Consider the following 945,130-nt stretch of genomic DNA (forward strand, 5'->3'; position numbering starts at 1 on the left):
TTTTTTTTGCTTTTTTACCTTTTTTATTGTAGTAAATTTGAGTTGCGGACCCCGATCGTACTAATATGACTCCATGTATGGATCCACTTTAGTTCACCGCGGATAAATAATTTCAACCCATGGAACCAATAAGGTAACGGAAATTCGCTACTTTTTGTGTCCTTCCGTTTTGTTTTGTTTTTGTTTTTTGTACTCGCGTTGGCGGATTGCCGACGACGGTGACGACAACTCAACATGACGTCAACGAAAATTGTTTTTGTTTTAAATGGATCTGGTAAAATCGGTAAAATCGTTGCTAGGCAGCGGATATGATGGCCAACTTCTTTTTCTTTACCTTTCCACCTGTAGTTCGTCGAAGAGATTGATCATACTGTATAAGAAGCTGGAGGGGAAACAAAGACAGTATGTATACGAGCAAAATGGGAAGACGCCGGCGCCAATAACTTTATAGCGAACTGGTGGCGACCAGGCAAAGAATCGTGCACTGTTATGTTTTGTTGCACAAAAGGAAAGATAAGACGAAAGACATTGCCTTTTATGGCGAGATTGCAGCTTTGCACGAGAGGAAAAGAATGTCCAAATCGGGATTGTCAAAACAGCTGGGATAAAAGCGACTTAATTGGCATCGATAAGCTTTCGCTATTTCCCAATGTGTTTGTGTAATTCAGATTCTTGGAATTCTTTATTGACTAGAAGTAGAAGAAAACGGGTACGTTGTCAATTGTCACTTGGAGTCAACTCTGTTGGTTTTTCAACTTTTGTGTCCGCGTTTCCCCTTCCTTGAGAGAAAATTAAGAGCCTGGACGTATTCATACATGGGCATCGACTGTTATAGGGTTCGGCTAGTGCAAGGTCTCGAGGGCGTCACCTGAAAACAACGCCCTTCTTTTATTATTTACTAAACCCACTTCTTTTCCCGTCTTTTGGGTGATGGCCCAACAAGTTTTCTCCCTGTCGTTTTTATCAAATGACGTGATACAATAAGTGGCCCTGCATACTTATTCACTTTGATTGTTTCTTTCAGTGGGTAGTGTAGTTGCGAGCTTTAAATTGCAGAGCTAGGGCAGGTCTCTTTTATCAACGATTTATCCATCATAGGCCTAAAATGTGTCTTGAATTGGTTAATCGCTGAAACGTAAACATGTTGATGATGCTCAGTCACGATTTCCTTGTCGCCCAACTGTTAAGGCCACACTTAAAAGGTCGTAGAGAATTATAACGTCCTTCGCTTTCCATCCTCGGCCGGCCACCTGTTGAATGTGACATTGTTGGGCCTTTTGATTCCTCCTTCAACAGCTGAGGGTCAACATTCATTTTTATAAGGACTTTTTTTTTCTTCCATCGTGTGACTTTATTTATTGAAATTCTCGAAAAAAGCTGTTCGTGTCGTGACCCACTTTTTCCATTGAATTCCACGCAACAGCAGCGGCAGCTTCCTTTTTGCTGACTTCTCCATTTGCTAATAGGTTTTTTATCGCTTTTTCTGAGCGTTATTGGTCGTGACACGGATTGGATGTTTAGCATGCAACGGCCTTGCCACCTTTTAAAAACTCTTTTGATTCGGCAGCACTTGACAGCGCAGCAGCGGACCTTGGCCGCTATATCCCACTCTTGACTGGTTGCATTTATCTCGAAGCTCGTCCTGTATAAAATGCCAATAATGTAATGAAAATCACTTGATCGTGTGTTTTGCGGCTATAGCTAGCCGGCACTATACTCTTGACATTTGAACTTGTTTGAATGGGAATTAATTATACCAGCTGTTTCGCCGTGTCACCCCCTTTTATAGGTTGGAAACAGACTTACATTCCAACTTGGTATCCACTTGATCGAAAATCACAGCTGCATTCAACAGCCCCCAAATCATTCGCAGTTGTTGTTTTCAACAAGTTGTTTTGTTCTAATTTAGAACACGATTTTCCTTTTTTGTTATTCCTTTTTTTTCGTGCATAAAATGGCCCCTATCCATTGAGGTCGTTTGAGTAGGTTGCAGGGTAAGGGAGCCAATGCAAGCAGTGGAGATCACAACAGTGCGGTGGGCAAATTTCCAAGAGAAAAACGAATCCAGCTTCCTTCCCCCCACTTCGCAACGATGATGAGTCAACTACTTTTACCGCGGTTACTTTTAAAAGCCCTACATCCTATGCCCAGATAGACTGTCCGTGGGTGTTTCTATAAGGCGTCTATCTATAGCTGCTCTTATAATATTCAACCATCGCTCGATGGGGGGAAATTCCGAGAGTTAGTGAAATAGACGAAAATCCAACACCGCCAACGGTTATCCTACCGTGATGGTGGCGTGCATGGTTCGTGAATCACGACGCTGCTGTATAGAATGCGCCTTGCTGCTGTTGGCTGGATGGCCGGAATGATTCCCCAGATTCATCAGACACACATACTACGCGTTCGTGCTGTTTGATAATTATAACCGAACGGTGGACTTTCTGAAAGTTCCTTGTGCTATCTCACGGAGCGTGAAAGGTAGAAACCTGTGCCAACGAATGTTTAAAATGCATTCGACCACACCTTTTCGTCTGCAAATTTGCATTGGCCAACTATTGTCCATCTTGCATGCGTTGCTTTGAGGCTTTTGTGTGAATGTTTGATTTGGTGTTGGCCGGACCAGCCACAGCCCTGAAACATTATTCCTTTAGAGTTTTTGAAGGATTTTTATTGCGTAATCCTTTTGTTCTTTGACGACAAACAAGTGTCAAACGAGCGAGTGCTGCGGATGTTAAACAGATGGGCGCAGTACTTGTTGTTTGACGTTTGCCTCCAACGTCGTACGGTTATTCGTAGATACGTCCATGTTTGGCTAATGTTGTTGGACGGACGGTTGTCGAGCCGACCGACACGGGCGGCGATGGAATTAGCCAATACAACTGGCGCCGTCTCTAACATGCCGATACAATCCGCTCTTTTGTATTTCATTTTTTTGTTCCTTTTCTCAATCGATCTTCGTGCAGGAATTCCATCATGACCGGCTCGATCATATTTTGTAGGTAAATGAAGTTATTCAATCAAGACGGCCTGCTGGCGTTGGGGAGCAGCCAGTTGACAACAGTTGAGGAGCACATCTGGCCGCCACACATCGGTTGAATTTAGTCTTGTTGGATATTTCGGGTTGGATGTTGTTTACATATTTTTTCTCTCATTCTTTTAGATTCAAAATATTTTTATCCTTTTTTCATTCTTTCCTTTATCGTTTCGACTCCTTAAACAGACGACAACGGCGATGTATATAGAAAGAAAAAGGAGGAGGAGTCTGGCATCGGGTCGGCAGTCGCAGTTGGTCTCTCGCCTTCGCTGGCAGCAGCAAACACGCACCTCCTTATTTCCACCAACTCCAAGGGGAAAACACAAATTTATTTGTCTCGTGTATTGGCCAACTGTTGCCAATACCGTCCAGTGTCGTTCATCGCAACCGACTCGCCATCAATAGCGCAACAACTGGATTAACAAACGAAATCGACATCACAACCGGAACTGGATCCTTTTTGAGACAACGCCGTTTCCGTCAGCAGGTATCGAACGTCATCTTTTTCTGTTGATTTTGATGTCATTTCTTGTATAAACCAGTTTCAATCAATTTTTACCTGGAGAATTTACCTGGGCGAAATGGTAAAAAGAAAAGTTAAGGTGGATGTTGTTGTTGTGTTTGTGCAGTGCAGCCGATAGAGTGCACACGGGCCATCTTTGGTCATAGCCTTGGACTCTGGTTGCGCGTCTGCCACAAACAAGAGCCAAAAAGATCCGCGCTCCGACCCTCTGCCGCGAACATAAAAGAAGGAGAAAAGAGAAAGTGAAATCCCCCTTCCTTTTTTTTCTCTACAGATTATTACTCGCTAGCGTATAATAATAACACGCGGTAGGCCAATGGAAAATGATGATCGTTTCCAACTCTACCTCGGCTTTAAAATTTCTATGTGTCTGCGCGTTTTTAAGGATGAGATTGCATTAGGTGTACATCTCGCTTTTTTGTTGGTGGTGTTGTGGGTGGGAAGGTTTGCACTTGATGGATGGGTTTCTTTCCCTTTACTATGGGTCAGATTATATAATTGAGCAGGAAGAAAACGTGAAATCCCGCCCTGTTATTTTGTTCGACTCTTTTTCGAACTGAAAATTATCTAGATCGTTCGGGTTTTTTGTGTATGTGCTGTGTGTCTTGTGTTATTGGTTGCAGTTGAGTTCTACACTCGACTGGCGAGGCAACGAGAATGAATCAGGCGCCTTGATGCATCACCTGGTTTAAAATTAGATCGCGTCAGAGCAGCGCGCCGTTTGCTCGGTTGCCCATTACAACACAGTACAGAACTCATCCCTCCCATCGTCCGCTGCTGCGCCGATCCAACTATGAGAATAGAAATCCCGACGTGTTTTTGGGATCTCTTCTGTTTAACCTCGGCGGCTTATTCCCTTCTTTTTTGTTTGGTTTTTGGTTTTGCTTCCACCGCGTTTTCCTTTAGTAGGCTACACAGTGGAGCGGGTTAAAATACCAAAAAAAAAGAATTACTCGTTTGAATGTTGAGATATTTCGCGGCACGGCTTCAGGCTTCCAACCGCCATACATTACGTAGGCGCAGAGGCGTTTCTCGTGACTGGACCAAGGTCGAACGTCTTTTTTTTATTTTTTGGTTCTATTCCATTAAAGGGTTTCTCTTGCATCGTCTGTACAGCAGTTTTTGCTCATTTTGATTTAGTGATCAACTGATAAGGCAGGAACTTGTGATCGGATCTTTTTTGTTTTTTTTTGTTATCTTTTTTCATTTCCTTAAACGGAAGATGGTTGGCACGAGACTCCACTGACAAGGTGAACAAACCAAATGACGAATGGACATCGAGTTGGGTCTCAGCTGATAACTTTTGAACCCGAATCAAGGAATTCCGGCATTGCGTGAAGCGGATCCAATCAATCCGGCGAGGGTCAACTTGATGGGAGGTCCAAGGTCTCGTGTGCAATCAGTCTCGCATGTCCATTTCTTTTTTCCACAAATACAAAGGGGGAGGCATTGATTTCGTGCAGCGTGTATATACGGATTGACGTACGTAACGTATTCCAATCACATCTGGACTTGAGCAAACTCCTTGAAAACCTCCTGAAAAATGGGAAACTACCAAAACAAGATTCCCCAATCTGACGTTTGATTCCATTTTCCCATTTGATTTAAGGTCGGGACACTAATAATAATAAGACGCATTTGGGTTTGTTGTTGGCTCACGTTCGTACTCCTCCTCGCCCGGCCCCACCCGATAAAGGAGGAGGGTCCAACCTTGTTATATTCTCGTTCTATTCACATATACATGTGCATTGATGATGACAGCCTTGAAATGCGATACAGTCAATTGGATTGTGTTGATCTGAGCAGGTTATATTTCTGTGTGTGCAATCCATTAGATAATATTAGAGTCGCTGAGTGGTTGATTGAGAAAGAAAAACTGCGACGTCGATAAAGATGGCCTCGTCTACGGGCGACGTCCACCATCACCAGCAGTTTTCCCAGACGTCGACGACGGTAACGAGAAGCAGCAGCAGCAAGCAGCAGTCTTCTTCCGGGCAACAACAGCACCAGTCGTTGACGAGCAATAATCAAATTGCGGTCGAAGAAAATGTTTCCTCCTTAGAGCCTCACCAGCCACTGTATCCCGTCTCCGAATGGGACACAAAGTTAGGTAGGAACAACTTTGTGTTGACAGAGGCAAATATAGCAAAAAGAAAAAAACAACTTCCTATATACTTCAGCATCACTTTATATTTTTCCGATTGATTTGTTTTGACTAGTTTTTATCTTTTTGGTTTGACTTTGGTTTCATCTTTTTTTTATCTCCCCTTTTTGGATCTTGGCCAATTTCATTTCTCTTCTCAACACTTTCAGATCTTTGGTGGTGGAAAGAATATATACGGAGAATATGTTGTTTGCCTGACGTGCATTTTACCTCATGTAGTTATTGAAACCTTACACTATTATATTGGGTTATTATTTTTTTCTTTTTCTGTATTTCTTTTATACTGTTGGTGTTCTATTCTTGGTCTGGCGTGGTGATTTCCCCCGTTTTTTTTTTGCTGTTGTTGTTTGGTTTGGTCCTATTTACTGTTTGGTTGTGCAGTTCTTCCATCTACTTTTCACCCAACTTCCACCACCACCTTTTATTTCTTTGCAGTGTTTATTGACTTCTCGTAGCCTCATTTCTCTCTATCCTGAATCTCATCTGTTAAAGGAGAGCTACCTATTTTCTATTTCCGTACCGTTTTCAAGGTTTTCTCGTCGTTCAGTTTTGTGTTTGTTGTCGTTGTAATGGGGACATGCTTTTTTCTCTATTTAGATCGGATGCTGGATGAGCTCCAGCGGAGTATTTCACCTCAAAGGAAAACGGTGCCACCCAAGGTAGAAGCAGCTGCAGCCAAAGATTCGCCAGTTTACGCGACTTCCGTCCATCATCAATCGTCCAGCAAATCTGTCAGGACCAGCGGAACGGCTAACCGACACCTAGCGGAACAGGCCGTTGCCCAGACGTCGGTTGCCCGTCGCTTATTTGACACTTCGGCCGTCTCGGAGCAGCAAGCTTCCTCATCCGCCAGAGTTACTAGATCCAAATCGCCAGAGCCATTACATCCGATTGAACCCTACAACGTGAGGATTCAAGTCACTTGTTCGTTATTCATTGATTTTCGTAGTATCATTCCGGAATCTAATTAAAAAATAGGAGGGACCATTTGGAAAGGCGTTGTCCGGAAGTGGCAGTCGTTCGAGTTCGCAGCAGAGGGAGTACCGCGAGTATCATTCGTCCAACAAAACACACGGCGACAGTTCTCTTCTCGTAGGAATGCCCGCAACAGCCGCATCCGAGGATGATGCAGAAGCCTTCCAGGCTACTCCTCCATCCGTTTCCGATGTAATTTAATAGCTCTCATTGCGAGATGATCAAACCAATAATAATTACAAATTGGAAATGATTTCCTATGCAGAGAGCCAAAGCCTGGAGCACTCGAGGAGTGACGTACAGTTTCAAGGAGGAAACGACCAGCAGTAGCAGCAAGAAAGGCGGAGTCTCAAATGTAACTAATGGCAGCGGCGGTGGTGGTGAAGTGGAAACGGTGGTCAAAAAGAGTCAAGTTGTCAAAACGTCAACCACTGGCCACCAAGAGAAAAAACCTTCGGGATCTAGCGGAGATAAGGTTGATTCATCTTTAAACAATGTCGTGGTCGATATCGGCAATCAGATGATCCCTGATTGCATCGATTTATTGTCGAGCAACAAGAAAGACAAAGTCAAGAAATCAGTTCGACTGGCCGAAGGAAATGAAGAAAGAAATGAAGGAAATCAATCGTCGAATCAGAAAGTCACTTCGGGTTCTACTAGCGAATTTTACAGTTACAGCAGTAGCAGTAGCAGTAGCAAAAAGCAAGTGGTGTCTAGTAGTAGCACTAGCAGCACTACGGCTGGGGATTCGATGGTCGATTACAGTCGCATCAATAGCAAACACATGAGTGCCGCTGCTGGAGCCATGACTCAAAAGCAACTCGACAGTCCCGTCTGCAATTTCCCGGTATTTTTTGTTTTCTTTGTTTCTCCAGTTCCGTCATCAGCATCTTGGCATTTTTATTTCGCTAGGATCACAAAGACTTTCCAAAGTACAATATTAGGATTATTCCCGAATCTGCAGGGTTATTGTGCAATGTCTCGTCGCATCCACAGCCCATGTGTAATTTAGGTAATTTTTTTTTTGTTATTATTATAATGGTAATTTTGCTCATATGTATATTTAATTGTCATTCGCAGAGCGGCACCCCAATTTCCCTCTATACGCCGCATCACCTCCGTGTCCAGCAGGATCACAGGCGACGAACCCCGTTTGCAATATCAAAGTTCATCCGGCCATTTTATGCAACTATCCCCATCATCCGGATTACCCCAATTTTGCCACTGGCTGCCCCCCGGCGGACAAAGAGTCGATCTGCAACGTTCCCTCGCATCCGGAATTGTTGTGCAACTTGCCCAAACACAGCGATTATCCGAAACACGCGTCCCGCTGTCCTCCGCCCGAGATCGAACCCATCTGCAATATTGACCTCCCGAAGGGGCATCCGCGCGTCATTTGCAATTTCATCCGACATCCGCACTATCCGAAATATTGCAACCCCAAGGCAACCGGACAACAACCCAACACTGTCTGCAACGTACCCGGACATGTGCTGGATAAATGTAACATCCCCGAACATCCGGATTTTCCGGACTTCAAGGCGAACAAACCGCCAGTGCAAGTCGAAGGAAATATTAACACTCCCACACCAAATGAAGATTTACCATTGTGCACTGTTCCTGGACATCCCATGCTGCTCTGCAATGTTAGTGTACATCCAGATTATCCAAAGTTTACTCATCCGGAATTGCCTGAATTCTCTGAGGCTGTTGCTGGATTGGTCTGCACAATCCCTAGCCATCCGCACGACCCGATCCCACTGCCATCAAAATGTAACATGTAAGTTGAAGTTGCTGATTGAATTGAATTAGGAAATGGCAATTAACTTTTCAACCTTATTCATTTTTCAGACCTGGACATCCAGGATATCCAGATTATATGTCACTGACTGAACCTCAAACTGAGCCGTTCTGTGACGTTCCCGGTCATCCCTTTGGATTGTGCAACATCCAGACGCATCCGCAATATCCGGAATTGATGGGCCCAGAGGATCGAGACGCCGCTCCTTATTGTTTCATCCCTTCACATCCTGAACTGCTCTGTTCAATTGAAACCCACCCTGACTACCCAGGCTACACGACTGAAGGTGAAGTGCCACCTGTGCCGATATGCAACGTTCCCCGACACCCGCCCATACCCACCGTGGAGGTCCAAATCCCTTCACCAACACCATCGCCTCTGACTGCCCGGTCACCTTCACCTCCAGTTCCAGATCCTGGGCCCATCATTTGCAACGTTCATTACCATGACGATTACCCTACGCTTATGGGCGACAGCAGCCCGCTGTCGCTGCCTATATGTACGGTTCCTGGACACCCTGCTCTACTGTGCAATGTTCCGAAACATCCCAATTTTCCAGATCATGTCGGTGAAATTGGACTGAATTCGCCTCCACAATGCAACATACCCGGACACCCTCAGCTTTTATGCAATTTACCTTTTCATCCAGGTATTTGTTTTAAAATAATAAATGTTTGGCTGTCAAGGAATTATATTTATTTATTTTTATTAGATTATCCTCGATTGGCTGGTGATTGCCCTGCGGAGCCTTACTGCAATTTACCAACTCACCCATTGACCAACAAACCGAAACTTTACCAGTCGGGAACTGGCTCACCTCTGCCCAACAGAAAACTTGGAACACCTGATCCTGGGCTTCAAGCTCCGCCCAAAAAGTTAGACGACCTTATGGCCACTTTTAATGGCGATCCTACTCGGGTAAGCTGAACATTATTTATTACAAAAATCCTATTCATCTCATAACAGAATAATTTCTTTGTAGCCGTTGACTTCGACTCCGCGTGGGGATCCACAAACGATTGTGTTTTCTCCCTCTCCAACTGTGCAACTTCCCCTAAAGGCCGACGAACCGGAAGTCAAAGAAGGAGAAAACGAGCCTTTAATAGTAAAAGAAACACCGAAAAGACCAGCAACGAAAGGCACCAGTGGACCACCCGTTTATTATCCACCTGATCACAAAATGTTCACGAAGAAGGATGTTCCAATTTTGGTAATTAATCCGCTCAATCCGCCCATGCGATACCGTTGATTAATTTTAAAAAAATTATTCTGCAAACAGTCGCGTACCTTGGAAAAGAAATCGAAGAAAATGGGAGGCAGATCAAAAGGAAAGATGAAATTCGCCGCCAAACATTCGGCCAAAGCGTCCGAATCCGAGTCGAGTGCCAAAGGCGGGTACGGTGGCGCTGCTGTAATCCCCATTTGCCTTCCTGTCTGCTGTGCCATGCCTTGCGTCATCATGTAAAGATTGGAAGACAAGGAAAATACGCGCAAACAATCTAACACAAAATATTTCACGATAGAAGATTTCTCGTTCATCGATTTTGTTTTTTCTAATTCATGCGATCGTTTGTTTTGCACAAAATCTGACGTAATAATTATAACGCAAGTATCATATACGCCCGGTGGATGACGGCTTATCTAATAAGCTTCAGTAGCATTCGATTTGAATTATTGGAAGATTTCCAAATCTTTTGCTTGCATCTTCTGCGTCAATTTCAATTACAAATGAAACTGCCATGAACTTATGCTGCCTTGCTTTCAAATGGAGGTGACCTTTGCTTATGTAATAGATGCGATTAGAGTTTTGTGATGATGGTGCCAATCATGTTGCAGTAAACAAACAAAAAATCAAATAATAACGTGTCGATTGGCCTAGTCTTTCTGCTACAATTCAATTATCAAATAATCCATGCCAAACAATTACTCTTTATAATAATAGTTTCGTATTTTTTCCTTCTTTCCTTGCCCTCTCGGTTTGGGATAGGGAGGTTAGCTCATCACCAATGACAATTTTTGCGTGCATCCCCAATTAGACCATCCACTACCATCGAGTATCACGAAATTATTAAAAATACAGTTTTCTGTCAACATAACCTGCGTCTTTATTCTTTTCTCGAAATTTGTATTTGTGTTCCAACACGCAAGATAGATGTCTAAATCAGTTATTACCACCAGATGGATGGATCTGCACGGGAAAAGTCTGGAGGCGTGCTCCGCTTTTCTTCTAATTCAACCAGATGAGTTGTTCCAGCTCATCAATTCATTTTTCCTATAGAATCAATAAATCTGGTGATCGAATAACAGTGTCTTTACGATGGGAATTGGCCTGCGAGTTGCGTCTTTTTATTGCGTGGATGCAAACCCAAATGAATAATTCTCATTTTGCCACCGAGGATTTCTACCTCAATGTTACCCAGTGCATCGATCGTCACCGACGAGCCGAATGGAATCAACAGCGCCGTTGACTATTCCGAGCTAGTCCAGTTTTATTTCACTCTGGTTTAATTACACTATGTACGTATGTCAAAACAGACTTACGAGATTGAATGACTTAATTTGTTTCCAACGACCGGAACTGGCATAATATAATCAAGTAAGTCAACGAGGTACCGATCAACTGCGACAAATTCAAATTTTGACGATTATGATTTCTTTTACACAACTTTTTGAATATCATGTAATACCTTCGGGATCAGAGACAAATTCAAGTCGCCGAATTCCATAACCGAAACACGAGGAAGGAAAAGTGACATTTCGGTCGTCAAAACGTTTACCTGTTAAAAAATCTGCTGTTCCATTGATCCATATACAACAAACAAAACATTTATTACGTCATACCTGTTCTTGGAGATGAGAGTCGCATAGATTTACTTGCTTTAGCAGCTTTCCCAAGTTGATTGCCTTAAAAAAAAGAATTCAAATTATTTACCCGCATATGTGCATAAGGACATACGGTGTACCTCTCGACGGATGTAATTCGGAACTCCGGTGATGATTAGAAAATGTAAAAGATGCTGGGCCACTTGGACACTGCTCATGGTCAGCATGGCCCAGCTAGAATACGTCAATGTCGAATTAAAGTAAACTTCATCAGCAATGTAAAACAGAGAGGCGATGAAGCCGACAAAGATATAAGACACCCAAATGAGAAGAACAGGGCCGAAACAATCGTTGATTCCGTCCACAGTGTCGATTAACAATATGTGAAGTTTTTTCCATTTTATTATCATAAGATGAAAACCTTCTAACGAAGGTTCATCATTGCTTCTGGTATTAATAGTCAGAAAATTCTTGCTAATTAGTTCTTGGCCAAAGCTGCGGAATCCCATGACCACCGTCCAACCAATCAAAGTAAACAGCAACAGACCAAACAACGCATAAAATAGAAATAAGTTCATAAAGCAGCAGACAAATAATTTGTGGAGCAGTTGTTCATCATTTTTCAGTTCCACGCTGCCAAGAGCCATGCCTACGTATATCGATACTTCCTAACAAGGAAAACATACACTTTGAGCGTCTTTATTTAACTGTACAAATGTTATTGAATATACCGAGAAACTAATGAAAAGACCAGCGATTGTGATGCGACGGATCGTCTTGCTCAAGTCTTGATACTGTTGCAATATCAGCAGGACATTGTCGCAGAGCAGTTTCCATTTCGGTTGAAGAGAAAGAACGAACAGGCAGGTGTGCACTCCAATAACGAGGGAATCATAGTTGACGAAGTCCATGATTAAATTCCACGACATCGTAGTGGATTTTGTGATCATCAAAAAATCCCCATCAGCTGACGATAGAAACACAGTTTCGTTTTGATCTCCAGCGATCTGATTTTTCGCCTGAATCGCAGTGTAAATATTACAGACTCCATTCGACAATAGCAAAAACAGCCCGAACGACAATGAAAAGTAACGATAAGACTTTGACGATCCGTTCAGGATTGCAGGATCGAGTTCGACACCCAAGAATCGCAGACAGACGACCAACGGTTGGAATGGCAACAGGATCTGTTGTGCTGTGTCAACAGGATCGCCATTATTCAATTCAACAGTCCAAGCCGGAAAACCAGGAGGTAAAGATTCGTCCGTCCTAACCGACGCCATGGCTCTTCATCCACTGAATGTTTATGGCATAGTTTATACTTTATAGAACACGCACAAAATGTCCATTTTTATTCGATTTACTCTGGAAATTGTTTCTTTTCCCTTTTGACGGACGAATCGCTTATTGAAATGTTTTGGTGTACGTCCTGTATCAATGCTAATAATTAATTCAAATGTGCTGGATGCACTTTGAGTAATTGGTTTATATTATCAGCATGGAGTGACATTTTCGGATATTCATAATTTATCTTAGCAATAAACGAGACTGTAATATCCATGTTGCTCATAACAATTAATCTCATTACTAGCACATGCTAATGGATTGCCTTGGCCATTGTGATCAGCCGTTATTCAGAACAATCAGCAATAATTGAAACAGAAATGACATTTTTATGAAATGGGTCTAAAAAGGGAGTCTTCAAATTGTGAGATGGATCAATTTCTGCTGACGAGCTATGCCCATGAGTTATTGTTACTGCTCCGACGATTGGAACTGACACAATATTATAAAATAAGTCAAAGAAGTGCCGATCACCTGTAATGAATTTGAATTGGAAGGGTTGTTTTTTTAAGTATACATAGCAATCTTCGTTTCAAGCGAAAAATCCAAGTCTCCGTATTCCATGGCTGTGATGCGTGGCAGCGATAGGAAAATTTCGGTCGTCAACATGCTTACCTTTTTTTGTTTAAGAAATAACAAAATAGTAGTTAGGATATTAGTTTGTTGTTCTACATAATCTGATTTCAGCAAATAAAACAATCGCGCAAGCGCATTCCCAATTAAGAGCAATTACCTGGTCTTGGAGATGGTAGAAATCGTTTGGATTCACTTTCTGTAATAACTTCCCATTTGCAGCCGCCTAAAATAAGAAAAAAAAAATTAATTTGAATTACAAAATATTTAAATTAATGTCAAACCTCGTGCCAGATGCGACTCGAAATTCCGGTGATAAAGAGCAAATGAAAATAAGATGCTGGGCAAAGAGACAAAAGTTCATGATCAGCAAAACCCTGGAAGAACTCAATGATCCAGTGTTGAAATGGATTCCATCGAGAATATAAAACGGAGTGGCGATGAAACCGACAAAGGTGTGAGCCACCCAAATGAGTAGAACAGGACCAAGACAACCGTTGATTTCGTCCACAGTGTCGATTAACAAAACGTGAAGTCGTTTCCAATTGGCCAACATTTCAATCAGTTCCCCTTTTTCAGCCAAAGAGACCGTTTCCGGACACCCGTTATTGTTAAAGGTGGTCAGCAGACAGTTGCTGAATAGTTCCTGGTGGAGACTGCGGAATCCCAGCGTCACTGTCCATCCGATGATGGCGAATAACAGCAAACCGCAAGTCGCGTAAACGTAGGAAAAGTTGGCGATTGGACGGAAATAAAATTCTAATGTCAATCCTTCGTTAAAATCAATGAGAACTAGGGAACAGCTGATGAATCCTAACGTTTCCTGTCGCAAAAACAATTGAACTTGTATAATGGTTGCGTAATCACAATTAAATTTGTTTCGTGGACTACCAAACAAGCGATCAGAAGGCCGGCGATTGTGACACGACGAATGGACTTCCTTATGTCTTTGAACTCGTTGCGATGTTGTAATATCTGCTGGACATTGTCCCAGAGAAATTTCCATTCTTTTTGTCGAGAAAAGAATAAAAGAGAAGCATGAACGCCGACGAAAAGGACACCGTAATTGACGTTAATCAACGATAAGGTTCCAAAACAAAACGGAGGGTACCGTCGAATTGTTTTCGACTGACGAAGAATTGGTAGGCGTGTCCATGGTGTAAATTTGGACAAAGAAATTGTGCTCACTCACCGCCGTAAAGATGGTAAAGAACGCATTCAACAGTAGGAAACACAGTCCGAGTAACAGGTAACGAAAACACTTGGATGATTTGTTCAGGAGTGCAGGATCGAATTCGACGCCCAAGAAACGCAGACAGACGACCAACGGTTGAAATGGTAACGGATTTTTGTATCCTTCGTCAACGGGATCGTCGTTATTTCTTACAACGAAGCAATCCCGAATATTCGGAGGTAAATGTTTCTCCGTCCTAACTGACGCCATCGTCCTCATCAACTGAATGCAGAAATCATTTTGTTAGTCTGGTTCTGGTATAGCAAATGTCGTGAATGGATTACCTTTGACAATATTATAATACTGCTGTTAATTTATTCACGGGGAATAAATTGAACGAGCAGTCGCTTACGAAACAATTTCCCGCGTTTGTTTGCTTGGGTCTCATCCTGACGTGGATCCACTTTAGATGAATACGTCAATGCATTTCAGTCGTAAGGAATTTAACATTTAACTGGAATTTATTTGAGGATAAAGACAGTATAGATAATGAGAACGTATTAGGTATAAGAATTATCGAACCTTCCGTTGTCTTGACTCAGTGAATATTTCACGTGATAAACCAATCAATCACGTCAATCACAAATTATTGATAATACACCGACGGTACAAAATATCGAAAAATTGTTGCTGTAATATATTAGAGGTGGGGAATAATGTAGTTTTGTAGCGGCTTGTGACGAAAAGGAGGATAAAAAATTACTAAACTTTGTCAAAGGTCGTTCAGGACAGCACGGAATTGAGTTTCACTGAAATGGCAACAGGATGGCCATTATTCAATTCATCAATCATCAGTCCAAGCCAAAAAATTAGAAGGTAAAGATTTGTCCGTCCTAGTCGACGCCATGACTCTTCATCAACTGGATCACTCTAACTCTAACCTGTGCACTAAATAAAGTGATGTAAGCAATCGATTGTTTGTGTAATTTATTAGTTGGTTAACTTTTACTTGGCGGTGAGTGGGACCTTTTGAATGATGACGAGTTCCGCATTAGCCCTCATTACCAATTAATTGTCCTAGTAGTCGTTTGCATAATTGGGAATGTGGAATGCAGAAACACTTTTGCAAATCGCGTCTTGTTTCGAAAGGCGACATATTTGGACAACTGAACTAATAGATAAACCCGCAACATTTATTAAGAATTAAAAAAATTAATTGAAGAAATGTGATTACGAATTAATTCTATATTAAAATGACAGCGATGAGAAATTAAAAGTCGGGTACTACAATATCAGATCAGTTATAATTGATGAAAATCCTGTGACTACCGACGTCAACTAAGAAATCACAATTTCTAGTAATCTACTCAATCGCTGACCAGCAAGGGAAAAAGAGGAAAAGTCGTCACTGGCAAAACCTTTTGGAATTTGAGAATTTAATTTGAACTAAACCTTAAATCCTTAATGAAAAAGACTATTTCTATTCTTGTTATTCTTGTTATTGGACTACAGCGACACCTAGTGGGATTTTGGGACCTTTCTCGACAGTAATGTGAAGCCGCTTCGATACACTTGGCCTCAGCTGACTAATCAAATGACACCGATAATAATAAGCAACGATACTGAAAACATAGTTACACTCGAGGCGTAACCGCCATGATGGACGCAGGGTCTGCTGGGGAACGTAGATTCGTTTCTACGGGTAGCGGCGGGTAAGCGGCCAATCGATCCGGGGAACGGAAGAAAATAACAGCAACGCACCGCCACGTCACGATCAAGTCTTTATTCAAGCGTTCACACACGACACATACACGCAGCGGCTACCAGTAAGATACTTCACACTGCCGGAGCAACACCCGAGCAGAGGTTTCAACCCCGACAGCAAGAATAAGACTGGTTCATCGTATCGCAGAGGCAAATATTTATATGAACGTAACAAGGTCAAGTAAGGTAGAAATCTCGGTGGGTTTAAGGTGTGAAGAAGGGTAAACTTGGATTTTCAAGGTTTTACAAGGTTAACCTTCGGTTGAAGGCCGTGGGAATTTGGATCGCTCTTGCTCCGTTTATTGGGAATCAGCGGATTCTCACATAACTATCCGTCATGTTAGATTGCGTCCCGCAATCGCTATCGACACGTCCTCCTTTTCTCTGCTTACCGATTCGATTACTTTTTTCTTACCCATATAGTAGAACTTTTTTTTTCCAGGTACCCATTAGGTTACGTTCGATATGGCATAAGATTGTAATAGTGGGGCTCGCCCTTGAACCGTCCGCAGTGGTTGAAAAGTTATCGAGGGTTTTTTTTTTTTTTCGTTACGTGCCCGTTTTTCCCTTACGGCCAAAGAGGGAGGTTTAGCAGGGATCCGAGAAGCGTAAAAAAGAGAGAGAGTGAGAGAGGGAGGGAGAGAGAGAGAGAAAAAAGACATAAACTTCATCGTCATTACGTCATTGGTATGTGCACAACAAAAATTAAACATGTGAAATCATTTGAGCATGTGGGTAGATTTTTTTTTTTTTTTTTTTTTTTTTTTTTTTTTTTCATTATGTTGTTCGGTTCGCAAAGGCAAATCAGGCAATCGCCACTGCAGTTAACGATGCCCAATTCCCCCTGTTACTTCGCAACATGATTCGCAGCCTTTCATTGATTTAGCAATAGCGCAGCTTGTTTTTTCCGTGCCTCCTGATCGGTCACCGCCGTACTGTTGGCCGACACAGTCAACAGCGGCCGATCCGTCGGCGGAGCCCCTGATGGAATGTTGATTATGTTGATTGGGGAATTTGCTGGCTGGCTGCTGACGGTGTTTAATCCTATTTCGACGTCTTCACGTCTGAGGGCACTAGTTGCTACTTTAAATGGGTTACAATATTGAAATACAGACAAACACGGTATGAATCTGGTAATCATGGAGCCTAATCCGCAGAACCTGAAGACGACGGCTAGAAGTAGTCCAATTCCCGAAATTGATCCGAAATTTTTAATCCAACTTCCCATTCTGGATAAGAATGATATGTGGGGTGCGTCGTGGCGACTTAGCAGCACATTACTAACGTGCCGATTGCTCGTGAAATCAGCGGAATGTTGTTCTTGAACGGCTGCCAATATATCTGCCATTGCGGCCGCGGGACTCATAGGGTTAACCTTCAGAGCCGGGTGCATGTGTAAAAGGTTTCCCAGCGACGCATCGACTTCATATGGCATTGTGCCAATCAATTTGTCCCCTTGCACGAGGACTGATGGCAGCATCGGGACCCAGGTCCCGTTTTTGAACGTATGCGATCTTCCGTTAAAATTCACGAAGTCGAAATGCCAATAGCATTCGGAGTAATCCGTGAGCTCCCATCCTTCCACACTAATAGTGAAATTTTCGTGCCGAGGTTGTGGGCCGCAGTTGGTGATTTCCGTCGTGAACGTAATGTTTTTTGGGTTGCACTGTAGAACGGCTACATCTTTTCCCACCGGAAGGAGTTTATAACACTTAGGCAGATTAAGATAGCTTGCCGCTATCCATCCGTTGTATTGCGCAGTTGCGATCGCGTTGCGATGAGTTATTTCACGCAGCTTGCACTGTAATTCCCGCACTTCTTTTGCGACACTATTGGACATTTCTACTGCGAAGTCCCGCATGTATTGTGCGTGCGCCGCCGAGTCAATTTCGGCGCGGAGCACAGAAGAAACGTTTTCGAATTCCATTTCTGACTTAACTGCACGGGTAGAGTTATGAATTGGGTACCAGGTTGTCACAACACGGTCCATTCCCATCACTGCTTTAGCTTTAGACATATTAGCGGGAATACCGCACACTCTGACGTCCACGTTCTTCACCATAAAATCCATCTGTTTTCGGGAGTCGCGCAGTCGCAAAACGTCTGGAGTTGTGGTATTGTATAGTAGTCCGAGCCCCTCTTCCACTAGCCTGGCCTTACACTTGCCCAATTCCCTCAGGGAGTTATCCCAAACTATTGTCACGAGGTTATGGGATAGTGAACCATTGGCCGATCCCGAAATATCTCCTAACGGCGAACTGATGATACAGTCGGTGCATTCCGTTTCCAGAATCACTTCCTCCAGGCGACAGTTGATTATGGAATCGGTGTTGGTTCGTAACCAACTACCTTGAACATGGGCCGATTTTTCTAAGGCCCACTTGTTAGAGCCGAGGTTGTCCATCGGCGCTCCGTTGCAGAGGCGTGAGTCTCTCATTTGTCGGCACTGGGCGCTGGACACTTCCAAGGGCGTGCGGCTTTCAGTTACGGAATCCCATTGCAGAAAGTCACGATATACTGTTTTCGACATCCGCCACATGCTACACGTGTGCCCGATGAATCGCTGAAGGACCGGAAGGGTGGTTATTACTTTATACATCACAGGAGTTGGTGATCCTGGCTTGACGAGGTGTTTGCAGTCCTCGTTGTCGAATTTAACGAAGCCCTTTCTTGCCGCCTGGCTGCAGTCGCAAACGGTCGTTTCGAACGCACTAACGGTTCCGAGCGTGAAAGCTGCAAGGAAGATTATAATTCTAGAAAGGACAAAAAGAAAAATTTATATATATACACCAAAAGTTCTTGTTTTTTTTTTTTTTTTTGTTTTTTTTGTTAAAATTCTCGCTGTCGAATTTTTGACCATGGTCGCAATCCGGCTGGGCGGTCTGGCTTGGGACCAGGGGGCTCCGTTGGCTCTCTCCTTTTTCTTCGGGGAGGAGCTACGGGAAACCCGTAGAATGGTTCCGTGATATCTGTTAACCCCGTCTCTTCCGTAGCCGGGATTGCACGCTGAGCGTCAGGTTCAACGTTCGCTCCTTTTTCATCGTCATTTCCCTCGGTCCCTAGATCCTCCGGTATTGCCAACGTGTCCTCCAGGTTGCCATTATTAATTCGCACATCTTCAAAATGTGGGACCGGGTCGTCCTTCCATACCATCGATTCCAAGAGAGGCTTAATTCTATTGGAATGGTATAATTTTGAGGCGCCCCCGGTTGTTGCCTGTATCTCCACCGTCCGATTATTGTGAACCTTGGTTACCCGATATGGGCCTCGGAAGCGGGGATACAGTTTTTTGCTTATACCAGGCTTTACTGCACGGACGTCTAACAGCACCTTGTCTCCGACTTGATATTCGAAATCCTTTGCTCGCTTGTCGTATTGTTTCTTTTGCTGACGCATTGCTTTCTCTAAATTCTGCTTGACCAGTTGGAATGCGTCAAAAAGACGTTTCATTGTCAAACTTTTGTAGTCTTGTGGTGTTACGAGTTCTTTGGAATACGGCGTTAGAAACATGTCGATCGGCATCACTGCCTCACGACCGTGATTAAGAAAGTATGGTGTTTCCTGAGTAGACGAATTCACGCTGTGACGATATGCAAACGCAACATGCCCCAACATTTCTTCCCAGTCATCGTACCCATCCTCGGTGTATTTCCTTAACATTTCCATCATTGTTCTATTGAATCTCTCCGTGAGACCGTTCGACTGCGGGTGGTAGGAAGTGGTGGTACAATGCTTTATTCTCAGGGCTTCACATAGATGTTTAAAAAGTGCCGACGTAAAGTTGGTACCACGGTCCGTGACAATGACCCGAGGGGGGCCGTGATAATTTATAATTCTTTCAACTAGCGCTTTACACGTAGACAACGCTGTTTGGTTCGGAAGCGCAACTACTTCCACCCATTTAGTAAAATAGTCGGTTATTACGAGTATGTAGCTATTCCCTTCCGTTGACCTAGGGCTAAGTGGGCCCAAGAAATCAAGGCCTAGCCTTTCGAAAGGTCCCGCAGCGGGCTGGAGAGAAAACAGTGTTGCCCGATTCTTTGATTTTCTTTGTTTATCACAAACTTCACATTTCTCACAATATGTTTTAACATCATCCAACATGGAGGGCCAATAATACTTGTCTCTTAGTTTTTGGCAAGTTCTACGATACGCCAGATGGCCTGATAGCGGAGAATTGTGGTACTCTTCCACGAGAGCTTTCCTTAAGGTGAGCGGGACCACAACCTGCTTCTGCGGAAATGGTCTTCGTTTCTCAGATATCGGTGCCTGTAGTCTGCATAAAATATTATTCTCTATGAAAAACACGTCTATTTCCTTCGCCCAAATCGGCATGATCCTATGATTCTCGTCCCATAATATTCTATCTTCCATATACGATCTAATATCCTGGCATAACGGATCCGTATGTTGCTCCCGAATTATATCGTCCGCGGTTTCTGGTTGGATCTGGACCGATGCAATAGGGATACGGGATAGGCAGTCTGCGTTCTCATTCACCCTACCAGGCCTATACTGTACGGTGTATTTTAAATTCCCTAGCATTATTGCCCAACGGCCTAGTCTTCCAGTTTCATCCTTGAACGTCTGTAGCCATTGCAATGGCCTATGGTCACTTATAATCGTGAACGGTTCATCCTGCAGATAATATTTAAATCTTTTTATGCCGAAGATCAGGGCAGCCGCCTCTTTCTCTATCGTTGAATACTTTTGTTCTGTTTTGTTGAGATGTCTACTAGCATAAGCGATCGGCCTATCCTTTCCGTTAACATCTATTTGAGATAGAATGGCACCCAATCCGTAGTCACTGGCGTCAGTGAATATAACAAAATGCTTCGAGAAATCTGGAAAAGCCAACACTTGGTCCGATATGAGACGGTTCTTCAATGTTTCGAATGACGATATTTCGTCCTGGCACCAATTAATTAATGTTTGTGGTTGTCCTTTCGCCTGAATGATAAGAGGATGTGCGATGCTCGCGAAGTCCTTAATAAAGCGTCGATAGTACGACGCTAAACCGAGGAACGATTGTAGTTCACGGACAGTCCGTGGTTGGGGGTAATTCTTAATCGCCTCTACTTTAGAGGGATCCGGCGCTATACCGTCGGCGGAAATCACGTGACCTAGGAAATCGACTGATGTTCTGAGAAATTTACACTTTGCTAGCTTTAATTTCAAATTTGCATCTTCCAATAATTCAAACACTACCCTAAGATTCTGAACATGTTCTTCAATCGATTTTGCAAAAACAATTATGTCGTCAAGGTAAACCAGACAAATTTTCCCTATTACTGATTTCAAAATAAAGTTCATGACTCGCTGGAAGGTTCCAGGAGCATTCGTTAAACCAAAAGCTAACCTATTCCACTCGTAAACATTATTCTCTACTACAAAAGCGGTTTTCTCCTTCGATTCTTCGTCTAATTCTATTTGCCAATATCCCGAGGCCAAATCTAATGTAGAAAAAAATTTTTGCCCTACTAACAGATCGAGAACGTCGTCGATCCTTGGCAATGGGAAGGAATCCTTTTTAGTGATCCCATTCAATCTTCTGTAATCAACACATAAGCGGGTTTCTCCCGATTTCTTTTTTACCAGCACGATCGGTGCTGCCCACGGTGACAAAGACGGCCTAATAATTTTATTTTTGATTAACTCCTGTATAATTCCATCCGCAACCTCCCTTTGACGCGGAGAGTTACGGTATGGCCGTAAGCGGATTGGCCCGCGCCCCTCTGTGTTAATGGTGTGCTTAACCACCCCTGTGCAACCCAGTTCCTCGGTTTTTGACGCGAAAATGTGATTCTTTTCTGTTAGAAGGTCCTTTACCAGGACACTACCCTTTGGTGGAATGTTTGATAAGACTGAGTCGAAGATGGCTGGGTCGACAAGTTTAGTAGTCGTGCAGGCCGCTATTGTCTGGGGTTTTTTTTTCACTTCGAATGAGATCTTTCCTATTACTTGAAATTTCGGGAGTGTTATCCTACAATTTGTTTCATTTACCAACACGATTTTGAATAGCCCTTTCCGTTCATTTTTAGTCACCAGAGGGTCTACGCGGATTCCCTTCGGAAGTTCCGGGGCCGACCTAAACATACAGACAACATTAGGGGGCAGATTGCCATCTTCCCCTTCGCTTTCCACTATTTGTGCAGAGTGCGCGGGAATTTTGATTTTTTCCTGCGATACTACAAGTGGTTGATACGGGAGGTGATCAGCCTCCCTTATTCTGTAAATGGAGCGTTCAGATCCGTCAAACATAAACCTATGCTGGTAGAGCGCGTCTAGACCTAGTACGCAACTCTCCGCTATATCATCCACAACAATGAATGACTGCTCTAAGTTTTCCGGATTGCTCTCCCCTACAACTTGAAAACATACTGTAATTGTTCCCCTGGTTTTTAGACGTCTGTTGTTTATATCGAACAGCTCCACCGCTACCTCTGGACTAAATTTCCCTACATCTTTCCCTAATTTCCTATAAAAGTTACTACTTATTAATGATTTACCTGCCCCACTATCAAAGAGAGCCTCGACTTCTACCAAACCAATTTTCACAGCAACCTTAGGTGGTTGAAAACTTCCTTGCACGCCTTTTACATATTGACGGGGCTTAGGACCAATTCCACCGTTCGGCCCATCTTTTCGATCGGTGGTTATCCGTTTAACGCTTCTTCCGAAGCGCTATGTATTCCCGTGGTTGCCTGCGCTGGATGTTGGGAAGATTTCTGTCTCCAGTTTTGTGACTGAGGCCCTTGCTGTGGGCGAGACCCTCCTGTGCACTCGAACGATTTATGCCCAGGATTCCCACATTTGAAGCAGTGTACAGAGTTTTGGCTTCTCAACACGAGACATTCGTTTGTAGTGTGGGTGCCATATTTGTGCAATGCACAAAACTTTTGTTGGTCCCCTTCGAACGTGACATTCCGGGGAGTAGATTTCTTTTGCATCTCCTGTAGGTCCTTTCTTAATTCTTCCTGTTTTTCAGCAGTTTTGTCTAACTTATCGTTTAATTTTCTCAGGGACTCTAGTATACTGTTATCCGTTCTTGTTGGGGTCGGTGAGCGCGTTTTTGGGAGCATATTAATAGCATTGACTAATTCCCTCTTTTGGCGAGCTTCCCTCTGTTCGATGGCTGTGTCATGGCGCTCCGCGGCCTCAATAAGTTGATCAAACGACGTAAATTCTAGGCAGAGCAGGCGGTCCTGTAAGTCGGCGGAGAGGCCATCTAGAAACTTGTGTCGGCTAAACTGTTCAATAGTTTCCTGATTCTTCCCGTTAGAAAGTGCTGGGTATCCTCTCCGTAAAAGTTTTTGTACTCTACACGCAAAACTCCTAATTGATTCCCCCGGCTCTCTTCTACAGTTGTCGTATGATGTTTGGTACTTATACTCGATGTTCTTTCCCATAAATCTTTCCTTTAACGCTCTTTTTAAAGTGTTGTAACAGCTGGCCTCCACCGGGTGATCTAGCCTATATTGTTCCACGAAATCTCCTGCAGGCCCTATTAATTTTGAAACTAAATACTTTATTTTTCTGGAGTCCTCAAAATCCCCAATATCCAGCGTGTTTTCGAAGTGTCGGACCCACGCTTCAAAGTCCATTCCATCCCCTTTGTTTTTAAATACGTGAATTTGGGACAACAATTGCGCACCCTGCTTATCTACATCGCTCAACTTGCGGTAGGAGGTTGTGTTGTTTTCCCCTACCCTTAAATCTGTTTGCACGGCCGCCGTACTTTGATCAACCTTCGCTTCCGTATTCCTATCAATTGGAATTGTCTGGCTAGAAGCTGTGACTGATGGCGCGTTTTGTTGCCAACAAGAATTTATTTGTGCATGAGGGGTTGAGGTAAATCGAGGACCATTCTGCTGGCCCGTTTCCAAAGCGCGAGATGCGGCTAGTGTTGCCAACTCGGGGGAGATATTCTGCCTAATCAACGTTTGATAGATTGTGTTAAACTGAAAAAGCCTGGACTCTTGATCGTCCTGTTCCCATGGCCGGCAAGTCTGGTTATCCATGACGTCCACCTCTGGTGTGAAAGAAACCCTCTTCGGAACTGAGGAATGTTCGAGCGGAACCTTAGGTGTTTCGTGCTTTTCCGTATCTGGTTGCGGATGAGACTCGTTTTCTTCAGGAGGCGTTATATTTTGCCCCTCACTGTCTCCTTGATCAGCTTGTTCAGACTGCGTTGGCGAAGGTGTGCCCTCCTCCACTGTTGGAATTCCCTCCTGTGTCAAGTTGTCTAATAATACTGGCGAGGGACTTGGGAAACTAATGCTTTCGGGTGGTGTAAAAAATGTTGTGAGACCCAGAAAATGAAAAAACTCTCTTGGTGTCGCGAAATTTCCTTTAAATTCCTCAAGCGCTGCCTCAACTGATAATTCAATTGTTTCGTACGCTAATTCCGTTTGCTTATTAAGGTAGCGCAAAAAAATTATTTCATGTACAATTTCACTCCGCGGAACGCGTTCCAATGGTAAGTCAGCGTATGTGTTATAAAAATGTCTATTTCCGGTGATCTCAGCTGGCAGAACGGAAGGATCAAAACACAGCAAAGTTGCGTTTTCCCAACGTGTCGCCTGTAGTTCGTCTTCTCTTTCCTGCTCTATTCTCCGTCCTACTTCCAAATCCACAATTTCTGCCTGAATGAGACTTGTTTTGTGTCCACTTGGAACTAAAGAAGCAGCCGCTTCCTGAAGTGAGGGGGCAGACGGGACAACAACGGAGGCGGGAGGGGCTGGCTGCTTAGGAGATTGTGAGTTTCCCCTTGTGACGCCAAACGATAACCAGGGGTGGTTTGCCTTTTCGGGTGACCTATTTTTTGGTGATATTTTCGTAGCGGCCCTTCTAGCACTCTCTAAAAGCTTCTCCCATACTGGTTTTTGTTTACCCCCGGACGCCATGAGCGATCATGACGGAAAACAAGGTCTAGAGCCGGAATAATTTCCCGACTGTAATCCGTAAAATACAAAATTTCCTTCAAAACGTTACAGAGGGTTAAAAGGTTCGTGACCGCTGCCACCAAATGTGAAGCCGCTTCGATACACTTGGCCTCAGCTGACTAATCAAATGACACCGATAATAATAAGCAACGATACTGAAAACATAGTTACACTCGAGGCGTAACCGCCATGATGGACGCAGGGTCTGCTGGGGAACGTAGATTCGTTTCTACGGGTAGCGGCGGGTAAGCGGCCAATCGATCCGGGGAACGGAAGAAAATAACAGCAACGCACCGCCACGTCACGATCAAGTCTTTATTCAAGCGTTCACACACGACACATACACGCAGCGGCTACCAGTAAGATACTTCACACTGCCGGAGCAACACCCGAGCAGAGGTTTCAACCCCGACAGCAAGAATAAGACTGGTTCATCGTATCGCAGAGGCAAATATTTATATGAACGTAACAAGGTCAAGTAAGGTAGAAATCTCGGTGGGTTTAAGGTGTGAAGAAGGGTAAACTTGGATTTTCAAGGTTTTACAAGGTTAACCTTCGGTTGAAGGCCGTGGGAATTTGGATCGCTCTTGCTCCGTTTATTGGGAATCAGCGGATTCTCACAGTAATGTTAACGTCGGTTTGAATAAATATATGGTGTTTTTTTACAAAAAATAGCAGCATGAATAAAATGCTTTTGAAACAAAAGTTCATTAAAGCTCTTCGGAGAAAAAAAAAATTCTCAGTCAATCTCGAATGTAGCCTGATGAATTTGTTTTCCGAATATAAATTCCAGGTTATTTTAACACTAGACTAAACAAATCAGCGCGGAACGTTCCCGCTTTTCCCATGAAAATCTATGCAGAAAATACATAGGGAGAAAAATTACAAGCAACGGGCTAAAAATTATTGAAGTAGCTTCTACTTTTAAATCTGTAAAAGCCATAAAACCGGAGAAAATTCTACTGGAATTATTTTTCAATATTGAATAAGACAGCTTATGATTACTTTTCCCATACGTGGTCTTCCCGATTGAAACCAAAATGCTAAATTCTCGATTTCAGTCTAATTCACTAGTGAAGTTCGTGTTAAACTGATTTTCGATTGTGTACAGCAAGAGGAAAAATTTTAGTTTTTAAAAAAGCAACTCTTTATCTCTAGAGGCGAGGAAGTGGTGGTCGACTGGTGGAGTGGCTGTTAATCTGTAACGGAAGGATATTATGATTTCTAAATTTCATAATGAGCTATAGTAGATAATTTTCAATAGGTTGGAAACAAACCCCTACAAATTTAAACGATTCGATAAAAAAAAGGTTCTTAAAAATGTTTTACTAAAACGGCGAAAAATGACACAGTTTTGAGATTACTGATTCCATTATAATACTCAAAGCTTGTTCCCCATGTTTCCCTTCTTGCCGCAGTGGCCTTGATAAATTCGTTTTCATTTAAACTACAGGAGCGTGCAAGTCTCCTTGTTTGTAGCAGGACAGACTTGCAACGATCTATTCCAGGTTCAGCCAGACAGACTGAAAAGTTCCCGGTATCTCCTTCTTCCGGGTTCTATTTTTTTTTTTTTAGGCGGGAGGGGTCACTTTCATACTGAAACGAACAATTCCACACCCCACCGTGAGTCTATTTTTGAAAGCAGATGGATAAGATTAAAAGGACTGTTGGATGATATTTTAGACAAGAATGAAGAATCTTGCAATCTACGTGATTTCACGTTCCAGTCGGCGTCTATAAATTAAATTTTGAAATACACATTGTTTTTAGCATTCTTTTACTGTTCCAGCACACGACAAACCATGAATACAACGGGAGGGAGGATGGGATTAAACAAGAGTGAGCACGATGAAAAAAAAAAAAAAAATTAGCCAACAAACAAAAAAGAAACCATTGCATGAAAGAAAATTCCATCTCAAACATAAAAAGTGCACATAATTGATATTTTTTTTTTGCAAACAAATTAAGGAAGAAAAACAGACAAGTTCCATAACAGACATATTGACGCTGTTCGCTGTTAAACTGGAAAATGAAAATAATAATCAGACTGGGATGAAGACGGCTAGATAGAGAGAAAAAAAAGACAAAAGAGAAACGGCTCACTCTCGGATCCCCAAAAATAGAAGATTAAGGACGGGTGCAAAGACGATGGAGTTTTTTTTTGGGAGGGGGGGGGACAAAGTCTTTTTGTTTTCGTTTTTTTTTTTTTATTTATTTTGTTTTGTTTTATTTAACGAAGAAAAAGAAAGTGTTCAAATAACAATTATCAACTCATTGGAGAAATTACTGAAAACGAAAGGAATTTAAAGAGAGCAGGATCGCAATCAAATTAGAAGCTAGAAGCTGTATGGAGCGGGATGTGCCAATTAGACGAGGGAGAGAGAGAGGGGCTTAACCATTTGTCTCGCAATAACTCACATAAGAGAAAATAATCTAAAAAGATTCTTTTTTTTTTTTCTTCTCTTGATAAACGATACCCTTCGTCCTCCACGACTAGACGGCTGGAACATCAACAACAGAAAATCAAATGAACATACATACACACTAAAAAAAAAAAGAGTCTCACACAACCAAGCACGCACACTGGCGACGTCGACATGTCCACTGCGATTCGCTTTGGACGTCGTCACTGATTCACAGGCGATTGCAGTTTGTAGGGAGCCCGTCTGGACGCGCGCACACGGTGCACTAAAGTTTGGTCTGACGAACCAGTCACATATTCACACAAAAGTATGATTCCGATCACAAAGTTTGCCGCTCGATCCCTAGCAGCGAGTCTGGATGCCGATTTATCTTCCAAACTCCTCACTTCACTCCAAAGTATACACACGAATACTTGATTGAAGGGCCAGGCCCCCATTACTGCCAATGTTATGCTGTTGCTGTTCATCCAGCTTCCGTTCAATTCTTTTCCAAGCTACAAATCAAAACAAATAAACAACATAATTAGAAAAACCAACGGCAAATAGAAACGCGTCGGTATCTACCTTGACTGATGAAATCAACTATTTCGTACGATCGTCGAGAAAGAGGAGGATTGAGCAGTTCTGGTCGTTCGCGATAACGAGATGCAAAATCAACTGCAGTAGGTGTAGAGGCCGCCTCGGGAGAAGACGACAGAGGAGTAGAAGAAGACGGGTAGAGTTCGGGATCTGGCTTGGTCTCCGACCTTGGTTCTGGAGAGAACGATACCATAATCGGTTCTGTATATGCCTCTGGCGAAGTGAGAAGGCTGGACTGAGTTTCCTTTGGCTGCTGAGATGGCGGGGACGGTTGTATTGATAGAGCCAACAGCTGTTCATTTAACTCAAACCCAAATGTTACGTCCACCTGAGTGCTGGAACTGGATCCGACGATCACAACTGGTGGAGTTTCGACGCTAGGTGAGGTGGGCGGCAGAGAGGCAGCTCGTCTCAAAGGAACTCCTTTTATGACGAAAAATACAATAGATTAAAAATGCTCTTTACTATTTAAAACGTTGTTGGTTTGAGAGCGACAAACCTGAAAGGGATGCTCTGGGCGCTGCTCTGTTGCAAGGCACGTTAGCCGCAGCAGTAAAAGTCGCGGCAGAGGCAACAAGATCAGTTAAAGGAGCAGGAGCGGTTGATGGGTTGGTTCCGACAGCTGGGATCGCAGTATTTGGGCTGGTGGCACAGAGTTGTTTGACATCGATAGGCTGACTAGACTCAGCAAGGAACACCACATCACTTTTGGCGTGATGCTGTTCCGACCGTATGATATCGGCGTACGAAATTGAGTTCTGCGCCGACGACGGAGGTTGTTGATGCATGGGCGGGTAAGGGAAGAGAGGCGCCGATGGCTGGACGGGCAAGGAATGAACACTGTCACCTCCATCAGAATCCAAGTCTGATGGTTCAGATGGTGGTACGCTCGCTACCAATTTCTTTGCTGCTTCATTGCCACCACCAAGTCCGTTTCCGACAGTGCCTCCGCTTATTTGAATGGCAATTTGGCTGCCTGCTGAAATACTTGGTGGTTGACGAGGGGGACGCATCATCACTGAGGGCGACGAAGCATTATAAAACAGGTTCATGTGTGACTGTTCTAGCAGCTCCTTGGTTTTACTGCCAGTAGTCGAGTTAGAAAGTGAGTTACGCTTCTTGCGACGCTGTTTTTTGGTCACGGTCTGAAAGTCAGCAGCCGCTGCCGCGACGGCAGCTTCCAGTTCTTCAACGCCGTCCACTGTTTTAGCTCTAAAAACGAAATCTTCGTCTTTTCCGACAGGAGAATTGATGGAACCGCCTCCTGGAGTATCCGAGTCCTCTGAATCGGCTTGGTTTGAATTCATTTGACGATGGAGTGATTTGGACGAACTTTTCTTCTCTTTTGGCTTCACTTTGGAAGACGAATCTTTAACCAATGTTCCGTTGTGTTTAAGCCCAGTTTTCTTGTCTGAGGCCTTTTTGCCGTTACTCTCAGACGACTCTATATACTCGAGCAGTTCATCGACATTCTGCAGATAAAAACAACAAAGGCATTCAGAAATTTATTTTTAGAAGGCACTGTGCTCAGGTCAACTTACGCGATTTCCGACAAAACCTGGAATCTCTTTGGCATACAAAACGTTTTCGTCTTTGCCATTTTTCTTCTTCTGCTTTCGCTGACCTGCTTTGGACGTTGAAAAGCCACTACTAGTGTTCACGGACGTTAAATTAGTGGTGCTTATCCCGGAAGGGCTCGTCCGATGCATGAAAGGCGATATGGAGGTACCGTTGACACTTCCGAACGGATTGCCGTTCTCGTCCATTCGCGAGTCACTGATACCTTTAAGCGATGAGACGGAGTGATGTTACTAGCCATTCTAAATTTCATTTTTTAGACTTTGTACCTCCGGTTTGACGATGAATTCGCCGCTGATGAGGAATACCGTCGTCTAATGAACCATTTACAGTGTTGGATCTGTTTACTTCTTGATTGGCAGTGGAGTCAAAAGGTACAAACGGGATGGCTGCATCAACTTCGCATTGAATAGTTCCGTATTCTTTTGAGCTTTTCGACAAGAGTTTCTTGGTTATTCCAACGTTTTCCGACGGACAGATTTCCATGTCCTGCTCCATTGGTTCTATGACGCCTGTAAAGCAGGAAAATAAATATATCAAGGCATTATTGCAAAAAAGCTTTTAGAGTACTTGTTGAGTGTTCAGTCCTTCGGATGTGATGATTATTCCACGGTTCAGGAAACTTATCTTCCAATTCAGAAAAATTAGCTGAGGATTCTATCATTCCTTCCATGTTGATGACGCAATCATTAGTCAAACGAGAAGGTTCGGTATGGATATCTTCAGTGCTCGTCAAAACTAATTCATCTGGTTTGACTGTTTTGTTCGAGCCTCTCGCTACATCACAGGGTAAAGACCCGCCTTCCCGTTTACGTGGACTTCCAAGAGTCGATCCGCTGTCTGAAGTATCGTGACGTTTTCTTCGACGAACGCTACCCCACTCACTATAGACAATACTTGATGGTTACAAACACAAGTAAAGAGGCACTATTTCACACAAAAGTAGAACCTCTGGCTATGAGATGAAATATTTTGCAATGAGCCTCCTTTTTTGTTGCTTCCTGCCACAGTATTTGACTGAACAGAAGATACTCCTGTAGTTTGATGAGAAAATGGTACACTAGTCTCCTTTCTTGACCTTCGTCTGCGTTGCTGAACAGCAGGGTTTGATGTGGTCTGAGTTGGTCTGAAGGCAGGGGGACTCTCTTCGCCAGATTCTTGGGTCTCCCTTAATAAGGCCTAAAAAAAATATTTACAACGTGAAGTATTAATTGGAGTGTATAGACACAGAATTTTTGTAATGTTTTGAATTAGACAAAGTTTATAAATAAACATATTTACTTGAAAGAGTTCTGATCCTTTCTCCCCATCCCGTTTTCCACTGTACTGCAACACTTCGTCCAGAAGAGCTTGTAGTTCAGATTCTTGTAGGTTATCTATTCTGACTTTTTCTTCTGCCTGTATATGGAAGAACATAACCAGCCATTTATTAAAACCATCCATTACTCTTTCACAGCCCCATCTGGTGTGGTCAGTCATATCAAAATGATTTAACTGTAATTTGAATTTAAGATAATGAGACCCATGCACAACTCCCATTTGAACAGAAACTTCTTAAGATAAAAAGCTACACAACTACCCATAGTTTTGGCCAATTTCCTAACAAATGTCTAGAAATAAAAGATGAAGTGACGGAATAGGCAAAATGCGGCCCACCATCATAAACGAAGATTTCGTCAGGCGTAATCACCTTTTTAGGTTGTTTTTTTGGGCCGTTGGGAGAGTTCAGTTTCAGTGCTAGAAGTTGGGTTTTGTTGGGTGCTAGAAGTTTATTCCTGACTTTGGCGTTATTTGGTAGTAGAGAAGGCCCACTGGCTGATGTTTCAGCAAGAAACTTTTCAGTCTCCATTTTGATAAATTTTCGTGATCGATTAATGATTGGGGAGAGATGAAGATTCCGATTCAATTCAATTTTTCAATTCTTACGCACGACCACTTAATTGTAGCACAATAAATTTTAATAAATTTTATTTTTTCTGCTATCAATATTTAATTTCACTTTCGTCATCTACAATTCTTTAACTAATAATAATTTTTTGCTGTGACGTCGTCGGAAAGCGGATGGACCCCTGATGGCGATTACTGGAACCAACGGTGACAGGCGAAAAAAAGTTTTACAAATTTTCACGTCACAAGATTGTTAATCCAATTTAAACTTACCTTCCTTATTTCTCTGCGAAAACTGGTTGAAAATGGCAGACAATAACATATTTCTGTTTGTTCCAAATTTAATTGGTGAGAACTTAGATTTCTTGTATGCTAGAATTGAGTCATTTAAACATATTTTGTTATCTCTACAGGATACGCCCGTGTTGTTTTGGGGCTCGGATCTTTGTATTTTATGCCAACGAGTCATGTCCTTGCCGCTTCACTTTATATTCTCAGTGGTTTCCTTGACGCTTTTGATGGGCATGCCGCAAGAATTCTTAATCAAAGTATGGACAGCAAAATGTTTACTAAAAAATTGTTATAACTGATGTTTGTTTTTACTAGGTACCAAATTTGGAGCTATGCTGGATATGTTGACAGATCGCTGTGCGACCATGTGTTTGTTGGCTACTTTAGGATCATTTTATCCAAGCTATCTATTTGTTTTTCAATTGGTCATGATTGTGGATGTTTCCTGCCATTGGATTCATCTTCACACCTCCAATGTTCTTGGCAAGACATCTCACAAAAATGTTGGTGAAGAGGAGAATGCCCTGTTGCGTTTCTACTACACTTCCAGACCATTCCTCTTTTTCATGTGTGCCGGAAATGAGCTCTTCTATTCAATGCTCTATCTTCTCCATTTTACCTATGGCTACACATGTAAGACTATATTTTCCCCCCATCCCAACTCATACATTAATTCATCTTGTTTCTTTCAGTTTTGGGTATGAGCGTTATCAAGATTTTGGTCGTTCTACTTTTCCCCGTGGCTGTCCTGAAATTTATTCTTGCTCTCATGCAAGGAGGTTCGGCTTGGCGCAATCTTGGATACATTGACATCAAAGAGAGGGAAGAATCCGATAAGAAGCAATAATATCCCCCCACTGCCTAGTCAATCCAACTTTCCTTTCTGATAACAAAACATAAATAGTCTTCGTAAAATTATTTATTTGTTCTCAAATTACCAAATTTGAAGTTCTCTTATACTTATATTCATTGATATTTCAGTTAAAAATGTTCGCCCATTCCCAAAGAAGACAAAGTGCAAAATTTTTCAGACGAGGAGAAATTAAGTCACTATCCGAATGAAGGTTTCCAATTTTACGTTCATCCGAAACGAAAGATAATTTTGTCTCCATTCTGTACGTTAGTTCCCAATCCGTTATCCAGTGTAGAAACAGGTTGAGGAGCCTGCTGGTTTGATCCTGGAGGAATCCGGAACACCCTCCATGACCAGTTGTTTTTACTGTCATTAGTTACGCTGTTTAATCCGGTCAGTTGTGTCCCCCCATTTGCAGCTTCCGTCGTGAACCTGTTCCAATTCAGAAATGATAAAAATTATACATAATGTTATCCCTGTTCAAAAAATGAATTTTTGTTCATTTACTTGAAGGCGCGTGGGTGTTTGGCGGATTGTTCATTCATTATCTGTAGTATAGTTTGACCAGGGTTAGTATCTACTTTAGTCTCAACGATCGTTTGGGCGAAGATGGTATCTTCGATAGATAAAAGGGTTCTTATCTGGCCGCTGCGGATGGGATTACCTGCTGGTCTAGGAGCTATTCCGCCCATCGGATAAAGTAAAATTTCATCAGCACCAGGTTGAATAAAATAAATGAAAGAATCGAAATGATTTGACTAACCAGGACAATTTATGTTGCGGACATCAAGAGCTGAGCGCCCAATCAAGGTTGGCAAAACAACCGACGTAAAAGCTGGATTACCAAAACTTCCTGTTTCCTTATCTTGGTCTTGAAGAATGTAGTTAAGAGCCGCAGCCACATTGATGGGGAGATTTACTGTTCCTACTGCATTAGCCGCCTACAGATTTGAGTCCGTTCAAAGTTTCAATGGATTAGGTTATATAGAATTATGGGAACAGAAAGTATGATTAAAAGTAGATTTTGTGCTGTCACGTACCTGTACGGCGAGACTGGTAGAAATCAGATCGTCGAAACCTCCATCTTTATCTTGTTTACCCTTGACGTAAGCGATTTGACGAGTGCTGATACCCTGCACTAGTTGGTCGACGGGTCCAGGCCGATCTCTCAAACATTTCATCGCCAAAATAGCCATACTAGAACTATAGATAATTCACGGATAACTTTAGAATTCACATCGAAAAAATTACAAATATAATAATTTCTCAAACAATACCCTTCTACGCAGAATGAACAACTTCCTGAGGTAGGTTTAAGTTCACTGTTGATACGCTGGATGGCTGCCGGTGGAATGGGTGCACCGGCATTACAGAGCGCCAAAACAGATGCAATGACTTGTCCAACATTCCTTTATTGGAATTAATAGAATTTTTAATTTTTTCTATAGAAAGCGTTAATAATGATTTCCTTACTTTGTGCCGGATCCGGATGGTATACTATTCATCCTCCGAGTCAACATGGCCACTAAATTGTGACCATAAAAGTTCTGTTTCCACCAGCCATAAACAAATTCAATGTAGTAAGTATTGATTAAAGCAGGGAGTATTAAAAAATAAGATAATTAATTCAATTAGTGATTCAACAAACCTCTGGGTTTTGACACGTTGCAAGTAATCCGTTTACGTAATGGGAACTTTCTTCGGCAGACAGGAACGTCATGTTTACACTCCTGTTAAACAAATTAAAAAAATAAATTGTTTTAAATTTCAGTCAACTCGTATGATAAATAACAAGAACCTTACTTGACTAGGCCGTTAAGGATTTCGCTATTCATTTGCCTGACGGCCAACTCTGCTTTTTCTTTATTGGCAGGATTGAAGAGCCAGCCATTGTCAACCAGCTGGAGTGCCGTAAGAACGCGGATCGTGTTTGAATCATCCCATCCACCTGTCAACCGAGTGGGAGCACCAGGACGTGGTTCAATCCATTCTTTCAATAACCATTCCGTCGCCTTACTTCTCGCTTGATTCGTATCGGAGAGTGCCACTGAATAAAATGAAAAATGGGCATGTTATATGGCGAAAAAATTTATGGAGAATAATATACTCAACGGTTACCTTGGCAACGTCCTAACCGGATTCCCGTCAGCAATACAAGGATGGAGACGATATTGAAAAGGAGCATCATTGTCCAGGAGCTCAGCAGCGAGTCTGAGTGAATCTGAGAGATTGGATTAGTATACCGTACAATTTATAATGGTGACCAAACATGAAAATAACATTTGTGTGTCAGCCGAACACAAGGCCATGTCCTTGCTGGTTACGGGGAAAACATATTGTCATCCGTAGCATAACAACAATTGTAGGTTTCTTCAATATGTGATGTGGTCTCATCCATCATGGAAGGTCACCATCTTCGATCGACCTATGCCGTATGCCTGTATTGATTTCTTAGATAACAATCACTAATTAGACCTTCAGATATGTAGGCCAATGTGATTTTTGTCGTGTTCTTTCACCCGTCACGGAAAAAAAGTTATTGAACCTTATTATTTTGTCACGTAATAATACTTCAAAGGATAAAGTTGACAATATGGGCTGACACGTGAGTGACGAACGAAAGCTTAACGAATCTTATTCCAAAATAAATATCAAAGAACATGAATCAGCTGATTAAAATTGGTGTGGGCTTGTGCGATCCTCAATTTTCAACTTGAATGGGCTGCCGAAATGCTATACGTGAGATCGTAAAAGCAATAGGATATGGTGACAAGATTAAATTTGTTGTTAGGCGTAAGGATCCAGCGCAATTCAAAGAGCACGTGCAAGCATTATAAGCAAGTATCCAAGATACTGACAGCAACACGTAAAAAGAGACCTTATAGCTTGTAATCTGATTAATGTGATCGCCACAGTGGCACCAACGGAAATAGAGTAGGAAACAAGAAAAATAGTCTTTGATACCCAAGAAATGATAGGCCAAACAATCTGGGCGCCTGTTGGCGACTAGCCTACAGTATATTGACTTTTTTAAAAATCAACTTCTTGTTAAATTGCTCAATCAACTAGGAAAAAGGGTGGCAGCTGTTTGAGAACCAAGTTTTCTTTTCATTTGATCAAACCCGTCGAGTCCCATCAATCGTTCATTGGACACTTATATATATGCGAGAGAGGGCTACTTTTACATCATGTGCGCACGTCTGTGTAACGCTTCCCGACCGGAACTATAAACTACGCTCTTATACTTGTTATGTTTATGTCGCCTCTATTATGAAGTTCTTTGGCCTGCGTATACGAGCCATGTTCGGTTCCATTCAACCGAGTTGCTAAAGGTAATGTTAAACTTCAATCACCATGAAAGTTGGATTTGTTTGCTATAGCCTTTATTCTGCCATTCAAAGTCACCGCCATGGCTCAATGTCAATAGAGTCACGTAGTCCGCAACTTTATCGGAGCGTGTGCTACGACGAGGAACTAAGAAAAACCATGGAAACTCCTTGGCGGGAATTGGCAATGGCTTGTTCGGGTCTCCTGCTGCTTCCACACGCAATTAAGCGTGTGAGATGAACGAACACTTATTCACCCTTAATTTCAGCAGAAGTGAAAGTCATTATAAATAGTCACTACTACGTCTAGACCTGTATTCTTCTGTTTGGAATGGCTTTGAAAGGATTTTTTTGTTAAAACTTAAAATGGAAAACGATTCGTTCAGACTTGACATTATTTCGCCTCGCTTGTCAATTAAGCAGAAAATGAGTTGGTTATGGGATGCACACTGGTCCTCATGTCTTTGCACCTTTTGCTTATTAGCAAGTTCTTGCACACGACAGTGTTCACGAACTCGCTTCACTAGGGATAATTTGAAATGATAACAAATAACGACTTGTCAAACGCAAATGGCAATTCAGCGAACTTTTATATTCCACGGAATAAATCTTTACTGCGCTCTGCAGCTAGCGCTTTTATTTCAATTTGTTATTTTTCTCTTTGAAACGTCCTCCATGCTGCACCCATTGTGTTTATGTAATGGATTCAGCAACTTCAACTTCAGCAAAAACAGTTCTAAATCTTTAGAGTACAACTTGGAGAAGAGAACATAATGGATTCTTTAATGTATATACATATAGCTATAAAGATTTCATGCCTGGGTTATTATCTTTGTTCCATAACAAAAAAAAAGGTCTAAGAGATAACAAATAATGCAAAGGGATTTTAGGGATACACTTGAGATTATGAACAACAAAAGGATTAACACCGTGCTAGTTTTTGTTGTCGAATATCCATGAGCGATGTTTTGAGACCCTTGATGAACATGACACGTATCAGGATTTCGTTCCAGGAAGCGGACAGAGGAATACGTGTAAGCCGTAGCTCCTGTAAATTCAAAATTAATCGCAAAAGTTTATTGTACAAGTTGTACAACGCCAGTAGCTACCCTACTATATTAGCTACATTGATCTATCTCAAAACATGCTCACAATTCAAAACAAGTTAAAAAGACATTACTTAGCGAACACGCGAATATATCGAGGTTATTGTTTTGAAGCTGCAATTTCGTCAACAAATTTGCTGATTTACAGTTTAAGCGATTTGTTCCTATACATGGTACTTGAGGGACCAAGAAGAAGAACATCACTGTGTGCTGTGCAATTGGATATTTATGCGACTAAATCATCCCCAGAGAACGGGACGAGTTCGTCGTAACTCTGTCGTTTCCATTACCAACATGGATAATGTCACATATATAAAAAAAGGATGTGAACAAACTGGAGCTAGCTCGCTATATAGGATATGAAAGAAAACATAAAAGGGGCGGTATATTCATTAGCAGAGGCAAAATGATGTTTCTCTCTGGGAGTGTCATGTTATTGCGTTCCACCTCGGCGGGCACTGCGCAAAAACAAAAAGAAACGACAAGAAAAGATGAAAGAGATGGATAGAGGTGGTGACATTAGGAGGAGACATTTTTTTATTGCAAAAAGAAAGATAATAATTAGACATCAAAGGCATATAAGAAAAGGCAATTTATTATTAGTTTCGTAAAAGATCTCTATTTTCTGGTCCATCTCTTGTCTCCGCGTAAAATTCAATTAGTTTGGCATGAGACATGTATTGGGGAAACGAGATTTCCCCAAGACCAGTGAGTGGAATTATCAATTTTAAAGTCTCCTGTTAAAAAATAATATTGGAAACAATTAATCTTCGGATATGTCGGACCTTCGGTTGCCTCCAGAAAATTCATTTTGGGAAAGTCAGCCATAGTCAATGACTACGTCCAGACAAACATCACGGTAGATTGGACGGATTAGATTGATGGAAAGTCTGAATTTATTCCCATAGCAATAACCCGAGTGATGGTAAAAAATAGTCTTGTTAATAGAAACAATTGCTACATGTCACACGTTTAATTATTTGTCATAAAAAATGGAACTGTGACGATATCATTCATAAAATGTCACGCAAGGACACGTACGTGACTTTGTATTTTTACTTATTTCTCTCATAGAATTCAGATCTCCAAAATCTAGTAATATAAATAAGGATGTTATCGTGTAAACGAGTGTCTGTTTATGCGGATGTCGACCATATGTAGCAAGGTTTTTCCAACATAAAATTTTTTAATATCCAGCACACGATTGCGGCTATATGGCGCTGACTGTTTCTCGATTGCGGCCTTTGATACGCATATGCCTGAACCTGGGAAAACGGACGCGCCTGCGTCGTGGCCTGGGATGACGTCACTATAGTTGACGCCTTATGTGAGTGTAAGGTGGGAAGGCAGTATTCGGTTGATTTACAAGTTTCTGAACACTGTTGTGCTCAAGTCACCTGTCTAGTTTAGTGGACCAGTTAAGCGCCGCTATTCAAATTATTCAAATTTTCGTTCTACACCAAGTGTCACTGAATAGTTGCGCAAGGATGTGAGGGAAATTCAACAAACCGAAAAAGAATTGACTGCTGTGGTAGGCCACATTTATAGTTGACTTTAAAACGTGGCAATAAATAATGGCAAACCATGCGGAAGAGGACACTTTAAGCCCAGAATCAACATCCGAGAGATTGGCCGGTGTTAACAATATCACCATTCCGAGCAGTTGGAACGAGGTATTGAAATCTTTTTTTTTTTTTTAAATTACAATTACAGTTGATTCATTAATTTAATTCACGTGTGTTATAGACGGGATACGAATCATACCCTCCATCGCTCGACGGCATCCGCCAGTTCATTCATCTCGCTTGTATCTGGATCGGATCGCCGCTGAACGTCATGGTGGCCAGTGTAATTATTCGACAACGTCGATTAAGAAATCCACGCAATACTTTCTGGTTGGGCGTCATTTTCTGTAATTTATTGGCTTTCGCCAACGCGGTGATCGAATATATTGCGTTCGAGCAGCTGAACGTAACAGCTTGTTTGATCTTCCGCATCACTGCCGGAATCCCATATACGGTAAATTCATTTAAAAAATTGATCCATCATCCATGAATTTGAATTAACCGTCTTTACGGCAATAAAGTTGTTGCTAGTCAACTTGCTTCTGGCCACGTTGGATCGATGGGTTGCTTTGACCTATCCGCTATTTCATCGAGAAACAATCACCGTCAAACTTGTCATCGTTGTTCAAATATGTTTCTGCACAGTCGTCATTTTACTGTCTACTTTACCTTACTGGACCAAAATGATTCCGCTGATGGGTTGCGGCGTTGATCCCAGAGTTCTCGAATGGACCACGATCGTCTTTTTGAGGTTATATCGATCGGCTCAGCTGATAAAATGAAGAAACGTGCCATTTTAACAACTTGTGTTTCTTTCTTTTCTCGACAGTCTTACGTTGCTTAGCATAATGGCTCAAGTGCAGATTTACTGCAGAGCTAGGACCTGTCTGAGAAGGGATCTAACCCACCAGCTCTTCAACCACCATCAACACCGCATCAATCGACTTGAATTGGAAGCGACAGTCACGTTGGTATGCGGAGTCATGTCTCTATGTCTCTTCAGTCTTCCGTATTCGGCGATTTCCATGGGTGACTGGATTTGCCGTCGTTACCTTCATCCATTTTCTCCTATTCCACACCACAATTGGTGCTCGGCGGTGCAGTCTACTCTGCCGTATCTTCGCGAACTGTTTTTAATACATAGCGTTTATAATCCCATCATGTACATGATTCGTAGTCGAGAATTCACCAACGCTCTATGCTCCATTATCACTTGTCCGGAGAGCCCCAAAGCGTGAACCGACGTTACAGCACAAAAAAGAAGAGACCTGCGAAAAGAGACGAGGAAAATATAGAGTAATATTTTTTGGTGGTCGCCAAGCCTACAAAATAAAAATCCCGCATGACAGGAATACACAAATGTTTGATTTCACACTAAATGGTTAAATATCAATGACAGAATCAAAGAAGCTCGAGTGGGACTCGACATATCGTTCATTGGTAAGTGCTCCGGGAAAGCACATCACGAACATTTCTGGCACCGGATATAATAGTATGTAACGTACATTTACAATGGTACGACTTCGATGTCCTACTATTTTGTACACGACAGTGTTCCGTCTTTAACTGGGTTATCTGTTTCCTCCATGTTTATCTGATTTTCATCGTTGGCCGTTTCTTTCTCTTGGCCTTCCAAGACGGCGCACATTTCTTCAATCTGAGCCAGTTCTCGGTAGGTTGGATCAGCCACGGGTTCTGGTTTCGGAAGTGTATGATGAGTCTTTAGGATACTGAATTCCATGGCGCTGAGGAAATGACTTGTGTTGTTTAGGTCCATGTTCACGTGGGGGCGTGGCTCAGTATCTAGCTCCTGGTAGAGTTTATGCAAATCTTGGTTGGCGAAGCGCACTTGGTGATCGCTGTGAACGTCGCTCAACTCGCGTAAATCGCTCATTTTGGCCAGAAGATTTGCAAACGTCCTGCAATTTCAAAAGGATTATGTTTAAGGGCCGTCTATCAGGATAATGATCACACGAATTACCGTCCTTTGTCGTCGGGTCCGTATTTCCAGTGGCAATAGCGTTCTAGAAGTAAAATGTACTGTTCTTGAGCTTTAACTATGGATTCACGAGCGACCAGGTCGGCCCGCTCCGGCGTGAATAATGTAATGAGACTCAACAACATGATAGTGGGCTCATCAACTTTAAGTTTCTGCATTGACGAGATAAAAGTCAGATGCATCTCAGCCAATTGAGGGGAAAGAAGACGCTGGACATCTTCCAGGCTTAGCGATGGTGTAAATTCGTCAACTGGCGTGTTGATTCGCCATTCTTTGTCCGTCATACGAAACGAAGCGACTGCACGAAGAATTGATAACTGCATAACAGCTGCTTGTAGTAGGGTCGCTTGATCTTGTCGGCAGAGAGAAGAGAACTCGGTCAGAGAGCGGGCAAAGGCAGCCCATCGGCGGATGCCTGTGGTGAACATGCTGATCACTTGCAAACCGCTTCGTGGTGTACTGTTCTGCGTCACTTCGGCTCCAAAAGGTACTTGCCTTCATTGTGGAAAAGGAAAACAAATTTTAATAATGGAATGATAATACAAAGAGAGAAAGTTATACTACTTGTAAGCTTTCCAATAGTCATCGACAATTTTTTCTAAAAATGTCACATCCTCTGGCATTAGATAAACAAGGATATTTTCAAATCTGGGTTGGTAGGGAGAAGTGTTTTGCAAAGCTGAATCAGGACTGCTGCTTCGCTGCTCATCTAACTCAGCATTTTGCTTTGCAGGCTTATTGACTAGCTTCGCTTCTCTCATTTTCACATTTTCTTCATCAGTTCGAAGCCATCCTAAGAATATTTTCAAAATACAAATATGCATTAGAATATGTACCACATACTGTAAAAAAATAAATAAATAAATAAATAATACCTTTTTCCATTCCTATTGAGAAACATTTCTGGATCCTACACTTCTGGCACGATCTTCTATTTTCCTTGTTTACAATACAAGATTGGCCGTGGACACAGAAAAATGCCTTGAAGGAATCATTTTGCATTGCTCTTCGAAAAAAGGCTTTGCAGGATTCACAACACAATCCGCCAAAGTGGTAACTTTTTGCCTTATCACCACACACTCCACAGATCTTGTTTGTTGATTTGTTTTCAGGGACAGCATTTTCTTCGTTGCTGGAGCCTAGAGAACTGTTGCTGTCATCCATTTATTGTGTTTACATAACACAACTGCGACAATGTGTACAGAGAAAAACTAACACAGTTTCGGCTCTTGCTTTTTACTTCGAACTTATTTTGTTGTCGAGTTCGACCGTTCTGTCCAATTTACAACATGGCCTTGTTGTTACAACTGCTGGAATTGCCTTGCGCGAAGTAGGAGAACATATAGGAAGTATCGGCTAGAACGCACTGTAAAAGGAGATTAAACGATAAAACCCTCTCTACTTCTGTCTGTTATCTTAAGACGGATATATCCACTATACAAGTAGACACTATGATGCGCTGAGTGCTGAGCTTTTCATTTTAGTTTGGCATGACGTCACGTAAAACAGCTGATAGCTTTTTTATTTCTGTTGCTAAGCGGGAATTCTCAAGGAAGCTGGATTTGCTTTTTCACTTCAAGATTAGAACTGTTCATTCAGTAAAATTGTCGTCTGATTATTTTAGTTTAGTAAAATTCATCTTTAAAATAAACACGTGTACTTTTATCAAATACGATAGAAAATTGCTCTAGCATATAGTTTACTTTATTTTCCGTTAATTTCAGAGTTACGAATCAAAATTGAATTCAGCCACAGTTATTTCACGCATCCGAAATTTTTGAATTTTTCCTGTTATTAGTTATCGCAACAAAAATAATGTAAAATAAAAATATAATAGCAAGAAAATAAAATTGTGGCATGCATACCCGTTACGGTTTTAGGAAAGTCGTCCCGGAATAGAATGTATTTTGGTACTTTGAAGTAGGCAACCTAAAGTATTATCCGCAAATAGTTTAATTTTCACACAAACCGTGCTTACTTTAGAGCTATTTTTATCGAGCTTTTCTTACCTTGTCGCGACAGAAATTTCGAAGATCATCTTCCGTCGCTACGCAGCCGGGGCGTAGGCGGACCCATGCGCAAACTTCCTCACCCAATCTAACGTCAGGAACGCCAATCACCTGTGGAACGACATTTTGGAGGGAAAACAATCAAAATTTGAAAAATACAAGGAAATTAAACTAAAGATTTATTTACATGAACCTCTGCGACGGCTGGATGAGTATGAAGTAACTCTTCAATTTCACGCGGATAAATGTTTTCTCCTAATAAATCAATTGATTAGTTTATAACTTTAAGTTTTAGAAAGAAAATTTCGTTTACCGCCTCTTATGAGCATGTCTTTTGCCCGCCCAACGATTTGACCATAACCATTTTCATCAATGACGGCAATATCACTACCGAGAAAAAAACTTCAAAAATCTACTTTATTTCAAGAAAACAGAATTTTAATTCATTACCCTGTACGTAACCAACGATCCACCGAAATCATCTCCTTTGTTTTCTCATCATCGTTCCAGTATTTCAACATATTAGAATACCCACGAGTGTACAGCTCTCCAGGTGTGTTAATGGGGACAATATGTCCATCTTCATTAACCACTTTAACCTTAGCCAAGATACAATTGATTAGGTTAAAATGCGTTTCAAAAGGATTGCTAATGATACCTCAGTGTAATCGCTAGGAAATCCTATGGTTGAGTGTCGCACTTCTAACGGATCACTAGAATATCCGGAGAAAGTCACTGGGCTGGTTTCCGTCATTCCATATGCCACCTGAAAAATACCAAAGAAACAAATTATTTTCTAGACAAGTAATTAATTCAATCAGAGATAACTATACCACAAAATCTTTCATGTGGAGATCATGAACGACAGCCTTGACAATCGATTGCGGACACGGAGCTCCAGCCATGTATCCAGTTGATAGGCTACTTAGATCGTAGCTATTTAAATCAGGCAGATTAAGAATGTCGACAAACATTGTCGGTGTACCATAGAGAGAAGTGCATCTAAAATTCAATAGTTGATTCTTGTAAACGAACGGAACCGTATCGAACATTTTACCAGCTAAATTATACCTCTCTTGCTCTACGGCCTTGACAGCTTTTCTTGCGCTAAAAGCGGGACTGGAAAGTACATAACTTCCTCCGTGGCTCACTGCACTGAGTACACCCATAACACATCCGAAGCAGTGATAAAGTGGAACTGGAAGGCAAAGGCGATGCGCCTACGCTGAAAGGTTTTACAAACTTGTCCCTATAAAAATTAAGTACGATACGATTTTAATATCACCTTAAGATGGTAGCCCGTTCGCAGTCCCATCAGGTATCCATTATTGACGATGTTATGGTGCGTCAAGGTAGCTCCTTTAGGACTCCCCGTAGTACCCTGAAAAAACCAATTATTTTCATGAAGTATTCTGCCGTAATTTGGTTTAAGCTTACCGAAGTGAATTGAATATTTGCTGGTTCGTCAAACTGGATTTTACTTTGAATTCCACCAATTTCCTTCAATTCATTGTTGCCTCCCATTTGCATAATGTCTTGAAAGCGCCATGTTCCCCTGTTGAATGCCAATTTGGCAACATGCGAATTTTTTAAAAAGCCTATTAGTATGCGTTTGCAAAAATTTGCAATATTTAATCCTTCATACTTTTCAATGCGATCAGATATCATAATCACACTTTCTAGGGTGGGAACCTCGCGGCTCTTGATAAAATCCATTTCTTTTGTTTCTTTGATTTCAGGCACGGCTTCGTTCAAGATGGAGAAATAGTCAAGATTTTTAAATGACTCTGCAGCTACAAGGGTTTTAATGCCAACTTTGTTCAAGGCATATTTTAATTCCAGGGGTTGATAGGATGGATTTATATTTACCTGTTGAGTGGAATAAAAATGAAAATATATCAATTTACAACATGATACAAAATAAAAGACTAACCAGAATAAGGCCAGCTCTTGCTGCTCCCCATTGAGTCAGAGCCCATTCATATGAGTTAGGCCCCCATATGCCAATCCTGTCTCCACGTTTAAGTTTCAGTGAAACAAATCCAGCTGCTAATTGATTGGCCTGTTATAAATGAAAACAGATGTATATATGTATGTCAATGAAGATGTAAATAATTTAGAAATGATTCAAACATCATTTAGTAGTTGCTGATAGGTCTTTCGAATGTTTTGGTGAATAACTACAACAGCTTCTCTGTCACCGTATTTGTTTGCTGTATTTTCCAAGAGCTGTCCAATTGTTAGACCCAACAATGGGGTGGACCCAGGTCCACAAACATAGCTGGTTTCATATTTTCTATTTTCTTTAGTTCTGTTGGAAGTATTGAAATTAATAAAACCCATTAATGCAATATGTACAGTATTTACTACCTTTGAAAAACAGGGACTGATGAAGAGAGAGGTCTAAGACTTGTCAAATGAGAAGTTTGGGGTTTTAAACTGTGAATGCACTTGCTACTGCATCTAGAGATTTTAGAAAAACAAAACATTTCACTGCTGAAGACAAAAACAATCAACAAAACACTTTTAGGGGTTTTGATTTGTAATCACTGGTACACTGATTGAGAGGAATGCCCCTTTAATAACAACGATATTTCTAGATTTGCACGATAGCTGCTGAGCTGAACCGAGCTAAACAAATACTGTGCCATAAAGCAGTGTTAAACTTCAAGGTCGAGATAAGAGATGAGACCCATCAGAGAGAGACGACCCAGTATTTTGAAAAAAAAAAAAAAAAGCCTCAGGGGGTTTGGTTGTTCTAATGATATTCTGAAAATACAAATAGAATTTTTTAAATGTTCTTCTTACGTAACTTGAGAATAAGTCGGATTGAAGGAAATTAACATAATATTTAAATTTTAAAGGGAGCAGTTTTCAAATTTCCCTCAATAACACACCAGACGCCATCTGGCGCGACCAACCGCATGACGCAGTTTTGGAAAGTCAAAATTAATTTTTTTAAAAGGAAATGTAAATAAAACTAAATAACAATAAATTTAATTTGCTATAAATATACGAAATTTTGTCTATTATTTCTTTTTATACGCGGCACTAGTGATGATCGATACCGAAACTTAATTTATTTTCGTTTCTTTTCGATCGTGCGCTCCATGAATGGATTATGGATGCCGGTCTGCAGAAGCATGCCGCGCATATGTTAGTAATTCAAATAAACCTTATAAAAACCCCTCACACAAGTGCATTTATAATATACACACTTCGTACAAGAGGCAGAGAGATAGTCAGCCAATGAGATGTTCTGCTTGTTAAGAAATAGGCGGATACCAGGTTCCTTAATTTAGTCATTTCAAAGTTTTCCATTATTTTAAATACATTCATAAGCTTACTTTTAATTAGGTAGTCACGCCACAGAATTTTTGTTTTTTCCCTCATATTTTATCATTCAATATTCAATTACGTTAACGAATTCAAATTATTTAATCAATTTAATACTGCATAAGTACTGAACATAATGAAATAAACTCTTAAAGATACAACATACACATTTCAGGAATCAATTAATAAACAGAAAAAAAAATACAGCAGTTTTAGTAAAAACAAATTAAATTCTTGGGATTTTCGGTTGGTGTGTACTGGTGTCGAATCTACTTGCACATGTGCACTTCGACTTGACGTCGACACGTTTTACAGCGAACCTGCTGGTTGTATTCCACAGCAAAGATTCCCACAAACGAATAAAAAATTAAATAAAACTTACATTTTTTAAAAAAAGTAGATAATTCTTTTGAAAATTTGCTGTTATTACCGTGCAGCACCAAATGTATTTGCAATTGCATCGTTCGACTTGTTCACGGATAACGGTGATGTAACCACGCCCGCAACACAGGGAAGCGCAACTGCCGCTGCTACTTTCGTGGGTTGCGTTGCACATCCTTCCGGCCGTACCCAAACTGCCCGATTGTTTATCCGGCCGACAAAAGTCAGGTGATTTAGTGATGTAGATAAGGTCTTGCTCGTTGAAACCGCCGTCTCGAACGGCCGTGGATGCCATCAAGCTAGGAGGGGCCTGCGGATGATGATGCTGGATTGCCGTCAACATGGCCAGTCTTCCGGAAGCTACGGCACTCCGGCGGCGCATGTCGTTTGGTCGACGAGGCGTAACTTCCACGGCCAATCCGTACAGCGTCTAATTTCCCCCAACATTGGTCAGCTCTTATTAGATATTGAAGTTTAAATATCTTCAAAATTTAAACCACTGTTTCATTTACTTTCATTCGACTGGCTATTTCCCCAACAGGTGGCAGCGATCGCCAGCAGGTTTTAATTTGACACGAACCTGTTTGAATTCAATGAAACGCTCTAACTAAAATTCAGGGAATCCAAAGCATAAAAATATCATGTAGTTAATTGAAAACTCATTTTTCACCAGAAACGCCGTGGCATTTGCATTGCGTCTGTAGACTTTGCTCGGCCACCTGCGCGATTCCAAATAATTATTTCAAAAACTTGTCCTATTACAGATATAATTGGTACTACAAATTATAGCAGAGTGATGCAATACTTTACGACCGACGCGGTTGTTGTGCATGTTCACAGCGGAAATGACGTGAGGTTTTTTCCAGTGCTGGACAGCAGAACCCGAATGTCCGCCCAGTGATTCGCTGTGGTCGGAAACGCGCAAAAGATTCGTTGCAGCTTTGCGATTCACTCGTTTCAGGGATGCATCCGTGAATGATTTGGCGAACTGCTTAGCTTTAATTGTCATTGTTATTCCAGTAAGAACGTGAAATGTAATTCAATGATTTCGTAATTACCATATTTGATGTCATCACCGCAACCTCCCCACTTGAATTGACCATCGGGTGGGTGGCGCGGGAACGAGCCGCAGGCGCACTGCTTCAAAATTCCCGAAGAACAACCTCGTGCAACCGCACGAGTCAGTGCAGCCGAAGTGAGCGCATACACCCAAGCTTGTTCCCTGGTTCCTGTTATAATAAAGTTAAATAATATGATGAGAACCTCTAAAAAGTCGAACTGGCGGGCAATTGGATATCTTCATTCAAAAATGATGCATTAATTAACCGTGAGATAGATCGGGTGCCTTCCGTGGGAGGAAGTCGATCGAGCTGCAGTTCCACCTGCGCTCGGCGAAGGCTTGCCGACAGGCTTGACTGCTGGATTGGCCCGCCTCCCAAACGGAGAGCATCGTAGCTGGCTGCTGGAGGCACACTTTAACTTGCTCCTTGGTCAACAGTTTCTGACGGACGGCCGACCAGCAAGTCGATTTGATGTTGTTAATCTGGCGACTGGACGAATTGAGGGTAGTCCAATTCCAAAACTCACTATCCCAGTGTCTGTGTAAACCTCTGTGCCAAGAAAAACAAATTCCAAGTTAAGCAATCCAGGGATATCAAGGGAAAATGTGTTTACTTACATCCAGTTGATGGAGACTGCAGGCGTGGCCATCAGTAGGCAAAGAATGAGCAGCCCGATCAATTGACAGCCATCCATGACCATCGCACAACGTGTTAATCGGATCGACTGTCGATCATCCAGGGCCGGTAAGGGGGGAAGGGGGAAAAAGGAAGACGGTTGAAACGATGCTTTGATGGCGGATCGAGTCTGACTGAAAGGCGTCTTGTAACTTTCAACCTCTTCTTTACCTTTTGTGGGGGAACAAACAGAAGAGAACGGTGTGTTGTTTTGGTGGCCGGAACAAAGATTGCCGCACACCGAGCAAGCCCACCTGTTGGAATTGTTTTTCCTCGGAATAAAATACAAGGGTTTCTTTCGAAACGAGATCGATCAATCACATCGGTTCCGCCCTTGCCCACGTCGTTATCACATCGCTCATTCAAACCAAGCAGAGACTATGCAATTAACCCAACCAAAAAAAGAAACATAAATAGAAAGAAACAAAGACAAAGAGAATAAGGAGAAAGAACTAGATTGAAATGAGTGACCACAAATGGCTGAGAGCGAGCAAACATCGTCAATGGACGTACACTACACACCTCGCGTACTTGGTGCTAAATGATACCTGAAGGTGCGAGGGAAAAAGACCCTCCCTTCCGATTGCGTACGTTCCTGTGACTTCATCCTTATTTGAGGTAGCGACGACAAGGAACAAAACATGAGAAAAAAAAACCTTGTTAGTTCGTCTTATTAGCGTCATGACTCTTTCTCACATGTACAAGCAAGATATTGGGTCAACTGTTTTTTTTTCGTTTTCATGACTCGGAAAACCCTGGGTAAAAAAACAAAAGATTACGAAAAATGTTTCATTTTTTTAGAGCTCGGATGAATCGTGTTGGCGCTGTTGTTCCGTCCGGTTTCGGGCGAGTTCTTCTTGAATCGTCTTGATCTCCGTGTCGTAATCGTTCCATTCGGCGACAATGCGGACGGCGGCATCGAGTTTGGCCTCCTTGGTCTGTGGGTTATTGCACAAGTCGATCGTTTTGGCTTTCCGCTTGGACGTGTCGTCACACCACGTTTCGCACCACAGCCATTCCTGCGGCAGGGATTTGATTGGCACTTGGTGGATCATGTTGTTGGGCAAATCTTGATCCAAGTTTGACAAACTGTTGGGATCCTGACTCAGCGCTTGATACTGCCCTCTCAATCTGTCACCGGCAGCGATTTTACGGAATCGTTTCAGGTCAACGACATACAAGGCTGAAATGTGATACTTGCGTCCTTTGATTTTATTCAAAAAAGAGAAAATGAATGAAGTCATTAATAAAAAAAAGTTTGCATTCATGACAGCATTTCTGATTACCTTGTAGATGGTTTCTCCAATAGCCAGATTTCCAGAAACGGAACCCGTCCATCTCGCGGCGGCTATCACAGAAGGGCGTGTAACCGTAGGGAGCTCCGCCCAAATCCAGATCTCTCAATTCTTTCAAATCGGCACGGACGATCTGATCCGCGTCGACAAAAATGCTAATTTTTTATTTTAAAAAAAAAGAAGAAATGTAAAGACTGGAAGCCATAAGAAAAAAAAAAAAATAATTATACGAAAAATTTGACATACATTTTTTTAACTGACAGCGGGAAAAGAACGTCGAGGAAAAGAATTTTGTAGCCCCAGATAATGCGCTGTTTCTCTTTCTGCTGGTGAAGCCAACGTGGCCATTTGTACTGCACCAATTCGTACTCAAATCCGTACTGGGCTGCCATGTGTGGCAGGAAATCTTTCAGTGTTGGACTAATAAATGTCAATTAATCATTGTCATCGTCAATGTCATTAAACATTTATTTATTTTACCTAAGGTATTGTTTGAGGAACCAGAACTTGACTGGCGTCTTGGTGTGTTTCAATACGCTCACCATCATAATGCGGATGAAACGCTCGTACAAATGTCCCGAAGCCAACGAAAAGATGTTGAGTTTATCTTCATCGTCTTCACTCGACTTGGATGTGAAGGTACTGGTGATGGAATTCCACAATCCGGCGTTATTATCGTCATCGTCAGTTGACAATAAATCCATTTGTTGTTTGCCCGATTTTTTGGCCACCTTCAATTTCAGGACGTGAGATTTAAAGGAACCAATGAGCACGTGAATGTCCCCGCTACCACCAGAACTGGGCGTGTCAGTTCCTTCGTGAGAAACGATGTCGTAAATTTCGGTTGAGCGGCCTTCGCGAAGGCGTAAGATCCAGGAACCGGGATTGGCTTTCAGTTGCAAATAGCCTAAATTCGCCATGACAATAGTATCGACCATCAGAGGATCGACAGGTGTACCCAAGGTCAGCTGCAAGCCTCGAGGTGGTGAGCCTGAATGAGAATCGAAACAATGACCCTCGAGGATCAAATGTTCGAGTTCGTATTCGCTGTGCACGTCAGTATCCACATCTCGAAGGCGAATGTTGTCCAGATCTACGATAAAAGAAGATATATATAATTACCATAATAATTATACGGTCTGTAGTTCGAGGGTGAGCACGCAGCCTTACGTACCGTATGGACTCCAGACAGACTCGACCAGCCAGTTATCGGGTACCTGCATACCCTGCGTAAGAAGTGCACCCATAGGCAGGATACCGAATTTCGCAACGGGGCCAGACAGCTGGCGCTCATCAGCCCCGAACATCAAGTCCGGCTCAAGTACCAGCCGGTAAAAGCTCTTCAATGGCATCTCGCTATTTTTCTCCACGCAATTCATGAAGACCCGCACGCGGCAATTGAGCACCTGGAAAACATCAATCAAATAGTGATCGCTCATTCGCCCATCTTTTAAGAGGAAAAAGGGAAAGTTGTTACCTCTTGTAAAACCAGTAGCAACGGGGCCAACTTTTGAGCTCCGACTGACAGAGGATCGACCACAGCTGTGATGTCAATGAATGGGGAATCGCTGAATTTGGGTGGGAAACTAAGCAAACTGAGCTCACTGCCACGTTCGTCGATATTGTGCCGAGTTTTGGGTGTTGTTCCAGAGGCACTCGACATGAGCAGACCTCCTACTTTCATTATGAGATCGCTACTGTGAAGTTGAGGGAGATCTTGAGTAAACTGCAAAATCTTTTCGCCCGAAGTTGACATGGTGTGCTTTTCCAACAAAGCTACATCATCCGCTGTGAAATCCTCCTCGTCGTCAAATGGTCCTGTTTAAAAACAACAAAACGTTTAATGATAAATTTAAATAATAAAATTCAATAGATAGTATGGTAATATTACCAATGACACGTCCGTTGGCGATTAATCCACGTTGTCCAGGCTGAAACTCGAGGACGCGCCCAGCCAACAATTGATGAAGTTTCAAACCAAACGAACTTTTCTGGGCTGGTTCTACTCCAAAATCAGTACCAGTTTTAGCCCCACTAATAATAGCCTCAGCATTTCCGGTCTTGAGCAATTTGTCGAGTAATTTGATGTCATTGGAAGATAAGACGGCGTCGATGGTGTCGATGTAATGATTAGCTGATTCGGTCAAAGATGACTCTGGATTATGTAGCAAACTCAGACGAATCAGTCTAGAGTTTTGTACATATTCCAAAGCGTTTTGCACTAGTTCTCGACCAGCTTGTTGGGTCAAGTCCACCACCATCCATAAGGTGATAGGCGTCAAAGCTCTAGTATTGGATGAAACATAGCTAATCGAGTCGGCAAACGTCGCAATAAGTTGATGGGACGACAGAGAAGTGAGATCTTTGATTCCACCTTCTACCACTCCAGTGGTATCCAAATACTTGGCTGACGTTGACAAGACGCGATCATTCAATCGAGGCATAACATTGGGTTGTCCCATTAAGAAATCAATGACATTATCATCCTCTTTCATTTCACCTGATAAAAAAACAAACTTATTATTAGAACAATCAAATATAAAAATTAAATAACATTTTAGTTTTTACCTCTGAAAAGTGCCTTTTGCAACGAAGAAGTCTGTCGCATGAGTTCCGTCAATACCGCCTCTTCAAATTCATCGCCATTCAATGAAGTTTCTTCAAGAGCGACACCGTTCAAAAGCACTTGCGGCAACCTAAGGGTAAATTACAAGAAAATCATTAGAATTTACAGCCCAGAAATTAAGTAACAAATAATTTATTACTTTCGGAATCCTGTGCGGCGTAGAAAATCTTTGGTCAATTGCCGGCCAACATCGTAATCGGAATCTTCGCCAAGAACATCTTCTAAATCAGCGCTAAACTTCTTCTTCAACAATTTTCCGACATCGTCCACAACTATGCTGTTATCACCCACTAGGGCAAATAAATCGGTAATGAAACTCAATCCGTCCGTAGCATGGGTCCGCTGTGAAACGTAATTAAAAGCGTTGAGCATGGCTACTCCAGGATCGTCGCGTCCAGTGATTTTGGGGTCTGAATTGACGGCCATGACTAGACCGACACGAAGAGGAGCATTGTGAACTACGAAAGATTCTGCCAGTTTAATAAGCGAGCGAGCTTCGATATCCAAAGGGTCAACGACGAGTACAAGGTTGTACATATTTCGCCGGATACTGCGCAGAGCTCCTGGATAACTTGGACGTAGCAAATCTTGGATGTTTGGACTCCACCGCTTGTATTGAGGATCCTTTTCAATATCATTGACGAACAGTACGGCGCTATCGCGGATATCGACTGCGTATTGGCGCGAAGGCGGACTTAGGTCCAACGACAGCAATGAGCTGACGTATTGCGATGGAACACCAATCTTATGAAGTCCTTCAACTAATTTAACTTCTTCTCGAAGTTGTTCAAAAAGTGTGAACACGTCCATCGAGTCAACGTTGAAATGTTGACCATTGATGAAGAGTGCTGCCTCGGATGGTTGCAGGCTGAACTCGTTGGAGAATCTCTAATAGATGAAATAATAAAAGTCAATTAAGATGAACAAAATTTTGAGATTATTGCGGATTTCCTGACCTGTTGATTGCGTTTAATTTCTGCTTTCAAGGCTGGTCGAACGGTGGTGCGGACAATAGAACGTGCCAGCAAAGGGAAATTTTGCGCCAGTTGAGCCATGATTTTTAGCGATTCATCTTTAGCAGCATTAAGGATCCGCTCAGCGGCCTGCAAGCTTAGTTCTTGCAGTTGCCAGACTTTAAGTGGGGCCAATTCCTGTGATTCGTCCAAAAGTGCTTGTCTCAACTTGTCCAATTTTGGTGCAAGGTCGGGATTCAGCACTTTCAGCTTTGTGAATAGAAAGCCTTCGACATCAACATCCTCATCTTCTGTTGATTGCTGACTAGCTCCTTCATCTCCCGGAGCGCCACTTTGTTCCGCAGTAACTTTTGTATCGTCTTGTGCCTTGTATTCAGTCGATTTGATCTGAAGTTCCACACCATATCCTAAGAAACAGAAATCTCTATTTAAAACAAATCATTCACAAATGTTTAAAACAGTTTAAAAATTACCTGAGAGCCTGACTTTTGGACCTTTACGTTCACGAATGTAATGTCGGATGACGTAAATGATTTCTCCCGAATCTGCCAGTGCTTTGAGTGTTTCGTGGAATTCTGTCAAACTCTTGGCGCCAATTTCCCCGTAAAGGATAACCACAGGGTGGCCTTTTGCTGCCTTGCCTGGGTACTGGTGATCTAACTTGTATAGTTCTGGACTCCTGCGCATCAAAGCAATTTCAATGAATAAAAGAGGGTGATGTGTAATTGGTACAACAAAACTTACTTTGGTTTTTCATTGAGTAATGTTTTTATAAGGCTTGGATCACATGTCAATTTACCATTGACTGCTGCAACGGCTTCACATTTCTGTTCAGGGACACCTTGAACCATGGCAATCTGTTGAAACATTTCAATCTTTGGCGAGTAGACATGGAGTCCCAATGAAAATCTCATGAGAGACACTTGAGCCTCAGACAGGTATTTGCGTGTGAGATCAACAAGCGTTTCATACTTGCTTTTGTCAGTTTCTAAGATTGAATTGAATTGTTACAAGCAACACATGTTATAATAAAAACTAATTCTAAGACATACTTCCTGAAAATGTATCAACATTAGCAGAGAGATCTTCAAGGAATGCCCAGAAGTATGAAGGATCTTCATCATTAAGAAATTCGGCGATTTCCAAAGCAGTAGGAGTTGAGTTCCACTTTGCATTCAACAGAGTTGAAACAGTTTTAGATTTCACTTTAACATCGTCCGCAGTTTCGCTAGTTGAAAACTGCAACTGATAAAATATTAAACACAGAAAAAAGGCTATAAACTTCATTTCCGTCTCCTGTTGAAACTCTTTCGATTCCAACAGCAGATCATACACAATCAGCACCAGTATAAGTTCTTAAACCGGCCGCTTTCAAGTTTGTGCTGTCACTCGCTCTATGGTCGGCTGGCATGCTGGCAAAATCGATTACGTGCAATCATGAAAGTTATCCCGACTCCCGCCAGATTTCGCTGTGATACAACAAGAGCGCCAATTTTCACATTTTCGTAAAAAGAAAAAAAGGAACTTTCATAAATGATGAAGATCGCATCATCCAAAAATTTGCCGAAGGCTTAATGCGAATTTAAGGGAATATGCTAATATTAGGGATAGTGAACAAAAGCTACTACAAATTTAGACACTTGACGTTAAATCGACATTTTCCCTTTTTTAATGCTAATAGAAATAGGTCGTTATTTGTAATGAACCACATGTGTGTGGTTCAGTAAAACCATATGAGTAAACCACATGTGTGTGTGTTAGGATTCTCGTGGACACGCATAACCTTAAATAGGGCATTCCTATTTTTTGCCACCGATGTAAATGAAAGAACCTACCCAACAAAATGAATACAAGAAATCTTGTTAAAGTTTAAAATTTTCTATGCTACGAAATCTAAAATACACCTTAACATAACAACAATTTGTTATCCCAACATTTTGTGTACGTATGAAAGAATTGTTTTATTACGCTAATTAAATTTGTTTCCCACATTGTGATTCTGTGTAGTTTTGGCGTGGCGATTCTTTAAGAAATAGAAATTTTCCTAGATATCCAAGCATAACCAATTTGGAAATGGAGATTTGAAATCGCCATGTCGAAGATATCTAGTCGTAACCAAGCCCATAAGAAGGAGGCCCTTGGAACTGTTCATTTTTGGGTCTGGTGAAACCATTTCAGGTTTGTACGAACGCGGAAAGTTGACACTCTTTTTCGGGAAAAATAATTCCTAGTGTTTCAACCGTCCAAATACTAGCATTTACTGAACCAGGAATTCTTTTTCATCGTTAAACTCTTTTTATTCTTTTTTGAAAAACTTTTCTATAGTGTCAAACCCATTATTATATCGCCTCAAGCCTAAAAGGAACTACACACGTAGTGTAGCGTTTCAAATGTTCCAGTCGTGAATAGAAACCGTTATTCTTTGTCATAACATTTTAAAATCTTGATTTTAGAGACTTTGACCTGGATATACATTTGGTAAAAAGTCAATTCATTTCAATTCCTTCTTAGTGCTGGTAATATATGAAATTAGTTATTTTCTTTCTTATCAATTCAATTGATATTAACGATATATAATGCTAATCAGCACATTTGTGACCTCTTTTAAGAAAAAACAAACTTTCTCCTTTAACCTTCGAGACCATGAGTCCACAAGGTTGTGCCCGCTTGTGCCATAAGATTAGCAAGAGCTATTCGTGTTGGGTTACAGCAGAAATGTATGCACTGCTAACTTACTTTCCAAATTTTACCTGATACCGTATAGCTGCTATAGTATCGCTACTTACGCCATTGATATCTTGATCCACTTGAAAAAAAAGTACAATTCATGCATGTAAAAGTTGTTTTGTAATAGAAAGTAGTAGCAAATCTCCGTGAATATTCTTTGCATGTTTCGAAGAAATGATTTCAAAGTTTCAAATTTCTTTTTTCCTATGTAAATTTCCATCAGGTAAGGATTTGGCACGGACGATCACGATTTCATTCTGCATCAACGAATAAATGCAGGAAGTAATTTAAGAGAAAAAACCCTATACTTTTGATATTTTTTTAATTTCCTAGAATTTCTTTCTATTGAATGGATCATATTTAAAATAACCACAACTTTGATTAATTGAATCCAGCGCCCCTACATCCTGAAAAATGTCTCCCTTTTCGGCTACAAACCGGAAAAATTCCGCCACTGTAATTGTCTTTTATATTTTATTCACGTTTCTCCATTACTTTAAACACAATTGGAACTTCCGCGTTAAAAAAAGTGGAACTCAATCTAATATATTCATGAAATCATGAATATGCTTAATGAGGACCGTCATTTTCGGAAGCGAAGAATTAATGAGAAAGCGCTTGGCTATAAATACTAAAAATAGGTTGACAGCCCAACATTCCAGGAGTTGGCCCGGTTGATTTAATCAATGGGCTTTTTGATTAAGGAATTCATTTTGCTTCTTCAACGTATGAGATTGAATTGGCAGCCGAAATTTATATGTGCTGTGCATCTTATTGCTTTATTACTGTAGATGCTGCTGAGCAAACGTTTGTCCATTTACCATGGATTTTATGTCTTATTACGTCAGTAGGATAGTCTATGTTTATCTGGGGTACGTGTGCTGGGATGCTGTTGAAATAGTTGTAATATGACGTTGTATCATGCGCTTCCTGGGCTGTTGCCAGGACGTATACGCTATATACGTCTCTTTTGCACTGAGTATCAAAGTTCTCAATAAAACCTTGTGACCTAGTCTATTTGCTGAACCACCAACCAACAGGAAGTAGCCTACATTTGATCTCGTTACTTTTACAGCTACTCGCTGTTCTTGAAATTCTACAAGTGATCGAAGAAATTACTTGGGAGAATCCTGGAAAACAAATCCGAAATTAAAAGTCATTCTGTAGCGACAAATTTTCCTTTTAGATGGTGAAATAGATGAGAAATTTTCTTGCACATTTGTGGACTCCATGTATAACAAATTAATTGTTACGTGATATGCAATAGGAAAGTGTTAGTATCTGCGTCCGCACTTTCATAATTTCAGCGGTTTCACGGATCCAATAACGAACCTACTTTGGTGTAACACGATGAAAAGAACATTAAATTTAATGACCAATAAAATCTTAATAGTCGCTATATCCTGAATATGATAATTTAACCATTTTTCCATTCATGGGAATTTGGAACTGGCTACAAAATAATTTTCTTATTCTGCTGCCAATTGTGCCAAAACTGCAAAGGAAGAAAAATTGTTGCCTGTGTGCTCTTAATTAGCATATCGGAATCCTGTCACATATCCAAACCATTTTTAAGGCTTTATTGGCTTAAAAAGAATCTTCACGACCATCGATCGTGTTAGGCCTAATCAGAACTAACATTAAGCCCATATTGCTTGGTTGCAAGATCAGGCGACCTTCACGAGACATCAGCGTGAAAAAGGACCATTATTCCTTATAGGTGTTGGGCGAAACTTCATCTTTATATGCATTTAAAATTGTTTCTAGAGGCTACACTCACCCGAAAAGAAGAGTTGGAAAAATCACTGAATTGTGTATTATTAAGAAATTTATTCCTTTTTTGTTTAACCTTTTGGGGGTGGGGAAGCTTTTTAAACGAGTATTCATTTTTCTAACATGCAATAAATGATGAATTTGCTTGCGTAAGCATGTTTCTGCATTTTGGATGAGGTGTTGCCAAGGCTCTCCTTTCCCCGAGGGATAGTTTAAGAAATTGTGGATATCCAGTTAAGACGACGAATTTTTCTGAGCCATTATTATTATTATTTTGTTTTTTTGTCTTGTCATCATAATCATTAGTCAGCGCATGGATGATTTTCGTCATACAAGGATCAAGAATCTTCCAAGGACAAGCTAGGTTTAGTCTTACTAGAATTATGCGGAATCTTCGATCCTTATCGAATTATTAATCCCATCTTTTCGTAGAAATATGTGTTTAAAAAAAAGACGATGAAGGTTATGCTTCAGGCAACACCAGCGCTTGACTTAATTAAATATTCAAATAGTTTAGTGAGACAATAAACCAGTTTGTTGCTTGACTTTATAATGTTGCTGGAATAACATTTTCAGTGATTTATATACATTTGTCTTAAGAATATGATCAAACCCTTGACCAAGCTCTTCATCCGTAGATAATTGTCGATTAAAAAAGAGCTAATTTTGGACGTCCATTTTCCTATCCATTTATCCATCCATCCATGGTCCATCCATCCAAGCAAACAAAACATGGAGTTGCTGCAGGTTACAGGGGAAAGATGCCAGGTTTTTAAATAAGGCAATAAAATCCCTACAACTGATAAGACTGGTTAGGTTATTTACTCGTGTGATGGCTTCTTCATAAGGAACTCTGACAATAACCATATATGAAAGTATGAACATTGCGAGCGAATAATCAAGCAGCACTGTAGATCAGAAATTTCCCGTAAAACAGGATTAAATAACGTTTAAAACGCAACCAAATGCAACGTTGTGCATGGCTGCAATGTTTTGTTGTTCAAAATGCATAAGACTTGAAAAGAAATTTAGCCTGGGGCGTTTTGCGTTCACTAACCAAGTCGATATAAAATTCCAGAGACTCGCCTACGGATGCAGGTGTACACGTTTACTACAGAATTGCTCACCTTTCTGTTCACATTATGGCATCACCAAAGGGGAGAACAATGAACAGCAATTGTCTATTTAGAGGGGGGATTTTCCCGTACCCCTGGTGCAAGAATTTTGGTTCAGTTCCAACATTAATTCGAAAACAGGAAGTTGATGGATAGCGAACGGAAATAGAAAAACTTTCACGTTGCCAATGTGTCGGAATATCTTGCATGATTTTCGGATGAAACGTGCATATGGTGCAATAATATTAAGCATTATGACGTTTTGTGCTTTATTGCAGAGGGTTGGGCAACGCCTGAGGGGCCAACAACTGGATGCGGTATTCGACCAACTTCCCGCTAGTAGCACAACCTCTAATAATCGGAGGCAGTTGTCGAACGAATCCGGCGGAAACGTGTTTTGCTTCTCATTTCATAGTAGGTGTCGTTGACATTTGTTTTACCTTTGATTTTAATTTCTTTGACATTTTTCAAGTCTCTTGAGATTTAGAATGAAGTAAAATGGTGATTATGCAATCATCGTGCCTAGGGGCGTTTTTAAAAAATGTCAATGACACTTGTTCTCTAGAGTCATCATTTTGATGACTGTTTTAATCAAATTTTATTTGCTGGAGGCTTAATATTAACATTTGGAAGGGGGGGATTTGAGTGATCTACCACTTTTTCATTTCCAACCGGACGTGGGTAATTTGATCGTGGATTTGTCTGCCGTTGGCAAAGGGTATAATACTATTCACCGAGTGGTCGACAACTCGTTTTTGAGGATATCAGTTATTAATATTCTTTCATTTGGCCAGCGGGCATCACGAAAATAGATGAAAAACAGATACAGTCTTCTTTCTGAAACTATCCCGATGTCTGGATCAAGTGGGGATACTACGAATCAAGCCCAATATGCAGTGACAATCAAACAGAATACGTGGCAGTGTATTTTAACAACTTTTTGTTTCTTTTTAGAAAATGAGCAAATCTCAAACATTGACCTAAGTTTGAGAAATCTCGTTTTGGTAGTTGATTTTCGTCATGGAAATCCTTGAAACTTGCTCTTTGAAAAGTTGATGGCATAAACTTGGTTCTACTTTTCCTGGTAGCCTTTTGATGAAATCTCTAAAACTTCACGAAAATGTGAAATGATTTCTCCCCGGTTTGCTATTTAGCAGTTTCGTAAAATATCGATAGTAATTAAGTGATTGATTTTTAATGAGTTAAAAATTAACTCGGTCAATGCATCATTCGAACGTTATTTGTGTTCCAAGTGACGTGACACGTCAACATTTTGGGAACAAAGCGAAAGAAGGTTATCTGAAGGTCAAAAGTGGCGTAACATATTCATCCGAGCGGAATGGCGGCCAAAACGAAGCGTCGATAGTCTTAGACTGGACCAATGAGCGAACGATCCAAATTGTCAGCGGGCGGAATACCGGGACCCACGGCGCATCCCCCCCCCCTTTCATGGCGCGAGCAAACGAACGTTTCCCTCCCTCTTCTATAGTTGCCGCTATGCAGACACACACACACACACACACTGAAGGAAGAAGCCTGAACCTTTTTCTGAAATGCAAAGGGGAAATTCAGGAAAAATAAGAACAGGAAACAAAATTTGTCTAGGGAAATTTCTCAACAGCTGTTGGTAGAATATTTGTTGACTTTTTATTTTTACCTTTTGAGGAAAATATCTGCGTGACATACTTTTAAATCAAATACATAAAATTATGGTTGAATCAATTGGCTTGTCTGCAGTTTAATGACGTCAGCACTGCACTGGGAGACTTCAGGACCTGCGCATATGGTTAACTCGTTTTAGGACATATTCTGGGCTGAGTTTTTGAGTTTTATTTCAACACTTTGTTTCATTTTGAAAAAGATGTTTTAATTCTTTTAGAAATTGTCGACGTTTTTCTTTGTCTGCGCGTTACGATGACATGTGCAATTTGCATTTTATGGACGTTGCAAGTTTCAAACCAATGAATTTAGGTAATTATATAAATCAACAATCGATAAATAATAAATGATTTTAAAAAAAGATAGTTCTTCTGTCAAACGTTAACGGCAGGGCAATCGTTCTCAATTCGTGATGTAATCGTTTATTTACTGAACGAGATAAATGCCTTTAATTACTGTTTTACTAGTCTCTGTTCCACCAACAGACAGGGGGGATAATACGGGGATCGGGTACACCATTTGATTTACCGCTCAACGTTCGCTGGATCGCTATAGTTTCTATTCCGGCCACGGGTGGCGCCACCTTCGAAAACAGTTTTAATGCATCAACATTAAAACTAATTCAATTACACTTAACTTTTGTAGCTTAAATCATTAAACTTTAAAAGATGAATGCAAACAATTGAATAACGATAGTATCATCATGTCCAAACATGCCTAAACATCACTTGTACTATTTGATGAATTCGGAAGAGGAAACGATCGTAATTATGTCATGTTTCCAAAATTAGCCCGTCTCCTCCACACATAGATATTTAAATTCGACCAACAATCTTCATTTGCAACCCAGACAAATTGGTGAATTTGTTGTTAAAACATCAGCAATGACCCCGGTCTTTATAAAAGTCTCTTGTGTTGTCGAAAGAAACGCCATAGTTTCGTTTCGAGAAGAGAATCATGGAGAAAAGACGAGAGATTACAGAATGGCCTGGCGTAGGTAAACGATCGTCGCTCCTGAAACCTTGGATGGGAAATAGGAGAGAGGGAGGGAGAGAGGAGAAGGAATAGATAGAGAAAGAGGAGAGAGAGAGCCCTGAGGGGTTTGTAGAAGTCTGTGTTATCCCAACCGTTATTACTATTCACAGGCTAGCGCCAAGGAACCCAAGACCCCCATTTCGAACCTCTCTCTGAACGCACAGAACATCCGTTCTTCTTCTTCTTCTTCTTTTGGGCTCTTGTTCTAGCTAAAATCGGGTTTAGTCGTTTTGAATTCCAAGCTTTCATTTTGGGTTTATTCGTCAGATTGTATTGCAATTCGCTTTCTCCGACTCACTCTCTCTTGGGAGGGGGGCGTTGGCCAGATTTTACCTTCGGTTGGCAAGAGGTCGCCAACTTATTGTGACCGCCTGCGGGTGTAATTTAGATATCGATTTAAACCCAACTTAAGCGCTATCGATTGTTGAGGCAAAAAGGGAGAAGAAAAAAGAGCGCGCCCCTCCAGGTTGTTTTTCCTCCGGCCAGCTAAGAGGAGGTAGACTCGTAGTATCCGTTGTACCAAGAGGATCGTTCAACGTAGCGCTCCTGCTGCTCTAGCGTCGTCTGATCACACTCCGGCGGTCAAATCTTTCGACACCATTTCCGAGCCAGTGGTTGACATCACAAAATCTTCGTTTAGATTTTCTTTGTCTTCAAGATGGTGGACGATGGAAGAAAAGTGGATCATCCAGATCAAGTGATTCTTGAAACAACAACGACGGCTACTGTCAATCCCAGTTTGAAGTTGAAAATCAATTTACGGGACAGACAAGCCATCCGTAAACGCCACCGCAGTTCATCACCGACCAACAGCAGCGATTCTTCATCTACACATGGATCAACTCGATCATCAAGTCGCCATCATAGCTCAGTTAGTGCCGGTAGCATTAGGGCGTCCTCGCTGAAACGAAACCGCAAAGACAACCACCAACGGCGTCATGCGGATGCGGACGAACCCTCAACCCAAACAGAAGATACTCCGCCCCCTTCCTCTAATGGTAAAGACATTCTTTCTGAAATTCCAGTGAGTGTTTAAAATTAATTTATTTCTTCATTTTGGTGTAGTAGGATCTCCAACGGTAAAGACAATGGCGTCCGAAACAGATGGCAATAGACACAATGAAACGAGAAAAGTTCGGGTGAATTCTGGATTGACGGAATCTGTTGCGACGAATAGTAGCGAACGAAAATCTAAATCCAAGGGATCACCTGAGTCGGTAATGAGTAGTATACTACTTGTAGATATGAACGGCGAAAGCACAAGTCCGATCGTTGAAAGCCAAATTGTCGATCCATCTGGCAGTCCGCCAGAATCGCCATTATTGCTTGTTGAAGAGGATAAATCTGAAATTGTAATGAAAAGTTTAACTCTTGAAGCTAAAGTTGGAAATACTGCTGGCAAAATCGTTAAGCGACTGACACGAGAGGTAAATCAATAGATTTTTATTTGTTTTTAAAGAAATTTATTTTACTGATTATTTTATTAATTTAGGAACTGGAACGATTGGTGATGGAACAAATGTGTTTGGCTATCCGTGAACGTGGTGTTACTGGAGAACTGGAACGTAAATTAGAAGCAGCCGATGCACAGCTCGAACGATATCGCCGTCGTTCGGAAGCTCTTCACAAACAGGTAAACTAATTTTCATACAACAATCATTTTTTAAATAAATTAACTTGCGACGGTTTAAATGGATAGGTATCGGATTTGGAACTGGTAGTTCGAAGGTTCGTGTCACAGCAATCGAAAAATCGCAATCAAGTAATTGCTCCGCCCATGAAAATGACGCGTTCCGTTGGTTTGCAAATCAATTTATCTTCTCATCCTAGTATTGCACACCAGGTAGCATTAAAACATTTTTAATTAAAACAATTGATTATAATTTAATTTATTTTTAAACCAAAAAGATTGCTGCACTGAAGAAAACGACTGAAAGTTCTAAACCAGCCGTTTCGATTGTTCCTGCTCTTACCATCAAATCGCCAACTCATCCTTCGCAATCGGTAGCCACGTCGTCTGGATCGACCATGACCTCTCCAAATTCAGTCGCTAATAGTTTGGCTCGCGTACCCATACCACCCAGCTTCACCATGCAGTCTCCGGATATCGCCTCTTACGTGCCACAACAAGCTGTACCACGTTATAGAGCGGCTCCTACCAGAAGATCGGATGAACCACCAAACTCATCCAAGATTGCTACTTATGTCAACATTGGAGGCTTGAAATCTATTCCGGGTGGCGCCAGTGTCGCTAGTAAATTACTCAAGAACTCGGTCAACATCACACCGGTGATTCCGTTGGCTACCAAACAGCAACCGAATCAAGTCAATCCTAATCCTGGTACGGCAGCCGTGCTTGTCCGGGCTCGGTCAGCCACTACTGGTGATCCAACTAGCACAACGTCCGCTCCACCGTCAATTCCGGCTTCTGTTCCAATGGCTCGCTGGTCCAAAGTGCCCGCCTCCCGAGCTACCACAGTTAACAAGGTGACTCTTCCTGGACGCTTGCCCAACGTTATTGACCTGACGGACGAAGATTTGGAGAAGGAAAGAGCAGCTGCTGCCGCCGGTCGACTTGTCGTTCCTAGACAAATGCCCAAAGCCACGTAATAATTTCCCGCTCATATTGATGTTATCAAATAATATAACACTGTCTTGATTTATAGTTCTGCAACTGTACCAAACGGATTTCCTAGTGGGATGCCTAATGGAGTGGCTCGCGGGGTTGCACTCAAATCCACGACGTTGAACGGTCGCTCCCCGGTAACAACATCGAAATCAAATGGAAATTCACCACCCGCCGGTACAATTACTAGAACACATCCAGCGCCTCTGCCGCCTCCTCCTATCGGACCACTAAATCCAGCATGGAAGGCTATTGCACCCAAGCCAACTGTCGACATTAAACGAGTTGCAAATGGTAATTTTATCTTTACATTTTTACCATAATGAAAACTTTATTAATTTTGGTATTTGTATAAATTTTTCAGGAATTGTTTTGTCTTGGACGATGCATGGAAACCTGTCTAACCATGCAGATATAGCATCATATCAGTTGTTTGCCTACCAAGAAGGTGCAAATGATGACTGGAGTGCAAGCGTTTGGAAAAGGGTGGGAGACGTCAAGGCTCTGCCTTTACCCATGGCCTGTACTTTAACCCAGGTAATTTATCATGAAAAGGTCATACTAAAAATGTTTTCTAAGCCATGGGTTTTTCGTTTCATTATTAAGTTTCTCGAGGGCCATCGCTATCATTTCGCCGTACGAGCCATGGACGTCCACGGTCGTTATGGACCATATAGCGAGCCAGGAACCATATTTTTGAATTGACATTTCATTCGTAGAGTTGAATTGAAATTTCATTCGTCGAGTCGAATTGAAATGTGTAAATTTCCCTTATTTTGTGTGAAGATCCTTCTTTCTTATGATTGTTGACTTTTTTCGTCTTCTGAAGTATGACGAATTTACTGCCTATATCCTGACTTTTCGGCATTTTTCAGTTCTTTGTATTGCAGTCGGGTTTTTTTTTGTTTCAAATAAATAAAATATGCAATTTTGCACGTGACGTTTTCTGAAAAACTTATTTTTACCTTACTCGAAAAAATAAACAAAGACAAATACGAGCTCGAAGTTTCCATTTGAATAAGTTTTCAGAGTTATAGATGTAAAACGATGAAATTTTCTACAATAATTTTCTTAACAAAATCTTTCAAGATGTAAGAAAAGTATCGGTTAAGAAATAGTAGCCTATTTTATGCTAAAATCAAACAGTGTAGAAGAAATTTGGCGAAGAGCTTTTATAAATACTCAAACAAAAATTGACAAATTATTCTGAAGAAATCATGGCATTTAGGCTTGGTAGCGTCATCGAATTCATTGCGGGATTGAATTGATTACATGATTCTAAAAACATCATTATCAAATCAAGCTTTAGCGTATTACAGTGATATGATTATTGATTGAATCTCGATTTATTATCACTGAATGTGGATGTGAATTACTGGATTGGATTAAAGAAGTGAACGAAATAAAAATGAACTTGAATGCGGATTCGTTCAGTCTGTAATCATTACCGTGTGGCAGCGTTGGATGAATGAAACGTCAGAGACCAAGACGTCAGCATAGACTTTTCTGAAAATAAATTTTTACCACACAAACAGAGAAATGGCCGGTCAAAGCGAACAGGTATGTATACGTTCACGTCAAGTTTTCTTTCAAAATCTCTTTAATAATGTTGAAAAGTAGTAACCTTTTTATATTCTGTTTTCAGAAAGAACCGGTGAAGGTACTTAAAGTGAACAAGTGGGATGGTGCCGCTGTCAAGAACGCTCTCGATGATGCTGTCAAAGAAGTTTTGGTTGATAAATTCAACTATACTGAAAATTTTGCTCTAGTCGATGGACGATTAGCTATTTGCACGCTTGCTGTCGGAATTGCTGGCTTTGCCTTGTTGTGGGATTATTTACATCCGTTTCCAGAATCCAAGTAATGTCATTGTTGACTTCCACAGATTTATTGAAAATTGATTACCTATTAATTACTTTTGCAGGATTGTTTTACTGGCTTGTGTGCTGGGTTACTTTCTGTTGATGGGAGTACTGACCCTCTACACTACGCACAAAGAAAAGGGGATTTTCGTGTCTGTTTACCAAAAAGATCCTGCCGGAGTTGACCCTGTGAATTCCTGGGAAGCTAGCTCTTCTCTAAACAAATACGATGATCAGTATGAATTAGTTTTATCTTACAAAGATGGAAAAACTAAAAAGGTTAGGGAAGCAAAATCCAAGAGATCTGTTGCTCAGTATTTTGATTGTAATGGTGTATTGTTGATGGAATATGTTGAACCTGAAGTCTCAAAGCTTCACAATGGTTTGTTGTCTGGACGCAAGAATAAATAAATTCTACAAATTCGGTGCAATTAAACTGAATTTCAAATTTAAAAACAAGATTTCTTTTATTCAGTGTATTACCAAGATACCTTTGACATTGTTAAAAGTGCATTAAGAATTTTACCCTATAATCCACACTTTATATTATTAAGATTATTTTATTCACCAAAACTAAACGTTATGAATTAGCGGCTATTTAAACGACATACAATGATCATTTGAGAAACCATACTACATTATTATTAGATCCTCATTTAAGATTTTACATATTTGAACTTGTTAACATTTGATATTCATATTTTTGGAAAGATATATCCATGTATAACATTAAAGAAAAACCAACAGAAAAATTCACGACCCTGAAGAAGTACAAGAAAATATTCCTCGGTTGACTCTACTTAAGCTCCAACACACGAAAAGATTCGATTCGAGAGAAACAGCCACAGGACAAGTTAGTAAAAGCAATAAAAGTATTGGCGGCGGCAAGTATGGCTTCTCCGGCATTCGTACGAAATGTAGATTTCATTTTTCTTCTTGCAATTCGTATGACTCGATTTAAGGTTTCTGTTGGCTTTCGAGTGTCTTTGCGATTTTCTCCATAATTTTATCAAACGAGTCTCTTCCAGTGTAGTCGACACATCCTTGTTCCCAGGCCTCCCGGGAACTCGGAGCAGACGAAACGGCAGCCGCCGCAGCTTCCCCTCCTGTGGCAACCACTACGTGTTGAGGGCTGCCTTGCGGTTGACTATGATGTTGTTCTTCCTTGCTAACAACCTGCTGCCTCTCGTCTTTGACAACAAGCTGCGAGAATTGGGCTGCAACTCCAGTCTACAAAACGTTGATACACAATTAATAAAAGGAATGTTTTTTTAAAACAAAAATGAGAAAAGTGAATCGTTAATGGCCAGAATGGATACTTACACTATCCTCCGCCGGCACTATTGTGGGCAAGCTTAACTTGTAAGAAAAAGAAGAAAGAAGAAGGAAATAAAGACTGTGTCTAGTGTTAGTTGCAAGTTGTTAGTGAAAGACTGTGAAGGTGACCGTGATGTGACTAATAATTTCCAGCTTCAGGAACTACCGACGACAACTAAATTGTACCCCTACTCTTGTGTACGTGAAATACGAACCGACGTGAAACCATGGCAGTATTCCAAACAAAACCAATTTTTTGGTCGACTTACATGTTCGGATTCAGCACTGTCTGTTTGGCCTGAAGCGAAAGAGTTGGGTTCGATAAAAGATGTTGGTAATATTACGGTATTATTAGGATTTGGAAGAATCGGGGGGAGTAAATCATGGTTTGAAATTGGCACATGGGAAAACTCTGTCAAATGGGACGGTCGATTCAGCATAGCAGCCTCAACCGCAGCTTCCTTGACTTCCGCGGCGTCCGAAAGTTGCTCGATAACAACGTTAGCAAGGGTCAAACTTTCACTGTCAATATGAGTTGAATGATTTCTCTCTTTCATGGGGGCTGATAGAGAAACGTCAGGCTGCTCATTCAATTGGTAATGAGGGCGTTGAATGGGGAACTATTTTAAAGAGTTCGTTTGGCACATCGTCAATTTGTTACGAATATTTAGTTTTAAAAATAAGAAAAAACGCAAGAACTAGAGAAATGCGTTAAGACAGGTAAGCTAAAAGGCAAAAGAACAACTTACCATTTCAGAGGATAAGCAAGGCAGGACATGGCTGACGAAAATGCTCCACCAGAGTCCGATGTGATCTCCTGGAACTGGCCTCTGGAAAGCAGAGGCCTCAGATGCCTGCCATGGTTTCGGTGAACCTATGAAATGAACAATTCGAACGTTCTTTCCAAACCTAAAATTGATACGAAATAAAATGCTACTCACTGAACGCTAACATGTTTTTACTATAGCAATTTAACTTACTGTTTGTATGCTGGCCGATAAGAATAGGAGCCTGAAGCAGTCATGTTGTAAATGAAAGGCAATCGTCGACTAATATCTTTAGTGGCCCAGTCTGCAAAGTACGAGTTGAGCAAACCCTGGTCACCACCTGAAAAATTCCAATGATAGTTATTGAGAAACTCTACTGCATCTATAATAATCATTCGAAATACCGTCAAAGCTTCCTTCGGATACAGCAAAAGAGAGAAGTTTGCTGTACGTCTCCAACGAGGGTCTAAAAACGAAGACACCCGAATTGAAGCAGTCGGGCCAGCCAGCATCAGCTGCTGCTGAGAATTCCTCCCTTTCAAAGAGCTCATCACAGTTTTGAATGACCTAGAATGTTGAAATGTTACAATTTTAACTGAATAATCTATGGCTGGAAACATTCTTTACCAGAGTATCTGCATCCAAGAAAACACATTTACTGAAAGCAGTCAAAGCCCAGCAATGCAATTTGGTGAAAGTGATGCCAAGTTCAGGTCTTGCTAACAATGCTAAGTGAGCACTGTCATGTGAATCCATGACATTGACTTCTTGAACTAGGCATGAAACTGCACCAAGTCTATCCCTGTAATTTCATTAAAAAATAATGATTAAAACCAATGAATTTTAAAAAATTAAAGAATTACCTCATTGCAGTGCTGACTTGATCAGTTATCATGACAACTAGTGGCCTTGTTGTATTTGCAGACTTCAAAGAGTGTGCGAGCACCAAGGCTCCCACGGCGTAGGAATCATTTGTTGCCAATGTGACCCATGCTTCAGCTGCCACTGTAATGTAATGAGAAAATTCATTAGAACCCATAAGATTGATGCAGTGTAGAGACAAGGTCAGCCTACTTTACAGTAACTATTTTTAGCTTGTTGTTTTGTTGCAGATTACAGAACATTCCAAAACAAAAGCACAAATAGAGCAAAAATATACTACTGATGTAATAGCAATGCCTTGTAATGCCATGCAACTGGCAAACTCAAACATTTTCTTGGTAAAAAAAAATTCGGCGAATTATTAAATGAGGGCACATGACCATAGTTAAATTTAGCCGTTCTGTCATGCCGGTTGCTCCAGACACCATGAAGTATATATAATATCATGGTCTAGTCAGTTCAAGTTCCTTAAGCAAGCGTAGCATGGCATTTCTTATATATTACTAGAGGAATTTCCAAAGAAAATGACAAAAATTATTGAATACTTACTGATTGTAATTTGTGCGTGTTTGACTGATTGCAGATGCTTGTGACAAAGAACGAAAACTAATAAGGGGTTGCTTTGACGGCGCTGTTACTACGTCTGAGAGAGAATCTGAGAAGATCAGACGAATAGAACAAACTCACAAGCAGAACTCCCGCTCGAGGAGTTTTGGATTCTTTTTATTAACCGGTTTCGTCGTCTTGGAAGGGAGAAGAAATTCAACCGCGGATCGAAATTCAGGCCAGCATCTAGCGGTCAACAAATGAACTTCACCCATAAAAGACAAAATGATTCTTGTTGTCAAGGGCAATTGGCACGTGATTAGCAAATGATTTTCTTACCAGGGGCTTATAGGGCGTATGTTTCCGTCATTTCGTTAAGCCAAAAAAGGTTGAGAACGTCTAATCAATTCAAGGTTATATTCCCATAAATACAGTGTCTGGGTGTATAGCTCGGCACGTGACGTTTTTTTAGAATTTCAATTTACTTACATCTTTACCTGTAAATGAATTTCTTTTACGTTAAATTCTATTTCATCTATTTTTTTAAATCATTTTTATGACATCTTTTTAAAAAGTCACTGAACGTGGTTGATCTGCAAAATCTGCGCAGTAGTTCAATTACGTGGGCGGCGGGCCGTGCTTGAGTGACCGTGAAGGCCGAAATAAGCAGATTACTACAGAGTGCTCAAGTGTCTTGTCTAGTCAGTAATCTAGCCCAAAATAAAAATCGCAGCTCGCTTCGCTAAACTAGTGCCTCAATTTATGTGAATCGAAGTCGATGCTGAATGGAACGTTAAAGTCAATTCATTTCAGCGCATCCGGCCGCGAGTAATATTATACGTTATGCGCGGAATCTAACATTGTTTGACGTCAGTATAGCTATGAAACGGAACGATAGTCACCAGTTCCGTCGTTGAAGCTATAATTAAAAAGTCAGGCGCGAATTACTCTTGTTTTCATCAATAAAAATACGAAGCGCTAACGCCTATCTCTCAATAACACTCGCCTAATTTCGCTCTTTTGCCAAGCTTATTTAAGGCTACTAGTATATTTGCACACACTGACATCCATTTTGAAATTGATGCGTATGGGGGAGGGGACGACGTCAGGTTTTGTGGAATATAGGTACCGGCTGGTGTTAACCGGTTACGCAAATAATCCAGCAAACGCAGTTGGCGCTTAAAATAAAAATATAAAATGCTCATCTTTTTGTTGCAAAAGGTTATGGCAATACAAACTCTTTTGTCAGTGTATTATATAGCTTAAAATAAATGATGTTTTGTTATTTGTCTTTGGTGTGTGTTTCCATTTCCTTTGTTTTTAAATTAATCTCTTTTCCTGGCCAAACTTTTAATCCCGACTACGCAGCTCTTTTCGTGTGTATAATATACGAGACTGTCGCCAATCTTCAATTGATTTGTGAGTTAATCGATTTTCCCGGCGCCACTAATAACTTGCCACACTGCTCAACTGCTGATGAGTTGGATATCTTCACGAATAACATCCAACTGGATATCTGTACGGAAGACACGATGAACTTTTTGTATCGATCGGATCGATCGATGGAGCTGCTGCCTGAACAACATCACCAAGTATATCAACATCACCAGCATACCACCTAGCTAGCAAGGGAGTCGGAAACGTCGCTCATTGTTATTGCACGCGGTTGTTTTCGTACAACTCAGACAATTACGCAATATACATATTTATGTCTTAGAGTGTACCTAATTACTATTGCAGGAGATAATCGGTACGTAGTGTCCACTGTGCTTCAAATATCTATACTAACTTGTGAATAAAACAGGTATGAAAATCAAATCTAACCAATAATATCTGAATAAAAGCTAATAGTTCACGAATCTGTAGGATTTCCTATCAAGTGAAGGAAATCGATCTCGCCGCCAGAGCGTGTCAACTCATATTTAGCCAACCACAAAATATATTTACTATTTCTTTAAACGTGTATAACTCCTAAAGGAAAAACGGGAAAACTCTTTTTTGAATGGATATATAACTGTAGACCCCTGGGAAGTTGGGTAAAAGTCATATAGCTGACACAGCACGTGTCGTTTTATACTGGTTTTGTTTTGATATCATATATAGGGGATATATACACGTATACGGCCGCTCCCATTGCGCATGTCAAAGGCCGCAAACGGGTCTCGCACAAAAACTGCCATGATTACCGAACGAAGCTTCAGCTTCCGAGTCTCTGGCAAACTGAATTGGTGTCGCGTCCTCCTCCTCTCTTCCGACCCTTGGTGTGTTATAATACAGTGTCAGATCATTGCATTATTCAGTGCCTTTCGACCCAAAAATTAGACATTTGACTCCTCTGATTGAAAGCCTTCAGTACTACCCAATATTTAAAACGTCTGCTGCTGTCGAGGTAATACATTTGATTCGCTCTGAAACCAATTGGGTGTTAAGAAAGAACTTGTCTAGTTGTTTTCCATTGCTTCGTGTATTAGTCAGCTAGCCGAGACGACGCTATTGTGTCACTCGTTTATAGTGACTTCATCGGTGTGGCATTCGTGCTCAGTTGCTAACCCTCTTTAATTCACTAAAGAGTATCTAGCTATATAGTCTCCCTCTCCCCCGTTTTGATATAGACATCACGCACATTTTTACCAGGCGTGGCAAGCCGACAGAATCACCTACAGCATGTCTAATCTAATAGAGACAAGTCACATAACCTACGGCACAGCACATCTAATATGAAATCAATGTTTCCGAGAATACAAGTCTTCTACGCGGACACTCAAACTCATATAATAGGTTTTTTTTTTCTGATACACGTTTGATCGATTTATTCGGTCGCATCGTGATATAGTATTTTCTTTTTATTGATGTCCAACATTTCTTTCATTTCCGGTTGTCACTCTGTCGTGATTGAAAAATTTCAATTGTCAATATGACAACTTCGAATGGGCATGGTTATTGATTTTGACATCCGTTATCTCAATATTAGCTAGATTTTCTGAATTGTGCTGCTATTTTTAGCCGGACGTTGCTTATTATTAGTTACTAGTATAGTCTATACTCTGCTAATATTATCTCAGTTTCTTGACGATAAAAACGATGCTAATTAGGCCTATCAATATAATACAAGCCTCCGACAATATTAGAAATCCAGGAAATCATTAACATGCTCTTGTTAGTAGTTGTGCTTATTTTGAAGGCCTAACAACAATATCTAGGACAAAGAATGCGTTTGACAAGCCAACTATGAAACCCAAGGCTTTCTCGATTAGTCATTTCAAATAGTTCGTGCGTCTTCTTATTCGTTCAGAATGTGATGATGATGTAGATATGAAATTCTCTATCAATGATTCTATTGTCAGTTGTGCGGAAGAGCTTATTTCGTCGTGGATATAATATTTGTGGAGAACTTGACATGACCATGTGTTTCCCAACTTCTATTAAAGTCAAAAGCAATAAAGAGAAAACTTTGAAATGCAGAAAGAAGCCGCCACCGCCGCTGATGACTTGGTGTTGTTGGACGAACGTCAACTCATCACAACACACAGCACACATAGAGCCATATAGAGGACTTCCACAAATTCTTCGAATCAGGGAAAACAATTGCTCATCACACTAGTATACATCATGGCGTTCGCTGCAGCTCGTATGATTCTCAAAGACAAGCGGAGGAAACCTTCACGTGAAGAGTATTCGCCCAGAAACCGAAGCAAGGTAGTATATGTATATAATACGGTCTCGTTCGCTTTCGAGTCCTGTGTGCAACACGGATATTTGTGTGTGTGCTGTGCTGCTATCACGCAGAGAGCTCGCCCTCTGCGTCTAATAACCAGAAAAAGCAATTAATGGGGTAGTAGTAGTAGTAGTATAGCCGGCGTTCTCATCATCTTGTATAATGTGCGTTACAGTTGACGCATATAGATGGACGTCCATCATGGTATTATATAAATGTTATACAGCTGCCAATGATGACTGTTTCTCGCTGATGGTCAGCAGCTATATAATCTCAGAATATAACCAACTATAATTTTCTTTTTTTCAAACGGCGGCGGTGGCCAATAAGTATTATATTACCCGGGCTATATTATATACATTACGCCGTGTTTTTGGCGCAAATATGAAATCTGGGCACCGAAATGCGACGGGATATATTATATAAGAGGGACGACGTATATATAATATAACAAAAATCTGTACCTTCATACAACCCAAAGAAGAAGACGCCCCGCCGTCACCTGATGGTCTCATGGCAGGCTATAAGGCTATATGGACCATTTATCGATCGTAGCCATTGCCTAGTCTCTATTGTGGGCTTTTTACAGAATGAGAAAATGCCGAGACAACATCCCTTGGTCCCCCCTCCTTTTCCTCAGGGGCTAATGTTTTCACTGTTCACCCAAGTGCAGTGGGAGTGTTGCCTGTATATATACAACTGAATGAATGAATGAATGATTTCCAACAACTCAATTTGGTAATCAGCAGTAATCCGTATTTCCTAAGTGTCGTAATGTCTTCTTTTCTTGTCCAAAATCGATCGAGCAACTTTCCTAGAGATACATACACAGCAAAGGCAGCAGCATTAACTCTGCTAAGACGCAATATCTCTCTGTACAGCCGCTGTACAGTCCTGTATATATCCTATCTGTCGCTATACTCCACGTCGCTCGATCCCTTTGTTCTTGTCAGCCTCGTCGCACCGTAATATCAACGCTCAAAAACTTAATTTGCTGAAACAATCGTCTTGGAAAGATATGCCTTTTATGTATTATTATTTTTTTTTTGTCGTCCTTCTTTCTTATTATTCTTTTATGTGTACACGCTTGATGGGCAGAATTTTGCTTTTATGTGTACACACAAAACAACTGGAGCGAGCGGTATATCCCCGCGTTGACGTTATATGGTGCTGTGAGTTATGATTTTGTCGGCATATAGGCTCGGGGCAAACAGTCGGAAGGATCAATACACCTGTCAACAATTAACCAGCCAGTTGGGTCCCCTAAGCCGCCTCTTACAAAGAGCAATGATCCCGGAGCCAAGAGCAACTGCCAGCAGCAGTCGGCCAAGTCGTCAGGCAAGAATTCCGGCAATAACCGTAACAATCAAAAGGCCAGCAGCAGCAAGAAGCCCTGCAACAGCAACAATCAACATGACCTAACTGTCACTATTGACTTGGTAATTTCATCCTTTTATTGATTTTACGTATCTATAGGATATGAGATATAATATTTGTTTAATTGGCCAGTCTATAATAAGAGAGGATGGCAGACATCATATCTAGATATTTTTGATAATAGCTTTGACTGTGATTGTAAATTATTGAGTAGTGCACTATATTAATCACGATTATAATTCAAAATTGACTCAGCTGTTCATTTTCTGAACCAATTTTAGATTAGATTTGAAATAATTTTGTGCTCGTGGCTGAACATTATCTATTTAGTCCGTCTATATCTTGCCATTAGCTCTATATATCATTATTAACATGATTAGAAAATTCCTTTATGGATTCACAGTTGTGTAGAATGTGCATGCTGTTTGAACAAAAGAAGGTATATCTTTTCAGCGTGTATATTGGCTAGAGAAGCTTTTGTGTGCCTACATCATAAAAGGCCCCCCCAAGTTATTATATACAGCATCTCTTGTTCCCGGCAGTCGGAGCATGGACTAACAGAAGATCAAGTTGCAGATTTCAAAGAAGCCTTTATTGCAATAGATAAAGACGAAGACGGCCTAATTACTGTGACAGAGCTGGGGAAAGTAATGAAATCCCTTGGCCAACGATCGACAGGTACGAATGATGAATCTGAAACCTCATCATTAGACCGTATATAACGTGATATTGTCATTTCCAGATATAATTGCGTCACGGCCTTCTCATATTATGTGTTTGTTGGTTTTGTTTTTAATTGGCATATCCGGTGTAGCCTAATTAACTTGCATTTCAATCCGTTTTTGTCTATACGCGGGCGGGAAATCTAAGAAGGAAATCTACTAAAAAAGAAAACGTAAAGTTTTTTGGAACGACCTTGTTATAGACATCTAACAGCATGCAAACAGATCAATCTTTGCTCTGTTATTGCGTGTGCTGTGGGAAGGCTTTAAAGAGGTTTCCCATTATCGATTAGAAACAACGACGGATGTATTGATCGTTGACCATTTTCAACTATTATCGATCGCGTGTATAAAATCGTCGAAGATAATGTTAAACTTGGCCTACAATGTCTATGGAACGAATAAGGGTTATTATTTTGGCCTGCTTGCTGTGATTTCGTTATAGATTTTTATAATTCACTCTCTGTTGAAGATAGCAGCTAGAGTAGTTCTTCGTCGACATATGCTCTACATTCTGTGTGCGTTTTATATTCCATATAGCCTATATAGTAGCACTTTCTATAGACAATAGCTATAGTTTTGGCAGCTTAAAACAAAAAGATAAACATATAGGCCTGCATGCTTTTTCTTTAGTCGCACAAAGTGGAGAGCCAAATCGATATGTATCACGATGTCTGAATGGGTAGATTTCGCACAACAATAGAGTAGAACAACAATCTTTCTTTTTGTCTATATCATATAAAAACCACATCTGTCACTTATTTTCTTTTTGTAAAACATCGCGATAAAATTGATATACGGAACGATCTGCTGTAATCAATTATTTGGTCTAGCGCTCTGCGGTTTTTATAACACAGCACCCACGACAAGGGAGAGCGACGGCTTGAATAAGTAAAAGACAATGAATTAATAACCGACCGAACTCTCATCAGGATTATATGCACGGCGTCATACACTAAATAGTCTCCTTATTAATTCACCTTTCTCATGAAACCCCATTATATTGAAATCCCCAAAGAATTCGCAATTAGACAGCAGCCGCTTATAGAACAAGAACACAGTCTATATAGGACTTATATATCTGTGTAGAACACGTGAAATCTATTATCGTGCTAATACCAGGGATTCCAGAATCGATCCGTATAGACGCATCGGCTTTGAACATTGTATTTGTAACATTGCTCGTTCGACGTTTCTCAAAGTATTTCCGACAGGATTTATATAAATGTATACGTATAAGCGCAAAGGTCTCGCAAGTCCCTTTAAAAAAGAAGGGCCTGTCGAATTCCGTGAATTCCTTACAGGTTCCAAATCTCTTCCCACGGGATCTTAAAAAAAAAAAAAAAAAGACAAAAAATGGGATTCCAGAATTGCACACTTAAAGTTTATTAAAGATTGTATAGCTATATTAAGCCGTAGAACTTTGCAAGCTCCTTTGGATAATACCTATAAGGCCGAAATAACAAGCAGCAAACGTGATCTTTTTAGAGGGGGTTGTCATGGCCGGTCATGGCGATATAGCATATAGTCTATCTGTATATCAGGAATGTTCTCTTGTCACAGTTATGTAATTCTCCCAAACAGTGCAAAAGAAAAAAGAAATTAAGAAAAAGTTGATTCGAAATTTATTTTTATGAACGTTTTCTGTTAAAAGACAAAGAGTTGAAGACTCTGGTGCGCGAAGTATCAAACAGCAATCTACGCAACACCGTCGAGTTTAATGAATTCCTACAATTGATGTCAAAGAAACTGAAGAATGATGGATGCGAGGAAGAGCTACTCGAAGCTTTCCGGTAAGTTTTTAATATATTCAATAGCTTATTCTAACCAAACTTATGATTACATACGCAGTGAAGAGAATATAGAAGAAGCGAGAACTTTTCCCTTTCTAAAGAACTTTAATTTATGGAAAATTCCCGCTTGAATTATACTTTTAAAAATGAAAGCCAATCGAAATGATTGAAATTCTTTTAGAATTTGAATCTTCGCGACATTATTAAATACATACAGCCCTTCAAAACTCCGAAAGGAACTCGCCTTGAATTTTTTAATTCATCAGCGACTTTTGAACTTTTCCAGCAGCCATCAGAGGCGTAGTTTTGCATACATTACTTTATATGATTTGACATCAGCTATATATCCCAACACCGACATAGTAATAGTTATACCAGGAATATTGTCCCCCAAGGGTGTTTGACAAGTTGGGAGAGGGTTGGATCATGTCTGCCGATCTGCGCGACGTCATGCAACACTTGGGCGAGCGGCTGTCCGATATTGAAGTGGACGACATGCTGAAGGAAGCCGATCGTGATAATAACGGCCGCGTTTTCTATCAAGGTATATAGGCTATAGTGTACACACTTACATGTCAACAAACGTGTTTTCGAATGGTTAAATTGATTCACGTTTCTTCTTTTACATCAATGTGTGTATTGTATAGCCTTGATCTATAAAAAGTTGTGTATTTATATTTACTCTATTTTTAAACAGAGTTCGTCGAGCTGTTGACAAAGTAGACCATCATCAACCCACAAGTATACAAAAGGGAAATATCCACTGAAATAACAGCACTTATTTTTGGAAACGAAACGGCGAAAGTAGCCGATAGCTACAGTAGCCTATTATATCTTCTATGAGAAACCATCGTCAACACGATGGCAAGGCCAGCAGCAAATCACCTTGCCGCGTGTTTGCAGCACAAATCGTAGAGATGCGCGGATGCCAAATTGTCCGCTTTATCGTTCCATGATGCTGGTGCCAAATAAATGTGGGTGTTTTTGCGCAAACGTTATTCTCCAAATGGCAATATCTATTATATGAATAATATATATTCTGTGTAAATGTTTCCATGTTTTGTTGTGGTTAATGTTTGATTTCGATGTTCCATTGGTTCTATTGCATTTTGACGCGGAGCTAGTCCAAGTCATTCCATCGTGTTTCACATCAACAACCAAAAATGTTGTCCTCTCTTTGATGTTCATGTGTGCGTACGTGTATTGTCTGATTGTGTGGGCTCACGGGAATTCTACATAGAGAACGAGACTTTCCTAATTAGGTTGTTCAAAAGCTCAGCAATTCACTAGCTGTCGAAAACTCTCTCATCAGTGGCTATATTTTAGAACCCGAAGCCGTTTGTTGATTTTGAATGTTAAATTACACTTCGGTTCAATTGTTTAAAAAACCAAACTAGCATCAAACTACTGGGTAATAGACCCGTTGTTGAGTATTTTCAAAAGTTAAGTTTTCTGACTGTCCTGCATTTTATATATGTTGTTGAATCACTGACTGAGCTGCCAAAACGTTCAAATAAACAATTTGAAGGAAAAGATAAAACTATCAAGTTGGACATATTGCAATTTATTTGCGGTCTCTTCCTAACTTTAGCCCGGCATCACAATACAAGTCATTTCGAATTGATGTGGCAGTAGCCTACGGTCTGTATATGGTTGTGTGTTGCCGTCTATATTCGTTCCTCGAAGCATTTCCGAGAAACCGCCAACGAATGTGTGAAATAAACATTTCCAAGAAGTCACGCTCGCACGCAAACGCAGTTGCCTAGGCGACTGCGGCAAAGGCTTTTGTCGTAGTTCTAGGACCCATGAAAATGCCCCCTGCTGAGAGTCAAAGAGAGAAGTAACCTAGCTAAAGCCCGAAACTCATGATGATGAAGGCATCAGCTGAAAGCAAGTTTGCTCGAACACATATAGCACCGACCAAAAGAAAAAAAAAAGAATTACTCTTCCATAACCGTAAATTTGGATTACCATTAGAAGTTGTGATACTATACAGCTCCGCAAGTCTTTTTCAGCAGATGTCTGTGCGCTGTTATTATAAAAAAACCTCCTGCTTTTTTCTATCATCTTTTTCTGCGTCTGAACATGAATTCACTTTACTCTAAAAGTGGAAAATAAATACGGTTGCACAGTTTCCTATATGCTGTGAGACTATAAGCTGACGCTGATTTGTATTTTTGCGCGCAAAAGCGCTTTAAAGAAAAACTTGGACTTTTATTCGCTTAACTTTGTTTTGGCGTTTAGAATAGGCCTAGTTGTGTGTAGTTTTGTTCCTCCTTTAATTATTAAGTTGTGAAAGTGACGGGGTTCTTTTGTAAGAAATGTGTGAAGAAAAAGTGAGAATCTGAGGGGAAAAGAATCTACTAAAGTGCTTGTCTAACAGTGCAGAACAACGATTGTTGTAAAAAAAAATACAAGACACGCGAGGTATATTAATGATAGCTTTATAGTGTGGGCTGTACTACTTGTTTGTGGGAGAACATAAAAATTCTGAAATTCCTCCTGAATAAATTCCGAGAAAAGTAAATAAAACAGATCACACATAGACGCAACGGTTGGGAAAAGCTCCGAGAGGTGCCGAAAGTGATGGCGGCAACGACCGTTGACGCGTTTGTGCATAGGCCTATATGCACAAATAGAAAGTAAATGTTTAGTAAATATTTAGTCACATCTTACAAAAAGGAAGCTAAAGGGGGAGGGGAAAGAGGATTCGTGTCCTTTTTTATTGATCCTGGACGAGAGAAACACTCAATGTAGGTTGGCTCTTTTTGTGCTCCTCCGCGTCTATATAGGATGTAGTCACTTCAGTTTTTTTAATATAAGTTGAGCCATAGTTGCGTAGAAGAGTCTGTCTACCACTCTACCTATTAGGCCTATATCCACACCCAGCAGCAGCATAACTAGAGATGAGCTATACGGACGGAGCGCTAGACAGAATGAGACGAAACTATTTCATAAATCACGTTGCCTTTAAGATATCATACGCGCGGTATAAAAGGCAGCGCAGCAGCAAAGAATTCATTAGTGCGTGTGGGTGGCTATACAACTATCCCTTGGATTACGTAATATAGGCCTATATAGCAGGCCTATACACGCATCCACAAAATCCATCTAGAAGTATTGCTGCTGATAGTTTCAAATCATTGTTGCAAAACATTCATTCGGGCCACACATGGTAGCTTAGAACTCTATGTTCGCTATATGTAGGTCTTTGTAGGATTCCACAAAATTTTAAGTAGATGAAGATGTATATATCCCGTATTTTTAGGCAGAGACCGTGTAAAACAGACAACCCAATAGGAAGCGATGCAGCCCTGAAAAAAGAAAAAAAAAAATCCCTTCATGTTCGCCTAAAATATTTATTCATGAGTCGTGAATACATTCTATTCCATGTTAGATTATTCAGTTTATCGATCGAGGATAGTAGAATACAACATCAGCTTTTACATTAAAAATATGCGAATAGTATAGGCGAATACGCATCGACTTTGATAGAGTGATGAGTGACATTATAGTTATGTAACAGTAGGCCTATCCTATTTATGTATAGATCGGAATACGCATCAATTTTTATTGATGGTTATTAGCGTAAGTATGGGAGAACTATTCAAAAGCATCATTCAGAGCAACTCCAGTTTTGCAAGAGTACAACGGAGATCGTCGTCTATATAAAGATGTAGGCCTACATGATCACACGAAAAAAATGTATGCTGATTGGACTAGGCCTACATAGGAAACTGTAAATCAGATTTTCAAAAAAGGAATGGTCAGTTTATTATATTTTAAAATATCGATCCCTGAATATCTTAAGAATATGCAGCATTATTTCGTTAAATTTGCTGAAGTTTATATCGGTTTATATACCTAGGCTATTCAGTATTCACACACCCTGCTGGTAGATTATCCCATATACATGAGGTTAAACATAATCCCTGAGGCTAAGGCTTTAGCCTGCCGAGGGCCTTAACAGGGTTCCCGTAGACCTAAAAAAGTCTCCCTGGAAGGAAAGAAAAATAAAACAAGTGCAAGGGCGACGTGGGGCAGCGGGCACTTAAGTCGCCCTTTATGGAAAATGATCAAAACATCCTCCTAACAAAGCTAAAAATGTTCGTCATTGTGCCATAAAACTGATCACCACTCACAAACCGATAAGGAGGTATTGAACAGAAAAGTGAAGAGACAACTAAACCCCGTGAAATGAAGTGGCCTTAATGGGAAACTCGCAAGCGCAGTAAGGGATCGGATTAAAATGTCGTTCTTTTTTTAAATTAATTCTGATCAGTGTGCAAAAGTAGAAGAGTATACAGAGTACAATAAAATAAAAAATAACGACAAGAAAATGAAGCACAAGAATGCCTAATTCCAGAGCCATAGATACCTGGTCGGTTCTCGGCTGTGTTGGCTTCCCTATCCCGGTTTCAGGGTAAACGTATCCCCGATTTTCAGACATTTTAGGGCGGAGCTTGTCAGAAGTTGTGAAGTGGAAAAATGAATCAGCGCCATCTAGTGATAAGACGTTGACTTTCAAATAATACTTTCGGCGGCCATTTTTGTGTAATATGTGAATACGTTCGCCATCATCGTGTATTACGTGAATGAAGCCTAACCATAATTTCTGTAAAAATGGTTGGCAGGCGTGCTGTTCCTGGTTGTAAATCAACATATTTCAAAGGAAATCAAAAAGAAAACGAGGTTACCCTGTTTGCAATTCCTAAAACTTCATTATCAAAATGGCGAGAACTAATTCCATGTAGTAATTTGACGAGTACATATTTGCTCCCATCATTTTAACGAAAGTGACTTTCAAACAGGGATTGAAATTTTGAACGTGTTCCATCCTTACAAACGGTGGACTCTTAATGCTGGAGCAATGCCCTGGAAACCAACATTTTCTGTTAAATGGTAGTAATATTGTATGTTCTGTACAATCTGTAATGCACAGAAACCGAACCATTTTCATTTTAGATACATCTAGTCAACAAGTAATGCAAAATGTTGATGTTTTCAAATGGAGAAATAACGTAAGTGGTATTTTTACATATGTTTATTTTGTTTAATATTAAATAACAATTCTTGAATATATATTGTAGTGGAAGCTCCCTGGATCATGTGTGAGCTAATGCAGTTGATGGTCAATTTGTGGCATGTACTCTATGAAGCTGAGCCAAACTATGCTACGTTTAACAAATACGCCCGAGTATTATGCTCCGTCGCTTCACACATTCACGAATCCAAAAGCATCATTCAAGCAGCTCAGGAGAAGGATTTGAAGACCGTCTGGTTTGTTACCCCTCCCTGCATGCTGAATGTTAAATTGATGCGACAGCTCGTTGAAGTCTCATCCCGCTTTGTGAGTAATCTTCCCGATCTAAAGGATCATTTGGCAGTAGTTGAAAGTTCCAAAAAGAAATCCTCGGCTTGCCCAACAGAACTTAGTCGAAACTGGGAACGAAGACACAGGTATATGCGAGAACTTATGGACCAAGAAGAGACAAATGTTTCAACCAGATATAATGTGCACAAATTATTGTCTTTAGCTGAATGTGGTGTTTGAAATAACAATGACAATTTTGTTTGCATACAAGGAGAACCTCGTGATACGATTTCTTTTATTTTTCATATCCACTACAGCATTTCTTTGCCATTAGATGTACATATTTGTTTCCCACTATAACGCAGCCAACTTAAAATTTCTAGACGGGTTGTTTAAGGAGAGTGGTGTAACGTTCAATCTTTGATGCCAAACTCATGTCGATGTAGCGATCTCCAAGGACAACTACAAGTCCACCAACAATGGAGGGATCCACCTTGGTTGAAATCTTGAGACTGTCCTTTCTGCAAGAATCCAGAAAGAGCGGCAGTAACCTCTTTCAATGTAGCAGCATCCAAGGCCTTGATATAAGAATAGATTTTTTTAAACATGTAATTGTTTAATGTTTTTTAGATTTATATTTTACCTTGGCTGAGGTGACCTCACATACAACTTCACCTCTGAATGCAGCCATCATGTTAAAGAAATGGCCAGTGACAACATCCAATTTGTTAAGTCTTCCATTCTCAGCAAGGAGTTCTGTAATCATAAACATATGAATAACAATTAGAATGAAGTGAAAACCAATAGAAAAGAAAAACTTACCAAGGAAGTTGCCTGTAACAGCACTCATTTTCAATTTCTTGGCAACTGAAATAAGAGCATCTTTCTTAAGTGATCTCTTCAAAGTGGGGTTGGCAATGAATTCTGCCAAACGAGATCTTTGGCAATAGTTGCATGAAAGTTCTTCAACTCGCTCTCAACTTTGTCCAAAGATTTCTGTTTGGAAGCAGCAGAGTAGAGTGCTGAGGCATAGCGACCATACAACCCAAAAACTTGGACTGGAGCCTATAACAATTACACAATTAGGTTAAAATGTACCTGTACCACACTCACATGATTTACCTTCACCAACTGCTGGGATGATGAACTGGTGCTGAAGTTACGAGCCTAATAGTTGGAAAGTAAAAACATTCATTGAAAATAGTACAACATTTTATAAATTACGGCAAATTAATTTAGGATTGTGCGAAAACAACCGGCTATTCAAAATCGAATATAAATTCGGCTTGAAACTTAGAGGTTTGACAGTTGGATATTTCTACCTTTTTATTATTGTTCACTTCATGTAGAAAAGTAAGCTGTGATTGGCCAATGAGTTTTTCATAGACCCTTCCTGATTGGCTGGCTTCACGTAGTAGCTGACACACTCACTAGAGGCGCTCATCCATGTTTCCAAATCGGACCACGTTTACCCTGAAACCGGGATAGGGAAGCCAACACAGCCGAGAACCGACCAGGGATCTATTGCTCTGTCCTTGCAAATTGCAATCTATAGCAATATCCAATATGGCAACGTTTTAGATCACGTCTGCTCTTCATACTTGTCTGCTACTGGGATTTCGATAGGCATTAAAATCACCTCGTGGAGGTGATTGAGCTCAATTGAAAAATAATAAATGTTGTGCACGACATTCTAAGCATATGAAGATAGTCGATGAGATGAAAGAATGAAATGCTTCCATAATAACTAGTTTCATGATCCTAGACATGTGATGACCCACACAATACGTGCTTGAGTGAATCATGAATAATATCACATCAATGTGTAATGTTTACTCTTTCTTGTAGCCGACTTATGGTGATGTTCAAACTTTTAGAAAGCAAGGTGTATATTTTGTAACCACATTTCTCCTCATCTCTTCACAGGATTTAGTCTCCCCAATTTCGTCTCTGCTCTGGCTTGGTCTGGGACTTCCCCGAAATAAAACATAAACTGTGTTTAATATTGAAATGGTAAATATATTTCTTTACAATAATGATGAAACTTTTCTTGATTTCAATTTCTGTTATTACAGAAGTTACTGTGTCTTCGATACAAGAAAATGAGTGGGCCAAATGTATCCCTTATTGGGTGATATTCATCACTGATGAAGATGGTATAAAAAGAGTTCCAAAATTAGTCGGATGGAGTTTGTCTTCCTCAAGGTAAAAACATATTCTCCACCTTTTGGTTGTTGATTTGTGTTTCACCCGATTTTATTTTTCACAGGTTCCATCAGAATAATTTTGCATCAAGAATCTCAGAATATTGCTGCATCAAGAATCGTACGGCATCGAGCAGAGCCAGAAAATTATGGCGCCTTGTGTCCGGTCAACCGTCGAGTATCTATTAAGCCTGTTGGGTGAATGATGTAGAAGACGCTTCCTCTGCAACAGCCCCAACGAGAACGAGAAAAATGATCACCCCTATGGGAACCATGAGTCCCGAAATTCCTTCTGCTGTTGTCACCGAACAACTGACGGGTTACAACCCGTCAGTAGGAGCGGCCTCATATTGGAACCACTAGCTCCTCAGTGGCTGACAATCAATAATGCAATTTTACCTGATGCCCATTAAGCAGCGCTGCCTTCAAGTTAGTGACGTAGTGGCTTGTTACCATTTGTTGAAATCCACTTGTTTTTTTGTTCTATTTCTTTATGTATGGTCTTAAGTTAATTATAGCATTCTGTTAGTTAAACATGTACGAGCCAAAGTCTAAATAGATCTTCCGGAGGAAATATTTCGTTGATTAAATAATTAAGTAGTTCCGAAAGGTGACCAGTATCATATTGTGAGAAAACGACCTTGAAATAAATGGTGATTATTCCTTGGATTATAAAAATCTTATTCCTTGGAACTAATATATAATCAAAGTCATTTTCATATGCAGGCGACATAAGAGTTTGTTACTATTGCTCAATCAACAATTAAACAACATAATAGGAGATTTAAAAAATAATCGGTCAGTATCATTTCCTTTGAATTTCGTTCAAGGTCACGATAAACTACGTAAAACTGTCAATGCAGTGGTGTAGAGGTTGGGTGAAAACGACACGTGTTGCATCATTATCAAGCAGGTACAATAGCCGCAAGGGTAAGCTATTTGGTATTCATTTTGATATTGGTTTTTGCAGACCCATCCCCAGCAACGTCTTCCTAAAGAAAGAAAGGCCAGTTTGCATTTCAATTGAAGGTCATGGAAATCATTGCGTAAAACGTGCCATGCGACGGCGGAGAGGTTGGGTGAGAACGACACGTGTAACATCATTCAAGCAGGTAAAAAAGCCGCAAGGCTTTAGAGGTGGGTCAGGGTGAGAAAAAATCGTATAAAAGGAGAGAGAAGAGATGATAGGAATCAGTCGAGTGAGCATCTCCGACACGGCAACAACTGCAGCCCACTATTTGTCACCAACTGTATTCTTCATCGTATTATCAGTTCGCAATCATGGGTAAATATTCTGTGTTTTACATGAAGTTTTGCATCAATTTCTTTTGTTTTTCTGTTTGTTAATATCCAGTAATTGTTAAATAATAATGTTCAAATAAATTACTGTCTAGTTAACTATGGCGTCGTGCTGCTGTTGGGTGTCGTATCGTTGATGGCTGGGTCGACCACTGGTGTACCAATGTCTCTTGGGTATGGCGGATACCAAAGCACAACCTACGCTGCTCCAGCTTACTACACCGAGGCTCCCAAGTACTACACTTCCAAGGCATCGGAGTACTACACGACTACTTATGCTGCCCCAGCCTATTACACCGAGGCTCCCAAGTATTACTCAGCTCCTAACTACTACACCGAGGTTCCAACTTATTACACCACCAAAGCGGCTGAATACTATACCGAGCTGCCCAAGTACTACACCACCAAGGCTCCAGAGTACTACACCACAAGTTATGCTGCCCCGAGCTACTACACCGAAGCCCCGAAGTATTACTCTGCCCCGAGCTACATCACCAAAGAGCCCGAGTACTACACCAAGGCTCCTGAGTACTACACGACTACGTATGCCCCAACTTACTACACCGATGCTCCAAAGTACTACTCTGCACCCAGCTACTACACCGAGGCTCCAGCTTACTACGCTACAACATACGCTCCATCTAGCTACTACACCGAGGCTACCAAGTACTACACCGAAAAGGCCGAATATTACACAACCACGTACGCTGCCCCAGTCTACTACACCGAGGAACCCAAGTATTACTCAGCTCCAAGCTACTACCAAACAGAGGCTCCTGTTTACTACACCAAGGCCTCCGAGTATTACACTACAACCTACGCTCCCCCCAGCTACTACACTGAAGCTCCCAAGGACTACACTACCAAGGCACCTGAGTATTATACCACTACTTACGCTGCTCCGACCTACTACACCGAAGCTCCGAAGTATTATTCTCCGCCGAGTTACTACACCACTAAGGCCCCTGAATATTACACCACAACCTACGCTTCTCCAGTTAACTACAGGGAAGCTCCTAAATACTAGAGCCGATTTAATTTGATCAATTATCTTAAAATTTGTCGGTCATATCTTAGTAGTTACTAGTCAATGGGAATTAATTGTTGATCTTTAATGAGAAATAAAATTGTAATGCGGGTAATCATCTTTGTGTTCCCTTGGTACCTTCAAGCTCTTTGACATTGTGACGTGTTCTAATTTTTGTTGGATCTTTCCTGCTTCATATGTTGGATGTAATTATTACTCTAGTTGATCTGCATTCGGTCATATTCTGATGCTTGAACTAACTTCATTTCCAGGGTAAGTTACGTGAGATACGTAATGTTTTTGGTGTAGACTAAATTTTTATTAGTTAACAGCAGAAGTTTAGTATTTTTAACTTCGATTAATGTAACAAATATGCGCATGGCAAATAATGTTGTAACATTTGTATTCATACCAGCATAAAAAACGATGGAATGCAAACGTTTAAGAATTGTTTTCAAATTGTCCATCACTCCCAGCACTATGTAGGAACAGTATCTAGATAATTGTTTGGCGGTAGAAGATAGCAATTTCTTGGAAGTCCAGCGAGCACGAAGTAATCACTGTCCGTAAATGTAAATCGCTATACTTTGCCAACTTGGAAGTGCAATCGATCACGACAGAAGGTGACACTGCCCTAACTGTGCCCAGGGAGATTACCTGGCCAGTGAAGAAGAGAGAAGTACGAAGCCAGTTTAACTGGCGAGATATAGTCATAGTAGACTTCCGGGTTAGACTCATGACCCTCCAAAAGTTTTCATAAGATCATGCGCCCTTCCAAGTCACCGTTCGACCAGAGCCCTCCCCTCCTCCTGGTTGTCACAGCGGGTGAGTGACCACCGGCGGGCGTTAGTTAGTGGTTAGTTAGGGAAACGGGGCCACAGAAAAGAAGGGAGCCCAGGTATGCACTTGAAATTTATCTAAATCTACACAAATTATCAGTCTTCAATTCCAGCAATCTTTGGTCAGTTTCCAAACAACTATAAAAGTGGTGAAGAGGGATTAAGTAACGATTAACCTGAAAGGTTAATTTCGTTAAGGAAAATTTAGATAATTTTCAAACTATATTGTAGTGGCAGAAAGAAATGCCTCAAATCTATCAACCTTACATTGCCCTAAATTACAACAAAGTGTTGGTCACCATAAAATCTTGAGTAGCAGCATTTTCTTGCTGTTGTCCGCAAAATAGATAGCAACATAGAATCGACTCTGGCGAAAGCATCAATATTTTGATGATTTACAACTTGACAGGGAAAAGTTAATGTGAACATTATTGCCCTAAAGAACACAGTAATTCAAAATAATTTTGGAAAAAAAAACTACCTTGCAACATAAATTATTTTGCTTCAGAAGACATAAGGTTGTGGGCATGCATTATTGGATTAGACCATTTCATTTCTATTGTCATGAGCACATAGTTGGCCAGGTAGGCCCACATGAAAACTTCAGCTGAAATTATCTGAAAACGTTTAATCAATGCAGTAAGAATCATTAGATAAAGATTTTTTTATCTATTACTTTAAAAAAAGTGACATGTTATCCGATCTCTGCTGTTAAACTTTTTAAGTAACTTATGAAATAACTTATGAAAGTTACGACGTGTAATGTCATGTCTGTCTGTGACTGACTGACAGTGCAACTAACTTAAGATTCAAAACTCATTACTAGATGTCGCCAGTGTCGCCCATGTTGTTCTGACGTCGTGAAACGAGGAGAAAAGTGCGAAACAAATTGTTGCTAATTTATACTTATATTCCTGTGATTTCAAATACCAAATTGAACTTCGTATCATATGTAGGTTTATCTTGACCTAGTTTCCTTATTTTTATACTGTACCAACTTATTTCTTCAAATTCTAGATGCATACTGTCAGTCATTCCAACAAGTTGACTTAGCACTCAGTCAATTTCCATCCATTAGGCCCATCATGCTGTCAAAAGCCTAAAACTCATGGTTGAAGTCAACATGAAGTGGAATACAAATGTGCCGAGATAAGGTATTTCCCCATAACTGCTACTAGACCATTACAATTCAGATTATCATATAACATTGGTATTCTTGAACCATAGGATCTTTTCTGAATCTCGCAATTTTGGTGGCGTGCCCTGCAACAGCATGTTTTTTGTTATGGCTGTTTCTATTTCTGTTTAGAAGGAAACCCAGCTGAAGGATAGGTAGAGTTTTATTTCTCATAGGTAAATTTGTGTAAATTTGTAAATAATGTAGAGAATTTCCTTGTCCCATTTCCACTTAGAGTTTCAGAGACATGAAGAGTGTGAAGTGAGACCTGCCATGTGTATGTTCATGTACCAGATCTGCTTGATGAAAGTCAAATGCCTTACTAAATTCATCATCCATATGGTAAAGGTATAAGCACGAAGCAACAATTCCACCCATCATCACGCTACTGCAATACTTCATGACACTTTCTTTTAGCATCGAGAAATATATCTCATCATGTGGAGTAATGCTGTTGGTTGCTGTGAATTCCTTTTTTATGTTTTTTTTAATTATGAACATTTCAGTGTGTTTCTTAGAAAAGGTAAAGATTGATATGCTTTATTCATTGTTATATTTTCATTAATGTAAAACATTTGTTTTTACAGAGCACGCTGTTTCTTTATGGAATCGTGCTGTACTGGCACGGTCGCACGGAGATTCTTGTGCCAATGCTGACCTTTGTCCATGACGGAAGAGGGACTTCCACCAACATCCTTATCTTCGCGACGCACGCTCATCTAGCTTCACTGCTTCTAAACACAATTTGTTGTACTTCATTGGCGAATTGGCGAGTTTCTGGACCACTTCATGTTCGCTTCCGTCCGCTGTTACACACCTGCAGTCACTCACCACGGGATCATGCCCAGGTACCCAACAATTGACTTATTTTCGTAGGTTATCTTCCAATAGTCTAGTTGCGTTAGACTCTGTCTGTGTAATAGTAATTTTCCAAAATCAGGCAGTTTTACGCGCCAACGAAGTTTTACTTGGACGTTTCTTTTTTCTAACGCTAGATGGCTTTTGATAATTTGCAGCTGTCAAAACAGTCAGATTCAGTTACTTTGAGCATCTCTTTTTACATTTATTGGCTGTTATTTTGTTGAAATATTTAGAAATAACTGACGATTACTATTTCAGAAACAAAGCTCACTTGTTAAATTTTCGATCATTGCTTTTTTTTCTACTTCCGGTTTTCACATTTCAGTCAGTAGTTCAGTAAATATTCATTCGAGGTACAATAGAACCACATATTCGTGATCCTCCATGGTTGTGATTGTAATATGATCAACTGTAGTCTGCATTGACTACCCTGCCTTATTAATAATACGGTTCTTCAAAACGGAAAACGCCTGAGGGGAGCTAGCACTAGGGAATCCCATGGACTACTTAAGCTAGAGGACGGGTCTCTTCGTCAATTCCTATGTCGGTTACCATTTTTTTTTTTTTTTACTTTAATGAATCGAGCTTCAAAAATGATCTAGAGTCTATTAAATTATCCCTATGCGGGAATTATTTAATTTCTGTGATATTTTAATCCTATACTATCCTATACTATAAAAGAATAAGCCTCTTGGGCGGAGCAAAAAAACTTGTGCTCACGCGGTGATTGGCTCCCAGAGTTTCTACCTGTTTTGGGTTCTTTACCCTCAAGGGAAAATCCTCGAGTTGCAACAGGGGAGGCTGAGTCACTTGAAGGGGGGATCGAGCTGGGGGAGAAAATATGGGGAAGGAAACACGGAAATTCGTTCGTTCTTTTTACTTACGATAGTTGTTAAGCGAAAATAACGTTTGTAAAATATGAACTTCATAATTAACACCAAGGGAAATGTGTTCACCAAATAATAAAGACTAAAATCGGCTTACTAACATAAAAATAACGATACGGCAGTATGTCAATTTCACTCACCACTGTTTGAGCTACGGCAAAGTATATAAAGAGTGGCAGAAACTCACAAAATGTAAAATTGCGCTTCCTCACAAAGAAAACGTTGTGATTGAATCAATTTATTTTAAAGGATTTAATTCAAAGATTTTTATAGAACTTAGAATTAAAAGGGAGCTTAGGCACGTTTTCAAGGAGAAAGAAAATCGCTTTAATATTCTATAGCGGGTCTTCTTGGTCGGGGTCTAACACTACGGTTACTATTCTACTGAATCTCGAAAATTGTGTTCCTATAGATAATGATAAAAACCCTAGAATTAACGGATAATAGAACTAAAAGACAGAAGAAAACGAAAATTTCATTCACTGCAAAACACATTGAAATTGACTCAATTGCTACTAGGAAAAACGTTAGTGACGGGTAACAAATCAAAAGACAACAATACCAGTCTTAAAATTCATAATAAAACGTTGCAATTGATTCAATTGCATTGTGTTTGACCATCAAATTCGTTCTTCTGTCTTTTTTTCTTACGTTAATTTTCGGAAAAACGTGAGTGACGGGTAACTAATCAAAAGACAATAATACCAGTCTTAAATTAAACTGTTTGTGTTTGATTACGCATCCGCGACTAAAACAGACAAACATTTCGGGGAAAAGACGAATAGCTCTAACACTAATATTAAGCGAGGGGCAGACAGATATCAGGCGACGAATCGACGGGCAGGTAACGAATATTGAGTAATAAATAAACTACGGACAAGAAATGAACAGGCTAATCAAGATATCACGCAATTCAAATAAATTGCAATAAAAAAGTCTTTACAACTTAAAACGAATAAAAGAAAAAAAGTGATCAAAAAACGAAAATGGTCTAGCAAGAAGAAAATTAACTGGCAACAAGGCGACAATGAGTTTGACAGGCAAGATGTCAACAGGCGGAAAAAATTTAAATCACTCTGAATCAAAATAAAACATCAATCAAATCAATTGCAAATCAAAAATCATCGCAATTATTTCAAATTGCGATGATAAAATAAATAAGAATAAATGAAAAAAGTGACAAAAAAACGAAAAAGGTCTAGCAAGAAGAAAACTAACAAGGCAACAATGAGATTGACGGGCAAGATGTCAACAGGGGAGAAAAATATTTAAAAAATGGCGAAGCAAGCACGGAAATTTTTTAATTTTACGACAGCTGTGAAGTGAAAACGAAATTTATAAAAAATGAACTTCATGGTTAAAACCAAGAGGAATATGTTCATGAAATAATAAATGTGGAATCGGCCAACTAACTTATAATTAACCAAATGGCAATGTGTGAATTTCACTCATGTTGATTTGAGCTAGCCAAAGTATATAAAGAGTCACGGTTTTTCCGTTAAGTTCTAATATAATTGGCTTTCTTGGGCGAAGAAACAGGGCCGCTTTGAATGTTTATAAAAAGTAGTCCTTTTTCGTAGGGTTCTATTTGGCTGTCCCCCGTCTATAGCAAAAAGAAATTTAACTGGCAAAAGGAGAATGACAAGGAGACGATAACATTCACAGGCAAGATGTAAATTGGGTGGGGAAATAATTCAATCAAAATGAAAAAAAAAACATTCAGCAACTCCAAAATTGCAACATCGACAACTCTGTAAAAAAAAAATAACTGCCACTAACTATGCCGATACAAGCGGAAGCGGAACGGATGCAATGAGGAAACCCACAACATCAAATTTTGTATTGCGAATTTAGTACAGCTAATTTAGATTTGCGATCAGTCGGCGGAGCCGTGAAAATCACATTCGGGATCAGCACGGCGAAGCCGTGAAAATCGATAAAAAGGTCAAGTTAGGATAAGTTATGGGTTTATTTTTGAAGTTATCTCGAACGACGGGAAAAGTAAAAGTCCAAATCGCTTACGAAAAACACGAATCCACGTTGCCTTGGAAAATCATTAACGTACCAAATTCTTATGTTTCCGTTACGTTAGCTTACAACTGGCACAAGATTACTAGTTAGATCAGATAGAAAGAAGAAAATCATTCAGATAGAAATTAGATCAGATTAGATCAGATAGAAAAGCAAGCTTATCAGCTCGCCGCGAAGGGATAGTTGTAAGCCAGTTGAAAACTGTCTTAATTGACAAATTCAGGGCCTATTGTTTAGTCGGACTTATTCACAATTCACACGTTTCTTCACAGACTTTTTTGTCTTAAAACAGGATTTTTCTGTCACAGTTCAATATTCTTGCAAGTTATTAACGTTTAGTTTGCTCAACTCATATGTTCCTATTTTTACACATAAAGTTCAATAATTGAATTTAAAAAATAACCATCGTTTAGTCAAATAACTGTAAAACATAAATGCAAATCTGGTTGTTGCGTCATGGTTGGGACACCAATGATAACGTCATCATGGCGATGCTATGGACATCTGGTGGTTTTTAATCATGCTTAACCATCCATAACGAATATATTTAAATAAAAAATATTCGACAAGAAAGAATTAATTTTAAACTTAACACGTTAAGTAAATGACAAGCACGTTAAGAATGGAAAGTGGAATTTAAACCTAAGGTGAAAAAGTTGTAGTCGCCACCGCAAGATGTCACCAGTCATTAAGTGAAAAAGTTGTAGTCGCCACCGCAAGATGTCACCAGTCGTTAAACAATTATTTTAACAGTTTTTCGTTAATTACTGGAAAACTAATTAAGTAAATGCAATTATTTTTGTTCTGGTCGCACCGCATATTTTTTTTGTAATTATTAAGACCAAAAAGTCCGAAATCTGTCGTTAAACATCCGAGCTATGGAGCGGGACATACAGACAGACAAAGTGACATGGTATTTTTTTTTCTGCGTGTGCGATTATTAGCTTCGCCCTTCGGGCTCGCAATTAGAAATTGACGTAGGTGTTCGTTGGTTGTCGCCGCCTAGCGGTGATTGTTGGTTGACCACTGTGTGATTCTCTGGTTTTGGTTTGGTTTGGTATAATTAGGTGCGTCTGCTATCTGTGATTCTCTGGTGATTCTCTGGATTCTGTTTGTTTTCTTTCTAAAAACCATGGAAGAGTTTAGAATTCTTAGCGCTAGGTGGAGACAACCAACGAACACCTCTTCCGTCCTCTCAAAATTAAAACGCAAATATCTTTTAATTTAATATCTTCACAAGAAATGTGCATTGGAGACTTATAATAGCTTTTTAAATCTCTATCGATTGACCCTTCTTCAAAAATTATGATTAAAAATCCACCCGACAAGCTATAACACGGCGGGATAGGACGAGGGTCCCGTCCTCTAGCTTAAGTAGTCCATGGTTAAATCTATTGCCACGACACACGTGTTTGTTTGACTGTCTCCAGTGGTTTCCAGTCTGTAGATTAAGCTAATTAAGGGTTGAAATGGCTCCATTTTGGGAATAACAGATTAGCAAGAGCCCTCATAAACGTAAGCGCCAGACGGCGCCGGAAGTTGTTCTGAAGCTGTTTTGGGTAATAATTTGGTTTGCGTAAATACTTTATTCAATCGTTTTCAAAAATCAATTGTATTTGAAATATTTCAGGTACTTCACAACATAATACTAACAAAACAAAAATAAAAATTCAATACCAGGAGTTTGATGGAAGATTTATAGTGTTGTTTGCTACAAATGTTGGCATGGCATGTTTCATGCCTTTTAAGGTTTGATTTTCTCAATGTTTTTTTCTTTTCACAACGTCTATTTAAAGTTTACCTTTAATGATATTATAAAGTATTCAATTTAGGAGAAGGTGCGCTCTATCATAGGTAGTTCAGTTTGCAAATAGGAAACTTTTGACACAGACCTTGAAACCTTTTCTTCTAGCAAAAGGAATTAGTAAGCCTATTTATGAAACACTTGAAATATTTGTTAGACCAAAATTCCAATTTACATTTTTTTTTACAGTCATCGTGTAAAGGACGAGATGGATGCTTTGCACGAAAATTCAAAAGAATTTCAATTCTTTCATGTTTTGCTAAATATCTTGAATGAACTGCTATACCGCAATAAGCGGAATATCCGACGGATGAGCCAAATGTGGGATCTTCAATTGACGTACGATTTCATCATTTGAGCTCGCCACGTTTTGAGGCAGCAACGTGTCGACAACAATGAAGCGAGTTGAAGATATCGAAAGTAATACGTAACACTAACAATACATTAGTCTTGTTTTTTAATTAAATGTTCACTTTTTACCACGTAGGTAAGGACTAGGAGAAACACGTCAAAATTGTCGAGGATTACATGTTAACCAGATCTTTCACAGGGCTTTTTCAGCCGCAACGTTGGTGGAAGAATAACGCTGAATTAGCCACACGCCGCCACCGCGCAATTCCCCTGTTTATTAAAAATTAGGGTACCCTTAATTACCAACTACTGTCTTATTTTCAACTTTTCCTTGCTTGTTATTTTTACTGTAAATATTTTTCGAAACTCATTGTTGAAATTTTTATATTTAGATAAACAGCAACCCTTTTAATTGGAGAAAATTCCGGTGTCGGCCGAGTTAAGAATCTCTTCCCTTCCCCTTTCTTTAAATGTCCTGTATTTCCCAGGCTTGCAGGTAGGACAAATATTTCTATCTTTCCTTTTTGAAAATTTGGTGGCGTTGATTTTAAATCGTTATGTATTTGGAGTACGATTATTCCTGGGCCATGCAGTTGACTGAACCTGTTTTCTCTTGCTATTTTTGTTTTTTTCAGTCATATTAAATAGCTCACTTGTAGAACCACTGCAGATCAGGCCTGTTTTTGTACCTCGCAACTTTGTCTGTGGGTTAACAATCAAATTCAAAAATGTTTGAATCTTGAAACCCTTGAAGCAAATTGAAATTTGAACAATTTTTTCCACCAAGAAGGTATTGCCGCCACACGGTTTTCCTGGTTGAGGAAATTCATATCTATAATAAGTTAGATTATCAAAATCTCACCGAGGAGCTTCCGCTTTTAAACCTTTTCATTTATCAACAAGTATTTCTGCCATCTACACCAACACTACGCATATCGATTATGACGTCGGATGTGTCGTCTATCCCTGAAAGTGGCTCATTTTATTACGAAATAATAGATGTCGACATAGATAAATGTTCACATGTATTATACTTTTTCCTTGTTTAGAAGCCATGGTACTGCAGCTGGAAAGATTGAGCGGGATTGTGTTACAACATTTCAAATCAAATGATGTATGGCAATGGCAGTGATGCATACGTTCCACAACAAACGTGATATCATTATAGTCTCAAACTGAGTCTGGTTTAAAAATTACTACAGACAATATTCTGGGAAATGGATTCCAGATTTATTCAGGTTGATTTGGGCAATCGGAATAAGCGGACGATGAGTAATCCACTTTGTAGACTGATTTATTCGGAGCATTTCCACGAGGACTGTAATTGCAGATGTAAAACTGTTTGTGAGGCTGTCCGGGCGTGAAAGGATATCCGTTGTAATCGTCGTAGTATCCAATAGCTGCGCAGCCGACGTGAGTAGTTTCAGCCCAGACCATTTGCGTGTAATGGCCAATAACTTTACCGCTGGTAGTTTGACAGCTCCTGATATTAAAGATTCGCAGATAGTGGGATTTCGCCGATTTGTTATTACACTGGTAAAGAGATTTTGCGTATTGGTAATACCTGAATTTTATAACGTTGGCACAGTCCATGTTCTCGACCTCGTCAAACCAGCCGTCCTTGCCATTGATTATGTTGGCCCAGTCCGACATGTTTTTCGAGTGCGGACTGAAGCTCATATGGAGATTCTGTCCGTATTTAATGGGATCCGGTTCTGTGATTTTAATTAAATAGCAAATGGGCATTTCATTAATCACTCGACATAATTGCCAATTTACCGTGTTTGTATTGGAGGTTTTGAGCCCATTCCCAAGCGTTGTTGGCTAATTCGTCACTCCATTTCTTTTGACAAGATAAAATTAATTTTCAAGAAACTGTTCATTTTTTCATTTTTAACAGCTTGTTAATACCAAGTTTGGCATGGAGATGGCAGCTGGTTGCGGTCCGGGAGAGCCTCGACTCTCACGTTCTGACGCAACTTTCTGACGGAGTTGATTGTGTAGCTCTAGAATAAGTTTCTTATCTTCCTCTGTGGCTCTTAGGTCTATAATGCTATCCTGTTCACCATCTCTAAACTGTTTCAAATTACAGGCTGTAGAGGGTAACAAAAACTTTAATTCGAATTCTTTGGTTTTTTTTACTAAATATGGTTGTTGGAATTGATTTGATCGGACGTTATTTGTGCTGGACGGTATTGGGCGGGATGGTTCCGTATTACAATAAAGTATTTGCTCTTTAGGTAAAGGTAGATTCTCTCTGGCAGACCTGAATCCAGGCACAATTCGAGGTTGGAGAAAGAAATACGGATTCAGAAAATAGTTGCCATCCAAATAAAATATTTGCTGGGCTCTGAGCACTTGGATAACCTTCATAATTTTTTGAAAATTTAATTTGAACAATGAAACGTATAATCACAATATAAATTTAGAGCTGCTCTTACCATAAAAGACAATAGGAGAGGAGCAAACAGCCTTTGGGCCATCGCGCGTTGTGATTTTCGTCGAGTATCAAGGAGAAGTGACTGTGGGTTTATTCCTTTTTATACCGTCAGTGTGGAAATGATTCCCCCTACAATTGCTGGAGGGCTTGATATAGTCATCTCGATACAGGCATGCCTAATGAAGTTATCTTGACCTACATAAGAATATTTATTCATCCTGTATGACATCTTTTTACACTGGGAGCAGTTGACGACATCTTGATACTAAATTGATTTTATAACAGGGTTTAATTGAACTTTTCAACTTTTGTTTAGAACTTAATGCCTACGTGATCAGAATCACGCTATACTACCCCCAAATTGTCATTCTCCGGTTACGCCAGCAACGAATAATAGTCAGCTTATAATTGTTGTATTGAGAATTTATCCCTGCCACACTATACCCTCCCACAAAGACAATTAACAAGCATAAAGTCCATCATGATTGGACGATTAAGACGTACGTAGAAGGAATAATATCGGGCACCGCTGTTATTATTGTTGACGAGACCAAGGACGAGACACATGAGCATATAATCAAATCACATTATAGCTGGTTAGAATATCAACACTAACTATTTGTGATGTTCGTTTGGGCAAATATGATTAGAAGATGACACGACTTTGTAGACCGATTGACCAGCAATATTACCGGGTGGGTTGTAATTACAGACGTACAATAATCTAACAAGCCCGGAATGTTCCAAACAAATTACGGGTTCGCCCGGATGAAACGAGTAGCCGATAGCCGCACATCCGACGTGGGTGGTCCCGGCCCAAACCATTTGCGTGTAACGACCGATAGGTTTAGAAATATGAGTATCATTTTTGTCCATAACATCCGGCTTCCAAGAATCCCTTCATGTGTATTAACGTGCTAGAATTATTCGATTTAATGAACTTTTAAAATCTTTGTAATTACCTAAAGTTTTCAACTGACCCGCAGTTCATATGGTTTACTCCATAAGACCACTCGTAATCGATAACCCAGTCCCAAGTTCTGCTACTTGTTCCATAAAGAATAGAAAATCCAAGATTCTGTCCGTAAGGAGTTCCTTCCGGCCCTGTTCCATAACGATCAAACATTCAAGTCCTATTAACTTAACTGAAAAAAAAAAATTAATTTTTCCTACCAGTCTCGAATTTTCGGTTTTGGGCCAGGTGTTTTGCCCACTCCCAGGCGGAATCAGCCAATTTCTTATCCCATTTCTTTAAAGATGAAAACATAATTTTAAATCTGTCCCAAATTGGCATTGCCACAAAATTAATGATTATACCAAGTTGGGCATGAAAGCAGCTGCAGGTTGAGGCCCAGGTGATCCTCGTTTCTCGTTGCCGGATGCGACATTTTGCCGGAGTTGATTGTGTAGATCCAAAATGAGATGCTTCTCATCTTCCGTAGGTCTTAAGTCTAAGTAATCAGCTTGTTTGGGCTGTTTAATGACCGGATATCCCGTGAAAGTTTTCTCTGGTGTGCAGAAAACTGGTTTCGGTTTGTTTCGTAACCAGTTCACACTGCTGCTGCTGCTGTGTTGGCGATGAACGTCAGTAGACACTATTGGCCAATGGGTACGGAAAAAGTAATAAGGACTCATCAGGAAACGACTTTTACCCAAATAAATCTGGGCCCTTGAATCTTCTGGAAAGTTGAATACCTGTTTAAAATTATTCGGATGGATAGATTGATTATTATTGGAACCTGAAATGTTTATGTCCTTACCAAAAAAGCCAATAGCAGAGCTCCAAAAAAGCTTGATTGCATCCTGATGTATAGAATTTTCGTCCGGCGAGCGGATCCGTTGCGGATGGAATGGAGGACGAAGGTTCAGTGTGGGTCGACGGAAACTTGTAGGCCTCTTATTTATATCCAGAAACCTTTGTTCCATTTCTTAAACCTTTAAAAGGTTGAATAACCCACAGTTTGAACCAATTGATTTTACGTAACAGGTTTTCTAGAAAACATTTGAAAAGGTAGGTCCGGGTTGGCCTATAGTCGGCCTTGGCCTGTCTACCTGGCTTTCTCTTTTTTCGCCTTCTAACAGTGTCAATAACCTTCCGTAAAACAAAGAATAAGAGTCATCGACCTCTTCCTAGAAATCGATGTAACACGTCACAATCAATCCATGTTGTGTCGTCACAGTGTATTTTATTATTGCCTGGAAACTTCTTTTATTAGCGAAATTCCGGACAGTTGGAAGATGAGAAATCGGCGTCGTAAATCGGTTGGTCGATAAAATTGCCCTGTGGACTGTAATTACAGACGTAAAGGATTCGGTACGGCATCTCGGCTATGGAATCGTCCGTGTAACCGACGGCCGCGCAACCCACGGCCGTCGTTTCCGCCCAAACCATTTGAGTGTAATGGCCAATATTCCGGTCGTTGGCTCCTTGCAGACTCCTTCAGATTTCCTCGCGAAAGAAAAAAGAATTAAATCAGTAGACAATAATAAAGTCTTTTTGGAACGGGAAATAATTACGTTAAACTGGAAACACTACGACAGTCCACGTTTTCCACTTCCGAGTACCACTGGTCGATCGCTGCATCGGCCCAATTCGGCGTCTTCAATCGATCCGAGTTGAAAGTGATGGCCAGATTTTGACCCATCTGCATAGCTATACGGAAAATCATTTATGAATTAACTTTATTGCATGAAATGAGCATCAATTGATTCAGCGAATTTACTTCGGAGGTTCGGATCGTGTTGAAATTCACAATTGTGGGCCCACTCCGAGGCGACATTGGCCAACTCTTCATCCCATTCCTTGACGTAAAATTATAGCGATAAGTTTCTATTATAAAATTCCAGTAATTAAAAGTTAATTGATTATACCAAATCAGGCATGTAAAAGGCAGGTGGCTGAGGCCCAGGTGATCCTCGATATTCTTTGCCAGACGCCACTCGTTGACGCAACTGGTTGTGAAGTTCTACGATGAAATCAATATCGTCTTGCGTCATTTCCATTTCAATTGTTTCCTCGCAAACGCCCGCTTCCACATTACTACGGGCAGCCTTTCGTAATCAAATCAATAATAAATCAACTGTGAAATTTCTAACACATAGTAAAATACTTGCCAGCAAATAGAAGATCAACGTTTGAAATGCACAGCAGCGCATGTTGTTTATGTGACAATAGTCGGCTATAAACTAACTGGGTTTAAGTGGAATTGCCCCAGAATTTTACTCAAAACGTTGAAAATCAGTTTGCACCAGTTCATGCCAATTCTCAGTACACATTTTACGAAAAAGAAAATAGATCCAACAACCCCAAGTGTATTCCTGCGCCCAGCAACAAAACATTTGTTTTTATCTTTGACAAAATATGACGTCATTCGCATGTGGAAAATCAAAGACAATAAATAAATCGATACAACATAGCACGTAATAAAAGAGGGTCGTGTCCAAGGTCAGTGCTGATTGGTCTGGAATTCTTGATTTCGTTTTTCTCGAGTGAGTGGCTTAAATTTGCATTTTCACTCGTAAATATTTGATTGGTTTTCTCACATTGCATTGGCAGTCCTCAGGTGTGGCCCTGACAATGACAGAAAATGTGAGCAGTCTTCCCACCATGTTGCGATTTTTGTAACTTGTTACAACAGCGGGCGAAAACGATCGCAACTCGTCGCTTTTTATACTTTTCCGAGATTTCGTAAATTGTTTTTCGCTGGAAGGGGTTCGCCAACTTCGAGATAAGTGCAGTAATACAGGCCAATTTCCACGAAGAAAGGGAAATTCTGTATCCTCGGGCTGTTGGTAACTCTTTTTACCCGCAATTTCAATTGCCGTTGAACTCGTGGAAACTTGCGAATCGACTGGATACAAGGACTCGTGCATATCACGTCATCACATTTGAATAATGAGCTTCTTATAATAATGTACATTAAGCAGAAATGAGCAAGTGTTTCCTTCGTCCATTGATCTCAATTTTCTCTGTACGAAAAGATCATAAAATAAAGGGTTGGGTCTATGGCCGGCGGTAGTTTCTGACCTTTCTCCGCAATTAGCGGAGTTCCATCTGACAGCAGCAGCTCGAATTGCTTATGATACGCGTTACATTTAATGAGGCCCTTGTAATTGTACGTGTTTAGAAAGAGACATAAATTGCCTCAAGTTTCCTTGAAGGCTTGAACAGTCTCACCAGCATTCTCTCAGCGGAAGAAAGTTTTATCGCCAACGCTAAGCTCCACACTAATTTTTCCGTAAAAACATCCAGTTTCTAGCTAGTAGCTATGTCGTCTACGGTCCATGTCACAGATAAAGACCACGTATGAAAAAGTGCGCGAGACTGGATTTTCAGGAGATATAATGCAATATTTGTCAACTGAATCGAGTGTTGAAACTAAAATTAGTTTGACGGTGCTAGAGGTAATAATTAACAGTGCGAATTATACATAACGGACCTATGGGCGACGGCCAACGGAACCTCCAACCTACTCAAACAGTCACCAACCAATAACAATGCAAACATTATTATGTTCCCCTAGAAAGATCGAGTTCCAAGCTATGTAATCAGAATAGCCATCGACATTTTTATGTCCGTAATTCTGCATCCGAAAACTCCTTGCAAATTGCAATCTATATATCAATATGGCAACGTTTTAAATCACGTCTGCTCTTCATCTCTCATTCTTGTCTGCTACTAAGGGCTAATGGTGGGGAATGGGGATTTCGATAGGCATTAAAATCACCTCGTGGAGGTGATTGAGCTCAATTGAAAAATAATAAATGTTGTGCACGACATTCTAAGCATATGAAGATAGTCGATGAGATGAAACAATGAAATGCTTCCAAAATAACTAGTTTCATGTTCTTAGACATGTCATGACCCCCACGTTGAAAGTTTTAGAAAGCAAGGTGTATATTTTGTAACCACATTTCTCCTCATCTCTTCACAGGATTTAGTTTCCCCGATTTCTTCTCTGCTCTGGCTTGGCAGAAGTTACTCTAACTCTAGTTACTCTATGTGTCTTCGATACAACAAAATGAGTGGGCCAAATGGATCCCTTGGGTGATATTGATCACTGATGAAAATGCCAAAATGGTAAGGAGAGTTCCAAAATTAGTCGGATGGAGTTTGTCTTTGTTTGTCCTCAAGGTAAAAACATATTCTGCACCTTTTGGTTGTTGATTTGTGTTTCAACCGATTTTATTTTTCACAGGTTCCATCAGAATAATTTTGCATCAAGAATCTCAGAATATTGCTGCATCAAGAATCGTACGGCATCGAGCAGAGCCAGAAAATTATGGCGCCTTGTGTCCGGTCAACCGTCGAGTATCTATTAAGCCTGTTGGGTGAATGATGTAGAAGACGCTTCCTCTGCAGCAGCCCCAACGAGAACGAGAAAAATGAACACCCCTATGGAAACCATGAGTCCCGAAATTCCGTTTGTTGTCACCGAACAATGTAACCCGTCAGTAGGAGCGGCTTTATATTGGAACCCCTAGCTCATCAGTCTCGCCGACAATCAATAATGCAATACCTGAGGCTGATGCCCATTAAGCAGCGCTGCCTTCAAGTTAGTGACGTAGTGGCTTGTCACCATTTGTTGAATTTTGAAATCCACTTGTTTTTTGTTCTATTTCTTTATTTATGGTCTTAAGTTAATTATAGGATTCTGTTAGTTAAACGTGTACGAGCACAAATTCTAAATCGATTTTCAGGGGAAATATTTCGTTAATTGAATTATTAATTAGTTGCGAAAGGTGACCAGTATCATATGAGGATGTTACAGACGACCTTGTAATAAATAGTGATTATTAAAAAATCCAATTCATTGGAATTAATATATAATCAAAGTCATTTTCATATGGAGGCTGCATAAGAGTTTTTTACTATTGCTCAATCAATTGCTCAATCAATTGCTCAATCAACAATTAAACAACAGTAGGAGATTAAAACACCATTTTCTGTATATTTTAGTAAAATAATCCGTCAGTATAATTTCATTTGAATTTGGTTCAAGGTCACGAGAAACATTACGTAAAACTGTCAATGCGGTGATGTGAAAAAGGAAGAAAAGGTGAGGAAAAAGAGGTTGGGTGAGGACGACACGTGTAACATCATTGTCAAGCAGGTACAAAAGCCGCAAGGCTAAAGAGGTGGGTGAGGGTGAGAAAAAGTGTATAAAAAGAGAGAGAAACGGCAACGGAAATCAGTCGAGTGAGCATCTCCGACTCGGTATCATCAGCAGCCCACTATTTGTCACCAACTGTATTCTTCATCGTATTATCAGTTCGCAATCATGGGTAAATATTCTGTTTTTAACATGAAGTTTTGCATCAATTTCTTGTGTTTTTCTGTTTGTTAATGTCCAGTAATTGTTGAATAATAATGTTTAAATTATCATCTGTGTAGTAAACTATGGCGTCGTGCTGCTGTTGGGTGTCGTATCGTTGATGGCTGGGTCGACCACCGGTGTACCAATGTCTCCTGGGTATGGCGGGTACCAAAGCACAACTTACGCTGCTCCAGCTTACTACACCGAGGCTCCCAAGTACTACACTACCAAAGCACCGGATTACTACATGACTACGTATGCTGCCCCAGCCTATTACACCGAGGCTCCCAAGTATTACTCAGCTCCTAACTACTACACCGAGGCTCCAACTTATTACACAACCAAAGCGGCTGAATACTACACCGAGCTGCCCAAGTACTACACCACCAAGGCTCCAGAGTATTATACAACAACTTATGGTGCCCCGAGCTACTACACCGAAGCCCCGAAGTATTACTCTGTCCCGAGCTACATCACCAAAGAGCCTGAGTACTACACCAAGGCTCCGGAGTACTACACGACTACTTATGCTGCTCCAAGCTACTACACCGAGGCTCTTAAGTACTACAACACCAAGTTACCGGAGTACTACCCGACTACGTATGCCCCAACTTACTACACCGATGCTCCAAAGTACTACTCTGCACCCAGCTACTACACCGAGGCTCCAGTTTACTACGCTACAACCTACGCTCCATCTAGCTACTACACCGAGGCTACCAAGTACTACACCGAAAAGGCCGAATATTACACAACCACGTACGCTGCCCCAGTCTACTACACCGAGGAACCCAAGTATTACTCTGCTCCAGGCTACTACCAAACAGAGGCTCCCGTTTACTATCCCAAGGCCTCCGAGTATTACACTACAACCTACGCTGCCCCCAGCTACTACACTGAAGCTCGCAAGTACTACACTACCAAGGCACCTGAGTATTATACCACTACTTACGCTGCTCCGACCTACTACACCGAAGCTCCGAAGTATTATTCTCCGCCGAGTTACTACACCACTAAGGCCCCTGAATATTACACCACAACCTACGCTTCTCCAGTTTACCGCAGGGAAGCTCCTAAATACTAGAGCCGATTTAATGTGATCAATTATCTTAAAATTTGTCGTTCATATCTTAATAGGTACTAGTCAATGAGAATTAATTGTTTATCTTTAATGAGAAAATAAATTTTTTAATGCGGGTAATAATCTTTATGTATTCTCTTGCTACCTTCAAGCCCTTTGACATTGCGACGTGTTCTAATTTTTGTTGGATCTTTCCTGCTTCATATGTTGGAGGTGATTATTACTCGTGTCGATCTGCATTCGGTCATACTCTGATGCTTGAACTAACTTCATTTCCAGGGTAAGTTACGTGTTGACTAAATTTTGATTAGTTAACAGCAGAAGTTTAGTAATTTCAACTTAAATTAATGTAACAAATATGAGCATGGTAAATAATGCTGTAAAATTTGTATTTATACTAGCATCAAAATCGATGGAATGCAAAAATTGTTTTCAAAATTTCCATCACTCCCAGCACTATGTAGGAACAGTATCTAGAAGCTAGAAAATTATATGGCGATAGATGATTGCAATTTCTTGATGTGTGCAGAATAAAATGAGCAGCGAGCACGAAGTAATCACTGTTCATAAATGTAAATCGCTATACTTTGCCAACTTGGAAGTGCAATTAATCAAGACAGAAGGTGACACTGCCCTAACTGTGCCCAGGGAAATTACCTGGCCAGTGAAGAAGAGAGAAGTACGAGGCCAGTTTTACTGGAGAGATATAGTCATAGTATCCTTCCGGGTTAGGAACATGACCCTCCCAAAAGCTTTCATAAGATCATGCGCCCTTCCAAGTCACCGTTCGACCAGAGCCCTCCCCTCCTCCTGGTTGTCACAGCGGGTGAGTGACCACCGGCGGGCGTTAGTTAGTGGTTAGTTAGGGAAACGGGAACACAGAAAGAAGTGAGCCCAGGTATGCACTTGAAATTTATCTAAATCTACACAAATTATCAGTCTTCAATTCCAGCAATCTCTTGTCGGTTTCCAAACAACTACAACAGTGGCGAAGAGGAATTAACCTGAAAGGAGAGTAAATTTAGATAATTTTCAAACCCATATTGTAGTGACAGAAAGAAATACCTCAAATCTACCAACCTTACATTGTCCTAAATTAGAACAAAGTGTTGGTCACCATGAAATCTTGAGTAGCAGCATTTTCTTGCTGCTGTCTGCAAAACTGATAGCAACAAAGAATGGGATCTGGTGAAGGCATATTAATATCTTGATGATTTACAACTTGACAGGGAAAAGTTAATGTGAACATTATTGCCTTAAAGAACACAGTAATAAAAAATACTTTTGGTAAAATAACTACCTTGAAACAAAAATTATTTTGCTGAAGACATAGGTTGTGAGCTTGCATTATTGGGTTAGACCATTTCATTTCTATTGTCACGAGTTGGTCAGGGCCATGAAAACTTCAGCTGAAATTATCTGAAAACATATAGTCAAGAATGCTGTAAGAATCATTAGCTAAAGATTTTTTCATCTTTTACTTAAAAACAGTTGACTTGTTATCCGATCTAAGCTGTTAAACTTTTTAAGTAACTTATGAAAGTTACGACGTGTAATGTCATGTTTGTCTGTGACTGACTGACAGTGTGGTGTAACAAACTTAAGATTCAAAACTCATTACTAGATGTCGCCAGTGTCGCCCATGTTATTCTGACGTGAAACGAGGAGAAAAGGGCGAAACAAATTGTTGTTAATTTATACTTTTGTTCCTGTGATTTCCAATACCAAATTGAACTTCGTATCATATGTAGGTTTATCTTGACCTAGTTTCCTTATTTTTATACTTTATCAACTTATTTCTTCGAATTCTAGATGCATACTTTCAGTCATTCCAACAAGTTGACTTAGTGCTCAGTCAATTTCCATCCATTAGGCCAATCATGCTGTCAAAAGCCTAAAACTTATGTTTGAAGCAGACATACAAATGTGCCGAGATAAGGTATTTCCCCATTACTGCTACAAGACCATTACCATTCAGATTTTCATATAACATTGGTATTCTTGCTCATGAACCATATATAGGATCTTTTCTGAATCTTGCAATTTTGGTGGCGTACCCTGCAACAGTATGTTTTTTGTTATGGCTGTTTCTACTTCTGTTTAGAAGGCAACCGAGCTGAAGGATAGGTAGAGTTTTATTTCTCATAGGTAAATTTGTGTAAATTTGTAAATAACATAGAGAATTTCCTTGTCCCATTTCCACTTAGAGTTTCAGAGACATGAAGAGTGTGAAGTGAGACCTGCCATGTGTATGTTCATGTACCAGATCTGCTTGATGAAAGTCAAATGCCTTACTAAATTCATCACCCATATGATAAAGGTAAGCAACAATTCCACCCATCATCTCGCTACTGCAATACTTCATGACACTTTCTTTAGCATCAGGAAATTTATCTCATCATGTGGAGTAATGCTGTTGGTTGCCATTTTTACGGTTTTTTATCATGAACATTTCAGTGTGTTTCTTAGAAAAGGTAAAGATTGATATGCTTTATTCATCGTTATATTTTCATTAATGTAAAACATTTGTTTTTACAGAGCACGCAGCTTCTTTATGGAATCGTGCTGTCCTGGCACGGAGATTCTTGTGCAAATGCTGACCTTTGTCCATGATGGAAGAGGGACTTCCACCAACATGATCTTCGCGACGCACGCTCATCTAGCTTCACTGCTTCTAAACACAATTTGTTGTACTTCACTGGCGAATTGGCGAGTTTCTGGACCACTTCATGTTCGCTTCCGTCCGCTGTTACACACCTGCAGTCACTCACCACGGGATCATGCCCAGGTACCCAACAATTGACTTATTTTCGTAGGTTATCTTCCAATAGTCTAGTTGCGTTAGACTCTGTCTGTGTTATAGTAATTTTCCAAAATCAGGCAGTTTTACGCGCCAACGAAGTTTTACTTGGACGTTTCTTTTTTCTAACGCTAGATGGCTTTTGATAATTTGCAGCTGTCAAAACAGTCAGATTCAGTTACTTTGAGCATCTCTTTTTACATTTATTGGCAGTTATTTTGTTGAAATATTTAGAAATAACTAACGATTACTATTCCAGAAACAAAGCTCACTTGTTAAATTTTCGATCGTTGCTTTTTTTTTCTACTTCCGGTTTTCACATTTCAGTCAGTAGTTCAGTAAATATTCATTCGAGGTACAAAAGAACCACATATTCGTGATCCTCTTCAAATTTGTGGTAAAGTTCATGTTATTTTTTTTACGTATTCGTACTTCCGGTTTTGAAAATTTTCCTGAACTATAGTTCAGGAAAAATCTCGATTTTGGCCAAATTTTGGATTTCGTTTGAAACACACTTAATTGACCCCAAATTTCATGGAGATCACGAATATGTGGTTTAATTTAACGACAGCTCAATGGTTGCGGCGGTGTGGTTACTTCCGGTATTCTTCCGGAATTTTTAAAAAAATACTAACAAGTGAGCTTTGTTCTTTGTACAGTTTTCAATTTTGCAAGCTTGATTTTAAGTTTAAAAATTGCATTTTTAAATCTTTGAGCTAAAAAACCAGATCAATTTGCCTATTTGTATTATGTAACTTTTTTTGGCATGTCTCCTAATAAGAATTTTTTTGTCTTTATTCAGGTAATGCAGAGGAGACGTCGAGAAGATGAATTTTCTCATCTTTCACAATCGTCACCGGTCTCTGTCGGATGTTGCCCCTGCTCCTGGTGCGAACGAAACTCGGTGGAATCGCGACCGATACCGAGATCATCAACGTGGATCATCGTATTGTTGGTATTATTTCGTTTGTGTTAGTTAACCCGTTGGTTGCCACGCCTTTGTTCTTCCCTGCACGGGCCGCGCTGTTCGGTCTCGTGGTTTACAAGCCGCGGGGTCGGAGAGTCGCCAAGTCCAAAATTTGCCGTAAGGCAAGCCTGTTTCAGGCAATGCACCTTAGTCCCCCCCCCCTTGTCAGCACGGACTTGTCAGCAATGGCAAGTCCCACTTTGGTCATGGATCCTTCAGACGTGGCGCGTAGTGTAGTAGAGTGCAACCTACGGGTTGTATGGCGTGGCAGCCAACGGGTTAACTTAAGTGTATGTATGTATGTATATGTGTATGTGACTGTAAAATGTGGTGGAATTGTGGGTGGAGGTGGGACATTATAACACAATTCTTTTTATAAGTTTTTTCTTCATTGTTTCTTAATTTGTACCAAGCTTTGTTTAGGAATTGTTTCAATATTTTTCTCTCAACTTCAAAGTCTTTCATTTATACAAAGTTCATCCACTTGCCTTTTACTTATAAGACTTACCAAAATCAGCAGTTACAAGTTTCTTTCGTAACATCCTCAAAACACAAGAACATGTCTGTATGCAGATCGACCAAGGCAATAGTCACCTCCAAAATATGAAACAGACATATCACAGCGCAGGATACTGTCCCTGAAGAAGTCCAACACCAATAGACACCTGTCAAAATGACGACAGGCTTGAAGTTACTACCAAAAGTTTTACAAAAGAATTACCCGCATTAGAATTTTTATTTTCTCATTAAAGTTCAACCATTAATTCCCAGTGACCAATGACCATGAAGACAACCGACAAATATAAATAAAATCAAATGGAAATTTCGGCTCTATCATTTAGGAACCTCCATATAGCAAGTTGCGGAAGCAAGAAGTTTGTGGTGTAATACTCTGCTGCCTTGGTGGTGTAGTACTTGGGAGCCTCGGTATAGTAGCTGAGGGCAGCGTGGGTTGTAGCGTAATATGCGATCGGTGTAAAAGGCTGGGGCAGCATACGCGGTGGAGTTGTACTCCGCACCCTTATTGGTGTAGTAATCCGCTCCCTTCGTGGTGTAACTCGGGGCAGTTATACTTTGGGTCTTCGGTGTAGTAGTTCGGGACATCATAAGTTGTGGTTTAATACTCTAGGGCCTTGGTGGTGTAGCATCCGGTAGTTGCACATGTTGTTGAGTAGTAAGCCGCATTGCGGTTTAGTATCCGCCATACCCACGAGACATCGGGACACCAGTGGGCGACCCAAACATTAAGCATAATACAACCAACAGTAGCACGACACTATTGTTGATCAAACGGTAAAAAATTTGAAAATCAATTTCCAATATTAAATGGCATGTTAACAAAAAAAAAATAATAAAATGATACTAATCTTCATGTAGAAACAGAATATTTACCATTTGCCATTTGGTTGTATTGTAATACCCGGTGACCTTAGTGTAGTTAACAGGAGCCTCAGTTTGATAGTAGCTTGGAGCAGAGTAATACTTGGGTTCCTCAGTGTAGTAAACTTAAAGCATCCTTGGTATAGTATTTCAGTTCAACGTAGCATGATGGAGCAGCTCCTGTGTTGTAATCCTGGGCTACGTAGTACTTCGCCGCATCAGTTGTGCTTGTGTAGTTCGAGGCAGATTAGAACTTGTGCGGTTCGGTGTAGTACTCGACCGCTGTGGTATTGAAATAAGTTGGAGCCTCGGTGTAGTAGGCTGGGGCAGATTACTCGGTTGTGTAGTACTCGGGAACATCAGTAATGCAGTACTCAGGAGCCTTGGTGATGTAACTCAGGGCAGCGTAATTTGTAGCGTAAATCTTGAGCCTTGGTGCTATAGCACTTGGGGGCCTCGGCGTAGTTCGTAGATGTTGCGTATCTAGACGTTGTTGTGTAGTAAGGCGGTGACGTGGTGTAGTAGTATTTCGCTGCTGTTGCTTGGTATCCACCATGTTCAGGAGACATCGGTGCACCCGTGGTCGACCCAACCATTAACGATATAACACCAAACAGCAGCACGGCGCCAATCGTAAACTATAAGGTAAACGATGTGAACATTAATTATCGAATATAATTGGTTATATCAACTGAAAACAAGATAAAGTTGATTCACAACTCGACAAAAAAATTAATGATTTTACCCATGATTGCGAATTGCATGGTTGTACAATGAAGAAACAAAGAAAGGAGTTGGGAACAAATTTTGCGCTGCAGTTGTTGCCGTGTTGGAGATACTCACTCGACTGATCCCTGTCGTCTTTTCTCTCTCCTTTTATACGAATTTTTCTCACCCCCTCCTCTTAAGCCTTGCGGTTATTTTACCTTCTTGATAATGATGAAAAACTTCCAGTTCTCACCCAACCTCTACACCACTGCATGACACGTTTTACGTAATGATCTCCATGACCTTCGATTGAAATGCAAACTGGCCTTTCCTTCTTTAGGTTGACGTTGCTGGGGATGGGTCTACAAAAAGTCAAAAACCAATATCAAAATGAATACCAAATAGCTTTGCGGCTATTGTACCTGCTTTGATAATGATGAAACACGTGTCATTCTCACCTAACCTCTACACCATCGCATGCCAGTTTTACGTAATGTTTCTCCTGACCTTCAAGCGAGAAGGACATCCTGTCTGGACAAACTGGCCGACCTGTCTGCAGGTTGACTTGCATGCAAAAATCACAACGAAGATATGCAAAAAATTTTACGAATCTAAAACTCCTCACATATGTTTGACTGCAAAATTACCTCGAGTATTCCCTCAAAGTCAAAGTATTCGTCAGAGTAGTAGTAAGTAATAGTATTATATATTATCATATTATCCCATAGTTGAATAGATTATCGATCTAGAAATGAAACAGTTATTTATTGTGATGCAAGTCGCGACATTTTTTAGGTCCACTATTTCGTATAGGGCGAAAATAAAAATATTAAAAAATGTACTGTACAGATGGCAGTGAGCAAACTGGGCTACTACATTCAGCCTAGTCCCAGCTAATCATACAATCATAGTGTTAAAATTGACGTGATGGCAAGTTAAATACGTTCGAGACTCGGTACAATGGTACATATTGGGTGGACAAAAAATGGCGAGTCAGTTACGAAGAAAATAAATCGAGTAAATAAAACAAGTTAAAAATCCTCTTTTCACGTCTCGAGAAAAATCGCCTTGGCTTTACCGACCGAATTGGTTTTCTTTCGGTTTCTTCTCTTATTCTCACCGGATGACGACGACAAACGAAGTTCACAATTGGATCCGGCAAAACCTGCCCGACAAAGACATATTCCAGGTCCAATGCATTTGCCACCTCGTCGACATTTCGGTTTGCACACAGCTGGGGGGAAATTAAAATAAATAAAAATTAATTCAATGTCTTTTACTTTTAAATGACGAAGGATATTACCTTTTTGACACCTCGATCCTTGATAATCATCCGGACAAGTACATTTACCCGGCGACGAGCAAATCCCTCCGTTCAAACAAGGCAGTGCACATATTGCTTCGAAAGATAAAACGTGGTTAAAAATTACAAGTTCATTCTTTGTAAGAATTGACCAAAAACATACCAGTCTCACACCGAGTGCCTGTCCAGCCTTTCTTACAGGAACACACTTTACGGCGGCTGCAGTGTCCACCGTTGAGGCAACTCGGATGGCAAGTCGGTGCATTCCACTGGCACTGTCGTCCTACAAAGCCTTCGGGGCATAGGCAACGATTCCGTCTCAGACACTTTCCTCCGTTGCGACAAGGAATGGTGCATCCATCTAGAAAAGAAAATATACATGGTACAAAAACGGAATTACTTTTTCATTACATCAATAAAGTTCACCTTGTTTGATAGAAGTTTCGTTTGGTTTGGAAAAAACTGGCGACAAATCATTTTCAATGGCGGAATCATCCGTTTGGTCGCAGTGGGGGCCTTTAAAACCGGGCAAACAGTCGCAAACGTAGCCGTCGACTTCGTTGAGGCACAGTCCATCACGGCAAGGATTGGGATCGCAGAAATCGATTCGAATGCCACAGTCGGGCCCAGTAAATCCCTCCCGACATTGGCAGCGATAGGTGGGATCGATTTGATTGGAGGTGATAAAGTCGTCGGGTGGATTGCGACAGGCACCTCCATTGAGACAGGGACAGGGCAGGACATCGACGTGCAGGTGGAAATGAACTGGATGATTACACTGGTCGGAAACGGTGAGAGCGAACGTTTCGTGGTTGAACGGCGACAGTGCGTTGGAGACGGCCTTCCAGCGGAAAACTCCTTCTTTGGTCACTTGGGCATCCGAGAGCGGATCCACCAGCCGGAAATGAAGCGGATCTATATCGGTGGCGTGGATGACATACTCGAGCATCTGTCCGTCATAGGCTGTCGTTTTCAGACGGTTTGAAACGACCGGCGGTTGGTTGTTGGGATTAATGCTCCACGATTGAGGGTGATCCAGATCGCAGCTCTGACAGGCGTTGTGCGGATTGACTTCACCGTCCGGATAGCAAGAATTGTCCAGGTAGCAGACGTCTTCCCGGTCACCACATAAAGGCCAGCTATCTTTCTTGGCTGGACACGACCGGCAACCCGAGTGGTAGACGGTCAGTTTGCTACTCGGGGCGCTGTAACGGAGCCCGTCGTTGCTGACGCGAATTTCCAGGTGCAACTCCTCGCTGACATCGTCCAGCACGTAGCGACGGTTCGACCCGCTCACCAGCAAGTGGCAAATAATCCGATCGTGATCGATAAACTGGGCAGACGATGGGATAGAGCGGTTGTTGTAACTGCTCCGTTGCCAACTGGACCCGTCGTAGCGACCCGGTTGAATCTGACAGTTTAAACGCGACGAATCAATGAATCCACTGCCAAAGATTTCGATTTTCCGGCAGTCGCTGGCTCGGAGATCGCACAGTCCGTCGCCACTGCCAATTTTCTCAACTCTCGGAGGAGTGTCTGATCAAGAAAAACCACATTTAATTGAATTGAATAATCATAGAAAATAAAAAGACTTTATACCATCCATCAGACTGCAATCGCTTCCGTAAAACCCTGGCTGACAAACGCACCCGTACGGTAGACAGACACCTTGATGAGAGCAGCGGTTGGGACAGTTTAGAGCCTCGACGATGACTGGCGGAATGACAGGTCGCCCAAGAAGATTTCGTGGCCAGTCGGAAGCTCGCCGATAAGTGGCTTCCACTTCACATTGATCCTCCAATAGACCCAGCGACTCCTGAGCCCAAGTGGGGTCCTCGTTGCGGCTTACATCTGGGCAAACAACAGAATAGCAATGAATGGCTATAAAACGAAGTAAAAAAAGAATAGAATCAGACGAACCTTCCACGCAAATCTGGATGGCTTTCATGATGAAATTGCCGACGAGGTATTGGCCGCATTCGAGTGCCACTGTCGAGTTGACCAGGAAATTGGAACAGTAAAGGGTGACCTCTTCTTCGTCGTTCCAGGAATCAAGACCGCCGCCCAATTTAATTGAAGCATCTCGACGGATTCGGCCGTGAGCTACTGTCCAGTGAATATCCCTTCCAAGATTGGTGCCGCCGCTGCTACTGGAACTCTTGGAGGAGGACCAGGTGAGATCGACTGCTGGCGGATGTTGCTGAATCCGGCCATCGTTTTCCTCCACGGAAGCCGAATCCCTTTGCGGAGTGTCAATCAGGTTGAAACTGTTGATTGTGTCGTCATCAACTTCCAGGCGGACTTGATCGCTAATGTCCAGGTAGTTGAAAAAAGTAGTCCACTCGACGACCGACTGCGGCTGTTGGCAGGTGGATGGGCAATCTTCCAGGGTAGGATCGCATCTATGCAAATAAATGGCAAATATTTAAAGAGGTAACGAATGTTATTAAACTGTCGTTTACTTTAGATTGTTGTTGACCACTGCGTTCGAGAGATAGGCGTCCTCAAATGGTCTGCAAGCACAAAACTCATCCGGAAGTGATATTGGGAATGATTTCTGCTTCGTTTCAATGGAATCCGTGAAGCGGATGCTGTTGTCGGGGTTGCAGAGTCCACTAATTGTGTCAATTAATTCTTCAGGCTCTTGGCCAGCGTCCACAACCGACACAGACATTCCCCACTCCTCCGTCCGGATGCGGACTTTTCCTCCGTGTTCCAGCACCACCTACCATCAAGAATTCAAATCAAATTCTATTGGTTGGGGGGAAATTATAATGATGAAGGTTCGATATTGTTACCGTTATGAGTTTTCCTTGTCGAGATTCCAGGACCTTAAATTTCTCTTTCCGGCTGTTAGGAACGGTTCCAGTCAAAGACATTTTCGGCAGAGGTCGCTTCCCACCGAGCATTTGATAAGGGTTACTGGAAGTTCGTTTCGGCTGCACCGACTGGCAACGGTCCATCAAGAAAGTCTCATCGCCGGATGAAGAACGAACTTCAGCCGAACAGATGCACAAAGCATCCTTCCGACCGGAATAGCACGGCTGATATTCCGTCCAAACCTTTAAAAAATGAGAAAAACAAATTTTAATTTCATTTATAACTTCCAATTCAGTTTTGTTTGTTACCTCAAATGATTGTCGGCGATTTTTGTAAAGTAAATAACGACCCGATTGGGCCACTTTATCCAGCGAATCCGTCACGCTTATCACGTGCCCTTGAGTGAATGCGTAACATTGAACGGGCGGAACGTCCAAAACCTGTTGGGCAAAACCAAAAGTGGTGAAATGCACTGTCAACTAAATGATAAGCGAATCCTAGAATTAAAAATGGGAATACCTGAATGGTAATGTTGGGTAATTGATATCCATGCCACCAGGCGTCACCGTAGCTGCTGACAACCAGCTGGAGAACGGTTGGGCGTTTGGGCGAGTTGGTTCGCACGAAATCCGTAACGGGAACGACGAGAAAATGTTGAGATTCTTGTCGGGCCGTCGAGTCCATCGACAACTGGCACTGCGAAATGGCCACCGGTTGAGATTGGCCGTCGTCCGGTTGGACCACTTGGACAGTCAGGTGACAGTCGTGTTGGCTAATGTGGGAGGCGCAGGTGAACGGGACGGTCATCGTCAGCGTGACATTGACAAAGCTGCCGTTCTTGTAGACCCTGACGACATCATCCAGGCTCGGGCTGATGACGATTCCGGCTGTGAAAACGGCGCTCGTCACAGACGGATTGCTCATCAACGTCATTGGACTGCCCGGTTCATTCACGATAACCTCCACTTGGCACATCACCTAAAGACAAGAAGGATCACGTTTGTTAGAGGTCAGAGCGGCGCTTGAATTTCACGACGTCAAACGAGAATGTTGATGGCCATCCAACTTTTGGGTAATAATTCAAAAATATTCAAAACAAAGTAGGGGGCAAATAAATTAAATAGATAGCTAGCTCCATGTGATGGGCTAGGAAGTCATCAGTAGTCGGCCATCTGCTGTGGGTGGAAGAAAACAAAAAAATAAAAGAGCTGTGACTGCATAATGGATGGCGCAGGATACTGCCACTTACAATTTGTTAACTGTATGTATAGACGGAAGAGATCTGTCAAAAATAAAAGTTAAAGCCGTCTATAAATCTCGGGGGTCTCTCTTCCTACTACTACGGGCGACAGTAGAGAGGCAAAGGTTGTTCATGGAGTCTCCCAGCCGCCGGACAAAATCAAATCCATCATCGATGCGTATAGAGCCATAACTCGGGGGATTGTTGCTCCCAATATCATCACAACTGCTGGACAAAAGGAGCATAGCCTAGGCCCCTGTGGGTGTCGCGTAAACGGGGGAGATGATGGATCGGCCCGGTATCGAGAAAAAGGGGGAAAGATGAGAAAACCTTGAATGGTTTTAAATAAAAAAACTGATTTCCCTTCGCCTCTATTCACCGCAACAACAACACCAACAACATGAAAAAAAGATTTCCGAGCATTTGATGACTCTGAAAGCCATTCGAGTTGCGAGTGAGACCGGCGAGAGCTTCTATAATGGTTACGATCACTAATTTCTCACACGCATGTGCATCTTCTTCTCCTTGACTTTTTAAGGTATGTTGGGAAATAAGGTTTGAAATTCAAATAAGGTGATGTGTTGTTGTTGTTGCTGTTAGTCCAGAGAGAGATTATATGGCTCTGACCTGATGGCCGGCGGTGATTTTCTGGCGTGGTAGGAGGTCGTAATGCTCCGGTTTTTCAGCTGACGTCTGGGCGGTCGTCTGCTGCCCCGTGCCGGACAAAACGATCCAGTGGAAGCTGTTGGTTTTTTTCATTTTTAAATATTGGAATCTGATGCCAAAAAATTGTCTGACGAGAATTATGATTATGATTATTATTACCGAAATTTTCGGGATTCGTGACGTGAGGAGGAGTTGAAGGCGATGGAGCAGTTGAGTGTCTCAGCGCTAGCGTGAATTTCAGGCGATCGGTCAAAGGTGAAGACTTGATCTCCTTCAAAAGAAAAAGAAGATTGTAAAGAACAAAACAGTTTTTGGCGTTTTCGTGCCACGAAATTGTGGGGGTGTTGTGAACCTATTACCGCCGGAGAAATATCGTTTCTTTGTCTTATTCCCCACCCAACAGAAAAGAAAGTTAAAAAACACAAAAGTGCGATCCAGTTCAATGTCGTGAAGATGAGACTCATTTTGAATCGATTATCTGGAAATAAGATCTAACCTTCTTCGTAAAAGCTATGATTGGCCCCCAGAGAAACTCCCATCATAATTTTAAAAGCTGCATTCCATTTCTCGACTTTGGAATGTTTGTGTTGTTGTTCAAAGAAAACAAAGGGATCAGGGCCGACAGACTACAATGTGAGGTAATAGCATACCGCTGGCGGGTGGAAGTTGAGCGCAATAAGCCATATTGCAAGCCTCGGTCGGCTGGAGTCGGTAGACGAAATAGCCGGAGCAATTGCGGACGGAAACGGGATATTTCATGGCGCAGCAGTCGGCGTATTCAGAAACTGGGCCGCTGTCGTCCTCCTCGTCGTAATGGTGGCGACTCCACGAAGAGCAGGCTGTCAGCTGGACCTGCTGCAAGGCTTCGGGAAGGCGTTGGCCGTCGTCCAATCGCAGCCAAATCGGCGCCTGAGTTCCGCAATAGTTGACCGAAGCGCAGCGGGTCGGCATCTCGGCCGACCTGAACATGCAAATGAATTGAGCGAGAGAGAAGAGAAAATGTCGGAACGTCAGTGACCGCCGGACAAGCTAAACGATTTCCAGCATCACAAAAGAAAAACAAGTTCCAGTCCTTATACGACGGCCCGATACAAATCTAAACATTTTCTGTAGACGTGGCGACAGAATGGCCAATTTCGTGTTGTTGGGTTCAAAAAGGAGACCGAGCAAAATAGACTTCATCAACGTCCAGAGTTATTTCGTTGTTCCCCCACCAAAAAGGGTGGGGCCCCGCATTCGGAACAGATAACACAGCGCAACATTGTTGTTGTTGTTGTTGTGAGTATCTCCGAAAAGGAGTTGGGAAAAAGAAAAAAAGGAAAAATCACGACAGAATAGGGCAGAATTATAATAATAATAATAATCATTACCGGTTCTGAATGGTGAAGCGGTACCACCCGACATTTAGTTGGCGGTCGCACAGGACGTCGCGGGGCGTCTGCGGTTGGTAGAGCGGACTGCGGCGGAAGTCGTCCAGCACCTGATGATCATCGCACGGATCCGCATCTATTCAATCATTTTGAAAATGAAGAGAGAAAGAAAAAATATAGTGGGGGAAATTGTTTAGAAAGATTGGAAAATTGAGATAGCGCCATAGTACGTGTTTCTTTTCAATTTGAAAATGAAAAATTGGTCGAGTGGGAAATCCTAGAATTAGAATAATAGTCACCCGCCTCTCTCTCTCTACATGTGTCTATCTCTTTTCTCCTCCGACTGGGCCGATGACTCGACAGCATGACACTGCAGACGTACAAGTGTAGAGTCACACAACTGGTCTATAGGGGGACGATCCTAGCTGCTATATAGAGGGAAAGTCTATTATGTTGTAATGACCCGACATGTGCTGAGGAACAACTGGGGGCCTATGTTCGGGGTCACCAGCTAGAGAAGAACTTGTAGAGTCTCTGGTTCTCATTTTCATAACAGAAAAGAAGAAGAAGATTGGAAACATTTTCTTCTTTTTCGGGCGAGGGGATGATTTCTGAAGAAGAGAGAGAGTGGAAGGGAAATAAAATACATTCCAACCATTGGCGGCGTATTAGTGTATATATAGTAGGGCCTGATGTATTCCCCAGGCCGCCCTACGGACCCTTCGTTGTCGGTGAAGGCACAGCACGTGTACGCTGTGTAAGAAACAGCGGGACACACGACACATGGAGAGCTTAATGAAACGGGGCAGACGGTTAAATCATCTTGCAACAATTTGCTTCAAGCTCCATTCCATTTCACCCCGTGTGGAACCGATATTGCCGGTGTAACGAGACGTTTCTATCTATATGTGACTGGGAATAAATTGCATTCTGTTGGGCACCAAGCAGTGTTGAAACCATATCGTTGCTGGGTGCAGTATCCTGTGCAGTCATTCTGCGACTTTTGAATTCTAGATTCCTCGTGTCACCACCCCCAACTGGCTGCATCACATGTTTTCACAGCATTCCTGGCTGGCGTTGAACCTGTGGCAGCGTCAAGTTACAAGGACACCAGTGGCAAATGGGAGATAACTGCACCAGTTATTTTGTAAACAAAAAGGCAATATACAGATTTTGCCATAGAAAACATTTCAATAAACATTGACATTGAGAAAAGAGAGAGAGAGAAAATTGTTTTACTTATTCTTTCGTTGGGCCACTGTAACCGACTTGACGTTGATGGACACACTGTCACTTGTGAAATAGTAGTGACTGAGTGGGTTCATTTCGTACATGTTTATTTACTGGGACCAAGGTTATTACGAAAGTACATCAAATTCTGATTGGAATTGACCTGCTGAACTCGACTCGTTATATAGACACAACACCAAAACAAGCCTCTTGTTTATTACAACAACTTTGAGCAGCGTTGCAAAATTTAACAGCTAATTGATTACACGGTTCGATCGTTTTTATTGGCAAATTAAAAATTCGTTATTTGTTTAACGGAGATATTAATATGTGAACATTATTTCCTTTTAGAGTACACATAACTCTGCGTGAGAAAGACGTGAGTTTTACTTCTTCATTTTGAAAAAATCAGACAGAGCAACCAGGAAGAAAAAAGGAATGTCCTTTAGTACTACCAGCACGCGCGGTTATTCTCAATGACTGGGCAAATTCATTTGAATGTAATCCAGCGATGAAAAAAAAAATCTACGGGCCCTCAATTCCATTTGAAACTATAACTATAGACACCAACCACAACCACCACCTTCGGATAGGAATCGAACAAGTTGGAAATGTCACGGAGCGATGAGCTCAGCAATAAAAATTGTTCAACCCAAAAAAGATCGGGGGAGAACTCGTTAACAATAAATAAATAAAAACCAGTTGTCCAACAACAAGGAAAACGATAAGAGAAGACGAAAAAAGGTTTGGTTATTGTTGTTGTGGAAAAGTCGAATAAAACCAGATATGACAGTCGCAGTGGAAATTGATTCCAACTGGCGATTATATGTGGGTGGGTGTCACTTGTATTAGACGTTAATTGGGCATCTCTACTCCCATTTTTCTCATCCTAACAAAGTCATTAAGATTGAAACGACCAGATAACACACAGCGGCGTTGAACGTGTAGGTGACGAAACCGAGCGAAAACCATTTTTCTAAAAACGCACCAAGGGGATGAAATAAGACAATTTTCCAAACGACGGAAACCATCTGACTGATGGCATTCTGTCACTCGTACGTTCGAGTGACCGAACACCATCGGGAAAAAAAAATGTCTGGCAGTTGGGAAATCACAGAGCCGCGCCCAATGTTCTCTCCCCCCTCTCTTTTTCTGGTGTTTTTCAACTGGAAATCTATTTTATCTGAATACAATCAGTTTTCACACTAACCCCCAATCACCGACATAAATTACAGTATAGGAAAATGGAGGGGGGACGAATGTGTTTTTGTTTTATTTTGGTGACCGGGATTTTATTATCGTCAAAGACAAAAGGGGGGTGAAAAACAATAAAACCATTATTCAAACACGCCCATTATGCACGGGAGACGGCCATATAAAGTCAATTGTCAGACGGGATGAAAACTATGCGCGCAGAGCAAAGCAGTTAGCTCGTTTTGACACCTGGCCGCTGATATCTGACAATTCACGCCGTCTATATATGCAAATGACTCCCGAAATCTCTCACGTCGGATCTACAACTCCTTTTGTGAACTTGATTTTATTTTGTTTTTTTTTGGCTTTCAATAGAAATTGCCGATTTGATTTCTTGGTCAAATTTTCTCTCGAGTGGTTTCATCATCCCAGTTTTTTTGGGTTTTCTGTTTGTCCACGCGCAGATTTGCCGATAAAAGAAACAAACCAACAACGTACGAAATAGGGAAAAGAGTAAAGAGAAAACTGGCTGGACATGGCGTACGTGCTGCAGCACATGGTGAAATAATATTTCATCGGAATTTATAGCCCGGACAGATAACAAGGGGGGGACGTTGGATGGGTAAAAAAGAGACGAATTGGTTGAGCGGAAATGATTGGCGACGCGATGGCCCGTACCTCGTAAAAATGGCAAATAACAATGGATGGCTGAATAGAAACGGACACGAGGCGCGGTGACACAATAACAAACAGCCCGTGTGTGTGTGTCACCAGACAAACAACACCAACAAATGCACAGCGCACAATGAAATACAATGAAATGAATCGGCGTGGAAAACGGATGATTTACTCAGCGGACTGGACACACGATCCGCAACTATTTGTCCATGCCCAGGCGAATAAAAATGGGAAAATGTTTCCGTCTTTATAAAAGGAAAATCGCAGTATATATATTGTCTCTAGCTGCCGAGATTATGGCGTCGCCCATATGTTTCCCTACCAACTGTCCGTGACTGAGAGGAAAAAAGAAATAACGAAATTCGAGTGGGAATAATTCTCACTGGCCCGCAAATCTAACCGATGAAGCGGAATGCCAACTGCTTATAGACTCTACGTATTATTATTAGATGTGTATATTACCGTGCCCATACTGTCAATGTCCCCATTGACAAAAAAAAAAATACCCAAGGATTTCTCTAGCTCTCGGGAAAATGAGCTCGTTGAAACCTGAGCAGAAGCTATTTTTTTCAATGAACTTTTATTATTTTTTATTTTTATTATTTTTTGGGATGTTGTTTGTTTCCCTCCTGCAATTCCATTGTGGCTAGGAGACACACAGTTGTTTTTTTTTTTTTCTTTCTTCGGAGGTATCTCTATAAACTCCCGCTGATCTGTTGTCGCACGAAATGTATGGGGCGAACGTTGAAACACGCAGCTATAGAGTTTTGTTCCGTTGAGAATGGGAACGGCGGGAGATGACGAGCATCGCAGATAATCATCTCTACTGTAGCAAAGGAATAAGAAGAAAAAAGGCTGACTGCTAGCTGCCCCTATAGGCGACATTTCAATATCATCTTTCCACCATTTTTTTCTTTTTTCCTTTCAGGCTTCAGTGAACGGCCAAAGCCCATTTTCTCAACATCTTATGGAAATTCATCATCTCCTACACCACCGTACAATGCTTCCCCCCAAAAAAGAGATGCTGTAGAGAAAGTTATGCCGTAATCCGAGTTCAGAAAGTCTATCGCACCTTTCCAACCAAGGTGTGCAACCGTTCCATCACTAAAAATTCCGGTCGACTTGGCTTCTATACAGAACATCCATCGATATAATATCGGTTAAGTCTTTCCTGTGTGAGCTCACTGAAACTCTAGACTCATTAGATAAGGCTTCTACTGCTCGGCAGCTGCCGAATGATTGACAAGACGCAGTAGTAGCTAGCGAAAACAAGATACGAATATAGCACCATCGGGGGTTTAAATAGTACAATGTATAGTCGTACACTTTTGTGTTGTCTTGTCAGTTTGTAGGAAATCCGATACGTTGTGCAGCAGTCCCATTAGAGTGGAGCGTGAAAGCAAACACCCCTCCTCGTCCGCCGACAGGACAAGGAACTTTTTTTTTATTTTTTCCCTGATAATGCCAATGAGAAACGAAGACAGCCAACCCAATTGACATTCTTTTAATTTTCTTTTTGGGTTTCTTTTTTTGTTTTAGTCTGTGGAAATTCTTTTCGGTTTAACTTTGGAGAGTCGAATAAATTTCCCAGACTCTTTTATCTCAGAGGGTGCTGAGCGGAGAGATAATATACTAATTTTAACAATCGAAGGTAATAAAATAGTAGTAGTTGTACGTTAGGTTGACGGTAATTAAAAAGAGTCGATAACAAATTTGTTTGAATTTCTATCGCATTAACGACCGCGGCGATAGATGAAATCTTTTTACAACTTTCAAGTTCCCACCGAGATATTCCGTAGTCGAACTTATAAAAGGAGATGATCGCTGGGTATAATATAGTTAATTATACGTGTAACCCATTGGAAGCCAAATAATAATACAAGTCGGATTACCTTGACAGGATGCTTGGTTGCTGGTCAGGAGAATCAAAATGGCCACCAACGACGTCGGGACCCAAGAGCAGCAGCTTGTCATCATTTGACGGCGATTCCCAGCAGCTAGATACGCGCGTTAATCAAGTCCCTACAGACACACACGGCAGCAATATAACGTTTTATTATTAGTTATTATTATCATTATTATTTCAGCTATCAATCCTTCATACAATCTCACCAAAATCTTACCTTAAAAATTAGCCATGCAAATGAACTTTGGGGGCTATAACGGAGACGATTCACACACAAAGTCCCCCCCCCACATTAATGAAAAATTCTATCCTCTCTAGACCGGCACGACACGGAAGACTAATCATCGTCTATCTATCCCCCCTCCGGATTGGATTGATGACGTCGTTAGAAAAAGAAGAAGAAACGACCTCAGCTTCTTCTTCTTCCATCTCACTCGACGATATCTGCGTTCGCTCGTGTCTTTGTCGTTTGGAAATCTCACCCCGGCTAGCTAGCTAGCTCTCTCTCTACCAATACGTGTGTCAACCCAACAGGAGTTCCTTCTTCTTCTTCTTTTCTCCCCCCTCTCTATTAAATAGATTGGAATCTGGTTGGTTTTTTCTTTTTCTTTCGAGCGATGGGTTGGTGTGAGAGAGAGAGCCGCTCGGTCGTTGCATAACTTACTGGACAGAAAAGCGGAACAGGGAAAAGTGGACCGAGATATAATAAATACAAACGGAGGGATTTTCTTCTTTTCTTCCAGCGGCGGAATTAAAATCAAGAGGAATCGAAATTTTGAAAATGAACATCATCAACTCTATCAAGGCCCCTTATTTGGTCGCATCCGAAAAGGTGTCTATTCACATTTTGGAATTCAAAATCAGCTCTAATGATAATCTAGTTGGTTAAACAATTTCAGCCTCTCGTGATGTACTGATTTCTTCATCAATGTTGTTCAACATTTCCTCTAGTTCCAACCAACCCCCCGACCGGAAGAAGGGCGTGTGATGATGACAGCCCCTGAAAAAAGTTGTGAAGAGGATGAAAGCTTTCTGTCAAACTCATTCAAAAAATACAGTATGAGCGCGCCAGCCAAACATGCCACTGCAGCACAGCCCATGGGGAACGACCATTAAGAATCGATTGCCCGTTAGTTTCCCGAAAAAATCGAAAAACTTCCTGTCGGAAAAGAAAAAAGGGGGAAAGTGAAAATCTGTAAGCCGCGACCATCTGTTAGACATCAGAGCACTTTGGCGCGACGAGTTTGAATTTTTCGTTCCCCCCACCCAACAGAAGAAAACCATCGGCTCGCATTTCCACATTTTCTTATCTGTCGATGATGATGATGATCCTATTGTGTGGAGGAACGTCAGAAAAGATCATCTTATATAGACAGCAGCAGGAAGAACTCTAGCTAGGGATTTGTATTTCTCTGCCTAGTCAGATTAACAAGTCCCAGCAGCATCCAGCCTATGTGTACATATTCAGGTTGACAGGGGGTCTACTGCTGGGCATATTCGTTCCTTCTTCTTCTTCTCCGGGCGGATGATGGATGCGAGGGACCTTACAGCACACGCCTACATCATCATCGTCGTCGTTGGACGTCGACGTTTCCGAGCAAGACGTTCAGTTGTTGTGTTACCCTCCTCCTCGTTAACAATCTTTTCTTATTCTTCTTCTTTCTTATACAAATAACATTTGTGGGTATATACCTGTTGATCTTTCTTTTTCTGGGGGGATGAACAAAACTCTTGTGTCTTTGATATCAAATGTCGGATGCCCTTCAGCCCTTGTAAACGTGATGGGGGCATAATATAATGTAGGCCAAGAAAAAATCCTTTTCCTATAATAACACTCCCGTGCTGCGGTGGAATCTAACGATTAGATTTCCCCCCAATGTTTGACGATGAGTTTCATTAGTTTAGAAATAAGGGGGATGATACCAATCACTAGTAATCAAGGAAAAATATTGGGGAAAAAACTTTTTGGTTTTTCTTTTTCGGTTGGATAGGCGGAAGGAATGAAAATGACAATTAAGGAATTTTTTGTTTTTTTTTTAAAGGGAAAATGTGCGGTTGATTTTTTAATGATTCAAAGCTGCGGATGGGTGATAATTGACGGTCTTGTGTGTACCTAACAAAAGCGGACGCTTCTCTTTTTCTTTTTCACGGCATGTGGCATATTTCGTGTGTGTTTTTTCACCAAGTCGTAAAAAAACGATTTTACGATCCGAGTAGTTATAGGAGGTGGGCTAGAGAGATTCGGCAACAGGTAGAGAGACAATAACGATTTTTGATGGGAGTCGTGAAACAAAACTATGAAAGAAAAGAAAGAAAAAACTAACAAAGTCTCCGCGCTACCTGCTGCTACAACATTATCAAACGCCATAAATCAAAAAAGTGATTTTATGTTATCCATTTCAATTTGGTTTGTTGTTGTTTTTTTTCTATACTTTGCTCAGATTTTGTTTTTTTCAAAAACATAACCTCCCATATCCGCCAATGCTGCTCTTTTCTGATATCACGCCGAGCATTTAAAACAAAATTCAAAACGTAAAATGAAATAATAATGTCCTACCGTGAAATGTTTTTTTTTGGGGTCCGCCAGCAGATGACACACAAACTCGTCGCAATCCCTCGAACCAAAATTCGAAAAAACCAAAAACTGAAAGAAAAATAAAAAAGAGAAAGAAAAATTTCGGATCAACTGATGCGGCTGGGTGAAAGCCGACGACTGGGACCTTCTCTCTTAGCCGCCATCCGCCTATATCATCATAACACTGCGGGCGGAGGAGGAGGAGGAGGGAGGTGGGTGGGTGAGGAGAGGGCGGTATATAGTAGAGAGAGACACACACAAGTCAGAGAGCTATAGAGTATATATATAAATATGGTCGGGTTGGTTTTGCTTTGGTTAACTAACACACATGACATAGACACACACACACACAACTCGCAAGAGTAGAAAAAAAAAAGTTCTATTCCCTTATAGACACCGGCGAGAGGCTGTATATATACACACCGTCGTCGACTGCCATTATTGCCATAAATACTCGGGAACAAAAAATAGAAATTCTTTCGCCCTTTTTTTCAAATTCAGAAAATTTTCTTGGCCCAACAAAAAACAAAACAATTTTGAAAAAAAAAAAAAAAGGGAAACCTGAGCCTATCGATTACAAACGGCGGTTGTGAGCTATATAAAGGTTACTATGTAGTAGGGGGGAATAGAGTGGAGTTATTCAATTTCAACCTTGTGCATTATTATAATTAGAAAGAATAACTTGCGCGAGTTGATTTGAATTCAAATGAAAAAAGCGTGAAGAGGAAAAGAATAAAGAATGATAATAAAAAGAGAGGCCGAGTTAATTTACGATCGTTTCCTCCCTCTCTATATTTGGTCCTATACGGAAAAAAAAAGCCTTTCGTTTATTTTCAATCGCTTTTCTACCCCCCTGGAAATTGAATTTGGTTTGACTTAAAAATCACACCTTTACGTACGCACCGTATAGCAGACAGTGTACAGATTATCATGTGTATCGTTCGCTCGGACTATATTCGGCCCCAGACCGTATACACGAAGGCAGCAGCTCTCCCAATAAATATTTACGAATGAAAATTGATGCGACTGCTGACTAGCTGTTGGCTATGCCACCGATTCGAGTGTTTACAACCCATCGTCAATAATTCATGCCAACTGTCGTCCCGATACATATACACACACACACACACCCATCGCCCATCAGCTCTAACAAATTGATGACTATAAGAACCGTACCGTCGATCCGGCGTTCTCTATACGTGCAATCAAAGGTGATGCCAGGATTACGGACATTCTTGCACCGAGATGATTATTTATCCGTCCGTTTTTCCCTTGCATCCGGCAGAGTAGAGTCTCCATTAGTAAGTATAGTGGAGGGGTGAGACCCACCGGCGCAGTGCATACAGGAGTACTTAGGATTATAGAGGAAGGCACACGTGAACGGAGGTTGTAAAGTTGGTCGAGTTAAACAACTGTCTCACGAGCTCTATGCGCTGTCATTCCCATCACTCGTCTCTCCCCTCACTCACCGTACAAGGAAATTTATTCCGGATAGACCTAGTAGGCCAGCAGCCGTCAGCGTTATCTAAGCTACTTCGTATAGACATAGAAAAGAGAAGGGATTCCGACTTACATTGTTATTATATACGTTTTTCTGATTTACAATCGAGATCCGGACGCAGCAGTAGAGCGCCACGACTCTCTCTCTCTTCGGTACCAACATCTGATATTGTATTTAGATACCTTCAGATTTTGATAGGATATACGTTCATCACCGGCGGGCCGCCGAGCGCATCAGTCTTTCTTCCTGAAAAAGAAACAAACATGAAATTTGAAACGGATATGGCCAAGTATTATTTTGAGAATCTTTCATACCTTTTTACTATCGTGTGTAGAGAAAAATATGGTCACGAGCTCGTGGGGCCACTTGTGAATCAATTTGACCTTTTTTTTTCTTGATGAAAAGCGAATCGAAGATCTTTCTAGAAAAAAAAAAAGGGGAATATAAGCAAAATAAATTGATAAGAACTCTGCGGTGTAAAAAAGAAGAAGAAAATACGATCCGGCCGTTTATTATATCTACATCCAGCGCAGTCCTTGACTATATATATTCCGGTGAAATGGTCAGCCAGCCAGCCAATATGGGCATTTTTCGCAGTGAATGAACGACCCTTTTTTTTATTATTATTATTACTATAATACAGTCAGAGAGAGCCCCAGGGAGAGACGAACGAAACCCCCAAACACATCCACACACACAAAAAGCTTTAAATGAAATTGCTTTTCGTCGCAATGCAACGGAACGGAATGGCCGTTCTTAAAGAGTCGAAAATAAGAAATAAGCCCCGGTCGAATAGCGCGCGCGAGCGGTATTATTCAAATCTATAAAGGACACAATATCGTTTATAGAGACGGGGGGAAATATGCGATAACGTGCGCCCGTATACTATTCCTTTTGAAAAGAAAATAGAAAAATGGAATTTTCTTTTTCATCTGCTGGAAAATGGAATTTTCAATTTTTTTTCGGAGCCCTTACATTTTATTGGGGGGCTTAAAATCTTTTTTTTTTTAAATAGTCAACAATTTCAATAGGATTTTTCAAAATGTCGAATTTTCTGGGAGATTTATGACGTCTTTTCTTCCATCGATTTCAATTGAAAATTTTTTCTTCTTTAATCCTTCCTGGGATAAATTCGTTCAATTCCGGCCGCTAGATGGTAGCACATTCCTCAAAATCATTTCGACCACGAAAATTCAAACGTCGTAAAAAACAAAACCATCAAACGTATTCAAAGTCAGCACAAAAGAATGAATTACATTCGTTTCTATTATTATGATACGGCGTCGGCTATTGTACACGAACATTTGTTGACTTTTTCCCCTTTTTAAAACTTTAATGAATGGACTACGGCACGTTATATCGAACGAGGCTACCGCTAGACATGGACAGATTCCGACAATAAAACACGCGGGACGATTGTTGAAGCGCATCTGAATAACAATAAACCAAACACAGCACAAGCGGAAGAAAAGGTACAATAAGGCGGATTTGTTCGGTTGTTTGAATAGCCATCCATAATTTTGTTGCGACTCGATTCTCGGCTGGACCCGGCGGGCGGTCGACCCCGACACGCAATTTTGACGATCGGCAATATAACAGAAAAGAAATAATTCCCCCCAAAAAAATCGATTGACTGCACAAATTGCCTTTCTCCAAAGTCTAAGTCGACGAGCTAAATCAAAGGTGGAAATCCGTTCAATTTCATCACCCGATTGGTCAGTTGGCAACAAACTTCCGTTGATGAAATGAGGACATGAGCGTCCAGAGACGACGCAGTTGGGAAATATTTGACGCATCGGCGAATGGAGCTCGTCTGTGCAGCACGTTACACGCAACTGGATCTATCACGAAAAAAATACGTGACGAAAAATACTCAATCCACACGTATTGGATTTAACATTCGGTAAGTTGAAACAAATTTTTTCGGCCAACTGCTGTGCATGTGTGTGGATAATACCCGAGGAACAGGGCGCGGCTGACTGTATCATGGCAAGCAACAAATGGTACGTGACATCAGAATATTATAGCCAGTCGGTAATGCACTTATCTGTTTTGTAATGTCGAACCCCTGTCAGCAGCAGTAAAAGAATACTTAACTTATTTTTCCCGACCGTGAATAATTTTTCGCGTAAAGTATACTTTGTTATTTAGTCAGGGTGGATATAAGGGACGTGAAATTAAAGCAATTGTGGATAAAAACCGTACTGAAATGAAATTTCATCAAGCCAGAATTGTTAAGACATTGAAAATGTTAGTAAATTATTCTAATTAAGCCCTGACGTAACAATCATTTCAAATCAAACAAAAGTGAAAGCCTTGATTGACTCCGGTAAATCAATTAATCAATATTGCCAGCCTTGATTACCTTGGCAATCCAGACACCTTCCATTTTGCTTGTATCGAACAAATTTTCAATTTTTGGCTGTTCAAATTTCAATTGAAAAAAGATATCGAGACGATCAACGAAAGGGGGTTCGCTATGGTTTCTGACTCACGCTGCGCATTTGGCGTCGAATAAAATTTTCGGATAGCAACCAAAAGGAACTTGTCATTGCTATACACACACGCAACTTTTTTATTTTATTTATTTATTATTTTTATTTTTATTATTATTTTTTTATTTTTTGGGCAAAAGTTGACAGGTGACACTCTTGAATAGAAAAGCCAAACAAGGGCGGATCCAAACTCATTTCCGAACATTAATCTTTATTTGTGGCGCACTTATACAGTCTGGCAACCAGCAGTTCGCGTGTCAATTGAAAAAAAAAAAAATTTGAAAAACAATTGTTCGCTCAGAAACCAGTTCATTCTGGTTACCTAGTACACTGCGTGAAAACTGTCAGGTCGGACTTTGGCCTTTAAGTCAATTTTTTAATTATTTAAAATAAGAAGTTCAGAAAATGTTCATGTATAGTTCAAGTTTTGGACAGTTTTGAAAATCTGATGTCTTTTAATAGCCCCAAATGGACACATCTTGCACCCATGTGTACGCCACTGAATACTACTATGAGATCCAGTTAATACAAGCCAGAATCGTCCTATCTAGATACCTATGATGAGTCGGATTTGAAATCGATCGGCTTCCGCGTGAAAGGCAACAACTGGCACTGATGCGATAGAGTGCCACCCCCTTTGTAAAGCTCCTTTCCACAGACTGAACAAGTCCCTTCCCCAAAAAATGTGGAGACCGAATCATCATAAACATTTCAGATTGGTACTATATGAGGCCGACACGTATTTCGGAAACACATTTCTCGTTCGGAGCACGCCTCTCCAAACGTGTTAGTATACCGTAGCTCGTTTTAAAACTGGGCGCAGACAACCGATGAGGTTATTCACTGATCCACTTTTCGACCAAGTGGCAGTCCCCTGACACTACCAACGGCGAATGCATCCGTCAGTAATTGTAAGTACTTTAGTTTCTAATACGCAACAAAGTTTGAAAAATCGAATTCAATCTTTGATTTCAAATCACAAAACAAGCTTGAACCTTCTTTTAAGTTAAATCTAATTGATAGATTAATTAATTGTTTGATCTGACCTGCTGTTGGTGAGTGTAGATTCCGAATCCGGCGTTTAACAAGGGCCGGAGGACGATTTTCAACCAGCCAATCAAGAAAGTTTTGGAACAGCATTTCCACAAGCGAAAATGGCCGACAGTCGAGGAAATCGCTTTTCTGGCCGACGTGTTGCATCTGGACAAGAAAGTCTTGCGCATCTGGTTCAGCAACCGACGCCAAAAGGAGAAAAGGAACAACATGACGCCAGGCGAACTGATGGAAGGCATCCGTTTGACTGAAGCACTGGCGACGCACAATAATAACCAAAGCAACGAGGTAGACACTCTTCCATTCACTTTATCGGCCGTGCTAAGTTCCGAAAACGTCAAGCGCTTCTCTCTGGGTAAGCCGAACGGGAAGGCACTCCGGCGGACGGTTTTGGTGCTGGGAACCGGAGGACAAATCCATCAGAAATTCATCAATCAAATAATCAACTACATCGTCAACGTCGGAGGAGCGGATAACTTCCGATTTCTGGTCGAAGAAGAGGCTGGCCAATCGAATTGCATTTCCGTCTACGACATTCACCACGCGGAAGGATTCCGCATTCCGTTTTCACTGACGATTGTGGTCACGCCTTACTCTGGCGACTCGGAAGAAGAACTTTTCAGGGATGGAAAAATGGCTGAAATGTTCCGCGAGTTCATGGACGCCAGGGACGGAATCCAGGAACTGGACATGATCTGCAACGTCACCGTGGACACTGGCGGAAGAAAACAACAATTCCTGTCCATTTTCGGTAAAGACATGGGGAAAAACATCAACAACTGGAAATTGTCGGTAGATTTCTTGAGCGACAAGGGTCCCTGGCAACCGGTGGTCCGGCATTTCTTCACTGTGTTGGCGACTATGAAAACCGCCTCACTTTTAACGACAAAGTTGGTTCTGAATGAGAGAAAACGGTTGGAAGTGACGGTAGGGCAACTCCAGTCATTAATCGCAGAAGTGGCTCCTAAAATGGAAGAGATGAACGCCACAAAAATAGAAATGAAGCACTTTCAAGAGCAAATAGAAACCGAATTAATACATTACAATTCTTTGCTTCCTCAACTGTGTACCCAGAGTTTCTTTTCCATTGCGCCTGGACTCTGTTACGAATTAAGATACGTCAAAGGGGAAGGTGCTGGCCATTCGTCGAAAGATCAAGTCAATCGAATGTACCGCCAAGCTAAAATCAAATGGAATGAAATAGAGTCCAGGGGATCGCAATTGCTCGCGTTGCTGCACAAAGAAATCTTACATAACGCAGCGGCCATGAAGATGAATTTCAAAAACACTTGGGACTGTATGCGGCAAATCAACAGGATCGCCCTTCACGGTAATTCCTTTCTAACCCAAAGAGTCTTCGACCTCCTCTTTGACGTTGAGCAGCATTTGAAGCAACATTTGCCTGTTGGAAAAAAGATGTAAAAGGAACAAGGACATGTATCATTTCAGAAGTGGACTTTTACCATTTGACGCATTTTACTATATCTAACAAATGTGTTTCATCTGCTTGTTGCTGTGATTGTAACCCTGTAGATTTAGGCTTTGGTGCTGGTTTTCGGTTCATTCTTTTTCCGTCGTCGTTGGTACCTGTATGATAATCAGTTGAAATCAAATAAATTGTGACGGAAATGGGAAATTTTGCAGACATTTAGCGGCTACTAGACGCGCTCCTGTTGTAGCCGAGCCCCGCCTTGCCCAGTTTAACACGGGAAAAATGTTTGATTAGCAACAGCCAATGACAAAACGGATGTGTGATGACAGACCTACATTTTCCCGTCTGGTATCTGTACGTACACTACTGCGTAGCACTACGACACCTGTGTCCCAAAGGGAAAACAATTCAATTTCCTGTCCCTGTACAATGCGCATTGAAATATTTTTTTCAGTTGCGAAGGCAAAGTCGTCATATAAAAGCAGACACAAAGAAACGGGGTGATTAGACATTTTTAAGCATGCAACGTCTATGACTAACTTTTTGAACGCTTGCCAAAAAATATGACGAGCTATTCATGACCTGTTTATCAGCAACTGTCACCAACGAGTCTTCTGGATAGCCTTTCCTTTTTCCGGATATACCTGCCAAAATTTAGAAAAACAGTCACAATTAATTTGGTTCACAATTAGCTTAAAATCATGTTTCTTCTTGATTGACAAATATAGGTCTACTTATTAATAGAAAAATGCTAGGTTAAGGCACACCACCTAAATTACAGTGTGTTATAGTCAACGAGATAGCCTTTTAATAATATTATTTAATAATATTTATCACATACAGACGATAGACAGCAACTGCAATAACATAAGCGATTGATATTTATTGTCCTCAAGTGTCCTCCAAACCATTGGGAAAACATATTTCTCGCATTCCGGCAGTTGTCACATTACCCCGACAAAAAAAAAACACTGTGGCACATTCGTCGCCTATCTGGGACATGTGACGCAAATGAACTTCTATTCCTTACATTCCTTAGTAGATGTTTAGACACCTGACGAAACAGCAGCAGCACAAAATGTCTCGGAATACCTTGGTAAATTAAATGTTTAATTAAATAATTTTGTTTAGTGAAAGATGGGAACCCTGGAGTGAATCAAAAATCGCTGTTCCTCACCATTATTTTTTTAAGATTTCCAACCCGTTTAGTCGTGACCAACGGACGTCTTTTTGGATGAGGATCAATGCCGCTTTGGAGATCTATTTTCGCAAGGAAAATGTACCGACCGATCAGGAGATCGATTTCCTTGCGGAATCGCTCAAGTTGGAGAGGAAAGTGGTGCACCTTTGGTTCAGCAATCGTCTACAAAAGGAGAAACGCAAGATATGGTCAGGTGTTGTAGGAATTCGATTCGCCGAAATGCTGGTGACACAATCAAAGAAGAAGGCAAGTCGCAGCCAGAACGGGATGGATCTATTTAGTTTTCCACTTCACTTCACCGGACATGCCAGCCATTTCAAGCGTTTTGGTTTCGGTAAGCCTAACCCAGAAATGCTAACCCGAACGGCAATTTTCATGGCGACTGAAAACGGACTGGTGCACCAGAAATTCATCAACCAAATAATCAACTACATCGTCGACGTCAGAGAAAACGACAAGTTTCGATTCCAGCTGGTCGACGAGGATGGCGATGGCCATTCGAATTGCATTTCCGTCTACGACATTCACCACACGGTCGGATTCCGCATTCCATTTTCACTGACGATTGTGGTCACGCCCTACTCCGGTGACTCGGAAGATTCCGACCAACTTTTCAGGGATCGGAAAGTGGCTGAAATGTTTCTCGACTTCATTGAAGCCAAGGACGGAATCAAGGAACTGGACATGATCTGCAACGTCACCGTGGAGACTGGCGAAATCAAACAGCCGTTCTTGTCCATTTTCGGTAAAGACGTTGAGAAAAACATCAACAACTGGAAACTGTCGGTAGATTTCTTGAGCGACAAGGGTTCCTGGCAAGCGGTGGTCCATCACTTCTTCACTGTGCTGGCGACAATGCAGCCCAAGTCTGTGTTATTCACAAAACTGGTGTTGGATGAGAGAAAGAAGATGGCAGCAAGGCTAAATGGACTGGAATCGTTGCTTACTAACGCATCTATAAAAATGGAAGAGATTAACAAAATGAAGGAAATAGTCAAATGTTCCCAAACGCAAATCGAACACGAAATGGAATACGAAATCAACCAGATAAATTACAGCTATTTGCTCCCGAATCTTTCTGCTACGTCAACCATCACGAGATTCTCTCAGATTCCTCAAGAGAACTACGTTGGTATCAACAGTCGGCAGCGGTATGACAACGACATCTACAAAATCTATTTCAAAGCTGAAAAGAAGTTGAAAGACATCAACTCCAAAGGCCAATATTCAGTCAGAAAGTTGCAGAACGAGCTCTTTCTGAATGGAACAGCTGTGCTGGAACATTTCCAGTCGACTTGGCGTTGCATTCGGCAGCTGAACATCATGGCACTTCATGGGAATTCGTTTTTGACACAAAAGGTATTCGATCTTCTCTTTGACGCCGAGCAGCATTTGAAAGAACTCGGCTTCAATGAGCAAAGCTGGAAAATCTGAAGAAAATGAAAAATTAAATTTTGACGAAGACACAGCATTTCGATTTCTGAGTGTACCAAAAGTGTTTAAGAATATGAAATATACTAATCGCTGGAAGTGCAGAAGACAAAACTAAAAAATTACATTTTTGGAAGCCAACTGGGTTTGGTCAATTATTGAACAAGTCCATTCACGTTTCCGGCACAAGTGTGCCGAATACATACGGAAATGTAGCATGGCATGGTTATATAGAATAACTGCGTGTCTCAGAAATGTTTATCGTTAAGTTGGAACCGTTTGCTACTGTATAGCCTCGAAAAAAATAAACAGACAGTGGGTGGCGTGACACATCCTTTCACTGATGGTACCGAACGCTTTCGGGAACCTTTATTCAATTTTTTTGTCGTTATTTTGTGTCCCGCCAAGCATTTACAATTTTCCCACATCTGGTGTTGGTGGGTGGCGGTGAAATATCTCCAAATGCATATTTACTAAGTACTAACCAACTACTAACTAGTAGTAACTCGCAAATGCACGTGAAATGGTTACTTGTGAGTAAATTAAGAGAAAATTATTGAAAATTCGGTTGATTCGGATTCGAAATTTAATTATTTTGATTTGTGCAGGTGCTAATTTAATGTAATTCGTGTGACGTTGTATGTGTCGACTGTCGTTGTATAGGCCCACAATTCAATGTTTGCAACTTTTCTTACATAATAATTTAACACCTGTAACGTTATTTACAGTTCCTACCAGTAAACGAAATAAAACAAAACAAATTTCCTATTTGAAAACATTCCAAATTTCTGGTACACGTGCAGCACATTATTGTAACTGAATTGGACAAGAGATGTCACTCTACGTATCAGGTTTTTTTAAATTTTGGACTACCAGCATTACGTAAGCACATGTGCACACACGAACACAAACTCATTAATATAGGCAAAATTTAATGGAGACTTACGTGTAGACTGTAGAGGCTCATTTGTGCTTTGTTGAGGGTAATAAGACATGGTAGAAACGTGAAGCCTGGCAATGGCTAAATCTTCCGCACTGGGAATATCCAATAAGTTGCATGTGTAATCCTTTCACATAGTGCAGTTCGATAAGTCAAGATCTACTTGTGCTAGACAGTTAAGTATAGGGAAGAGAATATTTGAGGATTGAGACTAATGAGGACAAGAAAGGCTAACAATTTTGCCCTGGTTGCTACCGAGAAACCGAATGTCTTTTGCGGTCTTTTGTTAAGAAGCAAGTCCCCAAAATCGAAAATGGACAAACCGGCAGACGAACCGTTGTCAGTTTTCTATATTTCTGCTGCGTCATTGTCAATATTTCATTAAAGCACTTTTGTATTTTTTCTTTGACGTGTAATATGTGTTGGGCAATTATAATGTATTTAAAAAGAGAAATTATAATTTATTTACGGAAATTTCAGCAGCAGGTTCTCCAATAATTTCCAATCTCTGTAATAAGGCAAATCAAAATCAATGACAGCACCTAGCAAATTGGTTTTGTTCCCCTTTGAATTTTGTGAAATAGAAGAAACTCATTAGTGAAGTTTTATAGATTTTCTCTACAGCATAAAAATTTTGTTGAGCTATAGATGAATAAAGTCTAGACCAGCTTTTCGTTTCAGAGTGTACCTGTATGCGCTTGGTTTGCATTTTACATGCAACAACTGCACGTCTGGTCCATACAGTTCTGGCATATTCGTAATCTATTTTTTTCATCGAGGTGATGAATAAGGAAAAAATAGGAGGAAAGTCTCACTTGAACGACAGGGGGGGGGCGATGAAAAGCAACACACACATTCGTCGATTAGCACGCAAAAAAACAAACAAACAGAACTAAACAGTTTTTTTTAGGAAATGAGTTTCAAACAGAGGGAGACCACCATTCGATCAAGTAGCATCACAATTTTATCTCTTGAAGCATTTCAACTCTAAACGAAAATGAGCGAACAAGCAATTGTAAGTACCTCTTAAAGCTATTCCTGTGTCGTATGTCAGACACATTTTTATCTTTAACCAGTCGATTCTTTTTTCTTGTACACACAATTATATAGTATCGAAATCCGTTCAATCGGAAGCAGAGATCATTGATCAAGTGGCCGGCCAAGAAAGCACTCGAGCAGTATTTCCTCATGCAAAACAAGCCATCTATAGTAGAGATCGCTGGTTTGGCAGAATCGCTCCAGCTGGATAACAAGGTGGTGCGTGTCTGGTTCTACAACCGCAGACAAAAGGAGAAGAGCTCTCGAACGTGCACTACGTCAACATCGATAATAAGGATGGTCCCAGTTGAGCCAAATCACGAAAGAAACGGTGAATCGCTTGCGACTCGTGAGATAAGTCAGCACCGCCATGGAGTCGATTCGTCTGGCAATTTCTCGCTGTTATCAAACGAAAATGTCAAGCGCTTCTCTTTGGGCAAACCCAACGGTATGACCCAACAACGTCGGACAGTTTTGGTGCTGGGAAACAGAGGACTGGTCCACCAGAAGTTCATCAACCAACTCATCAACTACATTGTCAACGTCAAAGAAGACGACAAATTCCGATTTCAGCTGGTCGACGAGCATGACACTGGCAATTCTGGCCAGACGAATTGCATTTCCGTCTACGACATCCACCACGCCGATGGATTCCGCATTCCTTATTCACTGACGATTGTTGTCGTTTCTTATTCCGGCGACTCGGCGGATGATTCCGGACAACTTTTCAGGGATCAAAAAGTGGCTGTCCTTTTCAACAGATTTCTGGAAGAGAAAAATGGCATCAAGGAACTGGACATGATCTGCAACTTGGTGATCAACAACACTGGTGACAACCACCGACGGCCGTTCTTGTCCATTTTCGGGAATGACGTGGCGGACAACATCAATAATTGGGAACTGACTGAGAGTTTTGTAAGCGACAGCCGCTCCTGGAACACGGTCATTCAGCATTTCTTTTCTGTTTTATCAACGATGAAGCCGAAATCTTTAATTCTGACCAAACTGGTGTTGGAAGAGCGAAAGAAGTTGGAAGGAATTGTCGAAATGCTCCAATCTCTCGTCACCTCAGTGCTGGCCAAAATGGAAGAGTTGAACAGGGCCAAGCAATTGATTCAGTACTACCAATGGCAGGTTGAACTAATCAATAAAAAGGTTGATTCCTTGTCCCTGGACAACTTGAAAAGAGAGTCCCAAGTCACGGAATACGAAATGAACTTTAACAACGACCAAAACATCAAAAGCCATCAAGATTATCACGAAGCTGAAATGAAATGGAAGGCTTCCATATTCAAGGGACAAAACTTGGTCAAGACGCTGGAGACCGACCTGCTTAGAAGCGGGACGTCCATGCAAGATAATTTCCATTTAACTTGGCGTTCCATCCAGTGGCTCAACAGCGTCGCTCTTCACGGGAACTCTTTATTTTCTCAAAAGATATTCGACATTCTTTCCAAAGCCGAAGAGTTGCTGAAACAAATCGGTTTTTAGCTAGGCATGTTGAAATTTTTGAATTACCCGCGGTTTTTGAAATTGATTTCTGTGATGGGTTGTGGGGATCTGATATAATATTTGCTCCTAAATTGATTTTCGGTCATTTAAAAAAGATAAATTAATTGGAAATAACCGATTTTGTGATTAAATCCTGTGATTAAATCATGTCAAATTCTGTCCACAAAAATGACCGAATACATTTTTTAAAATGAGCTGTGACCAAATTTTAAAAACGATGCAATATTATTAAGACAACACGCAATAAAACAGGCCTCATCTGAATTTTTCGACAAATTTTAGGCTCATCAGACAAATTATTATTTAAGGTTATACCGAGGGTTATACCCTAGTTTTTGTTAGTCTAGGCAGTACGAATTTTATTGGACCGACAGAGAATCAGGACCCCACTGTTAAGTCGGGTATGATACGGAAAAATCTAGTTTTGGAGAGGAGGTAGGGGAAACATATGCCACAAGGTAGAAATTGCTGCACTTGCTAGTCAAAACGGCCCTGCCCTTTTTCATGTTATTGACGATTCAGTTCTTTCAGTTCACGCAGCTGGCGAACGGACAGCCTAACTGCGTATTCATCATTTTCACAGCGTAGTCGTCTAGAAATTCATTTTCGTTTATATTTGATACAATTTTTTTTTTATTATTGATACCTCGATACCATAAATTAGTTGGACAGATACAGTATCTTTAACTTTTAAAATTCTTGTGATTCTTAATCGATATTTGGAACGGGGCTATATTTATCTGACCCTTCACATAAGCAGTGCCAAAAGAACACCATATGCTACAGAATTTTCGAATTGAAAGGTCTGGAAAGAGCCCTTATTATATTTTGGACAAAAATCTGTTGGTCCGCGTATATAGCTGGCAGGTTGCTGCTTATTTCAACTCGTTCGTTATCCTCTTTGGGCTGTTCTCGGGAGGGGAAAAATTCCGTTTGGGTTCTGGCGGCAGTGTGACGCACAAAGTTGTGTGTCAATTTTATAGCACATGCATCGCCACATTGATAATCTGAATAAGACTTGTATATATATATACACCTTTTGTTGGCTTTAGCAGTTGTGAGACCTATTTCACCCCGACAGGTTTGCCGTCCAGGATATGGTAATGCGTGTACCGAGAAATCGGGCATGGATATGTGTTAAAGTCCAGGTGAAATAAGTCACTCTGCGCATCACCTTTCCACCAAGCAGCAGCCAACAATTTTATTCCGAGAAAAACAAAAACAAAAATGTATTTGAACAATTTTGTAAGTGACAAGTTTTTATTGTATTAACTTTTAATTTCATACTAATTATTCTGTAAGAAGTTTATTGAATGATGCGTTGATTTGATTCAACTTGTTTCTATTTATTATGTGCTCGAACAATTTTGGGGTTGCGTTTTTGACTGAATTTCGTTTTTATGTTCGTATTCGATAGAATCCGCGGACGCGTTTAGACCCGACGGTTATTAGAGTTCTGGAACACCACTTCCAAAATCAGAAAAACCCGTGTGTCGAGGAAATGACTTTTCTGGCTCAATCGCTCCAGCTCGAAAACAAAGTGGTGATCAATTGGTTCAAGAACCGAAAGCAAAAAGAGAGACGCAAAATGTTGTACAGTCACAAAACAACAATCCCAGAAGTGCCATCAGGTAAAATGGTCGAAAACATCCTTCGATCCTCTGAAATGCTTTCGAGGCAATTCAAGAAGATAATAAGAAACCCCAACTTAATGGACGTGTACAATTCGCCTCTAAACTTATCGAACGGGGCGATTTCAAGAAATGTCAAGCGCTTCTCGATGGGTAAACCGAACGGTGCCATCAAACGTTGGACAGTTTTGGTGTTGGGAACCGGAGGACAAATTCATCAGAAATTCATCAATCAAATAATCAACTACATCGTCAACGTCGGAGGAGCGGATAACTTCCGATTTCTGGTCGAAGAAGAGGCTGGCCAATCGAATTGCATTTCCGTCTACGATATTCACCACACGTTCGGATTCCGCATTCCATTTTCACTGACGATTGTGGTCACGCCCTACTCCGGCGACTCGGAAGATTCCGGCCAACTTTTCAGGGATCGGAAAGTGGCTGAAATGTTTCTCGATTTCATAGAAGCCAAGGACGGAATCCAGGAACTGGACATGATCTGCAACGTCACCGTGGAGACTGGCGAAATCAAACAGCCGTTCTTGTCCATTTTCGGTAAAGACGTTGAGAAAAACATCAACAACTGGAAACTGTCGGTCGATTTCTTGAGCGACAACGGGCCATGGCAAGCGGTGGTCCATCACTTCTTCACTGTGCTGGCGACTATGAAAACCGCCCCGCTGTTATTAACCAAAATGGTTTTGCACGAGAGAAAGAAGATGGAAGAGGTAGTCAACAGGCTGCAGCCGCTCGTGACTGCCGGATCATCCAAAATGCAAGAGATGAATAAGGCAAAGCTAACGATCGCCTATTGCGACTACCAACTTAAAATAATAGAGCAGGAAATGTATTCAAATTACATGTCATCTTCAACTGCCTCCGCTAGTTGCACCTGTTCGGAGCTTCACTGCAGAACGGGCCCTGTTGATAACCATTCGGTAATAAATTTTAGTGGCGAGGGTCCGTGGTTTGATAACCCAAATCATGGCGACCCTCAAAGTTATTACTTCGACGAAGCCAAGTGGAATGACATGAAATCAAAAGGACAGCAATTGGTTAAAATACTACAGAAGGACCTCCTTAAAAACGGCAATGCCATCCGGCACCATTTGAATTACATTTGGCGCTGCATCCATCGGTTCAACAAGTTTGCTCTTCATGGCAACTCTTTTTCGAATCAAAAAGTATTTGATCTCCTTCTCGAGGCTGGACAGCACTTGAAGGAACTCAATTTCTAACAAAATTGGCGATTATATGTGTTATTGTTTGCCGTGTTGTTTGGACTGGAGAGTGGTTAATGGTGTCTGAAATGTTTGTCATCTTCAAAAATAAAGCTCATTATTCATTGTTTTGTTCTTTTATCAATTATTACTTGTGATTATTCAATTGAAATTCTATTTGAACAATGTAATCTTTTTGCCATCTGATTTCAAACGTTTCAAATCGCCCGGCTAAAAATGAAATGCTTTGAGTCACAATATTGACCGCTAGATGTCAAATATATTTCGCCCCCCTTTTCCTCCCAACATTAGACACTCCCCCCACATCCCGACCCCACTTTTGTCGGCCTTCTGCAACGGCCTTGCGCAGTGTCCCCTCGGGCGAATTTCATCCCAAAAACAGCCGTAGGGGGTGTAAAAGCTTCTCTTTTGAGGTAGTTGCCATGATGCAGTTGACTGCTGGTCTTCAGTCCTAGAGTTGTTGGCGGTTCGTTACGTTCACCGAAGCTGCTGCTCGGTCGTGTGTGTGTGTGTCTGTTTTGCATTTCTCCCCCTCACCCCCTTATTCCCCCCCGACTATTTTTATCGTTGGAAAAAGCAGCAAACACAAAAATTTCAGTGTGTTTGTCCAAACAAGTTTCACACACACAAATCTCTTGGTAGAGAAATAATCAAAAGTGTTTGTTGGGGGCTGTTATCGATTTGCCAGCCCGAAAAAAGTTCCGTGTGTGTGTGCGAGACGACATGGCGTCATCTGAGATCGGTGGCTGAAAACTCTTGTGGAAAAAATATCTTACACACACACAACCAACCAACATAAATCTCTCTTTTGCCACCAAATGTTGTTACCAGGAATCATTTGACTGCCGATTTTGTTGATTGAGAAAGAAAATATCCATCTGCTGTGATCCATCTGTGTGGGAAAAAAAAAAGAAACTGAAAAATAATGGCTGCTGCTGCTGCTGCTAAAACGAGCGGCTATTCAACTGCCACCATGTTTGGATTAATTTTAATGATGGCGTGGTCGTCGTCGTGTTGGGCGTCGTCGTGGCAAGAAAACGTCAGGCCCATCATGTTCGTTCCTTACGGTAAGATTTGCCAAAAAAACATTTTCTTTTACTTCTCGTTCATGGTTATGTTATTCCTGTCTGATAGTTCCCCCCATTGAAACAGGAAATGGTCAATTCTATAGGGGTAGAAAAATAACTTGACTTTGGTCTTATTTATTCCTGTTGCTTTTCTTTCCTCCCCCCTCCAGTTCAAAAAATAATAGACAAACCCTGAAGGTGCCTAGCACTACCAGCTGCTGTCGCGTGCCCATCTTAGAGACCAAGACCAGATGGTCACCTGATGTGTGTTATTTATTTCAAATGAAAATATACACACACACACACACACCAGGATGAATTTCTCTCCCCCTTCGTTGTAAAAATTGAGAGGAAGAAAATGTAAATTCTAATTTCCAAGAGAAAACCTGCATGTCTGGTGGACCGTACACTATTTAGTGGATCGATTCTCTTCATTAGAGACGGAAACTTTCTTTTCAGATAGGGAAAAAGAATATCAATAGACTTTTTACCTATTAATAGCTACAAGAAGAAGAAAGGGGTTTCATTCTGGGGTTGGTGTGGTTTTGATCCTTTTGTTGTCCCAGAAAATAATAGCAATAAAATAGGGGAAAAAGGTTTTTCTTCACCAGCGGATCAAATGTGTGTGTGTGGATGTGAGGGTCCAGGTGGGACAATCTTCATCTACCTTGTAAAAAAAAACCGTCTGAAATGTATTTTCTACTTTTTTTATTGTTCGGTTTATTTTTTTAAAATTCTGGGTGCGTTCCACCATAAATCGTCTTTTGTGTGTGTGGCGTTATTTCCAGGTGAATATCATTTTTTTAAAAAAAGATTCTCTACTCCTTTTGAACCTGTCGTCTATACCCCATCTACATCCACACGCATTTTGGTTTTATCGTTTCTTTTTCCCCCCGTTTGGTCTCCTCCCTGAAATGTTTTTTAAGGGGGGGGGGAATTTTTAAAAAAGTTTAATGTTCATTTTTCACGGTTGAAGAGTGAATAAAGAATGAACATTTTATTTTTATTATTTTTCACGAAGAAAGTTTGTTGTGATTTCCCGTTATAAAATATTCAATCTCTTTTCTTTCTCGACCAAAAAAAAGGAGGGGGAAACCACTTCCGGCAGGATGTGTCTTGTGTCTTCTCTCTGTTTAAAATTTCGTCTGAGAGAGAATAGAAATCTCATAACTTAACATGCAAAACAAATCATTCAGTTTAACCTGTTGGCCTCGATGTCATGTGTACGACTTATGAAAAGAGAATCTCTCTCCACTCTCTTTTCTCTTTTAAAAGCCAATGAGATAAGATGTAAATGTCTGTCTGATTATACAAACACAAAATTACACTCTAGGGCTTTTTGGCTTCGGTATCATTCAAGTTTAAAACATAATTTTTTCGGGTTGTCTTGAAAGGTTAAGTTGCCATCCATCCATTCAGTTTTTCTCCCGTTGGATGACGGACACCACCACCACCGGCGACTCACCTGGTTTTTTATTATTCTGCGGTTATTAGGGCGACATCTAATGTTACCAGTTTGTCTTTTTCTCCCTTTCACATCGTAATGCATTTTAATGTGGGCCACAATAAGACAAGTGAAGGGGGGAAAAAGAAAAAACCGCACCTCGCACGGTGTTGGTTTACTTTTGATGGCCACAACCTTTAAGGGGGGGGGGCCAAGACGAAGAAGCTATTGGAGAAGAAGCATCAAAGTACTAAGTAGGAAAGAGCAACAGGGTCGTAAGATATAGCTAAGAAGTTTCACGTTTCATATTTTTTTCTTTCGGCTAGCTCGTCATCCGGCCGGAGCTTCTTGACTCATCAGCTGGATTACCTCTCTCTCTCCTGTCTTGTTGGCTTTTTCTCACAGACATTCAGTCAGACAGACAGGACATTGGATTCACAGTCGGTTGACTTTTTCCTTTGTTGTTGTTGTTGTCGGGCTCCATGGAATTGTTTAATGACTCGGCGGATGATGAATCACCCGCTATTCCCCCCTCTCTTCTTCTTTTCTTGCGTACACTGAAAACTTCAAATTTTATTCCTCCGTCAGTTGCTGCTGTTGTTGTTGTTGTTGTTTGGTTGCGCGATTTCGGTCGTTGATCATCTGGTTGCCTTGCACAAGGGACGAAGGGGCCTTTTATGAAAAACTTTCAGGGGATCTCTGGTGTCGATTGAATGTCTGCCCGTTTTCCCCAGTTTGCTAGGAGGAGAGTGAACGATGGGCCTGGTGTAGTGTGTGTCTTGGGAGGCATTCCACCAGGCTCCTAAAAACCGAAAGGGCAGTAGCCAGGAGCAGCAGTTTTTCAACCAAGAAAGAAAAATAAACTCCAACAGAAGAAGAGAACTTGCGAGAGCCCCATGAAGGGGGGAAAAACATCCAGGGGCGCCCCTGGGTCGTCCTTCTCTTTTATTTTGTTGGCAACTGGACAAACCGTCGTATCTCATCCATCATCCCTCTCTCTCTCTCTGCTTCTTTCTAGTTTCATTCTCCCATTTTCTCCCATCTCCTCGCATTCATCCGTTTGCTTCCACACACTCCGCAGGGAAATCATGTCGAGAGCCAAAGAAGAAGAAACAAGAAATTTCTTCTTTGGCTTCTCTTTTCATCAGCTTTTCTCTTGTCCACCGACTTTCCATCGTTTAACCCAACACACACACACACACACACAAGAAACTCTGGACTTGGCCAGTTCTTTTGGTTGTTTGGGTTCTTTTTTTTTTTTACTACCCAGTGGGGCCGGCCTTGGATGATGGTCTCGTATTTTTATTTTCTACTTTTTAAAAATTAAAAAAATGTCCGTGCAATAAAGTTGCGCGCGGAATTTGAAAGAAACTAAAACAGAACTCTCATTCGCTCCGCCGTTTCTAGAAAACAAAAATATTTTTGGTTAGGAAAAAAAAGATTGGCGAGACGACCCATAACCCGCCCACAATAATAGCACACTCTTACTCTGTGTGTGTGTGTGTGCAAGAAAAACAACACCGAGGAAGAAAACCGCTGGCAATTTTTTTAACAGCCCCACAAAAAACAATAGGGAAGAAGCCATTTCGTTAAGGGAAAGGAATTTTTATTTATTTATTTTCCCATTATTTCATGGTCGGGGTCTTATTGATTGCGTGGAAAAAAAACTCAAAACTTTTTGGTAGGTCCCTTGGAAAGTTCAAAGTTTTTCGGCGGTTGCGTCATTGGTTTTGCCTCTTCCTTTTCGGCTGTGTCTCCTAATCTGGAGATGACGTGCTGATTTTATTGACCTTTTTTTTTCTCTTTTTGGGTTGTTGTTATCTAATTAGACGGAAGGAAGGAGGGAGGGGAGATTCGGCGCTAAAGATAAAAGGACTGGGTGTGGTTTCCGCTCCTCGCCCAATTCTTCATTTCTTGCAGCTACTTCACTTTTGTGGGGTGATTTACCGTCGAGTTGGCTGTTGTTGTTTGAATGCGGATGGTGGTTGGTTAACCCGACTAGAAAAATGGCGAGTGAGACCCGCGCTGGTGGTAATCAGGGTAGAAAAGAAAAAAAAAAGTCCAAGTTATTTATGACTTGCAGGAACCGCCACCCTAAAAGAAAATTGGGGAGAGACGACTCCATCAGCTCCCCCCCCTCCCGACACAGACAACGTGAATTTATATCGTTCCATTTCCTTGTCTACTTGATGGACTGGTGTACTTGAAGCCAGCAAGAAAATGTATGTCGTGTCATTCGGCTCGCAGCAGGGCCAAAACTATGCAAAAGTGGTGGGTGGGTGGGAGGGGGCTACATTCCGACAGGTGAGAGAACCCCCCGAGTCTATTGGAATTCCAGGTGTCTTGTGTGTGTGGTACCATCTTCTTTTTTTGTATTAAAAAACACGTTTTTCTTTGGGTCCTGGATTCCGATTGCCCATTTTGATTTGTGGTGGTGGTGGGGGAGGCCATTTTAGTGTGATTGTATTGACCACACACAAATCAAATTGACCGCCCTTTTTTTTCTAGTGTGTGGTGATGCTCTGTGATGGCCGATGATTTCAAATCGTTTCCACAGCGTTGCCGGTTGAACACTGTCGTAAAAGTGGAATTTCTTTTCCAGGAGGAGGACGTGTTTATGAGGTTTAAAACCCTCTAGTACTAAAGTCTAAGTTTACCATCTTATTTGCCTTTTCTTGCCTTATTCTTTCTCTGTGTGGGTTTTTCAGGTTAAACACAGACGTTCATATAGTCGACTCTCTTTTGTCTTTTGTGTGTTTGTGTTTGGAGATTTATCGCGTTGGCCCGCCCACAGCGTCTTTTTCGGGGGTAACTGGATGGGGGTTTGTGCATTTGCTGGTGGGTGACTATATGGCCTGGCCGTCACCCAATCGATATCTCTGTCTGTGTGTGTGTTACATTGTCCGTGAGGTTGGGAGACTCGTGGGGCCGTTCGCTTTAGTGCGTCTGTGTCGTAGATACGAGGAAAGTCGACGGGCAGGCCCTCCTCCCCAAAGCCAAAAAAATGTAATAAAATATCTGAGGGGAGGGGAGTAGAGTGGGAGAGAGAGGAGAAATAAGAGTCGGTGCATCATCACATATGCACCACGGGAGAGAGAGAGAGCCTTTTTTTTTTATATAACACTACCAAAACTTTCTCTCGTTCTATAATAGCCAGCCCTGGTATATTATACATGTAGGCCGAACCCCTCCACATCATCCCCTGCTGTTCAAAACTTCCATTTTTTTCTCCCTTCTTCTCCTACCAGAACCTTTTTTCTTGTTGTTGTTGTTCCCTGGATACCCTGGACTTTTTTTTTTCTAGACGTCTGGAAAAAACATTTTTTTAAAAATATTTTTATTTAAAGAATCTAACAAAAGAAGGAGCAGCCAGAGGCGATTTCTTCATTGCTTTTACTGGTCTGAAACAATAGCTAGAGCTGGATTTTTTCTCTGTCCAGTGTGTGGGACAACAAGAACAACAGCTTGGGTTGTTGTTATTGTCGTCTGGTCCAGGGAGTGTCGGTGCTGCGCCATGTGACGTAGACGGATAAAGGTCCCCAGCACAGCAGCCGTCGAGATATTATTACAATACACACATAACGGACTGTGTATAGACGCGTTGACATGACCATAAGGGCCGACCCAAGTCTGTCGAAATGATAATATTTTACTTCTCTCCCCCCACTTCCCATTGTCATTTATTGCATTCTGTCGGAACTGCGGAGAATGACGTCACTGGAATTGCGCTAGAGAGAGTGAGAGGAAAAGAAAAGAAATAATTCCGCTGGAATTGTCGTTGTTTGTGTGACAACACACAAAAGGGACCCGAATTTTTTCCCGGTATAAAACACAATGTCGAAATGGCAACAATGTTGGGCTTTTGTGCGAGGTACGTGAGTGTAGTAGAGCCGAGCCAAGAAAAAGAAAAAGATGGGCGGAGTTTGAATTGGCTCAATCACGGAGAAATCAGGAGAGAACGGAATGGGGGAGGCCGGCCCAAAGTGCCAAGAAACAGCCAAAGTCGACGGACCACTTGGACCGTGAAAAAATAAGAAAAAAAGAACTGGGAATGGAAATCGATGGAAAAATGTGTGCCGTGCCTTGGCGCATCTCTCGCTCACACATCCGTCGCAGCCGAAGAATTCCCGCTCCCGTCGACTTGACACGTTTCTCCTCGGTCGGCTGCCGTTTCTATTTTTTTTTGTCGATTCCGTGTTACCTTTTCGACTTGATTAACTCGTTATCTGGCACACACACACACGCTCCCGTTTCGGTGGCCGAGGGACTTGTTTTTTAATTTGATTTATTCCGTCACGGTTCACGTCGGTTGTGTCTATATCCCGCCGACTTAAAAAGAAAAAAAAACCACAACTCAATTCACATTTTATCTACCCTCTCAAATTTTCGATATCGGCAATTGTTGCGCAACAAACGGCCAGGTGAATCCAACCGCCAACGCCATCTACCATCGGCTATTTCCTTGTGCGAAAAACTACAACAACCGAAATCCCCCAACCGCAAACGAGGGTCAACAACAGCGACATGGGAAAGAAAAGAGGATAAACCACACAACAACAACAGCAATCTTATAGATATACCCTCCTTCTTCTTCTCCCCCCGTGTCCATTATCAAAAAAAGGTACACGTCTGGAAAAGATAAAGAAAAAGAGGCTCAGAGTCTATAAAAGTGTGTTTCTCTTTTGTGACCTCTTATTTTATTATTGATAGTGGCAGGAGGGGGGGGGGGACTCTGACTGACTCTCTTCCCACGACCTTTCTTGACGTGACCTCAACTTGTTGTCTTGTTTGTTTTGTGTCTCTCTCGTGTTGGACGTCAGTCGAAATTCTTTTGATTTTTTTTCAAATCTCCCGCGCACACTTTCCGTACGTGTGGAATCGACGCAAGTGGGACGGAGATTGGAATGAGATTGGGAACGATGTGCCACTTGGAATTCGATTCGGTGGGGGGTAAATGGCCGAGCTTGGTCTTAATATAATGATATGCAAATGAAATGCACACCCCGTCGCTTATTTGACGAGGCGAAATCCAAAATGTGAGACCCGCCCGAAATCGCCTATTTTTTAAATGCAATTCCAAGTTTAAAGTTGAAGTTACTACTATAGGGAGGAGGATTTTGTGTTCTTCTTTGTGTCTAACCGACTGGAAGCTTTTTCGGGGGGAGGCAGCAACCGGAATAGAGTGAATCTCCCATATACAACTATCTTGTCTGTCTGTCTGTCCGTTCTCTCCCCCCTTGGCCGAACTTGTCTCTCCGCACCCCTCGCGATTCCGGAAGGAAGCGCCCAGTCCCTATATCCGGATGAGGAGTGGCGTAGGAGGCGCTCCTCCCTTTCGATCTCTTGTAATCATTTCCAGTGAAGGGGCCACAAAAAAAGTGGAGAATAGAAAAAGATGCGTCATCTATGCAGATTTGCCCCTTTCTAAGGACGAAATGCGTTTCATCTAGCTCCCCCCCTTCCTTGTCCTCTTCCGACAGATTTACCAGTTGGCCATTAACGAACGTGCGCCCAGCAGATGGTTTCGATATCCAATTTAAAAAAAAAAAAAAAAAGACAAAATAGGAAAAAAGATGAAACGCTCATCTTTCCGACGCGCCCAGTCGAATGGAATAAAAGCTTCTCCCAGTCTGAAGATAAAAATAACTTTTGAATGTCATAAATAATCCTGTCGATGATAAAATGGTCAAACGGGCATTTGTCTGTCTGGCCCAGCTGTCTTGAGAAGGGAGCCTATTCACGGTGTGTGTTTGTTGTTTTCCACCAGTTTAGCTCAGTTTTTTTAAAAGCTTCTTGAATTGTTTGGTGGGGAAATAACATTGAAACATGGGGCGCGCCATCTGCCGCTCTTGTGTCTTTTTGAAATGGCCATTGCCTCGGCTAAGATGAATGGACTCGTCACCTTGCGCTTCTTCACCTAGACGCCGCTACATCGTCTTGTGTGTGTGTTATGATTACACGCTCGTCTATTTGACGGGTTGAAACGGGCGGGCGATGGTATAGACACGGCGGCCGTTAAGTAGGGCTACCGGGCCAGACTAGTCCAACCCGCAGGCTCTTTCTTTTTCTTTTTTAGCTCAGAAACAATGCGATTAGTCTAATAGAGTTTCAACACCATCTCTGTCCTTTTTTTTCTCTTGTGTAGTAATACGGAACGGAGAGAGAACACTAATGCGAGCTGGCTAGGAGCGGCAGCTAGGAGCGTGACTAACGGCCTCCTCCCGGGGTCGACTGACACAGTAGTCGTTGTGCCCATCCATTTTCCCCAATGTCCGAGACTATAGGAAGAATTTTTATTTCATCACTGGATAAGAAGAAGAGTTGCTGTTGTTGTTGTTGTTGTTGTTTCAGGGCGCGGGCGAATGTGGAAATCGAATAACGACACACACACAAAAAAATACCAAAATGAGCCCGTCGTCCATCATCTTTTTTTTTCTTTTTTAGTGGACATTATTTGAACGATGCCCATCTTCTCTATTTGATGATCCATCCTCCTTTATCCTAGACACATAAAAAAATGACAAAACTTGTATTTGTTTTTTTTTATTTTTATTTTTATTTTAAAGTTTGGCGGCGGGAGGACTTTGTAGCGCTCCCGGATTTTCACTTGTTTTGTTTTTCCTTGAAATTTTTTTCAGTTAAGAAATGTTTTAGCGTTGACGTCACGGTAATCGGTCAATGGCGTGTGTGTCTCTCTACTACAAAAGATTTCTAATCTCCACACACACACGAAGAGAATAAAAAGCCAATGATGATTCACCGTTTTTTTTTAGACAGCGTTGCCGAATTATTTCGCCATTAGGAACTTTGGACTGTTTAACGACCCCCTTGATATTCTAATTGCGTAACAATTGCGATACAAACACAGACAGAGAGAGAGAAATTTCTCTCTCTCGAGTGGTGTGGTCGAAACATTTCCATTTGCCGCCATCGATCAAAAAGTCTGTGATTATCATCCCGAAATCAAACTTTTATTTTTTTTTCCTTATCTTATCTCTCTGCCAGTAGAAATTCCGAGATTTGTCAGAGTTGCTCTACATTTCACTCTCTCGTTTTCTGCCTTTCACTTTCCTATCCCCCCCCCCCCCTCTGTTGTACTTGTGTGGAGTGTCTGGGTGCTCTTTATGTATAAGAGAGGCCGTGTGCGCTGCAATATAGTGTTTCTCCCGAAAAGGGCCCACCCAGAAAACGGATCAATACTCTTCTCTCTCTCTCTCCATGGCAAATAGCTCCTAACCTCCCTCCTATTGCTCCTAGTCTAGCTACTACCCCATTTTCTATCGCCCAATTTCGTTCTGCCAACACTGGAGATCAATCAGATGGAGCATCAAGTCCTCCTCCCAGATAGGAGCAGCAGTAGCAACGTCGCATTGAATGTCAACGTTGTTATGTTTGCGCTTGTGTAACACGGAGGAGTGGGGGTGGCGGGCCCCCCCTCCACTCTGTTGTGTTAGGTTCGCTTGTCTAGTAGATTGGGTTTTGATTTGTATTTGATTTTTGAGAGTCATATCTGCTGGCCAAATATAGTGTACTGAATTGTAACACATTTTTCTGATGATTTGGTTTTGATTTTCTTTTGCAGGATCAGACGAAGCGGTCCGTTTCCAAGGCAACACGACCAGCAAAGATCACTTCCGGTTATTGCAGTCGGATGGAGAGTTCGTCCTAGTCGGCGCAAGGTACTGTACATAATCTATCTTTTGATCGATTCTTCATATTTCTTTTGATTAGATTTTCATATCTTTTTCATCAAATGTTTCGGGCAAAGAGTTTGGCTTTACAGAAAAAAGCGGAAGGAAATTAAATTTTTGCGATCGAAATATAACTTTTGGGGGGGTCGGAAGGAAAGAAGAAAAAATAAAAGTGCAGAGCCGGGGGCGCTTTTTAAATGATTGAATTGGTAAAAAAGGGAAAAAAGTTATGATTCGTGTATCTTCTCTTCACCAGTCGAATCAAAGAAGTTTTACTTTTTTTTCGACTCTTTTATGGTTGGTAACTATGCAACTTTTTTTTTCTTTCCCGTCTTCTCTCTCTTTCTGTACGTTATATAACATGAAGAGGAGAGGAAGATTGGATCGGATGTTTATTTTATATTTTTCAAGTGAAATCCGCCGAGACAACCAATAGGAAGTGGAGTAGAGTGGAGTGGTGGGGGGTTGCCGGGCTACCAATAACCCAACCCGTCCATCATTTTATTCCGGCGGAGGGAATTTTATTTTTTCCAAATATCTTTTTTACACTCCGGCTGTCGTCACCCGACGTGTTCAGACGACCTTATCGTTTTCGATCAAATCGGAGAAAACAAAAATAAAAACAAAAACATGAAATTGTGTATCACATGACACACACAGGCAATTTTCACTTGTCGAACATGTAACCACCCACCCCTCAACCCCCTCCCACCCGTACCGACAAAATTGAAAAGAAAAACCCCACTGCCGAGCAGAGAGAGATAGAGAAACATTACACAAGTTACAAGATTATATAGACTGTACACAAGTGGAGGGGGAGAGAGTTGTATGCGTCCATCCATCAATGGATGCCGCCTCTCCCTCTCCGATGGATCGATATTATCTCCCCCCCCCCATCTCTCTATTTTGTGTATTTTTATCTTCTCCACTGGTAGAAAAAGAAGAAGAGGATTGCGCCATCAAACTCTGGGGGCCGTGACTGAGAGAGTCAGGGGGGGGGGGGGACGGGCGGGGGGGATTTCACAAACTCCCACACTCATCTCATGATGATGGATATCCTTTCCACTTAAACCTTTGATTCACCTCTCTCTCTGCCCTCCAACCCCACCCTGGATAGCCCACCTCTTTGGATTATGCAAATGGTAAAACGGGAAAAACGTTATTACAGCGGGCGAGAGAGAGACACTGGCCGGCATATCAATCAGCCCATATTGAGAAGAGAGGGGAGGAAAAAAAAAGAGGCTAGGCTTTATTTAAAATAAAAAAAGAAGAAAATGAAATTTTGTTTTTCTTTTTTTTTTTTGGGACGAAAATTCTCTGGAGATTTCACGAGATTCTTATTGGCTAAAAGGAATTTTGCCCCGGCCGCTAAAAAGGTTGTTGCGTGCCTAGCGGGAGAGAAGTCTATCCGGATGCGGAGACTTCACGCACAGTCCCGGAATAAAACAAAACAAAAATACAAAAGAATCACGCGATTTAGTCTCTCTGGCTGAAGTGCAATCGAATCAAAAAATCTTGGAACAAAAGAAAATTCATTTCAGTGGCAAAAGAAAAGAAAAAAAACCAAACCAAACAAACTATTTACAGTTTGATGACATCGTCAGTTTCGGGTTGTTGTTATCGTGAATCCCGGTTGACCGTTTCGAGTCGGGAACGAATCGTGACTGGAATTTTGTTTTTCACCAGGAAACATTTTAAAAAAAGAAAAACTTTTTGTTATCTCTCGCCTGATTCTTTTGATTATCAAAAGCTCAGGCTCTCATCTCTCTCTCTCTCGTGTACACACACAATGGTGCCGGATCGATTGTACAACAACAACAACTATGGCGTACCCCGTCTTTCTGTTTTCTCTCTCATCTGCGCGACTGGTACACAGTTCCTCCGTGTCTCATTAACAAGTCAAAAGAAAACGGGAAAAACGCGTTTGCGTTTCGGGTGCGGAGGCCTGGGGAAACTCGTGTCGGGTCTGCGTGTGGCCCGTTGGTTTGTGTATGGAACTTTGGTTGAGAAAGATCCCTGTGACTTGAAAGAAAAAGGAGCCCAGGAGCTCCCCCCTCACCCAGCTGGATGATAAAACGATCATTAACACACAGACAAGGAGCTAGAAGAAACTTATGCAAAACACACACACTGGGCGAGGGATTTGCGTCCCCCCTACTATCTCTGAACAATCGTTAGACAACAACACACGGGGGTAGGAGGATGGAGGACAAGTTGTACTACACCAATTTTTTCATGCGTGCAAGGAGCCAATGATGTTGGGCTCCTGACGATCGATTCTCTCATCATCCCAGTCGTTTCTTTTTATGACCGGGCGTTGCTGTGGTGGGGTCGATTGGGCGCGACATCTATTCCAGTTCCACTTTATATTTTTGCATATTCCACACAAGAGTCTCTGACGGTCGGGAATCACGTCCCGGCCATAGAAGAAGATGTGGAGAGAGAGAGAAACAAAAGAAGATCGATATCTTCTCTCCCTGGGATCTGCTCGACGATTTTCTTGTTGGCCAATGCGAAACTCGAAAAAAGATAAGAGAAGAAACTGTGGCGGGCGGCATTGTGTCGCATCAGGGATTTTATTGAACGCGCCAAGTCGTCAAGGAAACGCTCCCGCACAAGAAGAAGAAGAGGAAGAATCTCCTTTTTTCTTCGTCTATTGTCTGTCCGTGTCGTGATATCTCCTTTCCGGGTGGGGGTTGAGTAGGGGGTTGAGTAGGGGGGGGGGTTACAGTTGGCCAAAAAATAGTCGAGAGGATCGACAAGACATTTCTCACTCACGATCGTGAAGAGAGTAGGGAGGGGGGGGGGGAGCTATTTCGGACGTCGGAAGTCGGGAGACTAGGAGGAGGAAATGGGAAAGAAGGAGGGGTGTCGGCTAAAAAGGAATACCACCACCACCACCGCAAATAGAGACTAATAGACAGACAGGAGGAGAGGGAGGAGGGGGTTAGGAGCGGCGTTGAAACATTCAAGGAGCCAAGGAGCCTCCATTTTTGCTTATCTGAAAAAAAGGAAGAGAAAAAGGATCTTTGATGGCGTTTTGGGGGGTGGGGTGGGGTCGGAACCAACTCTCTGGCGCCCATGCGCGCAGTCCCTTATCGATCCTCCTTTTTCGGCTACCCCCCATCCCCCCCACGGGTGCTTGTGTAATGTGTAATCCCGTCGACTACGCAGTTACGTTTTCGGGGGAAATAAATTAACGGCAATATCACAAAATTCAATAAATGTCTCCCACCCCCCACCCACCGACGCCCACGCCGATGAACCAAATCGAGTGAAAGTCGATTCGTTTTTTTAAACGAAATGTTTAATTTTAAAATTAAAATATGAAACTAATTTGTATATTTATTTGTTTTTTTATTTTATCGCAGGAATGCCGTCTACAATCTGAGCATGCCGACCATGGTGGAGAATAAGGTAAAAGAAAATGGGCCAGCCAAAGAGATTTGGGTTGTGTGTGAGGGGTGGGGGGGGGGGGAGAATTGACGGGGATCCTATTTGGATTATCCCATCATCTTGTTGTTTCTTCTCCATTTGATTGTGTGTGTCGTGTTGCTCATATCTGTCCCTCCCTTGTTCATCCCTCACTCTGACTGGGCCGGGAATAACTTTTTCTCTCTTTTATACTGTACGTGTGTACGTACACCCACACAGGCAAGCGGGTGGAGGGATCGATATGATAAAGACCCTCTCTCTCTCTCTCCCACTGGCTCCTTGTTTCTATCGATATAATTCCTGGTGGAGCTCCTTAGGGGAGACGATGGAAGAGTCTAAAAAAAGGAGAGTAGCTCCTTGTTTTCAATGAAGGCAAAGGAGTTTTTCTCCCCAGTCAAGGAGTGATGGAAAGGAGGGGTTCACGGACGTGGCCGGAATGGGTCAGCAGTTCACGTACACACCCCACAAGGGGTGTACCGGCCAGCAGCAGCAGGAGCTATGGATATAATAGAGAGATGGTGGTGGTGGTGGTGGTAGGAGGAGGGGTTTTAGACCGGGGGATCAGAATGCAGTTGCCGTGTGTGTGTGTCCATGGGACTTGGAAGCTCAATTAAGATCCTGTCGACAACAGCCTCCTCGGCGCAACCTTTTTTTCCTTTCCCTGGAAAGCCATTGGCGACGCAAGACTTAACGAGCTTTCCTCGACTCTCTTTTGTTTTTCCTATCCTCTTGTTAATGAGCATATGAAGAAAACAAAAAAGATGGCTGTGAGGCCCAGCTCGGGCTTGATTCTCTCTCTTAATGATTTATTCATTTTCCCAGGGCTGATTAGGAATGGAGATAAAAAAAAAGAGAGAGAGACTCAGCTGTACGTCTACCGACTATTAGTCGAGGTCAGTCAGTCATCATCATCGTTGTTGTACAGCTCCTTATTTGGGGCGTCCGAGTAGAGAGAAAAGAGTTTTTCTACCTTATTCTTCTTCTGTATTATGTTTCTTCATCCATCCATCCATCCCTTTTGGGAGTCTTATTTCTTTCAATCTTCTTCGTCTTTCGACTTTTCTTCACGGCGCCACTTTGGGATCAAACAGATGCGCTTCTCTCTTCAGAGGATTTTCCCTATCGTTTCGTATTCCTCCGGGGCGAATATCCTTTTTTCTTCTTTTAAAAGGGGAAGGAGGGATAGAAAAAGATATTCATAATAATAAAAAATAAAAAAAGGGACTTAGGAAACGTGCCCGTTTGGCATGGCAAAGGACTGGGCGTGTGTATTTATATTTATATTTTTCTCTCTCTCTGCGGGAAAGAAAAGATGCGCGTGAGAAAAGTGTAGACATAGATATTCCGGAATAAGCTCCTTTCAAATCCCTTTTGCCCTGGAACTAAGACGGAGGCTAGAGCTCCTAATATAGCAACAGTTCAAACATGCTGAAAAATCAGACATGACGGCAGCACACACACACAGAGAGAGCCAGGCAAAACTTTTGCCCAGGCTTTGCCCAGGCTGGAAAGCTACGGAATGAACGCGACTTATTGCAACTGGCTGATGTGCGGTGTAGTAGTGGGGGTGGGTGAAAATGAGGAAAGACCCTCCCAGCTAGGAAGCGTTTCCGTCCGGCTGCGTTATTCATCATCATCTTCTCTCGACGCAGATGCCGATGGGGAAAAAAAAAAATAACTGGGCGACCCAAAAATGTCCAGTCGAAAAATATTTCTTTTGATTTATTTACTTTTTCTTTTTTTCCCCTGTGCCAGTTTGGCGTTTGATTATTTTTGGGCTTTAAGGTCGTGTGTGCCGGCCAGCTGGATCGATAACAGGCCAGCGCTGCCTCATTCATGCCTTTTTGACTTATTGACGAGGCCTTGGGCATTAATGGTAGTAAAAGGCTATGTATAGCGATCCTGTTGGTTGTTTTTGCTCTGTGAGCTCCTCATTGGAGCTCCTGGTAAGTTGGTGGGGAGTGGCGAGTGTGCTGATGTTTCATTAATAATTCCGGCGGACGCAAGTGACCGTCACGAATAGACGCCATCGATTTGTTTGACTTCTTTCCTGGCCAATTTTCGGCACGCTTTCGCTCATTCCAGGCAACTGGGGTAGCTCCGATTGACGTCATTCATCCATCATTCAATCAAACGTGTTTTCGTGCGTTACTGTCTGGTCCGGCTGTATTTAGATGTACACTACACTAGCAAGTGATTTCCAGCAGTTTTTGCAGTTGGATTTTATTTCTTTTATTTGTTTATTTCTTTTGCAGAAAGTCGAATGGTTCGCCCTGGAGGATCACGTGAAAATGTGCCAACTCAAAGGACGCAGCGAGGTACCACCACAACTTTTCCATCTTATATCCACCACCGCAGCATTTCACCATTTATTTTAATTTGATTCCGCAGGAGGAATGCCAGAATTACATCCGAGTGCTGGCCATGAAGAGTCCCGGCCGTCTGTTGCTATGCGGCACTCACGCCTACAAGCCCATGTGCCGTGAATACTCCTACAAGGTAAAACTCTCCCCCCCCCCCCAAAAAAAAAAAAATGTCACTCTGCGCAATCCTTGCCGGTTCCTGGGATTCGATCCTCACCTTTTTCACCAACGACGACATTGATTGGCCCTGCCGACTGACATTGGTTGCGCCACTCACGAAAATGGCAATAAGGAGGGATCAATGGTTTAAGAAGGTGGGGAGATGATGCTCCTGATGCTGCCGGGCGGTGTTTGTTTGATGTGACGTCTTTTGAACCCCCCGGCAGCCGTCATCTGATGATGTCGAACCGTCTTGTTTTATTTTGGATTTTTCCACCAACCATCAGTTTATTTGGGACGGATCGATATTGTGTGTGTGTATAACTGCGTTCAAGTTGTGCCGGGGGATTGACGTCAGCTCCTCCTCCCACCGTTGATCGTTTAGCTCCCGCCGGCGCTAAATTGTTGTCTGATTTTTGTTTTCTTTTTTATTTATTTTTCTTTTTTTCTTGCCCGCGTGACGCACTCGACACTCTACACGACAGGAAGGTGAATACGTCCTGGAGAAGCAGGTCAACGGCCAGGGTGTCAGTCCTTACGATCCATCACACAACAGCACGGCCGTCCTTGTTGGTAAGCGCAACCTTCTCTCCTATTTTTCTTTTTCTAGACTGGACGATTTGACATGGCGGACGGATGTGCAATTTCTCTTTCTGGACGGACCTCCACTCGCTGTTTTTTTCCTTATTGCTTTCCTAGGAAAAAAATTCGGATCGATTGTGGGGGGGTCGTCGGGACGGAATCGCTCAATCACGTCCATGTGCGTGTTTGCATTTGTTTCGTTTTGTTTGATTCATTTTGTTTTCTTTTATTCAATTTTTGATTAGACGGCGAATTGTTTGTCGGAACGGTGGCCGATTTCTCCGGAATGGATCCGCTCATTTACCGGGAACCGCTGCGCACCGAGCAGTACGACGCCACCAATCTCAACGGTAAGTCCATCCAAAAATCCATTTCGTCATCACCCCCCCCCCCCCCCCCCATGACATTTTCTCCTCCCCGTGCAAAATGTCAACGTTGTGTGTGTCAACTGGCATTCACCGGAATCGGGATCGATTCGTTTCAGAAATTTATGAATCGAATTGCGGGACCAGTTTATTTCCCAACACGATGATGGCAGTTGCGTGAAAGAATGAGTGTGGGGGTGGGGTTAAAAAAATGGGTGGTAGGGTGGAAATGAACGATGAGTTTATATGTGCGACTACTGACTAGTACTACTACTTACCCGTAGAATATTGATGGAAGGTGTGTGTGCGTTGTGTTTCCTAACGTCTAAACTTTGGGGTTCCATATCCTTTTTTCGTGTGTGTGTGTCGTGTTTCTTTTGTTTTTATTACTTTCCCCCTTTTTCCTTTTTTGTTTGATATTTTTTTTTCTCTCTGCGTGTGTGTGTGTGTGTCGTACGCACTTAAAACGTCACGCTAGAGGCGCCATTGTTTGATCAATATTTCCCAGCCGAACCGCCCGACACCCGCGTTCACGCACTCACGCACAAGTTAATTCATTTGGATTTTTTTTTCTCTTTTTTCTTTTTTTTGGTTTCTGACGGTTGGCTGATCAGCTCCTAATTTCGTCAGCTCGTTCGCTCACGGCGATTACGTCTATTTCACGTTCAGGGAGACGGCCGTCGAGTACATGAACTGCGGCAAGGTGAGTGGTCTCCATTTTTATCAAAATTTCATTCACGCCGATTGTCATTTGTTTTTTGTTTTCTTTGTTTGTTTGGCTGGACTAGACGGTGTACTCTAGGATCGCCCGCGTTTGCAAATCGGATCGAGGTGGACCCCACAAGTTCCGCTACCGCTGGACGTCGTTCCTCAAGTCGAGACTCAACTGTTCCGTCTCGGGAGATTACCCGTTTTACTTTAACGAAATCCGTCAGTTTCTCTTTTTTTTTCTTTTTGTTTTGTGCAACAGATGGGACGGTTGTGTGTGAATTTCTTTTGATTTTCTTTTTCTTTTCTTTTTTGGTTGAACAGAATCGACGGCCGGCCCGTACGAAAGCCGCCACGAGGGCAAACGGGTGGACATAATTTACGCCACGTTTACGACGCCTTCCAACGCTCTGTCCGGCTCGGCCGTTTGCGCTTTCCGCCTCCACGACGTCGAGAAAGTCTTTGACGGGGCCTTCAAAGAGCAGGCCGCCTTGAACTACAACTGGCTGCCCGTTCCGGCTCACAAGGTCCGTTGTCCGTCTTTCCTTCCCTTCCCTTCTTCTTTACTTTTCCATCTCTTTCGCTGCTCTCTGGCCGGAATGAAAAGGAAGGAAAACAGAAATTTATTTTTGTATTTTTCCTCCTTTTGTTGACTGGGCCAGCCAATCGGAAACGGCTGGGAATTCCTACAAGGTTCTCTTGCGGCCGATAAAATCATTAGAATTAATCACAATATTTAAAAAAAAAAGGAAAAGTTTCAAAGTCGAGAGAAACCACAAGAAAACCGATTTGCTCTTTTGCGGCTGGGATGGATCGCTCCTTTGGGGGTTTTTTTGGTCTCTCTCCTCTTCATGCCCAGTCAAACGGAATAAATTGAAAACGTACAAGTCCTCATCCAGACCGAGGGGTTTGGGGTTGGAGAGATTCTCTGTCCGACCGCATTTCGATTATTTTTTGTGTCGGATGTGGAATTCATTTCACAACGGATGGAATAATTAATTGAAAATGAATTTAAAAATATTGAATTTGTCTGTGTGTGGTTTTTTAGGTGCCGGAACCGAGGCCCGGCCAGTGCGTCAACGACTCTCAGACTCTGCCGGACGTGACCCTCAACTTTATCAAATCGCATTCGCTGATGGATGAATCGGTGCCGTCCATGTTGAACGAGCCGCTCATCATCCGCACGGGATTCCAGTAAGTTTCCACATCCTCCTCCTCCTCTTCCTCCTCCTCTACCGAATTGTTGTCTGCTGGGCGTGTTCGCCAGGAGGAGGATGGTGTAGTGTAGTGCTTCTCCGTTCAAGTCTTGGCCTTGGCCGGCACCGTAACGATTGATCGCCTTCGTTAAAAAGGATCCAATTGAGAGAGGAGATTCTAACCAACCCGGGTCCGTCCCTATTTGGTCCCTTGGTTCTCTTTCCGTCCCGTTAACGCTCGACTGCCCTTTCTCTCTTCGTCCGTTCGTTCTATTTCCATTGTGCGGTAGTTTATGATTGCAGCGATGGATACACACATGTATGTATGGACTGCACTACCCCGCCCTTGTGTATACTCACATACCCAACTCCCCCACCCCCAACCCTCCGTGCATAACGTCAAGATCGATCGCCCCATTTTTATTCCACCACCCCAACCGGAAGAAAAGAAAAAATGTTGATCCGTTGTGCAGTAGCAAAAGTGCGCGGATGCAGCTTCCATTTTTTGGGGGATTTTTTTTCTATTTTTTCTCGTTGTCGGGATTCTTTATTATTCCCCCCCCCCCTCCACTCCCACCAGTGCGGAAGAGAAGGGGGATGGGGAGAAAAAATTGTCCTTTAGCTGGAGCTGAAGCAGCAGCAGCTCTAGTCAATTATTCTTTATCCAATTATGAAATCTAGACGGGCAGTCAACCCAAACGAAAATTGGGTTGAGCGGACACAGGGGCTTCCATCATACGTACACGTCGATCGAATGAGAATTGAATCGCTGGCTCTCTCTATTGTGTGTGGGTAGGTTGCCCTCCCACCGGGCCAGCCCAGCTGTGTGACGGTCAAAAAAGAAAAAAAAGAAATCCTGAAAGTAATTCAATCTGCACGGAGCTTGGAAATCTATATCGGTCCAGGCGTAGAGAGAGAGAAATGAGACCGCACGGTGGGCAGCGGACGTGAGATTTTTTCAATGGACGGACAGACAAGAGAAGAAAGGACTTTGACCTCCCCCTCTCTGGCCGGTTAACTGGAACTCGCTAGTCTTATCTAGCGGATATAACTTGATTATTTCAAGAGAGACAGATAGACAGACGGGATTGACTCTTCTCTTTAGCTATTGGATCCTGTCACAGTTTGACGGTCGACAACTATTTAGTGGCCAGATTGGGCGACGGTTGCAAACGCACAACACAAAGTCACTCCGACCCCCCAAAAAAGAATCGACAACGGTCCCCCATTTTTGTTTGTTCGTGACAATGTCGATATTTACCGAATTACAGTCGAAAATAGGATTTCAACTGAAAAATTCATTTTTTAAAGTCGTACCTTTTTCTATGCCCCTCGCCCAGTTAATAATCAGGAAGAAATAACTGCTGTAAACTGGACACGCAGTTAACAAAAAGAAAAAAGAAACGAAGGAGGAGGAAACGTTGTTCGTTATAGTCGACATGTCCGTCGAGATTTGGATGTTGTTTTTGTTTGTATGGAAAAATATAAGCCCAAAGTAGTAGTAGGTACATAATCCTTTGCTGGCTGGCTGGCTGGAATGCGGCTCGTTTGTGATTACGAAGCTCTAGCCCAGCACAGGTATTTAACGAAGAAGCGCCGGACCCCCGTACGTGTGGCATTTATAACCGGCGAGCTGCTTGCCATAACGTCAGTGCGTGTCTCCCAACAATGGGAGGGGTCGAAAGTTTTCAAAAAAATGGGGGGGAAAGAGGAATGCTGGGGTACTAGTCGTCTGTATATTATAAGCTTGTTCAACTTACTCCCCCCCCCCCTCCACCATCACGGAAGAAGGAACCCCTTTCCCGTGAAAAATAAAAAAGACAAAAATGGAAGCCCGGAATGCTCATTGTTACCGACCATATTTGAGAAAAACCGTTTTTTTTCTTTTTCTTTCTTTTTATCTTCTAGTCACCGGTTCACCAAGATCGAAGTGGATCCTCAAGTCAAAACGCCCGAAGGCAAATACTACGACGTCCTATTCATCGGCACAGGTATGCGCAACGCGCCTCTTTTTATTTTGGCGGATGAGATTGGACAACAATTGATGACACCGGAGGGGGAATTTGTGTTGGAAGGAATTTGGTTTTGTTGTTCATTTTCTCATTTTCTTTCATTTTTATTTTTTCTAAAAAGATAACGGCAAAGTCATCAAAGCCATCCGGACGGATTCCGGCCAACCGGTGGTCATTGAGGAAATGCAAGTCTTCCCAGTTTCCGTGCCCGTCACCAACATGATGATCCACCGCGGCAAAGTGGGCGGAGGCGCCGACGGAAGCTCGGAAGAGCCGCGATTGGTTGTCTCCTCTCAGAGTGAAATCGCCTCGCTCAAACTCCAGCGTTGCTACAGCGACAAAGTCTCCACCTGCAGGTAAACAACAAAATTGACAATAACCAAATTTGAATTTCGACACCTTAAAATTTCGGCGGGAAAATTTGAAATGATTTTCAATTTTTTTTTTCTTCCAGCGATTGCGTCAAGTTACGCGATCCGTACTGCGCCTGGGACAAGCGGAAGCAAAAGTGTGTGGCCGTCGGGTCGTGGACCCTGGGCTCGAATTTGTTCCAGAACGTGGCCACTGGATTTCACGAGTCGTGCCCGGATTCGACTCACGGAAAATCGATGGTCAAGTCGCCGCCCAGTCGGGACAATAGCGCCGGATATGTGGCTTCGTCGTCCTCTTCCGGCGTGGCGGAAGCTTCGCTCTTCAACGCCGATTTCCCGGCCTCCCCGCCGTCGTCGACTGGACCTTCCAGGGGCGGCAAATCCTTCGCCACCCACAGCCACGTCGCTTCCGACTTGGCCGACGGCGTGGACAAGGACGACGGAGCCGGAGGAGGAGACATGGACGCCGGAATGGACGGGAGTTTGGATTTGGACGACATGGACGACATGGGCGGCGGAGGCGGCGGCTCGGTGCGCAACGACAACGGCCCCCGCATTTCGCCCGACGAGTCACAGCCAAAATACACGGTCGAGACGTTGGCCATCGCTGTCGCCGCCGGATCGCTGGCCGCCCTCTTTCTCGGCTTCGTCCTGGGCTACTGCTGCGGACGCAAGTGCCGCAAGAACGAGGAGGACAACATGCCCTACCCGGACACTGAATACGAGTACTTTGAGCAGCGCCAAAATTGCCACATGCGAAGGTACGATTATCCATCGATTCCGGAATTGTTGTTTTCCGCCATTTTCTAACGTTTCCTCATTTGGTCCATTCAAAAAAGGTTACAAGAGGATCCCAAGTTGCTTCCGCAAGAGGAGGCGACGTATGCCGAACCGATTTTGATGCCGACGGTCAATAAGACGATGACGCTGACGCCCAGCAACATCGTCCAGCACCAGCAGCAGCAGCAGATGAATGGCAACCATTGCGGCGGCGGTGGCGGTTACAGCACGACGTCGCCCAAGGCTACCCTGCGCAAAGTCATCAACAACCACAACTCGGCTCTGACGTCCAACAACGCCAACAACACGGTGGGCGCCCTCTTCGAGTCGAGCCCGTCACCTTGCCCGTCCAACGGACTCTACGCGCCCTACAGCGACCACGGCAACAATTACGCCACGGCCACCAACACGACAATGTCCAACAATCCGGCCAGGGACCCTTACAGCAGTTTCCGCAGTCGTGACGCTTACGGGGCCGGCTCGATGAGGAGCCAACAACAACAACCGCAACACTCGACTGGCTACAACGGACAACAGCAGCTGGTGCCCTTGGGCGGAATGGTCGGAGGTGTGGGCGGCCTCCAGCCGCTTGGGCCGCTCGACGGCTCGGCCGCCCTCTACGGCGGAACGCTCCGATCCAGCAACAAAGCCGGAAATCTTGGCGACAATTACGGAACGGCCCGTAGTGTCAAAAAGGTCTACCTCTAAAAAAAAACCAACTGCGACAAAAGAATAAATATTTTTATTGGGGTCAGAATGGAATTTAAAAGAAACCACAAGATGATTAAGAAATTAGCCCCTAATATCTAATCTATCCATTTAATTATAATTATATTTAATTAAGTTGGGATTAAACGAAAAATTGAAATTAATCTACCAATTTGTCTAAATTTGAGTTTCCGATTTTTGGTTGTTGTACAAAAGCGTTTGGCGTTCCCTCTACCGATCTGAATCCATTTTTAATGACACGGAACAATTATTTTGTGCCGGTTGACACCGCAGATTTATAAATAAGACATAGGAAATAAGTGTTGTATAATTTTTGGGGGGGTTTATCTTTAAAAAAACAAACAAAAACTCGACGTGCGCCAGCCAGCGAGAATCGAAGGAGAGAGAAAGACGTAGAGAAATCAGTGCAATACTGATGTCCAAATTGTCCAGCTACTGCTTTCTTTCAATCTTACATAATACAATTGTCATTGTGGGAAAAAAAAATCCAAAAGTAAAAAAGAAAAAATTCTTGTGTGTATTTTCCCTCCTCTTTTTCAATTTGATATATATACTACCAACAACAAATGATGGCCAATATCTCAGAACTCCAGATCCGTCTCTGACGGTAATTTGTGTATAATTTATAATGTTCTGTTTCGACTTTTTCCTTTTCCGTTTTTTTTCTTTCTTTTAAAAGACGAGATTATTTCTTTTGTTGTGCGTTGGCGAAAAAATTAATTCAATTGCTATTATTATTAATTATTTTTTTTTCGTCATCCCATCATCAAAAAATTTTTTTCTGGTTTTGCTGTGGTCCGTGTTTCTTGTATCTGTGTCCCGGGGTGATGTGTAAATAATTTTGTAAAGTTGGTAAAAATTTAATTTTTTTTTTCTTTTAATTTTCTTAATTTTTTTTTTTTTTGTAAAAGAAAAGGCTACGATGAGAAAAATGGGAAACGACATGCAACACAGAGAAAGTTTTTTATCAAGCTATAAATTTGTCTTAAAATTTTTTTTTTGGGGTGGGGTCGTATCGAGCAGCTCGGAAACAACAAACCGTCTATAAATATTTTTTAAAATTCTAGTTTTTTTTTCTCTTTTTCTTTTACTTCCCCCCCCCCCCCAAAAAAAAAAAAAACTCGAAATGTCTTTCCATTTAGTTGTAATTATTCCTTCCTTCCTTATCATTATTTTTTCAGCAACAAAAATATTTGTGTCTATTCCTATATACCCTTACCCAGCCCGACAAGATCGTTGTTTTTGATGTGGTTCGTTATAACTATCGCCTCCCATCCAACCAACCCCTCTCCCTCCCCATCACCTCCTTTTTTTTAAATAAATATAAACAAATGATAAAAAAAAATAAGCCGGTCCTAATAATGTCCACATGTTATTTGGGGCGATGTGACAGTCCGATCCAACTTAGAATTATTTTTTCGGGAGGTGCAATTTAAAAGAAGAAACAAAATAAGAAGAAATTACCAAATATTTGGGAACTATTTTGTCGTCTGTTGGGGTTTGTGCAAGAAGAAATTAAATCAAAGTTATCCCCGAAAAAAGAATAAAAACCCCGAAAACCCTATTTAATAAAATCAGCCACAACACAAATCGACATTCAAAATCGTGCACACACGCGTATTGATGATATGATATACATTGTCCCCGAGCTATTTAAACGGTGGCTCTCCCTACGATTCAATGATGTGAGTATTTTTTAAAAATTTGTGAATTATCATTTTTTGAATTGAAGAAAAAAACAAAAAACAAAATTAAAAATAATTATTTGATTCCCTTGTGCTGTGGTGGACGAAAAAAGAATCGGTGGGTGTGTCCAGCACTTTCATTTTTATTTTTCTCTGTGCTGGGCGAATTTTCCAAACGCCCTCCTCCTCTCCTTGTGTGCCATTTGTTTGTTCGTTTGATCCGTTTCTCTTTCATTTTTCCGGTCCGTTTGAAGAAAACCCAAAAAATCGAATAGCCTACTAAACCAGCGGGTGTATAAATTGAAACTTTGACGTTCATTTCGGATAGATTTTTACATGCATCTTGCCACACACACGCTGCTGCCCGTCTACCTATATTTGTCTGTCTCTCTCCTTCTTCCTTCTTCTCTTTTTGGAACGGACCGAAAAATTTGCAAAGAAATGGTGCAAAATAAAAAAACACGGAAATAATTTGCAAAAAATAACTTAAAAACAAAAAGATAAAAAAAAAAACACAAAAATTATGCGTCGCTTTGTATCTCGAATTTGTCTGTTGTTGACCGACAATATATATACCATCCATAACGAACTTTTGTCTTTATCCTATTTTTCTATTTCTTCGGGTGAATATAAGTGAGCCAATTGCCAAGGGATGAAATATGATTCACTCAAATTTTTGACGCCCATTTCTGATAAAAACCCAGAGAGAATTGAAATTCTTTTGAAAGGTTTCAATCATTTTTCTTATTTTCTCCGTAATTCGTAAAGATAAAAACTCCCCCAAGGATCCGCCCCTTCTTTTTTTAAAAGAGAAGGTCATCAGTGAATACCTGAGAACATCGTGATGAATGTAAACGTCTTATGAGGCAAGTAGTGTAATTAACTCTGATCACATCCGAAATTGTTGAAACAATTTCACGCGTAAATGATCCGATGGACGCCAGTCACGCCACCAGCTGGAATCGGCTGAGTGAAACTAACGGTCGATTTTGGAATTCATTGAAGACGACATATTAATTTGCGTCGTCAAGTGGCGTCCAGCCACGTGATTGTATAGGAGCACCTGGACCTCATCCAACTGCTTTCAACACGCCGGATTTGGTATGAAATTTATTCGCTTTTTAATGAGCGTTTTCTTTTTTAAAAAAGAAAAATTAAATTTTCCGAGAAACTCTAATACCCTCATCACGTCCAACTTAATAAGGACACGTAATTATTTCCTACAGATGTGGGGATAATCATTTTGGCCAATACCAAATAGGGATGAACACAAAATTCCAATTTTATCACGAAATCTTAAACTTTATTTTTTTATTTTTAAGATTTAACTGATGTCGATTATCTATTAGCACATTTTCATGATTCTCTGTTGGATACCTGAGGCTATAACCGCTCCCAATTGCGTTTCTTATTGATACAATAACCTTCGTTAAAAATGAATTTCTTTGAAAAATCAGAAGAAATGCTCGACTAAATTGGCAACGGACGCGAACGCAGAACCGGACCTGACCTTGCTCGGCAACAGTTGAATTGATTTGATCTTTCTGCTTTTAATGTCTTCAATATGTAAATGACAAAACTATGCAAATTGGCCAAAACATTGCAATCACGCTCAGCTCAGAGCAATCGACCTTGCCAAACTGGATCGACAAGGCGTTGTTCGACGTATGGTAGTCCGAGGTCGATAACATGGTCCGTCTAGCGTCTCTAACGTCTCTAACTTGACGTAACTATGCATTAATGGACACCTTGTGAATTCAATTTGATTGCGAGTTTAAGTTAATTATGATGTGCTAGTTTCAGTCTGATTAAATCTAATTTGGCCATTATACACTCAACTGATTTGGACAGGAGCGACAGCTGCGGATTGCGCAGCCATCGGTTGCACGAATGATTTCACACCCGAAATGATTCACGCACAAACATTATTTGCGTCTGCAATTGCAGTTGGCCGAGCGACATTATTGGTCGACCGATTTACGACGCCGTTGATTTTCTCATCTCCCAACTGCTGCCCAGACATCTGCTGCTACCGGACAAGTGATTTAAGTATTTGGAAATCTTACTGAACAAAATTTATCTTGTAGATTAAATTGCGTTATTCGAAAAAGAAGTTTTTTGTTTTGTTTACAAAGTGTTACAATCTCCCGAAAGATGGCTGTAGGCAATGTAAACAAGTTGTCACTGCACTAGAAGCGTCATTCATTGTATTTTGATAGCTAACGGAGAATTGACTGTGGTTCATTGCGTTCGGGTAAAATTAGAGCTGCCATTCTATGTGATCGCTATCTGCGGCTACCTTTAAGGTAAGTTGAGCAGTTTCATCATCTTGTGTAACAGATGGCCTATTTGAATATCCGTCCCTGGATCAGCCAAGTTAGTAGCCACGTCTGAATGTCCGAGTAGTGAGTTCAAAGATTTCGAATACCAATTTTTCAAAGTCGCACGTGTCATGATGAATTAATGGTTGAAAAAATTAAATTTCAAAGTTTTCTCGTCAGAAACTTAGAATTTGATGTATGTTATGTTTGAGACGAAGACAATTTTGAGATTATGTAGCGTCACTCTATGTTGGGTTTAAAGGATAGCAGATTATCGTCCTATTCGTCCTATTGTTGTCAGGCTTGTTTGATGTATTTAACGGGATTTTTCACCAACGCATCTTTATTTTTCCTCTGATTTTTCGCTGTTGTTGTCCATTGAGATTCAGAGGCAGCTTTGATCTTTTATCTGTCGCCGTTCCTTTTCCGTTTCTACGAGCCGACCTACTCTAAAATATTTTGCGTATCAAACTTTCTTTTCTTTTAAAGGATTTACTCTTGAATCGTTCTGCACCTTGCACTTGTTGGAAAATCTTTTGAAACCAAAATGTAATAATAGCCAATAACATAATTGAGCAGAGGCCTATGCCAGCTAAGCCAGTTATACACAAATTAAGTTTGTTTAACCAACAAATCCCCCTTTCTTGCATAGGTTTTGACGATTATTAAATGCACCTGCCAGGCACAAAAGAAACGAAAGAGCGTTTCCTATCGAGTGCTCGGCTAATCGGGAGCTACAGTAAACCTGTAATTCTTGCGTGTATAGTTAAACTTCCGTGTCACCTGAGTATTTTGCCGATGACAGATGCCAGTCTCATCCGAATATATTGGCCGTAGTTCTGATTTCGCTTGTTCTTTCGTCAGTTCCAGACAGTCACAAAATCCTGTGTTATTTTCATCGTTGTCATATAGTCCCATGTGCTTTGGACAATGTTCGCTCCTTTTTGTTGTACTGATGGGAAGACATTTGCCATTGAAAAATGTCTCGTCTGGTGACTCGCAATTTCGATGCCTTGAAATCGAATAGATATTTATGCATCATTTTTTACTTTGCTGGTCAGGTATAACCCTGAACAAATAATTTTGCTTACTTGACGAGAAATAGAATTTTAGCCATGTACTTTTTCAGAGATTCAGGCGACTCGCCAGAATTCGCCAACGATTTCTGGTTTAGGGCTATACATTCCCATGTATTTTTTATTTCGCTTAGAACAGTTTGGGCGTGTTCGTCGTCGCCATATTCCACGTACTCTTCCAATTCTGCTCCGAGACTTTTCAATATTTTCACTAAAAAACCGCCTAGTTCCTCGTCGTTTGGGTTACCAGCTACTCTGTTGCATTCTTCTCTTTTCTCCGCGAAATTCTCATTGTTTGAAATATGACTTTTCGCCCTAGTCACACCGATACAAATTTTAAAAGGCAAGTGTTAATTTAACTAAATTTAAAATCTTACCGAATCGTATTAGTGTTTGAAGTGCAGATTGATCCACAGAGGAAAAAGAAGAACAAGATGTTGTGGACAAACAACAACTGATGTGATTTTTTCACTTTTCGATTCATTTCTCAAAGGCGGAAGATGTTAAAAACAAGCTCAAACATCCAGAACGACTGACACTGAAAGAAACCAAAGGAATTTCAGCTTGAGACTGAAAGAGAACCCACACGAAATTGGCGTTTCTTATTACCGTTTTGAGTTCTGTCCCATTTGAGGAATCGACGAATAGATGGCAGTAAAAATTCTTCCGGGCCAGTTTAAGAAAACACGGACCAGGGATACTTCTATTCCTATCTCAGGGTGACAACTGACAAAGCATGCAAATTCATTCGATTATTCGTACCACAGGTAAAGACACCGGTTAATTACTCTATTATCTTATGTGTGCTTTACCAGTTTGAACTTTGAATTCGTATTTTTTTATTAAGCGGTTGAATTGCATAAATTAGCAACGCCGCTTTACTTTCCACGAAAGTACGTCTGCTTGTTAATAACAAACAAGAGCTGATGTGATTTTTTAACATTTCAATTCATTTTTCAAAGGCAGAAGATGATAAAAACCAGCCACGTCGTCAGAGAAATCCAGAATGACTGACACTGAAAGAAACCAAGGCATTTCAGGTGCAGGGTCCTAACACGAAATTGGCGTTCCTTATATAGGTTGTTCTTTTGGGTTACGTCTTCTTTTATACCGTTATGAGTTCTGAACCCATTTGAGGAATCGACGAATAGGTGGCGTTTAACGTTCTTCTGGGGCCAGTTTCAGAAGTAGATTCAGTTTCAATACGAACTGCTTTAAAATATGCACAATCTCTTGATGCAAACTGAAATGTCTGCCTTCTGGCCACAAAGTCACACCAAAAGAGACCAAATACTCGGGAGAATCTGAATTTTGTTTCGAGTCTATTTGCCTTAAAATTGTTTCAATGAACGTGGGCTTGGTATTAATCATATTCACGAAGTGTTTAATAGAAGTTTGGCAAATGGTCGATTTCAAGTACACACAGCTTATAGGAAGTGATCCTGATGTCTCTGATTATTTGTGTGTCAGTGTTGTCTATCCAATTGCAATTTGTCCGCCGTGTACACATTTCCCCTGTCGGTTAAGACGTTGTTCAGGCGGACATCTATTATTCGTACGGGAATTGGAGTTAAAAGCGTATCTGAGCCTCCAATTCTGAGCGGCTCTCTGATCATCAGAGATGAAATTCATCAGAGTCTGATGAATTTCCTGTCGATCTCTGAGAAATAAAATATCCAACACGAGTGTGATGTAGTAAATTAGTTGTTTCACATAATTTTACAAATTTATCACCTTTGATTAGAGGGTGTGGCGAGGCAGAGAATGTCAGGAAACAACAGGAAGCACAAGAGATAGTTAATAAAAATGCGGTTCGAAGATGTGTTGGATTTCATTCTGCAATTCAAGGAAGACTATTTGCTGTCGATGCTTTGCTTTTTTTTTTCACGAGTGGCAACTACCACAAAAAATAGTTGCCGTGCAATTTAGTTTAACCAACCAAGGCTGTCGTACAGTTTGTTTCTAAACGTTTGCGGTTTGAAAACCACAAAAATACGCGACGTTGTCGGACGTTATGTTTTTCAATAAGTAAATATAATCGCGGTTTCCCAAGATCTAGAATGTGATGTAAACTTGCTGCATTCACTTCAAATTTCTGAAGAACTGTAAAAATATGTCTAGCAGTAATTGGGTTAGCTTGGACAGATAGGTAGGCGACAATAATCATTATTTGTTTAATGTTGTTGTTGCCGTTGTTTTTTAAATCTTTAATTGCATGTGATTTAGTTTTGGCAAAATAAGTTTTCAAGGAAATTATTTGCGTGAGAACCCCATGTAGATTTTTTTTTAAGTTTATTTCCACGTTCTATTTATTCATATGATTTATTGTCGTATTTTTGTAATACAACCCAGAGTAAAAGGAAGATCATTAACCAATTTATCTCCATTAGAACTCACCAACGGACGCCAACGGACTCGGTGGTCGTCAGGGAGGGGCGACTTTCCAGCCACTTGTTGTGATGCGGTGAAGACAAGTGAGTTGAATTGAGTTGATGTCCTTTCGTTTCCTCAATTCAAATCAACGCAATCTCAATTCAATTGAAATATCCTTTGGGTTCCTCAATTTTTCCGGGGTGTTTGGTGATTGCGATTTCTGATGTTTTAACTAATTTTAACAGGGTGTAAGAGTAAAAGAAAAATGAAGACAACGATGTGGAAAAATCTACATATTGCACTATATGTAAATGTCGGTCTTATCCTCTTGCCACCAGATGGTGATCGACAAAGGAGCCGTCAGGGGGCGTGATGCCGTGATCAGAGTTGATGACGTAGACTAAGCCGCCATTTGTCATTTTGTCCATTTGTATCCGAGACGTTTAACTTGATTGAACTAGTGCGTTATGACTTATGGTCTATGTACACTACGACTAATTAGGCTGAAATGATTTTCATTTTCTTTAAAGAAACAAATGTGCCGAAATGTGCCTTCTGTTTCGAGAACATCAAGCTGAGCCTTCAGCATCATAAATTCAGAACGTGATCACATTACTAAATGTCATTTAGAGCTAGTGATCGAAGGCACTTGGTTGTTGGTATAATTTCAATTTTAACCTGTAATTCTTTCATGTCAATGGTCTTCTCTGTGCTCTCCAGTTTGGATAATTAGATTAACTCTGGAAGTACGACTAATAAAGTAGACATTAAATATCAAACTGATTTAATTAATTGTTTGTAACATTAAATCGCTTGTTGTTCTTGATTCATTAAAACTTTACTTAAGTTTTTATATAATTCTGCCAACTGAATCTGATTTCGCTGCTGCTTTTATCTTTTATGTATGCCTGACTAAATGGTTTTTTCTTTCATAGGCTATGTAAGAAGGTTAAGTTGAAGCTGTTTGCTGTTCCCATCCAATGCAGAACATTTTTTTTTGCTGCTTGCTAACTGCACAAGTAGGGAATAGTTGCTATCATTCTATCACATTCTTAAACAACTTGCTTATTGTTTTTCTCCTTTTTTACAGGTTTTCCATCTGTTGGCTGATATTTTAGCTATGCCTTAATTTGCCTATGGTGTGGCACTTCAATGTGCTGATGCTACCTCCTGCCTGTTACCTGGTTTAAAGAGTACTTGGAACAAAACTAGAGTCTTCTGTATTAAGAAATCAAGTTAAGCCATCAGCATGTGGTCACATTTAGCCAGTAATTGAGGAACATGCCATCATACTTCTCCACAAACCTTTAATTCTTTAATATCATTGTTCTTCAGTAAGCTCAAAGTTTGGATTCTTATATTTACTTGTGTAATTAATGCTTGCTAAACTTCTAAAACTGATTTAATTCATTTTGGTGATAAACTGCTCTTGATTCAGTAGAATTTTAATTTTACATTAGTTTTACACAATCTTGATGAGAGTATAATCATTTTCTTTTACAGGATATCTCAGCCAGGTTACATCAAAGCTGTTTGCTGTTTCTGTCCAATGCAGAACTTTTTGAATTGCTAACTGATTAAGTTGCGAAAAACTGTTGTCTTTCTTGCACATGTGCAACAATTAGTTTTTACTTAATATCTCATTTTATTTCATAGGTTTTCCAACCATTGGTTGGTGTTTGAGGTATGCCTGAAATTGCCTACGGTGTTGTTGCAGTCCAATGTGCTGAATGCTGATGTTTCCTGCCTGGTTTAAGGAGTACTTGAACAAACAGTATTCACATTGCTGGTCATTTTCCATTTTTGTTTATTTTTATCAAGAAGTGTGTTTTGTCATTATGCAATTGTATGAGAAAAATTTTGGTTTCCTTTTAAATTTACTAGCAAGAGCCAAGTGCCACTTCGTTGTTGATTTTGATAAGGTGATTAAAGAGCTTGTATGAAACAGAATTTGAAAGTAAATCAAGTTGGTAAATATTATAATGTAGAAATATAGTTAAATTATTTTTTAATCATAATTATTTATTTAAAGATCATAGTAAATGCATACAAAATCAATCCTATTAAATGTTAAATAACCGAAAATATTAATTTTATTCGGTAAATATAGATTAATCTAAGTACTCGTGTAAAATTACAATAATTGCGTAACTACTACAAGCAATTTTTTATAAATCCTGTGGGTACTTATTACTTATTTTCCGTATCGATAATTTACTATACTTTACCAACTTCCCAACTTGCAAGTAGAATTAATCAAGACGGGAGGTACCACTGCCTTGACTAACTACGACCACGGAGATTACCTGGCCAGTGAAGAAGAGAGAAATATGAGGCCAGTCTTACTGGAGGGATATTATAGTCATAGTAGGCTTCCGGGTTAGACTCATGACCCTCCAAAAGCTTTCATAAGATCATGCGCCCTTCCAAATCACCGTTCGACCAGAGCCCTCCCCTCACAGCGGGTGAGTGACCACCGGCGGGCGTTGGTTAGTGGTTAGTACTGGTTAGTTAGGGAAACGGGGCCACAGAAAAGAAGGGAGACCAGGTATGCACTTTTAATTTATCTAAATCTACACAAATTATCAGTCTTCAATTCCAGCAATCTCTTGTCGGTTTCCAAACAACTATAACAGTGGCAAAGAGGGATAACCCTGAAAGGAGAGTAAATTTAGATATAATTTTCAAAACATTGTAGTGACAGAAAGAAATACCTCAAATCTATCAACCTTACATTGTCCTAAATTAGAACAAAGTTTTGGTCACCATAAAATCTTGAGTAGCACCATTTTCTTGCTGTTGTCTGCAAAACTGATAGCAACAAAGAATGGGATCTGGCGAAGGCATCAATATCTTGAAAATTTAAAACTTGAAAGGGAAAAGTTAATGTGAACATTATTGCCTTAAAGAACACAGTAATTCAAAATAATTTTGGAAAAAAACTACCTTGCAACAGAAATTATTTTGCTTCAGAAGACATAAGGTTGTGGGCATGCAAATGTTATTGGATTAGACCATTTCATTTCTATTGTCACGAGCATCTAGTTGGCCAGGTACATGAAAACTTCAGCTGAAATTACCTGAAAACATTTAGTCAAGAATGCAGTAAGAATCATTAGCTAAAGATTGTTTTATCTATTACTTAAAAACAGTTGACTTGTTATCCGAACTCCGCTGTTAAACTTTTTAAGTAACTTATGACGACGTGTAATGTGTAATGTCATGTCTCTCTGTGACTGACTGACAGTGCAACTAATTTAAGATTCAAAACTCATTACTAGATGTCGCCAGTGTCGCCCATGTTGTTTTTTCATGGTGAAACGAGGCGAATGAGCGAAACAAATTGTTGCTAATTTATACTTATTCCTGTGACTTCAAATACCAAATATTGAACTTCGTATCTTATGTAGGTTTATCTTGACCTAGTTTCCTTATTTTATAGTGTACCAACTTATTTCTTCAAATTCTAGGTTCATACCGTCAGTCATTCCAACAGGTTGACGTATCGCTCAGTCAATTTCCATCCATTAGATCCTCATGCTGTCTAAAGCCTAAAACTCATGTTTGAAGCACACATATAGTGGAATACCAATGTGCCGAGATAAGGTATTTCCCCATTACTGCTACGAGACCATTAAAATTCAGATTTTCATATAACAGGTATTCTTGCTCATAAACCATAGGATCTTTTCTGAATCTCACAATTTTGGTGGCATACCCTGCTACAGCATGTTTGTTATTATGACTGTTTCTACTTCTGGTTAGAAGACAACCCAGCTGAGGGATAGGTAGAGTTTTATTTCTAAATTCGTATAAATTTGTAAATAATGTAGAGAATTTCCTTGTCCCATTGCTACCTAGAGTTTCAGAGAGATGAAGAGTGTGAAGTGATCTGCCATGTATGTACCAGATCTGCTTGATGAAAGTCAATCATCTGGATGATAAAGGTAAGCAACAATACACACTATCACCACACTACTGCAATAATTCATAACACTTTCTTTAGCATCAGGAAGTTTATCTCATCATGTGGAGTTATGCTGTTGGTTGCTGTGAAAGAAAAGGTAAAGATTTATATGCTTTATTCATTGTTATATTTACATTAATGTAAAACATTTGTTTTTACAGAGCACGCAGCTTCTTTAGGAATCCTGCTGTCCCGGCACGAAGATTCTTGTGCAAATGCTGACCTTTGTCCATGACGGAAGAGGGACTTCCACCAACATCCTTATCTTCGCGACGTACGCTCATCTAGCTTCACTGCTTCTAAACACAATTTGTTGTACTTCACTGGCGAATTGGCGAGTTTCTGGACCACTTCAGTGATCGCTTCCGTCCGCTGTTACACACCTGCAGACCACGGGATTATGCCCAGGTACCCAACAATTGACTTATTTTCGTAGGTTATCTATCAATAGTCTAGTTGCGTTAGCTGTGTAATAGTTTCCAAAATCAGGTCATTTTACGCGCCAACGAAGTTTTACTTGGAAGTTTCTTTTTTCTAGCGCTAGATGGCTTTTTGATAATTTTTAGCTGTCAGTTTCAGTTACTTTCAACATCTCTTTTTACATTTATTGGCAGTTATTTTGTTGAAATATTTAGTGATAACTGACGATTATTATTCCTGCAACAAAGCTCACTTGTTAAATTTTCGATATTTGTTTTTTTTTTCTACTTCCGGTTTTGCTCATTTCAGTCAGTAGTTCAGTAAATATTCATTCGAGGTGCAAAAGAACCACATATTCGTGATCCTCGTCGAATTTGTGGTAAAGTTCATGTTCTGTTTTTTACGTACGCGTACTTCCGGTTTCGAAAATTTTCCTGAACTATATATTCAGGAAAATTCTCGATTTTGGCCAAATTTTGGATTTCGTTTAAATCACTTCTAATCGACCCCAAATTTCATGGAGATCACGAATATGTGGTTTAATTTGATGACAGCTCAATGGTTGAGGAGCTGTGGTTACTTCCGGTATACTTCCGGAATTTTTTTTTAGACTAGCAAGTGAGCTTTGTTCTGTGTGTAGTTCTCAATATTGCAAGCTTGATTTTAAGTTTAAAACATTGCATTTTTAAATCTTTGAGCTAGAAAACCAGATCGATGTGCCTATATGTATTATGTAACTTTTATTGGCATGTCACTTAATAAGAATTGTTTTGTCTTTACTCAGGTAATGCAGAGGAGACGTCAAGAAGATGGATTTTCTCATCTTTAACAATCGTCACCAGTCTCCGTTGGATGTTGCCCCTGCTCCTGGTGCGAACGAAACTCGGTGGAATCGCGACCGACATTGAAACTTGTCATCAACGTGGATCATCGTATTGTTGGTATTATTGTGTTAGTGTTAGTTAACCCGTTGACTGCCACGCCTTTGTTGTCCCCTGCACGGGCCGCGCTGTTCGGTCTCGTGGTTTACAAGCCGCGAGGTCGGAGAGTCGCCAAGCCCAAAATCTGCCGCAAGGCGCCTGTTTCAGGCAATGCACCTAAGTCCCCCCCCCCCTTTTCAGCACGGACTTGTCAGCAATGGCAAGTCCCACTTTGGTCATGGATCCTTCAGACGTGGCGCGTAGTGTAGTAGAGTGCAACCTACGGGTTGTATGGCGTGGCAGCCAACGGGTTAACTCAAGTGTATGTATGTATATATGTATGTGACTGTAAAATGTGGTGGAATTGTGGGTGGAGGTGGGACAATAATGCAATTCCTTTCAAGCTTTTGTTCATTGTGACTTAGTAATTACAGTTTTGAAGTTTTATTTAAGTTTTCTTACGCATGCGACTGATCAGCTCAAGACTCTCTAAATAAAATTCTATGAAAATCCAGACTTAATTCTTCATTAAATTCGTAAAAATACTAGAATATGTCCTTTTGCACAGCGACTAGAGAAATAGTCCCTACATTCGAAATAGGAAAGATCCAACAAAAAAACAGAAAACGTCGCAAGAGAAGTCGTACAAAATGATTACTCAGATGAAAAAATTTATTTTCTCACTGAAGAACAACAACAATTTCCAGTGACTAACTATTATGATATGGCAGAAAATCTGTACATAAACATATTCACAATTTCAGCCCTGGTATTTAGAAGCCTCCTTCTAGCAATCTGGAGACGCGTAGGTCTTGGTAGAATATTAAGGTGACTGTTATGCTGTGGTGGTGTAGTTACTATGGGTAGAGTAATACTTCGGAGATTCGGTGTAGTAGCTGGGTATAGCGTAGGTTGTGGTGTAGTAAACTGGAGCTTCGGTGCAGTATTTCGGTTTAACGTAATACGAAGGGGCAGCGTAGGCAGCGGTTAAGTAGAAAGTTGTGGCTACGTAATACTTGACCGCATCAGTCGTGGTGTAGTAGCTGGAGACTCGGTGTAGTAGCTGGAGACTCGGTGTAGTAGCTGGAGACTCGGTGTAGTAGCTGGAGACTCGGTGTAGTAGCTGGAGACTCGGTGTAGTAGCTGGAGACTCGGTGTAGTAGCTGGAGACTCGGTGTAGTAGCTGGAGACTCGGTGTAGTAGCTGGAGACTCGGTGTAGTAGCTGGAGACTCGGTGTAGTAGCTGGAGACTCGGTGTAGTAGCTGGAGACTCGGTGTAGTAGCTGGAGACTCGGTGTAGTAGCTGGAGACTCGGTGTAGTAGCTGGAGACTCGGTGTAGTAGCTGGAGACTCGGTGTAGTAGCTGGAGTGTAGTGCTTAACTCGTTGGTAGCTAGGGGAAGAATAATACTGCGGGCATTCAGCGTAGAAGCTCGGGGCAGCATAAATTGTGGTGTAATCTTCTGGAGCCCTGGTGGTGTAGTACCTGGGGGCCTCTGTGTAGTTACAGGTTGTTGCGCATGTTTTTGTTGATGCTCGTCATACCCAGGAGAAATCGTCATACCCGTCGATCCAACCATAAACGATATGACATGCAACAGCAGCACAACGCTATAGTTAACTAGACAGTAAATTATTTTAACATTATTATTATTCGACAATTACTGGCATACTAACAACAGAAAAAGAAAATAGAAATTGATACAAAACTTTCCATACAAAAACAGAATATTTACCCATGATTGTGAAGTGATAGTACGATGAAGAATGCAGTTGATGACGAATAGTCTGCAGTGCATTCACTGCAGTTGTTGCCGTGTCGGAGATGAGATGACCAATCGACTGATTTCTATTGCCTTTTCTCTCCTTTTATACGTCTAGAATATATAATTTAGATAATCAATAATTGGCATATTTAAACTCCATGTAACAGAATATTTACCCATGATATGTAGGTGAGCAGTACCCCGGTCCTGGGTAGTGTAGTACTTGGGAGCCTCGGTGTAGTAAGCTGGGGCAGTATACATAGTTGTGTAGTACTCCGGCGCCTTGTTGGTGCAGTACTCCGGTGCCTTAGTGTAGTACTCGACTCTTTGGTAGTGTGGCTCGAGGAAGAATAATACTGCGGAGATTCGGTGTAGTAACTCAGGACAGCAGAGTTGTGGTGTAATAATATGGAGCCTTGGTGGTGTAGTACTTGGGGGGCTCGTAGTAGTAACTACTTGTGTAGTTAAGGCGGCGTTGCAGTTTGATATCCGCCATACCCAGGAGTCATCAGTACACCGGTGGTCGACCCAGCTATCAATGATACAACACCCAACGGAAGCACGACGCCATAATCAACTAGACAATTACACAATTTAAACATTGATATTCAATTAGGGTACTGGGATATTTACAAAGAGAATAATGTGAAATGATTCATAACTAAGAAACGAAACAGAATATTTACCCATGATTGCGAACTGATAATACGATTAAGAATACAGTTGGTGACGAATAGTGTGCTACAGTTGTTGCCGTGTCGGAGATGCTCACTCGACTGATCCCTGTCGACTTTTCTCTCGCTTTTTATACGACTTTTTCTCACCCCTCCTCTTAAGCCTTGCGGCTATTCTACCTTTTTGATAATGTTGCAACACGTGTCGTTCTCACCCAGCCTCTACACCACTGTACGGATCTCACCCCACCTCTACACCACCGCATTGACAGTTTTACGTAATGTTCCCACCGACCTTCGTTCGTGAAGGACATGCTTTCACGTACTTCCGGTCAAGATGCGGTACGAAATAAAAAATTTTTGTCGATCAAGATGAGATCTGATCCTGGAGCTGAGTGTTTAAATTTGTTTGTCGTACTATGATTGAAAGGGTCATTTTGAATACTTTACCCAAAAACACAAATTATTTTTGGGGAAAAATAATTTATTTCTTTGGGTCACTTTGGGTAACAAACAAACAACACCAAAGGTGAATTTGATTCGCGCCCATCCTCCGAAATTTCATCGTCTCCAACTCTTCCACTCCCACAGAAATTCACCTACGGGTGTGTTGCAAAATAAAATGAAAAGGGTAGAAAGGTAGGGTAAGGTTAGAGTATATCGAGGGTAGAAATCTATTGGATCATAAAAGAAATATCTGGAAAACAAAGCGCAAATGAACTATTTTTCCACTAGAACAGGAAAAACACACAAGAAAATCCAGAAAAGAAAATAACCTTCACAAAAAGAAAAAAAAACAACTTTGCCTTGTTCGGACAAGTTGTGCAATTAGACACATGCCGCGGAAATCTTTACTAAAACAAACAAAAAATGTATAATTAGTGTGATTAAAATGTGAAGGATTTGTGGGTGGGGCAAATAAAACGCGATCCTATATCATTCATTTGATTTTGAATCATTTTCTATTAGCAAAGTAATTTACACTGAAATTAAATGATCATGGAAATTTTACATCAGCTGTCGCCTTCTAAGACGCAAAATGTTATCATCTGGTTATCATTAACAAATGCCTTTTTTTTTAATTAAATGACACCTATTTGGTGTGTCGAATCTGTTCATATGGCATTATGCACAACGGAAATAACTCAGCAAAAACTAGACAAACGCAATCCAATTATCCAAATCGAATACATTACTTTACGGAAACTGTTGGCATGACTTCGATCAATGCACAGAACATCGTACATTTTAAGAAGAAATCGATGCTAATAGTTGATTTTAAAATGATTTTCGTCTACCGTACTGTAAATAAGCGCTTCTGAAGTAAGAAAGTCTATCGCGGTACTAAAAGAAGGATGAAATTAAGAGAAGTGGTAGCCATGCAATTTAAAATACTAGTGACTTACTCGACATTCTTTTGGGTCATTTTGCCTTTCACTGCGTGGTAAATCTGAGACTTTATGGCGCCATTCTCGACTTTTATGTCCTAAAAAATGAAACACGGCATTACTAAAATATCTCACTTAAATAATTACTGGTTACAATTACATCAATCGTTAAGAAAACCAATTTCTGAAAACCTGTTAGTGTTACTCCTGGAAAGCGGGACTCAAATGAGGCATCGGAAGATGATGATGGCAATGGATCGGTTTTCTTAATATTTATCGCTGATGAACGCGTGCTCATTGCTTGATGTCCCTATTCAGAAAGAAAAAGATTTGAATTTCATTGTGGCCTTTAACATCAAACTGCAATAATCAGAAAATGTTTCTCACTTTACGCAATTTATTTCGAACTTGTAGCGTTTTGGGAGATTCTTTCTTGGTCACACGCGATGGGCCGGGTCGATTTTCTTGGTTGTGAATTTTTTCTCGCTCATCTTCTAGTATTGCCTCGTCATTTTGACATTGCTGTAGTGCAGTGGACACACGAACGACGAAACTTTCCCTGAACTGGGAGTTATCGCACAAAATCTGTGTCATTGCAGAATATAGTAAAGAGCCCGCAGAGGAAAACTGCCGATTTGCCAAGGTTTGTTGATTTTTAATTTCATTCCATTGTTGCTCCAGCTCAGGGAGGCCTTCATACGTTTGTTCAAAGAAAGTCTGCATTAAACCGAGTTCAATATCGCGCATCCACATCGCAACCAATTCCATATCTGTCTCTCTATGATTAGTCGGGGATTTGAGCGTTGATAAGAGTAGCTCGATCTCTTGCATTTTTCCTCCAATCGGCTGTTGAGTGGTGTTAACTTTCTGTTTCTTGTTTGGTAATTCCCGACTTCTTTTAAATGCAAAATCATTCGACTGTGGATCCTCATTAGAACGCTTGGAAAGATGCAGAGTAGTCGAACACGACGCTAGAGCGAGTCATACAATTAGAATTTTTAAATAAATAAAACGATTAAATTTATACGCACGGCGTGGTTCCGTCGGTTTTTCATCCTCGAATATTTCAATGGAGACTTCCATCAGATTGTCAGGAATGTTTGATGGTTCGAGTGTTTCACCGCTGTTACCGTTAAAAACGAAAGCAAATCCGGGGCTGCTCGCTTTACGTTGCTCTTCATCGTTCATGAACGAAACAAGGAATGCTAGTACGTTGCTACCGTATGCCTGGACGAGATCACGAGTCCTGAACTGGGATCCACAAACTTCTTCAGATCTCTCACTAGATCTTAAAAAGCAACTTTGAATAATCAATATTTTAATTGGCATTTGAAATAAATGTTTACAAGCCTATAAGCTTATTGATGTGATTAATAGTGGCACGCATATCTTCTTCCCGAGGAATGGGAGACACTTCGGCAGATTTTAGAGATTCCATCAGAGTAATGGTGGCACTGTTTGACACATCTCTTCGAGATATTTCCAACTGAAGCCATTTAATCCATTCAAGAATGACTTTGTGAGCAGATCGAATTTTACGACAATTATCCAGGGTGCTATCAACAGCTGAATTGGTTTCATTGACTATTGACATTAATAATGAAGACTGAGCATTATAAAACTCTTTGAAAGCCTGAACTTGATGCTGGGTTTTAAGACAAAGGCTGGATGCTGGTGAACTACACTCGCAGCACCACTTCTGTATCTTCCTGGAAAAAAAAGAAAACTACAGAAAAGGAAACATTTGAATTTCTTCTTCCTTGATGTATTTACTTACAATTCTGTTTCTGCTTTTGTTTGAGCTTCCTTCACCACTTTCAAAAGACGCAAGGCCACATGATTTGTTATCAGTTCCTCACAGTTTCCAGGGGATAATACTGAAGGTGACCTACAAACAGGACAAAGTATTTCTTTTCCATTTCGTACAGCCAGATTCTAAATTCATTAATTTATAAACGGTAAGTGAAAAACTGTTTAATGAGTTTTGGGTAGAATTCAATACCTTAATGCAAAGAATACAGAAAAAATGGAGGCATTTTCCTAAATGTTTTGGTATCCGTTCATTTTCATCGAAGTTATGGAAGCAGATTTGACAAGAGACAAATTCTTCGTCTTCATAGGACAAGCTGCAAGTTTGCTCAACATTTCCGTTTTTTGTATGCATCTTTTATAGTTTCATTCTCGAAACGTTTATGCTTATGGGGTAACTGAAGCTCGACGTGGAGAAAATAAATGAAATAATTAAAAAAAACGTGTTACTGTTTTTACAAGAAAAAAAACGTCTGGACTTCGGGAATCGGGATCATGCGTAGACAATATAGCGATTGGCCGGTTGCCGATGCCCGATGGCGACTGTTGCCAGATTTTTACTCGGTGTCGTGAGTCTGTTTCATGACTCATTTTGAAGATGGAATTTCGTACCATTCCGTTAATCTGATTAATTTTATTCGATTGAAAAAAGAATGAAAATTATCCAAAGCAGGTCGGTTCTAGAAGGAAACTGGCGCGCGGGGGTGGAGCATAGGATTCTATTTAAATGTCTTATTGGAAATGGATACCGTAATTAATTTAAAATAAAAATGAAGTGAAAAATAAAAATTAATAAGAATTATAGAAAAAAAGCAGAGCTGATAATTGGGAAAAAGCGGAAAAGTAAAAAAAGCAGCGTGCGACAGTTTTGTTTTAGATTTGGCAACGCTTTAGCTGACGAAATTGTTGACAAAGATAAAACTCATAAAAGCCGCAAACCAAAAAGGGAGTGACAGTTTTCTACAAGTCTTTTGCATTTTCTTATTGCATTTAAACGTAATTAAAATGGCCAAGAACACTTCAAGCTCTGCTTTTCGCAAAATTGATGTCGACCAGTACAACGAAGATAATTACAAAGAGGATGAGTGTGGCGAGTCACAATCACCTCCAGTCGGACCTGACGAAAAAGAGATTACCAACTTCCTCAATCAATATCCTTTTAACAAAAATGTGTTAATAATATTACTTAAATTTAAATTTCATATATTCCTTAACCTAATTTTTGTTTACGGGGAAGAGTGTTGAAGCCTTGAAGACAGTCCTTAGGAATGCTCCCATTTCGTCACGCAATCAAATGGTCAAAGTAAACTAATAGAATGTTTAAGTCATTTTTTTTACCTGACATAATTCTAACAATTCTATAGGATGCTGCTTTAAATATTGTTATGCAAGTGCTTCTCTCTGTGAAGTCAACCCAGATAGAAGAGGCAGTAAATGCTCTTGACCGTGATCAGCTGGATATCCTTATGAAATACATTTACAGAGGCTTTGAAACTCCCTCAGAGGGCTCCAGTGGGCAGTTGTTGGCGTGGCACGAGAAGGTTCATGCTGTTGCTGGTGTTGGCTGCATTGTCAGAGTCCTTACCGACAAGAAGCGTGTCTGAACAAAATCATTCTTTCCACGTCTTTATACATAAAGCATTTTAATACATGTTCATCTTCCTTAACCAAATATCTTGTTAGCAGTCTTCTTAAATTTTGATGCAGTAAAAACACGTATAAATTGCAATTTAGGTTTGTTGTAATCGAAAAGAGGTGTATTTTGAAAAGCCCTCACTAGAGAAGCCAGAGTATGCAACACATACAAAATGAATCGATGTATAAATATATTGGCATTTGGTTGGCCAAAAGGAGGGGAAAGTAGAAAAGAAATGACCACTCGACCCTGTTTTGGGTTTTGGTAGGAAGGGCTTGAAACAAAAAAGTTGAAAAAAGGAGAACCCACTTGGCAACACACACTCTTGACAGCGTAGCTGAGTTCAACTGGGTAAAATAGAAATTGTACATTGATAGAATATCTGGAATAAATTAATGGCCAAAAGAGTTTGTCTTGCTGCACAGCACAACGCCCTTTAAAGAGATTAAGGGACGCTCTCTTCCGCACTAAAATTGGGGTGGGGGCAGGAGGATTTGAATAAAAATAATAATAATTAAAAAAAAAATAATAACTTCAACATCTCGCAAAAACCGAAAAAACGATCAACGCCCGGATTTTATGTTTTTATTCTCTATTTTGAGCGGCGTCCTTCTTGGGCTCCTCGACCTTTTTCTTCTCTTCCGTCTTCTTGTCTTCCGTCTTCTTCTCGGTGGTCTTTTTCTCGTCGGCTACGGGTTTCTTCTCATCGGCGACGGGTTTCTTCTCATCGGCGGCGGGTTTCTTCTCCTCCTCGGCGGCGGCGGCAGCGACGACGGCCTTCTCAGCCTGGCGTTTCTTGTAGTCTTCGATGGTCTTCTGGGCGGCCTCACCGGTCTTCCTGAACCAAACTTCGTTGCGGCGGTTGAATATCCTCATGGGGGCATCGTATCCATTGCGGTAATAGCTCTGGTAGTCGGCCTCGGGCACCTTTTCCTTGAGCACTTTCTTCAGGCTGATGGCCTCCTCCTCCCAGGCAGTGTCGGTGATAAAGTAGCCGCTCACGCGTCTGTGCAAACACAAAAGAAAAACATGTAATAAGAAATGCCGGTTCGCAAAATAAAGAAATGCCCGCAGCTATATTTGATTGAAATTCGTAAGTCTGTATGTACCTGGTGAGGATGACCATTTCGGGTTTCTCATCCAAGAAAACGGATGGGTTGTTGGGCTTGGGGGCAGCGGACTGGACCTTTTTGGGCAAGGTGAGGCAAGTCTCGTAGTAGGTGACATCGTTGTCGCGTTGCTGGACGAAAGTGTTGACTGGAACAGTCAAATCAATCTCTTTCTCTGTTTGAAACAAAAGAAAACAATGAACAAACTAGCCTTAAAAATAAATTTTCGAAAAATGAATCAATTACTGTCAGAATTGTCTCCGGCAAAGTATCGGAAGAGGTCGACGAACATGCTGCGGGTGGGTGAGCTCTCGGTCTTGGGGACGGTGCGAGCAGTGCAGGCCCATTTGCTGGCGGGGTACAGACGCTCTTCGTAGTTCTGATATGGAAAATAAAACAAAATTTAGTCTCAATTGCAATAAAAGGAGAAAACAAAAATATCGGAGTCATACCTCTCCGGCATCGCGGTTGGAGATGTTGGCCACTAGTTCGTAGTCGGCAGCCTCGAGGATGTCGGAGCGGACGAGGGAGAAGCTCTGCGAGACATAGCCCCACACCTGCGAGTGAACGGAGACGGCGCAGAGCGCAAGGACGAGGGCGATAGCACCCAATCGGCAAGACATTTTCTGGTTTGTTGTTGTTGGCTGCGTTTGCGGAATCAGCAAAAATTGAAAACTGCCTAGAAGAAGACAAGAAAATTCAGTCACTTCTTTTGTAGTTTAAAGTCAATAAGATGAAATAACACGCACAGAAGGAGGGGAAAGACGTCCGCAGTCGATGGAAATCAAGTGGTGAGTGACTTGACCATCCGGATCGTGACTGGGTCGTTAGGTTAAGAAAGAAGAAGAAGGAGGAGGGAGGTAGTAGGAGTTGGGGAGGAGGAACCGTTAGTTGGGTGGAAACCTGACCGTGACCTTGAACTCTTGGTGGTGGCTAACAACTACTACCTGTTCCTCATCCTACAACTCGCCTCCTCCTTGGGCAGCAGCAGCACCTACCCCGGGCTTTTCCATACATGGGCCATCCGAAGCGGATATGCCCGATGGCCCCATCGGGTGAATAGCACACACACACAAGAGCAATGCCTACACCCACCTGGCCCTTTCTTTCTTTGGGCTCCCTCCCCCTTGAACGATTATTACACGAACCCAGAAAAAAAGCTGGAAGGAGCCAGCCAGCGGATAAAGAAGAAGATGGGTAGGAGAGTCATTTGCAATTCAGGTCAACAAGTCTAGGTGCTCATTCCACGTTTCTTCCATCCATCCAGACACAAAAAGGTGGGAGAGAGATGGGGGGGTTCATTGCTACGACCGGACTAAAGGTAACTCTACTCTCCTCCTTTTCTTTTGTGTTGGCATTTGGGGGCACGGTTTCAAGTTTCCATCACCAACCACCAACACATTCAAGATGGCTAAGAAGATTTCCGCGTTCTCTGAAGAAGAAGAAACCAACTCTCCTGGCCAACAAAATGGACTTTTTTCCTCCTTTTTTTAGAGGTCACGAGCGCATCGGAGAGATGCCCAGGATGAGCACAAGCGGAGGTCATTGAACCAACTCGGTCCGCTTTAGACATGGATGGACTGTGTTTCTTTTATCTTCTCGACCCCCCCATCTCCTCCCCCCACTTTTCGAATCCATTTAAAAGGCAACCAACAACAAAAAAGCCATTTCCTTTAAACATATTCAATTGTGTTAACTATAAGGATAGATGCCTCCTTTTAACTTTCTTTGTCTACTCGTTACATAAGGGAAACATGCTACAACTACCGTTAGGTCTCTCAAATGGCCCGTGAAGGAGAAACTACCAACAATTTCAAAATCTGCGATAATTTTCTCAAAAGTTATTCAAAATTTTTCAAATGGAAAATGGGATGAAAAATTACGCGAATTTCAAGGTGTTGGAAAGAATAGAAAGAAATAGACCAAAAAAATTTCAAACGGAAAACTCACAGTGGAGAGTGTGTCCTGCTGTAGTTGATTGCAAGCTGATTGCACGGATTGTCACGGGCTAACGTTCAGCGACTAAATGAGCACCGGCGCTTAAATAGCCCCGGACCCAACTCCACGGCAAACGCCCGCCGGGGAAGGGGGGGGGGACTTCATTTTCTTTCTTTCTTTTGGTTATTTCAGCAGATGTAGCATCTGAATGCATCGTGACGTCGTCGTCGGTTCGTCCGGGAGTCGGTGGGTGGTGCAAATAGTGGGGTGGCAGAAGAGGAGGAGGAGTTACATTCACACAAGTGGCTTACCCTTAGCTAGCGCGCACACACACACAAAGAAACATTGAGAGTATCAAGTGTGTGAGAAGGATGTACAAAAAAGCTTTAGGTCCCGTCATTCGTGAATATATGGGATCAAAAGGGGCCAGCCGAAAAAGAACGTCGTGCGTGCTCGAGACACACTTTTAAATTGCAGAACATCACGAAAACATTTCAAAAACGAACGAAAATGTTTCGACTCTTTCGCCTGGCCGTCATCATCATCACGAAACTAAAAAAAATGAACAAGTACAAAATTAGTAACTTTATGTAAATGACTGTATAGTAGTACTATGTCCCGAACTGTTGTTGTTCCTTCGGCGGCCTCTCGGTTGGCCTCATTTTCAATCTCTTTCCGAAGGGGCTTCAAAATGTTTGTGCCGTGCAGAGTCAGGAAGGGGGGGGGGATGATGGTGCACCTGAGATTAGGTGCCTTTGGTGACCTGCTATCTTCTTTTCCTACAAAGTTAAAAAATAAATAAATGTTTTTCTTCTTCTTCTTCGTGTTGGCTCCTCGGTCTGGGCAAGGAGAGATAACCAACGGTACCTTTCGGTTTCCCCTCCCTTCTTCTGCTGGCTTCCCGGTTCTTCCCATCTTCTTCTCCGTGCAGCATATTTTATTCGTTTTTCATTTCTGTCTTTCGGACAGACTGGAAAGTTTTTCCGAGGCGATAACAGCAATTTACGATTAAAGGTCAACTTCATTGAGGTTAATCGTTATTGTGCAACTGCTGCACTCCCTCGCCAAACTTGCAAAAGGTCGATGCAGGAAAAGATCACGCCAAAAATGTATAGACACACGCACACCGAGCGCAATTTTCACGGGAAAATATAGACGCAATAGAATTCTGTGGCCTTTTTTCGCCGCCGACCTCTCGTTCAAACTTGGAGAAGAAACACAAACATTAGAGACTACGGTTCGAGTAAAATAGTGACCTACATGCGGCGAGGGCATCCGAAAATGTAGGAATTCCGGGCTTTTGGTTCAAGGGCGGTTGGTCAAGTTTGGAGTTGACGAACGACGATGGAATGAATAAAATGAAGAAGAAGAATTCGCCGGGACCCATCTGTCCATTCAAGAACCCGAACGGACGAGTCCTCCCCCAAAAACGGCAGGCAAAAAAGGTTTCGTTCAAATTTAATAGATAATCGATTGAATTTGAAAGAATTAGATGGTCATCTTTTTGAGCTAAAAGAAGACCCGTTTTATTTTTCGATTACATCTTTTAACTTTCATCGGAAATGGCTGGCATTTGTGCTGTTGGCAACTGATGTGTACTAGTCCAGTTTTATGTCATTCAAGGTCCGGCGCGTACGACTCACATTTTTGGCTCTGGCAGAGCACAGATGGACGGACAATATGGCACGAGTTGGGTTTTTCTATCTTTGAAAGACGACGACATTACGAAATGACGGAAATAAATTACAAATTCTTTCGTTTCTCTTCCGAGTCTTGTTGGTTTCGAAACAGCAATGTGACCTTTTCTCCCCTGGCCGGTGGATGGAGAGCCAACTCACCGTTATTCCACATTCTACCTTGCGCTGTGTGTGGAAAAGACTTAAAAACCATCTTCTTTCAACTCCTCCCCCCCTTCTCCTCGTTCCTTACAAAGGCCCCCAATATCCCCTACCTGGTCGAAAATGCGGCAACAACATAACAACCGAGACCAAATCATTTCGGTTGTTTTTATCGCTCACGGGCAAAATTTTTCTCAAAAAAACTAAAAATAAAAGAAGAAATGTTTTTTAAAAAAGAAAAAAAAAGACAGACGTCGAACTCACGTGCCCTACTTAAAGGTTCCCAATCTTCTACTTTCACGCCCTTTTTTTCTCTCTTCTTCTTCATTCTTCTTTCTTCCCCCCTTCTCGAACGACGTGCCGGGACTACAGAGACGGCCATGACCGCAGGTCGACGCGGAAACGGGGCCGACCTCGTCGATTTTGGAAAACAAAAATCGAAGAAAAAAGGCGGGGGAGTTTGCCATAACGACCCGAATTATTTCTTTCTTTTTTCGGCTGTGGAAGAAAAAGAAAAATAATAATAATGAGATTGAGAGAAAACAACTAGAATAATATTGATGTGTTTTTATGTTCACGTTGGTGGTACAAGACGACCCCAAGGAAGAAAAAAAGATGTTCCTTTTTCAGACGTACACATTTCCGAATTGTTTTTTGTTTTTTAAATTTGCGTGTGATTATAGAAGTAGTATTAGGTAATAGTAGTAGTAGTAGTAGTATGTTAATGATTATGTTATACGCCTGCGCATGGGATATTATTTCTCTCTCTCTCTCATTCGGACGTCGGTTTCTTGGCGTTGCGGTCAATATCGAGACTGTGACTACGGTCGACGTTGCCGCTGCCTTCGTGCGGCAAATCGGCTCCCACTTGGGCCAGCGCCGACGTCTCTATTGTCTGCCAGTAGTTGAGCCCCTCGCTGGCCTCCACCGCTAACGACACAGACAGCTGCTCCGTACTGGCTCCTAATAGACAGGAGAAACGACAGAAATGGTCAATCAAGTAACGGCCCAGTTAACGGAATAAGCAATGGCAACAACACATGCGGAATTGTGGTCGTCCCGTCCACCCACCCACCGAAAAAAACAAAAGAAATAAGAAATGTGCTCACCTGAAATGGAAGAAAAGGATGGCGGACTGCTGGGTGATGTGCTGAATCCTGGAACAGAGGAGGGCATCGCCGACGAGGAAGATCCAGCCGGCAGGGCCGTCGCGCCCCCCGACCCATCTTCACGCTGTTGGGTGATGAGCCGGCGGCGCGACTGACGCGATCGTCCAAGTTCGACCTGATGGCGCAATTGCAGAATGTTGTTCTCCAAGGCCACGTTGATGCTTTTAATCGACTCGTATTTGTGCTCGGCCACCTGGAAAAATACCAAAAATTCAAAGCCAAAAATTCACGCTTGGCAATTTCGAATATTTTGAACACATCTCATCCAATCATTCAAATGTCATTTCATGGGACCCAGTAAAACAAGAGTTGCAAGTTAAATCAACCCCCCCTCCTTTTCTAGTAGTATTTCATGTTGTAGGAGCGAGAAGAAATTAGGAAAAGTCATAACGCCCTCGATTTCTCCGCTTTCTTTCACTTGTTTCTCCGCCACATCAGCTTATAAGGAGTAATCAGTTCATCGGTGAAATAGTGGCATGTCGACCTCGATTCTCTCTTGCTGCCTGGAACGGACCAACACACACACACACACACAGACCAATAAAAGAATGAGGCAGGACCGGCGTCCGGCTGTTGTTTGATCAAAATTTTTCATTTCGTTCCCGTTCCGCGTTTTCAAATGATGATGGTTGTTATTATTATTATTATTATTACTATACACCACCACTACCAGGTACGGGCCATTATTTACCATTATTTACCTGCATGACTTGCTGGTGTTCCTCCTTGACCAGCTGCAGCAAACGTTTCAGGTCGGAAATGTCCGTCTCTCGCCGCCCGGCCGCCGATTCCATTTCTGCCAATTTGGACGTCAGCGCCTCGTTCTGTCGCCTCTCTCGTTCCAGTTTCTCCCAGTGAGCTTTCAACTCCTCTGCAACAATTACACAATACAAATTTAAATAAAAACAGGGCCGGAATGCGGATGAAGTTTCACTTAAAATTACAGAAAAAAATAGAGTACAAACATAAAAAAATGGAAATTGTGTAACGGCTTCTATATCAACAAAAACCACAGGATACCGATACGTGCTGCCGATCGAACTCGATCAACCAAGCCTCCTCCTCCGTACGGCCCCAAAACAAAACACAAGACGGAGCGCAATGACCTCGATTCCGGTATTGGGAATGGCCAAAACCATCCAACGAAACCAAATTAACTTTGCGGTCAAGCCAATTTCCTTTCTTCTTCTTCTTCTTCTTCTTCCATCTTTTTATAGAATTGACCGCACATTATTCTTCTTCATTTTATCATCATCATTTCCGTTTCTTATTTGAGTGCGACGAAGATCTAAAAAAAAAAAAACCCGCTTCTTCTCGTCACGTTCCAGACATTGACCTCAAAATATCGGAACCAATATGCGAAATCAACTTCTCGTTTTGTTTTCTCTACAGACCCGCCGGTTAAAAATGTTTTACGAAATTCAAAATCAATTTGGAATTTCAAAACAAAACAAAAATCTACTGAAAACTGGAAAGAATTAAGAAAATGTTGATGGGAGAACCTTTATAAGCTCGTGTCATCTCTTCCATTTCGTATTTCAAGACGGCACCCGAGGGATTCATGAGCTGCTGCTGGAGCAAATTGGCCGTCTCTCGAGCGGCGATCAGATGATACTGGGAATCCTTGAGATCCTGTTGGTAGCGCCTGGATTCGTTGGCCTGTCGCCTCAGATCTTTCATTTCGGCGTCGACGGTAAACAAAGCGGCGTGAAGTCGGTCCGCTTCACGACGCAGGGAACGGACCTGGTCCCGGGCCGTGAGTAGTTCCTCCTCTCGTTCGCATCTGTCAGACGAAATGTCCTGCAACTCTTGGAACATTTTCTTGGTCCTCTCCTCGAACTGGAGGACGGCCTGGGCGCGTTCAGTTTCGGCCGCGTTTCTCAACCGGCGCATCGACTCGGCATCCCGACGGACGGCCGCCATCTCGTTCTGGGCTTGCACCAGCTGCAAACGCATCGTGTGCAGTTCCTCCTCAACCAAACGGCCTTGTTTAGCTTTGGCCAGCAGGCGGCGGTTGCGCTCGGCGTGGACTTCCCGGCGATGGCGCTCGAATTGCAGTTGACTCTGCAACATCAACACTTGTCCTGGATAACATGAAAGAATGTCACTCGTCGGATGAAAAATATCGTCATCAATTCTGGAGAAATGAAATTTCCGCATTTCACTCTGTAGCAAGGTGAAAGCTTCTTTTCCTCGGAACAAGACCAGTTTTCCGTAACGTGTTTGAACCTCTTGTTCAATCAACAATTACGAAACCTGTTTCCGGCGGAGAAAGAGAAAGCCAGACTAGACGTTTGGGTTGGTTTTTTACAAGCGAGTGACTAACCTTTGAGCAAGGCGACATCTTCCGTAGCGTTGGGTTTGCCTAAAAGAGCCATACTCCGCTCATGGTTCCGGAATGCGGCGTCGATATAGCGATCCAGCAGCTCTGAAGGAGCCAGCGACCTGGGAGGGGCTTCAGCCGGTGCTGGCGGAGGCGGGAAGAGTAGTGATGGAGGCAAAACGCTAAAGAAAAGATGTTCGTACGGTGTGGGCGGCCAAAGATCCTGATCCGTCTGGCAACCCGTTGATTGCTGCTGAGCTGTTGAACTGGAAGAAGAGGAAGGCTCCTCTTTGTTGCCACCTTCTGCAACGACGGCAGTCCGCTGGTCGCCATTGAAATCAAGCTGGAGCAAATTCGGGCACGAATTGCTCCGCTTGCGGGAACGCGATGGCAAGGTCGCCATCGTTTGACCAAAGGAACTGGTACTGTCGACCACGGTGCCGATACTGCTACCACTTCCAGGACTGCCTTGGTTGGCACTGGCCACCGGAAGGCATTGACTGAAGTAGCGGAGTCGTTTGACGCGTTGAACAAAATCGGAGAAGCGCGTTTGGTCCACCATGGGAAGACCTCCGGATTGGCAAGAAGTGTGGGTCACTCCACCACCTGCTCCTGGACCATGGCCTGCAGTGATTGGTCGTGACTCGAGAACATCATCTCCGTAATTATCGTCTTCATGGCAAGCTCGACTATAGTCTTCCGGCTCGCTGTCATCATGTCGGACATCGTCAATTTTATCCTGAAATGATTTAAATCACCTAGTAAATCTATGCTGTGCTATTCATTGAAATATTTGGAAGAATACCTGAAGTAAACTGTCGGGTCGACTGGGCGGCAGAGCACAGGGCGTTCCTTCCCGTGACTGGACCCACGATTGAGAAAGGGCGTGAGTTTCCTTTTCGAAATCTTTGGGAGCGGGTTTAGTTGACAATAGTCGACACACTTCCCGATCTTCAGCACTAATTTGATCGCGATCCTATTGAGAATCAATATGAGAAATGACTGGGAAATAACATTTTTCAAAAGTGTCACTGTTACCTTGTCCGTGGGCTTATTGGCTAGCTGGGCAGGGCTCAGAGGATCTGTTTGGAGCAAAGTGGATGGGCTCATCAAGTTCTTGCGAGGATCGGCACTGGGAGCTCCACTAGAATGTCTTGATCGCATTCCGGAAAGAACGGGACCAAAGTGAGCAAACGAGTTACTGGCCGGTTCCTGGCCAATTTTCTGCAATTTGACTCCAATGACTGTGCTGCGTCGGTCGTGTTCACCAGTAGCTCCTACCACCACTCCGGCGCCGGGAAATTTGAATGAATGAAGATCTTTTTTCATGGGAGAAGTGGGTGGAAGTGGCAATGGAGAGGCTGTTGGGGTCAGACTTAACGTCCGAGCCACCGAAGACGAAGGTGGAATAGAAGCTGCTTGCTGTTGCTTTAGGAAGCTCTCGGTCGGATCGGGTTTAGGCGTCACACGAGCGCTAAGAGGAGCTTTAGTAGATGCAGGACCCTGAGGAACCCATTGAGCCGGCCACGTCCACTCGCCAGCAACGTTCATGGCTTCGTCAAGCCACGGTGCTGGTTGTGCTGCGCTTACAATCACTGGCTCTAAAGCACACTGCAGATGACATTCAAATGAGTAGGAAAGTATAAACCCTGAAAAAGATAGCAAGATAAATACCGTAGAAGAATGAACTAGATTCGAACAAATCATTTCCTCCCGATTGCTCAGATCTTGGCATTCGAGCAAAGAGTATTTGGCACATTCGGTGACAATGTCGTGGACACTCATCTGCTTCCACCTGAGACAAAGAGATGTAGAAAATAGGTTTCACTTATTCACTGATATGAAAGAGTGAAAATACAGACCTGGCAGTTCCAATTTCAATGTCTTTGGATGCGGTGACCAACAGAGGATGCATTCGCACTGTCTCCACCATGGGTTTGACGGTGTGGCTGAAGATGGGCAGATTATCTCGTAGCGAGTAATGTTGACGCAAGTAGGAAAGGAAATTGCACGGGTACATGCCGTACAGGCGATGGAACAAGGCATAGAGTGCAATCTGGAGATGAAGAACGTAAACTTCTGGCTGTTTGGGCTGGTTGGAGTAATTCCAGGCAGCCAATCGAGTGAAGCTTTCAAAGATTTCATTGAGTATGGAGCTCTCCAAATTCGGGATGATAGGGATAAGGGCAGTCAAGACAAGCAAAGCATTGACCAAGACCACAACGCCACCATCGGTCTTGAGCACTTTGATCAGATCCCTCATTACATAGTGTGAACTGATTTTGTGAAGCCATTGGGGTTGTTTCCGCACCAAGAATCCCATGAAAATAAGTGAAGAGAGTCTACTATTACTGGAACGAAGAGATTCTGACAGCTTGTCAAGCAAGTGCTTAGAATGTGTCTCCCTGAGACCGAGAAGGATCTCCATCGCCCTCAGAGAGCCTTTTGACATGCTGTAATCGAAGAGACCCTGAACAAGCCATGCTTCTTTGGTGGAGTTGAGGTGATCATGAATAAGACTCTTGATATCTTCCACCACTGACAGTTGATTGCTTTCCAAAAGATTGAAGAAATCAGCTGGATCCAAATGCATGTATGGATCTTCCATTTCCCTAAAGAAAAGGATTATATTTATAAAAGAGAACTTGTCAGTAAAACACGATCGAGTTTACATTGAATAAATTAAGATAAAATGATAAGGTTTCACTAAAGGATAGACGAAGTTGATGGCGGGTAATGAAAAAGAACATTATCCACGAGCGAACTCTTGCTAAAAGGTTGAATTCAACACTTTCAATATTTTGTGGTTCTAATTTACAAATGCTGGTAGCGAGATGTTGAGACGTGTTAACTGATTACGAGCTTAATACAAATTGAAATAACTACCAAGTTTTACGAATGTTTACCTCGTTTTAGGAAATTGAGGCAATGTAATCGTCTGCAACGCTGAAACGCCATCTGTAGACATTTATCACAACTTCATCGAGATATTAAAAGGAAAATGCAGGAAAAAGTGAAAAACTAAAAAGGGATGATTTGATTGTGTAAATAAAATAATGTTTCGATTTTTCTCTTTTAAAAATCGGACGCGTGAGAAAGTAGAAGTTTTTAGAAAATGTTGAAGTTTGCAATTTAACCACCGTTGGCGCTCTATCGCTTTTTCAAAGCGGAAACGGGCGGAAACGGGCGGAAACAGGCGGAAACATTGCAGAATCTTACCAAAACCTTAATTTAAAATGAAAATTATTGGGTTTTAATTTATAGTAGTCAACTTTAAAATAATTGAACAATAGTTGTTAAATCATAAACTATACGTTTAATGCAATATGAAACGTTTAAAAGAAGAAACTAAATAAAAAATCTAGGAAAAACATGAGGAAATGACTCGTGCAAAGGTTTTATTCCCTTGCCCGGGCATACATAAGGAGACGACGCCAAAGAAAATAGATAAACGTTCTATTACTTAATTTCGTTGATCTGAAATCTGTTACAAGAATCACAAAGAAGTTTTTGATCTCTATCCAAAATGAATTGCATACTTGATTGGCTTGTGCCATTTTTCCTTCCTTGGAAGGGATTTTGTTTCATCGATGACTGCATTGAAAGTACTACCAAATCGCATCAGCGTGCAGTGATGAAGAAGAGTGATGTCATTCAACCGGACGTCTTGGGAACCCGAAAGGGAATCGCCTTTACTACCAGACCCTTGACTAACAACGACGAAATGCATCAAGAAAACAACCGTACCTTGATCAGAAAGCTCGCTGAAAATAGCAATGTTGCGGCCGAAAATAAGATCCTGAAGGCCGAATTGGCAAAATTAGAATTCCAACTCGCCCTCTCTAACAACAAGAATCGTCAGCTCGAAAACGAAAAAGACGAGTGGGCATCAGCCTCATCTCAAAGTGCCATGGACTCTAGAATACTCACCCTTGAGCAAGAAAACCTTCGTTTGATGGAAAAGGAATTAAAGTCGAGCCGTGTTAATATTGAAGCTAAAGACCGTCTTCTAGAATTGATATCGTTTCTGTCGTCTGACAATACCGCCGCAGATTCGATCGACAAAGTATTGGAAACGAACCTGACTGAATTTGAAGACAAGAACACGCAAGTCCTTCGACTGTTGGCCGAAAGCAAAATGGAAATCTCCAAGCCAGCAGTGATCCAGCAAGCTTCTAGCGACTTTGGGAATCCTACGCCACCGATTAATGTCTCTTATCAACCCAACGATGAGATTTTATTCGATGAACTCGACCATTCAACATTCGACTCCATGGATGATCTTTTCGCAACACCACCAGCGGCATCGTCATCTTTCATTGACACCAACGAAGAGGACGACGATATCGAGTACCAGTTCCTTGTGTTTAACAACTCACCACATTCGGTTCACGGTGAAGATATCATTCGTCAGCTTGAACTCATGGTTGGCGCTGTCGAGAACTACACCATGTTTGCGGACCAAAACGGAAACAACTCAGGCATCATGGGCGTCAATTTCGTCGATCCACCAGACGCAAGGCGAGCCCATAAGATCTTCGACGGAATGTTTTTCGAAGGGCACAATCAGAAGGTGGAAGTCAGGTTTTCCGTCAACGGTAAACAATCGTATCAGAAAGAAGAGGACTCTGTTCCAGTAACGGATTTCGAAGCCGATTGGATCAAAGCGATAAATGCATCTCCCCCGATTGACTACGCAACAACAGTCTCTGAATCGTACCAGAAAGAAGAGGACTTGGTTCCGGTAACGGATTTCGAAGCCGATTGGATCAAAGCGATAAATGCATCTCCCACGATTGACTACGCAACAACGGTCTCTGAAGATTTATCAACAATGTCTTCCCAGCAGAATTCTTGCTTCCCGATAGCAGAGCCCCTACCTGGCAAAAAGAGAACATTTGAAGACGTAGTAGGTCGTGCAATCCCGCCTTCCATCAGCTATTACATCAAGCTATTACCATCAGCGACGACATCCTCCAATCGTTCTGCGGCCACGCAACCGACAAATGCATCCGAAATCCAGTCTGTTACCAACGGGCGGAGTCTTTCCGTTTCACCAACTTACGGTCGGCCCGTCTCATCATCAAGACCGGGATGCTCAGCATCCAAAATCCCGGTGAGGGTGTCAAATGGTCCTTTTGCCGCCGAGACTGAACCTAATGAGACGAAGAACATGGGTTTCAAATCCAAGATCCCGATTCGGGTTAAAACGATGAATGGTACATTTCCGCAAACAGAAGATTCCATCAGCAAAGATGTCTCGTCCGAATCTCGTCCATCAGTGAAGACTGTTTTGCCACCAGCAAATGTTGTGGCCTCGAAGATTCCCGTGAGGGTCGCAACTTCCAAGAAAATCGTCTCCGACAACAAACCAAACGTCACCAGCGAATTACAGCAGAGCTTGGCGGACAATAAGTTAAAGCCTAAGATTCCAGTACGGCCGACGAGAAGCTCAGCAGAACGTCAAGCTTTCAATAAAGTTTCCCATCTTCAGAACTCTGATGGCTCTTCTTGCGGATTGGCATGCTACTGCCGAATTTCGCCACCATCAATTGGGTCAAGTCGTGGACGAAATGTTGTCAAATAAGGAAAGGAAAAAAAAAAAAAAAACTTAAAACTCACAAAAAGCCCCCCAAAAAAACCAAACAAAAACAACAAAAAAACAAAAAAAGTCCCAAAAACAACAAAAAAAACAAAAAAAGTCCCAAAAACAACAAAAAAACAAACAAAAAAAGTCCCAAAAACAAAAAAAAAAAAAAAAAAAAGTCCCAAAAACAACAAAAAAAAAAAAAAAAAGTCCCAAAAACAAAAAAAAAAAAAAAAAAAAAGTCCCAAAAACAAAAAAAAAAAAAAAAAAGTCCCAAAAAAAACAAAAAAAAAAAAAAAGTCCAAAAAAACAACCAAAAAAAACAAACAAAAAACAAAACCAAAAAAAAAAAAAATTGACTTTTTCTGTGTCTTTCTTCTTTCTTCCTTGCAACTTTTTACCTTCCATTTGTTTTCACTAATTCTTCGCTTTCATTTTCTTCTTTTTCACAATCGGGTCGTCTATGGAGAAATCATTATGGGTGGAAACTGTTACTTAATAGCAAGAAGGTCGGTTAAATGTGCAATTAGAAATTTTGGCAGGTGCAGGTTCTTCTTATCGATGTTCCCTTCGTGGATTTGTGGTAGTTTTTCATTCCTCGACGCGATTGGATATCAATTGAACATAACCTACATTGGATAATGTGTGCATTAATAATGATTACATCAAACAGGTACCGGGATGATTGAGTGATGGTGACGTCATAGGGTGGGCGGAAGAACCTATTAACTGGGGACCTCCCTGTCTTTAAAATGACTCACGTTGGGTGAAGTCGCGCGCTAGTCTAATCGATTAATCAATTCTTTCATGTTTTAGGAAACGAGTGATTTTAGCTTTAGCATTTTTATTTTAAGCATCGTTATTCCATCCAGCTTATTGAAGCACGATTTTGTGACCGGTTTATGTTTCCCTGAAGCGATGGTGAGGACCGAAGAGGGCCGTTGGCGAGGAAAGAAGAGGCCCGATGGCGAGGACCGAAGAGGACTGATAGTGAGGACCGAAGAGGACCGAAGAGGACTGATGGCGAGGACCGAAGAGGATCGATGGCGTGAACCGAAGAGGACCGAAGAGGACCGAAGAGGACCGAAGAGGACCGAAGAGGACCGATGGCGTGGACCGAAGAGGACCGATGGCGTTACTACCCACAAGAAGAAAAACATAAACCGGAAATGATTTTGTGACTGAGATAGTTGGTGAATCTCGATGTTTTGATAATCATGTTTCTGCTAATAATCATTTTGTTTCCGAAAAATATTTAAGGATTGATAGTCGGTTATTCTAGAACGTGTGAATTTCATAACCAACGTTTGAGTTCATTTTTTAGGCAGGACGGCTTCAGTTTTTAGGTTCCCGTTCCCCCTTTGACGTAACCATCATCTCGGCTCAAACTGGGACCTGTTTGAATGAATCATTACTAATGCACACATTATCCAATGTAGGTTATGTTCAATTGATATCCAATCACGTCGAGGAAAGAAAAACTACCACAAATCCACGAAGGGAATGTCGATAAGAAGAACGTGCACCTGTCAAAATTTCTAATTGCACATTTAACCGACCTTCCTGCTATTCAACAACAGTTTTCACCCAAGTGATTTCTCCCTCTAGACTCTCATCTGATTGCTTTTATTTTTACCTTTTCACCTTTTTTCTCGCCATTTTCTTCTCTTCTTTCTCTTCCTCTTCGTGTGAATGAATGGAGTGTGAATTGGATGAATTTGTGTGTGAAGTTGAGTGTGCCTGCTGATTTGAATTAATATGTCTCAATAAAATATCTTAAAACAAATACCACCATTTGATTGTGTTTTTATTACTTAGCATTAGCAACATTTAGATTATCATTTTTATTAATCGTACACGGAAATTTCAAAATAAAAGGCAAACAATGTTTTCTATGAAAAACATTTCGGGAAAACCGTTTATGGCCGACAAAATTAAGGTTAAGTTAGGTTCAGAAAAATACCGGTAGCTGATTTTGTTCACGGAGCCGAAAGGACAATTATTAACAATTTGTTTTTTAATTCTTCAATTTTAAGAACTATTTTTTTCTTAAGGTTTCATAAAAAGTTACTTTATTTCGCATTGCATTAATAAGAAAAATTTAATAACAGTCAATTTTGTCTCTAAAAAACTTACTTTTTTAGAAAATAAAATTGAATTTTAATCTTGTCGTTTCTTTACATAAATGCGGTAGCTAATAGGAAATAAGAGGAGTGTGTGTGTGTGAAGTTGAGTTTGCCTGCTGATTTGAATGAATGTCTCAATAAAATATCTTAAACTAAAACTATTCCAACATTTGTTAGTCTTTTTATTACTTAGCATTAGCAACATTTCGGAAAAACCGGTTAGGGGCCGACCAAATTTAGGCGCCAGGTTAGTTTTTCGTTAACAAAATTAGTATTAGGTGGTAGCTGATTTTGTTCATGGGGCCGAAAAGGCAATAATTACCAGACCATGCGTTAATCGAGTCTTTTTAGCACTTAGCGTAAACCATTAAGTGCTGGTCGTCTGATGCTTGACTTTAAACCAATCTCACACCTAGATATGAAACTGGAATGAGAAACTAACGAATTAGGTATGACAACGTGAGCGAAAATATATTTTTCAGGAATTATCTCGTCTCTCATCCTTCTTAAAAATAATAACTGTTACTCGGACGCACAATTTAATTAGATTTAAGAGCATTCTATTTACACACGTCTGTTTGTCAGAAAAATTATTTTTTCAAAATGCAAGGACTTTAACCTTCTGCTTATCTACGGATTTCTTTTTGGATTTCTTCCACATCTTTTTTAGCCAATGTTTCGTTTCTCTGCCACGTTCGGGCATCTCTTGAACAACTTCTTCATGGAGCAGTTTGTTTTCTTTTTGTTCACCACTGCTACTTGACTTGGAGCAAGTAGCAGGAACATTTTCAGGGTAGGATTTACTCTTCTCGGATAGATCTCCTTTGGGAGACAATCGAGCAGGGTATTTCTGTTCAGTGTTATTCTCCGTGGTAGAAATGTTGATTTTATCCGTTCTCCTGGTAACAAAACATTAATGAAATAGGAGACATGTCGAATAGATTCCAAATAATATACTCGCTAGGCGGCGCAGAAGGATCTGCAAGGGACTTTTTCATTTTGTCCCAGAAATCCCAGTAAGGATTTTGCCGTGTAAAGTCAAGTCGAGTATAATAGCGGACAGATTTTGGCAAGTCGCATTGCTGATACACGCAAGGGACGATTTTCCGGCATCCTCTCTCTGTGAACCAACATGGTTTTATTAGTTATAGTCAATGTAATCGAATAAGCAAAGCACATTACCTATGCCTAAGGCTTCGGAGAAGTTAACAACAAATTTGTTATCTTCTGAATTCAAAAAATTGGGCGAGAATATAGGTAAGACGAATCGACAACGATTTGAAATTAATTCCGTGACAGCTTGGTGTTCAAACGGTAATCCAGCGATAAAATCTCTGTCTTTAAGGCACAACTAAAACAGCAGAAACCAAAGTATTTCAAATTATTATTAATTTTTTAAACAGCTGATTTCATTACAATGTTACTATTGTTACCTTCATTCCATATTCCCCTTCTATTTTTTTAACTACTGTGTTTACAAACTCTTGATCTTCTCTTGCGTAAAGAACAAAAGCATCATACTGAACTAAAGTACCGTCTTCACTAAATTGTTCTTGGTCACCTAAAATATACAAAAACATCAGAGATTATTAGAGAAAAATCCAACTAAATACATTATGCACACTACCAATGGTAACAATCTGAGGAATATCTTGTTTTGTTTCTTGTAAATTGGTTTGCCTTGAGGCTAGATATAAATCATTCTCTAAAACAAAAAATGTGTGAGCTTTACATGAATTAATAATGCAATATGATGTGGTACCCATCAAAGCAATTGTATCATCAACTACATCATATCGGTCCATTTTTTCAAGATACTCTATAAGCTGGTTGGCTGTAAGGTCTTTGACTTGGCTAATCAAACCCGCAAATGGGTTGCTGGTTTTCTCTAGATTCTGGATGACCAACATGTCGCATCCCATCAGTTCTGCCAGGCCTCTCCAATCTCTGTAAAATCGTTATCACCCGTTAATACCTGTCAAAAAGGTATCTCTCTTAACGAATGTTTACCTCAAATGACCGTCGTCAGTCAGAAGAACTTTGGTGGGATTCAACATATTTGAAAGTTTGGCGAACGTTGTGGTTCGCAATGAGCACAAGTATCCATCGAGATGTGAGTTATTGTCAAAACTTGCCATAACTATGTATAACTTTCTCAATAATATTTACAAACTGATCGTAGCAGAACGTAAAGAAGGGGAATTACCTAGAACCGCGCAGGGTTGCCAAATATAGAAACACAAAATTCATTCGAGACCGACCAGCTCAGTGTCAACTCACGGCTCGGTAGATGGTGTATCTGCTCGAAAGCAAGATGGTGTCTCTACAAAATTTACTCTCTCTCGAAGAGAGAATTAGAAGTGAAAATACAGAAGCGGCTCGATTAAATCAGGAAAAAATGTCGATCGACAACGAAGTTCCGTTCGTCCGGCAAGGTTCCGGAAGAAGACCCGGTCCACGTAAGACAAAAACAACCTTATTTATTCACGATAGAAATTACCCGCAGACGTCTCTCTTTTGTATATAATCAAGTTTGACATTTCGAAAAAAGAAAGATCGACTTATCAGTGTTTCGTAAGTGATTTTGCGCATGCTCTCGAGCTTTTTAATGGAATTTAGGTTTCAGTTTCTAAATGAAGTTATCCAATTCTTTTGAGTTAAAGAATGTGGACTTTGGCTAAGGCTCAGGAATGTTTGCTTTGACACCATAGTTCCTTTGTTTATCCTTCATTATCAAGGACACCTACATGTAGTTGAAAAATAACTAGACTGGAATATTTCTAAGATTTATCTTTATATATCCCTTCAGTGCCTCTGCAGCCAAATGGAACCCCTACCAGAGTCAGACGGAACTTTGACTTAGCTGGGATAAACATCACCAACTGCTCGACAAACTCAAAGCAAGCAGAAATCGAAGCCAGACTACAGGAGATCATCAAACTCACTGGCATCATCACAGTCGATGGCAAACGATACTTCAGCAGCATACATGACCTAGAGCATCTGGGAGAGCTGGGTTTCGGATCTTGTGGTCATGTCGTCAAAATGAGACACCCACCCAGCAACGCCATAATAGCAGTCAAGGTACAATAAGCCTTCAGAATTGACAAAAATTTGCATTTCTCTCAATCAAGTGCTTGTCCTTACGTTATTTTTATGGTATCCCCTTTGCAGCAAATGAGGAGGTCGGGCAATCGCGAAGAGAATAAGAGGATCACCATGGACTTGGAAGTTGTACTGAAGTCTCACGACTGCCCCTACATCGTACAGTGCCTGGGTTGTTTTGTGACCGAATCTGACGTTTGGATTTGTATGGAGCTTATGGCCACGTGTTTTGACAAATTACTCAAACGACTCAGGCAACCCATCATCGAACCCATCATCGGGAAAATTGCTGTCGCCGTAAGACTACATTAAAATTTCAAAATCCGCAAAATATTGACTTTATTCTATCGATCCCGCTCACTTGATTCCCATTTTTTTCTGTTCGCCAGACCGTCAAAGCGTTGCACTATCTCAAAGAGACCCATGGTGTTATCCATCGTGACGTGAAACCTTCCAATATTTTACTTGACGAAAGGGGAAATGTTAAGCTGTGCGATTTCGGTATTTCCGGCTGGTTGGAGGACTCGAAAGCAAAAACGCGCAGCGCTGGATGCGCCGCCTACATGGCTGTAATTATTCATTTCGTTCTCATTAAATTTTCATTAAAACGGAATGAATTAACCTTTCTCTTTCCCCCCCCCCTAAATTTTCAGCCTGAACGAATTGAACCACCTGATCCATCGCATCCCGACTATGACATTCGAGCCGACGTATGGTCGCTGGGCATCACTCTGGTTGAAATGGCAACGGGAAACTCACCGTACCGTGATTGCCAGACGGATTTTGAAGTGTTGGCCCGTGTCGTCCGTGACGACCCACCTCTCCTCTCCCAGTCGCAAGGATTCAGCCCCGAGCTCTGCTCCTTCGTCCGTGATTGGTAAAAAAACAACACAAAGACAAATCTTTTTCACAACCTCTTTAACTCGTTAATTATTTTGGGATGACAGTTTGACGAAGAACTACAAGCACCGGCCAAAGTACAAGAAACTGCTGGAACATCCGTTCATCAAGAAATACGAAGCGTTGCCGATCGACGTGTCCGTGTGGTACCAGACGGTGATCCGTCAAATCGAGAGCAACCAGCTGGTCCGCCAGTCGCCGCAGCGTACATCGCAGAGGATGTACACTCCACCGTCGCCGAGTTTACGGAGAGTTACTTCGGAACCGCCGCCAATTCCACCGCGGACGCCCGAGAGCCAGCGGAAGCCATTGCTGGTGCGGCTGGCATCGGAGCCGGTCGTCGACGGACTCGATTTCCAGACCATCAACGGTCGGGTCACGGTGGTGGGCACCAAACCGACACTGCAACAACAACCGTTTCAGTTCGATCCCAAACCACCGCCCGGTAAACCCAGTCCGCCGGTGGCTGGCCCAATAGGGCCAGGAGGCTTCCGATTCAACCTACCTCTACGGCCGCCAGCGCTTCCACCTCGACCTCCGCCCACGGGAGGGACCCAGCAGCCACAACCGCAGAGCACTCAACAAGCATCACCTTCAGAAGAGACTCTGCCGTCGTTGACAAGAGGCTTGAACCCGTCACGCGTCACCAGTCCGCCAACTGATTTACCCGGTCTACCTCCTCGTCCTCCACCTGCAGGTGCCGAATCGGCTGCCGATCGAAATAGTTCGTCTGTAGCTCGACTGGCCCAGATGTTTGGTACGCAATTGTCACCTGCCAGGTAAAAATAACTTTTTTGGGAAACGTGTGAACATTTTCTTAAATTGAATTTGGTGATGTAAATTTAGATCGCCGACAACCAGTGGGAGAGATCCCAACGAGATCTTCAATTTGCCATCCAACCGGCGGCCGGCCGATTCGCCGCCTGTCGTCCCTCCGCGTTTGTCACCCGAGTCTGCCAATCCACCGCCGCGTTCTCTCTTCTCTGATGGGCTTTTGGCCAGGATCAGCCAGGATCCTTTCTTCTCTCGCTTGCTGAGGCCCAGCACCAGTTCGGAACAGTCTCACAACGGAGGCGGACGGAACAACGGACACCATCAGTCGAGCGGCGACCAGCGATCGGCACCTTCGTCTTCGTTATTCGGCCGTCGTATCTCTGCCGAAGGCTTATCACTAAGAAGGTTAGTTGTTGCTTAATTGTATTCTTCTTTTTTTAGCTGCTTTTAAAAATTTGAATTGATTTTAACAGCAGGTATTCGCCTTCGCCTCCGCAGCATCCGCCACCGCAGCCACCCGCTCGCCGGTTGTCTCAATCCTCCGGCAGTGGTGGCAGTGGTCTTGGTTACGGCAGCGGTGGAGGAGGTGCTGGATCAGCATCTGTCCCCGCTTCACCCGTCCTTCATCCAAGGCATATGGGCGAGAATGCCAATCCATTCTCGTCCGGCTACGTTCTGCCACGCCATTTAACGCCCGAGCCACAGCGTCGCAGCTTTAGCCAGCGCTTCGAGCTCTAAGCAAAATAACCGAAACAAGAAAAAACAAAAAAACAAATTCGTTCACTCCTCCCTATCCCTCCCCCCGTTTCCCCGCAAACAAAAATTATGAGTTTTATATTTAAAAATCCAAAAGTTAAACAAAACAACAAAAAAATGGGAAAAAAATTACAGATTTTTTTTTTTTTTTAGATTTTTATCCCAACAAGCCATGTAGGTCATATTACAGCAAGGAAGTAGAAAAAAAAGAAAAACATTTTAGAATTTTTTTTTTGTCTTTTTAAAAGCAGATTAGCCGGTCTGCGTGAAACGTTGCCAAGAACGCTGTCGATATTTTGTGCGCCATGGTATTTTTCATTTCTAGTGTTGTGAACAGCGCGCAGCTCTTCGTTTCTGTAATTTTTCTTTTTTCTCTCCTCTTCTTTTTTTTAAAAAAAACATAATCATAATCATAATTAATTAATTAAGATATACAGGAACAAAACCATTATTAGAAAACAGTCGCCATTTTTTAAAAGAAACTTTTGTTTAAATCCTTCCCTCATTTCCATCAGTTATTATAATTAATAATTATTATTGCGATTACGAGATATATTAATTATTATAGAGAGAAATTCAACACATTTTTTGCCTATTTAAAAAGAAATTTGATTTGCGTCCCCGACATGTTTTTTCTCTCTCCTTCCCTCCTTTTTCATTTTTACCAAAGTTTCCTCTTTCGTGCGGCACTTGATGACGTGCTTATAATCAATAGGTTAGAAAAATTAAGAAAAAAAATCAATCGACGATATATTTGACTATTAGGATGGTCACCCCCCCCCCACACCCCAAAAAAGAAAAAGTTGTGAAAAAAAAACTAAAATAAATGTCGACGTCACTTTTTCTTGTTTGGTTTTCTGTACAAGTATTTTATGATTTTTAAAAAACAAAAAAAAAGGGAGTGAGGTTAACGAACGAATCATTTTATTTTTTAATAAATCTTTCCTTTTGTCCCTACCAATAGAGGCAGCCACCCCCCTGCTCCCAAACTCCTCCATATCCCCATGCAAAAAAAGAAAAATCTAACACAACACATCCCATCAGATTTTTTAATTATTATTTAATAATTAGTGAGTGCCTGTTGCAGAGCGATCCGTATACTATTATTAATTATTGTCTCACTCCCTCGATTGAAATGCTCTCCATTTCTTTGTATCTCTCTCTTATTCTTTTGTGTCGCGTTTCTGTTACAGCCAATTTGTGCGTTTGCGTGCATGTGTGTGCGTGTTGTAATTCCTCCGAGAAAAACTCTTGATTTCTTTTTGTTTGTTTTCTGTTCAAAATCAAACAACTACTCCTTGAACGTGGGAAAATTGTCTATTTCGGGATCCAAATCACCACCAGAGAAAACCGGAAAAAAAACAAAAATGGTAGAAGAAGATTGAAGAACTGCACGCGTTCAATAGCAGCAGACTCCCTCCCACACACACACACAGTTGTGAGTTGATTTATCCAAAAGAAACATGCCATACAACAAATAACAAAACAAAAAGACAAAACACACAAAAAAATGAGAATAAAAAGAAAAAGCGAATGAGAGAAATTTGTTTCGTTTCCCTATTTTGTATTTCTTTTTAATTTTACTATTATTGTCAATCAAATGTTTCACCGTTGTCGGTGTAAGACAGAAAGAGGGTCCTGGGGCCGGTGTTATTAGGACCGGTTTTACGTGCAAATTTTCTCTTCATTTGATTCTGTCCGTGGTACGTCTGGGCGTAGTCAAACATGTTGAGAAGGACACATTTTTGGGGCAGTCAATGGAATCAATCTTTTTTTTTTTTATGGGGGGGGGGGTCTCACCGGGGAATTATATATCAAACAGAAATGGTATTAAGTTTAATGAAAACTTATTCCCCCAACTTAATCGGTTATCGTTTTTGAGCGGTTTGAATTTGAGGGGGGTAGGGAGATTTTTAGTAATCGATAGCTTGCTGGTTATAATTGGACGGTGTCGTCTGCTTTCGTCTAGTTGAAAATTTCGAGAAAGTTCAAGATTTATATTGAGATTTAATTGTTTTTGATGACTGCCGTACTCCATCTCCATGCTGTTTAGCGGGTAAATAAAACTAAGAATACATTAAGAATGATTGTGGCCTTGTGGGAGCTATAGAAGACTTAAATCGGTTCCAGATTTGTGGAATATTAGTTCCGCTGACTATGGCATGTAACATGTGGTTGCCCTGTCGATGCATGGCAGTTTGTTTGTACTATGTAAACTTTTTCTTTCTTGCAGATTTGAGGCCAGCCATTATCATCACACAATATGCAAGTTTTTCTTGCACAGGTGTTGCACTGTCACCAGCAACAATCTCAGGATCATCACTTGGGTAATGATTTTCGTTACTTTTATTCCTGCATGACCTGATAGATATTTTAATGCTGTATTACTTGCATAAATGCAGTGTAAATCTTAAATTCTCCCATTTATTAACAACTAGAGTTTACCCATTGTCTCATTTTCAACTTTTCCTGACTTGTTGTTTCTGTCAAAATTTTTTCGGAACCCATTATTCTATTTCTTTTTAGATAAAAAGCATCCCATTGCATTGAAATGCAATAAAAATGCATTGTCAATCAAATTATGGATCTCTATTTTCCCCCCTTTCTTTAAATGTCCTCGTGTACCCCCATGTGAATGTGGGTGTATTCACGAGGACACCCTTTATACCCTATCCCGTCTGGTGTAATTGAACTCTTCAGCGGATGGATGGAGCAACATGCCTCGTATTTCCCAGTCATAATAGGTATAACAAAATTGATCTCTATTCTTCCTTTTTGGCATTTTCTGGTGGCGTTGATTATCAATCGTTACATATTAGTCTCAAGGAGTACGTTTATTCATTCGCGAGCTAGGCGGTTGACCGCAACTGTTTTCTCTCTCCGTTTTGTTTGTTTTTTCACAGTCAGGATTCACTAAAAATCTCATTTGTCGAACGACTGCAAATCAGACCTAGTTTTGTTTTGTATCTCACAACTTTTTCTGTGGGTAGAAAACCACATCACATTCGAAAATATTTGAACTTTAAACACTTGAAGCAGGCACCTGCCGTCACACCAGCATCTCCTCGTTTAGACAAGAAGAAAAAACGGTGGATATGCAAAGCGGATGAAAGTCGTGTCAGACTTTCACGTCTTTTCTCTCTCTCTCTCCTAATAATGTAACTCGAAACTCTTGGTTGACGTATCAATATGGTAAATTGTTCTCAGGCTAAGTTGTGTGTGTGTGTCGGGTGCCAAAACGATCAGACACACTGGGGGGAAACGAGTTGCGTGCTTTATTTACATATTCCGCGGATTATTGTTATTCGGGTCGGGAGTCGGGACGTAGGGAAACAAAAAAGAGAAGACGTTGAGCGATGAGCCAAAATGGGCTAGCACATAATAAGCGATTTTTTTTCTCTACCATCTACTAGCAAGGAGAGCGAGAAAATCATTTTGGCATTGGCCCATTGGGTGAAAACGGTTCGAGTTCTCCGGGTCTCGAGGAGCTTTCGATTCATCCCCAAAAAAAGAAAATTCTTTCGACATTTTCTTGTCCCGAAATATTTGTAGCCGAGCCAGCGTCCATTGACACCACCTCAGCGCCAAACGGACTCGCGTGTATAAGGTCGATGGTGTGACCGACCCGAAGAGAAAAGAAAAATGTTGAAGGACCCCCCCTAAAAGAAAAGTGAAAGCGCCGCAGCCGCCATATGTCTTTAAAGGAATTGGTAAGAGTTCAGAGTTGGGCGCCATATAACAAACTTAACTAGATCCTAGAGGGCCAATCTAATCCTACGGCATTTTACAACTGTACGAGTACAGCAGCAAAAAAATGGCACTATACGACGATATCCATCCAGTCCGGGACTTACCGTCCAAACGAAAAAGAAAGTGAAAGTCCCATTTTGGGTTGCACCTGTGCGCGTGTGTGTGGGTCTCTCTCTATATTTGAAGCTTCACCTTGGCAACATGTTCTACCTGTCTGCCTGCCCAGTGATTTCGCCATCCCAATCGGCAGGTAAAAGTTTTCTAAAAAAAGAAATGTTTGCTGCTGGTGGTGGTGGTGGAATTGGAAAATAATGATTCGCCATCGTTTTCACACTGCACACGTCAATCAATCTCATCACTCGGCTGTGTAACAATGTGACGTTTCACCATAGATTTGTGTCGGTTTTATGAATCAAAAGAAAAAAAGTTTCCCCGTTCAAACATTTGGGGAAAAGAAGGAAAAGAGAAATTGAGCGATGTGTTTTCGCTTGGCTGGTGAATGGGAAGAAGAAGAAGAAGCACGCGCTCCTATCACGGCACTTGTTTTCTCTGTTATCACTCACGTGCCATAAAATCTCAAACAACTCACGATATTGCCCCGTGAAACAATAGGGGGTTAGTAGAGACTCCAGGTAACCAGCAGCCAGAAAGAAAAGCCTCTTCTTCTTTTCTTCTTTTCTTCCATGCAACTTTTTCACGCCGTTTAGACGCTACGCATTCGTGACACTCTACACACAATAAAACCTGTGGCAGATATAACCCGCACTCACGCATTTCCCACGTGTATACATTCCGTTTTCACCTCGACACTATATCACTCAAAACACTTTTGTTCAAAATTATTATTATTTTTCTTTTTTTAAATAGTTTCCAAGAAAATATAGAAGAGAGAGAGAGAGGGGGAAATGGTTCGATTATCCTTGACCGGAACCAACTACAGACTAGAACATCCCCCCTCCCACAGCTGGAAACTCACCTTGAAGTTTAAAAACTTATCTACAAAAAATTTTTTTATTTTCAACAAGTCCGCGCTGGAGGGTAAGAGTGAACAAAACCACCATTTAGTTAGTGAAAGTTTTTTTTTATCTTCTTTTGTTATTATAATATGGGGTTTAAAAGGAAAATTTAATTTTCTGGCCTACCCTCCTTATAACAACAATTTTTTAAAAGAAAACTAGCGTACCATATAGTTTATTTTTGGCTGCAATAGGCAAGTGTGTGTACGTGTACACCTTTATACCTGAGAGCAGCATAGTCTAGGAGAAAGTGATGGTCTCTACCTGTTGTTACAGTTTTTTCTTTTCCAAATGTCAACGAGCACAAACCCATCAATCATTTTCCCCCACCAAGAAAGGCAAAGAAAAAATGTTTTGTTGGTCATATTTTTATTGTTACACTACATGTGTAATAACAAAATGGCGTTTTATGTCGATCTTTCTCTATTCCCAACTTCCTTTTTTTGATTCTTTGGAAAATGCGGGAGTCATATTCCATGGCGTTTTTCTTGTGTAGACAACACCAGTATGATAATCCAGCCACTTTCACGTTGCCTTCTCTCTCTCTCTCTCTAGAGAGAGCTTTTCCCGTCGTGAAACGATTTCCATTTCTGGTGAACAGCCGCCCGCCAATCCCGACCCAAACTCTTTTGCTCCAATCACGAAAAAGAGAGACTGCCGACGACGACGAGTCAAACAACTAAACCTGCCACCACATATCCAACAACAACAACAACATATAGGAGAGTTGCTTTCTCGGTCATTTTCCAATCTGTCCGCCATCGCCCATTATTATTTCGATTTATATTCAAACTCAAATTTTTGTGTTACGTCACGCGTTTGGGCACGGAGGTGGTATTGTCTACGATGACGAAATCCACAACTGCTGCGCACATATTCCAACGCCAAACGGGTTGTTGTTGTGGCGAAATTTTTGTTTTGTGTGCGAGAGAGTTCGTCGAGCTCGTAAATTAACAAGTCCAGTTCTATTTAATACGAAATAGTTAAAAGGAATCAATGAACAATCGAGTTGAACGTTCTTTTTTGCGGTTTCCGTTCCTGTTATTATTATATTCTTTCTTAATTTCAAGTTTGTGCGCCAGTTTCCTTTCACTTTTTTTTTTTTTTCGTTCGGTTTGAAGGCAGGTGCCAACGAAACGGTGGCCCCCGTGTCGAACATTATTGGGAAACAAAGTGGCCAACATTTCGTTCCCTCCATTTCACTTTGTCCAATTTTTATAGACAGTACTACACAGTATTCTATAGAACCGATGGTTATCTTAGGTGTACATTCACGCTCCGTTGGGCTTTCACTATTTCTCTCTCGGTAAGAAGAATTGGAAATGATATGACGAATATTATAGGCTCGCCAATTTGCTATTCACACCGTCTCTTTTTCTTTTAGGTGGTCGGCCATTGGCGAAATGAAGAAGAAGAAACAGGTTTTCTCGTCTGAAAAAATACTGGGCGGTGAAATCGACTCGTGACAACCGACAATGGTCTATCAAAGGATTGGCAAAGTAGAAAATCACTTCACCAGCAGCAGCAAATGGCGACCAGCGGGGGGGCTCAATATTATTTCTAGACACACCTTTCTCTCAAGTTTTCATCATTTTTTGATTTGGTTTTCGATGGGGAAAAATTTCTAGAGAAAGAAGGTGAAAGGAAAAACAGAAGGGATGGTCACACACACACACACCAGGCAGCACGTCTGCTCTTTCACATGTACAGCTAGCTAGCCGGCCAGCAGCTGCGCTTATTTTTCCTTGTAGCATTTGAGCATCGGACGCGCGGGGTCCCCGTCCGAGGGAGGTCAGTAGGTCAACACGGCAGCCCCAACTCGCCGTAAGGAGCTAATGCTGAGGAGAAAGGCTTCGGACAAAAAATCCTAATAACTCTCCTCTCGTCAATTTCTTTTTTTCGTTGTTCTCTCTAGAGCCATCAAATAAGTATGACATAAAAGATGATTACAAGTAGTATGTAGGGAATTCTTTTTAAAAAAGTTGCTAATGGGAAATACCCCGGGGAATGATTCACCCTGAGATTATGATATCCTTGGACAATCGAAAAGGGAAAAGTCAATTGAAAATGTGACGTCGTGTATCGTTTGATTACAAGCAAGGCCATTAGTCATCTATACTTGACTTAATGAAAACCTTATGCTTATGGTTTTATATATTTCTGGCCGAATTGTTGGGGGAAAAGTTGTTTGGTCACCTTTCCCTTCGTTCAATTCGGTAATGCATCTAACTGGAACGCCGCATTTCCGCTCGCTTCTCATCGGAACCAATTATTTATCCATTTTGATTTCAAGGAATTTCGTGCTCAACAAAGTGATAGGAGGAAGAAGAAGAAGATTTTTCGTGTAAAAGTCCATGGCCACCAGTCGTTGTAATCTTCTCGACATTGATGAACCGAAAAAAAAAACAAGTTGAACAGGTATACACCATCAGCCGTGAAAAAAAGAGCCGTGCAAGGATGAACAAAAAAAAATAACTTTTTCACGATTTTATAATCAAACATTTTTTTTTTCTTTTAGTTTGATTTCCTACGTGCGAAGGAAGATGGTGGGGCCTTGAAGGTGGTTACCTCCCACCAGCACCGTATTTCTGTGTGTGTTTCCTATACACCCTTGGCTTGGTTTTCCAGCAGCACGCAGTCCCACCCACTTTGTTCTTTCCAGCTCTCTCTCCCCTATATAAAAGACGTCCGTCTTCTCCCCATTTCCAAACGACACTTTACCAGTTTCGTGTCAAGACCTGCTCCAACGCTCCTCTCCTCCTCTTGTCTGATTTCGACGCCGTCGCCGACGCCCCGACACACATTTTTTATCCTTCAATCATTTGGGTGGACTTGTCCGTCTTTTAAGTTTCAAAAATTCGTCTCGATCCGACTCAAAAGTTGTCCACGATGGCTCGCGCCCTCATCGTCGTAGCCATCATCATCGCAGCCGGTAAGTTTTTCATTCAAATTTTAAAAATTCAAATTTTAAAAAAAGTAGAAAAATTGGGTAAATTTAGTCGATGGATTTTGATTTTCTTTTGATTTGAAATTTTCGGGAATGATTTAAATCATAAAAGAAAAGGTATTAGTAGAGCCCGGGGGAAAAACTTTCTCCTAAAAGGAACCAAAAAGAAAAAAAAAGGTAATAGGAGAAGGGTGGTCGGTAGAATGATGGAAGGTACACATTATACGAGGAGAAAGTGCTTTCTCTTCTCCTCCAACCCAAATTTGTTGGTTTGTTTTTTTCTTCTTCTTCCCTTTTACCTTTTTTAGTGATTGGAGCAGATAGGGAGAGGCACACTCGACCCTCTTTTCCTTATACTCGAGGAAAAAAAAAACTCTTTTCTTTTTGGTCGATAATCATCGACCTGTTACCTATACACTCGTGTGCCATCGAGTCCAAATTTTTTTCCTTTTAGTTTTTATAAAAGCCTCCGGACTCTTGACACTTTCACCTGAGGGTCTAGTTAAGTTTTTCTCTCTTTCTCTTTTTTTACCTGAACCCTGGAAAACACCCTTCACCAAAGGCCTAGAAACCTGTTTTTTTTTTCTCCTCAACAACTCCCGAGTCTGTAATTTGATTTCGTTTTGGGGGTACAAACGCCAACAACTTTCTCCATTCTTCCGCTCTTTTTTATTTCCAGCTTTCACCTTTTGGGGGATAGATGTGGTTGACGTGACTGAGAGTTTTGAACGTTTTTCTTTTTCTTTTCTGATCAGCTTCGGCTCAAAACATTCGGAGCGACACGTTCGTTTGCCCCAAGGAAAACGGATTCTTCGCTCACGACATTTCGTGCGACAAGTACTGGAAGTGCGTGGAGGGCGTGGCGACGCTCGAACTCTGCGGCAACGGATTGGCTTTCGACGACACCGACCTCAAGAACCAGCGTGAAAACTGCGACTACATCTACAACGTCGAGTGTGGAGATCGTCTAGAAGTTGGTGAGTCCGTCCCCCTTCTCACTTGATCGATTTGAATAATATCAAGATTTAATTATTGACGTTTAATCTGACAGAGGCCCCAATCAGCACCAGGAATTGCCCGAGCTTGCACGGAGTCTTCCCCGATGAGACCAAGTGCGACGTCTTCTGGAGCTGCTGGAACGGCGAGGCCAGCCGCTACCAGTGCGCCCCTGGCTTGGCTTACAGCCGGGAAAGCCGCGTGTGCACCTGGGCCGATCAGGTCCCCACCTGCAGACAAGAGGGTATATTTAAATTAATTTCATTCCAATCCCAATTGGAAACTATAAGAAAAGATTTGAATTAATTGTCCACAGAAGTTGGAAGTGGATTCGTTTGCCCGGCCACTGGTGACGTCGCCACCGGAGCCTTCAGCCGTCACGCCCATCCCGACGACTGCCGCCAGTATTACGTTTGCATGAACGGTAATGCCCGCGAGTACGGATGCCCGCTCGGCACCGTCTTCAAGATCGGACTCGACGACCAGTCCGGTTTCTGCGCTGATCCCGAAGAAGTCGATGGATGGTAAGTGGCTCCCTTCAATTCAATTTAAATTTGATTTTATTACTGCACAGCAGCGCACAGCCAAATCTTCTTTGATATTTGGTTTTCTCTCTCTTTCAACCAAATTAAATTTCGCATGTCCTTCAGAGAGCTCTTGACTCGAATTCCAACGAATCAATGACCAGACATTCAAAATTTAAAAAAACTTCACGACAATTATTTTTTTATTTCATCATTTTGGCTTTTGCATGTCGACCTGACGAGTTAAAAAAAAACAAAAATTCAAAAAAGCATGAAATTGAACACAAAAAAAGAAAAAAATAACACCACACGCTAATAATCCATTAAACCATTTGAAACCCGATAAATCCCACCCCGATCCGTCTCTCTCTCTCTACGTATCTATAGTGCCGACTACTACGGAACTCTCGACCTGGACGGTCTGCGCAACACGGAAGTCCAGGCCGGTTTGGCACCTGAGGCCGCACCTGTCAAAGTGGCCCCCAAGAAGCCCGTCACCAGTCGCCCAGCTTTCCGCCCTCGCCCCGTCACCGAAGTTCTCGTGGTTGAGGAAGAGTCCCTCACTGCTGTTTAAACAAAACAAGCAGAACCCAAAAATCCCAGAACTTTTATTTTCCTTTCTACTTTTTTTTTCGATGCACTTCTATAATCTCGTGCCAATCTTCTTTCTCTCTCTCTCACTCCCGACAACTGCAACCAAATCAACACTAATGACGCATGCGTCAATCCAAAAAAAAAGAAAAAGAGAAAACGAGACGAAAAGCCAAAATATTATTTCGCACTTTTGCACCCCATATATGCAAATGATTATTTTTTTATTGGGGTGGGGAAAAGAAGGAAAAGTAACAAAACGTGTTGATTGATTTTCTCTTTTTTATTTTTTTTTTCTCTCTCCATCTTTTTTACGTTTTCCTCTTTTATAGCCAAGACTACTATGCGGATAGCGGCTTAGACATCAAGCAGCTCAGCAAATTGGGTTTTTAAAAAGAGAAATCACGTTTATAAACACATCGAGCAGCAGTTTCTCCAATCATGTTTTGTGTGTCTCCTCCGCTCAAAAAAAAAAAAAGAAAAATCCCTTTTCCAACATTTCCCTTCCAAAAAGAAAAGATGAAGAACGGGCTTCTCACCAACAATCCTTCCCATGAAAAATCCATTTCACTCTTTTAATCACCACTCAACTGATGATGGAAACGTTTTACTCGTCGTCAGCCTTTGATCCTTAATCCCAATTTTTGAATTCCCCTAAAACCCCAAAAAACTGTACTACTCTTGTATACAGCCGCGTGTAAATACAAAAGACTGCCGTATACAAACATTTGGCCAATCGAGTTGAATTCATTTCTTTTTTTTTAACTACTATACTACGGAAATATATTTTCTATTGAATTAACTATTGGAAGACTTTAGTGATTCTAGTGATTAGTTAATCTTCTAGCCCATTCTAGTAATTGTCAAGGTAGGAATATATTAAAACCATATAGAACCTTGTTTTCAGAGAATAGGAATCAGATTATTTGACAATTTCTTCAAGTAATATATTGTGAATATTTAGTTCCACTCAGACATTCAAGAAAGAAAGATAGTAGTTTTGTGTTCAAATTCAACATGATTTTAAAAATCCAAAACTTGCATTAATTGTCTAGTTAGAAATGTTACCGCTAGATGCGTTTCTAACAGGGTTGCGTCATGCGTGGAAAAAGCTTCTGCTGGATACCTGGAGGCTGCAGTTTTTTTTTTTTTTTTTTTTTCACTGGCTCAGAGAACAATATAAAAAAGAAAAGCAAGAAGTAGTAACAACAGTACCTTGAGATGAATCAGTTAGTTCTGCCATCGCCGAGATCATTTCTAAACCAAATTGCTAATAAAAAATGGGAGTGTTTTGATGAGTGAAGAGCAGTTTTCAGCCGCGAATGCAGTCGTGTCGATATCTACACCATCTACACCAGTTCATCAAAAGAAGATGTTGTGTCATTTTTCGAATCCGTTTTTGGCAGTCCAACAAAGAGCAAGAAAAACAAGAAAAGGTAAAGTCTTTCACTAGAGTCAAAGCGAATTCAACTAGTCCTAACGTGAGGAGCATTGCAATTTTAAGCACCCCAGTTAAACTATTCAAATCTTTCTTCGATAGTTGATGTCTGATGTCACTGAAGTCTCAGAAACTGAAGTATTATTATGAAATATCTTCCTTGACACCAGAGATTCCACAAGTGTCTTGGTAGATAATGCATGCTGTCGACCATCGTGGTTAGTGCTTATTGTGAAAACAAGTTGTTCTGTGCTAGAATAGAGTTTATGTTGGCTGCATTGGGGTGACCTCTGAGATTAAATGATACATCCAAGATCCAGCCTCTTCTGTTGAACCCCTAGCTCCTCAGTCTCGCCGACAATCAATAATGCAATGCCTATGCCCCGCTATGCCCATTAAACATCGCTGCCTTCAAGTTGGTGACGTAGTGGCTTGTCATCATTGTTTGAAAACCACGTGTTTTTATTTTGTTTTATCTTCCCTTTATCATTTATGGTCTTGAGTTAATTATAGGATTCTGTTAGTTAAACGTGTACGAGCACAAATTTTAAATCGATTTTCCGGGGAAATGTTTCGTTAATTAAATGATTAAGTAGTTCCGAAAGGTGACTAGTATCATATTATGAGAAAACGACCTTGAAATAAATGGTGATTATTTAAAAAGCTAATTGCTTGGAATTTTCATATGGAGGCGAGATTAGAGTTTGTTACTATTGCTCAATCAACAATTAAACAAATAATAGGAAATTTAAAACCATTTTCTGTATATTTGAGTAAAATAATCGGTCAGTATAATTTCCTTTGAATTTGGTTCAAGGTCACGATAAACATTACGTAAAACTGTCAATGCAGTGTTGTAGAGGTTGCGTGAGAACTACACGTCACACGTGTTACATTATCAAGCAGGTACAATAGCCGCAAGGCTCAGCCATTTGGTATTCATTTTGATTTTTGGTTTTTGTAGACCCATCCCCAGCAACGTCAACCTAAAGAAGGAAAGGCCAGTTTGCATTTCAATCGAAGGTCATGGAGATCATTACGTAAAACTGTCAATGCGGTGGTGTAGAGGTTGGGTGAGGACGACACGTGTAACATCATTATCAAGTAGGTAAAATAGCCGCAAGGCTTGAGTTGAGAGTTATGGGTGAGAAAAAGTCGTATAAAAGGAGAGAGAAAAGGCGTTTGAAATCAGTCGAGTGAGCATCTCCGACACGGCAACAACTGCTGTGCACCGTCTGTCACCAACTGCATTCTTAATCGTATCATCAATTCGCAATCATGGGTAAATATTCTGTTTAGTTTTACATGAAGTTGTGTATGAATTTCTATTTTTCTGTTTGTTAATATTCAGTAATTGTTAAATAATAATGTTCAAATAAATTACTGTCTAGTAAACTATGGTGTCGTGCTGCTGTTGGGTGTCGTATCGTTGATGGCTGGGTCGACCACCGGTGTACCAATGTCTCCGGGGTATGGCGGATACCAAAGCACAACTAACGCTGCTCCAGCTTACTACACCGAGGCTCCCAAGTACTACACTACCAAGGCACCGGACTACTACACGACTACGTATGCTGCCCCAGCCTATTACACCGAGGCTCCCAAGTATTACTCAGCTCCTAGCTACTACACAGAGGTTCCAACTTATTACACCACTAAAGCGGCTGAATACTACACCGAGCTGCCCAAGTACTACACCACCAAGGCTCCAGAGTATTACACCTCAACTTATGCTGCCCCGAGCTACTACACCGAAGCCCCGAAGTATTACTCTGCCCCGATCTACATCACTAAAGAGCCCGAGTACTACACCAAGGCTCCGGAGTACTATACGACTACGTATGCTGCTCCAAGCTACTACACCGAGGCTCCTAAGTACTACACCACCAAGTCACCGGAGTACTACCCGACTACGTATGCGCCAACTTACTACACCGATGCTCCAAAGGACTACTCTGCACCCAGCTACTACACCGAGGCTCCAGTTTACTACACCACAGCTTACGCTCCATCTAGCTACTACACCGAGGCTACCAAGTACTACACCGAAAAGGCCGAATATTACACAACCACGTACGCTGCCCCAGTCTACTACACCGAGGAACCCAAGTATTACTCTGCTCCAAGCTACTACCAAACCGAGGCTCCCGTTTACTACACCAAGGCCTCCGAGTATTACACTACCACCTACGCTGCCCCCACCTACTACACTGAAGCTCCTAAGTACTACACTACCAAGGCACCTGAGTATTATACCACTACTTACGCTGCTCCGTCTTACTAAACAGAAGCTCCGAAGTATTACTCTTCGCCGAGTTACTACACCACTAAGGCCCTTGAATATTACACCACAACCTACGCTTCTCCAGTTTACCGCAGGGAAGCTCCTTAATACTAGAGCCGATTTAATTTGATCAATTATCTTAAAATTTGTCGTTCATATCTTAATAGTTACTAGTCAATGGGAATTAATTGTTGATCTTTAATGAGAAAATAAAATTTTTAATGCGGGTAATAATCTTTATGTGTTCTCTTGCTACCTCCAAGCCTTTTGACAATGCGACGTACTCTAATTTTTGTTGGCTCTATCCTGCTTCATATGTTGGAGTTGATTATTACTCTAATCGATCTGCATTTCGATCATACTCTGGTGCTTGTACTAACTTCATTTCCAGGACAAGTTACGGGATAAGCGTAATGTTTAGTGTTGACTAAATTTTTTCAATTCAGCAGAAGTAAGTTTTTTTAACTTGAATTAATTGAACAAATATGTTCATGGCAAATAATTTGTTGTTAAATTTATATTTATACTAGCATCAAAATCGATGAAATTCATACGTTTAAGAATTTTTTTCAAATTGACGGTCATTCCCAGCACTATGTAAGAACAATATTTAGAAGCTAAAATGTTGTATGGCGGTAGATGATTGCAATTTCTTGAATGTGCAGCGAGCACGAAGTAATCACAGTCCGTAAATGTAAATCGCTATACTTTGCCAACTTAGAAGTGCAATCAAGAAAAGTCAGAAGGTGACACTGCCCTAACTGTGCCCAGGGTGATTACTTGGCCAGTGAAGAAGAGAGAAGTACGAGGCCAGTTTTACTGGGAAGATAGTCATAGTAGGCTTCCGGGTTAGACTCATGACCCTCCAAAAGCTTACATAAGATCATGCGCCCTTTCAAGTCACCGTTCGACCAGAGCCCTCCCTTCCTCCTGGTTGTCACAGCGGGTGAGTGACCACCGGCGGGCGTTGGTTAGTTAGGGAAACGGGGCCACAGAAAAGAAGGGAGCCCAGGTATGCACTTTTAATTTATCTAAATCTACACAAATTATCAGTCTTCAATTCCAGCAATCTCTTGTCGGTTTCCAAACAACTATAACAGTGGCGAAGAGGGATTAACCTGAAAGGAGAGTAAATTTAGATATAATTTTTAAAACATATGTGACAGAAAGAAATACCTAAAATCTATCAACCTTACATTGTCCTAATTAAGAACAAAGTGTTGGTCACCATAAAATCTTGAGTAACAACATTTTCTTGCTGTTGTCTGCAAAACTGATAGCAACAAAGAATGGCAAGGGCATCAATATCTTGAACATTTACAACTTGAACTTGATAGGAAAAAGTTAATGTGAACATTATTTAAAGCCTTAAAGAACACAGTAATAAAAAATACTTTTGGTAAAATAACTACCTTGCCACAAAAATTATTTTGCTGAAGACATATAGGTTGTGAGCTTGCATATTTATTGGGTTAGACCATTTCATTTCTATTGTCACGAGCACCTAGTTGAGTAGTTGGCCAGGTACATGAAAACTTCAGCTGAAATTATCTGAAAACATTTAGTCAAGAATGCAGTAAGAATCATTAGCTAAAGATTTTTTCATCTATTACTTAAAAACAGTTTACTTGTTTGATATCCGATCTCCGCTGTTAAACTTTTTAAGTAACTTATGACGACGTCTAATGTGTAATACATAGTGTAATGTCATGTCTATGACTGACTGACAGTGCAACTAACTTAAGATTCAAAACGCATTACTAGATGTCGCCAGTGTCGCCCATGTTGTTCTGACGTCGTGAAACGAGGAGAAAAGGGCGAAACAAATTGTTTCTAATTTATACTTATATTCCTGTGATTTCAAATACCAAATTGAACTTCGTATCATATGTAGGTTTATCTTGACCTAGTTTCCTTATTTTAATGCTGTACCAACTTATTTCTTCAAAATTCTAGATGCATACAGTCAGTCATTCAGTTGACTTAGCGCTCAGTCGATTTCCATCCATTAGGCCCATCATGCTGTCAAAAGCCTAAAACTCATGGTTGAAGTCAACATGAAGTGGAATACAAATGTGCCGAGATAAGGTATTTCCCCATTACTGCTACCAGACCATTACAATTCAGATTTTCATATAACGCATTGGTATTCTTGCTCATGAACCATAGGATCTTTTCTGAATCTCGCACTTTTGGTGGCGTACCCTGCAACAGCATGTTTTTTGTTATGGCTGTTTCTACTTCTGTTTAGAAGGCAACCGAGCTGAAGGATAGGTAGAGTTTTATTTCTCATAGGTAAATTTGTGTAAATTTGTAAATAATGTAGAGAATTTCCTTGTCCCATTTCCACTTAGAGTTTCAGAGACATGAAGAGTGTGAAGTGAGACCTGCCATGTGTATGTTCATGTACCAGATCTGCTTGATGAAAGTTGAATGCCTTACTAAATTCATCACCCATATGATAAAGGTAAGCAACAATTCCACCCATCATTACGCTACTGCAATACTTCATGACACTTTCTTTAGCATCAGGAAATTTATCTCATCATGTGGAGTAATGCTGTTGGTTGCTGTGAATTCCATTTTTACGGTTTTTTTATCATGAACATTTCAGTGTGTTTCTTAGAAAAGGTAAAGATTGATATGCTTTATTCATTGTTATATTTTCATTAATGTATAACATTCGTTTTTACAGAGCACGCAGTTTCTTAATGGAATCGTGCTGTCCTGGCACGGTCGCACGGAGATTCTCGTGCAAATGCTGACCTTTGTCCATGACGGAAGAAGGACTTCCACCAACATCCCTATCTTCGCGACGCACGCTCATCTAGCTTCACTGCTTCTAAACACTATTTGTTGTACTGGCGAATTGGCGAGTTTCTGGACCACTTCAGTGATCGCTTCCGTCCGCTGTTACACACAGTCACTCACCACGGGATTATGCCCAGGTACCCAACAATTGACTTTTTTTCGTAGGTTATCTACCAATAGTCTAGTTGCGTTAGACTCTGTCTTTGTAATAGTTTCCAAAATCAGGCCCTTCTTACGCGCCAACGAAGTTTTACTTGGACGTTTCTTTTTTCTAACGCTAGATGGCTTTTTGATAATTTGCAGCTGTCAAACAGTCAGTTTCACTTACTTTGAACATCTCTTTTTACATTTATTGGCAGTTATTTTGTTGAAATATTTAGTGATAACTGACGATTACTATTCCAGCAACAATTTCACTTGTTAAATTTTCGATAATTGCTTTTTTTTTCTACTTCCGGTTTGCTCGTTTCAGTCTGTAGTTCAGTAAATATTCATTTGAGGAGCAAAAGAACCACATATTCGTGATCCTCGTCAAATTTGTGGTAAAGTTCATGAAATCTTTTTTACGTATTCGTACTTCCGGTTTCGAAAATTTTCCTGAACTAGTTCAGGAAAATTCTCGATTTTGGCCAAATTTTGGATTTCGTTTTAATCACATCTAATCGACCTCAAATTTCATGGAGATCACGAATATGTGGTTTAATTTGATGTCAGCTCAATGGTTGAGGCGCTGTGGTTACTTCCGGTATACTTCCGGAATTTTAAATAGCAACTTTAAATCTTTGAGCTAAAAAACATGATTATTGTTTCTATCTGTATTATGTAACTTTTAATGGCATGTCACTTAATCAGAATTATTTTTTCTTTATTCAGATAATGCAGAGGAGACGTCGAGAAGATGAATTTTCTCATCTTTAACAATCGTCACCGGTCTCCATCGGATGTTGCCCCTGCTCCTGGTGAGAACGAAACTCGGTGGAATCGCGACCGACACCGAGACTCGTCAGCAACGTGGATCATCGTATTGTTGGTATTATTGCGTTTGTGTTAGTGTTAGTTAACCGGTTGGCTGCCACGCCTTTGTTCTCCCCTGCACGGGCCGCGCTGTTCGGTCTCGTGGGTTACAAGCCGCGGGGTCGGAAAGTCGCCAAGCCCAAAATTTGCCGCAAGGCAAGCCTGTTATAAGGCAATGCACCTTAGTCCCCCCCTTGTCAGCACGGACTTGTCAGCAATGGCAAGTCCCACTTGGTCATGGATCCTTCAGACGTGGCGGGTAGAGTAGTAGAGAGCAACCTACGGGTTGTATGGCGTGGCAGCCAACGGGTTGTTTATGTGATTGTAAAATGTGGTGGAATTGTGGGTGGAGGTGGGACAATATAACACAATTCTTTTTACAAGTTTTTTTTTTTTTCATGGTCTTTCATTTACACCAAGTCTTGTTTAGGAATTGTTTCAATATATTTCTCTCAACTTCAAAGTCTTTCATTTATACAAAGTTCATCCACTTGCCTTTTACTTATATGATTTACTAAAATCAACGGTTACAAGTTTCTTTCGTAAACTACCCTCGTAACATCGTGAAAACACAAGAACATGTCCGTATGCAGATCGATTAAGGCAATAGTCACCTCCAAAATATGAAACAGACATATCACAGCGCAGGTTACTGCCCTTGAAAAAGTCAAACACCAATAGACACCTGTCAAAATGACGACAGGCTTGAAGTTACTACCAAAAGTTTTACAAAAGAATTACCCGCATTAGAATTTTTATTTTCTCATTTAAGTTCAACCATTAATTCCCAGTGACCAATGACCATGAAGACAACCGACAAATATAAATCAAATCAAATGGAAATTTCGGCTCTAGCATTTAGGAACCTCCATGTAGCAAGTTGCGGAAGCAAGAAGTTTGTGGTGTAATACTCTGCTGCCTTGGTGGTGTAGTACTTGGGAGCCTCGGTATAGTAGCTGAGAGCAGCGCGGGTTGTAGCGTAATATGCGATCGGTGTAAAAGGCTGGGGCAGCATACGTGGTGGTGTAGTACTCCGCTCCCTTCGTGGTGTAGTACTCCGCTCCCTTCGTGGTGTAGTACTCCGCTCCCTTCGTGGTGTAGTACTCCGCTCCCTTCGTGGTGTAACTCGGGGCAACTAGGGCCTTGGTGGTGAAGCATCCGGTTGTTGCATATGTTGTGTAGTTGGACGCCGCATTGCGGTTTAGTATCCACCGTACCCACGAGACATCGGCACACTAGTGAACAACCCAAACATTAAGGATAATACAACCAACAGTAGCACGACACTATAGTTGACTAGACGGTAAAAAAATTTTGAACATCAATTTCCAATATTAAATGCCATGTTAACAAAAAAAAAATCTACGTAGTACTTCGCCGCCTCAGTTGTGGTTGTGTAGTTCGGGGCAGATTGGTACTTGTGCTGTTAGGTGAAGTACTCGACCGCTGTGGTATTGAAATAAGTTGGAGCCTCGGTGTAGTAGGCTGGGGCAGATTACTTGGTGGTGTAGTACCCGGGAACATCAGTAATGTAGTACTCAGGCGCCTTGGTGATGTAACTCGGGGCAGCGTAATTTGTAGCGTAACTCTTCAGTCTTGGTGGTGTAGCACTTGGGGGCCTCGGCGTAGTTAGTTGATGTTGCGTATCTAGACGTTGTTGTGTAGTAAGGTGGTGACGTGGTGTAGTATTCTTTCGCTGCTGTTGCTTGGTAGTCACCATGTCCAGGAGACATCGGTACACCCGTGTTCGACCCAACCATTAATTATAGAACACCAAACAGCTGCACGGCGCCATAGTTAACTGTACTATAAACGATTTGAACATTAATTATCAAATGTAAACTCATGACTACTCATATAGAATGAAAACAATACAAAATTGATTCACGACTCGAAATAAAGATGAATGTTTACCCATGATTGCGAACTGGTTGTACAATGAAGAAGGCAGTTGGTGACAAATTGTGGGCTGCAGTTGTTGCCGTGTCGGAGATACTCGCTCGACTGATCCATATCGACTTTTCTCTCGCCTTTTATACGACTTTTTCTCACCCTTCCTCTTAAGCCTTGCGGTTATTTTACCTTCTTGATAATGATGAAAAACTTCCAGTTCTCACCCAACCTCTACACCACTGCATGACACGTTTTACGTAATGATCTCCATGACCTTCGATTGAAATGCAAACTGGCCTTTCCTTCTTTAGGTTGACGTTGCTGGGGATGGGTCTACAAAAACCAAAAATCAAAATGAATACCAAATGGCTTAGCCTTGCGGCTATTGCACCTGCTTTGATAATGATGAAACACGTGCCATTCTCACCCAACCTCAGTTTTACGTAATTTTTCTCCTGACCTTCAAGCGAGAAGGACATCCTGTCTGGACAAACTGGCCGACCTGTCTACAGGTTGACTTGCATGCAAAAATCATAACGAAGATATGGAAAAATTTCAACGAATCGAAAACTCCTCACATATGTTGACTGCAAAGTTACCTCGAATATGAGTGAGGATTCCCCAGAGTCCAGCTATTATTCCAAACTGATATCAAGACGTCGCAAAAGGCGCCAACTCCATTGACCACAAGAACGAAATTCATAAACTTCGTGTTTGCAGATCTGTTGGAAAGAATAAAATGATTATTGGCTATGGATTAAAAAAGAAATAAAAATGTTTCCTATTACATATATGTTTTCATGTACAGATATGGTACACGTACAATTGTACATATACATGGCAGGTCTCACTTCACACTCTTCATGTCTTTGAAACTCTATAAGTGGAAATGGGACAAGGAAATTCTCTACATTAATAACAAATTTACCTATGAGAAATAAAGCTGTACCTATCCTTCAGCTGGGTGGCCTTCTAAACAGAAGTAGAAACAGCGCCATAACAAAAAACATGCTGTTGCAGGGTAAGCCACCAAAATTTTGAGATTCAGAAAAGATCAGATGGTTCAAGAATACCAATGTTACATGAAAATCTGAATTGTAATGGTCTAGTAGCAGTTATGGGGAAATACCTTATCTCGGCACATTTGTATTCCACTTCATGTTGACTTCAACCATGAGTTTTAGGCTTTTGACAGCATGAGGATCTAATGGATGGAAAGTGACTGAGCGCGCTTAAGTCAACTTGTTAAAGTTAAACTTATTAAAATTGAATTTTTTAAATTTGTATCAGTGTTACTAGGGCGAAAAGTCATATTTCCAACTATGAGAATTTCACGGAGAAAAGAGAAAAATGCAAAAGAGCAGCTGGTAACCCAAACGACGAAGAACTAGGCGGTTTTTTAGTGAAAATATTGAAAAGCTTCGGAACTGAATTGGAAGAGTACGTGGAATATGGCGACGACAAACACGCCCAAACTGTTCTAAGAGAAATAAAAAATACATGGGAATGTATGATTGCTTAACTATAGAAAGTAAGCGAAACTAAATAAATAACAAAAATTGGTTGGATGTTACAGGATAAGGGTAACCACTAAAATGAATGCTTCGGATATTGAATCATGAATAGTCTTTGAAGTGTACATTAACTAACCAAACTTTGGCAAAAAAATTTGATTGTATTTTAAGACGGGGAGTGAAAATGAACCAAAAGAACAACCAGGAGATTATGGCACTTCGGATATCTCATGAAACATATGGCGACAACAGTATCAAAACAATTCGCCCATAGAAGAATACAATAAGGAAAACACAGGGCCAACAGTTTAAGGCAGAAGAAAGGCATACATCAGTGCTCATTTCTCCCAATCAACACGAGTTTACTCGGAAACATTTTTTTATGCAAAAATTAATATGCGATGTGAATTTTTAAAACGAAACGAAAAAAACGGAGGAAGAAAAGTTACAAAACTGGTTTCGCTTACGACTTGTTCTTCTTACCAAGAATTTCCATTAACTCCTGGGACATGTAAAACGGCTTTTCCGGCGACCCGTCGTTCATTTCTGTATCTTGTACTGTCGATAAAAAAGAAAGAAATTGTATGAAAGAATTGAGCAATAAAGTTAACCAACAAAAAACTTACGAAAACAGATAAAGATGGTGTCGATCGCCATAGCGTAGACGCTGAAAAACAGACCGGATATGAAGTAGGCTCCCAACACGGTGGTGATAATTGGCACCATGTAGTAGTGGGTGGGCGGCAGATATTCGTTGATGTAATGAATCCGGTTGGTGAAGACATAAAAGGACAGTATGCCCACAGATGTGACAATGACGAGACGGCCGATAAACAACAGGAAATCCGTCACTTTGTCCAAGACGGCGACTCGAACGACGTTACGTAAGAGAAGCGAGAAAGCCTCCGAAGCTGATTCGCAGAAACCCGTGCCATTAATGGCGCACAGTACGTACGCGTTGCGGTTGACAAATCGCATGAATTTTTCCAACATCCTGTAAATAAATCCCAGAATGTTTTAACGATTTAGTAATTAATTTAGGGAACAAATGCTTACCAGAAACAGCATTTGCATAGACACATCATGGCACGGCTGCAGGAAGTGTCCGAGTATTCACGCACTTTTCGGTCGAGGTATTCCAGTAAAACGCGGACGGAACGAATGATGGCGATGATCAGAGAGCCAAAGGCAACGGTACCCATATGGTAGCTTTAAGCCATAAAAAAAAACATAGTTAAAAAATGAGAACCAAATAAAAAAACGAAAAATGTAAAATTACAAAATGGTCCTGAAGAAACTGTTGGTCAAGGAGTAGAATGGCACGTCGCGAGATTTGTCGAATGCCCAGTACCAGGAGGCAAAGGCGCCTGCCAGCACCATTTCAGACAAAGCAGAAACGAAGAAGAGACCCCAAAACAGACCAAAAAGGTTGTAGATCTGAAGGACAGTCACGTAAAAGTTTCCACCCGTCTCGAAGAATTTGCAAATGGCGCCAGGACATTGACCCGAACAAATTTGTTCGAAGCCGAGAGGGATGCAAGTGCCCACCGAATCCTAAATGCCAACAAATACTTATAAGGACTTGTGATTAATTTATTCCAGTCGAAATTCAACTTACAATCACTGAAGTGCAACTGCAGTTGGTTGTCGTCATGTTGTCCGGACCCACCACCTTGAACGTGGATTTACCTATCGAGGCCGCGTAGAGAGCAACTGCACCGAAATAGCCAATCACAAGCACTTGGAACACCCAAGGGAAGATGGGGAACACTAAAGTGCTCATGAGGCTAGCAACAGCCCTAAAAAAATCACAAGCAAAAGTTATTAAAAAAGACGATTAAAAAAGACATTGAACTGTTGATTCAACTTACTTGCTGGCGTGGCCGATGAGGGCAATGGCAATTCGAATTCGGTTGCGCAAAAAGATTAGCATCAACACAATGACAACCATTGAAATGCCTAAGATTATGACAAATGCCAGCCATGTTTCCTTCAATTCCAAGTAGGTACCCAGGTTTGTGGTGAATGCGATTTGGGCCAGCGTTTGATTATTGCCTCCCGGGAATTCCTTTAGCTCGGTGTACCGCGTAAAGCAATACCAGAATCCTAAAAAAAACAACCAAACGAATCGATTAATAAGGCACGGTTTTAAAAAACGATAGAAATTAGAACTTACCAAATCCCTGAAGAGCTAGAATGGCCAAAATTGACAACCAGACCATAAATCCAGCCGCGAATCTCATCAAAACAATCCAGAAGAGAGATATTATCATAGAGACGGCCAGTCCGATCAATATAATCCACCATGTCTCGGAATAGTCTTGAAAAATCCGATCGAATGTCTGCGAAGAAAAATTTAAACAATTAGGGAAAGCAAAAGGAATGTGCAGAATAAGGAATTCTACTTTTAATTCAAGACGAAGATAAACGAATAGCACAGAATCAAAGCGAAGGCACATCCGACAAAAATAATAAAATAAAAAAAGCCAATGTTTTTCTTTTTACCTGTCCAGCACTCAAAAGCTGCGCTAAGAATATGGTGCCGTTGACTATATCTTCTATCGGGATTGGAACCTCACGGACAGCAGGATTCGAAAAGATTATAGAATCTGTGGTCATGTTGGTAAGCGAAGGAATACATCTGCCGGCGACTGTCAAGTTAGAAAATAACAGTGGGACACAAAGATACAGTCTTGGTTAGAAAAAAGCCGTGTGAAAAGCAACTAATAGTTTTATGAGCTGGGAAGCAGTCATTCAATAACATTTGATCAGGGAGAATAGTCGCAGTTTCGTCTAAAGCAGCGCAGTGCCCAAAGATTAAATAGTGAATTAGTACGCAGAAAGGTATAGTGAAACTATCCATGGAAGGATGAAAGATTTTTACTGCAAACCTTGGTCAAATCAAGAAGAGTGACCACAGCTTGGTCCACCATATCTTCCTTTCCTTTCAATGCAAGCGGCATTTGAATTTTGGCACGGGGTGCAGCCTTCTTCAAATCGACCGTCAGAATTGGCAGACAGTGCCCAGCAACTATTTTTACACAAACCGTTTTACATAGGGTCGTTTAGGAAGGGAAATGGGCGTGACTCCAAACAGAAACAAGGATTTTGTTTCCCCCCAACTAAATATTATTTTTACGTTTCAAGACTTTTATACCAACCAAAGGAACTTACTCGGCTCGCTTTGAAGGTAATAACTGGCGCACAATCCTTGATCCACGAGTTGTTTCACGCTAAACTGACTGAGAGTCACGTTCTCTTTGCATTTCAATTTGGGTTTGATCAGCTCATCTCCTTTTTCGGCAGCTGAAGCAATGGCTAAAAAGTTTTCAGTTGGACACGACTTGACACAGACCTACAGGGAGACAAATCGATAGCTAGTTAAATAAAGAGAAACAGACTATATTTGTAAGCTTTCCATATACTTGCGGAGTGGGACATCCGGTTATGAAGATGGAGGGGTCGGCGCATCGAGTGAGATCAAAATAGAATAGGTTGGGCTTATCCTTCACTGTCTCATCGACACCGCAAATTTTTCCATTGCTATCAGTAGGATGGAGGAGGCGTTGCGGATCGCCCAGTGTGAATCCTGACAACCAAGAAAAAAGAATATCGATCAGGACCAACACACAGGAGACAAAAGAAGCAACAACAACAACAACAATAGTATCTGATTTTCTGGGTAAAAAGTAGACCGGATTACCGGATGACGTGATAGGACTTTGAAATTTTCATAGGTTACTTTTAAATGTGTTCCACATCTATCGGATTTTTTTTATTTTCCTTACCGTAGAATCCAATGATGCCCCAACCGACCAAGAAAGCAATGAAGATTATAAGACAGAAAATGTCTGTGCAGGATCGGTTTTTGACAGGTCCCCGATGGACCATGCCGGATTGGTCCTCTACAGAAAAATGGCAAGAAAAAATAAACATTGATCAACGAAAAAGTTATTTGGCAAAAACATAAAAAATAATGCTGGCATCTGTTTCCATATTATTCCTTGCCCGGAGGAGATTAGAAGAAAACAAGATTCTGGGTGTGTATCGATCGTTCGTCTCTCTCTATAACGCCCCAAACTCAAGGACCCATGTAACTTGATGAAAAAGAAAAGGTCCTCTTCCTTCTTTCTTTCTTTATAAGAAGAAAATGCGAGTCCAATTAGCTCTAGTCAGTAAAATCGATACAAAAAAAGTTGCCCTTTTTTCTACTTTGAAAAGGAAATCGTAAAAAATAAAAAGGGGCGAGATGGAATCTCTGCGAAGAGAGTATGGCAGTCTCAGCTTTCCTATTTCTTCCGGTTATTTGTGTGTCTGAAAATGCCTTTGTATAGCGCGTGCCGTCATTTCCGCTCGGCGGACAACGGGAAAAGAGAAGAAAGGAATCTCAAATTAAAATAAAAGTCTCTCTGCCCCATTTCCCTAAAGAAATCTACGTCTTGTTCTAGGTCGTAAAGCGTGGCCGAAATAAAGAAAGAAGAGTCTTTTTGCGAACAAGTTCGTGTTGCCCAAAGGAATACGAGTGGGTGGAATATACATTGCAACTGACATACTTTGGTGTGTGTCGTCTCTCGTGGGATTTATTCAGAACGTTTGTACTTACCAACTTTAGTCATTGAAGCGGATGTTGGCGGTGCAGCTGTACTTGTGTGGAATTTAAACCGATCACCAACTATTACTCATCACTCAACAAGCACGTCCCAGACTCTCTAGCAGCAGATGGCAATGATTAATTGCGACCACAAAGTTGAGCCTGCCTAATTGAAAACCACAAGCACAACTTCTGTTCAACTGGAACTCTCCAAACTTTAATCAAATAACTTTACTTTCAACTGCCTTTATTTCAATGAGTCGTCTGCACTAGAATTGTTCGTTAAATGTTGTCTGAAATTCCTAAACTTATCTCTGTACACAAACACACCGACTTGCACAGGTCTTTCTCGCTCGTGTGTTGGAAAACAACTGTGAGCCAACGTTGTGATGCCTCAAGGCTAGATACGGCTACCGACCACTGCGACACTAGCGTCAAACATGCAAAACTTTTTTGAGGGGACGGGGAAAAACACAAAATTATTTTTACAATCGTCTTTTTTTTATTTCCAGGAAGGAAGTTGTGATTTAGAAACTTTAAATGTTTCAATTTTTCACGGTCTATTGAGCAAAAGTTTATTGCTGCAAACTTTGGGATGAAAACTTTCACCAAAATCCCCGTTTGCAAACTTTGCCAAACATCTTTTTTCGCGAATGATTTACACACACAGACTTTGATCAAATTGATTACGTTTTTACGAACGAGTTTGATATTTCACAATGTGCCACCCAACGTTGGCACGTGCTTCAACAACTGGGAATGAAAAACAAAATCTCGAATGATTTCCATTTGCAGTGCCAATATTCAAATGACGTCTGGTTTTGTTGTTGTTGTGCAATCGTGCTGGCGACGAAGGAAACTCTAGACGCAATGAATTGAATGGCGTCATATTCCTTAGGACTAGATGTCGGTACTTTTTCCCCGGCATGAAGTTTTTTATTGCTGTACTTACAAAGCCCATAAAACATGTGTGTGTGTGTACGCCATGATGCCCTTATCGTTGGTTTTGCAATGTTTGGAACCGGGACATGTAGGACGAGGGGCTTTTGGATATGAATGTTATTAGATATGTTATTAGACGCCGCAGCGAGTACATATTTGTAATACACGGCATATTCTCATACAGTTGGGATAGAAATTTTGTTTTACAACATCAGCGTAGGCTCAATTATGGTTGCCTCATTAGAGTTTATTCCGGTTAGACTGAACGAACTCGGCCTTCATTGCCACCATTGTTGTCATGGTGACGAGAATCAACAAAACAATTTTTGACAGCCCATGAAAGTGGTATTATGGATTACGTGCTGTGCAAAAAGAATAATCACTACGACACAAAGACTGAATTGTATTGGTAAATAGCAAAGGAAAAAGAAAACTATACAAAGTGAGAGGGCGAAATGGACGTGGGTGCTGTCATCTGCTAGTTAATCAACTAAACAAGCATCAAATTGCTAAGAAATTAAGAAAATGGAACACACTCTGGGTTACTCGAATATACCTAACACGTGAAAAATTATTTGGGTTGAGGGAAAATATGTCATCGATGGATGAAACTTTGTGTGTGTGGTGCTAAATCTTCAATTTTGTTTGTTTTTTCTTTGTGAAGAAATAACGATGTTATGACAGGAGCTGTTAACAAGTCGTTGTTAGCTGAACGTATACAATAACAACAACACACTTTGTTCCAGTCAAACCCTGTGTACACCATTCCGGGCGATTCGCAGCCAAATTGCTTTAGAATAAAAGAAAAAGGGGGATATGAAACATGATCAAATCATCAGATGAATGGATGTGTGTGTGTGTAATCTATTTGGGGAAAGGGGAAAAAATTAAGGAGTTATTGCAGCTATGGGGATATCATCTCAAATTACAAGAATGGAAGGATTTGACTGGAATGTGCTAGCACATTTAGCATGGAACCGTGAACCGTATTAAGAACTTGCCTAAAACGTTTTATGTATATTTTGGTCATTATAAATGAAGACAAAATCTGGGGATTAATAAAACAATTATTATTCCCCAATTTTATCTTTTTTTATTTTGGTTGCCGGCTTATTTCTTTGACGTCGATTTCAGGATTTACCCAAACATTTATTTTTCTTCTCTTTTTCCTTGAAAAAAAAAAGAAAAGAAAAATGACAACAAAATTCACAACCGAATAATGACTTTTGAAAATTCAGGTTGCTATTAATTTGTGCTTAGTATTTTCTACTTCATTTCCCCCCTTGTTCATTATAAGATAGTTTACTGGGTTTCTGTACAGATCATCGTTATATGCTGGGAGACACAATTGCCGTTGCATCAGAATTATTTATAGAGTTGAGGGGGGTAGAGGTTGCTGCCGTTGTCAAAAAAAAAATTAAGATTCGGGACTAGTGATAGTAAGGTCGGCCGGGAATTTGAGGTCGATCCGGTAGCCGCGGCGGTACGCTCGGCATGGGTCTCCTAAACGTAATCGATAAATAAATAAATAAACAACGGGGGAAAAAAAACAAATAAATAATAAATATCAACAAATAAAATTCAATAATAATCAAAAAATAAATCTAGAAAAATTAGCAAATTAAATTCTACGAAATTCCACTAAATAAAAGCATAAATCAGGCAAAGGGGAAAAAAGGTTAGTAGAGAAAAAATGTAAATTTGAAAATTGAATCGGCCACCAGTAGCAAGCAAAAGGTAAATTTGATGAACCACCCAAGGTTTAGCCAAAGTTGAATTTTCAACAAATTGTATTCGGTAAATGGATTCGAGAGTTTAGCTCGGAGAGATTCAGGTTTAAAAGGGAATGATGAAAGTAAATAAGGGAGAGATAGACACATATTTTTGTTTCCTTTTTTTGTGGAGATGATGGGCCCCAAGCATCGTACAAACACACACACACACAAATTCCCCCTGTAATGATAATATAATATGTATAAAACAAGAAATCAGAGAAAAGAAGAAAAAAAGATCTTTCGTAACAACAAAAATCGGATTTGGGAATTTTGTTTCCGTTCATTTGACATGTTCGTTTTCTCTCGAATGAATTGAACCCGTTTGATTTGAAAGGGAAAGCATAAAAAAACACTACTGTACAAAACTATTTTGTTTTTCGGGGGAACAGAAATGGTGTATATTGATGATAACTGTGGGGACGAGGCGGTGTGTCCTTAACTCTCTCTTTCATTATTTATTTAGTCAATCTGTCTGCTTTTTAATTTCTTTGCTAATCGTTTCCCTGGCTCTTATTTTCTTCTTCTTCGATTTTGGTATAACATCAATCTGGGTAACACACAATTTTTTTTTTCGTGTACTATTAACTGGACTACGACAGTATAGTATAGCGTGTCGGCACTAAAAACATTTCCGAAGACAAACATCAACGTGAATTTTTTTTTGGGGGGGTAGGATATATGGACATAGTTTCTCGTATGTATATATATCATTAAGGAAACGACGCAATAAACAAACTGTGTGTTAGACGCAAGTGCTGTGAAAACAAACCCAAGAGCCAATTAGGAGTGATTTAGAGACAGAGATGATCTAATTAACAAACAACTCTTTTCAAATATGGAATCGGATCCCAAGCAAATAATGGAAAAAACAAATTTACTATTCGGATTCTTTTTTGAAACCACATCAAACTTTTTTATTATTATTAACTTTTAGAACGTTAAGTTTGTGTTTTTCAAAGGAGGATGAATGGAAAAACAAGAAACAATAACATGGCCTAAAGGTTCTTTTATAATTTTTTAAGGACTTTTCTCACCAGTCCGACTGAATTCTTTAGTTTTTTTCGGTTTGATCAAATTTCTTTCGCTGACGGCCACTGATATTGATATAGAAATCGACGCGGTTGAGATTTAACAGCAATACGACGTAGTGCTATTCGACTACAGTTACGTAGTGAACATTTCTTTGTTCTAGAAAGAGTAGTGTGAGAGAGAAAGATAACAAGAGAAAACGAACGTGTGGGAGAGGCAGCGAAAATTCAAACACAAAACGTTTTCGTTTAAATTTGTTTGGGAGTTTTTTGTTTTTCTCGACTTTTGAATCGACACAACAAATTCTTTTTTCTAGACAGGAGGAGATACAGTAACGGAATGTTTCGGGAAAGAGGAGAGGAAGGAGGGTGTGGGTATTATTTGATGATTCGTTTCAAATTTGTTTGTGTGATCATATCAGATCCTGTTTGATTTTTGTTTCTAATTGAATTTAAACTGCTTCCCGAGAGCGCCGACCATTTCATTGACGGCGACGTTGACTACTGCTTGCTGGACGCGCTGCGGTAAGACGATGCCGGGCTGCTGGGAACCTCCTCCTACTCCTCGCCTGTGTTTTGGTTTGGTTGTGTTTCAGGATATTTCGGTATTACATTATTTCGGGATTTTTACACACACACACACACACACACACGATACGGATGTTTGTTTTGTTTTTTGCATATGGATCGAAGAAAAAACAAAAGTAAAAAAGGAAAAACAAAAAAACGAGTTCAAATGACCCCAGAAAATAAACCCAAAAGCAAAAAGTAGAGAGAGAGAGAGATGGGGAGCATACAAACAACGTACATAGATCGAGTGCACACAACATTAGCATTTATTTTTTTAGTAAGGAGAAGCTATAAGACCATCCGACCGCATTGATGGATTCAAAAAAAGAGAAAGAAAGAAAAGTCGAACGACAAAAAACAGGCGGTACAATAATAAATTTCTTGGGAATTTATAAAAACAAATACACAAAACAAAAGTTTTGTCCAATTCTTTTCTTTCTTTCTAATTTTTTTCTATTTCTCTCCAGAGAGTGCACGTGTGTGTGTGTGTGTGTGTGACTGGATGATGAAGAGGGGTTTTTTTTTTTCTAGCGTGTGACGAATGTGATACATGAATAACCGTTTTTCTCGGGAGGGGAGAATTTTCTCTCTCTGTTTTATTAGTTTGTTCACTTTCTCGTTTGTTTTCTTTTTACGTGCGCCGACTGCAATATGAAAAAGACAAAAAAAAAAATGGATACCAACAAGGAAATTGGTGGCGTTCAATTTTTGGGGCTTTCGTGACTACAAAGAAATTTAAACTATCACACACATTTCCTTTTTTTTAAAAAAAAAGAAAAAAAGCTCTCCTATTCTCCAGCTCGTGAATGCACACACACACACTTCTGGCTTCATAGTATATAGTTAGTCAACATAATTCGCTTCTTCCTTGTTAAAATACCAAGTCAAGATGACAAGAGACACGCACACGAATTAATAAATTCACCCGAGTTTCAAAGCAAACACACAAAACATACCGCCAACACCCACTTCCCACCTCCCCTTTTGTCCCCGGCTACTACTAATGCGTTTGTCCAATTACTTTCCCAAGTATTTCTCTACTGCACATTTAAAAACAATTCAACAAGATACTCACTCTATCAAGTATCTTATACAGGCGAGAAGAGAAATACTTGAAAGAACTGATTTTATATAGTTAAAGGGCAGTTAGTAATTAAATTTGATTCACAGATCTACCTACTTAATGATAATAACAATAAATCTAATTAGGATTTTGATGAGGGGGGTGACTTACGTTGGCACAAGTGGCGGTGGGAGCGCAGTTCCGCCGGGACGCGAAGGTGGTGCCGGTGGGGCCCTTCCGGTTGCATCTCCAGGGCGATTAGGTACGGCCGGTGCGGGGCGGCCAGTCACCGGAGGAGCCGGTGGAGCTCGGCTGACCGATGATCCCGGACCAGGAGCGGGAGCTGGAGCGACTCCACTCATTGGACGACGGTTAGGACCGCCAGGAGACGGTGGTGACACTCGCTGACCGATACTAATAACACAAAAAAGAAATACAAATGAAAAACTTTCCTTTGGACATCTTTTGTGAATTGAATGCACGAAAATTGTACGAAGAAAGAAATGAATAAGAAAAAAGGAGGATCGATTGGAGACATCAAATCTATCCAATCGGAAGATATATATGTAGACGGGGCCGTAACTTGGATCCGTTTCAAAAAGATTGGATGCGACATTTTGACGTCGAGCCAGAAAAGAAAAAAGATTCAACGCGATAGAGAAAAAGAGAGAAAAGAACGAATAGCCTTCTTGGCAGTTTTGTGATATTTTTTTTCGTGTTGTATAATGAACCTTGAATTATCAGGTCCAGACCTGAAGTAGTCGTCGCCACCCCTAACGGGCGGAGGAACGGGCGTTGAAACTGTGGCCATCGACACGTCACCAATAATCTTCAGGGCTTCTTTACAGGCGTGGTAGATTCGCAACATTTCCTCTCGCTTGACGGCCTCCTCGGCACTCTCTTCCATCATGTTGTTCTGCAAGCAAATAATCCAATAACAAAGTTTTAATCTTCGGACTTTGGCAAAGGAGATTTCCAACTCAATTTACCGTGTCGCCAGTAGCGTAGAGGTTGGCCAGCAGCTCAGCCATGATAAAATCCTTGGTATCGTTGATCATTAAGTGCATGATCGTCTTGGGCACCAAATCTCTCGTGGTCTTGGTCACGATTTTCATGTACGAATCGACCAAATTACGAATAGTTTCAACCTAGACACAAAAAGGGAACGATTACACACGCACGTTCAACACATCCAGTTCTTTTTCCACGTTATTACCTGTCGCTCAAGTTGGGGATCCATCGAAGCGGAATTCTCGCGATCAGCAGAATCTTCGCCGTTGGTGGTATCAGACAACTTTTCGGGGTAGACACCAGCACGCAAGAAAGAAGCCTTCCACGAATCGACATCATCTTGAGTCTCGCAACTCAGGTCCAGCTGCTTGTAATCCTGTGAACATCGGGGGGAAGAAAACGAATGAAACTAAATAAGGAATCCCCAAAAAGTGAACATGCAAATAGTATTTACGAACCTTGTACACATTGCGACCGTCTTTATTGAAAAGGCCAATGGCATGCCGACGAGACATGAATCCTTGCTCGATATCACGCAGCTTCAGACCGTCCAGATTCAGCATGTACTTCTTATCTTTCTCCTGCGACCCATGACAAATGGAATGTTTTTATTTTTTGAAGAAATTCAACAACCGAAAGGAAATCGATCAAACGGAAACAAAATACCTCGTCGTCTTTGTACCACGACAGGGTCTCCGAGCTCAAAACGAACCAGTAATCTCGCGAACCGCCTTTCATGATGCCCAAATTGGAGATGGACATGTAGCCTTTGCGGATGACTTGATTGCCAAGCTTTCGTCCTGTATTGCTGGCATTCTCCGACGACTGCTGGGCGCTATAAAAGTAGGCGATAAAAAGAAAAAGCAAAATGCGTTCGAGAAACATTAGAAAAAACAATTGCGTCAATGGCATTCCATCAATCGGAATTAAACAAGTAGCAGAGGGAGGATACAAACGTATCAGTAATGGAAATGATTTTAGAGTTAGTGAAAATAATAGATGTCACACTACGTATTCAGCAATGCTAAAGAAAGAATAGAAGGAATTCAATCCAAATAATAGAAAAGGATAGTGATTCATTGGTTCCAACGTCAACTACTGGCTAAATGAATACAAATGCAGTGAAGATTGTACGCTCATTAGTGCGTTAATTTGTCGGTAAAAAGAAACAAATTAAAAGTCTAAGAGTCTAAAAACAAGTGGAATGCGAAGGCAGAGCAGCTAATTGAATGCGATGATTTTTTTTTAAAAGCAAAGTAGAAAAAGTAAAACCAAAAAAAGTTGGAAAAAGAAGTGAAATCCAAAAAACAAAACGAAAAAATGTTTTTACAGCAGTCGTCAACTGGCATCACGTACCGTGTCATAGAGATGCTCTCCGCTCTGCCAACGCATCAAAGCCAAAGTAAAAGTCGTCAGAACAATCACAAAACATTTATGGAGAGAAGAAAGAAATATTTTGGAAAATGGTAAAGAAAAAAAAAATCAAAAACAAAACAAAAACACACAAAAAGAAAAACAAAAAAAAATCTCTGTATAAAGAAAGGAAACATAAGTGCAGTCATCTAAAGCTGTTGTATAGAAATTTAATGGAAGGTAAAGCAATAAAAATAAATAAAAAAAAGTTAACAAAAAGTTAACTTAAAAAGGCAGAAGAGAGGTCAGCTGTGCTGGCATAACTTGTTCATTACTAAACTCTAAATCACCTAATTATATCTATAATTCTCAATTATAATATCTAGAAATTAGAACGGCTGATTTTATACTTTGCGAATCCGATAAAGTCCTCGTGGTTGGTGTTCATGTAAGCCAACTCGCACTCGTTGAGGAGAATGATCTGGTCCTTGCATCGCTGCTCACGCTCGCGAATTTGTGTCGTGATGATACGCTCGGCTTCTTCGCGTAGTCGTGGATAACGGTTCATCTGTTTGTCCAGGAAATGAGAGGTCGTTAATATCAATAGCATAGCCGACCCAGACTTCCCACAGAGTCAACCCGTAAATAAACACACAAACAAAATAGAACCGGCATGATTCCCCCAACTGATCGGTAAGTGTACATGTCTAACCTTTTCGGCGCAGAAGCGGACGACGTTAGTCAACTCGGCGACGACCAAATCGATACACTTGAGGGAAGGTTCCTTTAGGCGGGATATCTGCTTCTTGACGATGGCCTCAAAGGCAAGATCGGGAGTGAAGAGACCGACGCGAATACCGTGGATGTTGCGGATGGCGAACGCAATTTCGCGGCGCAACTCTTTCTCGTCAAACTCCATCTTGACAATTTCGAATGGGAAACGCTCATGGAACAAGCGGTTGATCTTGGCACCGCCAGACAGTTCCATCGTGTTAATATTGGCCGTGCCAGAACCTTCGATGGCCCGCTCGAAATCCGACTGGAGCTGCTGGATCATCCTGAAATGCGACACGAACCACAGAGCCGTGAGTTGACAACAACAACAACAAACCGGTGTGGTGACAAGAGATAGAAAATAAAAACACAACAATGGAATCAATTCCGCTGGCTTACTGTAGCATGGCTTTCGTCTTGATGCTCGGGTCGTCGGGACGAAAGTGTTTGAACTGTTCCACTTCCTTCTCCATGCTCAGCAATTGTTTCTACACGGCGAAATTAAAAAAAGATGACAAACCAAAAAGCGTTAAAGAATTTCTCATCTGTTGTCAACATCCTGCTGATCCCATTTCAAATGCCATTATTATTGCCCACCACGCATTCTCATCCCATTCATTCCCTGTGACGACAACAACAACAACAACAGACCTGGAGACGGTCTCTCAATCCTGGCAACGTTTCACGGATGTGGTTAGTGAGCTGCTGATTGAGAACACGTTGAAGGTAGGGCGTTCCCATTCTCTCGGCCATATGGCGGTAGGATGGGTGGCCGAGGAAGAATTTGCGCTCGGCCGCTACAGCCACTTTAATGTCTTTGCGTCCGTCGATATCCTTTTGGCTACGGTTGACCACACCGACGTAGCCGCGCCGCAACGGCAGCAGCTTGTTCTCCAAAATGTCTCGAGCATCCGTTCCTTCGTCCATCAAATCCAGCTTGGTGATGACACCAATTGTTCGCAAACCTGTGCAACAACAGCGCGTTAACGAAACATTCTGGATAAAATAACCAACACCATCCAGACATCGATCGAACCAGAGAAAATCCTCTCTCCGTTTCGGTCGACGGATCGATAGTGGCAATCCTTTAAGCAGGTTTAAAAATGCAAGTATCGGGGAGTCATCAAAGAAAATGGTGCCGTGGAGATTGCGTTCAAGGTTTAACAGGGATCTTTCCCAATTGAGATATAAAATTGCCTGGCACGATTTTCTTTCACGTCAAAAGTCAAAGGAAATTGGAATGTCAAGACAGGGAAATATACAAGCAATAAAACACGAATCAGGAAGCAACTCACGTGCCTGCGACCTTTTTAAAAAAGGGTAGAGGAGCAGAAAGTACAATTTATTATTTTTATACCTGCAGGATCTACTTCTTTGGCCAGTTTCAAAGCATCCGAATTGGCCAAATCAATGTTGGCAGGGGTAACAGCCAGGATGAGGCAACTAGATTTTGTGATATAGGTGAGGATCATGCTACGTATTTGCATCTCAATGTCGATAGGTTGGTCACCGACGGCAATTTTCGTCAAGCCAGGCAAATCAATCAGGGTCAAATTAAGAACTACAACACGAAAACAAAAAGCGGGAAAAAACAAAATAAAATAAAAATAATAAAAAAGAAACTCTTGACATGCGATAATCATTCATTACATAACTAACTAAAAAAAGAACCCACACACACACGCCAAGCCTATTTACACGAGGGGGGCCCATTCATAAATACAGAAGCTGCCAAGTATTCGTGCTGATAATTTCGCAATGTGAAATACCATCGGGATCCACTTCCTTGGCCAATTTCAAGGCATCCGAATTAGCCAAATCAATGTTGGCAGGAGTGACTGCCAGGATAAGGCAAGTCTCCTTGGTGATGAATTGAAAAATCATGTCTCGGATTTGAGCCTCGATGTCCAAAGGCTGATCGCCAACAGCGATCTTGGTCAGACCGGGCAAGTCGATCAGGGTGATGTTCAGCACTACATACACACACGCAACAGTCGTGAGTTTGTGGGAGTTATTTTATTATTAAAAAAGCCCTCGAAAAAAAACAAAAAACACACGAATGGCTCGTAAGAAGATTCCGGTCAATGGCATTCTTTTATTACATTATATTGCGGGGGGGAAGCGCTCGGACTGTGCGTGCCTCAAGAGGTCAGTTTACCAGATCAAATATTCGTTCCACTATAACCGGCCTAGATAAGACATCTTTCGGTAAGGAGAGACAAAAAGAGCAAAAACTTTTGTGTGAGTCTTATCCTCAATTTGTTTTCCTTCTTTCATCCCATCTGTTCCCTTTTGCTCTCTTGAGGTTAATATCGACCAGAAGACTCAGCTTCTCTTCCTATTGATTGTCAATGGCGCCAAAAAAAAGGGAAAAACTTATGCGAATTCCTTGGAAAAAAAGAGAGAAAAGTTTTTCTTGTAGAGGCATCGACACAACATGGCGACCCATCCACAACGGAACTACGGTGTGATGAGCGAGTGTAGCAGCATCTGAATAAGAGTAATCTTTCTTCTTCTTCTTTTTTGTTGTTGTGAGTGGTGCTGCACGAGAAAAGAAAAACTCTTACGTTATTTCTCCCTTTTTTCCTGCTCATTCTCTTCCTAGGAGACGGCAAACGGCCGTATCGATCAGACCAGCCTCGATCCTCCCACAGTTGAGAGGACCCCTCTTTTGCGCGCACATACACGATACATACAAAACCGCGTATACCCTCGAGACGGAAGACACACAGAATTTGGGGGTTTTTTCCCGGAAAAACCCACCAGTCTACAATACTCAAGTTTAACATTTTCAATGGCTATTTCAAATGCTACTCCGGTTGTCGTATCGGCCGAGCAATGGCTGGATTCATTCATACGAGTGTGTTGAGTCGACGGGAGGCTTCCCCTCTAGGTGGTACCCAATCTAATTACTCTCTCAACTATTTAGTCTGTCGATCAAGTCGTCGTGGGGAGCCTAGTCGGACGGGGGGTGATGAGGCGGTTCTTTGGCTACATAAGAGAGAATGATCGATGATGCAAGAATCATGGAAATGTGGTCGACCAACGAGGGGGGTTCCTTATTTTTCCTTTTTTGTTTAGTGCCAATCTCTCGCAGCGGGCAGGAGGTATTGATCCGTTCATCCCGAGCAATGCTCGGGACTGCACACTTTTCTATATGTGGACGTATACTCCAGTGTGAGTAGTGATGGGTCGGAAGATTTAGACAAGGGAAAGAACTCGGCGACATGTTTTGGCCACCACCATTACTTGTAATGGTGTTTTAATAACGCCGTTAAACCCTCCCAAAGTCTAGTTCAATTGTGTGACATTTTAAATTCTTAAATAAATAACCATTATCAAACTCTAAACTTCTCTGTAAGTAAAGTTGGACTTGTGAAGTAAAATTGGTTTACCGTGAGGAGAGTATACTCTCAAATTGATGGGCAAGTTGGATATTCCTTTGTTGGTACCAGTTAATCGGTCAGTGTCTGCCTCAATTTCCTTACGAATCTCATCAAAGTCAGCAAAGATCTTTCCTTTGCAGTGCAAAAACTCTCCATATTCTGAAAGTTCAAACATATTGATCATTACTCACATACATCATGTATTACATTTGCCAAGTTACTTACCCTGAGGAGAGTTGATCAGCTGCAAGATAAGGGGACGTCGAGTGACAATGCCAGAGCCACGAGGTAGGAAATCCCTGCACAAGTGAAAAAACAATGAGTTATGAGAAAACAAAGGGGAGGTTTCTCGAAATTAATCCCACCTGCCGACAAAATTTTCCAGCACAGAGCTTTTTCCTGCACTTTGACCACCCACAACAGCAATTTGGGGTAGGTCAAGAGACATTTGCACCCCCAACGAAGTGAAGGCATCTTGCAATTTATTCACGAGAGGAATAAGGGATTCCATTCCCTGATTGCCTGACATTTTCGATGGTGTTTTCGACGGTCGAGCCTAACGTTACAAAAAGAACTCTCGGACCAGTCGGGAACTTCCCCACTATGGCGGACCACAGAGAGGATTGCACAATGAAACGAAATTCACAGAAAAACACAAGAAGACTTTCAGGGAGTTGGTTAATCTTTTTTCAGCCACAATACTGTCGGTGGAACCGTGTTTGACGTTGGGTAGAGAATGACAGCGGTTGGAGAGAGAGCACCAGCACCGTCTCTCTTAGCACGAACTGGCTCGAATATGGCCAGCCAACTCAACATGGCTGCATAGACTGTGAGATACGCCACACAGCGGCCGATTGCACAACCGCATCGTAAAGTGTCCCAATATTGACTCGGGGATCGAAGAAATTTCTATAAGACGAAAAGCCGTCGGACCGGAGCCGAACATATTCAAGTGTTTCCCATCCGTCAAGTGTTTAAATATTTCAAACAAAATAAAACTGCAGGAAATCATATTACGCAGCACAAATGGGTCACGCTGATGCGCACCATAAATTTTCATCGGAATATTCTTTCTTTATACATTCTTTCATCTACCGCCTGCTAGGATTTCACATCCCATAACAATAAACATCACTATCAGTGATGCAATCTCGTCTTAGTCACTTAGTCGGCTTAGTGAAATTACATTTATGCCACGCTCCCCGAGTTTTAACCCATCCCATTTTCACAGCGTCGCAGAATTCCTACGCGCCTAATTCGATTAAGATTTTTACAAAATGGTATTCAACACGAATAAAAATAAGTTGAAAGGATGGAGAGGGACGTTTTCTTTCCACGTTCTTTTACTTCCCATGAAATCGTCAGCTGACACATGGTCGATACGTAGACGACGGAAACTTAACACGATTTTTTTTTCCTCTATGAAGTTCAGATTATTGAACGTATCGATCGTATGAGAAAATGAATCAATAAGATCTCAAGCTTCACAAAAAGATACAAGTTAATCCCTTTGAAAACTAGAAACATTACAAATCAGGAAATCATTCATAAAATACCCTTCTGTCAAACAGATCTACAAATGGATTGCCAAAAAAAAGAATGTTAAATTTATTTCCATGAAACTTTAATTCAAAGTGCCCATCCTTCTTCGTCATTTGACACGTTTGCGCGCGTTCCTTTTTACGTTACAAAATACCGTACATACCTTATGAGTTCTTTGTCAACAACTATTGATCTTGGAAAATTTGTCTGTTCTGCGCATGGGCGATGCATACATAAAACGTGGGTCACCTGTTTTTAATGGCAGCTTAAAGCTGGTTGATTATGTGAATTCCAGCAAACAGTTCAATTGGGAGCAATAAAAGTGACGAGCAGGGAACCGGCAAACAAATTTGTATACATTAGCACTTGTTTTCTTCGAGTACAAATGGATCAGGAATTCTTCTGAATACAGCAAGAAATTTATCACCACTATTTCGCGTGACTTTTTTGCCCTCCTCCGTTGATTCGTACAGTTTTGGAACTACAATGTCTTGATCCTGATACCGCAAAATGAATTTGTTATTTTTATAGTTGTTTAATTAATAAAGTATAACTAACCAGCTCTTCCTGGGTTAGTCTCTTAAATAATGGATGTTGGTCTAGATGCATAACCATCCATTCATGAAGATCTTTAACATCAGTAATTGTGTAAACCAAACCCTAAAGTAAAATTTAATTAATCACACAAGATATCTACATCAAGTAGCTAAAGAACAGCCTTACCCCTTCAGCCAAAACATAGGCATATTCAGCTAAGAGAGTGTCATTGATAATACGCCACTTGTGTTTGGCCTTCTTAAAATGAGGATCAGGGAAGAGGAAAAACATTTTTGTCAATTGTCCTTTATCGAAAAAGCAAGGGAGGTACCTAGTAGCATAGAATAAATTAAGCAAACATGCCCAAGTAAATGAACAGAACAAATGTAAGTACTTCATGGCATTGCTTCTTAAACAGGCAACATTTCCGTAATCACCTGGATGCAAAATCCTCAAAGCCTTTATGCGATCCTGGACATATTCTGAAACTTTCAAACGAATCTCCATTCCTAACATCAAAGTCTCTGGAAACAACGAAGATAATGATACTGTTGAAAAAAAAAAAAACACAAAATTAATTTTCCACATTTTTTATTGGCAAAATGTGATAAAAATACTTAATAAACCGCCATAGCCACATCCAATATCAGCAAACTGAACTTTGTGTTTCATTATTCCATCTTTGCTAAATGTAGGATAGAGCTCATCCCATTTCATGTCATTGGGAGAGACAGGACTTCAAACGACAAATTGGGTTAGAAAATGACTAATTGATAAATCGAAAACTGGAAATAAGATACTCACTAGTCAAAACAGTGATCTGCGATAGGATTGGAGTGTGCTCTTTGTCGATAATATTTTTTCTGTGGTAAGCTAGCCATTTTTGCTGTTTTCGAGTTCCACGTGCCGGAATCTCATAAACGGCGGGATTGTATTCGAAGAAGAGCAGACGAAATTGTAAAAGCAGTCAAAATTACGAAATGAATTTTTCAAAACTGGCAATGTCGCTCTACACACGTTCTAATGGCTGCTTGCTGACACATTTCTGCAATAGCAGTGAATTTTCTACTTTTTGATTATTTACTTGACGTAATCAATCTTCTCCAAGAAAAATGCCGGTTGCTGACAATGAGTAAGTGAAATGAGATAAATTAATGTGCAAATATTAAAAATACAACACAATCTTGATATGATTTCAGAGTTAAATCCAGTTGGGCCGATGACGTTGAGGATATCGATGGTTAGTAATGCCGCTTCCCCAATTAATGTAAGATTTTCTTTAATCAAGCCGGTATTATTCCTTAGGTCTCGGTTTACCCCCTAACACTGAAGAATACAAAAATGGGCTGAAAATTGTCACAGAGTATGGTCTTGATGATGATAATAGGAAGTTCAAGGTGGTGCGTACTTACAAAATAGAGAAAAGGTATGTAGCTAAAGCCATTGCCCAGCGTAAAAGTTGGCCAAAATTTGGTCTTTCCAAGGAAGACAAACCAGGACCAAACCCTGCAACAACAATTGTATCTGAAGATGTAGCCATGCAGGTATTTCTTTTCTCAGTTGATGTATAAAAACCGTTGGATGTTAATTAATTAAAATTTTTACTTTGACAGTTTATTACAAACAAAGAGGATCCTGATAACAAGGAAGATGACCCTCTAATGAAGTTAAAAAGCATGCAGAAGGGCATTGTTAAGTGTCGTATCTGTAAAGAGGACCATTGGACAACACAATGTCCTTACAAGGACACACTTTTGCCTGTCCAAGAAGCACTCAATAAGGTTAACACTTTTTCTTTATTTTGAATTGAACTCTTGCTAATTTTGCTTTATATATCTTAACCTAAGGCTGAGGAGAAGAAGGCCGGCCCGCCTCCTGCCGCAGCTGCTGCTGGAGGACCGCAAGCCAAGGGTGGTAAAGAAGGAAGCGCCTATATTGCACCTGCACTTCGTGATGGTGGCAACAGAAAAGGAGAGACTATGGCTATGGGTCGACGAAGTAAGATACAGTTTCTTCATAGTAGTTTATTTCATATTATTAGGACCACCGGAGATGTAATAGAAAACATACATAGGAAAAACATTATTTAATGATTACCCTTTTCTTTCCCGATAACAGCTGATGAAGGGTGCACTGTACGAGTAACCAACCTCTCGGAAAACGCTCGCGATTCCGATCTTCAAGAATTGTTCGGCCGTATTGGCGAAATCTCACGCATCTTCCTCTCTAAGGTTGGACTCAAATTTATTCACTAATTATCATTTTGTATAAATTATGGCACCGCTTCAAACTGAATTTTAGGACAAAAACACTGGCCAATCCAGAGGTTTTGCATTTGTCAGCTACAAACGACGAGAAGACGCCGAACGAGCAATCAAGACCTTGAATGGTTTTGGTTACGACCATCTTATCCTGACTGTCGAATGGTCTAAGTAAGTTAGCTCTCAATTCGCTTTATTTCATTCAAAATAGTTGTGAGCTGAATTTGAAATTCGTGACTGGGAATTTTTAAATTTTATTTTTAACAATTTAGTTCTTTAAATTGACGAGTTAAATGAAACTGATCTTTCTCTTTTCATTCGTTTAACAGACCATCGGGAACACAGTGAAAAAAAGCCTAAAATTCCTTCATCAAATATTGGATGCTACGATCATGTAAAGGGATAAAAAAAATACACGCAAATGGATTCCAATCAAGCTCTTCAACCCTCTATCACAGACATGAACCGAATTTTCACCCTTCTCTTTTGTTTTTCTAAGCTAAACATCAAGGGAATGAGGATTACCTCACCGAAACATTATTTTTAAGTGGAAAAAAATATAAGTAAAGTTATCTAGTTTTGCGCTGATTCATCCTCGGCTTGACGTGCAAGATGATAGCCCCTGCTGTTACTGCTAAAGCCTCGTCCTTTACGTTTTGCCAGGTACCAGGCTACAAAAAAGACTATCGTGATCAAAATGGTGCATCCTAGAACTATGTACATTAGGGAAAGTGGATTCGACTCGATCAATGCGCCTGTTACCTGTATCAACACGGTAAACAAAACAGAGGGTTATAAATACGTAATGGAAATCATTAGCATTTAAATTTAACGTACCGTTGGGAATATCATCTCTCCCATTGAAGAAGCAACTGAGAAAGCCGCAGAAATCCGGTTAGTTACCAGCAGGTGTGTTTCGGTCCATATGAAGCCTGTTGCGAAGGTTGAAGCCATTCCTACGCCAACCAAGGCCGAACCGACGTACAAAATAGTGGCGTCCGTCTGCCCAGCAACACAGAGAGTCATCGAGCCGAGCGCAGTAGAGCACAAGTTGAAAATGAGCATGGCTGTCGGATTGGTGAAGTGGGCAACGAAAATTGCGACAAAGCGACCGGCCGCAAACGAGGCCCAGAATGTAGTTGTTATGTAATTGGCAGTCGAAGTCGATAGCTTAAGTGGGCTCTCCAATGCAAATGTAGTAAGGAACTGAGCAAATACGACCTCAGAGCCGACGTACATCAAGTAAAACGAGAACATCAGCACGACGAAGGATATCTTGGCGCTGGGCCGGAAAGGCTTAACTTTCCGATCAGACGTTTGACGTTCGGCGGTCGAGCTGCGAGTTCCAGAACACAGAAAGAAGAGAAAGAAAAAGGCTGTGTGCAAGACTATGATGGCGATAACGGTATACAACATGTGCATCCGCGTAACTCCAAAACGCTCCAGATAGTCAGAAACTTTAACGGGGGACCGATCAATAGTCTCGCTCTCATTGTGGATGGGCGAATTTGTTGTTGTCACAAGTACGTTAGGCTCGGAAGTTGTGACTGGTACGAGCGTAGACGAGGGAACCACCGAGCTGACTTCGTCTTGTTGACCTCTGCTCTTTCCACGACTCTTGACTACAACATTATCTGCAAGGTCGACTGGCAATGTTGTAGCAACTGGAATGGGTAATGAAATGTTTTTGATGGTCGTGGGTAGCAATTCTATCGAGGATGGTGTCGTCGTTGTCGAAGTTGTAGTTGAAACAGCCGTAGTTGATTGAGACGTCGTCGAAGAATAAAGAGGAGTTGTAGTAGCAGGTGTAGTAGTAGGGAATGTTTTAACATTAAGATCAGCACCTACAAGTTCAATATTAAAATCGTGTTTACATTATTTTCTGATTGTTAAAATTACCTTTTGTTACGTTGTTGATGGCAGTTTCTTTAGGCTGGAATTCAGCGTTTAAGTTTGATGAATTGATAACGGGTTCTACAGTAGTTAGAGGAATGCTGGTTATCGTAGAGTTTTCAGTAACAGGACTCAAAGTTGAAGACACTACGGTATCGTTTCCGGTGGATTCGGACGCATTCTTGGATGAAACGGTAGAAGTATTATTGTCACTGCTGCTGATATTGAGCCCTTGCACTTCATTGGATTTTTGGAGTATCATCGTTATTTCCGTCATGTTATCTTGAGCTTTCGTGGTACCATTGATGGAAGGAGGAATTGTTGTTGTATCTGTAGATGTAAGCGTAATGGCGGGTGTAGTTTGATTTTCGTTGGATGACGCAGTCGTGGTAGTTACAACGACTTCCTGGGGCGGTTGAGTCTCTACTTTCAACGGAGTATTATCAAACTGCTTCGAAGGGCCTAGAATTTGGCCATTAATGACGGCAGGTTTCGGTTTCTTTGGCTTTTCTGTCAAGGGCGTTGTCTGATTTTGGTTAACAACTGGACTTATAGTTGTTGTCGATGTAACATCTCCAAATGTGGAATTGGATGCTGTTGGGATAGTTGAATTGGATGAAGGGATGGCTAGATTAGAAGTAACTAAAACTGGAATTTCACTGGTGGCTTTAATGATCGAAGCTATTGTTGTCATTTGATCTTCTGATTCACTTGAGTTGAGTGGATTAGTGACGGAGCGCACATGGCGTGATGAGATGGTATTGTTAAGGGTAGTAGTTGAAGTTTCAACGATGAAAGCCTGCACGAGCAAAGGGGCGATCGACCCACCGACGGCAAAAGAAAAGTGTAAAGCCTGCATGTAGGGACCCGATTCCTTTCCCCATAACTGAAGACAAAGGGTGCTAGCTCCAGTATCCAGCAGCCCATTACCCACTCCAACAACAAAAGATGAAACCATCAGCATCCAAACGTGTTTACACCATGGCTGTAGAAGAAAAAAGGATCATGATTTCAATTGCAGTAATTTTATTGATTTAAGCTTATTTACCATAGATCCAACACTTATGGCCATTGAAGCAATAACTACAAAAAATGCTGAATATGGATTACAGCGGTCAAGAAAAAAGCCACCTGTTATCAAATATAGATTTGAATTTGTGACTTGGATTGAGCATATTAAATTACTGTTACCTAAGAAAGCACCCCCTAAAGTTCCTATTGATCGGACTGTAAAGATGTAGGAAATTTCTGAAATGGTAGATCCAACTTGATCCTTCAGATACAGTAATGTAGGTCCAGTTACTGACATACATAGTCCCTATTGAAAATGTGATACCTTGAGTAATTATGCACTCTACACTGATAAACATGATTAGCTTACAAGTGAAATATAGGCCCCACAGAGGGCTGCTGTTCTTGTCAATTTACCCAATTTATTTAGAGGCTTCTTGTTACGTGGAGGATCACTCATAAGAGAAGGAGATAAAGAACTATCATCAATTTGGCTGTTTAAAAGGCCAAATTGTGATTGATCGTAAATGACCTATAGAAAAAAAAATCAATAAGCAACAACAACAACAACTTTAACAGCTGTCTGTCATAAGTATTAATATTAAAGCTGTTATTCATAAACAAACTGTGAATCATGACTAAAAGCAAGGTCCAAGTGAATTACCTCCTCTTCCAAGACATCACGTATGTGTCGTTCCATGAGACGGGCTTGTTGTTGTGATCCTGGATCCTCACAGGTTTTTGAGTTTTTCAGATCACTTTCTGTTTCGTTCGCCATGGATTTTTGCTGGTAATTAGGGCTTCGGCTGTCACCTATCTACCATCATCACCAGGTGGCTGCGTGACTTACCATCTTGAATTATTGATCCGCCGCAAGATAGCGCTGACATAGAAGACAACTCGGGAGCAGACATCACGAGCAACCGATTACATTCACATAGTATTTGTTCTCGGGAAACTTCTTGAATGAAATGGCTTGTTTAATCAGTGAAGCGGAAATCTCCCTATCTAGCCTTTACCGTTAGTGACTAAATGTGAAAAGGTCTCCTCAGAACTTTTAGTTTTTCGACTGCTATCTCGTAGATAGTCGATTTCATATCAATGGAAGATTATAAGTATCTATTCAAAGTTGTGAGTTTGACTTAATGGACTTCATTCAGAATTTAAAGAAAGCTGAAGACAGTTGAAATAATTTCAACTGTCACATCAGCCAACATTTCTTAATTTCTTACTTGTTTTCAGGTTTTGATTGGAAATGCTGGAGTTGGGAAAACTTGTTTGGTCAGAAGGTTCACTCAGGTATGACAATCCTGTTGATTTAATTAAACATGCCACACTTCAATGTAAATTTTTACTTTATATTCATAGGGAATATTTCCTCCTGGGCAGGGAGCCACAATTGGAGTTGATTTCATGATCAAAACAGTTGAAATTGATGGACTTAAAATTAAGGTAAACATTCACTGAATTTGTTCATCCTGTGCTTTGCAAATGTTGAAATAACAAACTATAATTTAATTCATAGTGGGAAAAATTCATTTAAGAAGGGATGGAATTCTGATCTATTTAAACTAATGGTTGTTAAAGTGACATTATTAAGATGCACTTCTACTGCACTTTTCTTTCAAATTATTTAGTATGCAGCTCAGAATATATTAAAGTGTGTGAAAGGCTCCCATGTATATTTAATGGTTTGACTTGTAAAACATCACCAAACAAATTCTTTAAAAAAAAAGAACTTCTTACTAATAATTTACATTGAATATATTAGCTGCAGATCTGGGACACGGCTGGGCAAGAGCGCTTTAGATCGATAACCCAAAGCTACTACAGATCGGCTCATGCACTTATTCTCGTGTATGACGTAAGTGCTCAACCAACTTTTGACTGTCTGCCAGTCTGGTTAAGAGAGGTCGAAGAATATGCAAGCCCCAAAGTTCTCAGAGTCCTAGTTGGTACGTAAAAAGAAACCCTTCACAAAAACCTAATTTAAAAAATCTAACTTTCTCTTCCAAGGTAACAAAGTCGATCGTGATGATCGAGAAATTCCGCCAGCAGTTGGAGAGGCGTTTTCACGAATGAATAACATGTACTTCATCGAAACTTCAGCAAAGGATTGCAGCAACGTTGACAAACTCTTTCAGGAAATAGCCAGAGAACTTATCCAGGTAAGAATTTTCTTCTATTTCAATAGTTTCTGTGGGGAAAAAAAGAAAATCGTAGAATTAGTTAACCTTAAAAACGTATCTATTGTTTTTCGCTGCTTTAAAATAAAGACAATGCGAAATCAACGCCAGGAAACTAGTCAGGCAAGACAACCAGGAAATCGGTTGCCAAGATTATACGTATCCACTAATTGTATTTACTTTGTTTCGTTTATTGGATTTGATTATAGGACGCCAACTCCAATGATGGACCCATTGGTCAACAGGAGACAACTCACCTTGATGGCGCTTCCGAAAAGTCATGGTCAGAATCCAATTGCTGCAAGTCTTGATCTTCCGGTATAATGATCTCTGAATAGCTTTAATTCCGTGCGATGTTGTGTTTGGTGATGATCCCCTATTCATATAACTATCCTTAAAAAAAAAACCCTAATGTATTCAGTATTTTGACCCCGGCCTATTGGCATTGTTTGATGTTTTTATTGTCTCGTCTTTCAGTTAAAAAACTGAACGTGAAATGGTTTTGATCCGAGGTTTCGTAATCTCAATAATATTCTTGTCCTGTTAAACGTACATTACATTAAGTCCTAGTGATGTGTGTAAATTGTAAATATCCTTTAACCAATATGATCTGCTTATTACTGTATGTCTTACCTATTATAATCGGAACACAAGTTGTATGTTGGTTTCGTGAGTTTGGATCACAAGAAAATATATCCATTCCTGGTGAACTTACCTAGTTATAAAATCCTTATGCAAAGAAATTAGAAGTTTTACATAGATAAAACGTAAGTGAAATCAATGAACTCCTCGTCAACACAATCGTCAATGATCCGATTACATGTAATGATTTCGAAACCAAGCCGCCCGATCGCGCTACAATAATATTTCATACACATGGGGATGGACTAGCATTTCGCCGTTACGAAAAAAAAAAAAAAAAGTTATTACACGAACGACACTCACCAGCAGAATAGCACTCGTATATGTTCATTGAACATTATGATTCATCATCACCGAAGTAAAAAGAAGATTTTCCTGTTCACTAAATGATGAAAATAATAAAGAAGGAAATTAAACGACACAAAATAGGCTCCCCTCCCTGCTAGAGATGATTAAGTTGTTAAAACTAATAATAAACCATACTACACCGACGTACCACACGTAAGATAACATATTATACCGCGTAAATATCAGAAACGTTTCTGCAAAAGTGAATAACGCAAAGGAATGCCTTAATATGTTTGCGCGCAAATGCGCCAAAGGCAGTTGTGGATGATCAGGAAAAGAGAATAAACAGAGCAACAAAAACCACCTTTTCAGATTTAGAAGTTAATTGTAACCCAAAAGAACGGAAGGACCTGAATCCCACGTGAATCTACGAGCTCTAATCAAACGAAAAAAATGTAAAGAAGGAAAAATAAGCAACGAAACGAGTTTGAACGCTCCAACAGTGTGAAATTGAGAGACTAGTGGCGAGGAAAAACGAAACAAAAAGGAGAGCCGATAAAGAAAAAAAAAACTAATAATCGCGGTACAAAACGTTCCTCCTATAGCGCAATGAAAGATAGAAAAATCTAAAGAGAGAGGGAAAAAAAAAAGTACAAAGTGGCTTTGTATATCATATTTAAAGGTACGAACTCTATAGGCGTAAAAACAGAAGCCAGGAAGAGTTTCTTCTTCTTCTGGTGCGACCGAATTCACCGAAACTTTATCACACGGGAATCTCTTCTTCTCCTTCTCTCTCTCTCTCTTTTTTTTTAAACATAGGGACAACGTAACTCAAAAAAGTCTCCTCTTCGACCGCAGTCTTAATACTTTCGAAAAGGAACCAAAATAAAGAATCCAGTTATCACTTTGCGATGACGCGTTATTTCCGGCTTTTTTCGAATATGAAATTCTCAGTTCGGATGAAGCTCATTCTATAGAGAGAGAGAGAGCAGGACTGATGAGGTGATGACGCCTTTGTCTTTTGCATGTAGTAGTTAGTTGGCTTCGTAGGTCGAGAGGAGGGCCGACTCGACCGGTTCCATGCACGACGGGCATGTAAAACTTCTCATTAGCCAATCGTCGATACACTCGACATGATACGTGTGCATGCATGGGAGGTATCGAACGGAATCGCCCACCATGAACTCCACCATGCATATCACACATCTGTAAAAATTAAATAACAATAAACACCGCCACAATGAACAGTACTGAATGTGACACAAAAAGATCCTACTCTCTGTTTTTCTTGCACCCGTCATAAGTTCCTGTGGGTAGGTGTTGGATGAGACCAATACGTTTGGCTATCTTCACTTGCTCTTCCTCTGTGAGCTGTGAAGCTGGTCTTGACACGTTGGGAGTCGGGTGATACATGGGCATGGATTCCTACCAAAAAAAACTATACTGAAGGTCACGGCAACAAACTTGATCACTGGAATAACAAACCTCATATGGAGGTGGAGGCCCAAAAGCCATTCCTGAGGATGAAGAAGCATGCAGCTGCAAGTCTGATGAAGACTGAGACTCTAGCGATGGTGGTGGTGTTTCATTACCCCTAAGCAGGGAAACCCCATCAGTGGACGAGGTCAGACCTTGGAAAAGAACAAAGGCAAGAGTTACGAAATATCTCACAGGCTTTGCTGAGTGAAGTTGACTGGGGATTGCACCAGATTTCAGAATACAAAACAATCTCTACAACACAAAGGACAACTAAAGGAGAATATAAATGAATTAACTGAAAATTAATGTTTACTAGAGAATTGACAACAACCGCAACAACCTTGAAGGCAATTGCCCATTCCTGACGACTTTTGTTTTCCTGGCGAATACAAAACACCCGACAACGAAAGTAACAACGCGAATCGGTGGTGCTCCGAAACTACACACTCGAGTACTTTAGTTTATCAATTCAACATATCAAAATTTGGAAACGTGTACACGGTACTTGATAAGATTTGGCTGTTTAAGAAATGAGCTCAAATAGACGGAGAAACGTTAAGTCAAACAACAACGCAATCACTCAGCGCATCGTGTGCTCTCCTGGCCAGCTGATTTCTCTTTGTCACAAAATTCGGGATAAAAACATCAAGGCTTTTCCGGGGGGTAGGCTAACCTACTTTTTTTTGTTCGTGAAAAACAAAGTTTCACAACATTTGACTATTATTAATTAAGAAAACATTCCAATATTAATTTAAATGATAAATTACTTAAATAATTGAGTAAAGACTATTTGGTAATTTTTTTATTTATTTTGTGACTCAACCATAACATTTTGTCGGCCGATATTTCGGCGCTGTACGATAGGTGGCGCCAAATTCAAACCGAGCTAGAAATCAATATGTGACGATGTACTGACGTGGTCTACGTCAACCCAAAATAAATCGAAAAAGCAGTGCAGGTAAAATCCATCAATAACTCACCTTCTAGAGTATAGATCGAAACCATTCTATTTAACTCAAATGTTTTCTAATGTAATAATTCTAATTTTCTAATGTCTAAGCAGTGTCACCAACAAATCAGAAGATTAACCTTGTTTTGTTTTTCCAGTAGTAAGTTGATATCTTTTGAAACCCATGTACTTATGACAGTTAATAAATGAATAAATCAAAGTGTCGTGAGTTGCCAAGTTAGCTTCGCTGCGTCATTTAGATGATTGACAAACAAACACAGAAACTACGCAGCCGAGTTATTACACACAATGACTGTCAGCATAAAAGTTAGCCATTCCAAAATGATGAGCATGTCCACCAACTTGAGTGAATAGGAGAATGTAGGCCATGTGAGGCCAGGCATGGCCCATCTATAATTAGTGAGGTTACAACCAGTTAGAGCTTGGCATCCCAACTTGGCAATCGAAGATCGATGGTGAAGTAGTGCAAGATACACAGAGATATTAAAAAACTAGTTGACTCACGAGTTGAAACTGAATTTGTGTTGCACTTGCGCTCTGGTCCTCAGAATCTCTTAGCTACACGAAACTGGCATTGTTAGTCACGAACCGGATTCCCGACTCTTCACAACCAGATGGCTGGTGCGCCGCACGCAAGTTTCTCGCCTTTAAAAAGAGTCTTTTTCCCGATGTACTAAGCGTCCGCTCTCCATTGACAAAATCGTGAGAGAACGAATATCCCGAAGTGCAGGGGGGGGGGAAAAAATAATAAAAGAAGTGTTGTCACTGCACGGTGCTGCGCCATGGCGTCGCCCTTGATCAATCAAAGTGATCCGATCGCTTCAATAAATCTCATTCACGACGAGTTGGAGTCCTTCAAGAAGAACGTCGACATCTTTTTCCTCGTTGTCATGGGCAGCATCGTCTTCTGTGAGTTAAACTGAGCCTTAAATCACATTGATTGGCCGGGGGAAAAGAAAAGAAAAGAGGAAATATTTCGCGTTTAGTTTTACAGGCGGGATTCGCGTTCTACGAGTCGGGATCGGTGAGAAGTAAAAACGTCACCAACGTCCTCTTTCTCAACTACATGGACACAAGTATCAAGCTACCGACATATATCTTTTGATTAGTTATGTTATTCAAATCCCAATTTATTGTCGCTTTCGGCAGGTATTGGATCGCTGTTCTACTTGCTGTGCGGCTACGCCCTGGCGTTCGGAGAAGGCAACGGGTTCTGCGGGATTCGTTACTTTGCTCTGGTCGGCCTGCCCTTCGACAAGATGGCCCACTGCTTCTTCCAGTACACTTTTGCCGCTACGGCCACGACGATGGTCAAAAGCTCTTTGCATGAACGCAGTTCCATGACGGCTTACTTCACCAGCATCATGCTCCTGTCAGGTTTGAACTAGAATCATCAACTATATCACCAAATTGAATCTGATTAAAATCTTTTATAAACTGGGAAATCACCAGGAATCACTTATCCGATAGTCAGTCACTGGGCTTGGAGCCCGATTGGATGGCTGGCCCAGTTGGGTTATCGGGACTTTGCCGGGAGTGGTGTCGTTCATGCCATGGGAGGATCGGCCGGTTTGGCAGCCGCTTTGATGACCGGTCCACGAACAGGTCGATTTGAAAAGAACGGAAACTGCAACCCAATCCAGCCGCATTCTATTCCGGTAGCTACAAATCGATTTGTTAAAAATAATAAAATCTGATCGTACATATTCTATCAATTATGTAATAGCAAGTGACATTGGGAGCCTTCATCTTTCTGTTTGGAGCAATCGCCTTCAACGCGGGATCCAATCTGACGATATCCAAATCCAAAGACGGCGCTGTCATCTCACTCGTGTGCCTCAATACGTTGATTTGCGTTGCCTCGGCAACGGTCACTTCGCTTCTCTACCAGCGCTACTTCACAGCATCGGGACGAACTCTCAAAAACTGGAACATTGTCAATATGTTGAACGGCAGCTTCACTGGAATGGCAAGTGTTATTCATTCGCAAAAGGACATTTTTCTGTGGAATTAAAATTATTCCGAAATGATCGGCTGATTTGCAGGTCGTGATTTGCGCCGGATGCGATCAATATCCGCCGTGGGCGTCGCTGGTTGTCGGATGCCTTGGATATTTTGCGTTTCAACTTGTTTTCAAAGCGATGCAACGATTTCAAAGTAATGCGTCAATACTACTTCAAAGTTTAATCTAAATTCCGATTCTTTTGACTTTGACAAATTAAGTTGATGACGCAACCAATTCGGTTCCGGTGCAGCTGGGTGGAGGCTATTTCGGCGTGATTGGAGCCGCTATTTTCGGTAGCGACGGTATCATTCTCAGCCCATCCAAATCGAGCGCATACGTAACAGCGATTTAATAATTTAAACCTTATCGATAATTTCCCATTTCAATTGAATTTCTAATAAAAAGGTCCTATTGGTCAACGTCTTTGGCGGGGCGGTCATCGCCATCTTTTCTTTCATGTCCGTCCTTTTTCTTTACGTCATTTTGCGCTATTTCAACCTGCACAGGGTGTCGGATAGAGAAGAGAAAATAGGTATAATGAAAATTTAAAAAGGTTCAATTATTTTTTTAAAAATGAGCGTCATGATTGATATTGCGTATTAGGATTGGATTTAGCATTGCACAATCAAGCGGCTTATCACATGGAAGATGACAAAATAGAGCGCATCATTTCCGTTGAATCTATAAGTAAACAAGATTGTTTTTTATTTAATAGAATTAGAAAAGAATTTGATTTTACCATTTAGGTCGGCGCAGCACGGCCAAAGTTCAACCGACCAATTCTCCTTACAGACTTCGACGAATGACTTCCGAACCACACATCCAAGCCTGGTAGTCGACTAATCTGAATTACATCAGCTTTAAAAAAAAAACCGCAAATATTATTAATGATCTAAAATATAACCAAGAAATCAAAAATTTCATTTGATATAATAATCAATGACGAATCAAGTCGTGTCTTTTGTATTTTTTGTTTGTTTTTTCAAAATTGATCAAAATGATAAATGGAAGGAGATGGAAGGGACATCCAAGACTTTTTTCGGTATGAGACAAAACAAATTCATACAATTTCCCGTATCGAAAACAAAATGTTTCAAAATACATAAACAAATATTCAAATATATATATTTATATTTTTTTTTCATCTTTGAAATTTTAAAAAGGGCGTGTTTCTTTGATATCAAACGCAGCTGATACTCAATTTTCTTTCTCTCTCTCCAAAAATAATGTAAAAAAAAAAAACAAAAAAAAAACGTTAACGTATAAAAGTTACACATACATTATAAAACACTGCGGTAGAACGCAAACGTTTGTGTGCGCGCGTGGGAATCAAAATTTTTTTAAAGGCTTTAAAAACCTTTTTTGTCGGAGAAAATGTGTGTGTGTGTGTGTATGTTGTGCATTGGTCAAGTTTGTGGATGGAGAAAAAAAAATGGATCGTGACTTTAATTTCGTTTCACGACAGAGAGAAACAATTTGGTTAAGAAACCCCCCAGGTAAATAAACAACTTACAAAGTTTTCGTTTAAAGTGAAATTTTGAAGAAGAAAAACAAAATTGTGTGCGTGGGGAAGTTTGGTGTGACGGGAATGGCACAAAAGTGTGTGAAATTTCAACCGAAAACGACAACAGTAATAACAACGTCATGAATGCCAGGGATCGGGAATTCATTCAAGAAACCTAGTCAACAACAACAACAACAGCAACAACTCAAGAAAAACAACAAAAAAAGTATCGTCGAATCAAATGAGAGAAACTGCAAATTATTTTACGAGATTCTTGGTACTCTGAAATGATTTGGTTTTGACGAATGGGAGGGTATCATCACGACGAATCAGCACAATTTCATCAACCAATTGAAACGGGGTTACGCGAGAGAGATTTCACAACACGTTGATTGCACCACTTGCCTTTTTTCTTCGTAGCTATTTATAATTATTTATATCAAATCAAGAGAGGAAAAAAGAACGATGTGACGTGATTTTTCATGGTTATTTTGAAGTGATTAAGTTTACACAATTGCCTCCGTTCAATAAATTTACAACTTTTTTTTCTCGTCATTTGATTAAATGTATATCAAATTTTAATTTAATTTAAAACTAAAAAAAAAATTCGATTTGAAATCTTGTGCCCATTTGCATTGTCTGTTTTCCCCGATAATGACAAATTTGTTTTCCCATTCTTTTATAAGTTTGAAGGAATAAAACGATCTTGTTTGTTTTGGCAATGGATGTAACATGTTTTAACCCTTGTTCTACTTACATAACAACCTTTTTTCTTATTTCTCTTGATTTTCGATGAGGTAATTTGTAACTATACTTGGCGGGAACTAACCGCAATAAATCGATTACGTCACGTCCTCACACTGTGCCTCACATCATCTCCTTCCATCGTTGGGTGCTCGAAATTCGGGTTGTCCGGCCTCCACAGGACGGCGTGGGGACCGAATTTGTACACTAGACGACGGCCCAGCACCGGCAGAAACACTTTACTTTTGTAGTAGTACCTTGAAACAATTTAAAAATAAAATTACAAAATTTGAATTTTGTATTTATTAATTCATGTTTTATTACCTCATGGCCCTGCTGAGTTTTTCGTACGTCATTCGAGGATTGTTCTTGATGGTGCCCCACAAATTGGCCAGTTTCTCGCTCTGGACGATGCGGAAGACTCCGTCGTTGACGTCCTCCCACCTGACCATGCTGGGGCAGTACTTGGGGTCGTGCAAAAGGTCGCGGATGAATTCCCAGAGTTTGCCGTAGCCTCTGTCCTGCTTCCTCCGCCGGCTGCTGCTGCTGCTGCTCGAGCTGCTGCTACTCTTGCCCGCCGTACTGGGCCGGCCCACCCGCTTCAGCAGACCGGCCCCATTGACTGCCGAACTGTTGGCCATCATCTGGGGCGTGGCGCAATCGCTGGGCGCCGTCATCTCTTCCGGATCGGAAGAAGGCGTACTGTTGGAGTAATTCTCCGAGTAATGATCCGGCCCCATCAAGTCCACCGAATACGAATCGTAACTTTCGTGTTGTTGCTGCTGCTGCTGCTGATGGTGGTGGTGCGGGTTGTGCTGGTGGTGGTGGTGGTGGAAATTGTTCAGCTGGAGCGGATCGCTTCCGTAACCGCCAAGACTTTTGCTGCCGGCCGAATGATGTTGTTGATGGTGTTGGTGATGACTACTACTGTGATGGTGGTGATTCGCTGAACCGTTGAGGTAAATGTAAGACGAAGTAGACGACGAATCCATGGGGTTGTTGTTGCTGCTGCTGCTGCTGTACTGGTGCTGGCCGGCCCGCTCTTGGGCCGCCGTTCCGCAGTAACCGCCATTAGTTAGTCCCATACTGTTTTCCGGTTGTTGCTGGCCTCCAACAACCACCGTGCTGTTGGTAGCCACCGTGGCCGTGTAGTTATTCTGCTCCATCGACGGGGGCATCATCGACCAGCAGTCGACATTGTTGGCTGGATGGAGGAGGTGGTGATGATGGTGCACGGCCGGCGCATCTAAACACACAGCAAATCATTCAACGGGAAAAATGAGACACGTCAGACTATTTGAAAGGCTCCAATAATTCACGAAAACGCTAGCGACGACGACGACTTACTCTGCAGGCCCAAGAGATCAGTGGCGTTGCCTTCGATGATGGCCGGACTGTGTTGTTGTTGTTGCTGTTGTTGTTGTTGCTGGATTTGGATCTGATGGACGAGCTGCCTAAAGGCCTCGTAGAATTTGTGGCCATGATTGGGATACTTCAATTGGAAATCCTCTTTGTTCATTTCCAGCAGATTGGCTCCTAGAAAATGGACACATTTTTATAGTTTCGATTCTATCAAGTCCGTTTAATGTTTTTCTTACCTCTGAGGTGGCTGAAACTAGCGAAATATTCGCAAGGGATTCCCAGTTTGTTGGCGACGGTGAAAAGCCAATCGATCGTGTCGCTCTCATCCCAGTCGGCCGGCAGTTTCTTCTCCCAGGCGCCGTTGGAAAAGCTGCTGGAAACTATGCCACAAGATTCAAATCAAGTCATTATTATTACGTCTTTTAAAACACTTTCATGGTGAGAAGAGATTCGACATTTTTCAAGTGAAAAATGGGGAAAAATTTCAAAAATAGCCTAGGCCGTTCACCTCCCTTTTCCAAACCAATAAAGTCGACGTGTTGCATAATGGCGGACATGCAATACTATCAAACACACACAACATTATGGGTCGATAAAAAACAAAAAAATACAAGAAAAAACTAAGATAGTCGATAGGATTATAAAACCGTTTCTTTTTTCTTTTGGGTTCTTCCCACTTTTTTTTTTTTTGCGGCTCTCCCATCGGGGGGTGTTTAGTGTGACCGTTCGGGCACAGACAACAGCAGCAGCAGCAACAACAGTCTGCGGTCAATTACGATCATTATTACCCTATCCAAGAAGCCGTATCACAATTTACTACTGGGAGGACGACTCCTTTTTTTTTATTTAGTTTCAATGCAACGAGGCCGGCAGATGGTGCGGCACACTTGAATGAATTTTGAGCCAAACTCCCGACGGACAAAAGGCACACAAGAAATATCGAATAATTATTATCACCCCCCAATTTCTTTCTAAAAATTTTGTTAACGAGAAAAATTTGGAAAATCTAAAAAGAGATTGATTGATGCCGATCCTGCGGGACCCAACCCACCGGAAGCGTCTCATCACTCATCGGTTGGAAAACGGCAGGTGAATAAAAATGTGTGTTGATCAATGGCCGACATGAACACCGTCATTTCAATTGAGTGTAAATGAAAGAAGAATATCAAAGAAATAAAAGAAAATGGGCGACTTACAGACTGGGATGGTCTTGTGGGCGGTGGCTGAATTGTTATTCATGCTGTTGGCGGTGGTGTTGTTGTTGTTGTTGTTGCTTTGGTCGGCGCCACCACCACCACCGCCGAGCGGTAACAGGTGAACCATAAAGTCGTTGGGATGTTGTTGTTGTTGTTGTTGGAGGTGGTGGTGGTGTTGCTGATGGAGGTGGTTGCTGTGATGATGGGCGACGGATGCATCCGGCGAGACATCCACCGCCAAATGTTGTTGCTGCTGCTGTGGCTGAGCTTCGTGGTGGTTGTTGATGAGATGGTGGCCAAGATGTGGGGCCATGGAATTGTTGTTGCTGTTGTTGTTGTTGACGACGCTGACGGTGAACAGGTCGTCGCACATGGGGAAGTATTCGTCACAATCCCAACCGCCTCCGGCACCTCCGCCGATGACGAAGGAAGACGACGAGTCTGTCGATTTGTTGATGCCGCAGATCAGCCCACCCTGATGAATAAACCAACATAAAAATTGAAACAATTAATTTTTTTTTCAACTGCTCATTTATTTCATCCGCCCTCCCCCATGTAGGGCGAGAAAACGGAGTTGAAATGGGTCCGTCCCCATTCCTCACCGTATTTCACACCTTTTTTTTAAATGCAATAAAATATGGCACACTAAATGGATTCCTGGAATCAAACGGAAGAGAAAGCTTTCTCTCCCCCTGTGCAATTTATTCCGTCGTCGGTCCAGTTATTCAATTTACGAATGAGAAAAGAATAAAAACAAACTTCGGTACTGACCTCAAACGGACTGGCGGATGGCATCTTGACGGCTGGTAGAGACGCAACGTCCTCCGGATCGACCGGCCGAGCACGTCAAACTATATCAAATTACAAATAATAATAAAAATTTAAAATATCGGTTATCGGTTAGGTAAAATTCGTTCACAGAGGAAAAACCAAATTTCAATTCAGACATTTTTTGAAAGAATTTTTCGGCGGTGGATTTTCCCCGGCCATAAAAACCGTGGGGAAAAAAATTATAAACGATAATTCCACCCTTTCGTTTAAGTAAATTAAATTTGTCGGGAAACATGGGAAATGTTCAATTTCGTTAAGTTTTTTTTTTTGCGGCGGTGGCTTAAATCGAAATCCGCATACAAACCGGAAAAATAAACGATAACTAACCTCTCCCGGCAACTTTTCTTTCCCTCTCCTGTCGCAAGACCGGATAAACAACACAAACCCCCCCTGGTAATGCGCACTGCCACAAAACCCCCTTATCCCCTCCTCCCACCCAGACTCTTTTTGCATATAATCTTATCTTATCTCTATCGATGTATTTTTAATACACGTTCGACAACAACAACAATAGCAGCAAACTACCTCACTAGAGATGAACAAGCCCTACAAAAGAGACAGCCAATCATTTTCTATACTATATGACATTGTGTCACCTAGCATCGAAAATGATCCAGCTAAATTCACTTGACATTCAACACGTCACATCTCTCTGCCGCCCTTTAGCCACAATGTACAAAACTCGACATGAAATAAACCCGCCGATCCCGGTTGGGTTGCGAGAGAGAAAAACGCCGCGCACTCGATCGGCTTCCAATTTGTAATTTCTTTTTCTTTTTTCGTTATTTCTCGATATGTTGTGTACAGACACGATCGGGGTCGCATATTAAAAGCGCATCGACTCCTGGCTGCCAAAAAAGATATCCAGCCCCCAAGGGGGGAGCAGATCGGGTTCGATCTAGTTTCCGCTTAATCAACACAACGTCTCTTAACCCTAACGACGTGCCGATGCCTTGGAAATTTATAAAAAGGAATGGAGAAAGAGCAAGGGAATTATATTAAAAAGGGAGAGAGAGAGAGATCATGCGACAGCGCCATGTTTGTTTTGGTTTTCTTATTCATTTTTTTTTTTCATCGCCGGGATCGATCCCGACGAGATCTCACGAAAATCACATTTCATTAAAACGGATATCAATTGGAAATTTTAAACGATTTAAAAATACCTTGACAATTCCATGACGTCGAATTTAGAAACGCCCCTGATTCGATGTACTCAAAACGATCCCTCCTTGTGTGTTTCCCCAGTTTTCCGCCGACACGCAATTGATTTTTTATCCGATTCGAGCACGGCACAGCTGCAGAACACACACACAGTGTGTCCCCCCCCCCCCCGCACAACACCCACACACAAACAGACGTCCAGTTTTTCCTGTGTTTTATTTTTAAAAATTTCTGCGCTGTTGCTGCTGCTGCGATAAAAAACAACTCGGGTCGAGATAAGAGAAATAAAAAAAAGTTCCGAATCGGCTCGATTTTTTGGGCTTTTTTCTGTCGATTCAATCGAAACGAGGAGAGAAACAAGATGAGCGACCGATCCTTTCGACGGAGATTCACGCACTCGGCGTTTGCCAATTCTAGAAACTATTGCTTGACGTTTTCTTTTTCCTTGTTGCAGTTATGCAATCCCTTTTTTCTTTGTTAATAAAACACACACACACACACACACATGCAGTTCGTCTGCTTCTAATCGAATAATACCGACAGCTATCGGGATTTTTCTTCTTTCCTTTTTATCTGAGAAATCAAACAAACTGTCTAATCAAATCGACTCGTGTTTACGATTCAGATTCGTTAACACGGGACGACAATTTTTCGTGATTTCCAAACGTTTTTTTTTTCAACCACCAGATTTGTTTTCAATTTTCAAATCAGGTAGACCACAATTTCCCGCCACCGTTTTCCCATCAGAAATCGGAAAAGCGACGAGTTGTTTCGTTTTTTGTTTTGTTTTATAAAAACGCGCCCGTCAAAACTTTTGATGAGTGTCCGTCGCACTGTAGTTAACTCCGTCAACTGCTGCATGTGTGCGTTACACACACACACACACACACCGTGAGCGTGCTGCTGCCTGTTGCTACAATGAGACAGCGCCTCTCGGCGGTCAAAGTTTGTAACCCGACACGAGGGCCGTGCGGGGTCGTGAATTCCCTCCCGCCCATTTCTCCCTTTTTTTTTTTTCTTTTCCCGATGCCCACCAAAATGTGCTGATAATATCCAATTTCTACATTCATGTTTTTATTAAAACATCTCCCGTCCCAAGTTATTTCAGTATTTTTTTTTCTTCCACATTCGATATCCGACACTTTTATTTTTCATTTACAAATACCGGCGATTTTCTTTTTTTTAATATTCTCGACGTCTAGGCAACCGGTCGTCGTATACGCAATAAGTTCGCTAGTCCCCCGTTCATTGGTAGGTGACACGTGTACTTTAGGAGATTACGATAGTCGGTATAGAGGGGAACTCCCGCCGTTAATTATCTCTCTCAATTTTTATTTCGAGATTTGTTATCAACGACAACTTTACATCTATTACGGCGTATCGTCAAACTGGAGGAGGGGGGGGATATATGTCGTGAATTTGTTTGTCTTTATTCCTTTTCTAGAAAAAACAAATTTATTCTTCAAAAAAAATCCCCGGCTCCTAATTCGATTAACAGGCGCCCTATGAAATCGCGCGCCTACTCCGGCGGATGGATGTCATATTAAGTTCCGTATGTCGGAAGGGGGAGGGAGAAATTATTGATCGGCCCAAAACAAGTTGATCATCATCTCTTCCCCCCCTATACCTACACACACACACGAACGCTGAGACATCGGCAGACAGGAGGAGCTGACAAATCTGTTGGTGTGTGTGTGGGACGGACGGAGGGCATCCCAGTGTATACAATATCATCATAAGTCTCTCTCCTACACGAGTAAGTTGAGACCCTGTACACATAAGCCGGAAGGTTGCAGACATTCTACGACACACACACAAGAGCTAGAGAAGAGGAGGGGAGAGAGCAAAATTGGGAGTCGCATCCTAAGAGTCAATCAAAAGCTTTTCAATGCCTTGATTCTTGATCAAAACTTGGAGCCAATGAGGATCGGAAGGATTAGTGGACACAGACGACGGCATATGAAAAAAGTGTCTAATATCACAACCCCCCACACACAAGTAAATGTTAGACCTACCGGTGGGTTAAGTATCCATCAAAGTTTACCCCCACACACACAAAAGAGGAGTTTGTTTTACACTTGTTTTTCCATCCAGCGGAGTAGCAGCCATGTCTCAATATTTATTGACGCTCCCGAACCCAATGGGACACTTAAAAAAACCCAAAGAGGAGATGCACAACAACAACAACAGAGTCTCTCTCTCTCTCTCATTTCAATTTAATACTTGATCTACATATAGTCCACCGAGGGGAGCGCTCTCTAATGTTTTGGGCGGCCATGAAATGCGATCGGGCCGACCAAGGTCGACAGGTTGATCCATGGGCGACCACCACCACCACCACGTTATCAAAAAATCGAGAAAAATCTCTCTTCAGCTTCCAAGTAGCGCACAGTACCAACGTGGGCACGTGTGTAATGTAATCAAAAAAGAGCCGAAGCTAAAACAAACCCCCCCCCCCCCACCAAAATTTTCAAAAGCCTCTCTCCCTCTGCTCGCAACTTAATACTAGCCAGTATATTATTATGACCGTGCTGTAACTCCGTGATCCTCGGCCGTATTCGTTGCTAATACACATACACACACACACGGGAGCCACAGGGACAACAAGAAAAATCTCCGGCGCCCATCTCATCCGGCAGCTACTACGGCACGACCCCGGCCGCATGAAAAATGTTGTTTCGTCCACCTTCCGTCAAACCCACAAACGTCAATTCCGTCGAACGAAAAAAGGATCTCACAAACTTGTTCGCTTTTTTAAAAAAAAACGTTGGGCGATATTAAAACGAACGAGCAGCCGAGATGAGAAAGGGAGAGCCAACCTATCCGTTCGTTTTCTTGTTGATATACAACAACGTCAACCGCGCCGGATGTTGTACATCGTCAAGACGCTCTTCGTTGCCCCTTCCAACAACTAAACAAACTGATGCGATTTTGATTTAAAAGAAGAAAAAAAGATGTTGAAAGGGGCGTGAAATTTAGGCTCCCCCCTCACTACTACCACCGGTGTGCAGAGGTGAGATGGCGATGCGTTGATGTTTGACGACGACTCAATTTGAAACGTGGGCTGATCGAAGCCACTCGACAACCCGACAGAGTGTCTAAGGCAATTAGAAAGGCGACATCACAAGAAGAAGAAACATTCTCTCCGTGTGTGTTTTTCTTCTTCTTTTCCAATCGACTTTCGAGTTTGTTTAGTCGGTTCGACAGGTCGACCGTGTAGGGATCCAATCACGCAAGAGTCGCAAGGGGGGGGAGGAATAAATGATGAACGTGATTAAAAGATGAGAGAGGCTGTAGTAGGCTATCATTAGACGTCGGTTTTCCAAACTCTAAATAGATCTGAAATGCAAACAACTTTTTCTTCTTCTTTCGTAATAACAAGCCGATAGACGTCAGTCCCCCATCAAAAGTGGAGTTGGTTGCACAAGTGGTGGGGAGGCCGTATCATCCAATCGGGATGCCCATTGATGTTCAATCAGGTGAATTGTGTCTTCTTCTTCTTCTTCTCGACGCGATTACAACACACACACACAAACACATACGAGAAAAGAAACAAACAACGTTCTCTCCACCAAGTCGTAATCAAATCAAATCATTTCAATTTCTCTCCTGTATCTTCCACGAACAAATGTTTTCAACTGCGGATGGATTGAATGAATACTAACAGACAATCTGGGTTGTTTTGGGTAGGACATTTAACAAGCTCTTAAATGATCCATTCGGCGGCGGTTCGTTTAATAAAAACAAGAAACAAAACCAAACAAAAGATGCACACAAGATGCTATCAAAACCAAACAAGAGTCTCTCTCTCTCTGCCCATAAGACTCTGCGGGTGGTGAGGTGGTCTCGAAAGGGATGCGGACGGGGGGGATTAATTTGAATAATTGGCCGTAGCATTCCTCTTTTTGGCCGTGTGTTAACAGTGCCATCCTTTGGCTATTATAGATTGCCAATCAGCTTAGACTAGACTCTCTCTCTCTCCTATTTAGTTGGCGGGATTTTTTTCGCTTTGATTATTTGATTAAGTTGCCCAACAAGGAGGAGGATTACGTATAGTTCTGACGTCATCCTAGGCGCCCCATTACAAAAGGTGTGCGTACACTATGGGCCATCGCCCAAAAAAGGGGGGCAAGCAGCTCGACGGATCCAACAAATATAAATGATCAAAGAATATGTGACCCCAATTTGTTCAACTGCAACAGGCAAGACGGCCCAGTTAACGGCCGAAATTAATTCGCAGGGGGCCGGTACGGGGCGGTTTGGTGGAGGGCGTCGTCTCGGGCGGGGACTTGTCAACAGATAAATTAACGAATTTCAAACGATTAAAATCAAAAATGAAATCCTCTGATGAATTTCGTGAACGAAGGCGAGACTGACACCATCACGAGATTCCCGGCCGCATACGCCGGCCAATCTTCTCTCTCCCGCGTGAAGCGCAAAGTTGTCCGATGGGGACCCGACAACGTGCCGTCGAATGCATCTGCCGTGAATTATCTCTCATGTGATGAGACATGCTGCAGACTACCACTAACCACCTGTACAGAGAGATGGATAGATGAATGTGTCTAAAATTGACTCTCGATAACCTCAAAATACTCCGTTCAAAGAAATAATAGCTTCTTTCCCGCACACAAAAAAGAAACAAACGAATGCGAAAATTATTCATTTAATCCCGAAACTGAACGATGCAAAGTTTATTGACTTGGCCGTTGAACAAACTTGTTGTTCTTTTTTTTTGAATGAACGAGTATAAAACAATTGCCCATGGATGTTCTGATTGACTCGGACGTGTGGCTATTTCAAAAAACGGTTCGATTTACCTATCACGCGCGCTCACGCGGGCTATTTTCGTCCGGCGAATTCACCAAAGGTTTTATCTATACCCAGTCGGATTTTAATTTTTATTATTTACTGATCAGGTGGTCAGGTCGACGAGTCTGTTTCACGCGTACTCAAAAACAAACGAAATAACAATTTCGATGGGGAAAAATTTGGTGGTATTTTGATCAAAAACAAATTAATAATTATTTTTTTTTTGAATTTCAGAGTAGAAAAAGTGTCGTACGGTTCGTTCCCAGCCGTATCAGACAATTATACCGCAAAAAAGAAGAGAAAAAACAGAGCTGCTACCCTCTTAAGAGATAAGGTAGCAAGTCTTCTGCTTGTTTTTTTTTTTACGACCGTGATTACACAGGTAGACGCAGAAAGCGCATGCTGTAACACGGTGAGTGTTAGTAACCAGTGGACACGCCGTGTTCGGCCGGCCATATGGTTCCGATATTCATTTCCCATAAAGTTCTTTTTCTTTTTAGGAATATTTGGGAAAAAGAAAAAAAAAAAAGAAAATTACAATTTTGTGTCGGCTAACCGAGAAACAAACACCTTCCCACCTCCGCAAGAAAATGTCGGTAGGACATTCAACTTTTTTTTTCTTTCTCAAAAAAATGCCGCCTAATAATTAAATGCAAATATAAATTTGTCCAATAGACTTACGCAATTACAAGATGTGTCGAGTTGCGGGGAATTGGCGGACGTGATTCACACTGGTCAACTGAAAAAATGTTTCGAACTCACTTTGCGATTTTTGTCCACCCACTTTTTTGAATTTTTGACGTCGAAACAAAGCGGAGCGGGAATTTCAAACTTCCAATTTTTTCAAAGCAAATTAAAATGATGACAAATAAAAAGAGATGGAAAGAATTTAAAAAAAAAAACAAGAAAGAGAAAAGTCAAACGTGACCAGTCGTCGTACAAGTTTCAAAGTCGACTGTCTCCACCATGATCAAGGTGAAGAAACCTCATATACCTATACACACACACTATCCACGGTTGCTTGTGCTACCCGCCCGTTGCCTCCCACTATATTCCCCCCCGCAGTTTCTACCTGAGTTGCTGCCCGACACACACACACACACCGACCGCTTGGAGGCGGAGTTTCGAGACACGCACTACTACTACTACTACTACATCGAGAGCTCTACTAATGGAACTTCTTTCTGTCTACAGCTGGGCCCAAATCATTTCTGCCAGTAAGAAAATTACAAATAAAAAAAGAATCTATACCGGTGGGGTGGAGGAAGGTGTGTGTTTGGGGGGGGGGCTGTGCAATATTTAATACAGTACACATAACAAAGCTATTTTGGTCGTTTGTTTTACAAGAGCACACGTGTAATCCAACTCTCCCGTCTTTGATTGCGTAGGTTGTTGAAAACCAACACAGTCCAACTCATTAACTGCTGATGAATTCTATTCCTTATTTCTTTATGAACTAAATATTTCTTGTTTCCAAAAAATTGTGGAATTTATTTCCCATTCAATCGATTCCGTATTGGGTGAATCACATTTTTTAAAAATATGAATTTCATTTCAGATTTTTTTTCCGACGGAATTCCGGTACGCGACTCTCGGAAATCCGATTGGAAAAGTCGTAATTGATTTCTCATTTCTGCCTGTAATTAAAACGAAAATAGCCGAATAATAAGTCCGTCCGTCTAGAAAGACTTCGAGTGAATCACCGACGGACAACAAATCCCTAGCTCTTTCCATCGACAATTTATGTCACAAACATTTCTCATTGTTACGGCACAAGTTGGTGTGGACTCTGCCCATCTTTTTTTTTTTTTTTTTGGATGCGAGTGTGTTGCACAAGTGTCCAGTTGCCATTGCACCTGTTACACTTTTTTCGGGGTTTTGTTTCGACTCCCCTCCCGATTTGTTGCGGGACTATTTTCAAAAATAAAAATTGTCGGCGGGGGAGGTTGGATCCGTCTGCCGACACACACACAGTGTGTTTATAATCTCCGTTTAACCGTGCACGCACGCACGCGACCGCCCTTAAATATGAGACGCGCGTGTGAAATGAGTTCGCCGGCGTTTGAACTTGGTGAAATAATTTTTTTGGTTTTTTTGGGGGGTTTTTCAATTCAAATAAAACCACATTACAACAACGACAGGGGTGTGTGTGTGTGTGTGTGGGGTGTGAGGGGGTATGTTCAGAGTCGAATGCCCGGACTGGCCAGTGAGCAATAATCAAGTTTAATGGCAGTGATTACCCACTCTCTCACGCTCGGCAGAGAAAAAATTCTTTTCAAAAGATTCACAGGTGGATGTGGGGGGGTTTGTGACAAAATATGGTCTCCCGTTGTCCGTGGCAGTGGTGGTTATGGCTATTCTTTTTATTATCGAGCGATTAACAATCATAATAACACAGTCGACTTGGCTATCACGGCAATAAGTGGCTGCTTCTTCTGCGGAGATTGGACGCCAAAACTCCCAATATTATCATCTCGGAATAAGAGATAAGACGGACTGAGAAAACATCGCACCAGATACTCAAACACCTTAGAGCTCTGACTTTTTGTCTCAAGTTACATAATTCGATTTGGTTTGTTTTTTAAAGCCTCACACATTTCTGTTTGTTTAATTTCAGCCATTTTCTTATTTTTATTACTGCCTTTTAAATTTAAACTGGATCAATTTTTTGGTTGTTGTTGTTTTGGTCAACAACAAAATTTGAACAGGAAAAATTTGCCGGGAATAAAAAATATTAAACAAACGGTTCACTGGTTAATAAAATCAATTCCACCGAGTTGACTCTTTCCCTTTTAAAGTTTTAATGTGTGATTTTGTCTTTATGAAAACGAAAAAAAGTGGTCTTTGGTTGGACGGTTTACACAAGTTTTGGCCGTTTACCAACTGGTCCTGAGCACCAAGTTGTTTCGCGGGAAAAAACCCAAACTTCTAATAATAAAAATATCAAAACGATATCGAATCATTATTGGCATTTTTACTTGTTATCTAGGGAGGAAAAAACTGGTACGTGTGTGTACATAAGGGAGCCACACCAGCGTTATATCGTTCGGTTTTTTGTTTGTTTGTGTGGTCTCCTTTACCTTCTGTCGTCTTTCGGTTTTTCGTTTCTTCTTCCACTCGGCAGCAACGGCGCGAAATTGGAATAAGTCGTAAAGACAAATCAGAAAAGCCGCAAAATAATAATAACACGTAAGAAGAACAAGAATCCGAGAGTGTAGCCGAGGGAAACAACCAGGCAGAAGATGGCAAAGTAACGGCGTGACTGAGAAATTTGCACGACATTTTCCAAAAGACAAAAAAGCGACAAAATCTCGCGAGAAAAAAAATCAAATAATAAAATCAAATCTAGAGCAATAAACATATTTTCCCACTTTTTTTTTCTCAATTAGAAAGACTAGTGAACTCGACACGTGTTTCACCGAAAATCCAATTCAGACAATAAAAAATAAAGCAATTCGAGAATCAAATCAAAAGAAATTAAATGTTATGTGTTTAATTCCCCCCCCCCCCCCAAAAAAAAACACCGTCAGTCGCGAGTCTTGTTTGTAAATCAAAAACCATTTGTCAACCAAGTGTGCCGTAAAGTAATTGATAACAAGAGAAGGAGAACTATGACCATCCGCCACCAGGCACTGTGGGGGGTGTACCAGGACCTTTTCACCCGCGCTGCATTCAAATTTGAAAAAAAAAAAACAAGTCCGACTGTGACCACTGGCTAAATACCCAGCAGCCTTTGCGTTTTCTCTTTCATTTCTCATCGTAAACATGTCCACCCTTTCACGTTTTTCTAGACATGATTTGCTCAACTTACAATTTTCGAAAAGCAGAAAACAAACATTTAAAGTCCAACGACCGGCATCAAAATGGATTTCTCAAAATTCGTTGGCTAAAATGGCAGAGTGGGAGTAGATTAATCTACCTTTTTAATAAAAGGCTTGAAAATTTAAATTTTTAAAATCTATAATCGACGGGAAATTCAATCAAGCCTTCTGAAACGGGGGCGGGATAATTATGAAAGTGAAGAAAAGATTAGACTATCAAACTTGATCCAATAACAATTTCTTCACAATCTATTCCTTAATTTTCTATTCCATCATCTATTCCAGACATCAGAGATTCGCTTGAAAATGGCACTAAGCGGCTAACGATGGCGGAACCTTCACTTTAACCAAACGTGTCGGAGGTTGTTGACTTTTATTTTCGTTTCAAAAGAGAAAAGCCAGTTGACATGGCAAAGAATTTGTCTCTCTCTCTCTCTCTCTCTCAAAAAGAATAAAGCTAATGAAATATATTACGTACGCGGAGAAACTGCTCTTTTCTCTTGTGCAGCTTTTTATATTTTTGGAGTCGTCCCGCGAGTAAAAAAAAACGGGTGACGTTTTGATCCAATTACTCACGCCCGGCTGGGTTTTCTCGCCCGTGCCAGCCATCACTTGCACTCATACAAACACAACACCACCACCTTGGCCATCCCAAATGAATGGACGCGTGTCCCGACCGTCTCGTTTACACGTCCAATAAAACTCAAGCAGAACTCTTCAAGCGAACTTTTTTTTTTCAAATTCAATGGGGCGCGAAAATTTAAAAAAAAAAACCCAAAAAAATGTTAAAAAATAAACTTAACGACCATCTTATGAAACGTTTTTCTTCAAATTTAAAGCAACATGTTTTAAAATAAAAAAAGATACAGGACTGAACCGGATCGAATAAAATATACATCACGCAACAGGTTTTCTTTTCTTTTTCTTTCTCTTTTCGTTTCACGGGTTCAAATAAGATTTCAACCAAAAATAACGATGACTGATCACTTCCGGATGCTGTGTGTGGGTCTAATAAGTCTCTCACAGCCTCCCCCCCCCTCTCCTGTCCAGGTCATAATATAGGAGGGATAGAGTATCATATCGAATCAATATGCTACACGACATGACAGTCTCTTTTTTTTTCTCTTTTTTCGTGTTCGGGGAATTGATTTCCCCTGAGCTTCGGTTCGGCAATCGAGCGCAGGGCGGTCGACTAAGAGAGATAATGAGCTTCCGAGTCACCGGTGAAAATTTACATGTATGCAAATTTGGCTGGCTTTTCTTGAATACCAAGTCGAGGAGGTCACGTCTGCCCACCTCCTCCACCACCACCACCACCACGTTTGATGCAAATCAAAATCAGGCCCCCTCATTAGCCACGCTCTCTCTCTCCCAATTCTCCGATATCGTTGACATTTCTCAATATTCCAGCGTCTAGTTAATAATCAAGTTAAGATTCGAGCAAACAAAACGGGAAGAAAATAGGGTCACTCGAATAATAAAACCGTAACCGAATTTCCCACTCGAACGATAATCACCCCCCAAACAGAACGGAGAATAAATTTGATTTTTCCCCAAATCTATTCGGAATAATCAATGAAACTAACAACGAGCCTATTGCGTATCAATGGGGGGGTTTTCTACGCACCGGGGCGGGGTGGGAAACCATCCACAACAACAACAACAACAACAACCCAAGAAAGAAAGAAAAATCTCGACCAACCAATCGCGGCAGGAGCCCCCAATGCTAATTGGTTTTGGCTTTTCCGATTGCGTGAAAGAGTAGCAGCTCCTCAACTATAGCCCTTAACGTCCATCATCAGATATGATATAAGACGAGACGACTGGGCGATGAGTGGAGAGAGAGATGACCACCGAGCGGTGCATGGATAGATTCCTGCTGCGAGAGAGCAGATGCAAATGAGTTGCTGCTGCTGCTAGGCAAGTCCAGCAGAAGTGTGGGAAAGTCACTACCTGTTGATCCTCAAGAGCCCCACTACTGGGCACGGAGAGAGAGGGCGCCCCTTTTTGTTTTGGGAAGAAGAAGAAAAAAGATTCATCGGGAATGAACAAGAGAAAAATATTGTCAGCTCATCACAAGAGACCAGACTCTTTTGTGTGTGTGGCTCCAGCAACTTTTGAAAAAATTTGTGCAAAGATATGAATGGCGCGCCGCTGCCGCCAGGTATAACGACACGCACGTTCCTCTTGTGTTGTTCATCAGGAGGTGGTCCCCCCCCCCTCCCATGTGTGTGTGATGGCGACGTCAAAACACTCACGTGACTTTCTGGGACCGGATGTTCGCTTCTCTTAACTCGACTCTCCTTTTCTCAAATTTTTATTCCCAAGTTGATGGAAGGTTTTTATTCAACAACAAATTTTTAAAAAATTTGAAAAAAAAAAGTGGCGGGTTATTTTTTGAAAAATTCAATAATGAAATTAAGTAAAGTGATTCGAGAAGAAAATGAATAATGATAATAAGTTGAGGTTCGCGTGATGGTGTCGAGATGACGATAAATACCCCCCTGATGGACCCCTCGTCACTGAGATGGGGGCTAGGGGGTTTTGGGTAGTATTGGCTGTCACATGTCTGATGGCACAAGAGACGGTGGTGGTGGTGGTGATGGGCTACCAGCGATAAAGTCTCAACATTTCATTTGGAAGGAAGGAAAAGGCTTCTGTTTGTTTTTCTATCTCCCCCCACTCCTTGAAAAGTTGCTCAATCTCATCCAAGAAAAGAAAAGAAAAAGTCTCGCAGAGTATCGATTCGATAATCATCGCCTTGAAGAGAAACAACAAGGTGATGTTGACAGGTCTTCCATCGTCGTCGTGATGCCCCCTTGTCTTATTATTCAATATTGTCTCGGAAAAGAAAAAGTCTCGACCCCCAGCACCCAACCCCCCATCGGATAATAACAACAAAATATGAAAGAAGAAAGGCAACAGCAGACTCTTTCTCTCTCTCTCTCTCACCAGTCTAATGGACCATATACATATGCTCTTAAGTCCCTTTTTTTTCTTTTGGATAGGAGGATGATGGGGGTCGCACGGATCATGATAACAGCCAAACTTTTCCACCACAAAAAAAAAAGAAAAAAAGAAAAGAAAAAAGATGCACCAAGATCCGGGGCGCGCGGGATTTTTTTTTTAAGGATGCCGCTCATTAAAAAATATTTTTTCACGTCCGTCCGTCCATCCAACCGACCGTTCGTTCGTTTTGTATTTTTCGAATCTCATCTCATTCGTGTGTGTGTGGATATAGAGGGGGCATAAGAAGAAGAAGAGCGTTCTATACTTTCAACTCATTAAATTGTGATGTTGTTGTTGTTGTTGTTGTAGTCTACTGCTGCGTTTATTTCACTCTCTTTCAGTGTGTGTCGTTCGGCCCCAACAGCAGAGAGAAGAAAAGAAAAGTTGAAGAAGATGATGATGGGCCGGTTTGGTGGAGGCTTCGTTAATATGCTAACTACGTCGTAGCCTGGCGGGTTTCGGCAACCGTAAATCATCGGCCACCAAATGAGGCAAAAAATGTTCCACCAAACTTGGCTGTTTTCGCCGCCACATCTAGGCTACATCCCAGCCCGTCGTCGTCATCTTCTTCATCAAACACAAGAGAGAAAAACCGCACGCAACAAGCTATTAAAAAAAGGCAAGAAGAAGAAGAAACAACAACGAGAGAAACAAGAAGTGAAAAGAGGCCATTTCATTTCTATATCAAAAGGCAAAAAGGAGATGATCCCCCCTCCGCCATATCAACAAGTTCTCTCCTTTATTCTCGACTGTGTAATTTATTCGCCGTCGTCAATGAGTTTCGCTGGTAGATAGGACCCCGTTTTCAAATTAAAAAGGACCGGCCATCAAAAAATGAGTCAAAAGGAATGTCTCGGACTCTCTGCAATTATTTCAACGGTGACAGAAGAGAAATCATATTCACAACGGGGAAAATAGAAAAACAAAGTGGATGAGTCAGGTGGTAGGGGGGGTTGTCGAGAGCCCCAAACGGACAACACACAGCCTCGACTAAATATAATAAATGGCTTTGTAATGTGGCGAAATTCCATCCGACGTGTATCTCTCTCTCCCAAAGAGATTTAATCATTTGATAAGCAAATAAGAACGAAACGAATATAGGCTCCCCTCCGATCTGAAATAAGTTTAAACCGGTTCACAGTCAACCTCATCAACATTCAAAAAAAAATGTATGTTTTGTTTTGTGTGTGTCGACATCATCGACAGACGCCAAAAAATCGAGAAAACAAAACAAAACCCCAAAAAACATTCCGATCGTTGTGTGGATATCCGGCGCGGGCGAGCCGAACACTCTAAAGGCATTTCCACATCATTTAAACTAATGAGACTCTCTCTCTCTCTCTCTCTAGTCGAGATTTGAATAATAATGAGCACAACAAAACTTCCTCTAGATACACACACACACACACACACATATGAAATAATAAAAGAGAAAAAAGACCTTATCGAGAGGGAGGCATATGGATTTGTGTTTGTTTTTTCGTTAGTAATAAGAGGTTAAATGCTGTATCAAGGAGACCCGGTATCCATGATAACGTGAATAATTTTTTTTAAGGACAATACGCTTTTTGGGGGGGGGGAGGGGAGTCGAACGTGACTAGAGTGGGTAATCGAGAAAATGTGATGTAAATGAATTGAATTCAAATGTCGATTTGAATTTCGTATCTCAATTTTTTTAAGTTGAAAAAGTTGTCCGAATGCGCCCCCGACAATAAAATGAAAAAAGCTCATGGCTGACTCGTTGGCCTGATTGCCTTTTATTATATTTGCGCACCTGGAATTTTCTTTTGTTGTTGTTGTTGTGTTGTTGTTGCTGATAAGGTGACACGAGCTACAACACACCACCACTTCATTTAATATGTATAACAGCAGCTACCATTTCGGGTTTTCCTTGTGCACCTAATCTACAAAACCTTTTTTTCTTTTTTTCTTCTATTCTGAAATAAAATCATAATAATAAGAATTCTCTACTTCACTGGAGACCTACCACTAGACGTTTGCCGAAGAAAAAAAAATGAACGCCAAATCATTTTGCATAAATATCCCATTGTCAAATCGATCGTTAAATTATGACATCATTAAATTCGGTTGCGAGTTGGGTGGGTGGAGACCCAATGAACTTTCACGTGGGAAAAAGTGGCGCCAACTTTGATTCTCTCTTTTCAAAGAAATTACGATTAAAGCCCCAAACAGTTACGAAATCTCATTTGTTAAAACAAAAAATAATAATAATAATAATTTTTCGATCAAGAACTGAGATTTCGTCAAGTCTCTCGGAGCTCGTTAGTCAAAACAGTCCAACTGCCCACCTGTAAATTATAATAACGACGCAGTTGAATGGGCCTGCAGGGCGCCATTTTGTTAGCCAACTACGGTAGAGCACCTTACAAAAAAAAAGGAGGTGGATGAACGTCGAATTGGTTTCAGGAAAAAATAAAATAAAATATCTAAAAGAATTGTCCTTTTTCTTCTTCTTCTGATTCTTTTGGAAAATATATAAATAAAAAGACGGAATGGCCGGGAACGATCCGTCATGTAATATAACCCGAGACGCTGATCGGTCAGTCTGGAGGACGACGACGCTGATTGAAGACGAGAGAGAGACACGTCCAATGTACTACCCGGGCAAACGGGAAGGAGAATCAAACAAGGTGATGACGGAAAAGAAAAATTAGCGCGTTCAGTCTGGCGATTCAATTGCGATGCGTGAATTCTCTACCGAGGCAGACTACACCGAGTTCATCACCTGTTGTTTATGACATGTTGTTCTTTGTCACCTCCTGGTGCTGTATAATACAGCTCGGTGGCACTTAACGGGACGACGGGTGTAGCTGCCGCAAGAGAGAGAGAGAGGTGCCGAGCATATACGGGAAATGGGAAACCCAGCGAGTGCGGTCACAAGAGAACTCGGCTGTCCATCCCTTGCCACTTCGTTCCGTCACGCCGGCTTGAGCTTCCAGTATATGGCTGGACACAAGGAGCTATGTAGGAACCCCCCCCCCCCCCACCATTCCTGTATATACGCAAGCCCTAAACTCAGTCAGCCAAAACCTTCATCCCTCTTTAGGTTTTTCTATATTTTCTTCTTTATGGTCGGCCACTGAATGTTAAGTGGTTTGTACGAGTCGCTAAAAGAAGGTATAAAGAAATAACTACAACCCCCCCAAATTCGAAAAGAAGAAGAAAAAAAATCCACATCATTTTCTAGCTTACAAGTGTCAGAGCGATCGGCACTTGTTTCGCAATGTTTCGGAAGACGGAGCACAGCAACATTTCAACGACGCCATCGAGCGTCGCCGCACACGACCAATTACACACCAGCAGACAACTCAATTAAACGTCGACCAGTCGCGGCAACAACTCGTCAAAGAACCGAGTTTAACCATTGAAACGGTTCGATTCGTTTTTTTTTTTGAATTTGGCGCGCCAATTTCAAAAAAATTTAATTCCGTTTCTTTTTTCGAGTTGAAGAAACGAGACCGAATTTTTTTTGTTTTTTGTCTGCGGCTATGACAAGCTGATCGAAACTATAAAATAAGTGAAATAATTATTTTAAAAGAACACACACGGTCGTGGTGAGTTGGACTGTGGGTTGTTAAGCATAATCATGTATATCCACCATGTAATATAGTTTCTTGTGCTTTTTTTTATTTGTGTGTGTGCAAGACGGACGGTTTTTGGACCCAGACGGAATGCCCGGGCCGTACAGTTGGAACAAGACAATAAAAGCAAAGGGTCCGCACACGGCAATAAAATGAAACCAGTGGGGATCTTAATGAACCGACGACCGTGCCCGTTAAAATTAGCCGAAAAAACTAAAAAAAATCAACAAATTAAAAAAACAAAAAGACCTGAATTTTTTTTCTGACTTTAAATTAAAGATCTGGCAGAAATGCCAATGACATAAATTTTAATCACACAAGTCTTTTTATAATAAGCCTAACTCTTTTTCTGCGCAAAATAACGAATTTGAATTCTTTTAGGTAACAAAAGAAAAAGGTCGATTTTTATGGCTGTGAGCCTCTTTCTAGTCTGGGATGAGTGGGTGGTTTGTAAGTGGTGGTGGTGGTTCTGCTCCAGTGGTGATGATGATGACCGACTGCGGTAACTTCTCCTAGACTCGATGCCCCCCACAAAAGAAAAGAAAAAAAAGAGAACCTAGAAAATACTTAAAGGTATTCCATGTTGCCGTGACTGACCAGCAAAGTCATCATCATCATAAAAATACAACCCAGGCAACAACAACACCCCCCGAAACGTCAATACCCCCCCCTACTAGTCGATTTGTCTGTCTGTCTTCGACGGCCTTATTTTTCTTATTGTGTATGTCTCCATTAATGGTTATAGTCCAACCGGAAGATGTCTTTAAACAACAACCTGGGAGAGAGAGAGAGTCTAAAAAGTAGAAATGTCATAATAGAGGCCTAGACGATTCTATTTGTCGTTACGCTCGTTTGATTGCGGATGATGTGATCAAAGATTTCTCACGGCTCAAAAGAGACACCCACCACCACCACCGGAACTGGATAGAAAGAGAGAGTTCCGGCGTCGATCGAAATTCAAGACGGCAATTAAATCAAATTCGATTGATGTAAACTTTAACAAGAGTTATTTCGTGGACCTGTTGAACCCGAAAAAGAAATACGGGATAACTAGTTCGAACCCCATCCGGCCCACATTTCTGGGTTGAATTCCGACAGGCCTCGAGGACGAATTCCACATAGACAAACACACACACACACACACACACACACCCATTGTGATTGCATTAGAGATAGCGCAGTGGGCAATTGTGGCCAGGTCAAGCATGCTTGCCTTTCGCTGTGGACTTTTGTGTTAATGACTTATTTGTTTGTACCATCCTGCCACTGTACACACACACACACACACACACAAGGAAAGAAAATAAAACCCAAAAGATATGTAGGAATTTGGCACTTACTACTGGTTGTGAACAGGAGGCACACGGTATCATTATTTGACAAAGGGACCCACACGTGGTCCGTCCGAAACCTTCCAACACATGTCGTCGACGAATAATTAACCATGATGATGCCATGAGACATTCCTCACATTCTTCTTTCTTCTACGTGATCATGAGATTATTATTATTAAGTTTAGTCAATTCTTATTTACGTGTAGGGTGAATAAAATATTTAATTACCTTCGGAATAGTTTTCAAGTCGACCAGCGAAACATGACGTCTACACACCAGGATTGGGACATTTTTATCGTCTGCTAAGAATTTTTCGTAACAATTCGCCATAAAAACGGAAAGGGATTCCGATATAAATCATTTCACACATAATTACCAGCAAAATACATAATCGTTTTTATTTTTCTGAAAGGACCTTTTCCTTTTTTCCAGAGAAAACATTAAAAAACCTCCAGTCAACTGAGAAATTCCTGAAAAACGAAAAAACACGATCATTAAAAAGAAAACATAGATGCCAGTTTACATAATAATAACTATCCACACACACTCATTTTCTATTGAGATGTTTTGTATATTGTTTCTTGTTGATGAGAAAAAAAAAGAGTTAATAATTATCATTATTATGTTTCTAATAAGAAAACAGAAAAGACACAGAGCCGAAATTATTCAAAGGGACAATGAACTTGGCATTGTGAATTGTGATGGCGTGTCCGTAATAATGACTTGATTAGGTTTCGCATGGTTGTCGTTATTACACGCGTCTATAGTGCACCACACACTCGGGTGTGTTACACTGCCGATAAGAAGAAGGCTGTGAACCGGTGACGACAATGTTCCCGACCGAAGAATAAAGTTTGTGAACGCGCGGGACATCAGCAGCGGATGGTTACTGTATAGTACACGGGACCATCTGGTGTGGATGATGTTCTCTCAACACTCGCGTCCGTCCGGTTTGTTATATTGTTATTACGGTCGCCCACTATGGTCACCGTTCAGTTCAATTAAAACAACACACGAATCGAATGAACCTTTTTTTTTGTTCGGTGTGGATCACGCCAGCTGGTCTGCATTTTATCGTCGAGTCCAAATGAAAGAATCGAAAGTTTAGTCTTTCCTTTCGGAAATTAATATAACATAAGAAGAAACAATACTAGAAAAAAGAGACAAATAAACGTGTGATATTTGTTCTACATAAAAGGACGCGCATCTTTTTTTGTTGGTCGTTCAGTTGTTGTTCCTTTAAATTTTATATTTGATTGCGCGGTCGACGATCTTTTCCGTTTAATTGTCGGGCATCTCTGTTCACACATACCCTGGTCTTTTTAATTATCGAATGTATCGGTTCTATTGATGGGAAGAGGAGCGACCAGCAAAAAACGCAGAAAATTGGCGTTATACCTGGTCGAGTAGCTATGCCACACCTATACACAAGTATATCGTTGTTATATAAGCACGATATGGAAACTCCGTGTATGAATACAGCACTAACATTGAACAAGGGCACTGTACAGTTGCCAGCGTGTGTACGGAACCGTCTACCACGGGCGTGGTAGGCTGATAGCTAGGATCTATATAATTTTCCAATTAACAATTTTAACACTGTGCATTGTATCGGCTTTTCGTTCCATTGTGTGAATTATAGAATCTTGAGGTTGAGATTTTTTGTTTCTTCTCATTGCTGCAATTTACTTCCTCTTGTTACATTTTCATGGGTGGGTGTGGTGTTTAAGTACATTGTTAAAAGTTCTCTGCCTTTTATCATAGTTGACGCCGCAGTTCGCTGTGAAAATTCCACCCAATCCGTTGGGATGTCGTTCAACATCTGTTAGCCAATAATAGGGGTAAACAATCGTGTAATACACAGGTTTGTGCTGTGTGTGAGAGAATGGAATTTTGCTTTTCCTAGTCTGGTTGGTTAAAAATTTAAGTGGAAAGTAACGACCTGTCCCTGCCTAGACTTAAATCGCACACGTCGTTTAGTGCTGCCGGATATTACATTACTATATACCGATCAAAAATTCGTTAGTTTGGATTTTTGGTTTAAAAAAAGTTGTAAAAGATTCAAGGAGAAAGTCGAATTGAAAATGAATCACACACGATGGGCTCCTCCTCTTTTGCATATCAAATAGATACTACTACACCGCCCAGGATGAAGAAAATAAAAAATTCAATTCAGCCGGGGATGATCATCAGTTTTGTTGTTTTAAATGACCCAATCACCGGAAATAATTCAGTTTCAATTTTGTTGTTCCCATGATGTTATTCTAATAAGGGCGGCCAGCGATGGCCAAGGGCCTTGGCTTCTTCTGTTCAATTTTTACGGGGCCCATAAAAATTTCCCCAAACGGCACAGAAACTGTCAGCGCCATCAGATCCTCCTTGTGTTATTATTTGTGTGGTCTGGGAAGGGGCCAAACCAAAGGGGTTTGTCGGTTTACGTCTACCTGTTATTATGTTGCACACGCCGATTTTCTTCGGGAGCGCGTTCTGTTGGAAAATACGGAGCCATCTGTGAAAGGAAAGACAAACTATTCGGAAAAAAAAGTCAAACAATCGGAATCGAATACAGCTCTACGTTTGCTTGTTTTTCGCCTCATCTTGTCATGTACATTGCGAATGCGGATATTGAATAGGCTCCATTCATATAAGTTATTATACAAGGTTTTAAATTATTAACAGCAAGTGACATTGGAATTTTGATCTACCTTTTGAGAATTCTTGGGTTTTGCGTCTTTTTTCTGATGCAAATAGAAGATGTTGATCAGGAAGTAGAGAAGGCCAGTTATGAAAGAGATGGCACCCAAAATGCGGAAGGTTACGCGAAGGCCGTACACTCCGATAAGCAAACCTCCACCAATACTGCCAGTTCCGCACCCTAAAAATGACGTAATTGTATTAATTTATTTTAATTACCTGCATAATTTATTCTGTGCTGTAAGAATAAAAATTACCTAAGCCATAGGTGATCCCTGACAGTAATCCGTGAATAGAAGCTATAGTAGTCTTTGTTCTTAGTACATTAGCGTAGGCGACGTGGGAAATTCGGGCGAAATTCCAGGAAATTGCCTCTCTCTCTCTCCAATAGGACACACAAACGCGGATCTTGCAGATAGGAATATCCTGTTGACAGAGCGAAAGACAAAAAGCTGACTTGAATGATTAAATTGATAATAATGTAATTATTTGTTTACCTGTAAGTCGAATGACGCTGACGCCTAAGCAAATGACTTGAACGTTTGGATGACTCAACTTCCGGAAGATGCGATCGGAGAAGATAAGCAGCGGAATCAGAGCCACCGATTGGACAGAAACAACCGAAACCCAATATTAGTTTTACTAAATATACTTGTTCAATTTCTGAGTCAGCTTGCCAGAAATATAAGCGATGAACAGTAAGAGATCCAATTCCACGTTTTTCAGTAATGACTTTAAAATCTTTAAAAAGGTTTTTCGCCGGAGGTTTAAAGTTGAGATTGATTGTCAGCATTCCAATTGTAGCAATTCCAAAAAAAAAACGGCGAACAAATAGAAGGCAGGCCTGATTTTAAAAAATAATTCAAAATAATGAAAATATTTGTTTAATTATCAAATTAAACAAAAAAATTACCGGATATTCCCTTGAACACCTTCACTAAAGTAGTCTATCAATGCCCCGGAAATAAGTGAAAATGTTGCAAGTCCAATAAATCCAAACATTTTCTGGAAACCATAATCACCACCGACTTCGTTGACCAAAACCAATGAGGGTTCCATCAAACAAAGTGGCAGATCCAGACATGAACACGTCAAAGATTAAACGAAGCAGCAAGTACATCCAGAATGTGAACTGAGGATTGACGACATCTTCCCTAGCTTTATTAAAACAGATGTCGGAGCGGCTGATCTGGACGATGCAGTGAGGCTGACACATCTGGTAAGAAGTCGTCCGGTTGATTGTCGCTTTAATGTCTTGAGAATTCACTGTGTACCGGAGTTTCTGCTTTTCCTCATAAGAACCACACCGAAATTGTTAGCATTCTGCCCAATCTTAGTTCCGTCCTCTGCGGTCATCCAATTAACTCGATATTTTCCGGTAGTGTTACCACCAATGGGCAATTCCAAACCAATCAATATTTTCGCTTGATTTTGCTCAATGCTACTTCTACGATCCAACGTATGCAGTCAATTTCACTCGAACCAAATATTTCTGCGGCTGAGCAAGTCACATCTAGACTGTAGTCGCTTGGGAAGAAAACAGCTCCAGAAAATTATTTCCCGAGCTTTTTATCGGTTTCGTTTACAAAGGAAGGGCTAGTTTCTGGTCCGCTCCAGCCATAAGATTTTTCGTGGTTCTCCTATCGTCGCAGACACATTAATGACACTGGTTTCCGAGTCTTCGTTCATTTTGAACTCGCATGGATGTAAATCAAGATCTGTCAGTGCAAAAAATGGACGTCGAGAAAGTTTTGGCATCGTCACAAACACAAGTGGTGTTAAATCTATGGTAATGAAAAGGGAAAAAAAATTGAGAATAAAACGCGCCTTATATCCCCGGTTGCTGGCTGACATAGGTGAGGCTGACATTGACCCTCCCATGAAACTGGCGTGAGGTTGCCCCTAACTGGGGCACCTATATAGCGAATGATAGAAAAGACAGCCGTTTCCGACCCCATAACATCACTGAATAAAATCCACAATAGTTGAATACCGGTTTTGGGTTTTCCCCTACAAATTACGAAATCGTTTACATGTTATTTTAATAATTAAGGCACTACACTACACTCTCAAGACATTAAATTTGCTTGTGTATAAGACGGTAGGAATTTATTTTTTTGTAAGCGATTGCGAGGCAAGTAGGGATCGGAACTATCAATTCAATAACATTGCATTTTTTAACCTTGACCTAGTTTTAAATAAATTATTCAAACAGGAATTTGCGAACCGGGTATTCCCTTGCATACTTTCACTTTTACCCAAGTGGTCGAGAGCTTCCCCCAATGAATGGTCCATGTACCAGAAGAATGACAAGCTGACGCGGAGACTTACTAAATTGCACGACGTCACAAATGGCTACGAAATCGCCTGGGAAAACCCCTTTCATTGCACCAGTCTTTTATGGGGAAACTGGCAGTCCTGCTGAGCAAAATCCTCAGCATAAAAGAGGGTCACATTTTCCGATAGAGATTCAGTGTTGAAATTTACTTGCAGAGAACTAGAAGACTCGTCATGAAACCCATCAAGTTTTCCAGTTTAATTGTTTTTACAACTCTTTCCTTTGGTTTATTGTTCACTGAAGTATTCTGCGGTCCACATCACTACAGGACTAGGTAAACATTTTCGTCTTTTCGAATTCTTCTTAACCCCCCACATCATTCAAATTTGATATTATTCTAGATATCAGTATTGCGCGTCCACGCAAACATTTTTCTATGGACAATGTCGTCCAATTGGCAGTACTGAACATTGTCCAGTTAACATGCAACTTTTCGACGGACCTAACAACCAAGGATTTTGCCATTGCGATAATTACAGCTACGCAGTATTTGATTCTGAAACTGCCTATTGTTTGAGACTTGACAACGAAGTAAGTAAAACCACATTCATGTTTAGACTTATTCAGAATTTTAACTAAAATTCTTTATTTACTTGGCAAGGGTTCAAATGGACTGCCTGTTTACTCATCTGCACCATCTTCCATTCAGTATCAGGCTCCATGCCGGTCGGGTACTGCACGTGATCGATCTGGGGTTTGCAGTCGTCCAACTATTGGATAGGTCTCGTTGAATACGAGACATGGTTGACCCCTGATTAATGCCGAATCAAATTTTATTTTAAATTGTACTTCGTTAAATCAAATAAAAAATGTAATCAAAATTTATTTAATTACTTTATGCTGCTGCATCTGGTGTGTCCGGTTGGGATTTTCGGTGGCCATGCCAACACAGGCAGTGACGGCGAATCTGTGGGAGAAAGTGAGAAAAAAAAGCGTCTTATTTAGTTAATTCTCCTAGTTGCTGGTTATACCTGGGGCAGTGTGGGGCACCTTGTGATTGACGCGAAAGATTATCGTCTCTAACCCGAGCTCTGTAGAATTGCAGTCATCCTACTGCCTAACAACAAAAGTTAAATACCGGTTTCCACTACATACTGTGAAATCGTTTACAATTTCGTTAAATAAATTAAAGGCACCCTATACACTCAAGACATTAAACTTGCATATGTATAAGACGATAGTAATTCATACATTGCGAGGCAAGTTGGATTCTCGGGACTAATAAATAAATTCAATGGAGTTAGATTATTGGGTTAGATTTGAATCATCCAAATGATGACCCAAGTACATATTCTAACGAGAACCACTATCATGGGAGAGTGTTGACGATGTTTCGGAAATAATCTCGTTTCGATTCACTGCACTGTCAATCCTCGCAGTATTTTTGGGATGTAAATAAAAGATGTTGAAAAGAAAGTAAAATAGCCCTGTAACGAAGGAGATGCCGCCCAGAATGCGAAAAGTCACTCGCTGGCCATAGGCACCGATTAGTAAACTTCCGCCAGAGCTCCCAACACCAAATCCTGAAGCAAAAAATTTATCGATTCATTTGAATAGCACTTTTTGCGTAACAGTTTTGTTTAAATTCTCTTACCTAATCCAAAGGTGAGTCCTCCCAATAATCCTTGGATAGAAGCTACAGTAGACGTCGTCCCTAACTGGTTGGCATAGGCTACATGCGAAGTGCGAGCAAAATTCCAGGAAATGGCATCCATCGACTCGAATAGGAGACACAAATGCGGGTTGTGCAAATACGAATATCCTATTGAGCAAGAATTGAATGTATTAAATTGATATGGTAAAAAAATGAGATAGACATACCGATTAGTCGGATGACGTTAACTGCAAAACAGAGAACTTGAACATTGGGATGACTCAATTTACGGAAGATGCGGTCGGAGAAAAGAAGCAACGGTATCACAGTGAGACACTGGAACGTGCTAGACAGTCCCATTAAAGAACTAGTGCCCCCAATCTCTTCAAGGAACAAAAACAAATAGTAAAACCCGTGTCCGTTGCAGATTCCTATAAATAAATAAATCCATTAATTTCCGCTTGTCTCGCACAATTAGCATACGTAGTTTTACCGGAAACAAATGCGACGACAAGCAATATATCCAGTTCAATGTTTTTAAGTAATGTTGAAACATCACTCAGCAGATTTTCTGCTGGACGTTTGAAATCAAGGTTGATTGTAAGCATTCCAACAGCAGCAATTCCAAAAAGACTAGCGAACAAATAGAAGGCCGGCCTAGTCAAGAAGCAATAGATTGAAACAATGAATTCGTCAACATTAGGGTACTAATTAAAATTAATTACCTGGTATTTCCAAGCACACTTTCATCTTCACTAAATTGGTCAATCAAAACCCCAGAGATGGGTGAAAAAACAGCGATTCCAATGTATCCAAACATTCTTTGGAAACCGTAATCCCCGCCTAATTCGCCGACCAAAGCCACAGAAGCTCCGACAAACAAGTCTAATCCGCCGAGGAGAATGTCAAAGAATAATCGAAGACACATGTAGAGCCAGAAGGTGAGCTGTGGATTAAAAATTTCCTCTCGAACCATGTTGTGGCACAAGTCAAAGCGGTTAATCCGGACGATACACTGAGGCCGGCAGAACTGGTAGACGGCTCGATCGTTGTCCGCTTGGTTCGAATCTTTAAAGTAGACGGTTTGATGAAGTTTCTCATCTGCACCATAAGTCCCACACTGGAAATTTGTCTGCTTTTGATCACTGCCAGTGGCATCTTCCAATACCATCCACTTCACTGGGAATAATCCTTTGGTGTTCACGGATTCACTGAAGAAATCCAATCCGATGGTCGTGTTCACTTGTGTTGTCTGACTGTCATTTTTTCGATTCAAAACGCAAACATCTTCTCCAAATCGTGTTGGAGTGCAAGTCGTGTCCAGGCTCCAGTAGTTTGGGAAGAAAACAGCCTCGCGAAATTCTACTTTTGGCAAAACAACTTTTTTTAGAGCGACAATTGGTATCGACGGATCTACTTCTTGATTGAGTTCAATGGCCTCCGACCTAATCACGTCAGACGGCTGGTCGTAGCAAACGTAACCACACTCTTCTAGCGCCACGGAAAAATTGTTTAAATTTTCACGGATCCAATTCGATTGGACGTGGCAAGGATTCGAGTCGAGATCCGTTAAGGTGAGAGTCGCTGAATTTAAATAGTCGGACTTGCTGTCCGAACAACCGAGTGCAAATGTGATGTTTTCAGGGTAAAAATGCCACGTTTTTCCAGCTGGAACTGTCAGAAAGAGAAGCGCTATAATAGCAAGAAGGCCGTGTACTGCGCTCATCAGAATCTAATCAATAGAAAAAAGTGTGAATAAAAATCACGGTAAATTAGATTGATGGTTACCTTGAAATTCCCAAGTTTATCGGCGATCAAACCAATGAGAAAAGGAGATAAAATCGCTGCAATCGATGAAACACCGTAGATGGAGCCGACCTCTTGGAAGCTTAGTCCCAACGATTTCATATGGATGGTGGTGAACGGCAATAGCACTCCGACACCTGTAGTGGATTTTAAAACTCGACAATTAAATGGAAAAATGAATTGCACAACAGAACGATTCACATAAAATTAATACTAATAGCGAATGGCTAGAGCAAATCGTTTTTTAAGTAGATACACTTAGCTTACCCGATAATATGATGAAAGTTAAAAGCTTGACTGGAATCAGTTTGGGCTGCTTCAAGTCATAAATCAGCAAAGCCAATCCCTTCTTCTTTTCTGGTTTTACTTGAAAAGTTACGCGTGGACGCTGGTTGTTGTTTGTCTCAACCATTTTTGGTCCTTTACAATGTTACCGAACTATAAAAATCTCGGAATAGAATTAAGGTAAGTTTAAACTAAATTTTAGTTGAAATAAACCAGACAAAATTTTATAAGAGCACGATTTTGTGTTGTTGAATGGGCCAAGTCTTGCCGTTAACTGCCTACAGCATCAAACAAAAATTGTTGAATTTCCAAGAAACCAGTCTGTCCTGCATATGGAGAACTTCTGCGAGTCATTTCACGTCCTACAAATGGTGACCGGTCATTACATAAAAAAATTTAGGATAGGAAAATGGATAAGATTTAGAAAATTCTGGATTCCAAGAGAAGTGAAACGACGGGCGGGTTTTCATCTGGATCAAGGTCGGAGTCTGGGACTAGTGTTGCCCACGGCTAAGAAAGAGCTAAAAATAGGTAGCAGGTGCTTGTATATGAGACATTTCAATTATTAAGCTGCTGTCCTCGAAGTGTTTGCCTTGTTCCACTGACACACCATTCAGCCTATTACTCATTAGTCGTGATGGAAAGCCATTCTAATCAGCGTAACTGTTGCCATTGTGAGATCATTACGCGCGATCTTTAAAAACGCATTCACTAATCGATTGTCAGCACGCAATGACTTTTGCTTGCCATTCCTTCTTCGGGGCACTTTTCAATTGACTTTTGCTTTTACAAAAGATTCGTTGGCTCATAATCCGTCTTCTAAATGAACCTTAACTATAGGGAACACCGACCGTTTTCATTTGTAAAAATGGAAGGACGGTGACCATATTCGTCTAAAAAATTCGTAAGGAGAATTTAAATAACAAAAAAGCTTTCACTAGTGAAATCAACTCGTACGTATGTGCCAAGCAAATATCAAATTTAATTCCTAACCGAAGATTAGAAACGATGGGAATTTCCAAGAAATTCTCTTACTTTAATTAGTCGGTCGGTCTTACTTTAGTTGGTTTATCATTAATTAAAGATTCGTGAAATTTACTTTTTAAATACTAAACTATACCAATGCAGCAGGAAATTGGATTCAAAAGTTTCTGTTGCTCTACTTCTGCCGATGGCTTTTGTAACCCATTCTTTGTCCTCGTTCGCACATATGGATTTTCTTCATCAATGATAAATAAAGCTACCTGAATTATAGATAAACGGATAACATAATGAAGTGAAGGAAATGGTATGTTTATTACCTAATTGAAGGGTTGTCCGATTCAGGGAAGTCCAGTTAAACTGATGGATCCTAGAAGATGGAAACGACGCGATGTTTCCCTCGTGGCCAAAAGGGTAGAAAAAAAGTTAAAATACTGACATGAAAGCTTCTTTTATATTGATTTATCCAAATTATGACAATAACAAATTCTTTTAGTCTTTAAAATTTTTAATATGGCTTTATCTGTAAATAAGCTAAAATTGATTAGCAAAAAAAAGTTAGTTAAGTCTCAAAACGACCGAGTTAATGGCATATAGGAAGGAAGTTCACTTAAGATGATGTTGGCTAAAATAAGACTAAACGCGCTAAACAGACGTTGAATGTCACTGAATTTCTTCGACCTTCCCGTTTACACTTGAATCAGTCTTGTCAATGGTAGTGTTATTTTTTTCATTGGCCTTTGGACGCAAGTAAAAAATATTAAAGAGGAAGTAGAGGAATCCAGTGAGGAAAGCGACGACTCCCAAAATGCGGAAAACTACTCGCTGGCCGAACGCTCCGATCAGGGCTCCGCCGACCGAGCTTCCAATTCCAGCCCCTAAATCACCCAGCATCAATTATTATATCAATCACCTTAAACTTCTTCATTTAGGGTCGTCACTGACCTAGTCCGATGTACGTCGCTGAAATCAATCCTTGAATGGAAGTCGCAGTGGACGTAGTCCCCAATTGGGTTGCATAGATCATAAAAGATGTCATTGGTAGAATACCAGTAATGGCTTCCATAGCCTCGTATACGAGACACAAGTTTGGGTTGTAGATATACGAATATCCTTGGGTTTTACACTCATTTGGAATTAAAAGGTAACTACTTAAATCAATAAAACGAATTCGAAACTTACCTACCAAACGTACGACGAATGTAAAAAGGCTAAAGACAAGGACGTTGGGAATACTAAATTTACGAAAAATGGTATCCGATAAGAGAAGCAATGGAATTCCTGTAAGACAAGAGACGGTAAGCGTCAGTCCCATTAAAGACCTGGACCCACCAATTTCTTCCAAGAATAAGAAGAAGTAACTTCCCGTGCACCCCGTCAACATTCCTGTAAAAAGAGTTTTTAGCAAGTAGTGTTGGCAGCTAGCTTTCAAACATTTTTACCTGAGATAAAGCAAACGGCAAGTAGAACGTCCAGCTCGACGTTTTTCAGCAGAGATATCACATTTTTCATCAGCTTTTCCGCTGGAGGTTTAAAATTGAGGTCAATCGTTAACATTCCAACAGCTGCAATACCAAATAAACCAGCAAATAGAAAGAACGCCGGCCTGTTGAGAGAAATTAGATAAAATTATGCCTTTTTCTACAAAAAATAAAATATGTTACCGAAAATTTTTATCATTTTCATTTGTATTAAAATAATCCATAAGGGCTCCAGAAATCGGTGAAAATATTGAAATTCCGATTAACCCAAACATTTTCTGGAAGCCAAAGTCACCACGGACTTCGTTGACTAAAACCAAAGCTGCTCCATCGAATAAAGTGGCAGATCCTACGACGAACACTTGAAAGACGAAACCAAGTAATAGGTATATACAGAACGTGAGCTGAGGATTGACGACATCTTCACGGACTTTATCAGAACAAAGGTCGGAGCGGTTGATCTGAACGACGCACTGAGAGCGACACGTACGGTAGTGGGTTGTCGGGTAGTTTTCCGTTTGATTTTCTTGAGAATACACAGTCTGAAGGAGTTTCAGTTTTTCGTCATAAGTGCTACATTGGAAGTCGCTAGACTTCTGATCAAACTCGGATTCGTCTTCTAAAGCCATCCACAAAACAGGGATTACTCCAGTTTTAATGTTGTAGTCGTTCTGAAATAATTGCAATGCAAGAGTCGCGTTTTTTTCCTTTCTTGAAACAGCACCAATTTTGCGACCTAACTGACAGTTACTTCTTCCATTCAAATTTTGCAAGCAGGACATCTCCAAATCCCAGTCGTTTGGGAAGAAAACAGCATCAAGAAATTCTTTGCCGACCGAGTCATCTAAATTGGTATCACTTACAAAAGAAGAAGCTGTTTCTAGGGTGGCTTCAGTGTCAGATTTTTCGCTGTGGTAACAAACGCTGCCACATTCTCCTATTGTCGCAGACACATTAATAACATTGTTTTCGGAGTCTTCGTTTAGTTTGAATTTGCATGGATGTAAATCAAGGTCTGTCAGTGTAAGTGTCGAGTTCTCGTTGAAGCAGCCGAGTGCCATCGACATGTTAGTCGGGTAATCCACCGAAATCCTTCCGACTGGAACAAGCAGGAACATAAGCGAAGTAATGCTGGCACATCCGAACAATACGCTCAAAAGCATCTGTCAATTTACATTAATCTATACTTCTAAAAGGAATTGTTACTGAAATTGTCTTTGAGTAGACCTAATACCTTAAAATTTCCCAATTTATCGGCGATCATGCCAGTGCAGATGGGGATCAATACACTCAGAACGCCATTTACGCTGTAAATGGCGCCAGTTTCTTCAACGCTGATCCCCAAAGATTTCATGTGAATTGCGGCGTAGGGCAACAGCACGCCATAACCTGTCATTGCATTACCACAGGAAAACAAAATAATCAGCCAGGTTTAGTAGTAACATTGTCAACCCCTGGTCGACCCTAATGCATTTACTAACCAGAAAAAACTATCAGGCTAAGGATTTTGATGGGGATTAATTTGCGTTGTTTTAAATCGTAAATCAGCAATGCTAATCCCTCTTTCTTCTCAATTTCTGTCTTTTCCATGTCCAGCTTTTGATCGGTGTCGGACTTCATAGAAGTCTTGGAACAATCTCCATCCATACTGTTAAGCAACAATAACATTGACAATTATCAAGAACAACGAAAAACAATAGTGTTACCTCAAAATATCTGCACTGGTCTGAGCTAGATAGAACTCAAACGACTACCGTTACCATACTGACGTATGTTTCAGCACCATATATGCATGTAACACATTTGCTGCCGGGCATGAAGCTTTCTTGAAGCACAACACAAATTCGCAGGCAAAATATATTTTTAAAGGGGAAAATGCAAGTCACTTTGGGTTGAACGGATGGTATGACGCGACGGCGACCCGTTATGAATTTACACTACAAAAGACCTGAGTAACAAGCACAAGAAAATGGGAAAACCCGTAAGGCAAGTCGAAGAATAGTGCGCAAAAGAGTTAAATGTCGGCCACGCGGATGAAAAAAAAAATGTTGACTCGTTCAAACGCTTTTCTCTTGGTAGAACATTTATGCTTTCTATTTATCACAACTAAATTTCAAATCCAAACAAAGGAAACATCCTTTAATAGATATTGCTGCTGAATCAATAAGGTAAATTAAGCATAATATTTGTAGCCCATGAATGGAAGAATAATATTAATCTTGTCTTCTTTCAAAAATTTTACAGTTGATCTAGTTTAGGCTAACATTTGCTTACCAGCAATTTATCCAATAATACCAGTAATAAATAATTCGTAACTTACAATAAAAGGGAACATATGTTGGTCAGTCAGAGGCCAGGTGCACAGGGCGTAAAACATGATGTTGACCCATTTTAAAGTGTTTGTCATACCATCTACATCTGTTGCCAATCATAGCATTACATCTGTAAGAAAATAAAGAAATTTTTTTCAGTTAACATTACTTTAGAGGCCGCCCATTTTAGTCACCTCTGTAGGATGACAAACTGAAATAAGTTATGTAGTCTACTACAGACATCATGAAGGTAAGTCAAATCAGAACCGTGGCGTTTTATGCAAATCAATCAATGATGCACGACGCGTATGTTACAGTAAAAATGTTTTTACTACCTGCGAGGAAGATTGAATGGCTGCCAACGTAATTTTGCCGCCATTTTTGACAACATCACGGTGATAAACATAAAAAACCAAACAAGAGCGGAAGGGACTTGCCACGTTGAGGCATGTCGATTTTAAACACTTTGTAATAAAACACTTTACGAACTATGGGTTAACAAGCTACAGCTAGCATTCATCAATTAAATAACTGGGCTAGGCTAGGGTGGCTAATAATAGTAGGTGTGCTGATCACGACTGATAGGTTTAGTGAGTTCACACTGGCAAGTGGCAAGTGCAGACGAACTGCCTCCCTCATGTGAACAGGGGAGGAACATGCCATTTTTTCTTTTTTACATCTTTCTTGATGAAGGTCATCAATCAATTCAATTCAATCATGTCATCAAAAAGGGGAAAATAGAAATTATGGGATTAAAAAATATTACGTACACAAGAACTATAATAACGTTATACTATTCATGTTATGGAATTCCTTTATTGATTATATGTTGCCAAATTTTTAATCCTAGAAGACGCAAACACGAACAAAGAAGATTGGTTTCAAATTAATTGGAAATCAATTGATTGGAAGGTTAAGTAATTTATGAGTTCTACGTTATTGTTTTTCTAATTCTCTTAACATAGTTAAGCGACTACACCTACTTCCAAAATAATATTTATTAGTTCGTCAAATTAATACTCTAATGCAATCAGCATAAGTGGTTTCCATAAAACTACCACAGTAATAACCTGGGATGCGTTTTGGTTAGTTCTTAGTTGTGAAGAGCCTTCCATCGTCACGAGATGTTTTACGTTCGTCCGACCGGAGCAGTTGAGCCGATTCAACCAAAAGATCCCAAAATGGAAGATGAAAATAACGTCAAAATTCTGAAAATGAGGAAAAACAGCTTCAACTGGAGTCTAGAGCCAATCACAAAGTGTATGCAGGTTATGGGAGTTTCAATCCCTCCCTCGGAGGAAATCAAAAGTTGTCGGTTGATTTGTCATCTCTATCGCACCTTCTGTTTCCTATTGGTATCGTTCCTTCAGATTATTCTTGTTATTCAAGTGTTTGGCGATGCCAAGAACATTGCAAATTCTTACACGAATGGAATCTCTACCACGACCTTCTCATGGAATTTCATTATCGACAATTTAAATTTGGCGCTCTACACAGTCGGCAGTCATATTTCTTTTCTGTTACTCACACGACCGAAAACCTGGCTGGATCTCGTCCTTTCCTTTAAATTATTGGAGGAAAATGGTCATTCCCCCGAAATTTATTCCACATGCAGACAGATAGCAGTTAAAGCTGTTATTTGCATAATAACTATGGTAATTAATTTTCATCTATGTTGATCACTTAGAAAACAAATGTAACAGTATATACTCAATATCGATTGCAGAATTTTGGCTTGGATGTACTACTAGGACTTGACGTTCTCTCCAATGACGCTCCCTGGGCACGCAAAATCCTGGACGTGTTGGGATTAGTCAACAAAATCTACCCAGCCGTCCAGCTGGCATTGTTCTCTATTTTGGCGAAAATGATTTCGCTCCAGCTTGAAGCCATCCGGAAACATTTCCTGGATCAGTTTACTCAGAGTCATCCATCAAGTTTAACGTTGGTTGAAAGTCAGCGTTCTCATCTGATTGCTTTGAGAGGCCATCACCGCTTGATCTGCAACGCAATTCGCAAACTGAACCGTCATTTTGGCGTCTTTCTGACCCTTGAGGTCATTTTTATCTTTATTAGTGTTATTAATTGCTCTCTATTTATCCTTATGGGCGCAACCAGCGGAGATGGGCTCTTGGGAGGGTTGAATGTCGCCATTTGTGTTGAAAGTCTCGCTCATCTCTTGATTCTTTCTTCATTCTCCGATGACATACCTAACCAAGTATTCAATTATTGAGTTAGCATAAATTAATTACAATAATTCCTTTCACTGATTTTACACAGACTGATCAGGTTTACGAGGCTTTATTACAGCTACTTCACCACCAACCGTCGTTACAAAATGAGGTAGGCCTAAATAAAACTTTAATCGTTGAAAATGAATCGATTAACTGTTACAGATGAATTTCTCTCTCGTTGTAGGTGTCGTTGTTCACGGAACAACTTTTGCACATGAAACCTCGGAACATCAATGCCATGGGATTTTTCAGGGTGGGCAAACACCTATTTCCAACGGTATTATAGATTTGTGTATACTTTTTTAAAATATAATTGAATTTAAATCTTGTCGTTTCTTGACATAAATGCGGTAGCTGATAGGAACAACGCTGACGTACTTCCTTATTCTCGTACAATTTCATTCAGCTGAAAAATCATAATGGCAGTGGGGAAGTTCACATATTAGCACGTTATATTTTCTTCCTTTCTAAATGTTTTTATTGTGTTGCAAGTGTTTATCATACATAGCTATATCATGTGTCCTAGCTAAAATGTCTTAATATAACTTAAATACGGTATTTCAAGCTTTAGATTTATTAAGTTATCATTGGATTCATAATAAGATTCATTTCACAAGTGAATAAGAAAAATTTATTTAAAAAAACTATTCGATTTTTTCTCTTAAAATTCTGTCGCTTGGGAAAGTAGAACTTGTTTGAAAATGTTGAAGTTTGCAATTTGACCGCCGTTGGCGCTCTATTGCTTTTTCAAAGCGGAAACCGGCGGAAACATTGCAAAATCACCGAAACCTTAAATTTAAAATGAAAATAATAGGGTTTTAATTTATAGTAGTCAACTTTAAACTAATTGAACAATAGTTGTTAAATCATAAACTATACGTTCAATGCAATATGAAACGTTTAAAAGAAGAAATCAAATAAAAAATCTAGGAAAAACATGAGGAAATGACTCGTGCAAAGGTTTTATTCCGCTTGGCCGGCATATATAAGGAGACGACGCCAACGACAATAGATAAACGTTCTATTACTTAATTTCGTTGATCTGAAATCTGTTACAAGAATTACAAAGAAGCTTTCGATCGTTCTCCAAAATGCATTGCATTGAAAGTACCAATAAATCGCATCAGCGTGCAGTGGTGAAGTCTAAGAGTGTTATTCAACCGGACGTCTTGGGAACCCGAAAGGGAACCGCTTTTACTACCAGACCGACCAGGCCGTCGATGACCAAAGACAACATCTATGAAGAAAACAACCGTACCTTGATCAGAAAGCTCGCTGAAAATAGAAATGTTGCGGCCGATAATAAGATCCTGAAGGTCCAAGTTGCGAAATTAGAATTCGAACTCGCTCTCGCCAACAACAAGATTCGTCAGCTCGAAAACCAACAAGACGAGGGGGCAGCCTCTAGACGTGAAATGGGAGCAAAACAACGAATCCCTGAACAAGCAAATCTTCGTTTAGTCGGAAAGAAATCAAAGTCGAGCCGTGTTATTGAAGCTAATAAAGACCGTCTCCTAGAGGTTATATCGTTTCTGTCGTCTGACAAAACCGCCACAGATTCGATTGACAACGTATTGGAAAATAACCTGACTGGATTTGAAGACAAGAACACGGAAATCCTTCGACTGTTGGCCGAAAGCAAAATGGAAATCTCCAAGCCATCAGTGATCCAGCAAGCTTCTAGCGACTTCGGAAATCCTCCAGCAGAAACGGCAAGAATGACTTTCCAACAGAATTCTTGCTTCCCGATAGCAGAGCCCCTACCTGGCAAGAAGAGAACATTTGAAGACGTAGCAGGTCGTGCAATCCCGCCATCCGTTCGAAAGCTATTACCACCAGCGACATCTTCCAATCGTTCTGCAGCCGAGCAACCGACAAATGCATCCGAAATCCAGTCTGTTACCAACGGGCGGAGTCTTTCCGTTTCACCAACTTACGGTCGACCCGTCTCATCATCAAGACTGGGATGCTCAGCATCCAAAATCCCGGTGAGGGTGTCAAATGGTCCTTTTGCCGCCGAGACTGAACCTAATGAGATGAAGAACATGGGTTTCAAATCCAAGATCCCGATTCGGGTTAAAACGATGAATGGTACATTTCCGCAAACAGAAGATTCCATCAGCACAGATGTCTCGTCCGAATCTCGTCCATCAGTGAAGACTGTTTTGCCACCAGCAAATGTTGTGGCCTCGAAGATTCCCGTGAGAGTCGTAACTTCCAAGCAAATCGTCTCCGACAACAGACCAAACGTCACCAGTGAATTACAGCAGAGCTTGGCGGACAATAAGTTAAAGTCTAAGATTCCAGTACGGTCGACGAGAAGCTCAGCAGAACGTCAAGCTTTCAATAAAGTTGTCAATCTTCAGAAATCGAATGGCTCCTCTTGCGGATTGGCATGCAACTGCCGAATTTCGCCACCATCAATTGGGTCAAGTCGTGGAGGAATTGCTGCCAAATAAGGAAAGGAAAAAACAAAAACAAAAAACTTAAAACTCACAAAACCCCCCAAAAAAACAAAACAAAAACAAAAAAAGAAAAAAAAAAAAAAAAAAGTCCCAAAAAAAACAAAAAAAAACAAAAAAAGTCCCAAAAAAAAAAAATAAAGTCCCAAAAAAAAAAATAAAGTCCCAAAAAAAACAAAAAAAACAAAAAAAGTCCCAAAAAACAACCAAAAACAAACAAACAAAAAACAAAACCCCAAAAAAAAACAATTAATTTTTTCTGTGTCTTTCTTCTTTCTTCCTTGCAACTTTTTACCTTACATTTGTTTTCATTAAATCTTCGCTTTCATTTTCTTCTTTTTTCACAATCGGGTCGTCTATGGGGAAATCATTATGGGTGGAAACTGTTACTTAATAGCAAGAAGGTCGGTTAAATGTGCAATTAGAAATTTTGGCAGGTGCACGTTCTTCTTATCGACATTCCCTTCGTGGATTTGTGGTAGTTTTTCATTCCTCGACGTGATTGGATATCAATTGAAAATAACCTAAATTGGATAATGTGTGCATTAATAATGATTACATCAAACAGGTACCGGGATGATCGAGTGATGGTGACGTCATAGGGTGGACGGAAGAACCTATTAACTGGGGACCTCCCTGTCTTTAAAATGACTCCCGTTGGGTGAAGTCGCGCGCTTGTCTAATCGATTAATCAATTCTTTCATGTTTTAGGAAACGAGTGATTTTAGCTTAAGCATTTTTATTTTAAGCATCGTTATTCCATCCAGCTTATTGAAGCACGATTTTGTGACCGGTTTATGTTTCCCTGAAGCGATGGTGAGGACCGAAGAGGGCCGTTGGCGAGGAAAGAAGAGGCCCGATGGCGAGGACCGAAGAGGATCGATGGCGTGAACCGAAGAGGACCGAAGAGGACCGATGGTGAGGACCGAAGAGGACCGATGGTGAGGACCGAAGAGGACCGAAGAGGACCGAAGAGGACCGAAGAGGACCGATGGCGTGGACCGAAGAGGACCGATGGCGTTACTACCCACAAGAAGAAAAACATAAACCGGAAATGATTTTGTGACTGAGATAGTTGGTGAATCTCGATGTTTTGATAATCATGTTTCTGCTAATAATCATTTTTTTTCCGAAAAATATTTAAGGATTGATAGTCGGTTATTCTAGAACGTGTGAATTTCATAACCAACGTTTGAGTTCATTTTTTAGGCAGGACGGCTTCAGTTTTTAGGTTCCCGTTCCCCCTTTGACGTAACCATCATCTCGGCTCAAACTGGCACCTGTTTGAATGAATCATTACTAATGCACACATTATCCAATTTAGGTTATTTTCAATTGATATCCAATCACGTCGAGGAAAGAAAAACTACCACAAATCCACGAAGGGAATGTCGATAAGAAGAACGTGCACCTGTCAAAATTTCTAATTGCACATTTAACCGACCTTCCTGCTATTCAGCAACAGTTTTCACCCAAGTGATTTCTCCCTCTAGACTCTCATCTGATTGCTTTTCTTTTTTCTTTTTCCCCTTTTTTCTCGCCATTTTCTTCTCTTCTTTCGCTTCCTCTTCGTGTGAATGAATGGAGTGTGAATTGGATGAATGTGTGATGTGTGAAGTTGAGTGTGCCTGCTGATTTGAATTAATATGTCTCAATAAAATATCTTAAAACAAAAACCACCATTTGATTGTGTTTTTATTACTTAGCATTATAGCAACATTTAGATTATCATTTTTATTAATCGTACACGGAAATTTCAAAATAAAAGGCAAAAAATGTTTTCTCTGAAAAACATTTCGGTAAAACCGTTTAATGACCGACAAAATTAAGGTTAGGTTAGGTTCAGAAAAATACAGGTCTAGCGATGATTTTGTTCACGGAGCCGAAAAGGCAATTATAACAATTCGTGCTTCGTGCTAATTCGTGCGAGATCATTACGCACGCTCTTTAAAAACGCATTCACTAATCGATTGTCAGCACGCAATGACTTTTGCTTACCCTCCCACATTTGTTCTTCGAGGCGCTTTTCAATCGACTCGCTTTTACAAAAAATTCGCAAGCTCATGAACCGTCTACTTAATTAACTTGACCTAAGACAGCGGAGGCCGTCTCCATTTGTGGCAATGCAAGGATGTCGACCATTGCTACTCTAAAATAAAGTGGTAACTGAAGAAAAAACTTGAATAACAAAAAGGCTTATTCTAATGGAGACAACTCGTGTTGGGCGTATGTGCCAAGCGCATACCATATAAAATTCATAACCGACGATTTGAAACGGTGGAAACTTTCAAGAAATCGTCTTACGCTCGAATTCTCATTAATTTAAAATTCGTAAAATATACTTTAAAAAAAAATTATACCAATGCAGGAATGGAAATTGGATTCAAACGTTTCCGTTTGCTCTACTGCTGCCGATAGTTTTTGTAACCCATTCTTTGTACTCTTTCCTGGAATTATATAAACGGATAAAATAATGAAATGAAGCAAATGGTATGTTTATATTACCTATTTGAAGGCTGGTCCGATTCAAAGAAGTCCCGTAAAACTAAGATGAAAACGACGCAATGTTTCCATCGTAAACGAAAATGTAGACAAAAAAATGAAAATATTGACATGAAAGCTTCTTCTATAATTGATTTATCAAATTATGACAAAAACTAAAATTCTTTTAGTCTTTAAAACGTGAATATTTCATAGGCTATAACCTGAAAATAAGCTTAAAATGTTTAGTAAAAAATTAATAACGTCTCAAAATGACCGATTTTTATGGCTTAAGAAAGAAGTTTGCTTAGATGCTGTTGGTTAAATAAAGGCTGAACGCGCTAAACGGGTTGATTGTCACTTAATTTCTTCGACCATCCCGTTTACGCTTGATTAAGCCTTGTCAACGGTAGTGTTATTTTTTTCATTGGCCTTTGGACGCAAGTAAAAAATATTAAAGAGGAAGTAGAGGAATCCAGTGAGGAAAGCGATGACTCCCAAAATGCGGAAAACCACTCGCTGACCGAACGCTCCGATCAGGACTCCGCCGACAGAGCTTCCGATTCCAGCCCCTAAATCACCCAACATCAATTACTAAATAAATAAAGTCAGTAATCCTTAAATTTCTTCATTTGGAGTCTTGACAGACCTAGTCCGAAGTAGGTCGCTGAAATCAATCCTTGAATGGAAGTTGCAGTGGACGTCGTCCCCAATTGGGTCGCATAGATCATAAAAGATGTCAGGGACAGAGCACCATTAATGGCTTCAATAGACTCGTATACGAGACACAAGTTCGGGTCGGTGATGTACGAATATCCTTGGGTATTAGACTCACTTGGGTTTGAAATGCAACAGATTAAAACTTAATAGAATGAAATCAAAACATACCTATTAGACGTATGACGAAGGTAAAAAGGCTAAAGACGAGGACGTTGGGAATACTAAATTTACGAAAAATGGTATCCGATAACAGAAGCAATGGAATCGCTGTTAAACAAGAGATAGTGACCGAGAGTCCCATTAATGACTTGGTCCCACCAATTTCTTCCAAAAATAAGAACAAGTAATTTCCCGTGCACCCCACCAAGAATCCTGTATAAAGAATGTTTAGCTAGTTGCTGTGTTAGCGGTTCTCAAACATTTTTACCTGAGGCTACGCAAACGGCAAGTAGAACGTCCAGCTCGACGTTTTTCAGCAGAGATATCACATTTTTCATCAGCTTTTCCGCTGGAGGTTTAAAATTGAGGTCAATCGTTAACATTCCAACAGCTGCAATACCAAATAAACCAGCAAATAGAAAGAACGCCGGCCTGTTGAGAGAAATGAGATGAGATTGATCTTTATACAAAATATAGAATATGTTACCGCCTACCGGAAATTTGTTTCATTTTCATTTGTACTTAAATGGTCCATCAGGGCTCCGGATATTGGTGAAAATATTGCGTACCCGATGAATCCAAACATTTTCTGGAATCCAAAGTCACCGCGGACTTCGTTGACTAAAACCAAAGCGGCTCCATCGAATAGAGTGTAAGATCCTACGACGAACACTTCAAAGACGGAACGAAGCAGCAAGTACATCCAGAATGTGAGCTGAGGATTGATGACATCTTCACGGACTTTATCAGAACAAAGGTCGGAGCGGTTGATCTGAACGACGCACTGAGAGCGGCACGTACGGTAGTGGGTTGTCGGGTGGTTTTTCGTTTGATTGTCTTGAGAATACACAGTCTGAAGGAGTTTCAGTTTTTCACCATAAGTGCTACATTGGAAGTCGTTAGACTTCTGATCAAACTCGGATTCGTCTTCTAAAGCCATCCACAAAACAGGGATTACTCCAGTTTTAATGTTGTAGTCGTTCTGAAATAATTTTAATGCAAGAGTTGCGTTTTTTTCCTTTCTTGAAACAGCACCAATTTTGCGACCTAACTGACAGTTACTTCTTCCATTCAAATTTTGCAAGCAGGACATCTCCAAATCCCAGTCGTTTGGGAAGAAAACAGCATCAAGAAATTGTTTGCCGACCGAGTGTTCTAAATCGGCATCACTTACAAAAGAAGAGGCCGTCTCTAGGGTGGCTTCAGTGTCAGATTTTTCGCTGTGGTAACAAACGCTGCCACATTCTCCTATTGTCGCAGACACATTAATAACATTGTTTTCTGAGTCTTCGTTCAGTTTGAACTTGCATGGATGTAAATCAAGGTCTGTCAGTGTAAGTGTCGAGTTCTCGTTGAAGCAGCCGAGTGCCATCGACATGTTAGTCGGGTAATCCACCGAAATCCTTCCGACTGGAACAAGCAGGAACATAAGCGAAGTAATGCTGGCACATCCGAACAATACGCTCAAAAACATCTGTCAATTTACATTAATCTATACTTCTAAAAGGAATTGTTACTGAAATTTTCTTTGAGTAGACCTAATACCTTAAAATTTCCCAATTTATCGGCGATCATGCCAGTGCAGATGGGGATCAATACACTCAGAACGGCATTTACGCTATAAATGGCGCCAGTTTCTTCAACGCTGATCCCCAAAGATTTCATGTGAATTGCGGCGTAGGGCAACAGCACTCCGTAACCTGTCATTCCATTACCAAGGGAAAATAAAATTATCAGCCAAGTTTTGTGGTAACATTGTCGATCCTACTACATTTACTTACCAGAAAAAACAACCATGCTAAGGATTTTGATAGGGATTAATTTTCGCTGTTTGAAATCATAAATCAGCAATGCTAACCCTTCCTTCTTCTTACTTTCTTTATCTTCCGTGTCCATCTTTTGGTCTGTGTCGAACTTCATAGAAGTCTTGGAACAATCTTCATCCATACTGTCAAGCAACAATAAGAAGATTGACAATTAATTATCAAATAAAACTGAAAATAATAACAGGTTGCACCTCACAAATATCTGCACTGATTTGAGTTAGATTGAACTCAGACGACTGCCGTCTCTATACTGCCGTAAATGTAAGCACCAGGAGTGCATGTGAAACATTTGCTGCCGGGCATGATGCTTGAAGCACAACACAAATTCGCAGGCAAAATATATTTTTAAAGGGGAAAATGCAAGTCACTTTGGGTTGAACGGATGGCATGACGCGACCCGTTATGAATTTACACTACAAAAGACCTGAGTAACAAGCACAAAAAAATGGGAAAACCCGTAAGGCAAGTCGAAGAATGGTGCGCAAAAGAGTTAAATGCCGGTCACGCGGATAAAAAAAATTTTTGACTCGTTCAAAAAGCTATTCTTTTGGTAGAATATTCATTTTTCTATTTATCACAACTAAATTTCAAATCCAAGCAAAGTAAACATCCTTTAATAGATATTGCTGTTGAATCAATAAAGTAAACTAAGCATAATATTCATAGCCCATGAATAAAAAAAATAATCTTGTTGTCTTCTTTCAAAAATTTTACTGTGAAATTCACAGTTGACATAGTTTAGGCTAAAGTTTGCTTACAAGCAATTTATCCAATGATGATACCAGTAATAAATAATTCGTAACTTACAATAAAAGGGAACATATGTTGGTCAGTCAGAGGCCAGGTGCACAGGGCGTAAAACATGATGTTGACCCATTTTAAAGTGTTTGTCATACCATCTACATCTGTTGCCAATCATAGCATTACATCTGTAGGAAAATAAATAAATTTTTTTCAGTTAACATTACTTCAGTGGCCTCCCATTTTAGTCACCTCTGTAGGATGCCAAACTTAAAAAAGTTATGTACAACAGACATCATGAAGGTTAACCAAATCAAAACCGTGGCGTTTTATTATGCAAATCAATCAATGATGCACGACACGTATGTTGCAGTAAAAGTGTTTTTACTACCTGTGAGGAAGATTGAATGGCTGCCAACGTAATTTTGCCGCCATTTTTGACAACATCATGGTGACAACCAAAAAAACTATCAAGAATCAAACAAGAGCGGAAGTGACTTTCCACGTCGAGGCATGTCGATTATTAACACTGTAATTTATAAAACACTTTACGTAATATGGGTTAACAATCGACAGCTAGAATTCATCGATTAAATAACTGGGCTAGGGTGGCTAATAATAGTAGGTGTGCTGATCACGACTGATAGGTTTAGTTTACTGGCAAGTGGCAAGTGCAGACGAACTGCCTCCCTCATGTGAACAGGGGAGGAACATGCCATTTTTTTCTTTTTTACATCTTTCTTGATGAAGGTCATCAATCAATTCAATCATCATGTCATCAAAAAGGGGAAAATAAAAATTATGGGATTATAAAATATTACGTACACAAGAACTATAATAACGTTATACTATTCATGTTATGGAATTCCTTTATTGATTATATGTTGCCCAATTTTTAATCCTAGAAGACGCAAACACGAACAAAGAAGATTGGTTTCAAATTAATTGGAAATCAACTGATTGGAAGGTTAAGTAATTTATGAGTTCTACGTTATTGTTTTTCTAATTCTCTTAACATAGTTAAGCGACTACACCTACTTCCAAAATAATATTTATTAGTTCGTCAAATTAATACTCTAATGCAATCAGCATAAGTGGTTTCCATAAAACTACCACAGTAATAACCTGGGATGCGTTTTGGTTAGTTGTGAAGAACCTTCCATCGTCACGAGATGTTTTACGTTCGTCCGACCGGAGCAGTTAAGCCGATTCAACCAAAAGATCCCAAAATGGAAGATGAAAATAACGTCAAAATTCTAAAAATGAGGAAAAACAGCTTCAACTGGAGTCTAGAGCCAATCACAAAGTGTATGCAGGTTATGGGAGTTTCAATCCCTCCCTCGGAGGAAATCAAAAGTTGTCGGTTGATTTGTCATCTCTATCGCACCTTCTGTTTCCTATTGGTATCGTTCCTTCAGATTATTCTTGTTATTCAAGTGTTTGGCGATGCCAAGAACATTGCAGATTCTTACACGAATGGAATTTCTACTACGACCTTCTCATGGAATTTCATTATCGACAATTTAAATTTGGCGCTCTACACAGTCGGCAGTCATATTTCTTTTCTGTTACTTACACGACCGAAAACCTGGCTGGATCTCGTCCTTTCCTTTAAATTATTGGAGGAAAATGGCCATTCACCCGAAATTTATTCCACATGCAGACAGATAGCAGTTAAAGCTGTTGTTTGCATAATAACTATGGTAATTAATTTTCATCTATGTTGATCACTTAGAAAACAAATGTAACTATATACTCAATATCGATTGCAGAATTTTGGCTTGGATGTACTACTAGGACTTGACGTTCTCTCCAATGACGCTCCCTGGGCACGCAAAATCCTGGACGTGTTGGGATTAGTCAACAAAATCTACCCAGCCGTCCAGCTGGCATTGTTCTCTATTTTGGCGAAAATGATTTCGCTCCAGCTTGAAGCCATCCGGAAACATTTCCTGGATCAGTTTACTCAGAGTCATCCATCAAGTTTAACGTTGGTTGAAAGTCAGCGTTCTCATCTGATTGCTTTGAGAGGCCATCACCGCTTGATCTGCAACGCAATTCGCAAACTGAACCGTCATTTTGGCGTCTTTCTGACCCTTGAGGTCATTTTTATCTTTATTAGTGTTATTAATTGCTCTCTATTTATCCTTATGGGCGCAACCAGCGGAGATGGGCTCTTGGGAGGGTTGAATGTCGCCATTTGTGTTGAAAGTCTCGCTCATCTCTTGATTCTTTCTTCATTCTCCGATGACATACCTAACCAAGTATTCAATTATTGAGTTAGCATAAATTGATTTCAACAATTCCTTTCGCTGATTTTACACAGACTGATCAGGTTTACGAGGCTTTATTACAGCTACTTCACCACCAACCGTCGTTACAAAATGAGGTAGGCCTAAATAAAACTTTAATCGTCGAAAATTAATCGATTAGCTGTTACAGATGAATTTCTCTCTCGTTGTAGGTGTCGTTGTTCACGGAACAACTTTTGCACATGAAACCTCGGAACATCAATGCCATGGGATTTTTCAGGGTGGGCAAACACCTATTTCCAACGGTATTATAGATTTGTGTATACTTTTTAAAAATATAATTGAATTTAAATCTTGTCGTTTCTTGACATAAATGCGGTAGCTGATAGGAACAACGCTGACGTACTTCCTTATTTTCGTACAATTTCATTCAGCTGAAAAATCATAATGGCAGTGGGGAAGTTCACATATTAGCACGTTATATTTTCTTCCTTTCTAAATGTTTTTATTGTGTTACAAGTGTTTATCATACATAGCTATATCATGTGTCCTAGCTAAAATGTCTTAATATAACTTAAATACGGTATTTCAAGCTTTAGATTTATTAAGTTATCATTGGATTCATAATAAGATTCATTTCACAAGTGAATAAGAAAAATTTATTTAAAAAAACTATTCGATTTTTTCTCTTAAAATTCTGTCGCTTGGGAAAGTAGAACTTGTTTGAAAATGTTGAAGTTTGCAATTTGACCGCCGTTGGCGCTCTATTGCTTTTTCAAAGCGGAAACCGGCGGAAACATTGCAAAATCACCGAAACCTTAAATTTAAAATGAAAATAATAGGGTTTTAATTTATAGTAGTCAACTTTAAACTAATTGAACAATAGTTGTTAAATCATAAACTATACGTTCAATGCAATATGAAACGTTTAAAAGAAGAAATCAAATAAAAAATCTAGGAAAAACATGAGGAAATGACTCGTGCAAAGGTTTTATTCCGCTTGGCCGGCATATATAAGGAGACGACGCCAACGACAATAGATAAACGTTCTATTACTTAATTTCGTTGATCTGAAATCTGTTACAAGAATTACAAAGAAGCTTTCGATCGTTCTCCAAAATGCATTGCATTGAAAGTACCAATAAATCGCATCAGCGTGCAGTGGTGAAGTCTAAGAGTGTTATTCAACCGGACGTCTTGGGAACCCGAAAGGGAACCGCTTTTACTACCAGACCGACCAGGCCGTCGATGACCAAAGACAACATCTATGAAGAAAACAACCGTACCTTGATCAGAAAGCTCGCTGAAAATAGAAATGTTGCGGCCGATAATAAGATCCTGAAGGTCCAAGTTGCGAAATTAGAATTCGAACTCGCTCTCGCCAACAACAAGATTCGTCAGCTCGAAAACCAACAAGACGAGGGGGCAGCCTCTAGACGTGAAATGGGAGCAAAACAACGAATCCCTGAACAAGCAAATCTTCGTTTAGTCGGAAAGAAATCAAAGTCGAGCCGTGTTATTGAAGCTAATAAAGACCGTCTCCTAGAGGTTATATCGTTTCTGTCGTCTGACAAAACCGCCACAGATTCGATTGACAACGTATTGGAAAATAACCTGACTGGATTTGAAGACAAGAACACGGAAATCCTTCGACTGTTGGCCGAAAGCAAAATGGAAATCTCCAAGCCATCAGTGATCCAGCAAGCTTCTAGCGACTTCGGAAATCCTCCAGCAGAAACGGCAAGAATGACTTTCCAACAGAATTCTTGCTTCCCGATAGCAGAGCCCCTACCTGGCAAGAAGAGAACATTTGAAGACGTAGCAGGTCGTGCAATCCCGCCATCCGTTCGAAAGCTATTACCACCAGCGACATCTTCCAATCGTTCTGCAGCCGAGCAACCGACAAATGCATCCGAAATCCAGTCTGTTACCAACGGGCGGAGTCTTTCCGTTTCACCAACTTACGGTCGACCCGTCTCATCATCAAGACTGGGATGCTCAGCATCCAAAATCCCGGTGAGGGTGTCAAATGGTCCTTTTGCCGCCGAGACTGAACCTAATGAGATGAAGAACATGGGTTTCAAATCCAAGATCCCGATTCGGGTTAAAACGATGAATGGTACATTTCCGCAAACAGAAGATTCCATCAGCACAGATGTCTCGTCCGAATCTCGTCCATCAGTGAAGACTGTTTTGCCACCAGCAAATGTTGTGGCCTCGAAGATTCCCGTGAGAGTCGTAACTTCCAAGCAAATCGTCTCCGACAACAGACCAAACGTCACCAGTGAATTACAGCAGAGCTTGGCGGACAATAAGTTAAAGTCTAAGATTCCAGTACGGTCGACGAGAAGCTCAGCAGAACGTCAAGCTTTCAATAAAGTTGTCAATCTTCAGAAATCGAATGGCTCCTCTTGCGGATTGGCATGCAACTGCCGAATTTCGCCACCATCAATTGGGTCAAGTCGTGGAGGAATTGCTGCCAAATAAGGAAAGGAAAAAACAAAAACAAAAAACTTAAAACTCACAAAACCCCCCAAAAAAACAAAACAAAAACAAAAAAAGAAAAAAAAAAAAAAAAAAGTCCCAAAAAAAACAAAAAAAAAACAAAAAAAGTCCCAAAAAAAAAAAATAAAGTCCCAAAAAAAAAATAAAGTCCCAAAAAAAACAAAAAAAACAAAAAAAGTCCCAAAAAACAACCAAAAACAAACAAACAAAAAACAAAACCCCAAAAAAAAACAATTAATTTTTTCTGTGTCTTTCTTCTTTCTTCCTTGCAACTTTTTACCTTACATTTGTTTTCATTAAATCTTCGCTTTCATTTTCTTCTTTTTTCACAATCGGGTCGTCTATGGGGAAATCATTATGGGTGGAAACTGTTACTTAATAGCAAGAAGGTCGGTTAAATGTGCAATTAGAAATTTTGGCAGGTGCACGTTCTTCTTATCGACATTCCCTTCGTGGATTTGTGGTAGTTTTTCATTCCTCGACGTGATTGGATATCAATTGAAAATAACCTAAATTGGATAATGTGTGCATTAATAATGATTACATCAAACAGGTACCGGGATGATCGAGTGATGGTGACGTCATAGGGTGGACGGAAGAACCTATTAACTGGGGACCTCCCTGTCTTTAAAATGACTCCCGTTGGGTGAAGTCGCGCGCTTGTCTAATCGATTAATCAATTCTTTCATGTTTTAGGAAACGAGTGATTTTAGCTTAAGCATTTTTATTTTAAGCATCGTTATTCCATCCAGCTTATTGAAGCACGATTTTGTGACCGGTTTATGTTTCCCTGAAGCGATGGTGAGGACCGAAGAGGGCCGTTGGCGAGGAAAGAAGAGGCCCGATGGCGAGGACCGAAGAGGATCGATGGCGTGAACCGAAGAGGACCGAAGAGGACCGATGGTGAGGACCGAAGAGGACCGATGGTGAGGACCGAAGAGGACCGAAGAGGACCGAAGAGGACCGAAGAGGACCGATGGCGTGGACCGAAGAGGACCGATGGCGTTACTACCCACAAGAAGAAAAACATAAACCGGAAATGATTTTGTGACTGAGATAGTTGGTGAATCTCGATGTTTTGATAATCATGTTTCTGCTAATAATCATTTTTTTTCCGAAAAATATTTAAGGATTGATAGTCGGTTATTCTAGAACGTGTGAATTTCATAACCAACGTTTGAGTTCATTTTTTAGGCAGGACGGCTTCAGTTTTTAGGTTCCCGTTCCCCCTTTGACGTAACCATCATCTCGGCTCAAACTGGCACCTGTTTGAATGAATCATTACTAATGCACACATTATCCAATTTAGGTTATTTTCAATTGATATCCAATCACGTCGAGGAAAGAAAAACTACCACAAATCCACGAAGGGAATGTCGATAAGAAGAACGTGCACCTGTCAAAATTTCTAATTGCACATTTAACCGACCTTCCTGCTATTCAGCAACAGTTTTCACCCAAGTGATTTCTCCCTCTAGACTCTCATCTGATTGCTTTTCTTTTTTCTTTTTCCCCTTTTTTCTCGCCATTTTCTTCTCTTCTTTCGCTTCCTCTTCGTGTGAATGAATGGAGTGTGAATTGGATGAATGTGTGATGTGTGAAGTTGAGTGTGCCTGCTGATTTGAATTAATATGTCTCAATAAAATATCTTAAAACAAAAACCACCATTTGATTGTGTTTTTATTACTTAGCATTATAGCAACATTTAGATTATCATTTTTATTAATCGTACACGGAAATTTCAAAATAAAAGGCAAAAAATGTTTTCTCTGAAAAACATTTCGGTAAAACCGTTTAATGACCGACAAAATTAAGGTTAGGTTAGGTTCAGAAAAATACAGGTCTAGCGATGATTTTGTTCACGGAGCCGAAAAGGCAATTATAACAATTCGTGCTTCGTGCTAATTCGTGCGAGATCATTACGCACGCTCTTTAAAAACGCATTCACTAATCGATTGTCAGCACGCAATGACTTTTGCTTACCCTCCCACATTTGTTCTTCGAGGCGCTTTTCAATCGACTCGCTTTTACAAAAAATTCGCAAGCTCATGAACCGTCTACTTAATTAACTTGACCTAAGACAGCGGAGGCCGTCTCCATTTGTGGCAATGCAAGGATGTCGACCATTGCTACTCTAAAATAAAGTGGTAACTGAAGAAAAAACTTGAATAACAAAAAGGCTTATTCTAATGGAGACAACTCGTGTTGGGCGTATGTGCCAAGCGCATACCATATAAAATTCATAACCGACGATTTGAAACGGTGGAAACTTTCAAGAAATCGTCTTACGCTCGAATTCTCATTAATTTAAAATTCGTAAAATATACTTTAAAAAAAAATTATACCAATGCAGGAATGGAAATTGGATTCAAACGTTTCCGTTTGCTCTACTGCTGCCGATAGTTTTTGTAACCCATTCTTTGTACTCTTTCCTGGAATTATATAAACGGATAAAATAATGAAATGAAGCAAATGGTATGTTTATATTACCTATTTGAAGGCTGGTCCGATTCAAAGAAGTCCCGTAAAACTAAGATGAAAACGACGCAATGTTTCCATCGTAAACGAAAATGTAGACAAAAAAATGAAAATATTGACATGAAAGCTTCTTCTATAATTGATTTATCAAATTATGACAAAAACTAAAATTCTTTTAGTCTTTAAAACGTGAATATTTCATAGGCTATAACCTGAAAATAAGCTTAAAATGTTTAGTAAAAAATTAATAACGTCTCAAAATGACCGATTTTTATGGCTTAAGAAAGAAGTTTGCTTAGATGCTGTTGGTTAAATAAAGGCTGAACGCGCTAAACGGGTTGATTGTCACTTAATTTCTTCGACCATCCCGTTTACGCTTGATTAAGCCTTGTCAACGGTAGTGTTATTTTTTTCATTGGCCTTTGGACGCAAGTAAAAAATATTAAAGAGGAAGTAGAGGAATCCAGTGAGGAAAGCGATGACTCCCAAAATGCGGAAAACCACTCGCTGACCGAACGCTCCGATCAGGACTCCGCCGACAGAGCTTCCGATTCCAGCCCCTAAATCACCCAACATCAATTACTAAATAAATAAAGTCAGTAATCCTTAAATTTCTTCATTTGGAGTCTTGACAGACCTAGTCCGAAGTAGGTCGCTGAAATCAATCCTTGAATGGAAGTTGCAGTGGACGTCGTCCCCAATTGGGTCGCATAGATCATAAAAGATGTCAGGGACAGAGCACCATTAATGGCTTCAATAGACTCGTATACGAGACACAAGTTCGGGTCGGTGATGTACGAATATCCTTGGGTATTAGACTCACTTGGGTTTGAAATGCAACAGATTAAAACTTAATAGAATGAAATCAAAACATACCTATTAGACGTATGACGAAGGTAAAAAGGCTAAAGACGAGGACGTTGGGAATACTAAATTTACGAAAAATGGTATCCGATAACAGAAGCAATGGAATCGCTGTTAAACAAGAGATAGTGACCGAGAGTCCCATTAATGACTTGGTCCCACCAATTTCTTCCAAAAATAAGAACAAGTAATTTCCCGTGCACCCCACCAAGAATCCTGTATAAAGAATGTTTAGCTAGTTGCTGTGTTAGCGGTTCTCAAACATTTTTACCTGAGGCTACGCAAACGGCAAGTAGAACGTCCAGCTCGACGTTTTTCAGCAGAGATATCACATTTTTCATCAGCTTTTCCGCTGGAGGTTTAAAATTGAGGTCAATCGTTAACATTCCAACAGCTGCAATACCAAATAAACCAGCAAATAGAAAGAACGCCGGCCTGTTGAGAGAAATGAGATGAGATTGATCTTTATACAAAATATAGAATATGTTACCGCCTACCGGAAATTTGTTTCATTTTCATTTGTACTTAAATGGTCCATCAGGGCTCCGGATATTGGTGAAAATATTGCGTACCCGATGAATCCAAACATTTTCTGGAATCCAAAGTCACCGCGGACTTCGTTGACTAAAACCAAAGCGGCTCCATCGAATAGAGTGTAAGATCCTACGACGAACACTTCAAAGACGGAACGAAGCAGCAAGTACATCCAGAATGTGAGCTGAGGATTGATGACATCTTCACGGACTTTATCAGAACAAAGGTCGGAGCGGTTGATCTGAACGACGCACTGAGAGCGGCACGTACGGTAGTGGGTTGTCGGGTGGTTTTTCGTTTGATTGTCTTGAGAATACACAGTCTGAAGGAGTTTCAGTTTTTCACCATAAGTGCTACATTGGAAGTCGTTAGACTTCTGATCAAACTCGGATTCGTCTTCTAAAGCCATCCACAAAACAGGGATTACTCCAGTTTTAATGTTGTAGTCGTTCTGAAATAATTTTAATGCAAGAGTTGCGTTTTTTTCCTTTCTTGAAACAGCACCAATTTTGCGACCTAACTGACAGTTACTTCTTCCATTCAAATTTTGCAAGCAGGACATCTCCAAATCCCAGTCGTTTGGGAAGAAAACAGCATCAAGAAATTGTTTGCCGACCGAGTGTTCTAAATCGGCATCACTTACAAAAGAAGAGGCCGTCTCTAGGGTGGCTTCAGTGTCAGATTTTTCGCTGTGGTAACAAACGCTGCCACATTCTCCTATTGTCGCAGACACATTAATAACATTGTTTTCTGAGTCTTCGTTCAGTTTGAACTTGCATGGATGTAAATCAAGGTCTGTCAGTGTAAGTGTCGAGTTCTCGTTGAAGCAGCCGAGTGCCATCGACATGTTAGTCGGGTAATCCACCGAAATCCTTCCGACTGGAACAAGCAGGAACATAAGCGAAGTAATGCTGGCACATCCGAACAATACGCTCAAAAACATCTGTCAATTTACATTAATCTATACTTCTAAAAGGAATTGTTACTGAAATTTTCTTTGAGTAGACCTAATACCTTAAAATTTCCCAATTTATCGGCGATCATGCCAGTGCAGATGGGGATCAATACACTCAGAACGGCATTTACGCTATAAATGGCGCCAGTTTCTTCAACGCTGATCCCCAAAGATTTCATGTGAATTGCGGCGTAGGGCAACAGCACTCCGTAACCTGTCATTCCATTACCAAGGGAAAATAAAATTATCAGCCAAGTTTTGTGGTAACATTGTCGATCCTACTACATTTACTTACCAGAAAAAACAACCATGCTAAGGATTTTGATAGGGATTAATTTTCGCTGTTTGAAATCATAAATCAGCAATGCTAACCCTTCCTTCTTCTTACTTTCTTTATCTTCCGTGTCCATCTTTTGGTCTGTGTCGAACTTCATAGAAGTCTTGGAACAATCTTCATCCATACTGTCAAGCAACAATAAGAAGATTGACAATTAATTATCAAATAAAACTGAAAATAATAACAGGTTGCACCTCACAAATATCTGCACTGATTTGAGTTAGATTGAACTCAGACGACTGCCGTCTCTATACTGCCGTAAATGTAAGCACCAGGAGTGCATGTGAAACATTTGCTGCCGGGCATGATGCTTGAAGCACAACACAAATTCGCAGGCAAAATATATTTTTAAAGGGGAAAATGCAAGTCACTTTGGGTTGAACGGATGGCATGACGCGACCCGTTATGAATTTACACTACAAAAGACCTGAGTAACAAGCACAAAAAAATGGGAAAACCCGTAAGGCAAGTCGAAGAATGGTGCGCAAAAGAGTTAAATGCCGGTCACGCGGATAAAAAAAATTTTTGACTCGTTCAAAAAGCTATTCTTTTGGTAGAATATTCATTTTTCTATTTATCACAACTAAATTTCAAATCCAAGCAAAGTAAACATCCTTTAATAGATATTGCTGTTGAATCAATAAAGTAAACTAAGCATAATATTCATAGCCCATGAATAAAAAAAATAATCTTGTTGTCTTCTTTCAAAAATTTTACTGTGAAATTCACAGTTGACATAGTTTAGGCTAAAGTTTGCTTACAAGCAATTTATCCAATGATGATACCAGTAATAAATAATTCGTAACTTACAATAAAAGGGAACATATGTTGGTCAGTCAGAGGCCAGGTGCACAGGGCGTAAAACATGATGTTGACCCATTTTAAAGTGTTTGTCATACCATCTACATCTGTTGCCAATCATAGCATTACATCTGTAGGAAAATAAATAAATTTTTTATCAGTTAACATTACTTCAGAGGCCTCCCGTTTTAGTCACCTCTGTAGGATGCCAAACTTAAAAAAGTTATGTAGTCTACTAACTACAGACATCATGATTAACCAAATCAAAACCGTGGCGTTTTATTATGCAAATCAATCAATGATGCACGACACGTATGTTACAGTAAAAATGTTTTGACTACCTGTGAGGAAGATTGAATGGCTGCCAACGTAATTTTGCCGCCATTTTTGACAACATCACGGTGATAACCGACACCAACAAACCAAACAAGAGCGGAAGGGACTTGCCACGTTGAGGCATGTCGATTTTTAACACTGTAATAAAACACTTTACGAACTATGGGTTAACAATCGACAGCTAGCATTTATCAATTTAATAACTGGGCTATATAGGCTAGGGTGGCTAATAATAGTAGGTGTGCTGATCACGATTGATAGGTTTAGTGAGTTCACACTGGCAAGTGGCAAGTGCAGACGAACTGCCTCCCTCATGTGAACAGGGGAGGAACATGCCATTTTTTCTTTTTTACATCTTTCTTGATGAAGGTCATCAATCAATTCAATTCAATCATGTCATCAAAAAGGGGAAAATAGAAATTATGGGATTAAAAAATATTACGTACACAAGAACTATAATAACGTTATACTATTCATGTTATGGAATTCCTTTATTGATTATATGTTGCCAAATTTTTAATCCTAGAAGACGCAAACACGAACAAAGAAGATTGGTTTCAAATTAATTGGAAATCAATTGATTGGAAGGTTAAGTAATTTATGAGTTCTACGTTATTGTTTTTCTAATTCTCTTAACATAGTGAAGCGACTACACCTATGTAAGGCCCGGTCTGGGGTGCTTACAGAGAGTACACGAAGACAGGTAGGCGGGTGAGAAGCGGTTGTATTGCGTGTCTGACCGACAGGAAGGGAGTACAGCAGAGAGAGAGGTACATGGATACATGCAGTTTATATATTGGGGGATTGCCGCATCGGCATGTCTGCTGGCCGGTCCCGGCTGTCTTCACGGCCGGCTTGGGTTGTCACGCCGGCTGGTCCGAGCGTGAGTGAGGGCCAGTCTGGCGTCGGCGAGTGCTGACTCGGGAGTTGCTGAGTCCGCGTTGTGTCCGGCGTGACGTCGGGGGTGATGCCGGTCATAACGTCGTGGCGTGACGTCGGTGTGACGTCATAGCGTGACGTCCTTGGCGGCGACCATCTTGAAAGGGGCGGGGCTGCCGTCGGGGCATTACACCTACTTCCAAAATAATATTTATTAGTTCGTCAAATTAATACTCTAATGCAATCAGCATAAGTGGTTTCCATAAAACTACCACAGTAATAACCTGGGATGCGTTTTGGTTAGTTGTGAAGAACCTTCCATCGTCACGAGATGTTTTACGTTCGTCCGACCGGAGCAGTTAAGCCGATTCAACCAAAAGATCCCAAAATGGAAGATGAAAATAACGTCAAAATTCTAAAAATGAGGAAAAACAGCTTCAACTGGAGTCTAGAGCCAATCACAAAGTGTATGCAGGTTATGGGAGTTTCAATCCCTCCCTCGGAGGAAATCAAAAGTTGTCGGTTGATTTGTCATCTCTATCGCACCTTCTGTTTCCTATTGGTATCGTTCCTTCAGATTATTCTTGTTATTCAAGTGTTTGGCGATGCCAAGAACATTGCAGATTCTTACACGAATGGAATTTCTACTACGACCTTCTCATGGAATTTCATTATCGACAATTTAAATTTGGCGCTCTACACAGTCGGCAGTCATATTTCTTTTCTGTTACTTACACGACCGAAAACCTGGCTGGATCTCGTCCTTTCCTTTAAATTATTGGAGGAAAATGGCCATTCACCCGAAATTTATTCCACATGCAGACAGATAGCAGTTAAAGCTGTTGTTTGCATAATAACTATGGTAATTAATTTTCATCTATGTTGATCACTTAGAAAACAAATGTAACTATATACTCAATATCGATTGCAGAATTTTGGCTTGGATGTACTACTAGGACTTGACGTTCTCTCCAATGACGCTCCCTGGGCACGCAAAATCCTGGACGTGTTGGGATTAGTCAACAAAATCTACCCAGCCGTCCAGTTGGCATTGTTCTCTATTTTGGCGAAAATGATTTCGCTCCAGCTTGAAGCCATCCGGAAACATTTCCTGGATCAGTTTACTCAGAGTCATCCATCAAGTTTAACGTTGGTTGAAAGTCAGCGTTCTCATCTGATTGCTTTGAGAGGCCATCACCGCTTGATCTGCAACGCAATTCGCAAACTGAACCGTCATTTTGGCGTCTTTCTGACCCTTGAGGTCATTTTTATCTTTATTAGTGTTATTAATTGCTCTCTATTTATCCTTATGGGCGCAACCAGCGGAGATGGGCTCATGGGAGGGTTGAATGCCGCCATTTGTCTCGAAAGTCTCGTTCATCTCTTGATTCTTTCTTCATTCTCCGATGACATACCTAACCAAGTATTCAATTATTGAGTTAGCATAAATTAATTACAATAATTCCTTTCACTGATTTTACACAGACTGATCAGGTTTACGAGGCTTTATTACAGCTACTTCACCACCAACCGTCGTTACAAAATGAGGTAGGCCTAAATAAAACTTTAATCGTCGAAAATTAATCGATTAGCTGTTACAGATGAATTTCTCTCTCGTTGTAGGTGTCGTTGTTCACGGAACAACTTTTGCACATGAAACCTCGGAACATCAATGCCATGGGATTTTTCAGGGTGGGCAAACACCTATTTCCAACGGTATTATAGATTTGTGTATACTTTTTTAAAATATAATTGAATTTAAATCTTGTCGTTTCTTGACATAAATGCGGTAGCTGATAGGAACAACGCTGACGTACTTCCTTATTCTCGTACAATTTCATTCAGCTGAAAAATCATAATGGCAGTGGGGAAGTTCACATATTAGCACGTTATATTTTCTTCCTTTCTAAATGTTTTTATTGTGTTACAAGTGTTTATCATACATAGCTATATCATGTGTCCTAGCTAAAATGTCTTAATATAACTTAAATACGGTATTTCAAGCTTTAGATTTATTAAGTTATCATTGGATTCATAATAAGATTCATTTCACAAGTGAATAAGAAAAATTTATTTAAAAAAACTATTCGATTTTTTCTCTTAAAATTCTGTCGCTTGGGAAAGTAGAACTTGTTTGAAAATGTTGAAGTTTGCAATTTGACCGCCGTTGGCGCTCTATTGCTTTTTCAAAGCGGAAACCGGCGGAAACATTGCAAAATCACCGAAACCTTAAATTTAAAATGAAAATAATAGGGTTTTAATTTATAGTAGTCAACTTTAAACTAATTGAACAATAGTTGTTAAATCATAAACTATACGTTCAATGCAATATGAAACGTTTAAAAGAAGAAATCAAATAAAAAATCTAGGAAAAACATGAGGAAATGACTCGTGCAAAGGTTTTATTCCGCTTGGCCGGCATATATAAGGAGACGACGCCAACGACAATAGATAAACGTTCTATTACTTAATTTCGTTGATCTGAAATCTGTTACAAGAATTACAAAGAAGCTTTCGATCGTTCTTCAAAATGCATTGCATTGAAAGTACCAATAAATCGCATCAGCGTGCAGTGGTGAAGTCTAAGAGTGTTATTCAACCGGACGTCTTGGGAACCCGAAAGGGAACCGCTTTTACTACCAGACCGACCAGGCCGTCGATGACCAAAGACAACATCTATGAAGAAAACAACCGTACCTTGATCAGAAAGCTCGCTGAAAATAGAAATGTTGCGGCCGATAATAAGATCCTGAAGGTCCAAGTTGCGAAATTAGAATTCGAACTCGCTCTCGCCAACAACAAGATTCGTCAGCTCGAAAACCAACAAGACGAGGGGGCAGCCTCTAGACGTGAAATGGGAGCAAAACAACGAATCCCTGAACAAGCAAATCTTCGTTTAGTCGGAAAGAAATCAAAGTCGAGCCGTGTTATTGAAGCTAATAAAGACCGTCTCCTAGAGGTTATATCGTTTCTGTCGTCTGACAAAACCGCCACAGATTCGATTGACAACGTATTGGAAAATAACCTGACTGGATTTGAAGACAAGAACACGGAAATCCTTCGACTGTTGGCCGAAAGCAAAATGGAAATCTCCAAGCCATCAGTGATCCAGCAAGCTTCTAGCGACTTCGGAAATCCTCCAGCAGAAACGGCAAGAATGACTTTCCAACAGAATTCTTGCTTCCCGATAGCAGAGCCCCTACCTGGCAAGAAGAGAACATTTGAAGACGTAGCAGGTCGTGCAATCCCGCCATCCGTTCGAAAGCTATTACCACCAGCGACATCTTCCAATCGTTCTGCAGCCGAGCAACCGACAAATGCATCCGAAATCCAGTCTGTTACCAACGGGCGGAGTCTTTCCGTTTCACCAACTTACGGTCGACCCGTCTCATCATCAAGACTGGGATGCTCAGCATCCAAAATCCCGGTGAGGGTGTCAAATGGTCCTTTTGCCGCCGAGACTGAACCTAATGAGACGAAGAACATGGGTTTCAAATCCAAGATTCCGATTCGGGTTAAAACGATGAATGGTACATTTCCGCAAACAGAAGATTCCATCAGCGCAGATGTCTCGTCCGAATCTCGTCCATCAGTGAAGACTGTTTTGCCATCAGCAAATGTTGTGGCCTCGAAGATTCCCGTGAGGGTCGCAACTTCCAAGAAAATCGTCTCCGACAACAAACCAAACGTCACCAGCGAATTACAGCAGAGCTTGGCGGACAATAAGTTAAAGTCTAAGATTCCAGTACGGTCGACGAGAAGCTCAGCAGAACGTCAAGCTTTCAATAAAGTTGTCAATCTTCAGAAATCGAATGGCTCCTCTTGCGGATTGGCATGCAACTGCCGAATTTCGCCACCATCAATTGGGTCAAGTCGTGGAGGAATTGCTGCCAAATAAGGAAAGGAAAAAACAAAAACAAAAAACTTAAAACTCACAAAACCCCCCAAAAAAACAAAACAAAAGCAAAAAAAAAAAAAAACAAAAAAAACAAAAAAAGTCCCAAAAAAAACCAAAAAAACCAAAAAAAAGTCCCAAAAAAAACAAAAAAAAACAAAAAAAGTCCCAAAAAACAACCAAAAACAAACAAACAAAAAACAAAACCAAAAAAAAAAAAAAATTAATTTTTTCTGTGTCTTTCTTCTTTCTTCCTTGCAACTTTTTACCTTCCACTTTGTTTTCACTAATTCTTCGCTTTCATTTTCTTCTTTTTTCACAATCGGGTCGTCTATGGGGAAATCATTATGGGTGGAAACTGTTACTTAATAGCAGGAAGGTCGGTTAAATGTGCAATTAGAAATTTTGGCAGGTGCACGTCCTTCTTATCGATGTTCCCTTCGTGGATTTGTGGTAGTTTTCTATTCCTCGACGTGATTGGATATCAATTGAAAATAACCTAAATTGGATAATGTGTGCATTAATAATGATTACATCAAACAGGTACCGGGATGATCGAGTGATGGTGACGTCATAGGGTGGACGGAAGAACCTATTAACTGGGGACCTCCCTGTCTTTAAAATGACTCACGTTGGGTGAAGTCGCGCGCTAGTCTGATCGATTAATCAATTCTTTCATGTTTTAGGAAACGAGTGATTTTAGCTTTAGCATTTTTATTTTAAGCATCGTTATTCCATCCAGCTTATTGAAGCACGATTTTGTGACCGGTTTATGTTTCCCTGAAGCGATGGTGAGGACCGAAGAGGGCCGTTGGCGAGGAAAGAAGAGGCCCGATGGCGAGGACCGAAGAGGACTGATAGTGAGGACCGAAGAGGACCGAAGAGGACTGATGGCGAGGACCGAAGAGGATCGATGGCGTGAACCGAAGAGGACCGAAGAGGGCTTGATGGTGAGGACCGATGGCGTGGACCGAAGAGGACCGAAGAGGACCGATGGCGTGGACCGAAGAGTACCGATGGTGTTACTACCCACAAGAAGAAAAACATGAACTGGAAATGATTTTGTGACTGAGATAGTTGGTGAATCTCGATGTTTTGATAATCATGTTTCTGCTAATAATCATTTTTTTTCCGAAAAATATTTAAGGATTGAAAGTCGGTTATTCTAGAACGTGTGAATTTCATAACCAACGTTAGAGTTCATTTTTTAGGCAGGACGGCTTCAGTTTTTAGGTTCCCGTTCCCCCTTTGACGTAACCATCATCTCGGCTCAAACTGGGACCTGTTTGAATGAATCATTACTAATGCACACATTATCCAATTTAGGTTATTTTCAATTGCTATCCAATCACGTCGAGGAATGAAAAACTACCACAAATCCACGAAGGGAATGTCGATAAGAAGAACGTGCACCTGCCAAAATTTCTAATTGCACATTTAACCGACCTTCCTGCTATTCAACAACAGTTTCCACCCAAGTGATTTCTCCCTCTAGACTCTCATCTGATTGCTTTTCTTTTTACCTTTTCACCTTTTTTCTCGCCATTTTCTTCTCTTCTTTCGCTTCCTCTTCGTGTGAATGAATGGAGTGTGAATTGGATGAATTTGTGTGTGAAGTTGAGTGTGCCTGCTGATTTGAATTAATATGTCTCAATAAAATATCTTAAAACAAATACCAACATCTGATTGTGTTTTATTACTTAGCATTAGCAACATTTAGATTATCATTTTTATTAATCGTACACGGAAATTTCAAAATAAAAGGCAAACAATGTTTTCTCTGAAAAACATTTCGGGAAAACCGTTTAATGGCCGACAAAATTAAGGTTAGGTTAGGTTAAGAAAAATACAGGTCTAGCGATGATTTTGTTCACGGAGCCGAAAAGGCAATTAACAATTCGTGCTTTAATTCTTCAATTTTAAGTACTTATCTTTTTCTTAAGGTTTCATAAAAAGTTACTTTATTTCGCATTCGATTAATAAGAAACATTTAATAACAGTCAATTGTCTCTAGAAAACTTACTTTTTTAGAAAATAAATTGAATTTTAATCTTGTCGTTTCTTTACATAAATGCGGTAGATAATAGGAACAACGCTGGTGACGTATACTTCCTTATTCTCGTACAGTTTCATTCAGCTGAAAAATCATAATGGAATTGCCGAAGTCCATATAGCACATTATATATTTTCTTCCTTTCCATTTTTCTATTGTTCGATTATTCATTAGTCACGGCGATTGACTTCGGGAATGACGCACACGTAACAATGTAATATGTGGACCGAAATATGTCACGCAGAATATATAGCATCGAACAAAATGCAATTATTCCAAGTGTTCAGTTGTGTGTCCATATAAGAAACAAAATAATAGAGAAACCTTTTCAATTAGTAGAGAAACCCTAACCGAAGCAACAAGATGCAAGAAATTTGCCAGGTAAAAGTTCAGCCAACTCAGTCACCCAACCTGGAATCTGATGGGGTAAAATTAGGACAACGCAGAAGTTTATTCCACTGGAGTCTGGAGCCCATGACAAAGTGGATGTGTCTTATGGGAATTCCTATTTCAATCAACCGCTCCAGCTGCCAGCTAAGTTGCTGTCGTTTCAATCGCATATTCTGTTTTCTTGTGGTTTTCTTCATTCACTCAAGCCAGATAATCCACATGCTCCTTAATGCCAAGAGCATTGCCAATTCTTATATAACTGGAACATCATCAAGAGCCTTGTCCTGGAATTTCATCATTGAAAGTGTCATTGTTGCGGTGTATGCGATTGGTGGCCACATTTCGCTGTTGCTAGTCACTCGATCCGAGACATGGATGGACCTGGTCCATTCTTTCAAACTTTTGGAGGAAAATCTGACGTCTTCTGACGTCTACTCTGCGTGCAGAAAACTCGCGATTAAAACAATCATTTACATCATCTCTTCGGTCTTTATCTAATCTCAACTCAGAAATAATTATGCAAATAATTGACTGATTTATTCGCATGCAGGTGCTCTGTATAGAACTGTTGTTGGGAATCGACATGATTTGGAACGAAAGTACCTTAATGCGCAGAATTCTGGACTTGTCTAGTTTCTTCTCTAAGATCTATCCGATGACAGCACTGGGGTTGTTCTGCATCCTGGCAGGATTGATTTCGCTTCAGCTCGGAGTCATCCGGAAGCGCATCGACGATCAATTGCATCAATGCAAGCACGGAGAAAATTTCAATTTGGTAATAAAAGAGCAGCGATCTCAGCTCAAGTTACTTAGACGCCACCACCGCCTAATCTGCAACTTGATTGGCAAACTCAACTGCTGTTTCGGCTTCTTTCTGCTGGTTGAAGTTACCTTCATCTTCGTCACTTCGGTCAACTGTTTCATGTACTTATTTTCGAGCGCAACTAGGTCTGACAAAATCATGGGGTTACTTTACAGCGTCATTTGTCTTGACTGTTTAGTTCACCTATTTCTTATTTCCTCTTTCTCGGACGACATTGTCAGCCAGGTATAGACAGTAAATTCATTCATGGAAGTTAAATACCATATAATAGACTACTCTATCTTTTTTGTATGTAACAGACTAAGAAGATGCAAGAATCATTGGTGGAGCTACTCCATGACCAACCTTCATTACAAAATGAGGTAATTACAGAGTATAGAATGAAGAAAAGTTCGTGAGAATTTTTAAACAATACATTTTTCTCTATAGGTGATCTTGTTTACAGATCAATTATTGCTCTTGAAAACCCACGTCAATGCAGTGGGATTTTTTAACGTGAGCAAACACCTATTTCCATCGGTAGGCCTGCTGGTGAATAACTATCTCGTTCAAATTTATTTTTGAAATAATTCTTTTCTTGGAATCATTTAGCTAATAGGGACAACGTTGACTTATTTCTTCATCCTATTGCAGTTTCATTCCGCTGAAAATTGATAACGGAAGTGCGGATTAAGACTTATTCTCTGTAATAACACGTTTAAGATTTAGTTGTCGATTGATCCTTTCAAGGATAGTCGAGGAACAAAAAATTAAAGAACAAAAAACAAAAGGCGTTTAACTATAGATATTATAATTTTGTGTTTCGTGGAAGGTCGCCTATGTCGTACTTATTTAGTATTATTGATTTGATAATAGCGACATTTTCTATCGTTGTGCGCATCATCAACACATTTAGCAAATTATTGGATCACAAATGTCGTTTCAAGGACTAGAGCTTCTCTTTTTGTGTTTGTATACACTGACGGCATAAAGTGGATGCGCTAGAAAAATGTTAATCTTAATAAACGACAAAATGCACTTACTCAAAGTACTTAGCTGTCCATTCGATCAATTTCCATCATTTGATTAGTAATTTGCGAAAACAAGATGAAGAAATAATCATAATAACGATAATTCGGCTAGTTGGAAAAACACAACCGTGGAAATAAGATGTCTCACTGTGGCCTCGTCAAAGTTAAGCCAATTGGATTAAATGAGTCCGAACAAGACGTTAAGATCAGCACATCAGAACACCGGAAAATCCTCTGGAGTCTGGAACCTTTAACTAGGTGGATGTGGCTACTGGGAATTCCAATTCCTCACTCACTGGAAGGCTCTGATTGTCGGCTGCCCAGTCATCTCTATCGCATCTTTTGTTTCTCTATAGTATTGTTGATCCAATCAAGTCAATTAATCCACATCTTTTATTACGCCGAGGATGTTTCAATGGCTTACATGAGCGGATTGGCAACATCGGCCTTGAACTCCGTCTTCATCATTGAAAATTTTTGTTTGGCCGTTTACATCGTCGGCAGTCATGTTTGCTTTTTATTACTCACTCGATCAAAGACATGGTTGGATTTAATTAATTCATTCTCTCTGCTGGAGGAAAGCATTTTATGTTCGGACAAACTCTTCATTTCGTGCAGAAAACTTGCTGTCAAATTGATTATTTACCTAATCTTTTCGGTACGTATTCAAACATCATAAATTTACTGCTAACAAATGTAACAAATATTATCCTGTGTATAGTTTGTGTGGGTGGCGGCCCTACTAGTCATAGAAAACATTTACAACAGCAATTCTGTCACACGCAAAATTATGGACGTGTCTGGCTTTCTGAACAAGATTTATCCAGCTGTCCAGCTGGTCTTGTTTTGCACCCTAACAGGAGTTGTTTCACATCAACTAAAAGCCATTCGCAAGCGCATATCGTCGGCTCCACCTTCGGTTGGAACTCAGCGTTCCCAACTGATTGCTCTCCGGAATCACCATCGCTTAATCTGCAAGACGGTTCGCAAACTAAACCGCTACTTTGGAGTCTTTCTGACTATTGAAGTCGGCTACGTATTTGTCATTTCCATTACTTCTTCTCTGTACATCCTGTTGGGCGGGATGAGCATTGACGGGCTCTTGGAACTGTTGAACGGTTCCATTTCGATAGATGTTTTCATTCACCTCTTTCTTCTGACTTCTTTCTCCGATGACATCGTCAGTCAGGTTATTTATAAACTTCATTCTCCAAAAATTTGTCCACACATGTATATAGAAATTTCTTTTCAAATGGAAATTCACAGACAGAAAAAGTCTACGAGGCCTTGTTACAGTTACTTTATCACCAGCCATCGTTACAAAATGAGGTAATTATTTGTTCTAGCTGTAGAATCATGTAATAATGTACTCTCTTTTTTCTTATATCTTTTTATTAGGTGTCCTTATTCACTGAGCAGCTAACGCACATGAGACCCCAAATCAGTGCATTCGGTTTCTTTGTAGTGGGCAAACATCTTTTACCATCGGTATGATTTAATTTTCCCAAATCAAAATGAATTTCCCAAGGCAGATTTACATTGAAATTTCTTCGTCATTATACGGCAGCTAATAGGAACAACGTTGACTTACTTCCTTATCCTCCTGCAGTTTCATTCAGCTGAAAAACCATCATAAATCAAATAGAAACTTAGTCTGATTTGAATTTCCGCACTATTAGTTTGTGTTTGATCGAGCCTGTAACTCGACCGATAGATGGTATGCAAATACATTTTTTCGTTTAAAATAAAAATATGGCAAACCCTTTGGGCCTTTGTTTGTTTGTTATGTTTTTTACGATTTAGTTCGTAAACGGGGAGAACGAAGGTCGAAGCAGGTATACTCAGGTATTAAAGGGCTGGATGTGTTTACTTTCTATCAGTTACACAGCTAATTTCTAGTCGCCTAGTCAAGTTTTCCTCAGAGTGTGTCTTCAACTTTGGCAGTGGTAATGTTAGAATTTGTGACACTGACGTCGCTGATCTTCGTTGTTTTGGTCATCTGGTATTGGCTATGGGAGTGCTCCTCTTTTGTCCGGCAAATCGACCGCATTCCTGGGCCGCCTAAAGTTCCATTCTTTGGGAATGTGTTTGGAATTCCTCGAGATGGCTCAGGTAACACACCTTTTCTATTAAGGGTCTAACAGTGAGAATCACTGTTCAGTGACCTTGAATAACAGTCTTTAAATAACAAAGCTTTCGTCATAACCACCAGTTGAAGAAAGGAAACAAAACAATATCCTTATAAAGAGGAGGAGTGAATATTAATATTTTCAAGATTGCCTAAGGGGTAATAACTAATAAGGCTTTCTCTGTCTTTGTTGTTTGATCTATTTATAGTCTAATTGGTTATTTGTTATTAATAGAATTCCTCCAGACATTGCATGTTAAATGGGTTGAACAATACGGCCGCATCTACAGGACATGGAGAGGAGGAACTGCCATCGTTGCGATTTCATCCCCTCAATACATTGAAGTATAAAAATATTTTCCTTCATTATTTGTCGATAAAGATTATATCGACGTTTCTTTAATTATTCAAATTTAGCGCATCCTTACAAGCCAGAAGAATATCGACAAGAGCAGCTACTACGCTATTATGGAACCTTGGCTAGGCAATGGCTTGTTATTATCATCCGGTAAATTCAATTACATTTAGGAAGATTAATTATTAAATAACGCAAATCCATTTCTAAAGGTGACAAATGGAAAAAGGATCGCCGTCTGCTGACACCAGCGTTTCACTTTCAGATTTTGGGAGATTTTTTTGAAGTTTTTCATAGAAATGCTGATATCCTAGTGGAGCAGATTATCAACCAGCTGACAGACAGCGAGGAAATTGACATTTTTCCTATGATGTCACGCTGTACCTTGGATATCATATCCGGTAATGATTTGTTTTTTTTTTCCAAACAGGTGTTTTCTGTTGGTGGTGATTGTGAATGAGACCTTTACATTTGTGTGATCTATAGGCTTCTATTATTTCGTAGCAAGCGCAACTTAACATAAATATTCTCCAATATGTCTAATTACAGAGGCTGCCATGGGTATTAAAGTTAATACGCAAACCGAGTCGGATTCAGAGTACATCAAATCGATTGATCGGTAACTGTGGCTATACTTGTACCGAATTTTAAATCAATTCTTTATTATTATTGTTGAGTACATTCATAGAGTGCAAGAAATGACGCGAGGCAGATTTTATTCCGTCCTTGGCTTATTACCAGATTGGATTTATTTCTCGTTGACACCAAGTGGGAGAAAACTTGGTAAACACATCCAGACACTACACAGCTTCACAATGAAGGTAATGGAATTTATCGGTCTTCTGTTGAAATTAAATTTGACGTTTCATTTTTACAGGTCTTGCGCGATAGAAAACAACAAATCGAAAATGCTCAGACGGATGAAGAAATCGACCCGGTTGATGATTCGGATGAGTTGACAATTAGCGCTCGTAAGTGAAGTGCCAATTAAGAATGTGCTTTTCAATTTTAGCATATGTTTGTTCGATAAACCCAGGGAGGAGGAAACCTTTTTTGGATTTATTGTTGGAAACCGCTAAACGAGGAACGGAGTTGAGCGAGTCAGACATTCTCAGCCAAGTCGACACTTTTATGTTTGCGGTAAGTTTTACTCTCTTAAAATTAAAGATTATTTCGCTTAGAAAGTTAATTGTATTTCTTTCATCTAAAAGGGACATGATACCACCTCGGTTGCTCTCACTTGGTTTTTGTATTGCATGGCAACTCATCCGGAAGAGCAGGTACTACCGACGATTTCATATTCTTCTATAATCAGTTGTATTAACCCATTTGTGAATCTTATTTCAGGAACGCGTCTATGAAGAACTGCTGGAATGTTTCGGCGATTCAGACCGGCATTGTGCCTTGGAAGATTTGCCTCATTTGAAATATCTCGAGTGTTGCATGAAAGAGTCCATCCGCCTTTACCCTAGCGTCGCCAACTTCCGTCGACAAATCAGCGAACAAGTTCAACTGGGCGACTTTACTCTTCCGGTCGGAGCTTCGGTTAGCGTTCAGGTTTATGCGCTTCATCGTAATAAAGAACTCTTTCCCGATCCTTTGTCTTTCAAGCCGGAACGATTTCAAAAGGAGCAGAGCATCGGACGACATCCTTTTGCTTTTATTCCCTTTAGCGCCGGACCCCGAAATTGCATCGGTAAACTTTAATTCAGAAATGGACAATTATTTCTAATTCATTTAATTCAAATTTTATTTAAAAAAACTACAGGACAGAAATATGCAGTTTACGAAGAGAAGGCTATATTAATCGCTCTCTTACGTAAATTTCGGTTCAGTATAGATAAGCGTCACCTGCCGGTCAAAGAGACTCACGGCATCATTATGAAACCGGCCGGTGGGATGCCTCTGTTAATTACGTTGCGTTAAAAATAGTTTGTCGATTTCGTTGACTATGAATAAAAAGAGTTATGCCGCTAAATAATCCAGCAGTGAAAAACAATTTGAAATTTAGTTAAATTAAGTTAAATTGCGTGATGAAATGTGGCATCGGTGTACCAGGATGCACTCACCCCAGCCAGTCAGCCATCATTGTTTACATTTGTTTTTACGTCGCACAAGTCGCATGAACGGTCAAGTTGTACCCGAATTCTTTTTCACATTAACATCATGTCGGTCAGAATTGAAAAGAAGGAAGGTGTGACGTGTGTTTCTTGGACATTGGATCTTTATGTAAAGTTACTTAAGAAAAGCTTTACCTTTCAAGCAGGAAGTTTCCCAGTTCATCTGGGCTTTCCTTCCTTTGAAATTTCTTGGATGGTCAAAAATTTACCCGAATGGGAACGAAGAGGATTTAATCCGCAGCACTCGCAAGAAATCCAATTCTGTTTGAAGAAGGTGAATGTCGGTAGAATAACTAGTGTTAATAAAGGAGACATCATTCCAGATCATTACCTTGAACCTCAAACTGTTTGGGTCACAGTTGATGGGGGTCAATTTCAAGAAAACTCTAAGAAGATCGCAAAAATTATTTTGAGAAAAGGTCAATGTGACTCTGAAAATGTAAGAATTTTTGGGTGTTGGTTATCAGGACAAGTATTGTTTACACTCCAAGCCAAAGAACGATTTACCTTAAACTTTTTTCTTCAATTCGAGAATGTTTATCTAAGTCAGATGGATTCCATCATTGGACTTACAACAAACTACTTGTTTCTTCAGCAAACAAATTGCGATGTGCAATTTAATTTCATCCTCACTTCCGAAAAAATCGGCGCCCACAAGAGCATCCTGTCAGCGAGAAGTCCTGTATTTGCAGCCATGTTCCGTCACGACATGCAAGAGTCAAACACTGACCAAGTCACCATTGATGAAATCGAGAGAAACGTCTTCTACCAGCTGCTTCACTTTATTTACTCGGGCCGAACGAGTGTTCCATTGACTGAAACCACCGCCCAGCAACTGTTAGTAGCTGCCGACAAGTACAACGTCGAAGACCTAAAGAATGAGTGCGCCCGTTTCCTATTACCCCATGTAAATGAAACTACTGCCACAATTATGTTTGAGATGGCTGTCACGTTTAATCTCGAGAATCTAAAGGAGGAATGCGAAAATGTTCTTCTCAATGACATCCAAATGAGTAACGCCATTGACTTGATTATCTGGGCAAGTTTACAGTCGGCCAAGAAAGTGAAGGAAGCGGCTCTTAGCTTTGCCAGACTTAACAGTAAAACCCTCTTCTACACTGCTGAATATGAGAAAATGATGCGTGAGTATCCTGAAATCTGTTTGGAGGTGACTCGTCGCATGGCACGATAACACGTTAATAACTTTTTCAACCGCTCCGCTTTTGTGTTATAACTGACAGGAGATTTTTTTTTTTTTTTGTTCTGTATTTTCTTATGGTGTTCTGTGTGTATGGAATCTGAGTTTATGGATAGGCAACGTAACGTTTGTAACTATTCTTTAAAGACACATTGTGTTTGGTTTTTAATCCAGAAGAAAGAATCAAGGAAAGAATAAAAAACTAAAAAACATAAATATTTTTGCGTTTATCGGCGTATCACCTAGTCGGAAACTCATTTATAGATAACAATTTCTTACCTGATAACTGATTTAGCCATTTAGGAATGAATAATATCACTTGTTTTTAATGGTGACCATCCAAGCTGACTTGCGGGTGCTCGGATTACGTATCAAAGAAAAAAACGATAAACTTTTTTTTATTGAGGTAAGAAAATAGTTAGAAGTTATGAATTTTTATGAGTTGGCGCGAAAAGATTCTGCACCTATGTGACACATTTTCGAATTTTAAAATTTGGCATCGGTGTAGTTTTAATCTTTCTGCTTTTCAATTTTGTCTATCTGTATCTGAGACGTTGAACAGTTGAACTTGATTGAAGGTTAACCTTAGTGCGTTATGACTGGTCTATCTGCACTACGACTAATTAGGCTGAAATGATTTTCATTTTCTTTAAAGAAACAAATGTACCGAAATGTGCCTTCTGTTTCGAGAACATCAAGCTGAGTCTTCAGCAATCAGCATCATAAATTCAGAACGTGATCACATTCAGCTAGTGATCGAAGGCACTATTGGTTGTTGGTATAATTTCAATTTTAACCTGTAATTCTTTCATGTCAATGGTCTTCTCTGTGCTCTCCAGTTTGGATTATTAGATTAACTCTGGAAGTGCGACTAATAAAGTAGAAATTAAATATCAAACTGATTTAATTAATTGTTTGTAACATCAAATCGCTCACTTTTCTTGATTCATTAAGCTTTACCTAAGTTTTTACATAATTATGCCAACTGAATCTGATTTCACTGCTGTTTTTATCTTTTATGTATGCCTGACTAAATGGTTTTTTCTTTCATAGGTTATGTCAGAAGGTTAAGTTGAAGCTGTTTGCTGTCCCCATCCAATATGCAGAACATTTTTACTTGCTGCTTGCTAACTGCACAAGTAGGGAATAGTTGCTATCATTCTATCACATTCTTAAACAACTTGCTTATTGTTTTTCTCCTTTTTTATAGGTTTTCCATCTGTTGGTTGACATTTTAGCTATGCCTTAATTTGCCTTTGTTGTGGCACTTCAATGTGCTGCCTCCTGCCTGTTACCTGGTTTAAAGAGTACTTGGAACAAAACTATAGTCTTCTGTATTAAGAAATCAAGTTAAGCCATCAGCATGTGGTCACATTTAGGCATTAATTGAGGAACATGCCATCATACTTCTCCACAAGCCTTAATTCTTTAATATCATTGTTCTTCAGTAAGCTCAAAGTTTGGATTCTTATATTTACTTGTGTAATTAATGCTTGCTAAACTTCTAAAACTGATTTAATTCACTTTTGTGATAAACTGGTCTTGATTCAGTAGAATTTTAATTTTACATTAGTTTTACACAATCTTGATGAGAGTATAATCATTTTCTTTTATAGGATATCTCAGCCAGGTTATGTTAAAGCTGTTTGCTGTTTCTGTCCAATGCAGAACTTTTTGAATTACTAACTGAGTAAGTTGGGAAAAACTGTTGTCTTTCTTGCACATGTGCAACAATTTGTTTTTACTTAATATCTCATTTTATTTCATAGGTTTTCCAACTGATGGTTGGTGTTTGAGGCCTATGGTGCCATGCCATGCCTATGGTGTTGTTGCAGTCCAATGTGCTGAATGCTGGTGTTTCCTGTCTGTCACCAGGTTTAAGGAGTACTTTGAACAAAAAAAAATTCACATTGCTGGTCATTTTCCATTTTTGTTTATTTTGATCAAGAAGTGTGTTCTGTCATTATGCAAGTATATGAGAAAAATGTTGGTAATTTACATTTTCTAGCAAAGTTTTGCCAAGTGGAACTTGGAATGTTAGATGATTTTGATAAGTTGATTTAATAAAGAGCTCGTATGAAACATGAATTGAAAACAAATCAAGTTGGTATACATTATGTCGAACAATTGTTACAATTGTTTAATCATAATAAAGAAAGATATATGTAATAGTAAAGTAATACTCAATCAATCAAATTAAATATTAAACTACTTAAACCAAAATATGATTATAATTCGGTAATGATAAATTGATCAAAGAACTCGTATAAAATTACAATCATTGCGTTTCTACTACAAGCAATTTCTTATCTATCCAATGGGTAAATAGTCATACTGACAGCAGTGCTGACAGTGTAACAAACTTAATATTCAGTGTTGCCAACTAGCCGGGATTTATCCCGGTTTCCGGGTTTTTTGAGTGGCAACCGGAGAAATGCCGGGATTCGACCAAAACCGGGTTTTCTCCGGGAATTTTGCCGAATAAATTTTTTTTGTAAATTACACAATAAATTCTGGGATAAATCGTAAAATCGATATGTTTTAACACTTCAAATCCTTTTTTCCTATAGTTTATGAAGACCTTATCAATACCCGATAGGTGTCGTTGCATACCTTTGTTATTAACGTGCCTAACTGACTATCAGAATCAGATTCAATAGTCGACAGACGATCATAGTCACCAGAATTAATTGGACTGGGCCTGCAATCTTCAAGGCATGATAGTGATCCCCTTCAATTCCTAGATGAGGAAATGTCGAAATGAACAGTCTATTTAAAGTAATGATAGTTTTTAAATTGTGCAGCAAGAACTTTTGGAATTTTTTTTTCGACCATTATGCATCATTTTCTTTCTAATGATTCTTTTAGTTCTAAATTAGACTTGCTGACTAAAGAACTGAATTTTCATTTTGTTAAGTTGTGCGGACGATTAAAAACAAAACAAGCCAGTGTTAAAATCGTTCAAAAAAACAGCATTTATATTGATTTAAACAAAAAACCGGGATTTTTCTCAACAATTTCCGGGATTTTTGAGAAAAATCTGAAACCGGGATCGTTACGGGATTTTTTAAAAGACTTAACCGGGAAAACGCCAAAAAGTAGTTGGCAACACTGTTAATATTCAAAACTCATTACTAGATGTCGCCAGTGTCGCCCCATGTTGTTCTGACGTCGTGATACGAGGAGAAAAGGGCGAAACAGATTGTTGCTAATTTTAGCTTATATTCCTGTGATTTCAAATACCAAATTGAACTCCGTATCATATGTAGGTTTATCTTGACCTAGTTTCCTTATTTTTATACTGTACCAACTTATTTCTTCAAATTCTAGATGCATACTGTCAGTCATTCCAACAAGTTGACTTAGCGCTCAGTCAATTTCCATCCATTAGGCCCATCATGCTGTCAAAAGACTAAAACTCATGGTTGAAGCACACATAGTTGAATACCAATGTGCCGAGAAAAGGTATTTCCCCATTACTGCTACCAGACCATTAGCATTCAGATTTTCATATAACATTGGTATTCTTGAACCATAGGATCTTTTCTGAATCTCGCAATTTTGGTGGCGTACCCTGCAACAGCATGTTTGTTATTATGGCTGTTTCTACTTCTGTTTAGAAGGCACCCCAGCTGAAGGATAGGTAGAGTTTTATTTCTCATAGGTAAATTTGTGTAAATTTGTAAATAACATAGAGAATTTCCTTGTCCCATTTTCACTTAGAGTTTCAGAGACATGAAGAGTGTGAAGTGAAACCTGCCATGTGTATGTTCATGTACCAGATCTGCTTGATGAAAGTCGAATGCCTTACTAAATTCATCACCCATATGATAAAGGTAAGCAACAATTCCACCCATCACCACGCTACTGCAATACTTCATGACACTTTCTTTAGCATCAGGAAATTTATCTCATCATGTGGAGTAATGATGTTGGTTGCTGTGAATTCCATTTTTACGGTTTTTTCATCATGAACATTTCAGTGTGTTTTTTAGAAAAGGTAAAGATTATATGCTTTATTCATTGTTATATTTTCATTAATGTAAAACATTCGTTTTTAAAGAGCACGCAGTTTCTTTATGGAATCGTGCTGTCCTGGCACGGTCGCACGGAGATTCTTGTGCCAATGCTGACCTTTGTCCATGACGGAAGAGGTACTTCCACCAACATCCTTATCTTCGCAACGCACGCTCATCTAGCTTCACTTCTTCTAAACACAATTTGTTGTACTTCACTGGCGACTTGGCGAGTTTCTGGACCACTTCATGATCGCTTCCGTCCGCTGTTACACACCTGCAGTCACTCACCACGGGATTATGCCCAGGTACCCAACAGTTGACTTATTTTCGCAGGTTATCTGCCAATAGTCTAGTTGCGTTAATGTAATAGTAATTTTCCAAAATCAGACTCTTTTAAGCGCCAAGTAAGTTTTACTTGGACGTCTCTTTTTTCTAACGCTAGATGGCTTTTGATAATTTGCAGCTGTCAAAACAGTCAGATTCAGTTACTTTGAGCATCTCTTTTTACATTTATTGGCAGTTATTTTGTTGAAATATATAGTGATAACTGACGATTACTATTCCAGCAACAAAGCTCACTTGTTAAATTTTCGATAATTGCTTTTTTTTTCTACTTCCGGTTTGCTCATTTCAGTCTGTAGTTCAGTAAATATTCATTTGAGGAGCAAAAGAACCACATATTCGTGATCCTCGTCAAATTTGTGGTAAAGTTCATGTTATTTTTTTTACGTATTCGTACTTCCGGTTTTGAAAATTTTCCTGAACTATAGTTCAGGAAAATTCTCGATTTTGACAAAATTTTGGATTTCGTTTTAATCACATCTAATCGACCCCAAATTTTATGGAGATCACGAATATGTGGTTTAATTTGATGACAGCTCAATGGTTGAGACGCTGTGGTTACTTCCGGTATACTTCCGGAATTTCTTTTTAAGACTAGCAAGTGAGCTTTGTTCTGTGTATAGTTCTTAATATTGCCAGCTTGATTTTAAGTTTAAAAAATTGCATTTTTAAATCTTTGAGCTATAAAACCAGTTCAATGTGCCTATATGTATTTTGTATTTTTTATTGGCATGTCACTTAATAAGAATTCTTTTGTCTTTATTCTGGTAATGCAGAGAAGACGTCGAGAAGATGGATTTTCTCATCTTTAACAATTGTCACCGGATTCCGTCGGATGTTGCCCCTGCTCCTGGTGAGAACGAAACTCGGTGGAATCGCGACCGACACCGAGACTTGTCAGCAACGTGGATCATCGTATTGTTGGTATTATTGCGTTTGTGTTAGTGTTAGTTAACCGGTTGGCTGCCACGCCTTTGTTCTCCCCTGCACGGGCCGCGCTGTTCGGTCTCGTGGTTTACAAGCCGCGGGGTCGGAGAGTCGCCAAGCCCAAAATTTGCCGTAAGGCAAGCCTGTTATAAGGCAATGCACCATGCACCCCCCCCCCCCCCTTGTCAGCCCGGACTTGTCAGCAATGGCAAGTCCCACTTTGGTCATGGATCCTTCAGACGTGGCGCGTAGTGTAGTAGAGTGCAACCTACGGGTTGTATGGCGTGGCAGCCAACGGGTTAACTTAAGTGTATGTGTATGTGCTTGTAAAATGTGGTGGAATTGTGGGTGGAAGTGGGATAATATAGCAATTCCTTTTAAGTTTTTGTTCATTGTGTTTTAGTATTTACAGTTATGAAGTTTTATGTAAGTTATCTTAGGCATGATCAGCTTAAGGTTCTTCGAATAAAATTCTATGAGAAACATTCTTCATGGAATGTGTCTTAACACTAAAATATGACTTTTTGCACAGCGACTAGAGCAATAGTCATCTTCAACATGCGAAATAGGAGAGATCCATCAAAAAACAGAAAACGTCGCAATGTCAAAAGGTTTTTAGGTAGCAAGAGAAATCGTACAAAATGATTACTCAGATGAAAAAATTTATTTTCTCATTAAAGAACAATAACAATTTCCAATGACTAGTAACTATTATGATATGGTAGAAAATCTGTACACCAACATATTCACAATTTCAGCTCTGGTATATAGAAACTTTCTTCTAGCAATCTGGAAAGCGTAGGTTGTGGTGTAATATTCAGGTGCCTTAGTGGTGTAGTTACTATGGGCAGAGTAATACTTCAGAGATCCGGTGTAGTAGCTGGGTATAGCGTAGGATGTGATGTAGTAAACTGGAGCTTCGGTGCAGTATTTCGGTTCAACGTAATACGAAGGGGCAGTGTAGGCAGCGGTTGAGTAGAAAGATGTGGCTACGTAATACTTTACCGCATCAGTCGTGGTTGTGAAGCTCGGTGCATTGCAGTAGCTGGAGCCTCGGTGTAGTAGCTAAAGCCTCGGTGTAGCAAGCTGCCGCAGCATATGTAGTTTGGTGGTACTCCGGTGCCTTGATGGTGTATGTATGGTGTATGGTGTATTAGTAATTCGGAGCCTCGGTGCAGTACTTATCTCGTTGGTAGTGTAGCTAGGGGAAGAATAATAATGAGCATTCAGCGTAGTAGCTCGGGGCAGCATAAATTATGGTGTTCTTCTGGAGCCCTGGTGGTGTAGTACTTGGGGGTCTCTGTAGTAACCGGTTGTTTCGTATGTTTTTGTTGATGCTCGTCATACCCAGAGAAATCTTCATGCCCGTCATACCCGGAGAAATCTTCATGCCCGTCGATCCAACCATAAACAATATGACATGCAACAGCAGCACGACGCCATAGTTAACTAGACAGTAAACTATTTTAACATTATTATTCAACAATTACTGGCATATTAATCAACAGAAATAAATAGAAACTGATTCAAAACTTTCCATACAAAAACAGAATATTTACCCATGATTGCGAACTGATAGTACGATGAAGAATGCAGTTGATGACGAATGGTCTGCAGTGCACTCACTGCAGTTGTTGCCGTGTCGTAGATGAGATGACCAATCGACTGATTTCTATTTCCTTCTCTCCTTTGATACGACTAGAATATATAATTTAGATAATCAATAATTGCCATATTTAAACTCAATGTAACAGAATATTTACCCATGATATGTAGGTGAGCAGTACCCCGGTCCTGGGTAGTGTAGTACTTGGGAGCCTCGGTGTAGTAAGCTGGGGCAGTATACATAGTTGTGTAGTACTCCGGCGCCTTGTTGGTGCAGTACTCCGGTGCCTTAGTGTAGTACTCGACTCTTTGGTAGTGTGGCTCGGGGAAGAATAATACTGCGGAGATTCGGTGTAGTAACTCAGGACAGCATGAGTTGTGGTGTAATAATATGGAGCCTTGGTGGTGTAGTACTTGGGGGGCTCGTAGTAGTAACTGCTTGTGTAGTTAAGGCGGCGTTGCAGTTTGATATCCGCCATACCCAGGAGTCATCAGCACACCGGTGGTCGACCCAGCTATCAACGATACAACACCCAACGGCAGCAAGACGCCATAATCAACTAGACAATTACAAACTTTAAACATTGATATTCAATTAGGGTACTGGGATATTTACAAAGAGAATAATGTGAAATGATTCATAACTAAGAAACGAAACAGAATATTTACCCATGATTGCGAATTAATTGTACGATGAAGAAGACAGTTGTTGACGACTAGTGCACGGCAGTTCACGCCGTGACGGAGATCCTCACTCGACTGGTCCCTGTCATCTTTTCTCTCGCCTTTTATACGACTTTTTCTCACCCCTCCTCTTAAGCCTTGCGGCTATTCTACCTTTTTGATAATGATGCAACAGGTGTCGTTCTCACCCAACCTCTACACCACTGCACGGATCTCACCCCACCTCTACACCACCGCATTGACAGTTTTACGTAATGTTCCCACCGACCTTCGTTCGTGAAGGACATGCTTTCACGTACTTCCGGTCAAGATGCGGTACGAAATAAAAATTGTTTGTCGATTGTACGCAAGATGAGATCTGATCCTGGAGCTGAGTGTTTAAGTTTGTTTGTCGTACTATGATTGAAAGGGTCATTTTGAATACTTTACCCAAAAACACAAATTATTTTTGGGGAAAACTTTGGGTAACAAACTAACAACACCAAAGGTGAATTTGATTCGCGCCCACCCTCCGAAATTTCATCGTCTCCAACTCTTCCACTCCCACAGAAATTCACCTACGGGGTGTGTTGCAAAATAAAATGAAAAGGGGAGAAAGGTAGGGTAAGGTTAGAGTATATCAATGGTAGAAATCTATTGTATCATAAAAGAAATATCTGGAAAACAAAGCGCAAATGTACTATTTTTCCGCTAGAAAAGGAAAAACACAAAAGAAAATCCAGAAAAGAAAATAACCTTCACAAAAAGAAAAAAACAACTTTGTCTTGTTCGGACTTGTTGTGCAATTAGACAAATGGCGCGGAAATCTTTATTAAAACAACAAAAAATGTATAATTAGTGTGATTAAAGTGTGAAGGATTTGTGGGTGGGGCAAATAAAACGCGATCCTATATCATTCATTTGATTTTTAATCATTTTCTATTAGCAAAGTAATTTACACTGAAATTAAATGGTCATGGAAATTTTACATCAGCTGTCGCCTTCTAAGACGCAAAGTGTTATCATCTGGTTATCATTAACAAATGCCTTTTTTGAAAATTAAATTACACCTATTTGGTGTGTCAAATCTGTTCATATGGCATTATGCACAACTGAAATAACTCAGCAAAAACTAGACAAACGTAATCCAATTATCTAAATCGAATACATTACATTACGGAAACTGTTGGCATGACTACGATCAATGCACAGAACATCGTACATTTTAAGAAAAATCGATGCTAATGGTTGATTTTGAAATGGTTTTCGTCTACCGTACTGTAAATAAACCCTTCTGAAGTAAGAAAGTCTATCACGGTACTAAAAGAAGGATGAAATTAAAAGAAGTGGTAGCCATGCAATTTAAAATACTAGTGACTTACTCGACATCCTTTGGGGTCATTTTACCTTTCACTGCGTTGTAAATCTGAGACTTTATGGCGCCATTCTCGACTTTTGTGTCCTAAAAAATGAAACACGGCATTACTAAAATATCTCACTTAAATAATTACTGGTTACAATTACATCAATCGTTAAGAAAACCAATTTCCGAGAACCTGTTAGTGTTACTCCTGGAAAGCGGGACTCAAACTAGGCATCGGAAGATAATGATGGCAATGGATCGGTTTTCTTAATATTTATCGCTGATGAACGCGTGTTCATTGCTTGATGTCCCTATTCAGAAAGAAAAAGATTTGAATTTCATTGTGGCCTTTAACATCAAACTGCAATAATCAGAAAATGTTTCTCACTTTACGCAATTTATTTCGAACTTGTAGCGTTTTGGGAGATTCTTTCTTGGTCACACGCGATGGGCCGGGTCGATTTTCTTGGTTGTGAATTTTTTCTCGCTCATCTTCTAGTATTGCCTCGTCATTTTGACTTTGCTGTAGTGCAGAGGACACACGAACGATGAAACTTTCCCTGAACTGGGAGTTATCGCACAAAATCTGTGTCATTGCAGAATATAGTAAAGAGCCCGCAGAGGAAAACTGCCGATTTGTCAAGGTTTGTTGATTTTTAATTTCATTCCATTGTTGCTCCAGCTCAGGGAGGCCTTCATACGTTTTTTCAAAGAAAGTCTGCATTAAACCGAGTTCAATATCGCGCACCCACAACGCAACAATTTCCATATCTGTTTCTCTATGATTAGTCGGGGATTTGAGCGTTGATAAGAGTAGCTCGATATCTTGCATTTTTCCTCCAATCGGATGAACAATTCTACCTCCATTCGGCTGTTGAGTGGTGTTAACTTTCTGTTTCTTGTTTGGTAATTCCCGACTTCTTTTAAATACAAAATCATTCGACTGTGGATCCTCATTAGAACGCTTGGAAAGATGCAGAGTAGTCGAACACGACGCTAGAGCGAGTCATACAATTAGAATTTTTTAATAAATAAAACGATTAAATTTATACGCACGGCGTGGTTCCGTCGGTTTTTCATCCTCTTCGATTATTTCAATTGAGACTTCCATCAGGTTGTCATGAATGTTTGATGGTTCGAGTGTTTCACCGCTGTAACCGTTAAAAACGAAAGCAAATCCGGGGCTGCTCGCTTTACGTTGCTCTTCATCGTTCATGAACGAAACAAGGAATGCTAGTACGTTGCTACCGTATGCCTGGACGAGATCACGAGTCCTGAACTGGGATCCACAAACTTCTTCAGATCTCTCACTAGATCTTAAAAAGCAACTTTGAATAATCAATATTTTAATTGGCATTTGAAATAAATGTTTACAAGCCTATAAGCTTATTGATGTGATTAATAGTGGCACGCATATCTTCTTCCCGAGGAATGGGAGACACTTCGGCAGATTTTAGAGATTCCATCAGAGTAATGGTGGCACTGTTTGACACATCTCTTCGAGATATTTCCAACTGAAGCCATTTAATCCATTCAAGAATGACTTTGTGAGCAGATCGAATTTTACGACAATTCTCCAGGGTGCTATCAACAGCTGAATTGGTTTCATTGACTATTGACATCAATAATGAAGACTGAGCATTATAAAACTCTTTGAAAGCCTGAACTTGATGCTGGGTTTTAAGACAAAGGCTGGATGCTGGTGAACTACACTCACAGCACCACTTCTGTATCTTCCTGGAAAAAAAAGAAAACTACAGAAAAGGAAACATTTTAATTCTTCTCCCTTGATATATTTACTTACAATTCTGTTTCTGCTTTTTTTTTAGCTTCCTTCACCACTTTCAAAAGACGCAAGGCCACATGATTTGTTATCAGTTCCTCGCAGTTTCCAGGGGTTAATACTGAAGGTGACCTACAAACAGGACAAAGTATTTCTTTTCCATTTCGTACAGCCAGATTCTAAATTCATTATTTATAAACGGTAAGTGAAAAACTGTTTAATGAGTTTTGGGTAGAATTCAATACCTTAATGCAAAGAATACAGAAAAAATGGAGGCATTTTTCTAAATGTTTTGGTATCCGTTCATTTTCATCGAAGTTATGGAAACAGATTTGACAAGAGACAAATTCTTCGTCTTCATAGGACAAGCTGCAAGCTTGCTCAACATTTCCATTTTTTGTATGCATCTTTTATAGTTTCATTCTCGAATTACTTACACATGAAAACACTTAACCATGCACTTAACATACCATGTTATTCCAATGAAAAAGTAGTAGTCGAGAAAAAAGTCGTGCGCAGTTTACGCCGATGCGCACCACTGCGGCCGATAGCAGAACTAAAATTTTTATTACGCTTGATACTGAACGTAGGTAAAATTCTTTGTTCGACAAGCAGACGGTTTTCGTCCCGTCCTGTCTGATCCTCCCAAAAAACACGAAGAGTTACCTTTGTCAATTTGTAATTATTTTAAAATTGACACTCAACTTACCTTAATTGATGTCATGGGCATAGAAAGATCTCTATACCCATGGTGATATTTTCCTACCGCGTGAATCGAGGGGAGGATTTCCTTCTTCTCTTTGTCATGTTTAGGTCAATTCTGAATGAGGCGTAGCTACTTACGGCAAATGGCGGCTTTTGCCGAATCGACTGTATACCTTGAGTAATAACACTAATAAGTTTGGTTTCATTGCTAAACAACTGGAAATCCTACGTCGAAGCTTTATAAAGGTTATTTTCTCTCATTTGTTCACCAGAACAAAAAAATAATTTTTTATCTTTAATGTTACAAATGATAAAAAAATATTTTTAAATAAAACTGTGATTAATGTCTTCAACTTTATTCATTAAGGGCGCGTTTATTGCTATTTAACAAGCCTGTACATAATTGTCCTTAAAATAGTCCTCTTCACACGGCTCCAGTACTGATACACCCGAGTTTTGATCTTTCCTGCAGAGTTAACAGAACAAGCACTGCAGCAAGCATACAGACTGGCGCAGGTGAGATAACATAAGGGAAACTTCAGACATGTCCCATCTTTGGTCAACAAACGCTCAAGTGTTGTAAAACAACAACGGAAAATGTAAGGTATCACGAAGAACAATGAAATTTTGCAGAGCAAAAGAACAAATACAGTAGAATACAAGTAATCAGTTGACGGAGATAGGGATAAGTGCGTCGTCGCTTGGAATGAAAAGTTGTTAGAATACGAGACAAAACAGATGGAATACGAACAACTCTACTGATGATCTCGTCGGGAGATAAAGGACGACGGATAAATTTTTACAACAAAAGAATAAGATTACTCTGAATTGAAGCTATCCTATTTACGGCAATAACTCCACGTAATTTTCTGGAATAAGACCTGTACGCCCATTCAACACTCCCTCCAGCCAACCGGGCTCTCTAGATGGTCGTACTGCCAAAATAAATATAAAAGTATGATATCAATAAATTACACCGAACACAATTTCTAACCAAATTTCATACCATTGACGATGATTTGATTGGGCTCAAAAGTTAATTCCGTTTCATTTTCTCCAACGCAAGCGTACAAAGTCCGAACTCTTCTACTTTAAACAAGTCATTAAGCGTCATTTTAAAATAAGCTCTTGATAAACAGTAAATTAAATTAAATTCACCTTGATTGGTTGGCATTGGTTTTAGTAGTATCTGATGCATCAATACTTGCAACAGATGCCGGCACCAGCTGCAATTGGGTAGAATTTAAACCTGTCGTTGCAACAGTCGAGTCTTGCGTTATTTTACTGTTTTTGAGCATTTAGTTTTTAACATACCATATGGTGGCTTAGATGCTGGAGGCTGACCGTTAAACGAAACTGTTGAGGGATTAGCTAATACTGATGGAGGTATCGGCCCTATTGAGGGGAAAGAAGAGAGGGGAGGCAATGGATCTCTGGATGAGGAGCGGGACGAAGATACGGTTGAACCAGGCGCCGAGTCACTTGAACTAAGACTGGTGTTGCTGTGAGGTCGCTCTGGGGCTGAAGTGGCGGAACTCAAAGGAGGAATGACTCCTAATGGACGACCAGTAGGCCCACTAGATAATGCTCCAGCCGATCCCGGCCGTAAATTTGACCTGATAAACACACGATTTATAATTGTTTAGTCACACTTGCATAAAAAGACAAAGAAAATCAAAATTTACCTTGATGATGTTGCAGCTCCATGCTGCGATTGCGCTTGAACCGAAAGCGGCAATTTGTTACCAGACCATAATTCAGCCGTGGTGGGACTTGATGGATACGCTACACGTTGCTGAGGTTGTGACGGATTGCGAACTCCTGTGTTACCTACTGAGGCCATTTGACGAGAAGGACCGTCAACATAAGGAGATGAAGGCGGTGGACTGAGATGAGCTTGAGCAATAGGGGGAATTAGACTGTAGCTGGCAACAGGTTGACGATGAATCAAGGACGGGGGAGTTGGCCCTCCACCACCACCCGTGTAAACCTGGGGTGGAGGCTGATACGCCGGTGGTGACGGTGGACGCATATTGACAGTTGCTGGATTTTTTATTGGTAATTCTGACGGATCCGGTTTCGTCTTGAAAATCTACATTTAAAAAAAAAAAAAAAAAAAAATTGGTTTTTGAGGTCTATGCAAGATTAATATGATTCGATAGAGTTCATACCTTTTCAGAATTTTCAATCATAATCTCAACCACGACGTTGCAAAACTTTATATCCATAATTGCTGCCATTGTCTCTTCTTCCGGACGGAGCAGTGTTGGTCCAAAACACACGCCAAGATTGGAAACGGTCATCAAATTCTTGTCTGATTTTGCAGCGACACTATTATACGAGTAAAGAAATGCAAACTCATGTTAACTCAATATTAGTACACTTAAATATGAAATTCACACACTTTTTGAGATGAGTAATCATGATGTCCAGCATCTTAAAGTGATTTTCAGGCAGCCGATGAACTAAGGCATGCACATCTGCTGTTCGATGAAGACGTGATTCCTGTTCTGTAAAACGGGAACGTGGGAATAAGTCCCCGGTCAAGTCAAATGTTGAGATATCAGTCTCTTACTTGCAGCCGCAATAAAGGCAGTATGATAACGGAATGACATGAGCGGCTCGGGTAACTGACGCAAGTAAGTTTTAATGGCGCTAGTGATAGTCTTGTTTTCCCATTCTAATCGATCTTCCAAATTGAGTTTTTCTACTTTTCGTCGGTCAAGCCCCATCGATAGTAACTTGCTGACTTTGGACGAAACGCCGACCAGTCGATACAGCCCTTGATCTTCCAAACCTACGATATAATAACATGTCATTTTTAGCATTTCTGTAAGAATAGGAAAATGAGGTTAATGAACGCTTACCTCGATTTTCAATTTCTTTGATGCAAGTGCGAATGAATAGGAAACCCACTTCATCCAGTGTGGTTTCTTCGTGTTTGGACGATTTCCCAGGTTGAGCATAAGTCTGAAAAAATGAAATCGCCATTAAATGATTATAGCGAATTGCAACAGTATAAAACATTATGGTAGTTGTTAATAGAAGGAATTGTTATTTACGGTAGGAAACGGGTTTCTGGCTGTGGGTTGGTGTGTTACCGGCTCTTTTCCATCCATCGCATCAAGCCACAACCGACGATCATCCTCTGATAGCGCCTGCAGTGTAATCACCATCACTAGACGATCTTTTGGAGTAATGTCGAAGCAGAATCTCTTTTCAATGGATTCTGACATGCGGCGTGTGCAAGACTTAATCTCCATCGTATCCGTTGTGGTCTTGTTGAAATGAGAAAAATCCGAAACGGAATTATTACATGGCCAATGACCGTGAAGGATAGAAAACAAAAACCTACAATCTTTCCAATCGTTTGTGTGTACGGTATCATGGTGAAAATGCGGTTTTCCTTAGTGTACTGGCAATAATGTTTCGACCAAGTGGTCCCAAATGCCTCTGCAGAGAAGAAAAACAAAAAAAACCCACGATTAAAAACAGTCACACAAAATTATGTTTTTCGATAAAATCTATTATTTCATGTCCGCATTATTTAAATAACTAGCCCGTCAAAAACGCTTGAAGAAAAGTGCATTAAAATAAGGAACTTGGCTCGCTGACCCACTTACTTTTCTCCATGACGTAGAGATAGCCTTGTCGTGTGTACATTTTGTTCAAACTGCCTGGGTCGCACGGCTTCTACAGATGCGGGTGTCAAAAATTAGAAAGTCAGTCGCGTCTCAACAAATAGAAAGAACGTCCACACCAGTTCAAACATATAGGCACTCACAAAAACCCACCACCATCTCTAGAGCAGTAACAAAAGCCGCCCACTTTACACCGAGAAATTCTTTACCAAACAACCGAAGCTGGCAAATGACGAAAGCCCTCCAAAACAAATTAATCTTCAAGTTCACATCGCAACGAAAACGGTCAAGAAACTGCAACAAAATAAAACAACAAAATACGCCTTGCACATATCGATGAGAAAACCAGGCAACTGCAAAGAGGCTTCTATCGCTTAATCAATCATGATTCAGAACTGGCCTAGACTACGAGTCTACTTTACGTAAATAATGGGAGAACGTAATGTGAATACTGAATAGCCATTAATCTTTTTTACACGTCTCATGACGTGACCAATTTAATATCCTGTTTGCTTTTCTGAAAAGAATAAATAAAAGAAGCAGTTTTAGAAATAACGACGAACAAGCTACTTCTCGAAGATACCATTCGAAGTTTCAAAACGAACACTGTTTACAGTGTTAAACGAATATTCAACAAGAAAGAAATCCCTAGAACAATTCGAATAACGCCACGCGCACGAAAAATTCAATGGTAAAATTCTGGGACTGAGTGCACATATAGCAATTTTAATCATATGCGTAGCTGTGGTCAGGAGGGGGAGGAAAGGAAATGTAAAAAACACCCATCTCCGACAGTTGGTTGATCACTTTGTCATAGGATAGGATTATTAAGTTCTAGATGGCAGTGCTCCATCATCATCATCAAAGGGTTATTACGCATTTTCCTGACCATTCGTCTCAATCTGAGTTGCCAACTGTCTGCCGACATCCTTGTAGTGAAGCGTTGGAGCTAAAATTAAATTTCATAACGCCAGAGCATGCACACAATACACACAAAAGCTGAGCAAGAAGCTATTACCGTCTTACGCACCTCCAGCATCTTGCGCATCAACGATTCTGCCTCCTCTCGTGTTGTGTTGAAGTTCTCCCGGGTCTAAAATCACCCAAAAAGAATAAAGAGTCGTTTACACGTTAAACCTGTTTGCTGTTTCTTGTGTTGCTCCACTTGAATCGTACTCTTACCTTTTGAAGGCGCACTTGCAAGTCAGTCATATAAGGTCGGAATTCCTTCGACACTTCGTATCCCTGATGATAGAAAGTTAGCCAGCCATACATGAAGCCTAGCAACTGTTTTAAATAAAAACGAAACAAGATTTTCGAGAAATTATTAATAGTCTTATTTTTATGAGAAAGCTTTGTAGATGAATTTAAAATTTTAAAAACAAAAAAAGGTTTACCGTTTCGACGAACTCAAACTTTTTTCGTTCGTGAACTTCTTGCAAACGGTAGACGTACTCGAGGCTGGCCTGGCAAAAGTGGCGCTGCTCCATCTCCAAAATCGCATCCGCCTAACCAGATCAGATATCAACACCTCTTAAACTCTCGCCAGGAACACGTAATAATAGATGCAAAGAAGGGAGAACAAATAAGAGACCTCCTGTAAGACGGAATCCTGTTTCTTAGTCGATAGGTTCAAGTGGCGCTCTTGACTCTGAACGAACTTGGCCGTCTGCTTCTCAAATTTCTTCTTTTCCTCCTGCCGAATTGAACGGGAAAAGAAAGAAAAAAAATGAAATTCAATTAATCGTCACGTACAAGCACACTTCATTTTCTCTTGCACCACCTTGGCGCCGCCGATGTGTTCTTTCCGAAAGTTCTCCAGTGGTCCGATAAATTGATCCTTAGCTCGCTCCAACTAACGATGAGGAAAATAAGTAGTTTTTATTCGAAAACGTAAGCAGAATGCCGGAAGAAAGGCGATGAGGCATTACCATCCGATCCCGTTCATCTTCAATGGCGTTGATGAGTCGACCGAATTCTTTGAGCGACCCGGCAATGACGATCTCATCATCCGTTTGGCTGTTGCCAATACACTCGAACTGGAAGCTCATCAGACTTGTGGCGAGACTGCGCTGCGCCCGAGACAAGGCTGTTATCGTGCGATTAAGAAAGGAAAAATGGAGTTAAAAGCCAGATCATTTATAACTCTACTGTTAAAACCAATATTTGGATCGCCACATTTTATTTTTTTCCCGAAAAATCTACACCTGCAATAGCTTCACGTCCGGCCGTGCGTGGCTGACCGCATCAGTTGCGTTAGAAATACCCCCGACTAAGGCGTTTTGTGGTCAGGACTCACCGTTACGGGTCCCGAACGGACAGACGGTAACGAGAATAACGACAGGAAATTTCGGAAATAGCCCCAAGGAATCAAACAACCTGTGGTGTTGTCTCATATCAGCCCAATTCTTGAAAACCCTACCCTGTCTCATGTAGGTACATTATTAGCCATATTTACAGAAGCTTTCACAAAACAAAAAGGAGAAAGTTGCATATCGAGTTTCAGTACACGTTCCACAAGAACCCAATCTCTGGTCATTGTCTTCCAACACCACAGATGTGCCTGGATCTACACGAAAAATGATTGGGACTGGTAACTTATCCATGACTAATCTATACAGCAAGCTGCAAGGGGGTTGAAATTGATAAAACGGTAGAGTTGAGTTGAACAAAAGATCTGAGAATTGATAATACAGGAAGGAGAGGGTTGGTCTTACCTCTGGCAGCATTGACGAGGTCTTTTACTTCCTTAATTAGCACTTTAATAGCAAGACTGGTTTTCTCCAACTCTTTTTCGTGGCCTTGGAGATTTTCTCTGAAGTACGGGCTGTCTGTTAGGCACTCAGTGAACTCCAAAGGAAGAAGCCCCATTATGAGGCTAGTTGGATTTCAAAGTTTGAAAGCCACGAAAATAATAAGCACTGACCAAGTTGATGACAATAACAAAAAAATTTGAAGGGACACCTGTTGCCCCAGTTAGCAACGGATCTCGCTAAACATCGTCAAGAACTCGGCGTAAATAATAGTCGTTTCCACTGAATCACCACCAAAAGAGAATATTGCAAAAGTTGTTGATCTCGAAAAAACGAATTACTTGAATGCTAAGCTTTGTGAGCAAAATGAAATGCACATCACTGACTGTTGGAAGGGCGAAAGATGTGTTTGGCAGATGAAAACACGACTGTGGGACTGTCTATGTGTTCGGGTGGGGCAACGAGATACGCGATCCCAACCCCTTTTCCCTCTCTCTCTGACCGCCACCAACTCGACTAGTTTTGCAGGATCCCTAAACACACCTGTCAGTTTTCGTCTGCTTCCAAGTCAACAATATACTGGCAAGTGGAGTTTACTTATTTGGCGAGATCCCTTCCACTGGACATTTTCAAACAAATTCCATTTTTTGTGAATTGTATTAGCTCATACTTTGAAACAAAATGCCAAAGAAAAAGACGGGTCAAAGAAAGAAGGCTGAAAAGCAGAAATTACGCCAGAAAGAGATCCGTTCTGGCAAAGAAATGAAACCGTTAGCTGACTGGGCATGCAACTCGAATATGGTGCGATTCATTTTTCAATTGAACACGGTTTCTTAATATCTTTTTATGTTGAGAGTAGGAATGCGATAGATGTCAACGAAAGCAGAAACTTCGCGCTTTCTGTTACTTTTGCCAGTCACTTCAACGACTTCCAATGTGTGGTCACTGCGCCAAAGTGAAATGCATGTTGAAAACTGGGGACTGTGTTATCAAGCACGGAAGTGTTTTTACGACTGGATTGGCAATGGTGGTAAGTTCGTTTAAAAGCTGATGTTTTATTTCCAACAATCAACACGAGTTTTTTCTCCACATTTACAAAGGGTGCCATTTGTGATCACTGTGAGGCTTGGATCTGCCATGGTAAGAAATGCCTGAGTGTACATGGATGTTTGTGCCCCCTGCAAGATGCTGTTTGTGCTGAATGCGATAGAAATGTGTGGGGTCACGGTGGAAGGATCTTTCAGTGCTCATTCTGCTCCAATCACCTCTGTGAAGATGATCAGTTTGAGCATCAAGCTTCTTGCCAAATTCTGGAAGCCGAAACGTACAAGTGTCAGTCGTGTAATCGACACGGCCAGTACTCTTGCCTCAAGTGTAAGATCTGCTACTGCGAGGATCACGTCAGGCGTAAAGGCTTCAAGTACGAACGTGGCCAGCCGGTGCCCTGTCCGAAATGCGGCTTCGAGACAAACGAGACCAAAGATATGAGCATGTCAAGTAATATAATCTTTCTATTGATTTTCAAAATTTCGCGAGTCATTTGGCCGATACATTTCACATTTTTCTCGCAGCTCGAACACACAAATATGGCAGGCAGAAACCTGCTGGAGACTACGGCGACGACGACGAAGAAGGAGATGATTACGGAGATGCAGGTAATCAATCCCACTCTGGGCTTCAATCAAAAATATCACCACATTCACAAGAAATTGTTTGTTTTTTTTAGATTATTCTGGTGGCGCTACCGGTGGTGGATCTTATTCCTACACTTACGATGACGATGATGATGATGACGACGACGACGATGACGACGACTCGTCAGATGAAGAGGATAGCGACGACTCCGGTGAAGAGGAGGAAGAAGAGGTGAAAGAAGCCGATGCTGGAAAAAAGCCCTTAGAAGTGAAAACTAAAGAAACTGAATAGATTTGGAACATACCATTCGTTAGGTCAAATAAACCATGGACGATTGATGTTGAATTTTATTTCGCCTTTTTCAGTCTCGTCGATTTACATGGTATAATTTGTGTGTAGTTAGCTCTTCATCTCTTTATTTCTTTTTTTTTTCTTCTTTTTAGGGGGAGGTTTCGGGTATGAAAGGTTATGGTTGGGTTTCTCTATACATTGAACAAGGTATACAAACACGGAGGATGGTTTTTGGACACCCTGGGATAGTTCAGACACGACAGACACAGGAAAGCGTAAGATAAGATCATGGACTAAGGGCAACAAGGGCGCGGAGGGGATTTTTGCGTGGTAGAATCTACTTCACGACAGAACTTTCCAACGAGCAATAATAATATTTCACGTAAAAATCAGAAGAAATTCAACAATCCAAATGAAACCAAAATTAAAGGGAAACAAAACAAAAGTAGAGAGAGAGGCTCAAGAGGGTCTAAAGAGACGAGGAACAGGGACTGGGTAGCATTTTCTTCAAATAATTTGATGTTTAATTTTTCTTTTCTTATTAAAAAAAAAAGAAAAAAAATTCCACAATCAATTAGGATAAAAGACGAAAACCAAATCTACAGTACCGCGTTGGCAACGAGTCACACACACACACACTAAATAAATTTTTTGTCATAGTGCATGTATGAGATGATTTGATAAATATACTTTGTCATTATTATGTCTTCTTTTGTCGACAAATTTTTTAAAAATGTTTTTGTCATATCAGCAAAACACAAATTCTCTTTCTTCCCCTTTTTTTGTCAAATCAGATCATCATCGTTTCTTTTCTTTTTTTCCTTTTTTTGTGTTTATGGGGGTATTAGTGAAGGGATCTCTTCAGCTCTACTTCCGGATTTAAAAAAAAAAAAGACGACCATACAAAACATTACAAATGATGTCAATTCCCCTATCCCCCCCCCGTCGTTTTATGTCGTAAGTTCCGTGAATGAAACTTGCTTCAATCAAAAAAGCTCAAGTCCAAGTTAACAAAACCGTGCGACCATATCAGAACAAAATGCGCAATCTCTTCTTGTTTTTTTTTCTTTCAAATATTCGTTTTGTTTTTTGTTTGTTTCCTTGGGTCTTTTCAGTCTTGCGGATCGTGAACGAAGCCATTTCGATCAACAAAATAGATCGTAAGACTCTTTTGATGAGGTCGTTGAAGTAAAAAAAATAATACAAAAAAAAAGGAAGGGAAGTAAAGAGTGTACAGGGGGATGATGGGGGTCATGATTTTGTGTGTGTTTCCTTCTCTCTTTCTCTTCTTCTTCTTCGATCCTTTTTTTCTCTCCTAGCTTGTGTATAGCAGATTCTCCGTCTCTTCCGTCATTTGGCTAGCTGGGATGTCCTCTTCTTAGTCTTCCGCTCTGTCGCATCACTCGGGTTTCAAGCGATGCCATTGGACGACAGCCTGACGTGGCTTGGTGATCATGTCCTGCCAATGTTTGGTCTCCGAGGCTCCCGTGCTGTTCTTACCTACACAATAAACGTGAAACGAAAATTAAAAGAAAAATGGGCGGAATGGGTGTAAATCAAGTGAGACGGACTGCTGGACTGGCTGGGGAATCACGGAGGAACACGGCAACTGTGCAAGCAGTCATTAGCGGATCAATTACACCAAGTGCGTGACGAAACGTCCGAGAGAGATGTTGGGGCTGGAAAGACACTCGCAGTTCAACTCTCTCCCGGAAAGCACGGTTCCATTACCCCATCCAGGAGTGGACCAGAGGTCACAAAAGGGTGGGGTGGGGGAGAGGAAGTAGCAGCTGGGCCCAACCCGTGATCGATTTCTCTAAGCCTTGAAGAGATGAAGTTGATTGATTCACGGCCAAGCGAGCACGTACGTTTCTATCCCCCGTTGCCCGTCCCGAAACATACCTTTAGACACACACGGCCCGGGTCGATCGATTCCCCCCCTGGCGTTTTGATCCTTATATTTTCTTTTTACAATGTGTGTAGTACACGCGAAATAAAATAGAAAAAAGCTTTTCACTTTTTTCCTTTTTTTCGAGATCAAATAAAAAAGGGGGAAGAAAAAACATTACGGGATTCTCCAGGTGCCTATAGCAGATGATCCGACCTTTTTGGCCCGAGCGGGAGTGTTGAATTGATCCTGTTCCGCCAGGATCGATTCGTCTGATGAGGAGAAGGCACAGCTAGCAGCAGCAGATGAAAAGATGAAGGCAAACAGATTGAAATAGAAAGCAGCTTTCATAGAAGAAGAAAACGGGTCAAAACAGATAAGGGGCTCAAAAAAGAGGAAATAAATCAGATCGGATTCGATGTGATGATTCATCAACTTGGTTTTCTTTCTTATTTCCCCTTTTATTCTCCGGCCATGTATAGGTTATTAAGGGGGGAAAATCCGAAGGAAGAAAATAGACAAAGGAAACTTCTTTTTTTTCCCCAGCTCTCACTCTCTATCCGCTTCATTAATTCGCTACACATTTAAAAACGATGACGTCGCACAGCCGGGGCGCAAGAAACGGCATCAATGCGCATGGACACACCGAAAATGTCAATCTCTTCACTTTTTTAGATAGATGGAAAACCGGACTGTTTTCCAGCACGCACAGCGAGAGAGAAAGACAGGCCCTCGTGTGGAATTCCTTCAACTTTGCGAGAGAGGTCCAAACGACGCATTCCACTCGAGGAATCTGTTCCAATATATATCAGCTGTTGATTGGAAAATGCCTTGGGTACACATCAGACGGTTCCCCAGAAACAATTCAACCCACATGTAGCCTTTTGATAGGCTAGAACACAACCCAGTCATTGGGCCATTGGTAAAAATCAAAGAGAAATCGTTGCTTTCCTCTCAGGTGACGGGATATTGGAAAGTCCAGTCTGTCATTGGACTCCTGATTTGATTTGATGTCCTTAATCAAAAGTGCTCAGACTACAAGTTGAAAAACTTGTTTTTAGTCGCATTACATAATCAGTCAAACATCAAAACGACATTTCCCAGTTAACAAATTTCTTTCAGGTTTTTTGTTTTTTTTAAATCTTTAAACTAAAATTTCTCTTTCCAAAATTCCGTGAATTCAGTTCATTTTGTTTTACATCATTTCGTTCCACTTGCCCTCAAGGCACTGGGAGTCGGGAATCGAATTTTGTTGACGATAATGAGGTGTCCAATATTTCGTCGACCTTATAGACGCGGGAGTTGACGTGACTCCTTAATAATAATAAAAAAAAGAGGATCGTTTAAGTTGGAGTCGGAAGGAACGGAGAGGAAGCTTGAAGCTGTGCTCAGCCATTCAATTAGAACTGTGCTCCAAGTCATTTGAAAATTGAAATTCTTTTCGAATGTCAAAAGAAGCCCGTCTTCTTCTTTTGATGTGAGTCATAACATGATTCGAACGTTCTAACCTCCACCCACCCACCGTACCAGCCGACAAAATGCGTACCGCAACCGAGGCACGTTCGCTGCCTATCTGGCGTCCATTAGATCCTCCGCTTGATTGGATGATGAATAACGATTTGCCATTGCAACTTTTCATCCGCCAAGAGGGAGAAAAGACGTACACGGTACAAACGGTTTGTTGGCATAAAATAAGGCCGCGAATCAAAGAAAAAAGACGCGGGCAATTCAAAAGTTCGACACTGCGCAAGACCTCGTGAATCTTCCAACGGTCAAAACTTCCAACGGAACTCGAAAAAAAAAGAAAAGAAAAAAAGGGGGAAGCCGGAAGGAAGTCAGGAACAAAGTGGACAGGAGCCGGCCCTATAGTCTATTCAAAGGAGACTTTTTTTTCCCGTCCTCCTAATGGATGCCACATACGACCACGACTGTGTGTACATATAAAAGACCATCCCATTTCTTTAGAACTTTTTCTTTTCTTTGATGGCGATGAAAATGGCTAAATGGACGGGGGCATTCAAAAACAGTTGGGAGCATTTCCTTCTCTATCGTGATGGGTTCCTGGCCGGGCAACGCTCAAAGTGGTCGGCAGGGACGGACCATCAGCCGTCCAATCAAGTGTGTGTGGGGCTGTTGCTTCACGCAACGAATCGGCGCTGGCTCGGGAGTTCAGCTCCTTTTTATATCGCTCGCCTCCGGCCGCTGCTATTGTTTTCCATTTCTTATATCATCCGCAATCTACCGTAGACGGGCAACAACCAGGTCCCCCTCCACCCCCCATTCTGACGCAAATGAAGTTAACTCGTTCGAGTCGAGTGATATGGAGGGAAAAAACTCATGGCAATCAACTTGAACCGCTCCCGCAGGAAAAAGAAGATGACGGTCGTCACGGGGGGGTCTGCCAACTTAACGAAGCGTGAGTCGATGGCAAGAGAAACTGTCGGCTGGATAGCTGGGCGGCGGCGGTGGCAGCACCGTCTGATGAGATTACGTGTGCGGGAGGCGGCTCGACTGGACCGTCTTCGACATCTCCGTCCGTCTGCCGAGTCTTTATCACTCGATTCCATCCGTCATTGTCTTGGCGCACGGAAGGCCGGCCCGGCGGATGGGGGGAAACACGCAGAGCTGGAAAGCAGTTGCTCAATGAAGAAAAATAAAAGAAGATGGATGGATGGAAAATAATAAAAATAAAAATCAATCCTGGTAAGAGAGAAATCAGGAATATCAACCGACTCGTGACAGGATCGACTCCAGCCCGTGACATCTTTTTAGTAGCCCCCCCCCCATCATCTGCGTGTATTTATGACGTTTCATGTCGCTGAACTTTGATGTGAGACAGCCACCGGACTGGCTGCTGGCGGATGCCGAATGAACGATTGCGCTCGCTCCTTTTGAAATAAAACTAGACAAGACAGGCTCACAAAAGGGCCGTCCGACGGATTGCGGAATGATATCCTCTTCCGACTCTCTCCGCCCGTTTCCTGCTACTACTACTACTACTACACCCATCTCATAATAATAATAACTGGCGACATCATCTGTGTTCCATCATCGTCGACGTCAAATAAGTCGATCCTCTTTTCGCCTATTGACGAGCACAGTCGAGACTTCCGCTTTAGATAGATATATTATATGTATGGACCGGCCCGGAATCTTCCCGACATGTTTTATATATAACGTTCCGTCCTTCTCCTCTTCTTCTTCTTCTTCTCTCAATGGAAATGCAGATCACATTTGCATAAGGAGATCTTTTCTTTCTTTCTTTTCTTCTTTGCGCCCAGCACAGACATTTGCTTTTGTCACTCGCCCATCCAAAAATGGGAGAGGCGTGTCAAAGTTTTCCTCCACAGCACCGACTTTTCAATCCCGCACGGGGTACACGGACCCGACAAATAAAATAAATCAATCCCCCGAATAATATTTCCGACAAGTTAAAATGTCACGGGGTTCCCATTTTTATTTTATTTCATTTTTCATTTGATTCGATTCGATTTGGTTTGCTGGGATTGGCACTGGGACTAGCCGGATTGGGAATGAAATAAAATAGTCCCGAAACGAAATAAAAAGGGAGGAGGGGGGTCGACAACAGTTCACGGTTGTTGTTTATATTTTTTTTTTTGCTCTACTTCCGCCGGAAGTAACCAATGAACGACAACAAAATGGCGGAGGAAACAGCGTACTACGCAGAGCGCATCCTCTTTTTTTTTCTAGTACAAAACTGTTAAGGACTTTGTGTGTGTGTGTGTATTGCATTCGAGAGATATTTCGGTATGTAGGACGGACGCTGTTTTCCCGGGCGCGTCTTATTTGGCTGGACTCTCTCTCTCATTCCGGGCACAAAATCAAAACGAGTCCCGGACTTGCGGGTGGACCAATGAACCTGGAAGGGGCGTGTTCTCATAATGACGATATTGACATGCTGCCGCATTTTTGATCGAATCCCAAAGAGCAAAAATAAATACGTGTGTGTGTGTGTGTGCGGTTCTTTACAGCCCAGTCACGACATCCTTCTTCTTCTTCCGGCCCGCTGTCCTCCTACGTCACCGAAAATCTTTTTCTTCTTCTTCTTCTTTTTCTCTGTCTTCCATTATCTTTCTGGGCATAGAGCTGCACAACACGACGACGTATATATACGTACGTATATGGTATAGAAAAGCGGATGATGATAATACGGCCGGCTGTGATTTATCATCCGCCCGAGTCAAAAAGAAAGAAAAAGAAAAAATGGGAATTGGATTTCTTCCAGTGACGTTAGATCGCACAGGCGCCCAACAGGAGGAGAGACACGATAACATCAGCCAACAGTTACAGCCACATATCGACCATCGTGTCCGTCTTCTTCTTATTTTTCTTTTAATAATCCGGGCCGGCCATATCTCTCTTTCAAAAAATATAAAAATAAATATAACACGGGAGCCCTGTGTCAACCTGCCTGGACAAATACTCGCTGATGAGGCCCAACTCGGAATTCTTTAATTGTTCAAGACCCTGGAGGGTTCAAACGGTCCGTCGGCCCGTCAGCGCTGTAGATGTAATGCCTCATTTTCATTTCTTATTCGCTGCTCCAACTGATGCTGATGTGACACTCGCCCATTCGTTTCTCCACGTGTGTGTGTGTGCAATATCCCCGGTCTGTTTTATGCGTTTCGTCTGCCCGACCCAGGGGGGAGAATAAGGGGGGCCGGCAACGACACGTTGGAGGCAGCACACAGCGAACGTGTTGGTGGATGGGAATGATGAAGAACGACCGTGCTGCGTGTGCTGGGCGCATACGTTGCAATGCAATAATCTAGATGTATGTATCTTGCACACACACACACACACACTAGGGCCGTCGGTTGTAAATATATTCCGGAGCTGGAGTCAATCTATCTGTCTGGCCTTCTCCCACCGCTGCGGGGTGGGTGGTGGAAAAAGAGTGTGGCGTGATAACATTAATCGCCTCAGAGACGGCCAAGAAAAAAGAAATCAAAAATACAAAATAAAATAAAAAAGGGAAATCATGGGAGCGTTTGATTCCATCACGTCGCAATCGTGAATCACCATATAGTACAGTTTTCCCTTCTCGCCCATCTCCAGCGCTGCTCTCTGTGTGACGTTCGCAATCCTGATGGCTGGTAGAGAGACGGCCTAGCAGCCTGGCAGCAGGAGGAAAGAGAGGGGTGACGGTATATTGCGCGTGTAACTGCAAGGCTGGGCTTTTATCCAACAGTGGGACGGCGCCATATCTTCTCGTATCGATAAACTGGTGTATATTATTGTCGCATTATAATGAGAATCCTGGCCGGCTGACGACCTCCATTTTTCTTTTATTTATCTTTTTAGCATCGCTCCTTTAGATTATTTTCCGGCCGCCGATCATTTTATTAGATTGAGTCGGCACGTCCTCGGCCGCCGTCCGTCTTGGTTGGCTATCTAAATGGGACGGGCCGCGAGAAAGCTCGGGACGACAGACTGGCCGAGTAGGTCACGATAAAAGTCAATAAAAAAAAAACAAGGATAAAAGGCAACGGGCGGTGGAGAGAGGGAAATAAAAAAGGGGTAGGGAGTCAATCGATCGGGTCGTCCAGAGTGTGACGACGCTCTTTTAGCGTCGATCATCGAGTCCTTTTTTTTACGTTCGCTTCGCCAGAGGGGGGTCCAATCGTTGCTGGCCAACAAAAACCTGGTGCTCCTTTCCAGCAGCACGACCCCAATGAACTTTTTGACATGCCAACCCTCCTCGTTCGTTCATTCATTTGGATTCTAGTGGCACTTGATCAATTTGGCCGGGGAATGTTTTTTCTTTTGGCGGGAAATTCAAAAATATAATAATAAATTTCGGACTAACCGGTGAGTGAGATGCGGCCGATGAGTTCGTTGCGGCCGATGTTGTCAAAGTCCATGACGCGGACGTCGAGCGAGCACTCGCGGATCTTCTCCCACGGCACGTTGAAGGTGAACGTCTCGTTGAACACCGGCTCCAGCGTGCACTTGTAGACGGGCGTCTTGCGCTTCTCCACACGCTTGTCGCCAAAGTACAGCCACACCTTGACGTAAGGATCTGGCGGTTTTAAATACAAATAATTTAGAAAATTTAGAAAATTAAAATCCCAGATTCACTCGAATGTCTCCCTCCTTTTTTATTAATCTGCTCTCGATTAAACCTCGTCATCTTTTGTTGGTTTTTTCTTACCCGATTTGCCGTTAATGTCTTTGGCTTTGAGATTTCGGGCTTTGAGGGCGATCAGGGTCAGCGTCGAGTTGGTGGGATGGTAGCAGAGAGAGACCAGCAATTCGCCGCACTTGTCCTTCAGCGGCGGCTTCAGAGCTTTCCAGAAAACGGGTTTCTCAGAGAAATCAACCTGTCGATAATTCATTTTGCATAATAATTGAAATTAAAACATGTCAACATTTAATGAAAGGAACAAATTTAAAAGGAAATACCTGACAGAGGGGTAGAAAGACTTCGCCGATGGAATCGTCGCGGGAGAATCGGTCGTAATCGAAAACGTGCAGGTGCAAGACTCGGCTCTGCAGTTTCTGGATGGGGAATCCTGTCGGAGATATAAAAAGAAGATCAGAATGGAACATTTCACGCAATTCATAACATCTAACATAAGTCATTTTCAACATGGGGTCCTCTCATGATTTATTAGATTTAAAAGGTCCCCGGGTCGGACGCGAGACGGACCTGTTGACCGTTCAAGGAAAAATAAATAAAACAAAATAAATACAAAAGTCTGTTGGGGCCTTTTATTCTCTTGCGACCATATCACCGACCTACCCCTCGGCGCAAAAAAATAGAGGAGGGGGGAAATCGTTAGGGAGATGGTGGCCGGTCCCGCGTCTAATTTTTTCTTCATTTTCTATTTGCTTTTGACGGCCCGCTGGGGAAATCACCCAAAGAAAAACAGACGAGGAGGAGCCCCCGCGAATAATCTAAACAGACAAGTCACGAAGTGAGAGAGGCCGGCCGGCCGGCCGAAAACCCCCCCTCCCCCCCCCCACCTCTGGTCCCGACATGATTGATCCAGCCCCCTCCTCCCCCAACCCCTCAAAAAAGAGGGGGACTGGAACAGGCGGCGAATACTAATCAAGTCAAAGTCAATGAATTTCCACCCCGTGTCAATAAAGCGATTCCTGTACACACATTCACTGCCAACATTCCCCCCGCCCAGCTGATGGCTATTTCTTCCTCTCTCCTATAGAGATGCTGTACAGTTACCCCCAGTCGATTGTTTGATCCTGCCCAAAAAAGGATGGCTGCCACGATCAAAGGCTTACACAGAGAGCATCATCGCTCTCTGCCGATCCTGAAACTCGTCTTTGAACATCAATTGAACATTTGTTCGTACCACGTCTAGAGCAGACGGACGGACGCCGAGAGAGCTTTTCTCTCTGATGACTGTCATTAGATGTCTAAAGATATGGCCGTCTCTTGTAGAGAAAGCTGGAGGGGGGGATTCGCCCGCTACTGTCACCCCGATGTTCGCCCCGACACTTTGGGTCGAGCTTTGATGGCGTCCACCACAGTGCCAGTCAAACTATACGTCGCCTGTGGTTTATCGGCTCTTTTGTTTCAGGGTCCCTCGTTTATAAAACTGTTGATTGCGTCAGAGGAGCAACAAGAGTTTGACTCATTCGATTTAAAAGGCGGTTCTCCCGGAGGGGTTAAAACAAGTCACAAATCAACAAGAGACGATATCCTGAAGAATGGGGATGAAGTTATTCTCTGGGAGCTGTTAAGATGAATTATGGACTTGGCTATAACTATACTACTACTGTCGATCTATAATATCCGGCCTGGAGTGCTGGCTGGCGGGCATGGAGAGGAAACGGATCAATTGAATAATATCTAGCAAACATCTATCGTGAAATATGGCCGGTCCCTTCCCTTCGGTAGGATCGGTCGTTTATCTTCGACGTCGAGAGACGAGTGAGGAGGGAATTCCATTCCAAACTTTTTTGATGATGTAACAAAATAACCCGGGGGTACATTCATCTTTGAGACTAATGGACTTGTTATTTTTGATTGGCGCCAACATTATCCTTCTTCTTTCCAAGCCTGACATTTTCCACCTATGCATCCGCCATCAGTTCGCGATGATCCCGCACAAAGCTCCCCCACCGCTCAAAGCTGCGGATAGATTCCGGATGGGAATATATACAACCAGCGGCGGATATGCCTAAAAGCCTCTCAGCATTCATTATTTTTTTCTATTTTCTATTTTTTTCTTTTATTTCCCTAACGGCCAGTTTTTATGATTGGGCGAGTATAGATTCCTATTCGATCCATCACGGCCGGATAACGGGCAAGATCGTTAATGACGGTCGACCAATCGATTGGGGTCTCCCCCCCTGTCTACATCCAGCTGTGGGATATATATACTACAACAGTCACTGTGCGTAGTTGTAGTAGACTTTCCTGGAATATAGTATAGGGACACAACCAGGAAGGAGCTGGACGGGCAGAACGGAAATCGTCTCCAGGGGGGCGACCAGACAATGGCCCCCCTTAAAAAAAGAAAAAAAAAAAGGACCGGAAATTAAAGAAATCAATAACATGGAGAGATTGGGCGGGAATCATTTCACGCGACTGGCCTCGTGTGTTTTTCTTATACCTCCTCCGTTCCAGAAAAAAAAGGAAAAATTTGAATGTTGTGAGTGGGAGAGAGAAAAAACGAGCGACCCAGCAGACAGAAAAAATAAGAAACAAAAAACTCCGGGCAGGAAATGTGTGGGGCGGATGATTTATTAGATGATTATCAAGTAGAGAGAGAGAAAGCGAAAAACAAACTGCGTAGCCGCCAATTTCCCCTACCCTTCCAACCTTCCTTGTTTGTTTTCCTCCGGCACTAAACAACCGACCGTGTCAGCTGGATCGATAACAATAGAGAGCGACCGAACGGCCGGCCAGCCTTGTCGAACCTGCTGCTCCTTTTCTATCCATTTGTTTTTGCCCGATGTGTGCTGCTGTTTCCTATTATAACGTGTTGTGGCAATATCAGGAGGGGGGAACGGGAGCCGACTGCCACCAGCGACGTAATCGTTCCGGGTTAGGTTGTTGTTGTGTGTACACAACAACAACAAGGATAAGGCAGAAGAGGAGGGGCCGTCTGGGCCGTTAGGCAAACAGCCCGAGAAAAAAAACGACGGTTCCTAATTGAATGATTTGTCTGGGCGCCTTGGCCGACGTGTCAGACGGTTACCGTCCGTCGAATAAATTCATTAACGCCCCCCCCCCACCCACCACAAAAAGAAGTGAAGAAGAACTCATTAAAGAAATCCAATCGAATTGACACGCAGTGGCAAGCCACCCCCCAACCAACCCCCCTGGACACACGAGAAGGCGGCAAAATGAGGGACCCAAATGTGGGCGTTTCGGGAAGGGCCTACATTCTAAACCACCCACCGACGCTCTAGTAGTATTGAACTCTCGTTCTCTCTCCCTGTTGGCTCCGCCCCTCATTTGGGAGTTGGTAGACAAACAGTCGAGTGGCAACCTCTTCTCTTTTCTTCTTCTTCTTCTTTCAGACTCCGGGATTCCGTCAAGCGCAGAATGGATTTCAAGAAACAATCAGAATCAGGGTAACCCCCCCTCCCTCCCTTCACCACCAACGTTAATTGCCACTAATTAAAACGATAACGAGGAGACGGGTGGGGAGGAAGGGATTCAAGAATTTCACAATGTCTCGCTACTTCACTATATAAAAGCTACTGAGCATTGGCATTGGAAAGGGTCCCAGAGTACACAGAGAGAAAGGGAATATTCCGGCCAATAGTGATGATGGGCAGGATCGCTTCTTCTTATTACACAGAAGATGCGCCCCCCTACCAATTATTGATTTGTAAAACCGGTTGGGGGGGGGGGGCTCGTTGAATTTACATATTCACGTTGGAGCTTTGATGACGGAGGCTGGCGCCAATGTTATTATGTCGACTGTCTTGTTGGTGTCGTCAAAACTCCTGCACAGTGGCAGATAGCAACAGACAGAGCTCGACGATTGTTCACTTTTTGGGTAGGGACTAGGGAGTTGCAATCCTGACTGTAATTGGGCACAATCCTGAGCCCCGTCGACTTGACGACCAACAGTCAAAGCCAAAACAGACAGACGACCCCCCACATCTTTTAAAAGAATTTTGTTTTTCTTTTTTCCTCCGCTTCTCTGATGATGATGACCGATGGGAGAAGAGACGGACCAGAAAACTTCTACCAACCAAAAGCATTTTGAAATGGAAACGGCCCTGTAGGAGACCACGATAGATAACAGCTTTTCTGACGTCAACAAATCTCTTTGCAGCCAGCGCCCAGTTTTTTGACTGGCCAGACACACTCGAACCTAGCCAGTTAACATCTGATTCAGGAATCGCAAATGCTGTGTTATTAAAAGGAATTCATTTTAATTGGATCTTCTTCAGTTTCGCCCGACTGGCCGTGGCCATTAAAAAAAATTAAAAGAAGAAAGGAGAGATCCTTGGGGTCCCTCGAGGATGATCGTCTTTGATTACACGCAAAGATTGTCCGAGTGCTACCCGGGCAAAAAGAAATAAAAATAAGGATCTAATGAAAGTTCGGACGTAATGACCTCGGTGAGAAATAAAAACGAGAAATAAAACAGAGAAAAGAAATAAAAATAAATAGAGAAAAAGTCGTTCACCTTCAAAGTAGAATGTCTCGTTCCAGCGTGGGTTGAGCGTCCTTCTCTTGATCTTGGTCTCCAGTCGGTGCTTCTTGTCCGGCAACAGGGTGACGCGGACGTAAGGGTCTGACGTCCCGCCCATGTCCATCGGCGGCAGATCCTTGCCCTGTTTAGATTTTCAAACGAAAATTGGGTTTTTTAGTCAGAGCCAGTGCCAGTGCCAGCCCAGTTTCGTTCCTATAAGCTTTGACACGCGTGTGTGTTCAAGGACGGGCGTGCCGGGCGGACATTTCGCCCGGCAATCAGACTAATTCCTAAATAGCCTACGGGATTTTTTCTTGGACCAAACGAAAATGAAAATGAAAAATAACAAAAAAATAAAAAACGAACCAACACGCAATCGAATAGAAAATGAACGTAGTCTGTGTGTGTCTATATGGAAGCTGCTGGCCGTTTCGAAAATGATGCTCCATTCAGTCGCCATGGCAACCGGATGCTTTGTCAACGCAACACAAAACCCGCATTACCAAAGAGACGCGCACACACATACCCACACACACACAAAGACGTTTCCATCAAAAGTTAGACGAGAGACGTCCTCTCCTCCTCCCTTCACTGTCAATTGGATCGCGTCCCCTGTTCCTTCCGGACGGTCCATATATGCCATTCAGCCCCGTCCGACTTTTTAGAGTTTCCCGCCGACTGTCTGACGGGCCAGTTTCAGGTCAATTTTTTCTTTTTTTTTTGCTTTTCAGGCCGATGGTTGCAAGGGAAATAGATTCAGCCATTACTGTTGAATGGTTAATAATGTTGACGTTGGTAGTTGCGGGAGAGAGAAAGGTGGATTCCGTCGCCGCGGCCGGAATAATGCATCGAGTCCACCACCCCCCGGCCGGCTGGCCGGCAGCAGTCCAGCAGCGGAGTTGATCATTCAACGGTACGGGGGGGAAAAGTCGATCGATGACTGGCCGATATAACACAAACGTCTTTCCGTGATGATCCTAGTTTCTCTCCTCGTTGTACAGTTCCCGTCCCGGTGGAAAATGGGAAATGGGAAAATCGATTTCATCACGAGCCTGTCACGAAGATTGGATCCGCTCGAAATGACACGAGACGGAAATATTTCATCGGGCAACAACAGTCAATCACCGTGATTAAAAGTGTCCCTCATCATCACGACATCTTTTTTTTTTTCCTTTCCTTTTTCCCGTCTTGACTATTGTTCCAGACTCTCGGGAGAGAATAATAATAGGCATGCCATCGATTCACAGCCGGAAGAGAAAAGAAATAAAAAATAAAAAAAATGTTTTTGGCCGTTTTTTTTTATGGTGGTGGTGGTGGGCAGAAAATGGAAATAAAATTCATTTCGAAATGAATGAAATATTCAATGAAATAAATAAACAGCTGGAGCGCATGGCTACTATAGACGGTGCCGCCACTCTTATTCCGGGCCGGTTCAGAAAATGTTGGACGCGATGGGAAGATGGAAAAGAAAAAAAAAGAAATCGACCAAATTTGAAATTCTAATGTCGTTCATCCACTACCACTAGGCACCCACCCACCAGCCCCAGTCATCTCCTTGTGTGGGATCCTTTTTGTTATTCCGGCGGGCTGTCGCCATGCAGAGGGCCTCGGCAGCTTCCATCATCATCATCTTCTCGCTCCGCCAGTTGATATAGTTTTTCTTTTATTTCTTGTTCTCTCAGAGAATTTTCAATTGATTTACTGATATTGTTAGACGATCAAGGTTTTATTTTGTTTTGTTTCGTGAAATTTTTGATTTCTTTCTTTTTTATTTCCAGTCCGTCTGCCTTTTTTTCTTTCGGCGGGACGGAGGAGGACAACCCACTTTTATCCATCGGGATTTTTAAATTCTTTTTTGAAATTGTTGTGGAAATTCTTTGATGCAAAGTTGACGATGTGCTGTTGCGTGACCACGTTATACTCTATCGATTCGACTATGTAGAATTCGGCCGACCGCGTTCACAAGGAGAGGAGGGGGGCTGGCAACAAAGTTTCCGTTTTCCCCAAGACTGATTAATGATCCTGCGTGTGTGTGTCCTCCTCCGCCCAGCAGCTGAATCTCCGCCACCCAAAAGAAAATTGCAGACAACAACAAAATGTTGTCCTTTTTTCAAAATTATTATTATTCCTTCTTTCCCACTATATTTCCGTCAGTTTTGGCACGATGGGAAAACAACCAACCGATTGAAATGCATTTTTCAAAAGACTCTGAGACTCTTCTTCTTTTTCTCAAAGACGGGCGGGCGAGAGAGTTTCCTCCACAATCAATATGATGAAATCCCCACCAACTCACATCTAGAGAGAGAGAGAGAGTGTGTGTGCGTGTATCTTGTGCACGTATACCAAGAGCGGGCGGGATCGATCCGTTTGCAACTGGCGCCATCCGTTCCGTTCCCTCTCTGTCCTATTCCTTCCTCCCACATCCGATAAAAGAAAATCAAGAATTCGGGTTATATAATTTCCTTATTCCTTGAGCGAGTCGCATATTTCGGCGCTGGTTGAATAGTGGCGGTCTATATAGCCGATGAATCACCACTGGTAAAGAGATACCGACGATGTGCGGCGGCCAGCCTGGTGGTTCAATTAAGGTCTACACGATCCTTGATGGATGATCCTGTGGGCCGCCTGGCCCGTCCTTTTTTTTTTTCCTTTTGAGCTCCAGCGGCTCCGGCGACATTTATCGCGACATGCGGCCCACGAGAGAATCTAATCGCCGCAGCCCTCCTTCCATTCTCCCAAAAAATACATAATCAAGTAGCCCATTGTATCATGGACTGCACGATTCACCCCCCAGCCCCCCTCCTCCTCCTTTATTTGTCTCTCTTCAAGAATCTCCAAGAAGTAGTTCAACATTCACAAGAGAAATAAAATAATAGAACGAAATGGAAAATGAAAATGGCCCGGACAAGTCAGTCGAGCGTGTGTGGGCCAAGAGAAAATAAGAGAAACGACAATTGCAGTGCTGGCGGCTTATCATTTTCATTTTTCTGTTGAGAATAAACAGAAATAAATGAAAAAAACTTCTTCTTCTTCTTTTTTATTTTTTTTCCGTCGCTGCTTCTTGACGCTGGCGGGGAGTGATGAACGAGACAGATCCTGTCAACCGATTTTCGTCGAGGATTGTGAATCACAAGCGGCAGCGGGGTGCTGGCCAAGAAAAAAGATGGATCCGAAAGGCGAAACCCAACCACTACACACACAGACACGCAACACGCAGCTTGTCTGCCGTCGGGCGGGAGTTGTCCTCCTCCATCATCATCATGGCCGCTGTCAACCAAAACCCCCAACTCCCCTCCTCCTTCTTCCGGAGAGTCTTCTTCTTGTAATGAGCGATCATAGTTAGTTGCTCCTATGTCGTCGTTGTCGTCTATATCGTCCAGCCATTAATTTTTTCTTCTTCTTCTTCTTCTTCTTTTTCTTGTCTTTTCTTCCTTCAATGTCACCCAATCGGGTCGTATCATTATGTCGGGAGGGGCCCGTCATCATCACGACCGACCGTTTTCTCTTTCTTTCCTATTTGCATCGTCGGTTTGTTTTTATTGGCCCACTCCAGCAAATTGGCTTCTTCCGGATGTGTGTGTGGATGTGTGCGTGTCTAATAATCTTATTTGACGTTCATCCAAGCCTGGGCTGCTGGCGGATCGGCCGGATGAATACATGGATGGTAATGATTCTTGATTTGGTTTTTCGTTTTTTGGGTTTTCATTCCGGAATTGCGGACGTGTTACACGAGCCCCAATAAGAGATCGAGAGGCCAGCACCGTTATTTCTATCCGCCGGATCGATATTCCAGCCCCAAAATCCATTTTTCTCTCCAACACCCATACGGTGTCGGTCCAACACACCAGCTCAGTGTGTGTGTGTGTGTGTGTCGGAATAACAACAACATTTCGCCGCGCCAAAGTGGCGGAAAGAAACTCTTTGGGGATCGATCCGTTCCGGCCTACAGCTATTCCATCACGTATCCTTTCAACTTGGCCGTCGCAACAACCAAGTGATTCTCCTTTTCATCCGCACATTTTTCAACTTGCAAAAGAAGAAGAAGAAGAAGCGAGTCAAAGACGTCTCGTTATGGCACTTGACAATGAGAGACACACACACGCTTAAAGAGAAAATGTCTATGCTAATTCGCGAAAAATCTAAAATAGAAGAAGAACTTCTTCTTCTTCTCCTTCTTCTTCCGGTTGACTGGCGAATGACGTACGAGAAAAATCATCCCCTTCACTCGAAAGATGAGAAACAAAGGCAATCTTGAAAGACAAGGAGAGGCCATCGCTTTCGGGGGTGGTGATGGGAGAATCAAAATAAAAGAAAATTGCCATGAAAATTCACCGGGGGGACAGAAGAAGAAAGAAAGAAAGAAAATCTATCCAAATGGATGGATGGATGGATGGATGGTGAAACTAACCTGCATGATTTTGAGAATGAGAGTCGTGTTCTGGAAATCGTATTCGAGGCTGAAGTGGATCTGGCCGACGTTTTCCGTCGGCTCAGAGTTGTCGATGTACATGTCCACCAGGGATATGGAACGATTCTGCCAAAAGGCCATCTACACGTTCCAGTTGTCCGAGTCGATCCGGTCCCGCAGTCACAATGTCACCCAGCCCAGCCCAGCCCAGCCCCCCCAAAAAATAAATAAAATGAAAACCCAGAAAGAAAATAAATAAAAGGATACATCAGGATAAAAAAAATAGGAGGGGGACACAATATGATTACAGTCAAAACCGTCGGGATCACTTCACGTCACACACACACAACAAACCCGCCGAATCCCCCACCCTTCCATCCCACCCCACCCCCAGGAGCATAGAGAAAACGGGAAAAAGGGGGCCGTCTCTCTCTCAAAAGTTGAAACGAGTTTTTTTATTTGATTTGTATTTTATTTGATTTTACGTTTATATCTTTCCCGTTTTTGACTTCTTTCAAACTCGCATGGAAGGTTTGAGCTGGACGCGGCCCATAAAGTCGCCCACTTTTCCACTTTCATGTTGGGTTGATTTTATGAGGTTATTATCTATTATGATTTTCTTCCTCCCTCTCTCTCGTCTCTCTTCTAGCTTTTTATTATTTCCTCCTTTCTTCTGAGTTTGGCTAAAAAATAAAAAGATAAAATAAAAATCCCAAAACCCGTTTCCCGTAGCCCGGAAATGGGATTGGCACACGTGCACTGTGTGTGAAATTGACTAGACGACGGGGATTTCGCGCTGGGCCATGGCGTCTAGCCGAGACAGACCGTCGTAACAAGGAAATGGCACAATGTTGGTCGGACCCGAAATGAGTGATGAAAACAAACAAAAACAACAAAAAAGTAATTGGACTTGATAGGAGGAGTGTGTGCCACTATCGAATGTCAACCGACGACCGTCCGCCCCATATAGTCAAAAGGTCCGTTAAAGGATCGTTGAGCAGAGAACCCCCCCTGCGGACGGACGGACGATGGATGGGCCACCCCCAAACTTTTTTTTTCTTCTTTTTGAAAAAGGCAATTGAAAAGGAAAGTCGAGTTCACTTGAGCGCTTTCGTCGCTATCACGAGACGCCGGGGCCCACTTGAGCAGAGTCGGTGGAGGCCCACGGAGTGTGTCTATATGGAATATTTGGGAGGGCCGGCAAGCTCGGGACTGGCATTTGGTGTGACAAAGGGGGGTGAGGAAGGGTCGGATGAGCGAGTAGCAATAACAATCAAAGAGTGGACACTCTCATACCGATGGATGCTCCTGTTTCTGGCCGCCCATGCTCTTGTTCAGTGCGGATGAGGAGGACGGGGCTGGAGACGAGGTGGGCGACAGCGAAGACGCGGGTCCACCCACAGCGCCCAGGACCGAACCTCCCGGCGAGTGACTGTTGGCCGCTCCATTTCCGACGGCGCTCCCGTTGCCCGACGGCCCTCCGTTGGTCGAACTGTTGGTCGCCGAAACTGTCCTCGAGCCGATGTTCAAATTTCCCGCCGTTCTGTTTTTTTTTGTTTTTCGTTTGACAGAAACGAGCGCGCGAAAATTCAAACAAAAATCCCCAAAACAAAAGTCGGTACAAAAACGAAACCAAAAAATAGAAAAAAAAAAAGATAATTAGCTCTGCATCACATAAAGACGGCCGCCCAAGCTTATATTCCCGGGTGCTCTCATCAAAAACCACGGCCCGGGAGATTACATGTACGAATATTTTGGCATGAAAATCCGCTGCTGATTATACGAGACGATTGCTTTGCTTGTGCGCTGTGTGGTGTGGTTTTTACCCTTCCAAAAGACAAAAAAAAAAAAAAAAGGAAGAAGCAAATCCCAACGCGACGAACTTTCGGCGGTTGGCCGTCTTCCCATTATCCTTGTTCCCCGTCCACCATAAGAGAGGCGGGTGAGTGGGGGGGATAAAAGAAACATCCCCCCTCTACAGTCTACTAGCTTCGCCTTTGGCTCCTTTCACACACTGTGAGCTCCTTGAATTCTATCTCCATCTACTTACTTAGGTTCTTTTCCTTGTTTTCTTTCGGGAGTTAGACAACACACACAGCGCAGCGCAGCACACGAAAGATAAGGAGCGGATTTTCAGGCCAAGTTTTCTCACTTCTTCTCCGCCCACAAGCCAACTAAGAGTCTACTCATCATCACTTGTTTTGTTTTTTTCGGCCCGGTAGGTCAACACAACCATAATGGATGGCCACCTCCGTTGAAAAAAAAAAAACAAGAAGAAAAAACAAAAAACAAAAACAAAAAAACAAAAGAAGAATTTAAATTTAAAAATAAAATTAAGTTGACAAAACAAAGTGCTCGATCTCAATGTAAAAAAAAAGTCGTGTGGTTTTGTTGTTCTTTACGGTGGGAATTGGCCTGAGAACAAGGCGACTAAATCATAATGGGATCCTATATCAAGCTAGAGCGACAACAACAACAGTCTTCTCTCGACGTCATTAAAGTACTAGAAAACAAACAATGTCACATCAAACGAGAGGAGGGGATGGGGGGGAGGGATATTGAAATCGGGTCAACGACTCGGAAAACTAGATAAGAGCATGCCACTGTCCAATCGGGGTTATAGCCATTATCTACCAAAAATCCAATCGAGAGAATGTCCAGTACTACACATGACACAATAACTATCGTGAAAGATTATGTATAGATTTCAGAGCAATGATAGAGAACAATAAAAAAAAAGAGAAATGGTTTAGAAAAAAGTGGTGGGGGGGGGGGGGGGGGTGAGTGAAATCGGTGGGTGGTGTAATAATACTATCGAATGTGATATTCAAATTTCAATCAACCATGCAGCAGGAGAAAACAAATTGAATTTCTTTTGTTTCACTAACATCGGGACGCCAAATCTAACATTTTTGATTGGATGGAGGGGGGGGGGGGACCATCGGAGTAAATGTTGAGAGACCTAGAATTTTCATTATTTTTCCGACTAATCGCTTTCACTTGGTTCGCTCTCGTATTGAAAAAAATAAATAAATAAAAAATTTGATAGACTGGACTGTGATCACGATAAGTGTAGTATAGCGTATGTCTGCATTTATGTTTTGTGTTTTTTTTTTGTTTTTTTTTTTGTACGTGGATTTTTACCTGAGACGATCGGAGCCTCGCCGGCCGTTAACTGGCGTCGATGTGGTCGAGGCGGAGGTCGTCGCGGTGGCCGCAGCCGGCCGCGACGTCAACAGCGGCAGAGTCGCGCTGACTCCCGCACTTGTGTGTGTGTTTCGTTTTGTTTGATTACAATTTTTTTTTGTTTTTTTTTGTTATTTGACCATGAACGTGTTTGTTTTTTTAAGTAGTTGTTGTTGGAGAGGAACGGTCAAATATATAGCGACACGATTACGTAACACCGAGAAGGTTGAGGGTTAAACGACGAGCAGATCGTGGTAGAAGTAGCGGTGGAAGTAGTAGAATGGTAGCAGTTTGGTGATAGCAGTAGAAGAAGAAGAAGACCAACCAATTGTATGTATATAGAATCAGGGTTTAGATGAATATCGACACAATCATTACGGTAACACGAAACGAATATACCAGGGGGCCAAGTAAATCAAAAATTAATAAATAAATGACATTCAATTTAAGGCTTCGAATTTCGTCCGACGATTTGTTACGATTATTCCTTACGATTTGATTGATTCGTTGTTGAATAATTATTTAGGCTACTTTAAAGACCAATGGAAAATAAAATGTTTAATGTAATTAGAAAAAAATAATGTTACCCGACTCTACTAAAGTATAGAAGACAAATAATTCTCGTTCTGCCGATTTTATGTCCTAAGTTAAAATAGACTTTCTAATCAAAAATGTTCGACATTCAAAAAAAGAATACTGTGATATTTAGATCAAAAGAGAGCCAAATAAAAAACAAAATTAAAAAAAAAAATCGCATCCAAAACCCTTTTGTTTAAACGCCCGTTGTAGCGACAAATGTCCAAAATTGAGCGGGAAATACAAAAAGAAAAAGTGTCGGATAAATCAAAAGGGGAAAAAAAAAGTATATATAATAGATGTACGATATTGTGTAAAGTCAAGACGAGGATGGCAATATACTCTTGTTTGATCATGCTCTATATAGGCGACGCCAAATCTTGCTTACTCTTTTTATTTTTTGTTACATGTTTTTTAACGAGAAAAGACTCTCAGTACTCTTTCTCTCTCTCTCTTTTTTCTCTTCCACACATCAAATGTTACGGATCTTTTCCTTCCTCGTTCGCCAGTTGGGCGTGTCGCACAAATACACACACAAGAGCACCACACAAATAAACATCCGAGTGAGAGAAAGAGAGAAAGAGAGAGTTAGCGAAGAGTCACGACAAAATAAAAGCTAGGATGAAAATAAAAAATAAAAAAACAACCCAAAACAAAACAAAGAAACAACAAAATGAATGATGTACTTACTCGAGTTGGGCTCTGCTCGGTCCCAAATAAATCAAACGGTGGACGATCGGCGCGTTGGTGGAAGAGACACGTCAGTCGATACACACAAGTCCCATAAATCGATAGAAATAACAAACGAATCAATAGTATCGATAGTCGTACAAAAAGAGACCAATCGCAGGCGAGTTTTGGAAGGACAACATTTTCTTTTTTCTTTCAAGACCACACAGAGAAACAGCAGAGAGAAGAAGAAAAAAATAAATAAAGTCGAACATGTTCAAGTTGCTCCAATTAGCATCGACTTTGTAAATTGGAGGGGCGGTGACCAAGGATCGCGACCCCCCGGCGCTCCATATATTTGACCGCTATCGCACGGACCCTGGACCCTGGACGGAGGGAGGTCGACGTTGATAAATGAAAACTGGACGCGCACACACAAAAAAAAATCGCTAATATACGTCCCTCAAATTGCACACGAGTTTTCCTCCTCGAGGCTTTTTTCCTCCGTGTCCTTAGGCATTTGTTTGGCTAAATTTTCTTTCCCTATCAGCCCCCGTCAAAGGGAGCCAGTAAATCACCCTTGATTTTTCCTTGTAAAATTATCAAAAAATAAGGAGGGAAAAATGGGGGTGGGCGACAGAATGAGCCCATCCGGCGTTAACACGATTATTATGACTCTGACGTCAACTCTTTTGTTTTTTTCAACCTCCCCAAAAAGTCCTTTCGCTCATTCCCGTTGTTAGCATAGTGAAGTGACCGCCCCCGCCCTGGCGATAAACACACTCGAGTATCAGCTGTGTCTATACTTTTCTCTATTTTCATTTTTTTCTCCTGCGTAATAGGACAGAGACAGCACAAAAGTACTTATCTTACTCTCTCTCCATCTCTCTCTCTCTTGGAATAAATATTCGACGACATCCTACATCAAAGTCATGGCATCCTCATCGAAGCAAAAAAAAAGCTTCTCCGGTAATAAAGTCCCCCCCCCCCCCCACCCAGATCTGAAAAATAAAAAAATAAAATAAAAACCCTTCACGAGGAGTCGAGGGATAAAGGAGAAAAAACAGCATAACCAATTCACCGTAAATATACACTTCTTCCATAAAGGATGGCTGGCACAGACGTAATTGAATGCGCTATAACCTGCACACTCTCTCTCTCACATGTCAAATATATACAGAATACACTTTTTTTTAATACAATTTAATCCAGATTCGATTTCCCAAAGATTTTCAAGCACAGACATTTTTTGCAAGGGAAAACCCAGCAGAGCGTGTTGCTCGGTATCCAACAACAAGCTTAATGCACATTTTTTTTTTCTTTTTTCTTATTTCTTTTGAGCACTTTGAGATATTTCAATGAAATTGCGCAAGGCCTTTGCCGACTTGACACAGACCGTGGGATTGGCCTGGGAGGATAACTCTTAAAAAAGAAGAAGAAAAAAAAAGGAATGAGAAAAGTGATTTCGGGATCAAAAAACCAACAGGTTGACTGACCCCCAAGGCGCTAGGAGCTTTTGAGTGTTCATTCGACTGAGTCTCGCCATTGTACTCCAAAGATGCATCGGCTGCAAGTGTTGTACATATAAGAAGCTTAGATCTATACAAGGCAATATCTTTTTTTTTCTTTCTCCTACACTCCTAACCCTACAAATGGCCTCTAGATATATATAGATACATCAATAAATAAAGATACACTTTATATTCTCCGGTTTATATATTGTATATAACGCGCCGCGAGTGCTGCCGGCCAGAATTTGACGCCTTTCGGGTGGAGTTTCCGCTCTGTGTGTGTGTGTGTTTTATTTGTATTGCGGTCAGGAGCTAGGAGCCAAGAGAATATATAAAAGAAAAGTAAGCCAATGGCGTTGTTGGCTTCAGGCAAAAGGGTGGTGTGGTGCTGGCTAGAAAGAAAGAACCAGAGAAAAGGTCGTAAAATATTCAGATGCGGGTGTCAATCCAATCGGACGTCGGGGGGGCCAAAAGTCCCAAGCTATTGACCAGTTCTCCTGACAGTCCCCGGGTCATTGTGAAGAGCGGAGGGGCGGGCGGGCTTGATTGGATTCAATTGAGTAGTAGTAGTAGTCCTCTTCCATTTCTATGCGGAGTCGATCCAGCACCAGCTAAGGGTCACACGTACATCCAACAAACTCAAGCTAAAACTCAAAAGAAAAAAAGAGAAAAAGAATCGTGTGTCTTTTTTTCTCTCTTTCTTTTGATTTTCATTTCCTCCTGTTGTTTTTTTTTGGGGGGTTTTTGTTTTGAGCGAGTGTGCCATCGATCGTGGACGAACCAAATATCTGATTGTTTTGCCCGGCTACTCTCTCTCTACCCTTAACCCCCTTTTTTTTGTTTTTTTATTTTATTTTCTCCTGCGAGAAAGATCGCAGGCGTTTGTCTAGGACACAATTCAATCTGCCATGATTGCTTCTCCCTTTAGTCTCCTTACTGTTTCTTTATAATCATTTTGGCTGTACAAGAAAATCCGGATCGGCTTTCCTCGGCCGGCCTTTCAAGTTAATCGCCAGAATAACGCAGAGTACAGGCAAAGATAAAAGGACGGACCGAAAAAAGGAAAAAAAGAAAAAACTATTCCAGTTGACCCTGCGACGGAGAAATGGGACAGGGTTATGTAATCACGATGTGATATCAAAGCCAAACGCTTTTAGCACCGCTCGGCAGATTTTTTTTTTTCTTTTGAACTCTCGTAGTTGAGGGGGGGGGGTATGGGTTTGGGCCGGTTACAGGATCCTCTCCGGTCCAGTACAACACGCCAGTTGTAATCGGCCAAACTCAAAGTGACAAACGCCTTTATTATTAGGTTAACAAGTGTCGTCTGTTGTGTGTCTGTGTGTGTGTTCCACCTATTTTATTATTTCCACGAAAATAAAACCCAAAAAGTTCCGTTTCGCTCCTTTTTATCCCTCCGCTGGATACATCGGAACGTTTTTCTTTGACAAAAAAAAAGGGCCCAATAATAATAAAAAAAAGAGTGAATGAATTAAAAAAATAAATAAAAAATAGATTGATCATTGAAGACACTGAAAAAAGTTCTGAATTGAAAAGATTTCGTATGACCCACTCGCCAAGGAATAAAAGCGGCAAACTTTTTTGGGTTGCGATTGATTTTCTTTGAAAAAAAGAAAAAAACAAAACACGCACGCAAATATATTTATACACCAAAAAACAACTTTTCGGGAGGAGGGTATTGCTGTCTATTGCATTCAAATACTCGGTGACCTCAAAGAGTTCGGCAATATAGCTCCCATCCTCCAAAAATAAAAAAAATGGGAAAAATGAGGAGCCCAGCGCACACGCAAGACGCTACTCGAACACGGAGAAGCTCTCGAATTTGTCGTGTCTTTCATTCCTTATCGTTGAAAAATAAAAGAGGAAGATTTGTCTTCTTCTTCTTTTACTTTTTTTTCTTGTTTCGTTGGTGAAAGCCACGAGAAGAGTTTTTGTGCCAGAGGCAAATGAAACAAAACAGTTTGGGGGGTTTAAAAAAAGGAGCGGCCCTTGCTTTCACTTGCTGCGCTCCTCTGAAAATACAAAATTGATGAAACATCCGGGATGACGAGCTAGAGAGAGAGACGACAAGAGCGTGGACCCCCCCTTCCATTCCAGCTACCTAGTAGAACTACGCAGACAAGACGGGTTGGAAAATATTATTCCAAGGGAGAGAAATCGATAAATCCCACCATTCCACTGGTGAGCGCAGAGTGTCGCTACAGGGAAGAAGAAGAAGAAGAAGGAGGGAATCGATCATCTTTTTTTCTTCTTCTTCTCTTTTCCTTCAGGAGCCTTTCGCCATGTACTGTGGTCCGTGTGTGTTTCGGCCGCCTTTGACGTAAAACGTCCGTCCCGCTCCTTTTTTCTCTCGGCACAAGAGGAAAATGGCGAAATAACAAGGAGGGAAATGAGATCGACTGGGCCGAAAGGAGCGGCAGGAGCTTTTTCGGGATGCCTTCACTTCCTTTCAGGCGGCGGCCGGGACCCGTTCGGCTCCTACTAAGGAAAATGACTCGCCTCGCACAAATCGATTCGCCATAGACTAGGGCTCCTGGCTCCTGAAATCTGCTGAAAAGACGCCTTTTCCACGCACACACACACACACACACGACAAGCTCCTGAGCGCCTAACAACATTTCGCTCGGCTCCTTTCTCAAAGGAGAAAAAACAGCTCCTGAGACGTTTTCTCGCTTTCGGCAATTGACGTCGCCGTACACATTCAACTGTCGCTACTGCTGGTGCTGCTGTTGTTGTTGTTGCTGTTTGTTAGGTTTTCGTTCCACTTGCAAAATCAGGGGAAAACGTCAACATCCGACCCTGTTAATATCAAACGAGTCCCACCATCAAACACCCGCCAGTCAGCAGTTTCTACTCGCAGGTCACAAACACACACAGAGAATCTGCTTGGGTACGTTTTTCTAAACTGCGTCTTTTGTTTTGCCAGCGACGCCGACGACGACGACGCCGATGACAGGGATATGTTTCGACGCGTACGTGTAAATAAAAAATACAAACAAACGACAGCTCTGCTCCTGCTTCTACAACTCCTGTTTGGCAATCTGTTTCCGCTCCGGGAATTGTTCTTTTTCGTTGCACGTACTGTACATACTGGGAGCAGAGTAGTAGTAGTAGTAGAATAATAAGAAGAAGAAATAAAAAGGAAATGAGGAGAAGAAGAAAAAAAGGAAAAGGTAAAAAGTTGCCATGGTGACGACAATAAAAAAAAGATAGCCTTCCATCCCAAATGTGCCAGGCCTACACACACACACACTACTATCAACAGAAACATTCTCTTGATAATAGACTTTGTGTGCGAGTATCTATCGGCGGGGCCTTGATATTGATGTTGCGCAATACATCGCCAGGGGGGGAGAGGGGGACGAAAAAGGAAAGTCCAATGAATAAATTTCGTTACCAAACAAGAAAAAAAAGGGCGCCCAATTCAAACAGGGTGTACACACACACACACACACGTCCTTACAAGTTAAGGAAATTGAAAAATGTTGGCTTCTTTCTTGTCTCCTCCGACCGGAATAATAATAATACCCCCAAAAATAAAGAAACAAAAAAGGATTGAATAAAATTTCCCTCCCAAAGTTTTCCGCCGGACACCAACTACCCCACCAAAAAAAAAAGTAAGAACATTGGGTGTGTGTGGTTGTGTGACACATCAATTCAATGGTCCGAAAAAAAAAAGAAAAATAGGAAAGACAAAGTATGTTATACAGGACATCAGCCCCGAGCGATTCTGACTTATGAAGAAAACAAAAAACCAAAAAAATTTCCTGAGTCTCCGGCTGCTGGAACTCGGAAGAAAAGCGGATGCCCAGCAGGAACTGGGAGGGAAAGGATGTATAGAGTACATGGTCGCCGTGGTGTAGGTACTTTACTTTACTTACTGCTTCCGAAATCGGCCTATACATAAACATGTGAGCTAGACAGAGAGAGAGCGAGAGATACAGAGAGAGAAAACTCGTAAGCAGTCACGGAGAACTAGCTGCTAGGAATACGAGGTGGTATATATTATATCTACGCTCTGGCGTAGACAATATATAGTTCCATAAAACAAGAAGGAGAGAAGGAGAGAAAAAGAAAGGACAAACACAAATATACGGGAAATAAAGATGAAGTTTGTCTGCGTGAAGACCATGGCAAACAGAACCCCCCCGCACAAAAAAAGGAAAAGAACGACGTGAAGCAGAGGAGCAAAAGAAATTGATCTCTACCAGCTCTCCATCCTGGTACAACTGTCTGGTTTGAAATCTAATATTATACGGCCTACCACCACCACGCACCACCACCGCCATTTCTGCCGAATCCACGGCTCCAAACGCACACACACACACACCTCGTCTTCATGTTGTGTTATGCCAGACTGTTTTATTTTTGAGAGGGTTCCTCTTTAGGTGCAATCTTCCATCGATCCGGGCGTCACGCGGGTGGGAAAATAAAAATAAATAAGTGGGGAAAATGACGGGAGACTGTGAGAGACACAACTTTGACAATCCAACCCGGCAGTTGTTCCCTTTTTGGTTTTTATTTCTCCTCCCTTGTTACTCGGAGGGGGACTCTCCTGTAGCTCCTAGCTGATGGTCGTACGCCAAACTTGTCGACTGTTGACCTTCATCTGGCGGACCGTACATTTACACTGATCTAACTAGACACAAGAGCCGGAGCGGCAGGGAAAACTTTCTATCCGGCGCAGAGGGAGTCGCGCTCCTACTTTTTCCCGGCTTTGTATTGACTCCCCCCGAACCCCCCTCACCGATAAAAACACACAAGGATCTCCTCTCCCATGGTGTCATGCGATTTTCAGACAATTGGAACCAAATACAATCCCGCCGTCTCGTGAAAATCCCAGGCTCCCTGTTTGCCACACACAAAAAAAAAAAAAAACTGGGCAGATATGACGTCAACTGGGCAGAACCTCCGCCTCAAACAAATAAGAAATCCTCCCACACAGCAGCGGCAGCAGGAGCTGCAGAAACCACCACAAGCCATTACACACAAAAAAAGGAAGGGGAGAGAAGAGAACACAGTCGAGATTACTTTCTCGGGGGGGGGGGGGGGGGTCCCGGTGACATGAGCCAATTGCGAGTTCCTTGATCTGATACACGTCTCCTGTAATAGAGTAGGTAAACTGTGTAAACCGACTGTATACATGGATATTAGGACCCTGCTGGGCTGCACAACGGGAGGGGGGGGGGAATGGCCAGTCGAGGGGAACGGTGGGGAACCGACGAAATGCATTGGCCACCGTTCAAAATGGGCAAGGAAAAGGGAGGAGTCGCTCTACTCGGTCGAGAGACCCGACTCGCAGATGACGAAGAGTTTAGTCAACCGAAATGATCTACGGGGGCAAAAAGAGAACGAGAGAAAGAGAGAGAGAGAGCAAAAGGTGGTGCAAAGGAATCACGGGGTTCGTATGAAATGTCTATACCAATCTTTATACTTGGGGGCACGCAAACCACAACACTAAAAGATAAAAAATTTTCCAAAAAAATTGCAATCAAATGATTACGTCAGAAAAATAGTACCAAAAGTTAAAGTAGAGATAAACCAGACAGACAGACAAAAGACAAAAGAGACCGAGACTTACATGCTCTGCGAAATGAATTTGCTCAGAGCGACTTTGGTTATCCCGTTGCTCTTGAAACTTTCAAACATGTTGGGACGAGTAGAGAAGTAGAAGCGAAACAGGTTCCGGCTCCTTTTTCTAGACTGGACAAAAGCAAAGACGAACGTGTGTGTGTGTAGGAGGTGGGAGGTTGGGAGAGGAAGGGAGGGAGGGCAATCTCTCCCAGTGTGTCAAGTCAATCAAGTCAATATGTGCACCGAAAGAAAAAAAAAACAAAAGTTGGGCGGGAGTTGAGGAGAAGGGTGTAGTAGTAGTAGTGTTAAAAGTTGTGGAGAGAGAAAAAAAAAAAGTTCAAAGAAGAGTAGTATCAATTCCACCACGGCTACGTCGTCCAAACTCGAGTTGGGTAAGAAACCAATTGAATTTCGCACCGGATATTTTCGTTTCTTGTTTTGTTTTTTTTTCGACTGTCCGAGCTACTCTTTTTTCTTGTTGTTGCTGTTGTTTTTTTACGATAGTCCAACCACAATTCCAGTCCAGCACTGGTTGTTGCTCCGGCTGGCCGGATTGGTGTTGTTCATGGGAAACGAGAACAAGAGCCAAAGAGGAAAACAACCAAACCAAAATCACCACGCCACGCACCTCTGTGTGCTCTCTCAATCAGTTCTTCTTTTCATCATTCCGGCCATGTCCGTGTGTTTGCGACACACACACTCAGCGCACACTGGCACACACTGACACACAACACGGTGGAGGGAGAGAACAAAAAAAATCGACGACAGCACACACACACACACTCGCGAAGTTTGGTTCGTGTGAAATCGCGAGTCGGATGCCACGTCAAAACAATTTTTTTTATTTTTTAAAGGGGGAAAATTAAATTACAAAAACAAAAGAAAAAAACTTTCTGGGCTAGAAATTACGAGGAGGGATTTTTTTGATTTGGTTGGAAATTGTTGCCGCCAGTTCCGCGTTGTTCAAGAACCAGGTTGCTACTGAGTCGCATGGCCCAATACCATCTCCGCTAGCTACGGTGAAAGGCAGGAGCTTTTTCGGCTGCTGTCAACGGGTCGAAACCGTTGCGCGCGCATTTCTCGCCACGCCAGGCATTTCGCCCCAAAAGGCAAAAAAAAAAAAAAAAAAAAATCAAAATCAAAAAAAGTAAGTGCGAAAAATCGCAGAGAGAATCCCTCCTTATTTGGAGGGGGGTAATAAAAAAAAAATAAGAATCAAATTGTCCCTTTCGGAGGATCACAACAAAAGACGATTCAAACTCTCTCCATCCGCGTGCCGTTTCGATTTACTATGACCTACTCTCTTCCGGTTGGCTTTGCAGCCCAGCCTTCCGGCAGCCATTGTATTAGAGTCGTCTTCTATTATCCTGGCTGCTCCTAGTTCCCACTTCCGCCTGGTATCCTCCCGGTCCCTCCTCCTTCTCCTTTTACCCTAATCTTTTGTCAAAACAAATAAAGCAGACACCCTCCCATTGCTCCTGACGATGTCTATAGAACAGCATCTAAGCCGGCGGAATGCTTTTGTGTCTCCATTTCTTGGCGACTGGGCACAAGAGAGAGAGAAAAGAGGGCGAAGGATATCCCGGCAATCCCAATCAGCTGGCCTGCTGCTGGGTTCTTCTTCTTGTTCCATTCGACTGCCCCGGCCTCTTCCTCCTTTTTGTTCCACAATTTTCATAACCATTTGTATTTGTTAGACAAAGACAGAGTGAGAGAAAGAGAGGCAGAGAAGCGGACGGGAGAGGGTAAACTGGAATCACGTGACGGAATGCTACCACTACTGGCTCTCTCTCTCTCCCCTCTGTGTGTGTTATACGCACACACACACACACACACCAATTATCGATCGACGTCAATTACATTTTCCCGCGTGCCAAAAGGTGCGTAGTCGGAGAATTTAGAGTCGACGGAATCAACGACATGAAAGAACGGCCCGGAGAGAAAAGAGGGGAGCCTCCATCCGAGACAAGGAGGCCTGTACATAGTACAGAGAGAGAGAGAGAGGCACCTCGTCACAAGAAAAAAGCCTTCAAGCTAGTCGTAGTACCGATTGATCAATAATAATAAGTTTTTTCCTCTTTTTCTTTTCTTTATTCATCGTGTTAACCTCTAGAAGCCGAGAGAGAGAGAGAGAGTTTCTTTAGCCGATCTTTATCGGTGATTTGCATACAAGACTTTTAAACAACAACAACAAAAAGGAAACGTGCACAAAGACTCAACAAACTCTTTGCTGCACTCAAAATTATTCATTGAGAATCAAGACCGCCCCCATAAATTTGTTCCGGTTTATTTTATTTTTTTCCTTCCTTCTTTATATTATTTTTTAAAATTTTCGGGAGGCTCGACAAAGAAGAATAAAGTAGCGAAGGAACTCTTAGCACTTTCTGAGCCAACAATAGGGAGCCCAAACGTTTTAGAACCTTTGCGAGAAGAGAACCAGACAAGATGGAAACGAAGACGGAATCTTTCTCTTTTAGAACTTATATAAATTTTTCTCTTTTCCAAATTTATAGAGCGGGGCCCGTTTAATGGAGCGGCGATAACGAGCGGCAAATTCGAAAAACTCTCTTGCCAAGTATTTTAAAATACACGAGAGGCGCGGCGGCGGAGGAGAAGGAGGAGTATTTTTCAGCTACTTTTAATGGCCGCTGTTACTCGATCAAAGCGTCGTTACGGCGTGAACCCCCTAGTCTAGAGACTATTTAAAAAAACAGCCTCTTTTTTTATTAAATCGAATAAGATATAAAATCCAGAAAGCAAAACAGTGGAAGAATAAAAATTTCGCTCGATACGGTGGGCGGGTTTTTAGAGATGCGAGTAAATGATGTGCTCCTTCTTTCTTTCTTTTTTCTTCTTTTTTCTCTCATCTGTGCGTATTAGGAGCCGGGTTATATTTCTGCTTTAACAATCCTGCCCATCAGCCTAACACACAAGAGAAAATAGGGAGCCCCAGCCGACAGTATAGTCATTCTCGTGAATCATTACCAGGCCTACATTTTTTCTTTCTCTTTTGTGCTCTCAAAACTTCGTTTCGTTTCTTTTTCGACGTAATTTTTTTTTTTTTTTCTGCCTTTTACTCTGGGAGTTGCCTAGGCTCGATGGACCGATTCATATAAACAACAACGAAACAATGATACAAAAAATAAGGGAAAATAAAAAAAGAAGAAGAAGAAAATTCAGACTATTGATATAAATACAATTTCTGGCCCCCGTCTCTGGGCGAAACACACTGTCCGACTGCTAACAAAGCGAAATGGAAGGCTAACAGCGATGAGATCAGTTGATTGCCTCGTCTGTTCCCATGAACACGCACGACAAAATGAAATACAACATGACCAAACAAGAAAAAGAAGAAAAAAAAAAAGAATTAAGACTAATAACGCATCATAAAATGCGCCGGGCGATCAATTGAAATAAGGTTATGGGCAGTCGTAAGCGACAGGAGCTGACGGTTTCATAAAAAACAATATAAGAGGCGGACCAAGTACGGTGATGGAAAAGCCGTTAACTCGTTACCGACGCTCCTAAAAACTTGGGAATCATGGCCCAACAACAACAAAAAGCCCCCACAAAAATAAATTTCGTTGAAAATTCGAGCAGACGGCCCGCGAAAAGTTGTTTGATGTCGGCAATAAATAGATCCGTCGTAGCAGTAGTAGTTTTTTTTTTACAAGTTATTACCTCCCAGCAGCAAACAAGCCGGAGAGAGATATAAAACACTACGTTAGGCTATATAGAGCTTGTGATCATGGGCCACTGAATGCCGACTGCAGACACTTGTCCATGACTGGTCGAAATGTTCAGTCAATGGACTGGTCGACACCATCAACGACGATGCAGAAAAAAGCAGAACGAACAAAACAAGAAATAAAGGCAAGGACCCAAAAAAGTGAAAACAAAAAATTCCTCCAGGATCAGACGGAATCCGACGCCAAGTTATCGCACGGCCAAAAAAGACGTGGGAGTCCTCCCGACTGTGGCTACAGAGACGGGGGGGGGGGGTTCTATGGAGAGATCTCGTATTGTTATCTAAATGTGTCGCTAGCCCCAACACCGTTGGCAAGCGTATCGTTGATCCTCTACAATTCAATTGACGTCAGAGTCTATCTCTCAGAGACTGGGGCGTAAACGTCAGCGAAGAATGTTGGATGGGTGAGCTGATGATGGCCGAACCCCAGCGGTGATGTACATACGGGAGCGACACCGTTTTGATTAACTTAAATGCTCAAGTCCGTCTTTATGTGAGATGCATGCAATGTACATATAGAGAGGATTTAGAGTTCCCAAGATATTATCATAGAGAGTTTGACATCTTTCCTTCATTTGGACGAGTGCTTGGACCCTATTTCCCAACTACGCGGCATTCGCAGAAGAGTTGAGATCTCGGGAGACACTCGGCACCGTATTTTCAACCATGATGAGAGGAGAAAGAGAAAGATAGAGATAAAGAGAGAAAATGAGAGAGCGAAATAACACGGAGTCTGAAGAGAAGATAGCTGAGCTGGGACTGGGCACATCTGACGATTGCCGATCAATAACAAAACCCACACACGGACACGAGTTTCAATCATTAGCTATGATACTAATGTTCATCCGCAATTTCGCCAGCGTCCCGGTGATGACGGCGATGATGATGGAGCGTGTCCATACACTACCCAGTGCACACCACAATCGACAACCAAACGCCGTCTATCATCTAGTCTTTCCATCTTTTCTAGCCAAACAAACGACTAGTTTGATAAATGTGCTTCATTTCATCGATAGATGGCGCCACCAGTTAGGCTTGACAGCATTTTCCATCTATTCCATCTACAGGATATACCGACCCTTGAAAAACTACTACAAGAAGAGACGACGAGTGTAAAGTGGAATGACAAAAGGACGAGATGGGGGGTCCTCGCTTTTGTTCGACTCACCCAACGGAGCGGGTGCGGATGAGAGGCGAGCGGAATCCAATCCCGCCGAGACTTCTAAGTTTTCGGGTGATTCCGGAGGAAGACGACGACGCATGGCTGGTCATGGCGTAATATTGTTGCTGATGGCTTTTGGGCAGAGGCAAGATGATCTCCTCTTCTTCCAGATTGGCTCGGTGAGAGCGGAGGCGCTTACGACGCAGATGGAGGCAATAACAGCCGACGGCCATTAGGCCCACCCAAAATAGGGTGCCCAAGCCGATCAACAGGATCGTTAGCATAACATCCGAACTCTCCATGACTCGACGGTACCGGGGGTCCAGATGAGAATCCTGGATAAACATCAAAAAGAGTCAAATCAATACACGGCGCGGTGTACACAAAAGGAAGAGCCAATAAGAAGAAATTCCGGGCCATTCCAATGCTCAGTGACTTGCACTCCAGGAAAAAAAAAAACCAATCGAGCCAAACTTCAAACAGATGAATAAAAAAAAATCAGTTTTTTTTTTTCTTTTTTCCTTCTCAGCTACAAACAAGCACCGAATTTTGTTTACATGCCCGGGACATGTACGCACTTAATTTAAAAAAGAGAAGAGAGAGGCGGTCAGCGAATTTCGCCCGGCAACGACCAACAACTTGTGTTTTCCGCCTTGAACGGAAGTAGAAAGTAAGTTTGAATTTGGCGAGAAAAAAAGGAAAACGAAAAAGCGTCGCAGGATGAAATGAGATGGTAGCCTTTCGATGTCACCGTGGACGACATTCACTTCCGGAGAGTTCACTGAGCTCCACGTGTCTTCTATTCAGCAGAGAAAATGGAGCAGCCGACAAATTGAGTCTCGATAGGATAATAGAAAGGGCAAAAAGTTAAGGCGGATTTCCAGAGAAAGAAAAAAAAAATGAATATGAATATAAAAGGACATTCGTCGCGTTTGGAATTTGTCCGTTACCGAATGATGCAAACGCCCCCTCAAATATGTCGGCCATTTTCCCCCCAAAAGGGCCAGTGTGACGTGATAACGAATGACGTGCCGCACAGCAAACGACAATGAGGATGAACGTGATATCAGGAACGAATCTCGCCTACTACACGAGAAAACACTCCGTTTTTTTTGTCTAGTTTAGTTTCGGACAGCGTAGTCGGTGTAAATAAAAGGTTTTCAAGAGGAGGTAGTAGCTGCCATGGTTACCGGAGCTTGGCAGCTTTTGTCGTGATATCTTTCTACTGTTCCACTTTGTCTTCAGAGTGTTACAGTTCGTTTACTTTTCGTCTCGTTTTTGTTTTTGGTTTCTTCTTCCTTCGTGCAATGGCCGACTAATGACCAGCAGTCCGGCAGAATACGGCAATCGGAACGAAGATATAAAAGTTACGATGACGTCAGTAGTAGGATATGAACAAGCTAGGGGGAGGGAGAGGGAGAGGGAGAGAGAGAGAGAGAGATTGGTCGGTTGTTCGCGTAAATGACAAAGCAACTTAATGAATAATGATCTCTCCTTCAAAATCTGGTTTTTGGCGAATGGTAAATCAGGAGCTGTCCACAGCCGAACCTTTTTTGCTTAAGAAACAGAGGGAGAGAGAGAGGAGAGAACTTTAATTTTGAGTATGGACATTTCATTAGCGACCGACATGTTAGTCACACGAAAGCAAAGTTGGGCAAATTGAAAATGAGACTGGGGCCCGAGCTGATGCTCTCCATAGCCCGGCGATGATCAAACTTTGTCACGAGTTTGCCCAGAAACATGGTCCCAAACCCAATGAAACCCGAGTAACTCCAACACATCTGCTGGAATCTTTGACAGGATAACGGCGGAAATATACATTTGAAATCAGGAACATCTTTCTCGATTCAGCTGCTTGGGAGTCCCGTTAGGGCGAAACTAAATACGGGTGTAGGATTATTATAGGGATCGGATCGCTGTTCCAAGATGTCAAATGTGGAGTCTAATAAGATTTAGCGATGGCAATTTAAAGCCGCAAACCCTCACAGATGAGAAATGTTTTGTTTAATGGGCATTGATACCAAGGGAGCAATGCTCTGTTGCCTCTCCGCCAATGGGAAACCCAAGACTCCCATATTGTTGCAGTCAAAAGTTAAATGGTTTGTGCTCTGGTAATAAATCGCAAATACCCTGCATTTAACAAGGGCAGCAATAAATAATCCGCCAGTAATTAGCAAAAACATAACATGCATATAATACTAACGGCAAACTTGAACAGACTGGCGTCACCAAGGGGTCGCAGTAATTTTCTTTTTCTTTTTGCAAACAGAAATTTCGGTGAAATTTCATCACACTAAGTCACGAAGAGGAGAAAACGGACGAGTGACGGATTAGAACCGCGCGTGCTGTGCTCCCTTGGCGAAAAAAGTGAAATGAAGCACACGAGAGAGCGAAATGAAGTCTAGCTTCTCTTTCACAGCGTCATTTATACTTTTTCATTCCCGCCGGCTCTTCATCATGCCCAAGGCCTTTATTCCGCAGTTGGAAAAAGGGCCTTTTGAATTTATCAACAAAAAATGTTCAGTTTCTGTAGAGACAGAGAAAGAAAAGAAGAAAAGAAAAAAAATGAAAAATTTGAGGGGGGAAAAAGGGAAGAAAAGAAATCAATCGACTCGAATGGGGAATGCAAATAATGGAGATATCCACAATGGGTAGTCACCAACTCGTCAATCGAAAAGAAAAAAAAATATCCGACGGAATACAAGGACTCAATCATGTGATCCAATCACTTTGCGACACACCCCTCGACAACTATAATCGATGTTACCTTTGAGAGGCAATCGGTCGACCTGGACAAACAATTTTTTTTTCGTAATCCCGCGGGATTTACCTTTCCTCCCCCCCCCCATCCTAGAACGTTTTTCTGTTCGACTATTACGAATATTTCCAATATTCGATAACATTTCTAGGATTTAAAAAAAAAAAAGAAAAAAAGTCTAGCCAATTCAAACTTTGCTCGCCATCAAACTTTTGAAAAGCCCAGTTGGAATTAATGGCTTAGTTGCAAGTATTTTTATTCAATTTTGTTTCACGAGAAATTGCAGAAGTTCCTTCGACTGCCTTCTACTAACTTTTCCCGTGTTTCTTCCAACCCGAGAATTTCCTACGTAACCAAGTAATGTCGTTACATTAATTGGGCACGTCTCATACTTGGCTGGCCCGTGCTTGTGATGCTCTTGTCTGTCACAATCCCTGCAGGTAGGAGTTTCCCTCCCGCTCTTGTCGAATTTTTACAGTTACCTGCACAACTAGTTTTACCCAGATGATGGTCTTCCGAAACCCTCAGTCGTTCACTAGACCATCTTCATTACACCCAATTGAAATGTTGCGTAATAACAGCCCCAGCGGACTACAAAAAGGAAATGTAGCGCCCTAGCCCCTAGGATACTATTGATTTGTCTACCCACAGTAGCAACAAAAACGTAGCGAAAAAGTTTATTTTTAGGCCTTCGCAAACCACAGTAAAGCTTGCGGGCAATCCAGCGAAAGAGAGCTTGGCAGGCTGTTTGGTTTTTTTTTTGCTTTCGCAGCAGCAGCAGCAAAAGAGATCGATGAATGTGATTGTTGAAACTCGAAACATCGGTCGTTGGGCACGCTCTCCCCACTCGACACACACAAGAACGAAACACGGTCGGGTCGCCGTCCTCCATCTTTCATCTTCTCATTAGCTGACGGATGAAAGGAAACAAGAAAAATATAGTACGAAAAAGAAAGAAAAAAAAATGTTTCATTCCGCTAACTGCATAATAAAATAAAATAAGAAAAATAGTCCGCTCGATTTAAGGCATGTTACGACGCCGTGGCGGAGGATCAGCGGCGGCAAACAAATAACGCTCGGCTCTATAAAGATGGATTTCATTCTCTCTCTCGATGGCAAGTCTGGGCAAATAAGCGGGATCACGTGAAACATAAACCGCTATTAGAAGAACAAACACGCACACCACTTAAAGTGTGTCAACACATCGGTTCGGAACACGCCAGAAATCCCCTCCACCCCAAAAAGAAAAGAAAAAAAAAATTACAGGAAATTGGAATAAAGCAAATGTCGATCAAATCCAGTTGGTAAAATAAAGAACTCGTAATACAAAGCGGAAACCCCAATCGTATTGTTCATCATTACCCAGCGTACGTACAACAATCGAACCATGATAAGTATATCACAACAGCGCGGAATCATTAATTACGAGCGATCATAAAAGTCCAGACACCCGATGCCAAAAACCTATCCATGTCATCTCGAGTTTGACATTAACTTGACAGTTAGATTTGCGTGGGGTTGTAATAATAAGGCAGGGGCCACTTAAGTGTTGATCGAGGCTTCGGATTTCCTCATTTCCAATTAATTTCACGTTGTTTATTAATGGAGTCAGTATTCTGTTACCCTAATCGGATCAGCCTACTGCGCAAAACAAAGATCTTGTAACTTTTGAAATGAACTAGCGTTGTGAAAATTGGCAGGTAGGCTCAGTAGCGAGCGATGGAAATTCGAAACCAACAGCTCAAAGTCAATAAGCGTAAAAGCAGTGGAAACAGCCAGCCAACAAAATGGAACGAGACTTTGAATGGAGCCAAAGTTGAAACATCGTCTTTCCTGGAAGTTCCATTCGGTTGCGGCCAAACGGAACGGAACATATTAGGAGCCAATTAAAAAGTCGAATTTATGACTCTTAGCTCTTACCGTGTTTCTTTTTCAGAGCTCAACGAGGCAACGATTATTATGCATTTTCATTACTTAGACCAAGTGAACAAAAGAAGAAAAAAAAAATAGGCAAGACAATCGAAAATTACGCCTAAATATCCGTCCTTCCATTCTCATTTGGGTTCTCCGGAACGGAAGGAAAAATAATAGCGCACAGAGGAACGGGATTGACGTCAAACTATCGAAGGAAAGAAAAAAGGAAGAATAAAAAAAAAAAAAAGATAAATAAAAGCCAGGCGCTTACAATATGCAACACGAGTAACAACTTCACGCTTTCATCTTGCCTCCCAACCTTTCGAGCTCCAGCCATTGTCGGCGTAGAAGAAGAAAAAAAAAATCAATTATTTCTCTGGTAATCTGTTTCCTTCCGCTACTGCTACCGAACTCTCCGTGTCACATCTCAGGGGGTGATAAAACCCTTGTCGGAAGCGCTAGAATATTATTGATCCTGCCTTTCTCAAATTCTATTGCTCCGTGTCTGTGTGTGGCACGCAGAAACGACGTGTTCCAGTTACTCGTCAATATCATTACTGATAGAACATGATGATAACTTGTAGTGCGGCGTTCGATGCCAATATGGCGCGAGCATATATCCCCATACAACCCAAAGCCCTATGTTCCCTTTTATCCCGGGAGAAAGGGATCGTCGATGATAGGACACACCTCCGCAAGAAGCGCTCCTGAATCGTACGACGTAAACATGTACTAATAAAAGGAAGGGGGCAAAAAAATGTGGTCAGTCAACACCAATACGGAACGTGCACTAAATGTCAAGAGATTAAGGTCAAGAATTCCGATGGATGTCCGCTTGGGGGTATCGGATGGTCCGAGATGAAAAAGGATCTTGGAAGTATAAAGAAGAAGAACGCATTTCTGTTCTCCTTTTTTTTTCGTCTCAAAGGGCTAGGCCAGTCACTCAGCGACCGGCCTCGGTTGCTTATACCCTATTCTTTACTCTCTTAGGAGGACCCAATCAATTAGCAGGGCGATGCATATTTCGGAGTCAGCTATCTGAATATTTCATAAAGGTCGGCGCACATTCTCAACGAACGAGGGGCCGTCAGTAGTAGTCGGTAATGGGGCAGTCTAAATTTTCCAGGGCTTAATGCAATCACGAAGACGAGAGGCTTAAAAAATGGAAATCAGCTCAACGCTTTAGGCAACAACTGACATTTTATGATCGGGCAGTCGGGAAAGATTGGCCAAGACATCACCGTAGAAACGACGTGAGAGAAGAAAAAAGCGTTTCACACACACAAAAGTCTACGGGTAACATTTGATGTTAAGGAATATTCTATCATGTTAAGTAGAAAGTCAGAACTCCCCCAGGCCATTCCCTTTGTGCTGTGCAGAAGCAACAGAGCGCGCCATGGCCGGAGCTATCCATCCGTCGGGACTTGGAATAACAAACACGTAGACTCACGCTACACACATAGAGAGAGAGAGAGAAAAGTACTGCTCTCCTCCACCCTCCCCTCTTTTTACGCCAGGCACCCAAAGAGGCGGATCGATAAAACTAGCGGCCCGCACACAGTGCCGCATTTATATGTGTATGTATACCCCCAAACACATACGAAGCTGGGCTTGAACATGCCAACAGCGTAATCAAAAACTGGACCAAAGTCATTATCTATCGAAATAGGTCGACTCGGCGACGCGATAGATTCAATGCACGAAAGAGCGAACGCGTTGTGTTGTTTTTATACCGGTGGGCACGAAACAAGACCGTCCAACCCTCACGAGGGCAACAACAAAAAGTTGGGGTTTCGCCTCACCGATAACACGCCAAGACAGCGAAAGGCTTGGCGGGAGAAATAAACGCGTGATACGACGACTGGCGGCACGGGGTGACACCGAGGGTAAAGGGTACGAAAATAAAAAATAAATAAAAAAAGAACGCCACAACTTGTGGATTGATTGTGCGGCTACAAAAGTTTTTTTTAAATTTTATTTTCTAACCCCATTTTCTTTCTGTCTTCTATGTCTGTCACTCCGCCGGTCCCGAATCAATAACGAACCGAAAAACGCCAAGTAAGTTTATTAGCACCCGCACGAACGCGCCTCTCTTCTCCACCGACTTTTAATGACGGAAATGCCTGACTGGCTGCTGCTGCTGCCGGATGAGAAACGCTGAAAATGTTGAAAGATCCAACCGTAAAAAAGAAAAGAAAACGGAGGGAGGTAACTAGCATCCATCCGCATGCATATAAGATGCTAATACAAAAAGTTTTTCTTTTTTTCCCCGGCTCGTTTTATTCCTTTTTACACACTCGGCGCCTATCAAAGCGAGTTACGGCCAATAGAGAGAGCCCGTGTGTTTGCAAAAGAAGTTTTCCGCCTCATACAACTTAATCCACTATCAAAGGCCTCAGGGGGGCGATGAATCCCAATCAAAAGGGGGAAATTCCCAAAGTTTTCTTTAGCTCTCCTTCTCATCTCCTTCAAATGAATCAGCCGCCTTTTGGGTTAACTCGGAATTTCCCCAGCTAAAAAAAAAAGAATAATCCTGTCATAACAGGACAACTGTATATGACATAAGATCTCCCGAGTAAAAAAAACAAAAAAAATTACCCGTGACATAACACGGGGGGAAAAAGTGGAAGCGAAAATTAATTCAATCTAAAGTATCTACATCCTGCCATAAACGGCGGGCGTGATCAATTCGTCCAACAATCTACTAGTTTGCACCGTATAAGAACGGCGACGTCACCGATCTCTTGTCAGGCAGCAAACACTTGTGATGGTTGGAGCGTTGTTTACACGCCGGATGAGTCAAACCGAGTGTGGGGTGGGTGGATGATGGATCCCGTGGTCGGGAAATGTCGATCCGGTAATCCACCAACTCACGTCTTCCCACTCTTCGAAACCTAATCAAGGACCATGCACTCCCTACAGCGATCAAACAAGACTCGAACCTACTTTCCTTAGTGGAAAAGAAAACCCCTTGCTTTTTTATACTCTACTCCTTTATGCTCATATCCTTCGCCAATCCTTCCGGTTAGCATTGAGATTAAAATTACCGCCAGCTGCTACCGCTGCTACCACTGCCACCAGCAGGGGACACTTCCAAACAGCCGTTTCTTTACTTCCTCGTGCGACATTTCCTTCCGCTTCAATCTAAAGCCAAACCTCGGCGCGTATTACAAGATTTTTTCTGAAAAAAAGGAATAAGTTCCTACTTATGCAAGGTTAGCAGCCTAACCCTGTCGGTTGATGATTTATTCAGCAGAGGACGTGCCATAAAGGCATCGCCGTCACGGTTGGCAAAATGTGTGAATCATGCAAGAGGCTTTAGATTGATGCGAGGTACACTAATCAAGCATCAAAGCGACCTGTAGATGATAATCAGTACGGCGCCGATTGGCGACAGACTTTCTCACATCATTAGGACGGTGTCGGGCGGAATCGAGCGGCTCATTGATTTCCAGTATCACCAGCAGGATCAGCCGGCTGGATCGATGGAAAAGAACCATGACACACGGGTCGGTCGATGAACGGGTTAAACATATTCACCTGATGACTCTAAAAGCTGGATGTATCTAGTAGTGAAAAAGGGTCTAGAGACATTCGACAATAGCGCATAATATAATGTCATAGGAAATCTACGAACGATATGAAATCAAATACATCAGGGCATTCGTCGGAGCCAGTTAGAATTGGAAATCGGATCGATTTTTCAGGGTAGACCGGAAAAGAAAACGACATCGATACCTGGACCCTCTGTTTTGTTTTGAATGTTTAACTTTCAAAAATGGAGAAAATAATAAAAAGAAGTATGGCACGTGCGCTTTAGAAGAGGACGATTCTCAAGGAAGCGATCAAACGATAGAAGTTGTGCGTGTAACTATGACATTTACCACAGACAAAAAAAAAATGTTAGAAAATGGGTGATTTTTGCATCACTTCGAACTTTGCTTTTCTTCAAAAGGAGAGACGTCACGGGAAATCCCACTATCTTCGGTCCAAAAAGATACTATGCGCCTCCACCGACCAACAATTCCATAGATCCCTAACAGGAAGTGAGGACCGGCAGTGACAACCAATGGCGTTGAATGTATGAAGACGAAATACGACGTAGTGCGTAGGATCGACTAGAGCCACAAGAAAATTCAGAGCGTGAATAATGCATGTTGACAGGTGCATCTACCATGGGGGATGACACTAGGGAATAGAGGGTTGGTATTCTTATCCCAACTTTTTATCTCTACCCCGTCGAACCAATCGAGCTTGTGAATGACCACCAACACAACAGACACGTGTGGAGCCAAAAGGGGACGGACGGGCGGACGGACGGAAAAAAAGAAGGAGGGATTGTCCAGTCGGATGTGGCTAACAACTTGTTTGTTTGTTGCTTCTCGCTTCTTTTCCGCAGCAGCAAGAAATGTAACAAGAATGTCGTCGAGAATTAGATGAAGAATAAAACAGATGGAAGGGGAACACCAAAGTGCCAATTCGTGCTGGTGTGACCTAGATGATTGATTTTCATCACCTTCCTATTACATTACAACAACCACTCTCTCTCTCTCGCTTGCTCGGTTCTCTATAAGTTAGTAAAAGCTCTCGCTACAAGCAGTAGGAGGCGGCAAACTGGGAACTAGTGCTGCTCGATGTGCACAAGATCGATCGGACTCGAGCCAAAGTGCTTGGAGCTGCTGCAATTTATGCCAACGGGAGTGTATTAGTCTGAATCAACACGAAGCCCCTGCAATCCTTGACTAAGTAGAAACGCAAAAGGAAATAATAAAAAAAAAGCAAAAGGAATAGATAATGATCCCGTCGTCCGACGACTAGTAACGGAAACGAATGGAATCTGAACCGAAAGGAACAAAGGATTGGGAAAAACACTTACCGAAACTTGGTGCGGAACAAACGGAGCGGAAGGTGTTGATTTGTTGGTAACTGGCCGACTAACAAGCTGCGAAAAGCGGGCGTGGTTTCTAGATGGAGAGACAATAGCCGATTGCTTCAAGGGCTACACACCCGACTCGAAACTTAATAATCCTGCTTCGCGATCCTGGCCGCTTTGTTGATGACACACAATGTACCGGCAGTGCACTTTACTTATAACATTCAAAGTCCCGAAGATCGTAAAACCGTTTAAAAGTCCTGTACAAAGACAAAAAAAAAACAGCAATAAAAATTGTCGAACAAGAACGTAAACAATGATAAACTCTATTCCCGCAAGTTGACTCACCCGCATCCAATTGTCCATTAGCAGCAGGTGCTCTTCAGGACCACCAGTCCAACGAACGGAGTAACTCATTTGATTAAATAGAAACTGTCTCACGTGCCAAAGTGTTCAAATAAATAAAAGTCAGACCTCTACACCCTGTGACGCGGTGGTGAGGGCGATCCTCTGTAAGAGAAACGAATATCAGAACTGACCACAACCAAGTTAAGGAAGTTGGGTTTACTTTTTCCTTTTTTTACACCGTCGGGAGCGAGCTTCCGTTCTGTTCTCCGCCTTCAATACACCTGACGAACTCAGGCTGCGTGCGGGAACGGGAGCAGAGAGCATAGATACACTCCTGGCTCCGCCTGCCATTGGTCTGCGCTTACGCAATGCACCACCGAGTCGGCCAGCCTCTTTTCCCGCTTCGACCCAAAAGGACGAGAGCAATCACTAGTCATCAGTGGAAGGAATCGGATGAGTCCGGTCCGTCGCTTTCGCTTACCCCCACAGAACGACGTACATGCAATTTTCAAAAACAAACATGTTTGATCAAGTTCAAATAAAGATAGATGTCTGCTGAAGTGTAAGTACCGTACATTTTTACTTGTGGCTCGCCGCTCGCTCACTTTGTAGCCTCGTAGAAGGCGCATTAATTAACTTCTCGGGCATGTGCTCCGCAGCTGGCAGGTCGCCTAACAACAACGGCGCTGGATACATTTTTTCCAGATGTGGACGGTCCATTATCACTTATCATTTAGTTGCGCCGTTTTAGCTGTCCATTGCAATGGGGTAAGAGAATATCGACACAAATGTATAACAGGGCGGATAGGAGTTTCGCGTGTAGTCGAGAGCTTTAGTTACCTGCGCTATAATTTGTAAGGAAGTCACTGACAAAGTGCATCCAATCGAGGTGGGTAGACGGTTGTGACCCACGCAGCCTTAAATCTTGGACGATTATTTGCTCCTGTTCTCAACAATGTTCCTCCTACAATCTAAGCCAACAGAGACATCTAAAAAGAGAAAAATAAATACATTTTAAATGTTTGTTCGTAAAAATAAACAGAGACATAAAAGCACGAGGATTTGATACCTTCTTCTTCTTTCTTATTTCTGCTGGTGATGGATCTCGGGGTATAAAGCGTTGCATTACTACGCGGGCTGGAATATCCGAAAAAACACGCCACGCCAAGCTGAGCAACAGCCGAAGAAATAATCCCATGACACGGGCACTTGAAGTTCAATTCGGGTACAACGTGGGAGAACTAGATATTGTCACAAATCTGGTGCCCCGAAAATCGAATTTCTGAATAAATAAGCATGATGCTGACAAATCTAAAAAATAGACCAGCAATAAAATCTGCAAATATGAAAACATACAGTGAATTTAATTTTAAACTCGTCGATGTATTGCGAACATCTGTGTGCGAAACCGTGTAAAACCCCCAAACAAAAGAGAAAAACCATCTTGGAATGGTACCCAAAACCCACAAACATATCCCAGAAAATAAACAGTAGAAGCGAAAACTATACAAATTCCCCACAACATCACACACACACACAAAAAAAATTATATAAAGAAAACGCCCCATAAAAAAAAGACCAGAAAAACAAACAAACAGAATATCAATTTTGAAAATAAACGAACGCGGAATTTTGGCTCCCGTCAAGGAAATTTCCGAATTTCTTCGGTCTCCGCTTCACTTGGATGCGCGTAACTGGACGAGCAATAGATATCTCTCTGGGTTTGAAACGTAGAGAACAAAAGGGGAGGTGAAGACTCGGGGAGTCGAGGGCAGTCAAAAGATTTTGGTGTTTTCAAAATTAGCTATACATAAAACCAATATTAATATTAATAAAAAAAAGAGCATGCACACGTACTCCATTCCGAAATGGAACGAGATATTAAACATAACTCACACAGAAGGGTGAACCATGGACGACGGCATGGAACGACGTCGGTTTTGAAGAATGTGCTTTGCGGTATTCCATTTGACATCTTGGAGTTGACGCTGGATTAGGTGGATATGGCGAAGGAATGCAGCATTGTGTTTGCGCTGGGCACGGCGGAAGGCATCAAAACGGGTTTGAAGTTGAAGCAATTGTTGTCCTTGAGTGGGCTTACGCACCTTGGAGGCGGGTAATTTACCTTCATCCAAATCCTTTTTGACTTTTTTGTCGCTGGTTTTGATGACTTGGAGAAGAGGATTAGGATCTTCAAATCCGTCCGGAGGTATAACAAAGACAGCAGCATCGAATTGAGAAATTTGTTCGTGCGGACCGTTTTCTTGCTTAACCATCTTTCTGGAGTGAGAGGCCCGACGACTAGTAGGAGCAACATGACACCTGGCGAGATCTGCTCTTTTAGCTAACAGCGGATTCATTGCTTTGCTGAAAAGCCGGCTGACCACGCGTTGGTTTGTCCAATCCAGTTTAACGTCGAAAAACAGACTGAGTGCTCTGGCAAAGTTTCTTCTCGTTTCCTTAACCTGAGAGAAGTGGGAGTGCAATTCAATCACGACGCCATTCTTTAGCTTCTCAGCCTTTAGTTTCTCTTGGCTCGTTGGAAGATCTGTCAAGTCAAAAACATTGGAAAAGATGCCGGCAGCTGTGCAAAACGGGCCAATCTCGGTATAGTTGGTTACTGGTTGCATAGCGGACTCGGGAATCGACGGCGAAAAACCAGCGACATCACAAGAAAATTCTTCAGTAGGCTGGATGGTAATCGAAGGAGTTGGAACAGGGATAGATCTGAATTTACAAACGGCATTTTTGATTGATTCGGAATGAATGGTTATTACAAATTCGTCTTTTTCTTCTTTAGTTTCTTGAATCGCTTCAACTGCATCAAGGGAGCAAATCTCTTCGATCATTTTCTCCACTGGTAACGTCACGATGGCGCTATCCGGGATACTGATGTTTCCGGATCGACAATTTGACTGGGTATCACTTTTTCCGGAGTTGGAATCAACTTGAGGCATAAACTCTGTTACTGGTTGAAATTCTTGAGGGTCGATGCTGGTTGATTCTGAAGGTAAGTAGTTTAGCAATCGGTAAAGCTTACTGCTGCAATCGGGCTGTTCAGGAGAAAGTGACGGGTGTTGCTTGATCATTTGCTCAACCTGCTGCTTCAGCTCCTGGGCTTCTTCGTTTACAGCAAAGCATTGAGTTCCACCGAAATTGTCAATTAACTGGACATAATGCCAGTCCTGAGAACCTTGTGCAGCAGAAAGACTGGCAACGTCCATTGGAGTATGTTGGCCGGAAACCGGTTGGCTATCAGCTTCCTTCATCCGCAAGATCTCCTCGTCAACTTGTTTCATTCCGGAATGAATCAGGTCATAAGTTAAAATGTTTTGATTAGATTCAACTCCAGATATTATCTCCATGTTAAACTCGCTGGTAGGAGTTATTGTTTCAATATCAATTTCTCCATTTGACTCATTTCCCAAATAACAGCGAACATAATCAGCACACAAATCCATAATGGGACCAATAGGATGGGCATCAGCTGAATGTTTGACGGCTGAATAGCTGTTACTCGGGGGCTCATGTGGATGTGGAATAAAAAAAGAAGGTTCTTCCTGGTCATAGCTCCATTTGAAATCCATTTTTCTATTTCTAGATATTAACAAAAGTAATTATTTTAGAATTATTCCACTAGACCATAACATAGCGGCAATATGATGTAAACATGAAGATACCATTTCGCATAAAATGGCCAATGTGATGATAAATACTTTTAGTTTTTAAACGCTGACTACTCAGATATAGCACATGGAAATTTAGAGAAACAATGCCTTTGTTCAACAGAAAAAATCAACACGAGTTAGTTGAAATTGAGCATTGAATTGACTGCTATGAATCTCTTACATTCTCATCAAAGATCTTAAAACCAAATCATGGCAATCTCCAAAACAGCCAAGAAACTTGCAAAGGATCATTAATGGTGGTGATATTTAGAGAAAAAAACGACTGAAAGCACGTGGGCGGAACGTGAAGAGTGAAAACGTGCCTTAAAAGCTGAGTAACCATGATATTTTTACCTGTGGGATTTCACTGTCCTTAGACCAAGCTCGAATTCAGCACTTTCTTTTATAAAAATAATTACGTGAAGTTGTTCACACGGAAAATAAGATCCTACCTCATCACCATCCGTCCAAATATTAACCTTACTTTGAAAACCATAAGGCGAACTTGCTTCCACTAACATGCCCTAGGGGTTTCGAAACTATAACTCTCAAATTGGCCAACTGTGGCGCTGAGTGCAGGCGGGAAAATTTCTGTTTCTATGGAAAAATCATTGGCGGGAAAACTTGTGAATTTCTGTTTCGAGGGAAAACATTTTATTGTGGCATCTGTATATTGTTGATTGATTGCTATTTCACATTAACAGTAGGATAACTGTTGGTTAAAATGAAGATAGCTAACTCAACTAATGGAAGAGAACAAGTTTAAGGGATGGGCAGAAAGGGGTAAATATGAGAACTTGCGGAACATAGAGGGGGAAACGACAGCTTTAATGAGACATCAAAATATGTTTTCAATTATTTTTTTTTCTTCAATCACTTCATAAAAAAGGGCAACCGTCAAGGCAACTGTCGTGCATCATTTACTCTTCCCATTTTCTATTGAGGAGAAAACTCAACAAGTTAACTCTAATTGCATCTTTGGTTTAGAACTGCATACTTCTTCAATAGCCTTCCCCCTTTGCTTTCTATTTCAATAGCTGCCATCTAAACTTTTTTACCATCTGAAGAACATTTTTAGGTGCAACTCGGATCAGCATTCATGCATCTACCATAATCCTGCACGCTACTAGTGTACACAAGCTTGTACAAGAAAGTATCAAATACAGTACAAGCAAGGGTAATAACTTGTGCAACATAAATCAATGCCTTTTTGACAATTGGGCCTCAAAATAAAGGGAAAATACGTTGCATGAATGTCTCGCTTTCTTCCATCAAGCGTGTTCGTTGCAGGCTTCAAGACATTTTCGTTCTAGTAGTAGTAGGTGTCGATCATGCGATCAACTGATTTTGTTTTCCAAATTTCCTCATTTTACTAGTGGCAATCTTCGTCGCGGAGATCCACATTTCCACATAAATTTCAATGGCATCTCCAATGCTGTAGTCTGAAAACGAAAGAAAAAAAAAACGATTATGTCGATAAACAACTACTGTATCCCTTTGTCCGGATAAAAGAATTCGACACTTGGGAGGATAACGAAGAAATAATAATAATAATAAATAAATGAAAACAAAACAAAACAATCCACTTACGATGGAGGTGTTTGGGTTGAACTGGCAACTGAAGAAGGGTATAGGGGAAAAAATAACGCTAGTAAAAAACGAATCCAAACGAGGCTGGCAGAAGTGGGTGCTGAGTGGTGTGGGGGTTGAAGTAGACCCAGGAGATAGATGTAAGGTTAGGCACAAGTTTAAAACTTAAATCAAGACTAGAGTAGTGCAAAGAAAGAAGAGATATCAACGAGTTGAAAAAATATCGTCAATTTAGTGAGATAAAAAATTAAATGTCCCGACGAGAATTATGAGAATAATAAGTGACTCGAATTTAGAGTTAGATGCCTAGAATCTTTTCGAGGGGAATCAGGTTTGGTGTTGCTTCTAAGGTAAACAGAAAATCGAAGGGGGATATTGGTGCAACCCAACTCAGAGCACTTGCAACGAATGGAGACAAGGTGTCGATTCGGCCTAAAAAATCAAATGGCTGTTATTCACCAGTTATCGTTAACCAGCATAAACCGAATTGAAATATAAAGAAATAAAAACATTGGGTGGTGGAAAAAAAAACTAAACACGAATAAACGGAGAATTGAGAAAGACACCGTACAACTAAAGACCTACAGTGATAAGTGACTTGGGTGATTTTTTAGCAGTAACTTGTGCAACTGACAATTCAGTCGCAGAATGACTTGTGTCAAAATGAAGTCCTAAACGACTACACTGTTGAGTGTCGGGCCAATCTTCATCCTCCTGTGAATAATTTTTTAAAAAATTAATGACTAAAAGATTTAAGAAACTTGTACATTCAAAGACAGACCGTTAACCACGGATGTTGGAGAACCTCCACCGCAGAAAATCTCAGCTCAGGATCAGTTTGAAGCATGAGCGTAATCATGTCTTTAGCCATCTGGCTAGCATCATCCCAATATGGCGATGCAAATTCAAAATGTCCAGCCAAAATAGTTTCAAAAAGCTCTTCTTGATCATTGGTTGGGCTCACGAAAGGTGGATAACCACATAGTAGGATAAAAACAATAACTCCCATAGCCCATATGTCCACTTTCAGCCAGTATCCCGTCTCAAGAAGGATTTCGGGAGCCACGTAAGTGGGTGTACCACAAACCGTGTACAGCAGTTGATGCGTCTCTTCAGCTAAACCAAAGTCGCCTAGTTTCAAGGAGCGCATTCCGTCTGGTAAATTCACGACCTGAGTAGAGAATTTAAATGTTCTTAACACTTGACCGATTCCAATGATCCAACTATGTAAATCTTACAAAAAGGTTCTCCGGTTTCACGTCACGATGGACAATATTGAGCGAATGGAGATAGGAAAGGGCTGAAGCCAAATCCGACGTCATTCGTTTGGCTTCCGGTTCACTAAACTTGCCGGCAGCTGCAATAGCGTCAAACAAGTCGCCACCCTGTTTAACATGTATGAAAAAACATGAATTTAACTCCGTGTTTTGAATATCCGGGTTTCTTACCTCCACAAGTTCCAAAACAAGACAAAGAATGCTGTTGGCATCAATGACATCATACAGCTTAACCACATTTGGATGTCTTAAACGACCCAAAACTTGAACTTCGCTTTCAAGTACCACTTCTTTACCCTAGCAATAAACCGAAAAATTAATTACCTTGTTATGTTTAAAAGATAATCTTGATTTCTTACTTGGCAACGCTTTTTGTCAATTAACTTCAAAGCATAACGATCTCGTGTTCGCCTATACAAACAAAAACAAACTTGTATTTTAAACCTTTAACAACAAAAGAGTTGATTGCTTACCTGTCGATTCCCTCACGAACAACTGCGAAATTACCGTCACCGATAATACGTCCGATCTCATACCGAATTTCGACTACTATTGGCACATCCACGACCATCTAATAAATATTCATCCTATTAAAAAAAACTTGCACGTTATTATTGAAATGGCATTAATCAAACCTGATTGGAAGAAGCCAGTTCATCCGGATCTTCATAAACACGTGGAAGGGAAGAATCACGGGGTCGGTGATCGACATCGACTCCTGCAACCCCTCCCACCGCGCTTCTCGCCATGCTGGCTCGCCCATTTGATGTCGAGCGATGATTCTGAGGGGTTCCTCCACTGTAGCCTATAAATATATCCGACTAAAATTAGATGGGAGGAATTCCCAGACTTTCGTAAAAAGGTGTCACCAGTTCTAGAGCTGCCACTCTTCCCTCGTCGTGTGTTCATCGGACTGCGAGCGATAAATGGCGGAAGATATTTGATCTCTAAAAATAAGTTAATGAAAAAGAATGGTAAGTATGTATGTAAGTATGTATGTAAGTATGCGACAAAGTTCTATGTAGTGAAACTTTCACACCATCCAACAGTTTCATTTTAACAGTAAGTTAAGTGCATACATACCGTTGGAAGTGAGGTCAAAATCATCGTGGGAGAACTTCTCATTGCCATAGGCGATAAAGATGAAATCCGGCCCAAAGAAATCAGCCAAGCATCCCACCTTAACATGTATGCAAGCCATAGAAAGTAAGATTCAGACTTAACACGTTCACATGATCGGGGAACCACAAGTTGGACTATATTTTTCCAAGAACACAAGGTGTTATTATGTGAACTTTGAGACCGTGAAGTCAAAAACTTTCCCCAAATTAATTTTACGACGAAAAAGTGTTCAAAACACCCAAGAATTCTGTAATAGCCAATTTTCCCCCTAATAGTCCACTACAAAAGGGGTAAGGGGTTTATAGCAATAACACGTTTTTCAAGGATATTGTACCTGTCTCCCATCTGCTGTGTACAGTTTCCGAACGGTTCCTGAATCTGGTCGGATTGCCTCCGTTATATCGCTCAATACCTTCGGAAAAGAAGATAAACATATAAGAATGAGGATACTGAAGAAGTTTAGACTTGAACAGATGCGTTTCCGTTATTAAACAAAAAGTACTATCTACCTGTTCATAGGTAAAAGCTGTTTTCTTGTTGAGTAGGAGTCGAACAGCTTTGCGGGGCCGACTTCCATTTCGAATAATCGTAATGAGGCGCGGCTTCATGTATTCCGCCCAGCGAGGACTACTATCTCCTCCATTTGCCACAGCAGCACCGTACCCACTGCTGCTCAGCCCGTTGCTATTATTATTTACGTGATTTTTACTCCTACGCTCTTTCCAATGATCCAAGCCGGAGATCATTGATGCTTCACGGCAGATGGCTCCTTGCCCATAAGTGATCCGCGACCTACGCATAGCTGTAGTTCCAACACACTTGTTGTATTCGAGTTTCTTAAACTGGTCAGTGGATGCACATACGTAGCTTTCACCATCCTTAAAAAAAAAAAACGCATAAATTTAAAGTAAAATCCAATCAATGAAAAAAGGTATCTCACCTGTAACTCTTCGATCGTATTGATTTTACTACCATCTGTGGTAAATATTATTCTGACTCCTTGGTGGAGATTGACTCGATCGCCAACAAGTCGGTTTAACTCTGACAGGAGAGAGTCGAAGGTGCGGTATTTCTCAGTTGAGACGGCCAATGTAACGCCTTTGAAGAAACGATCGCCGTTGCGGTAAAATTTGACCTTGCGAGCTTTTTTCTCGGCTGACTTGAGTGCCAACGGCTTTCGGTTCTTTGCGAGCTTGTCGTTGTTGTTGCTTGCACCAGTAGTTGTTATGAGCGAATGCGTCATCAGCTCACTGATCTCTTCCCTACTTTTTTCTGAGCAGCTTTCTTCACTTGCTGAATAGCTTGGAGCATAGAGACTCAAACGGTCTCTACCGTTTGACAGACTGCTACTACGGATGTGGCCATTTGTACCCTTTGAATTCCTTCTTTTTACTTCCATTGACTCATTAGAAAACTGCATAAATGTTTCATTAGTCAGATAAGCATAGCAAAATATTTTTAAAAATTAAATTACCTGGTCTTCCTTCAGTGGAGGATTTCCAACTGAAGAGCTTCGAATTTCTTTAAGTGAGACAGGTTTCCCAAGTGAAAGCCTGTGCTTACTATTAGCAGGTCTTTGTTGAGCTGATGAAGGTCTAGGAGGTAGCTGGATTTTGGGAATCATGGACTTTGGACGATTTCTTGGTAGGTGTGCTGGACTATTTCCTGGACTGGTCTTTGTAGAGCAATCTGATGGTACAGAACCTGAAAGTTACGAAACAAAAAAGCATGAGTAAGAATGTATATACTGGCAAATCAGCACTACATGTTATGAGAAAATTAACCAAAGAATCATGTCGTCAGATAGGAATGGCCTAAAAAAAGTAACAACCACACAATGATTTAAGTTTTCTAAAAATTGGCCAACTTTTTTCTCAACCACGACTATCAAAATTAAAGAAGCTGAACAATTTATTACCTTCAGCAGAGCAAGAACCTGAGGAAGAAAATGAGCTCTCGACTGAAGGTGGGGGTAGCAATGACTTCACTTTTGTTGCAGACATAGTTCACTAGGCACAGATAGGTTTCCCACACTAATGAGTCAAATTTCCCACACATTCAGTGTCGAATGCAATGGCAACATATTATTTTACACGGGAGCAAATCACACCATAAACAAAAACAATAGCCTTTCAACATTTATGTAAACGGATTCCACTAAAGTTCGGTTTAATCACTATTTCATCGTATGCTTATTACGATGAAGTTTTGTAACACAGTTACGTCAAATGTACGGCGGCAACTACCAACAGTTGAAATTGAAGTGCACAATAGGAGGAAGTCCTTCAGGCAAAACGGACTTTTCAGAACGGAAGGCAATCAGCACCCTTCATGCCTCTCTGCCATCTTAAGACTAAATAAAAGTGCTCGCTGCTCAGTTGCCAAACAAACAAAGGAGAGTCGTCCCAAGGGAAACGAAAATTTTCTTTTTCCGTATTGGACGGCCTCGCCGGTAGGGCGAGTTGCCGAAAGGGAGTTTTTGGGTTTGAGTAAGTGAACTATAAAATGATAGTCTGAAAGCAATTTGTATTCCTTCTTCTGTGTAAACGAAAAATAAGTAGCTGTTGCTTTTAGATAAAAATTTCGGCTCGAAAAAGAAACTGGAAAAATGGCTTCACGGGCGAGAAAGCTTGACACACCAAGCTCTAATGAGATTGTGCTCACGTTTCCATTTTTAAGTCGTACGGAAATACCATAGCTTTCTAAAGAGAAGCCTTTTAGTATATTAGAGCTGGATTAACTAACAGAGCAGAAACTAATATAAAAAAGAAGAACAAGAATTAACTTCTTTTACTAAGCAATTGTTCAGTGTATCAGCTGTAGTAGATTATAGGACCAGTACAGAAGGACGAAGCAAAAGAGTGGGCTCGAGCAAAAAGAGCGGACCACTTAAGGGGGGAAAAAAACTGGATGCGAGTTCAAGTTAGGACGTAAGCTGTGCATCGACAGTGCAACTTTAACAATGACTCCTGTCTTGTTCACGACGGCGAGGTGCTGCCTTAATGATGTCATCAACGCGAACAATCATTTCAGCCGCTTCAGCTGCTGATACAAGCACCTGGCGCTTGACAACGAACGATTCAGTCACGCCCAACTGCTGCATACAGTCAATCTTGCCGAGATCCATATCTATTTACAATCAATGAACACATTTTAGAATTACATGTGCAACATGAAGATTTTCTGACGACATACTTAGACCAAAGGTGGCTTTCCCTTCTGAATGTGCTGCTCGGAGCTCTGACACAAGCTGAGCTGAGTCATAGCCCGCATTGTCGGCAATCACGACGGGTAGCTGGAGGAGAGCGCGGGCGAAAGCCTCCATAGCCATCGATTCTTTACCCGGAGTCTTGGCAGCCAAAGCATATACTGCCATGGCCATGAGTACTTCGCTGCAACCTTGGGATTTTGAAATAAAATGGTAAAATCCCAGGTGCACGACGGATAACATGGAATACTAAAATAGTACCTCCACCGTAGACGGTGCGTGTCTCCTTAACAGTCGAAGCTAATACACACAGAGCATCGTGAATTGAACGTTCAGCTTCATCAAGAATCTGTTGGGTTGCACCACGCAACACAAGTGTGCAAGCTTCACCCAATGGAACGCCAGAGAATCGCAACAATTTGTCTTCACCAATCATGATCTATAAAACAAATCAGGTGAGTTCTTCTTTCAACCAGAAAATGAAAGTTAAAGTTGCTCAACCTCTTCGATAAGATCACAGCGTCCAAGTTTGACAAGTTCGGGATGGCCAAAAGTAGAGACGATTTCACCTCCAGTTACCAACGCAAGGCGCTCGATACCATCAAAGTCAGCGTGTTCCACAGCCATAACACCGGCATCAGCGAACAGTTGTTCTGGGTAGTTGTAAATCAATTGTCTATAAAATCACACAAATAAAGAATTTTTGATTTAAAAATCAACCATAAATTATAAAATTTAATACAGAAATTCTAGAATACATGGATGCTAAATAAGCTAACTGACAGAATCTCAAATATTTCATAAACAAACAGAAGAATTTCTGAAGCAATATAAGATAGCAAATTTCAAATTTATGAAAGAATTATGAAAGAATGACAAACCTGTTGATAAAGACGGTGCAATTGTGCTTAAGAATGAGCTCAATCTTCTCCTTCATCTTTTCTTTTTCAGCCAACTCTAATTCTGCAACTTTAGCAACGGAATCAACGCGAATACGTGAGCCGAAAACCTAAAAATATGGATTAAGTTCAAATTCTTTGATATAGTCATCGAAGTTTAAATTACTTTGATTTTATCTGTGTCCATGGGTGTATTGGCAATAAGAATACGGGCATTTTCAACCCTCTTTGGTTGGTTGACTCCCGGTTTCTTGTCAAGCAGAAACCCAGTGTCGAGGAAGGAATCTGTGAGGGTACCTCCTTGCTTTTTGATGATTTGAATAGCTTGAAGGTTACCTGATCCCTTCAGACGTAAAACTGCGTCGACAGAGATCTTGGCAAAGAACTCTTTGTGCTGAGAAAGAATTTTTGAGCTCAAAGTCGTTCGAGCAATGTTCATTAAATCCTCGCGAAATTTAGCTTCATCTTTCCTATAAATGAAAAATTTTTTTTTAAATCAATACATTGATCAAATACATGTTGTGTTGGTCTTTTGTGCTAAATGAAACTATTATGTATATCTTACCCATTATCAATAGCTGCATTAGTAAGAGCCTCTTTGGCAGCCTGAGAGGCCTTACGCCATCCAGCAATGATGGTTTGAGGGTGGAACTTCATTTCAACAAGCTTGTCAGCTTCACGCAAAAGCTCTGAGGCCAGGACAGTCACTGAAGTTGTGCCATCCCCAACTTCAGCATCCTGGGTCTTTGACATGTCTACAAGGACTTTAGCTGCAGGATTATCAACTCCAACTGCTTTCAAAATGGTGGCACCATCATTTGTTACTTCAACCTAACAAAGGAATTTAATGACTAAGTAAAATCAAGCACAAGAAAAATCTTAAACCTACTTGTCCTTCATTGCGGCCAACACCAACAAGAATTTTGTCCATGCCCTTAGGACCAAGTGTGCTTTTCACCAGCTCACCAATGGCAATGGCACCAACAAAACAGGACAAGCGAGCAATTTCAGCCTTCTCTTCTTCACCCTCATGTTTCAAGATTCTGGTTGGGTTGAGTGAGACCTACAAAATACATAAAGTTATAAAAGATTGCATTTGATTCCATTTACTTAGAAAGAAAAATTTCAGTATGAGCAAATTTACATATCAACCATGTGACTTTCTGTCAAATGACAGTACGCCATTAAAACACAAAAGAGAGAAATAAACCGACTTTTCACAATTGAATATTGAAAAGTGAATTGCGACTTCGATACAGACAAGTAAATAAACGAGAAGTGACGAATATCGTACCATTTTTAGATAGCCGGCTGAAGTGATTCGGTTCTGACTTGCAAAATTACGTTCAACCACAAGCACGAGGACTTCTCTCTGTGGCAGAAAGAAGAAAGGTGTAGCTGGAAACCGTTTAGACGAACCTGATCCTTTGCCGCTGGACGTCGCCTCGGAGTTTCGGTTATATTTATATTTTAGGAATTTTTTTATAGAGCACCATTGAATATCGTGGAAACAGTATCAGAAAACAGTTAAGAAGAAACAAAGAAAACCAAATAAGTTGATTAAAATAATAAATCTGTAAAGACTAGTAAAGACCGACTTTATCGTTTAGACGCGGAACACTAAAACGCGGAACGTGTATGCAAAACAGATATCTTGATTCGATCGCAATATCTGCGATATCTGCCAACATTACTTCCGCCAGAGATTGGAACCAAAGACCGAATTTTGAAGTACGGTTTGAAGTTTACAGTCTCCAATTAATTTCTTTACAACCTATTTGAGAGTTCTTAGCAAGTTAGCATCTTACAAAGGCAAGTATTTTTGGGTACATACTCCTTGAAAAACATAATTACTTTTGAGTATAGAATAATGTCAATAATCTCAATATGTCCATTTGTTAATCGATTTGTCTTGCGTTTTCCACTTAATTTATAAAGAACGAAAAATCGAATCGACAGAACAGTTCCATTTGACGTTTTAGGGTTATCGTTCCATACTTTCCGTATTTCGTTTCGCGCTTTATTTATTAAGGGGCTATCGCCGCATTTCGTTTGTCAGCTGTTTTTTCTGTCAAACAATCTATCGCTATTTTTGAAGATGGCACCACTGTATATATATAAAGGCTATAGTAAAACTCGGAAAACATTTCAGGTGAAGTTCCCACTGAGTCGATGTGTCAAATATCATTTTAAATTTAACCTAGTGGTGTTAATATCGAATTAATTGTAGGGTTCTTTTATCAATTTATTGTTTTGAAGGCTCGAGTGATGTGCTGCTGGATATGCTAGTTTATACGAATTTGATTCTTTGTGTAATCTAGTGTGATCACTGGGTTTCTGAAAGTTCACTATCCATAGCCATGCCAACTTCAACTGGTATAAATCATAACTAGCTTTATTTATTTCATTAAATAAATTTTCTATGACAATGATTTTTACACTTTTACTTTTTTAAATAGGAAATATGCATCCTAGTAATGAAGAGTGTGGGATTCGGGAAGTCTGGGCTCACAATTTGGAAGACGAATTTAGACATATACGCCAGATTGTACAAGCATACAATTATGTAGCCATGGATACTGAGTTCCCAGGAGTAGTTGCCCGTCCCATCGGTGAATTTCGTAGCCCTGCTGATTACCAATACCAGCTTTTAAAGTGTAATGTAGATCTTCTGAAAATCATACAACTGGGCTTGAGTTTCCTGAACAAAGACGGCAAAACACCTTCTGGGTACACTACCTGGCAATTCAATTTCAAGTTTAATCTTGGGTAAGGTTTCTAAACCAAATTATTTCTCATCTGAAGATTATAAATCTTAATCTTTGTTTAATAGGGAAGATATGTATGCACAGGACAGTATAGAACTGCTCCAGAACTCTGGTCTCCAATTCAAAAAACATGAAGAAGAAGGCATAGACCCATTAGATTTTGCTGAGCTGATGATGACTTCTGGGATTGTTTTGATGGATAACATCAAGTGGTTGTCATTCCACAGTGGATATGATTTTGGCTATATGTTGAAAATGTTGACTAACCACCACCTACCTCAGGAGGAAAGTGAGTTCTTTGAGCTCCTGAGGATTTACTTTCCTACCATCTATGATGTCAAGTATCTCATGAAGAGTTGCAAAAACCTAAAAGGTGGTTTGCAAGAAGTAGCCGACCAACTAGAACTTGAGAGAATCGGTCCCCAACATCAGGCTGGTTCAGATTCCTTACTAACAGGAATGGCATTCTTCAAAATGAGAGAGGTATAATGGCGGCATTATTTTTTTCAATTCATTACGGTTAATTAACTTTCATTTTTACGCTTCGTTCTAGTTGTTCTTTGAGGATAACATTGACGATGCCAAATACTGCGGTCACCTTTACGGATTAGGCAATTCTTTTGTGGTCAACGGTAACAGCTTCCACGACAATGGCGATGCCACTAATTCGTCTTAAGCGATATCTCACAAACACACTTCATTAGTTTTTTTAATTTTTAAACCGAGAAACCATTCTTTGCGCGGAATGATTCTACTATTCAGAGCAGAATTATTCAAACACACAAAATTGTAATGAAGATATCTCTGTATTTCAGACGTTGCAAAAAAGGTTCCACCAATACAGACCTGTGTATTTCTATTACTAAAATTGTTCATTATTTGTTATCCTCGAAGAGTTTGTTCTTGCCTGAAGATAAATCATAGATAAATTCTTGAATTTTCTCTAGCTTGGTGAGTTTCTTCTTGGTCTCTTGACACGATTTCTCAGATTCGATAAGTCGAGCCTCCAAATCTTCCCGCACCATTTCGGATTTTTTGATTGCCTAGAAAGCACACGGAAATTTTCAATTAAATAATCCCGATAGTTCGATCCCGATCTCTTCTTTAGTTGAACATTTTACCTGATTCATAGAGATGATTTCTCTATCCTTTTCTTCATTTTCTTTCTCTTTCTTACGAAGCGACTTTACAAGGTTATCACTGTTAGTCTTGATCTCTTGGAACTCATTTGACAGTTTGTCTAAATCTTTCGATTTTTTCTCGTATGCCAGCTTTGCAGCTACAAATTAAAGATAAAAATAATTGACATTAATCTCTATAGAAAAAATACTATGCACATCTATGTTATTACCTTCCAAGGATTTTTGCGATTTCTTAAGTTCTTCTTCCATATCTTCACCTTTCTGAACAAGATTTCTAATTTGTTTCAAGGCCGCATCGAGCTGGGATTGGATCTGATTCGTTTTTTCAGTCTGCGCCACTTCAAATTTATCTTTTTCCCTTTGCAATCTATCACGCTCCTAATGAATACATTCAAAGGTTTGTTGGTTATTTTTTTTTTCCTGCTAAAATCTGTGTGTAGGTTTACTCTTGTCCAGTCATGTTGATTGGCTCGTTGCGTATCGGTCATTTTTTCAAGACGCCTCGATAAAGCTCGGTTCTCCGACTCTTTGCTTTCAATGAGTTGAGTTTTGCTGAGGAGCATAGTCATTATCCGCTCATTCTAAAATGTAAAACAAAAATAATAAAACGAGGGAAGATGTCATATTTTGAAATCCTGATTTACCTCAGCTCCAATTTGAATGATATTTATTTTTAATGAATCGACTTCTTGTTTATACGAATCCAGCTGGTGTAGCAATCGAAGTTCTTCCCGCTCTCGTCGTGCAATTTGTAACTCCATCAATTCAACCACGTCGCAATTTTTCATCGTCTGAATTCATAATTTTTTTTTTTTTAAGATATCATATACATGCATGTGTCCATGCACTTAAACAAATTATATTACCTCCCAAAATTTGTCGTGTTTCATGTCTTGAGTGATTTTGTCCAGTTTCTTTATTTGTTCAGGAGACATGGTCACGTTCAAAATTGAACGGTTTACCAATGGATCCTTCTCATCGGTAACGCTGCCACGTCGGGAGTACAACTGATCCATAGCATACGACAGACCAGCTAAGCTGTTAAAATATCGTTAAAATCATTTCAATAATAGAACTGTTGTCTCAAATTAAATTTTACCTTTCGCGATTAAACCCTACTGTACCAATAAGAGCTAAAGCGTCTTGTTTGAGTTGACAGTCACCAAGTACGATTGCAGATGCTAGGCACTGTTGCACATTAGGTTTTGTCAGCAAATCACTGTAGATTGGTAGTTGGTCTCTTTCTCGGAAAGCAATATCTCCGAACAGTGTAAGACACTGGACAACAATGATTCTAGATTCTGGAGAATAACGTGAAACAACGGCAGGATTGGGGATGAGGGTCAAGTCGGAGTTCTTCTGGTCCACTTCTTCGCCGAAATCCGTAAAAACGGAAACGATTTTGACAAAGGTTTCCGGTTTGAGCATCGATGCAACCCGGATGTTGGAAGGTTGAACTTTGTAAAGCTGTACAAAATTGAATCAACAAGTTAAGGAAATAATGTTCAGTATTACAATTATGTGTAAATAATCTTAATATGTATAAAATTTTTGAAAAGGATATTTTTTAGAATCTGCAAGGCATGTCCAAGAATTTTGCAAGATGTCTTGCAGGCAGGATTCTTAAAATCGTTCAGTTGATTCACAACTAGACGATCGAGGCTTTCTTCGTTTAAGTTAAGGCTCGGTGTGATGTTTGTTAAATCAGCCAAAAGTTCAAGTAAATTTTCGTTGAGGGCGGCGTTCGTAAGAAGTGGAATGAGGGCCGGGATAAAGGCTTCGGTGAACTCCTTGTTGACAACAAGCTGAGTACGGAGTATTTTTGTTGTGTAGAACAAAATGCAGTTGGCTGCACTGGCATGTTGAGATGAAGTAAGCAATGTTGGAACAAGCTTGAACAAGCCTTCCAAAGAACTCTGTAGTAGCTGTTGGAAACGATTTGCTTTCAGCAGATCAAGGATTAGGCGATCACGTGTCATCCACAGTAAAATACAGCAACTTCGCTTGATCATTTTGGTGTTACTACTCTTGAAGCCGACTGTGAGTGTGTCTAGTACTGTTTTTAAGTAATTGGTCAGCATTAATTCACTGATTGAACCTATTGCCAGAGAGCTAAAGAAAACCTAAAACAAATAAACATTAAACAATCATCAATTATATCTTATTTTGAAATAATTTTACTGAAAGATTATTACCTGAGATGCATAGAGTTGAAGCAAAAGGTTATCTGCTTGCAATTGGACAAGGTATTGGTGCAAGTCTTCAGAACGATTTGTCCTTTGCAATTCATTGACCACTACATAGTTTTCAAAGCATAAATTGGATAAAACAGCAAGCAGATGAGGTAGTGTGTAGTCTGATTTCTCCAAGATAGCACTAGTAAGATATTTTAAAATATTGCTAAGCCAGTACCCTGATCGGTCTACAATTATTCCATCAGTTAATGTCTCTAGCAAAGAGAGCAATAAGACAGCTTTATCAGATTCCAATTTCCCTTGAAGATAGTGGGAGAGAACTGGAACAAATTGAAATTGACAAAGAAGCTCACAAATAGAAGAATTTGAACTCAAATGTTTGACCATATCTATTCCCTTCCACCCCAAATTAGATTTGTTGTCGCATGTTCTTAAAAGCTCTCTAACATTGATAAAAAATTCTGTAGTATATCCTTGGGGAGTATCAAAAAGTGTAAGGTTTTCCATAAGACACAAAACCTAAATAACAAAAACAAATGAAAATGTATTACTTTTTCCTATCCAAATCATTGAAGCAATTACCTGAAGGCACCTTTGAATTTCGGATTCATGTCTTTCACTCTTCGATCGGATATAATCAGGAACTAAGGTAATAAAATTTTGAATTGTACGGTTTTTCGAAGACATTTCCTAAGATTAACTGGAATAATCCTTCCAAGCTTCTCATAAATCAAATCATCCAAATTTTTAGGCAAATATTTAGGTAAGAGCGACACGACTTGGTCAGTCACTGTTTGACACGGTTTGACTTGAAAATTCTTTTCAAAAAAATTAACGTTGCCAGGTTAAAATAAAAGGATTCCATCGCTCGGGCCTGCCGCCTGCGGCAATTCTGTTAAGGAGCTTGGTAAAAACGCACGGTATTTGATATTTTATCAGCCATCAGCAATCTGAATGTTTGCGGTTAATTTAGAAATGTCTACCAGAAAAACAAACAAAAAACACATGCTATTCTAAAGAAAACTAATTGATCCGACAGACATTAATCAACTCGAAAATGTCAGCATTAATAAAGTTGGATGAAAACGATGAGCCCTTTTCGTCAAATCTAAATAGCAAAAAAAAAAAAAACGATTTGAGAATTGTATTCGTCGTTAATATTACAAGCGTTAATCTGATTCAACAGGAATATTTGTGGCAGATGAGGTTGAAGCTTCTTCTGAATCCCTTTTGCGGGAGTCTCTGCTTTTTTTAAATTTAGAATTCTTGTCTCCTTTCCTCCTTTTCCACTCGATATCAGCCTCGATTTCGCGATCGGCTTCTTCAGGACTAAGCCCTTTCTCTATCAATTTCTTCCTCTTATTAATTCTTTTCTTTTCACCAAAATCTTGCTCGTCCAAGTTGATTTCCTGCTCTCTTTTCGTTACAGCCACTTGAGTCAAGATTTTAACAACTTCTTTTTCTGTTGAGTATAAAATGAAATTTTTAAGATGCTACTTCTTCGACTTAAAAATAAAATTCAGCAAATCCATACCTTTAATCTTGAACTCTTTAAGCTCTTTACAAATGCGCCCTTCAATAGCATGGAGCAGTTTGATATCGTTGGGGGTGATTAACGTCAGTGAAAAACCGCCTCTACCGGCACGAGCAGTACGACCGACGCGATGAACGTATTCTTTGGGGTTTGAAGGAACATTGTGATTGACGATAAGCTGAACCGTGGGAATATCCAGTCCTGAAATATTCCAGAGTTGTTGTTTAAAAGCTCGTGTTAAAAGAGCAGTGAAAGTATTTACCTCGGCTGGCTACGTCGGTAGCCACAAGAATTTTGACGGTATTCGAACGGAATTTTGTCAATGTAGCTATCCGTTCGCGTTGACTCATCATGGAATGTAGGCACAAACTCTGAAAGCCCAGTTCCAGTAAAGTCATGCTCAAAATTTGGCAGCTCCTTTAGAATCAGAGAAATAGATTGACTTGTTATATTTTAGATATCACTTGGCTTATTTTAGAAAATGTTAAATCACCTGCATGTGTCTGTAAAAACTATAATGGATCCTTTGGGTTTCTCTTCTCGGAAGTTCTGGACAACGTGAACCAGGTAACCATCCTTGAAATCCGCTGGTACGAGAATATACCTTTGATCCAGCTCTTCCACTGTCGCAGTTTCAACCGGGGCCGACCACATGAATGGCTGTTTGTACGTGAGGCACGTTAGTGATGCAAAGACTGATGCTCTAAGAAATATACTGAACATTTTACTTACTTTATTTAATGCAACTTCGCGAAGTTTGTTCAGTGTATCCGTTATGGTGGCGCTAAAGAGTAGTGTCTGTCTTTTTTCGGGTAAGGCTTGAAAGATGATCTGCAACTGTACCCAAGATTTATGAATGAGTAATTGCTGGTACTTAAAAAGAGTGTGTAATTCTTTTCACAACCTGCTCATCAAAGTTCCCTTCCAGTAATCTGTCAGCTTCATCCATCACTAAATATTTAATAGTTTTAAAAGAAAATGTTTTGCAGCTTTCCAAGTGATCTGCTAGTCTTTGTCAGAGAAAATGCTAAATGAAGCCAAAAGAAACTGTAGTAGAATGAATAAAAAATTACCTGCCAGGTGTGGCAATGACTATGTGAGGATGATTTGAAAGTTCTATGCCTTGATCCATCATTCCCATGCCACCCACAATTACTGACATTCGCAAATTGATTGGCTTCCCGATGATCTGAAATTGATCTGCAATCTTCAAAATATTTGGCATTAATTGTGTTTTAAATGACAAAAGTAATGAAAATAATATACTTGATACGCCAACTCTCTGGTTGGAGTCAGAACTAGAGCATAGATTCCATAAGGATCTTTGCTCAGCGTTTGAACTATGGGTAAAGCAAAAGCAAACGTTTTGCCACTTCCAGTTCGATCACATCCGATACAATCACGTCCATCTAATATAGCAGGTATGCAATTGATTTGTACTGGAGTAGGTTTGTCAACACCTGTCATTAAAAAAAATTCAAGTGGAAACAATCATTGATTGAGGAAATACATTCAACAGATGAGAATAACCTAAATTTTTGATTTGCTTTATCAACCATTCGTCAATTTTCAAGGAATTAAAGGTACTAGAAACTGCTTTCGTCGTCGTATCCATGTTTTATTTTGCACTTTCGTCCACGTGAATGTCGATGGAACTGTTATGTTTTCGTCTGCTACTGGGTGTTTAAGCGCCATTGCCAAATTAAAACTTTACCAACATCCCATAAATACAGAAAAGTCATCTCGTTCAAAAAGTTCTGAAAAGCATTAAAGCAGTTCATTATTCACAAAATATTTTCAATGAATTGTTTTCCGAGAAGGACAATGAAAAATCCCAACAGGAAACTTCAGAGTTTCATTATTAAAACTTAAAAGTCACACTGTTAATCTGTGATTGAACAGATTTTCAAAAAATTCTTCAGAGAAAAAACGTTGGATAGATTTCACTTCTAAATTCAGAAAAACTTCCGTATTACTGAACGTCTGTATGAATCAGGGCATGAATGATTGACTGTGTTGCACTATATACCAAGTCATTATTAACGTTCCCCGGGCCTATAAATATAAGGCCTAACAGCAAATATTGTTCTGACGGTCTATTTTCTTTTAACTCTATAAATATAACCATGCCGTGCCTTGGACTGGATATAAGTCCCGTCCCGTCGTCCTCCCCGCTGTGTCAAATGATCTATTTCGCTTGTTCGTTCATCCATTATAGATGCGCATGTAGTGGACCATCAAGTTGACTTTCATTTAATCTTGCCCGGTTCGGCCGGCGCCCGGTGGCTCCCAAGTTTTTGCGGCTCATCCGTCAAAACTACTTTGGCTATATGCTGGTTCTGCCTACTTCACAGATGCTTCACCGAACTATATCAATCATTCAACATCTACAGCGATACACACACGCAAGACATGCAGTATATAGACCATTGGGTCTAAATTCGTCCTATAACACCATTAATTTGTATTCAAATCTCTTCATCTAGAATTTATTCCCACCATAAATAATCTGATTAACAAGTTACCTACTATCTAATTCAAAAGTATTGACCCCTTTGGAATTAAAACAGGCGATGGATTGCGCAATAACAGTTAAAAACCATCGCATAATCGAAGAATAGATAGTTTCCTTAATCATAAACACACACGCATCAGACTCACAGGAGAGAGCCGATGACAACCGGCGTGATTGAATCAGTGCCGCCGGCGGCGGCGTCCTATGACCCAAAGTGTCGCTACCAATTTCTGTTGATGACGCGGCGACATCACCGTGTTATATAAGGCCATCAGCAGCTTATATACGCAAGGGGGAGATGTGTACAGATTACAGAAAGGTAGTATACATCTATACACTGCTGCTGCTGCGGTGTGTTGTGTATACACAGGCCATATATAAAAAGAAGAAATAGACAACAGAGGGCTGCTGCTGCTGCTCCCTTTGCAGTGAGAGCAACGACGTTAATGCACTCGAGATTATTTCGTTTGGCCCGTAGTAGATGGATCTCTGGGGCCAATTCCCATCTGACTCTTGATGCTTACATTCTCTATCCGTAGGCTACTACTGCGTATAGTCTACTATACTTTTTCTTTACTTTCCGAGAGTTGTGATGCTGGCACAACCCCCCTTCCCCAAAAAAAAGATGTTATAGACTCCCTCTGCTCTCCGGTATATACAGTATACTCGTTCATTCCTCAAAAAGCAGCTTCTGGGGTTCGCCTTTCTTCTTCTTCTTTATTGCCTGTGTGTGTATGTGTGTGTTCCTTTTTTGTCTAAATACGGCGGAGCAGAGCACAGCACCACCGTTCAAAGACTTATAATCGGATCAAAGATATATACTATACCCGGCCCAGAAAAGGAGGACGAACTACTGCTGCTGCTGGGGAAAGACGGGCAAATAAAAGACTAGCTCTCCGACATGTGCTCTCTTAATACCAACTGAATATCAAAAGACTCTTATCAAAGATACTAACTCCGTAGCTACTAGTATGTATTTTTCGTTCTGAAAATACAACCGAAAAACGATAATCTGGTAACAAACCAAAATCTCGGCTTCTTCTGGCTAAATCAAATGTAAACTAAATCATCTTTAACTTTGGCTCGGTTTCGGAAAAGAATAGAAAAGAAGAAGTTGCTGGACATTTTGATTTCGTCTCACGTGTGTCGCATATAAAGAGAGAGGAGCTGCTGTTCCGCTATAAAAGGAAACACGAAATAAAAGTGTGTTGGGGGGGGGCTCCCAAAAAGCATCTGCCACTTGTCAAATCAGAAAATAGAAAAAAAAAAGAAACTAGCCCGTAAGAGTATATATAAGAGAGAGTACATATGCGGCAGTAGAGCGTGTCCGTGATACCATTAGCATTTTCACTGTGAACTGCTCTCACTCTCTCAGCGTCCTCCTCCCTATGTAGTTTTGTTCAGCTCTCTCTTTCTTTTCGATCAAGTGTCCAAACAAACTAACAAAAGAAAGTGAACCCTCCACCACCACTAAACAAAAAGTAAAAGACGTGACGAGTGGAGAGCTGGGCGTTATATAATATACACTCTCCAAATAGAAAAAAAAAATAGACACAAAAGAATAGAAAAAAAAACGATATCGAAGGATATTGACATTCCCCAGAGATGGCGCATAGCACCTATTGTTGTACATACGGAAGAAAAAAAACTGATCCAGCTGTCAACACGGAGGGGATAATATAACATATAATATAATATATAAAATAGAGGGGTTAGTTGTTTGCCAGTAATATTAACTCTCTTGATTATTATTATTATTAGTAGTAAAATACAAGTGATTTGATTTCAATTCACAGGGGGGTTGGAGAGCTAGAATCATGGCTCTAATCGATTAGTAATTTTAGATAGATGGGCGGTTTTATATTTTATTCAGTTTTATTTGAAAAAAGGGAAACGAATAGATTCGAAAAAATAAAATCAATGGTGTGGCGACTATACATACACGGAGGTCTATACATGGTCATTGGTGGGGTTCTTTTTTTTCTTTGGTCGGGTGGCGAGTTGTTGATTTATGTAACCATGGCGACCGCGGGGGACCCGAGCGTGTTGCTGCTCACGGTTTCTGTGTTTTATCCGTTACGTTACGATGGAGAAAATATCAAAAAAAGGAAACATTGCCGGCGGACTGTGCTGGGGCCGATTGATGACCATCGTTCCCGTTTACCGATTTCCATCAACAACCAGACCAGCACGTCCAACTATGTAGTCGGGACAGAGATGAATAAACGGTGAAAACGTAGAGATATACAATGTCGAATCGTATTGTTTTTTAGCCATTGGGACTATCTCTATACTTATTAAGGATAGACACACACACACACACAGCGCCACACACATAGTTGGAGGGGAGGTCCAGCAGCAGGTCAATCCGGTCGACTGGATTTCCTATTTCGTTCCCGTCTATTGACTATGATAACCGACCGCATTACGTATTACACACACCGAAAACATCGATTGATTTTCAGATATTTATTGGTTTATCGGCAATACTACAACCGTATACAACCGGCGAAGAAAATATCCAATGAAATGCCGATGTTTTAAAAATGATTTATTTTGGCGCTTAATTCAAATGTTTGTTTTTTTTTTATAAAAATAGACTGACTTAAAACACGAGTGAAAAATGATAATTAATTGACGAAAATGTGCCGACTGGGCGAGGTGGAAAGTGCCGCTGGATAACTCAATTGAAACGCGCAAAAACAGCCCCGGGGCAGACTGAAATGGCCAAGTTTTATCAACACTTAAACCCCGTAAAACAAAAAAAATACATTACACAAGTTGTGTAATGTATACGAAAAGGCACAAGCCCAGCAGCAGCACTTCATTGGAAACTCTCGGCACAGCAGAAGCGTCGGCTGGAAAAGTATGCGAGACGGCCTGAGTGCTGCTATATAGCGCGTTGACATGTTGAAGGGGGCGGGCTGGCTCCTGTGTCCCTGTAGGCCAGCACACACATCGACTAATATATATTGCGCACGTGGAAGTTTTGTCTATAGCCAAAAAAAAAAGAAACAAACAAACACAAAAAAAAAGCCCAGCAGCAAAAGGAAAAAGAGAAAAAACCCAAACAGGAGCCGATGCTGGCGTACATATATAGGGGAGGAGGGCCACGATTGTTTTCCACCTCTTGACGCTTTGATGGCCAAGTTTTGGTGGGCCGTATGTGCTGTGTGTGACTATAGGCGAATGGCAGCGAGCGGAGAGAGCCCCAAAACTTTTCCCCTGCAGCGATGGCTGCTCCTAGTTCCTACTGTTGTGGAGGTACGAATAGGCAGATATATATATCCTCTGGGATAAGGAGCCAGGAGCCGATTATATAAAGTCAGCAGGAGCACACGAAATGTTTGTCGCATCGGCAACTTTTTGGGCCCTAGTCCACCAATCCATCCAGCAAGCAGCAACGGTCGGCCAATAGGAGCGCTGGCTTGATTGAGTTCCAATTAAACGGCCAATTCCAATTTGATCAGTTATTGGGAAATGGCCGGAAATGGAAAATGACGATTCGGCCTCTATTGAATAGCTAGAAGAACACGCACGTGTATCTATACGGGGAGAGAGAGATCTAAGACAAATGAATAATTGACTAGACGACGGATCCATTGCGGGTAAAAGTGTCGTAATGAATTCGTCGTTTGCAGAAGGAGCTTTACAGCATTTCAATAATTCACCGCCAGGTTGACGACAACGAACGACGACTATAGACGATCACGAAAACGCGTTTTTCCAACCGGCGTGATTCCCTGAAGTCGGCGGCTGCTGCTGCATAGATCTCTCGATCTCGTTTGATTTCTGCACTATTGATGGCGTATATACGATCCTCCTGGTTTTGCATCGGGTAGTGGTCGTTCCATGGCTTTTTAAATCCTTCCCAATTCATCCCACCGAACGATGTAGCTAGTGTATAGCAGAGTCCGAAATCAGCATTTTCGTGAAGCTTTTCATTTATGTAAATAGCTGGGAAACTGTATAGCGGGAGCGACGTATACGTATATATACATCTACGTCGGTGATCCATAGATAATGGATATCCTTTTCCTATGTGTATCCTCTGTAGTGCGGATTTAATTAATGGCTACAGCGGATATACGTGTGCGCTATTGGTACGTCGTTTGGTTATTCCGCTGGGTATAACTCTATAACAAACGTATGGAGATGTTAGTTAGTAGCAGTATATAAAGCCAACGCCAACGGATATTCTAATGGATCGCCATCACCTTAAATAATCCAGTCATTAAGTGCTGCGGATTACTTTACCGACGACGATGACTGGGTAATAGTTATATTATAGTATAGCTGCGAACCATTCTCTCTGCTGATGCGTCTATATGCAAATTGTATAGCCTACCTGACTATTTTCAAACTCCCACAACCAAAACACCAGCAGACTGTGTAGATTTTCATTAGTGAAATTCATGAACTATACCAACACGTATATACGCGGTGTATATGCAATCCAACCAGAATTAGACAGAGTCATTGATTGAAATGAATTCGGGATAATAAATCAAAAGGCGATCGGATGATTTCGATCATTATTATCAAGCTCAAGAAAAATAATTTCAGGAGCTCTCTGATTGCTACTGCTGCTGCAGTGTGTTAAACATCAGCACAGAGCTCAGTAGGAAATCTACACACACAGAGTAGTACACGTTAGAGACTATATATCTACTTGGGAGGGAGTATGGGGGGTGGGGGGTCGACGAGAGTCACTTTAGACTCATCTAATATTGAAATGAGATTGAGGTGAATGTTCCATTATCTCTGCAGAAGCAGCGCAGCAAACAGCTCTATAGCTCCTAGCTGCTCCTCATCTGCTGCTGGCTGCTGCCAGTTTGGCTCCTTATTTTCCAGATCTCTGAGGAGCCCCCCCCCCCACTTCCTCCTCTGCCATAAAGACAAAAAGAGAGTGAGAGAGAGAACTCTATTCTCTCTCTCTTCTTCCGCTGGATGCTGGAGTGTCATTCCTCTTTTGGGAGACAACACTGGCACTTTGGTCAGATTCATTATTCATCGAGATCTGCTGCTCAAGCTTTCGCTCCTGATTCACAAAAGCCAACAGCAGCAGCACCACCCAGCGCACAGTTTGTGTGTGTGTCTATAGGAAAAAGGAGGTGCTGGACTGGATCCGGATTCTTTTTTTCTTTTTTCTTCCAGCAACCCGCCGAGAAATGGCTGTCCATTAGTCACTCTTCATTACAATAAGAACTTGAGAGAGAAAAATAGCCGCGTATTATATAAACTACGCAGTTTTAGTATATACATGCCAAATGTTTATTTATTTATTTTAGTTTAGTATTTAGTTGAACTGTTTTTATAATAGATTTAATAGAATTTGAGTGGGAAGAATATATAGTGCTGGCCATTCTTGTTTCATCGCTGATTTATTTTTTATAGTCTATATATTGCATATGACATATAAATGATATTGTCCAACCGTTTCGGCCATTCTTGAAATAGTTACGCAACTCTCTGGCTGTGAATGACGTTCTTTATTGATTAATAACATCATCTATTATTTCTAGATTACTCTGTTGTTGTTTAAAAAAAAAAATGAATGTCTTTTTAATCTTTCCAGTCGCGAAAATGTATGAGAACACAACCGGAATAAACTGTGTGTGTGTTTAGTATAGCACTAGCTGAATGAAGAGATGTAAAAACAATTTGAATGTACGAGCTCACGTGGATAGTATAGTAGTATAGGTAAACCGAATGAAATGTTTTATTCAAAGAAAAGTATTTAGAGCTTATATATATATATATTTCGCGGGGACGGGCAGACGGCAGAGGCGGATGAGAATATTATATAAGAGACGAGATCGAAAAAATAAAATAAAATACAACAGCCACTGGGAGGGTCATGAGAATAGTATATGATTGACGTCATTATTTTATATCTCCACACAATAATCCACGAAACAAAAATTTAAATGAAAAAAAACAGCCACGAAATATTTTTTAAATAAGACCAGCGAAATAAATTTAAAAAATAAAAATGAATAGGGGAATAATCAGATATAACTCTTGTGAATACGCGGTTGACTCTTTTGTTATTTTTTGAAAATTCTTGATCATATCACATGAATATTAATATAATATAGAATTGGTTGAACTATACGATGAAAAAAATAAACACGAAACGGAATTTTGCGGGGGTTAATTCTTTTTTCAGTTCTAAGTTTTTAAAGAGATTCAATTATGATACATTGACACTCAAGGGGGGGCGAGAATATGTGCATGCAAATATATATAAATAGCCGGCGATAAATTTTTTAAAATATACCCGCCAACTTTTTTGTTTTATTTTTAAATTGAATGATATTATCAAACACAACAACCAAAAAAAAAAAAAAAGTCCCGCGATAATATAATAAGTGACACGACCAGCAGCACAAACGACACTCAAAAAAGATGATTATTTTTTTTTGTTAAATACAAACAATTGGCTTTGATGTAATAATAATAATAAGAGAGAGAGAGATGATGAAAAACAAACCCTGTTGATTGGCGCGTAAAGTGAACAACACACACACACACACACGCACGCACACAGACATGGCGAACGAGAAAATATCCAACAATTTTTCGGATGAATGATGACGATAAATGTTTTTGGTTTGTTTAAATATCCTATATCAATGAAATTAATTTATTTTTATACCCATAGTATAGTGTTATATGTGTATCGAGACGTTGAGCACGTAATAGTGTTGAATATTGACTTAATTTATTCTTAGATAAATTTGTAATGTTTTTTAAATCAACCGAGACAACGAGAGGAGAGAGAAACAATTAAATTGAATGATATAAGCATTTGACATTACATAATACGAGAATTGAATTGTTTAGAGAATTTCCTTATTTATTTTTTTGTTTTGTTTTGTTATGTTGAAATGACCAGATTTTGGTTGCAACTCATTTGTGACTGGTGACTCGTCCGACATGGGCGGAGACAATCTAATTATATCAATTCTTTCTAATTATATAGTACCCTATATATATAAATATGTATATATAAATATACCAATCGATTTGACGATTGATTTTCTATACGAACGATGTTACGACTGTGTTTTGTTTTTCTCTTTGGTTCCGTTTTTTTTTTTAATTTGAAGAAAAAAAATTAATTTTAATTGATTTCAAAATTAAATCATAATTTTTTTGTTGTAAATGTTTTGTGAATAATTGTGTTCAACAGGATTGTTGAGCGGCGAATTTCATGCGCTTCTGCTTCTGGCGCTGGTTGCAGAACCAGACGCGGACGACGTTCTTTTTGAGGTCGAGTTTCTCGGCAATGGCGGCGATTTTCTCGCCCGAGGGGCGCGGCTGGACGGCGAAATAGGCCTCGAGCGATCGCTTCTCCGGCGCTGCGATCGACGTCCTCTTGCGCTTCTTTTCGCCGGCCGGAAGGACGGACGGCGCTTCCGGATCCCGGCGCTTGTTCCTCGTCTGCGCTTCGGCTTCCTCCAGCCAGGCGTGGAGGATCGGCTTCAGGGCGATCATATTGTTGTGCGACAATGTCAACGATTCAAACCTGACAAAACCAAATCAAAATTAATTATTACCAAACGTAAATTATTTCTTATCAATTCTAAACAATTCCGTCGGATATAAAAGAAAAAAAAGTTAATTCAAAAACCGGGATTGAACCTTTAGCTCCCATCTCTCAATCCTCTTTTAATAATATTCCCGCGGTCGGAACAGGAAAAAAGTTGTGCGTGACTTCATCAAACATGCAAATCCCCCCCCCCCAGATTTAAATAATACGACGCATCTAGTAGGTAGATGTACGTGATAACCTACCCCCACAGAATGCAAGTCAATACCTATGTAAACCGACTTTGTCGTCGTCGGACTCGGATCGAAACTGATGGTAAATCCACCCGTCGTATTTGCAGATGTCATAAATAATTACTACGACCAGATATTATACATGTACATAAAACACACTTATTCTTTAAAGGCTATCAAAACGTCTGCTACATTATTGGCGCCTAGGAAATATTTCAATGAAAACAAAGATTTCAAATTTTGGCGGGTTTTTTCTCCGAAATAGCAACGCCGTAAAAGCCCGCGCAAGTTTGAATTTATTAAGACATTGTTGCAGCACACTGCTATACTAATAGATAATATCTTTTTGATAATGAATGATATGCAGAGACGGAACGTGTGCGAGTTGGGCGATGGGCCTCCGGGAATTTTCTCGTGAATGAAATGGCGCCGTCGGGATATAATTGATGGCCGTCAATGAAAAATTGAACGGCCTGTATAATACAGGATTGATCAAGTGGCCCGCCAATGCTGGAATAATAATCCTTACCTGCAGATTGTGCTCTGGGACAAGGCGCCGACGCCGGGCAAGCGGAGATTGGCCAGGGCCTTGCCGACGTCGGCCTGGGTCACGCCCAGTTTGATGCGTCGCTGCTTGAAGCGCTCGGCGAAGGCCTCCAGCTCGCGAGGATCAGAATCCGTGTCGTGGATGCCCAGAGGGATGCCGGCCATGCCGGCCATGCCGCCCATTCCGTTGCCGGACCCGCCGTTGCTGTGCTGGTGGAGCTGGTGGGCGTGGGCGGCGGCCGCGTGAGCGTGATGCGGACCCATCGACATGTGAGGGTGAGGGTGGCCGTGCGGATGGCCGTGCTGGTGGTGGTGGCCGGACAGGCCGGCGGCGGCTGCGGCGGCCGCAGCGGCCGCAGCAGCCGCGTGATGGTGGTGGTGACTGTGCGAGGCCATCATGGCGTTGCTGGCCATGGCCGCGTGACTGTACATGCCGTGGAGGCCCGGGTGGTTGGACATGGAGACTCCGCCGCCGGAATTGTGATGCGAGTGGTGGTGGCCGCCGCTTCCGGATCCGCCGTTGCCGCCGTTGCCGAACGGATTGTGCTGGTGGCCCAGTCCGCCGTTGCCGGACGAGGACATTCCGTTCTGATCCGACGACATGGACGTCAACGATCCGCCGACGGAAGTGCTGACCGACAAGGCTTCCATCATCTCCATCGTATCCAGCGATGGATGGACCATCTGTCAATCCATTTAACAATTTGAACTTTTGGAATTTTGAATTTGGCGCCAAAAAAATATTTACCTGATGTTGGCGGCCGTTTTGGGCTGACTGGATGGTGGCCGTGACGGAGACGGACGACGGGACGTGTCCGTGTAAGAATCCACTTCCGTCGTGATGATTGCGCAGCGGTTTGAGTGACTCGCTTCCGCCTCCGCCGCCGGACGAAGCGGCCGCCACCACCGACAAGGCCTCTGACCTGGCGGCCAGCAGCCCGTCGCCCAGACTGCCAAACAATTCCGGCTGGCCGTAAAGGAATCCTCCCCCATAGTCTCGGCTCTAAATCCACACAACGATAACAATTTATAATAATATCCTATCAATACTAACATCTAAATAATCGAATAAGTAATTTAATTTATTAATCCCTATGGCGTCCATCAAAACCAATGGATTATCATTTCATATCTGTCTAGAAAAGAAGTATTTATAATACGAATTAAAAATGAATAAATGGATGATTTGATGAGAAACTAGACAACCAACAGCAGCCTATATCAACGTCTCTGTAACGACCTATACCAAACGAAGGTTTATTTCTCCATCGGGAATCGTGTATAATGGGCGAATACATATAAGACAGCGCACACTTAACCAAACGAGCGCATGCAGGATATAACATAGCCTATAGTCTCATCGTGCTGAAAAGGGAGAGAAGAGCATTCATCATTCAAAATGGCGCGCACGCTCGTCTAGACATCAGCAGCAGCAGCCAAGACCTTTTTTAGTTTTTTTTTTTAAATGATTTGAAATGTTGAAAAGGTTAAGGGAATCGGTTAGGCGTCGAGATCAATTATAGTCCGACGCTCCTTGATTTCTTTTTGTTCATTTTCGGCGCTGCTGCTGGAAGAATATAAAAAGGGATGGATCGTCTAATGAGGGCGATATTCCACCCAACACACATCCTACAGCCCAAATGGCGCTCAACAATTAGAAAAGCTTCTCAATTAGTCATAGCAATCAAGAGCTTCTATGTGCACACACACACACGACAGCCATGCAGCTGGATAGAAACAACAGATTGCCATTAGCCGGGAAATTATATCGTCCCCCCATCTCGCCCAGTAGCATCTCAGACAACACAGCCCAGCAGAGCGCAGCAGCAGGTGAGTATATACCACAAGGGAATCGCCTCGTGCCCTTTTATATCCCGAATTCAATCGGCTGACACCTTATTCTACAATTCTACATATCAACCCCCTCCCCCTTTTATATCCCGAATTCAAAATTATTGAGCAATTAGAAAGAAAGTCTTTTCAACGAGCCCAGCAGCATTATGTATATAGGCTAATTATTAAGCTCCCTCTGGAATTTTATGCAAATGAGGTATCAGAATCTTTGAAATCATCTCGAGTCTATAAGTGCCGATAAGTGCAGCACCAGCACTCTCGTCGTCAATTGAATTTCATTTGTTTGTTTAATTCGGCAGAGAGCGGGAATTTCAAATTTTATAATAGATATAACACGTCCTTGATAACCCAAACAGCCCAACATCATCACACAGACGTCTACATATAATACCCTGTCATATGTGTGTGTGTACATAAGGACGGGATAAAACGATCAAGCCCCGCCTACCGGCTCCATACCGCCGACCAATCGCCAACCCGCAAATATGAGCGACGTAGATATAGAGACCCTCTGCAGTCTATTATACCAAGGCCAAAGCTCCACCCATGAAGGGTTATTCTGACTCATCACAACAGATCTTATATTAATTGCTCCAATCAATTCGCCAACATTAATTTAGAAATTTGGAAAAATTTGGAATGATCTCTTTTACCTGTGAGTTGGTCATGCAGCGTCTCATGGACTCGGCGGCGGACGTCCGGTAGGAAGTTGGCGAGAAGCGTCCGGCGGCGGAAGCGTAGCAGGACGAGTTGCCGGCGTTGACGACGGCGGCGGCCGCTGCGGCCGCCGCTGCAGCAGCCGCCGCAGCCGCCGACGTGATGATGGGCTTGTTGTTGCTGCTGTTGTTGCCACCGCCGCCATTTCCTCCGCTGCTCCCGCTGCCCGGCGAGGAGTGGTGGTGATGGTGGATGCTCTCCTTGCTGTCCGTCGCGTACATCATGTCGGATAGTCTCCTTCGCTCACCACTCAAACACACAAAATGTGCAAATGTCTAAATAAAATACCCAACGGCCGAGATTTGTGTTTTCAAATTTCCCGCTCGCTGTAAATGTAGGCCCGTGAATCAATCGAGAAGAAAAAAAGATGGCGGCCGGGATCGTTGAGTATACAGCAGCAGAAGCACAGCAGCAACAGCAGAGATGATTTCAATAAGTTTGTCACTGCGATTCAAAATTTAAATCGCCTAGCACCAGTAATCAAATAACCAACAAGTTACGGATTCAGGTGTTTTCCTGCGCACGAATGGCAAATGTAACGAACGTTGGATAAGTTAAGAACGGTTGATAAGCCAAGAAGCTTCGGCTTCTTTTTTGTTCAAAAATAAGCTGATGGGCTGCTGCTGCTGCGAAATCTCAAATAATCAATTGGTGCCCAGCAGCTCTGTGCACAGCAGCACCGACTAATGGTGAAAATATAACCGGCGTGTCAAACAAGACTTAGTCCACTGGACCTTTTGGCTCTGTGTCTACTCATCTATATTACTGCTCTTTCACTACTAATACTGCTGGCTTCCAGTCCCGGCTCTTTTTCTCTTCTATTTCTTTCTGCATGCTCTATAGCTGATATACTATATAGTCTCTGCTCGATGATGACGTCGGATCTGCTGTGGCGGGGCTTGTGGGGAGGGAGAAAGCGGCCAGGGCTCCGCCCACACACCGGATGGGCGGAGTTCCGGCGCTTCCTATACGCCGATCGACGTCAACCAATTAGAGATGGCCCCCGCGTTTGCGCCGCTCATTCACGTGCTGCTGCTGCTGTCTAATATTCTTCGATGGATTTCTTCTTCTTCTTTTCTTTTATATTTTTTCAGACGTCAGTCGCGACGATCCGTCTACATGTGGATATAAAAACACAGTTACGTCTATCCGCCTTTTTATCATATAATAACCCCAGCAGCAGCGATATCTAATATATATATACAACCGCATACAACAGTCCACCCACGCCCTGCTGGCTTAATATGCATGGATGTATTTATGTTTTGAAAAATTAATTTGTCATTTACGAATTCACTTTTTGGGGTGGTGATTTCATGCATGGCTAAGAAGCCAGACAGGGGAAATGATAGGCATATAGTATAGCTACTAATATATTATACGCATCGTTAGCCCGACGATATATAGAATATATGCTGGCGTTTCCATTGGGCCTACACACATCGTAGGCTATATGTTATGTAGGCCGCTGAACACTGTCATTCATATAGGATATTCTAGTTGACTTTGCATATATATGTCGTGTCGTATTATTATCTATTCGGATTTAAGAATCGAAAAAGAAACTTAAAAAAAAGGGAAAAGGAAATAGCGATTTTACATTTTAATTAGAAGGTTATGCGGGCACGTCTGTGAATAGTCAAATAGTGCATAATGCAGGAACGGCGCCTTTTTAATGCCAGACACGAGTTTCGGATTTGGGTGGGTGGGGAGGTTGAGCTTTGAATAATTCCTTTTTGATGGTCTGCATAGTACAAAGTTGTGAATAATGATCGGATCAACATCATCAGGTGGTCAGTTGGTTATTCTACAAACGGTGTGGCAGGTCAAGGCCCAACAGCAGTCGATGTCTCTATAATACATAGATAAACACAGCGGCGGCAGAGGACGAGTCGCATTTGATTATGAATGCTTTATATATACACTGTATAGTATATATACAGACCAGCAACAGCCCAGTATATAGCCATAGAGGAGCAGCAGGGGCTCCAATACTACTCCATGTGTATTATATACAAAATGCAGGAGACGACTCAATAGATTTACTATAGGACTCGTATAGGCCTACATTCGACTCTATAGTCTATATAGACGCGTCCATTTATCTATATATTTATTTAGACTGCGGTGGTTGTATAACCATTCACATTCTATAGTATGTAGGCCTATATTCCTTTTCTCCATTCAAAAAATGTTTGAAAAATTTCGGCGCGAAAATTCAAATTGATCGAGACCAACACATTTCTTTCTATTATAATATATCTATAGACAGAGAAAACATATAAGGATAGAAAGGAAATAAAAGAATACCATATGAGATGATAATATAAAACAAGGGAAAAAAGAGGAAAGGGTCGCGACATTGATGACATTGCATGACCGCGTATATATATATATACCACTCGGTTGCACTACTGTATATAGCTCGTCCGTGCTGCCCGGCCTCCCCTCCATATAGTGCCATATGGCCTCGTACTCACGCCCTGATGGCAACGACAGCAGAAACAAAAAAATGGAGACGAAAAAGAAAAGGAAAATAAAATGTATATATGTACACACAACACAAAAGAAACGGACCATGTCTAAAGATAAAGGAAAACTCCGTCGCGTCCTCAATAATATGCGGAAACATTTCAACTTTCGTTTTTATATTATTACATGATCGGGAATGGATTATTATTATTATTATAGTCTATATAGATTTCTCATTCAATTATTACTTATTGTCTGGTCATTTAAATGATGTGGCATTTTTGGCAAGTGATTTTGATTCTGATTTTGATTTTAAAAAATATGGGCACCTTTTGGTTCCCCCCACATATAGTGCAGATTGAATTACAGGGATTTTGAAATTCCCGCCGGATGTATATTGCTACTTTTTCCTTGTCCCCTTTGGGTGGCTGGTTGGGGGTCCCAGCAGTGATGACTGTACGTATGAAAGAGGATTGTCCAGCATAGAGCCTAAATAGAAAAAGGGCAGCAGCTATAGCACACAGATTATTAGTCTGACATGGAATCTAGAAGAGAGTGGGGGGTGCTGTGGTTCAACAAGGGGGGGAGTGAAATTCAAACCGTAACAGACTGCGCTGTGCACTGGTCCGTGTCACTATACAGACAACGCGTCTGATCGCGGCAAATACAAACAACAAATCACGAGCTCCATTAACACAGCACGACCCCCCACCCTCTTCCTCCTCTTGTTTTTAGATGTACAAAGGTCATTTTGATAATCTATAAGTCGCAGTGTATATCATATCGCGTCAGACCAAATGTTATTCAATTTATAATAAATCTACACAAGAAGGAATCTGGTCTAAAAATTTGAAATCAAGCGATATTATTAACTTAATAATTTTATATTTTACATACAAAGCACTAAGATACAGGCCAGACCAGCTGCTACTCACTTGATGGTTACGTCATCCTCGTTGTGTGTCAATGTGAACAATCATCGCGCGCGCGCTCTAACACAGCACGAAAGAATAAAAAAATGTACAACATAAAGCAAACATGTTTCACGTCGTCGTCCATTCTTCTAAATCATTAGAGCAAATCGTACACCTGTACACTGTACGTGTATATACAGAGCCCCCTTTCATCGCCGCTGGCCCTTTATGTCAATATGGTAAAACATATATTCCCCCCCCCCTCTATCCGCAGTGTTACGTCATTGTTATTTTGTTAGCCCCAACCAAATCAATGAAATAAAAAATAAAACATTGACACGAAAATAGAATCACAGATGAATATTTATCAATTTTCCCCTTTTGTTTTTTTAGAATATATATATCTAAACGTTTACTGTTATAGACAGTCTCGAGTTGAATAAATTATGGGAAAATGAAGACGCCAAAAATAAACAGAAATAAAAAAAGAAAAAGACGGGAAATAACATATAATATAAGGGATCTATACTATAGACGAGTGGCCGTAATTCTTTGGGTGATGGGCGACGACCCTTCTGTCGCTTTTCGACGATGTGCATGGGGGACGGGCCGGCTGCTGCTGTTGGGGGTGCTGCTGAGAGAGCGGCTTGAAATGGACATTCTGCTCTTTTATATACTGCACAGCACTGCGTGGAATAGATATTTATATATACTTGGAGAGAGAGGGAGAGCGTAGTATAGTAATAATGAGGATCACATTGTGTTTTTCCCAACCGGTTGCTGCTGCTGCTATGCTGCTGCTATGCTGCTGTGTGTGTAGGCCTTGCTGTGTATAAATTCCCCTCCATTTGAAATGCCCTTTTCTTTTTATAGCGGCCGCGGGCCACTCGAAATATGAACTAAAGCCGCTGTTGTATATGTATAATACAAAGAATAGACATATTATATGCTGCTGCGCTCTATATATACTGTATGGACTATTACACTCTATATACGCGTGATAGTATGTATAGATACTAAAGAATACATATAAATAGGCCGTGTAATAAATGTGATGCAAGGCACAAACGAGCGATCGATTCACGCAGTTAATGGTCCGTGTCCCGCGCCCCCATCTAATTGAACGACTCATAATATCGAATGAAAAATCATGAGCCGATATAATAAAGTAACTCTTCAAAAATTTATTTTTATGATATTAATATATCAAATAAGCGGATAAACATTTTATATCCAACCCAAAAAAATGTTCGTTTATAGAAATTTTGAATATAAGAGTGCTCACAGGAACCAGACGGTTCCGGTGTGGGTTATTCAAATCGGAATAAGAGGAAATTCTATACCTGTCCACCTTGACATAGTTCTTTAAATGTGAGTTACGACCCCGGCTACGACGCAGCATGTGTCCTTGTTTGGCGATGCTGCTGCCATATAATTACAATCAAAATGTGTCATTCGAACCAGGGGGGAAATCTCGGACACGACATCGCATGTCCCGTCAATCTGACCAGTTTCAAACCAACCGGATTTGTCATTCGCTATATTGAAAAGGGGGGGGGACACGAAAATGGTTGGACATGCCCCAAAATAACCCGCAAACACAACGAAATCAAAAACTCAAAAATAAAATAAAAGAATCTTGTATTCCCATTAAAAAAAGGAAAAAAGTTAATACAAAGATATGTCCGATTTTATAATGATGACTATCTCCTTGGACCAAACAAAAGATAGACAAAGCCGGATGCACGTGTCCTCAAGTTACTTCCGGACTCGGACTTGTGTCTATACGTATATATATATAAAAGGTATAAAAATAATATCAAAAGATCTAAATGTATAGTAGGCCTATACACTTTTCATTCTCTATACACAAGAAAAAAGACATAAGGTACCACGAAAGGGGAGAATGAGGTGGGGGGGGGGGGGAGAGAAAGTAATAACGATTAACTCAATTTGTATATATATGTATATACTCCTCCCTTCTGTGTGTACACACGCAGGAGGATAACAACAAACATCCCCCCCACACACACACCCCTTTAATTCCTTGAACAAATTGATAAAAAAGTGGGGGGGGGACGAGAAAGGTGGAGCCAATAGTCACGTGACGTCGATTGATGGTCTTGGTGTGTGTGTGTGTGTGTGTGAGGGATCATTACGGTGACGGTGGAACAATCACTCAATAATGATTTGAGTGGAAGTTTTGATTCTCACATCATCTATATCCCGCATTTTTTTGAAAAATTCAAACCGGAGAAAAAATTGCGCCAAAACATTTATCACTGCTGTCTATGTATTACGCATTAAATGTAATTACCTATATGTTGTGCCAGAGTGACACGTGTAGATAATGACCGCCCAGAGAGAGAAGGATATAGAGAGAGGGCCGGCATCAGGAAAACAAGACGGTCGTCAAGAGTTCATCGATGATTTCCCCGCTGAATTGGAAGTAGATTTCCGCGCAGTGGCGCCACCTCTTTATTTATCGCGTATCACCGAAAGTCAATTTTTTTCCCCTCTCTCGCCGTCTATATCTACGTACGAGCAACACGTGAATGACCCTCTGCAGTCTCTATCTCTTTTTCTATATAGACGTATAAGGCAGCATAAGATTTATTGCCGCGTTGATTGGATTATAATGAGACACTTTGCTGGACGCCAGGGCGGTGGGCGGCGTTTATATGGCGCAAGACGGTCAAAAAGGATGCGGACATTGTTACGCTGCTGCTTTTTCTAATGGATCCGTTGTATAAAAGCCAGAAGATCTATATACTATACCGTAATACGATGCTGTATATCAGAGATATGTGTATAGTATATCATTGTTTGTAACAAATGACGCGGTGCTGGGCGTGCTATGGATCTTTGGTGGTTGGAAATCAATCAAGTCTCGCAGCAGACTCAATGGATTAGACGATATTATTATTGCGCTCGGATCAACCTGCTGCTGCTGCTGCGGATGAAGAGGCAAAAAAGAAGAATGAAGTCGCGTTCTCTGCGCTCGGTTGATTTCTTCTTCAAAATCCCAAAGCAGCAACAGCGTAGAACAGAGTGACGGATGATCATCCACCGAATAATCATCCATCAAATGTTGACTCCAGCGTCGCTTATTCTTTTTTCCCTAGATCTGATGTAGCCTATCTACTCGATTAGACATAGCTATAGATCCCTTATAGATCTACCAATCTACAATAAAAGTTCCCTTTTATATAATATGTGGGTCTAACAGTAGCAGTTCCAAAAAGGAAAAGGTCTCCCACGAACTGTTGATCATTTTTTGGGGGATTGTTTTTCGTTTTTTTCTTCCCCATTCGATTTCCAACAATTCGCCAATCAAAAAAGTTTCCAGTTTCATCTGAATAATAAACCAGCGCGACAAGTATAGTAAGAAAGTTTCCTTGAATTTCCCCATTTAAAAAAAAATCTAGTTTGGTATATATATAGGCTATAACTCTCCTGATGCTGTTCACGAATAATTAGGATCATAAAAATTGACATGGCAAACCAGCCGAGCGTATAGAATTGCTGAGAGAAAGAAGAAATGGAAACGCAAAAGGGCGAAGCAAATATAGTATCTAACATGCGGGACCATTTTCAAAAGTTGATGGGCGGAGATCAGTTCCACATCAGTCCTAGTAGCAGCACAAGCGTCTCTTCCAGCAATGTATATAGCTGTACAATAGAAAAGGTTTCCATGAATATTCAAACGATATACACCCAAAAGCAGCATCAGCAGAGTCTGTCTATAGATATTGTTCTCGCCTGTATGCTGATGGAAAATCTAGATCCTTTCAATAACCTGCTGTGGTAACATTAGCAGAAGCTTCGTCGTCTGGGTGTAATGACTTGTGCTGTGCCAGTAGGAGCAGACACAACGTGTCATCCCGGTGACCTTTTCCAGTTAATACAACGCTGCCATATATATCTGATATCAATTCTGTTAAATGCTGTAGGATATACATATAGGCTCCATTGAGCCGAGGATTTATAGTCTAAAGTTTCGATGATACTCTCTATAAAATGTTAGGAATATATATGGGCCCGGTTATAAGCCGCTGTATATAGGCCATGAAATCTTAAGTTGACAGGCCGGTGAGTGGCAACTCTCTGCCACCGCCGCTATATAATATAGCGCCCCAATAAAACTATACATGGCGGCTTTTGCTTCTGCTGCTACTTCCCCCTCTCTCTCTCTGATGTGAGGTTCCTGCTGGAGTTTTTCGTTGTGTTTTCATCCGGTATATACTGCTGTGCTGCTGCTGCTGACGCTCTGTCAAAACCTAATATCTTGACGGATCTCCCGAAATGAGAAGCGATGGCCCGACAAAATGTTCAAATGCTTCTGACTAGGTCTATACCTGATATTCTCTATGATATCAATGTGTCTATGATATCTACTTAGGAGGTAGGCTATATATACAGCGAGCGGCTTTTGGAAGTATAGGAGGCCACTAGGGGTTACAAGGTCTCAGACAGCACACACGAGTGGAAACTGTCAAAATCCATCCATGAGGAATATCTAGCCTACATCAGCACAGCAGCACATCAGCACGGTAGATTTTTCTCTTGTGTTTTTTTGTTTGTGTGTGTGACAGCTTCTATTGGGAATGACATCCGAAAGTAGGGAAGTATATAGAAAAATATGAAAAGAATGTGATCCTTTCTATCGATGTGAATTAGTCAATAGGCGGAACCCAGCATCATCATTGCATCTGCATAAAACATTTAAATGCCAAATCGATGCAGCAGAGAATCATTTTTTTTTTCTATAGGTACGACAACCGACATCGAAATCGACATGTAGGTAATTTAAAGAAACTTGGATTTGGCCTTTATCCTATACTATTCCATCGCTTTTCAAATTTCAAATGTTGTTTATCGCGTGGAATGAATTAGCCAATTCTTCTCGTGATTGAGCAAAGCTTAATGAAAGCGGTTTATAGCGTATAGGATATATCTTATATACGTATGTGATGACCTTTAGATTTATTCAAAGCGAAAAGTTATCGATGCGAATCTAAAATAAAAGGAAAAATATACCAACCACTTTTTTTTTTGGCTTTGTTTGCTCCCGTTTGTTCATCAATGACAAATGACGGCCGCGCGCAGCAGTTTGATAATCGGCTTTCTTCTTATTCATCTGTCTAGTTGTAATAATGTAACTTGCGCAAATCAAACTTAATATATTATAACTTTGATCGCTCTGATTATTATATACAACTTTTGACTATTGTGGGTTTTTATATACGTATAGATATAGCCTATTGCCTTATAGATATAGCCTATCCTTTGCTTTTGAATTACGTAGTTTTATCAATCATCTTGCATTCGGCTCTACATAATAATTCACCGTATAAAAACGTGACGGTGCAGCATAATCAAAGTCTAGAAAAAGGTGACAGCGGAGCCTAAGAAGTCTGACATTGTCGAGCGCTATGTGTCATAGAAAGAATATGCTGGTTGGGGAATCTCTGGAAAATGACGTGTGGATCTGAAATAAGCTCTTCAGATTCACATATTATATATGGAATTAAGTGAATCAAGAGGTGTGTGTGTATACAGTCGCGGGCGGGCGTGGGCTGTATTGAGAGCCTGAATGAAAAGAAGAGCCAGAAAACAAGAAGGAGAAAAACCTATATACACAGCACGAAAATGTGCTGGGGAAATATAAAAGGCATAGACAAATTCACTAATTCAAAGGTTCCCAGCAACATCGCGCACACTATGACATCTACCTCATAATAAAGCATATCTAGCATACCTTTTGGATAATACAGAAAAATATGCAGTCTACCTCTCTTTCTATAGACTTTTTCTTCTCCCCCTTTATTTCCTGTAGGTCCTATACAGTTGTGCAATTGGAATATCCCGCCTATAGCGCAGGTATGTTATACATAATATACGCCTCATTGTCAATAAATCAGAAAGAAATCAAGAAAGAGCAGCAACAACAACAGGGGAGGAACCCGATGTACACATAAAGCTATAACATACAACAAGAGAGAAAGAAATGAAAAAATCTGATCAAATAAAAAACCAAAAAAAGTACAGAGAGAGCAAACAGAGTCGATTGAAGATTCATGAGGAAATTTTCCAGTGACAGTCGGGACACGAAATTCCCGTCTAAAAACAAAAAATAATAAAACTCTCAAAAGAATAAAAGAAAATATATATTTTCTGTACATATAGGTAGACACAGATGTGTTTAGAGAGACGCTGGGATATATAGAAATGCTGTGCTGTGCCATACAGTATCCTACGTGTTTGTATATAAGAATATCTATACCCGCGTCCCCTCCTACTGTATATACTGCTGCCGTCCCGCCCGTGAAATGTCAACTCACCTAGTCTAATATTCATTTATTCTATCGTGCTGTGCTGCTGCTATACACTGGATGGTTTCTCTGCTTGTGTGCTGCCTTTCGACTCTCTGGCGCACAACTTTCCCTCACTCCCTCCATCAGCTGATTCGATTCTTTTATTTCCTTTTTTTTAAAAACAATAACAACAACAACAACGACACACATACACACAAAAAATAGACAAGCCGATCACGAGAGTCTATAGATGCACCTGATATTATATCCGTATAGATCAGCACGAAGGAGACGAGAGAGAAATATATATCTAAAACCCCGGCCACTATATACGGTCTATATACACATGTCCATCAAGTTTGCATTATCGATGAGCTGGACATGCGATGCTGGGGCTGCTGCCTATATAGAAATGCTGGCCTTTTCGTCTAGATTCTTTTTTGTTTGTCCTATTGCTGGAAACACGGTTGGGGGATGGGCAGCAGTGTTGAGATCCTCTAAATCTACAAACAGATGATGTTACAAATAATATACACTGAGGCGAATTCGCCTGCTGTGTCGACGTTTTCCACTGGAAAATATAAACAAATATCTGCCAGAACGTCACGAAAGGTGGGAAGACCAGAAGGGGGGGGGGTGGATATAATAAACGAAAAGGAGAGAGAAGGGGGGAAAAAAATAATAAATAAAAAGAAAATGGCGATGATGAACAGGTGCGAGCCGACGTGTGTACGGGAGTGGGGGAGGGTCGAGTGAAAATTCACGCAGGTGATGTCAGCAGTGGCCCATCAGCTGGGATAACTGGCAGTCGTCGAAACAAAGTGGATTGGCGTGATTGGAGAATTGAATCAAAGTGGCGTGAAATTGTGATTGATCTTTTCCTAATCAAAATGTTGTGGTCCGTTTTGAATTTGCAGACGAAAATGGTGGCCATGTTCGGATGCGCCATCATCATCGCCCTGAGCATTTTGATCATCATTTGCTTCTTGATCCCCGACTCCTGGTGGATTTTACCGTGGGCTCCCCATCAGGCAGGTGAATTAATTGCACCTTCAATTCTTTTTCAAATGAACTCGGCCAAAATGATTCTCAAAAACTCGAATCCATAAGATGAAGACCAGGCGTTGAACGAGCCCGAAGGCAGTGACGTCCGACTCCGTGATTTCCACCAGTGGCGTCCGGAAGACGAAGATCATCCAGCGGAATTGATGGATTCAAGGAATAAATCTAAAAAACCATCCAGCAGCAGCAGCAGGCTGTCGAGAAATGAATTATGCTACGACTCTTCCGGGTACTCGGTGGATAGCGGCAGGCCCGGCTCGCTCCTGACTGGCGGCCGTGAGTCGAGTCTCAGCAGCAACGGGTCGAGCGTCGTCAGCAGCCCCAGTACGTCCAGCAGTCGGGTAGGTCCGGCCTCGTCTTTAGCCATTGATGGAATTCTTTGATTATCAATGAGAGACGCTCACGTGACGATATTATTTAACGGAGCCAATTCCCGTTTCCCCTCTTTACACAACACACACAGAGCGGGTCGACGACGACGCTGGGCGCGATGACGGACGAGCCCGGCAACCGGCCACAGGTTCACCTGACATTGCAGACTCACGTCGTCGGCCAATCGGATGACGTCAAAAATGGCGCAGCAGCAGCAGCGCTCGACCTCCAGCTGATAGTCACCATCGAGGCAAGGATTAAAACAATTGAATTTGTTTTGTTTTTTGGTTTGACAAAAAGATGCGCCATATGTGGGTGAGTCAATGCGGGAGGTTGAAATCGGGTTGCACCTGTTGTGACGTGTCATTCAGTCGCAATTTCCCCTCCGGGCGGTTTTTATTTGTTTCCCAGCAGCGCGATGCCCACACTCTGTCTGATTGGTGTCAAATGATCAATCAGCTACTCACACACACACACCCACTTTGTCTAATAGACATTTCTATATTATTCTCTCAAAGTTCAGATGATGATAATAATTTGTTTGTGTATAGCGGAGCGCGTGCGGATGGCACGCGCCTAACCAACACCCTCCCACCCACCCTCTAGGACAAATAAATAACCAGGAAATGCATAATAAAGAAATATATATGGAACAACCGGCGACCGTGCTGGATGTCTTAGAAGAACCTTGATCTACCCGACAGATTTCCTAGTGTCACTAGTTTTTTAGTTTCCTTGCAAAAGACTCAAAAAGGCTAAAAGCTTATCACCATTTCATCCGTCGCCTTCCACTTTTTCTTTTGGATATTAAACAACGACGAAAAGAAAGTTGCCCAGGTGACTTTTTCTACGTTGCCATGACTACCCGCATAAGAGAACACACGTATACTAGCAGCTAGATGTTTGATCATATAGGCTCAACTTCTGTATCATATAAGCTATATACCCCGCTGGAAATAGAATTTTCACTTTGATTTGAATCCCGGTTGTTTGAATATATATTTGCATACAGAATGCGACGGATCTGCCGTCGAGGACCTACGTGGACACGGTCGACCCGTCAGTCAGTGTCCGGTTGGAGCGGCGAAGTCGACTGGGCAGTTTGATGGGAGCCTTGATTGGCAGCAGCAACAGCGGAGGCCGGCGCAACAGCAACAGCAGCCACCAGCAAGTCGTGACCGAAGATTCGACCTGCCCGGTCGTCTACCACAGCCGACACCCGCGCTTCCACCATCTCGTCACGCTGGCCGTCCCCAAATCAACGCAACTCAAGGTATAGAGCCGCACAGACCACACGTATGCATATATATAGAATCGAATCAGGATCGAACAATCAAACTAGACAATATAACAGGCCGTCATTCTCTACTGCGAACAAACCGGCCCCTACAGCAGCAGCCGGCCTATAATATCCCCCCTCTGGCTGGTCCGTCTCTCTTTCTCTCCGCCAGCTTCTCCGTTAATAATGGAATATTCAATTCCGTTCAGTCAACCGCGTTCGAATCGTGATGAGACCTACACACAAGTTTCTATCCCCCATCCATCCATCCATCCATCCAGTCAGGACTAGGACTGACAATAGACGTTACATATAGGCAAAAGCCTTTTGTTTATTTCTTATTAGATATTTTCCCTTTTGTTGTCAAGTTCGGTCAGCGGAATATGTTACAAGGACCGTCCTGAAATTTTCAGACATTTAACAATTCTATTCCTCTCCTCCTAATACGTCACAATGTATTTCAAGGATATCTGATGGCCATTTGCATGTCAGGTCGTGGCTTATTATATTGGCGGGGGCAGGTTTTGAAATAATATAGTGAAATTCAGTCTAACTTATTTAGAATTCGGTGGTTGTCGGAGATCAAGAAATAAACCGCATTTTAAATTCAAGTGGGATGAAATAACTGACCCTGGAAAAAGCAATTGAAATGGATCAAAAGAAATGTTTTTCACGAATCTTCACGGAATATGTAAAAAGGGAAAAAAATAAAATGTGTTCAAATCCATCTGGCGATCAGCCTAATAACTTTTTTGAATAATTAAAAAAAAAAATACCCAAATTGGATGTTTTTTTTTAAATTTTCTTTCTCAAATTAATTCAATTTGATTTTTGATTTGATTAGGATTGTCAATTGGTTGTGAGGGTCGAGGACAAGGACAAGCTGGTGGGGACGACTGAGCTGGGCGAGAGCCGGATTGACTTGCGGGAACTGGATTTGCTGGCCGGCTGGCTGGAGGGAAACGGCGGCCAACGATCGGCAGCTTCTTCAGCCGGAGGAGAGTCGACGGTCCGTCTGAGTCGATTCATCGACATTTTCAAAGCCGAAGAGAAAGGGGCCGTCCTCCTGGGCCTCTCCTTCCTGCCGACGTCTCAGCGAATCACCGTCCACATTACGCAATGCAATCGGCTGGCCAAGACGGCCGACTCCGCTGCTCATAACAAGGCCGTCGTCCGGCTCTTCCTCCTCAACGAGTCCGGACGGGTCCTGAAGAAGCGGAAGACGGCCCCGTTCGACCCCAACGGCGGACGCGTCGAACTGGACGAACTCTTCCACCTGGACGTCGAGATCGAGCGCTGGGATCGTTGCGTCATTTTGATCGTCCTCTCCCGCATCGTTTCCTCGACCGAGGTGGAGCAGCAGACGACGACGACGATGGCCGTCGTCCGCAGTCCGCCCGTCTACCAGCACTCGGGTCACGTGGCCCTGGGCAAGCGGGTGCTGGGCCACGCTGAACGGATTCACTGGAACAGCGCCTTCCAGAGCCCCAGGCGGGTCATCAGCCAATGGCACGGCCTACACTGACCGGGAAATAAAAACCCGCGAAATTTGAAAATGAAATCTAAAATAAAAATTGAATTGTTTTTTCTTTTCCTTTGATGGAAAATGTTTCCAAGTTCGTGCTGTGTCCTGTGTGGGTTTTGTATCATCTCCTCCTGTTTGTTTGCCATCGATCGTCTTTGGTTTCACGTCCAGCGGAAGTCGGACGCGCAGGGCAATCCATCATTTTTAATTTGAAAATATTGTGACAGCCCCCACCAGCACCACCCCACATGCTGATATTGGCCCATCACATCCTGTGATGGGCCAATATAATGTATAATCAAAATTCGATGCGGCGAAAACAACAAATGCACAAAGTCGAACGCACTTCTATCGTCGATTCAGCCAATAACCTCTCAAACTCATTAGTCTCCCAATTGGCATCATTACTTTTTTTTTTTAAATTTCCCGACGAAAAAATTCCAATAAAAAATTCCAAAAAATCCAATCCATTATAATAGAACGAAGCGCTTATTTTTGATTACATAAACGGACCGGACAAATCGGACGACTTTGTTGGGACGGGCCTCCACGTGCGACCCAGATTGTTCGAGTCGGCCTTGATTGACGCCGTCTGTTGTTGGTGTTGATCGGCGATACTATATTTGATCGCATTAGAATATTATGCTGAGCAAATAGACGAGAGAGTGGAGTGGATATTATATGTCTCCAGCCTCTCCCACCATCCCACAAATACTTGGGCGTGTGTGTTTGGGATGCTGCTGGTTAGCAGCACATCCAATTTTTTATCGAACAGATGAGCGCATCGTCATATCATCGGCCAGCAGCTATTTTTGGCTGATGTAAGCACAAGTGACACTTGATTCTCTGTTCATTTCTACATACGAAATTTCAATTCATTAGCAAGCAAATCATATGGGGGGAAAAAAGGAGGATCTCCGTTTCCTTTTTGTTGTCTATACCGCCCGGAGAAATTAAAACAAAAAAAGAAAAAAACTGATAAAACACAAATAAATAAATAACAAACGTTGGAATAATCAAAACAGAGTCGGCGAGTTTCTTCGGAAGGAAAGTATAAAGAAGGTCGCCGGCCGATTGGTTAAGTCTCAAAACTTGTCTGTTACGTTTTCTATATGATCCCGTCCCGACCCGACCAATCCGGCTAGAACCAACCCCTACACGTGTAGGCCACCACTTTGATGATCCTGGCCACCAGCCACTTGGGATGTGGAGATGTATACCACAAATCGATGATTCGACAACTTATTAGTCGTCTTGCAACAATTTGGATTTATTTTGCACATTTAGCCAATAATTAGCGATTTTGGCAGAAATTAATTCGATTAGATTCCAAGTCCAGTCTAAAATTAGATCCTCGCTGAAATTTAAACCGTCGGACATCCGGCCGAAATTAGCAAAAGATGCCCGAAATACACGCACGCCAAAATAAAACTAGACGGGTGCTCGATCGCAGAGTTCACGGCCGCCAGCAGCGATGCGTCCCACTGCTGGTTTTCATTACATTATCACACACATTGAATGTTATATATATGCAACATCGGTCGGACTAATGATTTCTATAAATACACCAACAGCACTTTATTTACATTAGCTAATGTAAAACGATTACGTCGGAAAATCTAGACGAAAGTGTCGGATTGAGTCCCGACACCCGCCGTGTGACCTCCACAACCCCTTGCCAGGACTTTCGGCTATTAATAAACACAAAACCCATTGAAAAAAATAAATATTAAACCACTTTTTAAAAATTGATTATTTAAAAAATTAACGAACGGGCCTGTCTAGGCTGGTGTCTGTGCGGTCGTCAGTTTGATAATAACATCATCTCCAAACGATTATACGAATTGGAGCTTGCCCACGTTAGGCAAGTCTATGTGTGTGTGTGATGGCCAGCAGACGTTTTATCGGTTTGATCGCCCAGACAGTTCATGTGCTGCCCAGTCAATTCATTTTTCAGAGGGAAAGAAGAAGAACAATCCAAACACGAGAAATTCCAGGAAAAATAACGACCATATATTGTTATCAAAGTCAAGGATCCGTGAATGATGTCGAGTCCAAAATTCCAATCATCGCCAAAATCGTCTAATCATCGATCCGCTTTTTTTATTTTTCGAAACAAAATTTTATCTTTTTCTATTTTATTTTATTTTTATTTTATTTTTCTGGTGGGGAACTATTTGAAACACGATCAAGCCCCGCAGGACCTTTAATAAGAGGCCGACAGTGTAGCACCGAGGGAGTCATTCATCTCTGCTTCATCCAAACGCTCATCATCGTCAGCCAACGCCCAGCCATGAACTACCACAAGCCTCTTAGAGCGGCCTCAGTGCTGCTGGCCGTCCTCTGCCTGGTCGGAAGCCTCGACATCGGCTCGGCCATGCCCAGAGTCAGGGACCGTCCGTCCGGTGGCGAGCCGACGGATGCGCTGGATCAGCGCATCGGCGTCCTCCTGCACAAGATTTCCAAGCCGATCGTTTTGGAGAGTTCGGCCGAGTACAATGTGATCGGCGTCCAGCAGAAATCCGACAAAACACCCGTTCCATCCGAGCTCAGATCGGACGTCAGGGCGGCCGTTTTCGTCCTCCGTGAGACTCAACTTCAAATGCTGTCCGCCCTGTCGGCCCAAATTAAAATCCAGGAGAAATTGGCATTGTGGGCGCCCCATATGCCCAAGGTAATTTTTCAAATTTTTCAAATTTCCCGCCTATTTTGATTTGACTAGAATTTCCAATAAAATCGACAGACTGAAGACCGTCAGATGGAAAATCAAATGGCCAACGTGTTTCAGAAGATCTCTTCGCCTTCGTCGTCCAGCAGCAGCCAAGGATGGACGAAAACGGCCGGTCGACCCAACAATAAAGTGGACGACATGAGTGACAATTCCGAAGCGCTTTACTCGGCCATCAAGGAGATTGTCGTCGTTTTCCAGGAGACTCAGTTCAAAATCTCGTCCATCCTGGCCGTCCAGGCCGACATCCAAGCCCGACTCGACTACTGGAAAATCCAGCTGGACCGAATTTTCGTTCCAGAAGTCAAAATGGCGCCGTCCAGCATCCCCCCGAGGGAAATTCCATGTTACGCCGATGACACTCGTATGAATTTCAATTCATTCCAACTTAATTTCCGTCCAAGTTTAATGAAAGAATTTGATTTGCGCCGTTTAGAATCCAAGTCCAGTTGGCTCCTGAAGGCGTTCGAGTGCCATTCGGCGAAGCAGGCCACTTTCTGGATCACTTCCGGCGCCAATTGGCAGTCCAAGTACGGCAACCAATCGGCTCTGCAGTTGGCCGTCAGCCAGAACTGGACTCCGGTGGTCCATTTGCTGTTCAAACGCGGGGCCGATTGCCGGACCCAATCCTCGTCCCAACACGAAGAGACGCTCCTCCATCAGGCCGTCAGGGAGGACGCCGAAGTTTCGCTCTTCCGGCAGCTCCTGACCAACTGCGAAGTCAACGCCACCGACAGTCTACAGAAGCAGACGGCCCTTCACATTGCGGCCGAGCTGGGCAGGAAAGAGCTGGCCGTCTTGCTGATCAAACAGGGGCGGGCCAACGTGGAAGCCCAGGACGAAATGGGATTCCGTCCGCTACATTTCGCCATTAGGAGCCCGCCGATAGTGACCCTGTTGGTGGGCATGGGCGTCGATATCGGAGCGACGACAGTGACGGGAATGACGCCACTCCATCTGGCCGTCATCGAGAAGCAAATGGCGACGGTGAAGATCCTGGTGAAGGCCGGCGCCAAGGTCAGCAACGCCCTGGACATCTACGGTCACACGCCACTGGACTACGCCGCCCTCATGTCCGACCACGAAATGCGGGCCTTACTGGCCCCTTACGCAACTGTCGAGGAATATCTCGTAGGAATCCCCTCCAATTGAAATTTTTTTAATAATAATAATTAACTAAAATAATAACTAAATTTTAAAAAATGTATAATTAATTTTTCTGACGGCGCGCAAATTCAAATTGGATCTAATTTAAATCTTTTTTTTTTAAACTCTGCTGTTGGATATGTATACCTGTTTGAAAATAAATCTACTCAAAACGTGAATGAATTAATCTATAAATGATCGTTTATTGAAATGAAAATCAGAAATCGAACGCTGGACGATGCGACTGCTGGGCGAGTTTTGCGTCGAATAAGATGACGGCGACTGGGAATAATATTTGGCGATTGATTTTGTTTTCAAAGTGATTATAGTTATACCATATGAATAAGTTATATACGCACGGTTCAAAGAGTACAGCAGATGGAATGGTTTGAAAAATACGCCTACGGGTCCCGGTCTCTCCGCTCCAGTACGTCAGCGTTATCTAACACATTTTTGTTCGAGTCCATTCGGTGAAAAAAACCCAAAAATTAAAAAAAATAATCAAAATAAAAGTTGCGTCAAATTGTGGGTAATCTTAATGTAATAGCGGGTTATCAACGTTCGTATATCCCGGGGGGAACCAATCATGTAATCAAAAGGCCTAATTGAGAGTCGTCAAAAGCAGAGGCATCAGCAGCCGGGCAAATAGGGTGTGGAGTCACAGTTTCTACAGCGCATTAGAGGAGTTGCTGGCGTCTATAATAACTAAACAACAAAAAATCGTGTCCTTCTTGGGAGGGAATCTCAATAGTGATCGCCGAGTAGGGCACGCACCATTAAATTGATAACAAGCAACGCCGAGTTGTTGTTTTTATGAGAGCTATAGGAACGCCATAGACGTAGTATGGATGTGATGGCAGCAATTCGATGGAAACCGAAATGAAGTAAATAAATAAACATCTCCCAGCTCGCCTTACAGATTGTTAATTTCCGTCGATAACCTTTTTTTGAACCGCAGTCGCCACCTACCGTCCGAGGCTTCCACTAAATTTCAGATTATTTAAGCGCCAAACTTGAAAATAAAATGCGCAAATGTAACATGTCATTTGACAGCTCGACAAGATTTGTAAGATTGCAACGCAACAGACGGGAATAGAAGAGAATTGATTCATTTTCGTCCCACTTGTTCTTAGAAACTGGAAGTATTTCTGACTCTCCAAGTATTTGCCAAGTATTACAAGTTGCTTCAAATAACTTCTTTTGGGGGGGATCAGAAGGTCGTAAACATAAGCAGGCAATTAAGCATTGATGCTAATACGCAGCAACACCAACCAAAACAACATGGACAATGTCTAAAAAAGTTCGCACACAATCCACTAAATGACTCATTCAGGGCTGGTTTACAATAAGCTTCTTAAACAAGGATCTTAGGTAATAGGGATGATTATAAGAATACTCGGTGCGGATGATTGTAGTCAACTTTGCCATTGAATTTTGATGATCTACCATTCCATTTTGTTACGACGGCAGTGGTTAAGGCTCTTACCTTCATGTTTATTGTCAATTCATTTGATTGTGAAATTTATTACAATTTATGACGAACCGCATTACGCGCTACATAAGTTGACTCAAGTTGGAGACGCATTTGAAAGCCGGGACCTTAATACTTTTTTCTGAGTTAACGTGCTTAACGCAAAGGTAAAACTGGTAAAGTAATGCAACAACAAAGAGACAGGCCCTGCCTACAGAGTATATAGACTACAGTCGTATCAACAAACAGAGTTTCTCTTTCAGCTGATTCCAAGAGTCTGATCATTTATTATTTAACAAGTCGGCCCCCGCTGGTGAAGCGAACATTCAAATGATGAAAAAGTCAATCGTTGGCACTTGCACTGTATCGTATAACCGAAGCTGAAACTCTGTGATAAATAATTGATTGCGTTGCCAAGGCACAAGGCTGGAATGAATAGGTAACTAGACATTGATTTGTGGTGGTCGTACTGATTCTAAACTTTGTTTGAATTAACTAGCCGTCTATTGAAGGTAGAACCACTAGAACGTTTCATCTGTTGGACTGGACACGGTCATTTTTCAATTTTGAATAGGCAAATCGGCTAGCCGCGAGCCCACGAAAGAGAATTTTAAAGAGCAGTAGTCCGAGTGGTGAGACAGGGCTTGTGTGGTAGTAGTTAATGGCGGCCTCTATGATCGAGCATGACATACACGTCTGTGATTTAAACATTGGGACTGTCTCCTCGAACAATTTGTAATTTTTTTGCTAAAAATGGTGCGCAAAGAGCTGGATAAGAGGATCCGCACCTTAATCGAGACTGGAGTAAAACAGGGACATCGATCCATGTTTGTAGTTGTCGGTGACAAAGCCCAGGATCAGGTAAATAATAAAACTAACCATATTTCTTGTGAGAAGAGACAACATGTGACACACTATTTTTTGGTTTCTTTTTGAAGACGGTTATTCTACACAATATTTTATCAAAGACGACAATCAAATCAAGACCCAATGTCTTGTGGTGTTACAAGAAAGACTTGGGTTTTAGCAGGTATTACATTTTTTTATTTTTGAAAGATGGGGATGCTTTAGCATGTTTTCGGGTACTTACAGCCATCGTCAGAAGCGAATGAAACAGATGAAACAAAAGAGAAAACAAGGCAAAGTTGACATCAATGAAGATGACCCGTTTGAGCTTTTCATCCTTTCCACCAACATTCGGTACTGTTACTATGCAGAGACACATAAAATTCTGGGTAACACATTTGGAATGTGTATTCTTCAGGTTAGTCTAATTTTTTGTGTCTACTTTTTAAAAAATTGTAAAACTATCCATATGTTTTTACAGGATTTTGAGGCCTTGACTCCCAACATCCTCGCAAGGACCATTGAAACAGTTGAGGGAGGAGGCCTGGTTGTTCTCTTGTTGAGATCCATCAACTCACTTAAGCAGCTCCATACTATGGCCATGGATATTCATGCGCGGTACAGGACTGAAGCACACAACGACGTGGTTGGCCGATTTAACGAAAGGTAAAAACCCAAGATAACTTGTACATGTTTTATCACTGACTACTACTAAAAATATTATTAATTTCTAGGTTTATTCTTTCTTTGGCCTCTTGCAATCGTTGCCTAGTTGTTGACGATCAACTCAACATTTTGCCCGTTTCGTCTCATTCCTTCGAGATTAAGACTATGCCTGCAGTTGAAACAGTTGAAGAACTAAAAGAATTGAAAGCTAGTATGCAAGATACTCAACCTGTTGGTTCGCTTTTGAACTGCTGTTGCACTCTTGACCAGGTAATTTAACAGAATTAAAGAAAACCATGAACTCGGCATTTAACGAAGTACCGTGTTTCCAGGCCAAAGCTGTTCTCAAATTTGTTGAGTGCATTTCGGAAAAAACATTGAGATCAACAGTGGCGTTGACGGCTGCTCGTGGACGTGGTAAATCAGCCGCATTAGGACTGTCGATGGCAGCTGCAGTTGCCTTTGGTTACTCGAACATATTTGTCACAAGTCCTAGCCCGGAAAATCTGAAAACTCTTTTTGAATTTATTTTCAAAGGTGAGACTTGTTTTTGATCTAGTTGTGAAAAGTATTTTTTCTAATGCCCAACATTTCAGGCTTTGATGCACTTCAGTACAGCGAACATGAAGACTACAGCATCACGCAGTCGAGCAATCCTGAATTCAACAAAGCCGTAGTGCGAGTAGATATTTTCCATGATCATCGACAGACCATCCAGTATATCCATCCGACAGACGCAGCCAAACTTGGCCAAGCTGAACTGGTCGTGATTGACGAAGCTGCAGCCATCCCTCTACCACTTGTAAAAGCCCTGCTTGGGCCCTATCTGGTTTTCATGGCATCCACCGTCAATGGGTAGGCTCGCTTGGGAAATATTAAAACTGTACACGTCAAGTTGATAATTGCCCGTGTTTTAGGTATGAAGGAACAGGCCGATCTTTGTCACTCAAGTTGATTGAACAGCTGAGAGTGCAAAGTCGACCCATGGGTGCTTCTACAAAACACAAGGAGGTCGATTCGAAACTTCTGGGACGAAGCTTAGCCGAGGTGAGTTTCATTGTGATGAGTTTTATTGGAATTTATTGGTAATTTGAGGTCGTTTTTATTTTTGTAGATTACATTGGATGAATCTATTCGATACCGAAACGGGGACGCTTGTGAAGCTTGGCTGAATCACCTTTTATGTTTGGACGCAACTTTAGCTCCGCCTATGCCGGCAGGTTGCCCATCACCCGAGAATTGCGACCTCTACTATGTGGACAGGTGAGCTTGAGTTAATTATGACTTGCTTGTGTGGATCTAATTTGATGATTATTAAATGGGAGTTTAGGGACGCGCTATTTTCCTATGATAAAGCATCAGAAGCTTTCCTTCAGCGTGTCATGTCCTTGATGGTATCATCACATTACAAGGTAAAGCCAGAACTTTTCTTCATCCGTGCATCTCGTAATCCATGCCATTCAACTTGTTGATTTTAGAACACCCCCAATGATCTTCAAATGCTCTCTGACGCACCTGCGCATCATCTTTTCTGTCTGCTCGGACCTCTGGCGTCATCAGGAGGCAAGACGCATGAAGTGTTTTGCGTCATTCAAGTCTGCCTTGAGGGTGACATTTCAAGCGCATCCATCATGCAAGGACTGGCTCGAGGACAAAGATCGTCTGGTGACTTAATCCCTTGGACCGTGGGCACCCAGTTTCTTGATCAGGATTTCCCGAAACTATCTGGAGCACGCGTCATCCGCATCGCCACTCACACGGATTATCAAGGCATGGGTTATGGTAGCCGTGCACTGGAGTTGCTGGAAAAATACTATGAGCGAAATATGATCAACATGGAGGAAACGGAAGAGTCCGAACACAAAGGCCTCAAGATTGTCAACGAAGAGACTGTTGGCGAGCTCGGGAAGGATCAAGGAAAATCACGAAAGTTGCGACTTTTGCTGAAACTTAGTGAGCGGAAACCGGAACGGCTAGACTACCTTGGCACGTCTTTTGGTCTAACCGGACCTTTGTTGAAATTTTGGAAGAAAGCTGGTTATGTTCCCGTCTATCTCAGGTAGCGATTATTGATTCAAATCAGTGAAAATATTTCTGTTATTTTAAAGAATGAATTTTTGTCTAGGCAAACGGCGAATGATCTTACGGGTGAACATTCTTGTATCATGTTGAAGGTTTTACGTGGCCAATTAGAAGATACAGTCCCAGTGGATAACCAGTGGCTTCAAGCCTTTTGGTTGGACTTCCGTCGTCGCTTTATCTCACTCTTAGGATTCCAGTTTAGAAAAATGAGCCCAGCTCTCGCCTTGGCCGTTCTCCACAACAAATCTGTCAGCGAAAGTCATACTGGTATTCATTTCTTTAAAAATGTGTGTGATAGAAAATGAAATCTTATCAATTTTAATGTTTTAGATATTTCGCGACAAGAATTAGAGATGCAATTGAGTCAGTACGATCTTAAAAGGCTCGAGTACTATTCACGCAATATGGCAGACTACCATCTTATCATGGACTTGTTGCCGAACGTTAGCAAAATTTACTGTGTGGGCTCGATGGGCGATACGCACTTTTCTGCTGTTCAACTCGTAAGCAAACTTGGATAATCTCCTTTAGAATTGTCATTCATTTTCTTGTTTTTATTTCTATTTCAGGCTATTTTGATTGGCTTGGGATTGCAATACAAGACCGCTGATGAATTAGCTACCGAACTAGAGCTCCCAACCACTCAACTATTAGGCCTTTTTAATCGAACCATGCGTAAGATGTCGCAGTATCTGTCTTCAGTTGTCGAACAAGATGTGGCTGCTGCGTTGGAATCCAACTCGGGACGAAACTTGGTTTCGTTTGCCCAACCTCTCGCCCAGTCTTTATCAGACGAACTTGACGAAGACGCCAAAGTAAGTGTTTATTGATCTTAAAATCCAATATTGACACAAGTTGAAGATAACAAATCATTCCGTCCATAGAAACTGAAGGAGCAGCAGATGGAAGAATTGAAAAAGCTGCAACTAGACGACCTCTCGCAGTTTACAATTAAAGGCAGCGAGAATGAATGGAGTAGCGTGTTGGCCAAAAATCCCAAAGGCATCGTCAGCTTGAAAAGGTAAATTCGTTGATTTATTTTCAGTAGTATTGATGTATAAACCAACTTTTTTCTTTGCTTTTGTAGTGGCGAGAAACGACGACTACTCGACGCTGCCGATGATGAAGCAAAAGTGGATGAAGAAAAGCCCGACAAGAAAAAGAAACACAAGAACCAGAGTCAGCGAGGCAAAAAGAAAGTTAAGAAATAGACTCTTTTATCTCTTTTCGAGTTTTTGTGAAACAAATATATGTATTTGGCACATTGATGTCGGTTTTGTGAATTAGAATAGATTATTCTAATTCACATTGCTCTAAATAATGTTAGATAAGACGGCAGTTAGACTTTTACGAGAATGGTTAATGAATTGTGAGCCGGAAAGAAATTCACACAAGATAAGCTATCAAAACAGTCAAAATGGTGGCAGATAAGCTAGCGTAAATGGACGTTCCACTTCCTGTGTCGATCGATACCGAACCTTTTTTTAAAAAACAAAAATTTCAATTGTTTTTGCTCTTTGAGCTTTATTATAAATTTTAAGTTAATCACCATCCAAGTGAGATTGTGAGATAAATCGTTCCAATGTTACTACAACTTGATCCAGCATGTTAAGTCGATCTGCGGTTAAAAGTTGAGTACTGTTGCAAATGGTTATCCCGCACATCCTTTGAATTCCTCGCCATTTACCTTTTAGTGTGAAGAAAAATGATTAAATTGTAAATCTTTATGGCGGTAATAGATATTGATATATCCTTGGTTTAGATGTATACGTACTGGTGTCAGTGAGAAGAACAGCAGAAAGTGGGTTGTTCTCAAAATTCCAAAACGGAACGTGATCTTGCTTTAAGAATTCGAAAAGTGCCGGTGAAGCAGCTGTGCGGCGGATTTCCAGCTGGTACAAAGGGTATCGCTGTTGCGTGTCAGTTCGGTTCCACTCTTGCGCGATACTGTAATCCAGTTGGAGGCTTCTGAGTCTCTCCTTGGTGACCATTGCCAAATAGTTGCCCTTGTATAGATTTGCTTGGATTTGACTGAACGCTTCCGGAAACGACTATGTAATTGGAATATTTTCAAAAATGTTAACGGTTAACGCATACGAGACCCAATTTTTACCTTTTCAAATCCGTTAGGAAGAACTTGCGATCCTTCGCTGCTGTTATAATTCATAACTGAATCAAGGATGATGGCACCAAGGAAACTCGGTTTAGGTTGCGAGTCTAGTACCGTCGCCAACTTTTCTTTGACGAAAAAAGAACTTCCACCTATCTGGGCCATGCCATCGCTAAACTCCTGTTAAGAAGAACAAATAGTTTAAACATTTTTTCTCGGGTTTTTCTAAGGATTAGATAAGATTGTTTACTTACGTTCTGGATGTCAAAGGCGACAAACATGATGGTATTAACAAGTACAGCCTTGCGGTTAACTATGGCATCAGCCAGCCCGCGAGCTATTTCCAACATGGCAACTACTCCGGAGCCGTTGTCATCGATACTAATCAATACGGAGGCATCCGAGTCGTAATGAGCGCCGATGACTAGGATCTCGTCTCCCGCTTTGCCTCGATTACGTCCAGCGAACGTCACAATGATATTTTTGCCTTTGATTTCGGTCGCAATGTTGGGCACGAAGCTGATGGATGTGTGAAAATCCTGAATTTCCATGGTGGTGTTGGGGACATTGTGGAGAATTTTTTCGAATTCCGACAAGATTCCGGCACGGGCGTTAATCCAGTTGACTTCGTTGAGATACGGGTGTCTGGGCAGAGCGAAATAATCGGTGAGCAAACTCTTGTAACGACCCGTTCTTTCGGCTGCAGTCGACCTGCTGGATGCGGTTGATTTAGCTTCTCCGTCTGCAACAGGAAAGATTTTCAAAGAATAAGAAATAAAAGCGTTGGTGTATATAACAAGCACAAACAACCACATTTTATAGCGTGAGTCTTCCTATCATTCTATTTATTCTGTGCGTGCCTGTGTGTGTGTGTGTATGTTGTATATATGTTTGCGTGTGTGTGTGTGGGAAGAAAAAAAGACTTTCGGACAGGATATCCGCCCAGCGCTGTTTGGTTGTTGTGTATGCACACACGGTTGAAAGCTTCTTTTGCAGCAGTCACGTCTGTTTGGTTTACTTTTTTCTCTCTCTTCACAAAAAAGAAAAATCTCGACAAAGGGTAAACGGGAAAAAGAACTGCTTTGATGCGCTATTTTTTAAGGGTGGACAAAAAGGAACATCTTCCCATCGATGTTTTTCTTTTCCCAGGGAATTTCGTTAGCGTTTGATGTAGAAAATGCCGCACTCGGAATGTGAGTGGAATTTTGTTTTAGGGGGGCGCTAATTTGAAATGATCATTGTGTGTCCTTCTACTATTGTGCATCTAGCCATTAGCCGGAAAGGAATCAGTTTTATGGCTCTGCAGATAACGTACCGACACTAATAAAAATGCGATAAATAATTGGTGACGTTAGTTGAGTAACGAACGTAGACTTACTGGTTGCGCAAACCGCGATGGTCGCCACGAGTAGTAGCAGTCGCCAATGCACCATTTTGTTTACGGTTAATTTATTTACGACCTCGTAAAGATTGACCAACAGTCGAGCTGGAAAACGAAACTGTACTGAATGGCGGCTCTTACCGACGCCTTTCTCTTATACACAAAACTGATAGCCCATCGAAGATTACGCAGCGAGTTCCTTTGGTAAAACCAAAAGTAGAATGTCTTATACTATAATCTTTTATTTCGGTCCCATTGCCAATATCCTTTGAGACAACATCCGCTCCAGCGACGCATCGCTAACTAAACAAGTTGACACATCTTTACGACACGACCGGAAGAAGAGGGGGGGGGGGATTCAAATATAATGACTTATTATCACTCCTTCTTAGAGATTCTAGGAAATAAAAAGGAACAGAGTAATATAAAGACTTGTGCGTTGATTCATTTTGAGGGGGTGAGCAGCTAACCGGCACGCAAGCCAGCGATAAGACGCGCTCTCTGTCACCCGGCCCCAACCGAGTCACTCACGCGGTTTTAGTTTATCATTCGGATTTTCGATTGATTAGGGCCGGCTTTCCCGTCGTTGATAACGAACGATCGATATTTCTAATCCACGTAGGATCTTTTTTTTTTTTTTCTGTTGTACCACAATGTTTTCGTGGTTTCTGTTCACAGTACTTTCTGACCAATGACCATGTTAAACAACCCGACTACACACATTGTCGGGGCACGGAAATATCAATATTCACGTTGTATTGGCACGCCGAACAAACGGCCGACATTTTGCCCATACGTGAGGGAAAGTTGCGAGTTTTTAAAACATTTCCAAAGGAGAGAATACAACACGAGTCCGTTCGATGAGTTGTCAATGTCATAAAAATGACAAAAGCCTGTCGAAAACTTTTAGAAAGCCATTCTCAATCAGCAGGTGAAGGGAAAGAAAAGTCAGGAATTCAAGTTGCAGGGATGAGCGCCGGCGCAACCGAATAAACTTCGGGGTTCCCGTCACAGTCGGATCACGTGATGTTGATGATTGGCCACGCCCTTGTTTTTACCTGCCCACTGCCGGTGAACGGGGGGGGGGGGGGTAGAGTAGGTGTGTTCTGCTCTTAGAGATCGATTCATTTACCTTTTCCCGTTGCTCTCACTCGTCCCTCTTGAGCTTGTCTATGGGGGTTTCGATCTGATGCGCTTCAAACACACAACCGGATGGCTCTCCACATGCCAGTGACATGGTGTGTCACCCCTGTCGAGTAGTGGTTTCATTCCTTCGGTCGAAAATCGCAAAATACCCGGCGGCCTTTAGTATTCGCTGGTGTTGTTCAACGGCGACTTGTGACTTGTGCGGAGAATCGTGGTCGTTTCGGTGGTGGTGGTGGTGGACAATCGGCGGATAAATCGAAAAACCAAAAAAATGGGTCCGTCATGAATCCAGTCATTCTTCTATTCCTTCGAGTCGGACTGGTGGCCGTCGGGTGGTCGGCCTTGTCCGCCCAAGCCGCTCCCGTTTTACCGTCTTCATTGGATGTTGGTAAGTCAAATTGAATTACTTTTTTTTAAAACTCTGTTATTATTGGCATTCCGAAAGAGTAGAATTGTGTTTCGGAATTTGGTTTTTTCTAAATGTCATCTGGTCCACAAAGACCAACAACAACACAAAAGACGACGGTAGCGTTGCCATGGCGACCACCGAGTTGTTAGTTGGCTGTGTGTCCCATCCGGCGCGGTGGTCAACCTGGATGGGGCTTATGCTTTTTCCCCTATAAATAGTTCATCATTTTTTGTTTGTCTTTTTTTCTCTCTTTTTGTTTTGTTTTGTTTGTGGGGGGGGGCTTCCTGTTGTTGATTTTTCCGTCGACGGACACCGCACATGCCGTGTGTAGAACTGGTGGATGTCACAGCAGTCGATGGCGATGATATTGTCCAAAGTTCCATGATCACGCCATTCCCATCTGGCAACGCCGCCGAAGGATTGCAACCGGACGAGCCCAACTTTTTCTGGAGTGGCTCCGGTGATGATCCCGACGCCGGAATGACATACTGGATCACGACAACCGTGTATAAAACGGCTGTCGTGACCATGACTCCATCCACGCCCAAACCGACCGTCGCCACTACATCTCCGACGACCATTATTACCCCGACTCCGCCCCTCAAGGAATCATCAAGTCCTCCCATCACCTGGCCGATCGAAGCCTTCCAGCCGCGAAATTGGATTCGAACGGTCATCCGCTCGGATTCGAATGAAACTTGGCCCAGATTCCACCAACTCGTCCAGTCTCGGCTGGCCAAAATGTATTCCGACTTGCTGCAGCAACGGAACGGGAGCAGCACCGCCGCCGGGGCCGGGACCGTTTCGCCGCGTGCCTACGTCATCATTCACAACATCACCCGTCGATTGGGAGATGTCGACGTCATCTACGCTCTGTCGACTTGGCATCATCAAATGCTGATGGGAGGATCTGTCACGACGCGTCTAGTCGAACCTTATTTGGCGGTCGGAGCGGTGCGGAGAGTCGACGTCACGCGTCAATTGTGTCACCGGCCGGTGAACGACACGCAGGATGTTGCGTTGTGCCACTCGGTCGTCATCCAAGCCGAACGTAATTCACTCTCCCTACTTATTATTACAAAACAATGGGAAATGCAAGTGTCATTAACATAAACACATTTTTCATTCATTTCTTTTTTCGATTGGGCGGGGAGCAGCTTTCATCCGCGCGGAAGAGACGAGCGTGGCCGCCACGGCCAGTGCTAGTACCCAATACTGGATCGTCGGCACCATCATAGCCGTCGTTTTCCTTGTGATCCTAGTCGTCGTCCTCATCTACCTGATGGGTCGCAAGAAGAACGAGCGGATTAATAAGAAAGATGTCGCCGTCGGCAATTCGTCTCCCCCGCTGCCCCAATCCGAATCGACTTCCCGGGCTAGTCGGAGCAAAGCTAGCAAGTTTTCGAAACAAATCGTGTCAAAACTGGTGAGTTGGTGTGACATGTATCAGCTCAGACTTTCTGTTGACTAAATCCTCATTTTAATCCAAGTGCCAAATGACTTGAAGATCATTTGTAAACGCCAATTGTCACGATATCGTGAAAAATTAAAACAAGAAACTTTAGCCCCCTACACACGGCTTCATAAATACCTTTACAAAAAAAGAAAATCATTTAATTTTAACAGCTATAGGGGGGTGGGGTGTGGAATTATAGCAGGGCGTAACAAAAAAAAAATAAAACCGTTATACAACAACCCTAGCGTGTCACGCCGTCCATTGTAACTGTGAATCAATCATCGAAGGAAAAGAAGAGAACACCCAAAAGTTTTGGGCTCCATACCAGGCCTTCCGGTTATCGTGTTGATGTCTTTATATACTGCATGTTGCGTGTTTTTTCATATTATGATTAGATGAGCTCCGTGATGGATCTGTATAGCTATAGTTGACTTTTGTTCGTTATTTGTACAAGAACTTGGGAAGATGGATCTAATGTAATTCCCAATCATAGGTGGCGAAGGCGCCAGCCGAAGTCGAGAAGGATCCCGATCCTTGGATTAGAAAGTCGCGCAGTACGTCGAAGAAGCATCGCAAAAATAAACGGCAGCTGCGGCCCCTAACGGCCCCGGAGAGAAATGCGCACCGCCAAAGTTCCAGTAGTCTCTCGGCCATTGTTTCCGGATCTTCCACGACAAGCAGTCTCGACCGAATGGAATATCGTCTATCTCGCGAAGAGCCCGTTCAACCCAGCCGTGGCGCCCGCCGACTAAAACGGAAGAAAACGTCAAAGACTGGCGTCATGTCACCCGAGAAAGCCAATAAAGAAGAAGAAGAAGAATCGCGGGTCTCGGTGGTGGACCCACCCGTTGCAAAACCGCGGCGTCAGAAGAGCCGCACTTCCGTCGAAATGGAAACTCAGGAAGTATCGGCCGATTTTAGTGGCCGACCGGACACCCCTGATGATGACAAACTAATAACCCACGAAGCCCCGGAATTAGTTGTTCTGACTGACGACTATGGATGGCGACCAGGCAGTCTGATTCCGTCCAGGGTGACCGTCGGTGTCTTTGGGTAAAATAAACCAAAATTCTGTAAATTGTTCAGTCGTTCAGTCAAATAATTCAAACGAAATTCAGTTCTAGGAAAATCTCTTCTGCTCCAGTCGCTCTTGAAACTACCAGACAGGCTGCGAGAAATGGTCGAGAAACTGTCCAGCCCAGACGGGCGTGGTCGACGCCTGATCAAGTGGAACGTATCGGATCATCGAATTATGTCGAGCACATCATTCCAAATAAGAATTACGAATCATCCGCCAATGAGAGTGCGAACGGTCAATCGACCCCAGAACCGCAACGACCGACAAAGAGCCAATTGAAGCATCCAACTCTTCACATCCATTCGATATCTTATCCTACTTGGCCCAGCTTAAGCGACACGGATCCGGCCATCGAGTTGATTCGCTCCATTAAAGAAGAATTGAAAAAATTTGATCCAAAAGTTTCTTAGGTTTGCCTCTTTGAGGTGAACGGCATTGAAATATTCGGCCAAGAAAATAGGATTCTTTTCGACCAATGGTTTTTGGTAAAGTAATAATCAAATGTTTGAACAAAAGATTATCATCCCCTGAATGAGTTTGTCGCAGCATGTAATCAATAACTAAACCATGGACACTTCCGAGACTGAAATCAAGCCCCGCCCTAATATTTTTGGGCTGTTTCGGAAGCATTGTACTTTGTATATAACGTGATGGGAATTTGATTTAATTGTTAAGTCCGTTTGTTTCTGTGTAAAACGTACAAATGATGAAAATGTTTTTTGCGCATTCTATTCTTCTACCTGCCCCTTGTGAACATTGTTATCATTTATGGTGGTTTTTTTTTGTCTGCAGTTGCAATTACAACTTTTCATCGTGACGACAATATCAAACTTTTTCATCGATGTGTACGTGAAGTCAAAAAAAAAATCACGAATCGTGGTCGTGCGCACCAAACCAAACTGAGCAAATTGCAACTACTTTTTATCTTTGTGGATTGGATAAAAATGGATAATAAACCCAATCAAGCTAGGATAGTTAGGATTCTTTTTTTTTTCGGGAAAATGTCATTCAGCCAGAGTCATCCCATCATCGGATGATTCGTTCGTGACTCGTAAGTCGGATTCAGCTGGTTTTACGGCACCTCTAGCGGCTGGGCGGCGAAACAGACTTATTCTCCAAATGAATTCTAATTATCCTGTCTCCAATTTTATAATTTTTGCTTATTTATACAGTCGAGCTCGTGTAAAATCAAGTAAAACTAAAAACCCCCACAGTCACTCGGAATCGTCGGAATCTCTTCGGGTATTTACTGAGTTTCGTAGAAGGGCAACAGCGCTTCATACCTCAGTAAACAGTCAGGCGTCAGCACGTTACACGACACATGTTCTGCTTGGCTGGGCTGTATGAACTAGTTAATGGCAATTTCGTACAGGAGGTGGCGCGCACAACTACTGGCAAACAAGGGCGTGATCTTTTTGAAAATTGTTTACCAATTTAGTAATTTACCAACACAGTCCAACACTACACAACAGTAAAAAGATAACGGCGAATTCTTGTTGAAAAATGTCACAAAACGACCGACACACTCGAAAATAAATATCCGACAATTAAGTTCAAGTTGCATTTTTTTTCTTCTACTTTTTCCATTCCATTTTCCAAACCTTGAGGGGGAGGTTGGTTTTGCCAGCCTCATGCGTGGTGATTATGGTGGTGATTGCGTTGCTGCAGTTGTTCTTCTTGCAGTTGCTGTTGTTGTGGTAAATGATGGTTGTGATGTTCGTGTCCACACTTGTTGTGCTGATCTTGATTGTACTCGCCAGTTGAAACTCCTTTGAGTTTCGTTTCCTCCTCCTCAATCGCTCAAAAGTAACTTTCAAGCCCATCGAAGATAAAACCTGATTTAACTCTTCTTCGCAGGGAAGAAATGGCTCACTCTAACTCTGAATGCTTCGATAGACAGTATCGTGTCGTCGATGATGACAGCTGTCGGGAGTGGGAAGTTGAGTAACAGGTAACGACTGCAAGCCATGTTCAGCAACTCTTGCATCCGCTTCGGATCATTGGTAAGGATCATTGGTGGTAAGCCGAACAAGTAGGTCAATGATGCGCGATCTAAGTGTTCCATTCCAAAGGCACCTCGGGATTAACACCGTGTTAATCCGGGAAACGATAAGGAAGTCCTTTAAGAAATTAACCGGCGTAAAATGGTGCTTGAGACTTTGTAGTCAAATTAACTTAGTCTTTAATCTCTAGTAATAATTTTTGACGAGAAAATGAAGGCCCAGCAAGTTGCTCAAGACTGTTTCACCTGAAAATGTTGAGCTCATTATTCAACACAGACCCTTTCTAATTACAATACCAAAGGCAACGGCCGTCCAGCCAATTCTCAGGTTCAACAGAACATTAGTGACTACGATTTTCCCACCATACTTCAAGGAACGCTCAGGGGGAAATTTACCATGTGGGTCACTCAAGTCACAACTACAATAGTCCTTGCATGCAATTTTTCGGATTCATATTCACAAACTCGCTTAGTTCACTCTATTCTTGGCGATAAGAAAAATAACGTTCGTGTCTTTCATCTAAATTCACCGACACAGCATGACGTTGTGCAAAAATCGGTTTGGGAGCTCTTCTATCGTCTTTTATGGTAGGAAATGAATATCATTATTTTTTTAAATTACAAAATTTAGTCGCATAATAGTTTTGAGTTTTAGTATATTTTTTTCTTCTTTCAGCTGGAAGTGTTAAGTGCTCCGCAATTAACTTTTTCCGAGTCTTTCTTTCTTATTCAGTCTTTTTTCCTTATTAGTATTACCGATCTTTTGATGGGGAATTCCCGGCTGGCTCTAGATCTCTATGGCCTAGAAGAGGATCACGTAGTATACTGCCAGGCTATTTATGCAATGTGAAGCTTTCTCGCCCTAGTCTTTCTTGTGATTACGATCAACCCATTTTCGTTTCTGTTCTGTCAATTATACCTTACTTTCCCTAGTTGCACTGATGGTCCATTCTGGTAATGAATAAGAAACTCTCTAAAATCACAGTTCTATAATTGCATTGGTTTAATTACAATTTTTAGGGGCGATGAGGTGGCCTAGTCCAACAGATGTGAGAGCAACAGAGGAACCATTACATCTGCACAAATTAAATTCGTCAGAAAATTGCATCCGATGAGGAGATTCGAGGTTCCACTTGAATATACGGTCAAAACCTTATCGGTATGAGATTCAGTTACGTTTACTGCACCTGATAAAAAACACGTCAAACTGGGCCGTTATTATTAATGGCAAGAAGCCAAGGACGGCTGGTTCCAAGAAGTTGATTTATGAACTGCGGGGATTTCAGGTAAAACGTCAGCTCACATACAACTGAACTGTGCGATAAAAAGAAAATATTTGTTTTTAACGATTTGATGGAAATCCCACCCTGAAGGCATTGCATAACTGTGAACGTTATTGGCCATTACACGGAAATGGTTTGGGCTGAAACTACCCACGTTGGCTGTGTAGTTATTGGATACTAAAACGATTATGCAACGGAAATCATTTCACGCTGGGATAACCTAACCAACAGTTTGACATTTGCAATTACAGTGTCCTCATGGAAATGCTCCGAATAAATCAGTCTACAAGATGGATTGAACTGTAACGATTAATACACGATAACTCTGACGCGATCAGCCGCGTTCGAATAAGTCGACGTCGAAATTGATTAACATCAACGCAACTGTAGATCGAAATTTACATATAGAAATCTGATGTTGGTTACTATAGCGGTTTCTGGGTTCGCCAATTTTTTCTTATAACTAGCTTGTTTGTTGTTGTTTCTTTTCACCATGTTTTTTTCTCACCTCAGGGAATAGGAGAGTTTTTCGTTGATGCGGAATTTATTTTTTTTTAAATAGTGAAGCAATACCTCCAGGCGTTACCTTTTACAGACTTTGTGGTATAAAATAAGCACCAGGCATAATCTCTCCGTCATTTTGACTAAAACGAAAATCGTGAAATGTTGTCCCAGACTTTGTTGTTCGGAGCTCTTCTTTTGTCGTTTCTGGTAAGCCTCCTGTTTTACGAAGTAAAATTCACCCATTTTTAATCGTTAGTTAAACAATTCGAGAGGTTGCAGATCAGCTGGAAGTAGTACACGCCTTTTCGGAAGAAGGAAGAAAAGTTAACCATCGTTACATGATGGGACTTCGCGCCAATTTTCGCCGAAGGATTACATATCTCAACAACTTGGTATGCATAATTTTTAATCTAATAATAATTTTATAGCAAATTGATTTTCACATAATTTTATATTTCTGCTTTGAACGAATGTTCCCCATGTTTAGATTTCGGACAAAGAATTGCCTAAAAAATCAACCAGAACCGCTGGCAAATGGATTAGGTACAGTTTTCCAATCGTTTTGATTGGCTATCTTGATTACTTTGTTGGCGGAATACAACCTCCACAGCAGTATGAGAAGTAGATCCTTACTCCGTTACGTATAATGTGTGGTTAATCAAATGTATTATACTGTTACTATTTGTATTGTGATTTAAAAGTACCTAACATGCCTGCCAAAATATGTCAACCATGAAACTGTTCATCAACATACAAATATAAATTTGAAAAAAAAATGACCTAAATTTTTCATTTTTCTGTTCCATATGAGAACATGAGAAGTAACACAAATTCCTTTCGCCCTTCTGGGAATCCCCGACGAAAATATTATGTTTTTTTTCTCTCTTTTTAAAAAAATCGACGTCCTATTTAAGTATTTACGCGCTGAATTCACCATAGGTTTATCTGAAAATGCGCTAGGTGTCTCTGATCGTTCAAGTGTTATTCAAAAACTCTTCTGCACTTTTTTGTAAAGACCTTTTCTTTTCCTAAAGAGATTAAATTGAAATTGATTACAATGCTCAGTTTAAGGCATTTTCAGAAAATTAGAAAAATTAAGGTAATTTGGTTTATAGCTTCAACTGTTCAAAAAACTGTTCAAAACTGTGTTTTTCAACATTCATTTTCTGCTACTATTCAGACATGTACACAAAATTACGTAAGACGATCAGCCTCAAGCTATGGGCAAAGAAATGCTGTAGATATAGGAATTCACGGTTATTCGTTATTGGTAAGATAATCAATTTTAAAAATAAAACGTCCAAATAGTTCTTTAACAAAGAATTGATCCAATAAATGTAGGCTATTCCAGCCATCACTTTCGGCCTTGGGACCTGGCAGATTTTCAGACGGCAGTGGAAACTTGGTGTTATTGATCATCTTGCCAGCAGAACGGGTGCATCACCAATTCCATTTCAGTCTACAGAGTGAGACTGATACAATTCTTAAACTCTACCCTTTTATGCATATTTACACCAATAATGCTCTACAGTATTGAAGGGCTATCTGACATGGAATACCGGAAGTTTGAACTCCATGGAAAATTTGAACATGACAAAGAAATTTACATAGGGCCAAGATCACTGGTTGGAAATGAAAAAAATGAAGCTGGTGGGATGTTGTCTTCAGGGCAAAGTGGCTATTTAGTCATCACTCCATTTAAACTATCAGATTCCAAGTAAGACATTCAAACAGTTAATTTTCTCAATTTTCTACAAGTTACTTTTAGTCTCACAGTTCTTGTAAACCGCGGATGGATTCCTCGTAAAAAAATGAATCCATTCACCAGACTAAATGGACAAAGAGAAGGCGAAACAAAACTGATTGGTGTGTACCGCTCTAATGAAAATCGCCCCCAGTTTGTACCCCAAAATCAGCCCAAAGACCGCATGTATCATTTCAGGTAAAAACAATTATATATCTTTCGCAAAGCTAGATAACTTCATATATATTGCGTACAGAGATGTGGAGGGAATGGCTCGGCTTCTAAACACTGCGCCAATTTTCTTTGACGCGGACGCTGATAGCACAGTACCGGATGGACCTGTAGGTGGACAAACAGTTGTTACTGTTAGAAATGAACACGTTTCGTACATTTTAACGTGGTATTCATTATCAATTATCACAGCATTTTTGTGGCATCGACGATTTATCAAGAAAATGCCTCTTATGTAACTTAAATGTATTTATCTTCATAGAGGTTAAAGTCAAATTAATAAATTTTAACATCAAACATCATTATATTTTTACTCTTGTTGCGTTTTCATTTGTAAAAATAAAATTTTAATTTATAAAATTCAAAATAAAAAATAAATACAGTATCGCGAGTTTCTAGTACATCGATTATTGACTTACCCGATATAATTATCGATACTTACCTTTGTGATCGCGTACTCGCGTCTTTTTTGCTTTGTCCCGTCGATAATCTCGGCGATCTCTGGTAATTATTTTATGAGCCTTTGAGAAATGTGATTCAGTCTGTTTGAATACTAAACAACTCGTGAATTCCCGGTTTCAAATTGTGTGTCAAGTCAGTAAAGAAAGTTTTTATTCTAATTGAAAGAAATACGCTACGCAAGCAAACTTCTCTTACATGGCGGACGCTTGTCGCCTTGGGCATTTTATAGGACGTTGGCATTTTTATATTAACCGAAGCAAATTTTTGTTATTTACGATTGCTTTCTCGCAATACTAGTGCTTTGTTGTGTCTAGTACATTTCATTTTATGTTTACATTTCATGAAATCACATGTATGGATGTTAGTAAACGGAAAGTCATTGTTTACAGGGTCTTTATTGCCAGGTCCTGTAGCCTGAAGGCAATACGTTTTGTGCAGTGACATTGGAAGATTTCATTGCTTTTGATGGATGATCCAAATAGACTTATGCATCCTGTTCCAGGTGGTCAGGTTGGACTAATGCATCAGCCACCGTATGGGTTACCCCCTGTCAATGTCGGAGTCAATGTTGGGGTTAACATGGCTTCACTTGATGGAGGGAACCAAGACTCTGAAAATATGACTGGACGGAAGCAGGTGTGTACAATTCCATTTCAAAAATTCTTTTTCCTTTTAGTTAAATCTCTTGTTTTAGGATATTGGAGAAATTCTGCAACAGATCATGAACATCACAGACCAGAGTCTTGATGAAGCCCAAGCACGCAAGCATACCCTGAACTGTCATCGCATGAAACCTGCTTTATTTTCTGTCTTGTGTGAAATCAAAGAGAAAACTGGTAACCCTATTTCAATATGAATCCAATGGATTGAATGGTAACATTAAATTGTGCTCTCACCTTAGTTTTGTCGCTACGCAACACGCAAGAAGAGGAGCCTCCAGATCCGCAACTCATGCGGTTGGATAACATGTTGATTGCTGAAGGAGTAGCTGGTCCTGAAAAAGGAGGTGGGGCCGGTGCTGCTGCCAATGCATCAGCTGCAGCGTCTCAAAGCGGCTCAATGTCGGATTCGGCTATTGAACACTCTGATTATAGGGCTAAGTTGGCACAAATTCGTCAAATTTACCATCAAGAGCTTGAGAAATATGAGCAGGTACACATTTTTAGCTATGCTTATTTTTTTTATCGTACCTCTATGACAAGAAGTTGGAGAATAATCATTTTTACATCCGCTTTCAGGCCTGCAGCGAATTCACCACCCATGTTATGAATTTACTCCGAGAACAATCCCGTACTCGTCCGATTACACCCAAGGAGATTGAGCGGATGGTTCAAATCATTCATCGCAAGTTCAGCTCCATCCAAATGCAGCTGAAGCAAAGCACTTGCGAGGCCGTTATGATTTTACGATCTCGTTTCCTCGACGCCAGGTAAATTTTGCTATTTTTTTAAGGTTTGACCACGCCCATTAAAGGTGTTGTTCTATCGATGTCTTCATCATGTAGGAGGAAGCGGCGTAACTTCAGCAAACAAGCTTCTGAGATCTTGAATGAGTACTTCTACTCGCACCTAAGCAACCCCTACCCAAGTGAAGAAGCCAAAGAAGAGCTCGCTCGTAAATGTGGGATCACCGTTTCACAGGTTAATTTCTTTTGAAATCCTTTTAAGAGGAATAAGCGCTTTAATGTTTTGTTATTTTTACAAAAAAGGTTTCGAATTGGTTCGGTAACAAACGAATTCGTTACAAGAAAAACATTGGAAAAGCCCAAGAGGAAGCCAACCTGTATGCTGCTAAAAAGGCCGCGGGTAGTTGTTTCCACTCTGAGGATTTTCAAATCCTCGTATTACCGGAGCGATTCTAATTTTCGTACTTTTTCTTTCTCGTTAGGTTCCTCGCCATACAGTATGGCTGGAACTCCCGGACCGATGATGTCTCCTCAACCTGGTGGTCCTGAACTCAGGGGTCCACAAGATTCCTTAGGCCCGTACGGTGCTATGGGACTCAACGGTGGTGACTTTCCTTCCTCCATGGGCGGCCAAGTAAACTACTTTGAATTATTTAACTAGTGGTATCTCAGCATATTAATTAATCTAAACGTGTTTGTAGGGCTATGGCGATTCATCGATGGGTTATGATCCAAGTATGCATCAAGTGAATTCACCCTGAGGGGTGGACGAGTGCCCCTTCTCCTCCTCCACCCTATTTCTCGGCAAATCAACTCTTAATTTACTAACTTCATCAGATCTTGATCATACTGTGCGTTACAAGCTATCTTCAGCTGTTCGATTAACTCGTTCTAACCCATCTCGTACTCCTTCTTTTGTCCCTTCCTCTCAGTGCAGCTTTGTTGTTTCGTCTTGATAGAAAATGTTTCTGTGGATCACCTCGATCGGTGCTTGTTTTTTCTCATTTGTTTCAGAAACCTCTGTAGTTTTAATCGCTTTTGCGTATAGTTGAAACCGTCGATGTAGTCGTTATCGTTTTTATTTGACAACTAGAAGTGAACCGAACATCTCCGATTACAATCACGTACGCTCTCCCGTCACCGAAAAAACGATCATCAGTATTCTCGAAAATCCACATCCCACGGACCCGAGTCCTATTTCTAAAAAAACAATAAAAACACAAGAATTCCCATCAAGTTTGCATATTAACTAAAAAAAAAAACTTTTCTTTTGATATGGTGGTGGAATCGAATGCAATTTTTGGTATTAGAATATTTTGCAGTTCCTCCTCTGTCCTATAAAAAAAAATGACTGGCGCTTTGAAGTGAAGCTCAAAATATTTCTTTCTCGTTGGTACGTTTTTATATTATTTTCCACTAATCCGTGTCTCCTTTTTAAACACTATATTCATCTGTTCACCGCGCAAATCCTTGCCATGAAATCATGTACAACCAATACATCCATTTCTAGGTGTCAACGTTCTTATTTTTTTCTCATTTTGTTTTGAACGTTTTCAAATTTCAACCATCCCGAGGTCTGATGCAGTTCGTGTATCAGCGCACAGCGCCTTTCAGTGGTATTTTCATATTGCATTTCGTGGAAGAGTGGTAGCAGACAGCAAATCTCTGACGTATTGTAGTCTGCTAACTTCTTTATATTCTTTTCACTTTTATTTTGCTGCGCAAATAACTTGATTACGAACCGTTTTTGATTAACTTCTACCCCGCTTCTACTTACCGTCTGTTTTGAAAGTTCTTGCTTCTCATAAACGGCATAATATGTCATCAGCACGCCTTTTTTCTCGGGCTTTAGTAAACATAAGTTCAAAGCCTTCAAATATCTGTCTTCATAGTCGTTATTGTTCAGAAGCTACCGTTAAACTAGGTATGATTCAACTTCATGTAAATATGTAATGTTAAGAAATTTTTGTGTTCTGTCTGGAATCTTGGAATGAATTCTTTGTCATTTTCCAGGCTCTATTGATTTTGAATCAGTGAAAACTGGACTAGATAAGAAGAGCTTGACATACATAGATGTTCGTAATAGAAGTGAGTTGCAAAAGGATGGCATGATTGTAGGAAGCTTCAACATTCCTTGTAAGAATTTAGTAGAAAGATTAATTTTAATAAGTGACTTCAATTTTGAGAAATTAACATAGTGCCAGAGGTAACCAATGCATTTGCCATGAGCCCTGAAGATTTCAAACAAAAGTATGGCTTTTCCATGCCAGAGAAAAGTGCAGATAACATTATTGTGGGCTGCCTGTTTGCAATCAGATCAAAAGAAGCTGGATTATTTCTTCAGAAAATTGGCTATAAAACCATAAGGTGATCATTACAATCTTCCCTCATTAAACTCCAGCAATCTGCCTACCTTTATTCCCTGTACTTTTTTATATAAATTAATTTTTTAGGATTTATAATGGAGGCTTCAATGAATGGAAAGCTAAAGATGGACCCATCAGTAAATAATTTTTTTCCTTGTAAGTGGACTGATGTGAAAGTGAACTGTGAAGACACATGCATCGTATTGGTATTAGAAAATCGTAGAAGAAAATTAAATTCTGTGTTTAAATTCTGTAATGCGCACGCTTTAATTCATTCAGAGAACAGGAAGATTGCGATTGTGTGATCGCTGATCGGTTAATTTTTTTGCAGAATTTTTGAATTTCTATCAATTTTTTGTGGCATTGCCAGACCACAGATGAAGACCACGAATAAAGAGAGATAAGATGATAAAAATAAGGATAAGATTAATAAGTTTCAAGACCAGATAAAAGCAGAGTAATAATAGAATTAATGTTTAATTTATTCAACACAAAGCCCACTGACCACTGTCGACTGGTCTGGTGAGAACAACTTTGTTTTTTTAGTTACCTAGGAGATACCTACCTGCTAGCTGCCTGCTACGCACCTGAGACCTGACTTTGTAATCACTAATCAGTTCCATTGCAGTCCCGTCGTCCCGTAGTTGTTGAATAAATAAGCAAGGTACGGTTTGCTGAAGGTTATAGGCACGCACCTCGCATGCATTTTATCACGAAGCTTTCGAGGCGGTTAGTTCAGTTCCAGTACAGCAGTTTCGCTAAATTTACATCCAACATGACTCAACCTGGTAACTTATTATTGGCATTTAGAGATTTAGCTTTTTATTGTTTGCATTTAGACATTTGTTGTTTATTATTTGCATGACATTTGGTGTTTTTATTGGCATTTAGACTTTAGACATCAGTATGGGAGAAACTGCAAGTCATTGTTATTTGTTATTGATTCCAGGTACAATTGATTTTGAAGAAATCTGTGCTGGTCTAGAGAGCAAGAGTATCACTTATATGGATGTTCGCAACCAGAGTGAACTGCAGAGTGATGGACAAATTGTCGGAAGCGTTAATCTTCCATGTAACATTTACTATTAAACCACAATATAGTTTAAAATTCTTTAAATAGAAATGGTCTTTATAATTTCAGTGCCTGAAATAATAGAAGCATTTGCGTCTCCTGATGCTGATTTCAAGAACAAGTATGGATTTGAAAAACCGGATAAAAGTGCTGCACTGGTAGTGGGATGTTTGGCAGGCAAGAGAGCTGCAGCTGCCGGAGAACAGCTTGAAAAACTTGGCTTCAGCAACTTTAGGTATGGTATTGCTATTATTATTTGTAATGAGTACCATACGACCTACATATGATAAAACTAAGATAATGATACTTTATCTCAAGGGTGTATCCTGGAAGCTTCAGTGATTGGAAGGCTAAAGGAGGAGCTATATCAAAACCATAATTTTGTATTGTTCTTAAATACTGCATTTAATTATGCAGAACAGCATCATTTAGCTGTTTAAGGGTGCAAGGTTTGTGAATTTATTATTATTATTCGTTGCAAAATGAAGCAATAATTAATACAGACGTTATTTACTTGAAAATTTTCGATTATATATGTTGTGGTGACGGTGAGTTCTGTATGGTCAGGATTTTTAAAAAATTGGCTACCAAACTAGAAATTCAGCGAGATCTTGTTCGTTCATCGCCTCTCAGACTTCAAGAAAAACGCGGAAGGTAAATAATTAGTTAAAATTTTAAGTAGCCTTGCCGTAAGACTTTGCAAAATTATGATCGACCTGACCTATTTGAATAATAAGGTGATAAATTTAGCCTAGTGTGTAAAAAAAAAAAGCCATGAAACCCAGATGGAAAAGGATATTGTCTACGTGAGGTGATCCACGTAGACACCTGCTAGCAAGCCTGCGGCACAAGAATTCGTAATCGTTCAGCATCTGGGCAACAATAAATATGAGGCGCGTTGCAGAGTGGAAGAGCGAAGTTAGGTTAATCCCAGTATCCTGTACAGTCTTGCTCTGTCTCTTTTCCGAAGTTGAGTGACCCTGTCCAAATTTATTGATGTAGCATGGCATTATGGAGTTGGATTCAAGCTGTTATCGGAACAAGAGATTTCCACTATTTGATTGGATACCTTTGGCGTTCTCTCATCGCCACTGAATCCCCAGGTAGACAGATTGTTTCTCGATTTCTACTCTTAATTCGATCCTGCGTGTTAATTTCCGTGATTGGTGCTGCTTGTAGTTGAGTTACATTTTGACGAGATCCGGGACCGATTGAATGATCGCAGTCTCATTTATCTGGATGTCCGTAACAGAATTGAATTGCTTGTTGATGGGAAAGTAGCCGGCAGTGTTAATATTCCGGGTAAGCAGAGTTAGCTTTAATTACTTTATTTTTTAATGTATCAAGTCTAAAAATTGGCCAATGTGTGTGAACGGCAGAAACTGAATTAGAAGGCGCATTCGATAGAAATGATCGCGAGTTTTTCGCTCTATACGGATTCTGCAAACCAACCAAAGGAGCTGAAAATATTGTGGTTGCTTGCCATTCTGGGAGACGGGCCATTACCGCTGTAGAAAAACTTTTAAGATTAGGATATGGTTCTATCAAGTAAAATTGCTATCTAAGCGTTTAGGATTTTTTTCTAGGATTTTTTTATTTTTGGGGTTCATTATTTTTTATAGGATTTACAAAGGAAGTTTCCTGGACTGGAAGGCCAGAGGTGGTTTCATTGTAAAACAGTACTAAAATACTAAAAACACTTGAAAAAACAAAAGATGCACAAACTAATTCGAAGCCCTCAAATTCTAATGACGCTCTGTTTTATTTATTGCCAGAAATTTTAACGTATTGTGATGGCTCAAGTAATATTAGATTGAAATCCTAAAATCTTATTCAGGATTCCTCGCCGTAGAAAATACATTTATAGAATTTGCCCCTATTTTGCTTTACGTATTCTGGGAACCGATACACATATTGGTTAACAATTCACGTACGCATCTCATCTAGCATATGCCTCCATTTGGCCCGGCTATTCTAAAAGTTTGTTTGGACTTTGATTGTCAAAGTGCCAAAATTCCATCCAGCATATATTCGTAATAGAAGGCACCAAAGTGTTGTCTGTTATTTCTACCCTGAATTGTCAACGACCTCCAAAATAGGTAAGCGGCAACATTTTTTCAAAAAGGACATGTTATTACTAATGATCCCAACAACTCCCAGTGCCTTTCTCTTTTATGAATATGTTGAATCACAGCTAACGAAGTCAACGGTATAATATTACGACCGTTGATTGTATATACGTACCGCCTATAATCGAAATTGAATTTGTGTGTGTAGGTAAGCATCAGACTTTGCAACCAACAACAAGACGATACGACTAAAACTAATCAAAACCTTCCGGCCTTGCTAAAGATCAGCGTCCGCCGGATTCCCCACGATTTGAAAAGCATCTGGAGAGCGAATGATACTGCACTGCAATCTGTAGTTGACATCATCCATTCCTAAATGTTGGAAAGTGAATGCCGGTATTTGGAAAAAGAATCGGACTTCCGAAATTTGTAATCAGACAGCAGCAGCTGGCCGGAGAAGGTAAGTTCACTGTCCGTGCTAGTAAGCACTTTCTTTATCAATATCACTAATAACCCGAGTCAATGGTCGGGGAGAGGAATGAATTTATAGCTTAATAATACTTGCCACGATGAGAAAAGAAACGATTTGGAAATTCACTTTTTATCTCTAATGGATTGTCGATACAACGGACATGGCCGAATGATTACATTTCTCTAGTTATTACGCACTCGGATCTCCACAAGAAGTTAAAAAGGTGCTGCATGAATAGCCGTGCGAGAATTCTTGTTAACAACGGTAAGGAAACCCAAATTAACCATTGGTTTTTCTATGAATACCGTTTTTTTATTGTTAAATTATTTTAAAATCTTTTTTAAAAGAAGTTTACGGCCTCTCGTCGGCAAACAAACTGTGGCATTCTCATGTTTCTCTGTTTTCATTAACGGTAAATTTTTATGTCGTGCAGGAAGCAAGGCGATAGATTTTGTTCCCATAATAATAAGCGAAAAACATTAGCCATCACATGATCGTGAACGAAAGAGAAAATCCACGGATAACTGTACACCCGGAAAAGAAAAAGAAGAAGAAAAAAACACCGGATCTGGAACCCGGAAGAAAAAAGATGTGCATATAAGAAGATGCGATATCGGAGGACAGGACCATTTTGTCACCGGCAGTAAGAAAATGTTGTCTTCTTCGCTACTATGTAGCAGTTTCGTCATCTTGTTAACTATCATCGTCAGGAGCTATTGTGATACTTATCATCATCATCAAAGAGGATATGCAACACTCAATCCCATTTTATCATCTAAATCATCTCCTTCCGACTTGGATTCTGCGCTGGAACACGTCACTGAGAATTCGACAAAGTTGAACCATCGTAAACGGGGTAAAATTCAATTATTTCAAAGTTCATGTTCAACATTTATCGTCATTTCGTTAATGTAGGGAAACATCTTTCGGTCCCTGTCCCCGTTGTGAATAACTCGATAGAACATCCACCCCTTGATAACGCGCTTCAATCCAACGAGTCAATCCAACTGCTGAAGGAAAATTCAGCGGAAGACAAATCGCCTGATGATGGAGAGTCTAGAATTAATCCACGTTTCGTTGGATTTGAACTCGTTGGCGGCGAAGGCCTTCATCCCCATTGGAGGCACATACAAAAAGGTAAGCGAACAAAATAAATCGTTGCATTATTTAGTAAGTTTTAAATACGGCTCGTTATTATCAACGACTTTAGGTGTGGATACCCATGAGGAAATGGCTGATGCGACTGGTCCACCGATTGTACATATAACGCTTGCTGATGATGAACCTCCTGGTGATTAGCTTTTGACCCAACAATTTATGTGTTGTATTGTAAGACTGACAAATTTATTTATCATAGATGAAGGCCTAATCAACCGTGAACTAGAAATAGGAGAACTTTTTCAAGAAACTTTTAGAGCCGATTGGTCTCTACTATCTGATCGTCTTAGTAGGCTAGCAAGTTGGTTCAATATCGGAAGGTTTCTCAAAACGAAAATAGGATTCGGAAGGTTTTTGAAATTCTCTTCCGGATCAACTTCAGGAGCAACAACAACAATTATTGCAGGGCCACCAGGTAAAATTGATTTCTCTTTGTTCCTGTTCCGTAACATGCATATATTGTGTTCTATTATATGTCTATCGATAAAGGCCCTCCTGGTCCAACCGGCCCGACTGGACCTACCGGCCTGACTGGTCCAACTGGACCTGCTGGAGTTGATGGAGTGGGAATTCCAGGCACTCCGGGCATTCCCGGAATTCCTGGAACACCAGGAGCTGCTGGTGCAGCTGGGGCACCAGGGCCGACCGGGGTAATTCATATTAGTCGGCATTCCCTTGATAACGCCGATCTTGATTGAATTTGTTATTCCTTTTTTATTATTTTGGTGCACTACTTGAAACCTGCGTATCTACTGATGAATAACAGGCGACGGGACCGAGTGGTAAGAAACGTTTTACTTTCCGAGTATTTATTACTTTGATGCTAATTTTTAGGACCAAGCAGGGTTATATCTAGTAAAATTTATAATAACGTCTCCTGATTTGTTTGGTCACAGGAACTTCGGGGGCCGCTGGACCCACTGGCGCTAATGGTCCTCCTGGCGCTCCTGGGCCGAGTGGGTCGCCAGGTAAAGAAAAAAAAATTTCAAATGAATGAATCAGAATTTTTGTCAAAAATTAATTTTTATTCAATCCTGCTGCGACGAATGTTTGATTCTAGGTTATTATTTCTTGAATTCTCTCTTTTTGATTATTAGGACCTGCTGGGGCATCCGGACCACCTGGTGCTGCTGGTTCAGCTGGTAAGGCAACAAAATTAACACAAATTATAATTTGAAGTTTGCATATATGAAACCAATTCCTGTTCCTAGGTCCTACTGGTGCTACCGGAAGTATAGGAGCTCCAGGTAATTCGTTCAAGTTTCCTTGGATCCATTTTTCCTATATTTATCTATGTTTATCCATGTCATATTCCAAGGTCCAACGGGTCCAAGCGGTTCAACTGGTCCAGCAGGTTCAAATGGCGCAAATGGTCCTCCTGGAGCAGCGGGAGCGACCGGGCCACCAGGTGCTACAGGTCCCGCAGGATCATCGGGAGCTACAGGCAATTTACCGGTTTCCTTTTCTTAACAATTTCGCTTAATTTTAACAACTTGTTTCTGTTTACTTCCAGGTCCCACTGGGCCGAGTGGATCGGCAGGCCCCACTGGTTTGTTAAATTTAGAAGTCAATTTATGAATGAAAATGAAAATGAATTTGAATTTGAATTTACCAGGTCCACCAGGTCAAACTGGAACGGCTGGAGCTGCAGGCGCTGCAGGCTCGACTGGTAATAACAATCATTGGATCCTTTTTCTGAAACTCTACAAGCTGCCCGATAATAAAATATTGTTCGAATGGTTTACAGGTGCGGTTGGGCCACCGGGACCACCGGGAAGTGCTGGGGCAGCTGGCGCTGCTGGCGCTGGAGGTTCAGCCGGGGCTACAGGTAGACCCTTTACGCACCTTCAGAAACAAAATAACGTTTATTAAGACTTTTTATTTTTGTTCTGTAATTTTGGACCTCTTCTGTTGTTTAGAACAATGTATTAATTGTTAATTTATGTTTGCAGGTCCTCCTGGTCCTCCCGGAGCAACAGGAACAACGGGGGCCGCTGGATCGGCGGGAGCGACGGGTCCACCAGGTGCTACAGGTAAGCGAACGCAGTGAATCATTGAATTATTAAATGATTAATGATTAATTATTAATTATTATTTTTTTAGTTTTTTAATTTTTAATTATTATTTTTTTCAGGTCCCGCAGGATCATCGGGAGCTACAGGTAATTTACCGGTTTCCTTTACTTAACAATTTCGCTTAATTTTAACAACTTGTTTCTGTTTACTTCCTTACTTCCAGGTCCCACTGGGCCGAGTGGATCGGCAGGCCCCACTGGTTTGTTAAATTTAGAAGTCAATTTATGAATGAAAATGAAAATGAATTTGAATTTGAATTTACCAGGTCCACCAGGTCAAACTGGAACGGCTGGAGCTGCAGGCGCTGCAGGCTCTACTGGTAATATCAATCATTGGATCCTTTTCTGAAACTCTACAAGCTGCCCGATAATAAAATGTTGTTCGAATGGTTTACAGGTGCGGTTGGGCCACCAGGACCACCGGGAAGTGCTGGGGCAGCGGGGGCTGCTGGCGCTGGAGGTTCGGCCGGGGCTACAGGTAGACCCTTTACGCACCTTCAGAAACAAAATAACGTTTCTTAAGACTTTTTATTTTTGTTCTGTACTTTAGGACCTTTTCTGTTGTTTAGAACAATGTATTAATTGTCAATTTATGTTTTCAGGGCCTCCCGGACCTCCCGGAGCAACAGGAACAACGGGGGCCGCTGGAGCTGCAGGTGCAGCAGGTTCAGCCGGGGCTACAGGTATAGTCTCTTTTGCTTCTTCAGAAGATTCAGATTTGATCAAGAGATGAAATGAAATTCTAAAAAAATCTGAATGAATATGAATGCAGAATTTCATTTAATTAACCATTCATTTTTTTACTTTAGGGCCTCCCGGGCCTCCCGGAGCAGCAGGAGCTCCTGGCCCTCCAGGGGCACCAGGAGCCGCCGGCCGTATCTCGGATGAAAATGGTGAATATAGCGATGATGACGATTCAATCAATATAGAATCAATCAACGGTGCACTGACACCCGACAGCCCCAATGCATTACTTGTAAGTTTTTGCGTGAGAAGCATGGTATTATTTCGCATTGGATTGCCTCAGACATAATAACTCTTAACGTTTAGATGGATAATTCGACTAAACTTGAGACGACGACAAACCACCCAGAGAAAAAGCCTATAAGGGTGCTGAAAAAGCCGGTGAACAAACCGGATCCCAACACTAATTCATCCGTGTCAGAGCAAATAGAAAATAATTTTCATCAACCACAAGGATCGGTGGATTCATTGGCGATGACATCTGCATCGGTGTTGGCAGATGTTGTTCGAGATTCGCCCCTGGTATAGTAAATTGAAATAATTTGCATCTCGCCAAAAACAAAATTTACCGTATTATTTCAACAGTTTCTACAACCTGCAGAGCAATTATCAGTTCAATGGCCACCGACAGGGCAGATATTGAAGCCCATTGAATCGCTACACTCGGAGCAAAACGCGATTCAAAATCTATCGTCACAACAAACGGAGACTATGCTGGTTCCTGGGTCACTGCAATTTGATCAAAATATGGGGTCAATTTCATTGCAGTCTGAGCAAATAACGCAGCCGCTTGAGCCCATCAATTCAAAGGAGAAACCAGTTGAACCTGTAAAGGCGGAATCACTCGAGTTCTCTCAGTCGGAAGAAAACGATTCTGTGCTGCTGATGGGCGAAATACTTAAGCAGTTTGAGATCGTCACGCAAAAGCCTTTCGAGTTGGCGACTAATCCGGGTGAATCTTTACTTCCGGAGCCCATTGTGGAGAAATTTGGATCGTTTCAGACGGAGAAAACGACGACACCACTCGATTGGAAGCCACCTGCTAACATTACAAATCCGCCAATTCAATTCGGTACGGAGAAACCATTCGAGTTGCTGCCAACGATTCAAACTGAGAAACAAATAAAAGTCGAATCACTTCATCAACCGGAACAAAATCTCACCGAGTCGCCATCCGATAAAACCGCGCCTGTTAAATCCGGAGAACAAGTTCAAATAGAAATCAAACAACAAGATAATTCAGATGAATCTGTACTGCCAGTGCAAATAGCAGAGCAATTTGATTTCATTTTGCCACATCATTCATTCGAGTTGGAACAAGCTGAGAAGTCGATTGAACCTTTTAAACCGGAAGATATCAAACATTCAGAATCATTGCCTCAGAAAAATAAGGAAGAATTATTGGTTGATTCAATTGTTGAAACGGTTCCGCCCACCAAGAAGGTGGATTCGCAAATACAATTCGAGCAAACAACTGTGAAACCAATCGAGTGGATGCAAGTTGAGAAAAACAAGTCAATTGAATCTGTGCCGGAGCAAAAAGAAAAGCCAGGTAAATCAATAGAGATTAAGCAAAAGGTGAATCCACTTGAGAAATTGCAACGAATGACGAAACTAGCAGAAATGGCCAAAAATTATTCAGAAAAAACAGCAGATGCAGAAGAGCAGCAAGCCGGGCAAATAGAAAAACCAGTAGAGCACGCACAGGCACAGGAAGTGAATGCACACGAACATGCGCAACAAGACCGAAATGAGAAACCAAATGATTTATTATTACTCCAGCCAACAGATATGCCATCCGCAGTTGAACTCCTAGCCCCACCGATTGAAAAGGTGAGAGATTGAAACGGATGACATTAATTATGTTCCACGCAATGATTCTATTATGACGAAAGGAAATGTAGGATTCCAAAATTTGAATTTTTTTTCTGGCCTAATTTGGAATAAAACAGGTTGACGAACGCCGAATTCAGCATCATCCGGATGAAAATTTGAATGTTGCAACAACAACTGAGCAAGTTGTGTCCGAGGACTCCGAGCTGGACGACGAAATTTCACGAATCATACAAACTTTATCAGGTAACTCTACTAAAATTCTGCTCTTTCTACAGGGCTCTAAGAACATTAATAAGTAGAGTGTAGAAAAGATATAATCAAATTCATAGTATGTAATTCAATTCTTCCCTCGTTACTCAACAACTAGATGGATATGATTCAACATTTGAGCAAGAAGTGCTTACCGATCTTGCAAATTCCACAAATAAGGGTGAATTACGCATACCCGATACAACCGTCATTCCATCTTATCAACAAGAAAGTAAACCTACAGAGGAAAAACTAAGTGGTAACACTTAGAAACCAGAATTTGTTCTTTACATTTAGTTTGTTTTTCACCTTTGAATTTATTTTTTTTTAGCGATTTCTCCGGTCTACCCCACGCTAAACGAAAAATATGAAAAAGAAGAAACAGCAGCTGATTTGCTCCGAAAATTTTACTCATCATATATTCGTAAGTTGTTATAAACTAAATAAAGGCTATTGAAAACACTATTATAACGATGATTGGGTACACTTAATTTTTTCGCACAGGACCAGCAAGAAAAACTGAATCAGTTGATCATCTAAAGATAGGGGAAATACATCCCAATCATAATAGCTGAATAACGTAGGAAATAAACAGCCCGACAAAGTTTTGGAGGAACTCTCTGCATAATATGCGTTTATTTTCATTGTACAAATGTTACTGTTTTGCCAATAAATTTCCGTGTTTTTTGTTGATATCAATTCATATTTGATCAAGCATTCTGATTCAGAGTTAACTGATGGTTTTCTTTAGAAAACGTGCCCGAGACTGGATTTTCAGGAGATAATACAATATTTGTCATCTGAATCGAGTGTTGAAACTAAAATCAGTTTGACGCTACTAGAGGTAATAATTTACAGTGCGAATTATACCTGGGTATGGAGACTCTCCATACCAGTCCATACCCCTGACGAAGCTTAACAGACTGATGGGCGACGGCCAACGGAACCTCGAACCTACTCATACAGTCACCAACGAATAACAGTGACATTGCAAACATTATTATATTCCCCTAGAAAGATCGAGTTCCAAGCTATGTAATCAGAATAGCGAAATTTTTATTTCCGCAATTCCGCATCCGAAAACTCCTTGCGAATTGCAATCTATAGCAATATGGCAACGTTTTAAATCACGTCTGCTCTTCATTCTTGTCTGCTACTAATGGTGGGGATTTCGATAGGCATCAAAATCCCCTCGTGGACAAGATTGAGCTCAATTGAAAAATAATAAATGTTGTGCACGACATTCTAAGCATATGAAGATAGTCGATGAGATACAAGAATGAAATGCTTCCAAAATAACTAATTTCGTGATCCTAGACATTCCATGACCCACGAAATTCCTGTGTAAGTGAATCATGAATACTATCACATCAATGTGAAAGTTAACTTCTTTCTTGTACTTATGACGTTGAAACTTTTATAAAGCAAGGTGTGTATTTCGTAACCACATTTCTCCTCATCTCTTGACAGTATTTGGTCTCCCCAATTTCTTCTCTGGGCCTGTCATCTCTAGAGATGAGAAGATGAACCAAGCCAGCTGGCTTGGTCTGGGACTTCCCCGAAATACAACATCAACTTTATTCAATGTTGAAATGGTAAATATACATCTTAACAATATTGATGAAACTTTTCTCGATTTCAATTTCTGTTATTACAGAAATTACTGTGTCTTTGATACAAAAAAATGAGTGGGCCAAATGTATCCCTGAAGAGATATTGATCACTGATGAAGATGGTAAGATGGTAAAGAGAAAAAATTAGTCCAATGGATTTTGTCTTCCTCAAAGTAAACATATTCTACACCTTTTGGTTGTTGATTTGTGTTTCTCCCTATTTAATTTCTTGTTCTTTTCCTTTCAACAGGTTCCACCAGAATAATGTTGCATCAAGAATCGAACTGCATCGAGCAGAGCCAGAAAATTCTGGCGCCTTGTGTCCGGTCAACCGTCGAGTAACTAACGTAATTAATTAAACAAAAAATAGGAAAGATATAAAACCAATTGATCTGTATATTTGACTAAAATAATCGACCAGTATCCGCCAGTATCATTTCCTATGAATTTGGTTGAAGGTCACGAGAAACATTACGTAAAACTGTCAATGCGGTGATGTGAAAAAGAAAGAAAAGGTGAGGAAAAAGAGGTTGGGTGAGAAAGACACGTGTAACATCATTATCAAGCAGGTACAATAGCCGCGAGGCTTAACAGAGGGGTCGGGGTGAGAAAAAGTCGTATAAAAGGAGAGAGAAACGGCAACGGAAATCAGTCGAGTGAGCATCTCCGACACGGCAACAACTGCAGCCCACTATTTGTCACCAACTGTATTCTTCATCGTATTATCAGTTCGCAATCATGGGTAAATATTCTGTTTATTTTTACATGAAGTTGTGTATCAATTTCTTTTGTTTTTCTGTTTGTTAATATCCAGTAATTGTTGAATAATAATGTTTAAATTATTATCTGTGTAGCAAACTATGGCGTCGTGCTGCTGTTGGGTGTCGTATCGTTGATGGCTGGGTCGACCACCGGTGTACCAATGTCTCCTGGGTATGGCGGGTACCAAAGCACAACTTACGCTGCTCCAGCTTACTACACCGAGGCTCCCAAGTACTACACTACCAAAGCACCGGATTACTACATGACTACGTATGCTGCCCCAGCCTATTACACCGAGGCTCCCAAGTATTACTCAGCTCCTAACTACTACACCGAGGCTCTAACTTATTACACAACCAAAGCGGCTGAATACTACACCGAGCTGCCCAAGTACTACACCACCAAGGCTCCAGAGTATTACACCACAACTTATGCTGCCCCGAGCTACTACACCGAAGCCCCGAAGTATTACTCTGCCCCGAGCTACATCACCAAAGAGCCTGAGTACTACACCAAGGCTCCGGAGTACTACACGACTACGTATGCTGCTCCAAGCTACTACACCGAGGCTCCTAAGTACTACACCACCAAGTCACCGGAGTACTACCCGACTACGTATGCCCCAACTTACTACACCGAGGCTCCCAAGTACTACTCTGCACCCAGCTACTACACCGAGGCTCCAGTTTACTACACCACAGCTAACGCTCCATCTAGCTACTACACCGAGGCTACCAAGTACTACACCGAAAAGGCCGAATATTACACAACCACGTACGCTGCCCCAGTCTACTACACCGAGGAACCCAAGTATTACTCTGCTCCAAGCTACTACCAAACAGAGGCTCCCGTTTACTACACCAAGGCCACCGAGTATTACACTACAACCTACGCTGCCCCCACCTACTACACTGAAGCTCCCAAGTACTACACTACCAAGGCACCTGAGTATTATACCACTACTTACGCTGCTCCGACCTACTACACCGAAGCTCCGAAGTATTATTCTCCGCCGAGTTACTACACGACTAAGGCCCCTGAATATTACACCACAACCTACGCTTCTCCAGTTTACCGCAGGGAATCTCCTAAATACTAGAGCCGATTTAATGTGATCAATTATCTTAAAATTTGTCGTTCATATCTTAATAGTTATTAGTCAATGGGACCTAATTGTTGATCTTTAATGAGAAAATAAATTTTTTAATGCGGGTAATCATCTTTATGTTCTCTTGCTACCTTCAAGCCCTTTGACATTGCGACGTACTCTAATTTTTGTTGGATCTTTCCTGCTCCATACATTGGAGTTTAATGATGGTTATCATCTTGTACGACTTATCTTACCACCTTCATTCCTTTTAACATTGCAAAGTGATCTGATTTCTTTTGGAACTTTCATATTTCACATGTCGGAGTTAACTATTGATCCAGTCGCTTTGCAAAAGGACATATTCTGATGCTTGGATGAATTTTAATCTGGGTAAGTTACGTATCAAGTTTCTGTAATTAAATTGGCTTAACAAAGATGTTATTAGCAGATATTATGTATGGTTCCTTATTCATTGGAAAAGTCTGAAGATGATGAGGTAATTGTCTATAACTTATGTAAAACTTAAAGGTTATAAGAAATATACAAATATTAAACATAAGTTAGCAACAAGTAAACAGAAATAATTGCTTTATTGTCCCACCTCCACCCACAATTCCACCACATTTTACAATAACATACATACATACATACACTTGTGTCAACCCATTGGCTGCCACGCCATACAACCCGTAGGTTGCACTCTACTACTCTACGCGCCACGTCTGAAGGATCCATGACCAAATGGGACTTGCCATTGCTGACAAGTCCGTGCTGACAAGGGGGGGACTAAGGTGCATTGCCTTTTAACAGGCTTGCCTTGCGGCAAATTTTGGGCTTGGCGACTCTCCGACCCCGCGGCTTGTAAAACCACGAGACCGAACAGCGCGGCCCGTGCAGGGAAGAACAAAGGCGTGGCAACCAACGGGTTAACTAACACAAACGCAATAATACCAACAATACGATGATCCACGTTGATGACGAGTCTCGGTGTCGGTCGCGATTCCACCGAGTTTCGTTCTCGCAAGGAGCAGCAACATCCGACAGAGACCGGTGACGATTGTTATAGATGAGAAAATTCATCTTCTCGACGTCTCCTGTGCATTACCTGGATAAAAACAAAACAATTCTTATTAGGAGACATGCCAAAAAAAGTTACATAATACAAATAGGCAAATTAATCTGGTTTTTTAGCTCAAAGATTTAAAAATGCAATTTTTTAAACTTAAAATCAAGCTTGCAATATTGAGAACTACAAACAGAACAAAGCTCACTTGCTAGTCTTTAAAAAAAAATTCCGGAAGTAAACCGGAAGTAACCACAGCGCCTCAACCATTGAGCTGTCGTTAAATTACACATATTCGTGATCTCCATGAAATTTGGGGTCGATTAGGCGGATTTAAACGAAATCCAAAATTTGGCCAAAATCGAGAATTTTCCTGAACTAAAGTTCAGGAAAATTTTCGAAACCGGAAGTACGAATACATAAAAAAGATAACATGAACTTTACCACAAATTCGACGAGGATCACGAATATGTGGTTCTTTTGTACCTCGAATGAATATTTACTGAACTACTGACTGAAATGTGAAAACCGGAAGTAGAAAAAAAAGCAATGATCGAAAATTTAACAAGTGAGCTTTGTTTCTGGAATAATAATGGTCAGTTATTACTAAATATTTCAACAAAATAACTGCCAATAAATGTAAAAAGAGATGTTGAAAGCAACTGAAATTGACTGTTTTGACAGCTAAAAATGATCAAAAAGCCATCTAGCGCTAGAAAATAGAAACTTCCAAGTAAAACTTCGTTGGCGCGTAAAACTGCCTGATTTTGGAAAATTACTATTACACAGATAGAGTCTAACGCAACTAGACTATTGGAAGATAACTTACGAAAATAAGTCAATTGTTGGGTACCTGGGCATAATCCCATGGTGAGTGACTGCAGGTGTGTAACAGCGGACGGAAGCGATCACTGAAGTGGTCCAGAAACTCGCCAAGTCGCCAGTGAAGTACAACAAATTGTGTTTAGAAGCAGTGAAGCTAGATTAGCGTGCGTCGCGAAGATAAGGATGTTGGTGGAAGTCCCTCTTCCGTCATGGACAAAGGTCAGCATTGGCACAAGAATCTCCGTGCGACCGTGCCAGGACAGCACGATTCCATAAAGAAACTGCGTGCTCTGTAAAAACGAATGCTTTTCATTAATGAAAATATAACAATGAATAAAGCGTATCAATCTTTACCTTTTCTAAGGAACACACTGAAATGTTCATGATGAAAAACCCGTAAAAATGGAATTCACAGCAACCAACATCATTACTCCACATGATGAGATAAATTTCCTGATGCTAAAGAAAGTGTCATGAAGTATTGCAGTAGCGTGATGTTGGGTGAAATTGTTGCTTACCTTTATCATATGGGTGATGAATTTAGTAAGGCATTCGACTTTCATCAAGCAGATCTGGTATATGAACATACACATGGCAGGTCTCACTTGACACTCTTCATGTCTTTGAAACTCTAAGTGGAAATGGGACAAGGAAATTCTCTACGTTATTTACAAATTTACACAAATTTACCTTGAGAAATTTGAATTAAATGAGAAATAAAACTCTACCTATCCTTCAGCTGGGTTGCCTTCTAAACAGAAGTAGAAACAGCCATAACAAAAAACATACTGCTGCAAGGTACGTCACCAAAATGGTTCATGAGCAAGAATACCAATGTTATATATGAAAATCGGAATTGTAATGGTCTGGTAGCAATAATGGGAAAATACCTTATCTCGGCACATTGGTATTCCACTTCGTGTTGACTTCAACCATGAGTTTTAGGCTTTTGACAGCATGATGGGCCTAATGGATGGAAATTGACTGAGCGCTAAGTCAACTTGTTGGAATAACTGATGACAGTATGCATCTAGAATTTGAAGAAATAAGTTGGTACAGTATAAAAATAAGGAAACTAGGTCAAGATAAACCTACATATGATACGGAGTTCAATTTGGTATTTGAAATCACAGGAATAAAAGTATAAATTAACAGCAATTTGTTTCGCCCTTTTCTCTTCGTTTCACGACGTCAGAACAACATGGGCGACACTGGCGACATCTAGTAATGAGTTTTGAATCTTACATTAGTTGTTGCACTGTCACTTGTCAGTCAGTCACAGACAGACATGACATTACACGTCGTAACTTTCATGTTTCATAACTCATAAGTTACTTAAAAAGTTTAACAGCAGAGATCGGATATCAAGTCGCAACTGTTTTTACGTAATAGAAGAAAAAATCTGTAGCTAATGATTCTTACTGCATTCTTGACTAAATGTTTTCATATAATTTCAGCTGAAGTTTTCATGTACCTGGCCAACTACTCAACTAGGTGCTCGTGACAATAGAAATGAAATGGTCTAATCCAATAATGCATGCCCACAACCTTATACCTTCTGAAGCAAAATAATTTTGTGTTGCAAGGTAGTTATTTTACCAAAAGTATTTTTTATTACTGTGTTCTTTAAGGCTTTAAATAATGTTCACATTAACTTTTCCCTATCAAGTTGTAAATCATCAAGATATTAATATGCCTTTGCCAGATCCCATTCTTTGTTGCTATCAGTTTTGCAGACAACAGCAAGAAATGCTGCTACTCAATATTTTATGGTGACCAACACTTGTTCTTATTTAGGACAATGTAAGGTTGATAGATTTGAGGTATTTCTTTCGGTCACTACAATTTGTTTTGAAAATTATATCTAAATTTACTCTCCTTTCAGGGTTATCCCTCTTCGCCACTATAATAGTTGTTTGGATTTTGGAAACCGACAAGAGATTGCTGGAATTGAAGACTGATAATTTGTGTAGATTTAGATAAATTAAAAGTGCATACCTGGGCTCCCTTCTTTTCTGTGGCCCCGTTTCCCTAACTAACCACTAACCAACGCCCGCCGGTGGTCACTCACCCGCTGTGACAACCAGGAGGCTGGGAGGGCTCTGGTCGAACGGTGACTTGGAAGGGCGCATGATCTTATGAAAGCTTTTGGAGGGTCATGAGTCTAACCCGGAAGCCTACTATGACTATCTCGCCAGTAAAACTGGCCTCGTACTTCTCTCTTCTTCACTGGCCAGGTAATCACCTTGGGCACAATTAGGGCAGTGTCACCTTCTGACTTCTCTTGATTGATTGCACTTCTAAGTTGGCAAAGTATAGCGATTTACATTTACGGACTGTGATTTCTTCGTGCTCACTGCACATTCAAGAAATTGCAATTATTTACCGCCATACAATATTCTAGCTTTTAAATACTGTTCCTAAATAGTGTTGGGAGTAATGGTCAATTTGAAAACATTTCTTAAACGTATGTATTCCATCTATTTTGATGCTGGTATAAATACAAATTTTACAACAAGTTATTTGCCATGAACATAGTTGTTCCATTAATCTAAGTTAAAAAAACTTGAATTAAAATAAATTTAGTTAACATTAAACTTTCCACTTCTCCCGTAACTTACCCTGGAAATTAAGTTAGTTGAAGCACCAGAGTGTGACCGAAATGCAGATCGACTAGAGTAATAATCAACTCCAATATATGGAGCAGGAAAAAAAAAATAGAGTACATCGCAATGTCAAAGGGCTTGAAAGTAGCAAGAGAACATAAAGATGATTACCCGCATTAAAAAATTTATTTTTTCATTAAAGATCAACAATTAGGTCCCATTGACTAATAACTATTAAGATATGAACGACAAATTTTAAGATAATTGATCACATTAAATCGGCTCTAGTATTTAGGAGATTCCCTGCGGTAAACTGGAGAAGCGTAGGTTGTGGTGTAATATTCAGGGGCCTTAGTCGTGTAGTAACTCGGCGGAGAATAATACTTCGGAGCTTCGGTGTAGTAGGTCGGAGCAGCGTAAGTAGTGGTATAATACTCAGGTGCCTTGGTAGTGTAGTACTTGGGAGCTTCAGTGTAGTAGGTGGGGGCAGCGTAGGTTGTAGTGTAATACTCGGTGGCCTTGGTGTAGTAAACGGGAGCCTCTGTTTGGTAGTAGCTTGGAGCAGAGTAATACTTGGGTTCCTCGGTGTAGTAGACTGGGGCAGCGTACGTGGTTGTGTAATATTCGGCCTTTTCGGTGTAGTACTTGGTAGCCTCGGTGTAGTAGCTAGATGGAGCGTTAGCTGTGGTGTAGTAAACTGGAGCCTCGGTGTAGTAGCTGGGTGCAGAGTAGTACTTGGGAGCCTCGGTGTAGTAAGTTGGGGCATACGTAGTCGGGTAGTACTCCGGTGACTTGGTGGTGTAGTACTTAGGAGCCTCGGTGTAGTAGCTTGGAGCAGCATACGTAGTCGTGTAGTACTCCGGAGCCTTGGTGTAGTACTCAGGCTCTTTGGTGATGTAGCTCGGGGCAGAGTAATACTTCGGGGCTTCGGTGTAGTAGCTCGGGGCAGCATAAGTTGTGGTGTAATACTCTGGAGCCTTGGTGGTGTAGTACTTGGGCAGCTCGGTGTAGTATTCAGCCGCTTTGGTTGTGTAATAAGTTAGAGCCTCGGTGTAGTAGTTAGGAGCTGAGTAATACTTGGGAGCCTCGGTGTAATAGGCTGGGGCAGCATACGTAGTCATGTAGTAATCCGGTGCTTTGGTAGTGTAGTACTTGGGAGCCTCGGTGTAGTAAGCTGGAGCAGCGTAAGTTGTGCTTTGGTACCCGCCATACCCAGGAGACATTGGTACACCGGTGGTCGACCCAGCCATCAACGATACGACACCCAACAGCAGCACGACGCCATAGTTTGCTACACAGATAATAATTTAAACATTATTATTCAACAATTACTGGATATTAACAAACAGAAAAACAAAAGAAATTGATACACAACTTCATGTAAAAATAAACAGAATATTTACCCATGATTGCGAACTGATAATACGATGAAGAATACAGTTGGTGACAAATAGTGGGCTGCAGTTGTTGCCGTGTCGGAGATGCTCACTCGACTGATTTCCGTTGCCGTTTCTCTCTCCTTTTATACGACTTTTTCTCACCCCGACCCCTCTGTTAAGCCTCGCGGCTATTGTACCTGCTTGATAATGATGTTACACGTGTCTTTCTCACCCAACCTCTTTTTCCTCACCTTTTCTTTCTTTTTCACATCACCGCATTGACAGTTTTACGTAATGTTTCTCGTGACCTTCAACCAAATTCATAGGAAATGATACTGGCGGATACTGGTCGATTATTTTAGTCAAATATACAGATCAATTGGTTTTATATCTTTCCTATTTTTTGTTTAATTAATTACGTTAGTTACTCGACGGTTGACCGGACACAAGGCGCCAGAATTTTCTGGCTCTGCTCGATGCAGTTCGATTCTTGATGCAACATTATTCTGGTGGAACCTGTTGAAAGGAAAAGAACAAGAAATTAAATAGGGAGAAACACAAATCAACAACCAAAAGGTGTAGAATATGTTTACTTTGAGGAAGACAAAATCCATTGGACTAATTTTTTCTCTTTACCATCTTACCATCTTCATCAGTGATCAATATCTCTTCAGGGATACATTTGGCCCACTCATTTTTTTGTATCAAAGACACAGTAATTTCTGTAATAACAGAAATTGAAATCGAGAAAAGTTTCATCAATATTGTTAAGATGTATATTTACCATTTCAACATTGAATAAAGTTGATGTTGTATTTCGGGGAAGTCCCAGACCAAGCCAGCTGGCTTGGTTCATCTTCTCATCTCTAGAGATGACAGGCCCAGAGAAGAAATTGGGGAGACCAAATACTGTCAAGAGATGAGGAGAAATGTGGTTACGAAATACACACCTTGCTTTATAAAAGTTTCAACGTCATAAGTACAAGAAAGAAGTTAACTTTCACATTGATGTGATAGTATTCATGATTCACTTACACAGGAATTTCGTGGGTCATGGAATGTCTAGGATCACGAAATTAGTTATTTTGGAAGCATTTCATTCTTGTATCTCATCGACTATCTTCATATGCTTAGAATGTCGTGCACAACATTTATTATTTTTCAATTGAGCTCAATCTTGTCCACGAGGGGATTTTGATGCCTATCGAAATCCCCACCATTAGTAGCAGACAAGAATGAAGAGCAGACGTGATTTAAAACGTTGCCATATTGCTATAGATTGCAATTCGCAAGGAGTTTTCGGATGCGGAATTGCGGAAATAAAAATTTCGCTATTCTGATTACATAGCTTGGAACTCGATCTTTCTAGGGGAATATAATAATGTTTGCAATGTCACTGTTATTCGTTGGTGACTGTATGAGTAGGTTCGAGGTTCCGTTGGCCGTCGCCCATCAGTCTGTTAAGCTTCGTCAGGGGTATGGACTGGTATGGAGAGTCTCCATACCCAGGTATAATTCGCACTGTAAATTATTACCTCTAGTAGCGTCAAACTGATTTTAGTTTCAACACTCGATTCAGATGACAAATATTGTATTATCTCCTGAAAATCCAGTCTCGGGCACGTTTTCTAAAGAAAACCATCAGTTAACTCTGAATCAGAATGCTTGATCAAATATGAATTGATATCAACAAAAAACACGGAAATTTATTGGCAAAACAGTAACATTTGTACAATGAAAATAAACGCATATTATGCAGAGAGTTCCTCCAAAACTTTGTCGGGCTGTTTATTTCCTACGTTATTCAGCTATTATGATTGGGATGTATTTCCCCTATCTTTAGATGATCAACTGATTCAGTTTTTCTTGCTGGTCCTGTGCGAAAAAATTAAGTGTACCCAATCATCGTTATAATAGTGTTTTCAATAGCCTTTATTTAGTTTATAACAACTTACGAATATATGATGAGTAAAATTTTCGGAGCAAATCAGCTGCTGTTTCTTCTTTTTCATATTTTTCGTTTAGCGTGGGGTAGACCGGAGAAATCGCTAAAAAAAAATAAATTCAAAGGTGAAAAACAAACTAAATGTAAAGAACAAATTCTGGTTTCTAAGTGTTACCACTTAGTTTTTCCTCTGTAGGTTTACTTTCTTGTTGATAAGATGGAATGACGGTTGTATCGGGTATGCGTAATTCACCCTTATTTGTGGAATTTGCAAGATCGGTAAGCACTTCTTGCTCAAATGTTGAATCATATCCATCTAGTTGTTGAGTAACGAGGGAAGAATTGAATTACATACTATGAATTTGATTATATCTTTTCTACACTCTACTTATTAATGTTCTTAGAGCCCTGTAGAAAGAGCAGAATTTTAGTAGAGTTACCTGATAAAGTTTGTATGATTCGTGAAATTTCGTCGTCCAGCTCGGAGTCCTCGGACACAACTTGCTCAGTTGTTGTTGCAACATTCAAATTTTCATCCGGATGATGCTGAATTCGGCGTTCGTCAACCTGTTTTATTCCAAATTAGGCCAGAAAAAAAATTCAAATTTTGGAATCCTACATTTCCTTTCGTCATAATAGAATCATTGCGTGGAACATAATTAATGTCATCCGTTTCAATCTCTCACCTTTTCAATCGGTGGGGCTAGGAGTTCAACTGCGGATGGCATATCTGTTGGCTGGAGTAATAATAAATCATTTGGTTTCTCATTTCGGTCTTGTTGCGCATGTTCGTGTGCATTCACTTCCTGTGCCTGTGCGTGCTCTACTGGTTTTTCTATTTGCCCGGCTTGCTGCTCTTCTGCATCTGCTGTTTTTTCTGAATAATTTTTGGCCATTTCTGCTAGTTTCGTCATTCGTTGCAATTTCTCAAGTGGATTCACCTTTTGCTTAATCTCTATTGATTTACCTGGCTTTTCTTTTTGCTCCGGCACAGATTCAATTGACTTGTTTTTCTCAACTTGCATCCACTCGATTGGTTTCACATTTGTTTCAGAAGTATCAAATTACTGGAAAATAAGAATTCCTCGAACGAAGATCCAATCGATACCGCGCCTACGCACATTAGACCATGCTTCACTTTTCTTTTTGCCTCCCTTTCTTCCTACCTCCCTTCCGGTTTGAAGGAACGATGTTGTGTTGCTGTTATTTTATTATATAACTTAACGCTTTGTACGAATTGTTAAACATTCCTATTGTAATACACAGGCAACACTCGTTATACGAGTACGCCTTTAAATAAAAAAAAAAAAAAAAAAAAATTGGAATTCCCCGTTCGAAATAAGGCAGTCAAAAATTATCGACTTCACAATCCGGCGGGAAATTCGTGCAAAATAAGAAGACGGAAATTTACGCGTGAAAAGAATTATATTTCAGCGTCAGTGCGTCGCCTTGTGCACATTGGAGAGCATTGGAGAGCAATTTTGACTTCCGTTGCGATTGGAATGGGGTTGTATGACCTCGGAAAATTCTAAAACAAAATGCAAGAAAAATTGCAAAATATAGACAAGTCAATCCCAATCCAAGACGCTGAAAAGAAAGGAACACATACTAACCAATGCAATGCAACCAATGTACGCGGACGATTTGACTGAACAAAACTGACACACAAACCCAGAACCTTTGCTAAATGGTGAGTGAGTTCTCGCCAACTATGCCCATGTACATAGAAACATTTTTTAAAAAAAGGAAATAGACTTGCAACAAAATTCACGTTCTCCTGAGCCTTCGGTCTCTTGTTGTGACTTTTTGGCCAGAAGGCAGACATTTAAATTTGCATCAAGAGATTTTTATCTGTGCGTTGTATCTAAGCAGTTCGTACTGAAGGTGAAGGGCATCTCTGTCTGGAACTGGCCCCAGAAGAATGTTTACTGCCACCTATTCGTCGATTCCTCAAATGGGTGCAGAATTCAAAACGGTAAAAAAAAAACGTAACCCAACAGAACAACCTACATTACGCCAATTTCGTGTTTGCTCTCTTTCAGTCTCAAGCTGAAATTCCTTTGTTTTCTTTCAGTGTCAGTCGTTCTGGATGTTTGAACTTGTTTTTAACATCTTCCGCCTTTGAGAAATGAATCGAAAAGTGAAAAAATCAAATCAGCTGTTGTTTGTCCACAACATCTTGTTCTTCTTTTTCCTCTGTGGATCAATCTGCACTTCACACACTAATACGATTCGGTAAGATTTTAAATTAGACTAAATTAAAACTTGCTTTTTTTAAATATGCATCGGTGTTACTAGGGCGAAAAGTCATATTTCCAACGATGAGAATTTCACGGAGATAATAGAAGAATGCAAAAGAGCAGCAGCAGCTGACCCAAACGACGAGGAACTAGGCAGTTTTTTAGTGGAAATATTGAAAAGCTTCGGAACTGAATTGGTAGATTACGTGGAATATGGCGACGACCAACACGCCCAAACTATTCTAAGAGAAATAAAAAATACATGGGAATGTATAGCCCTAAACGAGAAATCGTTGGCGAATTCTGGCGAGACGCCTGAATCTCTGAAAAAGTACATGGCTGGAATTCTGTTCCTCGCCAAGTAAGCAAAAATAAATCTACGGTGTTACAGTTGGTAAGCTAAGTAACAAATGATGTAAATATCTATTCGATTTCAAGGGATAGGCATTGCGAGTCACCAGACGAGACATTTTTCAATGGCCAATGTCTTCCCATCAGTACAAGAGAAAGGAGCGAACATTGTCCGGAGCACATGGGACTCTATGACGATGAAAAAAACGAAGGATTTTGTTACTGTCTCGATCTGACGAGGGAAAAAGCGAAATCAGAACTACGGCCAATATATTCAGATGAGACTGGCTTCTGTCATCGGCAAAATACTCAGGTGACACGGAAGTTGGTTTAACTATAAATTGTTCTGACTAAAATATAACAGCTTTTATCTCACTATTAAAAGGGCCCCTGTGGAAATGGAGAATGGTTCGTACTGAAGAACACTCCGCAGTGCGAACCCGTCCCGGAAGGATGCTCAACTGACGGTCAACACGTCTACTGGCATCCCGACCCTTCCAAGGCCAAACAATGCTGGGAGATATGGACTCAGGGACCATGCGAAGAAGGGCAAATATTACATTTGGCACAAGACACGCAAGAATTACAGGTTTACTGTAGCAATAAATTAGCCGAGAGCACGGGTGGAGGTTCAATAGCGTATAATATTCCCAAATGCCCGCCACCTAGTAATCCTAACAATTTTGGCCAATGTGTTAAAGCACAGGTAGGCTGAAACGGCGGATTTTCTGGTTAAATAAAATTAATTCATTGAATAAGCTTGGCTACGCCCTCTGTACAATTTTGTTGTTACATGTTTTTGGTTTTTTTTTTTTTTTTTTTTTTTAATGAAACGACTGTCCAGGTACCAGGTCTCTTTGAAAAATTGGTATTCAAAATCGTTGAACTCACTTTCGGACATTCAATCGTGGCTACTAATTTGGCTGGTCGAGGGACGGATATTAAAATAGGCCATCGGTTACACAAGATGATGGAACTGCTCAACTTACCTTAAAGGTAGCCGCAGATAGCGAACACATAGAAGGGCAGGCGACAGGGTTATTCCAGAAGAAAAGGGGCATCCGGAAGTTGAATTGTAGTTCTGCACGAGGCAACGGCTGACGAAAAGAAGAAAACCTTGCGAAACAAGAATAAGAATGGCACATTAGTAAGTTATTCAGTATGCACATATTTTAATATGCAAATTGCTGATTTCAGCCATGCAATTTTTTTTGTCAAATTTGTTACTATAAAGCACAGAGTTTCTCACTTCTCAACCACGTACACAAGATATTTTGTTGTTTAACTATTTCAGTTAAAGTCAATTATTATAAACCATGTATTTGAAAAACACTGGCAGATTAATTATACTCGGCCTATATCATTATACTTTGACAAAAACATGACAAGCACAATTCATGAATCATTTATTTTTTCTTTAACTTTACCTAATGACAATAGTATTTACTCGGCCTTTTCAGGTACAGATTCTAAAATCCAATCCAAATATGGTTTGTTCCCTTGTAAGATCTAAAAATGAAATATATACCTTATTTACATAGGAAAGGGTCATTTACACATAGGAAAACATGTTCTGTGATTTGTCTGTAAAGTCTACCTCAGTGGAAATTACTTCACAAACTTCATAAGGATGGTTCTTTCTGAATTGTTTAATGTATAAAAAAATCTTTCATCTAGTTCAATAAGATTGCTTTACATGAACAATTACTTGACATATTCCGTTAGCTCTGGTAGTCTTGAAGTTCTGGTTTTCACCATCTTTTTTTAAGAAAATGATGTATAGTTTTGATTTCAAATAAAATTAATAAAATTAATATTTCTACTGTTACCATCAAGACTTCTGAATCTTCATTAACTTTTCCTTCCCAACTGTACCTGAATAAAAAAATATGGATATAAAAATCATCATGAATGTAAAGAAAATGTAACTGTATTTCAAAAATCTTACACAGATGTGATCTTTGGAATTATGTTGACACAAGCAGCCAGTTTTTCAGAAACAAGGCCTCTGTAAATTAGAAATGTTATTTTGTTATTATTGTAGATTAATAGAAAGCAATTTAAAGTGAACAAACCGGGCAATAGTTTTGGCCACTTCTTCGTTTGGGGCTGTAATAAATGACATGGAATGCATTCTAGAGATGAGACTGGGCGACACGATGCTGTGAGTGTGATTTGAAAGGTTTCTATACAAGACTCCTAGAAACAAAATTGTCATAATTACCCTCTTTGACAACCGCCAAAAAGAGGACTGCAACAAAATATGCAGAATTTTATTAAAATAATCGTCAAATAAACTGTGGTAAATAATAATTTTTTAAGAAAAATTCTGTGACTACTTTTCATTTACATTTAATTGTGTTGTAAATTTCGTCTGCTTCTGCTTAACAATCGCAAAATAACATTAAAAAATCGCCGATATATAATCAGCTGTGAGCTGTCACTGGCTTGCAATTATCGTTGTTGTTTTGGAAATTGTGTGAGTCTACTGATTGATAAATTAGTGAGTTTGCGCTTTATACAGTTAGTGTTCAAAAGGAAATGACGGGAAATTCTCCTGAACCAGATTCTGGTCGTTTGCCTGATAACATAGACGAAAATAACTCTGTTCACGATGAGTTTAACGGTGATTTTAACGAAAGGTCCATTTGATTCTGTCCAAATTTAACACTGGAAATTTGTTTAACAAGTTAAAATTGTTTCGTTTTGCAGAGATCTGACAGAAATAGAAGACACTGCTGCTGAAGAGCAACAAATAGGAGAGAATGGATATGAACTTCTCCCTACTTCCCTCTGTGAAGAGGAAGATGATGATTGTGTGGAATTTGGATACAGCACTTATGATGGACAAGAATTCCAGATCAGAACAAGCCATAACTATCACAACCTTGTTACAATAGAAAATCCAACATCTGCTCCTGCTGTTACACCAAATGATAAACCTAGCATTCCACTTGACACAACACAGATTGAAACTATAAAATCAATAATGTCAAAAGTAACTCTCCCAAGTACAGCTATTCCAGTTTGGGCTCACTCAGTCAGTGATGACCAACTTAAGCAAGTTGTTGATGAAAAGGTTAAGAAGGGAGTAGATGAGGCATGGGCAGTATTTGACTAGTAAAATTGTTGATTTATTAAATAAAAAATAAATTCTTGTCTTCATTATGTGATGAGTAATAAAAAATTTATTTCCTACCCTCCAAATCTGATGGAGGTAATAAGCCAGGTGTTACACCAAAATAAACAGTAGTGGAATCAGAATCCATTAGTGCCAACGTCAGTCTTTAAGTGAATCAAATACAATAATTAATCTGATTGTTTAAACCTGAGCAGCCTTAGATGAAACAATAATTTACCTTGATGATTTGTGTCGATGAAACAGACATTTTTGAACTTCTCCTATTTTTTTCATTGAAATAGCTTCATCTGCAGCTAAAGGCAAAAAGATTTCCTGTTGTCTCTCAGCATCAGGCAAGTATCCTGTAATGTACACTAAATCCAACTCATCAAACTGATGTATCTTCACATCTTCGTTCCCCCTAACTAAAACAGTTTATGAGAAAAGAAAATTCAATAACAGAGTATTAACAAACATTATACCGAATTTAAGATCTTTATAAAGTTGTAACACCAAAGCTTTTTGTTTTGGTGTTCGAAATATTATATTTTCTATTAAGTCCATGTTTTCAAATTCGGAATCAACCAACTATTCGAGGCACTAATTCATTTTTCACTTTTCAGACAACCGCGAGAAACAAAGGAGGAACGATTCTCGCACATAAGAAATAATAATTCAACAATATTGATATCATATTATTTTTAACATTATGGATATAATTTAATTTAACACTTGCAAAATGATTAAATTTTCTGGTTCTAGTTCTAAATAGTTTTTATCATTTATTTTCGTAATGCATCCTAGCCTACTTCGCAATGTCGATAATCAGAAAAACCGTCTGCTTCAACTCTCAAGCTTATCAGTTATCACAACCAAAGTAAAACTTAAAAGCTGCTATGGAAAGATCAAACAAAAAAGCTGGTAAAATGCAGTTCATTAAAAGTTTTTACAACGACCCTTTTAGATGGTAAGCTTTATATTATCCCATTAACTTATGAAACACTCACTAAGAGAATCTTTTTTAATCTTAGGTCGTTGGTGAAGAGCGTGGCTTTGTTCGCCTTGGGAGTAAAGATTGCACGCGAGTGTGTCGACATGGACTTAATGGCTCCTCAAATGCAATAACTACGTTAATTGACAAACAGTTTAATAATAAAAACAAAATTGCATAATATTCTCAAAAATTTTTTTTATTTGACTACATTGTGGGGCAATTGTAATTCATTTATAATTCATCTGGCTTTTGAAACTTGTACTTTCCTCTCCAACTATTTGGCAAAGGAATAAGAGCTGGGCAAGGTAACTGACCAGGTACCTCACAGATGCAATGTCTGCTACATTTCGCTCCAAAATTAGCGGGGTTTTCTATTTTATCCTCAGCTTTCAGTGTTTCTCTGGATATCAGTCAATTAATAATTATTTGGCATTTAATCTTACATAATTGTTTCAACAACTTACTCTGATTTACAAATAATCCTGCGTACTCTTTCATAAATCTCATCTTTTGACTTGAAATCAACATCCATTAGAACCTCTTCCCCATTTTCTGAACATGAAATTTGTTACTTATTTGAAAAAATGTAACATTTTTTTTTTAGTTACCTAGATAACACCGTATAAATGGACTAGGAGTCAAGTTCTTGAAGGTAGCTATCTGAATATTGGGGTTTTTGTACTGTAACTGAGGCAAGTGCCAAAACACGAATTGTCGGGCACCTTCGTGATTTTCACCTTTTGTGTTGTAGTTGATCGAAAATATCTTGACTCTATCCTTTAACACCAACTTATTTCGGTCTAAATACTCCAAAGTTCTTCGGATCGGAGCAGGACCTTTCATAAACGGCATTTTTAATGGGAAAAACTATTTTACTCGACCTCAATGATAATGAGAACTTGAAAAATTGAGAATTTCTCGAGCAGACGAACCAACGGAATGGTAAGTCTTGATAATTTGACACTAGAGGGCTTATGCAACAAACGCAGACGACATTTTTGTGATTGACATTTGGTTGAAGCTAGCAAGCTACAAAAGCATCACATCAGGATCAGTTTATGTGAATTAAAACTAACTTAAAAGAGCTTTCTCATAATTTATAACCAAGATGCAGCGTGAAGAGAAACAGCTGGTAATAATATAATTTAAGAATTGAGGTAAATTTTCATCCCAAACTTACAAAAAACGTACAAATCAGGAAGCCGCTTTGGAAGCTTTGCTTCAGCGAATTAATGACCTGAAGACTTCTATCCGAACTCTTTTATTTCGTTTGGAAAATGAATATGGATCCCTCAGTTGGCCTTCTGTTTTGGATAGCTACGCCGTTATATCTGGCCAGGTAAATTGTTCTTCAGACATTAGCAAGTAATTCAGACTAATTTTAAATCGTCAAACCAGATGAATACATTGCTGAAAGTTATGAAGAATGATAAAACTCCACTTTTGAGAAACCTCATAGTTTTACCTCTAGTTTTGAGCCCTGATCCAGATGAGGGTAAAGTTGCACTTACTATGCATACTTGCTGATATGAGTGATTAGCATCAAACATTTATTTGTAGAGCTCAAACAAGCAACAGAAGGGCGTGTTGTGGCCTTTTCACATGACATAACACCTGATATGCTGAGAACAAAACCTGATCCAGATGTCGAACAACGTCAGAATCAATTTGAACAACGTGCTCTACAGGTAAGAATGCTTTTAACAGAAATAATAACGTAAAATCTTATAACTTCTTTATTGTTAAAGGTTCCACCAGAGACAGCACAAAAGCAAATCAATGCAATGAATAAAGTGGTCAATCATGTTTTGGAGCAAATCACACATTCAAGAGAAGATTGGGAAAATGAAGCTACTGTACGAGCAAATGCAGCCCACACTTGTATCATAGCCGATACGCACGCTCTGATTGCTGCTGTGGGATTGGGCAAGAACCTTAAAACTCTTCCTACAGCTGCTCCAACTCAACCTGGTGAGTTAATTATGCTTGTTTCTAAAATTGCAAAAATTCCAACACATCGTCTTCAATATAAAGGTCCAGGACGCGCACAGCCTGGTCCGGCTCCAGGGAAAACAACAAGTACTATCAAGACAACCATCAAAGCGGCCAGCCAAGCGCACCCATACAACAGATAATAGGACTAGACCAAATACACATTTATTTCATATTGAAATTAGAATACCAAACACGCCTCCCTTATAATATCTCATATGGAGCACTTCAATCATCGTAAACTGAACATAAACACTCATAATTAACGTCATTAAAAAAAAGGGGGGAGGGCGACACGGAATATAATAAGTATTAGCGCGGAGAGTTTATAGTCAACTCCTTAAAGCATGAATCGCAAACCCTGACGGGTTTCCGGCTATTACCAACGGCAGTCGATTTACCAGAACACTCGTTGCAAAATATTTGGCCGCAGTTGCGGCAGTGATGTTTCCTAACCGTTAGATTAAAGCCTTTTTGGCAGCTCAGACAATCATTCACTTCGGAATCATCCGCCCACTTTCGACCCTGCAATTTGGCGTTTTCCATCTGATGTAACGAAGAAAAGCATATTGTCAATTTAAAAATGAAAATGTCGATTTTTAATTTATACCTGAAGACTCTGATTTTCTCGGCCGAGTTCGTGTAAAGCAGCTTGCGAATCTTCTAGGCGACGACGTAGTTCAGCAGCGTTGAACTTAAGTCTGTCCACTTCATTCTCCCACTGATTGCAATTGTTTTGCAGTTCTGTTTTTCCCTCCTCCAGCAACGCTACCCGAGTTTCAAGCTCTGCATTGGAAATTGATTTAAGCACAATTAAAACCAAACCAAAATTCAAAAATAAAAAAATTATACCAATCTTAAGTGTATGATATTTCTCTGCCGATGCCTGTAACTCTTCACAGCGCTGATAGCGGGTTGCCGATAGGTCTTCAGCTTCACTTAAATTACCCTTCAGCGTCTTAATTTCTTCTTCTAGCTTCGTCTGTTTTTCTAACCATGCGCTATTTTCCTTTGCTCGTCCTTCCTTGGCTGTATTCTGTTGAATCAACAAAGCGGCCATATGCAACAATCGTTTCATGAGATAGTTTAAAACTTTTGATCTCATACCAATTGTTCGATAAGCTGATTTTTGTCTTTTAGCAAACCTTCCGATTCATTTTTGAGCCGCTGCAAATGGATGCGATGCTCAGTCGTTTGCTCGTCTAGTTGTTGCTGAAGGTGCGTACTAAGAGTTGCGAGTGAATCTTTCTCACCTCTCAACAACTGCTCGTGCTCACCCCACTCGGCCTTTTCCTACAAAAAATTAACGATCATTGTAAATGCGTAAGAAAAAAAAAAAAAAAAAAAAAAAAAACAATTATTTTCGAAACGTTACTTTAATACGACGCAGCTTTTCTTGTTCGACAGCTTCCGAAAGTGGTTCAAGCTCAGTGACACGTTCCTCCAATCTCTTTATAGTGTTAGTTTTATCAGTTAATTGGTTTTGCACTTGATCCAACTGTTTGACATTCTCTTGATAAGTTGACTTTAACTGGCTAAGTTCTGCCTCCAGAGTAGCAATGGTCTTTTCCAACTTCTCTGTGTGTCCCTGGATTTGCTCCAACTTCATTACCAGTTCATTTTTCTCTTTATCTTTCTGGGAGAATTCTTCTCTAGCACCTTGTAGTTCAGAATGCAATTTAGCGAGTTCACTGCTCTTCTCTGACAACTGTTTATCCTTTAAGCGAAAATAATTATTGTTGTAGAAATTTCTACACGAAGCTAACAGCAACATCTACTTACTTGAAGAAGGTTGTGCTTCTCCATCTCGCTCATTTTCGACTCTAGGTGATGACATTTATTTTGCCAATCTGTAATCTCTCTATTCGCATCGTCAAACAACTTCTGGAGGTGCACTTGCTTTTCTTTGGTACTATCAAGTTCTTTTGACAAGTTGGACAGTTGCTCTTGCAATTTCATCTTCTCTTCTTTAAGTTGACTTTCTCCTGCGATCCATTCATCCGTTTTAACTTTCCGTTGACTTTCCATTGCAGATATGGTGCTTTTGGACTCTGCTAGTTCCTCCTGCAACCGAGCCTGTAAATAACGAGAAAAAAAAACTCAATCTTCAATTTAGTTCAAGAAAAGATATCAACACTATTTACATTGTCTTGCTGAATTTGTTGAATGGCTGCATCGAAACCTTCGCCCTTTTCAATCGTTGCTAAAAGTTCCGTTCTTTCCTGTTCTAGACGAGATATCTTTTCCTCTGATTGAGCCAATTTGGCGGTCCTATAATAAAAACAAAATTTAAATAAGAGAAGGATGAAGCACGCCATTAGAGAATGTTACGTACATCTGATGCTGCGATTGATTACGTTCTTCCACTTCTCGCTCCTTCTGCGAAAGACTCTTACTAAGCTGGTCGTTGGATTGTTGTAAGCTGCGGCATTTTGTTTCCAATTCGTCAACCTAAACCCAGCAATAGTTCAATTAGACGAAAGGAATCAAGAAGTAAACTTGTCACTTTACTACTTGTTGTTGATGTTTAGACAAGTCCAACTTGAAGCGCATTAGCTCGTCTTCCTTTTCAGAAACTTGTCCTTCTGCCTGGTGACGAGCTTGATTTAGCATTTCCTAAATTCACACAGTGCACATTATTAAATTTCGTTCATGAATAACAGAAATGTTCAATGAATCAACTTATAAGATGATGAATACCTGGAGCGAGGTCACTTCTTGTCGAAGCTGCCCCACACAAACATCTGTTTCTTCCCTCATATGTTGCATTGATAACAACTGAAACATTAGTTCAAGAAACAATTAATTTAGGAAAAGCGACATGATATAAATATAAATAGTTTGCACTATATTCACTTGATCGCTTTTATCAGCAAAGAACCTTCTAACTTCATCTGTCTCCTCCTTTTGGCGTGTCAATTCATTCTCTAAACGAAAATTCTCAGCCTCTAGTTGTTGCAAACGCACCAAGAGATCTCCATCATCAGTTTTGGGTTCCTTCGACATTCACAAAATTGGACTATAATAATCACATCGTGTGTAAACAACCAACACAATTATTGATTTCCTACCGAAGGTTGAACTTCGGCTATGATTTCGCTTGACGAATTGTGCTGATTTTTTAAGGCTTCATAATCAGACTGCAGGACTTCCAGCTGCTTTTGTAAATCACCAAGTTCTCTCTCTTTGACTGTAGCTAAGTCATCCATCAAGCGTTGGACAGAAGCAAGCTCTTTCTTCAGAACTTCGGCATCATCCACAGTAGATCTACTCGAATAGAAAAGAGGAAAAGAAAATAATTTAATTGAATTTCATATTAACTCAAAAACTTCTACTTGTGCGCCAATTGTGATTCGAGACCCTTGATATTTTCCTTCAAAGCGGCAATCAGACCAGCATTTTCATCAAGTGAGGCCTGTAATTGCACGACAGTCTGCGAATGCCTGGCAGTTTTTTCTTCCAGCTTTTCTCGACCCTGCTTCAGATTTAGTGTCGTTTCCAATGCCTCAGCCAGTTGCTTTCGAAGAAGAACGACTTCAGAAGTCACTAATGAATCCAAAAGGTAAATAAAATATGCGACCAGTAATTTGAAATCTATCTTTATTATTACAAAGTGATTTTGTTTCTGACAAGCCCTGGAGTTGCTGCTGATACATGTGGTGTTCTTCACCTGATCCCTGAGCTTTGAGCAATGCCTTTAGTTGGCCAACTTCTTTAAGCAGCTCCTCTGAATTCCACCTGCATTTTAAAGGATGATGACTAACTCTAAAATTGTCTAATCAAACATGAAAAAATGTAATACCTCTCTTCATTTAGAGAGGAGGTAAGGGTATTGATTTCCTGCATCAGGACTTCTGTGTCCCCTGTGGCTCTCGCAGAAGATGCAGAATGGTGAACAGAATAATGGAGTTCTAATTCACTTGCATTGTCCAGCCTTGCTTTACAGACTGGGCAAAGGTAATTGGCTCCTGGTTCCAAATGTTCAGTTTCATAGTGAGACTGAAGACTATCCGCAGATGGAAAGGCTGCCATGCAAGTAGGACAAAGAAAGCCCTCGGCTTCAACAGGAACAGCTCCTTCATCTGTGTATACACTGCTCACTTGTGACAATGTTCGACTCCTAATTGAAGATGTTTCACTTGCATCTCCATCTTTGGCCTATTGCAATATGAAAAAAAAATAAACTTCTAAATGATGAACTTAAATGCAAACATCAATGTAGGGCCTTAGGTTGAAAAAAAGTACCTGCGATATTCTGCTGACCAGATTTCTAATATTGAACATTTTGGCAAATACGACAATAACTGGTACACGAAAAGTCGTGCTCTTTTTTCACTGAATTTCACGTTCACGCCTCTGTATTTACATCAGCTGATTTTTGACAGAAAAAGAAATAAGCATTATATTTCGGTGTTTTAAAATGACTGCTTGCTAGCGGCACCTAGCGGAATAAATCGAAGTTTTTAAATAAATTTCAAAATTGCAAATATGGAATACAATAATTTTTTAAATTTCAAAAACACATTCAAATATGAAATATCTGAATATCTGAACTATTGCTAAGATTAGTAGCATAGCCCATTGATAATAAAAAATAAAATTTGAACCAAACATATCTTTTAAAGTTATAATGAAAATTGTTTTGTTGTTTTCGCCTGGCAGTCAGATAAATCTGTCGCAACGAGGGTAGTTAATTAATGGTTACAGACTGTAACCAGTAAGAGAAAACATGTACTGTAACTTACAGTACAAGTTTGTACAAAGAAAACATGTACTGTAAGTTACAGTACATTTTTTCTCTTCGTCCTACTTTTACTGCTGTCGGTTGTTTGTTTGTTTGAAGGGGAACATTGAAAAAGGACGAGGGCACAATGCCCATGCTCAGGCCTAGGTCAGGGACCGTCGAAAAGCGGATAGATGTAGGTCAGTTAACTCAACTTATAGCAAAACCTTGACAGCTAGATTCCCACGAACCATGAATAGGGTCTTTTTGAGAAGTCAAAAATAAGGTGGAATCACTTTTCTTTATGGTACATTCGTCGTTTCCCATTCGTTTGCTATTTCTCCGAATTTACCCCACGAAACTCCCTTTCCAGCAATTTAGTCGACATATTTTTTCTTGCTCAAGTGGTTAATAGTCATTCACTGCGGATTGCCCAAAGTTCAGTGCGTATGATGTAGACTATTTCACGATCCACGAAGGTAAATTTACCAATATTTTCTAATTGGTTAGCCTCTCATAGTTATAAAATCAGTTACAAAGAAAGCTAAAAGGTGAAGTGAACCAGAGGAGTATTTTAACACCCAACAGACAAATCAACACGTAATAAAACAACAGCGTAAATGCGGGTTTTAAACTAATTGTGTGATTAAAACGTCATTTTATCTCGATTTTCATTATCTGTTGAAGTGATTCACAAGTGTAAAGGAAGAAAATCATATTATCTTTGTACCAGTTTTTTAAAGAAAGATAGTACAACTTGAATTTGAGAATTGTAAAGCGCCAATCATAGTCATCCAACTACCCAGTTAGACGCTTTTTTGGATAATTAGTAATCGACTTTTGTTCAGAATCGAAATGGGAAGAAGAATCGCAAAGAGAGGCCTAAAACGTAAGAAGCGGACATCGATCGAAGGATCGGTGAAGGACGCCCTAGACAACTACTTCCACACTGAACCCAAGCCGACGCTGGAAGCGATTGCTTCGCTGGCAGACTCTCTCAACATGAAGAGAGAAGTAGTGCGCATCTGGTTCTGCAACCAACGCCATAAAGAGAAAAGAAAGAAGTTGCCCACCACCAAGACGCCAGAGTCTCTAAGAAGAACACGCTCAGCTGCTCGAATGCTGACTATGAGAAACGAAATCTTGGATGGATCCACTGAGACAATTAAGCATTGCGTCTGTTCTGCTACCAAGAACGATTCGGTTTCAGTTCAATCAACAACAGGTTCTCGTTATTATCAGAAGCGATTATGTCATTCAGTTAAAAAAAAAAAAAATTGAAAATATGTTTTGTCTAGTCGAGTCGAGCGGGATTGATTTCGAACCTCTGGATCCCCCTTTATTACTCAGAATGGACGGTAGGATTGTTGCTTATTTAGCTTGAACAAATTTACTATTTTCGGAATCATAATATTTTCAATTTAACAGTTATTATTTTGTATGAAAGATTGCTTGATTGCTTGTTTTTAATGTTGACCCACTTTCTTTTAAAAAGGTTGCGAGGTTACCAGTTCAACAAATGACGTGGATGAAAGACCCAAAATTGTGCCCAGTTGTCTGTCAGACTCGATCGTACTAACTAGTAACATTTTCACCGGTCACGGACCTTCTGGTTTGTTTTACCATTACATTTTCAAGCTCTATTTTTTAACATTAACCTAAATTTTCCGTTTTAGAGGATCCGTACAGAAATGGTAGACTGCGGGGTCTTTTATCACGTCATCTTGCAACAGCGGGAGTAAGCGATGGCCAAGGTGAAAAAATTCGTTTTGCTGAGAGGCTAGTGAAACGGTGCAAACAAATTGGAAATCAACAGAGAATTGATATGTACGCTGTTCCACTCATTAAATCAACTGGGACATGTCCAACTGTTGAGCGATTCTGTTTCGGGAATCCCGATAAACAAGCAGAGCACCGAACAATTTTGGTGTTGGGTGCCAACAGCAGTTTAATGCAGGCCAAATTCATCAACGGAATTATCAACTTCATCTTCAACGTCGATCAGGAAGACACATTTCGCTTCCAAATGATGGAGGAAACTGCCCGGAAGAACTGCCTCTCAATCTACGACATCCATTACACAAAAGGATTCCTCATCCCCTATTCACTAACAATGGTTGTCATCCCTTATTTCGTAAACTCGAAACACAAGGAACAACTTTTGAAGGACCAAAAAGTGGCCGAAATTTTCCAAAAATTTCTCGAAGACGATGAGGGAATCAAGGAACTGGACATGGTCTGTAACGTGATGGGTGAAATCGACATCAACAAATCATTTTTGTCCATATTCGGTAAAGATATCGCTGAAAGCATCACCAATTTGTTGCCCTTCAATTACTTGCAGGGTGACACTTCATGGAAAGAAGTTAATCAGAGCTTCTTCGACATGATAACCAGTAGGACTAAAAAGACACTGTTGCTAACCAAACAAGTGTTAAAAGAGAGAAAAAAGATTGAAGAGGCGGTGATGGAACTCGAATCACTCATCAAAATTGGACGTGGCAAAATAGAAGAGATGGAAAAGGCTAAACAAAGGGTCAACATTTGCGAAGCGCAATGGAATGTAGACAATTTCGAAGTGGAATTGACTGAAAAACTGGAACTTGCGGATGGAGAATACGCCAACAATTGCAATCACTGCTACGTAACGTGTCACGCTAATAACTCTTCGTTGGTCGTCAAGGAAGAAAACGAAGAGATGGATTGGTCTTCCAATTTTTCGGAACTTTACCAACCGACAATGACGAATTTCTGTTCCGTCTGTCCGGAGAAGTGCAGCATGAGCATGCATTCCAACCAACCTTACCGCTGGGTTTCTGTCAAAAAGGAATCGATGATTTTGCCAGATCAAACGAGAGATGAAGCTAACGTGAAGTGGATGGAAATCAGATCAAACGGACAAGATGCGATCAACGGATTGCAAAAGGATCTCTTTGAAAACGGGACGGTTATGCTGGAACAGTTCAAGACAACTTGGGAATGCATCCAGCGGTTGAACGAAATGGCTCTAAACGGAAACTCTTGCTTGACTCAACGTGTTTTCGATTTCCTCTTCGACGCCGAGCAACATTTAAAAGAGCTCGGCTTTGAGCGAGGCTTCGAGTTCCGGCAATTTAAAATTTCAGCAACTTGATTTCAATTTTAGTGCGATAAACTCTCTCTATCGATGTTTAATTGTTTTGTTCTGTTGGCGACTCTGGGACGTGTTGCGATCTATTGCACTTTGTTGTGTATTAGCTACTGGTTTTTTAAATGAATTATTCTTCTGATTTAATTTAATCCGAGCCCATTTTGAAAAATTATGCGGGTTATAAGAAAAATTCTATGGGAGAGAGAAGGGCACATTGTCACGGTCATTTTTCTGAATTTTATAATTGTTTTCCTTTCTCTTTGCAACTATCCAACTTGTACAACTAAAAGACCCTACAATTTAACCCTTACGTAATGATCGCGAAACATTTCCCATTTTAATAAGCTTCTTTAACTTTCTGAGTTTCTTATAAAAAAATGAAATACACAAACATATCTCAGCCAACTTATGGTAAGATGGTTTGTGATTATTGTGATTGATGTTGTTAATATTATACATCTTCATTACCCAAGGTGACACGATAAAAATTTATGGATAAAAGATGCTTTCTAGCTGAAAATCTTTACAAAATTCTAAGTTTAGTTTATTAATAGTTGGAAAAATATTCAGGACTTACAGAATGATGATTCTAGTGAGTGTGTAGAGTAAAATGTATGGCAGTTGAAGATGTCAATCGGGAACACTCTGGCTGATGGTGTTCTGGTTATAAAAAATTGTTGATTAATTTCACTAGATATTTAGTATGAAATAGCAACAAATTAAATGTAATAACATTTAAATGTTGCATTTACCATGCCATGATTGAAAAATATCGACACAGCAAATGACTGCTTACACCAATGTTTATCATTTCAGCTTCTTAATCTCTACTCATCCTAACTCATACAGTACTTTGTCACTAATATGACACTGATCGTAGTTTTTTACATTGATAATCACTATTGTGATTTCTCGTAGTTTAAAATTCCAAAAGAACGAAGCTTACATCTCTACACACGTGACTCCACTTGCCCCAATCATGCCCCGATCAATGTCAGACAACTTACCAAAGGCAACAGTGTATTTCCATACACAAGAAACTAGATTTTAATCATTTAAATAAATATTATGTAAATTTCTTTATTAAAGAATATGTATTCTTTCATAAATTTGCTCAGAGAATTGGCCCAACTTCAAAACATTACTATACTAGTCACCAAACACAAAGTCGTGCGATGCCAAAATTAGTTTGCGTTTTTATGCTGCAACTTCTGTTTGATGCGACGTAGCTTTTTGAAATTTTGTGGGGACATCTGCGAATTGTGTTTCATTTTAGGTGTAAAAAATTTGATTTATTTCTATTTCAGCGGCAAATGTACAGTGATAAAAAAATAAATTCATTTCTGAAATAAGCATTCAATAAGTTAATGCTGGATTCTTAATACATAACCGCCTCATAACTTCGACAACGACAAGCTTATGTTAACTTCCATCTTATCCTTTATGGTTTAGCTTCAAAATTACTGAAATGTCATGACTAAACAGTGAACGGTTCTCTGTAATAGTGTTCACTCTTAAAACCGATTACATCATCTAAGATAGAAATTACCTTTTAGTAGTAAACTTTCTCCGGGTTTGGTTGTCGACGATATAAGACTACTAGTAGCAGGCGATATCTACCTATAAAGGTAATCCAAGAAATCGTTGAATCGACCGTTAGTAATCTAGACACAAATTGGATGCGGTAAGGTCTGCCAAAAATAGGATTCTGATCCTTTCAAGGACAAATGAAGGTTTTACTTGGCTCGTAACCTTTTTTCAAATATGTTCCTCAATCAGCTTGAGGCGACCACACAGAGGTCTCTGATATTTTTTTATTTTTTAGGTATTATTGTTACAAGTTGTGTTATCAGTCAGTGTTTGTGATAAGGATTCTGCCTTATCTGAGCCATTGTAAATAAATTAAAATATAGTTGGTTATAAATTACATCACGAGAAGCTTCCGACATTTTCTCTAGCCTTGAGAAATCTAATTAACAATGCCATGAAACCATTTTTTACGCCATGTTAGTACCGAATATTCCACTTGCCACGTGCACGATCCTTATCATTCTATGAGGGTGATGACGTGTCGTATGTTTAATTTTTTCGGCGATAGCTTTCACGTTCGGTAATTCAAACCATTTTAATTGGAAAAAATTTAAAAAGATTGGGAATCGTTTCATCAAAAACTATTGAGGGGAACGCTATGAATTGTAGATAATTCGAGATAGTTAATCCCCGTTCTCAAAGGTATCGTTATTTCTACAGTGAAAATCATATTTTAAATTAAATTCACCTTTACTACAAACCTCTGATTAAATTTCTGGTCTATCAGATGTTAAGTAAATGAGATTGGCGAGTTCGTTGCATCCATCCTTCTTCCTTGGGCAGCCCCAAAGCCAAAATCACCCGAAATCATCGCATCATCAAATACGCCCATGTATAATAATAATATAGGAACCCTATGGCAAACGGGTGTAGCGGTTAAGCTCCGGACGTGGTATATAAATAGTTCATTTGCTTCTTTTGGTTCACCAACAGACAACCGCATCACAGCCAGATCCTCTTTTACGAAATTCTATCACTTTCAACTTATAATAATCAAAAGATGCGTTTCTCCCTTTGCTGCGTGATTCTGTTGGCCGTCGTTGCGGTGAACTACGTCCAATCCGCCGATTCCGCCAAGAAGGACGAGAGTGAAGGCCGAATCTTTTTGAGCACCTTCACAGTCATCCTGTCGACCGTCACTTCGGTCACCACAATCGCAACCACTACCACCTGCACCACGTCGACATCGGCGTTGAAGACCTGCTCGGTTGGCCGACGTCGTCGCGGTCTCTTCTACGACGACGCCGAGAATCAGGGACGTGCCCGTCGTGGACTCTTCTACAACGACGACGAAGATTTAGTCAAGGAGGAATCTGCCCCCGTCAAAAGGTATAATAATTCTTTTTTACCTTTTCCACCTTTTGAATTTCGCGGTTGATGTTCTATGTTGTGCAGATCGGCCCAGACCGTTGAAGCACCTGCCGCTCCTTCCGTGACCATCGACAAGACCTGGGTCCCACTGACCGTCGAGTCCGGTTTCAGCGTTCCCGATGGATCCCCAGTTGCTGGCGGCGCTCGCTTCAAGCTGGCTTACGGGACATCCACCGTGACTTCAACTTCCACTTCGACGGCCACTCGATCCTTGACGGCCACCTGTGGCAGCACCACCAGCTTCCAGCTTTGCTCAGGCGCCGGCAAATAAAGAACCAATCACCATAGTGTTGATTGTGGTCACCTATTGCCCTCGACAGACATGTTTCTCATTTTTGACCACCTCCATCTAATTGTATTTATCCATTTATCAGTCTAATTACTTTGGAACTTTTTCTTTGCAATACACTGTCAAACAGTAATTTAAAAATACCAACTTTTTCTCGATAAAAGGATAATGTGGCTATAAATAATAATAACAATATTAGAAGTTCATTTGAATATAAAATAAGGTGATACTAAACATGTACGGTACCACCAGAAAGAACCGAATAAGAATTGGGTGGCACAGTATCTCACATAATAATTCGTCAAAATGAATTCGGCAAGAATTGGTATCATTTTGTGTTTTAAAGGAGATGCAATATGAACTTATCAGATAACAAATGCAACAGATAGTTATTCCGGGTTGCAGCACGTACCACAATATTCAATTGTGTTCAAATCAAGGACTATAGTTCATGCGCATAAGAACGGAAAAACACTTCTGCTGAGTTCACAAATTTTCAAGCGAATTATTAATTTTGTAAATGCGTATTTGTGGTCCATTTAAAAACCCATAATCAAAATTAAACGAATTTTGATACATATTATGATTCAGATTCTAAAATGAAAATCTCACTAAACAACCGTAAAACGATTTTAAAATTGTATTACGCCATGCAACATGATTGAATCACGCGTTTAATAAAATCATACATTTTAATGCGTTTTAAATCAATTAAGAAAATGCGGAGGCAATCAAATAATATAGAACCGCAAAAAGTGAATCGAATGAATATTAAATGTGCGCCACGTACGCATTTCATCATTTCATTCCGTAACGGAAAAATGATGATGGATGTTGTTTGCGTCTGCCTCGAGTGGTTTCTCTGCAGTTTTCCTTCGTTCCTGATTGGCTCTATAAACAGTACGTGTCGTCGTAAAAGTAACATCACAAGATGCAAACGTTTGACACGAACGAATAGATAAATTTGAAAAAAAAAAAAAATAGTTCAAAGCCAATCAACGCTCTGTAAATGATCCAGGGAAGCGTTTGGCTATAAATAGTCGACTCCTGCCGATTGAAAAATGTACGCCAGTCCATCCTGAAAGCTCACGAACGATATAATAAATAATTTAATTATCCCGACAAGATGCGCTTTGAAATTGTTTGTCTGCTGGCTCTGGCCGCAGTTTCCGCTTACGCCACATCGCCAGTTGCTCCCGCCCAGCCGGAACGATTTCTCCTATCCACCGGCACTCTGTCGTTCACCACCTTCACGGTCGTCAAGTACAGAACCACCATCACCACGACGTTTACGTCCACCACCAGCTGCACGACCTCAACTGCGGCCCTGACGACTTGCACCATCGGCCGACGTCGTCGCGGTCTCTTCTACGACGAAGCCGCCGCCCAGGGCCGTGACCGACGCGGACTCTTTTACAACGACGAAGAGGTCGACAACAAGGACGGCAGTGTCTTCCTTCCATCCGAAAAGTAATTTTCTTGTATCAATTTTTATAATTAAATGTTGGTGTAACCAATTATTTGTGAATTCGCTAGGGCCAGCGATCCAGTCGCCGAGGTGAGCAGCACATCGATCGACGAATCTTCCGTCGTTCCTTTGGAAATTGAAGCCGGATTCGCCGTGCCGGAAGGCAGCGGACCTAACCGCTTCTTGCTGGCCATTGGCACGTCGACCGTCACCAGTATCATCGTCACCTCCACCACCATCAGTCTGACAGCCTTCTGCGCCAGCACGAGCGGTTTCCCCGTCTGCGGAGGTGCCGGCAAATAAAAATTCAATTCAATGGCCAATTACTACTATACATTAATTAACCGTTTATGCTTTTTTGGAAATTGATTTGATATCGCGTCATCCACTTATATTATACATACATGAACATTTTGTTATTCCTTCTGAATAAGTTAAAGCAATACACATTGAACCAGCATCTATTTCGAATAATTCGTTTGTTGACTATCAAGTGCCAAGAGCTGCTGATAGGCGGAGCCGCTCTACTCGCTATTACGTAAACAGACGCAATCGAAAAAAGTGAAAATACCTGCGATAATACAAATACCGGTACGGTGAGCTTTAGTGGAAAATGGAACAACTTTAATAGCTGGAACAACTTCTAACCGTTTGGATGCTTTATAAAAGAGTTACTAGTCAATTTCACCAGTTAAGTTTATTTCTGTTTTGCATCTTTCAAATTATGATATTTTCCCACCTCAACTTGAAGCGCCTAATCAGAAAATGGATTGTGATATTGTCTGTTATCGTATTGATATCGTCCATTGTATTTCTCCTTTTCGTATTCGCTTTAAGAGTAAGTTACGAGCAATTCAATCAACAAATGATGCAACAGACGACAACCGTCAGATCCGCAAGCCGTGCAGAATGCGACTCTTTGACTGATTGGGACGCCCTGCTGGACTCGGAATCATTGACGGGTGCCCAGCTGATGGAATATTTCACCTGGACCAACAGTTCATCTTGTCGATTATCCCACGACTTTGGTGGTGAGCTGATGAGGAATCCCACAGGAATGGCTGGACAAAAAGCCATTTGCATCGATTCAAAAGTGGCGCCACAACCCGGCAATTGTCTGATCTACTCGTTTGGCATTGGCGGCGAATGGTCGTTCGACGAGCAGATGGAACGGTACGGCTGTCAAGTTTACGCATTCGATCCATCGATGGGCCTGGATCAGCACGACCACAGCCCCGCCATCCACTTCTACAACTGGGGACTCAGCAACCGGGACGAATTCAACATTTACGAAAATTGGACGGTGCGTTCGCTATCGTCCATCTACGAGACGCTGTCTGCTGATCGTCACGGCCGTCAAATCATCGACTATTTGAAAATCGACGTCGAGTTTTACGAATGGCTGGCCCTGCCGCAAATCATCGAGTCCGGGATGCTGTCCAACATCCGCCAACTCGGCATCGAAGTCCATCTGGACCACCGGGATCCGATTGACAAGTACCGCGAATGGGCGAAAATATTACGAACGCTGGAGGGGAAAGGCATGATCCGCTTCGATTCGAAATCCAATCCCTGGTCGGCCGGCAATTTCACCGAACTGGGACTGTGGGGATCGTTTGGCCACGAAATTGCGTGGTACAACGACAATCATTTGCATATTGAATAAACAAACAATAAACTTGGATAAAAAATCAAATTAAAAAGTATTGGCTTCAGTAAACAATTAATAAGAATCGTGATAAGACAAATCAGGAATAGCAGAATATCCAGTTAAAATAGTGTTGGGGGAAACTGAAAAAAGGATAGTCTACTTTAAAGTCTACTTTGAAAAAGTACTTCTTTGAATAAATCTCAAGGGTTTATAATTTAAATCACGTCAATCTCCATTTCTTTTTTTTCAAACATTGCCCACAGAAAAATTCAATTTGTTATTCCCTCTGAAACCGTGTCCGGGTTAGACGTTTTATCGCTCTCTCTGCTGGGGTTATAGCCAACAGCCCCAGTTCTAATCACCATTTAAAGTTAAATGATTCATCCGGATAAGCAACCGACGTTCATGTATTTTCTTGTCATCATTTTCGCATTGACTTTGACCTCTTGGATTATCAACAATCGAATTTTTCAGACTCATTTGTGTATTAGTAGTACCCCCGCGATTTTTAAAAATGGCTTTTCAGAAGCAACTTTCAAATCAGCTGATCAAATGTCGGCCAAAGAAATCTTCCGCTATTTGCATTGGACCAACAGCACGTCGTGTTTGTTCGCCGTCGATTTCGGTTTCAACATCGTCATGGGCGATCCCATCACGGCTCCCGACGGCCACAAAGCCGTTTGTCTCGATCCGTTCGTCTCGCCGGAATTCGACGATTGCCTAGTCTACTCGTTCGGCATCAACAACCAATGGTCCTTTGACGAAGCCATGGCCCAGTATGGCTGTCACGTATTCGCCTTCGATCCGTCCATGGGCGTTGGCGATCACGACCGCAGTCCCTACATCCATTTCTACAAACTCGGACTGGCCGGAAATAAGGATTTACAGCCATCCGGCGGATGGAATATCAGCACCGCCTCGTCCATTTACCAAATGCTGACGCGTCGTCACGGCGACAAAGTCATCGACGTCATCAAAATGGACGTTGAATTCGCAGAGTGGGAAGTGATCCCGCATATGTTGCGATCCGGATTCCTGGCCGATAAAGTCAAACAATTGGCCGTCGAGATCCATTTCAAACAAGACGATCCGCTGGAACTGTTCCAGAGTCGCATTGGCGTCCTGCAGGAACTCGAATCCACGTCGTCATTTTCGAATAAAAATCAAAGCGGGAAATTTGTCCGTTTCAGTTCACGACCGAATCTGTGGCTCAAGCGTCCCATATCGATCCTTGGGGGTCAAGAGGAATTCATCGGACTGGAATTGGCTTGGTACAATTCGAGATTCTACGAGATTGCTGATTAATCATAATTTGTGTCGTGTTCTAAAATTTTAAGCTGTCAAATAAACCAAATTTCTGTTTTTACGTCTATTTTTTATACAATTTAAAAAAATATGTAATTAACCGCCGAACAAGTTGACATTGACAATTAAAAGATTTCGGGTGCAATAGCGAAAATGGACGGGCAATGGTTTCGGGCCAGCCAAGTGTAACGTTGGGTCGAATTCTTGTAAATGGGTTTGTTATACGTCAACTTGTTCCAGGTATGAACGCCGACCACCTGGTCGGTGAGCCAAAACGGTCGACTTTGGTTGGCCGGTCGATGGATGAAAAATTCTTTCGTCGCCACCGAATAGTCGACGGGGCAAAACGACGAGTAGTGAAGAACGTTGAACCCGTGACAACTGACATAGTCCATCTCCAGGAGATCCTGGGCTTTACACCAACTTTTCAGGACCCGCAACAGCAGAGCTGGACCGTTGTGGCCCCAAACGTCTGACCTGGACGAAAAATTCAAATTCAAAAATTTTGGGGGGGAAATTATGTCAATGGGTTCAACTTGCCGGTAATTGGTGGCAAAATCTTTGACAGCCAATTCCATGACGGGATTTTTGAATTCCGCATGGAGGACCCCGCTGCCCAGATAATCGTCCGATTCGGCGGCGACGAAATTGCGCAAGTCGGTGACTGGGCGGACGGATATCACGTCCAGGTCGAAATAATATCCTCCGTACTTGTGCAGCGTCAGAAATCGCAGTGCGTCGCTGAGATGAGACACGTGAAAAGGCCCGTCCCTCCAGCTGTTGCAATGGTACCAATACTCGAGCGGAGTTCCGGCCATGTAATCGTCCAGATTGAAACTGATTAGGTGAATGTTGTCGTATTTCTCTTTCAGCTTTTTCAGCGTGACCAGGCTAGTGTTGATTCGCCCACCCATGAATAGGACGTTGACGGTTAGATTGGGATTGTGGTGAGCGAGGGACTCGACGGCGCAGGCCTGCCGGAAGTTTAAAGTGGCGCTACCGGAAGTTTCTATGAAAAAGGCCCCGCCATGGATTTGTTTGAGTGAATACTGGGACTTTACTGAGCATGTTGGCCAGGTGCAATTCGATCGGCCGCAGATATCTACCGGGCGATCAGCAGATAGACAACAGGTCCCTCTGTCGCCGGCCGTAGGAATTGTCAATTCCTCCTGAACATTTTGGCATACAATTTTACACATTCAATTTCTTAATACTACAAATAATCAAATTTACCCATAGCGGAATAAAGACCAAGTAGCAGAAAGTAGAAATGACTAAAATGACGGCGATGAGGAAACGAGCGCTGATGGCCCTTTTCGTGCAAAGGATGCAAACACGCCCGATGTACGTCAACAACAACATGGGTGATGACGTTGCTCTCGAGCTCATATCATTGGGAGACTTCGAATGTTTCGGGCGTTTCGGTGATGGCTGGAAACCTTATAGTCAACAGTTGAGAACCGGCACTGAGCGTTCAAATGCTCCTCCCCACTGGAAATCTCGACGGATGGCGTAACCATAGCGACGGCGCTAGTAGTTCTCTCAACTCTGTCGACGATTTAATTCTAGCACTGCTGCTGGTTCACAGAATAGCCCCAAAATGTTTCCGATGCGGCAGACTAGAAATTGGAGAAGCGCGTACCTTTTCATGTTGTCAGCCAGTTTAGTTTTAACTTTCTGGAGTATTTCAATCGCCTTTTACTCATCGGCTGTTGTTGTGCAATTCATGCCGAGCCCAACTATCGAAAACAACAATTTTAAACTACCCAATCAGCCGCCGAAGGCTATCTTTCCTGGACGAAAATCAGTTGTGGAAAAATTCGATCGCAAGCCCAGTTATCCCTGGAGAGGAGACCCGCAGTGTCAGCATTATGTCGTTCAGGTTTTTATTACACTAAATAATTGATTTAAAGATTTAACGCTTATAAATGGTCCTAAGCAGTTCTCAGAGAGGGAGAGTTTGCCAAAATGGCCGCTGACTTCGTTTCCAGGCAGCGGAGTAACCTGGACCCGACAGCTGATCGAAGGCGTCACTGGGATTTACACGGGATCTGTTTACATGGCCGATCCTTCCCCAGTCTTGTCCAGCCAAATAAATGGAAGCGAGTACTACACGGACGATCCGCTGTGCGGCTGTACGATCGTCGACAAGGATCACGAGGCGACAATCACGACACTGGGAATGGCCAACTATTTCGAATTACTCCATCGCCAGGTTTGCTGTTGGGCTGAGCTCATTTGCTTTTATTTACCAGAGTTATAAACGACACGATATTCAAAGTAGGGTCACGGAGGGATTGTGCACCAGCAATACGACAAGCGTGGCGTGTTGCTGTTGCGGAACCCCATGGACGTCGTGTTCACTTATCGCGATTGGCTTCACGGCGGTAAAGTGGGCAAGGCCCCGCCCGAGGCTTTCAGAGGTCCAGAGTGGGACGCAACGGTAGACTACGTGGCTTATGCCTGGGCAGATCACGCCATCCGCTGGATCGAACAAATTGAAAATGGCACCGTTCTATTTTACGAGAGGCTAATGGGTAAAACGGCGAGTGGAGAACTCAAACGATTTCTGCAAGTCGTCGATTTCCATCCGGTCGATCCGGTGCGGATGCGATGCACCCTGGACCATCGGAATCGCACGGATCACAAGCGGCTCAATAAAACTCGGTGGGAAAACATATAAGTTGACAAAAAAGTAGTTTTTCATTTTATGAATTTCTGGAAACGAATATAGAAAGATGTTGGAACCTAACCACCGGATGAAACTGATGAAGGCGATCCATCGGGTCCAGCAAAGCTTGAGACGAAAGGGATGGCCAAGACTTCCCATATATTTGTACGACGTCCACAGTCTGGACGGAAACATTTAAATTGTTTAACTAATATCAAACTAACCAAAAAATAATCAAAGGGTCTGTCTTGAAAATAGAATTACCCGATAGGTAAAAATAAACTGGGTGTTCGTGTGTACTTGAACGCTACTAGTTTCAACTTGTTAGTTGCTTTTGAAATTTACGAGGAGGGGCCGGTGCACATGGCGACAGGTATCTTTTGGTCAGTAAACTTTCTAGTTGCACTTTGCTTGAAATGTTAAAAAAAGTCAAAATATTTTTCAATTCAATTGTTTATCCACAGATAATGTAGTGAGGTAAAAAAAACAAGCCTGATCTGCAGTCGTTCGACAAATGAGCTCTGACTGAGAAAACAATAACGACAAGAGAAAACAGTTGCAGTCAAAATGCCTAGCTCATAGGAATAATCGAAATCCGTACTATCTAACGATTCATGATTAACAACACCAAATAGTAAAAAAGGAAGGATAAAGATTTAGGAAAATTTTTCCTACCTTTGTGCCTGGGAAATACGGCCAGGGCATCCACAGGTGCTCCATCCGCAGTTAAAGTTACATAAGCCAGGCGGGATAGGGGGAAAGGACGTCCTCGTGAATACACCCACACACACATGGGTGTACACGAAGGCAGAGGGGATTTAAAGAAAGGACAAGCAGAGATATGTAACTGGACCACCGGAGGTTTCTCCAATCAAGAGGGATGAGCCTGTTTATCTAAATAAAAAATAAAAATGGGTTACAAAGAATATTGACATAGATACAACAACTCAACAAGCAAGGAAAAGTTGAAATGACATTGGGCAAACCCTTATTTTAAATAAATGAGAGAATTGAAGGTTTTTTTATACACTGCATTTATGCAAGTCATGCAGCAGTTTGCAGTAATCAGAGTGACAAAAATGATTAACCTAGCGATAATATAGTGAGATTGTTTGTGTGAACCAATAGCAGGCAGCAGCACAAGCATAATTTGAATATCTTGGGGTTATGATTGCTGTTGCAGGGGAGCTCAGGCCTCAAATCTGCTCAAAGGAGAAAGTTAAACAAACTGGACTTGCATTGACAAGGGGCTTACATGATAAATACTAGTCTCAGGAACTACATTTCACAAATTTGGAACAGGTTTCTATTCAAGCTCCCATACTAATCATTCAAGTTGTATTCCTAGTTTTATTTACCTGCCAAACAGCATGGAGTGGAGAGAACCGCGACAACAGACACCACACGACGACCACATTTTTGTAATTTTATTGTTGCTCTATTATTCGTACAGTCATGTGTACGTTTCCAAAAAAGTGATCGTTCCATTTTCTTTATAATCTTAAACTTCGTCTCTTTTTTGAAACTTGTGAACAATGGCACAAAAGAACTAAACTAAGCAGACGACACTAATATTCTAATTAGCAATATTTAAGATATCGATAGACACTATTAAAAATCGTAAAAACCACCATTATAATTAAGACCCTCCAGAATTTCTCTTCCATTTCTCTTGGCTTATGTTTACCACTTTACCTGTTCTGACGCTGAAAATTATTTAAAAAAGAAATTAAAAGGTCTTTGATAATAAAATAGACTCGACAGGACTTTTGTATTTAATCGAATTCAAATTGCCTAAAATCATCAAGAAAATCTTGGACGTAGATCACTTCTCGGGAATATGCCATGTCGATGTGGCCGAATTTCACAAACTTGTTGCTCTCCATCAAACGGGTCATGGCCGGTTCGCCTTCGGGGACGTGATTCCATTCCACCGAAAGCGTCTAATAAAACACAACATTTCAATTTAAAAATATGACGACGCTATTTAACATTTCAGTAGCTACATTCCAATTGCTGCAAACATGTTTTGAATATACAATTGGAAGGTAAAGAGATGTGTACCTTAAAGTCGACTTTGTGCCAAGGTATGGTTTGCAAGATCTTGTATTCGGAGCCCTCGACGTCCAGACCAAAGAAATCAATTTCCGTTCGGCCAACAGCCACCAGGATGGAGTAGAGTGGGAAGCACTGGACTTTGTAGATGGATTCACCAATAGTATTGGCATTATTAACGGATAACTGTTGATTTTGATTGTCGTCTACAATGAAACTTCCAGACCAATCGGAAGCATTAAAAACGACCTATGAAATTAATAATTAAATTAACTGATAAGTACGACGAAACAGTTAAATGAAATATAGATGAATTATACACCTCGACAGGATAAGGTTTCGTACTGAGACAGACTGGTAGAGAATAAGCTTTTCGATTGCGACCGGCCAACTGGCTGAAAGCTTTTTGATCGGCTTCGATCAATATGCCAGTCCAATTGAGCGATCGCTCCATGTACAACGTGTTGGAAAGGAACTCACCGTCCAGGGCCCCGCATTCAATGAAAAAGCCATTGGTCTGACAAATGTCACCGTTATTATTTAAAAATCTAAAATTATCTCTGAAATTTACAAATGTGTTTTTATACTTGATTACGCAAAAGTCGTAGAATAGCTTGAGACTGGCCGTCCGATGGGTCGATCAGCGCTGGCTTGTCGAGTGCATATGGCAGGTCCCTTGGTGCTGGTTTGCGCAAATAATTATTGCGAATGAGATGAATGACGCAGGGATGGTCCTGCTGCAGCTGATTAGCATTGGCGTACTCTTGAATAATTTAGTGCCAAATAGTACACTTCAAGCACACCATTATAAAATTAAAGAAAGAAATTCTTTGACTAACTGTTTCAAAATATTTGAATTTGCCGCCTTTGAGCTGTGCTGATATCAACAATTTTTTAAATGTACAAAATGTCACTGTACTTTACCAGCGGTACAGTCGGTAGGAGAAAAATACATTTGCGGTCTCCTTTCCCATCTTTTCCCGTAAGTGTTTTCCATCAAATTGTATTGATGATGTAATTGCTTCACCGGCGGATCGGGACTGGATTTTGGCTGATGAACAAAATGAGAAAACTGCTCGGGTGTTAAAGGACATCATTTAAAAAAGAGAATTACATAATTTGATTGGAAAAAAAAAAATACCGGTGATGGACTGGTATGTTGATATTCATGTGGATAATTTTGACCCTTTGATTCTACATTTACTTCCACATGTTGGGTTGAAGGAATAATGACGCGTACTCGGAAACAGAGGTGATAGAAACTCAGCAAACAAACAGTGAAGAGCCAGCCTCTATAATAACGGGCTAAATAGTGGAGAAAGTGATAAGTTCGCATATTATATATTTAGTATTATAATTATTTTAATTGGGCGGAAATAGAATCGTATTTAGTTTGCGATATTAATATTTAAGGTTGCAAAATCAGAGCCATCAGACTCTTATAAATGAAACATTAGTTTGAACCGAGACTTCAAGAGTAGCTGTTCAGAGACTCCGAAGAAATGAAAGACTTTTGAACGATGCCACTAAGGACTTTTCCACGTCTAGTGGTTATACCTTCTTGCCACTCCATGGCCTCATTGCCACACCACGGGTACACCCTTGCCACTCGTCGTTTGGCATACCTCTATATAACTCTTTCAGCACGATGTACTACTTAATTAAGAATGAAAGTAGTGCTATTCTATGTCTACTTATTCTTTCGTTTCTACTTGCCAAACAACTTGGATTCCAAATGATCCCGATCCCAATCGACTCATTTTGGGAATGGCGTGATGATGTGAGCATACCCAAATAAAAATTTTTGATGACGAGCAACTGACAGGTTAATTAGAAAGACATCTATTAAGATTCAAATCACATCGCGAACGGTTTAATACCCAAAACACTGCTGTTACATAAGAGGCGACAACAAAGCGTTTTAATTTGACTACGAATAAGCCTTGCGGTAATAACTGGAGGGGTAAGTTTAACCATGTTACACAACATAATAATAATAATAACCTACCTTTAGGCCGTGTGGGCCAACATCAGTCATCTCCTTCAACAGGTTTTCAAGGTTTCCCTCCACACGCAGGATCTCGCGGGATCGTGAACAATCAAACTGCTGACATTACAACAGTTTTGTAAGGTGAGATCTCCAATAGGTGCAACATACCCCAACAAGAGGACTACCACATTAAGTAGACACGGCCGGAGCAAGGGCTACCTTCCTTATGTTTTAGTCTAAACTCGAATATTATTTTCAGAAATCTTTCAGTTTATTTTTCATTTCGAATGAATAATTAAAATACATTTTTGAATTGCAAATGTCATTGTAAAAGAGCTGAGTGGCTTGCGACAGGGCGACGTAGCCCGTGTGTATATAGTCGAGACAATTAATATAGGGTTTACAGTTGATGAAAGGATCCTTGCCATTTTTGATGAAAAACGGATTGGGATATTCGCGTTCCGCATTCATTTGACAGCTCCGGATGTATTCCTCCGTCAGCGGATTGCTCGAGTCCCATATTCGGATGCTTTTATAATTCCTGTTACGCACCAAAATTAATTTGGCTCCAATTTTATTAAGTAAACAAAGGTATACTTGTATTCACGCCGAACAGCTTGGTTGTACTGAAAAATCTTTTGGGCGTGAATGTCCGTATTTTTGGCATCCATGTCACCGTACAGCTCCACAGTGGGATATTGATTCATCCAAATCACTCGACTGACTTTAGCCAATTGGCCAAGAATAGGAGCGAAATTTCTAATTGTTTTTTGGTACTGCTGGAAATCGGCGCCATATTCTTGCATCATGCTATAGATTTCCATACCTGTTCAATCGTGCAAACTTAATTGTTCCGCTACTAATATAATTTTAGATTTAAACAAAATAAATGATGATACACACTTAATAAAATCAAGTTGGGGCGCCGATCAGATGCCGTCCAGCTTCGTATCATCTCGATTACGGTGTCGTTGATGATGGGCCTCCATTTGAAAGAGACTCGCAGCCTATTGACACTGCTGTCAACATTGACGTCACCGTGGTGAAAAGGAACGACATTACGAGGGATTTCCATGGGCTGTGTTATTCGATCGTAGTCTGGAATGAGCTGAATAGCACAAACCGGAAATTACCACAAGGAAATTACAGCTATACTTAAAGCTAATAAGTAGGCTAATAACACCTTTAAAAAATAGAAAAACTGTTGTCGCATTCTCGAATCACCCATGAAGACAAAGTGCAGGTTTGGAAATTTCCTGTTGACATTTTGGGTATTAAGTTGACTGAGATAATCGAAACACGTCACCGCTCGTTTGGCGGTGTATTCTAATAGCCGACAGGAATAGTGCGGATGTGTTTTGGACACTAGGCGGCTGCTGTGACTTGTTCTAGCCCAATTGACGTAATGGTAGTCACGTTGATCCAGTAAATTACCGACACAGACGGGGAGTTGTTCCGGCAATCCCAATTTCCTGAAATAATTTCCGTTCTTGAAAACTAATAGCTAATTTAATTGTAATTGCGCGATTCTTTCTCGTCTTACTTTGACGATTTAAAATCGGTAGTCATGATTTCACTTTCTCCTTTGAAGACGTAAGTTAACATTGAAAATAAACAACATAAAATAACATAGGAGAGGAGTGAGTAAATCAGAAACGCCAACGGGCGACGAATTAACTTTCGCATACAATAAAATCCCATTTTCATTTTGGTTGCCACATTTTTAAACAGTATTGCATCTATATTTTCGACCAAATTATAGTGAAGTAACACAAAACACAATTAAATTTCCCACTTATCATTCGGGTTTATAAAATCTAGCCTCGGGGAATAAGGAAGAGTCAAGCAAAGATAATTGCGAATTTTCCACACCCGATAGCGACGACAAGAACAGGCACACGCTACAGACTAGGAAGGCTTGTGATGACTGTTTGGCTATCCGTTTCATTTTGACTTTGAAATCTGTGTTGGTGAAAGCTTTGGCCTCCAAGGAAGGTATTGCTTAAGGCTATAACAAATGCATACGAGAGAAACACGCGGATACTTATAAATAATGCTCAATTCTCTGGGCGAATTATTCATTCAGCAGAGGCATATTCCGTTGATTTACTCTATATGGCTTATTCTTATAATAGATCATTCATTTTGGAATTTCTTAAGAAAATTAACATGATAGAAAATTTAATTCGCTTATTACTGACTGCTGGGCTGAAAATGATGCCGCTCAAATGCTTTTTTCTTTCGTACTTGATGATCGATTTAAGAGAGATGGGGGGCACTTTGTTACTCGGGGTGAGTTAATCAATAAACCGAAGACTATCAAAAGCCAACGAAATTAGCCAATCAGCCGAAAATGTGTCTTTTATTCGACTACTATTAGTTCCACGTCATTATAGTATTTTAAAAAATTAGCAAAGTCATAATAAATGTTTAACGTATTGCAGGACAGCTGGGTCGCCGCCAGCACAAGACCCAATGGAATTGATGCCCGTCTGCGTCGATAATAATTTGCTCGATAAACGTGAGTATCTCTATGAAAACCCGAACGGAATATTTTACAATTCCGTTGGGACGGATTCAACAATAAAGCCAGCAGCTCGTGATGGGCCGCACCCGTGTCGCCTGCTGAAATACACGGCCGAACTAGCGGTTACTTGTATTGACACACTTTACATCAGTCTAATAACAATGATGCCAACCATGAGACAACCACACCGAACGAATTGCATTTCGTCTTCATTGGCGATTCGAGAATTCGCCAACAGTTCTTCCATTTCGTGGAGGTTAGATGAAGCAAATCGCCCAAGCTGACACTATATTAAATGATGGATCAACTATGATAGTATACATGAAATGTTATTATTGATTGGCCATTATTCAGCTATTCCCGGATTACGATCGACAAGCGTTTCTAGCATACATAATCAAATCAACGAAAACACATTCAATCACGTCGACGTCGACTGGTGGAGTAGCATGCTCAAATTGCGAGTCTCCTTTAAATGACAACCTCTGATCAACGACGACGTCATGGAGATGTTTCGCCAATGGGCGGCGGAAGAACAAACGCATAAGCCTTACTTGATATTTGTAAGTATTATATGTAGAGCAGGCGATTATTTTTTAACGAATGATTTTATTATTTTATGACGTACGCTTGGCCAGGTCTTGGAAGCCACCACATGTTGGCCGGAAATGGAAACGACCATCATCTCTTCCGGAAGAAGCTGAGCAAACTTGGCCCAACCATGGGACAGTTGGCCAAATCCAGCCAAGTAATTTGGCTTAATCAATATCCAATCGTGGAATTGTATGGACCTAAGCTGGGACACAACACGGATATTCATTTGGCCAAACTCCACCAATACAATGAAGTCTCACGTTAAACGCTACAGTATAATTTAGATTTGATATTTTGGAATAACTGTCTCTTAATTAACGAATGATAGAGCGTCCACTATATTATAGGAATTACAGTGGCATCCGCATTTGGGATTCAGGTAATTCATTAGCGGAGGAATACATTCGAAGCTGCGCGATTTTCCCCCCAACGCGATGGACACCATTCATTTGATTTAGAAATAGACGATCCGTTTAATCCCATCGTTAGCAAACCCTACGTCAACTGTCTGGATTTCATACACACAGGGTCTGTGGCCCTTGCGCAAGCCACTCAGATATTGTACAATGGCATTTGCAACGCAAAAATGTAGAGTGTGCAACAGTAAATTAGAGAGTCTGTGTGTATAGACGCTGTCAAGCCTATAGTATTATTCTTGTAGTGAATATATTCAGTGTGTTTGTTTTGTTTTGTGTTTTTGCCGAGGAGGAATAAGCCACTCCCAATACAAAAAGGTAAAAACCGGTTCTTTTTTCCCATTGGTCGATTTATTGTATACCTGAACTATTTACAACTATATACGCGTAGAAAGTGAAAAAGAAACAGGTTTTTTTTTCGTAGGAAAGAAGGCAGCAAGTGAAGTAGCTTATTTTTACTTATCTCAGCTTATAGGCCAAATTATTTTAAAGCAAATGTCAATTAAATTGTTAACCGTTAAAATGAATTCACTCTCAACACAGTTTTGGAGAACAGACCATTTTCATTTTATTTTGACTTTGACAGCTGTGACATTAAGTGCTCTGATATTAATATCAGCGTTCTATTCCAAAGGTAATAAAACTCAACCAACTAACACGTAACACAACCAAAATTAAAATTTCCTGAAGGCATCAATAGGGCAGAAACCTCGTCGTCAAAAGTTCCACGTCGTCTGGATATTTTCTTTGTCGAGACTTCAGGTAAATCGTGTCTCACCTTCCGCCAGGCGTGCGGAATCGAGTCGGCCGCCAAGGCCAATCCCGACGCCCGAATTAAATTGTACACGGAAAAATCAACTGCTGGGATCATCAACAACTTATCGCCGGAAAACGACCACCGGGAATTCTTCCGCTGCCCCGTCACCAGCGTTTTGCTCAAGCAAATGAACAACATTGAAATCGTTCGAGAAAACTTGGTCGAGCTCTTGCAAGAGACGCCGCTGTGGCAGCTGCACAAAACCGGTTCGTTCAACCGGTCCAGCTGGAGGCTCTTTCACCTGAGTGACGCAGCTCGGGTGGCCCTGCTCTGGAAGAAAGGCGGCACTTATCTCGACATGGACTGCATCGTCTTGCGCCCGTTGGAGAGTCTCAACAACACGATCGGCACGGTGGAAAACGGCAACGTGCCCAGCTGGGTGGAAAACGGGGTGATGGCCTTCTCGGCTGGCCACCCGTTTCTCCACTTTCTCATGAAGTATATGGTGCTGGCCTTCGAGCCGGATAATTACATCAGCCTCGGCCCGGACACTCTACGCGACGCCATGTTTTATTTTTGCAATCGTGAAACTTTGCCGGCCAATCATTGGGTCAACTGTCGGCACAATTCTTCGATATTTATCCAACCGCCGGAATCTTTTTACGCCATCAACAACAGTCGAATGGAAAATTTTTATCAACCGGAATTCGATCCCAATGATTGGGATCTATTGCATCGCGATAGTTTTCTGTCGCACATTTATGGCGCCGGTCATGGACGAATCGCTCCGCCCGGATCACTTTACGCAGAGTTGGCCAGGAAATACTGTCCAGTGAGTTATGCAATGGCAACTGCTGGCGGAGCTAATGGTCTTTTTTAACTATTCCAAACAAGCAAATCAGAATTTTTTTAAAAATTTCATGTTCATTCTTTATATTGTAATGTGTAAAATGAATCGTTCTTAAATGCCATCCAATAAAAATAGAAGCTGAAAATCAAATTCTGTTTTGGATACATCTCGGATTTTGTTTCGGTGTGTTTTGGGCTATTTAGAAATGAAAAACTTTCACATCAATCATTTTTCGTCTACGTATTTAAAGCTTACGAGATTTTGGAGAAAAAATAAAAATAAAAAGGAATTATTTGTAGTAATGGTAACGTATAGAACCCTGGGGATAAGGTAGGGTAAGAAAGACAGGTAGATAGAGTTTAGAGGTGGAGTAAGGTAAAAGGTATATCATAGACTTGGAGGGGGGATGGCAAACATGGCCGTTTTGATTTTCTCTCGGTCCGATCAAATAAATAATATGACAGTTTTGTGATTGCATTATTATTTGATAGCGTGTTGGCTGCATTATTTTTAAATAGAATTTCTACCTGGCTGTCGACGTATTCAAAATTTCTTAAAACCTAATATGCCTTGTCATCAACTATAAATGTCTAACGTGGTCAACTTTCACCTGCAGGTATAATATAAGAGTGCGGTAAGTTCAGTTCGTTGCCAGACACCGTTCCGAACGAAAGTCTCTTAGTAAACTCGCAGCCACTATGTAAATAGTTTGAAAGTAAATGATCAATAACGAGAAACTTGGAGGATGAATTGTTATTATTCGCTGCGCAGTCCTGCCAGACGGAGCGCAACAGCTCCCGTTGCTGGCCTCATCGTTCGTCCAAGTTTTATTATTTTCATTTAGATTCTGTGGCGATTAGTCGCTACTTTAACTTGATCCGTTTTATTGGTAAAAATTAATTGCTTTTTGGTCCGTCAAGTTTACTCAAATAATGTGACTAATTTGGCCATCTTTTGATTCAAGGCTCGATGAACAGATGATGTGTGATATTGAACGTCCAGTAACATCCAGCATCCAGCCTAGAGTTGTAGTTTAGAAGCTCCAGCAGCGATTTCGGAAGAAACCAAATTTTAACAACGCCATGGCGGATCGGCGATTTCAACGTACAGCACTAAATTTCCAATAATTAAACAAGCGCATCGATTCAACACAACAAATACACAATGCCTTCCTTTTTTCCTGCCCCAGAAGAATCACCCTGCTGATTGAAACGTTGCTGATAGCCATCTCATATTAGACTATCGTTTAGTTTATGTTAGTAGGTTTTTAGTTAGTAAATTTTGGGTTAATATCGCGGGTGATTAGTTTACATTTTACTTGATTGTTGGTTGTTTTGTTGATGGTTTCAATTTTACTATTTTAGTGATTCAGAATTGGTGATTGGTATTCATTTGGTTTTGAGAAAGAGCTTGAATAATACTGTAATTAAAAGTAGACAGCATAACATTAAAGGAATCTCCATAGCACATAAAACGTACACACGGGTCACGCAATTTTTGGTTATTTTTGATCGCCTCTCCCCCAGTCGTTACTGGACGTCACAAAAAGTATCCCTCCCCTCAACCGACAAAATATTTTTCCGGCCTACCCCCCAATATTCAAATTAATATTTTTAAATAAATTTCTCAAGTTTCTTTTGAACCCCCTCTCCGCACCATTTAAATATTTTTGTCTCTATTTTGTATCGCCCAATTTTCTAGACCCCCCTCCATCGTTTTCAACCTTCAAAAAAGTAGCCACACAAATTGTATTTACAACAAAATCTTTTTCTTTTATTATTTTTCTTCCACTGAATAATATGCAAATTTGAGAACCTTCAAACTACTTAACACCACTGAAAATCTTATTGTCAAGGCACGCCATGACTTTCTTCACTCTTATTTTCTATAAACGTCTTATTACTTTGGTGAAACTTTATGACCTCACATTAGTTATGCCGGATAATACACTTGGAATTAGAAATATCTATCGCATTATTGTAATTTTATAAACATCTGCCTGTATTCCTTTTTCCTTTATTACTTCATAACCGAATCTATTTACATGCGTCCTTATTATTCACGTTGGTATGAAATTATCAGACATGAGCAGCATTTGCATAAATTTCAGGGTATGACCACTTGAATTTTTAACACGTCGTCTTGAAGCTCAGAATGTTACGGGTTTAGCATCACAGCTCTCAGCGGAGCCATGGCAACCAGTCGACAGATCAGACGGTGGATTTTCGTGAGTCGTTCACGAACCGGCATCCGAGTTTTTCTTTCATGTCTAGTGTGCTCTTTCACTTTGGTTTATTTTGTGACTTTCTCGGAAAACTTTGAAAACGGTTCAAATTGGGAAAATAAGAATTTAATACTCTCACACCAAGTCAAACAAAGAAATCTGAAATCAGCGACATTTCTGGCTCAAATCAGCAATGATCAAAGTTACCAGTTGAAACCTAACGATAGTCGATCGCCACTTTACGTTAATAAGAAATTCAGAGATTTGTGTCCTTTTGTTTCTCCTTTATTGGGTAAGCGACGAATCATTTCTATAGTCCATCCGTTAAATGAATTAACTTATCAATTGCGGTGATAAAGTTGGATGGACGGACATCTCGTTGATGGCATCCGCCAGTCGCCAGGAAAGCGAAGAGACATTCAACTCGAGAATGTCAACTGCTGGACTGAAATTCGGCGGAAGGTTTAAACCGAGTGATTGCAAAGCTCGAAATAAAGTGGCCATCGTTGTCCCTTATCGAGATAGAAAATTTCATTTGAAAATTTTCTTACGTTACATGCATCCCTTCCTGCAACGACAACAACTTGAGTACGCCATTGTCGTCGTAGAGCAATCGGGTCAGTTTTAATTCTTATATGCAAATTGGAACTTAATTAAGCTGGAACTTAAATAATAGCAGACGATTTGCCGTTTAATCGCGGACTGCTTATGAATATCGGCTTCAAAGAAGCCCAGAAACAGGATCGCTTTCAATGTTTCATCTTTCACGACGTCGATCTACTTCCTGAAGATGACGGCAACACTTACGCTTGTCCAGAAGTAGGAAAACCTCGACAAATGGCCTTCTCCATCGACATTTATGACTACAAGTACTATTCTATTTTTATTTATCATCACAAAATTAAATTCATTTGTTATTTACTCGGTTATTTAATAGGCCAACGCCCATCGATCATTTCGGAGGTGTCAGTGCGTTTTCGACTTCGGATTTCCGACGAGTCAACGGATTCTCGAACGTATTTTTTGGTTGGGGTAGTGAGGATGACGATTTGTACCGGCGTTTACTACACCACAACCTGACCGTGACGCGGATAAATAATCTCAACACCACTATTACCCGCTATAGAATGTTTGACCATCCGGTAGCTGAACCCAATCCGGATCGGATGCGGTTGTTTGACCAAGGAACTAGGCGACTCGAGTCCGATGGGCTGGTCGATCTGAGATACCGTCGACTTTCAGTGAAATTCAAACCGCTTTACACCCACATTATTGTTGATGTTCAACCTCAAATGCATAAAACACAAAAGTTATCAAACTCAAAATGAATAGAGTTTTATTTGTATAATATAACCAAGATGTTAATTTTAATACATAAGAATACAAAGCGGCTGTTTAAAAATGATTTTATGTAAATTTTATTAGTCAGCAAAAATTCAGCCCGGATGTTATTACGTAAGTAGGTGGGCGACATCCTTGGGGACATTCGTCCAAATCGCTGAGTTGTTCTGTAATGAATTTAGGACCCAAGGATCTGGAACCCACAAAAGTGCGATCTCTTCTCTGTTTCGGAAACGGCTGAGTGTTTCGGAATACCTCGCAGCAGTAGCTATCGTGAGCAATCTAATCCGCCGGAAGGAAACGGATGTGTCAGTTTAACAGACAAATGCCTTTATTTGACAAAATTACCGAATTGTTCTCTGCTATTGGCCAAATGAGCTCATCCAACAGAATCTGATCGTAATCATACTTGTGCGAATGATTAGCTGTAAACATTTTCTCAGCCGCAAGGACGATCCTGGAACGATCCTGGCTGACTTTCACTCCCCAGCAGCCTGTTGGCAACACATACTAAGCAACCGCTAATGCAATTAGGTAATAGATTTCAACTTACACCCCATAATAAACCCAAAGAAACAGTGGGCTGGATGGTCTCTCATGATGTGGAAGGATTTGTTGCTAGCCAGCCACTCACCTACGGCCTCTTCTTCACGAAATGTTATCGCACTGTCGGAATCCCTTGACATGAGCGTGTCCACCATTTCATCAAGTAGAGGTAACTGTGAAAAAAATAATCCTTAAAAAAAAAAATCTCATATGACATATGAAGCTATCGAGAATGAATTAATTACCCAACGCCAAGTCATGGCAAATAAATCGCCTAAATTTCTCATCCGGATAATTTCCGTTGCATTGCACAAATCGACGTGATCTTCACTGAATAACTTGAGGTCGTCGTTGTTAGTCAGGTTGTGATAAATCCTCACAATCCAACCTAAAAAAAAATTTATTAATATATAAACTCTAACGTCTTTATCTACATACACGTGAATATGTTACCTGGATAGATGGAGGGAATTAAATTGATCGTTCTTTTCAAAGGAGATAAATATTTGTTAAAAGCATCTGCTTTAGAGAAATCCCCGTAAAGAGAATACGAAATGACTTTTTGGTGAGGGCCTCTCCTATCGGCAGCGCTGCTACACGTTGAATTGTACGAATAATCATGATCTAATAATAATTTGTTGCTTTGACGAATCAATGGCGTGTCTTGTAGGTAATATTTGAAATAATAATTACCAACTACCGAGTTGGGTAGTTGGAGTTGTTTGATTTTGGGGTGATACAATGCAATGAGAACAAAGAGGCTCACGGAAACTAAAATAATTAGAAATAAGAAATTGCACCGGTAGGTGCACCATTTCACGCTACCCATCCAAACGTCCGTTTGGAGTCACGTGAAAGCCAGTTCCAACTGATTTTAATAATAAGCCTTGGAAAAGGGTGTAGAGAGGTTATGGTAGCATGTCGAGACAACCTTTTTTTTTTACAAACAATTCAAAATAAATGGATTCGTTGGATAGTTAATTACATATAGCGTTATCTCTAAAACACTATGCCTAGGGGATTTTACATTTTAGAAAGGATTTTTTTTCTTTTAAAGGATGGTAACCACTCGAAAAGGTAACCATTACCAAGTATAACATCTAAAATTTCCGGCACAACTTTTATACTTGGAGGAGACACCAAATAGTAGCAATTAAACCGCTTTTATCCTTTTCTGCGGTTTGGATTTAAAGGGGGGGGGGAATCGATTTTTAATCAAATCCTAATCGATATCTTAAGTATTGCTAATTAGAATATGAGTGTCATCAGTGTCGTCTGCTTTCTTTTAGAAGTATACAAGTTACAAGCACAAACAAGGCATGATAATTGATACAAGTTTCGAAAAGGTGACTCTAATAAAAATGGAACGATCACGTTTTTGGACGTGGATGCACGAAAATAAAATTACAAAAATGTGGCGATCGTTAATATGTGAAACGCAGCCAAGCCAGCCATCGTCATTCCATGCTGTTTTTGGCGGGTAAATTCTCTGAATGAAAATGGGATGACTAATTTGGAAGCCAGAATTTCGTTCAGCTTAAATAGAAGAGTTAAACTTATTCCAAGTTTGTGAATTGATACTTCCTGACTAGCTATCCTCTTGTTGATGCATGGCAGTTTCCTCGCACTAAATGTAACCTTTTCCTCTGTGCAGATTTGAGGCCTGAGCCAGCCATTGTAACAGAAAAGTTTTGCTTGCGCTGGACCTCCAGTTCTATGATTTGACTGATGACCTCCTGTCATCAGCAGCAATTGAAAACAATCAAAGTATCATCGCTTAGGTAATAATTTTTGTCTGTTTTATTAACCTGCATGTGACCTGCCATGGTCATTAAAAAATCTGCAGAATGTTCAATTAATGACATGACTTGCATGAATGCAGTTTCATGGAAACCTTTAATTCTCCTGTTTATTAACAATTCCTGGTTTACATCTGCTGTCTTATTTTCAACTTTTCCTTATTGCTTGTTATTGTTTAAACTGTAAATATTTTTCGTAACTCATTGTTGAAATTTGTTATTTAGATAAACATCATCCTCTTTAATTGGAGAAACTTCCAATGTCGACCGAGTTAAGAATCTCTTCAATTCCCCTTTCTCTAATGTCCTCGTGTACTCCCATGTGAGTGTGGATGGGTGTATTCACGAGGACTCCCTTTTCCAGCCTGGTGGATTCAACTTTTATTCGGATGGAGGAGCACTTGCGGATGCCTGGCTGTATTTCCCAAGCATAAAGGTAGGAAAAATTCATTTCTATCTTTCCTTTCTGACTGTTGATTGAGTGGCGTTTATTATAAACTTATTCCTGGGCCATACAAGCTGTTCATGACTGAAACTGTTTTCCCTTGCCCTTGTTTGTTTCTCTCAGTCAAGGTTCATTAAATAGCACACGTGTAGAACCACTGCAGATCAGGCCTGTTTTTGTACCCCGCAACTTTGTCTGTTGGTAAACAATCCAATTCAAAAATATTTGAACTTGAAACCTTTAAAGCAAATTGAAACTTGAACAAATTTTTTTCAAACAAGAGGGTTTTGCCGCCTTACCGGCATTCGGTTCAGTCCCACATAAGTAGTTAAATTTAAAAGAAATATTCGTTCGTTGAGATTTCTAGTCACTCGGTGGAAATGCCCACTAGATTTTATTAATCTTGAAACAAATGACAAGCTACATTACTGATTCACACATGTGATTGATAATAAGTTGGGTGCCTATGGATAACGCTGCCATTCCTGGGTGGATTGTATCGTGGCAATTGACGTACCTCGGGGGATCTCGGCGGTCGTACCTCGCCAAGGCGCACCCCCGAAGGTATTCCTCGATAACAGCGTTCACTGAATCCCAAATCACTATTCTTGTATCTCTGTAAAAATAACGATCCTGAGTGTCATACAATTTCAGCTAAAGTTTTATTATTGCATAGACCTGAATATGTGATGAATTACTTTGTTGTACATAATAATCGTTTCGGCATCGATTTCACGACTGAACCGGTCCGCACCGGTCGGACTCTGACGTAACCAGACAATCTCCAGGTGAGGATGAACTGTCAAACTCTGGTTGATTAAAGGCATCAGATCTCTCTCCAACAGCGTCTCGTACATTTCTAGTGAACTGTTGACATTTGTCCTGCTAACATGATGGGCCGTAACTCCTGTTAGGAGAATTTAAAAACTGCGCGAATAAAATTCGGTAACGAATTAATTAGTCAACACAACCCACCAAGGAGAATAAAATCTGGCACATGGCTGTCGTCGTTTGTTGAGGCCCAACGCTTGAAATCGGCAATCAAATCATCTTTGATGACATTGCGCCAATAGAAAGAAACGCGCAAGTCGTGTAAAAGCCAACTCGTCACATTGCGATCCTCGTGAAAGTGATAGACCCCCGACTTGGCGATACTATGCACCATCTTCCTATCGTAATCGGGAACGCGCTGTTATGTAATTAATTTAAAAAAATAATAATTTCTTGATTTAATCATACTAAGGGCAATAAGGAAAATACTAGCCTGAAGAAAACTAAAGAAATGTTGGCGAATGGTCGAGTCGCCAATAAATGCGATATGGATCGGTCGCCAGTTTCTTTGTTCCGCCATGGAATCCAGGCAGCGGACGACATCTTCCGTCGTGTATTCCCGAAGCGCTCGATTTCTATTCTCAGTGACGTAACTAACGTGATCGCTTCTGATGTCGAGAAATGGTCGCTTCAAATAATTGTCTCCGTGACGGTATTTAACGGCAGTGGAAATTAAATTTGTCGGTAAACTTAAACTTCGATTTGTCGTGAATTTCCAGCTTAAAAGTTCATTTACCACGATGAGTGCAATCAAAATGAATAAAATTGATTTCAGAATAACCCTGTGAAAATTGAATATCAGGCTAAATTTGGACATTTGGCTGTATGAGTACATGTCAGTCAGTTATGTTCTTGTTACCTTAGGCTCTTTCCTCTTTTCTCTCTATTTTTAGAGCAATAACATCTAAGTTTACACCACTTGTTTTCACTGGAAACCGCGTCTAACATGACGAAATGAGAGATTGCGCTAGACAAGTGGGAAGATACAGGTATTTTGTGGTTCTACCCTTTCTTTTTCCAGTCCTGGCCCCTAAGTATTTCTCCGCTTTCCACAAAATTGCATATTGACGTTTAGTTTTATGTCATAGACTTTATTCCCACTAAATTTTGTTTAATGTTATCAACTATTTTATTTTCATATTGGCTTGCAGACTACAACATTGTAATATCATGGGATTATTCGCATATGTGGTTAATAATGAGCTGTGTGCCTATCGATAATGCCCCCATTCCTGGATGGATGAAATCTTTGCAGTTCAGGTATCCGTTGTCGACTCGCTCGTGATCGGTGTTTTCGTTGTCTCGGCGCTCGTCTCTGGTCAGAGCACAGCCTCGAAGGTATTCCTCGACTATGAGATTAATCGTCTCCCACATTATCACTCGAGTGTCTCTGCAATGATTACCGTATTAGTTTTATTTTCGATTTGATTCAAATTCGCGGAGAGATAAGCAAATGAAGGAAAATAACTGAGAAATAGTACTTCAAGATAAGGCGAACGGCGTTGTTGTACATCCGAATGGTTTCGGGATAAAAACCGCGATTGACTCGGTCCATGCTGGTGAGACTCTGGAGCAGCCAGACAATCTCCTGGCGAGGATGGACAGTCAGACTTTGATTGATGAGCGGCATCAGTTGCTTTTCCAAAAGCTTCTCGTACGTCCGGAAACTGTCTGCGATTGTGCTCCGATTGTTTTGGTCGATGTGATGGGCAGTCACTCCTGTTTATGATGTAGAACGCCATTGGAAAATGATTATTAATGATTAATTATCCCTAAAAATCTACCGAGGAGAATGAAATCTGGTGCTTGGCTGTCGTCGTCGGTTGATGCCCGAAATCGGCAATCAAATCATCTTTGATGAGGTCACGCCAGTAGAAAGAAATGCGCAGATTGTCAAACAACCAGCTCGTCACATTGCGATCCTCGTGATAATGGAACGGGTACCAGACATTTGAATACCTTTCAATTCTCCTATCAAAGTCCGGAATCAGCTAATAGCCAAAACATATTATAGACATTTTTTTTTTAAAAGAAAAGCTATTTTAAAAATTGAATTTACTCTTAAAAACATGACGTAATGTTGACGAATCGTCGAGTCGCCAATAAATGCGATATGGAGCGATCGCCGGTTTCTCTTGGCGGATAGAGAATCCAAACAGCGGACAACATCTTGTGGTGTGAATTCACGAATTAATATTCGCCGATTCCGGTTGAGCGATGGGACTGCTGGCCCATTGTTGGTTTCCACGTCTCTGTCATTGATGAAACTGATTCCGTCGCTGTTTAGCTGGAAGGAATGTCGATTGAAATAATTCTGACCGTGTCGACAGCTATCAGCGGCAACGGATGAAGAACTTTCTCTGTCAAATTCAGTTGATATTGGCGAATGCCGGCCACAAAGTTGATTGCAACTGTCTGTCTCTTGCGAAGCGATGAACACTGTCATTACAATTACTAGTAAATGCATCTCCCCAAATTCTAGGGAAGAAAATGTTTAATTTAATTCTTTTACTTTTCGTTTCATTCTGTTTGAAACATCGTAAGTTGCGCGAGATCGCTTCAAGGATCTACTTTAGCTACTAAAAAATGAAGCAATATCGTTTATCGCTGAGGACCAAGAAAGTATAGACTCGACGGTCCCGTGCTGGTCCTCTTCGGAGAACTCTGGACCAGATCGCCTATCGGCGGTATTATTTGGACGTTTTATTTGATTCTTGGTCTTTGAAACTATAATTGAAAAATCTTTTGTGTTTGAATGAGTCTGTCAATCATGTCCGAGTGGGTTGTCTCCGCCCAAATAGGGTTGACGTGGCATTGTAACAAAAAAAAGCGGGTAGATTCTTGATAACTTTTCTAAAGTAGGATTCATGTTATTATACTAACTTGGGTTTTCGGGACCCTATAGAGTCACATTCTAGAAACACGCCATCGAATTATGACAATCAGAATTACAAGGAAATGACCAGAAGGGTTATCTTTCTAATTATAACTCCGACAAACAGATTTTCCCGCTAGCGATCCTGGTTCAAACAGGTTTTTTTAATTAACTTTTTTAACAAGCGTCACAGTGCGTAAGAATTTACAAACAAAATGACTACTTGTGAAAACGATAGGATATCGCTCTATTTTTTTAAGTAGAGTTCATTTGAAAGGTGACAGATGCTCGAAACTCGATCGCTAAGAGCACCAACTTGCCTTCTAATTTCCCATCACATTTATACGTCTGTTAGTATCCAATTTTTCATTTCTAACTTTTTCTGTTTTAGTATACCAAAGCTGTGCTGAATAACATTAAGTCGAAGTTTTATTCTGGAGAAAGTTTTTAGTTTGATATTGACAGACACCACTCCGAAATATCCGAAATACCCTTTTGCAATTCCAATTACTTTAAATATTTCGTTTAATCAGTGTATTTATAAACAAGAAATAATAACAGGAATATGTTTAACACTATAAAACGTCAAACCGGGAATGATTGACAATTATTCTTGGAGAATAATCAATTTAGTCATATTATTTGAATAAACTCTGAAACAGGATCAATTCCATCTCGTCAGATCTTTAGAGGATTAATTGAAATCGGCTGCTCTACTAACGGTCAGTGGGCAATGCTCTCTGGCCAGAATGGCCACAATTTGATTTTTATTATCTACATTAATCGGGTGATGTAGAGAAATGGAATTCCACAAGTGGAGGCCGAAGCTCTCTTTGATTTCGAACAGCGTTTCAACATCGCTCATGTTGCCGTCAATTTGAAATAACATGTGCGAAAACATGGCTGCCACTGGATGGAAGTAGCGGTGGGACAAGAGTCGGACGTTGTTGCACTCGTTCGATTTCGGATTTCCCGCCACCAGACCGCAGACGCGGTTCATGATTTCCGCGATGGCATCCGGCCCGTGATAGACGTAAGCTTCCGGATCGTATTCTTCCGCCAGCAATCGAATTAATTCACCGCTCAAATGGTGTCCGCGCTCCAGGTGCAGTACGCTGTTGCCTATTGTGTCCTTGGCGGCGTTCTCGTAGACCAAACAGTTTCGAAACACGGGGCCCTGGAAGGCCTTCAGAGTCAGGATGTCCATGTCCAGGTAGAGTCCGCCACCTTTGTAGAGCGTCAAGACGCGTATGTAGTCGGACAGGTGTCCCATCTCGAACCGGCTCGTACGCCACACTCCCTTGGTGTACCAGTCCTCCAACGGTGTTCCAGCAAAGTAGTGGTCTTCGTTCAACAAGACAATTTCCACGTTTGGGTATCGAGATAGAACTTTGAGCCAGGATGGATTAATGGGTAATTGCTGGGAAATTATTGGGTCGGTGGCGCAGTTTGTCGATGACCGCATCAGCAGGTGGACTGGACGGTCGGGATTATTTCTGGCCGCCGATTCGACGGCACAGCATTGCCTCAGACTCAGTTGGCTGCGACCGCTCGTTTCGTGGAAAAAGATGCGCTGATCTGAAATGTTTCGAGACGTTCCGTCGTACATTCTCCATTCTTCCGGATGGATATCCGGTTTGATGACGACGCCGTCAGCTTTGGGCCGTTTAATGGCTAAATGATTGTGAGCGCAAAATAATTTCCCTCGCGGTTCATCTTTTGGCGGATGCGGGTCCGGTAGCTTCCGGCTGAAATACACGAAAAATATTAAAATGAGGCCTAATTGGAAATAGATGAAATATCTCCGCCGTTTGAACGGGACGCGTTGGTTCACACATTTGCCCAGGGCGAATTCCATGTGTCTCAAAATGATAAACGCCGTAGAGCGGAAGTGTTTGTCGAGACTTGCAACTTGATGTTGCATCGCTCTCTAAACACGACGACTGACTGGTGATGGAAAACACTTTCAATCTCATCCGCAAGGCGGGATTTCCGCGTCGAGGCCGGCCATTTTCGAGGGGCGTTATCGAAAAGTAATCGTCTGATTGGCTAGTCCAATTTGAATCGTGACTGTGCCGAGCCAGTAAGAGTCAGTACACTTTTTCCCTCAACAGCTACTCGTACGTTCCCTAAACCAAGTCCTTGATTTAAGTTTAAGTTAATGCTCAAAATCAAAAGAAATAGGATTCAATTTTGTGATCAAAATTTTCGCCGTCATGGCGATAGCTAAACAGTTGACAATTTTTTTGTGTCTAGTTGTGTTCGCTTTATCCGTTATTTTGATTCATTCTTTCTACATTAGTGATTATCAGTCGTACAAGAAACAATTGATTTCGTTTTCCTCTTTCAATCGCACCTGGAAATCGGTTTCAAAAAAGGTCTTAAATAATACCAGCGTTTGATTATTTCACTCTGAAACAAAAATTAATTAGTATACGTGGCTACATAGTTAGCCACGCCCTTTTTCTAGCATCAAAACGGGTTGGATTCTGACACGTCTCAATTTCTGAAAGTTGAATACTTTTAAAATAATACATTTTTTTTTTATTTATTTACAGGAAGTACAGGAAATGTATGCTAATAACGCTTTGAGATCAACAGCTGATCATCCCGTCGCTAAAGAGGAAAAAGATTCAGACCATCTACTTACAACAACACCCAATAACACGACCGCTAACGAGTTGCCACTGAAAATCATTTTAATGTGGAATGCCTGGACCAATCACATAGCCGATAAGCCTCTAGTCAAGGGACAATGTCCCGTCAAATCTTGTCTTTTCACGACCGACATGTCGCTGATGCAGCAAAGTGACGTCGTTGTCCTTCACTTTGACACGCTGGAAGACTACCCGGTCAATCGCCAGCCGCACCAGCGATTCGTTTTCTACCATTTCGAATCTCCGGATAATACCGCGTCGGAATTAATGAACGATTCTAATTTCCGCTACGATTATTTCAATTGGACCATGACTTATCGACGGGACTCTGACATTTACCTGCGTGATTATTACGGCTCCCTTATCGCCAAGGCCTCCATTAAGAATAATTCTCGTGAAATGCGATACAATTACGGAAATCTGACGAATAGTAATTACAACGACCAGATTATTTCTGACGCCATTCATCTTCCCGGTATGGAATTAGTGAAAACGGATTTGAATTTTACCGCTCTGATTCGTGGCAAGAGTAAAATGGTGACGTGGTTTGTTGGACACTGCACGACGCCCATCCGGCGTGAAGAGTACGTCCGCCAGTTGAGCCAGTACGTTCCGGTCGACATTTACGGCAATTGCACCCAAGATTGCCCGTACCACTGCGACGAAATGTTGCGCGCCGAATACAAATTCTACTTGGCCTTTGAAAATTCCTGGTGTCCGGATTACGTGACTGAAAAGTTCATCCGGCCTTTTGTTTATGACGCAATCCCCATCTTCCTCGGCGGTGCCGATTACAGTCAGTTCGCCCCGCCGCATTCTTACATCAACGCCAGAGATTTTCATTCGCCAAAAGAATTGGCTGATTATTTGATTCTGTTGGACAAGTCGGACGATCTGTACGCCCGTTACTTTGATTGGAAAAGAGACTATTACGTTTCTGTTCCTGATTATTACGGGTGGTGTGAATTATGTCGAATGGCTCACGATAATACTCTGCCGATAAAAGTGTATCACGATATCAAGCAGTGGTGGATGTTGGATGCCGGAGAATGTGAATCCAATTCAACCAAATATTTTTGAAAATCTATTTTTTTTTTAAATTTTTTTTTCACTTTTGTTTCTGTGCTGAATAATATAAAATTTTATTTAAGAGAAAATTCGTGAATTTTGTCACGCAAACGCTCTTGGAAAAAAGAGCAAAGTTATGTAGTGATAAACTGATACATGGGGGCACTAGTTGCATTTCCATAATTATCCTGTCAGTCACTTTTCCTACATGAGGAGAAAGAGAAAAAGATCTGAGTCGATCCCCGAGGCAAACCCAAAACGTCATAGTCCCATCAATCATTTCCAAGGTAATAAGAGCTGATACGATAAGGTAAGGAAAGCAAGTTAGAAAGTATGGCAATAGAACAACGTTAAGATAATTATATAGTATGCCACATATTTAAAGTGCAAATGAGAAATAATTATTAATTTAATAGCATAAAAATGTGATCCTTTAAATTTTCGTAATTGCACTGATGTGTAACACCAGACAACAAACGTGCTTGCCATTTCTCATTTTGTTTTTTAATTGTTTTTATTATTCTCTGTTGAGACCCATACCAATGTAATACCTAGCTGTGGAATAATAATTTGAATTTTTCTATGTTCTCCTATATTTCCAAATCCGGAAAAGAATCCGCAAATGCGGAATAATTTTAGAATTAAGAGAAACTCACCAGCAGCCACGGGAGCGTTTGCACTATCCTTTGGTGAAGACGACATTCACTTGTCTACTGAATGAAGTACACGTGGATAAGTATAGAGTGCTGGCTACAACATATTATAGTCTACTTGTTGGGTAATAGCGATGCTGTTATTTTACGCAACGAAAGTTGCCTAATAGAAAATAAGCTCCTCCTAGTATTGGTAGAGGCCCCATCATGGCCCAACTTGGTAGACGGGTCTTCCAAACACTTTTTTCAATGGATTGTGTAATTTATTTATTACTTTCTATATATTCTGCTACGTAAGTTACGCAGTATTTCTAAATCATTTTTGTAATTACATCTCAATCGCATCGGACCCTGTCTCAGTTGGGTACTAAGGTTCCATGTATTATTCTTATCCATGTTGTTTAGCAACAGCTCTTTCTGGAAACTCAAACCCATTGAAAGACTCAGCCCACTGCGAATAGATGATGTACACCCGCATACTGGTGATTATTTTCAGACCAACCATAACTTTGAAACAATCAACAACGGTTTTACAGACCTAGCACCGCATCTAGTCAGATGACTGAGAGGTAAACGACATAATTTTGATCTGTCATGGGTAACTTACATCATTTCACTAAAATATTTCTTTCTTTAAAAAAATTTCAGAGCAAATGGGAAAACTGAAAAACCGGATCGGTTTGTTGGTGATTGCAATAGCATTTCTTTTCACAATTGTTGTTCTTGCTTTGAATTTCTGGACCTCAGAATGCTATTATTCTAGGAATGAATTGGATGAGTCTAGTCGAGTCAAAAATTGGATTAAAACATACGGCTGGCCTGCAGTGCTGTCGTCTAGATCCTTGTTGGGGGATCAACTTTTCTCCAGTGACAAGACCAACAACAAGAAAGCGCAGGTTATCGTTGAAGATGGGCCAGTTTTCGTATCCGTCAGTGTGGCTGATTGGCAAAAGACGGATGTCCAGACGCTTTCAAAACAACAAATTCATGATTATCTTTTGTGGACTAACCAGTCGTCCTGTCAAATTTCTCAATCCTTTGGTGGTTTTCTAGTTTCATCTCCCAACGGTCTCCTGGTATCTTTCGACGGACAAAAAGCCGTTTGCCTGGATCAGGCAGTCGCCCCACCACCCAACAAATGCCTCGTTTATTCGTTTGGAATCAACAACGATTGGAGTTTCGACGAAGCCATGGAACTCTACGGGTGCCAAATGTTCTCTTTCGATCCGTCCATGAACGTTTCAAATCACAACCGGACGGAGGCCATCCATTTTTATCGAATGGCGCTGGAAGACGTCGACAAGGACGAATGGAACAAGAGCAAGAGCATTCCGTCACGATCCCTGGCCTCCATTTACGACATGCTAAAACCTCTGCATGGTGGCGACTCATCCGTCATCGACTATCTTAAAATTGATGTGGAAACGACCGAGTGGCGGGTCTTGCCTCAAATCATTGAATCGGGGATGATGGACAAGGTGAGGCAGTTGGCCGTGGAGATCCATCTGGACTGCGACAAGTCCATTAGACACTGCCGACAGCAAGCCGGAATTCTCCAGTCGCTGGAAGGCTACGGAATGGTCCGCTTTGATTCCAAACCCAACATGTATAGCAAGTCGACTAATAATGACTCGGTTTTCAATAGTTATGAAATTGCGTGGTACAATAACCGACTAGTTCGCGGTCTCCGGCTTTAAAGACCAAATAATGATTGCCATATATGTTCTATTTGGCTAGATAGTTTCCAGTGTCAAATTAAAACCTTAAAACTACTTAACACCACTGAAAATCTTATACTACTGTTGCCAAACATATTTTATGCAACCGAATCGGGGAATTCAAAAAATTGGCGAATGAAAATAAACTTCGTAATTCGCAGTGTTCTACATAATTATTTGATCTCCATTATAAACAGAATTTGGGGCACATACCCAGAAAAAATAAATGCGCATCAAACATGAGAGATGGCGAGATTGTTTACTGAAAAGGGTTCTCAGAAATTCCGCTATGAACGCCACTAGTAACATGCCCCAGAATTATTATGAATGTAGATTGTAGATAGTTTGAAGCCTGGGTGTTTTTTTAAATGGCTCATCTTTATCTGTAATTAATAAACACATTTCCTGCTAGAAATCCACTTATTCTTTCAATCGCGAAGGTGCCAATTAAAATGGTTAAGTGCTTTGTTGTAGGTTGCAAGACAGGGTATAAATCAAACAAGGAGAAAGTTGGATGCTTCAAGGTTCCAAAAGATGAGAAACTGTTAACTTTGTGGCAAAAATTAATACCAAGAGGTGACAAGACATTATCAAGTAATGATCATGTCTGTTCCAAACATTTTAAAGAAGAATATATAATCAAAACGAAAACCATTCTCGATCAAGCCTATCCATTAAAGATTTGGAAGTTGACAGCCCAAGCCGTTCCCACACTTAATCTATGTAAGTATAGTCTACAGTTTGTGTTCTAATTAATTATTAATTTGTTTCACTGTGTGTAGGGAATAATGGAGAGCAAGACACAAAGATGAGGAAGAGCAAAAGTAAAAAGAATATTGATGTAGAACAGTGGAAGAAAACACTTGAATCACATTACACCAGTCCTCAGCCACTTCAATTGCTGGACAATAATTTAATAGTAGTAGTGCCCAACACAGTTGACAGGTTAGCAGCTGATGTTGAGATGACAGATCCTCAACCGGAAAATGACAATAAAGATTCAGTCAATCAACCAATCATCATTGAGGAAGTTGAGCAACCAGTCATAGAGGCAGTCGACAATGCTATATTTGATCCCACAAAAGCAAAGCTTCCTAGCTCATGGAGATGGTGTCCTAGTTGTGAACATTATCAAGAGGATGATCCTACTGCTAACAAGATAACTGCTGTTAGATTTGGTGTAGTTAACAACACCAAAGTTATCCTCAAAATGATAACAATTGCTGGTGAAGAAGTGTCTTACACCGTCAAGGGAGCGCTTATCAAACCTCCCGAGTTCCTGCCGAAATCCATCGAAAAAGTAGAAGAACTCACAGATCTCTTGTCTCGCTTCGACTCGGCCAATATTTGTGGTGGTTTCAAATTTGATTTTGAGAAAGCACTTTCACCCTCCCTGAAAAAAGCCACAGTCATGGAGTATGGTGAACGGCGATCGAAGTTGTGCATTCGGATTCTTCAAAAAGGTTCAACCTGCTACAGATGCCAGCACCTAAATAATTTAGCTGCTGGTGATGAGTCGCTGAAACCAAATAAAATGGATGGACTTTTAGAACGAAGCCAGACATTAACCAACGAAAATCGCCTGTTAAAACGAAAGTTGGATCGTAAGGAAAGACTGATCAAGGTAACAAATATGAAGAATGAATTTATTAGAATTGTTGCAATTGTTCTCTTTGTGTTTAGGAATTAAAACAAGAAATCAAGGATTCAAGGAAACTCACTGCAAATTGCCAAATCCCTTCAAGAGCAAGGATCAACCGTTATAGAGTTACGGTTGATAAAAAGGTATAGCCTAAAGCGTGTACCACTACCCATTAATAAATGCCTTTCCTTCGAATCGAATCTACATTACTATATATTTTCTCCTTGCTTTAACAGCCTCGAGACAGATTTCTTTTTTTAATTATTTTAAGAATTTAAATAAGTGCAGTCGATGCAAAGCCACAAATGCGGTCCTTCCATCGCTACTTATACGTATTTTCCCCTTTGAAGGACAACTAAACTCTGACAATTCTCTGACAAAATGGTTGGCATAAAGACTTCGCCGTTAAGTGAAAATTTAATTTGTTGCTCATCCAAAGACGTTTTACGGCTACATCAAGCCAATAGTAGTATTTATATCCCGCACTAGTGTCTATAATCAAAAAGATATATACAGTATCAGTGAGCAAAATGATGAGTCGATTTCAATCCTACTCTTACGTATTTAACTTCGGTGTTAAGTTAACTCTTCTATTTTCTATGTTGATTTCATTTAATTTCTTTTTTGAAAGTGTAAGACGAAAGACTGAAGATCAAGACCTACAGGTGAGCTACCCGTGGATTGCTGGCGATCTCGCCTGCCAACACTATTCCATAAAGGTACACAAAACGAACGCATTATATAATTCCCTTTGTGTCAAAAATTATAGATTACTTCTAAGCTGAAAAACGTCACGTTTACCGTCTGAGGTTGAATTTCGTTCACCATTGATCCTATATGAGTATTTTGTCGCTAGTTTGCAAATAATTTTACCCGTCCGAAATGGGCTTTGACTTCTTTCCCCGGAAGTGGAGTTACATGGACTCGTCAGCTGATCGAAGGTGTAACAGGGTAAGAATAATAATTGTAATAATGAAAAGATTCCAACGATAATTTATTGAAATTCAATTTGTTCGCTTGCGTAATCTTCTAAAGGATATACACTGGAACTGTCTACGGCCCCGATGAGCCCGGCATCATCGATGGTAGGCATAGTTGATATTTTAATCTCAAAAACAATCTTACAATTTTATCTGAATGTAGGAAAACATTATGGGAACCAGGCAGATTTCAATTGCGGATGCACCATTCTCATTAAGGATCATGGATATCCAGAGACTTATCCCTTTTTTGGGAGTTCTAGTGTGTACGAAAACCGAGGAATTCTTCTTCTTCGAAATCCCATAGAAGCCCTTTTTACCTCTGCTCATTACCTCTGGAGTGACAACAAACAAAAAGGTACTGTGTCGCCAGATCTTTTCAAGGGTCCTAAATGGGATGACTATGTTAGTAATGCTACGATCGAATGGGCGGAGCATGGGGATCGTTGGATTCAAAACATCCGAAATGGGACAGTCATTTTCGACGAAAAGTTACTTCTAGAAGACACTGAGGCTGAACTTAACCGCTTGTTTCGTGCCATCAATTTCATGCCTATTGATCCGGAGCGGATGCGTTGCACACTCAGTCATAAAAGTCGATCGAATCTTAAACGCACCAAAAAACCGACGTATAAAACATATATTCGATATCGATGGGGACATTTCATTTTTAAAGTTTCGTTTGGATAAATTCTAGAGCTCCGTTAACATCGAAGCATTATTCCAAGTTGATGTCTTCGATAGAAAGAGTTCAAGCAAGTCTTCGTAGAAAAAGCTGGCCATTGCTTCCTCTTCATCTCTACAACTTGGAAAAGATTGAAAAAGATGAGGATTGATTGAAGTCATTGAACGCAACGAAGTAAAATCGTTTAAATTGTTTCTTTATGGGGAAAGTCCAGTAATAATTTCGATGTATTTATATACTCATTTACAAGCGTGTATCTTTTTGCCAGATTATAATAAATATAAGACCGTTCGTTACGTCAAGACTTCACGAGCAACTGCATGTAGGATACGTTGTCAATTCACCATCAAGATTCGACGATCCTCATCAGCCGTGACACACCGATGGTCATAGATATACGCTCTATTACTCTAGAACGAATGGCTGGGGCGCGGTTGAAAGAAACAAAAAACCGCTTGGAAATTTTGGGTCAGGCGTTTGTATTTGGGGTTGTGGTTCGATTTTAAAAGTTACTTTAGGTAGACGAGAGCTCTAGAATTTAACTGTGAAATAAGGGTGACGTGAACAACCTATCTGTTTTGAAACATTAAAACGAAATCAAATTCTACTAAAATTTCTGTGCTGTCATTAAAAATGAACCGAATAAGTACACTCGTAGTTGTCGGTCCTTCGCAGTGCATGCACTTAATTTTCGTAGCCCTTCCCCTTTGCTGCTTTTGTGAGACGATATTGAGGACATTGAGGAGATAAGTAGGACTGTAGGGAAGAAGGCCCTTCATCTTCGGTGCTTAAATTAAAAGCGCTATAGATCTCTTCTAAACTTGGTAGATTGAGGTTAAAAGCGACCTCAAAATTCACGTCTTACGTAATCTTGAAGCTTAAAGGTCTCGCCAAATTTGACATTTCTTTCCAGAAATATGCAAAAGTATTGCATGAGTCGCCATTGCACACGGTTACATTTAGTGATTTCCACCGTTTCTGTCGTTTATGTCTTTTCTATTATCTTTAATTCGACGACTACGATTATGGACAATTTACAAAACACCCCACAAGTAAGATTGTGAATCCGTCGATTAAATTATAACAGAATAATTCCGAATTGAAAGTTTCGTATTCTTAATTGATAACTCTCGCTCTCTTTCAAATAAGTATGTGATTTTGTTTTTCAATTATTAGTTACAATCTCATCACGCAACTTACGAACCAAAAACAAAATACAACCTGATGGAAGAGTCATACGGGAAAAAATGGAAACACGCTTCTGAAAAATATTACGATCCTGAGAGTTGTACAGTCGGTATATTATATGGATGAAATGCTCAAGATATTTTCTTTGATTTTGTACTAATAGTAGTGCTGATGACATCAGCAATCAACGATATAGAATTCATTTTTGACCTTTTTCAGAATTCGCAAATGCGCAAAAATTGCAGCAGGATCATCCGTGTGTTCTCCGACTGATCCAAGATATTTATGTACGTCAGCCGTCTCCTAGAAACATCCCCTATAAACTTGTTGACCCTGAGTTAGTTGATCCCTCCGATGGACAATCCAAGGGGATCCTGCGACTTTTGCGCAACCATGTAAATATACATAGCTGAGCTGGGCTCGATATAATCAAAACTAAAGTTTTCAATGAAACCCGAACTAATCCCCTGTCTGTCATATCCTCAACGAAATCGGGATTCAATCCAACAATTGCGACAAAAAATGTGCTGCCGTTATTTTCAGACGAATGGCTTTTTTGTCGAGTGTGGTGCTTTTGACGGTGAATACCTTTCCAATACGTTATACATGGAACGATCGCTTAATTGGACTGGCCTATTGATTGAAGCCGATCAAAATGCTTTTCATCAACTTTCATCCCGTAACCGGAAAGCTTATACAACACCAGTTTGTCTGAGTACAAAGCCATATCCTATTCAAGTAAGAGATAGATAAGCTAAGTTACCAAATAAGTTAAAATCTTGCCGAAATAATTTTCCGCCACAAATTTTTGTCATTTTGAAAGAAAATTTCTATCTTATTCGCAGGTCTTGTATGATACATCTAATGCACTTTTTGGTGCTATCGTCGAGAAAGATGATGGTGATAAACCTGAACATGAGAGTAGCAGTCAAAATGAAGATACTTTAACAGTTAATACCACAGTAAATGTTCACAAAAAACAATGTTTCCCTTTCTACTCCCTACTGCTCGCCATTGGCAGAACTCAAATTGATTATTTCAGTTTAGATGTCGAAGGTTTCGAGTACAAAATATTACAGACTATCCCTTGGCTCAAAGTCGGCATTAAGGTAATTATGTCCTAATTCAGCCTCATTTTTTAACCTAATAAGCGATTGCATTTAAGACCAATAAGATTTCGCAGCTCTAAAAAAAATTATTTGAATTACGAAAAATCCGTGGCCCGTATCCCCTTTTTTAAATATTTACAACTAACCTTTACCCGGAATGAATCACACGCTTTTTATTACCAGACGTTAACTGTGGAGTGGAATCACGCACCTGAAGGTGAAGCTGCCATAACTCGTTTGATGGAAAGGAACAAATTCGTCAAGTTCGGTCATATTGAAATGTCATTTTCACGCGAAGTTGTTTACGTGCAAGATTTTCTTAACGACCTTAGACTCTACGAATAAATAGACATGAAAACCCGCATGCATTCGATTGAAATTTCGTTTAAATAATAAGTTTTATTTATTTTTTTTTTATACTTATATAGGCTTGTTTGTACACAGGTAAAATTGAATAACTTCAAAATAGATTTTAAATAATAGTTTGTAGGCGCCACCGCTAGAAGGCATATGTTATCAATGTAAACAAAGGGTTACGAATACTAGTCATCAAATTACGTTGTAGATTTAAATTGTATTCGATAAAATTGAAATAAATTGCGAAATGGGGGGCTACGTTTCCAAAGCAGTGCATGAAAACATGAAGAGTAATCAAGAGTTCATGGTAGAAATAAATCGTATAACAGTAAGTTGTCTTTTTTCGTAAAAGTCCAAAATACAAACTTAGAAAGTATAAATTTAATAAAATCTAAATTCTGTTACCAAGATTGAGAGGCAGATCCAAATGCAGAATCAGATGAGAGAAAGAATGTAAGTCTTGGTAGAATGTGTATTCTTAGTGGTTCTATTTATTTTGTTTAAGGATTGGTTGATGCTTTGATGGTTTGTTTAGGGTGGCGTTGCAGATAGCTCGGACCAGGGAATTACTGAATTGGTTTGGGGCATTTTATACTGTAGCTGCTGCAGGCATGCTGACAGGTTTTCATCACTCTCGTAAACCTGGTGTGCTTGTGCCACTACTACCCCTAACTTTTATCCTTGGCTATCAAATTGATATGGCTTATGGAAACAAACTTATGAGAATTAAACGTAAGTAAAACCTTATTATTGGCACTATTTGAAAGTTCTAAAAGAAGTGATTTATTTTCAGATGAAGCAGAAAACATTGTTAAGTTTGAGAGTGAACTACTAGATTTGCCCATGCACTTACCAACCTTGTCAACCATAGACATGGCAAGACAAGTGCAGCATGATAAACTTATAATGCATTCAGCTGAACCCCCTTTGTATTACTAGCCTTGAATTTCTGGGAAAGTAGTTCATTTTTAACTTTTTATAGAGCATCCTTGTTCTTGTACTAATTTGGTTAAACTACTTCAACTTCAGTTTATTTGTCTATTCTTTAAAGCTATTACAACATGTATTCATTATTTCTTTCTTTTGAAATACTGGAATTGGAAACTTTTTATCAGAAAAATCTGCATTTCTTTTCAAACAATGAAATAATAGTCATTTTAGCATTCAATCTATTAGAAAAAATACTCCCTTTGAATTCCATTTTCAGTCGTCATAGCAACTAAAAGTAAACAAACAAGTCATTTTCTCGAGAAGACCAGCACAGTCAATCATGGATGTGAATAATGTGTTCATGGCGGAGGACGAACTGGTTGAACAAGGATTATTCATCGATGACATCCACAGGCTTCGTATCCTTGATCCTTCCTTGGCCGATCAGACAAAAATTCTCAAGACCGAATGCGATCAATTCCTCCAGAGTAAGTGCAGTCAATCCATTTCTACAGAAGAATTGATAACATTTTTTCCATTTCTTTTAAATAGTTTAATCATTAATTCATATGTTTTTGTTTAAGCAACGAACAATTTCGATAAGACGGTCGACACATTTAAAAAGGAGGCCAGCAGAACAGCAGCGGCTGTTGAAATAGAGAAAAAACGGGCTATCGGTTACCGGCTGTTACTGGATTCATTGCGTAAGAAAAAGGAACAAGATCAGCGTCAAATGATGGTATGTGGGCAGTCTGTCTGTGTTTTTGAAAAAATGTTTATCTCTAAAAATTAGTATTTAATAATAGGCAGAAGTTGATCGCAAACGCTTAAAACTGGAGCAACTTCGCGTCGAGATTGAGATGCTTCAAAAAGCGGATCATTTCCATCAAGAAATTCTCGATCAGTTTCAAATCCTTCATTAATGTGCATATCGGCTATATTTCTTATTTTAATTTATACATTATTTTCTGATTGATGGTGCCTTCAGGCTAAAGAATTTTGTGCATTTACTTTGTCCAAAACTGTAACATAAATTGCTGGGTCAAGCAACTTTTTTAGAATTACTTCACAAAAGCACAAAACCACTCCACCCGGTCCACCCCTGCCATCCCCATAAGCCAGAACGCTTTATTCTGTTTCTTTATGATTGAACTTACTCGAGGGCCAGAGGAATCGTCCTTTAATTTGAAATACACACTTTGCAACATCAAGGGACCTTTTCCAACGTTTATTTCCCAGTCTTTCCTTCCACTATCAGCTTTCTTGTTTGTCTTTCAAATACCAGAGAGTTTAAATCGAGATAAGCGATATGAGAAAATAGAGCGGGGCAGCGGGAACGCAATAATAACCGCTTTCAGTTCTTCGTGAAGTTGCTGAACCCTATTGGTGACGTTTAACATTTGACGTTGGACATTTTCGTCTGCTACACGTAATATAAGAAGGGTCGCTGTCGTTCCAAGCGTTCTAAGAGAGATTTCGGTGATATCTACCATCTTTTCTGGATTGTTCCAGGCGTTAACTCGTTTGGCATAAAGCAGATCGTTTGTAAAATGCGATTTTCTTATGTTGTTGTGTGCTTGACAATAAGTCTTGTAACAGCTATTCCAAAACCAAACAAGACTTCAAGAGTTAAAGATGAGGTATTTAAAAATAGTAATTTTGTTGTTAACTTTTCTAAGTGTGTTTCTTAAACGCCGATACTTTCTTTAATGACAGCCGCTGAGTAGTCACAAACATTATGAAAATGAAGAGCATAATGCTGACTATGACCATGAAGCTTTTCTAGGAGATGAGGCTAAAACCTTTGATCAACTGTCTCCCGAAGAAAGCAAGGAGCGTTTAGGGCAAGTGCAGTGTGAAATCTCAAACATGTTCTTACTTCATGAAACATTTTGCTATTGTGCAGGAAAATTGTGGACAAAATAGACCGTGACATGGATGGCAAGATCACCAAAGAGGAGCTGAAATCATGGATTCAGTATACTCAAAGACGTTACATATTGGAGGATGTTGACCGTCAGTGGAAAGCACACAATCCTAATAACAAGGACTCTATCACATGGGAAGAATACAAAAAGATGGTCTATGGTTTCATGGATGATATGGAACCCTCAGAGCTGGAGAATAATGCTGAAGAAGGATTTTCATACAAGGACATGATTCGACGAGACCAACGTCGCTGGGGAATTGCTGATACTAACGCAGATCACGCCCTTGACAAGGTACTAAGAGATTTACAGTAGACAATAAAAATAAGAATTCATCATATTTGTTCTAATATGATTTGTTGGATGCAGGAAGAGTTCACAAACTTTTTACATCCAGAAGATGCCCCGCATATGAAGGAGATTGTTGTTGTCGAAACGATGGAGGACATCGACAAGGATAAAAACGGGTACATCTCATTGGAAGAATACATCGGTGACATGTACCGAGGAATCAAAGATGAAGATGAGCCTGATTGGGTCAGGAACGAACGTGAGCAGTTTCAAAATTATCGCGACAAAAACAAAGACGGCCATATGGACACTGATGAGGTAGATACCTTTCTATTTGGCTTGACAGGAAGACTTGAGCTCATTCTACATTTGTTTGTGTGGTTTGATAGGTTAAACAGTGGATAATCCCACCTGATTTTGATCACTCTGAAGCCGAAGCGAAACATCTACTTCAAGAATCGGACGCTGACGGCGACGGTCAGCTGACAAAAGACGAGATCATTAGCAAATACGATCTCTTCGTCGGTTCTCAGGCCACCGATTTCGGTGAGGCGCTCAACCGACACGACGAATTTTAGACAACACAAAATCAAATTCCTCATGTTATAGCAATGTGAAATGAACATTCGCCTACGTCTGTGACCAAAGGCAGCAATTTCGCTGGTTTGTATCACTGCCATTATTGATCATTCGTTTTCCTCTATCGAGCTTTGCCTTCAAATTTTTTTTTGTTTAGATTATGCTAATCAGTGTCAAAGTGTGCCAAATTCTTATCGCGCACCACAAAAAGTGCCTCATTTTACTTGATTACTAAACGTCGACGTAACTCGTGCATATTATCTTCCTACTTCATAATATTTCATGTGTCTTTATTTTCATTTCATAATGAATTTTCGATTCGTTTACTTAAAATCTCAGCTTCAAAATTTAGAATGTGACGTGAAAAAGTGCCGATAAGTTTGTAATGTTGTCATCAGTAGTCAATAAAAGGCCACTGGGTATTCACCTTTGCTGAGATTGTGCTGCTTGCCTATCAGTAGGGTAGTTTACCTATGGTTGTAGACTTGTAGTTACACCGGAAACCGCTGAATTTTCGCCTTCAAAAGTATCATTAACTAGGTGCGTAGCAGCGTAGGGTAGTACATAACATGAATCAACTAGTTATTACTTATTATTTATCTAATTTTTCAAATAAGCAACGTCGAGATTCGTAAAGTGGCATCGCCGCTTCCCAATTTTGAAAGTTCGTCTGCATCGCCTGCAGTCTGTTTTTATTAATAGAAGTTTCGGTCTCGGTTTGTAGCTTCGATTAAGCTTTCACTAGTGTTATATTACATATAAGTTTCAACCAAGTTGTGTGGTTGTAGTAATTATTTGAAAAACAAATCCATCTGCATAAACTTTTCTATAGTGTTTTTGGTTTGCCCAATCGTACCATTTGCACGTGGTTGAAACAAAGTCGTCAAATCAAAAGTGTAGTTTGAAACTGTCCAGATCCCATCGGTACAAATGTGAAGTGAAGAATGGATTATTTCTCCTGGATCGGATTATCAATCTCTCCCAGCTGAAAGAGTATGGTTCAAGAAAACTATAGCGAAGAAATCAAGGTGGGACCTGTTATTCTAATGTAGGTACGTAGTTATTTTTTTGTGAGTAAATAAATTGCATTACTTTACTTAGTGGCTGTATCTTGCCTTACTAGGCATGTTGGTTCGTCAGTCGTCTTTTTCATTTCGTGTAAGGTGTAAATAACGTATACTTCATTAGCTATCAAATTTTTTCCTCGTCGGCTCCAACGAGGTTGTTGTTATTGCGTATCTTGGTTGGGTGCTAGTGAGGTGGGGTCAGCAGTCAGCTGTATTAACGTGACCAATCAGAGTGACGTAGGTTCCTTCATGATTTTTATCATCCAAAACGCGTTCCTATAGTATTGCATTCCTAAACATTTGATAAGCAGAAATCTAGAGTTGTAGGTTCTGTGGGGTTGTGGGTATCGACTGATCCAATGTCGCAATATCCAATTTATTCATTTATAACATTTCTTTTTGAGTGATATCGAAAGACGCCAACTGCTTTTTGTTATCTTGGCTTGGTACGCTAATGTGACAAAATGATTCTTCAGTTTCTTCACCTTGTTTCTCAGTCACCATAACCAAAACTGTTGTAAAAGAGTGAAATGTATGGAACGCCATAGGGACAAAAAATTAACTGCTCCAAAGTAAGCATTAATTTTTTGCTCTCCAAAAATAAGCTCAAAATTTAGTGCTCTCTGGCATCCGCCCTCTAGCGGGCGGTTCCAAATTTTTCGCTATCAATGAAAATATTGACAATTGAATATCGATTAAAATCTAATTTTCGAATACATCAGCGTCGATCAGCGTCTTACCCCATCACCTCCGCCACCACCCTTCTGTCCTGTGATTTTTATCGTGTCTTTTTATGATTCCATCTTTGTCGAAGTAATCATCGTGACTAGTACTTTTTCGATCCGTTCTTAGTCGATCTTTTTCTTCTTCCCCAGCAGAAGTAACAATATTAGTTAGTCCTGGCATGTTCCGATGTTCGGCATCGCCGGAATCCGGAATGGATGACGGATTTCAGGATTCTCGGAAGACATAAGGGGTTGCCGGGTTGGCAAAGGTGATGAGGCAAGAAAAAGGGCTAGCATTCGAATTTAGAAATCCCATAGTTAAGCTAAACATTGGATTTTAATCGATAGCTTCTAACTCCTCTCACAAGCAGGCGGAGAAACGAAATATTTTGAACCGCCCGCTAGAGGGCGGATGCGAGAGAGCACTAAATTTTGAGCACTTATTTTTGGAGAGCACAAATTTAATGCTTACTTTGGAGCAGTTAATTTTTTGTCCCTATGGCGTTCCATAGAAATGAAACTCGATTGTAAAATCATGGTTCTGGAACAGTTTTACTTCTCGTTCGTTTTGATGTGCTTTCAACTGCTGAGGAGCGACATAAATGTGATGGGCGAAAGAAGGTGGACACGACAGAGAAGAATAAGCGCTGGAAAGAGATTTACGGAATACATACCCTCTTATTATATCGAACTCCTTAAGCACAAGGTAATAGGTAATATTTTTTTAAAATCCATAGCCAATAAACAATAATCGTTTTATTCTTCTAAACAGATCTGGAAACACAAAGGTTATTAATTTCGTTTTTTTGGTCAATGGATAATTGAGACCCGGAGAGACGTTACCAATGACTTGTGGAGTTTATTACTAATATCGTCAAGAATATCCATTTATTTAATAGTGGGCGAGTGTAAAATTTAACTTGTTATGCAGTAATTGAGGAGTGGTAGCGCGTAAAGTGACACCTAATAATAGAAGATATTCGTACTTCCAGACAAATGTCATCCGTCGTCTGGTTTATTCTCTTTACTTTGTGGGTGATGGAGAAAGAGCTAAAATATTCAAAATTAAATTTTGGTATATTATCAACATGTTCCAACTGATGCTGTTTATTAATTATTTTTAAATTACCCTTGTAGAGTTCAACCTGCAGACGGGCCGGCCAGTTTGCATGTCCTTCACTCTTGAACGTCGCGGGTAACATTACGTAAAACTGTCAATGCGGCGGTGTAGAGGTTGGGTGAGAACTAACGGGTTGCATCATTATTAACAGGTACAATAGCCGCAGGGCTCAGCCATTTGGTATTCATTTTGATTTTTGTAGACCCATCCCCATCAACGTCAACCTAAAGAAGGAAAGGCCAGTTTGCATTTCCTTCACTTTCGAAGATCACGGAGATCATTACGTAAAACTGTCAATGCGGTGGTGTAGAGGTTGGGTGAGGACGACACGTGTAACATCATTATCAAGTAGGTAAAATAGCCGCAAGGTAGGAGGGGAGGCTTTGGTTGAACGGTGACTTGGAAGGGCGCATGATTTTATGAAATGTTTTGGAGGGTCATGAGTTTAACCAGAAATATTACTATGACTAATTTCTCCCTAGCAAAATTGGCTATGTACTTTTCTTCTTTGTTCAGGTAAACACGCTGGGCACAGTTAGGGTAGTGTTAACGCTCGGCAAGATTAATTGATATAAGTTAGGCAAATATAGCAATTTAAAGTTATGATTGATGATGCAGTATATTTAAATAATTGAAATTAATTATTGATATAAAGTTAATGTAAAATTTGTTACTAAATTATGTTGATAAATTTTTAATGGTGACCACACTTGCATATTTTATTTAGGATATTTTTCATTTTCAACTTACAACTAATCTTAAAATTATGCATTATTTCTTCTGCAACATTTACCCCCCGTCCTCAATTCATACTTTAAATCAGTTCGTGTCAAATTTTTACCATTCAGACTAACACTTAGGAGAACTTTCGAAAATAAAAAAATGCAAAACGCAAAAAAATTCCTCGTACTACTTCCAAAATGACAACACACTTAATGAGAAAAATAAACAAAAATGGAAAATGACCAGCAACGAGAATTCTGTTTTGTTCGACAATAGTATAATTTGTTAAATGGAATGCAATTGCTCAATGACAGCTCCTGTCTATCCAATACTTAGATGGAACCAGTTTTCCCCTACGTGAGTACGAAGATGAGAAACGAGTTTGTCGAAACAAATTTTGGGTTCCTAGTAGAAAAATTTCTATTATTAGTTGCGGATCATTAACAAGAGAAGTATTGTGGTCGAACTTACCGGAGCCTCGCGTGGTTAGTTTTGCAATACTCAACTAAACTGCACAAAGTGTCGAAATAAGATCCATCGTTCTTTAAATGAAAATCCTCCTCCGATATCGTTTCCTATTCTTGATAAGGATATTGACCTTTTCTCAAGACCTGAAGTAACGTGATCGGTAATTAGTGCACACCATAACTCCATAAATTATAATGAGAAGAAAATTTACCAAAATGAAATGGAAAGTCTCCAATTAGATTTCCACCGCTGCAGACCTTCTTTAATTTGACTTGGACTTATCCACCTTTCAGTCAGATGACCGTGGCGGACTTCACTCGTACTCCACAACATCTTCCGGCATGTGCTTGAAACGTAAGAAACTTCCCCGCCATTCCCCTCTTCTACGTCCGGTTTGGTCACACTGGAATTTCATATAGAGCATTTTGATGTCATTCGTTCATTTCTTTTCAAAGATTATCCGGATCTAATTTACAATTAAACTGATAAAGATTATTTCTAAGTGCAAAGCTTTAAGATAATTTTTTTTTTAACCGTGAGCAACAAACAGTTAGCGTGATATAACTCGTGCAATTCTCAGGTTACTTTTTTTTGTGACGATAATTTTCCCTTGTAAATTATGAGGTGACTGCATCATTCTCCTGTCGTTTGATTGGTATCTTCAGCAACACAGAGCTTAACACCTCCAGAAATCTCGGCCATTTTGCTATTGTTGCTGGGTTGACAGTGGTTCTTCATTGTTTGACGCATGGCGATTCAAGAGTCACTACTCAAGGGGCTTTTCAGTGGGTCTTGATTGTTGAAAGATCAAGATATTTCAGGAGAAATGTTGATAAGTTATTAAATTTATGTACTCACATTTTAAAGAAGGAAGCAATTCCAATAGCTAGATAAAAGTTGTGTCATATGGTGATAGGCACTCCTCTGGTGAGGATCAAATAGTTCTTGCATCTAATAAGTGGCATTACACTTCATCAAATTCTCTAGGGTAACCCAACAAAGGGACAAAATATTGGAACAAAAGTGCACAAAACTTCAACCATCAATCTCGCATTTCTTTTTTGTATCTTCATGCTAAATCTGGTACCATCTGTGATTAAGTAACAAAAGAAAATTAATGTTAGCAATTTTTCAAGAAGTCAAACCCAATTTATAAGTTATCTCAACTACTGACAGCACATTTACTGAAAATTATCCCACATAGAACTAATGCAATTCGCAACTTTAAAAGTTTCGTTTCAAAATGACAATTTTTCACACAACCTTGACCGTAAATTATTGCTTATTACTACAATGTGGAGTAATGGTTTTTCATTCTATTTTTTAACAAAAAACATACACGACACAAATGGTTGCATAAATCTTACCCAATAGCTAATCTCGTGGCTCAGCGGGGCTGCCTTCCGAAGATACTGCAGTTTTCAGCACTAAGGTCAAAGTCAAAGAAGCTTTTTTCCTGAACAACGTATTTGGGTATTTTTTACCAGGGCCAGGTATTCTGGTCTTTATCATATATATCATTTAGACTGCAATGTTTGAACCACGTGCAAGGGGACGTGAAGCCACTGGGAAATACAGGTATTACAATTGGGCAACCAAGAAAGCAAAAGAAATGTTTACGTTGACGGTTTCGTTGTGAAAATTTTACAATCAAACAACTAAAACTTTTAATTTTCAACTTTCAATCAAACTGAAACCTTCATGTGACACCACTCTTTGGCCAAGGAGTGCTTTGGCTGGGACTGTAACAACTCTTCGTATCTTCGAACGGGAGCGAAGGAGCGAAGTCAGCGAATAGCGGAGCCGGAAACCGCAGACTGCAGACGAACTTTTGGGATGCTGCGATGCCAATAATAAAAAAAGCTCGATGTCGCTTGAATAAAAAAATTTTTAAATACAAAAAATGTACGAACGACGTTAGACGGTAGTGGAAAAATTAACATTAACAGTAAAAAAATAATAATAATAATAATTCTAAAATTAATTTCAAAGAACAAAGAAGTTGTTTAAGAAAGCATTTTCAGTTCCTCCTTAAGCGGTTTGCCTAAAGATAATTTTAACATTATAAAAGTGGACGGAATTTTGATTGAAGAACGCTATAAACAGATCACGACAAGAGAAGTTCAACACTGCAATGCAAATCAAGCCGAGAGCACCTGATTGTTTCATCACGTATTTTATTAGAAATAGAATACCGTACGTATAGGCTAGTCCATTTTTCCCAATACCAATTGCTAAGGGAAGATATATAATATTTTAATATGTATTATCATTATTATATATGTATAGTATACCTTCTTAGGCCGATGCACTTTTGCTTGACTTGGGCTGAACAGCCCAACGCATCGGGCATCGGTTACATTCCATCAATTATTGTCAGCTTTATCCCACGAGGAAATAAGAAGCAATAACCCGAACTGTAGTCTAAATGAGTGGAAAAGTTACAGCGGCTCAAAATGAAATTATACTCGAGTCATCCAACATCGGCTATGTATACCATGAAGGAAAATTACGAATATTGCATATATAGCAATTCCGCATTTTACCACAGGGAAAAACATGTTTTGTTTTTCATTCGGCAATCGAATAAAGAAGCGTAGGCAAGATTAAGGTGAGAAAAATCCATTAGAATTTTTATTCAATCTCTTCAATTATCACGACTTGAAAAGGTTCGTGAATGTTTGAAATTGTTTTTTTCTTTTTTTTTTAAGTTTCGGTAAAGTTTTTTCTTTCTTTTCTTTTGTACCGTAACTCAACATTAACTCATACATTTAGCATGTGTAAAACAAAGTGTGAATTTCAAATTACTCTATCGCCTCCAGGAGCGTTCTTCATCTTCGTCATCTTCTTCATAATTCAGCAAATCATCTAAGCCCTGTTATAACGTAATAAAACGACAAGGAATTAGTTTTCTTTTCAAATTGATCGTTTCATCACTCTCATCTAATCACTTACCTCGTTTTCGTCTTCTTCGTCTTCCTCGGCGCTAGCAGATCCTTCGATCCTACCGGCGCTGTGCTCATCTTCTTCCTCGGCAGCGACATGATCCTTGACTTTGGGGACGGAACCGGGTGGCATGTGCCAACTGACTGACAGACTGGCGCCTGTGAAGCTTCGCCCTTGGGCCAGCGCCATTTCGGCATCCTTCCGAGACTTGTATCGGATCGTCAGCGCCGGATAATCTTCATCGACGTGGTAGTCCACCACTTCGCCAAAATTCTGAGGTTCAGAAAAAACAAAAACACAATTTTAATTTTAAACCCAATCAAGTTGACTCAACCAAACTTACGGCAAAGTGGGCAAGAATGTCTCCTTGTTGATGATTTTCAAAGCCAGTGGCTTTAATCTGCGTTGGTCTACGATCCACCGACACATGCGGGCCAACATAGTAGCCACCTCGACCCCTACAAAATAATTGCGCAGGATCAGGTAAAAGATGACGTGTAATGTATGTTTAAAAAACAAAAATTAAAATGATGAAACTAACCTGCCACGAGCTGATAGTCGGGCGGACAAGCCGCGCCCTCTACCTCGAAGAGTACCTCTGGAACTGATCCTAGCTCCACGACGGTTGCTGGGATGGCCCCTGTGTGACTGGCTGATGATGGAGTTTAATTCCTGAACTCTGCGCTGCAGTTCAGTCGTGTCACTTCCTTCCATCTGCTTCTGGTAGAGCTCAATTTCCACGTCTAGTATTTCTTTTTTGGCCTCTTCGGGAGTTTTGGCTGGATGAGTCGGGACTCCGACATTCGGTGCGTTTGCAACAACAGTAGCTCCCTGATTGGGACTTGTCGTCTGAAGGTCCTTTTTCAGTTTTTCGATCGTCTCCTGAAGGTTTCGAACTGTCTGCATCACGGCAGCTCGCTCGTCCGTCTTGATGGTACTCTTGTTCTTCTCCAACCGCTCAATCAGCACTCGCTGTTGCTGCAACTGCTTGTCCAGTAACTCTTGCTTGCGTCGATGTAGATCCACTTGCAGTTTGGTCGCCTCCTAGAAAATGAAAACTAATGAGATTGACGAACGATTAGACATCACCGATCAAAAATCAACATACCCTTTTCTGTTCTTCTTGCTTCTTTTTCAAGGCCTCCTTGGCGGCCAGGATCTCCTGACTCCTCTTGATGGCCGCAACAGCTTTCTCACGTTCCTTCTCCTTTGCTTCAGAAGCTTCTTTCAAGGCGGCTTCATCGACGATAGGAGCCGGGGCTTGCGACTGGGCTAGAACTCGTTGAGGATGCGCTCCGCCCAACCGCTCCCTGATGGGAACTTTGGAGCTAGGAGGCACGTTCTCCTGTTTGCCCTTCATTTCTGGAGAGCTCACTTCTTTGTTGTGCCAAAACACCTTGATGAAGCGATTGTTGAGAACAGCCTCAGTACTGCGGTAGGCCGCCTGGGCTTCGTTGTGAGACGAGAACGTGACCAGGGCACCTTCTGAATCTCCATTGTAAGACACTTGCAAGTTGACGATCTTGCCAAACTTGCTAAAGTGGTTGTTGAGGACTGATATGTTGTTGAGTCCGCGAGGAATCTTTTTGACTTCCAGGCAACAGTTTGTTGGATCGAATCGACGCTGCGGCGGCTGGCCGTGATTACTCTGGCCAGTCACTTGCTGCTGCTGCTGCTGCTGTTGTTGCAGCTGGGCCGGAGGATTACCCAATCGGTTGTAATCAAAGTGTCCCTTCTTGGCAAGATGCCCGTCCTGCACAATATCGATCCCATTAGTGACACAAGTTTAATGGAGTCTACGGAAGTTCTATATTTACGGAATCAAGTCCAGCATCTCTAACGCTCCTCTTCAGACCGGAATCACTTCCTTCCTCGGCAGTAGGCACGTTGATCAATTCTCTGGGAGGTGGAGCAGAACCCAACAGTCCCATTGGCGGTGGGCCACGTGGTGGCAAAGGCCCTCGGATTCTCATGTGCGGTGGTGGGAGACGGTGAGAAGGCGGGTGGCCAAATGGAGGTGGTGGGCCAAGTGGGCGCAGACCGACCAGCGGCGGGGGAGGCCAGCTGATTCCAGGAGCGTCGGGATTGTAGGGTTCTCCTAAAAAAAAAAGTAAAAGAAATAAATCAATAAAGCCGACATTGAATAATTTTAACTTTTTTTTTTACCAGATGGGGGCAGACTAGGAGGTGGCCCGCGAAGATGAGGTGGCGGACCAACGGGTAGTGGCCCAGGGGGAGCGCCGGCTGCTCCGGTGGTCCCCACCACTGGAGGTGGCGGTCGATTATAGTTGGTCGACAGCATCGATGACAGCTCGACATCTTCCAAAACGACCGGATCGGCACCATGGTCGTACGGACAGAGGTCGCCGCGCATGCAGTATCCTTTCTCGTCATAATCCCTGCATCGAAATTTCGGTCCCCGTTCGTGCTGTTGCTGGGCAGCGGACGAAGGGGCGACCACGACGCTCTGGATGGCTGCAGAGGGAACGGGAACACCGACAACAATCGCCGGATCGGCAGCAGTGGCTCCGACAGCCAGCAATCCCAATCCAGGAGCCCCGACAACGTTTTCCAATGGAGCAACGACAGGGGGTGGCGGAATTGGAGACCGGGCACGACGAGAACCGCGCGGGCTCCGAGACAAACGTCTCGGCGGCATCGGAGACCGAGATCTTCTTCGATCAGATCTTCTGTTACTAACCGGACTCCTTCGACTTTGGCGACGGTCATCCCACGTACTGCGACCTCCTCGGTGATCGCGAGTTGAACGATCGCGGGACCTAGACCGACGGGCAGGTCGGTCCCGATCACGATCTCGGCTGCGGGACCTGGATCGCGACCTGGGACTCCATGATCTCCTTTTGGTTCTATCAGATGATGATTTCTTGGCTCTTGAATCGGTTGAAGGAGCCGATAGAACTGGAACCGGAAGCGGCTGCACCGGGACTGTCACAACGGGTGGAATGACTAAATTTTGGCCGTTGGTAACTCCTGTACTGGCCTGTTCGGTGGCGGTAGTAGTAGTTGTTGTTGATTCCACTTTGGCCGACGGAGGCTCAGGGTTTGACTGCAGGTACGATTTGGTCTCCAAGGTGACGAATAATTTGTCGACAAACCCTTTTGTCTCTTGTTGAAGGAATACATCAAGCTGATCACACATAGCTCCACGTAGCTCAGACTCTGGTTTTTCCTTTTTTGCCAGGGCAAGCACATACTTGGCAAGGGCTGCAGGGTCTGCATCACACCTGAATAAATTAATATGCATATTATTGATGATGAAACAATTTGAAATCAACATATTGTGTCTGTGATACTTACAATGGGGCCAGGACAGCGGTGAGCCATGATTTCAGGGCTTCAGGATTTTCGATTATCATTTCCAATTTTTGGCACTGCAAATGGATAAACAAAAAGATGAATCAGGCTGCATAGAAACAGTTGGTTGTGGACCAACGAAACATAAACCAGTCACAATCTGAACAATGGAAAGGCTAAACAATCTCTGGGTGTACACGATACAACAATTATGGAGCTGGATTGTATCTTGTCAGGCCACGCAACTGAAATGATTCTGCTCTGGGTTCACTCGTAACCAACCATTCTCAGTATTGACCAAGGGCTAAATACCAAAAGTAAACACATGTGCAGAAGGCAGACAGGAAACACTAGTACAACAGTTGAGGAGAAATCTGGTGAAAATGCCCACCTGTGTAGCAAGGATGAGAAGAGTTTAAACAGCAGGGCTCACTTAAAACAGAAAAAGGTCGTAGATTGGAGGCACTCGGCTTTTTTTCTTTACTATGTCGGGTCAAGTAAATTTGTCACTCAAAATGTCAAATACAAGTTCTAATGAAAACAGAAAGTTCCACCATATAGACAAAGTTGAAATTCAACGGTTGTAACAGTGTATGAGGTCCATGAATGAGGTCAGATTATATAGGCAAAAAATTCACCAGCAGCAGAGCGACTGCAACGATGGAAACTCACAGAAAAATCAAGTTGATCGAAAATCGTCAATCAATAGTTAACGCCGCGATATCTTACAATTATATAAGATTCTTATCATTTATTGAGTTTTAACACATGATTAAATTATATTTTTCTATTCTAATAAATTTTAATATTTAATTATGTGGATTAAACAATTTTATTTTACATTTAACGAATTTTCTTCAAAAAACAACTTGCCAAAGCAAAGCGTGGCGCTGCTGTATCAGCAGACGAAGTTTTTCTTTCGACATAGAGAAATTTCAAAGAAATTTTGCGGGACTTGTCTTGGAACGAACGAAAATAAACGAAATTTAGTGGTGTTCTTTGCTGTAATTTGGTTTGGAATTTGATTTTCAAAGATTCGTCGACTATAGAAGATGCACTACTTGGATATGATCACCTAATGCAAGTACTGTTGTCAGTTAATTCGGAAACCAACCATAAACAATTAAACCAGACTTTGTTTTCAATTAAATTTTGAGACTAAATTTGTATTATGTCATTCTAGAACACTCCATCATTTCCGTACAGCAGTGTAACATGGCTAGTTTTCTACAAAGCCAAATAACTTTACAGGTGAATAGCAAAATTATTTTTTTGCAGTCGAAAATTCCACGGTCGAAAAATTAATACAAATTTATTATTTTAAAATCCAGGTATAGCCTATGGCTGATTCCTCTCGTCTCTCCATCCAAAGTATATGACAGCTGAAATGAGGATTTAGTTATTATAAACATCAGTCATGAGTGACAGGGTAATCTTCCAACCTTCTGAAAACGACTGTTTAGCCTAAAGGAAATTACTAGGGGCGCCATCCATCAAAAAAAGATATCCTGGTAAGCTGCGACTAACCAGAATTCAAGGGCACTTTACGATATGCATATTAAACAAAAGGTAAACTCGAGAGTCTCTTTTCAGATACGAGACACCGTTAAACCATTTCATCATTTAGTAAACCCAGTCGCAACTCGTGAAGCTCTGGCGACCAGTTAATATACCCACAGTGTAATAATTACGAAAATGGGCGCCATTGCGAGAAAATGGCTTGTCATCCGAATCGCCGCTGCAGTTTCAGTGTTTTTCTTAGGACTGTCTGCCCTGCTTCAAACTGGAAAATTAGTACACATCAAACATAACTTAACAACAGTGACCACCATTTCGCCCCTGCAGAGTGTATCGAGTCGGGACCGAATAAATGATGTCGTCGATTGGAGAGTGGCGCCGGTCGAAAAATTGACACTGGAACAGTTGATCGAATACATTGAATGGACCAACAGCACATCCTGTCGTCTTTCCCACGATTTCGGCGGAAGCGTTGTCCTCTCCATGGGTGTGGACGGGCAGAAAGCTTTGTGTCTCGATCCGGCAGTCCGACCGGAGAAAGCCAGCGGCGGTTGGCCTCCGGTGACGGACAAGAAATTTAGCGAGTGTCTAGTCTACTCTTTCGGCATCAACAACGAATGGACGTTTGACGAGGCCATGCAAAACTTCGGATGTCGCGTTTACGCTTTCGATCCTTCCATGCAACTCGCCAATCACAATCACACCCCAAAAATTCACTTTTACAACACGGGACTGGGCGATCGCGATCACGTTCGATTGAACGAGCGAGATCCGGCCAATCCGAGCAACTGGACGATGAAATCGCTGGATTCAATCTACCGCAATCTGCTGGGCCACGAAGACAAAATCATCGACTACCTTAAAGTGGACATTGAGGGTGACGAATGGATCGTTTTGCCGCAAATCATCTCTTCCGGCATGATGGATCGCGTGAGGCAATTGGGTGTCGAAATTCACTTGCTGACACATCACTGCCCTCACATGTCGTCGTGCCCACCGCCGGACGTCTCGCTGGATTTTATTCGCCAACGAGTTGACGTCATCAAGTCGCTGGAGGACTACGGGCTGGTCCGCTTCGATTCGAAATTCAATCCTTGGTCGAATAACCTGAAAATCGTCGACGGCGTCGACTGGTGGGGCTACGACGCCTACGAACTCGTTTGGTACAACCCCAAACTGGCCCGCAATGTTTCAAGCTGAATTGGTTTAACTTGAAATTAAATTGTGTAAATCTTGGATATGTTTGACATGTGAATATTATATTTGGAAATCTACTTTGTTATCCAACTTTCAAAACCTTTTTACGGACTGGAATGTATGTGGCATGAAACAAGCAATTTAAGATTTCTAATTAGAATTGAACTAGAAAAGAAACTATTTTTTCATGTAAGAAATACCATCCCCTCCTTTATTTGAGAAAAATCTAAAATCTATTGCAAAGAATAAATTAAGAAGGAAATGAATCAATTATGCGGTTGCTGGTCGGCGTGAGGATAGACCCGGAGGACCGTTTATTTGTTTTCCGGAATCTTTTGAACTAGAGGAACCGTGAAGAGCACGGCTACCGCCACCACCTCCGCCGCCACCAGAAGACGACGAAGAAGATCCGCCGCCATCTATCCTGGCACCCCAGATGCTCCAGGGACACCGGGAAAGCCGGGGACACCATTCGGGCCGGGCACTCCGGGCGCCGCGTTAGCTCCGTTAGCTCCGTTGACACCAGGCACGCCGGGAATGCCGTCATTTCCGCTGGGTCCTGTCGGGCCGGTCGGGCCTTTAGGACCTGTCGCACCTGGGGTAGAATTAGATTAAAATTAGAATTAGAATTGACGATTAAACCATGTACCCGTATTATCCTGTTTTTTTATATTTGGTATACGGTTATATTTGTATTTTATGGTATACATTGCAATACCCTTTTTCCGAGAATAAATTTCGTTTAGCTCAACTCTTTAGCTATTTGAACGTTTATTGAAAACAAAATTTACCAATCAATCCAGTAGGTCCGGTAGGCCCTGAGAAATAAAGAATAGCTAGAGTTACATTTAAATTCATTAGCTTTAAATATGTGGACATTTACCTGGTGGCCCTGTCGGGCCAGTCTTTAATTAAGATTAAACCCAAAAATTAATTATTATTATTTTTTTTTTTTATTTTTTTTTAAATTTTAAATCGATATACTTACCGGCCCAGTCGGCCCGATAGGACCTAATTAACATTGATAACCGAGTGTCAAACCGAGGCGTAAAGGTTGATTTAACTTTAATTTATTACCCGTTGGTCCCGTGAGTGGGAAATAAGTTTGGTAGAATCTAAGTTTCTTGACAACATATCTTCCTGCTTTGTACCAAGGATCCAATGCAGGATGTTGGTGAAATAAATCAACCAGAGCTCTTTCCCCTCGTTCAAGTAATCGGTCGATTGGACCTATTCGATTTTGAATGAAATCAAACGGAATCGTTATTTATTGCGATGCGGAAATAAACTCTGTTCCGTGGATCGAATCAACATACGTACCATAAGGATCGTCGTCGTAGGGAGATGGAGGACCTAGTGGGCCGTCTGGCACCAAAGGATAGGAATCGAAAGATCGACCTCCTCCGCCGCCACCTCCTCCGCCACCCCCGGCAGATGAAGAAGAAGAACTACCACCCCCACCTGCACCCCCATCAATCCCGTCTACGCCGACCACTCCATCGGTTCCTATTTGCAAATATTTAATTAAGGGTTATTAATTACCAAGAAATATTAAACCGTTAATGAACGAAAAAGAAAAACATTCGCACCGTCCACACCAGGAACACCGTTGGCTCCATCTACTCCATCCACCCCGGCCACACCAGCTTGGCCCGCTTGACCATTTAACCCAATCGCTCCCGTCGTTCCAGGGTCACCAACATCGCCGCCTAGTCCCGTTGGCCCAGTTGGCCCCATGGGACCTTGAATTCATTTAGAAATTGAAATGAACTGGTTATGTTATGACAATAAGGGCTCGAAAATTTACCAGTGGGTCCAGTGGGTCCAGTGGGTCCAGTAGGTCCCTCAGGCCCTTATGCACAAGAGATAATATTTGTTTAGGAAATAAACCCAGGTATAGCAAAATATTACCTGTTGGTCCAGGTGTGATTGAGATGTATTGTTTAATGAACCTCAATTTCTCACTAACGTATCTCGAGGCTTTGTACCACGGCTCCAATTGGGAATTCTTCCGGTATGCAGCTAGTGAAGCTCCTTCTCGTTTAGTACGTTGCCTTTGGTCTTTTATCAACAAGGATGGCGGGAGTTTGCAGAAAAATTCGTATAGAGTAACAGACATTTAGGGGATGATCTACACATGTTGAGAATGACGAAAGACTTTTATACCTTGTACATCGTACGGTGGTCCGACTGGATCTAAGGAACGAATTCCATCTGATCCTCTAGTACGTCCTGTTTGACGACCCTCTGCACCGCCACCACCACCACCTCCGCCTCCGCTGGCAGATGAAGAAGATGAACCACCCGCACCACCCGCTCCAGGAGTACCCGGTGTACCAGGCATTGCGCTATCACCTGGGTTTCCAGCTGGCCCATTAGTCCCAGATGTCCCGGTTATACCAGGCGCGCCTAAAATTAAGAGTGGTATTAGTAGTTTGTTGTTGGATAGAATATAAGTCACTTTTTTTTATTCGTGGATCTTGTTGTTTTACCGTTGCCTCCGTTAAGTCCGTTCATCCCGTTGGCTCCCGGAGCACCTAGATACAAGTAAATATCAATAAGAAATTATAATAGTAGTAGGCTACTTCAGCATATTGGAGAAAAATAAAAGAGATAGAAATTACCTGTGGCTCCTATTGGTCCTGGTGGTCCTGTCGGCCCCTGGGGTCCTACAAACGTAGACAATAAAGGAGATTAAAACTTGGTGGATATTACTTTTTCTTCCTCTTAATTCGCTGCCATGAGTAGGAAAATGTAAAAGCCCAACATAATTATTAACAGACTAGCGATCGAAATGAAGATATACCTGTCGCTCCTGTTGGTCCAGCAGGACCGGTTGGACCTTTAAATAAACACAAAATATAAATCTACCTTGATTTTTTAGAGAAATGTCAAGCTGAATGATTACCAGTGGGTCCCGGTGGTCCTATAATCAAACAGAAATTAGAAATGATGTTATAAGATGAGAGTTGCGTCGTCAAAATTGCATTACCGGTTGGCCCAGGTGTGAGAGGAATATATTTGGTGATGAATCTCAGTTTATCGTTCATGTATCTCGAAGCTTTGCTCCAAGGATCGTACAGAGGATGACTGCGAAACGATTCAACGTCAAACGTGCCTTCATAAAAATCCATCATCACAGTGATCAATAAAACACTTTTGATTAAGAAATACCGACAATTTACTAAAGCACAATACCGTATTCTTCCACATCTTCATCGTCGGAATCCCAGAAATGCACTGGTGGACCATGGACAACAGCTGTTTCTTCTTGTTGTAGAGCTACGCTGTCATCAGTTCCATCAAAAGGGTCGAGTTCTGGGTTTAATTTAATTGGTTTCAATAGGGTCGTTGCATGAAATTTCGATTTCTTTTAAACATACTTCATGAGAATCAGTTTTTCACGCTGATTCTCATGGTATTTTTTAAATATTTTTAAAACGAACTTAACTTTGTGTATTTCTAGTTCAAAGTTCAAATAAGCGCCTCCCATTTCAAAACTGGGTCTCAGCCATTTTTGATGGGCGGTGCTTAATTTGTGATGAATTTGTAGACGACGCTCACCAAAATCACCCTTTTTGTATTTCCCCTTAAGGCCCTAAGGGCGAAAGAGGGTTGTATTCAGCCGTAGGCAGTACGAAAAGGGTGATTTTGGTGATTTTGGTGAGCGTCGTCTACAAATTCATCACAAATTAAGCACCGCCCATCAAAAATGGCTGAGACCCAGTTTTGAAATGGGAGGCGCTTATTTGAACTTTGAACTAGAAATACACAAAGTTAGGTTCGTTTTAAAAATATTTAAAAAATACCATGAGAATCAGCGTGAAAAACTGATTCTCATGAAGTATGTTTAAAAGAAATCGAAATTTCATGCAACGACCCTATTAATAATCAAATTTGAGATTTACAATTAATTGAACACGAATGAAATACCTGGGTGTAAATGCTTCGGCTGTCGATGAAATGACTGCCCTTCAATTGCAAAAAAGGTGACGAAACAAAAACAAGAAAACAACCAAGACGACAACATTTTTGGAACTGAACGCTCTCCTCCTCGATGGAGCATCTGCTTTGCTGCATCTCCTTATATAAACATTTTTCTGGATTATTACGTTGTACTGTTAAATGAAAATGATCTGTTTTAATCCCATGATTGCTATTACCTCCCGATTATCTCATACGGTACATTCATTTCATCCCGTTTTTTTCCCCTTCAATTAACTGAGGCTGCAAATTTGATTTTTTGGTGATAATAAAACATCGATCGAAAACGGGACTCTAGTGCGTACCGTTTTCTGGCTGGACTGAAGGTTTTGGAGATCTTTAATGTGTTGATCGGTAAAATTATCTACAGATTTTCCACTCGGTTGATTATATTATTAAGGCTGCTGTGCTGATTGGAAAATACGTTCAGATTGTTGTATAGCGGATTGAAATCGGTTACGGAATAAAGTCTCGGCAATGCGACCAATATAATGGGAAAACAATAGGACTGTTATGGGAATGACTTACAAACAACAAAACAAGTCGCCATCAAATTCATTATTTGTTAATTTTAGCCCAATAGACGAGAAAAATTCTCAAAAGACAATAATAAACGGCCCCATCATCATATCATTCAAATTCAAATTGTAAAAGTGTATAGGAGTTATTTTGGTTTCTTTTACACGGTTTCAATATTTCACAATAAATTATTTTATTTCTGTGCGCTTATCTCGCCCTCACAAGGATTTGTCTGTATAAACATTTTATACAAGGAAAAGGCGGTTTGATTTTTACACGCATCATCGAAAGTCTGTGCGGACAGTCTTCAAATGCACCTCTTTCTTTTTTCCTTGTAAATTTTTAGCTTTTTACTCTATAAACGTATTCCCATCCATTTGCGGTCGAGATTATCCCTATAGATACTCTGTACAACGTACACGTATAAATATAGACTAAAACAAAGCCTATTGTGTGTAACGAAAACATTCTTTCCCGTGTGTTACATCAATTCTCACTCAACATTGGCCCATTCCAGCTGATGCGAAAATTGTCCGCTAACGCCATGTCGATGTCGAGTTCCATTTTTGTTGCGTGGCCGTGAGTATAATCACGATATCGCCATTAAAGCTTCCGGGTGGTGGCTACTATACCATTACTGTGAAGATATACTTTTCTGTCATGCGGTTAAATTTTGGGCAGTGCCCATGTGAAATTGCGTGGATATTTAAGACGCAAGTGCTAAACATCTGCTGTGATCCGCCCAGAGCTATTGGCTAAATATCGCCGAGTGTATCTCGACACCACCACATTAAGCCAATTTTTATTTTCGCACGTGGATGATGAAACAATTACGAAAGATGTAATTTGCTTAAATTCAAATCAAGTACTTTGTTATAATAAACGACCGCCATATTTCAAGTTCAATTAATGATAGACTGCCATTAGAAAGTGGTACCAGACAGTATCAGACAGAAATTTTCGTTAGCCTAGTGCGTCTTTGTCTTATTAATAATTTGTTGATTTATTTATTATTGATTTTAGCGGGCGCCGAAATACATGCACGTGTCGAAATACATGCACTTGTTTCGGCAATTTCCCGAAAACCCCCCTACTAGTTTGCTCCTGTAATTGAACCTCCCCCCCCCCCAAAAAAAAAAAAAAAAAAAAAAAAACACACAGAAAGAAAAAATTTTTCTAATCAGCCACTTACCCTTGGGTTAATATAATTTGAGGTTAAAAATTTCTAATGCGATGCAAATAGTCTCGCTACTAAATTTACAAAAGAAAAAATAAACAAATTAGGTAAACGGTGATAGCGAGGAAGTGTGGTGGAAAGTTTCTCTAGGTCAAAAAATTGTCTTGTTTTGTCTTGTTTGCTTGAAATGTTTAAGAGTCAAATTATTTTTCAATTCAATTGTTTACCCACAGAAAAGGTATGAGGTTAAAAACCGAGCCTAATCTGCAGTCGTTCGACAAATGAAATTTTTAGTGAACCCTGACTGAGAAAAAACAAATACGGAGAGAGAAAATAGTTGCAGTCAAGGAAAGAAGTAGCTTAGGAATAAACATACTTAGCGACTAATACGTAACGATTTATAATCAACGCCACCAGAAACTGTCAAAAAGGAAGAGTAGAGATCAATTTTGTCCTACCTTAACGCCTGCTGGGAAATACAGCCAGGCATCTACGTCAGTTGCTCCATCCATCCGCTGAAGAGTTAAATGGGCACCAGACTTGATAGGGAAGAAAAAAGGATGTTCTCGTGAATACACCCACATTCACATGGGCGTACACGAGGACATTTAAAGAAAGGGAGTTCTGTAACTCAACATCGGTATTTTTTCCAATGAAATGGGATGCTGATGTGTATCTAAATGAAAAGAGAAAATTAGGTTACGAAAAATATTCACAGAAACTAACAAGTCAGGAAAAGTTGAAAATGAGACACTGGGTAAACTCTAATTGTTCATAAATGGGAGAATTCAAGGTTCAGTAATACACAGTCAGGTTCGGAACCAGTTTCAGTAATACCACAGACTATGACTTGTAGTCTGTTCTAAACAAGGAAAACTTGTATTTTGTTTGGTTATGATGGCTGGCTTTGGCTTCAAATCTGCAAAAAAAGAAAAGGTTACATAGTATACAAACAAAATGTCTTGCATCATCGATAGGGCAATCACATGATAAAGCGTAGTCAACCAACATTTCACAAATTTGGAACTGGTTTAACTTTTTCATAGGTATATGGTTATATTTACGGAATATGACGGTTATCAAAAACAAATTATCTATAACAGTTATAATCTTGAACTTTGTCTCGTGACTTTTTCTAAATTTCAAGCTAGTATGATTTTTTAAATACAGAAGACTAAAGGAAAGCAGACTACACTTACACCTGTCGAACTTTCTTCTAATCAGCCAAATCAGAGCATGCTTACGATAATATACGATATCGATATTCGATAGAAATTAGAAATGATAAAATATCCAACTTCCCCTCAAAATCCAAAAAAGCTCAAAAACGATAAAATAATATAATTCCATTTTCTGTTTGGTATATAAATATATAATTCCCCGGTAAGATTCCCGAAAGTTTGCTTTTTTGGGCTCATTGACGCTTTCCCATTCTTCATTTGTTTCACCCCCCTATTACTCTCCTCAGTGATTTCCGGTAATTATTTCTCACCCCTCGCACTCGCAGCTCGCCTTTGTCTCAGTGGTCGAGAGTTCTAGATCGGACCGTGATTTCACTGGCCAATCTGACCACCCGTCTATTAATTATACTTATCGTCATAAATTGACTCGTCAAGGAAACTAGTAAGTAGTATTATTTTGTCATCTCGTTTGTTTTGTATTTATGTTTGGGTACTCCATCATGCCGATTAAAAATGATCCCGATTAACTTTTGGCCATGTGGTAACGAATTCGGTTTGTCGTATTCACTCGAATGTGAAGCCATGCTTCAACCACCAACCCCCAAATATGTATATGCCAATGTAGAGACTCATCTCCTTTAATTTTCTGACGCAGTTGTGTGAAGGTTTAAAAATTCAATAATAGCCGGTTACGATAAAATGACTGAGGAGTACGAGAACGGTGAACCTATTTACGTAGACGAGATGGACGATGCCGAACGAATGCCATCCCCTGTTGCTACATCTGCTGCTGCTGCTGTACCGAAATGCGAAGATAAATTTTATAGCTGGATCATGGCCCGTGATAGTGCGTCTTCGCCAACTTTGCAAGGTATCAAATGCAGTCCTCAAACGTCGATTGTAATTGAACGGTTTCTTCTACACATGGTTTGAACTCTCTATTTATTTCTTTGACAATCTAGCAATGCTGAGTGAGGATGCGTTGAAGCTTGAAAATAGGAAAAAGCCCGACATTGGAGAAAAGCCAATCATTATTCCGCCAGGTAACATTGCATGCCCGGGCAATGTGGCTTTCAAATGCCCAATCGGATACCACCCAACGGGAGTGAAATGTTCACAAGGTCCCAGGTATTGGAAGGAAATACGGGCTGCGCTTACCGAACACGCGTTCCATTTAGAAAGGAAGCAGCCGTCTCTGCAGAAGCTTATGGAAAAGCTAATTTGGTAGGTTCATTGTGTTTCAACCATACATTGTGTTATCAACTAATGTTTCGGCGTCTTCAACGGCGTATAGGCAAGTTTCCGAAAGTGTTGGTATAGCAGAAATCCTTTCATCTCCAACCGTGGTAGAACTGGAGAAATATACCATCAACAAAGGTCCAACTTGCAAGGCGTGCAATCGACGCGTGTCAATGTTGGCCAACGTAAAAGCTGCCACTTGTTACGAATGCGCTGATCGGATAACCACCGTCTACCGCGACGTGACCGACTACAACTTTCAAAATGATGCGCCGACTGACGATTTTAAAGCCAGGAGAGAAAAAACATTGGTCTTCCTTTGTGCAAGACAATCTCCTGATGGAAGCGACGCGATTAATCATCAAGATTATTTCAAAACTGTGCTATTCTGCGTAAAACGACTTGCAAGGTAATTGCCGTGACATCTTCAACGTTTTCAGTTGCGTGAACTGAATATTTTTTGTTAACATTGGTGTTTTTGTTTTTCTTCAGCAATCCAGGCCCGTTTGGACAAGTCAATCAGCCCGGCTATCCGAAAAGGATACAATTAGTGGGAAAATTCGCTAGCATATCCAGTGGGCGTGTTCCTTTATCGGCAATGAACATAGCGACGTTGAATCAGCCAAAGGATGTTTTGACACTAAATATGCTGACCGATGCCATCATCAACGCATACCGGCCTGGCGATATTATTTTAATAGCCATGAGTCAACCAGCGTCCCTTTGTACAGGCCACCAAGACTTGGTAAGAGACATTTCCGGTTCAGTTCCATTATATATTTATTGGCTTAATCACCGTGTGTGTTGCACAGGAGCAGTTCATACGTGAATTGTTCGAGAGAGGAATTCCTCAGTGCGCATTGTATTTCCATTGTCGGGGATTGAGGTCGTTGAACGGGTCAACGGAGACTTACGAAACCAACGTTTTGGCCGCAGATGTCAGAAACGCCATTTTAAACAACATGCCCCGTTATGGTGTGCGTCCAGCGGTTAGTGCCTATCTCCACGCCTGCCACTTAGATGATCGCTACTTGTTTCCCACTGTACCCAGGGCGACCCTCTACCAATGTAATCCTTGTTTTCAATAGTAGCCCTGTAAAACAACAACATTTAGTGATAACCCATGTTTTGCAGGTGTTAATCAGCGCGCCAACACAGGTGATTTGCCGATCGAGTTTCCGGCCGCGTTGAACGATCATCAGCCAGCCAAAAGGAGGCGTCTGCTGGTTTCGGCCTCATCATCGTCGTTGGAAATGCCTCGGCCACCATCTGCCGCGTCGACCGGTGGCGTGTTCGTTTGAGTCTGCGTTTATCGACCCAATAAAACCTTCTTCCGTCACCGACGCACTGTCGGCGGGAAATGGTATTTTTCTCTTTTGGTAGTGGAGAAGAATGGCGTTTTTAGTTTTTTAATTTCCTTTTCGTCCGATGTTGCTGCTTTCCGTCGCTCAAGTTTTCCCCTTTTAACGGACGCCTTTTTGAAATGGTTTGACGGATTTTGAATATTAGATGATTTGCGTTTGGATCCAGCGTGAAATGTTGGCGCTGGAAAAATACGTGACATTCGCAAATCGTTGCAAAGCAACGGAATAGTTCAAGTGTAAGTGTTGTAAGTCAAGCAGACACAAGAGTTTGTTATGTGTCCAAAGTTTTTGTGTGTTTTTAGTGGGCGAGTGTATTCGTGATGCCTTTGTTACCCAATTCACACGTTGCAGTTGTTTTGTGTTTTCATTTCGTATACAGAAATACATTTGCTCCAATTATTCTGTAATTGTAGGCAGTTTTGAATTGACGTGGGGTTAGTGCTTCATTTCCCCAACTTGATAAATGTCATCACTGTCTCGCTACACGAGCCTCCACTTCGTTTCCAACACATCTGTACGTCGGCACAAAATTGGTTTGGCCAGAATTGGAATTAACCATTCAAGGCACTCAAGGAGAGTGTCAATTTGTAAAAGCAATAGGCAATGACTTGGATGCAGGACAGTGATGAAATTCAAGTTGGAAATGTGTATTCCTATTGGGATTAGTGTTGGGTTTGGCGGCGTAAATTGATACCAAATTCAGGGTAAGTTTATCGTACGTCTGCAGTAATTCTAAATGAATGCGGTACTATGAGGAATTGGCCTATTATTTGATCGATTGTGGCTGTGAATGTTTTAAAAATAAACAAATCTCTTGAATAGTTGTCGCTTCCCGATTGTATTACCGTCTCTCATACAGCACACAATGAATTATTCGAATCAATCTGTATCGCTTGAATATTCCGTCGCCAGTCGTTTACCATATCCACACGCAGCGTGTTCCTCTAAAGATTTCTTCAAAATGGAGTCGACGACCTCGTTTCCTTCATCGGACCCTAGCACATGAATTGATAAGACAAATTAGTTATATAATAATCGCTTCGTTAAATAATACATTTTTCGGGAATCGCACCCAACTTTTTTGGCCTCAACGAATCAACAAGCGGAAATAATTTAAATAGCTTTACCGGTGAACCTTCGATATTCAACCTTGGCTCGGTGAATGAACGTATTTTTCTGCTTTTCAGTGAGCGAGGGCCAAGTGCTGTTGGCTTCATTGGTTATGCGTAGATAGTCGTCTTTCCAATTGTAATTTGGATTTTGAACATTCTTTTGGTGCTCAGACCAATGGCACCTAACTCGAGTAACGTATACGTGAGGAAAAACGTGTTGTATTAAGGTAGCAATAAACGTAATTTATATACCAGGATACTGGATTTAGTCCACGTTTGCTTGCGATGACTTTGTCTTTTTCCAAGAGATTTGATGGCAAAGGGGTAATGTAAAGACCTCTGTAGTCTCTTGAACCTGGTCGCAGCTGTATGATTTTCTCGTCAATCTTTTGGCGTTCCATTTGTTGTGCATCGTTTTTCATTTTGGCAACTTTAATGTAGGGAATTTTCTTCTCCTCTGTAAGACTCTGTAGTTTTGTTAGAAAACAATTTTCCTACAAGTTATTAAGTTAAAATTCACGAAACAGTTGCAAGTGTTTGCTTAAATTGTTCTACATTCCATTAGCCTAGTTTGTTCACATCACTGTTCAGGAAAGTGACCGATGTCAACAAAAGAAAAGGCAGTTTGCCTTTCATGTGACATGGGTGGAATCATAATGTTTTTGTGATTTTAACTGAAATGAAAAATGATTGTAAGTCAAAAACTCTCCCCTTTAACTTACCCTCCACTTGTCTTCGACCAAAGGTACGTAGTCATCCTCAAAAGTGCAGCCCTCGTTTTCCAATGCAAAATCTTTGGCAGTACAGTGGAGGTAGACACCAAAGGGAGTCACATTGGTTATTTCCCAACGTTGCTTGATTAGCTCGGCAACGGTTTCTTTCTTTGCCATTACTGCAGTAATTTGATGCACCTACATTGAAACCAGACTCTTGTTAAACTGATGTACCCATGACCACAAATTTAAGTACCCAGCATGGTATAGGATTCTATACCATGGTAACCAGTTTATTTTCACATTATTTTAAAATGGTAACAACATTTTTCATACATGGTTTTGAGATCATCCACAATAAAATAACATAAAAAATTCAGGGAAAAATTGTTTTGTCCTGGGAGAAAAAAAAATCAAATGAAATATGTGGAACTCACCTGGTTTCAATTTCGTCTCGACACCACCACGTTCGCTGTCGACTGAATGTGTTTCCGGTGGATTACTAGACAGCATGGCGTTTTCCCTTCCCCTACTTTTTGGAGCTGAGACGGTAACTCGCCAATACTTATCCGGAGCACAGCCCTAACCCATGTAATCTTGTGTTAAACTTGAAAATTTTGAATAATACCATTAGAGAGTAAATTTCGTTTGCTTTAGAGTTTTAGAGACAAAAAATTGAAATGAGTCACTCACCGTTGGTGACGCTTTGTCACTCTTCATTTGTTTCACCCCCCACCCCTGAGTCCCTGACTCTCCTCAGTAATTTCCGGTGGAATAAAACGTATGCCGTTTGGCGAGTTGGCGACCACGCAGGTCGCAGATGGCCTTCGACCTTCGTGGCATCGAGAGCTCCAATCGGACTGTGATTTCACTGGCTAATCTGACCACCCGTCTATTAATTATACTTATCGTCATAAATTGACTCGTCAAGGAAAACCGCAGTAAGTATAGTTTGTCATCTTGTTTGTTTAGTATTTATTATTCCGATTTAAAATGATCCCGATCGACTTTTGGCCATGTGGTAACAGTTTGGTTTGTCGTATTCGCTCGAATGTGAAGCCATGCTTCAACAACCAACCCCTAAATGTGCAAATGCCAATGGCTGTTAAAAGACTAAACATGAACAAGATGTAATTTATAAATTTGCTGAGATGAGTTGATTATACCAGCAGACAATCTTTGAACCTCTCCGGGAGGAGGAAAAAATGGTGATGGACGATTTCTTTTACACGTGTTTGGGTTTGTGTCGTTGACGTAATGCGCCTCACATTATCGAATTGAATCTCAATTTTTCTGTAGCATCCATATATTTTATTTAATTTTCAATATTTTCGGCATGATGACGCGATCGCTCACCTTTCTCCCGAGTGCCCAAATGTCTTTTTTTATCCATCAGCAATCACTCTTTCTTTCGTCCTAAACCAATCACATCGGACATGTCAGTGTCAACACTATAACAAATTACTCTTTTGTTTAATATTCGTTTCAGTTGCTGAAGTGATGTCCGGTGATAAAAATTCGTCAATGGACAGCACCTTACCTGTGCCACTCCCTAAGTCACCACGGGAAGTTGTCAGTAGTGATGATTCTGATGAAGGTAATTAATTATCTGTATCACATTTCCTCTGTTTATATCGGTATACTTTGTCAACACAATGCTTCTCTTGCAATTCAAAATGACCATGCTGTGTCCTGGGGGCGTAATGTGTTGGTCAAACCCCGATTATTATTTGTTTTGTTTTTGTCTTTAAATTACTTTCTCTCTTCAAGACGAGTCCATAGGGACGCAGGAGATGAGCGACACCGACGAAACATGCGAGGAACGCTCGGAGCACATGCGTCGTTGTGAAGAGTTTTTCCGTAATCATGACCCCACCGAAATGTGCAATCACCATCTCGAGATGTTCAATCGCCACCTCGCTAAGTTCCAACTTGAACTCGGTAATAAGTTTAAGCATCAACGTTGGTGACGTTTCATTAATTATTTCTAATTGTGTTTTAAGCTCTCGAAGTTTCGCGTCTTACTGCCGACGAATCCTTTTCGCTGGACGGCAAGCTTATTCCTTGCCCTGGCAACGTTGTCTTCGATTGTATGGTTGGTTACTACAAAGAAAGCATGAGCTCGTGTCCCTTCTGTGACCGAATGTGGACCGAAATTCATGACATTCTGACTGATCCGGATAAGGAACGTGAAACGTCACTCACGAGATTAATGCAGACGTTGTCATGGTAAGTTTCGTTTATCCGTTTCAGTTCTAACTGGCGTTCATTTCTTTTCTTTTTGACAAATTGTAGGCGGTTGGAAGAGGGGGTAGGGATTGCAATTATCTTGCAGTCGAAAGAGGTGATGAAAAGTTACGATTGGTCGGACCAGGGAGGGACCTGGAGAGAGCATGGAGAGACCTCTCCATACCCCAAACGGCCCAAGGCTGTTGGTGGCAACGCCGCGCTGTGGTTAGCCAGTTTAGAAAACTATAGGTGTTTATGTTCTACATGCCGGGGCGACGTTGACGAATGAGTGAACGCAGAAAAGATTTCTGGTGGGAATGACCAGACGCAAGCTCAAGTTTCCCGTCCACGCCGTTAGTAGTTCCCTTTTTTCTGTGTCAAAATTTTTTTTTCCCGAATATTGATGAGTTTCATCTTTGAGACATGTGTCGTCGTAGCGGCGGAATCGGGTTCACCGATAGAAGTTTTTCATCGCTATGTAACTTTTTAGTTTCCCTTTTTTTTTAATGTCATTTCTTCGCGTCTCCCGCAAGTTGGACTTTTAATTAATTTGGTTTTTCTTTCATTTTTTAAATAATTTTGTGTATTTGCGCGTCAATAACGTGTGGTGAGATCGGGTGAGATTGCGTCTCGGCTAACCCCCCTCCAAACAAAGAAGAAAAACAAAACTGTTGTCGGCCATATCCACATAGATACTCTGTACTACGTAAACGTATGTAATATAACCTAATACTCCAAAGTCCAAAAACCTATTGTGATGTGTCGAAATTATTCTTTGTCGTATATAAGTCTACTATATAAAAACGTAATGACAATCAATTCTCACGCAACATTGGCCCATTCAGAGCTGATGCGAAAACTGTGTGGATATTAAAGACTCAAGTGCTAAACATCCGCCTAGAGCTATTGGCTAAAAATCGCCGTGTGTAACTCAACACCAGCGTATTTAGCCAATTTTTATTTTCGCACGTGATGATAAAACAATTATGAAAGATGTAATTTGCTTAAATTATCGCTTAAAAATTCAAATCAAGTTCTTTGTTATAACAAACGACCGCCGTATTTTCAGTTTAATCAATAATAGACTCTGCCGAAACAATAGTTTGCTTTAAAAAAATTTACTCGAAATCAATTTAATATTGAATAATCTCATTCACACTCATTGATTTCTTTTAGCGAACTATTCAATTACAATTATTATAAAACCGAGCGTTAAAAAGAAATTGAAATCGGCGCCCATTGGGCTCATTGACGCTTTGTCACTCTTCATTTGTTTCACCCCCCTATTACTCTCCTCAGTGACTTCCGGTGATTTCTCAGCCCTCGCAGATGGCCTTTATCTCTGGTGGCATCGAGAGCTCTGATTTCACTGGCCATAATTTGACCACGCGTCTGTTAATTAAATAATTATACTCATTTGACTCGTCGGCCAACAAAGAAATCCAGTAAGTATTGTTTTTGTCATCTCGTTTGTTTCGTATTTCTGTTTGGGTAGTGCATCACGCCGATAAAAATTCTCTGGGCTATCACGATCCACGTTTTTGGCCATGTTGTAACAGCCCTCCCAAAAATGCAATGGCTGTTGAAAGACTAAGCATTAACAAGATCTAATATAAATTTGCAACGATGAATAGACTGTCTAGACACGAGGTCGTTGAATTGTTAAACCCCACTGTGAAATAAAATGGCAGACACGTGTTTGAGTTTGTGTCGCTGACGTAATGCCACGTTTCCTCTCATTTCATCAAATTGAAAACACACAACAATCGTCATCTCAATTTTTACTCATGCACTGCTCCTTGTGCGGATTGCTTGGCTGTACAGCATTTGTCTTTTTCACTAGTTACTTTTCCATGTTTTCGGTGATATGCTCGCTCACAACGTGTGGGCAAGTGTCTTTTCTCCGGCCACATTTCCCCCCGCAACAATCACTCTCGTGTGTGTGTGTGTCAACGCTAACAAATCACTCTTTATTAGATTAATTCGTTTGAGTTGCCGTACGCGAAATTGAATTTTCCTGAAAAAAATTCGTCAATATGGATAATATACGACCTCGGAAGAATGGCGGCGACGGTTACCTCGAGCACTTGGAGGGAATGAGTGAATTTGAAGATCATCTCCGAGACACTGCTGATGTATCGGAATGTATCGCATACTGCCTCTGTAAGTTACCCCCGGACATGTCCAAACGACTCATTGATCATACATAAAAGTTGTTGCTTACTTTGTAATTTTATTTTTTAGCATATCTTCCAAACGCTGCCAACCCACTTTTGAGTGGTGATGGCGACGACGACTCATCTGTTTCGCTTGAAGGCAACTTACCTTGTTTTGGCAATGTTGCCTTTTATTGTCCGATTGGTTACCACAAAGAAAGCACGTGTCCCGTCGATGGCCCGCTGTGGGCAGAAATTCATGACATTCTGACTGATCCGGATAAGGAACGTAAAACGTCGCTGGGGAGATTAATCGAGACTTTGTCGTGGTGAGTCGTTGATCTATACGCTCACCTGTTTCAGTGTAACAAGCCTGTCGCCAACAATTGTTGTTTTTCCTTTTTCAAACTAGGCGGAGGAGCCCGTTGCACGGCATTTTAGAGATAAATGAGTCGAAGGAGGTGGTGAGACTTCCTGTGAAAAAACATTTGTCAAAGGATAAGATAGTTAAGATACGGACGCAGGAGATCGACGACGATTCACCCGAGTCTTTGGCGGATATGAAGGCAATTGAAGATTTTGTCAACGACTGCGACTTTCTCGTGAAGATGGATCAGACCTGCCGTGGTAAGCTAAGAACCATTGCCGGAAACATGGCTAAATCGTGCTTAGGCTACAAGCCTATGTGACGTTTTCATTTAAATTTGTTTGCAATTGTTTTCTAGAGATGATAGCCCTTGCTACTGAACAACAACTTGCGCGTGAAGCTGCCGATGGTGATGTCAAACAGGTCGAAAGAGACGGCGCAGCTGGACAACGTCACCCTGACGCCGGTGATGAACGCGACAGTTTGCCGGCTGCCGTCGACACGGAATCATCACGGGACGACTCCACGGAATCACCACGTAGCGTTCCCATTGCCGAAACAGTCACCGACGACAACGAACAGGATGCTGCTGTGCTGCTCAAAGAAAAAGAAGGTGATTTCAGTGGTGATGTGGCGCACGAGGCAGTTTAGACGCCAACCGATAAAGGAGATCGATGTTGACGAGAGCGAACCAAGTAAGAATTTTCGGGAATTATTAGACGCGAGCTCAAATTTCCCGTCCACTCTGTTTGTATTAGTCGCCAGTTTGCGTAACTCGGAAACGACGCCCGTCGATTTTTTTTTTCTTTTAATTGTATCAACTTCAATTTTCGAATTTAATTTCTCCATGTCGTCGTACGCGTAGCTGTTTTCATCGTTATGCAAAGACACTCATTTTTAGTTTCCTTTTTTTTCCAACTGTTTTAAATGTAATTTCCTCACGTCCCGTAAGTTGGCCGATTGCTTCACGGCTAAGCCCCTCCTTCCCCAACAAAGAAAACAAAACTTTGATCGGCCATATCCCTATACATACTCTGTACTACGTGTACAACACGTATAAATATAGCCTGATACAAAACCTTGAAAATATTCTTTCCCGTAACTCCTAGAAAAACGTCTTTTAACTATCAATTCTCACGCAACACAACGGCCCATTCACAGCTGCGAAAATTGTACGCTAACGCCATGTCGAGTTCTATTTTTGTTTCTCGGCCAAGCAATTATATCCTCAAATGGGCCTGTGAGTATAATCATGATGTCGCCATCGAAGCTTCCGGGTGGTGGCTACTATACCCATTACTGTGGGGGTATACTTTTTCGTTTTGCGGTTTAATTGTGGGCAGTTGCCTATGTGAAATTGTGTGGATATTTAAGACGCAAGTGCTAAACATGTGCTGTGATCCGCCCTGAGCTATTGGCTAAAAATCGCCGTATGTTACTCGACACCAGCGCATTTAGCCAATTTTTATTTTCGCACGTGGATGATGAAACAATTACGAAAGATGTAACTTCATGCAATTTTTTTGTTTTATAATTAAGGAGCGCCGTACAATTTTCAAACAAAATCAACCAAATATGTAATAATGTGCAGCAGGCTTTTATGATATATAACTACCGGTACTCATTAGAATGGCGGTTATATAACATACAGAGGCAGATGTAAGAAAAATGGATTCAAGGAAACTTGTATCGACTCATTTACACTCGTTGATTTCTCCAAGCAAAATAACAATAGATAATAGACATTATATCAATTATTCAATTTCAAAAACAAACCCGACTGTCCAGCTACAGCGCCATTTTCTCTGAGATATATCCCCGTTATTATCATGTTCCAGTTCCAGTCAACGATAAATAACATTTGACGCGTCCATCGTATCACGCAGATATAGATCACGGTCTGAAAGAAAAGCTGCTGCTGCTGCTGCTGGCGGGACTCACGCGTGATGAATCGTGATTCATCGTTAAAAGAAGTTTTACAACAGAGTGCTGATGGGCATCATACAAGGAAACATCTAACGCTAGCACCATTAACGATTTTACAGGAAGTTAACAAGCGGTGGACCGGGCGGGCCGGGTCGCCCTAGAATTTGAGCGGGTGCATTTAAAATGTCTGATTGACTTAATATTGGAGCAGGTCGGATGGCTGGTGCGGCAGCGATGGGTTTCTTGGACGGCCTGTTATTATTTTCCGAGGTAATAGGTTTCTTCGAAGGTGATGCTGAACCGGCTGGGCGTTTGGGAGGGACGGGTTTCTTTTTAGAAGGTGCTGTTGAGCTACTTTCTGGCAATGCTGATGGGTTAGAATTGCCAGGTGCGCCGGGCTCACCTGCCCCACCATTAACTCCGGCTTCACCACCTGAACCGGGTTTCTTGGTGCCAACTTTAGTGTAACCAGATTGGCCGCCGGAGCCCGGTTTGCCACCCGAGCCCGGCTTACCACCAGCACCGGAGCTTGTAGGTAAATCCTCTTCTTCAGCATCCTCAGCATCTTCAGCCTCCGGATCATCACCTTCTTCTTCTTCCGCTTCTAGGGCGGCTTTTTCGGCTTCGGCGATCTTTTCAACTTCGGCGATGGCGATGAGCTCCATAGCTTCGTTGGTAACTAACAGCAGATCGGTGGCCAATTGGATAATGTCGGCGGCGTTGGTGGTGGCAATGGAATCGGAAGATTCCGTCACGATGGTGCTGGCCAATTGAATGATCTTGGTAGAGATTGTGGAGGTTTGTTCTAAATTTTCCGACTCGTCCATGATAAGAATTGAGAGGTCGATAATTTGAGAAGCGATGGACACAGCTTCAGGATCGGTGGATTCGTCGACGATGGTCCTTGCCAGTTCGACGAGGCCGTGAGCGGTTGCAGTGGCCGTAGCTGTGGCAGTGGCAAAAGCATCTGCTGCGGCGGAAGCGGCAGAAGATGAAGACGACGACGAGGAAGATGACGAAGAAGAGCCGGCGGATGCGGCGGCCACTGCGTCGGCGGCAGCGCCACCACCGCCACCACCTCCACCGCCACCCGACGATGAAGAAGACGAACCACCGGCGGCACCAGCCGCTCCGGCAGCACCAGGGACACCTTGAAATCATTGGATTGGTCTTCTAAAATTGTCAACGAAGCTAATTTAATAATTTTCTTACCTGGCACTCCGGGGGTACCGTCTGATCCAGGTACTCCGGCTGCTCCGGCTGCTCCGGCAGCGCCAGGATTTCCCGGAATTCCGGGCAATCCGTCACTGCCGCTGGGACCCGTCGAACCCGTGGCTCCTAAGCAAAGCACATTTAAATAAATTTTGAATGAATCAAAGTGCCGTCAAAGAATTTGTATCTTGCCTGTGGGTCCTGTTGCGCCTGCCTTTTAATTCAGATTAAACCCAACAATTAATAGTTAATATTATTTTTTAATTTTATTTTACATCATTGTTGTATATACTTACTGGGCCAGTTGGACCAGTTGGACCTGTAAATTAAGACACCCAAAAACATTTCATTAAATTCCCAAGTTCAATTTAGTAAAATAATTCGAAAATAAAAATTTACCTGTGGGTCCCATAGGTCCTGCCTTTTAATTCAGATTAAACCCCCAAAAAAGAATTAATTATTACTTGAGTTGCTGTATTTCATTACGTGATATACTTACTGGGCCAGTTGGACCCGTCGGACCTAAAAAACAGAATTCAATCAATCAATTTACTATACTTAACTATTTTAGATCAAAGTTTCACTCACCTGGAGGTCCTACCAGCGGGAAATACGACTGGAAGAATCTCAGCTTTTCTCCAATGTACCTGCCGGCTCTGTACCAGGGATTGCTCAATCGTGATTCGGAGCGAAAGGAAGCAGCAGCAGCAATGGCATCTTTATTATTGACTCCATCGTATTTGTGCTGGCGGTCGTAATCACCTGGTCCTGGATTTAGACGGTGAGAATGCCATCAGTGTTACAAACCATAATTATAGTACCGTAATATCAAAACTTTTTGTTTTTACCTTGGGGTAATTCCAATTGGTCGTCGTCAGGCGCTGGTGAGTCTATCGGCGGACCGATCGGGCCGTCATCCGCATAAGCGCTTGCCTCCTGTTCGTACCTCGGCTCTAAAATTATTAATTATTTATTAGCAGTGCAATAAAACTTGTAAGGTAGGCTATAGACAAATGACTCGCCATTATTTTGTTCGTCGAGAGATGAGAAATCGACTGGTGGACCGGTTGGTCCTTGGTCTGTTTCTGTGTAATATTCGTCAAACGCGGCTAAATCGAAAATTAGAATCAACTTTTAAAAAATCAGACTATAATCAAATAAGGAATAAATTAGGATAAATTAGGTATATAGACCTTGATGTCTAATGATGAAGGGGTGGCGATAGGTTTCACTGACGTTGGACAGGAAGGCGACGAAACAAGCGGCCAATAAGAATGGCGACAGCATTTTCGGTCGTGACCGGCGTCGAGTCTACCCACTAACAGAGTGATCGGTCCCCACTGGTGGGCTCCGCTCTTCCCTTTATAGGCGGCCCCCTCTCTCTTATCCGTGTTGTTTGTTTGTTTTTTGCTTTCCCTGGGCGTTCTGCACAAGATGATTTTGTCCCTAATTTTTCGGGGGGAAAAAACAAAGTTGTTGCCCATAGCGGACCCGCCGCCGCGTTTTATGTTGATAAGAAAAAATGGATTTGGGTTTATCGTTCCGTCTCCGTGACTTTACATCGCCTATATAGTATCAGCAGACGAATAATATGAATCTTTTATCCGGCTTACATGGCAATAAGGCAAAAGAGCTTTGCTTCTTTGCTTTCTGAGCTCTAATGTTATTTCTTTGTAGAGGGAAACTGTCCAGTTCAGAAAGCTTTTAGAAGCCAAAAACACCCTGCTGTATAGTACTTTCCAAATTTACATAACCGATGAAGGGATTCCAAAATCCCAATCGTCATTTCCTTCAATATCTGCTATCCTCTATAATCTGATAATCAAATGAAATGATAGGATTTTTCAGTTTCGTCTTTAGTGATCTGTTGTCGGTATACTTTTCTGATTCGATTGACCTAACTAGCGTACATGTAGGTTCTCTCGCACTTGAACTTTGAACAGAAACAATGTGTTGTTGTTAGACGAGCGTTGGAAATTAGCGTTGCGAATTAGAGTTGAATTTAGCGTTGAAATTAGAGTTGACGAGCGTTAGAAAGAAAATAAAAATGTTTTCTGTGTAATAATTCAAGACCGGAAATACTCTGCATATGATTATGAGAGTGAGTTTGAGGCCCAACCGGATAAATCCGGCTAAATAAATAGAATAATAAATAAATCAAAATTAAATGGCCATCATGCATATAATATACACCCGCTGCAATAACCCAGTTATTGCAGCCTATAATCTCAATTTTTACTAATGCATGACACGATGGGTCGATGGCCCATAATAATGGGAAAAACAATTCCCTCTATATTTAGACTGGATATAGCGTGAAACGGTGTGCCATGTAAAAAAAAGACACACACACACACGTATAGAGTAGGATATACTACGGCATCTATATACGCATATACTACTACTACGCTGTATAGTATTCTACATTCTTTTCTGCGTTTCTATGGCACTTTCGAAATCTTTTTCCTGGTTTCCACCGCACCATTCACAGCACCTACACGCCCTATTATTCAAATCAACTTTTCTTTAGAAGAAACGAAGAAAAAGGCACGTAGCTACATACGAATGTCGACAAAGCTGCGAAAAAATCACGCCAAAATCTCGAAATTGTTTCCGAGGAGAAAGACAATCATTTGTACCTTTTGCTGCATGGCCGACGACATTTCATAATTACAACAGCCGGTACGGGCCTATATTATAAGGGCAGCTAGCTACTATAGCAGCAGCTATTTCTGGGCATTGGCCCCAATCGCCCGCTCCTGGAAATTGTCCATAAAAGCCACAATAACTAATAAAACGATTTACATTCTTAAGTACCAGCGCTATTTTAAAATTCGACATTTAATGTCCCACAATTATTATGTGGGATGAAAAAAAAAAATGTAAGCGGATAAATGAAGTGGGAATCACGTAATATTCACATACCCATAAAAATCTGCTCACAAGCTAATAATATTATAGGCTCACCCATTCGTCCGAACGAGGTGAAAATCTTGGGGGAAGAAATCGGCACGGAGAAACGTGCGTACGTGTTTACTGGAACAGAAAAGAAATCGGGGAATTTCGTTCATTCGAATACTCGAAATAGTTTTCCCCATTTGTATGCAAATTGCATTTGAACTTAAAATTGTATTCTGCTATAATCAATTCATTACTAGACAATCTGTCATGAAATCGATACATTTTTCCAACTAAAAATTTGCTATAGGAATCAAAACGGCTGGCCGACGAACTGATGTCAAATTTAGAATCAACAGCAAGTGAAGCGGACGTCGTTGAGGGCCGTGTTGTCGTAGTGGCCGAGGCCTCCGTCGAACGGCTGGACGCGGGTCTCCATACCGCAGATGCCGTCGAGGCACTCGCCACTTTCCTGGCCCCAATCTCCGCCCGTGTTTCCCGGCCCGTTGATTTCGTATCCGTTGGAACACATGAAACGGATGTCGTTGGCCGCCGTCCTGTCAGAACTACTGCTGCTGCCGGACGACGGACTGACTCTCAAAATGAATTTCGTCAGGTAACCGCCAAACGGGCAAGTGACAATCTGCTGGAAATCTCCCGAACTAATAAATTTGAATTAGAATTTGAATTTAAAATAAGCCAAATTGATTTAAAATGATTACAATCCGGGTGTGGATGTGAAATTAGTTGCCAATTCGTCGTTGCAGTAGAGGACGATCGTGTTGAGGGCCGTGTCGTCAAACAGCGGAGTGGCCAATTCGTTGCGGGTCCGGAAACTGACGGTCCTTGAGCCGGGCGGGCATCGCTCCAATGGGCCCCATTGCCCTTCCAGTTCGCCGTTGGTGACCGTGATGACTTGCTGGGGCTCGGCTGTTGCAGTCGGTTGGGCGTTGGCCATTGCCACCACAACCAGCAGGAAGACGAAAGCGGAAGAAAACATTTGTCGAGATGTTGTATGTTGAAACCTGAAGGAATGAGGAGAGCTGATGGTGGAATAGACCGGCCGTTCATTCGTATTTATATCCAGTCACACCTTTTCCAACTGTCAAGATAAGGTAAGACGTGTCATCTGGTCAATTTTCATTCAACTGTACAAAATTGTGTAATTCTGATTCATTTCTCTTATCGCCGAGCCTCAACGAGGGGTCGCCGACTCTTTTTGGAAGTGAACCAAGGGAAAATATTTTTTCCCATTTTTTCCCATTTTTTCCCATTTCTTCCCAATTTTTCCCATTTTTTCCCATTTTTTCCCATTTTTCCCAAATTTTTTCCCAAATTTTCCCAAATTTTTCCCATTTTTCCCAAATTTTCCAAACTCTTTTCCCATTTTTTCCAACGAGTGAACTACGGAAAAAAGAGTCGGCGACCCCTCGAGCCTCAACTGCAGCCAATGGCTATTACTCAGCACCTGCAATCATCTTGATTGATTTACTTTTAGTAATTATTTGTTTTCACAGTTAAAAATGTGACGCATCATTTTCGTCATCTTCGTTTTTTTTTCTTTTCCAAACCCACCCTCCTATTTGCTCCTCATTTAAATAAATATTAGAGGGGGCGTTGTCAATGCACTGAAAAGTCTGAAATGGAGAAAAACAAATGTGAATCACTTTCCAGTTGTTATTTCGACAGTGCAGTTATTGTTTTTGGCTTCCGATTATCTCAGGTTAGTCACCCATTTCATGGCATTTGATTTTACAATCTGTGAAATGAGTCAGCGATGATTGTTAAACTACCGTTAAGGTTGCACACAGCCCGTACGTAGATGTTTATTCGATCAAGATATCTTCTCTTTCATCAAAGTAGTTTGGGCTTTTTATTCTTTCTTAATCGACATTCCTTTCGATGTGGCCCCGCCATTCTGCATGTATAGAATCACTCGGCCCGTAGAAAATAATCTGACGTCTTATAGAGTACATCAGAATGCGCGTGCGGAATAATGTATTGAAAACAACAATCGACTTGCTGCTGGATGCTGCGGCCTCCTCGATGACTTCGCTCTCATAAGCCAATTTGATCTAAAAGGGGGGCTGACGTGACATTCCTGCGCCAGCGTAGACGAGACGTCCGCCATCAGAGGGCAAACGCCTTCCATCAAACAACTCTGAATGTGTGCGGATGTATATAAAAGGACCCGCCGGATCGACGGACCCGTATAGAGTCTCGTATAGTTGTCTGATACCCATCATGTCCGTTTTATTCATCGTCGCTCTGTTTCTCTCGCCAGGATTTCTAGTCGATTCGACACAAATTCCAGCAGGATCGGCTGGCAACAAATCGGATGTCCAGCAGCAGCATCGACATGGACACAACAACAAGCGATCCGTCGTCGTCTCTGATGACGACGGAATTTTGGCTAGCCATCAGCAGCCGAGGAAATTGGCCTATTCCATCTCCCTGGATCCTGATTCGAATTTTCATCTGTCCTGGACTCCCGATTTCCAGCGGGAGCAAATTCTATTCCGCGTTGATGTCCGCCATTCGCCACCTCAGTCGTGGTTCGCCCTGGGCTTCTCCGACCGCGGCGACTGGGCCGGATCCGATCTCTGCGTCGGATGGGAAGACTGGAAAGGATCTTTGATCGTCCAGGTATTTTATTTTTTAAAATTCTATCCGGAATTATAAGAACCCGGTGGGGAAAAATGTTTTTATTGGATGCTGCTGTTATAGGCTTTCTTTTGATTGCATAATTGATTTGTTGTTGATGTTTATAAGGACGCCTACGTCGATGGGTTGGGAGTGATGCACGTCGACGAGCATCACGACGATTGCCGAAGGGCGTCTTACAAGCGCCGCAAGGATGATGGCGGCGTCGCTCGGCTGGAATTCATCCGCTCCTTTGATACTTGCCATCTGGACGACTACAAAGAAGAAGATTATCTGATCGAAGATGGAACTGTCCACGTCGTTTACGCATCCGGTTCCGGCCCTCTCTACAGGTTGGCATTCTTTCAGCATATTCTACGATGGCTGGAATTATTTTACTATCGGAAAAATAAAATAGGATTAATGGCGTCTCCCCTACGACCGAAGACGTTGGATTCCAGCGGACGCGTTTGCTTAAACCTCCGGTGACTCAGCAGAGACATCCGAAAATGAACGATCCGCCTCGTCCGCTTTTGATTGCCAACGTCCAGTTAAATGTTCCGGCCCAGGAAACGACCTACTACTGTCGTGTCGTTCGTCTGCCGGAGCATTTCAGCCGGAAGCATCACGTTATTCAGGTGATATTCAATTTTAAAATATTTAATGAAAATGTAATTTAATGAAAGGCGGAATATAAATTAGTTTGAGGCGGCCATTGAAGAAGGAAGAGAGTCGATTGTCCACCACATGGAAGTGTTTCATTGCGAGGCGCCACCGGATGAAACGATTCCGGAATATCGGGGCCCTTGCACCGATCCCAGTCGACCCGATTCGACCCGCGTCTGCAAACGGGTCCTTGCCGCTTGGGCTTACGGCGCTGGACCTTTTCTTTACCCTCCGGTTAAAATTTGAATTTAATTCCGTAATTTTAAAATACTTAAATTTAATTTGTTTACAGGAAGCCGGATTGCCGATTGGCGGGCCGGATTTCAACCCTTACGTCATGTTGGAGGTTCACTACAACAATCCAACAATTCGCGGAGGTATAGATGCCTGCAGGGTAGAAATATTTAAATGAATTTTACAATTTCATTAAACATTTTAGATTGGGTGGATTCATCGGGAATTCGGATGTGGTACACGAGCCATTTGCGTCAATACGACGCCGGCGTGATGGAACTTGGGTTAGAGTACACGGACAAAATGGCCATCCCTCCCGGCCAGGATTCCTACACTCTGACGGGCTACTGTCTACCCCAATGCACTGCAGTGGTATGCCTAAATCATGAATTGACATTATCCTGATTCTTTTAACTGATTTATTTGAATGAACCATTCAAGAGTTTACCGAAATCGGGAATAACCATTTTCGGTTCGCAACTTCACACTCACCTGCTGGGCTACCGGGTCGTGACCCAACATTTTCGAGCTGAAGACGGACTGGAATTGCCCGAACTGGACCGTGACAATCACTACAGCACTCACTACCAAGAGATTCGTTTGCTGGCCAACCCCGTCAAAGTCTTTCCGGTGAGAAATTAATTGTCAATTAAAATTCATTATCATGTAATATTTTAATTACTATAATTTAGGTCAAATTAATTATTAATTTAATATTATAATTATCAAAATGTATTTCAATTGTAATTAATTCACTGAAAAATCAATTTAATTGGCCAGGGAGACGCCCTGCTGACGACGTGTTGGTTCGACTCCACGGAAAAGGAGAACGTGACTCTCGGCGGTTTCTCCATTTCGGACGAAATGTGCGTCAATTACGTCCACTATTTCCCGCGCATCAATTTGGAAGTTTGCAAAAGTTCTGTCAGCTGGCAGGCCTTGCGCAATTACTTCAAATTCGTTAACGAGTAAGTTAATAAAACAATTCCGACGCATTTTGGAATGTCTATCAGAATTCAAAATTTTTGTTGGTTTTTATTCAGGTGGGACAAGCAGGCGACGAGTCCGTCGAACGGAGTGTCGGACAATTATCACGCGGTCGAGTGGACCCGACTGAGGGCGCAAACTCTGCGCGATTATTATTCGGTGGCGCCCATCTCGATGCAGTGCAACCAGTCGAGCGGCGAACGATTTCCAGGCAACTGGGAGGGACTGCCGTCGCCCGGATTCCCGCTGCCTTTGGCGGAAGCGATAATGAACGGGACCCGATGCCGATCCCGAGGCGAATTTGTCCCCGATTAGGACACGTCAATTAAAATTGCGCAACGAAAATTTGATGGCACGATTCAAAGTAGTTATGGCGTAGCCTGAATAAACGAAAACAATTCACATTATACCGAAATAAACTTAAAACACGCGACTTTAATTTGGGGATTTTATTCGTTTTAAAATAATTGCATTAACTTTTTCTGGCTCCGCTAAATGAGTAACAGTTGTGAAATACCTTGGCATCAATAAGTAGAGCTGAAAATCTGCTGCCATGTATTTTAGGTTAATTAAACAGTAAGGTAATGGTTCAGGTGCGCTGGTCTGGTTGGTCTAATTTGATTAGTCGCAAGCTGATTAAATATGTACTGACTTGCGAAATCGGGACGTTGTTATATATTTTTCGTCATCGTGACTATTCTAGCTTCTTTTATTTTGTGTTGGCGGATTATAGGCTACAATCCAGCTCATCTGTAGACAGTTGCCGAGTCAGTAAACTACCCGCCAATCCACATTAAAAGGGACGAGTAAAATTGGATGAATTTCGTATAAAAGGTCCAAGTGTTTCTGATGAATAGCACGTCCAGCAGCTTGTTTCAGTTGTAACATCCAATACACTGCAGCTCCAACATGTCCGGTCTTTTACTCCAGGTATGTACATCTCTAATTTGAATGTTAGAATTTCACAATCTAATCCGTTTCGATGATATTAAGATTCTTTGCTTGATGTTTGTGTCTGCCTGTTTCGTCCGCGCCGATTCAGCGGGTATGTCATTTTTCACATTCTTAACTATAACTTAACTTTAACTCATTTGAAATGCATTTCCCATGTTAATTATATACTCATGCGCTATTGTTTGCCGAAGATGATGAAACTGACTCGATCATTGGTGGTACAACGGTCGTCAAAGGCCAGCACAAATACATGGTCGGTATCTAGAAAATTGCAACTGAATAATTCAATTACCGTTACTAATTTAATACTGATTCGAATTTGATTCGATTAAGGCGCTCATTCTGAGGAAGAAAGCTGGAGGTGCGACCAGCTTGTGTGGCGGCACTATCATCAGTTCCCAACACATTCTGACTGCCGCTCACTGCTTTGAGGAAACGTAAGTCAAACTAATCGTCATTTTTCCTCATTGATTCGAATCTAATTGTCAAAATTCGTGTTTGGTTGCATATGTCTGTAATTTTTAGTTACGAATCGGTTACAGTCCACGTGAATAACTACAACCTCAGCCCGTTGGACTCGACCCCCATCAGCCGAAAAGTTTCCGACCTGACGAAAGACATTCGAAAACATGCGAGCTACAATGTAGAAAAACGGGTATGACATTTTATATACGAACGTTAGAACACCAGCCATATTCTAATAGCTATGTAAATTGATGTGACATTGCAGACCGACGACATTGCCATTCTGAAGCTGGAAAGGGCACTGACCGCCGCAGAACTGGCCAATGTCGCCATTGTGTCGGTGTTGAACACGACGCTCACCTACGCCGGATCGGTCGGAGTCGCCCTCGGTTGGGGTGTTACCAAAAGCGGTGAGTCATTGCCACCTACACCTGTATGAAATTCTTCGATTATAGATAGAAATCGACTAAACTTTGATTCTTATGCGATATATAGATGCGGGAACGTCGATTTCGCGATCGTTGCAGCAGGTGTCGCTGAATATCCAGGACGACGATTTGTGTGACGCCTTGTGGGAAATGAAATACGTTCCCGCCAGTCACCTCTGCACATTCACTCCCAAGAAAGCCGTTTGCTGGGTAATATAACAATTCAAAGTTTGACTTTTATTTCCATACAGGAGTTATCTCTTAACTAATAATTTGGGCGTGGTGTGTTATAGGGAGATGATGGAGGCCCCATCTTGGTCAACGGAGTCCAGGTCGGAATCAGCAGCTTCAGCAAAACCAAAATGGCTGAAGGCACGAATCCCATTTGCGAGAGAGGATCGGTCTTCACTCGGGTCTCTACCTACGTCCGCAACGGATGGATTCAAGAAAATTTGCTGGATCCTATCGACATTATCACCCCATAAGCAAGTCAACCAAACCTTTTGTCCGATATTGGCACTTTAGAACATGACATTCTATTTGAACCCCTCTTGTGGTGTTTGGCATAATATAATCCCCAAAGTCATTTGCATTTTTGCGCACTGAGTCAAAATGCCTATATGATGATGGCAATATACTAATTCAATTGCAATCGATTGATGCTTCTAAACTTGTATTTTTTGGTAACCAACTAGCAAACACCCAGCAATGATTCAAAATTCAGAGTACATAGGATATTAATAAGGATAATAAGGCCAATAGCGCACTAAATTCAAATGCAATGTCAAATATCTGTGGCCACTTGACAAAAAACAAGGAAGCAGTAGACAGTCAAAAGTTAGGGTTCAAAGCAAAACACATTTTCCAGTTTTCTAAGGCGAAAATGGCTGGTAAATTGGATGACATTTAGGGACAGACGACATATCCGGCTGGTAAGCAAACGGCAACATTTCCTGCAGTTGGATCCAGGATGACTGTACTGGTAAGCGTAGCTGCCACGAACGAGTAAGATGTTAAAGTTGTCGACGCCGCAATGCCCCTGCCGAAAAATCTTTTCTCTCTCGGATGGCTACGGTCATCTTCCAGCAACATTCCGGCAGGACGACCTTCGTCTTTGGAAGAGTCAATACCTTGAAGAGGATCGACCTGCAGTTCATTCACGTGACAACAGGTGACGCGATTCCCGATAGTTTGGCAGGGTCGAACCCAACGAAGGAAGAGCCGTCGGAATCGATCTTTTGAAAAAAAAAAGTAAACTGAAATGTCTAAATTATTTTAAAATTGTATCTTAAATGCAAATTTACTTGAGGGTTTCAGATGGGGAGATTGGAAATTGATCGCTGTCGGTATCTTCGGTTTCACGTCGTCTGCGGCCAGCGCAAGTCGGTGCCGGAACAGCTGCCAAATTGTTGGCTGGAACGCACAGTACGATAGAGCCAACGGTGGTCACAGTCGACGAAAGGGTAAAAGTAGCCGTTTTGATGAAGGGATTATTGATGGTTGTGCTGTAGAAAAAGCGACCGTGGTTCTTCTGTTGAAGAAATTTGATCCTGCCCTGAGTGTCTTCGTCCGATTCGTCGATTTCCTCGAGGCTGCTGTTTAGACCATCTTCGTTGGTAGTGAAAACCCCATCCGGATTGATATATTCGTTCTGAAAATGACCAAAGGTAATAGATAATAAAGGTTTTAGTCGATAAAAGCAAATTTTACTTGACTGGAAAATACCTTGAAGAAGGTGACAATTTCACCAATTCGGTTAGACGGCCTCGTCGTCCACTGCTGATTGATGCGATGCGGAACTTCGTCGCTATAATATAGCTGTGCTGATTGTCGATCGTTCTTGATGAAGCCCTGCTGTGGCGAGTAAGGTGACAGCCAAAACAAACCCCTCGGCCTTGCTTTGTATTGAAATTGCTGTTGAGACGAGATGACCACAAGGGCCGACAGCAGGGAAATCAACGCCAATTTCATCTGAAATAATCAGCATTTTAAAATTGTAATAGACTCAAATAATAATAGTTGATTTAACAAAATCAGACCTTGTTGAGGATGCAGGTGCTCGTCGACTGGTCGCTTAGTTGTCAGTGGATATCCCAACCAAGAGTTTCAGCGTCCTTTATATACCAGTGCCGGTCCTGTACCGACGGTATGTACATCGTCCTTTTTAAATTTCAGAAGAGGCCTTCAGATTTCCTCAAGGCGATATAGGTCTAAACGCGAGTTTTTCCGCGAGCAAAATAAACTGTTGAATATTAAATATTTACGTCAAACTCACGCGGGAACATTGAAAAATGTCGCAAAACTGCTGGACATGAATAGATTTTGTATTGAAAATGAATAGCGTCTGTAACGAACTATTGATCCTTAACGAACTATTGATCCTTTCCTTTCCCCCCACATCGCTTTTCCCTTTTCCGCAACCTCAGCTTCCCCACCAGTTAATCAAATCTACAACTATCTATCTCTGACTCTGCCGAGTCAGACTCAGACCCATCACTCACCTTATTATCACCCATATGTATTCCTATTGCCCTACTGTCAAACCTTTCGGTGTATTACCTTATCCCTTCATCCAATTTCCCCCAATCACCGTGTAATTTGGAGCCATCTCCAAATTACACCAGCTACACAACCGGTACATAACCCAGTAGCCACGACATCCTCGCCAGCAGTAGCAGTAGTAGCAGCATCGGCAGCAGCAGCAGTCGCTCGTCGACCACTCCGTGGTCTCCTCCATCCGTTTCCTGTCTTTGCCAGTAGCCGCCGTTCTCCCTCTCCATTCTCCCTCTACATCCTCCCTCTCAGTTTCCTCGTTCTCCTAGTGTATGTATAATATGTACCGCGTGCTCCGTAATATACACAACAGTTAATATCACAGCGTCAAATAGAATTTGTTTGACTTATAGGGGGCCTGTAGGTTATATACCATTATTTGTCAGCTTAAATTTACTGCCGGGTAATCATGTGGTGATGGTTAATGCCATCGTTTTATTCAAGAGTTACTGTTCCTATTTGAGTCGCATGACCGTGACGAAGGTATACACCAAATTTGATAACCCTAAAAAGGGAATCCCACAGACCACTGATCTTTTAGAACCGCCGAAAAAACCTGGTACTAGCGACCCTGTACATTTGAAAAATTGTGAGTCGCAATTTGTGACGAGTGAGTCACAAAAACTGACGTTCAAACGGACACAAAGCCAGCGAGGTGAGTTTATTCCAAGGCAGATAATATTTCTATTTTGTTCGCCATTGAGATCAAACCGAATAAAAAAGGTACATTAATAACACTGCTAGACAGGAGTGCTGCATGTTAAGTAGAAGAAGAATTGAGCTAATCAGCACACGCAGAAGTGCAACAAATATCTACAATATGTAACACCTGACTGGACATTTCTAGGTTTAAAAGGCTAAGTTAGTTCAGTGCGTGGTGATTTTTCTTGTTAGAAAGGTGAATAAGGAAATTCGCCGTAAATAATTCCTTTATCCCGCTCCTTATATAGCGTACATCAGTTACCTTGACTTTGAATGTAGGGTTCACTGCGGACGCTGTAGGCCTATAGGCCTAGAGACATTTCTTGCCTGTATAAATAAACAACGTATTTCAAAAGGATGCGAGGTATAGAACCCGTATTAAAGGACCAGCAAAGATCTATCGGGAAGGAAGAAAAAAGTGCGTCGTTCATTATTTGCGTGCAACAGGGAGAAACCGGGAGAAACGGAGTTTAACAAATTTGACGACAATGGCCGGCAACAACTTATTAAGTTTCAAGATCATTTAGCCAAAAAGATATTTAAATTTCTGTTGTTGGAAAGGGACTTTTTTTTTCTTTGAACATTATTGGGCGACTATTTGTTATCCATTAAACCACAAACGAATGCTCTCGTTGTGTAGCCTGAGGGACGAATGACATTCGCAACAGAAAACTTCATCCGCGAGAGAATACCTACAGCGAAAGCGAATAGGCTAGCCTACAATTAATTGGCAAAAAAAAAAAATCGAATTAACATAGCCTATCAGCAATCCTTTTTTAAACTTAATGAATTCAAAAATATTCGTTTGAATCATAGTGCAAATAATCGCCACAGGTGGCGTAAGCTAGTTCTTTCTTAAAAAATAAATAATGATAAAAACTTGATTTCTATCGGTTGAACATTTTTACCAAAATCACCAAAATCCCCATTTTCCTAGCTACTGCCTACGGCTGATTACCTCTTTTGCCCTTAGGGCGAAATACAAAAAGGGTGATTTTTGTGATTTTTGTGAGCGTCGTCTACAAATTCATCACAAATTAAGCTCCGCCCCTAAAAAATGGCTGAGGGCCCGTTTTGAAATGGGAGGCGCTTATTTGAACTTTGAATTAGAAAAAATACAAATAGTTAGGTTGATTTAAAAAAAATAAAAAATACCATGAGAATCAGCGTAAAAAACTGATTCTAACCAGGTATGTTTAAAACAAATCGAAATTTCATGCACCGCCCCTATTCACATTATACCGAGGGGTTGTCAACTCGATCCGAAGGTGTACGGATCTTAAATCCAAAAATGATTTTTTCAGATTTTTGGGATTTTTTCAGATTTTTTCAGATTTTTTCAGATTTTTTCAGATTGCTATAAAGTCTTATTTTACCAGATGGAACACCCATTGATTGACGTGGCTTTACTTTACAGATAATTGTCCAGCGCTGGACAATTTCTTTGCAAACCTCTGACAAAATTTGGAATGTAACTTTGTGCCCAGGTGAAAGTTTGAACTTGGACGGGCACCGTGAAAAGATAGATCCAAATATTTGTAGTTTTTCTTCTTTATTCATAATTTCGAGAACATCAGGATCACCAAGTACATCTCGGATGTACTCTTCAATCATGACACTTGACTCATTTACTTTAGCCAACGCTCGAATTCCACTAAAATTGAGATCGTTAAGTATTTTTTTAATACTTTCAGGTACAATGACCTTGTTTTCTTTAACAATTCCCATGTATCGTCATCCTCTCTAGAAATATAAGAATTTATAGAAGTCATTTTTCCCATCAAAAATTCCTAGCATGGCACTGACAGCAGACAGACCAAGAGACAGACAGAAGCCCAAGGGGAATTATTGACACAGTAAGGGGAATTAGAATCGATAACGAAAAAAATCGATTCTTGTAAAATTTTGTCGATTTATTAAACCAAAATTCTTGGAATTTTGGGATTTTTGGGATTTTTTGATTTTTTGATTTTTGGGATTTTTTAGGGATTTTTTTGAAAAAATCCGAGGGTGTACGAGGATTTTTTTGAGTTGACAACCCCTCGCATTATACCGAAATAAACTTAAAACACGCGACGTTAATTTGGGGATTTATTCGTTTTAAAATAATTGCATTAACTTTTTCTGGCTCCGCTTGATGAGTAACAGGTGTTAAATACCTTGACATCAATAAGTAGAGCTGAAAATCTGCTGCCACATATTTTAGGTTAATTAAACTGTAAGGTGATGGTTCAGGTGCTTTGGTCTCATTGGTCTAATTTGCTTAGTCGCAAGCTGATTAAATAATGTACAGATGACCTGCTAAATCAGGACGTTGTTATATTTTTCGTCATCGTGACTATTCTAGCTTCTTTTATTTTGTGTTGGCGGATTATAGGAAGCAGAGCGCACCTGCAAATCCAACTCTTCTGTTGACAGTTGCTGAAATGAGATCGTTCCGATTTCAGTAAACTAACTGTCAATCCACATTAAAAGAGCCGAGTAAAAGCGGATGAATTTCGTATAAAAGGTCCAAGTGTTTCTGATGAATAGCACGTCTAGTAGCTTCTCTCAGTTGTGACATTCATACACTGCAGCTCCAACATGTCCGGTCTTTTACTCCAGGTATGTACATCTCTAATTTGAATGTAATAATTTCACCAATTTCACGATCTAATCTGTTTTGTTGATGTTTAGGTTCTTTGCTTGATGTTTGTGTCTGCCTGTTTCGTCCGCGCGGATTCAGCGGGTATATGTCATTTTTTTTCACATTCTTAACTATACTTAACTTGAACTCATATTAAATGCATTTCCCATGCTAATTATACTCTTGCGCTATTGCGTGCCTAAGACGATGAAACTGACTCGATCATTGGCGGTTCAACGGTGGTCAAAGGCCAGCACAAATACATGGTCTGTAGTCAAAATTCAACTCAATGAAGTAAAGTCATTCAACTTAATTTGATTGGGTAATGCAGGCTCTTATCCTGAGGAAGAAAGGCACAGCGACCAGCTTGTGTGGCGGCACTATCATCAGTTCCCAACACATTTTGACTGCCGCTCACTGCTTTGAAACCGCCGAGTAAGTTTCTCTCGTCATTAAAGTCTTAATGATCGCATTCAGATTTTTAATTTAAAATTTTGTTGTCCACCTTTTTTTTTTTTAAAAATTTCGGTTTGATTAGTCTGCCTTATGATTCAATTGAAGTCCACGTTAACACCTACAACCTCAGCCCGTTGGACCCGACCGTCATCACCCGAAAAGTTTTAGACCAAACGAAAGACATTAAAAAACATATGAACTACAATGCAGAAACTCGGGTATGTTATTTTATACGAACGTAAGAATAACCGGGGGTTGGCAACTCCCCAGAATCTTCGTACACCCTGGTCCGACCTGGCCAGAATCTCCCTATCTCTCCTCTCATAGAATCTTTCAGAATCTCTAGAATCGCTCTAGAATCCCGAATCTTCGTACACCCAAGTTGTGAGTTGCCAACCCCCGAGAATAACAGCCTGGTATATTCTAGCTATGTAAATTGTGACATTGCAGACCGACGACATTGCCATTCTGAAGCTGGAAAGGGCACTGACCGCCGCAGAGCTGGCCAATGTCGCCATTGTGTCGCGATTGAACACGACGCTCACCTACGCCGGATCGGTCGGAGTCGCCCTCGGTTGGGGTGTCACTAAAAGCGGTGAGTCATTGCCACCTACACCTGTAATATGAAATTCTTTGATTATAGAAATTGACTAAACTTTCATTCTTATGCGATATATAGATGCGGGGACGTCGATTTCGCGATCGTTGCAGCAGGTGTCGCTGAATATCCAGGACAACGATTTGTGTGACGCCTTGTGGGAAGCCAAATACGTTCCCGCCAGTCACCTCTGCACATTCACTCCCAAGAAAGCCGTTTGCTGGGTAATATAACAATTCAAAGTTTGACTTTTATTTCCATGCAGGAGTTATCTCTTAACTAATAATTTGGGCGTGGTGTGTTATAGGGAGATGATGGAGGCCCCATCTTGGTCAACGGAGTCCAGGTCGGAATCAGCAGCTTCAGCAAAGCCAAAGTGGCTGAAGGCACGAATCCCATTTGCGAGAGAGGATCGGTCTTCACTCGAGTCTCTACCTACGTCCGCAACGGATGGATTCAAGAGAATTTGCTGGATCCCATCGACATTATCACCCCATAAGCAAGTCAACCAAACCTTTTGTCCGATATTAGCACTTTAGAACATGACATTCTATTTGAACCCCTCTTGTGGTATTTGGCATAATATAATCCCCAAAGTCATTTGAATGTTTGCGCATTTAGTCCAAAAATGCCTATATGATGATGACAATATACTAATTCAATTGCAATCGATTGATGCTTCTAAACTTGTATTTTTTTTTGTAACCAACTAGCAAACACCCAGCAATGATTCAAAATTCAGAGTATATAGGATATTAATAAGGATAATAAGGCCAATAGCGCAATAATTTAAAATGCAATGTCAAATATCTGTGGCCACTTGACAAAAAACAAGGAAGCAGTAGACAGTCAAAAGTTAAGGTTCAAAGCAAAACACATTTTCCCATTTTTCTAAGGCGATAAATTGCTGATGGTAAATCGGATGACATTTAGGGACAGACGACATATCCGGCTGGTAAGCAAACGGCAAGACCTCCTGCAGTTGGATCCAGGATGACTGTGCTGGTAAGCGTAGCTGCCACGAACGAGTAAGATGTGACAGTTGTCGACGCCGCAATGCCCCTGCCGAAAAATCTTTTCTCTCTCGGATGGCTACGGTCATCTTCCAGCAACATTCCGGCAGGACGACCTTCATCGTTGGAAGAGTCAACACCTTGAAGAGGATCCACTTGCAATGCATTAATTAACAGGTGACGCGATTCCCGTTGGTTTGGCAGGGTCGAACCCAACGAAGGAAGAGCCGTCGGAATCAACCTTTCGAAAAAAAGTAAACTGAAATGTCTAAATTATTTTAAAATTGTATCTTAAATGCAAATTTACTTGAGGGTTTCAGATGGGGAGATTGGAAATTGATCGCTATCGGTATCTTCGGTTTCACGTCGTCTGCGGCCAGCACAAGTCGGTGCCGGAACAGCTGCCAAATTGTTGGCCGGAACGCACAGTACGATAGAGCCAACGGTGGTCACAGTCGACGAAAGGGTAAAAGTAGCCGTTTTGATGAAGGGATTATTGATGGTTGTGCTGTAGAAAAAGCGACCGGTGTTCTTCTGTTGAAGAAATTTGATCCTGCCCTGAGTGTCTTCGTCTGATTCGTCGATTTCCTCGAGGCTGCTGTTTAGACCATCTTCGTTGGTAGTGAAAACCCCATCTGGATTGATATATTCGTTCTGAAAATGACCAAAGGTAATAGATAATAAAGGTTTTAGTCGATAAAAGCAAATTTTACTTGACTGGAAAATACCTTGAAGAAGGTGACAATTTCACCAATTCGGGTAGACGGTCTCGTCCATTGCTGATTGATGCGATGCGGAACTTCGTCGCTATAATAAAGCTGTGCTGATTGTCGATCGTTCTTGATGAAGCCCTGCTGTGGTGAGTAAGGTGACAGCCAAAACAAACCCCTCGGCCTGGCTTTGTATTGAAATTGCTGCTGAGACGAGATGACCACAAGGGCCGACAGCAAGGAAATCAACGCCAATTTCATCTGGAATCATCAGCATTAAAATTATTGTAATAGACTCAAATAATAAAAGTTGATTTAACAAAATCAGACCTTGTTGAGGATGCAGGTGCTCGTCGACTGGTCGCTTAGTTGTCAGTGGATATCCCAACCAAGAGTTTCAGCGTCCTTTATATACCAGTGCCGGTCCAGTACCGACGGTATGTAGGGTCCTTTTTAAATTTCAGAATGACATATTCCTTTCAAACGAATAAGCTTCATCACATTAGCTCAATCTTGGAAAAGGGAACTGTGCTCATCATCAGATTTCCTCAAGGCGATATGTCTACACGCGAGTTTTCCCGCGAGCATAGAATAAACCGTTTAATTATAATTATTGACGTCAAACTCACGCGGGAACATTGACACATGTCGCAAAACTGCTGAGCATGAATAGATTTTGTATTGAAAATGAATAGCGTCAAATTGAATTTGTTGACTTATATTATACCACGAGTAACCTGAGCCCCGTTTGAATCCGGGGAATTTTGGTCTAGCGTAAAGTTGGACTGTTTTAATATTCGCTTTTCTGTAGCACGATCTGCCCGTAATAGATTTTATCGTGGGAAATCTGCCCAGTTCCTTACTTGGTGATTTCGTCATCACGGCGAGACATCTGGTGGTGATGCTGGTTGTTGCGTCATCACGGCGACGACATCTGGTGTTGGGCATGTTTGGGCATGTTCCATTTTGGGGGAGGAGCCTGTATTGACACATTGTTGACACAGACACAGGCTCCTCCCACAAAAGCTTGCTGTTTTATTATATATAGATTATTGGTCAGCTTAAATTTACTGCTGCGTAATCATGGTGATGGTTAATGCCATCGTTTTATTCAAGAGTTATTGTTCCTGTTTGAGTCGCATGACCGTGACGAAGGTACTACCCAAATTTGATTACCCTAAAAAGGCAATCCCACAGACCACTGATCTTTTAGAACCAAGTTTAGAACCGCCGACAAAACCTGGTACTAGCGACCCTGTAGCCTACCTTTGAAAAATTTTGAGTCGCAATTTGTGACGAATGATTAAGTCGTCGCAATTTGTGACGAATGATTAAGTCGTCACAAAAACTGACGTTCAAACGGACACAAAGCCAACGAGGTAAGTTTTCCAAGGCAGATGACTAATATTTCTATTTTGTTCGCCATAGAGATCAAACCGAATAAAAAAGGTACATTAATAACACTGCTAGACAGGAGTGCTGAATGTTAAGTAGAAGAAGAATTGAGCTAAACAGCACATGCAGGAGTGCAACAAATATTTAAAATATGTACACACCTGACTGGACATTTCTAGGTTTAAAATGCTAAGTTTGTTCATCAGTGCATGGTGATTTTTCTTGTTAGAAAAATGAATAAGGAAATTCGCCGTAAATAATTCCTTTATCCCGCTCTTTATATAGCGTACAGCCGTACAGTTACGTTGACTTTGAATGTAGGGTTCACTGCGCTCGCTGTATGGAGACATTTCTTGCCCATATAAATAAACAACGTATTTCAAAAGGATGCGAGGTAGAACCCGTATTAAAGGACCAGAGATCTATCGGGAAGGAAGAAAAAAGTGCGTCGTACATTATTGCGTGCGACAGGGATAAACGGAGCTAAACAAATTTGACGACAATGGCCGGCAACAACTTATTAATTTTCAACATCATTTAGCCAAAAGGATATTTAAATTTCCTGGTCTTGGAAGGGGACGTTTATTTTCTTTGAACATTATTGGGCGACTATTTGTTATCCATTAAACCACAAACGAATGCTCTCGTTGCGTAGCCAGAGGGAAGAATGACATTTGCAACAGAAAACTTCATCCGAGAGCGAATACAATTAATTGGCAAAAGTTAAAATAGCCTAGTAATCCTTTTTTTTTTTAAACTTAACGAATTCAGAAATATTCGTTTGAATCATAGTGCAAATAATCGCCACAGGTGGCGTTAGCTAGTTCTTTCTTTAAAAAACAAATAATGAGAAACACTTGTTTTCTATCTGCTTTAATACGGAGTTCCGTACTTTATCATTTGAAAAATTTGCAATCATTAAATTATTGCTCTTTTCCATATTCTTATTCATTATTTATCACAAAAGAAGTGTGTTTCAAAATTGGCAACGTTCTCTGATCACGTGCTCCATGAGCCCTTTCTCCTCCTCCTTTTTCTCCATCTTGGCCATTTTCGAGGACGTGACCGGTCTCAATCTCGAAATTTTCGTTTACAAATCGGCTCGAAAATGTACAGATGCCGGCAATTGGTTTCTCAATGCTCAACCACCGTCAAGTCAAATCTTGGCCATGGCAGACAACGATTTGTCGGTAAGATGCAATTTCATTCATTAAAAATGTGTAGCTTAAATGCATTGCCAGTTTCAAGAAACTATAGCAACGTGTCTGTAAGTTTAGGAACTGATACGATGTGTATTAATTAGGCGAAAGTACAACTAAGAGATTCGGCTCAGATCATGGCTACAACCCGCCAGCAATTAAACCGGCCACGCTGAACGAAATGCCTACACCCAAGGGTTCTTGGGCTTCAGAACATTCCCGTGTACAAGCAAAGTACAACATGCACTTGGCTGCAGGTTTGGGTTTCACGGCTTTCACAGTTTTTGTGGTAAATTTAATATTTATGTAAAATGTTACAGCATTGTTAACAGCATTTTCTACACACACAGGGATATCAAACAGGTTCATTCTACCTTAACCTTGGCCCCGAATTGAATACCAAAGTCAATGTATTGAGTCACGAACAGGTTCGCCAGCAGGCAGCTGAAGCTGCAGCAGCTGCTGCTACAATTGTTGAAGAGCCTATTCCTGAACCAGAAGTTGTTGCTTCATCGGAAATTGTTGAAGAGGTTGTTCCAGTTGCAGTTGTGGAAGAAGCTGCTCCAGTTGCAATTGTTGAAGAGGTTGTTCCAGCTGCAGTTGTGGAAGAAGCTGCTCCAGTTGCAATTGTAGAAGAGGTTGTTCCAGTTGCAGTTGTAGAAGAGGCTGCCCCTGTGCCTGAAGTTGCTTCCGTCATCATTGAAGAAGTTGCTCCAGCATCTGTACCTGAAAGTGTAGAAGCTGTCCCAGCTCCTAGTGGAAATGAATCAGGGCCCTCTGATCAATCAGAAGGTGAAGTTCAATCTGATCCTACAGTGAGTGTTGCCTTGACTGTAGAAGTTGTTGCTGAAACTGTTTCTGATGGTTCTTCATCAGTCACAGAGTCACAATCTTAAGTTAGTTATTAATTTAGACTCATTTGCTAGAATAGATGAATTGTATCAAAACTGCCACATCTATTCAGTCCATTAACAAAATAGTCTTATTTTGGAACATCGCCAATTTTAGCCCAGTGCCCAAAAGTTTATTTTAACCTTCAGAGTTTATTGTTTGTAATTTGCCGCCACACTGGCTAAATTTCGATTCAAAGTGTAGGTTGTGAAATACTTGATGAAATGAATGGTTGGTGGAAGACTTATTGTACGTTGGCCGATTAGAAGCAATACAATTTCGAGGGAAGCTGAGTGTTTGATCAAGAAATCCCTTCTTTTAGCTGTAGAAAAATCTTCTTAATAAAGAAAAGTTCTTAATTTTATTTTTTTCCTTTTTTTTTTAACAGTAGTTGCAGCTACAGCAGCAGCCGTTGCAGTCGCCGGTGATTTTCCCGTGCACGTTCCTTATCTATTGATTGGAGCTGGTACTTCATCGTTTGCCGCTTTCCGTGCCATAAAATCACGTGACCCGAAAGCAAAGGTAAAGATAATTTGTTATTGGTCTTGATTACATGCATAGTAAAAATATGTTTGCTTTACCCATTACAGGTTTTAGTCATTGGTGAAGAAAATCACTTGCCCTACATGAGACCACCTCTATCGAAAGAATTGTGGTTCAGTGAAGATCCCGAAGTTTCAAATAAACTTCGATTCAAACAGTGGAACGGCAAAGAGCGAAGGTGAGCCTAATGTTAATTTATAACTATTTGGAACATGTACTAATGACTTGTTTTCCTTCCTAGTCTCTTTTTCGAACAAGACGAATTCTATTGTAATCCCGTCGAATTGAACAGCAAAGATAATGGCGGCGTTGCAGTTGTACGTGGACACCGCGTCGTTAAACTTGACATTGTTGGTCGGAAAGCCGAACTTGACGATGGTCGTACCATCACCTACGACAAGTGCCTTATTGCCACAGGTAAACATTTTATGCTGAACGAAATTTGTCTTTAAAAGTCTCAATGATTACACCCTTATGGAATGTTGAACAACTTTGATAATCTTCCTGCTAGATAGTATCTGAGAGCCTTTTTAAATTTCAGCAATTTATTTGTGTTTTTACGAATCACTCTATAAATGGCCGTTGTTTTCTTGCTAGGTGGTAAACCGAAATCTTTGCCATCCCTGAGCAGTGCCCCTAAAGATGTCCAGGAACACTTAACCTTGTTCCGCAACATCGATGACTTCCAGCGACTCGATTCCATCTCCCGCCAGGTCAAGTCCATCACCATTATCGGTGGTGGATTCCTTGGCAGTGAACTTGCCTGTGCTCTTGGCAGAAGAGGTAAATAATTGAACCATTCATAAAATCATTTTAGTCACTGTGATTATAAATTTATGGAATGTTGAACGACTGTGATTGTCTTCCTGCTAGATAGTATATGAGTATTAACCTTGTTTTGAATCCATTCAAGTTGTTGGCAAGTTGCATAATGGAAACATATCTTTCATTTAGCCAAAAGTAATGGATTGGAGGTGCTTCAAGTTTTCCCTGAGGACGGTAACATGGGCCGAGTCCTCCCTAAATATTTGAGCCAATGGACAACCGAGAAGGTGAAAGCGGAAGGTGTTCAGGTTATGCCCAAAGCTATTGTTGAGGGTGCAAGCTTGGAAGACAACAAGGTCGTATTGACCTTAAACGATGGTCAAAAGGTAAACATTTATTTTAATACATGTCTCAGCGATGTCAATTAAAATCTAACAATTATTTCATCAGATTAAAACTGACCATGTTGTCGTTGCTGTTGGTTTGGACGCAAACACGGATTTGGCTGTCCCTTCTGGTTTGGAAATAGATTCCAATTTTGGTGGTTATCGAGTCAATGCCGAGCTTGAAGCACGATCAAACGTCTGGGTGGTAAGAATTCTTGGAACATATTTCATATTTTTGTAATGCTTGTGATTATAACTTAATCAACATTGACTTCTCTGATGTTGTTGCTAGATAGTATATGAAGTTTTTGTAAATTAATTATACCTTTGAAGGTAAAATTAGATTTTAATTTTGACCTTGATTTTGTATTAGGCTGGAGATGCTGCCTGCTTTTATGATATCAAATTGGGTCGTCGTCGTGTGGAACATCACGACCATGCTGTTGTATCAGGGCGATTGGCTGGAGAGAACATGACCGGTGCCGGCAAACCTTATTGGCATCAGTCCATGTTCTGGTCAGACTTGGGACCTAATGTCGGTTACGAAGCCATTGGTATCGTGGACTCTTCCTTGGAAACGATGGCTGTCTTTGCCAAATCAACTGCTGCTGACACACCAAGGGCTGTTGTTGAAGCTACCGGCGAAGGTGTCCGATCAGAAACTGAAAATGTACGCAGTCGATCGTTCTTATTGAATAGTCAACAGCATATTTATACATTTCTTCCGATGCTTTAGGCCGCATCTGAACAATCTTCTCTGAAAGAGTCGAGCAAACTTCACGCACCTGTCGCCGGAGAAGACTACGGCAAGGGTATCGTCTTTTACACCAGGAATGACGTCGTGGTCGGAATGGTCCTTTGGAACGTCTTCAACAAAATTCCTGTCGCCCGCCGAGTAAGACTTGAATATTAGTTAAACTAGTTCTTTGTTATTTTATTACTAATTATAATTATTTTTCTTTTAGATTTTGAAGGAGGGTTTGACGACGGATAAACTCGCCGAAGCAGCCAAACTCTTCGACCTACACGAGTGAATGCCAATTTTCCTGAATTGTTATTCACTTTTGAACCTGCCAGTTGTATAGGTAAAGCCTATCGAAATCGTGTAGAAAGTGAAATTATTGTTGCATCTCCTCCCTCCCCTACCCCCGCCCTATTCGGTGTTGTCGGAGTTCCAAGACATTTGTTTTTTACAGCGACGATGGTAATGGCGGTTCTTTGTACAATTACACAGTATGATGAACGAAAATACAGTTAGTGGAGATTCCCCCCAATTTTTCTAAGTGTTCTGGTGTCGCGGATGTCTTTTTTTTTTCAGGTGATTACTTTTAATTGAAATTAATTGTATTATTCCTTCAGTCCACACTAATCCCAGCGTTATTACAGAATAAAAATGATTTTATTGAGGGGGAAAAAAGATAATGGAAAATTAAATTACAGGCCCGCGTAGAAGGCAACAACGAAGCTGATGGAATTTGAAATCTAAAAGGTAAATGTAGACAATTTGTTGAGTTTTTAGGCACAGACAACATATCCGGCCGGTAAGCAAACGGCAACATTTCCTCCAGTTGGATCGAGGATAACTGTACTTGTAAGAGTTAATGCAACAAACAAGTAAGATGTTACAGTTGTCGACGCTGCTATGCCGCCACCGAAAAACCTTTTCTCCCTCGGGTTTTTCTGGTCATCTTCCAACATTTCGGCAGTATGATCTTCATCTTTGGAAGAGTAAACACGTTGACTGTCTATTTGCAGCTCATTAATGGGTAGCGGACGGGATTCCCGGTTATTTGGCAGAGTCGAACCCAACGAAGGAAGAGCAGTCGGAATCATCCTTTTAAAAATGGTTTGTCGAAATTGAATTTTGAGTTATTTCTTAACGATGATTTTTAAGTGAAAATACTTGAGGGTTTCAGATGGAGATATTGGAAATTGAGCGATTCCAGTATCTTCTGTTTCGCGTCTTTTGCGGCCGGCACAAGTTGGTGCTGGAACAGCTGCCAAGTTGTTGGCTGGAACACACAATACGATAGAGGCAACGGTGGTAACTGTAGACGAAAGGGTAATGGTGGTAACTGTAGACGAAAGGGTAAAAGAAGCCGTTTTCAGCAAACGTTTCAGGAACGTTTTCAGGAACGGATTGCTGATTGTTGTGCTGTAGAAAAAGCGGCCGCCGTTCTGCTTCTTGTAAACAACCGACGGCCACCTGAGGACGCCTTTGGATCTGGAATGGGTATCGACTGGAAGCTCGTCAATAGGTTCATCTTCGACGACATTTGGGGTAAAGTCTTGGTCCTCATTCTGTTTGAGAATAATTATGTTTTGTTTAAATATTCATTTCAACAGGTTAGTGGTTTATTGTTACTTGGTAATGGATATCCCCGATTCGACTTGTCGGCAGAAACGGAAGATAGTCGTTATAAAAACGAGCTGGATAATAATTATCGAGTGCGTCCCGGTGTGGGTAGTGCGACAACCAGACCAGTTCTCTCGGCCGTGTTCGGTGTTGAAATTGCTGGTGAGAGATGACTACTAGAGCCGACAGGATCAACGCCAATTTCATCTGAAACCAAACAAGTTAGTCCTAGATTTATTTCATAGAATTCTGAGTTAGCTTGGTGACTGAAATTACCTTTAGGAAGTGAGTTAAATTCTGTTGTTCGTCGACTGCTGGGCGCCAAGTTGTTAGTGGATACCTTAACCAAGAGTTCTATCGTCTTTTATATACCAGCTAGATCTATATTATGTTAGTAAGCACGCAGATTTTTAAAGGTCTTCATCAGGCTGTGTCCTTTAGACGATGACGGATGTTAAGGCTGCATCATTGTTCTTTTCAATTAAGAAATTTCATAGTCACGTCGGTAGTACCCTGTGCTGTAAGAACATAATTATCTAGACGAAAATGACTTGATATAAAATGAAGACAAATTACATGGTAGAAAATTGATGTATTAAAAGGGAACCATTCCCTCTGTACATTGACGTTGGGATTCAAGTTATCAGGTCTTCAAACTCTCAAAGGAAATTGCAGAAGATTATGGTCGTCCATCATTAAAGCAGGGTAGAGAGACATTTATGGTCTTTCTCCAAGACGGTCAAAGACTTCAGTCTTCGGAGCCGCGACAGAGGTCGTCTGCTCAGGATGTAACAATCATAATACCTTTTGTCATTCGAGGACATGTGACCATATTGATAAAAACCTAGAGGCGCCGTCCATTTATGTCTTCGGTATGACGTTTTAATATTTCACCTTAAAATATGCTGACCACTTCTCTGGTGTCTTATAAGTCTCCTGGTGTCTTATAAGTCTCCTGGTGTCCATGGGATGTCTTCTTTTTTTCAGTTGATTGTTTTGAATTGAAATTAATTGTATTCTTCCTTCAGTCCACACTAATCCCAGCGTTATTACAGAATAAAAATGATTTAATTTAGAAAGGAAAAAGTAAGGAAAATTGAATTACAGGCCCGCGTAGAAGGTAACAAAGAAGCTGATCGAATTATAAATCTAAAAGGTAAAACTATGTAGACAATTTGTTGAGTTTTTAGGCACAGACAATATATCCGGCTGGTAAGCAAACAGCAACATTCATTGCAGTTGGATCGAGGACGACTGTACTGGTGAGTGTAGCTGCAACAAACAAGTAAGATGTTACAGTTGTCGACGCCGCTATGCCGCCGCCGAAAAATCTTTTCTCCCTTAGGTTTTTCTGGTTATCTTCCAACATTCCGGCAGAATGACCTTCATCTTTGGAAGAGTAAACACGTTGATGGTCTATTTGCAGCTCATTAATGGGTAGCGGACGTGATTCCCGGTTATTTGGCAGAGTCGAACCCAACGAAGGAAGAGTCGTCGGAATTAACCTTTTGAAAAAAGGTTTGTCGCAATTGAATTTTAAATTATTTCGGAACAATGATCAATGATATCAAAGTGAAAATTACTTGAGGGTTTCAGATGGAGAAATTGGAAATTGAGCGATATCGGTATCATCGGTTTCACGTCGTCTGCGGCCAGCACAAGTTGGTGCTGGAACAGCTACCAAGTTGTTGGCTGGAACGCACAGTATGATAGAGGCAACGGTGGTAACTGTCGATGAAAGGGTAAAAGTAGCCGTTTTCAGGAACGGATTGTTGATGGTTGTGCTGTAGAAAAATCGACCGCCGTTCTGCTTCTTGTAAACAACCGACGGCCACCTGAGGACGCCCTTGGATCTGGAATGGGTATCGACTGGAACCTCGACAATAGGCTCATCTTCGACGACATTTGGGGTAAATTCTTGGTCGAAATCCTCGTTCTTATTGAGAATAATTCTGTTTTGTTTAACTATTCATTTCAACAGGCTAGTGATTTATTCTTACTTGGTAATGGATATCCCCGATTCGACCAGATGGACGGTACGGAAGATAATCGTTATAAAAACGAGTTGGATGATAATTATCAAGTGCGTCACGGTGTGGGTAGTGCGACAACCAGACCAGTTCTCTCGGCCGTGTTCGGTGTTGAAATTGCTGGTGAGAGATGACTACTAGAGCCGACAGGATCAACGCCAATTTCATCTGAAACAAATCAAGTTAGTGTTACATTTATTTCATGGGATTATGAGCTAGCATGTTGACTTAAAATACCTTTGAGGAAGTGAGTTGTATTCTGTTGTTAGTCGACTGGGCGCCAAGTTGTTAGTGGATACCTTAACCAAGAGTTCTATCGTCCTTTATATACCAGCTAGATCTACATAGTCATACATAGTAAGCTCGTAGCTTTTTTAAATGTCTATACCAGGGTATTTCCTTTAGACAATGATGTTATGTAAGAGGCTGCACCATTGTTCTTTTAAATTAAGAAATTTCATAGCACGCTGTAGTGTAAGAACTTTTAATTATCTAGACGACAATGACGGATATAAAATGACGACAAAACAATTGATGTATTCAAAGGAGACTGTTTTCGCTGTACATTGACGTTGGGATCAGGTCTTCAAACAGTATCAAAGAAAATTGTATAAGATAATAGTCGTCCATCATTATAGCAGCTGCCGCGACAGAGGTCGTCTACTCAGAATGTTACCTGTTACCATGTCACCCAAGGACATGTGACCATATTGAGAATAATACTTTCAGTAGATCCGCTGTCTAGATATGTCGTTTTAATGTCGTACATGAAAAATGCTGACCACTTTAAACTTAATACAAGTTATAGCGGGACATTGAACGAGGAAAATTGGCAAGTTCCGGGTAGAGTAGAACTCCCCATCACATGTAAAGTTCAATTGTAAATGTCATTATAGAGAAGTTGACTAGCTATGTTAGTGACATCCAACAGGGAGGGAGGCGATGATTATTAGCCCATCTCGCGTCGAAATTCATTTTCAAATGTACCCCCAATTGGCCATCAACAGAAAATTCCAAGTTCCGATTGCCCAAATGCATATGCGCTAGCATGCTGGCCAAATTCAACTCCCCCTTCTTCCTTCCTTCCGTTTTATCGTCGGGTGGCGGGAGCGAATTCCCCCACTTTCAATCACTTTGACTTTATTTTATAACTTGTACACATACAACAGCTTCCCCCCCCCCCCCCCACTGCCGGGTCGATTGACATTCATTGAATTTTCAGTTTTTAAAAAGGTTTTGGTTAAAAATAATTTAGACTAAATCAGCTTAATTCAATTGAATGTCTGGCTGGACACGACCGGACGGCAAACCTTTCACGTCAGGAGTAAATGGAATTAGATTATACACGGATGACTGAAATTCGATCGATATTTAATCCATTTGATTCCCTCCCGTCCATCAGCGAATGAAAGTGAATTGAACTCGTTCGGTCCTATCCGAAAATAAAATATCAACACGACACAATAACACGAAACAATGCTCAAACTTTGCCACGACAATCAAGTCTAAACAGTTACATAAAAGTATATATCCCTCCTAAGGTCTGTTGAGATCGATTGATGGATATAAAAACCCATTTTGCTCACAACAACAACAGAGCAAAGTGGCTAGATAGGCGTGATGTATCGCCCTGAAGCTACGACGACTCATCTGGGAAAAAGGAAATCAAAACCTCCTCGATCTCGACGGGAAACGGCCGGTGCCTGAAGGCACTGTGCTCGTCAAGCGTCATCATCACAGCCTGAGGCGTACCTTTTGATTAGTCAATCGAGCACAACTCGTCGGCACGAGCTAGGCACTTTGTCGACTCAATTTGCCATGTACAAAACTACAAATAGAACAAACAATTTTTTGAAATCTAAACAGATGTAATAATAGCCTCAACTAAAGTAAATAATAGAACGAGCCTTTATTTTATATCCACCCTATGTGAAATGCGATTCTATCTTTTACATTTACGTTTTTGATGATGGACGCACGCCGGTCGTGTCGATATCCATTCAGCCAGTAGGAGGTAAAACGATACACAATAAAAAGATGAGCCCAGATTGTATGACGACGACGCTTCTTCTTTTTATGATTAGACAATAAACCTTGACAGGCAATGAAAGGGACTCGCAGTCCAGCCCGCAAACGATAATAAATCTGAAAGAAGAGCTAGCAGCCGGTGGAAGCAGATTGAATGAAGGATGTTTAAGAGTTTTTACGGTGCTGCATATGCGCTATCAAAGGGGACGGCGGCCATTAAGTGGGACATGATAAAAATGGAGGCGGATGATTAACAGACGAGCGAAAAAAGTTTTTGTAAAAATTTGTTTTCTTTTTTTTCCTTCAATTGTTTACAAATGGCGTCGATTTTCTTCTTCTTTTTCGTGATAGTCGACTTTTTGATCAGCTATTGACGAACGTGTCGTCAAAAGGATTCGACTTATTCTTTGCGATGGAGAAATCAATAACTTGCATCGAATTCGATTTTTAAGTCTAGCAAATTGTATCAAAAGTTGTTGGAAACATCCGCGCTGACTGGGGGGAAAAAAAGAGAATTTTTCCCGCATCAGTGGAACGTGAGGGTCAGCCGTCGGCGGTGAAAATGTCGACGCTAATAAGATTTAGAGAAAAAATTGGAGAAAAAAAAAAGAAATCGTCAACTGATGGAAAGGAAGTGAATTTATTTCTTTTTAAAGGACATCAAACATCGCAGAGTAAAAACAAATTTCCGGAAATTTTCAAAAGTAAAATAACTGCGTTCTGCACAAACAAGCAAATTGAAATCAAGATTGGATGAATAGAACTTTGATGAGTAATAAATACTCATTTTTTAAAGAATCAGATATGTCTGGAATAGAACAAATTGGAGCGAAATCTAAAAATCAGTTGCTTGCATTCATCGTACAGTATCGTCTCCAAAAAACTATGTCCGAAAAGTATAGTATAGGGGGAAACATAAAATGTCAAGTCGAGTCGCTTGTGTTTGATGTTTAGCTCTTTGTAAGGATCCCCCAGTACCCCCTCATCTGTGCCTCTCTTGTCTACAACATAATAGCCGGGCTTATATTCATCCCCCACTCGTGTGTCTATACGAAATCAATCGATTTCTCGTTTCTTTGCAAAAGAAGACGAGTGCATCACATCACAAAAGATAATGGCAATGTAGGGAAATGAAAAAAAAAGAACACGGCGTATTGAAGGATTACGTAGAAGGAAAAAGAGGAATAAGTGCCCTTATTCGTATAGTTTCTGATTAGAGACGGAGGAAAAGTTGCGCGCGCAGTCGACGGTGATGCGCCGGCCAATCGCTTCATTTTCTTTTCGTGATTCTTTTTCTTCTTCTTCCAGTATCGAGGATGAGAGTGCGGACAACATCAAGGCGATGCTGGAATATAAGCGTTGCCCAACAGGAAAACAACCGTTAGTTGCTGGCCTTTTCCCATAGCGTGTGGTTGCCAGCCACAGGTGTGAACGGCCCCATGATGACCGACTTGGCCGTCGTCATTTGTCCGCTAATGGCTTTTATTCTCTTCTACAACACCCTGCAGGCCGGATTCGTCTACGACGACAAGTATTTGAATTTTTAATTAATTTGTTTAAATTTAAAAGTTTTGTTAATTTCATTTTCGATGAATTTGCAGACGGGCTATTTTGGATAATGCGGATGTCGCTACAGAGTCGCCTTTGGCGGATTTGATGTCGCACGATTTTTGGGGGACTCGGCTGAACGCTTCCGGCTCTCACGGATCGTATCGCCCGTTGATAACGTTGTCATTCCGGTGGACAGCTCAACTGGTTGGACTGGATCGAGCCTATTGGCACCACTGGATCAACGTTATGCTTCATTGCGCCGTTACGTCTGCCGTCACTTTAATAGCCGGAAGAGTTTCAGTGTTTTTGTTCCGCCGAGACTATTCCTACGGCAGTTACGTCAGCGGTTTGCTCTTTGCCGCCCATCCGGTCCATTGTGAAGCGGTGGCCGGATTAGTCGGAAGGGCCGATATGGTCTGCACTCTCTTCTTCCTGGCCGGCCTTTTCACCTACACCAAACGGAATTTGACGGGCACTTTAATTCTGATTTTGGCCGCCTTCCTCAGCAAAGAATACGGAATCATGTTGACGCCCGTCTGTCTCCTTTACGATCTCGTTGTCTTTAGCCGCTCTCGCATTAAACGGACAATATTTAACTGGACCGTTTTAACCGCTTGGTCTATCGCCTTGGTGACGTTCCGCTTTTGGCTGTCTGGTTTTCACACTCCACAATTTGCTAGAGCGGACAATCCAACAGCTGCATCGCCGTCATGGACCACCCGTTCCCTAACGTTTCTCTATTTACCGGTAATAATAGAAAACTTACAGAGATTTTATAAAAGATAATTCGACTTAACATTTAATTGTTTATAGGTATTCCATTTTGGTCTGCTCCTGTGGCCGCGTTGGCTCAGTTTCGATTGGTCCATGGACGCCATCCAGCCCGTCACTTCACTCAAAGACATCCGCAATTTAGCGACGCTCGTTTTCTACACAGTTTTAGCCGTGGCCATCCGGAAAATTGTGACGACTCGACACCAAAAATATGGGATCGTCTTGGCTCTGGCCGTCATCACAACTACAATTCCGTTTCTTCCGGCTACGAATCTCTTCGCCTACGTTGGGTATATGATAGATTGTGCATATCTATTAAACTTCCCTTTAATTCTTTCATTTTTAACTTAGATTTGTCGTTGCCGAGCGGATCTTGTATTTACCGTCGGTCGGATTCTGCCTGTTGGTCGGACTCGGAGTGCAAATGTTGATCAAACAACGGCAGTTTCATCAGATGATTTTTGGTTCGATCCTGATTCTTTTATTGACGTCGGGTTGGCGAACAATCAAAAGGAATTTCGACTGGATCGACGAGGAGCACCTGTACCGTTCCGGCATTGAAATCAATCCACCTAAAGGTACTATACATGTGCTCCCTAAATGCGGTGTTGTTTGAGTTGATGTAATATCAAAGCAAATAGATGGGATAATAGGAACATGGAATCATAAAAGAAAAAACCACAATAACAAACAACGCCAGTCTCCCGCATTCGGTATCATTAAGACCGTGAAATTGGATGGGCAATTAGTGTGGGTGTCGTTCATCACACACAACACCCGGGCTCTAACATAATATCCGACATAATCGCCTTCTCACAAGGTTCCCCCCTCAACCCACCCATCCGCATTCATTAGTATCCAGTAGACAAGAAAAAAGCTAAAAAGAATGGACGCCCAGTGTGTGTGTGTGTGTAAATTTATACGAATGAATGCTCGGTTTGATTTGAAGATGCGTCAGCTCTCGTACTGCACTCAAGACTAACGAAGGCATTATTCGCCGGAATTGTTATTTTAAATTTTAATTTAGTAGTACAAATGATCATAATTGTATTTTCTATGTTATAAACAGCGCACGGCAATTTGGGCGTCGTCTTTCAACAATCCGGACGGTTGACTGAAGCCGAATGGAATTTCAAACGAGCTCTGTCTTATCGTGCCAACATGGCCGACGTTCATCACAATCTGTGAGTCGATTTGATGAATAATAATCGCTAAAACAATCAACTTTAAATTTTATTCTTTTACAGGGGGAACCTGTTCCAGCAACAATTCAGATATGAAGAGTCTCTACAGGCCTACAATAAAGCCATCCATTTCCGTCCGCAATTAGCTGGCAAGTTTCGAATAGTTAATGTTGAAATCTGCAACAATCTTTAAATGTTTTGTTCGTTTTAATAGAGGCTTATTCTGAAAAGGCGAAAGTTCTCTACAAATTGAAACGATGGGCAGAAGCAGAAAGGACCTTGCTGGATTGCACTCGGTTGAAGGACGATTTTCTCAGAGATTCCAGGGCCCACCAAACTGCCAAAGTGTCGGCCACCATACTGCTGGGCGACTTATTATCTAAAAATGTAAAAACGATTGTTCCAGCAGCTTTTTCTAGTTTAACAATTTCAACATTTCAATTTGCTCCGCAATCTTAGTCGTCCCGCGAAAAGGAAGCTGAAAATTGGCTACTGCAAGCACGTCAACTAGCACCGAAAAATCCTCTCGTCTATTATCAGTTGGGTGAATTCTTATCTGCCCGTTCGAGGCACAACGAAGCTGCAGAGGTTCTCATCCAGGCCGCCGAGATGGACCCCAACAATGTGGCCTGGACTGTAGCGGCCGCTCACGCTTTGCACGACGCCAGCCGGAATGTTGAAGCGGAAGTCTACTTCCGGAGAGCCGTCAACCTTTTTCCAATGGTCAGCTCGTTTTTGAATTTGTGTAAACATGTGAATTTAATTAATTTTTGTTGATTGTAGGATATTTCGCATAGACTCAACTTGGGTGCCGTGCTGCACGTCCAGGGAAAATTGGACGAAGCCGAACAAGTTTACCTCAAGGCTCTTCACCTTTCGCCCAATCATCCGCTGACGACGGTCAATCTGCGACGCCTTCGCAACTCGTTGCTGAACATGAGATCGTCACAGCACCAAAATCACAAATGCAATCAAAGTCTAACTTGAGACTGAATATGTACATAATTCAAATTTTACATCAAATTTGATTTGTAAAAAGAAAAATTAAGTTTTTTTTTAATGGTTGGATTTCACGAGAAATCACTTTTATCAACACGAATTGAATCTTATTACCCAATTTGATATTACTAAATTTGATGTATCACAACGACGTGGACAAAATCAAAATGGCCTAAATTTTGAATTGGCAAACATGTATGGTGGCTATGATTCGAATTTGACTCGATTTAATAAAAGCCAAGAATGAAAATATTCACTTGTTTGCATGTACCGCAGTGTATACATATTTCAGTAACGTTAATCCAACGGAGAGGCGCAGGTTCAATGTTCGTCGACGAAATGAATTTATGGCCTCAAATTGTCGGGTATCGCGTGGGAAGAATTATAATTTGAAAATCAGGTATTAGACTATTATTTATTCGAGGGATTTCTCCTTTTTCTGGAAACATTAACTGTTTTTTTTTTTTTTCTTTTTTCTAATTACACCCATGGCCAAACAGCATATCATCTTGCCCAGTCGTCACACAGCGGGGAATACCGACCTAGACTACTACACGTGTTTGACTGACGATATCCATACGGCATACGTGAACAGGCTCGGTGCTATACCCTCGTGCGAGAATTGTTGCAGGAGAAACAAATTCCGCATATGAAAATCCAATTACTTTCCTTTCCATTCGAAGCGGTCGGTCATCCATCGTCCAACAGCAGCCCAAGTAACTGACCACTTATAATGGTGGAAACTGAAACCAAAAGTAAAATGAACTAGACGAAAGAAATCGGATCCTCCCATCTGTGGTGTGAAAAACCAGAAACGTTTTTAGGATCTTGTGCAGCGGACAATCTGGTGAGATTCTTTTTTATCGGGGAATTTCTATTTGCGGAACTGTCTCTGATTGGTAAGCAGCGGAACGGTAAGCGACACATACCGAATAAGTGGAGAGATGGCAAGAATAACTAAACTAATATTTATTACCATTTTTTAAAATAAGAGAAGCGGATGAAATAAGCACCAGACCGGTTCAAGACGGAAGAAGAAACCGCATGACGCGGAGAGAAAAACTACCCGGAAACGGATTGCCTGCATACATATATAAAGAGGTATAAGCACATGGATACATCGAGCAGAGATTTTCATTTCAATATGGAAGGAGCAACAAGAAACATGTTGCCTTCTTTGCTGTTTTTGTGCACTTGCTGTTTTGTTGTCTCTGGTAGAGGCAGTGGAGGGTTCTCTCCGCCGTTCTATCATCCTATTGATAATCAAATATCATTCTCTCCTTTAGATCATGGCTATTTTACGAGTAATCAGATGAGAGCTCAAAGTAATTTGCAAGGTAAGACATTTTTTTATTCGTGATGATGTTTGGCAATATTAGCATTTTAGCAAACGTAAATAATGTTTTAAATTAATTTTTATTCAAGGATTCGGACCTTATTATGTTGATCCCCCCACCATCAATTATTTTCCCAATTTTCCAAATAACCCGCCACCAATATTTCGTTCAATGTACGGACGTCAACAACTGCCATCTGAACTGAATCGCCAAAACTCGGTGTTGTTGAACCTCCAGGAATTACTTGCCGAAATTGTTGATGGGCCGAGAGGAAATCTTCGTCAAAGAAGACGTACTGTTCGGCAAAAAGGTGATGGTGTAGATGACCTGCGTGTCTCTGGAAGTCTATATAGTTTACATGGTCAGGATTCTATTGGTGCAACCGGTCCACCAACCACCACTATCTACGACCACCTGCCACCTGTCGAGGATGAATCAATCAGTGGTATACGTCTACGTGATGTCAACAATTCTAAAATTGTTGTTGATTTCAATGTGTTTTCTACAGTTGATCACAGATCTGGACAAGATGAAAAAGCATTACAAACACGTCAACCGCCGAGTAGAACAAGGGATCCGGATCCCTTGTCCAGTATTGCGAGATTTCTTGGAGGGAGATTTTTGGGATTGTTGCAGCCACAGTTTTATCCATATCAGCAGCAGTACGCCCCAGGGCCACCAGGTATAATTGATATCAACTCCAGCATTCAGAATCACGGCTAAATTAAATTGTTCATTCAACATTTTTAAGAAAAAAGAGTCTACTACGACAATACTAAAGATAAAGAGAAGAAGAAGAAGAAGATAGTTATCTTCTCTCTATTACTTTTACTTGCGTCTGTAATGTTTCAGCCCCAGAACTATCAATATGCCAATTATGTCGTCACAGCACTACCTGGTAAGAATACATCTCTCATTCTTTTTTATTCATCTTATTCGGACGGAAGGTTGAAATCCACCTTCCGAGTAAGATGACAAGAGAATAAGAGTTTATTCTTGATCAGGTTTCTGTGTTAGGTTCATTCTTAAAATTTAAACTTGATTCATCTTTTTTATTTGTATCTTTTTTAAAATAGGTCCACCAGGTCCTACTGGTCCAACAGGTAGTAATATTCGTTTAACTGCGGTGTCTAATAAGTCTTGATGATAAATCGCCAATTTATGTTTTATCAGGCCCAACCGGAGTTGGAATTCCTGGAATTCCCGGAACTCCTGGCACACCAGGTATGGATAACACTCTTCAAAAATTAGCACAATAACTTTGTTAAATGTTATTATTGATGATTAACATGTAATTTCATTCACTAGGTGTGGCTGGGGCTGCTGGTGCTGCTGGGGCTGCTGGAGCGGCAGGTTTGTTGCGCTTCTTCTGAATTTCAGTCGATTTGAATATGGGACATTATTTTTTGACTTGACAAATCGAAATATTTCGCCTTTCTCAATAGGGTCCACTGGTGCCACGGGACCGTCGGGAACTACCGGCGCGACTGGTCCCACTGGGTGAGAACCATACACAAAAAAAATTATCAGTCAATTGATCCTTTTAAATTATCTTTAAACTTGATTAGGCCGTCGGGACCTTCCGGCTCGCCTGGTCCTACCGGAGCTACCGGTAAGGTCTTTTTTTATTCTAGTTCTTTGTGTTTTCTTTATTTTTCTTTATTTTTTTAATGTATCGTTTCTAGGTCCTGCTGGAACTTCTGGAGCTGCTGGGCCCACAGGGTAATACACCAAAAATGCTGATAAGGTGAATTAGTTAACAAGAATTGAATCATTTGAATGATCCATTACAGGCCAGCGGGAGCTACGGGATCTTCAGGTCCACCAGGTATGGATATATGGCGCCTAATGACATGGTTTATTAAGGACCAACAATTAATTGTTTTTGTTTTTTGTTTTGTTTTTTTTGTTGGTTTTTTGGTGTTTTTTTTTCCACGCGCGGCTGCTAAAAAGGTTCTACCGGTGCTACTGGACCTCCTGGATCGATTGGAGCTACTGGACCTCCCGGTTCGGTTGGGGCTACAGGGGTTTGTACTTGTTTCTATATAGTTTCTTCGTTTGAATTTCGTCTTGATTTGTTTATTGCCAGACAATATAATATATTTATTGGTCATGATATATTTAATAATAGCCTGCAGGTTCAAATGGCTTAAATGGTGCTGCTGGAGCGACCGGAGCGACCGGTATGTATACCCAATCTCCTTTTTTTTTAAACCGAAGACGGAATTGATTTCATTTTATTTTTATTATTTATTATTATATTATTTTCATTTATTTTCATATTTCTCAATAGGACCTAGCGGAACGACGGGGGCTGCTGGACCAACCGGCGCAGCTGGGGCAGCTGGGGCGGTTGGCGCTGCTGGGCCAACAGGGTAATCGCCTTAATCATTCAGTCTTTAGTCCCCAACAAAAGTAAATTAATTGGAATCGAATTGAATTAAACCATAGGCCGCCAGGAACTCCTGGATCGAATGGTGCTGCTGGAACTGCAGGTGCACAAGGTAAATGTTAGAGTTAGAGTAGTGCTCTCTTCTATGCAAGAAGATGATCACAACTGAACTGGCCCTCTTCTGTTGTTTAGAACAATGAGTAAATTGTCAATCTGGTTTATTGCAAATTGCATAGGGCCTCCTGGACCTCCTGGACCGACCGGCGCAGCCGGTATGTTTTTTTTTTTTTTTTGTTATTTTTTTTTTTTTTTTTCGAATTATCTTCTTCTTTTTTAACCACCACCACGAGTCCTACATTTCAAAAAAAAAAAAAGGGGGTTCCTAACATCTTTTTATGTTAGGTGCTGCTGGATCGGCTGGTTCTGCGGGGGCTGCGGGAGCTAGTGGCTCTCCTGGTAATGAATCAATGATGGCATCTTTTTGGTTTTCACTCTATCTAAAATGCAAGTTTTATTGGCTATTATTAGGTATACCCGGTGCTCCTGGATATCCTGGTAAATAAATCAGATTTAAAATGTTAATCCCATCATGTGTTATCAAGATATAATTTTTAAGGTGCTCCTGCTATTGGTCGTAGCTTGCTCGAGGGTGAAACCGAAGGGATTGAAGTATTCGACAATGATCTCGATTCCATTTCTATTGAATCGGACGAAAGTACATTTCTACCCTTCAATAACCCATTGCCGGTAGATTTTCTTGAAAAACTTTTACCAATTTAAAAAAAAAAAAAATGTCTCATTTTTTCTGAATTGGTTCATCAAAGATCTACAATTCGACTGAGCTGTCAGTTGAGCCGGCGATTAAGAAGCCAATCAGAGTGTTGATGACCACGACGAAGAAAGTTGTACCAGTCAATTCAACTGATGGATCCGAGCAAAACGAGAATAAACCCATCGGACCACCGATAACGTTGAGTGAAGAAATGCTGCCAGCAGAAAATTGGACACAACCAATTACGGTCACTTTGGAGCAAACCAAGAAACCCGAAAACACTACAAATCAGACGAAGAATAAGCCAGTTTTCCCGATTGAAGCATTCGAGCTAGTGAAAACAGTTAAAGAGTCGATTGAAAACCAAACTAAACCTTTATTAGATGTGCCACTGCATCAGTTGGATCTAAATAAGAAGCCAGCAGAGAAGAATGAGACGGTTCTTATTGTCGCTCAGCAAAAAGTCAAGCCCATTAAATCAGTGATGAAATCATCTGTGCCGACTAAAAAACCAGCGAAACCGGAAGTGAAAAGCAAGAAGCCGGTTCCTCCGGCGAAAAAGTCCGCGAAACCGGAAAAGGTTTCCGTCACCAAACCAACTGAAAAAGAAACGACGGTCAATACGGAAACGATCAAAAAGTCGGAGCAAAAACAGAATAAACCCGCCTCGATGCGTACTACCACCGCAAAACCACCAAACAAGTTGGTTCCAAAGCCAGTCACGCAAAACCTGAGAGGATACAAAAAAAGGGCTAAAATGGTGAAACCAGTTGTTCAACAGCAGCATATAGAACGAAGCAAAAAACTGGTGGAATTGGAGCCACACGTGAGTTCGACAGTACCATAATGCCCTTGTATAAACCAATTCCTTTTCTTCGATTAATTTTTCTTGCGGATTGACAGATTTTGCCCGTACCAACTTGTTACGGGCAAAGTCTGTCAATCCGCAAGAAAAATTAATCGAAGAAAAAGAAATGCCAAGGAATAAGTCGGTGGAGTCGGAACCAAAAAGGGGACGATGCAGCTGATTTGGGACTTGTTAAATTGGTTAAATCAGTATAAAAGAAAAACGCAGAGAAAGCGAATCGTTAATATTATTTATCAATTGTATTTCAATGATTTGTTGATTACTTTTTCATTTCCTGGTGATTCCTAAGAGCAATATCTGATTGACTTTAATGTGTTTTTTTTTTTTTTTTTTTTTACACGGGCACAGGTGAATGGTTTACAAGGGCATTATGGTATGGTTTTATTTAATCACTTGTAAAAGATCACTTGCAAATTTTGTTGAAAATACATGGTAATCTTCGGTGGACTTTATTTTAAAAATATTTGCACTAAATGCTAATTTTCCCTTTGTGCTACTGGTGTGTGTTTTGTGACAGGTGTACAGTGTAAACATACACGTTAGAGGTTAGACGTTACAACACGATATTTATCAAATTTGTTATTGTTGTTAATCAACATCGAGCTTTCTAAATTGGCATCGCCGCTTTTCAAATAGGGAAGTTCTGCAGGGTCTGCAGGCCGCCAAGTGCGAACTGCCAAGGTGTGATTAATAATTTAAATGTTTATTTTTATTTTTTAAATATTGAGATTATATTGAACTGTGCCTTTATTAAACGAGACTGTAGAATTGTTATTTTCCCAATCGAAATACCCAGTGTTATTCACGGGCATACCGTCCCCGTTGCACTTGCACGAGGTTGAAAGTCAAGGATACATTTGAAACAGCCCACATCACATCGGTAAGAATAGCAAAAAATAGGTATTTAACTATTTATTGTTTCGCCCAAATTTGACTCTCTACAAATCCATGTGGAAAGTAAGTTTCTTGTTACACTCATCTCAGTAAGCCCAACACGATAACATTACCGGCACATCAAGCAAATTTATGACAACAATATGTAGTACAGGTTCCCTCTTGAATTTACAGTTTACTTAGAGGTCATCTTCAACTTATCTTTACACAGAATTTAGAGAGTTCATCAAGTGATGTGTGTTTCAATTACTTTTGAAAATTTCTAATTTCAGATTTTTTCAGACTGAATGAAAATCTCCTTCCGAGTAAAAGAATAACACTGTTAATGAGGCTTTGTTATTTGTAGATCGTTGGCTGCAGTAACCTCTGGTTTTGTTGCTTGATTTTGTTGCTTGATTTAAGATATCAAATTGGTGTCACTGCAATGTTGTTTGAAAATTATTGGTATCTTACTAAATGTCCATTCTCCATTCAGGTTAATCTCTCACAGCTGTTTTGTGAACTGGTTTCTTACAGCACTATTTGTTGCATCCCTGACATCGCGAGTAGGTCGTCTACGTCAATAATCTAAAACGCAGTGTGGTTATTATCATATTATGTGGTCCTGGCAAGGAGATCCTTGAGTCAATGCTGGCCTTTGTCCATGCAGAAGAGTGACTTAACTACGCCCTGTAACTACCCAACACGAGTTCGCTGGGCACTCGCAGTCAAGAGGAACTATATGCAACCTTTCACGGCACTTGCAGACCACCAAGATCTCTTGGTCGTTCCTTGAGCCCGATTAAAAGTAAGTCCCTGACTATTATCAGATCATCAAGGATTGCATGGTCTTTGGTTGAGACCTGGATTGCAGAGAGATGTTATCAATGACTTGTGAAGTTTATTACCAACATCGTCAAGATTACCCATTAAATTGATAGTGGGTAAGTGTAAAATTTAATTTGTTATGCAGTAATTGAGGAGTGGTAGCGCGTAAAGTGACACCTAATAATAGAAGATATTCGTACTTTCAGACAAATGTTATCCGTCGTTTGCTTTAATCTCTTTACTGTGTTGATGTTTGATGATGGAGAAAGAGTCGTACACTCGAACGTTACTTAAAATGTTCAAAATTGAATTTTGGTATATTTTCAATGCAGTGTTTATTAATTATTTTTCAATTACCATTGTAGAGTTCAACATGCAGACGGGCCGGCCAGTTTGCATGTCCTTCACGCTTGAAGGTCGCGGAGAACATTACGTAAAACTGTCAATGCGGTGGCGTAGAGGTTGGGTGAGAACTGTACGTGTTTCATCATTATCAAGCAGGTACAATAGCCACAAGGCTCAGCCATTTGATATTCATTTTGATTTTGGTTTTTGTAGACCCATCCCCATCAACGACAACCTACAGAAGGAAAGGCTAGTTTGCATTTCCTTCACTTTCGAAGGTCATGGAGATCATTACGTAAAACTGTCAATGCGGTGGTGTAGAGGTTGGGTGAGGACGACACGTGTAACATCATTATCAAGTAGGTAAAATAGCCGCAAGGCTTGAGTTGAGAGGTAAGGGTGAGGAAAAATCGTATAAAAGGCGAGAGAAAAATTGATAAGGATCAGTCGAACGAGTATCTCCGACACGGTAACAACTTCAGCGCACTATTGGTCACCAGCTGCATTCTTCATCGTATCATCAGTTCGCAATCATAAGTAAATATTCTGTTACTTGTTATTTAGTATCAATTTCTATTGTTTTTTAGTCAGTAGGTTTTGAATATTAATGTTCAAATTATTTATTGTCTAGTAAACTATGGCGTAGTTCTGCTGTTGGGTGTTGAATCGCTGACGGTTGGGTCGACCACTTGTGTACCGATGTCTCCTGGTCCTGTTTATGGTGGATATCAAAGCACAACATTACTGTCTTAATACTCATCATCAACCAATGCTGCTCCAGCTTACACCACCAAGGCTCCAATATATTACACCAATAAGGCTTCAGAGTATTACAAGTTGCATAAAAGGAGAGAAAAAGCTTTCCCGACACGACAACAACTTCCGCGCACAAATTGTCACCAACTGCCTTCTTCATCGTATAAAGCGGTAAATTTCAGTTTTCTACATGGAATTGTGTATCAACTCTCCTTTTTTAAAATAATGTCTGTTGCATAATTATGTTCCAATAATTTATTGTATAGTAAACTGTGTCGTCGTGCTGCTGTTGGTTGTTGTCCTGAAATACTACACCATCGAGGCTTCAAAGTATTACACTACAATTTATGCTGCTGCGAGATGCATCACTAAAGAGCCCGAGTACTACATCCTGATTCCATTCGTATTAAGCCACAACCATTTGGTATTAATTTGATATTGTTTGTTGTATACCCATCCCCAGCAACAGCAACGTCCAGTTTGCATGTCCTTCACGCTTGAAGGTCGCGGAGATCATTACGTAAATCTGTCAATGCGGTGGTGTAAGGTTGAGTGAGAACAGAAAGTGTTTGCTTTATTATCGAGCAGGTATAATAGCCGTAAGGCTTAAGAGAGGGGTAAGGGTGAGAAAAAGTTGTATAAATGGCAAGAGAAAAGTCGATAGGGATCAGTCGAGTGAGTATCTCCATCACGGCAACAACTGCAGCCCACTATTTGTCACCAACTGCCTTCATTGTACAACCAGTTCGTAATCATGGGTAAAAATTCATCTTTATTTCGAGTCGTGAATCAATTTTGTCTTGTTTTCAGTTTATATTAGTAGTTATGAGTTTATATTCGATAATGTTCAAATTGTTTATATTGTTTAGTTAATTCTGGCGCCGTGCTGCTGTTTGGTGTCTTATCGTTGAAGGTTGGGTCGACCAAGGGTTTACTGATGTCTTCTGGTCATGGTGGAGACCAAGCAACAGAAGCGAAAGATTACAACACCGAGGCCCCCAAGTGCTACACCACCAAGGCTCAAGAGTTACGCTTCAAATTACGCTGCCCCGAGTTACATAACCAAAGCGTCTGAGTACTACATCACCGAGCCACTACAACTGAGGCGGCGAAGTACTACGTAGCCCAGGCTTACAACACAGCACCTGCTCCTTCATACTACGTTCAACTGAAATACTACACCAAGGCTCCAGTTTGCTACAGCACAGCTTACGCTACACCTCGCTACTATGACGAAGCCCCCAACTTGTACACCGAAGAGGCCACATGTTACACTTCAACGTACAGTGCTCCAGTTTACTACACCGAGGAACCCAAGTATTACTCTGCTCCAAGCTACTACCAAACTGAGGCTCCCTCAGTTTGGTAGTAGCTTGTAGTAGTAGCTTGTTTAGTAGCTTGTAGTAGTAGCTTGTTTACTAAGGCCGCCGAGTATTATACTACAACCAAACGGTAAATATTGTTTCTACATAGAGTTTTGTATCACTTTATTATTTTTTTTTCTCTTGGTTAATATGACATTTCAAATTGAAAATTTATGTTCATATTTTTTACCGTCTAGTTAACTATGGCGTCGTGCTGCTGTTGGTTGTATTATCCTTGATGGCTGGGTTGACCACCGGTGTACTGATGTCTACTGGGTATGGCGGATACCAAACCGCAACGCCGGCGTCTTACTATACAACAACATACGCAGCAACCGGATACTACACCCCCAAGGCAACTTCTACACCGAAGCTTCAAAGTTTAACTCAGCCCCGGGTTTAACCACCAAGGGAGCGGAGTACTACACCACCAAGGGAGCGGAGTACTACACTACCAAGGGAGCGGAGTACTACACCACCAAGGGAGCGGAGTACTACACCACCAAGGGAGCGGAGTACTACACCACCAAGGGAGCGGAGTACTACACCACCAAGGGAGCGGAGTACTACACCACCAAGGGAGCGGAGTACTACACCACCAAGGGAGCGGAGTACTACACCACCAAGGGAGCGGAGTACTACACCACCAAGGGAGCGGAGTACTACACCACCAAGGGAGCGGAGTACTACACCACCAAGGGAGCGGAGTACTACACCACCAAGGGAGCGGAGTACTACACCACCAAGGGAGCGGAGTACTACACCACCAAGGGAGCGGAGTACTACACCACCAAGGGAGCGGAGTACTACACCACCAAGGGAGCGGAGTACTACACCACCAAGGGAGCGGAGTACTACACCACCAAGGGAGCGGAGTACTACACCACCAAGGGAGCGGAGTACTACACCACCAAGGGAGCGGAGTACTACACCACCAAGGGAGCGGAGTACTACACCACCAAGGGAGCGGAGTACTACACCACCAAGGGAGCGGAGTACTACACCACCAAGGGAGCGGAGTACTACACCACCAAGGGAGCGGAGTACTACACCACCAAGGGAGCGGAGTACTACACCACCAAGGGAGCGGAGTACTACACCACCAAGGGAGCGGAGTACTACACCACCAAGGGAGCGGAGTACTACACCACCAAGGGAGCGGAGTACTACACCACCAAGGGAGCGGAGTACTACACCACCAAGGGAGCGGAGTACTACACCACCAAGGGAGCGGAGTACTACACCACCAAGGGAGCGGAGTACTACACCACCAAGGGAGCGGAGTACTACACCACCAAGGGAGCGGAGTACTACACCACCAAGGCAGCTGCTTATTCGTACTACGTTGAACCGGAATGCTAAACCGAGGCTCCAGTTTTCTATACTACATCCTGCGCTTCTCCCAGGTACTACACCACCAAGGCAACTGAGTATTACACCACTTCTTACGCTGCTACCACCTACTACGCCGAAGCTCCGAAGTTTTACTCTGTGCTGAGTTACCACACCATTAAGGAAGCCGAACATTACGCCAGAAACGCTTCTGCAACTTACTACATGGAGATTCCTAAATGCTAGAGCCGAAATTTCTATTTCTATTTTATTTTATTTAATTTAGATATGTCGGTTGTCTTCATGGTCATTGGTCATTGGGAATTAATTGTTGATCTTGATTGAGAAAATAAAATTTCTAATGCCGGTAATTTGTTTGTGAGACTTGGTAGTAACTTCAAGCCTGTCGACGTTGCGGCAAGTGTCTATTGGTGTTGGACTTCTTCAAGGCCAGTATCCTATTTTGTGATTTGTCTGTTATGTTTTGGAAGTGATTACTGCCTTAATCGCTCTGCATACGGATTTGTTTTAGTGGTTTGACGTGAAGTTTCAAGGGAAAGTTACGAAAGAAACTTGTAACTGTTGATTTTTGCAAATCTTATAAGTAAAAGGCAATTGGCTGATCTTTGTATAATGAAAGACTTAAAAGTTGAGAAAATTCCTTAACAAAACTTGGTATAAATTAAGAAACAATGAACAAAAAAATAAAAAAAATGTTAGATTGTCCCACCTCCACCCACAATTCCACCACATTTTACAGTCACATACATACATACATACACTTAAGTTAACCCGTTGGCTGCCACGCCATACAACTCGTAGGTTGTACTCTACTACTCTACGCGTCACGTCTGAAGGATCCATGACCAAGTGGGACTTGCCATTGCTGACAAGTCTGTGCTGACAAGGGGGGGACTAAGGTGCATTGCCTTATAACAGGCTTGCCTTGCGGCAAATTTTGGGCTTGGCGACTCTCCGACCCCGCGGCTTTTAAACCACGAGACCGAACAGCGCGGCCCGTGCAGGGGAGAACAAAGGCGTGGCAGACAACGGGTTAACTAACACTTAACACAAACGCAATAATACCAACAATACGATGATCCACGTTGATGACGAGTCTCGGTGTCGGTCGCGATTCGACCGAGTTTCGTTCGTACCATGCAGAAGCAGGGGTAACATCCGACGGAGACCGGTGACGATTGTTAAAGATGAGAAAATCCATCTTCTCGACGTCTCCTCTGCATTACCTGAATAAAAAGAAAACAATTCTTATTAATACACATGCCAATAAAAGTAACATAATAGTCACACAATACATATAAGTTCATTGATATAGTTTTTTTGCTCAAAACTTCAAAGGCGCACTTTAAATTGCTTAAAATCAAGCTTGCAATATTGGGAACTGTAAACATAACAAAGCTCACTTACTAGTCTAAAAAACAATTCCGGAAGTAGACCGGAAGTAACAACAGCGCCTCAACCATTGAGCTGTCGTCAAATTAAACCACATATTCGTGATCTCCATAAAATTTGGGGTCGATTAGGTGTGATTTAAACGAAATCCACAATTTGGCCAAAATCGAGAATTTTCCTGAGACATAGAGCTGTATTTCACGACGGCGTGACAAAGACATATCATTATAAAAGAGTTGTAGATGTGCGATGGGGAATTTCAATTGACTAGGCGAAGGTAGACGAGAGATGGAACAATGGAAATAATATACAGAGCGATGAAAACGAGATATAATACACTACGATGCAACGATACAGAACAAATTCAAGCAATATACATATACATACATGCCATATAATTACATACAAATCCATTAAGGGGCCGGAGTAAAGGCTTCCTGGTCGTCCCCATGTCCGCGGATGTGGCGATGAATAATGGAGACAGATCCCTGGATGGCCATCAGACGGCACTTCCTCCGGAGGCGGCGCCAAGGAGCCGGGGGGATGTTGAGGGCGACGGCCACTGCGTTGTTTGAGGGGAGCCAGGATCCCAAGGCGCCAATAACGAAGGGCAGAGTTAACCCCAGGCAGCTGTATTTCTCAATTTTTCTGGCATGGCCAGCGTTAAGGGACTCGGGAGCGTCGAAGGTGATGGTGAGATCGATTATTGTTGGTGGGTCAGTCGAGGAGATGACTATGTCCGGCCTCAGGGTTGAGCCAGGGAAGACTCTGTTGACAGACGCTGCATGGCCGGCCCTGGTGATGGTTTTCACAATTTCCGCCAGCACGAGGTCGTGTCGGCGGCCAATGGCCGGAAGATTACTGCGGCAGTGGCTGGTTACGTGTGAGGTAGTCTCAGCATCAACCTTGCATCTCCTGCACTTGGTGTTGGGAGCAGAGCAACCAGGATTCCCGAGGAGCGGAAGCAGGCCGAGGTGGCTCTTGTGGATGAGATTCCACTCGTTGAATGAGAGGCAGGTCCGATGAGATGAGAGGCGGGCAATGTCGTTAGATGTGTCGAGTAGTAGCCCCCTTGCTACCCTGCCCTGATGCAAGGCATTTGTGAGGGAGATTGTCCAGCGTTTCCGGATGACTGAGCGGAGGCCCCTTACAGCTTTCAGCGAGAGGCAGGAGACGTCGTCAGCGATCACTTTGGTCGATTCATCGCCGGATACATCGATCCTAACTTCAAGTCTTCGTGCCGATTTCCTGGCACGGGACCAGGTATTGGAGCCACACCTGTAGAAACGGGTGTCGTGGAGTCCGCCTTCTACCGAACCAGAGAGGTAGTTAGAGAGGGGCAGCGGATCAGGCGGCTTGCCGTTGAATTCCCTGGAGATGTTTTGGCTGAGCTGGGCTCTGGCAGAGAGGCGGACCACCGGATCGTTGCTATCGAGGAGTTGAGCGGCACGAGCGATGATCCAGATGTCCGAATCTTTAGCCAGTTGAGAGGCACCTAAGCCGCCAGCCCTGCGATCAGAATAGAGGAAGCCGTTATGAGCAGTGTGGGGGACGTTGGAGACAAATCTAAGAAATTCAGAGCAGCGAGCGTCCATCTCGCCCAGGAAGCCGCGAAGGACCCGCCCTGTGGCAAGGTGATGAGAGAGAGACGGAAGTAGGTGGGCTCTGAACACTTCCAATTTTTGCCAGGGCGCCAGATCACAGTCAGCTAGCTTGGTTAGCTTGTCAGGCAGATCGGAGACGGGGCGGAAGGTGAGACGAGTTCCGAGAGGGACCCCAAGATAACTCTCAGTTTCGCCCTCCTCCAGTCCCCGTAGAGACGTGCCGTGTATGGTGAGGTGTGTGGAGTGTGTTGCCTTTCCTTTTGAAATTGCTAGGAAGGAACATTTCCCAACGTTGAACCGGAGTCCAAGTTTGGCCGCCACCACAAGCATAGCGTCGAGAACGGGCTGGAGCTGTTCCGGGGTGGTGCCGATGAGAGAGACGTCGTCTGCGTAGGCTGTGGCTTTCAGCATGGAGCAAAAAAGGGGAAAGCCAGAGTTGGAAGGGGCCTTAGCGCAACGGATGAGTGGTTCAGCTGCCAGGTTGAAGATAATGGAACTGAGGCCATCACCTTGTCGGACACCAGAAGTGGGATGAACGGTGATAAGTTCTCGGCCAACCACAAACTGGAAGATGCTGTCGGTGTAGATGTCGGAGAGGAGGTCTCGCAGCACAGTCGGAATCGGGAGGGACGCGAATAGCTGGTGGAGAAAGTCGTGGGGGAGCGAACCGAAGGCATTGGCAAGATCCAGCCAACAGATGGTGAGGTTGCTCTTCTTCAATTTCGCCTCCTCAATGGCCGACTCCAGAAGCATGGTGTGTTCCTGGATCCCATGGACCCCAGGAAGAAAGCCTTTTTGCTCCGGTGAGAGCCAGTCGCAGTCGGACGCCACTGTGGTAAGGCGAGTGGCGATGGAGCTGGAGAAAAGCTTGTAGATGGTGGAGAGGAGCGAGATGGGCCGGAAATTGGCGTAGTCGTCCGGAGAGCCTTTCTTGTACACCGGAATGGTGCGGGCGGTTTTCCAGCAAGTCGGGATGCCGTATAACCAAACCGCGGCGTACAGAACCTCCAGCAGCCGTCCAGACGGGTCAAGACGTTGAATATCTTTGTATTCGACTCTATCGGCCCCGGGAGAGGTGTTGGATGCCCTTTTGAGCTTGTAGGCAATTTCCTGTCTCGAAGGTGGTAAGGAGAGCAAGGAAAGATCATCATCCGAAGGAGGTGTCCAAAGGCACTCGTCGTACGCGGCTCTAGCTACCAGGATGTCATCTGGAGGAGGTCGGGGCTGCTCATAGGTGGTCTTGAGGAAGAGAGTTGCAGCTTCAGACGAGCCAGTGTAGCTCTGTGAAGTTTCCCCCAGCACTTTGCGGACAGCTCGCTTGGGATATCTCTTGAAAAGAGCCTGAAGTTTGCTGGCGGCCGCCCATCGCTTGGCATTGTTTTTGCGGCGAACCCGCTGCTGCTGTCTGGACTGCTGCCTGTGTGGAATGGAGCCAGGAGGGGTCGTCTGAGGGATGCGTGGAGGACGGATGGCCTCGCTGCTAGGTGTGTCTTCCTTCAATGTGAGAGCGTGCCAGTTAGTAGCAAGATCAGAGGCAATCGTGTCCAGCTCAGTCCTGGAGGAGCAGTTCAGGATTGTTGGGGCCCAGCGCTCGTAAAAGAGGTCGGCGGGAGATAAGGCATCTTCGTCTTCAAGCACCCCGCCGTCCAGGTCGTCGAGTGATGGCTCAAAAGAAGAACTGGATGCGTCGGAGAACGGAGGAGGCGTGGTATCTGACGGAAAGAGTGGAGATGGAAGTGCCAGATGTTGATCGTCTAGGTCTCCATGGGAGACGCGTGTAGGCTGAACGATTGAAGGTGGTCCAGGAGATCGGCTGGTCGGTGTCGAAAAGGGCCGAGCTTGTGGGGGAGAAAGAGCCGGGAGTGAAACGTTGACGCCTGCAATGAATGCTGTTTGAGTGACGGTGGAGGGAGCAGGATCCCGGCGGGGCCTGCCTAAGCGTGCCGTGGGGGGAGAGCAGCCTGAGTGTGGTGATGGGATCCATGAATCGTCCCTTGTCTTGCGAGTAGAAGTGTCGTCAGGCGTCTCGTAGTAGGTTGGCGCAGGAGTGTGAGCAGGTGTAGTCCTAACAGTAACCAAAGGGGCACAGTTAGCCACCCCGGCCAGGGCACCATTCCTGCTGGCCTGTTTAGCAGCCGCACGGGCAATGACAGAAGGGTAGCAGCGGTTGGAGCAAAACTTCTTCTTGTCGTTGTGGCAGATGAAGGTATTTCTGCAGGCACTGTTGCCACAGGCTTTCTCCATGTCGACGGATAGACGGATGGCCAGAGGCTGCCCCGATTCGGTGAAGTAGAGTCGGAGTAGAAGAGTCGGTGTAGTAGAGTCGGTGTAGTAGAGTCGGTGTAGTAGAATCGGTGTAGTGGAGTCGGTGTAGTAGAATCGGTGTGGTCGAAGAGAGCTGTAAATGGAGAGGCGGCTGGCGCCCAGATGATCAGTAGATAGTAAAATTCTTAAAATTTAGCTTGCCCGAGGAATAAAATCAAATATGATGATATGATGACGAAGGGAGCATCGAGAGACTCCGTAAGTTAAAGTTAAAGTGGCTTTATTCCTAGATGCCAATTGTCATTCCTGCATGCCCCGGTGGCAGCTGCCATCTAGTGGCGTTGTTGGAGTGCTGGATGGAGGCCACCTGGTGGAGAAAGTTGAAAACTCGGGCCGTAGCGTGGAGCAGAAATCAGAATTAGCAAATTCAGATGTGTGAGAGGATGGCTGGGTCAGCTCCGGCGAGAATCAACAATGGCGTAGTTTGTTCATGCATAGAAGATGATGAGCAGGCAATGTTTGAAACTTGCCCATGAGTTGAGTCCAGTGGAGCAGTATCAGCCGGGGCAGCAGTGCAGTCGCAGTCGGAGCAGCGGTGAAGTAATAGCCTCGGTGTAGTAATGGGGCGGCCAAGAATAGTCGGAGCACCGTAGATAGATTGCTGGGCAGCGGAGTAGTGTTTTGCACGGCAAACAGGTGTAAGGCGCAAAACAGTAGGAAGGACCTCTAGCGGAAGAAAGTTGGAGCTTGGGCCTGGGCGAAGGGCTGTCAGATGGATTGACACAGTAGAATAAAACTTGCCCGAGTGCACTAAAATCACGGCCGAAATGTGGGGAACACTTAACTGCACGAGTGGGCGCACTTTGGGGCACGAAAAGTCAGGATTTCTCACGAAAACAAGCAAGATCTTGGGAGCTGTTTACACACACGACCGAACGCTACCGTAGCAGACGACATAAAACCTGAACTATAGTTCAGGAAAATTTTCGAAACCGGAAGTACGAAAACGTAAAAAAGATTACATGAACTTTACCACAAATTTGACGAGGATCACGAATATATGGTTCGTTTGTACCTCGAATGAATATTTACTGATCTACTGACTGAAATGTGAAAACCGGAAGTAGAAAAAAAGAAGCAAATATCGAAAATTTAACAAGTGAGCTTTGTTGCTGGAATAGTAATCGTCAGTTATCACTAAATATTTCAACAAAATAACTGCCAATAAATGTAAAAAGAGATGTTCAAAGTAACTAAAACTGACTGTTTTGACAGCTGCAAATTATCAAAAAGCCATCTAGCGTTAGAAAAAAGAAACGTAAAAGTAAAACTTCGTTGGCGCGTAAGAAGGGCCTGATTTTGGAAACTATTACAAAGACAGAGTCTAACGCAACTATTGGTATTGGTATTGGTAGATAACCTACGAAAATAAGTCAATTGTTGGGTACCTGGGCATAATCCCGTGGTGAATACAGGTGTGTAACAGTGGACGGAAGCGATCATGAAGTGGTCCAGAAACTAGTCAAGTCGCCAGTGAAGTACAACAAATTGTGTTTAGAAGCAGTGAAGCTAGATGAGCGTGCGTCGCGAAGATAAGGATGTTGGTGGAAGTCCCTCTTCCGTCATGGACAAAGGTCAGCATCGGCACAAGAATCTCCGTGCCAGGACAGCACGATTCAATAATTAAACTGCGTGCTCTGTAAAAACAAATGTTTTACATTAATAAAAATATAACAATGAATAAAGCATATCAATCTTTACCTTTTCTAAGAAACACACTGAAATGTTCATGATAAGAACAGGAAGAGAGAAGAAACCATAAAAATTGAATTCACAGAAACCAACAGCATAACTCCACATGATGAGATAAACTTCCTGATGCTAAAGAAAGTGTTATGAATTATTGCAGTAGTGTGGTGATAGTGTGTATTGTTGCTTACCTTTATCATACGGGTGATGAATTTAGTAAGGCATTTGACTTTCATCAAGCAGATCTGGTACATACATGGCAGGTCACTTCACATTCATGTCTCTAAAACTCTAAGTAGGCAATGGGACAAGGAAATTTTATATGTTATTTACAAATTTACCTATGAGAAATAAAACTCTACCTATCCCTCATCTGGGTTGCCTTCTAAACAGAAGTAGAAACAGCCATAACAAAAAACATGCTGTTTCAGGGTACACCACCAAAATTGCGAGATTCAGAAAAGATCCTATGGTTCATGAGCAATATATGATAATCTGAATGGTAATGGTCTGGTAGCAGTAATGGGGAAATACCTTATCTCAGCACATTTTTATTCCACTATATGTCTGCTTCAAACATGAGTTTTTGGCTTTTGACATCATGATGGGCCTAATAGGTTGAAATTGACTGAGCGCTAAGTCAACTTGTTGGAATGACTGACAGTATGCATCTAGAATTGAAATAAAAAATAAGTTTGTACAGTATAAAAATAAGGAAACTAGATGAAGATAAACCTACATAAGATACGAAGCTCAAATTGGTATTTGAAATCACAGGAATAAGTATATAAATTAATCCGCAACAATTTGTTTCGCTCATTTCGCCTCGTTTCTCCATGAAAGAACAACATGGGCGACACTGGCGACATCTAGTAATGAGTTTTGAATCTTAAGTTAGTTGCAGAGTCAGTCACAGACAGACATGACAATGAAAAACTGAAAAGAACCAATGACCATCATCCGTAGTTACTTACTTAGTACTTACTGCAGACGAACATATGAAAATGCGGGGTTGCATTTAAGAAGCTCGATGCCGATTTCCGCTCCACAATCATTTTTTTTAAAGGAGCTTATCTTAACAGGCGAATTTCATTCGTCCCCGTCCCAAAACGCCTCGCACTGGATCCCTTCGGCAATATTTGTTTTAGCTGCTTAGCTGTACCGGAAAATTTGCCTTTCCCCCTTTCCATGGCTAGGAAAAGGAATTACCTTGTCAGGAACCTAACCCCCCCTCAACCCCACAAACGCCATGGTACAAATTCTTCCGTCACACCAAGTTCCGCTACGCTACGATTTACTTCGTAATGCAAGCTCTGGTAAATGCAAGATTCGAATCATTAATCCAAACTCCAAAGGTAAATGTGTGGCAAAACTAGAGCCATCATTTCCGTCTTTGAAACAAAATATGGGGGTAGTTTGATTTTCCACATGCATCTAAATAAGCATGGGAAAAGAAAGCAAACAAAAATTTCTGTTAAACCAAGTAGCTAACAGCTTTAATTCACATCAGTGAGGTAATTCATAATTATTACAGTGATGCTAAGAAGTTAAAACTTAAAAACACATATTATCTATTGTTGTAATGGATCCTCCAGTAAATAAAATTGATTGATTATAATGAAGTAACTAAAAGTTGTACCAATCAGCTGCATGGAACAATAAACTATTCTTCAGAAATTTTTCTTTGTAACAACCAAATTTAGATTTAGTCACCTTTAGTACAAGTTTGTTGTTAATTTTTACAAGTCCATATGCGGATATGGAAGGCGCAGAATGATGCACCTGAATCAGAAGAGTTCCTGCCTAAATGAGAATTGAGAAACACATTATTATTAATAATAAATCAAAACGATATGTTTCGTTTCGACAAAATATTTATTCCATTTACCAGTCGTTGTGTGTCAAGAGTTGCGGTTGGTAGCTTGCGGATTGTTTGTATAATATTCGTTGCCTAAAATTTAATTCAGGGTAAGTATATTAATTTTAAAAAAATACGGCATACCTTTATTTGAAGTCTGCTGGCGACGACACAAACGATCCAAAATTGGAAAAAAAGCTCTAATGAGTACAAGGTATGATAAATGCTTGACCTGGATTTGTGTACGTTTAATCCTACAGAGATTTGGAAAACTGAATTAATCATCCGCAGGAAGATGCAACAAATGTCGATCAGAAGAATTGGTCCGAAGCAACGGTTAATCGAGTCAACGTACACGCAAGCCAATGCGTGAGTATGTTTCCATTTAAGAATAGATGAAGCATCAGGAGGATTCAAATGCCGACTTGCTTCATCAATTTCATTTTTCAGTTGACTAAACACATCTGAAGCACTAAGGGCGCAAACAATAAACAAACTTGATCCACAAATTCTGTAGATTTCCGCCAAAATTAATGCAAAGAGTTTTCCATGTAGGACAAAGGTAAGATGAGGGCTTAAAGCAGTGTAAACTATTCCTGATGCCAAAAGGTATAGTTCCTGTTGATAAAAGTGTGAAAAATTGATTATTGCACTTTTCAAAACATTCTAATTCTATTACTATCACTACGACGGCAACTACAGCTGATGATGAAACTATCCTTAAATTTTCATAGAATTTAAAATCGAATCTTCTTCCGACGCGCTGAACAGCCTGCCACATTTCCTTCCAATTAGAGCGAGCCATGAAATAAACAGTTAGTTGGATTCCAACGGAATGAAACGCATTGTTGTAGGTGTCAACCATAACGTTCGTGATAACGACTAATGATATGTTCGAAGGAGGATCCGAGTCCACCACCCTCATGAAAAACTTTGTGGTGTCGACACAATCGAATACGTGCCAAAATGCAGTGTACACAAGACATAGAAAAGAATAAAAATTAAACCAAATGTTGTTAGGAGAAACTAAAGGATCTCTCAAATCAAAACCGATGAAGCGCATAGCTATTAGTATGGGCTTCCAACCCCACTCAAGATTTTCTTCGTTCATTCCGTCTTCCTACGAAGAGATAGAAGTCGGACTCGGATCAACGCAGGCCGAACTTTGTTAAATTCTAGAGAAAATTGCTGCTCTCATAACAAGGATCACTATGGCAACACTGTGGCAAAACAAATTATTACCCTAAGTTGTAACCTCTGCTGCATAAGTAACTCCGATCTATAATTGAAGAGTACACCAATTAACCATATTAATTCTATTGATTACTTACTTGCATATCACGATTGATAAGACACTGGCTGCTATTCTAAGTGGGATAACCTTGTTCTTGTTTTACCTGGAAGCTGGTTAAACAAATCAATTAAACTAATAAAATTGTGTATCCCAAATTTTATACCATGTAATTTATTTGTTCCGGAAAATTACTGTGACAAAATTCGCCTTTTCAATTTCCTGGATGCCTTGCAATATCCTAAAAAGGTTAGTAATGGGTCTGGGGTGCCGCATATAGACATACCGAAATGAACTAATGAAACGGTTTTATTTGTTTTCTTAAAGTGGATATAAGGTAAAGTAATTCAGCATGGACATTCAAGATGTGGCGAGAAATTTTCTGCTGAAAGAAAAATGAACAAATACATGAAGTTGGGGAGAGAGGGAAATATCCGTTTCACCACAGTCGGCTGGGAAAACGATCTAACATAAAGGAAACAAATTCGGCCGAGGATCACTAGACCAACATTTATGATTTAGTTTGACGTGACGGGGAAAAAAGTCCTGATATTAATAGATCATAAGCTGTTCATTTTATTTATTAATGTTTTCCAATTGAATTGTGGCTAAAGTACGAGTCCCAAGACCCAACTCACTCCGTCTCCATCTTCTCACCAGTAGGTGGAGCGGCGTTGGCAGCATCCTCTGGCTTGCCCGACTGTGCAGCTTCAGCCGGTGGGGCAGGAGGCTGTGGTTTGGGTTTGTTCAAAACTGGATTCATGCTGCTTTCAAAAGCCTGCACGGAAATTTATATTGCATGTTAATTATCGTGACATGAGAATTATTCGGGATGAGGTAGGGAGAGTGGGATAATTTACCTGCTGTTCGCTATGGAAGGCAGCGGCTTTAATAGGCAAGTCCTTAGTCTTAAGAGTTGCCTTCACACGGCTGATGTTGGCATCCAACCAAGAAACTTTTTCAGCAATTGCTAGTTCCAACTTCTTGGCTTCTTCGGGCGTCCAGTGATCGTAGGCTGCATCACCGCTATTGTAAGCAGTGTACGCTTTCTTGAAACGATTCAAAGAAGCAGCAAACATTTCGGCGGCACGAGGAGTGCTTTCATGATCACGCTTACGGGCCTGTGCAGGAGCAGCTAAATTCTAAACGTAATAAAAATTAAAACAAATATTAAAACTTTGCCGAGATAACATTGCAGCAAAATGTCATTTGAACCAACCTGAAGCTGCTGCAATTTTTCGACGTATTCGTTTTTCTTGCAGTCTTCGCCTTCATCATAAAGCCAACTTTCAGTGGTATCGGCCATTTGAACAAGTTCATCTCGAACATTTGGCTCAATATAACATTCCAAGTCGTCAGAATCGTTGACGCGGCCGCGAATGTTTAGAACAAACTCTTCCAGTGCGTTCTTCGAGTCAATGCGGTCTCTCTCCTGGTTATCAACTGATCGGAAACCAGCCTACAATAGAATGACAGATATTTAAAAAAATCCTTGAAATCCTTCGTTAAATAACGAAAAGAAAAAAAACACTTACTTCACGTTCTGTCAACTCTTGTATCTTTTGTTGAGTGAAACTGCTTGTTTTACTTTCAAACTGAAGATCGATAGCTTTGACAATTTGTTTAGTTTGAGGAGGCTGAGCTGCGGCTGCTTTTTCACCCTCTTGTGTTTCCCCTTCATTGGTGTCCATTTTAGTTACATCCGCTGCTGGTTCTTGGTTTTCTGGAGACGTTTCTGTTTCCATACTTTCCGTTTCAGTGTTGGCAGCCTCTGCAGTGACTTCACTATTGGTTTGAGAAGTTCCCTGTAAAATGAAGAAAATTAGTTGTTTTCAATATCCCAAAAATTCAACCTAGTAAAATTATACCTGTTTCTCCATCATGGTGGCTGACACCACCTGAAGGATTCCGTGAAGGTTCAATCGAACCTTAACTTTAACTTTTTGCGCTTCACCCTGAGCGCCAGGCTTTACACCTTGAATGTGAAATTGAGATATAGTATCGGATTTCTGAATGTGACCGACATCCGGATCGACATAACGAGCAGTCAACACAAAAGGACTCTTTCGGAAGAATGTTAGAATCTTGGAGAAAGGAACGCTGTGAAACTTGGGGAATACTTCCATCTCTCTAAAAATAAATGAAATATAAAAGATCAGCTACTTCAATTACCAATCGACAAATTAAAAGATAAACTTACCCGTGCTCAACGTCTTCACCGCTCCAATTCAAGTTGATTGCATAGGGCTGAAGATCGGTAAGAGAGAATTCACGGACCTTGAAACTAGGAGACAGCATGGCAGCCATAATAGCAGCGCCACGGGCAACGCATTCGTCCTGATTCAGAGTTGTGGAGGGTGGTTTGCCAAAGACCTGCTCGATTAGTGATTTGACAGCTGGGATACGAGTCGAGCCACCAATAAGTTCAATCTCAGAAATATCTTCCTGTTTCAGTCCCGATTCGGTAAGACATCGTCGCAATGTTTTTTCAACTCGTTCGAAGAGAGGGGCGCAAAGCTCTTCCATGTCGGATCTAAAAATATTCACATGAAACGACTTGATGACACATCAAAGAAGTATTTTAGCTTATATTTACCTTTTCATCTTTGCAGAGAAATCTCTTTCATCGATCAGGCATTCGACGTTAATAGGAAGGGCAGAGACGTTCGCAGACATTTGACGTTTCAATTTATCAACCTAAAAATATTGAACGTTATATTACTTATCTGACAAGCGCGAATGATTGTTATTTATTTTCAAACCTCAGCTAAGAGACGAATCCAGGAACGCTTGTTTTTGGTCACATCGCTTCCTGGCTTGTTAAATCCTTGTGCCAATTGATGAGCGATGGTAATATCGATGGAGCGACCTCCCAAGGCAGGATCGAAGGTGCAGGCCAACATCTAGAGATAATTGAATAAATGTTATTGCACAATGGATGAAGTTAGGATGAAGTAATAACAATAAAAATGTATACCTTCACTTTGCCTTTGTGGAATGCTGAAATAGCAACCTGCAAAGCCGAAGATCCAAAATCAACGAAAGCGACATGACGGGGTGGCTGTTCGGCATTTGGCAGGTCAGTGGAAGTGCGATAAAGACCGTATGCTACTGCAGCAGCGCTGGGCTCATTCAACAAACGCAAAACCTTTACATAAAAAACGATTAGAATGTTTTAAAAAATTTGGCACTTTAAAAAAAATTTACCTGAAGATCGGCGATGGCAGCAGCATCTAAAAGAGCTCTTCTCTGCGCGTCAGTGAAAAAATATGGGACAGCAAGGACACACTCAAACACTTTACACTCCAAAGCAGATTCAGCAATATCTTTCACTTTTGTAAGAAGCATAGCAACAATTTGCCTCACACCCAATGTGACTTCTTCTCCCAAATACCATACATTATATCCAACTTCTCCATCAGGTGTGGAAACCAGAGTTTGAGGCAAATGTTTCTGCTCCTCTGCTACCAAAGGATCATCAAATCGGAGCCCAAGCAAACGCTTGAAAGCAAACACTGTGTTGCTGATGTTAGTAATGATCTGATTTTTGGCAGATGTTCCCATCATCCGGTTCTTTGAGGTAAGCGCAACAAAGCTCCTAAACAAAACACAGAATCAATAACTGTTTTGGTCAATTTGATCTAAATGCTAATTTGATCTAACTTACGGTGTGTCACGCTGACTGTAATCATTGATAATAACTTCAATGCCTCCAGCTCTGGCAACACCAATGAAGCAAGATTCATTGCCAAAATCAATTCCAATTACTGGTGTAGTGGCCATCTTCCTATTACAACAACAAACATTGTCAGAAATTGAAACCTTAAATGTTTTGACTGAAAGAAGACAGCACAAATTAGAGAAACTTTTTTTTAATTTTTTAAAGGAAATGACTCAACCAGCTGGCAACTCTTTAAAGAGAAGGGAGAAAATGTCTAAAATTGGAATATGAGGAGAGAAATTGTATGAGTAAACAGCTTATATTTCTACCTATGCCCTATTCCAACGGCCAAAAATGGTCAAGCGAATGACGTTATGGATATTTAGGGGGAGGGAAATTTTCAGAGCCGGCTCGTTGCTAAGAAACCACGTGCGAAATGACGGCGATAATTTACAGAGATTCGCCAGTGTTAAGGATGGTCGTACAGAAGTAAGACAGAATACAATGTCAAGCATAAAGGAATAAAAATAGTTTACTTTATGTGAAGAAACAACACCAAATGATCAGGTATCAGGCACGAGGGTTCTCGGCAGCTTTAACGTGAGCAGAGAAGTACAACGGTTGGACGTTGGGAATCCGTGACAAACACTACACGAACACAAGACACCGACTGGAAAACGCTCGAAACAGTCGTTTTCGGAAACCGTAGACGGCAACAACGTTTATGCTGGCGCTAGTGTACACTCAAGAACTAGCCAGACTGTTCTAGAACTAATGTTTCGTAACGTAAAAAACGCGGTTTTCATCAACAAAAATTGAATTAAGTTCTTGGCTATTTTTTTTTGCGAGAAAAATCTAGATATTTTTTTTACGTTTAATTATTAATCGGGAGTTTGATTTGATATCGAAATAATATTTTCGAGAATTTTTTGTTAAGTTCTTTTGTTTCGTGATAACGACATGGGATTTTTTAAATCAATATCTGCGTTCGATTCACTTCCGTCTGTCCAAATAATAAAATTACAAACGCATGAAAATGAATGAAGACATTTAATTGAACTATTTTCGAAGTCGAAGAGTCGATTTGGCAACAGTTTAAATGACTTTCATTAAGTAGAATAATGTAATAATCTGAAATCAATCGTTTTTATGTCATATTTAATTTAAAATGTGAACATATGTGTAATATCTTGCAAACCTGGAAAAAAAATTACATGGTGGGCCAATACATGAAATGGTAACCATTCATTTCGCAAAAATAATTAATGGGCGAGAAAGATTTTTGTCGATTTTTAAATTATTTCGAAAACTCATTTGTTTAGTCAATAGTCACATCAGGGCTTCCTTCAAATGATTTTAAACTTCCTTTTTATGTTGGTAGCGGAACTTTTTGACGTAACCTTTGACCATTTCTTTGATTTTGATGGGATTTATTTCGCCACTCTTCGTATGACAAATCTAATGGCAAACAGAAAGATTGACCACATTAGTTCGATATTAGGTTGAGCGCAGAAGAACGGATGTTACCTTGGGAACACATTTCCTAAGAATTTCCTTGTAGTCGCCCTTGGAAATACGTTTGCTGGTGTAGTATGGTTTGAGTGCCAAACGAACCTCTTCCACCACTCTCTCTTGACGGTTTAATTTCTTGAGAAACTGCAAAGCAAGAATTTGTTAAAACATTCAATTGGTAAGCAATAATAAATTAGTAATACCTTTTCTTTGACTTGGAGTTCAACCGCCGAACTAGGACATTCTTCATTGCCATCTGGGCCTATAGTCGTCGTAATGGATACCGACGGATCCGTTCCAGCAGGTAGCGCCGATTTGACGGGCGTTGGTTTAGCTGCTGATTTCGAGTGCGAAATCTTGGGGGTTGGTTTCGACGCCGATCGTTGATTGCTGGTGCGTACACGTTGATGGCTGGCTGATTGAAAAATGGAGTCGAAACTTGAGCTACTGGATGCATTTGCCGAAGACGTCGGTATTTGAGATGGGGCCGATGGGCGTGGTTTACTGCTAGGTGTAACCTGACTTTGCTGAGGTTCATGATCGGACATGGGGGATGATGGAGACGCAGACGGCGGACCAAATATGTCACTTCCCTCACTGGGCGTCGGTGATGGTGGTGTCATTGGTCGACCGGGTTTTCCATGGATAGCGATCGACGTTGAAAATGACAGCTGAGGCGGCGCTGTTGAAGTCACCTTCATCACCTGATTGAGTAGCGGGGCCACTGCAGGAGGCAAAGGAAGCAATCCAGCGATATTGGGCGGAGGGAAAGAAGTGTTGTACACTCCTGAAATTAAGTTTGAAGCATGCACTGCATAAGGAGGTGGGGCACTGGTCAGCAACGGAGGAGGTGGGAGAGGTGGTGGAGGGAGTGATGTCATGCAAGGCATCAGCACGGCCCCAGGATGAGGAAGAGGGAAGGAGGACATCATGGGCGGTGTTGGAGGAGGTGGCAAAGGAGGCAGAGTTGACTGCAATTTTGCTGACGCCATCACGGGACTGGGTGAACGTGACGGGGTTGAACCTCCACTGGAAGGAGTGTGAGTCGGTTGAGACGGATCGTAGGTGGAGGTAGGCAATGGTGATGCACAAATTGCTTTGACCGGTGGTGTGGCTGGTCTGAATATAGGAGAGACGTTGCCCGCTGCCTTGGCAGGAGAATGTACCACTCGACCTGGACCATCTGGTAATGGAAGGTTCATCAGAAAATTGTCATCTTCTTTCATCTTCCCGGTCAAATCCGTGATGTTGTCTTGTGTTGTTTTCTGCAATTTACTGGGGCTGGTTTCTAAGGTCGGCATCGTCGTCGACTGCTGCTGCTGCTGCTGTTCTTCTTCTTCCTCCTCCTCTTCGGCGGCACCCAACAGAAGCAACGGATTGTTAAGCTTCTTGATGGAATTTGATTTAGAAGCCAAAGAAAATTTGACGGCCGCTGCTCCATGCTTTGAAAACAAGAGATTTTTCCCTCCGCCGCTCTTTGGTTTGATGGAAGTCAACGCCGAAGAGCCTTTCGTGAGGGGTACGGGAGGAGGTGGCTGAGGTGTTGAATGTTGAGCTTGAGGAAGCTGGGGAGGTTGTTGAGATGGCAGTGCGGGCGGAGGTAGAGGTGGCAGGGGTGGAAGATGCGGTTCTTCATCTGAATCAACAGAATCCGACAAAACAATGACATCGCTAGGTCGAGCATCGTCCAACGGAATTTCTCGACTTGTTTCTATGTCAATCAAGACAGGCTTAGATCGAGGTCGAATGGGTCGACCTCCTGCTGGACGTCCTCGACCTCTTCCTCGCATGACGTCTCTCACTTCTTCCCCACGTCGGCTAGGAGTTGGCGGCATCGGCTTCTGGGTAGGTTCTTTGGCGCAACTGACTCCTTTACTTCCGTCTGGTGTGGTTGCATGTTTGTCGGGAGATTTGGATTCTAAATGCGGTTTCACCACTGCTTGTTTACTGGGTGTCGACGGTTCCGGTTTGCTGCTAGAATGAGGCTTTTTATGAACCTTCTCAGTCGGCTCTGCTTTTGTCACGGGGGTAGAAGGAGGATGCGGTTGTGACTTTTTGGATCGATCCGTCCGTTCTGGAGATGATCGAACTTCTTCTTTCATCTTCTTACTGCTACTCACAGGATCTTTGGATTCGGCCTTTCGTTTCTTCTTTTTAACCAGGGGTTTACTGGAACTACTTGAGCCAAAATGAAGACTGACGACAATCTTGTCACCCGATGCGAAAACGGCTTTACTGGGTATTTCAATATCATCACCGCAAGTTGCATTAGGATCAGCCCCCAGCGCTCCCAATTCGCCACTTCTTTTCCCTTCCGAAGCTGTGTGAGATTTCTTATCCTTGTGTTTGTCTTTGATCTTTTTCTTCTTCTTCCCCTTTTTCTTCTTTTCTTTCGTTGATGATTTGTCGTCGCTTCTCTCTTTGGACCTGAGCGACGACTTGGTCTTGCGCTTCTTTCGCTCCCCATCGGACGACGAAGATCTCGACCGTTTGTGTTGATTCTCTTTTCCTTTCTTGCGTTCAGGTGATAGGGATGAAAGAGAAGTCGAAGATGATGAGGAAGAAGAAGAACTCGACGACGATGAGGAGGAAGTTCGTTTCCGTCGAGGTTTGCTAGTCTTCTTGGACGAATGTTCTCGGCTTTTAGATTTCGAATCCGAACGTGACCGATGCTCCGACTTGGAGGACGAATGATGCCGATCGCTGCGAGATCTTTTCTCCACCACACGCCGGACGTCGTAATGCTTAATCTCTTGCCGTTTCGATCTCTTGTCATCTGACGTGTCTTGTTCTTTTTTCGGTTTAACGTCGCCACGTCCTTCCACAACTTTGATGTCACCTTGATGACGATAATGACGAGTTTTGCCACTGTCCAGCTTTTTGAATGTGGAAGGAATTCCTTCGTCCTCCAAAGACAGTTCTACCTTCCTCTCGCCTCCAATACCAGCAGACCGTAGGAATTCGCAGTCTTCCGTTTTGACAATAACTTCGTCACCGGTGGATTTCTTCTTTTTGGCGTTGGCACGCTTTTTGCTGGCAGCTTTCTTGTCCACAATCTCACCCTCTTCACAATCTTTGAGACCCTTTTTTTCAAGCGGTCGCTTCTGCGAGGCAGGGGGAGGAGTCAGCATCCGCACAATCCGGTTTGTGGAAGGTGGAGGTTCTTCATCCGAATCGTCTTGATCGGCTTCACTCTCGTCTAATTCGCCCTCTTCACAATCCGATATCTGTTCAAGGTGGTTGATTTCTTTCTTGGAATCGTCATCGTCACTTCCAAAAATGTCTTCCATTTTCTGCCTCCGTCCAGCACTTTTAAGCCCAGCTTCTGTTGGGGCAACCACTACCATCGGAGAAACCAATACAGCAGATTCGGTGGTTTCCAACGGTTCTTCAATTTTGACCACAGGTTCAACCGTTTTCACTGGATCTTTAGTTTCAGAATAAGTGGGAGCAGGAAGAGCTTCATCTTCATCCATGCATGCCAAAGAGTCTTGTTGAGTTTGAGCCAGCAGCGCAGAGGTGAGAGTCTCTTTCAGTGCCGATGTGATGGACGAAACAAGGTTTGCTTTCATCAAGTCGTTGATCATTGGTGGAGCAATTTGCCCTGTACGCGGACGAAGCTGTGGTCGAGAAACCACACCTCCTTTTGGGCCAAAAGTCAATGCAGCTGCTGCCGCCGGAAGACCTCCATGCTGAAATTTATGTACGGTCGGCGGAGCTTGTGAAACTGGCGTCAGTCGTACCTCATCTACCACATCTTCTTTTTCCACCTTTTCAATCGCCTCTTCGTTTGAAAGTTTGCTAGCAAAATCGCCATCCGCTGGATCGCTACTTGATTCCGCTGAACGTCTACCGTAGTCTTCCGCGTCATCAGCAATATCATCGATAACCAATCCTTTCTCGTCATCTTCTTCCTCGGGAATTCGATCTTCCTCTGTCTATTTAAATAAAAATCGATGCAAAAGCATTCTCAAATCATACTTTGACAATTAAATTTACCTCAATTTTGGACAAAATTTCAGGTGGATGATTCTCTTCTTCAATAGATTCAATATCACTGTAAAGGTCGACATCTTCTTCGTCAACATCGTCTTTCTTATCATCCGGATCGGACTTCTTCTTTTGATCACGATTGGGATCTTCACCGCTGCCATCGTCCCCACCGGAAAATCCATTTCCATTAGAGGAAAGAGTCTCTCCGCTCGGTTGACCGTTGCTCCGCGTACTACCATGATTATTACTGTTGGAATTTGAAGATTCTTCCTTGGACGAACGGCTTTGTTGATTTGTCGATGAATTACTGCCTTGATCTGTTGAATCACTTTGATGAGTGCTGTTACTTTTCTGAGGTTTTTGCGCTTGGTTTGGTTTGGGTTTATTCGCGGAAGCAGCTTGATGTTGTTGCCCCAAGCGATTAAGGGTCTCGTCAAGACGGCTGAGAGTAGCTTGGGACGCCAGTATAGCCCCTAATACTCGATTGGAGTTGGTATTCCGTGGTCTCGGACGAGTCACTTCGGTCTTTCCAAAAGTAGTCAATTGGGTTTGCGAAGCTAAAATGCTGCCAAGAAGATCTGGATTCCCAGTGCTACTGCTGCTCAACTTGGGAGCTGAAGATTTCACTGGAACACTCATGGCGACGGATGGTGCGAATGAATAAATTGACTTTTGCGCCTTGCGACTCTCAGCTAGAATGGCAATCAAAGATTTCGGCTCTTTCTTCGGAGAAATGAGATTTCGGATACTTTCATCTTCATCATCACTGCAAATAAAGGAACAATGCTAATAAGGCAAACATAACATTTAATTAAGTGTAAATTGATCTTACTCGACACCGTCTAGCGCGTTCGGATTTCCAGTCAGGGAGAACTGACCAGGTTCAACTTGCGCAGAGCCCCAAGTCCCCTTGTCATACATCCCCAAAGATCCGGCCAATCTTTTACGAGGCTCAGGTATGGCAGCAGCTTTCTTCGATTTTCTGGTTTTCCTTCCCTTCGTCTTTTTGCGATACCTAGTTTTCCTCTTCTTGCCTTTCTTCTTCTTCTTTGCAACTGACGAGTTACGTAAGGCAATCTGCCTATTTCGCTGGACAGTTCTCCTTACTCGCAACGTCAAAGGAGCCCTTTGCCTAGCTGCACCCGCAATAGCCTGAGTACCATCACACTGCGGACAGAACCAATCTTCAATTGGTACTTCATCCAACGGTGGATCAAGGCAGTCCATATGATAGCCCTGGTCACATCTATCACAAAGCAGCATAGTTTCTTCTCGGTCTGCATTCCGACAAACCTAAATCACACCAGACACATTATCACAACATGTTAAACATTATTTTCATCTTACAAAATATTCATAGACCAATATAAATACATACTTGACACCCAGTAATATCAGGGAAAGGATCTTCCTCTTCATCTTTGCTCTGATTATCATTCACAGGAACTATCCTTACAATTTCACCATCTAAATCCAGTCTCACTAAAATATTGTCAAACTTACGACGATCATTGGGGCAAGTTTGGACAGTCTAAAAGAGAAAAATTAAGTGAATTATTCTGGAAAATCATGCATCTTGATTTCAGATCCTATCGTATTTTGTTCTGTGCTAGAATGTTACCTTTGACCACTCAAGAATACAGTCAAGACAAAACGGATGTCCACAGACTTCAGGAAAGCCAATGGCTTGGCCCTTAAATTTTAATAGGCAAATTGGACAAGTGGCGGAGTTTCCAGTGGAAGAGTCAGAGTCTGAGCTTTGAACCTCGTCCTCATTTTCACTCTCAACATCTGATTCTACAATAGATGAGTTCAAATACAAACAATGAAAAAATTTGAATTTCTAATCGTTGAATACCTGATTCGGAATCCGAATTGTTGTTCTCGACTACATCATTTGAAGTTGAAGGTACAGGATTGCCCGGCAAATCTCTGTGTGTAACTTGCAAATCCATCGTTAAACAGGAACAATTAGTCTATTAACTGACAATCCAACCGATTCATTACAGTATTACGTGTGCAACTCATTAAATAACGCATAAATGCTTAAACAACATTAAAGAGTTTTGGGCCTTAACTTATGTCGCTTGCTCTCAAAACAACTAAAAGCCAGGAATCAGAAGATGCCTACATGCCCACGGTGGCATCTGCTGGCAATAATGTGAAACCTCAGCCAATTAAATTTATGCGCACCTTCGACGCCGTCTAGTGGGTTATTAGATACACACGACTTAACCCGTGTAGCCTTTGGTCTTTGGTTTCTTCTTTTTTTTTCTTTTTCTTCATTTTCTTCACTTCTTTTTTTTTCTTTTTCTTCATTAATTTCGCTTTAATATAAATGTAAAAAACTTCGCCCATCCAAGGATGTTAATCATGTTATTATTCTGTAGAATCACTGCAATGGATTTTTGATTGGCAGTTTATTTTCTTTTACTGTTTTCATGCCAAACGAGGGTAACTAAATGAATCACTAAACAGACGATTGGGAATACGGAACAGTGACGCTTAACTTTTAAAGAGCATCTACAAGGAATTTAAACATGTTGCACCATGTTCTGTAATGCTCCTTGTAGCACGACTCGTTATAACCAAACTATCATTCAACGATTAGACAACGGTGACTTACCTAAAGAACCTTGTCAACAGAACCGAAAATCTCGAAATTAAATTACAAGTCTTTAAATGGATTACTGGTGACCACCCCTGGTAAAGGACTACAGAGAGGCTGTAACGTGGTCATTTGTTCAAGGAACTGATCCAGCTGTTTTAAAGACAATCCTTTTAACGAAAATAATAAACAATATAAATAAAATGTAAGGAAAAATAAATGTTAACGATAATAACCGTTGTGAAGTGTCTCGAGAGGGCGTATGGCAGGTACGCCCACAGAAACGCAAGGGTCTATGGCTGCCAAATTGGCCAAACCGAGACCCATTGCCGTTCCGGTTGATGGCAAGATGGCTGTTAATTCAGGTGCGCTGGAGCTTCCACTAATGACAGCTGTGCTGAATAGGGCGGGATGCTGGTGCTGATGTTGGCTAAGTTTGCGTTTGGCAACTACCGATTGGCGCTGAGTCATCAAGACGTTCAAATGGCCAGGAATCGAGTGACGATGGCGTCGTAGATCGGAATCTAAACAGGATTCAATCTTATAGTTGGTTTGAAATTTGTTTTGGTTCCACAAAAGCGCGGAGAGCATACAACACAGCACATTACAAATTGCACAAGAATTGCCAAGGCACCAAAAACTAATTGGCAAATAACACTGATTAAGGTAGCGATACCTTCATCCAAATCTAGGGACCTGGTCGGCGCGGCAACGCCAACACCACTGATGGTGTGTGCTGCATTCCCCACAGTGAACAAAGATTATAAATAATGTCGTGGTATAAGTTTCATTCGTATGCGTTTGTTAGCGACAATCTCTATACGAAGGTACCATAGAAAACGGGAAATGGTCAAACCTTTTGCTCTCGGACCCTGCGGTTCAAAATCGGGAGATTTGCTGACTCGATAGGAGCGTGGTGGAGTGTGCTGGCTTGCACAACTACTATTGCTACTGTTCATTATTAGACCACCGGGGACATCCATCAGTGAAGGCGATGAATTCGATGTTGGCGGGAAACTCAAATGAGGACTATCCAATGGATTCCTTCCAGGCGAGTTCCTTAATAGCAGAAATCGTTGCTTTCAATTACTGACCAATTAAAAATAAAAATGTGAAGTTACCTTATCGGAATAGGTTCCGATGTAATTATCGGAATTTTCAAAGTATTCGGAGGTGTTATCGACGGACTTTCAGATCCAGATGAAGTTCTTGATGTACGCACCGGAACAGACAGATTGAGGAAGGAATGTTTCGGCTGTTCTGAATGATCCACTACGTCTGCAATATCAAGATCCTCTTCTTCAATCCGTGTGCAATTAGGCGAACAAACCGAGTTCGATCCGGGTGGAATTGAAGTAGGGCAGCTCTTGTTAGGCGATGTTTCGGTTGGCTGCACACCAAAAGGATTAAATAAGAAATAGGTTGAATTTAACGGAATTTGTATGACTTACGCTCGAGTTTCTGTGATGGGTACGGAATCCTGGCCCAGGAGGTAAATTCTTTTGCACACAACAATTGACACCGGGTGAAAAATGTAACTCAACATGAAATCTGTAAAGAGTAATTAATTGTTTTCGATGAATTTTAAGAAACCTCACAGAAACCAAATATTCTTTCACCTTTGCTCGGATGTGGGATCCTTTGTTTGGTCTTCATAGAGCATTATAACCACTTGGGACATGTAGTTGAGTTCCGATATTTGACTTACGTATTCCATAGCACGACGCCACTGTTCATCAGCACCTTCCCCTCCCTATATTAATCACAATTCAAATGTATTCACAATGTTTCACTTAAGTATGTAAATACCTCTACCAATCCACCGAAACGGAGTACCGTCAACAATGAGTGCAAATGGCTCTCACTGGTGAAGTACAACCTCGTACGAACGTGCCTGCCAGGGCTGGAAACGCCATGCGAATATCTGAATAAACGATTAAAATCATTAATAATAAACTGTTCGAAAAGCCAGTGTTCACAATCAAAACCTGGGATCGAGGCGGTTAACAGATTCGTCCGACATTGGCAAGTCCTCTTCAATGTTGCGTTGCAAATCAGCACGTATTTTTCGCATTAATGGATTGCATATTCCTTGTCCAATGGCCAATTTATCTTGATCTGAAAGGCCGTATTCTTGCGGTATCACGACGTCAGCAAGAGCTTTAACTAGCATGTACAGTTCTTGTGCGTGATTGAACCTAAATTAATCTTTAGTTAGGAACTGAATCAAGTAAAACAGTTGAAACTATGAATAAATTACTTCAGGGCCGCTTGATTATGCTGGATATCATACTTGATACAGTCGTAAATATCGGGAATTTTAGATATGTCAAACTCGAAGGGATTTTCGCTAAGCTTGAAATCTTTTTCTAGTTTACCCCAACGCCTGGCCATCAGTTCCCATGTTTCGCCGTGATACAACATGCCATCTGCATTTGGAAACAAATGAATGAAAAGGAAATGAAATGCGGTTTCAATTTAAAAAGAATCCAACTAGACATACTCTTTGTTTTAGGATCATCGCGTTTGGACCGGACAATTTCGACTAACTTGCAGACTAGTTCATACACTTTGACGCAACACTGAACGGGATTCCCGATGACATGAAGAGCGGCTTCAATCGATCGCGCTCCGCACGGATTAATCTCGCGATGTTCATTTTCGGTTAGTTCACGGTCCATTTGCAGTAACTCTTGAAGACGCGATTTCACCCTGTAAGAAAAGGAAGAAGGTTACGAATGTTCTAGAAAACAAGTGACGCAATTCATTTACATGTGTTGCAGACTAGAAGCTTCACCGTCATTATCTAGTAATCCATTGGTATTGGCCGATTTGACCATTTGGAACAAAATGGGAGTTAGCTCCCCCTCGAGAGCTAGCAAACCTTTTGCGAAAGCTGCTGCTGTCATTTGTACTCGACCTTCATCTGACGCATAGATTTTTAAATCATGGCGATAAGTCGAGTGCAAACGAAGCAGTCCCAATCCCTGATTGCCTGCATTCGTGAACAACAAACCCAGATTAGAAATGTATAGAATTAAGACGGAACAGAAAGACGAAACAGAAAGACGAAACAACGAGTGACACACGACTAAAGACAAGACAAAAATAAACTAACTGCAATGCATACTAAACCAAATGTAAGGTCTGGGGGCATTGATATTTAAATTGGAAAAACGTAAAACGACCTTGACCTCCTGGATACATGCAACGGAAAATGCGCCCAAGCTCTTCTGCTTGCACTCTTCCGGCTGGAGTAAGTTCTCCGCCCCATTTCAGTATTAGTAGCAAAGACGGTTCATTGTGTGTGTCTGTGAAATGATTTGCAAAACAATATTTTAACTGCATGATTACTGAAAACTAAGTTAGTTAACTCGCATGGAAATACCTTCCTCACTGCAGCCCGATTGTGGTCTACCACGGGGTTGGTATTTGAGTTGAACTTTTCGGTTAATACCTGAAAAGTGGCCATACCTTTAAAGATAAAATCACCAATTAATATAAAATTAGTTTTCCAGAGTAAATAAACGAAATAAGACTGTACATTTCTAGAACAGTTTTGAGTTGTTCTAATTTTCCGCGCTTTTCTTCTAGTTCCCGATCAGCTGAACCAGCTTCTACTTCTGATAAGAGAAAGCGGGCTATATCGAGTACTTCCTGCAGTTGTGCAGGTTTTTTTAGTTTTAAATGGCGTCCATTGACTTCGGATTCGTATGAGGACCATAGAGCAAAAAATCTACAAATAAATTGTGAAGGATTAAAGTTTTCTTGAGCATAATGAATTATGTTTTCTCTTTTACCTGGGATGACGAACTTCCATTTTCATTTTCTGCTTCGGCGTCCGATCTCCGTGACGAATGACGGCCACAACACAACGCAATTCCATCCTGGCAAAAATGAAATCCTGATTAATTATCTTTTCGATTTTTTCGCTGAAATCATTTACATCTTGCCAAAAGTCGTAGGCACTATCGGTGGGTCATCGAGCTGGAAAGGCAGAGCCCACGGAATATGCAAAGTGGGCGCCAAACGACGTAAAATCATATTTCCAAGAATCCTGGCGCAATCGTCGTAGTATTTCGCCGAATTTTTAACAAAACTAAAGCCATTGACATCACAAACGAACGACCTGCCATTCGCCCTAACCAAGATACTTTAATTGAGCATTAATAATAAACAGCACGTCATTAGGATATTACCTCAAGAGGTCAAAGCCGCAGACGGTTTGATTGAAGGCAAGACAAACTTTACGAGCAATCAATTTCTCGAGATTGGATAAAATAACTGGATATCGTATTTCTTTCCCCTCGTGATCACGTTCCACCTTGCCGTCTAGCGCAGGGGATTTCCGCGCTTCAGCGTGGGCATAATCTGGGCCCACGGTATAAACCTTAAATGAAAAACATCCACCAATTACAGTTGTTGTGATATATCGGGTGTCTGTTGGAGATAAATACCTTGACATCAGCTCCATCAGTTGGTATGAAATCTTCGTAGATATACGATCCATTCTTGCGCACTTTTGACTCGGGTGAGTAGACGCTGCTCCGACTTCCAATCTAAAATGCAGTCAACAATGAAATTGACCTTGGTTAACATTTTAAAGTTTGATTCTAACTTTGCGGAATAGACGCTGGGATCCGCCACCAGCCGAAGTCGGATAATAAATGTAAATATTGTGGTCTTCCGCTGAAACAGGTTTTTCAACAAATGGTTTGTTGAAAACTATCCCGTTAACCTTTAAGTCAGTTATTTCGAAAAAGATTAGATTACATTATTATAATAAATATTACAATAATTTATAAATATTGTAATAATTATATATAAATAAAAGGATAACAATAAATTCGTTAACCTCGACGTGATCCTCTGATTCGATCAGCGAGTGTTCTGAGTAAATTGCAAAATAAATAATTGTTCAGTTTCATCGCAATGATTTTGATTTTTTTTTAAATATGAACTTACGGCTTGGATCTGGAGAATCTCGATCTAGGATAGCAAAGCGAGGTAAAGCGATCCCGGCCCTCCGCAAGATCCCATAAACTTTTCTGCGATCCTGCGTACGATTTAGTTAATATACTGAATTTTAGAAACAAATAGTTCATTGAATTCCCTAACCTGCAGATCAAATTGTTTTCGCAAATTGTTGATCGTATATGGGCGAACAAGCTCGGCGTAAGCCACAGCTTTGTCCAATGGAAAGCCTTTTGAATGGAACGATATCAAACAGTCACAGACTGGCCATTTGTCAACGGGCTCCTGAGAGTTAAAACGTTATTTTGATATAAGATCAACTAGCAGAAAATGACATGAATACCTTCAAGATGGTTTCCTCAGGAAAGATTATTGTTTTAATGTAATCAAATTCATCGAGTCTTGCCAAAATTTCTCTCATCGGTTTCGAATTAGACTTTTTTGCCATGGCACAAATGCCGGCCACGACCTGCTTACCGGTGTCAACGTATTCCTTTTCCATTCTTCCCAATAGAGGATCCAGATCACTGCCAAATAAATCGTCAGGACATTCCTGGCATTCTTCACCCTGATTGCAGGAAACAAACAAACGGTTAATACACGTTTCACTGAAATCCGGGATCAACTCCCATGCATCAGCACACTCAAAACTTTCTGTTGAGATTGTAATGATATATAATACAATTGTAAAAATGCCCTTCACCAAATTTAAATAATAACATGGCATAGAGAATTAGAGAAATGAGGAGAAAAATGTGGGCAAAAGTGAAGGGAAACTAAACAGGAAAATAAAACAAAATATGGTTACCAATCAGTCAGGATTGGAAAGGTCCACTAGAGCTGTGTCCAAAAGAAAACCCAAGCTTTTAAACTCTGACAGACTGAGGAAGAAGCACCAAAAAACATAAAAACCAGCAACAGAAAGAGAAGATTATGGTAATAACAAAAATATTTGTACAGGCCAAAAAATAGGAACAAGACAAACGATGAAAAATAAAATTAAAAAGTAATACTACAACATCGCTGGACATGTTCTAACCTTCTGGAGGCAAATTGGGCAGTTTGGGTGAAAAGTTCTCGTTGGTGAACTAGCCGAAGTGTAGACGTATTCATAGGTTGTGGGCAGTGTATCACTTGCAAGCCCAGCTTCGTTTGCTAAAGTAGCACTTGCTCCTTCGGACTCGTCGCCGATATAGAAAGAGGCAGCCTTTAAGCCTTGATATCCCACTTCCAGTTCTTTATACGACATAGTTATTTGCTAAACCAAGAACATGCTGCCATTGTAAATAAACGCTTCCTCTATGATTGGAATAATAATTAACCAGTTCTCAGAGTGACAGGAATTTTAACTTGCACAATCAACTAGGGAATGGAAAACTACGTTGGGTAAGGAAATCGTGAAGGAAATATTTAGTAATCTAACAATCCAACATCGATAGCACCAACGAGCACGAACAACACAATAATAACATTCAGAAAGTAGGCCACCTACTGGCAAACTGAACTTAAATTTAGTCTGCAGTCAAAGAGGTTACTTCGTCTGCCGGTAGGGCAAAACGCCATCTAGTAGTCAATTGTGTAATGTAGTAGTCGTTTAAATTGTAATGGCGCTAAATCATCTATTTCGAAACCAGCAAAACCAATCTTTACATTTTTGCTAATAACTTTAGAGGCAATCTTTTCATGTTCCTTGGAAATTGAAATTATTGCATTTCTATTGTTGATATTGATAAAATTCAGATAAGTAAGGGCTTATTCTGTGTTGCAATCCTGTTGGAAACAGCACATTAGTAATTTGAATACCAGCAGAACTGTGCAAGTAGCAGCAATAATAAAACTTTCTTGCACTCTAAGTAAGTGTAGATTTAGAAGCTCTAAAATATGACATTAAGGAGAGCATAAGAAATCCCAAGACTTTCCAAAAGCGTCCACTATAAGGTACTTTGCATTGAGGAGCCTTTTTTTTTGTTGAAGATTTAAGATAGCATAGAATTAAATTTTTAATTACGGTAGTTTCTCTTCAAATAATTCAATAAAGAAAAACTTCGAATTTTGTATTGTTTCAAATGGTGTTTAGACAAAACGATAAAGACATTTTGGGGAAAAGTGCACACACCTTATTAATTGTGCTTTTCATCTTGCGTCTTTTTCTTAATCTCAATTCAGCTAAATCCGTGTGAAGTGGCAGCCCTTTCATTTCACTCAATTCAATTCTTTATCCGAACGTCAAATTCTTGGTTTTCCATTCCACATCATGTGCCAACATTACCGAAAAACCAAATGAATTGAAAAATAAAATGCCCAGTTGACAGACCTAAAATTTAAAAAAATCAACAATTTGTCACGAATCAAAGTTTCAGTTATACTCTGAATTTACTTGCGTGCGTTACATCAGCTACATCTTCCCGAGTAGTTCAACGAGACGTTTGCACGCGTCCACTGGACGGCCATCGTTTAAGCGTCCTCTTAGTCAGTAAAGGCAGCGATCTCACGCACGACGTCGGCGCCGATGACAGCACGGAGAAGCTGCCGGACAACGTTGGAACCAATGGAAAGGAATCAAACCGCCCCCCGTTCAGCGATTGGTCACATCTCCGCCGCCGGAATAGAGTAAAGGGGAGGAGTTTTGATTCGGGGTAGAGCACTAGGAAATGGTGTGCTAGCTGCGGGTATAAGGAAGGAGTTGATTGAATTAAGGCCGATAAGAGGAATTTAGCGGCTGTTGTTGTCCACCCGTTGAAGCAGCTTGTGTGCTCGCCCTCGTTTGTCCGCGTTTTCCTTGGCAGTGGGGAGCAGCTAGTTAGCTGTTTTGGCCAGCAGCAGTACACATATACCAAAGAGTATTACAAGAGCTTTAAAGGCAGCAAGTACTGTACTGCCGCCGCTACCTTGAAGCGTCTCTCTCCTCAGTCTCGTCCCCCTTTCGCTCTCAACCAGATCAGCGTTGCTTAACTTGATTTCATTATTGCATTAGCTTTTCTGTATCATCGGCGGCCGCTGCGGCTATAATTGAATATGGTGCCAATTTGACAGCGCTCGAACAGTAAACCCCCACCACCAGACTAGCTCTCTCTCAGCCACCACCTTGAAGCAGCGCGTTAAACGAGTTTTGGCTAATCAAATTCAAAACATTTCTCTCTCCAGCAGAGTGGGGTGTCTTCCTACTGTACACAACAACCTCCCACCACCACCACCACCACCACCACCACCGGGAAAAATAGCAGTGAATCAATCTCGACTTGATTTGATTTCCACGCGAAAATGGATTACGCAAGTGGAACTTCTTACGTGTCGGCCATCTCGTCGGCAGCCGCTGCTGCCGCTGCCGCTGCCGCCGGACTTGCCCAGCATTTCAACAGCCCGTCGACTTGCCACTTTTCACCATCCGATCAGCAACAGGAACAAGTGACGACGTCTCCGGCGGAGCAGCAATCCTCTTCGACGCTGCCGCTACTCCACTCATCGCATCACCATCCGCATTTGTTGATCCATCACCACCAGTCGAATTATTCCGACGATTTGATCGCACCGCCGTCGCCGTCGACTTCGTCGTCGACTTTGCTGTCACATCCGTCGTCGTCGTTGACGTCGTCATTGTCGTCGCATCTGTACGGATCGTCGCATCATCAGCGATACAATTCCGCCGCCAGCACACCTCTCCTCGTTTCATCGGCGACGACTTCATCCAACAGCAGCAATTCGCTGACGACGGCCGTTTCATTGTTCGGCGGAAGTGCCGGAACTGGTTTTCACGGCAACGGATTTTCATCTTCTTTGTCGCCGACGTCGACGTCTCGAGTCTCTTCGTCGACCACCGCCAATTACAGCAGCGGAGGATCTTCCTTCTTTCCTCCGCCCAATGGCATCCATTTCCAAGGTAAATTTTAAAAATCCGGAATTAAAAATAGTTAATTGTCAAATGTATAAAACCGGAATCATTTAGGAGGTTACCGGATGTATCCGACGTCTTTGGGGTCTTCCTCCCAACATCCGCAGAACCAGAATCTTCACCAGCAGCAATCCAACAATCCGCACCATCAGCTTCATCCGTCGCAAACTTCCGGATCTTCCCCCAGCGATAATTCCTCCTCTTCTTTCCTGACGAGCATGGGATTGGCTAATGTCATGTCAATCGGCCAACACAACACGTCGTCGTCATCCACTTCGCCAATCCACCAGCAGCAGCAACAACAGCAACAACAACATTCGACCGTTTCGCCATCTCCGTCGTCTTCAGCGGCCGGATTCGACGGAAGTCAACACCAACTCCACGGTCAGCAATCGAATCAGAATCAACAGCAACATCACGGACAGCAACACCACGGCGGATACCATCACCACCATCACGGACTAGTTTCGCCATCCATGAGCCTGGGAGCTTATCCGACATCGTCCAGTGTAGGCCACCATCATCATCCGGGCATTTCTACCGCTGCTGGATCACATCACCATCCATCCATTAGCGGCCTACCCGGTCTTCCGGGTCTCTCGCATCACCAGCAGGGGCACCATCACCACCACCACGTCGGTTCCTTGTCCGTGTCGTCGTTGCAGCAAGCGGAAAAACGGAAGCAGCGACGCATCCGCACCACCTTCACATCCTCCCAACTCAAGGTAACCAAATTTCCAACTGTATAAAATTCAATTCAATTGATTTCATTATTGATTAATGTCCAGGAACTGGAAAGAGCATTTCAAGAGACCCACTATCCGGACATTTACACCCGCGAAGAGATTGCCATCCGCATAGATCTCACCGAAGCTCGAGTCCAGGTTAGTCCAGGGGCCTATCTAGTAATAGCAAAATGTCATTATTATCTCGAGTGTTCAGTTCTCCCCTCTTATCATTTTTGCTCTTTTTTGACGCACACTGCACGCGCCATTAAATCCATTGAGACTCACCACACTCCCTCCCCCCTTGTCTGCAATCATGCGTGACGCTTTTTCCATCCAGGAGAGAGCGTGTGTGCTCCTCGATGGCGTGTGCGTGTGGCCTTTGTCACTCGAGAAAAAAAGGAATTGTATAATCATTCGAAATTTCCAACTCTGTTTGATATTGCTGGTTGGACTTGAAAGATTTTCGAGTGAGCCAATCATCATCCCAGTGTCAATCGATCCATTAGCTAATAGCTCGAACAAGTGGAATAAAAAAAGGGGCCATGAAAACCGCATGGACCGGTTATTCCCACGAAAGTGGAACCAATTCCCGAAAGGATTTGTTGATCCTGATGATTATTGGATTGGTCATCCTCCTCCACCTCTTTTACTACTACTAGACTACTAGGCCAGTCGAGTAGAAAATAACTCGAATGTCGCGTGTCCAGGACACACCCTTTGAAGTTGATTTCTCCTCTCGGGAATTTCCGGGAACTTATCTTTTCATCCATACATTAAATTCCTAGCGAAATCAATTCCAAAATAATCATAAAACGATTAGAGAAACAAAAAAATCTCACATATGGCCGAGCAAACAAAGAAAGAAAAGTAAAAGTCAATAGTCACCTAGAGGTGATTGATTGATCGGATGGCCCAAAAATGAGCCACTCGTCTATAATGTGCGACTATACATGTATAGTGTGGAGAAAGGGGGAGGAGGGGACGATGAATAGAGACATCTTGTAAAATTGAAAGAGATACAACAACAACAGCAACAACACGACCCCTCCTCCTCCTGGAACCCAGAAAAAAAAAAGATATTGAAAACGATCCTGTTGTGAACAGTGTCACGACAGATGGCATGAAAACAGACTAGTAGCCAACAAGGGTGAAAAACCCCATGTGGTCGTAAAGGCTATATAGACTCGGGTGTGTGCGGATGCTGTGTGCACTTCATAATAGCACCATCAACTCCCCTCCTTACCCAATGTGTTACGATTGACGCGATCCTACTTTGCTGTAGTTTTTGTTGACACACACATGTGATATGTATCCGACGCAGTGCGGAACTAATGGTCGAGATGTACATCACGCTCGGTTGAGAAGGCCATCTGACACTGTTTTTTTTTTCTCTCTAATGTTAAATGGATTAAAAAAAAAGGTTTGGTTCCAAAATCGGCGAGCTAAATTCCGGAAACAGGAGCGATTGACGCAACAGAAATCATCTTCGTCGGATAACAACGGCGGCAAGGACGGAAATCACCAAAGTCCAGGCGATGCCAAAGAAAGTCGTGGATCTTCATCCGCTGGATCGTCGGCTGAATCTCCCCGTGATCTCGACATTAAACCCCAAATGGGTAAGTAAACAAAATAATTACATTCAATTACACCCCCAAAAACAAACAACAAAAAATCCAGGCTACTAATGGATGGGCAATTAAAGCTCTTGACGGCGGCGGCGGATGCCCAAGCAAATTAGCAGCCACAAGTTCCACCGCAGCACTGCGGAAGCCGAACGAAAATCTAATTAGAAACCACGCCCTCCTTAAGCTTTTTGACTTTTCTTTGTTTTATACTCTCGACTGACTGACTGACTAACTAAAGAAAAGAGATTGACTCTGAAATTGATTGTGACAGGAGAGCGAACCGAGAGCAACACTACCTGGAGCGCCGGATTGAATTCGCCGCCGGAATCACCGCCAGTCGAAGCCTCACCCATCACTAATCCACGTTCATCCGCGGGAGGGGGAAGTAATAACAACAAGGCCATTATCAATTTATCCGCTTTCGGTAATTCATTCACTCACCTGGCAGTCAATCCATTTTAAAAAGGCGGAAATGGAGGAATCTTGTAAACAAACAAACAAAAAAATAATAATAATAATTAAATTTAAAAAAATTTCTTCAAATTGATTCACAAAAAAAAAAGTTAAGTTCCGCTATGCAAAAAATTCCGGCACCCAAATTTCCAATTCAAAATTTTGAGTTGTTTTTTGAAAAATTCTCTTTTTTCTCACTTTTCCTTTTGTATTTTTTCTTTCTCTCATCTCGATGTGCGCGCACCAATACACTCTATACAAAAGCCCAAGTGCGGATTCATATAATTGATTCCAAAAAGCGTATTATTAAATGTTTGTTTGGTTATTTTTACAATTAAAAAATGGGGGGAGAAAAAAATATTAACCCGATCCGCTAAAAGCTTGAAGGCCAGTAATGGCACGGCCTAGAATAAGGGCGTGAATATCGTGAGTGCCTTCGTAGGTATTGACGGCTTCCAAGTTCATGACGTGTCGGATGATGTGGTACTCGTCCGAAATTCCGTTGCCACCCAACATATCTCGGCAGGCCCGGGCAATGTCCAGCGACTTGCCGCAAGAATTCCGCTTCAATAGCGAAATCATGTCGGGCGTGACTCTGTAATTCGACAAGTTGATAATCAATGATCGATTTGAATACATCGAATTGCATTACAAATGTCAAACTCACAGTCCGTTGTCCTTGAGACGGCCGACTTGGATGCAGCCCTGAAGGGCCAGCGCGATTTCGGTCATGGCGTCAGCCATTTTCTTCTGGATGAGTTGAGTAGCGGCCAGAGGACGACCGAATTGTTGTCGCTGGAGAGTGTAGTCACGGGCGGCTGCCAGGCAGAATTCGGCAGCTCCTAGTGTGCCCCAAGCGATTCCGTAACGGGCGCTGTTGAGGCAACTGAACGGACCTTTTAGGCCGTGAACTTTGGGTAGCATGTTGGACTCGGGTATGACGACGTCTTCCAACATGATCATGCCGGTGGTAGAAGCTCGAAGAGAGAATTTGCCTTCGATTTTAGGCGTGGTGAATCCTTTGGTGCCTCGTTCGACCAGGAATCCTCGGATCCTGTTGCCCTCGTCCAGCGATTTGGCCCAGACGACGGCGACATCGGCGATGGGGCTGTTGGTGATCCAAGTTTTGCTTCCGTTGAGAATGTAAACGCCCGCCTTGGCGTCGTGTTTGGCTTTGGTTTCCATTCCGGCAGGATCGCTGCCGTGATTGGGCTCGGTCAAACCGAAGCAGCCCACCAACTCTCCCTTGGCTTCAATGGGGACAAAGAAATTCAAAAGTGAAGGGTCGAGAGAACATTATTTGGCACGAGATTTCTACCAAGTTTGGGAAGAAACTTCTCCTTTTGCTCGGTGGTTCCGAAGGCGTCGATGGGGTACATGACTAATGAGGACTGGACACTGAAGGCGGAACGGTAGCTCGAGTCCACTCGCTCCACCTCCCTGGCCAACAAGCCATAAGCTACAGATGAGGCCCCAGCACAGCCATATCCCTCAATTGTTGGCCCCAAGACGCCAAGCTCTCCCATCTCTTGCATGATTTCTCGATGGAAAACTTTTGGAGACAAACTTTATCATCTTAGACACACCAACGATTCCATGGATGTGAATATTTCTACCTTCATGTCTGTTGGCCATTGTGATGCGAGGCATGAGCTTTTCCTGGCAGTAGGTCTTGAAACTGTCCCGCATCATTATCTCATCTTCAGTCAGTTGAGATTCCAAGTTCAGGGGATCACGCCAGTCAAACGCAACTGGAAAACATCAGCACCCAAGGTCAGTGAATGTGTTCCCCATTTTGGTTAATGGAAAACATTTACCTTTCTCTGCTGACTTGGGTTTGGTTTCATAAACTTTCGTCTGAGCTGCTGTGCTCTGGAACCTGACACAAGCCAAGTTGACGGGCCTGATGACGGAAAAAGCAAAACGCATTCCGGATGCCATTCTAATAAACAAACCAGGAATGAAACAACCAATCTTGCTCACTAAAAGCCCTAGGCAACAAAGTTACATAACCTCATCTACAATAGTTTTATTCACTAGAATAATCTTGAGATATTCATGACAAATTTATAATGATTTCTATCGACTAAAATTTGTCTTTTTACTCAATTGAACTAAAGAAAAGAAAATTAAATGTGTACTTAAGAACGATTGGATATCCTTCGTCGAATCGTCGTGACTATTATGGTTATATCAGAGCTAGTTATATTACGTCTGCACTTGCGTGACAACGTTGCCACTTATTCGGATTGGCGAAGTTACAGAAAAAATTGCGCATCCATTCTTCAACAAAATGATAAAACATTTTACACATAAATAAACCAAATTGAGTACTACTTTTAATCGAGTTTATCTCTTAAATCTCTTTCTCATTTCTTATACAACGAAATGATTGTCTTGGAAGAAATATTGAGAGACACAAAAGAATATTAGCTCTCTGCCGAAGGTCATCAATTTTGCAACGTTCAATCGTGCTAGTAGATAGCACAGCAGCAGCAAAACCAGATAGAGGGGGGGGGGATGAATAGAGTGAAACTTCTACACACAGCAGCACACAATCATCGACCGGAAGGTTTTTCGTCCCCTTTCCATGCGTTGTGATCCTTAACCGAATTAGTATCGAACGCATCACCAGAGAGCTACTACTCCGGGGGTAAAAAAAAAGAAAGAAACTATAGGAAAAAGGGATGTGGACTTGCCGGACAAATATTATGTCGTTCAAGAGTCTTTCTCTTTACCCTCTTGTATGTGTACAACACACACGCAGTTTGCACTGCAGCAAAAAGCGACTGCAGCTTCTTACAATACCAAGACTTTTCATCGCGTGTACAACTTTTTTCTTCTTTGAACAAGAATCTTGTCTCAATTTTAAACCCGAGTTTCTCATTACGTAATAGGGCGTCCGGGAAACTTTTTGGAGCGAGGCTATTTATAAAATAAAAATGGTTTTTGAACGAGTTCCAGGAGAAGAAGATCCTGGATGACGCCAGTCGATATTTCAAGTATAAATAAGCCAATGTCCAAAAAAGCTAGGGAGGTCAAGAAGATATCCGCCGCTGCTGGATCGTAAAAACATCACATTTTATGGATAGGGAATAGAGTTCTTTTCTATTGGGTGTGGGAGTTGGTAGTATATATATTTATCTATATAAGAGAGGGGACATTCAGAGACAGGTCATCTCTGTGTGTGTGCTGTGTGTGTATCCTCGTCCCAATCTCATCAGCCAAAGTGGCCAAAGATGGAGTGCTCCTTGCTGCGCTGGTCGCCGGGGCCAGCGCAGCATCAGATCGTTGATCTTCATCTGCGTCACGGGACTGCAGCTCTCTTTATAGAGTTGTTCGATGCTACTACTACACTAAAAACACATACAGCAGACACCCCTCTTTCTTATATTCGTTACTTACTACTGTATATCTACTACTGAAATATATAGAGCTGCTGGACGCTCTGCGAATGTCTCTACACATTTCTAGAGAAATTTATGAACCTGACCTTTTTTAAAAAAAAGTTCAGAACCTGTCGGAAATTTCAAATGAATCAAAGAAATCCATGTTACAATAAATGTTATACTACTACTACCAACTCCCCCCTTTTTTGTTTGGTGTAGTAGCTATTGTTGATTTTAGCGATTAGTTCTGTTACCCTTCACCCGCTTGGCACACACCCTCTCTCACATCTGGCTAGTGTATAAAAGCCTATGTAGGATTATACAGTGTACTACACAGCAAAAAGGCTTTATTTTCTTCTTCTTTTTTACTCAACCGGATGAACTTAACGAAAAAAAACGAGGTGTGTTTTCTTAAGCAACATGTCAGACGTAAGAACCCATCTGTCACGTGACCAGTCTGTTACGACAATTGAAAATGGTTGCCATTTATTTTCAATGGAGATTATTGCCTTCCATCATCTGGAAAAAAATTGTGATCCACAATAGATTATATTTTTTATTCGATTTCGGCCGGTACGAGCATATTTCAATCAGCATTAGGTTACATTATTTTGCCATAGACATTGAACGCGGCCAACTATACTACGGGAGAGATGATTTATTCGACTCGGAATCCTAAATAAGGTTTGTCCATGATGGATAGAGTCGTCAGGATGTTGATCTGCACTCTCTAGTCGAAGGGGTTGTGCGGGGAACTTGAATAGAATCTACGACCACGCCTTCCTACATATCCGACAGGAATAGACATAGATCAAAGACCAAATATGAATATCTAATCGCTAAATGTGATGATTTATACGTTTCATCCGATTGGATATGGGAGAAAAATATTTGTCGGGTACATATTATACATATGTATATTCGATGGGGGGTGACTGGCCGTACAAAAGTGACCAGATCACATAGAGAAAGTAGCCGAGTGGAATAATCAACTCGGTCATGGGATGTCATTGCAAGGGGTTTTCTGGGCCATGACATTTGTTCACGCCCACTGTACCAGTTATTCTATTTGTACACTACACAAGACAGTAATAAGCACACTAAAACTTGATGGTATTACTGTTGATTTAAAACTTAAAAAAAGAAAATGAAATGGTTCGTTTCTTTATCATTTTATCATCATCCAAAAGACACTGTCCAGTTCGTAACAAAAGAAAGTCAGTTTTCATTGTTTGATTCTTCCTTTTAATCTAATCAGCTAGATAGGCCTGATGTTTTCCGATTTATCCTTCATCTCTCGCGTCCAAATAGAACGCAGATGGGAAATAGGCGGGTCATTTCCGGATCCGGTGGGCGGAGCCTTTAGTTTCGATTGGCTGGCAAACTTGTACCAATCCAGCAGCTGTTTCTTTTGTCTTTGGTGGCAATAAAACAAAAATTGGACATCTTTCAGTTAAAGAGACCCAACCGAACAGCCACTAGCGTCGAGAAACATTAAAAAGCATACAACGAAATTCATGAGTGAGAAAGACGAGAGTTCTTTTTTCTGGTCGCTACTTTCATGTTTACTTGACATGTTGTTGGTAAGCTGTACAGGTCCGCAACTCTCTGTCTGGAAGAGTTGCATGTTTATCCGAGTCTTTGTGTATCCAGCTAACGAACTGTAATCGGGTTAGCTAGCTTTGACGGTTGGGGGGGGGGGGGACCGGGGGAGATGGAATAGGAGATGAATAACTTTTATTTATTTGTTTGCGACAAGACCTCAAAGATTTCCACTTCAATGTCTTGGATAAAAAAATTGTAATAAATATGAAACTTATTTCTTGAATTTATTTAGACAACAACAGTACGTGCGTGAGTGCACGAATTTTTTATTTTCTTACCGGGAACTGCTTCAACGCCATCTCTTGAGCTGCTTGGCGAAACTTCTTTCAGTCGTCTGCTCAGACAAGTGTTGTCGATTGAAAAAAAAAAGTAATAAACCGGAAGAAATTTGAAAGAAAATGTCCATTATCACGCGTGTTGGACATATTGTTTTGACAAAATCCATCGGAAATAGCATTACCGTCTCGAAAAATGCCGTTCTTCCGTTGTCAAGATTATCTTCGAGTTTGACTGCAACTTCACAGAATGAGATCAAAGAACACGAGCCCTCGAATGAAAATCCCGCAGACGTTCTCGAGGCCAAAAGAAACAAATCCAAGTTAAAAAGTCGTCACTATAAAATTCTCCATGGACAGATGGGAGTCGATCCCCAAAATCCGTTGTTCCCACGTGAAGAAACAGTGAGATACAGAAGAAAGCTGATTGCCAGGCATGGTCTCGAGACAGGAATCAATTTAGGGATTGCATGGCCAACACGAGAGGAATTGGAAAACCAGCTCGAGTACGATAGAGTAGCCCATCCATTCACCATACAAGAAATGGTGGAGAAAAAGAAGAAATTACGAGAGGAAGAAGCAAACAGAATTGTGGAAAGGTAACTGAAATAGAAAAAAAAAAACATAACACTTTGTGATCAAATAATTTATATTATTCCAATTTTTTCAGACAAAAGGAAATCAATTTGAAAATGGGTAAACTGGGTTCTTGGATGAAAGAACTGAAGGACAAGAATCAGAAAAAGGAGGCAACTGCTCGTGTGGCCCAAGAAAAGAAAGATGCTTTGATTGAAGAAGTTCGTCAACATTTCGGATATGTGGTCAGCGTTAAAGACCCCAAGTTCCAGGAAATGATGGAGCAAAAGGAAAAAGAAGCAAAGAAAGCTGAAAAGGATATGAAGAAGAAGGTCAGAGTAGAAAGGAATGCAATTAAATCCATTGCTTTTGCTGAACAAATAAGTGCTGAAAAGGAAACTAAATCTGAATAACAACACCACTTTTTCTTCAGTTTTGTACCATTTTCAATTAGTCCATAAATAAACACATAAAAAAATTTGAGATCTTAACTTTATCTGTTTTAATTTGTAAATTTAATTGTATCTGAAACTGATACGGAATCACCGAGTTTCTTCCCGGAAGCGACAACTCTTTGGAGGGCGGCGATATCTCGAGCTACCGAAAGAAGATCTCGTTGACGAGACGAAGGGCTACAACATGTCGATTCAAAAGTACTCAGTCCCGGAGTGGAATACTGAGATGATGGAGGGCTATCGAATTCATCAAATGTAAAAGGTCTTGTCCGTTCAGGAGTCGGCTGAGAAAGCGCTTCTAGCGAACGTTGTTGGAGTTTCTTTCTGGGTGGAGGTTTTGATTTTGCAGGACTTTTACCGAACAAGAAAGTTTCGAAATCTTCTTCTTCAGTTGTTGTCGTCTTCGATGGTCCAGCAACAACATCTATCACAGTTTTAGGTTCTTTGGTTGATTCTTTGATGATATTCGGCCGATTCGAGTGTGCTTCATTTGTAGTCTTTGATATTATCTCTTTAATTTCTTCTGGTTTGTCTGGGTTAAAATCAGCAATCACTGGCTCTTGAATTAGGGGCTTTACTGAGCTATCTTCTGTCGTGGAAGTTTCAGTATAAGCTATTGTAGCTTCAATGGAATTCTGGATTCTGGAATAAAAATGTGATTGGCTTAAAAAAATGTTAAAATTTTACAAGAAATTTACTTTGATAATGTCGCATTCGCAGCGGTGGGTCGTTTAATCGTGGTTTTTACATCTTGTCGTCTTGTTTTATTTGATGACTTTACATCAGCTTTGTTTGTTTTGTCCTCAGTCTCGCTTTCACTCGACAAAATTAAAGGGCACACTTTCTTTTTCCTCACAGCGACAGCAGGTGCTTCACTGGTTTTTCTCTTTTGGGGTGAAGATTTTTCTGGTGATTCATCAGTTTTTTCTTCTTTAGATGAATAAAGCTCTAAAAGTGGTTGATAGATAGCATCTGTTTCTTGAAATTTGCTCTTGTAAAAATCTTTCAGCATCGTCAACTGATCACCAACTGACTTGTCAAGAACACCTCTAGCCAGTTCTTCAACACTCATATTAAGATGCTCTGCAATTTCCTTAAAATGCTGCCTGTATATAAGAATAGGCATACTCATTTTGGAATGATCAAACAAACACAATAACATCAACCAACATTTACCTGCAAAGAGCAGCAGGGGTCTGTCCATAAGAATAAGTTTGGCCTGGAAGAGCCACAACTTTAGGCTCATTAATAAAATCCTCCTTAGATTTCACTTTCTTTTTCGACATGCTTGGTTGATTTCCTTTTTATTATGTTAAAACTAAAATCGGATACTGTGTGAGGATCCGACTTTAAACGTTTACAAAGGCATAGCAGACGAATTTTGGTAACCTCACAATGACAATAGCCGCGAGCAAAATCAACTAAACCAAAATAAAACACAGACAAAAATCGTTTATTATTATTTTTTATTTGTTTCCTTTCATCAGATGGTTACATAAATGAGAAAAAAGCGAAAGAAAAAAAAATGTACGGATCAACGAATATTTTTGAAAGGATTGCGTGTTTTTTAAGAGTTAATCCTGGGAGAAGATGACAAAAAACGCCTTGTCACGGTTGAGGGAAAGTCGAGTGAAAAACCTGCTGGAAAAACCTCACTTCTGCTCACAATCACACACATCACTAATCTCTTATAAACTCACAAGCACAACACTTGATTTTCTTTCCCGCTCATGCCACTTAAAAAAAATAAACTCAACAAAAAGAGAAGTGATAAGGGAACTTAACTACACATCACACATTTCTGCGGCACTTAAACCACTATTAAACACCCCTCACACTTTTTTGCAACCTCAAGATTCACCGAGAGAAACACGCACGTTTCACTTGTTGTCACTTTTGTCACATCGAAAGCTGCTGGACCCCCCCATCGACAGACCCCCCTTTTCCCATAATTTGTTATCGAAGATCTGGCACAGAGAGAATGAGAAAGAGAGAGGGTGATATTTTGTGTGTTAACTTGTAAATTGCCTAAACTTAGAGAACCAGCACTTGAAATCAACCAAAACTGAAAAACTGGCTCGCCATCACTTTTTTTTTGCCGTAATAGAGACAGAGAGAAACACACAACACACAGATGGGGTTGTATAGGGGAACACTGAGCGAGGAGACACACTTGCCACTCACGCGCGCACCTCAAATCACCGTGATATAAACCCCATTCCCGGCTCCCTTTTCTTTTCTTCCCCTCGTCTCACTGAATGAACAAACTGGTTAGTTTAGTAGTATTAGGCAAAAACCTAAGCACGACACAAACACACAACACATTCACACACACACACACACACAATCACCGATGCAAACATTGGTCTTATTTAACTGATGCTTCGGGAACCTGAAAAGAAAACGTTAAAGCAAGAAAAAAAGTAAAGAAAGGTCAGGATTGACAGAGCTCATCTAATGGTCAAGAAAATGGTAAAGTTTTATTTTATGGTTTTGTTTGTAGGGATAACAAAACGGCCAAACCCAGATGTCGTTCGTATGCTGGTGAAAAATCTTGGTAGCGGTTGGTAGAAGATTAAAGGTGTGCGCGGGCTTTGTCTGAGAGATGGTAGTAAATCAGTTGTCGATTGATTTGTGTTCAAGCAGTTCCTCCTGTCAAAATAATAAAGTTGAAAATATTAAAATATGAAACGAAGGTTAGAAATGATTGAATATACCTTTAACTACAACTATCACCAAGTGATCATCCTTTAGAGTCTCGTCAGACAGAGACGGAGCTGCTCGTCGGAGTAGGTCGGCAGCGAACGGGCAAGGAGGGAAGGCGTAAAGGACGCCAGTCACATCTGCATTCTTATTGGCCAGCGAGATGACACCAGCCGCTTCTTTCTGCTTGAGATAAGTCACGAGATTGCGAAGCGGACGATTCTGGACACCTGCAGCCTCGTCGGAAGTGGGACTGGAAGCTCCGCCTGTCGATCCGGGCAGGCCGAGGAAGATGGCGTGAGACGCAGAAGCTGAAACTCGACGGGAAACGTCTTCCAATTTGGGCGGATCCAACCTCAATCGCTGAGTAATTCGCAAATGAGGCTGGTTCTTCTCGTCGTGAAGCAAAAGATCGGCGATCGCCGCTTCGCCAGATGTCGCGTGTAATTTCGTGGGGAAAAAAGAATTCTTGAGTACCAAAGCGCCCGTCCAATTGCTGGGAGAGCGTCGAGCCACTTCCGCCAGCGTACGGTATCCAGTGAATCTTCCACCGTCGTCGGTTCGCCTTTCATTCGACGGCGATCGGGAACCTCCTCGGGCAGCGTCAAAATCATCCGGTGGAGGACGTCGGCTGCTGTTTGCCGACCAATCGTCACCATCGGCTCCCGATCCTCGATATCCGCTCGGCCTCTTCTCGTAGCCACTTCGGTTTCCTCGACCCGTCCGTCCCGATCCCGCACGATAATTGGGATCATCTCCATTGTTCCAGTTGGTTTCGCCGGCATAATCGTCGCCAGCTCCACTTCTAGCGGTGGCAGCATCGTAGGAAGAAGACGACCCTTTGGTCTTGGCAGTTGGCGGATGAGCTGTCGGGGGGTTGGTGTCAACAAAGTCAGTTTTCAGTTTCCGATCCGGGCCGCCCAGACAAAAGCCTCGCATGTCTTGAACGGCTGCTTGAGCTGCCTCAATCGTCTCGTACAAAATGTAAGCCGACGTGTCTCCTTTGTTGTATTCGATCTTCTTAATGGCGCCGAAACGGTCAAATTCACGCTCCAATTGTGCCAGCGACGTCCACGAGCCCAAACCTCCGACCCAGATGCGTGTAGTGGGCGTGGCTTTACCGTAACCGATCTTGACTTGAAATTTGCCAATGTACTGGCCAGAAAGCTCGACTTTACACCGATTGGCCTGGTCCAAATTCTCGAAACGAACAAAGGCGTAAGCGTTGCCAGTGCCTGGAGGCGGTCTCTTGATGTCAACATCCTCGACGATGCCGTAATTGCCAAAGATGCGACGCAGCTCTTCCTCTGTTATGTTGATCTCCAGATTACCGGCGAAAAGAGTCCGGGTAGCCAATGGATCCTCTTCTGGCGGGATGTGGTGCAAATAATTTGGGAAACGATCTTTCTTGTTCTCGTAGCGGTCGTGATTTCGATCTCCTCTTCCACCGCCTCCTTCTTCATTGCGACAAACACCACCACCACCTCCTCCTCCGCCGCCGCCAGCTCCACCGCCTCCACCACCACCTCCTCGACTACCTCCACCTCGTTCACTTCTTTCATAGTGGGGGACAGGTGGATGTCCTCCAGCGCCGTAATAAGAGTGACCACGGTAAGATGACGGTCCACGGGGAGGATAGTCGTACGGTGGTGGACGATAGTCTCTGTACATGCCAGTTGGAGGTGGAGGACCATATCCACGCAGAGAATAATCGTAACGATCGTCGTACATGCGGTGTCGATCATCTGGGGAACGAGGTCGAATGTAACGCTCTTCTTCGCCTCGGTATGGCAACGGTGAATAACTTCGTGAACGCGCCCTGGTGCTTCGCGCGGTAGAGGGTTCGTAAACAGGTTCAAGCACAGCTGGTTTGTCATACAAGATGATTCGCTGCTTGCTGTGCCTGGCTTCACGAGCATCTTCAGGGTTTCTGAATGAAACATAGGCCAAACGGTCTTCTGGTTCAGCACCATGCACCAGCTTGATGCTAACCTCACCATACTTTTTGAACTCTCTGTAGAGCGAGTCTTTGACAACTTCGTCACTGGCTTTGGGATGGATTGAGCTGACAAGCAGAGTCTTGTAACCAGTCGATGGGGGTGGTGGACGAGACCTTGGTGGTGGGTAGTCATCTCTTTCCCTCATCACTGGTGGATCAGGAGGCAAGGGGTATCTTGATCGGTGACTGGGGCTGGGTGAACGCCTACGTCTTGGAGGGGGAGCTCCACCTCTCTCATCATCAGAGCTTTCATCATAATGGCCTAAGCTTGAACGAGAGCGTTTGCTGAAAGGCGATGCATCACGGTCGGACACGCGTTTCATATTGAAGACTTGTCAAACAATCAACGATTCAATGTTAAACAACGTAAACCTAGCAACAAAGATGAATTATCACCAACGACATTTTCACAATCACGTCAATATTTGAGAATGGATGAAAAACTAAACACACTAACCAATAAAGTGGGTCTTGCGAACAGTTATGCAACGAGTTTTTCTCACCGAACCAGAGCTTAAAAAGAACGCGTCCGAACAAGTAGAAGAAAATGGCGGAGCTCTATTCTGAGTTTGGACTCGGCTTTGACAATTTTAGCTTCTGGGGGTGGGGTTTCATTCCGTGGCAGCATTGCAAAATGCTACATTTTTGCAATTTATACCTAAGAATTTAATATCGATAATTTCCAATTAAAATCGTTATTTTAATTGAAGGATATTTTGTTTTGTTTTTTTATTTAATATATCAATCAATATTTTAACAAATTCCACACAATGCTGTAAAGCCATTCAGCCGGCAGTCTGTCGTCTGCTGAATAACACGGACAACTAAAAACAGCAAAAATTCAAAACAACCTCATTAAGTACCTGTAAAAGTAAAGACATCGTAAACTTTACTACGAGGCATGTATTGTTATTTAGTGCTAATTGCATGTTTCTAGTCTAGGTGTACAATTATGTCGGATAAACCATCGGAAGCTGCACCTGTCGACAAAGAAGATAATTGGGGTTACGACTTGTATCCAGAAAGGAGGGGTGAAGCTGCACGTGCGAAATGGTGGCAGATTGCTTTGTTTGGTGCTGGTCAAACCAATGTAGAAAAAACCACATGTGAAAGGAATGTCTACAATTGCTTTGAAAACAGTAAACATCTTTGAAATCACGTTTTCTTACAAAATTCAGCTGCATAAATTAATCCTTCCATTTGATTCATATAGGTCCTCTTGTAAAGTTAATGTACAGTGCATTAAAAGCATCTGGATGGTATGAAATAAAATTAAGGTTTTTAAATTTCATTTATGCTGCAATATCTTCTCACATTATGACATAGTGAAATTGATTTGAGGAGACACATTGCCTGTGAAGTTTGTGATGTCTCGGTTTCTGGTGGCTATGATCCAAAACTTAATCAAGTAAATATTACAGACAATAAATAGTTCTCTTTTGTAATTAATAATGATAATCTTTTGAATATGTCTTTAGATAGTAGTATGCCAGAATGTAGTTCGGAACAAGGGAATAATTCAAGGAATTTTGACTCACGAAATGATTCACATGTTCGACGCATGTCGACACCAACTTGATTTTAAAAATATCCACCATTTGGCGTGCACGGAAATCAGAGCAGCCAATTTAACCCACTGCAGTTTCATGTCGGCCATGTTTCAGGTAAAAAATTGTGTGATCAAAACGTTGAATCTTTTATATGGCTTTTTATTCTACAGGGAGACGCTTCGCCTTTCCGAATCCGTAAACAACACGCCGAATGCGTTAAAATGAAAGCATTGGGCTCAGTGATGGCCGTCCGTCCAGACGTCACGAAAGAAGAAGCGCTAGCAGCCATAGATAAAGTCTTTACCAAATGTTACAACGATCTTGAGCCGATTGGTCGTCGGATTCGTCGCAATTCGGCGGATATGATTCGTGCCTACGAAGAAAAAGGCAATTACGGTTACGAATAGCCGTGTCAAAATAGTCAGAATTAATCAATCATCTTGAATGTATATCACATTGAAATACAATTATTTTAGAGTTGTCAGTTCCACCTAGCGGTCGTTAGTTGAATTACGACGAGAAAAGTTCCCTGGTGCTATTTTGTTTTGTCTCGTTTTGAGTGTCTGCGAGTTCTTTCTCCCCAGTGTTCCATTGAAACTCGCAGCGTGCCTCAAGATGGCCGATGTGGAAATTGCTATCGGCAATCAAAGTATTAGGTTCCACGAAAGTCGTCACGCCGAGAAAGGAGCCCGTCCGAGAGTAAGTTCAATAGTGTGCTGCTGCTGGTGTGTGCATGTTCAGTCAGTGGTGGCAACAACAAACTCAGCGTGAGAAACCTCAAACAAAAAAGACCAAGCAGGAAAAACAAAACAAAACCGCACACACACACACAAATACAAAACCGCCCGTTTCCCGATTCAATATGCTGCTATTTGGCACACACGAAATATTATTCTGGCTGAAACTTTGTTCGTTGTTTTTTTCCTACTCAGCATGATGTGAGAGGCTCGCCATTCTTTTTGAGTAACTAAACCTCAGGAAAACAATCGTGATTATTTCGATATATGTTTTTCTTCACGAGCTTGACTCCTCCCACATCCGTTTGTACTAGAGTGTGGCTATTTCGTCAGTTAGGAATCATGTGATGTTATCCAATTGGAGAAAACTAGAAAACATGAGGTTTCTGATAGCACAGCCGGAAGCTTATTGGGTTTCACTAGTTTCGAATTTTTGAGCTCGTAAAAAACATAATTTGAGCAGACGACTATTCTTTTTGTAAGAACAAATGGATCGATAATGACTTTTTTTATTTCAATTTTTCACAAAAGAATTATGGGCCCTAAGGGTTCTCTGATTGCAAATCCCCCCAGTTGGTCCTCATGGCAAAAATGCGTTTGTCCATGGCTTCCCCTTTCTCTTTTACCCAAGTAGTACTACCTACACTTGGAATATAGTAGTACATCCTGCATGAGAAAAACATTCTGTCTAGTACACTAGTTATTCGTATGTATCCAGACAGCTGGTTGACGGAAGCTCAGTTGAGTAGAATCCGTCGTTGTGTTCGGGTCGTCCATCACCTGCTGGCTGTTGGCCGAGAGAAGTGTGTGTTTACTAGTGAAACTTTTGTGTGTGTGTGCTTTTATAATCATGGCCAACTACACGCCGGTTGCCCAGAATGAATCATCAGTGGACACGTTGCTGGCCGACGAAACTTTCGCGACGGATCGTGACAAGAGCGACGCTAAATCACACCATTTGGAGAAGGATCGTTTGAGCAAACATCATTTGGTCAGCCCGTTGGTGGCTGCCAAACATCCGTCGATAATGCGTCAACCCTCTTCGCCGGTTCCTCCGGCAACCGTGATTCCACTTCAATCCAATCAGCAACACATTCCAGTTGCTGTTCCTGGGCAACAACAGCAAGGATCGGTAGGCCAACAACAGCCAGCAGCCAACAACAATGGTGTGGTGGCTCTGTCTGCAATCAAACCCAACGTGACGTTCAAACTGAGCGACGACGACAAGGTTCTTTCGGTGAAAGGCTTTTAATATTTTTACACACACGGCTTTTTCAAATTTGTTTTGGCTTTTGCACACATCATCTTTTGACTTTTCTCTCTCGCTTGCCCAGTTTATTAGACATGTGGGCCATGGTCAACGTGACGTGGCCCTGCGTTGCCTTGGCACATCGTGACGTAATTGTTCGTGCAAAGTAGTCACGAAACATCCGACTTTCGTGAGACGAGCTTTTATTTCTCTCTGTCGCTTTTGCTTCTCACCGCTAGGTGGCTACGACCACAAAATCCTTGTACTACTATGCCCTAGTAAAACGAAAGTGATAACAACCCAATAAGAGTTGGCGACCAGAAAATCGATAAAATCTTATTTTTCTACGCATTCCTTTTAACCTTTTTTAATTCTTTTATTTTTTATTTTTTAACAATTTTAAGGATGTGAAAAATGCGGGGAAGAAGAATAGCCGCAGGTACCGAAGCCGTTCGCTTTCAGCCTCCTCCACCGACAGCTACAGCTCAGGTAAAAAAAAGGATCTCATCAAATCATTAGACACCCACTATAGAAAAAATACCTTTCCTATTGAGACCATGTACCGAGACTTCATTCCTCTACGACAGATTTTAAAACTTGAAATTCTTCCTCCCCAGTCCCCACCAAAGTTTATTTGTCGGCAGAATGTGTCCCCCCCTTTCAAAACTATTTTGACCTCAATTTCTTTTATTTTATTTTCCCCCCTTTTTTTGGTCGAATCGATTCGTCTAAACTCGGATAAAAAGGAGGAAAAGCAATCATCTCCGGTACACCCAGACATTCTTTTCGTTTAGCCATCCCAGCCCCTTCATCAATTGTAGCAATCGGCTGGAAAACCAAAGAAAGAAGAAGTTCCACGGCTGCTATTATTTGGGTGGGCCTAAACATCCGCTTCTCCGGAAACATCTTCCACGTCAGAAATAGAATGACGTTGTGACGTCAATAAAAATACACATTCGGGCGGGAGTAGTCGGTGTGTGCGCAGCTCGGACATGACCCTTTGAGGTCACGCGCATATCCAGCGCGGATATCTAGCCCGAGGGGGGGTCTGCCAAAACAACAATGGCTCAACTCTTTTACTTTTTCCACAAAAAAGTAAAAGAGATGTAACGATGCGAACTTCATTCTAGTTACAAATCGATTCAACACACTCGGGTGCAGCTTATGTGGGATCCTTATTTCTCTCTTGAGACGATCCAATAGTCTCCCTGGGCGTCAACAATTGCAGCGCCACGACGTGTGTAGTTGGTCCGTGCGGATCCCGCGCGCAGTCTCGGGAAACTACTATAGGAGCGGCAGCACTTTTCTTTATATCAGGATCTCTGTCTAAAATTCTCAAAACAGTCGTTCATACACAACGGGAGGGATCGGTACCCGCACTGGGTTCCGCATTGCCGTTCATCTTTTCTATTACGCGCGCTATTTTTGAATTTGAAAAAAAATAGAAAATGTACAAGGTGAACGAAGAAGACGGCCCTCCGTCACGACGGTGTTTTGAGGATGTCAAGGCTTCCTCTTATTCCATCAAGGTTCGTTTTTAATTCAATTTTAATTTAGTTTCCGGATTAATCCAAAGGAATTGGGGGCAGGTGACGAGAGACTTTTGTCTTACCTTTTTTGGCGGTTAGACGTGCCGTATCATCCGGATGGCACGATGCGACACAGTGTCAGACACTGTGTGTGATGCGCTCATCTTATTCATGGGCTGTTTTTCTCAGAATTAATTCGAAGAAATTTAATGTCGCTCAACAGTGGGCGTTGTCACTTTTTCTCCGTATGTACAAAGGAAGGGAGATGAAATCGGAAATGTTTTAGTCGTTAGACGGACGTGGATTAGATTCTTTGCCACCTGCTCCTTCACACAATCCTTCCATCATGCGTAAAGGTAAAATCTTTTTAAAAATGTGCACTTAAAATTAAGAAAGCGTATTAAAATGTCGTTTTCTCCGGCCGGAATTCCCCCCCCCCATACCCGTACACATCTGCGCGTGTTAAAAGCGGGAAAGTTTGGTTGGGAATTATTATTAGTTAATCCGTTCGTTTTCTTTTCTTGGAGAGCGATAAAAGCAAGTCCGGCCGACATTTCTCGGCTCATTCGTATCCGAACGTTTTCTCCGCAGGTCTTTTCTACGTGTTAGTTCCAGGCTCAGCTTATTGATAATTCCGGTGGATTGTTTGTTTTCAATTTACTAAAAACACGGATCGAAAAAGGAATTAAAAGCCAAATGTTACCATTGCGTCGAATTCCGCATGCCAAGGTGTCGGAGAAATTGATGGATGGCGCCGCGGCCATGGGATTCCGCGACCGATCCAAAAGACGTTCCAGTCTGCCCGTTTCGTCGCTTAGCAACCGCCGTCGTTCGTCCTCCGCCTCGGCCGGTTCGACTTCGTGTAAGCCAAAACAAACAAACAAACAAATCCAAATCAAATAGCACCAGCCGGATAAACTCTGTTGAATCCAAACTGGGCTCTTAATTATATAATGACGTGCATGTTGATTTGCCTGCTGCAGTGCTCCCGCTATATATACCAAGACATTAGATTTACATTAGCGACATGGGGAAAACAAATGGCGGCCGTAGTCGAGGAAGTGTATCGCCTGTTTTATTTTTCTTGATTACCGGAAATGATTGCTTTTCTTTTTCTTATTCTTATCCTGAATTTATCCTTTCTACGGTTCAGTCTTTTGACTTGACGTGAAACCGACAGTTTACATTTTGAAAAAAATGGCTGAACGTCGCCATTCCATCAGTTCTTGTCTCTCTGGTGCGTCTCACCCCGGAATTTGTTTCGTTTCATTTTTCTTCCGCCACATCTGGCTCCGCTCATCTCATTTGGTCTAAATTGCACGCTCAGTCACGCATGCAACTTGAGATTCATAATCAATTCTTATTTTTTTTGAAATATTTTTCCTGTCCTCATCAATGTCGATTTTATTTTTCCCGGTGATTTTAAAATTGTTTTTTTTTGGGGTGCAGCTTCGTACACTGGCAGTTCGTCGGACGAGGAGGAAATGTCTCCGCGTGAAAAGGAGCAGCAAACTTCAAAGGGCATGGCGGATTTCTGCGTCAGGAATATCAACCAGGCAGCTTACGGCCGGAAGGAAATCGATATCGCCGAGCAGGGTAAGTACTAGACGCCGGAAGAAGAAACAGACAATGTACTTTAGTATCTTTCAATTATGTAACACCCAACTTGTTTTTTTGTATCATGCAGAAATGCCGGGAATTATGGCGCTGAGGAAACGTGCCAGCGAAGACAGGCCACTCAAAGGAGCCAAAATTGTCGGATGTACTCACATCAACGCCCAAACGGCCGTGAGTTATTCCTGACTCATTTTTCCCTTTCAACATCCGAAATATTATAATCGAATTTTTAATAATCAGGTTCTCATCGAAACTCTGACAGAACTGGGCGCCCAGGTCAGATGGTCGGCCTGCAACATTTATTCGACCCAGGTAAAATTTAAAAAAAAAAAATGAAACATCCAAATGAATAACAGATAATAAAATTGATGATTCCATTTTTGGATGGACGCCCAGAACGAGGTGGCCGCAGCGTTGGCCGAAGCTGGTAATTTCCGTTTGGCTCCTTCTAAACGATGGCGGTTCGGCTCTAATTGGCTCTCGTCTTTTTCTTTTGTTTTTCTGTTTTTGTTGGCACACAGGGTTCTCCATTTTCGCCTGGCGTGGCGAAACGGAAGAGGATTTCTGGTGGTGTATCGATCGATGCGTCACGGCCGAGAACTGGCAACCCAATATGATCCTGGACGACGGTGGAGATGCAACTCATCTCATTCTCAAGAAATATCCAGCCATGTTCAAAATGATCAAAGGTCTGTCCGTCCGCTCTAGTCCCTAGACGACGACCAGTCCAGAACTTTAATAAAAAACGGGAACCTGAACTTTATTTTTCCTTGTCCAGGGATCGTGGAGGAGAGCGTGACAGGCGTGCACCGTCTCTACCAGTTATCCAAGACGAACAAATTGACGGTGCCGGCCATGAACGTCAACGATTCCGTCACCAAAACCAAATTTGACAATCTCTATTCGTGCAAGGAGTCCATCATTGACAGTCTCAAACGGGCCACCGACATGATGTTTGGCGGGAAGCAGGTCGTCGTCTGCGGCTACGGCGAAGTGGGCAAGGGTTGCAGCCAGGCATTAAAAGCCCTGGGATCCGTCGTCTACGTCACCGAAATCGATCCCATCTGTGCCCTTCAAGCCTGGTAAGATACCTACTACTTTAATTATTTATTTTATTCTCTCTCTCTGATTTTATTATTTTATTTATTCCGGATTATTAGCATGGACGGATTCCGGGTCTTGAAGCTGAGCGAAGTTATCCGCAACGTGGATCTATTGATCACGGCCACGGGCAACAAGAACGTCCTCACGCGGGAATACATGGACAAAATGAAGTCGGGCGCCATCGTCTGCAACATGGGCCACTCCAACACTGAAATTGACGTCGTGAGTCGAGCGACCTATTTTTTAATTTGCTCCTGAATAATCAATGAAGCCCGCCCCCAGCCCAGCCCCCCGCCGCTCACTATGAATTCGATTAAATAATTATAGAACAGCCTGAGGACACCGGATTTGACGTGGGAAAAAGTCCGCTCGCAAGTGGATCACGTCATTTGGCCCGATGGCAAGAAGATTATTCTGCTGGCAGAGGGACGATTGGTGAATCTCAGCTGCTCGTCCGTTTCATCTTTCGTCGTGTCCATCACGGCCGCCACTCAAGCCCTGGCGTTGATTGAACTATTCAACGCCCCTGCTGGCCGCTACAAGGCCGACGTCTATCTACTACCCAAGAAAATGGGTACTATCACCATCATTATCATCTGGTCTAATTGATGTCGTTAACTTTTGATTGATTGTGTCATTAGACGAGTATGTGGCCAGCCTTCACTTACCGACTTTCGATGCCCATTTAACCGAACTGTCGGACGAACAGGCCAAATACATGGGCCTCAACAAGACGGGCCCTTTCAAACCGAATTATTACAGGTAATCCATTTCAATTTTAAATGTTTTAAATTTAAATATTAATGGCTCAATTGATTGGCAGATATTGAGCGTGAAATTGTGACCGTGCAATTGCAGACCAACGAAGTAGTTTCAACAGATGTTGTTTTCACTTCCAACGATCCTGTTTAAAAGCAAATCATTATTCAATTAAAATTCTTATCGTTTTTTTAGATAAGATTCCAGACATGTGTGTTTCTTTCATTGTCACACTTATACTATATTATTTCGTCCGTAAAACAAAAAAGAGAGAAAAACTGCTGTACGTTGTAGAAAAAAAAAAACTTTGACACAAAGTTAAATGAATTTAATAGTGCCCGTTTTGTTTTTTCATTTGAGGCAAATGAATTTATTATCTCTCTCGTGTTCTTCTACGTACGAGTGAATATCGTGTTGGGCCGATTGTACTTTTTTTCTTTTTCCAAAAATGTACCGAAAGATAACAAAGAGATGCCATGAAACGATGAAATTGTTTTCCTTTTAATTCAAACGTGAAAATTTAAATTCTTTTAAAAGGTTCACGCCCGAAGCGATTCAAAAGGTACCAGTCACGAAATTACCTTTTTTTATCCCCAGCTGACACGTGTGATGAATAAGTTTTCTTGCCTCCTGGCCATTTCATTCAAGTAGATGTACACTTCAAAAGTTAACAAAGTGGATAAAAAGGCCAGCGATCTCTACTTTGCGGTTCACCTTGAAATTCGTTCGTTCAAGTTACGTTATTTTCCTGCCATCGTCATCGTTCAGTGTTTGACCACCTCTTTTCGTGTGCGGTCGCTTCTATTATCCCGTCCTATCGAAAAATTTTAATTTAAAAAACATGTTGATCGTTTTCGCCGTGTTTTATCTCGTGGCTTATTGCGACGGCTATTTGGAAATGCCTGGGCCGTTGCCCGGCACCAACACCTACCAACTCCGGATGCCAGGTGTCATTCCCGCCAAGGTATAATATTATTCATTTATTTGTTTGATTAATTTTAATTGATAAATCGTTAATTTAGGATGACGATTACATTTGCACGGCATTTAAACTGGACCCGGAGAAGGAAATGTACATCACACAGTTCAAAGTGGAAGGATCGGCCGAAAAGGCCCATCACATGATTCTCAGCGGATGCGCTGGCGTTTTCACCAGTTCGCCAGACACTCCATCTTGGTAACATTTCATTTCATTTCTTGTAGACGTGGCCATTTCGCCCTTAAGCCATCATTTTGTTCTGTCTTTTGTGGCGTGATAGGAATTGCGGCTCTCACGCTACGTGCACTGGATCAACCAGGATTTTGTACGCCTGGGCTAAAAACGCAGCCGGAACTAAGATGCCTCCGGAGGTTGGATTCCGCATCGGTGGCACTGGAAAATCGCGGGTCAAATACCTGGTCGTCCAGGTCCATTACGCCACTAAATTAGCGCCAGGTGAGCGTGATTACACGGGATTGGACTTGGAAATCACCAGCCAACCGCAGAAATACATTGGCGGAATTTTATTGATGGTCGGCAGTCCCGAGATTCCGCCTCACACAGCGGGTAATAAAATGAACTGCAATTAATTTCCCGGTTTAGTATTTTTAATTATATCGGAATTATAGTGGTCAATGCCGACTCGTGTTGCCCGCTGGACTCGACGATCCCAATCAACGTTTTCGCCACCCGCGTTCACGCCCACGCACTGGGAACGGTCATCACCGCCTACAAATACGACCCCCACGTAATCAAACCATTTTTCCAATTTTGATTGAGGACTGGGATTGGATTTAATTGATTTATTACAGACACACGAGACGGAATTGATCATCAAGGGAAATCCCCAATGGCCTCAAGCATTTTATCCGACCACCCGCGAATTTCAAATGGCCAAAGGCGATGAAATCCTAGCCAGGTGCACCTACAGTTCCCTGGGCAAGAGCACCTACACTTATTCGGGTAAACGAATCATGAAGAAATGATTGTTTTAATTAATTCAGACGACACATGATCAATTTTAGGAGGTTCCGGTGCGGATGAAATGTGCAACATCTACATGATGTATTACACGGACGCGGGCAACGGCACCGAATTCCAGCAATGCGGATACGTGTGTAATCCGGAGCAAAATAAAGCCTATCCGGCCGATTCCATCCAGCCGTTGCCACCCAATCCAGTTCTGGAGGCTTACGCCATTAACGGCAAAATGAACCACCAATTGCGGACCAATTCCAGCCTGGATGAGCATCCGGAAATCATCACCCAGCAAAGGAAAGGAGAAAATCAACCGGCCAAAACTAAAGATTCAACGGTACAATTTCACTGCTAGAAATACCCAAAATCAAAATGTAGTTAAATTCTTCAAACGCAGCCAGTAGAAGCAGCACAAGGTGATACTGTAAATAAGGAATCAATCGGCACCCAAGCGGAAACTGCCCAGGATAATAAAGAGAAACTCAATCAGCAGCTTCAGAAGAAACAAGAAGATCATTTTTGGTCATTTCTATTTTTCTACCGTCGCTTTTTCTCTTAAACAAAATTTCTGTATTTTTATTCATTCTAACAAAATTACAGTGTTAACCGACATCTAGCAATAATCTTGAACATTCTATTAATATAATTCTTAAATAACATTTTCATTTTCATTGGGAAACAATACAATTATCACTTTTTGTTTGTTAACATTCCATTTCGCTTTGGCTTATATTTCTAAATAAGACTTGAAAAAAAAATGTTTGTGCTGTGTGACCGCATTACTGGAGCCCAAGGCTATTAGCCAATTCTTGCGTGACAAATGTAACAAAATGAACTGCGGAATTTCATTTCCCCACAGTCGACGACAATTGCAAGGCTTCCGATTTTTGTTTCCTGCCCTTCCTAACCTAACATAGGATAGCGCGTGGAAACACAAAAGAATTTTAATCCGAACTCGATGGCCAATAAATCTCGAAAGAGAGCCCGGGGTGACGTCAGAAATCCATAAAAAAATGTTATTGTTCTCTAGCGCCATCTGTGAGTGGCGACAGCAACTGCTGGTGGACACCCCCCAACTTCGTTCACTTCGTTCAGTCCCGTTCCTGGTTGTAAGTACGAAAGGTTGTTGTCAAATGCCAGTGGCAGCAGTCAGCAGGGGAAAAACCGTTTTTTTTTTCCGGGGGAATAAGAAGAAAAATTGAATGGCGATTTTATACGTGTGTGTCCTGTGCTGGCTTGACTCCCGCCTTAATCATTAGACCTCAATTCAATTAGGTCTTTATAGACTTGTTTCCTAGCTGCTCTAAACATCCGGCTTCTCAATTAACCTGCGTGTGTCGCTGGCCAAGTCTGTGTGTTTGTTTGTGCGTGGCGCTCCGTTGACAGCTCCTCTCTGCACCACCAACATTTCTTTTGCTTTTTTTCCTTCCGTCTCTTTTTCCTTATTCTTTTTTTGACGCACACATTTGGACGACGACGACGAAACGGAATGCGTCACGTCAGTCTGGTGGCCAGTCGACGAGATTTCCAAACGCCATGGAATTCGGCCTCTGTATCTGTTTGTTGACTCTACATCGCCACATTTACACGCAAACAGTTTACTCTAGTGAGAGGTCAGGGAGGGGATAGAGCACCTCAGCTATTTTCTCATCCTCTCCCTTGTGTGTGAATTTTCACTCTTTTTGTTTTGGGGTTTGGTTTTTGTTTCTGTCTGCCCGTCTAAAAACCAACATAGCAACGCTTGCTTTTTTGTTGACCCCTCCTCCTGTCTGCTGATGAAATTCCCCTTTCCCATTTGTTTGCGTCCCTAATGGGATGTCTACTCTCTTGCCAGTCAGTGTTACCATAATACATAATGGAATTATGGCTGCGATAAGGCTTCTTCTGGACAGAAGTTTCCCAATGTGATCAGTAACAGTGTGTAGTCTCAACACTTCAAGCCAAGTTTCATGTGCCAAAAAGTCAGCGGATTCAATTCCTGCCCGCTTCTCTCACCATGTTGATCAAAGAGTACAGAATACCCCTGCCCCTCACCGTGGAGGAGTACAGGATCGCCCAGCTCTACATGATAGCTGTAAGTGACACTTGTGCAAGTTACTATTTTCCGTTTAAATAACTCATCACTGAAATCTGAATTTTTTAAACACATTGCAGAAGAAGAGCAGAGAAGAGAGCTGTGGTGAAGGCAGCGGGGTGGAGATTTTAGTGAATGAACCCTACTCCGAAGGCCCTGGAGGGTCTGGACAATATACTCATAAAATCTTCCATGTTGGCAGTCACCTGCCTGGTAATTTCCCAGACTTGATTTGATGATTAATGTTGACATTTGTTTTGTAACTTTCAGAGTTCACATTTCAGGTTGGCTCAAGGCTCTTTTGCCCAAATCTGCCTTCATCGTGGAGGAAAAGGCTTGGAATGCCTACCCTTACACCAGAACTCGCTACACCTGCCCTTTTATCGAGAAGTTTAGTCTGGACATTGAAACCGTCTACCGTGAAGACTGCGGAGACATTGAGAACGTCTTTAAGCTCAGCAAATCCGAGCTGAACGACCGAGCCGTCGGTAATTTTCAGCCAGAAATAACGAGCCGGCCTTATAATCCATTTGACGCTTTCTTTCTATTTCTCATTGCAGATTTGATTGATGTAGTGAAAGATCAATTGCCCACGGCTAGCGATTACGTCAAGGAAGAAGATCCATGCGTGTACATCAGCCGGAAGACGGGCAGAGGGCCGTTGAGTGACTCTTGGATTCAAGATTACTGGCGTGAATGCAAGGTTCGTTACTTTATCGAACGCGTGAAGCCTTTGAACAGCATTCCTTATCCCTTTTGTTGATTTGTTTGTGTGTGTAGGGTCAGACGTTGCCCTTGTCCAACGGCAAGGCCATCATGTGCGCCTACAAGCTGTGCCGGGTGGAATTCAAGTACTGGGGCATGCAGGCCAAGATCGAGCGGTTCATCCACGACATTGCCCTGAGGAAGACGATGGTGCGAGCCCACCGGCAGGCCTGGACCTGGCAGGACGAGTGGTTCAACCTGACGATGGACGACATCCGCGAACTGGAACGGCAAACGCAGGAAGCCCTGGCCAAGAAAATGGCGTCAGCCACGACGACGACCAGCGAAGGCGGCCTGGAACAACAGCAGCTGCAGCAAGAGGCCAAGACGAGCGGGGGAGTCATTCCGTCCAGCCTGGTGCCGGCCTCGCCCGAAATCGGCGGCCAGGAAACGGTGGACAGCAAAGGACAGCCGGTAGCAGCTGCTTCAGTCCAGGGAGCTCCATCATGGCCCATGTCGTGCATTTCCGAGTCGAGCAGCGAAGACGACGAGTTTTTCGACTGCCAAGATTTCCGTTCCGGTCAGGCGGGCGGGGCCTTGTCACCGACCATGGTCCGCTGGAGTTCAATGGAGTTGGTCCCACAGGGCGAAGAGGCTGACGAACTGGACCCTGCCGAGAAAGTGCCAGACGAACGAATCGAAGTGAGAGTCACCCACAAACTTTATTTCCTTCCATTTTTGATGATTTCCAACTTTTATTTGATTCCCAGGAACGGGACAGCATCTTTTCGGCTGGTTACCTGCAGCGGTTCGGGGCTAATCAAAGGCGGCCGTCCCGCAAGCTGGTCAGCTCTTTCCTGCGGGCCAGTGGAAGTGGCCGGTCTCAATCTCCTGGCGGCACGGGTGGATCGAATACGTCGTCGCTGCAATCGCATCCGGCCAGCGCCCTGATTTTGGTGTTCCACGGCGGCACCGTCCTGGACGTCTCGTCTGAAGTGGCCAACAAAGCCGCCGATTTGGCCACGTTCCGCAGCAATTTGGAGGCTGTCATCCGTCAACATTTTCCCAGTTTGTGCTCGGGTCGCTTGGCCGTCCGTCTCGTCTCATGCCCAACCTTGTGCCCAGATGCAATCACCGTCCTCAACAGTTTGTCTTGTTCCTCATCCGCTTTGGTGGACCCTGTCGCATCGCCACTACCACCGACGTCGGCGGATTCTTCTCATCCGGCCACGTCGGACTCGTCGGCAGGCGATTCAGTTGCTCCCCTACCACCGGCCGCCAACGCCACCAGTGCTCCTCCTGCAGCCACCGCCTGCTGGCCACCGCTGGGCTGCCTGCCGCTGTTTGCCGCCTCGTCGCCGGAATACGCCGACACGGTGACCCGCACGATTGTGGCGGCCAATCTCGCCTATTCAGAGTTCCTCAAATCGCCGGAAGGTGGTGGCTTCTCCGGTGCTGTGGCCGTGGTGGCCGACTCGGCCGGATCCGTCCTCCTCTACGACGCCCTTTGCAAATCATCCGACCACATGGACGGCCCTGGCGGCGACATTCAGTCGCACTTCGGCGGCAGCGACAACAGCATCGCTGAAGAACCCGACCAGCACAGTCCAGGCGGCGTCTTTGAAGAGGAGAAGAAGGAACGGGATCACTTTGCTCCTTCCGGCGCATCGTCCTCTTTCAAAAGTCCCAGGTCCTATCATCACCTGCAAGCGCCGACCAATCGCCGGCACTCCACATCGGCCAATGATCACGGCCCAACTCGTCACAGTTCCTCATCCGCCGCCATTATCAAAAATTCTTACCTGGACTTTGAAGTGGGCGATTGCTTCCTCCTGGGAAGTCCGCTCTCGTTGGTCTTGGCCTTTCGCAAGTAATGACATCTATTTAACTGGATTTAATTATTTGAATTATTTAATGAAATTTGATTAATTTGAAAAAAAGGTGGAGCCACAATCACCACGGCGAACGTTGGCCTCGCCGTCCTCACTGCCACGGCATTTTCAATTTATTCCACTCGATGGATCCCCTGGCCGCCCGTTTGGAGCCGCTCCTGTCGGCCCGTTTCGCCAACACTCGGCCCGTCTCTGTTCCGCGCTATCAGCGCTATCCGCTGGGCGACGGAAAGTCCAACACCTTGGTGGATTTCGTCCAGAACAATCCCCAGCTGTTTCAGGAGCCGACGTCGTCGACACCTCCCCAGCCAAAGGCCGAGGACAACAACGGGCTGAGCAAGCGACGACAGTCGGACGGATCCTTCTTCCACGGAAGTGACAACAGTCTCGGATCCGATCCTCTGGCAGCTCAAATGGCTTCACGTAATTTCCCATTTTTCTTTCTTTATTTTCGATCGAAATGAATTCAACTTTTTCCGGTTGTTAGTGTCGCAGCGTTGGTGGGGTAGTAAACGATTGGATTACGTGTTTTACTGCCCCGACGGACTGACATCGTTCCCGCCGTCGGCGCTGCCCCATTTGCTTCACGCCTCCTTCTGGGAGTCGGCCGACGTGGCGGCTTTCATCCTGCGCCAATTGATGCGACTAGACGTCAGCGGTGGCGGAGGAGGAGTTGGAAACTCGGCTGGATCGGTTGACGAATATTACGGCGACATCAGGGACTCTAACGGCGGATCGTTGCCCTTCAGTCCCGGCACCCCCTGTGAGAAGTGGATGCGCAAACGGACGTCGGTCAAGATCAAAAATATCGGAGCCAATCATCGAGCCAACGACATTATCGTCAACGAAACGATGCCTCAGGTTATCGTCGCCAGGTAATTCATTTAAAATCAGTTATTTATTATTATAGATTTTATTTCATTTCATTTAAATCTTGCAGGTTCATGTACGGGCCACTGGACATGGTGGCGTTGACTGGCGAGAAAGTGGACGTTCACTTTTTGCGCGATGCCAACAACGGCGAATGGGATCTCATCGCCACCGAAGTGACGGACAAGGCCGGTCGATTGGTCTGCACTCTGCCGCCGGATCGAACTCTCCCGCCTGGACTTCATCCCATCAAAATGGTGGTCCGTGGCGATCACACGTACGCCGATTTGTACGTGGCCGTTTTGCCGGCCCGGACCCAGGCCGTCGTCTTCAGCATCGACGGATCGTTCACGGCCTCCGTGTCGGTCACTGGACGTGACCCCAAGGTGCGGGCCGGCGCTGTGGACGTTGTTCGCCATTGGCAGGAGCTCGGCTACTTGATCATCTACACCACTGGCCGTCCGGACATGCAGCAACGTCGAGTGGTCTCTTGGCTGGCCCAGCACAACTTCCCGCACGGTTTGCTGTCGTTCGCCGACGGGTTGAGCACCGACCCGCTGCGCCACAAGGCCGACTACCTCAAACTGTTGGTCAACGACGTCGGACTGGAGATCAGGGCCGCCTACGGTTCCAGCAAAGACATAAGCGTCTACGCCAGCGTTGGCATCAAGCCGGAGAACATTTACATTGTGGGCAAGGTATCGCGCAAGCACCAAGGTCAAGCCCAGTCTCTCATCGAAGGTATAAATCATTTCCAATTGTACACCTTTTGACCTTTTTTTAAAAATTTGTTTGATTTTCTCAATCAGGTTACGCCAGCCATTTGTCTAATTTGGCTTTGCATCAGTGCCGGCCGGCCCAGATCAATCCTTACCTCCTTCTGCCAAGGGGTTGCCTCTCTCTGCCCGGTCACGGAGCTCCTCTTTTACGCCGAAGGTTCGTCACTTCCATTTGATTATTTCCAGTTGATGATGTAATAATAATAAGAAGAGCATGCTACACAACCAATAAGCCATTACGTTTTCGCGCAGACAAGATCCGATTTAGAAGAAATGAACAAATGAAGAAACAAATTTGGAAATCGGGTTTGTTCTTAATATTCAACGGTTATGCAACCCGGCTTCGTCTCTATTTAGGCTCGTTTGTCGTTGATTATAGTTAGAAAACCACTACGTTAACATGTCTAATGCTTGATTTAATCCGGTGCATATTTAACCAACTAATTGGGTGCGGTTCGTCTATTTTTGGTCAACTTGAATTGAGCGCAGATCGGCGAAACGGGCGACATCTTTTCCGATCTCGACGGTCGTCACGGGAGTCATTTACACGACGTCGTCTGCCGCGACGATGGTGGCCTCGACTGCCGTCACCAATACTCAAACGCTGGCCAACAAGTCCAGCTGAATCCCCCCCAGTAAAAAACCAAAACAAATTCGATTGCCAACGCGGATGTAGTCCCCCTTAAAAAAGTTCGACCCCCTCGTTCGTCTCTAGTGTTTTTCTTTCAAAAAACGTAGTTGACTGTCGTCTTTTTTCTCTTCTTCTTTCTATATACTATTTCCAAATCTCTCATCATCTTCGTGTTTTGTCCGTCTAGCTCTCTTTTTGTCTTTGTGTCCAAACCCCCCCTCAAATCATTTCAGGAAATCTTTTTCTTTTCGTACCCCCCCGCCAACTTTTGAGATTCGTTTGATCGATGACGTGATGTTGGGTTATCGATCGATTGATTATTTGGCTTGTTTATTATTAATTAATTGGGCTCTGGGTTCCTTATATCATTCATTGATTAACATCAGGTTTCACTGCGGTGGAAGATTCGCAACCATTTGCTCCATCTTGAAAGAAAAATTAGCAGAACTAAGTCGTTTCGGGAATAATGATTTGCGGTTTACCGACGGCCTATTCTCATTCATTTCCTCAATAAGTAAATTGTTTTTTGATTCGCTTGTCTATCGTCGTTTATTCTTTTTCTCACACCTTTTGCCAGATGGCCAGAGAGAGGGGGAATGCTAATTTAAGTCATTGGCGCTATTGTTCGTTCGTGTTGTTATATACTCCCCAGTTTCGTGATTCTATGAAGCAGAGATTCATTCTTTATTAACAGAGAAAAAGTAAAATTGCAGAGTAGAAAAGGGAAAACGATTTTGTGATGGAGATAATGCGACTGTTTATATACATACCTAGGCGATTCAAATCAATAACCTACGTAATATTATATATAATGTGTACTATCATCATCTCATTAAATAATAATATTATAAATTTACGTAAAAAAAAAGGGAGGGAAGAAGGGGGAAAAAGTTGTGCGACAAAACTATTTTTCGTTGTCTGTTTGTTTGTTCGTTGGTTGTCTTACATTATCTTTATTAATTTTTCTCGAAGGAGGAGGAGCTTACATAAATTATTCCTCCGCTCTCATCCCGTGCGTGTTTTTTTTTCATTCGATTCTGTACAACATTATTATTATTATGATTATTATTATTATTAATCGGTGTATATGATTGTGCGTATGTGCTGTATTATTATCATTATTATTTATTTATTAACAACAATTCCTACATATGTTATCATGATGTCATTAACTACTATATATATACAAATTAGACTCTACTACATCAACAATAATAACAATTCTCGGTGACTGAAACATTTCCAGTTCCAGTTTTTTTCGGACCAGATCCCAAGAAATTTAAATTTTATGTCGTTTTTCAAGAATTCGTCTGTTTGTTTGTTTTTGAAATTCTTGGAGAGACGGTAGTAGAGACCCTTCCTTCTTACGTCATCGATTGGTGTGGGTGGAAGAGGGGCGGCTCTGAAGCGAAACTAAAAGTTTTTTTCTTTTTGACGTATTCATTAGGCTTCTAAATTTATTATTGTTTTTTATTTCTCCTGACGATAGATCAGACTTTTATATGTACAACTGGCACATTTGACATGTATCTTCACTGGGGGAGATGTTAGTGCAGTTTGGCGCAGACAAATCGAGCGGTGCATATTTAATATTTATCGCGTCTCGGAATGGGTTGCGACAGATGACAACGTCAAACGACACGGAACACGAGTGATATTAAGATAAGTCGTTCCCTGTACGATATAAGATACAGCCCAAATGATTTATTATTGAAAATGTGAAATGCATTTTCCAGTAGATTTTGTCTCAATTCTTTTTTCCTTGAATCGGAATGGATGAAAGTGTTTTTTACCATTTCATTCCGGCTGCTGGATGTGTTGAAAGGGCGCTTGATCAGTGCCGATCTAATCGTTGAGAAACCCGATTAGTGATTTTTAAAAGGGGGCGTGTTGGCCAAGTGAGAAAAAGCGAGTGCTGATTGATGCCATTGGGAATAATCTTTGGTACGTACGAATTCTCATATAGAAAAGAAAGCCAACGGCAGTGGAGTGAACACCGTCAAATTTGATTATGAATGACGTCCAATAAAATACAAAAGAGTGTAGCCAAAAAGAGAAAAAATGGAACCGAAAACGTTTGATTCTTATACTACTCCGGCGTCACCAGGCCAGCGAAATGCAGTTGGGCTTTTTTTTGTATTAACTCAGTTTTCACAAGACTTGGGTGGCACAAAAGAAAGACGCCATTTCCGGTCGTAGAGTCCCCCCCCCTTTCTGGCACTTAATAATGTTTAAAAGATTTAATAAGAAAGTCTCGAAGCAACAGGAGTAGCAGCAGCAGCACTCAGTGCTAATACGGATTTTAGTGACCTCGTATCACATCATTTAAGTTTCTGTATTGCGCATTTATAAGAAACGGAAACGCTCGCTGCTACTGCCGTCCGGAATATGAAAAGACGGAATTGGCTAATATTTTGATGGCGACTGAGTGCCATTATAAGTCGTATGTAGTACAAGGAGCCGGTTTACACGGAATGGCCATTTGATGCAATTGGCCTCCAGTCAGAAATCGGCGGCTGGCGGATTTATCATTCAAATGTCAACGTTTTCCTCTAGTTCCGTCTAACAAGAGCTTTCGGCGGTGTAGTAGATCATTAGAGATGCATGGAGATGCTGTGAGATATTATTTGTCTAACGAAAGCATTGATTAACGAGCGACTTCAACCTCCAGTTAATTAGAGCTTCCGTCGCATGGTACTGTACACGCAAAAGTTTGAGAAGCTTCAAATGTTTTTTTTTCCGCTCCCTTTGATAAATGCGACAAGTTTTTTTTAATTTTCTCCTGAAAAAAACAAATTTGTGAGAATTTTTTGGTTTTTCCACCTGCGTATTGTCTCTGGACAACTTGTTGAGATTTTCTATTTTTTTATACTTCCTGAACTCTTATGTTACGGAGACATAAAAGAATCATCGAATATAGTATATTCTTCCGCGCCAAACAAACATTAAAAATTTAATGTCATCGCCCACTTACTTTTGTTCTAGTTATTAAATTTTCCGTCTGTCCGAACACGACAATTCACTTTGATTTGATTTAAATTTTTTTTTGCTAAAAAGACTAAAAAAATATTTCAAATTTTAAAAATGGCGGGTTTATATTTGAAGTCCCCGTCATTCGATGAATAGAATCGAATAGCTTTTTTTTCCGCTCCCTTTGATAAATCCGACAAGTTTTTTCTATTCTTCTTCTGGAAAAAAAAAAAAAAAAAAGTTTTAAATTTTTTGGTGTTTCCACCTGCGTTTTGTCTGGAATGGACAACTTGTTGGAGATTTTCTTCCCGTCCTGAACTCTTATTCCGTAGCTCTTATGTTATGGAAACGTAAAAGAATCATTGAATTTATGTACTATTGTACATATGTATTATACTTGTGCGCCAAACAAAAATTTAAAAATTAAATGTCATCGCCCACTTACTTTTGTTCTAGTTGTACATTAATTTTCCGTCTGTCCGAACACGACAATTCACTTTGATTTAATTTTTTGAAAAAAGTAAGGAGCCCCAACAAATTTCAAATTTAAAAAATGGTAAGTTTATATTTGAAGTCCCCGTCATTGGATTCCTTACATATGACCATATTGCGAATGTGACACTCGACCGGATGTTGATGAAACGAGTCCAGTGCTACAAAACACATCAAACAACAACACGCGGGATGATCGGGCCCGCCGATACGAAATGCTTTGAAATGCGCGTGATGCAACCCAAAAGCTCATCCCGCCGTGACACTCGACACACACTGTACAACCCCCTTGATCGATTCGCACCCCCCTCTCTCAAACAAATCACTCGATAAATGTCAAATTGTTCGACCCCCCCCCCTTTTTCTTGTAGTGACGCAATGTTATTGTGAGTGATCGGAATAGGATTTTTAAGATGGGGGTGGAGCCGGGGCGTGGGTTTTCCTTTTCACAGCAGCAGCAGACGAGGCTGAGCCGACCCGAACGAGTCAAAAGTGGTCCGACCAGCCGCAGACTCTGCCAGTCTCACGAACGAACTCGTCACAGCCGTTCCAGTTCCAGCAGCAGCAGCAGCAGCGCAACATTGTTTTTTTTTTGGTTTTCAATCGAGATTCCTTTCGGTCGCTGGCTAAAGCTTCTTCTTCTCCCGTCACTGTCACCTTGATCGGACAGCATCACTAATAACACGTCACCGACAGCAGACGATATCTAAATCGGTTAGTACATTTTCCTTAATACGTTAAACCGCAGTTGACGTACGTTTGTAATTACTTGTAGTCGACTGCTGTTGTGGAATGGGCAATTTCATACTTTGCCTTCATTATAGATTCGATTTGTATTTAAATTTGAGCAGTATTTAATTTCGTGAACGAATTTTTTCAATTGGAAATCATTTCTAGAAAAAGGATTGACGGAATATGAACCGGAACTACAGAAACATGAACGGGCTGCGTTTCCTGATGCTCATTCTCGGTCTGATGACGATCGTCAACGTCGGCCAAGTCCGGCCGGATGACGAAACGTCGGAAGAAGATGTCGACGACGAGAATTTTCTATCCGGCAGTGCTGCTGCGGTTGCTGCTGGATCATCCGACTCGGCAGAAGAGGACGACAACAACAATAAAGGGATTGAATTGTACTTGAGCGCCATGAAAGATCTTTATCGACAGAGCAAGAGACAAGAAGCCGAGCCGTTGGTTAGCAGCCGAAGTGGGGCATCGGCTCCCATCGCTGCGCTTTATCGCCGCAGTGCGTTAAATAAGAATTTCATCCGGTTCGGACGCAGCGGTGGAGGAGTGATCAAGACTGATGTCAGCCGTCAAATGCAGCCAACGCAACCCATCAGGTATATATCGCGGCGGTTATTTTTTAAAAACTAACCCCATTTATTAAGTTTAATCACTTTCCATCTTCCCCTTATACATGATTGATCGAATCACTATAGGAAATAAGGTCCGGATTTGTTATTTAACTCGATGTGATAACGCCGGGTTAGCTCAGTCGGTAGAGCGCGGGACTTTTAATCCTGAGGTCAAGGGTTCAAGTCCCTTATTCGGCGATTCTTTTTTTCGTTCCACTTGGCATTTAATTGAATTTCACAAATTAAATCAGTGGAAATATTTCATCCAAACTGCTTCCGATTCCTTCTCGCTGGAGTCCAAACTTTTTTTACGACTATTTTTTAATGTTCTCTCATCTTTCGAGGATAGCAGTCATGACGTTTTTTAATGTTCCCTTGATGAAATTGATATGTGCGAGTTTCCCGAAATTCCGCCGAAATTCGTCCACTTGTCACCCGAGCGCCATAAAAGTTGAATCGACTAGTTGTTGTCAACTTTTTCAGAGCTCAAAAGTTGTGTAACCAATTAAAAAGGAAGAAGCTGGCATTGAAATTGAATTTATTTATAAAATGATGCCGGTCTCGTGAAATCTGTGCCGAGCGCGTGGGAGGTTATACAAGACATCCGCGCGTTGTAACCCGAATGTTATTTACATTATTTTCTTCTACTTTTTCTTCTTCTCTTTTTGGTGTGTGTGTGTGTGGAATGAATCTCAGGTTGATGGGGTTGAACGAATCGGATTCCGGCAAGGATGGAGAGCGATCGTTTCATCCGGCTCGCCCTTCTCGCAGTTTGAGATCCAATTTCATTCGTTTCGGTCGCAGTTTCTTCCCGACGTCGAACCGATGGGGCGAAACTGTACGCCGATCCGCCCGCCGCTCTCCATCCGCCGGGCGGCAAATGATGAGCCTTGTCCACCTACCCGGTTCTTCTTCTCGCCGTTAATGCCCGCAACTACCAACAACAACAAAATCCACTCGGAGAATGAGAGCACAGCCCCCCCCCCCTATTATTTCACCCCCTGTTCGATGTATCTGACATTTGATTCCCCCCACCCCACCACCAAATGTTATTATTATTACCAACAATTTCCTACTTGTCTCTTTTGATCGATGTTTTAATCGTTATATTTCATCAAAATAATTTATTTAAACATTATTGGAATTCAAATTCAAACGACACGCCGTCTATACGTCCTACCAAAGCGGATCATTTCTATTTCTTATTAACCAACACAGAAATTCAATCTGAACTGTATTGAATACTGTAGGAAATATACAACAAAATTTAATATCAGCCATTATTTTGAAATTCTAGTCAAACAACAATTTTTTCTGATTTCTATCTACGTGTCGCATTTTCGGACGATATAATAAAAATACACACCAAATTAAACACTAGAAAAAATAATTTTATTCAATTTGTTTCGAATCGGTTGGAATGATGAAACTGCGACTGCGTCGCCGGGTGGTGGGGATCCCCCCTTCCACCCCTAATACGAGCAGGACATCTCCCCCTCTCCGTTCTTTATTGATCGAAATAAAAATCCCCCCTCCAGCAGGAGCAGAAGCGAACGACTAGACATATATTTGGCTGGTCGTGTTAAAAACCGAACCGACATTTTCGGGAAGCCACGCGCTTCTTCTTCCGTGCCGGAATAATCCGAGCTTCTTCTTCTTCTTCGTGGCTTATTGCTGCATTGCGTAATCGTTACCTATACCGTAAGGGTGTTGTGTGCAATTGCATCGTGTTTTTTGGTTTGAGTTAAGTTTGTCGAAGAAAAGATGGAGACGTCCATCAGTCGAATCTATTCGGAATTCTCGTTTCATTTCGTCAGTGTTTATCAACGAGTTGTCCAGTTTTACGGATGGTGCATGAGCCGGGCAGGTATGTAGTAATTTATTTAAAATTGAAATTGGTTTTATTGGCGTCTGATTTTCTAAAAATTTGTGTCGGCCGGCATATTATAGATCCACGAGTAGCCAAATGGCCGCTGATGGCGTCTCCTGTTCCGACATTGCTCATCGCCATGGCCTACCTCACGTCCATCTATTACGGAAGGCGGTTCATGGCCAAAAGGAAACCGTTTTCCATACGTGGTATCCTGATACCTTATAATCTGGCCATGGCGCTACTCAATCTCTACATTGGACTTGAGGTGATTATTCCATTCAACTAATTATGTCATTGTTTCACATCAACTTTTCTTGGTCGGGTTCATTTGATGACAGCTGGCTGTGACGCAACATCGCAAGCAATACAATTGGCTCTGTCAACCCGTCAATTACTCTGAGGATCCCGATGAAATTAGGGTAAGACATTTAACTTTGAAAAATTTAGCCGATAGTTGTCGAGTTTTCAATAGCAGACGACAACTGTCAGTCGCATGGCCATCTGGTAGTCACCGGACGAACTAGTTGAAATGCAGACGAATGTTCAAATAATTTTCGTTTCGGTTTTCAAACAGCAAAGTCGTTCTCTGTGGAAAATATTTGAATTCGAATTATAGATTAAACGATTTGAATGATTGATTTAGATCGCGTCGGCATTATGGTTTTACTACGTCTCTCGCCTGGTTGAAATGCTGGACACCATCTTTCTGGTGATGCGAAAAAAGTGGCAGCAATTGACTTTTCTGCACGTGTACCACCACTCGACAATGTTTATGCTCTGGTGGATTGGTGTGAAATGGGTTCCCGGCGGATCAGGTATTGGGTCACTTTTATTTTCTATGTTTTAAACCGAATCCATTTTTAACTTGTTACCCTCAAAACGATTGCAGCGTTCTTTGCAGCCATGGTCAACAGTATTATTCATGTTGCCATGTACCTGTATTATGCCTTGTCTGCTTGCGGTCCCAAGGTCCAAAAGTATCTCTGCTGGAAGAAATACCTCACTATTCTCCAAATGGTTAGTCATCCATAGGTTTAGTGCAAGTGTGTGGATTTCAACTTTAACACACTTGATTTGCAGGCACAATTTGTCTCAGCGTTGGTTCTAGGTGTGAGAGCCCTGATTTACGGCTGTGACTTCCCTCTCTGGATGCAGTATGCCTTGGTGGTGTACATGTCATCATTCCTCTTCCTCTTTGGCCAATACTACAGAAATGCTTATCTTCTAAAGAAACAGGTAACTTTGTAAATCTCCTTTCCGTATCTCATTCATCACTAACTTTTTTTCCCATTGATAATCATGCAGCACTCTCAAAAGAAAATAAGATAAAAAAAAGACTCGAAAAGGACTTGTCAATTCTTTCAGCAATTCTCTCAATCACTTAAAACAAAAAAAATACCAATAGGGTCTTTCCATTAATACTCTTTTTTATTAAACCATTTTGTGTCTGTGTACGTCTCTTTCTTATAGAATAAATTATTAAAAGGAGTACGGGGATTAACTACGGTACCTTATGGATTTTGTGTCATTGTAAATCATGTATAACCATTCTATCTTTAATAGTTTTTTTCTGGAAAATTGAGGTTTGTTGGTGTGAGATGTTTCAGGATGTTCTCGGGCGATCCCAGTGACCGTCTGATTGGACGGCAGACAAATCACCTTCAGAGTAATCTTTTTCGGCCCCATGAAATCCCCTTAACAGTAACAAAAAAAGTGTAACATTTAATGAATCCATTTCACTTTAAATAATGATGAGCCTCAATTTTTTATCTTAATCTTTTAAAGCGCCTTAGAACAGTAATCTAATCAGAATTACACAATTTATCTCGCTTCAACATTCCAATAAATTAAGTATACACACATTTATCTAAGCCCATTGTTTGTAAAAAGTATCAATTCAGATGAAATTCGCGCTCAGAAAACGACCAATATTCATTTCTTGACATGAAAACGGCTAATATGGTCCAGCGTTGCAAATGTATGGCTTGTTAGTTGCACACATTTGCAACTTACAGTTAACCCCCTCCACCACCTTGACCGTTGTTGCCTGGTGGTCCTGTTGGCCCTGTCGGTCCTGTTGACAAATCAATATTTTATTTTATGTATTTGTCCTGTTAATTTCTTGGGTAAAAGAATGAGATTTCATTCAAACTTATAGGTCCTGGAGGTCCTGGAGGTCCCGAAGGTCCCGTCGCACCAGGTGGACCATTTGGGCCGACAGGACCGGTTGCACCAGGAGGACCCACTGGACCGTCGGCTCCTAAATAAAACATGTACGAGTTTTAACAAACCAATCCAAGAAATAGGAAACCAAAATTGATCGCTTGCCTGTGGGGCCTGTCGGGCCAGTAGCTCCAGTAGGTCCTAATTAACATTGATAAAACAAAACACACAACAATTGAAATCAATGCTTTATTCGATTCACCGAGGAAAGAAAAATGTAGTAGCTGATTGATTACCAGTCGGGCCAGTAGCGCCCGTAGCTCCTGTAGCTCCTGTAAGACCTTTTAGGGTGTCAACAAAGTCAGGTGTTACAAAATTTTATTGTTCAATAAGTTTTCAACTTGTCAGACCTGTAGGTCCTGTTGGGCCAGTGGGACCGGGCGGACCTTGATATAAAAAGACGAGAAAATCAAAGGTAAAGTAAAATTGTTTGCTAAACAAAACAATTAAATGCATACCTGGTGGACAATTACAAAGTTTGGATAATACATTCAATTTCAATCCAATCCAATACCATAACCAATTAGATCCGAAAATCCTTGGCCCCCAACCTGATATATTATCATCTTTTTCTTCAAGGGATTGCTGCTGATCAAGAGGACCTGAACAAGTTTGTGCGAGAAAAATGTTGAAATGACAACATATGTAAAACAAAGCGGCAAGTTACTGGGCGGTCCTCTGGGCAGTGATCGCACTTCTCGATGTCGAAAATCTTCCCTGGCCAGTTGATTTAGCTCCTGACCTTGTTCGGCCTTTTTCAGTAAACGTTGGACCACGTCATCGTCTTGTTGATTTAAATCAGCAGGTTGTGGCAGATTCAAATCGGAAGAATGTACCGGGGAGTCCAATGGGATCCTAAGAGGGGCAGGTGAATACGAATTTTCTATACAGAATAAGAAGCGAATTCAATTGAATTTTTGTTTCCAAACGTGAATACTTTTTTTTAGATTTCATACTTTACCTGGTTGGCTATTTTTCCGAGTGTTACCCTCTGCTGTCATGTAATTCAACAGAGAATCCAAATTGTACAAGGACAGTTCAGCAACGCAGGATAGAAAATCTTGGCAGGTGGATGGCAGTAATCTTTGTTCATCAGGAAGATGATGAGACCCATCATCTCCGCCGATGACGGGTATTATAAAACAGACGACCAAGCAGGACCACTTACAATAAGAGATGAGTAAAGAAGGCAACATCTTCGTGTGCTGCTTCCTTCACCAAATCTATATTATAGCCGGCGATCGAATGGCAGGTTTCTACGAAATGTATAGTGCCCCTTCTTTATATACTCGGCGTCAATCGGTTTCCGGGTGGGCGTCGATTTTGAACAACGGGCAGTTTGAGTTTTTTGACCAAACGGGGCTGTCCCAATCAGCAATGGAATAAAGGGTCTCGACACGTCCCGCTGATCTACAGCCTATACCAGAAATTACATATACTGTTTCCAACGTCTGACTAAAAAGGTAATTATTAATTTATTAACTGATATTCTTTAAGTTATTCAATTACTAGATGTCCTTGAGGTTGTCCATAAAAATAAGTGCTTATTTTTATGGACAAGTTTGTGATGTGATTAGTCCCTTTGAAATGGTTTATGGTTATTTTGATAATTTGAAAACGACAAGTTCAACTAAAAGCATAACATTAAATAACAAATCAATTTTTTACATCTATTAAAAGACACAATACCTTCATTGTCCTCGTTAAACTCTTGTCGGTTTTTTTCTTCTCTCCCCGCTATAGGTAAAAACAAATTACGTGATCCGTGTAGCAACAATCGCTCGCAATTTGGCTGGATGAAACTGAATAGCTTTGGCAATGCCATAACTCATATGGATTCACGTTAGCGAAAATAAAAAAAGAAAGGCGACGGGATTAACGAGCCACGTCCTATCACAGACGAGGCACATATCCATAAGAATCGACGCAGCGGGGGATTCGTCTTCGGTGAACTATCCCACCATCTGCTGTGGTTGATTCTGACTTTTACAGTCCGCCGCCGAAACAATATCTCCATAGAGGAGGTTCTCCGCGGTAAGAGGCTTTATTACCTAATACAAATATCCTGGAAACATGTTGTGGTTGTTCTGCTCTGTTGCTCTCCTGGCGATAACAGAATAGCCTGAAACACACGCTCTAGTGTCCATCTCTGCTGCTGTTTGTGATACGGTGACTGATCAAAACCAGCATGTATTGAGAGTTGATAAACGATCAGTTATTGAGAGTCTGCATTATACGGCTTACAACGAGTTACATCACATTACATGACAGCTTAACGGTGTTCTTTGCCGTCAGTCGGTGGGAAAGACTTTTTGTTTTATTTGACGCCTCGACTCTTGTGCATGTTCTCTTACATCTCTCACGTAATGGTGATGTAATTTTACTATTTTAGAACTTGTTTTGACATTCATTTGAAACGATTCAATTGAAGTTTATTTTAAACTACTTCCGCATTCAAAAATAACCCTCTATACGTACATAGTAAATATCAAGGCAATAACATTTTGATGGTCGAGTTTATATTTACAGGAAACGTCTGTGGCTGGCGATTGATCGTCAGGTGGACCCAGAGGAGGATGAGACATCAACGCCGTTTGCTCGAGGTGGGCCTATAGCCCCATCCTTTCCTGGCGGCCCCGCAACTCCAGTTAAGAACTAGAACCTCCAGTGGACCTGCTGGACCTAAACAAATTTGTACTTCAAAAGTTACTCGAAGAGTCTTGCACCATATAAAATCAAAGTTCAAGACTACCAGGTGGTCCCCTCTCAACACAGTTCTCAACACATTCCAGCTGAATCCAAAACTACTGGATACAATGGTTCGAGGGTCCAGACTCCAGCCTTTCGTCGAAATTCAGGTAATCCACGTTCAATAAAGAGTCAGTACCGTATAAATAAAGACGGTTGAATTGTGTCAGTGATGTAACTAAATATTTCAATTAAATTATACCGAGTGGTTCATTCAGCAGCGGTCGGCCTTCCGTTTCTGAATGCAATTTTCATTGTATTGTTCACCAAAGAAAGTAATTATGTAATTGAAAGTGACATTTGTTTTTAATTTGTCTATTCTGTATTCTAATTTTAAATTTTTGTACCATCGTATTCGTGCGTGTTTTGTATTTTGTGGAGGCTTCACCAACACGGCACCACAGCAGGGGAGGAGAGGCTGGATCCTCAGATGGAGAGGATCTCCATCTCAATTGCATTCATTTACATTCACCGCAATCTCCTCTCCATACCCATGACCACAGGCATCACCTAACGACATATAATTCGATATCTTGATTTTTGAGCTGCTTAACATGTGTTTTTTCTTTTTAGTAACTAGTTTAAATAAAAAATTTTACCGCGCCCCGCGTAGCTAACTTTCGTCAGAGCTATAGACTCCTGGTCTCTTCACGGCTGTGTTGGCTTCCCTATCCCGTTTTTAGGGTAAAAGGTCACAGATTTGGTCTTTTATCTTTACCATGGGCATGGTGAGAATGAAAAAAAAGAGGGGACCAGACCAGAGCCATTAAGCTAAAATGCCAGACAAAACAAAAACAATATACCAAAGCGTTGGCCTGGGCCACGGAGACCAAGTCGTATTAAATACATTCATTGTATTATTACTATTTTCGGACGTTCAGGCCCACATAGAAAGTAGGGCCTGAACGCCGGGGCCTGAACGTCCTGCATCCCTCACGAGCACCTAGTTGGCCAGGTAGGTACAAGAAAACTTCAGCTGAAATTATCTGAAAACATTTAGTCGAGCATGCAGTAAGAATCATGCTAAAGATTGTTTCATCTATTATTACTTAAAAAAAAATTGACTTGTTATCCGATCTCCGCTGTTAAACTTTTTAAGTAACTTAGGAAAGTTACGACGTAATGTCACGTCTGTCTGTGACTGACTGACAGTGCAACTAACTTAAGATTCAAAACTGATTACTAGATGTCGCTAGTGTCGCCCATGTTGTTCTTTCATGGCAGGCCATGTTTCATGGAGAAACGAGACGAAATGAGCGAAACAAATTGTTGCTAATTCATATACTTATTCCTGTGATTTCAAATACCAATTTGAGCTTCGTATCTTATGTAGGTTCTTGACCTAGTTTCCTTATTTTTATACTGTACCAACTTATTTCTTATTTCAATTCTAGATGCATACAAGCCTAAAACTCATGTTTGAAGCAGACATATAGTGGAATACAAAAGTGCCGAGATAAGGTATTTCCCCATTACTAATACCAGACCATTACAATTCAGATTTTCATTTAACATAGGTATTCTTGCTCATGAACCATAGAATCTTTTCTGAATCTCGCAATTTTGGTGGCGTACCCTGCAACAGCATGTTTGTTGTTATGGCTGTTTTTACTTCTGTTTAGAATGCAACCCAGCTGGGGGATAGGTAGAGCTTTATTTCTCATAGGTAAATTTGTGTAAATTTGTAAATAACATAGAATTTCCTTGTCCCATTGCTACTTAGAGTTTCAGAGACATGAAACCTGCCATGTATGTACCAGATCTGCTTGATGAAAGTCAAATGCCTTACTAAATTCATCACCCACATGATAGAGGTAAGCATCATTATCACCTATCACCACGCTACTGCAATACTTCATGACACTTTCTTTAGCATCAGGAAATTTATCTCAACATGTGAAGTTATGCTGTTGGTTGCTGAGAATTCCATTTTTACGGTTTTTTCATCACGAACATTTCAGTGTGTTTCTTAGAAAAGGTAAAGATTGCTATGCTTTATTCATTTTTATATTTTCATTAATGTAAAACGTTTTTTCTTACAGAGCACGCAGTTTCTTTATGGAATCGTGTGGTCCTGGCACGGAGATTCTTGTGCCAATGCTGACCTTGGTCCATGACGGAAGAGGAACTTCCACCAACGTCCTCGTGACGTCTCCATCTTCGTGACGCACGCTCATCTAGCTTCACTGCTTCTAAACACAATTTGTTTTACTTCACTGGCGACTTGGCGAGTTTCTGGACCACTTCAGTGATCGCTTCCGTCCGCTGTTACACACCTGCAGTCACTCGCCACGGGATTTTTCCCAGGTACCCAACAATTGACTTATTTTCGTAGGTTATCTACCAATAGTCTAGTTGCGTTAAACTCTGTCTGTGTAATAGTTTCCAAAATCAAGCCCTTTTTACGCGCCAACGAAGTTTTACTTGGACGTTTCTTTTTCTAACGCTAGATGGCTTTTTGATAATTTGCAGCTGTCAAAACAGTCAGTTTCAGTAACTTTGAACATCTCTTTAAACATTTATTGGCAGTTATTTTGTTGAAATATTTAGTAATAACTGACGATTACTATTCCAGCAACAAAGCTCATTTGTTAAATTTTCGATATTTGCTTTTTTTTTTTTCTTCCGGTTTTCACATTTCTTTCAATAGTTCAGTAAATATTCATTCGAGGCACAAAAGAACCACATATTCGTGATCCTCTTCAAATTTGTGGTAAAGTTCATGTTATCTTTTTTATGTATTCGTTCTTCCGGTTTCGAAAATTTTCCTGAACTAGTTCAGGAAAATTCTCGATTTTGGCAAAATTTTGGATTTCGTTTAAATCACACCTAATCGACCCCAAACTTTATGGAGATCACGAATATGTGGTTTTATTTGACGACAGCTCAATGGTTGAGGCGCTGTTGTTACTTCCGGTCTACTTCCGGAATTTTTTTTTAGACTAGTAAGTGAGCTTTGTTATGTGTACAGTTCTCAATATAGCAAGCTTGATTTTAAGTTAAAAAAATTGTATCTTTAAATCTTTGAGCTAAAATACCTGGTTATTGTTTCTATCTGTGTTACTTTTATGGCATATTGGCATGTCACTAAATAAAAAAATTTTTGTCTTTTTTCAGGTAATGCAGAGGAGACGTCGAGAAGATGGATTTTCACATCTTTAACAGTCATCACCGGTCTCCGTCGGATGTTGCCCGAATGCGCCAACTAAATACTTCTGGCAATGGAAATGGACAATCACGGCCGGCACCGAGACTCGTCATCAACGTGGATCATCGTATTGTTTGTATTATTGCTTTTGTGTTAGTAAACCCATTGGCTGCCACACCTTTGTTCTCCCCTGCACGGGCCGCGCTGTTCGGTCTCGTGGTTTAAAAGCCGCGGGGTCGGAGAGTCGCCAAGCCCAAAATTTGCCGCAAGGCAAGCCTGTTAGGCAATGCACCTTAGTCCCCCCCTTGTCAGCACGGACTTGTCAGCAATGGCAAGTCCAACTTGGTCATGGATCCTTCAGACGTGGCACGTAGAGTAGTAAAGAGCAACCTACGGGTTGTATGGCGTGGCAGCCAACGGGTTAACTTAAGTGTATGTGTGTATTTATGTATGTATGTGACTGTAAAACGTGGTGGAATTGTGGGTGGAGGTGGGACAATATAACACAATTCTTTTTAAGTTTTTTGTTCATTGTCTCTTAATTTATACCAAGTTTTGTTTAGGAATTGTTTCAATATATTTCTCTCAACTTCAAATTCCTTCATTTATACAAAGTTCATTCACTTGCCTTTTACTTATAAGACTTGCCAAAATCAACAGTTACAAGTTTCTTTCGTAACCTACCCTTGTAACATCGTCAAAACACAAGAACATGTCTGTATGCAGATCGACTAAGGCAGTAGTCACCTCCAAAATATGAAACAGACACATCACAACGCAAGTACTGGCCTTGAATAAGTCCAACACCAATAGACACCTGTCGAAATGATGACAGGCTTGAATAACTACCAAAAGTCTTACAAAAGAATTACCCGCATTAGAATTTTTATTTTCTCATTTAAGATCAACCATTAATTTCCAGTGACCAATGACCATGAAGACAACCGACAAATGTAAATAAAATCAAATGGAAATTTCGGCTCTAGCATTTAGGAACCTCCATGTAGTAAGTTGCGGAAGCGTAGTTTTGTGGTGTAGTACTCCGCTCCCTTCGTGGTGTAGTACTCCGCTCCCTTCGTGGTTTAACTCGGGGCAGTGTTGTACTTCGAAGCTTCGGTGTACAAGTTCGGGACATTATAAGTTGTGGTGTAATACTCTGGGTCCTTGGTGGTAAAGCATCCGGTTGTTGCTTATGTTGTTGTGTAGTAAGACTCCGGCGTTGCGGTTTGGTATCCGCCATACCCAAAACACATCAGTTCACCAGTGGTCGGCCCAACCATCAAGGATAATACAACCAACAGCAGCACGACGCCATAGTTAACTGGACGGTAAAAAATTTGCACAATTTTGAAAATTTTCTATAATAACGGGCATATTAACCAACAGAAAAAAATAGTGATACAAAATTCCATGTAAAAACATAATATTTACCATTTGGTTGTAATACACGGTGGCTTGTTGTAGTAAACAGGAGCCTCATTTTGGTAGTAGCTTGGAGCAGAGTAATACTTCAGTTCCTCGGTGTAGTAAACTTGGGCAGCGTACGTGGATGTGTAATATGTGGCCTCTTCGGTGTAGTAGTTGGGGGCTTCGTCATAGTATCTAGGTGTAGCGTAAGCTGTGCTGTAGCAAACTGGAGCCTTGGTGTAGTATTTCAGTTCAACGTAGTATGAAGGAGCAGCTGCTGTGTTGTAAGTCTGGACTACGTAGTACTTGGCCGCCTCAGTTGTGGTTGTGTACATCGGGGCAGAGTAGTACTTGTGAGGTTCGGTGTAGTACTCGTCCGCTTTGGTATTAAAATAAGCTGGAGCCTTGGTCTAGCAGGCTGGGGCAGCATTCGTAGTCGTGTAGTACTTGGGGACTTCGGTGTAGTAGGCTGGAGCAGAGATCCAACCATTAGTAACGATACATCACCACACAGCAGCGCAGTTCCATAGTTAACTATACTATAAACGATTTGAACATTAATTATCGAATACAACTTGTCTTATAAACTGAAAACAAGACAAAATTGATTCACGACTCGAAATAAAAATTTTACCCATGATACACATAAATTATACCCATATTTACCCATGATTGCGAATTGGTTGTACAATGAAGAAGGCAATTGGTGACAAGTAGTGCGCTGCAGTTGTTGCCGTGTCGGAGATACTCGTTCGACTGATCTCTGTCGCCTTTTCTCTCTCCTTTTATACGACTTTTTCTCACCCTGACCCACCTCTTAAGCCTTGCGGCTTTTGTACCTACTTGATAATGATACAACACGTGTCGTTCTCACCCAACCTCTCCGCCGTCACATGGCACGTTTTACGTAATGATCTCCATGCCCTTCGAGCGTGAAGAAAATGCAAACTGGCCTTGCCTTCTTTAGGTTGACGTTGCTGGGGATGGGTCTACAAAAATCAAAAAACGAAATGAATACCAAATGGCTGAGCCTTGCAGCTTTTGTACCTGCTTGATAATGATTCAACACGTCCAGTTCTCACCCAACCTCTACACCACCGCATTGACAGTTTTACGTAATGTTCCCCGCGACCTTTAAGCGTGAAGGACACACAAACTGGCCGGTCCGTCTGCAGGTTGAACTCTATAATGGTAATTTAAAATAATCAATAAACACTGCATCAGTTGGAACATGTTGAAAATATACCTAAATTTAACTTAAGACATTATAAAGTAACGTCAGAGTGCACATAGAGAAAAAATAGTTTAATTGATACGAAAATCCATGAAAAAAAACGAAACATTTACTCATTATTGCGAGTCGAAGAATGCAGTTGATGGCTGGACTTTCGTTGGACCAAATGAATGGAGTAAAGTAGAATTAAGCAGTTACTTAAATTTGTTAAGATGTAAGAGATTTCATAGAGTCTAAGGGTAAACAAGGTAAACAAACCATTACAAAAAAATGGGGTTAAACGATGAAAATTCAACCACATAAAACCACATCTTAAGATTTTACGTAAAATTACACCAAAATTAAACAAAGGAAACTTCTCTCTGGTCTTCAAACACTGACATTTACAGCTCGCTTTTAAGGAAATTAAAAAACACATTTAAATTTAAATAAATACATAAAACAAGCCTGACAACAATAGGACGAGTAGGACGATCCACCTTCTAGTTATAGCGTACATAGAGTACGCTACACAGTCTCGACATTTTCTTCGTCTTAGACATAGCGTACATCAAATTCTACTGAGTAAAATAGCCGGCACGTCGAAAGTTTATGACAAGAAAATTCAATTCGTGAAAATTGGGGTTGAAATGGACTGTTTCGAGCAATAGTCTGGGATTTGGTCAGGAACGTTCAGGTAAAATTTCGATCAAGGGTGATTTTGGCTAGGGATTTTTATCTATTGACATACGAAACTGAATGGAAATTTAACGAGGATCTCAAAAATCAGGTTTGTCTTAATTGACACAAGATAAATAGTTACCATGTTAGAGAACCATTTAGTAACCAGAAGTATTAGAAAGAATGAATGAACATGGGAAAGGATCGGACTCTTACAAATACGGAAAATGAGCAATGTTTATAAATTAATGAGAGTTTATTATATTATGAAAACTTCCTTTAAAACGTTTAGCTGAAGTTGTTTTCAGAAGGAACCCGTAATGAAGCTTGATAAATACATACACTCTTATTAGTCTTAAAGGAAAGCAGATGACATAATTTTGTCACACTTAGACAGCCTGCCGATTTATAGATCACACATTTCCTTGTTTTGACTTCTTTGTTGCAACCGCGTGTAAAGTAATCAACGAACAACCACACTCTTCGAGCTTACGAATTACAAGATACAATAGAATTCTGAAGTTTCGACCGTTTCGACTTTTGCATTTGGGGAGCATTTGCGAGCAGACAGACAGTATGGGCTATGGAGAGATGGTTGCTAATGACCATGTTAAATTTCCCATAGATAATTAATTAAATTGAACTTACCTCTTTTAATCGTGAGGGATGCGTATCATAAAGTTAAGAGTTAGGAATTTGAAAACTGATGTACTTTATTACGAGTTAAAATGTGTAGTTCAATGAAGATAGCGACACAAATCTTGATTTAAGGGACACCCATCGGGATGATTTACAAAAAACCAACAGATTCTAGTTTTTACATCCGTTCGAGCACTGGTATCTAGGCGGGACCTCTTAGTCTTAGTTGCTTTAGTATGCTTCTGTTGATTTCGCCATTCCTCAACCGACAACTCCTTGGGAGAACGAAAACGAACGCACTTGTTTTGCACAACAAAAATGTGAGAGTGGTTTCGCAATAAAGTCTGAATTCCTCCGCATTCGCTTTTTAACTGATCGAAATCTTTGAAGTCCTGACGAACCAGTGTCACCAAATCTGTTAAGTTAATTTCCCCACCCGGATTCCATTCCCCGGGTTGATTCCGGGTTCCGCAATCAAGTAAACATTTAGCCGTCAAGTTAATAAACGAATCTTGAATACTTCGCTCAACCCGTGTACAATTGCGGATAAGTTCTACGGCGGAACGGGGCTGGAACTTGGTTTCTTCAACACCTTCTTTACTCAAAGCAATCATACTAGATTTGGCCTTTAACAGATCGGCCCACTCGGACTCGCTCTTTGATTGAATGGACCCCACAAAACACGTACGCCTTGTGGAAGGAATTCGCATCCTGTCTTCTTCTACTTGATACCCGCAGTTACGTCCTATTTCACCAACAAAGCGCAAGTACTCAAAATAACGGGAACTATTGGCCGCATTGAACTTTTCGCGCTGAAATTTACCCCAAAATGAAAAAGGACAACAAGGCAATACCCAATAACGAGTGGGCAAACGTTCTGGCTGCCTCTTGATCGAACTCTGCAATGCCATAACAGCGATCCAAGGAGTTAATTCATCCGAGTGATTTCCAAGAAGCCAGTCAAATTCGAGGAAGAAAGTATCTTCCGACGGTATCAGAGTAGAGACCTTAAAAGAGACATCAGGTAAAGGGTAAATTAGAAAATTGTAATTGATGTAAGACACCTCTTTACCTCGAGTTTGATTTCTGGTGGATATAAGGACCAAATCCTGCGAGCTCGAATATCAATTCCTTTACCGGGGTATCCCTCTGATGTCAAAAGATAAACCAAAAGGCCGTTGCCACAACCAATATCAATAAAGGTTTGTCTATAATCAGAATCTAATTTGAGTTGCTCTCGCTCCTGACGCCATATAAGTATCAAATATGAGGCAATGGCTACGTCCTCGTGAATAAACTTTTGAGGGTCTGTACACTCAGGCCAAACCTAGATCCAATTTATGTACCGTTAAAGTAAGAAAATAATATAGAACGTTGAATAATACCTTAGTGATGTTAGGGACGTATTTCTTCTTCAACTCTTGATAAAGATTGTTATAAGCCTCCAAAGATACCAAACGAATAGATTCAACGGCAGAGTGCTGCTCATCCATCTCTGCATGCCACTTTCTCAGTTTAGGCAATACGTTTTGCAACAGCCAATCGCCCTTGACATCGCTTCTTCATAACAAAAAGAGATCGTTCCAAATTAGAGGAAAAATCTTTTAAGTAATACACACTGATTTGGTTTACTTGAAAACATTAAGCTCAATGTCTGATGAACCAAGCACAACAGCATAAGGGCAAGGGGAAATAAGGTGTTCAATCTCACCTTCAACAGGTGCACTCAGTGGTACATAAACAGCACATTTCAATTTGAAATCTAAATAAAAAATCAAATGACAATTATAAGCAAATGTATTAAGAATTGAAAAGATGTCACATCACACCTATAATTTCAAGCTCTAAAATGGTCTGATGGCGACTCTTCTGCTTAGGTAAACATTTCCTGATGGAAGCTAAGCATGTATTTTCTTCATGCTCTTCAATACTCCAATGTTGTGCTTTTGACCACTTCATGCCATCCATTTTTTTTTCTATTTCTACCTCATCTAGTCCAATCAGTACTAGATGTTTTTCAATAATGTCTTGCCAGGAGAGAAATTGAGACACACATTTCCAATTAGCTATTGATGCAACACCTGACAAGCGTTTGTTGACTACATGTGGCTTTTGACTCCAGACCTTCAGGGTATTCCAGAATCTTTCAGCCATATTTTCCATTTTAATTTTCTGTTTACTTTTTGGGACAATACTAAAAAAAAAGGGATAACAATACTTTCAATTTTGATTTAACAGTTCAATTCTTGAATATATCAATTAAGAATTATCTACCTTATTCAAAATCCACTTTGAATCTTCCACAGCACGCTGCATTATTTTTCTAATCCTTTCAGTATCAGTTTCTTCAGCATGTTGACCAAAACCCTGGTAAATAAAGATAACGGAGAGCAAAGATCAAGTTATGTTGGATATGTTCCAACCCATTGGCGATAAAAAATATATCACGAGACGTATCTCCATTCTTCAGTTTATATCATACTATTGGCTACTGACAGTCGCATCTACTTATACTTTATCGAATACTTTTTTCAATTTATCTGGACACAAGGTATTGTAAAACGTTTTTATAGAAATTAACAACTGTAGTCTGAATGAAGTGTGTACGATAATAGATTTTAACATACCTGGCGAACAAAATTAATGTAATAAGACTGTGTGTTTTTTGGAAGCTTACGACACTCTCGAATTAAAAACTTGTACAAATGTTTCGCATTAAGTGAATTAGTTGAGCAGAGCAATACCGACGTGGTCCACATTTTTTCAGAATCAAGTTTTCTTCTGCTAGAAATCAACGTTGCCAAACATCTTCAACGTCTATAATTTTACCGGGTTATTTAAAAATCTGTTCCGGATGGATTCCGAAATCGTTCTTGTTACGGGTAAGCCCATTACATCTATTGACGTATTAATAATTAATTGTCAATATTTATTTCGAGTACAATTCATTCCCTTCCATTGAGTACAAAATGTTGGCAACATAATTGTTTACTTTGGTTATCGGCTTAAAGCGGACTTCGTGGTTATCAAAATGGGGCTTGGCTTACATACGCATTACGCAATCGTTCGATAAAATGCCGATAATAAAGTATGATGAACTGGTCAAAACATAAAATAAGTTTATTTTGGGAAACCAAAAAAAAACAAAAAAAAAAAAAAAAAATAATTTGGCTAAATACTATGTAGGACTTGCAAGAAAACTACACCCTAAATTTTAATTTTTAAAGTGCTCACAGATTTATGGTGCACATCCACTTGAAATTGTTTACTTCTTATATTTAGGGGGCCAAGGATTTCTTGGGCAACACATTATTCGTTTGTTGCAGCAAGACGAAAGAGTGGCAGAGATTCGCGTTCTAGACAAAGAAGTGCTAACTAATCGCATTGGTACAATTAGAATTTACACATACATCATATGTTTCCAAGTTTCATTTCCCTTCTAAAATAATTAGGTTATGAGGAGAAAAAGGTTTTAAAGTCGTTCGTGGCTGACATTACCAAACCAGAAACGATGAGTCTTGACATTTTCGACGGCGTACATTGCGTCATTCACGCAGCTGCAGAGACTGGATTTAGTCATTTCCCATCCGCCGAAGTAATGGAGGAAGTCAACGTCAATGGTATTTGCATGGTAATAATCAATACCTGCACTGATTCCCCAGGGCACGTGTTTCCCAATAGGCACTCGTCACGTCATCCACAAATGCATTGCAGCAAATGTCGGCTGCCTAGTTTTCACGAGCACGACTCACGTGGTGATACCAAAAAAAGATCCTTTGTTCTTGGCTGCCGAGCACTTGGCCAAGTCGCCACCTAAAGATGGCTATCTATTTGGCCACTATGGACGAACCAAGTACGAAGCAGAGAACCTTGTGAAGGAAGCCAATGGAATTGAATTGTCAGACGGTACTAATCCTCCTATTTATCGCTGTAAAATGAAATTAAGAAAACCAAAATCTATTCACGACGACATCAGGTTCGGGGAATTTAGCCACGGTTTGTCTTCGCCCAACTCTTCTTTACGGAGAATTAGACCCTTATTACGTCACTCATGCTTTGAAGATCGCCAAAGATCACGGCGGATGCTTGTACAGAATCGGATGGGGTGGTGAAAGAATTCAAGTCACGTACGCTGGTTCGTGAAGACATGAATAAAACAAAGAAGTTAATTTAAAAAACGCTACAGTAATCAATTTTTGAAAAAAAAAACAGGAAATGCCGCCTGGGCTCACATACTTGCAAAGAATCAATTATTGGAAAACCCATCGACCGTTGGCGGAGAAGTCATGTTCATCACGGACGACACGGTCATTCAGAACGCCTTTGAATTTATTGATCCATTTTTGAAGGCTAGATCGATGAGGACTTCGTCGATTGTCTATCCGGCTACTCTTGCTGTAATATTTGTCCTTTTTCTTTATTTCGTGTCGCGTATGCTACGACCATTGGTGCACCTCAAAAACCCCTTTCCGCATCCGGCGACATTGTACTTCATTGTTTGTTTCTACTGCTTCAATCGGCTCAAGGCTACTCTCCGTCTCGGCTACAAACCTATTTACAACCCTGAAGAATCAATAAGTAAGTCACTTGAATATTACAAAAATGTTCCTCTCTCCTAGGTCCCATGGTCTTTATTTGCTGTCAACAAGTTTGCATAATTATAATAATTAGACATTTTATAATGTATATTAGGAATATTATTCAACCCAAGAAATAGTAATATATGTGGGATAGACTATTTTTTAGTCTGACTGTGTTTTTCAATCTTTTGAACATTCTTTTGAAGTTCCTTGAGAATTGAATTGGAATCTTTGGTGCAAAAATGGGCAATACAACATTCTAAATTGCTACCAGTCAGTTTGAATTCAGGCATGGTACATTTCTTACAGTGGCTTGATGGAATCACATTGTGTGCAGTTAAATTGGAATGAACTAAAAACTCAAAAAGACCCAATGGGGTCTGAGAAAACAACTCATTACAGGTATCACAAAAAATCACAGACTGATGCTGTGTTTTCTCATTCCAGCAAAGAATTTTAGAAATCTGAATAGAAAGAAGGTGAAGGTCTGAGTTTTGGTAGCGAAGATGGGACCTCTTGCATGTGTGAAGGCGGACAACTTTAAATGGAAATTTCTGTACAAACACTGTGATGGGATCCGTACAATTTAAACAAATCTCCACACTGTGCCAAGGTAAGTTTTGGGAGTGGTTGCCAAGGTCTACCAAGGAACAGAATGACTGATTACAGTTGTAGCATTGGTAATTCTTCTCTATAGCTGGGGACTCTCCAGCCAATCGATGATGAACTGCATCTGTTTCTAGGTCATTAAAAAAACTGCTCAAGTATTTTGAACTACAAAACAAATATTTGGTTTGCAAAAGATCACAAGCCTTTCTTAGAATATGCATTGGTAAAATGTCTGGAGGTCAAGGGAAATAATTCTTACCTTCAATTCCGCCTGAATACTCATCCATCTATATTCTTCCAAAGTCCAGCAAAGACTTGAAAAAATTCAGAGGAAAACTGAACACGGGCGTGTTCAGTCAAACCATACAGCTTAACAGTACATATGTATAATTCAGCAAGCCATATATGAATAGAGGTCAATGTTTTTATCTGTATTCTTTTTTTCCCGTGTGTCCCGAATTTTTTGTTGATAAACATTAGAAATTTCCTTAACGACTAAACATTGTTGCCAAACATCACAAAAACATCTGGGTGTGTCAATTTGTAGACATGTAAATCGCGGGTTTTTTTGTTAATAAGGAGGATAGGGAAGTAGTTAAACATAAAAGAAAAAACATTTCATGATAAACAGGCGCAAAAAAGAACGATTTCTAACGACTAGAAACTGACAATACAGGTTTCACAACACAGATAATTTTTCCAGTTTTCACACAATAGTGGGAAATGGTCTTCTCTCCTCCGACACTTAATTGGAATTCTGGTAACGCACATTTTCTGCAATCAGGAACAGTTGTGTGCTTGTATCTGTTGACGTGTTTCAAATACTTAAAGATACCATTGGCTGAAAAATCAAAACTAGCTTCACAGCTCTGAAGGTCACATCCTATAACAGTGTAATCAGGAATCAAACCTGATGAATTTAATTTGGTAAAAAGGAACTGACTGTGAAAGTGAAGATCTGAATGATTGTGACAAACATCAGATTTGTTACAAGAGTGAATTCTCACTGCACATTTAGATGTAAAGAATACAACAATGGATTTCTTGCACTTTAAACACATTTCTTCACTGTGGGTTGGGTTTTTAATGGAATGCTGAGCCAAGTCTTCCAATCTAGTAAATAACTGTGGGCAGTCATAGCATCTATAGGGAAAATCTTTGACTGTATTGACTTGATTACTCAACCTATGATGAACAGCATCTGCTTCAACAATACTAGGTTGGTTATCCATTGCTCTATACAATTTTTTTTTTTACTTTGTTAGAATATAATTTACATCAACAGAAAATTTAGGATTCTGCCTTGCCTGTATTCTTCACTTGTAGTTGTAATAGGTCTATGATTCTTGCTGATAAGCGATAAGATAACATATGTATCTTTTATGGCTTACTATGGTGAATCAACCTTGCGAAATAAACAGGCCCACGAGGTAGATTAAGCAAACAAAACCTTCAAATACTACAGAGAGTAAATAGGGCACCTTTACCTTGCGATATTGCGGTGCGGTCGGCTTTTTTCTTTGAATAATCAAGGTAGCAATTGAAAGCAACGACATGATTTCAACATTGCAAACCTCATTCAAAGAGAATGTTTACCAATATTTAGCAGACAGCAACTACAGCGTTGCTTCCTCTTCGTGCCTTTAAAAACCACAAGATAATTTTGATCAAACGAAAATTACTTAATACTTGCTGGATTATTTTCAAAATTTCTTTAAATAGATAGAATTGATAAAACTTAATTGAAATAGAAATAATTTTACCCGCGGTTTCCAAATGACATCGTTGCCTACAACCGCAGCGTGAAGAAGTTCTCTAAAAAACGTGCATTTTTTTTCAAAACAATCTGTTCGTGTTTGGAATCTTCAAGCATTTCTGGCTACTGATCGTAATTGAAATGGAAATGTAAGCTAATTGTATAAATTTTTCCATGAACTTCCACTCAACCCCATTTTTTGTTTGTGTTACAGAATCGATGCAAACACGGCTATACTTAGCAATTTCGAGGTAGGTAAAACCTGTTTACTGGAGAATGTGTGGCTTTGAATAATTTATTTGTAATCTAACATTCTTCAAGGTTCTGGGACTTTTGAACAGTTCAAGAGTCAAAGGAGACCAAACAAGGAATCAAAGTGGGTCCTTAGCCACCATCACGTATGAAGTAAGGATTTTTTCAAATGATTTCAATGTATATCTGCATCGATTCACCAGTTTCTTTTTGCCTATAGGCCATAAAATATCTTGAAGGCACGCCAGCTGCAGTACAGTCTGAGGGTTGTTTCAAGAAATTTCTCGAGGATGTGAAAAAGTTTGGACTGACTAAAAAAGAGAAAACCATGATCTTGAATCTGAGGCCTAAAACTGACGTTGAAATATCACTGGTATAAAAGCTATGCATGGCCCACTAGAATTGTCCATGTCTTAATCAGTGATTCAAACCTTTTTAGATTGTCCAATCTACAGATCAGGAACGGTTGACTGAAGAACAAATTGAGGAACTCATAGAACTCATTCAAAATACTTTGCCAGAATAAATTTGTTTTAACCCTGATTCTCATTTTCACGTTCGTTAAAAACTTAACTCTGAATGTAAACAAATTACTAAAAACCGAGAAAGCATGAGATGATGGCGAAATGTTTCAATTGCCTAACCATTACACCATGTGCCCAACGAAACCACCGTTATCCATCAAGGTTTCTCGACAGCCGTTATTTTATCTTTATTTGTTTTAGTCAATCAACATTCCTTCCAACATCCTAACCATTAACAGCAGGATAACGACGGAAACATTCGAACCACTTGACAGAAGATTCATTCCGGGGTGAACCAAACTTGATTCTAGGTTAGACATCACCTGAATAAATAAGATTGTCATTTTGGTTGCACATTTCTGTTCATTTATTGTAATGACGGGATCAAAATAAGATGGACAGAATCAATATGGAGAACATATTTTGTGTGTATATCGCCCGAGTGCTAACTCCTTGGAGGAAGAGTAAATGGTAAAGGGGGTCGGAGAGAAAAAAACAAAAAGACGTGGGAGATATTTCAGGACTTTTTTTTTTCTTAAATACACAACAGACACATGACAAATGGTGGGGTTTGGGGGTTCGAAGAAAGAAAATTCGAACTCGGCTAATTTTCAGGATCAGGAGGGAAGTTTAACTACATCGTCGTCGCTTTACAGTTCGTCACTTGTGATAAGATTAAAAGGGAGAATGAAAGAAAAAAAAACACAAGAATGAAATCAAAAGGTACAATTGGTAGAACCAATCCTTTCTTTTTTTTTAGTAATACAATTCCCTCCCCCCATCGACGATCCCTTGATCCTCTTCTGCCCCCCTTTTTTTATTTCGATACAGCATTCGCACGAAGCCATCCGATTGCAACGCTTAAAATAACTTGTGTAATTTTTTTTTTGTTTTACTTTTGTGTGTAATTTGGAGGTTCATGATAACAATTCGTCGGTGAAACATCCAATTCAAGACCTCGATTTCTTTTCTTTTTTTGCTTCTTTTTGTTCCTAAACGCTAGTCAAACATTGCCCGTCTGTCAGACGGACATAAAGGGATGCGGGTAGTAGATTTATTTATTTTTTCCTTTATTTTGTTTGGCCTGCGGTCCACCTCGCGGGGGCGTCATGGGTCGGCCGGTGTTCAAGCCTCCGTACGGAAATTTCTTCTTATCGGCTGGCTGTAAACACGTCAAAAGAAAAAGTGATGTAAGTGTCAATGTAACGGATATGAGTGTACGTGCTTGCTTAACGTTACCTTGAGAATCTGGAAAGAGCACATCAGCGTTTCATCGACTGACATCATAGCTCCGGCATTGTCGAACTCGCCACAATAATTGGGTGCCGAAAAGAGGGTCACGAGCTGACGCTTTGCGAAAAACTCGTATCCGTCTTCAACAACCTGATAAAGGAGCGAATTTTAACAATGGTTAATTAAGATGCGTGAACGTTACTCTTGTGGATTGAAAGTTTGGCGTGAGTTGTCACGTGCTTCACTGCACACACACACACAATATTGCAATCTAGACACGTTTCATCAGAAAACGTGACATCGACCCCAATGACGGTTTGGCAATCCAGTGAAAAGAAAAGTAACAAAATATGGTTACCTGATGAGCTCTGCAGATCAAATCCATGTCGTGTTTATGAAGGAATTTAGCAACAACTTCCGCACCAAAAGTAAAGCTGACTCCTCTGTCGTTTTCACCCCAGCCCATCGTGTCCTTGTCAGGGTCAGACCACAAAAGGTCGCAAAGCAGACCCTGATCGGGTACGTCTGTGGGCCTCATAATTCGGCGAATTTGTTCCATGCTCTGGAGATCGGGGCTGAGACCGCCGTGGCAGCAAAAGATCTTCTCGTCAACAATGGCCGCCACGGGTAGGCAGTTGAAACAATCTGTGAAGGTCTTCCATAGCTTGATATTGTAGCGCCGTTTGCACTCGTCGTAAAAGCCGTAGATACGGTTGATAGAGGCACACTCGTGGTTGCCTCTTAGCAGGAAGAAATTCTCTGGGTACTTAATCTTGTAGGCCAGCAACAGACAGATAGTTTCGAGAGATTGCTTCCCTCGATCGACGTAATCACCCAGGAAGAGGTAGTTGGACTCTGGTGGGAAGCCTCCATACTCAAACAAACGCAGCAAATCATAGTACTGACCGTGGATATCTCCACAGATTTTGAGTGGAGCTTCCAGCTCCAGCAAGATGGGCTGCGAGAGGAAAATCTCCCTAGACTTCAAGCACAGGCCTCTGATCTCATTCTCTGTTAACTGGACATTTTTCCCGGGTCTGGAGCCACGAACTAATGAAATAATAAAGGAATAGAATCGAAATCTTAAAAGGCTTGTTGTTTAACATTTGCCGAAACTAGTCATGGAGAATTCCAATACAGTTTTAGCTTGACGTAAGTGTTTCCGTCACCATAAACAAAGATAATCGACCAACTACCAACATAAACGTCAAAAAGACCATTTTCCAGCATTGGTCAAACAATTTAAAGACGAAACAATCGACTGTCAAGGATGCCAAGACGAGTCACCAAACAAATTTTGAGGGGCCATAGTTTAGAATTATTTACCTTCCAAAAGTCGGGCTATAATGCTGTCAATGTTGAGTTTATCTGTTTCGGCCATTGGAATATGAAGATGTACAACAAAAACTGATGATACAACGGAAGCGAAACGACAGATGACAACCGATAAATTCCTATAGATGTTCTCCAAGTCCCGCACAAAATTTTGGGGTGCTTCACCAAAAACACTTTTTCCAAGATGGCTGTCTGTGCTCTAGCCCTCTACTAAAACCCGTCGACAGAGCTCTCCCAAATCCGAAGCGTTTCTATGTATGCAGTATGCAGCGTCCGAAGGCCAACGCTAGGCTCCACCCACCATCCCCCTCGAACTAGATAACGGTAGTGCGGAGATCTTAACTGTCCTTGATGAAGCCATACAAAATAATCTTTATATATGTGTCACAACTATAGATTGTAATTAACTATTCTTTCAGCATAGTTTTATTTCAATAATATTAATTTGGTAGCCCTTGAAAATAAAATAAAAAATTGGATTGGGGCTTACCTTTTTGTGAGACAGCGCCTCTAGTGGTGGATCTTTATGAGGAATGAATATACGATTGATTGGAAAGCGTTGCTAACCTTGACTTTTTTCGAAAGAACAACAATTACAAATATATTTAAAACATGAGATACATTCTCTATGCATTCTAATCATTGGTGAATTTTGATTTTATTCCAACATTTCCGCTGCTTCGTTCCCTAGGCGCCACCATCATATGATCAATACTCTACGACCTTTTACGATTTGAACCCCGGATATAGACAAGTTCCGGATGCTGAGTTGCACAACCGCTAAATTAGGATCGTGCGCCAACGGGTCCTTTTAACGTTGTGGGGATAGTAGAAAGCGGGTTTTTTATTATTTAAGCATAGAATTACTTATCTAATCTTAGAAATGTTCAGGATTATCGTTGTTTAGAACATTCTGCTTTTTATAGAGTAATTTGAAATGTATAATTCAGCTTAGTTTACCCATTAAAATTAAAGAAAGTCCAAGCCTGGGATGCTGTTTAGTCTTTTCTTGTGTGTTTGAGCTTGTCACTTGTCAGCAGATCTGTCAAAAAACACAAGAAAAGACTAAACAGCATCCCAGGCTTGGACTTTCTTTAATTTTAATGGGTAAACTAAGCTGAATTATACATTTCAAATTACTCTATAAAAAGCAGAATGTTCTAAACAACGATAATCCTGAACATTTCTAAGATTAGATAAGTAATTCTATGCTTAAATAATAAAAAACCCGCTTTCTACTATCCCCACAACGTTAAAAGGACCCGTTGGCGCACGATCCTAATTTAGCGGTTGTGCAACTCAGCATCCGGAACTTGTCTATTGATGAGTCTGCTTTTCGATTCCCTTTTGATAAAAAAAAGGTTATCCAAATCGAGTTTGATTTCATCCAAGTTGAAAAAGGGCATCAATTGATTGAGAAAGTCGTTGGAGATGTATACTTTTTTCGTCATTAAGCTCCGCCCAGTCATTTTATTCAAATAATAAGAGTAGAGACATCTAGCGGTAGACAGCCAACAAGGTTGCGTGTGTAGACACTCGCTCTTTTTTGTCGACAGTTTGGTGCGGGGGTGATAAACAAAGGGTTGTCCGGGCTGATTGAAACATGGAAAACATTGAAAGTATATTAGATGAACTAAATGGTAAGTTGGCATCCGTTTCTACATTCAATACTTTGTAGAAATGCTCGTCTTGAAACGAGCGAACCTATCACGAGACACTTCTTGGGCCAAGGACGCGAATGTATCGCGGTCACGTCCTTCCGATGAGTTTCTCATGACCAAGCTTGATTTCTGTAAAGATATCAGGGAGATAAGTTGTTTTTAAATGTTGTCCAAGCTAACTTGTACTTTACTTTAATATTTTTTTCAGACTATGACAAGCAAAAGACCCCGGAAATTCCCAAAAATTTAGAAGAGTACATCAATCACCTGGCAAAGACTGGTGAAACACTCTTCCCCTGGCTAAAGATCAGAGGTGTCCTCCGGCACAAGCTGGAATTAGTCATCGCCAATTTTAAAGCAGTATGTCCAACAGAGAACTTGCCCCCCTGCCCAAATGTGGAACCTTTTAATTTTGAGATAGTGAAAGATAAAATTCTCCAACAATTTGACAGCTTCACCTGGTAAGTTGCAATGATGCAATACATTACAAAACACTTATTTACAACATCATTTGGGTTTCTGCAGTGCCCCTTTCACAATACAGAGATTGTGTGAACTCTTGTGTGCCCCAAGGAAGCACTACAAGAGAACAGACAAGTTCATGCGAGGCATAGAGAAGAACCTTTTAGTTGTTACCACAGTAGACCCAGAGCAAAGGTGATTTCAGTCTTGCTTAATATTCAACAAGTATTGACTCTTATTTCTCCTGTTTTTCTATTCTCTCCAGGAAACGTTCCGAATCAGTATCTTCTTCTCAAACGTTAGTTAACGGCGTTGTTGACATTAATGTGGGTTCCAGTCGACCACTTGCCACCTTCGCTGCCAAGAACGACTCTAGACCGGTTTCGGCTGCCTCAGACACTGCATCAGTTTCAGATGGTGAGATACCACCAACGAGATTTTCTATTTGATTAGTTCTACTAGAGAGATGCCTAATTTGCTTTGCTTCATTCCTTCGTTCGTTCGCAGCTGACTCTGGCATTTCAGACACCGAAGACGAGGATAAGCCGGCACGAAAAGAGCTGGTATTGATCAAGGCATCTGGCACAGCAGAACCACAAGACCAAGGCGAGGCAAAAGAAACTACAAATGGTGCTGTCGATCAAGAAGAAGCCAAGCCGTTGCCAACAACAACAGAAACGGTCTCTCCTGCACTTGTCGAGTCGCCAGTGACACCGGCTGTCGTGACCAGCGAGGAGACTCCCACCGTCCAGATGCCCGAAGATGCAACAGGGTCGTCTACTAGTGAATCCGAGAAAGTCGTAGTAAAGGAAGATGAAGCAACGCCCAGTGAAGAGGACAGTGCCAAGAGCATCGATGTCGAGAGCGTGGCCTCTGAAGAGAAACCAGTCGACATGGAAGAAGAGGAATCGGCACCTCCGAAACTCGTTACGAAAGAAGAAACGACCGCAGATGAGCGAATAGTCGAAGTACAACCACAAGAAAGTGAAATGACGATAGCTCCGGAGGTGAGTCAACCACCACCAGCAGCAGCACTGAGCGAAACGTTAGAGACGCCAGTCAGTGATAAGAAACGACCACTGGAGAAAGCAGTTGATGGAGATGAAGAAGACGACAGTGAACACAGTCCCGACGCAAAACAACCGAGATTTTTCAGTCCTGATAAGGTAATATCACATCGGTTTTATGATGAAAATAACGATTTAATGTCATTTCTGCCAGCAGGTGATAGAAGACAATCCCGTTCCAGCACAGACGACCGACACTCAAGTCGCCGAAGAAGAACAAAATGCCGTGACACCATCACTGGAAACAGTGAAAAAACCGGCAGAAACGGATCCTCTAGTTCCTGCAACGGAAAGCCATTAAATCATCAGATGACAAACAAATTCAAAAACTGGAACATTTTGTTTTTTTCGCGTGCTCACATTCTCGGATTTTTCAAAAATTAATTTTTTTTTTCTTTCATCAACTATAAACTTGCTGCTCTCGGTCTCTTACACTCAACTGTGCCACGAATGGAAAAGACCAACGTGCCCTCCTCCACCACCACCACCACCGTGTCACGTCCCTGTTCTCTTCCAAGGATTATTTTGTTTTTTCCACGGGATTTTTGGGTGACTTAATTGATTCGGTCAGCTTAATTTGCTGGCCTTCCTATTCCTCCACTTTTCTCTGTCTCTCTCCCACCTTCTGTCCTTTTTTTTTAAATCTCTAGCGTTGATTGAGTTCATTTTTTACAAATCAATAAAATAAAAAGTCTCACTGAAATTGCAATGTTGAAAATGACCTGAAAACCGAATTTAGACCAAAAAAAACACATGGGTTTGTTATTTATTTGCTTGACGCGAATACAAGGCTAGGAAACCACACAACAGCAAGTGCAGATAGGTTTGCCAGAGACCGAGAACTTAGGATTCATTTTTGACATGTCTTTTTTCTTTCTTTTCTTGTCCAGCTGATCAAAACGTGTAAATCACCACTGTACACACACATCACTTGACACATACATTCGCTTACAAGAATGGATACAATTCTTTTTTATTTGATTGGGTTTTTTTTGTTTTTGTTTACTGTAAAAGAATGTTGGAGGGGGGGGGGAGAGAAAGTGAAGATCATGAGGGGGGAGAAGAAAACAAAAGTCAGCGTGACACGAAGATAGAAATGAACGGCGGGAGAGTCTGGGGGACAACATTCGTTCTCGTGAAACACGGGGAGGAAAAAGAACAGAATTTTAGGCAGTTTTTCTTTCAACAAAAAAGAAATTTTTTTTTCTTTGCTCACCACATGGGAACCGACCACAACGGCATATTACATCACGCAAAAATCGCCGAAAAACAGAAAGGAAATTATTTTTTTTTCTGCTGGACATGCGACTCGCGTTTCTCATTTGTTTCGTGTCGAATGTCAAACACTGGCAGTTGCACAAAACAAATGACACAACATTTTGAAAAAATAAAAGATAAACAAACGAAAATACATTTAAACTCATTTCTTTTTTCTTTAGAAAAATAAAACAAAAGAATAAAAAATAATAATAATAAAATTTTGTCTTTAAAAAAAAACAAACTCTTTTCAAGAGTAGGCCATTCTTCAAAATTGAATTTGAACTCTTTGAGAGGATGCCCAGACTGTGACACACACAAACAATTGTAAAATAGGAAAACTTGTGTTTCTTTTCTCTCACTCTTATGCTTTTCCTATGTATAGAATATGTATAGAATATATCAAAAATCATTCAAACAAACCAAAATAAATTGAAAAAAAATTCTGACATTTTTAAAAATTTTAGCCCGCGAAATTTTGAAATCAAAATTTTTTGTGGGGGGACGCTTTCAGCAGGGCCACACAATCACACACAAACGCACAGACACATTTGAATTTATGAATTCCTCACATTTTCTCTTAGCTTTAGCTGTGTGGTCACACGTGGTTCCTACATGGTTAATTCATTAGAGCAAGAATAGGGGGGAAAAAACAACAAACTCTGATAAGCCCGAATTAAATTTTTAAACAAAGAACATGGCGGAGGGATAGAGGAGGTGAAAACAAAAAAACCAAAGAATTTCAACTATTTCTTCTTTCTTTTCGTTCAGTGTCGGTGTCCAGTTTAACGGGGGTAAACCAGAAAAATATGCTTATTTATTTATATTATAAAGATGCGTCCAAATTTTGGAATTCGGACGCACCTTTCTTCTCTTTTGGCTAAATTTTCTTATTTTTTTGTTTTGTTTGTTGTACAAAATTTGTTGACGTTTCAAAACTGGATCGAGAGATTAGAATTAGAATTCCACACACGCACGCACACACTGACAGTCACTCGCAGGTAGGTAGACACAATTTCTCACGCGGCCAGAAAAAGAAGAAGAAGTGATATATACCTATCATTCCGTAATTTAGTTTTTCTTCCGGGTGGGGCGGCCCTGTGAGAGGAGAGAGAGATTTTGGATGCATTGGTCTTTTAAGCACAACAATTGTTTTGAATTGAAACAATGCGGAGGAAGGTGGCAAAAGGACGACAAGGGAGAGAACGGACGACGAAGATAACAATCAAGACGACGACGAATAAACTTGTTTGAGGACGATGTTTTTTTCTTTTTTTAAAAAATAGCGGCTATCTGTGAATGGCCGAATTCAGCAGGAAAGGAACGTAAAACATTTTACTCTCCAGCAGCAAGGTAGCAGCCGATTGGACCTAGACGTTATAAAAGTTGAAAAAATAGAAAATGAATTTCCGTTGATTCAATTAAGAGAGGGAAAACGTGAACGTGTCAGTACCTCAGGTAAACGTGTGAGGAGATCAGAAAATCGCCCAGGCGATTGTGGATAGTTGTGTTCGACATAGCTCTGCAGACACTGCATGTATCGTTCTTGAATGGCTTCCAGTTCGACGCTGCCGCTACCTTTGGCTATCGGGACGGGATGAGCTCATTGATTATCGATTCCGTTTAAATGATTTAAAGCCGGAAGAGAAAGGTCAACTTACGTTGGCTGAGCATGGCAATGACTTTGAGACAGACATACTCCTCCATCCGCAATTGGCTCCTTTGGAGCATCATCGTGACGTGAGTGATGCGCTCCACCATGAGTCCCACGTCCTGTCTCAACTGGTCCAGGGTCAAGGGTCGACCCATCATGGCGGCTAAACATGTTTGAAGGGTGACTAGGTTGGCCGATACCTAAAATATTTCAATCAATTTCATTTGATTAGAATTTTCGACTTTAAATTGAAAAGTTTGTGACTTTACCTGCTGGACGAAATCATGCTCAGTGGGTTCTGGTCCTGACCACGTCTTGCGCGGCCCGTGGATGGCCTGATAGGCCGAAGTGGTCAGCACCAGTAGCTCGTGCCATTTGTGCGTCAGCAATCGCGTGTGCACCTCGACGGGCAGCTCAGAGTAGAACGGAAGACGTTTGGTCCACTGCACCAGCTTGTAGACTATAGAGTCGCCGATTTGGCAGAGTTTGTCCGACAGCTCGGCCTTCGTGTCCAGCAACTCGTCCAACTGAAATAAAAAAATGACCAAAAAATGTTGTAAAAGAGCAAAATTGAATTATTGGAAATTGGAAATTTACCTTCAAGGTGGCAATATCTTCAAACTCATCACAATAAATGAGCGTGCAAATGGTGGGCATGGCCGTCTCGTAAGGCATACTGATGGCGTCCCGGCTGGACGTGACGGTGCTTTCCAATCGTCGCCTCAAATGGAGCACCTCGCTCGGATTCGTCAGCGCCGTCTTGAGAATGTTGCCGTTGGCGATCCGTGGCACTTGTTGTTGTTGCTGCTGCTGCTGGCCCGATCCGCCCATCATCCCGTGGTGGTGAAGCTGCTGGAGCTGTTGTTGTTGTTGTTGTTGCTGATGGTGTTGTTGTTGTTGATCCATGACAACAATGCCGGGCGGGGACTTTCGATGAATTCCGTTAGTGCTCATCACCTGCTGCTGTTGTTGTTGCTGGATCTTGCCGTTGGCAATGGCATTGGCTTCGAGAACGGCCTTGACGCCCAGTGCGGCGGCTGCGGCCGAAACGGCCGTCACACCGTTGGTGGCGGTGGTTCCCGGCGGACTTTTATTGTTGTTCTTCTTGTGCTTCCGGTATTTGACCTTGTAGAGGTTGTAAACAGCGCCGGAATTCCTTCCGCCGGGCATCCTGTCCTCCCTGACGGCGGCCAGGACCATGCCCTGGGCGAGGCACTTTTGGAAACGGCAATACTGGCACCGATTCCGCTGGGCCTTTGTGATCTCGCAATTGCCTTCCGCCACGCAAGTGTACACCCGCTTATTCTGCACCGTCCGCTTGAAAAAGCCTTTGCACCTGTCCACAAATAAAAACAAAAACAATTCAATCATCTGATCATCCGGAATTGTCCCATTCATTTGTTTGTTTCTTACCCTTCACAGGTGATGATTCCGTAATGGAGTCCGGTGGCTTTGTCCTCGCAGATCATGCAAATCATGGGCGTGTCTTCATCGTCCTCCTCCATCCGGTTGCCATCGCCGTGGCTGTTGCTGCCGTTGACGGCGGACGGGCGACCTCCGCCGTTGATGGTCGTCACGATGGACGACGGAAGCTGATGGATGGCCGATGTCGGGTGATTATGAGTGCCGTTGTCATGGTGACCATTGCTGTGAAGGTGATTGCTGTTGTGGTGGACATTGTTGGAGCTGACGATGATGGACGACCGACCGGAACAGACGGAATAATCCAACGCTTGCGAATCCGGCCTTTGCTGTTGCTGCTGTTGTTGTTGTTGCTTGATGGCAGCGGCGGATCGCTCGGCGTTTTCCCAGAGCCGCTCCATCGAGAGAGGCTGGCTGGATGAAGTGGGAGGAGCCATGGCGCTGGAAGCCGCTGAAATGGGAGGCGAGGAAGAAGAAGACGACGAGGAAGAAGAGGAGGATGAAGAAGAAGAAGACGACGAATTGGTGGATCGCGACGAGAGGTGGAGAGCTGGCGGACGCGAGATGGAAGGCGGAAGCCCTTGGTGGTGTCCGCCAGTACTCTCAGCTAACCGTGCGGATGACATAAAGTGGCCGTTGGTGGCCCGATCCATCGACGGAGGCGTGTCCGGAAAAGGATATCCGCCTGGCGGATGGTGATGGTTCCTGGCCACCGTCAGTAGACCCAAGGCCGGAGGAGAACCGGATCCTTGGTGGTGATGCCGTGATGATGAGGACGACGACGCCGACAGCGACGAGGAAGAGGAGGAGCACGACGTCGACGTGGTGGGCGTCTGAACCCGGAGCGGAGTGGCAAAATGCGGCGGAGTCGACGATCCAGCGGCCACGCCATTCGAAGAAGAAGAAGATGATGAGGATGTCGATGATAATGATGAGGTTGGACTCAATCGCTGGATGTTGACCACACTCGGCCTCTCTGTTGGGCTCACGGTGCTGCTGCTCGGACTGTTGGCCTGCTGGATCGTTCCAAATTCAAATCATTTAAAATCAAATTGAATTTTGGCCAGGGGAAAATTTAGAAATTTTACCTGCGGAGGAGATGACCTGGATACGACGCCGTGACGTCGATCGGACGATGACTGGGCCAAACTGAGCAATCCGTCAATGGACAACCGGATGCTGGCGGCATCTTGCATGTTGTTGCTATTCATTTGCTTGACGCTGCCTGGACGGTTCTGGTGAACGGCCATCATCAAAGGTGGAGGAGGTTGTTGAACTTCCGATCCGTTGGGCACCGATCGCGGCCTGGATGGCGTCGGCTGCTGCTGATCCGCCCAATGGCCGGTCCACACCATCGTTTTCACTCCGCCAGACTGGCCCAGGATCACCGACGGCACTCGGGGATTCGTTCCGGCCGCCGAATGATTCGACTGCGGTTTATTGCTGTTTCCGTTGTGGTGATGGTGGTGGTGATCCGGCGAGGAGCCAGGCGGAAGGGAAGGCGACGTCCTGGATCCGCCGTTGGGCGACGAATCCATGGGAACGGCACCGTGGACGACCGTGGTGCAGGTCGAGGCTCTCCGATGGCTGAAAATGATTTCCGGCCGGATTGGTTTGCTCATGTGGTTGTTGTTGTTTGTCGTCGTGTGGCCGTTGGGCGAGGATTGGTTGGACCATGAGCGGATGCCGTTGTGTTCGGAACTGCTGACCGAAGTGGCCGACGACGGACTGTGTTGTCGACTTTCCGTCTTGACGATCGCCGCTGGTGAATGAGCGGAAGGATCCATTCTTCCGGCGGAAGCGGTGGTGGAAGTGGATCCTTTGGAACCGAAACTTTCGGCTGCCGGCTCCTTGATCCGCGTCCGGTGCGGATCTTCATCGTGGAATGATGAGCCCGTCGTCGCTTTGGCCTTTGACAATTTGACGGCCTCGTTTGTCGTCTCGTCCACCTCGTCTCGATTCCGCACTCGCTTCTGTGGCTGCTGCTGTCGCTCCATCTCTTCTTCCTCCTCTTCCATCGCTTCCTGCTTGACAACAATCATCAAAGCGGAACCCGTTCCGGAATCCTCGCATAGTCGCAGCTGGAGGTGGTCGTCGGCGCCCAGGGAATCCGGCGTCGACCGACTTTGTTAGATCAGAAAAAGTTGTTGGTTAATAACTTATAAATTTTACCGCTAGATGGCGGATGCGTTTACCTTCCGCGAGAGAGCCCAGGTGAGGAGATGAATCCGCCGTCGCTGGCGCTGGATGCGGACGTTCGGGAGGATCTTTCCGGCGATTCATCCTCTTCATCTTCTTCAACTCCGTCATCTTCGTCTTCATCTTCTTCTTGTTTAATAATCCGGCCATTGCAGACGACCGTGATGCTGGCCGTCGCCGTTCCGCCATTCTCATCCGACGGATGTTGTTGCTGTTGTTCTCCCGCCGAGCTGCTGTTGCTGGGCGGATTTTCCTCGTCTGCGGCTCCGCCGACGTGATTGCTGCTGGTACTTCCGCAGCCTTCCTCGCCGCTCCTGGGCGGAGTGGCCGCGCTACAGTCGGGCGACGCCGAACTGCCCGTCTCCATCAGACTTTCACCTGTTTGGATAAACGATGAAATTGATTAACACGAATTGTTCCAGTTGTGATGGGGTTATGAGTGCGTACCGTCGCTACTGCATCGTGAATCGACTTTTCTTCGTTTGAGCTTCAGGTCCTGGAACAAGCTCATCTTTCCGCCGGAATCACTAGAGAGCACCACCGTCACCGTCATAATGTCTGCTCCTGTTTGGATGATGATGATCAACGTGCATGATGGATTCCAGGATCATCACCGACGACGACGACGACGACATGGAAAAACAAATTGGAAGAAGCCGTAAGAATTTCGGTCAAATAAAAAGAAGAAGTTGCAAGTCAAATTCTTTTGCGTGCAGACACACACACAGCGAGTCCCAGCATTGGTGGGTGGGTGGGCGGTTAAAAGTGGGGTGGGGTTTGACACACTTAACGGTCATTGCATCATCAGCACCATTCTATTTGTGCTCTCTCTCTATCCGATCTCTCTCCTTCTCTCTCTCTATTCGCCATAGAATCCCGCCCCTCTTTTTTGTACACCACCACCACCCATCGCCACCCACTCCCGCTCCCTTTTTCCCATTTTGTGTGTTTTGTTTTTGGTTTTTTTTTTTTTTCGCTATCCTACAAGTCATTTACCCGGCGTATCTCTTCGACAAAAACCCACACAGGTGAAATCGAACACGAACGAGGGCTTTCACCCCGACCCTGACAGAAGTGGCACAGCCGAAAAGGCATTGGACGAAATTTAGTTTTTCTTTTTCTTTTTTGACTGTTTCGTTCACATCTCGAAATCACGTCCGCCCTAAATATTATTTGATATAGTCTGATAAAAGAAGATTTCGTTATCTTTCAGTGTATAGGGGAGAGACCTATATTTTATTACATTACAATAGCACCTGTTGATTTCGGGTTCAAAGTTCACGTGACATCATTTTCCGTTCTTTTTTAAATATCCAAAGTCGACCCGGATAAATAAATATTACCTCCTCCCAAAAATTTTGTTTGGTACGTACAAAAGTTCATTTTGGATATAATTGAATCGTGACGCAAGTTTTACCTGTAGATTGGCATCCACTTTAAATCACCATCGAGGTACAAATAACTGAACGTGATTGTTGTGTAGACGATTTATAAAACTGTCGAGTGACTCTCTACCAACGGCGAATTGTATTCATTATCCTTCGAATTGAATTCACCAAAAATCACTTGACACTGTTGATCACCGAAACCCAAAAATAGTCGAACCGAATGAAATGTTATAGTCTAAAACTCGTTTGTGTGTTGGGTAGAGAAAAAATAAAACTGTTGCGCGTTTGATGATGATTTGTGACCCGAACAGTTTGAATGTAGGACAACGACTGAGTCGACTACGAGTCTCGAGCATCAATGACTTTGAAAATGGAAGAGAAAACCCGCCCGTCCGTCCGTCCGTCCCGCCACCAAATGGTCCCTCCCCTCTCTCTCTCTCTCTCTCCTGGATTTTTCCATCCATTTTTATTTCATTTCTCCCTCAGATGAGAGAGAGAGAAGGGGCGGGTGAGCTCCTTTCAAGATCGTACACCTTCCCCCCACCACCACCAAAAAGGGAAAAATAAAAAATACCCGAAAAAATAAAATAAGAAAATAAATCGCACTACAAAACAAATTGGATGATTCTTTTCTCTTCTCCCCACGGCGCTCTCTAATAATATCAAAATAAATTCTTCATTTTCTTTTCAGTGGTTTTTCACTTTTTTTTTCATTTCGTACTTCAAAACAAAATTATTTCGGATGGGAAAAAATTGACGTAAAATGGTCGTAGCGTCCGCCCCAGCGGCGGCGCCACTTTCCAACCCACTCCGACCGGGGTCTACGAACTCTGCGGTGAAAATGTAGGTCACGTGACACACACACGCAGACGTCCCTCACGTCTCATTTGAGTTACGAAATCAATCAATCAATCTTTCTCTCCAAAAAATTAAGGTACAAAAAATAAATTTTTAGCCTAAAGTGAATTTCACTCAAATTGATGAAATTAATTAATTCAGAAAAATTCCGAGTTCCGAAAAATCAGGTGAAGCGGAAATTCCATTTTTTAAATAAAATACAATTTTTAGAAAAAAAATCTTTGGCCACCCCCCCACCCCACCCGAAAATGTACAGTAAGCTATTATAGGGGCAGCATGCACACACAGAGACACACATACCGTACGATCCCGTTATGGGAGAGAAGGATGGGGATTCTACAGGTACCCCGAAAAAGAGCCGTTATTATCCGTGTGTCGTGGTGCTGTGGGCTATGGGCTAAAAGGAGGGGAATCAGTGGGTGAGGGACGTTGGTGAGTCTCTCCTTTCTATAGATCCCGTTTAACGAGCACAAGTTCTTGTGATTTTGTTTGATGAAAAATTTTTCTTTTTCTTTTTCTTTTTCGAATAAAGAAATCGTCGGGAGATCATTGACTCGCTGCTCTCTGCTCATCAGGCCCTGAAACGGTGAAAAACTTTCACGGTCTTGTACAGCCGAGGAAAGTTGTTGTTGTTCTTTTAATGGAATAATCCCGCGCGCACCAGAGAGACTTTGAATGTTGTTATTTTTCGATGAGTTGGCGCTAGAGAAAGCGGTTCAATATAATCAAGAGAGACTTTCTTTTTCATCGAAATCAAATAAAAATTCGATGAGGTCGTTGACAGTTGCACAAGACACAAATTATTTGATTTCATTTTCCAGGTCGCCCATCACAAGGCCGGCCCTGGAAATTTGATTTCGGTTGGAAGAAGAAGAAAAATTGTGTGCGATTGGGTTTTTGTACCTTGACCTCGGACTCTAAAAGAAGAAATGCGGCAGGTAAAATAATAAAAATTCAAAATTCATAAAAACAAAAATTAAAATGACCAAAATGTTTTTGGGGTGAAGTTTGACCCTTTGGAGAGAAAACGGGACAAGCCAAACAAGGTCAGCCAATAACCTTGGCGAGTTGGGCGTGACCCTGTTGGTCATAAAAACAGGTGGCCTACTTGACACGTTTTATTTATAAAATAAAAAAATATTCATGAACAAATAATAAAAACTAATAATTCGATTGATTTCCTGTCGGTCGTCTGACGATTTTAATCTTCCACCCCTTCTTGTAAAAGAAATGGCGGCGGCGTTCCCGTTTCTCTTTTTCTCGTTCATTTTGTAATTTTTGCGTGAGCCGATGGAAAGTGTCCCGCTGACCTCCTTTTCGCCTTCTCCTCCTCTCGGCTGGCTCAGTCCCGGTGTACACAAGGAGAAGCCAAAAAAGGAGGAGGGTCGGTCATTGGCCTTCCCACCCACCCGAGCGTTCATTGCCTCGGCGTCCTACTGCCGAAGGGCGAACGCTCACTCTCACGCTCACGGTCATCCCTCCTTTAGATATAAAATTTTTTCCCCTCAACTGGCAACGCTGGACGGCGCCAAAAAAGAAATGGACATGCAGCAGCAGCAGCGGGCGGCACGTGTTGTCCTCCTACTTTCGGCGGCCAGCCCCTGGTGGTGGTGGCCGTCGTCCCTCAACTCGTTTCAGCGTACGAAACGAAAAATCACAACTAAACCGCCCGAGAAAAAAATTGAGGTCGGTGAAAGTCTCTCTCTGCTCACACACTGCAGCAGCAGCAGCTGTGTGCTGCTCCATTATTCGTAAAATATCCAAGTTGCATTGGCAAGGAGCATTCACCCCTTTTGTTCCCCCCCCCCCGCAAATAGGAGGTAGGAGCTATAGGAGCAGTTGGTGGGGGGGAAACCAAGGTGAAGGTGCTGCCACCTCGACCTCAATTGGCAACTCGTACACACACACACACACACCGGGTTGAACCACCGTTTTCTAGTTGACGGGAGTCGGTCGGTCGGACGGTCGGCGATGACCTTTATCACGGCCGAGGCCACCATATTATTCGTTTCTTTTTCTCTCTCCGCTCTCTTCTTTGGATCATGACACACAAGGGGGGGGGGGGGGCTATTGCCCGGTAATCAGCACAAGGTTCCCCTATACCAAATTTTACAATAAGAAATTCAAATTTCCCGCGCTGGCAAAAAAAAATTTTTGTGCGCCAAAAATGGTCCGATTCAAAAAAAAATGTGTTTGAATGAAAATTTCAAAATTGAGGCGCGTTTAGGCCGAGTGCACGCGCCGCACGACGGTGACGTCAGTCGTGCGGGCGCACAAAGAAAGAAGAAACGGTTATTTTTTTATTTAGTCCCGTTAGTCCAGGGTATGCGCCAGCCATGTGAGTCTACTCTACTCTACTACGTAGGTATGCGTGTATAGAATAGCAGACACACACATACAGAAACTCTGCCATCTCGCGTCGGCATCAAAACGAAAGAGAAAGTGTGTGTGTGTGTGTCGGGAGTCCCGCGGTCAAAAGCCCCGTTCTCTCTCTCTCTCTCAGCCGATTCCCCCCACTGGCCTCGTTTCTCCATCAGGGGTCGCTGACACTCTAAGCCCCACCCACCACCCCAGAAAACCCAAAAAACCTTTTTTTGTTTTTAAAACACCACCTATATGTACAAGGCGCCTATTCACGCCTCTTTTTTTTCCATTCAATGTCGACTTCAATAGGCCAAACACAAACTGAAAAACATTGAAAAAAAGAATCACGAAAAAATTCGTTCGTGATCGAGAAAGAGTTTCGATAAATTTCAATCCAGACAGTAAAGAAAAAAGAAAAATTAATTTTTAAATAATCAGGTTTGAGGCCGTCACGAAAAATAGTATCTAAAGAAACGTTTGTGTGGAGATTGAGGGTGGTGTGAGTGGGTTGCGTGCGGGAGGAGGCTAAAAAGTCAGCGACCGTCAATTGGGTCGCCACTAGATGGCACTGACTTTCGTGAATGTTTTACGAAAACACACACACAACAATCTCTCTCGGGACGAAATAAAACCTTAAAAATTCCATCGACAATTTAAGAAGAAAAACGAAAAGATGTCCACACTTACGTAATAATGGCGGCCGACCATGACCAATTCCACGAAGTGTTGAATTTCAAATAATTAAAAAACACAACCACACACGTTGTTATTGTCGAAATCTCCCAATAATTTGTGATTCAATTATTTCGCACTGGACACACACTGGCAAAACGATAGACAAACCACACTCGGTTTAATAACCAAAAAATTATGCGGTTCAAATAGTTGAATGAATCAAACGAAACACCACACACTCGATCAAGAAGAACTTGAACTGTGAACACGGTGGCAGACGACGAGCGACTGAGTGCCAACGCATGCGCCGATAATATTCTCGTCTCGTCTAATCTTTTTTTCTTTTATTCACGTGTTTGTCGGTCGGAGGAAGAAAAACGAATAGACACACACACAGCAGAGACTCACCCTTGGAAACAGCTGAGAGAGAGTAGTGCACATATCTCTTCTCTCTGGATGTGAGATATTCTCTTTTTCTTCTGGTGAATTGGACGAAAAAGAAACGAATTTAGAACGGGGAAAAAGAAAGAAAATGGTGGTGGTGGCGCTAGTATCGCGTCAAGGTCAAAGCACCGTGAGCCTCTGCACGACTCTGCCCCACTGATCAAATGAGACTCGATTCATCATCACGACCTTGGTTGTTGTTTTAACAATTTGGTTTTTCTTTCATGGCGTCACAAAGTCTCTCCAGAATAGAAATCTAACGGTTTTCTATCTTTTAAGTTCCCAAATATTGGCTGTGGAGCCTCTCAAATTACTTTTCACACTTTGATCAACCACTGAGTGCACTTGCAACTAGGATCAAGGAATTTCGGACAAAAATTGTATTCAGGTTGCCCCTAGCGACACATCCAACACTCGTCAAAAGTTTGCAATTACTTTTGAAAACACGAAATTTCACTTGGAAATTAAATTCCCCAAAATAATTTGGTAGTTTTTGATTCAATCGAATTGTATTCGATTGATAGTTGAATGTATTGTTTTTTAACAACCGGGGGCCGGTAGTATAGTACAGACGAACAGAACACACACACACAGCAGAGTGCAACGACCTCTCGTTCGGGTTTGCCTCTAGTTTCTATTTTGCCTTTGCTCTACTCTCCCCTCCCCCAACCCTCCCTCTCAATCGACCCCACTGATCCCCCCCTCTCCTCCCAAAAAAAGAGGAGGAGAAATAAAAAAGAACACGCGGGTTCCGAACCGGAAAGAACCCGCGACACCACCTAGCGGCCGAATGTTTTATATTTAAATTTTTATTTTTAAAATAATTGAGAAATGAGAAGAAAATGTCGTGAGACAAATTCAACATTGTTTATTTCTAATGTTTAAATTTATTTTTTAAACGACGGCCATTTTGTTTAGATTGATTCTGCGTAGTAATCCAGATTTCGTGCGTGCACTTGTGCGTAGTTGGTGTAGTGCATGTACATAATGGAAAAGAATAAAGAGAAGGAAAGTTTAATACGCAGAGGTAGACGACCCCGACGTCTAAAAATGACGTCACGGCATCGATCGACGAGAGACGCCTCGACGTCGGTTGACTTTCCCGACTGGAAGAGAAAAAATACCGAAACACAAAATTTCGGCTATGACGAAATTGACACACACACACACGACGACGAGAAAAATTAAATCCCCGACCTCAAAAAAAGGACGTCTAACACAAGTTCTTTTTGGCTATAGGCGTGATTCATTGGCTGTATATATGCACACACCGTGATTCGGCAATGAAGTCGAAGAAAGAAAAAAGAGAAAAGAAACAAAACAAAACCGAAAATGGCGCACGGCCATGACTAGTTTTTTCATTCCCGCGCCGACTGCACGGCAAAGAGTTGAACGTCCTGCTAACCCACTTTCTCCTGTGTACACACACACCGACGTGTTGGATGCAGTCAGCTGTTTCTTTTTCAGTTGCCCTTTAAATATGGCGAAACTCTAAAGGGGAGTACTACTACTAGTCGGTAAAAGGTATTCATGATGAATTTGTTCTCTTGGCAGCAGCAGACAACTGAATAAAAATCATGGCCGCCGACCTCCATTGTTCAATTCCGGTCTGTCCAGTTTTTTCTCAGCAGACACATTTATGGGCATCAACGGGACACTAAAGAATTCGTATACGTTGAATCATTTTTTTCTAGGACACACACTCAGTTATTATTATTTCAATTTTTTGGCAAATCATTGGCCATCCAGCAACCAGGTCAACCAAGAATAAAAGAATTTGATCGAGCAGAAATTCGTCTCTGAAGCGAAGGAAATGTTTGTTCTAATGGCGAACAATAAATTTCCTTTTAATGAACTTTGTGCGTCTAGGTTAATGGAACAAAGTTCACTATTCCAAATTGGCGTTTCCAGTTTGTTGCTGCTCCAAATGGCGTTCTGAACGCTCGTTTCACGACTTTGAAGATTCAGGTTTCTCTCTTTTTTCGTCTGCTATCCCCCCCACGCGTTCTTTCTCTTCTCCCGTGTTATTTTTTCACGCAACCGGATTTTCATTCGAGCGGCAGCAGGTGAACGCACTCTCTCGGCTGGTGGCTGTCAGCAAAGAGACATGGCCGTCCCCTCCACACAACTCTACACATTGCCGAGCTTATTGTATACTCGACTCTATATGCACGAAACTCGTTTCGACGATCTGCGGTAATCAAACAATTTTTACACAACACCCATCGTCCGACCTACTTCTCCCATTCCGACTATCGTTGTCTACCATCCCCATACACACACACGTACCAGTTAAGATTTATAATGAAAAACGTCATAACTCTTAATTCAATTAAGATTTTAAAAAACTTGGCTTTAATTCGATGCAGATGTGGCCTTGATTCCCCAATCAAATTCACTTACATTTCTACATCATTCCGAATGAATTTCGATAATTGAAAAAGTAGACGCTCTCAAGGACTCCCGACCACAATCATCTAATAACAAATAAAAAGTTGAAACGAATCATCATCTCCCTATAAAATACAACCAGCAGTTGATCAAAACAACATAAATCGAAATGAAGGCCGTAAATGACATGAAAAATAATACCCGGAAGATTTCTCTCTAGCTCTTTTTAGACAACAGTAGCAAATAAAAGTTGTTTACCAATGCAATTGTGTGTGAATTCCCTGGAAGTTGCTGCATCGTGGTGGAAAGCGCTAAGCGGATAGAAAGTTTTCTTTCCCTTTTTTTTTACGAATTTGTTATTATTGTTGTACTACTACTGTCATGTGTGTGGGTGTATGGGGTTTTTTAAAACACTTTCTACACTGGCGGAATCCGTCGAGGTCGCTGTCCTCTTGCCGCTTTTTAGCTGCTGCACATTCTCAAGCTATTTTCGACATTTCCGAATTTTCTATCGAAAAAATCATAACCTTGGCCGGAACTGAAGAAAACTGATCCCTTTCGGATGGAGCACATGAATTCAATAATGAATAACATACGGGAGTCATCCAAGACATCCAAGGTTTTTCCATAGGAAATTCAATTAAAAGTTAGAGAAATCTTTCCCCCCATCAAACGATATCAATCGGCCATGAATCGATCGCCTTTGATGACTTTTGCCGATGCTGCTGGGAAGACCTTCTTTTCCATCACTTCCGTCATGACCTCCCAAAGTCAAGTGTGTCAACAAACCCTGCCGGTGTCTCTCTTCTTTAATCAAAGCCATTCCTCCTACATGTCAAAAGGGAAAACCAAATTGTGTTGAGTTTTCTTCAATCCTAGTTTTTTTGAAGAACATTTAGTTTCAAAATGAAATAATCAGCGCCACCTAGTGGTGAAAAATAGCTAAACAAAAAAGAAATCTTTATTCAATCAATCATCTATCAATTTCCGTGTTATGCAGACAAAAAAACAATCCAAAATGCAAAGAAAATTGTCTTTGTTATATGGTGGGTATGCCATCAAGCGAAAAGAGGGAAAAAGTTTGTTGATGGCCATTGACGGGAAAATGTAGGGGAAATCAAAATATTGATGACACTCGCACAACTTTCCAACATTTGGTTGATTTTTATCTTTTACGAGAAAAACAAAATTTTAGGAAGGGGGAACCACTAAATCAAAAAGCTGATGGGCGGAAAACAAACAGATAAACAATAAGAGGGAAAAAATGAAGAAAAGTTATTACTTTTTTTTATATCAGATGATGATGATTCGATCGAAGTCAATTAGGATCGAAATCGCCCACTCCACCTACATCGAATTTGAACAAATGAAAAACACATAGCGACTCAAAAGAAGAAGAAGAAGGAAAAAAAAACATGAATAATGGCCGATTAATTAATTGTATGGGGGAGAGAATAGGGCAGGGTGGAGGCGATTCTTTGTTGTTTTTGTTTTATTATTATTATTATTATTTACTCTTTAAGTGTTTCCGTGAAAGTATCGCTCTGCGTTAGGGAAACGTTCGGCATCGAAATCGGCGTCCGTGTCCAGTCTGGCGTTGCCCAAACGGCGGATTTCCGGCAAAAGGGCGCTGCCCACTTCGACATTGGCAGTGGCCACATTCGTCACTTCACCAACGGCGGCCGACGAGACGTTGGCAGAGCGCAGGGCGCGTTCCATCGTTTCTGACATTTCATAAATTTAAAAAAGGTTTTACAAACGTTATATAAAATATGATGAATAAATTAATTACCCTGGAGGAGCAACTGAGGATTTGTGTTGGGTCGATTGCCTTCGGCCAACTTGCGTCGCTTGTTGGGAATTCCGGCCAGGTAGGCGTCACTGAGCGGCACATTTGGCGGAGCTCGATTTTGACGTTGGATATCACGGGCAATCACCGGTACCCATTCCTGTCAGAAAATTTTATTTAAACACAAAATTAATTAAAAATTTGGGTGGAATGAAAAACGATTTCTAAAAATTCTGACCCGTGGGACTTCGTTGTGCCACGACTGAGAGCCCATGACGACGTCAATGACCGGCTCTGAAGGTTTCACTTGGCTGGATTCCTTTTGACGAACATCTTGGCGGAGTTTCTCTAGTCGACTAAGTCTTGCGGGCTGTGCAGAAACTGGTGCGGATGCTGCTTCTTCCGTCTTCTCTTCCACCACATCCATCGGTTCTTCTTCAACTGGTGCTGTCGATCCAGTAGCCACTGGGGGAACAGACTCGGGAGCAACGACGGTCGCTGCTGCCGGTGAATTTGTGTCGGTCATCTCTTCCACTTCTGCATTGAAAAGGGCAGTCCAGGTCCTACCGCGTTCCGTGTTCATCACCATGGGCTCAATAGTTGGCGTCAGTTGATCCAAATCGACGGAAGCCAAAAGCGAACGAAGACGTTCGATCGACGAATTAGTAGTCCACTCTTGGACTGCTGGATGAACTCCATCCGATACTCCACGCTACATTTTAATGACAAAACAATTAACGCTCCAATTAATTATAATAATTCATTTAATTTCCTACCAACTGAGATAGGAAAACGCGTTCAAGACTAGTGGAACCATCGGTGAAACAGTTGAGGGCTAAAGCTGCAGCGAGTATTAAAGTCCGGCGGATTTTATCCATCATCAGTTGGCCGAAATTCGGATTTTCACCTAAAACAAAAGAAAAGTCAATCAGCTATCAACGTCAAGTACTAGTTCAATAATACCTGGCATTCCAATTAACTGTATCACTTCGTGAAGACACTGCTGGATGAATTGGGCCATGGTAGCGACGAAATCCACATCGGGACGAATGCTGGCTTCGGCCTAAAACAGACAATTTAGTCAATACTTGAAATGAAATGAAAAATGAAATAATCGTGTCCTACGGCAGCGCTCTGGAGTAAGGGCATGGCTTGATTGACCAGTGTCATGATGCCCTGTCGGACGGAAGGGTCTGAAAAGTCACCACCGGAAGGTAAGACTCGCTGACGAGCGAAATTCCTCAAATGATCTCTCATCTGGTTCAAAGCCTCCGGCATTCCGTAAAATAGGGCCATCAAATCACGGAATGTCATGTGATCCGCCTTTTTAGTCAAAAAATAAAGGTCAGCTGTTAGTTTTTGAATGGATCGTTTCATCATCGTCAAGGTAAATTTCACCATAGTCATAAAGAGGTCAAAGAGGAACGACTCGCCGGCCGTGTAAGTGAAATCAGGAATGTTGCGTAAGAAATGGGCCACCGTGTTGGGCGACTGATGGCCACTCACCACACCCGCAACTTCTTGCATGACTCCCTGGAGCAAACTACTAAACAAGGCGTTGGTTAACACTGGATTAGGGCTGCTGGATCCATCTCCGCCACTCGTTCCACCTGCTACTACCCCGCCTGATAGTACACCGCTATTGGCCGTCACCTGAATTTCCATTTAATGACCAATCATTATCAATGTTTTCCTCTCGCAATTTTCAATGCCGCAATTACCTGACGAAACATTTCGTTCATAAATTCGTCGACGGAGGCCGGAACGGCTGTCGGTTGATTTCCAGGGCCTGGTGGACGGGTTTGATTGAGACCGGGAAAAGCTTGTGCCGCCGACGTGGAAGTGACAACCACTGGGCGTGGTCTGGCTCGCTCAGTGTCGGGTCTGGATGAAGACGAGCGGGCAACATGTCGAGAATGACACGGTAGAAAGTCGTCAAATTCGCCCAAAGATGTAGGTGATTGCCCACGAGACGCTTGTTGATCTTCCTGTTGATTGTTGTTCGAGCGAACTTCCATAAAGAGCGACATTGGATGCATTTGACCACCTAAATTGACAGGGGTCCAGCCTCCTTGACTCGCCATGGCTAAAGGCAAACGTCCAAACGGGTGCGGTCCTCCCCTGACCAGCATTTCAGGGTGCAGCATTTGGACTGAAGCTCGTGGAGCTGAGGGATTCTGCGCCGATGCATTAGGTACACCAGTTCCGGTCGTTCCAGCAGCCCGCCAACCATGAAATGTCGGATTGGTAGTTGGAGGAACTGATGGATTGGCAGCAGTGGCTGCAGTCGGTGGGCGGGTAACGTGTCGGATAAACTCATGAGGAGATATTCTTGTGGGCAATCGCGGAGGAGCTTGCGCTGGTTGCGGTTGAGGAGCTGTAGCGGCCTCAGGAGCTGCTGGGTTAGCCTGTGTCTGAGGAGCTCGGTGGGTATGTGTAGTCTCGACGCTGATTGAAGCGTGAATGGGTATGGTCGATGAAAGAACTTGTTGGTAGACGTAGGGTCTAGCACGGACTTCACGAGGAGGGGGAGTTCCGAAGTCAACCATTAAATCGCTCATAGCGTGAAAAGCGTGGGCCAAATAGTGCAATCCTTCGGCTACCTTTTGGATCAAAAATCAATTGAAAAACATGGAAATGAAAATATAATATGTTTTTACTGAACCTGGTTGTAGGTGTGTTGTGCTTGCCGATATTCAGGTGATGTGCTGTCCAATACGGGATCATCTCTGAGGAGCTGACGGACGGTTGTCAAATGAGGGCGAAGATCCTGCTGGATCCGTTCCATATCTTCGATGACATCGGCAAAGACAGACACCCGAGGATTTCGAATTTGTTGTTGTCGAGGTTGTTGGTCACCAGGAGGAGCTGCAGCTGACGACGGAGCTGACGAAGGAGCCGACGAAGGAGTTGCAGATGGGGTGGTTGAAGGAGGAGTTGTTGAAGGGGGTGTTGTTGAAGTCGGAGCTGTAGGACTTACGCGTTCGCTCGCGCCACTGCCACTCTCTGGTTGATTATTCGGTTGAGGTCCCTGCACCCGGAAACCAAACGATCCTTGAACTGCTGGTGATCCATTAGGTCCTTGCAACACGGCAATATTGTTTGCCCTGATAAAAAGAAACGTAACTAACATTTTTAGTTTTTTTTTATTTTAGAGGTTTGTCATTACCCCAAGGATTGAACAGTTGAAAATGCAGCAGCTATAGCAGTGGCAGCCTGTGCTTGAACCATTTGTATGGATGAGTAGGGTCCCTCAGCAGTATTATCCATTGTAAAGAGTGAACCAGTGCTGGGAACTGAACTGATCCTTCCCAAACTCTGTGAGGCATCCTCCAGCATGTGTCTGGCTGTATTCAAACGCAACAGAGAACTACTTCCGGCTGGAGCAGGTACTGAACCTTCATTTGATCGTAAACATTGTTATTGAGATTTCTACTTTTAATAATGATGAGAAATTTACCAAATGAATGATTGGCACCATTTTGAAACCCTCTGTCTAGGTGATAGTGAATGTTTCCTGGTCTAGATCCCTGAGTTCTTGGTGGTCCTGAAGGAGGATTACCAACTGTTGGAGGTGCTCTCTGGACCAAGTGAATGACTTTTCCACTCAGGTCTGTAAAACACAAAAACATTTCCATGCCAATCATTTGTTACAGCTAGAAAAGAGAGTTTATTTGGAATTTACCATATTCACTGAGCTTTTTGTCATCTTGAAGAACTCTGCCACAGTAAATCAAACGCTGAGTCTCTGCTGGTGTTCCAACATCCCCAGCAATGTGTTCTTTAAGTTCCTTGACTGTGAGCTGCAAAACAGAAATCCAGTTAAGTTTCCCCTATCTAAAACTCACGAGTCGTTTTTTTTTAATGGTCTTACCTCCTCTGAAACTGTGAATTTATGATTACGCGAATCGAGGGTTTTGACGGTAACTTCAATATTTGCCATTTTTGTTTAGCTTTCACCACCTCGAGTTCCAACCTCGCTGTAGTTTGGTGACGATACAGACACACTAATAATAATTATTCGGTTTCAGTATTTTTTATTTTACCGATCTAACCGGACGGCTCTGAACCGACGTCAGTTGTGTAATGGGTGTCGAAATGTAAATCTCTAACGTGGAAAAATGGAAATCGGGCCTGTAATAATACACGATAACAAATAGAGGCGCAACTGTCTCCACATCGAATCGACACGACACGACACAGCCGACAATTCATAGGCTTACGGACCAAGTTGTGTTACAACGCCACCTATTTCTCTTGTTTTAAACCGTAAAAGAGGAATTCACTTCAATTTCATGATAATTTGTACATTTTACGAACAAGATTTTATCTAATTTTACACGTTATATTTATCAATGACAAATTCAAGGAAAAAATTATTTTATGAAAATCAATTCCTGGAATGAGCACCATCTTTTGGTGGTTTTCGATAGTCGAGGCAAGACAGGTGTAGACGAAATCCAATGGCGAGTTAAATCTAAAAAAGTGAGCGAAGCAGTTCAAAAGTCAGAACACAACAACAATGAATGCACTTGATGTTAACGAAGCCAGGAAACGTTTGATGGATGTTTTGGGAGATTCTTCTAAGAAGTAAATAAATCAGATTTGATATTTGTGGTGGTATATATCTAATATCATGTTTTATTTAGTTATTTTGCCCACCTGAAATCGTGGTTTTGTATGAGGGTAAGAAATGTTTCTTTTATACTATCCATTCAGTCATAACTGACATTCTCTCTATTTAGACAAGCAAAGAAGAGTTTGATCGCCAAGCCAGATTGTACCTGAAAGTAGACCAAGTTCATCTTCACAATGAGTTTCTTTTGGCCATTGTTACAAAATGTCAAAGCTTGTGCCAGCCTTCAACCTATGTCTATCATGGTGTGAAGCAAAAGCCAATTGTTGTCACTGAAGTGAACAAAATCAGACCACATACCATTCCTCTGCAGAAACGTAATTCTGTTGAAATCAAACCAATCACTGTGACAAGACAAGTTTACCCAAAGAACAAACCTCTCACTGTCAACTTTGATGTAATATTTCATAATTATTGAAATTTTCACTGGAGACCTTGATTAATCTAATTCTTTTCTAATATAGAATCGATTCCAACCAGTGAATCCAGTTTCTCTGTTACCATTTTCTGTTCCTTGCACTGTAGAGAAACCACAGCTTCGTTACTGCAGTCAGGATCTAAATTTACCTGACGCTGGACTCGTTCACGGTCGAATGCTAGTAGCTGCTTGGGACGCTGGTTTGGATCATGGTTGTGAAGACAAAGCCATCAAACTGATACTGGCAGCTACCAAGCAATTTCTTAGAGAACTGATAATTGCCATCATAACCAACCGGAAAGGGTACCGCCTTCGAGAGAACAAAGTCATCTATTCGGTTGGCCAACCTACAATTAATCCGTGGCTACACAATTCATGGTCCATACAAGACAGTACCAGTAACAGGTAAATATTTTTTGTACAGTCCTATTCTTTTTCAACAACAATGTTTCTAAGTTTTCTCATTTTAAATCAGTTATCTGACCGAAATTTCGCAAGCTGCGGAACCACCTCACGTTCCTGCCATACCCCAAACATCTCAGAAAGCAGAGCGGGATTCCGCATTCTACCTAGCGTGCACTACCGAACAAGTTACCGCACTTCAACCGATTTCCGTTCTTGACGTTTTTCAAACTTTACAAGTAAGTCGATATTTAATTTCAAAACTTCAAACTAATCCTCATGTTTCTTTATTGAATAAACAATAGGTTAAAAAGGGCGTCATTCCCTGGCACACAGTGCACGCCGTCAATATGGAACGCATTTCACAGCGCCTCTACCACCCCAATTAAACTCGAATCTACTTGCTTAAAGAAATTATAACGATTAAAAAAAAAGATGTTTGTATTGTCGACGAGGAGGCCATGAGAAGTCAAGAATGCCAGGAAACTTTTTATACCAAGAAATTGCATTTTTTTTCTCAAAATTCTCCTATAAAGTACACACCTCAAAACTGCTTTTCATCGTCTTTTTTCCCATTTTTTTGTTGTTGGTTCATTGCGACAAAGCTAAATGCGCGGTCTACGTGTCGGAACGCCAGAGCTTGATAGTCTTATCGTTCTCCAATGCAGCAGATGCGATGATATTATCGGTCGGATGGCATGCAGTACACAGCACGACATCTAGAATGAAACATGAAGGGATATAAGTTCGCGTGTGACGTCTAGACAAATTTAATGTGAAAGCAGGAGCAGGTCCCCCGGTAGGAAGCCTTACCGGTGTGTCCTTGAAGTTTCTGAACAATTTCCTTCGTTTGCAAGTTCCAAATATAAACCATGTTGTCTTCAGAGCCGGAAACGATCCACTGCAGAAAGAAAAACATGTTCAAGTAAAAGAATGAAACGTGAATTGTTAAAGCCGTACTTTTCCTCCAGTAACCGAAAAATTGGCAAAGATGCAATATTTCTCGTTTTTGTGGCCGGTGTAGGTTTTCAAGCATTTGCCCTGAAACGAGCCAAAGAAAAAAGGATGGTAAAATCTGCAAAAATCTTTAGAGTTGAATTCATGATGACACCTTGGAATAGTCCCACAACTTCAGTGTGTTGTCGAGAGTTGCAGCCAGGATGTATTTTCCGTTGGGTGAAAATTTGACAAACGAGACGGGAGGATTGTCATCATCGATCAGCGTTTTTAGGCACTGGCCGGAAGCCGTGTCCCAGATGCGGCTGTAAACAAGTGATCAACACCACCAATCGATAAAAATTAAGAGGTCGAATTTTTTTAGTAAAAGGAACACGATTATACCAAAGGCCATCGTAGCTTGACGAAACGATAAGAGATCCGTCCCGGTTAAAATGAACCGCTGATACGGGATCTGAATGGGCAGGAAGGGTTTTCAAACATTTTCCGGTTTTGACGTCCCAGATGCGCACACTCTCGTCAAACTGCAAACAATTCAAAAAGGTCAATAGCCTATTTTAAAGAAGGCAAGTGGTTGAAAACTTACTGAGCCTGAGACAATCAAGTTGGATTGGGGATTGAAATTGCAACAGAAAACATAATTGCTGTGTCCTTTTAATGTCTTCAAACATTTCCCCTATAAAAATAGACATGAATTAGAGATGAGCTAACATCACAAATAAATGGTTAAAAACTTACTGAGCTCAGTTCCCAGATCTTGAGGGTTTTATCATCACTGGCAGACACAAGCAGGCGGCTATCAGAAGACCAAGCTACATCTGAGATACCAAGTTTGTGACCTGTGATTGATTTCTCAAATTTGCCATCATAGGCACCCCAAATCTTCACCAGTTTATCAGCAGCTATACATGGTGAAAAAATTATAACATAATTAGAAATATAATTCTCCTGAACATACACCATCAAAATATTTACATGAACTTGCAAGCCATTCTCCATTTGGGCTGAATTTCACAGCTGACACAGCTTTTGTGTGGCCAGCTAGGGTAAACTTGAGGGCATAGTTTGGCTTCTAAATACAATATTGAATTAAGATTACTTTTTATCTTAAAATGCTGTAAGAATTGAAAACTCCGGGTTGGAAGGGTTACTCACCAACCCCGATGCTGGCTTTGCTTGAAGAGGAGAAGTAGTTGAATTATTACTGTGGTTCTTAAAATCCTGATCACCTTTCATTTTATCATCAGCCATTTTGATTAAATAAGAAGTTGCCAACAGTATACTTGAATCTCTCAAGCACAATAGCGAATTAACAATGTTTTCCTGGACAGTGATGAGTGGACTCAACAATCAGCTGCTACACTGGCACAGGTTTGTTATTAAGTGTTTGGCAACTATCCAGACTTTATCAATATTTTTTTTTTTTTTTTTTTGCAAATTTTTCTTCGTAGACGGCCTCAACACCTTTCTTTTATTTAGTGTAAGGTACGCACGAGATTTGCCCAGCTGTGTGCCTTAATATTATTTTGCATTACAAGCACTGAGTTGCGGAAATAAAGAACATGATCGTTCTCTTCTTCTTCACCAACTGTCACAAGCAACACTGAAACACTCAACACAAATAGTGTAATAAGTGAATCCAATTAAAGTCGCCGTCAAAACGTGAGAATCCAACAAAACGCAACACTTAACATTCGTGACAACGCTTTCGGCAGCACGGGTTTACTACTCGTGTTGAGCCAAACGTCCACCAGATGGCCTCGACTTGATCAGCGACATCTATGATTAACTAACCAAGTTTAGATTTTAGTCGCGCCAAGAGTTTGAAATTTTTAAAAATCGAGTTTCCTCGTTCAGGTTTTATCTCATGCCCAAGCTTATTGGAAATGGGGTGAAGATGTTCATTTCAACCATAAGTAGTTCACTACCAATCTAGACGTATTTGTCGTTTACAACACAAGAGTAGTAATGTGATTTGATAGTCAACGGTAAAATGCTTATAATCTAATTATCTAATTATTTGTTTTAAAAATATCAGCACTATGTCGTAGAGATTTAGATTCACAGATGAACGAGTAACGACGATCGGTACAACTCAAGTCATTCCATTCATGAATAAGGAGGGTTTCATTAAACGTTAAAACCCAAATTAGACATTCTTCTTGTGTACTTCCATGTACACGTGATGGTTCTCCCACTTGCCAATTAATTTCTCTCGTGAGAATATCGCCTGTACCAGCCCACATCAAAGTTGATCGATTGCCGTAAAGACGATTACCGGATGTCAAGTATAATTGTTTTTTAACTAAATTTTGAAAATGGAAAATTAGATTTCATTCAATTATACTTTGTAAAGAACATTTCCGTGATCACCGTTTTTTTTCTCTGCTTTGAGTTGTTTGGCTAAATTGTTTTCTTCTTCTTTCGTCTCAAGCGACAGCAATTCCATGCCGTACTGCCGGCAATAATGGAGAGCACTCCACCAGTTTTTCTGTGAAATAATTAGTGATGTAACTTGTAACCCAACAAGTGATTGAATTTCATTTAAATAAGACTGCTCTATATGTGTTTTATAATACATCTTCAGAGACGATGCAGTAGCATTCACCGTTTGTTTTCAAACAACGAAATTTTTTGGCCGTGAAATGTTTTGGGCAAGTTCCTTGTTCGCGAATTAAAAGATCAATTAAAGAAAGGTGAGTGTGAATAACTAAAAAGAAGTTAAACATTCATACCTTTAATCAGGACATCGTTAATGTCATCCTCCTTTGAAATCTAATATTAACATAAAAAAAAATTAATTAAAATGGACTAATTACAGATTAAATGATTTACCGTTTCAATCAGTGCAAAATATTCATCCTCGAGACTTTCAATTTCTTGTAAAAAGCTCGTGGATTCAGCACTAACAGATGTAATTGGTACTATCACGCACAAACTGGCCATCCAGAAAACGATTATGAACGAGAAACTCAAAAAGTAGAAACAGTCGTTGGTTGTAATCATTCTTGAGCGACGGGATTTTCTCAAGTGACTTGAAAAAACAAACAAATGGAACCATTCCACACTTATTCTTGATTACAGGAAGTGAGGTTAACCACAATTTAATTTCCTGTCGAGATTTTAAAAATTAGCCTTTGCTTTGTTTTGTTTTTCCCGAACGAAACAAGATCCAATGCACATTGTATTAGAGCTCGTTCAAATTGCAAACGCATGGTCGTGTAATAATTGCTGTTTTATAAAACACAGAACATCAGGGTTCAAGTCAAGTCTTTGATAAATTGCGGCTATTAAGCGGGAAAAAATCAAGAAACTTTTGACAAAGAAAATGGTTCTCCTCGAAACAGGATTCTGATAAAAAATCTCCTTTACTGGAGAATTTCAGGCAAGACTCGAATTCACTTGCGTCGCTGCTGCTATTAGAATTTTGATATAGCTGGCCAGTATTCATCCAAATCATCTGACCGCGGACGAAACGATCCGTCGCGCTAGTCCAGTACCATTCGCCTTTTCCATCGACGGCAGATGGATTGTTGACTTTGTGTTTAATCCATTCTACATTGTTCGTCGGTACATCTGCCAGAGTCATCCGAAATTGACGGCAAAATGCTTCGGCTTTGTACCAAGTCGCCTTTGTCATTTAAAAAGCAAAACTTTTGTTCACATGCCAACTTCTAATGCGCCGTATTAGGCTACAACACAGAAACCACTTACCTTTTTGTGGCTGAAACAAAGGCATTCGTTTATTCCAGACGCATGACAACGGAATTTCAATCCGTCATTGGCAGGTTCTTGCATTAGCATTTTGGGACAGATTCCTAAAAACAAATGTTAAATCTTCTAATGTCTTTTCGATTTCTTTATAAGGCTTACCTTTTAGCAGTTGGACAAATGGTGGATTTTGCATCTCTGAGAGCATCTGTCGAATAAAATTTAAATAAATAAATGTTCCTTTCGTTACAAAGAAAATGTTGTTTACCGTCAAGATATTTTGTTCTACAGACTGAACCAGGGAACTTAATCGCTCAACTAATCGATCCTGAAAGATGACGTCTTTTTTCACTTCAAGTGTATCGTCCACATCCAATAACGGATTTAATGTATTCTGTGCAGCGATCAAGTTAACTACCGTTAACTCAATACAAAATACAAAAACCGACGCAAAGTTCACAAGGATTTTCATGGGCATCATGGCAGCGGTAAAACTGTGGACACAGCGGAGTGATAAATTATAGTTACTTACTCCACTTTAGGTGAGCTTTTTAAATAAAAATAGGAAATCCTTTGTCACTTTGAGATTTCAATTTACCGCAACCTATCGGATAAATATTATCTACAGGAATTTCAAGCACCAAAATTAACCGCGTTCAAATTCGGTGGTTTATTTGTTTGTTGCAGAAAACCACTTCCGTGTGCATCATCGCTACATGTGTTAAAGTTTAGAAAATAAGAAATTATTATGAAATATTTATGAAGTGTTGACAAATGAATTGTTTCTTTTCCAAGCAGGATTCCGGATAATATGTGAGTGTGTTATTGTTTAAACTGGAGCTGATGCAAGTTGTGGGTTGTGTCCAACTAGAGGTCGTGTTTTCGTTAAGGGGAGGCAATCCACTTAAAGTCAATTCATCAAGTCCATTAATTTGAAACGATCGCTTAGAGGCTTTTTCTAGGCTCAAAATGGATCCATTACGGAAAATCCAGACCCGCCGAGTAATAAAGTCATTTGCTGACGTCCAAATGCCAGCTGAATGAGCAAGAAAAAAACTTGTAACGAGATTAGATCTTGGCCTGTAATTTCTATCTTACCAGTCATAAGTGTTTTAACTGTCTGATATTCATCAAGATTTCCAAATGGAAAAGATATTAAATGCATGCCGTGATAATCGCAAAAGGCATCAGCTGTAAACCAGTTCACTTTCTCCTGATTAAAGTTAATCCTAAATTGAATTAGAGTAATAACGAAATATGTTAATTAAGTCAAACCTTCTTTGAACTCCAGCAAATGCAACCATGAAGTTCCGTGACGATCTTGCATTCGAATTGGCTGTCAAATTCCAACGGACAAGTTCCTTGTTGGAATTAAATTCAAATTTTTACAACAAATTTCAATTCTGAACGAGCATCAAAAGATTTACCTTCCCAGATACGAAACAAAGTGCTTTGACTCATCCGATCTTTCTAAGAAAACACAACTATTAGATAAATTGCATCATTAATTTTGAGTTCTTACAAACTCACCAAATTACGGAGACGAACCATTCTTGCTTTTAGCAATTTGATTTGTTGATTCACGATTGTTGTTCCATGTGTTTCGGATGTTTGCGACGTTGAAAAAATGTCAGCGATAAAGAAAATGAGTAAACAATTGATCCGTCGCATTTTGGTATGGGACTTTGAAGGCGGTCACTAAAGTAAAACACACAAAAATGGTATGGCGTAGATTCGTCGTCGTTTCAGTAAAGCTTTCCTGAATGTTCATTTTTAACCACTTCCGTTTGAACCACGAACAAATACCGCAAAAACTATTTTCAGGATTAGTTGGGTTCTTGTTCGTTAACCTTGTAATTTAATTAAAACATAGAGATTACACTGGTTTGTACCAATTGCTGAATGAGACATTAACTGTACGTCTAATCAAATAAAACATCAAGTTTTCTTTTAATAATTAGTCGGAAACTGAGGAACAGAAGGAGGAGCAAACCGTGGTTTGTTCAGAACTTTGCCCAAACTGACTGCTTCATCGTAAACGCCTTGACCCCTGTGCAAACAACGAACGGTTATTGCCAAAAATCAGATGAACATATATTAGCACAGAAAAATACTTACAGCAAATCACTAGCGCTGTTACTATTCAATTGTGGTAGAGGGTAGACAAAGGGGTAATTGATCTCTTCATAGTAATCGGCATGATCTTCGCTGCCATTGAAAGAAGAGTGTCCTGGATTGCTGAATCCTAAACCTGGCGGACGGGGAGCTCTTTGGTGATCAGTGAGCGAATACTCATTTTTTGAATTTATAGAGTGATGTTCCTTATCTATGCTCGAGTTTTTATTCCTGGAGAACAACCATCGAGTTATTTGGATGAAACAGAAGAAATTTAAAAAAGAATATACTTAAAATGATATTGGAAGCATACAACGACAAGAATCAGGATCACTAAAAGGAAGAAAATGACTGAGCTCGTGGCGATGGCAATCCATTTGATGTAACTTTCGTCCTGTCCTGTTTAAAAAAGAAAAAGGATTTTACAAAAGATGAGCTATTTCAAGTGATGAATTTCAGTTGAGTACCGGAAGGGAAAGAGGAGACTTCTACTTCGCATATGCTCAAATCAACTAGCGGTTTGAGCCGGATGAATCTTTTGGAACCAGTGATCAAATTGATCGTCAGATTAGACAAGAAGATGACCGCTTTGCCATACTCAATAGTATCGTTGAATGTTTTCTCCCAGTGAGTCGTTTCATTATTCCAAGTTTTATCGATATCCACTACTGACACGTTAAACACATATAAACTAGCTACAGAAATAAAGTACACAATTAGAATGAAATGAAAAAAATTTAATATTTGATATTACATACTTTTGTGCGTTGTTATGCGGATGTCTTGTATCTTACTGTGGGTACTTTCGATTGGAATTTTGTGAACAATTTCCTTTGGGAAAAGACGACAAGTGAGAAGGTTCCCATCGACAATTTCACTTAAAGTTTCCATAGATTTGTAAACGACGTTTTCATCTAAAAACAAAACATGGGATGACAAGATCCTGAAACTTTTATTGCACATTCTTACCACACTCTGGAAGAAGATTATCCGGCCAAGTGCCGTCGTCCTGATTACAGGTAATTGGTTGAGGTTGTGAGATTGTCTTCAGGATCGACCCCGGTTTGCAAAATAAATACCAGAAATTTTTTTCCCCACTCGACAGCGTACGCTGTTTAATGGGTATCTGCGGAAAGATGTTGTAATTGGGTGACGGCAGGCTGCAATTAGCGATTTCATTACAGTGGCCAAAATAACGTTGACAGCCATCGTCGCAATGTAAGTTTATGTTGTTTTCTATGTCGCTTCCGCAAAACCCGTGTTTTGAACAACACAATTTGTCCGGGCAGTACCTGTTGTCATTTTCCACACCACAGAGATTACCTGTATCGATAAAAATATCCGTCATTTGTACGAGTAGTGGGGTAAACAAATGTATAACGTGAAATGTAGTATAACCTTTACTAGGAAATCCAATGGATGCGTTCACTACAGAATCACCAAACAGGAAAATTGTTAGGATCACGCATTAGTTGATGTCTCAAAATTTAGAAATGAAAGATAAACTATTGCTTTACCTCTAAATGGATGACAGTGACCGTAATGCGAATTACAAAATGTAATACAATGACCTTCTTCGTCACCGCAATATCCTAAAGTTGAACAGCACAATTGGTTCGGGCAACTTCTCTTAACTTTGGGACCACAGTCTTGATCTGTATCTATATATATAGATCAGATGATAAGTCATTTGTACTAATAGGCGGGTAAACCTAATTTATAAGTGAAATACTTTACCTCTACTAGAAGCTTCAGTCGATGCGTTCACTACAGAATCACCAAAATAAGATAAATTAGAATTTAACGACTATTTAGAAACTATTGCTTTACCGCTAGATGGATGGCAGTGGCCGTATTGCGGCTGACAACCTGAAATACAATGTTCGCCTGTTTCACCACAATATCCATATTTCGAACAGCATAAGTTGTTGGGGCATTTCGGTTCACCTGAGCCACACTTTTGGCATTCTGGATTACAAAGGATGAAAGATAAACAATTAAACCAATTTAAGAAAAATTATTTTTACCGCAGAGTGGAATGGATCCCAGCAGATGAGCACCGAAAATCGTCAACACGACAAACCTTTCCGATAATAACATGTTACTTCATTGAGAATATGTCCGACCGGTTCAAAGTAGAATTTAAAAAAAACAAAGAAATGTTTCAAGCAGTAATCCAAGCATTAACATTTGTAGCGTGAAGTTATATTATTATCTGTAATCGAAAGCAGACCCGGACATGTGGTGAAGGAAACCGGTTTTCCGGTCTCGATAACTTAAAGAAACAAAAGCAAGCATTAACGAACAGATTTAAACATTTGAGAAATTTGAAACGTTGGCTAACACTAGATCAACTTTTTGAATTGACAACTATAACGTTTGACAATGACAATTGCATTTCAACATTCGAAAATGTTAACAAAACATAATCCAACTATTTTTATTTGCAAGAGTTATTTCACGTGAAGTTGTTTAGGTGGGAGAATCGGGAACGTGAGGAGGTGGAAAGTTAGGTTTGCCCAAAGGCGGGTTTGGAGTCTCGTAATCACCGCCTGTCGAGACTTCACCTCTGGGAATGGCAGATTATTCGTTAGTATAATTTCAAACAAAAATTAGTTAGTCAAGTAAAATGGACTTACTCAGGAGTAACTTTCATTGGATTGTCTTTGCCTCGAAGGTTCCCTGTGTCGCAATATTCGTACATGTACATGTCTTCGTATACGTTGTCATCGTCCGTTGGAAATGGAGGAAATGGAGGCATTGTTTTCGGTGGTCCTGGAACTTGTGGGGATTGTCGGCGACCGAAAATATATTGATTACTTACAGAGGGATTCTCTGATTTAAGACTACCTCTGTCACGTCTAAAAGGTTTAAAGATTAATGAAAAGTAAAAATAGGTCTGAAATGTAAAATACATCACTGTTAAGTTATCTACCTCTGTGATGACCGAATCCATTTTTTAGTTACGAAGACGGTTACAACCAACAGAAGCAAGACAATTATTGGAACAGTGATAGCCACAGTCAACGTGGCGGTATCGTGTCCTTTTTTAATTTCTTGGGTACAGGTACGTTTTAGGCAATTCAACGAACAGTTAAGCGTCGCACAATTACCAACTTTATTTTGGGGACCACAGGTTTGAAATTGACAGTCTATTTTTTAAATAAATACCATTAAACCGTTTTTAATAAGACAGGGATGTCAACTTGTTACCGGCAAATTGAAGGAAGCTGACAAAGGAAACGAAAAATAGGGAAAACGTGGTGAAATTCATCTTCCTAACTCGCAAAAAAATGGAACCTTTCAGTATTTTCCTAAACAAGTAAATAAAAAAAACGGCCGTAAGTTGAAAACTAAGAAAAAGTTGTTCTTGTGTATAACCGTTTCCGGTATTGCTACTTTTATCAAGGAAGTGGTGACTTTTCTAAGCTGATGTCAGAGAAAAAAGAGAAAGAAGGTAATACCTTAAACTTTAATCAAAACGTTCTATACTCACAAAAGTCTCATCCGTTCAAAATTGATTCCGCTCAATACGGAATCACAAAAACAATATAAATTAGGATCGATAGGTACGATAAACTACTGCTTTACCTTTAGATGAATGACGGCGACCATATTGCGAATTATAACACGTAGTTCATTCGGAATAGGCGCATATGCCTGTTTCTAGGTAGATTTTTAAAAATACCTCGAAGCAATAATCAAACATTATAGCGTGAAATTTTATTATTATCTGATATCCACAGCGAACCCGAACCCGAACATGTGGTGAAGGAAACCGGTTTTCCGGTGTCGATAAATTACTTTGAGAATCAAATTAAACAAGCAAAAACGACAAGATTAAAATATTAGTGAAATTTCAAAAGTTGGCTAAACAGTACCGTTTGACAAAGACAATTGCATTTCAGCAATGTTATCAATATATAATTCAACTATTAAGTGTTGCAAGAGTTATTTCGCGTAAAGTTGTTTAGGTGGGGATTCGGGAACATGAGGAGGTGGAAAGTTAGGTTTGCCCAAAGGTGGGTTTGGAGTCAAGTAATCACCGTCTGTCGAGACTTCACCTCTGCGAATGGCATCATTTTTGTTAGTATAATTTCAAACAAAAATTAGTCAGTTAAATAAAATAGACTTACCTAGCCGTAACTTTCATTGGATTGTCTTCGCCTCGAAGGTTATCTATTTCGCAATAGTCGTACTCGTTTTGTTCTACGTAGCCATGCATTGATGGAAAGGGAGGCATTGTTTTTGGTGGTCCTGGAACACCTCGACGACTAAAAGAATACTTATTCGGTACCGAGAGATTCTCTGATTTAAGACTATCTCGGTTATTCCTAAAAGGTTTAAAAATTAATGACAAGTAAAATTGGAGCCGAAATGAAAAGTACGTCATCAATTTTATTACCTCTGTCGCGATCGAACGCATTTTATTGTGACGAAGACGGCTGCAACCAACAGAAGCAGGACACATATAGGAACAGCGATGGCCGTAACCTGGTCGACGCCTCCCGAAACGATACAAAGACGTTTTTGGCAACGTGATGACGGACAAGTAAGCGTCGTACACTCAGCAGCTTTTTTTTTCGAACCACAATTTTGATTTACTAGACTATTTTTAGATGAATCTATTTTATAAAGGAATGCAATTAAATAGCTTGTAATAAAATCAGATGGTCAAATTGTTACCGGCGAATTGAAGTAAGCTGAAAAAGAGAACAGAAAACAGGAAAAACATTGTGAAATTCATTTTCATAACGTTACATTAAAAATGCATCCTTTCAGAATTTCCCTAAACAAGTAAATAAAAAACGCCACTGTTTAAAACTGAGAAAAGTTGCCCTACATTACCATTTCCGATATCACAACTTTATCGAGGAAGTGGTAAAGCTGATATTAGGAAAACAGAGAAAGAAGGTTAAAATGGATAGAACCTTACATTTTAATCAAAGCATACTCACTGAAGTCTCAAGGATTTTTCAACTAAGAACTCGATCAGAAACATGAATTAATATTCCTAAGGGTCATCTAGGAAATAATACCTGATTTTCCAGAGAATAACAAAAGAAGAAGCTTAAAGGCAACCGCCTTTTTACAATTCTTATGTTTTTTCTCCCGTCACCGAAACCAAGGAAGAATTAGAAATCCCTCGACAGCATGCTGAGGTCACCAAGGACAAACATTCCACTAAGAAAAATGTTCGATGAGAAGTTATTTAAAAAACATAAAAACAAGTATTAGACATCGGCTTTTTCCAAGAACATGCAAATCAGACAAATATGTACCCAACCATAATTCAGGATCCCGTTTATGGTCACCGACAGCATCTCTGTTGCTGTTAGGTACTGCCTAGAACCTAAAAATGTCTCACATTGACTGGAGAAATTTTAATTGACGTGACGAAAACGACGTTTAGCTGAAAAGTGAATTTCAAAGATAATAAACTACTCTGGATAATGTCAGAAATTTCTTTATTAACACTTCCGGAGAAGCAACGAAAAAAAAACGTAGAGAAAAAAAATTTAGACCTGAGTTACATTCTAGTAGAAAATAACATCAAGTGAGTTAGCAAAAAAAATGTACGAAAAAAAATGAATTTTCGAAAGTGCGAGTACCTTATTAAAGGCTTTCACGCAATCAAAGTTCCGAACCGCTATAAAAATATCCAGGAAAAAAAAAAAAAAAAAGAACTAACATACTCCACATTCAGCGAATATAACTCGGTTTTGTTTCATGTCCATTCCACTTATTTGGTCAAAAACAGTCAAGCCTTCAATTATCTACAACACGATAAAAAATGGAATCAAAATTACCTTTTGCAGTATACCTTCTGTGAAGAATATTTACCTGAGCAAAGACTGAAGTTGACCTATGATGACGGGGCCGATTAGCTAGAATAACGTTGAACTCGGTGGATACTTGAGCAATTCCATTTTCGGATTTTTTAATCTGGAAACGCATAGATCCTCGCTGTTCGGCGACATCTGACTTATCAGCAGTAAATACATCGCACCTCTGATCCAAATCGAAAGTATGAAACCAACCGGAACTGCAAAACACTGATTCGCCTTTAATTGTCTAGAAAACAGATATCCAATTTTAATAAAAAGAGACAAACATATGCATTTATACATTGGTCATGGACTTTGGCCTTACCTTATAGATTTTCGATCCTTTATAGCCATCCTTTTTAGTACACATTTCTATAAACTTGGCACACATGATGGGGGCTTTGGCTTTTTCGAGTTGTGCAATAATCCTTTCTGACATAACTCCATTGATGTTCATACGAAAGTAACACTTATTTTTACCGCTGCTTTCCCCACCGCCGCCACCATTAACTACACTTTTAACTTCTTTACCGGACGACTTGGTTACAGTTTGCCATTCGTTCCTTTTTTTTAGAAAGAAAGAAAACAAAAATAGGCGTACTAGGTCAAGAAACGGAAGTAGAGGCGATTAAATTTCGGTTTTACGTTGTTTTGACGACTGGTGCTTTTAAAAGCGAATCGCGGAAGGAGGATGGTTCAGCATGCTGCTTGGCAGGCACTCTGGCAGCTGCACTATTATTAGGACTCGCATGGCCATTGCTACTTTGATTACTAGCTTGAATCGGGGGTTGTTTTACTGGACCACCTGCTGAGAATTTAAAACCATAAAAACGTTTTACGATACACAATCTTTAAAAGCAAATTTACCCGCGGGTTTTATCGGAATATTTTTTTCAATACGATTGATTTGAATCTGCTTATTGCACTCTATGGCTTGTGCTTTTACTTCTCCATTGGAATAACGATTCGCTTGCTCATTTGCGGCTCCGTTTACTAGACCACCACCGTTAGTATTTACTTGGTTTCGATTAAATTGCCCATTGGTCTGTTTAGACTGATCCTCTGCTACTTTTAATATCACGAAAGACAAAACTGAAACACAGGCTGATACAAAATTATTTTTAGGAATGCGTTTTGAATTATTGAGGAGTTAAACCAGAAATAGTTGTACCTTTTACTACAGGTTCGGGTTGGTTTAATCCGTTAAACGAAAGCTGCAAATGCTTCAGCAACTCGGTCGAAAGCAGTGAACGCTTGGTCGGATCCCCGTTGGCAAATGATACGTCAATACAATTTTCTTCGATGGTCATAAGATTCTGTAAGAGCTGGCGGGATACAAACTGGCAACGATTCCCATCTCCGTTCCAACCATTAAGCCTGTACAGCAAGAATATGTCATAAACAGAAATAAAACAAGTTTATAAAGCTTTTACTGTTCGATAGCATTTTTAGTTTTTGCCATGGCACGTGCGATATCATCTTCAGTGTTCTGAATACTAGCAGCGCGGCACAGATCACGAGCGACTTGTTTTCTGCTCTCCATTAATGCAATGTTGCTGTCATTCACTTCAATTCGGTTCATGACGTCATTCTATGGACAACAAAGTTTACAGGGCTTCCAGGTAGCATATAACATCAATATTACTGAACCTGAACAATTCGCATGGAATTCAAAATATCGTCGTAGTACTGATGAACTCGTTGGCGATCTTCGATAGCTTTATCCCACATAGAACAACACTCACTAACTCTTCCTTCCACTACTTCCATATTTTCTTTTAATACTTCAATGGAATCACGCAAGACATGTCGTTTTAGTCGACAAGCGGGCGTGCTGAAAACAGAACATTGAGAGCACCACATTTCTTTGTTTTTATTGGTGGGACTCTGCAATGAAATGTGCATTTTACTGTGTAAATAAAAGAAAAAAGTAAGGATCAATAATTAACAAATTTACAACTTTAAGAAAATAGAAGTTCAAAGCTACATACTTTGGGGTGCCAGAATACATTTGTTCTTTCTTTCCTCTTTCGGCAAGCTCACGGGCGCGGTCGGTTGCTATTGTCACCAAACGAATGACGATGTTGTTTGTGGCCAAATCTTCTATCTGACGACCCGACATATTCGTCGAACTTCGGCAAGTGGGGCAATGTACATTATTGGTCTTGGAAAATCCCTAATATCATACAAAATGAAGACATGATAAAAACCCTTCGATTTAAGATATTTACTTTAATGCAATTGAAACAGAAGTAATGGTGGCCTAAACAGAAACAGAACAATTAGCTTTAAAGTTGAGTAATGAATTGTAGGACATATTACAGTCAAGATATTTTGGCTTTCGATCCGTCGTGTTAAATCTCAGTAAACAAATGTGGCACGAAATCATGTCATCATCCGAATCCGACACATCTTCATCGCTCAACGTCATGACTGCATCAGAAAGGACAAAAAAATCATTTAACAGGTTAAGGTTAAAGTAACTAGTAACAAGCTTAATTTACGATTAAAAACATGTTTCATCTATGTGCCACCATACAGATTTAAGTTGGGTAGATAAATTAACAAAATTGCAATAAAATACTAACAATCACCAGATATGATTAATTCGGCTTCGGCAGAGAACTTACCAATTTTTTTTTTGAATACGCTGCCGACGAATTCCTTCTTCAATTCGAACTGAGAACTAAAATCTTTTGTTTTAGGACAGCCAGAAAGATGGGAAAGGTAAGGTAAGTAAAAAACAAAGACTAAACCCAAAACTATCCCAGTAAAACTAAATTTTTATCATAAGGAGAGTCGTAGCACAGCAGATAATGATTAAACTATAGATTAAATACCACAGGCACAGATAAAGACCGACAGATAAAGACCCAAAGATAATTTCAGCGCGAATATCGAGCAAGCAGCTAATGAACACTGGAGCCTGGACTCTGGAGGACAGAACAAGCCAAACATTGCCAAACTTTCAAAATGGAAGAACCACGTGTTAAGACAATTTTTTTACAGCGAAATTAAATAATACATCCTGAGATGAAATAACTAAAAATTTCAATTAATTTCACATTTTAAGATTTTTAACCGTTTTGAATTTAACATTTTTTTCGATTAATCGTATGAAAATCGCTAATCGACGAAACAGTCCGTCGTGACGTCGTCTGCATTTCCGTCCACCAAGGTAACTTTAGATGTGAGCAATACTCAGTTAATGTTATTAACATTTTGGATCAGGAAGTTTAGTTTGGGATCGGTTGGGAATTTGTGATTAACTGGATGTCCAATTTTAATAAATAATGTCAGGAAAAAGCAATTCAAATGCTAGTATGAACATGAGTTGTGATGATGAAGAATTCGTATCGTGCCAAATATGTTTCATGAACTTTGATGAGACAGAACGCGTACCAAAATATTTGGAAAAGTGCTACCACTTTTTTTGCCTACCTTGCCTCAAGGTGATGCTTTTCTCCTATACTCATTAATTGTGTCTTCACGGGTTTTGGTATTTTAATCTGAACATTATTTTAGGATCTAAGTGGACCATCTGGCAGAAAGAAAATTCTTTGTCCTGTTTGCAGGTCAGCTTCAAATTTGTCAAAGAGAAAATGTGAAGAATTGGTTACCAACCATGTTGCCTTGCGCCTTTTAAAGGTAGTTGAAACTCAGACAAAAGCTGGTGAAAGAGAGTAAGAATTTTTGAAAATAATTGAAATTCTATGTAATATATTAAATTTATATTGTTTAAACTTCAAGGGTGGAACAGCTGTGGTGTACTGAATGTAATTCTTCTGCATCTGTCGCTTGCCAGCAAAGCAAGCATAAAACTCAAAACTACCTTGAAGCATACAGTGAACATTCTCTGCAGCTGAAATCTAGAATTAATGAACAACATTTAACCTGTGATAAAGTTTTGAAAGACTGTCATCAAGTCCAGTCAGTTAACCAATTTGTCCTGAGTTGTGCTGATTGGCTTCAGTCAGAATTTAGTCACAGGAATGCTACCAACAATATTTTAATAGCACAAGTAGAATCTCTTAAGTCATCTGAAGAATTTTCCATTCTTATGGAAGAAGATATGGTGAAAACCTTAAAAACAATTGATGAACTTAAAGTCAAGTAAAAACTATATCTTGTTTCAGTTTTAATATATATGTTATTTTAATGTGTTGTAATTTTTGTTTGCAGGTTCAGCTCCAGAACTGAAGATGTTAAAGCCACAGGATCAAAAATTCTTGATGTCCTAAATTCACTGAGCAGTGCTCAACAAGATGCGGAATACCTAGCGCATTTTTCAAGTGATGTGTCACCTTCTAATATTGTTGACTGGCTTAAAATGTTGAACAATTTAAACTTGGAAGCCTCTTCAAGGAATAGCTCTTTGAAGCGTAAGTATTTATATGGTTTAATATATAAAAATAAAGCAGATTTCAACATTCGATTAATCGCGTTAAAATTGTTCAGTCTGTGTCAAAGTTCTCGCATTTCTATTAACGCTGTTGAGTGAAGAACTCACAAATACGGAAAACACTTCTGCATCGAATGCTAGCAGCAGCAATAAGAATGACGTTTTGAACAAACAGTGCAATGGCGATCTGGAAAAGGAAGAAATAAATGGGAAACTTGAAGAAATCCGAAATCCACCTGAAAATAATGAACCACTCCGTATGCATTTATTTTATACGTTTTCTAATCAATGCCATTTGATTAAAATGGATTTGTATACCATGGATTTTAGCTTCTTGCTCAGGCACGCATAAGCGAATGGCTCAAAACCAACCACAAGGCGCATCCACTAGCAAAAAATTTCGTGAGCAACCACCCACATTGATAGAAATCGAAAAGAAAACTGGACAAGAAACCAACGAAAAGTATGAATTCATTGCGTTCTTGTTATTTAGTGTCAACTAGATATGTGATTATAGTGAATTGAAAATTTGTTTTAAAAACTTTAGATTGAAGATGCCTAATATTTGCCCGAGAAAGTGCTATTTCCAGTTTCGAATTAATGACGAGGAGGCAAGTGAACGAGTAATTTTCGAGTTATATGATGATATGGCCCCGATCATGGCTTCCAAGTTTCGTGAGTTCTGTACTGGTACACTTGGAGCCCTAGGATACTTAGGGTCGAAAGTATTTCCGGTATGTCTCAATCCGATGCATCTCATATTTTGTAACCAAAATATCTTTTTAAATTTTAGCACCAAGTTGTCCACAATCAACTACCGACGTTGAAAAGTATCCCTAGTTTGAGAGGAGGTCAAATTTTCGATCTTGAAAATTATCTGTTCATTGCTGACGTCTCATCTGTGCCGGCCAAACTTGGTTCGATTTTATTCACTGTCCAAGAGGATAACCTTTGGGTTGGATACCACACACATTTCATAACTTAAATTTCAAACTTATCCGATTCTTTTGATAGGGAACGATCGTCTCGCCTGACTTTCAAATACTATTGGGTGATCCCCAGTGGGATGAAAGGAATATGCCGAAGACAATCTTTGGTCACGTTGTTGTCGGCTTTAACGTATTGGAGAGGATTAGGAAAATCAAAGTTACCAAGGATGTGGTCACTATCGTTGATTGTGGAGTTATCTAACTAAGGATTTCAATTTCTTTTCCATGTTCTTAACTCAGCATATCTCAATTAAAGTTTATCCAATGCGCTTTGGTAAAATTTATCAGTGTTTGACGCTTACAATCTTTGTTCATTAAATTCTCAAAATACAGTTTTTGTTTCCTTGAGTTTTACCTTCAAATGCTTTTTTTTTTTGTTTTAAAAAACAATATCACTTGCAGGATTGCAAATTTATTATCTAGATAAAAAATTTATTTAGTTCTACAAATATACTTTATTACTGATTTTAGGAACGACAATGAAAAATAGGACCCCTCCTATAAAGGCGAAAGTTTTGAAGTAGACATTTTGCTATTGTTTTTTCACCTTTTTCGTTCAACTCAAGCGGTTTAATCCCCACCAGGTGATCCCTATTATTTGTTGGCCTACGCCCGCCGCGCCCGCCTACGCCTAATAATATCGACCGTTGTTGAACGAAAACTGAATTTCGAATGCGCTTAGCAACCGTTAACTTTAAAATATATATTTTTGACACACGTTTATTGAAAAAAAGGGTCTCACAGACTTCTTGCTTTCTTGGAAAAATCCGGTTTATTTTTGAGATTTCAAGACGAAAGACGGCAGTGGGGCATCCCAAGGTTTTCTGTTATTGGCTTATTAACCCTCTGGGCATGCTAGTCGTCGTGTCTCGTGTAGTCTGCTAAAAGTAGACCACGTCGTCCACGTGCTTCAGGATTTCGTTTATGTCGAATGGTAACTTCGTAATAAGACAGGTAAAAAAATACTAGTTTTTACAAACCAGCAGTACTGTTGATGTGGGGTTGATAACGTTTTAAAATCTAGTTATTAACGTCGGCGTATTGTTATTTTTCCAGATCAAAATGACGGAAAATAAGTACTCGTTAAATGTATCTTCATCCGAAAACGATGATGAATTCGTTTGTGATATATGCAAAGTAATTGTTTATAAGAATGATACAAAATATGCATTATCAGCATGTTTCAATGAGTGCCACTTCTTTTGTCCTCCTTGTAAACAGGTAGCATTTATTTTCTCTTACTACTCATTAAGATTACGTCTAATTAATCAGCAACTTTTCAATTTCAGTCAACTGTTGGTAGCAAAGATAGTCAGCCAGAATTAAGCTGTCCTCTGTGTATGTTGTCAGAAAGAGAGAATGAAGTGTAAGTTTCTTAATTTCAAAATATTTTTGTCTTTTATATCCATAACAATTTACAGACTTTTTGTTGTGCAGAAAAGAGCAACTGTGGTGTTCTCAGTGTAATGTTCCAGCATCACTGGCCTGCTATGAAGAAAGCCATATAATACAGAATTATAATGATCTCTACAATGCTCATTCTTTAAAGCTAAAGCTTCAGATTAACGAAACAAATTCTGCCTGTGACCATACTTTGGTGAAATGTCGTCAAATTCAGTCTGTTCATCAAGTAATTCTCACTTGGATGCAATGGCTTCATCTAGAAATAAGTCAATGGAATTCAGCCAATAATGCCACAGTTGCTCAGTTGGAGTCTCTCAAAATATCAGAAGGGTTTCATGTTCCACGAGGAAAAGATCTACAGCGTAACATTAATAATATTAATCAGCTTTTAGCCCAGTGAGTATAAGAAACTTTTCTCTCTTGTCAAAAGTTTTTAACTGAATTTTCTTTCTAGATCCAATGATAGGATTCAAGAGGCTCAAGCTAGCCAACGGAAAGTTATCCAGTTGTTTGAAACATACCACGAGTGCACTACCCAACAAGAATTAACTTTATCAGCGCAAACGTCGAATGTAGAATCAACGGAACTGATGAAATGGTTTAGTACTTCGTTTAACCAGACTAATCAATGTAATATGTTCATTTAAAGTATCGATTCAAAATTACTAAAATTTATCATTTTTATTTTAAAGCTTGTATCAACGTTCTTGCATTTCTGATTTCATTGTTGCGTAAGGGCGATAAAAAGATAAAAGAAGAAGAACAGGATTCGAATGACTCAAGAGGCAAAGCTATAATCCGTCCTAATAAGCGGCGGGCAGAGGACGATCAAGAATCCTCGCGTGTTGGCAAGAAGGCTCGAAATGAGAGTTCAGATCGGTTTGAAGAAGATCTTTCCTGCGACGTGTCCAGGTACTTAACATTGTTGTATTAAAACCTTTATTGGATCTAGTGTTTCTTTATTTTCTGAGTAGAAATAATACCGGTAGTCTTGCATTTAAAAAAGAAAAGGATTATCCAGAAGAAAACGAAAATCAAGCCGAGCAAGTACGTAAGCATGAAGAGACCAAAGCTGAAGATATTTTATTTTACTACATTTGATTTTCTTCTTTATGATATAGACATTTTCCAATCAGGTTTTGGAAGACAGAGCTGCTGAGCTGGACAAAGAAGCTGAGCGAAATACCGATGTTTCAAATCGAATAGCACGACTCGAAGCCGATTTGGAATTCATGACCAAGCAAATTAAACAGGCCAAAGAATCTGAAGCCAAAGCACGTAAAGAAACGTTGAATCAAACTGAACGGGCTAAAAGAACGGAAGAAAAATATGAATTGGAGTTAAAGCAGCACTCTTCCGATGTTAAGCAGCTGAAAGCTGCACATGAACAGCTGGCACAAAGCAGATCTCAATTAGCAAAAGTATTGCGGCAACTATCAAATAGATCACCACCCGACTTGATAGAGAAACTCCAACGTGATAAAGAATTACTTGAGAAGCGATTGGAACAGGTACAGACGGAAATGGATGAAATCAAGGAGGCCCGAGAGAAAAGTACCCTTCAGGTGATGAGGGTCAATGCTGAATCCGTGGCACTGAAAATCACTTTGCAGGAAGAAATCCGTTCAGCAAAAGAAGAATCACAGCAATTAAAAACGAAGTTGACTGAAACTATGGCCAAACATATAAATGAACTACATCGATTTCGCAATTACAAGACGCAGTTCGAAGAGCTTAAAATTGAATTCGATAAATTAATCCTTGAAAAAGAGGAATGTTCTGCTAATCTTGCCGCCGTTCAAGCCGCTCAAATCAAGGATCAAGAAATTGCCAAAAACAAAGCTGAATTGGAGAAAGCCAATCCAAAAATTGTTAAACAGGAAATGCATCAACCTTGTCTATCTTCAACGAAGCAACAAAATGTTCCAGTTGTTGCAAACCAACAACATCCAGCAGCACAACATGTCACTTCAACTTTGACACCACAGCAAGTTATTCAGAGAAATCCAACAAACAAGTGTAACGTACAGAATGTTGTCGTTCAAAATGTCGGGAATCCGTACAAACAGTTGCAGATTTTCAACTTTAATGCCATAGCCGCGGATATGTTGGTAGAGCTTCACAACAATAATGGAAACGTTGTCCAATTCGTTTACCCTTGCAACAATTGCAAACGGCCAGCAGAGACTGGATTCTACTGCGGTGAATGTGATGATTTCAAATTGTGCTTTCTCTGCCATAAAAAAGACGGGCATCATCACAAGATGGAGAAATTTGGGTTCGAGTTGGACCGAATCAACTCATCGTCCCATTTGAAAGATGTCACGGAAGATCGCATATCGAGAATTGATCGACGCATCCTTTCGTTTGTCCATTCGTTTTATTGTATTATTGACTACTGCCTTGAACCATTTTGCCGTACGATGAAAGAAGTCGTCGCACACAATCTTGCGTGTCACGCTAAAACATCCATTGGAGAATTTAAAGGAAGTCCCAAGTTACAAAGCCGTTGTCTAGTTTGTCGGCAGCTTGTCGGCCTTATTATCAGTCATGCACACAACTGCACCGATCTCGAATGCAGTAAACCTTATTGCTCAAATGTGAAGAAGAAGATTAAGAACAATTTATTCCTGGATAATCTATTCAAATCCACAAGGAAAGCACTTCCGCCACCGAAAAAGCTGGGGAATCCTAATTTGGAGCCATTGGGCTCACGGAACAAAAATCAAATTCCCATCAACACAACAACAACTTCATCTGCAGACTTATCCAAAAAAGATTTGAGCAAAAAACCACTTCCGGATAAATCCCCCGCAGACGATTTCCCTCGAGCTGTTCACAGCGTTATTCAAGCACCAACTTCGTCAGGATCGGTTGACAGTGGAATTGTAGTATCCAGTCCAACAGCAATCAACTATGCAGAGAATTTGAAACGGATACAGGAGAACGTTGCACTAGTTATTCATGCTCATAAATGCCTGCAAGGAGTTAACCAGGCAAACGAATCGGTGTGTTCACTCACTCTTTATTATCTTTACAGAAATTCTCAGTTTAAATTGTTTTTCCTCTTTTTTATCATCCTAACAGTGCCCCACTCCACACTGCCTGAAAATGAAGAACATTTTGAACCACGTGAGATCATGCCAGAATGGTGAGTCGTGCCAAGTACCTCATTGCTCACATTCGAAGAAGATAATTTCTCATTGGAGAAATTGCTGTAAATCTGATTGCCTTTTTTGCGTCGCTCTCAAAGCATCAGATCATAATAAAGGTACACAATAACTTTAACGTGATCTCAATGTTTACTTATCATTTAATATTTCCTTCTGTTTCTTTTCCTACATGGAAATTAGTGACAGTAGATTCAAGCGGTGCAGGAGTTATGGCCTTGACAGTAAAACCATACGAAGCTCTTGGTGGAACTCAAGCTCCTACTAAATCTGTAGGTCAATTGCCAAGGCTTCAACCAGCTCCGTCTCAACAATTGAATTCAATCGCTCAAATGGAAAATGTTCGACCAGTCACATCAACCGGCAATGTTTCTCATGTAAATAATTAATTTTGAATTTATACTCAAAGAATATCTGTAACTGTAATATCAATTAACTCTTTGTAACTAAGATCATTAAAGCAACTTTAATGGATTCCAGAACTACCGGTTGTGTAATGCTCTATTAAAATTGTATTAGGTTGCAACCCAAGACGGGTGTTACAATCAAAGGGCTGGCGAAGATGCCGTGAAAACGCCAAACTCGATGGGTGTCCTACCTAAACTGCAGGAATTTGGCAAGAGAGTCATTACACCTCTTCAGTTGAACGTTTCACATCCCACTACTCCGAATTTCCTAGATCCACCGCCAATAACTAACCTCCTTACTTCTCAAAATGTGACAGTTGATGGTGAAGTCAATCAAGCAATCCATCACGTGGGAGCTAAGACAAACGTGGACACTAGCACGAGTGCAGATGGTGAAAAAAGAAAAATTCCACAGGAATCGGTCGATTCTATTCCACAACAGCCACAGTCCGGGAAAACTATGCATCTTGGTTTGGCCATCGCTATGGGTGGCGGAATTTGTTGTCCCGTTGGTGCATTGAATCGGAAATCTCTCGCTAAACTACTACTGGATCCTGAACCATTTGGATGTAGAATTCGGTCAACTCTCAAAGAACTTTTGATGAAAATGAAATCACCAAACGTGACTGAAGAAACACGTCAACGAATTGCAATTTTTTTCGGAATCAACTACCTTTTTGTTTGTTCATTTTTTCGTAAACAAAGTGAACTGAGTGGATTATAGGATTGAGCTACGGCGGAATTCCATTGGTAATGAACACCGTTCTAATTTCGCAATCTGGAAGCAGTATCCAAATTTATATCAGTTGTTGGCTACTGAAGCCGCTTGATTGTTAAATATTCCGCCTTTTCTTTGAAAATGTAAATATTTTCCGATATTTTCACTTTTCACTTTTCAGCCTGTTTAAAAATTGAAGTCATTCCTTAACTGGGCAATCACTATTTAATTATTACCCTGATACAAGTTGATATATAATTTCACATGTTTTTCTTTTCAGGGTCGCTCTTCACAACTTCTTTAGTTGGTAGAAATAAATATTTTTTTTTGCATTTGGTTGTTCTTAATAATTTTTGGTGCGGATTTGAACTGAATTCTATTGTTTTTTCTGTCGTCTGCTAGTTTGAAGAATCGATTTGAAACATTTCTGTATCGAGTTTATAGTTGCTTTAGTTTTTTTCTTTTTGGATGAAAAGAACTCTTTTTTATTCACTTTAGACTCTGTTTACATTTATACAGTATTAGACTATTTCTTTGAATTCTCAGGAGTACAGAAAATGGAAAGGTCAAAAGAAAATACAAATAGATCTAAACACTGTATATAGAGTTGGCTAACGTCCGAAGTTGCCATTTGTGAAAAATCGATTGGACACGAAATAGTAAAATTTCTTACATGGCGGCTTACGGAGTTTGGCCCGTTTTAGTTTTAGTTTTTAATTTTCTCATTTAAGTCGTCTTCAGTTGCTATTCTTAATTAGATAACTACATTCCTTAGTTATCAGGTAATCTTTTAAGATTTATTTCCTCTCGATAGTCATTGTAGTTTATTTATTATGAATTTTTAAGTAAACGTCCCTACCGTGTTTACGAAAAAATATCGCCATTTCCTGCCCCAAGGGAAGAATGGAAAGAAGAGACGAAGGAAGAAACTAAGAGGGGACAAAGGGGTGGCGCGGGGTTCTCTTTCCTCGGGGCAGGATATTGTCCGTGAAAACCAAATGCCTTTTACTTAAAAATTCATAATAAATCAACTACAATGACTATCGAGGGGAAATAAATTGATAATGCACAATATGCTAAATTGCTGTAGATCTGCCCTCTTCTCTTCTATGCTCATCCAAATCTCATAAATATTTCACCATCGTTTGTTCCGTCGAACGCAATCTTCAAATTTGATAGACATTGATCAAAAATTTGACGAATAGGAAATTAGTCTTATAATATCAGGAACGACTGTTGGGAAGCCTCTCCTTTTAATATGTTAATCCGCACGACAATTTGGCAATTTCCCTGGATTTATTCAAATTTTTCACAGTCAGAGATAATGACGATAGTTGTTGGCACAAAACATAAAAACTTCACCTAAAAGATCGTTTGAAATACTAAAAATCTCTGCTACCCTACTAAAACGTCGACGTTCATTGCATGTTAATGTGAGATTCGAAAAATGTATGTGGATGTTCAAATGGTATGTGAATATAACGTTCATTGTTCGTGCACTATTTCCGCTCATTTAATGTCCATTTCGTCATATACTATTCTAGTTCTATTCTGAATACCTTTGGTATGTTCATAGAACATACAAAAAACATACACATATATTGGTATCTATATCCAATGTGATTCTTCGAATCACCTTGTTGTTCCCGGATAGACTTGACGGGTAAATCGTGCCCGAGGGAAGAATAGGGAGGAAAGGAAAGAATGAAAAAAAGAGGGACCAGACTTTCCTTTCCTCCCTATCCGCCGAACAACAAGGTGATTCGAAGAATCAAGCCAAGTCTGCAGCTAGTAACGGCTATCCCCCGCCATGGTGCGCACTAGTCGACTAGCCGCACGACTTTTCGCTCTGCTTACACCGAGGAATCTTAAAAAGGTCTATAAGATAGTTTTTAAATTAAAACATTTCTTCACTTATTGAATATAAATGTATTTGATCTGAAAAAGCTCAATATATAAAAACCTGAATACTAGGTACAATTTTTGGGTTATGTGATGCCAAATGTTTAGAATTTTACAAAGAATGGGAGGGGCAGAGCGACAAAAACGTAGAAAAATTACTGGTCCTTAGTCAAGGCTTATGTCTGAAAAATAGTCCGACATCTCTTCTTGTTCTTCTTTGAGATTTTTTTCATGATCAAATTCTGCTCTAAAGTTCACTGGTAAGTTTTCATCTGTTGGATCCAAGAGAATTGCTTCTGCCAGAAGCTCGTTGCAAGTAACAGAAGCAAAGTTGTTTTTTTGGGATCATGTCATTAGTACCTCATTTTTTAAGAACCTTCGTCGCAAGTACCTTCATTTGGTAATACATGTCACAATTACCACAGTTTATATGTACCTTCACCTTAAGTACTTTTTAAAAAAAGTACTTTCGTCATTGATAGGGGAGACTGGAGTAAAACGGGACACCGGGTCAAAAGGGACAGTGGGGGGAAAAATAGTAGATGTTAATAAAACTGTAAAAATTTTTAGTATGTTATGTAAATCTGTATAATCTAATTTGGCATGAAATTTGGTTGGTTTTTGTCAATAACTGCATGAGTTATTGACAAAACAAAAAAAACGGTTTTTTTTAGAAATTTTTGTCTCCGCCATTTTATGTTTGAAGAAACAAATAAACGCTAATGGCATGTAAATTTAATATGGAAATGAAGCTGATTCATTTCTTGATCGTTTAAAACAGAAATTATAATTTTAGATCGATTAGTTTAGACAGTATGAACTTTAAAAAAAAAGTGTCTAAACCGGGAAATCGGGACAGCTGTTTTTGGCTAATTTGGGACAGTTACGGACCAATCAGCGTACAGCATTTTTAAGAGGCTCGATTTCGTTACCTAGCAACGCAGGATGTCCTACTGCTCCATAAGGGTTTTTGTATTTATAAGAAAAAAGGTTCATTAACACAATAATCAATTTGAAACATTTATAAACTCAAAGAGTATATGCAGTGGAACACTTTTTCAATTTTTTTTAATTTTATTGATGAATTTTAAGGCGAAAACGGAGGACGTCCCTCATCACCCACCCCAGTGTCCTCAATTACCCCCCAAAATAGGCCCCTCCCACAAATCTGAGGAAACTTTAAAGGTATTTTATGGGGAAATGGTTCATTATAAAATTATATAAAAAATATGGGGGGTTCATTACAATATGGAATACATAAAAACAAAATTTTAAAGAAATTCAATAATTAGTTTGGGAGATATAGGGGGGAAACAAAAACCGTCCCGTTTTACTCCAGTCTCCCCTACCTTTTATTTTTTTTGTCGCAGATACCTCAGAATTTACAACAAATACTGTAGTTATTGATACCTTTTTTCATAAAAAAAGCGGTTTCTAGTTTTTTTTTCAATAGAATAAACCAATTTGTTAATAAAGTTTAAAAATTTTGATATAATATACAGAATTTTTTATATAATGAACCAACTTTTTAAATGTAACAAACCAAATTTTTTAATATAATATGACAAATTTTTTATATAATAAGAGAATTTGTATTGTTATATAAAATTTTTACAAAATTTTTTAATGTAATGTACCGAATTTTTAATATAATAAACCGAATTTTTAATATAATATACAAAATTTCTTATAAAATATACAAAATTTTTAATATAATACAAATAAAATTTTTGTAAATAATTTTTTCTTTCAACTTTTAAGTAAACAAGCAGAATTTTCAATGTAATATACATAATTTTTTCTGACGAAAGATGTCGTGGCAAGACAGTTTCGACCGTCGCGCCACGACAAATTTCGTGGTAATAATCATTGGTTTAGGAGACCACTAAACAACACTACCACCACTAACTACACTTTTAATCACGAAACAAGATTGGCACAAAATGCCTAAATAATGATAAAAAATGTAATCTTTATAATAATGCGATAAATGAAAAGTAATAACAGTAGAGATACTTATGTTCATGCTAACTTTTCAAATTGAAAGTACTTGTGACGAAAGGTACTTATGGTCTAAAATGAAAAGTATTTTTGACGGAAGGTACTTGTGTCATAAAGTACATATGACGAAAGGTACTTATGACCAAATGTACTGGTGGCAATTTATTTTTCTTAGGTATTTGTGACGAAGGTTCTTAAAAAAATAGGTACTAGTGACATGTACTCGTTTTTTTCCCTCTTTAAATCCTCTTGTTTCTGTTTTTTTTTTCTGTCAACTTTTCCATTTTCTCCTTTTTCAGTTGCTGTCCAAGCTTTTTCCTTTTTTGGCCCTGACCATTCGTTTTTATGATAGGATCTTTTTGAAGAATATCCAGTTGCAAATCTTGTTTAGACTCTGTATCGACTGCATGGGAATAATAATAAATTAGTACAGTTGAAATTCTGTGCAACAGATGAAGAAAGAATAATCAGTCACCTCTGTGTTTCTCAAACATAAAATAAAGGTCATCTTGCTGAGGTAGGGAGTTATCTGCCGGCAGAAAATCTCCGTCTTCACCTTTAGACCAGAAAAGAGCACTGTCTCTTGCTATATCAAGAGGATTATCATGTAATCCAGCTGTAAGAACAAATAATGAATTAAAGTTCCATTGAAATGTAAATGCAAAATAAATACTAACGCTTTCTGGACTTCCCACACTCCCTGCATACGGTTCGTCTATCGAAGTTCAGAAAAGAGCACCTAAGATTCAACAGAAAAAAACATTAATACATAATTCCAATACTCTAATAGGCTATCAATCCAGTTCCTACCCAGGACGGCTACATTGCCAATCATTAGGGGAAACTTTGTCCATTTCAATTTCAAATTTGTACGCGCCGTTTGTTGTAGCATACGGCTGGATTTGGCAGTGGCAGCACTATATGTCAAAACTGGGTTGTTATGTTTGTACTTTTGTAGTTGCTAACAACAATAAATACGAAGACACGAAGTAGCTTCTGGCACGAGAAGGAAACGTTAAACGTCTAATCAGAGTCAGACCCCTGGTAGCACGCCTCTATCTATAGGATGTACGTCGCCCATCTTTTGCAGCCGAGTGAGATGTCTTAACCCGACGTCCATAGGATTGCCTATGTGGCTATGTCTATACTAATGTCGCGCTGTAAGACATCCAAATGGGTACGGCTTACAGCCGTCTTCAAAAGACTTAAATTTAAGCAAAAAGAAAAAAAGAAACGTTTCTCGATGGGCGCGAAACCACGTTCTTTGGAGTGATACTCCAGTGCTCTACCCAATACACCACTCTATATTACTTTTTAACTGTGTTTGGTTCAACGGCTTTAAATTAATACTAGCAGTTAAAATTATGAAAATGTAAAGTCCTTGTCTTCCTCATCTATCCTGTGGACAGATAATTTGGACATCTCACAGACGTCATGTTACGTCTGTTAAGCGTCTAATTTCTAGACACAAATGGATGTCCGTGATCGTATGAGAAACGTAGATCTATAGGACATATATACGAAGATAGCATAAGGCCGTAGTAAATTGAGTATCCATGTGATATCCAATTTAGGTTGCAGACATCTATATGATAGACGATGGATGTAAGTGTGCTACCAGGGACAGACTATCTGAGAAATCAAAGATGGTGGCCTTTAACTGTGGTACAACTCTTAGTCTGCTAGCTAGCAGAGACAGACGCTAAACTGCAAAACAACAAACGAACTACGTACGGTCTACTCGAATACTCGTACAGTATGGAGGAACTTGTGATTAACTGGATGTTCAATTTAAAAAAATAATGTCAGGAAAAAGCAATTCAAATGCTAGTATGAACATGAGTTGTGATGATGAAGAATTCGTTTCGTGCCAAATATGTTTCATGAACTTTGATGAGACAGAACGCGTACCAAAATAGTTGGAAAAGTGCTACCACTATTTTTGCCTTCCTTGCCTCAAGGTGATGCTTTTCTTCAATACTCATTAATTGTGTCTTCACGGGTTTTGGTCTCTAACTCTGAACATTATCAGGAACTAAGTTGACCATCTGGCAGAAAGAAAGTTCTTTGTCCTGTTTGCAGATCAGCTGCTTCAATTTTGTCAAAGAGAAAATGTGAAGAATTGGTTACCAACCATGTTGCCTTGCGCCTTTTAAAGGTAGTTGAAACCCAGACAAAAGCTAGTGAAACACAGTAAGGATTGTTGAAAATAATTGAAATTTTACATTCTATATTGAATTTTTATTGTTTAAACTTCAAGGGTGGAACAGCTGTGGTGTACTGAATGCAATTCTTCTGTATCTGTTGCTTGCCAGCTAAGCAAGCATAAAACTCAAAACTACCTTGAGGCATACAGTGAACGTTCTCTGCAGCTGAAATCTAGAATTAATGAACAACATTTAACCTGTGATAAAGTTTTGAAAGACTGTCATCAAGTCCAGTCAGTTAACCAATTTGTCCTGAGTTGTGCTGATTGGCTTCAGTCAGAAATTAGTCACAGGAATGCCACAAACAATATTTTAATAGCACAAGTAGAATCAAAAATTCAGTTTTAATATATATGTTATTTTAATGTGTTGTAATTTTTGTTTGCAGGTTCAGCTCCAGAACTGAAGATGTTAAAGCCACACAGGATCAAAAATTCTTGATGTCCTAAATTCACTGAGCAGTGCTCAACAAGATGCGGAATACCTAGCGCATTTTTCAAGTGATGTGTCACCTTCTAATATTGTTGACTGGCTTAAAATGTTGAACAATTTAAACTTGGAAGCCTCTTCAAGGAATAGCTATTTGAAGCGTAAGAATTTATATGGTTTAATATAAAAATAAAGCAGATTAGAACATTCGATTAATCGCGTTAAAATTGTTCAGTCTGTGTCAAAGTTCTCGCATTTCTATTAACGCTGTTGAGTGGAGAACTCACAAATACGGAAAACACTTCTGCATCGGAAGCTAGCAGCAGCAATAAGAATGACGGTTTGAACATACAGTGCAATGGCGATCTGGAAAAGGAGGAAATAAATGGGAAACTTGAAGAAATCCGAAATCCACCTGAAAATAATGAAGCACTCCGTATGCATTTATTTTATACGTTTTCTAATCAATGCCATTTCATTAAAAATGGATTTTTATACCATGGATTTTAGCTTCTTGCTCAGGCACGCATACAGTTTTCAAGCGAATGGCTCTAAACCAACCACAAGGAGCATCCACTGGCAAAAAAATTCGTGTGCAACCACCCACATTGATAGAAATCGAAAAAAAAACTGGACAAGAAACCAACGAAAAGTATGAATTCATTGCGTTATTATTATTTAATGTTCACTAGATATGTGGTTATAGCGAATTGATGAATTGATGATGCCTAATATATGCCCGAGAAAGTGCTATTTCCAGAGAGATGCGTACATTGTGTAACATTGTGATCTTCTAGGAGGTACCATGCGTCACCAATTTCGTCCACTACAGTAATACGCAACGTGATCCTGTCAAACAAATGAAATCTAGAAGCCATCGACGAGTACTTCATGAAACTAGCCCCACTTGCTATTTTTATTGAAAGCTGATTGGAATAGACACATCTCGAAAATTGAAAATCCAATCCATTATTCTCAAAAAGATTTCGTGAGTTATAAACATGAGTCAAATTAGTTCAACTGCTAAGATTAAACAAACAGATTAAATTCTAAAATAAATTTAATGTTTTATTTTGCATTTTATTCAAATAAAGGAATTAAAACTCGATTAAACCCCATTGCTCAAATGCGAAGAAGATTAAAAACAATTTATTCCTGAATAATCTATTCAAATCCACAAGGAAAGCACTTCCGCCACCGAAAAAACAGGGGAACCCTAATTTGGAGCCATTGGGCTCACGGAACAAAAATCAAATTCCCATCAACACAACAACAACTTCATCTGCAGACTTATCCAAAAAAGATTTGAGCAAAAAACCACTTCCGGATGAATCCCCCGCAGACGATTTCCCTCGAGCTGTTCACAGCGTTATTCAAGCACCAACCTCGTCAGGATCGATTGACAGTGGAATTGTAATATCCAGTCCTACAGCAATCACCTATGCAGAGAATTTGAAACGGATACAGGAGAACGTTGCACTAGTTATTCATGCTCATAAATGCCTGCAAGGAGTTAACCAGGCAAACGAATCGGTGCGTTCACTCACTCTTTATTATCTTTACAGAAATTCTCAGTTTAAATTGTTTTTCCTCTTTTTCATCAACCTAACAGTGCCCCACTCCATAGGCCTACTGCCTGAAAATGAAGAACATTTTGAACCACGTGAGATCATGCCAGAATGGTGAGTCGTGCCAAGTACCTCATTGCTCACATTCGAAGAAGATAATTTCTCATTGGAGAAATTGCTGTAAATCTGATTGCCTTTTTTGCGTCGCTCTCAAAGCATCAGATCATAATAAAGGTACACAATAACTTTAACGTGATCTCAATGTTTACTTATCATTTAATATTTCCTTCTGTTTCTTTTCCTACATGGAAATTAGTGACAGTAGATTCAAGCGGTGCAGGAGTTATGGCCTTGACAGTAAAACCATACGAAGCTCTTGGTGGAACTCAAGCTCCTACTAAATCTGTAGGTCAATTGCCAAGGCTTCAACCAGCTCCGTCTCAACAATTGAATTCAATCGCTCAAATGGAAAATGTTCGACCAGTCACATCAACCGGCAATGTTTCTCATGTAAATAATTAATTTTGAATTTATACTCAAAGAATATCTGTATCTGTAATATCAATTAACTCTTTGTAACTAAGATCATTAAAGCAACTTTAATGGATTCCAGAACTACCGGTTGTGTAATGCTCTATTAAAATTGTATTAGGTTGCAACCCAAGACGGGTGTTACAATCAAAGGGCTGGCGAAGATGCCGTGAAAACGCCAAACTCGATGGGTGTCCTACCTAAACTGCAGGAATTTGGCAAGAGAGTCATTACACCTCTTCAGTTGAACGTTTCACATCCCACTACTCCGAATTTCCTAGATCCACCGCCAATAACTAACCTCCTTACTTCTCAAAATGTGACAGTTGATGGTGAAGTCAATCAAGCAATCCATCACGTGGGAGCTAAGACAAACGTGGACACTAGCACGAGTGCAGATGGTGAAAAAAGAAAAATTCCACAGGAATCGGTCGATTCTATTCCACAACAGCCACAGTCCGGGAAAACTATGCATCTTGGTTTGGCCATCGCTATGGGTGGCGGAATTTGTTGTCCCGTTGGTGCATTGAATCGGAAATCTCTCGCTAAACTACTACTGGATCCTGAACCATTTGGATGTAGAATTCGGTCAAAAAGAACTTTTGATGAAAATGAAATCACCAAACGTGACTGAAGAAACACGTCAACGAATTGCAATTTTTTTCGGAATCAACTACCTTTTTGTTTGTTCATTTTTTCGTAAACAAAGTGAACAGGGTGGATTATAGGATTGATCTACGGCGGAATTCCATTGGTAATGAACACCGTTCTAATTTGGCAATCTGTAAGCAGTATCCACATTTATAACAGGTGCTGGCTGCTGAAGCCGCTGCTTCTGCCTTTTCTTTGAAAATGTAAATATTTTCAGCTTGTTAAAATATTGAAGTCGTTCCTTAACTGGGAAATCACTATTTATATACCCTGACACTAGTTGATACATATTTTCACATGTTTTTCTTTCCAGGGCAGCTCTTTACAACTTCTGTAGTTGGTAAAAATAAATGATTTTGTTGCATTTGGCGTTTCTGAATAATTTTGGGATTGAGGATTTGAACTGAATTCTAAAATGTGGTAGTTTTTTGCTGCCATTAGTAAATACAATTTTGGGGGATGACACCGATGTTTCTTCTTATAAGTAAATTCACATTAGATTATGATTGATTCTCTAATCTAATTTATATTTTATAAATGCATCTTAATTCTTTTAAGGTAGCCTACACGCGATGTACACTCACGCGCGGTAGCTAGCAAGAGAACGGATTACATGACGCTTATTGAAGCGCTAATCGGAAATGGAGCAGTTACACATCGTCTGGAAATCTCATTTGTGTCCAATAAGCGTACAGCCTCTTTAAAACGCTGTACGCTGATTGGCCAATTTGGACACAAATGAGATTTCCAGACCTGGCAACGCAGGATGTGTAACTGTTCCATGCGTAATATTTTGGAAGCTTTGATCCGGCCTTAATAACGCAGGGGCCACGTTTATCTGAACTCGTCAACTTGTGAGTCGAGACAGATTGTAGAATCATAGTTTACTTTCTAAAATAAATTGCCTACTAATTCGGTCATTTTTTTCAACTTTATTTGTTACTGCAGGAAACATGTCAGAAAATAAAGTGGAAGTGATTGATATTAATGATGATGATGAAGGCTTTGTCTCCTGCCAGGTCTGCTTCACAAACTTCAATGAAGTAGAACATCTGCCAAAATTTTTAGACAAATGCCATCACTTTTTCTGTCTTACCTGTATTAAGGTGACCCTTATATTTTTATGCTCAAAGTGCGAACAAATCAACAGCTTCTATTTTGTTCGATTTCAGAGTCTTGTAAAAGGTACAATTTGCAGAAAGAAGGTAACCTGTCCTGTGTGCAGGGCAATATCAGTACTTGGAAAGAAGAAATGTGAAGATTTAGGCACAAATCATGTTGCCTTGCGTCTATTAAAAGTTGTTGAAGAATCACAGAAAAAACAGAATGAAGGGTACACAATTCCAAAGGGGGGATAAATTACTCAATATTGACCTTATTGTTAATTTCCAGGGCAAACCAGCAATGGTGTTCTGAATGTAATGCTTCAGCATCGAGAAACTGTCAACTTCAGGAACATCAACTTGGAAATTTTAAAGATGTACACATGTCACATTCTTTACTCCTCAAGGACATAATCATCAATTCAAATTCAGCGTGTGACCAAACCCTGGAAATTTATAGAAAAATTCAGTCAACCCATGAAGACGCTCTTGCTAGAATTAAATGGCTTGAGTCTGAAATGAATCAAAAGGTTTTATCCAACAATACCAGCATTGCTCACTTGGAGTCCCTGAAATCAGTAGAAGGATGTATTGATGCTCTCATGAAAGAGGATAATGAGGACATGAGTGTCAGCATTAACAAAATCAATCAGCTTGTGATCAAGTAGGTCACTTTCGTAAAATCTATTTGATTTCATTTATTTTAATTATTTGAACTTGCAGGTTCAGTGACATAACTGAAGAGGCGAAAGCTGCTAAATTAAAGGCTAAAGATTACCTTGAGACTCAAGGCAGGAACGATGTTTCTTTCTTAATTACATTGTTAAAAGGTCAAAATGAAACCGAACCTTCCGAGAATTTCACTTCTGTTCAAAATAGCAGCATTCAAGATCGTCCGACAGCTGAAAGCAAGAAAGTTCCAGAAACATTACCAAGTCGTACGTATATTTTGCAGTTTTGGAATTTTACATTTAAAAAATATTTTATGGGTTTTTTCCCTAACGTTGTGTTTAGAAAGTCAACAGCTACTTAAGCGACGGGGTGAAGAGCATGCAGAATCAATTAAAGTTATTAACAAGAAGATTCGGGTTCAAAGTCCTATTGATGAGAGGCAACAGAAGATCTCTACTGAAAATGTGTTGTCTAAGGTGGATTGTGGCGTTCAACGAGAAATTCTGACTCTGCAGAAACCGCAAGACCTTAATTCGATCAATAACTTAAAACCAATGCTACAACCTGGAACTCGAAACGTAGTGGAGAAAGTCCAGCAATACGTAGAACAGCCACAACAGGATCTTCTCCAGCCATACACCTGGGAGTTTATTTGTGCGGAACAGAAGAAGGATAATTTTTTTAAGGTTAAATATTTTCGAAGCATAGCATCGAATTTGTGTAAAGGCAAGGAAGAAATCGACATGCCTAACCTATTTCAGTGTAATCATTGCAAGAAGCCGATTGCGGATTCCTCTTTTTACTTTTGTTTCCACTGCAAGGATTATTACCAGTTGTGCGCCTCTTGCAATGAAAATGTAAAACATGAACATAAGATGGAGAAAGTTGGATTTGACGTGAACCCCCTCACAAGAATCAACTTATGGGTCAATTCATTTTTTCATGCTATCGAATGTTTTGACCAAAAATGTGCTTATCTTTTATGTGAGGACATAAAGCGTGCTTTCATTCATAATCGAGAAAGCCATAAACTTTACTGCAATCCTAATGGTTGTTCAGTGTGCACACAGCTGGTCGCCATATTGATCTACCACGCAAAGAGTTGCACTGATATCAAATGCCGTGTTCCTCATTGTCGTACAAATTTTGTTCGGGAATTGTCTTATAATCCATACAGATCAGGCAATTATCAGACGATGACAAGACCCGTGATGCAACATGGAGGTATGTTCAGCCAGTATAATAACTTTTATGGAACGACATCGAGTTATGCGAGTACCAGTGGTCAACAAATACCCTCATGCAACTATGGCATGCAATATCCCAATTATCCCATGTACTATGGGTATGGAAATTATCAACAATATTAGTAATTTTGCGGTTTTTATAAGTGGATCATTAAATGATCTAATTTGGGAATTTCAATTGTTTGGATGTTGTTACTGTTCATTTTCGTAATACAGAATACAGTTAAATACAGTAAATTAATCGTAATTCGTAAGACATGTAATGTCTTATTAATGTAGTCATAATTTGTGCACTTAAAGAGGAAATTCTATTGTCGAGTAAATGCCAACCACCCAACTCCTTGAATTTAAGGTTTGTTTGATTATTATATTTAATATTTTAATCGGAATCGAGGATCTAATGAAGTTAAAAAAAAAATTTTTAATTTGACATTGCTGCGTTAATTCATAACAGTTCACTACTCCATTACTCGTACATCTGCACATACATCCTGGTAACTTTGTAAGCATTGTGATTTTATGATGTTGCAGACCACCCAACCTTAAAAAAATCTTAGAGATTAAAACTCTGAATTCATTTCTTGTCCTGTTTCTGTTAAACTAAGGCGTTTGTGCTGTTGCTTGCTTGACTCTCACAATATCTGTCATCAAGTCTTCAAGTGGTAAGATTTTCCATTCTGTTTTTTTACTTTTAACGGCCATGCTGACCTTATTACTTGCCAAGTCATGTGTTTCTTATAATTTTACCATCATATAAATCTTCATTCTAATTTCAAATATGAAATTCAAAGAATTTTAACATGTAGGCCTGTTGCCTCTTTATGACAATTATTTTAGTTCTGGTTAAAATGTGTTTTTGGTTGCATATACCAGGCATACCAAGTAACAGCATGTTAGTGTTAATTGCAAAATTTAAATTAAATTGCAAAATTCACACAGATAGAAGTAAATCTTGAATCATAATTTGCAATGACGCCCAACTGCTTTTGTCTCATCTACTAACATTTTTTCCCCTTACTGGTTAGAACTTCAGTGATGGCGTCAATATTAAATAAAGCAGTATCTGACACAGATGAAGACCTGATAACTTGTCATGTTTGTCTGCAGGAATTTAGCTCGTTGGAGAAGCATAAACCTAAATTTCTTGACTGTAAGATGTATTTAAGAAATCATATTTTTTTGCTCATTACTCATTAAATTTTACATGCCACAAATTCCAGGTCATCATTACTTTTGTGTCAGTTGTATACAAGTAAGGGCAAATTAAAAGGTTAAATTCTCTGTAATAATCATTCTAGTTAACATTTACATACACAGGGCTTTTCTAACGTGAATTCGGTACTTTGCCCGACTTGCCGCAGATTGACGAACATGAAGGGACGCAAGATAGAAGAGTTGGCCACCAACAACGTCGTTTTACGTTTGGTGACCATAGAAACCAACCGAGCTCGTGAACTTGCCGAACGGGAAAAAAAGAGGAAGGCTGAAGCGGACACCGAAGCGTATGATACAGACTTTTTCAAATCTTTGCATCCATTTTTAAGAAACAAAAGCGAAGGACTAATTAATTATTATGTCTTATAACCTTTCAGGAAACAACAAAAGTGGTGCACTGACTGTTCTTTCCAAGGGGTTGTCAACTCTAATACCCCTCGGATTTTTGGATAGTTTTGAGGGATGTTTCCAACGTTGGAAACCAAGGAAAACTTGAAAAAAGGTTAAAAGGGTAGGGCCATTATTTGACTTGGGAGAAATGGCAGGAAAGGTAAAAAAAATAAGGAAAGGGGAGATGTTTGGAAAACCCACGGAACATTTGCAATTTTTCTATTAGAAAAACTGGAAAAAGGGGCGGATCAGGGGTAAAAACCAAGAAAGAGTCAGTAGCAAAACTAGCGCAAGTAGTATCCTGCATGGAAACTTGGACAGCCGCTAGGGGTTCTACACAGGATACTCGTAAGAACCACCTAGCGGAGGTCCCAGTTTCCATGCAAGATCTTCAGGCAACGCAAAACTAGCCATATTCAAATTTCGCGAGGACATCGATAGTGAAATCTGACAACGTTTTCGACGTAAAAAAGGGGGGAGTAAGGAAAGAAAAGGTGGTAAAAAGTGGGGTATTATCTTGTAATATTTCCAGTTTTTCCAAATTTTACAATTTTTCTAATGGAAAAGGAGAAAAAGGTAAGATAAGGGGTAGAATAAGAAATGGACATAGAGAAATTGGAAATTTGTGGACAAAGGTTAGAGAGGGAATAACAGTACGGAAATTTAACAAGAATACCGCGCTTTTTTGGTTACTTCACTGCGCGTGGTAATAACAACTTTCTAGAAAAATTAGAGTTGACAACCCCTCGGTTCTTTCCTTGCATATGGTGGTTGCATTAAAGATAATCATCAAGTCAAGAATTATAAGGACTACTTTCAAGATCGTTACTCACACCTACAATCAATCATCGGAGACATACAGTCATCTTGTAAACAAGCCCTAAACGATTTTAAGAAAATTCAGTTGGTTCACACAGATATTCTTGGTAAGCTGCAAGTGCTTTATTCCGAAATTAATAGAAGAGTGGCTTCTAGCAAAGACACAATCGCCGAGTTGGAATGCCGTCTTAAATCAGTAAATGATATTGATATTTCTGAAGAAGAAGAAATGTTTAATTTGATCAAGAAAGTTAATCATCTGATTGTTGAGTATATCAAGAAATGTATTTTTACTTGCTTCGCAAAATGTTTTAATCGCCCAATTATTTATGCAGATTTAGTGGTAAATTAAAAGAAACCCAGTCTATCAAATTGAATGCTGGTAACCTTCTTCGGTCGTACGGTAATAACTTAAATGAAGCTATAATTATGTTATCAAACGATGAAACAATGGAAGACAAAAAGACATCAAGAACAGCTGCGGTATTGAACAAAGACATTGACTCGCGTACGTACTTCTGTTTTTGTATTTGTTTTCTGCTGTTCAATTTTCTTAATGAATGAATTTATAGCGTCTTGCTCAGGTTCTTCGCACGTCAAAGAGTCATCAGGTCCGCCCAATAACAAGAAAATTCGAATTTCAATTATCCCAAACACCAGGGCAGACGCGTTAGGCCTACCGAGTCAAGGTCTATCTATTCAGCAATTACGATCGTTTATTCTTAAAAAAGGCGAATCGGCTAGAAATACTCGTTCACCCAACTGATCATCTTGATTTGAGTTACCGTTCCCCTATAAAACTCAGCATTGTTCCAGTTTAGTGGCTGAGACTTAATGACAGCCTTTACTTTCCAAAAACCAAGCAATCAATTTTCCCGGAAATTCATACGCAAATAGAAAATTCATCGCCCCTGCACGTATCGTACCTGTTGACTCTGCTGTCAGCATGATCTAGGGTGTTGTTCCAGTCTTATCTTAAGACCCGAGTGTTGTAATCATGGAAGAAATTAATTAATAATGGCCAGTTTTCACAGGGTTTTTTTTAATGTTCAACGCCATTCATTTTCGTCAGAATATGAAAGACTTGTTCAATTTTTGTTTTCTCTTTTAATATTTCAATACATTTTCAATCTAATGTCTGATAATTACGATATTATCTTGTGACAATGATTCATCACTTTTTTACAGGAACCGTCTTTAAAAGAGAAAAATGGCTTCGTTACCCACTCCTTAAAAAGGTGATAGACCATGTCGAAATCAATTCCAACTTGATTATTCCTTTTTTTATGATTCCTTGTTTTTTCACGCAGGACTTCACACACATCTTACTAGCGGTTTCAAACATGAAAATCCAGTTTATTATCGACCAATTCTATGCCTATTAAAGGCTGGACCTGCAACCGGTCGCGATAACCCAACATCTCGTTCAGTCATCTGAAGGTAGAGTTCAAAAAGTCCAACGCCTTTCACATGACATTAGGTAGGAAAATTCTTTTCTTCACCTTGAGATTCACCATATTTGGGTAGGAATATTTTTTAAATGTCGTTTGTGTTTGGTATTGCTCTCCTTTTTTTTTTTTTAAATTTGTTTGAATTCTCAAAGAAAGAAGCCGACCAAAACGAATTAATTTGCGGGATTCCTTGAATCCATCTAGTACCACACAAAGAGTATAACCTCAGCGACCGCCAAAAGGACTCGCCGACGATTAATGTTAGTCATGGTTCTCTCTCTCATCAGCATGTTTGTTATGCCAACAAAGAAGTAGTTAAAGTATATCTACCAGAAAATTCCCTATTTGTAGAAAGTAAATCGCAGTGTAATTTCCTGGTTGGTCCAACAGTTCATCAGCGACGATCAAGTTTTATACCGTTTTAATAATTTTCAATCTATCCTAGTAGACTCAAAGGCGGAGGGAGTCTAAATTATTTATTAAGTATATTTTACTTTTGCGTAGAGGAGTCGTTAAGAAATAACCAGCCCAATAATGGTCAAGTAATATTAGCACATATTGAACGTGTAGCCTGGCTTTTTCTTCTTCTGTTATTTGCATGTCATGAAATGATGTGAATATTCCCTTTTATTTTAAAGCTGTGCGTGCGATGCATGTTATTTGCCTCACTTACACATTGCGCCCAGTCATTCCGCCCGACTAGAAAGGGTTGCATATATTTTTTTCGATCATGCAAGCTGATTATACCTGTCATTAGCCTAACTTTTTTTTATTATTTATTTTTATGATGTTCCCTGCTGAGCTCATGGGGGATTCGGCTGGGCACAGCGTTTGGACACACCCCCCTCCTCATTTGAATGCATCATCAGACCATTTGTGCGTTTCAAGCGAAAAAAAAAGGAACGAAATAATGAGAAGTGACGCGGCGCCAGAGATGAAACGCCACCCTTTTCTTTCCCGCTTTTCTTCTTATGGTTTGAATAGTTTTTTCTTTTTACTTTTCAACAACTAGGAACTTTGTTCTCGGAGCCCTGCAGAGTCATGACGGTACGCAACACACAAGAGTTGGGTCTTCACTATCCCCAATGGTGGATATCCAGCTCTTATTGTTACAATCCGTGTAAAAGCTTTTGATCTAAACAAACGCTAATTATAAAATTTTGTTTCTTGAAAAAGAAAAGAGTGGACACGAGTATGCACTTTTTCATGTAAATTTTGAACAGTTCAAAGATTCTAGTGAATTTAAGCAACTTTTATTTATACTTTGTCGAGACAAATTCTCGTTAAAAAAACGGACTTTATTCTTTCTGAAATCTGAAGTCATTGTAAAAGGACACGATACTGCACTTATAATTGTATTCGTAACATTCTCCATAGAAAGCGAAAAGCCGTTTTCTTGGAACTTTTATTGTAAATTCCTTTTCGCCATGATCTCAAACGACGATTGACATTCAATCCCGATAACGAAACAGTTCGGTCGGCGGTGTAACCAATGTTAAACAAGGATGAGGAATACCCATTTTCCTTGTTCTTGTAATTCCTTTTATGGCCCAACTTTGGATATCTGCATAGAATATGACTTTGCTGCAAATTTATTCAAATAATTTTTTATTTCTTTTCTTTTTATCGTTTCATATTATTACGCCAGCCCGGGAAAACAAAACATTCTTCGCGTGGTTCAGCATTCGAGACGCCAGCCGAGTTAACCTCCTCCTTTTGGCTGGACGGGAAATAACCGTAAATCAGTACGTCTCTCCCACATTTCTTTTCTGCAGTACTCGCAGCTATGCCACGATTGCATTTCACGAGAGCGTAATCATCACTTTACTGTAATTGTATTCCTCAAATTCCGTAGGAATTGTTGTCTTTTGGGTTGTTTCGTGTAAGGTATATAACTATTCCGGCATCCGCATAGGTCACCTGTGAAAAAGGCGAAACCTTGGAACGCCCTCGTTCCTTTTTTTCACCCCCCAAAATCCCACCAGAACAAAAAAATCCTCCCTCTTACCACTCTAACAGCTGGATGAACGCGCGTGCGGATACCTGCTATTTATGAACGTCATTCGTAACTTTTCCTCGAAGCCATTATTTAAATCACCCGGTGAATTCTATTTTCTTTATTTTTTATAGCAAAAAAAACTATTCGATCCGGCGGATAAACTTGCGATTGCGGATTGTCTAAATTTGTCTTTTTCTTTTGTCTGCAAAGGTTTTCACCGCTGTGTCATCGACGGAGGCGTGTGGGCGGGTGTCATCCGCACACCAACTTTGATTTGACAAACAAATACAAATTTCCATCGCCGTCTAGTCGTGAAAAAGGAGGGGAAAAACCTCCAAAGTCATGCGACGTAATGAAAAAAAAAAAAACGCCGCCGGAACTGCCAAGGCCGGCGTGAATCGTGAGCCAGTCTCTCTCTCTCTCGGGGGTCATTGAACGTCAGCCAGCAAAAGCGTAAACAGGTAAACGCAAATGCATCATCCGTCTGAGTGAAATGAGATGTTTTTCATATGGAAGATGCGATGCTCCAAAACATTAATGACGACCCATGTCGTAAAAAAACAAGGGCAGACTTTGTGCACGCAAAGCTCAACTTTATTCTTATGTCATTTCCAAACAAAAAACAAAATCTTTTCGAATTTTTTTAAAATGTTGATGACGCGGGAACGGTGATATCATCCCGTTCCCTACAGAACATTTTAACGATTTCTTTTTAAAAAGACATTTTTAATGATTCTTTGTAGAGTCGCCCATTCATTTCTTTTTTATTACTCAAAATACAACAAAGTCTCGGATTTTCTTGCGACACTTGTGCTCTCGTTCCACGAGATGGATCTCTCCGGGCTCAAACAGAGCGGATGAAAAACAACCAAGTCAAAAAGAAGATTAACGACCGAAAAAATATCCAACTCATTAACAAAGACGGTTTTGTTTTTGTCTCTTTTTACAGGTTGATACTGCCCCCTTCTAGCTGATGGGCTAAATGTAAAAATAGGAACGGACGAACAGCGGAAGAAGTTTTTTAGCGCGTGAGAGAGAAGAAGAAGAAGAAGAAACAAAATGAAGGTCGTAAATTATCCAGCCGGACGGACATCCCTCGAGAAAAACCAACAGGTGACGTCTCGTATTTGTTTTTTTCCCGTTTACCTAAAACACCATAGATCTCAATCCCCCCCCCCCAAAAAAAAAAAAAAAAAAAAAAAGATCTAAAATCTCTTTTAATGCATCAAGCATAATATTTTAACTATCGACTGGCCTATAGGTTTCCAAACGATGTCAATGCGTGTGGTGGTACCATACACTTAACCCAGAAAAAATGGGCGGACGAAAACATCTGACTACACCACACCAAAGTAAAGAAAGAATGCCAAGACAGATGGCCATTCTCCTGAGCGTGATTCTTCTTTTTATTTATTTATTTTTGCAGAAAATTGGACTTTGATGAATGAGCCGAGTCCGGAACGAATAGTAAAATTTTGATACTCCAACCAACATATCAATCGGATGTCCCGCTGGTTATATTTTTACCGTTCTTTTTATTGGTGTGTGTGTGTCTAAGAAGGCTAACATTTTTTATTTTATTTTTTAGTTGAGATTGAGGGCTGGCAAGAAAAGTTTACGCAGTAATGGGTCGCGGTGGCAACCCGCTATGTAAATACGCCGTAAAGGTAACGAAAAAAAATTTCGGCATTTCTTTCTCTGTCATTTCCTACGTGAATTCTAGTAGCGTTCAAGTATTTTAAGAGACCCCCCCGCCCGACTCTATCGACGATTTTCGTCAAACAGCTGTTTGCCTTTTTCTATGACTCTTTTATTTGTTACGTAATAATTACTCGTCGTTTGATTTGTGATTGGCTTCTAATGCGTCTAGACTCTTTTCGTCTCACATTTTTCGCATACGTCGCATTGCCAGGCTGTGAATTAACTTCAAAGACCCCTCCGTATTCATTTGGAATTAAAATTTTTCTTTTTTTTTTTCGGGGAATTTCCCACGGGGTGGATGAATGGCGCGTGACAGGAACACAAATTTTTTTAAGGCCTCAAAGTGGTTTCTGTTTTTTTTTTTTTTTTTTTTTTTTTGCGACGAAGAACCGCATCATTAAATTCATTATGTTTACTCAGAAGTAAATATCAATCTAGGCCATTCGGAGAAAAATAGCCAAGAGAAAAGTTCAAGACCATCAAGTGCAGACGCGCAGACAGGGGCTGGTTGTTGTTTCGTAATCAACCATCTGCCGCCTCCGCTGCTGCTGCTGCTGTTTTTAGCGTACAGCCCACCCGGTTAGACCCCAAAAAGTTTTTTCACTCGGTCAAGACCCTCGTTTACCTTCTTCTTCTTCTTTGATTTTTTTTTCTTAGATCTCACCATACGTACAACTGAAAACGGGAATTGTTCGTGCAGGTTTATTTTTAACTTTTTGGGTTGATTTGTGTTTCTAATAAAAATTGGGAAATTTCAACAGTTCTGGGAATGATTTGTACATTTCCTATTTGGGTAGACTGTAGAGTTTGCTATCGAACAATATGTTTAAAGACGCCCTATGCCCGCTGAGATGGGCCGTTCCCATTCGACTTTGCGGAATGGCGACACCTGGGAATGAATTTCCTGGATTTCAAAGAAGACAAACATCGAGAGAAGGAATTAAGACATTCCAATCCCGAGAAAGTTCGATTTAAATCTTCCCCCTTTTTAATATTATTGTTAACTTTTTTATTTTAAAAATGTCGCCGAATGTCGTATGAAACCACCTCACCTTTATTATCCGAAATGTTCAGAAAAAAGGTCGTCGACATTAATTTGAACCGTCATTTCATTTGCATTTGCTTCGGAGAAATCTTTTTTTTTATTTTTGGCGTCTGGAGACCCGCATTGTTAAGCTTCGTCTCACAGCGATGAAAATCGCCTCTTTTTTCCTTGAAGAAACCAAAAGTTTATTTTTAATTGTTTTAAAAGAATCAAGTTTGACCGGTTTTCTAATTCGAAACGCATCTTTACTTTCCATTTTAAAAAATCAGGGTTTGGGCGCTATAACAACTTAACCAGGCAAGGTGTCCGTCTTTCAAGGTAAAAATTGAACTACGACCTTAAGAAAAAGTTAACTCTTTGTGCAAACAAATTCGCTCCATCACCTTGTAGTTGGTCAATCATTTCCGTGCATGACGACACCAACATTTCTCGGTATTTATAAAACGTTTACAAGCCGGAAGGTTTTATTTATTAATTTTTTTTCTGTTATCGTCAGCAGATCAGACGCGAATCGAATGGACCGAGATCATCAATCTTATTCCGTAGTTGAATATTACAGCGCTCACGTTATGGCGGCAATTAAATTTTTTTGAAAAAAAGAAGAAGACTGGAACCACCGAGAAATGGACGCAGCAGAAGGGAACGGCGGGTTGCCGAGGGGCGATTGTCCTTGAATTTATATAGCCAAACACTAACGGGAAGGTCTATGCACACGCACAAGAGAGAGACCATGTGTGTGTGTGAGCTGGAGAAGATCCAACCCAAAAAGACAAGGAGGTTCATCTCCGTAGGGAGGGAAGAGTTGAACGTCTTTTTAAAAGAAAAAACCAGTCGGGTCCGTCGTCTTTCGTCTCAGTCAGCGCCGGCCGTCTGAACGATACACAACTCCTTCCGAGCGAAATTTTGTGTTTTTCCAGCATTCCGTCCGTCACGAGGAATTCGTACCTTTCCGTCGTGGGAAGTTTGGACCAGCCGACGCGGATTTCTGTTCTAGTGCGACGCCCGTCGACGATGGAGTCGCAAATCAGCGCCCGGCAGACGATGCTGGAGAAGATGAAACGGCCGTTCGTCAACAACCGCAGGTTCAACCGCTACTGGAACAGCATCCAGCTCAATCTGACCCGCAATTCCGGATATTACGCCTTGGTTTCGTCGCTCATGTGCCTGTGTCTCATCGGACTCCGCTCCAACGGCGAATATCACGATCACGACGAAATAGATTCCGAGCTGCACTACAGTTTCCACAACTGGGAACCAAAGGTAATGTTCACTCGTCGTTCAACGACCTTTTCACCGTTTCATTCACTGAATTAAGTATTTCTCGGGTTGTTATTTTGTTACAGAAACCGATGGAAATTCACCCGCGTGAACGGGTGAGTTATTTCTAGATAGAATTTCAGCTGATAACGTAAACGCTTCGAATGCCTTTTATGTCATACCAAAACCTTTTTGGTGATACGTTTTTGTTCTTTCCCAACTTCAATGGCATTACTAGACGCTTTTTGTGTTTTTGGTTTTCCGATGTGGCAATTCTAAATTTTGATATTTGATTTGATTGATGGCGTATGTACAGCGAGCCGTGGATTCGTCAGATGGTGAACCAAAGATAATCCTTTTCTGGACGAAATACCACGGAAGCGCCAGTTTCGATTTCGGATTGGGTTCAAGACCGTTCGAGACGGCCGGCTGCCGAGTTTCCAACTGCAAAACAACCACCGACAGGTTGTTGCTCAATGAGTCACACGCCATCATTTTCCATTCGGGAAATCTCAACATCTCCGACATGCCGCCCGTTCGTTTCGATCACCAGCGCTGGATCTTTTATTCCTTTACATCGCCAGTCAATTTGGCTCCCATCCCGAAATTCTTACAAGTAAATTTATTCAAAAGTTAAAAAAAGAAGATTACATAACAACGATTTAATTATTCAAGGACAAATTCAATTGGACAATGACTTACCGCCGAGATTCAGATATTATTCATCGCTATCCATTCGGATCTCTGGTGGCCAGTAAAACGATGCGCAAGAGTTACGGCAAAACGCGTCCGACGGCCAACTCTGTGCAGCGTCGGATTCCGCACAAGAAGAAGCTCGTCGCCTGGATTACGTCCACTTGCCCTACGTCGGTGCGGCGGGAAAATTACGTGCGCCAGTTGGCCAGGCACATCTCTGTCGACATTTACGGCGGGTGCGGTCACAAATACTGCGGCAGTCACGAACAGGTGCGTGATATCCCTTTTAACTTTGTCTCTCTCTCTGCGTGCGTTCTGCGTGTAGGGTCCCACCGAAATATTTTTCCAGATGATTTCGTCGGCGAAAACCCGTAAAAAAAACTACCGAAAACAAAAAGAACTTAACCGAAAAAACCACTTTCGAATGTTGTGGGATGTTAATCATTTTGTTCACTCGCCACCAGATAAAAAAATAAAAAGGAAAAAAAGAACTATTGCGTGAATGCTAAAACAATTCCTCCTACTTCATCTCCTACTTTATTTATTTTTATTCGGCCAATAAAAACAACGTACCCAATTACCTTGGTTATATTGTGTGTGCATAATATCCACTCGACTTTACCCGCGGGAGAATCGTTGAACGTGACCTTGCGGTACTTTTCGTCCCCCACCGGCAGCAATGGAGGGTTTTATTTGCCTTTGTCGGGATGCATTATACTCTCTCTCTCTTTTATAAAAAATCCTTTCACGATCCGCCATGTATTTTAGTGCCGGGCTGCCTTTTCTTAAGACTTGACAGGGATTTATATCCCTTACTGGCGTGAGTGAGCTTCTGCATTTTCTAACCCCCCACGTTTGTGTCGTATGAATTCATGAGAAAAATGTCGAGAAAATGGAAATTAAATTCTTGATTGTTTTTTTATTTTCTCTGCAGTGCATGAAGATGCTCCGTGAAGATTACAAGTTCGTGCTGGCCTTTGAGAATTCCCTGTGCACAGACTACGTCTCGGAGAAATTGTACACGGCGCTGGAGAATGGCGTCGTGCCCGTCGTCTACGGTGAGGCCGACTACCGGGCCTACGCCCCCAGCTATTCCTACGTCAACGCCCGCGATTTCGGCTCGCCAAAGGAGTTGGCCGAGTACCTGTGGCTCTTGCACCAGAACGACCATCTGTACCAGAACTATTTCTCGTGGAATCAAGACTACATGGTGGACAGGTTCCCTACCGACGGATGGTGCAACTTGTGCCAGATGCTACACCGACCCATCGAGTCGCAGGCCTATTCCGACGTCCAGCGATGGTGGGCCGAGGAAGTCACTTGCACCTCCAATTATCACTTCAATCTCACCGTCAGCAACAATCTAGAGCCGGTGGCGTCCAATTCACTCCACTAATTAAGTGTCGCCGTGATGTGGTACGTGTGGAATTAAATTCAAAAACCTTTTTTTTTTTTTATTCAAATTTCAATCAAAAGAAACGATGGTGCGCGTCATCTGCTTGCTTCAGCCCCATTGTTGTTCCAATTGAGAAACAACCTTAATCCCTCCACATTCGAACAATTAATTATACGATTACTAGTTTATGCCGGTTTGAATTGCCAATTTGTGTAACATCCTAAACGCGCTGAAACCGCCAATCGACGGCCATTTTTTTGCTTATTTATGAGATAAAATTGAATTTGTTGTGTCCTAACATTTTAAAACGAGAATCTGGTCGAGAAGAAGAATATGTGCTGACTTTGCGCTACATCGTTTCATATTGTGAAAAGGTTTTTTTTATTTGTCCATCGCTATTTTTTCTATCGAAAAAATGTTTTTAAGAATTTGCCTTTCCGGTAGTAGAGTTCCGTTACACTCGATTTGTAGGGAAATAAAGAAAAGATTAATGTTGGCTGAAATACGGTGTGTGCTATACAAGCTGTTCGTTTATTGTTACGGTATCAAGTGAATGTATAATTAGTGGCCCTCTGACGTTTGTTGTCAGCTGTTTCTGTCCGTGGGCACATCCAATGTGATGAAGTCTGATCAAATAAATGTTTTCCCACCAGAATTCTCATTTCGTGTCGTCTCTCAAAGGTAAGAGTTGAAGATTTGAACAGATTCGCTGACGCGATGAACTTTCATCAACAACATCTGACAACGTCGCAGCAGACGATTTATCTCTGTTGTCTACCACCTGTCATCTGTGTGTAGCTCTTAAAAATGCTTTATCCGAGAGTTAGACAAACATTTCCTTAACGGACTCATGGTGTCGTAAATTTACAGTTTTTCTTTCGTGGGGACCAGCAGAAAAGACAAAAAAGAAACTGTTCCGAGTTACGGGAGTTGCAACGAGAAGTAACTCGGTCAAAGTGTTCACATACTGACCGTCACTTCTGCAAGTGTTACGACAATATGTGATGCATACGTTTGCTAACCTTTTGTAGCTTCTTCTTGCGGCGGTTTCGAAATGTTTTACGCCTTGGGAAATGTGCACAGTGGCCTTTCTCGTGATTGATCGGCTTATAGTTTCGTGATATCGCCAACGGACGATTTGGAGGTAACGTGTCATTACCAAGTTTGTAGCGCTTGCCTTTCATGTTAGTCGTAAAATTTTCATTTTGTTTTCAATTTTCAACGGAATGCTCTTTTGAGCCGAATAATGCCTAACCTATTCATAAGGGTTTTCCCCGATATTTTAAGGTATGCAATTATTACATTCAAAAAAGCATTTCGACTCTCAGTTTCTGAATTCTGTGCGGTAAGTGTCACATATCACAATTTACATAAATGGGTACGTAAATATAGCAGAAATGGGCTCACACAACCAGGACGAAATGATTAAGAGCTAGGGGGGAAAAAAGTAACAGCTGGCTATCGGGTTTCTTTGCTATTAGAACTGTAATCTGCAGGACATTAATATTAATCGAACCATTACTTTAGGCACCCGCAAACAGGGCCGTATTTCCGGTTTACTTTTGGAGAATTTCCATAATACCAGAAACTGATTGTGCATGTAGTTCTAAATTTTCCGCCGAGGTTTTTTTTTTAGGAAAATCAAAGTGGATTGCTTTTGATTTGATATAACAGTTTAGGGTGCTATAAAAGACTTAAAGTCTTTTGGTTGTCTAAAAAGATTGTCCTTGGGTGTCCAAATACCTTTTTAAAAAAGTAATGGTTTACTGGATAGCTTTGAATTGAATGGCTGTTAGAAATTGTCAAAATATTAAATAATACACCTACAAAAGTAATAATCTTTCAGATGCAGATTTTTCTTTTAAACCGAACCAATGGATTCTTTAAATTCGTGTAAAATTCAAAAATGCATTACTAGATGTCGCATTGTCGCCCTTGTTGTTCCTGCATCATGAAACATGGCGAAACAAATTGTTGCTAATTTATACTTATATTCCTGCGATTTCAAATACCAAATTGAACTTCGGTATCATGTGTACGTTTATCTTGACCTAGTTTCCTTATTTTTATACTGTACCAACTTATTTCCTCAAATTCTAGATGCATAAGCTGCGAGTCATTCCAACAAGTTGACTTAGCGCTCAATCAATTTCCATCCATTAGATCCTCAATGCTGTCTAAAGCCTAAAACTCATGTTTGAAGCATACACATAGTGTAATACAAATGTGCCGAGATAAGGTATTTCCCCATTACTGCTACCAGACGATTACAATTCAGATTTTCATATAACATAGGTATTCTTGCTCATGAACCATAGGATATTTTCTGAATCTCGCAATTTTGGTGGCATACCCTGCAACAGCATGTTTTTTGTTATGGCTGTTTCTACTTCTGTTAAGAAGGCAACCCAGCTGAGGGATAGGTAGAGTTTTATTTCTCATAGGTTAATGTGTGTTAATTTGTAAATAACAAAGATAATTTCCCTGTCCCATTTCCACTTAGAGTTTCAGAGACATGAAGAGTGTGAAGTGACCTGCCATGTATGTACCAGATCTGCTTGATGAAAGTCAAATGCCTTTCTAAATTCATCACCTGTATGATAAAGGTAAGCAAAAATACACACTATCACCACCTACTGCAACACTCATGACACTTTCTTTAGCATCAGGAAATTTATCTCGACATGTGGAGTTATGCTGTTGGTTGCTGTGAATTCCATTTTTATGGTTTTGTCATCATGAACATTTTAGTGTTCTTGTAAAAAAGGTAAAGATTAATTCATTGTCATATTTCATTGTAAATTTTTTTTTTTTTTTTTTCACAGAGCACGCAGTTTCTTTATGGAATCGTGTGGTCCTGGCACGGAGATTCTTGTGCCAATGCTGACCTGTGTCCATGACGGAAGAGGGACTTCCACCAACGTTCTTCTTCATCCTTATCTTCGCGACGCACGCTCAGCTTCACTGCTTCTAAATTTGTTGTACTTCACTGGAAACTTGGCGAGTTTCTGGACCACTTCAGTGATCGCTTCCGTCCGCTGTTACACACCTGCAGTCACTCACCACGGGATTATGCCCAGGTACCCAACAATTCACTTATTTTCGTAGGTTATCTACCAATACCAATAGTTGCGTTAGACTCTGTCTGTGTAATAGTTTCCAAAATCAGGCCCTTTTACGCGCCAACGAAGTTTTACTTGGAAGTTGCTTTTTTCTAACGCTAGATGGCTCTTTGATAATTTGCAGCTGTCAAAGCAGTCAGTTTCAGTTACTTTGCACATCTCTTTTAACATTTATCGGCAGTTATTTTGTTGAAATATTTAGTGATAACTGACGATTATTATTCCAGCAACAAAGCTCACTTGTTAAATTTTCGATATTTTGCTTTTTTTTCTACTTCCGGTTTGCTCATTTCAGTCAGTAATTCAGTAAATATTCATGCGAGGCACAAAAGAACCACGTATTCGTGATCCTCGTCGAATTTTTGGTAAAGTTCATGTTTTTATTTGTCCGTACGCGTACTTCCGGTTTGGAAATTTTCCTGAACTATAGTTCAGGAAAATTCTCGATTTCGGCCAAATTTTGGATTTCGTTTAAATCACTCTTTATCGACCCCAAATTTAATGGAGATCACGAATATGTGGTTTAATTTGACGACAGCTCAATGGTTGAGGCGCTGTGGTTACTTCCGGTATACTTCCGGAATTTTTGTTAAAGACTAGCAAGTGAGCTTTGTTCTGTTTACAGTTCTCAATATTGCAAGCTTGATTTTAAGTTTAAAAAATTGCATTTTTAAATCTTTGAGCTAAAAAACCAGATCGATGTGCCTATATTTATTATGTAACTTTTATTGGCATGTCACTTAATAGAATTGTTTGTCTTGATTCAGGTAATGCAGAGGAGACGTCGAGAAGATGGATTTTCTCATCTTTGACAATCGTCACTGGTCTCTGTCGGATGTTGCCCCTGCTCCTGGTGCGAACGAAACTCGGTCGAATCGCGACCGACACCGAGACTCGTCATCAATGTGGATCATCGTATTGTTGGTATTATTTCGTTTGTGTTGTGTTAGTTAACCCGTTGTCTGCCACGCCTTTGTTCTCCCCTGCACGGGCCGCGCTGTTCGGTTTCGTGGTCTAAAAGCCGCGGAGTCGGAGAGTCGCCAAGCCCAACATTTGCCGCAAGGCAAGCCTGTTATAAGGCAATGCACCTTAGTCCCCCCCCCCCCCCCTTGTCAGCACGGACTTGTCAGCAATGGCAAGTTCCACTTGGTCATGGATCCTTCAGACGTGGCGCGCAGAGTAGTAGACTAGAGTATAACCTACGGGTTGTATGGCGTGGCAGCCAACGGGTTAACTTAAGTGTATGTATATGTGACTGTAAAAAGTGGTGGAATTGTGGGTGGAGGTGGGACATTATAACAATTCTTTTTATAAGTTTTTTGTTCATTGTCTTTTAATTTATACCAAGTTTTGTTTAGGAATTATCTCAACTTCAAAGTCTTTCATTTTATACAAAGTTTATCTACTTGCCTACTACATTTAAGACTTACCAAAATCAACAGTTACAAGTTTCTTTCGTAACCTACCATTGTAACATCGTCAAAACACAAGAACATGTCCGTATGCATATCGACTAAGGCAGTAGTAACCTCCAAAATATGAAACAGACATATCACAACGCAGGATATTGGCCTTTAAGAAGTTCCAACACCAATAGACAACTAACAAATGACGACAAATGACAGGCTTTAAGTTACTACCAAAAGTCTTACAATAGAATTACCCGCATTAGAATTTTTATTTTCTCATTTGGGTTCAACAATTAGTTCCCAGTGACGAATGACCATGAAGACAACCGACAAATGTTAATAAAATCAAATGGAAATTTCGGCTCTAGCATTTAGGAACCTCCATGTAGCAAGTTGCGTGGTTTATGGTGTAGTACTCCGCTCCCCTCGTGGTGTAGTACTCCGCTCTCCTCGTGGTGTAAATCGGACAGTTATTTTTTGGGGCTTTGGTGTAGTAGTTCAGGACATCATAAGTTGTTGTGTACTACTCTGGGGCCTTGGCGGTTTAGTATTCGGTTCTTGCGTATTTTTTGTCGTGCTGTAAGACGGCGGCGTTGCGGGTTGTTATCCGCCATACCCACGAGACATCGGTACACCCGTTGTCGACCCAACCATCAAGGATACAACCATCAAGGATACAACAATCAACAGCAGAACGACGCCATAGTTAACTGGAGGTAAGTAATTTGAAAAATTAATTTCATCAATAACTGACAAATTAAAAAAACAGTATGTAACAATGAATTAATTGAGACAAAACTCAATGAATAAACAGAATATTTACCATGTGGTTTTAGCGTAATACTCGGTTGCCTTGGTGTAGTAAACAGTAGCCTCAGTTTGGTAGTAGCTTGAATAGTAGTACTTGGGAGCCTCGGTGTATTAAGTAGATGTTACGTATGTTGACTTAGTTGTGTAGTAAGGTGGCGGCGTTGCTGTTTGGTATCCAACATACCCAAAAGACATCGGTACTCCCGTGGTCGCCCCAGCCATCAACGATCCAACACCCAACAGAGGCACGATCCACAGTTGACTAGACAGTAAATAATTTAAACATTAATTGTCGGTTATAACTAGTAAATTAACAAATATAATTTTGGAATGATTCACAACTTGTATAAAAAACAAATAGAATATTTACCCATGTTTCCTAAGATGGAGCAGCGATAAGGTGTTTAATACTCAGGAGCATTGGTGTGGAGGCCTTCGTTCAGTAACTAGATGTTAACGTTGTTGATTAGTAAGGAGGCGGCGTGATGTAGTATTCTTTCGCTGCTGAGGCTCGTTATCAACATGCGCAGGAGACATCAGTAAACCAGTGGTCACCACGGCAATCAACGATCCAACACCCAAAAGGAGAACGGCGCCATAGTTAACTTTAAAATAAACAAATTGAAAAATAAATTTTCGAATATGACTGAATCAACAACTAAAAACAAGATAGAATTCATTCACGACTTGAATTTAAACTGAATGTTTACCCATGATTGCGAACTGATATGCTATGAAGCAGGCAGTTGGAGACCCTGTAGTTGTTGCCGTGTCAGAGATGGTCACACGACTGATCTCTGTGGCCTTTTCTCTCTCCTTTTATACGACTTTTTCTCACCCTTACCTCTCAACTTAAGCCTTGGGGCAATTGTAGACCTACTTGATAATGTTGCAACACGTGTCGTTCTCACCTAACCTCTACACCACTGCATGAAAGTTTTACCAATTTTATGTAATGATCTCCGTGACCTTCGGTTGAATGAGATACAAACTGGCCTTTCCTCCCACAGGTTGACGTAACTGGGGATGGGTTTACAAAAAAAATTATCAAAATGAATACCAAATGGTTATGTAAAACTTTCCGTTCTTACCCAACCTCTACACCACAACATTGACAGTTTTACGTAATGATCTCCGAGACCTTCGAAAGTGAAGGACATGCAAACTGGCCTCTACCTTCTGCAGGTTGACTTTGCCGGGGATTTTGAAGATATTCTACTGCAAACTTATCGATAAAGTTTCAAACACATTATCAATCCATATTCATTTCATGATGAGCACAGTTGACCCTTGTTAGAAACCTCCTTTCTTAGTCAATAAATTCTCAAAAGTTGCAAAAGTGTTAACGCTTGATCAATCTTTGTAGTTACTCAGTCCCATAATATTTAAACAGGGGTGGAATCATGATTACAACAATGCTTTGTCATTTAGTTACATTTAGAGGCCAATATTGTGTGATCGACCCAATGGATTGTGAACAGCCCTAGCAAGAGATTTCGTCAATCTCCAGAACGCCTCCCTTTAAATTAGGAAAATTGAATATGATTAAGTTGTTTTGTTCTCATCAAATAGAACATCTATTGACGCCCTTCATTGAGATCTAATGTTTCTTGTGTTTCAATACCCCAACATTCAAAAAGAAGCTTGAAACAACTTTCCCCCATTTAATATACACTAACGCCTGATGGAATCAACAACAGTCTGCGCCAGGAAGATAAGGGCCCATTAAAGATAAGGGAATATCATGAAATGAACTTTTGTCGTTTCCAAATGCCCCAAGTTCAATTCTCACTCTCTTCACATGTCCGATTGTCCCTCCATGTTGTCTCCCACTGCTCCCATGTCTATGCTATTGTAATGTAATGCAATAACAAAACTACTGGCTAAATCTTACATGTACTAACACTGTTGGAACAGCAACCTAACGACCAGTGAAAATTTGACAACTAAAATTTCCGGCTGCACCGATGGGCGATGATTTGTTTCTTACCCCCTACCTCTTATTCAAGAGAACCGCTACATTTACCTTGAAAGAATTTGACGAAATGTCCCGGCAGGAATGGGAAGTGTGTACAGTCGTTTTATCAGGCTCTGATCGTCTGATGCTTGCACCAGTAATGACGAAATTCATTCACCTTTACGTTTCCAGATCTGCTAAAAGGTATAATATACTCATTAGTTACGGAAAAGTAAATAAAAACGTTTACTATTACCTGGTGATTTACGCCTTTCGTATGATGGACGGTATGCATTCGATTCCCCATCTTCAATTTCTTCCAGACTGCCATTTCCTTCGACAAAGCTACATGAATATATAAAATAATATCTGCATATAAACAAATAACACCAACTGCCACTGCACCCAGTGATTTAAACATTTTTGTACAACTGTGGTGGGATAAGAAGAAAATAATAGGTTGAACTATAAAGAATTGACGTTTAATATGAAATCTGCTTCACCCATCCAGGAAAAATTCACATGTGATAAACAGATTATTGCGTCTTTCCCCCCGATGGGTGAATCAAACCTCCATTACTTCACTTCGAATTGTAAATGTGAGTACTGACAATAGAAAACTGGAACTGGAAAACCAAATATTTCATTCGAGTCTTTCGGGCACAAGAGACCGACAATTTGACTTTTCCTAATTGATCGGATAAGCTGAATTCCAACTAGGTTGACAATTTGACATGTCGGATGCATTAAGATAGCATGAAGAATGATTTTCATGAAAATTGCACAACTGAATTGGATTAGAAGGTTTAATTCCAAATGGAGGTCAAGCTGACAAGCTCTTCCGAATTAGACATTATTTTTGGCCTTTTCACAGTTAGGCTGTTAAATCAAGCATCTCTGTAAATATACACTATCAGCAGAAAAGACTTTGAAAAAATGTGGCAATTAAGACAGCAAAATGGTTATCGATAAGCAGAACTAGAAATAAATCTTTGATTTTGAATGAGATTAAAAATCATTCAGTCATGATACTCCTGGAAACCTGTAATGCAAACTGATGGCAACACTGAGAAATCCAACTTCTTTACTAAACTAGGTTTTATCAATCTCTATCAATATCGTAAGCACCACTTTCCCACATTTCCATAGAACTTCTATCTTGCATGTACATGATTTGATTAAACTAAGACCCTAATGGAGCTTCAATCTTTTGCAGAGTATAACAAAACTTCGATGAAAAATTACTCGAAAAGCTTTTTCAACAATCAAAGTTGAGCAGTGAATTCACTCCCAAAAATCCTAAAAATTGTCACTTGATTTCTTTTACTGATTGATAAGATACGATAAATGAAACACAAAGGTATTTCAATCAAATCTCAACGAAAATAATTTTTTAATCTAAGGACACGTGGAAGGACTTCATAGCCTTCTATTTTTCAGCCAATTATTTCATTGACTTGTTTGAGATGTTGATAAAGTAAAACCAAAAATTTCAGACAAAAAATAATTATGTAAGACTAACAGAACTTACCAAAATAAGGGGAAAAAAATGGAAATTACGACGAGAAAGTATAAATATCAACGACAACCAGTCAGCCACCATTTTGAAGCCGTTTCTTTTTTCTTAACTCAGCGTTGCCGTATTTCAAATTCCGTTCAGTGGCGGGAATAATACAATATTTAAAAACTGCAATCATGCTACAGACCTGCAGTGTCCTCTCTCGATAGAATTTCCCCATTCAAATGCCTTCAGCATACGGTAAAAAGAAAATTGTGTAGGCTTGACGCCCATCTCTTTTTTCCATTTAATCAACAGAAACAGATGTCAATTTTACAAGTAAAGTTGTTTTTTTTTAACTGGAAAAAGCCTATCTTTTTTTTTCAGTTTATAATGCCAACTTCTTACCGGATGGCTACATCAAAATTTATACGAGTTAAGCCTTGAAGATTAAATTTAATTCAATAGAAAGATAAATGTATAGTATAATTACTTCTTGTCTATAATGTGATCCGAAATTCAATTCTAGAAGATCTATAAATCTCGTCGATCTGGAATATTTTGATTTAATCTGAAAAATAGAAAATTGCGAGCCTATTATCTTGAATATACACATTTTGCACACTGTACTTTCTATTTCTATAACAAAATTCTTATCACTATTTTTTGGGCAGATATAAATTAACTTGGGTAGATTATAAATGTCATAAATAAGAGTCAATTTATGACTTAGATTTAGTTACTGAAACAAAAGTAAGTTAATCTCATGGGGATATTACATCAACCTATTACATAATAGTAACTAAATTACAACTTTCAAGTAATAAATAAAATTCCGTTATAGCGATTGACAGAAAAAAATTTAGCTTAAAGCAACTTTTATTTTGGAGGGGGTCCAAAATAAAAATGTTGTGAAATCCTTGTTAAAAAAATTGTCTTATCGATGTCTTGTTTCTTCATAGATGTTAAGATAACCACACCCGGGCTATCTCTTTTGCCCACTTGGGAACGCATCCAACAAGAATGGAACCCTCGAGAAAATATTCTCTGGTTCAAGAACCCTGGGGATACCAAACATGCGATTTTGGGCGTCATCTTGGGCTATCGTTTATCAAAAAGAATCACTCGCGCTCACCATAAACTCGTTTCCGTCCATCCATTCCAGAAGCTGGTCATCCATCAAATCTTGCGTACGACAACGAACTGGACCAAACTAGTTCCCCTGCTGTGATAGCCGAATTGAGCCTAAGTTCTACTGTGTCTATGAATATTAGATTTTTGTTTCAAAACCGGTTGGTTAGTTTGTATTGTCGATTGTCTCGTCCTTTAAAAAAAAAAAAGTTTTTATCAACGGCGCGAATCACACGGTTATTTTGGCTGGGTGGTGTTGACGTGACAGGGCAGTCAAACAACATTCATCGAGACTTTAACCCATAGGCTATTTCGTCCTCTGTCCTTGAACACACATATTCTTTAGATTTATCATTAGAAAATTTAGAAAAGGAAAAAATAATCACCAGACATCTGAAATTACAAGCTCAGATATTGGATTACATCAAATCGGGAGTTGTAATATACCGGCGACTAAAGCCAAGCGTTCGACAGACGTAATCATGGGTGTCGACTCGCCTGAAAAAATGGCCAACGTTCATGTCTGATGATCAATGAAATTATAGAGTCGAGTATTATGTGAGAAAGAAACGGAAAAAAATATGAAAGAGGGCGCATTGCGAATGTGTTTTACTTTTAGTTCGAGATTAGTCCGCTGCATCTGAGGGAGGGCAGCAGCTCTTTAGTATCTGATAAAAAATACTGTTTCTCTCGATTGGGACGTTAAAATAAAAGGTTCTCTCTGCCTCGTCTGCTGATAATTGACTTCATCTGGTCGGTCGCTTCGGTTCGAGACAGTCACACATTCTCCTCCTCCTCCGTTGCTCCGTTAACTCCAAACTCCGGCTGTTTGCAAGTGCCCTATTTACCCCTGCTAGCATCACTTCACCTGTCATCAAGGATCGTCTTCAATTCTCCTGTCGAGACAAAACAAAACCAAACACACTTTTGTCTGCTGATCAAATACAATGCAGCAACAACAGCAGAAGACGGCCGACGTGGTAATCGTCGGTGCCGGCATTTCCGGACTGACAGCGGCTGATCATCTCCGCCGAAACGGCGTCACCAACGTCGTCATCCTCGAAGCATCCAGCAGGTGAGTTCTAGTCTTAAAGATTCATTTATGCTTATATAACTGTTATTAAAAGGACAAGGGTAGTAGTAGGATATTGGCCCGCGGCAATTGCACTACGTGCACTCTGCAATCGACTTCGATATCCGCCCTCTCCAGTTTCATCTCTCGAGTCCAATAACCTTTTCTAAATGGCGCCAGAAATTTTCATCGGTACTTGGAAAAACTGCCGAATGCGAGATTATTTTACTACGATTACTTGCAGTTTTTCAGCTTGTCCTTGTCCGTCCTTGTTTGGTTTTTATTTTCGAACTTTGTTTAGGTTAGAATTGTTTCCCAATTTACGCCTTTTCGATCCGTCAAATGATAGGAAAAATAATCACGTAGCCGTTTTGACTATACGATCACGTACGACAACAATCTTTCGAAACAGTGCAAACAAATTTGATCGATCGATTGAGTAATAAGATGATACAACAATGTTTGTACGACAAACAATCTTTTCGACCTTGATCAATGACCGGCCATGGCGTTACCAAGCGTTTCTAATCAGTGCAGGTAGACACAAAAGTTTTAACGATTTTTTTCATTTCTTACAGATATGGAGGCCGTTTGTTTACGGCACCCCATGGCGATGCTTACCTGGAGTATGGGGCTAACTGGATTCACGGTGGGAGCGAGGAGAATGAACTGTTCAAGCTCGCCCGGCAACGCTCCCTGTTGAGCGACAATTTAAACCTTGAAAACCGAACCAAAGGATTTTTTTACACGTCAACTGGGCAAACCATTGATGGACAACTGGGAGAGAAGTGTTACCAGCTCTTTTTCGACGCTGAAACGGAAGCCGGCCGTCTCTACCGCTCCGACAGTCGCATGAAGCAAAAACTGGCCAGCAAATCGCTGCTCCAGTACTTGGAAGAAGTTTGGCAACGACTGGCCGAAAAGGAATTTGGCGCTGATTTGAACGATCCCGTTCGCCAACAAGCCGAGTCCATTTTCCTCTCCATGATCCTTTACTTCCGCTCCCACGTCGGCAACGACTTGTCCCTCGTTCCAGCCATTCTGCACGGCACGTTTGAAAATGTGGCCGAAGAAGATGTCAAGATGCCGAACGGCATGCGCGCCTTGGTCGACGAGTTTTACGTCAATCTGCCAAAAGGCACCATTGAATTCGATACGACCGTCACTGGAATCTTCTGGGACGAGAGCTCGAACGGATCGTCCTCGGGTGAATGGCTGGATCATCCGGTTAAAATCACCACGGATCACGGCGTTACTTGGAGAGCCAAGCACGTCATTTGCACGCTACCACTTGGTGTACTCAAGAGGTCACATGACAAAATCTTCCACCCTCCTCTTCCTCCAGTGAAAGTACGTAAACAACAATCGAAACCTGCAGAAAGTGAGAAAAAATATTTTAACATGACAATTTTATGAATTTGTTATTTTAGGTTAAAGCCATCGAAACCATCGGATTCGGCAAAGTCGAGAAAGTCTTTGTCGAGTTCGATCGCCCCTTTTGGGAACCAGGTTTCGGTGGCGTGAAACTGGCTTGGACTGCCGAAGATTTGGCTGAGAAGCTCTTGCCACGTGATTGGTACAAGGTCATTTGTAGCTTTGAGGAAGTCTACCGCCAGCCCAATATACTCGCCGCATGGGTTTCTGGCCAAGAAGCTCAGGCCATGCTCTCGTTGAGTGACGAGGAAATTCTCGAAACTTGCACTCGTGTACTTCGTACCTTTACGGCCAACCCCGGAATGGTGGCCCCCGTCCGAATCATCCGATCCAACTGGCTCAACGATCCTCTGTTTTGTGGATCCTATTCCTACCCAACATTCCATTCTAGTCATAGGAGCTTCGGGTAAGGAAAGAAAGAAACTTGCAAAAATAAAATCACGTTAATTAAACTTTTTCAATATTGTAAAATTTGTAGCGATTTAGCCGCTCCAATTCCCTGTGAGAAAAATCCTCGTCTTTTATTCGCTGGTGAAGCTACTCACGATCACTACTACTCGACTCTCCACGCTGCCCACATTACTGGAAAGAGGGAGGCGGAACGTATTGTCCCGTTGCTCCTTAAGTCAAACAAGCATTTCTTAAAGCACAAGCTTTGAACTATTAGGGCGACGAAAAATCAAGATATCGTCCCCACATACTCTTTGTTATTGATATGATTAAATAATTATAGAAGGGAAGCGGGAAATAAGAAACATACTAACCAACCACATTATCCTTGTTAGCATAATCCATATTTTTGCTTCTAGTTGAATGGGGGATTTGCATACTTTTCTTTATTGGACGAGGTGGGGCACAATTTAGTAACCATCAACTTATTTCACATTCTTCGCCTTTTCTTGCTCAACATGTTTTGTGTATCATTATTCTTATACCAATGGTGCAGTATCTTATGTTTCCACGAAATGGCCAGGATGTATTTGGATTGAGAGAAAAAAAGATAATACATGCCAGATAGAATCTGAAGTGACTTTTAACTTATGCTTTCATTGCAGCTTTCACTTGGGCCTGTTGGAGCTGCTGCTGAAGTTTGCCCAATGCTTCTCTCTGAACATCTTGTTTCTTGTCAAGGTCTTCAATCGCTTTATCCAACCTTTTCCTGTATCAACAACGGCTGTGATTGTAAGCTGAAAGTGAATTCTTTTCAACAGTTTTCTTACGTTTCTCCTGTGATGTAGTCAATTCTCTTGCTGACATTTTGGCGGGCTTCTTCCAAGTCCTGCTTTACCAAAACAGGGCCAATGAGTTTGAAAACATTGGCATCAGATTCCAATAGATTCAACTCTTCTTTCACTCCATTGTTTTCCGTCAACTGGCTGTCTAGCTGCTGCCGGGAGCTGATGACACTCTGGTATTCTTCAAATAATAGTCAAGCCCTGCATCTTTTCATAAAAACTTGTTGCCAGAATACCTTTTTGAACAGCCTTAAATTTTTCAACTTCTTGCTGCATTTTCTTTTGGAGACCTTCAGCCATTTTTGTCAAAATTTGTATACGAACGTGGGAAACTATTTAACAGCTACAAAAAAGGAAACGATTACGAATGAATGACGAGAGCAGACGACACTCTGAAGTCAATGTTCACGACATTTTCCCATCTAGCGGTGAATTGCAACACCAAATGTTTCCGCCATCTATCCAAAGATGGGTGAATCTCAATGACAATAATTTCAGGCATTTTCCCTCAACACAACACGCAAGTGAAAGTATATTCCGTAGTACCACAATCATAAAGCACAACCTCAACAACGGAATTTTGCAACAAAGACAATACACCAACGCGATCATTCGATTCGCAGTGAGTTAATAAAGGACGAAGCAGGTGCGTCGAAATAGAAATTCCCTCCTCATTGAAAGTGAAAACATTGGATTTCAGTAGAAAAAAAAAGTACAAAATCATCGTTCCCATCATACAGGGAAACGCGAAGAAAAGGCAGAATAATTTACAGAATTGAATTGACCTACTATTTAAATGTTCTTGAATTACAAAATGTCACATAGGAAACGGATTCATCAAAAACTAGGCGTATCTGAAGAAAACCCTCCTATCAAGTCATGGTGACACCTAACGCCTGTCTACAGTGCTCGTAGACAACGTAACTGATGCTAACTGCAGGGGCTACTTTGAGGAAATTGGGAGTGATGCCGCGGTAAAGTCCGGCAGGGCCCTCGGTCGCCAAAATAGTTCTGAAGACTCCTGTCATCGATAGCTGCGCTGTCGGCCCACCTCCTACTGTTTGAAGTGCAACTATAAATTCACCAAATAAATTTAGTTGACAAAACTACTCTATTGAACTAAAATCAACTAAAAACATATTAAGAAACTCATTTAAAAAAAAAGCTTCACAATTATTTTACCTGCCGCTTGGAGTCTCGTCCGAACGAGCGCCATGGGATAGGAGGCTATCTGTCCACAAGTAGACGAAACTGTGCCGCAACTCAATAAGATTAGCACGCTGGGTTTTTCCGTATCAATGTGATTTCTGAGCCAACGTTTTTTCAGCGTCTAATAATAAAGATCAACGTTCCAATGTCATTCAAAGTTCAAACGAGTTGACTAAACGAATGTTGACTAACCTCGTAGACGGCTAGGTCGATTCCGGCGTATGGGATGATGCCCAACAAATTGGGGATGTAACCACGGAAGAAAACCGAAGCCCCTTCTCGGCTGTAAATCTTTTTGGCAGCGTCAACTATCCCTCGATACTGTCCGGTGGTTCGTAATGATAACCGCGTTTTCAATACCTGGAGAACGATTTAAGAAAAAAAAAGAAAAGAGAAAATTTGTAAGTTACGATAAAGTTTCGACAGGTGAAAAGCGGTTCAAACTGACTTCAAGAGGATAGATGGTGGTTTGAGAGATGCATCCAGCGATAGAGCCGGCGACGAACCGTTCGTACATTCCCAAATCTCGAGTTGGCGAGCCTGACTTAATATATTGCTTCAGCTTTTCGTAGGCCATAAACTTGATCGCCGACTCTGGGGCGATTTTCATTACGTTGATGCCGTTGCCCCGCCACAGACTTCTGACACCTCCTTCGTGGAGCATGTGACGGGCGCAAGCAGCCAGTGAGCCGAACCTGTTCAATCCGTGAACCTGTGAATAAATCAGATCAATGTTATTTTGTGTTTTGGTTAAGTGACTGGCCGTGTTTTAATCAATTGTTTAATTATTTGTATAGTTACTTGTAGAAAGACTTTCAAACGATCTAAAGGAGCAGTTGATGTTCGAGAAACGGCGCCTGCAACTCCGCCAGCCAGGAGATGCCTCCACCACATCCCCGACAGCATTTCTTGAAGGGTAAAATCATCCGGTACGGTGACGGATTCGCCAACATCCAAGTACTGTTACGAAATAAGTCACATGGGGAAGGACAAAATCAAATTATTATGTATCCATTACGCCACAATGTCATAACGCGTCTTTCATAATGATTGCGTCGTCTCGACGTTGATCAAATAAAAATGCCCCCCAAAACGATTAATGAGAAAATCATTTACGAGTTCAGTGGGCCTTGGGGTCCCAAGCGGCCAAGGACTTTCAAAGGTTTTTTGTTTTTAAATCGACTAGTTCAAGACCCAACAGATTGGGCGGCTGTATAATTAGATTTGAGGCCACGCATTTCGGCCTCGACTAGTTTAGCCTTCTTCTTTCCTTCTGCGCCTTTCGTCAGATTTGGCACGAATAGACAACTATTTTCCAGTTATCATCACACCGGATCGAACTAACGTGTAAAAAAAAAAAACGAATCTAGCGGAAGGTGGAAAGGTAAAAAAAATGCCTACCGTGTCAAGGTGTTCAAAGGCTTGCAAATAATGCTGGATTGTGGGATGCAGAAGACTAACGTACACCATGGTAGGAATGTTTTTAAAATGGCACAAATGTGTTGCGAAAAAATCAAAACAAGAGATCGACAGGTGTATCGACTGCTGTAACGTCGATTGAGAAAGTGAGAGATGACGCGAATACCAGCCGTTTGCCCAAACGGAAAACCCGCGACTGAGGAAAAAAGGGGAGGCGACTAGATCCTCAAAAGAGCACGTGTGTTTGGTGGGTGGTTCTTTCCCACAAAAAAACCCATTATCAAACTACACATAACCTCGCCAGGCCCGTTCGAGTTCTCAATGGCACTAGGCCATATCTGGAAAAATTTTAACTACACTAGTTACAGCTACGATAAGTTGGATGTGACGTTCATGGCCGTATGCCAATGCGTCATTATTTTTTTCCAAGTTTTCCTGGACTGAAAATCGTGTGACAAATCTTTCGAAACCTTGTGCGCATCATGTGCAAAAATTATGCTCTACTGCATATGTATCAATATCAACAGCAGTTGCAACTCGTTACCGTTGAATGTCGCCAGTAATTGATGATCTCGCTCAGGTCAGCAGTGGGATGGAAAAGAAGGAAGTCTCGCCACTCGTTGAAACCAATGTCTAGAGATCCATCTTTGTCTATCCTAAATGTTGGATAGGTGGAAGTCAAGGGGGTGTGCAGACCAAACAAAAGGTCTCAAACAACAAGACACTCTAGAGGACATGTCTAATACGGACCTTTTGAGTAGTTGAGCCGCCTCTTGTCGCGAAATTGCAACGCCTAGATCCCTAAAGGCTGTAATGAGTTCATTGACTTTGATTCTGCCGTCCTTGTCTGTGTCCAAGTTTGAGAACAGCAGCAGCAATTTCTTCTCATGCTCGCTAACATAGTAGATGAATTCTGCCAGGCTCACATCCCCACTTTGGTTAAGATCGGACTGCTGAATGAACTTCTACAGGGAAATAAAAGGTAGAGCATACATTTAGTACAGGGACGCAAGCAGATAAGAGGCAGCTAGCAAGTCTTGTGCCGAAAGTCATGTGATCACCATACCGTTGCATATGACTCTTTCAGGTTTTCAGGCACTCCATGTTTGTGAAGAGATTGTGAAAGTTCGAGAATGTCGATCCTTCCATCGCCGTTAACATCCAATTGACGAAAAAGTTTCTCAAATCTCTCCTCCTCCACCGTTGGCATTTCATACGAGTAGTGAGGGACGGGCAGGACTTCACTGGAAGGATTATCACTGGTGGCAGGACGCATTCTTTTTGACTAATATTCAATTAACAATTGAGTCTACACAAGAACCACCTTATGGATTTCACTAATAAATGCATTATACAGTACTTTCGATTTGTGTGTGACCCCAAATGTCGGTTCCCAAATGACGAAATCAGTCTGCTACGTGGGGCTGTTCCTAAAACGTGAAAACGAAAGGAGTTACGTGGAACAATTTAAAATGCGAAACACGGGATGTGGAAAAACGAATCATTTTCATTCAGTGAATCATGTCTGAGGAATGAGGAGATCGATGAACTTTTATCTGCCAAATTCAGCAAATTCAATTAAAAGATAAGGCTTCTTCGAACCAATATTGAAATCGGTCAAATTCAACAAATGTTTGAACTTTTTCTTGTTAGTTGACTGCACTTTTATGTTACCTTTTCTTTCACTATTTTAAAATCTTAAAACACAAGACGTAACGAACTGTTTTCTCGTGTTGTTATTTACAATTTAGAAACTAAAATAGTCTGTCGAGTTTCTGCACGATATTTCTATTTCTTACTGGTATCCGTTCCGCGGTTTAGCGACTGCCAACTAATGGAAGTCATTCATCCCGTTCACTGCCCAAGGCCATTTCAGAGCCATCTGCCGGTGAAAGCTATAACGCTATTCGTCGAACTGAGAGATGGCGCTATGATTTAAAACCATTAAAAAATATTCACACACAGTTGCTTCACATTTTCTTTCAAGTGTCACTTGCTATCGTGTTTTAAAAATGGAAACCAACACACTTTTGACATTGCACTGCTGAGGAGTAGGTTCCTTTTATCAAGTGTTGTGAACTGTCTCTGATGGATGCCAGGTGGAGAAAGCCTGACAAGTGTGTGTTTGCGCTATTAATTTAATTACTCGGGGAGAAATTCTATTGACTAAATGACAAATGGGTCAGCAGGCGCATGCAAACTGGGGGGGTTGACGACTACCATAATTTTATATTTTCTGTTGCGTCACTGAAGCCCAGCACGATGAGAAGTTCAGACCTACCTAACGAGGGCGGTCAGCTGGATCACCGTTTTCAGCCCATTTTTATCTGGATGAAGATTTTGGGGATCTCTCTGACGGGCGAGCGTCGATTCATCGGAAATGTCTACGATCTGCTCATGTTGGCCATCACATTGGCTTCGAATACCGCTTCGATCACGCTGATGCTGGTCGAACCGGATCGGCCGAAGCAGGAGGATCTCTCCATCATCACTTCCTACACCTTCACCCAGATCCTCTACATCGACAATCTCAATTTCATTCTTCTGGTCGTTGGAGCCCACCTGATGCTCCTGTGTCAAACCCGCCGCCACTGGAAGAAATTGTGGGCGACACTGTTGGAGGTGCAAGTCTATTTGAACCGTAAAATCCTGAATCGATCCTTCGTCATAGCTCTGCTCTTAATTCCGGTAAGGTCCAAATATTGAAATTTAAATTTGTCTGTCGATTAAATTAATTTGATGACGACAGGAGGCGATCATGATTGGGCTAGTGGTTCCGCTGGATGTTATAGGACTCCCGTTGTACCAGCAACTGGTCGAAGTCGTTTCGTGCGCAACGAAAATCTACGCCATCAGTGGGATGATCCTGTTCTGTATGTGCGGATGGATCGCCTCCGATTTGTTTCAAGTTCTTCTCAAACAACTCAACGACGATCCTTCGAATTCCTCATTGTGTTTGAAGACGGTGAAGAAGCGCTACCAACAAGTCTGTCAGCTGATTGACGACATTAACCAGTGTTTCGGATTCATTGTCCTATTCCTAATCACTTACATGATGGCCAGCGTTGTCATGGTCTGTTTCGTGGCCGTCGTCGAGTTCCAGCACTACGACTCGACCGCCGTTCCATGGCTCTACGTCCGCGACTGGATTCTCTTGATCCAGCACGTCATTAATCTGATCGCCATCACTTTTATCCCGCACACCATCAATATTCAGGTATATTCTTTTATTCCACAAGACATGTGAAACTCATTTTGAGCATTTCTATACAGAACCAGCAGATACATCTGGCATTGGGACGGATAGAAATCGACAGTCGAATTGATTCAAGTCGACACGAACAGGTAAAGTATGATCTATTCGATTATTTTATAACTAGATAATTGAAATTGATTGGATTTTTCAGTTGGAATTTTTGAAATGGGACGTGTCTCAATCGTCCGTCAAGTTGACGGCTGCGGGACTCTTTGACATTACTCCGCGGTTATTTCCAAAGGTATTAGTGTCAAGGTTCAACATTTCACCATTCGTAGTTTGAAAGTCATTTGGTTTTTGCAGTTGATTGGCATAACCATGACGTACGTCATCATCCTCTTTCAATTCCAGTCCTCGGAGAAGACAACATAAACTTGCAATGCATTGGTATATCAACTCTAAATGTTTGCAGGTGTTATGAGAGAATTATTTGCACAACCTACACTATAACGTCAAGAATGACGGGAATAAATAAATATGTCACACCAAGATAAAGTACCACGCCCTCCAATTCGATAAACTTTCAATCACTCTCTTTCTCATCAATTATACCCAAGACAAGAAAAATAGCGCCAATTTTAAAAAATGAAAAAGTTACTCTTTTGAAAATTCCCGCTTTGATCGCGGTGAAATTTGGTCAAATAAAACGATGCGGATCCATTTCCAAAATTGGAATTAGATATTGCATAACCGTTGTGTATAGTCCGTATATATTAATAGCCTTCAACCCAATACGTGGGGGAACAGTTGCGCTTGTTCAATTGTCCAGTCGACATGTCGCCCACTCGCAAAATCAACGTGTCTACTAATATTCGAAATAAAGATGTTGATTCGTTCGATTTCACCTGGAGTTTCCATCCCATTTTCGTCTGGATGCGAACGGTCTTGGGCATAGAATTGAACGACAACCGACTCGTGTTATTAGCAACGGCCGATGCTGCTGCTGTTGAACCGTTGCGCCGGAGATGCTGCCGCTGGATCAGACGCTTATTCTGGGGGTTCCTAGTCCTCGTCATTTCTCTCTCGGTCAACATTTTGGACGCCATTTTCACTCACGGCGACACGATCGACAGCAATTATTTGCTGCACGAAGAAAAGGTCAACGTCACCGTGTCCGATCTGATGATCATTCGCATCGCCTCCGTCAACGAAGTCTTTTACAACGGGACCATCCACTTGATTTTCTACACGCTGGCCTGTTGCCTCGACGAGTGGAAGCATTTGTGGACCATTCTGCAAAAGATTCAATTCCAATTGCCCAAACTGGACAGGGAATTCTATTTCACCTGCAGGAAGATTGCAGTCGTCGGAACCATTTGCATCTTTGTGGTAATGTCTGTAACATGAGTCCGTGATTAATGATTATTAATTTGATTATTTGCTCCCCCAAAGGATTGTGGGTTGAACGTTCGATTGGCCTTCAATAATTTAAGGACGACATTGCCGGTCGACGTCGTCATATTGGTGACGTCACTCTCCAAACTGTCAGAGACGTTATCTTTGAGCGTTTTGGTTTTGTTTTTCGTTCTGGTCTGGTCGACTATTCACCTGTTCCGCTTCGTCAATTCGAAAACGGCCGGTTTAATCACGGCCGATTCTTGGTCGAACGCGCCCATCAGTTTCACGGTCAGCCAACAGCTGGAAAACTGGCGACGTCTTCACGCCCTGACCTGTCAACTGGTGGATCGCATCAACTCTTGCTTCGGCTTCATTTTGCTGGTGGCCATGACTCACGGCTTCATCAGCTTCATCAGCGACTCGTTCGAAATCACCATGGCCTTCAGCAACGGCAGTAACTTCCAGTCGCGCTTCCTCATCCGTTTCTTTCAACATTTCACACTCTTGTTCGTCGTCTGTTATTCATCTTATCGACTCCAGGCAGAGGTATGTCAATTAAAGACTAGTCAACTATGTTCACTGATTATGTAATTAGAGAAATATTATGCGACAGGCTTCGAAGACGTCGAAATGTCTTCGCCAGTTCAATTTCTCATCCGTTCTGCCCAATCTGCACATCCAGGTAATAATAATAATACGTTTTGAAATTGAATTAGACTTAATCTGGAATTGATTTCAATCTGCTCAGCTCAACGGCGTGTTGATGGAGGTGGGTCAAACGCAGTCGAAAATATCAGCGGCCGATTTCTTCGACATTAACTTGAGTCTCATTCCAACTGTAAGTCAATTCTCTCACGCGTGTCAATAAACAAATCAACCGCGGATTATTAACGCGATGATGATTAATTATCCGCAGCTGATTGGCACAACTGTGACATACTTGATCATACTCTATCAACAAGCCAACGCCGAGGCCAAATGAATATCGATTCGACGTCCCGGTTTATTTTCAAACTGGCACAAGTCCCGCGTGCGTCAATTGCTGGGCACTCCCCTGATGCGTTATATAAGAAGAGCACATCAGCGGAGAGCGGCCAAATGAAAAAGGAAGACAACCAGACAGAGTCTCTTATCAATTACTCCCACGTCATGTTATATCTGCTATACTGCCCGAATCTAATAATATAGTAAAAAACAACTTGTTTTGTTGGAATAAACAACGAACGAGTTGCTCTGTAATAATTGGGGAAACGAAAATTCCCGGACGACTTATCGATCAGCCGCTGTTGTAGCTGTGTGAATCCATCTATCACAATTTGGGACAAGATTTAATAATCAAGTCGCAATCATGAGTCCCTTTTATGTTTAGAAAATAGTCAAAATACTGTCGAAGAAAAGGAGCAGGGGCTTTTGCCATCTTCACATAATCATATAATTGAGTTCTTCGCTTTCAAATTATTCCCGCGTGAATACGAGAACGGGAATCTAATAAACGGCAACATTTGAGATACATTCCTGCGCGCTTCTTATCGATCACCTGTTAATATTTACTATATAGAGGACGATTCGGATCTATACAAATTTAATGAAATCAAGTTTTTCATTTCAGCGCTACTGAATAAAAAGGAAACGTTTAACTTTTATTTCAAACGAGTCGCTTTTGCCTAGAAAGAAGGGCGAAACAAGCGCATAACTAGTCAAGCGTGAGTGACAAAATATCGTGATAAATCGTCTCGGTCGTGTAGGATTTCTCATGTCGACATTTTTGATTCATGAACACTGTCGATACGATCAAAAACATTTGATAAATGTTAAAAACTAAAATGATTAGTCAATAGAAATCGTTTACGACTGGGACAAGTGTCTCGAGTTTTATCAACGCTATTTTGTTTTTCATTAGGGGGGTATATAAAGCTTAAAAAACCAACATTTCAATGCCTAGATGATCTTCGGTGGTCCGGGGTGCAGGCTTCAAAAGTGAAATTGAAGTTACCTGTAGCTGATTAGCGTCAGAGTAGTTCGATTCTACCTTCTGGGCGACGTAAACTTAATGCTGTACTTTTAGTCTCACCTAGATATCGTTTGGCGAATAAGGCGGAGTGTGTGTTTGCCTTGATTGCTTGCATACGATTGGCTGAGAAATAAAATACGCAAACGTTTTGTTGATTTGAATTGGACTTTTAATTTATTTTTTTGGCGCCTAAAGCTGATCGAGATGACAACCTCGATAGAACAGACCCTATATAAAGAGCCAGTTATTAACGTAAACGACTAATATTTGAACTTGGCAACCAGAAAGATCAAATTCAAAAAGATGCGCTGTGAAATTGTTTGCCTCTTGTTATTGGCTGTGATTTCTTCCGTTTACGCCACGTCAACAGTCGATGGCGGCGAACCGCAGCGGCTCCTCTACGTGGGAACCACGACCGTCACTTCGACTGTGAGCACCAGCACCACCTGTACAACGTCGACGGCTGCTCTAACCACCTGCACCATCGGCCGTCGTCGCCGCGGTCTCTTCTACGACGAGGCCCAGTCTTCCGGTCGCAACCGGCGCGGACTCTTCTACAACGACGAGGAGGTCCACAACGGGCAAACGGCCTTCCTGCCTATCGAGAACAAGTTAATTTTCATTATAAATCGTCTATTTAATATCCTAAATTGTAATTGCATTTTATAATAAAGGGCCAGCAGTAGCGATCCAGTTCCGGAAGTTGTTCAAGTGCTTCCCAAATCTTCCGGCACAGTCCCGTTGGTAATTGAATCTGGTTTCTCCGCACCTGAAGGAGGTCCTGATCGTTTCCTACTTCAATTGGCCGTGTCGACCGTCACTAGTTTCACGACGACCACGACGACGACCAGCTTGACGGCCTTCTGCAGCAGCACCACTGGCTGGCCACTTTGTGGAAATTTTGGCAAATAAAAATTGTTATTCATGTTGGCTTGAAACTGTATTGGTTTACTCAAATAATATGACTAAATTTCTGATTTTTTCCTTGAAGAATATTATCGCAATTGTTTTCAAGTGTCTTTTGTTTTTTGATCCATTCGGGGCGGATGGGTTTGCGGGATGATATTAATTTGTGTCCTATTTTTGTAGTGCGTGTTTTATTACACGAATAGGAAATACATGGGTATTAAATTTAACCTTAGTCAATCTTTCTTCTAGTTAAGTTGACTTTAAAAAAATGTTTTACAAGGAGGAAACTGTCAAGGGAAAGTGAAATCGCAGGTAGAGATATGTCCATCAACTCTATCCATCAACGTCACAATTTGAAGGTTAGTTAATTGAACTCAGATCTAACCCCCACGGGGCATTAACCTTGATAGACAGCTTCGAGAAGTATGTTCTCGGCTGTACGGAAAATAGAAATTTGATTTTGATTGCATAGGACGAGATGCATACGTGTACAATTGTAGGTACATCGTTGCTTTGTTGTGTTATGCCACGTCAGTTCAGTTTGCTTCGGAGTCTGCAGCTCGTCGGTGTATTGGTGCGATGCATCTGTGAAGGATCTAGAACATTTAAAGGATATTTATTCGCCAATTAAATTAATTACAACTAAAAATGAGCGACAAGACCCACAAAGGCTTTAAAAGAGCGTTCAACAATTGGAACGTAAGTGGAAATCATTTGATTTTAAATTTGATAGCTAAAAACTAATTTGATCTAAATTGTGTCTATATTAGGATGTCCAACTTATGTTTGATGACATAACCTATCGCTATGGCATTTGCACCAACTGGAAATTAAAGAACGTCCTAATTTGTCTTGTCCTAGTGGCCATCCTCTTCGTTTTGATGTTCAGTAGCGGCGGCCGAGATGAGCAGATTTACGCCCGCGAGCTCGGATTGAAAATCCGCATCATCAAGTGGCTTCCGGGCGGCGAAACGGAGCGAGGGGATTCCAACCGGCGCATCTTTTTCCACGAGACGAGCGGCAGGAGCGATTTGGGATTGCGTCAAACTTGCACGGTCGAATCGGCGGCCAAAAACAATCCCGGCCGGCCCATCCAAGTTTTCATGACGGCCGATCGACTGGATTATTCCAGTCCCTGGCTGGAAATCCTTCAAACTTACCCGCAAGTGTCGATCGTGTTGGTCGAGCCTCGGCTGTACTTTGCCAACACTCCGCTGGCAGATTGGTACAACGAAGGAGAATGGCGGACCAGCATCTACAACATCGTCCACCTGTCGGATTACATCCGCGTCTTGACTCTGCTCAAAGGCGGTGGCATGTACATGGACTTGGACTTTGTCAGTCTGAAACCGTTCGACGAGAAATTGCTGTGGAACTTTTTCAACATCGAAACGGCCGAGATGAAATTGTTGTCCAATTCCGTTTTGCACCTGGAGCGCGGCCACCGGCTCATTGAGGAAATGATCCATCGACTAGTCAAGTATTACGACGTCGACGATTACATGTGGCACGGCCCGTCCATGATCAGCAACATCATGAGCAAATTCTGCGGGGTCAAGCGCGGCCAGCCCAACTCCAACAACTGCACCGACGTCCGCCTATTGCCGCACTACAATTTCGCGCCAATTTCAAACACGGAATGGGAGACGCTGTTCAGCGACGCCACTCCCGAAAATCTGGCCGAGATCAAGAACGGCAGTTACGGCGTCCACTGCTGGGGTGGCAAATCCGTTGGACATCCGCTGGATCTTCAATCCAATCAAATCTACGCCGTCCTCGCCCGTGAACACTGTCCAATCACCGTCGCCAGAGCCAACGATTTCGTGTCATAATTTTGATGAGTGTAGGTGTATCACCATTTCCTTGTTGAAATAAAAATTCCGGCGAATAAAAGTATTTCTAATCTAATCTAACTGACAAACTATTAATAGCGTCTATAGGGCGTGGCTTAAAGTCTAGCTTGGATAGTTTCGGTATAAAGGCGACCTCTGGTTTTACTTGTGTTTAACTTGAGGCGATAAACTAGTCTAAAGGAGTTGGTGGCCTTCAGGAATTGTTGGACTTTGGAAACTCCAGCCAAAATATTACGTAATATAATGCCGTTTGTCCATGTCACCAAAGTTTTCGCCTATAGCTGTTTCATCAATAACCAGTGCGCAATAAGAGCCCATAGTTTTTGACAGTTGGCGTGAATGTATTTCACAATTTCTTATAGTGAAATCATTTATCCGGCAACAGTTGTGCAGTGTCTATAAATTACCGGAAGAGCTGCAGCAGCAGTCCAAACTTTCAAAGCGGAATGAAAAGTTTTAGTTTTATGTGGTCGCCTTATTTGGTGCTGTGCCAGCAGTACAGCGTATATGTGCACAGATAAATTCCACGGGCTTATTATCTGATGGTTTTTTTTATCTTTCTCTCAATGAGATAAAATGTTTTTTTTCACCTCCACACAGGCAACAGTTATATAGTTAATAGACCACGGGATTATCAGTATGTCACACTACTCGGTGAAATTCGCTCATCCACCCGATACAAGTGAATAATAAATTAGACGTTTGTCATCGGTGTATTATTAAGTTGGTGAGCACTTGGAAACGGTTAATGTTATCTCTTGCAATAAAGGATGTGGTCCAACCAAGTCGGCAATAATGTGATAACGATCGATCTGTCTCCCATTTATCACCAAGACTTTAACGAAGACGTTGCCCATGAAAATGTTTTCCGATGGCGGAGCCAAGACGGAGATAATTTCAACCGCCAACAGACGACAACTTTGACAAGAGTACTAATAACAGCAGATGAGATCAAGGAAAAACCACAGACGAAATGGTCGAATTCACAAGAGCCGATTGACGTCACTGGAATGTCGAGTCTCCATCGCATCCTGTTGATTCGTGACATCACCCAACGTTTAAGAGAAATGGACGAATCGAGAGAAATCGACGACAAGTTACTCACTGGCAACTCGTCGACAGAAATCTATTTCAACTTGGATGGCGTCCAATTTTCACTCGGGTTGAATCCAACCAAAGACCAGCCGGGCAACGCCTTGTTAACAATGCAGGGACCCGTGTGCGGAATATTCAAGGACTTGCACAAATCAATTGAGGAATTTGAATGTTTTGGGAAATTGAGCGCCCAGTCGATTGATTTAATTGTGACCAGAGCCCGTCAAATGGGTAAACGAATTACGTCAGATGACATAATAAGCGAAAGCTATTACGACGACGATGCCAAAATGAGAATGGCCGAGCAATTGACTTTCTTCATGTTGATTTACGATTTTGAAATCGCCCGCCGTTTGCAACGGCCGTTTGTCAACAACAGCCAGCGGTTGGACTCGTTGCCCATCGGGATCGGGATCGCCTTCAATCACCTATTAAACAAGAAAAGAGGAAAGGATTACCGTTGGGTATTCTTTTCTTGTCTGTTCCAGTCGAAACCCGCGTCCAGGAAAGAATTTCTAGATGAAATCATCGCAGCATTTAAAGAATGGGACGAATCAGAGAAAATGTGGACCCATTCGGATTTGATTCAATTACTTTACGACCATTTCGGAGCGCCACCGCCGCCCACATAGAAATCAATCCGCCAATCTAAAATTTAATGGGATTTGTCCGACGATTTATCAATCAACTAAATGACTCTGTGACCAAATAATTTTAAATAATTTTAAGTTTAGCAACCAATTATCTATATTGTATTTTTTTTTTAAATTTGTACACATCAAATACACTTGTCGTATACATACATGATGCGATATTCTTTATTCAACATGTCACAATTTAATGGGCAATTCCCGGCTTGTCAAGCGGTTGTGCGTATCATCGGGACCTTGTCAGTAACACGGGTGATTGTGGCGTAGTGGTTCCGATTTGAGTTTTGCTCTCTAGATGCTTGTCTAGACGTGATTTTCCGATTCAGTTTGTGACAGCGGTGGGAACGATTTTCGTGACGGGATAAAAGCGAAATGTCGATAACGGCGTGACGTCACGAGCGGCTACTACGTGACGTTGCACAATAAACAACTTTTCATTGGAAAAACCCTTTTGCGCTCCGCACTTTTTCCGTTTGTAGAGAAACCACAGAAACCAAAACAATAATCAAAGTTGCAAAACGTCATTTCCAAAGTGCCAACTCAACACAAAGGTAACAAAACTTTGTGATGAAATTCTGTCGCAGCGTATCGTTGACACAATTTAACTGAATTGAAATCAGTCGGATATTAAACGAGATGGCAGCAAACCTTCCTGACAATGACATAACCATCGACCTGTGTCCCCTGCTGGAACAAGACTCGAGTGATGAAGTCATAACATGGGATTCATTGCTGGAAACGGAGTGCCAAGCTCACGACCAAGTTTTCCGATGGAGACACGACGCAGTCGACACGAAAATCGACTCGTATTTAAATCGAAATAGCGCCACATTTCAAAAAGGCGCGAAAGTTGGAATGATGGTATTCGGCCAGTGGCAAAATCGAACGCGATGGTCAAACATGAACGATCCCATCGACGTCACTAAAATCCCGAGTCTCCAACGCATTTTACTGATCCGAGACGTCACCAAACGACTGCGACAAATCGACGCCGGAAGAGAAATTGACGACAAGATTCTGACCGGAATAAACGCCTTCACGGAAATATTTTTCAAACTCGACTACACCAATTTTTCCATCCAGCTTCAGCCTTACAGCAATCAACCCGGAAATGGATTTTTAAGGATGAAAGGCACAGGTGGAGAATATGACGACACCCACTGGAAGATGGAGAAATTCTATTTGTCTTTCAAGAAGTTGAAGGCCAGTGAAATCGACAGCGTCGTAACCAAAGCTCGAAGAAGAGGATCGAAAATTACGATGAAGGATCTGGAGGATTTTGAGAGCGTCAAAAAAGAGAAAATGGCAGTTAAGAAGCGGATGGCGGAAGAATTAACATATTTCATGCTCAAGTACGATTTGGAAGTCGCCTGCCGTTTGCAACGACCTTTTGTCAATGCCAGTCGCGCCTACGACGTGCTGCCCATCGGGATCGGGATCGCCCTTATGCACCGCATCAACAGCAGGAGCCTCAACGGCACTTGGCAATTCTTCTCGACCAGAGATCAAGAAATTATCAAGGGTGTAGTAGAAAATGCGAGTCTTTTTGAATTTTACAAAACGAAGGAATGTCCAGCCACAACAGCAACAGCAATTCCGGCAGGAGAGTCATCCGCTTCAAAGGAAAAAATGGTCGTCAGCACAAGAGAAAATGCCGAAAAGAGGAGAGATGTTCTAGTCGACGTCGTTGGCCAATTCAAACGACTCTGCAAGTCCAGTAAAGTCTGGACAATGGACGACTACGTCAAAATCCTTTACAAGCAATTCGGCGTCTCGGTGGTCCAAGCTATTCCGGAGTCTCATCATCATCCGCAATCGACTGTTTCCATATCGAAAGAATTTTCCCGTCTCAAAACTAATAAGACTTCAAAGAAAAGGTCCCGTGAATTATCCCGTTGGGATATTTGACATCAGGTTGATTATTTTGATGTTTTCTTTCCCCTGCCAGAATATTTGTGTTCCCGACACGCCTCTATTTGACCTTTTCCCCCATCCGAAAATTGACCATTTTGTATTTTCAATTCTTTTCTATTACTTTTGAGCAGTCACATATATTCTGACAATGAGCAGAGTCGTTGTTCGGTCGTCACCAAAATCAAATGTCATTCCATGGGTGGATTTCTTTTTTCTCTTTTTAAATATTTTCAAATCGTTTCCAGATAATTGCTTTGATTGAGACCACGTAGACGTCTTACATACGTCCGATATTCAGTGCAATAATACAATTCCGAGGGTCGCGCATTTAGTTAGTCGTTGATTGGGAGGAGCTGCTTGTGGTCGCACATTTTTGAAAAAAAATCTTTCATCGGTTATTTTGTTGTTTTTACGGCGAATCAAGAAGGTCCTAACACAATCATGACGTCACAAGAATCACTTGGAGGGTCCTGCAGTCCGACACCTAATCCACCAGCTCCATTGGAATCCATCCAACAAGAAATGAAGCCGAATTCTTCCGACTCTTCCATTGAGCAACAAACTCGCCATCACGCTGTTGTCATGGAGGGATCGGTGACGCCACCAACATTACCATCGATTTCAACTAATCGAATCTTGTATGTTTGTACTTTTACTCCGTCATCAACTTCATCCGCCATAAGAAGAGCTGCTGGATCATCCAGATCGGCCACTTCGGCCACGACTGCAACTAATGGAACGACGACCACTTCTACAGCCCATGGGAACAATCAACAACGAGAATTAAGTTTCGACGAACGGATTCAGGTGATCCAGGCCCGATCGGCCGGTAAAAGTTTGCCCCAGTTGGCGATTCAATTCGGATGCGGCAAGACTCAAATCCTCAACATTTTGGGTCAACGTGAAGCTTATTTAAAAGAATGGAAAAATGGGAAGCAATAAGCGGAATTATTATCTAATCTGCACATTGGCGAATAGTTCTAATGTTTGTTACCTGTGTGATGCCTTGGAATTTTCAAATGCGAATAAACGAATAGAAATTGGACTTTTCCCGCTTATTATTTTTCAAATTCCCCTGGTTGAGAAAAACTTGTCCAACTTGTTGACTCTGATATTATCCACTGACATTTAACAGTTCAAGAGGAAGGCTGTATACCTTTTTTCCCTTTTTGAGTGAAAAAGGGCCGAGTCAGGATCCATCACATTTGACAGCTGTTTGACAGTTGGTTGATTAAAATTCAGTTTTGGCTTGTGGGCATTGACCTGGATAGACATTAACAAAAATTAAGAAGCCATATGGGTTCCCTTCAACCTGTGATTTGCCACGTACAAAAAAAAATAAAATAAAACGTTCAGTTCGCCTTGGAGTCGGCAGCTGGTCGGTCGCAAAAATGGGACGTTGGACATTCAACAATTTGGCGGTAAGTTTAAAGGATGAAACAAGTCGACGAGTGTCCGATTAAAGTCAATTCTTTTTTTCTCTTTCTTGACTTGTGCCAACCATGTAGGAATTGTCGCAGGCCGAAAACATGCGGCCAACCAGGGCTACTGTTAGGGATAGTCTTGGGGATAGTCTAGTGTTAGGATCGACCGTGGCAACTATGTGGCCTTACTTGGCGATCAATAGCGTCAAATTGAAACGTCAATTCAATTGTCTCATTGCTCGTAATCAGTAGCTTATAATTAACCAACTAGGAGTATATTAGACATTTCTTATTTTAGATTTCATATTTTCTGGTAGAGATCCTTGCGTTTATTAGTTCCGTTTCTTGTGTGTTTATTAGTCTCAGGCTTGATCAGTTTTATGTTATAACCAAACGAATTGTGTAGCTCGGCTCGCAAGGATTCGCCTACCTCAGTTGCATTTGGCGTCACCGGGAAGTCAAGAACATCCTGACCGTCTCCTTGCTAGTGGCGTTCCTCTACTTCCTCCTGATGCTCACCACAGGTGCTGGCCGAGATGAGCAGATTTACGCCCGCGAGCTCGGATTGAAAATCCGCATCATCAAGTGGCTTCCGGGCGGCGAAACGGAACGTGGCGATTCCAACCGGCGCATCTTTTTCCACGAGACGAGCGGCAGGAGCGATTTGGGATTGCGTCAAACTTGCACGGTCGAATCGGCGGCCAAAAACAATCCCGGCCGACCCATCCAAGTTTTCATGACGGCCGATCGACTGGATTATTCCAGTCCCTGGTTGGAAGTCCTTCAAAATTACCCGAACGTGTCGATCGTCATGATCGATCCTCGATCCTATTTCGCCGAGACTCCGCTGGATGGATGGTACAACGAGGGAGAATGGCGGAAGAGTATGTACAGCGTCGTCCACCTGTCGGATTACATCCGCGTGTTAACTCTGCTCAAAGGTGGCGGCATGTACATGGACCTGGACATCATCACGCTGAAATCGCTGGATGAGAAACTGTTGCGGAATTTTTTCCTGTTTGAAACGGAGGAGATGAAATTGTTGACCAATTCCGTTTTGCACCTGGAGCGCGGCCATTGGCTGATCGATGAAATGATCCAGCGGCTAGTCAAGTATTATGATCCCAACGAATACATGTGGCACGGCCCGTCCATGATCAGCAACATCATGAGCCGGAAGTGCGGAGTCAAACGCGGCCAGCCCAACTCCAACAACTGCACAGACGTTCATATTTTGCCGCACTACAAATTTGCGCCAATTTCAAACAACGGATGGGAGATCCTGTTTGGTGACGCTACCCCGGATAGACTGGCCCAGGTCACCAACGGAAGTTACGGCGTCCATTGCTGGAGTGGCAAATCCAAGGAGGAACAATTAAAAGTCCATTCAAATCAAGTGTACTCGGTTCTTGCTCGTGAGCACTGTCCTCTGACCGTCGCCTTCGGAGCAGCCGATTTTTTGGCTTAACACGCATTTGTGCATTGTTTGAAAAATTGAATTGAGATGATACATATTTTCTAAACTTCCAAGAAATGTAATAGGGTACATAAACCAACGTTCTATTGCCAATAAACCATTCTTTGCCAAACCAAAGACTCGTTCCATTGTTCCTTTTTTTTTAAATCTCGGTGAATACGTTTGCTATTACACTGCAGCTCTGATTACCTGATCGATCGATGCTCTTATTTATAAAAATTCCTCCTCTATTGCGTAACATAATCTGCGATAACTTTCTTTTTGTATCAGCAGCCAACGTTTCGGTTGATATTAGTCTTCCATACATATTTCTATATTATCTGGGGCTTAAATAAACAACTCGTCTTGAATATACAAGTATAGTCCCCTCACCTATATATACCTGACACTCGCAAAATGGTCGTAATATCATGGTAATATTATCGCACTACTTGATGGGGGAAAAGAGTTCGGAGAAATGCCTTTTGTTATACCTGCTAGATGTCTGAAATTAATTGGCCGATCAATACACCATCGGATTGTAATTGCACCAACGTCGACAGATGAAAGTAAATCGCAAAGCGCTCAAGGTTAATAGATACGCAAATACGTTTCAATTATAGATTGACTATATAAGGCTCGCACCTGACGATAGAAAAGTATATTCTGTCAACAGCAATCCATCAGAGTAACTTTGAGTACTTTTCACTCCTCTCGATCATCAGCAGTTGAAAACAAAACAAGTAAGTTAATAACATTATTTTATTGGTGAAAAAAAAACCTATTTAATTAATACTATTTCGATTGAATATATTAAATTAGGATGTACGGAATACAATTGAAAAGCTATCTGCACCTTGCTCTGCTTTGCGCCACCATCAGCTTGAGCTGGTGCGGATCCGACTACACTCCGGCCAGTTACACAGTCACCGGAGATACTTCCCCGCCAGGCGACGGTTACGCACTGGTAATAATTAGATTAATTCCCCTTTTTCATTATTATTATCTCGAAATTTAAAATGTCAAAATGTTGTGGAATATAACAGAAACAAATTGTCAACTACGAGTACGCCATCGACGACTATTACGGTAACAAACAATCCAAGAAGGAAACCATCAATGGAGTTGAATACACGGCAGTTGGAGAGTACAAAACTCTCCTTCCGGATGGCAAGACCCAGGTGGTGACTTACGAATCGGGACCTTACGGTCATCTGGCTAACGTGTCTTACGAGAAGGGCAAGACCTATGCACCGGCTCCATCTTACACTCCGGCGCCACCCGCTCCAGTCTACACTACAGAGGCTCCAGTTTATACTACAACTACACCAGCTTACACCACAGAGTATACCACCGCTACACCCGTTTCCACGACCGAGTACACTACAACTACACCGGCTTACACTACCACTACACCAGTTTACACTACTACTACACCCGTTTACACTACCACTACACCGGATTACACTACCACTACACCGGTTTACACTACTACTACACCGGTTTACACTACTACTACACCCGTTTACACGACCGAGTACACTACCACTACTCCGGTCTACACAACAACTACCCCCGTCTACACTACTACTACACCCGTTTATACGACCGAGTACACTACAACTACGCCGGATTACACTACCACTACACCGGTTTACACTACCACTACACCAGTTTACACTACTACTACACCCGTTTACACTACTACTACACCCGTTTACACTACTCCTACACCCGTTTCCACGACCGAGTACACTACAACTACGCCGGATTACACTACCACTACACCGGTTTACACTACTACTACACCGGTTTACACTACTACTACACCCGTTTCCACGACCGAGTACACTACAACTACACCAGCTTACACCACCACTACACCAGTTTACACTACTACTACACCCGTCTACACCACTACTACACCGGTTTACACTACAGAGTATACTACCACTACACCAGCTACTACTACACCGGTTTACACTACTCCAGCTCCCGTGTATACTACTACTCCGGCTCCATACAGACCACCTGCCTACAGCCCTCCAGCGTACACACCACCAGCTTACACTCCTCCGGCCTACACTCCTCCGGCTTACACTCCACCAGCCTACAGCACACCGGCTCCTTACAAGGCACCACTTATTGCACCATACGTACACACGAAAACGTCGGTTCACTACGTAAAAGTACCTTACGTCGCTCCAGCTCCGGCTCCTTATTACGCACCAGCTCCTACCTACGAAACTACCACCACTTACGCTCCTTCTACCTATGCCCCTTCTACTTACGCTCCTACCACTTATGCCCCTATCACTTATGCCCCTACCTATGCCCCAGCTCCTGCTTACGCTGCACCATCTTACAGCGCTCCCGCTCCTTCATATCCTGCATATCCCCCCTACGCCATTTCATCTTACCCTGCTCCCGTTCCTCAATACCCTGCTCCGACTGCTCCAGTTAAATCCATTATGCATTATCCACAATTCCATCCATCTATGGATGTGGCTCCGACACCCATGATGTCCGGCTACGGTAGACGATAGACCCAACTCCGGTCGTTTGTCGTTCGGTCATCAGAATCCTGCCTTAACATTTCAACTTTTCAATTTCAAATGTTTACACACTTAATGATGCCATGACTTTTCTTGATCTTTATTATTTCTTTAGTTTTTCTTGGAGTCTTTATAGTTCTCGAAATGATGACATAACATTTCCAATTCAATTTTAATTCAATATGTTGATGCAAAATAGAAAATACATTTAATTCAAATTCTGAATCCATTTTCTGCCTTGTTTTATACTATTTGAATCGCTGTGGTTACTACATTAATTGGATGATTACACGTCAATTTGGCAGCAGAATGCAGGAAACGATTTGTGACCAAGTCACACAAGGACCTTGAACGTGCATCATCACCAAAAACTTGGCTTTCAAGAGGGTCCTGGAGGGTCTTATTGTATCGGTCCAAAAGTAATTAGCTATCTGCGATTTTCAGGCGAAATTTTAACTTCTATCTTTTACTGTGGTATTAACTTGTTGAGACGAACTAATAGATACTGTGATGATCCCGATCCGTTCAGAGGATTTCACGACGTGTGTGAGAAAAACCACTTTGATCGTTTTTTATCCGTTTGAATTAATGGGGGGTCGATTTTTTAATTTCAATCGATATCTTAAGTATTGATAATTAGAAAATTAGTGTCGTCTGCTTTCTTTTGTTTGCAAGTTTCAAAAAAGCATGGAAAAACGAAAGACACAAAGTTCAAGATTACAAAGAAAACGAAACGCTCATTTCTTTGGAAACGTGTACACGTGTTCACACACGAAAAAAGGCACAACAAATTAAGTGACACGAATGTGATCATCGTGCCAACTCTAGCAATTAGCAGCTCTTTCTAGAGTATACACACTCCATGCTGTTTGGCGGGTAAATAAAATTTAGTTATTCAAAGAGAATGATTGTGAGAGCTTAGAAACCTGAACTCCAAATTTGTGAAATGTTTTAGTTTCCTAGCATTTATCATGCAAGCCCCCTGTCAATGCCTGGCAGCCATGCATGTCAATGCATGGCCAGCCATCATAACAAGTTACTAACAACACAATATGCAAGTGTTGCTTGTGTTGGTATTGACCGCTGTCACCAGCAAGTAGCAATCTCTGTGTCATCACCAGGATAATGATTTGTGTCACTTTCATTCCTGCGACCTGCCAATAGTTATTTTAATGATGCATGACTTGCATAAGTGCAGTGTGTATCACATGGGAACTTGCAATCCTCCTGTTTTATTCAGGGTTTACCCACTATCTACTTTCAACTTTTCCTTACTTATTTCTGTCAGTTTTTCGTAACCCATAAATTTTGTATTTTTTATATAGATAAACTGCATCCCATTGGATTGGAGAAACCACCGATGCTGTCCGGCGGATCTCTTCTTTTCCCATCTTCAAATGTCCACGTGTACTCCCATGTGAGTGTGGGGGTATTCACGAGGACGTCACAATCTCGCCCTGGTGGATTCAACTTTTTAGCGGATGGATGGAGCACCTGTGGAAGGATGCCTGGCCGTATTTCCCAGGCATAAAGGTAGGACAAATTCATCTCTATTCTTCCTTTTTGACTGTTTGGTGGCGTTGATTATTGCGTGACATATTACGGAGTACGATTATTCCTGAGTTAGGCGTTTTGACTGGAACTGTTTTCTCTTGAAGTTTTTTGTTGACTCAGTCACGGTGCAAATAGAACGTGTGTAGATCAGGCTCGGTTTTGTACCTCACAACTTGTTCTGTGGGTAAACAATCGAAAGTGCAAAGAAAATCTTATGACCGTCGTTCATTGTCGAAATGAATGGTCGATAAAAGAAGAAGAAGAACGGCCAAACAAAGAGAAAAGTTTCCTTTTTATTGTATATCGGACAATAACACACACGAATAATGATTTGTATCCGTATCAAATGAGAGAAGAAAATGAGCATCGAAATATAGTATAATATACTGTATAATATGTATAGTAGAAATCCTTGAAAGAGAATTATGTTTTTTATTTTTAAATACGAAAGATGTGACATGTCAAAATCGCCGCAAATTTTTTGAAAGAATAATCGTCTTTTTCATTTTCATTTTGTTTTCTTCTTTGGTGTGGATCACATTCAATGTCCTGTATATAAATAGTCCTGGGAATTTTGCTCAGTTAACGTTTTGGCACACGGCTGATCTCAACTACATATGAGGAAAGAGTGAACTACACGCTATGTATAATAATCGGGAATGTAAACTACAAACGTAAACTCAAATGATCTCTTTTGGACTATATTCAGAAAAGTACGTAATTATAAATGCAAAACGAGTTGAGACGAAACCTTACACAGTCAATTGTAAAGGTGGTAAATTTTCGAAACTAAAACTTCACTTCATCTATCAGAGTCATGCTGAAGTTGTCTTCTACTGACACGGTTATAAAATACGAATTGACGAAAATCGTTCTCAGGACATTTGGACACGCCCTTAAATGAATCAGAATTAAAAAAGAAACTCACACTGGGAAGAGAGAGAGAGAAATTTAAAATAGAAACGCGGTGGTGGCACTCTCGGTTTCTTTTTCTGGAATTTTTCCGAGTCGAATAATCGGAGTCGATCGCCGAGGGGTTCGCATTAACTGCCCAACATTTTTGTGTGTGGGTTGACACATCAGAAGACATTCATGGAGGTTATTCTTTTTCATAGTATGTCGATATTATTCGAGTATAAGAATGGAGATTTGATTCACAATTCACGCGATGGTAGGAAGATTTTTGTTTTTAATTTCTAGCATTTCACGGAGTGGCGAACCCCCTTGAGAGAGAGAGAGAGAGAAAAATTTGAATCAAAATCAAAAAGAAATTGCAAATTTTTTGGTATTTTTATTTTTTGGTATTTGTTTGGAGGAAATTTGTTTTTAGAACCTTTGCTGGAGAAGAGCAATCGAGTCGACGGGAGTGTCTCGATCGTGATCGTCCAGCTCGCAAAAGCTGTAGCCGGACTCGTCCCTCAGAATGCTGCGCCTGCTGGACTGCCCCAGGGTGATGGTTCCGCCTTTATTCCTGAACTGGTAGCGCCGGAGTGCGCGGATGGCCAGCGAAATGAAGCCGACGGTGAAGCAGACGGCGGCCGAGCCCAGGAAGAGATACTTTTTGGCCTCCGAGTCGGCGTTGGGCTTGAGCTGGACCAGTCCGACGATCATGAGCGTGATGCCCATGATGAGCGAAATGACGATGACGTGCAGGAGCGGGAACTGCCACGGCTTGCCGTAGCAGCAATAGTCGGTGGCCATCTCCTCGGCCGTCAGCGGCTCACGCATTTGCTGGCGCGGCGTCGTCAGCGTCGTCGTCGTGTTGATGGGCGTGGCGCAGGTCGAGGCCGACGACGACAGCGGCACCGGACTCAAGTAGCTCGGCGTCACGATGCTCGACACGGACGACGTTGAGCTGCACATCCGCTGCCGGTTCTGAATTAATTTTTGAAATAGTTTAGTTTTTGAAATTTAAGAGTTTTGGCGGGTAATTTGAATGTCAAGGAAAATGACGTACTCCGAGTGGCAGGTGGTTGGGTCGAACGGGTCGAGATGAGCGTCGGATGTGGTGAGTGGAGACGCCATTGCTGAGCAGCGTGTCACGACTCGTACCGAAAGCGGCTCCTTGTTGGCGGCTCTGCTTCTATAAACATTCGTCGTCGGGGGTGGCGGGCGGGTGGCGGAAACACACACAGAGAAATGGTCGTCATTATCATCAATAATGGGGTTCTTGACAAATTAAAAAAAAAAATGAAATTCAGCAAAATAATATAACCTGTCGTTCGTGCCGAACCGCCACAGCCGGCATGGCTCCAATCATCTAATTTGGCAGAAACATCAATTTTTGGGTTTTTACATCTCTCTCAGAAAATTTTAATTTCTGTTTGATTTTTATTTGATTTTTGTTTGATTTTTTGGTTCGTCTTTTTTCTTTTCGTTCAGTTTGAAAGAAATGTTTGTTGTTAATTAATTCGTTAAGAGTTGAACACAAAAATTCGTCAGGTCTCAGTGGGATGATTTGAATTGTATTGAATGTTTAAAAACAATCTATAAGTCAATCTACAGCACGTAAAACGGAGCAAATGTGTGTTTGCAATTTAAGTTTTTTTGGTTAGGTTGTTTGTCCTTTTTGAAATTTGTTCGCGGTTTGATTTCATTTCCCGATTTTGCGCCAAAATTTTTTTTCGGTTCAAATGAATTAATTTTTTTTTTCGTGTAGTTTTGAGCTGTGTGTGACGTAACTTAAAGAGAGCACAAACAAATCAATGTGAATTAGCTCCGCCAGAATTTTCTTTTTCTTTTTTAAATAAAGAAATAAAGGCGATTTTGTGCTGCAATTTGAATTCAAGCCCGCGACTTTTTTGCGTTTTCAAAATACCGTTGATGCCTTCCCCTTTTAATTTCTCATGTGATGCAATCGTCATAAAATAGAAATCTACCGAATGAATACGAAAAATACGAAAAATCGGATGCTATTTTTTAAAACTTGGCGCGCAACTACTGAATAGAAAAAAAGGGAAAAAACCAAAAGATAAAAATTAAAAATTGTTGGTAAAAGGCAAACAGCAGGTAGCGAGAACGTAGGAAAATGATTGTGCGAATCGTGTCGGTCGTTTAGTGTTCCCACTTTGGAGAGTTAATTTTGTTCAAATCGAAACTTGTTTTTTTTTAAAGAAGAAGCAGCATAAATCAATGAGATGTTTTATAGTATTAGTATAGTTGATTGACGATAGTTTTCTTTTGGCCGCCCAGCCATTATAATGATATTTAGTAGAAGCCTTAATTAATCATGTACGTCGAGAGATATAGGATGAAAAGGGGGAAGAAATAGGAGGTCATGGAGGACGGCCAGATAGAGTAGAGAATAAGAAGAAGTAGATAGAGAGAAATATCAATTGATTGGGCAAATGTGATTGTGTCGTCATCTCAACCGGTTGACGATGAACCGACGTGATGATTGTGATTGTCGTGATTGCATTTGTCCTGCTCATCATAGTGCAACACTTTGTTGGCGTTGCTGTTGTGGTGGTGATGGTGGCCACGGTGGTGGTGGTGGTGGTGGTGAACCGGCGCCACATCGCTGGTCCAGAACAGCTCATCTTTGATGGGCGGCCGTTCAGCTCCTCCGGCTTCCGATTCTTCAGTGATGGACTCGAGTTGGCCGGGAGATTGGCATTGCGGCTCCTGCAGTTGGGAGGAGGAAGGAGATTCGCTCATGACTCGATGCAAGTCGTCACTGCTGCCGGCCATCTCGTCTTTATGACCGTTGCTGCTGCTGGCCGACGTGGGATGGAGGAGCGAAGAGACTGGCTGGTGGGTCATTCGGGCCGGTGCCAATTTGCGGCTAATGTAGCGTGAAAAGAGCTCGTCCTCTCGTCGAGTGGCGATGCGATTGGCCACGACCAGGGCTATGCCCACCAGGATCAGGAAGGATCCCGTCACCAGGAGCAGAGGGGCGTTGCGATTGCTTCCTGCGTCTCGGTTCCAAATCGACGTCGTTGAAGTGCCAGTGGCGGTGGTACCGCCATTTTTTGGCTCCTCCCAATATTGATGTTGGCGGTTGGCGTAGCCGGGCAAGATGCCGCTAATGAGCAACATGAGGCCCATGATAAAGAAAACGACTCCGACGTGAAACGTCGTGATTCCGCCCATCATTTGACGATGGCGGTGAGCGGCCGAACGGCTCCCGCCGCCGCCGTTGTGGTTGTTGTTGTGCACCCCGTCCAAGCTCAACATGCTCCCGGCGTCGCCGCTGTCCGACAACATCAAATGGTCCGACTGGTGGCTGGCCCGTCGCGCCTTGGCCCGCAACGCTTCGTCCCGCCTCCGACGCTGGCGCCGGATGGCCATGGCCGATTGAACGGCCTTCATCTTCTTTTCTTTTGTTAGTCTTTTTTAAAATGTGACAATCGTCTCGGGTTAATTTGGTAATTTAAGGAAATTAGGATTGCGTCATCGGAGAGGCTGGCCAGTAAAACAAAGAAATTGCACTTGTTGGTTTATCAAATTTCTTTTTGGGTTTAAATTGGGTTTTCTCCTTTTTCTTCACCAGCAATCACTTGCGCGTTTCATCCAGCACGCTGAGCCTATAGATCTACAACAACAACAACAACAAGAGAGAGAGAGAAAACAATATGACACGCCCCACGTATATAGTCGACATACACTCCAGAGGGCCGTCGTCGAGAAAAACGATCGATACGTGTGTGTGAGAGAGAAGCAGAGAGAAACAGAGAAGGAGAGAGAGAGAGATAGGAATTGGCCCTTTTGCCCTTCTACAAGTTGCAACAACTACTATACATTTGATTCTCAATCCATGTCAGTGGATGAGATTTCACGTCTTATTTTTTTTTGGTGGGGTAGGATTGTCTCGACAGCGTGATATCGCCCGATGGCATTTAAAGAGAGAGAGAGAAAGGATATAAAAATGGGCATTCAACAACTCATCTACCTTTGATCGGGAAAATTCCAAAAAATCGAACCGAAAAGTTGAAATTCGGTTTGTCCGTAGTTCACAACGCCGATGATTAATTCGACTCTTGTTAACCACTGGCACCAGATATCAAAACACACACCACTTTCAGTAAGGAATGCACTGCAGTTGTTGGTTATTCAATTGTACTGCGCTAGGACATCCAGCAGCTCCTTTGTGCTTGTACGTAGGACTTTCCCGTCTCCGACCCGACTACTACACTAGACTAGGGACCGTTGAGTTGTGCTCCTGTTGGGCTGTGGCCACCAGCACCCGCCGAGCGCTGTATAACTCCACACATGAGCAGCTTGGCCAACTACACTTGACGCGTCGCTTACACCCAATATCTACCAGCCAGCCAGTCGCACAAGCGCGCCCGCCATGTTTGCTCTGGCGTAGAGAGTTTCTTCTGCGCATATTTCTTTTTCAAAAAATCATCCGCTTTATTTTGCGCCGGTCGATTTTTAGTTTTTTACCCACACTGCGGATGGATGTCGAAATGAGTTTCAGCTATGTACTCTGGCCCAAACGAGAGACGATGAACAACATGGGAGATAAGTATGGCCAACAACAATCAAGTGTAGTTTATGAAAATGGGTGAAGGGGATATGTAAGAGATATTCTGCGCTTGGCTTGACAGCCAATGTAGAGACTCCCAGTGTATCTAACGGGCTGGTGCTGGCGGTGGTGGTGGGTGGGAATCTAGAGCATCATTTATTGATCGGTCCGCTCGGCACAGCCAACGGGCTCTCTCTCTCCATAAGGAAATGCACACAAGGGGTTCCTCCATTTCACCGAACCCTTCTCGTCTATCTAACGTGTGTGTGTGTGTGTGTTCTCTATATAGATATTATTTATAGTTTAGTATATAAAGGGCCGCGTGATTGAATCAAAAGCTGATTTGGCTATCCTCTGGTGGACATGATATGATGTGAATTATTATTTTCGGGGGGAGCGAATCAAAGTTGAGTTTGGCTTCTTTTTTTTATATTTTAAATATTTGATTCGTTCGGGGATAGAAACGGGACGCGTCTTATTGATGCGGTGAATTTTATTTATTTTTTTTTTTTTTTCGTGACGGTTTCCGAGAGAGACGAATGGTGCGCGGTTATACCAACCAACATACCCGCCAAGGTTTTCTCTCTCTCTCTCTTTGATGTAGTACGAGCAGCAGCAACATGAACGCAATAGTAATAATAAGACCTATTTTTCTTATTGATTTTTTGACGGGACGCAATAGAGTATGTTCACATAATGAAGCGTTCGCGTGCTGGCGCAAAAGTTCAAAAGCGACGCCGGGATCGTCTACACATTAACCTACATCTTATTTCTTTTTATCTTCATTCAGTTTGATTTACATAGAAAACTAAAATAAAATGAAAAAGAAAAACAGATTGAGAATGACACATCACGATATCTTTCGTATTTAAATGATGAATCGATTCACCCGGAACGGTACGGTACCAACTTTTATCAAAGTATGAAGCAATTGCAGAATTTCAATGAAATGAATCAAATTAAAGAATGATTAGAGTCATTCATCTCCATTATTTTTGCGCCAAAGAAGAAAGCCAAGAAAAATTGTTGATTGTAAAAGTTGTCATTTAACTTTTTTTGTGAAAAATGTTTTGATTGAACAAACACGCACGTACGTACATGTATGGGGGGAAGCTTTTGGGGCTCAGCTGCTGGCAGCTGCAACACTCGCGGATCTCCGCGTGACTCTGTACGCTTGGCCACCACCACCGCCACTCGGCACTTGGCATGCGGATGCTACAACAACCGCGGAGTTACGTAGTAGATAGTCACGTCGTCTCCTCATTTCCCCCTTTTTTTTTGCTCTGAAATGCTTCGAGCGTGTTAGCCAGCAAAGCCAGCCAAAAAGTTAACATGGCCAGAGTACGTATATATTTAACAATGTGAGTTGTAGCCTACTCATTCAACTTTTCTCCAACTCTACGAACTAAATAAAACAGGGGAAAATGACATCTAAAAATGTGTGCGAGTTAACGAGACTTGCATTCGGATTTTTAAAATACTGGACATTTTGAACAAATTCCTTGTCGCCTTTCAAAACAGCGATTTTGGCTTGGCGTCGTCAATCATTCTAGAATGCATCTAAACAGCCGCTGATACATTTGAGGAGATGAACTGTGACTTCGCAACAGTGTTCGCAAAATATCTCCTTTGCTGAAGTGTCGATCGGTTGTCCGATTTCATTAGCTTCCGGTTGTTGCGTCACTGCAGTAGCGGTGCTCGGTGCTGGGGGTGATGCACTGATCGTAATATCTTGAGACTGCTGATCCTCCTATCGAATTAAAGTTGGCAATGAAGATCCCAAAATGAGTCCAACCTATGGTATTATTGAAGACATCTTACCGTGGACATGGTTCTCTACGGCGATCGAGTTACAGTAATTCAGTAAAAATACGCTGATTTCGCAGAGTCTGTTAACTAAATTTAGATCACAAAAGAGTTGTTGTGATCTGAGTAATGAACTATAATGACTATTGAATCACCAGAACGTCAGTAGACTAAAATAAACTGCTGCAATCAATCACAATCTTGACTCAAATTGATAATAAAGATAAGAGAAAATGATTATTGTATTGACAACTTGACATGAATAATTATGGTGTCCGGACGATTCGGCACTGAATTGTAAAAAAAAAACTTTCGGCACTTTGTAGTGACGATTCGGCACCGTCTTTTTACCGATTCGGCACCAATCAACCAGGTGTCAATTTTTGACTGTTCTAATGAATTAAAGTCATTTTATCATTTATGCCTAGAAAAAATTTTAATTCTAAATTTTTAAAATGAGCACTATTTCTATTTACTTTTTAAGTAAGTAATAAAAAACAGACAATATTGGTTTGTGGGATTGTATAGAAATTTGTAATTGAAAATTTGTAAATGAGAAATGGGGGTTAATGTATCAGTAAATATGTGTTTCAAATTTGAATGGCTAAATAAAGAATCACTATTTTTTTATGAATTAAGCAGTAGAAGCAGTAAGTTTAGTAATTAAGCAAAAAAGTAATTCTAATTATAAAAAGCTACCCTTTTTCAATCTTCCTAAATAATTTACAACACACCCGCAAGTGGGATATTTTTTTGCCGCTGCAAATTCCCCCAGGCGTAATTGCGTACCCCTGGTATAATTTTTATTTTATTTTCTTAAAATTAAACCATTTTCCATAGTGCCGAATTTGTATTTTGTAATAATACAGTGCCGAAATGATAGTAGGTAGTGCCGAATGTGACTAACCTACTAGTCGGTGCCGAAACGTCCGGTAATCATAATTATTTTTTAAAATGAGTAGAAATGAACAATTCTCAACCCGTGCAAGATGATGTGATAAAATAGTAGGTGAAATTGTTTTGTGAGATGGCATTCAGACTCTTTACACATAATCTTTGAAATATTAATTCAAGCGAATATGCAGTTTGAGTTAACGACTTGTATTAGGAAACTTTCGGGTTGTATTGACTGGCTTTTAAGCACATTTGAAATAATTTTCTGTCGCGTTCATCAGTCATCCGAGAACAAATCTAAACAGCCGCCGATTCCGTCACCGAGATCACAGTCGAAATCGCAACAATCTCCATCTCCATCTCCGCAATGTTCACAACACTGGTAGCAGGAGTTCCAACAGATACGACAACAACATTTTTGATTCAAAACTTTCTTTACTGCTGGATTGTCGATCGGTAGTCTGATTTCATTAGCTTCCGGTTGTTGCGTCACTACAGTGGCGCTGATTGTTGGTACTGGAGGCGATGCACTGGTCGTAATATCTTGAAACTGCTGTCATCAAATTAAAGTTAGTTTTAGGTTAGCGATAAAGAACCTATGAGTCTGGCTATTGATGTTTACTTCTTACCGTGGACATTTTTCTCCACGGCGATCTGTAATTCAGAAAAACGTGCTGATTTCGCTACTTTAAACCTATATCTAAAAGAGTTATTGTGATCTGAGTATAATGACTTGTGAATCTGCAAGAAAACAGTATAGACTGAAATGACTACAGTATTATCATCCCAATCAATGATTGACTCAAACTGATAATATAAAGATAAGAGAAAAAGATTATTTGTATTAGTTGACAACTTGACATGAATAATTATTTAAAAATGAGTAGAAATGAACATTTCTCAACCCGTGCAAGATGCTGTGATAAAATAGCAGGTGAAATTGTTTTTTGTGAGATTGGATTCAGTCTTGGAGTCCCTGGAATTGCTCTCTGACATCAGCAAACGCTTTGGCATTGCTTTCAATCGACTCCAGCTGGTAGCCCAAATGTGTCACAAGTACTTGCATTTTCCTAAGACTCTAAAAAAATACTTAAAGTTCAAAAAATGTTGTATTATTACATATTACAATATAAGGAGATACCAAATCGGCTGCTTCGAGGATGTGTTCTTGCTGACTGGTTAATTTGGCAGATTGCATCAAAGTTTCGGAAGATTTTGAAGATCTGATGAGATTTCTGGACAAGGAACCGATTCCATCGATTGTGTATCTGACTCTTTGATTAATTCTGGCTTTCGAATCGCCGTAGAGTAATTTCGCACTGGAAGAAGAAGCGGAGGCCATTCTTTTTTAATAACACAACAGACGACGAATGGCCAAATGTCAACAAACGCAGAGCAGACGACAACTAGCTCGTCTGTCCAGTGATAACAAATATGACTATAAAGCTGAAATGTGTAGCACTAGGAAAAAACGGCATGTAAGTCTATATTTGTTGGGTCATGTATTATTGAAAAGCATTACAGCAACTCAGCAAGACTCTTTTATTGCAGGTTTCATTTTTAGGTGCATTTGTATCTGGTGCATCATCTGGGGCTTGTTCCACAGTTCTGTTTCAGCCTTTTGATGTGGTCAAGACTCGATTGCAAGAAAATGCCGCTTTCGGACAAAGCACTCAGCAAAGGTTACCTTATTTTAGCTGTGCATTTGTGTTGTATTGATAATGATGTTCTGCTTTTGTTTTGTTGAAGGAGAGGCATGATGCAGGTATTCGGCCACATTGTACAGAAGGAAGGACCCAAAACGTTATGGTCTGGATTAATCCCAGTAATGATACAGTAATTCTCTATTTCAACTTGATCTAAATTATTTTTCTCTCGTCATTCAGTCCTTGTGGAGATGCGTGCCTGGAGTAGCCATATATTTCACATCCCTCGAAGTCATGCAAAGCATTCTTCTCGAGGGAGGAAACAAGCCTTTAGATCCTTGGCACGCTCTGGTTGTTGCAGCCTCTGCCCGATGTGTGGCTGGAGTTTTGTTGATGCCTTTCACTGTGATCAAAACTCGTTTCGAGGTAACAGACATTATACAGTTTTGATCTAAAGGCAAGTGTAAAAACAACTTTAACTATATCAAGTAGAGTGGGCACTTTAAGTACAAAAACGTGGCTGAAGCTCTGTCTTCCATCTACCGCTTAGAGGGTGGGCGCGGGCTGATGACAGGCCTGGGAGCAACACTCGCGAGGGATGTCCCGTTTTCGGCCGTCTACTACGCAGTTTACACTCAACTCAAACAACTCCAGCCGGGAGTAAGTTCAATCAACCAAAACGAGGGAAAATCAATTTTACTTTTTTTTCTTTTTTGCTTATTTACGATTCTTTTTTTTTTTTTCAATTCCGTCTTCCGGTTTGTTAGTCGACCATGGGCAAGAGCTTCAGTTGTGGACTTGTGGCGGGCATCGTCGCCTCCGTGGTTACTCATCCGGCCGACGTCGTCAAGACTTCTATGCAGCTTTTCCCGTCACGCTATCAGCACCGCACACGGGAAGCTGTCCTCTCTGTTTACCGCCGCCTGGGAGTTAAAGGTTTCTTTTCCGGTCTGATGCCTCGCCTAGTCCGCCGAAGCCTCGTCTCCGCCTTATCCTGGACCGTCTACGACAAAGTAAGGGAGCAAAACCATTTCAATAGAAAACGTTCAAGACTGTATTTTTGTTTCCAGCACTAGACCGTGCGACGATGAGAAAAATCCTCTTATTTTTTTTATTGCTCCAGGTCATGCATTCGTTTCAAGTGGCCTAGAAAATCGTCATCTTCCTTCGTTCTTTTTGTTTTCTTCTTCTTCCTTTTAGTCAGCTGGGTAAATACCCAGCACATTGCATCATGGAAACCAGAAAACGGGATTGTATAAACGACTATACATAATAGAGATTATTCCCTTGTTTATTTTTCCAAATAAACTGGACACCGTTTAATGAATGGGGATTTGGAAAAAAATATAAAATTTCTTTCTCCGCTCTTTTTGTTGGTCACCGATCAACCGTAACGTCACAACTCCACGGGGGGTGTATCTATTCGGCAGGGATAAAAGGTGTTGGAAAACCGTGCTCGACCACCGTGCTCACGTACCCAGCGCGTTTTCTTCTTTTTCCTTTTATGGGATATTTTTTTATTGGCTCTGGGATAATATTTCTTACAGGTTAGTGCTCCGCCAGGGATATGGTTAATATGAAAGAAACTTGAAAAGTTAAAGCTGGTTGCCATGCTCTGCTGCTGCGACACTTGTCTCGCTCGGCTATATAAGTGGCTCCATATTTGTACGCTGTTGTTTGTCGAGATGCAGAGCAGATGACTGGCTTCACCATGAAACTGTTGACGTTGTTTCTTTGCTTATCTCTCACCGTCCTCGCCTTTGTCTCCTCGGCTGATGTTAAAGACGATGTGGACGTCAGCATGGTGAAGTTCAAAAAGTTCAAGGTAAAAGTGTGTTCCATCGTTTCAATTTCTCACCACTTGTGTTCAGACTGACGTTTTTTCTTTTGAAATTGATAGAATCGATACAGGAAAAAGTACAGCAAAGGAGCGCAGTGTTCTTACTATCGACGCTGGAAGAACAGGAAGAAAATGGTTTTCAAACACAACCAGGCCGCTTTGCTCGGCAACAGCTCCTTCACGTTGGTGGACAACCAGTTTGCAGATGAAGTAAAGGACTGCAGTGTGAACTATGCAAATAGAATGTACCTAAAATAATTCGCATTTTGCAGACTGTCGAAGAATGGAATTCTTTACTGGGCCTTGTCATACCTGGCCAATTCAATTTGAAGAAGTTGGGAATCAAGGATTTGACAGCTGTCGATCCGAACAAGAGCGCTGAAGATCGGCAGGTGATTTCTTCCACAATAACAATCCCGTCGTCGGTAAGGTCAATTCAAAACTATCGATAAATGCAGTGTGTGATGGAAGAGTTTGTTTGTCGTCAGTTGGATTTGCGCAGACACCGCTGCATGCCGCCCATCAAGAGTCAGTTAACCTGTGGGGCGTGCTGGGCTTTCATCGCCACTACATCCGTTGAATTTCAGTCGTGTTTAAAGAACAAAACCTCACCTGTCAGGTTGAGGTAGGTTCATTTTTTATTCAGCGATAGACGGTCGCTCACTGCTCAAAGAGTTAAAGGTAATTGCCATTGAATTTAGTGAACAGCAGCTGATCGACTGCAGCCTCGACTACGGCACCAATGGCTGCAACGGTGGTTTCTACACAAATGCCTGGGATTATCTCATCAACATGGGTATTAACTATCAAGTTAAAACGCTTTAGTTTTCAAAGTTAATTTACGTTGAATTGTCTTTGCAGGTGGGCAGGTGGCCAACGCTACATATCCTTATAAAGGAACGGTAAGGTTACTTTAAAGCTTTTTGAAATGAGCCGACTCCTCTTAGTTGTATTTCTTTGGTGGTAAACCGCGTAGGCCGGATCTTGTCAATACAGCCAAGGCATCACCAAAGTCAGCGGTCGGTTATCGAGATACATTTACCTGGACAGCAACGAAAGAACCATTCTTTCGGCATTGCTGCAGAGGGGGCCCATCACCGTCTCCATTGCAGCCAATTCTAAATTCATCCTTTACAGGTTGTTGAGCGTTCATTTGATTATTAATTCGGCTCCTTGTTAACATTCGAATGGTTTCTCTCTAAAATTTCAGCTCGGGGATCTTTGACGACGACTCGTGCAAGAACGGGACAATCAATCACGGCGTCGTCTTGGTGGGATACGGCAGGGCCAACGGCACCGACTACTGGATAGTCCGCAATTCGTGGGGGACTTCTTGGGGCCTCAACGGCTACATCCTGATGAAGCGGAACGTCAACATCTGTCGTCTGGCCGAGTACGCCTTCCTCGCCTTGCTCTAAATTTTGAAGATGGCCGCTCCCTTTGCTCGTTAATAGTTTATGGAGCTCAAACGAAACAACGTAGATGGTGTGCCGGTCTCTTGGCATGTTAACTGTGCGCTGGCGGGGAAACAGCTGTTGTTCTCAGATGGGGTGAACTGACGTAAGTTTTTATTTTATTTTAACAGAACGACACTGTTTGACCGTGGTTCGGCCAAACCGATTTGGCTCTGCGTTCGAAATACAAGTTGTAACGCCTTATTAAATCCAAGGCGCATGACATTTCTTTTTTTAAAGAAAATCGTTATGTGTATACGACGCCAGTTTATAGGTTGGTAAAAAAAACGTACGTGACACGAGGCGTTTTTAGTGCTCTCTTAAACTTAGTCGAGCTGTTGGAGATGACCGTATATAGCTCGTAGTTGAGTTGCTTCTTTTTGAAATGCTTCGTCATATCACCAGTCAAATACGCAAAGTTGCTGGAGGTTGAATTCGGATTGAATTGCCGCCGTCGCGTTTAGGCGTGTCGTCGGGTGTTAGATAGTGTAACGACCCTGAAAAGTTGTTGGGAATCTCTTTGACACCGGCTGCTGCTGATCAGGTAAGATCATTCGCTGCCCAGCCGAGCTACAGACCACCACCATTCATCGCCATGAAGTTGGTTGCCGTTTACTTCCTGTCACTTGCCCTTTTCGCTGTCATCTCAGCTGCCCACGACGACCCGGAAGATGAAGAAATGGTCAAATTTAAAGAATTCAAGGTAATCATTGGATAATTTACAGCAATAGGCACTAAGTTAATGAATTTTTAACTGTTGATTAAATACAGAAACGAAACAAAAAGAAGTACAATGGAGCGCTGGAGCGAGTACATTTCAAGCGCTGGAAGAAAAGGAGGGCGACTATCCGGCGGCACAATAATGGGACCTTATCGGGACGGAAAAGTTCGTTCAAAATGGGCGACAATTTATTCGCAGATCAGGTATCAATTGAGCGTGAATCTGTATTATTAGTCTGAATGTAAAGATTGAAAATTTATTTTCAATTCACAGAGTGAAGAGGAATGGGAGACGTATCTGTTGGGTGTTACCGTGCCGGAAGAATTCATCAGCACTGAGGAGGAAGTAGATGAACAAGTTGAAACGACCACAGAAGTTGATTCTGAAACTGAAAATACAACTGAAGAAATAAGTGAAATCGACGACCGCCAAACTTTTCCTTCGGTGAGTTTCGATTCATTTCCATATTATAAAAGTCCTAATTCATTAAAAATGAAATAAAATTTCAGCTGGATTTACGCAACCACACATGCATGCCTCCCGTCAAGTTTCAGGCTCCGTGCGGTGGATGCTGGGCTTTCATCGCCGCGACAGCAGTCGAGTATCAGACGTGTTTAAAGAGCACGAACAAATTGTCTCTGGCACTGAGGTAGACATACGTTAAGACCTATTCCTAGCGAGTGAGTTGAATTTACATTTTTTACCGTGAATATAGTGAACAGCAGCTAATCGATTGCAGTGGAAATTATGGCACCAAAGGATGTAACGGCGGCTTCTATTCACAAGCGTGGGATTACATTATGGCCAATGGTATAATAGTAATTCATAAATAATTTGTAAATAATACAGAAATAAACTGGCAATCCTTTCAGGTGGGTTGACAACAAATGTGACTTACCCTTATAGGGCGTCGGTAATGAATACGTTGCATTAATAGAATCTGGCCATTTTTGAACCAACAGTTTGCTTTTTTTTTTTACAGTCCGCAGCGTGCAATTTCACCAAAGGCGTCACTCCGGTGGCAGGCAGAATTTCCAGATACGCTTACCTGGCCAAAAATGAAACGACCATACTGACGGCACTGCAGAGAGGACCCATCGCTGTCTCCATTGTGGCCAATCCCAAGTTTATTCTCTACAGGTAATTCTCCTTCTCTTCTATTTCGTGAAAAATGGATTACATATAAAATCTATCCGCTGGTCATTGAAATGATTCTTTGTCCATGTCAGCTCAGGGATTTTTGACGACGCAACTTGTAAAGATGGAACGATCAATCACGGCGTCGTCTTGGTGGGTTACGGTAGGGCCAACGGCACTGATTACTGGATAGTCCGCAATTCGTGGGGGACTTCTTGGGGCCTCAACGGCTACGTCCTGATGAAGCGAAACGTAAACATGTGTCGCTTGGCCGACTTCGCTTTCCTTGCCACGATTTAAATTCCATTCACATTTTCACCCTTTTCAGGTCGTCATATCCACTGGTATTACCTAAAATTTAACATTTACGCTGGTTCGCATGGCTTTAACGGTTCCAAAAGTTCAGCCGCAATCGTGCGACAAAAGTAATAACAAGTAACAGCAGTTGTCCCATATTTTTATTTCCTTAACTATCTGGCCATTTTAACGCATCAGTTTTAGAAAGTACCTTTTCTTAATTTTCTGAGATTTACACGTTTATACAATCGTATAGTATAATATTTTAATATTCGACCTTTTTGGGGGTGGGGGGAACTTGCAGCTGTTGATGTGGTTAAGCGCCGTGTTAACCACCTTCTCGTTCGGCAGTTAACCTTTTTTTTTTAATTATTGCGGTTGTGATTGATCCGATCGTAATACACAAGGCCATATTTGAAGAGGAAATTTGTACTCTGTAACCTTTTCGCTAGATTGTTCGTAGGATCCCGGTGACAATTCGGTTCGGGTTCATTGAAGACAACCGCCAACATTGAAGCCAAGGTTATTCAAACTTGTGCCATCAAATACAGGTCTGCATCGTGACCGTGAAGATGTCGTGTATTTATACTTCGGTTAGGGTTTTTTTTTTCTTTCCCCGATGAGGTTTATCTGTTTTCCCAAGTCGTTTGAAATTATTGTCATGTTGGTAGCGCTTTCTTCGATGCGCATCCAAGTATTACAGTACCGTATCAGGGTTAACGACCTGAAAAAAAGAAACAATTAACACCAAGAGCTGTTTTGCTGGGGATGTCCCCATGCGAGTTACACCCGTCCAAGGAGAGGTTCGTAGTCAGTGTCCAGCCAACCCACGAGCAGGCAACACACGACAAAATGAAGTTGGTCAACATTTGCTTCCTATCTCTCGCCATTTTCGTCAGTTTCTCCTCAGCCCAAGAGGAGACGGTGGAAGATCTCACCAAATTCAAGGACTATAAGGTATTTATACTGTCCAATTGTTTGTTCTCATTCACTTGTTCTAAATTAACTGTCACAATTGTTGATTGTATCTGCAGAAACGACACAAGAAGACCTACACCGGAGCGCTAGAGCGAGTTCACTTTAAACGCTGGAAAAAGAGGAGGGCCGTCATCGATGATCACAATAACCAAAATCGCCCTTTTGTTCTAGGCGAGAATATTTACGCAGATCTAGTAAAAATTCAAACAAATTATGAAAAATAAAGAACGTCGACTTGTCTTTATTACTCCTTTTCTAGAGCGAGGAAGAGTGGGATACCTACCTAATGGGCGTGAAAATACCCAAAGAATTCGTCAACACGGAAGAAGTGGTGGCCCCTTCCGAAAGTGCCGTGCAAAGCGTCGGAAATCGTCAAACTCTTCCTTCGGTCAGTATATTTGCATACAAGATTCGAGAGGATTTCAAATGTTGTTTTTCATTTGAATGGTTTGAAATGGTCGTCCGCGGGACATTTTCAGCTGGATTTACGCAACCACACCTGCATGCCGCCTGTCAAGATCCAGTCTCCGTGCGGTGGATGCTGGGCTTTCATAGCCACGGCAGCAGTCGAGTTTCAGACGTGTATCGCCAATAACGGAACCAAAACTCCTCTCCTGCTCAGGTATAAGTTACCCATTTGGAAAATAATTCAAACTTCATTTAATATTCCTTCTGAATAGTGAACAACAGCTGATTGATTGCAGCAGCAGTTACGGCACAAAAGGATGCAACGGTGGATTCTATTCGCAGGTATCTTTCATTTCTTTTTTAAATAACCGCTCTGAGTTTTGACTTTTAACGCATTTTTTCGGTCGCAGGCGTGGGACTACCTCATGGCTATTGGTATCGTAATTCTCCTGTCAAATGAACAAATGAAATGAATGATACTTGAATTGCAAATCGTTTTTCAGGTGGACAGGCGAGCAATGCCACATATCCTTATAAGGCAGCGGTAACGCATAGAGTTGACTAAAATGTAGGAATATGTTCGACGGCTCATTCATGAATTTCTGGAATTTGACAGGTCGGCAATTGCAGTTTTGTCAAGGACGTTACTCCAACGGTTGGCAAAATTTCACGATACTCTTTTTTGGCTAAAAATGAAACAGCCATACTGACGGCAGTGCAAAAGGGTCCCATCGCCGTGTCTATCGTTACCAATTCGAATTTCACCCTCTACAAGTAAAATACTCTTTTTTTATTTGAATCGTCATCAATTTGATTGACTTGATATTCTGATATTCATTTCAGGTCAGGCATTTTTGACGACGACACCTGCAAGAATGGAACTGTCAATCATGGCGTTCTCATTGTGGGTTACGGCAGGACCAACTCCACCGATTACTGGATAGTCCGCAATTCGTGGGGAACATCTTGGGGTATGAGTGGCTACATATTTATGAAGCGCAACGTCAACATATGTCGCATAGCCGAGTACGCATTTCTCGCCACCATATAATAAGTGACATCCGATATCAACGACTTCCAGCAGCCTTCCCAAAACAATTTTACCTTATTCCTCGACCCTTGCTTACTGAATTACTAAATGCAATGCAGCTTGAATATATAGCTCATTATTTATAACCGCCTATAAGAAATCCGAGACCAATTGTTGTTTATGTGATTACATTTTATGCAAACGAAATTACACTCTACACACACGTTTACGGTTTACCCAATACTATACGAAAATGACAATTCCCCATACACTCTGCCATCGAGTGTCGGGCCAGTATTTCGCAATGTATTAAGTATTAAGTGGATTAATAAATTACGACTAAGCTCTAGGCATAGACAAGTAGAACTCCAACGACAGTAGAACTCTTTTTTTTAAATATTATTAAAAATACCCGACAATAGAACTCCAGTGCCCGAAGGTAGAACTCACTAAAAAGGAGAACTTGTGTCTGGAGTTCTATCGTCGGTGGAGTCCTTCTGTTAGGAACCCTTATTTACTGACCGCTAGATGCCACTGTCTTCAGTTGATTTTGTCACGATGAAAGCTATGGCGTATAATGGCGCGCTATCCAAAAAAAAAAAAAAAAAAAAAAAACTAAAAAAAAAAAAAAAAAAACGCCACCGCCATCTAGCGGTCAAATTTGGAACTATCCCTAAAATTTTTTTGCCTTGATTCCCGACTTTTTTTTTTCCTCTTGGGCGCGCGCGTATTATCACGGTCGGGTTTCGCCTTTAAGTCAAGGTCGTGACTGGCGTGTGTGTGTGAGTGTGGCTCACGCCCTTTTTGCCGCTCTGCTTCGCTTCCCCGTTGGGCTTTTTTAAAAATTGGCTAAAGTCCCGCTACCGTAGAATGAAAAAATATCACGGCGGGAGAATCGAGAGAGAATCATTCATGCTTCATGCTTCTAATACGTCCATTAAGGAGCCAGGGCCCTTTTTGTTATTTTTGGTTACATCACCCGACTCGAATGTTTTTGATAGTTGGCCAAACCGAAAATTCTGGTTATCTCGGCAGCAGCAGCCTATATTATTCATTGAAGCCGTGGTTCTTATTACGTGATATTATTACGCCGCCGTCCATATTATATTAAACCCGTTTCCGAAATGACGATGATTTGGTTTTGTTTTCCAGATTAAAATTGGGTCAAAGATCGACATGTCTAGCCCCAACAAGAAATATGTAGCCTACACATTGTTTTATTCTCTCTTCGGCCAGCAGTTTGGTGTGGGCCAAAAAATTGAGAAGTCACTCTATATACTCTATGTACCCGCTATGCATATAAAACAAGGCCTACATATATCTAGAGACCCTATAGGTATAGTGTCTGGTGCCGAGAGACTGAAATGGACGTCGGCATTTGGGAAGAAGAAATGCCTTTCGGCTCGAAGGACTTTTTATTTTTCTTCATGTCCGACACGTCCGAGAAGAAAAAGAAGAAGAAGAACACGACGGTCGAATAAAAAAGAATAAAGGCTACACAACTACAAGGCTGTATTGGAGGGTAACAAAAAGAAAAGAACTAAAATCTTTTTTAAAATTCAAACGTCCCGCCCTTTTTATTTTTTGAAAAATTATCGCCCGCAAAGGATTGGCTGATGGAAATGTCTTTGTGTATAATATTAAGATATCCATTATAACGGGAATAATGGAATTGCAGAGAGATAAAGAGATAAACAGAAGAAGGAAAAGTGCGTTTTTGGTCCATTCTTTCGATTGTACTTACATGAATCGGATGGAAGAGGACAGACGACCAGTTTGAGCGGGACTGCCCGATCGATCGACACAAGTCGTCATCTCGCTCAATCAAATATATAGTCAAACGATTTTTGGGTTGTTATTTTCTTCTTTCTTTTCACGTGTGTCTGTTGGCTGTTTCACAATACGCACCGGTTTCAACTATCCGCTTTTAACTCATGAATGAAAAGATTTTGCAACATTATTTACTAACCTACAAGATGTTGTAATTCTACCCGGGTAATCTGCTTAACCATTTCACTTAATTTATATAAGGATTTTGTACTTGAAATGCCAAGGAAAAATGAAATAACTAGCACAGTGAATTGTGAGGAAATAGTGAGGAATAGTGTTCTTGTGAGAAAACATTTTTAGGGGTAGTTCCAAATTTGACCGCTAGATGGCGGTGGCGTTTTTTTATTTTATTTTTTATTTATTTATTTTGTTTTTTTGTGGCACTTTCGGCGCGCCATATGCCATAGCTTGCCATATGAATCCATAAAAAAAAAAAAAAATTCCAAAAAAAAAAATGCCACCGCCATCTAGCGGTCAAATTTAGAAACTACCCAACAATTTTTTTTTCTCACAAGAACACTACTCACAATTCACTGTGCTGGTCATTAGCCTATAGACCTTATTAAGATCCAAAGGTATGGGTCAAGCCGACCCCTTTGCGTCGCGTTGCAGTGTGAAGGGGTGCCGTGAACAGAAGATTTTTATTTGGCTCGCCCATTGGTGTTCCCGGATAGACTTTACGGGTAAATCGTGCCCGAGGGAAGAATAGGGAGGAAAGGAAAGTCTGGTCCCCTCTTTTTTTCATTCTTTCCTTTCCACCCTATTCTTCCCTCGGGCACGATTTAAGGGAGGAAAGGAAAGTCTGGTCCCCTCTTTTTTTCATTCTTTCCTTTCCACCCTTTCCTTCCCTCGGGCACGATTTACCCGTAAAGTCTATCCGGGAACACCAATGGGCGAGCCAAATAAAAATCTTCTGTTCACGGCACCCCTTCACACTGCAACGCGACGCAAAGGGGTCGGCTTGACCCATACCTTTCGATCTTAATAAGGTCTATAGGCTATGGACAAAAGAAGATTAAATCAAGCCCCTCTTTTAAAATCTCGAAGGTGCCACAGTCTCCTTTCGTTTTTTTTCTTGATTAGGAAATTTAAAAATTTAGTTTTCGTATTGTTTTCTCTGTTCGTCATCTTATACTCTCACTGTTGCACCTCTTGTGTGGAATAAAATCTCCGTCTTTTGTCTTTCAAATTAGGGTGGGTCAAAATTTTTTTCTGATACGACTATACTATATGACGCTAGTTGTTCGTGTGCCCGTGGTCTCGCAAAATTTAACTGAAACTTGACCCGTTTCAAAAATCTTGTATTGGTAAACCTTTTAACTAGCACGTGACGCTTGACAAAAAAGGATATTGTGACTCCCAACTGCTGTATCTAATTAATTTTGCCAGGGTTCATACCTATTTAAAAACAATGAACACATTATTGAATTTTTCTGTATACAACATTATCATTTTATTACGATGAATTAGACCAAAGGTGGCTTTTCCTTCTTAATGTTTAGCTCGAAGCTATGACGACACAAGTTGGGCTGAATCCTAACCCTAATTGTTGGCAATCACGACGAGTAGCTGCATAGAATAGCGCGGGCAGTGAAATTCTCTATAGCCCCATTCATTCTTTGTTAGGAGTCTTGGCAGTCAAAGTATATACTGTCATGGTCCATCAGTAGGGCCTACTTCTTTACAATCTTGGGAAATAGAAATAAAATTGTAAAATCCCATGTTCCCATCATCACGTAAAACATTATGGAATATTAAAACAGTACCGTTGCCGAAGACATTGCTTATTTTCTTAAAAGTCGACTGTAAAACACAAATTCAGCTTCATCAAGGATCTGTTGGGTTGTACCACGCAAACTAGAGTGCAAGCTACACCCAATGGAACGCCAGAGTATTGTAACAATTTGTCATCAGTTTCATCACCAATCACATGACCTATAGAACACATTTTGTGTGAATTCTTCTTTCCCCTAAAAAATGAATGTTAAAGTTTTTTACATCTTCAATAAGATCACAGCGTTCAAGTTTGAGAAGTTTGGGATGACTAAATGTAGAGACGATAATCAAGTGTGCTTTTCACCAGCTCACCAACAAAACAGGATAAGCGAGTAATTCCTGACTTATATTCCCTTCTTCACCCTCATGTTTCAACATTCTGGTTTGTTTGATTGAGACCTAAAAATAAATGAAGTTATAAAAGATTGCATAATGATTGTTTGTTTCCATTTACATTTTTCTACACTATTTCATGATTGAAATAGTTCCGTCAACCTGTTTCAGCTAGCTTTCTATACAGACTTCTATTACGCTTAAGTGGCAACTTGTGGTTAAGCAAGGTTTTTTTTTTTTAAATTCCTTGAGACCTAAACAAAACCGATCATTAAAATATGCACATGAAACAAAGTATATTTGTATTAGTTTTAGGGCATACCTATGTGTTGACTTTGTTGTTGCTCTGCTCGAGGTGTGCACAGGAGAAACTGGAATACAGGATCTACATTCAAACATGAGGGAAATGAGAAACAATAAGAATTATATTAAATACATTGTTAAGTTTAAGTACCTTTAGCTTTTCGATACCAATTCGACTCATTCTTTTTCGTAGTACGAGCATGTACTAATTTGAGTCGTCAAAATGATCCAAAAAAGTAAAGATTGGGGGACGAAATCAGAAACATGCTCAGGTAATAGTCTCGGCAATGGACTAATTGAACTAGACGTAACATTTAAATCAGAAACGGTACCAGGAATAATGGAATATGTAATAAGAACGTAAATTGATTAAAAATAATGCAGCCCAGCCTGACGTTTCCTGTAAACAGACTGGCTATTATCGTCGTCTGCTAATTTATGTTGCTAAACTTGCTCTGAGACTCTTTTACAATCAAAGATATCTCGATAAAATCAAAAAAGCGCTCCTCAATTGTTACATATGTATAAGAGGGAATGCTATTCTTCCAACTAACACTAATTTAATCTTTAAATTCCGTAAGCGAACTTTTTTCTATATTTAAGAAGTTTTCCCTTTTTTTTTCCCTTTTTTTGCTCCCAATCCCCCTTAAATATAGTAAATAATTCTAAAAATCAGTCTTGTTATATGTAAAACAATATTCCCCGTCGATTGGCATAGGTCGCGTCGTGATCGGTGGATCACGAGAGCGTGCAAGTCCCGAAAACCGTTTTCGTCCCTCCAGCCCAATTCCCCAGGGACCTCTCAGGGTTAATAGTATTTGGAGCGCTGTCGGAACTTTTGTTTCTTCAAATCTCTCACCCTTAAAAGGCGGTAAGCCTTCGGCTTTTTAAAATAAGAATTTTAAAAATCTCTCAGGGATCAAATCTCTCACCCTTAAAAGGCGGTAAGCCTTCGGCTTTTTAAAATAAGAATTTTAAAAATCTCTCAGGGACAAGCCCCTTTGTGGCACCTTCGAGATTTTAAAAGTCTCTTTTCGTTTTCTAGTTCGTAATAGTGTGTGATAGCAGATATGTTCATAGTCATAGGCCTCAATAACACCCTTCATCCGCTGGATGTCCGATGGATGAACTATACGGACATCCGGGAGAGGGCTCTAGCTTAGATCCCATTTATGTTTTCAAAACATCCGAATTGTAAATCATATAACTTGAACCGAATATATAAACCGAACATTGTTGGTGAAAGTTTATTCGTGTCATGTCAACCTTCATTTTTAATGTTTTGATTAACTCACTGAAAAATTCTTCTAACATCATGCATTATTTATTCGTGCATAAATCTGAGACTATAGTCCATATATACGCGATAGCGAGACGTAAAACGACATACGAAAATTAACCAAAAAATTTCATGTGGAACTAAAAAATAAAAGAAGTTTGTGTACACTCGCCTCAAATGTGTTTGTATCAGACAAAAGCTATCCATTTATACAACATGTCGTGCATATCAATCACACGGATAAATCTGTTTACAAGACAAAGTAGCGAGCAAGGTAAGGGGTGAAGAATGAAATAGGATGGACTAGGGTGTTTCCCATTTTTTTTCCTATCAAACCTTGGTGATGGAAAGTAGATGAAAGTTTTGAGGAAAAAGGAAAAACGCATAACAATGGCTCTTGAAGCATGACGATTCTAGGAAACGTGTAACTCAACTGCAAATAAGAGATCAAAAATACTATCACATAAAGTAATTCAATGCAGAAATGGGAAAACCTACGATACCTTGAAAGGTTGGATGTGGTTGTCTACAAGGTTCTTGCTGGCGGCAAATTCCACGATGGAGTGGCCCTTGACGTCGAGGTAAGTAAAATGCAATGTGTCTGGTAATCCGAGTGACTGCATACGGAGTTTCAATTTCAATGTTGGATGCTCCTTCAGGTGGGATAATGTGAAAAAGTAAAAATACATTATTCGTTTGTGTTACTTTGATTTTCTTATTGTGATGCTATTCCTACTTTGGATGAATTAATACTCGATACTCCACTATGTTCTCTTTGGTATTCAAATCCCAAAAAGAGCTTTTGATGAGCTTTGATCCACCATGATAAACATCGAAAGTCTCTTCAACAGCAATTGTACTCCAATGGCTGTGACTAAGGAGATTGGCAACACTTGAAAATAAAGCATTGTTCTCAAAATGAATAACCGTCCTCCTAAATAAACAAACCTGTTATTAAACATTATATACATTTTAACTTTAAATGAAACTTGCTTCAGTCAAAGGAACAAACACCTTTTAAGTGAGGGAAAACCAGAAGGGAAAGTTTTTTTTGCATAACGAATAAAGTATGGTGTGCTAGGATATCACTAAGTGTGACATATGAATCAACTGGCAACTTGTCGTCATCTTCAAGACATATTTTCTGAAAGGTAGCAATGTCTGATGATAAAGATAATCTGTAAATAATATGTTTGTTTAGTTTTCATTACACAGAAAGATAAGTAACATGATGAAAACCTACTGTCAATTCCATTTTTTACATTTACCAATTCATTCAGCACCCACATTTGTATGGGGTGCCGTTGTACCTTTTTACCAACAAAGAAATATTAAACAATAAATTAAACATTATAATAACTTAAATCAATCGTGATCTTATATTCTATCATAAATCTAACATTCATTACACAATTCTAACATTCATTTAACATTCATTAAACACCAATAACGCCGAGGTAACACTCTTTTTATTCAAATAAAACATACAAAATGAAATGTAAAATTAATCAAACCATCTATCGATTAACATTAGAGAAAACAATCAATCTTTCGGGTAAGCTATTATTTAATAAACCATATATTGGCAAACCTAACATTAAATTAAACATCATTCGCAATCTAACAGATAAATTGATTGCGATAAATTAATCAATCATGTAATCAAACAGTTTATTTTAATAACAATTTAAAGGAAATGGATATGGTTAACATTTTGCAAATGAATATTTAATTCTATTCCTTGAATCAATCAATTAACAAATTAAGTGTAGAGGCTAAGCTAAAAATTAGAAATAAAGAATCATTAAAATTGTAATGTAATTGAAGTTTGAAAAACAATTAAGGAATCAGCAAAGCGTTTATTTGTTGGGTAATAGACTCATTGTGTTCACGACGGAGTCGTGATTTTGAATTTGGCGCCCGATTGTCGTTTGTTTATTTTTCGTTTTGTCTCGCCCGGAAGTCAAGACGAGTCCAAACTTGTCTTGTCCCATCCCTCTCCCGTTTACTTGTTCTAGGTGGCGCTTTTCTCGCCCCTTCCCCCGCGCCCTTTTCTATTGTGTTTATGTCACCCTACCCCTAATTCGAGGCCCAAGGAATTTCGCCTCGTTTTCACCAGTCTGGCCGTAGCAGCCCCCTTGGATGGTCAGCCTCGTCGTCGTCGTTTACTTTAATTTTGTTCGTGCTGCCTCGTGCAGAATTTGATTTTGTGTTTTCGGCTTCTTTCATCCGAAGCCATCGATTTGTACTGTTCGTGATTAATTGTATTTTGCTGTGAATACAATTCAGTGCAGCGATTGCTGCAGAGTTGGCCGGCAAAACTTGTGTTTGAGTTTTCTATCCAACATTTTATGGTGCATCGACCGGGAAAGCCTTCCCATCGTGCCTGCCGTCGTTTCATCGTCATCACCAGCCTGGTAACTTTCCGTGCCGTTTCCTGTTTTGCTGCCGTGTTCCCGTGTTCCCGTTTTGCTGTTCGGCCGATATCTTCCACGCGGTCGGTTGTTCGCGTTGCTGTACGGCCGTTATCATCCCTTCTGGCCGGTGTCTGCGTTGCTGTTCATCCGATATCTTCCCTCGTGGCCGGTTTCTGCGTTGCTGTTCGGCCGACACCATCCCCGCGGTCGTTTTTTGCTGTACGGCCGTTGTCATCCCTGTGGCCGTGTTCGCGCATCTGATCGGCCCATATCATCCCGTTGCCGTGAATCTTGGTGGCCGTGCCGCCTATTTTTTCTTCATTTATTTGTGAGTATCCGTTTGGCTGATTTGTCCGATCTGTTGAGGTTGGTCAGTCGTGGGATCGTCGGTACCTTTTAGGCGCGTCGATTCCAAGGTCATTTCTCGTCTTTCTTCTTATTTGCCCAAATTTGTGTGTGTTTTGCTGTACTGCTACGGCAAAGAAGAGCCAGGCCGTAATCACCATTTCCATAATTTTTGTTTTGCATTTTTGCTACGGCAAAGAAGAGCCAGGCCGTAATTTTCCCGTAATTTCTGTGTCTTTTTGCTGAACCGCTACGGCAAAGTGGTTCAAGCCGTAATCTTCAATTTTTCATCATTCGCGTCCCCCATCGTCCGTTTTCTGCTGGAGCGTTTTGGCAAAGCTATCCAGCTTATCATCATTCATCGACTTTTTGTTTTATATTTTTTGCTGCTGAACCGCTACAGCAAAGTGGTTCACATCGTAATATTTAATTTTTTCCATCGCGCGCGCCGACTTTTCGTCCCTTTTTGCTGCTGGATCGCCACAACAAGCTGTCCAGCTCACTCATCATCGCGCGTCTACTTCTCGTTTCTTCTTTTTTGATGCTGGATTGACACGGCAAGCTGTCCAGCTCATCATCGTCGTTTTCGCTTCGTCCGTTTGTTGCTGGATTGCTTCGGCAAAGCTGTCCGGCTCGTAATCGTTCATCGTATACTTTCGATTCGTCTTCTTGTGCTGCTGGATCGACAAGGCAAGCTGTCCAGCTCACTCATCGTTAATCTTCGACTCCTCGTTTCATCCGTTTATTGCTGGATTGCTTCGGCAAAGCCGTCCGGCTCATAATCGATAATCGTCTACCTTTCGTCTCGTCCGTCTGTTACTGGATCACTTTGGCAAAGTTGTCCAGCTCGTCATCGTTCATCGTATATTTTTCGTTCCGTCCTTTTGCTGCTGGATCGCCACACAAGCTGTCCAGCTCACTTGTCATCGTCGACTTTTCGTTTCTTCTTTTTGATGCTGGATCGCTTCGGCAAAGTTGCCCAGCTCATAATCGTTCCTCATTTATTATTCGTATCGTCTTTTCGTCGCTGGATCGCCACGAAAGCTATCCAGCTCATCATCGTACCCCGTCTACTTTTCGTTTCATCTGTTCACTGCTGGATCGCTTCGGCAAAGTTGCCCAGCTCATAATCGTCCCTCGTATATTATTCGTCTCGTCTTTTCGTCGCTGGATCGCCACACAAAGCTATCCAGCCCACTCATCGATCGTCTATTTTTTCATTGCGTCTTTTTCTGCTAGATCGCTTCGGCAAAGCGGATCTAGTTCGTAATTATTCAATTAAATCGTCGATACCTCGTTTTGGCACGTCGATTTGAATCGTCATTCTTAATTTTTCGTCCGTATATTATAAATGAAATCGTCGGAACCTTTTTAGGCGCGTCGATTTACATTTCTTCGGATCGTTTCGTTCGTTTATTATAAATGAAATCGTCGGAACCTTTTTAGGCGCGTCGATTTACATTTCTTTGGATCGTTTCTTTCGTGCATTTAATTGTCGATACCTGTTTAGGGCCGTCAATTAATTGAATTTTCTTTCGTTTCGCCATTCATCCAGCCGTGTATAGCTTCACCATCCAGTTGATGAACAAGAAGCTTCATTACGAAATTGGAGAACAAGAATCACCAAGACCAAGGCCGTCCGTCACGTCTCTTCCAAGGAGCTGTTCCGACCCGAAAAAGCTCATCGAATCGTCACAAGATATTACATTTTCCTGATTGATGTATTTTTCCTTTGACGGACATTAAGTCATCAATATAAAAGTGAAACTAAATCAAAATTGGTTCATCGTTTCTCTCTTCATGTTAGTTGAATTGTCGGTACCTTTTAGGCGCGTCGATTTCAACTTCGTTCATCGTTCCAGTTCGTTTTAATTAAATCGTCGGTACCTTTTGAGGCGCGTCGATTTAAATTTCGTTCATCGTTGTTTTTCGTTTTAATTGAATCGTCGGTACCTTTTGAGACGCGTCGATTTAAATTTCGTTCATCGTTGTATTTCGTTTAGATCACACATCGTTTCATCGAAAGTTGTCCGCCTTTTGTTGGCAGTGTCAACTTGAATAATTTCCTTTCGGCTTCATCATGGCTACGTCAGAATCGACAACTGGTAGGACCATGCCAAATTTAACTGGTCAAGTCCCTGGAGTACCAGATGATACTGGATTAGGCGGAAGCCACCACAGTTCGCGAGAATCGGTTAGAGACCCTTTAACTCCGGAAGAAAGATTGATGGCAGTCGAACGCACACGGATTGAACGGGATACGTTAGCCGTAGTCCTTGAAGAACAATGTGAAGAGCTTGCCAATTACGTCATTAACAGAGGAAGGAGATCTATAGTGAACCATCTTAATGTGGGAATTGGTCGGCGTATGGAACAACTTCGACAGGCCCATTTAGACCATAATACGGCTTTGCACGATAATAATGATCCTTTTGATAATCCTTACGCCTACATCATAGGATTTGAGATTCGCGCCAGGGATTGTTCAAAACTGGCCGATGATTACCTTCGCCAACGGCAAAATTCTCCCGCTTCTTCAGTTCGATCGACGATACCAGATCAGGATTCATTTCATACTGCGGATCAACCACAACCAGGAAATGGTCACCCGACTCCTACGCCATTTTGGCGGCCCTATACTCCTCCACCAGTCCAACCCGGATTCAACCACCCGCCTGTGACGCCGCCGATGAGTTTTACTCCTCATCTACCACCGCCGCTTGGACGACGTAGCAGTGATGATTGGATTCACCGGCGTTTGCCAACACCAGGAGCTGGAACACCTGGATTGGGCGGATTTAGTCCAAATTGGTTAATGAACGCGTTACCCCAGATAAAAATCGAGCCGTTTAATGGAGATCCAAAGGAGTGGCCAACCTTTATATCGTCTTTTCGAGATATGGTACACAACGTAGTGCCATCAGATGCACAACGTCATGCTTTCTTAAAGCAACTCCTTTCGTCGGAAGTTCGGTCGTATATAGCCGAATATTTGGAAGATCCTTCAACTTATTTTGACGCGTTAGAAGAGTTGAAGAAACGTTATGGGCAACCTCAAGTAGTGGCTCGAAGCCATTTAATGGCGCTCATGAATCTCCCAGTTATCCGCGACGACGATCCTCATGCCTTGGCCAAATTGAACCGGACTCTTCACGGTGCTATGCACGCATTGAGAACCGGCGGCTACCAGCAAGATTTGGAATCCGGAATGACGCTGGAGCATATAGTTTCTCGTCTACCCCAGCGACTGCGCAGCAGTTGGGGAATAAAGGTGTATCGTATGACACCCAACCGAGCTACTCTTTTAGATTTAGCTAAATGGTTAGATGAGATGGTGATGGGCGAGTTGATGACCCGGCCCACTTCTTCAAAACACGCATCGCCCTTCAAGGAAAGAAAACCGGAAGGAAGCCCTTTTGTGAAGAAACCGGCATCTTTATTTGGAAAAAAGCCACTCGTGTTTCATGCTAACACGCCACCACCAGTTCATCAAATTCTAACTTCTCCACCATCATCCCCGTCCGTTTCGAGAAAAAGCAACTTAAGAAAATGCGCGTATTGTGGAGCCGCGCATTCATTAAAATCGTGCAACACTTTCAAAGCTCTTGACTTAACTGCTAGAGCAGAGTGGGTGAAAGAAAAAAGGCTATGTTTTAGATGCTTAAATGGCGCACATCGTGTTGCAGAATGTGAATCCACTTTAATTTGTAATGTTTCAGGCTGCACTCAACGTCATCATCCTCTATTGCATGGGGCTCCTCGAGTTTTTCCTGCGACTCCCCCGACGTCTTCATCAACTACTCCGGCTAGCAAGCCGCCAGCAAAACATAAGCCAGTTGCGATGGCTACAATTGATAAAGAGCCTGATGACAACACATCACTAGCCATCGTTCCAGTGATAATTTCGGCAAACGGAATCGACTTCTCCACATTCGCCTTTTTGGATCCTGGAGCAACAGTAAACGTAATGCGTGAGGATATCGCAGAAAAGTTAAAATGCTCAGGAAAAATGGAAAAAGTTTCCTTCGGAACATTTCATGGTATTGATCCGGAGTTTGACTCTATGAAAGTCAGCGTGACAATCAAATCTCTCGATAGGTCGTTTGAAGCCGAACTACTGAAGGTTTCAACAGTGCCGAAAGGGTATTTAAAGCTACCTCGCCCAATTGAAGAATTAAAGGAGGTACGTGAACGATATGCTCATCTAAGCGACATCAAACTTGCATCGCTAGGAGAGCCGACTATTCTGATTGGCGGAGGAAATCAATGGCTTCATCTTCGAATGGACGAAAGACGTCCTCCTGATGGGATCAACGCACCCTTTGGAATTCACACTCCGTTCGGATGGACGTGTGTAGGAGAGTTCACCTCACCATCAGAAGCAACAACCGTATGCAGATCGGATAAACCGCTGCTCCCTATTCAAAAACTTTGTTATAGTATTCAAGAGTCGCCTACAGAAGAGCTCCTTCTCCGTCAAGTGGAGAAATTATGGGAAACTGATAGTTTTCCTATCGTCACCCCTGTGAAACCGTTAGAATCGGCTGAAGATCAACTGGCAAGAAACAAGCTGGACGCAAGCATCAAATTCGACGGTACCAGATTTGAAGTTGGTCTGCCATGGATCTCAGACAAGGTGACTCTTCCGGATAATTATTTGCCAGTTCTTCGTCGTCTCTATTCCGTCGAACATAAATTTAGTCGTGACTCCGCCTTTGCGGAGAAATATGCAGCTGTGATTGACGACTACATCAGTAAAGGATTCGCCAAGCCGCTCAAGAAGAGTGAACTTACCGGTACATTCGGAAGAAATTGGTACCTTCCTCATCATGGAGTTGTCAACCCGCAGAAGCCAGGAAAAGTGAGAGTTGTTTTCGATGCATCAGCCAAACATGAAGGAGTGGCTCTGAATGAAGTACTGTTGAAAGGTCCTAGTCTTGTCAATGACATAGGAACTACACTTCTTCTATTTCGCGAAAAAACTTTCTCTTTATCAGGAGATATCCAGCAAATGTTTCTCCAAGTTGGCGTAAAAAAGGAAGATCGTTCGGCTCTTCGTTTCTTATGGCGTCCCCCTGGAAATAGAAATCCGCCTACGATATACGAAATGCAGCGACAAATCTTCGGATCGATTTCTTCTCCCTTTATCTGCTCGCAAGTTCTTCGACATGTAGCCGATCTTTATAGGGAGGAATTTCCGGAAGCTGCTCAACGTATTTACACCAACTTCTACGTCGATAATCTTTTGGATTCCTTTTACACGGAAGAAGAAGCAATTCAAGCTGTAAAGGATTCCACCGCACTATTGAAAAAAGGAGGCTTCCATCTCAATCAGTGGCTCTCGTCATCTCGTCAAGTTTTAGCTCTCGTTCCAGAATGTGATCGCAATCAACCTCGTCTCAACTTGGATCTTGATGACCTGCCTACTGAGAGAACTTTGGGAGTCTTATATGACAGTGAAAGCGACCACTTCATCTTCGATGTTAAATGTAATGTGGAAGCCAACACAAAACGTCAAATTCTTAGTGCTGTTTCGACTCTCTTCGATCCGTTGGGATTTTTATCCCCTATCGTTCTTCTCGCTAAACGAATTCTTCAGGAGCTGTGGCTAGTTGGAGTGGACTGGGATCAGCCGATCCCAAATTCAATTATGCAACAATGGAATCAATGGACCGAAACTCTCAACTGTTTGAAGAATTTTAAAGTCCCTCGAGCGCTCACATTAAGCAACGAAATCAAGAATATTCAACTTCACGCTTTTTGCGATGCCTCAACTCTTGGTTTCGGATCCGTTGTTTATCTTCGAGTCACCTACGCTACTGATGTCGTCGCCGTAAATTTCGTCTCGTCAAAGTCCCGCGTGGCACCTCTTCGTCCGCTTACTGTCCCGAAGTTGGAGCTTCAAGGAGCAATAGTGGCATTGCGACTTGTCAAATTCATTCAATCTTCGCTTCGCATAACAATCAACCAAGTATTTTATTGGTCTGATTCAAAAACCGTTCTTCAGTGGATTGCCTCCAAAACCTGCCGCTTTCAAACTTTCGTCGCTAATCGTGTTTCGGAAATTTTAGAGCATTCTCGTCCGATCGAATGGCGGCATGTTCCTGGCGTCGAAAATCCTGCTGATGAATGCAGCAGAGGACTCTTCCCTGCTGAAATAATGGAAAACGATCGTTGGTTGACCGGCCCCGCCTTCTTGAAACAAGAAGATGTCGATTGGCCTCAACCTATCAAATTACCGGAGCCCAATGAAGATGATCCGGAAGTTTCTGCAACCAAGTGGGTGGGAGTCATCTACGGCCCCGCTCCTGAAAACAGGCTCCGCACTCTATTGGAAAGATACTCTGATTATGGCCTGGCCATGAGAGTCGTGGCCTGGATGTTCCGCTTTATCTTCAATTCCAGGTTGAAATCAGCCAAAGAACGTAGCGGATCTTTTCTTAGCGTCAAAGCTATTCAACAAGCCGGAAGTCAATGCATCCGGTCAGCTCAATTGGAATGTTATCCCGAAGAGATGGCGGCGCTGGAGAAGAAACGTTCTCTCAAATCCAGTTCTCCGTTATTGAAACTTTCGCCGTTTATCGATAAAGATGGTGTGATGCGCGTTGGAGGTAGGCTTGATTATGGCCCCTTTTCGTTTGATGTTAAACATCCAAAAATCCTCCCGCATGAACATCCAATATCTCGCCTAATCATCATGAGAGAACATGATCTACTGGTTCATCCGTCAGCTGAAAGACTTCTCAGCTCTATCAGATCTCGATTTTGGATCATCAAAGGAAGAGTAGCCATCAAACGATATTTATACAAATGTCTAACCTGCAAGCGTCATCGAGCGATGCCCTGCATTCCGTTAATGGCCCCGCTTCCAAGACATCGTCTAGCTCCTTTCAATCGCCCCTTCACTTATGTGGGTTTGGATTTTTTCGGCCCTTGCAACATCACTATTTATCGTCGCAAGGAAAAGCGTTACGTCTTGCTCTTCACTTGCCTCAACACTAGAGCAGTGCATCTTGAAGTGACAGCGTCGCTTGATTTATCTTCGTTCTTGATCGCCTTCGCATCGTTTTCGGCCCGCAGAGGTCGTCCTTCTGTAGTTTACAGTGACAACGGAACCCAAATTGTTGCTGGCAACAAGGAAATTCAGCAAGGGATCGAGCGTCTTAAAAAACAAAACCTCGTCGGCCAAATGATTAAACAAGAAATTGAGTGGCACTTTTCACCTCCATCGGCTCCACATTTCGGCGGAGTCTGGGAAAGTTTGGTGAAATCAGCAAAGGTGGCGTTAGAAGCCATCGTGGAATCTCGGCCGCTCACGGAAGAATTATTACGCGGTTTTGTGATTCAAGCCGAGTCTTTATTGAATGGACGTCCACTCACTCATGTCAGCGTGGACCCTCGTGATCCGGAACCTCTCACGCCGAATCATTTTTTACTTCTTCAAGGATCTCCAAATTCCGAAGATGATGTCATTGGAGATGAAGAATTATATTCGCGAAAGCATTGGGAGGCTATGCAGGTCATGTCGACTCACTTCTGGCGTCGATGGCTTCAAGAGTACCTTCCAACCATCACCGATCGTCGAAAATGGCTTTTTGACAAGAAGAATTTAGCTGTTGATGACGTCGTCTTGGTGGTGACTCCGAATTCTCCGCGAGGACATTGGCCCATTGGCCGAGTAACCAGAGTCGTCCTCAGCCCTGATGGAGTCGTCCGTTCGGTGTTCGTCAAGACATCCGCTGGAGAGTATCACCGTCCGGTGGCCAAGCTATGTTTATTGGAAACTAGCACTGAAGAATAATTTGTTTATATTTTGTCAAAATGAAATTCGTTCGTTTGTTTTTTTTTGTTTTTTTTTTTTTTTTTATTCTCTTTTGTGTTTCTGATAATGACTGTTGTTTCATAATCAGTAACAGGCCCCGCTGTTCACGACGGAGTCGTGATTTTGAATTTGGCGCCCGATTGTCGTTTGTTTATTTTTCGTTTTGTCTCGCCCGGAAGTCAAGACGAGTCCAAACTTGTCTTGTCCCATCCCTCTCCCGTTTACTTGTTCTAGGTGGCGCTTTTCTCGCCCCTTCCCCCGCGCCCTTTTCTATTGTGTTTATGTCACCCTACCCCTAATTCGAGGCCCAAGGAATTTCGCCTCGTTTTCACCAGTCTGGCCGTAGCAGCCCCCTTGGATGGTCAGCCTCGTCGTCGTCGTTTACTTTAATTTTGTTCGTGCTGCCTCGTGCAGAATTTGATTTTGTGTTTTCGGCTTCTTTCATCCGAAGCCATCGATTTGTACTGTTCGTGATTAATTGTATTTTGCTGTGAATACAATTCAGTGCAGCGATTGCTGCAGAGTTGGCCGGCAAAACTTGTGTTTGAGTTTTCTATCCAACACATTGGCTTTGTAGAATACTTCTCTGTCAGGCCACTAGAGGCATCATAAAATAACAGAATTCCGCAGAAGTACTCATACGCACGTAGTAGCCTACTCATATTGTATATGCGCAACCGTCCGCAACAAGCAAAATTTGTCCCGCTCATATATAGGGCGAATTAAAATAAACGTGGAAAATCAGCGAGAGGACTCCAACAACAAAAAAAAAAAACGAACGAACATGGCTCACAACATAGTTCCACAAAATTGTAGCCGTGCCGTGCCGTGCCGATATCGAAAGCTATCACCGGAAATCTGGAGAAATTGTCCCATCACAGTTGCGCATATTGGTTGCATTTATTCGTTTTTATATCACGCTCATTTTCTGATACAAAAAACAAAATATATTTGGGAACGTGGATTAAAAATTTTTATTCGTTATATCAGAAAATAATTTTCATATTAAAACGAATGTGAACCAACACGCGCGAATCCCGGGACACGTTCCATCAGTGCATTTTCAAAAATAAAAAAAAATTGTTTGATGACTGACGCACCTTGTTTGCTACTTTAAAAGTTGTCCCTGATCTCTGCGTGAAGCCAGTCAATTTCCCGATTCCTTATTTCTGGTACATGTATACGATCTGAAATAATTTTTCGTAAGAATGATGGGGGCGAATGGGGATGATGGTAGATCGCCATTCTAGATATAACGAAATGGCATGAAATATAATGAAAATCAAGTACAGAAATTAAATTACAAAATTAGAAGTGCAACAGCATCATAATTGGTGTTTTGTGTTGCGTGATTCTGACCGCTAGATGACAAAGTTTAAAAAAGGGGAGGGGAGAAAAGAATGGAGGCAAAACCATTCGCCATATCCCAAATGAGTTGTTAATGCTCCGGGGTTAGTATAGGCTACATTATTTCTGAATTTTTGTTTTATTTTTTAATTTGCCCGATTGAATAATAGATAATAGGTTTGATGCAGGTTTACGGAGCTATTATTTTACATTTGATTTTAAGGTTAGGTTTGATTGCAAGTTTGATTTGATAAATCTAATATCCCAGGTTTGACGCTATGTTACCCTTTGATGTTTGTTTAGATAAGTGTTTTATATAATGTTGTTTGTTTAATTATAGATTGATGTTAAATGATAGGTTTGTTGTTAAAAAGGTACAACGGCACCCCATACATTTGAACTATCTGCCAATCTGGCATTTGATGGGTAAATGAACCATCAGTTGTGATACTGGATGCATGGTTTTTTTCTTATTAGAATTCAGCAATAGTTAACATATGAAATAAAAACACAGTGTTTCACGAGATGAAATCTATCACAAACATTCAATCCATCAATTCGCCATGCCACTGTTGCCACAAGCAGATTGACTGTTATCCTGTTAAAATTTACAGTCGTCTGCTAGTCAACAATCAAGCTAAAAGTCAATCTGGGTGTCTTTTTCTTTCGCAGATATCTCGCGAACCACAAAATAAGTAATGCAAATTTAGTCTTTTCGGTTAAACGGAAAGTTGTTCTTTCCATTAGAACTAATTGGACTCTTTAATTTTTTGGAATCGTATATGCAATCTATTTTAGAAGTTTCCCATTTTTTTCCCCTTTTTGCTCCCAATCTCTCGTTATTTTCGTTAAAACTTGAAATATTTAGTCATTACCTATGTAAAAAGTCATTCTACATCGAATGAGATAAGTCGCGTCGGGATCGGAGCAGCAGGAAAGCTTCACGGTCCCGAAAACCCCTTCCACCAATCACGAATCGCCCCAATTCCCCAGGGACCTCTCAGGGTTAATGGTATTTGGAGCGCTGTCAGAACTTTTGTTTCTTCAAATCTCTCACCCTTAAAAGGCGGTAAGCCTTCGGCTTTTTAAAATAAGAATTTTAAAAATCTCTCAGGGATCAAGCCCCTCTGTGGCACCTTCGAGATTTTAAAAGTCTCCTTTCGTTTTTTTTCTTGATTAGGAAATTTAAAAATTTAGTTTTCGTATTGTTTTCTCTGTTCGTCATCTTATACTCTCACTGTTGCACCTCTTGTGTGGAATCAAGCCCCTCTGTGGAACCTTCGAGATTTTAATAAGTCTCTTTTCGTTTTTATTCTGTTTATTCTAGTTCGTAATAGTGTGTGATAGCAGATATGTTCATAGTCATAGGCCTCAAGTAGTACTGAAAATTTCAATTAATAAAACAATACAATTTGCAACTACTTGCATTATCAAAAACGTACAGTTATATACAGGATTATGAAAATTCATTTTGTCTTGGCAGTTATACACAGATTAAATGTAAATCGATGAGAAAATGCATCACTAATATTGAAAGACTACGATCAACGGCGGTTAAATAGTTGAAGGTCGAGCTTGAGGACAATTTCTCCCGATTTCACCTCATACAAAGGCAGCCGCTTGATGAGCGGGCTGCGATATTCCATCTAGCAAAGTTCTCGTATCATCAATAAAATCTGTCCGTTCACGAAAATAATGTATTACTAAGTACATAAAAAAACACTACATAACATAAACTTTCTCTACATCTTTGACAGCGAAGACTTCTTTGCTGCGAGCACAGGTATAGTCCGCAAGGCCTATTGATTCAAAAACAAACACAATATGGTTGAACTTGTGCACGAAAACTGATAAATGTCTGCTCTCCGTACACACGACCGTTGGGTAGCATCATAGGTAAGTTATGTTCGTTAAGAGATAGGCCCGAAAAGCGACAGATCTATCTTGATTGTGAGCAATGAGCGTGAGTAATCGTTCAGCAAACTTGTTCAATAGTTCTTGGCACATGGGACATTCAACATTCCTCTGATCCATTGGGCGATAACATTGCCTGTAAAAATTAAATCGATTAAAGTGAAAAGTTCTTGGAAATGGCGTTAAAAGTTAAAACTTACGGAGTTTTCATTGTGGAGAGACCAGCTTGCAACGCAACAGCCAACACAGACAATGGAGCCAACTGATAGAGGCGGAAATAGTCTTGACGAAATTTTTCAATCGAGGCATTCCACCTCGACGCATCGAGCAACTCCTTGTGTGGTGATACCCCTGAAATGCGTACACGAATTAGTATCCTTAAAGTTATCCGGTTACAATTTATTCGAACTCACGAGTGTCAGAAGGGAACGCAAGGAGGGCGAGTGCGTGTTGAAGGTTCTCCCAGGGCACGTCGTCCATGTTGGTCAAGTCTCAAATACTTCCGGGCGACAAGTTCCTGTTATGATATCACTTAGGGTTTTATGTATATTGACTGGCAGCTTGTCATCTTCAAGACAAAATTTTCTGAAATTGAAGTAGGGGAGACTGGAGTAAAACGGGACACCGGGTCAAAAGGGACAGTGGGGGGGAAAATAGTAGATGTTAATAAAACTGTAAAAATTTTTAGTATGTTATGTAAATCTGTATAATCTAATTTGGCATGAAATTTGGTTGGTTTTTGTCAATAACTGCATGAGTTATTGACAAAACAAAAAAAACGGTTTTTTTAAAGAAATTTTTGTCTCCGCCATTTTATGTTTGAAGAAACAAATAAACGCTAATGGCATGTAAATTTAATATGGAAATGAAGCTGATTCATTTCTTGATCGTTTAAAACAGAAATTATAATTTTAGATCGATTAGTTTAGACAGTATGAACTTTAAAAAAAAAGTGTCTAAACCGGGAAATCGGGACAGCTGTTTTTGGCTAATTTGGGACAGTTACGGACCAATCAGCGTACAGCATTTTTAAGAGGCTCGATTTCGTTACCTAGCAACGCAGGATGTCCTACTGCTCCATAAGGGTTTTTGTATTTATAAGAAAAAAGGTTCATTAACACAATAATCAATTTGAAACATTTATAAACTCAAAGAGTATATGCAGTGGAACACTTTTTCAATTTTTTTTAATTTTATTGATGAATTTTAAGGCGAAAACGGAGGACGTCCCTCATCACCCACCCCAGTGTCCTCAATTACCCCCCAAAATAGGCCCCTCCCACAAATCTGAGGAAACTTTAAAGGTATTTTATGGGGAAATGGTTCATTATAAAATTATATAAAAAATATGGGGGGTTCATTACAATATGGAATACATAAAAACAAAATTTTAAAGAAATTCAATAATTAGTTTGGTAGATATAGGGGGGAAACAAAAACCGTCCCGTTTTACTCCAGTCTCCCCTATGCCTGAAAAAAAAACCAAAATGAAATAACTCTATAAAACAATCATGTCAAATAAAGTATGGTAACAAACTATTTAAATGACAAGTAGCTGCTATGACATCACTTAAGGTGACATGTAAATCAAAGGGCAACTTTTGTCATCTTCAAGACAAAACTCCACTTTCTGAAACTGAAATGTGTCTGTGATGAATGTAATCTGCAAATAATTTTGTGGTTTAGTTTTGATCACAAAGAAAGATTACTGAATAAGGACTACATACTGTCAATTCCATTTCCCACAGCTGCAGCTTTAATTTCTCTACGTTGATAAAATTTTGGCATAGCACCATTACATCATCAAGGCCTTTTAAATGAGGGAAACCCAGAAGGGAAACCTTTTTTTTATGCCAAATAAAGTATGGTGTGCTAGGATATCAGTAAAGGTGACATGTAAATCAACTGGCAACTTGTCGTCATCTTCAAGACATAGGAAAGGGAGAGATGTCTGATGATAAATGTAATCTGCAAATAATTTGTTTGTTTAGTTTTCATCACACAGAAAGATTAGTGACATAATGAACACCTATTGTCAATTCCATTTTTTATGTTTACCAGTTCATTCAGCACCCACATTTGAACTATGTGCCAATCTGGCATTTGATGGGTAAAGGAATAATCAGTTGTGACACTGGAGGCATGGTTTTTTTTTCTTATTAGAATCCTGCAATAGTTAAAATTAGAAAGATAACTACAGTGTTTCACAAGATGAAATTAATCACAAACATTCTTACATTAGATCGATGAATTCCAATGAATACCCAGTCGCCCCAGTAGCCAGTACCCACACGCCACACCGATAAAAGTTATCGTCGTCTGCTAGTCAACAAACAATCAACTCAAAGTCAATCTGGGTGTCTTTTTCTTGGTCAAATATCTCGCGAACCACAAATAACGTAATGCAAATTTAGTCTTTTCGGTTAAACGGAAAGTTCTTCTATTGTTTAGCGGTGGTTGCATCCTCTAATTTTAGAAGACATTTTTTCCCTCTATTTTAGAAGTTTCCCCTTTTTTTCCCCTTTTTGCTCCCAATCTCTCGTTATTTTCGTTAATAGTTAAAAAATTTAGTCATTACCTATGTAAAAAGTCATTCTACATCGAATAAGATTAGTCGCGTCGCGATCAGAGCAGCACGAACGCGTCACAGTCCCGAAAACCCCTTCGACCAATCACGAATCGCCCCAATTCCCCAGGGACCTCTCACAGTTAAGACTATTTGGAGCGCTGTCGGAACTTTTGTTTCTTCAAATCTCTCACCCTTAAAAGGCGGTAAGCCTTCGGCTTTTTAAAATTTTAAAAATCTCTCAGGGATAATCACACACAAATAAATGTCAGTTAGGAAAATATCAATATAGTTGACAAGACTATGCAACAACTTTTACAAATTTAAAATTGTTCATGATGGTAGAAGGAAGGGATACAAGGGGTCCGCAACTCAAATTTACTTTTTATTTTTTTTTTTTCCTTTTTCCTTGCTTTATTTTTCCTTTTTTCCTTTTAAGATAGGCTTTCCTTCAAGCGAAAATAAAAGGGTAGGGAGGGGATGGGTAGGAGGGGGGGGGGGGTTCGTTCGCGCGCGCCCTTCTTTTAGCCTGTAAAGTAAATTTCCTTTTTTTTCCCTTTTTTCACTTTTTTTTGCTTTTTTACCTTTTTTATTGTAGTAAATTTGAGTTGCGGACCCCTTGAAGGGATATTAAAACTTTTTTCTGGGATCGACCAATGTAGGAGGAAAGAAAATTAAACTTTTTTCTGGGTTCGACAAATGAAGAAAAACAAAGACATCAAACCTGAACAGCTAGACTTGTTGCTATTCAACTTAAAAGTAGCAAATTCGAGGATAAAGAAGATGTAATTATGTAATTTGGGTCAAAATTTGGGTCAAAAAATAAAGTTCCAACTAATAAGATGCACAGAATAATGTAACTGATAGCACTTACTTCTTTTCCATCACAGAGTAAATTTTTTTGGTGTTTGATTGGTGTAATCTCGGAATTGGTGTACGTAATCGGTGTATTTCTCAGGTTTATACGTGAATAAGAAGATGGGAACCCGTTGGCACATCTGCTATCGATTGAAAAAAAGAAAAAACAAGATAAGTTCCGGAAATTCCCTACGATGAAGTAGCCTAATTCATGTGATGAAACTATTAATTATGTTGAAAAAAGCTCTACAATGCTAACACCAGAATGCTACAAACGCTTCAAACATGCGTTGGTAGTGTATTTCGAATTTCTTATTTCAAACTTTCATGCTTTCAAGTTTCAATTTCAATTTCATTTCAGAAAAAGGAATCTGCAGACGAACTTTAGTGATCATGCGGCGTTGCTGGTTTAGAAAAATGATTGGCCTGAAACAAGGATGCGGTGCTGCCATCTGCCAATGTCGAAAAAAGATTGTATTATTGTTTATTAATTTTTTTAGATAGCCATTACCAATTTTCCCATCACACATTAGCCAGTTATTTAATCGCATAAAAGAAATTCGAACTGTCTAATATTATTACATTTTATGCATTATTTTACACTTTGTCAATGAGTGTAGAGCATAAGGGTAGGGGAAATTTCGCACTGTATATTACATCAGACGCAATGTTGAACACTTCCCAACGAGGGGTAGTCAACTCATGATTTGGGTGTACGAATATTTAAATAAAAATATATTTTTCCGTATTTTTTATATTTTTCCGTATTTTTATATTTTTTCGTATTTTTTATATTTTTTGTATTTCTTATATTTTTTTATTTGTATGTTGTTTATTGAATAATATTTGCCTACTGAATAGTATCAACGTACTTAAACTATTTTATACACTAAAAAAATTGAAATACTACCGTGCCACTTATTTTTCTATAGTACTTAAATTTTTTTCCTACTTAACATACTTATTTTTAAAATAATAGATACGACTGTAGCCGGAATTGAACACGGGACTACCAGGTTTCAGATGCTCATCCACTGTGTCAATGTAGATATTAGACTTCCCTAACAATCCGATCGTATGACACGACGGGAGTTGGGACTTAGAAATTTTTCCGAATGTTCAAACTTCACTTCCAATTTATTAAGGTGGAAAAGGTACTTGAATCCATTGGGCACTTATTTAAAAAACTTATCAAGAATGAAAATTAAAATAAAATATGTTGCCACAGAATAAGTAAGAATGCTGAAAAAGTGCAAAGTTATATTAAGGAGGAAAAGGTACCATTGGGCACTTATTTAAACAATTTATTAAGTATGCAAATTAAATTAAGTACATTGCCAAAGAGTACTTAATTGTTTTAAAAGACACTTATTTTAAGATTATTTAAGTATGGTCTCCATATTAAGTGTAACATTTTTACATTAAGTGAAAAAATTCTCCTTTTCAGTACCCTAAAACACGTTAAACATGTTCAACTGTGCAACCTTTTTGTGTAAGGCAAAGAAAATTTTCGTGTTAAAACTTTTTATATTTTTTATATTTTTTATATTTTTTACATTTTTTCATATTTTTTCATATTTTTTCATTAAAAATACGGGGGTGTACGGATATTTTTTCGAGTTGACTACCCCTCGCTTCCCAACACATCTCCCAGACATTTTCTCTCATTCTTATTAATTAAGAAATTCTTAGTTGATTTTAATTCAAAGGACGAGAAATACGTAAGTTCAAATGATCTACCATTAGTTCAACGACAACGTGAGTGTAGGTACAGAGGTTAGATAGGTATGTCACTGGGACGGTATTTCAGATTTATGGCCATCTGATTCGAAACGAAGGTAACCATCATCGAAAAGCTTCTGTCGATTTGGAATAACATCAACCGATGGATCGTGATAGAGTGTTCTGTATCGCAAATGCTCGGCCGGAATGTTCGGCCGGGCGACGCTCATGTTGAGTCGCCGGATACGTCGATAAAAGTCGTCGTCATCCAATCCCAGTACCCAAAAGGCGTTCGAGTAACCGTTGGCACGGACGAAATCGACCGCCGAAATATCAATGACTCCACCCCCGAAAAGGAACATTAACGACACTGGCCTGTTGGGATAAAATAGGTACATCAAACATTTAGTTTAACAACAGATTTAATTCTAAAGTGATTACTTGTAATCGTGAATGTCGATAACGAAAGACATGTGACGTGGTCTGCCAACTTCCGGACACTAATAAACATTGCGGTCGTCTTCCGGAAGAATATCCACGCCGTAAAAGATGAAACATTGGAACGTGTCAGAACGCTGGGCCTCGACGAAACCGACATTTAACAGCATGCCGCGGTTAAAAGGTAATCCAGCATCTGTTAGTAATTTGCATCAATTGATTACAATTATGACATAATGAATTGATTACCAACAGGTACCGGTCTGCTCGACAACGAAAATGGTGTAGTAGAGTCTCTGTCGCTGAAGGAACGGATGCATGTAGGCCTAGTGCAGGAAAACTGTCAAATGTTGACTGCGATTCCGGAAGGGCAGGATAATAGCCACTTTGTTCCGAGATTGGCAGTCCTTCGGCCTTCAATCAATCCAGCACTCTTCATCTTGTTATGGAAGGCGTCCTGATGAGAGTCTTCCAGCAGTACCTGAATAATTAAAGACAAATCCATCCAGCCGACTATAACGAATATAATAAAAATTAATCGCTCCGTTGAATCGTTTTAAGATGAGACATAAGATTATACCTGAGAGTGGTGAAACGATTGGACAGAGTGTCGAACATTTTTTGCTGCGACCGCGACTCCCAAAGGAACGGATGGGACTGCTGGCGGATAATTCGCTGGATATGGGAAGATGATTTATTGATATGTTATTGATATGATTTATTGATTTATGTTTCGTTGCACTTCATGATTCGCCTGATGTAATATGAATAAAAATGTAAATAGCTAAAGCCTTAGCAAAATTGTTCGCTTGCCAGGGAAATCCCCGCTTTGCTTGTCAAGTGGACGACGGATAATAAAACCTCGTTTGCATTTTTCCCTCGAGTCTAAAATGAACGAAAAATCCCGAGCCGCAGATCTATTGAAAAAATTGCATGTTTCACATCCCCTTTGGCCAAATGCTACTCTCGTCATGCTACCCAAAGGGCGTTTTCTTATACGTACTGTAAAATAATTACAATAAAAAAAAGTGGTCGATTGGTTTTTGATTAGGTTTTAATCACAGCTAGAATATAGCCGAAAGTGAATCCGCGCTATCTATTCCGTTCCCGTACCACCGGCTAGTCACTAACAAAGATAAAATGAATAATGTTATTGTAGGTTTTCCGATAAAGCCAACGAAAATTCAAAATTGATATATAATATCCATCAATGGTAAATACAGCCTTTCGGGAGGAACTACCTTGCCCTTGAATCCAGTTCCCTTCATTATATTTATAGATAGCGCCCTTCATATTATAGATAGGCTACAAGTCCAATCCGCATTATGCCTGCAAGTGCCGTAGAGGTCAGAAATGCTGAAAACTAAAAGGGAATTCCCCACTCGAAGCTTGTAATCAGCATCTTCTCTCCTCAGATATACACACCTCTGTTACACTGCTGCTAACATTTCCCTTCTTAGAGAGGGCGTTACAATGGGTCGGCTACAGTTGGGTGCGTAGGCTATACTCTCAACCGGTGTTTTGCACTATTTCCCTTCAAGCTTGGAACAATGTCGGCAAAACAGCGAGAACCAACCGTTGAGCTTTGATGGAGAGTCAACTTTGGCCGAAAACATTATGATTCAAACTATTAATAGGCATTGAAGTGGCCACGAGAGCTGTTTCACTGTTGCAAGCTCCTTCAACACGTCAAACTAGGCTGCAAATTTCCAACCATCTCGATCTCAAAATCTGAAAGCAGCACAACAACCTTTATTTTTGGCATCAATAAGGTAAAAAAGAATCGAAGTTTTTTTTACACGTTTAACACTTTTGTTTCATTTTTATTACACATTCCGTGTTTGAATATATAGTTTCACTGACATACTGCTGGTGGAACGTTCCACCTTTTTCGTTATACCTTCTAAATAGATAATATAGGCCTACCCTTCACGGAAGTTTAACGTTATTGTTATGAGTTCTTCAAGGAACAGAACAGCAGTGTCTCGAATTTTAAGTGCCATATGCCGCAGCTGGAAAATCAATTGTCATTCTCGCCCTTTATTAAGTTGCCGACTTATTTTCGGCCACCGATTTGCAAAGTTCCTCTGTCTGATTATCAGCACTTGTCTCATCATTTTAATCCAGTGGAAAAATAATATTCACCTGCAAGTAAGTCTGTTCAGACATTTTCCAATTCGCATTTTCAATTGGCCTTCGTTGTACACTCTCGTTCTTTTTGGGCGTACAAAGGGTGTACATACTTGGTGTTAAATGGAAATGGGTACAAGCTTGTACACCCGGGTGTGTAAAAGGTGTACATATTACTTTTGTACACACTTTGTATACCCTGGCACGAGGTCATAGGCCTATCGTCTTTGTTTTGTCAATTCGCGCGACCACCGTTTTTCTCACCAATCCCCCACTTTCAAGAATGAAAGGAAAATTTTTTTGCTTCACTATATTTTATCTCTATTATTTTAACTTGCATTTAATCTCATCATTTTATATTTACCTCCTTCACATTCCGTAATTCGTAGCTTTCTTAGACTCTTTCAAAGACTGCCATATACATATTTGTTTTTTCGGGAGTCGAACCCGGAACCTCAGATTTACAAGCCAGTATTTATCTGCTGTGCCACCAACTAATTTACTGTAGCTAGGAAGCTTACAGTGCTGTTTAATTCTTAGGGCAGAGAAAGAAACTTATAATTTCAAGATTGCTATTGATTGCAATCATTGTTGAATTAAAGAGCTAGCTAACAATATATTAAGCCAACAACTTATCGAGTGTTCATCTAGCCCCATTGAATTTCGGTGATGCTTAGAAATTTTTTTTTGTTTTTAGCCGCCATTATGGATTTCCATCGTGCAGCTTTTCAAGAAAGAACTTGAGACTAAAGCGGTTAAGGCGGTTTAGGGATGGGAGAGAAACGAAGAGAGAAAAAAGGTTTTTGTGTCTCTTCCTTTCGCTAAAAGAGTGAAAAACTCGAAAAAACCTAATTTGCATACTTGTAAAGGAGGCGTACAAAACGTTTTTTCCTTTACAGGGTATACATACGGGTACAATAGGTGTACAAAGACGAATTTGTACACCAGCTACAATATGTAGCCTGAAAAAGGACGAGAGTGTAAAATTATTTAAGACTTTACTATTAACCTCGTCACGATCAATACAAATTATGTATAACGAATGAATTTGTCTGCATTTATAGACAAATCCGCATGACACTCCGAAGGTTGATCGAGCAACCTGCTGTCAGCAGCTCCCCAATCAGCAGGCAAAGGATATTTGCGGCCGAGCCAATTGCACTTTGCCGTGCACAGAGCCGTATCTCAAAATTGACCCCGGGAAATCTCCTCTTAGCCATCAAGCCTTTTTCATAGAATCGTCGGGCAACGGTGCGCTGAGCTATCGCCAGGCTTACGCCGTTGAATCACTCGCCTTGCATAACCCAAATTTGACCATCAACGTCTTTTTTACCGATGTGGAAATCAACACCAGTCTGGATACCGTGCAGAAGCTCGTGGAGAACTACGCCAACGTCCAACTGATGAGCATCAACGTCGATGAATACATGGCAGGAACACTGATGGAGCATTGGTATCAATGCACGAATTGGCGCATTGGGCCGTATCACGTCATAAATCTGAGCGACGCGCTGCGACTGCTGACGGTGTACAAATTCGGTGGCTATTATTTCGATCTTGACGTCATTTCTGTGCGCCCCGTCACGTCTTATCGTAATTTCGTGGCCGCCGTCGACCGCGAAATTGTCAACAACAACGTGATCCATGCGGACGCAAAACATCCGTTCATCGAACTGGCCATCGACGACTTTGTCACCAACTTCAGGCAATCAGCTATTATATAAATTCACCATCTGCTTGATTACATAATCGATAGTAAATTTAGGTCACGAGCTTCTTTTTACTGTCACGTTAACGATGCGGTTCCTTCCGAATGATTAATTATATTCTTATTAACAGGCCAGACTTGTGGGGTCACAACGGACCTAATTTGATTTTTCGCGTCTTGAAAAAGTGGTGCCACTCCAAGGACCGTAAGTCGCTGGAATATGTCAGCTGCCCTGGATTTAATGTTCTTCCGGCACCGTCGTTTCATCCGGTTCACCACTTCGAGATGCAGAAATTATTCGATGAGCCATTGACCAACGAAACGGAAGAAAAGCCCATCAGCTGGCTGACGGAGGACGTGGTGGGTGTTCACCTTTGGAACAGGATGAACAAAGATGAACCCATCTACAAGAAGGCGAAACATCCTTACAAACGGCTGGTTCGAGATCACTGTCCTCTTGTATTTTCTATTGCCACCGAAATATTTTAAAGACTGTATATAATACATTCATTTATTGATCATTTCACATGAAGCGTTGTGTTTGAAAAATAATCCAAACCTAGAAATTACAATGAAAATTATAATATACCGTGATGAAGGTATAACATTTAAACGACTTTTCACTGATATAGGCGATGAATATAGGCTACGTAGATGCAGTCCTATTAAAAAAAGGTGCAAGACAATCAGCTTTATTGATAAAACTTGAAACAAATAGGCCTATTATAGCAATAGTCATCACATGATAAAGAATCGATTCAAGTCAAACTTCTTATTGCACAAGTCACTTACTGCGAGCCACAGCTGCCAGCAACCGATGAACGGATCAAGAAATTGATGCTGTCCAACGTGCACGAGTGCCGAGCTGATAAATCGAGAGAAACTTCAGAAACTACCAAATTTCTCCGAGAGGAAAATGACAAACTAAACAAGAAAATCTATGAACTGAAAAGTCGCAAAGAATTGTCAAGAGCAGAAAAAAATACTCTTGAAAAGGAGCTGACAGTGAATCGCGAGTTTTTTTATTACCTGGTGGCCAGTTTGCGCGACACCCCCTATACCGGAGTGGACGACTACACCCGCTACACCTTTGGCTCGATTGGGATTGGCTCCTTTAGTTGATGTGGAGCCGCTCATTCCCGAATTCGGTTCCGTCATCAACGACGTCCTCTCCTTTCAATATCCCATCTCCGTTCCGCCGTGCTGCCAGGATCACGTCATCAACGGTGGTCGAACTATTTTCGTCGCTGTCATATCGACGGCTGAGAATTACGACAAGCGAAAACTAATTCGCCAAAAGTGGAAAAGTAACTTGAAAGAAGTGCACAAAGAAGGTTTCCTCGTTGTTGGATGTTTCGCCTTCGTTTTTGGTCTGACGGAAAATCAAAATACGCAAAGTAGCATCGAGGAAGAGGCCAGGACTAACGAGAACATCATTCAGATTGGCATTCCTGATATCTACGGAAATTTGCCTCTGAAAAGAATCGTTGTGCTCAACTGGGTGAACAACCAATGCGGTGAAATTGATTTCGTTGTCAAAGTAGACGACAACGTTGACGTCACGTTCTCAATCTAGCGCAATTTGTTCACTCCCACCACCACAACTCCAATAAAAGCGTTTTCGGAGTTGGGAAACCCAGCTTAGGTCGGCCTGATGGAGGTAGGAATTTCTGCAGCTTTTCTTTTCTTTCTTTGACGAATTCGGATTAATTGATTTCTCTTCGTTTTTTTGCTTTTAGCGAAGGTTTCAGCGGACGAAAAATGGAAAATGTCTGTTGAGGAATGGCCGTGGAAACAGTATCCCCCTCACATATTGGGAGACATGCTGGTTTTGATGACGGGAAATTCTATTCGGCCGTTATTAGCTGCTTGTCAGACGACGCCTCTAATGCCGGTGGAAAACGTCTACTTCTATGGGATTTGTGGGAAAAAAGCTGGCATTGAAAGTCTCAATTATACAGGTCCGATTCGGAATTGTTTTTACGTTTTCACCAGTTAACTCGTATTACGATGATATGTTGATTGTGCCGCTTCATGCATGCTTGGTTGCTTCCTAAGTTAAATTGACGATGTCTTTTGTATCATTGAAAACAGGACCCTCATTGATTCAATAACTGATGTGCTCCCATGACAACCATGCAGGCTTCGCATGTAGACTGCATAGCGCGTATGCTGGACTGGACTAGAAACATGGGTTTTTTCGCCAAATAACAGTCTAAATTTTCTATCGCAAGATGAACAGCTGTGTCACCATCAACACTGAAACTAATGGAGTTGACATCACACGAAGACAGTCTAGTTTTATTTAGAACTCCATTATTATAGTCGTGATAATAAAATAATTTTTTTTTCGATATCCTACATATTTACGCCTGTGTTGTCTGTTACTCTGTTGCCGTAAAACGATGGGCAGTATCGAGGGGTTCACCACTGGGGCTTTGGGTGTAGTACGAAGCAAAAATCTGTTGCTTAAAATTTGCGTAATTTGCTTAAATTTTGCGTAATTTTTGCTTAATTTGCGTAAATGTTTTCACTCCTAAATTTGCGTTTTTTTGCGAATATTTTGCTTAATTTGCTATTTTTAGCAGAATTTGCTTATTTTTGCGTATTTTTGCTTAATTTGCACTTTTTTTGCGTAATTTGCGTATTTTTTCGCGTTTTTACATTTCCGTACTCTTGACAAAAATTGTTGATTTAGTTTCGGTAGAGAAACTTGTTGAAACTTAAAATTAACTTTTAATTGAGTTTTATTTAATTTCCTTAGTTTTTCTAAATTTTCTTAAATTTTGCTAAATATTTGCGTATTTTCGCATCGCAATCAAGCTTGCTAACCACTACACCGTTGTTGTTCTATAGAATTAAACATATTTTGAGCTATAGACCTTTTTCCATTTGGTTCGGGTAAGTAGAGCGAAAAGTCGTGCGGCTAGTCGACTAGTGCGCACCATGGCGGGGGATAGCCGAAACTTGCTGCAGACTTTGCTTGATCCGGTCAATACCCCAGGTAAGGCCAGGTACTGTAACCTGTCAGGCTGTCAGCAGCAAAAGTGAAACCTGTTTTATTTCTTAAGTGTTTAAAATGGTAACAGCTTTTTGTTTGATATGTTCAACTTATGAAAAAAAAAGAGATCGCCGAAGTTTTTTCAAAGTGCCAGAATGCAACATTAACAGTAATTCAATTGAGAAAGAACTCATTGAAAGAAGAAGAGCCGAGTGGTTGAAGTTGTCAAAAAGCAATTATAATAAATACAAACTATTTGTTTGCTCTGATCATTTTGTTTCAGGTTATTTCATATTACATTTGTAATCGTTTAGGTAGAATAACAGTTATGTTTTTGACTGCTGACAGCCTGACAGGTTACAGTACATGGCCTTACGTGGGGTATTGACCGGATCAAGCAAAGTCTGCAGCAAGTTTCGGCTATCCCCCGCCATGGTGCGCACTAGTCGACTAGCCGCACGACTTTTCGCTCTACTTACCCGAACCAAATGGAAAAAGGTCTATTAATATTTTTCATTATTTACGTTGGATGTGTAAGTTGTTTAGTTATGTACTCATGCTTGACACACGAGTAATTTACTCTTTATTGACACATTGATATATTAACTGGTTAACGAGATAGAAATTTTTTAAGGGTGTGTAACATTGCAGCCATTATGACTGAAACTAATTCAATAGAGATTTTTCGGCAAATTAAAATTGAGTTAAAGTGTGGGAAGAAAAATGTGCAGTCGTTTTATTCTTGCCAACACTGTAGCTTTTTTGCGTTACGTATAAATGGCACGATGCATTTTTCAACTCTCATTTTAACAATTTGTAAATTTGCTTATTATATTTCTTTTTGTATTATGTAAACCTGATTTCAACTGCTAACTTGTTTTAATGTATCTGGAAATATTCTAAAGCTAGGTCATTGTGATCCGCCTCGCTTTCTTAAATTTTTTGAAAATAGATCAGCAGTCCTGAAGACCTCCTGTATCACTTCTTTGGAGAAGTCTAAAGTAAAAAAACACACATGCAGAAGTTATATCTACTGAAATTCCCGCAACCTTCCCTAGTACCTCCTGCCTCTACTATCGTTATCTTTGGAAGGCTAAGAGCCTTTTCGGAGGATCCCAAGTGACTCGACCGATATCGGTAGTTTCTCCAACTGGATGCTGTTTATCTGAATTGAAAAATACAAAATGGGTTACGAAAAATATTGATAGAAACAATAACAAGTCAGGGAAATTTAAAAAAAAGAGACAGTGGGTAAACCAGGTAAACCTTAGTTAATTGATAATAAACAGAATAATTTCAGGTTCTCATGTAATGTACGGCATGTTGATGCAAACTCATGCACAATTCTAATATCTAATATATTCTAGAAGGCCATAGGAATAAATAAAGACACGAAAATTATTACCCAAGTGATGGCACTGAGATTGGTGCTGGTGTCAAGATAATATACAAGCAACAAAGGCTACACTTGCATATTGCTGTTATGAAGATGGCTAGCTCAATTTGCAGCAAATGGGCGACCCTCAAATCTGCACAAAGGACATTGGCAATGATAAATTGTATTAGTTCTAGCATTTCACTAATTTGAAACAGGGTATACTCTTCTTTTTCAGCTCCAGTAATCATCCATTCATCCCACTTGCATTCTTAGTTTTGTTAGTTCTGCCAAAACAGCATGATGAGGTGGAGCATGGACTACTGTAACTAAAGGACGGGACTCTTCACCTATCTCGCCGTGTTAAAGCTAGTCGGGTGGGGTTTGTTCAGGAGATAATTAATGGAGAACATCGAAAAAATGCAGTTTTTTTCGCTGATTCCAACTGTGTTTATAAAAGTTTTCGGAGGTGGGAAATTTTCGCCTTTGCTCTAGTAGGCGATATTTACCCTTCCTACGAAAATGAAACAAAGGAGAAATCGCGACAACACCGCGGGGTGGGATAGAAGGGGAGAAATGGGCAAAAATGACAAATCTTATTTTCAATTTAAAATTCATTATATTAAATAAAACTCAAAAAATTTGAAAATGACACTTGTCATAGAACTAACAAAGCTCTTTATTTTGCTTTTTTGGCGTCTTTGTAGGGTTATTTTTTCCTTAATTAGAGAGCGGCAAAGTAGCCACTTTTTTATACGCTTCTACAGCGTGTTTCCAAACTTTTAGATCCATTTGTAGCTGCCTTCCCCTTAGATATAAAAATCTGAAAAAAATTCAGGAAGTAGCCAACCATTATGGCTACTTCCTAAAAAAAATTTCAACACCCTCCGTCAAAAACCCGATTTTTTGGGAACGCGGCAAAAATCAGCTTTTTACATAAGCTTCTCTCCGCTTCTCTCGCGCGTTTCCAAACTTCTGGTAGGTACTGTACAAGGCTTGTAACCTGAAGGCATAAACTCAGTTTCAACTACGTGCGCATGGGATTCAATGCGCTGGGCAGCATCGATTTATAAATATCGGTGTGCCTTGAAGAGAAGCTGATTGATCGTTATCATCATCATCAAAATTGGTCTGTGTTTGTAAATTATACATTTCATTCAGTCCTGAGGATATTCACGATGGACTGACGATGAGATATAAAAAATCCGATAATTTGGCTTGATCTAATTATTGCACAGCATAGCATTCCGGCTACAAGGGCGCAAAAAGGAAGATCAAAAATAGTTTTGACGAGTGTTCATCATCAAATTAAAATGAGAAAAATTCAAAATCGACCATGTTATGCAAATTTGATCATAGTATGTTACATGAACCTATGAAGGTTATGTTTGTCTTTGAATGTAATGAATTTATTAACTTTTTTAGACACATCACAAGAAACAACTGAAACATTTTTATACATCATAAAGAATGATTTAAGTAAAACAGTGCCGATAAAAAGTCAGCATTAGCTATCATAAGCATCTTGTTCACGAACAATTGAAAATAGTACAAGAAAACTTGTTGGGCTTAGGGAGAGTAGTAGGCTAAGGGTTGGCACCATTTTTTAAATTTTCTCTCCCATTTCCCTCCATCAATACCTTTTTATATCTTTTGGTCTTAAAAAAGAGCAAACAAGCTTTTATCTTGAACGTATTTTTTTAAATTTTATTAGTTACAATTCCAGCGTTATTAAAGTTATTATCTGAAATAAAAAATGACACAACATGCCCCCCTACATGGGGCTAGTTGCCTTTCCCTGTAATTGTAATGGGAGAACAGCCGAGGTTGATTTGAAACCTCAATTTTGATTTATTTTTCTGTCTACGCCTTTACATATACAGTCACGCGTGTTAATTTCTTGAGCAGGCAAATTGCTCTACATGTTTTTATTTTAAATTGACGGAAGGTATGGCTGAGGAAGCTCGCTGTTCCTCTAATTTTGTTTGTTCTGATGGGAAAGTTGAAAGAGAGAAAGGAAGGGAAGAAGAGAATAGAAAAGCACAAAAGAAATCTAAAAAGGGGGAAAGGTGTGCTTTTTAGTATACTTTCCGTCAATTTAATATAAAAACATATAGAGCAATTTGCCTGCACAAGAAATTAACACGCGTGACTGTAGTCGATAGAGGATAAAATTCTCTATTTTACTAGAATTTTTTAATATTTTTTTCATTATTCTAAAAGAAATTATTTGAAACAGCCTTTTGAAAAATCTTACATCAGAAAAGTCAAAAAGTGTTTTTATTTTTTATATTCAGAACAGCTAGTCATGTATTCTTGAAATTTATAATATTAGCGCGCATGATAATGATGCACACCAGGTTAAAAAATCAATTTTTTAAATTAAATACAGAGCTAAATAATTAGAAAAGAGCGACCAGCCCCCAGGCCTTTTAGCCCCACTCTCCCCCATTGGAATATAAGTTGCTCTTTCGAAAAAGCAAAATTTTTCTATGCTTCACTACTGACGCTTCTTGAAAATGAAGTCATTTCCCACCAAGTCCCCTTCCTCAGGGTATGGTGCGACAATTTCGTATCCCTTCTGCTCCATGTAAGCTCTGATTGTTTTTCTATCCTCTTGGACATGGGCGATTTCCACGGACAAAGTCTATAATATTGACAGCGACGCACGCAGAAAAGAAGTTAGGGAATAAAGAATAATTATCGGCATTTGAAATAAATTTGGAATGGGTCAGACAAAATTTTGTACCTTGATATCAACTCGATCCCATGGGATGGTTTTCAGTACGGTAAACTCGTCTCCTTCAATGTCCAAACTGAAATAATCGATTTGCGTCTGATCGAGAGCCGAAAGAATGGAGAAAAAAGGGAAACATTGAACGCGGACGCTTTCTTCCCGTTTCTCGTCGATTGTTTCATTCTGCGAAATGCGGCCCAAGTTGAACGCTTGATTGAACACTACCGTCCTTCATACAAATTGCGCATTGATATAAAAAATTATTCAAACCTTTTCGAAACATTTATAAAAGTATTTCCAATTATAAGGAATAATTCATATACTTTGGAAAGGGCGAAGTACTGAGACAAGCCGGAACAGTCCAAACTCGGCGGTTTTTTCCCAATACTTTCTTGAAATTTTTGGGATCGCCTTCGATTAAAACTCCTTGCCATTCCAAATCAAGCTCCATGTACAAAGTATTGGACAGATTTTCACCGTCCAATGCTCCGCATTCGACAAAGAAACCCTTTTTCTATTTGAACGATATTTAGTGATTCAATAAGCATTTGAAAATTTACCTTTCAAGCAAAGGCTTTTAAAGTTATTCGTTGTTGTATCTGTATACAGGCTTTATTACTTGGTCTTTCAGAACATCCAAGATAACATCAGTTTGGCCCTGAGAAGGATTACGATTCTGTGGATCGTACAGGTGAAGTTTCTTTTGAGACGGTGGAAACAAAAATTTTTCACGAATTATCCTTAAAATGCACGGATCGTCCTGTTCCAACGCCGATTTCGCCGAATTTATGTAGTCTTCATGTGAGTGAATAAATTTTATTTTAAATATAGTTATTCTAACCAAATAATAATGAATGTGAGAAATACCTATATCACAAATTGATGCTTGAAAGGACTGACTGATGTAATTACTGATGTTCAGGTAGCGAAAAAAGAATAGCGCGCAGCCCACACTTAACACCGTTATCAATGCGACGGGTCGACGTTTCGCAAACGTAGACCATCTCATATTTTAGAGAACAGCGGGGTTATATGAATACTGTCGATTGAGAGTGAGCACCGCAAAAATCGCTTCCTCACTTTTAACTATTCAATTGTTGAGTGATATTCCAAGTGAAAGTGTACAAGCGGTGGGCATCAACCACACCTTTACACATGTTTGCTATGACCGCCTAAAGGTGCCTTTTTGTGCTCATGGGCAATGTATATAATAAGTATACCCAGTATACCGGCAAGATGTTCTATGAAAGTTCTTTGTTATAATACCCGCATTGGATTACATAGGCCATAGCATTCCCCCAGGTATCGTTTGATTTGATTTTAATGTTGATTTGAGACTTCAATGTCATTTTGCCATGTAGGCTAAGTCACATTTTCGACATTGGATTGACAAAATTTTTTATTGATTTTACATTTTATCCAATGAGATATGAATTAATAGTATGATATTATGGATACACTCTCGTACTTTTTCGGGCTACATAATTGTAGCTGGTGTACAAATTCGTCTTTGTACACCTTTTGTGCCCGTATGTATATCCTGTTTAGGAAAAAATGGATTTGTAAGCCTCCTTTACAAGTATGAAAATTAGGTTTTTTCGAGTTTTTCACTCTTTTAGCGAAAGGAAGAGACCCAAAATTTGTTTTCTCTCTTCGTTTCTCTCCCATCCCTAACCGCCCTAATCTCAAGTTCTTTCTTGAAAAGCCGCGCAATGGAAATCCATAATGGCGGCTAAAAACGAAAAATGATTTTAAGTCCCATTACCGAAATTCAATGGTGCTAGATGAACACTCGATAAGTTGTTGGCTTAATATATTGTGAGCAAGCTCTTTAATTCAACAATGATTGCAACCAATAGCAATCTTAAAATTAGAAGTTTCTTTCTTTGCCCTAAGAATTAATCCATGTATAATAAAAGAACAAGCTTTTGGGGGAGGAGCCTGTGTCTGTCACGAACATTTTTGGGGGAGGAGCCTGTGTCTGTCACGGACATTTGGGGGAGGAGCTTATTACAATGCGAACACGCTGTGATTGGTCAGTCGAGTCACTGCCCAAACATGCCCAAACAAATCACCACCAGATGTTTATAGCGTCGCCGTGATAACACAATCTTTGATGGCGCAACAACCAGATTTGCATCACCACAAGATGTCTTTAGCATCGCCGTGATGACGAAATCTTCAAGTAAGGTAGGGAATCTACTGACTGGGCAGATTTCCCACGAAAAAATCTATTATGGGCTATTCGTGCTTTTAAGCTACAGAAAAGCGAATAGCAAAAGAGTCCGACTTTACGCTAGACCAAACTTCCCCGGATTTGACCGGGGCTCAGAAAATCTGATAAAGGTGAGTCCAAAAAGGCAATTGCCTTTTTGGTCAGGCCAGTTGCCTTTTTGGCATTGCGAGTTGCCTTTCTCTTTTTTGCTTGGCTCTTATAAGAACCGAGTGAGCCGAAATCCAGGTGGGCCGAACTCCGAGTGGGCCGAAATCTAGGTGGGCTGAGACTCAGCAGACATCCGTCTCGTTGCAGCTCTCAGTGAAGAATGGTTGCTCTGGGCTTACCAGAGGGCGCTTATAAAGGTCCGCACGGCTTAGGCTCCGCCTCTTTGGGCCGAAACCGGGTGGGCCGAACTCCGAGTGGGCCGAACTCCGAGTGGACCGAAATCAAATTGGGTCGAAATCCAATTGGGCCGAAATCCGAGTGGGCCGAAATCCGAGAGGGCCGAAATTCAGTCAGGTGGCCGAGATCCAAGTGGGCCGTGGGCCGAGATCCGACTTGGCCGAAATTCAGTCAGGTGGGCCAAGATTCAGTCCGGTCCCTACTAAGACGCGCTATCCAAGCGATATCTCAGGTATGTACAACGGGATATTGGCGTCCCTCATCCCATGTGGATGTTCAGGGTACGCTACCAGTATGTACATAAATGGATAAAAAATAAAGAAATTCTTTGATCCCAACAGTATATGAAAAACATATACAATGGACATACATCAAGTACATTCACTGAATGTACCGGAAGTATGTTTGGTGTACGTACAGTTCTCATCCGAAAAAGATGAAAGCTTGTGTATTAATATCTATCTCATGCTGCGTCTACACTAGCCGTTTTACAGACAAGTTACGGTCGTAATTCGGTTTCAGCAATTGAAAGGCGACTGACAATCTGTGTGTCTGTATGTCTCGTATGTCTATAAAAACTGCTAGTGTAGACGCAACTTAACGTATCTTCGATTCAATATACATCTTTTTACTTTTCTTCTTTTACCAGCAGCATTATTTCTCCGTTAAGAACTTATTTTTCTTAAATAAACATCATAAATGAAAACATAAACTTATTTTTATTGTTATATTTTACTTATTCCTAAGTTTATTTATTAGTAAACACGCTACGCAATTCTGTACGTAAATAAAAAAATGTGCTAGAACTGTTAATGTGTATGACAGTTATTAGTTTAAATAAATATGTATTTTAAAATGGTCCCCTTATATCCTATATAAAAATCCAACTGTAAAGGCGTAAATCACCCCATAAAAGTAGATGAAGAACTTTTATATGCACGTTAAGATAAAACCTTACTAATGTGTGTTATGCTATGCCCTTTCTTAACAGTCGATTAAGTAACAAACTACGTTAATAAAACTATGCTAAAATTTATTGCGAGCCCGAAGGGCGAAGCTAATAATCGCATACGCAGAAAAACAAAAACCGTGTCACTTTGTCTGTGTGTTTGTAACGCTCCATAGCTCGGGTGTTTCACGACAGATTTCGGACTTTTTGGTCTTTAAAATTACACAAAAAATATGTGGTGCGACCAGAACAAAAATAATTTCATTTACTTAATTAGTTCTCCTGTAATTAATGAAAAACTGCTAAAATAATTGCTTAACTAAGAACCAGCAGGTCTTGGAACCATTGTTGGATAACAAAGGGAACACTTTGCCTTTAAAGTCAACCTTGTTCCAGTCTTGTCAATATTTTCCATGATTAATAGTTTGTCTCTTTCCGACAACTGTTATTATAATGAAAATATTGACATAAAAATTATTTGTCGTTTTAAGGGTTTGAACCGCTCAAACATGCTGAAGACGATTTTGGTTCAGAAACTATTTACCACATCAATTTCAATTAAAAATGCGAATAAATTTATTTTTTTTTTAGTTTGTTAATTTAAAAAAAAATAACAAAATTGCAGAGTTGATCTGGAAATTCGCCTGAACGGTTCAACGTTGGCATGGCATCAGACATTTTTTGCAACAGAAGTTATTATACACTTTGTCGATGAGTGTAGCACATGAGGGTAGGGGAAATTTCGCACTATATTACATCAGACGCAATGTTGAACACTTTCCAACACGTCTCCCAGACATTTTATCTCATTCTTAATTCATTAAGAAAATTCTTACGTGATTTTAATTCAAAGTATGAGAAATAATTAAGTCCAGATTATATCTTCCGTTAGTTCAACGACGCTGTGAGTGTACAGGGGTTTCAATTGTAAGTCGTTGGGACGGTATTTCAGATTAATAAGGCCATCTGATTCGAAACGAAGGTAACCATCATCGAAAAGCTTCTGTCGATCTGGATTGACATCAACCGATGGATCGTGATAGAGTGTTCTGTATCGCAAATGCTCGGCCGGAATGATAAAAGTCGTCGTCATCCAATCCCAGTCCCCAAAAGGCGTTCGAGTAACCATTGGCACGGACGAAATCGGCCGAAATAGCAATGACTCCACCCCCGAAAAGGAACATTAACGACACTGGCCTGTTGGGATAAAATAGGTACATCAAACATTTAGTTTTACAACAGATTTAATTCTAAAGTGATTAGGCCTACTTGGTGATGAATATCGATAACGAAAGACATGTGACGTGGTCTGCCGATATCCGGACACGAATAAATATTGCTGTCATCTTCCGGCGTCTTCCGGCAAGATATCCACATCGTGAAAGATGAAACATTGGAACGTGTCAGAACGCTGGGCCTCAACGAAACCGACATTTAACAGCATGCCGCGGTTAAAAGGTAATCCATCTGTTGGTAATTGTGGATCAATTGATTACAATTATGACATAATGAATTGATTACCAACAGGTACCGGTCTGCTCGACAACGAAAATGGTGTAGTCGAGTTGCTGTCGCTGAAGGAACGGATGCATGAAGTGCAGGAAAACTGTCAAATGTTGACTGCGATTCCGGAAGGGCAGGATAATAGCCACTTTGTTCCGAGATTGGCAGTCCTTCGTTCTCAATGATTCGCCTTCAATCAATCCAGCACTCTTCATCTTAATAAGGAAGGCGTCCTGATGAGAGTCTTCCAGCAGTACCTGAATAATTAAAGACAAATCCATCCAGCTGACTATAACGAATATAATAAAAATTAATCGTTCCGTTGAATCGTTTTAAGATGAGACATAAGATTATACCTGAGAGTGGTGAAACGAGTGGACAGAGTGTCGAAATTTTTTTGCTGCGACCGCGACTCCCAAAGGAACGGACGGGACTGCTGGCGGATAATTCGCTGGATATGGGAAGATGATTTATTGATATGTTATTGATATGATTTATTGATTTATGTTTCGTTGCACTTCATGATTCGCCTGATGTAATATGAATAAAAATGTAACTAAAGCTAAAGCCTTAGCCAAATTATTCGCTTGCCAGGGAAATCCCCGCTTTGCTTGTCAAGTGGACGACGGATATTAAAACCTCGTTTGCATTTTTCCCTCAAGTCTAAAATGAACGAAAAATCCCGAGCCTCAGATCTATTGAAAACATTGTATGTTTCACATCCCCTTTGGCCAAATGCTACTCTCGTCATGCTACCCAAAGGGCGTTTTCTTATACGTACTGTAAAATAATTACAATAAAAAAAAAGAGTGGTCGATTGGTTTTTGATTAGGTTTTAATCACAGCTAGAATATAGCCGTAAGTGAATCCGCGCTATCTATTCCATTCCGTACCACCGGCTATAGTCACTACAAAGATAAAATGAATAATGTTGTTGTAGGTTTTCCGATAAAGTCAACGAAAATTCAAAATTGATATATAATATCCAATGGTAAATACCTACAGCCTGTCGGGAGGAACTACCTTGCCCTTGAATCCAGTTCCCTTCATTATATTTATAGATAGCGCCCTTCATATTATAGATAGGCTACAAGTCCAATCCGCATTATGTCTGCAAGTGCCGTAGAGGTCAGAAATGCTGAAAACTAAAAGGAAATTCCCCACTCGAAGCTGATTGATTATCAACTTGTAATCAGCATCTTCTCTCCTCAGATATACACACCTCTGTTACACTGCTGCAAACATTTCCCTTCTTGGAGGCGGCGTTACAATGGGTCGGCTACAGTTGGGTGCGTAGGCTATACTCTCAACCGGTGTTTTGCACTATTTCCCTTCAGGCTTTATTGGAACAATGTCGGCAAAACAGCGAGAACCAACCGTTGAGCTTTGATGGAGAGTCAACTTTGGCCGAAAACATTGTGTTTCAAACTATTAATAGGTATTGAAGTGGCGACGAGAGCTGTTTCAACTGTTGCAAGCTCCATCAACACGTCAAACTAGGTTGCAAATTTCCAACCATCACGATCTCAAAATCTGAAAGCAGCTCAACAACCTTTATTTTTGGCATCAATAAGGTAAACATTCATTCGACACATACAGCAGTATAGTTTCCTGATTCATTTAATGCATCCCTTAATTTTTGAATTTATATTCTACAAGGTAAATCACACCCTTGACACAAATTTTCGGCATCGCTAACTATTTGCTTTAAAGTAATAAACAAAATGTTTCCCCCTGTTATTTAATAGGTAGGCAAGATTGGCAGCTGATTTCAAAGCGAGAATGACTTATCCCCGCACAGTTCGTTATTCTACGCTCGTTCGCTTCATTTTCCCTGTCGCCCTGGTGTCTCTCCTTGTCGTCATCTTCGCCGTCGTTGTAATAGATTTGGTTTTCACCATGTCACTAGGGCTCAATGGTCGCTGCGAGCCACAGCTGATGCCAGTAGCCACCGAAGAACGGATCAAGACATTAATGCTGGCAAAACAGGTTTTGGAAGCCAACGCGCACGAGTACCGAGCTGACAAATCAAGGGAAATATCAGAAACTACCAAATTTCTCCGAGAGAAAAATGACAAACTAAACAAGAAAGTTCATGAGCCGCTGGAACGACGCAGAGAAATGTCCAAAGCCGAAAAAAATGCTCTTGAAACAGAGGTGACGGTGAATCGCGAGTTTTTCGATTACCTGGCCAATCATTTACGTGGCACTTCCTACCCTGGAGTGGACAACTACACCCGCTACACCGTGACTCGATTGGGATTGGTTCCTTTGGTCGGTGTGGAACCGCTAATTCCCGAATTTGGTTCCGTTATCAACGACGTCCTCTCGTTCAAATATCCCATCTCCGTTCCGCCGTGTCAGGATCGAGTCATCACCGGTAGTCGAACTGTTTTCGTCGCTGTCATATCGACGGCTGAGAATTCCGACAAGCGAAAACTAATTCGACAAAAGTGGAAAAGTAACTTGAAAGAAGTGCACGAAGAAGGTCTACTCGTAGTTGGAGGTTTCGCGTTCGTTTTGGGTCTGACGGAAGATCAAGAAACGCAAAGTAGCATCGAGGAAGAGGCCAAGACTTACGAGGACATCATTCAGATTGGTATTCCTGATATCTACGGAAATTTGCCTCTGAAAAGGATCGCTGTGCTCAACTGGGTGAACAACCAATGCGGTGAAATTGATTTCGTTGTCAAAGTGGACGACAACGTTGACGTCAACGTTCTCAATCTAGCGAAATTTGTCCACTCCCACCACCACAACTCCAATAAAAGCGTTTTCGGAGTTGGGAAATCCAGCTTGGGTCGGCCTGCTCGAGGTGATCATTTTTTCAGCGTTTTTTTTGTTTTGTTTTCCTTAATGAATTTGGATTAATTGATTTCTCTTCGATTTTGCTTTTAGCGAATTTTTCAGCGGACAAAAAATGGAAAATGGCTGTCGAGGAGTGGCCGTGGAAAGAGTACCCCCCTCACATATTGGGAGACGTGATGGTTTTGATAACCGGAAATTCTATTCGGCCGTTATTAGCTGCTTGTCAGACGACGCCTCTAATGCCGGTGGAAAACGTCTACTTCTATGGGATTTGTACGAAAAAAGCTGGCATTCAAAATCACAATTACACAGGTCCGATTCGGCGTCATTTTTAGTTAACTCATTTTACGATATGATGATTGAGTTTCATGTTTCGTTGCATAAATTAAATTGACAATGTTTTTTGTATCATTAAAAACAGGCCCCTCATTGATTCAATAATTGATGGGCTCCCAGCACAACCATGCACTCACAATCAGCACTAAAATTAATGAAGTTGACGATCATTATTGGTCGTGATATAATTCGAGTTCAACTTGATTGTTTTTTTTTATCATGAAGAAGCAATTGTGATAATCGACGTTCAACTAATAAAAACAGTATAATAATACTGATTTTAATTTAAATAAAGGCTTTGAAAAATTTGCCTAATTATGAGATACTTGTCGCATTATCGCATAATTATACGGTATATTTAGAATAATTATCGCGTTATCGCAAAAGGGTACATGGTAAAATGCCGGTAAAATGGTTTTATCAACTATTTGTTGATTCCAAATGCCCCGGGTTCCTATCTTACTCCCTTCACATGTCCGATTGTCCCTTCCTCCCACTATTCCCATGTCTGTGTATAATATACAATACATTGTAATAACAAAACTACTAACTAAATCTTACATGTACTAACACTCTGTTGGAACAGCAACCTAACGATCAGTGAAAATTGGACATCTAAACTTTCCGTCTACACCGATGAGCGGTAATTTGTTTCCTCTTACTCAAGAGAACAGACACATATTTGGGCCTTGATGATCAGAGTGAACATCACACGAACATTTTTTCGAAAGAGATCAATTAGATGACCATTGACTATTTGAACGATTAATTTTAATAAGAACTACACGGCAGTTTGACATAATTATCTTGTCAATTTAAGTCTGTCGACTTTTGTTTTAGCGGCATTTCCCCTTTAGTTACGAGTGACTGCGGTAGTCACTTGTGCGAAACTATTCAGGTCACATCAAACGAAAACTGTTGATGTAATAACGCAAAATTCTTTCTCGGATCCTGTGAAAAGATCAGCTTTGTAGAAATTTTGAGCTACTTAAAAATGAGGAAGACAAGTGAGGATACAAATGGAAGGGCCTATCATCTGTCGGACGAAACGCGAAAGACGACGATCGTATTAAAATCAGTCAATAAGTAAAATAACTTAACTGAAGTTCTCAACGAAGATAGTGTTGCCTAATCTAATTGACCACTAAAGAGTTAAAAGCTTAATAATACAGGTAAGATAAAAAAGAACGTACTTTGTCACAGTTTAGACTGAATTGCTACCAAGATTCTTCGTTGAATTCTAGAATTCTGAAAGAGAGTAGCTGTAAAGTTTTCCCATGAAGGTAGCAAGGGTAACTGACAACTCACCAGCGCTGTTGATTGGATTGATGAAAAGACAACTGATGAAACCGAAAGACAGACGATGGCTCTCTTCTGGCAGATCTCCTGTTCAACAATTTAAAAAAAAATATCAGTGGTTAAATATCTACTAAAAAAAAATCACCGAAACACTTACTGGAACCTGGCAAATCTTCAAACGACCATTAAAATAGAAAATATACACAACCGGAAGGTCGCAAACAGGCACTGGGAACACGCTCCCAGTCGTCAAAGTAATACCGACCTATCAGGTGGTATATGCAAAAAAAAAAAATGCTGAAATTAATTGACAATAACCTGGAGTAAAATTACTATCTGGAAGTCTGAAGTAGAGCTACTTATAGGTGGGATCCAGTAGCTTTTTTTTAAATCAAAGCACAAGGGGTATCTACAATCTGCAATCTTGGAAAATGTTTGCAACAGTTAATGTTGAAACCAAATTTTAAATGCTGAAAAATATTACCTTAGTACCAACGTACATCAATCGATTATAAAGCTACATATGATAATAAAAAGTCTGCATGCAATTTTATAAATAAGTACGGGGCGATGAACCTTTGAAGTAACGATTTCCCAACGAGTATAGACAGTTGAGTAAGTATGCATACAGGAACTCGCTAAGTAGAAGCTCCTAATCCTTCCTACCGGACGAATTTGATAACTTGTGATTCACAAGGCGAAACGAGTAGGAGTAGACAACTGTATGCCTCTAAAACGCAATGATTAACATTCCTCGACGCATACGTCGCGAACTACAACCGCGTGGCGGCGAAAGCGTAGGGTTCTCCAAGGAGCCTTTATGGCCGCTACGAACGGCCTGGATAACAGTATTTATCGATGTCGTATCGAGTGGAATATGTCGGTAGCGCTCTGATTCAAATCAGTTCTAGGAGTTGAATGGAATGTAAGAAATAATCTATGACCATTGCAAATAATAAAATGTATAATTACTACTTAGTCCTGTGCCTATGTCCTATAACTAATATAATTGAAAGAAAACAAAATCAACTGAGCAGTGTTTCACGCAAACACATTTTCACGAATCAGTGGATGAGTGTATAACGACAAATTTATCCTGTCAGATGTTTTAAAGTTTCGATGTAACAATTGTAAAATAAAAGTTAAATTATCATTAGTCTCATCATCATCACGTTCCTCTATAGATCCGACCCAAGCTTATTGTTATCCAAATTAGGTTAGTTCACCAACACTCACTGTTCCCACAACCAGAGAATTGAATTTAAAATTCGGCCATTGAAGAGTTGAAGCATACCTGTGCCATCGCTATGGTGATATGCAGCATTTTATCGTGCTAAAACAAATAAAGATTAATAAATTTTTCATCCATTTCCACCTTAAAAACACTATCCTTCAATAACTGATCAGTTATTTGTTTGTAGATCCAACAACGAGCTGAGAAGAGAAATTTCATTCATCAATACAGAAAATTAAAGTTTTTTTTTTTTTTTTAATGAAAACATGCACACAATCAAAGATTGCCTTACCCAGTACAATTGTGGCTCGTGTTGCAGAAGTGTGTTGGCTTGGGTCAGCCGAGTCAAAAGATTTTAAGTCATCAAACTCCACTTTTCTGTCCGGCGAACCCTTGGCTGCCTGCTGACGATCCCAACAGTCACCGGCATCAACGTCGTATATTTCCAGTGGCCATAATTTCATAATTTGTCTTCAAAAGTGATATATTTAGTCTTGATGTGGATAGATTATCAGCATTGATACACATGTAGATTTCAGGCAATATTTTGTGTACCTTCGGCAGTCGTTTAGGTTGGGGTGTGGCAGACACTTTGAATGCTTGAGTTCACTTGTTCTTCAGCCTTCACTGCTGGATTCTGTAAGCAGTTCCTATAAAGATGAATAAAAAAGAGCCTGAACTTGCTGTTTTATTTGAGGTAAACAATGGTGATGAGCTCTAGAAATATTCACAGAATTAAATTTCCTTGTAGCACAAAATTATTTCAACATGCAGAGATTGAAATCTAATGCAAACCACAATTTAGGCCTAGCGACTTGTTCTGATGAGGGAATCCGGTTTAATGCCAACATATTGTACCATCCAACTACATGAGGCTGAAACACGAAATTCCCATTGCCAGACCAGATAAATTTTAACAACACTTGTGAGCACTGTGACTATTACACTTCCATCAGCTTCCATTCATGAATCCCTAAGACCTTGTGAAAATGTTAAATTTGAAAAATACCATAAAATAGCTTTACAGGGAATTATCATGTACACTTTTTTGTAAACTTTTGGGGTAATGCTAATGCTCTTGTCCAAATTAATTTTACGAAATTTTTAAGCAACACGAATAATAAATTAGCAGCCTTAAATTCTAATAGTTTAATAACTTTAATCTAGTTTAAATAACAAAAATATTTATACATACCGCTGAGTTGTTCTGATAGTTCTTCCATGTTTCATGATGGTTGAGTCTATTGCCACGACTTTCCGTCTGCTTTTTCGTTACGCGACGGACCACGCAGTCTATTGCCACGAAATAGTTTTCTTGTCAATAAACAACAGATTGTCTATTGCCACGAAAGCCTAGCGTCTCTCTCTTTTCTTGGCAATTGTTTTAGTTTTGTCTTTTGCTACGACATACTCTGACATCTTTCGTTACGTTTAATAAACGCTTGTCTATTGCCACGAAATTTTTTAAAATTCATTTTTTCGATATTTTCTAATAACGTGCTTACCTAAGTTATTATTAGCATTATTACATCCTTCATTAAAGCCTAGCATTATTGGTATATTATATTTGTCTAGAATTTGACGTTTAACTGATTTCACACTAAATTAAACACGGCTTTTTTTCTGATGGAAAACGTTCTACTCTTATCAATGTGTGCGTGCGTGAAATACCTTATTAATGTTTTATGTTCGTTAAACTAATTATTTTCATTATACCTCGCTGTGAATAACGTTAGATCGCCATATTTTAAATAATTTTGAAATAATCAAAGTTCAAATCTGAGCAGAGTGGATGGCTGAACAATTTGACAGAATTGAGGTTCTTTAAAGCAGGGAGGCGGCAATCATTAAAAGAATTTGTTTTAGTTGAAGTAAATGCCAATTGTATGCAGGCGACAATCGAGTGAATTTTGCCTACGCGTCGGGCTACGACGTCGGCGGACGCTCTAGCTACTCCGCGCTGGGTGTAAGACTACAAATTGCTAGATACTAGCTACGCCTCGGGCTACGACGTCGGCGGACGCTCTAGCTACACCGCGCTGGGTGTAAGACTTCAAATTGCTAGATACTAGCTACGCCTCGGGCTACGACGTCGGCGGACGCTCTAGCTACTCCGCGCTGGGTGTAAGACTACAAATTGCTAGATACTAGCTACGCCTCGGGCTACGACTTTTGCTTGGTACGCCATCTATATGCCGTTTATTTTAATTTGACTTTGTTGTACACTCTAGCTACTCCGCGCTGGTGTAAGACTTCAAATTGCTAGATACTAGCTACGCCTCGGGCTACGACGTCGGCGGACGCTCTAGCTACTCCGCGCTGGGTGTAAGACTTCAAATTGCTAGATACTAGCTACGCCTCGGGCTACGACGTCGGCGGACGTTCTAGCTACTCCGCGCTGGGTGTAAGACTTCAAATTGCTAGATACTAGCTACGCCTCGGGCTACGACGTCGGCGGACGTTCTAGCTACTCCGCGCTGGGTGTAAGACTTCAAATTGCTAGATACTAGCTACGCCTCAGGCTACGACTTTTGCAACTTGTACGCCATCTATCTGCCGTTTTATTTAAATTGACTTTTGCCTCTTTCGTCACGAAACAGAGGACTAGAAGGCTTTCGTGGCAATAGACAAAGTGATCTTAATCGACACGAAACGATATTTTCAGATTTCGGGGCAATAGTGAGTCGAGCCTGTCGCGTCACGAAAAGGATTTCGTGGCAATAGATTTAACCTTTCATGATAAACCATTTTAACATCTACAATAAATCTAACCATAAAATAAAATCTGCCTCAGTGATGGAAAAGAGGTAAATGCTACCATTAAATGCACTCAATTCTTTTATCGATGTAATCTGTGATTTTGGCGTACGTCATTGATGTATTTCTGGGCTTTTCACTTTCAACCACGTGTAAGAAGGGAACTCGTTGACACATCTGCTATCGATTTATAAAAAAGAAAAACAAGAGTAGTTTCGGAAATTCACTCCGATAAAATAATTCATTTGATGAAACTATCCATTATTTTGAATCCAACAAAGCTACAAACGCTTCAACCAAACATGGACACATGGTTCGTGAATTTTTACTTTCAAATTTTCAGTTTCACGCTATTTCAATCTGTTGCCTCCCTTAGTCGTAACTTTCAGTTTCAGACTTTGAATCTGCAGACGAACTTTACATGTTTACATGATGGAAAGCGGTGTTGCCGGTTTGGACAAATGTGGCCTGACGTGAACTGGGATGCGGTGCTGCCATCTGCCAATGTTGAAAAAAGATTTACGTAGTATAAAATATAAAATAAGATAGCCTTAGCCCATTACCTTAGTCCATAAAATAAAACATTAGTTTAACTCAATCTCATAAAAGAAATTCGAAATGATGACATGATTCAATTTTATGCAACGAAGTTATTTTACACTTTGCCGTTGAGTGTAGGTCCAGAATTTCGAAAAATATTACTTCAGACGCAATGTTGAACACTTCCCCCAGACATTTTCGCTCATTCTCTTATAAACAAAATTCTTGTGTGATTTTAATTCAAAGGACGAGAAATAAGTAAGTTCAGATGATCTTCCGTTAGATTCACGACAACGTGAGTGTACAGAGGTTTCAATTGTATGTCTTTGGGACGGTATTTCAGATTAATGAGGCCATCTGATTCGAAACGAAGATAACCATCATCAAAAAGCTTCTGTCGATTTGGAATAACATCAACCGATGGATCGTGATAGAGTGTTCTGTATCGCAAATGCTCGGCCAGAATGTTCGGCCGGACGACGGTCATGTTGAGTCGCCGGATACGTCGATAAAAGTCGTCGTCATCCAATCCCAGTCCCCAAAAGGCGTTCGAGTAACCATTGGCACGGACGAAATCAACCGCCGAAATAGCAATGACTCCACCCCCGAAAAGGAACATTAACGACACCGGCCTGTTGGGATAAAATAGGAACATCAAACATTTAGTTTTACAACAGATTTAATTCTTAAGTGATTACTTGTAATCGTGAATATCGATAACGAAAGACATTTGACGTGGTCTGCCGACTTCCGGACACGAATAAATATTGCGGTCGTCTTCCGGCAGGATATCCACATCGTGAAAGATAAAACACTGGAACGTGTCAGAGCGCTGGGCCTCAATGAAACCAACATTTAACAGCATGCCGCGGTTAAAAGGTAATCCATCTGTTTGTAATTATGCATGATTGATTACAATTATGACATAATGATTTGATTACCAACAGGTACCGGTCTGCTCGACAACGAAAATGGTGTAGTCGAGTTGCTGTCGCTGAAGGAACGGATGCATGTAGTGAAGAAAAACTGTCAAATGTTGACTGCGATTCCGGAAGGGCAGGATAATAGCCACTTTGTTCCGAGATTGGCAGTCCTTCGGTCTGTATGATCCGCCTTCAATCAATCCAGCACTCTTCATCTTGTTATGGAAGGCGTCCTGTTGAGAGTTTTCCAGTAGTTCCGGAATAATTAAAGATAAATCCATCCAGCCGACTAAAACGTAGCATTTAATAAAATTAATCGTTCCGTTGAATCGTTTTAAGATGAGATTATACCTGAGAGTGGTGAAATGAGTGGACAGAGTGTTGAAAAATTATTGTTGCGACCGGTAGGACTTCTGGTAGGTAATTCGCTGGATATGGGAAGATTATTTATCAACAGAATCAACCAAAACGTGAACAAAATAGCCACGATGACTACGGTTGTTCTTGCTGTTGAGACGACCGACATCCTCCGTTTCATATCACTGCCCATATTTCCTCGCTGCCATGTCCTAAATGAATGAAAACATCAGCGATTTGAAATTCAATGGATGAAATAACGCGTTTGTATTGACAGTAAAAATCGATTACAACAAATGTTCAATTCATTATCTAAATTCAGCTAAGCAGGTTTTCACTCTGGTTGATTGGCTAATAATTTGCTATTAAACCAAGCGATTTCGTAAGCGAAAGGAGCGTCGTCACCCAACAACCCGGTGGCTTTTCCCACACCGACCGACCAAGGATTCCTCTTGGAATCGAAACGGACTAGTCCGTAGTTTTCAAGCGATTGGAGGATGCCGGCCAGCTTGCGATATTCGTCCAGCGAGAAATTTCGATCCACATTTTCGTCGTCACTTCCGTTGGGCAGATGGATTTCGACGCTCAATTGCTTCACCTTGTCCATCATTCCGGATTCAACGATCTGAGGTAAGACCCGCCATTCAGCCGTCTCGACGTCAATTTTCAGATAATCAATGATTCCGTCGTTGCCATCGCCATGGCCGGAATTCAACATCTTGTAAATGGATTCCAGTGTCCGCGATTTGACGCCCGACCGGCCGTTCCAGACTTCACTGTCCTCGCTATCCAAAGCGATCCGATAAAAATGGATCCACTCGGAACGGTGGTGATCGGAAATATTCATGGAAGGATCGAAGGCGTACACTTGACATCCGTATTTCTCCATCGTCTCGTCGAAACTCCACTCGTTGTTGATGCCAAACGAGTAGACGACACATCCGCCCAGAGATGGAGCGAGATGGGGCCTGTCCAGACAAACGGCCTTCTGTCCGTCAATCGCTGGAATGCTGTCGACGGAAATCATGACTCCGCCAAAATCCTGAACTAAATTGCAAGCACCGGAATTGGACCAAGACAAATAGTCGGTGAGTTGCTCTCCGGTGAGCGTGTCCATGTTGACTTGTGTCCAATCGACGAACGGGTAAGCCGTCGATAAAAACAAACTGTCACCGTCGCCGATGACGTCATTAATCCTGTCACTTTCATCAGGATCGACCAGCAGGACACTGTAAAAGATCAGATAGGCAAGAGAAACGGCGGCGGACGTCGTCAACAGCGCCAGCGTCTTCTTTCTACGGCGCACGAGTGGCAACATTCGCCTTTTTCAACCCACACGGTCAGCACGGAAACAAATCGGATTAGTGTCAGTGCATCACGACTATAAGGTTATCACTAATTTTGGCCAATTTCAATTAGACGACATTGATTGTTATTTTGGTGTTAATAGACTTGGACATTTTTCTTACCCGAATGTTGGCTATTCGCAGGCCTTTTGGTATCGATAGACAACTTCAAGTAACTATCGGATAAAAACGGAATATCAGTTGCAACTAACAAAAATGTGACGTAAAAATAAATTTGTGAGCGAAAGAATTTTAGCCTTCAGGTTGGGAAGGGAGGAGTTTAGAAATACTTTCTTCCAGGGGTAGTTCCTCGCAGGCAGGTGAATTTGGAGGGAACTCTGTGATGGGTTTATAATGATGATCTCTTTTTAATTTTTACGCCGGAAGGAGGAATCGAATGGAAGATGCGGAATTGGGGGGTGTCGATGTCCGAAGAGACGGATGACCGTAACACATCAATCATTGTGACTGATTGCAATTGTATCGTGTATAGTATTTCCTATTTCATTAATAATTATGCTTGAGTTATTTGAGCTACCCAATGATTTCAAGAGGCTACCAGCATCATCTTTCATCGTTATATTCAGATTATTTTTATATCTACCCCACGGGCCACTGAACGAGGAGGTGCCGGTGTGGCGGCAGGTCTTTCTTGGTCAAAAAATTGTCTAGTTGCACTTTGCATCAAGTGCTAAATAAAATTCAAATATTTTCGAATGTGATGGACTTTACCCACAGAAAAAGTTGTGACGTACAAAACCAGGTCTGATTTGCAGTCGTTTGACAAATGAGATTTTTAAATGAACCCTTACTGAGAAAAAACAAACAAAACGGAGAGAAAAAAATTCTAGTCAACCGCCTAGCTCAGAGGAATAAACATACATACCCCGTGACTACGTTACGATTTATAATCAACGCCAGCACTGAAAATTGTCAAAAAGGAAGATTAAGGATAAATTTTTTCCTACCTTTATGCATGAAAAATACAGCCAGACAAGAGATCCTTTAAAACTCGATTGACGATGCATTCGACTGCATTTCCAATGCAATGGGATGCTATTTATTTAAAAATAAATAGAAAATGGGTTACGAAAAAATATTGAGAAACAACAAGTCATGAAAAGTTGAAAATGAGACACTGGGTAAACCCTAATTGTTATAATAAATGGGAGAATAAAAGGATTACATGTAGGCCTAACCCTGGCATTAAAATATTTAGTAGGGCATCACAGAAAAGTAAAGGAAATCATTACCCGAGCAACGATTGTTGCTGATGACAGATTATTAACACCTGAACAAGAAAAGCTTGCAAATTGTTTGCTGGCTATATGGCTGGTTCTGGCCTCAAATCTGCGAAAAAGAAAAAGGTTACATTAAGTGCAAACAAACTGCCATACCTCTATTATTAGAGCAATCACATTATGATAAAATGCTAACTAGTCAGGAACTGACATTTCACAAATTTGGACCAGGTTTGATTCTTCTGTAGCTACCACAGTCATTCTATTTGTATTCTTATTTTTATTTACCCGCTAAATAGCATGGAGCAGAGAGTGGAGTATGACGGTTATCAAAAACGGAAAAACCTTGTCACTGACTTTTTCGAAATTTTCAACTAAAAGAGAGCAGACGACACTTGTCAAATTTTCTTCTTACTGCAATGATCTTTCATCGTTATATTATTATTCAGATTAGGACCTTTTTTTTATATCCATCCCATCACGGGCCACCGAATAACTTTCATTGACATGATCTGAGTGATAATTATAGAGGGTTAAGGTTATTCAACATAGCCTTGAAGTACTATCTACATGGATTTAATTGACTTCAACACATACCGTAGATAAAACGAGAAACAGTAATTATAGCGTGGATCGGTGTGGATTTCTTATGTGCACTTATGACCAAGATTGGGGTGTTTATAACCTTCGGCTTGAATGTCTGATGTATATATGCAGAAGGTTGAGCTATAGACTTGGAAGAAATCTTCTGATTTTCGAAGTAGACCGCATTAGTAGCTATCCACTTTTGAGATTTAATTGAATCAAAAGAAATGTGATGACAAGTTAATAACTCGACTCCGACGGGGGATTCAACAATCATGTGTCCTCAGAGCAAGTCGTACTACATGTACATATTCAAAATCCCTCAGACCCTGCAGACTCACATTGGTGTTAATCTTTATATTTAATCGCGACGAACGCAGTATGCTAGGCTAAACAACTTCATCTTTTAGTTCTTTTAATATTTGAATATCGAGTGATTTAATATCATACACTGGGAACAGCACAGCACTTTTCATGCAATCACAATTATGTTATTATTTTTTAATTCAATTTAGATAACATGATTTTGAAAGAGTGTTGGTCAACTCATTCGATTGTTGACAAAGACCAGGTCATAGTATCCCTGTCCCATTATCAATCCGGCACTGTTGAATCCGTTGGCCCTCATGTGACTGGTGACTTGGTTGACTACTTGCTCGTTGCGTGACGTTATCTCCACTGTCAGCGTCTGATGATGGGGGAAAATTATAGACGAATCAAAATAATAAACAGCTGAGAAAACCATAAGGTCTCACCTTAATGTCGACAAGATGCCAGGGCACATGAGAAAGAATTCGACTCTCGGCGCCTTCGACGTCGAGGCTGAAGTAGTCGATGCGGGTCCGTCCCACGGCCAGTAGAATCGAATACAAGGGGAAACACTGGACTACAATCAGCCGGATGCCCTCCTTAATAATTCTTTCGGCCGATTTATTCGCCTGCTGTTGGTCATCATCGTGCCCAAAAATCTTTCCCGCCTCGTAATTCGATTCAAATGAAACCTATAAATATACCAACATCGAAGTGTGATAAATGGTGTTCGATATAATGATTGCCACAATTTAGAGTTGCTCAAGGTACTTGGGTTGGGTGCGGTTCGGTAGCGAGGCAAACGGGTAGAGCCCAAGAGTGTCGCTGTTTGGCTAACAGTTTGTCGAACGATTTCCGATCCGGTTCGATGAGGATGCCCTTCCACTGCATGTGCCGTTCCATGTACAACGTGTTGGATCCGTGTTCGCCATCAAACGCCCCGCATTCAACGAAAAAGCCTCCAGTCTTTCTCAAATAGGACGAATTGTAGGCTATCATCAAATTGAAACAATTGCGAAAATTCTGATAATATAGCTCACTTGGTTGTGGAGGTGCGTTAGCGCAACTTTGGATTGGGCGGCCGACGGGTCAGCCACTTCTGGGTGAGACAAATTGAGCGGAACGTTGGGTGGTGAAGGCCGGTAAAGATACTGACTCCGGATAAGTTCGATGACGCAAGGATGATCCTGCTGCAATCGATTGGCGTTGGCGTAATCTGTCAGTCACCAACATTATTGCAAAATGAGTCACTCGAGACCGAACTCATCTATAAAAGCAAAACAGTCAAATATACCGATAGTGCATTCAGGACCGGGTGGTGACACGGATGTCACCCACTCTTTCCCGTACTTTTCGTTCATTAAATTCAAAAGCAATTGATGATTTTTGAAATGGCGAAGCGAAAACAAGGGTATAAGTAATAAAAGGAGGATAACAATCACCCTTTGCTGTAACTTTTTTAATCGTCGCCAAGTTTTCAGCAACGCCATTTGTCTACTGTTATGAAATCTTGTTCGTGTTTAATTTGATGCGCACATCGTGGTTGGCCGAATACAACTGCTCGATAGAGCCTATACGTGGTATAGGGTGCTGCTGCGAGTCAAAACCAAGAGCAATAGGCTACACGTACATTCCCATTTCACTTTGATGCTGCTTTATACCCATTATATCCTTGGGCTTTAACATGTTAATATCGCTACGTACTTTTTTACTTGAGGCTACGTACGTATTACAGCTGTAGTTGTGAAGAATGTTCTGGATCTCACACACATCACAATTCACGCTTGATCGAATCCACAGAAAATGTGACGAAAACAAACTTTTGACAATTCAACAAATCACCATTATCCACCTGACGTCCTTCTACTTGGAATTGCGTCATAGCACATTGTTGCAGCAAGAAGTAGAGAGACGACCATCGTTGGTAGGCTATTATACGAGAAAGGGGCTATATAAGAACTCGTTTTACTTTTCCAGGTATTTTCTCCCCCCAACCCTGCAGGCAATGGGTTTTCCATAGTGATGTCGACACTCGTAAAATTATTTGGTTAAACCAATGGACGACGTTTGATTTCTTTGCCGGCAACGACGGAGCCAACCGCGTCATATTCAAAAAGAAAAGTGGCAACTTTGCAACCGAATCGCCCGCCGAATCCTGAAGTTACAATCTAAATGACACTCACATCAAAATGTATGACATATTACCCGAAACGTCAAATAATAAAAAGGGGCAGTGGTTTGGGATTCGAGTGACGTAATAATCGCCGAGGAGGCTGTTCGCGTGTGTAACTTTATCACCGCGATTCGAGCGCGTCACAGATTTCATGAGCGTGCTGGCCTATACATCAACTGAAAGGATTACATTCACGCCGATTACGTGGCGTTGCAGCAGATGACCAAACTGCTCTACAATGACTTGTGCAAGAACTCCAAGAAGGATTTGAATTTGAATTGCATTAAAAAAAAAAGACTTGGTGGAAAAAATTGTTCAAGTTTCACTTTGCTACAAGAGTTTCAAGTTCAAATATTTCGGATTGTTAGACAAAGTTGCGGGGTACAAAAACAGGCCTGATCTGCAGTGGTTCTACAAGTGAGCTATTTAATGAACCCTGACTGAGAAAAACAAAAACAGCAATAGGGAAAACAGGTTCAGTCAACTGCCTATAACTCTGGAACGAGCTCTGGAATAATCGTACTCCGTACTATACATAACGATTTATAATAAACACCACTGAATAGTCAGAAAGGAAAAATAGAGATGAATGTGTCCTACCTTTATGCCTGGGAAATATACAGCCAGGCATCCACAAGTGGCAACCATCTACGGAAAAGTTGAATCACCCAGGAGGAGATAGGTAAAAGGGAGTCCTCGTGAATACCCCCACACTCGCATGGGCGTACACGAGGACATTTAAAGAAAGAGGAATTGAAGAGATGCTTAACTCGGCCGACTGTGGAAGTTTCTCCAATTAAAGAGGAGGCTGTTTATCTAAATAAAAAAATTTCAACAGTTACGAAAAATATTTACAGAAACAATAACAAGCAAGGAGTTGAAAACAAGACAGCAGATGTAAACCAGGGTTAAAGTACCCTAATTGTTATTAAACAGGAAAATTGAGGATTTTCATGTAATTCACTATAAGTCATGCATAATCACAAAATCTGGCAGGTCCCATGCATGTTAATAAAAGTAACGAAAATTATTACCTAAGTGATGATAGTGCTGTGATTGTTGCTGATGGAAGGAGGTCATCGGTCAAATCATATGACTGGAGGTCCAGCACAAGCGAAGCTTTCCTGTTATGATGGCTGGCTCGCTCAGGCCTCTCATATCTGCACAGAGAAAAGGTTACATTATAGTGCAAATAAACTGCCACGCATGGACAAGGGGATATATAATGCTATGGTCTGGAAGTAACAATTCACAAACTTGGAACAAATTTAACTAGCTTCTATTAAAGCTCCCATAGTCATCCCATTTTTATTCTCAGTATTTACCCGCCAAACAGCATAGCTGCATAGAGAGCATGGAAAGCTGCGACACCAAAGTTCACATAACGATAACCACATTTTTGTAGTTTTATTTTCATGCATCCACGTCTAAAAAGTGATTGTTCCGTTTTTCTTTGAAATCTTATAATGTCGATTAGTTTCCTTTTCGAAATAGTTGTTTACTTGTAAACAAAAAGCAGACAACACTAACCGTCTAATAATTAGAAATAGTTAAGATATCGATTAGTATTTAAAAAATCGAGCTCCCCCCTTAAATGTCAAAAGTCGACGATTGGATTGGCGTGATAATTGATAATTGATACTAATCAAATGCCCAGAGCCCATAGGATTATACATTGCGCCGGTTACCATCAGCGAAAAGTCGTTTAAATGTTACCTTCATCACGGTATATATATAATGTTCATTAATATATAATGTTCTAGGTTTGGATTATTTTTCAAACACGACGTTTCATGTGAAATAAATGTATATTCAGTCTTTAAAAGATTTCGGGGGCAATAGAAAATACAAGAGGACAGTGATCTCGAACCAGCCGTTTGTAAGGATGTTTCGCCTTCTTGTAGATGGGGTCGTCTTTGTTCATCCTGTTCCAAAGGTGAACACCCACCACGTCCTCCGTCAGCCAGCTGATGGGCTTTTCCTCCGTTTCGTTGGTCAATGGCTCATCGAATAATTTCTGCATCTCGAAGTGGTGAACCGGATGAAACGACGGTGCCGGAAGAACATTAAAACCAGGGCAGCTGACGTATTCCAGCGACTTACGGTCCTCGGAGTGGCACCACTTTTTCAAGACGCGGAAAATCAAATCAGGTCCGTTGTAACCCCACAAGTCTGGCCTGTTAATAAGAATATAATTAATCATCATTCTGATGGAACCAGCATCGTTAACGTGACAGTAAAAGGAGCTCGTGACCTAAATTTACTATCAATTAAGTAATCAAGCAGATGGCGCATTTATATAAAAATTGCACCTGAAGTTGGTGACAAAGTCGTCGATGGCCAGTTCGATGAACGGATGTTTTGCGTCCGCATGGATCACGTTGTTGTTGACAATTTCGCGGTCGACGGCGGCCACGAAATTGCGATAAGACGTGACGGGGCGCACAAAAATGACGTCGAGATCGAAATAATAGCCACCGAATTTGTACACGGTCAGCAGTCGCAGCGCGTCGCTCAGATTAACGACGTGATACGACCCTCTGCGCCAATTTGTGCATTGATACCAATGCTCCATCAGTGTTCCTGCCATGTATTCATCCACGTTGATGCTAATCAGCTGGACATTGGCGTAGTTCTCCACGAGTTTCTGTACGGTATCCAGACTGGTGTTGATTTTCACATCGGTAAAAAGGACGTTGACGATCAAATTCGGGTTATGCAAGGCGAGCGACTCGACGGTGCAAGCCTGTCGATAACTCAGCGCACCGTTGCCCGACGATTCTATGAAAAAGGCTTGATGCTGGCTAAGAGGAGATTTCCTTTTACTGGTGGAGTCAATTTCCAATTCCGGCTTTGTGCATGGCAAAGTGCAATTTGATCGGCCGCAAATGTCCTTTGCCTGCTTATTGGGGAGCTGACAGCAGGTCGCTCGATCAACTTCCGGAGTGTCACGAGTATTTGTCTATAAATGCAATAAACAAATTCATTCGTTATATATCATTTGTATTGAACGTGACGAGGTTAATAGTATATAACTGTAAAGTCTTAAATAAGTTTACAACGAAGGCCAATTGAAAATGCGAATTGGAAAATGTCTGGACAGCCGTGGACAGCTGGACAGACTTACTTGCAGGTGAATATTATTTTTCCACTGGATTAAAATGATGAGACAAGTGCTGATAATCAGACAGAGGAACTTTGCAAATCGGCGGCCGAAAATAAGTCGGCAACTTAATAAAGGGCGAAATCGACAATTGATTTTCCAGCTGCGGCATATGGCACTTGAAATTCGAGACACTACTGTTCTGTTCCTTGAAGAACTCATAACAATAACGTTATACTTCCGTGATGGGTATATTATCTATTTAGAAGGTATAACGAAAAAGGTGGAACGTTCCACCAGCAGTATGTCAGTGAAATTATATATTCAAAGACGCAAAATGTGCAATAAAAATGAAACAAAAGTGTTAAACGTGTAAAAAAACTTCGATTTTTTTATTGCCAATAATCTCCTTTGTACCTTTCACTGATAATCTATAGGCCTACTAAGCAAATTTCATTTCGGACTGCCTCAGACGTTTCTAAATAATATCCTTTCCAAACAGTTATTGACGCAAGACTATCTCAAATGGTTTCTGTTCACTTTTGTTGCCATGACTTATTTTCGCTTAAAATAAGGAAAGGCGGGCCACACGTAGAGGAGACCGGGGCTAGTTGACCTAAGGGTAGGTCGCTCTTTTCTGATTGTATTTAATTAAAATTGAAGTGGAGCTTTTTCAGGATATTCATATTTTTTAGTTTTACAATAAACATGTTTTAACCAGCGTACTGGTTGTCTGCTGTAAAAAACAATGATTTAGAAAGGGAAAAACAGATTTTTTTTTACGAAATTCCAACTTTTTTCAACGCTAATAATTTTATCTCCCACGTATTTGGTAATTTACTAGAATTTATTATATTTTGCAAACAGAAAGCTTATTATCTTGGCTAAACGTTGTGTATTTTTTGTTTTTATTTAAAGGTCCATAACTATTTTATTTTTAAATAAGAAGCCGAATAGAGGAAGATCATGATGCGTACCCCCCTTATTTGCAAACGCTCTTGCGGATTTCGCCATGTTTGCCCCGAGTCCGTTTTTCCCTCGTGCATTTTTTATGGGGGAAAATAGTATCTCGCGAAACCGTTAATTGTATAAATCAACAATTTACACTAGGATTTGACATAGAAATTAAGGGAAAAATAGGTATAAAACGCGGGAAAATTTATCGATGTGCTCATTGAAAAAGAGTGGGGATCCCCCATGAACGAAACTGACCTTCTTTTATTCTTAAACATAAAATAAGCTACGCCTTCTTTATAAGAAGGCGGAGCTTATTTCATGTTTTGTTCGTGGCCTGTTAGAGGGGGTCAATATTGCATCACTATATTTCACGTATAGTTCTAGAAGAAAATTTAAATTCCAATTAATTCATTTCGTTGTTGCATCTCTCCAACGTCAAACGTGCGAAGTAGACTATACGAAAGAATTATAGACAATATAAAAATAGGGTCGAGAAGATTCTGTGCATCCCTCTGTTATATTTTCTGACAGATGAATAAAAGAATTGGGTCATTCCCCCCTAAACTATACCTAAAGAAACTTCCATGCGTGACTGTGGTGGTGATTATAGGAAACAGGAACTTACCAAGGTTGCCAATTTGCCATGGAAAGTCTGTATTTACAAGGCTATTAACCTGAAGGCATGAACTCAGTTTCAACTACGCGCGCATGGGATTCAATGCGCTGGACAGCATCGACTTATAAATATCGGTGTGCCTTGAAGAGAAGCTGATTGATCGTTATTATCATCATCAAAATTGGTCTGTGTTTGTAAATTATACATTTCATCCAGTCCTGAGGACATTCACGGTGGACTGACGAAGAGATATAAAAAATACGATAATTTGGCTGGATCTAATTATTGCACAGCATAGCATTCCGGCTACATGGGCGCAAAAAGGTAGATCAAAAATAGTTTTGACGAGTGTTCAAGAAGTCCATGGTAGATCACATCATCAAATTAAAATGAGAAAAATTCAAAATCGACCATGTTAGGCAAATTTGATCATATTGCCAAGGTTATGCTTGTCTTTGAATTTATTGAATTTTTTTATTTTTTTAGACACATCACAAGAAACAACTGAAACATTTTTATACATCGAAAAGAATGATTTAAGTAAACAGTTCCGATCAAAAGGCAGCATTAGCTATATCATAAGCATCTTCGAAAAATTGAAAATAGTACAAGAAAACTTGTTGGGCTTAGGGAGAGTAGTAAGGGTTGGCACCATTTTTTATATTTTCTTTCTCATTTCCCTCCATCAATACCTTTTTATATCTTTTGGTATTAAAAAAGAGCAAAAATTCTTTTATCTTGAACGTATTTTTTTTAAATTTTATTAGTTAAAACTCCAGCGTTATTAAAGTTATAATCCGAAATAAAAAATGACACAACATGCCCCTACAACGGGTCTAGTTGCCTTCCCCTGTAATTCTAATGGGAGAACAGCCGATACGGGGGTTGATTTGAAACCTCGATTTTGATCAAATAAATCATATTAACAACGATTTATTTTTTCAGTGTGGTTTTTATATAATTCCCTTGATTCGTTTTTTATATCCATAAGTAATTTGAGCTAATTAAAAAATTCAGTTATTCTCAGCAATGGCAATTTTCCATAAGCCAACTAACCCTACGGTGAAAGGCAGAAATAGCGCAAACAAGGTCGTCTACAAAAAATTTATTTTAAGCCCCTATAAATTATTTTTCTGTCTACGCCTTTACATATAGTCGATAGAGGATAAAATTCTCTATTTCACTAGTATGTTTTTATATCTTTATTATTATTCCAAAAGAAATTATTTGAAACAACCTTTTGAAAAATCTTACATCACAAAAGTCAAGTGTTTTAATTTTTTATCTTCAGAACAGCTAGTCATGTAGGTCTTGAAATTTCTAATATTAGTACGCATGATAATGATCCACACATGGTTAAAAACTCAATTTTTAAAATAAAATTCAGAGGTAAATAATAAGAAAAGAGCGACCTGCCCCCAGGCCTTTTAGCCCCATTCTCCCCTATTGGAATATAAGTTGCTCTTTCAAATAAGAAAATTTTTTCAATGCTTCACTACTGACGCTTCTTGAAAATGAAGTCATTTCCCACCTTATCCCCTTCCTCAGGGTATGGTGCGACAATTTCGTATCCCTTCTGCTCCATGTAAGCTCTGATTGTTTTTCTATCCTCTCGGACATGGTCGATTTCCATGGACAAAGTCTATAATAATGACAGCGACGCACGCAGAAAAGAATTTAGCGAATAAAGAATAATTATCCGCATTTGAAATAAATTTGGAATGGGACAGACAACATTTTGTACCTTGATATCAACTCGATCCCATGGAATGGTTTTCAGTACGGTAAATTCGTCACCTTCAATGTCCAAACTGAAATAATCGATTTGCGTCCGATCGAGGGCCGAAAGAATGGAGAAAAAAGGGAAACATTGAACGCGGACGCTTTCTTCCCGTTTCTCGTCGATTGTTTCATTCTGCGAAATGCGGCCCAAGTTGAACGCTTGATTGAACACTACCGTCCTTCATACAAATTGCGCATTAATATAAAACATTATGCAAATCTTTTCCAAACATTTATAAAAGTATTTCCAATTATAAGGAATAATTCATATACTTTGGAAAGGGCGAAGTACTGAGACAAGCCGGAACAGTCCAAACTCGGCGGTTTTTTTCCAATACTTTCTTGAAATTTTTGGGATCGCCTTCGATTAAAACTCCTTGCCATTCCAAATCGAGCTCCATGTACAAAGTATTGGATAGGATTTCACCGTCCAATGCTCCGCATTCGACAAAGAAACCGTTTTTCTATTTGAACGATATTTAGTGATTCAATAAGCATTTTGAAAATTTACTATTCAAGCGAAGACTTTTAAAGTTATTCGTTGTTGTATCTGCGTAAACAGGCTTTATTACTTGGTCTTTCAGAACATCCAAGATAACATCAGTTTGGCCCTGAGAAGGATTATGATTCTTTGGATCGTACAGGTGAAGTTTTTTTTGAGACGGTGGAAACAAAAATTTTTCACGAATTATCCTTAAAATGCACGGATCGTCCTGTTCCAACGCCGATTTCGCCGAATTTATGTAGTCTTCATGTGAGTGAATAAATTTAATTTTAAATATATATTTATTCTAACCAAATAATAATGAATGTGAGAAATACCTATATCACAAATTGATACTTGAAAGGACTGACTGATGTAATTACTGATGTTAAGGTAACAGTAGCGAAAAAAGAATAACGCGCAGCCCACACTTAACACCGTCATCAATGCGACGGGTCGACCTTTCGCAAACGTATACCATCTCATATTTTAGAGAACAGTGCGGGGTTATATGAATGCTGTCGATTGAGAGTGAGCACCGCAAAAATCGCTTCCTCACTTATAACTATTCAATTGTTGAGTGATATTCCAAGTGAAAGTGTACAAGCGGTGGGCATCAACCACACCTTTATACATGTTTGCTATGACCGCCTAAAGGTGCCTTTTTGTGCTCATGGGCAATGTATATAATAAGTATACCCCGGTATACCCAGTAAACCGACAATAGATGTTTTATGAAAGTTCTTTGTTATAATACCCGCATTGGATTACATAGGCCATAGCATTCCCCCAGGTATCGTTTGATTTGATTTTAATGTTGATTTGAGACTTCAATGTCATTTTGACATGTAGGCTAATTCACATTTTTGACATTGGATTGACAAAATGTTTTATTGATTTTACATTTTATCCAATGATTTTGGATTATAAGTTTTGAAACTGACGCACTCTATTGGTTCCGCGGATCACGTGATCCATTTCTTCATGAACTACCGCCAATGTCGGAAGATCACATGACTTTTAAGCCACCTCCTCCGTTTTTGAGGAAAGTCACGTGATCGAAACTTTTAAGTTAAATAACTTCTAAAATAAATTTTTCAGAGACACACATTAAATTTGAAATATTTTTAAATTTGGTTTCTCTTAATTTTAGTATAAGTAATTATTATCTAAATATACTGACAGATATATAAGCCTTCTCGATTTCGTCCCTGCCTTTCCAGGTATATGTAACGAAGCGTCGCTCCGCAACAGCTGAAGATGCTGCAACCTGACGCCGTCCGGCGCCAGTAATATTATCAACCACTTTAGAATTAGAGCCACCCATAAATTGTGTGTTAATGTGTTAGTTCCCATAGTGTTAGGCCTACCCCAGAATAATATTGACAAGTGATCGTTTCACACGTCAACGTATTTGGGGGTACCCTTTACACAGGACGATTATTAGTGACTAATGTGCCTTTGTCGCTGGACCAGATGGGCCCAGCTGTATGCAAAGTTTCGTCGCAAATGTGCGACGAACAGTTAGTTAGTCTTGTTCGACTCTCCGACCAGTTCGTAGAGCTCTCCCTAATTTCTGATTAGCTAGTTACTATCGACTCCTTTCACTTTTCCCTATTCTTCTTCAGTTAACCCAGTTCAGTGCCAATTACGAGTTATCTTGCCCATTTCTATTTTCCTATCTTCGTGTCTGTTTTGTGTGCGCATTTGCGCTTATTGTGTCGTGTGTGTACGCACGTCTGCCGTCGTGCAGTTATCGTCCGTGTATTCGTTTATGCCGTGTTCCCCTTCTACTTCTTTTCTCTTCCCGTGTCATCGGCCTCCGGCAATATCGGTATGTCCCGCGTTTAACTCTTTATCTCATTTATGTACTCTTAAGCTTAGAAATCCAGAATACATTCAGCAATTGTGGGAAGCCCCGAGTGTCATTTATTCGCTTGTGTTATTTGTACGACCCGCTCTCCGCGAGATGGAGAGGTCGTTACATAGTGGTGGCAGCGATTTTTGAACTCTCCCACAATGGTTGATGCTGAAATATTCGGAGCTAAGCCTAAGATTTCCCGCACGCCTACCACCTCTTTTTCAAACCCCGCTTATGAACACCTCGCTACCGAATCTGATTTGCCCGACCCATCGTTGTTAGGCGACAATTTATTTGCCGAGTCCGTCCCCGTTATTTCTCCCCGTATTTCGGCACAGGCCACACAGCCAACCACAGATCTTTTCACAGAGCGCTACGGCGATATTGACGCCCGTTACGCTGCTGAATTTCCCACAGTCGCCACAAATCCTATAACTAAAGCTAAAAATAGCATCTCAAGTAGACTACGTTCAAATCCGACCTATAAATTAGTTGATCAATTAGACAAAACCCCGCCGCGTAAATCTTGGTTTAAAAATAAAAGTAATCAGAGTGAGAAACCAGCCGCACAGTCTTTTCTTACGCGTTTAGTGTCACGTCTATCACCAGCTCAGTCGTCATTTAGTAGCACACCTGTCGGCCGCCTTTCCCAGTCGTTTTCAAATTACCTTGATAAACGCTCCGCGGATGGGAAATCAAGTCGACGAGCAAATTCTCCGCTTATACCTCGACGTGAAAGAACCTTCGAACAAAATCCTCCCGGATTTGACCAGCCAATTTCCGTTTCTGAATCTTGCATTGCACACGCTGAAAGAGAGACGGAACGATTTTCAATCGGGGGAACGAAAAATTTGGAAACAGCTACGGGAGTTGATGCGGGACATCAAGTGGACCATCGACGACCCCAAGCCGATAGATCTGACGCAAGCCTTTTACACACTACAGTGTCTGACCCATCTAGTGGAGAGCCAAACAACCCCGCCGACACCGATTATATCGAAAAAGAGCAAGACGATATTGAAGGAGACGAAGGAGATTTTTCTGACATACACGAGGAGGATCCTGACATTTCAGCTAGGGCAATATCTGAGCTTGCGCACTCTCGAAGAGTACGTTCCAAGTCCACCAGCCGCATTTTTGGGTTTCGTCAAGCGGGAAGATATAGCAAATCAGGACGAAAGCGGGGACTATCACGAATTCTTACTAAATCAAATCGAGTTCATGTTCGATTTCTTACACGAAACGTTCGACACATTTCAGAAGATATTTCTCGAGAACACACAGACTCTGATTCAGTTCCTGAAGAAGCTCCACAAAATCCAATCGATCAACAACTTTCAGCCGGAATTAATACGCCTTCAGTACCGACTGGACAATTTCCCAAGAATCAACTGGCCGTGCGACAGAGAGGAGGTAGACGACAACAAAACACTATTGGCAAAGACGAAACGGGATCTTCAAATCGTCCTCGATTTCCTCCAAGCACCACCCCCACCGCGCCCATCACAAATATCACGCCAGGCAGCAACCCCGTGCCACGCCCACTCCCAAACCCGCAGGGCCCAAAGATACCGCCAACCCCGCAGGCACCTTCCAGACGACCGAGCAAGGGAAGGACCGTCTCATTTCCAATCTTTCCGCCAGTCAACCCCACTCCGACAAGTACACTATCCGGCAGTCGAAGACGACACTCGCCACAACCTCCGCCACATCAACGAACGGTTCAACCACGTCGTACGATTTTAAAAGTTTTGAAGCCAACTATACCGCTGCAGCCAACTAAACCATTGACGCCAACTATACCGTTGAAGCCAACTAAACCATTGACGCCAACTATACCGTTGCAGCCAACTAAACCATTGACGCCAACTATACCGTGGAAGCCAACTCTACCGTTGCAGCCAACTACACCATTGACGCCAACTATACCGTGGAAGCCACCTACACTATTGACGCCAACCATACCTTTGACATCGACTACGAGCGCACTAGCGGGGAAAATGGCAGCTAATAATTTACAATCTTCCGCGTATCCAGCCCTTGCAGACTTTCAAAGGGACCTTCACATAAGGGCTAATTTACAATCCTTACCGTCTTTTACTGGAAATCCACTTTCACGATTCGACACATGGTTAGAATCGTTTGAGTCAATTATATCTCGCTCAGATTTGTCAGAAGATGACGTAATACTAGAATTACAAGGGAAACTAACCGATAAAGCACATAAAGTAATTAAATACATCGTTGCCAATCATCCAAATGATTACGACGCAATTAGGGAAAAGCTTCTTGATCACTTTCATGGGGACGAAACGGTTGAGAAATACCTCAAGAAATTTAAAAAAGCTCACAGAAAACCAGGCGAAAAAATTTATGATTTTGCAATTAGATTACAAGAAATTTTTAAACATGCATATCCCGATGTATACACTGAGGACTCATTCAAAGTAATTTTAAAACAAAAATTCATTGACGGATTGGATGAAAAATTACAATTTAAAGTTAAATATAAGGAATTTGATACTTTTGATGAGCTAGTAGCAGCAACAAGAAAATATTTAGCACGAATGGAGGCCATAGAAAACACTAGAGAAAAACACGAATTCGTGAACGCTATCAATCAGACTAGCGAGTCACACAATTTAGAGCTGAAGGAAATGAAACAGATGATTGAGAAACAGAATGAAACTGTCAACGCAATTGCCTCAGGGTTCAGACAAGATAACAGACAGCTAGTAAATACGCCCGACACTAACTCATTCTCCGCGTGTTTACAAGAGCTAACGAAGGCAGTAAACATTCTACTTTGCCGTGAGAGAAAGTCTTCTGACCCCCCTATCCAACAACAACAAAAAAAAGCCGTATCGTTTCCTACCCCTCAGCAAAATTTTTCTAACACCAATAATAACCCACAGCAACCCTTTCAGCCAGCTACACACACAGCAAGTAATTACCAATTCTCATACAATAAGCCAGCCGGACAGCAATTCAATGCACCGCCGTCTCAGCCCTCCTTATCCATCCTTTAAGAAACCCCCGACTGGCCGAGGTAGTTCCCATAGATACAATAAAACAATAAGAAAAAAAAAAAATTTTGTATTTTCCTTTAGAAGTAACGGTATAAGAAAAATATAGCTATAAATAAATAACCGAAAGATAGAGTAAAAAATAAAAAAGGTCAAATAAAAGAGTAACTAATAAATAAAAATATGAACTGAAGGGGATTCCCACGACTGTGGAGGTTCCCCAGTTTTAAAAAAGGGATATCCCCAAAACAGGGAATTCCCTCCCCTATAAAAAAAAAAAAAAAACACATGTAGTCGCCATTTACGCACTCATACCAGCGACCATGCCGCAGGCAACTTGTCGCCACCTCGGCCATTCCACCCACACCCCCACACGACCCTAATCCCCAGCCCCCTCTCAGAATTCAAAAAGGACATTTAATTTAGTTTTGCGTTTTCCCCTCCGTTTCACTCAAAACCTAACTCTATATTATTTTTGCGTTTTTTTTTATACACAACAAGCAATCATTCTAAACTCTCTTTTCTCTCTTCACCAAATCAAAACAAATAAGCGTGCCATGAAAAAAAAAATAATAATAACAATACTCCAAACATTCAGATACAAAAATAATAAAAAGAATAAACAGCAGTATTAAAACACGCTCCCCTCCAGAGAACAAACCCTCCTGCCCCACACGGCCGATAGTCGCCGCCACACAGAAAACTGGCGTATTGCCCTATCTCCAACCCCATACTATCGCTTATCCCCCCCCCCTCTTTTAACCAACGCACTACCATCTTTAAATTTTCCCCTCTTTTTCATATATTTTCCATGCTTTTTCTTTCCATATATTTTCCATGCTTTTCCTTTCCATGCTTTCCTTTCCATATATTTCCGTGCTTTCCCTTTCCTTATTGCTAGAGGCTAGAATTTAGTAAACAAAAAAGCAAAACAAACAAAAAACCCACATGCTGAATGTTTAATGTTCTCTTTCTTTTTTTTGTTACCTATTCGTGTGTCGACTTTACCATTACCATATTCCTATGTTTCCTCTTCCATCTGTACCGTGCCACAGCATCATGTTGCTGGCCCAAATCATTCTATTCTTAGGCCTATGCATGCCGTCACCACTGGCCCTAAATGCAACCGTGTGTGACTGCACCAAGCCATTACACATGGGAATTCTCCAATTCTCGGACGAAGATTGCAGACCAGAGGAAGATCATTCTTCCTCCCTCACGGTCAAATACTCCGTATACACCGAAAGACGAGCCGAGGCGAAATTCCCTGGACAATTATGTGCCCGATGGAAAATTCAAAAACATATATCAGTCGACTTTTTCGGATTAGTAGTGATCGTGACCGACAAAGTGGCGCTGGATACTTCATTCACAGAGTGCCAAATTATGTACGAAAGTCATCGGTGCAACGACCAACTGATGGTGTTAAAAGAAAATAAATATGTGTTCGACGAAGAGCCTAGTGAAAGTGGATATTGGCTGCAAACAATTATAACAGAAAAAGTGAATTGTGTCCTTGAAAAAGTGCCGCTATATCAACAAACGGAAGGCAGTGAATTCTCCACACCAATAGGAACGGCATCAGCGACAGCTGGCGGCCTGATGCACAACCACTTGACACTCATATGGGACAAGACATACACGCAAACCTCGGACCCAAAAGCCCGCGTGCTAGAGACCGGAATTGCAGCATTAAAATTTATCGGGATTCCCGGGAAATACCGTCTTACCGATGAAGACAACGAACTAGTGTTCCACCTGGTGCTCAACCCAAGGTGCATACCAACGCACCAGCAGTGTGCACGAAAAACGGGAGCGTTCGACGTAATTGGTCAGCCAGACATTTACGTTGTGACAGTACCAGTCAAGCCGACCAACATCTCGCTGAAAGACATCCACAAACATACTCCCGAAATAGACAAAGTGGACGTCACAGCAAATCTCCAGTACATGCGTGACAAAATTATTGATCACGAAAACGAGCTCGCTCACGCAATCGCTTCTCTTCAGTGCGACTCCCGGAAGGCGGCTCACGAACGAGCAATTTCGACTGCCCAGTACAACGGCTGGTTAGCCGCATCCCAACTCAACCTACCGGCGTGCGCCAAACTAAACGCGTTCGGGAAAACCGCTGTAATGACAACATGCACACCACATAACGTGACTTTCGATATCGAGATAACTTCGTGTGGTCCGCAGCCAAAATACAAAAATTTTACCATCAACTTAGACGGTTGGGAACTTGTCCCGTTCTCACCGTGTTATTGGACGAAAGGTTTCGTGAATTTCAACAACAAACCGTTCGGGTACCGCGACAATACCTGGGTCCCGATCGAAGCAAAAATAGTGCTCCCGCTACAAACATTAGCCCACTCATTTCGATACGACGAAGTTAAATATTTCGACTACGCACATCAAAGCAACCCGGCGTACAGTGACACGATCATAGATCATATGAATATTATGGCCGACATCGCAGCGGCCATGAACGAGCATTCGGCCGGGAATTATTCACCCGCCCACATCCCGAGCACAGCAACAGTGCTAGGAACAGTAGCCGACGCCGCAGCTAAAACATCGTGGCTCGACCAGCTGACTAACTTCCTTTATATCGGAGCAGTAATCATAATAGCCGTCGTCTCAATCCGTGTCTGCATCGCTTGCGGATGCTGCGGCCTTATCTGGAAATTCTGCAGTCTTCTACGGATCCCGACAAGAGCCTCCAGTGACCGCGAAAACGACATTGAACTTGGGATTACGGGACGTAATCCAACGGGCCGGGGGATGATGTAACGAAGCGTCGCTCCGCAACAGCTGAAGATGCTGCAACCTGACGCCGTCCGGCGCCAGTAATATTATCAACCACTTTAGAATTAGAGCCACCCATAAATTGTGTGTTAATGTGTTAGTTCCCATAGTGTTAGGCCTACCCCAGAATAATATTGACAAGTGATCGTTTCACACGTCAACGTATTTGGGGGTACCCTTTACACAGGACGATTATTAGTGACTAATGTGCCTTTGTCGCTGGACCAGATGGGCCCAGCTGTATGCAAAGTTTCGTCGCAAATGTGCGACGAACAGTTAGTTAGTCTTGTTCGACTCTCCGACCAGTTCGTAGAGCTCTCCCTAATTTCTGATTAGCTAGTTACTATCGACTCCTTTCACTTTTCCCTATTCTTCTTCAGTTAACCCAGTTCAGTGCCAATTACGAGTTATCTTGCCCATTTCTATTTTCCTATCTTCGTGTCTGTTTTGTGTGCGCATTTGCGCTTATTGTGTCGTGTGTGTACGCACGTCTGCCGTCGTGCAGTTATCGTCCGTGTATTCGTTTATGCCGTGTTCCCCTTCTACTTCTTTTCTCTTCCCGTGTCATCGGCCTCCGGCAATATCGGTATGTCCCGCGTTTAACTCTTTATCTCATTTATGTACTCTTAAGCTTAGAAATCCAGAATACATTCAGCAATTGTGGGAAGCCCCGAGTGTCATTTATTCGCTTGTGTTATTTGTACGACCCGCTCTCCGCGAGATGGAGAGGTCGTTACATATACCAGAGAAAGTATATAATTTTGCGAATCATTTTTAATTTCATTGTTTTTCCTTCCGGCAACCGCAACAACTTCGTACGGGGATTCACCTCAAAGGTGGGGAGGAGTAGGCCTAGTCGTTGCCTTAATTGTCCGTCCAATCAAAATATAAGATCTGCTGGATAATCGCTTTAAAAAAGTATATAAGTTACAGTTCACACCTGTGTGTGTTTCGCTTTATTATTATTAATGCTATTGAAAGCAAACGTTAAACATGTCAAATTGTCAAATCAGTGCATATTGGAATTTGCTGCGCGAAGAGAAGTTGTCAAAACTAATTTGAATGTAAAATTGCGTTGTTGGTAGACCTCCTGCTGTGTTGATTATACTTTGCTACACAGTGGCGGTATCCTACTTTCATGTAACTGCTACTCGGTGACAGCCTACTAACCAATTGATTGAAACTACTTCTCAATTCTTCTACCTTTTCTTACTCGCCTTACTAATTATAAACTAAACCTCTTTAAATTCTTTCCTGCTTTTACTACCCACCCCTTACTTAAAAAGTTTTGACCACTTCATTTACGGCATTGGTTTTGACATTCCTACTGATATTATTCGGCACCACTAACCAACCATTTCGATTTTATTTAACTTGGAAAGAAGACTTGATTTATTCGGGAATTGAACCCGGACCTTTTGCGTGGCAGTCTAGTGCCTTACAGGCACGCCACATTGATATATACAAAAGCTACTATCCTAACGAATACTACTTATTCCTTGTAAGTTGAATCCTACTAAACCGCAATGATGTGAAAACATACTACTTACAGTTTGTATGTTACTAACCTACAACTGATGACTTTTTTCCATCAAACTGCTAACCATTCCTACTGAACTTTTTGAACTAGTGATCAAAGGTACTGAATTGTTCACACTACTTATAACAAAAGTACTAAATTTTTGTAAACTACTAGCTATAACCTACATTGCTTTTATTATTGATTACTTTTTAAAATCAAACTACTAACCCTACCTGAACATACTGAATTTTTCAGACTACTAACTAAATCTTTATAAACTGCTGGACCAACCTACTGAACAGAACTATGCCTACTAACAGTTTCACTAGGAATAACGTAAAAAGTAGGCAAATGAATGGTTAGTAGAGAATTTGTACTTAAGCAAGTACAGTAAAATACTGAATTGCGTTTCAGTAGCATATTTGACCCTTTTGAAGGGTACTGAAACTGTTAGGGGTGTGTAGGTACTGGAAATCGTTAAAATAAGCAGTTTAACGCGGCTGTGTAGGTATAATCATATCCTATAAAAGTTGTTCGTCTTTAACTGGATGAAAGGATATATTGTTTGGTTTGAGCAACAATCAAGTCCCTTAAGAAGTTGTGTTAGAAACAAGCGCAGCAAGACTAATACTACATGTACATATTCAAAATCCCCCTGACCCTGCAGACTCACATTGTTGTTAATCTTTATATTTAATCGACGAACGCAGCTGTATAGGCTAAACAACTTCATCTTTTAGTTCTTTTAATATTTGAATATCGAGTGATTTAATATCATACACTGGGAACAGCACACAGCAGTTTCATGCAATCACAATTATGTTATTATTATTTAATTCAATTTAGATAACATGATTTTGAAAGAGTGTTGGTCAACTCATTCGTTTGTTGACAAAGACCAGGTCATAGTCGGTCATAGTATCCCTGTCCCATTATCAATCCGGCACTGTTGAATCCATTGGCCTTCATGTGGCTGGTGACTTGGTTGACTACTTGCTCGTTGCGTGACGTTATCTCCACTGTCAGCGTCTAATGATGGGGGAAAATTAGACGAATCAATCGGAATCAATATAATAAGCAGCTGAGAAAACCATAAGGTCTCACCTTAATGTCGACTAGATGCCAGGGCACATGAGAAAGAATTCGACTCTCGGCGCCTTCGACGTCGAGGCTGAAGTAGTCGACGCGGGTCCGTCCCACGGCCAGTAGAATCGAATACAAGGGGAAACACTGGACTACAATCAGCCGGATGCCCTCCTTAATAATTCTTTCCGCTGAATTATTCGCCTGCTGTTGGTCATCATCGTGCCCAAAAATCTTTCCCGCCTCGTAATTCGATTCAAATGAAACCTATAAATATACCAACATCGAAGTGTGATAAATGGTGTTCGATAATGATTGCCACAATTTAGAGTTGCTCAAGGTACTTGGGTCGGTTCGGTAGCGAGGCGAACGGGTAGAGCCCAAGAGTGTCGCTGTTTGGCTAACAGTTTGTCGAACGATTTCCGATCCGGTTTGATGAGGACTCGATGTTAATATCGCTACGTACTTTTTTACTTGAGTCTACGTACGTACAGCTGTGGTTGTGAAGAATGCATGTTCTGGATCTATAACAGAAGACGCTATATACTGCATTATATTCATTATAGTGTCTTTTACTGCTGCAACAATTACATTCACGGCGGTTAATTACGTTGGCTTTGCAGCAGATGACTCAGTTTCTCTATAATAATGACATGTGCAATCAATCAGGAGTTTGAGACTTGAATGGAATTGTTCGAATGTATTATCGATTCTTTATTGTGTGATTTTAACCAATATAAAGTTGATTGTCTTGGACCTTTTATAATAGGACTCTATACCTATTCCAAAATACGAAGTTTAACATAAACAAATATAAAAATAATTAAAAGAAAAAGAAACTGTTTGCCGTATTCTTCAAAAGATTTCCGGAATAATGGAAAAGATGAGAGGGCAGTGGTCTCGAACCAGCCTTTTGTACGGATGTGTCTCGTTCTTGTAGATGGGGTCGTCTTTGTTCATCCTGTTCCAAAGGTGAACACCCACCACGTCCTCCGTCAGCCAGCTGATGGGCTTTTCCTCCGTTTCGTTGGTCAATGGCTCATCGAATAATTTTTGCATCTCGAAGTGGTGGACCGGATGAAAAGACGGTGCCGGAAGAACATTAAATCCAGGGCAGCTGACGTATTCCAGCGACTTGCGGTCCTCGGAGTGGCACCACTTTTTCAAGACGCGGAAAATCAAAGCAGGTCCGTTGTTACCCCACAAGTCTGGCCTGTTAACAAGAATATAATTAATCATCATTCTGATGGAACCAGCATCGTTAACGTGACAGTAAAAGGAGCTCGTGACCTAAATTTAGGCCTACTAACGACGATGTAATCAAACAGATGGCGCATTTATATAAAAATTGCACCTGAAGTTGGTGACAAAGTCGTCGATGGCCAGTTCGATGAACGGATGTTTCGCGTCCGCATGGATCACGTTGTTGTTGACAATTTCACGGTCGACGGCGGCCACGAAATTGCGATAAGACGTGACGGGACGCACAGAAATGATGTCGAGATCGAAATAATATCCACCGAATTTGTACACGGTCAGCAGTCGCAGCGCGTTACTCAGATTGTTGACGTGATACGACCCACTGCGCCAATTTGTGCATTGATACCAATGCTCCATCAGTGTTCCGGCCATGTATTCATCCACGTTGATGCTAATCAGCTGGACATTGGCGTAGTTCTCCACGAGTTTCTGTACGGTATCCAGACTGGTGTTGATTTTCACATCGGTAAAAAGGACGTTGACGATCAAATTTGGGTTATGCAAGGCGAGCGACTCGACGGTGCAAGCCTGTCGATAACTCAGCGCACCGTTGCCCGACGATTCTATGAAAAAGGCTTGATGCTGGCTAAGAGGAGATTTCCTTTTACTGGTGGAGTCAATTTCCAATTCCGGCTTTGTGCATGGCAAAGTGCAATTTGATCGGCCGCAAATGTCCTTTGCCTGCTGATTGGGGAGCTGACAGCAGGTCGCTCGATCAACTTCCGGAGTGTCACGAGTATTTGTCTATAAATATAAATGCAATAAACAAATTCATTCGTTATATGTGTTGAACGCGATAAGGTTAAAACTATAACTATAAAGTCTTAAATGAGTTTATAACGAAGGTCAATTGAAAATGCGAATAATAATAGGAAACTGTCTGGACAAACTTACTTGCAGGTGAATATTATTTTTGCACTGGATAAAAATGATGAGACAAATGCTAGCGCTAACCAGATAGAGGAACTTTGCAAAGGGGTGGCCGAAAATAAGTCGGCAACTTAATAAACGGTGAGTACGACAATTGATATTCCAGCTGCGGCATATGGCACTGGAAATTCGAGACACTGTTCTGTTCCTTGAAGAACTCATAATTAACAGTAATAACAGCTAGTAATAACCTTATATACTTTCCTGCTGATGGGTATATTGTATCTTTATTATAGAATGAAGGTATAACGAAAAAGGTGGGACGTACTAGCAGCAGTATGTCAGTGAAATTATATTCAAAGACGCGATGCAATTGAGCTCCAATTTGCGTTTTTTGTTTTAAATAAAATGAAACAACAGTGTTTAAAAACGTGTAAAAACAACTTGGGGTGATTTTTCGATTGCCAATAAAATATATCCTTTGTAGTATACCTTTAACTGATTGTCTACTACGCAAATTTCAGTTCGAACCACCTCGGAGGTTTCTAAGCAATGACCTCTCCAAACAGTTATTGACGCAAGACTAAATATATTTCAAATGGTTTCTGTTCACTTTTGTTGCCAAGACTTATTTTCGCTTGAAATAATGAAAGGCGGGTCACATAGCTATAGATGATGCGATTGTTGTGTATAGCGATTATATAGTATAGAAATGCAATATCAAATTCATCTGTATATCTAGCTATAGAGTGATTGAACACAGACTGAAATACTAGCTATAGCAAAACAGACCAATGAGATTCAAGCGAATCGACTAGGGACTCGTTCACGCCTTATCACTTCGAGCAAAACAACAAATGCTGATGGATGAGCGTGGATGAGCCTGTGGTGTGTTTCGAGGGAAAACTAACGCTAGGATAGCGCAGCTATATAGCTTATGTATATATTAGCTATAATATACGTGCAAGGCAATGAAATGACCCTCTGGGCAAACAGCAGCAGCAGTAGCTGGACCTTTTGCATTTCCTAATTTATGTTTTTATTCTCGAGCAGCATATCTCGTAGAAAAAATAGTCAGTAGCCTTAGACGCCCCGCTGCTGCTTAATGCGCATTTGTGTAATAAACATGCAAGGAGAAGGTCAACACACCATCAAAAGTTTGTGTGTACGTTTTCCGGTAACCCCATATAGCCTATTGTGTCAAGGACAATCTCTATGTATAAATATATATAGGCTATATAGGCCCTACAACAGCAGGCCTTCTAAAACAATTTATAATATACATTAAGAATAACACAATAACACACGTTGTTTATTGTTGCCACTGCATTTTTGTGTTGATTATATATCGACTGAATCCATTGGGGATGCAATAACGATCAGATCTTGAGAGATGACCTCGGAAGACAAGGGACATCACATCATTTAGACTACACACACATTTATAATGTCTTGGTAACTTTTTCACGTTTTAGCTTCCGGGTTTCTCGCAAAGGGAACAGCACCAGCATAACCGTCGAACGGCTGTCGATCCACAATCCAGAATCAGACTTTGTTCCATTCAAATACCTGCTGGCGTAGTAGATAATCGTAGATAATAGAGCTTGATGGGGCTTTGTTCAAGTCGTCATTAAGTAAAATGTACGTACAAAAGGTGGGCGAATTTGTATACGTCACCAGCAGCTACATGTTTTGGCCGAAAAAAGGACGCGCAGGTCAATTCCGATAGTCGGCCGAAATAAGGAAACAAATATCGGGAAGATGATTAATATAGAGTTAATAGACATGTTGCTGTTTATTATGCCGGATGGTTCACGATCAAATATGTTTGACTACAGCAACAGGATAATAATAGACAGTTGTGCGTGTGCGTGATCGAGTTATGGTATAGGAACATGCACCTATATCACTTGCTCTCGGTGCCATTGCTAAATAGTAATGATAATGCAAATGTTGTCATTTGATGGCGGATTATTATATATTGTTAATTAATAAGTTACATATTATTTCTCGACTATAATTTTCATATACTCATACGAATAGGTTTCACATCAGTGCTAATTTTGGTCTCAATAGGTCTAACAACATATAAAGCCTACCTATGTATATTAGCCTACCTATACTCGCAAAGTGCTGAATGTCACATGTCTTGAAATTTAAAGGAAACCGAATTGGACTGGATCAGAGGGGTTGATGACTTTGCTGTTGTTTCCATTTGCATCGATGATTATGCACCGAGTCCTATTGTGATAGAAGTCGTCGGTGGCTACATGTGAACTCTTCATACGCTTTTCAGTTTCAAATCCATGCTTCACCCACGCAACAAACCGTCGTATTTCGCAGGGAGAGGGATTACTTGACATTTGAGTTGTACCGACGCTGATTTTCGTGAGTGGCGTTCAGGTTTACAAATATTAAAAAACAAAAAACAAAAGAAAATACGGAACATCAAAATGTTTTCCCAGCGAAACTTTAGATCCTTAAAATACTATAGATATAAGGTGGTATACCGGCTAATTGTTGAATTTGTATAAAGATGAATTTTGATGCCAGCTTTCTCTCTGCAGAGGCCAGTGTAGTAAACGTCTTCGAATGGCATCAAAGGAGTGGTTTGCATAGCAGCCAACATGGGAAAGATGACACTGTTGGGGAACAATACAACAGGTCCTTCATAAGAAGGTGGATAGCTATTCCATGGCCAATCCTCAAACGATATGCTCCATTTACCTTCTAATTTTAAACAACAATGTAACGGCAATGTAACAAAATATAGTTTGCGAGACATTATCAAGGGCAATAATGTCAACCTATTACTATGTAGCTAATATGTTACCTCGTTGAGGCCAGAAGTCAGGATGAAGTGACGACAAGCCAAACATACTCTGATTTGATTGATGAAAGGTTTGAACGAAATGGGCTAAATTGCGCACGTTGACGTAGACATCGTCGTCCACTTTGAGAACGAAATCCACTTTGGCGCAGGATCTGTACAGCCAGTTGAACAAACCGGTCGTTTTCAGCGACAAGTTTTCATATAAATCAGGAATGCCGATCTGTATGATGTCCATGTTAATCTTGGCCTCTTCCTCGATGCGACTTTTCGTCACATCATTGTCGGTCAGAGCCAAAACGAAGGCGAAACCTGCGACTCCGAGGAGACCCTCTTGGTGCACTTCTTTCAAGTGATTTTTCCAGGTTTGTCGAATTATTTCCCGGATTGCGAAATTGTCACTCGCCGATATGACAGCGACGAAAACAGTTCGACCAGCCCCGGTGATGACGTGTTGGCATGGCGGAATGGAGATGTGATATTTGAACGAGAGGACGTCGTTGATCACCGGTCCGAATTCGGGAATGAGCGGCTCCACACCGACTAAAGGAGCCAATCCCAACCGGGCCACGGTGTAGCGGGTGTAGTTGTCCACTCCGGCATAATCAGTATTACGTAAATTTTTGGTCAGGTAGTCGAAAAACTCGCGATTCACCGTAACGTTTGCAATAGCTTTTTCATTCAAAACATTTTCTCCGTCTTGTTTCAATCGATTTTGTTGAATATTCTTCTCTTGGCACTTTTTGACTTCACACGTGAACAATTTCTTGGCTAGATTATGATTTCTTTGTTTAAGATAGTTAAGATAACCACTATCCAATCTAGCCAGTTTGGATTGAAGAATTTTTCTCTCTAGTACTAGTCTCCTTAACGTTTCGTCCATGTTTGATTTAGTCTCAGCAGATGATGAAGGATGACGAAATGCTTTGGTTTCTTTGTACATTGTGAACATGAGGTTCATTGTCACGAGGCTGAAGGTGATGATGATGAGAGATAACAGGAAAGCAGGAAATGCAATACGGACAAATGTGGAAAAGCGAATCGTCGAAGGGAATGTCATGGTTCTGAATATTGGCGATGGAAAACAAAGTATAATAATCAGACAAACTATAATAGCCTATTGCCTATTGCATAAATCGGAATTTCCACCTGTTATTATTATATTGACGTTGAACTTGTTATGACCCACGACTCTATAGAAGTCAAACCATGCACGTTTCCGAAACTGATGTGAATATGTATGCAACAGAAGACTATATCTTAGGTACTGGTGATGCGTTGAATTTAAAGAAGGACTGTACATGCTTCTCAGCACACCTTCGGAAAATGACCTCTTGCATCATTTGCCCAAGAAGGCGGGATTTTATTCACAATGGTCTTACTTTACTTTAAAAAAAAATATATAGATATAAATGTTCCCGGGTAATTCCCGCGAAAGGCTAATAGCGATCTCATGTCTGGATGACGAGCTTGCTTTGCTGCTGTTCTTGCTCACCTTGAAATCTTGAATGATCTCGAGTGCTAATCACAGCATTGGCCTTCAGTTCGATCTTTCGTTATTGTTGTGCGGGCATAACCTTGCTGGCTTTTTTACGGAACCAGCAACAGCTAGTCGCTTTTTTTTTCATTTCGTGCTGTCGATTGTCGTCTCCTCCTCTCGCTGAAAAATCGAAAATTCAATCGCCGTATTCTCTGATTTGATTACCTTAGATGATTTATTTGCCGTTTTCTTCTATATTCAACTGAAACCCAAAATTCGCGAGTTTGAGAATGACGAGTATAATTTATTATTATCGATTTATTTAGAATAATGCGATTATACATACTATGCAGCCTGCAAACTGGACCCGGAGAAGGAAATGTACATAACCCAATTACGTTAGTTTATTCCAAACCACGATTTGGAATATTATCGACCGAAATACAATTCTCACTACAAGGTTTCCGAAGATATGAACATATTACCAGCAGTCGTGTTAGGCTTAATTTCAGGGTTTCATTTCATTGTCGAAACAACTGTCACGCAAGTGTTTTCACAGTGGACTGAAAATGGTGAAACTGTCGGTGAAATCAGATTCATATTAATTGTAGGTAGCCACTGAAGAAGAAAATTTGTGATTCTTGAATTAGAAAATTACAAGGTTGATTGGGCTTTAAATTTCTAATTCTATCTCAGGCATATCGTTACAATACATGCTCGGTGCGGATGGTTTCGCAAACTTTGAAGAATTCAAGAGAAATCTGACAGAGCTCGAACCAATATCATCCGCCGGATGGCGAAAGGAAATAAAGTTGTTTGGTTGAATACGTATAAGCCTACTACTGATATTCTGATTTTTCTAAATAGTAGGAATACAATAGTGTAGGAAAAAAGTGTCGTCTGCTCTCATTTGGTTTAATACAAGTTTGTGGAAAAAAAGACGAAGTTTATTAAGTAAGTTCAACGAAGTTACAAAGAAAACCGAACGATCACTTTTATTGAACGTACGTGCATGGCTGCACAAAAAATAGGGCAACAAAATAGAATAACAAAAATGTGTGAACTCTTTGTGTCCACCTCACCATGCTGTTTTGGCAGGTAACTAAACAAAACTAAGAATGCAAGTGGGGTGATTACTGGAGCTGAAAAAGAAGAGTTTAATAACCTGTTCCAAATTAGTGAAATGCTAGTAGAACTATAATACAATTTATCATTGCCAATGTCGATCCTTTGTGCAGATTTGAGGCCTGAGCTAGCCATCTTCATAACAACAATATGCAAGTCAGCAAGTGTTATTGCTTGTGCTCAGATATTATCTTGACACCAGCAACAATCTCAGTGCCATCACTTGGGTAATAATTTTCGTTACTTTTATTCCTATGGCCTGCTATAGAATCTAGATTTTATAATTGTGCATGAGTTGCATCAATGCTGTACATTACATGAGAACCTGAAATTATTCTGTTTATTATCAATTAACTAAGGTTTACCTGGTTTACCCACTGTCTATTTTTAAACTTTTTGTAACTTGTTATTGTTTCTGTCAATGTTTTTTGTAACCTATTTTGTATTTTTGAATTTAGATAAACAGCATCCCGTTGGAGAAACTACCGATGTCGGTCGAGTCACTGCTTCCCCTTTGTTTAAATGTCCTCGTGTACACCCATGTGAGTGTGGGGGTATTCACGAGGACGTCACTATCTCGCTTACACTGTTAAAAAAGGTCTCGTTTATGGGTAAATACATATTACCGAAAATTGTTACTGTGTATCGAAAATCGGTAAGTTCTCCGTTTTGGTTAGTTATAACCTTCGATTTTCAATAGCACGTCTCGACCAAAAATGTACATTCTCAATTTTTGTTTCCTACTTTTTCCCTTCCTTTTGTCTAGTTAAAAAAACAGCCTAAAATGTATCGAAAAGGTACTGTTATTTATAACATATAGAAATGGCACAGCGGATTAGCATCCGACTGTGATGCCGGAGACCCGAGTTCAATTCCTACTGAAGTCTAATCTTTTATATGAGAATGGACGATTACTACTCACGATTTGCGAGACGGAAAACACGTCTCGATTTTCGTAGATTATAATATACGTTTCCAGGTGCCGGTGCCCGGTTTCCGAGGACTCAACCTCTACCATAGGCTAACACCATCCGCCAATACAAACTAAAAGGGCGTATTTTTGAGTTACACGTAAAGAAACTTTCAGCCGCGACTGTATATAGTAATTAGGTAAAAGCGGATTTCACATCACAATAGCGACGTCGAAAATTTGTGTCAAACGTGTGATTTACCTTGTGGAATATAGAAATTCAGAAAAAGGGATGCAAATGAATCAAGAAACTATTTATATACTGCTGCTCTATATGTCGAATGAATGTTTATAGCCTACCGTAGCCTACCTTATTAATGCCAGAAATCAATGTTGTTGAGCTGCTTTCAGATATTTGAGATCGAGATATGGTTGGAAATTGCTGGCAGCGCCTGGTTTGATGGGTTGAAGGAGCTTGCAATATTTGAAACTGCTCTCGTCGCCACTCCAATATTTATTAATAATTTGAAACACGACGTATTCGGCCAAAGTTGACTGTTGACTCTCAGCTGAACAGCTACTGTTGGTTCTCGGTGTTATGATGCCGACATTGTTCGAAGCCTAAAGATAGCGTGCAAAAGTCCGGTTGCAATTATAGCCTACGCACCCATCAACTGCATCCATTGTATCTTGTATCTACTCACCGCCTCTAAAAGAGAAATATTAGCCACAGCGTAACAGAGGTGTATCTGAGGGGCGAAGATACTGATTAGGTGCGAGTTGAAAATCAACCAGCGGCTTCGAGTGGGGAATTCTCTTTTAGTTTACAGCAAAGAAAAACAAGACGTCGCGTCCTGTCTGACCTGACCTCGACGGTTCTCTCGCAGACATGGATTGCACCGGATCGGACTTATACACGTAGCCAATGATATGCAATTTATGCACTGACCTCCAGACTTTCAAGGCTCCAACTACAACACGATTGTGAAAGTGCTGTTTAACACAGGCGATAGTGATGTGCAACATCAGCACGTGTTGAGCAGCATTGTAACTGAGAAAACGTAATTGATGCTTGATGCTGTAGCCTATCTTATACATGACGGGGGCGCTATCTATATATAAGTGTAATGATAAGGGAATCTATCTATCGTTCCTCCGACAGGCTATATATTTGCCGTTGGCTATGTTATATCGTCTATTTTCGTTGCTGGCTTTATCGAAAAACCTACAACAATAGTAACGAATATTATTCATATTATCTTTGTATTAGCGACTAATAGCCCATGGTACGGGAACGGAACCCAGCGACAGCAGATTCACTTACGGCTATAGCTGACCTGTGATTAAAACCTAATCAAAAACCTATATCGACCATTTTTTTTTAAATTATATTATTATTTATTATTTTACAGTGCCAGAAAATGCCCAATGGTAGCATGATGACAGTAGCCTAGCATATAATATGGTCAAAAGGGATGTAAACCCCATGCAGTGTTTTTAATAGATGTGCGGTTCGTTTTTTTTTTTGTTTTTTTTTTACTTGAAGGAAAAAATGTGAACGAGGTTTTAATAACCCTTGCCCACTTGACCGCCAAAGTGGGGATATCCCTGGTGAGCGAACAATTTTGATATCAAGTCTTGAATTACATTTTTATTCATTCATCAGGCAAATCATAAAGTGCAACGAAACTTTTTAATTGCAATTGAAACCAAATTTCCCTTTTTTCCCCAACGAGTGAACCACGAGAAAAAGAATCGGCGAACCCTCGAGTTTTTCACAATGTATCGAGGGCTGCAACTCGAGACACAGCACCTCATGAAAAAACACGACTTTTTATCAAAGTGTAATAGCTAATCAAGACAATAACAACAAGACACGAGCGTCTTGTTTAAGTTTTCAAGATTTCTCAGAAAGGAAAACGCCATAGATTAATCTGGAAAGTTAAAGTGTGTGACCAACTTATAAAGATGAGGCCAAAAAAAGTCTGAGCAAACGATTCACGCCAGCACTCGTTGGATATATTACAAAAAATGCAAAACGGAACGTCGTGTTTCCATACGAACTATGCAAAAAAGACTCAAGTTTAAATTTCCCATGGAGAAGCAAATTTTTTTTTCAAATAATCTCATTTTTATAGGGAGAGAGTCAGCTGTGCCAATTAGCCTGCTGTATATAAATAGTCGCCCAAACCCAAACAAATTTGTCCCGAACAGCTTTTGTGAAACGTTACACCACGTTTCTCATTTTATCAATCAAGGTTTATAAATAGCAATGGATTAGGCTAAAACACTAGAGTTTCCGCCAAATTTTTCGGAAGTATAGACAATAGCCCACATAATAAAAGTGCTGAGCAAGTTTCCCCTAAGATAAAAGAGAAACGAATTAACAGGTATACCCCGGCAGTAACTAAAGTAGAGGAGTGTACCAAAGCAGAAACTGCTGGGGTCGGAGCCGCTATCGCGGCAGGTAGTCAGGCAGAGAAAGGGATTTGGAGAAAGAATGAGACTGAAGACTTTCATTCTTCAAGGAGAAAGTTAAGATGGTCATACTAGTGAAACTCAGTATTACAATCTTATTCTTCAAGCGGATTTGCTGAATCGAATGGAGTACGGTTAGTCTCAGCAAGACAAGAAATAAATCAAATTAATCCTGCCGAAGGAAAAATGAAAATAAACCATAAATTTTCTTGGAAAGAAGAAAAACTACCCAACTCATACCCCAGAGTCACTACTAAGGGGGTAAACAAAATTAAAACTAGTCTTACCTCATAAGAAACAGTCTGGGCTACTCCTCGTCACACAGCAGCGGCTCCCTACTTATCGTGTCTTAAGAGGTATAGACCAGGATCTCTCTTACATGGCTTTGCTGGTATACCTAAATTCCGTCCATATACAGTACTTGTACGGGATTTACTAAAAAAAACCTGTGTTATATGCAAGTGTGGTGTAGAAGTAGCTAAGTAGGCTCAATAAATATAGTCTAGCCTCCTTAGGCCTACATACACTAGCTAAAAAATTAAAAACGTCAAGGGCAACCCTCGATTCAATAAAGGCTTATTTTCCCCAAAAATCGTTTCAATAAGTGTCTTAATTATATTGTGTACCACGCTTATCAATCCCACTTGACAACTACAACTTCTACCACAAACATATATGTGAACTATTTCGAGCTTTTGGCTCCATATAATAAAGCCGAAACGTGAACAGGCGTCAAAATTAACTGTTCAACTTTCCGTGCTGTCATTTATTAGGGGATGCCTTTATTAGCCGTATCTCACAAAATGATCGATCGCATAAATCGAGTATACGCAACGGGTCCCTTCCTCCAACAACGGAAATTAATCGTCTTTAAACCATTGAACATAAGGTTCGGATTGGGGGAAGGGGTCGATTTTTTGGCGGAGGGTGGGTAGAAACTGGGAAGGGGGTCGGTTTTTTAGGGTGGTGGGTGGGAGGGGGCTCTTTTTTGCGGGGGGTTGGTTGGGAAGGGGGTCGGTTTTTTTGGAGGGGGGATATGACAGAGAGGCGATTTTTCTACTACCCCCCTCCCCCTTATAGTTAAAATGTCGTACTGTCGTCTGCTTTCGATTTGTTTTGTTTCAATCGGCAAGCAGACAACAGTCACGACACACACACACACACACAAAAAACCAAGAGGGACCTGCCGCCACACCGGCACTTCCTGGTAATTAGAACATACACTTTTGCAAATCACCACTAAAATGATTAAATCTCTCGTATAATGACGGGATTTTCTACATACACACATCAATCGATGGAATCCGCGATGTTTGCTCGTTATTGTTTTCTTACTCTTTTGCGCTTGCCACGACGCTTATCACGTCCTTTATCACGGCAATTGTTGCTGATTTTTGTTTTGATGCTGGGATGTTAACTCATCTCGATCACCAATAAATCACAAAAAACATAGTAAGTTTTTTTAACGACATTCTTTGTTATTGCACTCCAAGAACGAATTAAAAGCCACGTCAAGTAGGAATGGAAATGCTTACAGGACCAGCTCCTTACATCTTTTCGTTGTCTCATTTTTCCTCTTCTAAACCCAAAAGGTCTAAGTTAAAAAAAACCTTGCCCATCAACAAGAGCATTATAACCTAAAATAAAGGGATCATTCTCCAAACTAGAAGAGTGAGTATTGTTTGCTTGATTCGTTTGTTTTTGCCAATTCCCGCAAGGAAATCCTCGCGTCAAACGAAAACGATTCTGATATGGAATAGCGCCGATCGAATTGAAACATCAACTTTTGGATTAGGAAACGAGACATTTCAGTTCACTGAATGCATGCGCCGTGTTTGAAAAGGCGTCGGCTGAGTTGCCCCTCGATGAATAATACGACACCATCCTGGTGCACATCCACGAGCTCTGGATGACTCACATGCCGAATCTGCAACGGCAGAAACGCCAGCGCTTCGTCTTTCTTACGCAAGAATCACCGCCGATTATGAATCTCAAAAATGTCTCTACGATGGGAAACATTTTCATAACTGGACGATGTGACCTACAAACTCGACTCCGATGTCCGGTTGCTCTACGGTCGCATCCGCCCGGGTCAGACGACTCCATAGGCTAGGCATCATTATTCATCATTGCAATATTAATATAGGCCCTATTAATCGCTATTAATACATCCATTCTCAAAAACCTGTACAGAAAGTCTTTGATTGCTTTTCTCATTCGTTTATTAAAGGAATTGAGTTGCTGATGCATAGGCATAATTTAACTATTAGTCTCCATCGTTTATACATTCCAAAGTGCGGAGTAGAATGCCGTTTCCTCCCCAGGTGCGATATTCCACATTTTTCTCAATATTGTGCTCTTCGTTCGTCACGTTTCTGCTCTTCACCCGCCTTCTGCTGGCTATTATTGAGTTCTTTTCAATGTACCAAGGAACTCCGTTCAATGTAGGGTAGGGCCTAATACTCTATCCGAGCAATTCGAGCCATATCTGGCGAAAGAAGAGATTCATTGATCAATTTTAGAAAAGCGTGACTTAAAATCGAACCTCAATAGATGTCGAGCTGATTGTAAGAACACTCTATATATCAAGACATATATCTAGACATATGTCTAGAAAATGTTCGATTGCCCACACCTTGATTCTTTGTTTCGAAAAGAAAAGGTGCGAAAAGGAAAGACGCCCAAACTCTTGCTTTTTATCTCACCATCACGCACCGCCTCGACCTCCTCCCTCAGATTTTTTAAACTCCCTTTTTAAATATCTATGAGCAAAATTAGTTCATTAATTTTTTTCATATGTATCTAAAACTAGGGACTTGGAATATTTTTCAATCTCACGTTAATTATGGTTTCAACCATTTGCCATGTAGGCCTATACGGGCATCAATGGCTTTTGAAACTTAGTGGACTTACGAAGGCGACCACGTAGAAGAGATTTTACGATGGTGATAACGATTGGCCGTCAACCAGTAAAGTAGGCCTAAACGGCTAAACACGACGTTTCTTAAGCATGTGGGCAATGGGAAGGAGGGGGGGGGGGTCATAATAGAATTCAACCCACATCTAACCCGCTTTCACCCTTTTCCCCACCAATTTTTTTCCACCAAGCCTCCCACCCACCAAAAAAATCTTTCCTTAATCCCTTCACAGCTGCGGTAGCCTACTAAACTAGCCGACAAACAGGCTGTCCGTTCCCTCCCGTTTCCAGCTTTCGATCCCCCTCTCATCTACTTTTAACTGAAAGGTAGGGATCCGTCGGCCGATTGTCAGGGAGTGAGGCACTTCCGACGAAAGACGTAAAAAACCGGGGTTTCTGCGTGTGAATAAAGGTCAATTGGGACCGGTCAATTGTACAAAGCTAGGTTTCTAGACATGATGTCCGTATATATCTGGACACACTGTCTAGAAACTTTTCTAGACATGATGTCCGTATATATCTGCACACACTGTCTAGAAACTTTTCTAGACAACCAATGTCTAGATATATCTAAACAGTATTTCTTAGAGTGTTAAACAGGTGTTTTAATTTAAATAGAGCTAGGGGTACAGCCAATTGTCCTACAAAGCAAAAGGCTTCTATATTCCCTTATTGTCCTACTGATTTTAGCAATCAGTCAAATACTAGCTCGGTGTTTCAGCCAACAGCAATCCCACTTGGCGACTGATGACTTCTACCTCAACCAAGAATATTAAATATAAGGGGGACCGGGGTCATTTGGTATACGGGGTAAGATGCTCTTTCCTGATTTATTTAATTCAAATCAAAATTGAGCTGATTTTGAGATAGCCAAATCGAGTAGTTTTATAATTAGCAGGTTTTCCCCTAGTTACTGATGGTTTATTGTTAAAAATGTGGATTTGCAGGTGGATAAACTAATTTTTGACTTACAAAGTAACTTTTTTCAGCGATAGTAATTTTTCTCCCACGTATTTACACGTACTAATATTTATAATCTTTTGCAAAAAGAAAGCTTATTATATCTTGGCTAAAATTTGAGTATTTTGGTTTCTAAAATAAAGTTAAAATCTCAAGCTTTTGCTTTGCAACTTTTATAATGAAGCGAAAGGCGTCGGAATAAACTAAAAATCTCCCCATCTAATGTATTAACTGTCTATCTTTTCAGCCTTTAAAACACAAAATTATCTATCGCGCGTAGAGTGTACGCAGCGTGTCCATTCTTCTTAACAAAGAAAACGAAATGAACATAAGAGAAATGTCAACAAGGGATTGCCTGGATGAGTTTTTTTTTTTATTTCGTCCAGACCACCACTTTTTCTATTAACTATTATGTTCATTTTGCTATATTCGTGGAAACATGAGCGATGGTGTACCTCTTTCATCATCAATGTATTTGCGTGCTGCGACTAAAACTGGACTAAAAAATCCTGGAAAACACTTAAAAAAATATGGAAACAATCACAAACAATAGAAATGTTTAAATATCTGCACCTTGACCAAAGCTTTGGTCATCTCGAGAAAGTGTAGCTGATGTACATGCGTCACAATGTGACACATTTTTTCATAGAAAAATGCACAATTTTCTGTACTCATATCTTCTCAAAACGTGCTTTAAGTTGTTTTTTTATACCAGCCTTGAGAAAAATGAAAGGAAGAGCCTAATTGCTGTTTAGTTACGACGAGCAAGAAGGTCTTCGGTCTTCTGACGCGACTGACTGTTCCTCCAGGTGTTATATCTTAACATATACATAAACTGTGCCACTGTTGCCTCATCGTTTTAAATTAAAACTTTTAATTTGTCTTGACCGATAGTTTACACTTTTTATTTTAAGCTAAGGAGGAGGAGCCAAAGAGAGCATGGCCATATGAATGCAACACGGTATCAAAGCTTAAAACTTTTTATTTCGTACACGAGATTTTAGTGCTGAGTATTAAACCTTTGTTTATTAAACACTTGGCGGAATTTTTCATACTTGTTTCTAAAAGGTTAAAAAGTAAGCACACACTTAAAATAGTAAGTGTATTTTAATTTTTTTAAGTGGATTTGCACAAATAAGTGGCGTGGGCCACTGAACTAGGGCCTACTTAGTTTTTCAGTGTCAAACCGCCGCTGTGAAATAGGGGTTAGTTGCTCTCCGGTGAGCGTGTCCAGTAGCCTATGTTGACAAGTGTCCAATTGACGAACGGGTATAAGCGTAAGCCATCGATAAAAACAAACTGTTACCTTCACCAATGACGTCATTTGTCACTTTAATTATAGGATCTTCCAGTATTAGGACATTGTAGGCCTATATAGCCTATTACGAGCATCAAATACTATATAGGCCTATTAGCCATACAAGAGAAACGGCATCAGCACGGACGTTATTTGTCAACATGCAGCGCCAGCAACAACGTCCTCTTTCTACTTCATAACATTTGCCTTTCAATCAACGATCATGAAACAAAAAATCGGATTTGTGTCAGTGCATGTCGACCAACTTTATCATACTAATTTTGCCCAATGTTAATTAGACATTTTTGCTTATTATTGTTTTTTTATTATTTTTCTGACCTGATGTTCCGATTTTTTTATAAGTGTATTCTGGTTTGTAGGCCTAATACCTAATATTCTTTAATGTGACCATCTAACGTGCGCAGGCCCTGGTATTATCGACAAACAACTTTAAGAAACTATATCGGTTATATAACAACGGATTAGTCAGTTTACAACTGTGACGTAAAATAAATGTGTGAGCCAAAAGAATTTTAACCTTCAGGTCTCAAGAAGAGGGGATAGTTTAAAGTTTAAATTGGGGAAAATTATTTCTTGATGGGGTATTACCCCAAGCTAAATAGTTCTAAATATAGTTCCTTCTTGTGGCCTTGAATTGGAAGTAAGGAACACTATATAGTAGGTATGATGGGTTTATAATGATGATATCTTTTTAATGTTTACGCTGGAGGAAAAATCGAATGGAAGATGTGGAATTTAAGGATGTCGATATCCGAAGAGGCGGATGACCTTAACACATTAATAATTGTGACTTTACATAATAATTAGACATCTGTATATCCGTCAAGTAATAATGTAATAATAATATAATGTCTGATTTGAAATCAGACATTATTCTGATTTGAAATCAGACATTATTATAGATATCAGTGATTTCTGAAATTTAAACGAAGCCGAACTGGACTGGATCAGACGGGTTGATGGCTCGGCTGCTGTTGTTTCCATTTTTGTCGATTAGCTATTATGCACCGAGTCATATTGTGGTAAAAGTCATCGGTGCATGGCTAACATGTGAACTCGCTTTTCTGTTTCAAGTTCATGCATCAGCCACGCAACAAACCGTCGTATTTCGCAGGGAGAGTAGGGATTACTTGACATTTTAGTTGAACCGACGCTGATTTTCGTGAGTGGCGTCCAGGTTTACAAATATAAAAAAAATTAAAATGTTTAATAAAAATGACATAATTAAATGTCATTTTCCTCTCGGAGAAATTTGGTAGTTTCTGATGTTTCCCTCGATTTATCAGCTCGGCACTCGTGCACGTTGGACCTCAATGTCTTAATCCGTTCTTCGGTTGTCTGTTGTGGCTCGCAGTGACCTGGCCCATCCGTGAAAAGAAAATCGAATACAACGACGGCGAAGATGACGACAATAATAAGCAGAGGCACCAGGGCGTCAGGGAAAATGAAGCGGACGAGCGTAGAATAGGTAACGAACTGTGCGGGGGAAAGTCATATACTCGCTTCGAAATCAGCTGCCAATCTGCCTATATACTATACCTATATGACAGGTGGGAAACATTTTTTGACTTAATAGCAAATAGGGATTTCACATGACAATAGCGACGTCGAAAATTTGTGTCAAACGTGGGATTTACACTCTCGTCCTTTTTGGGCGTACAAAGGGTGTACATACTTGGTGTTAAATGAAAGTGGGTACAAGCTTGTACACCCGTATGCAAAATGTGTAGCCTACACATTTCTTTTTTACACACTTTGTATAGCTGGCACGAGGTCATAACGTCTTTGTTTTATCAAATTCGCGCGACCACCGTTTTTCTCACCCATCCCCAGCTTTCAAGAATGAAAGGAAAATTGTTTTGCTTCCCTCTTTTTTATCTCTATTTACTTTTACTTCCATTTAATCTCATCATTTGATATTAGCCTCCTTCACATTTCGTAACTCATAACTTTCTTATGACTCTCTCTTAGGCTGTCAAATTATATTTCCTTTTTCGGGAGTCGAACGAGAAACTTTAGATTTACAAGCCAGCATTTATCTGCTGTGCCACCAGTTAATGTCCTGAAACTAGGAAGCTTATAATTATTATTAATTCTTATAGGGCAGAGAAAGAAACTTCTAATTTCAAGATTGCTATTGATTGCAATCATTGTTGAATTAAAGAGCTTGCTAAGAATATATTAAGCCAACAACTTATCGAGTGTTCATCTAGCACCATTGGATTTCGGTGATGGGGCTTATTAGAAAGTATTTAGAAAGTCATTTTAGATTATTATTTTAGAAAGTCAAGTCAAGTCTTTGTTATGTATACGACGAGTCGGTATATTAGTGAGGTGTTGCGCCTTTCTTTCTGATTTAATATTAGTTAACCGCAATTTCATTCGAAACGAAACAGCTGTTTATTTGGCGGTTGGAGTCGACGGTGCTGACGGCGGGCGCTAGCGAGTCAATAAAACCAGCATCAGTCGACTTGCAACACTGACCGATGGTGGAACGAGGCAGGACCCAGCCCTCGTCCCGCGATCAAAAGGTACAGCACTATCAAATTATTTGAGAGAAGAGATGCAAACGGAACGGCACTCGAGGACATCGTGGACTGTTGGCAATGGGCGTAGTAGTAGAAGAAGAATAAGAAGAACCCCGTTGTTTTGTTTCCTGCCGCTGCTGTTGTTTTTGCTTCTGTTGGTGGAAATTGCAGCATCAGCAGTCAACACTATTAGTCGGCAGGCGGGTCATCCACTTTTGGGAAACCAACTGCTGCTGCAGATGCTGGAACAGCCGCCTCTCTGCGTGGGCAATCTGTTGAATGGACGGGCCTACGACGGGGTAGGAGAGGGTGACGTCATCAGTCGCCTCTCGCTGCTCAAGAGTTGTGACGACGGAAAGATCTGCCGCCTCATGCGCTACACGGCCCATCCCATCGCCACCTGTTTGGACGCTCTGTTTCACCAGCAAGTCGCAACCGCCAACATTAGCAGCAGCAGCCCACTGATGCCGGACGAATTGCTTTTCTTCTTTATGGGCGACTCGAGAATTCGCCAACAGTTTTTCAACTTTGTCAAGGTTAGATTATTATTTCAATGCTGATGCTGTTGGATCCTTGGCCTTTTCTGTTATTGATGAGATATCATTGATTGTTTGCACCTGGATATACTAGATCATTCCAAACTACGACTGGGTGACGGTGCCCAGTCCCATTCCGGCCAAATATCGCGGCGACATTGAAATGATCAGCCGCCTCCTCAGACTGCGCGTCTCCTTCAAATGGCGACCGCTCGTCAACGACGAATTGATCAATACCCTGCGCCACATACGCGAAACGGCAGCGTCCGATCCAAGGAGACGACCCCAATTCATCCTGTTGAGTATGGCGGTGTGGCACATGCTTAGGGAACACGGGGCCGACATCGCCCTCTACCAGAGGAGAATGACCCACCTGGGTCCCATCCTGGCCTCCATGTCATCTTCAGGCTCTTGCGGCCGCATCATTTGGCTTCGCCAGTACACCTCGGTCGACTTTTACGGCGACAACGGCGAGTCCAACACGCTAGTCGTGTCCGACAAGCTCCGCCACTACAACCGAATCGCCCTCCAGCGTCTCGTCATCCAGACGGAATCTGATTCCAGCACCCGCCGCGGAGTCTACCTGTGGGATTCCAGCGATCCATTGGCCGACGAATACGTCCGCGCTTGCGCCATCCTCAAGCGCTACGAGCATTCCAGTAACAACACGAAGGAATACGTCACGGCCTACGCCAACTGCAACGACTACGTTCACACGGGCTACTCGGCCCTTTCGCAGGCCACTCAGCTCTTGTTCAACGACCTTTGCAATGCTCACAGCATCTCGTAATACACCAATTCTCTATTCATTGGTTATATGGAAATTGACATCTAGACTGCCCAATATAGCGGGTTTTACACAGCGGCGGTAACATACTTTAATGTAAGTATTTAAGTAGGAAATGGGGACGAAGTTTTTCAACGAAGTTGAAAAAGAGGCCAAGACTTACCGGGACTATATTATTCTTACGCCCATTATTGTTATGTTATTCTTACGTATCATAATTGTTCCATAATTGTTCCACAACACCAAGTTCAGAATTAGGCAGCCCATTTTCCTTCAATGAGTAGCTGTAACCCACTAATGAATTAGACTGCTTGGTTTGAGTATTCAGATTTGCTGACTTTGCTGGTCTGGTCTTCAGAAAAAGAAACATTTTTTTCAATACTGTTTTTCTTTAGATAGTAGACAAGGTTTTTTTAATTAATTTCTCCCTCACGAACAGCAGGATGTAATTCTGTGATGCACGGGTGCACCGGTACGATTTATCGGCATGCCACCGTTGGCATTTGCATGAAGGAAGTCGTAATATTTACTTCCACCTAGTAGCAATGTACACATTGCAAACTCGACAACCAAAGGATCGTTAAACCGGTACCCATTAGGTTTAGTGGAAGACTGCAAATAGATACATTTTGTTACTTTTGTGGGAATGATGTAATGTTTTTTAGTTTTAAAAAAATTACTTTTGCTAACGAAAGGTTAAGGCGCAGATGGAAAATCAGCGATCCGGAAACTTGGTTAATCCTGGTAATAGGTGAGATTCTGATGAATAGGATAAATGTATTGTGCTTATTTGCTGATTAAACCAAATAAATAAAAAATAAAAAATGCGCGACTGGCTGCAACACACGAAACCACATCACTCCGTATCTTAAATCTCTCCATTGGCTTCCTGTCCTCAACGCATTGATTTCAAGATATCGTTGCTTATGTTTCATTGCCTAAATGGAACTGCACCAAGCTATCTGACTTCCTTTGTCACGCGGTACGAGCCACCCAGTTTTCTTCGCTGTTTGTCCTCCCGTCCTGAGCTTGTTGTACCAAGAATTAAGTCAAAGAAGTATGGCTCTACCTCCTTCTCATATGCTGGCCCAGCAATCTGGAACTCATTGCCCTTTTCCGTGAGATCTGCTACAACTTTAGCACAGTTCCGCTCCTCCCTGAAAACTCATCTCTTTCGTGTTGCTTTTGAAAACTGAAATTTCTGCTTCGTCTTCCCGAAGTCATTGCCGTGCCTTTGTCCATTATTTGTAAAAGTGCACTTTAAATATGCATTACATTATTATTATTATTATTTATAATCACAGATTTTTAAAATATAACGATTCATGCAATTGTTGGAGGAAATGAATGTGAAATCCTATAGTGGCTGCTGCTGTGTAGGCCTATTAGCCGGCAAATTATTTGTTGCACTATTATAGCTGCTTATTTTGCACTATAAGTGAAAGTTCTGTGCAGCTAATAATAGACTAACAGCAGCCAGAACGGCGAAAGTAGTCCTATTGAACTCCCTTGTTCGGATAGCATGCAGCACGATACAGCCGAGCAATATTACAGCAAGGGTTTGGGTGCTATAGGAGGTTTTCCAACCAATTCCGCCTCATTTCAGAGGACGATCCGAAAAACTTAACGGAACATATAAGTTGCTGCTCGATATTATATTATAGACCAGGCAACAGCGCCTAGTATGTATACATCAACATCACATCATCAACGGAAATAGTGGATTTACAAGAGTGTATAACATCGACTTGTTGGATATTAAGGACTCCGCTTGACTAAAATGTTTCGGGAGCGATGGAGAAGATGACGGGACAATTGTCCCTGACCAGCCGGACGTATTCCTGCGTCGAATTCTTGTAGGCCGTACTGTTGAAACTCATTTTGTTCCAAACGTGGACACCGACGACTTGTTTGGTGATCCAACCGGGTGCTCCAGTTTCATTGGCCGGCCTTTGACTGAAAAACGATTGCCAATCGCTCCAGTGGATCGGAGAAAACGTCGAGGTTGGCAGGGCACCAAACCCTTGGCAACTGACGTAATTGATCGCATTGAAATTCTCCTCTCCACAAAAGGTTTTCATGACCCGCATTATCAAATCAGGTCCGTTGTGGCCCCAAACATCTCGTCTACTTAAAGACAAATGGGAAAATTTTGGAATTTGAATGTTCTTATTTTTATGCACAATTACTTGTAGTTGGAGGGGAAGTCGTTGACTGCCAGTTGCATAATGGGATGTCCGTAGTCGGCGTGAATGACACTGTTGCCAAATTCTCTGCCTGACTCGGCGGAAACAAAGTTGCGGTAAAAGGTGACGGGCCGGACCAGGATGACGTCCAGGTCGAAATAATATCCGCCGTACTTGTGCAGAGTAAGCAAGCGCAGGCCGTCGCTCAGGTGGACGACGTGGTAGGGCCCTTTCTGCCAGTCAGTGCAGTGGTACCATTTCTCTAACAGAGTTCCGGCCAGATACTCGTCCAAATCGGCAACGATGAACTGGACATTTTCGTATTTTTCCTTTAACTTTTCCACATATTTAACCACTTTGCTTTTGTTTTGTTTCTGATGGCCGTCGTTCATCATGAAAAGGACGTTGACGGTCAAATTCGTGTTGTGAAAGGCCAGTGACTCGACGGCACAGGCCTGACGGATGTTCAAACCGCCGCTGCCGGACGTTTCGATGAAAAAGGCGTTTGGCCCGTCGCTCTTCAGCTCATGTAAAGTTTGAGGAGGTGGACATGACGGATACGAGCAATTGGGTCGGCCGCAAATGTCTTCCGCTCGATCGGGAAAAAGACAACAGGTCTGTCGGTTAATTTTCTGATTCCTGGGCGTTAACGTCATCAGTTGGTTGTCAGATTTCGTCCTCGTTTGATGATGAACGAACCTGTCAGGCCAGACGAACACGATTTGCCGGCTTAAAGAAATGGCCGAATATGTGCAGTAGTAGATGACAAGAAAGCCAATAACCAGGCGACACATTGGTCGGAACCGTCGGCACAAGGAATTCAGCCAAGATAGTATTTTCCAGAAATAGGCAACGGCCGCTTCGAAAGATGACGACATGTAATGGATCAACGCCATTTCCAATCAAATAGGCTACTTATAATGCCCCACTGTGATTACCACTCTTAGGGGGAAAATGCAGAAAAGCAACGGTGCGTTTTTGAAATTCTAAAACTCTATAAATCAATAAGTGCCGAGTATTAGGTTTAGGGTGTGTGAAGAGAAGTTTACACGTTGAAGGTGGAAAGCTGTTTGGTGTTAACTTTTTGGCATGCACTCCTAGCGAGCAACCACCTCGGGCGAGCCAAATAAAAAGCGGCTGTTCACGGCACCCCTTCAGACTGCATCGCCGCTAGGGGGTCGGCTTGACCCATACCTTTGGATACTTATAACACGATGTATCCCTTGTCTATAAAACGGAATGGGGGAAAAGGGGGCGGAGTTTGTTTGTGTATCTGTCTGTTTGTTTGTAAGTCCGTGTGAGCGCATGCTGTGATTGGTCCACGGGCGACTACCTGCGAAAGGGTCGACTACGCCCGGGGCTACGACTGACCTCGCTCGGCGGCTTGACCAAAAGACCGCCTAAAAGCTCCAACAAAGGCGATCGCTCGCGGGCAAGGGATCCACGGGCAAGGGGGAACAGCACGGGCAAGGGAATTTGTATAGACCTTATTCCAATGAAAAGGTATGGGTCAAGCCGACCCCTTTGCGTCGCGTTGCAGTGTGAAGGGGTGCCGTGAACAGAAGATTTTTATTTGGCTCGCCCATCAGTACATGAAGGTCGGCTTTTCGGGTTAATCGTGCCCGAGGGAAGAATAAAGAGAAAAGGAAAGTCTGGTCCCCTCTTTTTTTCATTCTTTCCTTTCCTCCCTTTCCTTCCCTCGGGCATGATTAACCCGAAAAGCCGACCTTCTTGTACTGATGGGCGAGCCAAATAAAAATCTTCTGTTCAAGGCACCCCTTCACACTGCAACGCGACGCAAAGAGGTCGGCTTGACCCATACCTTTTCATTGGAATAAGGTCTATAACGGGCTAATTACACTAGCCCAACTAAAGACCGGCCCTGGACGGGCATAAAGTTACTAGTCCCTTGTCTATAAAACGGAATGGGGGAAAAGGGGGCGGAGTTTGTGTGTGAATCTGTTTGTTTGTTTGTAAGTCCGTGTGAGCGCACGCTGTGATTGGTCCACGGGCGACTACCTGCGAAAGGGTCGACTACGCCCGGGGCTACGACTGACCTCGCTCGGCGGCTTGACCAAAAGACCGCCTAAAAGCTCAAACAAAGGAGATTGCTCGCGGGCAAGGGATCCACGGGCAAGGGAATCAGCACGGGAAAGGGAATTTGCATAACGGGCCTTTTACACTAGCCCAACTAAAGACCGGCCCTGGACGGGCATAAAGTTACTAGTCCATATATAATAAAAGAACAAGCTTTTTTGGGAGGAGCCTGTGTCTGTCACAATGAGAGCACGCTGTGATTGGTCAGTCCAGTCGCCCTTCAAGAGGGTGAAAACCGCCGCAGGTTTTCACCCTCCTTGCTGATGGTCAAATAGGGGGGTCGCTGCAAAGGGGAAAGGGGGGAAAGACAATGGGTAAATTTCCGCGCCGTTGCAAAAAGAAGGGTGGGTTCTGGCTCACACTCACAACGCAGTACGTGCATCGATTTCTACGCGGGATATATCGATTATGTCAAAAAGCACCAAATTCAAATCGGCATTTCTGTTCGAAGACTACTGATTTCCGCCCCCCCCCATAGATTTCCCCTCAGATCAAGTGCCGTCTTATTTACAGTTTAGCAATTAATGTTATCATTTTTCACGTGAAAACGTACTTATTGGCAGGTAGAATAACGAATAGGAACCCACGGGCGAAATAACTTTGGGCGATTTATCCACGCAATGATTTAAAATTTAAAAATAGTCTATAGGTAGAAAATGACAATCTGTTGACTTGGCACGGGCAGATTTTTCAACGAGAAAATTTGGCGGGCAGATGGTAAACGGACATATCTTTTTTTATAAAAAGAAATCAATTGAATTCCAATCGGCAGGCACCAGGCAGAAAACGAATAATTATCGAAATTACAACAATAGAAGAGCCTGTCACTACGCATGAAAAAAATTTCTTTTGTCTGGGAAGGGGCAGATTTTCTACGATAACATTGGCACGGGCAGATGGGCAACGGCCCATGAGAATTTAGTAGTAAATGATCCATACTTATAATTTACCCATTTTGCTTAACAACCTGGGAAATAATCATAGGAAATTAATTAGTCGCAATCAAATTACATGGTTAAGTAATACGAATTGCTATCACAAGGCAACTACCTATGAAAAAACGGACGTTGCCAAAAAAGATTATATTTGAAGAAAAGCCTCCACGCAAGACCAAAAAATCTATTGACTGGGCAGGGGCAGATTTTCACGAGAAAAATTAACAGGGCAGGTGATCAACGGGACTACTTTTATGTTTACTATAGAAATTAGGATCA

General features: G+C 41.1%; 173 protein-coding genes, 43 long non-coding RNA genes, 1 other non-coding gene and 1 pseudogene across 385 annotated transcripts; 106 read left to right on the forward strand and 112 right to left on the reverse strand.

Annotated features, from left to right (window-relative positions):
• The first annotated feature begins 3,270 nt into the window (after positions 1-3,270).
• LOC124315121 (proteoglycan 4-like) lies at positions 3,271-10,596 on the forward strand. 2 transcript variants are annotated; one of them, XM_046780552.1, is made up of 11 exons: positions 3,271-3,524; positions 5,396-5,670; positions 6,322-6,629; positions 6,703-6,891; positions 6,965-7,546; positions 7,612-7,711; positions 7,780-8,479; positions 8,551-9,149; positions 9,213-9,418; positions 9,483-9,710; positions 9,780-10,596. In XM_046780552.1, the coding sequence occupies exons 2-11, from the start codon at positions 5,454-5,456 to the stop codon at positions 9,963-9,965; spliced, it is 3,315 nt and encodes a 1,104-aa protein (XP_046636508.1). In that variant the 5' UTR covers positions 3,271-3,524; positions 5,396-5,453; the 3' UTR covers positions 9,966-10,596. The 2 variants fall into 2 exon arrangements, with proteins under 2 accessions (XP_046636508.1, XP_046636509.1); XM_046780553.1 differs by lacking the exon at positions 5,396-5,670 and having other exon boundaries at positions 3,271-3,519; positions 6,320-6,629.
• A 2,605-nt stretch (positions 10,597-13,201) lies between these two features.
• On the reverse strand, positions 13,202-14,684 carry LOC124316000. The gene is made up of 5 exons (XM_046781734.1): positions 14,501-14,684; positions 14,132-14,427; positions 13,525-14,063; positions 13,401-13,466; positions 13,202-13,282 (listed from the first exon to the last, which is right to left on the reverse strand). Exons 1-4 carry the CDS (start codon positions 14,682-14,684, stop codon positions 13,433-13,435), a joined length of 1,053 nt encoding a protein of 350 aa, XP_046637690.1. The 3' UTR covers positions 13,202-13,282; positions 13,401-13,432.
• Positions 14,685-27,333: 12,649 nt separating this feature from the next.
• On the reverse strand, positions 27,334-31,555 carry LOC124315136 (mucin-17-like). The gene is made up of 9 exons (XM_046780583.1): positions 31,394-31,555; positions 30,985-31,101; positions 30,653-30,882; positions 30,274-30,587; positions 29,973-30,215; positions 29,667-29,908; positions 28,625-29,597; positions 28,111-28,548; positions 27,334-28,040 (listed from the first exon to the last, which is right to left on the reverse strand). The coding sequence occupies exons 1-9, from the start codon at positions 31,550-31,552 to the stop codon at positions 27,934-27,936; spliced, it is 2,823 nt and encodes a 940-aa protein (XP_046636539.1). The 5' UTR covers positions 31,553-31,555; the 3' UTR covers positions 27,334-27,933.
• Positions 31,556-31,773: 218 nt separating this feature from the next.
• On the forward strand, positions 31,774-32,978 carry LOC124315592 (CDP-diacylglycerol--inositol 3-phosphatidyltransferase-like). Its single transcript, XM_046781365.1, has 4 exons — positions 31,774-31,938; positions 32,004-32,138; positions 32,197-32,514; positions 32,574-32,978. Exons 1-4 carry the CDS (start codon positions 31,896-31,898, stop codon positions 32,726-32,728), a joined length of 651 nt encoding a protein of 216 aa, XP_046637321.1. The 5' UTR covers positions 31,774-31,895; the 3' UTR covers positions 32,729-32,978.
• Positions 32,785-34,987, reverse strand: LOC124315338 (cobalamin binding intrinsic factor-like). The gene is made up of 9 exons (XM_046780963.1): positions 34,853-34,987; positions 34,538-34,781; positions 34,383-34,464; positions 34,208-34,281; positions 34,012-34,143; positions 33,775-33,937; positions 33,498-33,675; positions 33,242-33,413; positions 32,785-33,166 (listed from the first exon to the last, which is right to left on the reverse strand). Exons 1-9 carry the CDS (start codon positions 34,920-34,922, stop codon positions 32,962-32,964), a joined length of 1,320 nt encoding a protein of 439 aa, XP_046636919.1. The 5' UTR covers positions 34,923-34,987; the 3' UTR covers positions 32,785-32,961.
• Positions 34,988-38,546: 3,559 nt separating this feature from the next.
• Positions 38,547-39,969, forward strand: LOC124315448 (rhodopsin-like). Its single transcript, XM_046781127.1, has 4 exons — positions 38,547-38,839; positions 38,913-39,185; positions 39,253-39,482; positions 39,561-39,969. Exons 1-4 carry the CDS (start codon positions 38,741-38,743, stop codon positions 39,967-39,969), a joined length of 1,011 nt encoding a protein of 336 aa, XP_046637083.1. The 5' UTR covers positions 38,547-38,740.
• Positions 39,970-40,010: 41 nt separating this feature from the next.
• On the reverse strand, positions 40,011-42,239 carry LOC124315309 (thyroid hormone receptor beta-A-like). Its single transcript, XM_046780899.1, has 4 exons — positions 41,606-42,239; positions 41,295-41,523; positions 40,713-41,225; positions 40,011-40,650 (listed from the first exon to the last, which is right to left on the reverse strand). The coding sequence occupies exons 1-4, from the start codon at positions 41,892-41,894 to the stop codon at positions 40,266-40,268; spliced, it is 1,416 nt and encodes a 471-aa protein (XP_046636855.1). The 5' UTR covers positions 41,895-42,239; the 3' UTR covers positions 40,011-40,265.
• Positions 42,240-42,370: 131 nt separating this feature from the next.
• LOC124315213 (medium-chain acyl-CoA ligase ACSF2, mitochondrial-like) lies at positions 42,371-45,585 on the reverse strand. Its single transcript, XM_046780735.1, has 15 exons — positions 45,110-45,585; positions 44,873-45,050; positions 44,673-44,801; positions 44,385-44,608; positions 44,177-44,294; positions 44,025-44,120; positions 43,811-43,959; positions 43,573-43,741; positions 43,398-43,505; positions 43,190-43,338; positions 43,053-43,126; positions 42,927-42,994; positions 42,740-42,850; positions 42,596-42,659; positions 42,371-42,518 (listed from the first exon to the last, which is right to left on the reverse strand). The coding sequence occupies exons 1-15, from the start codon at positions 45,226-45,228 to the stop codon at positions 42,457-42,459; spliced, it is 1,818 nt and encodes a 605-aa protein (XP_046636691.1). The 5' UTR covers positions 45,229-45,585; the 3' UTR covers positions 42,371-42,456.
• Positions 45,586-46,175: 590 nt separating this feature from the next.
• LOC124315245 (protein Wnt-11b-2-like) lies at positions 46,176-48,875 on the reverse strand. Of its 4 annotated transcripts, none has more exons than XM_046780783.1 (10): positions 48,741-48,875; positions 48,364-48,570; positions 48,135-48,241; positions 47,783-48,066; positions 47,515-47,685; positions 47,262-47,452; positions 47,127-47,175; positions 46,969-47,036; positions 46,506-46,886; positions 46,176-46,395 (listed from the first exon to the last, which is right to left on the reverse strand). In XM_046780783.1, exons 1-10 carry the CDS (start codon positions 48,873-48,875, stop codon positions 46,345-46,347), a joined length of 1,644 nt encoding a protein of 547 aa, XP_046636739.1. In that variant the 3' UTR covers positions 46,176-46,344. The 4 variants fall into 4 exon arrangements, with proteins under 4 accessions (XP_046636739.1, XP_046636738.1, XP_046636740.1 ...); XM_046780782.1 differs by having other exon boundaries at positions 46,176-46,398; XM_046780785.1 differs by lacking the exon at positions 46,176-46,395 and having other exon boundaries at positions 46,786-46,912.
• On the reverse strand, positions 48,846-54,502 carry LOC124315099 (UDP-glucose:glycoprotein glucosyltransferase 1-like). Of its 2 annotated transcripts, XM_046780487.1 has the most exons (13): positions 54,140-54,501; positions 53,832-54,075; positions 53,561-53,766; positions 53,070-53,494; positions 52,253-53,001; positions 52,056-52,183; positions 51,379-51,987; positions 50,965-51,305; positions 50,662-50,893; positions 49,968-50,580; positions 49,734-49,907; positions 49,479-49,642; positions 48,846-49,396 (listed from the first exon to the last, which is right to left on the reverse strand). In XM_046780487.1, exons 1-13 carry the CDS (start codon positions 54,372-54,374, stop codon positions 48,990-48,992), a joined length of 4,527 nt encoding a protein of 1,508 aa, XP_046636443.1. In that variant the 5' UTR covers positions 54,375-54,501; the 3' UTR covers positions 48,846-48,989. The 2 variants fall into 2 exon arrangements, with proteins under 2 accessions (XP_046636443.1, XP_046636444.1); XM_046780488.1 differs by lacking the exons at positions 48,846-49,396; positions 49,479-49,642 and having other exon boundaries at positions 49,764-49,916; positions 49,975-50,580; positions 54,140-54,502.
• Positions 54,503-61,482: 6,980 nt separating this feature from the next.
• LOC124315168 (activating transcription factor 7-interacting protein 1-like) lies at positions 61,483-64,962 on the forward strand. Of its 2 annotated transcripts, none has more exons than XM_046780636.1 (8): positions 61,483-62,394; positions 62,462-62,823; positions 62,889-63,029; positions 63,096-63,239; positions 63,305-64,002; positions 64,063-64,316; positions 64,387-64,559; positions 64,629-64,962. In XM_046780636.1, the coding sequence occupies exons 1-8, from the start codon at positions 62,055-62,057 to the stop codon at positions 64,725-64,727; spliced, it is 2,211 nt and encodes a 736-aa protein (XP_046636592.1). In that variant the 5' UTR covers positions 61,483-62,054; the 3' UTR covers positions 64,728-64,962. The 2 variants fall into 2 exon arrangements, with proteins under 2 accessions (XP_046636592.1, XP_046636593.1); XM_046780637.1 differs by having other exon boundaries at positions 62,465-62,823.
• Positions 64,963-65,440: 478 nt separating this feature from the next.
• LOC124315618 (probable signal peptidase complex subunit 2) lies at positions 65,441-66,335 on the forward strand. Its single transcript, XM_046781405.1, has 3 exons — positions 65,441-65,582; positions 65,668-65,882; positions 65,947-66,335. Exons 1-3 carry the CDS (start codon positions 65,562-65,564, stop codon positions 66,293-66,295), a joined length of 585 nt encoding a protein of 194 aa, XP_046637361.1. The 5' UTR covers positions 65,441-65,561; the 3' UTR covers positions 66,296-66,335.
• Positions 66,336-66,431: 96 nt separating this feature from the next.
• On the reverse strand, positions 66,432-69,585 carry LOC124315305 (glycogenin-1-like). Of its 4 annotated transcripts, XM_046780888.1 has the most exons (9): positions 69,400-69,585; positions 68,832-68,973; positions 68,596-68,770; positions 68,373-68,535; positions 68,182-68,308; positions 67,951-68,110; positions 67,471-67,821; positions 67,208-67,243; positions 66,432-67,114 (listed from the first exon to the last, which is right to left on the reverse strand). In XM_046780888.1, coding segments are annotated over exons 1-9 (1,428 nt in total). In that variant the 5' UTR covers positions 69,401-69,585; the 3' UTR covers positions 66,432-66,841. The 4 variants fall into 4 exon arrangements, with proteins under 4 accessions (XP_046636844.1, XP_046636845.1, XP_046636847.1 ...); XM_046780889.1 differs by lacking the exon at positions 67,208-67,243; XM_046780891.1 differs by lacking the exon at positions 67,471-67,821 and having other exon boundaries at positions 69,400-69,579.
• A 2,018-nt stretch (positions 69,586-71,603) lies between these two features.
• LOC124315552 (calmodulin-A-like) lies at positions 71,604-78,381 on the forward strand. Its single transcript, XM_046781307.1, has 7 exons — positions 71,604-71,785; positions 72,859-73,092; positions 74,311-74,550; positions 75,031-75,166; positions 76,865-77,003; positions 77,399-77,547; positions 77,701-78,381. Exons 2-7 carry the CDS (start codon positions 73,006-73,008, stop codon positions 77,724-77,726), a joined length of 777 nt encoding a protein of 258 aa, XP_046637263.1. The 5' UTR covers positions 71,604-71,785; positions 72,859-73,005; the 3' UTR covers positions 77,727-78,381.
• Positions 78,382-82,571: 4,190 nt separating this feature from the next.
• On the reverse strand, positions 82,572-83,761 carry LOC124316002 (annotated as a pseudogene).
• Positions 83,762-83,936: 175 nt separating this feature from the next.
• LOC124315802 lies at positions 83,937-85,282 on the forward strand. The gene is made up of 4 exons (XR_006911698.1): positions 83,937-84,142; positions 84,244-84,330; positions 84,393-84,522; positions 84,587-85,282. It is a non-coding gene; the product is annotated as an uncharacterized LOC124315802 (long non-coding RNA).
• Positions 85,283-87,937: 2,655 nt separating this feature from the next.
• LOC124315731 lies at positions 87,938-88,632 on the reverse strand. Of its 2 annotated transcripts, none has more exons than XR_006911611.1 (3): positions 88,378-88,632; positions 88,168-88,303; positions 87,938-88,087 (listed from the first exon to the last, which is right to left on the reverse strand). It is a non-coding gene; the product is annotated as an uncharacterized LOC124315731 (long non-coding RNA). The 2 variants fall into 2 exon arrangements; XR_006911610.1 differs by having other exon boundaries at positions 88,363-88,632.
• A 192-nt stretch (positions 88,633-88,824) lies between these two features.
• On the forward strand, positions 88,825-89,206 carry LOC124315784. Its single transcript, XR_006911672.1, has 3 exons — positions 88,825-88,840; positions 88,914-89,018; positions 89,099-89,206. It is a non-coding gene; the product is annotated as an uncharacterized LOC124315784 (long non-coding RNA).
• A 6,631-nt stretch (positions 89,207-95,837) lies between these two features.
• On the reverse strand, positions 95,838-97,047 carry LOC124316003 (venom allergen 5-like; the record flags this gene model as incomplete). The annotated part of the gene is made up of 5 exons (XM_046781735.1): positions 95,838-96,280; positions 96,362-96,512; positions 96,577-96,640; positions 96,709-96,873; positions 96,940-97,047. Coding segments are annotated over 5 exons (741 nt in total), but the record flags the coding sequence as incomplete, so codon positions are not given.
• A 704-nt stretch (positions 97,048-97,751) lies between these two features.
• Positions 97,752-99,039, reverse strand: LOC124316004 (venom allergen 5-like). Its single transcript, XM_046781737.1, has 5 exons — positions 98,998-99,039; positions 98,555-98,932; positions 98,411-98,486; positions 98,200-98,341; positions 97,752-98,135 (listed from the first exon to the last, which is right to left on the reverse strand). The coding sequence occupies exons 1-5, from the start codon at positions 99,037-99,039 to the stop codon at positions 97,853-97,855; spliced, it is 921 nt and encodes a 306-aa protein (XP_046637693.1). The 3' UTR covers positions 97,752-97,852.
• Positions 99,040-99,399: 360 nt separating this feature from the next.
• LOC124315586 (venom allergen 3-like) lies at positions 99,400-100,417 on the reverse strand. Its single transcript, XM_046781360.1, has 5 exons — positions 100,352-100,417; positions 100,109-100,288; positions 99,961-100,039; positions 99,755-99,890; positions 99,400-99,675 (listed from the first exon to the last, which is right to left on the reverse strand). Exons 1-5 carry the CDS (start codon positions 100,391-100,393, stop codon positions 99,450-99,452), a joined length of 663 nt encoding a protein of 220 aa, XP_046637316.1. The 5' UTR covers positions 100,394-100,417; the 3' UTR covers positions 99,400-99,449.
• A 3,026-nt stretch (positions 100,418-103,443) lies between these two features.
• On the forward strand, positions 103,444-104,705 carry LOC124316005 (extensin-2-like). Its single transcript, XM_046781738.1, has 3 exons — positions 103,444-103,522; positions 103,632-104,555; positions 104,692-104,705. The coding sequence occupies exons 1-3, from the start codon at positions 103,519-103,521 to the stop codon at positions 104,703-104,705; spliced, it is 942 nt and encodes a 313-aa protein (XP_046637694.1). The 5' UTR covers positions 103,444-103,518.
• Positions 104,706-104,979: 274 nt separating this feature from the next.
• Positions 104,980-106,317, reverse strand: LOC124315777. Of its 2 annotated transcripts, none has more exons than XR_006911664.1 (4): positions 106,117-106,317; positions 105,936-106,054; positions 105,701-105,841; positions 104,980-105,639 (listed from the first exon to the last, which is right to left on the reverse strand). It is a non-coding gene; the product is annotated as an uncharacterized LOC124315777 (long non-coding RNA). The 2 variants fall into 2 exon arrangements; XR_006911665.1 differs by having other exon boundaries at positions 105,701-105,856.
• Positions 106,318-107,058: 741 nt separating this feature from the next.
• LOC124315766 lies at positions 107,059-108,628 on the forward strand. Its single transcript, XR_006911651.1, has 3 exons — positions 107,059-107,109; positions 107,174-107,423; positions 108,238-108,628. It is a non-coding gene; the product is annotated as an uncharacterized LOC124315766 (long non-coding RNA).
• A 2,608-nt stretch (positions 108,629-111,236) lies between these two features.
• On the reverse strand, positions 111,237-130,604 carry LOC124315102 (von Willebrand factor D and EGF domain-containing protein-like). 4 transcript variants are annotated; one of them, XM_046780493.1, is made up of 19 exons: positions 130,515-130,604; positions 127,288-127,390; positions 127,046-127,219; positions 125,455-125,541; positions 122,884-123,013; positions 117,890-118,025; positions 117,170-117,480; positions 116,679-116,790; positions 116,481-116,595; positions 115,133-115,591; positions 114,922-115,053; positions 114,592-114,855; positions 114,256-114,518; positions 113,714-114,195; positions 113,393-113,644; positions 112,220-113,329; positions 111,957-112,154; positions 111,794-111,889; positions 111,237-111,724 (listed from the first exon to the last, which is right to left on the reverse strand). In XM_046780493.1, the coding sequence occupies exons 5-19, from the start codon at positions 122,966-122,968 to the stop codon at positions 111,537-111,539; spliced, it is 4,203 nt and encodes a 1,400-aa protein (XP_046636449.1). In that variant the 5' UTR covers positions 122,969-123,013; positions 125,455-125,541; positions 127,046-127,219; positions 127,288-127,390; positions 130,515-130,604; the 3' UTR covers positions 111,237-111,536. The 4 variants fall into 4 exon arrangements, with proteins under 4 accessions (XP_046636449.1, XP_046636448.1, XP_046636450.1 ...); XM_046780492.1 differs by having other exon boundaries at positions 127,288-127,394; XM_046780494.1 differs by lacking the exons at positions 127,046-127,219; positions 127,288-127,390; positions 130,515-130,604 and having other exon boundaries at positions 125,455-125,624.
• LOC124315306 lies at positions 129,948-132,151 on the forward strand. Its single transcript, XM_046780893.1, has 2 exons — positions 129,948-130,379; positions 130,534-132,151. Exons 1-2 carry the CDS (start codon positions 130,362-130,364, stop codon positions 131,941-131,943), a joined length of 1,428 nt encoding a protein of 475 aa, XP_046636849.1. The 5' UTR covers positions 129,948-130,361; the 3' UTR covers positions 131,944-132,151.
• A 720-nt stretch (positions 132,152-132,871) lies between these two features.
• LOC124316006 lies at positions 132,872-134,588 on the forward strand. The gene is made up of 2 exons (XM_046781739.1): positions 132,872-133,049; positions 133,146-134,588. The coding sequence occupies exons 1-2, from the start codon at positions 132,996-132,998 to the stop codon at positions 134,586-134,588; spliced, it is 1,497 nt and encodes a 498-aa protein (XP_046637695.1). The 5' UTR covers positions 132,872-132,995.
• Positions 134,589-136,460: 1,872 nt separating this feature from the next.
• On the forward strand, positions 136,461-138,119 carry LOC124315299. Its single transcript, XM_046780875.1, has 2 exons — positions 136,461-136,540; positions 136,636-138,119. The coding sequence occupies exons 1-2, from the start codon at positions 136,523-136,525 to the stop codon at positions 138,052-138,054; spliced, it is 1,437 nt and encodes a 478-aa protein (XP_046636831.1). The 5' UTR covers positions 136,461-136,522; the 3' UTR covers positions 138,055-138,119.
• Positions 138,120-139,142: 1,023 nt separating this feature from the next.
• Positions 139,143-141,051, forward strand: LOC124315294. Its single transcript, XM_046780871.1, has 2 exons — positions 139,143-139,320; positions 139,493-141,051. Exons 1-2 carry the CDS (start codon positions 139,303-139,305, stop codon positions 140,942-140,944), a joined length of 1,470 nt encoding a protein of 489 aa, XP_046636827.1. The 5' UTR covers positions 139,143-139,302; the 3' UTR covers positions 140,945-141,051.
• Positions 141,052-141,374: 323 nt separating this feature from the next.
• LOC124315134 (semaphorin-1A-like) lies at positions 141,375-166,092 on the forward strand. Its single transcript, XM_046780580.1, has 15 exons — positions 141,375-142,014; positions 151,041-151,137; positions 154,521-154,566; positions 156,840-156,902; positions 156,976-157,083; positions 157,592-157,679; positions 157,934-158,038; positions 158,668-158,756; positions 158,842-158,983; positions 159,086-159,288; positions 159,810-159,955; positions 161,866-161,948; positions 162,091-162,325; positions 162,424-163,101; positions 163,180-166,092. The coding sequence occupies exons 1-15, from the start codon at positions 141,873-141,875 to the stop codon at positions 163,826-163,828; spliced, it is 2,874 nt and encodes a 957-aa protein (XP_046636536.1). The 5' UTR covers positions 141,375-141,872; the 3' UTR covers positions 163,829-166,092.
• A 2,486-nt stretch (positions 166,093-168,578) lies between these two features.
• Positions 168,579-171,846, reverse strand: LOC124316007. Its single transcript, XM_046781740.1, has 5 exons — positions 170,666-171,846; positions 169,541-170,591; positions 169,309-169,469; positions 168,947-169,246; positions 168,579-168,867 (listed from the first exon to the last, which is right to left on the reverse strand). Exons 3-5 carry the CDS (start codon positions 169,413-169,415, stop codon positions 168,579-168,581), a joined length of 696 nt encoding a protein of 231 aa, XP_046637696.1. The 5' UTR covers positions 169,416-169,469; positions 169,541-170,591; positions 170,666-171,846.
• Positions 171,847-173,374: 1,528 nt separating this feature from the next.
• On the reverse strand, positions 173,375-174,547 carry LOC124315700. The gene is made up of 4 exons (XR_006911565.1): positions 174,447-174,547; positions 174,251-174,384; positions 174,019-174,172; positions 173,375-173,958 (listed from the first exon to the last, which is right to left on the reverse strand). It is a non-coding gene; the product is annotated as an uncharacterized LOC124315700 (long non-coding RNA).
• A 55-nt stretch (positions 174,548-174,602) lies between these two features.
• LOC124315728 lies at positions 174,603-175,361 on the forward strand. The gene is made up of 5 exons (XR_006911607.1): positions 174,603-174,710; positions 174,775-174,910; positions 174,988-175,092; positions 175,166-175,251; positions 175,311-175,361. It is a non-coding gene; the product is annotated as an uncharacterized LOC124315728 (long non-coding RNA).
• Positions 175,362-178,006: 2,645 nt separating this feature from the next.
• LOC124315692 lies at positions 178,007-179,144 on the reverse strand. The gene is made up of 4 exons (XR_006911547.1): positions 179,063-179,144; positions 178,553-178,953; positions 178,347-178,487; positions 178,007-178,231 (listed from the first exon to the last, which is right to left on the reverse strand). It is a non-coding gene; the product is annotated as an uncharacterized LOC124315692 (long non-coding RNA).
• An 849-nt stretch (positions 179,145-179,993) lies between these two features.
• On the reverse strand, positions 179,994-182,739 carry LOC124315210. Of its 2 annotated transcripts, none has more exons than XM_046780731.1 (8): positions 182,441-182,739; positions 182,216-182,373; positions 181,785-182,147; positions 181,470-181,726; positions 180,826-181,409; positions 180,631-180,748; positions 180,457-180,536; positions 179,994-180,394 (listed from the first exon to the last, which is right to left on the reverse strand). In XM_046780731.1, the coding sequence occupies exons 1-8, from the start codon at positions 182,600-182,602 to the stop codon at positions 180,329-180,331; spliced, it is 1,788 nt and encodes a 595-aa protein (XP_046636687.1). In that variant the 5' UTR covers positions 182,603-182,739; the 3' UTR covers positions 179,994-180,328. The 2 variants fall into 2 exon arrangements, with proteins under 2 accessions (XP_046636687.1, XP_046636686.1); XM_046780730.1 differs by having other exon boundaries at positions 180,599-180,748; positions 182,441-182,738.
• A 401-nt stretch (positions 182,740-183,140) lies between these two features.
• Positions 183,141-183,919, forward strand: LOC124315649 (actin-related protein 2/3 complex subunit 5-B-like). The gene is made up of 3 exons (XM_046781455.1): positions 183,141-183,398; positions 183,478-183,550; positions 183,612-183,919. The coding sequence occupies exons 1-3, from the start codon at positions 183,253-183,255 to the stop codon at positions 183,849-183,851; spliced, it is 459 nt and encodes a 152-aa protein (XP_046637411.1). The 5' UTR covers positions 183,141-183,252; the 3' UTR covers positions 183,852-183,919.
• Positions 183,920-183,976: 57 nt separating this feature from the next.
• LOC124315500 (heme-binding protein 2-like) lies at positions 183,977-187,073 on the reverse strand. Of its 2 annotated transcripts, none has more exons than XM_046781221.1 (5): positions 186,943-187,073; positions 185,445-185,671; positions 185,239-185,371; positions 184,993-185,167; positions 183,977-184,889 (listed from the first exon to the last, which is right to left on the reverse strand). In XM_046781221.1, exons 2-5 carry the CDS (start codon positions 185,613-185,615, stop codon positions 184,469-184,471), a joined length of 900 nt encoding a protein of 299 aa, XP_046637177.1. In that variant the 5' UTR covers positions 185,616-185,671; positions 186,943-187,073; the 3' UTR covers positions 183,977-184,468. The 2 variants fall into 2 exon arrangements, with proteins under 2 accessions (XP_046637177.1, XP_046637178.1); XM_046781222.1 differs by lacking the exon at positions 186,943-187,073 and adding an exon at positions 185,742-185,869.
• Positions 187,074-189,320: 2,247 nt separating this feature from the next.
• LOC124315116 (hamartin-like) lies at positions 189,321-195,295 on the reverse strand. 2 transcript variants are annotated; one of them, XM_046780542.1, is made up of 10 exons: positions 195,167-195,295; positions 194,123-194,872; positions 193,935-194,055; positions 193,299-193,871; positions 193,066-193,236; positions 192,264-192,999; positions 191,440-192,021; positions 190,639-190,808; positions 189,878-190,130; positions 189,321-189,731 (listed from the first exon to the last, which is right to left on the reverse strand). In XM_046780542.1, exons 1-10 carry the CDS (start codon positions 195,226-195,228, stop codon positions 189,541-189,543), a joined length of 3,609 nt encoding a protein of 1,202 aa, XP_046636498.1. In that variant the 5' UTR covers positions 195,229-195,295; the 3' UTR covers positions 189,321-189,540. The 2 variants fall into 2 exon arrangements, with proteins under 2 accessions (XP_046636498.1, XP_046636499.1); XM_046780543.1 differs by lacking the exon at positions 195,167-195,295 and adding an exon at positions 194,933-195,160.
• Positions 195,296-200,423: 5,128 nt separating this feature from the next.
• Positions 200,424-202,192, reverse strand: LOC124315383 (myeloid differentiation primary response protein MyD88-like). The gene is made up of 7 exons (XM_046781031.1): positions 201,984-202,192; positions 201,736-201,920; positions 201,601-201,678; positions 201,407-201,534; positions 201,156-201,324; positions 200,931-201,093; positions 200,424-200,872 (listed from the first exon to the last, which is right to left on the reverse strand). The coding sequence occupies exons 1-7, from the start codon at positions 202,109-202,111 to the stop codon at positions 200,572-200,574; spliced, it is 1,152 nt and encodes a 383-aa protein (XP_046636987.1). The 5' UTR covers positions 202,112-202,192; the 3' UTR covers positions 200,424-200,571.
• Positions 202,193-202,243: 51 nt separating this feature from the next.
• Positions 202,244-212,668, forward strand: LOC124315156 (dual specificity mitogen-activated protein kinase kinase 7-like). Of its 5 annotated transcripts, XM_046780619.1 has the most exons (14): positions 202,244-202,432; positions 202,783-203,057; positions 203,148-203,375; positions 203,468-203,647; positions 203,732-203,955; positions 204,026-204,757; positions 204,825-205,157; positions 205,226-207,564; positions 207,742-207,835; positions 208,035-208,252; positions 208,922-209,218; positions 209,313-209,508; positions 210,830-211,580; positions 211,659-212,668. In XM_046780619.1, the coding sequence occupies exons 1-8, from the start codon at positions 202,264-202,266 to the stop codon at positions 205,488-205,490; spliced, it is 2,406 nt and encodes an 801-aa protein (XP_046636575.1). In that variant the 5' UTR covers positions 202,244-202,263; the 3' UTR covers positions 205,491-207,564; positions 207,742-207,835; positions 208,035-208,252; positions 208,922-209,218; positions 209,313-209,508; positions 210,830-211,580; positions 211,659-212,668. The 5 variants fall into 5 exon arrangements, with proteins under 5 accessions (XP_046636575.1, XP_046636574.1, XP_046636578.1 ...); XM_046780618.1 differs by having other exon boundaries at positions 208,922-209,508; XM_046780622.1 differs by lacking the exon at positions 210,830-211,580 and having other exon boundaries at positions 208,922-209,508.
• A 296-nt stretch (positions 212,669-212,964) lies between these two features.
• On the forward strand, positions 212,965-215,845 carry LOC124315527 (protein obstructor-E-like). 2 transcript variants are annotated; one of them, XM_046781264.1, is made up of 5 exons: positions 212,965-213,206; positions 213,977-214,198; positions 214,273-214,461; positions 214,534-214,741; positions 215,129-215,845. In XM_046781264.1, exons 1-5 carry the CDS (start codon positions 213,164-213,166, stop codon positions 215,313-215,315), a joined length of 849 nt encoding a protein of 282 aa, XP_046637220.1. In that variant the 5' UTR covers positions 212,965-213,163; the 3' UTR covers positions 215,316-215,845. The 2 variants fall into 2 exon arrangements, with proteins under 2 accessions (XP_046637220.1, XP_046637222.1); XM_046781266.1 differs by having other exon boundaries at positions 215,665-215,845.
• A 2,153-nt stretch (positions 215,846-217,998) lies between these two features.
• On the forward strand, positions 217,999-219,228 carry LOC124316008 (extensin-2-like). The gene is made up of 4 exons (XM_046781741.1): positions 217,999-218,052; positions 218,162-218,609; positions 218,736-218,879; positions 219,222-219,228. Exons 1-4 carry the CDS (start codon positions 218,049-218,051, stop codon positions 219,226-219,228), a joined length of 603 nt encoding a protein of 200 aa, XP_046637697.1. The 5' UTR covers positions 217,999-218,048.
• Positions 219,229-219,558: 330 nt separating this feature from the next.
• Positions 219,559-220,341, reverse strand: LOC124315745. Its single transcript, XR_006911630.1, has 2 exons — positions 220,231-220,341; positions 219,559-220,172 (listed from the first exon to the last, which is right to left on the reverse strand). It is a non-coding gene; the product is annotated as an uncharacterized LOC124315745 (long non-coding RNA).
• A 775-nt stretch (positions 220,342-221,116) lies between these two features.
• LOC124315763 lies at positions 221,117-221,623 on the forward strand. Its single transcript, XR_006911648.1, has 4 exons — positions 221,117-221,142; positions 221,224-221,328; positions 221,409-221,521; positions 221,581-221,623. It is a non-coding gene; the product is annotated as an uncharacterized LOC124315763 (long non-coding RNA).
• Positions 221,624-223,616: 1,993 nt separating this feature from the next.
• On the reverse strand, positions 223,617-224,666 carry LOC124315810. Of its 2 annotated transcripts, none has more exons than XR_006911705.1 (2): positions 224,253-224,666; positions 223,617-224,175 (listed from the first exon to the last, which is right to left on the reverse strand). It is a non-coding gene; the product is annotated as an uncharacterized LOC124315810 (long non-coding RNA). The 2 variants fall into 2 exon arrangements; XR_006911706.1 differs by having other exon boundaries at positions 224,246-224,271.
• A 1,762-nt stretch (positions 224,667-226,428) lies between these two features.
• Positions 226,429-231,261, reverse strand: LOC124315173 (choline transporter-like protein 2). 2 transcript variants are annotated; one of them, XM_046780653.1, is made up of 12 exons: positions 230,890-231,261; positions 230,075-230,191; positions 229,712-229,875; positions 229,461-229,641; positions 228,792-228,937; positions 228,463-228,628; positions 228,158-228,392; positions 227,905-228,085; positions 227,566-227,840; positions 227,343-227,495; positions 226,913-227,280; positions 226,429-226,844 (listed from the first exon to the last, which is right to left on the reverse strand). In XM_046780653.1, the coding sequence occupies exons 1-12, from the start codon at positions 230,900-230,902 to the stop codon at positions 226,750-226,752; spliced, it is 2,094 nt and encodes a 697-aa protein (XP_046636609.1). In that variant the 5' UTR covers positions 230,903-231,261; the 3' UTR covers positions 226,429-226,749. The 2 variants fall into 2 exon arrangements, with proteins under 2 accessions (XP_046636609.1, XP_046636610.1); XM_046780654.1 differs by lacking the exon at positions 228,792-228,937 and adding an exon at positions 229,178-229,317.
• Positions 231,262-232,203: 942 nt separating this feature from the next.
• On the reverse strand, positions 232,204-243,595 carry LOC124315142 (dynamin-like). 8 transcript variants are annotated; one of them, XM_046780599.1, is made up of 16 exons: positions 243,145-243,593; positions 243,005-243,078; positions 242,789-242,938; positions 240,751-240,954; positions 240,045-240,358; positions 239,793-239,881; positions 239,332-239,677; positions 239,030-239,187; positions 238,623-238,646; positions 237,933-238,101; positions 237,725-237,847; positions 237,472-237,642; positions 237,245-237,403; positions 236,987-237,171; positions 236,427-236,669; positions 232,204-233,322 (listed from the first exon to the last, which is right to left on the reverse strand). In XM_046780599.1, the coding sequence occupies exons 1-16, from the start codon at positions 243,306-243,308 to the stop codon at positions 233,250-233,252; spliced, it is 2,646 nt and encodes an 881-aa protein (XP_046636555.1). In that variant the 5' UTR covers positions 243,309-243,593; the 3' UTR covers positions 232,204-233,249. The 8 variants fall into 8 exon arrangements, with proteins under 8 accessions (XP_046636555.1, XP_046636557.1, XP_046636550.1 ...); XM_046780594.1 differs by lacking the exons at positions 232,204-233,322; positions 240,751-240,954 and adding exons at positions 233,592-235,191; positions 241,163-241,366 and having other exon boundaries at positions 243,145-243,595; XM_046780596.1 differs by lacking the exon at positions 232,204-233,322 and adding an exon at positions 233,592-235,191 and having other exon boundaries at positions 237,008-237,171.
• A 768-nt stretch (positions 243,596-244,363) lies between these two features.
• Positions 244,364-245,813, reverse strand: LOC124315564 (tRNA (guanine-N(7)-)-methyltransferase-like). Its single transcript, XM_046781332.1, has 6 exons — positions 245,663-245,813; positions 245,476-245,594; positions 245,253-245,406; positions 245,045-245,189; positions 244,880-244,981; positions 244,364-244,818 (listed from the first exon to the last, which is right to left on the reverse strand). Exons 1-6 carry the CDS (start codon positions 245,737-245,739, stop codon positions 244,681-244,683), a joined length of 735 nt encoding a protein of 244 aa, XP_046637288.1. The 5' UTR covers positions 245,740-245,813; the 3' UTR covers positions 244,364-244,680.
• Positions 245,814-245,864: 51 nt separating this feature from the next.
• Positions 245,865-247,551, forward strand: LOC124315505 (eukaryotic translation initiation factor 3 subunit G-like). Its single transcript, XM_046781227.1, has 8 exons — positions 245,865-245,990; positions 246,058-246,098; positions 246,164-246,402; positions 246,472-246,639; positions 246,706-246,856; positions 246,977-247,089; positions 247,160-247,290; positions 247,449-247,551. The coding sequence occupies exons 1-8, from the start codon at positions 245,971-245,973 to the stop codon at positions 247,465-247,467; spliced, it is 882 nt and encodes a 293-aa protein (XP_046637183.1). The 5' UTR covers positions 245,865-245,970; the 3' UTR covers positions 247,468-247,551.
• On the reverse strand, positions 247,201-250,849 carry LOC124315146 (flocculation protein FLO11-like). The gene is made up of 7 exons (XM_046780605.1): positions 250,688-250,849; positions 250,394-250,555; positions 250,204-250,330; positions 250,061-250,143; positions 249,019-249,997; positions 247,957-248,963; positions 247,201-247,881 (listed from the first exon to the last, which is right to left on the reverse strand). Exons 1-7 carry the CDS (start codon positions 250,799-250,801, stop codon positions 247,693-247,695), a joined length of 2,661 nt encoding a protein of 886 aa, XP_046636561.1. The 5' UTR covers positions 250,802-250,849; the 3' UTR covers positions 247,201-247,692.
• A 77-nt stretch (positions 250,850-250,926) lies between these two features.
• LOC124315594 (ras-related protein Rab-30-like) lies at positions 250,927-253,150 on the forward strand. 2 transcript variants are annotated; one of them, XM_046781367.1, is made up of 7 exons: positions 250,927-251,154; positions 251,266-251,322; positions 251,392-251,475; positions 251,795-251,978; positions 252,040-252,191; positions 252,300-252,332; positions 252,419-253,150. In XM_046781367.1, exons 1-7 carry the CDS (start codon positions 251,125-251,127, stop codon positions 252,518-252,520), a joined length of 642 nt encoding a protein of 213 aa, XP_046637323.1. In that variant the 5' UTR covers positions 250,927-251,124; the 3' UTR covers positions 252,521-253,150. The 2 variants fall into 2 exon arrangements, with proteins under 2 accessions (XP_046637323.1, XP_046637325.1); XM_046781369.1 differs by lacking the exon at positions 252,300-252,332.
• Positions 253,014-255,254, reverse strand: LOC124315632 (RING finger protein 11-like). Of its 3 annotated transcripts, none has more exons than XM_046781422.1 (5): positions 255,124-255,254; positions 254,932-255,057; positions 254,625-254,770; positions 254,416-254,564; positions 253,014-254,345 (listed from the first exon to the last, which is right to left on the reverse strand). In XM_046781422.1, exons 2-5 carry the CDS (start codon positions 254,975-254,977, stop codon positions 254,174-254,176), a joined length of 513 nt encoding a protein of 170 aa, XP_046637378.1. In that variant the 5' UTR covers positions 254,978-255,057; positions 255,124-255,254; the 3' UTR covers positions 253,014-254,173. The 3 variants fall into 3 exon arrangements, with proteins under 3 accessions (XP_046637378.1, XP_046637379.1, XP_046637377.1); XM_046781423.1 differs by having other exon boundaries at positions 254,959-255,057; positions 255,124-255,253; XM_046781421.1 differs by having other exon boundaries at positions 254,932-255,254.
• A 158-nt stretch (positions 255,255-255,412) lies between these two features.
• Positions 255,413-258,469, forward strand: LOC124315308 (putative ammonium transporter 1). The gene is made up of 10 exons (XM_046780898.1): positions 255,413-256,497; positions 256,575-256,664; positions 256,738-256,965; positions 257,041-257,246; positions 257,315-257,557; positions 257,634-257,745; positions 257,812-257,930; positions 257,999-258,125; positions 258,197-258,280; positions 258,340-258,469. The coding sequence occupies exons 1-10, from the start codon at positions 256,371-256,373 to the stop codon at positions 258,426-258,428; spliced, it is 1,425 nt and encodes a 474-aa protein (XP_046636854.1). The 5' UTR covers positions 255,413-256,370; the 3' UTR covers positions 258,429-258,469.
• Positions 258,470-259,121: 652 nt separating this feature from the next.
• Positions 259,122-282,411, reverse strand: LOC124315199 (transcription factor mef2A-like). 3 transcript variants are annotated; one of them, XM_046780706.1, is made up of 8 exons: positions 281,198-282,411; positions 280,976-281,119; positions 263,171-263,250; positions 262,400-262,874; positions 261,440-261,583; positions 261,189-261,377; positions 260,166-261,087; positions 259,122-260,098 (listed from the first exon to the last, which is right to left on the reverse strand). In XM_046780706.1, exons 3-8 carry the CDS (start codon positions 263,192-263,194, stop codon positions 259,945-259,947), a joined length of 1,908 nt encoding a protein of 635 aa, XP_046636662.1. In that variant the 5' UTR covers positions 263,195-263,250; positions 280,976-281,119; positions 281,198-282,411; the 3' UTR covers positions 259,122-259,944. The 3 variants fall into 3 exon arrangements, with proteins under 3 accessions (XP_046636662.1, XP_046636664.1, XP_046636663.1); XM_046780708.1 differs by lacking the exons at positions 280,976-281,119; positions 281,198-282,411 and adding an exon at positions 269,885-270,146; XM_046780707.1 differs by lacking the exons at positions 280,976-281,119; positions 281,198-282,411 and adding an exon at positions 264,394-265,664.
• A 1,130-nt stretch (positions 282,412-283,541) lies between these two features.
• On the reverse strand, positions 283,542-285,290 carry LOC124315738. Its single transcript, XR_006911624.1, has 4 exons — positions 284,577-285,290; positions 284,161-284,507; positions 283,921-284,089; positions 283,542-283,844 (listed from the first exon to the last, which is right to left on the reverse strand). It is a non-coding gene; the product is annotated as an uncharacterized LOC124315738 (long non-coding RNA).
• Positions 285,291-286,123: 833 nt separating this feature from the next.
• On the forward strand, positions 286,124-286,822 carry LOC124315661. The gene is made up of 3 exons (XM_046781469.1): positions 286,124-286,275; positions 286,343-286,532; positions 286,603-286,822. Exons 1-3 carry the CDS (start codon positions 286,175-286,177, stop codon positions 286,720-286,722), a joined length of 411 nt encoding a protein of 136 aa, XP_046637425.1. The 5' UTR covers positions 286,124-286,174; the 3' UTR covers positions 286,723-286,822.
• Positions 286,823-286,834: 12 nt separating this feature from the next.
• LOC124315177 lies at positions 286,835-290,498 on the reverse strand. Of its 3 annotated transcripts, none has more exons than XR_006911483.1 (8): positions 289,669-290,498; positions 289,384-289,538; positions 288,321-289,327; positions 288,089-288,252; positions 287,823-288,026; positions 287,596-287,763; positions 286,973-287,524; positions 286,835-286,908 (listed from the first exon to the last, which is right to left on the reverse strand). XR_006911483.1 is itself a non-coding variant. In XM_046780658.1 (8 exons), the coding sequence occupies exons 2-8, from the start codon at positions 289,811-289,813 to the stop codon at positions 287,295-287,297; spliced, it is 2,073 nt and encodes a 690-aa protein (XP_046636614.1). In that variant the 5' UTR covers positions 289,814-289,839; positions 289,923-290,498; the 3' UTR covers positions 286,860-287,294. The 3 variants fall into 3 exon arrangements, 1 of the variants encoding a protein (XP_046636614.1); XR_006911484.1 differs by having other exon boundaries at positions 286,836-286,908; positions 286,992-287,524; XM_046780658.1 differs by having other exon boundaries at positions 286,860-287,524; positions 289,669-289,839; positions 289,923-290,498.
• A 269-nt stretch (positions 290,499-290,767) lies between these two features.
• Positions 290,768-295,056, reverse strand: LOC124315178 (major facilitator superfamily domain-containing protein 6-like). Its single transcript, XM_046780659.1, has 11 exons — positions 294,796-295,056; positions 294,469-294,590; positions 293,855-294,096; positions 293,630-293,796; positions 293,383-293,537; positions 292,332-293,311; positions 292,110-292,273; positions 291,850-292,053; positions 291,613-291,780; positions 290,988-291,545; positions 290,768-290,930 (listed from the first exon to the last, which is right to left on the reverse strand). Exons 4-10 carry the CDS (start codon positions 293,793-293,795, stop codon positions 291,331-291,333), a joined length of 2,052 nt encoding a protein of 683 aa, XP_046636615.1. The 5' UTR covers position 293,796; positions 293,855-294,096; positions 294,469-294,590; positions 294,796-295,056; the 3' UTR covers positions 290,768-290,930; positions 290,988-291,330.
• Positions 295,057-297,376: 2,320 nt separating this feature from the next.
• LOC124315793 lies at positions 297,377-299,789 on the reverse strand. Of its 3 annotated transcripts, none has more exons than XR_006911683.1 (5): positions 299,452-299,789; positions 298,790-299,142; positions 298,528-298,722; positions 297,953-298,458; positions 297,377-297,483 (listed from the first exon to the last, which is right to left on the reverse strand). It is a non-coding gene; the product is annotated as an uncharacterized LOC124315793 (long non-coding RNA). The 3 variants fall into 3 exon arrangements; XR_006911682.1 differs by lacking the exon at positions 299,452-299,789 and having other exon boundaries at positions 297,953-298,131; positions 298,281-298,458; positions 298,790-299,214; XR_006911681.1 differs by lacking the exon at positions 299,452-299,789 and having other exon boundaries at positions 298,790-299,214.
• A 109-nt stretch (positions 299,790-299,898) lies between these two features.
• LOC124315184 lies at positions 299,899-305,543 on the reverse strand. Of its 2 annotated transcripts, XM_046780674.1 has the most exons (12): positions 305,475-305,543; positions 305,150-305,271; positions 304,534-304,766; positions 304,298-304,464; positions 304,062-304,216; positions 303,011-303,990; positions 302,785-302,948; positions 302,526-302,729; positions 302,287-302,454; positions 301,662-302,209; positions 301,517-301,603; positions 299,899-300,179 (listed from the first exon to the last, which is right to left on the reverse strand). In XM_046780674.1, exons 4-10 carry the CDS (start codon positions 304,461-304,463, stop codon positions 302,031-302,033), a joined length of 2,016 nt encoding a protein of 671 aa, XP_046636630.1. In that variant the 5' UTR covers position 304,464; positions 304,534-304,766; positions 305,150-305,271; positions 305,475-305,543; the 3' UTR covers positions 299,899-300,179; positions 301,517-301,603; positions 301,662-302,030. The 2 variants fall into 2 exon arrangements, with proteins under 2 accessions (XP_046636630.1, XP_046636629.1); XM_046780673.1 differs by lacking the exon at positions 299,899-300,179 and having other exon boundaries at positions 300,965-301,603.
• A 2,502-nt stretch (positions 305,544-308,045) lies between these two features.
• Positions 308,046-310,458, reverse strand: LOC124315794. Of its 3 annotated transcripts, none has more exons than XR_006911686.1 (5): positions 310,121-310,458; positions 309,459-309,811; positions 309,197-309,391; positions 308,622-309,127; positions 308,046-308,152 (listed from the first exon to the last, which is right to left on the reverse strand). It is a non-coding gene; the product is annotated as an uncharacterized LOC124315794 (long non-coding RNA). The 3 variants fall into 3 exon arrangements; XR_006911685.1 differs by lacking the exon at positions 310,121-310,458 and having other exon boundaries at positions 308,622-308,800; positions 308,950-309,127; positions 309,459-309,883; XR_006911684.1 differs by lacking the exon at positions 310,121-310,458 and having other exon boundaries at positions 309,459-309,883.
• A 109-nt stretch (positions 310,459-310,567) lies between these two features.
• LOC124315183 lies at positions 310,568-316,348 on the reverse strand. 2 transcript variants are annotated; one of them, XM_046780672.1, is made up of 12 exons: positions 316,151-316,348; positions 315,819-315,940; positions 315,203-315,435; positions 314,967-315,133; positions 314,731-314,885; positions 313,680-314,659; positions 313,454-313,617; positions 313,195-313,398; positions 312,956-313,123; positions 312,331-312,878; positions 312,186-312,272; positions 310,568-310,848 (listed from the first exon to the last, which is right to left on the reverse strand). In XM_046780672.1, exons 4-10 carry the CDS (start codon positions 315,130-315,132, stop codon positions 312,700-312,702), a joined length of 2,016 nt encoding a protein of 671 aa, XP_046636628.1. In that variant the 5' UTR covers position 315,133; positions 315,203-315,435; positions 315,819-315,940; positions 316,151-316,348; the 3' UTR covers positions 310,568-310,848; positions 312,186-312,272; positions 312,331-312,699. The 2 variants fall into 2 exon arrangements, with proteins under 2 accessions (XP_046636628.1, XP_046636627.1); XM_046780671.1 differs by lacking the exon at positions 310,568-310,848 and having other exon boundaries at positions 311,634-312,272.
• A 2,797-nt stretch (positions 316,349-319,145) lies between these two features.
• On the reverse strand, positions 319,146-320,973 carry LOC124315798. Of its 2 annotated transcripts, XR_006911692.1 has the most exons (5): positions 320,559-320,973; positions 320,297-320,491; positions 320,050-320,227; positions 319,722-319,900; positions 319,146-319,252 (listed from the first exon to the last, which is right to left on the reverse strand). It is a non-coding gene; the product is annotated as an uncharacterized LOC124315798 (long non-coding RNA). The 2 variants fall into 2 exon arrangements; XR_006911691.1 differs by having other exon boundaries at positions 319,722-320,227.
• Positions 320,974-325,334: 4,361 nt separating this feature from the next.
• On the forward strand, positions 325,335-326,831 carry LOC124316009 (putative gustatory receptor 28b). Its single transcript, XM_046781742.1, has 5 exons — positions 325,335-325,703; positions 325,917-326,384; positions 326,462-326,524; positions 326,594-326,683; positions 326,763-326,831. Exons 1-5 carry the CDS (start codon positions 325,335-325,337, stop codon positions 326,829-326,831), a joined length of 1,059 nt encoding a protein of 352 aa, XP_046637698.1.
• A 157-nt stretch (positions 326,832-326,988) lies between these two features.
• On the forward strand, positions 326,989-329,659 carry LOC124315284 (cytochrome P450 4C1-like). Its single transcript, XM_046780851.1, has 12 exons — positions 326,989-327,040; positions 327,140-327,307; positions 327,559-327,668; positions 327,741-327,831; positions 327,891-328,079; positions 328,228-328,297; positions 328,367-328,499; positions 328,556-328,649; positions 328,715-328,818; positions 328,890-328,958; positions 329,026-329,374; positions 329,447-329,659. The coding sequence occupies exons 2-12, from the start codon at positions 327,145-327,147 to the stop codon at positions 329,602-329,604; spliced, it is 1,530 nt and encodes a 509-aa protein (XP_046636807.1). The 5' UTR covers positions 326,989-327,040; positions 327,140-327,144; the 3' UTR covers positions 329,605-329,659.
• LOC124315389 (TD and POZ domain-containing protein 2-like) lies at positions 329,646-336,701 on the forward strand. Of its 2 annotated transcripts, XR_006911490.1 has the most exons (2): positions 329,646-331,058; positions 336,667-336,701. XR_006911490.1 is itself a non-coding variant. In XM_046781040.1 (1 exon), exon 1 carries the CDS (start codon positions 329,845-329,847, stop codon positions 330,988-330,990), a length of 1,146 nt encoding a protein of 381 aa, XP_046636996.1. In that variant the 5' UTR covers positions 329,646-329,844; the 3' UTR covers positions 330,991-331,212. The 2 variants fall into 2 exon arrangements, 1 of the variants encoding a protein (XP_046636996.1); XM_046781040.1 differs by lacking the exon at positions 336,667-336,701 and having other exon boundaries at positions 329,646-331,212.
• On the forward strand, positions 334,951-336,339 carry LOC124315678. Its single transcript, XM_046781497.1, has 3 exons — positions 334,951-334,996; positions 335,060-335,320; positions 336,134-336,339. Exons 1-3 carry the CDS (start codon positions 334,967-334,969, stop codon positions 336,167-336,169), a joined length of 327 nt encoding a protein of 108 aa, XP_046637453.1. The 5' UTR covers positions 334,951-334,966; the 3' UTR covers positions 336,170-336,339.
• Positions 336,702-336,938: 237 nt separating the features above from the next.
• On the reverse strand, positions 336,939-338,722 carry LOC124315569. Of its 2 annotated transcripts, none has more exons than XM_046781338.1 (4): positions 338,559-338,722; positions 338,048-338,464; positions 337,844-337,982; positions 336,939-337,745 (listed from the first exon to the last, which is right to left on the reverse strand). In XM_046781338.1, the coding sequence occupies exons 2-4, from the start codon at positions 338,366-338,368 to the stop codon at positions 337,486-337,488; spliced, it is 720 nt and encodes a 239-aa protein (XP_046637294.1). In that variant the 5' UTR covers positions 338,369-338,464; positions 338,559-338,722; the 3' UTR covers positions 336,939-337,485. The 2 variants fall into 2 exon arrangements, with proteins under 2 accessions (XP_046637294.1, XP_046637295.1); XM_046781339.1 differs by having other exon boundaries at positions 336,940-337,733.
• Positions 338,723-339,472: 750 nt separating this feature from the next.
• LOC124315247 lies at positions 339,473-342,158 on the reverse strand. 2 transcript variants are annotated; one of them, XM_046780788.1, is made up of 8 exons: positions 341,944-342,158; positions 341,720-341,877; positions 341,290-341,652; positions 340,972-341,231; positions 340,304-340,911; positions 340,109-340,226; positions 339,935-340,014; positions 339,473-339,872 (listed from the first exon to the last, which is right to left on the reverse strand). In XM_046780788.1, exons 1-6 carry the CDS (start codon positions 342,103-342,105, stop codon positions 340,143-340,145), a joined length of 1,635 nt encoding a protein of 544 aa, XP_046636744.1. In that variant the 5' UTR covers positions 342,106-342,158; the 3' UTR covers positions 339,473-339,872; positions 339,935-340,014; positions 340,109-340,142. The 2 variants fall into 2 exon arrangements, with proteins under 2 accessions (XP_046636744.1, XP_046636743.1); XM_046780787.1 differs by having other exon boundaries at positions 340,077-340,226.
• Positions 342,159-342,757: 599 nt separating this feature from the next.
• LOC124315141 (rho GTPase-activating protein 26-like) lies at positions 342,758-349,253 on the reverse strand. 4 transcript variants are annotated; one of them, XM_046780592.1, is made up of 19 exons: positions 348,762-349,253; positions 347,976-348,133; positions 347,828-347,899; positions 347,639-347,740; positions 347,442-347,552; positions 347,227-347,331; positions 347,075-347,137; positions 346,027-346,096; positions 345,759-345,856; positions 345,466-345,681; positions 345,271-345,373; positions 344,979-345,200; positions 344,808-344,913; positions 344,575-344,734; positions 344,089-344,495; positions 343,718-344,019; positions 343,562-343,652; positions 343,410-343,492; positions 342,758-343,338 (listed from the first exon to the last, which is right to left on the reverse strand). In XM_046780592.1, exons 1-19 carry the CDS (start codon positions 348,913-348,915, stop codon positions 343,247-343,249), a joined length of 2,715 nt encoding a protein of 904 aa, XP_046636548.1. In that variant the 5' UTR covers positions 348,916-349,253; the 3' UTR covers positions 342,758-343,246. The 4 variants fall into 4 exon arrangements, with proteins under 4 accessions (XP_046636548.1, XP_046636549.1, XP_046636547.1 ...); XM_046780593.1 differs by having other exon boundaries at positions 345,505-345,681; positions 347,063-347,137; XM_046780591.1 differs by having other exon boundaries at positions 343,410-343,489; positions 347,063-347,137.
• A 101-nt stretch (positions 349,254-349,354) lies between these two features.
• LOC124315472 (zinc finger protein 330 homolog) lies at positions 349,355-350,768 on the forward strand. The gene is made up of 5 exons (XM_046781171.1): positions 349,355-349,598; positions 349,657-349,827; positions 349,898-350,294; positions 350,369-350,452; positions 350,524-350,768. Exons 1-5 carry the CDS (start codon positions 349,479-349,481, stop codon positions 350,721-350,723), a joined length of 972 nt encoding a protein of 323 aa, XP_046637127.1. The 5' UTR covers positions 349,355-349,478; the 3' UTR covers positions 350,724-350,768.
• LOC124315264 (synaptotagmin-7-like) lies at positions 350,762-394,606 on the reverse strand. 7 transcript variants are annotated; one of them, XM_046780815.1, is made up of 13 exons: positions 394,223-394,606; positions 394,003-394,164; positions 393,658-393,914; positions 384,116-384,444; positions 372,118-372,129; positions 370,810-370,929; positions 368,962-369,208; positions 367,666-367,806; positions 363,252-363,399; positions 359,038-359,147; positions 358,787-358,955; positions 358,442-358,654; positions 350,762-352,223 (listed from the first exon to the last, which is right to left on the reverse strand). In XM_046780815.1, the coding sequence occupies exons 4-13, from the start codon at positions 384,409-384,411 to the stop codon at positions 352,123-352,125; spliced, it is 1,557 nt and encodes a 518-aa protein (XP_046636771.1). In that variant the 5' UTR covers positions 384,412-384,444; positions 393,658-393,914; positions 394,003-394,164; positions 394,223-394,606; the 3' UTR covers positions 350,762-352,122. The 7 variants fall into 7 exon arrangements, with proteins under 7 accessions (XP_046636771.1, XP_046636772.1, XP_046636777.1 ...); XM_046780816.1 differs by lacking the exon at positions 370,810-370,929 and having other exon boundaries at positions 394,003-394,602; XM_046780821.1 differs by lacking the exons at positions 393,658-393,914; positions 394,003-394,164; positions 394,223-394,606 and adding an exon at positions 385,060-385,206.
• Positions 394,607-395,364: 758 nt separating this feature from the next.
• On the reverse strand, positions 395,365-398,188 carry LOC124315238. The gene is made up of 3 exons (XM_046780772.1): positions 398,025-398,188; positions 395,899-397,599; positions 395,365-395,806 (listed from the first exon to the last, which is right to left on the reverse strand). Exons 2-3 carry the CDS (start codon positions 397,587-397,589, stop codon positions 395,803-395,805), a joined length of 1,695 nt encoding a protein of 564 aa, XP_046636728.1. The 5' UTR covers positions 397,590-397,599; positions 398,025-398,188; the 3' UTR covers positions 395,365-395,802.
• A 113-nt stretch (positions 398,189-398,301) lies between these two features.
• LOC124315150 (serine/threonine-protein kinase DCLK1-like) lies at positions 398,302-404,026 on the reverse strand. 2 transcript variants are annotated; one of them, XM_046780611.1, is made up of 16 exons: positions 403,578-404,026; positions 403,134-403,363; positions 402,600-403,073; positions 402,169-402,537; positions 401,994-402,071; positions 401,621-401,717; positions 401,407-401,484; positions 401,173-401,342; positions 401,011-401,108; positions 400,897-400,948; positions 400,709-400,834; positions 400,499-400,645; positions 400,042-400,431; positions 399,846-399,974; positions 399,261-399,692; positions 398,302-399,112 (listed from the first exon to the last, which is right to left on the reverse strand). In XM_046780611.1, exons 1-15 carry the CDS (start codon positions 403,660-403,662, stop codon positions 399,651-399,653), a joined length of 2,565 nt encoding a protein of 854 aa, XP_046636567.1. In that variant the 5' UTR covers positions 403,663-404,026; the 3' UTR covers positions 398,302-399,112; positions 399,261-399,650. The 2 variants fall into 2 exon arrangements, with proteins under 2 accessions (XP_046636567.1, XP_046636566.1); XM_046780610.1 differs by lacking the exon at positions 399,261-399,692.
• A 139-nt stretch (positions 404,027-404,165) lies between these two features.
• LOC124315358 (T-complex protein 1 subunit beta-like) lies at positions 404,166-407,278 on the reverse strand. Its single transcript, XM_046780992.1, has 9 exons — positions 407,061-407,278; positions 406,656-406,829; positions 406,332-406,597; positions 405,933-406,236; positions 405,749-405,876; positions 405,369-405,543; positions 405,129-405,306; positions 404,855-405,058; positions 404,166-404,788 (listed from the first exon to the last, which is right to left on the reverse strand). The coding sequence occupies exons 1-9, from the start codon at positions 407,061-407,063 to the stop codon at positions 404,616-404,618; spliced, it is 1,605 nt and encodes a 534-aa protein (XP_046636948.1). The 5' UTR covers positions 407,064-407,278; the 3' UTR covers positions 404,166-404,615.
• Positions 407,279-407,850: 572 nt separating this feature from the next.
• LOC124315511 (CCR4-NOT transcription complex subunit 7-like) lies at positions 407,851-409,396 on the forward strand. Of its 4 annotated transcripts, none has more exons than XM_046781242.1 (5): positions 407,851-407,918; positions 408,026-408,151; positions 408,226-408,535; positions 408,600-409,017; positions 409,088-409,396. In XM_046781242.1, the coding sequence occupies exons 2-5, from the start codon at positions 408,127-408,129 to the stop codon at positions 409,208-409,210; spliced, it is 876 nt and encodes a 291-aa protein (XP_046637198.1). In that variant the 5' UTR covers positions 407,851-407,918; positions 408,026-408,126; the 3' UTR covers positions 409,211-409,396. The 4 variants fall into 4 exon arrangements, with proteins under 4 accessions (XP_046637198.1, XP_046637200.1, XP_046637196.1 ...); XM_046781244.1 differs by having other exon boundaries at positions 407,852-407,918; positions 408,026-408,142; XM_046781240.1 differs by lacking the exon at positions 407,851-407,918 and having other exon boundaries at positions 407,925-408,151.
• Positions 409,322-412,710, reverse strand: LOC124315151. Its single transcript, XM_046780612.1, has 10 exons — positions 412,454-412,710; positions 411,872-412,390; positions 411,241-411,799; positions 410,776-411,145; positions 410,543-410,714; positions 410,321-410,467; positions 410,123-410,257; positions 409,886-410,054; positions 409,656-409,813; positions 409,322-409,577 (listed from the first exon to the last, which is right to left on the reverse strand). The coding sequence occupies exons 1-10, from the start codon at positions 412,556-412,558 to the stop codon at positions 409,410-409,412; spliced, it is 2,502 nt and encodes an 833-aa protein (XP_046636568.1). The 5' UTR covers positions 412,559-412,710; the 3' UTR covers positions 409,322-409,409.
• A 290-nt stretch (positions 412,711-413,000) lies between these two features.
• On the reverse strand, positions 413,001-415,081 carry LOC124315298 (probable ATP-dependent RNA helicase DDX49). The gene is made up of 9 exons (XM_046780874.1): positions 414,936-415,081; positions 414,672-414,865; positions 414,479-414,612; positions 414,310-414,415; positions 414,138-414,242; positions 413,899-414,065; positions 413,668-413,822; positions 413,406-413,606; positions 413,001-413,333 (listed from the first exon to the last, which is right to left on the reverse strand). Exons 1-9 carry the CDS (start codon positions 415,018-415,020, stop codon positions 413,041-413,043), a joined length of 1,440 nt encoding a protein of 479 aa, XP_046636830.1. The 5' UTR covers positions 415,021-415,081; the 3' UTR covers positions 413,001-413,040.
• Positions 415,082-423,108: 8,027 nt separating this feature from the next.
• On the reverse strand, positions 423,109-427,337 carry LOC124315259 (inhibitory POU protein-like). The gene is made up of 4 exons (XM_046780807.1): positions 426,765-427,337; positions 425,006-425,260; positions 424,241-424,941; positions 423,109-423,454 (listed from the first exon to the last, which is right to left on the reverse strand). Exons 1-4 carry the CDS (start codon positions 427,050-427,052, stop codon positions 423,112-423,114), a joined length of 1,587 nt encoding a protein of 528 aa, XP_046636763.1. The 5' UTR covers positions 427,053-427,337; the 3' UTR covers positions 423,109-423,111.
• Positions 427,338-437,292: 9,955 nt separating this feature from the next.
• On the forward strand, positions 437,293-441,235 carry LOC124315280. Its single transcript, XM_046780845.1, has 5 exons — positions 437,293-437,566; positions 437,642-437,934; positions 438,057-438,215; positions 438,978-439,238; positions 440,089-441,235. The coding sequence occupies exons 1-5, from the start codon at positions 437,422-437,424 to the stop codon at positions 440,767-440,769; spliced, it is 1,539 nt and encodes a 512-aa protein (XP_046636801.1). The 5' UTR covers positions 437,293-437,421; the 3' UTR covers positions 440,770-441,235.
• A 1,726-nt stretch (positions 441,236-442,961) lies between these two features.
• Positions 442,962-444,653, forward strand: LOC124315297 (serine/threonine-protein phosphatase 6 regulatory ankyrin repeat subunit A-like). The gene is made up of 3 exons (XM_046780873.1): positions 442,962-443,443; positions 443,513-443,861; positions 443,934-444,653. Exons 1-3 carry the CDS (start codon positions 443,063-443,065, stop codon positions 444,647-444,649), a joined length of 1,446 nt encoding a protein of 481 aa, XP_046636829.1. The 5' UTR covers positions 442,962-443,062; the 3' UTR covers positions 444,650-444,653.
• Positions 444,654-446,748: 2,095 nt separating this feature from the next.
• On the forward strand, positions 446,749-450,974 carry LOC124315128 (RNA cytidine acetyltransferase-like). Its single transcript, XM_046780570.1, has 16 exons — positions 446,749-446,975; positions 447,053-447,144; positions 447,207-447,378; positions 447,442-447,626; positions 447,695-447,896; positions 447,959-448,163; positions 448,223-448,481; positions 448,544-448,673; positions 448,741-448,889; positions 448,957-449,038; positions 449,105-449,685; positions 449,752-449,975; positions 450,039-450,211; positions 450,278-450,523; positions 450,593-450,729; positions 450,796-450,974. Exons 1-16 carry the CDS (start codon positions 446,868-446,870, stop codon positions 450,917-450,919), a joined length of 3,069 nt encoding a protein of 1,022 aa, XP_046636526.1. The 5' UTR covers positions 446,749-446,867; the 3' UTR covers positions 450,920-450,974.
• On the reverse strand, positions 450,941-453,382 carry LOC124315357. Its single transcript, XM_046780990.1, has 6 exons — positions 453,197-453,382; positions 452,073-452,560; positions 451,822-451,998; positions 451,483-451,759; positions 451,258-451,395; positions 450,941-451,186 (listed from the first exon to the last, which is right to left on the reverse strand). The coding sequence occupies exons 1-6, from the start codon at positions 453,249-453,251 to the stop codon at positions 451,095-451,097; spliced, it is 1,227 nt and encodes a 408-aa protein (XP_046636946.1). The 5' UTR covers positions 453,252-453,382; the 3' UTR covers positions 450,941-451,094.
• A 527-nt stretch (positions 453,383-453,909) lies between these two features.
• Positions 453,910-458,105, forward strand: LOC124315181. Its single transcript, XM_046780669.1, has 5 exons — positions 453,910-454,733; positions 455,086-455,805; positions 455,912-456,180; positions 456,704-457,263; positions 457,329-458,105. The coding sequence occupies exons 1-5, from the start codon at positions 454,628-454,630 to the stop codon at positions 457,696-457,698; spliced, it is 2,025 nt and encodes a 674-aa protein (XP_046636625.1). The 5' UTR covers positions 453,910-454,627; the 3' UTR covers positions 457,699-458,105.
• Positions 458,106-460,250: 2,145 nt separating this feature from the next.
• Positions 460,251-461,851, forward strand: LOC124315739. Its single transcript, XR_006911625.1, has 4 exons — positions 460,251-460,576; positions 460,664-461,284; positions 461,348-461,469; positions 461,565-461,851. It is a non-coding gene; the product is annotated as an uncharacterized LOC124315739 (long non-coding RNA).
• Positions 461,852-462,047: 196 nt separating this feature from the next.
• LOC124315535 (surfeit locus protein 1-like) lies at positions 462,048-463,354 on the forward strand. The gene is made up of 6 exons (XM_046781277.1): positions 462,048-462,176; positions 462,258-462,347; positions 462,419-462,543; positions 462,609-462,794; positions 462,846-463,019; positions 463,078-463,354. Exons 1-6 carry the CDS (start codon positions 462,135-462,137, stop codon positions 463,289-463,291), a joined length of 831 nt encoding a protein of 276 aa, XP_046637233.1. The 5' UTR covers positions 462,048-462,134; the 3' UTR covers positions 463,292-463,354.
• Positions 463,355-463,469: 115 nt separating this feature from the next.
• On the forward strand, positions 463,470-466,436 carry LOC124315361 (homeobox protein extradenticle-like). 3 transcript variants are annotated; one of them, XM_046780996.1, is made up of 9 exons: positions 463,470-463,556; positions 463,904-464,150; positions 464,209-464,350; positions 464,416-464,666; positions 464,753-464,943; positions 465,019-465,154; positions 465,223-465,322; positions 465,402-465,553; positions 465,621-466,436. In XM_046780996.1, the coding sequence occupies exons 2-9, from the start codon at positions 463,980-463,982 to the stop codon at positions 465,678-465,680; spliced, it is 1,203 nt and encodes a 400-aa protein (XP_046636952.1). In that variant the 5' UTR covers positions 463,470-463,556; positions 463,904-463,979; the 3' UTR covers positions 465,681-466,436. The 3 variants fall into 3 exon arrangements, with proteins under 3 accessions (XP_046636952.1, XP_046636954.1, XP_046636953.1); XM_046780998.1 differs by having other exon boundaries at positions 465,223-465,319; XM_046780997.1 differs by having other exon boundaries at positions 463,506-463,646.
• A 136-nt stretch (positions 466,437-466,572) lies between these two features.
• On the forward strand, positions 466,573-467,664 carry LOC124315653 (rhodanese domain-containing protein CG4456-like). 2 transcript variants are annotated; one of them, XR_006911522.1, is made up of 5 exons: positions 466,576-466,843; positions 466,933-467,055; positions 467,118-467,286; positions 467,373-467,491; positions 467,565-467,664. XR_006911522.1 is itself a non-coding variant. In XM_046781459.1 (4 exons), the coding sequence occupies exons 1-4, from the start codon at positions 466,738-466,740 to the stop codon at positions 467,428-467,430; spliced, it is 456 nt and encodes a 151-aa protein (XP_046637415.1). In that variant the 5' UTR covers positions 466,573-466,737; the 3' UTR covers positions 467,431-467,536. The 2 variants fall into 2 exon arrangements, 1 of the variants encoding a protein (XP_046637415.1); XM_046781459.1 differs by lacking the exon at positions 467,565-467,664 and having other exon boundaries at positions 466,573-466,843; positions 467,373-467,536.
• A 122-nt stretch (positions 467,665-467,786) lies between these two features.
• Positions 467,787-468,878, forward strand: LOC124315656 (rhodanese domain-containing protein CG4456-like). Its single transcript, XM_046781463.1, has 4 exons — positions 467,787-468,073; positions 468,235-468,357; positions 468,427-468,592; positions 468,676-468,878. The coding sequence occupies exons 1-4, from the start codon at positions 467,986-467,988 to the stop codon at positions 468,734-468,736; spliced, it is 438 nt and encodes a 145-aa protein (XP_046637419.1). The 5' UTR covers positions 467,787-467,985; the 3' UTR covers positions 468,737-468,878.
• Positions 468,879-468,902: 24 nt separating this feature from the next.
• LOC124315113 lies at positions 468,903-477,652 on the forward strand. 9 transcript variants are annotated; one of them, XM_046780530.1, is made up of 33 exons: positions 468,903-469,011; positions 469,095-469,460; positions 469,537-469,659; positions 469,737-469,905; positions 469,980-470,456; positions 470,710-471,121; positions 471,332-471,541; positions 471,609-471,754; positions 471,814-472,035; positions 472,109-472,189; positions 472,256-472,471; positions 472,546-472,706; positions 472,823-472,838; positions 472,953-473,024; positions 473,154-473,198; positions 473,268-473,303; positions 473,375-473,500; positions 473,570-473,605; positions 473,672-473,725; positions 473,804-473,884; positions 474,009-474,089; positions 474,191-474,217; positions 474,295-474,330; positions 474,397-474,450; positions 474,528-474,608; positions 474,733-474,813; positions 474,940-475,106; positions 475,181-475,396; positions 475,460-476,707; positions 476,827-476,953; positions 477,078-477,218; positions 477,291-477,383; positions 477,464-477,652. In XM_046780530.1, exons 7-33 carry the CDS (start codon positions 471,504-471,506, stop codon positions 477,532-477,534), a joined length of 3,753 nt encoding a protein of 1,250 aa, XP_046636486.1. In that variant the 5' UTR covers positions 468,903-469,011; positions 469,095-469,460; positions 469,537-469,659; positions 469,737-469,905; positions 469,980-470,456; positions 470,710-471,121; positions 471,332-471,503; the 3' UTR covers positions 477,535-477,652. The 9 variants fall into 9 exon arrangements, with proteins under 9 accessions (XP_046636486.1, XP_046636485.1, XP_046636488.1 ...); XM_046780529.1 differs by lacking the exons at positions 468,903-469,011; positions 469,095-469,460; positions 469,537-469,659; positions 469,737-469,905; positions 469,980-470,456 and adding an exon at positions 470,549-470,566; XM_046780532.1 differs by lacking the exons at positions 468,903-469,011; positions 469,095-469,460; positions 469,537-469,659; ... (2 more) ...; positions 470,710-471,121; positions 471,332-471,541 and having other exon boundaries at positions 471,548-471,754; positions 475,460-476,426; positions 476,517-476,707.
• On the forward strand, positions 469,361-470,043 carry LOC124316010 (putative thiosulfate sulfurtransferase, mitochondrial). The gene is made up of 4 exons (XM_046781744.1): positions 469,361-469,460; positions 469,537-469,659; positions 469,737-469,905; positions 469,980-470,043. Exons 1-4 carry the CDS (start codon positions 469,361-469,363, stop codon positions 470,041-470,043), a joined length of 456 nt encoding a protein of 151 aa, XP_046637700.1.
• Positions 477,653-478,098: 446 nt separating the features above from the next.
• Positions 478,099-479,049, forward strand: LOC124315762. Its single transcript, XR_006911647.1, has 5 exons — positions 478,099-478,303; positions 478,430-478,554; positions 478,617-478,745; positions 478,823-478,919; positions 478,994-479,049. It is a non-coding gene; the product is annotated as an uncharacterized LOC124315762 (long non-coding RNA).
• LOC124315803 lies at positions 478,548-479,063 on the reverse strand. The gene is made up of 3 exons (XR_006911699.1): positions 478,991-479,063; positions 478,763-478,914; positions 478,548-478,682 (listed from the first exon to the last, which is right to left on the reverse strand). It is a non-coding gene; the product is annotated as an uncharacterized LOC124315803 (long non-coding RNA).
• Positions 479,064-479,157: 94 nt separating this feature from the next.
• Positions 479,158-480,493, forward strand: LOC124316011 (extensin-2-like). The gene is made up of 4 exons (XM_046781745.1): positions 479,158-479,314; positions 479,427-479,838; positions 480,052-480,144; positions 480,487-480,493. Exons 1-4 carry the CDS (start codon positions 479,311-479,313, stop codon positions 480,491-480,493), a joined length of 516 nt encoding a protein of 171 aa, XP_046637701.1. The 5' UTR covers positions 479,158-479,310.
• Positions 480,494-481,133: 640 nt separating this feature from the next.
• Positions 481,134-482,698, reverse strand: LOC124315770. Its single transcript, XR_006911655.1, has 3 exons — positions 482,667-482,698; positions 482,341-482,602; positions 481,134-481,529 (listed from the first exon to the last, which is right to left on the reverse strand). It is a non-coding gene; the product is annotated as an uncharacterized LOC124315770 (long non-coding RNA).
• A 39-nt stretch (positions 482,699-482,737) lies between these two features.
• On the reverse strand, positions 482,738-483,108 carry LOC124315824. The gene is made up of 3 exons (XR_006911719.1): positions 483,041-483,108; positions 482,831-482,943; positions 482,738-482,771 (listed from the first exon to the last, which is right to left on the reverse strand). It is a non-coding gene; the product is annotated as an uncharacterized LOC124315824 (long non-coding RNA).
• A 2,034-nt stretch (positions 483,109-485,142) lies between these two features.
• LOC124316012 (extensin-2-like) lies at positions 485,143-486,477 on the reverse strand. The gene is made up of 4 exons (XM_046781746.1): positions 486,322-486,477; positions 485,798-486,209; positions 485,492-485,584; positions 485,143-485,149 (listed from the first exon to the last, which is right to left on the reverse strand). Exons 1-4 carry the CDS (start codon positions 486,323-486,325, stop codon positions 485,143-485,145), a joined length of 516 nt encoding a protein of 171 aa, XP_046637702.1. The 5' UTR covers positions 486,326-486,477.
• Positions 486,478-486,572: 95 nt separating this feature from the next.
• LOC124315804 lies at positions 486,573-487,088 on the forward strand. The gene is made up of 3 exons (XR_006911700.1): positions 486,573-486,645; positions 486,722-486,873; positions 486,954-487,088. It is a non-coding gene; the product is annotated as an uncharacterized LOC124315804 (long non-coding RNA).
• On the reverse strand, positions 486,587-487,537 carry LOC124315764. The gene is made up of 5 exons (XR_006911649.1): positions 487,333-487,537; positions 487,082-487,206; positions 486,891-487,019; positions 486,717-486,813; positions 486,587-486,642 (listed from the first exon to the last, which is right to left on the reverse strand). It is a non-coding gene; the product is annotated as an uncharacterized LOC124315764 (long non-coding RNA).
• A 446-nt stretch (positions 487,538-487,983) lies between these two features.
• LOC124315555 (protein CutA homolog) lies at positions 487,984-494,607 on the reverse strand. 10 transcript variants are annotated; one of them, XR_006911504.1, is made up of 15 exons: positions 494,437-494,607; positions 494,193-494,379; positions 494,033-494,118; positions 492,909-493,032; positions 492,782-492,841; positions 492,663-492,708; positions 492,542-492,591; positions 492,431-492,473; positions 492,261-492,342; positions 489,210-491,949; positions 488,929-489,119; positions 488,683-488,809; positions 488,418-488,558; positions 488,253-488,345; positions 487,984-488,172 (listed from the first exon to the last, which is right to left on the reverse strand). XR_006911504.1 is itself a non-coding variant. In XM_046781317.1 (9 exons), exons 1-9 carry the CDS (start codon positions 494,516-494,518, stop codon positions 492,277-492,279), a joined length of 744 nt encoding a protein of 247 aa, XP_046637273.1. In that variant the 5' UTR covers positions 494,519-494,607; the 3' UTR covers positions 492,223-492,276. The 10 variants fall into 10 exon arrangements, 7 of the variants coding, with proteins under 7 accessions (XP_046637272.1, XP_046637271.1, XP_046637270.1 ...); XR_006911505.1 differs by having other exon boundaries at positions 488,445-488,558; positions 488,929-491,949; XR_006911503.1 differs by having other exon boundaries at positions 488,929-491,949.
• LOC124315634 (male-enhanced antigen 1-like) lies at positions 493,259-494,001 on the forward strand. Its single transcript, XM_046781426.1, has 2 exons — positions 493,259-493,475; positions 493,546-494,001. Exons 1-2 carry the CDS (start codon positions 493,375-493,377, stop codon positions 493,952-493,954), a joined length of 510 nt encoding a protein of 169 aa, XP_046637382.1. The 5' UTR covers positions 493,259-493,374; the 3' UTR covers positions 493,955-494,001.
• A 13-nt stretch (positions 494,608-494,620) lies between the features above and the next one.
• LOC124315691 lies at positions 494,621-495,128 on the forward strand. The gene is made up of 2 exons (XR_006911546.1): positions 494,621-494,921; positions 494,986-495,128. It is a non-coding gene; the product is annotated as an uncharacterized LOC124315691 (long non-coding RNA).
• Positions 495,129-495,923, reverse strand: LOC124315636 (probable 28S ribosomal protein S25, mitochondrial). The gene is made up of 3 exons (XM_046781432.1): positions 495,557-495,923; positions 495,413-495,500; positions 495,129-495,348 (listed from the first exon to the last, which is right to left on the reverse strand). The coding sequence occupies exons 1-3, from the start codon at positions 495,798-495,800 to the stop codon at positions 495,180-495,182; spliced, it is 501 nt and encodes a 166-aa protein (XP_046637388.1). The 5' UTR covers positions 495,801-495,923; the 3' UTR covers positions 495,129-495,179.
• Positions 495,924-495,928: 5 nt separating this feature from the next.
• Positions 495,929-497,134, forward strand: LOC124315572 (mediator of RNA polymerase II transcription subunit 8-like). The gene is made up of 6 exons (XM_046781341.1): positions 495,929-496,080; positions 496,147-496,287; positions 496,347-496,443; positions 496,509-496,636; positions 496,697-496,919; positions 496,983-497,134. The coding sequence occupies exons 1-6, from the start codon at positions 496,057-496,059 to the stop codon at positions 497,081-497,083; spliced, it is 714 nt and encodes a 237-aa protein (XP_046637297.1). The 5' UTR covers positions 495,929-496,056; the 3' UTR covers positions 497,084-497,134.
• LOC124315132 (early endosome antigen 1-like) lies at positions 497,090-506,544 on the reverse strand. 2 transcript variants are annotated; one of them, XM_046780577.1, is made up of 18 exons: positions 506,343-506,544; positions 505,371-505,453; positions 501,186-501,311; positions 500,743-501,098; positions 500,551-500,678; positions 500,276-500,486; positions 500,012-500,207; positions 499,797-499,937; positions 499,641-499,718; positions 499,452-499,556; positions 499,276-499,391; positions 499,085-499,211; positions 498,723-499,016; positions 498,316-498,657; positions 498,048-498,233; positions 497,793-497,976; positions 497,551-497,726; positions 497,090-497,486 (listed from the first exon to the last, which is right to left on the reverse strand). In XM_046780577.1, the coding sequence occupies exons 3-18, from the start codon at positions 501,222-501,224 to the stop codon at positions 497,253-497,255; spliced, it is 2,913 nt and encodes a 970-aa protein (XP_046636533.1). In that variant the 5' UTR covers positions 501,225-501,311; positions 505,371-505,453; positions 506,343-506,544; the 3' UTR covers positions 497,090-497,252. The 2 variants fall into 2 exon arrangements, with proteins under 2 accessions (XP_046636533.1, XP_046636534.1); XM_046780578.1 differs by lacking the exon at positions 506,343-506,544 and having other exon boundaries at positions 499,455-499,556; positions 505,371-505,455.
• LOC124315186 lies at positions 501,800-505,188 on the forward strand. 2 transcript variants are annotated; one of them, XM_046780681.1, is made up of 5 exons: positions 501,800-502,142; positions 502,512-502,888; positions 502,962-503,021; positions 503,159-503,275; positions 503,340-505,188. In XM_046780681.1, exons 2-5 carry the CDS (start codon positions 502,519-502,521, stop codon positions 504,794-504,796), a joined length of 2,004 nt encoding a protein of 667 aa, XP_046636637.1. In that variant the 5' UTR covers positions 501,800-502,142; positions 502,512-502,518; the 3' UTR covers positions 504,797-505,188. The 2 variants fall into 2 exon arrangements, with proteins under 2 accessions (XP_046636637.1, XP_046636638.1); XM_046780682.1 differs by lacking the exon at positions 501,800-502,142 and having other exon boundaries at positions 502,436-502,888.
• A 755-nt stretch (positions 506,545-507,299) lies between the features above and the next one.
• LOC124315621 lies at positions 507,300-508,061 on the forward strand. Its single transcript, XM_046781410.1, has 2 exons — positions 507,300-507,712; positions 507,779-508,061. Exons 1-2 carry the CDS (start codon positions 507,384-507,386, stop codon positions 508,023-508,025), a joined length of 576 nt encoding a protein of 191 aa, XP_046637366.1. The 5' UTR covers positions 507,300-507,383; the 3' UTR covers positions 508,026-508,061.
• Positions 508,062-508,830: 769 nt separating this feature from the next.
• On the forward strand, positions 508,831-509,927 carry LOC124315620. Its single transcript, XM_046781409.1, has 2 exons — positions 508,831-509,513; positions 509,580-509,927. The coding sequence occupies exons 1-2, from the start codon at positions 509,170-509,172 to the stop codon at positions 509,812-509,814; spliced, it is 579 nt and encodes a 192-aa protein (XP_046637365.1). The 5' UTR covers positions 508,831-509,169; the 3' UTR covers positions 509,815-509,927.
• A 449-nt stretch (positions 509,928-510,376) lies between these two features.
• Positions 510,377-511,177, forward strand: LOC124316013 (probable methyltransferase-like protein 24). The gene has a single exon (XM_046781747.1). The coding sequence runs from the start codon at positions 510,377-510,379 to the stop codon at positions 511,175-511,177; it is 801 nt and encodes a 266-aa protein (XP_046637703.1).
• Positions 511,178-511,477: 300 nt separating this feature from the next.
• LOC124316014 lies at positions 511,478-512,467 on the forward strand. The gene has a single exon (XM_046781748.1). The coding sequence runs from the start codon at positions 511,538-511,540 to the stop codon at positions 512,465-512,467; it is 930 nt and encodes a 309-aa protein (XP_046637704.1). The 5' UTR covers positions 511,478-511,537.
• A 108-nt stretch (positions 512,468-512,575) lies between these two features.
• LOC124315363 (lactosylceramide 4-alpha-galactosyltransferase-like) lies at positions 512,576-513,856 on the reverse strand. Its single transcript, XM_046781003.1, has 2 exons — positions 513,701-513,856; positions 512,576-513,636 (listed from the first exon to the last, which is right to left on the reverse strand). Exons 1-2 carry the CDS (start codon positions 513,854-513,856, stop codon positions 512,593-512,595), a joined length of 1,200 nt encoding a protein of 399 aa, XP_046636959.1. The 3' UTR covers positions 512,576-512,592.
• Positions 513,857-514,067: 211 nt separating this feature from the next.
• LOC124315418 (WSC domain-containing protein 1-like) lies at positions 514,068-515,458 on the forward strand. The gene is made up of 4 exons (XM_046781088.1): positions 514,068-514,349; positions 514,410-514,682; positions 514,752-515,134; positions 515,202-515,458. The coding sequence occupies exons 1-4, from the start codon at positions 514,068-514,070 to the stop codon at positions 515,335-515,337; spliced, it is 1,074 nt and encodes a 357-aa protein (XP_046637044.1). The 3' UTR covers positions 515,338-515,458.
• A 1,434-nt stretch (positions 515,459-516,892) lies between these two features.
• Positions 516,893-517,731, reverse strand: LOC124316015 (protein Star-like; the record flags this gene model as incomplete). Its single annotated transcript, XM_046781749.1, has 3 exons — positions 516,893-517,081; positions 517,203-517,442; positions 517,516-517,731. Coding segments are annotated over 3 exons (624 nt in total), but the record flags the coding sequence as incomplete, so codon positions are not given.
• Positions 517,732-519,364: 1,633 nt separating this feature from the next.
• Positions 519,365-521,089, reverse strand: LOC124316016 (N-acetylneuraminate 9-O-acetyltransferase-like). Its single transcript, XM_046781750.1, has 6 exons — positions 520,727-521,089; positions 520,367-520,655; positions 520,087-520,291; positions 519,781-520,009; positions 519,488-519,724; positions 519,365-519,419 (listed from the first exon to the last, which is right to left on the reverse strand). The coding sequence occupies exons 1-6, from the start codon at positions 520,888-520,890 to the stop codon at positions 519,365-519,367; spliced, it is 1,179 nt and encodes a 392-aa protein (XP_046637706.1). The 5' UTR covers positions 520,891-521,089.
• Positions 521,090-523,155: 2,066 nt separating this feature from the next.
• LOC124315413 (lactosylceramide 4-alpha-galactosyltransferase-like) lies at positions 523,156-524,396 on the forward strand. The gene is made up of 2 exons (XM_046781078.1): positions 523,156-523,354; positions 523,411-524,396. The coding sequence occupies exons 1-2, from the start codon at positions 523,216-523,218 to the stop codon at positions 524,355-524,357; spliced, it is 1,086 nt and encodes a 361-aa protein (XP_046637034.1). The 5' UTR covers positions 523,156-523,215; the 3' UTR covers positions 524,358-524,396.
• Positions 524,397-526,533: 2,137 nt separating this feature from the next.
• On the forward strand, positions 526,534-527,712 carry LOC124315600 (beta-1,4-N-acetylgalactosaminyltransferase bre-4-like). The gene is made up of 3 exons (XM_046781378.1): positions 526,534-526,843; positions 526,911-527,168; positions 527,231-527,712. Exons 2-3 carry the CDS (start codon positions 526,934-526,936, stop codon positions 527,629-527,631), a joined length of 636 nt encoding a protein of 211 aa, XP_046637334.1. The 5' UTR covers positions 526,534-526,843; positions 526,911-526,933; the 3' UTR covers positions 527,632-527,712.
• Positions 527,713-532,666: 4,954 nt separating this feature from the next.
• Positions 532,667-534,025, reverse strand: LOC124315607. Its single transcript, XM_046781391.1, has 4 exons — positions 533,573-534,025; positions 533,298-533,504; positions 532,995-533,232; positions 532,667-532,903 (listed from the first exon to the last, which is right to left on the reverse strand). Exons 1-3 carry the CDS (start codon positions 533,978-533,980, stop codon positions 533,227-533,229), a joined length of 621 nt encoding a protein of 206 aa, XP_046637347.1. The 5' UTR covers positions 533,981-534,025; the 3' UTR covers positions 532,667-532,903; positions 532,995-533,226.
• Positions 534,026-534,920: 895 nt separating this feature from the next.
• LOC124315356 (lactosylceramide 4-alpha-galactosyltransferase-like) lies at positions 534,921-539,405 on the reverse strand. 2 transcript variants are annotated; one of them, XM_046780989.1, is made up of 2 exons: positions 538,770-539,405; positions 534,921-536,136 (listed from the first exon to the last, which is right to left on the reverse strand). In XM_046780989.1, exon 2 carries the CDS (start codon positions 535,995-535,997, stop codon positions 535,083-535,085), a length of 915 nt encoding a protein of 304 aa, XP_046636945.1. In that variant the 5' UTR covers positions 535,998-536,136; positions 538,770-539,405; the 3' UTR covers positions 534,921-535,082. The 2 variants fall into 2 exon arrangements, with proteins under 2 accessions (XP_046636945.1, XP_046636944.1); XM_046780988.1 differs by lacking the exon at positions 538,770-539,405 and having other exon boundaries at positions 534,921-536,960.
• LOC124315373 (alpha-(1,3)-fucosyltransferase C-like) lies at positions 536,681-538,137 on the forward strand. Its single transcript, XM_046781016.1, has 2 exons — positions 536,681-536,766; positions 536,947-538,137. Exon 2 carries the CDS (start codon positions 536,959-536,961, stop codon positions 538,123-538,125), a length of 1,167 nt encoding a protein of 388 aa, XP_046636972.1. The 5' UTR covers positions 536,681-536,766; positions 536,947-536,958; the 3' UTR covers positions 538,126-538,137.
• A 1,366-nt stretch (positions 539,406-540,771) lies between the features above and the next one.
• LOC124316017 lies at positions 540,772-542,174 on the forward strand. The gene is made up of 2 exons (XM_046781753.1): positions 540,772-541,207; positions 541,267-542,174. The coding sequence occupies exons 1-2, from the start codon at positions 540,937-540,939 to the stop codon at positions 542,172-542,174; spliced, it is 1,179 nt and encodes a 392-aa protein (XP_046637709.1). The 5' UTR covers positions 540,772-540,936.
• LOC124315568 lies at positions 542,175-546,450 on the forward strand (the record flags this gene model as incomplete). Its single annotated transcript, XM_046781337.1, has 9 exons — positions 542,175-542,269; positions 542,758-542,845; positions 542,983-543,077; positions 543,162-543,211; positions 543,270-543,464; positions 545,199-545,374; positions 545,523-545,717; positions 545,825-546,088; positions 546,272-546,450. Coding segments are annotated over 9 exons (1,320 nt in total), but the record flags the coding sequence as incomplete, so codon positions are not given.
• A 153-nt stretch (positions 546,451-546,603) lies between these two features.
• On the forward strand, positions 546,604-547,520 carry LOC124315646 (plasminogen receptor (KT)-like). The gene is made up of 4 exons (XM_046781449.1): positions 546,604-546,773; positions 546,855-546,898; positions 546,981-547,177; positions 547,239-547,520. The coding sequence occupies exons 1-4, from the start codon at positions 546,693-546,695 to the stop codon at positions 547,382-547,384; spliced, it is 468 nt and encodes a 155-aa protein (XP_046637405.1). The 5' UTR covers positions 546,604-546,692; the 3' UTR covers positions 547,385-547,520.
• A 177-nt stretch (positions 547,521-547,697) lies between these two features.
• LOC124315818 lies at positions 547,698-548,621 on the reverse strand. The gene is made up of 2 exons (XR_006911713.1): positions 548,533-548,621; positions 547,698-547,884 (listed from the first exon to the last, which is right to left on the reverse strand). It is a non-coding gene; the product is annotated as an uncharacterized LOC124315818 (long non-coding RNA).
• LOC124315660 (intraflagellar transport protein 20 homolog) lies at positions 547,716-548,586 on the forward strand. The gene is made up of 3 exons (XM_046781468.1): positions 547,716-547,863; positions 547,960-548,114; positions 548,182-548,586. Exons 1-3 carry the CDS (start codon positions 547,716-547,718, stop codon positions 548,296-548,298), a joined length of 420 nt encoding a protein of 139 aa, XP_046637424.1. The 3' UTR covers positions 548,299-548,586.
• Positions 548,622-548,793: 172 nt separating the features above from the next.
• On the forward strand, positions 548,794-550,604 carry LOC124315474 (calumenin-B-like). Of its 2 annotated transcripts, XR_006911500.1 has the most exons (6): positions 548,794-549,015; positions 549,092-549,219; positions 549,282-549,597; positions 549,673-549,912; positions 549,984-550,257; positions 550,331-550,604. XR_006911500.1 is itself a non-coding variant. In XM_046781175.1 (5 exons), exons 1-5 carry the CDS (start codon positions 548,926-548,928, stop codon positions 550,170-550,172), a joined length of 963 nt encoding a protein of 320 aa, XP_046637131.1. In that variant the 5' UTR covers positions 548,794-548,925; the 3' UTR covers positions 550,173-550,604. The 2 variants fall into 2 exon arrangements, 1 of the variants encoding a protein (XP_046637131.1); XM_046781175.1 differs by having other exon boundaries at positions 549,984-550,604.
• On the reverse strand, positions 550,406-551,767 carry LOC124315819. The gene is made up of 2 exons (XR_006911714.1): positions 551,271-551,767; positions 550,406-551,216 (listed from the first exon to the last, which is right to left on the reverse strand). It is a non-coding gene; the product is annotated as an uncharacterized LOC124315819 (long non-coding RNA).
• Positions 551,768-552,482: 715 nt separating this feature from the next.
• Positions 552,483-553,191, forward strand: LOC124315771. The gene is made up of 3 exons (XR_006911656.1): positions 552,483-552,671; positions 552,738-553,040; positions 553,103-553,191. It is a non-coding gene; the product is annotated as an uncharacterized LOC124315771 (long non-coding RNA).
• Positions 553,192-556,882: 3,691 nt separating this feature from the next.
• LOC124315131 (RNA-binding protein 26-like) lies at positions 556,883-561,213 on the reverse strand. Its single transcript, XM_046780576.1, has 9 exons — positions 560,929-561,213; positions 560,541-560,614; positions 559,389-560,467; positions 559,040-559,320; positions 558,331-558,975; positions 557,764-558,266; positions 557,566-557,680; positions 557,232-557,495; positions 556,883-557,151 (listed from the first exon to the last, which is right to left on the reverse strand). Exons 2-9 carry the CDS (start codon positions 560,597-560,599, stop codon positions 557,086-557,088), a joined length of 3,012 nt encoding a protein of 1,003 aa, XP_046636532.1. The 5' UTR covers positions 560,600-560,614; positions 560,929-561,213; the 3' UTR covers positions 556,883-557,085.
• A 240-nt stretch (positions 561,214-561,453) lies between these two features.
• On the forward strand, positions 561,454-563,396 carry LOC124315444. Of its 4 annotated transcripts, none has more exons than XM_046781122.1 (3): positions 561,454-561,788; positions 561,869-562,048; positions 562,107-563,396. In XM_046781122.1, exon 3 carries the CDS (start codon positions 562,233-562,235, stop codon positions 563,253-563,255), a length of 1,023 nt encoding a protein of 340 aa, XP_046637078.1. In that variant the 5' UTR covers positions 561,454-561,788; positions 561,869-562,048; positions 562,107-562,232; the 3' UTR covers positions 563,256-563,396. The 4 variants fall into 4 exon arrangements, with proteins under 4 accessions (XP_046637078.1, XP_046637076.1, XP_046637074.1 ...); XM_046781120.1 differs by having other exon boundaries at positions 562,118-563,396; XM_046781118.1 differs by having other exon boundaries at positions 562,131-563,396.
• Positions 563,397-563,466: 70 nt separating this feature from the next.
• LOC124315243 (collagen alpha-1(I) chain-like) lies at positions 563,467-567,317 on the reverse strand. Its single transcript, XM_046780780.1, has 17 exons — positions 567,186-567,317; positions 566,451-566,570; positions 566,245-566,370; positions 566,161-566,178; positions 566,059-566,094; positions 565,877-565,921; positions 565,745-565,789; positions 565,419-565,661; positions 565,164-565,313; positions 565,060-565,104; positions 564,842-564,994; positions 564,573-564,758; positions 564,330-564,482; positions 564,241-564,263; positions 564,136-564,157; positions 564,044-564,070; positions 563,467-563,847 (listed from the first exon to the last, which is right to left on the reverse strand). Exons 1-17 carry the CDS (start codon positions 567,280-567,282, stop codon positions 563,672-563,674), a joined length of 1,665 nt encoding a protein of 554 aa, XP_046636736.1. The 5' UTR covers positions 567,283-567,317; the 3' UTR covers positions 563,467-563,671.
• Positions 567,318-573,546: 6,229 nt separating this feature from the next.
• LOC124315583 lies at positions 573,547-575,049 on the reverse strand. 2 transcript variants are annotated; one of them, XM_046781355.1, is made up of 5 exons: positions 574,982-575,049; positions 574,551-574,740; positions 574,081-574,295; positions 573,844-574,010; positions 573,547-573,711 (listed from the first exon to the last, which is right to left on the reverse strand). In XM_046781355.1, the coding sequence occupies exons 2-5, from the start codon at positions 574,716-574,718 to the stop codon at positions 573,596-573,598; spliced, it is 666 nt and encodes a 221-aa protein (XP_046637311.1). In that variant the 5' UTR covers positions 574,719-574,740; positions 574,982-575,049; the 3' UTR covers positions 573,547-573,595. The 2 variants fall into 2 exon arrangements, with proteins under 2 accessions (XP_046637311.1, XP_046637312.1); XM_046781356.1 differs by having other exon boundaries at positions 574,551-574,739; positions 574,979-575,017.
• A 288-nt stretch (positions 575,050-575,337) lies between these two features.
• On the forward strand, positions 575,338-577,757 carry LOC124315570. The gene is made up of 5 exons (XM_046781340.1): positions 575,338-575,482; positions 576,031-576,138; positions 576,312-576,482; positions 576,545-576,770; positions 576,837-577,757. The coding sequence occupies exons 2-5, from the start codon at positions 576,042-576,044 to the stop codon at positions 577,057-577,059; spliced, it is 717 nt and encodes a 238-aa protein (XP_046637296.1). The 5' UTR covers positions 575,338-575,482; positions 576,031-576,041; the 3' UTR covers positions 577,060-577,757.
• Positions 577,758-578,103: 346 nt separating this feature from the next.
• Positions 578,104-580,374, forward strand: LOC124315515. Its single transcript, XM_046781248.1, has 5 exons — positions 578,104-578,215; positions 578,748-578,933; positions 579,015-579,255; positions 579,339-579,553; positions 579,652-580,374. Exons 2-5 carry the CDS (start codon positions 578,807-578,809, stop codon positions 579,942-579,944), a joined length of 876 nt encoding a protein of 291 aa, XP_046637204.1. The 5' UTR covers positions 578,104-578,215; positions 578,748-578,806; the 3' UTR covers positions 579,945-580,374.
• Positions 580,375-580,853: 479 nt separating this feature from the next.
• Positions 580,854-583,756, reverse strand: LOC124315230 (collagen alpha-1(I) chain-like). The gene is made up of 10 exons (XM_046780758.1): positions 583,625-583,756; positions 583,454-583,540; positions 583,280-583,384; positions 583,020-583,199; positions 582,931-582,953; positions 582,831-582,852; positions 582,728-582,750; positions 582,624-582,645; positions 582,432-582,557; positions 580,854-582,369 (listed from the first exon to the last, which is right to left on the reverse strand). Exons 1-10 carry the CDS (start codon positions 583,716-583,718, stop codon positions 581,333-581,335), a joined length of 1,719 nt encoding a protein of 572 aa, XP_046636714.1. The 5' UTR covers positions 583,719-583,756; the 3' UTR covers positions 580,854-581,332.
• A 1,792-nt stretch (positions 583,757-585,548) lies between these two features.
• LOC124315614 (vitelline membrane outer layer protein 1 homolog) lies at positions 585,549-586,378 on the reverse strand. The gene is made up of 2 exons (XM_046781400.1): positions 586,052-586,378; positions 585,549-585,991 (listed from the first exon to the last, which is right to left on the reverse strand). The coding sequence occupies exons 1-2, from the start codon at positions 586,327-586,329 to the stop codon at positions 585,682-585,684; spliced, it is 588 nt and encodes a 195-aa protein (XP_046637356.1). The 5' UTR covers positions 586,330-586,378; the 3' UTR covers positions 585,549-585,681.
• Positions 586,379-586,928: 550 nt separating this feature from the next.
• LOC124315187 (dopamine beta-hydroxylase-like) lies at positions 586,929-590,298 on the forward strand. The gene is made up of 9 exons (XM_046780683.1): positions 586,929-587,975; positions 588,102-588,325; positions 588,391-588,610; positions 588,675-588,872; positions 588,931-589,015; positions 589,078-589,244; positions 589,314-589,502; positions 589,653-589,840; positions 589,916-590,298. Exons 1-9 carry the CDS (start codon positions 587,505-587,507, stop codon positions 590,172-590,174), a joined length of 2,001 nt encoding a protein of 666 aa, XP_046636639.1. The 5' UTR covers positions 586,929-587,504; the 3' UTR covers positions 590,175-590,298.
• A 387-nt stretch (positions 590,299-590,685) lies between these two features.
• LOC124315523 (brachyurin-like) lies at positions 590,686-599,306 on the forward strand. 3 transcript variants are annotated; one of them, XM_046781260.1, is made up of 8 exons: positions 590,686-590,789; positions 590,853-590,904; positions 591,005-591,066; positions 591,147-591,250; positions 591,339-591,468; positions 591,544-591,688; positions 591,774-591,916; positions 592,000-592,362. In XM_046781260.1, the coding sequence occupies exons 1-8, from the start codon at positions 590,769-590,771 to the stop codon at positions 592,189-592,191; spliced, it is 849 nt and encodes a 282-aa protein (XP_046637216.1). In that variant the 5' UTR covers positions 590,686-590,768; the 3' UTR covers positions 592,192-592,362. The 3 variants fall into 3 exon arrangements, with proteins under 3 accessions (XP_046637216.1, XP_046637215.1, XP_046637214.1); XM_046781259.1 differs by lacking the exons at positions 590,853-590,904; positions 591,005-591,066; positions 591,147-591,250; ... (2 more) ...; positions 591,774-591,916; positions 592,000-592,362 and adding exons at positions 597,638-597,689; positions 597,792-597,853; positions 597,919-598,022; ... (2 more) ...; positions 598,723-598,865; positions 598,949-599,306 and having other exon boundaries at positions 590,723-590,789; XM_046781258.1 differs by lacking the exons at positions 590,686-590,789; positions 590,853-590,904; positions 591,005-591,066; ... (3 more) ...; positions 591,774-591,916; positions 592,000-592,362 and adding exons at positions 597,436-597,565; positions 597,638-597,689; positions 597,792-597,853; ... (3 more) ...; positions 598,723-598,865; positions 598,949-599,306.
• On the reverse strand, positions 592,363-593,834 carry LOC124315578. Its single transcript, XM_046781350.1, has 4 exons — positions 593,746-593,834; positions 593,432-593,677; positions 593,011-593,357; positions 592,363-592,941 (listed from the first exon to the last, which is right to left on the reverse strand). Exons 2-4 carry the CDS (start codon positions 593,675-593,677, stop codon positions 592,860-592,862), a joined length of 675 nt encoding a protein of 224 aa, XP_046637306.1. The 5' UTR covers positions 593,746-593,834; the 3' UTR covers positions 592,363-592,859.
• Positions 593,760-606,827, forward strand: LOC124315170 (apoptosis-inducing factor 1, mitochondrial-like). Of its 6 annotated transcripts, none has more exons than XM_046780646.1 (13): positions 593,760-593,852; positions 602,727-602,949; positions 603,063-603,247; positions 603,309-603,750; positions 604,238-604,371; positions 604,440-604,570; positions 604,634-604,809; positions 604,990-605,175; positions 605,347-605,543; positions 605,608-605,748; positions 605,917-606,213; positions 606,280-606,438; positions 606,509-606,827. In XM_046780646.1, exons 2-13 carry the CDS (start codon positions 602,868-602,870, stop codon positions 606,575-606,577), a joined length of 2,199 nt encoding a protein of 732 aa, XP_046636602.1. In that variant the 5' UTR covers positions 593,760-593,852; positions 602,727-602,867; the 3' UTR covers positions 606,578-606,827. The 6 variants fall into 6 exon arrangements, with proteins under 6 accessions (XP_046636602.1, XP_046636601.1, XP_046636598.1 ...); XM_046780645.1 differs by lacking the exon at positions 593,760-593,852 and adding an exon at positions 600,723-600,801; XM_046780642.1 differs by lacking the exon at positions 593,760-593,852 and having other exon boundaries at positions 602,776-602,949; positions 603,309-603,542; positions 603,597-603,750.
• On the reverse strand, positions 599,349-600,783 carry LOC124315494. Of its 2 annotated transcripts, XM_046781210.1 has the most exons (5): positions 600,695-600,783; positions 600,383-600,625; positions 599,962-600,308; positions 599,538-599,895; positions 599,349-599,405 (listed from the first exon to the last, which is right to left on the reverse strand). In XM_046781210.1, exons 2-4 carry the CDS (start codon positions 600,623-600,625, stop codon positions 599,571-599,573), a joined length of 915 nt encoding a protein of 304 aa, XP_046637166.1. In that variant the 5' UTR covers positions 600,695-600,783; the 3' UTR covers positions 599,349-599,405; positions 599,538-599,570. The 2 variants fall into 2 exon arrangements, with proteins under 2 accessions (XP_046637166.1, XP_046637165.1); XM_046781209.1 differs by having other exon boundaries at positions 599,393-599,895.
• LOC124315495 lies at positions 606,523-608,818 on the reverse strand. 2 transcript variants are annotated; one of them, XM_046781212.1, is made up of 5 exons: positions 608,476-608,818; positions 608,176-608,417; positions 607,909-608,106; positions 607,447-607,844; positions 606,523-607,377 (listed from the first exon to the last, which is right to left on the reverse strand). In XM_046781212.1, exons 3-5 carry the CDS (start codon positions 608,104-608,106, stop codon positions 607,059-607,061), a joined length of 915 nt encoding a protein of 304 aa, XP_046637168.1. In that variant the 5' UTR covers positions 608,176-608,417; positions 608,476-608,818; the 3' UTR covers positions 606,523-607,058. The 2 variants fall into 2 exon arrangements, with proteins under 2 accessions (XP_046637168.1, XP_046637167.1); XM_046781211.1 differs by having other exon boundaries at positions 608,176-608,818.
• Positions 608,819-608,893: 75 nt separating this feature from the next.
• Positions 608,894-610,286, reverse strand: LOC124315517. Of its 2 annotated transcripts, none has more exons than XM_046781250.1 (4): positions 610,167-610,286; positions 609,900-610,097; positions 609,483-609,823; positions 608,894-609,404 (listed from the first exon to the last, which is right to left on the reverse strand). In XM_046781250.1, exons 2-4 carry the CDS (start codon positions 610,095-610,097, stop codon positions 609,086-609,088), a joined length of 858 nt encoding a protein of 285 aa, XP_046637206.1. In that variant the 5' UTR covers positions 610,167-610,286; the 3' UTR covers positions 608,894-609,085. The 2 variants fall into 2 exon arrangements, with proteins under 2 accessions (XP_046637206.1, XP_046637205.1); XM_046781249.1 differs by having other exon boundaries at positions 609,483-609,835; positions 610,167-610,280.
• On the forward strand, positions 609,980-621,184 carry LOC124315172 (protein O-mannosyl-transferase TMTC2-like). Of its 3 annotated transcripts, XM_046780652.1 has the most exons (19): positions 616,458-616,865; positions 616,966-617,379; positions 617,458-617,802; positions 617,891-618,247; positions 618,311-618,484; positions 618,554-618,700; positions 618,879-618,905; positions 618,976-619,026; positions 619,111-619,155; positions 619,248-619,302; positions 619,371-619,414; positions 619,488-619,524; positions 619,596-619,630; positions 619,756-619,829; positions 619,934-619,985; positions 620,096-620,177; positions 620,254-620,466; positions 620,597-620,941; positions 621,019-621,184. In XM_046780652.1, exons 3-17 carry the CDS (start codon positions 617,577-617,579, stop codon positions 620,315-620,317), a joined length of 1,470 nt encoding a protein of 489 aa, XP_046636608.1. In that variant the 5' UTR covers positions 616,458-616,865; positions 616,966-617,379; positions 617,458-617,576; the 3' UTR covers positions 620,318-620,466; positions 620,597-620,941; positions 621,019-621,184. The 3 variants fall into 3 exon arrangements, with proteins under 3 accessions (XP_046636606.1, XP_046636607.1, XP_046636608.1); XM_046780650.1 differs by lacking the exons at positions 617,891-618,247; positions 618,311-618,484; positions 618,554-618,700; ... (11 more) ...; positions 620,597-620,941; positions 621,019-621,184 and adding exons at positions 609,980-610,111; positions 613,266-613,488; positions 613,559-614,255; ... (4 more) ...; positions 615,681-615,853; positions 615,926-616,189 and having other exon boundaries at positions 616,250-616,865; positions 617,458-617,523; XM_046780651.1 differs by lacking the exons at positions 617,891-618,247; positions 618,311-618,484; positions 618,554-618,700; ... (11 more) ...; positions 620,597-620,941; positions 621,019-621,184 and adding exons at positions 609,980-610,111; positions 613,266-613,488; positions 613,559-614,255; ... (4 more) ...; positions 615,681-615,853; positions 615,926-616,189 and having other exon boundaries at positions 616,250-616,865; positions 616,966-617,364; positions 617,458-617,523.
• Positions 621,185-623,443: 2,259 nt separating this feature from the next.
• LOC124315638 lies at positions 623,444-627,703 on the forward strand. 10 transcript variants are annotated; one of them, XM_046781435.1, is made up of 8 exons: positions 623,992-624,036; positions 624,094-624,243; positions 624,302-624,417; positions 624,512-624,681; positions 624,712-624,797; positions 625,374-625,394; positions 625,506-625,638; positions 627,407-627,703. In XM_046781435.1, exons 4-8 carry the CDS (start codon positions 624,599-624,601, stop codon positions 627,576-627,578), a joined length of 495 nt encoding a protein of 164 aa, XP_046637391.1. In that variant the 5' UTR covers positions 623,992-624,036; positions 624,094-624,243; positions 624,302-624,417; positions 624,512-624,598; the 3' UTR covers positions 627,579-627,703. The 10 variants fall into 10 exon arrangements, 4 of the variants coding, with proteins under 4 accessions (XP_046637391.1, XP_046637393.1, XP_046637392.1 ...); XR_006911516.1 differs by lacking the exons at positions 623,992-624,036; positions 624,512-624,681; positions 624,712-624,797; positions 625,374-625,394 and adding exons at positions 623,444-623,651; positions 623,901-623,968; positions 624,903-625,060; XR_006911512.1 differs by lacking the exons at positions 623,992-624,036; positions 624,512-624,681; positions 624,712-624,797; positions 625,374-625,394; positions 625,506-625,638 and adding exons at positions 623,450-623,651; positions 623,901-623,968; positions 626,198-626,443.
• Positions 627,704-629,158: 1,455 nt separating this feature from the next.
• Positions 629,159-632,593, reverse strand: LOC124316018. Its single transcript, XM_046781754.1, has one exon. The coding sequence runs from the start codon at positions 632,591-632,593 to the stop codon at positions 629,159-629,161; it is 3,435 nt and encodes a 1,144-aa protein (XP_046637710.1).
• Positions 632,594-634,381: 1,788 nt separating this feature from the next.
• On the reverse strand, positions 634,382-635,228 carry LOC124315725. Its single transcript, XR_006911603.1, has 5 exons — positions 635,103-635,228; positions 634,898-635,034; positions 634,726-634,830; positions 634,555-634,654; positions 634,382-634,495 (listed from the first exon to the last, which is right to left on the reverse strand). It is a non-coding gene; the product is annotated as an uncharacterized LOC124315725 (long non-coding RNA).
• A 621-nt stretch (positions 635,229-635,849) lies between these two features.
• LOC124315674 lies at positions 635,850-637,678 on the reverse strand. The gene is made up of 4 exons (XM_046781494.1): positions 636,366-637,678; positions 636,252-636,314; positions 636,077-636,166; positions 635,850-636,009 (listed from the first exon to the last, which is right to left on the reverse strand). Exons 1-4 carry the CDS (start codon positions 636,504-636,506, stop codon positions 635,935-635,937), a joined length of 369 nt encoding a protein of 122 aa, XP_046637450.1. The 5' UTR covers positions 636,507-637,678; the 3' UTR covers positions 635,850-635,934.
• A 125-nt stretch (positions 637,679-637,803) lies between these two features.
• Positions 637,804-641,864, reverse strand: LOC124315152 (heat shock 70 kDa protein 4L-like). Its single transcript, XM_046780613.1, has 12 exons — positions 641,710-641,864; positions 641,180-641,299; positions 640,720-641,110; positions 640,490-640,660; positions 640,275-640,415; positions 640,109-640,209; positions 639,713-640,045; positions 639,381-639,642; positions 639,048-639,317; positions 638,732-638,971; positions 638,373-638,654; positions 637,804-638,290 (listed from the first exon to the last, which is right to left on the reverse strand). Exons 2-12 carry the CDS (start codon positions 641,293-641,295, stop codon positions 638,147-638,149), a joined length of 2,451 nt encoding a protein of 816 aa, XP_046636569.1. The 5' UTR covers positions 641,296-641,299; positions 641,710-641,864; the 3' UTR covers positions 637,804-638,146.
• Positions 641,865-642,204: 340 nt separating this feature from the next.
• LOC124315095 (serine/arginine repetitive matrix protein 2-like) lies at positions 642,205-648,926 on the reverse strand. Its single transcript, XM_046780479.1, has 8 exons — positions 648,537-648,926; positions 648,300-648,475; positions 648,057-648,209; positions 647,511-647,971; positions 646,685-647,444; positions 642,889-646,623; positions 642,701-642,829; positions 642,205-642,631 (listed from the first exon to the last, which is right to left on the reverse strand). The coding sequence occupies exons 1-8, from the start codon at positions 648,631-648,633 to the stop codon at positions 642,530-642,532; spliced, it is 5,613 nt and encodes a 1,870-aa protein (XP_046636435.1). The 5' UTR covers positions 648,634-648,926; the 3' UTR covers positions 642,205-642,529.
• Positions 648,927-649,082: 156 nt separating this feature from the next.
• LOC124315110 (inositol hexakisphosphate and diphosphoinositol-pentakisphosphate kinase-like) lies at positions 649,083-655,747 on the reverse strand. Of its 6 annotated transcripts, none has more exons than XM_046780518.1 (26): positions 655,300-655,441; positions 655,069-655,141; positions 654,604-654,828; positions 654,405-654,545; positions 654,252-654,342; positions 654,142-654,176; positions 653,905-654,024; positions 653,744-653,845; positions 653,486-653,676; positions 653,233-653,427; positions 653,087-653,173; positions 652,831-653,022; positions 652,675-652,760; positions 652,475-652,597; positions 652,059-652,281; positions 651,790-651,998; positions 651,547-651,715; positions 651,275-651,484; positions 651,096-651,210; positions 650,906-651,039; positions 650,738-650,837; positions 650,408-650,676; positions 650,143-650,345; positions 649,963-650,022; positions 649,523-649,810; positions 649,083-649,456 (listed from the first exon to the last, which is right to left on the reverse strand). In XM_046780518.1, exons 3-26 carry the CDS (start codon positions 654,760-654,762, stop codon positions 649,347-649,349), a joined length of 3,612 nt encoding a protein of 1,203 aa, XP_046636474.1. In that variant the 5' UTR covers positions 654,763-654,828; positions 655,069-655,141; positions 655,300-655,441; the 3' UTR covers positions 649,083-649,346. The 6 variants fall into 6 exon arrangements, with proteins under 6 accessions (XP_046636474.1, XP_046636476.1, XP_046636472.1 ...); XM_046780520.1 differs by having other exon boundaries at positions 655,069-655,100; positions 655,300-655,425; XM_046780516.1 differs by lacking the exon at positions 655,069-655,141 and having other exon boundaries at positions 653,233-653,415; positions 655,300-655,747.
• Positions 655,748-656,288: 541 nt separating this feature from the next.
• On the reverse strand, positions 656,289-656,844 carry LOC124315776. Its single transcript, XR_006911663.1, has 2 exons — positions 656,638-656,844; positions 656,289-656,574 (listed from the first exon to the last, which is right to left on the reverse strand). It is a non-coding gene; the product is annotated as an uncharacterized LOC124315776 (long non-coding RNA).
• Positions 656,845-657,521: 677 nt separating this feature from the next.
• Positions 657,522-661,300, forward strand: LOC124316019 (retinal homeobox protein Rx-like). Its single transcript, XM_046781755.1, has 5 exons — positions 657,522-658,137; positions 658,204-658,874; positions 658,938-659,033; positions 660,298-660,493; positions 660,774-661,300. The coding sequence occupies exons 1-5, from the start codon at positions 657,522-657,524 to the stop codon at positions 660,962-660,964; spliced, it is 1,770 nt and encodes a 589-aa protein (XP_046637711.1). The 3' UTR covers positions 660,965-661,300.
• On the reverse strand, positions 661,269-663,221 carry LOC124315339 (glutaryl-CoA dehydrogenase, mitochondrial-like). Its single transcript, XM_046780964.1, has 6 exons — positions 663,097-663,221; positions 662,773-662,897; positions 662,572-662,706; positions 662,274-662,507; positions 661,623-662,205; positions 661,269-661,550 (listed from the first exon to the last, which is right to left on the reverse strand). The coding sequence occupies exons 2-6, from the start codon at positions 662,894-662,896 to the stop codon at positions 661,316-661,318; spliced, it is 1,311 nt and encodes a 436-aa protein (XP_046636920.1). The 5' UTR covers position 662,897; positions 663,097-663,221; the 3' UTR covers positions 661,269-661,315.
• A 3,046-nt stretch (positions 663,222-666,267) lies between these two features.
• LOC124315544 (growth arrest and DNA damage-inducible proteins-interacting protein 1-like) lies at positions 666,268-667,283 on the forward strand. Its single transcript, XM_046781293.1, has 2 exons — positions 666,268-666,823; positions 666,895-667,283. Exons 1-2 carry the CDS (start codon positions 666,348-666,350, stop codon positions 667,211-667,213), a joined length of 795 nt encoding a protein of 264 aa, XP_046637249.1. The 5' UTR covers positions 666,268-666,347; the 3' UTR covers positions 667,214-667,283.
• LOC124315397 lies at positions 667,259-668,624 on the reverse strand. Its single transcript, XM_046781053.1, has 3 exons — positions 668,432-668,624; positions 667,954-668,361; positions 667,259-667,897 (listed from the first exon to the last, which is right to left on the reverse strand). The coding sequence occupies exons 1-3, from the start codon at positions 668,539-668,541 to the stop codon at positions 667,303-667,305; spliced, it is 1,113 nt and encodes a 370-aa protein (XP_046637009.1). The 5' UTR covers positions 668,542-668,624; the 3' UTR covers positions 667,259-667,302.
• A 109-nt stretch (positions 668,625-668,733) lies between these two features.
• LOC124315161 (RNA-binding protein spenito-like) lies at positions 668,734-672,551 on the reverse strand. Its single transcript, XM_046780628.1, has 3 exons — positions 672,415-672,551; positions 669,973-672,329; positions 668,734-669,907 (listed from the first exon to the last, which is right to left on the reverse strand). Exons 2-3 carry the CDS (start codon positions 672,278-672,280, stop codon positions 669,894-669,896), a joined length of 2,322 nt encoding a protein of 773 aa, XP_046636584.1. The 5' UTR covers positions 672,281-672,329; positions 672,415-672,551; the 3' UTR covers positions 668,734-669,893.
• Positions 672,552-672,722: 171 nt separating this feature from the next.
• Positions 672,723-673,991, forward strand: LOC124315562 (mitochondrial inner membrane protease ATP23 homolog). Of its 5 annotated transcripts, none has more exons than XM_046781329.1 (6): positions 672,723-672,828; positions 672,900-673,096; positions 673,171-673,216; positions 673,284-673,365; positions 673,436-673,621; positions 673,678-673,991. In XM_046781329.1, exons 2-6 carry the CDS (start codon positions 672,910-672,912, stop codon positions 673,912-673,914), a joined length of 738 nt encoding a protein of 245 aa, XP_046637285.1. In that variant the 5' UTR covers positions 672,723-672,828; positions 672,900-672,909; the 3' UTR covers positions 673,915-673,991. The 5 variants fall into 5 exon arrangements, with proteins under 5 accessions (XP_046637285.1, XP_046637284.1, XP_046637283.1 ...); XM_046781328.1 differs by having other exon boundaries at positions 672,730-672,816; positions 672,895-673,096; XM_046781327.1 differs by having other exon boundaries at positions 672,735-672,828; positions 672,895-673,096.
• LOC124315787 lies at positions 673,757-674,248 on the reverse strand. The gene is made up of 2 exons (XR_006911675.1): positions 673,973-674,248; positions 673,757-673,880 (listed from the first exon to the last, which is right to left on the reverse strand). It is a non-coding gene; the product is annotated as an uncharacterized LOC124315787 (long non-coding RNA).
• Positions 674,095-680,984, forward strand: LOC124315209 (adenosylhomocysteinase-like 1). Of its 5 annotated transcripts, none has more exons than XM_046780728.1 (12): positions 674,095-674,206; positions 675,898-675,982; positions 678,472-678,618; positions 678,710-678,810; positions 678,880-678,951; positions 679,036-679,066; positions 679,161-679,328; positions 679,418-679,721; positions 679,800-679,965; positions 680,071-680,317; positions 680,385-680,505; positions 680,567-680,984. In XM_046780728.1, the coding sequence occupies exons 1-12, from the start codon at positions 674,123-674,125 to the stop codon at positions 680,571-680,573; spliced, it is 1,533 nt and encodes a 510-aa protein (XP_046636684.1). In that variant the 5' UTR covers positions 674,095-674,122; the 3' UTR covers positions 680,574-680,984. The 5 variants fall into 5 exon arrangements, with proteins under 5 accessions (XP_046636684.1, XP_046636680.1, XP_046636681.1 ...); XM_046780724.1 differs by lacking the exon at positions 674,095-674,206 and adding an exon at positions 674,559-675,481; XM_046780725.1 differs by lacking the exon at positions 674,095-674,206 and adding an exon at positions 674,559-675,472.
• A 91-nt stretch (positions 680,985-681,075) lies between these two features.
• LOC124315346 (peptidyl-glycine alpha-amidating monooxygenase B-like) lies at positions 681,076-683,206 on the forward strand. The gene is made up of 7 exons (XM_046780975.1): positions 681,076-681,466; positions 681,525-681,679; positions 681,762-682,048; positions 682,111-682,229; positions 682,294-682,444; positions 682,507-682,796; positions 682,857-683,206. Exons 1-7 carry the CDS (start codon positions 681,344-681,346, stop codon positions 683,016-683,018), a joined length of 1,287 nt encoding a protein of 428 aa, XP_046636931.1. The 5' UTR covers positions 681,076-681,343; the 3' UTR covers positions 683,019-683,206.
• Positions 683,207-683,323: 117 nt separating this feature from the next.
• On the forward strand, positions 683,324-690,647 carry LOC124315108 (protein retinal degeneration B-like). Of its 3 annotated transcripts, XM_046780510.1 has the most exons (12): positions 683,324-684,533; positions 684,614-684,746; positions 684,818-685,021; positions 685,094-685,236; positions 685,314-685,940; positions 686,009-687,108; positions 687,180-687,553; positions 687,618-688,005; positions 688,071-688,741; positions 688,810-688,936; positions 689,032-689,085; positions 689,269-689,398. In XM_046780510.1, the coding sequence occupies exons 1-11, from the start codon at positions 684,456-684,458 to the stop codon at positions 689,045-689,047; spliced, it is 3,861 nt and encodes a 1,286-aa protein (XP_046636466.1). In that variant the 5' UTR covers positions 683,324-684,455; the 3' UTR covers positions 689,048-689,085; positions 689,269-689,398. The 3 variants fall into 3 exon arrangements, with proteins under 3 accessions (XP_046636466.1, XP_046636463.1, XP_046636464.1); XM_046780507.1 differs by lacking the exon at positions 689,032-689,085 and having other exon boundaries at positions 689,269-690,647; XM_046780508.1 differs by having other exon boundaries at positions 689,032-689,405.
• A 1,906-nt stretch (positions 690,648-692,553) lies between these two features.
• LOC124315587 lies at positions 692,554-695,513 on the forward strand. The gene is made up of 3 exons (XM_046781361.1): positions 692,554-693,586; positions 693,770-694,215; positions 694,927-695,513. The coding sequence occupies exons 2-3, from the start codon at positions 693,788-693,790 to the stop codon at positions 695,153-695,155; spliced, it is 657 nt and encodes a 218-aa protein (XP_046637317.1). The 5' UTR covers positions 692,554-693,586; positions 693,770-693,787; the 3' UTR covers positions 695,156-695,513.
• On the forward strand, positions 694,356-694,428 carry Trnak-uuu. The gene has a single exon. It is a non-coding gene; the product is annotated as a tRNA-Lys (tRNA).
• Positions 695,514-695,783: 270 nt separating the features above from the next.
• On the forward strand, positions 695,784-697,856 carry LOC124315513 (elongation of very long chain fatty acids protein 4-like). Of its 2 annotated transcripts, none has more exons than XM_046781246.1 (7): positions 695,784-696,097; positions 696,181-696,368; positions 696,442-696,522; positions 696,747-696,918; positions 696,993-697,120; positions 697,184-697,339; positions 697,687-697,856. In XM_046781246.1, the coding sequence occupies exons 1-7, from the start codon at positions 695,995-695,997 to the stop codon at positions 697,732-697,734; spliced, it is 876 nt and encodes a 291-aa protein (XP_046637202.1). In that variant the 5' UTR covers positions 695,784-695,994; the 3' UTR covers positions 697,735-697,856. The 2 variants fall into 2 exon arrangements, with proteins under 2 accessions (XP_046637202.1, XP_046637203.1); XM_046781247.1 differs by lacking the exon at positions 697,687-697,856 and adding an exon at positions 697,409-697,490 and having other exon boundaries at positions 695,785-696,097.
• A 4,641-nt stretch (positions 697,857-702,497) lies between these two features.
• LOC124315754 lies at positions 702,498-702,976 on the forward strand. Of its 2 annotated transcripts, XR_006911640.1 has the most exons (4): positions 702,498-702,535; positions 702,592-702,719; positions 702,798-702,888; positions 702,948-702,976. It is a non-coding gene; the product is annotated as an uncharacterized LOC124315754 (long non-coding RNA). The 2 variants fall into 2 exon arrangements; XR_006911639.1 differs by lacking the exon at positions 702,498-702,535 and having other exon boundaries at positions 702,543-702,719.
• Positions 702,977-702,995: 19 nt separating this feature from the next.
• On the forward strand, positions 702,996-704,472 carry LOC124315724. Its single transcript, XR_006911602.1, has 3 exons — positions 702,996-703,052; positions 703,117-703,381; positions 704,192-704,472. It is a non-coding gene; the product is annotated as an uncharacterized LOC124315724 (long non-coding RNA).
• Positions 704,473-705,112: 640 nt separating this feature from the next.
• Positions 705,113-706,561, reverse strand: LOC124315680. Its single transcript, XM_046781500.1, has 3 exons — positions 706,296-706,561; positions 705,654-706,168; positions 705,113-705,543 (listed from the first exon to the last, which is right to left on the reverse strand). Exons 2-3 carry the CDS (start codon positions 705,962-705,964, stop codon positions 705,540-705,542), a joined length of 315 nt encoding a protein of 104 aa, XP_046637456.1. The 5' UTR covers positions 705,965-706,168; positions 706,296-706,561; the 3' UTR covers positions 705,113-705,539.
• Positions 706,562-708,218: 1,657 nt separating this feature from the next.
• Positions 708,219-710,930, reverse strand: LOC124315215 (probable tRNA (uracil-O(2)-)-methyltransferase). The gene is made up of 7 exons (XM_046780738.1): positions 710,790-710,930; positions 710,437-710,529; positions 709,992-710,356; positions 709,795-709,924; positions 709,548-709,722; positions 709,235-709,489; positions 708,219-709,169 (listed from the first exon to the last, which is right to left on the reverse strand). Exons 3-7 carry the CDS (start codon positions 710,323-710,325, stop codon positions 708,261-708,263), a joined length of 1,803 nt encoding a protein of 600 aa, XP_046636694.1. The 5' UTR covers positions 710,326-710,356; positions 710,437-710,529; positions 710,790-710,930; the 3' UTR covers positions 708,219-708,260.
• LOC124315410 (3 beta-hydroxysteroid dehydrogenase type 7-like) lies at positions 710,609-712,900 on the forward strand. The gene is made up of 7 exons (XM_046781073.1): positions 710,609-710,713; positions 710,930-711,044; positions 711,445-711,549; positions 711,615-711,782; positions 711,844-712,068; positions 712,139-712,297; positions 712,375-712,900. The coding sequence occupies exons 2-7, from the start codon at positions 711,017-711,019 to the stop codon at positions 712,779-712,781; spliced, it is 1,092 nt and encodes a 363-aa protein (XP_046637029.1). The 5' UTR covers positions 710,609-710,713; positions 710,930-711,016; the 3' UTR covers positions 712,782-712,900.
• On the reverse strand, positions 711,265-712,528 carry LOC124315750. The gene is made up of 2 exons (XR_006911635.1): positions 712,399-712,528; positions 711,265-712,294 (listed from the first exon to the last, which is right to left on the reverse strand). It is a non-coding gene; the product is annotated as an uncharacterized LOC124315750 (long non-coding RNA).
• LOC124315712 lies at positions 712,750-714,960 on the reverse strand. The gene is made up of 3 exons (XR_006911586.1): positions 714,839-714,960; positions 713,611-714,756; positions 712,750-713,481 (listed from the first exon to the last, which is right to left on the reverse strand). It is a non-coding gene; the product is annotated as an uncharacterized LOC124315712 (long non-coding RNA).
• A 126-nt stretch (positions 714,961-715,086) lies between these two features.
• On the forward strand, positions 715,087-716,027 carry LOC124315673 (DNA-directed RNA polymerase III subunit RPC9-like). Its single transcript, XM_046781493.1, has 5 exons — positions 715,087-715,256; positions 715,322-715,358; positions 715,429-715,512; positions 715,580-715,732; positions 715,799-716,027. The coding sequence occupies exons 1-5, from the start codon at positions 715,249-715,251 to the stop codon at positions 715,883-715,885; spliced, it is 369 nt and encodes a 122-aa protein (XP_046637449.1). The 5' UTR covers positions 715,087-715,248; the 3' UTR covers positions 715,886-716,027.
• A 199-nt stretch (positions 716,028-716,226) lies between these two features.
• Positions 716,227-718,710, reverse strand: LOC124315460 (serine/threonine-protein phosphatase alpha-2 isoform). The gene is made up of 4 exons (XM_046781145.1): positions 718,443-718,710; positions 717,475-718,166; positions 717,123-717,266; positions 716,227-717,045 (listed from the first exon to the last, which is right to left on the reverse strand). The coding sequence occupies exons 1-4, from the start codon at positions 718,495-718,497 to the stop codon at positions 716,938-716,940; spliced, it is 999 nt and encodes a 332-aa protein (XP_046637101.1). The 5' UTR covers positions 718,498-718,710; the 3' UTR covers positions 716,227-716,937.
• Positions 718,711-719,955: 1,245 nt separating this feature from the next.
• On the forward strand, positions 719,956-722,370 carry LOC124315321 (serine/threonine-protein phosphatase 4 regulatory subunit 2-like). 2 transcript variants are annotated; one of them, XM_046780922.1, is made up of 6 exons: positions 719,956-720,091; positions 720,321-720,573; positions 720,638-720,769; positions 720,840-720,991; positions 721,082-721,740; positions 721,796-722,370. In XM_046780922.1, exons 1-6 carry the CDS (start codon positions 720,055-720,057, stop codon positions 721,940-721,942), a joined length of 1,380 nt encoding a protein of 459 aa, XP_046636878.1. In that variant the 5' UTR covers positions 719,956-720,054; the 3' UTR covers positions 721,943-722,370. The 2 variants fall into 2 exon arrangements, with proteins under 2 accessions (XP_046636878.1, XP_046636879.1); XM_046780923.1 differs by having other exon boundaries at positions 719,957-720,091; positions 721,799-722,370.
• Positions 722,371-722,375: 5 nt separating this feature from the next.
• LOC124315109 (hormone receptor 4-like) lies at positions 722,376-734,520 on the reverse strand. 3 transcript variants are annotated; one of them, XM_046780512.1, is made up of 10 exons: positions 733,471-734,520; positions 728,621-728,737; positions 728,170-728,551; positions 727,063-728,098; positions 725,966-726,990; positions 725,150-725,888; positions 724,822-725,079; positions 724,560-724,752; positions 724,352-724,482; positions 722,376-724,268 (listed from the first exon to the last, which is right to left on the reverse strand). In XM_046780512.1, exons 2-10 carry the CDS (start codon positions 728,724-728,726, stop codon positions 724,188-724,190), a joined length of 3,951 nt encoding a protein of 1,316 aa, XP_046636468.1. In that variant the 5' UTR covers positions 728,727-728,737; positions 733,471-734,520; the 3' UTR covers positions 722,376-724,187. The 3 variants fall into 3 exon arrangements, with proteins under 3 accessions (XP_046636468.1, XP_046636469.1, XP_046636467.1); XM_046780513.1 differs by lacking the exon at positions 733,471-734,520 and adding an exon at positions 729,591-729,960 and having other exon boundaries at positions 725,966-726,987; XM_046780511.1 differs by lacking the exon at positions 733,471-734,520 and adding an exon at positions 729,591-729,960.
• A 2,716-nt stretch (positions 734,521-737,236) lies between these two features.
• LOC124315117 (large proline-rich protein BAG6-like) lies at positions 737,237-742,303 on the reverse strand. Of its 3 annotated transcripts, XM_046780545.1 has the most exons (14): positions 741,957-742,303; positions 741,768-741,885; positions 741,543-741,695; positions 741,252-741,480; positions 740,748-741,189; positions 739,804-740,685; positions 739,481-739,735; positions 739,208-739,405; positions 739,046-739,145; positions 738,859-738,989; positions 738,321-738,794; positions 738,086-738,242; positions 737,809-738,017; positions 737,237-737,640 (listed from the first exon to the last, which is right to left on the reverse strand). In XM_046780545.1, exons 1-13 carry the CDS (start codon positions 742,023-742,025, stop codon positions 737,812-737,814), a joined length of 3,414 nt encoding a protein of 1,137 aa, XP_046636501.1. In that variant the 5' UTR covers positions 742,026-742,303; the 3' UTR covers positions 737,237-737,640; positions 737,809-737,811. The 3 variants fall into 3 exon arrangements, with proteins under 3 accessions (XP_046636501.1, XP_046636502.1, XP_046636500.1); XM_046780546.1 differs by having other exon boundaries at positions 737,237-738,017; positions 741,561-741,695; XM_046780544.1 differs by having other exon boundaries at positions 737,237-738,017.
• Positions 742,304-742,503: 200 nt separating this feature from the next.
• LOC124315455 (transcriptional adapter 1-like) lies at positions 742,504-744,091 on the forward strand. Its single transcript, XM_046781137.1, has 6 exons — positions 742,504-742,672; positions 742,732-742,768; positions 742,828-743,115; positions 743,183-743,541; positions 743,612-743,777; positions 743,844-744,091. Exons 1-6 carry the CDS (start codon positions 742,605-742,607, stop codon positions 743,925-743,927), a joined length of 1,002 nt encoding a protein of 333 aa, XP_046637093.1. The 5' UTR covers positions 742,504-742,604; the 3' UTR covers positions 743,928-744,091.
• LOC124315450 (WD repeat-containing protein 5) lies at positions 743,962-746,183 on the reverse strand. The gene is made up of 9 exons (XM_046781128.1): positions 745,651-746,183; positions 745,471-745,567; positions 745,234-745,397; positions 745,082-745,171; positions 744,880-745,019; positions 744,650-744,800; positions 744,499-744,579; positions 744,352-744,439; positions 743,962-744,257 (listed from the first exon to the last, which is right to left on the reverse strand). The coding sequence occupies exons 1-9, from the start codon at positions 745,744-745,746 to the stop codon at positions 744,157-744,159; spliced, it is 1,008 nt and encodes a 335-aa protein (XP_046637084.1). The 5' UTR covers positions 745,747-746,183; the 3' UTR covers positions 743,962-744,156.
• Positions 745,906-759,073, reverse strand: LOC124315198. Of its 8 annotated transcripts, XM_046780704.1 has the most exons (30): positions 755,008-755,998; positions 754,727-754,946; positions 754,458-754,655; positions 753,913-754,387; positions 753,535-753,635; positions 753,257-753,473; positions 752,961-753,182; positions 752,349-752,890; positions 752,152-752,289; positions 752,059-752,088; positions 751,839-751,982; positions 751,720-751,749; positions 751,291-751,644; positions 751,080-751,235; positions 750,789-751,016; positions 750,612-750,720; positions 750,325-750,552; positions 749,737-750,256; positions 749,634-749,676; positions 749,482-749,567; positions 749,305-749,419; positions 748,739-749,242; positions 748,475-748,630; positions 748,369-748,414; positions 748,210-748,313; positions 747,331-748,126; positions 747,231-747,270; positions 747,075-747,157; positions 746,869-746,986; positions 745,906-746,800 (listed from the first exon to the last, which is right to left on the reverse strand). In XM_046780704.1, the coding sequence occupies exons 8-18, from the start codon at positions 752,419-752,421 to the stop codon at positions 750,157-750,159; spliced, it is 1,590 nt and encodes a 529-aa protein (XP_046636660.1). In that variant the 5' UTR covers positions 752,422-752,890; positions 752,961-753,182; positions 753,257-753,473; positions 753,535-753,635; positions 753,913-754,387; positions 754,458-754,655; positions 754,727-754,946; positions 755,008-755,998; the 3' UTR covers positions 745,906-746,800; positions 746,869-746,986; positions 747,075-747,157; positions 747,231-747,270; positions 747,331-748,126; positions 748,210-748,313; positions 748,369-748,414; positions 748,475-748,630; positions 748,739-749,242; positions 749,305-749,419; positions 749,482-749,567; positions 749,634-749,676; positions 749,737-750,156. The 8 variants fall into 8 exon arrangements, with proteins under 8 accessions (XP_046636660.1, XP_046636661.1, XP_046636659.1 ...); XM_046780705.1 differs by having other exon boundaries at positions 748,475-749,242; positions 749,634-749,672; XM_046780703.1 differs by having other exon boundaries at positions 748,475-749,242.
• A 208-nt stretch (positions 759,074-759,281) lies between these two features.
• On the forward strand, positions 759,282-761,888 carry LOC124315225. Its single transcript, XM_046780752.1, has 9 exons — positions 759,282-759,601; positions 759,675-759,832; positions 759,900-760,262; positions 760,332-760,531; positions 760,608-760,808; positions 760,882-761,014; positions 761,099-761,285; positions 761,345-761,506; positions 761,566-761,888. The coding sequence occupies exons 1-9, from the start codon at positions 759,443-759,445 to the stop codon at positions 761,740-761,742; spliced, it is 1,740 nt and encodes a 579-aa protein (XP_046636708.1). The 5' UTR covers positions 759,282-759,442; the 3' UTR covers positions 761,743-761,888.
• A 513-nt stretch (positions 761,889-762,401) lies between these two features.
• On the forward strand, positions 762,402-776,679 carry LOC124315107. 5 transcript variants are annotated; one of them, XM_046780503.1, is made up of 12 exons: positions 762,402-762,494; positions 762,597-762,761; positions 762,830-762,906; positions 762,978-763,340; positions 763,399-763,574; positions 763,637-763,856; positions 763,916-763,991; positions 764,066-765,952; positions 766,032-766,215; positions 766,298-766,491; positions 766,634-767,128; positions 776,489-776,679. In XM_046780503.1, exons 1-12 carry the CDS (start codon positions 762,465-762,467, stop codon positions 776,603-776,605), a joined length of 3,984 nt encoding a protein of 1,327 aa, XP_046636459.1. In that variant the 5' UTR covers positions 762,402-762,464; the 3' UTR covers positions 776,606-776,679. The 5 variants fall into 5 exon arrangements, with proteins under 5 accessions (XP_046636459.1, XP_046636462.1, XP_046636458.1 ...); XM_046780506.1 differs by lacking the exon at positions 776,489-776,679 and having other exon boundaries at positions 762,565-762,761; positions 766,634-767,665; XM_046780502.1 differs by lacking the exon at positions 776,489-776,679 and having other exon boundaries at positions 766,634-767,665.
• Positions 776,680-779,968: 3,289 nt separating this feature from the next.
• LOC124315421 (E3 ubiquitin-protein ligase TRIM32-like) lies at positions 779,969-783,119 on the forward strand. 3 transcript variants are annotated; one of them, XM_046781092.1, is made up of 8 exons: positions 779,969-780,044; positions 780,576-780,700; positions 780,771-780,802; positions 780,868-781,052; positions 781,143-781,168; positions 781,905-782,244; positions 782,310-782,482; positions 782,547-783,119. In XM_046781092.1, the coding sequence occupies exons 2-8, from the start codon at positions 780,586-780,588 to the stop codon at positions 782,738-782,740; spliced, it is 1,065 nt and encodes a 354-aa protein (XP_046637048.1). In that variant the 5' UTR covers positions 779,969-780,044; positions 780,576-780,585; the 3' UTR covers positions 782,741-783,119. The 3 variants fall into 3 exon arrangements, with proteins under 3 accessions (XP_046637048.1, XP_046637047.1, XP_046637049.1); XM_046781091.1 differs by lacking the exon at positions 779,969-780,044 and adding an exon at positions 780,051-780,212; XM_046781093.1 differs by lacking the exon at positions 779,969-780,044 and adding an exon at positions 780,413-780,495.
• A 2,515-nt stretch (positions 783,120-785,634) lies between these two features.
• LOC124315333 (4-galactosyl-N-acetylglucosaminide 3-alpha-L-fucosyltransferase 9-like) lies at positions 785,635-792,171 on the forward strand. 4 transcript variants are annotated; one of them, XM_046780957.1, is made up of 12 exons: positions 785,635-785,885; positions 786,374-786,537; positions 786,686-786,776; positions 786,851-786,938; positions 787,013-787,091; positions 788,440-788,488; positions 788,561-788,602; positions 788,667-789,430; positions 789,514-789,543; positions 789,744-790,043; positions 790,103-790,393; positions 791,058-792,171. In XM_046780957.1, the coding sequence occupies exons 8-12, from the start codon at positions 789,182-789,184 to the stop codon at positions 791,517-791,519; spliced, it is 1,332 nt and encodes a 443-aa protein (XP_046636913.1). In that variant the 5' UTR covers positions 785,635-785,885; positions 786,374-786,537; positions 786,686-786,776; positions 786,851-786,938; positions 787,013-787,091; positions 788,440-788,488; positions 788,561-788,602; positions 788,667-789,181; the 3' UTR covers positions 791,520-792,171. The 4 variants fall into 4 exon arrangements, with proteins under 4 accessions (XP_046636913.1, XP_046636911.1, XP_046636910.1 ...); XM_046780955.1 differs by having other exon boundaries at positions 788,670-789,430; XM_046780954.1 differs by having other exon boundaries at positions 788,440-788,602.
• Positions 792,172-793,904: 1,733 nt separating this feature from the next.
• On the forward strand, positions 793,905-794,374 carry LOC124315790. Its single transcript, XR_006911677.1, has 4 exons — positions 793,905-793,942; positions 794,023-794,125; positions 794,183-794,286; positions 794,345-794,374. It is a non-coding gene; the product is annotated as an uncharacterized LOC124315790 (long non-coding RNA).
• Positions 794,375-794,487: 113 nt separating this feature from the next.
• Positions 794,488-795,451, forward strand: LOC124315720. The gene is made up of 2 exons (XR_006911598.1): positions 794,488-794,599; positions 795,409-795,451. It is a non-coding gene; the product is annotated as an uncharacterized LOC124315720 (long non-coding RNA).
• Positions 795,452-796,300: 849 nt separating this feature from the next.
• Positions 796,301-800,449, reverse strand: LOC124315715. 3 transcript variants are annotated; one of them, XR_006911590.1, is made up of 7 exons: positions 800,349-800,449; positions 799,074-799,162; positions 798,887-799,011; positions 797,571-797,778; positions 797,231-797,465; positions 796,874-797,122; positions 796,301-796,760 (listed from the first exon to the last, which is right to left on the reverse strand). It is a non-coding gene; the product is annotated as an uncharacterized LOC124315715 (long non-coding RNA). The 3 variants fall into 3 exon arrangements; XR_006911589.1 differs by having other exon boundaries at positions 798,887-799,014; XR_006911591.1 differs by lacking the exon at positions 797,571-797,778 and having other exon boundaries at positions 798,887-799,014; positions 800,349-800,448.
• Positions 800,450-800,688: 239 nt separating this feature from the next.
• On the reverse strand, positions 800,689-802,151 carry LOC124315792. 2 transcript variants are annotated; one of them, XR_006911680.1, is made up of 4 exons: positions 802,060-802,151; positions 801,833-801,944; positions 801,451-801,765; positions 800,689-800,886 (listed from the first exon to the last, which is right to left on the reverse strand). It is a non-coding gene; the product is annotated as an uncharacterized LOC124315792 (long non-coding RNA). The 2 variants fall into 2 exon arrangements; XR_006911679.1 differs by lacking the exon at positions 802,060-802,151 and having other exon boundaries at positions 801,833-802,040.
• Positions 802,152-802,170: 19 nt separating this feature from the next.
• On the forward strand, positions 802,171-804,978 carry LOC124315289 (spermine oxidase-like). Its single transcript, XM_046780859.1, has 4 exons — positions 802,171-802,521; positions 803,097-803,868; positions 803,949-804,358; positions 804,431-804,978. Exons 1-4 carry the CDS (start codon positions 802,394-802,396, stop codon positions 804,609-804,611), a joined length of 1,491 nt encoding a protein of 496 aa, XP_046636815.1. The 5' UTR covers positions 802,171-802,393; the 3' UTR covers positions 804,612-804,978.
• On the reverse strand, positions 804,903-809,632 carry LOC124315292 (calcium-binding mitochondrial carrier protein SCaMC-3-like). Of its 5 annotated transcripts, XM_046780868.1 has the most exons (11): positions 808,882-809,552; positions 808,566-808,780; positions 808,360-808,471; positions 807,198-807,356; positions 806,845-807,108; positions 806,589-806,756; positions 806,370-806,517; positions 806,082-806,259; positions 805,424-805,488; positions 805,173-805,368; positions 804,903-805,111 (listed from the first exon to the last, which is right to left on the reverse strand). In XM_046780868.1, exons 1-11 carry the CDS (start codon positions 809,089-809,091, stop codon positions 804,991-804,993), a joined length of 1,836 nt encoding a protein of 611 aa, XP_046636824.1. In that variant the 5' UTR covers positions 809,092-809,552; the 3' UTR covers positions 804,903-804,990. The 5 variants fall into 5 exon arrangements, with proteins under 5 accessions (XP_046636824.1, XP_046636823.1, XP_046636822.1 ...); XM_046780867.1 differs by lacking the exons at positions 804,903-805,111; positions 805,173-805,368; positions 805,424-805,488 and adding an exon at positions 809,615-809,632 and having other exon boundaries at positions 805,707-806,259; positions 808,882-809,100; positions 809,176-809,245; XM_046780866.1 differs by lacking the exons at positions 804,903-805,111; positions 805,173-805,368; positions 805,424-805,488 and having other exon boundaries at positions 805,707-806,259; positions 808,882-809,100; positions 809,176-809,245; positions 809,490-809,621.
• A 56-nt stretch (positions 809,633-809,688) lies between these two features.
• Positions 809,689-811,603, forward strand: LOC124315365 (putative gustatory receptor 2a). Its single transcript, XM_046781005.1, has 5 exons — positions 809,689-810,503; positions 810,565-811,032; positions 811,089-811,160; positions 811,223-811,312; positions 811,375-811,603. The coding sequence occupies exons 1-5, from the start codon at positions 810,009-810,011 to the stop codon at positions 811,441-811,443; spliced, it is 1,194 nt and encodes a 397-aa protein (XP_046636961.1). The 5' UTR covers positions 809,689-810,008; the 3' UTR covers positions 811,444-811,603.
• A 242-nt stretch (positions 811,604-811,845) lies between these two features.
• LOC124316020 lies at positions 811,846-813,627 on the forward strand. Its single transcript, XM_046781756.1, has 5 exons — positions 811,846-812,400; positions 812,464-812,955; positions 813,023-813,091; positions 813,158-813,247; positions 813,326-813,627. The coding sequence occupies exons 1-5, from the start codon at positions 811,846-811,848 to the stop codon at positions 813,389-813,391; spliced, it is 1,272 nt and encodes a 423-aa protein (XP_046637712.1). The 3' UTR covers positions 813,392-813,627.
• Positions 813,628-814,663: 1,036 nt separating this feature from the next.
• LOC124315627 lies at positions 814,664-815,556 on the forward strand. The gene is made up of 2 exons (XM_046781415.1): positions 814,664-815,031; positions 815,095-815,556. Exons 1-2 carry the CDS (start codon positions 814,724-814,726, stop codon positions 815,330-815,332), a joined length of 546 nt encoding a protein of 181 aa, XP_046637371.1. The 5' UTR covers positions 814,664-814,723; the 3' UTR covers positions 815,333-815,556.
• A 296-nt stretch (positions 815,557-815,852) lies between these two features.
• LOC124315396 (lactosylceramide 4-alpha-galactosyltransferase-like) lies at positions 815,853-817,222 on the forward strand. The gene is made up of 2 exons (XM_046781052.1): positions 815,853-816,028; positions 816,100-817,222. Exons 1-2 carry the CDS (start codon positions 815,978-815,980, stop codon positions 817,159-817,161), a joined length of 1,113 nt encoding a protein of 370 aa, XP_046637008.1. The 5' UTR covers positions 815,853-815,977; the 3' UTR covers positions 817,162-817,222.
• Positions 817,223-819,385: 2,163 nt separating this feature from the next.
• Positions 819,386-821,076, forward strand: LOC124315550. Its single transcript, XM_046781305.1, has 2 exons — positions 819,386-819,478; positions 819,548-821,076. The coding sequence occupies exon 2, from the start codon at positions 819,564-819,566 to the stop codon at positions 820,833-820,835; it is 1,272 nt and encodes a 423-aa protein (XP_046637261.1). The 5' UTR covers positions 819,386-819,478; positions 819,548-819,563; the 3' UTR covers positions 820,836-821,076.
• A 1,087-nt stretch (positions 821,077-822,163) lies between these two features.
• On the forward strand, positions 822,164-823,895 carry LOC124315411 (lactosylceramide 4-alpha-galactosyltransferase-like). Of its 2 annotated transcripts, XM_046781076.1 has the most exons (3): positions 822,169-822,262; positions 822,350-822,506; positions 822,672-823,892. In XM_046781076.1, the coding sequence occupies exon 3, from the start codon at positions 822,777-822,779 to the stop codon at positions 823,731-823,733; it is 957 nt and encodes a 318-aa protein (XP_046637032.1). In that variant the 5' UTR covers positions 822,169-822,262; positions 822,350-822,506; positions 822,672-822,776; the 3' UTR covers positions 823,734-823,892. The 2 variants fall into 2 exon arrangements, with proteins under 2 accessions (XP_046637030.1, XP_046637032.1); XM_046781074.1 differs by lacking the exon at positions 822,350-822,506 and having other exon boundaries at positions 822,164-822,262; positions 822,672-823,895.
• Positions 823,896-824,394: 499 nt separating this feature from the next.
• Positions 824,395-826,391, forward strand: LOC124316021 (DNA-directed RNA polymerase II subunit RPB1-like). The gene is made up of 3 exons (XM_046781757.1): positions 824,395-824,464; positions 824,544-824,688; positions 824,768-826,391. Exons 2-3 carry the CDS (start codon positions 824,545-824,547, stop codon positions 826,265-826,267), a joined length of 1,644 nt encoding a protein of 547 aa, XP_046637713.1. The 5' UTR covers positions 824,395-824,464; position 824,544; the 3' UTR covers positions 826,268-826,391.
• A 1,713-nt stretch (positions 826,392-828,104) lies between these two features.
• Positions 828,105-833,111, reverse strand: LOC124315484. 2 transcript variants are annotated; one of them, XM_046781193.1, is made up of 5 exons: positions 832,722-833,111; positions 830,046-830,090; positions 829,788-829,913; positions 829,164-829,705; positions 828,105-829,053 (listed from the first exon to the last, which is right to left on the reverse strand). In XM_046781193.1, exons 2-5 carry the CDS (start codon positions 830,088-830,090, stop codon positions 829,035-829,037), a joined length of 732 nt encoding a protein of 243 aa, XP_046637149.1. In that variant the 5' UTR covers positions 832,722-833,111; the 3' UTR covers positions 828,105-829,034. The 2 variants fall into 2 exon arrangements, with proteins under 2 accessions (XP_046637149.1, XP_046637148.1); XM_046781192.1 differs by lacking the exons at positions 828,105-829,053; positions 829,164-829,705; positions 829,788-829,913; positions 830,046-830,090 and adding an exon at positions 830,583-832,364 and having other exon boundaries at positions 832,722-833,093.
• A 3,711-nt stretch (positions 833,112-836,822) lies between these two features.
• Positions 836,823-837,393, reverse strand: LOC124315679. The gene is made up of 2 exons (XM_046781499.1): positions 837,142-837,393; positions 836,823-837,078 (listed from the first exon to the last, which is right to left on the reverse strand). Exons 1-2 carry the CDS (start codon positions 837,340-837,342, stop codon positions 836,962-836,964), a joined length of 318 nt encoding a protein of 105 aa, XP_046637455.1. The 5' UTR covers positions 837,343-837,393; the 3' UTR covers positions 836,823-836,961.
• Positions 837,371-838,973, forward strand: LOC124315485 (mitochondrial glycine transporter A-like). Of its 2 annotated transcripts, none has more exons than XM_046781195.1 (7): positions 837,371-837,478; positions 837,552-837,682; positions 837,750-837,825; positions 837,887-838,072; positions 838,139-838,306; positions 838,414-838,659; positions 838,770-838,973. In XM_046781195.1, the coding sequence occupies exons 1-7, from the start codon at positions 837,371-837,373 to the stop codon at positions 838,794-838,796; spliced, it is 942 nt and encodes a 313-aa protein (XP_046637151.1). In that variant the 3' UTR covers positions 838,797-838,973. The 2 variants fall into 2 exon arrangements, with proteins under 2 accessions (XP_046637151.1, XP_046637152.1); XM_046781196.1 differs by having other exon boundaries at positions 838,717-838,807.
• A 49-nt stretch (positions 838,974-839,022) lies between these two features.
• LOC124315417 (ervatamin-B-like) lies at positions 839,023-841,163 on the forward strand. Of its 2 annotated transcripts, XM_046781087.1 has the most exons (9): positions 839,023-839,119; positions 839,194-839,471; positions 839,547-839,696; positions 839,759-839,911; positions 839,975-840,111; positions 840,188-840,282; positions 840,348-840,388; positions 840,463-840,623; positions 840,697-841,163. In XM_046781087.1, the coding sequence occupies exons 2-9, from the start codon at positions 839,343-839,345 to the stop codon at positions 840,902-840,904; spliced, it is 1,074 nt and encodes a 357-aa protein (XP_046637043.1). In that variant the 5' UTR covers positions 839,023-839,119; positions 839,194-839,342; the 3' UTR covers positions 840,905-841,163. The 2 variants fall into 2 exon arrangements, with proteins under 2 accessions (XP_046637043.1, XP_046637042.1); XM_046781086.1 differs by having other exon boundaries at positions 839,102-839,471.
• Positions 841,164-841,242: 79 nt separating this feature from the next.
• Positions 841,243-845,738, forward strand: LOC124315403 (ervatamin-B-like). Of its 3 annotated transcripts, none has more exons than XM_046781063.1 (9): positions 841,243-841,643; positions 841,712-841,864; positions 841,935-842,105; positions 844,553-844,695; positions 844,754-844,823; positions 844,892-844,916; positions 844,985-845,025; positions 845,098-845,255; positions 845,325-845,738. In XM_046781063.1, exons 1-9 carry the CDS (start codon positions 841,536-841,538, stop codon positions 845,530-845,532), a joined length of 1,077 nt encoding a protein of 358 aa, XP_046637019.1. In that variant the 5' UTR covers positions 841,243-841,535; the 3' UTR covers positions 845,533-845,738. The 3 variants fall into 3 exon arrangements, with proteins under 3 accessions (XP_046637019.1, XP_046637020.1, XP_046637018.1); XM_046781062.1 differs by lacking the exons at positions 841,243-841,643; positions 841,712-841,864; positions 841,935-842,105 and adding exons at positions 843,101-844,052; positions 844,130-844,267; positions 844,333-844,461; XM_046781064.1 differs by lacking the exons at positions 844,553-844,695; positions 844,754-844,823; positions 844,892-844,916; ... (1 more) ...; positions 845,098-845,255; positions 845,325-845,738 and adding exons at positions 842,171-842,310; positions 842,377-842,471; positions 842,534-842,574; positions 842,644-842,801; positions 842,891-843,517.
• Positions 845,739-848,647: 2,909 nt separating this feature from the next.
• Positions 848,648-850,311, reverse strand: LOC124315730. Its single transcript, XR_006911609.1, has 6 exons — positions 849,905-850,311; positions 849,773-849,835; positions 849,572-849,704; positions 849,108-849,516; positions 848,802-849,029; positions 848,648-848,739 (listed from the first exon to the last, which is right to left on the reverse strand). It is a non-coding gene; the product is annotated as an uncharacterized LOC124315730 (long non-coding RNA).
• An 888-nt stretch (positions 850,312-851,199) lies between these two features.
• Positions 851,200-852,324, reverse strand: LOC124315717. Of its 2 annotated transcripts, none has more exons than XR_006911593.1 (5): positions 852,276-852,324; positions 852,047-852,210; positions 851,769-851,966; positions 851,536-851,685; positions 851,200-851,465 (listed from the first exon to the last, which is right to left on the reverse strand). It is a non-coding gene; the product is annotated as an uncharacterized LOC124315717 (long non-coding RNA). The 2 variants fall into 2 exon arrangements; XR_006911594.1 differs by having other exon boundaries at positions 851,769-851,980.
• A 5,311-nt stretch (positions 852,325-857,635) lies between these two features.
• On the forward strand, positions 857,636-861,595 carry LOC124316022. Its single transcript, XM_046781758.1, has one exon. The coding sequence runs from the start codon at positions 857,636-857,638 to the stop codon at positions 861,593-861,595; it is 3,960 nt and encodes a 1,319-aa protein (XP_046637714.1).
• Positions 861,596-863,433: 1,838 nt separating this feature from the next.
• On the reverse strand, positions 863,434-865,451 carry LOC124315699. The gene is made up of 4 exons (XR_006911564.1): positions 865,291-865,451; positions 865,078-865,228; positions 864,242-865,013; positions 863,434-864,099 (listed from the first exon to the last, which is right to left on the reverse strand). It is a non-coding gene; the product is annotated as an uncharacterized LOC124315699 (long non-coding RNA).
• An 897-nt stretch (positions 865,452-866,348) lies between these two features.
• LOC124315693 lies at positions 866,349-867,666 on the reverse strand. Of its 3 annotated transcripts, XR_006911550.1 has the most exons (5): positions 867,456-867,666; positions 867,115-867,196; positions 866,936-867,044; positions 866,605-866,845; positions 866,349-866,540 (listed from the first exon to the last, which is right to left on the reverse strand). It is a non-coding gene; the product is annotated as an uncharacterized LOC124315693 (long non-coding RNA). The 3 variants fall into 3 exon arrangements; XR_006911549.1 differs by lacking the exon at positions 867,456-867,666 and having other exon boundaries at positions 866,907-867,044; positions 867,115-867,317; XR_006911548.1 differs by lacking the exon at positions 867,456-867,666 and having other exon boundaries at positions 867,115-867,313.
• A 681-nt stretch (positions 867,667-868,347) lies between these two features.
• Positions 868,348-868,981, reverse strand: LOC124315827. Its single transcript, XR_006911722.1, has 2 exons — positions 868,563-868,981; positions 868,348-868,444 (listed from the first exon to the last, which is right to left on the reverse strand). It is a non-coding gene; the product is annotated as an uncharacterized LOC124315827 (long non-coding RNA).
• A 1,020-nt stretch (positions 868,982-870,001) lies between these two features.
• Positions 870,002-870,654, reverse strand: LOC124315677 (beta-1,4-galactosyltransferase 2-like). Its single transcript, XM_046781496.1, has 2 exons — positions 870,465-870,654; positions 870,002-870,398 (listed from the first exon to the last, which is right to left on the reverse strand). Exons 1-2 carry the CDS (start codon positions 870,494-870,496, stop codon positions 870,092-870,094), a joined length of 339 nt encoding a protein of 112 aa, XP_046637452.1. The 5' UTR covers positions 870,497-870,654; the 3' UTR covers positions 870,002-870,091.
• A 225-nt stretch (positions 870,655-870,879) lies between these two features.
• On the reverse strand, positions 870,880-893,394 carry LOC124315651. Of its 5 annotated transcripts, XR_006911519.1 has the most exons (9): positions 893,357-893,394; positions 892,717-893,134; positions 891,085-892,654; positions 890,937-891,014; positions 890,822-890,876; positions 886,841-886,935; positions 886,513-886,773; positions 886,251-886,448; positions 886,064-886,178 (listed from the first exon to the last, which is right to left on the reverse strand). XR_006911519.1 is itself a non-coding variant. In XM_046781456.1 (8 exons), the coding sequence occupies exons 3-8, from the start codon at positions 891,427-891,429 to the stop codon at positions 870,905-870,907; spliced, it is 459 nt and encodes a 152-aa protein (XP_046637412.1). In that variant the 5' UTR covers positions 891,430-892,654; positions 892,717-893,134; positions 893,357-893,394; the 3' UTR covers positions 870,880-870,904. The 5 variants fall into 5 exon arrangements, 1 of the variants encoding a protein (XP_046637412.1); XM_046781456.1 differs by lacking the exons at positions 886,064-886,178; positions 886,251-886,448; positions 886,513-886,773; positions 886,841-886,935; positions 890,822-890,876 and adding exons at positions 870,880-870,974; positions 871,042-871,136 and having other exon boundaries at positions 891,085-891,192; positions 891,261-891,350; positions 891,412-892,654; XR_006911521.1 differs by lacking the exon at positions 890,822-890,876 and having other exon boundaries at positions 890,937-891,011.
• On the forward strand, positions 889,092-889,938 carry LOC124315809. The gene is made up of 2 exons (XR_006911704.1): positions 889,092-889,604; positions 889,714-889,938. It is a non-coding gene; the product is annotated as an uncharacterized LOC124315809 (long non-coding RNA).
• A 1,498-nt stretch (positions 893,395-894,892) lies between the features above and the next one.
• LOC124315429 (beta-1,4-N-acetylgalactosaminyltransferase bre-4-like) lies at positions 894,893-899,080 on the reverse strand. The gene is made up of 6 exons (XM_046781102.1): positions 899,053-899,080; positions 896,733-896,950; positions 896,410-896,670; positions 896,157-896,346; positions 895,482-896,090; positions 894,893-895,416 (listed from the first exon to the last, which is right to left on the reverse strand). Exons 2-5 carry the CDS (start codon positions 896,929-896,931, stop codon positions 895,694-895,696), a joined length of 1,047 nt encoding a protein of 348 aa, XP_046637058.1. The 5' UTR covers positions 896,932-896,950; positions 899,053-899,080; the 3' UTR covers positions 894,893-895,416; positions 895,482-895,693.
• LOC124315471 (probable methyltransferase-like protein 24) lies at positions 896,964-898,852 on the reverse strand. Its single transcript, XM_046781170.1, has 2 exons — positions 898,208-898,852; positions 896,964-898,060 (listed from the first exon to the last, which is right to left on the reverse strand). The coding sequence occupies exon 2, from the start codon at positions 898,054-898,056 to the stop codon at positions 897,073-897,075; it is 984 nt and encodes a 327-aa protein (XP_046637126.1). The 5' UTR covers positions 898,057-898,060; positions 898,208-898,852; the 3' UTR covers positions 896,964-897,072.
• Positions 899,081-900,336: 1,256 nt separating the features above from the next.
• On the reverse strand, positions 900,337-901,611 carry LOC124315536. Its single transcript, XM_046781278.1, has 5 exons — positions 901,514-901,611; positions 901,260-901,435; positions 900,991-901,185; positions 900,666-900,911; positions 900,337-900,598 (listed from the first exon to the last, which is right to left on the reverse strand). Exons 1-5 carry the CDS (start codon positions 901,578-901,580, stop codon positions 900,452-900,454), a joined length of 831 nt encoding a protein of 276 aa, XP_046637234.1. The 5' UTR covers positions 901,581-901,611; the 3' UTR covers positions 900,337-900,451.
• Positions 901,612-904,211: 2,600 nt separating this feature from the next.
• LOC124316023 (lactosylceramide 4-alpha-galactosyltransferase-like) lies at positions 904,212-904,982 on the reverse strand. Its single transcript, XM_046781759.1, has 2 exons — positions 904,705-904,982; positions 904,212-904,569 (listed from the first exon to the last, which is right to left on the reverse strand). Exons 1-2 carry the CDS (start codon positions 904,980-904,982, stop codon positions 904,212-904,214), a joined length of 636 nt encoding a protein of 211 aa, XP_046637715.1.
• A 3,581-nt stretch (positions 904,983-908,563) lies between these two features.
• LOC124316024 (protein Star-like) lies at positions 908,564-909,820 on the reverse strand. Its single transcript, XM_046781761.1, has 5 exons — positions 909,673-909,820; positions 909,423-909,598; positions 909,124-909,314; positions 908,813-909,029; positions 908,564-908,710 (listed from the first exon to the last, which is right to left on the reverse strand). Exons 1-5 carry the CDS (start codon positions 909,818-909,820, stop codon positions 908,564-908,566), a joined length of 879 nt encoding a protein of 292 aa, XP_046637717.1.
• A 10,596-nt stretch (positions 909,821-920,416) lies between these two features.
• LOC124315360 (lactosylceramide 4-alpha-galactosyltransferase-like) lies at positions 920,417-922,976 on the reverse strand. The gene is made up of 3 exons (XM_046780995.1): positions 921,789-922,976; positions 920,989-921,638; positions 920,417-920,847 (listed from the first exon to the last, which is right to left on the reverse strand). The coding sequence occupies exons 1-3, from the start codon at positions 921,984-921,986 to the stop codon at positions 920,490-920,492; spliced, it is 1,206 nt and encodes a 401-aa protein (XP_046636951.1). The 5' UTR covers positions 921,987-922,976; the 3' UTR covers positions 920,417-920,489.
• A 927-nt stretch (positions 922,977-923,903) lies between these two features.
• On the reverse strand, positions 923,904-924,850 carry LOC124315576 (beta-1,3-galactosyltransferase 5-like). The gene is made up of 3 exons (XM_046781348.1): positions 924,598-924,850; positions 924,275-924,494; positions 923,904-924,143 (listed from the first exon to the last, which is right to left on the reverse strand). Exons 1-3 carry the CDS (start codon positions 924,830-924,832, stop codon positions 923,921-923,923), a joined length of 678 nt encoding a protein of 225 aa, XP_046637304.1. The 5' UTR covers positions 924,833-924,850; the 3' UTR covers positions 923,904-923,920.
• A 13,372-nt stretch (positions 924,851-938,222) lies between these two features.
• LOC124315364 (N-acetylneuraminate 9-O-acetyltransferase-like) lies at positions 938,223-939,723 on the forward strand. The gene is made up of 2 exons (XM_046781004.1): positions 938,223-938,846; positions 938,941-939,723. The coding sequence occupies exons 1-2, from the start codon at positions 938,346-938,348 to the stop codon at positions 939,634-939,636; spliced, it is 1,197 nt and encodes a 398-aa protein (XP_046636960.1). The 5' UTR covers positions 938,223-938,345; the 3' UTR covers positions 939,637-939,723.
• The last annotated feature ends 5,407 nt before the right edge of the window (positions 939,724-945,130 follow it).

Source organism: Daphnia pulicaria, chromosome 11, assembly GCF_021234035.1.
Source record: "Daphnia pulicaria isolate SC F1-1A chromosome 11, SC_F0-13Bv2, whole genome shotgun sequence".
NCBI classification, from domain to species: domain Eukaryota; kingdom Metazoa; phylum Arthropoda; class Branchiopoda; order Diplostraca; family Daphniidae; genus Daphnia; species Daphnia pulicaria.

Bases quoted from the DNA above. Each gene is read 5' to 3' on its own strand.
- LOC124315099 (XM_046780487.1), bottom strand. From the start codon at position 54,374: ATGAAGTTTATAGCCTTTTTTCTGTGTTTAATATTTTATCAGTTGCAG. The intron at 54,076-54,139 runs GTATGTCTTAGA...ATTCAATCTTAG, and splicing joins TGTTGATACATTTTCAGGAA to AAACTGACAAAAGCAAGTAT. The intron at 51,988-52,055 runs GTAAAAACTAAA...TTTTTTTATCAG, and splicing joins GCAAAAGGCACTTTTCAGAG to GTGAAATGAAAGAGGATGAT.
- LOC124315607 (XM_046781391.1), bottom strand. From the start codon at position 533,980: ATGCATTTACTAGTAATTGTAATGACAGTGTTCATCGCTTCGCAAGAG. The intron at 533,505-533,572 runs GTAAATTCAATT...TTTGGCTATTAG, and splicing joins ATTACGTCATGTTTTTAAGA to CTGATTCCGGACTTTGATAG.
- LOC124315181 (XM_046780669.1), top strand. From the start codon at position 454,628: ATGAATCCAGTCATTCTTCTATTCCTTCGAGTCGGACTGGTGGCCGTC. The intron at 454,734-455,085 runs GTAAGTCAAATT...TGCCGTGTGTAG, and splicing joins ACCGTCTTCATTGGATGTTG to AACTGGTGGATGTCACAGCA. The intron at 455,806-455,911 runs GTAATTCACTCT...GGCGGGGAGCAG, and splicing joins GGTCGTCATCCAAGCCGAAC to CTTTCATCCGCGCGGAAGAG.
- LOC124315238 (XM_046780772.1), bottom strand. From the start codon at position 397,589: ATGGATTTCAAATGGAGCTATGACCAGGAAGAACCTTCTTTTTTTATT.
- LOC124316007 (XM_046781740.1), bottom strand. From the start codon at position 169,415: ATGAATCGAAAAGTGAAAAAATCACATCAGTTGTTGTTTGTCCACAAC. The intron at 169,247-169,308 runs GTAAGATTTTAA...CGGTGTGACTAG, and splicing joins TCAAACACTAATACGATTCG to GGCGAAAAGTCATATTTCAA. The intron at 168,868-168,946 runs GTAAGCAAAATT...TTCGATTTCAAG, and splicing joins AAAATTCTATTTCTCGTCAA to GCATCGAAATTGCGAGTCAC.
- LOC124315187 (XM_046780683.1), top strand. From the start codon at position 587,505: ATGTATATAAAAGGACCCGCCGGATCGACGGACCCGTATAGAGTCTCG. The intron at 588,611-588,674 runs GTGATATTCAAT...AATATAAATTAG, and splicing joins GGAAGCATCACGTTATTCAG to TTTGAGGCGGCCATTGAAGA. The intron at 589,841-589,915 runs GTAAGTTAATAA...GTTTTTATTCAG, and splicing joins TACTTCAAATTCGTTAACGA to GTGGGACAAGCAGGCGACGA.
- LOC124315298 (XM_046780874.1), bottom strand. From the start codon at position 415,020: ATGGATACGACGACGAAAGCAGTTTCTAGTACCTTTAATTCCTTGAAA. The intron at 414,416-414,478 runs GTAATTTTTTAT...TCTCTGACAAAG, and splicing joins GTCATTGCCACACCTGGCAG to ACTAGCAGATCACTTGGAAA. The intron at 414,066-414,137 runs GTAAGTAAAATG...ACGTACAAACAG, and splicing joins GCGAAGTTGCATTAAATAAA to CCATTCATGTGGTCGGCCCC.
- LOC124315592 (XM_046781365.1), top strand. From the start codon at position 31,896: ATGGCAGACAATAACATATTTCTGTTTGTTCCAAATTTAATTG. The intron at 31,939-32,003 runs GTGAGAACTTAG...TTATCTCTACAG, and splicing joins GTTTGTTCCAAATTTAATTG to GATACGCCCGTGTTGTTTTG. The intron at 32,139-32,196 runs GTATGGACAGCA...TGTTTTTACTAG, and splicing joins CGCAAGAATTCTTAATCAAA to GTACCAAATTTGGAGCTATG.
- LOC124315389 (XM_046781040.1), top strand. From the start codon at position 329,845: ATGTCGGTCAGAATTGAAAAGAAGGAAGGTGTGACGTGTGTTTCTTGG.
- LOC124315594 (XM_046781367.1), top strand. From the start codon at position 251,125: ATGGAAGATTATAAGTATCTATTCAAAGTT. The intron at 251,323-251,391 runs GTATGACAATCC...TTATATTCATAG, and splicing joins TGGTCAGAAGGTTCACTCAG to GGAATATTTCCTCCTGGGCA. The intron at 252,333-252,418 runs GCAAGACAACCA...ATTTGATTATAG, and splicing joins AACGCCAGGAAACTAGTCAG to GACGCCAACTCCAATGATGG.
- LOC124315102 (XM_046780493.1), bottom strand. From the start codon at position 122,968: ATGATGACAAGCTGCTGCTCTTGGGTCCCGACGTCGTTGGTGGCCATT. The intron at 118,026-122,883 runs GTAATCCGACTT...ATGATTGAATAG, and splicing joins CAACCAAGCATCCTGTCAAG to ATGCGGATCCGTGCGATGAT. The intron at 114,856-114,921 runs GTAACAAACAAA...CATTTTTTAAAG, and splicing joins ATCGCCGACAATCATTTGAG to GTTTGGACGGAATATCAGCC.
- LOC124315450 (XM_046781128.1), bottom strand. From the start codon at position 745,746: ATGGCTGATGATAAAATGAAAGGTGATCAGGATTTTAAGAACCACAGT. The intron at 744,801-744,879 runs GTATAATCGTGT...ACTTGTTTACAG, and splicing joins TCAAGCTACGATGGCCTTTG to CCGCATCTGGGACACGGCTT. The intron at 744,440-744,498 runs GTACGGCTTTAA...TTCTTTCTGCAG, and splicing joins TTTCGGTTACTGGAGGAAAA to TGGATCGTTTCCGGCTCTGA.
- LOC124316006 (XM_046781739.1), top strand. From the start codon at position 132,996: ATGTTTAGACACCTGACGAAACAGCAGCAGCACAAAATGTCTCGGAAT. The intron at 133,050-133,145 runs GTAAATTAAATG...TATTTTTTTAAG, and splicing joins AAATGTCTCGGAATACCTTG to ATTTCCAACCCGTTTAGTCG.
- LOC124316011 (XM_046781745.1), top strand. The intron at 479,839-480,051 runs GTACTACACCAA...CGCTCCATCTAG, and splicing joins TACATCACCAAAGAGCCTGA to CTACTACACCGAGGCTACCA.
- LOC124315170 (XM_046780646.1), top strand. From the start codon at position 602,868: ATGTACAGATGCCGGCAATTGGTTTCTCAATGCTCAACCACCGTCAAG. The intron at 603,751-604,237 runs GTGAAGTTCAAT...TTTTTTTAACAG, and splicing joins GCCCTCTGATCAATCAGAAG to TAGTTGCAGCTACAGCAGCA. The intron at 605,176-605,346 runs GTAAATAATTGA...TCTTTCATTTAG, and splicing joins CTGTGCTCTTGGCAGAAGAG to CCAAAAGTAATGGATTGGAG.
- LOC124315651 (XM_046781456.1), bottom strand. The intron at 891,193-891,260 runs GTAATTTTACTC...ACCACCTGATAG, and splicing joins CTACTTCAGACTTCCAGATA to GTCGGTATTACTTTGACGAC. The intron at 870,975-871,041 runs GTATAATCTTAT...TATTCGTTATAG, and splicing joins AATCGTTTCACCACTCTCAG to TCGGCTGGATGGATTTGTCT.
- LOC124315213 (XM_046780735.1), bottom strand. From the start codon at position 45,228: ATGTTTTGTTTTTCTAAAATCTCTAGATGCAGTAGCAAGTGCATTCAC. The intron at 44,802-44,872 runs GTTTGAATCATT...CATTTATAACAG, and splicing joins ATCAGCAACTACTAAATGAT to GCCAATCAATTAGCAGCTGG. The intron at 43,127-43,189 runs GTAATGAATTAA...TTTTCTCGGTAG, and splicing joins GATCGTTGGTTACGTACAGG to TGATATTGCCGTCATTGATG.
- LOC124315552 (XM_046781307.1), top strand. From the start codon at position 73,006: ATGGCGTTCGCTGCAGCTCGTATGATTCTCAAAGACAAGCGGAGGAAA. The intron at 77,004-77,398 runs GTAAGTTTTTAA...TTGTCCCCCAAG, and splicing joins GAGCTACTCGAAGCTTTCCG to GGTGTTTGACAAGTTGGGAG. The intron at 77,548-77,700 runs GTATATAGGCTA...ATTTTTAAACAG, and splicing joins CGGCCGCGTTTTCTATCAAG to AGTTCGTCGAGCTGTTGACA.
- LOC124315429 (XM_046781102.1), bottom strand. From the start codon at position 896,931: ATGGGCAGTGATATGAAACGGAGGATGTCGGTCGTCTCAACAGCAAGA. The intron at 896,347-896,409 runs GTACCTGTTGGT...AATTACAAACAG, and splicing joins TTTCGTTGTCGAGCAGACCG to ATGGATTACCTTTTAACCGC. The intron at 896,091-896,156 runs GTAATCACTTAA...TTATCCCAACAG, and splicing joins ATCGATATTCACGATTACAA to GCCGGTGTCGTTAATGTTCC.
- LOC124316021 (XM_046781757.1), top strand. From the start codon at position 824,545: ATGTACGGAATACAATTGAAAAGCTATCTGCACCTTGCTCTGCTTTGC. The intron at 824,689-824,767 runs GTAATAATTAGA...GGAATATAACAG, and splicing joins CAGGCGACGGTTACGCACTG to AAACAAATTGTCAACTACGA.
- LOC124315151 (XM_046780612.1), bottom strand. From the start codon at position 412,558: ATGTCTTCGAAAAACCGTACAATTCAAAATTTTATTACCTTAGTTCCT. The intron at 410,468-410,542 runs GTAATATAATTT...TTATGAATTCAG, and splicing joins AACACGACAAATTTTGGGAG to ACGATGAAAAATTGCGACGT. The intron at 410,055-410,122 runs GTAAACCTACAC...TGTATTCATTAG, and splicing joins ATCAACATGACTGGACAAGA to GAGCGTGATAGATTGCAAAG.
- LOC124315259 (XM_046780807.1), bottom strand. From the start codon at position 427,052: ATGATGTACGCGACGGACAGCAAGGAGAGCATCCACCATCACCACCAC. The intron at 425,261-426,764 runs GTAAAAGAGATC...GTGTGGATTTAG, and splicing joins GCTGCATGACCAACTCACAG to AGCCGAGACTATGGGGGAGG. The intron at 423,455-424,240 runs GTAAGGATTATT...TGGTTTTGTCAG, and splicing joins TCCCAGAGCACAATCTGCAG to GTTTGAATCGTTGACATTGT.
- LOC124315621 (XM_046781410.1), top strand. From the start codon at position 507,384: ATGCGTTTCTCCCTTTGCTGCGTGATTCTGTTGGCCGTCGTTGCGGTG. The intron at 507,713-507,778 runs GTATAATAATTC...TATGTTGTGCAG, and splicing joins GAATCTGCCCCCGTCAAAAG to ATCGGCCCAGACCGTTGAAG.
- LOC124315141 (XM_046780590.1), bottom strand. From the start codon at position 348,915: ATGGGGCTTCTTCCTTTGGAGTTCACTGAGTGCCTAACAGACAGCCCG. The intron at 347,741-347,827 runs GTGGTGCAAGAG...TCAATTCGGCAG, and splicing joins AACACATCGGCGGCGCCAAG to GAGGAAAAGAAGAAATTTGA. The intron at 344,020-344,088 runs GTAAATTTTGAT...TGTGTTTATCAG, and splicing joins GGAGCTGCAACATCATCAAG to GTCAAATTTACGGCCGGGAT.
- LOC124315460 (XM_046781145.1), bottom strand. From the start codon at position 718,497: ATGGCCGAAACAGATAAACTCAACATTGACAGCATTATAGCCCGACTT. The intron at 718,167-718,442 runs GTAAATAATTCT...TTATTTCATTAG, and splicing joins TATAGCCCGACTTTTGGAAG to TTCGTGGCTCCAGACCCGGG. The intron at 717,046-717,122 runs GTAACGTTAAGC...ACGTGTTTACAG, and splicing joins GCTCTTTCCAGATTCTCAAG to CCAGCCGATAAGAAGAAATT.
- LOC124315500 (XM_046781221.1), bottom strand. From the start codon at position 185,615: ATGTCTTGCCGATTGGGTGCTATCGCCCTCGTCCTTGCGCTCTGCGCC. The intron at 185,372-185,444 runs GTATGACTCCGA...TTTCCATATCAG, and splicing joins CCAACCGCGATGCCGGAGAG to AACTACGAAGAGCGTCTGTA. The intron at 185,168-185,238 runs GTAATTGATTCA...TGTTTCAAACAG, and splicing joins TGCCGGAGACAATTCTGACA to AGAAAGAGATTGATTTGACT.
- LOC124315638 (XM_046781435.1), top strand. From the start codon at position 624,599: ATGGTGGATATCAAAGCACAACATTACTGTCTTAATACTCATCATCAA. The intron at 624,682-624,711 runs ATATATTACACC...GCTTCAGAGTAT, and splicing joins CTTACACCACCAAGGCTCCA to TACAAGTTGCATAAAAGGAG. The intron at 624,798-625,373 runs GTATAAAGCGGT...TGCCTTCATTGT, and splicing joins CACCAACTGCCTTCTTCATC to ACAACCAGTTCGTAATCATG.
- LOC124315373 (XM_046781016.1), top strand. From the start codon at position 536,959: ATGTATGCTAATAACGCTTTGAGATCAACAGCTGATCATCCCGTCGCT.
- LOC124316020 (XM_046781756.1), top strand. From the start codon at position 811,846: ATGTCGCCCACTCGCAAAATCAACGTGTCTACTAATATTCGAAATAAA. The intron at 812,956-813,022 runs GTATGTCAATTA...ATTATGCGACAG, and splicing joins CTTATCGACTCCAGGCAGAG to GCTTCGAAGACGTCGAAATG. The intron at 813,092-813,157 runs GTAATAATAATA...CAATCTGCTCAG, and splicing joins TGCCCAATCTGCACATCCAG to CTCAACGGCGTGTTGATGGA.
- LOC124315142 (XM_046780594.1), bottom strand. From the start codon at position 243,308: ATGTCAGGCAATCAGGGAATGGAATCCCTTATTCCTCTCGTGAATAAA. The intron at 239,678-239,792 runs GTAAGCCAGCGG...GTCGCATTTCAG, and splicing joins AAGACGAAAGCCATGCTACA to GATGATCCAGCAGCTCCAGT. The intron at 238,647-239,029 runs GTATAAAATCAG...ATGCGTTGGCAG, and splicing joins GACTTTATCGGATTCGCAAA to AGCGGAGAGCATCTCTATGA.
- LOC124315448 (XM_046781127.1), top strand. From the start codon at position 38,741: ATGGCAAACCATGCGGAAGAGGACACTTTAAGCCCAGAATCAACATCC. The intron at 38,840-38,912 runs GTATTGAAATCT...CGTGTGTTATAG, and splicing joins TTCCGAGCAGTTGGAACGAG to ACGGGATACGAATCATACCC. The intron at 39,483-39,560 runs GTTATATCGATC...TTTTCTCGACAG, and splicing joins ACCACGATCGTCTTTTTGAG to TCTTACGTTGCTTAGCATAA.
- LOC124315636 (XM_046781432.1), bottom strand. From the start codon at position 495,800: ATGCCGTTTATGAAAGGTCCTGCTCCGATCCGAAGAACTTTGGAGTAT. The intron at 495,501-495,556 runs GTAACTAAAAAA...TTTCATGTTCAG, and splicing joins ATTTATACGGTGTTATCTAG to AAAATGGGGAAGAGGTTCTA. The intron at 495,349-495,412 runs GTAAGTTGTTGA...ACTGATATCCAG, and splicing joins AGGATTATTTGTAAATCAGA to AGAAACACTGAAAGCTGAGG.
- LOC124316013 (XM_046781747.1), top strand. From the start codon at position 510,377: ATGATGCAACAGACGACAACCGTCAGATCCGCAAGCCGTGCAGAATGC.
- LOC124315117 (XM_046780545.1), bottom strand. From the start codon at position 742,025: ATGGCAAATATTGAAGTTACCGTCAAAACCCTCGATTCGCGTAATCAT. The intron at 739,406-739,480 runs GTGAAATTTACC...TTGACTAAAAAG, and splicing joins TTGACCTCTTTATGACTATG to GCGGATCACATGACATTCCG. The intron at 738,990-739,045 runs GTATTATTGAAC...CTTTTGTTTTAG, and splicing joins ACAGTTAATTGGAATGCCAG to GTGAAAATCCGAATTTCGGC.
- LOC124315109 (XM_046780512.1), bottom strand. From the start codon at position 728,726: ATGACGGTGACGGTGGTGCTCTCTAGTGATTCCGGCGGAAAGATGAGC. The intron at 728,099-728,169 runs GTAAACGCATCC...GATCTAACAAAG, and splicing joins CCTGGGCTCTCTCGCGGAAG to TCGGTCGACGCCGGATTCCC. The intron at 724,269-724,351 runs GTACTGACACGT...TATAACGTCTAG, and splicing joins TCCTCACACGTTTACCTGAG to GTCCAATCGGCTGCTACCTT.
- LOC124315485 (XM_046781195.1), top strand. From the start codon at position 837,371: ATGGCCAAATGTCAACAAACGCAGAGCAGACGACAACTAGCTCGTCTG. The intron at 837,479-837,551 runs GTAAGTCTATAT...CTTTTATTGCAG, and splicing joins GCACTAGGAAAAAACGGCAT to GTTTCATTTTTAGGTGCATT. The intron at 838,073-838,138 runs GTAACAGACATT...TATATCAAGTAG, and splicing joins TGATCAAAACTCGTTTCGAG to AGTGGGCACTTTAAGTACAA.
- LOC124315363 (XM_046781003.1), bottom strand. From the start codon at position 513,856: ATGAGCTCGAGAGCAACGTCATCACCCATGTTGTTGTTGACGTACATC. The intron at 513,637-513,700 runs GTAAATTTGATT...CAAAATGTTCAG, and splicing joins TGGTCTTTATTCCGCTATGG to GAGGAATTGACAATTCCTAC.
- LOC124315570 (XM_046781340.1), top strand. From the start codon at position 576,042: ATGTCCGGTGATAAAAATTCGTCAATGGACAGCACCTTACCTGTGCCA. The intron at 576,139-576,311 runs GTAATTAATTAT...TCTCTCTTCAAG, and splicing joins TAGTGATGATTCTGATGAAG to ACGAGTCCATAGGGACGCAG. The intron at 576,483-576,544 runs GTAATAAGTTTA...TTGTGTTTTAAG, and splicing joins TAAGTTCCAACTTGAACTCG to CTCTCGAAGTTTCGCGTCTT.
- LOC124315632 (XM_046781422.1), bottom strand. From the start codon at position 254,977: ATGGGCAATTGCCTTCAAGGTTGTTGCGGTTGTTGTCAATTCTCTA. The intron at 254,565-254,624 runs GTTTGTTATTCC...TTTTTTTGGTAG, and splicing joins GGCCTCCACCTCCATATGAG to GAATCCATGCCCATGTATCA. The intron at 254,346-254,415 runs GTAGGATCTTTT...TAATTTTTACAG, and splicing joins GGGTGCAAGAAAAACAGAGA to ATGTGTGATATGCATGGTGG.
- LOC124315178 (XM_046780659.1), bottom strand. From the start codon at position 293,795: ATGGATGGAGATTGTTCCAAGACTTCTATGAAGTCCGACACCGATCAA. The intron at 293,538-293,629 runs GTTAGTAAATGC...ATGCAATGACAG, and splicing joins TAGCCTGATAGTTTTTTCTG to GTTATGGCGTGCTGTTGCCC. The intron at 292,054-292,109 runs GTAAAAATGTTT...CTCTTTTTACAG, and splicing joins TGCCGTTTGCTTTATCTCAG to GAATGTTGACGGGGTGCACG.
- LOC124315346 (XM_046780975.1), top strand. From the start codon at position 681,344: ATGTTGATCGTTTTCGCCGTGTTTTATCTCGTGGCTTATTGCGACGGC. The intron at 681,467-681,524 runs GTATAATATTAT...TCGTTAATTTAG, and splicing joins CAGGTGTCATTCCCGCCAAG to GATGACGATTACATTTGCAC. The intron at 682,445-682,506 runs GTAAACGAATCA...GATCAATTTTAG, and splicing joins GAGCACCTACACTTATTCGG to GAGGTTCCGGTGCGGATGAA.
- LOC124315113 (XM_046780527.1), top strand. From the start codon at position 471,550: ATGTTGTCTTCTTCGCTACTATGTAGCAGTTTCGTCATCTTGTTAACT. The intron at 474,814-474,939 runs GTATAGTCTCTT...TTTTTACTTTAG, and splicing joins AGGTTCAGCCGGGGCTACAG to GGCCTCCCGGGCCTCCCGGA. The intron at 476,954-477,077 runs GTAACTCTACTA...CTCAACAACTAG, and splicing joins AATCATACAAACTTTATCAG to ATGGATATGATTCAACATTT.
- LOC124315661 (XM_046781469.1), top strand. From the start codon at position 286,175: ATGAAACCCATCAAGTTTTCCAGTTTAATTGTTTTTACAACTCTTTCC. The intron at 286,276-286,342 runs GTAAACATTTTC...ATATTATTCTAG, and splicing joins CCACATCACTACAGGACTAG to ATATCAGTATTGCGCGTCCA. The intron at 286,533-286,602 runs GTAAGTAAAACC...TTACTTGGCAAG, and splicing joins GTTTGAGACTTGACAACGAA to GGTTCAAATGGACTGCCTGT.
- LOC124315417 (XM_046781087.1), top strand. From the start codon at position 839,343: ATGACTGGCTTCACCATGAAACTGTTGACGTTGTTTCTTTGCTTATCT. The intron at 839,697-839,758 runs GTAAAGGACTGC...CGCATTTTGCAG, and splicing joins ACAACCAGTTTGCAGATGAA to ACTGTCGAAGAATGGAATTC. The intron at 840,389-840,462 runs GTAAGGTTACTT...TAAACCGCGTAG, and splicing joins CATATCCTTATAAAGGAACG to GCCGGATCTTGTCAATACAG.
- LOC124315472 (XM_046781171.1), top strand. From the start codon at position 349,479: ATGCCAAAGAAAAAGACGGGTCAAAGAAAGAAGGCTGAAAAGCAGAAA. The intron at 349,599-349,656 runs GTGCGATTCATT...TGTTGAGAGTAG, and splicing joins GGGCATGCAACTCGAATATG to GAATGCGATAGATGTCAACG. The intron at 349,828-349,897 runs GTAAGTTCGTTT...ACATTTACAAAG, and splicing joins CGACTGGATTGGCAATGGTG to GGTGCCATTTGTGATCACTG.
- LOC124315186 (XM_046780681.1), top strand. From the start codon at position 502,519: ATGGGAAGAAGAATCGCAAAGAGAGGCCTAAAACGTAAGAAGCGGACA. The intron at 503,022-503,158 runs GTAGGATTGTTG...TCTTTTAAAAAG, and splicing joins TTTATTACTCAGAATGGACG to GTTGCGAGGTTACCAGTTCA. The intron at 503,276-503,339 runs GTTTGTTTTACC...TTTCCGTTTTAG, and splicing joins CACCGGTCACGGACCTTCTG to AGGATCCGTACAGAAATGGT.
- LOC124315678 (XM_046781497.1), top strand. From the start codon at position 334,967: ATGAACATTTCAGTGTGTTTTTTAGAAAAG. The intron at 334,997-335,059 runs GTAAAGATTATA...TCGTTTTTAAAG, and splicing joins CAGTGTGTTTTTTAGAAAAG to AGCACGCAGTTTCTTTATGG. The intron at 335,321-336,133 runs GTACCCAACAGT...CTGGTAATGCAG, and splicing joins CACCACGGGATTATGCCCAG to AGAAGACGTCGAGAAGATGG.
- LOC124315131 (XM_046780576.1), bottom strand. From the start codon at position 560,599: ATGATAATCGAAAATCCTGAAGCCCTGAAATCATGGCTCACCGCTGTC. The intron at 557,681-557,763 runs GTTAGTTTCATC...ATTATTTTGTAG, and splicing joins CGACTATCAGCTCGTGGCAG to GGGTCGAGGTGGCTACTATG. The intron at 557,496-557,565 runs GTAAGTTTGGTT...TCTGAACCTCAG, and splicing joins ACATTCTTGCCCACTTTGCC to AATTTTGGCGAAGTGGTGGA.
- LOC124315471 (XM_046781170.1), bottom strand. From the start codon at position 898,056: ATGTTGCCACTCGTGCGCCGTAGAAAGAAGACGCTGGCGCTGTTGACG.
- LOC124315110 (XM_046780514.1), bottom strand. From the start codon at position 655,509: ATGTCGTATAAAGAACTGGAAGTGGGATATCAAGGCTTAAAGGCTGCC. The intron at 652,282-652,474 runs GTCGTTTTACGT...TCACGAATGCAG, and splicing joins CATGTATCCAGGAGGTCAAG to GCAATCAGGGATTGGGACTG. The intron at 650,023-650,142 runs GTTTGACCATTT...TGGGGAATGCAG, and splicing joins GCAGGGTCCGAGAGCAAAAG to CACACACCATCAGTGGTGTT.
- LOC124315646 (XM_046781449.1), top strand. From the start codon at position 546,693: ATGGGGGGCTACGTTTCCAAAGCAGTGCATGAAAACATGAAGAGTAAT. The intron at 546,774-546,854 runs GTAAGTTGTCTT...TCTGTTACCAAG, and splicing joins TAGAAATAAATCGTATAACA to ATTGAGAGGCAGATCCAAAT. The intron at 547,178-547,238 runs GTAAGTAAAACC...ATTTATTTTCAG, and splicing joins CAAACTTATGAGAATTAAAC to ATGAAGCAGAAAACATTGTT.
- LOC124316022 (XM_046781758.1), top strand. From the start codon at position 857,636: ATGGCTACAATTGATAAAGAGCCTGATGACAACACATCACTAGCCATC.
- LOC124315494 (XM_046781210.1), bottom strand. From the start codon at position 600,625: ATGAAATTGGCGTTGATTTCCTTGCTGTCGGCCCTTGTGGTCATCTCG. The intron at 600,309-600,382 runs GTATTTTCCAGT...GGTCATTTTCAG, and splicing joins AAATTGTCACCTTCTTCAAG to AACGAATATATCAATCCAGA. The intron at 599,896-599,961 runs GTAAATTTGCAT...TTTTTTCGAAAG, and splicing joins TCCCCATCTGAAACCCTCAA to GTTGATTCCGACGGCTCTTC.
- LOC124315095 (XM_046780479.1), bottom strand. From the start codon at position 648,633: ATGGATTTGCAAGTTACACACAGAGATTTGCCGGGCAATCCTGTACCT. The intron at 642,830-642,888 runs GTATTACTAATT...CTTGCTTTGCAG, and splicing joins AACTCCAAGTCAAAGAAAAG to TTTCTCAAGAAATTAAACCG. The intron at 642,632-642,700 runs GTAACATCCGTT...GTTTGCCATTAG, and splicing joins TTAGGAAATGTGTTCCCAAG to ATTTGTCATACGAAGAGTGG.
- LOC124315634 (XM_046781426.1), top strand. From the start codon at position 493,375: ATGACGGGAAATTCTCCTGAACCAGATTCTGGTCGTTTGCCTGATAAC. The intron at 493,476-493,545 runs GTCCATTTGATT...TTCGTTTTGCAG, and splicing joins AACGGTGATTTTAACGAAAG to AGATCTGACAGAAATAGAAG.
- LOC124315403 (XM_046781062.1), top strand. From the start codon at position 843,864: ATGTCCCCATGCGAGTTACACCCGTCCAAGGAGAGGTTCGTAGTCAGT. The intron at 844,053-844,129 runs GTATTTATACTG...TTGTATCTGCAG, and splicing joins CCAAATTCAAGGACTATAAG to AAACGACACAAGAAGACCTA. The intron at 844,462-844,552 runs GTCAGTATATTT...GGACATTTTCAG, and splicing joins ATCGTCAAACTCTTCCTTCG to CTGGATTTACGCAACCACAC.
- LOC124316010 (XM_046781744.1), top strand. From the start codon at position 469,361: ATGGCATTATGGAGTTGGATTCAAGCTGTTATCGGAACAAGAGATTTC. The intron at 469,461-469,536 runs GTAGACAGATTG...TGCTGCTTGTAG, and splicing joins CATCGCCACTGAATCCCCAG to TTGAGTTACATTTTGACGAG. The intron at 469,906-469,979 runs GTAAAATTGCTA...TATTTTTTATAG, and splicing joins TTAGGATATGGTTCTATCAA to GATTTACAAAGGAAGTTTCC.
- LOC124315116 (XM_046780542.1), bottom strand. From the start codon at position 195,228: ATGTCTACAGATGGCGTTTCAGCGTTGCAGACGATTACATTGCCTCAA. The intron at 193,000-193,065 runs GTATTCTTCCAA...AAATCATTTCAG, and splicing joins GACCCGACAGTTTACTTCAG to GATAAAATTGACGATGTCCG. The intron at 190,131-190,638 runs GTAAATAATGGT...GTATTTTTCCAG, and splicing joins AACACCAGCAAGTCATGCAG to GTGGCCGAGCACAAATACGA.
- LOC124315177 (XM_046780658.1), bottom strand. From the start codon at position 289,813: ATGGTTGAGACAAACAACAACCAGCGTCCACGCGTAACTTTTCAAGTA. The intron at 289,539-289,668 runs GTAAGCTAAGTG...AATCCACTACAG, and splicing joins AACTTTCATCATATTATCGG to GTGTCGGAGTGCTATTGCCG. The intron at 287,525-287,595 runs GTAAGAGAATTT...TTTTTGCTTCAG, and splicing joins AGGACTCACCTTTGGATTAG to GATTTGGTGTTGGGAGCTCT.
- LOC124315264 (XM_046780815.1), bottom strand. From the start codon at position 384,411: ATGGAGAGTTCGGATGTTATGCTAACGATCCTGTTGATCGGCTTGGGC. The intron at 358,956-359,037 runs GTATTTCCTTTT...AATTATCGACAG, and splicing joins TCTTTCTACCCCTCTGTCAG to GTTGATTTCTCTGAGAAACC. The intron at 358,655-358,786 runs GTAAGAAAAAAC...TAAAACCGCCAG, and splicing joins AGACATTAACGGCAAATCGG to ATCCTTACGTCAAGGTGTGG.
- LOC124315569 (XM_046781338.1), bottom strand. From the start codon at position 338,368: ATGGCGGATATCAAACTGCAACGCCGCCTTAACTACACAAGCAGTTAC. The intron at 337,983-338,047 runs GTAAATATTCTG...TATATATTCTAG, and splicing joins TGCTCACCTACATATCATGG to TCGTATCAAAGGAGAGAAGG. The intron at 337,746-337,843 runs GTAAATATTCTG...ATGTTAAAATAG, and splicing joins CTATCAGTTCGCAATCATGG to TTTACTGTCTAGTTAACTAT.
- LOC124315360 (XM_046780995.1), bottom strand. From the start codon at position 921,986: ATGAGTTCTTCAAGGAACAGAACAGTGTCTCGAATTTCCAGTGCCATA. The intron at 921,639-921,788 runs GTAAGTTTGTCC...TTATATTTATAG, and splicing joins AAAATAATATTCACCTGCAA to ACAAATACTCGTGACACTCC. The intron at 920,848-920,988 runs GTGCAATTTTTA...TCTTGTTAACAG, and splicing joins GACTTTGTCACCAACTTCAG to GCCAGACTTGTGGGGTAACA.
- LOC124316012 (XM_046781746.1), bottom strand. The intron at 485,585-485,797 runs GTACTACACCAA...CGCTCCATCTAG, and splicing joins TACATCACCAAAGAGCCTGA to CTACTACACCGAGGCTACCA.
- LOC124315184 (XM_046780674.1), bottom strand. From the start codon at position 304,463: ATGGATGAAGATTGTTCCAAGACTTCTATGAAGTTCGACACAGACCAA. The intron at 302,730-302,784 runs GTAAAAATGTTT...TTCTTTATACAG, and splicing joins TGCCGTTTGCGTAGCCTCAG to GATTCTTGGTGGGGTGCACG. The intron at 302,455-302,525 runs GTATGTTTTGAT...CTAATACCCAAG, and splicing joins CTTCGTCATACGTCTAATAG to GATATTCGTACATCACCGAC.
- LOC124315305 (XM_046780888.1), bottom strand. The intron at 68,771-68,831 runs GTAATTCTTTAA...ATGAAATTACAG, and splicing joins CAAGTCAGCACTGCAATGAG to GGATAGACTTGGTGCAGTTT. The intron at 67,115-67,207 runs GTAAGTATCCAT...AACGTTTTGTAG, and splicing joins TAGTGCCGGCGGAGGATAGT to ACTGGAGTTGCAGCCCAATT.
- LOC124316000 (XM_046781734.1), bottom strand. From the start codon at position 14,684: ATGGCGTCAGTTAGGACGGAGAAACATTTACCTCCGAATATTCGGGAT. The intron at 14,428-14,500 runs GTTTTCGTTACC...TACGGCGGTGAG, and splicing joins CCTGAACAAATCATCCAAGT to TGAGCACAATTTCTTTGTCC. The intron at 13,467-13,524 runs GTTTGACATTAA...TTCTTATTTTAG, and splicing joins CGAGTCGCATCTGGCACGAG to GCGGCTGCAAATGGGAAGTT.
- LOC124315511 (XM_046781242.1), top strand. From the start codon at position 408,127: ATGCCAACTTCAACTGGTATAAATC. The intron at 408,152-408,225 runs ATAACTAGCTTT...TTTTTTAAATAG, and splicing joins AACTTCAACTGGTATAAATC to GAAATATGCATCCTAGTAAT. The intron at 409,018-409,087 runs GTATAATGGCGG...GCTTCGTTCTAG, and splicing joins CATTCTTCAAAATGAGAGAG to TTGTTCTTTGAGGATAACAT.
- LOC124315230 (XM_046780758.1), bottom strand. From the start codon at position 583,718: ATGCTGTCGCCATTCTTATTGGCCGCTTGTTTCGTCGCCTTCCTGTCC. The intron at 583,200-583,279 runs GTAAAAACAAAA...GTCTAAATCCAG, and splicing joins CCAATTGGAATTACCCCAAG to GACCAGGTGATTACGACCGC. The intron at 582,370-582,431 runs GTAAGAAAATTA...AATGATTTCAAG, and splicing joins CGGTACCCCCGGAGTGCCAG to GTGTCCCTGGTGCTGCCGGA.
- LOC124315677 (XM_046781496.1), bottom strand. From the start codon at position 870,496: ATGTCTTTCGTTATCGACATTCACGATTACAA. The intron at 870,399-870,464 runs GTAATCACTTTA...TTATCCCAACAG, and splicing joins ATCGACATTCACGATTACAA to GCCAGTGTCGTTAATGTTCC.
- LOC124315527 (XM_046781264.1), top strand. From the start codon at position 213,164: ATGGCTCGCGCCCTCATCGTCGTAGCCATCATCATCGCAGCCG. The intron at 213,207-213,976 runs GTAAGTTTTTCA...TTTTCTGATCAG, and splicing joins AGCCATCATCATCGCAGCCG to CTTCGGCTCAAAACATTCGG. The intron at 214,199-214,272 runs GTGAGTCCGTCC...TTAATCTGACAG, and splicing joins TGGAGATCGTCTAGAAGTTG to AGGCCCCAATCAGCACCAGG.
- LOC124315365 (XM_046781005.1), top strand. From the start codon at position 810,009: ATGCAAACTGGGGGGGTTGACGACTACCATAATTTTATATTTTCTGTT. The intron at 810,504-810,564 runs GTAAGGTCCAAA...TGATGACGACAG, and splicing joins TAGCTCTGCTCTTAATTCCG to GAGGCGATCATGATTGGGCT. The intron at 811,033-811,088 runs GTATATTCTTTT...ATTTCTATACAG, and splicing joins CGCACACCATCAATATTCAG to AACCAGCAGATACATCTGGC.
- LOC124315673 (XM_046781493.1), top strand. The intron at 715,513-715,579 runs GTAAGGATTTTT...TTTTGCCTATAG, and splicing joins TAGCCACCATCACGTATGAA to GCCATAAAATATCTTGAAGG. The intron at 715,733-715,798 runs GTATAAAAGCTA...AAACCTTTTTAG, and splicing joins CTGACGTTGAAATATCACTG to ATTGTCCAATCTACAGATCA.
- LOC124315199 (XM_046780706.1), bottom strand. From the start codon at position 263,194: ATGCCATCCGCCAGTCCGTTTGAG. The intron at 261,584-262,399 runs GTAAGTCGCCCA...CTTGTGGCATAG, and splicing joins CCACAAGACCATCCCAGTCT to TTTCCAGCAGCTTTTCCAAC. The intron at 260,099-260,165 runs GTAATAAAACAT...AATTGTTTCAAG, and splicing joins AAACTCAGCAGGGCCATGAG to GTACTACTACAAAAGTAAAG.
- LOC124315225 (XM_046780752.1), top strand. From the start codon at position 759,443: ATGTCAGGAAAAAGCAATTCAAATGCTAGTATGAACATGAGTTGTGAT. The intron at 760,532-760,607 runs GTAAGTATTTAT...AAAATTGTTCAG, and splicing joins AAGGAATAGCTCTTTGAAGC to TCTGTGTCAAAGTTCTCGCA. The intron at 761,015-761,098 runs GTATGAATTCAT...TAAAAACTTTAG, and splicing joins GGACAAGAAACCAACGAAAA to ATTGAAGATGCCTAATATTT.
- LOC124315107 (XM_046780503.1), top strand. From the start codon at position 762,465: ATGTCGAATGGTAACTTCGTAATAAGACAG. The intron at 766,216-766,297 runs GTACACAATAAC...CATGGAAATTAG, and splicing joins AGCATCAGATCATAATAAAG to TGACAGTAGATTCAAGCGGT. The intron at 766,492-766,633 runs GTAAATAATTAA...AAATTGTATTAG, and splicing joins CAACCGGCAATGTTTCTCAT to GTTGCAACCCAAGACGGGTG.
- LOC124315513 (XM_046781246.1), top strand. From the start codon at position 695,995: ATGGAGACGTCCATCAGTCGAATCTATTCGGAATTCTCGTTTCATTTC. The intron at 696,098-696,180 runs GTATGTAGTAAT...GGCATATTATAG, and splicing joins ATGGTGCATGAGCCGGGCAG to ATCCACGAGTAGCCAAATGG. The intron at 696,523-696,746 runs GTAAGACATTTA...TGATTGATTTAG, and splicing joins AGGATCCCGATGAAATTAGG to ATCGCGTCGGCATTATGGTT.
- LOC124315339 (XM_046780964.1), bottom strand. From the start codon at position 662,896: ATGGCATCCGGAATGCGTTTTGCTTTTTCCGTCATCAGGCCCGTCAAC. The intron at 662,508-662,571 runs GTAGAAATATTC...TGTCTCCAAAAG, and splicing joins AATGGCCAACAGACATGAAG to TTTTCCATCGAGAAATCATG. The intron at 662,206-662,273 runs GTAGAAATCTCG...TCCCCATTGAAG, and splicing joins GAAGTTTCTTCCCAAACTTG to CCAAGGGAGAGTTGGTGGGC.
- LOC124315680 (XM_046781500.1), bottom strand. From the start codon at position 705,964: ATGTACACAACCACAACTGAGGCGGCCAAGTACTACGTAGTCCAGACT.
- LOC124315474 (XM_046781175.1), top strand. From the start codon at position 548,926: ATGCGATTTTCTTATGTTGTTGTGTGCTTGACAATAAGTCTTGTAACA. The intron at 549,016-549,091 runs GTATTTAAAAAT...CTTTAATGACAG, and splicing joins CTTCAAGAGTTAAAGATGAG to CCGCTGAGTAGTCACAAACA. The intron at 549,913-549,983 runs GTAGATACCTTT...GTGGTTTGATAG, and splicing joins GCCATATGGACACTGATGAG to GTTAAACAGTGGATAATCCC.
- LOC124315150 (XM_046780610.1), bottom strand. From the start codon at position 403,662: ATGTCTGCAACAAAAGTGAAGTCATTGCTACCCCCACCTTCAGTCGAG. The intron at 401,343-401,406 runs GTGACACCTTTT...ATATATTTATAG, and splicing joins GAGTGGCAGCTCTAGAACTG to GCTACAGTGGAGGAACCCCT. The intron at 400,835-400,896 runs GTAAGAAATCAA...GTTTATTGCTAG, and splicing joins TTGACAAAAAGCGTTGCCAA to GGTAAAGAAGTGGTACTTGA.
- LOC124315280 (XM_046780845.1), top strand. From the start codon at position 437,422: ATGTTGTGGTCCGTTTTGAATTTGCAGACGAAAATGGTGGCCATGTTC. The intron at 437,567-437,641 runs GTGAATTAATTG...CGAATCCATAAG, and splicing joins GTGGGCTCCCCATCAGGCAG to ATGAAGACCAGGCGTTGAAC. The intron at 437,935-438,056 runs GTAGGTCCGGCC...CAACACACACAG, and splicing joins CCAGTACGTCCAGCAGTCGG to AGCGGGTCGACGACGACGCT.
- LOC124316014 (XM_046781748.1), top strand. From the start codon at position 511,538: ATGATTCATCCGGATAAGCAACCGACGTTCATGTATTTTCTTGTCATC.
- LOC124316016 (XM_046781750.1), bottom strand. From the start codon at position 520,890: ATGAAAATGGGATTTTATTGTATGCGAAAGTTAATTCGTCGCCCGTTG. The intron at 520,010-520,086 runs GTGTGTATCATC...ACGATTGAACAG, and splicing joins CCCCAACTTGATTTTATTAA to GTATGGAAATCTATAGCATG. The intron at 519,725-519,780 runs GTATACCTTTGT...GGTGCGTAACAG, and splicing joins GCTGTTCGGCGTGAATACAA to GAATTATAAAAGCATCCGAA.
- LOC124315627 (XM_046781415.1), top strand. From the start codon at position 814,724: ATGCGCTGTGAAATTGTTTGCCTCTTGTTATTGGCTGTGATTTCTTCC. The intron at 815,032-815,094 runs GTTAATTTTCAT...TTTATAATAAAG, and splicing joins TTCCTGCCTATCGAGAACAA to GGCCAGCAGTAGCGATCCAG.
- LOC124315418 (XM_046781088.1), top strand. From the start codon at position 514,068: ATGTTTCCGATGCGGCAGACTAGAAATTGGAGAAGCGCGTACCTTTTC. The intron at 514,350-514,409 runs GTTTTTATTACA...GGTCCTAAGCAG, and splicing joins GTCAGCATTATGTCGTTCAG to TTCTCAGAGAGGGAGAGTTT. The intron at 515,135-515,201 runs GTGGGAAAACAT...AAACGAATATAG, and splicing joins AAGCGGCTCAATAAAACTCG to AAAGATGTTGGAACCTAACC.
- LOC124315289 (XM_046780859.1), top strand. From the start codon at position 802,394: ATGCAGCAACAACAGCAGAAGACGGCCGACGTGGTAATCGTCGGTGCC. The intron at 802,522-803,096 runs GTGAGTTCTAGT...CATTTCTTACAG, and splicing joins ATCCTCGAAGCATCCAGCAG to ATATGGAGGCCGTTTGTTTA. The intron at 804,359-804,430 runs GTAAGGAAAGAA...TAAAATTTGTAG, and splicing joins TCTAGTCATAGGAGCTTCGG to CGATTTAGCCGCTCCAATTC.
- LOC124315586 (XM_046781360.1), bottom strand. From the start codon at position 100,393: ATGCGCTGCTGTGCATTTCAAACGTTGATCTTCTATTTGCTG. The intron at 100,289-100,351 runs GCAAGTATTTTA...TGATTACGAAAG, and splicing joins CGTTGATCTTCTATTTGCTG to GCTGCCCGTAGTAATGTGGA. The intron at 99,676-99,754 runs GTAATTATTTCC...GGAAATCTGAAG, and splicing joins CGTAGTGTTTCCAGTTTAAC to GAGTCTGCAAGGAGCCAACG.
- LOC124315297 (XM_046780873.1), top strand. From the start codon at position 443,063: ATGAACTACCACAAGCCTCTTAGAGCGGCCTCAGTGCTGCTGGCCGTC. The intron at 443,444-443,512 runs GTAATTTTTCAA...TAAAATCGACAG, and splicing joins GGGCGCCCCATATGCCCAAG to ACTGAAGACCGTCAGATGGA. The intron at 443,862-443,933 runs GTATGAATTTCA...TGCGCCGTTTAG, and splicing joins ATGTTACGCCGATGACACTC to AATCCAAGTCCAGTTGGCTC.
- LOC124315653 (XM_046781459.1), top strand. From the start codon at position 466,738: ATGTCATCAGCACGCCTTTTTTCTCGGGCTTTAGTAAACATAAGTTCA. The intron at 466,844-466,932 runs GTATGATTCAAC...GTCATTTTCCAG, and splicing joins AGAAGCTACCGTTAAACTAG to GCTCTATTGATTTTGAATCA. The intron at 467,287-467,372 runs GTGATCATTACA...TTAATTTTTTAG, and splicing joins ATTGGCTATAAAACCATAAG to GATTTATAATGGAGGCTTCA.
- LOC124315618 (XM_046781405.1), top strand. From the start codon at position 65,562: ATGGCCGGTCAAAGCGAACAG. The intron at 65,583-65,667 runs GTATGTATACGT...TTCTGTTTTCAG, and splicing joins TGGCCGGTCAAAGCGAACAG to AAAGAACCGGTGAAGGTACT. The intron at 65,883-65,946 runs GTAATGTCATTG...TTACTTTTGCAG, and splicing joins CATCCGTTTCCAGAATCCAA to GATTGTTTTACTGGCTTGTG.
- LOC124315656 (XM_046781463.1), top strand. From the start codon at position 467,986: ATGCATTTTATCACGAAGCTTTCGAGGCGGTTAGTTCAGTTCCAGTAC. The intron at 468,074-468,234 runs GTAACTTATTAT...TATTGATTCCAG, and splicing joins ATCCAACATGACTCAACCTG to GTACAATTGATTTTGAAGAA. The intron at 468,593-468,675 runs GTATGGTATTGC...CTTTATCTCAAG, and splicing joins CTTGGCTTCAGCAACTTTAG to GGTGTATCCTGGAAGCTTCA.
- LOC124315215 (XM_046780738.1), bottom strand. From the start codon at position 710,325: ATGGAAAATATGGCTGAAAGATTCTGGAATACCCTGAAGGTCTGGAGT. The intron at 709,490-709,547 runs GTATTATTCAAC...AATTGGATCTAG, and splicing joins ACGTCCCTAACATCACTAAG to GTTTGGCCTGAGTGTACAGA. The intron at 709,170-709,234 runs GTAAAGAGGTGT...GTCTCTTTTAAG, and splicing joins CACCAGAAATCAAACTCGAG to GTCTCTACTCTGATACCGTC.
- LOC124315121 (XM_046780552.1), top strand. From the start codon at position 5,454: ATGGCCTCGTCTACGGGCGACGTCCACCATCACCAGCAGTTTTCCCAG. The intron at 6,630-6,702 runs GTGAGGATTCAA...ATTAAAAAATAG, and splicing joins ATCCGATTGAACCCTACAAC to GAGGGACCATTTGGAAAGGC. The intron at 9,150-9,212 runs GTATTTGTTTTA...TATTTTTATTAG, and splicing joins CAATTTACCTTTTCATCCAG to ATTATCCTCGATTGGCTGGT.
- LOC124315495 (XM_046781212.1), bottom strand. From the start codon at position 608,106: ATGAAATTGGCGTTGATCCTGTCGGCTCTAGTAGTCATCTCTCACCAG. The intron at 607,845-607,908 runs GTAACAATAAAC...ATTCTCAAACAG, and splicing joins TCGGGGATATCCATTACCAA to AATGAGGACCAAGACTTTAC. The intron at 607,378-607,446 runs GTATTTTCACTT...CATTTTTAAAAG, and splicing joins TCTCCATCTGAAACCCTCAA to GATGATTCCGACTGCTCTTC.
- LOC124315413 (XM_046781078.1), top strand. From the start codon at position 523,216: ATGTCAATTAAATTGTTAACCGTTAAAATGAATTCACTCTCAACACAG. The intron at 523,355-523,410 runs GTAATAAAACTC...AATTTCCTGAAG, and splicing joins ATCAGCGTTCTATTCCAAAG to GCATCAATAGGGCAGAAACC.
- LOC124315572 (XM_046781341.1), top strand. From the start codon at position 496,057: ATGCAGCGTGAAGAGAAACAGCTG. The intron at 496,444-496,508 runs GTAAAGTTGCAC...ATTTATTTGTAG, and splicing joins GAGCCCTGATCCAGATGAGG to AGCTCAAACAAGCAACAGAA. The intron at 496,920-496,982 runs GTGAGTTAATTA...TTCAATATAAAG, and splicing joins AGCTGCTCCAACTCAACCTG to GTCCAGGACGCGCACAGCCT.
- LOC124315198 (XM_046780698.1), bottom strand. From the start codon at position 758,580: ATGACGTTGAGCGATGAAGATGTGTCGGATTCGGATGATGACATGATT. The intron at 758,059-758,140 runs GTATGTAGCTTT...TTATTTACACAG, and splicing joins ATGTATTCTGGCACCCCAAA to TAAAATGCACATTTCATTGC. The intron at 756,713-756,794 runs GTAAAACCGAAA...TCTAAAAAAAAG, and splicing joins GCACCAGTCGTCAAAACAAC to GAACGAATGGCAAACTGTAA.
- LOC124315562 (XM_046781329.1), top strand. From the start codon at position 672,910: ATGTCGGATAAACCATCGGAAGCTGCACCTGTCGACAAAGAAGATAAT. The intron at 673,217-673,283 runs GTATGAAATAAA...ATTATGACATAG, and splicing joins GCATTAAAAGCATCTGGATG to TGAAATTGATTTGAGGAGAC. The intron at 673,622-673,677 runs GTAAAAAATTGT...TTTATTCTACAG, and splicing joins TCATGTCGGCCATGTTTCAG to GGAGACGCTTCGCCTTTCCG.
- LOC124316004 (XM_046781737.1), bottom strand. From the start codon at position 99,039: ATGCAATCAAGCTTTTTTGGAGCTCTGCTATTGGCTTTTTTG. The intron at 98,933-98,997 runs GTAAGGACATAA...AATTTTAAACAG, and splicing joins CTCTGCTATTGGCTTTTTTG to GTATTCAACTTTCCAGAAGA. The intron at 98,487-98,554 runs GTATAATCATTA...TCATCTTTAAAG, and splicing joins CTGCTTTCATGCCCAACTTG to AAATGGGATAAGAAATTGGC.
- LOC124315321 (XM_046780922.1), top strand. From the start codon at position 720,055: ATGGAAAACATTGAAAGTATATTAGATGAACTAAATG. The intron at 720,770-720,839 runs GTGATTTCAGTC...TATTCTCTCCAG, and splicing joins ACAGTAGACCCAGAGCAAAG to GAAACGTTCCGAATCAGTAT. The intron at 720,992-721,081 runs GTGAGATACCAC...GTTCGTTCGCAG, and splicing joins CACTGCATCAGTTTCAGATG to CTGACTCTGGCATTTCAGAC.
- LOC124315396 (XM_046781052.1), top strand. From the start codon at position 815,978: ATGAGCGACAAGACCCACAAAGGCTTTAAAAGAGCGTTCAACAATTGG. The intron at 816,029-816,099 runs GTAAGTGGAAAT...TGTCTATATTAG, and splicing joins GAGCGTTCAACAATTGGAAC to GATGTCCAACTTATGTTTGA.
- LOC124315209 (XM_046780724.1), top strand. From the start codon at position 675,095: ATGGCCAACTACACGCCGGTTGCCCAGAATGAATCATCAGTGGACACG. The intron at 675,983-678,471 runs GTAAAAAAAAGG...TTTGGGGTGCAG, and splicing joins CACCGACAGCTACAGCTCAG to CTTCGTACACTGGCAGTTCG. The intron at 679,067-679,160 runs GTAATTTCCGTT...GTTGGCACACAG, and splicing joins CGCAGCGTTGGCCGAAGCTG to GGTTCTCCATTTTCGCCTGG.
- LOC124315587 (XM_046781361.1), top strand. From the start codon at position 693,788: ATGAACCGGAACTACAGAAACATGAACGGGCTGCGTTTCCTGATGCTC. The intron at 694,216-694,926 runs GTATATATCGCG...AATGAATCTCAG, and splicing joins CAGCCAACGCAACCCATCAG to GTTGATGGGGTTGAACGAAT.
- LOC124315132 (XM_046780577.1), bottom strand. From the start codon at position 501,224: ATGTTCAATATTAGAAATCTGGTCAGCAGAATATCGCAG. The intron at 500,679-500,742 runs GTATTACATTTT...TTTAAAATGCAG, and splicing joins TCCTCTCTAAATGAAGAGAG to GTGGAATTCAGAGGAGCTGC. The intron at 497,487-497,550 runs GTATAAATTAAA...TCGTTACATCAG, and splicing joins GAGAAAATCAGAGTCTTCAG to ATGGAAAACGCCAAATTGCA.
- LOC124315183 (XM_046780672.1), bottom strand. From the start codon at position 315,132: ATGGATGAAGATTGTTCCAAGACTTCTATGAAGTTCGACACAGACCAA. The intron at 314,660-314,730 runs GTATTAGGTCTA...GTAAATTGACAG, and splicing joins ATAAATTGGGAAATTTTAAG to ATGTTTTTGAGCGTATTGTT. The intron at 313,399-313,453 runs GTAAAAATGTTT...TTCTTTATACAG, and splicing joins TGCCGTTTGCGTAGCCTCAG to GATTCTTGGTGGGGTGCACG.
- LOC124315411 (XM_046781074.1), top strand. From the start codon at position 822,233: ATGGGACGTTGGACATTCAACAATTTGGCG. The intron at 822,263-822,671 runs GTAAGTTTAAAG...CGAATTGTGTAG, and splicing joins GGACATTCAACAATTTGGCG to CTCGGCTCGCAAGGATTCGC.
- LOC124315484 (XM_046781192.1), bottom strand. From the start codon at position 832,141: ATGAAGGCCGTTCAATCGGCCATGGCCATCCGGCGCCAGCGTCGGAGG.
- LOC124315156 (XM_046780618.1), top strand. From the start codon at position 202,264: ATGGTGTATCTGCTCGAAAGCAAGATGGTGTCTCTACAAAATTTACTC. The intron at 202,433-202,782 runs GTAAGACAAAAA...ATATCCCTTCAG, and splicing joins CGGAAGAAGACCCGGTCCAC to TGCCTCTGCAGCCAAATGGA. The intron at 203,956-204,025 runs GTAAAAAAACAA...TTGGGATGACAG, and splicing joins TGCTCCTTCGTCCGTGATTG to TTTGACGAAGAACTACAAGC.
- LOC124315136 (XM_046780583.1), bottom strand. From the start codon at position 31,552: ATGGAGACTGAAAAGTTTCTTGCTGAAACATCAGCCAGTGGGCCTTCT. The intron at 31,102-31,393 runs GTGATTACGCCT...TTCCATATACAG, and splicing joins CAAAAAAACAACCTAAAAAG to GCAGAAGAAAAAGTCAGAAT. The intron at 30,883-30,984 runs GTAAATATGTTT...TATTTTTTTTAG, and splicing joins AAGGATCAGAACTCTTTCAA to GCCTTATTAAGGGAGACCCA.
- LOC124315333 (XM_046780954.1), top strand. From the start codon at position 789,182: ATGGAGTCGCAAATCAGCGCCCGGCAGACGATGCTGGAGAAGATGAAA. The intron at 789,544-789,743 runs GTGAGTTATTTC...GCGTATGTACAG, and splicing joins AAATTCACCCGCGTGAACGG to CGAGCCGTGGATTCGTCAGA. The intron at 790,394-791,057 runs GTGCGTGATATC...TTTTCTCTGCAG, and splicing joins ACTGCGGCAGTCACGAACAG to TGCATGAAGATGCTCCGTGA.
- LOC124315361 (XM_046780996.1), top strand. From the start codon at position 463,980: ATGGATGATCCAAATAGACTTATGCATCCTGTTCCAGGTGGTCAGGTT. The intron at 464,351-464,415 runs GTAACCCTATTT...CTCTCACCTTAG, and splicing joins TGAAATCAAAGAGAAAACTG to TTTTGTCGCTACGCAACACG. The intron at 465,323-465,401 runs GTTGTTTCCACT...CTTTCTCGTTAG, and splicing joins TGCTAAAAAGGCCGCGGGTA to GTTCCTCGCCATACAGTATG.
- LOC124315397 (XM_046781053.1), bottom strand. From the start codon at position 668,541: ATGTCGAAAAAGAAAGTGAAATCTAAGGAGGATTTTATTAATGAGCCT. The intron at 668,362-668,431 runs GTAAATGTTGGT...TCTTATATACAG, and splicing joins ACCCCTGCTGCTCTTTGCAG to GCAGCATTTTAAGGAAATTG. The intron at 667,898-667,953 runs GTAAATTTCTTG...TTTTTATTCCAG, and splicing joins GCGAATGCGACATTATCAAA to AATCCAGAATTCCATTGAAG.
- LOC124315550 (XM_046781305.1), top strand. From the start codon at position 819,564: ATGGCAGCAAACCTTCCTGACAATGACATAACCATCGACCTGTGTCCC.
- LOC124315383 (XM_046781031.1), bottom strand. From the start codon at position 202,111: ATGGCAAGTTTTGACAATAACTCACATCTCGATGGATACTTGTGCTCA. The intron at 201,921-201,983 runs GTAAACATTCGT...ACGATTTTACAG, and splicing joins ACTGACGACGGTCATTTGAG to AGATTGGAGAGGCCTGGCAG. The intron at 201,535-201,600 runs GTAGTGTGCATA...TGTATATTTTAG, and splicing joins TCCTCAGATTGTTACCATTG to GTGACCAAGAACAATTTAGT.
- LOC124316023 (XM_046781759.1), bottom strand. From the start codon at position 904,982: ATGGCAGGAACACTGATGGAGCATTGGTATCAATGCACAAATTGGCGC. The intron at 904,570-904,704 runs GTGCAATTTTTA...TCTTATTAACAG, and splicing joins GACTTTGTCACCAACTTCAG to GCCAGACTTGTGGGGTTACA.
- LOC124315535 (XM_046781277.1), top strand. From the start codon at position 462,135: ATGCTCAGTTTAAGGCATTTTCAGAAAATTAGAAAAATTAAG. The intron at 462,348-462,418 runs GTAAGATAATCA...CAATAAATGTAG, and splicing joins TTCACGGTTATTCGTTATTG to GCTATTCCAGCCATCACTTT. The intron at 462,544-462,608 runs GTGAGACTGATA...AATGCTCTACAG, and splicing joins ATTCCATTTCAGTCTACAGA to TATTGAAGGGCTATCTGACA.
- LOC124315364 (XM_046781004.1), top strand. From the start codon at position 938,346: ATGCAAACGGAACGGCACTCGAGGACATCGTGGACTGTTGGCAATGGG. The intron at 938,847-938,940 runs GTTAGATTATTA...TGGATATACTAG, and splicing joins AGTTTTTCAACTTTGTCAAG to ATCATTCCAAACTACGACTG.
- LOC124315578 (XM_046781350.1), bottom strand. From the start codon at position 593,677: ATGAAATTGGCGTTGATTTCCCTGCTGTCGGCCCTTGTGGTCATCTCG. The intron at 593,358-593,431 runs GTATTTTCCAGT...GGTCATTTTCAG, and splicing joins AAATTGTCACCTTCTTCAAG to AACGAATATATCAATCCGGA. The intron at 592,942-593,010 runs GTAAATTTGCAT...TTTTTTCAAAAG, and splicing joins TCCCCATCTGAAACCCTCAA to ATCGATTCCGACGGCTCTTC.
- LOC124315614 (XM_046781400.1), bottom strand. From the start codon at position 586,329: ATGTTTTCTTCCGCTTTCGTCTTCCTGCTGGTTGTGGTGGCAATGGCC. The intron at 585,992-586,051 runs GTAATCATTTTA...CAAATTTATTAG, and splicing joins TTCACATCCACACCCGGATT to TTCGGGAGATTTCCAGCAGA.
- LOC124315544 (XM_046781293.1), top strand. From the start codon at position 666,348: ATGTCCATTATCACGCGTGTTGGACATATTGTTTTGACAAAATCCATC. The intron at 666,824-666,894 runs GTAACTGAAATA...CAATTTTTTCAG, and splicing joins GCAAACAGAATTGTGGAAAG to ACAAAAGGAAATCAATTTGA.
- LOC124315515 (XM_046781248.1), top strand. From the start codon at position 578,807: ATGGATAATATACGACCTCGGAAGAATGGCGGCGACGGTTACCTCGAG. The intron at 578,934-579,014 runs GTAAGTTACCCC...TTTATTTTTTAG, and splicing joins ATGTATCGCATACTGCCTCT to CATATCTTCCAAACGCTGCC. The intron at 579,554-579,651 runs GTAAGCTAAGAA...ATTGTTTTCTAG, and splicing joins GATGGATCAGACCTGCCGTG to AGATGATAGCCCTTGCTACT.
- LOC124315210 (XM_046780730.1), bottom strand. From the start codon at position 182,602: ATGCATACAAAAAACGGAAATGTTGAGCAAACTTGCAGCTTGTCCTAT. The intron at 181,727-181,784 runs GTAAACATTTAT...TTGCTTTTTAAG, and splicing joins ATCAATAAGCTTATAGGCTT to ATCTAGTGAGAGATCTGAAG. The intron at 180,395-180,456 runs GTAAGTCACTAG...TCCTTCTTTTAG, and splicing joins ATGACCCAAAAGAATGTCGA to TACCGCGATAGACTTTCTTA.
- LOC124315284 (XM_046780851.1), top strand. From the start codon at position 327,145: ATGTTAGAATTTGTGACACTGACGTCGCTGATCTTCGTTGTTTTGGTC. The intron at 328,650-328,714 runs GTAAGTGAAGTG...CGATAAACCCAG, and splicing joins TGAGTTGACAATTAGCGCTC to GGAGGAGGAAACCTTTTTTG. The intron at 328,819-328,889 runs GTAAGTTTTACT...TTCATCTAAAAG, and splicing joins TCGACACTTTTATGTTTGCG to GGACATGATACCACCTCGGT.
- LOC124315576 (XM_046781348.1), bottom strand. From the start codon at position 924,832: ATGGACATCATACAGATCGGCATTCCTGATTTATATGAAAACTTGTCG. The intron at 924,495-924,597 runs GTAACATATTAG...GTTTAAAATTAG, and splicing joins TGACTTCTGGCCTCAACGAG to AAGGTAAATGGAGCATATCG. The intron at 924,144-924,274 runs GTATACCACCTT...CACGAAAATCAG, and splicing joins ACAAATTCAACAATTAGCCG to CGTCGGTACAACTCAAATGT.
- LOC124316017 (XM_046781753.1), top strand. From the start codon at position 540,937: ATGGTTAAGTGCTTTGTTGTAGGTTGCAAGACAGGGTATAAATCAAAC. The intron at 541,208-541,266 runs GTAAGTATAGTC...CACTGTGTGTAG, and splicing joins CGTTCCCACACTTAATCTAT to GGAATAATGGAGAGCAAGAC.
- LOC124315308 (XM_046780898.1), top strand. From the start codon at position 256,371: ATGGCGTCGCCCTTGATCAATCAAAGTGATCCGATCGCTTCAATAAAT. The intron at 256,498-256,574 runs GTGAGTTAAACT...TTTCGCGTTTAG, and splicing joins CATGGGCAGCATCGTCTTCT to TTTTACAGGCGGGATTCGCG. The intron at 257,247-257,314 runs GTAGCTACAAAT...ATTATGTAATAG, and splicing joins TCCAGCCGCATTCTATTCCG to CAAGTGACATTGGGAGCCTT.
- LOC124315357 (XM_046780990.1), bottom strand. From the start codon at position 453,251: ATGGTGCATTGGCGACTGCTACTACTCGTGGCGACCATCGCGGTTTGC. The intron at 451,999-452,072 runs GTAAGTAAACAA...TCTTCTTAACAG, and splicing joins TCGCCTTTGACATCCAGAAC to GAGTTTAGCGATGGCATGGC. The intron at 451,187-451,257 runs GTGATTAACTTA...TTTTAAAAAAAG, and splicing joins CTCACAATCTCACTTGGATG to GTTCGGTATCGATCGACACA.
- LOC124315505 (XM_046781227.1), top strand. From the start codon at position 245,971: ATGCCGGTTGCTGACAATGA. The intron at 246,099-246,163 runs GTTAGTAATGCC...ATTATTCCTTAG, and splicing joins TGACGTTGAGGATATCGATG to GTCTCGGTTTACCCCCTAAC. The intron at 246,640-246,705 runs GTTAACACTTTT...TCTTAACCTAAG, and splicing joins TCCAAGAAGCACTCAATAAG to GCTGAGGAGAAGAAGGCCGG.
- LOC124316009 (XM_046781742.1), top strand. From the start codon at position 325,335: ATGTCTCACTGTGGCCTCGTCAAAGTTAAGCCAATTGGATTAAATGAG. The intron at 325,704-325,916 runs GTTTGCTTTTTA...TCCTGTGTATAG, and splicing joins TTTACATCGTCGGCAGTCAT to TTTGTGTGGGTGGCGGCCCT. The intron at 326,684-326,762 runs GTATGATTTAAT...ATTATACGGCAG, and splicing joins GCAAACATCTTTTACCATCG to CTAATAGGAACAACGTTGAC.
- LOC124315600 (XM_046781378.1), top strand. From the start codon at position 526,934: ATGGCATCCGCCAGTCGCCAGGAAAGCGAAGAGACATTCAACTCGAGA. The intron at 527,169-527,230 runs GTCAGTTTTAAT...AAATAATAGCAG, and splicing joins TGTCGTCGTAGAGCAATCGG to ACGATTTGCCGTTTAATCGC.
- LOC124315358 (XM_046780992.1), bottom strand. The intron at 406,598-406,655 runs GTAGGTTTAAGA...TTCCTTTGTTAG, and splicing joins TTGGCCGCAATGAAGGACAA to GTTGAAGTAACAAATGATGG. The intron at 404,789-404,854 runs GTATGTCGTCAG...GATTGTAAATAG, and splicing joins GAAAGCCACCTTTGGTCTAA to ATATGGATCTCGGCAAGATT.
- LOC124315243 (XM_046780780.1), bottom strand. From the start codon at position 567,282: ATGTTGTCGTCTTGGTTGTTTTCTTGTTTTTGTTTCGTCACCTTTTTT. The intron at 565,662-565,744 runs GTAAAACAACAA...TCTTAATTTTAG, and splicing joins CGGACTTAACGGAGGCAACG to GCGCGCCTGGTATAACCGGG. The intron at 563,848-564,043 runs GTAAATTTTGTT...ATTCTACCCCAG, and splicing joins CGGACCTACTGGATTGATTG to GTGCGACAGGTCCTAAAGGC.
- LOC124315523 (XM_046781259.1), top strand. From the start codon at position 590,769: ATGTCCGGTCTTTTACTCCAG. The intron at 590,790-597,637 runs GTATGTACATCT...GTTGATGTTTAG, and splicing joins TGTCCGGTCTTTTACTCCAG to GTTCTTTGCTTGATGTTTGT. The intron at 598,262-598,493 runs GTATGTTATTTT...GTGACATTGCAG, and splicing joins ACTACAATGCAGAAACTCGG to ACCGACGACATTGCCATTCT.
- LOC124315292 (XM_046780868.1), bottom strand. From the start codon at position 809,091: ATGCGTCCTGCCACCAGTGATAATCCTTCCAGTGAAGTCCTGCCCGTC. The intron at 806,518-806,588 runs GTTAGTCAACAT...CTTTATTATTAG, and splicing joins TCGACCTAGCCGTCTACGAG to ACGCTGAAAAAACGTTGGCT. The intron at 805,489-806,081 runs GTTAGGTGTCAC...AATTTTGACAAA, and splicing joins TACGAGCACTGTAGACAGGC to AATGGCTGAAGGTCTCCAAA.
- LOC124315134 (XM_046780580.1), top strand. From the start codon at position 141,873: ATGGCTGCTGCTGCTGCTGCTAAAACGAGCGGCTATTCAACTGCCACC. The intron at 156,903-156,975 runs GTACCACCACAA...TTGATTCCGCAG, and splicing joins AACTCAAAGGACGCAGCGAG to GAGGAATGCCAGAATTACAT. The intron at 158,039-158,667 runs GTAAGTCCATCC...TTGGCTGATCAG, and splicing joins CGACGCCACCAATCTCAACG to CTCCTAATTTCGTCAGCTCG.
- LOC124315536 (XM_046781278.1), bottom strand. From the start codon at position 901,580: ATGAACGAAAAGTACGGGAAAGAGTGGGTGACATCCGTGTCACCACCC. The intron at 901,436-901,513 runs GTATATTTGACT...GGTGACTGACAG, and splicing joins CGGTCCTGAATGCACTATCG to ATTACGCCAACGCCAATCGA. The intron at 900,912-900,990 runs GTACCTTGAGCA...GTATATTTATAG, and splicing joins CCGAACCGCACCCAACCCAA to GTTTCATTTGAATCGAATTA.
- LOC124315660 (XM_046781468.1), top strand. From the start codon at position 547,716: ATGGATGTGAATAATGTGTTCATGGCGGAGGACGAACTGGTTGAACAA. The intron at 547,864-547,959 runs GTAAGTGCAGTC...TTTTTGTTTAAG, and splicing joins ATGCGATCAATTCCTCCAGA to CAACGAACAATTTCGATAAG. The intron at 548,115-548,181 runs GTATGTGGGCAG...ATTTAATAATAG, and splicing joins AAGATCAGCGTCAAATGATG to GCAGAAGTTGATCGCAAACG.
- LOC124315152 (XM_046780613.1), bottom strand. From the start codon at position 641,295: ATGGCCACTACACCAGTAATTGGAATTGATTTTGGCAATGAATCTTGC. The intron at 640,046-640,108 runs GTAAATATAAGC...GAATATTTTTAG, and splicing joins TTCTCTGCAAAGATGAAAAG to ATCCGACATGGAAGAGCTTT. The intron at 639,643-639,712 runs GTAAGTTTATCT...ATTTATTTTTAG, and splicing joins GGTGAAGACGTTGAGCACGG to AGAGATGGAAGTATTCCCCA.
- LOC124315674 (XM_046781494.1), bottom strand. From the start codon at position 636,506: ATGATTAATTCAGTTTTCCAAATCTCTGTAGGATTAAACGTACACAAA. The intron at 636,167-636,251 runs GTAAATGGAATA...ATTCTCATTTAG, and splicing joins CTCTTGACACACAACGACTG to GCAGGAACTCTTCTGATTCA. The intron at 636,010-636,076 runs GTGACTAAATCT...TGTTCCATGCAG, and splicing joins ACAACAAACTTGTACTAAAG to CTGATTGGTACAACTTTTAG.
- LOC124316024 (XM_046781761.1), bottom strand. From the start codon at position 909,820: ATGAGATGGTATACGTTTGCGAAAGGTCGACCCGTCGCATTGATGACG. The intron at 909,315-909,422 runs GTAATAAAGCCT...TCGTTCAAATAG, and splicing joins TGGATGTTCTGAAAGACCAA to AAAAACGGTTTCTTTGTCGA. The intron at 909,030-909,123 runs GTATATGAATTA...ATTTGTATGAAG, and splicing joins AGTACTTCGCCCTTTCCAAA to GACGGTAGTGTTCAATCAAG.
- LOC124315309 (XM_046780899.1), bottom strand. From the start codon at position 41,894: ATGGATGACAGCAACAGTTCTCTAGGCTCCAGCAACGAAGAAAATGCT. The intron at 41,524-41,605 runs GTATTATTTATT...AAATATTCTTAG, and splicing joins CTCAATAGGAATGGAAAAAG to GATGGCTTCGAACTGATGAA. The intron at 40,651-40,712 runs GTAATTCGTGTG...TTGAAATTGCAG, and splicing joins GGACCCGACGACAAAGGACG to GACGTTTGCAAATCTTCTGG.
- LOC124315620 (XM_046781409.1), top strand. From the start codon at position 509,170: ATGCGCTTTGAAATTGTTTGTCTGCTGGCTCTGGCCGCAGTTTCCGCT. The intron at 509,514-509,579 runs GTAATTTTCTTG...TGAATTCGCTAG, and splicing joins GTCTTCCTTCCATCCGAAAA to GGCCAGCGATCCAGTCGCCG.
- LOC124315455 (XM_046781137.1), top strand. From the start codon at position 742,605: ATGAATGCACTTGATGTTAACGAAGCCAGGAAACGTTTGATGGATGTT. The intron at 742,673-742,731 runs GTAAATAAATCA...TGTTTTATTTAG, and splicing joins TTGGGAGATTCTTCTAAGAA to TTATTTTGCCCACCTGAAAT. The intron at 743,778-743,843 runs GTAAGTCGATAT...AATAAACAATAG, and splicing joins ACGTTTTTCAAACTTTACAA to GTTAAAAAGGGCGTCATTCC.
- LOC124315444 (XM_046781122.1), top strand. From the start codon at position 562,233: ATGGGCGCCATTGCGAGAAAATGGCTTGTCATCCGAATCGCCGCTGCA.
- LOC124315128 (XM_046780570.1), top strand. From the start codon at position 446,868: ATGGTGCGCAAAGAGCTGGATAAGAGGATCCGCACCTTAATCGAGACT. The intron at 446,976-447,052 runs GTAAATAATAAA...TTCTTTTTGAAG, and splicing joins GTGACAAAGCCCAGGATCAG to ACGGTTATTCTACACAATAT. The intron at 447,627-447,694 runs GTAAAAACCCAA...ATTAATTTCTAG, and splicing joins GTTGGCCGATTTAACGAAAG to GTTTATTCTTTCTTTGGCCT.
- LOC124315146 (XM_046780605.1), bottom strand. From the start codon at position 250,801: ATGGCGAACGAAACAGAAAGTGATCTGAAAAACTCAAAAACCTGTGAG. The intron at 250,144-250,203 runs GTAACAGTAATT...ATTTGATAACAG, and splicing joins TTTAGGGGGTGCTTTCTTAG to GTGGCTTTTTTCTTGACCGC. The intron at 249,998-250,060 runs GTAAATAAGCTT...TTTCTTCTACAG, and splicing joins CCATAAGTGTTGGATCTATG to CCATGGTGTAAACACGTTTG.
- LOC124316018 (XM_046781754.1), bottom strand. From the start codon at position 632,593: ATGGAGAAAGCCTGTGGCAACAGTGCCTGCAGAAATACCTTCATCTGC.
- LOC124315555 (XM_046781316.1), bottom strand. From the start codon at position 489,267: ATGCAAGTTGAGAAAAACAAGTCAATTGAATCTGTGCCGGAGCAAAAA. The intron at 488,810-488,928 runs GTGAGAGATTGA...GGAATAAAACAG, and splicing joins TAGCCCCACCGATTGAAAAG to GTTGACGAACGCCGAATTCA. The intron at 488,559-488,682 runs GTAACTCTACTA...CTCAACAACTAG, and splicing joins AATCATACAAACTTTATCAG to ATGGATATGATTCAACATTT.
- LOC124315583 (XM_046781355.1), bottom strand. From the start codon at position 574,718: ATGGCAAAGAAAGAAACCGTTGCCGAGCTAATCAAGCAACGTTGGGAA. The intron at 574,296-574,550 runs GTAAGTTAAAGG...ACAAAACTACAG, and splicing joins TGGTCGAAGACAAGTGGAGG to AGTCTTACAGAGGAGAAGAA. The intron at 574,011-574,080 runs GTATATAAATTA...TACTCGAGTTAG, and splicing joins GGACTAAATCCAGTATCCTG to GTGCCATTGGTCTGAGCACC.
- LOC124315338 (XM_046780963.1), bottom strand. From the start codon at position 34,922: ATGATGCTCCTTTTCAATATCGTCTCCATCCTTGTATTGCTGACGGGA. The intron at 34,465-34,537 runs GTAAGGTTCTTG...TTTGTTTAACAG, and splicing joins ATCCTTAACGGCCTAGTCAA to GAGTGTAAACATGACGTTCC. The intron at 33,676-33,774 runs GTACGTGACAGC...TCAAATCTGTAG, and splicing joins CTACCAGTCTCGCCGTACAG to GCGGCTAATGCAGTAGGAAC.
- LOC124315247 (XM_046780788.1), bottom strand. From the start codon at position 342,105: ATGCATACAAAAAATGGAAATGTTGAGCAAGCTTGCAGCTTGTCCTAT. The intron at 341,878-341,943 runs GTATTGAATTCT...TAATGAATTTAG, and splicing joins TCTGTATTCTTTGCATTAAG to AATCTGGCTGTACGAAATGG. The intron at 341,653-341,719 runs GTAAGTAAATAT...TTTTTTTTCCAG, and splicing joins AAAAAAGCAGAAACAGAATT to GAAGATACAGAAGTGGTGCT.
- LOC124315172 (XM_046780650.1), top strand. From the start codon at position 613,397: ATGATGACCGACTTGGCCGTCGTCATTTGTCCGCTAATGGCTTTTATT. The intron at 614,861-615,351 runs GTACTATACATG...TGTTATAAACAG, and splicing joins TGAAATCAATCCACCTAAAG to CGCACGGCAATTTGGGCGTC. The intron at 615,616-615,680 runs GCAAGTTTCGAA...TCGTTTTAATAG, and splicing joins TTTCCGTCCGCAATTAGCTG to AGGCTTATTCTGAAAAGGCG.
- LOC124315564 (XM_046781332.1), bottom strand. From the start codon at position 245,739: ATGGCTAGCTTACCACAGAAAAAATATTATCGACAAAGAGCACACTCC. The intron at 245,190-245,252 runs GTACTTACATTT...CTATGCTACTAG, and splicing joins TTAAGAAGCAATGCCATGAA to GTACCTCCCTTGCTTTTTCG. The intron at 244,982-245,044 runs GTAAGGCTGTTC...ATTTTACTTTAG, and splicing joins CCTATGTTTTGGCTGAAGGG to GGTTTGGTTTACACAATTAC.
- LOC124315108 (XM_046780507.1), top strand. From the start codon at position 684,456: ATGTTGATCAAAGAGTACAGAATACCCCTGCCCCTCACCGTGGAGGAG. The intron at 684,534-684,613 runs GTAAGTGACACT...AACACATTGCAG, and splicing joins CCCAGCTCTACATGATAGCT to AAGAAGAGCAGAGAAGAGAG. The intron at 688,937-689,268 runs GTTCGTCACTTC...AATTGAGCGCAG, and splicing joins GCTCCTCTTTTACGCCGAAG to ATCGGCGAAACGGGCGACAT.
- LOC124315168 (XM_046780636.1), top strand. From the start codon at position 62,055: ATGGTGGACGATGGAAGAAAAGTGGATCATCCAGATCAAGTGATTCTT. The intron at 62,395-62,461 runs GTAAAGACATTC...ATTTTGGTGTAG, and splicing joins TCCGCCCCCTTCCTCTAATG to TAGGATCTCCAACGGTAAAG. The intron at 64,317-64,386 runs GTAATTTTATCT...TAAATTTTTCAG, and splicing joins CATTAAACGAGTTGCAAATG to GAATTGTTTTGTCTTGGACG.
- LOC124315173 (XM_046780653.1), bottom strand. The intron at 228,938-229,460 runs GTAAGTTCCTTT...CTAACTTGACAG, and splicing joins TTACCTTCAAAGCGAGCCGA to TCGCCGGCAGATGTATTCCT. The intron at 228,086-228,157 runs GTAAGTTGAATC...TGATTTTTTTAG, and splicing joins CTCATCGGCCACGCCAGCAA to GGCTGTTGCTAGCCTCATGA.
- LOC124315517 (XM_046781249.1), bottom strand. From the start codon at position 610,097: ATGAAATTGGCGTTGATCCTGTCGGCTCTAGTAGTCATCTCTCACCAG. The intron at 609,836-609,899 runs GTAAGAATAAAT...ATTCTCAATAAG, and splicing joins TCGGGGATATCCATTACCAA to AACGAGGATTTCGACCAAGA. The intron at 609,405-609,482 runs GTAATTTTCACT...TTTTTTCAAAAG, and splicing joins TCTCCATCTGAAACCCTCAA to GTTAATTCCGACGACTCTTC.
- LOC124315410 (XM_046781073.1), top strand. From the start codon at position 711,017: ATGGATTCCGAAATCGTTCTTGTTACGG. The intron at 711,783-711,843 runs GTATTTGCATGG...GTTTCCCAATAG, and splicing joins GGAGGAAGTCAACGTCAATG to GCACTCGTCACGTCATCCAC. The intron at 712,069-712,138 runs GTACTAATCCTC...CGACGACATCAG, and splicing joins TGGAATTGAATTGTCAGACG to GTTCGGGGAATTTAGCCACG.
- LOC124315161 (XM_046780628.1), bottom strand. From the start codon at position 672,280: ATGAAACGCGTGTCCGACCGTGATGCATCGCCTTTCAGCAAACGCTCT.
- LOC124315679 (XM_046781499.1), bottom strand. From the start codon at position 837,342: ATGGCCTCCGCTTCTTCTTCCAGTGCGAAATTACTCTACGGCGATTCG. The intron at 837,079-837,141 runs GTATCTCCTTAT...GTATTTTTTTAG, and splicing joins TCCTCGAAGCAGCCGATTTG to AGTCTTAGGAAAATGCAAGT.
- LOC124315356 (XM_046780988.1), bottom strand. From the start codon at position 536,312: ATGCAACATCAAGTTGCAAGTCTCGACAAACACTTCCGCTCTACGGCG.
- LOC124315649 (XM_046781455.1), top strand. From the start codon at position 183,253: ATGGCCAAGAACACTTCAAGCTCTGCTTTTCGCAAAATTGATGTCGAC. The intron at 183,399-183,477 runs ATATCCTTTTAA...ATTTTTGTTTAC, and splicing joins ATTACCAACTTCCTCAATCA to GGGGAAGAGTGTTGAAGCCT. The intron at 183,551-183,611 runs GTAAACTAATAG...ACAATTCTATAG, and splicing joins CACGCAATCAAATGGTCAAA to GATGCTGCTTTAAATATTGT.
- LOC124315421 (XM_046781092.1), top strand. From the start codon at position 780,586: ATGGCGTCAATATTAAATAAAGCAGTATCTGACACAGATGAAGACCTG. The intron at 780,701-780,770 runs GTAAGATGTATT...CACAAATTCCAG, and splicing joins TAAACCTAAATTTCTTGACT to GTCATCATTACTTTTGTGTC. The intron at 781,169-781,904 runs GTTCTTTCCAAG...GACAACCCCTCG, and splicing joins ACAAAAGTGGTGCACTGACT to GTTCTTTCCTTGCATATGGT.
- LOC124316008 (XM_046781741.1), top strand. The intron at 218,610-218,735 runs GTATGCTGCTCC...CTCTGCACCCAG, and splicing joins CCGGAGTACTATACGACTAC to CTACTACACCGAGGCTCCAG.
- LOC124315245 (XM_046780782.1), bottom strand. From the start codon at position 48,875: ATGACGCTAATAAGACGAACTAACAAGGTTTTTTTTTCTCATGTTTTG. The intron at 48,067-48,134 runs GTAAGTAAACAC...TTCTTGGCACAG, and splicing joins GCAGTCTCCATCAACTGGAT to AGGTTTACACAGACACTGGG. The intron at 47,686-47,782 runs GTTAATTAATGC...TTATTATAACAG, and splicing joins GGCACCCGATCTATCTCACG to GAACCAGGGAACAAGCTTGG.
- LOC124316019 (XM_046781755.1), top strand. From the start codon at position 657,522: ATGGATTACGCAAGTGGAACTTCTTACGTGTCGGCCATCTCGTCGGCA. The intron at 658,875-658,937 runs GTAACCAAATTT...ATTAATGTCCAG, and splicing joins TCACATCCTCCCAACTCAAG to GAACTGGAAAGAGCATTTCA. The intron at 659,034-660,297 runs GTTAGTCCAGGG...TTAAAAAAAAAG, and splicing joins TCACCGAAGCTCGAGTCCAG to GTTTGGTTCCAAAATCGGCG.